Below are 1,153,433 nucleotides of genomic sequence, written 5' to 3'. Positions count from 1 at the left end.
TGCTTGGCAAATGTCTTGGGGTAAAACAGACTGAAAGGTACCTTCCTTGCAGGGCTCAAACCATTTTCATAATGTACTCCATAGAATACAATAAATGTTATGGATTACTTCCTTGTTTTCTTTTTATTTTTTTTTCCCTTTGTGATCGCATAAATGAGTTATCCTCCAGCATTTAACCAGGCTGCTTCAGGAGCTAGCTATTGAACAATAAGATAACATCTGATAATAAAGAGAATAGGAAAAATCTTACTATTTTTCACAACTGCCTACTCTAGAGTTCTCAAATTTATTCATGTAGAAGTATCTACTACATCATTTTGTTAATAATGACTGAACGCTTTGTAATGTTTGTTATAAGCTAAATTCACAACTTGAGTTGTTCTGACTGGACACAACTGTTTTGTTTTCTTTCATGATGCCTTAAGGTCCTCTAATAATCAGTCACTTCTCTGACGCTAATGAAAAGCCTTGCCGCAAATTCTCCAACTTAATTATTTTTCTATGACCACTCCTATACCCCCCAGCCCCAAATTGCACTAACATGAACACTGACAGCAAACAAGCACAAACAGGGCATGGAAAAGGTCAAAGAAAATTTGTTTTCAACTTTAAAGGAGTTTCCCTGTAAAACTTTCTGGCATCTGCTGAGTCCTTATAGCCCCTAGATTTTTCTGTACTCCTGCCAACTGGCCATTTCACATGGAACAGTGAGAAAGAAAAATCTAGAAGAAAACTGGCAACAAGAAGGATGCCTCTTCTAGCCATTCACACTACAGTCACAGAATGATGTAGGAGAAACACAGGTAGACTTTTCCCTCCATTCCTAGTGCCAACAGGAAAAATCAGGGAAATGCCTTGCACGGCTAACCAAATACATCTTGTTTGGTAGGGATACAGATAAGCCACTGTGTGTCACATGTACTCTGCACAAGTCAGTCCTTTATAGCAATCTATATGGCTGACCTTTCCTTAAAATTGTGCAACATTATCATTATTAATGGAAATACCCACACTTGAGCCCCTTCTGGGTGATTACATAATCCTGGAGCAGGTAGGGCTGAAGATTAATGTTAAGCACCTCTGTCAGTTCTTCTCTCTGTACCCATCTCAATCCACAGTGCCATGGAAGAAGGCATTGACGGAAGTAGCAGTGTGGCCTTTATTTGCTCCTCTGGTGCTCCTTTCATCACTTCTCCTGAAAATCATTGAATAAATTCCCTTCCTCCCTTGTTAGCACAGAGAGCAGTTGGTCTGAAATCAGCTTAGTCATGATCACCAGTGCAATTACAAAGTGCTTGTTTAATTGAAGGAAAGCCTTTGTTTTCCACACCCAATGTGATATTATATTACCCTGCACTGTAACTACAAAGATTTATTGAACTTGTCAACACTGGCAATTTTTCTAACAAATTCTAGGGCAAAGGCACATTAGCAAACAAGCAAGTAAAAAAGCCAGCAAAAATGCAAAAATGAGAAAAGTGACTTTGGAAACGATCATCTTTCTTTTATTTACGAGGAACAAATAATAACATCATGAGAATCAGGCATAAATGGAAATCAGCCTCCAGCTTTCATAAATGAATAATCATGTACAGAAAGCAATGTTTTTTGTTAAAAATAAAGATGTAATATACAATTAACTAAAGAGCAAGAACTATTTCTTCTAGAGCCAATGTAATGTGATTTTTACAATGGGTATATTCTGATCTCATCTGTTTCCCTATGGGCAGAGAATCCAGTCTTGAGTTTTCCTGTTACAGATCAAAGTAACGGTTACAGATGTTAGTAAAACAAAGCCTTCTCCAGTGTCAGGCAAAACAGGATAAATGGTAAACAAGCAAGAAATTGAGCACATGAATATTTGACTACTTGGGAGAGTTTTTCTGCCTTTCCAGGAAAGGTTAACATCTACTAAATTCTGGATTTTAATAAACACAACAGTATTATGATAGACTACTAGATACTATCTATGTGTCAACTCTCCTGAGAATCCAATTTTGATTTTCCCTGCCTTAAAAGGACAGTTGTTCATATATTTATTTGCACTGCCGTAATGCAGAGATGCAGGATGTGATCAGAGGTCTATTGTGTAAGGTGTTATACACAGCTTCAGAGAGTCTTCAGTCTAAACAGGGAAATTCTAGAGGTCCCACAGGGAAACAAATGTTTGCAAAGTTTCCAAAAAAGAACCAAAATGTCTTTGGAAAAAACTTGCTTGGGTGGCAATTCATACTCAACTGAAATAAATGTTCTTGTTTCAGCAATGTATTTCTCTGAATTTGTGTCATTAGGAGTGTCCTCTGTTTTCCTTCCTCAATAATCATACCAAAAGTGCTTCAGATAAAGAAATTTAAGTGAGGTTCAAAATTGCATCTGCAGCAAACTTTTCCTTAACCTTTCTTTCTGTCAAATTCACAGAATTCACTGTTTAATTAATCTTTGCAATTCATGATTAAAGATCAGGCATCAGAAATTCCTTGGTTATTCCTCATCTTAAAACACTGCCAGTTCTAACTTCTACCACCTGAATATTTTCGAAATTAAGGCCCAAAATATCTTCAGAAGGACATTTTGAATAGGTCTTCAAAAGAAATGATGCCCAGATGTGGGTCATGTAATAAAAATGAGCAAAAGAAGAAAAATAGGGATGTCATTAAACGTTATACTGTTATTTGTCTTTGCAGTCAACATGGTATAATGAAATATTACCCTATAAACATACATGTGCATGTGAGAAAGAAATGTGGGTATGTTAAGTAGAAAAGTAATAAATGCTATTATTGAGGACATAATTCTCCACCTGTCTTTTAAGATGCATAAGGACCAAGAAGAGAACACAAAAACCCGAGTAACAACAAGAGGATGCTTATGTTCATTTTCCAGTCTATTGTTTTTGAATCTCTTCTCTCTTTACTTAACAGAGGCATGATCCCTTTGATCTCTGCATGCACTTCTGGATTCTCTAGGAGTCAGAAGAAAAGAGAGGTCAATAGACACATAGTGTGCTTACACTTGGGCTGTGTTGTTGGTGGAGTTTCATCACTTAAACACAATTTCTGCTAAAGCTACTGTAGATCTGCACTAAAGTTCAGCCCTACACAGTGGCAAGAAGTAGAGATGTGATAAGAAGTACTACTTTGGGTGTATGCAATGGAGGGAAAAGGTGGGAAGGAGGAAGAGAAAGAAAAGGAAGTTTTTAATAATTATTTAGACTAAGCAAGATCCCCTAGCCTTACACTGTGAACATGAAAATACACATTTCTTTTTCTATAGAAATACTGGTAGATGAGTGGACAATCTGACTCATGTTGAGCTGTTGGAGGTTAAAGGAAAGAACTCACTGCCAGTACTCAATAGAAGATTCAAAGTAAATGTCAGCCATTTTGCCTCCTAGTAGCTGTTAGTTGCTGTTCTTATACTTTAACAGTTGAACATAGTAAAGTTACTCCACAAAAGACTGATTTCAAATTTCATTGTTAATTTTCCATCAAGTGAAAAATGGCACTTACACACTGTAATACCATAAAGAATTTCTTTTTTCATAACCCATCTTCTGAGTTGCTAACAATGCGAGTCCCTAATAGAGCTGGACAAGCTAATTTTATGAAATGCAGAACATGCCCAATTTAGTAAAGGAATTTCTACTTTGGTTCTTTAAAATCTTCTGTTCATAGTCCTATCAATCACTTTAGTGATTTTTACTAGAATAAACTTCTTTTGATCTTGGTGAGAAAAACCTTGCATAACAAAAGTTAGTTCCACTGTATAGGAGCCTGATATGATGTGTGGCAGACAGCTTTTTCTACACCTTTTACTCACTAAATGACCTCAGAATAGTTGGAGCACAAGGAGAGAAGACAGTCCAAAGATATTCAAAGGCAACTGCAAGTCAAGGACCAGAGAGTAGGGAGGATGCCAAATGAAACATAAACAACTTCACAACTGAGGACTGCTGATAGCCCTCCATTTACAAGAAAAGAGGAGACTGCAGAGTTATTGGATAAAACTTGCTTAAACACTGTCATGTACATGCTTGTCATAAAATTTCACTAACAAAAAATTCCTATACTATTAGACTTTTAGCTAACACAGATGTAGAATTCCTTTAAATCAGTTGGTAAGCAAGTACTTACAGTGTATGATTCTTTGTTTTCACCTTTGCCAACAATAGTTGAAGAGGTGCCAAAAATGACCGCCATAGCATACAGAGATTCTTGTTTCATTTGGAGGCCTAAAACCAAAGTGATTTGAGCAATATAGTTATTGGTGGTGCTAAATAGTTCATTTCCAAGAGTTTTAAATTTGCTTTGAGACTTTTGAAGAGTTTTAAAAGAAAAGACAAGAAAAAAAATAAATATATATATATATATATATTTTCCTATTTAAAAAAAAAGAGAAAAATGGCAGAAAAAGCCAGGGGATGTGAGGCAAAGATAGCAGAGGAGAACAAAGTTTTCCTGGTAGCCTTTTCAATAGGCCCGAACTGAAGCCTTCATGCTACTGAATTCCAGAGATGCTGCAATGGTATCTTGGATCCATCCTGGACATAACTCCTCAGTCACGCAGCTGCTCATGTAGTGCTGGGCTAGGAGGCCCCCAAGGAAAGTCCTGACCTGTTCAGACATCTCAGTGCAGTTCAGACGCAGCACAAAAGTGAAATATCAAATAACATTTGCAAGTCCTATGTGGAGCCACATCTCCATAGATTCTAACTTGAGGCAAAATGCTTCAGTAAGAAGGCTTCTCTAAACTTATACTGAAGTTATTCTTAAACTAGATAGGTTTCTTGTGTTTTGTTTTATTCATTGGTTGCTCATTGCTGTTAACTTGAACAATGAACAATAAACTGAGTCTTAAAGATAACACTTAAGGAATATACATATTCCTTAAGCCATTTACCTGGTGTAGGGAACCTGCTTTGGCAGGGGGGTTGTACTCGATGATCTCTTGAGGTTCCTTCCAACCCCTATGATTCTGATTTCTCTCCAAGTGGGACTAGAGGTCAACAAGTTTGCTGTGGAGCAACAAATTCCTGAAATTTAAATAAATGCTGAAAAATCAACTGGCATTTTGACAAAGCATTGAAGAGATGAAAACATGGAATTTTCTAGCTGAAGTCTATTATTTCTCTACTGTTCACCTGACCATTATATTTTTCCATATAGCATTAACTGGAACTACAGGATAATGTACATAGCAGACAGAAAGATTCCTATGCTTTGGATCAGATATCTCAATCTAAGGTATTTTTTTTCTGTAGTGGAGTCTTAAGACTTTGAGGAACAAGCAGCCTTTCTTCATTTTTTCCTTTTCTTTCTTTTCTCTTTTCTATCTCTTTTCTTTCTCTTTTCTTTTCTCTTCCTTTCTCTTCTCCTCTTTTCTTTTCTTTTCTGGCAAACACAGGAGTAAACTTCAACATTAGATTTGCTAAATTAAACTTGTCATGGTCTAGAACCACAATGAAGAGAGAGATTTATTTAATATGCTTTCCACTAGGGTTAAGGACTGAGGTCATGGTTTGTGTTTATTTCTTATGTAATAAGCAGCATCAAATGAAAGATGCAAAAGGATTCCATCTTTAAGACAGAGTTAAAAGGAGCTATTTAATATCCTAAAAGTTAGCGTGTACTCTACTGCAAAGTCCACAGTGTTCTGCAATGTCAATTGCTGCCTATGCAATTAGAGAAATTAAATGGATTGTGTTTCAAAAATAACCTGTGAAGCTATTCCGAAATGATTTCTGCAGCCCCTCAGCTGTCTATTATAACTGCATGGCAAACAAGGCTGGTATGAAACTCCCCCCTGTTTGCACACAGGGTTATAACATGCATCTTGATCATTCCAGCACAAGCCTGAGGTTCTCAAGAATATAAGCCACCAAGAGAAGTTCTGCACTTCCTCCAGCTTCACACAAAGACCACATAATAATACAGTTTTACATTCTCTTGAGTACCCACAAATCAGGCTGACTGCAAAACTGTCCTAAGTTTATGCAGAAGATGTATGAATATTGCAGACAAGTCAAGACTACGCACAGCTTCAAGTCTGCATGGAAATAAACTGCTCAGCTACAGATGATGGTAAAAGTTTCCCACCTGCAACTTTCTTGCATATTTTTTTCTTGTTTTGGTATTTTGTGGACTATAATGTGGTAATAACTTATCACCATCAGTGAGATAAAACACTAAAGACAGCTCTTCCTTGGCAAGAATGAAAGAACTGCAGGGATAATTAATTAATGTTATAATATGTGAATAAAGATATTGCTTTACAGATGGAATTTTTAACAAGATTTTTTTTAATGCAAAATCTCCATCTCTGGTTCAGGAAGTCTCACAAACACAGATCTCATGAGACTAGAAGAGCACCACTACGTTCTTGCCCCACCTATACCATCTGTCCTTGTGCAACCACACTTAACACCTATGGGGAGATGATTCAAGGCAAGAAGAACCTTTAGTCTGGCTTGGTACATTTGATGCTGTGCAAGTAAGCACAGCATCAGATGGACATCTTACACTATTTCTTTTCACCAAATACAAGTTTTTGTTAGATTGCTCTTACATTGGTGTACAAAATGAAAATTGAATCAGGGCTAGAGGAAGCATTTAGGAACAGTGTATGTATCTGCACAGCTGAGATTTTGCTTCTAGTAACTGGAGAATTCAGTTTCAGAAAAACAAAGACAGCATGGCTATTAGGACAAAAAGTACCCTGAGAACCTATTATGAGGTCAAACTCAAAAGAATCTGTGTTGGTGGGATGAAAAACTAGACACTGTGGTAGACTTGCGGGTTTTTTAATTCTTTTAATTATCTCCTCCTCATAAAAGTTTCAGGCACTTTAAAATAACAATTGACCAAGAAATAAACATCCTATTCACTCTATGCTTTCAACTTCAGAGCAAACTGGTGTCTGACAGAAGTCAGGTTTTAAAGAATTCCCCAGTGCCTCCAGTGGGTCAGCCTCTCTACATCATCAGCTATCATCGTTAGTCCCCCTTGGAGCCCTTATTTTATTTTATTTTTTAGACTCTGTATTTTTATTTGTATTTTTTTTTCTCAAAGAGATTCTCAATCTCTGCCATGTTTGCCTAATATCTAATAAAAAATAACAATTAAAAAAGCTGGAGAATCAGGTAAATATTATCCCAGCCTTAGGAGAAAGGATGGTATCTTTCTAACTTTAGATAAAAAGTTGCTTTGATAAAGACTTTATTTTAAATAGAGAGGTGATTAACTGACTAAAGACTAAATACTAAAGAGCTGAAAGCTTGGGAAAAAACAAACAAACAAACAAACAAAAAACCTCCAGATGTGTGTCTGCCAGCCAGTTGGCACAGGCTTTCAAGGATGTTTTTCCCATAGCCATGAAATTCATAAAACCTCTCTTCTATGTTTATCACAAGTACCTAAAGAAGAAAAAGTTCAAGATGGTATCTTTCCCTATTACAGTTTTTTCCTTTTGAAAACTTGTAGGAACTGATTACCTTTGAAAATTCTACATGTTCACCAATTTTAGCTAAAGCAAAACTGAGTTCAGGCATTCCTGAGAAGGTTGTTCAGATGGACAGGAACACACAAGTACACAAACACAGAGACAGTTAGAGCTCATTCCTTTAGGAAACCTGAGCCCATGCTCAAAGATGGGTTGAGAATCCTCTGTCAAATCCAGCTGAGTTCATGAAATGGTTGGGCTGTCGGAGAAGAGGTGCCACGAGGTTTGTGTAACCCAGCTTCGTAGTGGCATTTGACCTACTGCTTAGCTGAGCTCCAGCTCTGCCACCAGCAGCAGCACCAACCAGGAAATCAGCAGGTGGGAGGAGACAGGGAACAAAAGAAAAGAGAAAAAAAAAAAAAAGAAAGAAAGAAAGAAAGAAAGAAAAAAACTTTGCTAGCTAATCTGGTTGATTGATGTGATTAATTGCCACCCACACAGGTAGGTGTTGCTACTGTTTATTTAGCACTCTGCCAGCAACAAGTGGTTAAGATTCTTTTTGTTTGCTCCATAGACATTGTCTACCTGGAAGTCAAAACCAGTTGTGCCTTATGCATCACCACCAACTGAATAAAACATCGGGAGCATAGAGTAAACAATCCTCATCAGCTGGATGGCAGAGAAACTGCATGCAATTAACCTCCTACCCATGTGCTCTGACTAAGGGGAGACATATCACACCTTAAGAAAGCTCATTTTCTTCTAAAGTGGCTCCTTCATCAGAAAGATGCTAGTTTAGCACCAAGTAAAAGACTCAGATATATTAACCCCTGGTACCCTGTGGGCTTGAAGATTTAAAAACATCTCCTTTGTGTTACATTTGGCAAAGTGAGGGAGGGAAAGCAAAAGGAAAAAAAAAAGTCTCAACAGGACTGTTCTACTGGGGAGGAAACTTAAAATCAAGAACAAGTACATTGTGCAAAAAGTGCTTAGAGCAGGAACTGCTTTTATGTGGGGCTTTGGTTCTGTACTTACACATCCTGCCTGGACTACATTTAGTAGGAAATGCTACACTTACAAAGAATAGTTAAAAAAAACGTAAAATATCCTAACTTAGAATACATATATGCATATTTTCATTCCGCAAATATATCTTTCTAAAAATCTTTTCCAATATTAGTCACTGATGAAAAGTATATTTTGAATACAGCTATGCAAGTCTGCAAGAGTTCACTCCTACCAACTGTTGTATATAAAGATAAGTTACTGCTCCCCTGTCAATCAGAACAGTTAGCATTTCAAGTGTTGTTAATCTTTCTAGAGATCAGGTTTACTTGTACCAGTTTCCACATATTAAACATAACAACAGTATGCAACAAACACGTCAAACATTTTCTAAGATTTCATCTTCAGTCTAGCTGGCAACATTTTTTCATCACATTAGGACTTCACAGTAAGTCTATGAACATATATCTCCCCGCACAGCTCCAGGCCTGTTCTCAAGAAACAACATGCATGTAGATACTTGGCAAAAGAAAAATCTAGACTATGGGAAAACAAACTTTTGGTCAATGATCTATGACTTAGAAGAGAGAAAACATACCAAAAAAAAAAAAAAAGAGGTAAGCTGATCAGCAGCTCTGTTATAAAAGAAAAGCCATCGAGGGAGCTTGCAGCACTTTGTGTCATGCTGCTTCAGTGCTTTATCTCAGCCAGGGAACATACTGAGTGTGGTTTTCCCAGCTGAAAATAGGTGTCCATTGTTTTCACTTTTGGTCAGAAGCCAGTTAGTTGTCAAACAGGCTCATCACAAAAATGTTAGTGTGCAAGGCAAAACAAGAATACTTTACTTACATGTTCACTGTGTCAGAAATAAAGTGCAAGTATTACCAGCTGGAATGGAGTGGGAGGGTATATCTTTGTTCACAGGCAATCAAGATGCAAACCTTCCTATTAAACTTGGGTTGAACTGATGAGGAAAGTGGATGAGGACTCCCAGACAGTTGGCCTGTAACACCCAGAATAAATGTTACACAGAATGTTTTAAATTCTATGAGACAACTACAAAACTATACCCCCTCTTGATCAGATGTGTAGCAGATGGAACCCAATATCTCCAGTTAGCCTCTGAAATTTTTCTTTGTTCTCAGTGTTTGCAGATGATGTGAAGAAATTTGAATTGTCATAATTTCAAGCCAAAGTTGCACTGTACCAGAGGGAATAAATCTATGCTAGCACTAACCAGTAACAACAAATCTGAGATGGATCACATGCCTGCTTCCGCCTATTAGTGTTGCAGCATTTCTTAGTATGTAATTAGCACTGTTTACCTGTCTTAGCCAACATCTCTCAGCCTAATAAGTGGCATTAAAACTAATCATCCAGACATAGCAAATGCCACATTTCCAGTTCAGGGATAGACAAATCCCAACCTCTGCCTGCTTCAGACTGTTTTTTTGGACCTTGCCTCATCCTAGCCAAAATGACCATCAGCAGAACAGTTTTTCACAGCACCACAAAGTCTAATGAGCAGCTGCTTGGGCAGGGCTTTCCAGGCTATCCTTGGAGTCCAGCCAAGCAAGCTCAGGTGTGGTCATGTCCAGCTTGCCAAGACCTATCATGCCTGGAGCTTCCAAGACTGGCCATTGCACGTATTAAGGATGATGAAAAGCTGATGCATGACTGGATCTTTCTCAATATTGCCTAAATTCTCACCTCACTTGTGTTGGTTGGCCACATCAAAGCTAACCATTAGTATCAGAGACAATGGCTACTTAAGACACAGGAGCTCTGGGATACCTGTATAACCAAAAGGTTAATAAAGGCCAGCAAACACTGTGGTCTACCAGCTAAAGAATAGAGTTTAGGAAGAAACTGGACATCTAATTTGGCCACGATGAAAAGATAATTCCATGGCTACATCAAACATAGAGCTGAGAACTCTGCTCCAGTGCCATATGTATTACCACAAATAAACATGTCTTGTATGTATTAACATCAACTTTTGTTCATAGCCAGACTTCCATTTTCTAGGACCATCATGTCTGCACAATGCTATACCTGCCCCACTAAACCTTTTGCAGGCCAATACTCTTCCAGTGTTCACAGGTCTGGTGTGCCTGCTTACCAGGCAGCATGCCCTGGGTGAGACAGATCTTCTCATTCAAACACCAAACTGCCCCCTCCCCAAGGCATTCCATCCACCAAGTCAGGAAAAACTCCCTGACAATGCTAATGGGAGAAAGAAAAAGCATGTTAAGGACATTCACTCTACTGTACCTACTATACGTGAAATTAATATGAGGGACAGTCTGCCTCAGCCAAGTTTGACTGGAGATACCCAAACCAAATAATGTTTTCCTCATATACATCTCTTTTATGTTTATTACAAGCATATGTGACACATGAGTTTACATTCTCTTTGCAGCAGTAGGTACCATGCCTAATGTCCTGTTCCCGTCATGTGCATAGCTGAATGCGTATAATACAGAAGGCACGCCATGCAAGTTTATTTTCAACTACTTAAGATGATGTCTCCCTGAGGCACAGTTTCTGTTTAGCTTGTTTAGATGCCACAAATCTAAACCATTGGAAAAAAAGAAAAGAGAAAGGAAAAAAAAGATATAGTTGAAAACCATTAGCAAAGCACTGTGAAAGTCTGCCACTGGGAGGAACCAGAAGCATTGCAGTCTGAAAAATTAAAAGTCCTGTACCCACTTTGCCACTTCCTATCATGATGAAAGCAGATTTCATTCAAGTGACAGCAGTAAACTTCCTGCAACTGCTCCAATGTCTCTGTGCAAAGCAAAGCCAATAAATACACACATATATAAAGGTGAACAGAATTGACATGCTGATATAGCATTAAGAAGGACACTGGGAGTCTGCCTCCCCTTCCACAAAAGCTCTTGTGTCAAGGCTTCCTTCCTGCAGTAGGCTCACCTTCACTAATATCCTCCTATCTTTGCTTTTCTCCTGACAGCAGGTCAGAGGAAGGGACAGTCTCCTCTAGTGCAGTAGGTTACTCACTCTCATGTACCAAAATAGTAACTTGTTCAACTGACACAAAAGAAAGAAAACATCCTTGCATCCTGTCCTGCTGCCAGCTTTCAAAAGGTAATTAAACATCCCCCTTTTCAAAGAGCAGAGTTCTCCAAGACCACAGTGTTTGAGCTCTGATGTTGTCAAACAACAGGGGGTTGCTTAAGCTTTGACTGACCTTTCCAAAGACCTACAAGCAATTTAATGTGAGCCCTCTTTAGTGAAGACAGAAATGTGCCATTATCTGCTTCCTGTTGTCTAGATTGCTTGGGGTAATGGCAAACTTTAATTCTTGTGGTCTTGAGGACAAAAATGAACCACTTCAGGCAGACTGAGAAAAACCATGCACAGAAGTTTTGTTATACTAAATCTAGTGACATCTTGATCATGTGAATTTGAGATCCTCTCCCCTCAACCCATTCTGCTGTCTTGTTCCTAACATTCAACGAGCAGTAATGCCTATATGCTATAAAGACCTAATCCCACCCTCAAATTAGGAGGTTAGGGTCTCTGAGTGTCTCAAGACCAAGTGTCCATCTGAGAGCTGCTGACAGGTGAGAATGGCTCTAGAAGACCTGCCTGGCAGCCCAGTTCTGATCCAGCCCAGCATATCATGTTCCAGATGCACCTGCTTCTTCCCTATCCTCTATGTAGATGCTGCAGAGATGGACTTAAAATGGGAGTTCACTGAAGTAAAGGAATACTGGTTGAGAAGTCCTTATAGCAGGACAATTTCCTTGTTCCCATGCAATCCATTGGAAACATTAAAAAAAAATCAGTTCAAAAATTCACTCTGTGACTTGTGTTTTTGTTCCTTTAAACTAAGCAGAGATGTGTCCAAAACCAAATACTCAGTTAAATTCCACAGGCTCCAATGTAGCAAACAACCCACTCACTCCATGGGAGATTTGCTTAATTAAGAACCATTAAGTCCCAGCTTTGTTTCATGATTTTACTGTTTGTTGAAAAGTCCCTGGAAGGCATCCTTCCAGAGAAGCAAACCTCTGCAGACAACATGAAACGAATGAGTTACACTTTTTCTATCCAGACTCACTTGAGCAAGAAGGCTCTTTTTCCCAAAAAGTGGAAATAAGGTTCTTCTTCTGCCATCCAACATTCAACCACTTCATCTCAAATAAAAATGGAGAAGTAAAGCAGACAGATTTCTGAGCTGGAGAGAGTCCTGTAGCAGGCTGGCTAAGGGGACAGATGGCTCCAAGCAAGGCTGTGGATTCTGCATTTTGTCTTCGACTCAGTGAGCTCATTCTCTGCACTGCCTTCCTTTCCTTCAAGTTTTCCTCTGTTTAGGCCTATGTAGAATGCAAGAATTACTGGCAGGAAATTTGACTCTCAGATTCCTTCCCCTCTGCTCCAGATATCTGAGAGGTAATGATGTTCTGGGGAAACCAGAAAATTAAAAACAATCCATCCCTTCTGCCACAAATTCATCACACAAGCCTCCTCTTTCCTCCCTCTGTGAGGTGAGTGGGAAGATATGTGGATACCAAAGCTGCAAGGGGAGAAAACAGTCATGCCAAACAATGCAACTTGGCCAAGCCTTTTCAAGACATCAATGGCATGGCAAGGATTAGTGTGTATTTTTGAGACCAGGTAATAACAAGAATTACAGCAGCAGGCTGCTTGCTGTTGCTTATGCCTAAAAAGCAGCTGTGGGCAAGGGAGAGGGGAGCACAGAAGGATACGAATTACCATCATGCTTTCTGAAACAGCTGTTACTTTCCCCCAACTTTCTCACCATGCAAAAGAAGGAGAGGCAGCCAGCCCAGGTTTCCTTCAGGGCACTTTCCCAGCTTGGTGGCAGGAGCAGACAGGTGTTAGCTGTTTTACCTTGGGCCAGCAAATTTAATTCTGCCAGCACCACCAAAAAGATGTCTGAACTGGCCATGCTCAAACACAGGTCAGGGTCATACCTTGGGAGCTTCAAAAATACCATAGCAAAATACCATTGGCCACAACAAATTAAAGCAATGCGTCAAACTGTTGCTGGCATTTCTGGAAAGTACCTTGAGTATCCTCACAGAAAACACATAAGTTCTGCAGTCATACAGAGGAGGGAATTTTGGATCAGGAGCTTTTTTAAAAACAAACAAACAAAAAAACAACCAATACCACTTGCTGAGAATATGGGAAGGAAAAATAATGAGACAATCTAAAAATTGTTAAACTAAATAAATTCTTCTGATAATCAGGTCAAAAAACATGGTAAAGCAGAGGGCTGTTTCTTAAGTTATTTGAGAGCATGCAAGTGCAGCACCAACTCTGAAACTCATCTCCAACTGCATCAATGATGTATTCATGTATCAGCAAAAAGGACTGTCATTAGAACTCATATTACTCCGAGGTAACCCTGCCAAGAACATTTGAGTAGTTCATGAACAGAGAACACAGGATCAATCCCACTGCCTGAAAATCCTTCTTTGCTCCTTACCATTTCTGTTATTTGCCTGGCTTCTTTCTTCCTGCTGTGCTAGATCCCAAGTCCCTTTGGAAGGAAAACATGAAGAAGGCCACAAAGATGAGACTTTGAGTACAGCTAAAGCAGCAAAAATTTTGGAGTATATTTTATCTGTGATTATAATGAGCATCAAAATGGAAGCCACCACAAAACTTTTCTTCCACTTGAGTATCTTTCTATGAAGACAGGAAAAAAAAATCTACATCCAATATTCAATTAATTTCAGGATTCTTATATTTCTTAAACATTTATGAAAAAAATTATCTTGTCCTTCCATGAAGAAGGAGGCAGTACAAAACACACAAAAACTGTGAGGTACACAAATACACATGAAATCAACTGAGTTGAGCTCATCTATATAACACTGATTTGTCACAGGGTAAAAGTATAATTCACATAACGAGGATCAACTACTTCCTCCTTATGTGAGGCTCAGAGAATCATTTTACCTAATCAGCTTAATGCTGTTCAGACAGTAGCTACAAACAGCTGATTCATCTACCAACCAGTATTTATCAATTTCATTCTTTGGCTTAGTTTATAATCTTCCTTCAAATCTCTGAAACCTCTGTCCATCAGCTCATCTTGATTTGCTATTGTGGAACTTGCTTTTAATATATCATTGTGCAAAGTAATTCATTCAGCAAAGCCAGAAACTGGCTGCCAGACTGATTTCTTTGGGGGTAGGGGTGTGGAAAATGAGAACTAACTATGGAAGGAATTATCTACGGGAAATGTCAGATTCATAACCCTTCTCAGTTGGTGCACAATACTGTATATTGTGTTTCCAACTGGTTTTGATTGAAAATATCTGTTAACGTTCATGCGACAGGCTCTATAACCATAGCTCTGCTCGTGTATCTGTCTAAAGTACAAGATGAATTAATTTAATATACTCCTGAAAACTAGACCTACTTTTCTCTACCCTGACCTATTTTTAATAGCTGTAACAGGAGTTCAAAGAAAAGCTGCTCTGCCTGGAGCTGCACCTTCCCCAACATGATTGCATCACTAACAGCCACAAGAACCCAACAGACAATGTAGCAAACTTTCATATGAACTGTGAAAAGTATTCTCATGTTTGAATTCATAAGCAACAACATTAACTGGTCAGACTCCATAGATAGTTGAAGTGATAACCAACCTTTCCATATTGAGAACTTCCTTTCCCTTTTGAGAACGAGAAAAGTTCCCCAGCACAGCTACTGAAGGCAACAAGCCTTACAGGTGTGAAAGTGGTTGCTTTAGGAAAAAAAAAAAAAGAAACAAATTAATTTGGATGCTAAGCTCACTTGCTTGTTCAAGTACACCTCAGCTTTACAACCAAAATCTCTTTCCTTTTCCATCTGCCATCGTGAATGCCCCACTTTTGGAGATCAAAACCTGGAGCTAGTCAGGTACAGAACCGACAATGAAAGCACTCTTTCTTGTTTGGATGTGAAAAGAGAGAACATGGTAAGTGACTGTGAGCAGAAGATGAGTACAGTGAGCAAAAGCATGTCCAAGTTTCAAAGGAAAATGATTTAGGAGACAGCTCAGACCAACACTTCAGTCCATGCAAGTCACATGAGCACCAGCAAAACCACTTGTCTGCATCAGATCACCCTTCACAAAGAATGGCTGTACAACCCAGTACGTAGATGACTAGGCAGATATGCCTCTGAAATAACCATGTAAAATTATTATTACAATTAATTGCTTCCGAGTTCCTATGTCTTGTATATTTGAATGTAAACAGAGAACTTGCTCACTTTTAAAACTTGGAGTTCTCTCCCCACCAATACATACACTCAAGGTTCAACTATTAAAACTTCAAGATCCAGAATGACAGATTCAAAGCAACTTTCAAGTGTCATGAGATCAAACCACAGGGAAAATTCCCTATAGGGACAATCATGTGAGAGTTCAATAAAGTCCACCTGATGAGACAATTCAGGCAAGCATCCAGGCAGTGAGTGGAGCATCTCTAACTGTAACGTATGCAATAAATATTATTGATTGTGAAAAGCACGTTGCTGCAACAAGATTATAGGCAGTAATACCATGTTTGGGTCAAGAAGAGTAAATTTTAACTTGTTAAATAAGCTTTATTTGTAAAACTTTGCCTGAGGCATTTGCTTCCTTCCAAAGGCTCAGCAGTTTTTAATATATTCTTTTCCTTGCAAAAGTATTTTTGTTCTTAAATTTTGCTGAAGAATTGAGCTACGTCAAAGTAATATAAATCAACAGCACCTCTCCCACCTTTTCCAAGATTGTTTTTGGTGTTATTTTGATGCCTCAGGAGTCTCTTCAGCATTATAATAACTCATTACATATGAACAACTTGTAGCTGTCATCAAGTGATGTTTCATATCTTCAGGCTGCCTGTACCAAGAGAGCTTGAGGCCTACTGTCTGTCCTTCTCTGATGTGGGGTAGAGGTGCTTTCCTGTAAACTACTTAAAACTTTCCTTTCTAATAAACTGAATTGACAGCTCTTTGCAGTTGTCTACACACAGTGCCATCATAAAGGTTTATGAGTGACTCAGTGATTTGAGGGGAGTGCTGGCTGGATCAAAGTCCATTACATATACAAGTCCGGCCACTTCAAAAAACCCCTTGTGAAACAGATTCTGCAGCAGTGCTGCAGTATCAAAAGACAAGCAGAAGTGTGTCTGGAGCTCCTCTTGGCACAAGGAAAGGGAAAGGGTGCTCAGCAATAGTGAGGAGACTCCAGCACCTGTCACTGGTACTTGTCCACACTCTGGAGGAAGGTGGTCATTATCTGGATAACCAGAATGAGAATAGGTTGGAATTCCATTACCAGCATTTTTAATAAGGAGCTGGGAGACAAACTTGCTGCTGACTGTTATTTGGACTGGCTTTGCAAACACTCACTCTGCTATTTGGTACGACTACAGCTCTGGTTTCAGATTTTCTGAACAATAACTAGGAACTTACTGGATAGTAGGAGGCACTCTAAGGAAAGAGGCTTGGATCCAGCCAAGCAACAAAGAAGCCTCATGGATTTCAAGCAGAAATGCAGATAACACAGTTCAATATATATATATATATATTCTTCTGACTGTGGATCTGGTTTTCTTTTGATTCTGATTAGCTTTATTTCTGCCCATAATCTAACAGATTTCATTCACAGATGTGTAGCCCTTGTGACTTGTCAGCAGTTAGCGGGCTGGTTTGGCCTAGTTCCGTGATGACTGGGGAGGGGGACCCATGGACCCATGCACCAAGAAAGAGGAAGGAGGAAAGGGAAAAGCGAAAAAGGAAGGTGGGCCTAGAAACAAAACAGCAGCAATGATCTGAGGAGGAAAGCTAATTTACTGAATAAAATTTTGAAAAGCAAAATGACTAGAAAAATCTTCTAAATTATTACTTTTTGACTTCCAGTATCTCATAAATCATTATATTTCATGCCATTATTGAATCAAAAGTCTTGATTTAACTAACCCGTGTTTTCTGAAAGTGTTTCTGATCTGAGGATTGAGGGGTATGGTCCAGTTTGTTCGAAGGTTAGTCTACCACTTCAAACTGAAACGTTCCCTTCTCTGTATCTTAAGAATACACCTGGATACAGCTTTCAGACACTTGTGTTCATTAGGTTATTGATTCTTACAGAGAGAGGCAACTTCATAAGCAATCTGTTGTTTTATAGTAGGCTGTATTTTATTGCAACCTGTATAACACTACTGTATTTCAAACTAATTCTTATGATTCTTATCTCATTTACACAGAAAATGACAATAACTTGAAATCAGTTTAGAAAGGATTGAGAAAGCATGCTACTTGGAGACTGATTTAAAATAAAATGAGAATTGTTTACGTTGGAAAGACACTTAAGATCACCAAGTCTATCCATCATCTAACACTATCAGATCCACCATTAAACCATGTCCCTAAGCACCACATTTACATATCTCTTAAATGCCTCCATGAACGGCAACTTTACCACTTTCTCAAGCAGCCCATTCCAGTGCATAACCATGCTTTCCAGAAATAAATTATTTCTGATATCCAGGAAGATATCCTCTCCCCATGCAGATTGAGGCTGCTGCCTCACATCCTATTACCTTTTACCTGATAAAAGAACCCAACACCACCTTGCTGCAATCTTCTTTCTGGGAGTTGTAGAGAACGGTGAAGTCCCCCCTCAGCCTTTTTCTCCACACTAAACCCAAGTTCTCTCAACAGCTCCTCATATGCCTTGTCTTCCGGGACAATTTTTTCAACCTATTCTTCCTCTTCACCACTATGGGTGTTCTGTTGAGGAACAAACATTCAGATTTTGAAAGGAACTGTTGTGGAGAAGTTTCACATACCAGACATTAGTTAACAAGTACCAGCTTTGCCAACACTCACAAACAGTTTGAAAAATCATAAAGGTTTGGACATATTCTTGCACGACCAATGTGAAAGAGGTGCTCTTTTGTCTTTGTGCCAGAGGGAGAAGGCAGCTCTTTCAGCATATAGTCTGCAATGAAATAAAGTGGGGGAAGGTGTCTCTAATGGCTGTTGGCAGGATCTGCTTCAAGGTTTTCACATCAGAATGGAAGAGTGAGAAACACCAGCTACATTGTTCTAGTAGAACCAGAGCTGAAGGGATGTTCCACCTCATCTCCTTGAGGCCACAAGAGACCCCACTATGCCCAAATAAAGAGAATTATTTTGGTATGTGGGTCTACTGAGTACCGTGCTGCCTTTTGGAGGGACAGAAAAGGGTTTGCCAGATTCTGCCAATAATAAGTGGAGTTAGGGAGGGAGTGTGAAATCCATTTGTGTAATTTTTATTTTCCTTTGGGTTATCTTTTTTGAGTTCTCTAGTGGCCTCTGGCTCATAACAGGGGTTAAATTGCTGGGACGCATTCAGGAGTTCCAAATGCTTCTGCCTATAAGGAAAACAAGGACTGCCCTTACCTAAGAGGAAAGGGGACACACACAAATACCAGATGAAAATCTCCTAGCTTTTTTTTTCAGACCTGTGGAATTGGGAAACAATTACTACAGCTCCCTGGTCTCAGCACAACTGGTGGTACCACCTTACTGCTCCTCCCTTCTTATTTGTATCACTACTATCCCCATTTTTCACTTAGCAGCAATCAAATAAAATACATTTGTAAGGGAGTTGTGTGCTGATGGGAAAGGGTACATGCAGCTGCTCACATGATCTTCCCCTTCACGTCTCTCAATAACTTCTAATCATTCTTATTTGGTTGATACATCTCATACATCTCAATAACAGCAGAAGAGAGCTACACTGCTTACAGGTGAAGTGTTCCAGCTTTACTGGGTTTGATGACATCATCCAGGTTTGTTGCAAACCTTGATACTCAGAAAAACACTTATACAGATGTCTACAAGCTAATTTCACATCAGAATAGCAAGAAGTCATTCTGTGATTCACTATGCTTGCTTTTCTATCTTTCTCTATCTGACCCTGCTGTCCAAGTTACTTCATATAACTACAGATGTTACACAGACTTCAGCAATCCACTCTCCACTCCCTTCAAGATGTCTAAACAACCTTCTGATGCACTAAGTAGAGTGCACATACCATAGTGGGGTTTGTTCACGTGCACAGCTCTCCAGCAAAATGCTTTGTCTCTCACATGCAACTAATACAGTAAAAAATACATCCATTTATTTTGCCATGGCACTAACAGACAAATGCCTGAGTCTCTCTGTTGAGACAAAGACGTGCACTGACTCTCACTGGTGCAATCATGAGAGTTCACCAGTGTGCTGTCATGTGCTGCCAGTGACAATGGGAAACGAAACATCTTGCAAAGGCCCAATACACAGAGTTGTAAGCAACTGAACAAACATAGGAAGAAGCATATTCCAGAAGCCATCATTCCTTTGCTATAAAAACAACACCCAAATCGTCCCTGTTTCATATGCTTATAGGAACTTCTGCTAGTTACTTTCGCCTTCCAAAGTCTCTATCCACCCTGACAAAAGTGAGCAAGCAACCCAAGAGCAAACAATACATTGTGACCTCTTTTACTCCAACCACTTAATACATTACAGACTTTGCATTCTTGTAAGAGTGTCTGGAAACTTACTGGTTTTGCTTTGTGTCCTGGTATGGATTGTCTATGACTTAGCAGAAAAAAACATTCGATACACATGTCCACACATAAACATACATCTGTAGACATTTTTAGCCAATTTATAGGTAGCTATATATATATAAGCACGTACACGCTCAGGCAGATCTCACATGGGGAATTTGCCCAACTGCAGGGAGAAAAAAAATATAACGAAGAGCTGACCCATCTGACCCCTGGCATACCTGCCTTTTGTAGGAGGGGGCTGTTTATTTAAGGAGATGCTTTACAGATGATTGTATCTTTGAGACACAAACACGTACACACACTGCTGGTTTTAAGCAAGCTAAACTTGCAGAACTGAAGAAGGGAATTCTTGGGAAAAAGAACTTGTTCTGACAAAGCTAACGCTATTATGTTTTATCAGCTTCACAGGTATGTTTCCAAAGGACACTCGGATAGTGCTTGTGAGAAAAAAAAATGTTTATGCAACTTTTGTGTAAACTTCCTTTAAAAGCCCTGGAGTTTACAGATGTTGGAGGACACAGGAAAGCACCTGTCTACCAGTGCTCCTCACCTGATTAGAGGCTTTGTCACCCCTTGGTCACCACAGAATAGATGCTTTTTCACTGCCAGACATCAGATACACCCATTTGACCCAACCTGATGAACTACACAATCATCTGAATGTTAACAAAAGGAGGCTTCATCACTCCAAGGAAAAGCTGTCATGTGATTTCAGATTCCTATCTCATTTGTCCTTCGGTAGATAATCTATCACCTTTCAGAAAACACTTAAAAAAGGAAGACCACCATCCTCCCAACCTGCCCATGTTAGACAAACAGATTTGGTGGTCTTTTCATCACAGAGCAGCAGTTCAGGAAAAGATTCACCATGAAATGTCAGAAAACAGAAATAAACTATTTTCTGGAGCTTTTTATTTTCACTAAGCCTTCAAATCATTCTTAAAAATAACACTGGAGTGAGTTTAGATTTGGGTTTTGTAATTTCCTTAACTTCAGTCCTTTGACACATTCAGTGTGCTGGGTTAGATCTCAGACCACTTTGTAGAAGCCTGTCAATAACATCTTTCCCTTCAGCATGCAAGAAAACCAAGGCATAGAGGCACACTGAGGACATGAGGTGGTTCAACAACCTGTACTGTGAACGCTTAACATACTGAGAACAAGAGAGTTTGCATTTTATACCATTCTAACTTTTAGAAACAATAATCATCATAAGGAGAATCTGCTACGCTTCTGAAGAAATGTCCTTCAACTGGTGTTTCACTCAGAGATCAAACATTTTTTATTAATACGAACATTGAACATTTGTGAAAAAAAAATAGATGTTATAAGAGTTTATGGAAAACATAAAAAAGAAAAAGGAGGAAGAGAACACAAGCACTCTTGTCTTGCTCTAGGGCTTGTTGTTTATCCAGCCTGAATTTAACCATCCCTTGTAACAATCAGCCCAGCCCAGCTTATCTCTCCAAAGACAATACTTCTTGGCGTTAGTGCCAGCCAACCTGATTGCAATCACCAACCTGAATTCAGACCCAGTTTATAGAAATGGCAAATTGAATTTTACCAGCAGCAGAATGAGCTAACACAAACACTATCATGAAGCCCTGCCCTTTGTCAACACTGCACTCCTGTCTCCAGTCCCGTGTAATGGATTTGTTATACGTGTTCCCACATAACTTCTAACTATGCTAAAGAAATTATCACTGCATTTCATCATATCAGCATTAAAGTGACAGAGAAAAAGGACTGCAGCTTAACAGCTAGAACAGAAAAGGGACATGTTAACACTCTAGGTATTAAAGAGAATTTGTACAGAAATCAAGACTGGAAAATTTTGGATAGGGGTAAAAATTATAGGGAATTCTGGCCCACTAACAATAGGGATCTGAATGAAACCAGGCAACCACAAAGGTAGTGGTTGAAGTGAATAATTAAAGACACATTCCATCTGCAATTAACATCGTTACTTTTCAGATTATTGACGGAATACTTCACACAAAATATGTGTGAAATCTTGTTTCCTTTATATATTTGCACCAGCCCATTTTCCCAGGAAAAATAGATTAAATGCTCTACAGTGAATGGGAGAAAGTGGGCCACCTCTGTTAATTCAATTCTGCTGAAAGAATAAACTGACTCACAGATAGAATTGCAATGAATAAAAAGAAAGGAAACATTGGTTACATGACGATATTTGTCACCCTAGACAAAGTTTGTTGAAGTTCTTTGTCAAACCTTAAAAAAAGGGTGGAACTCTTCCCTTGAAAAGCTTTCCCTTATTTAAAAAGCTAAAGTAACTGCAATTAAAATAGATACATGAAAAAGCATATTATTACAGAAATTAAACAATCCTTGTTTTCTTCACATTTTTTGCTGGCTAATGAGACTGGAAAGTTCTAGGAAATGTAATAAATTAGAGGAATTGTCTTTTTTTACCCTAAAATTCTTTTGCTCATGTAAGAAAATAATGTGGAGAAAACTTAAAACCTGTGTCTGAAAGGAGGACAAAGTATTAAATGTTAATATCCTTCAAAAGAAAAAAAGGCACTTTTTTTAATTCTACATTGATTTTTTCCTGTCCAAAGTAAGTTTTGACACTGATGTTTGTCATTTCCATATTCCTTAAAAATAATAGTAATAATAATGAAGACAAATTTCCCTTCTGCCTAACCACGTTTCTGACACTTTGCTTCAAGGGCCATAGTTGCTCATGAGAACTCCTTGCTCACCCCAACAGAGCAGGAGAGTTCTTACATCTTGTGGTGCTGTACGTGAGGACGAAGAGAGAACAGAGCTGTTCACTGCAGCAATGTGGGAACCCTGCACAGATCCCTGCTGCCACAGATCGACTGCTGCTTGTTGAACTTGTGACCATACAGCCAATCTTACTACTTCTGAGAGGGAGCAAATGCTCGCCTTATTCTGCAGTTGGATCTCCACCAGGCTACAAGCTCAGCTTGCTACAGCAAGGAATAGCACTAAGATTCCACAAAGGGGGGAAAATAAAGTAAAACAGACCTACACCCTGCTGGAGAGCTGAGAGGAAATAAAATGGCGCCTTCTAAACTGGCGTGCCTCCAAAGGGCAATATCTGAGCTTTACTCTTTCAGTTATTCCCATTAAAAAAATAAAATTATCACAAATGTTTATTCAAGAGTGAATAAAACGCTTGAATCAGATAGGCTTTATCTGATAGCAAGGTAATGACTGACTACCAAATCACATGGCAGCAAAACATTTTTCATAGATGTGGTAATGTGCCCTTACCTGAAAACCTCTGATTAAACAACAGAGGAGAGGTGGGGGGGACCACAGATAAGGACAGAGAAATCATGTAACACAGTAATAGTAGCAAGACAGAGCAATACTCTCAAGGGGTAAAAAGCATTTGGACATCCATCTAAAAATATATTTTTGCCTCTATTCTGTTCTGTAGTCCTACTGCCTTTCAATTAACTGTCCCTTGATTTAGTTTATCTGGACAGATGAGCATGACCAGGCATTTCTTCATTTCATTTTATTTCTGTGGCTTCTATTGCATGCAATGACAGCTTCCACAAGGTTTCTATTATTTACACTAAAATTCACAAGTAACAAACCTGTCTGTTATCTTATATAACAAATGTTGTATAATTAATCTAGAAGTTTCAGTTGGACTCCCAGGGGAAAAAAAAAAAAAAAGGAAGAAAGAAAGAAAAAGGAAAAAAAAAAAAAAGAGGAAGGAAAACCCTCTGAGTTCTCAGGGAACATTCCTAAAAAATTGTTATACAATTACACAGCAGTAAAGTTTACAAGAAGCAATTTACTTTCCCTAAATTCAATATACGCTAAGTTGCTGGCAATTTCCAATCCTATTGTACTGCAGCTGCTTTAATGCTCTGTAGAACTAGCAATTTCATTGCTGACCATTAATCTTCAAACATTTTTAGAAACTCATAAGAGTGAGCCTAGAAAGCCACAGAATCAGAGGAAACAGGGATGAAATAGACTCCGAGAGGTTATCTAAGCAGGATCAGCAGTGCCCAAACCACCCTAGCAGATGTTTGTCCAGTATATTCTTTAAAAGTCATGGTGGTGAATCAAGGAACACAAAGGAAATTTGTAACAGAGACCAAAGAATTCAAGATTCATTCTGAGAAATATTCCAAAACATACTTTCCTCACGTGTTAACCTCAGTATAAACATGTTTACAGGCTGCAGTATGCTTGAGCTATAAGCCACCAAACAGTGTGAATCTCGCCAGGTGAGTATTTTGCCTCTTATTTTGGAGTTTGGGCAGCTCTTTCCAATTCAGCAGCTTCTTTGCTAGATACTGCCAGTCACAGCAATGGAACCATGCCACAACACACAAGTATTGCAGTAGAACCTGACAGCTCATTGGCAGAAGATGGCGCTTTCAGATGCTGAAGACATTTCTGGAAGAAATGAAGTTTTTATATGGACTTGGAGACATCCTTGGCAATTTTAACTGGGAAACAGGGTCAAGAACAGCACTGCACCCTCCAAGGCAGGTCCTCAAAATGGATGTTCCATGTTCTGATGTATCTTTCCTGAGACCTTCCACTTCAGGGCATCTGTTAAGATGGCCTTTGTAATTGCTTGCGGAGTACACTCTCCTGATGACCACACATGGGTCCAAGTGTATAAATTTATATATATGTATGTGTATATATATATATATGTGTATGCATATATATATATTATTCACAGATCCTTTCCACCAAATCAATAACAAACTGGAACATTCTTGCCATCCTCTTCATCATCAGCCTCACAAACCACCTCAGGTTCACCAAGGTGAAGCCATAAAGAAGGATTCTATTTTACTGTTCAGATAACTACTGTGAAGAGAGGCTGGATATTATTACAGTTACACATTGCACACATATCTGTTCCACTGCAAAATGCAATTTGTGTTACATAAATGCATTAGCAGTATTGCAGTTATATAACATAACAGCCAACAAAGTGAAGGATGACCCTAGCAAGGAAAATATGAATCAGCTTGCCCTATCAAGTAGCTTTACAACAAATTATAGCAGCCTACAGATTCCTTTTAGTCAACCAGAAATTGCTCATCAGAACACAAATAACTGACATTTGAGTCAGAAACTTCACTGAAATGAACATTTTAATATTATCAATTAAAGAGGATGAAGATATTTCTGTAACATTAATAAGAAAAAGAACATCTGTGATTTGAGGAAAAAATTCAGAAATTAACTTCTCCCCCTCCTTCTCAGAGAGGCTTCTTTTTTGGAAGTACACTGTGTTCTCTCCCCCAACTGGTTCTACACACTGCTCCAAATGCTAAGCATCTATAGAACAGCTCCAGCTTTGAACTATGCTAATGACCAGACATCAAGCAATTTTCTCTGGGTCTGAAAACAATTCCATTTGAATAGAGTTATCTAAAAGAGACACTTGGTGTATATATATATATATATATATATATGTATATACATACCTGGTACAGTTCACTGCAGGACTAGTAGATGGACACAAATCACTTTGTCAAAGCCAGTGTAGCTTTTGAAGTACTTTACTATAGAACCCAAATATTCACAGTAGACTTAGGTATGCCTGTTCTTTGATGCAGATAGGATTAACCTCCTGCTTTGTATGCTCATTTGAGTAAGTACACAGAAAGAAGAAAACGCTCATATGAGTGACCCAAGAAAAATCTGGGCACCATTTGGATAAATCAAAGATTACAGCTTACGCGACTCACTCGCCTGTTACATTTAGCAATGCTAACACAGACAGCATGATGTCTGTTAAAGATATGCTAACTGTATTCTCATGAGCACAGAAAATAACCCTTGATGGTTAAAACAATTAATAGCTTGTAGTAGACACCAAACGCCCACGGAAAAGGTCTCTTGTAATGCTTCCTGCTAATAGGGCTTCAGTATCGCAAGGACTGTTCCTTGGGCAGTTTCTCAGGCAGTAGTGCTTCCTTACTCCATGCAGACTGTTGCAGCACTTTCAGCATAAACTCAGAGGGGGAAAAAATGCTTTCCACAAGGCTCGGTTCTATTCCAAAGAAAAGGAAAACACCCACTTGGCCTTCTTGAATTTTGAAATAGGACCTTGGAAGTTGGAGCCAGAGTGACCTGGAGTTTGTCAGGGCTGAACAGAAGCATGCAAGTTCCAGTGGGCTTACACGTTTACTCTTCCTTTTGCACCCAGGAATAGTTTCTGGCCTGCTCACTTAACCCATTGCCTCACAATTCAGCAACAGATTCCAGGCACTAAAACTTCGATTGCATTTAGAAACAGAGGTTTAATTTGTTTTGTCTGGGCCTGAATTTTAAACACTTGCCTTCTACATCACTCAACAACAAATCTCTCTGCTCTGCAGTCAGCTGTATCTCCCAGCCCCTAACATTCTTGGTACTGAGAGTTCAGAATGGTGGTGATTGCCTGTAAGAAAACTTTCAAACATAGCAGATAAGCAGAATATTCAGGTGGTTGATCTGCAAGGAAATGAAAAGCAGTTCCTTCAAATTAAGTTATCAGAAGAAACTGCTTACTCGCAGCATTAAACATGCTGACAATATATGGACTGAAGGTAGAGCCATTTGTTTATTTTTGTGCAACTATAATATAGGAGTGACCTGCCAAACCAGAGGATGGAATTAGCAATTAGTGTCACTTGGCTTCTCTGTTCAGTATGCATGCACAAAGAGGCACGACAACAGATCCAGACGGATAACACAAGGAAACAGTTGGTACGTGGTGGGATTGGTACATTGTGCAATTTAAACAAACAGTGTCTAATATCAAGAAGGATGAGTCATGAGTGTGCATATGATCTCCAAGGTTTGTTAGTGAGCAGATCCCCATACTTCTTCCACAAGAACACAGTTAATGTCTTTAAAGGAAAAATTATTCCATCCTTTGTGTCCTGTTGAATATGGCAAAGGGTATTAGCCTTATGTGGGCATGTTATCAGGCACACTATGATGAAATTTGACTTTCTGCAGTGATTTCAGAAACAGAAAGGATCTTGTGTTATGGCATCATGCCAGAAGGTATAAGCACTCACTACTGCATGGCAGCAGTATTGCTTGTTCAAGGTGTGAAATCACTGTGTAGGCAGAAACAAGGGCTAGATAGGAAACTAATTCAAATGACAACAAATAACTGTTCCTTCCTATCAACTTAACCCCTACAAAGTACAGGGAAGGCTGTTAATACTTACAGTAAGGCTGAATGAAGAGTCTGAATTCCCTAATTTCAAACTGGGTTGATCAATCCTGAAAAAATCAGCAAGGCTCCCAAGCTCGCTGTTTGCTTTTACTTTCCTAATATCAAACATTTATTTCCAGGGTACACTTAGAAAAAAATTTCCAGAGCACCTGGCCCATCTCTCTCATTGCTTGAATAATCTCCTTGTATTCATAGTTCAGCATTCCCCAAAAGACAAAGGATAATACACTCATGTCCATAGATTCCTCTGAAAGTAACACCTCATTTATTTCCACAAAAACTACAATGAATAGAAAGAGCATAGTAAAACTCTTCCATAGTGCAAACTTTCAGCTACCAAGCACTAATTTGCAACAAAGTCACCACCATCAGCCAGGAATTTCTGCCCGCAGTGAACAAGAGCCTGCATGCTGTGCTCATGAAAATCTGCACCATTGGAAGTGACCTGCTGTTGCCGTTACCACTGCTAAAATGCACCACCCACCATCACACTGTGCTCACATCCACTGGTTAGCCTCCAGAAATGTTTAGCAAATGTCAATAAATGCCAATGAATGCCATTTTTTTTCCACATGGAGGAACTCAATGATACACCTTTGCTTCATACACATTTCCATGCCAGATGACATTTTGTAAGTCTGCCCCTCTGCTGTCATCTGTTGCAGAGTAACAAAATGTAAGGGAATATTAGCTCAGCCTCTACTGCCATACCATCAACATCCATCAATAACACTGTGGGTTGACATAGTAAAATAGGCAGCATTACTTTTGGAGCAGTCCTTCTACACATACATACACATGTACTTACATGGGTAGAACGACTCTGTGTTTGTATTCTGGTACCATGCAAGAGATTAAGAGAAAATCACATCATTAAGAATGGAGGATAGATGTCTAAATCCTCACAATCACTGCCAGAAATGTGCTTGCTTAACCATCTGTCGTGTGCTTGAGAGATACATTGCACCAATGATCAAAAGTACTGTCACAAAACTGTCTGGAGGAACAACTTCAGCCTAAGAAGACTAACTGCTTCCTTGTGCAACATTTCACCATTCATAGAAAGACAAATATTGTCATTGGCTGCCCTACTCACAAACTATCTTCTGATTCTAGGCATCAGAGATTTTAAAGGCATTGTAAAAACTTAAAATCATTGTGAAAACTGACATTTTTTCCAGATTTATCCAGGACAGCCTGTAATCTGCCTGAAAGATCTAAAGGAAGCCAGCAATAGGTTTCTGTATGACATGAGTTCTATGCGTTTCACAGCTTTCCAAGCTCTGCTATGTAAAATAGTTGGCTTACAAAGTCTGATAGTATTTTACTTAGTCAGCTAGTATACACAAAAGAATTAAATGGAGTTTGTGGTTTATGGATGCCTAATCACACACGGACCACTTCGGAGATGCACTGCACCAAACACAACTCTCTTCTTTGTTAGGTGTCTATACATCAAATGAAAAGACAAATACTTGCTTTTCCAGACTGAATTGACTAAGTGTCATGGTTTTATGATTTTTTGTTATTGGTATTCCATATCATGATATTGTGTAGTGTGCTGATGGTTGGAGAACTAATGCTCCAGTTCTGTGGATCATCAATAGTTCTGGGTATGGCTGTCTCAGAAGAGAGGAACAACCACATACCCCAGAGGACTTTGCATTATTTTGCATTTTTCCATTTTCCATTTGGATGGAGGGACAGAACTGTTGGCAGGTTGTAAGATCCCTCTCTTTCCCCTTTTGGATCATCCCAGTAGCGTGTGAGCTCCCTAGCCATCTTGCCCTCAGTGTTAGACTAGGGCCTTCAGTTTTTGGACACTCTTTCTCATATTATTTAATTTATTAACTTCAATTATACTGCATTATATTGTGTTATTTTGCATTCCAATACCTTATTTAGTAAATTAGCTTTCCTCCCCAGATTGTTGCCACCGTTTTGTATTTAGGCCCATTTCCCTACCCTTTCCACTTTTTTCCTTTCCCAGGACGTGGGTCTGTGGGTCCTCTCACCCCATATGTCACAGACACAGGCTGAACCAGCCCATAAACTGTTGACCCCAAGTACCCCTGTTCTTGTAAAACAAATCTTCATTGTTATGTTTTATTCTGGTAAAAAAAAAATGTAGAGGAATATTAATAAATTCTCTCTTGATCATAAGTAAGCAGAATGCAACAAATCACCAAATTCCAGCCTGAGGAGCTATAATACAATTACCATCTCTGCTTCAGCCAGATCTTTATCTCACCAACAAGGTAATCAAATTAGGATTTGATTTTTCTTTAGCCATTAGCTTTTATACTGATTAGTCTTACCTATTCTATCTGTTGTGAATTCATTTTGTATTTGAACTTGGTTCAACATCCGTATGTCTATCTATACATCAAGTATGTTCTAGGGCCACATCTACAAACAGAGGTAAGGCTAATCTGAGTTAGATGGGTAACTCTGAGGTGCTGTCCAGTTCAAAGGGATCTGCCAAGGTCATTGAGTCCAGACCTGGCCATTCTCCCTTTTTGATCTATGATGAATGATTATGATCTACAATGACTGAATAAAAGAGAGAGTAATTTAGGCTAGTTTTTGCCTCTTACACTGGTCTGCCCACAAGCAAGCTGTGGCTTACTCACATGTATTGCCTGCCGTGTCCTGACAGGGCATTTGAATTTGCTGTAACTAGCTGGTATTTGTAATTCAAGCTACATAGACAGGTCACCTCTAATATTATGCTTCTCTTCCCTGATGAATTAACTCCTAGAAGCTGGCTACTGATGGGAATACTCATGGTTCCGCATTCGTCATATGTACTAAACACTCATGGCTTTCTTGAACTTTCCTTCCAGTAAACACTCACTTGAGAGCTGGAACACAAAGAAAGAATTTGCTAAAAATTTCTAATGAGCCTTTGAAAGTCATTTGTTTCATGTTTATGACTAGCACACTGAGTTCCTGACCTGGTCAGACCTTAAGGTGGTACCACAGAGTAAATGTTAATTTGCAACAAATAACACATAAGAAAACTGGCCTTATTTGACTCACTCAAATGCCCCAAGAAAGGGCTGGTACTGGGGCTCTTCTCCAGGGTAGCAAGCCAAGAAATTCAGAGCTGTGTCACTTCTATCTCAATAATTCCTTCTGCATCTTCAGTCCAGATGACACCTAAGTGAGGGCCTTCCATATAAATCAGTGTGAAATTTTAGTGTACAAGCATTTACTGATCACAAGGTCTCACATCCCTTAACCTTATTTCTCACTGTCTAGTTCCTCGCTTCTCAGGGATTACCTGAAACAGATCACCTTCAGTAATACAATGGTCAGACTCCCTTTCTAGTGCTACCTCCAGCACCAGATTCTGTCCTCACACTTTAGAAACACAAGAACACTGCTCCCAGCTCTTTTTGTCCAGCTCAAGCTTCACAGTTGGACTAGGACTTAGATGAATGGTCGATATGTTCTCAGTCACTCTACATAGCAGCAAAAGTAGTCTAAAAAAATTTCTAATCCACTCAAGAGAACAAAACCATTAATCTTCTAAATTACACATGCAAAAAGAGCAATTATCTTCTCAACAAATGCTATGCAGTTTTATAATTGAAAAGAAAAAAGTCACACAAAAAGTGGAAAACTTTCAGTGGTGGTGGAGGGGGAACAGCAATGTTTAGTTGGGAATGGACGCCACCAGTTACTTATAGGACAATATTTTCAACATAAAATCAGACATCATACTATTGCAAGCATAAGAGTCCCCACTTTTATCCAGCACTGCTATGGAGAGATAGCGCTTTCAGCCTGCTTCTCCTTAGAGTCCCAGGAGGAAGAGAGCTATTTTTGCCAAGTCTCTTGTTGCTATTTTTTATCCTGAGTGTTGGCTTTCATCATTATGGAATGGGAATTCTGCCACTGATTTCAAAGACTCCATGGTCATAATTGGAACTTTAACTTATTAATGTACATGTGTTTAATTTGTTTTGTTTAAAGATAAAAGGAAAATGGATTTCAAATCTCTCAACTGATTTCACTGCACATGTTCACAACTCTGTAGTTAGAAGAAAAAAAATATGCATGCAGCTTTTTTCTCCCCCCACGGGGAAACAGCGCTATGAGAACCACACCTATCTATGTAATGAAAGTAGCTATTAAATATTTACATCTTCTCCATTGTAATGGAAATTTCACACTGTTCTTAGTGTGAAATTGATTTCTCAAGTCCTTACAATCTAATGTTTTAAGGGTAATTTTATGTAAATCTGTTTGAAGAGTAGGCTAGAGGCTTAACCACCAAAAAAAAAAAAAAGAAAAAAATAATGCTTTAAGGCCATTGCACTGCAGGTATAAATCAGTACAGTTCCATTGCTGGAGTTTAGTTAATTTACACTTGCATAACTTGTTTCAAAAGCCTACTCATTTTGAGTCGACGTGTGACAATTTGTAATTGCTTTTATAGAAGAATGGAATATGTTCATCTTCACATTTACATGGATTGAAAGATGAAGATCAGATCATATGTGCAAAGCAGCGTTCACCTCTGAACTCAGGTCATGCAGGGAAGATTTGCTTCAACAGCAGTCATCTTCAGACAGAAACATTTACCACAACTTCTTAATGCAGCTATGACTCGTGGTGCTGCACAGCAGTAAGCACACTCTCCACACTGGCTGCTGGCCAGAGAGAAGGCAGAGATCTGGAGAAATCCACCCCCAGCTTCTCCAATGAGAAAAAAAAATGGCGATTTATTTCCTGTAGTTAGTAGGGATTTGCAGTGGAGGAACGGGGTGGAGGCGGTTAAAACTTTTGCACTTCTTGCTTTTCCTAATCCTAATGTGCTAAAAAAAAGTGAGAATATTTTTTCTAATAAACTATGTCAGTCTGAGTGAATTTCACAATCTGAAGTCCTGCTTCTGAGCATTAAGACCAAGATCTAAGGGATGTTTTGGTCACAGCAATGCTTCCTCTTATTATTTTTATCTTTTTGCTTGTTTTGTTTTGTTTTGTTTTTAATGGAATGGCCAGCTCTTGATTTAATTATTTTTTAAATAAATCTGGCCTTCATTTCTACATTCAGCTCAAATCAAATATAAATTCATGATGGTTCCATTATTAGTACCTTTAAGCATTTTCTTCAGCTCATCTACTAGAAAGATATGGATGTGAGAAGATTCACTCAGCCCTGAATATTATTCTGAATGCAGGCATCCTTCAGATAGACTCTGACAAAGTTCACAGCACCTACCTAAACGCAAAGGGCTTCTGCACTTGTGCAGGCAGACCTTCTGAGTTTCTTGTCTCCTTCCACTTGTAGAGTGGATTACACAGAGAAAGCATGTCACCAAATGCAATGCCAATGGAACAGATGGGATTGAAAGTTCTGTAGAACTTAATAATGCTCATCACATCATTAACTGTGCGAGCGTTGGTATTTAATTGATTATGTATTTATTATTTTCAAAGGGCTCCTTATTGCCAGAGTGAGTCAGAATACAAACAGACCGCAAATAGGATCCAATATAGTTACACCAGAAAAAGATGAAGTAGATGTAAGGAAAAAATCTGCCTGTTTTCTGTACATTTGGTTCTCAGCAGTTCAGGAGTTATTGCAGACTGTGATGACGACCATCAAACCTGCCTTTTCACACTGCTTTAAGCAAGTATCATGGCAGAGCAGGTTAAGCATCTCACTGACAACTGAAAGTCAAATAGTACATTACCCATTCACATTGAAACTACCTTAAACCAATGCTTCTGTAAATGGTAACTCAGATGCTCAAGAATCAAAGGCATCCTGAGCTGAACTTGGTCACATCACTTCACTTGGTGACTTCAGTGAAAACTGCACAGCTTATATAGCAGGGGGCTGGTTAGGTTCAGTTAGAATTATAGAATCCATACAGTTGGAAGGGACCTCTGAAGGCCATCTGGTCCAACTCCCCTGCAATGAAGAGTGACATCCACAGCTAGATCAGGTTGCTCAGAGGCCCATTCAAACTGGCCTTGAAAGTCTCAAGGCACAGGGCATCCATCGTATCTCTGGGCAACTGGTCAGCATTTGATGCTTTCCCCTGAGCCTCTGTTAACCTTCTAAGAAAATTTTGCCATATGCACATAATAGGAATAAGATCTCAAAGGATGAACCAGCAGTTACTGAAAAATTAATTTAAAGGCTAAAGGTTCCAAACATTTATAAAAAGATCCGTTCTTCTGTTAGCACAGACCTTGCCAGCATGCCTCTACCTGGTGCTACACAAGGCCTTGTTTGTATGGAAGCCAAGCATTTCAGAGGGACAGAAGTGCTCCCGTTGGCACTCTCCTGGCTGTAATGACCAAAGCTGGCAAGTGAAGCTACCTTTGAAGTATGTACTTCTCTGGCTTTAAAAACTTGCAGGAAAAGACTCATTTTTCCTTCATTTCAGAGGATGTCTTGGAGCAACTCACATTTCTGTTGAACAGCCTCTTGCTTCTCGGAAAGAGGCAGGTTACCATCATTTTCTAGGCCATTCAGCCTACCCATCTACACTGTGTGTTTAAAAAGCACAAAGCAATGTGAAGTGCTCCTGTGCCCAGGTTTCCACAGCAAAATTTACCCAAACCTCTGATCCTTTCTGGATGCCAGTCCAAGACTTTGAGTCAGCTGAGGGCAATCTCATGCACACACAGGACTCCCTCCTAGACTCATGTTCTGTCAAGAAGAAGAGCAACCAGTGCTATCCTATTGCTCACGCAGAAGACCCTTCTCCAAGGCTAACTTCACACCAGATGCAGCCGAGAGGCAAAGAAAATGGAGGGTGTTACATGCTCTGGAGGCACTGCATGACAAACTGAGTGAATCTCATGATTCTTGCTTAGATTTGGCAGAATAAACAGTGAAGGAGAGTTATTAATACAATATAGCCTGAAACCATTATAACCTTCCTGCAAAAATCCTCTGCTCTGCAGAATCCTTTTCCCTTAAAGGAGAGAATGATTTCTGTGCTGCTGTAATCAGGAGGAAAAAGAACAGAAATCTCTGGGAGGTTATTCTCACTTCATAGCAGATACAAGAGTACATTTATATTGCAGTGATAGCAAAAGATACTGCACTGATCATGCATCTTTCATTATAACATCACAGAACACTTCTCTAAACTTACTTGGACTGAAAGCAAAACTGGTTTTAACATAATGTGACGGACAAGCAACAAAATCAGAAAACATCAGGAAGTTTGCCTAACCACCTTCATTTATCCATCCTCTTCCTGGATCTTCCTCCTGCGTTATTTTCTGTGTCCAAATTCCTAATATCTAAAAATGTAAAGAGATCTTACTGTACTTATGGAGCCTGGCCCATAGATTTAAAAAAAAAAAAAAAAATGATCCTGAGTTTTTCTTAGTGCTTATTTCGTAAGGGCCATAAGCCTAATTGCATGAGTATTTGCCATCAGTTAGCTAACAAAATTACCACCAGAATAAAAATTATCAGTATGAAGATCAGTCTAAAAATGGTGGACCTTGACAGGAATACTCCTAGACCCACCCAGCTTTGCTATCAGACCTGTATTTAACTAGACAACACAACAGTGACACCTCAAAATGCAAGGCCATATATTGCTCACTCCTTGAGTTTTGATTGCTGGGCCAGAGGCCAAGTTTAAGCTCAGTGATGCAGTTCACTTTTCAATATTTCTCAGGTAGCTGCACATGTTGAAAGTCACCCCTCTTCCTGCTAAACACCAGTGCATTCTTAGACAAGTTGTCATCCAGAAAACCAGTTGAAACAAATAAACAGTCTGACTGAGAAGCAGAAAATGGTAAACTGACTACGGGTCAAATAGCAATAGATGTTTCCGGCTCTCTGCATACCAAAAGTTGTGGAGTTCTCTTCTTTACTTGGTTTTGACAGTTGCCCTAGAGTAGAAACGGAGCTCTGTCCTTCACATGTTTTGTGCTTTCATGCTCCACATCCCTTTGTTTCCATACCTGTAAATTGGGGTGGAGAAAACCTTATCCTTTTTCATAATTAATTGTTAACACGTGCAACAAGTGACTATGATTAATTTCTAATCTGTCCCAGGGAAGCTTTAACCTCGAATAAGTCTCTCTAAGATAAACTAGAAAGGAGACCTAAGATTCCCTCAAATATTTGTCTTAATGATGTCACAAGAACCCTGGTACTGGATCAGGCACTGCACTTCATATGCACTCAATTCCTCATGTGTTGGCAGGGGAGGGAGTCAAAGGCTTCCTTCCCTGGTCTGTCCCTGCCACTTCCTTCCCATGATGACAGCATACACTGAGATGGTATCTCATCTTCAACTGGATCCAGCACAGGACATGGGCAACAAAAGAGAAATCCTGCTCTGGGAATCATCTTTCCATGCTTGGTATTGTATATAGCTACCTATGTGGCTCCTCAGGGAATACATACAGATGTTTTATATACTTGGAACAAGGCTAAAGTTTCTCAATCAACCAGTATATGTTGCCATCTCATTAGCACCTATAAACTACAGGTCAGGTTTTTAACAGTATTTTGGAGGGCTGCACCAACTTGGTGTATTTGTCTCACTCATCTTATGTTAACACTTTCAGTTAATGCCTGTGTCCTACATTCTTCATCTTTACTTTCTGTTTTCCAGAACATCTCCAAGTCACATCCTGCCCTTTCTACAAGGACTCACTGCATGGTGCTGCTTCCAGGTTGCAGATCCAGGCTGCTACACTAGGTTCACATTTCCTCACATGGTTTGCCATTCCAAGAAATGTTGGCCTCTTCCCCTCATCTTCTTGGGCAACTACACATCACCATTTGCTGAATCAACTTGCTGCAGAGAAAATCACTGTTGTTACAGAGACTACAACCTTAGAAGAGGAGGGTGAACTGCTGAGACTGAAATTACCCACAGCATCTGCTACTATTTGCTTTTTTTCTCCATGACACCTAGAACTTGAGAAGAATCTGTTGATTTCTACTGCCCATTGGCAGACAGCTTTGCAAAAACTTACGATGTGGCACTGTGCTTCCTCAGTCAAGAGTGTGGGAACTCGCAGAACACTGATGGAAGAAGAGCTGTAAAACCTTCAGCTGCTATCTTGTATCTGATAGGACAAGATATCAGAGTGCTGCATCTCACAGTCAGTGGCAGTTATTTGTGAAAGAACATAAGAACAAGGCAAACATAAAGCAACGTATATCTGCTATCCTGGCTTTTGAAATTTGCAGCTTAGAGACTTAGGTTAAGTAGTCCCTAACTTCATTCTCACAGTCCGAGATATCTCAGCCTTTTAAAACTGAACGCCAGAACTACATAAACACTAAAATGCTGCATAAGCAAACAAAAAAAATCTCTTCACACTAGAATGGCTTTGGTATAACATATGTTTGCTGCAGAAGAATGCATGAAATCATATCTAGCTGCTCCGTGTTTTAATTAAGATGAAAGTAGGGGGTAAGAGTGTGTGAAGAAGAGGTGAGGATGCTTCTGTTTACATGTGAGTAAATCTAAAATAAGCCAAGTATACTTAGACTTTTATGGGAATGACATAGAAAACAGCTAAACAACGAAAAATCTTCCCAAATTAGATAAAACTCCTTAAGTCAAACTAATTAAACATCAGACAAACAGCAGCTCAAAAAAGGGGTAATGGTACACTCTTGCTAGTTTTAGTTTTCCAAGATTAAAACCTGGTTACTGAGCTCTCAAAAAATCAGTGCCAGCACTTCTCTGTGTGTTGAACTTAACTTTCCTATACCCTTGTTTCTTTACACAGATCCCCATGCTGAAATTTTAGTTCTTCACAGTCTGATCCTGGCTATAGCATACAACATTTTCTTTTGTCCCAAGCCAAATCTTCTCCTCTTTTGGCTATTACTTCACCATTTGTGCGATCTAGTCTACCTCTGCTCCTACCTCAATCTGTGCTCCATGCAAGTCAAAGCGGTTGCTGAGGTCACCTCCCCAGCTCTGTCCATGCCATCTTTCTGCTCAGCCAGCACTCTCGATCCAATGGACACAACCTTCTTCCTTTGACTTGTCATATGAAAAATCATGATAATTTAACTTAAATCTGTTGATACAATGAGAATCTTTTAGTGAACTTCTAAGCGTGGTTTGTCTCTTGCATCCCCCATAAAGGTCATTCTTCCAGGTACTGATATGCATGATGGTTCTAGATAATTCACTGAAGAAAATCCTTAAATTGAATACTTCCTTATCCTTCAGATATCACTTCATGATAAATGGGTAGAACAGATAGTAAACTGGAATCTTAGCCAATACTATTCTGACATTTTATTAAGTGTCTGCATTTACATGGCATTCACATCTCTAGTTTAGGGAAATAGATTCTCACATAATCATTAATGGATTCATTCCAAACACATCAAAGACTTTCTGTATCAGCACAGCAACTGAGGTGCTCTGGGACAACTAGGACTATGCAAGAGCTGTATATAAATTCTTGAGAGCAACATGAGCTAAGGGGACAGTCTTCTAGAGATGATTAGAGACACATAAAATCACTGTTTTGAGAAACCCTTTTCATCAGACACAGTTTAAACATTCCTGTTAACCATTCTGACCAAACACAGCTTAGCAGAACCTGTTACATTGACACCAGTTTTATACAAAGCATCCTGATATACCATCTCCATGATTATTAGAATGGAAAAAAAAAATTATAGTTGTCAGTAGCAACTTATCCTCTTTTTGTACCCCAATTATTTTTTCTTCTTCATGTCAACTGCTTTACAGAGTTGCTGTTTCACTGTCTCCCTGGAACGGCTCAAGAAACAGAACATTTGAACATTCTGGAGGATCAGAGCAAAAGGCCACAAGCAATACAGTAACTGAGTTTTGCCCTGTGGTGTTGCCCTAGAAGTTAACGCTGCGCAGCTGCTATAAACATTCCTATAAGTAACAAGGACTTGAAAGGAAGACATTGTCTGTAATTTGCAGGGTCATCCATGCAAAGCTTTCCTAAATTCTGCATAATGAGGAATTCCTAATATGTGTTTTTCAAGAAAGACACCATTTAGAGAATCTCAGGTCTAAACATCTCCCAGGCTTTGGGAGCAAATCCAAATATTCATGATCCAGAAAGAAATGAGATCACTGGAAAATTATCATTGTGTTTATTTTAAATTAGTTTGAACAGAACGGATTTATGTGATGGATAAACGTGCTATTAGGCTAGCACAGGAGAAGAAATGTAAAGCTGCCCTGGGAGAGGGGACATAGGATTGACATTACCTTCCAGTTGTACCTGCTGGCATGCATATACTAATACTGAAGGGAAGAGGTTTCAGAACTGGAGCTAGGCACAGAGATCTAGGAGTGCTGAAAGGGAAATAAGCCTCAATGTAGACTTCACTATTTCTGATTTTGTCAACAAGAATCCTGCCTCAGGATGCAGGCAAGTTTGATCTTGCTAGTTACATGGACAACATCTCAGCGCCCATATAAAGGTCATCTGCACGCTGTTGAAATTGACTTGTTTGGCAAACATAAAAACTAATCATACCCTCACATATTTCATCTGAATGACTTTAAAAGCAAAGGAGCTGACTTATATTTTTCTCCTTTTTCACATAATGCAAATAACTCTTTCCTGCTTTTGGGAAGGATAAAATAGGGCCAGAATTAGTTACTTATTTTTAGCACCTTCACATCTCTCACCCAGCCCAAGAAGTCATACTAGAGCTATGACTGGTCCTTTCAGAATCAGGAAACGCGCTAACACTTGGCAGAGGGAAGATTCCATGAGATTCCAAGTCTTTTTCCAAGGCTCTACATATACTTCAGATAAGAATCTGAAAAGACAAGAGAGCTCCAGACATTTTGAGCTTTACCATTCACTCATTTCTGACTTGACTAGTTCAGGTGCTCTCTTCAAAAAGAGGAAGAGAATGCACCCGTGTGGACAATTCAATTCCATGGTGTGCCATGTTTCAGCTTGAAAACGTTTTTGTTATGCTGCAAAACATCTGGTTGTTTTGCAGCATAACAGTTGGCATTTCCGTGCTTCACAAGCATAATTAAAACAAACCTATAAAAGCTACAGGTAAGACAACTCAAACACTTGGGTTTAGTAACTTAGTGTTATTTTTCCTCTAAGTTGACATCTATTTGTTTCATCATTCCATAGTTCCCAAATTCTTTTCTACCTTCTCTTAACGAATGAGACTCTTTTGCCCTTACTCTAAAATTTTCTGCATTCCACAGAGTCGTGGCAGAATACCGCTGGAAGCTTTTGAGACAGCATTAATTTGTACCTCTGTTCAAAACAGCTTGAGACACACTACTTTGGTCACACTCCTGGACTGCTCATATATCTGAGAATTATTGGCTCCACACTGAAGATACTAACATGTGTGAATGCTCAGTTCTCCCATTGGCCTCCCACCTCATAATCCAAATAACTCAATAATTAGCATTCTGCTTGCAGCATCAGGGGGTAGAAATACTTGCAGGCTATTACAGTTAAACAAAACAGCAGATGCAAAGACAGAGATTTTCCACAAGAGAGCTTTCCTAGTAACAAACCAGCTTGAAAGGCAGCAAGCCATTTGGAGGTCACATGAGTTTCATTATCCACCCTTTCTGCTTCACATTTCATGCTTGTACCACCTGAGAAAGATGCTCATTAATCCTAGGATACTAAGTCTGGCAGTTCGAGCTGATGAACGAATTGTCATAAAGTCTCCTGTCAGTTGCTATTTCTAGTGATTGTGCTATGAGCATGACATGCGTTGCATTGTTCAGGCTGGTTTTGTTCTTTTATTTTCCTTGGGCTGGCTGCCTCTTGGAACCTCTACTCTGCCTACTTCCTGAGGATTAAAGCATGTCTTCTGGGCAAGGAGACACAGGGACCACCTGCAGATTCTGTTTATACATCCAGCCTTACAGCATGATTGATCTCACAATAGGACTGCATAATGTAAACACTTCATTATTCCACTAAAGGATATGTGCAGTACCACCTATGGTCGCCTCAACCAAAAGTCAGTTTTAGATGGTTAAAATCTGCTAAGCCACACCAAAAGAAGCTAAACAAAGGAAAATCCATTCTAGCGCCATTAAAAGTTTCTAAGTTAAACTAATGAAATGCTATTAAGTTGGAAACTTAACCCTACCCCTTTATTCCAGGATTTTGCCACCAAGCTCCAGCAATACTTGGGCCCACTGCTTCTGATGCATCATTCCAGTGTGCTCGGTGACCACAAAAGCCAGATTATCAACTGGGCTTTATTCCCACTCTGGGACTAAAACACAGCATTGTCAGCATTGAGAAAGTCTTGACAAGGGGGTCTGGTGAGAGATGATGAACCAGTTTTAGCCATGCCTAGGACCCACCAGGAGTGAAAGGTTGAAGGACACAGCACCTCTTAACTAAACCACCTCCCAGCTGGGCACAAGAGAATTTATGGACAACACTTCTGTTCCACTCAAATGACAGAAAATAAGATGCGCTTAATTATTTCCTGCAATAATTCATGTTCAAGTTTTCATTTACCACATGAGAAACTGAGAAAAAGAGGCTAATGCCCACACCAGGGAGGGCAATCATGATCTGCACCTCCACTAGCACTGAGCAGCTCACACTACCACCTACTCTGAGCCTCATTACCACCCCTCCCCACCTCCACTCAGGAACAAACGTCTCCTCTGGAGCGCAAGGACACATCAAGGACAAAGTCATGGTCATAACACCACACATCCTGAGACTCTACTTCACTCTTACGAGTATTTCAACATTGTTCTTGTGGTTTATTTCTCTCTGGGATTTGTTTGTTAGTTGTTTTGTTTACTTAACAGCATTAATTAAAAACTAAGGGCACACCCAGCTAAACCAAGGAGCGGTAATCTGAGGAACTGCCCAAGTTCCTCAAGAGGGAGGAGAAGTTTACCCTGAATTTATCTAGGTAACTATAAATAATAGGAGAACAAAGAAGAAAGAAAGGGAAAAAAAAATAGTACAGTCTGCACGCATCTCAGACCACTTCTGAAAGCATAAGCCAAAATGATAGAATTTAATTCAGGTTTAACAACGCAGCTCATTTTGATTAGTAAACAAGGCACGAGCATGCAGAGATTGCCATTGTATCTATTCAATTGGGCATTCAGTTTCAGCACAAAAAGCAACCAAAATGTCTTGATTCAATAAAAGACATAAGCGAGGCATGTGAGCACTTACTAAGATCAATGAAACTTAAAAGAAAAACATACATACTTACATGCTTTACAGAATCAGAGCTTAATTGTTCAGCAAATTGCAACAGTTTCATGTTTATACTAAGCAAATTGTCAACTGAAATACCACTAAAATGAATTTACTTTTCTGCTTTGGATCATACTGCAGTCCTTCAACAGGATGGTGTGGGAATCTTTGCAGGGGGAGAGTCTGTCTGAAAAATGGATGCCATCACTCTCCTTACTCATATCTAGTCCCATTTTTAGGATGGATACCTACGTTAAAATACATACGTAGATCACAGGAAATACAGGAATAGTTTGAAGTCTGAGAACTCTCAGAACCCCTGAAGTCATTCTAAGTTCATTTTAGTCCTAAAGTAGGTTCTGTTGCTTATGGTCTACACTCCCAAGAAGAATAAAAAGACATTTTCTTAACTGGAAAAAATAAATAAGGACATGTTAGAAATCTACACAGAAATATTACAGAGTATATACAGTATATGCAGTGTATCTTCTGTACAGTGGAAGAAAAACTGTTAACAGTTGAGAGAGGACACATACAGCCATATCTTTAGCATTAGTTCAGGAAGGATTTCTACCTGAAATAGGCCTCAATACATAAAGCACCTTTAAAAACACTTTGGGATAAAATCTTCTCTGTACTTCTCTCAGTAGATCTCATTGTTGGAGGCCTCTTTATATACATACCCACAGCATACACAGTTTGTCCTACTTCTATCATCAGCTTACTAGAGGAACAGCTCCTTACTGTGTCAGTTCTTTCACTGTTTTATTCAGAGGAAAATTTTCATTTTGAGAAAGGAAATTAAACCTGGCTCTTAACTCCTGTATGCATGATGCTAATTCTCCCTCTTTTAAATCAGTGGGAGATAAAAACTATCTGAACTAAGAGTAAAACTGATCAACTGTTTTGTTGTTTGTGGTTGGACTTTTTGTTTACAAATCTCATAAAAACTTTAAAACACTGACTTTTTCACAGCAGACTTCCTTACTAGGTCAGACCTGCTCCTGTTATTGCATGCAGCTATTAATGCACCCAGTTGCTGCTTTATTGCTGCAGGAATAAGGTGTTCTCTTCAGAGCCCTGCTGGCACTGTTCACACCCAGAGCCAGAACATTAGCTCTCCTTAAAAAGTTTGCTAGCACAAAGTGCAGGAGGACATGCTTTACAGCTAAGAAGGCATGCTTGGTGCCTGCAGAAAACATGAGGACAGTTTTCAGGCAGACAAAGCTCTGCCTCCTGCCCTAGCTGGTGTACCTTGTCAGGTCCTTCCACTCTATGGGCTTTGCCTGCATCACTGCAAGCTGGGTGGTAAATACCTCAGCACCACGCAGAAGTCTGGCAAGACTGTGCTTTCTTTATACTTTTCCTAAACACGGTCCACAATCTTTTGTACAATAGAAATCACTCTTAGGGAATAGGTCTCTAAAGCTTAATAGGGATTTATTTATTTTTAAGAGTTGTGTAGCTATAATTTAGTTCATTCTGAATAATGTGTCCAGACTTGTTCTTCATGGTCTTTTCTTATGCCCAGCTTTTATTCTAAACTGCTTTTCCTTTAAAATGTTTCCCACCATTTCTGGGCTTGTCTCACAATCCTAAAGCAGATAAACTCTGATTTATGCTCTCTTCTATATTTGCAGCAGCAGAGAGGAAAAAAAATAGTTATCTATTAGACAAAAAAAAATCTTTGCTTATCACTTTTCCTTCTTTCTCCCCAGCATGTAGCATTGGCAGCCCTGGTCAGCAGAGCTGTTTCTCTCAGCCCCCTGTATCACACATGGCAGGAGGAGCTGAGCTGCCAGGTTGCAGCCTCCGCCAGAACAGTATCTCCTTTACAATGTACATCAAGAAAAGCAACTGGAAATCAGACCCAGTAGGACATCAGCATCATTAGAGATGAAGCTAAGCTACAGGTTTAGAATCTAAATCTCAGTTTATTTCCAAATCGAACAACCATGGACTCATTTCATTGTTTTATAGAAACAAAATCCACAAGGGTTTTGATCCGCATCAAAAAACTCAGGCATGTTCAGAACCTGGCTTTGGTCTGGGCCCTGTGCCTGCCTGTAACAGCTGGTTGTAAAGTGATTACTCAGCATCGCTTGTCCGATTCATTCATTTTGCAGCCTCTGTACTACTTGTGTGTTGGCATGTATACTTGGCATCCCTTACCTTATCTTGTCCACAACCGAGTAAAGCAAAACACTTTTTTTTGCTTTCAAACAAAGGAGACAAAATGCTGGATGGCAGGAGCACAGAGGGGAATCACCTCAGACATTTCAGTTCCTCATTTCTGGCAGCCGAGGAGCATCAAAATGTAGAGGTTTCATGCAAAAACAGTGCTCTTAAGCTACTTGCAGTGAGCTGCTACTGGTATGTACCACGCAGAGTTTTTCTTTGTTGGCGCTACCACTTTATAGTGTTCAAAAATAACCCAAACAGGTTAGGTAGTAACCAAGATATTATCTGAGTAAATTTTACCTTAGGGGATTCCTTCAGAGTCAAAAATGTTTTAGTCTGTCTGCACGAATGTGGCCCCGAGGAAGATTTTACAAGAAAACAAGTTGAGCAGCACCAAAAAAGCAGGCAAATACAAAAAGGGAGGGAAGTAACAGAGAGAAGGAAAAAAAAGTGACACATTTTACTAGTTATGGTTTTTAATACCTTGGTATTGATATTTATCTTTGAAAAAAATAAAAATAGAAGTACATCTGGGCTTTTGCAAAATGACAGCTTGCTTGTTTTGGTTTGGTAAGAGGCAGAGGCAGGCCCAAACAAAAATCCCAGATCCAAACACCATTTGTGGTGGGAAGAGTCAAACTCCCAGAGTACAAGCACTCCTTTAATTCCAGTACTTTACAATCCAAATCTTCCTGTGTCTCTGGATTACACTGCTGGGCATTTTCTGACCATAAAGCCAATTTAATTTTCTAGGGCATGGATGATTTTTCAGTTCTTTTGAGTTGATGTAGAGGATTTTATACTGCTTTCTTCTTCCACTGCCAATTTAATAAGGAAAATAACTTAAGCCAGAGGTGCATATGTCCCTTGGTAACCTTGATCTGCATATAGAGCCTCTTGTGTTCACAGCAGTCTACTTTAAGGTAGAAGAGAGCTCACTTTCTTCCTGTGTCTGACCCACCTCCTTTTCACAGCTGTAGATCCCTGCTTTTTCCCCTATAATAAGCAAGACCAAAGCTTTAAGACTTATATAAACACAAACTTATGGGCTGTCATACTTCAGTGCTTGAAATCCAGATTATAATAAAACTGAATTATCCACCTCTACCTCTTTATAGAAGTAAAATGAAGCAAGGAGCCTGTCTGGGAACCCAGATGCAATATTACACCAGTATGCGTGGCTTACACAATACATAGCCTATACAATACAAGAATTAACTTGGCACATGGTAGCTGCTAGTCTCCTAACAGCACCTTTAATATATATTACATATATGTAAAATGTTTTCATATATTTGATTGTGCTATGTTTAAACATGCCTATATGTGCCACACAAAAAATAGTTTGCCAAGTATCTCATTGTACCTCATAGGTTTCAGAAGACAGCAACTCAAAGGGGGGGAAAGAAAAACTGTTTCAATGTAAATCCTCCCACCTTTTGCTAAACAACCATGGCAGATGAAAGAAGTCACGGGATTCAGATTACCCGCAACACAGCTCTGGCTGCACTAATTTCATTGTACACTGACATTAGGCGCAATTTTGTAGCCAGCTCATGTTCACTCGACCCATTTAGCTTAGTATTGTGCACAGCATACCCAAGCTCCTGCAAGAAGCATCTGGACTAAATAAGCCAACGACACTAGAGAAACACCAAGAGACATTTGACATGTGATATTGCCAGAATTAGTTGTGACTAGCAATTCAAGGACAAAAAGTACTGAAAAATATTTGTTCTTACACTCATGGAGCAACTGAAAGGCCAATCAGTTAGAAATCTCATCCTTTACTGCACTTGTCCAAAGTACCACCTTCAGTTGGGCTACACCAAACCTTTAGGCTTCCTCCCTGACCCTATTTTGATCAGCAGCAATCACAGCCTATGAGCAGGACTATCATCTATGCAACTGAGATATTAGCACAATATAGAGCATCAATCCAAAAAGTTATGGGGAAATGCTCCAAATATCCCCATTGTATAGGTGAGGAAATAAAGTCTGCAAGTACTCAATGCTTTGTGATGAGGCCAGATGACATAAAGATAAAAAGAAAAGAGGTCACTTCACTACCTTAAGGTGAGGTTTTCTGGTGCTCATAAGATCAGTGGATCACTCCACTATTGGAGAGGAATTGCCCTTCAAGGGAGTCCCAAAAGTTATATGTGCTATTCCAATGCCCCAAAGTGCAGTCATTTCCTGGATGTACTTTTTAAGTCTGTTCCTAAAGGCCTCCAAATATCTCCCATGAGCAAACCTGTACCAGTGCATAAGTAGAGTTTGTTCTTTATGGCAACTACACTTACAAACTTTAGATCTACTTTGGTATCTAGAATTCATCCTAAAGATAGCTGTCCTCATGAGGGCTGGCTTTGTGTCCCTTCCAAACATGACAAATAATAAATTTATGAGAGGTGAGCAAGACCAAAAGGAGCAAAACAACCCAGCTCTGTGAACTACATGAATGAATTTCTTCATTGTCTAAAAATGTTCTTGCCCTTTTAAACTTAATCCATCAGTCATTCTTGTCTCTGAGGAATAATTAGTCTGAGAATTTCTGTGTATCAAGGAATGCATGCTCTTGCTGTTTTTATTTTTTCATGGTACCTGTAGGATGATAAATTCTTAGCTGTTTGCCTCAGTTTCGTAGTAGTAAGAACAGAGACAAGGTTGCAGAGAGCAATGAATATGGCATTAGTGTGTTCATTATCCTGTCCTTTTACCTCTAGATTTTTCTGTTTTCAGAGGAAAACATCCTGAAACAACCCCCTGTTGCCTAGATATGACACGGTGACTGCTTAGGTACTGAAGCTACTTTAGAATTTTGTTTGGGAACACAATACAAAAGTAAGCTTGAATTTCAAGTTGGTGTCTACTCCAATTCTGTCATGCTAACTGCAGGAGTAAGAGTGCTAACATACATCAGCGCTTCCTCATGTGTAGCAAGTTCCTTGGTGTGAATTAGAGACATGCACACAGAGACACAGGCTGGTCTGAGGATTACAACAACTTTTTGAAAGGCTTTTCAAAGCAGAACACTCCTTCTGAGTGGGAAGCTGCAACTCCACCCTACTAAGAGAGAAAACTTGCAGACATGGCCTCCTTTATGGGACTCATCCTTAGAGCTGAAAGATCCAGAAAGAATATCTTTGTCCCTACTTTTTTCTCTGTACTTCATCTGTAACTGCAGTAATACTTAAAACTAAATCTGAAAATGCTTTGGGTCCTTCAAACAACTCTTGAGAAACGCTCAGTTACAGCAGGATCAGCTTGGTTCCTCTCACATAGACTGCCTGTCAAAACCACCTGCTTCCAGATCCAATGAGGGTGGATCTGGTAGCATATTTCCCCTCTGGCACATAATCTGTACAGGCTCCAGTGGCAGGGAATGAGGGTAGCAACACTCAGGCCTCACAGCCAGGGCTCCATGAAGGCAGAACTTCCTGAACTGATTTGAAATACCATACTGTTGTCATCAAGGTGAGCTGTCAGGCAGCAGAGTCTTCAGGCAAACAAGACCTATTGTATTTGCAAAGCCTCATGTGCAAACTGTTTCATTCATCTGGGATGAAGTTAAATAGGTGATGGCTTATGTTTGAAATATGTCCAAGGTGGTTTACCTGAATGGTATTCATGTCAATGGAGTTTTATCACTTTAAATTGTTTTTGTTTTATTTGCCTACTCATAAACCATTACAAGGAGTGTTTATGGTTTATTTAAAGCCTGGTAGTACTGGGACAAGTTGTATAGCACAGCTATTTCTTGCATTTCTTCCATCAGCTCAACCTACTACGCAGAATCAAGGTCTGCCTAGCTTTGACCAATAGCAACAGAAAAAATCTTTACTCCAGTGTCTGACTTAGACAGCTCCTAGGCCTGTAAATGCTTTATCATGCATCTGTTTGCTTTCAAAAAAAGACACAGTCTGACAAAGCTAGCATAAATAATTCTACTAGCTCCCTCTTCAGATCTGATATTCTGAACCAGAGTGTTTCCTGCAGATGACATTATTCAGAAAAGATTAGTGGCAACAGAGAAAATTTTTCTCTGTTGCCACTAAACCTAGCTCAAGAGATGTGTTTAAATGCAACGTATCTATTGGAAAATGTCTGGTTTCATGGTCTTGAATTGGCAGTTTCTGCACATGTAGAGCTCTGCACCATATTGAAAAGTTTTGTTCATCAGGTGTTCACCAGGTTACTCAGCCTCTTAGGAACACAAAGATTTTGACACATTCCCACTTCCCCATGCCAACACATCTTTTCAGTCTTTTCTGCCTCCTTCCTGTTTTTCAACTTCATATTGGATTGTAAATTTTAGGAGAAGGCAAAGTCTATAAAATCTTCAGCAGTAAAGTGCCCTTTGCCCAGCTGAAAAAGTGGTAGGCTCCCATTTACTGCTCCTTTTTATTTTTTTAATTTATTTATTTTTAAATTCAAGTGCCGCCTTAATCCTTTCAGTAACAATATCAGCCTGTGAAGGCCTCAGAAGGCCTACTTTCCTGCTCATCTAAAATCCTCTGCTGGATTCTCCAGGATATATTTTATCTATTCTTAAGACATCAGACCCCTTCTGTAAGCATGACTGAGCACTTCTTGTTCCTACATGCTCCAATTTGCATTTGCTTGCATTAGAGTGCATGGTATTAGGAAGGGGGTTCCAGAAGAAATCCTGGTTACTCTAACTTGTTAACATGAAGCCACAGCTTCATTTCCTACACTACACGCTCTCAGACTGCACAATGGCTGTGTCATCTTTGTGAAAACATTTGGTTTATTTCTCCATTAGACTGAATAACTAGGCCAGCGCAGAACTCTGTTACACTAGACCACCAGCTCCAATGTCTCCACAAAATCAAGCTACACCACACTGTCATTCTGACTCAGGGAGGAATGAACACTGGGCATAGTGCCTGTGTGCAGGGGAACTTGTTTACTAGGAGCAGAAACTCTTTCACACATCACGCATATTTCACAAATACATCACCATGGAACAGAACAGTCTCATGCAATCACTCCCAACAAGCATCACTCTTGTCTCACTGGCATGTTTGCATGAGCATCATTTTAGTTCTGAAGTGTCATTATAAACACAGAAGGAAGTTTTGAAACACTTCTCGTCACTGAACTTCTGTGCCAAAGAGCAGACACTCTCCATGGCTTTGAAACACAAGCACTGCCTGCTGTAAAAGGGTGGGCCATGCCTGTCTGTAGCCATACAGCCACTACAGTCAGGCCACAACTGCCACCTCACCTCTGGTTCCTGGGCTCTGCCACTATGTCCTGCTGCACTGCAGAGGAAAACACTCACAGAAACATGACAATGAAGAAAAATTCAAAATGAAATTATTCAATCCTGAACCAAAATTCTCAAATTTTGAAAAACGATTTAAATACTGATAAATTTCCCCTCTTGGAAAACTCTTTGAGAACTGCCCCATTGTGCCGAGAACCAGAAGGAATGGATAGTTTCTCACAAAAGTAAAGGCCGTACACTCCAGTTATGGTTATTGCTTCTCTGTGCCAATTGCTGTACACAATACACCTCAGACAGTCTCCCCTATCCTTACAGTGAATCAATTCACATCATCCTTGGACACAAAAGCAAGTCAAAAGGTATTAGCTAAGAGAGAAGAGTTTTCAGCATCTCAGAATATTTTTTTTTAATAAGCCAATTCCATTATGAAAAAATCCAGCCTTAAGGTTTTTTGTCAATGATGGGAGTTAGTAGGGAAAACAAGGAGCTCAGTTTTAGCCAGGTTAAACAATAACTTGCTACTATTTGTGGCTGGCTCCCAGAAGAAATTAACTCGTGGTTAGTTAAATAATAGTTAAAACAATAATCAGATCAAATAACTGAAATGTCTGTGCGGGAAGTCTTTCAAAATACTCAGGTCCTGTGAAAAAGTTAGATCAAGAAAATGTCTTTTAAACGTCTGATCCCTGAAGTAACTCAAGCTCATAGAAATTGGACGCCTTAAAAAAAGTTTTTAAACCTTAATCCCAACATTCTCTCCTAAGAATAACAGAGTTCTCTACTTTCAGTGTTTTCTCTTTGTGCAGATGTTTTTGTTCCCTTGCCACAGCAGAGAAATAACTTTTTTTCTGCTACCACAGCTCTTTTAATCTTTCATTCCTAAAAAGGGAAATAAATGAAAGATCTAAGCTGTGTGGTTTCACATCCCCCCCAGTTGAGTTGCCCAGTGAAAGAAGCAAGTAACTTACAAGAGGAGTGCTGACTGAAGGACAACCAGAACAATCTTTTAGATAACCCACAAGGTGTAGACAACCACAGAAACTCATCTCTGAGACCCACCACAGGTTCAGCTCAACACCTGCTCTACAGCAGGACTTTTCTCACCATGGAAAATGTAATCTCACAATGAAAAGGGTAGATATAGCACTGAGGGCCATGGTTAGTGGGCATGGTGGTGATGGATTGATGGTTTGACTAGATGATTGTAGTGGTCTTTTCCAACCTTAATGATTCTATGATTCACTAACCACCTTAGCATATTCACATATCTGCAGGCCCTGAGAAGAGCAAGTTCAATCTCAAGTGACTTTAATGCATATGGACCATGAGACTGGTTGGAGAAAGCCACTGCTGCCTTTGTCTCCTGCATGTCATGAGAAGCATGGTCACTGGCTTAGTGCCTGCAGAGTCAGGTCTATGGTGAAATAGATCCAACCAGAATTACCAGCGTCACTATGAGAAAACTGTGGTGTCTGGTTCAGACTGTGCCTGAAAAGGGACACACTGCTTCACAGAGTTCAAGGAGAGTGCACAAAGGCAAGGTGCCCACAGGCAATATTTGTCCGCTAATCTCTGCACTCCTGATCCATGGAAGTAATTGCTTGGTGGATGTTTTGTGAGTACTGGAGTTTGAGAAGGCTGCTCCAGGTGCTGAGAGTTGTTTATATAATCCACAGTGCAAATGGATGATGTCAGCAAAGTAACATGTATTCGAAGAGAACAGTGACATAAGGAAAGTCTGTTTTCCTCAAAACTGAGAATGAGTCTTCTCAAGTGTAAATACATGCACACACTTGTGGCAGATACCTTTCTAAAGGTGAATTGCTGCCCCTAACCTGTGCTTGAATCTATCAGTTTACATTATATTCAGGTAGTGGTGAACACTGCCTTTTGGGTGGGTGCAGAGCACTTTGGATGAAGGGCAGGTAAAAACTTGCTTCATCTTGTATCCAAGATATGAGTATTTACCTGTTGGAGCCCTGCATATTAAGGCCCACGCATTTACCCTGCTATACAACATGGAATTTTAATGAATTCACGGACTCTGAAGGCCTCCACCCAACTCTTCTCAAACAACTGAAATCCCTTGCGTTCCTCTCAACTACATCTACTCTACAACCAATGGCAGCAGATCAGACTGGGAAAAAAACATACTAAACAGATGATATGGCAGACTTTTCCAGGTGCCATCTAAACCGAAGCTGATAAAGTTGTTTCTTAAAACACAAGAGGATCAAAAAACAGCAGTTCTCCCCTCCCGTGAAGCACAGTAATAGCCTATATTGCATTGAGGTATTCAGCATCACAAGCCAGGCCTGACTACTTTAATCTTCCTATTTGAGAAACCACTTTTGCTCAAACACAGAGTGTTTGTGGTGAACATAATCAATTGCTTATCTAATCTACTGAAGTGAAGTAGAGCTTTGCAGAATCTTGCATGGATTAACCATGCTGCATATCACCTCCATCTAAGGGAGAAAAGGTGTACATGAAGGCTAACTCCCAGCACATAGCAAAATCCATTTCTCATGGTAATCTTCAGGTATAAAACACTGTCTTATCCTGAGGGGGAGGGGCTATGCTGCTCAAAGAGAAAGATGGAGGCAGATAGTTTCAGTATCTCAAAATGTGATGAAATACCAAAAAGATAAACCCTAGATACCAAAATCTTACACATAATCTTGACAGCTACTCCTGGAAAGGAAAACCAAGCATCTGTTTTCTGGAGAGAAGAGAGAAAAGCAGAGGAGAGTAATAGCACGGCAGCTACGACAAAGAAGTACAGAGGATCCAAACTGAAAGCTGTTCAATCCTTATCTACCTCTAGTTGGAGCCCAAGGTACTTTCCTCAACAGGCAACAGTGGTTATTTTAATTATTCCAAGATCACCCAAGGGAAATGTTTCCACAAGTTCCACAGCAGATAACAGTATTTAGATTAGGATGAGATTTGACATTTCAAAGCAGATTTCTTAGAAATACCCCATGCAGTGACTGTCAAAATGAGACTTTGGATTAAGAAGCATTGGACAGCTCTTTGTATAAGCTATGGTAGAAAAAATCTCAAGTTGAATTGATACCTCTGTCAATTTACAATATAAATTATTTTAGAAGGTGCTTTGCCTTTACTTCCATTATCACCGATCTTTTTTCCCTAGTGTATCTCACTTTATGATGTGATCAACTTTCCAGGTTTTCAGTTTATCTGACATTATCACCCAACACTGTTGCAGCCAGTTCCATTAATACACTTGCACTTTGTGTGATACTCATTACTAAGTTAGCACAGAAGGGTAATCTTGAGAACAGTCCTTTAGAGCTTTCAATAATGGCTTCTCTCCAGACTGAAAGATCTCTTTTCACAATAAAAATCTAGCCTTCAGCTTACCCATCACCTGCTATTTTTCTGACTTTCTTGTTTCTTATGCTACACCTTACAAGTAGCTAAATGAGAAGGACTGCAGACTTGAAATGCTGCATGACTAGAAATACTATGCTTTTATCAGACGTAGTGATTAGGGTTACCTAGATCATGCTGGATTTACCCTTTTTACACATTTTTTCACTCTTTTGTTTGCTTTTGCTTTTATCTATATGGTTAGAGGACCTTTTACTATTTAATTTCCTTTGTAAACTTCTGAAAATTCTCATTTTTTTCATACATTTCCTGACCTCTTACATGTGTCTTTCTATGCTGACCTGTTCTTTTTTCTACCTCATACTCAGTCGAGTTTGCTAAATTTCCCTTTGCAACATATATCTACTCCAGGTATCTTTTGCAACTTCGTCTCAAAGAAAGGACAGCTTCCTTTTACAATCCAATTCTCTTAAGCAATTCAGGCTCTAGTTATTTTCCTAAAGATATCAAATGCCATCCATCTGAAACTGAGAAGCTCAGCTATAGATCTGCACTTGTTTATCGTTCATTTTAATTGAAATTAAAATCCCCCAAGCCTAGGTTATTTTCTACTTTATTTTGCAATTTAACTGTGTCAGATCTAAAACAGTATTACCTCTCTATTTCAGTGACTGAAAGGAGCTCCAGTGGCTCCTGCATTCAGAAATACCAGGATTTATCTGTGTGTTCACCTGTATAATCCATAAAGTCAAAGCCTCCCATAATGACAGACCTCTAACAACAATAGAGAGATCAGTATCTACCAAATCCAATTCTCGAGGTCATTGGCAGAAACACCACACTGCCTCAGCAATCATACTTCCCCAACATGTGTTTGGCTCTATTAGGCTGGTTATTTAACTCATATTATCTCTCCTTATTTATCTCATTAAAGGCTTATGTACAGTAACATCACACTGTTTACCTTCTATCTTTCACTAGCGAGGCTTGCTTCAGTACCCAAGCTTGTTGCCATCCCTTATCCTCTCCTTCCCATCCTCCCATTCAGTAACTGTTTCCAGATCTACAGATACATACTTAGCCCCATGTCTTATATCTTCTTTATCATTCTTAGACATTCATTCTAAAGTAGTCTCATCGTTTCCTGGTGAAAAAGAAGTGCAATGTTTTACCCTTCTGGGACCATCATTCAGTAAATATGCTATGCCTGGCTAGTTTCTGCAAAGGACTGCTCAGTCATAATGTGCTTCCTACAACCTTCTTATTTATATCCACTGTTATCTGCCTGTTTCTGCTGTGTCTCTGGTCATCCTCTTCATTCCTTGTTAAAGTTTTCAGTGTAAAATAAAGAAATTAGTAAAAGACTCCTTCTCTTCCCTCAGGTAGCATATATTTAATTCTGTATCTGTAGGCATACTTTCTGTCCCTGGATTCTGACTATTTAAACTCAGTTCCTGCCTTGTAACAAGCTTATCTCCTTCATACAGCATGATGCTAGCTTAGACTTTAGCTACGGTCAAGTGAAGAAGTCAGCCTCATACCTTCAGGTACAGAGCCCACTCTGAATATGGAGTCCATGGATTGATTCTGCCACTGAAAACAACTTAATTTGGCCAGACTATTTGCGTTTCATGTACTTTACAAAAGTGTTGTTACTAGACTGGTCTCTGCTCCCCACCTCACTGTCTTCCTTAGTACTTCAAGGTATTAGCATTATGAAATATAAATATCCAAGAAAGTGGAGTTCCTTTGCACTTGACCTGACAGACAGAGTCCAGGTTGCTCAGGAAATCTTTACAGCAGGATGATATTCCTTACATAACACCCTTAAGCTATAATCTTCCTTATTCCTACTTTAAATCAAACATGAAAGTACTCAAAGTCTATCAACTTTCTCCCTTTAACACAAATAAAAATAACTGTGGTTGGCAAACAGGTTGTCTATTCTCATTCTCTCCTGCTTGCTGGAATTTCACCTTGCGGGAGCTCATGCAAACCGTTTTTTATTGGCTTTGGTTAACATAAGTTCAAATAAACTCAACACTCAAAGCCAAACTTTCAAAAGGTGTCATGTATTTTGCCTCCTTTGAACTCAAGGATTTTGCAGGCTTACCCTGTAGATCTGCCAAGGTTAGCAAAGTTCAGAGAACCTAGCCCAAATTGCAAGGCTGCAATAAAATCCGAAATGGAGATTCATTTAGTTTGAACATTTATTACAATTGTTTTACACAGCTATCTGCTTGGTTCTTCTGACACACGAAAGAAAAGGGACAGGAGTGAATTTTCCTGTATTATCACATCAAGGACATCAAGGATTGTATGTTACACCACTGTTATTGTCCTATCTGTCGTTCTTTCTGTTTTATAAGGAACTGGTGCTGATTTGCCATGAGCCACAACTCAAATTCTGAATTCCAGATCTTTGAATTCTCCATGTGACTCAGTTTCATACTTGCTCTAACAAGATTGTTTCCAACATGGGGCCAACCTCTCTCTCCATTTCCAAAAGCATATTAAAACATGGTATCTTGCTCCTGTGTCTTGCTTCACTACCTACTGACATTATTCAAGAGATCAGTCACCTCATAAAATCACTCCATGATCAAATTTTTTCCTATACCTAGTCAACTGATTACATTGTTCCTGGACCTACTGTAGACAGGAAGTCAATGAATGGTGTGTGTGTATACCTATAAAGACCAAAAAAAGAGGCAGAAAAATAGTTCCATTTGTAGATCACATTCAAACTCTGTCTCTCAATACAACATTCATAACCAGAAGCCTTGCTAAGGATGCATAAATAGTATAGGCATTTCTTCCATGTTCTCTCTTTCTTGCATCCAATACTGGTCATCTTTACCCACAGTAGATACACACAACTACATAGTGAACGGAGCTATGGAATCATCTGGACTTGGCATGTGATGTACTTTCATTAATAAACTATCATAAATCAATTTTATTTTTCAGTTTGCACTTTTATCAGTTGCTACAAATATACCACTCCAGTAAATACATTGATTTAAAAATTAAAAAAAAAATAAAAAGGCTGCAGAGGCCATAATATGAGTGTCTATATGCTTTTTTGATACACACACATAGGTATTTCAGACATACTATTACTGGCAGGTAGTCAGAATCATATGGAGTACGTGTTTGCCCTGTGTCTATTTCCACCAAGAACAGACACTACAGCTTAATTCAATGGGGGAACAAAGGAACAAACTTCAGCTCCTCAACCTGCACACTGTATCCTCAGTAAAACTGAAGCTAGAAAACCTAGAGAATCAGCATGCTGCTGCTAGGGTCCCAATTTCCAGGTGGCATCTGTGATACACAGCAGGTTCACTTTGTCTTCTGTATCATTTAACAAGAGCAGACAAATGCATAGTAGACAAGAAACCATCAAGGTCCTGGAGAATGAAATCTCAGACCACTGCCAATGACATACTTACAAACCTTCTAAAAGTTGAGGTGGGTGAGGAGCAAAAACAGAGAAGGAATCAACTCTCCCCTTGCAAGATAGCTTCAGAACTTGAGCCACTTGCCTTTACAAGAGTTGCAGCCCTTAGGCTCTTAAATACAAATCTACATGGATTAATAATGTAGAAATCCTCTGTCAAAGGTGCACTAACTCTGCCAGTCCAGTGACCTCCAAACCACTTCTGTAAGATATTCTTTCTCTCTCTCCACAAATCAGTTCAATCCACTCCTGGGCGTCTGCTCTCTCTCTCTCTCTCTCTAATGTGATTAAATAAGCTCCCTGTCTCTCCAGCCTTGTGCAACCACCTCTCGCTTAGTCACCTAAGCGCTGTACAACACCCCAGAGGAGTGGAGTCAGCTGAAACAGGAGCGTTCCCAGCTCTGACATGTAAAGTACTTGCACTCAGTGCTAAATAAACTTGGAAAAATGTTCACAATGCAGCTGTGTGCACAAGATGCTGCAACCGCAGGGCAAGAATAATTATACACAAACAAGATACTTGGGATTTATGTTCCCCTCAAATAAAAATGTGCTCTACTCATGCCAATCTCAGCACTTCGTGGTATGTCTGCAATCTGAAGCTGAGGAACAGATCTTCTGTTAGGGTTAACAGATCAGATATTATCGCTGCTTTATTTTCCAATAAACTTTACAGGCTTTCTAAGCATTGTTGATACGCACCAATACCCTCTTCCCATAGGAGGCTGAAGACTCTTGGGAGGTCTTTTTAAGTGCTCTCTTATGTTAATGGAATTTATTTCTACAATTTTTCTATCAATGTATGTTGGGGATTCCTCTTCAGAAGTTACAGGGTTAAATCTGAAGCTCACAGGAATGCCAGACCAAAAGTAAAACGAAAAAGACTCAGGAAACAGGAACAAGCATCCCTTGGCCATTCCAAGCAAAGGTTTATCTAACTTGCTGTTTAAATTCTCTTGTGAAGGAGAGCACCAACTACTTGTGCAAGAAGACTGTTGCAATGCTGAAGTACTTCTCCTAACAGCTAACATCAATTTACTTTGCTGCTAACAAAGTCAATTTCTCCATATCTTTCCTCAATTAATACAGCTAAAGGTTACTAATTGTCCTCTCCATAAATGACTTTTTAAATATGGTCATCCTTATAATCTTTTTCTGTGAAGAATGTAAAGCAAGTCCCCTGACCCTTTGCATTTTTTGAAACATCTTAATGTTATTGTTTTTCCTCCTCTGGATCTATAACTGTTTTCAAGCACAACAACAGGCAATGCCAAAATCAAAGAAACATGGGCAGAAATCTTAACTGCAATGGGCCTGAGATTTCTCAGAAGACATTCTCCTGAGGCAGACTCAGTAATCACATGTGCAGTGGACATATGTAGGCTCCCATATTATAACTTCATTTCATTTAATTAAAAAAAAAAAAAAAAGGTAAAATGAAAGGACTAAAAAGAAAAATTGAGAGACTTTCTTAAAATTGCTTTCACATCTACTTAGCTCTGTGTTTTTTAAACCTGAAATGGCATGGCTTGCACAGAGTTGAAAGGAGACATTATAAGCTATGTTGAAGTTGCAACAAACAAGGAAAACTCAACAAACAACTTTCAGGAGTACTTTAGTCAGTAATTGTTCGCAGAGTGGAATGCAAGTTACACCATGCTAGACCCGCTTCACATTTTGCCCCAAGGAGCTGGCAAGCTGGGTGGGAGACCAATGGGCATTCCCACCAGCCTGTCAAGCTGGACAAGCTGCAAGAGCAAGCAGTCAGTCTGATAACTTTGTCTTCCCTTTCTCAACCACAACAGGGAGGAATAAGTTGATTCAGGTTTCAACCTTTATACTTAGGTCAAGTTAAGTTAAAACCGTATGAGAAAGAGGTTCAAAAGTTCACCATTTTCTTAGCCAAATAATGAAAATGGAATTTACATTCCTCTGCTTAAGGACTTGGACAGAGTGAAAGCCATTCTATGCAAGAGGTACATTAGCAGCAGCTGGCTCTTTGCAGGAGTCTGCTGGAACCAAGGGAGAGGAATAACCCATCGCACTACAACACCGGGTATCACAGAGCTCCTGCTGCCTTGTTGTCTCCCAAGGTGGCTGCTGTTTCTATGAGGTGCACAACCTGCTCCTCAGCATACTCTTTACTACATGAAATACATATACGTCTGCACTAACCCAGCATGGGAAAGGATGCTGGTTACAAAACCTGTGGCATGGAGGAAAATGTTATTTTTCCTGCTGGAAACATTTTTGGAGGTTGGCAGATTGTGCCATTTCTACTGTGAAAAGGTGCACGTCTACTTAGCCTCTGAGATCATCTTGGTATCCCTGCCAGTGCCAACTAGTAGCAAAGCAGAGCCCAACTTGTTACTGAAGATGAATCCATTACAGCTGGAAGGTATCTGCCAATCTAAACCTTAGTGAAAACTGCCAGAAATAGAGTGACTTAAGAAACCAATATTCAAGAAAACACTCAGAAAACAAGGCTTAAATGGATATATGCAGAAGATATCTCCCAGCAGATCATTTTGAAATTGATTAGAAATTAAATCCTAGGCACTTAAATCGGGGTGGGGAAAATATTTTGAGAGTGCAGTTTGATCTAAACATTGCTCTTACTTGTGGTTTGGCAAAAGGCTCTGAGGTGCAGTTAAATCAAAAAGGCATAGAAAACCTGCAATTGCCATGTCTCTACTTACAAAAATAAAAAATAAAACAAAAAAAAAACCAAAAAAACCCACATGCATCATTCAGTACACAGTTGCCACATACTTTCCTACCCTTATTTAATAGCTAGCTGTCAATCTATGTTGAAGAGCAGTTACCTGACATTACCATAATAATGCTTCAAAGCTTCATATTAAATATGAATATCTACCTAGGTAAGCCCATAGGGAAAAAAGAAAAAAAAAAAGAAGCATCTGCTCCAGAGATGCAAAAATGAACTTCCCTGAGATGACAGAGTGCAACCATACAGGAACGATGATCACAGATACTCTTGACTTCACTTTACTGTAATTAAGAGAGGGAGATCAGCAAATCTTGGTCTGCATAAGAAATGTTTCCCATCTGTATTTCGATTAGCTGTGGTAGAGAGGAACCTAAGTCTGAACTGAGACCTCTTGCCATTACCATAACCCAAACATTTCTGCCAGCTTCCAGGAGAAGCATTATGCTTCTCAAGACAGCTCATGTTCAACCACTTCGATGCTTAGTCATTCTCAGAATGCACTCCTTTCATGTGTCCCTGCTGTAAGCAAACACCGCAATGGAAAATGTGCCTTTATCACATGTTTTGGGAAACTGTGCTATGTATACAAGCACAAAGAATTCAGAAATCTTTCAAGTTGTGTCATTTTTATACTGAATATGGGGAACTGGAGTCAGCAATAAAACTACCATTTTGCAAGCAAGATTAGAAAGAGATGGTGGAAGTAAGACACAATGAAACTTTCAGACATACAGTCGTCTCCTGAAAGTGTGAGAAATGGTGAGAAATAAAAGCATTTAAATCCTATGAAAAAAATACACCAGATGCTTAGTTGGAAGGAAAATATAAATAAGTGGCATCCTGACAATACATAGCATCTTCTGTGACCTCTGCAAGAGAATGGAGAAACCCAGGCCCACAGGGCAGTTAAAAAGTAGAAGGAAGCTGGTGTTTCACAGGAGAATGACCAATAAAAAACACAGAGTAAGTGCCAATCACGTCCTCTCTCCAAAAACCTTGAAACCTTGGGAACAATCGTCACAGTAGCTATTGACACCAGCCTTCATGATCTGAAAACCCCTCATGCCAAACTTCCCACTGACTAAGCCATCCACATCTCAGTCAGCTTTTCACTGACCAGAAACCAAATGTTGCAGGAATGTAGTTGTACCAGTCTTTAGTATTATGAGAGAAGATTACACAGATCTCTGACACATGAAACTGTACAAAGGGAAGCCATCAGGAAATGAGACAAAAAAAAATTCCAACAGAAAGAAGAAAAATAAAAGCGTCTACGAGGAGAAAAAAAAGTAGAGAAAATTATTCCTGAACTCCCTCCCTTACATGAGGTGGAGACAAAAATCCTGAGCTAATTAACATGAAAATATGTTTCTGGAACCATCTTCCAGAAGCCCACGATGGAAAGGCTTGTCACTCTGGTGAATATCCCTCCAACTTTTCTTTCTCTGAACATAATGAACCAGGGATGCACAGGAGTGAGATCCATCAACAACTTCCCCCTCTCTATGTCATGGCTGGTAAGATTACCTACATGAGAGCAGCAGCGCTTACTCATTACTCCAAGGCATCGCTGCAAGCACCTATTGAAGGCAGGGAAGCTCCTTATTCAAGCATTGGACTGTTGTGGGTAGGGCAGAGTGTATATCTGCATGCAATGTTGTTTACTCTGACACAATTTGATTGCTTCATATAAGCATATTGACTGAAACAAGATGAGATAATGGGAAATCTGACTGCTAGAAATGAGTTCTATTTTAATTTGAATGCATGTATTTATTTAAGCTTCCACAAAGTTTTCTACTGGTTCTGAAGAAGAAAGGAGCTATGTCAATGAAGAAAGAAGCCTTTAATGCTCAGAGGAGTATTTGCAAGCTTGCACAGTAAAGGGAAAAAAGCAAACAACAGGTTTGGATCTCAGGAACTTCTTTCATAGCAGTTTGTTTTATATTTGCATTTCCATTTTATTCTGAAAGATGTTTTTTGTGATACGGAATAATGGGGAAGAGAAAGAAAAGAACGAAAACAAAGTAAATCTTACTTGCTCACCCTGAGTTTCCTATGGACATACTGAAAAGTTTCTATATCAACTTAATTAGAAAAGTATATAGATGCTGCTGTGAAGCTATCCATAACCTCATGTACAAGTTACAGGTGTTCACATGCACAGATGAACATGTACACAAACACACTCATGTCACATATCTGTGCATCCAGAGGCAGTGACAACCACTCCTTCTAGGGAAGTTTATTCTGCTGTCAGTAAGAACATTCACTTTAGATATGGTGCTTGAAGAACAATTCAAAACTAAAAAAAAAGGCTTCAGCTGGATCTAGAATCTAGGCTCAATTCTCTTCAGAACCCAAACAAAAAATTTACTGACTTTGGGCTTTCCACTGGTTCTGTCATAGATGAAAACATGTCAGGAGTAACTCTTCCAAACTTCAGGCGAACAACTTTAACACATCTATGATGAATGAAGTTCTTCAGTTAAAAAAAAAAAAATCAGTATTCTCGGTATTGCAAAAGTGTTTTTCATTAAATGTTTGCACAAAGTATAGCAACCATGGCAAAATAATTTGTGGTTTATGCATGCATACAGATGCACTAGACAGTACACTCCACTTAAATAGTGCACTTGGTTGCAATCATTGTTAGTAACCGTATGTAAAGAAGTGTGGGCAGACACCTCATTAATGCATACACAGATTGCCAGGATATTATATTGTCTCCCTGCTGCAAAAATATAAAATACAGTAGCAAGATTGAGTGGGATGATGAAGTCATCTGGCAGCTCTCCACTGGATGATGCATCTAGGAGCAAATGACATAGCATATTCACACCACCCACTGGATGCACCATCGGACTGGAATTCAGGTGCAGACAGCTGTAATGCTCAGATATTCCAGTGATCCCCATTGCCCAAGTGTGGACAAGTCACAAGACAAACCCAAACTGCTGCCTCTTTGGAGGAGGTAACACTATTGCTCTTTCTCAATTTGAATTCTAAGTGAAAAAAAAGCACTGGTAGAGTTACCAAACTTTGGTGTTACCCAACATTTCCCACTGTAAGTATTTCATTTCTTTACAGCAATAAATCGACTAAATGTCAGCTATTAGGGCTGAAATTTTCATGACAGGATCTGCTTCCCACTATCTTCTTTTCCTTTTGAAAATGAGATATCAATTAATCAACTAACGGTCTTGGGAAACAGTTATTCCCACTTCATTAAAAAGTCCTCTACACTCTTCTGAAACACATATTTTCCTCTGCTTCTTAGGTCCCAATCTACATATGTGGAAATGATAAATTTACTAATAATTGAAGCATTCACATGTTACCAAGAAACTAAGCAGACAGATGCAAGAGTTCTCACTTTCAGAGTTAGGTAATCTAAACACTGATTAACAGCTATTACTGCCCAAGGCTAACAACAAAATACAAGGAGTATAGAAAGAATCCTAAATATCACTTATGGATGCAGAGGTGGAGAGTCAATCTTCAACAGCAGAACACAAAAACAAAACTAAACAAAATAACAAACACAACCAGTTGCAATTGTGAAGAAAGAAAAGGTTAATAGGACAAACCTGCAATGTCCAGTCACAAAGCTTCTTCTTTAAGAGGAATGTGAGCAGGAATTTCTCAGTAAGAGGTTTTCTTTGTAGTTGGTCTTTTTAAATGCCTTTATCAGTTTGAGAAGAACATATCAAAGCTCAATATCTCTCTAGCAAGAAGATTAACTTAGGTACCTATAGTTTGTGGGCAAAATAAAACTTTTTTTATTTGTCTTCAATGCATCATAAACACTAATGAATAAGCCAGACTAAAAATGAGAACAAGTTATATTTATTTAGAAGTTACTACATTTTTCCTCTTACAGTATGATTTTCTTTTCCCCAGTTTCCCCCCCAGTTTCTTGGGGGGAATATTCGTTTTGTACCTTTTCTGCAATCACTTTTCAAACTAATTCTTTCCTGGATGATCCCCTCCCCATCATACACAATACACAAATGCACCTATTTTGCCAGTCCTTTCACAAGGAGATGCTGAGCCCTGCAGTTTTGGAGTGGAATGTTGACGCCCACATGGGTGGGTGCAGAATTAGCCAAAACAAGTCCCTGCATTCCTTCGGATGTCAGCCCCTTTCTGCTGGCTCTTTCCTAATGTCTTAGTAATAAGTGAAGTTTCTTTACCTAATCAGCCTTTCCCATTCCTTAATAGTGGGGAGGAAAAAAAAAAAAGAAACAAAAAACTTCCTTAGACAGGTGCCCAGGCATATTTATAGCAAAGTATTACACTAGTTAGACAATTACAGTTTTTCAGTTGCCCAATTTAAATTCCTATAGGTACCTAATAAACCACCAAATGGAGAAGAATTACTAGTAAATAGCAATTACCTTGAAAGAACAGCACATTAAATATTAAAGTGGCACTTCATTAGTTATGCTGGCAAGGAGGTCAGTTTGAATCAAATGGCTATTTTAAATTAGTGGTCCTATTGCAGACATGGGGTGTAATTTTTATTACCAAATACCCAACCAAGCTAGTGACCTTAAAAACATTACTCAGTAAATGGTTCAGAATTAATTAGAATACTGTGCGTAGGGAAAACAAAGAATAATGTTGAACATCTCTGAATTCTTTCCAGGAAGGTGTTTTAAATAATGACAGTAGTTTACTCCGTTTAAAGGTCTATATCCTCAAGTCAAAACATAGGCATTTATGAAACCAGCAGTAAGAGTGAAGAAATATGTCCATAATTTTTTCTCTAACTGCAGAGATATATTTTCTTAAGAAAATTATGAACCTCCAAAGCATCTACTGGACAATGGCTAGAAACTCTCTCCCTAGAGAAGCTTATAGTGACATTTATTTTTGCTATACAAGTTGAAATGAGGAGAAAGCGTAAGAAAAAAAGCTATAGAGAAATGTGGTTTGACATTTATTGTTTTTTATGTTTAGTATCCAGTGGTGCTGAAACTTGTTGCAAAAAAAAAACAAAAACAAAAACAAGCAAACAAAACAAAACAAAAAACAGCTAAAGTGCATTTTCTTATTTACAGTCTCATTTCAGTAACATCAGAGCAAATATTTTTCATACATGTAGTTCAAGGAACTGCTATCTGAAATATCACTGCAAGATTCCAACTACAAAGAGAAGTTCCTGTATTTTAATCACTCCTAACAATTGTCTCAAAGTTGTTTTGGTTTTATTTTTGTTTTAGCAGAAATAACAAATCATCTAGCACAGTGCAAAAGGATTAGAACTCCTAGTACGGATTGGACTGTTTCTTTCAGAATCCTATACAGATACGTTCACTTTACACGCTCCTATTTATCTCTTCCATTCTACTTTAATCTCAATTCCTATGTGACATTTCTATCAGGTATTCCTTTTTAAACAGTCCCATCCAACATATACCATGATGGCAGCAACTTCAATCTCTGGTTTCCATGATTCTTAAATTCTGTACAGCTTAAGTACAGATTTAATTTTATTTAATGCCATAACTGTGGAGAATTTGCCAACTACTTACTAGACACAAAAGAAATAACATGATACCATGAGTCATAATAGAGAACCCAAGAAAATCACTATGCCTACAGTGAAGTTCAACATAACAGTTAATTCCCTCTGAGGTAGAATAACCTCACACAGAACTTGAAGAAAGATTCAACATGAAAGTTGAATTTGGACAGAAAAAAAGTATAAGTTTCAGCTTCTCTATCCAAAGATGAAACCCATTTCAAGGTAGTACACCTGGCGTAGGTACAGAGAAGACCCACAGACTCTTGAATAACTTTGAGGTTCAAAACCTTTAGACATACGATGAAGAATTTGGGTACCAAAAATGGAACCTGGAAAGAATGCATTTGCTTGAGATGCAGGATCCCAGAATCTGGCCTTTTTTCCCTGAGCTTTACATCAAGCAATCATTTATGTGAACAGACCAAGAAATGGGGACCAAAATCCAGCATTCCTCCTCCTTGGCTGAGTTTCCTAACCACAAGGCTATGAATAAACTTCATTATATGCCTTCTATGGCTCTCTTGAATTATTGCCTGACTAGTGAAATAGTTTTTGCAGTAGCAGTGGAGGATGTTCCCACACTTCCTTTGTTGATGGAAACGGTGGTAAGAACACGTCAAATAAAGTTGGACATTGGATCTGGACCTGTCAGATTTTGGATGAGATACAGCCACCAAGGTGTTATATAAAATGTGAGAATATAGCTCCTGTGATCAATTATTCAAAGAGAAACAAATCACGCTCAGCACTCACCAAAGCCATGGATGTCTATCAGCAGGAGAGACTTCTGGACCTACATAGCTCTTCATAATATCATGTGAATGCAGTGTCATGTCTGATTGGAGAAGTATTGAGTCTGATGCCCTAGCCCTAGCAATAAGACTTCAGGTGTATTTCTCTGCTCAGTATTATGTTCAGCTTTGGCAGTTGAATCTGTTGTCTGTTTTGGATCCCATTTTGAACTTCCAAACTATCCTTAATTTTTACACCTGGGCTCTAAAGCACCACATATGAATGGTCTGGATTGCAGTCAAGGTGGCCAAAGGCAGACAGTGGCAGAACTCAGGTCTTCCCTGGAATCCCAACCTATGTGTCTGAGCCTGCACTCTGCTGAGATCTTTGACAGATACTTGAATGGGTATGGGATCAAACTCACTCCGGTCTCCATGGAGCTCTGAATTTGCACACAAATTGACAAAGAGCTAAATGAGGATTTATGACTGAGTATGTATTATATTTTTTGTACTCTTGTCCACTGAAAACTATCCAGTAGCATGAAAGACTAGTGAAAACAGATACTACTATTAAAACAGCAGCTATGGAATGCATCTGAGCATCTCAGCCTTGTCATGGTCCCAGTCCAGGAATTGTATCCATCACCCAACACCAACTTGGTTGCTTCAAAGAAAAAGAAAGTTGGCTCTTGTACTGGATAGTCAGATGTGTCCTGATACCTTGTTCATGTGCATTTATCACTCAGCTTTCTCTTGTCCTGGAAACATAATAGTACAAAGCCAACCAATGCTCATTTGAGAAGGAATTCAACATGCTCACCCAGAGACCGAGATCCACAAGCAAGGTCCTCATATTAAACAGCCTGCAGTAAACAAGTAATACTGCTCAGTTGTATGAGTACTCAGATCACTTTGCAGAGGGGTGGGGGAGGAGGAATGCAAAAAAAAAAAAATACTTATTTGGATCAACTGTGGACTTAGCAATCTAATTTAATAATCACGCAGAAAAATCAGCTGCAAATTAGAACCATAGGAAACAAGGCCTTTGCAATCGAATAAGTTCATTTGTTCATTTCAGCTGAGTAGTTATTGAAATGCATGTCTCATACAAATATTTGCCTAATATATTGATGTACAAATATAATTTCAGCTAAAGCACTAATTAGACTAATAGCAATATTTGTTTTGATAATAGTCTCCCTTGCTGAAGTGATAATTGATAATTAAAAGTTTATAATGAAGTTTCATTAAGCTATACAATATATTTTCCATCAAATGCAATGTTACTATCTTCCAGATATTGTAACAAGACACAATAGGACTCCCAATAGTCCAGATCCAGAAATCCTTGTTCTGACACTGTTCTGTACTTTAAGCGGGGATTTCTCCCTGTCTACTGAAGTAATATATTTTCATGTAAACTACAATGAACTCATGAATAAAGGATTAAATTTACTGAGGGATAGATATACCTATGGTAATCTCAACTTTGCTCTGCCCGGAAGGGTTTCTGTGTACAAAGCAGCTGATGTCCTATTCCACGTGTCTAGGGGAACAATCCCCTCTTCCACCAGCCCACAACATGATGGATGATAACTACCATCTCTTTTGCATCTAGCTAAGAGTATAATACAAACTGTGAATCAAAACAGGGACAAATAAAAATACATAATTATTATACAAGAGCTACCACAGAGGAAGAGAGAGTGGAAGCAATGGACAGAGGCCTGAGACAACCTAAGGAGCCCAGAACCCACAAATATATATATATATATATATGTATATATATATATATATAATGCATGTTATATATTTGCACATGTGGATATATTTGTACACATGTGTGTACACAACTCCTTTTCCAGAACATCTGTAACTGGGTAGGAGCAGACTTTGATTGAAGGCAAATAGAGGAACAGAAAAGAACTGGAAATGACACTTCTAGAAGCAAGAATGGTACCAACAACCACACCTAGAGAGACAATGTTCTGTGGCTATTCCTCATCCCATTGTCCTCTCTGTTCTCACTTCCTGGAGCACTCTCAAAAACCCAACCAATTTGTCACAGCTGCATGATTTGGGAAGCTACGTCAATTCATTGCCTATGAACTTCCTGTATCTTTGTCACTGTTTCTTCATATTGCCAACACACAGATATTGCAGTGTTGAGAACAGAAAAAAGCCTTTCATAAGCAAGACCATCCTCATTCAACAGCGATGGGTTTTGTGCTAGTGCTGTATTGCTGAAACAACCAAGTACTGATCCCAGGCAGTCTGCACTTCCATAATAAACTTTACGCTATTACTCTGGCTGTCTCCAGTGCCTGAGACCCAGGAGGAAAACAGTAGCATAAGAAGAGAAAGAAAAAGGAGTGCCAGCAGAGATCTGTACCAAAGATACTGAGAGAACATAGTTGTCTGTGCTACGTATTTGTGCTCTGAGAGCATGGGATTAGAAAGCACCTTGTAAAAGTATGATCCTCATAAACATAAAAGGATCAAAATGAGGTAAGACAGATGAATAATTATGGAGTCAATAGGTCTATCTTACATTACTGAAATACAAGGAGTTGCTCTACATGGCAAAAAAATCAAGCAGGTGCTTAAATACTTCCTCTCACACTTCGCAGTTAATGGCTCGTAAGAGGAATAGAACCCATTTCTTCACTGAGAGACTCCCAAAAGGGACTAAGAATTACATGTTATAATGAAGGCACAAAAATGCATTTAACATTTTCTAATAAAAACAAAAATTGCCACACTTATAAAACAAGACAAATATGTATTTTCTTCAGGTATTATATTTAGAACCCAATGAGAAATTTGCCACCACTCAAGAAGATTTTTACTTCATCAATGGCACTACCACCCACAAAGTCTGTCCATGTGTTGGTGTGAGAGAGTGTCATGCCTCCCTGCAACATTCACGTCAGAATTAAATACCTTGCATTGCAGACACATTAGGAGTGCTTTATCATGCTCAGCTGATGTATACAGTAGCTCATTATGATTGGGTAACTCAGCCATTAAGCTCTACACTAAGCCCACGCTGTATACTAAAAAGGGAGTCATATACAGGCTATGGAGGTGTTGAGTAAAAGAAGTGATACTGCGCTCTGCATAATTAAATTTGCTTTCTATCTTTCTAGTATTTTTAGCGAAGCTGCAAGCTGAACGTGCTGAGTAATTACATGCCTGCTGTAATTTCATCAAGCTTCTTCCAATTCAAGAGTCCTAGTGTGCTCAGAACATTCATGTCCCTTTTCCAAAGACACAATTGAATACGTTTTAGTCTAAGCACAGAGAGAAAATATAGATTATTGTCATAACTGAGGCTTCTAGTTATTCTGGACCAGTATTTGGCATTGCAACGGACTCAGCAGCCTCTATCACTTAGGTTAGCAGTTAGCAGTTACCTTTCCACTCTGAGTTGGTATGGGAGAAGCAAAGTATTTGACAAGAACACAGGAAAAACAAAAGCCTAACCATGTAAAGAGAAAGGATTGGAAAGGTCAAAGTAGACAGGAAAGGGAGAAATAGCAAATGAATGAAACGAAAGGAAACTGGTACCGTTTGGGAAGAAAAAAAGTAAGTTGGAAAGCAGGAAAGAAAATGGCCTGATTGCAATCAAGACAGCTGATACAGGGAATAGCTCTGACCAAAAACAAGAGAAGTGGAGAGCTCACAGCCAGCTGGTTAGAAACCAGAATGAGAAATCAAGCAATGGAAGAGAGAGGGAAGAGATCTGGGATACCAGTCCAGCACAAAGGGAGAAAAGAATGCGAGTTCCAGGGATGCAAAGCAGGATATAAGATTGCCTAGGCTTAGTCTCCTGGAAGTAGCATTCTAATGTCATGTAGCACTTCTGATTCTTGATTTTACTTCAAGAAAGAAGCAATTTTTTTGCCATAACTTCGCAAAGTCAAGGATTGTGGTTTTAAAAAATATAGTACAATATTAAAGTGTCCCTCTTATACAAAGAGCATCCTGATAAAGTCTATATTTAGGTGTGACTACACATTACTCTTTTTAAGCTACTTGTGTGCATGCATGTCTTTTCTCTTTCATGGCTGTGGTACAAGTCTTCCCAGCATGTGTCTTTAATTCATAAATATTAGGTAGAGTTATTTCTTCCCCCACTGATTATGAGTGCAATTAAGTGTATTTATTCAAATGAAGTTCTTAATATTTACTACCATTGTCATTCAGAGCTCTAGGTTGCAGCTCAGACATCTATGCACATCTGCTACTAAAATTTATCCAACGTTCTTTTAACACAATGCCATCCTGTTTAAAGATTAGCCATACATTGCAAGAAGCAAATCTAATCTAACCTTGTCATACTGAACGATACGTTTAAGGACTGAAGCATAGACCTTGGAACACTTCAAAGATGTGCAAAAAGAAGAGCGGCTGCTCACCTCAGGATAGAAAGCAAGGCTATTTGTGTGATGTTTCTCTCTCAAAGAACTGTAGCATATTAAGAAGGTCGTACTTGTTCTACAATCATGAAAAAACATTTTTTTCCTGCGCCAAGCACCTCTGACTGAATGTCACTCCAAACTCCTCCCCAGCAGCCTCTTTATAGATTTTGCTCAGGTATCTAATTCCAAAAGGACAAAAGCAGGATTTGCCTTGAGGAGAAACCAGGAAGAGAAAAATTCCCAACACAAAATTATTTAGGATGTAGACATGCATTTAAAATGCTCAGGGAGAGAAAAGAATGGAAAAGAAATTCCCCCAGGGATGATTGCCCAAGGCATGGACTGCTATAAATCAGTGACAGCTTTCTAACTATGGATGAATAGTCTGTTAAAAAAAAAAAAATAGCAGTTCTCCACTTCTTGGGAGGTTGAAGAGCTTACATCCTTGTTTATGTTGGGGATCAGCCCTGATTTCAGCAACTGATAATCACCAATTGGTTTGCTCCCGTGTGACCTCTACTATAAACAGGTAAAATCCCTGGGGAGCTTCCAAGCTCCTTCTTTGAATATACCCCAAAGGAGAGAAAGGGACAAGTATCTCCATTTCTGCAGAAACAGCTCCAGCATCCCATGCAGTAAGAACAAATACAGGAGAGACAGCACTGCTTCAGTAACTCAGTCCAACCCAGGAATAATAACAAACAGCAAAAGGAGTCTTGGTAATATAGATAAGGTGGAAACTGCTTACATCCATTTAACCTAATAGGTGAAGCAAATGGCAGTCACTGTAATGACTCTTAGGGAATGCTTATTGTCATCAAAAACTACTGGCAGACGCAGAACTTCAGGAATTTTCTCCACAATCCTTTCAGACAACTCCAAATCAGTTTTCTTTGTACATCTGCAAATGCTCTGTTTACAAGGAGAATGGGACCTTAAATTATGTAAAAATAGTTCATCTTAGACCAGTATACTCTCTTGGATGATGTTCAACAGTAGATGGTGAAGGCAAACTCATGGTGATACAGTTGAAGGTCTTTCATTGCTGCTCTAATCCAGGTAATGTGACCGAGCAAGCACAGCTCTGTCTCATCGGGTGAAATGCCTGAAGCACAACAGACAAATGTGTTTCACCCTCAAATTCCAGGAAAGCATTGTGCAAATACTTTGCGTGGGAAGGCTTTCGTTACAGGATCCATGTGACTGAGTGCAGTAAGAACATCCCAAGTCTCTCCCTGGTGTAACTGCATCATACCCAGCGGGGTATGTAATGGCCTTCAAACCTGCAGATTTTTCACAAAGAGATCACCAATGCAGTGGGTCAGAGATGGGGAGAGGATTGTTTTTGAAACTGAAATGATGTTCTTTGTTACTAAATCTGTGCTCGGGATACCTCAGGCTTGAATCAACTATTGGGCCTATTCACCTACAATCACTATAACCTCACTGATGTTAGAAAATGATCCCCAAAGCAAGGTGAGCAAAGTAAGCCAGGTAAAATCTGTTACAAATGTGACTGACCACTTAGCTTTTATTTGTTTCATGTAAAGCAATGTGAAGAAGTTGTTCTAAAACCCAAACAGTACATCTGCCAATGACTTTTGGAAAATGAAATTTCAAAGCAGCATATAGGTTTCACACCCTCATCCTTTCCATCAAATTAATGGACTATCCACTTCTAGATGATGTTGCTTCAAATTAGCTGTACTACTGACAGACCACCTTTCCTTAACAGGGAGGGAAATGACCATGTAACATCTCTATATTTCATAATACTCTTGTGGACAAATAATCACAGATGATCAGTTGGGTATGTGTGCTGCATCTATTTGTTCCATGTCAATGAACAAAAATCAGTATATTCCAACTACCAACAATCAACATTGCTCACAAACCACCATATAAATCTTCTCATTTGACTTTTCCAATTGAAAACAGCAGTGAAAAAAAACTGTTAAACACTACTAATAGTTCCAAGATGTCCTTGGCTTCAGCCCATCCTGGAGCTCTTGCCACAGGACAGTCAGAACTCATTTATCAGGCTCTAGTTGAATTTCGATGGGACGCTGGCACCAGATGAACAGCAGGGAAATGATAAAAACCGTGAAGCAAAATAGAAATATCTCTTCCCAAAAGCCTTTCAAATACAATCCAGTGACAAAGAAGTGAGTAAAAAGTTAACAATAACTCATTCATACATTCCCCTAAAGAAAAAAGAGCATAGATTTTTTTTTTTCTTTTCTTTTTTTTGAGGGGATGGGGGTGGGAGGGGGGATGGGGAAGAGGACAGCGGGGTTGCACTGTTCTAAGCATGTCATGCGACCACATACACATACTAATTGGAACAGTTCTGTCTAATTTGAAACTTGACTGAATTTCCTTACTCAACAGCTTCAAAATCAAAGGAAAAATGATAAAAGTATTTCTCTGACTCCTGCAACATTTGGTGTAATGAGAAACAAGAATTTTATTCCAGAGAACTGCAGGTTTTATGGTTCTTCTGCACTTATCTGGCAGCTATAAGTGAAGTCTGAGCTCACTTATCTCCAACTGGAGAGCTACTTACCAATGCTGCAACACCTGATGCAGGATTTTATCATATAAGTCAGTAAGAGATGAAGTTTCACTGTACTCAAGAGAACACCTGAGCCTTAACAGCACCTCAGAGCTCCAAGCCTATAACTAAACTGAAGCATGAATTATAGTTCTCTCCCTTTGTTATGTTATCCCAACCACATTCAGTAAACAAAGAGCAGTACATCTTGAAATCTTTAGCCCTGTGCCAAACACAGTCCCAAAGGCCTATTAGGCTTGGGTTAATAAATTGGTCAAGTTCAAGATGATGTGTAACTATAATTTCACATTGAGCTAACATCTGCACATCTACCAGCCATGTTGATGGTAAGCACAAACTTCTTAACAGAGATACAAATGATTAATTCTTTATTCCCACTAAATTAACAAAGATCCCTGACGTGGTTGAATAGTACATGTATTAGACTGGTATAATAGATTTGCTGCAGGGGTAAGATGAAGGACTCTAATTATCCTAATTTTGTCAAGATTGTTTGAATATCTTGGCTTTATAGAGTAAAGAAGCCTGAGGGAGTTCAGTCCCAAATCCCACATCTAAATCCTTTGGACTCATTTTTAAATATCTAGTTCATGAACCTTGGAGTAAATGTCCTACATGTCTTTTGAGACACCTGAATGTCTCAAAAAAGTCTGAGTGTCTTAGAGCTTAGTACCTAGCTGCTTTGTGGATTCTCAGCATACCTAAGCAAAAATTCTGTCCAAATAAGGAAAATATCTATAGCATAGTCAGCAATGATTCAGTAAGTTGACATTCGCCCTATTGTTCTTGCAGCCCCACAGAACTGGGTGAAGAGTTAAGGAACTAATAGGCATAAGGTCAGTAAGCTGTTTTACAAGCAACACAACTGATCAAGCTGAGTTTCCTGCATATATATGTCTTACATCCTTCAGTGAAATTCACTTTCCTTTGTAATCATAATCACTGCACAAGCAGTAAGTGCATGCTGCATCTGATACGAAGCTACAAGTGTTGACTAGTTAGATGACTATTAAATAAGGGACTGATCATTAATTCATGCTCCTCACCTCCATAGGAGGGAATAGGGCATTCTAATAGGAGCACAGCACTAACAGGGTCCCTCTTCTCCATTCAGCTATTGACATTCATTAAAAATGTAAGAATTTAATATCTTTGGTTTTTATGCCAGGACTCTATCCATTATCTAATTTAACTGTGACAATCAAAGTTATACAGAAAGGAATAAAGACTTGCCTTTTGTTGTAAAGCTTTGATTCCTAAGAACTAGGCATTAAGTAAGTTAAAGAAGAAATGCAGTGGAATGGTTAGACAGATGTCTTTACAAAACAGAATCCAACAGCCATTCAAAGAAGTCCATTTTCCTGTTCTTAAAGCTAATTTGGTTAGTTGCCCTAGAGTTGTTAGTTACTACCAATGAAAATGATCAAATACCTCTCACTTTTAAGTCTCCAAGTTAATTCAGTGCCATTTGAACCACACTCACAGAGCACAAGAAAAAAAAAAAAAGAAAGAAGAAAGGAAATAAGAAGGTTTATCACTGCAAACTCCTTGCCAAGCGTTACAGTACCTCACAAAGAAAAAAATGCATTTTTTCTGACTGAGCATCACACACAGTAGAGTCTACATGAAAGAAATAGAATACCTAGCCTGCAAGGATTTAGTTGGTAAGGTATTTTTCCCCAAAAATTCGAAAGGATCCTATAGAAGCTATCCTTCTGATCAGAAACTCCATCGATTAAGTTTCTTTAAAAGAAAGCTGTAAATAACTTGCTACCATGTCCGCTGTTGAAAGAATCAAATCAAAAGATGACAAACTAGAATTCTAGCAATCCATCAGCCAGCAGTAGAAAGATGCTTTGAGATTTTAAGTTACCCAAATGTTCTTCTTGTTGGTTTTGGGTTTTTTTGACACAGTAACTAGAACAATGTGATCCAGATCTCTGGTGTTCCTAAGTACTCCTGTACTATGTATAGCATAGGTATCATCAGAAAAGGGTACAGAATGGCTGCACACTAAAACAACAAAGCATACAACCATCGCCACCAGAATAAGAGGCTCTCCTTCGACTTGCTAAATTAAGGACATTTATAAGAATAATAAGTACCTGTGCCAATAAACGTTTCCTGCACCTGTCCCTGAAGCCCATACTCTTAGGTTAGTCCATAACCTGAGCTCTAGAGGCTGAAATAAATCTAGTATGTTTCCAAGCATGTAGTTCACTGCAGCTTAGAGATTTTAGCCATCAGTATTACCCCCTAATATACAGTAAAGCAGTATGGACTAAACGTTCTCTGTAAGCACAAAGGAATTTAATTAAATGTGCCAGCAACCAAATGCAGGTACCACTTCAAGAAAAAGCAGTACAAGGATAGTTTTTACTCTCTACTGCAGAATATGGATAAGAAAAGGGAAAGACTTTTATTTTAATTGTGGTTAATAACTCTGTGGCTTACTAAGGACTGGATTGACTCCCAGTACAGAGTTAAGTCACATAAATAACTGATAAAGTCACTGCTACTACAGCGATCGAGTATGAACAGAGTTTAATGTTGTGATTCTCTTTCTTTTCTGTATCTCCCAAGTTGCATTACACAAATACAATATACAGGTACACAGGAATCATTTTTTCAACACAGTTCTACATGCTTTGTCACCTTGTGGCCCTGTGAAAAAGACAGAAAAGAAAACACTACCTAATGCGTTTAATCCCCAGTATAGGCACCAAGCAGAAAAATCTCATTGACACCTCGTAATAAACAACTCAAGGATAAGATTCATCCAGAATCATGGCTAAAAAACTCAAAATATTGCCTTTTGTGGGCTCATTGACACCAGAATCTGTCAGGGTGCTCATTACAGCTATTGTAAATGTATACGCTATTGATGGATTTGGAAGAGGGAAGAATCATTCAGTGGAAGGAACTTGCAGGAATAATTTAAGCTGCTTGTCTAAGAGTGGAAAACAATCCCCAAAGAAGCTCGGGATGGCTACATTTCATCCCCACCACCATGAGTACGGCAATTACAACATGTATTCTTCCCTTTACATACTGCAGTGTTTGAATCAGCAGTCTCCACATATTCAGTGACCAGGGAGGAGGAGAGAACACTGGACAGTGCATTGACAAAGTTAACAATAGCAGGAGAAGCATGGAGAACTGAATCAGTAGGACTTCATCTGTCTATGGACTACACTATAGCACCTCAAATTTAGCTAGAGGCAGGATACCAGCCTTGAAATCTTAATCATCTGCATTGACTTGGCAGATCTTGCATTGCTAGAGAAAACAAAAAGCAGGGCAGAGCTCCTTGAGGCATAATGGGAACTCTCAGTAACATCAAATCCACTCTCATCCAAAGGAAATTTTCTGCACAATACGAAGCCTTCACCTTCTCCAGCAGTAGCTGGCCACTCAGCTGTGGACCTTAGGAGACAAGAACATTGCATATTGTGTAACTGTTGAAATTTCATTATACCATTACAGCTGATGACAGAATTAATAATTTATTACAGGGCTAGGAAACCAATACAAGCTTTCTGTTATGAGCAAAGCAAAAATCAGACTGGAACTTTTCCCAGAGTATGGGATGAACAAGAGGAGACTGAAGCATAGTTGTCACCACCTTCAAATAGAGATGATTTAATTAAAATTAAAAAAAAATAATCATATCTGATTTGACTGTTTTTCCTTCCTTACCTTAAAGTCAGCATATTGGAAAGAGCATAGTTTATCTTACTGAAGAAGCACATAAATCCAGGTGAATCCAGGGGAGGGGCTGGAGAGGTTTGGTAATGAACTCTTCTTGCACAAGTTGGAGCCTAGTTTCTCCTTACATTCTCACTGTTTTTCATTGCATTAGGATTGAATGGAACCTTCAGCTAGGTGTAAATATCATTTGTTTCAACCATGAGGTTCCTCCACACTGCCACAGCAGTGCAAAGTGGATTTACTGTTGGTTTGTACCAGTAAAACAGCAGCAGAAAGGCTGGATCAGTCCTAGCAATGTTACAATTGCGCCAATATTGAGGCATCTCATGCCTGCAGAATTTATTCCCCTCTCAAATAGAGAAAGATACCCCAGGAGAAGCACTTTCATCTCCACACAGATCTGTCCACCCTGTGTATACCATGCAACCCACAGAGGGCAACCTCAAAGCCATCTTCAGAACTATCTTCATGACCATACAAGCAGCAAAACAGTACGCAGAGGTGCTGACACAGCCAAAACACGTAGGTCTGAACATGCCTGGACACATAAAGGAGGTTAGCGGACTGTTGAGCATGTCAGACAGGCTGTCCACAAACCAGTCCTGTGGACAGGAGATGAGTTGGAGTAGATACGTGCTGCAACAGTTAAGTTAGTACACAGGCAAACAGAGGCAAAACTGTACAAATCCATTAGGGCTAGACAGCACACACAATACAAATTTTAACTGCAAATAAGTCTGCAAATGGCCTTGAATCATACCTTATGGGAAATACAGTGAGCCTCTGCAGAGAACCTGTTTATTAACCTTATTTTTAGAGTCTCTGAAATCACTAAGTCCCTCTTTGAACCCTCAGAGTCATGCCACACTGCGCAAGATGACTCACACTGGCCCTAAGGAGCACAAAAGAGATGAACACCATTACAGTAGATCTCTCACATTTTCTCCTTAACATCCTTCTGGATCTGGCATAGGTCAGTTCTGTAACAGACAAGTTAATGGGCCTGTGTAAAGCACACTGACTCTTCATGTTTAAAATAAAACAAAACAAAACTTTATTTATTTACACTGTATACAGTTGCTATGTGAACTGACAGTTAAGACAAAAGCACTCAACAAGTTAATGATTTTTCCCCTTTTCTGTGAAACATCTAAAAGAAAATCTCATCTGAATCTCAATTTCACAGCCTTGCTTTATTTAAACAACTCAGATTCTTTTGTCTCTCATTTGTACTGTACTTTGTGCGTCATTCTGGGTTGTTTCATTACCTATTGCACAATTACAAGTGTTCAAACATATAGAAGGCAAGAATGGCTTAGCTTGTTTCGGTTGCTTTACAATCAATACCTCTGCCTCAGGCGCCAAAGAGTGTATGAGAAAATGAGTTTTCTGTTTTTATAAACTCTGTCTATCTTCAAGCTCACTTTGATCCATTCTTCTACACAAATGAATAGGGTGGGGCCACTACTGAACAAGTAGAGACAACAACAATGTTCTGTTAGACTGAATCTCAACAGAGGTGACCACACCAAAGGCCACCTTCTTAATGATCATGCTTTTATTTCCCGATTCACTTGGAATCTTTATTCTCCCTTCCTACACTGAACAAATGCAAGCTTTGTGATATCTGTTCCTTTTCATTTCATGGCACCAATGTTATTTTGCTTTGATCTGCTTCAGTATGTAATGTTGTAAGAGTACTATCTGCTAAAATAGGAAAAACTATGCTGTTTACCACTGCAGCAAGTGAAGGTTACTTTGGGGGAGAAAAGGGATGCTTTTTAGATAACATGGTAACTCAGGCCACATCCTTACCCACAAAAAACAGGAGAGAAGCAGCATATTGCAATGCTGAAAAGCTCTGGTAAAGAAGTTTCACCAAACAAGACTGTGGTACACATTCATGAGGATTTACAAGCCTAAGGAAGAATTGCAGAAATTCTAAAAGTGGTACAACATTTTTTTTTTTTGTTGGTTTAATTCCATTTTAACCCATGAATAGTTGTTACATTTCCAATGTGCCAACCATTTTGGAAAACCAACCTTTTTAATCAACTCTGGAGATTTGAAAAAAATCTCTCCTAAAATCAAAGATTATTTTGATCATAGTTTAACTGAGATAAGAGATTACTAGCATACATGCAAAGAGTAAAACATCAAGGAAAACCATAAGAAGGTGGTTCAGAATTCCTTTGCACCACAAGAGATTTCAAATACTGATCTCAACCTTCAAACTAGCTCTCAGTCTCAACACAGAGAGCATCCATAGCATCATCCTCCAGCAAAAGAAAGCATAAATTCTAAAGGACAGCAATATCACTAGCCCAGCTACAGCTAGCTGAAAGAAATGCATCTTTCTGTTCAACCTGTGCAAGTACAGCTGAATGCATTTCTGTCCATATTCTCTCACAGAGACACCTCCCACTGAACTTTAAGTTTGATCTTTCTCCCACTGATATCATGAAAAATCTCCCTCTGATGTCAGTATGGCCAGAAGGGGTTGGCATGTGTAGAAATCTAATGAATTGTGGGTGGTTGCTCTATCTTCTGTGTTTTGTGAGGTGTTTAGTAGGTATTTTTTGCTCTCTTGCCAGTTTCCAATTTCACTGGGGGTACGTTGTACTTTTTAAATGGAAAATAACTTTTGTGTTTGGTTGTATTTCATGAAACGCCCAAAGGCTTTCATATACAAGCATCCCATAAAATGCATTTGCGTTTATTATTATTAATAATGCCACTGGATTAAGAGCAGTCTAGACTCTACACATGGCCCCGGCTAACTTGAGCCACCCAGATAAGACAGTTTTTGCCTATATGTCTAAAATACCAGGAGGTGGTAGTCTCTCCACTGTTAAAATTGAGCTTTCTGGCTGAATATTCCTAGCTATGCATCTTAAACAACTGTCTGTATATTATCAGTGTGCAGGTCATTTAAAGACTTATTTCTATTCCAAGGTCTTGATTAAGTGAGTGAAAAGCTGTTATTCAAGTGATGTAAAACAGATTCATTAGCTTGTTGCTATCCAGCATGCGTTCACATTAACTACTTCTATCCTCACACACAATATAATAATACTAAAGACAACTCAGCCTTTAAAAGCATCTCATGGATTAAAATGAGCTAATCAAACTGGCAGGCTCATTGTTGATGAAGTTATGGATAATATACTTTAAATGCATTTGTTGACCATAGTTATCAAATACTCTCACAAGCACGCACACATGCTCCTGACAGCTGTTCACAAATTAGGAAATGTAAGAGTAATCAGAGCTTGGAAAAGAAGAGTTTGGGCCTTTAGTACAGGTACATGCAAAGTACCATGAGTCAAATTTTTAAAAAATATTTTTAAAAAGAAGAAAAAGAAGAACATGAATTCTGAGTGCGGACTTCAGCTCATTAATATGATTCGTAGGATCACATTACTCTTTTTTCCCTTTCAAGAGTATTTGAAAAACTGCCAAATATTTGTGAAAAGATTTCATGAATTTTAGCACAAATGACAGTTTCTCAGAAAATTCCTGCCAGAAGTGTCACATTTGCTATTAATTATGATTCTAGAGAAAAGCAAGCAAACAGATTCAAGCACCATGACTACAGTAAAAATGGTGTAATACAACAGATAATGCAAAGAGCAATAGTTTGGGCAGGACCTTCATTAACGGCTTGTAGTCTGACAACTAGTATGGTTAGCTGATAGCTGGAGGCATGGAACAGTGTGGCTTAGGAGTATTTTGGTGAGGGAAGATGACTTTGTTCTTTACTATCTCATCTGAAATTGCATTTGATCTGGAATTTTAGCCAGAGAACACTTTCAACAGGGAATCACAGTCCCTCCCTCCAACTGAACTCTTGTAAGAATAACTGCGCCAATACCACAGGATAGGTACTCCTTGCTGGCTACAGGACGAGAGTGAATCTACAAGCAGCAGCATTCTTCTTAGAAGCTTCAGACAACTGCACTTCCAGAGTACGATTCATCTGACCTATTTAAAAGTCTGCTTTAGCATGAAATAAATCTCATTGTAGATATGCTTCTCTCTTTCCAGTAATTAAAAAGGAAGAGTAGATTAATTTATTTAGGTGGGGAAGTCTATGCTAAAAATTGATATTTCATTGGCTGGATCCCAGAGAGAGCTTCTGAGCTACAACTTTCTTGTGCCATTTGGGTAGTTGTATACTACCAAAATATATTTCTGAACAGTCTTCTCCCTATTTTTGTTGTTGTTCCTTAAGAACAGCTTCCTCATGAGGTAAGAAGAGGGACAACACTGAGTTCTGTTCTCAGGTGGCAAAGACAGGGCCCAAGGGAACAGCATAGGGCTGCATCATGGAAGGGGCAGGTTGAAGGTTAGGGGAAAGTTCTTCACCAGAGGGCAGTGGGCACAGCCCCAAGTGCTGGAGTTCAAGAAGTGTTTAGTCAGTGCCCTCAGACATAGGGTTTGGATTTTGGGTGGTTCTGTGTGGAGTCAGGAGCTGGACTCTATGCTTCTGATGGAACTCTTCCAACTTGGAATATTCTGTGACTATTATAACTTGTTAACATTCTTTATTTTGTTGTAGCTCAAGCTAAATTTAAACTTTCGTAGGAAAAAATATCCTTATTTTTGCTGAGCCCTCTTTTTAAGTGATGGATCAGCTGGGTATGCTTTAAAGACCCCATATGAGCTTTACCTTATAAAATCAGTCCAAAGTTCTAATTACTGCAAACAAGGAAATATTTCTTTCAGGCAATGCTAGTATTTGGAACATGAACTAAATCTCTCTGTTTTCAAAGGATCCCAGAGTACCGGAAAGCATAATACCTGATGATGCTTTATAATACATGGACACATGTGCCAAAGGTGTGGATTTAGACTTTGTTATTTGGTTTTACTATAATACTTAAACATAATGGCTAGGCAACTCCCTTCCAAAGCGCCATTGTCTTTGGCTGCTTGATTTCAGATACTGGTTTGAAAGAAGTAACTTCTTAACACAGCCAAGTGACTGCAGCAGCATGCTGAATTCGCAGTCTCAGATCAGTAAAAGTTTGAATGGACTCCAAGATGAAAATCATTATACCTACTGAATTGGTAGATTCATCCTGCTAAAGTTGTTCATCTAGTACCTCATTCAGCATCCACATTTTCTTCTGTCAACACTCGCTGCTATGAGAAATATTGTCTAAAAATTTATCAAGAGCAAAGGTTAGCTTTACCCTGGCTCACGTGGCCCAAATACAAGTTCACTCGCAGCATAATTGTTCTGTTTACACAGTACTAGATATAACTATAATTCTAAGAATTAGACACAGGACAAGAATGTAGATCCAAAGAACCAAGACCAAAACACCTAAATTTGAGCAGACTTCAAGACTGTGGGCCTGTAAACCCTGCTTCAGCTGCCACTTAATGCCTGTATTCTACAGGTGCCTCTGCCTGTGAACTTAAAGTTGTCAGGACACGTAAAGCTCTGCCTTTCCATGGTTGCGCCTCGCCTCAGTAAGTCTGAGCATCTCCTGCTTGAGCCAAGTAAAATCCAGGAAAATGTGTTCTGCTCTCATCTCCCCACAGCCTTGATTCATCAGGAGTTCTAGATACAGCAGCTGAATGAATGATAATTCATGGCTCAGCTATCAGAGTACTCTGATATCTGCAAAAGATCTCAGGATCTACCTGCCACAAAGCCACAGCCAGCGCAAGAGAATTCAAATGCACATTCTTCACCTGTCACACAATCCCCCCAGCCTCTCAACTATATACTGTATATATACTATATGCTCCTCTCACTGGAGCGTTTCTCTTGTCAGAAGTGAATTCAAGCTGATCAGGGTTGAAGAGAGAGGAGGAAGGAGTACTGCTCTGTAGCCTGAAAGGTGGAACCCACATTTTTCTCTCAGATCTTGTAGGCTCCTACTCTGTTCACTGCAAATGCATTTTAAACAAAGCAGTCCTTGGAGACTGAAGCTGAATACAGGTCCCTGGGCTCTTAGGGAGCACTGCCTTGTTCTTGATTTCTAGCCTAGTTCAACTTCAGCTCTCTAATCCCACAACAGAACTGCACTGCAGAGAGCAGATAGGCACATATTTAGGGAACTCTCTGGGAGGTGAATTTGAGTTCCCTCTGGCAAAGGCAATAACTAAGCTAGATTTCCCACAGCCTGAGGGAGCACTTTAATCATCAGGCTCCTGTTCAAAAGGCCACCTCCACCTATTCTTCTGTCTCTCTCTTCTAAAACATGACAAGTTCTATTTTGGAAAAATGGGCGTAACAGGTGGCTACGTGCTGGTGAAGATCCCACAGTGTCCTCAGCATTTCCTAATAGAAAGCTAATTACCCGATCCTGATGTACCTAGCTCTTCCCACATACCTGTACGGGGCCAAGGCACTTAGCAGAGGTGCCTGCTTACCTTAGGGCAGCCACATTAAAGCTCCACAATATAAGACCCAGTGTTGCAGCATCAAAGCCCCACTTCAGATCAAGCCTGAGGGCACTACCTGAGGGAATTTACAATGTCAAGACTTAAAACTGTATATGATGTTCATTACAACTACTGACTCTAGTCTAACAAAAGCAGTAATGTCTCAATAGTTATTGTTAAGCAACTTAATTGATCCAGACATTTATGCAGGGACATTTGCCTGCTGGGGCTCTAGGCAGAGACTAAGCTACCCATCTTTTCATTCCTTCATTAGATGACTTAATTTCTTAACTCAGCCTGTGGAATGTCTGCAGGCTTTGGGGCTTCAAGCAGCTATTCTGGTTGCACATCACCAAAACTGAATCTGCATGTATATTGGTATATTGTGCTAGTCACCACAGACGACACCCTTTATTTTTGGATGCAAACTCTTTACCTTAATTATGTATACAAGTCATTGGTCTCTGAGGTCCACCTTACTTCACCCGCCAAGAGTCAGTGATGTAATAGGGTTTAGTGAACTCAAAAGTCTTTAAGAGGTACCCTGAGGTGGTACAGTCTTGGTCTCTCTCTTTGCAACCAGTCCCCTACCCAACCTGCCCCTGCCAGAGCCTATAAACAAAACCAGTGAATTCACAAGTCCAAGAGTTGGGAGTCTGGGAAAAGGAAATATTTCCAACTGGGATTATTGGTGTAATGATTTAACTTGCATTTTCCTTGTGAGAAATAGATGACAAACATGTAGGTCAGACAGAAAAGCCTGTTGACTTTCTTGAATAAGCCCGAATAAATACTTTTATTTATCACTCCAAACTTCCAAACTTGCTTCATAATGCTAATCAACTCACCTGTAACCTACACCACAGACAATGAGAAGAGTAGGCACACAGCATAAAGATCTGACAGAGCTTTAAGACATCTTACTCTATACTGTTCTTGCAAACAGTTACACACTGTTATACTTAAAAGTAGCCAATCAATGGTTCCTCAAGCTATAAACTGAGCAAGCTCTGGAAGACCCTACAGCAAGAAAGAAGGAAGAAGTGGCACCTCTGTACACCCTGAATATTCATAGAGCGCATGAACCAGTTTGATTTCATTTATTTTCCTCCTCTGGATATCACGAGACTCTACACACATACAGGGAGAACATATACTTGTAAAAATAATCTAACAATGTTTGACACTAATAAGCCTATAAAACTGTCTAAGATTAGCTTAAGTTTCTGTTGGGCAAATTCATTTCTAACAACTAAAGTGACAGGAACACCTTTAGACTCATTCTTCAGTGGTATATAGCCCAGCTCTGACCACAGTGTGGCTGCCCCCTTCCCCACGCCATCGTGGCAGAGGCTTTGCCCTGCCAAGCAGTCCAGCCCAGTCCTGGGACACAGGGAGGGTGCAGTACAGTGCTAACTCTGTTTCTCGTGCCTGTCAAACACAATTAGTTGCACTGAATCCCACGTGTATTATACATTACATACACTTCTGCCATTTACTGCATAAAAAGCAGTGATTGCCAGCACTAATAGTTGAACCCGCCTAATGGTGCCTCAAAAGAAAACAAAACCCCAAAAAAAGAAAATCGTGGATGAAGAAAGAGCGTGCAATGGAAAACAGACAGAGATCGCTACTTTTTTTTTTTTTAAACCAAGGCAAATAATATGACACCGTGCTTAATTTGCAAAGAAATCATGTCAGGTTTCAAAGATCACAATTTGAAAAGCTGTTATATGTAGAAACATTATGCCAAATTTGATGCACATCAAGGAATGTTCTGTAATAAAGACAAAATAGCATAACTGAAAAAAAAGTCTGTCATCTCAACCAAAATCTTTTTAAAAACCTTAACGGACTCTATTATAAAAGAGAGTTATGTAGTATCAAAAATCTGAGTATATATATCAAAAGCATTTACTGATGGTGAGTTTATCAAGAAATGTATAGAACACAAAGCAGATACAAAGCATTAAAAAAAAATCTAAAATCAGTTTTGTCTCACTATACTGTACCCAGACAAACTGAAGAAAGAGGAACACCTATCAAAAGAAATTTGGAGAGCACAGCTGCTAATTTCAACTTTTTTGCTTTTGCAAGAGATGAAAGTATTGATGCTACTGATACACTTCAACTTGCCATTTTCATTAGAGGTACTGATAACAAATATGTCACTGAAGAAATTGCTTCTTTGGTGCCATTACAAGACTCAACTAAATCTCTTGGATTGTATGAAGTGGTAAAAATTATATTAAAGCAATTTTCTTTTGCCTTTATTAACATATCTGGTATAGCAACTGATGTTGTCCTGGCAAATGTTGGTAAAAAATATATATTATTAATTTTATGACAATTAAAAGATGATGAATTCTCACTGCATCATAAAGCAAGAAAATTAATTTTGAAAGCTTTCAAAATTGATAACTTCATGCAAACTGTCATCAAAGCTAAGAATTTCATAAAATCCAATGGAATTTGATAACAGATTTTGAGAATAAAAAAAAGTTTGTATATTTGCAAGTTTATTTACAGTCAACTTAAATATATATATTATATATAATATATATAATATTTGTTTATACTGATATACTAATCAATAAAATACAAATAGAAGTCATTCCCTCCCTCCTTGTCTGTTGATGCAGTAGCAAAAGAACAGATGCCTGAAATTGAAGAACCACTTGGAGAAGTAGCAGGGTGCACTGCAGAAAGAAAACAGACAGTATTTATAAATACAGTTCGTGAAAGGAAAAAAAAAAAACCAACAGCTCTCCTCTGAACAAATCAATGAACAAATATAGATTACAAAAGAATTTTTCCTCAAAGAAATTAAATCCAAGTTAATACAACTAAAAGTAAATCATTCATTCTACTTCCATGGGTAGAAAATAATGTTTTCCTCCCCCCCCCCAAAAAAAAAATGGCAACCCACACCACCAAAAATACCACAGGTCTAGGCTATTGCATTTGCATAGCATTTTGAAATAAAAGTCTAAAATAAACAAATAATTTCCTTCCAGTAGCTATACTGAATCAAATATACCCCCTCTTGTAAATCACTTAATGTCAACCACATTTATAGTTGGGATGAATTAGATCCAGAATGTTTCATTTCTCATGTTCCTACTAAACAAGCCATATGTAATGATATATGTTTGCTTTCATGCAAAGCATGGCAATTGGGAAAAAAAAAACACCTCTTCTAACCCTGTTGAAAGATACCTGTGGTGTTGCATCTTAAAGTAAATAAATAAATAGATAAAACAATGACACATTACATGTATTATTAGAGAAAGTGAGATCTTCACCGCAGATGGACAAAGTGGTTACTCCCCCATCTCTTTTACAGTTTCCTATGAGGTTTCTCCTTTCACTCTTATGTTTAGATGTGCTCCCAGCTCATAAAGTTTCTTCTTATCTATGACTATTCTAGTGAATACTTATTCAGTATAAATGCCCTGGTTATAGGTTCACAGGTACATTAGGTTGGAAAGGACCTACAAGATCATCTAGTCCAACCATCCTCCTATCACCATCCCTACCCACTAAACTACAAATGTCTACCATGACATGACACAGTTATCTACATTGATATAACTGAAGAACACAACAATCCATATTGAATATTGTACATCTCAAATTCCCTGAGCCTACTTAAAAGTACACGTCAAAGAACTGCTCTCCATTTCCCATTAACATACATTACACTCAATTAAACTGTATTTAAATTGGAATTGCTGACCCCCTTTTACCTTCTTCAATTTTAGCCTCAACTGAGAGCACAAACGTACTGTTCCAGCTCTAGCATTTTTGCAGTGCTCTAGAAGTCAACAGCCTGCATGGGGTTGAAAGACTGTACCAAAGGGACAAATGAGTACTGACACACATGACTACACACCAGTGACAGTCAGAATCAAGAAAGGGGAAAGAGATGAGGAATTTGAGACCATTTATGAAAGATAGTGTTCATGACTTTTGTTTTATCCTTTTAAACCCTGGGCTCATTCAGTGAATTGAAACTCAGGAGCTCTGGCACCTGCAGTATTTATGAGAAGTAATTGAAAAGAATCACTGAATCACAGGAGTTGGAAGGGACCTCACAGGATCATCCAGTCTGACCCTTTACTAAAGCAGCTACCTACAGCAGGTTGCATAGGAAAGCATCCGTGTGGGTTTTGAACACCTCCACAGAAGGAGACTGTAAACCTCTCTGGGCAGCCTGTTCCCAGAGCTGTTCCCAGTGCTCTGTTACCCTCAAAGGAAGTTCTTCCTCATATTCATTTGGAACTTCCTACTTTTCAGTTTTTGCCCACCTCCCCTTGTTCTGTCACTGGGCACCCACCCCATCCACTTGACACCTACTGATTAAATATTTATAAGCACTGATAAGATCCCCTTCAGTCTTCTCCAGGATGAACAGTCCCTGGTCTCTCAGCCTTCCCTAAGAAGGGAGATGCTTCAGGTACCTCATCATCTTTGTGATCCTTCACTACACTCTCCCCAGTACCTCCCTGCCTTTCTTGAACTGAAGAGCCCTGAATGGGACACAGTACTCCAGATACGGCCTCACTGGGGCAGAATAGCGGGGAAGAATCACCTCCCTTGATCTGTTGACCACACTCTTACTAATGCACCCCAGAATACCATTGGCCTTATGCTTCACAAGGGCACACTCCTGGCTCATGGCCAGCCTTTTGTACACCAGGACACCCAGGGCATTGCTTCTCTGCAGAACCTTCCAGCAGGTCAGCCCCTAACATGTACCGACTCATGCAGTTATTCTTCTCTGACTGTAGGACTCCACAGCTTGTCATTGTTGAACCAGCAGAAAAGTGAAACAAAAGTAAATCAAACAAAACATCTTCATGTGAGCATTTGAAAGCAACGTGGGGATTGGCCATTGATTCCTGCGGAACAGGAGCAGGGACAGCTCAATTTAATATATTTAGAAATCACAAGTTATCTGTCAGTCCTTCCAAGTGCAGAAATAATTTCTGGTCTCAGAACTTCAGAAGTATATTGAAAACCTCAATATTGACTGTTGAGTGCCTGAGAAACAACACTGGCCTGACTCACCCATGCCACCAACACCACAGGAACACGAAAAATATAATAGTTAGTGCTGCTGAAGAATGTGAGATATCCAGCAATATATGCAGTATATGGCTGACTACCGAAGATAGTGCTCTATAAAATAATGTACATTATTTGCAATCTTTTCAGAGAAGGCAAGACAGATGATTGCTTAAAAATAAGTTTGTCATCACTTGAGACAGTGGCCAAAGAAACTTCTGTCTAAAGGTTAATCACAGCACAACTTATGCAGACACTGTGAAGCTGTATTCAGAAGGTAAAAGAAATACTGCAAAAGTAGTGATTTGGAACATATGAATCTTCCACAGTTCTAAGTTTTGCATGCTTCTGAGTACTGTTTGCATCTGCAAAACTTGTTTGACTACAATGGACCTTATTTGTGTAACTTAATTCATTGTTTTTTTTTCCCCCAGAGGTGGCTCAATTAAAGGATAAAGAAGAAAATCAACATTTTTCAACATGAATGGGAAACCTCAAAGTAAATAAAATTGGATGATCTACTTCTACAACCTCGAGAAACCAGTCATTCATAATACATGGTAGTCTTTGAAGATCTGGTTGACAAACTCCTTCCCTCCCCCCACTTGTCTTCTACATTTTTTTCTTCCCCCGATAAATATCTGCTCCATTTTTCATGCTATTTATGCTTACTTGTTTTTCTGCTTGCCACTTTTCTGCAAGCAGTTCCCTCTTTCTCCATGAAACAACTCTGGCAAACTGCCCCGAAACCAACAGTGTTCAGTTGCTGTCGTATCACCACTCCAGAAGAGCAGTGCTACTGCTCAAGTTTCATGGAAGGAGAAGGATTTAGCCTGCTGCAGTAAAAAAATCTACAAACTCAGAAATGAAACAAAACAAACGAACAAAAAAAAAGAAATAGCTGTCCTTCCTTTTTCATGGAGATAGCTACAAGTATCTGTGATGAAGCCTTTGCAGCCATTCTGAACGCTCTTATGCAAAGGGACTCCAACTGCCACCAGCCCAGAGGACCAGAATGCATTGTTGGTCTTGTTAAGTCTTCAAAACAGGACTTTAGGGTTTTCTCACTCTTCCACACTTTTTCTAGGATGATCTCTCCAGCATTTGCAATTGCTGCTTCATTATTACCCTCCAAAACCGTTCCCCGGTTCTTTCTTCACTTTGCAAAAATCTATCAAATTTCTGACAAGTGAAGCCACTGCCTTTTGCTTCTGTTGTAACATCTTTGCCTCTTTCTGCAGCTCATAGAAGAAGCCAACAGATCAAACTGCAGTATAACTGCAATTCGTAGAAGGATAGATGTCTTTTAATAGCTTTCATTACCCTTCCAAGGATCTTACACTGATGAGATTACACCAGTGAATCCACTGCAACAACATATACATCTAATATTTCGCATGATGTAACAACATCAGCATATGAAATACTTGACATCAGTAGAGCTATTCCAAATCTTCCCTCTCCTAACAAATATAACTGAAACAGTAGTGTAGCCATAACTGGATCACTTGCAGGTCGAAATGTGATTTTAGTAACATTCTACTAACTCTAAACTCATGAAGATATTTCAGGATTTTATTTTCTATTGTACAGTTTCATGTGGAAAATGGCACATAACCCCCCTACCATAAATGATAAAATGCATTAAAGCAGAAGGTGCAAAAATCAATGAGACTGAGAACACCAGGATTAAGGTTGTTTGTGCAAACTAGCAGAAGCCTTCTTAGCATGTATTTATTCTTCAGTAACATGATGACAGGTGATTTTCCCCAGGACCTCTGTCTCATTCAGCACCCAAAAATTGCCATCCTTCTAAAATGAAACAAACTGGCATTCGTTACTGGGGGTGCATAAGCCTCTCTATCATTATTGTCAATAAAGCCTTCAGGTTCTTTTATGGAAGGGAAAAAAAAAATACTGATGTATCTATAATTATAAAACATACTTGAGAAAGGAATAGTTGTACTATCCCCATTGTAGGTACCATAGCAGTGACATTGTGCGTGTCAAAAGTAACTGCTGCATCTTCTAGCTCCTACTGACAGATACACTACATCAGGGCAGCATTCAGTTCCACTGAACTCTCAGCATCTCATCTTATGGTTGATGGACACCCAAGAAAAGAAAACAGCACGCAACTGTGATTAAAGATGACTTCTGACTTTATGTATGCAAGGGTACTGCCATAGTATTGCACTGCCTTGCTCAAGCATGTCCTGACTTCTCAGCCCTTGACTTTACAACTGTTTTAATGCAGCTTTTTTGTTGTTGTTAAATTGTTCTACATATACAGGCTGTGCCTCTGTATATGCAAATATGAATTTATAAACTTAGACCACAGAGAGCCAGCTTGTTTATACAATCTGCAGTTAAAAAAAAAAACTTTTACAGGGAGATACAGCTAACTGACAGCTGATTTCTGTCCTCAGTATGGGCCAGTCAAGGCATATCTTTTGCTGGTACATTATAAAGCTTTGAAGAGAGAAGCACAGAATATGCCAGGTTTTATGCCAAGTTCAAGAGCTTTGGAGTCTAGTTTTGAAGAACTTTTCTTTTTCACTATCTTCTGCCTCTCCAACCTTAGAAAGTGTCTAAGGAGAGTGACACAGGAGGTGTCTTTGCTTCCATTGCAGTACTGTCTTCCAACTCTGCAGACAGAGCTATCACCTGTGTCTCACTTTCCACAGCACCTCAGGTCAGTGCCAAGTGTGGAACATTCTGTCCTTTTCTCCTGGTGCATCACTTGACTCTCATAATTTCAGCCTCCTTGTTCCCATGCATAAGGCAACAAAGAGAAATTGCAATAAAAGTTTTACACAACTTGCTTATGAAATCCAGGAAAGAATTCCCGGCGGAAATGAAATCCCTGAGAAACATAGTTGCCAAATTCAAACAGCTTACAGGATGGGGAAAGCACAATCTGAGGGGTGTGTGCATGTGTGTTTTTTAAGGGGACTGTAGGTTGGAGGACTTGGAAGCTAATTTTCACCAGGTCAGGAAAAACATGCATCTCAGATCAAGGAAGAGTTAAGATTCAAGCCTTGTCTCAGAAGCACAGTACCTCAGTGAAAATATATCTCATGGCAGAAGTAGTGCATTTTCCTCCTTTCTTTACACCCAGAAACAATTGAACCATTTCCTCAAATGTTCCTCTGAGAAAAAAAAAACAACACAAATCTAATTTAGCTGAGTATCTGGGATGGAAAACTCTAACCCAAGTGGCTTAAAGTTTGGTAATGTTATCAGCAACTGCAACAAGAGTCTTACAACAAAAAACATTAGCCTTAATTGTTTGTGTCATTACCAGATCTGCCAGTGATAATGTGGCACCTCTGTCTCCTCTTCTCTTCTAAATGACACCTGACATACAGTCCTGTGGGAATTTTTCTATGTGTTACTGTGTTTAAATATATCTGTCACCATTTCATTATGAGATTAAAATTATATTCTCATTCATACTCTCATCAGAAATAATGGCCTGAGAATATCCATTGTTATTACTGCAAATTGTAAGCCATGCAATAAAAAGGAGGCCTGATTATCAAATTGAAAAGGAGCCTGTTTTTTCCACAGGTGAGTACCATCTTTAAATCTTTTCACTGTTTACCTACTTGTGTGCAAAGTAGCAGCTTCAAATAGACAAGCAGGATTAACTAGCCAGCACCCCGTGAAACCATTCATGTAATGGCTGTGAGGCAAAGGAAAGCTGTTACTCCAGCTCTACTAACAGTACAGAGGCATGGGAAAATAAAATTCCCTGGCAAAACTGTGGCAGAGCAGGGCGCTGAACAAGATGCTCTGAGATCCACATGAGTTCCTCATGCATCAGCCACCCTTTTTGCCATCCCTCTACATGTAGATCTCATATCCTAAAGAAAGACGTCCTATTTTGTCCTCAGTGCAATAGCTGAAGCGTATGCTGTACTTTTATGAAAAGGCTAAGATAGAAATAGTAAGAAAACAACACCTGAAATTCTCAGGCATTTTCCCTAAGCCTGTCTCTTGGGAGAAATATGGTTGTTTCCACTGACTCTTGGCCACAATTAGTAAATTGGTTAATCGCATCCCATCTTTTATTAGAGAGGATAATGTTATGACATTGCTGGAGTTCAAGGCTGAGTTCATCTCAGTTCTGTCAGAGGAGTGGAAACAAACGCATTACCTTTCCTGGAATGCTTCTTCTGCCTTTTGGATAGCTGTCTTTCATCATGATCAGAGATGTTCAGATGTCAAACAAGTTGAAAAGCCAGCAATGTTGCTAGAGAAACTGAGGTTAAAAACCAGTCTTCTTACTTAATCTTTTACAAGATGATCCAATCCACTGATTTCTCAAATAATATCAAAGCACTTTTAAAATCACTGTCATAATCTCTAAAGAAGTTTGACATGTTTCAATATCTGTAATTTCCCAATTGTTTATATGAAGGGCACGTCCTGCAGCAAGTATTTTGTCTCTGTGATTTCATCACACTTACAGCTTCCTGCATTTGCGCATGCAGCTTTTAGCATATATCCTTAGCATACACTCAGAGCCTTTCCACCTACAGCTAAAAAAAAAAAACAAAAAACCCTAAAAGGTAGAAGTATGGTATTCAGCAGCTGGAACGCCAACTCAAATACTACAAGGAACTATATAGCTACAGCACTAATATTCTTGTTGGGACCCATACTGGGGCAGGCTGGCATGGCATTAACTTCCTTCATAGCAGCCTGTATGGTGCTGTGCTTTACATTTGTGGCTAAAACTGTGTTGATAACACAACATTGTTTTGGCTGTTGCCGAGCAGTACTTGCACGAAGTCAAGGTTTTCTCTCTTCCCACCCACACTTCTCTCAGCAAAGCCAGCCTGGCAGCACACAAGGGAATGATGCAGCAGGACAGCAGGCCTAAAATGACTGAAGGAATCTCACATAGCTTTGTGCTCAACATTAGAAGTCCAAGTAAAAGGAGAATAGGGATATTCAAGGTAGTAGCATTTGTTGTTTAGAGCAACTGTTACACATGCTGAGTTCCAGCTTCCCAAGAGGCTGGACATCTGGCTCCCAATGGGAAGTGATTGAATTCCTCTTTTTGCTTTACTTTGTGGACCCAGTTTTAGTTCCCTTATTGACTGAGATAATGACAAATGAATGAATCTTTTCAGCTTATTTCTATTTTCTCCCCGTTGCCCAGAGGGAGCATTTGTCCATGAGGAGCAAAAAGCAGGGTGGGTGAGGGTGGCTGCCTGGGTTCAGCCCATCAAAGGGTCATGTGCAGTAGTTGTGATGCACCTGCCATTTTCTGCTACACTAGGCAAATCCAGCACAGCAAAGTAGAGATCTGAAGATCACACCCTGTCATTTTTCACAGGCAGAAGTACACGTTAAAGAACAATTTAAATGACAAAATAAATAAAGACTGCTCACACTTCTCTAGAATCATTCAGAGATGAAGGAGCAGCCTTTTGCTGTACAAAACAGCCACATTAGACTCATCTGCTCTCTCTTTACCATACATTTTCCTTCATCAAAGAGACTACCAGGCCACGCTCCTTCTCTCATAACACCCAGCATTCTCACCTCCTGCCAAGACATAGTGGTTCATTACAGGAGATTAACAGAAACATTGACTTGCAGGTAGAATAGGGCACATGAGGTACCTGCCCTCGCGTTCTCCAAGCATTTACAATACAGTGCTGAAATAACATCTCTTATCTCCAATATTCAATCAACTTACTATTACTGTCTAAAACCCCAAATTCTCACAGCTTGCTGATATTTTATTTTTAGGTGAACATGAACACTTTCAGAGAATGCCAACTCTCCACCTAGCCTATTTTAATCAAAACCTAACTTCTGCCACCTTCTTCCCCCACTTCTTCCCCCACCTCCTGAATTAAAAACAAACAAAACCACTAATTTTCCAAAGAGTCATTTTAGCTAAATGACAATTTCCAAGAAGGTTGCTTAGTTTCAGGTTCTGCTTTTCCCTTACTTGCTGATGTTAAACATTAGATTGATGGCTTCTATGAACATTCCTGGTGCCATTTCTGAGTAGAATCTTATGCACGACATATGGCCTCTATCTTGCTACCCTCTCCTCTATCAGTTCCAATTGCATTCTTATCTCTTTTCTCACAGGGAAAAGGAAAATCCTATGAGTTACTCCACACATGGAGATACTCTAGATCAAATTCAAGATGTAACATTCTGGGATTAACCCACAACACTGCTTCTGAGCTGTGCAGTTATCACCCTAATGGTGATACTCTTCTTTTGTCAGCACATGCAGGCTGTGAGGTATACCAGGGAGTTTAATCTGTGTGAACTGATGTCTTGTTACACAACTAATGGAGTACATGCATCTTGAAATTTGCAAAGGATGTTCATGAGTCTTTGGCAGTTCTGCTATTTTCTCTACTGTTACTCTTGTCCCATAAAATAATAGTGTATACTTTTTAGTGTTATTTTTCTGTCTTTCATTTTGGTGCTCTGAAGCAGAAACATTTTCTCCTATATGATTCAAATACATTTATCCACCTTTTCTAACAGACTGCCAGTCACAAATACTTTACTACACTGTCTTTATCAGCCAAAGGTATGTCTTAATATACAACTTATTTTCTTACATTTTGCGATCAGAGTATAAGTTAACATAATAAAGAATAACAGTATAACAATATATATATACTATATACGGTTACCTTATTATTATTCTCCTCTTTGAAAGAGCTTTTTATATATTTAAAGATTCTGTCTTCCTGAAATCTTCCATTATTTGGAAAAGAAAGAAGAAGAAAAAAATCAAACCACAAGCCACACAATCATTCTCTCTTTACCATATGATTTTCCAGAGTTTTGATTATTCCCTTGTTCACTTTGGATTCTCTCCAATGAGCTCACATCCTATTAGGAAGGCAAAGCCCAAAATCAGATCCAGTGCTCCAGCTGATGCCTTATCAGCACTGAGTGAAGCAGGATTACTTCATGCATCATGTCAACCATATTCCTGCTTGTTTGACCCAGGTTGGCATTTTTTTTTTAATTATTATTATTAAATACAGCATTCCTGGCTCACGTTCACACTTCTGATTTACTATAACCTACATGGCTCCTTTCTGAAGAGCTGTTTCCCAGCCACTTACTCAAGTGAACTGATGACTTTGTGATGTTCTTCACTAATAGACCCTGCTAAAGTAACTCAATAAAGGGCAAAAAAAACTCAGTCAAAGCCTTGATGCAGGGGTACTGGAGAGGTCAAATGCATTAGTTTTGCACAGCACTGTACCACAATTGCTCTAGGAGATTTTTTGCTTGGCAGATGGACAGAGAGAGAACAATTGCAAAAGGCAAATCATCCTTTTCAGTGCATTCTTTTCTAACAACAGCACACTGACGTGGTTGCTGCATAGCCACTCAGCCACTAGAACTATCATGAGTCCACGGGGACCATTTCTCAGACTATCACTGATAGCTTTGTTCCCTCTGCTTTGAAGGAGCTACTATTTTGCTGACTAACGTACAAATCGCATCTCCTTTGTACAATCCAGTTACTTATGCTCTACATGAACATACAGCCCAACAAAATTAGTATAAATGGTTTTAAAATGATAGTCCGGCAGATAAAAGCCTCTGAGATCTAAAGAGGTGGTGCTTTTTACGTAGGCTGACCAATTCCAGCTAACCATCCTGATCGGAAGTGATATTCTTCTCCATTATAATGACCAACACAGATACTGTATGTTCATACTACCACTAATGGGATCTTATCCTTTATGAACCTTTGGGGTTTGTGACCTGGAGATGTAAGATAAAATCTGGTTTCTACGGCCACTCCTGGATTTTAATGTACAAGACTGGTGCATTGAAGTGCCAGAAGCCTAAGGAGAAAGCTCTCACGTCTGCAGTTACAATGGCAGTAATGTTTTCTTCATAGACCCAATCCTCATTTATGACCAAAGCTCCTAGATTCACTGAAGTTAACACAAGGTCACTCCACTTGACTCAACAGGTTTCAGGATGAGCCTGTACTTACTAATGCACCTCTGGGGCTCCTGTTCTGCCTGTGGCTTTGCTTCCTCTATAAGGTTTGCAAATCTATTATGGGACACTTCAAGCATTTTGGCCTCAAGTGGAGTCTTCATAGCATTTTTCAGCTGGAAGAGAGGTGAGAAGCCTCTAGGAATTAACAGGTTGATCTTTGCAAAGTGAGGCCTTTAGGTATCACTGAAGAAGCTCTGGAGGCAGCAGATGCCTTCAGGAGATTTTCAAAATAGCCATGGTCCAGAGATCTGAGTTGCAGAAAAACAAGGCCTAGTTAACAACTATGAATATGGGGGGGAGGGGATTAAAAATCTTTTTCATAATAGTAGAGCCTGCATTGCTCTCTTCAAGAGAACTGTGCTATTAAACCAAAAGAATGCTCCCTGTTTATCAAGCAGCAAAAAATAACCAGTGACTTCAAATACTTCTTTAATCTTACCATCCCTACAGAATGCTTTTCTTTTTACATATTTCAGCTGGTTTATTGCATAAATATTATGTTAGCAGTCATTCGTCAGTGTGTAGGTGGGATCGCCAGTAGGCAGAGACAGTGATAAATGAGTCTCCAGGTGTTGCTGCTCTTTTTAGAAAATCCTTTAACAAGCAGTTATGAAGATTGAGGTAATTTTGCAAACTTACAAGAGTTACAGTGAGTTGCTTCACAGACACTTTTTTTTTTAAGAGATGCTGTCAAAATTGGTGATCCCAAGGAGCGCTGTAGGTGTATACTTGCTCTGTTTACAAAATGCCCATAATTATTTATATATGTTTACTTTCAAGGATGAATTGGTCAGGTCTGGGGACTATTGGAATAATGTTTTCATTAATTTCTTCTCTGCTGCAAGAAAGCAAATCTTGCAGTTCTAAACTCTCCTGTCATTTTTCACACTTGATGATAGCAAGCAGATGATGACCTGTTTCATTAAGGTAATTATTCTAAACAGCAAGGAGCCAGGAGAGAGGCTGCTCAACTCAAGAGATAAGAGTCTAAAGCCTTTCACCTTCAGACTGGAGGACCAACCAACAACCAGACTGAACAGCTTCATTCAACCATCCAGCCTATGGGAAAGCATCCTCACCACCATCAACATCTGCTGAACCTAGTCACACCTGGCTCTCTTGTTAAGAGCCTCCACAGTAAAGGAGAGGACTTTAGCCCGATAGCCATGCAAGAAGGAGCATTGGAACTGACAGATCAAACTGGATGCAAACTATTCCATGAAGCACACTATGGGAAAATTAAGAGAAACAGTAATTCAAAGCATGCTCTCTGTGTCACTGTCCTTATCAACACCATCCTTTAGCACCGGGAAAGGTGCTGAGAATGGGTGATTCCAGGCAATCACCACCCAAAATACCATTCTAAACACTCCCATGCCAGCACTTGCGATAGGGTAGCAAAGAGGAGAGATGTTTCTAGGTCAGAATCTACAGTGAAGCCTCCAATTAGCTCTTAGAATGGAAATAAACACCACACTGAGGTAGCAGAGCTGTGGAAAACCGTTTGGCATTTCATAACCAAGTCCCCCACCTTCACACTTAAGTAATATTTTATCGTCTAGCATCATGTCCTGGCACAGAATTCCACAGGTTGAGACTTTTGTAATTCTTGTGCTCTACAATGTTTGCCCCCACTCCCCCAAAAGAAAAAGGCACCTCTGTCCAAAGGCAGAACACAAACAAGCTCCATTGTGAGTCATAAAAACATAACACATGAGTAAGTGCATGCAATAATCTTGGTATAATTTGGCCCTTAGTCATTGTCTAGTCCTATTATGTAAATCTGAAACGTGCATTTTTGAAAATAAAGGGCTTAAGTAAAATAATTACTGTTGTAATCCAGGAACCACACCCAATAAACAGTTTAGCAATCAACTGGCTCCATATATTTGAAAGCTATAAACAGATTAGTACAAAATTAAAATAGTAAGGGCCAAAATCTCAGTTGCTGGTGTAAATTAGTACAGCTTGACTAAATCAAATTAGCAGTTTGATTTACTTCAATTAAGCTACACTAATTTACAGTGGACTGTCATCTTTTTCTATTTATGTGTATATGCATCTCAGAGTGTGTGTGTGTATATATGTTATTTTTTCCTGTATTCTAGAGAGATAACGATCTTTAGGACAACAATAATCTCTTCTTTTTTCTCTCTGCATATGTATACTTAGGAAAACTAGGTTTGACCTCAGGCACTGTGAGGAAAGCAATTGAAGAACTATGAAAAAAGAAATAACAAATGATTCCAATAATCTCAGTAAAGTCCTACTCATTTTTGTAATAATGAAATTTACTTGACTACAAAAGACAGTCTGAGACTTCCCTAAGCAAGCTTCATTTCAGGCAAACCTAGAAATTATTGTCCGTTTACAGTTTTTGCACAATCTGGAATAATAGCTGTTAAAAAATAAATAAATGCTAACTTAACTATTTTCCAGGACAGGAGCACAAACTGACTTTTTACACATCTACAATTGTATACATTCTATAACTTATGACCTGACTCTGGTCTCACAATAAAAATGATCCTTCTTCCAACAGTATTCATGTCAAAAAGGAACTGTCCACTAGAAAGATCAGATGATTCCTCTTCAAATGGAAAATAAACCATCTACTTGACTTTCATTCTAGAACTTCCTACTCTCTCTGTGAAACAGGTGAATCCTTATTATGACCCACAAGCTGCAGGTTGGTTATCATGGGCACAGAGTTAAACGACGGGCTTAGACCAAGGCATAGGAGAACACAATTCAGATTTAAAAAATAAGATCTTATATTCTTGTGTCATGTATTGAAGTGATGCTTTTCCTTTAGATCACACAGTCTGTCATACTGCCACGTTTTAAAGTCGTGCCCCTTACAATTGCTTTCTGGTGGTCTGTTTGAATTCATCTTTTATCCTGGAAGCAGGAACACAAGAATGAAAGGAGAACAAAAGGTGATAGACTGAAATACATTTTGTCTGTGTGATAGGACCGGAAGCATTTTTCTAAATGCTCTTTAAATCAGAAAAAAAAAAAAAAAGCAACAGTATTACTCACAGGAAAGCACATAAGGAAGAAAAAAAACAAATCCTACATGACTAAAAAAGCAAAAATGAAAGAATGAGGAAATTTAACACTGATCTAATTTATTTCCAAGCCATTCACAAAAAATACTGTCATGGATATGTTATTTTTTTGGAAGGCATAGTTTACCAGGGCTACAGTTCTTGAGAAGATTTAAGTGGTCAGAAATAAACAACTCCTCATGTTTAACTGTAACTGAAAACAGAATTAATGCAACAGCTGCATTCATTACTGCATTAGTATCTATCATACACTGCCCAGCATAACTCTTGCCAACATGGGCCTCTAACATACTAGCAAGAAGCATGAGCTTGATTCATCAACCTTCATCCCTCTGGCTCATTTCACCCCCTTCTCTGCTGTAAAAACATGGGTTTGACTGCAATGTCCAGTAACACCTTGTAGCCCACAAGGAAGCATTTCTTTGCTTTTTTTTTGTCACTCTTTACACCCATAAGCCCCAGGAACAGCCTACCTTACAATGTCTGTCATCTCACGACTGCTGTTGAATAACAAAGAACAAATGTGAAAAACTATTTATGAGCATAAGCACAGGGCCTTGACCCAGGGAGAAGACTGTTCTGTATGTTCTCGTTACCGCAATACTGTGCCAAAAAGTACAGCACATGCTTCTGGCTGCCTTGGCTGGAAAGGCAGGAAAAAGCAGCATGTATTTAGCAGCATGTGGCAGGACAGTGACGGAAACATTTTTTGTGCTGCTTTCCCACAACTACATTCATCTTCCAAAGCTTAGGGAGTGCTGTACTTATAGGTTCAAGCAAACGTTAACCTAAGAAGAAAAAAAACTAAATCCTGATCGTATGTTTTGATAAAAGCCCATTTTCCATATGCGCTTCCACTTGGTTCATGCTATCTGTCACAAATCCCAACAATTTTAAGGACAGGAACATTTGCAAAGACAGATAGTTCTTATGCAAAGCATAGTAAATGTAAGTAAATGTAGTAAAACACTACATGTGCATGAACTGATGAAGGATTATTTCCCTCTCCTAAGGAACACAGATGAATCCTAAGACTGCACTAACACAACAAATTGAGACAAGATATGTCACATTTAGTTGAAACTACAAAGCTGCCTGCCACTTCATGGAGAAGAATTTCTAGGAACCTCCAGGATCACACTTGATGCTGAGGTTTTTTGTTTGTTTGTTCTTAAATCCTCTGCAGCACTTCAGTTTTCAATAAGCAAAGTGATAAATACTCTGCTGAATCTTGGAGTCTTAAGGAAAGCTCAGTAGTGGCTTGTCTCATTCAAATTTTAACTCCCTCATAGCACTGAAGTATAGGGCTAACTTTTAGCAAGTGGTATGGATACCTGAACAAAGAAATACACACTGGAACTGTCAAAACACCCAAGTATTCCTTTGAAAATCAACAAGTGGCGCTTAGCTAGGAACTTTTAAAACCTCATGGTCAGTTTATCAACATTTCCAAGCCCCCAAACAGCTTCACTAGAAAACAGCATTCAAAGCAGCTCCAGGAAACCTGGCGTCTCACCTTGGGGACCTATTCACTGTGTGACTGATCAAACCTCATCATTTCTGAGTGCTTCTGTTTAACCCCTACTGCAGCACTAAGGGCAGCGACCCCCAGGACAGATGTACTTCTCATCAGCTGATCTTAAAGTACACTGTGCTACATAGGTAGCATTAGGAAGCTGGCCTTTGCAAGCTAATGCAATTAGACAGCAAGGGGATCCTTTGAGGCTGCTGGAATTATTTCCACTGGGTTCTGTGAACCCTGAGTCAGGTTGATAGACTTGTTAGACCATGAGATGACAGTTGCCTTTGACATACCTACATATAAAGATACACAGAGATGTAGCTTGACCATCTGCATCTCAATTTCCTCATCTCTGAAAAATGGATAGCAACAGCTATTTACTTATCTCTATAGAAGGCCTGATAATATTTAAAGCAATTGGTGAGGACTAATTAGCTAACATTTGAACAGGGATTTGAAAATTTAAAGTACTACATTACCACTAAGCTATTACTAAATTGAGCCAACTGTCACTAATAGAAGATAGTCTGATCCTTGCTGCTTGTTGACACAAGGCCAATTATCAATAACGAGTTCCATAAAATCTAGGATCATAACGTCTAGAATATGTCATACATTGTGATATTAATGAAAATCAAGGGGAATAAAGTAATATAACATCATCACTCAATATTAAATTTATTGGCTTTCCGGATTTTAATCAGCAATGCCTACAACAATTTCCCTTTCTGTATGTATTGAATAACCAAACAAACCACCTACACTTCCTTCATTGTCAATAAGGTCTGGATTAGCCTTGTGCCATTAGACTACCTTCTGATACTGTTAACTTTTGTGTTGTGAGCATCATTCAAGGGCTCATCAAGCTCCTGATAGGTTTTCTATCCTTCCTACTCCACCTGGGTGGTTACTAAAAATGAGATTCTGTAGTAACCTCTTAATTATAAACCTAATCCATTAATGACCAGTCTAATTAATGGCCATTTGGCTTTTCTCAAATTGCACTATAATTCACAGTTATTCTACAGTCAATTAACAAATCCAAATCTTTCCCCACCTACTTTTTCCCACCTCATGATATACTGGCTTATATACTGGCAGAAACTTTTGCCAAGGGCAGACGTCCTCAACTTCTGGTCTCTTACTATGAGAGTATCTTACTTACTCTTGTTCTCATGCTCTCCTTAGGGGTACAATTGGATAATATATCTATACTGACGATGTTGCCTACCTTTATGTCAGTGTAAAATTTCACCAGCCAGTTCCAACCTCCATACTGAACACATTAATGAAAATGCTAAGTAAGATCAGTCCTCAGTTAGTCTGTGAGGATTTCCACTTATAACCTCCTACTAAGCCAGCAAAATTCTGTGCCATCTCCCTGGTCCCAGCTCACCTTCCTACCTGCATTGTCAGTTTAAGAAGGAAAGAAAGGTGCAATCTAATTTTGTTATCCTAGTGATTCACTCATGACAGAGAAGTTTCGAAGATGAAAACTGAACATTTTAAATACATCTACTTCATGCATATATTCTTTGTCATATCCAATACCAAAAGGAAACCTACAAGAAAGCTGGAGAGAGTGTCTTTATCAGGCAGTATAGTGATAGGACAAGCAGTAGCAGCTTCATACTAGAAGAGGGGAGATTTAGGTTATATGGTAAGACATTCTTTACTGTAAGAGTAGTGAGGCACTAGCATAGGCTGCCTAGAGAAGCTGTGGATGCCCCATCCCTGGAAGCACTCAAGGCCAGGTTGGACAGAGTTTTGAGCAAGTGAGAGGTGTCCCTGCCTGCAGTAGGAAGGGGGAAGCAGATTATCTTAACTTCCTACCAACCCAAGCCACTCTTTAATTACATGAAAATATAGATAGATAGATAGATTTTCAGACTCTAAGCTCAAACAAGTATAGGATTCTATGCTCAGCTGCAGAAGTGTAGAGGTAAGTCTTCATGTCTTCAAATTATTACCTACAATGTTTTCAAAAATTATGGGGAATTACTTCTTTTCAACTGTCAAAACAATTACTGGTACTTGTTAGCTCTATTGTGACAGAACTGGTTTAACATATTTCCAAAAAAAAAAAAAATGCACAGCTTATTCTTCTTGATCATCACAGGGATGTCATCAGCCTACCACAAATACTGTAATAAATAACTCTGCACCACAAAGAAATATGATCCTCTAAGTGTTAAATCAACATGTGAGCTAAAGAAGTTTGTATCAAGTCAAGTGATGTCAAAATATAACTGATCTCCAAGTGGGGGATCAAACTAACAAACAAGAAAACAGAACCTTACCTTCAAAATGCCAATAAACATAGTACTATAGGCCAAGTTTTCCTGCAGCATACACTTCTTATAAGGCAGCTGCTGGAGTCACAGAGCTGATCTGATATATGGCTTAGTCTACAGCTTTCAGCAAGAATGCTTGCTGGTTACACAGGTGATCAGGGACCCTACATCTCTTCTCATCAAGCCAGTAACACCTGGGAACTTCCTCCTCCCATTTCCATCTTATTTCCAAGGTCACATGCAACCTCATTCTCTCCCTCTGGGCAGCTGGATTATCTGATGGGTACTGGTCATTCAGATATGCACTCTACATAACACCCACAGTACACAGGCTCACAACTCCTTTGTCTCAGGGGAGCTTAAGTAAAATTGTTCTGTTAGGGGAAATTCTCTCCCTGCCAGTAAAGATCTCCTCCGTCAAGAAAAAGAATGTCCCTCACCTACACATTTTGACTGAAGGAAAAAATAAGCATCTATTTTTCTAAGCCTTATCCCTTTCTTTCCAGGAAAACATTAAATCATCCAGTCTCCAAGAGAAAAAAAGGGAAAGCAACAGCTAGAGGAGAAAATATGGAAAGAAGTGGTAGTACTGACCTCCTAGCTTGAGGGCAGTGCAGAAAGGAAGGCAACAGAGTGGAAGGAAGGGACAGAAGAAAACAGTATACATTTGTGCATGCACACAGGCAGATACAGATTTACCAGGGACTAGTGCAGAGGTGTTAGCCTCTCTATGGGTACCAGTCTGTGTAATGTGGTACAGCCATGACAGCACAGCTCAGCTGCCCCACCCCATTCAGGAAAGGACATTGCTTGTTGTGAACAAATCCATTGGCATCTACAAGTACTTTTGAGAAAGGGCTGGTTTTTATAGGAGAACATTATATTACAAATGCTATTTTCAGTTAACATGAAACAATTTATAAGTTGACATAAGGAACATGATCTGATCTTGCATTTGTTCCATGTCTGCAAGTCCCAGAGACCAGTGTGTACAGAGACTTCAAAGCTGGAAACCAAGTTCCTCTCTGAAAAGTAATTAGAAAAAACTTGTATTCTTTGCGCTTACAATGGCAGCTCTCCTTACACCAGATACTGCTCTTTCAGCAGATCTTTGTGGGTGGAGATTCTATATCAGCATGTCTGCCAATTCCTGCCAGAGTTTCATCCAAGCCACAACATACAGAGTCAACATTAATTAGCATTAATTATTATTTATAAGAAGCAATGTTATCTCCATTACTATCATTCACACTTTTTTCATATGTGTGTCTTACATAGGGCTCATGCATAGTGCATCACTGCCACATTAGACAGAGTAAGAACCCCATAGAGTCCGCAGAATAACTCACAATGTAGCCATCCTTAAACCAGGTCGAATATATCACTGTAAAATGTCAGAGAATTCACTTTTCTACGCTTCCATACACTTGCCTTCTACTTCTCATATATAGTCAGGTCAGTATTACTCTTCTTTTTCCACAGACACGAAGGGGAAAAAAATAGCCTGTAGGTCTTGAAATTGTTTCTTTTCCATCAAAAAACAGAGGAGAAACAAAGCAAGGATCCCCTCACAAACCATTTGAAACCACCAAAATCTAGCACTTCCAGTACAGAGCACTCAAGTGAGCCTTCCATGGTTTACCTAAAATTACTAATTTAATATGACTGGGAAAAATTATGCTGAATGTATTTGTGTAAACTTTATTCCTTTATCATTCTTGCTGGCATAAGCAGAACCCCTCAGCCACCTTTTTCTTTTGGTTCAAATCTGCTGTCCCAAGCCAGAACCTTATTCTATAAAACAGTTCTGTGTCAGCCAGTGGGACTGATTTTGCTTAGCAACTGTAAAACTAAGAACAATTGCAATGATTACAAAACAGCTAATTAGTCCTGATCTCTATTAATAGTACTGAAGTTATTAGCATTGTTGATAATAGCTGTTCATAAATAATAATTTGCATAAATCAAATTGAGCTGGAAGAATTGGGGAACATTAGCAAATCCTGTAATGAACAAGGTGCATATTCTCTTTTTAATGAAACGTGCCTCACTTCTAGTTTAAATGACATTTTTCACCACTTCACTTCTTGCTTGTTTTGTTGCTTGATGCAATACACAATAGCACAGCGAATCCAATTTAGAAAGGCACTTTTGCACAGGCTAAGGTTAATGAAACCACTTGAATATGTTAAGGTATATTCCCTTGGTCAATCCAGGCTTGTTGTAGAAACTAATAATAATCAGCTGGAATTGCTGAGTCAAAATTATGAATGAGATGGAAACACTGAGCACTTTTTACATGCTCCCATCACTTATATCCTACTTGCAACTGTTGCAATCCCAAATTATGCATAACTCTGAAATACTACATACTTTGACCAATAGGTATTGCAACATTTTGCTGTGGAGTCACAACACATTGTGTCACGCAGCATACACCTTTCAATAAGAAGTACAGACCGCGCAGGGCAGGAAAACACTGAGCTGCCATTCACTGTTAAAAGCCAGTTTCCATCTGAAAACATCTACGAACAGATTGATTTCTATCAATACACATTTTATTTCCTTTGCTAAGATCAAGCATGGTTCACTTCAACCATCACATACTTAAGGAAGAACAATTAGAAAACTCGATATTGTTGGTATATTTATCACCTTCCCTATTACTAATAATTCCCGTGGATAATAGGAAGCCTAAGAATGCTGTTGATAACTAGCGAGTAATAAATGCACTCAATGACATTCTGCATCAATTTGCTGAAATAATGCTTTTATTTTTTTAATTTTGTTTTTACTCAAGTTCCCAGCTCTGAAGCACCACACTCCTGGTTAGCATTCTTCACATGGCAAGACAAAAGATACGCTTCCAGCATAATGAAAGCATTCTGTATGAAAAACAATTTGATCCTTACTGTATCTATAATCAGTAATTACCATGCCATTATATTTATACCATCAGTCAGTCTCCTCACTGGCATAAACACACACACCTCTTTTGGCAACAGAGTTGCAATCACACATGCTGGCAGTTGTCTGCATCCAAAACAGACAGTTAAATACAAAAAATGTGCAACTGATTGTCCAGGGAATCACACAACACTTCACTGAAGTTAATAATGCCATAGCATCTGATAACACATCCTATTAGTCACAACATAATTAAGTTATATATGGAAAGTAACAGAAAAAGATAACCAATCAATGCAATGCAAGCAATAAAAGAGTCAGCACAGCAAGCTTAAGCTAGTTCTGTTAAGCAACGTATCAATAACAGTGCAAATAACAGTTTGGGAAAGCTCACAGTGTTAGTAAAGATAGCCTTGTAATTGGTTAAGCAAAGGCAAGCATCAGGGTATATGCATACACGTTAGCTCACCTTTTCCAGGAGCAAGCACTGATGTTCTAGCTTTTCATGGAAAGATATTACAAAACAGTCCTTCTGCATCAGAAAGGATAATGAGTGAGTGGTAGCCAGGCTAGGGAAGAGAACAAGAAGCCTTGAGGTAGAACAAAGCATGCAGCTTTTAAGTAGGGAATAAATTTTGAGAAGCAATCCTTTACACAATGAGTTGGTTTAGCTCAGTATGTCCAGGTGTATCTTAACTTTGGGATGAAGCTTGATTAACAAGGAAAGTGTCTTTTGATAATAAACAGCTCCTAATAAGCAGGGCAGCCTGAATATTTAAAAACTGGGAGATATGTGTTTTAGGCACTTCCTAAAGAGAACACAGGTGGGTTGGAGCTCACCTCACTCAAATACACATAGAGCTCTCCAGCACATCCCAGGTGATTGCTTCATGTGTTGCAAACACCTGCTTTGGGTTGAGATGATGACAAGTCCTTGATTGTGTAGGCATTTACAATTTCAGGCAGCAGTTCTGAGATCTCATTGTCTGAAAAGCAGAATTCACATACATAGGTTGTTCTGAAAGTTATGCCTCCTATTTATTTCCATGGAAACTACAACAGATATAAAGAGCACAGTAACGGTATTTGACAAAGCAAGTTTTCTGCTACAGAACACCACTTATCAGTGTAGCCAGCACCATTAGCTATGTGTTTTCATCAGCAATGAACAAGAGCCTGAATGCCTCATCTATAACAATCTGCATGCCTATTTGGAAAGTAGCATGTCTTTCATGTCACTGTTGCCACTGCTGAAACACATCACCTGTTGCCTCACTGTGCTCTCATCCTCTGTTTGGTCTCCATAAATTTTGAGCAAGCATCAATGAATGGCAATGGGTGCCATTTTTTCTTGCATGGAGGATTTGCGTGATGCACTGTTACTTCAAATGCACTTCTACATCAGAAACCATCCTGTCAGACTGCTCCTCTGCTGCCATCTGTCACACAGCAATAAAATGTAATGGCATATTGTTGGGAAGGTTCAACCTCTACTGCCATACCACCAAGATCCATCTCTGATGACAGAGGCCAACATAATGAAATAGGAGGCATTACTTTTGGAGCCGCCCTCCTATTTAGAAATTGTTAAAGATACAAATTTTCATTTCAGATTCACTGTTATATATTCTACTCAAAGATCTTATTTTATTGTTGCCTATGAATTTATCTATCATCTCTATTCAAAGTGAAGCCATTCTCCTCAATGTTTTAACTTCCCAGAAGTTTTGTACCCTAGCCAATAGTTTTCTATAGTGATAGACTGAAATACAGAATCTGGGTTGGCAGTGACCTCGAAGATCATCTAGCTCCAACCGCCCTGCCATGGGGAGGGTTGCCAACCACTAGATAAGACTGCCCAGGAACCATCAAGCCTGGCCTTCAGCACCTCCAGGGATGGGGCACCCACAGCTTCTCTGGGCAGTCTGTTCCAGTGCTTCACCACCCCTTGAGTGCAGAATCTCTTCCTAACCTCTAACCTAAAGCTCCACTCTTCCAGTTTAAATCCAAGTCTTTAGAAGGTATTTTTAAAATGAAATTCCTTTGGCCATCACAGATCTTACCTTGACTCACAACAAACCGAGAAAGACAGATTCCCTGCAATGGTCTTAGGAAAAACCCTTTGGCATCACTAGAATGAAAACACAACCGGAACATCCACAAAAGTACACTGCTGAAGCTAAAAAGAGTGCCATTCTTTCCTGTAAATAGGAGGTAAAAACAATATCACCTTATCAAAGCTTCAAGATGTGAAATGAATACAAATATTCGTGTAAGTTACAGCTTGCACTTGCAAATGAAAAGGAGCCAGGGCACAGGCTCAAAAGCTGGCATGCAATCATTCACGCTGTTTAACTAGTAACAAGCTCTCTGACATGGCCTATCCCCTGTTGACTAGTGCTTCCTCACACAACTCACAGGTATGGCTCAGGAGATAGTATGGAAAAAGGACTGTTTCCTCTGGGCAGAACAGATGAGGCCATTTATTTGGAAGGAGGTAAATTTAGCCACGTGGACACAAGCCCTCAGGGGTAAAGCCTGGGTACTGGTCTATTTTACTCGCTAGTACTAGGGTAGCCATAAGGACCAGACAGGACGCTGTGGGCATCTCTAGAGATCAAGATTGTATCTGCAAGACTCACCATACTAAGACCATGATGTTTCAAATATTAATGGATACATTCATGCACTAGAGTAATTTTCCCAAATTAATTAGGATTACTCCTCTGCATAAAGGTATGCCAGCGTAGGTGTTTGCAGAAGAGGTTTTGGAATGTCAGTCATCATATACCCATCAGTTAAAGTACACTCATGAATGCTTTTGCTTGGAAGATTGTATTAACCTTAATATAAAATACGTGTTTTCTGGGTCTGATGACTCAGGAAGAGCTTGCAAGTCTGTACCTCAACCCATTAATCTTATATAAATAAACTTTCCCCTTGTGAAAGGGAGTCCCAAAGCATTAATAATAGGAATCTTTCTCAACCATAATCAGATTCTGTAAGAATCATTTAGAAACATTTAGATTAATTATTTGTTGCGAATTATTCACTTAGCTCTGTCACTTCAATCACGCAGCAAGGCTCTATTTCTTTCGGCAACATGAGGCAGTATAATAGAATACAGAGTTTCCACACTTAACTCTCATAACCAACACCATTTAATTAAAATCTCAACTCTGAATAGTCATCAACCCGGCCAAAGTTTTGAAGGTTTGAATTCAGGCCCACTGGAGTGAAAGCTCCACCTATTAAGTTTGCCTCTGTACCTGACTCCACCTAGCCTGCTTCACCAAGGAGCCAATTTTTAACAGCAATGCGTGCAAAGGCCAGAGTTGGGGTAGAGGGTACAGAGCGTGCTACTTCACATCCTGCCTCAAAATAAACTCTGCTCAAGTCACCAAGATTTACTTACAGAAAACTGATGGGTATTAAAGTAGCATGCTAGGAGGGTGGTTTTCCTACACTTTGATAGCACTTCAAGGTTTTAATGGATGTGGGGCTTTGCTGAGACTCTTGGCGTTGACTCCATCTCAGCTGGAGAAAATTAAAATGGACTGTCTTCTGAACAGCTTGAATAAATCACGCTACAAATGTGAACTTTCTTAAGAGAAGAGGAAACGTCTCCGTAGTCTGATATGCCAGTAACAAGTTCTGGAGATTTATGCTTCCCTGAAATCAGAAATTTTTGAATTTTTGAAATATTATTCCATCTTCCTGAAAACCCCTTTTTTTACTTCATTCATGTCCAGCTTCTGGTTCAGAGACTCTTGTTCTTCACAGCTTGTAGAGACCTGCACTAGGAAAAAAAAGTATATATGTATATATTTGCAGAGAAACTGCAATTGGAAAGATAAACCAAACTGATGCATAGCAGTCCCTTTTAGGAATTACATGTTGACATTCAACCATCACTTTTGCATTTTCTAACTTTTTATTCAATTAAAAAAATCTCCTCAATCACCCCTAGCAATGAAAGACAAGAAAAGCATACCCTGACCAAGAAAATGCAGATGAAAGACTACTGCTTCCAAACACACCATGGGAAATGAAAACCCGGAGAACTCCCTGCCCTGAGGAAAGCTCTAGAGGTGAACAGTCCAAAAAAAACTCCACCAGGAGAAACAGAGAAATCAGAGATCTTTGGGCATCCTGAGAATTTGCTACAGGCTGAGTGCAATTGCTCTGCAATGTGCTCTTGGTTGGAGCCATCTGCTCCAACTCTCCTGACACCTTCACCTCTTCATTTCAGTTTTAGGACAGTCCCTGTTCCTCTCCTCCCTGCTCTGTTTGCACCCCTTCCCTATGTGTTTCCCTTTCATTTTTCTCACAGTAAAAACTGACGTGTTCTCAAACATCCTTTTCCTTATGAAAAATGTTCCCCTCCAAAAAAACAGATCCTTTGTTTTTAAAGCAAAATTATCTATGTAAACAGAAACGCAAACAAGCAGCTGTGACACAACAGCAATTAAAAGCCCAAAGAAGTCAAGATGTTGTTTATACTAGACTCCCCATGTGCATGTACACATATACGTAATATTCCCTACTCTCAATCCTAACTGACTTACAGCCCTTGCTTCAAAAGCAGCTTCAGAGGCATTTAGTAAGACCTGGTCTTAACCAAACAAATCAGGATTAGTGACAGATTTACAGGAAGAAGACACTGGGTGTGACAGGCCTGAAAATCACTAACAAACATAAACTGACTCTAGTCCATGGACTGTGTTTTACTTACCAGTCTTGGGCTAAACACTCTTTTCTTCCAAACGTATGATGTCAGGCACATGGCAGTTCTTGAGTTTCTGTATAAGCCAGCATTGCCAGAGGCTCTGTGCAGGTGTGGTTAACAGTTATTTAATGATTCTTCACAATTGCATGTATCTGTCTGAACATAAATACAGCCTGATCGTAATCTTTCTTTTCACACCATGAATTTGCCCTAGTATTTCCACCCTTGCAGGTTCTCAAATGCCTGATCATTGTTATTACAGAATTTGGATTCACTGGATCGTTTCGAACCATCTGTGAGCAGTGTGCTGTCCTGGTGTCTTGCTGAGGTGAGGAGACTGGCAGCAATGCACTTGATGCTCTGCACTTAAATTCTATAAGTTTGGCTCCCTAGTGACTCTCCTTTCCACAGGTATACACACCAGCGATGTGTATTGTGAAGTATCTAAAAGTAAAATTACAAGAAACAGCCCTGGCAGCTCCTGGTAAAAGATCCCAGACTTCCTCCTCTTCCCAGCAGCTCCACGAGCCTTTATTCAGCGTAAATCCTAGTAATTTTCAATTAGTTAAAATAATTTTGAGTGATAGTTTGACTGTTTCTTTTCCAAAAGGTAATAGTTTTCCTAATTAGTCACTTGCTTTGATAACGCGCTGACTTTTACTCTAATCTAAATTAACAAGACTTTATCTACCTGCATCATTTAAACACACCCTACTTGCAAATCGGGTATGACTAAAAACCAAGACAAGTGTTTGGTTTCATTTTACATTTGCTTCAAAGTGCCCCACTCGGAGGTTAATTATTAATCTACTCGACTATATGTAAAGGTTCAGGGAAACAACAGGGTTAGTAGGTAGAGCAGTAGTTTGGGAATTTGGAAACCTGTGTCCTATTTCCAGCTTAGATCTCATAAGTTTGGCCAAGACAACCATATCTTTCAACCTTTACTTCCAAAACAGAAATAGAAACACCCTCTGCACAAAGCACCTTGACATCTTTAGGGAAGAAACTACGTGTGTGAGGCAATGGTATGTTTGTTCGCACCTTTAAGAGGCTGAAACTCAGTTAATCCCTTAAGAACCAACTAAGAACTTGAGATCAGATACTCAACCCATGCAACTCAGCAAAACTAATGATTTTGTCAGAGCTGTAGAGATCTGCAGTCGCTGAAGAACCAGCTCCTCAAGCTTTTACTGCATTTGTCTGTCATCTGCAAAATGGAGAAACACACGTAATCTCTGGTGCATGGTCTGAAGTTTATAAATCCACTCCCTCTGCCATCCTGTGGTATTAAAATAGATGCACTCTCAATGTAACCGTGTAGCCTATCTCAAGGACCAACAAGCAGCAGCATGGACCAGATTTTCAGAGAGACCACTGCTGTCTGAGAGCTGTCCAGGTGGTGAGGATTAGATTCTGACCGTTCTGATCTTGAAGTAGGGAAGTGGAAAAATGCACATGGAGAACAGAACACGCACAAGAGAGACAGGGAAGGAACTTTTTTTTTTTACAAGGGCAGGTAGCTACAAGATGAGGGGAATTGCTTTTAAACTGGAAGAGCATAGATTTATACTAGATATTAGGAAGAAATTCTTTACTGTGAGTGTGGTGAGACATTGGAACAGGTTGCCTAGAGAGGTTGTGGATGCCCCGTCCCTGGAAAGCCAGGCAGGATGAAGCTTTAAGCAACCTGCTCTAGAGGGAGTTGTCCCTGCCTATAGCAGGTGGGCTGGAACTAGATGATCTTAAAGGTTCCTACCAACCCATTCTACGATTGTATGATTCTATAATCTAGGGGCATCGCTGACAAATCCCACCTACCTCAAGAAGGCCACCGTAGTCTGCTCCAGAATAACTCAGTTCACTTTGTCCTGAAGAACAAAACAAAACAAAACAAAACATACAGTAACAACACAACAACAAAATTCAAAGTTTTTTACACCATTATTTATTCATGTAATTGGTTGATGCTTATATAAGGAAAGGGAATCCATCCCAAAAAAAGCTTTCTGAAAATAAACAAACAAGAAAAAAATTATAAAAAAAATCCACAACCCAGAAATAAGAATGTGGAATACTTACTGTTATTCTGGTGGAATATTATTGGCAGGATGACTCATTTGTTAATCCACAGTGCTATAAATAGTACTGTAACTCAGTTGAATGGAAACATATCCTTCACTATCTCTAGTCACTTGTTTACCCATGTAAAATACATATGTTTTTGAGCTGGCTTAGGTGTATTCCAGAAAGGGCTAGCAAAGTTCAATGACTCCATCACACATTCACCCCTTCAGCTTTCGATTAATTTTCTTGCACTTCTACCATGTTGCTCACTCTGCTCAATGCGTGGACTTAGAGGCAATAAAAGGCTACTGTAACAACTCAGCCAGTGTTTCCTCATATCATGGGCCAGTGATAGCAAGTCTTTGGCACCAATACCAAGTTTGGCGCCAACAGGTATTTGGTCTGGCACCAGCAATAAGAAGCTATGATGGTTTCTTTTTTAGTTTGTTTGGCATCAGCAACAAGAAACATTCACCATTCCTGGCAGAGAGCCACAGAATTTCACCAAACGGCTTCTGAATCATAACTTCGTAACAAACATAACACAATATAACTTGTAATTGTGGAGTCTGCCTCTTAGCAAGCAATTCTGTCCTGACAATTACATCCAGACTTATCAATACCTTTGCTTCCTTCCAATATTAGTTTCTTTCTAGCTGCAATAATCTTTTCTAAGAGATTTTCAGATCTGTAAGTCACCATTTGGATTTTCTCCCTTTTGCTGCATATAGATGAAACCAGGTAATCATCTACAGGGAAAGCCTATGGGGACAGCTACTAAATTAACTCATCATGAAATATGTTGTAAATACTATGTTGACTTAACCTCCCTCCTCACTCTGTACTCTTTATGTCCTGTACCTTCTCAGACGGCAGGTCTACAAAATAGCCCACAGAGGTTCACCTTATGCCAGTGTGAAGCCCCATTAAAGACTCTAAGGCTTAATGTAGCTAGGAAGAAGAAAGAATTACCTGTAAGTTATTTGAGACTCATGACAGCATGATTCCAGTTCCGGCAGCAGTTGCTAAATGGCACAGCACTTCTGATTAGGCCTCGCAAGGGATACCTCAGTGGGTGAAGCACAAGATGAAGACTCCATAGAGCTCAGTTCTACAGACAGCATTGCAACTGACTTGCCAAACAGATTTCAGCAGGACATCTCCCTTTCACTCCTCTTGGCTGTAAACTGGGTGAGCTCTGAGATCTCTGTGTGGGAAGGACAGTGTGAGAACAAGGAATTACTTCTGTAGTACAAAGCATTAGTAACAACAGCAATAATATCATCCTCTTCACAGGGGAAAAATCTGTCCCTGCCCATTCTGTCACAATCCAGTACAAAGGAGAAATTTGCTGAGATGTAGACTAATTTATGGGACATGAAGTAGGCACAGGGAGGAAGTGATTCTAAGCCTTTGGGCCTGGAAATATTTCCTCTCAAGCAGCAACTCCCAAGAAATGAAACATCTTGTTATTAAAAAAAAAAAACAACTTCTTGTAACGTCTTGTAAATAAATAAAAAAAAGAAGATAAATGGAAGTCCCCATAGTAAATTCAGCTCTTGGTATCTGCCAAAGACACATGGGAATCCCTTCCCCAAGGGAATGCTTGTTCTTGTGAAAAACTGCAAATCTGTAGAGTTCACAATGAGAGGATTCACACAGACATGCATTCTATCTCAGTGATCAAACTCTTCCTCTCAAGGTCTAAATGAATTTCCACTGACCTCCTTTCTTATGGCTTAGTCTCCAGCTGGATTTTCTTCAACTATAAAAATGTATATAGTGCAATTAGCCAACCTCCACAGACTCTGTAGTTCATTTATGCATGCTAGGCAAGTCTCCCGCTGTGAGCAGCCCATCCAAAGAGAACTCTTTGAACTGGTCTATTGTTGTTCATGTAGCGTATTGCATTGTCCAATTTCATCATTCCTGGCAAGGCACCGCACTCCTGCAGCTTGCTACAGGAGGAGGAAAAGAGATGATGAAGCACTTTGTCCAGCTGCTATGCCGGACATCTCAGATGTACAAATAAGCTTGCCTACCACCAGCTATAAGACTCACCCTGTCAACACAGAGAGACATTTGTTGACCAATTGTGCTTATAAGATCTTATCTGAAAGTATTCGCTAATCTAGTTAGCCATCTGGAGGGACAAGGGACAAAAAAGAGAGTAAGAAAGGTGAAAGATTACAAAAAATAAAAAACAAAAGCAAGTCCATAGAGGCAACACACCTTTACATAATACTTGCTAGAGTGTACAGCCAAATCTTGGCTTAAAGTACCAAGTAACACAACTGGATCGACCAAAAAACATAGCCACAATCTCATAGTGGTGTAGCATTTTGCTACATTTAGTAGGGAATATTTCTAGAACTTAAAGGTTGAGCAAACTGCCTTACCTTCAAACACACATTGGCATACTCTGAAATAAAGGAGTCAAATACTACAGAAAATGGGAAGCAAAGTTGTGTGTGTGATTTGCGACCCACCATTCATGTTTCTCTTCTTTGTTTTTGATTAGGTACTGTTTTGGGTAGGAAAAGAGGGGGTCATACATCAAAAAAGAAGTCCTGCTCTGCTGTGCTCAAGAGGAAGAGACATTCCATTTTAGAACAAAGAATCTGGATTTTTTTCACATTGCTTCTCTAAAAGGTTTCTGGAGGTTTCTCTTGGGGTGATGGGGGTGGAATGTTTGGCTTTGCTATAATACAGCACATCAAAGCGCTTTTGATGTGAAGTTTACTTAACAGAATCAGTTTTTCCGATGATTGTGTTAATCTTTATAAACCTGAAGGCGATACTGTGCCTTTTAAAAAACTATAGCAGGAAAAGACTTGAGGTTACATACACTCTCAGTGGTGAGAGACAGGAGCAGTTGTACTACTTTGCCTCTTCTTAAAACTACACCCGTTCCCTCATGGGCAGCAACGGCAGCAGTCTCAACTCCACTCCCACTTGGGTTGAGAAGATTATGTTTAAAACATGCTCAGGTCTCACGTAACCACCTTCATGTGTTTTCTCAGGTAAGAGCCACAGTAGATTTCCGGGTCACTTTGCACTAGGATTGGCTGAGAGAAAGCATGGAGGCCTTGAGCCCACACAAGAATCAGCACTGATCTTAGGAAGGTATCCCACTCCACTAATAGCCACTAATTGCATTATTTTGAGCACAAGCTCCTGTCCTCTCTTAAATCCTGCAAAACCAGCTTTGCCATCCCCTCCTTGTCTTGAAGTATGGCTGTGAAAAGCTTCTGTTATGTCTGACGTGTTTACCTACAGCATTTGAATTACTTTCTAAGTTCTTTGAATAAAGATAAGAGACAGTGTGTACATTTTCCACACAAATAGTGGAACGGTAATAAAATAAACATCAAAGGTAAGCTAGAAAATCATCGCTACTTTGCTGCCATTTATAACAAAAGCAGGAAGAGGAAAAACCTACCCTCGCCACTGGCATCATCTTAGAAAACACGAGTTTTGGAAGGAACGACGGCTTTTTCCCATACGTTTAAGCACAAACATTGGCACCTACAGCTAATGCAGCACTTCACTGAAAGATCTCGGTTTACATTGCACAGGGAGAATAACAAGAAGCCAAGAGAGGTCTCCCTCCTCTTATTTTTGTTTCTCAATCGCCTGTTTTTCTCAACTGGTAGCTTTAGTGGGAACAGGAAGGCATCAAACCCATTATTAAAGCTAGAAAGAATACAACCAAAAGGACAGGAGGACCTCTTATTGTTCACTATTTAAGACCCACACGAGGTTGAAAAAAATGACAAAGCTTTGAAACATTGTGCAGGTGCGTGTGGGAATGTCTCTTCAGTTCAAAAGAGATGGGGAGTGAAAGTAGCGCTATTTGTTTCTTCTGAGGGTCTTTCAAATCTGCCTTTTTTTAAGTTCCTCCCTAGCACACCTTGGCAGCTGGAGCACAGCATAGTCCTAGCCAGAGTAACACTGCGTTTTTGGAGCATTTGTCCTAAAATAAGGGCTGATTCAGAAAAACTGCTTTTGGAAAACGTGGAGCAATTCAACTCTTAAGTCCTGGACACAACATCCAGAGTGCCCAAATGAGAAATAGAACAGAAGCACCGCAATGGATTTCTGCTGATGTTTTGTTTTGGTACTGTTTTGCAGACGCCAGCTCTACTGCTGTATGGAGTCGAACAGGGTTTTGCAATTGACTTTGAATGGAGAGCAGGGTAGGACTGAAGTTTTCAGACGAATTACTGCCATCTCACTCTCATCGTTGAAGTGTTCTGTCCAGCGCTGCTGGATGGGACTGAACATCTGACTTCAGAACGGGGCATAAGACCACGACAAGTGCAAAGCTGAAAACAAAACAGAACAATCGTGACTATTTTGTCTGAAAAGAAAAACATCTAGGTAAAGTTACAGAGTGCTTTGTCCCAGCTTTTGTGGAAAATTTATAGTCACGGTGTTATGAAAACGTTATAACAAAGTCACTTTAAAAAAAAAAAAGAAAAACACAATAAAAGGTTTTATTGGAGAGCGACAGCTCTAACGTTGCAGACATGCCATCGGAAGACATCAAGCGACGGAGCTGCGCGCACCGCAGCACGCTCAAAGCTCTCCCGTCACACAGCGCTGCCTACCTGCTCCCACCTCGCCCTGCACCCTGGTTATGACAGCAGGGGAGAGGGGCCAAGGCTGTCAGCCCACGTAAACCGTGAGGGATCCCCAGCTGCGGAGCGGCGCGGTGTTCCGACAAACAGGTTGTTGCGCTGCCACACTGCAGCGCGCCGCTGTGCGCAGCAGGTTCTGCTCTGCCACCTATGAGCCGCTCCGCATGCTGCACCTGGAGCAGGGCCGGAGCTCCACTCTGCGTGCCCGGCATGGAGGAGGCACCTGGCAGGAGAAAATACCCACGCGTTTCGTAAAAAAGAAAAAAAAAATAAGAAAGAAAAAAATCTTTCCAACCAGACCTCGCTGTCATCTGGGCTAATTGCGGCTCTGATACGGCTATTAGGGTATACCCACCTTTGCTACCTTGCTTCCCCACCCACCACCCTTTCAGATCTCCGTCCTGGCTCCGCCTCTCGCCGGCGTTATAATGGGCTGGTCTGAAAGTGGTGGAGAGACGCAGAACCACAGGGGAAGAGGGAGATAATGACAATAACCCCAATAACCCCCGTCACCCGGTTGCTGTCCGCGCCGCTGCGAGGAGCCGGGCACTGACGAGAAGAACCCGGGCGGCGAGAGGAGGGAAGAGGAGACCTCGGCTTCTCCCGGAGCATCGCCGGACGGGAGCAGCGGAGCTCCCCGAGGAGCACCGAGCACCACCGGGGGCGGCGGAGAGGAGAGGCTCCGGCCCGACCCCATGGAGCCGGCGGCGTGACGAGGCGGGGGAGACCCTCGCTGCGGGAGGAGGACGCGGAGGTGGCAGCCGCACCAGCCGCCGCCGGGGAGCTGTCCGAGCGGGCGCGGGGGCAGAGCCGCCCCTCCCGCACCCCTCGGGGCCGCGCCGAGGGGCGGGGGTCACCGGGCCGAGCCGCGGGGCGCGTGGGGGCCGCGCCGCCGCCATGAAGCTGGAGGTGTTCTCGCAGCACTACGAGGACAAGCTGAGCGCCGGCAGCGATCAGGAAGGCAGCGGCTCGCTCTCCCCGGCGCCGGCCGACAGCGAGCTGGGATCGGACGGGGACTGCGCGGCCAACAGCCCGGGCGGCAGCGCCGGCAGCTCCGGGCGGCCCCCGCCGCCAACCCCGGCCCCGCAGCCGCCGCCGCCGCCGCCGCCGCCGCCGCCGGCTCCGGCCGAGGGCGGCAAGGGGAAGCCGTACACGCGGCGGCCCAAACCGCCCTACTCGTACATCGCGCTGATCGCTATGGCCATCCGCGACTCGGCCGGGGGCCGCCTGACTCTGGCCGAGATCAATGACTACCTGATGAGCCGCTTCCCCTTCTTCCGCGGCGCCTACACGGGCTGGCGCAACTCGGTCCGCCACAACCTCTCCCTCAACGACTGCTTCGTCAAGGTGCTGCGCGATCCGGCGCGGCCCTGGGGCAAGGACAACTACTGGATGCTCAACCCCAGCAGCGAGTACACCTTCGCCGACGGCGTCTTCCGCCGTCGCCGCAAGCGCCTGAATCGCGCCGCCCCGCCGCCGCCGCCCGCCCGCCCCGCAGCCGCCCCGCAGCCGCCGCAGGAGGCGGCCGCAGCGAGCGCCGCGTCCCCCGCCGCCACCGAGGAGGAGGAGGAGGAGGAGACGGCAGCGGGCGGCGGCGGAGGGGCGGGCGGCGGCGCCAAGTTTTCCAGCTCCTTCGCCATCGAGAGCCTCCTCCGGCGGCCGGCCGGCCCCCGCGTCGCCCCGCAGCCCCCGCCGCCCGCACGCCTCGTGTGGCCGCCGCCCGCCGCCCCGCACCTGCTGCCCGGTCATCACTACCCGCTCCTCCCTTACGCTCAGCCCTCGCCGCCGGCGGCCGCTCTCTACGGCGGGGGCTTGGTGCAGCTGTGCGCCTACGGGCTGGGCGAGCCGCCGCTGCTGCTGAGCGGCCCTCACGGGCATCCCCAGGGGCAGCCGCCGGCGGAGCGCTCGCGGGCGCCGCTCTTCGCAGGGGCCGCGCTCCCCGGGGCCTCCCCGCCCTACGTCCCGCTCCGGGCGCCGAGGTCGGCGGCGGGGGGCTCGGCCCCGTTCCGCCCGTACGCCGTGGAGACCCCCCTGGCGTAACGCAGGAGAGGGCAGGGAGCTCTGGATTCCGCACTTCAACTCCCGTAGCCTTCCGGCGGACGCCTCGATGACTGTGCCTTAAAGAAGTGACAGCGGGCATCACTTCGAACCAAGCCAAAAAAAAAAAAGCCAAAACTGCCCTTCGGGACATAGCCATGAGCCTCAAGTGCTTCTTACTGTGCGCGGGGACCGCTCCGCTTCTGCCTTCCCCTCTCCGCCACTCGCGGCTGCGCTGCCCACCGGGAGCGGGCGGGGGGTGGGGGGCGGCGGGGGCTGCTGTGGAGCCGTAGGTCCGTGCCGAAACGCCGCGCATCACTGTGCCAAAAAACCTTTTATTTTCCCCTCCTGCCCGGCACCCGACATATCATGGGAAAGGAGGACATTAAGTTATTTATAAAAGCAGTGTTTTTCACACGAGGAGAGTGCCGCTTTTTTAATTAATTATGGCTGGGGGGCGAAGGGGAAGTGGAAGGAGAGGGGTGTAGAAGAGCGCTGTCACCTGCGCTGTACACCCAAGGCCAAGCCCTCTGCTACTTGGAAACAGTGATTTCTTTCGTATTTTATTTTTGTGTTTGTATATACTAGATGTGCGTGTGCCCGGCGCCTCCGCTGCCTTTTTATTATTATTATTATTTTGGTGAAGGACAACGGACGTAACCCGGTTGTCATCTCCGAGAGCAAGGCAAAGGAGCGGGCTCCGGCTGCCGGGGAGGCGAAATCTCAGCGCCGGGACTCAGCGTGAGCGTGGGTGCTGACAGAACACGTTCAGCCCTCGGCTGCTCCCGAAGCGCGATGTTTTCGGGTTGCTCCGCATCGCCACGAGAAATCGGGGCAGCCTCAGAAAGACTGAGCTAGGATAAAACAGGGGGCGGGTTTAACTGCCCGGGGAACCAGGTTAGAAGTTAGTGCGTCCCCCAACTCAGAGCGCTTCTTTTTTTTCTTAATTATCATTTTCTTTTTTTATTTTTATTTTTTTTAAGCTCTGAAATGGTCATTCCGGGTAGGTCTGCTTGTTCTCGTAATAGTAATAATAAAAAGGATGAAAAACGACGAGCTTTCTTTCCCCTGACTCTTCTGTAACCGTCACCCAAAGGAACGCTGAAGCAGAATTTGGAGTGCGGGCTGATTCCTAATCGCTCTCGTTAGGGACCTGTCTTTCTGGCCCACCCGCTCTGGCCCTGAGCCGGGGGTCAGCCCTCGCCCCTCTCCTTCCCCACCCGCAAACACTGCGTGGAGAGTGGAGGTGCGCCTGGAGCGCAGCTCTTCAGCAGAGCACACGGCGGGTGGAACCGCCGAGCTGTTTCCATCCAGCTCCAGCAGATTTCACGGCGCGTTTAGCTCAGACCGTAACATCCATCAGAACATTGCGAGAGATTAGTGACTAATGGATTAAGTAATCCAACCCTTGAAGGAATTGGTTTTTATGTACGCGCGCACACACACACGCTTGGTATTTCGACATCATTGTGCCTTAGAGGCTCTGTGCAAATATCCAACAGCCCTCCTACAGGCGATCCCTTCCCCTTTCTTTTTAGGAGCACTCAGAGGGAAATTACAGATTGACAGAACCGACGGAGACCAGCAGTGATCACCACTCAGGGTATTGACGGAACAGCACCCAATAAGTGCATGTTTTATTGAATGTGTGCAAGCACGCATATACATGGATACAGCAAATGTATATTTAGCAGGATGACATTTGGGTTTTTGCCTTTAAGAAAAGCTCCTTTTTATTAAAAAAAAACAACTAATCCAGCCTTAATAGGAAAAGAAGCCCACAGGTTGTCAACCCACAAATCCAGGGGTTAAGATCCACAGAGAATCCACGGAGGGCATCACCTCCCACCCTAAGGAGGAGACGGGGCTGGGACAGTTTGCTTTCAAGCACATGGATTTATGGGAAATAGAAGGTAGCAGGGTCCCAGCCCAGCTGTCCCATGCACAACCACCCCTGCCTGCAGTATTCCAGGTGCCCACAGCCAGAGCAAACTCAACATGGGGCACTGCCATCGGTGCAGGCTGGCAGCTGTGATGGACGGGCACCAAAAGACAGCACCTGTCCAAACACTTCCAGCAGCAGGTAACCAGAGAACCCACACTTTACATTTTTGTGCGGAACAAGCAAATTAACCATTTTGCACACCTTCCCCAAACAACCAGGTTTGTATGGCTGGGCACTTTGTCTTCCTTAACATCTAATAAATCAGGATGACAGAACAGAGAAAAAGCATTTCTCCTTTTGATGTTTGACACATCAGCAGTAAGCCAATACTTTTGTGCCCTCTTCTTTCAGCCCCATGAGGGGCTGCATTGCCCACCCAATGTATCCAAGTGCTCTTGGGGTGGGTACAGGTTGGGATACAGAGGGGAAATTCACACATTGTACAGGCAGACCTGGTTTCAGGACCACAGAAAGCCCCAGTGGAAGAGGGAGCATCACATTTTCATCTGCATTTTCATCTCTGTGCAAAAACTGCTACACTGGGAGCACTCTTCATGGTTTGGTTATGGAACACCTGATTTGAGCAGAACTGCACCTGATTTCTACAGCAGAACAACTTTCAGGGTTTAACTGCATTATTTTAAAAGAGATGCTGCTTTCCAAATAAATATATATTTGTTCCTAACCATTTGAACTTTCAAGTTTCCCTAACACAGTCCTACCATGCTCTAGAAGGGAAAAAAAAAGTCACACTCAACAACCAAATTATTCCCAACAAACATTTTTGATGGCTTCTCCCCCCATTGGCACTCTATAGTAGGTAGCTGTGAAAAACAGTTACTTGGATCACATTGGTCCTAACCACTTTCCTAAATCTCTTTATATTTTAACCTACTGAGCACCATAAACTCCTCCTTTGTGGATTAAATCCAAATGTAAAAGAAACATTTAAAAAGAACTTTACACATTTCAAGATTTAATAGATGTCAAACACAAGTTCATTAAAAAAAAATAAATAGCTTGCTTAGAACTCACACAGCAGGAGGATACGAGAATACTCCCTTACATTCCCCCTTATAGTGGATGCTATGAGGTTTACTCCTTTACCTCACTGGAGAGATGTCAGTAGGGCAGCCCTTTAACTGTGTTCCTTTCCTATCAGATTAATTCATCCTATTCACCAACCACATCTGATGAAGCCTGAAACCTGCATTCAGCTTTTACACTCAGTGACCCATAAGATGGGATGAATAGCCCTTCAGTATCACTAACCCTCTCAGGAAGTAGCCCACTGAAGTTAGGCACTTCATTCACAAGCCATCTCTGCACAGCAGTGCTAGCTACAGGGCTCAGTTCAACCCAGATCTCCATATAAAGCCCCCATGTGAAAGCACAGCCCCTTGGTACCAGCCTAATTTCACAATGAGAGGACTAAAAGAGGGTGAGTGCAACTTTCTTCCAGGATCTTCTCCAGTTTTTCTGTTAATCTTTTTCAGAAGAGTGGTTCTTAGCGGCAGGATGTAACCAAACACCAAACCCTTAATAAGGAAAGCTTTGTCCCAGTAAAAAGACACACAGACTTGAGTTCACACATCCCTCATCATTCACCGTGGTTCAAGAAGTCATAGAGTCAAGGAATCACCGATGTTGGAAAAGACCTCTAAGATATCAGAGTCCAACTGTCTACCCACCACCAATACCACCACCCCACTAAACCAAATCCAAGGTGAAATTTCCTGCACATAAACAGGGGGATGACCACAGTTCCATACAGAAGGATAGAGTGTCCCAACCAAAGGCCAGATTTTGCACAATTCTTCATTGAGCTGGGGGAAACTTTTCTCATAACAACAAACAAGAGAGTTCATTTATTGTGCCAGACTGTTTGCCTTTTAAGTCTGAAGTAGACATAAAACCAAAGGCAAAATCCACCTCCCAGCCAAATTGAATAAGCTAAAGCTGTGATTTGGGCAAGAGTGATTGTACCCTGTTGCAACTTTGCTGTGTACTGCAATAGCTCTTTAATAATGGTTCCATCTTTAATTTATGTTCTGGAAAGGAAAGCTTTTCTCCTTGAATAAGCCACTCTGACTTCATCAATGCTCTCAGAAGTCTTGAGACCAGCTTCAGAAGAGACATTGATGAAGCCCACATCACTTGACATAAGATCAGACAGATGTCAAGAGAGAGTCTAGGCTTCTGTGGATGTTCAAACCAATATTAATGCATCATTATTTAAGTTACTTAGATTACCAGTTTCAAAAAGCTAGTAATTTATGGAGTCTCCAGCCTTACATAGAAGCTAAACATTGTTATGGCCTTCAGGAAGTTTAACATCTGGATAGACCAGGCCTTCGTCCTCTTTTCCAGAGCCAGAGGGGTTGCACATAAGGAAGGACTGTGAGTACACACTGTCATAGTATTTGCACTCTTGCACCACTGTATTGTTTTCTTTGTTATGACACGTTTCAAAATTTCTGAGCTCTTTGTAGCAGGATGGCATACTAATAACCTCCTTTGCTATGGGGAAAAACAATGCTTCTGTGGGTTCTTTCCTTAATAGCAGAGCCTATTCAGACAGTACAAATCTCTTCTTCAGGCTGACGTATGAGTAGAGTATGTGGCACTATTAGACAGAAATGGTTCAAGGACTGTCAGATAGAAAAACATGCAAGGGAAAAAGACGGGTTTGACCCCTCATTTCCCAAATTCCACTGTACTTATTTTCTATCATAGCTATTCATTGAGTACATGTTTATAAGCAGTATATAAGGGTTCACTGATGTTTTATAAGCATAATTTAGCTGTTTTAGTGTCCAGTAGGTTTATTTTAGCTGTATTTGAACTATGGCTGTTATTGGAATATTACTCCATTACCATATTACCTTAAAATAACATGTGACAACCAACTGGTAGCCCTTCCTAAAAAATCTATTTCTTGTTATCCTCACTATTACTAAAGCCTTTTTAGTCTGCAGTGGAGAAGCAATGCTAATGAACATCACACCAGAGAAATACTGTGCTTATCTACTAGTATTCTGGGACTCCACAAGGCATCCCAGGCTGCCTCCTTGGATAGAAAACTCTGAAGCAAGACTTCTGGGAAATTAATTTTCCCTTGGCAGTATTTTCCTTGACTTAGAGATCACAAAGTCTGAGAAGAAACCCAAGAGTCTGATTTCCTAACTTTGTATTTTTATCAGTAGCTGTTAAAACTGTTCAGATAAACCTCATCATACCACACGGAAGTTGTTACAGTCTTACTTCAAGGTTTTGCGAAGATAATTTCCTGTAAGGCCTCGGAGGTTACCCATCAAAACAGACATATGACACTAAACTATTTCAACTCCTTCCACAGCTTTTGTTGTTGAAAACTGCACCATTTCGATAAAGAAATGCCTTTTCTCCACATATTCAATAGGAATCTATGATAATATAGAGATAAGAAACATCTAGAACTACTTCATTCATTTTCATTCTGTTTGTTTCAGATAGATCATGAGAAGGGCAGCATCTTGCAGACTTGTTTAAGGTATCCAAGCTATGAGGAAATAAATAACAGAAAACATTCTAGGTGAGAAATGTTAATTTATGTCACTTCATAATTATGGATTTTTAATGGTACTTAAGATTTCTAAGCCAAATACTAAACCTAATGCAAATACCTTTCATTATCAAGCAACCAGTGTTGCTCAGGGTACTTCATACAGCCATCTTCAACATCATAACATGTTCGTTACTCATCCTCATCACACAAAACAGAACTAATTCTCCTCTTTGGCATATACAAGCCTCAATTAGTTGCATGTTATCATCACATTCCCCATTAATCACTTAGCAAAACTGTACAGATGCATGGCAACTTTCTCACTTCTTCCTCATAAGTCAGTCCAGGAAGCCCCCCAGTCATTTCTGCTTTTCTCTGAACTCTTCTGTTGTATCATCTCTTTCTGACTAATCATACACCATAACAAAGGCATAGCTTTGTGTCATAATACCTGGAGTCATGTCAGATTCTTCCCACGCCCCCTAGCTCCAGAAGAAGCAGGTTAAGGAAGGACAAATGTTATCTTACGAAGCAGCCAGAGCACACAGACTCCAGCTACCCAATCATATCAGCAGCAACAACACAAATGCTGTTCAGTGCAACATTTCAGTGAAGTCTTGTTCAAGCAGAGGAGCAACGTTCCCCTTCTCACCTCCCTCAACTCCCTTATCCTTCTCCAACCCCATTCTTGAGGAAGGTTTGAATTTCCCCATTCCCCAGGAACTAGGTGCTGCTCCCCATTTCTTTTGGGAAAGAAACGCAAAAGAGATAGGGCTTTCCTATTCACTATGAATAAAGACCCCCCCCATTTCATCCTGTTCCCAGTGACAGCAAGGGAGAATTTCCTCCACAATATCATTTGTCACCACAGATGATAGGCTCAAATCTAACCAGCTGATTTGACAACCTCAGCACATACCATAATCTTGTTATGATTTCTTCCTCTCCAGCACAAACAACCAGAACAAGGAGCAGGAAGGCTACCCAAATTATATTTAATTAGTGCTTGCATCAGTAACATCTGTATTAGACACTTTCCTTGTTCCTCGTGCAGCTGAAATCTGAAGACCAGAAGGACCTATAACTAGCTTAAGAAGTGAAAGGCAGCTATTTGCATAGTTTGATTTAAATGTGGGGGAATTATGCTGGGTTTTCTTACTGGGTGGAGATGACACCTCAAACTGGGAAACATTCTGAGGCATTCAGAAATCAATCAGCTGGTGTTCAGTTTTGACAGCCTAGATCAGTGCCAGGAGCCTGTTAGTTGGAACAGCCAGTTGGCCTAGCAGAGAAAGAGAGAGAGCACATGGGATGAATAGTTCTAGAGGTTGTTTGCACTAATTAACAGCAGTCACAGCTTGTCTCATTCCAAGGTAGCACATACGCCTTTCTGTTTTCACCTCCACAGTGTGGTATCAGCTACTGGTAACTACTTTAGTTTCAGGTGTAGTGTTATGTTAAAAAATAATGCTGTAGTTTACAGCAGGAGACAGCTCAGCGCCACACTGCTCACTTCTACCAGCAAGATAGGAGGGAACTGAAAATAAAAGTACAAAAAGTTCTGGGTTGAAATAAAAGCAGTTAAATAAGATAAAAAGGGGGAAAATACTGATATACAAAGCATTCACCAACCACAGTAGCCCCCACAATTCATCCTAGTTTTACTGCTCAGCATGATCTTATATGGTGTGGGACATCCTTTTGGACAGTTTAGGTTAGTTGTCCTGGCTGTGTCCCCTCTAAGCCCAGTGAACCTGCAGCCTCTACACTGGCAGGCCTTGTGAGAGCTCAGATGTCCTTGACTCTGCACAAGCACTGCATAGCAACAATTAAAAACATCTATTATCAATATTATTCTTATCCTAAATCCAAAATGCAGCATCATACTGCTACTGGGAAGAAAATTAACTATTCACAACCAAAGTCAGGACAAACAACTTAATTCTAATTATTATTTTAGGAATATATTTTAGCCCCTTTTAGCTCTGTGCATATACACAACTAAAATGTGCTGCTTAGATTACAGGATCACCCTAGTTTTCTTCCTACGTGGTTTCTGCATCATCCAGTAACAAGTTGTGGGAAGGAAACAGGCTTGCATAACTAAAAATATTGTTCTAATGGTCCTGACTCAATGGAAGTCAGAAGAGAAGGGATCTCTAATATTAAGAATAATATATCAATATTCAGGTCCTAGGATTCTAGAAGTGCAGGTACATAGGAAAACTATGCAAGTCAAAAACTGTTCAGCCTGCTTAATATCAGGAAACATAGAAACTATTTTAAAGTAACACATTAGTTTTTAATTCTTCTCATAGCCATCTTTATTAGGAATACATGCATTCATTACTTTAACAGGATATATTCTAATACAAGGGACACAAAGCAAAAAGCAAATTCTTTATGGTATCTGCCTGTCATAGTATAAGTTTAGAAATAAGATTTTGTAGTTTCTGAACAGTCACATGGTTCTGGAGTTGAGCCTGGATCAGATAACAATCTGAGCCACGGGGCGCTTCCCCTTCCTCACCAGAAAAAGAAGCCTGACTTAGTGTGCTGGTGCCTGAAGGTCTCCCAGGCAAAGCAAAGGTCTGAAAAGTTGTACCCTCCTCTTCCTATTCACTCTTATTTAGTTACTTTCAGAACAAGACTGGAAGCTGCTCAAGATATTTTGATTGGGTGCTCTTTTAAGTGCCATCCATTCATCTCCTCCTCAGTTGCAAGTCCAGTAAGCAGCATCCTACAATTGGAGACTGTCTCCAAAGCCCAGACCAATCAGACAGTGCTATATAAAGTAGGCCACAGAAGCACCGCCAGCGTTCACAACACCAGAAGGACTTTGTATCCATAAACATGTTACTAGAGTCCACTGCACAAAATACCATATACTGCCCTCAGACCATGACTGCCACATGCACACTGTTTCTACTGATAACAATTGTATCCCAGCCCATATACGCAACCCATAAAATCTGGCGAGCAGTCAAGAACAGAAACCAATCACTGTACTTCACCATTTGTAAGTGGTATAGGACGCTCAAATCTTACAGATAACACATGCTAACAAAACAGCTGCTAGGAATGAATGCAGTGAGGAATTCCTTTACATTTATTTGAAATATTTTTTTATTCATTAGCAAGAGCAGATTGAGAAAAAACTGAAAATATTTCTGTACCCTAACCGAGAAGTGCTTTCTGTTTATCTTCAGACTTACAGTTTCATTCCACAACACAAAAAGTGAACGATATCAACAAAACAGGACTCTAATTTCTCAAGGTATACCCCATCTACATGACAGATAGTTCAAGCTGATATCAGCAGTAGTTCTCATATACACTAAATATCTCAGTCATTCAGGTCCGGTTGGGAGTGGCTCAGTACCCAGCAGAGCCAGGAACTAAATGTAAGCAGCTATACATTAATCTTAATTGCTGTTCTATAAATAGACTGGGAAAGAAGCTAATGGGAAACCCCAGTCAAACTGAGCAAGCAGAGTCATAATGAGGGGTATTTCTTTTTGCCCCCTGCATTATTAAGTGAACAAATGAGTGTTCAAATTAGAAGGCTCATACACTTGCATGAAACTTTGTTTTGAGTAAGAGGTTCACGCTGGCATAAAGCCAAAAATGAGCCATTTTTGCCTGTTTATCTGCTGCTATATGTTTTCATTTTCTGCTGCCCCTTTTCTTTAAACTCTCCTAACTAAGAGCAAAATTAAGATGAATACGTTGATTACTTAAATCACAACTGTTTTTCTGGGTCTTAAGAGTCTTACAAAGAACCTTAAGAGCACCACCTCAAGAAGCTGTGGGAGACCCATAGGAACTCAGTTGTGCTGAGATCACCACCGACCAGGTCGCATTCAGGTTTTCCAAGGCTTTCCAGCACATAACAAAGAATAGGTTAAAGAAACAATTGTCCCTGCTTTCGTGTATCAACTAACTCCACAGGTCTCTACCCCACACAGGCTGTTTCCATCACCTTGAGGATGTCATGAATGCTATGCCTTCCTTACCATTAAGGTATGGGGCTTTCTGATTCCACTAGGAGGTGAAAGCAAAGAGCAATGCTTGGAAGATCTGCCAGCCCAGGTCTCCCAGCAAAAAATATCCTTGTTTGTCATTCAATAAAAAATGGCTAATCCTTCAAAGTATGTATTCCCAATCCTTAATGGTGAATCACAGAAGGCAGCAATTCAATAGCCAGGATCAGCAACTCCTCAGTCCACAGCAAAAAAAGAGGAAAGCTGCCCTCTCATGTATGAGGTACAGGACCCTAGGGACAGACCTGAGGTCCAGAGTGATGATTCATACTCCTCTTACTACAACTTCTCGCAGGCTGCCAAATGGAAGAGCAGCTTTGCCCAAGCCCTTCCAATAACTGCTGCCTCTCAGTGTGATCAAGCCACAATCCACAGGCACAACCAGAAGGACCTTAAGAAAGGAAGAAATAAGCTGTAGTCCCATGAAGGCCTTGCAGCAGCTTTTACAACACATCAGTCTCAAGTCAAGAGGTTTATAAAGGTTTCCAACTTAAACACTCTTATCACCATGGGCAGCTCTCAGCACACCACCCTGAGGGTTCCTTTCTGCCCCATCAGTACACTGATACCTTATCATCATTTTCCATCATGTAAACTCAACTACTGCTCAAGTTACAAATGTAGTAACTATATAGTGATAATCATTCATATCAGTCTGAAAACAGACCTAACCTCTGAGATGTTCACATGTACAGACTTGCAGAGGAGTTTGGTAGTTATATTTGCATAAGGCTCTCCTCCAGCTGTAAAGTTTGAATGTACATAAAAGTTTGATAACTTTAAAATAGAATTTACATATCATCATTGGAAAAGAATCATAGTGAGGACAAAGCCAAGGATGATTTTCTATTAGAAGAAAAATTCCTGTTTGAAAGCATTCATGCCTCAAAGTTTAATTTGTATTATTTTTATGTAGAGAGACATGATAGATGGTCATATACTTGCCTCAGTTTTTCATTAGTTTTATTCCCCCACAATAGCTGCCTTATTTACTGCTTTCCTTCAAAATAAGGGAAAATATGAAAAATAATTTTGATGTAGCTTCAATGGAGTACTTCATATTCAGATATTCAATATACATGACCTATTTACAAATGCAAGTCTGTTATTTAGCAACTTGTCATTTATACTGACATGATATAGACAACTGAATTTTGTACTTCAACTACAGAAAAGCTACACATTTCTATTCACTTAAATAACAAGGTTGGTTTTTGTTGTTGTTTTACCAACTCCATACTATGTATACACTCCACAAAAGTATAGGTTAAACCTGGCCTCAGCTGTACTATGAATACATGGCCAATAGATACAAAAAAAAGCTTAAACCTCCAAGTACTGTTTTTCATCGATGCAAGTTGTGCTATGAAGAAGAAAGATTTTGCCTGAAAAGAAGGACTTGGAGCTGATTTCTTGCTCTGTAATTAGAGAAAGAGCCACAGGTTTCAAAGAAAAGGGAATTCAGCCTTCTGACATGAGGAAACAGAGCAAATCTTTCTGGACAGCAGTTCACACCTGCACTGAGGATGGCAGAGCTGACTTCACTGTTCATCACCTAAAGTCCCATCCCATACATTTTATTGAAATGAAGTAGCAGTGCGCTCTGGTGAGTAAGAAGGCCAATGGGATCTTGGGGTGTATTAAAAAAAAAAAAGAACGTGGCCAGTAAGTCGAGGGAGGTGATCCTCCCCCTCTACTCTGCCCTGGTGAAGCCTCACCTGGAGGTATTGCGTCCAGTTCTGGGCTCCCCAATACAAAAAAGACAGGGATCTCCTCATAAGAGTCCAGCAGAGGGCTACAAAGATGCTAAAGGGTCTGGAACACTTCTCTTATGAGAAAAGGATGAGAGACCTGGGTCTGTTCAGCCTTGAAGAAAAGACAACTCAGAGGGGTTCTGATACATATCTGTAAATACAAAAAGCATGGGAGGCAAAGGTACAAGGCTGGACTCTTCTCAGAGGTACGTGGAGGTAGGACAAGGGGAAATGGCCACAAACTGAAGCATAAAATGTTCAACACAAACATACATAGGAACTTCTTCACAAGAACATCAGGAGACATTCAAGACCCACCTGGACACCTACCTGTGCAACCTTGTCTAGGTAGCTGCTTTTGCAGGGGGTTGGGCTTGATCTCTAGAAATCCCTTCCAACCCCTACAGTTCTGAGATTCTGTGAAAGAGACAACTTTGTCTCCTGTCCTGTACCTGTAGAGTATGCTGAAAGATCCTGCAGGAAGCTTTGGATATTCCTAACATATAATAGGACCCTCTGTTTAACAGCCATCAAGAACCTTTCCCTCACAAACTTGTCCCATTATTTAAGTCCTTATCAACTCTCTCAGCTAAATTCCGCAACTGGCCTTGTGTCAAATGAAGAAGTACCCCTTGCTACTCTGCTGAATGTGCCACACAGTAACAGAGCTCAGGATCGACAGATGTCAGCTGGTAAAAATGCAACTACTCCTCTAAACACCTTTCTCTTAAAAGAGTCATCTTTACCACATTCTCTCCTTAGGCATTTCTTGAAGAGAAATTGAATAATATTATAGAGCAACTTATGGTCATCTAGACCATATTTACCCTAACACCTTGAGATGTAGTGTTGGTTAGGAGTGCACAGGGATGGGAGACCTGGAACCACAGAGAGCATTCAAAAGCTGAGCATGCCATGGATCTATATATGATCCAAACAAACACTGAATTGATAATCGTGAACAAATCTTTACTCAATGCTATTGTTTTTCTTCAACTGCTACTAGCTATGCTCTTTTCATTTTCATTAGGAGAAAACCAAATAATGAAATAAAAACCCCTGTCCTGTGAGAATCACAGTTTCAGAGCCACATCTGCTGCTATTTTTTTTTTTTTTAGGAGTTTGAGTTCCCAGGCATCAAAAAGTTAGAAATACCACAGATCTGACAGATCAGCTTAAACCCACATAAGTCATCAGTATTATATGCGTGGTTCTGCTCCTTTGGCTGTATGTGAGTTCATAGACCTGAAGGAGAGAGTTGTAGAAAACAGTTGTCTGAGTGATCTTCACGATCTTTCTCAACCTCAGTGATTCAGACCTGAGGTCATTCAGAAGACTATAAAAGCTAGAGGAAACATGATGAGGCTGACAGAGTCATGCTTGAAACTCCTGCAGGTAATCCCTGCACTCCACCATCCATAGTACACTACAAGACTGAAGAATTACAAACAAGTTCTATCTTGTCCATCATTTATATACAAGTGGCAGAATTTTGGGGGACATTTCTGCAAGTCTAGCTTTCTGTGGTCAGAAAACTTCATCTGATTTAATAGGCCTGGGCTACAATTACAGTTTTGATTACCAAAAAAATGTTTAACTGTCATCTACATTTAAAACAAATTTATTTTTTTAGGCATGTCCATCATTACCCAATCAGCTGTGAAGAGCAGGACTGTCTTCCTGATTACCCAGAGAGGCATTGAAGGAAGGCTTTGGAAGAGATTCCTGTTTCATATTTGTAAATCAGCCAAAGACTATTAAAGCAAGGAAAATCACCTTCAGGAGAACATAACATCCATCACACTTTTTCCCCTTTTCCTGAACAGCTTCTTTTGTTTAATGTTAGCTCAGTAACAAAAAAGTCATTATGACTTGCCCAAGCTACAAGATAGCTTAAATATTAACAAGCATGTAAAGTCAGTGGAGGTAAGAGCCTGGAGCTGTATAATAATAAAGCAAAGCTCAGTGAGATTCCATAATTATTTGTTACACAACCCAAGAAACTAGCTAGAGCATTTCTAAGATTATGCACCTCTCATATATGATGTCTAACCATGCCAGAAATTACATAAGGTTTTTTTTTATAACAATCATTAGTCATTAAAAAGGCAGAACAAAGGGCCATTATGACCAAAGGTGGCAATCCAAGAATGGGTTTACTTAGGATCTGATTCAAAGCCCATCATAGTGACTTTCATACATTTCAATGTGCTTTGGATCCAACATTCGCTATCTTCTACATTGGACAGTTTCATTTCAAGGCTCTGTGGGGCTAGAAAGTGAACTGTGGAAGACTATGGAGGAAATAAAAGTAGACATGTCCCTGTCAGAGCTGAGAGTCCAGACCTGGCACTTGTTTTGATGGCAGTAGCATTGGCTTTACATCCTTCCAAAGAGGAAGCTGGCAATCTATTCCCAAATGTGGGTTCAGATGCTTTCTAGGTATTTAAGTTCTGGGCTTTTGGGATACATTTTGGGAACACTGCCCTGTGCACCCTGTGCAACCAGCCCTTGCACAGGTTGCTGCCAGTACCTGGAACTGTTCAGGTGAAGGTGAATGTATGCATACTTGCACACTTTTTACATCACAAAAAATGCAAAACACATGACCAGCTGTACAGTTTTAACAGGAAGATAACATCTGAAGAACAGAAATACAACTTCTAGAGGGAAGCCTAACACTAGCCACCAATAAAGCCTTTGGATAAGTGCATATAGCCTAGTGAGACAAATCATCTTTAAGCTTGCAGGTGGTTTTATATTTCTTCCTTCAGATAAATTGCAGGCTGTGGAAAAGACCTGTACTATATACAGAAAAACAGGGTTGCCAAATATACAGTTTTATACAATGATCTGGAAAATATGAGATCAAAAGGAAAAAATAGAACAGACTTTGAATTGACTTGGCCAGGAAAAATCTGTAGGATTTAGTTCATAAATTTCACAACTGAAGACCTACTATGTAACGTTCATCGTGATGCGCCCGACATCAATATCTTTTAAGGAAGAAAAAAAAGAAAATTCACAGAATACAAGCCTTCAGAATCTTAACTATCACAGTAAAGTAGGCAGGGTCCAGCCAGCTGTTATTCCTTTTCCTAATCATCTAAGGGCCATTTAATGAATTGTTAGGACCCAGGTAGATTGCTTTGTCCCAGAAAATCTTTTACAGTTCCCTTTGCTTCGTTACTGGATCCCTGAATTTTCTACCTTACCTGCAAGACCCAGGTCTGACAGTCACTCCACTGCAGTACTCAGGACTGATGAAGCATCCTTGATGCTTCCAACTTTGTTAGTTCTTTAACCCACAGTCCCCTATGATAACGGTTTAAGAGTCACAACAACATATGTGCTGCTATTATAAGTGGTAAATTCTCCCATTGCTCTTCCTCTCCTATTCGCTTGGATGTTGACCGAGATATGTAACTAGTCCTTTTAGTTTGAATGTAATTATTCGTTGAACTGCTTGTTTAATTAGCATACCATCAAGAAGAAAAAAAACAAGCAAAGCATTTGTAGAGGTGTGTAGATAATCAAGGCAACACTGCAGCCTGCAGGTGCCTTTTAAGATAACACCAGAACACACATCACCAGAACACACCTGGATAGTCCCATTTTCCACTTCCAAAGAGTACAATAGCAATGACAGAAAAATCTTCTGAAGTCACTATAGAGGGATGACAGTGTGAAACAGACAGAAATAAATGGTTTAGACTCATTTTATAAGCACTGTGAAAACTGACTTACCTCTTTCCCCTTTTAAGTAAAAAAAAAAATAGTCTTCACAGATACATTCATGTAATCCTTTGTGCCTTCTTTGCTCAAGAAAAGCTAATAGCCTCAAGAAGAAAAAGAATGCAATTGTGAGCAGAAGTGGGCTACAAGGTACCACTTCACAGTGGTAAAATGATCTCTCCACTCTGCTGAGCGCTACTCTAATCATTGTCTTCTTCCACTGCTTCAATGTGGACTACGCCTTGGATGCAAGGTGCTCTACCAGTACCATTTCCAAGTTACTTGGATCAACCACTTCGCATAAATTATATCAACTTCAGATCTTCATCAGTTCCTCCAGTCAACAAGAGTCAGCAAACATAGTCATCTTTTACAGCTTTCTCCACATTCCTACACAGTTAATTCCAGCATACTCCAAGAATCTGATTAATTTTGTCCTATTGAATTTTAATAAAATTTCTTTAAGACCTGCTTTTTAAATCATTTATAAGGAGATTCTCTTCTACCTCCTCCACTCATTCATGTGACCTCCAGGACCCTTTTGTGTCTTTTCTTCTACTACCCAAAAGCATTAAATGAACTTGCTGCTCATCTCTTTCACTATGCAGCAAGTATGCATGTTCTTGGCAACCAGAGCGATCCTCCCCTTTTCAGAATAACCTCTCCCTTCCAAGAGAGGTTATTCTGATGCAGCAATCATTCAATCTATCTGCCAGGTCTCTGCAGTACCTCTTATAACTTTGGCTGTAGTCTAACACTTTAGTTTTTTTATCACCATTCCTTTGGCACTAACGTAGAGATATTCCAAGTGCTCAGCTCACCACAATATTATTCTCAGTCTTCTTTCTCTGATAGCTTTTTCACAGTTCCCTGTTCTTCTCTCCTCTTTACTCACTTACCTGTGGATTCTCATCACTTGTCCCTTCAAACCTAGTTCTATTTTCTTCTGTTCTGCATTCCTTCCCTACTTTGATAATTTGACATTCATTTCTTATTTTGCTAAGCCCTGGTTCACTGCTAACAAACGCAGAACTCCATGAGGCCTCTTCATTCAGCTATGCATTCCCCTCTAGCACATACCTAGCATTCTGCTTTGGCTTAAGTAGCTTCTACTATCCAAAATTGCAGGGGAAGCAGTCTGAGGAGGTATTTCTATGTGCTTCAGAAGGCCATCTCTCATCACCAGCAGCCTTTTAGACAGTGCAGTCATGACACTTCTTTTCTGGGACAGTTTCCTCAGAGGTTGCTCAGTTTTCCACAGCAACATCCAGCCAGTCATCCACCCGTCACTTTAGCGTTCTAAATACCTTACACTGCAGCAACTCTTCTTCCAATCAGAGAGAGACTCTGACCCCAGCAATCCTCACTCTTACAGCTGTCTTAATCAGCAATGCATTGGAAAGGGTTGCAATGCTCAGGACCCTTGCACCCACTTCTTCTAGCTAACTCTCCAAGCAGTTTCTTCAGTACAGCACCTAAGCAATGACAGTTTAGGTAGTTTCTCATATCTACACAAGTTTGGAAGCAGTGGTAGATCCTTTGTTCTTCACATAAACAGGAACCTCAGATGTTCAATAATACACTTCCAATAATCAAGTGGGAAGTCTTTGATGTTCTTTACCCTTGAAGCAATCCCAAGTTTTGAAAAACATTGATTTTTCATCTTATCAGAAAGCGTCTTACTTTTCTGCCCCAGAGTTTCCCAAGGTGCCTACAGAGTCCTTACATTCAATGTCCTGGTCACATACTGCAAGGAAATTTGTAAGATGAAATTTCTAATGTATTTACGGTACAAATGGACAATGAAGCATACTAGGATTATTATGTTTTCAAGCTACGCTGCATTTTGAAGACAAAACAGCAGCCAAAGTTAAGACGGTGTTTAAATTTGCATTTAGGAAGAGCACAAAGCCATAGAAAAGTCACTGTTCACAACTATAGCTTTTTAATGGCTACTTCTACTTGAGAAGTCAAAAACTCCTTCGGGGGAGTAGATTCACTCTTGTTCCTAGCACTCAGTCCAAAGCTATTGACATCAAAGAATCATAAAAAGGCCTGGGTTGAAGAGGACCACAAAGATCATCAAATTTCAACCCCCCTGCCCATCACTAGTGCAAAGTTTCCATTTTGGAATATGAATTGGGCCAATCTTCCAATGGCACACTTTTATTGAGATAGCATGGAAGGAAAAAAAAGCCTGTGCAAGCCTTGATTTATTTATTTATTTTTAAGTACTGTACCAGTTTTTTTTTTTTTTCCTTCAAGTACTGGAAGGCCTTCTCTCGTCCAAGGCAAACAAGCCCAATTCTCTCAACCTCTCTTCCCAGGAGAGGCATTCCAGCCATCAAGAGGATAAAGATATTGCTTGATTTCAAGTCTAGTGGTACCTTAAACAAACAAATAGTGCCAGCTGGTTAGAGACAGGCTCCATGCAAAAGGACTCACAATGCAAATAGTTGAGAAAGACAATAAATGACACCAATCTTATTATCCTTATTTTATAGTTAGGAAATGAGCCCTGAAGATATTAAGAGTTTTACTCAAAGCCATTCAGGAAATCAGTGTCAGAGAAAACAAGTGCAAACCTTGAGTGTCACTGCAGTTCCTTCCTCTTGATACCTTTTTGACTATCCGGGCTGCTTTCAATTAAGTCTTTTACGGAGAACATCTCTTTCTAACTCTGCATTTTTATTGCATGTCCCACATGGTGGACTCAGGGAACCTGTTGAATTACGAGTGTCTCCAGCCAGCTTCTCTAGTGTGCTTTATGAACCCTAATGAGCCCCCACAGAGAGCTGGAATACTAGCATCAAGGGGGGAAGGGAAGGGAGAAGCAGAAATAGCCACATTGTGTGCAGCTTTTAGCAAGCGGTCCAGGTTCACGGAGCAGTGTGTAAACAATCCCATTTACCACATTTAAGGACAGGCACAATTTTAGGAAATTCAAGCAACCTGTTAGCCTACTGACCTCTAGATAACCTATTTTACAACAATGAAACTTACAGTGTGCTGGGGAGGAGGAGGGGCAACACTGGGAAGATGCTTTGCTGCCATAGGAAATGGGCCAAGCAAAACTCTCATCATTTTTGATGTTCACTTGATGAGACAGAGGAAAGAGAAGAGTATCAGCTTGCTAGAGAAAACATCCCTTGACGTATTTGCAGTGAATTCTGCTGCCCCAAAGGAGCCCAGGCATAGCACTGAGACTCAGGGCTGCCTACACTTGTCTCAATCCTCTCATCCTAGAGGTTTCTTCCACAGACTCAAGTGAAATGGAGTTCGGGAAGAAAGTGGCTCCACATGATTCACAGCTTTTCATCCCAAAGGCACAAAGGGAGAGCACAAATGCATCCCTTTTGCCTTAGATACACGCTCTCAGCATGGAATATGGAAATTCAGACAAGAGGAGACCCAGAAATATAGAAGCATATGCAGAACTGAAAGCAAAGGAAGAATAGCATTGAAAACAGAAGCAGGGTTGGTGGGCCTTTTTTGCATGGCTATTTGACAACATGATACATTTAGTAAGCAGCTGTCTATGTAAATAACCTTAACAGGAAAAGAGCAGCATGAGCAGAGCTGCTCACCCTGCCTAGATTTCTTATTCCTGTGAGCAGTAAGGTGTTGGGCACACTGTCTCTAAAGCTATTCTGAGCAGGAAAAGATGTGAAGAGAGCTCACAGCAGCACGTACTGACATTTGTCTTTCTCACTCAGGCATGCAATCCACTTATGACAAATATTTAAAACCTGTGGTTAGAAGCCAGCTTACATTGAAATGCTTGTTGAATATCAACATTCCCTTAGCTCACCTACAGTCTAGAACTCAACAATGAAGTGTCAGTGTAGGGGACAGGATAATGCCAATTCATTTTCTCCTCTTCAAATCACATCTACTTATCAGGAACAGCACTAGTGAGAAAAAGGAAATCACATAAAACTCTGTTTTACATCTGGCTCAATACATTTGTACTCTCAAACTCTGAGTTTGCTCCACAAAACACTGTGGGAAAGCAGAGGAGAAAGACAGTTATAACTGCAGCTACTTTTTATTGTTTTATATGAGAATCTAAAACAATACCGTTAGGTAGGCTGGCAGCAACATCAAGCAAAGAGAAACATGAATAGGGACTGTTTCATTACAACCCTATCGTTGCCTGAATCTGCTCCATCTTTTGACCCTTTCTCCTCCCAGTCCTCAATGGTAGCACCCCAGAGCTTCATTATATCCAGCATTTGGATGAAGAAAATCATCACACACACATCATGCATGAACAGTAACAGTCACCAGCACAGTGCTGTGAAAGCAAGAAATCTTGTTCTCTGTCACCTTGCTACATTGGTCCTGCAAGCCTCACCATAAAAAACACCTTGTAACAATAGTTAATATCCAATATGTCTGCAGCAAAACACATTTTCCATGTAATCTGACTGTATCAAATTCACGTACTCTGCAGAAAGAATAACTTGGAACAGGAAGAAAGGAGGAACAGTGAGTGCTAGGAAAACTCAAAGGAACTTTTTATTGTAACATTTATAATAGAAAGTTGGGGGTTTTACTTTTGCCTCAAGGTGTAACTTGCTAATAAATGTTCTGGAAAACCTGCTGTGTATAAGAGCCCTGGCCTATGATGTCAGCATTCATTATGCACACAGGGGCCATTTACAGCCTTGTAAAGTTGTAGACAAGGAAATTGTTGCTGAAATATTGTTTCAAAAGTTTAAAGGTAATCAATCTACTGATGTATACACCTCTGCAATTGAGCAGATCGTTTAAATGGTTCTGTGTAAAACAAAAAAATCATATGTCTTGGATAGTGAACATCCTTCATATTCCTTCTATACATGTTGAGTATTGAATTATATATATGTACACGTACAAGTCAAGCCTCTAGCTTTATTTGAGTGTTATCTAGGCAAACCCATAAACAAAACACATGCATAAAGTGTTCAGAAGTAAGACAAACAGGAAATGATTATCACTGCTGTCATCATTCCCCATTTATCCAGTAGTAAAAAGAAAAAGAAGTGAAAAACTGAAAATAGAAACAAACAGGTCTGTTTTCAACTTTCAAAAGCTAAGCATGTTTTATCAAAAATACTGGCACGTATATTGGAATGCAAATTATTCTACTACAATTTTTCTCATCCAAACAACTGTAGACACATGACACTTCATGGGGCTTTGAGCAACCTGGTCTAGAGGGAGGTGTCCCTACCTGTGGCAGGGGGGTTGGAACTAGATGATCTTAAATGTCCCTTCCAACCTAAATCATTCTATGACTCATTCAGGTTCAACCAAAGTTTGAGACAAAAAGTGCTGCTGACTTCATTGGGTTAGGAGACGTCTACAAGATCTTGAGACAACTGTTGCTCTGGTTCACACAATTCTTTTCAAAATAGAGGAAAAAATCCGTTCAATATAGTGTGCTCTACTTCCCTCAATTGCTGCATGCTGTTTTATTTTTCAACTACAAGCATTTTATTTCCAGCTATAGTGATTTTCCCATCACTCTGAAAAGGCTCTGTGGCCAGGTGTTGTTTGTCATTATTTCCAGCTACTGTGGGACAAATGTAATTATACAAAAAATACAGAAAAATGCGCTCAGCATCAGGGATCACTAGCCAGCCCAAGCACTTTGCTACCAAATCACTTTCTCAAATATTCCTTCTCACAGCAGTCCAAATGATTTTCCATCCCCAACTGAGCTAACCTCCCAAGCATTCCACATCTATTTATTTTCTCTAATGCACTTGTCAGCTACTTCAAACTCCACCCCAGCTCCCAACAGCAAGGCCAATCAAACACCCTCTCATTGTGGTTTCATGGGGAACCAGCTCACGGCCACAGAAATGGACTGCACCCAATGGCACAAGACCAAAAATAACTGCACTACTTCCACTTTTTTCAATGCATCTGCATTGTTCCAATAGCACTGAGATATTACTACCGATTAATGTTGCTATATAAATAACATGCAAAATGGGGAAAAGCTTTAAGTCTTTTTCCTGCTTTTACTCTTTTGTTTTACTATTATGTTCACAATAAAAGTTCCATCAGCTTCAATAAGCTCTGTATATCAGACTTACACTAGCATAATCTCAATAACTTAGCAGAATTTCTCTTTGATTGTGGCATTGGAAGTGAGTGGAAAATCAAGACCATCTGGATAAGAAATAATTCTATTATCCTGTCCAACAAGATTGCTCTGGATATAGAACTGAGCTTAAAGGTTAGCATAGAATCTCCTCATTTCTTACGCCTTTCCTTACCTTCAACAGCCACTCCCAGCTCAGCCTTTCAGACTCTACTTTCTTCTCCCCAGATCTAAACAGCACAGCAGAAAACTCATCAGCAATTCAGGGTACCCAGCGATTTACCAGGGCAGATAATGAAGGTCAAGTTGGTAACAATCCTTCAAAACTAGGAATTCCCCTGTGCCCATCGCGACGTGCATTAGAAGTCCCCCAAAACAGTAGGATATACAGGAAAGGTGAGCTCCACCAGGTTTCTCTCACCTCCCTCTGTAATGAATAATACTAAATAGCATTGCTAGACAATATATTTTATAGATGGTGTAATTAGAAAGATTATATAATTAGAAAGATTATCAGAATGGAAAAGAGACAGTTGATATAAAGAGAAACACTCACCTGTCTCCAAGGATCAAGGCTCACAGGGAAAAACACCACAAAGGAGGGCTCTCCAACAAGAGATCACTCCCCAGTGGTGGTCAGCCCTCCTTAGGTCTAGGAGAGGTGGAGCCAGACTCCATCTGCTTCCAGTCACACAGGTAGATTGTCTTCACATGTGCTCCTACATTTGACTCAGTGCTCACTTCAGGTGATGAGTCAGCGGTTCAGACCATGATTCAAAAGTTCACATACACTTTCCAACTCTCTAAACTGCAGTCCTCACCTGTTTCTTTATGTAAGTATCAAATACTATAGAGTGATGGAAAGTACAGCAGGAACAGCAGAGGAGGACAGACCAAGGCTGCAGCAAATGAGAAAAACTCCAACACAGCAGCCATAGATGCAGAAACAATGGAAGAAAACCCACTCACCTTCAGAAGACCTCAGGTAGAGAGGGCAAAATATTTTCATTGCTACTGCCAACCCTTAAATGAGGACTGGGAAGGGATGGATCCTGGCTCCACCCCTTCCAGTCACTCAGGTGTATTGCATGTACCTGAGGCCCCCGGGTTGGCCCTGATTCCCACCAGGTGCTCAATCACTGCTTCAAGCCGTGACTTAGTGTTTCTGCTACAGAGTACCACTTACCCTGCTACATAGAATCACAGAAATATTTGAGTTGGAAGAAACCCTTACAGGCCACCTAGTCCATGTTCTCTGCACTGAACAGGTACACCTACAGTGAGAACAGGTTGATCAAATCCCTTTTCAGCCTGACCTTGGATGTCTCTAGGGACAGGGCATCCATCACCTCTGTAGGCAACCTGTTGTGGTGCTTTACTACCTGTATTGTATAAACTTTGTTATATCCAATCTGTACTTCTTCATTTGGAACTATTTACCCATCTCCTGTCACAACAAATCTTGCTGAAGAGTTTGTTCCCTTCATTCTTACAGTTCAGCATATCTTTATAGCTTTCATCCTTTCCACCCATAACAGACATCACCAGTGCATCCATTCAATGTAACATCAACATAAATGTTGTTAAATCAGACCTAGCTTCAGTCTATCTCACATTTTCAACATAGGTTGGCAGAGGTTTCATCTCTGTTCTTGTCACTCTGACATCAGTGGTAAAAATGGGAATGCTGAAAACTCAATTCAGCCTCACTGACTGAAAGACTGTGCTGGACCTTGAGCAAGCTTCAGGTAAGAGGAACAGCAGGGCAAGAAAAACCCTTCTTACAGCATTTATTCCATTCACACATAGCCAAGCAATCTGGTCTGTTCTTTTTTGTGGATTCATGTAAAGATAGATGAGTAAAGGTTTTATGTGTGTAAACATATGTCTGTACCTACTTTTTTTTTCCTAGAATTTCCCATTTTGCATCTAAGACACTGGAGATGATACTGCAGTTCCTAACGTTTGGCTAAGAACATACCTCTTCACTGGGCTAGGTCCAATTTCTGAGAAGAAATAACTTTGGGATAAAAGTGGAGACAAGTTGAAAAGAAAGACAGTGATTGGGACAGGGTCCAGAGATACAAATAATCTGGATACGCAGATGTCCTGCGGAGATGGATGGGCTGAAGCACTACAATGGCTTCAACTTTCAAAGACAGTGACATCTCCATCCTCAGCATCAGATTCATATTTTTTTTATATGTAGCACAGAGGCTGATCACACTGCCTCCTCTGAGCCAAACCACTTCTTGGATCCATGCTGCAGATTTTAGAAGCTGGAATAAGTTATCCATTGGAGAATGAATTAGTTACTGGCAAGACAAATTTGGCAGCAGCTTAATCTTCCAATCAGTTGCTCCACTCAACCAATATTCTTCTGCCCTGGAGAAAAGGGTGCATCATCCTGGGTCCAGTGCTTCCCAGGGTAAGTTTTCAGTCAGACTCAATTTGGAGGGGAAAGATGGAATATTTTCTGTTAAAACAAAAGTTCATTTTCTTTTTTCTTTCTTTTTTTTTTCCTTATTCTATCTTTTTTTTTTCTTCTTTTTTTTTCATGAGAACAGGAAGAGGGAAAAAAGCCTAACTCAAATAACAGCAGAATGTAAGTACATGAAAGACACAGTGTTGATCTTCATTCTCTGCAGTCCCCATTGGCAACCCTTAAGCAGTAAATAAGGAAGACACTTGCAGAAAGGAATCCACATCTGCCCCAACTCCATACACCAGGAGCTCACCTTCTCACCCACACATCACCACTCCCTGCTTCAGGACTTGTGCTGTGCCCTCACAGGGCCACATTTTTTCTTTCTGGATCCTTTCTTTCCTGGGCAGATCAAAATCCCAGCTAATGGGCACGGCCACCGTGGTTCTTTCTTACCTAGAACCCTTCTACCAGTATTGCTGCAAAGTGAGGGTGAGACCCCAGAGAGTATTCAAGGTAGCCCACCTGCTAAGCAGAATCATAGGTTGGAAAAGTCCTTTGCTCATCGCTGCCCCCATTCACCCGACCTGGCCCTGAGGCTGCTCCCTGTGTCCGGGGCACCCCTAATATTCTCGAGGGGCGGGACTGGGGAACTCCTGCGTCTCCTATGGGAAGTGTACACGTGCTGGCTGTCCAGCAGCTCCTGAACTGCCGGAGGAAGGTGCGCATCGGGACGAAGCCTCCTGACTGTCGCTCGGGAGCTCGCTGGGGGGGTCCGAAGGTGCCGGTGCCGTGCGCTCCCGCAGGTGGGGCCGGGCAGGGGCCCCCATTTCCAGGGCCCCAGCGCCACCCAGCGGAAGCCGCCGGGCCGAGGCACAGGGGGGTCCTGGAGGCGGGGAGGGGGACCGTCCTGCCCTGGGGCACCGCGGCTGCGAGGGGCACCTCCGTGCTCGGGAAGCAGCGGGCGGCGGGGAGCATCGCTTTGACACCTCGCTCCTTTTATGTATAGTTTTATATATCTGCATATGTGTGTAAGCATATGTGTGTATATATGCATGTGTACGTACGTATGTATGAGTATATACGTATACACATATGCATACATAGGCATATGCATATACGTATGCAAATACACATTCATATTCATATTCATATATATGGGTTTTTGTTGCTGCTGTCTATTGTCGCCATTGTTTCCTACTGTTGTAGAAGAAGAAGCTGACCTGCAGAGCACCAGTGCCTGCGGGAAACTGAACAGTAATCGTAGCAGGGGAGTTACATAATAATAATAGTAGAGAAAAGAAAAAAAAAAAAAAAACCAAGAAGAAGAAAAAAAAAAAAAGAAAAGAGGGGAGGTAAATCATTTGGAGGGGTTTAGGGCCCGGACTCCGTGTTTCTCGAAGGTCAACGGTGCGATTCTGACGTTGGTTATGGAGCTGCTCTGCTCTCAAGTACTCTCCCCCCTCCCGGTGTGGTGTGCGGGGATCGTACTTGGAAGGGAGGAAGCGGATACCGAAAGCGACGGCTAATAGACTGTCCAAACCCTTAGAAGACATTGCCTTCGGGGCTCCGAGGCGGCTCATCCCTAAACACACCCGGATGGAGGAGGCACGGAGAGAAGGGGCGATGGGAGCGTCTGCGGGGCGGACCCGGAGGCACCGCGTCCCCATCCCTCTTTGATCCGAGGGGGCTGCGGAGGTGTGCCACGGTGTGTATGGGGAAGGGGCGGCGGGCAGCCCCATTGCCGAGGTGCGAGCTCGGCTTATTACTTTTTTCCAACCTCTGTTCGTAAATCGCGCGGTGGGGCGGCGCTCAGTAACTCGGCCCTACCTTTGAGCGGCTAGTTCTGTTTTACGGGCTTCACTTAAAAATTAATGAAAACCTCGCGAGGAAGGGCGGGGATGGGGTGGGAGAGGAACGAGCAGTGAAACCTGCTCCTGATTATCGCCCTCCTGGCGGCGGGAAGAACCCCGCTCCGCTCCCGCGGACCCGCCCCGACGGAGCTCCCTCCGACGCGGGATGTCCCGCAGCCCCGTGCCTTGGGGTGACCCTCTCCTCCGGGTCCGGAGGGGTCGTGCAGCGTTCCCACAACCCCCGTAGCGGCCACAGAGCCCCGTATCTGCGCGCACCCCGTAACTTTCCGCTCGTTTCACCCCGCGCCCATCCCGTTTTATTTAAGGTCACAGAGGATGCTCGCAGACAAAAGAGCTTTTTTTTTCCTCTCTCTCTTTTTTTTTTCCTTTTTTTTTTTTTTTCCTACGTCAAAGATGTTTTATATTTTTGGAAGGGCCGCGTTTCCTTTTAAAGATGTGACCTGACCGCTGCGGGGGGCTTATTTTGATGCTCCGGGAAGTGCAGAACCGGGAGGAGACAACATCTTTAACACTGGCATCTGGCGTAGGAAAAGCAAAGTAGCCCCCGCACAAACACTCGGTGGAAGCACTCGGGAGGGTGGGGGTACACAAAATCCCAAACCGGCGCTATTATTGCCCGGGCAGCGCTGTCAATGGAGCTCCGGCTCTCCGCTGCCCGCAGCTCTCCTCTGTCACCCCCGAGGTCGGCTGCCTGGCGGCCGTCGGGTGTTCCTCAGCCGCGGCTCCGCATGATGAAGGGATGCGGTGATGGGGGCGTTGAAGGCAGAACCGGGACGTGGGAAGCATGACATCGTGCTGCCGGGGCGCCGGGCGGCACGTTTTAGGTCACCAGCTGAAAAACACTGCCCTGGGGGCGATGGGTGCTGCCCTTGAGGCTGGCTGCTAGCCCTAACGATGTAAACTCCCCTTCCTCAGGCGCTGAACAAAGCTGCCCCGGACAGGAGAGCTGTGCTGCGGGGAAGAAAGAGAACGGTGCCATCCCACTAATCCAACAACTTCTGCTTTCACGACCAGGGCTGAGCTTCCCCAACCCCAAGCCAAGCACTGCTGAAACATGTCCCACGGTACCCCCACGGGCAGACAGCCCAACCTGTGTGGCCACCCCCCGGGTTGCAGCCTTCGGGGACTCGGACGTGGAAAGGATCACTCCCAGTGAGCCAGGAGGTCCCGGAGTAGCAGGGGGGCCCTCGGGCAGCCGCTGCACAGCACCCCGACACGGACAGCGGGAAGGAAATCCGCCGGTGCTTAAGTTTACGCACTTGTTCAGCGCTGGGAGGGGTTGGGAGGGGTTGGGGGGGGTGGGGTGGGGGGATATTTGTTGGAATTTCAGGCTTGGATTTAATTGAAAAAACGCCTCCGAGCATGAAGTTAAAAAAGGGGAAGGGGAGGAGAACAAAAGGAGAAACAAAATGTATCTATTTTTTAAATGAAAAATAAAAACGAGGGCTCACAGATAGCCCTAAACATTTATCTTCCTTATTTCTCTCCCACTTTCTCAACGGGCTTGGTCTCCGTTCGTTCATTCAGCCCCGAAGCAGAGAGGACCGCCGTATGAACGCAAAACTGAAACCGCAATAATGAAGAGATTTCCTAGAATGAAAACGATGATTGCAGAACAACGTCTGAGTAACCAAATCTGCCAAAAAGTTTAATTTCCGTACGCTCCGGCAAAACAAAGCCGTCGTTCTCCAAAGCCGGGATCAGCCCAGAGATGGATACACCAAGCAAAATAAACACCTCCAGCACCGAACAGCGAACGCTCGTCTGTTTAATCACGGGGGCTTCAAAGCACCTCCGAAGCCTCGTGTCCCCGATGCTTTTGCACCGTGGAGAAAACGGGGTCACGTCCCTGCGCAGTGACATCTGCCCGGGAAGTCATCGCCTTGTTCCGACCCGACGAGGCGGCCCAAACGGCGGCACCTGGGGCCCTAAAAGGGGCGACGTCTCCCCCCGCACGTGGAACGCGCTCATACCCCGGGGGTGGCACTCGCGGGGACAGTGGCGACCGAAGGACCTGAGCAGGGAGGGTGGGACGCACCAAACCACGGGTTTTCTCATAGTACTGCGGATCGCTCCTTGCAGCGAGTTCAGGGGCCGCGCGTCGGCCTTCCCCCCCCCTTCTGCCCACCCCTCCTCCCGGAAAAATAAAACATATCTGTTCTGTTTGATTTTTCGTTCGTTCGTTTTTAATTTGCTATGGAAAAATGTTCTATCGGTGCGTCGGGAAAGGTGCTCACGGTCTACCGACCGATCCGTCTTTTTTCTTATTATTTTCTATGAACGGTGTGTACGAAACCTTGCCGGACCCGCTGTGTTCCCTTATCCGACACTCAGGTACCACCGAGCCATTTTCGGACACATTCCCATGTACGGAGCAGCGGTGATCTGGAGGAAGCTGTCGACGCCTGTTCAGTTAATTTAGGTTTTCTTTGTCTAATTACTGCGGAGCTTAGGGAAAAGGAGCCGGGCTCAGGGCAGTAAACTGACACTTGGGCTCTGTGTGTGGTATCCAGGCAGAGTTTGATGGAAAAAGCCTGCTTCCACTCAGCTGCAGGTCACTGTCTGGGACCGGCCCCCCCGCCCCTACCCACCAGCGAGCTCTCAGCACGGGACTGCGCTCAGACGGACGGACACACGGACACCCGCACACACAGCAGCGTGTCCTTCCCACCCCCGCAGCATCCCCGTCCGCTCTGCCCCTCCCGTCTCCGGCTTGTTGTTCCTCCGTTAGCCATGAGCAGCCCTATGTCCCCCCATCCCCGGCACCTATCCTCCCTGCCCGCTCGGCGACCCGTTCCCTCCGGCAAACGCCGTTTGCCATCACGAGTGACCCCACTGCTGCACCTCCGCGGAGACGATCCCCGACCCACGTTTTCCCCTATTTAATCCTAGCCGCGGGGGGGGGCTTTCCCTTCGCACCGCGGTTCTGAAGTCCGAGGGCGGCGGTCACGGGTCGGGGCAGCGGCAGTGGCAGTCTCAGCTCGTACCCCGGTGGGGAGAGGATATAGGGCAGCTCTGGGGGGTGTTATCTCGCTCCCTCTCGTCACCCCTCCATCCCCGCTGTTCTCTCGGGCGTCTGCAGGGAGTTCTGCGGGGAAAGTAGGAAAAGAAAAAAGAAACAGAGATTGAAGAAAGAGATAGGCGTCCGCGCTGCCTTTGACTGCCGAGGGTCTTGAGGCAGAAAAAGGCGCTATATGAAAGACCGAGAGTGCGGAAGAGGCTGGGGGAGGGGGGGCTCCGCGCTTCCTCCCCTCGCCGGACCCGGCAGCCGCCGGTCCCCAGGTGGGGGGCAACGGAGGAAGCGGAGCGACGCTGAACGGAGGGCGGGGGCCGGGCTGGGACCGGGTGGGGGCCGTCCCATCGCAGCGCCCGGCTCCGGCGGAAAGCGGAGGGGACGGCGGGGAGGGAGAGATGCTCCGGGCTCTGCCGCCGCCGCCCCGCCGCGCCGAGGAGTTGCCCGCAGGACAGCGGCCCCCCCGCTCTCCCCCCTCCCCGGTACCCACCCCGCGCCGCCCCCCCCCTTCCCTCCCCGCCTCACCCCAGCCGGCCCCAGTCCCCTCCCTCCGCCAGATGACCACCGAGAGCGGCCGGCAGCGGCTGGAGCCCCCCGTCCCTCTCCGCTCCCGCAGCCCGGCGCCCGGAGCTCTCCAGATGAGCCGGCCGCCCTCCTCCGCCCTGGAGACCTCCACCTCCTCTTCCTCCACCTCCACCTCCTCCTCCTCCTCGGCGGCGGCGGCGACCTCCAAGAGCAAGAAGGCCAGCTCGGGGCTGCGGCGGCCCGAGAAGCCCCCCTACTCCTACATCGCGCTCATCGTCATGGCCATCCAGAGCTCGCCCTCCAAGCGTCTGACCCTCAGCGAGATCTACCAGTTCCTGCAGGCCCGCTTCCCCTTCTTCCGCGGCTCCTACCAGGGCTGGAAGAACTCGGTGCGCCACAACCTCTCGCTCAACGAGTGCTTCATCAAGCTGCCCAAGGGGCTGGGCCGCCCGGGCAAGGGCCACTACTGGACCATCGACCCGGCGTCCGAGTTCATGTTCGAGGAGGGCTCCTTCCGACGGCGGCCCCGCGGCTTCAGGAGGAAGTGCCAGGCGCTGAAGCCTATGTACCGCATGATGAACGGGCTGGGCTTCGGCGCCTCCATCCTGCCGCAGGGCTTCGATTTCCAGGCGCCCGCCGCCTCGCTCGCCTGCCACTCCAACGGCTACAACCTCGACGTGATGCCCAACGCCGTGGCCGGCGGCTACGAGGGGCTGGGAGGCGGCCACCACGTCCCGCACATGTCGCCCAACCCCGGCTCGACCTACATGGCCAGCTGCCCGGTGACTGCCAACGGGGACTACGGCCCCGACAGCAGCAGCAGCCCCGTGCCCTCCTCGCCGGCCATGGCGAGCGCCATCGAGTGCCATTCGCCCTACGCCAGCCCTTCGGCCCACTGGACAGCCTCGGGGGCCTCGCCCTACATCAAGCAGCAGGGCCTGCCCGCCGCCAACGCCGCCCCCTCGGCCATCCACCCCAGCGTGCCCTCCTACTCCCTGGAGCAGGGCTACCTGCACCAGAGCCCCCGCGACGACCTCTCAGGTAGGGAGGGGGACGGGGGCGATCCTCACCGCGGCCTCGGGGCTCCTCCGGCCTCGGTGGGACAGGGAGAAAAGAGAGGGGAGAAAGGGGCCGGGGCTGCGTTGTCTGGGGCTGGGGGGGTCAGACGGTGCGGCTGAGGGCGTCGCTCCATCTTGCCCTGCCGGGGCTGCTCCGTGGAAACTGGGCTCTATTATCCCAGCTCCATCCCGGGCCCTTTATCATCCCGGCCCTCACTTCCCCACTGAGTACACCGCACAGTGATAGAAAAACGCGTGAAGTATAATCCTCAAAGCGCTGCAGGGAAAAACACAAACCAAATCCCACAAACCCGTTAACGTGGTGAAACGCAAAGGGATGAAAGCAGATCCAATGTATTTCTGCGATCGGAGGGAAAAGGGGGTTCTGGGTTCCGTCCCCCCCCAACCCAACCCCCCTAACCCCGGCCGCGTTTTGAAGACAATGTCTCCTCAGAAAAAAATCCCAGCTCAGAAATGGGTAAAAGATGTTGGGCTCTTACGGGGAAATTTTCCAAATAGCCCTTTTAAACGCGGGTCCCGGAGGTTAAGCAAACAAAGACAGTCTGGGCTGGACCACACCGAAGAGGATTTTAGCCTGACTTAACCCCTAGGAGAGCGGGGTCTTGTTCAATTTTATGGGAATTTCAACAAGTAACAAATACAGGCGACCCTCGGCCCCTCTCCCCTCCCGCCCCCGCTGCCAATCACCTCCCGGCCCCTCCGAGCACCCGACCCCGCTGCGGGAGCCCCGCGGGCGGCAGCGAACCGCAGCTCCGCCGCTGCGACTTTGGCTCCGATAATAAGAAACGCAGAGAAAGAAACTAAAATGAACGAAATACCCCATCGCTCCGGCGAGGTTGATGCGGAGAGGCGGCCGCGGGACGGGTCGTTAACGGGGCTATGCCACTCCGAAGGGCCGCTCCGTGCCCGTGGGGCTGCGCAGCTGAGATGGGAGAGAGATTTGGGGCGGTTCGCTCGAGGGAAAGGTCGGCGGGGCCCCGGGGCACCTCCGTCCCTCTGCCGCCACACCTCGTTGGTGCCGCTGTTGTTGTTTGAATTGGTTTTATTTGTTTGTTTGGCTCCGTTTTCCTCGTTTGTTTCACTTCTCGGGGCACACGCGTGGAGCGGGGCTGCGCGACGAGAGCAGCTCCTGGAAACACAAAGCAGAGGGGAAGGTTACTGTTTGCCGAGCTCCCTCCCAGCGGTTTCCGAGGCCAGGGCTGTTGCAGCCCGACCCGCTGCTGCTCAGGGACGGATGTACACGCACAGAGCGACGGTCGCCTTTTTAGTGCCGCCGACTCAATGCCACCGCTTTGCAGAACGGCTTTCCTCCGGCTGCTTCCCACAACCTCCGCTGCGGAGCCGAGATCTGGGCCCCGGCCTTTGAGAGAAACCGTCCCCTTCCTTAATTAGACTTAAAAATTAAAAAATAATCCAACTTTTTCTTTTTTTTCTCCCTCCCCACCCCCCCCTTCCATGCCCCACGTGGATGCACTCATTCGCGCGCGATGCACGAACTCTCTGCGAAGCAGAATTTTTATCAGAGTGAAAAGAGATGGGGAAGAGCAATCCGAGCAACCATCCTTCTCTCCCTGTCCCCGCTGAGAGTGACTGTCGCCTTTCCCTTCCTTTTAATTAAACACAAAGGAAATTCGGTGACGGTCTCTGCCGAGCTCACAACGGCCCCCGGCTTCATGACAGCGATCGGGAGGGCTTAAAGCCATATAGTTGCCTCAGACCTGAGAATAAGAGGGGAAAAAATTGGAACCAGGAGGCTCGGTTCTGCTGAAGGATTCTGAGCCGGGGCCGGGGGGGCGGCGCGGATTTTTTTCGCACGCCATTAAATCCCGCTAAATGATTGAATCAGGATTGTAATAAAGTGGCCCGGTTTATGGCGAGCATACCAGCAGGGTTATTAGAAAGCCGAGGAAATCCAGCGAAATAATCACTTTTATAAAGTGAGCTCTGCGGGGTGAAGGAGGGGACAGTGCTGAAGGAGCTCCGTGCCGGGGTCTGCAGCAGGAACAGCGACAGGGGACGCGACGCTGGGAAACTGTAGATATCCTTGGATGTTTCCCTCTTAAAAAGAAAAAATTATATATATATATATATATATATATATATTTGTGTGCGTGTGTGTGTGTGCTCCCTCCCTTCTCTCTCATTTTATTTATTTTATTTTATTTTATTTTACTTTGTGTGCGTATGTGACCCTTCGGTCAAGTTTGACATGACCCCTCCAGCCGAGTTTGACACCCACACTCAAGGCAATGCCCCTCCGGCTCCGTCCCGCATAGCGGTTGCCCCTCACCGCCGTGTCCCCCCCGGACTCCGGGGCCGGGCCCGGCGCTGCGGCGTCCCGCGGGGCCCTAGGGGGTGCCTCGGGTTGTGGGAAACGAGAACGGGGCCCGAAAGGTTGCTCGTTTCTCGGTGCCGCGGATGTGCTTGGCTCGGCGGTGGTGATAGAGAGTGAGGCATTCCTTGTCGGGAAAGCACAGGCGGACACAGGCTTCACGCACACGGAAACAAATGCTCCTTCAGCACAGCGACGGACCGAGGTCGCAGTTCAACCTGCGGCCCTTCATGTCAAAAGGAATATGTCCCGGAAGATGGGAACTGCACCCCGCGCTCCGGACAGGGCTCGGCCCCACGCGTGTCCACCCCGACCCTCGGGCAGCGGAGCGGCGGGTGGGGTCGGTGCCGCTCCGCGGGGCTTCTTCGGGAGATGTTCTCTTTCTGAGACCCTCTCGTTGTTTCCTTCTCTTGCAGTGGGACTGCCCCGCTACCAGCATCACCCCTCCCCGGTGTGCGACAGGAAAGATTTCGTCCTCAATTTCAACGGCATTTCCTCCTTCCACCCCTCGGCCAGCGGATCCTACTACCACCACCACCACCACCAGGACATCAAGCCCTGCGTCATGTGAGCGCCCCGCAGAGACACTCGGGGGGCAGAGCCGGCCCCACGCGGATCGATGTAATGTGCACTCTGATAGCATTGGTAGTACACGAGTCACTTAGCGAAGCACCCACGGGAGCGGTGTTCTCGGGCCCTCGCTCATCGCGGGGCGCTCACGGCTCCCCTAGAACGAACCCCGCGTGGGGCGTGGGAACCCCGTGCCGGGGCCGATGGCGAACGCCTCTGGGATCCCCCGCTGCGGTCCCACAGAGCTCCGTGTCCCGGAATGGGAGCAATGCATCCCCGCGTCCAGCACCTGCCAGGACAGCCCTCTGCTGCGGGAGAGGATCGTTCCTCTTTGTCTTCCTCTTCCCGATCCCACCGAGGACATTCGTGACGGACTCCAGCACCGACCGATCGATATTATTAAAGCAGTATCGTTTAGCCCTTTCCTGTAGAGACTTTAAGAAAAGTTCTTTTTTTTTTTTTCCAGTATTGCAGAAAGACAACGTTTTGTTCTGTTTTATTTTTACAAAAGTTGTTTTCTACCACAGTATTTTTTAAAGAAATATTTTAAATAAATCCCGTGTATACTCACACACTATTGCTTTAAAAGGAGAATATATTTGCACTTATGTATACGTTTTACAGTTTGCCAAGATATTTTGATGTACAAATTTTTTTTTTTTCAATAAAATGTATATAAACGATTGCGGGCACTCATTTCCCCTCGGCCTTCTGCGAGAAACCTCTTCTTCCCTAAAATCATTCTTCGTTGATAGAGCTCCAATACCGAATCCCGTAGGAGGAAAGCGAGGGGTGACTGGGAGACAGCGGGGGCAGAGGGCAGAAAAGCAGAGGGGTCCGCCCCGAGGGCCACATCCTGCACGGCGTGCTCTGCTTGAGGCTGCTCCCGCGTGTCCTCGCGTCCACGTTGGAGCCTCTCTGCGTCCCGTAGAGGTGCTGAGAGTACGTCGGGGGCCGGGGGGGGGGGGGGGGTAGGGTGGCGAGAGAGGTCCTTAGTAAAAAAGTGGCTGAGAGGTTGGGATAATTGAAGATGGAGTGGCCACGGAATTGGGGAAGAGGAAATAAAAAAAGAAAGACAGAAAGAAGAAAGAGAGAATAAAGCCTCCAAAAAGCGCTCCCGAAGCACTCCAAAGCCAAACAACCGCCGTCCCCGACCATTGCAGGCGAGTTGGACTAGAGGACCTTTAAAGGTCCTTTCCGACTCGACCCGCCCCATGGCTGCACGGTTCCGTATCGCCGCGCCCTGCCAGGCCCGGAGCCGGGCACCGGGAGCTGCTCGCCCTCTCCATCCCCGCGGCCGTGCGGTGCCCCCGGCGCGGCCCCTCCCGGACCTTACTTAGCCCACCGCCGTCCCCGGCCCCACCGGGACAAAGGCGGACTCGCTCCTCGCGGCACCCCGGTACGGAAACCCCATGGGCTCCGAGGAGCGAGAGTTTGAGCTAGACGGTCCTTGTGTACGGATAAACTCGTACGGTACAGACGCACACACGTGTAACATTTTGTATATGCAACGATACGAATGTAATGATATGTATGTAATGATGTACGCGCGCACACATCTATAATTCTTCATCTTTTAAAATACATATTTACGCTCAACCATGCTCTTTTCTTCCTCGAGCTTCTCGGGGCCTGTGATAAATTATAAAGTCAGCTTCAGAGTTTGCTCCGACCACAGTGCTGTGTTTACATTCTTTCCGAGGCAAGCCTGCATGGTCGTAATTTATATCCTAAACACTCGAACGTAACTTGTTTATACAGGAATGACAGGACCTCAACGGGGAAAAAACTGCCTCTGCGAGCGGCGGCAGAGCGCGGGGTGTCACTGCCCTCCAGCGGCACTGCGGCGGCATCGGCTCCCGCACACACACACTGGTGAGCCACCGTCGTTCTTATCACTATCATTATTATTTTGTTGTTATTATTATTATTATTCTCTGCTCCAAATGCAGTTACACCCCAGGGAACGCGGCTGCTGCTCGCACTGCCTGTTCTCCTGTGGAAGGAGAAGGTTCTGCTCGGGCATCCTTCTGCTCCCTGCTCTCTGCACTAGGATGGGGCACTCCACGCTCACCAGGCTGAATGAGGTCCCTTTTCCACAGCTCCCAAACAAAGGGCGTCTCGAAACACAGCTCTTTCAGCCACCACTGTGTCTCTGGGTGCAGTCCATAAAACGAACCCAACATTTTCGGAATTTAAGGGGTGGGGGGGTCAGCAAATGACAGGGAAGTAAAAAAAAAAAAAGGCCAGATTAAGTTAATTTGATCTGATTTTGTTTTGATATTTGACTTTATTACAGCACTCACTAGCCTAGAAACCTGGGTTTTGTTTAGTCTAAAGAGCTCCCATGGTTGCAGAGCCATGGGGGCCAAGGCCAAGAGCTGTGCCAGGGACAGAACGAGGTATTTGTGTTTGAGCCATACCCTTATGAATCCTTTCTGTTTTTTGCATTTTATTATGTTTGTTAACAATCATTGAGCATGCAGAAATACTTCATATCTTGGAAAAAGGAAGCTTCAGTTGGAGATCCAGTGCTCTGAGCCCCCTCATCATGGTATCAGAGATGCAGTACTGAGAGATCCCTGGAGGTACTGAAATCTCTGATGTGATCACAAGTCCAGCAACCCAGTTGCGTAATTTAGTCTGACCACTGCGAGCGAGCCCAGAAGGGTACATCTGTATCTGAGTGTGTATCTGCACATCACGGTGTGAGGAAACCAATAGGTACAATGCTACAGTGAGCAACAGCTGGTGTAATGCACGCAAGGCCCATCTCTCCACAGCTTTCTTAGTCATCCTTCCTTCCCGAGACCACGGTCAATCCTCATCCTCTTCATCATTTGTCATCTTTTCGTTCTCTGTCTGCTGACATGTCCCCAACTGCTTATGCCTCAGCGCAATCTTTTATTTCTTCAGTTCCACAGCACCAACCTCACTGACAGTCTGATAGCATCGTCACCACAGACATACAGCCTATAGTTCAGAGCTGCATTGTTTTTTTTCCAGTGAGCTCAGTGGGTTTAATGCTTGAGCAATGCGGCTCCTCAAACCTTGCCTTGCTCCCGACCTCAGATCATCCCCGCTTGCAGAAAGCTAAATCACAACCAGTTACTCATCGTGACTGAGGGAGCAGCTTGCATTTGGTGAGGCACTGCAGCAGATGGACGGAGCGCAGACTAACCCAAACATTTCCATTATTAGAGCACACCAGCCAGGGTTCCTCAGGATGGGAGTGAAACCACGCCAGAGCGCCTCTAACAGTTTGCATGTGATCTCCTATCATCTTATAGATGTATTTTCTCCATTCTCTGGTTTCAGCGCAGTCTTGCTGCCCCAGCGGAGGGATTTTGCTGGTGAGGGTGTTTATGTTACGCAGAGCAAACCACTCAGCCACTCCAAAGCTGGGAGAGTTTGCACAATCAATTTAACATTGACAAAATTAGCCAAACGCAAAGATATCGTATGGGGGATGTTGAGTTTCTTGCTGACATTTGACCAAAGTGTTTTTTAAAGCAGTCAGTTTATTAATCCCATTAAATCCCTTTGCCTATTATTCTATTAAGACCATCACGAGATTAATATCTCACTGAGCTTTGTCCCAGCTGGCAGAGTACTGCAAGCCAATGTAATATTTTCAATTCAGGGTGAGAGCTTTAGCCGACTTTGGAGGCACAGAAAAAAACTTTTTTTTTTTTTTTTAACTCAGTAAGTGTGATTTTACAGAACTAGAAAGACTTGCTGCTAACATGTGCACGAAGGAACGTTTAAATAAGGCTGTCCGACAAAGCACTGGGTACGTTGGTTGGTCCATGAGAAAGCCAAGCACTGCTTTCAATTATAATTTTAATATACCTGAACATGTGAGCAGCCTCATTAAATTCAATGGGATCGAGCAGCTGCTTAGGGTTAGAACTGCTATGCTGAACAAGGGTGATGGGGCCATAATCAAACAGCGCTGGTCCCTCCTGTACGTTGAGGCTGAGCACTGTACAAGAACTATACCTGGTTCATATATAGAACGAAAATTAATTCAAAACACACTCTGGCTCTGAATAGAGATGTACTTTACAAAACCTGCTGGCATTAATTTTCCTGAAATACTGCCTTAGCTAATAAGAACACCCGGGCTTTATTTATATATTGAGCCATTTGATAGATACAAATGAAGAAAGAGGTAAATAGAAGCCAACATATTTTTGAATAAAAGCCCAGAGGTTCTCTCAGGGTTCAATGATCTTTGTGTCTAGATTATAAAGAATTCAGAGCAGCTCCGGCTGACTTGCCAACTACTGAATAGAGCTCCAAAACATCTGTAATATTAAACAACCCCAAGCCTCCTTTTTATGCTTGTTTTCATCCAGTGGTGATTTATAGAAAGCCATTGGCTTCTCCATTGGTCATTTCCAAAGAGAAGCATGCCGGGAGGCGGAGGAGGTTCTGAAAGTTGTTGGGACACCACTACCAAGCTGCAGCTGGAATTAGAGGTATTTTGACAGTGGATTTAGATTTATTTAGGAGATTAGGGAGAAATGTTAACTGCATTACATGGGTTATTTTAACTGTTGCAAAATGAATGTGCAGTGCTGTGCAAGGAACCATTGGGCTCCACCGTAATTTGGTGTTTTCAGGGTAAATCAAAAACACTGAGCTGCTTTGAAGGAGTGGACATAGGACAGATTCCTTGGAGTAGATCTCTGCTGATAATGGCTCCTTGCAGCAGAGCTGCAGTGCATTAATTCTTACTGTCCAAATGTAGGTAGCATTAGTTTAAATTAGAAGTTTTATAACTGATTTAGCTGAGCTACCAAAATCCTTTATGTATACAGCCTTATCTCATTTTCAGCAATCTTCTTGGGATCGGTTTATACCTGTCCTGATTAACATACACCAAACATATTTTACTTTATAAGAATTCTCTGTTTTTTATTTTTGCTATCAGTTCAAACTAGTTTAATATAATTCTCTGAGACTGAGTCTCAGGCACATCAGTTCTCTGATATGATGAAAGGTGTGATTTAGTTTAAGCTGCATAGCTGGTGTTCATAGGCACTCCATCACTGTAATCCCTTGTTTATACATGTACAGCTGCAAACTATGCCAATGCAACCAAATTTAAAGTGGAATCAACTCCCCAAGGCTTAGTGAAATTGAATGGTGTATTATCTGTGACAGGGCAATCTTTGCATGAAAGGGCTGCAGCTTGTCCCTGTGAGGAAGATGAATATTAGAAACTGCATCTAAAGCACAATCCTATTGGGAACTCCTGGATCATTTTATGTGTGGAATCAGGGCTTTGAAGTTAGCCTGAACCTCCACTTCACTTTTTTATTTTTTTTATTCTTTATTATTTTTCTTCTTTAACTGGAGATTTTCTCCTCAGAGATTTGTTTGCTATTGGTGGCTTGCAGATCCTTTGCTGGTGGCTCAGGATCAGCTCGTGGATTACAGGACAGCGCTTCTCATCCTTTGTGGTGGAGTGAATAGGAACCAGTGGGAGGAGAAAGATGCTCTGAAAAAGGAAGTCAGCAGTATGATTCACCTTATTAAATAAGAGATATTATGTTTTTTGACAAAAGAACCACTGAAGAACAGGAATGTTTCCAGCCTCTGCCATGTCTCCTCAGGGTCATGCTGCTGGTAAGGCTGGATGGATACCTGGCTGTTAGCAGTGTCATTCACTAGTGAGGAAAGGGAGAAACAGAAAAGCACTGGACAAAGTACTCCTTGGTCCCCAGAGACTTAACAGCAGAGCTGTAGCAGAAGGGTATGAATAATATGTGGCCAGAATAAAAACTGATGTGATACACACAAGAACGTATAAATTGTGCAGACATCCCAGGAATTTCCACTGTATATCTATGAAATGCAGTGCTATGTCCTTCAAAATAGCCATCATGTTCCACATTTCACATCAGGAACCAAACCCTGCTTCACACCTGAAAAGTCCCCCTTTCTGCAGCACACCCCTTTTCCCTTCTGAGGTGGAACATAGCTGTACTACAATGACTCTCAGATACCTATGCTGATCTGGGAACTGTGGCACTGGAACACATTACTGCATTGGTTTTCCTTAGAGTGAGGAGGTGAGAAGTGGACTGGTAAAAGGCAATAGCTTGAGATAAGTGACCTCCATTAAACAAACAGAGGCCTGCCCAGGACAGCAAAGGAGTGAGGGGTCAGGGAAATCTGTCTGTTTCCCACTGGAAGTGTCTGAAGTAGACTGATGAAGTAGAACCAGGGCCTGGAACTCAGCTGGCTCAGAGGCTTTGTCAGAAGAATAGTGGGAGCTGTCCGGGGGAACTTTTCTGAGAAACATGCATGTCTGAAGGAGCCCAGCCTTACTTGAGCTCCTGGCTGTAGTCAGCATGGACATATGTACAGAACTGGTAGTTTTTCAAGTTATCTTTGCTTTCTAAAAACATTATTTCTTCTGTGGAAATCAAGCAACTGCCTGGATTTCAAAAGGTTTTTGTCCCTAGATATCTCCCATCACAGGCGCCCCAATAGGCAACAAATACCCAGCCCCATTATCAAACCTTGCTGGTGAAGCTCAGTCTTCCACCCAGAATAAGTAAGGCCACAGCCCTCGACTCATGCTTGGCAAGAGCCCAAGCAGGACAAAGGTGCAACTAAGATGTCATCATGGTTGAGGTAATAGCAGTGAATAGCCTCATCTAGACGACAGAACACAAGCACACCGTGGCCTCACACCTCTGACATTTTCAGCCTTCTTTTGCTGACTCCCTCCCATCTTTCCAGGCCTGGTAATTGCCCCAGAAGATTTCTTTCTCTAACAGGTGAATTTTCTTCTAACTCCAGGATGTAAGCTACTGCTTCAGACAATGGCCTTTGTTGCCAAAACCATGAGGACAAGAAGAGGCCACAAATGATTCATATATCACTATTTCTGTTCTAATAGAATGAAAGCAGATACACAGATTTCCGCAAGCACTTGACGTTTCCTCTACATATTCTCTCTAATCTTCCCCTTACTGTTACAAATTACTCACACCTCAGCCCTACTACATGAGTAGGGTTTAAGGACATTCCTCAGTAAAAGTAATTCACGTGTGCTCATTTCCCAAATCCAAACAGAAGTAGGAACCCTGAAAATTCCTCTTTTACTGTAGCATGTTGGTTCTTTCCTCTATAGCTAACACTGCACAAAGACTTTTCAACTCAGTTGCTGGAGAAAAAGGACAAAAAAATATGAAGGCAGACTGTGCTAACGTGGCAGTTCAGGCCCAGAGGAGTCACTAGGAAGAGCAAAAGAAGTGCAAATGAGGTAATCAGCCCAGCAGAAATGAGCCAGAAGTGTATTTGTAGATTACCTTATTGGTTTCTTTCTTGGATTCATCTTTTGGCAACAGAGGGAAATGTAATCAAAAGGCCATGTTCTCATTGAGTAGACAACTAAAAGTGGCTGACTTTCATCTGTCCCAGGAGAGCCCCATCTTTTTCTACAGCTGCCTCTGTCCCTTACCCGGTGGCTGGCTGTCTTCCTAGCATGGCTCTATGAGCCATACAGAAGGGCATTAGACCACCAAGCAGTTTCCACCTGCCTATGGTCAGTTTTGGATGTGAGTGCCCCCAGGGTCCTCCAGGCAGGAATCACACTTCAAGGGGGGAAAAACATAAAACAGATGCTCATATGAAACAGACCATCCCATCCTGGGGCATCTCAGGACATATTTATTAGTCAGAGGCACGCACCACAGCAAATCATGGCTTTCGTTCTGTATGGAAAAGCTTTTGATGGTTGGCTACTAATGTCTAGCCATAAGGAAAACCTATAGCCCAGACAAAATTTAAGTACACCAGAAAGATCTGTGTGCTGGCAAACACACCGGTCAGCTTGCTCATTTCCTGTATGCTGTTAGAAACAGCCAGAATCCTTTCTCACCATTTAATTCTTTGAAGAAAAATTGAAATAAAAAGAGAAGAAACATTCAGCTAATGAAATTCCCAAGCTCAGCACTTCAGGAGGGACCTGTGTGCAGGAAGAGCAGAACCCCCAGAAGTGAGAAAGCCCCACTTACAGCACATGTTCTGTATAACCCACTCTGTGGAAACTGTGTGGAATTCCTCTCTTGCCAGCATGGCTGGCATTGACAAAGTCAATTTCTTCCTCCAGAAAGAGGATCCAACACAGCTCTTTCACACCCTTACAGGCTCAGGAAGAGAACTAGAAAAACACCACCTGCACCATAAAACTACATGCTTTCATGTTCTCTCAGGAGAATTTGTGTTACTAAGAAGAGGTAGCAAGCTTCTCATCAGTCTTTACTCAAAACCCATGTAGTTCAGGATTCTGTGCTGGAGGGGAGGAAGAGTAGAAAATTGCTAGATTTAAGGAGTGCAAAAAGGGGTTTAATCCTCACTGTTTGTTCATCATGGAGTGTCATCAGAGAGCGTGATCAACATCCTAAATGTCAGCCACTGTTTTAAGATCAGTTGCTGCACCCCATTTTTCAAGGCATCTGTCTCCCAGGATACCCACTTGGCAGGCCAAGCTCTGCTTGGATTTCTTTCCCAAGCCTACAGATGCACACAGGTAAGATATTCTTTCAACCTGTATAGCCCATTTCACCAGTGCTGGATGCTTCAGAAGATGTAAGAAATTTTGCTGCCGGCAAGTATTAGGCAACCTGAATTCACAACAATCACTCTGACTGAGATCAGCTTTAAACTTAGCTCTTGGTCTCTGTGGTATCCTGTGCCAAGGGGCACCACAGACTGCTTAGATGGTGTATAACAGACTGGTACCTTTCTGTTCATTTTGTCTGTTTCTTCTGACTGTAATGCCAAGATAAAGAAGAACAGAAGCTCCCTTTTCACCTCAACTGTGTTTTATTCATTTTTGAGTGAGTTTACCACACTTGTTTCTGCCTCCTTCCTGAGGTGGCCAGCCACCATCTCCAGGCTTCCAGGCCCTGGGTAACCTGTAATAATTCCTTTCATCCTGCTCCTCACAAGAGGTGAAATCTGTTTAAGCAGACTGCAGTTTTCTGCAATGTAGACATATAAATTCATTGTCAAAAATCCTCCTGCAGAAAAAGACAGCTGAAATGGGCATCAGAGGAAGAGTGATCCATCCTCTTGGAAATCTCTGCTTTAGGAAATCACAGATCTTAACCTCAGCACGCACAATTCTTTCCACCAGCTACATTCAGGTGATGGGCTTATGTTAAATGACTGCTCTATTGTTAGATAGAATACACACAGCAGCTCATAGATGCACAGGGAGAAGAAATTTCCATTAAGCTGCCTTCATTAAGACTCAAGGTGTCTTCCGTAAAAAGTTTCAAATACTTCCAGTCACATCAATATTTTCCCTTCCCCTTCAATACATCCTATTTTGTACATGCCACTAATTTTATGGCCCAGTCCTGTTCACTTGCCTCCCCCACTAAAGTACCAGGGTTTGACTGACATAACTAACTTTACTGGTATTTAGAAATTTCAATTCCTTACTGCTATTCCCCTTTCCAGACTGCCAGTATCTCTGTTAAACAATACCAGAGCTTGGCACTTCTCCATCAACTTTTTATTCAGGGCAGAAATTTCCCACTTATTTTTGCTTGTTGCCTTCAATCTCTTCTGTCAGCTTTTGATTCATGTCACCCTACCTTGTGAGAAACTTATTTATTATTTATTTCTTCAAATTTAAACAGGATCTTGTCAGATGCTTTTATTGAAAGGATAGTTGAGGGTGGAATTTAAACAATTATTTTGCTTTTTCAACAGAGAAATGAGGTTGGAAATGTTCAGATGCAATTGGAAGTTTGGTGATCAGAGCAGATGTAATACATTTCAAGCCTATGAATTAACATCCTCTTGTCTTAGATGCACTGTTGCAAACAGGAAAAAGTTTTACCAGTTTTCTACAATAAGGGTGGTGAAGACAGACACCATGCCCACTAATCCATGTTCAGTGCCACATCAACATTTTTCTTGAACACCTCCAGAGATGTGACTCCATGTGAAACAGGAATGACTGTGAGATGTTTCCAGAAATGGGGAATAGTGCCCAGAGGAGTAGGAAGCAGTCCTCCATGTGCTGGCTCCTTTGGCAACCAGGCTGGTCTGTCATCAGCCCTATCCAGATCTGAGTTGACAGACTCAGCTCTTCCCAGCTGAAAGGCAGTGAGCCTTTCTGTCTCTCCCAACCCAAGAGCAGAAGTGCCAAGATGACGTAGAACTTGTACAGAACTTGAGAGGAAGGAATGAAGTTTAAGTCATATTCTTGTGTCGGGTCTTCTTTTGTTATTTTAACCTAGTTATCAGAGCACCGCATTCCTGTTGATTCTTAAGTACTGTTTTGTTTTGAAAAGGCCAACTGTTGTCACTGGATGCATTGTCTGGTTGGACAAGTCCCAGGAGGGGGACTTCCAGCAGAGATCCAAAACAGGGCAGCCAGACCAAATGAGCCACGGGTAGACACTTATGCCTTTCAGACTGCATCCTAGACTGAGAGGATGTAGAGCACTGGGGTTACTCACTGCCTGGGCAGATGCAACCACAGGTTCTAGAGGCAGGCAGAGGGTAGCGGGCACATGGACCATGGTGTGCTCAGAAATCGGTATGAATTCAGATGCAGCAAAAGTGAATAATAATAAAAAATAAAGACAAAAGAGGAGTGGTTGGGATGATGGCCCTGGTGAGGAAAGAGGGTGGGAAATTTGAAGAAAAGAGTTAGCCAAAGGCTTGGGCGAGGACAGAGAGAATATGAGGAAGCTGAAGATGGTGAATGAAAATACGGTGCTGAGAAGGTCTTTACTGAGTGAAAGAAAGAAATTAACTCAGGTGACCCGAGGGATGTAAACTCCTTTTCTTTTGGTACACATCTAGAAGGAGGAGCAAGCCCAGAGGAAAGCCACAAAGATAATTGGAGGGCTGGAGCACTGCTCCTATGAAGAAAGGCTGGAGGAGCTGGGCTTGTTAAGCTTGGAGAAGAGAAGGCTCCAAGGAGGCCTAATCGCAGCCTTACAATACTTGAAAGGGACTTATGAAAAGGATGGATATCAACATTCTATATGGTCTAATAGTGATAGGACAAGGGGGAATGGCTTTAAACTAAAAGATGGGAAAATTAGGTTAGATGTTAAGAAGAAATTCCTTACGCAAGTCAGTAAGGCAGAGGCACAGACTGCCCAGAGAAGCTGTGAATGCCCCATCCCTGAAGATGCTCATGGCCAGGTTGGATGGAGCCCCAGGCAGCCTGAGCTGCTGGGTGGCAGCCCTGCCCATAGCAGAGGGTTGGAACTAGATGATCTTTTAAGCCCTTCACAATGCAAGTCATTTTACAATTCTAAGAAATGCCTGAAATTGAAGGAAAAAGAGATTTCTGAATGGATATGAAAATGATTCTTCATTTGTTCTGGATAAGCTGCTTACTGTGTATTTTTTCCATCTGGCCTTTTATCTTTCCTCTCTCTGAAGTATTTCAAGGTAGGTTAAACAGTTGCTGCAAGCATATCAGATCCCTACTGAAGTTTCTCTGTACAGACCTCAACATACAGTATCTTCTCTCAAAATCAATTTTAGCTGTCAGGTGAAAATGAATTTTGCTCACACATTGGCAACATTTGCAGATTCCTGCAAAGATGATCTTTAGTTGTTCTAGCTGCCTTGATATTTCAATTTCCCTTCTACCTGTGGTCTGCTTGCAGAGATAAAATCACCAGGAAAGAATGTAGATTTCCTTCAGAAAAGCCTTGTTTTAGTCTTATCAGTGAAGTAAGTACATCCTGCGCACAGAGACAAAAAAAAAAAAAAAATCAAAGTTCTCTGGGAGCTCGCTGCTGGGCTGGTCTGCCAGAGTATTACAAAATGGCTTAAGTAAATAAATAACATTGCATTATCCAAAAACTCCTTTCTTGGAAAGCTTTGTATCAGAACTTTTTATGAAGTAAAGGTAGCAGCAACATCTTCCCAGTCCTTTAAAATGTAGTCTATTACATTGCCATAAAAAATGTGTGGAAAAGATACTCCAAGATCATTCCAAATAAGGTAAATCTGAAGTATAATTTATTACAGTCATAAATCCCCATGTAAATGTCAGCGACCAGTAGATCCTGGACTTCAGTAATGGCAGCTCTCCTAGTAGAAAATAGGCTGTGTTTAATTTGAGGCTGTAAAAATTCTCATCTGTGGCCTCTGGACAGCCAGAATGCAGAGCTGGCCTCCTGCACGTAGAAACTCTCAGATCTGTGAGATCCCTATCAGGATTTAGCACCACGGTAACAGCCGTCAACAGTGCAAGCAATGGCACTTTCATCCAGTAAACCAAAGACAAGTTTGCTATAGGAACTGCAAGCCATACCAAGATAAACCAGCTCTGGGCTCAGAAGACAGTTGCCCTAAGTGCGAAGGATGCTTGTCACCCATCACTCACAGGGTCTTTGACTTGCAGAAGACATGGAGGTAGCCAGCTGATGTGTTTGGAGGAGACTATTGGCTTGAAGCGAGATTTAAAGCAAGGAGCCATTTTCTTTCCTGAAGCCAACTCCTTGTGAGCTTTCCACTTTGCCAGGCCAACATTTTCCATCCATGCTCCCTTCAGCCCAGGTTTCCTGAGTCCTTGCACCCACAGCTACTTAAATACTCTTCCTGAAAGTTCCACTCTTCTATTCCGTGGTGTGCCCGAAGCAGCCTTCATCTGCCACAGGGCAATTCAGACACAGGGTGGGAGGTGATTTATGACATAAAGCAATGCCAGAGCTGGTCCTCAGAGATTGTACCGCGTTCAGTTTTAACACAAGCTGCCAAAAAGCCTACCTTGACTGACAGCACACAAACATCTATGAAGGAAGGCCATGACATTACACCATTAAGATCTGCTCAAGGTTTTGCTAAGCCAAATACCTCCAGACATTTCACAGTCAGGGATGCTGTTTATGTTTAAAAATAAAAACAGTTTGCTTGCAGGATGACCACGTTCTCAAGGTGAAAAAAGCGTTTACCCAGTTACTGCTGAATGTGGCTGGAATGAGGATCAAGGATGCTATTCTTATATCCTCTTCCACCTTAGGCTTTTTCTCTTTCTCTCTTCACCTCACTCTTAGCCACATCTGAAAACTCTCCTGCATGCCTACCTTCTCTTCCCTCTCTCTGCAAAGCACTGTAAAGACACGTTATGCAGGGAACATCCTTCAGAAGGTTCTCCTCAGGTTGGATGGGGCTTGGATGATGTTTGGCACTCAATGAAAAAGGTCTTGTCTGAACCAGCCCATTACTCATGTCAGCAGCTTGCTCATCATGTCATCTGGGCACTCAGGGCAGAAGAGTAGAGCCCAGATCTCTCCTTTTGGAAAAGAAAGTTACACAAAAGTGCAACTTCAGGGGAGAATTTTTTCCTAAACTCTATAGAGGCGATCAATTACTCAGAAACAGGTTTAGTCACTCTCTTTTGGTATTGGCCTTCCTTATACATTTTAAAAGATGTACACTTATGCATGATATTGCAGAAAAGAAGGATGCTTTGTTTTAAGGTCCATTCTTATTTCTTGTCTTTTTTTTTAAGGCCTTTTCTCCTCAGAAAATGAAGGCAGACTGAGTGATATTATTAAACTTTTTCTCCATTCTTTTCCATTTCCCCTCTCTGCTCTTGTCCAGTGTGGCTCTGCCTGTTCCAGCCTTTCTTTCAATTTTTAAAAACACAGATGTAAGCAGATAATGAGGCCACAGGAGGAGAATCCTTCAGGATGTCTTGTTTGGTTTGGAAATATTTAAATGTCTGCTGCATTTCCTTTGAGCACAACACAGGAGTCTGCAGAAGTGCACTGCTCCTTCTACAACCCACAGTCCTACCAGGGGTAGGAGAGTGTGCGTGCATGTAAGCATATGTGTGCATGGGATGTTTTCTAATCTTTTCAGCATGGCTCCTTTTTGTGGGATAATTTGAAACATTTCTCTAGGACACATTTCCAGGAAGAATTCAACTATCGTAATTCAGGTGAAACTTGTTCTTTATAAACAGTCCGCAAGCTCCGTGTGATAGAAGCAAAATCATAGCTCTCTAAGTAACAAATGGCTTGAAGAGTGATTTTTCTAGTTTGGATAGATTTAAATGTTTGTGGCCATTATGGATGATGGCCAGTTGTTTGGGATTAAGGGATCACAATCAAGAAGAAAGTTCTATTGTTATGTTGTATACAAAGCAGTGAATGGCTGTTAGATGAATTACATGATGAATCTAAGAATCAAAGTCAATCAATGTTATTTCGAGGGTGGTACAAAGCAGCTGCCCAAGGGATCATAGCAAGGAGAAATTCTTCTCATTTAGTTCTATGAATTTGAAGCAGCATGCCACAACTTGTCACAGTTTTTCCATTGATTGGCTGCTATGGACAGAGTTTGGGTTGAGATGAGTGACAGGTCACTTGCTGACTTAGATATTCACATTTGAACCCTTCAGTGCAAATTCAGAATCACAGAATCATAGGGGTTGGAAGGGACCTTTAGAGATCATTGAATCCAAGATCCCTGCCAAAGCAGCTCCCTAGCCCAGGTTGCACAGGTAGGCGTCCTGGTGGGTCTTGAACATCTCCAGAGAAGGAGACTCTGCCACCTCTCTGGGCATCCTGTGCTCCATCACCCTCACTGTGAAGAGGCTCCCACACTCATGCAAAACTTCTTATGCATCAGTTTGTTACCATTTCCCCTTGTCCTATCACCACAATATACCAATCAATACAAGAAACAACAGATCATACTTTGTAATAAATAAAAGCCTGACCCAAGAGATATAATAAACATGAAAATACCATAAGCATGACAAATGAACATAAAATTTTGAATCAATTTGTTTCTGAAAGTCCAGACAAGATTATCTTGAAGAAGTGTAAATTAAAATGCTATTGTACACTGGCACTGCTACCAATACACCTAGCCTACATACACACTTAAGTCTCATCTTTTAACTACAAATTTTTCATGTGTGATTGAGAATAACTGTCTTTAATTGCTTATAGCTTTGTATGCCATTTTGATCACTGGATACTGATGTAGCCATGGGTTTTGTACCCGTCATAACATTTGCTCAGCTTCTCTTTCTAGCTTACATAACAAAAGCTTTTCAAAACATAGGATGAAAACCTCTCAGGTGTTTTAATTTATAAGAGACAATAAATGTGATGGAATACTTTTAATATAGCTTACTATACTTGTAGAAACTGCAGTGTAAATAACGTTTTTCTCTATTTCAGTTAATTGTGCCAAAAGTTGAGTGATGCAATTACCCTGCTGTTAAAAATAGAAATAATAACACAAGTTTAGAGCAGGATAGCATGAAATGCATGCTACAACCACAAATGCATTCCAGAATGTTGTTTCTGGTAAATTTGTGTCCTGGGCTTGTCCTGTGGACAAGACACTTTTCAAAGTGCGGGATGTAGACAACCATTGAGGATGTTAACACAGGTACACATGCAACCATACACACACACACACTCACACGTACAAGCATTTATTAAATGGATGTCTCAGTGTCAGCCCTGCTCTGTATGTTGATACGATCCACATCTATGAGTCACAATCAAAACAAAACAACTTATGAATACTTGGTCTGGAAACAGTGAGAAATTCTTCTGCAGTTCACTGGTCTTCTCATGTTTAACTTATACCAGTTCTACTGCTGGTTTCTCAGTGAATAGCTGATATGGAGGCTTATGGCACAGGAAGAGAGATCCATAGTTATTTTGCATCTCCAATAGATGAATACCTTTCAGGGAGCAGGGCTAGATGAAGTAGGGTGCGTTCTGAACAGAGTGACAACTCACACAGCACATACTGCTCCCAGAAAGGAAAAAGAAAGAAAACCTTTGAAGTGACAAAGATTCTTACATTCAAATTACTGCTTTCCAAGCCTGTAATTTCTCAGCTAGGTCAAAACAGAAAGTGAGTGATTACTGTTACAACTGGCATACACTCTGCACTTTGGCTGCATTTAAGATACACAACATTTTCCAGAGAATCATGTTGGATAATTTATCTTGTGTATTTTAAGCTTTTTTCACATGTCCTGAAAGACATAAGCAATAAAATACCTTAAGGAGTGCAGTGGGAAGAGGGGAGGCAGCATGGGCCCAGTGTCAGGGCACCTGGGTGCTTTTCCTGACTATGCTACCCATCTATCATGTAACTCCAGGTGGACTGCTTACACCACTACTTCTCAGCTTGGCTGCATAAAGTTCAAAATCTCCTTGGCAAGAGTAATTTCCAATGCCAATTGTATTGTTTGTCTTCACACAGGGGAAAAAAAAAATCAGCAGCAGCTAGATACCTACATCCACATTGGCAGGCAGAAGTAAGTCCTGTGATTTACAGAACAAAGCTGCCACAGGAGCACTGCATGGCATTGTATCTGTTTGGGTATTTGTGCTGCCTAACATACACAGCTGTGGAGAGGAGAGAGGTTGTCTAAGGGAATTTTAGAGCAAGAGCTACAGCAGTGCCTCACGTGCCCAGGTTGGCTGTCTGCTGAAAATGTTGCTACTGCTCCTCCCTGTCCAGGTTTATTTTTTGCAGAAATCAGATCACAAGAAGGAAGGACTGAGGATAAAAGTTGTTCTTTAGCCCTCAGTCCTAGTGTTGGATCTGAGTGATCTCACACACACACACAGGAAATTGGATGTAATTGTTGAGTTCTCTGGATGGAGACAGAAAAACTAAAGTAAAATTATGTGTTTCTCTGACATTACTTGGAGGCATTCTCCCTGTGAGCTTTTCTCCACTTATCCATAAATAGGTTAAAAAAAAACAAACTAAACCAAACCAAACAAAAAAACCCCAAAACGATTGCCATTATGTCAAATTCAGATCAACTCAGAAAAAATCAAGTTTCCTTACTCATGGAAAGTCACAAAGGACCTCTTAATATAGGCAGTCAAGGAACCAAATAAGAGGGATATTTTGCTGGGCCTATTACTTGCAAACAAGGAAGAACTGCCTGGTGATGTGAAGATTGGGGTAGTCTTGGCTACAGTGACTACAAGACAGTAGAGCTCAGGGTCCTGAGAGAAGAGTACAAGATAAAATGCTGTATCATAACCTCAGAATTCAGGAAAGCATACTTTGACATGCTGAGGGATCTATTTGTAAGCAGACCATTGGATAAGGCTCTGGAGAAAGGTGAGATCCAGAAGAGATGTTTGATTTTCAGGAGTGACCTCCTCAAAGTTCAAGATTTGTACATCCCAACAAACTGCTAATCAAGCAAAGGCAACAGGAAGCCTGCATGAATGAACAAGGAGATCCTGTCTAAATGAAAATACAAAAAGGAAGTGTAAAAGAGGTGGCACCTGTGGCAGGTGACCCAGGAAGTATACAGTGACAGTGTTCTGGTATGCAGGGATAGGGTTAGGAAAGCCAAAAGACAGCCTGGATTTGAATCTAGTGAAGAACATGAAGGGCAACAGCAAGGATTTCTACAAGTACACAAACAGTAAAATGAAGACTAGAGAAAACACAGACCCACTGAGGAACACAAGACCAAAGGCATGGAAGATACAAAGCTACAAAATACCACATATGTCTCGTTCATTGTCAGAATGTCCGGCCTTCAGTTTTCCTGGGTTTCTGAAACCAATGGGAAAGTCTGAAGCAAAGACCTACTTTTGACGGAGGAGGATATAGGTAGGGAATACTTAAGCAAATCAGATCTACACAAAGCCATCAGCCTGGATGGCAGATGCATACATATGCTGAAGGAGTTGACTGATATCATTGCGAGTTCATTCTTGGTAAACTTTGAAAAATCAAGGGGTAATACCATGAGGACTACAGGGGAGGAAAAAAAAAAAAAAAAAAGGATATTACTGCAAAAAGGACGATGTAGGGAATTAATTGTCAGCCTCATGCCAACCCCTGGAAATAGGATCAAGAAAATTATTTGGAAAACCATTTCTAAGCACATTAAGGACAAGAAGGTGATCGAGAGTAGTCAGAATGGATTTAAGAAGGGGAAAACATTTTTGGCCAAACTGGTAGCCTTCTACAACAAAGTAACCATCTCAGTGGATGAGGAGGGAATACTGAATTTCATTTATCTCATATTTATTAAGGCTTTCATCAGTGTCTCCCATTATATCCTCACTGACAAACTGATGAAGTACAAGCTAGATAAGTGGACAGTGAGATAGAGTAAAAACTGACTGAATCACTAGGCTCAAAGGGTTGTAATCAGCAACACAGAGTCCAGCTGGAGGCCAGTCACTAATGGCATGCTCCAGAGGTCAGTACTGGGACTGATACTGTTAAACATCTTCATTAATAACCTTGATGATGGAACAGAGTGCACCCTCAGCGCATTTCCAGATGATGTAAAACTGGGAATAGCAGCTGACATGTCTCATGGATGTTTTGCCATTCAGAGTGACTTCAGCAGGCTGGAGAGATGAGCCAACTAGACCCTCATGATTCACTCATGAAAGGTAAATACAAAGTCCTGTGTACAAAGATGAATAATCCCATGCACCAGTAAAGACTGTGTGCTGACCAGCTGGGAAAGCAGCTTTATAGAAAGGGACCCTGAGTGGACACCAAAGTGCCCACGAACTAACAATTAACCCTTACATTTTGTTGGCCACATTGGCCAACAACATCCTGGGCTGTATTATGAAGACCATCAGGTTACCATCAGGTCTCAGTACTGGCAAAACACATGGGAAATACTGGTTATGGATCTAGGTTCCTCAGCATGTCCATGTCTCTCTTGTACTAAGGATGTTGAAGTGACTGAAGCATCCCTTACAGGATAAGAGGCTGAGACAGCTGGGATTGTTCAGCTTAGAAGAAAGAAGGCTCAGGGGAAATCTTATCAACATGTATAAATACCTGAAGGGAGGGAATAAGGATGATGGAGCCAGACCATTCCCAGTGACAGGGCAAGAGGAAGTAGTGAGCACAGACTAGAACAGAGTAAATTGCCTTTAAGCATGAAAAGTTAAAAAAGACCAACACTTCTGGCCTTTTTTTTTTTTTTTTTTTTTTTTTTGCTTCTGTGGATGGGGTTAGACACTAGCAAAGGTTCATCTTTGGAGATATTACAAAGATAACACTGCCATGATCCATCTGCCATACCTAACTGCACTCAATTTTGGATCTGATGGTCACCAGAGCTACTCCCCAGCTTCATCTGTTCAGTGATTCTGTGACCCCAACCTCATTTCACCTGGACACATGAATTACACAGAATATAGAATTTCATTCACACCAAACTCAGAGATACTAAAGAAGAAGCATCACTTTTAGACAGGTACCTGTATTGGGGTGTATAATTTCAGATAACGGCAAATCCATTATACCTTCATGTCCCAGATTCAATAGCAAAGGACACAGAACCACCCCCTCTTCCCCCAAACCCAACCCCCCCCCCCTCAAAAAAAAAAAAAAAAAAAAAAAAAAAGAGAGAGAAAGAAACTGCTAACCTCTAGAAGGCCTACAGAATCATCAAATAGCCAACAGCCTCAGCAAGATACACCAGCCACCACTGCCAACCCTTAAACGAGGTTGAGAAGAGTTCGATCCTTATTCTGGCTCCACCCCCTTCTGGTAACTCAGGTACATTGCATGCACCTGAGCTCCCCAATCACTGGTTCAAGCTGTGACTTAGCATTTCTGTTACAAACCCACAGTGGACCAGATGAGTAAGAAGGAGCTATTTTTTAGATGTTTTTCAAGGTGAAGTCATATGCTCACTAATAAAATGACAACCCTGAGGTTGGTAGAGGTTGTTTGTTTGAGACCCACCCCGAGAGTGGCTGGCTGAAAACCAGCTTCTCCTGCAGAGCCTCCCTTCTTCCCCTTTAGTGCCCTGGGAAATTATTATGCTCAGCTACTGCAGACAGCTACATGATGACTGGGCCACAGGCTTTGATGATGTACTTAAAGACTAGAATATAAAGATATGATATAGATTGTATATATAGACTGTGTTATCCACAAGCCACATTTTCCTGCCTTTGAATATTGTATATAATCTTCTGTTCATCAGAAAGGGGTAGACCTCTGCTATCTGGAAGTACAATATTTCAACTTTTGGGGGGGGAAAGCAAAGCACACCCTAACTCTCTGCTGAAAATACTAAATTAACTGCCTACATTTTCACAGTTAACAATGCAATCTAAAACCAGGATTTCATATTTCTGGCACTTAGCTATCCTGGTTTGGCTGGTCTCTAATTCCAACCACAAAGCTAGTTTTAGCTAAGAATAATCATCATCACTTTTCTTTAAATAAGCCCACACTAACCAAAGTGGTGAGGCAATAAAGTATGTCATTTCTTTTGCAGCCCAATATCTCCATCTTATGGTCAAAGTACGTATAAGTGCTGAGCTTTTCAGTACTTACTATGGCTTTTAAAGGAGACTTCTGTGTAGCAGGTAAATCACAGTTTAGTATGTTACCTGAAGCAAGCAGGATATTGTGTTGGGTTTTTGTTGTGTTGTTTTCTTTTTTTTCCCAAAACTTTAGTATTTTGAATAGGATGTACTGAATCTTTTTGTGATGGTAGACGCGATATATATTGCTACATTCAGCCTAGAGTCTTCATCACTGGCACTGGACATCATCAGGAGTCAGAAGCAATATGAGCATTAGCTGCCCATCTATGTGCTTCTCCCCAAAGGAAAAATAAGGCATGCAATATTGCTTGTATATTTCTGTGAATGCTTTTACTACCTTTATGAGGTTGGAAGCCAGGTGATAGGGGGCCAGGCAAAGACAGGAGAAGATTCACTGCTCAGCTCTGTGTAGTGAACCGTTTGTTCGTGTGCTGTACAGCTGTCCCAAGCTGGCTGCTTGTGGCCTGAGAAACCTGGGAGGACCCAAATGAGCAGACAGCAGTGGAGGGCTGGAGGGAAGGAGCTTGGCAGGAAACAGCTGCTGGTAGAGAAAAGCGATAGACAACAGCACTGATTGCTCTCTCTGAAATACGCTCCAGATGGCGAGATGGCATGCTGTGGTTCCCTGAGAGCAACTTTGTTTGTATGGGGCTAGAATATCCACTCCTGCCTCCATTATAAAAAAAGGTACGGACATGTTGAGCCCCCCAGATCGAGTGGGAATAATGAATTCAGACTGACATACCAGCCATCCTCTGTTCTGTGGGATATGCACTATGCATCAAACATACCGCTAGCAATAATGCAGTTGATTTTGGACCTCTTCTGTCATATGATATCTCTCTTCTAGCTCTGAATGGTGGCGCCATTTGATTTAATGAAAAAAAAAAAGAAAAAAAAAGTTTTATTAACCTATCTATGCCAGTCTCTTGGCACAGAGTAGGCCACAGAATATGCAAGTAAATTAGTCCTTCTGGAATGTCAAATAACACCAGTTTCTGCCTGAAGGGTTTCCACTAATCAGAAAACCAAGTGAGTAGCAAACTCTAATCCACTTTGGATTGCTGCCTCTTCACATAATTCTGAGCAGCAAAACCTGCTAGCCACACAACATCTCTTCCCAAGAACAAACATTTGCTCACATACTAGTGAAATTAACTGAAAAGACTATATTTGACAATACCACCCTGCAAAACTCGCAACAACAGCGCATTTTAGTGTGGGAAAAGTAGTAATTTTACCAAATGTGTTAAGCATTTAATCATTTTTATTGCAGCCTAATGATAAAATAAATATCCAGTAGTCCATCCAGTCTGTCCACCTACTACAGCTCTTCTGTATGGTCAAGTGAGTGTCACCAAGTATATTGCTAGTTTTGCTTCTAATAGTTTAGGATAGATGTGATGCTACATTTTGAAAGAAGGCATTCTAATATTTTTCTCTGATTGTCTGGCTAAGTTTAATCCACGAACCATCACAGAAGGAGAACTGAGGAAAATTGGAATCACAGAATCATTAAGGTTGGAAAAAACTTCTAAGATCATCTAGTTCAACCATCCACCTACCACTAGAATCACTTGCTAGCTATGTTCCTTATTATCACACTGACATGGTTCTAGAATACCTCCAGGGTTCTCCACCACCTTCCTGGGCAGCCCATCCCAGCACCTGACCACTGTTTTGGAGAATAAGTTTTTCCTAATATCCAGTCATCTGAACATACCCTGATGCAACTTAATGCCACTGCCTCTCATCCTATCACTGTTACCTGGGAGGTCAACCCCCACCTCACCAAAAGAAAGCACAGAGATGCCTGCTCTCAGTGACTGTGTGGGCTTGGAAACAGGAAAGGCTCAGTAGATGATACATATAACACACATTTAAACAATAAGACAACGTTTATTTAAAATAGCAGTGATCTACTGCAAATCTTAGCAGTATTTATCACACTAAAAAGAAATATGCCCATCTGCACACTAGCAGCAGACTCCAGAAAACTCAGATCCCACTACACACAACAGAAACTGAGAGAGCACAGCCAAAAGATGAGTGGCATTTACTTGTTACTAGTAATGTAATCATTTAACTCTAAAATATTATATGACTCTGTGATTCAAAAATGAGACATCACCATCCAGGCTATACAAACAGTGCCGTGTTGAAGTGATGGAATGAGAAGCCATTATTTCATGCTTCGCTCTGTCTTGTATTTTTCAAGTAAAATTTAATCCCAGAAGACTTAATTAGTCCAATGCTTATCAAGAAACCTGCTTTGGATTCATCAGTTGGAGCAAATTCACTGTAGATACCAAGCTTGACTGTTTCCCACTGCTCTGAAAGTAGGAGCAGGACCGTGCAGCCTGAGCAGCACAGCAGCCCAGATGAGTCCTTCTCACTCAACTCACTCTTCAACACATGCCTGTGGTCAATGAACGATTTAAATGCTTTGTGAGTTATTCTTCATCGTGGGACCTGGAGTGTTGCATACTGCCTAAAACCTCACTTGGCAATAGTCAGGGATAGAGATGAACTGTTGCAACCCTCAGCCATAAAAAGAAAATTGAACAGGAAACTCAAATAACTCAAAATTATAGAAATGAAGAAAAATGTATCAAAAAAAAAAAAAAGAAAAAAAGAGTGAGAGAATAACTACTGCAATTACTTGCGTTCCTGTTATAACATTAGTAAGTCGTAATGTGGTGGTGAGTTCCTAACTCAGCTCCCCTCCTTGAATAGTCCACACGTGCACAGCAATCACAAGATAAATCACAGCCACTACAGCCACATAATTAAGTAAAATGTTTCTGCTTATTTTCCAGTATATCAGTTACTGAAATAGGCAGTGGCTAACTGCAGGCCATTTGTCAATGAAGTAAAATATGAAGCATTAATTCCCTTTTGCCAAGGCAGTGCTTCAAAATAAGACAGCAATCACCTTTGTTAGAATGCTGCAAAAAAACATGCAGCTTCCTAATTGGTGGTGAAGATCACCATCACTTTCCAAAATGAAATCTTTCTAAATTCACTGCCAGAATTCTCAGCTGGATCCCATAGCACACAGTTCACTGCATTCTCCCCGCAAGGTCAGGAGATATATTGCATACTGCACTGAAAGGCAAAGCCTGGAATATGAGTTTTAAGCTTGCATCAGGACAGTGCCTCCATTAAATCAAAATATTTACACTTCTGAGACCAGGGAAGTTGTCATGGAATTTCTGACCTGAATTGAAGAGTCAGTCTATCATGATTTCCTCCAGTACCTTACAATTCTTTGCTCTTTGTCTGCCTACAGCAGCCCCTCAAAAAAAAAAACCAAAAAAAAACAAACAAAAAAACCCCATAAATTCTGCTATAGTTTAAGGGGGATTAATCATAGTGCTTTCCCAGGAATAGTGGAATATAAAATACCACTGCAGAGACAACAGAAGTGTCATATCTACTAGCAGTGTCATAGTTCAGTCCTTCCTCAGCTTGTAAACAAATAAATTACAGCGTATTTAATGCACCATGCCTACCTGCTCACATTGTCAGAATGGTATTGGCATGGTAGATCCTCCACAGTAAAAATGAGTGAGTAGTCAACTGCTTATCCTTGAGATGCTCCAGTGATGTTATCTCAGAATTCAAGATAACAATAACAAAAAACACAAGAGATATTTTCACACAGAATAAACATCCCCACACCTGTTCTACTGTTGGTGGCCACAGGATGCAGACAGGCACTGCTTTGCTCAGAGGAATCAACATGTATCTGAGAGCTGCTTGTGATTTCAAACACTTCTGATCTCACATACCATTGAAATTTCTGGGCATTTCTCTAACGATACAGAGAAGTGGTGGATGCTCCATCCCAGGACACACTCAAGGTCACTCTGGAGGGGCGTCTGAGCAACCTGATCTAGCTGTAGGCATCCCTGTTCATTGCAGGGGAGTTAGACTAGTAGAACTTTAATCGATTCTATGAAAAGAGGAAGAATATAAAATGCAAGGAAATCTAAGGAGCACACTTCAGTTCAAGTTCAGCACCATTGCCCTAAATGTGAGAAGCATCAAAGGATCCTCAGCACTATCACTGACAATGTTGAGGGTCAGAGAGATTTACCTCCCTGAGGAAAGGCTTGCTGAGCACTAGTGCTTATCTGGAGCTGAATCTTATCATCTTTTCCCATGACAATTGCTTCTGTAGCCTGCCATCATTGTACTGATCCTGGGGTAGAGATGCCTGCAAGTTGCCCCAAGCAACACTGAGGTCAGCCTCTCCACAACATGCCTGGGCAGACTCAGATCTTCAGCAAGCCACAGGAACCAGTAAGAAGCAGATTATTGGAAGGCATCTTAGGAGTTGCAGGAAGAAGAGCCTGAAGAATTAGGATCTGTACATCCATCTTGTCTTTGACCATAGTTAAGTGTCAGGGAAATAGCTCACTTTTTCCAACCAAACCACTTTTATGATCCCTCTTGCATCCCCTTGGCTGACTTGACCAGCTGTGAGCTGCAGGCAAGGCACGGTCCTTTCTTTTCACTCACATTCACCCTCCCCATGTTCACTGTCCCAACTCAAAGCCTGGAGACTGGGAGAAAAGACATAGTGCTTGACATTGAGAGACTTACAGCCGTGAGGAAGCACAAATGGCTCAGGAGATATATAGAAGATATTTCAAGAATATCATTAAACATAGGTTTGGAAGTTCTTTAATGAAACCTAAAGTAACTGGCGTTCAATTTCCATGCATTTAGTGTATGATTTACATTAAACATTAATCATAATCCTTGAATATTTAGGCACAAAGAATCCATGTGTTTTCTGACACACGTGTTGATGTTGGATTTATAGTTAAGATATTCTAAAGATTAAGTGCTCCCCTTAGTGTTAGCAATTTAGAAGGCACACAGCTATTTCCTCTCGTCTAAATATGTAGTGATGCAACAGCCAAAATAAATACTCCTGAACACAGTCATGTTGAAGCTCCCATGATATCAATGGGACATGGTTTATATGTAAGTAAAATACTTCTTATGAGAGTTTGGCTGCATCAGAGAGAAATAAAAAATATAAGACTAGATCCAATATACACTCATAATCCGTTCCATAGGAAAAGGGATAATTGCAACTTAATTTGAGGAATTTTGCAAAGAGATTTCTCTGGATTAAATTTATTAAATACATGCAACATAATTGTACCTGTAAAAATGAAGCATTTAAAAAAAAACATTATTATTATTGAGTTATTAGAGCTAATAGTATTTATAAAGCACTGAAACTTTGCCTGCTACACTTAGAGAAACACAATACAGACCAAAAATTGAAAGCCCAAAGACCCTGTCCCCAGCTCGTTCCATCTGGGAATTCCTCCACAGCAGAGAAATACTTGCTTGACACAGGATCTCCATGGTAGGAAGACATTGCAGTCATTAAACTTGTCTGCCACAGAGCTCAGCTAGCATATGCAGAAGAGAAGTAGAGAATGAGATGATGGGAAGGGGTGATGGCCCATGAGGTACAGTGAGCTCAGTGACCCAGTCACAATCCACTTTACCCCTGCAAACCCAGGAAATCAGGGAAATAGGTATAGCATCATGCCATTCTTCCTGCTTTGCTTAACCCTTAATGGCTTAAAGAGTGTCTATGACACAGGTGAAAATCACCACCAGAGCAGCTTGGTGTTGAGGCAGAAGAGGGATCAGTGACCAAACTGAACACGAAAGCAATGGTTGTACTGGTTTTATACTGGCTTCGTGCCATCAAATAAGGTGAAACAGCTCCTCGTCAGGCCCAAAGAGGTAATTTTAAAATGGTTACATTTCATGGAATAGGTGGGCCTTCAAGAAGTGATTTGGAGAAGGAAATGGAGGGCACTGACACACGTTAATCAGAAGGAAGCATGGAAAGAGGCCCCCAGATGGGAGTGGGGAAAGCAGACAAAAGGAACAGTCACGGCAGATCACCAAAGGGAGGAAAGAACGAAGCAGAAATAAGAAGTGGTATTTTAGGTAAGGTTATGAAATGCGAAGGGCTTGTAGAGTTCAAACACTTCTTGGGGCAAAAGAAGAGATGAATACAACGCAGAGCCAGGAAGGCAGGAAATAAATTGTGTGAGGTGGTGGGTTTGACTGAAGGATTTGGAGCAGACTGAGGGACTGGAAGAAAAATTGGCCCAGCTCAAAGACTGGGATACGATAACTGGAGCAAGAAATGACCGGAGAAAGGCTTCAGGTGTTGGCAGAGGAGTTGGTAAGGAGACTATACCTGTTGAAGCACCAGGAAGTGAATTCAGATCAGGAAACGGAAAAAGTTCCACTGAATAACATCTCCTAGCCATTTGTTTCTTTTAAAGTGAAGGCATAATGGGGAAGCAGTAATGCTATACTAAAAAGAGAGATGAGGAAATCGTTCAGGACTGGAAAAGTTTTTTTATGATCAGGGGGTGAGACACGGGAACAGGTTGCCCAGAGAGGTGGTGGATGCCCCATCCCTGGAGACATCCAAAGTCACGCTGGATGGGGATCTGAGCAACCTGATCTCACTGTAGGCTAGATGGCCTTTAAAGGTCCATTCTAACTCAAATGATTCTGTGATTCTATGAAGAGCTCAAATCAAGGAAGGAAAAGGGCTAAGGGAAGGAAAGATACACGTACATGTGAAATGGCTGGTTGTGTGATTGTGCACATACATCACCTTCCCACTCCTCTCTCTGTTCACAGCACAGGCACCCTGCCCCACTTCAGAGCTGAGCTATGGCAGAGGCTGTGTCCTGAATGCTCATCAGTGTTACCCAAGCACGCTGATAAACACTGGAAAAAAAATTACAACAGAAAGAGCAAAACAAAATGGATTGCAGTGCGACCACACAGTTGTCTGGAAACTCTAGGCCTCATCTTCAGCTCATACAAGCTGGTGTCATTGCACAGATGTGTCTGGAGGTGCTTTGATTTACAGCAGTGCAGAGGAGTTGCCCTTGCATTCCCATCACTCACAGGAAAGAGAAATCGTATTTTGTTCTGTGAGAAGAATTTGAGCCCAGACCTTCACTGAGAAGCAAACTGAGCACTTTATTAATAAAAGAAACCTCCTACTAGCATTTCTATAGTATAAAATTCCATGTATTTTCTTTTTAAGTCTTTCTAATATAACTTACGGACACACAACTCTTTTAAAATCCTATTGTATGTCCCTTCATCCCCACTTTGCATTTTCCCTTCCAGCTAGGATGAGGTTCTAACAGTTAGAGTGCTTCTTTTTCTGTTTTCTAGTTTCAGGCATACGTTTTCCAAAGTAACCTTTTTGGAGTCCTGCTTCAGCAAGGCTTAATGGCATGTTTACATTTTCATCTAAAGTGTTTCTTTATCTTAAGTGAGCAAGATAAATAGCTGCATTGTACAATGGCTTTCATTTCATAGTTATTGAGTATCACTTCATATCAGTGGAAATGCAGACATGGTCTTTCTTCAAGAGTTTGAAACTAAATAGCTGATGCACATCTGTTTAAATTTAATTTGAACCTAAGAGTTCCAAATTGAAAATGAAACGGAAAAAAAGAAACAACTTTTTTTGTGTTTGTTAAAGCAAGTAGAACAGCTAAGTCACTTTTATATTTTCTTTTTCTTGCTCCCTTACAACAATATTATAAACCCTTATTATAAACTTTCATGAAAATCTTTCTAAAATCATTTGCTTTCATTCTGGTTTTGCAGATTCTTTTATCTTTCACACCATGTCTTCCTAGAGCTCTGTTACACCATGTACTCTTCCCCCACTGTGTAAAATATTAATCCCTCATCCAGTGAACATCTGCAAAATGTAATCCTCACTGAAGATCTTCCTTGCAAGCCCTTACAGAGTAACCAGGAGCAGCACAGCTGCCCTGGGGAGCCCTGAAGAAGCAGGAGGAAGAGGTGCATGGGTGAAACCTGAATTCTTCACTCTAGCCAACTTTGCTGAGAAACAGGCAGGCATTTTCTTCCCTTGGAGCAGCCATGGGTCAGAAGCCTGACTGCTGTTCCCACAGTAAACGTTTCCCCTGCTCCCTGGCTAAGACAAAATAAATGAGCAACCTGAAATATGACTAGGAATACTAATCAGCAACAACTTCCCCCTCTTTCCACACTCCCCCTCACATCCCACCTCGCCCCCCCCACCCTAGTGCAGCAATTGACTTAGGATTTGGGACAATCCTGGCCTTTATCTAGCCTGGCACCTTCTGGATGAGTTTTAGAGGCACTGGTATCCCAGTGTAACCCAGTCAGGTTGAGGCTCCCTGGCTTCGTGTGAATATGAACAACCAGGTCTCAGAAAGCTTCAATATCCTCCTAAACAAATGCACAGCCTACAGGACAGGCTGAACAAAGCTTTCATGACCCCTTGCTAACAAAACCCACCTCTGACTCAGTTTTTGGCATGAGAGAAAGAAAGGAGGGATCCTTCTGAGACATGCTCAGTGGGAGGCCTTCGGCAAGGAAACATCAGAAGGACCCACCAGATGGACGCTTGGACAACATCTAAAGCTTTCTCACATTTATTTTCCTTCCTCCCCACCCCCCTTTCCCGCTCCCAGGCACTTGGTTTACCTCTTCCCTACTCGCCTACAAAGTGGCTGTTCAAAGTGCCGGGGCTGTGATGGAAACCCACATGTGCACATGGGAGTGCAGGGGCTGACACTCTGCACGTGCTGGCTGCTGCAGGAAAAGCCCTTTGGGCCTGAGGCCTGGCTGCAAAGCACGCAGCATGGGAGTCTTGCTCCTCCAGCTCGTGTCCATGCTCTCCATTAAGGGCAGCCCCCTGGACCAGGTTTGCCTGCATACATGAGCTGAGTGGGAGGGGACCCTGCACCGTGTGCTGACATCAGCAAGCTGCCAGCAAGATACCCCATGGGCAGGGTGTGAAATGAGCCTCTTTATCCAGACCTCCCAGGACCTATTTTTAATGCAATGAAGGTGGCAGCAGGGAAGGAGAAAGGAGTAGAAGGAAAGCTCTGTATTGAATTCAGTAGAATTTGGAGCGGATTTAATGAGGAAAATTATTCCAACCACTTAATTATTATGGTTTCCTCTTTGATTGAATGGTGGTATTTGCTTAAACTTTCAAAAGAACAGATACAATTGCAATATACATTAGATAGTGAGTCTTTCTAATGATTTTCCATTTAATTTACCACATACATCTTTATTCTCTCTTTTTAGAGATAATGATTTCACTCTTTCTCAGATTGAGCGCATTAGTTCGCTAACATGACAAAAGGTATTAGTTTGTCATTTTAAGCTGATCTATTTTTCTTCAGGTCCTTGTAGAAAAAAAAAAAATCTCATGCTTTAAAAGACAGCAAGAGTCCTGTCTTGTCTTGTTATTCCATTGGGAATGAATTATTCTTTTATGTATGCTTTGATGTTGAAATAAAAGGACCTTTAAATACTATTTCACCATACTGGTTATAAAAATGCTGTAATTTCCTTGTTATTTGTCTTATTAGAAGTAAGTCAGCGACAAAAGCACAAATATCATATACACAGAAACTTCCTAAATAGCCCTTTTATCCACAGTGCTCTGTTTCATTGAAGGATTCCAAACCCATTGTCTATGAATGAAACTCTGTCATTATTGTCTACATGTTGTTATTCTCACTTCAGGTCTGAGTACAGATATACACTCATTTCTGCAGTAATAGCCACTGCAGTATATCACATCTTCATTTAGGCATGGGTTTAACAGGAGAGGCTGAGTATGGTGTGGAGGGCATGTTTCCTCTTATGTGCTGCACAAGTGGCTGTACAAGGCTTCTGTATTTCACCTTGCCAACACTACTTCTTAGGTAGCCTAATTTGGAGAAATTCCTATCCGTGACTCTGGTGGCAGTTACGCGGCAAAGATTGATGTATACACACATTTACAAGTTTTGCTTTAAATCCCACCAGAATGAAACCTGCACACAGCATAAATTCATCTCTCCGTATGGTCTTGAGTCACAAAAGCAGTTCACACCAAGAAAATTGCAGCCTACGGAAAACTCAAAGCACTGAGTCTTACAATTCACTTGCACTCATACAGATACACTGACTCTGAATGCTCTTTCCATTTGCTCCATTAGAAGCCAAGGAAGGATTCAGCCTTTGCTTTTCATCCTGGTTACACTGTTGTACAGAGATGTGTTCAGACCTGACTTCAAAAAAAAAAAAAAAAAAATCAGTGCAATTGAAAGCAACTTGTCCAACTTCCTTTGTGACACGGCTCCCAGAATGTGTTAGCACTTCACCTCTTGAAAGACAGCATGCCTCATCACTGAGCCATAACATACCTGATGTTATACGGAGAAAGGTAACCAGACTGCTAATTCCTAAATGGATCCTAACCAAAAAATAAAAATAAAAAAATCAGTGCCAGTAAGAACAATCAGCACTAAAGGAAGAGGAAGATACATCTTTTATTATCTTTTGTTCACAAACACAAAATGCTCTTCAGCTATAGCCTGCTGCTCCTTGAGCATTCATTGAACATCACAGTACATTTGTACTGTTGATGGTTTAAGTCAGCAAATGTTGGACAGGAGTTACGGTGAAACCTCTTATAAATGATTGTTGAAAGGGTGTATTGATCATGGACATAAAACAGCCATTGAAAAGCAAAGGCTGACTTATAATAGGGAGACAGGCCAGCACATGTTATTTGAGAAAAGATGCAAGAGAAAACTGTGAGAAATTTTGTTACCTTGTTTTATCATAGAATCATATGGTTAAGCCTGTTTCAGAATTATCTTAGAATTAACTGACATCATCAGATAAGATTATCTCACAACCAACCCAACACATGGGCAGAAAGGTATGGCTGTGAGAATTCACAGGGGAGTAATAGAGGAGTCAGACAGACAGATGAGAAATATCTCTGAAAGCTCTGTTTTGTCTCATTCTAGGAATAATAATAATAATAGAACCAGACAACCAAACACCATCACCACTGACAACAATCCTACAGTTGATTAGGCAGCACAGGCTACAGGGGGCTGTCAGAAACACGCAGCATGGGCTATGCTGGAGAGCTGTACTTGACATTTGTGATCAGTGGACACGAGATCAGTGTATCAAGGAGGAAAGGAATTTTATTCCTGGTATTTCGAAATACTTCTGAATGAAAGACCAAATAATAAAAGCTTAGCTATATAACAAATAACTGTATTTTACAGGTCTTTAAAAAACACTTCATAATGTTTAACAGGTAATTTAAGCCTGGTTGGGGTGTTGTGAGTACAAGCCAAAAAAGCCCTTCCATCGCCAATTTTGAACACATGAACCTGAAACACAAAAGAACTCCAACAAGTTTTAAATTGGGAACAATGTCGCATTGTCAGGGACTGGATTTAATAGGCGTCTTTGGTGTTCAGCATCACAGTATCTACATGTCTTGGCTTCCTGAGAGGTTGGGCTGCAGCTGTGGTATAAAGAGACTGGAAAGTTTGTGGTAGAACAGAAAAATTCTAGGTTTCCACGTGCCTTAGTTTGCTGAATAGTACTGCCTCTTGCTCACCCAATTCGTCTTTCCCCTGTGGGAGGGAACTTCACACGTGAGAGCAGAAACAGATTACCTGGTCTCTGCTCTCTCAAAGGGATTTTGTGTTGAGTTTGCCTCAATCTGGCCTTCTGCTCTCTTTGTTTCTCACCTACAAAGGAGATCACAGTGCTCTAGTAGGTAGCTACCATCACACCACCCAAAAGGTACAGGTTTGTACTTGGTTATGTTTGGTATCTGCTAAGTTGCAATGTAGGATGGAGCTGTAGCTAGGGCAGTTTGTTATGATCCTTTCTCTTTTGCTGATTTTCAACTCAGTAGACTGACTCTTTTACACACTGGAAATGCCTTAGATGTACCTCATGCATAGTATTAATACAGAAATTAATATTCCTGTGGAGTGCTTGGGGGCATCTCTTGGTAGTGCTTCTGGCAACGTCAACTTCTTCAAGGACCTATACAGGTTCCCAGATCTGGAAGAGCAGAACAGTGTGAACTGAAGCAGTTTCCAGTAACATAAGGATCAGGCCCAGGAAAGCAAACCATTTCCTCTGGAAAGGAAAGCCCCCCACCTCTTTTGCTATAAATATATCAGATTTCTGTGCTTTGTTTTGAGACCAGTTTCCTAAGGAAACAAGGTCTATGCAGTCATGCTGTGTCTGTCTGTTTCTGTTCCCCACTGGTAACTGTCGTTAGTCCTCTCAACCAGATTTGTCAGAGAGGGTTGCAGTCTGCAACACATCCAGATTTTTTGCACCTCTGTGATCAGGAAGACAAATCCTTTGTTGTTCTTTGTGTCTCCCCTAATATACAACCTTTACCATGTACCTTTTCCATCTGACACAGAATCCAGAGAAGGAAGAGGTCTTATGAAATAGATTGGTAGGAAACCGGGTGATGTTAGTTCCTCTGTTCTGGGAACTTCTTGTTTAGTTTAACCTCTGCAGGAAGTGTCCAGCATGACAGGTTTCAAGCAGTCAGTGCCCCAAAATATATATACTTTTTCATCCTGGACATTTAAGTTTTCCAAAGTTACAGATGTTTTCAGACATCTGAGAGAATACTACATTGGTCTTTGAAGGCTGAAGAGATTCTGATGCTTTTCTGTTACCCCTCCTCCTGTCTTCCTGATGTCTTTATCTTCTTGAAGCAAGAAGGTTCCAGGGTGCACAGGGAGAACTCTCTTTCTGAGGTCCTACTCATCAGCATCACCAAGGCTCAACTCTCTGGGCCTTGTAGATCATGCAGACTTCTCTCCTCTGAAGAGTCGGTGGACAACAGGAGTCCAGTCATGGTAGTAAATTGTATTCACCTGCTCAAGTGTATTCATCTGATAACACAAACTAGAGGAAAATCAAACCTTAAGGATCCCATAAGAGATCATGCTGCACAACAGTGAAAAATGCACATAGCATGAGGCAGAAAGTCTACTTTCCAGAGAGTCTTATTTGTGTTATAACCTGTTAATCACACCTGTGGCATTCTCCTGAGATGTATAAGCATAAAATCATCACTTTATTTTTAATGATGCTGCTTTATCTACTGCTTCTTCATATAATAAGAATAAAATTGGTGCTTAAAGAGTGAAACATATATCAAGAAAAAATACCATAATTCAGAACTTCATTTAAGTTCCACAAAGGAACTTATTTCCTTTTCTTCACTGAGCAAGCTTATCATATAGACATATCTATCTTAAGGCAGACATGATTATTCACTGCAAAAAATGACAGCTATTTTTATGTAAAGCATAATCTAATGAAGTAAGAGTAAGTATTGAGAGATTTCTGGCTATGTGTATTTGGATCCTGAGCATGGTGTTCATAAGCAGCTGCTTTGCTGGGTCCTGCCACGCTGATGGCTTGTGGCATTGATTTATTGACATGTCCAAACTAGAAATTAAGGCAGCCTCAGAGGAGAATATCAACTGACCTGTAAACTGGAACATGTGTTCTGTTGTTCGTTGTTGTTGTTGTTGTGCTTTCTCTCTCTTTTTTTTTTTAAAACAAAACTTCTGCCACTGACTTTAACATTTTTCATTTACCAACAAAAACATTCTTGTTTCATATCTCAGATGTTTCAGGCCATAACAATAATTAAGGACAATGGACTCATGCTGACTTCTGCCAGTGGAGGATCTGTTATTTCCTGTACAGCACTAGGAAGAAGAGCTACCTTCTTTTTCACAAACTTTTCCCAAAATCAAGATTAACCTCAAGTAACAAACAATGAAGTCAGTGAATACTGAATTCTAGCCAGGACATTATTATCACGCTGGTGAAAGAGCACTCTCACAAAGCTGTTTACCACATCTTCTACAGGAGACACCCCTCAGTCCCTGCCTTAAATCACCCCCACGCCAGTTTTCTCCCAGTCAGTCAAATTTTGTCTGAGTAATTCCTCCACCCACTCAGGCGGACACGTGGGAGCAGCAGCCGAGGGCAGGCATCCACTGGGAACTTGGCCAAAGCAAAGGCTGACAGGGCACACTGGGCCCAGATCAATCAATACCATGTTTTTGTAACCAAATTGCAAGGCAAGGATGCAGCCTTTCTCTGTGCTGGCAGAGTTCCTTGCATGACAGTGCCCGATACTGAAGGGAAAGAAAATGATGTTGCTAATTCTGTCATCTGAGCTACTCATGAAGTACCTGCAAGGCATTTTTGAAGTAGAAACAGTGTTTCTAGAAGCAGAAATCTTAAGCCTGGAGAAGGTTCAGGGGAGCACCTCACATTTAGGAGCACAGTTTGCTGGGAAATCCTGATGCCACTGAGACTCAACCAAACTTCACCTGCAGTCAATGAGAGGTAACAGGTATTTTCTCTGTGTCACTGTCCAAAGAGCCCAGCACCTGCTGGCAAAGCATCACCATCTCTTCCTGCACGAACAGCCCTGCATGGAGGCAGCTGATGTCCTTGTTTATCCCAGGAATCATTGCACCCACATCTGCAACACAGCTCTCAGCTTATGCAGGGTGCTAACCACAATCAGCACTGTGGCAACAGGCATGAGGTTGCCTAGGGTCCAGCCAAGAAGGTAATTTGTTTGGTGGCAAAACACAGCATCACTACAGTCATAATTCCAGAAAAGTGTTTTGCAGTGTCTGCACACCAGTTTTCATGCTTGCCATTTGGCCTAACCAACTGACACCTTTCCTGTATATATAAATGCACAGGAAAGCATAGGATAAAACCACCTTTAAGTTTCACTTCCTAATGGAAAGGCAAACCAATTCCTAACAGCCGTATTTTCCTTACAACTTCTTTACTAGACCATTTGCATACACTACTACACTGCCTGACTATTCTCAATTACCTTACTCTGATTTTCAAACTCTGTAACACATGACAACATTAGCAAGAATTATTTTCCAAAAGATTGAGTTCCAGTGTTGGTTTACCTCTTCAGTGCTGGCAGATGGGCTACTTGTTCCTTCCCATTCTTCTTACATCTGAAGGAAAGGTGCTCTTGCTGGTTCCACACCTGTTGCAATGCAATGCAACGGGAATGGCTCAGAGCAATTGCTTTGAATTGCTGTGCACTCACCTGATGGTGAATACCTCTTCAGCCTTGAGTTCCTCTTCTCACTGCAGATTTACTGTACATAAGTAATAGGAAAAGTGCAATATATTTCAGTCAATGTGCAAATCTATGTTCTGTGAATTAGAGGGTTTCTTCTTTTTTCTTTGGTTTTACAAATGTCTACAGGTGTGCTCATACGGGGTATTCTTTGTTTTTACTGGTTTGAATTTTCTGCACAGCATCCAGCATTGAAGACTAATACTTTTTGTTTATTCAGTAAGTTCTGGATGCATCTGCATTGAACCTAGATTGAAAGGAAAATAGTGGCCTTGATCTTTCCCTCAACCACCAAGACCAGAAGATGGAGGAAATCCATCACCTGTCCCTAGATCTCCATCTCCAACATCAGACAGAAGAAAACAATTGCCTTCCTTGGAGGCCTCACAAAGAGTAAAGCTGTTACTAAATAAAATTCCCATGCCAGCAACTTTGGGAATAACTCTGTTGTTATTGTTACAGCAAATTCCCCACTGACTCCGAAGGACTTTCATGTGAACGGAAAAGGGTATGGAAAAGAAGCTGAAATCACTACAGGACACAAGTCTAGCATCACTTCTGCTGCTGTAGATCCAGGGCCTGGTGGTTCAACCAATACATTCTCCACCCTGAAAACACTTGTCTTTCATTGTTGCTTGCTTTTGATTTTCACAGGCCACCATGGAACAGATCCTATAAGAATGGGCATGGGGTGACATAGCCCTCATGACTAAGGAGATGTGGGAATTCAGGTATGAAAAATGATGCTTGTGGTGAGCATCATGTGTCAGTAGTTATTCAGTCATCACACATCACTAACAGGAAAAGAACAAGTCGCTGTTACAACCACTCAGAGCTTATTACTTTAATAGTAGCCACGTTTTAACTGAAACAATTACTGTACTCAGACAAAAGCAGCAGTTCCGTATTTGGTCTCCAAAAATAAGGCTTCTAAATATGTGGATGAAGTCCATGCCTATACATTCCAGCTCACAAAATCAGTCATCAGGGCCACTCGCAAAAAAAACCCAAAACAAAACAAACAAACAAACAAAAAAAACATAACTGGTCCTGCTTCAACCCACCTAGGTCTTGCTTCAACCCAATCTACTTTTAAGAGTGCTGCCTGCCTGTGTTGATGGCATGTGGATGGATTCAGGCTGACATGTGGAGAGGGCATAGAGGAAGAAAGTGCAGCAAAAATAGACTGCAGAGACTTCTTGTAAGCTGATGCAAGAGAGAGCCTTAGCATTACAGTGATGGCCATGTTGTTGAGGTAGAAAGCTGAAATGAGGTAAAGGTTTATACTCTAATTAAAGTTCTTACAAATTATGGGTCACCAGTAAAGGAATTTTACTTGTTTAGTGCATCAGTAGGAATCGAGAGACTGCAGATCTACTCAGGACTTGCTACATAATCCAGAAACATATAATCTCTTCAACACTCAGATTGCACACTTGCAAAGAATGAAAAAAGAGAGCAGTAGGAGAAACAGTGCACTAATGCCTGTAAAGTTCCTTCAGATATTGACTTTATGGTAAATTAAAATAGAAATTTTAATCATCTCTTAGTTATCCTGAGTGAGATAGATGGAAGCAAGGCCTCTGGGTAACTGTAAGGTATCACTTTCATTGCATACTAACAAATTATTAATGTTCTTTCCTTTTAATTTCCCAAAACCATCGTAATTAATTCTTAAACATTTCTGAGTGTATGAAATCTTCTGTTCAAAGGAAGGTGTCCTCTCCCCCACAGGCTTAGAAACTCTGGTCTGTGATTAGAGGGGCAGGCCTTTAACAGTTTATAAGCCATTTTCTACACTTTTAAAGAGATTTCTCCATCACCTCTATTTAGAAATGTCTCCCTGTTCCAACAGCAGCAAGTCCTTCACTTCACCTCTCGGCACAAGCTCAACAGGCATACATGTGTGTGCTTAGCCCTGAGCCTTTGCGGCCGAGCAGAGATTGCCAATTGTACTGCGCCATACTTAATTAAGTAGCAGTTTTACGAGGTGGACTGCAGCACACAGGGGACAGGCACGAGACCACCAGATTTATGGTGTTCCAGTGCCAAGCTGACAGGGTGGCAGTATTCACACAACAAAAAATGCATTGCAAGAAAGTTAATGTAGTGAGAGAACTCTCCACTAAAAAAATAAAAAAAAAAAAAAGGAAAAAAGGAAAAAAGGAAAAAAGGAGAAAAAATAAAAAGACAAGGTAGGAAATTCACAGTTAGATATTAAAATCCCAGTGCCCAGCATAGCAAAATTAAGGTGGTGTCCCGACACTGCCTGGCTGCTGGGGTCTGTAATCCTCGGCTGTGGGTTAAAGAGCCCAAATTTTATGGCTGTGGAAGCGTTGGGCTCACCATTGGCGTGAGGATGGCAGGTTCCCATAGGGGCCAAGAAAGGTTCTGATGCATTTGGTAGCCAGATGGACATCCGTTCAACAGGAATGGGAATAGGGGAATGGCTTTAAATATGCTTTTAAAAGAATACTTGCCTCTCTTTCCACTGTCTTGCTCTAATGAATGGCCTCTTGTTTGTCTCAACGAGAATGATCGTTTTCCAGAAAAGCCCAGAATGATTATGGAAAGTAGGAATTAAATGACAGCAGTAGATGTGTACGGATAATTGAGTTGTTGTGCAGAGTCAAACCTTAATAGGTCTAGATCGCTGATAAACTCAGTCATCACTTCCCAGTGCCATTTTAGCAACAGGGAGTGTTCTTGTACTTTGGCCCAATGTATGACTAACTCAGGCAACTACAAGCTGGTGGAGTCAGCTCCATCTATCTTCAACTGATTCTTAGTCCCACGGAGAACAAGAGAGGAGGAACGGATATCTCCAAAGTACTTCTCCACAGAGTTTTATTTGAGAGCAACTGATCAGGAATCCACTTTGAGAGCAGATTACTCTAACCAGAACAAGGAACCTCCTCCCAGAATCCAAACTTCCACATATACTGTTAATACATAACATGCTTCAGCCTAAATTTTTTACTTTATTCCATAACATAGATGAACTCCAAATCCTGGTGCATACTAAGGGTTGGATTTCTCGGTCCAGACATATGTGTATATACATTTATCATGGCTGCTAGGGCCATCTTCTGACAGAAAACAGAGCAGCCTATTGCTCAGACCACACCAGCACAGGGCCAACAGGCACCTGGCCCTTTGCTTCCTGGGACATCTTCTGCTATATGCTTTTTTCCATAGCAAGTTCCTCTTCTGCACAGCAACAAAACCTCAAAGCCAACACCTCTACAGGAAAAAGAATCTTTTCACTTATTTGACATGGACTAAAGTTAGTCTTGCTACCTAGGGGGCCTGAAATCACCAAAAAGAACCTTAGCTCCAGCACCAACTTCCAACAATGCTATGTTTTCAGACTGCAGATAGCTTTGATTACCAAACCCAAGAACTGCATAAGACTACTGTAATTTGACAAACACTTCTACACTGATACTTAACATGATTTTTAGTTGTAACGAGGCTTCATTCTGTCCCAGAACGATCTGGAAAATGTCAGAATTTCCCACCAGTCTTTCCTTTCAGCAGACCAAATCCATGATTCTGGTTGTACGTATTTCCATTCTGGCACCTCAAACAATTCCAGTTCCTTCAGCTGCTCTTCAGATGTTCCAGATCCTTCATCAGCTTCACTGCCTTTCTTTGGACATGCTCCAATGTCTTGCTTGTGCTGAGGGGCACAAAACTAAACACAGTACTCAAGGGAGTACTTGGTGATCCTCTCTCGGTCTGGGAACTTTACAGGGCAGGATGAGGACCTCATGCCCATCATAGATGTCCACAGAACACCCATTTCCCTCACCAGTCATGCACTCACAGCTGTACCAACATTTCATCCCCATGAGGTACCATGCAAAGAGCTCAGTCAGCACATCACAGAGGACTAAGAAGCTCCAGCATGTCACAGTGCAAAAGAGACTTGTCCTACCAACAGTGTCTGTTAAATCTCTTGGCACTGAACTGTCTAAATCTACTCAAAGCCAGTGCAAGTACTTTCAACAAGTCTTTCCATCCAGATGCAGCTCCAATGCTCATCAAAATAGGCAGCTGAAATTTTCAGGCTGCCTTGGGTGCCAGAAGAGCTCCAAAGCTTGAGGCAGTCACAGTGCTGTTACCCACATTACCAGTGCCTCTGGCTAGGAAAGAGGGTTGGGTGATGCCAGAAGGTACTATGAAGGACCATGGGATGCTGGGGTTCAACACATCATCCAGCTGCCTACACTCACACCACTCACTGCAAGTAGAGCTTGAAGCTATCCTTCAGCTCACAGAAAGGCTTCCAAGAGGAGACAAAGGCCACCCAGTGACAACTCAGTACAGTAGTGATAACAGTTGAGTGTTACGAATAAACAGTCCAGCTGCGGAGTCTGTCTGATGTACCACCAGGACAACTTTTCCTCCAGGAGACAAACTGGCAGAAGAAGATTTTAGTGAGCTTTACAGCTGAAATCTACCATTGGATTGTTTAAAAAATTCTTCCCCAACTACCAAGAGTGACATTAATCAAAAAGTTTGTTTTCTGAAAAAACAGTTCCTTAACTTTGGTTTGCACCTTAAAAATGAAGGCTAAAAACTGTTGAAAGAAATGAAAGGCTCAAGACTTACCCTCAGTCTGCTTTTTTGGAATACCTTTTGAGTCTGTCAATTAGTGCAGATTTTGCACCTCTCAGCATTTCCACTTCTTTTTATACTTAGAGTGCCAGTTCCATCTACAGAGAAATGTAATTTATTCATGAATTCTGTATGCAAATCTGGAATCATAGGTAGACCACATAATCTAGCATTACAATTATTTTTTAGAGTTAAATTTTCTTCTTGGCCATCATTTCACATAATGGGGATGAGAATTTACAGATAAACTGTCTGAAGTGTTTACCTAACTTCTATCAATGAGTCTAATTATGTTTAAATTAGTTTCATCTACAAATGAAAGAGGCTTAACACAATGACACAAACAAATCCTAACACATAGACAAGATTCTTTAGGCATAATTCTGTGCCGCAAATAGTCAGGAAAATTTCTGCATTCTTTGAAAAGAATGCCGAATTTCTTTTCTTTAACCTTCACTTCTCACCCCCAAAATAGGCAGTGTAATACCACTTCTTCTCATACCTGTGCCTACCTTCTCTTTGTAGATGTCTGAGCAACAGTGTTCATGCACTCTCTTCTGCCAGCACTTGGATGGGGCACACTATCTTCCACTAGGATAACAAGCCCTTCCACAAGTAACAAGGACTTTCAAAAAGGAAATAAATAAAAACATCTAAATAGATTGTAAAGTTTCCAGTATTATTATTATTTAGGTATGTTCTTGGATTTACCTAAACACATCCTCTTTTTTCATCCAGGAATTTTGTCCATGCTAATTTGATACAATTACAGGATCATAAGATATCCTGAGTTGGAAGGGACTTAACTCCTGACTCCACACACGACCACCCAAAATCCAAATCCTATGTCTGAAAGCAGTGTCCAAACACTCTTTGAACTCTGGCACTTGGGACTATGACCACAGTCCAGGGCAGCCTATTTCATGCCCACTCCTTATACACCTTGCCCTCCAGACCCTTCCTCATCTTTACAGCCCTCCTTTGGACGTTCTCTACCTGTATGTAAGCCAGCCTTTCTGACTGCTGGGTGTTCCTCCTGCCAACATGCGACTTAGCTCAGTGAAAAACATCTTGAACCTTCTTTTTAGAGAGGGGCAGAGAGAACTGAGAGCTCATGTTATAGCCTGGAAAACACAGCTCACCTGTGGCCTGTCATACAGTGTGAGTACTCAAAATAAAAGCTGTCCCTCCCCAAAACAGCAGAATCACTGCACACAAACATGGGGAAAGTGCACATCTGCATACAGCAGGCTGCAAAAATGCCTGAGAAGAAAAAAACAGCAGCACCATGAATACAAACAAAACCTGAAGATTTGTATTTGGGGATTTCCTCCCAAACTCAAAAATCATTTCTGCAGCTGGGGAGCAGAGCACTAGAGGGCACCAGAAGGATAGGGCCAGACCTGCAGCTGTAGCAGGCTGCCTAGCTGGGGATTAAACACTTTCCTTTCTTCCCTCATCGTTTTTTGCTTTTATTTTTTCCTTTTCTTTTCTTTTTTCTAAAGGAGGTTTAACTTATTTCTATAAGCATCACACTCCTCTGCCCTGCACGGTCACCCAGGTCCTTCTGCTAAAGAGAAAAGTTGAGTGCTAAGCCCATAAATGGAGAGATTTCGCAGATCCCTGCCTTTCTGCAGGTAATCCAGATTCAGACCATGAAGGACGCTTTTCTGCTAAGGAAGGAGGCTTCAGCCTCTGCAGCAGGTGGTGCCCATCTCCCTGGTGCCACCTTCTCATGGCTGCTCCTGCTCTCCCCCAGCATCACCTGTGCTGCCTGCTCCCCTCTTTTCTCTGTTTAAATTCATGCAGCATAGAGCTGTACTGACAGAGGGAAGGCTGAGCTGCCCCCTCCTTACAGGAAAGCTGCGCTGGCAGCCAGCACCTGCCCCCACTCCCCAGCACCTCGAGCATCCACCTTTGGGGACCGGCAGCGGGTTTATGCACTCGCTGCTGGGCCTTTGCTGAGCAGAGACTGCCAATTGTGCTGCACTGTACTTAATTATGTAGTAGTTTTATGAGGTGGACTGCAGCACACAGGGGACCAACGTGAAACTACCAGATTTATTGCACTTCAACTTTGAGCTGACAGTATAACAGGCTCTAAGAGGTAAGTACTCAGTGCTTTTATTCACTGATCTTTTGCCCTCTCCCTGCGTTTTCATACAAGGCTTCGGAGTCTGTCTGGGACTACGGGGAGAATCTGGAACAGTGAATAGGAGCATTAAAAGGAGAGAAAGAAAGGCAAACAGACAGAAAGAGAGACCCAAGGAGAGGCAGCTTCTCAGTATAAACCCACAATTAGGTTCACCAGACCCCATGGCCCTTTCTTTTGTCATGAAACAGACATCATAAACCAGAGCCTTGACACCAGAAGTAATAACACTTGTGATGCCAATGGCGGAATCGTAGCTCTGATTGCTAGCTGTGCATCAGTGTTACAATAACAGCAACATTCCTATTTCAGCAAACTAGCAGTAGTAACTTCTTGCGGGTTTCTGGTTGGAAACAACTAGCCATCATCTCCATCTCACTGAAAAGTGACCAAAGGTGTCAATCCAACTGGAGCTCTCACCCTCATCCTTTGATGACATGGACAGCTCTTAGACACGTGTGCTCAGGGTTTTAGGGGGAAAAAATACTGCTTGGTTTTGGAAGGTGGTTGGCTATGTGCACCAGGAGGATGGAAAAACCATCACATGCTTTTTTTATATATTTTTATCTACACTTGTGCGGTATTTAAAATACTGCTTTGAATCTATACAGATTTTCAGTTATTGGACCTCTTGGATTTTTAAACCTCACTGACTCTCAGCCAGACTGCCTCCGTCTGCATTGAAAGGAGCCATTCTTCTTCTTCCTTTTTTTTTTTTCCCCCTTCAGTGAAACTGGAGCCTTTCCCTTCCCGTAACTTTCAGCTGGCTGAGCCATTCCTAGATCTCTGCATTTTTCACTTTGCAGGCTGACCCCCAGGACTTCAGGAGACTCATAAGAGAAGTTATTTGACACATTGGCTGCTGTGAAATGCTATGCAGATGAAGGCTAAATGTTACAGATGGCAAAATGGCAAAATAAAATAAAATATAATTTTCATCCACAAGGAAGAAGTTGGGTGCAAATGTTCAGTTAAGAATATTATAGGTTACATAGCAGTGGAAAATCAGCAAATACATAGCAAGGTTGTATAGTGTAAAACGGCAAAGCACACGTACCATTTTCTCATTATGCTTTCTTTTTTCCAGAAGGCTGCTAGAAACAATGTTTAACTGTTTCAAATTGTCTTTCAAATACAATTACTAAGAAATAATCACATTATTAGGAAATTATTTGATCAGCATGAAACTGTAACTTTAAACTAGTTCAACCTGACAGATATAAATTGGGATATATGCTTTATAGGGCACAGCACATTTCACTTGGAAAAGTAAATATATATCATTATTGAAACAGAGTTAAAATGAATAGACTGCTGTAGAGAGCTTTAAAAAGTCCCAGGACATGCTATCAAATACAAGATTGCATAATTTGTCAAATTTTTCATGAGTCTTAATGTTTGAGAAAGTCCAGTAAAATTGTCAGGATTCCCTGCGATTTTCAGTACTGATTCATTGCAATAATACCGTCAAAAATGAGCTCTTGGTTTCTAAGTTACCATGCATAAAGGATTCACAAAATTAATTTTTCACCCTAACACAGTGAATGTGCTTGACAACTGCAGAGCCCAAATGCAGGAACTTTTATTTTCCTCTACAATTTTCAAAGAGCTCTTAAATGATATCGCATCTAGAGGAAGGATAAATCTCCACACTGTGCTGATGCAGTAAAGGACTGATATCCTACTGGGGTGCTCCAACTCACAACTTCAAACCACTTATCCAGTAAAACACCAGTATGCCACACTCTGAACTTTGCTTCTAGAATTACCTGGGGAGCGATCCTCCCTGAACTGACCACATGGGGAAAAAATAAGGACCTTTTAAGACTGAAGAGAATGGGTGCCAAATTACTACTGTAATACTTAACACTGTGATGGGTTTGTGCCTGGATCTAACTCTCACTGTTTGTATTATAGTTAGCACAAAGGAAACCTCACTCCTATGGGACACCTGTCTGGTACAGATATACAGATGCTAAGCAGTAAATACGAACTAAATGCCTTGACAGGTGATTATTCTATTTCACAGCACAGTTTTATGAAAAATAAATAAATAAAAGCATATTTAATATTCTGCTATTCTGTTTGAAACCGTGTTTTTCCTTTTTTTGTTCCCTACAGATGTGCTAATTTTTATTTTTTCAAGGAATGCAATCACATACTTTATAAGGTTAATAAGAATTTGGTAAACAAGATAACCTTAAGTCTTTAGAGGATTGGGATTCTTATTTTAGATAATTTTGTAAAGGGAGAGGAGAGGAGACTGGAATAGAAGTATTTTAACCAAAGATCACTGATGGGGACTTATTTAACTGACAGTATGTAAAGAGATGAGAAAGAAGATCTAAATGGCAGGAAATTCTTAAAACTTCCATTCAGTGCCCTGATGCATGAAAAAGGTTGTGCTGCACCTTGTGTTGGAGCTTTCTGTCATTAAGGCACATTAACATCGCCCCAGCAAGGCGAGCTCATGTTGTGTCAGCTCTGCATACCAGCCTGCATACGTAGGATTTCACGTCGTCACGACAGGAAGATTTTACTTGTCCATCAATGGCTAGGAAATGATAAGCGGACAAAGGAAAATGCCAAAGCAAGATTTGGCAACTTCTTTACGAAATTGGTTTCTCATACTAGGAAGATGAATGGGACTCCAAAGAGCATGTGCCCTCTCTCATCATGGCCAAGTATCTTTCCCTGACAGCAGGCATCCCACACAGAATGAGTGAGCAGTTTTCATCCATACCCACCCACCTGCCCAGATCCCCTCCAGCAGCAGCTCCCAGCTCCCGTCTGGCAGCCACCCCATCATACTCTGTTACTCTGTGCCTCCCTGACTCATGTTGCTTTGCATCTTCCAATTGTCCTGCCACACTCAATGGGACAATTGGGAGCTCTCTGAGTCTGCACCTCAGTGAGATCTTTCAGCACCATGTATAAAATGTAATGGGATGAATCATGCATGTACTGAATGCTTAAGGTATTTGTCTGTGTCTCCCTACTAATTTTTTAACCTGATTTCCAATTTCAACCAAGTCTGACAGAGGGGAAAATGATGATGGGGCACTAAGTCCCCACAGGCTCTGCAAAAACAGGCAAATAGAGGAAATTGGTGAGGCAATGGGGCAAGCAGGTCTGAAGCTCATAGACCTGCTTGATTCAATGATAACTCATGTCTGTGCATGACTGGTGGGCAATACGCACCCTCCTACAGGCTCATAGACAAAGCAGAGCCTGACAGCTCCTTTCCACCATTAGCACCAGTGGAGCAAGACACAGAGAAATTCAGCCTCAATGCACATTTTCCTGATCTACACACAGTGAGCTGTGCTTTCAAGGAGGGCTGGAAGTGCATTAGAGCTGGAGCAAAAGCACAGCAAAAGCAGGGCCAGGCTGACATTTTTAATTCACAGAGTCACCCTATGTTGTTCATTGGTGGAAAACATGAGAGCATCAACTTCTGAAAAAGAGAAAGGGAGTCAAGTGTACCTTCTGTGGGCATTTGGAGGAGACCTGAGACAAAACTGTCATTTCCTCCTGCTTCCCATGCGTGGCCTGATTTGCAGTGCTGCAAGATTTACCCATCAAGAGCCCAAGTTTTGATTGCTCCTCCATAAACCCTGCTCTCTCTGCTCTATGATGAGGCCCCAGAGTTTTCCTGTAACATCAAGAAAACCAGGTTAAACGGGCTCAGAAATGCAAACTGCTCCTCGAAAGTAGTTAAATCCAGATCTGTCCTCACAAATTCAGGAGACATCTCCAGCAGTAAGAAGATGAATCAGGCACTCAACAGACCAAATTCTCCAAACCGAGGATACACAGTGCCATGCAAGCACTGCATGAGCATAGATGCTCTTGGTGACACCCTCTAGTTCTGCATGCACACTCATACATCCTAACTGAAACTGAACACACATGTGAACTGCCACTCTAATGTTCAGATCATGTCACGTTAGGCCTTTGCTGAGATATTCCTCTTTTCACAAGGTGTTGTAACATTCACCACTTTCTAGAATCTTGTTTCTTCTGACATCCGTCCATGCTCCTTTGAGGAGATGTCTCCTGTTTCTCTCCCAAGGAAACGTAAATCTTCACAAAACAACCACTAGCAACACACACAGAAGCCAACTCAGCCCTATATTATTGGACAATCTTCAGACAGTCTTTCTGTAATGAAGCCTATGTCATGTAAGTATTCACTTTCTTACATATCTGTGGAGAAGCAATCATGCCTGAGTCATAAGACCATACTGTGCATTCTTTCTGTAAACATCCAGGTTCACATCTGTCTAGCTTATTGCATATGCAAACCAAGACATTTTTGCACAAAACTACTGTGAGAAAGAGCTATCTATCTTCAAAATTGTACACATCTTTTTCTTCTTAAAAACTCACCAAAGAGTTTTCCTACCTCTGAGCCATTGTCTCTGAATATGCACAAAAACAGGTACACATTATATGACTGTAGGAATCACCACTACAGTGCACCTATGCCATAGGAAGAGCCAGTCTCTGTGTGTCCACCTTAAAATCCAAATTCTCCACCTCCTTCCTAAAGAGGAGTCCACAATCACAGTCCTGGTTTCAAGAATAAGTCAAATATCAGAGGTACAGAGACTCAAGCAGGTCTGACATTTCACTAAGCAGGAGACAGCAGTGACCTACACACTCCAACTGATACATTTCACAAGAAACTGCAAGTCGCTTCAGCAAAATATGACTCCTTTGATACCTTCCTGTTTAATTTAATGCAGACTTTTAATATCCAAAGAGACCCACTGCTTTGAAATGAGGAAACTCGGTCAAAGACTTCGGCAGTCAGCCCACAGCTGGCAAGCACAGCTCAGGGGCCTAAAATACAACTGCTCACTAGACTTGTGTTTGGAGACAATGGAGCTTTCAAAATTAAGGCTTGTATATGCAGGCAAATTTATCAGCCTAATTATACTGGCATAATTAGGACGATAAATTTCCCTGTGTAGACAAGTCCTGAGTCTCTCAAGCTCATAACTAGGCAGGTCTTTCAGAGAGAGAGGGAAAAAGGGGAAAAAAGCTTCTGGAATATCCAAGTAATAAATTCTCTCTCTTACTTTTATTTTTTCCCCTAAGATTATTTTTTTCCTCCAAGTGAAAGGTATATTTAATTTCCAAACTGAGATCTGGAAGAACCACTGATACATGTGTTTTTAGACAAATTAGAACAACAAATATCCCCTGAATGGGCACTGGTCAGTCTCTCAATCTGGAAAAACTCAAACAGATTGGCAGAACCCCAGTAGGCAGACCATTCTCCATTCTACTTTGAAGAACATGGTGAAGCAGGTTGCTCACTTTTTAGTACTCTTAGCATCTTATGCGAGACTCTCAGACTCTCCTGTCTGTACAAAAGCATCAGAAGAAGCCTGCAACGTTCAGAATAGTGGTTCAGACATGCCAGGAACAATGCTATCGTTAACATTCTTCCTTTCCATGCCTCCCTCACCAATCTTTCCACACAAGAGTATCACATAACTCCCCTGTGAATTTGCCAATCCCACGACATAGACTAAGTCTATTTTGGAAACAGTGCAAGATATCTAGCCAGTGCTATCTGGTCTGTGTGTGCATAGGAAGGCTCATCCCAGGCACCTCGTGCTCTTCACTCTATCTCACCATCCTGGAGCTACCTAAAGACAGTAAAGGTCACATTATGAGGAAGAATCATGACAGGACAACCACACTGAACCTAGATCTAAGCCCCTGCCTGATGGATAGCACCACTTGTTCACCCTCTTTGCATCCTGCTGTGTGTGATCCCAGACCTGTTACTGCTAATTAAGTGACTCAGGCTTCACAAGAATTGTCCCTATTAGCTATTGCTGAGGTTCATTAGCAAGTGCTGACTTCTGAATCTCAAACCCCCCCCTCAAAGCCTCCAGTGAGCTCAGAAAAGTCAGCATTCAGCTTCAGCCATTTCCTCATCCAGTCCTTTTTGTTCCTCCTTACCTTCAACTTTAATCTTCCTCTATACTTCTCCATGTCACAGGACACAGCCCTCTGCCTGAACGGTGGCAAAGACTCTCCTGATAACCAGGATTTCCTCCCAGCTTTTCCCTCCCTTTTTTCACACTGATATCAGCATAGCATCGAGTAAGTAGAAGGAACATTAGGGTATCCATTGTATTAAGCACTGCATACTTAACGGAAGAGAGACAAGTCTTCTTGATCGCACAGCCTAAACAAATAAGGCCAAAAGAAATGTTATTCCCATTTTACAGATGGAAAACCAGGACCAAAGATATTAAATGTCTGACCCTAGGAAATGTGCAGCCAAGGCAGGAACTGACCCCCTGTTTCCTGAGAGCCAGCGATCAGTGTCTAATCACACATGATCAGTCTTCCTCTCTACCTCCCTGTAGGCACTAGGAATTTGTTCTCAACATCTCCACATGTTTCTCTTGCACTGCATTGCACACAGCCATGCACACCTAGATGGAACTCCTTAATAAATAATTCTATATAGGTTCATGCAGTTCTCCTCTGCTTGTCAACCCGTGCCTCCCTTACAGCACAGGAATTAGTCTTTCCTTCCTGTATTCCCAGTGTAATTATCAAACAAACTTTCCTTCTGGTACAGTCTTCCAACACCATGGACACTTTAAATCTCACACATAAATCTCTTTCATTTTAGAAGGTCTCTCTTCTTGAGAATGACATTTAATTGTGGTCTTTTTTTAATCAAACTCAGTCCTCTGTTTCCCATCCCCATCTGCTGGAAGCAAGTTTCCACCTAGAGAGGAAGTCAGTCTTTGATTTCATAGATGATTAAAAGAAGATTTAACATCCTCAGGAGCACAACTATTTCGATTAGAATATTTTCACTCCAATTCCTTTTCCAGCTGTCTCACTTTTGATCCAAACCCCAAGATACAAAAATTCGTCCAAATTCACCCACAGAAATTCCAGTACAAAGGCAGGCAACTTGCCCTCTCATGACCTTAGGAAGGCCTCTCCCACTTTTCTCCAAGACCCTGGCTCCATGTAGCAGAGAGGAATAAGGAAGGATGCTTGAACATATGCATGTGTGGGCTTGCTTACTTTAGATCCCCAAGGGAAATCTTCATTTTGTTACTATGGCCCCACAGCATTCTGAGACAATGGGTAAGACCAATGTGTCTTAAAAGGCAAGTATCCTGACAGATAGAGGCTTTCACAGGAGCAACTCCCACCATCACTTCTTCAGGCTGGCATGAGTGCTCATTTGGGCACAACTCTTCTCACTGTAGCCAACTGAAGGAAGACACCAGACTCTTGCCAATCGGATTTGTCTGGCTTCAAAGGAAGATCTGGGCTGTAAGTCTTTTGCAGTTTTGCTTTCAAAGACTTTCTGCTATTTGACCTTTCAAATATCACCTCTCTAAAGATACGTGTATATGCAAAATGAGACGGCAGCATGAGGACTGCAGCCTTTAGTCTACCTCTAGTCCTCTCAAAGGATGTCAAAAGCTCTGAGGGTTCTCCTTAGAAGGCAATAGATGAGATTTTGGGGCAAAAAGATAAGTTATGAAGTCCAAATGAGTGGGAACCAACCAGGAAATTATTATTCTTTTTTATGAAGATCATTAGTGTCTCATCCTTCCTACCAAAAGCCAAACAGCTTTATTTCTGCTGATGTGTGGTACAGAGAAAATAGTGTGAAGCCAACTTTATTTCTGAGGACTTCACTTTAAACCCATTGTACAAGGATAAAAGACTCTCTTTCAAGATCCAGGTTACCTAGCTCCAGTTTGCAGGTGGCACACCCATCCAGAAGCAAGATGATTATATGCAGCCTGTCAGTGTTTCAACACTGTGCTCAGTAGAGTCCACTCTCAGTCTTAGCTAGCCTGTTTGGATTTGAGCTGGCATGCCTGGAGACTCAGACACTTACAAGCCTTTCCTTTTCACAATATCTTCAGCAACCCTGTCAGTGCCTGTGGCTGTTGTGCTAGGATGGAGAAAATAAATTTCCCCATCCTACACAAATGCTTGGATGTTAAGGCCAGGGGAACAAGCTAAAATATTTTTGTTTGACATTTAGAACAACATAGACTGTAAGATTATTCTAAGTAGTTCATACATCAAGTTGAAGAGTTGTGGTTGAACAACAACCACAATGAATATACAATCATGGAAAATCTACCACAATTCTTAGTAAGTTGTTCCAATGGTTAATTATTCTCACTGTTAAAAATGCACACCTGGGTATCAGTTTGAAGCTACTCAGCTTCAACTCCTGGCCAACGCATTCTGTTACATCTATGTCTACTGAACTACATAATCCCTCATTCTCCATTATTGTTCCTCCTTAGGTAGCTTTAGCCTGTGACAAGTGACTTCTTTGAAGGCTAAATAAGTAGAGCTCCCCAGATATTTATTGCTATCTTGGGGATTTTTTTGTTTCTTTTCACCAGTTGCCTTTGTAGCCTTCCTCCAAATCTCTAATGCTTTGATATCCCTCATGAAACCAACTATGGAATTTGCCAAGCTGTAAGTGATTCTCTCAGCATTCACAGAGCTAAACTGCTTCCTTGGGTTTGGTTCTGAAAATCTCCAAATGCTTTCATGAAGTCTTCCCAGAGTGCACTGTGTTCTTACCAACCCTACAAGTTACAAAAGCATTTCCAAATTACAAAGTCCAAAGTCATGCTGAGTGACACTAAGATGAAGCAACAAGACCTTGACTCCCCATATAAAAATTTAGAAGGAAGTAGTTTCACTGCAAGATCAGTGAGCAGAATTATCTTCCAGTTGCTCCCATTTCTTTATGTAGGTGAAAGCGTTCACAGCTCATTTGAGCCAGTGGTTGCCAACTGACTGGAGCTTTGCTATTTTTTCAGAGTTTTGGTCCAATTCTTTCTACCTGCCACTCAAAAAGCTGGAGGAGATGGAACATATCACAGACAAGCTTTTTTTTCTTCAATCAGAAAGTATGCAATTCCGCTTACACACAGCTTGCTTGCATCTCAAATACTGGCCAGCCAAGCAGGCTGGATAGCCATTCTGCCAGTCCCTAGCAATAGGGGCTAAATTAGTGGCTGCAATAGCCTTGTAATTGCACCTTACTGAAGAACCAACACCTTTCAAAGCACATGCATCTCAAACCTATGCTTTTCAGTGGAACCAAACAACTCTGTCTTAACTCATTTTGGAACAGAGCCTCAATGATTTTAAATTAGCGATATACACTATCCTTCTGCTTTGCATATCATCATCTCAATGAAAAGCCTAAAAGAGTTTGTTCCTTTATTCCTACCAAATCTTCCTGCTTTATGATAGCACTCTCACCAAACTCAATCACTTACTGGAAGGCCTTTCATAGCCTAAAACAGCACAACTAAAACCCTTGCCTATGGTTGTCTTTTAACTGGAAGAGCTACTCTGATCTGCCTGCATGGGGCATTTTTGTTTAAGGAAAAGAGGTAGAAGAGCTCCACCACCCCCAAAGCCAGTCTTTCCCCATACAGGGAGCCACTGCTCTCAGAGTATTAATAAAGCATGTGTTGAAAGGGAGGCTCAGCCTGAGGCATGCTCAGTAGAACACTTGTCGCTTGACCCACCTCCTCATCCCAACGATTAATTAGGCCCAACCCCTCCCTGTTAAATTGCCTCTCAGGCATGTTGCTCAGCCTTCTCCCTCTTGCCTCAGGAAGATTCACTCACTAGCTTTTTATTTCAACATTCATGTTTTCCAGTTGGTAAGGTCCTCCACTGGTTTTCCCTCAGCTGCCCCAAGGTCTGCATTCCAGTAATGGGACTTCAGGGAGGAAGGGTATCAGGAGGGAGAATGAACACAACTGGGGCTTGAGGGGGATCTTCCCATCCCCATTCTCTAGGTCTTTCCCGTGTGAAAGGCACCAACCGGGCTAAAAAAGAACCTCACTTTTCATCTTCAGATGAACTTTTCATCTTCTACTCTCACTGCTGAGTACTGGTTTAAAAGGTTCAGAGGTCCTGGTGCATCAGCAGACCTTGGATTCAGCAGTTCCCTAGCATAGGGATGCAGTTTACATCTAGGGACAGGTCTGTGGTGTTTGTCTCCAGAAACAGACCTCTGTGCCCTGAGACTTGCCTGGGGAAGGGCTGAGGACTAAACCTTTCCCCTTCCTACCATCTAGCTGTCATGGCTCAGTACTTAGCATGCAACCTGCTACTGCACATCTTGTCTTACATGTCTTGTTCATTTTGTATATTGTCTATGGAGCTCAGCTGCCTCATTCAGTGTTCACTTTCAGCAACTGCTTGGTTAATTGTTAGCTTGTGCTCCTGTCCCATTTTCCTCTTCATTTATGCCATCTGGATAGACTGGGAGCTCTTTGGGGTCAGTGACTGCCTTTTGCTATACGTGTACAGAATATGCCTTAATTAAGGTCTCTAGACGGTGTTATAATACAAAAAATAAATATTAATTAGTAGGATCAGCAGTTCCACATACCAGACATATTGCAAGACACTCCCCCGCTCTACTTACATGTGCTGATATGTGAACGTGCCTGCAATGGTTAATACCACTGTATATTTGGCTTGTCTGCACACTGTATTTTTTTCCTGTATTATCCTTTCCTTTTCATAATCAGATGTCACTTAATATCCTGACTAAGAACATTCTGTAATACAGTAGCACCAGTTTGGACAGAATTGTGAAATTATCTTTGAGATGTAACACAGATGGAAAGATCAGATGACAAGTCTCTTTTTCATTTCTCTAACTTTCTGCCGTGGTTACCTGTGTTCTAAAATCCTAAGCCATCAACAGGCTCATACTTCGTGTTGGCAATGAATTAAGTCATACTCATAGCTATCTGATTTTTGTATGTGGATTACACATTCCAAAGAAAATTCATAATGGAAAACATAATTGCGGTAACAAGCACCCTACAGGGATGCAAAATTCCTCAAGAGAATTGTTGCGGGGTAATAGAGCTCTTCTTTACATGGTTCTACAGAGCCATTCCTATTCGTATCAACTGAGCACTAGAGGAAAAGTAATAAAATTACCAGTGAAAGCCCAGGTTCCTGCCTATTCAGTATTCCACACTAACTTCCAAAGACAGAGCTCTGATTGTATGGCTGAGCTAAACAGGATGGCTGTTCTTAACACCGTCCCAGCTTATGGTAACCATTAACTACAACCTGACTTCCCATTACAACATACCTCTGTGAACACTTATTAGCAGCTAATTGAATCATCTAAAAATGGTCATAATTCAAACCTATGTTTGTATTTTTGTAACGTTTCTTATGGCTTTTACTATAGTACAGGAGGAGATGCAAGTCAAAGCTGTTTTTAAAAGCTCGTGGTAGGATGGGAGTTTAAGTAGAAATCTAATGGAGTGACAAAGAGGAATAAAGCCGTATTGTATTTTTGATGTTACCCATGAGACATGATAGGAGAAACTAATAACAAGCTAATAAGGCTGCCTATCTCTAAACGTTTTCCAGCTGTGAGCCACTGAAGAGCCAAAAGACCTCTCTAAGTCAACACCAACAAATGCATATACTCACGTCGTAATTTTCTGCAATTACTATTCATAATTTCAAAGCACAATTTCAAGGCTATACAGATTTTTTCCTTCTACTTTGAATTAAAAAAAGAAAAATACAAGAATTTCCTCTCAAAGGCATCAGAGATTGTTTTTCAGCCCACACTGTCCTGAAGGTTTCGGTTTTATGGAATTCAATTTTATTGAAACTATGCATGCTTTTACTATATTATGAAAGGTAAAGTTTGTGCTGTTTGTGCAATATTATGGATGCACTTGTGCATACTTGTTGCCAGGCCTTTTTAATTTAACTTACAGTCTGGTATCATAAATAGTTCGTATTAAATCTATGGAAAAGTTGTTAGCTGTTATTTTGGATACTTCAAGTTAGCATAAATTAGCTTAAACAATAAATTAGCTTAAGCAATAAATTAGTTTAAACAAGCTACTTGAATTGAAAGAATATACTTCCCTGATTGCAAGAGAACTGTCAAGAGCAGATAACAACGATAACACACATCAGGCGGAGTGCCTCCCCAGAAAAAGGTCCTCTGCTGTGTCACAGTGATGTGTTTTGTCCAGGCCACTGCAAAGCAAAGGAAAGCTCAATTGCTTAAAGCTTATTCAAAGTGTCCCTGAGGCTTGTTTCAATTAAAAATTACAAATTGGAGGAAAAGAAAATAAAATTTAGGAAAACTTCTGCAGCTTCCTTCTTTTGGCCACTGGGTCTCTGTCTAAAGAAGGTATCTATTTCCACAAGAATGTGTGAATTTAGGCAGTTTGTTAAGTAACAGTGATCATGACAATTCACAAGGTACTTGAAGGGAATAAATCATCTAAAGGATTTATTTGCCTCTGATTGAACAGGACTGACTAAGAGAAAAAAACAACCCTTTTTTAAGTGCATACTGCTTTCTAGAACACAATGTAGGAGCACTGAGTAGTTTAATAGGTTGTCTAATTTGAACTCTAGTAAAAAGACAGCCCAGCATTCTTAAATTCGTGGGAAATAAAAGTATTGTTACTCCAGCTGTGTCACTGCTCACAATTTGGAAGCACCGAGTGTACTGCAGTATTGAGCTAGATTAAATATGGCAAATTTATAGCAATGGGATACTTTCAATAGCAAGTGGTTATACATTTCCCACCTACCATTATTTGGTTATTTTAAATTTATATATTAATATGTATTTCAGTATATTTCTACAGTATCCAGACCAGAAAAGGGCTTTTCAGATTTGTAGGCTTGGGCATGGGATGCAATGTCTGGTCACCAAGCTGTTAGAGGCAATGGGTCATCTGGCTCACAAATCATCTCCATCACACCGCCCAGGATTTTCAAATGTATTAGGGAAGTCAGATGCTTGTAACCTGCATCAGCATTCAACGTGGAATACTGTCTGGTTTAAGCAATCACCAATTCTCAGGTGATAACCTATCACTCTCTGCAACTACTTGAAGGCGGATTGTGGTGAGGTGGGGGCTGGCCCCTTCTCCCGTGTAATTAGCAATAGGATGAGAGGGAATAGCCTCAAGCTGCATTAGGAGAGATTCAGGTTGGATGTTAAGAAAAACCGAACATATAATAAAAAGTGAACATATAATAAGAAAGATGCGCTTTACATGAACCTATGAACCTACATAGGAGATCTGAATTCTTCCTCATAGATGTACATGTACATCCCTGCTGGCTTTCTTGGGAGCCACACACATATACTGAACAAACAGACAACCACCACATCCCTTCTCCCAGGCATAAAGTTTGTCCCAGCTTTCTCCCGCAAGCTTAGTATCATGGCAGAAACTAGCAATGGAACCCTTAACTTGGCAATCCAAACAACAATCTTTTTTAATGTCCAACACCCAGATCTTTGATTCAATCTTCACTTCAAATGCTATGAAATTTGCATTTGCTAAAACCTTCAGAAATTTCTGGAACAAGTTGCATAGGGAAGGTAGTGGCTGAGCATGTATGGCAATTGCCCTCTGAGTGTCCAATGGGCAAACATATGTGTGTGTACCTCCCATGTTTTGGGAAGTCCCCGCTATCCTTGTTACCAAAGCTCCAAGAGGATCTTCCTGTGCCCAAGCTGTGGGGACCTTGAAATCTGGTTGGAAAGCAGCAGCCTTCATGCAGTTGTCTGTCCTGTGCAGTCAGGGAAGCATCTACCCTCCAAAGACAGAGTAAAGAGCTTGCTACCAGGGGTGCAGCAGCAGCCTGGAGGGATATGTCAAGGAGTGAGCGACCTGTTTGCCCTATAAAGACTCTTGGCATTGAGAGGAATATCCTCATCTCATTAGCTGTAATGAGCTATTCATATTTTTCATTTCAGCACGGATCGTAAAAATTCAGTGACTGGAAAATTCAAGCCAGCTAATAGATACTGTGCCGGTCACACTTCTCTCAGTCCTCATCCCATGGAAGAAAGGAAAGTAAAACTTTTTTTTTTTTTTTAATCCTGACCTACTAAGCTTGTTGGTCATGACTCCCATTTGGGAAACGCTGTGCTTTCTCCTCTTCCTCCTCCCTAACACACACACACACCATGAAAACATCACCGTAAGGACCGCTGACAAAACAATGCCTGAAGGAATGTGTTGAATACAAGCATCCAAATAGCAGGCTACAAAATAACTCAATATCTTAATTTAAATTCCAAACACAGGTTAATATCAAAAACTGTTCCAAAAGCTGTACATTTTTCCTATCTGCCTGTTCAGCCTTAAATAATTTGACTGAAAATGACCAAAAATTAAATACAAAGACAGCACTTGAAAGCAACCATTACTTCTTGGTTCTTTCCTTTCCAGGTTTTCATTCATAAGTCTTCTGTTTAACTTTATACTTGTAATTTTTTTCTCCCTCTTTCAGATGCTATCTTTAGTTATTTCTTTACCTCTCCTTTTCCATATTTGCTTGGCTTCCCTCTCGGTTTTTTGCAGAGCCTGAGTCAGGGTTCCCTATGGAGCTCATTCACAGTCAAAAGTTTCTCAGTCAGGGAAACCTTCCACATCATCACATTTGTCAGTGCAGTTTCCATAGCTTTCATTATACCCTTGGGCTAAGGACCATGTGAGCCCTGGGCCTCGGGAAAGGAAGTTCACTCTTCCTGCTGTCTGTGGCAGCTGTCCTTAAGCATCCCAGCTGGATTTCTTGAACCCAGAATGGGAAAATTCCAGTTTAGGTTCAGTCCATAAGCAAATTTGTTTCATTCCTAGTTGTGCCATGCTCTTTGAAATTTCCATCATTTGCTCCTAGGTTCGTAATTGAGGTTCTGGTTAGTATTTTTAGACAGATGCTCTTTAATAGGAGGCAGCAGCTATTGGGGATGTACTCCATGCTCAAACCTGGCGCACTGAGATACATCAATAGTCTAATGTAAGTAGGAGTCCCACCTGCTGATGTGTTTCACAGTTCTCCTTCTACGTCTGTGTGTAGCTGCCATTCATACCTTGAAAAAATGCAACATGTTTGAAATTACTAATACTCGTTCCATAATATCTACTGTCTAGTCACGTTTGGCTCTTGCTTCTTTCCATCACTGCTGATGGTACAGCAGAAGCATTTACCTAGCATCTTACTTGGCTGTACTTCGTCCTGCTCTATTTATCTGCTTTCTTATCTAATGCAAATCAAGTTATCAGCCCCTCCAGAAACACTGAGCTTGCTAAGTGAGAAAATATCCACCAGCCCATTAAAAGCTATGCCCACACAGCATTACATGTGCTAGAAATGTCCTCGTGCCAGTCCCAGCAGAGACTTGCATGCAGGTGTACATTAAGCACTGCTTTGGTCCTTTTCACCACAAAGCACTAAATCTCAGGATCCCTTAATGCTCCCACCCAGGCTCACAGCAGGCATGTCTGGAGAGACATGCATTTAAGCATCTCGCAGTGCTGCTGAGGCACTTAGTTAAGCATTCCCCTTTTGGGCCTCACTTTTGCTACTATACACATTAGTGCTCAAGGCTATGCAGCTGCACTCCAGTTAATGCAGGATCGAGTTCCCCTGCCCTCTTTCTCCTGGCTTAGCACTTTTCCCTCTTTTTTTTCCTCTTTTTTTTTCTTTCCCTGTATTCATGCATGCAACACTTCAGAGTGGAGCACCCCATTAAGCTCAAAGAGCATGAGCACTTCATAGCACTGCACGCAGTCTTTTTACCAACCATTCCCTCCAAAGAAGCTGCTCCAAAAGCTGACTGAAGCCACCAAAGTATTCCCATTGGCCTTGGGCCACGCCCAGAGCAAAGGACACAATTAGATGTGAACAGAGGCACAAATGAAAGGCAATTTGCCTCTCACAAGAAGAAAGCTGTATCTGATCGCCAAGCTGGCTATCCTTTTTGAGACACATCTCTTTGCAGTGGACACCCTTCCAAGCAGCCTGTGTTCTGTGTGACTTCCACTTGAGCAGCTTGCCAAAGCACTCTGGGGTGGCTTTGGACTGTGAGGTGAAGAAAGAGTGTGGGCACTGCCTCACTGTTTTAATCCACCAGATTTGTCTGTTTAATATGTATTTTATTGTCTCATTTATTCTTTTTTAGGTCTTACTGTTATGAAAGAATATTTTTAAATGGCAGTGGAAAATATGCCAGCTGATGATAGTTGGGATGGTCAAAAAGAAACCCAAATAAAAGCCCATATCCAATTTGGTGGAGTGGCAAATGTCTATTGTTCTTCTAATTCTCTTTTTACTCCTGCATGTACCAATGAGCCCAGAAGGAGATGTCTCAGTCTGACTGCCTCCCGCTCCACCTCAGTCAATAGGACAACACAAGAATCTTCACAACCCAACACTTCCTACTGCCTGCTACACAGTGACTTACAAACACATACTACGGTAGCACCACCCAACATGAAATAAAGTCCACACTCAGTGCAAATCGTCCCTCACTCTCCATTTTTCATACAGTTTTGTCTCAAAAACAACCTCATTTTAACGACTTATCCATCTAATTTAGATCTCGGTTCTTTCTACTCACATTAACAATGGTTTCAATGAATACAAATATCTTATCTCAGCCAAAAGAAAATCCACCAGATCCTTTTATCACAGTTGTAAGATGATATGTTTGGATGAAGCACCTAGCAGAGTCCTGCCAGAGCTCTGGTTTGTTTCGAATTTTCAGCAGTTATCTGTAAGCAGAAGCTCAAACAACTACTGCATGTGAAGTTTGCCCCTATAGCCCCATAAGAAAAATGAAGTTCAGCTATTTAATTGTCACAAATCCTGCTCACAGCTTTGTGTTGCTTTTTTGTGTTCTAAGGACTGAATGTAAATTACAGTTTATTGCAAATCAGATTTATTTACTTGTGAAATGACGTAACACACACAAAGAAGTAGAGAAAGCTAGAAAAAAGTGGGTGTTGTGGAAGACAAGACAGCTCAGGAATGTTAGTCCATGGCAGTTCATGAGGATTTCTGCCTGGTCTGTATGGGTGCTGGATGCAGGGTCAAGCCTCCCTGCAGGAAAAGCTTTCTTCAGTTCCATGAGTTATTGTAAGAGCCCAGAGACCTGCACCCATTGTGAGCCACTGCCCAGCTGCAGTGAACCTAGCACATCACCGAGGTGTGTGCACAGAAAATGGACCCTGTCCCATAGAGTCATAGAATCAAAAAGGTTGGAAAACTCCTCTAAGGTCATCTAGTCCAACTGTCCATCTACCAAAGTATTGCTCACTAAATCGTGTTTCTTAGAGTACCATAACTACACATTTTTTGAACACCTCCTGGGACAGTGACTGCACTACCTCACTGGGCAACCCATTCCAGCACCTGACCACTCTTTTGGAGAGGAGTTTTTTTCTAATATCCAACATGAACCTCCCCTGGCACAACTTGAGTCCATTCCCTCTTGTCCTATTGCTAGTTACCCAGGATCAGAGGCCAACCCCCACCTCACTACAACCATTCAGGCAGTTGTAGAGGGCAACAAGAAGTCCCCTGAGCCTCCCCTTCTCCAGACTAAACATTCCCACCCGACTTGAAGGCCAAACAGACATCAAATGAATGTCTGAACCATAAATAGCTTACAAAGCCTCCTTCTTACTCTGTCTGTAGCCTACTACTTGTCTCTTGCTTCTAATTACCAGCTCATAGCTTCTTTCTCATATTCAGCCTGGCATCCTGGTCCTCCAGTTCATGTAATTTTTGGTTGAGTGAGATATCACAATGACAATACCACAGTAGCTTCTATACTAAGTTCCCTCCCCTTACCTCTTCTTACTGGCTCACAGAGGCTCCCTATCCAAGCACAACTCCTGTGCTCACCTTGGTCTTGCTCCTTCTGGTCCCTTTGTCAGCAAGATCAGAGAAATGGCAATCCCTCCTTTCCTTGAAATTTTTCTGAACCAAGCATTACCTGGAAACAAATACAACTCGGAATACTACAGCTTTCTTTACCTTCAGGCCTACAAAATTCTCTGTTCCACAACAAAACAGCAACACAACCCTGCCTAGATGACATAGGTATTAAAAAATATGTCAAGACCTAAAAGCACAGCCATGGGAGTCTAAGCACAAAACAAGTGCCCTAGCATATTTTGGACAGAAGACTTGAGCTTAGTTTCATTAAGTAAGACAGCTTAACAGCCTGTCTCAAGGTGCTTCAGCAGGCATAGCACAGTCAAGCTTCTGACCTGGTATCATGAGCAAAGCATCCCAGCTCTGCCCTTGGCTATAGGAAAACCTCTGGGAATGAGGTAGAACAATGGAACACTCACTCCCGCTGTGATTTTCCCTTCTCATTGTTCCATGAGACAGGCAGGATTTGTTCTTATTTACAAGAATCTTAGGTTGGCAAGGGCCAACTGAGCACAGTGGAACAACTCTACACTTACCCCATTAGGGAGTTCCCAAAACTCAGAATTGGGTAGAATTTTACCCCCATGTCCCATCTCTCTTTGCTTCAAGGTAGCGTATCATGAAAGCCCAGGAGTTCAACTGACATATCTGCACAGGACATTGAACAGCTAGCATACTCCATGCTGAATTTCAGTACTGCACACGCACTCTCTGTGCCACATTACTGTCAGGCTATATCTTTGCCAGTAAACTTGGCCATTGTTGCCTTACAATCAAATATCCAGGCCAGCTGGTTGAGCACAGCCTGTCAGTCTCCTAAATGGGGTATCAGGAAGCAAACTGCCTACTGGGTATGGTCGCTGGCATGCTCCAGTTGCCAAACCAGGCCCCAGAATCGTTCAGAGCAAGTGTCAGTTGCAAAGGACCATGCTCTCAAAAACGAATGTGCTAGCAGTTTACTAGCAACCAGGCATACTTGGATTTACTACACAGTATAGCCTCAGTCTCAGCATCTGTCTTTTTCCCATGTAACTGATGCTATAACAGAGTCTCAGAACAGGGCAGCCAGAAAGCTAAAAACAGTTCAGATTGCATCCTTTATGTTGGAAAGTGCAAATGCATGTTCTCAGCATTTGTTCCCCCCTTAATTTAATGTTCCCCCCTTAATTCCCTAGAGTGAGCTGAGCAAGATCAGTATATTTGCCTTTATCCAATCTGCTTGTGATAGGTAGGAAAATATTTGAATACATTCTTCAGCACTGTTTCTTTGGTCTTAAGGTTACTTAAGAAGTTTCCTCAGATTCTTCAAGAGTGTTTACCCATGAATAATTCTTGGTATGAATACACTGTTTTTAATAACATACTTTGGTGAACAACATTCAGAATTTGCTTCCTAACCCATAGACAAGTTTAGAAGGAAACCACTGCTGAATGTAGTTTTCAATAAACATTTTAAGGGTGCAAATCTTCCTTCTGAGGCCTGCAGAGTTAGACATAGAACAAAAAGCATGACAGATAAGAATAACTGCTCTGATCCTTCTCATTTCATTGTAAATCAGAGGTGATTCAACATTGATTGTCCACCAGCAAAGAACTTGCTCCACAAGAAACTCATAACTGTGTCAGACTGGCTTTACAGTCATTCTGATTAAATATCAGCTGCCACTGTGCCATCCACAGAGTGCAACCTCTAGTCTTCTTATCTACATCTCAACCTTAGCACGTTGCACCAGAGAAGTCAAATGGTTTAAACTGCAGAGCTTGACTGAACCAATCCATTCTGACTGCAATGCTTAAGCATACCTTCCAGAAACCTGAAAGGGACCTTCAGAAGGCAAGTAGTGAACTGCAGTTGAAAACAGCAACAGATGCAGCTCTTTGCACAAAATACTGGTTATAAAACACAGAGCAATAGGTTTAGAACAGATGCTAAGCTAAGGAATACAATGAACGTCCCTTATTGTCAAAAGCAAACATTAAAAGACAAAGCTGACTTCAACAGATGCATTCCCTCTTGCTCTATATTCAGAGGGAGTAACGACAGCAACAAAAAAAAAAGCACCTGATTTCCACAATCAAAGTGGAAAAGACAAGATTTAAGTCTTCAGCTGGGATCGAGCTCTGGAGATCTCTAGGGCATGCCCACACTCAAGGCAGAACCACCTCCTTTAAACCTGTGGGAGGGCAAAAAAAGAGGGAGAGGAAGAGGACTCCTGGCTACTGAAATCCAACCTCATGAATGCAAATGCATGTCTGACAGTGCTGGAAGACAACTTGGTATGTGAAACAGAATCATACTCATCCATTTTTCAGACTAACATGATCTCAGTGAAATCATAGCCTAGACTGGGTTTGTCTGCTTGCTGCTGGCCCATGATGTGGGCCAAGAACTACACTGTTAACTTGGGCATAGAATGAGATTTTCAAAGTCCTTAAGGAGCTCATGTCATAGATAAAAATAGCACTTATACCCACAGCCTTGCTTAAGAGTTTTGTTTGACTTCACCAAAAGTTCTGAGTCCTCAGCGTCGCAGATTTGTGCCCCAACTTTTGGGAACTTAACTGAAGAAAAAAGTCACCTAAAGCCTTAAGACACCACCAGAAATAGGCAACTTTTTACAAACACAGTCTTGCCACCTCAACATATGAGCAATTCATTAATGTGACTGTATTTTTATCTCAGATAATCTCACAAGAGAGGGAGGTACTAGCAAGTGATGAGCACTGGAGTACAGACATACAACTTATCAAAGCTGAGGTCACAGCTCCCTGGGGGCTGGACCTTCCAAAATCTTTGTCATCAGACTCCTGGCTCCAGCCTCAAAATCATACAATCCTTAGAGTTGGAAGGGACCCCTGAAGGCCATCTAGTACAACTTCTGTGCAATGAACAGGGACGTGCACAGGAGATCAGGTTGCCCAGGGCCTGATCCTGCCTCACCTTGAAAGTCTCCAGGGGCAAGGTACCCCACATTCTGCATTGGTAGGGGAAGGCAGATGGGCAAGCGAGAATCAGAGTACTTTTCCTTGGTCAGCTGAGTGCCACCAAAAGAAAGACTGCCTCAAGGAGCCAAGTGTGCACTCTCAGGCTGTTAAATTGCAGCCCACTTAGGGTTTCATGGATCAAACTAGGAGAAACAAGTGGCAAGCAGTTGGGTCAGCTGACACAAATCACATTTCCACTAAGTGCAAAACAAGGAGACTTGACCCAGCTGCAGGATGATTCACAAGTGGCTATGAAGTTAAAATCTTATGCTATTTTAGAAATAAAGCTAAAAAATCTTTCCTCCTTTTCTTTTAATTCTGCTGTTTTGTTGTTGTTTTTTTCCCTCATAACAAATAGGACATACACTTTCAGCTGTCAAACAGTGAGTTCAAAAATGCCCATAGAACAAAAGCCAAAGAGGAGTCATGAACTTATAGAGTCATGAACTTGAATCCCAGGGGATGACTGGAAAGGGCAGGATGGGATAGATAGCAGGATATACAAGACCTGCCTGGACACCTACCTGTGCAACCTGGTCTAGGGAGACTGCTTTGGCAAGGGGTTGGACTAAACGATATCTAGAGGTCCCTTTCAACCCTACAATTCTGTGAAATTGCCTTCCATCCTCTGAAGCCACTGACCTCTACTTTTGGAAGCCATTCTTCCCCAAGCCTCCTATCAGCTATCTAGAACCTACTGACAGGATCATAGAAAGTTCCTGAGCTTCTCTGGAGCTCAGAGGTAGTATAGAACAAATGAGCAAATCCAAGGGCAGCCTTCCCCTTCCAGCTGAATGTGCAGGGGTCAGAGAAAGAGAGAATGAGCAGCAGCCTCATTTTTACCGACAAGGAGCAGAGCTGGAAAGAGGTGGCCTCTAATGTGACAAAGTCTCCAAGAGACATGAAACAGCTTTTAGCAACAGCCTGAAATCATCTTGCAACAGCAGGGTTCTCACTTTGCCTGGGTGGCTGACAAAACTGCACGGCATCAGCTCTGTGCCTTGCTGGGTGCATTGAGCTCTGCAGATTATCCTCATGCTGTCTGCCTGCACTGTGCTGCAGCACTGGGACAGTGGAAGGCCAACCTCTTGGCTGTCCCAAATTGGCACGGCCCCACCAGCTCCCTTGATTCACAGCAGATGAAACTCTGGCCCCTGCTATGCTTAAAATCTGAGGCAGGCTTTCATTGGATGCAAAAGAATACCCTGGGACACTCTGAAACCTGCGCTGCGTGCTAGCAAGGATCTAAGCGATTCCCAAGACCTTCAGTCAGACATGTCCAAACACACAGCGTACCCCACGCTCCCCCAGACGTGCAGATACCAAATACGCTCCCTGGGATGCACCAGGGTGAAGAAGAGCTTTCTAAGTCACTTCATTTTTACTGGAAACTCTGCGCCAATCCTCCCACGCATGACATGCCGTGTGCTCCTCGTAACCAGCATTGTCTGAACTTGTGGTATTTTCATAAAGGCGCCTGCCAAGCCAATGGCACTCTAAGACACAACACCTTTGTCCAGAGGAGGATCCCAGCCCCAGTGAAGCCTGGAGAGTATGACCTCTTCTACCAACAGGAGCATAGGTATGTGAAATGAGTTCCTATTAAAAACCACCACGCTGCCTGCTTCCTGCAGCAGAAGAGGCACAGAGCACAGATGAGGGTGACAGCAGGCAACAAAAAATCCTTTCACTGTACTCACAGGAAAATGAGGAGGTACAAATGAAGGCCTCTTTTTTAATTTGTAAGGGCAGGTTGGCAGAAGCAGGTTGTTGGGCTTGCACTGCGTGGAAAAGGAGGATTTTCCCTTTTTCTGGAATCCTGATTCATCTTCATTACTCAGTCACTCAAGCTTCCTTGGAAACAGAGTGCCACTGAGTTATTAAGGCAGTCATAGATGAATTCAGCAGAAAAATATACATATAGTAATGAAAGAAAGTAAAACTGCTCTCCTTGTGCAGCCCTACAGAGACACAGCCAGACAAAAGCATGAAAAAATTGACTGTCTGGCCAAGAATGAAATTGCTGGCAAGTCTGGTTTCAACCCTGCTATTAGTTCTCTCACAGCTGCTCCAGCTACCCAAGCAGTGCTGAGATAAGTGCCTTCTCTGAAGTCCCTTTTTTTTTTCCCTAATTGGGGGTAGTACATTTATTTGCATATTAGCCTGCTTCTGATTAATACCTCATCTGAAAGAGCTTAGGAGCTAAGTCAGACACCTTTAAATAAATATATATATATATATATATATATAAAAGATTTTTAAAAAAATCACAAAAAGATAGAGAGAAAAAAAGCTCTCAGAAGCATTCCTGTGCCAAGGGATGAATGTTGTCCTTCCTCTGCAGGCAGCACACTCCCCAGATGCACCGCACATGGGGCAATGCTGCTGTGCCAAGGGGACAGGACAAGGCAGCTGTGTAAGGAGGGGTAGGGGGAGCTGAGGGAAGCCACGTACATCAGTGAATAGCCCACTCAGGGCAAGGGTGGGCAGAAAAGAGCAGCTGGAGGGGAAGGGGGTGCATGGGGTCAGGCTGGCATCCTCCGCTGAGCAGAGATGGATGGGGTCGGGGCAGGTCACGCTACGGTCTGTACTTCTGGGATCCATGTGGGACCTGGTGCAGTGCCGATGCGTGACGTTGCGCTCGACTTCAGGCTTGCGGCGAGGTTTCCTCTCGCTTCAGAGGTGTAAAGCACTTCTGTTGCAAACCCAGAAAAAGAAGGCACTGTCTAAGGGTGGATCAGAAAAGGTTCTGGAAGATTTGCCAAGAAAGTGCCTGCGCTCTTCTCGTTCCAATACATGGCAGGCTTAGAAAAATTGAAAAATATCGAAAGGCGCCCAGGGATTGTACTTCAGGAAACAAAAGAAGCACTTAAGGGTTAGCTTTTCCACATTGCCACATCGGTAGATATACCAAACAGACAGCTTGATCCGGATGAGTCACGCAGCAGAAGAGGAACAATGACCTGTGTGTTCCTCCAGTACAAATTATTCATTTTTCTCTGTCAATAAAGCCTTTTTTATATACATAATTTCTCCCAGGCAGCCAATGGGGAAGGTGTGGCTATCAGCAGATCGCCCCCTCCCCTGGGGAGTCACATCTATTTGGCAGTGCATTCAAACTCCGTGACGCCCTCAGGCAGGCCACAGCACCTTAAAATAACCTCAACACACCTCATGCCATGCCTGCATGCTGAATCAGCCCAGAGGTGTCAATCACATCCTGCCCTGCTTTCAGGTAGGATCACCTCAGTTGCTCTGATCCTCACTTTTGAACTTACAACTTCCCTTTGCAGAAATCAGAAAGGGGTGTGTGGCTTGTGTGTGTGCACACACGTGTGTAATTCCTCAGTCTCCACAATAACAATTCCACCCTTTGAGCCTCCCTGTTGGGAAACAGCCCCTGCAGAACAGCAAGTTCCTCTTTCACAACAGCCAGTTGCTGAAAGGAGGCAGTGCAGCTTGGCAGCTAGAGCAGGAGACAGCAAACCTGGGCCATCCTCTCAGAAATTTATAGGACTTTTGCTACCAGTAGGCATGCCAATGTGATTTAACTCCACTGAATTAGTCTTAACTTTTGCAGAAGCATCTGTTCATCACAAAGGTGCTCTGAGAGCTCACCTTGAGAGGCTAGGCCAGGTTTTCAGGAGGTCTGTACTGCTGCTGTGTTGGACTCAGAATCCTAGAATAGCTTAGGTTTGAGGGGACCTAAGACACCACCCAGCTCCAACCTCATGCTGTGGGTAGGGCTGTCCCCCAGCAGCTCAGGCCACCCAGAGCCCCATCCAACCTGACCTTGAGCGCCTCCAGGGATGAGGCACCACAGCTTCTCTGGGCAGCTGTGCCAATGCCTCACACTCTCTGGGTAAACAATTTCTTCTTAACATCTCACCTAAATCTTCCCTCTTTTAGTTTATGGTTCAAAACAGGTACTATTGGTTACAGTACCTGCTGCAGTCCCTCACGCCTCGTTTCCTGCACCTGTAAACTGAGGGTAGCAGGAGTGACCTTCTCAAAACACGTTGAGTGTCCAAGGATTGAGTTAAATTTTTTAAATAAAAATAAGAATTAGAAAACCGAAAAGAGAAAGGAAAGGGAAAGAAAAAAAAAAAGGAGAGGAGAAGATAAAAAATAAAAAATAAGAAAAGGAAGAAAAGGCTTGATGTTTGACGGCTCGTGGGACGCCAGCCCGCTTCCGCGCTGCCCGTGGCTGCCGCATGGTGGCGCTGCTGCTCCACGCCGCCGTCCCACGGTCCGTGTCGCCTACGGCGAAGCCCACGGCGGGTGTAGGACACAGAGCGCGCCTTCAGGGTTGACGGATGGGTTGTCAAGCGTGCCGCAACGTAGGCCTTCTGTGATTTATTAGTAATTTATAACACGCTTTTGGGGAGAACCTAGGGAAACGAATGCGTTTCCTTGGCTTTCGCTCTGATGACAAATGTCTTCTTATTCCGTTTGCTCCTGGCTTTCACTCTCACCCATAAACTCGCTGAGCATTTGGTAACCCTATACCTCGCTGTTCTTCTCGAAGTGAAATATCTCCTAAAGCAGCTTCCCAGAGGCTAGGCTCGGGGCTGAGGCCCTTCCCTACGTTCATCTAGGCAAGGCTATCTGTTCTGCAGCATACCCAAATCTGACCTAGTAACACCAGGCAGGCAGCTCCCTCCTCGCTGCCTCCTGCTCCCCTATTTCTCCCCCTTCACCCCATATAGTTGTGTTTTGTTCACCCTGAGCTCCTGGGACCAATTCTGTCCTCAGACCAAGCACTGTGCAGGGTGGTCCTGGAGGGAGGAAGAAGAAAAATGGCAGCACAGGAGGGACGAGGGCAGGCTGAGCCTAGCAAGCATCGTCTAGACTTTCAGTCTCATGATTCAGTGTGTCTGATGCAAAACTATTTAAGTAAGAGTTATGTAAATAACATGGCAGACAGATAGATTATTTAATATAATCAAAGTGAGATAAGGCCCGGGCCCCAATCCTTCCTGAAGTATGGCTGTGCCATCCTCACAACGCAAACAGCCCTGAGGCCAGGAGACCCAGCCAAGGGAGGATCACCACTGTGCAAGGAGATAGCCTCTTGGCTTGCAATCAGCATATTCCACTCCTGAAGCCAAGCAGGGGGGCACCCACGAGAAATCTCAGCACCCAACAGTTCCCTGCTGCCAGAATAGCACCTCAGTGCCACTGCTATTCAGGATCCATCCTTCAAGCTGTGCTGGAGGACCTGCCTTCCCCAAAGCCAGTCAGGAACTGCAACAAGGGAGTGAAGTACCTGGACAATAAGATGAGTGAACTTTTTCCTTGGCTCCTTGCCTTCTAGAAAGGCTAGCCTCAAGAACAGAGCTGAAAATGGCCCTTCAGCAAAGGTAGCACTCCCCTCTCATTATCATGTTACCATCTTTGGCATATTTGTCTGGATTTTACTGTTTTTTTTAAACTTCCCAGGGAACATCTGCACCACAGCAACTGCAACTAGGGTAGGTCCATCTGAGCTAGCTCCAAGCCAGCATTCTCAGAGACTGGTAGCAATGCATAGGGCTGCACAACTCATTCTGTGCACCAGGGGACAGTGCCCACAGGGCTGTGGGCAAGCACAGGGCTAAGCTTGAGTTTGGTGACGTGAGCGAGAGCTGCTGCAGTGCAAATGCTCCCTTACATAATGAGATTTCCAGCAGCTCGCCCAGGACACCAGGTTTCCCACTAACTCAGTTTTCTTGCTTTTCACAGCGAGGTAACTGCAATTTCTTGACATTTCCCCTTTCTTGTCCTTTAAGCACAGAGGCCTGACTTGATCATCCTTACACTAAAATCAACACGCAGGCAAGCCTAGGTAAAGTTTAAGTAAGGCTGTGCTGTTGGCACTTTCTGCAGCACCACACCCTCTGCCTTTTCTCCTCATCCAGGTCACTCACCCCTCCCCTGATTGCACCTTTTCATTTTTTCTCCCATAAGTTGCACAATACATGCTCACCATAACCTTCTCACCCACTCCAGAGGGGACCATCCAGCCCTGCCCACAGACACGGCCTGACCCCTGTACAATCTTTGAGACTGCATGACCACATTGGTTCAGGACAGCTTATTTGCAAGCCAGGAAAGCTGAACAGGACTACCCCTCCTGTGGACAGATTTACTCAGGTATAAGTATGCTTTGCACAGCTGCAGTGTTCTCCTACCTGGAAATGCAGGGTAGTTAGAGCAGTGCAGCTGCAACCAATGCTGATGGTTTTTACAAACACACACCAAAGGCAAGCGAGTCTTTAGTACATGCACAAACCAAACCAAGGCAAAGACATATGGTATCTCCTCCTCACTGTCACAACTGTGGGCAACAATTCTGTGCATCCCTCCTCATCTCACAGACAGCAGTAACTACCTACAGACAACGTGAATAAGGAACAGATTTACTCAGACTTCCTCCACTCCTACCTTCTACCCAAATTAATGTTGGAGTAGATAAGGCTGCGGAGCATTTCCCTTCCCTTTTTCAAACCTTTCCTTCGTTTAATCGGTCTGACTCATCAGGAGCACAAAGATGACAAAACGTCTATTCTCTTCCCTCCCCCCCCCACCTCAAACATTTTGGCATGATTTTGCTGTCAAATTAGGGTACTCGATCCATGCCAGTTGATGGAAAAAAAAAAAAAAAGTCTCCTAGAACACTCATTGTATATGATTAGGATTTGGGGAGGGCGCGGAACATAACATAATAGGCAGAAAGTGAAAACAGCCAAAGGAAACGCCTACACTCTTCCTTTACAAAAGCTGCTTGTTGTGTCTGTCTGAACAATTGTTCAGAAACCTGGAGGGGAACGAGAAGGAAAAGATAACCAACTTTATTAAGAGCAAAAGATTGATTGAGCAATTGATTGCACTTAATTGGGACTGGGTGAGGAAGGGAGAGGATGTCAGGTTATTTTCCCGGCCCCGCAATGCCCTGCCACAAAGCCATGCCGGCAGCAGTCCCAGCACCGAGCTTCTCCCGGGTACTGCTCCTGGAAGCAGCTGGCTCTGGGAGTTGACCCCTTGCACAGCCCTGCCAGCAGCAACCTCTGAGGCCTCAGGAAGGAGTAGGAACTCAAGAGTCACGAGGTTAACCTCCAAGGTTGATTTGCGCATGTGTTTCTTTCCAGAGAATTTTTACTTCGTTTCTCAGGAAAACTGGGAATGGAGCCTGATGGGATGCTTCCCCCTGGAACAACAAGGTCTAGAAGACTTATCGTGTCTACTTCACCTTTGTTTCCTCTTTTTTACCCCCTCTTCTTTTTAATTTATAAGAATCTTACTGTTCTAAACTTCAGGACAAGAGCCTTTAAAAGAAAAGTGCCATCCATTTCTTAACAACCTACTATGTGATTGAACCTCACAAATCAAAGGGAGAGAAACACCACTGTTATGGGGTGTACTTCCATGAAGTAAAGGTTTTATTTTCCAGAGTCACATATATAATGAAGCTGTAGCACAAGAGAGAACTAGCTCAGAGTTTCACAATCCTTTTTTCCCCCCATAACAATCCTCAAGGGGAAAAATGATAACGTGCATGAACAGCTAATATAAAAGCAAAATGCAAGCTAACCACTTGGAAGTAACCAATTCCTCTTAATGTACTGTCATTACTGTATGTAGTACCTTATTTTTCCTCTTAAGCAGCAGGAAGAACAGTTACTCATACTGCACAGATAAGAGTGTGATTTCCAGGGAAAACAAAAGTTCCAGCAGTTGGATTTGCTTTGTTTAAAATCAAATTGCAAGATACATGGGCCTCAAAGTTATCTAAACAGTACGGTCAGCACATAGAGGAGGCTGGAAGGGACTTCTCGCAAACATCTCATCCAACACAGACATCATTTATTTGCCTGGAACAGTCTAGGTTAATAAATACAGAGGCTTGTTGCCTGTGAAGGCAAGGTGCTGAGCTGGATGGCCAGGATGCAGGGCTGTGCTCTGGCTTCCCAGGTGCGGGCAGCAGTACCCCACAAGCTGTGTTCTCTCACGACATATTTCACATCAATCAATCCCATTCCCAACTCTGAACATTTTCAGATAAGCAAGCTTGGTAAGAAAGCAAAGTGAGGGAAAATGTAGAAGCAGCACTGCTACCCTTTCCAGCATGATCCAAGAGCCACATAAGCATGACGAGGAAACAAATAACACTTTTTTTACACTAGGGTTGTCCGTGCCAAGTTCCTTAGGACAGGGAGACCAACTCAGAGGAGGAATCAGCATGGGCTCACCTCCCTTCCCCTGGCACACATCTCCTGTAAACCTCTCACTGTCATCTTATTTTCTACCAGGAATCACTGCTTTTCCAGCCTCTGCCCACTGAACCACTCACCCTTCATCAGCTCCACTCCAAACAAGCCAAGTTACATGGTCAGTCACATAGACCAGCTGCATCATATAGAACACTGACCATATAGTCAGTCCAATGGGATTGAAACAGGATGGGAAGCCCAGTGTGAGCAACTCCACCTGCACACCCAGAAGTCAGTGACCTCTGGCAGGAGGATAGTAACTGGTGGTGGGAAAAAGCATCCCTGTGACCCAAGAGGTGCCTGCCACTGAGCCTGCATCATCACGCACCCTGTGTGCAAGGCTGCTGGGCCAGGAGTGCACGCAGTTCTTCCCTTTTTGCAAACAGTCCCATCACTCTGCAGCTACAATTACCTGTAGCTAGTGCTCGTTAACTGCTTTGAAGATTAAAAGTGCAGATACAAGTGTTTAAATATTGTAATTATTCTTACTACATAACATCGCTGCACTGAAAGCAGGGAGGGGTTGTTTTTCCATGTTTGTATGTGGGAATACCATGACAGCTGCTCCTTTCTGTAAGTGAAATGCTGCCAAGGACCTTGATAAGGAGTTGTGCTTGGAGGAAAAGGACCAAGCTGGGGAGTTTTCTTGGAATGCTATATACCACAGTGAAATTAAATGGAGCTCTTACCAGGGTTCCTCTGTCAAAGCTTATTGCTCTACGTGCAGATCACCTGAGCTGCCCCTGACTCTGGGAGGAGCAGTGCTGACTCTAAGCACCCCATCAGTCCCAAGCAGTTTGAACCTCACTGCAGGCAGGCCCCAAACCCCAAGGAGAAGGGTCACTATCACCTATTTCCTTCACTACGAGGCAGTTCCTGCCATGGAAACTAAGAGAAAGCATCAAATCACAGAGTCATTAAGTTTGCAAAAGACATTTGAGACCATCCAGGCCAACTGTCAGCCCATCACCACCACATTCACTAAAGGCCCACCTTGCCTCTCCTTTTGTACTCTTGGACACATAGAGCTGAAGCCACAAATCAGCAGGCTATTTCCACCCAAATATAAAGTACTCAGGTGAAGTAAGCACCTGAAGACTGCACTTATCCCCTCAGAGAAGATAAGCAGAGACAATTGCTGCAGCTGATAGTGCACAGAGGAGGTGTGGGCAGGTAGCAGGCCAAGAGGACAGTTATTCAGGTACTGCAGCTCCTCCAGGCTCACAGGGGGTTCACAGGTGTCTGGCACGTATCTGGGAACCCATAGAGCAAGTTCTTGCCTAATCCAAAACCTACTGACAGCGACAGCACAAAATTTGGGATCAGGAGGGTTGTAAGAAGAGCTATGCTCTTACATCTTCACTTTTTTGTTGGAGAAAACCACATCTAAAAAAAAATCCAGTAAAAATATATTTTTGTTCTAGAATATAAGCTCATTCAGTGGTATGCAAGAAGGTGCAAAGGTGGCACAGGATGAAGGACTACCAAGAGAGAAGCTTGGGTGTGTCACAGGCAAAGGTAGGAGGAAGTGTAGGAGGTGATGCAGACAAGCTCACTAAATTGCAAAGCAAAATGTAGATTTTGTCCCCAAGCAAAACACCTCTGCACTGCTGTCAGGTCAAGCTAATAAAGACAGCTCTTCAGAGCCTCTGCCGTCTGGCTGCATTTCCTCTCTCACCAAGAGGAAAAATAATTAATGAGAAGCTTCTGTCTGGCAATCAGCAGCTGTTTGCATCATCATATATGGAGATGGCAGCCTTCCTGATCACGGAAGGCACCTTCTCTTGAGCAGTGCAGCTTCTCCTTGTTCAGCCCCACGCATGCCATGTGCAGCACTGCAAGGAGGGGCTGCAGGTGGGCACATTCTATAAAACACAACTCACTGAGCTCACTCAAATCTCAGATCACTGGCCACGGCCAGGAAGACCATGCTCCAGTATTTGCAGAGTCCTCACAGTATGGGATTTACAATAGAATAGGAGCATTGCTGGTGAGATGCATATTCACAGTGGATTTAGTAACTAATAGAACAACTTCCTTTGTTTACTATGCAAAGAACACAAGAAAATTAAGCTGATCTGGGGCTAGTCCAAGTCCCTGCTAAAAACACTTTTGACAAAAGCTGACCTCTTTGCTCCTGAATACATATTAGCAATTTGTTTGCGCATTGTTCAGCTGGTTTTGTAGATAGGCAAAGACAAATGAGTAGAGAACTTCGTCATTTTCCCCCACACCAATTGTCAAATAAATTATTCACAAATACACGCTTCCATCATTCATCTAGTACTAGACTAAACACTTTCTACTAAACTTAGTTTTCAGCATCATGTTTCAGTTTATGGTTACATTTTTCCCTGGGCAAAGCAAGTCAGTCATTAGACAGCTCTCATAGGCTTCCGCTAAACATGCTTGATTAAGTCTTTTAAGAAGGAGGAGGTGGAGGAAATTGTGTTTTAAAGTGAATAGGAACATTTCCATTCACTTCAATGGAAATCATACTGGAAGAGATAACATTATTTTGAAGACTTAATGAGCATACTTAGCTCTGAAAAAATCCCCACAATCCAACAACCACGCCACCAAACACCACACTTTATGACAGTCAGCCTTCAAACTGAACAGAACGAGAAACCAATCTCACCAGCAGAGTTGCCCAGAGAAGCAGCCCTCCCTACCACCTCCTGAGGATGCTACCTGGCACATAAGGTACACCTGATCCACCAGCATCACTGAGGCTCCAGCCTTGTTCACTCTCCAGTGACTTAACTTCTTCTACATGCTCATGCACTGTGGTGATGCTGAGCTGGCACAGGTGCTCACCTTTAATTTCCCCAAGCCAGAGCCACAGCTGATGCAATTCAGCTTAATGGCTTGAGGACCTGGCCTCGTTTGAAAGGAAAAGCAGAATTTGAAAAGAGAAATGAACAAGAAGAGATTCGAAGATGGATTTCTGCACTGATCTACTTCACGCCATGCAGCCATACAAGGTCAGGATGAGACACCTGGAAGGGGACCTCTGAAATGAAGTAACTGCATGAAGCTGCTACACTTGGAATTTATATAGGTAGGCAAATTGAAAAGCAGGCACACCTCAAGAGTACACCTTTGCTGCAGGTCAGCAAGAAAACTCCGTGTCATCTTTTTCTTCAAAGAGGTTTAGATGGCTGCTGCCATCCCCTAAATTTAGAAGAAAAAGGGACATGGTGTGCTATTCACTGTATGCAAATCTGTGACGAACATCACCAAAGGCAACACCTGTGCTCATCCCCGCAGAGAGCAATCGTTTTTAATCATGTGCTTACCACAAGCCCTTCTCTTCCAAAAGAATTGGTATGTTCCCAGCCCAATCCATTTCAGAGGGATCCTCGAAGAGTACCCCCCCAAGATAATTGAGCTTATTCATTGTTAGCACATCGGTCCAAGATCCTGGGCTCAACCAGGAGCTAGACAGTGTACAAACACAGAAGAGGAGGCAGTCCCTACGTTGCCAAGATTACAGTCTGAAAAGTCACAGGGGAAAAAAATAACAGACAAACAGGCTCAGCAAACGTTGAAAGCTAGAGGTGTGGTGGAGGGCTTGCATTCTTTGCCATATTCAGCACAGAGATGTGAGACGAGGCAGGGCTCTGGAGCAAAGGAGATGCATGAGACATAAACTTCTCCTCAGGGGCCATCAGCTGCAGCCTCCTTTCAGAGCTCTCCTACCAGATTAGCAGTTTGGGGGATGCCCATAGTGGATGTTAAGAAGGGAAGCACCACTGAGCTGAAGCGTAAGGCCCTTCTTTCACCTGGCAGGCTCAGCTTGGGTCTTTCAAAAGGACCGATGTCTGCCTAAGTCTTACTGTCTGTGTTTTTTTCCTCTCTTTAGTCCTACCGTCAGAGCATGACACCTGGAGTCCCTCCATATAAAAACTACAAAAGTCTGATCTCTAAAATACAGAGATATCCAACGCAGAGCTGATAAGGGCCTTCCTTTCCGATCCATCCCAAAGTCCAAGCCATTATCTATCGGATCAGCCCCTGCAGGCCCTCAGACACCACTCTGCCTCCTTCTCAGCTCCCAGTGGGATTTTAACAGAGCACAGGTGCCAAGGTGTTCTGACACAGGTGGCTGTCAGCATGCCCAGCAGCAGTGCTCCGGGTGCTGGGAGCACAGGCAGCGGGTGGAGGTGGGATGGTCACGCAGCCCCAGGCGTGGGCAGCATTTTGGGGTTTGGGGTTAGCGGTCCAAGCTCTGCATCAGTGGAGGTGACACAGTGCTCATGAAGCTGGCCCATATAAGAGCCCTTTCACATTTCCTCCACGCAGTTCTCTCCACTTAATTTAAGTGCACCTAATCAGGAAATCTGCCTCATTGGCATATCTCACTTAGAAATCAGGGATGCTTACTAACAATGACTGCATCTTGATCGGGATGGTAATATCACTTAATTGGGATGCCTTCAGGTATCTTACTGGTTTGGGGTTTTTTTATGTCTCAAGCTCAAGCTAGTCTTGTCTGTCTGCTCCTCATAAAACAGCTTTCAGTTCCTCCTTGATAATGATACAGGCAAACGATGATGTAAGCTGCCTGAACATTTCTTGCTCCTGGCTGTCAGTTGCTGTGGGAGGGGCACATTACCTGCTGCTGTGGGTGTTCTTGCCACAGGGGCAGCTGCGGGAGCTTCGGCCGCCGTCTCACGTGGAGCTTCCTGTTGTCCCCAAAGTCCTCTTGCTGCTCCCGTGGCCTCCTGCTGTCCCCACTGCAACCAGGAGCAAAGAGCACGTGTTAAGGGAGAGCTGGATGTGCCTCTGTGCCCAGCCAGCCGCACGGGTACCCCACAGTCAGACACATGTAATTACTGCTAAGTGTAAGCCTCAGCTGAAAATCTCTGCCTCTCCTTGAGGGATTATCAAGTTAAACAGATGATAACTTAAATAATTATTTTTTTTAATAATCCCTCAAGTGTCTCTTCCTTCCTAAAAAAATGGCACTTGTGGTTAGCAAGTGAAGTGCTCCTGGTGCAACCACTCAGCACGGGACAGAGGCTTGTGGCCTCTGCTGCTCTGCAAGACAGGGGACCTGCCCCCACCTGGCCTGGATGGGACAGATGGGGCACTGCCTGGTTTGGAGACAGAGCCCTACAGAACAGCTGGGGTCAGCACCAGTGACATCCCATTTAAAAGTCCCGCTTGTTTGTGCATGCCTCGTGCTTTGTGGAGAGCAGCACCTACACCCTGAAGGCTCTGCTCTTTAAACCCTTCTTTCCCCTCTGCTCACTGCACCGCTGCTTTCTGCATGCCAACAGCTGTAGCACGTTACGTCTGCTGGAACACGAATAACTGTGCAGAGAGCACTTGTGGCCTCATAAAAGCACGTCTGCAGATAGCAGAGCCTTACGACCTACATTTCCTTTGCTCCTGGAGCCCTGACAGAAGATAGAGCTCCTCGGTGCGTCTGTGCTTACTGTACGTCAGTGCCTCATACCAGCACGCTCATCCAGCTCCGCGTGTGCGCGTGATCGCTCCTCTCTGCAGCCGCACGGAGCTGCAAAAGCCTGTGCTCCGGGTTTACGGGCAGCTTTACGGAGCTGTTCTTCGGAGCAGCCGTAACGAGACAGCGAGGGGCAGCTTAAAAAGAAAAAAAACACAGGAGCGCTTTTCCTGGAAACCGGCACTGTTTCATTCGCGGGTTTTACGGGCAAGCCTGGCAACCCATAAAGACATTCCTTGGCACGGACGGAGAAATAGCGGCCCCGGCGGAGCTAGCACCGCGCTGCCGCGCACCGCGCCGACCCGGGGCTGCGCGGGGCTCCGGGGAGCCCGGCAGGTGCGCGGAGCAGCGCGGAGCGGCCGGGAGGGGGCGCCCGCGGCCCGCGCACCGCCCGGTACCGCGCAGGTGGCCGGCGGCCGCGGTGCGGGAGCTGCGCGGGCGCGGAGAAGCCGCTGCCCCCCACCTGCCCGCCGCGGGGCAGCGCGGCCCTCCCGCAAACTCGTTCCCGCACTCAGCCCTCGGAAATAAGCGAGAGAAGGGAAGGATGCGCGCAGGGGCCGGTCGCTATCGGGCGCGTGATGAGGGATTGTCGCTGCTCGGAGGGGAATTGTCCCTTCGTTCCAGCGTCAAGAAATCCTTTTTACAGATCGGGCTCCCTCCTCCCGTCTGCACGGCAGTAGGTGGGGATGGAGCGGGAGCTCCCGCTCGCTCCCCGCTCCGCTGCCCCGCGTGGCTCCATTTGTGCTGTTCGAGAGAAGCTGGTGGGCTCGGCCCCCCCCTCCAGCCTCGCCGCCCCTCCCAGAGAAAGGAAGGAAACAAGGGAGGAAAAGGAACACAAAAGGGACAAGGGGCCTTGGAAAGAAAAAAAAAAAAGAAAAGAAAAAAGAAAAAATCAAATCAAATCCACGTCTGGCTGTCTCCTTGTCGTTTTAGGAGACAGCTTTTAACCTCCCCCCGCCCGCCTCGGCCACCAAACGTCGATTTTTCCTATGAGACGCCGGAGCTGGGGGACCCTCCAAATTAAAGGGGTTTACGCGGTTGCGGGTCGGTTTGTTCTGTGTGTTTTGTGTGTGACACCGCTCTGTCCGAACTGCAGAAACAGCGCGAGGAGATCCTCGCATAGCAGTTCTGGTTGCGACCCTGGTGCCGGGACCTCCCTGTGTCACACGGACACAGTTCGGCGGCTGTGGGAATCCCCGCGGGACGGGGAACCTCGAGGGCTCCGACCGATCTACGGCCCCGGCTCTGCCCTGGAAATTAAATGCAAAATTCGCTTTTTGACACCAAAGTTGAAACGAAGGCATCGCGCTCGTGAAACACACGAAGCCGATGACCGCTGCCGCATCTACGGCGAAGGGTTATTTATTTCTCATTCAAAAACGAAGGCTAAAGGATGCCGGAGGGATGGAGAGCTCATTTTCGTATTAAGTTAGGATGTTTATGTCTTAAGACAAAACCCACCCGGGACTGGAAGAGTGCTTCGGCTCAGCTATGAAGTTATCAGCCCACAGTAATAGAAACAAAATAAAGATACGAACACAAACACAAGCGCAAATAAATGAAATACAAAACACGGGCGCACAGCCCCTGTGCTCGGGCCGCGCAGCACTGCGAGGGCAGAGGTACCGCGCTGTCACACCGGTGGTTGTGAGGGGGGGGGGGGTCCGGCACAGAGCGGAGCACAGATTTTGGGGGATTCGCCTCTCTCCCTGCTCCCCCTCCCCGAAAAGACGCGAGCCCCTCTCTCTGCCCTCTGTTTGCGGAAAGCCGCATCCTGAGTGCCGGGCTGGGTGGCTGGGCTCGGAGCTGCAGGAGCTGCCGCTGTGATGTCGGAGCCAAAAGAAAGAGAGAGAAACGCTCCTCTGACTCCGTCTAAACACAAACAGCCCGGGGCCGGCGGGCGGGTCACCCCCGGGTCTCCCAGAGCGAGCCGGGGGGGCCCACCTGGCCTTGCCCAGGTCAGACGGCGGCCCCTCCGCCCAGCGCCCCGCTGCCATCCTTCTTACTGACATCTCCGTAAATACGGCCGCGAGCGGCCACACACGCGCCGAGCCCCGCGGCGCGGCTCCCCCGGCCCGACGCTGCCTGGCGGGGTCCCCGAACCCGGCCCCGACCCCTCCGGCTCCAGTCCCGCTCCGCGGGGCCGCTCCGTGTGGGGCACTTCTCGGTGCCGGCTGTCGGAGGCCGCGCCGGGTGCGCTGCTGGAGCCCTTCGGGGAGGCAAAAGCCCAGAGCGAGACCTCTTTCTGGGTGGTATCCCGAGAAAGCGGTGGGAAAAGAGCCCTTCCTGCCGCCCTCGCACCAAATATCACCGTACGAACATGCCACTCTCGCTCCTCACAATGGTGACTTTTGTGCCCCGCGCGCAGAAACCAGGGTCTGTCCGCTGCGAGGTATGTAGCTTAGCACGCAGCGGCAATTGCGTCAGTTCACAATAATAGAATCAGAGGGGCTATTGCAAAACGGATTGAATGCAAACCACGCCGGATTAGTGCCCCCCCTTCCCTTCTTCCCTGTGCTGAAACCTCCGGGCGTTGGCACAGCCCCGCGCAGTGCCTGAGGAGCAAAGGATCCTCCGCGCAGTGAGCGCGCAGCAAACGGGAACGGCTTTATCCGCGGTAGCGCCGTGGGAACACCGCACGGCCCGGGAGCGTGGGGAAGGGCTGACACGTCCCTTTCTTCCCCCATTTACTTTCCGCCTTTATTTATTTTTTTTCTTTTTCTTTTTTTTTTTTTTTCCCTCAGCAAAGCAAGAGAGAGTTTTTGAAAATACCAAGTGTTGGGAGGGACACGCGGCTTTTGAAAATACCAAGTGTTGGGAGGGATACACAGCGCAGTGAACGCACATGTATTCGCCCTGCAGTGGTGAAGGAAAAGGGGAAAGGCGCAGCGGGGCTGCAGCAGGTGAACGAATGCAGTCGGTGAAACGCAACGGCTGAGCGGGTCCGGGTATTCCCCATTACAGCGCCGACATTCATTACCAAGACGAGACCCGCGACGTTTGAATATGAAAAGGAGCAGATATCAGCCCGTATAAATTACTTCTTCGGTTTCCTTGCACCTCACTGAAAACACGCATGTGCCTATTGAATAACCAACGGCTCTGCGCTGTGTGGGGAACGAACCGGGAGAAGGATGCGACCCCACAGCGAAAGGGGCTCGGAACCGGGGGAGCCCCGAGGTCCTCGGCCCGACGGGCGCTGCCACACGCTCGGGACGGCGATGCCTCGCACCGACGCGTACTCAACGCCTTTCCCCTCACAAATGTCTCTCCTCAAAACAGATTTCTGCTCCTTCCCCCTGCCGATCGGTTCCGAACGCCGGCAGGGTTCTGGCTGGCAGCGGCCGAGGGCAGCGGGATGAGGTTCGGTTCCCCGCCGTGCTGCTGGGACGTGCCCCGCCGGACGCGGCTCCCCCGAGTTTAAAGGGGGAAAATGAAGTCCTCTTCGCCCCGATGGAGCAGCGAGCGGGGAGGAGGGTGGGGGGATGCTGAAAAAGAACGAACCGAGCCCTCACCCCTAGCTGCCTCTGCGCTCCCGTTGAAGAGTTATTCCCAACATCCCGTTACAGCCCACATACGCTCTCAGACATTTAAACAAAGGCAGCAGCAATACGAATCAATTCTAGCCACGAGGTCCGGCCAAACGATTTCAGGAGCATCCCCTTTCCCGCGCCTATTTCTTTTCGTTCCCGTGACACACACCTGACGCGCCCCGCAGCCCCACGGCACGGAGCGGACGCAGCACCGCACTGGGGCACAAACTCCGCACTCCCAGGTCCGCGCAGGGCCCGGGGGGGGGGGGGCAGAGAAGCGCGGCGCGTCCGTGCACCACGCGTCTGTCCCCTCCGTGCCCACGGGCGTGGGGCTAGAGGCTCTGGGGCACGGGAGTGGGGGGAGAAGAGGGAAGGGAGTAAGCCCAGCGGGAGGACGTGAGCAGAGAAAATAACAAATTGAGGGAAGGCGGGGGGCGAGCAGAGAAAATAATAACCATAAATTGAGGGGGGGGGGGAACACGCGTGGCGGAGATCTCCGCGTGTGTGTGCGTGCATCGGTGAAACGTATGGACCTGTCCGTGACCGTACGGCGCACGGGTGGGAGCCCACGCGGCCTTGGCGCTTCCAGCACTCCGCGCAAAATGAGCGCAAAATGCGCGCAGGCGACGGGGCCCCGCGCAAGACCCCGGGCTCGGCGTGTGTGGCCGTAGCCGAGAGCCGCGGCTGCCGGCGCTGCGCGGGAGCTCTTTTCCCGTCTCTCTTTCTCCCTCTCTCTCCTTTTTTTTTTTTCCCTCCCTCTCGTTTTTTTTTTCAGCCCGGTCGCGTTTTTTTTCCCTCCTCATTCAGAGCCGCGGGTGTCTCCCGGCCCCCATTGGCCGTTTGTGCTCGGCGGGGCGGGGCCGGGCCGCTGCAAAAGGAGGAAAAGAAAAAAAAAAAGAGAGAGAGAGAGCGAGAGAGAGAGGGGAGAGAGAGGGGAAAAAAGAAAAAAAAAAAAAAAAAAGGAGAAAACCGTAAGTGCGTAAAAAAGTTCTCGCGGCGGTGACGGATGCTCAAAAGTTCAGGAGTTTTTCCGATGCGTCCCAACGCAGCCCGGGACCGAGAAAGAGACTGAAAAAAGAGAGAGGAGAGAAAGCGCGGAGCTCCGCCGGCGGAGCGGACGGTGGATTTTTTCCTGCTGCTGCTCGCTTCAAAAAGCCCCACAGAACGCATCCCCGAGCCGGGTCCCTGCTGCAGACAGCTCGCTGCGGAACGCGGAGCCGAGAGCTGCGTCGCAAAGGTTTTCTTTCCTTAATCCCCCTCCTGCGTTGGGAGCTGCCTTCTCCGCTGCGATTGCTTTTTGTATTTTTTTTCCCTTTTTTTTTTTGCGTGTTTTTTTGTGTGTTTTTTGTTTTGTTTTTTTCCTCCCCCGTTCTCTTTTTCGCAGCCTTTTTTGCCCCCTCTCCGCTTTTTTACACCCCCCCCTCCCCCCCCCCCACCCCCCGTCCCGAGCGGAGCCGACCGAGAGCGGAGCCCGGCGCCTCCGTCCCTCGCTCCGCCGGGGGGGCGGGGGGTGCCGCACGGCCGCCGGGCGCTGCTCGGCCCCGAGGAGCGGCGGAGGGTGGAGGGGGAAGGGCCGCGCTGCTCGCCGCGGCGGGAGGGAGGGAGGGGGACGGCTGCCGGGCGGCCATGCAGGCGCGCTACTCCGTGTCCAGCCCCAACTCTCTGGGCGTGGTGCCGTACCTCGGCGGGGAGCAGAGCTACTACCGAGCGGCGGCGGCGGCGGCCGGCGGGGGCTACGCGGCCATGCCGGCCCCCATGAGCGTGTACTCGCACCCGGCCCACGAGCAGTACCCCGCCGGCATGGCCCGCGCCTACGGGCCCTACACGCCGCCGCCGCAGCCCAAGGATATGGTGAAGCCGCCCTACAGCTACATCGCGCTCATCACCATGGCCATCCAGAACGCGCCCGATAAGAAGATCACCCTCAACGGGATCTACCAGTTCATCATGGAGCGCTTCCCCTTCTACCGGGACAACAAGCAGGGCTGGCAGAACTCCATCCGCCACAACCTGTCCCTCAACGAGTGCTTCGTCAAGGTGCCCCGCGACGACAAGAAGCCCGGCAAGGGCAGCTACTGGACGCTGGACCCCGACTCCTACAACATGTTCGAGAACGGCAGCTTCCTGCGCCGCCGCCGCCGCTTCAAGAAGAAGGACGCCGTCAAGGACAAGGAGGAGAAGGACCGCCTGCACCTCAAGGACCATGCCCCGCCGCCGCCGCGCCCGCCGCCCAGCGCGGCCACCGGCGCCGAGCCCGACGGCGGGGGCCCTCCCGCGGCCGGGGCCGCTCCGCCGCCGGTGCGCATCCAGGACATCAAGACGGAGAACGGCACGGCCTCCCCGCCGCAGCCCGTGTCCCCGCCGGGCGCCGCGCCGCCGCTGGGCGCCGTGCCCAAGATCGAGAGCCCCGACAGCAGCAGCAGCCTCTCGAGCGGCGGCAGCCCCCGCGGCAGCGCGCTCCCCGCCGCCCGCTCCCTCGCCATGGAGGGCCCCGAGCCGCCTCCCCCTCCTCCTCCTCCACCTCCTCCTCCTCCCCCCCCTCCGCACCACCACGGGCCGGGCTTCAGCGTGGACAACATCATGACCTCGCTGCGGGGCTCCCCGCAGGCGGCCGAGCTGGGCGCCGCTCTGCTGCCCCCCGCCGCCGCCGCCGCCCCGCGCAGCGCGCTGCCGCCCGCCCTCTCTCTCGGCGCCTACTCGCCGGGACACAGCTCCGCGGTGTACGGCTCTCCCTGCGGCCAGCCCGCCGCCGCCGGCTCCTACCACTGCAACATGCAAGCCATGAGCCTGTACGCGGCGGCGGGGGGCAACGAGCGGCCCGCCGGACACCTGCCCGCCGCCAGCCCCGCCGAGGAACCGCTGCCCGACTACGCCATGCCCGGAGGGGGCGGCGGCGGGGCGGCCAACGGCGGGGCGGGCGGCGGCGGCGGCGGCGGCGGCGGCGGCGGGGCGGGGGGCGGCCACCAGGAGGGGCACCATCCGCACCCGCACCAGGGCCGCTTGGCCTCGTGGTATCTCAACCAGGCGGCTGCGGCGGCGGCGGCGGCGGCGGCGGCGGCCGGGGAGCTGGGCTACGCGGGGCCGCAGCAGAGCTTCGCCGCCGGCCCGCGGGACGTCTTCGAGGCGCCGCGGATGGGGCTCAGCGCCTCTCCCGGAGGCGGAGGAGGCGGTGGCAACGCGGGGAGCGGCGGCGGCGGCGGAGGAGCAGGGGGAGGTGGCAGCTGTCAGATGGCGTTCCCCGGCAGCCAGCCGCTGTACCGCGCCTCCGGGGCCTTCGTCTACGACTGCGGCAAGTTCTGAGCGCGGCCCGCCGCCCGCCGCCCGCGTGCGGGGCGGTGAGAGGACGGTGGTGCCCGCTCCCACGTAAGTGTCGCTTTTGTTTTTTGGGTTGATATCGCTTCCCAGCAGTGCTCTCCCCCTCCCACCCCCCCCGCCGCCCTGCCAAACCCCCTCCCGGCGCCCCGTCCCGCGAGGTATCGCGCTTCTGCACCCCCGCCCGCCCACCCACCTGGCCACCCTCCCTCCCGGACAAGGACTTGTTTGAAAGTGTAAATTGCCACATAGTAATTTATTTTTAATTTGTAGTTGGATGGTGCGGACCAAACGCCACAAAAGTGTTTCCCCTTCCCCGAGAAGTGACGTTAACACGGACTGAAACGCTGAAATATTTTTTTTTCACTCTATATATATATATAAAAAAAGGGAAACTGTATTAATCTTATTCTATCAATATTTTTTTTTTCTTTTTTTTTTTTCGTTGAAAATATCCCGAAGGTATCGCGTTGTTTGTTTATTAATAAATTACCGTTCAGTTGGAATGACCCTGCCCACGTCTGCATACTTTCACGCTTTGCTTTTGGAGAGGGCGAGAGAGGGAAAGAGAAGGGTTCCGTGGCTCCCGCGGGGTGATGGCACTGCACGTCCCCGGACCGATGGGTCCGAAAATCCCATTTCTGTCCCTTTCGCGCTATGTTCCCCTCGCTCAGCTCGCCCTATCCGCTGCGAACAAACCCGTCCCGGGTCAGCTCGGGACTGGCGAGTAAACAAACGCGTTTTCTCCGCAATTAATGGCCGAGAGCGGCGGTGCGGCCCCGGCTCTGTCCTTTCGCTGCTGTCGGTGCACGCACATGGGGCGGCCCGTACGCGTTGCCCGTGTGGTTTGTAAGCGGGATTCGCGTGTGGATCTCTATTTAAAGAAAGGGTCGCGTATTTATTTATAGAAACGCACCGCGTGTGTTTCTAAACCCCGCGGTGGATCTTAGATGGCAGATAGTCTCTAACGTATATTCTCCTAAATGTGCCGTGGGCGCAGAAAGCGCTCCCGTAGCGCAGCGCTTGAATCTCCGAAGGGAACGAAGCGCTGGGTCGCACCGCCGTGGCTCTGCCTCTCTCCCGTCCCCGGGGACGTTCCCACTCCGCACTGCTCCGGTCCGGATCCGTTTAGGAAAAGTTGGAGGGGAGAATTTTTCTTATATATTTTTTAACTTTTTTTTTTTTTTCATCTGTCCCCTCCCTCCTTTTTTTTTCTTTAAACCTGAACAAAATAAAATATTTCCACGGCCGCGGTAGACGAGCGCGTCACAGACTGACATTCTGTCCGAGCAGGAATGTCACCTTCTGCTCAATTCGCAATTAAGGACTTACGGGCATTGGGGATCGCCTCCCCCTTTGCAAACAGCCACCAAAGTGCCATAAATTCATTAAGTTGAAAGGCTGTGCCCTGTCAGTCAGACCTGGGGAGAAGACGATTCGATTGCAGATATTTAAGGCCTAAAGTTTGCTCGCAAGATAATGCCGTTTCCTATCAGCGCCTCTTATCTGGAGGCGACACTCAGCAGTAATTGCTGCCGCATTGCTGAGTTTGCACTGTAAATAAATACAGAGGTATTCACCTCAATGCCTCGCTTTTGGGCATCTCTCCCTCTCCGGAGCAGCGATAATCACCGCGTACCTTCAGCACACCTACTCTGGGGGATACTGCATAAAGCTGCCTAAAAATCTGTTTATTTAAATAGCTCACGGTCTTTTATTTTGTTTTGTGTAATTATTATTATTTTTTTCCCCTTGATAGTACCTGTGAAGAAATTACCGGCCCGTTTTCTATCTCTGTGTTCGTTGATTCGGGTCCGAAGACCCCCCACCCCTACCCCACCTCCCCCGCGCACCGCCGCGCCGTTGTGTTAACGCTGGAGCGAAGGAGAAATGGAGCGGAGCGCTCCGGGCCCGTTCCGATCGCGGACCCCTGCTCCCATGGCTGAACGCTGAGCCCTGCTCCTGTTTTCGCCCTTTTCTCCTCCCAAAATGGAGCTCCGGCGGTGAGCGGAGTCTGTCCCCGCGGTGCCTGAGTGGGACCGGTGTTTCTCTCGATACTGAACGCCAAAATCGAAGTTAAGGTGCGGGGAGGGCAGAGCGGCGACTGCGTCTAATGGTTGCGCGGTATTTTCGGTGCTCGGAGACGCCGATCTCCCCGTATCCCCGGTTTTCTCAGCAGTGGGGGGAAACAAACAGCGAGGAGAGTGGGGCTCATTTCGTGCCGCCACTTTGTCGAGGGAGGACGGGGCCGTGAGGAGTTCCAACGAGTGCCGCCAGTACCTTCCGCTGCCCCTGCGCGGGGGGGCAGGGACACGTCCCGCCGGGTTCCCGATTCTTTCTGGCGACCCCTCCCTGCTCCCGGAGGTCCTGTGGGGAGGCACAGCAGAAGGCACGCGCGGGATTCGTTGTTTTATATTCATTTTTGTTAATTCTTACGATTTTTTTCTCCCCCCTCCGCACAGAACCGTATGGCGGAGAATGGAAATGGCGCTGCGCGGGGTCTGCGTAGGTCTCCCCGCACAGCCCGGCCTGCCCCATCACCACGGAGCCGCCGTCCGACCCTGCGCGCAGCGCGCATCCCTCCGCGAAGCCCCTGCGGCGCCGGGCAGAGGGATGGGGCTGCTCGGCCCTGTTCTGCCGCGGGGCACTGCGCGGGTGCCGGGGCAACGCGCAGCTTCACGCTGTCAGCCCGAGCCGAGTCTCAAAGCTATTGCCTTGCGCGTCGTCCAGGGGGAAGAAAAAATCTGGTCTTAAAACTGTTGTTGTTCATTTGAGGGACCGGCCCTGGTGGTTTCTTATTCGTGTTTACTTACCTGTCACCAAAATTGAGGGGAGTGTGAGTCTGAAATCCCCCTCGGCTAAAGAGGAATATTCGTCCCTCTGCCCAGGTTTCCTCCATAGAATTTCTTCTTAAAGTGAGTGACAGTTTGCATTATGTTCCGCAAAGGTCACAACCAAAAGCAGCGGGGTGGTTCACTGCAGAAAACATGTGGGTTTAAAGCTCTTCCCCACCTCCACGGCCCCGGTCAGAGGGAGAACACGGTGCGACTGTTCGTGTCGCGGCTGGAGGCCTTGCGGGGCAGTGTTACCAAACGTGTTTCTTAACAAAAGCGGGGCTCTTTCTGAAATCTCAGAAAGACCCCCGAGGTGAGCACGGCCGTGTTTTCGAAGTTGGACGCAGCTCCGTGGCGCGATGGGTGACCCCCGGGCTGCCCTGTCCCCACAAAAAGGAGGCGAGCTTGGTTGGAGTTGCGCTGCCGGGGGCTTTTGTTGCGCGCAGGGGGCAGCGGTGGCAGCGGGCCGGGGCCCACGTGAAGAGGTACGCGAGGTAACGATGCACGGAGTTTCCCGTGTCGTCCTCACGGCGTGAGCGGGAGCGCGTCGGTGGTAGAATTGCGACCTGAGCGCCTCGTGGGGACGGATGCTGTGACCAGAAATCACCGATTTCGGGAATAACCGCTAATTGAACACTAGCTTTCAGTTAATCTCAGTGAGAAGTCATCTAAATCACGGAGCGGTCGCTCCGTTCCCCTTCGGTTGCCCGACGGCTCGGTTATTGTAGTACGCGCGGTTTTTTGGGAGGGCAGGGGCAGCGGCGCCGTCGGAGCGCCTGAGGCCGAGCAGTCGCTGCGCGGGCGCGCAGGTGGCTTACGGAGGAGCGCAGCTGGGCCGCGCGCAGAGCAGGTTGCGCCAATTTCAATCCACCGGACCTCGACTCGAGCCCAGGAGCCGCGAGGATCCCGCCTGCCCTTCCTTTCTGTTTTTTTTTTTTCCTCCCCTCCTTTTATTTCCCCCTTTCCCTTTCCTGCCCGACGGCGCGTCCTCCCCGAAGGTGGTGCGGTGCCGCGGTGCGCGGAGCCCTCTCTGCTTCATGACGGCGGCGCTCATAAAGCCATTCGCTTCTTTCCAAAGCCGTAAACAAACGTCGTGTTAGGTCAAGATTGATGGTGTCCATGCAATAAAACCGGGCCAGGTCAGGAAGGAATAAAATTCAATCAGAGCGCGCGGAATCATTTTTCAGGGGACAGAAAGACAGAAAAGGGAGACGGGGGTCAGGGGAGGCGATGCCGCCGTTCCCAGCGCACCGCCGCCGGGGGGAGGGCGGGGGTTAACGAGCGATTGTTTTTTATCAAGCGCCGAACAATGGCCGCAGCGCGGGGGGGGAGGGTTGGGGGCGGCTCTGTGTCGGGGCGGCCGCAGCTCCGCACCGGGCAAAGGCCCCGCACTGTCCCGGCGTGCGGGCGGCATGCGGGACAGAGACACGCTCCTCTCGGCCCCCAAAGCCTCCCGCGGTTCGCTCGGCTCGCAGCCTCTCTCTATACGCGCGTGCGGCAAAAATAAGAGACATTAGAAAGCGCGGGGACGGGGAGGAAAAGGCGGGCTCGGCTGGCGGCCCGCGGGCTGCGTGCGAATGGAGCGGTCGGCGCTTTTCTGCCCTCTCCGTCGGCGCAGCTCGGAGCGCTCTGGGTGGGCAGAGCGGAGCGGTGCGTGGGGCCGCTCGGGAGCGTCTCTACCTGCGCCGGGGGTCGGGGCTGAGCGCAGCGGAGTGACACCGCCAGCAACGAGCGCCCAACTGGAGCCCCCCCCCCCTCCTCCTTTTGCCGTCGCCGCTCGGGAGAATGCAGGAAAACCGACACGTTTAGAGCCATTAGCTCCGAAAATAGCCGAATTTCCTCCGTTAGGGAAAGAAAGAGGAAAAAGCAAATGATGACACTCGGGATAGTTATGTGCGATATAATATTATATATTTATCAATCGATGAATACCGAAGTCACATCCGCGGAGCAGCAGGGCTCGGGGTAGAGAAGCTCCGTAGCGTTGCCCCCTCTGTTCCTGTAATTTATTTTCCGAGCATTCGAACTTCGAGTTTATTATTATCTTTACTGTTAATAAATATTTGAAATAAGGAAAAAAAAAGAAAAGGAGAGCGTTTCCCACTGAACGATAATGTAACATCGCTGGCAGTGCCGCCCGGAGCAACGCGGGGCGGGGGAGGCTGGAGCGGGCTCATTAACAAAGCAAAGGTCGCAATTAGCGCCCGCCGCCGCGCACCGACCTCTCCCCCGCCCGCCGCAACCCCCCCTCGCCCCCAGCACCGGATCGTTGCGAGGAATCTGTTGATGTTTTTCTTCCACCCGTCAAAACGTTGGAGCTCTGCCGGGCGCAGCGCTCCGGGCCGCGTTTGTTGTGTCTGCGGGCGGCGGAGCACCGGCGCTCCGTGGGGGGGGGGGGGGGGCACGGGGGGAGAGCCGGTCCCCGCCCCACAGACCGCGACCCCCGGCCCCGAGGGGAGGGAGGGGAAGGGTGTGACCCTCGCGATGGAGCTGGCGACCCCAGGGAAAAACCCGGCGCGTTGTCTCGCTGCGGACCCGGGGGGTGGGAAAGGGCTTCGGAAGAGGGGAAAGTAGTGCTAACTTCCTAGAAAAAAAAAATGAAAAAAAGAAAAAAAGTGAAAAAAAAAAGAAAAGGGGAAAAAAAAGAAAGGAAATAGAAAAAAAATGAGAAAAAATAAAAAGAAGGAAAAAAGAAAGGAAAAAGAAGAAGAAAGTTTTTTGTTTGGTTGGTTTTGTTTTGCATCGCTGCTGCACTCCTTCGGCCCGGATCGCTGCCGCCCGCGGGAGCGGCTCCGGGTGCTCAGCTCTGTGCCGCCGGAGCGGCCCTCGGAGCTGCGCGGGGCCGCGGGGCACCCGACGGCGCGGTTGGAGCCACGGCGTGCGGGATGGGGACGGAGCGGTGGGGCCGTGCAGCGCCAGACGCGGGCACTGAACGGGTGCTGGGAACGTGAGTCTGCGAGCGGTGCATTAATTCCATACAGAGCTGTCGTCTGCTTACGTCACCGTGCGTTTGGATTTTATTTTTTCATTATTTGATTATTTTATTTTATCTTGTTATTATTTTATTTGACTGTTTCGCTTTGTTCCGTTTTTAAAACGTGATCCCGTGGTCGTTGCAGAGTGGGGCAGGCCGAGGGATCGTGAATTGCGCTCACGGACCCTTTGGTTCAGGACCCGTTTTGCATTTCACGAAGGCTGAAAATGGGGAACAACGCAGCCCGGCTCTAATGCAGCGCGGTTGGGGCGAGCAGAGAGCGACAGCGAGGGTGAAAGAGCGCCGGCGGCACACAGGAGGACTGCAAGCCGATATGCCGCTGATACTGAGATCGTCCCAGGGCATAACTGTATGCAAAAATAGGTTCCAGTAATACGTCGTCAAGAAAGCGCTTTAGGGTTATCTTTTTCCTTTTTTCTTTTAAATTATTATTATTATTAATTACTATTGTTGCATGTGCCGCAGAGATCTGCCAGCAACAGTCCTTTGCATGGGGGCTGTGGCTCGGGGTGAGAGGAGCAGGGCAGCTCTCACCCCTCCCTCTCTCTCCCTCCACCTCCCCCAGCTCCTGCAGCCCCACAGCCCTGGGCTCACCTGCACAAAGTGGCCCCAATGGGCTGTGCTGCAGCAGTCCCTTTTCCCTGTACCCCACAGCACCCTATTCATTTTCCACTGCATCTCTGGCAGCCGCCGGAGCACACAAAGAGCCCTCTCTCTCTCTTCAGCCCACGTCATGCCCCCCCTGCTTTCTGCAAGACGGTGCCCCATCCTGCACCAAGCACAATTCCCCCCCTGAGAGCTCCCTCTGGTCGGCTGCAGGACGGCCCCGCTCATGTTTGGGACACCAGACTGAAGCGATGGCTGCCATCAGTGGTGGAAGATCCCAAACCAACGGGAAATGGATGGGCTCGGCGACCTCTGGATAACCCGGGCACCTTGGCATGAAGAGTGCAAAAATATTTACTCACCTTGAAGTTACTTTTTTTTCTTTTTTTTTTTTTTTAAAGCTTTTTTTTATTTATTTTGTTTGGATTTTTATTTTATTTCTTAAGCTATCTTTTGAGATGGTTCAAGCTCCAGTCAGAGGTTTAATTATAGTATGCGGGAACAAGGTGGATGGGGAATGAGATGATTCTGGGGGAAAGAATGGGAAAAAAAGCACTCAGACCCCTGGGCTGGAAAGGTGCTTTGGGAAGGAGGGGTTAGGAAGGAGAAAAAGGCTCTCTGTGACCTCTCACACCCTGCAATGAAGATCTGAAGCGTGCGTGCAAACCCCCTCTGCCTGATCTGAAAGCGATTCCAGCAATTAGGAATTAATTTGGCATGGTCAAAAGGCGATTTCACTGCATGTTAGATCGAGTTATCTGAATTTTTACAGAGTTCAAGTGCTGGAAATGGGTCGCTGGGGTGGAGGGAAGCTGCAGGAAGGGAAAACAAGGAGTGCTCAGAAGAGGAAGGCAGGGGGAAGCGGTGGAGCAGGGGCTGGAGGGCACACACAGCGCCAGGGGTGTGCTGCTTCTGTTGCTGGGGGGTGCTGACATTCAGATGGGAGAAAGTACTAAAAATGCGCTGGAGGTCGCATTAGGTAATAGAAAGATAAGTTTTAATTAAAAAGAAAGTCGGTGGGCTCGCCGGCCAATGGCTCCTTTAGGTACAGTAGTAGGGCAGGCACCAGAGGTGGCCTGGGCGGAGGAGCAGGGCTGCCCCCGATGTGTGGGGCCTGAGGCACTGGGGGGAGAGAAGGAGGGACAAAACCGGCCTTGTACACACAGGCTGCTAGCATAGGGCCACCAGGGCTGGGGCTGGCCCCCAGCATGGCGCTCGTGTAGCTGTGCCTTGGCCGGGTCCCGCTGGGCTCAGGCGTTGGGGTTGCTCCTCATGAGCTCCACGTCGGCGTCCACCATCTCCCTCACGAGCTCCTGTGAAGAAGGAGAGAGGCAGGTGAGGGCCCTGGAGCCAGGGATGAACCCTGCAGCATGATGAGCCTCCAGCCCACCACGGGATGGGCAAGGGATGTGGCTCCTGCCTGTGCACTCCCTGGCTCGTGCCCTCCCTTGCTTCCCTCCATGAGCACACTCTCCTTCCCAGGGTGGGTGAACAGTCACACATGTTGCCGCAGTGGCTACTGTCATCCAAGCAACAGCAGTGGTCACTGCCCATGCCAAGCCCCCCACCCCAAGTGGCTCCTGGAGGTCACGAGCCCTGGCAGGCACAAAGCTCCCTACTCACATCAAATGTGACTCTGGGCTTCCAGTTCAGCTTTTGCCTGGCTTTGGTACAGTCCCCTTGAAGGAAATCCTGCGGAGAAAAGAAAATCACTGTGAGAACGGCTCCCTCTCCCCATTGCACAGAGCCAGTGCTGGGATCTCTGCTACTGCAGCCCAAAGCCCTCCAGCCACAACCTGTTCAAGTAAGGAAAACTGGGGGAACCCTCAGAAGCAGCACCCAGCAGTCGGTGGGCACTGGGAGTGGTGCACACATCCCTGCAAGCTGAGCACGGCTCTCAGACCCGGCTGCCTTCTGAGGGCAAAATATTTAAGATGTAATTGTGGAAGCTCATATGCCTATAAATCACCAGGAGGCAGCATCCTTTCACCAGGCTATTTCAGAGCAAAAGAGTTATTCTTTGTTTTTGTGTGTGCCTTACTGCCTTATAATGGTTAACGCTTTATAATAAGTTGTCATACATCTTAGTCATGCTATTGAATGAGCTGCTTCAAATTCTTTTTTGCCCAGCTTGTTTAAATAATGTAAATCACAGAGCAAACATGACAACTGTTCTCTTCCAAATAAAAATGTGATCACAGACAGATGATGCCGAAAGACTGTTGTGAATATGGGTACCCACACGCAGCAGCAGTAAACAGCCAGCTTTTGAATTGCCTGCATCTTTTTTTTCTGAAGGATTCCCAGCATCCCCGTGGAAAGAAAGGTCCAAACACTTCATAAATGAAAACAAATGATCTTGAAACCGTTACAGAAAACAAGACTTTGTTCATATTCACCTCCCTGTTTAAGTGCTCTTAAAAGTGCTACCACACCAAAACAGTCCCACAAGCAGTCATCAAAACTAACAACATTAAACAAGGAGAAACCTCCCTTGACCACATCTCTAAATGAATGATTAAGGAACTGACTGCATCTTCCTGTAATACCCAGTTGGCTTTTGCAACTTGCAGCTGTATGCAATGGTTTATAATAAAGTGCCATTTCTCCATACAAGCTTAGTTTCTCTGTAGTAAAGACCCAAACTATATCTGCCCGTGCTTAGGGAACGACAAAACAAACTTTGTTACAGAACAACAAAGCTGAGGCCGAATGCTGCCATTGCCCTTGACTGGAGGTGCCACCACTTGATGGTGGCAGCATGGCAGGGCTCTGCCTGGCTGGGCTTCTTCTCTACACTGTGCCCAGTGGCAGGGCTGATGGGAACACGGGGGCTGATGGGCATGTTGTTGGGGCTGATGGACACACTGGGGCCGATGGACACATTGAGGCTGATGGATGCATTGGGGTTGATGGGCACACCGGGGCTGAACAGGCACACTGGGTTTTTTCCCCTGCCGCTGCTATCTTTTGTGAGCGTGTGGTTCAGGTCGTGATAACTTCCAAAATCACCTCATCCTGTGCAGTAAAATGTAGGAAATTCTTCTCCGTAATTGTGTTGCAGAAAGCTAGACAGCTCGCTTCCAACAGCAGAGGAAATCCACCAAAGGAAATATTGCAGAAGGGGATGTGGAACAAACACGTCTGCTGAGGCTGTTCCAGGCAGCATTTGTAATATTTCAGTCTTTATGCTGAAAACATTCCAGTGTGCCTTCAGAAAAGAGTAAATGGATGTATAGGAGCAAAATGATATGAAAATAAGAATGCTGCGATTTCCTTAAATTAGACTAAATGATTTCCTACTGCAGCCCTGTACTGGGCTGTTAGAAACTGCCGCAGACATCTGGGGCCAAGTCATGTAAAACCATGTCAGCTTGAGGGATCCCCGAGAGGGTCGTGTGAATATGGATTGCAAAATCTGGTTTGAAATGAGAAAGGCTCCCACTAACTTTGATAAAATTTGGATCGGGCCCTAACGCACTCACAGAGGTATGCCTTTTATCCAGGGTTCGGCTTAGTTCACATTAATACGTGTGTATGTATGTGCCTGCAAACAAGGAAATCCTTCTTATAATAATAATTTCATTATGAAAACAACTGCCTTTTATTCAGTTCTAATTTGAGCCACGAGCTAGAAGTTGTGTTTCAGTACCACCTCGTTTTAAGTCATAAAAGCCATATCATAAAACTTGTTTTCATTTTTGGAAATGCTGTTTAAGCAATAATTTCACATCCACGATCTTTGTAGTGAAAATATCCTTTGAATCTGATCCTATCAAGGATACTGCTTTCCCAGTTAAGAAATAGACCGGGAACAAGCAAGTGAATTGCTGTTGCTTGCTGTATGTGGCTGCATTCTGCTTTTGAGCAGCTTGGGAGCAGTCTTTTAGCTTTCTTGGACAAATGCTTTTTGTTAAAACAGTTCAGCTTTAAAAAAAATAAACCAAACACCTTAATTCCAGTCTTTAACTCAAAAACATAAACACTCAGCTGTTGAATTGGCCAAAGTAAGGTGTGTGTGTGTAGGGGGGGAATGTGAAATCAGTAATAATGTGCTTTGCAGCACTGGATTATACATAAGAGATAAGACATGCAACCAGTGTTTTAAATCCATTTACGAATTAAAAAGAATTGATTTTTTTTCCTTAAAAAGCTCACATGCTTTAACAATGATGTAGTAAACGCATTCTGGCATAATCTGTGAGCAAAAGGAAAAAAAAAAAAGAGAAAAGAGAAGATTTAATATATATGATAATACAAATTCCCCAGCTGATTTAGGTTAGAAGATTTTTAAGTGGCTCTCTTGAAGAAGTTTATGTACTTTTGAGAAGCACTACTTCCTAGTAAGATTTAGTTGAAAACAGTGTTGTGGACAAAATAACTCCTATGTACTTTTAAAAAGGCTCTCTTACAGAAGTTCTTATGTACAGAGATAAAATGCTATGTGATACCGTAGCATTAACGCTGTACTACATCTAAATTCAAGGTCTGGTTGTGTTCTTATTAGGTGAGGTTTCAACACCGAATGGAAATGAAGACTGGAACAAAGCTATTCCTGATTAAAGGATTGTATCGCAGTCGTGTTTCCTGTATTTTTCTACAAGTAGCTCATAATATGAAAACAATAAGGTAATTACAATAAAGTAAGAATATTACAAAAAGCTCCTCTTGGAACACAGAGACTGCTTGTTTATATTATTTCAGTCTGTTACTGAAACCAGAGTTGCATCTGTCAGGCTTCCAAAAAGAAAAAATCCCCCAAACCTCTGGCATGCGGATCCATAAAGCATACAGGTCCTTCAGCGTTTAGACTGCGCTTTCTGGAGGTGCCATCGGATGAGACAGCAAAGAAAGAAGAGGTGACCTGCCACTGGAGAAAGCAGGGATGCTTTCAGGTGCCACTGCTGAATGCAAGCTGCTGGTACGCCAGTGTTGTGTGGAAATGGTGGAAGAACGGCACTCTGTGCCCCAGCAGGAGAACTTTATTCATAGCACTGCACTTAATGTACTGACAGGAAAACAAAGCCCTCTGACTTCACAAGGGATTTAGATAGTGAGCTGAGAATTTGCAAACCCAAAAACACCTCTTAAGGCTTTCTGTTGTTCTTATGGTACTCGGGTCACAAACATAAAAAACTAAGTCTTCACTCTTAGTTAACCATTTTGGAAGGAACATTCCCTTATTTTCCATGCAAATATCATTAGCATAAATGAATACTCATGACAAGTTTTGCCTGGAAGCTGTCTAGGAGTTGGAAACAGCATCCAGGTAAATATTTCAAGTGAAGGAAGGTGGAAAAGACAGCAGTTCTGAATACAACAGTAAACTCTCCTCCACCTTTCTATGCACCCCTGCCGTATATATCTGTCTCCCAGAGAAAATAATGAGCTCTCCCAGTGTGATTTTTTTTCTCTTTTACCTCTTCTGTAAGTTAGGCTGCTTAACTGTACAGAACATACCCCATTATTATTATTAAATTGGATTTTATGACGACTCAGTTTCACTGTCTGAATGCACACACACACTGCTGCAGACAGATAAGCAGGGAGAAATTTGTTATGCAATGCATTAAGGCATTATAAAATTAGGTTTTAAAGCCATGAGACAAAAATGTAGAATATTTTGATGTAAAGATCACATTTCCCAAGCTCTTGTTCTGGGTGTCATCGCTGCTTCTATTTTGACTCAAGCAGTGATTGATCTGGTTTCAGCGTGCAATGCATCACTGTCTCGTTCAATTAGCCTTAGCTGAAAATGTAAAGCCTCAAGACAATGTGAGAAAAAGGAGATAGTGCGGCCTGAAAGAAATCCAAGGTTTCCTTAATTGCTACAGCTCAGCTGATTGCCTTTAAAATGTTCCTTTGCCTAAGCCAGCGCCAAGAGCCAGCTTTTGCTCGCTGCTACAGCAGAATAAAATGCAGACTGAGTCCTCAGTAAAACACCTGCGATGGAACCGTGCCCAGCTCCATTCGCTGCGGCAGAGACAAGGCTTTACCTCTAAAAATAAACAGACTTGATCTAAGCACACAACAGTTTTACTGCATCTGAAAAGTGGCCAGGGTTAGGTTCACAATCAGCAAGGCTGCTTGGAAGATGATTTGTTACAGCAGAGCTCCCACAAGTATGGAGTGCAGACCCAGCTCAGCACAGGCTCTGGCTTACGTGTTTAGTCTTGCACTGTTCCTCAAGGAGTTTTGTCGAGAAGGATTTCAAGAGTATAGAGGCAGACGTCTCCGGCAAACCCTGGTTGTCTTTTACTTTCCTTGTCTCCTACTTAAGACCCTTCCCTTAACTTGACCCATTAGAAGAAAAATTAATAAACAGCTATTGAAGCTGACAACATTAGTTTACAGCTTTGCATTTTTATCTCAGTAATGCAAACTTCATTTTATGAAACCATGCCTCCTTTCATGCTCTTTTTGTAGGGGTTTATTTTTTTTTTTTTTCACAGCAAGTTTTATTGAGCATGTTGGGTTGCAGCTCCTTGCTCAGGGAACAGCCTTGCTACAGTGCTTGCAGAGAACAAGAGGATGCATGCCCAGCTCACCACGCAGTTCTGCCACTGCCACTCTGCTTGCCACCAGGCCCTGGGATGCTATGTCCCAAAGCAGATGCAAAGACAGAACAGTAGCTGTGACTTCAGTCGAGCTGTTCCCAGCGCACTATTAGGAAAAGCAGCCAGATTTCACTGGACAGGAGCTGCAGAGCCTGTAAACGTGCATCTCGCTGGCGCAAAAACCAGTGCCCAGCTCAGAACTGCTCTCACCAATGCCCCGAAGGAGTCCCAGACACAAGCACTGCCCCTGCTGGGCTGTGGGCCCCGCTCTCCAAGCACAGAGAGTGCTGGCTTTGTGTCTGCAAAGGGCACTGTTTGGTATAATATATATAGTAACTGGAAAAAAAACACTGTAATTATAAAGCGAGAGGCTCCTATCACCACAGTAAATATGAGGAGAGTGGAGATAAAACATCCACTCCATTGCTCGTGGGAGCAATGCCCAAGGTTAGTGACAACACAGTAAACATCTTCAGGAATTTCAGAAGAGCCGTAATGTGTTGCTCCGTTTTCACTTTTTCTTTCCTCTGTTCTTAGAAAAGCAAAGTTGTGGAGCAGCCAGGGTACCGAGGGAATAGAGGAATGCCAGTGAATTTGGTTCCTGATCTAAATTTGTTTTAATGCAGCATGAACAGGCTGCTTTCCACTCTTGGGTCAGCAGTCTTTAGCAGAAAGACAGCATTGTTTGCGAAGAACCACAGGAAAAGGCAAAAGGCAAAAAGCAACCGATAGGTTGAAACACACACATAACAAAATATCCCTTAAAACGAGAGGCACGGTCTTTTTTTTTTTTCTTTCCCCCCCTGCATGTTTTCATGCACAAACCCCCTCCCTACTCAGAAAGCTCCAATTTTAATAAACCCACGCCGAGGGGAAGGGAAAGGGAGGGAGAGGAGAACCAGAGGGCCGTGCTGACACTGTGAGGCGCTGGGCACCTGTGCTTCCGAGGGCCCTTGCAGGCTGTGAGCATTGGGCACCTCCAGGGCATGGAACCCAGCACAAGGGGCCACCACAACCCTGGTTTTATCTTATCTGTTGGACAATCTTTAGCTTCCAAAGGGTTAAGGCAAATGAGCTCGGCAGAGCAATAAACATTAGGGCAATAGTAACAGCAGTGGAGATCCTCCTCCTCCTCCCTATGCCCCCTTCCTTCCCTCCCTCCTGCGCCTTTTCCACTTCGCTGCTGCCTATTAGCACGAACCACAGCGAGGCCAGGCCTCTCCTGCAATGACAGGGGTGATAAGAGACAAGAAGAAAACAGCAACCCGTCTAGCCTGCTCAGGAAGTCAGAGTTCGGCAGCACTGTCCATCAGTGAGGGCCAAGTGGCGGCAGGCAGTGACGCCTCACTTGGCTCCATCAGTGCGGCTCTGCCCGACCTGCCGGCACCGTTAACACAGCACGTAGAGTTCGGCATGGCCCAGGGCTGTGGCAGCCTTGTGGTGAGGCCTGGTGGATGCAGCAGGCTGGCATGGCAGGCAGCCTGGGGAGAGCTGCAGGCCTCGCGTCTCAGCACGCAGCTGCATGGCCAAACCCCAGAGCAGGGCTGAGTGCTCCTCAGATCCATTGAATTGCCAAGCAAAGCATGAGAAGGCATCTCAGCCAGTGCATTTCCTTGAGTCAGATAAAATTCCTCCCAAATTACAGGCTGATATCTCTCACAAGGCAGCAAAGGATCTAACTTGCCTTGAATCAGGAGTGGAGAACCCCACAGCAGGCCTGGCTACGGCTGCTTTCTAGGACCAGCCATGGGGTAGGCTGGAGGGTGCTTCCAGAAGCAGGGAAAACCCCACTGCTGACAATAGGAAAACTCCCTCCCAGCTTACATTCCTCCTGATCTGCCCCAAGGCAATACCAGATTCCTGGGAAGACCTGGAAGGTGTTCCCAGCTGGGATGGAAACACTGCTGTAACCTCAGCTCACAGCTCTGGAAAAGGGCCTTTCAGATAATAAGATGTCTTCTAGTTTACAGAAATGTATTGGTACATAGGCAGGGTACCTTTGGGGGTGTGGGAGAAGGATAAACCACTCATTTTGCCATTTTTTATACAGATGATAATCACAGAATCATGGAATCACAAAAGTGGGAAAAAGACCGTTAAGATCATCTAGTCCAGCGGTCAACCCAACTCCACCATGCCCACTAACAATGTCCCTCAGTGCCACATCTACACATTTCTTGAACTCCTCCAGGGGTGGTGACTCCACTGCCTCCCTGGGCAGCCTGTGCCACTGCCCCACCACCCTTTTGGAGAAGAAATATTCCTAATATACGATGGTAGTTCAGATCTTAGCACTGGGCACATTAACACACTAATTCTGATATGGCATACCCAGTCACATAAAAACACTAATCACAGCTAAAAACCTTCAGCATTTTGCTAAAATAGTAACCACATGCTACGTTACTGTGAACCAAAACAATCTGTTCCTCTCTTCCATTAAAATGGAGTCCCTCTTTGTAAATGCCAGTGAAGAACAGTAGCTGTTGTTGCTGCCACCTTGTAGCGAGGCTGCTGGTAGGAAATGAGCTGTGAGCTGACCCTTGTGTGCTAACCTGTGGATAAAGAAATCCCTGAATAACCCATATTTTACATGATGGGGTTTAGAAACATTCACACACTTTCTCTTTCCAGACGAGGTGCTGGGGAGGTTGTATGCCAACACGTTTCTTCAGGCTGCCTGGCCAGAAGGCAGAGAGAATGGCAGTGTGTGACCTTCACATCTCAAAAACAAGACCTGTGAAGGTAGAGATCAGCTGTAGCATCGGGAAGAAACAAGTTTCTCCTCTTTTCCCTGCCGCTTCTGGGCCCGGGAAGGCTTTTGCTCACTGTTACCCTGTGGTTTGGTGCATCTTGCTTCCCCTCAGCCTGTTCACAACTCCAACAACACTTTTGGGAGAAAGAATAAGGCAATCATGCCTTCATCACACGTTTTTTTTTTTTTTTTTTTTGCTATGCACAATTCTTATTTAAGCCAAAGCACAGTATTCTTTAGAATCACTGAATACAACTCTCACAATTTTGTTCATCAACTCCAATTGTTTTTCTCATCACTCCTTACTTTTTGAACTATTGGAAACCTTGGGAAATCACTCTGTAAAGCTGTTCGATTTCAGCAGGGTTTATTGTGCAGTAATAGCTGCATTTCTGACTGGAAGTGGAATATGGCCCCCGGGGCTAGCTGTCTTCACTGACTGACATGTCGAGATGAACAGGAAGACAGATAACCCCACAAATCCATACTGCAAGGCCACTTAGTTTCTTCTCTGCTTCCCATGAAAAGACACTTCATTTATAACAAATTATCTTGGCTATGTTTGTAGGTTTAATTTTCAATGCCAGCTGAATACCAAAAGATAAGCAACAAACTAGTAAATGTTAGGGCAACGAGCATGTATTCTACCTATAGATACTTAACTATGTAACTTCAGAGCATTAAGCAGCAATTCAGTGAACAGCAGGATATCACTACCAAATATAAATTAATGTTAATATAAAAGTTACATTAAGAAAGTTGAAAGGGTGTGGTGTTATTGCTTCCCCTAATAAAAATATCAATTTCCTCTAAAGGTCATTTTTCGTCTAAAAAGCATGTCACTGGAAAACTCTATCCCACCTATGATCTGCAATTGCTTTATTTGACCTGTGTTCAGTGCTCATTTCACTACTCTGTGAATCAAGGTTGACAGGAGAGATGACGCTCCCTTCCTGGCATGTTTATAGTGATGTATGACCCTCTGCCAATCTGAAACCTATGGTAAAGACTATGGGTGAAAAGGACAGAGAGGGGATGGATACCTCTCTCTTCCTGTCTTCTTCCCCAGGACAGATTATTAAGTACAAAAGAGTTCGCATGGAGCACAGTTAGTCATTTCTCAATGATGGAAAACCTGTTGTTGTAAATACTCTCTCCCTTGGAGTAAAAGGGGTGAAGAAGGGAGCTGTCACTCCTCTGGACAAAGCAGCAGCACACTGCCCTTAACTGCTGGCTCTTTTTCTAGAAACAGCCTCCCTCTGCATGGTCATAAACCCGACCTAATTTATGGGGCACATCACCTCCCCCCCACCACTCACCACATTCCAATTTCTCACTAAAACCCCCACCAGATTCTAAAACCCTTTTGAAGATACAATATATGGGAAGAATTTAAGCTGTGAAAGGTTTAAAGGGAGCTTATGAGCTGAGGCTTTGTTACCCATGGAAAAAGATGGGATACTATGGGGCTCCTGTCTGCAAAAGTGATGATATCCTTGCCCAAGCTCTTCCAATTACAAAGCAAACAATGAACTGCAAAAGGGTTAATATAAAACAAGGTGTGATCATTTCTGAATCTGAGTATGTCCCAAATGTATTCTTCAGTGCACTTGATGGAGAAGGAAGTCCAAGCAGTGGCCTTTCACATGACATCATAAAAGCCTAATTTATCACCAGCCACCAAACATCTAGAAAATCATAACATCCTTTCAGGAAAAACATGTGCAAAATAATCAGATTTACTTTGATGAAAGCTTTAGTGTTTGAGTCCAAGTAGGATACTACAAAGAATAACCCTTTGCAGGTACTGGAGCACAACAAAGCAGGTCACATTTAATGCTTCAAACTCATGCTTTATCCATTAAAAGGCCTATGCATTTCCTGTCTGTAAACAAATGTATTTCTATGCTGCATTTGTATTCATCCTAGACTCCCAAGATAAAACACTGGCCACTGGTAAGTCCAAGAAAAGTAGACAGCAGAATATTTCCTTTACAGATGAGAAACATGCTATTGCTGCAAACACAAGCATTGTGCTCCCCATTGCCCAGTCTCACGGTCTCTTACAAAAATGTATTAGGGATGTGGGCTGAATATTGCCATGGTATCTTACAGGTTTTGAAAGGATGCTCTACAAGTCACTGCAGCTTCTGGAAGTTCAGAAGCACAAATCCAGTAGAAAGGCAGACATTCTTCCCTTCCTCTTGCCTTTTATGAAGCCTCAAGAAGTGTCACTCAGAATGAACTGTGAAGCATGCCCGCTTCATTTTCCCTCCAAAGCATCTGAAGGTTTTGGCTACCTGCGTTAGACATTGTGCATACTACCATTTCCAATCAGGACACAATACAGTTGGGATGCACAGCTTTGTCACCAAGACTAGTGGATGGTTGCTATTACATTGCTATGTGAAGAGATGATGCCCCATGAAGCAAGGCTCCAAGACATTCACCTGGAGCTTGAATCCTTAACACAACAAAGACCTCCCAAGACGTTAGGCATCATCCCAACCATCAATCCCAAAACACGTTGCCAAAGACATTTCCTTGTCTATACGAGGTGTTCACACTTCTGGCTCTCCTGTATAGTGGCCAGTGTAATATGACTGTCATGTTGGAAACATATGGCTCAACTCTAACAAGTGATGTATCTCCATAGAATTAATTGGCCTCACATTTGCAAATTACATCAAACAAGTCCACTTCTTACGTTGATTAGATAGACAACACAGAAAAACAGCATTTAATGAATAGCTACAGATATGAGCTACGTGGTCTTCAGGATGTTTTTTGTCTGTGATGGAAGTATGTTGCTAAGTACCTGAAGACATACAGACTCCATTAGCTGTTCAGTTCACTGATCCTGCTGCTTAATAATTAGAGCCTTAGGCTCTTGCTGGTCAATGGCCACAGTTTCTTCTTGTCTGACTGGAAAAATAACTGGATTTTCCACAACATTGTTGGTAGTTTGCTGTTGCGTGTTCTCTCATCTTGGTTAATAAAAATAACTTCCTATTAGATTTCCTGCACAGGAAAGCTTGGAAAAAAAAATCACAACTTTTCCTATTCTATCTTTTGCTGTCTCTCAGAACAAACATTTAATCTGCCATAAATCTTCCAAGAAATCAATAAAGCTTTTTTTTTCTCTTTCTTTTAAAGATAAGCCAAGTTTGCTCTCTTCTGTCCTTCCCTTTCCTTGTCAATTTAATTTCTCTCACCCTCTTTGTTGTTACAATCTTTCCCATTCTTGGCTCATTTATTTTTCTATAAAATGCCATTTTTCTCCTTTCACTTTAAGGCATCTTTCTTTCCTAATCTGGGGTCTCTCCCAGTTTTTCTTGCATTTAAGCTCCTTCTGTTTCTCTTTTGAGCATCATTCTTCTCTTCCTCACAAACACTCTCTTAAACCTGGCCTTCCTTCATCATCTCTCATCTGCCCTCAAAATACATCACCTCCCAATGAGATCTTGCTCTCCTCCTTTCTGCTATAGTGATCTTCTCCCTTGAATGTTTTTCATTATTTTTCCAGGTGTTCCCTATGTATCAACATAGTCTTGTCCCTTTTTCTTCTTCAGTGGTTCTTCAGCACATACCAGCACCAGCTTTCTTTTCGCTCAGGTTTTCAATACTGTGCAGAATATTGCAGGGTTTGGGAGATAATTGAAAGTACCACTGATGCAGCAGAGGTTTGCTGACAGGGCTGAAACTTTGTTGAAATAAGTTTAAAAGGCACAAAGATCTCCTAAAGCTTACAGTGCCAGTTTCTGTAGGGGTAAAACCAGACCCATTTATTGCTATTGATGTTCACAGTAGTTGCCTATAAACTTCCACAGATTTGGCACCGCATTCATCGTATATACTTTAAGAGCATGCATAATATACTCTGTTTCTTTCCAAAGCATCACAAAATGCAAATAACACTTCTTTAAATCTGTCCTCTCAATGACCTTCTAAGCTTAAACACCTTCAATTAAACAAGAAAGGAATTTTTGATCAGTTACCAAAAAATTCTTCATTATTTTACCCTGCAGCAATCAAATATGAATAAGCACTGTAGAAAGGGATAAAGTTAGCATTTTCTAGTGGTCCTGCCCTACCTGCTAAACCTCCTTTAGTTCCACAAGAACAAGCAAACTACTCAGACACACTCAGTAATAGGCACGAGCTCAGAATAGTCCAGTGCTTTCACCAGTATTACGTATAAAATGTGAAATGCCTCATCCATCACTTTCTTACAAGGAAAGTGTCTCATGAGACCATTCACACAGTATGTCTTCTGCCAAGTTTCAATACGAAAGAAAGGGCTGTTCCTCAGACAAGAAATTCTGTTTTTCACTCACACTTTGGCAGCACAGGGACATCAGTTAGGGGTCCTTTATACATTGTACAAGTACAAAAATGGCAGTCTTTTCTCTGAAAATCTATCAAAGTCAAGTACCGCCTCATTGATTATCCTGTTAGAATCCATCTGCAGTCACAGCTCTTTCCCAGTGCAGGTCAAAGATAAACTCTGTGGTTTAGTTTACTTTGTTTGATGTAATTCAACCTAACAGGCAATATATGTGAACATATAAAGCCACAAATGACAGAATTGTCATGTACCTATTGAGAATCTAACAACCAGCAGAAGAAAGCTAGATAAATATCTTGGCAACTATTTCACTTGTAACCTCAGCAAGACTTCAAGCAGACATAATACCATTAAGACAAAGTAAAGCTGTTCCACAGCAGCACTACGACTGGAGGACCTGAAGAGAAGAAAAATACAGATTTTATAGAATCAAGCAACGGTAATGACATTACAATGGCAAGAACACACTGCCACTTCCATTTTACAAAGCTGGGAGGCACAAAGGTTTGGGGACTTGACCAACACCTTGTACTATGAGGGCGGAGAAGCTGTATCCCGCCACTTCCCTCTGATAAGTGTGCAATTTATTACAGACAAAACAGTTGAAGTATTCAAGTGACAGTATATCTGGCCAAAAATGATTTGCCCCAGGTAAGTCCTTGCTGTTGCTTTGAGGTGACCATACAGACCCTCAGCAGCAAATAGCAATGAGAATGAGTGGACATACAGCACCTGGAGGTAGGTGACTTATGCAACCTCACATTCCTTGCTTGTCTAAAGTTTCATTTCTACTTATGTCTCTAGATTTTCTTCTGTAGCTTCCCTCACTCAAACCAAATGCTTATCCTAGTAATGCTAAAAAACGATTATTGCTTGCTCCACCTTTCCCCTCCAGGCCCCATTACTGACCTGAGAGTAACAGGACTCATGAGTTTACTAGTTTACTTGTCTCCTGTGCTCTGAAGATTTAAAATATTCTTCTTTTCAAAGATTTTCTCTTCAAATACTACATTAGAGCAAAAACTTAACATGTCAAAAAGCTAAGATTTCCGTGCAATCATGGGACCCCAGAACTTTCCAGTTTATGAAAACAAACAAACAAGAAGGGTAATAGGTAATACAAGTTTCATGACAGGCTGGCTTCAGAAAACAAATGTAAATTTATTCCACTTCACTATCTTTCAGGGATTTGCTATATCACTTCTATGGAAGTACCCTGCAGCACACTGATGCCATAGCCAACAGCAGCATGTTTCCCTTTTCCTTTTCACTCTAAAAGAAATTGGACAATCAAAGCTCTTTAGGAGTGCACCACTGAATGCAATTAAAAAAAAAAAAGTATAAAAGCCTTCAAACATATCACAACAGCTATCTTTACAAACCATTAACAAGATATCCACAAATTAGTAATTTTATCTCCATGTGCTATTTGAACAACCCGAGACGACTTCATGTTCTGATGACCTCCAGCTGTGTTACCTCCAGTGTCTCACTGCAGCGCCACACAATTGAAGTGTGAAATAACCCGAAGCTTTAGTAACCAGAAAATTGCAAAACAGCATGATATTCCAGCTTCTAAACGAGATTCACAACACTAGCACACAGTGTATGACAGGAAAACTACTAATTCCATGATCTTGAGGTTTGATTTGAAAATGCCAATGCTGACACACTGTCCACTGATAAAAAAAAAAAGAATTATATTGGTATAGATGGGCTGCCAGAAAGCTTCTAGTAAAAAGACCAAAAGGAGCTAATTAACATTTAATAGCACATACTGCAGTGAAGTCCTGTGAACTTACAGACTGTTCCTTACAGACAGTGAACAGGGAGCTCTGACTTCTTAAAGCGTCTTTTGGCATCACTTATATTTAAATAATAACAGTCAGGATCATTTTCATCAACATGAAAAAGAAGTTCAGATCTAATCAAGAGATGACACTGCCTACTTCTGTGCTTGCCTGAGCACGTAGGCAGCGGCTGGCACTTCCATGGCTTGATCATTACTATTGCTCTTCAAATTATGCCTGTCACACAGGTTAGGAAAACATGAGTAATTAAACATAAACAACATCATAAAATAACAGTAAGAAAAAAATTAATAATCCAAAACAGTGTTTGAGGCACTTCCCTAAGCACCTTGGATTTCTGCCCCTTCTGCTCAGACAGTTTTCCTCTCTGTACTTTTTAATTATTTCCTTCATGAGTCCTTCAAGGCAAATAAGTTTATTGAGGAGGAAAAAAAAAAGTATTAGAGCTGATGAGAAAAGTGATATGCAAAGAAGAGAAACACCAATTAAATATTCTCTGAACTACTGCAGTCTGCTTTAATAGCTTTATGGCAAAGATTCACTCTTCCCTATGGACGCTGCTAGTTCAAGATTCATGTACTGGAAATGCAAAATATCAGAAGCTGCTTGTTGCTTAGTTGAACCATGTGCTACAACTGGTCATTGGATAAAGTATATTTCTTCTGGCACATTAGTTCCCTTTATCACGTTCAATATTTGATGCAGAAATTCTGCAGTCCTGTAGCCCCGCACATGCACATGTATACCTCCCCTGGCTTGACCAGCGAACAACAAATCTCACATTTATCTCAGTTATCTTATAAAAACTGCATAAACCCACACAGCAGTGAAGACCAAGGTTTTGGGCCGTACTATTAAAAATCCTAAAAAGCTTGCTGCAGCCATTTTTGTGCACATGGTTACTAGAACTGAGCATGCAATTCTGGGAATTGTATATAATAACAATCAACTATGCAGGTAGCAGGGCATTTTCCAACAGCAGTTACTGTTTTGTGGGATCTGTGAGAAATATGTGATGCTTCATGTCGGCAGGCATGCAAATATTAGGTAAGAAGGGCATCATTTTCAACTGCTTTACATCCTGAATAGTTATTCATATATCTATCAAAAAGATGCAACTAACTCAATTTACCCTTGGTCTGTTTTGCATGCATATGAATTAGACTAAGTACAATGAATACAATGGAGTGAAGACTTATGCCTGTCTACATAAGAAAAGAAGTAAGTGCAACAACATACATAATGTTTAATACATTCAAATCCACATATTAAAAACACACTTAGAGATGGTTCTTCTTGTTGGGTATATTTTTTCTCAGATGAGTGCCTTAAGTTCTACATTTTCCTATATACTTCATCATCTCCCTGAAATAAAGCTCTTTTTTTCCCACAAATCTAAGAGCTTCACTTTCTATATTTGAGATGGAAAGTGTTTAGCTTTCTGTCAGAAACACTGACAACCATGCCAGCGATTCAATACACCTGCTCAAGCTATCTAGAATACTCTGATTTGGGATTTCCATTTCTGGTTTCCATTTCTGACTTTCTCACGCAGTAGGCTCCCAGTCCTGGCCAGGTAGGCACGGAGTGGGCTAAACACATCCAAGCTTCCCAGTGCTCATCATCATTGCTGGTAGCATCCCAACAGGCTAAACTCACAAATTTGACAATAAAAAGACGTAAACCAACTGCAACGGGTGCTTTTACTGCTCTTTACAATGTCTCCTTTATTCAGTCCTCTCATTAGCTTGACCTGAAGACCACTAAATTCAACAGCAGATTCTTTCCTTGATGCTTTGGATTAAACTTTTCTTTCTCATCAGAAACAGAAAACACTGGATGCATAAGCAGCATCATTCCTCCCTGGATTGGAAGTTCTCAGCACCTCCAGTTGATCAAAGTTATCTTTGATTTTAATTCTACTACACTTTTTCCCCTTTTCACCATTGTCTTCCTCCCCAGTTCTGTAAAAGCTTCGCCTTTGTCTTCCTATTCCCCAGCCCAGTGTAATCTTTGCTTTCTGTACTCCTACAGCTTTTCTACCTAACCCACACATTAATATATATATTTCAATCATTGATCCCACCTGTGGAGTAGGCATACTGTTAAGTTTGCTCCCTCCACTAATCAGCTTTCCAGCACAGTTTGCCAGGACTGAGGCAAATTATACTCAGGTTCATTAATTCAGATATAATAAACTCCAATTACTGTTTATCAATTTGCCACATGTGAAGAAGAAAGTATATGAAAGGAGGAGACCCTCTGGCTAGTTTATGGACCCAAAGTCATTCTGGGAAGGCCACAAATCTCTAAGATATCTCTGAGCATTGGGTTTTGCACTTAGATTTCTAATTTAGCTGAAAGATGTGTAAAAACACATGCCGTCAGACAGCTCTTTGGCTATACATCTAAGGAAGCTCCAAGTGCAAGTTATTACTTCCAAAGTCAATTGTAACTTATGCTCACTAAATTGGCTCCAGATCCATCCTCTTCAGACAGTAGTATAGGCATAATTTATTATTTTGGTGAAAAGCACCCAATTCTAGCTAAACCACACCCCCAGCTGGGAGTCTCACCAGCAGAAGTGCCAAAGGCAGAGGGATTCAGAGACACAAGAACTTTGGGAGGCTGGTGGAGATGGGGTGAACAAAGGACAATATGTAATGGTGTCTGTCAGCACTCTGAAATGTACAACCTCTCGCAAACACAGGGGGTCCGGAGCACAAATTTGAGAGGAAAATTTTTTCCTATGGTTCAGTCATCACGTTAGACGAAGAGGTTGCCTTGCTTTTAGTATCCAGGCAATTTATACAGAAGAAATCTTATGGAGTGTGGTGAAACCACTGGAGCTTTCTGGGGACCTGATGCTTTGATCTATGCCCTCAAATGTCTATCTTGTGTTCTCTCATAAAGAAAGTGGCGTATGTAAATAAGGCAGTATGGGCTTGAAAGCTGTAATTTTAGACATCTATCCAGATGCCAAGGGCCCAACCAAGGCAGAGATATAAAATCTACATGAGCTAGGAGCTATTCTGCCACTAATTACACTGGAAACCTGCGTTATATGACATACATGAATTCAGCCCCTTCTGGTGGCAGCAGTGATTTGAAGTACATTGCTCCACCAGAGAGGTAACTTCTCAATGATAGATTGCTTTGCCAGTTGCCTACAGAAATACTGACCTACATACCTTGCAAAGATGCCTCTTTCCTCAGGTGAACTCCTGCATCACCTGCTATCCGACAGCAGCCGTCTCATATGAGATCTCTAATAGCACCAGCTGCTGAAGGAAAGGGAGCAACAGAAAAGCACTTGTTGCCAAACTGCACATTTGAATGGAAGGAGGAGAAACAGATGGGGAAATCATTCTTCAGATAGTGTTTACTAGCACAATCAGCACCTGAGGCAGCACTTATTCAGGTGCTGAAATTACAGAGGTAAGCTTTATGATGAGAAATCTATTCCTCGTATGACAGCTACATTTCTCATCATGGATCATAAAAAGCAGCTGATCCATCAGATAACTACTTGATTGTAACGTTCATCACAATAAAACCGTCAACTTTCCATTTTGTTTTACGGCCCTGGTTTCATCTGGAATGCTTTCAAGAAGGATACTGATGTTTGCTTTGGGTATGAACCTACCCAGGGCACTTTTGGATTGCTGCTTAGGCAATAGTAGACAATAGTAAGAATGAGAAACGATAGCAGAGTTACCTCCAATTTTTCTACCAGGAAGATTACCGTAACACCACCAATAGGACTTTATTGAATATTTTTCTTGGAATTAACCATAAGGAAGATACTTCATTGTCTGACACCTCCCTCTTCCTTTTAAGCCAAACAGATTCTTCCTTCTAGTCCTTTATTTCCTCCTTTGTTACGGATCTTCATGACTACTAATTTAATAATAGTAAGAAAGCAAACAAACAAGTGTTTGTAATAATGCATAAACTTCCATCTTTCTATAATGACAACATCAATTTCTTATCTTTATATAGTATCTCCTGTCAGCTCATTTCTAATTCTTGTCCTCTTAGAGGCAAACAAAAAGTTGAAATTATTTTTCCAAAGTTGCAGAACAAACCTCAAGCAAAAAACTGATTTATCTAAGGCTATATAACAGAAATATGAGCTTTGTTGTAACTCAACACCCCAAAAAGACAAGTTATCCAAAGCAATTTTTAAAAAGATCTGCTCTTGAAGATTGTTGTGATCTCAGTGGAGCTCTACAATTCAAAAAACTTACGCTTATTGATGTGTAGTCTGCGTCTTTACTTGGCAAGGTTACAACCCCATTAAACAAAACAAACCAGAACAAAATAACCCTTTGCTCTTGCATAACTGCCAGGAGAGCTTGCAAAGTCTCTGGACTATTGAGGTTGCTCCTAAATTGTGGGGTTGATCCCTCACATGCTGAAACCAACAACGCTGAACCATAGCTCAACTTTCAAAACAGTTCTGCGTGGAGAAAGGACAATTCTCTAACTAGACAAGACATTGAATTAGTTTGTTCTTGACCTTAACCAAATGGAACAAAAGGATTATATACTTCACATCGCCCTGGAAAAGCTCAGTTGTGCTTGGTACTTTAAAGGCTTTTGTTCATTCCAAGCACCACCAGAGTTTGGCCTTTTTTTTAACTCCATGATAAAATTCAGATGTCTTATAAATATCCCTTTTCCCTGCACCAGCAGCAGGATTTCTGCTAAAACCTGACAATGAAGTTTACCTTTGGAGAAAGATCAAGCATGGAAAACTTTAGTGTAAATAACTGCTTCAGAAAATTATGAGTGAACCAGCCTGGGGTAGGGGAGTTATAATGGAATGTATTTTGAATTTAGCAGATCTTATAAAGCTCCCACCTTCTTAATGTACCATAAGAACAGATCCTGAAGTCTTATTTTATATACAGACCTTCTCTATTGCAGTTATGGTGGTCTGACAAGCCCTTCAACCCAAATCTCACCCTTCTTCCAAATGGCAGCAGAGAAGGACTGTGTAACCTGCATCTATAATCTTCCCTCTGCACGGGCTGATGGGGTCCAAGCTGTCCCTCAGTGAAGCTGTGTGTCCTTGGCTAAGCACCAAACTCCTACTGCATTTTGCTTTGTTACACACAAGTATTTTTCTTTTTTAATGGTTCCAGTAGATATGGCCAGAATCTAGGGACTCTAGTTGGCAGGTTTCTTGCCTGCAAAGTCAATTGTGTCTATGTGACTGCTAAATCACTGAGCTATTCATGTCGAGTAGCAAGAAATGGAAAGGAAGAGAATGAGCCTGTGTTTTTATTCATGTCTTTCCCTAATACATACATTGAGGAACAGCCAGAAGAAGATGAACTGATGCTGTGTTTTGGATACACTGTGACAAAATCAGCAGGAATAGGGTCTGCACTTACAAAATAAACAGGATGACTCCTTGTGTAGGTGTTCTCACTGAAGATTCTTATGTGTCACTAGTGTGTTGAAAGGAGCTTTAACACCTGTGTAGCTGTGTGCAAACACTACCTCCATCTAGACCTAGATCATGCTACGTGTTTGTTATAAAGCACTTGTCAGATGGAGACAGACATACTAGGGGGATGAAGTAGGGCCAGAATTGAATGAAACAGAGATAGCAAGAGATAACCTCAGGAAAACAGGCCTGTGTGCACAATATTGAGAAATACATTAAAAACATGTATCAGATGCTTTTATAAGCACCAGTTTTCAGAAAAGAGAAAAAAAATAGCTACCTTTCTTCCCTTCAATATTTGTTAATTTTTGTATTCGAGTAGTATTGTACAACATAAAAGTATTGTCTTCACATGCAGGAAGGCAGAGGTTCCAGTGTCATATAAGGAGAAGTTCCTTCTGGCAAAGTCCTCCTATGCTTTAAAATAGTTTAACTAGGATTTGATGGCTGTTCCACAGCACTTCTAGGGAGCAATCCTCCACTTATCTGCTTATGTCTTTAATTGTTGGTATGATAAAAGTGTGAATACTCTCTAATAATCTAAATCTCAAAATTTCTCTTCCATGATAGTTAATTTCAATAACAAAGCACACATTTTAGAATACGGAGATCCTGTGCTAGGGTTTAATCCTACACTTTCTCCTTGAAGGCGCTCTACCCACCCCTGCAGCAGTATCTCTCTGCCAAGTCAGACCAATGTTCTCATTTTTTAATTGGAGCTAACTGGATCCATCTGCCACATGACTCAGGAGTTACTCTGAACCTCAGAGAAAAATCCGTTTTTATGCCAGGCCTCAGAGATTTCAACCCTGTTGTAAGAGAATACTGGATTCTTTTAAAATTTGTATAATGGAAATTTGAATTTTAATGCAGATGTTGCACAGCAATGAAGAGCTGTATGAGATGCTTGATGACACATCTCTGCAAAGGCTTTTGAAATCAAAGGTAATGAAATACTGACCTCTCTGCTTCACAGCTGACTTGCTATTACTCATTATGCTGGAAGGTCAGTATGCATTTTTACAATGTACTATATTTTGGCCCTGAAAGTATGTGTTGGCTAATGCAAAGATTGTTGCTGTTCTTACATATTATGATTGATAGTGTTTACAAACATTTGAAATACTTGGGCTGAGGACATGTTTAAAGTGGGCACCAATGTGAGGAGGTTCTACTTTCCACTGCTGCCAGCCAGAAAGAAGGCAATGGTTAATAAGGACTTGTGAGTCAGTGAATGTGTGGGGAGAAAAATGCTCAAACAAATTGGAGCATATGATTATTTTTTTATTGGTGACTGAAGAATCACAGCATCATTTTGATATAGCTTGGCCACTGGCATATTTTTAACTTCATAATATCATATTACTTCAACTATATACAATGAACTCCTAATTTAACAATGTTAGAAAAGAATAATATAGCATTTGTTTCCATGGAATAAGAGTTTTTGAGATCTTAGCAATTAGTTGAATGAAGCAACAGAAGCAAAAAAAAAAACCAAAACAAAAACCAGCGAAAGTCCTAAATAACTAATGGGAACCAAATCCAAGCAGCTTTCTCTATGCCAAGAATTGTAGGAACCTGATCTTAATTTTCGGCAGTTCTGCCTTCAACAGAGCTCCTATTGGTTTGTATTGGTCTAAAAATTAGTATCTGCTTCCCTAGTTCTTAAAATGCAGATTGAACCAGCAATTAATCCAAACTAGTCATACAATAGCATCTACAACAGAATCAACTATAAGAAATGTGAGAAGCTTTTGGTACATCCTGCTCAACGCCTCGGGCTGGAGAAATCACAGGTGAAGAATTTTCAAGTCACTATCAAGTTCTAAACTGTTCCGCTCAGCAAAAGAAATCTGCTTTGCACATTTTCCAGAAGGCTGAGGTGCGATGACAAAGCATGACAGGCCTCTCCAAATATTTAAGCAATAGAGAACAATGGTATGAGACAATGCTGCAAGATAGTGTTGCATGAAGGGAGTGTTGCTGGCCTTGAAGTCAAAGGCCTCTCAAAGTGTGGTAACACCCTAGGGTGTCTCTGCCATTGTGTCATTCAAACATGAACCGCAAAAAAAGACACACAAAATCTTTAAGGAAACTTATTTTCAGGTAAGAATTATTAACAAATAGAAGCTGGTGAAGAAAAGGTTCTGACCTCAGCAGCTGCAATTCTTAGTTAAGTTCCATGCGTTTTCCAAAAGGTGGCATCTCTCAAAAGAAAAGCAATGTGTCAAGTCATTGCTTACCTTACTGTCACTTCATCTTTCTAGCGAGCACACCCAGCTTTGAGGTCATGTGCAGACAACTCCCTGAAGCACAGTTGACTTTGGTCACTTTTCCCCATGTCCCTTGCATGGTCTGTGGGTATCTGTGGCTCTGATCCACCACAAGCTTTACACTGGAACTAGTATAAACCCTAAGGTGAATCTAGCCAAGTATTTTAAATGTCTTAATTCCACCGAGCAAATATTTTCAGATATCTTCCTACCTCCAAAGTTTTCCATGTTCGATTCCAAACGAACCTTTTCTGGAACAGTGTTTATATTTGGCTACCTGCCGAACCAAACCAATGGGTCTCTATGCAGCTATGTTGGGAAGGAATTTGGCCTATTCTCTTTAAAACATATTGTTCTTGGAAAGATGTGACATGTGATGCCAACTGGCTGTATTTTATCTTGAGTTGTTTTAGATAAATCGAGCCTGTTTTCTACTAGGATGAAGGATATCCATGTGACCACTGCTTCCAAGTGAAGTGGAAAAGAAATGCTTCCCATTTGATTGCAGACATCTTATTGTGTTGAAATCCAAACACTACAAAGGATACTGTAATCAGAAACAGCAGATGCACAACTTTAAATTATGTCAGATTTGAAATAGATGTGCAGTGGATCACTTTGATTAAGAGTCGTATTTCATCTGTTAGCAACTGAGGATTGCATTCTCCATTCTGGTGAAAAGAGATCCTGACCGCACCTTACATTTGCTGAAATAATTACCAAGAATACCTACTGTGTTAATGGAATACTATTGCACACGGGCTGGAAGGTAAACTGTGACTTTGTCGTGGGTGTCCACTGCTAAACTCTTGGAAAGGCACACAGCATGAAGCCCCCGTCACTCTGAATAGCACTGTTATCTGATAAGCAATACGTGACACCATCACTCATGGACAGGGAATAAACGTTTCATCAAACACCATAAATACACCTAATAAAAGTAAATGCTAAGATGTCTGTTTAAGTGTGAATGTTAAATTAGGCATTTAAGAATGTGAGGATCCAGCTTCATTTCACTGACATGACTTGTTTGTAAGAGGTGCAGGTTTATATCCAAAGTCAAACGCATACAAGACCAGTAAGTTTTGCTTTGTCACACTCACACAACCGTGTGCTGCAGACCTGGAAGTGAACTGAGCTTATCAATATCTAATGGGCAGGAGTCAAGTGGATGGGGCCACGCTCCTTCAGTGGCGCTCGGTAACAGAACAGGGGGCAATGGACACAAACTGAAATACAAGAAGTTCCATGCGAACATGAGGACAAGCTTTTTTACTTTGAAGGCTATAAAGCAATGGAGCAGGCTGCCCAGAGAGGTTGTGGAGTCTCCTTCTTTGGAGATGCTCAAAACCTGCCTCAAAAATAGCTCTTCAGTGCAACCTACTGTAGGAAACCTGGTTTAGGCAGGCGTGTTGGACTGGATGACCTCCAGAGGTTCCTTTTAACCCCCATGATTCTTGTTCTGCAACTGCTTGCTGGAATTTAATGGAAGAGTACAAAGATTGTAGGACTTTCAAATATTTCAGGCATACTGTAGTCTGATCTTGCACATTACACAGTTTCATGAGCTCTAGCAGTTGGAACACTGCACCAAATTCCTTCTCTAAAACTGACTCAAAAGTTCATGTGAAGATACTTCATGATACTGATATAGACTTCTAAAAATCCTTAGAGTAGTTTAAAACGATGTAATTTCTTGCCAGGTTAAAAGGAAAAATCACAGACCAACATGTCTTCCATTTAGTTCACTACATGTACGTTAACATGAGTGAAAGAAGAAATACACCCTCCATCAGAGTCACATGAGGATACAATCATACATAGAGATATAATCAAAGTAGTAAAACGATACAAGCATGTTTTAGCATATTTCTGTTTCATATTTCAGCTTGACTGAACATCAACTGTATATACAATGAAAATAAATTGCCTGGCTTCTGTCTTCATTAGCTAATGAAATATGTTATGTTGATACAAAGCCATTGGAGCGTGTGAAATGCATATACGTCTTAGAATATCAACAAGCCAAAAAGCTACAGTATCACTACAGCAAAAGATTGTAGGCAATACTTACATGGTACTAAGAAAATATATAGTTGACCTGATGTTGTAATAGATCAGTACTGTTCTATTACAGTAGTATAGAAAGGAAGTACTGCAATAATATTATTTGCAATTGTGCATACAGATGATAGAAACTTATTTCTTATAATCATTTATATGATTCTTCGACTGTCATTTGTAAAAAAAATAAGAAATAAAGGCTTGCAAATTATAACTGTGGACTTTTTCCTACTAACATTTAGAAGACATATATGGAGGCATTTCTATTTACAGGGAAGGTGCTTGAAGAAAACAGATGGGAATTGTTTAATCATCCTTGGCACGAGAAAAAACGATCACTATGAATTCTAACATTTATTTGCAAACATGTGGGCAGTCTTGTATGACTGTTCTGTGTATGACGTTAGCATGCTTTTAAATTGTAAAAGATATGAATGACTTAGCATACAAAACAACCTCAAGATGTCATTAGGAAGTTATGGCAGTCATTCCCCTTTAATTTTCCACATAAAACACCAAGAGCCAAAATGGCTCTGAAGCAGACAGCTATGAAAACAGAGTGGCAGTGGGAAAGCCCTCCTTTTGAACTCCTGTGAGATAAAACATAATTATACTGGCTGCACTGTTGTTTTGTTTTACCTGCTTGCTTAGCATACAAATAGTGCAGCTGGAACGAGGCTCACTGTCACATTCATAGGCAGACAGGTACATCAGCTGCAGAAAGCACACAGCTCCTGGCCTGTCTGCTTGGATTAAGATGGCTCATTGCATGTTGGGACCTGCGCAGTCTTTAGGACACACCTTTGTGGTAATGCCAAGGGTGGCAATATGCATCATTTCATGTAAATTTAATACAGCCCTTGGGTTTCTGGCAAGCTGTCAGGGCAGCCCACAGCTCTCTTACGAAGATAATACTGCTCTGATATTCTTCAGAAATAAATCAAAATTCAGCAGCCACTTCAGTGTCATCTGCAGCGCGTGGGATCCCCTAACCTGGAATTCGTAAGTATGATTAAGATTTATATATTTATTGCAGCCACATGTACATACACATGAAAGAGTTGGAGCTGTGTCAATGTTTTCCGCTGAGTGAAAACTGAAAAAATGAAAAGATAAATGGAAACACTTGGAACTGAATTTTAACTATATTGTGCAACAAGTTAGTGGGACCACCTCCGCCACTGACAAAAAAGTCCAGTCCTGAAAATCTGTCTGTAGTATTCTAGCAGTCCTTGTGTGACATAGGTGGCTAATAGTTTCTGTTTGCTTTTTCTTCAAGTAAAGCCATAATGCCCTTTAATGTCACTGTAGGTCGTCATGGAAATTAGCATTCTATAAAACGAGGATGGCAAATAACTCCATTTCCAAATGCAGCACCCAGATGTATTAGCAGATTTGGCAGCATTTACCAACTCCTTTGCACATGAATAGCCCTATTCACATCGTTTAAACAAATAACACTAGGATACATTAGATTAATTTGCCAATAGCAAATTGCATTCTATTTTAAAATATGAATAAACCTGTACCAAATCCACATGCTTTTTGACGTTTCCCATTTAATTTACATGCATGGAAACTCTCCAGCAGCCTACAGAGAATGCAGGCTGCAGTACACTCAAGGAGGTGAAAATGAGAGGAGTGTCTGGGAGCTGGGTTACCTTTCCAAGAGCCTGGACGCCACAGAGGCATGCAGCAGGGACCTTGCTCAAAGAGAAAAAGCATCCATCAACCTCTGGTGCACCTCGTGCCACTTTGAAAAGGACTGTGTGTTAGAGCAGCCTCAGTCAATGTGCCCAGCTTGTACTGAGGGGAGCACAAAGTTGTATTAGTCTATACTTGTAGATTTTGTTTCGTATGAAACCACAACTAAGTATACTTTTTTGTTTGATCCAATGGCAGGCAGATTCTACATTAAATAAAATGAAACCTAGATGAGTTATTTCCCATATCGCTTCCTTTGTCTATCACGTACTGAAACTAGTCAACCAAACTCCATTTTGTTCTCATTTACTGCATTCCTCAAATTGCCATACAAAAATCTGTGTTTGTATGGCACTTCAGCTCTCGGTAATGGATACTGAAGGTTCTACTTCAATGCTAATTTGTTAAAAATGTCCTTATTCCTCTAGCTAACATCTTCATTTATCTTCCCTTTGATGATCTCTCATTATCTTCCCTTGGCTTTTTTGTTTCATTCACTGCACAGTTCTTTTAGACTTGCTATATACCTCTCTAAATCACCTTTCTACTCTCTTTTCATTATATGCCTTTGTTTTGCTATCTATTCTATTCATCCTACTGGGACTTGCAGACCTGTAGCCATTCTTCCCTATCCCATTTACCTAAAGGGTTTCTTCATTCCCCCTTGTCCGTTGGGATTTCTCCTCTCACCATGGCTTTTTTTCCCCATCACCTTATATAGGAAGATCATGTGCTAGCAACTTCCTCTCTCATGTGCAAAGCCTTCAAGATGGGGCCAAAAGCTAGTGAAGGCATGAAGGAGCATGAAGACCTCCTTCTAGCCTTGTTCTGTCACCAAGGAAGAGACATGTGGAGTACAGACATACAAACGGTGTCAATTGGGTCTCCTTACCTAGACCTGACAGATTGGGTTAGACCATCCTTCCAATGGATAATTGAAGGGGACTGTCCATCAAGGAACCAGTTACAAGACTATCTGTCACAGTGAGGAATAAGGGAATTGAGCATGTACTGACTCCCTCTAGTGATGAGTGCTTCCACACCTTTCAGGACTGGCAAGATCTGGGGAGGGATGGTGGCTTTGCTTGATTAAGCCAACTAATTTGAAGGTGGGGCCAAAGCATCCTTATCTTAAAATAAAAAATATGTCTGTTTAAAAGGTTATCACTTAATTCCAGGGAAATTACATTCTGCCTATTTAGAGACATCTTCTTGAACTGAAATAAAGAACAAATAGCAGAAAAGTGATGTCATTTCTGACACTGTCAGTGTGGAAGCCCCCTATAGGAAGTATTGTAAACCATTTCCCAATCTGCTTTTATACAGGACTAGGAATGAAAAAGAAATCTTAAGTGTTTAATGCTTAAACCAAATGTTTAATTTTGAACATCCCCATAGAGTCACACTGCAGTATGGAGGTTGCAGTTAAAAGCCCAGATTCCTTCATCTTCCTGACACTGAAACTACAGTGTAACAAAAACATTTTGAAACTAATGTAGAAATAGTTCTAACTGGAGCATTAACATAATTTACTTCAGTCATGTTCATCGGGATCATTTATGTCTTACACATGCAGTGTGTAAATATTCACCCTCCCCATACATATACAGTTGGATTTTATGTATTATATATAAAAACACTCCCTTACAAAGTATGATTCATTGGCTTAACACTTGGTATTTTAGCTTTTCTAATATGTTAAAAATCAGTTTATACATTTAGGAGTAAGATGTGTATAATCATTACTGCTTTAAGTAGATATCATCCCCTCTGCATGAGATGACACATTACATGTGCTAAGCTAAGCACTGAAAACTACAGAGACAATTCAAAGCTGTGAAAAAACTGTAAGCCAAGCTTTGGCTGGCTGCTTTCTGTGCCACTAAAAACTGTTTTACTACATGATTTATAATGATGCATAATAAAACATACTTATCAAGACAAAAAAGCTTGAAATGCTACCCTTTATCAATAACAAGAGCTGATCTTGCAATGGTGTGTGGCTCATACCAGAAGCAGGACTGATTAGAGAGCAGAGCTGAGAGTCAGAGCTCACCAGGCTGTACCAGTGTTCATCTGCACCAATGTTAATCTGCACTTTACCAATCTAACCTGTATGCTGAAGTTTCTCACTTAATGAAAATCTGAAAAACACAGAGATTTTCATTTTATATGAATGACAGGCACAGTTAACACGTGCCAAGATGATCAAAGGGCTGGAGCACCTCTCCTGTAAAGACAGGCTGAGAGAGCTGGGCTTGTTCAGCCTGGAGAAGAGATGGGTCCAGAAAGACCTCACTGCAGCCTTCTAGAACCTAAGGGGAACTTACAAACAGCAGAGGGACTGGCTTATTACATAGTCTGATAGTGATAGGACAAGGGTGAACAGTTTTAAGCTAAAAGAGGGAATACTTAGATTAGATGTCATGGGGAAATTTTTCAGAGGGCAGAGCCCTTGGCACAGGATGCCCATGGAAGCTGTGGTGCCCCATTCCTGGATGAATTCAAGGCCAGGTTGGATGGGACCCTGGGCATGCTGAGCTGGTGGGTGGGTGGCAGCCCTGCCCATAGCAGTGGATTTGAATTGGGTGGGCTTTAAGGACTTTTCCAATCTAAGCCACTTTGTGATTCTAAGAAAGGCAGCACCTACTGAACACACATTGAATATCACCTGAACTGATGTAAACACGTTATATAGAGCATATTTACACAAACATGGAAACAGTCTACATGCATGTGCTACTTTACAGAGAAAACATTAGAGTGCACACCCCTAAGCACAGTAAAGCTTGTGCCAAATATGACTGCAAGGACTTGTAGGTTGACGTGAGACATATAAAGTGCCCTGGGTATATTCAACATCTGGGTTCCAGTGTGGGTTTTATGGATCTTCTTAATGATGACACTCACAAAGAGCCTACCCACATGTGCTCTCAGAGACAAACAAGAGTATATTCCTTCTTTGGGTGACACACAACCAAGAAGCTACATTCTTTCTATGCAAGCAAAGAAACTTTTCATGGGAGTTTTCCTGAAAACACTTAGGTCAGATAATCACCAGACTACTAGGATTTGAGTTCTGTTCTGCTTCAACATAAGCAACGTACTCAAAAAAAGAGACTGTGTTGATCTTCTGTACAACTGGTCCATCCAATGACAGAGAATGCCATGTTTTGGCTTGGGTCAATTCCATTTATCCTCGTGGTGTTTGTAAGCTGAAGGGAGCATGCTTGACCATTGGAAATAACACAGCTCATTTAGCATCATCAGAAGACTGAATTCATTCTGCAGGTATTAAACATTCCAAGATTTTACTCAGTCTTACAACACTCAGTGACTTTCACAGGAAAAAAAACCAACAAAAACAAAGCATGTCAATAACATACAAGGTAAAGCACTGCCAAACCTGAGACTCCCAGTCTGAAACAGGACATTACAGATGTCTGTTGACAATAACCCATTTCAGGGTTTTTTGTTTTTTTTTGTTTTTCCTGTATGAACTACTGGAAATATTTTTGGCTCACATTTCCCAAACTCTCCAGTCTGCTGCAGACAGGAAAATTGTAGCCACTGTGGATCAAAATCTAGAAGTTATATTGGAAAAGAAATAAAAAATATATCATAGTAAATTCTGCAGAGCACAAACAACAGAAAGGCAATACCTTATTGCTGACAGCCTGATTTGTCTGACAAAGACATATTCTGTATGCTCAAGCCCTTCTTCAGGTCTGAACTGAGATCAGCAGACCAGACTTGCCTATAATTAAACTCCCCCAGGATGCCAAAGGTACCTACTTTCTCCTAACAAGGATATATTTTGTGGCCTGCTTGGCAGTAATTTTGAATATTTAAGTTGCCACACACCAATCTGGATGATACGAAAATGGAAATGCACGATTCAACACTATGCTTTCTTGAATTGGAAGAGCAGCCCAATTCATTATTTTATCACATTTTCTCAACAACATGCCAGGTCAGTGTCACTAGCTGAAAGCCATATCTGACCAGCAATCAACTTCACACATGCACACTAGGAAGCCATGCAATGTTGTCCTGAACCTGTCGTCCTCCCAAAGCTCTTACAGAGTGAACTTCTTCACTGGAGGAAGACTTCTCTACACAAGTTCTGTTGGAGAGAGGCTCTTCATCAAGTGGATTGATAACGGGTGATCAAAGTCTGGCAGTTGTACCTTATCTATCTGGCATCATAATTCAGGAACTAAGCTGCCCTTCACTTTGCTCCTCCCCACCATTAAATTACATTCAATCACTGCACAGAGAATGTAGCCCATGCACTAGCAGCCAGATGTTATCATTACAGGCCTTTTCTTATAAACTGATGCTGAAACCCGAGTGGTTGATGAGACTGGCTAAGCAGTTGTACCTTTGACCTGATTGCATTAAACTTGCCCTATCAATTTAAGCTTAGTATAAACACCATTTCCCTGAGTCCCTCATGACTTCAGTAGTGAGAAGAAGCTGACTAAGCCTAAACATTTTTTAACAGCAATCTTGTCTTACAACACCAAGGGGATTTGCCATGTATCTGGGGCTTTATAAAACCATATGAACATGCTGAAAGAATTAAGGTCCTTTAAAAATGCAAAATTGATGGTGACAGTCCTTTTAGAAAACCAGTTTGTAGAATGTCAGCACAAGAGGAGTTGGAAACAGAATGAAAATAGTTTTTAAAAATGCAACTGATTTGTGTTTATTTCACACAATTGCTTCCAAATACTGAGATTTAGAGTTAAAAGACAAAATAAAGGAAAAATCTCCCAAACTTAATTCACCACCAACTAAAAAGAACCCCAGAGCTCCATGACTCCAAAGCCCTCTCAGATGTATCACTCATATGAGATTTCCCATAAAGCACAGAGCATCTTTACTCAGTGAATTCAGACTTCTTTTTTTTTTTTTTTTTTAAATAAAGCTTGGTCTCTTTCACATAATGCATAATTCAGTTAATCCTATCAAAAGTTTCTGTGTAGCAGCACATGAGCTATAGCATATGGCATAGCATATGGCCAACAAACTGTGGCTAGCCTGAAGAAAGAGGGATATGCTTATAACTACAAGCATAAGAATGAAAGTAGCATCCTGCTTTAGAAGAGACCAGTTTGATACTGCAAATATTGGTAAAACAACTGGAGATAGAGCAGCAAAATCTGTGTCTTCACATTGCCAGCTTGCAAGTTCTCTAGCCTAGAAGCAGAAAAACGCACTAGAAGTTAAGTAAATGAATATTCCTGCTAATTCTAGCAGAAGTGCCAAAGCAGCCAATGCTCTGTGACACTGAACCTCTGGCCCAGAATTAGAAAACAAGAAAAAGTAAAGAAATATTCAAGAAAGGCCCTCATTTTAGAATAGAAGCTTTGCACTGCCTGTTAGTAATGACCAGCCACTGGAGCTGTTGCTGGAAGTGCAAATAGGAAGTTTTACAGAGGGATCTGGACAGGCTTAAGAGGTGGGCCCATGTCAACCTCATGAAGTTCAACAAGGATAAATACAAGGTCCTGCATCAGGACTGGGGCAATCCCAAGCACAGATACAGGTTGGGCACAGAATGGCTTGAGAGCAGCCATGAGGAAAAGGCTTTGTGAGTGTCAGTTGACGAAAAGATTCAACACAAGCCAGCAATGTGCACTTACAGCCCAGAAAAGCCAACTGTATCATGGGTTGCAGCAAGAGAAGTGTGACTGAAAGTCGAGAGAGGTGATTCTGCACCACTACTCTGCCCTTGTGAAGATCCTACGTGGAGTACTGCGTCCAGTTCTGGAGCCCCCAACACAAGAAGGACATAGAGCTGTTGGAGCAGGTCCAGAGGAGAGCCATGAAGATGACCAGAAGGCTGGAGCATCTCCCCTGCAAGGACAGACTGAGAGAGCTGGGGCTCTAGAGAAGGCTCCAGGGAGACCTTATAGTGGCCTTCCAGTACCTGACAGGGACTACAGGAAAGTTGGGGAGGGACATTTTATAAGGGCACATAGCAACAGGAGAAGGGGAAATGGTTTTAAACTGGAAGAGGGTAGATTTAGACTTGGTATTAGGAAGGGATTCTTTACTGTGAGAGTAGTAAGACACTGGAACGTGGTGCCCAGTGAGGTTGCATCTGCCTCCTTTCTGGAGGCAATAAAGGCCAGGCTGGATGGGGCTTTGAGAAAACTGCTCTAGAGTGAGGTGTCCCTGCCTATAGTAGGGGGGTTGAAAATAGATTTTAAAGGCCCCTTCCAACCAAATCGTTCTATGATTCTATGAAAATGTACTGATTCCAGGCTCATGGATATTCATGTAGAACATGACTCAGAGCACTGAAGCTTAAAACAAATTAAAAATTAAAAATAAAGTAACTGACTTATTTTACTCTTTTGAAATCGAACAAAGCAAGAATATGCATGTAAAAACAAAAACAAAACAAAACAAGCACAAAATGAAGCAAAAAACCCACAAAATAAAAGCCAAAAAAGCAGCACAACCAGCAAGGACAGCTACTTAAATAATTACAAGACCTAATTTACCTGAGTTACTACCTTGTTTATTCTTAGCAGCAACAGTATCTGTCTCTTGTTAAACAAATGCTAGCATTCCAGTGTGGGAAGAAAATGCAAGTAAGAACAAAAGAAATGTGGTGTATAGTTTTACACAATGCAGAAGTAATCTAGAACTTGCTACTGGGTTCTATTGTCATTCAAATTAAATTGGCATCCTTTCTTTCAAGTAAGTAAAGCAAATGTTTAAATGCTGAAAACTAACGAAAATGTTAAAAGAAGACTTACACAAATAGCTTGCCTCTCAGAAAGCATCTCTGTTTGCCTCATTCCTTTTGGGATCGCATGAGACACAACAGACCCAGTGACCCTGACTATAAATATCCATCCAGAGAGAAGCAGAAAAAAAAAATCAGCTCTTTCATCCAAACTTTCTAAAGCTGATTTACCTAACCATGCCCTACCGCTATAAAAGATACTTCTGTTTCATAGCTTGCACCATAACGTGAAAGCACTCAAGCTAGCTTTCCCATCACATTTGCTATAAAGAGTGAACTAGATGTGACATGGTAAGGCATAACATAGGCTAATTTACCCTACCAGGAGCTACAGTAACAGCTGAGCTGGAGATGACGAGGTACAGCAGAGCAATGATGATGTGTATAAAGTGAGAAGATGACAGATCAAAAAGGGAAAGTCCTAGGGGCTGCCATGGGGTTACTGATGGGAACTGTCAAAAGAATTATTACAGGCACTTCCTATAACGTCAGAAATACTGCAAACAGGTTGAAGAAATTTGGTAACAGCTTACATTTGAAGAATAGTAGAGAGGTGTCTCAGGTCAATAGAAAGGAAGAACTGTCTGAGTATGAAGGCATTATAGCAGGGAATTGAGAATAAAGGGGAAACAGCATGAGATAATTTGAGATAATTGAGACTAGAAACAAAAGTCTTGCTATGTTTTGAAATAACTGGTGTAAATAGAAACCTGGAGGTTCTAGTTCAACACAGGTGACTGTGAATCATAAGTGTGATGCAACAATAATGGGAAACATGCATAGTATGCATAGCGTGATGTGTTTTCAGTCATAGTAGGCAGGTATTGCTGTCAGTAGTGTATGAGGCCTCTGATATGTCTGCTCCTTCAAATACTGTGTCTACTCTTGGTAACACTGTTAAAACAAAAAAACCTGGAATTTGAGCAGATACAGAGAAAACTTACAGAGATTCCCAAGGGGGTGTGTTCTCATAAGAACACAAGGAAGAATTTTGTTTGTTCAATAAAACCCACTGAAACTTAAGAGGCAATATGACTGTATGCTCTACAATCACTTGGGAGAAGAAGTTATAGCATCACCAAAGGAAAGAACCATTTAAGTGAAGGCCAATGGTATAAGAGCAGATGGAAATAAGCTTGCCAAAAATGCCAGTATACTGGGATGCTAGAAGAAATCTCCTGACTATAAGATCAGGCAGGTTGTGGATGACTACATAGTTGGATTACCTGGGGATAAGCATCTTTGTGACTTTCACTGTGCAATTCATGAAAAGGGTTTTGTGGTGTGATACTTGCATCAGTTTAGGTCCTTTTCAGCTTTGACTTGCTGTTAACAACCTGAGCATCAGCACCTGGTAATGCTCTTATTCCTCTTAATGATTTAATATCTTTAATTTATATCATACTTTTCATCCCAAAGGATCCCAGAGCACATAAAAATTGCAATTGATGTGCACTCCATGAAGAGAGCGCTTCATTCACTGCAGAAATGGAGCTGCAGCACAGGTGAGAGGCAGCAGCTGTTTAAAATGTGGTTATACTCAAACTATAAAGAAGTGTTTACATTTTCTAATGGAGAAGACCAAAGTGGTCTTTGGGGGAAGAAAATATTTTTGCTGAAAAAATCTAAGCATTCTGCATTTCCTATTTTCTTCTCTGGGCAAGAGTTCTAATGTTGACCTCACGGAAGGATCGAGGTGAGGCAGTCTTAGCAGAATTATGGCAAAAAGTTTTCCTCATTCATGGTTCTACCACCTATGAAAATAATCTTTATGTGTGCAATGTTGCAAACTCATCACTACACTCTTATTTCAGGAACTTTCCTGACTTCTTCAGAGAATGTTATCTCGGGAAATTCATTAGGGCACGATCAAATGAATCCCTATACATTGAAGAGGATATTGATGTGAGTTTGGTTTGTGGGACAATGGTGGGCTGCTTTCCCTGTGACACAGTAGTTTACTCATTAAAAAAACAGAATTGGAAAAGACCCTTGGAGCCACATAAAAAGGCTTGGCTAGCTGTCAAACCTAAGCCTTCAAAAACTGCAAGCCTGGATTATGAGCAGATCAAGGCTGTGCTCCCTCTCCATTGACTTTGGGATTGTTTTGAATTGTCTGTACTGATAAAAATGGAGATTTTTTTTTTCTCTCAATGATGCCATGACATATAATCAGATTCTGGGTAAAATACAGGCACTAGTCAAAGAATTGGCATAGGTGGCTATCTTTCACCAACAGTAAGTGAAAAGAAGGGCACGCGTTCATAAGAACAGTAGCACAAGAGTTAAAACTTAGTACCACTAGATTCTGTTTGGCTTTGGAAAACAGTCAGGACAGCACACTGGTCATCCCATTGTCAGATATAAGTAAAAAAGGCTTATTAAAGTCAAGTCAGTTATCCAAAAAAAGAAAACTCAGTGCAACTATGATTCTTTACAGCTATAAAACAGAAGTAGCCCCTAGAAAGTGAAGAGAGAGAACTACTGTTACGGGTAATACCTGAAACATCAGGCAAATTACTAGCTATCATAGGCTCCAAGTCGATTGTTTGGGAAGCTGCAAAATGAGCAGCAAAATCAACAGAAAAAAAAAGAAAAACTGTTCTCGAGGAGTTTACAGTAAAAGTTCAGCATACTTGAACATTTCGGAACAATCTGAAATTGTGATAAGAAGGATCCAGTGCCATGCAAAACTTGGAAATAGCTTTCTAAAAAATAAACCAAATAAGGAAGTTTCCCTTTTAATTGGAAGGAATGAAAGTTTGTGTACACAGCAGCAGAAACAGTCATAGATGATCATTTTATCTGCATCTCTTCCACTGCTTTTTTTTTTTTTTTCTCTACTTTATTCTACATTCCATATGAAGAAGTCATCTGCAGGCCACACCACTGCCTGAGGTGTTACTTAAACAATTTTTTAAAATGTATCTCCACAACGGGCTGTGCACACCCAACCCGTGTAGTCTGGATATCCACCAGTTGTCATCTGAGACCCGTGCTTCCCAATGAATGCATGCTTCTGAGATGACTGCAGGCCATAGGCTCACACTATGTATCCGACATGGGCTCCCTTGTCAGCAAAAGCAGTTGATGTGATGCTCATAAGGACAGTACAAACTAGTGTGCCACTCAGCAGATTACTGATAACTCTGACAGCAAAGCACTCATTTCCGGCTGGTGGTGGGCGCATCTTATTTTTGGAAGGCACAAAGGTGACACAGATGACATATTCAGGAGTAAATAAGAAAAAAAAAAAGGCAGCTTGCTGGAGGATGCGTGTGTACCCATGCCTCCTTTACCCGTTCCTTCCAGGGCACTGGGAGAAAAGTTGCCTCCTGCAACCTCATTTGTTGGTGCCCTGCATCTGTAACATCCCTCCTGCCCCCTGGCCCATTTTCATACAGGCTGAGATGGAGCAGAACAACAGGGCCCACTCGTGGCTCTGTCTCAGGGCCCCTGGCATCCCCCCGAGGCGGTATTTCTCCACAAGGCCTTTGCAGCTGCCAGATAAAAACTGAGGCATGTTTAGAAAGCTCCAACTCTCCCACATTTTACAGCCAGGACTCGAAATAATGCAAGATTTTGGCAGCTTTGCCAGGTGCATGTGCTCTGCCATTCTGATGAAAGTTCACCCAAGCCTGGCCAACTCATGTGCCTTTGTTAAAAAGAAATGCATCAGTCTGCACATGCCCAGCAGAGACCAGTAGGGCCTGACAGCTTCAATTTCTGGACAGTCCAACCTCTTACAGGCTCTGAGTATTGGCAAGACAACCAACCAGGCCAAATTAACCTGCTGCTATGTCTGCACTGCCTAGCTTATAGATAATAATGGTCTTTTAACTTGAGTGTGGTTTCTATTCTGCTTTTCTTTTTTCAATATGCAATACCATGTGCATAGACAGATTGTCAGGCAGTTAGTTCCTATTTTATCAAATGGGAGATCCCCACATGCTCTGATAACACTGAAAATAATCCATATTTAAGAATGATCCAGCACACAGTTCAGCTTGCAGGTATGCAGTACGGCAAGGGGAAGATAGGAAGTAAATCATTTTGCCTGAAGGTTCAATCATAATTATCAGAGAAAAATAAAAGGGAAAACAGACAAATAACCTTTAGAAACATTAATTTTACAGCACAAAAAAGAAAAGTTGTTCTAAACCATCAATTACAGAAGCGTGCAAATGCTACTTAGAAAACAACATTTTAAAATTCAAAAAATGAAATAACCTGGATCTAATTTTAAACAAGTTTTGCATGGCGTAACACCATTGATGTCAGCAGAATAATTTCCAAGTTATAAATTTGTTAACATAATGTTAAGTCAAGGTTGCAGTACAGTAGATGAGAATCGCTTTGAAAGTACAGTAGGAGATGGAAGGCTATACACTAATGTTGAATAATCTGCTAGGAGATGATTTGCTTTCTGCCTACACACCCAAGCTACATATTAATTAATGCTACCACAGAGACTGACATTTCCTAAGGCATAAAGCGAAATAATAACATTCTGACATTAAGAATAATTAATATTTTCTCTTATGAATATTGTTCAAATAAAAGGATGTTGTATTTTAATATACATGTTTACCAAGACTGTACAAAAAAAAAAAAAAAAAACAAACACACAAAAAAAAAACAACCAAAAAAACCCCTCCTATTTTACTCGCTGCTCTTTTGCCAAACTCATATAATAATTAGTAAATACCTTCAAGCTTATGACCAAAGATAGGGGGTTACATCTTTAAAAAGCAATAGCAACCTTCTCAGAAGCGTAATCTGACTTTAGTTCAAAGTAAACAGCTCGGACACCTATCCCAAACAAGGCACACTGGCACTTTCAGCCAACATGAGCTGATGAAATTGTCTTCAACAGACACGTTCTGTTTTCTCAGATATATGCATACACACATGCAGCCCCAGTAGTTAAATACACAGCAGCAACCTTGGCCAGGGTTGGGTCAGGAAGCATTTCTGTACCACAAGCATCAGTTGAGCAGGTGCTTTACAGGCTGCTTCACTCGTTCAGGGAACCACTGAACATATATCTCAAACAAAATCTTTGCAGCAGTACTGAACACTGAGAAAGCTCCTGCAAGTCAAGCTGGACCATGATCTGCTGCTCAGCTCCAGAGCCATGAGCCGAAGGCTGAGCATGGGACAAATACTAGGTCACAGAAACCAAATTAAGAATGGAAAGTGGAACAGAAGCTCAAAGCTTGGTTGTTACCTATGTAAATGAGAGCTGCATTTATTACTTAGGAACAAGGAAGGAGGTGGAAGGACTGCATCTGCATCAGTGCAGCAACAAGCAGAACTGGGTACAGTGAATTGACCTTGCAGGGTAAAACATGCACGGAAGCATGGAGCAGAGGGAATTCTAGTAAGCGAGTGCTCACAGAAATAATGAAGGAATTAAAAATATACAGCAGGCCTTTGTTTATGCAAAGTGAGAGGGAAAAGCAAAAGAATAAATATCTGACACTGATGCCATGGAAGTTAACAGTAACCTCCAGAAGAGTTGCATGTCAAGCTAAACTGAAGAAGAGTTACGCTCATATGACAAAATTATGCAATAGTATTCATATGATGATTGTGACACTTAAAATAAAAGAGCTGTTGTCACAACAGTACATTTAACTGTAGCACTTTGAGAAAATCAGAAGACTTCTAAATGAAGGACATCTTGTGAAGGACAAAAACTAGCACACGTAACATGCTAGTAGTGTTACAGAGGTCAGGATGCTGGAATATGATGGAAGACACAGGAGAAGACATTGCCTGCAAAAAAACCTTCAGAACTTAAAAACCTAAGAAACAGAACTAACTAATAAAGGAAGGACTATGAGAGAAAGTAATGCTCTCAAAGAAGATCTGAAAAGGACATAGTTTTTTTGGATAGTGACACATTAGATTTTAAGGAATGAAAAGTAAAAGGAGCCTCAAGTAGCAATGGATAAAAGTGATGAATAATATCATGTAATACAAAGGCACAGAGAAGCACAATGCTACAAATTGGAGAGAAGGCAGAAAGCAATGGCAACATTTCATTTACACCCACTGCTACCACAAACGGTAATTGAAATAAACAAACAAACAAAACCCCTGTTCAATTATTCAGGCCAGATAATTTAGAGTTGTTTGTTTGTGGCAGATCTTCTGTTGATAGAGCTGAAATCATGCCAGTTAAAGGTTAAAGCCTGCCTGCTAGACATAGCTTGGGGTATGGGGCATCATGTTACACGTCTCAGAGGAAACTCAGGCCTCCCAACACCTCTCAGAAATCCCATGGCTAGTTAATTCATACTGCTGTGCTCCTCTGCTGAATTCATGCTGTAGTCCAGGCTTCAAAAATGCCACGATCTCACGTCTTTCTGAAGCCTCACAATCTCATGCCTCCTGCAGTACAGAGACTGCAGTTTATCCTAGCATTGAGATGGTCAAAATACATTTATTTTTTGCATTCCCTCTTCTACATATAGCAGTATACTCCATAGGCTGCACACTGGACAGAACAGAGCCAGGATTATATTCAATACTGACTTCGATTGCAGGCCCATGCTCTGCCTTATCAGCCAAATCACACTTCTACATTGTAACTTCCCATTTCTAGTTACAGACTTTTGATGCATATCTTCTTTTTGCACTGTGAGATATGGTTAGATGAATAAATCTCTGTTTTCTTTCAAGTTGCTAAAAATAGCAAAGAATATTTGACACTGCCTAGCAGGGTTACCCCATTCTGGTGAGTAGTTCATCTGAGAAACCTCCTTGAAGACAAAGATACAACTCCCGTATTTCCTTCATGGATTTGTTAGTGGGTGTGATTCAGCATCTCTCCACTCTGTCCTTGTGTCAGTAAAATTAAGTCAATGGTGGTAATGTCAAGAAAAAACTGAAAAGATTAATGCAAAGCTGAGTCAGATCTCACATGATCTACAAAATGTAAAAGGACCATTTCATAGCAGGATGATGAGGGTTTGGAACTTGCTTATCAGAAAATATGTGCTTCAAAGTGATTCTTGATCATTTTGGAATTGCCATTAGAAAATCAGCATAGGTTCTATTGTTAGTCAGATCATAATTGGGCAGGAAACATGCCAATGCAAACTTGCTGAAAAATATTTCATATTTGCTCTTGAACAATGAATTAGTCTTCCAGAGTGGGGAAAAAAAATAATACGAGACTGACAATGGACTACATTGTTCTTTGATGTTGCAGCATGGACAAATCACAGGTGTATTACGTAAATAACTGTCAAACTGACAATTAATATCAATTACTCTTTAATCTGACATATTACATTGGGTGCAGCGAATGCAAAATCAGTTCAGAATAGATTGTAGATATGTACCCTTCAATTAGACACGGAGGAGGAGGAAATTCTATTCTCTGGGAGAGCAGAGCATTTAACTCCTGAACTGCTAAACATTCTCTGCGGATGAAACTCAGCCCTTTGAAAGGAACCTGTCCAAACCTCTTCTGAGTCCTATTGATTTCAAAAGCGTAAGTGGCATTTAAGTACCAGAAGGACTTGTTCGTCTTCTTTCTGCACACATGCACACTCAAGTGCACACAGCATTTATCAGCATCTTTTCCTGACACAAAAAGGCCAGAGTAGAGGAAACAAGAGAGGGAGATGTCTCTGGATCAGACCTGCTGAAACAATCCCTTTGCAGTCAGCAAGTGAGAGAACGCTCACAAAGCTACACAGGGGAAAAGAGTAGGCACTTTCATGGCATCTCTCAGCACGGGCACCTAACTGGACTGGAAGAAGAACATACAACTCTTTGTCTATGCAGGGTAAACCTACAGACACCAGCTCCCCTAGGCTAAGCATGTATATAGTATGTGTACCTCTGCCATCTTTTTTTCCGGCTTTATGATGCTGAACAGATCCCTAAAACACTGCGCTCAAAATTGCAATACGACAGTGTCTCCTTGAAGTGAGAAACTGCAAAAACATCACCAGAATTAATCCAGTAGACTACACAGGGATTGATTGGACACAGAGGTAAAACACAGCAGATACAGACTTAGCAAGATTTACTGCTGCCATGACAATATCTCAAAACCTCAAATGCAAGCATGGCTATGGCTATAGCATTCTGTGGCATACAAATAATACATGAATGAAGCAAAAAGCACATCACTTGCTCTTCTGAAGCAAACATGTGATATGTGCATAGTATTTCTTAATTCTTAATTCTGTCTTTATTAACTATTTTTATGCCTTGTGAAGCTTTTCCTACTCACTGACTTTTCAGAGAAATGGCTGAAAGAAAATGCCTACATAACTTCTCATTAGTCATGAAATATGCAGTTAGAATTCTCTCCCTTGCCAGCCACCAACACAATTTTCATTTAATAAATGTTAAATGTGATATATATTATTGAAAATCTCCCCATTTGTTTGAGAACATAAACATCTACTCCTCTACCCAGTGACTTTATTCTCAGAATTGATGCTTCACGTTGCCTTCTGAACTCAAGAGTTGGAATGACTTTGTATCTCTCAGTGCAGAAAAAAAGGGGAAAACATCAGAAAATAGTGTCTTTTAGTTCACTTAAAAAAAAAAAAAGAAGGCAAAAAGGAGTGTGACTCCCTGCAAATAACTGGTAGTATTTATTAGACAGAAACTTGATTAAAAAGAAAAAAAAAAAAAGAAGTAAAAAGAGAACTTCACTCCTGAACAAGAAAACCTCTGTTATTCAGGAATATGGGACTGACTTTCAGATTTGAATTTCCACAACTAAGGCCAAGTTTTAATTCCCTTGCTTGTGCAATGAAGTACTGTTAACTTTGGTGACCTCCTTATGTGAAGGAAGTAAAGAAGAATTTAATAATTCCCATGGATGTCTCTGGAGAAGTTCAACTTATGCCATGGATAACTCAGACAATCATTGTTCTGAAGGAGATTATGTTAACAATATTATCTCAAGACTCGTTGTTCCACTGTATTAGGTACACAAAGGCTTTCTTTTAACATTATAGTAAGCCATCTACCACTGTCAAGTGCCAATGAATCTTTGATGAAACATTCAGGAACAAGAAAATCCCTCTCACTTCTTCTAGTTGGCATTCTATCTTCGCCGTTGGCTTTCATTATGGTAGTACACCTACCATGATATTAATCTTTCTGCCTTTTAGTTGTAAAGCACTGGAATATCCATGCAACTGCCAAGGGAATATGCTTACAACCACGCAGCATAAGTTGCGTTGGGGTAATTCTTGGTACCACCTTTTGGAGACATCCACACTGCAGCGTTTGAAAAGCAATGGGATCAGCTTTTCATTTCATTCTGTGCTTTCACAAAGCATCTCAAGTTGCTGCCCTGACATGTCTGAGTGAAGCAGGAGGCCTCCTGCCAGTAAGCTACCCCGAGGTATGCAGCACTCGCCGCTCCCAGCTCCGGGGCCGCAGTTCCTGGCTGCTGCCAGTGCTGTGAACACCTCCCAGAGCGTAAGGATCAGTGAGTGCACAAGGAAGGAAAAACCAGCCATCGTTTGCTTCTGCAATAAATTCATACATACAAAAATAAGGAAGAAGTGGGGAAAAGAAAGAGAGACTTTAATATAGACAGACACATATTTAAAGTTCCATTTAAATAAAAGTCCCACTCAAATCAGCATTGAGCAAACAAATGGATATTTGCATTATTAAGAACAGTTCTGTTTAATCACATGGTCCCAGTCCTGGTCATACCAAAGCTAATGGCTGAGAGTAGCAGTAACGATGTCAGCAATATTTCTGAAGGCAAAAGACTATAATTAGCCAATATAATGGTTGCGCTATAACCAATCAAACTTACACAGAAAAAGAAAGCTAAGCCACACATATACTGTAATACTTAGATGTTACATGAAGTTACATGATACTGAACTTCAGTCTCACAGAAACAAAACTCAGAGTTTTGCTACATTCCTAGAGCGATACGTGGCATCATATACATCTATTTTTATTATGTAGTTCCAATGCCAAAAAGTAACCTGAGGAGGACTCATACCACTTGTTCAAATGACATATGAACACAAGTCTAGGTAATATCCACCCTTCTACTTCGTGAATAATAGAAATTCTTGGATTCCCAAAAGTTTTGAGCTTTGCTTGCAAGCTCAAAGTCCAAAGCAAATTACATTCCCAGGAAACACCCACAACAAAGGCCAGGCAGTATGGCCTGATGCTATTCCATCACCATTTCAGATATATGGCAGTAAGTCATGACAGTGTCTGAGTATGCCATACATTATTCACAGAGGGTATCACAGAAAGAAGAGGGGACAGGCCTGTCACAGGAATAAAAGAGGGGATTTGGTATGTTTGGGGAGGAGAGGAAAATGATTCTTCAGGGCAAAAAAAGATCAGGGATCACCTATCATCAATCCATCAGAAACACAGCCAGCTCCTCCTACCAACAAGGTGATACTATATGGGCACAGTCTGTTGTTACAGTGTTACTGGTACATAATGCAGGAGCCTGAGCAACGCAGTGTACCTGACTGGCTTCATACTTCTAAAGTAGTTCACCAACAATATCAACAGCTCAACACAGTTGTTTCTGTATGCCCGTTTCCATTAGATGTAGTATACATGTCAAGCAGGTTATTTTACCGCTCTTTCTTGGCTTTTTTAAGTCCTTGATCTACAATCCACTCAATAAATACATTGGTGGCTTTCCCAGTAAACTGAGGGAAAAATGCATGAACTGCCCTTCCATGTTTTCATTAAGAGATGCTCCTATTTAACTCAGGATTCACTTAGAGCCATTGGCGCTGCTTCTGCAGAGGCCGGCTGCACCTAAACCATGAGGCAAGGTTGGTCATCATATCAGAAACAAACTCATCTTTTAGCTGTCACGAACTAACCAAGTTACTATATAATTTCTGACTGCGTGAGCCTATCAAGACAAGATCCAAAATGATGGATTTACAATAGTTGGTGGATTGTCATCCACCAAGCTCAGCAGTGGCTCCCAGTTCTGTACATGATCTAGCCAATATCAATTCCTAGCTGAGACACTTTCACTTAAACCACTCTTACATTCAAATAAATAAATAAATAAATGAAAGAAAACCTGCTTAAAGTCGTTATAATTAAGTTCCTCCTCAACATATTTAAAGCATACTACTAGGTAATCTTGAACTACTTAACTGGCACCCCCAGTTCAAACTATCACCTACTGGGTGGTTTAGCATGCATATCCCATATCCCTCCAAAGCTTTTAACCTTTTACTAGTTATTATTTTAGAGGAATGTGATACATAAATTTAAACATGTCAGACACAGTGTTCAACACTTCTAATGATCTATTACCCTCATATTATTGAAGTCCCTGAGGAAGTTTGGCAGACGTCATTCAATCATCAAGCTATCATTACTACGTTCTAGCTTTAATCTAAAGTGCCTAAGAGCTTTGTGCTTCTTAATTCATATTCTATCACTGTAAGGGGAAAAGGAATAAAAGGTGGGGAGGAATGAGTAAAAATACATAGTTCACCTTAGCTGGCCTACAGTTTGTCATGTTTGGAGAATAGATTTTGGTTTTACAAAATAGATTACTTGCTCTCATGATACCTATAAATGTTTTCCCCCTGAAGTTCCAGAGATATCTGAGTAATTTACTTAATATACATCTGGATTATATTACAGGAAGAGTAACAGACTACAGGAACACAAAACTTCAGAAAACAAGAGTTGTTGATTCAGCTCTTCCAAGTATAGGAAAAGAAGCACAAAGATAACAGCTTGTACACAAACATATTATCCTTCATGACTCTGCCACAAAGTACCACTGTGTTATTAGCACCTCAGTTTCTGATTATCTCTCCCAGGCAATTCAGAAACATAATTAAGTAGCAGTATGGTTTTATGATTACTGCACTGCTTGGGTAGTTTGCTGCATCTATTGAACACCAGATTGAGGCTATTTACTACACTCTTCCTCATTATAGTATCCTTCCTATTCTAAGTCTTACATCATGCCTTCTCTCTGTACTAAGCAAATTAATAACCACTATTTTTCTCTAAAGTTTGTTTTCTAAATTTCCAACCATTTTTGATCTTTCCTGATTCAATCAGTGCACGACCTCTTGCAGTGTGGTACATAAAACCAGACACCATCTTCTTGTTGGATGCTGTGCCAGCACCAAGCGGAAGGATCACTTCACAAGTTTCAAACACACCATTCCCGTTTATCACATCCAGTAGGACACCTGTTTTTCCAGAGCAGTTCAACAAGACTGGCAAGTTTTTAGATGGCAATCCCATATAAGATGTTCCTAAACTCTTTTCTGCAAAATTGCTTTTTAGTTCATTTTTAATCCGATTCTGATCAATTACGCGTCTCTTCCTTAAGCAAAGTACTCTGCATGTGTTCTCATTCAATCATACCTTATTCATGTCAGACCATTTCTGCACTGGTGGAGATCACATTGAACTCTGAACCTTTCCTTCCCAATTTGGTATCAGCTGGCTTTATTGTCTTGAGTGTTAGGCTAATCCTATCTAACGCTCTTCAGATTCAACAAATATTGCCTGTCCTATCACCTTGACAATACTGAAAAGACTGCTGTAAAACCCCATCTGAAACTTGTCTTAGGTTGAAACTCCGAACAAAGGCAGAGTATTGCTTAAATATTTCTTTGTATAGATTTTTTTTAAGATAATACAACCTCTTCAGCAAATCCTCCTCAAACCTACACCCTCGCCTAATCACAAATGAGTCAGGATGCCAGTTAGTCAACCAAAAAACAGATTCTGGCAAAAAGAGACAGGATTTATTTTTTCTGGATGGAGAACATTCCTATGCAGGGTAGAAAGCTATGTCAACAGAACAGTACAAAAGCCCAGCTCTTGCCCACAACTACCCTTTAAATACAGACAATTGACAGAGGGGTGTGATTCTCAGGAACAGCCCAGTGGTTTTGGCTCCTGTCCGAGCCCAACGAGGTACAGTGTTCATGCACCTTCTTCCAGAACAGCATACACACATGCAGTGCTTCACAGATCCTCCCTTGCCACCATCACTTCCTTATAAACAATTGTTTCAGTTCTATCTCCTAACAAGTATAGTGAGCAGATTTGAGGCACGCAGACTAATAACCTAAAAATAACGTGCATAGAGTTTAAGATCTCTTCCCATGCTCACTGGAGATAATGGTAGTGCTCCCGCTGACCTGAGAGGGAAGTTCACAAGGCCTTGTAAAGTTAGCTTTGATTTTAAAATTTAATTCTAAATGGAAAGTGTAAGGCTGGTGGTGTGTTAAAAGACCAGCTCTAACTCTACCTGCAGCAATTAGAAGGGGCATGTTATAAGGGAAGGGGAGTAAAATTCAAGTGCAAGCTGCTTTCCAGCAGCAAACTATAATAGTCATGAGGGTCCTTGGGGGTCTAATGGTTTCCAGTACTTTCTATAGTGATTTAATTAATTGGAAAGTAAAGGAAATGAAGAACAGTCATTTGATTTGCTGGGGAAAAAAAACTAACAAAGAATTTAAGAATGGATTGGGTGTTCTTTTCTCTTCAAGTTGATGAGCCTGAGTAAGGCAGAGTCTGAAGTTTGCTTTTGACATTCAGCTCTTTCTTTTTCTTTTTTTTTTCCAAGATAAAATATTGCATTTGGATTTTGAAACCAATTAGAATGTATTACAGCATTAGCTTACTGGGAGCTGAAACCTACCTAGGACCATAGAGAATTTATTCACACAGAGTGTAATTTTACCGTAATTTACGTTTGACTGCAATACTTCCTATATGTCCCTTCATATGACATGCTACTTTTGTCTGCCTTCATACCACAAGTTCCTTAGGATGAAGACATTCTTTACTTTTGCCTTATGCGGTGCCAAATACGTTGCCAGTACTTAAAATAAATAGCAGCAATACAAGCTCATTATCATGCAATTTAAGCCCTGGCAATCTATGCTTGATCCAGGAAAGCCAGTTTTTTTCTGACACTATCTGTGCTATCTGGGGAGAGACTGTGCTAATACCTTCCATGTGTGTTAAAACAGCCTTTGCTAAGAAGGTTTTCATGCTGGCTCTGACTCTGATTTCACATACCCCTCTCCACACTGATGTAACCGTTGTCTTCACTAGAGTTGCACTTCATACAGGGCCTTCTCCAAGAGACTCTCCATGAGGAAGAGGAGAAAATTTGAACTGCTGTTTCTTGAGCCAATGCCTACAAACCTTGTATGACTCTATTTTTTATCTATTTTAATAACAGGCATTGCAGTTTTGAGATTACTTTCCAAACACTGGCTCCCTGTTTCGCTTGGGGCCAGAAGGGATTTGCCTTTTATTCTATTAGCATTCTACCTTCCATCCAATACATAGTCAATTCAGACAAAATTTGCCTTTGCGGCATTTAATTTAAACAACCGGAAATGGGTCTGTGCTGTGTGGATTGTGTTGGAGCACAATCTTGTTTGCAAGGAAACAGGATTCACAGTGCCTCGGCTGCCCTGCAGCCACAGACTCCTCGTACAGCAAATCACAGAAAGGACCCAATTGTCAAGCTACACACATCCATGTGCCACAAGACTCCTGGTATCCTAAGTGAAAAGCAGAGGCAATGAAAAGAGATTCAAATACAACAATCTGGCAAGCCAGAAGAAATCAGTTTCGTGCATCTTTTGCTATATATATTGCTATATGCTATATTGCTATATGTGCATTCTTTGCACATATGTCTACAGACATAATATGTACAGACATATGCCTACAGTCATGTAAACAAATATGGATGACAAATAGAAGCAGATTTCCAAGTCTGCATTCTGAAATGGTCCATACTAACTCATGGAGTGGCAATGTATTATTTACTAGTGATATAAAATGATACATGCTCACAAGGAAAGCTTCTCCTGGAGTCGCTTGCATGCATTACATCACTTGTGGCCACATGTGAATGTTATTTGTGTATGTACTCTGAAACAAAATAAGGGGGGTAGACAAAGAGATATTCCTCCCACACCCTGCATGCCAGAATCTCGTTTCCTATCCTCAGCTGGTGCTCAAGAGTCTGACTCCAGCAATAACAGTCTCCCACTGAGATTAAAGCACTGGCAAACACAGCTTATCTTGGTTAATGTATACTTAAGTTTTGTGTGTATTATACGTACATATATTTACATATATAGGCACACACACACATATGTATATATTTATAGTATCTCTCTCTGCTGATACACGTATTGTGTTTATGCACTTTTATAAATATGATATGTAAGAAATCTTCTGCAGAGAGGAAATAATCCCCGGGTGGGAATACACTAGTAAATTTGAGTCCAAGTCGATATGAAACTGGGCTTCAGCAGCTGCCCCCCGCCTCCTTTGCAGCTAGAGGGACACAAACACTGCCCAAAATCTCTGGCTCCCTCCCACAGAGGATGCTGGGCTCAGCTCCTCTTGTACTGCTGTGGCTCCCACCTGGCTGATCCTGGCCACACTTGCTAGTACTGTTTGTTCCTCCACCTCGTGTGAACTGTACTGTACTGTGAGCCCAAAAAGCTCATAGACCCACGGCAGCCAAAGCAACAGACCACAGTTCTGCAAGGTGATCAATCAGCTGTGCCTGAAGTATGCAGGAAAGACCCTGAAAACGTTGCAGGTTGACTCTTTTGTTCAGCATTTCTTGAGGCATTGAAGTATTTACCATATTTCCCCATGGGAACAATCATACTGGTGAATGTGGTTCACAAGAGAATCTATTTTAAGTTTAAATTTGTCTGAGCAGAAACATTTAGAAAGGAAAAAGAAAAAAAAGAAAGGAATCCAAATGTTGTGGATCACAAACAAACACTTTTATGGGCTGAGACCAGTAGAAGGATGAGTGGGATGCTATCAGCTCTTACCTATACCATCAAAAAGCAATAATAAACCTACTGAAAAAAAAAAGCATATAAAATGCCCTAAAATGCTAGGAAATGAAAACTCATTAGCAGGGTGATCGTACACAAATAAATGCACAGATGCAATCATGTATGTATAGCTGCCAGCCACGAAGGGTTTATACTTCAGATTTGTGTGACATCTGTTGATTACCAGAGCAAATTAGTTTCACCTGAAAACTAAATGGATCCATACAGGGCATGCATGCTGGTGCTTAGAAGGCACAAACAAACCAGAAGCCTTCCTACAAGGGAAATGCTAGAACTGCCAATTCTTACTATTGCATCATTTTGGCACAGAAAATGGGAAGGACGGGATGTACATAAACAAAAGCTGTTATTTTAAATCTACCAAAGAACTCATGTGTAAATATATAACAGTGAGTCAGAAAAGTGAGAAGTAGGAGGAGTCTGATCACGTCCTCTTTTAGGTGGATACAAATGACATGGAAGTAGGGAAGGTAAGCATGTAAGTGCCTGAAATTCCAAAACCGAGTTGCAGACACATAAAGAAGTGAGCCAAAGAAACCATGCAAGCAAACCTGCTGGAAAGAGAAACATCATAGAGCAAGAGTACTTCTTTGCTAGGATCAGCAGACATAGAAAAGTTTTTAAGGACACAAGAATGGAAATACTGTGGAGAGGTACTGGTAAAAGAATAAAGGGGTTACAGTGAACAACTGTTGCTTAAAATCAACAACACAAGTCACTAAAACAGTTGAGGTTCCTCTGACTTTGCAATATGCAATGTGAATAGGCTTGTCTGGGGGTAAATTGCATGTGAAGCACTTTTATGGAGCAAAACCAACAATTTTTTTTTGTGGGTCACATACCTACATATGCATAATAATTTCAGCAGGAGGCAGACACAGAATTGGAGAGCATATAAAACGAACAGTACAAAATGCACTGGTATGAAACAACAAAAGCAAAGGAGGGGAACCCCAAGTCCAAGCCCAAATCTCTCAATCTCTTGAAACAGTTTCTCCTCAGCGTCCTGTCACTGTGCTTCCAGTTTCTTTAGATGTAGCCTTAAGTCCAGCTGCTGAGTGAGGCATTGCTCCACTCAAACACCCCTTCCATCCTCGTATACTTACTTCAGTGGATGTGTGCTTGCTTAAGCTCAGACCTAAGGCAGCTGCTGCATATGGGAATGAAACCTGTGTTTTCACACTGATCCTTACTGCCCATGAAAATCTCTGATTCCAAAACCTCCTGTCCCTTCCCATTTTTTCACAGAATTTTTATGCCTATGAACTTGTTTCAGTTGTGCTCTGAAATTTACACTTGGCCTGATATAGATTACTTCCTCATGACATCTGGGGACAGACTTTCTCAGGGAGTGACTTCAGGCAACTCCTTGACTAAGATGGATATTGCTTGAGTATCAGCAGATGCCTCCCCTCTACCCAATGTCTGTTTTCTTCTGCCTTGTTGTATGCCAGCCTTTCCCCATTATTTGACATAGGTGAACAGCTGTGACAAAGCCTTACTGCACATCCTTTTCCAGCTCTGCTATGTTACCACCTCAAGCCACCCATAGGGCAAGGGAGAGGTCCCTTTAGCTGTAAGATGCAGTTCTGATCCACCTCACCCCTTACAATCCCTGCAATTCTTCCATCCTCCTACATGCTCACAACCTACTTGGATCTGAGCAACACAGTTTTTGCAAAGTACTGCTGCATTAGCCTATGAAGTGTTCTCTTTCCACAGCTTTTCATGAAGTTTCTTTAATGTTCCAATTCTTCAAATGATAAAATGAAGCTGCAGAGGAGAAAGGACACGTGGTGCTTAAAATCCTGGCAAAGATGAGGGAAAGATGAATAGCATAGCCATGTGCAAGCTCAATGGCAAACAGGATACTCAGAGGCAGGCAGGTCTGGCTGTGCTTTCCAAAGGCTGCAGGTGCATTAAGCACAACACTCACAGTCAATCTTAGTGGGAAGCAAATTAATCAGCATGCCACAATTAAACTAAAGGACAGCTTTAACTTTGGTTGTTGAGGGTCTTCTGCCCTCTGCACAGCACTACACTCCAACACTGAAAATGTGGAAGGATACCTCTCAGACACTGCCATTTTAAACTGATGACTTGACTAACCTATTTCTGTCTGAAAACTGGAAATCTGACAGTATTAGCACATTTATGAAATTAACTGAATAAAAGTAGCGAGGGCCAGCAAGGATGGAAATGGCCTACCCTTTTAATAAATCTTAGTGACTAAAGCAGAATGTGTGAAAGGTGTTTAATGCTGCTCCTTTGGTGTGTGCAGCTAAACCATATGAGAGGCAGCTTTCAGTTTTACAGTGGGCTTTGTGCCACCAGAGATACGATGGAAGGGAGTGGGAGTGAGAAATGAAGCTTAGCTAACTAATGAGCTGGGGCTATCCGCTGTTTTTGGCTGAAGAGCTGTTGCTTGGTTAAATATAGCAGTTATTCTCCTGGCAGTGCAGAAATGAACACCTCATGAAATGAATTAGTGACATTCCTATGGTTTGATTTCTCATGATCTGTAAAATTTTAAAACTGATCCTAATTCCCAGATCTTAGTTTTTGTGCCAGATTCACCAGACAGGAAAATATTAATCTGCTGGGATTTCTCAAGGAATTTTCTGAATCTAGGAATGCTGCGAATACGTTGCTCTAGAATCAAAAATAGCATTACTGCTCTCTTCCTTGCCCTTGAAAACACTTCTAACCTCTGCAAGTCTATAGTGCCTGTACCACTTAATCTACAATGACTCTTGAAGGAGTTAAAGCTATACCAGCCTCTTCCTTTAAACCAAACATACACAAATCCTATTGCCCTCTGTTCTTCTCTCAAGACTGATGACATCATTCCCTTTCTATGAGATCTTCTTGGATGTCAGTTCACTGGATTAGAAAACTCTCATCTCTTCAGAAAACAAGCACTGCAACCTCACTGAGACTGAGTCCTGCTAGGGATTTCGTATCAATCCTTCTTCCCTGGGTATGACTGGCTCCAGGGAGGAATCAGAACACGTACTGGGAGAGTGTGGCTCAGCATGCATGTCTGCAGGCCAAGAGTGGATGGAAAGTACTTCCAGGACACAAAGGACAAGGTGAATGCAATATAACATTCTGAATATTAGAGAGTCAGACTGATTACATGCTCAGAACCTGCTCCAGAAAGAGTGAAAAGCAAACAGCTAAATCTTTGGAGCTATGAAAATCTTTATCATCCTATAATTACTTGAGATCCCAAATTCATACAATAAGGAGTTTTTTTGTTTTGTTTTTGTTTTTAATGTATATATAAATAAATATGGAAGATGTGGATGCCTAAACTCTTGCAAGGAGAACACATCCAATAAAACCAAGTGATACTAACATCAGTGCAACTGGAAGGATGTGCTTCTCAACAAGGTTCACGAATATTGCTCAGCTTGGGTATGATCCAGGAAAAGAAGCTCTGAATGGTCTTTGTCAATAAAACTGTGTCCCAAATCGTGATGTCTGCCTATAAAACTGCAATGGAAAACAACAAAAATCAAGAAAGGTACAACAATTAATACCAGGTAAGGTTTCAGCTCTCAGATATCTTTAACTTGACTGCACCTTACATATTTCTGCCCAGAATGATATTTAAATGCTGCTCTCTTTACAATATTGAGAATTAACACTGAATGGTAGTCAGGCTGACTTGGGTCAAACATGCTCTTCTGAAAACACAAAATAATACAAAAAAGCTGTTAAAGACAAATCCTGATAACAAGATTTTGCCTCCTGAAGACAGACATGATGTTATAAATGTAAAATTTCCAAGTTTTGTGGGGTGTGGGGGATTCCTTAAAACTGACGCATCTCTTCCCTTGGGCATTGTCAAATCTCAAACTGAAATGCGAAGCCAACACTACTCTTCCAACACCAGACAGACTCAAATGAGAGAAGATTCTGCTGGAAGCATCAGTGTGAAGCTGTGCCAAAAAGTGTGTTTTCTCAGCAAGAAATGACACTCTCTATTTGCTTTGTCCCAGACAAATAAACAAATTATTGACTTTGTTATTTTGCATTTTGGACATGGCACCAATCGGAGTGTTGATAATGAAACTCCATTACATTTTGTAGCTTTTAGCTTGGGGTCAAGCTCAGGAGGCCCATGAAATGCATAATAAATACTCAAAAGCTGTAGGGGGAATTCAGCACAACAAATACCTGGAGCAAAGTTATAATCTATTTCCCCTGCACAGAGTCAACAAGACTAAAGACTGCCCACATGATTGTGTCTCTTTCCTCAGGGCGAGTCAGAGCTGCAAGTCAAAGCCACTTGTTGGACAGAAAACATAAGGACAGAGAAAAAATAGCCTCAATTTGCAGTCTGGATGAGTCGTGTCTGGTGGCAGATGTGGTTGACTGGTGGTGTATGACATTTCTTACCGTCTGACTTTGCTTGTGTCAAGGCTAAGATCCCAGGGTCTGGACCTCTTTCTGTGCAAGGCAAATTATGTTTAACCACACAGCCATACTGCCCCATCTGTGACCTCTTCTCTTACATCCGGAAGGACCCACCCTCTCTGTAAAGACAGTTAATTGCAGAGCCATGATAATTTAGCCTGAAGACTGCTAGTAAGTAGAGGCTATCAATTGTGTTGAAGTATGACTGCTGCTTTTTGTGTTCCAGATTACTATCCACCAAGGATTTCCTAATGCTGTTGGACTCCAGCCCATATATGCAAAGACAATTTGAAGTGTTAAATGAGATGCTTGAATTGAATTGCAGCTCTTGCTATGGCCAATGCAGATTATTTCCACTGAGGAAACCACCTCCTTTCTTAATTGCAGGGAGGTGTTTCACATGCTCATTTTACAGCCAATGTTTGTATCGCGCACAGAGATAGCTGTGAACTTACAAACGTAAAGTAAGAATCAAATGCCTCCAAGGTTGCAGAGAGCACAGTAACTTCATAAAAATGTGTTTAAGAAGCCAAGCATAATGTATGTCATGTTACACCAGTCCTAGATCAAGAGTTTAGGACTGAACACATAGAGAACTTTGAAGTCACTAAAAAGCTCCCTAAGTCGAAGATCTGGCTGAAGCAGTAATTGTTGTTTTATTTTCCCAAAGAACATTTTATTTTTGAGAAATAATATCCCTTTCACCTCAAAACACAAATAACTGGGACACTGAAAAACTTCAGTCGTTTAACTCTGAAAACGTACAGTGACTCCCTTCTGCTTGTTTGCACAGATGTCATATTTCTCCAGCCCAAGGTCAGAATTGTTACGGAATACATGGATGAACTTGTACTTGTACTTTTCCATGTCACATAAGTAGGATTTGTTATTCTCGACTCATCGTACCCCTAAATAAACCACCAGCATTTTATCCAGTGGAAAATGAATAGGGCAATCAACAGTAAACACCACTTAGCCGCCACCTTGGCCACTGCTGAAGATAGTCATGCTTGGGCAAGGTTACTTGCAGTAAATATGCTGTCTTCCTTTATCATGTCAACAGTGCCAGCCAGTCAGTACTAACTAATTCAGAGAACCGAGGTCACTTCTGGCATGTGTATACCGTGAGCCTCTGAGTGGGGTGAGATCGATGAAATAAAATCCTTGCTTTCTCAAGGGTGAGGATTTACAGCTGAAGCAAGCCTTTCCTCAGCGTCTCTGTCTTTCCACTGATCCTGGCTGAGAGGGAATATTTGCACCATAACCCTGCTGAACTTCAGACCTTCCCATAGTGTTCCAGCTTTGCCAGCAAGCATTTAAATCTTATGGACCATGACACCAGCTGTCCCTTTCTTCCTCTGCAAGTAAACTCAGAGGTAAGGCCTAGCTGACAAATGCTCACTGAAACAGCCCTCAAGATCTCAGGGATCTGTGTGCAATGACAGTGACAGAAGTTTACAGACTGATAGGACAAAACAGTGTGGGGGACAATTCCTGGAATTGCCTTAATATAAAAAAAAAAAAAAAAAAAAGGAGACTGTAATTCCTACTCCCTCCTGCCTCTCAGTCACCCCACTGACAATCCTTATTGTAGGGCTTAAAGCTTTATGATGGAAGCATTCACTTTCCAACAATACCACCCCTGTTGTGACAATACACCATGACAGTGGAACATGGGTTCCAATGAAGACCACATCTGTCATTTCAGTGTGTACCTGACTGGAATCATCTCCATATTTCAGCATTTCTGTTGCTGTATGCTGCACTGTACTCTATCACAGGCACCAGCACTGTAATACATTAAAATGAATTCCATCTCAAGAACCAATGACCTCATTTGTTTTATATTTGAAGTGTTAAGAGATTTGTTTCACAGCCCACAGCTTACAATTGTATCAGTTCAACAAAATTTTCTAAGAAGAGGTACACCATTGGGAAGACTACCTCTTCCCATTTTCCATTAAATGTTCCCAAGGTTCTCATTTCACTAACCTTTGAGTACACATCCTTGGCAAATGACTACAAGCAGGAAGGGGAAATAGCAGTATGTACTTAACTAAAAAAGATGCCAAAACGCAAATATCTTTGTAGCCAGGTTGTAACTCATAGCATCATCAAATATTCCCTAGATCTGCCTTGCTACAACACAGATCCCAATTACTTTGTTATTTTTGGGAAGAACACCAAGGAAACCAAAGTAATAAAAAATAATAGTATTAACAACTATGATATGCTCACCACTTATAATTATCTAATATAATTTATCGTTTCTGTTGCTGAAGTTGTCACTGCTTAGCATCTTTTTTAGCATTTCTCTCACTAGCAAATACCCATAAACAGAGGTATTTATTGAAATAGTGTTCCCTATTAAAATTCCTGCATAAAAATTCTATGGTTTTCTACACCAACAATCCCTAGCACTTTATTTTACAGAATTGCTAGGATAACACTCTGGGCAACTACTCAGTAGTATCAGAGTCCAGGAGTGTTAACCCACAGGACAGGATCAGCAAAGTGTAAGTATACCCTATTTCACTATTAAATTAGAAGAATGGAAAACTTCCAAAGATCTGCACTGTTTCAGATACCCTTCCACAAATACAGACTGAGACTTTAAAGATGGGTAAAGTAAATACATCAGAAATAGAGAGCTAATGAGAAATATTCATACTGTTGGTGATTCTAGCAGGAGAAAAATATTCCTTCAGTAGAGAATAAATAATGTTGACTTTCAATCTATGTAGTAAGAAGCAGGTTTTTATAGGTGCTTTCCGTTTTCACTCTACTGAAACCATGTGCAATTACTTATCAAACAAATCTGAGAAAGTACTGATTTGTCTGTGAAGTTCTGTCATTTTCTGTTTTGCAACCTTGTCCCTCACCATGCGTAAGAAACTATACACAGATTTTTTAGCTCATTAGAGAGCGTAAGAAGTGGTTTCTGAAAGACTCCAGCTCAGTTCTCATGAATCCCTTTTTCCCCCTTTTACAACTCCTCAGCAACCCAAATGGCTGCAAAGTGTTCTGCACAGCAGAAGTTAGTGTTCCAGTTAGTGTTTGCTTCATGACAGAGCTGTACATGGATTACAACTTCCAGCGGTCACCAAGCACAGTTTAAATGGGCTTTAAACAAAGAAGAAAGAGAGAAAGCACATCTATGTGCATGCCACATGCATCTTATCAAGAATGAATACCAAAACAAGTTCTATTTCAGTGTTAGCAATATCCGGGGATCAAAAATATTGGAATCCTTCATTTCTGCCTGGTAAGCACAAGGTAGGATTCTTAGGCTTTTTTTAAGGACATGTCCTAGAATCTTTCTTCTAGAAAGATTGAGAAGAAGCTTGTGTTCAGCTAGTTGGGCAACAAAAGCTGATAGAGCAGTTGAAGACCAGTGGAGCTTGGAGTAGGGGCAGCCAGAAATAGGGAAAGTATGAAAGAGGTCAGGGAAGGACCAAACAATTCTGGATTTGGGGAACTTCAGTCCTGGGAGAAGGGTAGCTTATTTCTTTAAAGTAAACAAGCAAACAAACCCCAAGTAAATAAAACTTGTGTAAAGATGTAATTAATAAACACATTTCAGAAGGTAGAAGTGAGTGATAACAGGCAATTGTGGTGAAAGAAGGAAAATATTGGAATAACAACTAATGGTCACATAGTAAGATGGTGGTTAGATGATCACAGCACAGTGAGTCGAAGTGGAAGGCTACAGTAAGACAATGTATGTCGAGAGAGATGTATAGTCACTCTGTGCCGAAGAACACGTTGACAAGAAAGAGGTTCATCCCTGAAAAAAATACTGTATGCTCTCCACAAGCCATGCACCAGTAGCAGAATTAAGATGATACCAGGCCCTCTGCTCAAGTAATTTATTAATAAAAACCTTTCACTGTAAGGTACACTGCAATGCAGAGGTAGTGTAACAAGTTTACCGCATAAATGAAAATGTGTTCTCAAAGCCTCCACAGAAAACTTTCTGTTTCCTTAGCATCAGAAATCATGGATAACTGAACACAGGGATAACAGCACAGAATCAAAGAGTAGCTTGGGCTGGAAGGGACCTCAAAGCCCACCCGGTTTCAACCTCCTGCTGTGGGCAGTGCTGCCCCCCACCAGCTCAGCTGCTCAGGACCCCATGCAACCTGCTCTTGAATACCTCCAGGGATGGGGCACCCACAGCTTTTCTGGGCAGCTGTACTGGTCCCTCACTGTCCTCTGTAAATAATTTCCTCTCCGTATCTTATGTAAATCTCCCCTCTTTGAGTTTAAAACTCTTCCCCTTGTCCTATCACTATCTGCCCATGTAAAAAGTCAGTCTTGCTCCTGATTATAAGCTCCTTTTAAGTACTGGAAGGCCACAATGTGGTCTCCCTAGAGTCTTTTCTTCTGCCTACAGGAATGTTTGTGAAGATCCCTTGCAACTGCCAAAAATACATAACAGTTGGACATTTATAATGACAGTTACCAGTATAACGCTCATATGATACAGCCAACAAACCACTATGTCATAACATTTTTTCCCTAATTCACATTATATTTGTAAAACTTGGCTAACGAACCAACAGAGGAGATCATGACCTTATGTCAGATATACTCATTTTCTTTGTATCTTCTTTAAACTGCAGGCACACACACAAGACCTTAATAAAAATGTGACAGTACAAATACGTGAGTTTACAACAGCAGACCAGTAATTTGAAATGCTAATCCAAAGAAGGAAGGACTTAAACTTTCAGAGCAGGCTTCCACTGGTTCACCGAAGAGTGGAAAGTACTAATGAAAATGGGGTGAAACATTTGAAGATGGTATCCAAGGAGTTTCCAGTAAGACAATTTGCTTCTGGAGTCTAGAGACTCTGAAATGCTGTCCTGTTATCCAGCCACTGAACCAGGTTTGCTCACTTCAGCCTTTGAATGCAGATGGAAGTCTGTATTTACGGGTCAGAAACTTAAGAGGTGTAACAAACAGGTTCCCAAAGACATTCCTCTAAACTAAAGCAAGTTATATCCATGATCATTACAAGTCTCTCAAGACCCTCGCTATCGAGGATCTTCCTGCTCCACTTCTGCTGAAACCCTGGACCGAAAGATCTTTTCCTGCACAAGAACTTCTTAATCCAAGGGCAGGCTGCACATTGCTGAGCTAGCCAATGACACGAAGCCTTACAGCTACTGTGACAAACACAGCATTTCAAATGAGCTACTTAAACCTGCCTGTTTTCTTAACACAGCTCATTAGCTCAAGCTGCATGCATGCACTTTCAGGATATGAAGCGGGGTACAAAAAATATAGAGATACAGGGCACTAAGGATACAACACCACAAACCAACAGTGCCCAACATAATGCACAATAAGTCACAAGATAGTAGTAGTATAATGATTTTGTGGTCATCAAAGAAAAGAGATTTCAGAAGGGATTTGAGGGTGCATAGAAAGGAATCTATTTTCTCTGAATTGGCAATCAGTGGGATGTTTTGGAGAAGGGGTGAAAAAAAAGCAGCAAACCAGCAGAATGCTTGTAAGCTCCCCCTCCCCAAGGCATCACCTTATTAGGCAAAAGTACAATGAATTCAGGGGATGAGAACAGACAATATCTGGGACATGAGCACACGATTTTGTCAGCATGCCTGGAATTTAGCTTAGCCATCTCTTTATCTATGCTTACAGCCATGTGAACACACAAGGTCACTTACTTCCATGATATTCAATGCAATCATTTTAGTTCAGGTCTATGTGAGTTCTATCAGGCTCGAGGCCCTATATATAAAGCAGCTGAAACATATTCAATTTGACAGAAATGCAACACAGGAAGAGTCTATCAAAAAAAAAGGGTATTAGTTCTTTTCACAGTGTGAGGTTTAACTGTACAAGTGTTTCTGGAAATGTTTAATAGAACAAATGTATATAAAAAAAAGAAAGACAAAAACACAGGCACAGCTGATGTGTGTTTTGTTTTTTTTCCTTTTCCTTTTAATAATCATTTTTATATTGCCTAAATCCCTAAAGTCAGTGTCTGGACTCTGTCTGGAGGCTTCCCAAAAATCACTGCTTGTCAACAGTCCTTCCACAGAAATGAGTCTGTTTACCTCCACCAGTGCACTGTCAAGTTGTCTCATCCCATTTGTGTTACAGTCCAAATCGGTATTCTTACAGAAAAGTCTAAGCCTCTTATTCAGCTCCTCCTCTAATATATCTGTAGCCCATGTTAAAATAATTTACGTCAAATGAATGCCCATGTTCAGTGTGAACTCCAATGAGATTACTGTAAACATTTAGGTGGCACTGACTTGGAGGAGGTCAAAATTTGGCCAGTTGATAACAGTGAAGGAAAGAGAAACATAAAAAAGATTCACTAGATATTCACACGTTTTGAATCCTGAACAAAAATGAACATTTTCCCACATTGGAACTTGCTAAAATGTTCCTTCCTCTGTGTCAACAATGCCTTTAAGGCTTTTGGAAGAGAGACACAGGTATGAAACATTTGTTGAAGTGTGCCAATGTCTGGAATTGTCCTTGCCTGATTACATTTGGCCTCTGAGAAAGTTTTCACCAAATGTATATGAGTATATAAATGAGTATAATCGGTATCTTGTGAATTTTCACACATAGACAACTGCAAACAGCCACATGCTGAGTTCTTGGCATTAAAAGAACAGCACTGGATGACCTGATGGACAACTTCCTGAAGCTTTACAGATTAAATGCAGTCAGCAACAAGGGGAAAACTGACAAACTAAGGATGCATTTGCTTCTAATGTATTTAGCTTGTTCTGTCTCTAGCAGTCACTGGCAATCAGATCACTGGGCATACCTGCTCAGCAAACCCTTCAGCTCTCTGCCATAGACTGAACACTCTTTGACAGTTCCTGTGAAAAGCAACAGTGAATCCCACTGCTTTGCCCCATCTCTACATTGTTCCTCTCAGCCAATACCCTTGTAACTTATACGTGAACATATGTATGGCCCCTGTAACAGAAATATGAACAGCAGATGTGCTGTTCCAATCCTGCTGCGAAACTTTCCAATCACTTGTCTACGTGTCAGTGTACAAAATAGCCACTTGATGAATTCTGGCACCTAACTGCTGATCCTTGCAAAAACCTCAGCAAGCACATCAGCTGCCACCTCTCACACACCTGGGCAGGTGGTGGGCTCCTCCCAGAATTTTCTCCCCTGGCTCCTGTCCCCAACACCTGCTTCTCCTGCAAGCAATTCCTGAGCTGCAGCACCTGCTGGATGTAGATGCTTGCATCCAGGGTATTCTCAGTCACAGCAAGCTATGGTACCAAGGGTATCAAAGATTATTGTTCCAAGCATTAGTCTGGAGTAGGAAATCCTTCACAGAGCCATACTTTAGAACTTAATTAAATCTTAAAAAAAAAACCCCACAACTCCATCCAGCAGTTAAGCCGAAGTAAAACTAATTGTTCGCTAATACTAGAAAGCAAAAATAAGACTATTTCTTGTGAGTATTCTGGCACAAACTGCCTATCATCCATCACCAACTCCCTTTGGCTGTTCTTCAAGTGCACATAAGTCTTCACTGTCGTGAATCTCTACTGTAGTGAACAATGTGCTTTCCTGCATTCTCACTCCTGCATCCACCTTTCCCTTGCCCTCTCTATGCCACACAGCTCTGGAACTATATGATACAGGTAGGTGGCCTACCTTTAGGGCTAGTCAGGTCCAAATCATGCCATCTTTTTGCTTACAGTGCCTGAGCCGCCTGTCTCTTTCAGATTCATTTCATCAGTCAAGATTCTTTTTTTACTTTTTTATTTTTTTATTTGAAGCTCAGGAGCCTTGCAGAAAGCCTCTGACAAGCACATGAAATGCAGAGATACCTCACAGAGCACCTTAGAAAGGAGACAGAGAAAGAAAGGTCATGAAAAAACCTAAGTACTACCTGTGATGGCCATCTGCAAGCCCTTTAAGCCAGCCATGTGGAAGATAGAAGACTGTTAACCACACAGCACCAGCACTACAGAAGAACTGTTTAGAGTGAGGAGTGAAAGTCACAACATGTGATCAGCAGTGATGCTGTGCTGTAAGGACAGGCCCCAAGAGGCTTTGTTTCACAGAACAAACTTGGTCATATCACCATCACCTGAGCTTTTCCTAAAACCTCACCTTCCTTCTGTTTCCTATTTCACCTTCATAACCAACCCTTTAATCTTCCCCAATGCAGGGAAAGAGAAACTAGGATCAAGAAGGAAATCCTGCCAAAGATTAGAGGTTTAGGAATTTACAACTGTTATCTAAGGGAAAACTATAGTGGGAGCCAATTGCTTTAGTCAGAAGCCTTTGTTATTGTAAAGAAGCTTTAATATACATGCTTTTGCTTTCTAAATCAGAAGGTGGAAGCGTGGTATTTTATGGGTCACTCAGAAGGAAAAATAAAAACAAAAGCAATTCAACTCCTAGTCACCCAATCTGGAAATTTGTAAAACTGAAGTCTGAAAAGCACTAACTTGGTAACAGATGTAGTGAATTATAAACATGAACTTGTCACAGATTACTGTAGTAAAAAAAAAAAAAGACAGGAATCCTATGTTAAAACACATTTTTTGTTTCCATTATCGTTAATCCATCTTTCCCCTTACAGCTATTTGATATGAAGCATGACTGTGGAGTAGTACCAGTTCAGTGGCATGGGTGAAGGGAAAAGACTTTTCAAAAATTACAGAACAAGGTTCCAAAAAGAAAATGTCATTAAAAAAGACATTTCTGTTCAGCAGTCCAGCAATCTGTTTCAAATTTCAATGTCTATCCATCGCACTGAGGTTTCTGTGTCATTGCACACGGAAAGAGCTGACAAGGATGGTGCTGTCATACTCTGTTCCTAACCACAACCTAACAGTAGATAAAGTCTGAAGTCACAAGTCAGCTGCGAGCCCTACCAAGACTATTAAAATGCACTGGCAATGCTGGAAGGAAGAAATTTAAATGAAGCCTGGTTAGATGTTTCAAAGGGATGAATGACTGATCCTGTTTTATGTCATGCCAGGCAATACCAGTAGTTTAAACACTAGCTCTGTCAAGTGAGAAATAGTTGTATTATTGTCTGTGAATTATTAAAATTGACTTCACCTACTCACCTTCAGACTTTTCTGTCTGAAAGGAAAAAAAAAAACAAGAAAAAAACTCACGCAGGGGAGGCATACACTCTTAATCTACTACTAATGTCTTCTTGAATCCTGTTAATATTTTTCATATTGTCTGCTTTGGTGAGCTCAGACTCTATATGAGAGGAATGAGCAAAAATTCCAGCTAATCCTAGGCACAAAGCTTTTTAGTGTTTAAGTCTCTCCCGCCTCACAGATAAATACTGTCTCCTGTTTCACCCTTCCAGCTGGGGTATCAGACAATCTGGGGAGCATCCAAGATGGGCATGAAGATCCATTTCCTGGTTCATGATAACTACTTGTAGATACTTATGGCATAAAGTTCATTTTCTAGCATTTTATTCAACAACAAACTTTAAAAAGTTGCTTAGACCTACCAGACTCAGTTTCCCCTGCAACTCAGTCACACAAGCTCTTCTTAAACACTAGGGAAGTATTAAGGATCATAGAATGGTTTGGGTTGGAAGGGACCTTGAAGATTTAGTTCCAGTCCCCCTGCTATAGATAGGGACACCTCCCACTAGACCACGTTGCTCAAAGCCCCATCCAGCCTGGCCTTGAATGCCTAGAGGGAGGGAGCAGGGATATTTAAAAGGTAAGGAATATTTAAAAGTAACACAGAATGCAAAATTCTTCAAGTTTTGGTAAGGGCAACAGCATTACTACAGGTTTTTAGATAGGTGATAGAAGGTGGTTCAGCACTAATCAGCATTATCATCACAGGGCAGCAATAGTAACAGAGGTCCCACCTTGTCATGCCTCCTTCATGAGGTTGTTTGTTTACAAATGATGACTCCAAAAGTGACAGATGGGAAGAGTGAAGGTTTGTTTATTTTGTAAACAATCAATTCCAAACTTCCACTTCCTGTCAACCATTTGCCCCTCTGAGAGAAACTGTTCTTTTTTTTTTTTTTTTTTTTTTGCTTTTCTTCTGAGTGGAATACTTTCTGCATATTTTCCTTGCATCTCTGGTGTAAAGTCAAAACTCTCCACAGTTCTACAGTTACTAGACGAACAAATTTCAAATAACTGAAGAGACAAAAGAAGTAAGTAGAAGAAAAGTACTATCGTCTCTGTGACAGTGAAATGCCTGGAAAACAGAGTGAAAGCTCTTGCAGATCAACCCCTAAACCCTCTTGCTTCCTCATAACTGGCTGTTTATTTATACTTTTTCCTTTTCTTTTTCATTATGTCCATATGGCCCCTTCCAATTTGCCTTTTCCCACTGCCCTGGGGCATCCCTCAGAGTGACAACTGTACATTCACCATCCCCGGAGGTGTTTAAAGAAAGGGCAGATGCAGTAGTTAGGGACATGGTTTAGTAGGTAATTTTGGTGGTGGGTGAACGTTTGGACTAGATGGTCTGAGAGATCTTATCCAACCTTAATGATTCCATGATTCTACGATAACAACTTCAGCAACAAGAAAGCAACAGTGACACACATTCTATAGGAGGTGGGACTGGATATTGGGAATTGGTAGATTGAAGTATCATCCTTCAAACAGGAATAATAACATATGCCACAGCATATCCAGGCTGGGGACAGCTAGGCTGACTGGAAGACAATATTGAAAGAGCTGATGTCAAGGCATCTGCTGACTCGAACTTCACAGAAGCAATTTTACAGCACTAAAACCATCTTGTGGTTTCTTGAATGGAAAACACGAGAAGTCTGTGGCAGTTCTCTTCCTCTGTGCACCCACTCACCCATAAAATAAAACACAGTGTAAGGCAGGCAAGGTCTTGAAAATTCTGGAGAAATTGGAGGGAAAGTAGTCTAACTCAGATTTGCTGGAGGAAATCTCACTCTGTCTCATATCCGCTGTATTCAAAAGCCATTTTTATTGTCATATAAATCATGTCATTTATGGTGCTGTGCTGCTGCTCTAAAACCATTGCAAATGTGTTGGCAGAGCATACTTAGAAGGTTATAACATGGTGGGAACCACAGTCACAATGTCAGCAGTATTATTAACATATTCCTTGACTTCTACTTTAAAAATCCCATTGTAAAATAACATAAGCCGCTTCTAAAAGGGAGAAAGATCTTCAGACATGCTTCCACTTCTGCATGTGAACAAGCAATCAGGTCTGTAAGTGACCTCAACCACCTCTGACATCAAGGTCTTTGGAAAGCCCTGGTGAGAATAGCTTCCTGCCGAGTGCTCCACCAGGGCTCAAGTCTCACCCATGACACAGGGCACTCCAAAACATAGTCTGAACATCTAGTCTCACATAAGAAGCAGTTTGGTGCTGCCTCAGCCTTCTGCTGTGGCTTTTGCCCATTCCAGGCTTTCTTCCACCCCTGTGACTCTCCTTTAGGGGTTTTGCGTTTCCCACCACAGCTGCTGGAGCACAGGGAGTGTTTGTGTGAGACAGGCATGGGACAGGCGACGATAAGAAAACAAGGCAAGACAACAGGCACAGATTAAAAGAGGGAGGAGGAGGCCAAATGGCAGGCCAAGAGAAGGGGGAGTCAAAGGAATAAGAGGTGAGATAAAGAGACTTTCTGTGCATGAATAAGCACGAATAAGTGAAGGGGTGGTAGTAAGACCCCCTACTGTCAGAAAGGCAAAGAAGAATTACAGACAGGAAACATCACTGCAGGAGCAGTTGACTGAAACTAAATGAACTTGGTCTCATTCTTTCTTGCCGGCAAAGCCATCCTAAGAGATTTTGGCTAGAGAAAATATTTCAGTATCTCCTCTCTTGAGTACTGTGCTCACGGACCATGGGGCAAACAAGAATAATCAGCTGGCACCTCCCTAGTTCCCACAAGCATTTGGGCTGACCATCTTAGTTCCCATCACAGATGAATTGCTTTTGCTTCACATTAAGATGCAGCAACGCACGTAAGCATGCCTATAGCTCCAAGTATGGAAACTGTCCCTATTATGTATTCATGCCCTTGAAGTGAAGCACTTGCTTGGATGCTTGGCTGAATCAGGACCTAATTAAGGAGCTAAACAGCCTTCTGTCCTCATCCACCTCTCTCTCAGTCTTAATCCGCCAGTCAACTAAGTTTAATTTAAAAATCTGTTTTCAGGAGTTGAGCCTGGATCTGTCACATCCAAGATTGCCACTAATTGCTACGTGTCAGCATCATTTAGAAAAATGAGCAATGAATTAAAACCACCAACCCTTCAGCTTGGATGACAGCTTTATCTTTACGCAAGATTTTCAATGGGATTGCAATCTCTTCACCTACCCACAGTGGAAAATTGCTTTGCCCAAAGTCAGTCACAGATTTCATTTTCATTTCTTCAGTCCAACATTTATGAAGAAAAACTACAGATCTTGTAAATGCACATATGGCGCAACAGTCAGAGTGCAAAGCCACTCCAGCTCAGACCCCAGGAGGTAAAGACACCCTCTTCCCCTCTTGTGGGATAGTTGTGGTATTAGGAGATCAGAGAGCAGACTCAGAGACGGGCCGATGTTCTCAGGAAGATCAGTGAAGATGTGAAGGTCACAGATGACACATGGCTGGCTTCAAAACCTCAGGAATGACAGCAGGGAAAGAGGTGGTGAAGGAAGAGGGGGAACAGAGCCAGCTGTAGAAGTTGCCAGAGAAATATTTAGTTGGAGGCACAGCAGAGGAGGAGCAGGATGACGCAAAGAGAAGCAACTGAGTAAAGTGCTGCAGATGAGGACTGCGAGGAGAAGTGTCCAGAGGGATTCCTTTACTGGATGTGGCTGTCTAGTACTGATGTAATGAGCTGGTTATGAAGTGAAAAGTCAGAAATGTGTGTGGGAGTGTTGGAAGGGTATATCAGAGGTAGCTGCTCCCAAAAGAGAGGAGGTACAGCAGGGCTCCTGCTAGGTTTTTGAAAAGAATTAACCAGGTCAGCAAGCAAGGCTAGACATGAACCCAATAGGGTTCTCAGATGACCTATTGAGAGGACAATCTGAGAACAAAAGTGATTCTCCTTTCAAGGCGCTACTAACAAAAGCAAAGTCAGGACAAGCCAGAGAAGCAGTGTGATCCCTGTGGAAGAATGCCTATGGTCACCAGAGATGGCAGCTTCTGTGCCAAGTGCAGTGCTACCAGCACTCCCCTGATGCCCTTACATAGCACAGATCATCTTCCCTGTCATACTTGTGGGTCACAAGCAGAAATGCAGCAATACTAATTTTTACCTCTTTCTCATGCTTGTTGAGAAGCATCTGAAGTATGTTAAGTGCTTAGTGCCTTGGAGAGGCCACACAGAGTGAAGTTCTTATTAATCATTATTTTACTTGGCTGAATTTGACATGTGTATTTTCAGAGATACTTCTGACAGGCCTGGTACGTAAGGCCTGTAGCTAAAGCAAAAAAAAGAAGAAAAATCCACCACCACAGGTTTTACTATCGGGAGAGACAAAGAAAGGGAAGAGTATTGCAAAGGAACACAGATATAATGTGGAGTCTTAAGTAAGGAATAAGTATTTTGGCTGACACAGCAGCAAAGCCAGCTTGGAGGAGAATTAAGGACATCACAGAATCATCAGAGGCAATCATTTACTGAGGCAGTATTTTTCAGACACTGACATACATTTTCATAACAAGAAAAAGACCTAACCAAATGCAGGAGAAGACTGTCAGAGCTATGGCAACAAGCAACTTCTTCACCTGGCTGCTACTGAGGAAAATAGACAGGAAAACCATCCAAAGATTATTCTTCCTTGTATGCTTCCACTTAATTTTCGTGAGTATTAATACATGCCACATATTGACACCAATGAACATAAAGATCCTTGAGGAAGGGAAGCACATATTTCCTCACAGAGACATCTGAACAGTTTACAGGCACGGCTGCTCTGAAGTCAAGAGTAGGAAATGAAGCTGTATGGAAACTGAAGTGGAAGTGTGAGGCAGTCAGGGCTTTGTGATCATGGTTTCATTAGATCTTAAATGCTCTTTACGACAGAAACACTCAGATGGAGCTCAGAAATATTTCTGACTTTAAGAAAGTTGACTTAGGGAAAACGTGATATGCCCCAAGGAATATTTTACTGGAATACTGTGAAACATGGGAAACATGGAACTGAATTTTTAAAGAACATCTAAAGAGATTGAAATTTAAAGCTTTTCTGCTTAATTCCGATGAGAAAAAAAGGGCAACTGGGGCCAAATGTAGTTAAGCAAAGATGTAAAGTTTAGTGTAAGCAACACAAAGAGAACCTGCTATATTTCTTTTTATGGGAATTTCTGTAGATATTTAGATATGACAAACCATCCTTGGAAAAGTAAGCAACGAGGTATGGAGGGATATGGAACTTCTTAGAAGTTAGAGCAATTCAAAAGAAATAATCTCAAAAGGACAAAGCATCCTTGGATGCACTGCTGCTATGAATTTTTCTGCTAAACATTGCATGGAGTTTCATTTATATCAGTGCTAAAAAGGACTGGGAGAAAAATGCTTAATTGCTTATGGCACATAACAAAAGGAAGAAGTTAGCATACCCGTTTTTCTTTGAAGAATAATAATAAGAGGCCATATGAGCGCTCAAACATTAGCATCACATTGTGACAGAGCTTCTAGGACTTGCGTAAAGGAAGGAAATTTGCATTGATGTATGTACATCCTCAGAATTACAGCCATGTCAGTCCATAACAAACATGATGCATGAATATAACCTTCAGCCCTCACCCTAAGAAAGCTGTAGGACACCTACAGAAAAAGGTGCGAGGGGAGGGGAAATATTCCCCATAACACCTGCAGAGAATTAGATACAGATTAAAAACCCCATACCTTCATATAACCGAAGGTTTCTTAGAACAATTTCTTTCCCTTAAAAAAAAAAAGAGAATTTATTAAATTCCTAACTGAGACATGTACATCGTAAATTCTGTGTTAGGATGCATCATTGAGACCTGGGGTTGATCTTCATTGTAGAAAGGCAACAAAATGAAGCAAACACCAGTAAAAAATGTTTAGCTTAATATCTGCCACGCAAAAATACTAGAAGCAATTTTGCTCAAATACGTCAACATACTTAAATTAATTGGAAGTGATGACTGTGGAATGGTTGGAGAGAAATACCTGCTTGACCATCTCACTTGAATTCTTCAAACATCATTGTCCTGTTGTTCATGTTGAGATTATTTCTGTTTTTTTCCTCAGTATATGTAGATAAGATGGAAGAACTGCAAGTTAACATTAGCTGTCTTGCTGAAAGATAAGAAAAATTAAAGACAGGCTCAAATTCTCTAAAAATCACCTAACTTCAAGGACTGAGAGATGGAATGCTTCCTACATCCTGTGCTGTACGGTTGCCTATTTCCAACTGAACTGGATGGCTCACAGGTTGTCATAAATTAATTAAAAAATAAATAAATAGTTTTGTATTTATATAAAGCAAGTGGATTATTCGAATCTGAGTACAGAATTCAGTTGCCTACCTGCTATTTGAATATTCTGATTGTAACAAAAACAGAAAAGTCTGGTGAGATCAGTTCTGAAGGATCTACATTTTACAGGTGAGTAAACTGTAGTGGCAACTTCTCATCTATACATACCAAGAGAAAACATCTTTTACACTATATCAGCTTAGTATATAAAGCAAACCTGTGATGAAGCTCCTGTGAAAACTGCTGATTTTAAGAAAGGAAAAGTAATCATCTTTCTCCAAGCCATGCAGCAGTTAACAGTCCCAAATACAGTTGGAAAAAAAGCAAAAAAGACTACTGTTAGGAATATGATACAAGCTTTAAGAAATGACAATAGGTTTGTAGTCAGAAAGAAAGAAGAAGGGGAGAGATGGGCATTAGAAGGAAGCATTAGCAGGAAGAATTCCAAGGCTGGAAAATAACAGGGGGCTGCAAAGCAGTCAAAAGCAGAGTGAAGGGGTTTAGAGTCAAGCCTTTCAAAGGGTCTACTTAGTTTGACCAGAAGACAGTCTCACATTTCAAGGTTTCTTCTTCAGTACAGCTAAGCTGTTCAATGGGAGGCCTTGACCCCAGGGATCGCTAACTAAGAAAACAAATATGTTTTCAAATGAATGTATTGGCACTGTCAGAACTGACTGTATACAAGATTAAATTATATTTATTTTCACTTTTCAGAGAACCGCATTAAATTTTAGAGAGACAGACAGAAATGTTTCCAAATAAGACATGAGAATCTAAGCATCAGATTTTCTGCATCAGTTAGGATTCAACAGCAGAATTCCTGTTAACTGATCTGGCTAAGCCTCCTGTGAAAATGTCAACCTGAGGCTTTCTTGACTTCAGCAGTCTTGCTGAGGATAGTGGGAGGGGACATGTACTGTCAGTCCATTTCCATTCTCTAGTGGCATTTACTTACTTTCTGGAAATGGATTATATTGGAATCTGGCATTTTGGTATTGCACTGCTGTGAATCCCTGACTGAACTGGAGAGGTTTGCTTTCTTTTGATGAAGAGCAGAAATAATTCCATAATATCTATTAAAAAAGGAGAAGAAAGTGATTCTGGATGCCCATCCTGAGATGGTCTACATTTTCCTGTGTAAAAACTTGGTTCCAGAAAATGGATGGCAGAACCATGGCAAGAACCATGGCACTCAAACCAACAGCTGAAAGTCCTGGAACAGCCCCACTCCACTCTTTCATGTGGATGAAACAGGCTTAAAAACTACTCAGTTCTGACTCTTAACACCTTTGAGAAACTTGCATACATAAGGGTTTGGGTTGGACCTTATTTGCATCAAGTAAAGAAAACAAAAGTTATAATCAGATCAAGTATCTTCACTGCTTCTTGTGGGAGAAATATTGCCAAAGAAATCTCTGTTCAGAAGCTATATCATAGACAACATTGTTCAAGAAATGGGGTTAGAATAAAATCATAAAGAACTGCTCAGAAACCAGCTTGTTGTTGCTAGTCAAGAATAACCTAGAAGACATAATGAGGAATTCATAGTTGGTGCCCCTTCTCCTTCATGTCACACATCAGTAGTCCTGCCTAAACTACCTGGACACACTTGCCTTGCAGTTTCTGACTATTTAGATACCACAGATTAAATTTATGTAAGAACTGAAACAAAATGTGGTAAATCAGAACAAGTTTAGCTGGTTTGGAACTAAACCAGACAAAGATACAACCCTTGCCCTTTCAGAGGCTGAAAAATAACAATTCTGAATCCTCCAACAAGCTCAGGACAACATGTAATAGGTTCTGCCCTGTCTCTGTTCACACAGGAATTTGCTAACTGCTCATCTGCATATTCCTTAAGACAAAGATACTTCAAAATCATTTTTGTACTTCTGGCTCTTCCTGTGCTCAAGCAGCTCCATAGCCTTCTTGGCTTTCATGGGAACAAGGCAGGAACATGTTAAATGCAGTGCAAAGTGGGGACAGTGGAAGAGAGCCCAAGGGAAAAGCAAGTTGCCTACAACAGAGCACATAAACATTACATGCAGTGCTATTTGAAGGGCATGTTGCACTCCATATCTGGATATGTCCCTGTATTCATGTATGGATCCATCAGCAATTGCATGAGCATTCCTGCAGAATCTCTGTTACGTACTGTCCCAAAATGGACAAGCACGAGCTCATGAGCTGAAATGTAAAATCCAGAAATTGTGTTCCCAAAACAGACCAATAAAGACAAATAGAAGACTGGGCAATACTATTTCAGCAGAAGTGAGGGCAGGAATACGGTGGAATTATGGTAAGGGCTTCAGAACAGCCACCAGTGAATACTGAAGCATCAGTACTTGTCACTACATGACAAAGCAGGAAAGCGGGTCTCACAAAGCACAGACTCGTTGGGTCAAGAGTCCTTTTCCTGTTTGGCAAGTCCTTTTGTCTTTGTGTCCTTATCATCCCAATACCTTACCAAAGCACAGAACGATGGACAGCTCTGAATGACTTACCAGGGCTTAATTTTGGTACCTGGACTGAGCCCTTTTCTGCACAGCACTGAAGTTTCTACTCCCCTCTGAATTCCCTCTTCAGAACTTATGCCCACTTCAACACGTGCTGCTCCCCACTCCCTCCTTGCAACCTGCCTCAAGACAAATGTGTTCGACTCACGAAGCTGAAGCCAGAACTTTCAAACATGCTGACTGACAGGTGATGCCTGCATCAGCATTGGCAGAGCCAGTGTCACCCTCCCCAGGAAAGCAGAACATCCTCTCCTGGGCACACCCACGTAACACAATCAGGGTCACTGCGTCCAGAAACCGGGCTTCATCCTGTACTATCTCTGTAGGCTGCCACCGTCGTGCTCAAGTTGGCAGTACACTTTTTTCCTCTCCTAGGAGGCTCCCACCCATCAGACTTCAGCAAGGCACTCATGGAAATGAATATGTGTTCTATGAACGAGGGATTACTAAGCAGGATATTACAAGGTACCCAAGAAAGCAAAACACACAAGGATGAGTGTGATCACTTCTGTGATGAATTCACTGCTAAGCTGAGCAGCGGATAAACACTTGGAACTGAGACATAGTCATGAAGACACGGAAGGAAGAACTTCAAAAATCAGACCAATTAGTGCCCACCTTCTTCTGCTTTCCCATCTTGTAGCCGGAGGAGAGCTGACCACAAACAAATTCAGGACCAAAAGGAACAAGAAGTAGTTTTGTACTTTGTTTTGTCTCCCACGGGGTGGCATCACCCTGCTAAGCCTTCCCTCTGCCACTCAGAGCGGGTGACCGAGGCAAAGCAGTATCCCCACTGCAGCCAGACTCACTGCCTCTTGCAGGGCTGCTTGGTCCCGGGTGTGAGGGGGCCAGCAAGCAGGCTAATTTAGAGCTCTAAAGAAAAAAGCTCTAGAGCTCTAGAGCAGTAGGAGTGCAATTAAGCCGTTTTCACAGACTGCTGGCCAAATGCAGCAATTTATTGGCTGAGTGATTGGATTATTCATTTGCAAAGCTACGAGAGGGCATTTTCTTACCACTTCAGTTGGTCTGTAGTACTTGTGATTGACTGTCACATGAATCTTGCCAGTCTCTTTGCATCGCCCTACTTCATTTTCATTCTTCCCTTCCCACCTGTAAAGAAGATAAACATTTAATCAACCCATAATTACTTTAGTGCTCTGATCTTACCAACATTTGGCCTGCTTTCATTTACTTGAGGCTGGTGTCAATTCTCCCTGCAGGACAGTATAAACTCATTAGCTAAAGGAACAAAGGCAGCGTTTAAACTTGAATGGAGCAACAATGGCTTTTGAAGTCTCTTTGTTTTGGTTTTTGAATCAGTGGAAAGTCTAAAATACAGGACTTCCAAATTAAACACATAATGCGAAGGGAAACTAAAACTTCTCGATTTCAGAACATTTCAAGTATCTTCAAATAAATATGACAGTGAACATTTTCATTTGTGAATTGGTTCAAAGTTGTTTAAAATGGTTCTTAAAATATTTTTAATTCTTGTATTTTGGCCAACAGTTTCAGGAACACCTTAATCTGTTAATTTTATGGAAGAGAAGCTCTGTTTGAACAGCATTAAGCTGCATAATCTAATTTTTGTTTAACCAGGAAAAGCAAAACAAAAACAGTTCTTGAATATTCAGTCTTAGCTCAACATGGCACTTCATATACATATACTGTAAACCGTACTCACTACCTGTGAGATTACAGTCAGCTCCTTTGTCTAAATTACTTTCACATGTGTTGGACAGTCTGAAACTTGCTGTAATTTATGGGATCTGGTTGCACACTGGGCTATATGGTTAGCAACTGTCTAGGCTAAAATTTTGGGCAGCCAATGAGGCACAGTTTGATGGGTGAGTGGCTCTTCCTTTGGAAGGGGCAGACTGCAGCCTGGAAGCCTGAGGACAATGCTTCCTCCCAGAACAAATGTTTTAGATGAAACATTTAGGAGCATCCATTGATATCTTGAAACCAATTCACTGAATGTACAAAATGCAAAATTATGATTGAAACCCTATCCTCTCCTTGCTTTTTGTCTCTGAGTACACCACGGGAATCTGAACCAGCCTGGAACAAAAAACAGAGTGATGAAATTCTCTGTATCTTGTATTCAAGTAAAATGTATATAATTTAAATCAGTGCTGTGATTTAAATTATACAGCTTCTGTCACCAGCAATGAAAGACAACCACCCCTCGCCTTCTTACTAACTGTGCCACCAGTTCTTGGGATTTTGCCACAGATTTGATTTTTCTTTGCTCCCCTGCCCTCTCCTTCAGGCTCCCAGAAAAACTTAATTCTTTGACAATTTCAGCCTTCATTTTTGAGTTTCTAGCCCCAAGGGCCATTGAGGAGTTTAGAAACGTGACCTCTGCGTAGCCATGAAGGTTAAAACACCAACAGGCAGAAGGAAATACCCAAATATGCATTATTACTAGTTTTTAAATCCCACTTTTTTTTTTTTTTAAAGTAAAACTCATGAGTTTTAGATGTTGAGCAATGCCTGTAGTATGCTTGTGAACACTTGATATTGAAATAGTTTCCAATAGATAATAGTTAAGGTGAAGCTGGCTGTAGACAGTCTTGCCATGACACTAAAGATGATTTATAATTTAATTTTTCTTCCTTTCTCTTTCACCATTGCCCTGTTTGAAGCCTGCACTCTAAAGTTTCCATTCAGAAGCCAAAACTAACATTAGTCCCTCCCTTTAAAGGGCAGAGGGTAAAAATGTGCAGGACTCAAATGAGCTTAATAGAAAACTAACCGTCACCAGTAAAACAACAGGAAGCGCTTAGATCAGGAGACATCAGTTGCTGTTGGAGGTCACTGAGCAGAGAACTCCATTTAACACCCAACAGTCTCCAGAAGGCTCGACCGAGCCAGTAAAGACTCATTTACTGTCACTATCAAAGTTATATAACAATAGAAATAACTTCAGAAGAAAACTCCACCCATTTTGTTCAGCCCAGTAATGTGAAAAGTTCACAGGGAAAAAAGTGCTTCTCATTGTGAACAAAGTAGAACTTGATAGCAGCAGTTTTAATTACTCCTGGCACCTCTGTGCTCACAGCTGGGACACCATGCTGCTGATAAAAGGGTGGCCAACCTGACACTAGGAGCAAGACATCCAGTTAGCTAAGCAATTCCCCATCTCCTCTTCTTCTAAGGAAAGGGAAGAAATTATTTTCCATTTCTTATAACTGTTCTGTAAGACATCAAGCTTCAAGCTATAAAAACATCTATGGGTATAGAGGATTTTCTGAGGATGAGGAGCTGAGATGGGAGGTGGGGTGTAAGGAGGGCAGGGAGTGACCCACAGGAGTCTGGATAATCAAAGGGTGAGGGAATAACACCACCAAGGACCAAGTGGTCCAAGCAGCTGCGACTGAGTAGCAAACAAAACAAAGTGTGGATACTTTTAAGGTGGCCAAGAAATCAACTATAAATGAAACCTTTCAAGAAAGCACACAGTCAACTCATGTATACATTTCATCCCCTCGCCTAACCTTTATGAAAAGGTAAAGAACTGATAGGATCTTACAAAAAATTGCAAATAATTAGCAGCTGAAGACCCTATATAGTTTATGGGAAAAGAAATCTTATTGCTTACCCCTTAAAATAAAAAAATACATTGGTTGAAAATATTTTCATGTTAGAAAATGCTCAATGTGTTACTTAAAAGTAAAATTTTAGGAAAATTTTGCTTTTTCTTCAAAACTAATACAGATAGCATTGTGTGGACTTCAGAGATACGTGAATCCAATTTTTTTTTGTCAATACACATGATTAACCAGAGCAGTTCATCTGTTTTGATGCTTTATTATAAACAGCAAAACTGGCATCACACAACAGACAACTGATGTCTTGTCTCTTGCCAGTAATTTCTTGTAGGGAGATTTTAAATGTGATTCTTATGTTATCAAAGGAACATCTTCTCAAGATCAGACACAAGAAAACACTTAAGGATTCAGGGATTGCTTAGCTGCTCCCTTGTGCTTGGATCAAAAGAACAAGTATAGTACCACACAAGGATGTACTGAGACATTTGCTGAAGTGCTCAGATGAGTCAGACCTTCAAATTCTTTGCTAAAGGAGCACAACTAAAACAATACAATTGTTAGCATTAAAACTTCCAGCACTGCCAAGCTCAAGTTTCAAAAACCTAAATCATGACTACTCACATTCTGCAATTTTACTAAAAGAATATATGTTACGTGGCCTTTTTTTTTCTGCTTTCATTTTTTTTCAGTCTGTTGGAAATCTTTTCAAGCTGAAAAATGTGAAAGTTTGTGATATTGCTTCCTTCTAAGAAGGTTTTTGTTCACATGAAAATGTTTTCTCAAAGAATATTAACACTTCTGTGAAAATCAAAACATTCTGGAAAGAAAAGTTGTAGTTTCAAATAAGTTACATTATTGTCAACTTGCAAGAAAAATGTATTAATAAAATTGAAAGATGAAGCTTTGACACCTTCAGAAGGAAAATATTTTGTATTTTCTTCCAGAATAGCTCTAAGAATTCTTTTTACATTATTCTTTCTTTAATAGAAAACTAGAAGAGAAACAAAAAATTCCTGCTGACTTGAAATAAGGTATTTTTCCAAACTGCATTTCTGAGAATTATTTTCATCCCTTTTTGGGAAAAAAGACATTAATTTCTTATGGAACTACACTTAATTCTCACCCTGCCTTCCTACAAGAGAAACTTTCCCACCTCCGGACGTACAAAATCAGATAATTAAATTGTTACCATCTTCAAATCTAAACTCTGGAACAGTTACTAGGATCTACCAAAAGACAAGAAGTTGTATCAATAAGAAAGTAAATTAGTCATCTCAGCTGGAAGAGTTAATCCTCTGACTGCATTGGGTTAAATGCTTCAGAAAAGCGTATTTCCTGCTGTGAAAACAGCACGAAAAGTGTTACTGTCCGATGTGAGGAGCTTGTTTGAGGGGCTCACTCAGGCCAACATTCTTCATTGGCCTGGCTGGGCTCCTTTCCCCTATTGCTGTTCCAAATGTCCCTAATTCACTTCTTGAGATTCTGCTCCCTTCTTCCTCTTCTGAACACTGTAAAATACAACGCACAGCACTGATCAGAAAGCAGTGTTTGGTGGGCAAAGGGCATACTGGAGGACAGGAGCCATTTTGATGATGGCTTCTGACGGCTCCTCTTCCGTCATGACCAGCACATTGTTGATTTTCCATTCCTACTGCAGTCTTTCAAATCTCATGCATTTCAGCCAACATACATCCCATTTTATGTCTGGGAAAAAAAAGAAAGAAAATCCACTTCTCCCTCAGTTCATCATTTGCAGCCACTGCTAGTAGTTCACCTCATTAGACCCTACAGCTAATCTTCAAACTTCTCTTTTTTGGAGCGATCTCTTTTAAAGAAGACCAACTGGCATGTTAGTTAAGATAAAATTTGTGTTTAGAGTGCAAAATATTCATTTTCCGTGAATTAATTTTGATCCTGGAAGCAATGAATATTTCTGCAACAAATGTGCATGTATTTTTATATTAATAAAAAGCACAATAAATCTTTCCAGTGCTCCAACATTTTTTTCCCCCAACACTGCAGACAGCAGTCTTCGTAGCATTCTGCAAAGAACTATGAATGCTGTAGTGGTTTCGGGCTATCTTTGCAATCCTGTTCTAATTTAATAAGATTAATGACAGAAAATTAGTCAAGACAAGTGTTTGCCTGTTTCATTTACCCTGCTGTAGTTCAAATTATAGGCGGGAAATGTTTCCCCCAAGTACTACTTAATTAGTAATAAGTAGCAGGGAAAGTAGAAGTAAAAAAAAAGGTGTAATCCTTACAGGGGGGAAATATTTGTAGCTCTGAGGCTTTCCTGTTAGTACAAAGAACTGGATTTGAATGATACAGAGTATTATATAAATATAATTTCAGATTTCTCCCTTGAAAAATGATGTTAGAAGAAAAAAACACATACAGTATAGATAAACCTCAGCGTACACGTCACAGTCAATTTCAGAGGGCAATCAGTCAGTCTTATTGCAGCTGTACATTTCATTACTCACAAAAAAATATGGTAAAGTTTCTCATCTCTCATTTTGGCAAGAAGATACAGTCCTGACATGAGATAATGACTGACTATGACAGAATATTATGTTATCTTTTTCGAAAGACTTTTGAGGCTGACCTGGATGTTCAGTTGTAGAAGCTAACGTGAACTGTTTGGAAGACAAAAAACCTTTTTTTTCAGTTAGTTGATGCAGCAATTAGGAATGGTTTTCTTCCTGTTCTCTATTGCAATATTAAGATATTGCTAAGATGCAACACTTCCTGCCAAAGTAGGGAAGGTTAAGAGCCCCTTCATACATGTCCAGTGATTTCAGGTTACGAGCTCTGCCAATTGCTGCTTATCCCTCCATTGTTTTTGTCCATTTGCTCCATCATTCTGTTGATTCTGAAAAGAGCATTTTCATTTTGAAAGGTATAGCTATATAGAGAAGCTCTGCCATCACTTACAACAGTGAAAAGGCTGATGGAAATTTCTCAGTTAAGTTTTGGGGACTGCAAAAAAAAAAAAACAAAAAAAAAAAAACCTCAAAAACCCTGAAACAGCACAACCAAACTTTCAGGAAGAGAGATAAGAGGAAAGGAGTCATCCCTACATGAGCTCATTTAGAACTCTAGTGCACTGTTCTTAGATGCCTCATCATAAATTGTAAGGAAACAAATCACTGGGACTCACAAATGGGGTCCCACAACACTAAGTGAGAGGATTTTGCTGACGACAGCTACTCCCTGAAGAAGATACATTCAAACTGGAGGAGGTAGGATTAGAAAGTCCTTGGGGGTTTCAAAGATGTGAGAGGTTACCAACCCCCCAGCCAAGAGGACAGTGAAGGTAAGGAATGCACACATGCTTCCTGTAAAAGCATGGACTGGGCTGATACCTATAAAGATGATGGGGGAGTTCTTACCAAAACTTCCCAAATCCTCAAAAATGCTTTAACACCTAGTGCAATTTGAAAGACAAATGATGGCTACAGGATGAGTAGTAGCTCAGCTGTGACACCATCCCACCCCAGGAGCACAGAGAATGAACAGCCAGTATATTTGGCTAGGCTAAAATGATCAGATTTACATTAGTCTCAAAATAATCAGCAACCAAATTGTTACTGGCACCTAAAATGTCCCCTCAGTCCCCACATGTACAGCTATTTACACACCACCCATGAACGACCTATGAAGTTGATAATATATTCACGGTGAGAAACATCTCAAAAGAGCCATGGTGATCAGCAGCCAAAGTCCCATTTTAAAAGTGGGTAGACACTCAGGCTCCTAAAAATCGACATCACTAAATGTCATGTGGCAGCTTTGAAAATTACTTGTATTAATTTACAAAAATATATGTGAATAAGCCATTGTATACACAGAATACCTGCCCTACCTCATCAGCTGGAGTAATACTGTAAAGTTTCCCCAAGAGTGAAACTTAGGACTGATTGATTCAGTCCAAACGCTGATTCTACTGATCACCACTAAGAACGATATGCAGCCCACCACATGAAACTGTATGCAAGTAAAAAATTAACAAAAACAGAAATAACAATTTTAAAAGAGCGTGTCAGGACCAACGAAATCTAAAATAAGCCTTTATGGGTCCTCTGTAACAGAAGCTGTTCATAAATACTTTCACTTGCATTTGAGTAACTGGTTTGGTTTTTGTTTTGTTTTGTTTTCTCGTGGGTTTAATTTGCTTTCTGAAGGATACATGCTGATTTGTCGTTCTTGGTACATGCTGAGATTTCACTGTCCAAAAACAGAGCAGGGAACTTAATTTTAAACTAATAGTTAAATAAAAAGAAACTGTGGTAATGAGAATATCTGCAAAAAAGACACCCGTGTAGGTACTGACGTAAAAAAGTTTCTTAATAACAATTAAGTAGTTCAACAAATATTCTTCATTTTGCAAACAATATTGGTCAGGCAAAAAGTTCTTGATATCACAAGAATTCTTGCTTATACAGAGTAAGTTCAAACATATTATATTAATTTCAATGCTTGTTAGGGAGAATTAGTTTATTAACATAAGAGGCAAAACTACAGAAAAAGGGGAAAAAAAGGAAGGGGAAAGCATACCAGAACTCCTGCCACCCCTTTTGTCCTGTCAAACCTCACTACTGTTAAAGGCATATGGTACAATGTGTGATCACAAAGGAACATCCCACAGTGAGGAGCTGGTAAAAATATGGAGAGAAACTTATTCCCAAGATTGAGCTTTTGGCCTAGAAATTCTATTTATACAGTCCTTCCCTCTAGCAAAGGTTTTTTTTTTTTTTTTTTTTTTTTGGGTGTGTGTGTGTGTGTATTTTTTTTTTTTTGTATTTTTTTTCTGGAAGTTAATGCCAAAAATTGAAAGCAGACTAAAAAGTCATTGAGGAGAAAATGTTATTACCTCCCCAGCCACACACTGGCTGTTCAAATAATATTGTATATATCTGTGCACTTCTGCATATTTATTGAATTTGTCAAGTTTTTGTTCCCAAGTAAAACTTATTGGCCCTGTCAAAAGTTCACCAGCTGCACAAGTGACTTTGATGGCCTGAGGAACAGCCCTGGCGCTAGCGTCATGGAAGATCCTGTGGCTTTCCTCTCCCTTTTCCAGCTGAGATTGGTATGTTGATGCATGGGGCCCAGAGAAGATACAGAAGGAGGGAAATTGAAAAAATAATAAACAATAAAAATATAAATTACGGAAAGCGCTCACCAAGCCATCCTGGTTTTATTATATGGCCTTGAGAAGGAATTTTGTCTTTTCAATCAAACTATGTGGAATATGCATTGTAAACATTCTGCACCCACTGCTCAACATTTTTATGGCTTGGTAGGAGAAGAGCTAACAGGAATGCAGAATGAGTTGCTACATAACCCTTGCGGTATGGCTGATAGCTGTCGCGTGGAAGGACTGGCATCGGCAGGTGACACCTGCAGAGGGTAAGAGCAGAACTGTGGGGATATCTGGGGTGTGGGGACACAAAATGAAGAACTGTGCAGAAAAGCCCGTTTGTAGTGAGGTAATGAAAAGCACTCTTGCACTAACCGCCTCGAGCACGCACTTGTCCCCAGGGAGGGAAATGTACGAACAGAACACGAAGATTCAAAAATAAAAAGGTAGATGTACCCTCCTACAACTTTTCCTCATGATCAGCACTGAACGTACCCACTGTGGCGGCCATTTATGCCCTGAAACTCTCCTGTTAGAGAAGCAGAAAGTGAGAGGAAAAAAAGAAATGTATAGAAACAATGGTCTGTAATCCATCAGATGCAAAAAAACTCGAGAAGTTCAGCCTGTGGCTACTATCTCATGTTCATACTCACACAATGGTTTTCCCAATGTGCTTAAATGACTTCTCCACAAATTCACGGACGCTATGGACCTCCCCAGTGGCTATGACAAAGTCCTCTGGCTCATCCGTTTGCAGCATCAGCCACATGGCCTACGGGAAAACAAACACAGACAGATCCAGTGCAAACGTAAGGGCCTCTTTGGTACGTGACATTATACTGCTGCATTTTTGATTTGAAGATAACAGATACACGCGCACCCCTAGCTTGGGAAATTAGCACTTTCCTAATTTGGTGGCTATTAACCAGTTCAATGCAACTTTGGAAAGAGTTCAATTATTTCTTATTATGGAAAACAATGCTATAGTTGATTTTCAATTTGTTTCACAGCAGGGATTTCTTCAGGGGAGACTTTAATATGTTTACTTTTGAACTCTGAGGCTTGCTTTAGCTCTTAAGAGCATGAATTCATTTACTCAAAACACTGCATGTATTGAGACAGATATGGGGGAAGAGAACAAAATTTTATAATGTTTCCATCCAAAGTGCTGTTGTCTGTTTGTCATAGAATGATGCCAAACACTGAATCATGACAGGAGTCCTTTTGACTCTTCCTTCTGCCTTGTTTGTTTTGGTTAAACAGGGAATTTAATTACAAATAAGTAATTAGAAAAGTAACTAAGAATTAGTTAACAGTGTATTTTACCAAATTATTCTTTTTTTCCTGTTGAGTATGTGTTGAATATAACATATTACAGCACTGCAACAGAAAATTTTTCTTTTGACAGCAGAACACACTAAATACAGATAGAACAGTGAGACAACCATTAACATTTCACTTTTAAAGAACCCTTTAGGCAGTGACAAAGATCACAATGGGTTTTGAAGCACAACTTCATGGGTTTACCAACATTTTGGTATTTTTCAGGGGGATATTTACACATTAATTTCCCAGAACTGTCTTTCAGAGTCCTTTCCCACAAACACACCTAAACAGATGAACACCACTGTTTAGATGGCCAGCTAAATCAACAAGAAAGCAGGCAGGCAGATGCAAAACATGGTACATAAGGACACATGTGGCTTGTCTGAGGTGTGACAACAGGTACATTTCAGTTTTCTGACGCTGCTCTAGTCATTAGACTACTGCCTAGGAGCTGTAGGTGGACAGAATAATTATTACTTGAGATCAATCAAAATGATGTAAACACTTCATTTCCCTTAGAAAGGAAAAGGGAATACCTGTATGGCATGATCCTCATTTAATAAATAACCAGAAGAGGAAAACAAAATAATTCAACTTTCTCTCCACATGGTAAAAAGGACTGTCATCTTCTCACAGTGTAATCCACAACGCTATTTGCATTGACCTTTTCACATCAGCTTTAAAGAAAACAACTTTAGTAGGTCCCTTGATGGTAGTGGATACTCTGCAAATCAGATTAATAAAAGCTTTGGGACAGCTCAGTTTCTCTTGGTAAATACCACCTGAAACACTCAATTCTGCCCCCCCACACCCCTCAATAAATCAAGTGTCCAGCATAGCAAGGCAACGCATTCCGCTTAAATGGTTCTATTTGCAAGTCATTTTTCTTCCCAGTTATTATTTTATGCATCTTCCAAAGTTTTGACAAGATTTTATTAACATGTTCCTTTTGAACCTTTTTGCTTTTTGAATGTGCAGGGCAGGCCGGGTTTTGAGCAACTGCTGTGTAAGTCCTTGACATTAATTGTGCTTTAGGGATATGACCTGCTGGGCAGGACAATGGCAGCAACTTTATTTTTCCTTTCCAGGGTTGAACATCCTAGCCAATGACGCAGAAATACCCGACTGGCTGATGAAACTCCTCTTTTGGGGAGGAGACGTCTTAACTCGTATCTCTCCTATTAGCTTTCTTGGAATACTGGGGTTTCCCTGCTGATTTGAGAGGTTGTGCTAAATCGCCAACGCCTGTTTCTTCATGACTGGACAAACTTGCAAGATTCACAGTGGTAACAACATCATAGGAAGGCAAAAGGAATATTTTAAATACGTAATTGGTAGTTCTGGCTCTGCTAGCCTAGTTCCTGGTTTCACGGACCAGTTTATATTAAGTAGCCCGGAAAACAACGAAGCTTCCTCGTATGCAAAGGCACTGTTTGGGTGAATAAGGATTTCCAGGATTAGACAGCCAATTAGAGTCAACATTTATAGTGGTTCTCCTCCTGACTTTAGTGGATGTTCGCTGTACGTAATGAATTCAAGATCTGCTCTTTTTTTTTTGGCTGGGAATGTACACAGCACAATTGACACAGATGTAACAACCAAACCTCACTTACTGCTAAGAAAAATTCCCCAAACCTCAAATGCCATACAGGACCTAATATGTCATACTGGCACAAGGATCTCCTACCTACAATGCACTTCCATAAAACAGTATTAACATGTTTAAGGAGAGGCAGGATTAGACTTTTGATACTATCTGTCTATTTTTCTGCTTTTAAATGTCTTGGTAATGTAATTCGTTGGATGCAGTTTCAGTACAGACACTTCTGCTGAGACATTCTACAATCCAGCGAGTTCTTCAAATATTTAATTCTAATTTTGTCTAGTAATACTAAATAGTCCCTTTTTACTCTAACAGATGCACTGCGTTGAAGGAAACAGCTACGAAACAGAAACCAAAAAACAGCCTTTGACAATGGGTCCTGCCAGGTTTCATGCATTTGGACATACTGTCTCTTGTCTACGTTTCAAAGAGCAAGCAATCACCACCCTAGAAATAAAACTTGAACTGCAGGGCCAACTTAGCAACGATCAAATACAGATACAGTTGCTAAAAGCAATTTTTGCTTCTTTTCCTACCAGGAAAGAATGTTTAGATTAATGATTAATTGAGAATCTATCACTGCTGGTTCTTTTTATTTTTTCTGGCACTCATAAGTCTTGGCACTTCCAATTGCCTCAGTCAAAATCAGGTACGAAAGAAATGAACGTGCTTAAAATCACAGAGTGAGCAATAGTTCTGTTTGCTTTGAGGAAGGCGACCAAATGTTGTTGCTTCGAATTGTTCTGCACAGTTCATAAAAAATGCTGCAGTAAATTAGAAGATTGAAATACTTCTGACCAAACTCTGCATTCAAATCTTATTTTGCACAGGTAGAGCCTGTGGAACCAATAAGAAATCTGTGTGCAAGCAGTAGTCATACACTTTCCCTACAGTAAGTGCCAGGAATGTGCTTCCCCCCCCCATCAGACTAATAAAGGCCCTTGACCTATCAATTCCTAGGCATTTCCTCAAAGAGTTCACATTGTACCAGACTCCAGGCTGAGTATGAGAGGAAAGGGGGAGATACAGCTCCAGGTTTATTTGTCATTACTGAATGGCTTACTGGTTTTAACAGAGGGGAAAAGCTTTGTTTAAATTTCCACTGAAAGTAATTAATGGTTATTGACTGGTAAATGAAGAACAGGTGACACTCTGAATTAGAAGATAAATGATCTCATGTTCTAGCGTGATAATGGGTTAGTAATTGCTACAAAACCTCAGCCTAGCGCGTCCCATCATAATGCTAGATCATGTCCAGAACACAAAGGCCTCTGTGTGAGAGGTATTCAGCCGTTCACCTCCTTATACAGCTGTGGAGTGATTTGGTCCATTTATTCTCTGATGGACTGCGCGACTGAGGCAAAAGTTCACCCATTCTCACCTTCCTGTTCACATGCTGAACCACATGACCCATGACATGGCTGAACTGGGATAAAAACACTGCCCAGCTTTGGCTCTTGGCTATCTTTTAACCATCACAAGGTCGGATATTTTAGGAGTTTCTGCAGCACAGGAATGGAAAATCATGGATTTTCCTGTATTTCTCCGTAAAGGCTTTTTTGGATGGGCTTATGGCAAGTCAAGAAATGTTGCCATCCCGGCCCTAATTTTTAGCTCGATTCAGTTAACAAAATGCAGGAAAATGTTGAAAAACAGGGAGAAAATTAGGATGCAAACAATTCAGGCTTTGGATCTCTTAAAATGACACTGTTCCTTTAATGGCAAATGTACCAAAACATATTTTTCATATTTGAACTCTTTTTGGCTCTGGTCTAGTGACTCACAAAATCTAAAAGCAATGCAATGTCATTTACATTTAAAGACATAAAGCCAACTGCAGAGAGATACGTAGCAAGTCTCGCAAGCGGACACACTTTTATGATTATGTGGACAAAGCGTATCTATTCTGCATGCCTGAACTACCACTTCTGCCAAAACCTTTCCTCTTTCAACTTTTTTTCTTTCCTTTTCTGTATATAAGCCCCTGCTAGCGTTAAACACCACTTTCACGTAATGTATTCAAAATATGAACCAGTTTTTTTCCTGCTTAAATTTCTTAGCTTACACAGCATTATGCACCTGGGCTAGCAAAGGGAGAAATCCAGTCTGGACTAAACAACCCTCATATAGATACAGGCTGCACATGCCACTGCCACTATGGCTGAGATGTGTCTGCTTGTCTTGAGCATCTGGAGTATGTTGAAGCTGTGTTTCAACATTAACTTGCAGCCCAGCACTACAGTGAGAAAACATTTATTAACTGGGCTGTCATCCATGGATAACAAAGACTTGTTAGTTGAGGTTAAGTTTAACTCTATTTATTTGATACTTATTCTTTCACCGTCTGCACTAGTACTGTGCATTGTTAATAAGGGATCAGGAGTCAGATATCTGTCTATTTAAGAGAATAAAGAAATATAAATCCAACACTGAGGCTTTAAAGCACAACTGACGATTTCTGCTCTAGAAATAAAAGTTGATTTTGCAAGAGAATGAGTAAAGCTGAGAATATCTCAGCTGATGGCAGACCTGAAACAGATATGACTGAATACGATACACATTCAGAGACACACAGTGTGATCAGTGGAAAGTATTCCTGTTGATGCAATTACTATTGCCTTGCTCTGCTACCCAGCATTTTTTCCAAGTCCTATAATGTCAAAAAAATACTTCACACATACTTCTAAGTATTATGCAGAAAACTTCTGACTTCCTTGTATTTCTCACACACGTACAAAAATTCAAACCAAATCAGTAACGTTTACTTTAGGAGAGAGAACAGATAGTTGTCGCCTGATGCAGGGTGCACTGTCCATGTGCCGCAGAGACAAAAGAGCAATGACTGGTGAATGTCTAGCTCTACTTACTTATCACTTGCGTAGGGCATGGGTTACCTCAAGGCTGTCAACAATTAAGGAGCAATTTCTGACTAAGTCAGAAAACATTACCACCCAGAGAGACCCAAGAGTATATTATCACCATTTATAGAAAATCTGCCTTTACAGTATTCCATACTCCATTGTCTGGAAGTGGGCAGAGGAATTCGGTGGGTTGGATATGGTACTCTCCAGTGATTCCAAATGTAGCTATCCTGCTGAGGTCACCACTGAGATGGAGAATTGAACAGTCTGGGCCAAAGCATGATGGATGTGGCAGCGAGGAGAACCTTCTCCCCATATGTTGAACACAAAGGCCTGGCGCAACTGCTGTTCCTGCACGCACCACGAGGGACTACTCCCTCTGTGCCACAAGGGACAAGGCTATTTTATCACTTCTCTTTCTGCATTGTCCCAACTCAACTGCACTGGCAAGGAAAGAAGCTGCTCAGCGTGTTCTGCGCAGTGTGAGATGGGGAGATGTCATACCCACACACTTCCTGCCTGACTGGATGTGAAACAGTCCCAGATGGCATTGCCCAGCTCCTCCTGACACAGCCCAGCTGACTGGCTGTGGTTTCTCAAGCAGCTACAAAAATGACCACAATTGATGACTTTGTGTTGGAAAAGTGAGACTGGGGACATCAACTCAGAGCTCTGAACCCTCGCTGACTTCCACTTTATCTATTTATTTACTTTTGCAAGGGTGGGGAAGGAAGAAGGAGTGCTGTGCTAGCTGACTCACCCAAAACTGACTGAATTCTGCAACTGTTAAAAGGATAGGTGTGTACTGGGTGTACCTGGTAGGCATGAGTGTGTTATGTAAGGAGATTATACAAAGAGATGGTGATACGTGCACATAATACTCAACATGCTGAAAAAAGTATCCTTACACATATTTGGCACACAACAGGAGCATAGCACACATGGCTGAAGAGCAGTAATGAAGCTCAAGTGCAGCAAAAAAAGCTCTTCTGGTGAGAGCAAAGTGAAAAGCTTCTGCATGAAAGCCAACAAAACTGTTGGGCATGATTCCATGCTCCCTACCACAATGGGAGTTCAGTCTCAGTAATGACTGTTGCTTTAGTACTTGTTTCTGACAATATTATAAGGCAAGCAAGGCATGGAGACTCCTGCCAAAGAAAACCACAGGGATGTGCTGCCAGGCATGCTGATACTCCCAAGAAACCAATGACAGCAGGGATATGGGACTATGCACAATCAATGTATTCCTATGCTCCTTTCCCTGAAATACAAACCTTTGCATTTAGTTAGAAAAATAATGGTGCATGCCCAATAAGCAAGAATCTTACTACACCATTAACAGTTTGCAACTGAAAGATAAAGTGAAGTTCACCACTGGGGTCGATGCCCATCATTGCAACAAGGGTGATGTTTAGGGACGAAGGAGGCACGACTCTTCCTTTCCCTGATGAGCGACCATCCTGCAGTCTTCGATCACCAATAACAAAAGCATCAAGTGCAAAACCTGCTGTTCAGAGAGCCTTCATTCGTGAAAAATCCCCTCTTGTACACCACGTAAGTCTCTATCAGGTCTCATCAATTTAAATACACTTTGAAATGCTGCTTCTTCAAGAGTGCAATGCTGAACGTAAGGACTTAAACAGCTGTGTGCAAAGCTTTCCCTCAGCACTGTCCTTTCTGCTCACTAAGACATTGAGTGCTTACGACACGGCAGCTGCTTCCATTCAGAAAAGAGACACAGCTACATCAACGACTAAAAGGTACAAAATGAGAACAGATTCACGATGAAAGCATTTTCCTCTGAGAAGAGAAACGCCTCATTTGATAAAAAAAAAAAACAGCGAGAAATTCATATTAGAAATCTCAAGAGAGTAAACAAACAAAAAAACCCTAATGCTTTTACTGATATACACATTAGAAGGCTATAGTTACAGAGATAATATATCACAATGCATTTTATAAACTTTCTCACAGATGTTAGAAGTTGCAGGTGATAAACTGGCCCACAAATGGTCTGAAGCCTGGAAGGCTGATTGAGCCAAATCATACGGTTTGGCTGTCAATGTGAACTTGTTCGGAGCTGAACTGCGTTCAGTTCCACAATTTGTTTCTTTCAAGTTAAAAGGGTATGGCTGATATATCTAAAGATAACAATCCAACAATTATAAAGTTACTAAGATAATAAAACACCTGTTAATCTTTGTGGAGCATCTTGAATGAAAACAATATCAATGACTTCTGAAACAAAAGCCCTCACGTCTGTAGGAAATACTAGGAAATACTGCCTAACTTTTCTCTTGTAAGCAGATACCCCAATTGTTTTACAGAAATCAGTGAGGAATTATGAAACCTTCACAGGCAGTTTTATTAATAAAAACCACAAGAATTATAATTCAGATAAACTTTAAAGGTCAGCCTGCTCTGCTAGCACAGCACGATGTCTCCCATACGCACCTCAGGTGAGCAGTTAAATACAAAGATCTCATCGTGTTACCAAAAACTACGCTGTCCTTTTTTTTCTCTTTGTTTTGTTTCGTTTGTGTCACTCAGTGTCAAAATATTGCCCTTTAAGTACGTGGAAGTATTTGTATACAGTTTTACAGCCGATCTTTAGTTGCTAGCTGGAGGCAAAAAGAAACAGCAAAGCTGTTTGTTGGGAAACCTCACCAACAACGAAAATTAATATCGCTTTTTTTTCCTGCCAGAAAATTTTGAACGGATTTTTTTAGGTTCACAATGGTTTGTTTATTCTTCAAATGGTTAAATTGAAAGTGACATGCGTGACACAAAGTAATTTAAATGAAAAGATACAGAAAGGATGCATACATGCTCTGTTTCTTTCATTTTAATTTTGGAGGATATTGTCACAATTGCTAACAAAGGGTTGCTTTAAATTCTGTCGAATCAAAAAAGGAAAGAAACTCAAAGCTAAACAGAGAAAAATGAGATAAAGTTGAAAGTACATGAGTTAGAAGCACTCAAGCTTGTATTACCTAGACAAAATGACTGAACAAGTACACGTTTCCCAGGCTCCACCTAGCAGACAATTCTGAAAGATATTTGACCCACTTCCCCCTCCCTTTTTTCCTTCCAGAATTAATTTTCCCTGCTATTTTTATATGAATGAAAGACAAAATGCCTCTTCACAAAGCAGCACTCCCATTTGACAGGATTACTCACCACTAAAGTAAAGGGTTGTACCCGGGTTGCGGTGAGGGTAGAGCAGCCTTGGGGATCCATGCCAGGATCCTGGTTGGGGCCATGATCTAACCGCAAGAAAACAGACTAGGCTTTCAAGTCAAGCAACGGCGTGTTTACTAGAGCAAAATGATCAGCCCCAAAATAGTGATCGCAGCGTAGATATCGATCACAATGTGTTTACAGTGCAATATTTGACTATAAAAAGATCTCAGGTCATGCTTCTGACAACTGTTTGCCTTCTATTGCCTTCCTGGAGTGCTCAGACACCTACAGCTAAGCACAAGCTGTCATGCTTTCTTTGAAAGGAGGTCAGAGGAGCTGCACAGCCTATGGTTCAAAGTGCTACTGATCACAGAACACTCAAAGACACTGTTGATTTGTAGTTCATTATTGGCAATGAGTTTCTCTCTCCCAACTTCCATTTCCCTTGCTCTCGTTGGCGAGGAGTGCTCCTTCAGCTTGCTGGCATCTGTACTGGAGGTGCGGAGGCCTGCAGGGATCTGCCTGGTGCCTATCAGGAGAGGGCCTTGGAGGGGTTAAACCACTCATGTTGCTGTAGGAAAGCACTGAAAGCCTCAGGGAGCTGCCAGAGCACAGGCAGAAAGGATTAGGTATTATAAATCGGCGCTTCATTATGTTTATACATATTTGAGGGTACAATTGGGAAGGAAGAAGAGCAAGCCTTTATGGTAGTATAGGTAACAAAACAAGAGTGCTGCAACAAAATGTATGCAGGTTTTTTGCTTGCTTGTTTTGTGAAAGAAATACAGGGAGATAGGCAAATCCAAATTCTCTCTCATAGTCTGCGTTTCCTCCAAATTTCCATAACTCTAATGTCCTGCTTTTAAATACTAAGGCACTTTCTCCTCAGACTGCTACACCAGTATCCCAACGACAATACACTTCCGAATAATATTCTAAAACAGTTAGCCTGAAATGTTAATTTACTCATGCTGAGGAAAACGTTTACTATTCATTGGGTGCTTATAAAATCAGAGTTGCCCTTGTCACAATAATCTATGTAAATAGTGTGTTACCTTTAGCATATCAATGATGCTTTTTACTTTCTAGTTTTACTCCAGTTTTCAGTCCACTGGAGTTGGAAGTAGAAGTTTTTCACATTTAAGCCATCGTTAAATATGAGGCAATGGTAAAAATACACAGTCATGTTTTTTAACTATGAAAAGCAGAAAATAAACCTCAGAAAGCATTAAGATGCTGAAGGAGTCTCACTCTTGATTCTGTGGAATTTTTCTTCTCCTTTACCAGACCAGGTAACAACGCTTTGGAATTTGATGCTGAATTCTCCTCGTTGAGCACAGAGACAAGAGTCTCTTGATGCCTCAGGGATATAGTAACACAATACGGAAGGATTTCTTTTCTTTTTCTTTTTACCTCATGTCACAAGTTCAATTTTAGGCCAAGCGTACCCAAACCCACCACCATGTGATCCCACAGCTTATGCAAAGAGTCTGGTGGTTTTTACCCAAGCCCTTGGACGCAAGAATGCATCTCTCAGATCTGTGACCACGATCGCAGTGGTACTGCTCTGGGCTACAGGTTGGACCCCAGCTGACAGCCCGTGCCATCTCAGACTGGGGCATGGGAATTTCTGCTAGAAAAAGTCAGTGGTAAAATGATCCCAGAAAGCAAGGAATGCATTTTAGACGTCTGGCTGTGCAGCACAGATGTCAAAAGACAACGGGAAGTTTTTGTTCAAGCGTGCTTGAGATACATTTGCTGGGCATTTCACACTGTCCTTCCCTCGGCTTGTTCTGGTCACTCTAATTCCACCATTATCAATAATTGCTGCTTCTGCAATGGCTGTTAATCACACTGAATCCTAAGTCAGGGAATGGGGAAGGGTCTGCACAAAAACTGGAGATACGGCTGCTCTCCGTGGGCTAGTGTCAAAATGGAACAGAAAATTTTATTCAGTTTGTTCCCAGCAATAAATACAGTTCTGGCATCCTGGATAAATCCTTCACATAACAGCATGTGTTCTTTCATGCACCCTGGGAGCGATTCTATTTAAAGCCATGGAATTGTGGGTGTGAGACTGTAAGCACATCCACTTACCCAAAACAAAATTAAAACCTGTCTTATACGAGAGTCAGGAGAGCTGTTACTAAAAATGCAAACCATATGAAGTTTTAAGTATACTTATGTTTTTTATCTGTCTCTGTGTAGCATATACAATTGACTTTCACTGCCTGAGATGAAGTGCTGACAAGTGTTTTACCATATTATTACAGAATACCCCAGTAGCATTATCACACTTCAGCTTTTGCTTGCAATAAATCTGCTCTAGAGGCACGTCAGAAGTCATCACTCCTGTCGCATCCAGACAGAACAAGGACCCTCCCTCCTCCGTGGGTATGAAGGAGGCTCTTTGCTGGGTATGCTGCTGCTAGGGTTGCAATAGCCTCCATGGGCCAGACACCAGAAACAACATTCCCACAAGTGACTTGGCGAGGCCAGAAGTCTGTTCTTGGGCAAGTAACAGTGGCACAGGCATGAGTCATTACAGAACAAAACAGATTTATCGCCACAACGACATTATCATCTGTTATGTGCCTGTTTCCATGTGCAACTCTCCACTTTCCCCCCCCCCTCCCACCCTCTTTTCAGCGATCTATAATTCTACTGCTGAAAGATATTTCAGGCTGGGGCAGAAAACTAACACCATTTTCTGCTCTGAACATAATTATATTTTAATAGCTGTACTATCAGCTGTATTCTAACTTCACAGGTCGAGCTTTAGGAACAGCCTGTTTCTTAGCTTCGTATTGGTCAAAGTGAATGATGAGCAAGACCACCTCTAGTGCTAACCCCAGCAGGGACAATGCCTGTCTTTGTAGCTCTGATTAAAGCGTTTAACCTCATGTCCTAAATTTTGCTGTCTGCGAAGCTGGTGATATTTATGTGACCAGAGTGCTGTGAGAAAGTTAAGGGTAACACAGGCATTTTATGACAAAATGCATTATTTGTTAATTAAATACCCTTATCCATGCTTTTATAATAAATAAAACTATTTCTCCCTCTAGAAGTGGGAATCAAAATACTATTGCCACTAGACTAATTAAGGAGTGAAATAAAGCAGTGAGGAAACCTATGGATGAGAACACACAGAAATGACTGTTAAATTACGCATTCAGCAATTAAATAGACATTTCTTCAGATAATGCACAATTCACTTGTGATGTAAGAGAAGTGAGATAACTACTCAGGCGACCAAAATACTAACAAGCAAGTTACGGAGGTTACATTCTGTCTTTTTCTGTCTTGCCTAATCTTCAGCAAATTTACCTTTTCTCCCCCTTGTGCAATAATAGGGGGAAGTCCGAAAATAAGCTCATTGGCTCTTTTCCCATAGTAAGGAGCTTCATCCTGCCAACTCTGTCTGATCTAGACTTCACAGGAGAGTCATTTCATGGACTCCTACAGCCTGGCAGTAGATGCACGAGAGAGGAAAGTGAGGGCCACAGTACGGTAATATAAGCAGCTCTCTGAAACTGCAGTGTTTTCTGGATCAGGCCCAAGAGGTGGTCGTAAACCCAGGCAAGAAACAAACTATTGCATCAAATGGTGAAATAATTACTAAACTTATTAAACCTCATCACTTAGCACGCTTCTCCTTTGCAGCACAAAGAAAAAGACCAAAGAACTCAAAGGGAATGGGAAAGAAGGAAATAAAACCAGCTAGCTGCATGTCCCACGGGCACATCTAAAGCTCAGGACCGCCACAGTCGGACCTCCCTCAAACCCTGCTCTTTCTAGCTGCCACCTCTCCTCAGTCCCCACGCTGACCCCCTGAATCAAGCCAGATGGGACTAGTGGAGACATGTCAAGGAAGTGCTGAAAAGGTGACTTGGGTCTCTGGCAGCTAGTCTGGAGCTAGTTTCTATGCAAAATCTCTGGGGGCTGCTGCTTTGCAATTTCTCAGGAATGTTTAATTCTCCTCATCCCTTTACTGAGTCTCTCTGGAGAGGTCACAGAGGCCTGTGACATCCCTGGAGGGCACTGCCTAACTAAATTAGCATGAGATAACTTTGGACTCTCTTCCAAACAAGAAAATACAAGGGAGAGAATTTCATTAAAAGCAGAAGACTAGGTGATCCAAGTTAATCCCAGCCCAGAGCTGCTGCAGAAATGTTCTCTGTTTATATTTTGACTTTACTCTCTGTTACAGAGTTCACTGACTATAATGGAAGTTGTGTTAAGTGCACAACTTGACCTCAGTTGACCAAATCTTAGTTTCATAATAAAGACAAAAAGTGGGTTTGGTGGCTCTAAAAGGTCCGATTAGTAGCTGTTTTGCCAGTGGACGTGTAACTACGTAGGGCATTAAGTAAATGCTAAGAGGTAAGCTCTGATGCATTTCAGTCTTTATGCCTACTTTTTAATCAGGAAATATGAATTTCTAATATGCAATAAAATTACAGTTCATATATATACACATATAGGTTCAGCATTCATTAGCAAAGCAAATATTGCTGAGTTCCAAACGTGCCCTTTTTTAGACTTCTGTACATAAGAGTTTTGTTCAGGTTCTCTCAGTTGAGAGAGGACAAAAACTACCTCAGGACATGGAAAGAGAAAAAAAGATTTAGAGAGCAAAGGAATGCTGAGATCTGCATATGCTTCTGACATAGCACATTTCCAGTGTGAGCCAAGGGCAGGGTAAGACACAAAGGTAGCTCAACACACCCCACACTATCCCACTTCATCTTCCACCAGAGATACTGTGGCTCGTGACACAACAGGCACCTCTGAAACACAGATTTGATGCTCTGTATGCAAACAGGATGTGGAGAGAATGAGAAATGTTTTGCTCAGGCTGAGGTTATAGTAGCTGACTCTAAGGAAACCGAAGATGAAATAAAAACGTATGGAGAAAACTTATTGCCTGAGCCAGATCTTTTGGAATAGGCAGGCCTTTCCAAAGGAGAAATTCATGCTTCAAAGTATGACTACCAGTACATTTAATGATAAGCGGCGATCATCTAACAATGCATTGGCAACGAAAAACGTTCTTATAAATCTGAACTTAGAATGTGAAATCTTTATTAAACGCTGTTGATAAGCCAATCCAGCATAAAAGTACATTTTGGATATTTTGGGACAAATACTTCTCCCCATGAGAAGGTAAGAAGAAAAGGAAAAGGCACAAAAGTTCACACAGTTCACAGTAAGGACAAGCCAATGAGCTCTCCCTTCAGGAAGGAAATATTAGCACAGCCTCTCAGCTACACTCCGAGGACAACAACCCATTGGGAACCATGATTTCAAGTTAACAGATCTTAGGGCATCAGTGGGATCTCCTAGCTTTCTTGCTTCTGTCTGAAATCAACACAGTCTTTCCATTGAGCTTCTCAAGAGGTGCCTGTTCAGCAGGTGCCTTTGTTGTCTTCCTTAGAAAGGACAGACTAAAGGAGGGAGTTATTTCTGCATGGGAGGGAGACCAGAGAAAATGCATGAAAATCAGCTCTTCCTTCCACAGTGGATACTCTTTGTCCCTCTCTTTAGGAGGCTTTAGCCTATTTTGTCACCCAAATCACACCCTGAAATCAGGCATGTGGGCCCAAATCCTGCCCCCTGGAGCCACTCAAACCCTTGCTATAGGCTTCTGTGAAGATGGAATTTCATCTCTATTGCAGGAGCCTGTCACAGCCAAAGGCAAAAAAAAGGGTGTTTTCCATACAGGCTCTGCTATTCTACTTTTATGCCCCTTGGGAAACTGGTGCAATTAGATCCCTATTATTATATTCTGGAAGGGCATATTTGGCACTGCATGTGAGTTTATGTACTTTAAAAAGTTTATGTACTTAAAAAAAAATAGAAAAAAGAAGGAAATCTTAAATATAAGTTACTGTCTTTCAAGCACCAGACTTTATATATAAACATTTCAGAGCTGCTACAGTGAATAATTAGGGAAAAGCATGTACGAGAACTGCACGATAAGCTGGCAAAGGATGACTGCTACATAAGATTCTTGCCTCTCTTTAGTACCAAAACTGGAGATAACTATTTTTTTTTGGACACAAATACAAATCATCATGCAAACTTCAAATATGTGAATGAGAACCATAAGGAGACCTACATTTTCCTTCAAAAGCTTTTCCTCTCCAGGTTTTAACTGGATACACCGATGCTTACTGTCCTAAATTGTAAACAATAGTATTTTGAAGTATCTACCAAATAATGAGCTTTGTCTCTTGGGAAAGCAGCAGGTCAGTGGCGAAGAAATTCCTTGAATTTTCAAATGCAGTATGCATGGAAGGACACATACACACTACTCATGCATCTTCATTTATCATACTTAAATCCTCACACGTCAGTTTCTAATATGCTTTCAGATATTTCTGAGTATAGCAAACCACATAAACCTGAATTACTTTCATCATACTCAAGCTTTTATATGCCTTATCAGAACAGACCTACATGTGAGAAAGGATTTTGTCCCAGGATAAGAAAGGAAGATGCCTTTTTTCCAGCCCCCCCACAATTCAGTGCCTGGAGGAGCAACAGGAAAGAAAGCATGGTGACCCCTCTGAACTTGTGGAAGCAGCTGCCAGCTCAGCAGGAGAACTGCTGATGGACTGTAGTACCTACCTCTGGAAGAAGCCCTTAAGCCTGTTCACTCTGTCTCTCTCTCCTTTTTTTCCACCCTCTACCCCCAAACTACACAAACAGAGGAAGAAGAGTTTCAGAAACTTCAGGAGTCAGTTTGCTGATAGAAAGGATAGAAAAGTCACCAACTGACTTAGTTGCCCATACAAAATTAAAACAATATAACTGCTGTATTAAGCAAGAAAGACATAACTTTAAGATACGATTTATGTATTACTTCAGCCTTCTGAAACACTTTGTCTCTTGGCACATTAACGCTCTTGCTTTTTGAATTTAATCTTATTAAAAAAATATTTAATTTTCTTTAAAAAAAAAAATAAACTTGGCAGATGTGAAACAAATATATCTGTCATATGTGGAGAAAAATACCAGACAAATGGAAATTGCTGACTTTTCCAGTGCAAATGGTAATGGTATCTGTGAAAGTCTCCCAGCCAGTTACCACAATGGAGTTCAGCAACAACTTATTCCTCCTGCTTTTGAGAAAACGAAGTCATTAAAGGAACAGGAAGCAAATCAACCAGACAAGGTAAGAAAGATTTTTATTTTTTTTAAGATTAAAGGTGTGGGAATATCAGGGAAACCAGAGCACAGATGACATTCTTATCCTGAACACTTTACATATACACATTTAAATATAGGGGTCTCATGCAGAAATCTGTTAGGGAAATATAGATGTGCTCATTTTACCAACACTACATGGAGATGCCACGTGGCTCTGAATCACACCAGCTGGTCAGTTGGGATTTTTTGGCTTGTTTGCTGTAAAGCTGGTATAAAAAGTCTCTGCTAGAGAGCTTTAGTGAAAGCATTTTACCTTGTATTTGTGATGGGTTAAGAGTGTGCGAAGTTGGTTATCTTGGCTCAGCTGTGCACAGCAATTCTCTGAGCCATGATAACTTGCATGTGTAACTTTACCACTAAGTGTGCCTGCTCTTTTGCTGCTTTTTTTTTCCCCTCAGCCTAAACATTCAGGTGAGTCAAACATGGACCCTGGTTTTGCAAATATTTTGAAACACACGGCATCCCACCAAATAGGATTACTGGATAACTGAAATGCTCTGGCCAGAAGCAAGGCCATAAGCTTCAGCAAACTCAGAACCTTAATGAAGTTCAGGCTCTACAGTTAAATAAGAGAGCTATGTGGGGCACAGTGCAGAAGGCAGAAGGAAAGGGGTGGGGAGGAGAGCAGGAGAAGGCTTTCTGGCATCTGACCCAGCTTTAAAACTGTTTCATTTTCTTAAAGGAAAGCAAAACCCTCCTCATGACCCTGGAAAATCCCTCGAAGAGCAACAGAAAAAAACAACAAAACAAAACAAAACAAAAAAACCCTCAAAAACATGGTTTAGAATGCAATTACAGATGCTAAAATGACATATCACTTATGAATGGAAACACGTAGAAGCAAATAAGCTAATTCTTAAGGACAATGGCAAACGTGCACCAGGCCTAAACTTGCTCTTTCATTGGCACTGTTACATTGGCAATTCAATTACTCCAGATTTGCACTACTGTAACTGAAAACAGAGTTAAGCCCATTATCTGCATGGGTGACAAAAAAACACTGATATCCTAGCTGTGCAAAAAGTCTCGATCAAAACCACAGAATGAATGATTTATTCAGTAAATTAAAATCTGGGCTAACCACAACATTCCTAATAGTAGTAGGGATAGTGGTAGTAGTAGCAATAACAAAAACAAAAATAGTACTAATGTGGCCATAAAATATAGGCGTGCAGTGCTCATCTTCAAAAGGAAGACCGTGTCAGTTACATGATTCAGAAGCTTATAGTTATTCTGTTAAATGACATATACAGAAAACAGGGCTCAAGAGCTGAACACGTTATGGAAAACTCCTGTTGTTAATCAGTAAATTTTACAGAAGTAATGTGTCCTGTTTAGCTGCATCCCAGTGGCACTAGTATGGAAATCAAAACAGTAGCCACTAAAAACCGACCCACTCACAAGTCACACTTAAGACCATATGTTGCAATGAATACCTGTCCTTTACTATCTAATAGAAGTAACCTGTTAGTTTACTGCTATGGTCAGATTTAAGACTCACCATGCCATCAGCTTTGAGCTTTCTGGTTTTGAAAGCAAGAGGATAAATAACTTCAAACCATGCACTTTCCTCTAGAAAACATTTCATCTCATGTTACTTATTTGGTGCATTTCACCCAAATTTCAGTCTTGTTTACTGCTAAGAGGTTTATGCAATTCACCTGCACATGTTTGTATGTTCATGTACTCCTGATCACTTCAATCAAAATTTGGCAAAGGGATAACTGCACCACACCAGCTGCTCTGTCCTACCAAGACTAACGCAAGGGACACTGGCAGGGAAACAGTTTGGCCCCGACAGTCCACTGTATAATGCAGCTCCACGACCCAGAGAGACCAGTCTGACAAGGGCTGAGGGCAGGGCACAGCCAGCCAGGAAGGCCACAGCCAAGAGCAAATTGCTTCCTGCCAGAAGCAAGGGTTAAACCAGGAAACGTGCTGCTGCTGTAGCACTGCCGTCCATGCCCAGTCATGCTGACAACATTCGTTTGCTTGCCCTAATTCAAAGTGGGATTGTGTATCAATGGTGTAGCCCTGGACACAACATGGAGTGGGCACTCAGCCTGTTGCTCTTCTAAGCAGATTGCCTTAGAGAAATTAGTTTGATCAAGGATATGAGAAAAGATAAGCTTGCACGCATGGCTCTGCCTGTGGCTGCTCGGCCGGACAACAGGAGCCTACAATATTCTTCAATCACAAGGAGAGAATAAGTATCTGCCAAAGTCCCAAATAAGCTGTCATCAAGGCATTTATCTTGGATCAGCCCTGATCTCACCAGCAGGCATCGCTGCTCAAGTGGAACATAAATTCTTCGTACGTATGCATGCCAAGACATTTCATCTCTTAACAGAAGTAAAAAACATCCACAGTTGCAGGTTGCTAAAGGAATCCACTTTCCTGGTGCAATCCCAACATACCCCTTTTGTAATACGTCTTCAGTGATGACTCTGATTTGGGAATGGTACTGAGGAAGAGGAAGGATGCAGGGCAGCACAAACGCGTGCTAATCTGGACAGATTCCTGCGGGCCATCAGGCAGGCAGTCAGACACAAAGGAACATGTGTTGCCATGAGGACTGTATATAACATCACAAAGCTGGTACATCTTTCATATCATTTTGTGACATTCACCAAAATCCCTTTGAAAATTTCTGCGAGTAGACACTATACTTAACCATACACCAACACCGTGAATGCAAAGTATTTACAGTTGTTTGGAACAGTAAGTTATACTGGTCCAATGAAAAGCATCCTGCCATCGTCCTTACAGAGCAATTTCACAACTAGGAATACAAGCATTTTTCTTTAGATGTTGTCCGTGTGCATTCAGTTTGCAGCTCCATGTCATTAGAAGTATACAGATGCTCTGCCTCTTGGTAAATACTATGTAAATTTGTTCTTATGATTATAGTACTTGCTAAAATGAGCATAATAATTAGGAGGCAATCCTTGCTTTATGAATTTTCCATAGTAGGTTTGATGCTCTAAGATAAAACTCCAGTTCATCAAAATAGCTGTGCATGTGCTTAATTTTAAACATACTTTTACTCTGCCACAATTAAGCAAAATATTTAAGTACGTGCTTGTTGCTTGGAGGAGTTTATATCTGTTCACTTTAATTAGATTTACATCCAGACTGAAGTTCTTTCCTGAAGTGAGGCCTCTGAAGTACAGTGCTTTGGAACAGGAAGCGCTGAATTAAAATGAAGAGAGCCTATTCCAGTTATCATCTCAATATGAAATACTACCTTGTATTTTTTGCATACATTAGCTATTTAAGACCTACAATTTCACCAATAAGATAGAAAATGTTTTTACTTCTATTTCTTATTATTCAACACCACTGTAAAAAAACCATCTCACACTTATCTGAAGCCCAATAAGTAGTTATTCAAACTATAGAAAGCCAACTCTTCTCCTTGTGAATTAGTCCTGGGATGGCAGACAAAGACTGTTGCAGATAATAATCATATGGTTGTTATGCAATTACTTGTAACATTCTGGGATGGTGCTTTTATGGTTCTATGCATAAACTTTAAATGGTTCAGTGCTAATATTCCTGAATACATACTGCATTAGGTCTTCCTAACAATTTTCTTTTAAAAAAGAATGACCAGTGAAGCAATCTCCATAAAAGAAGTAGATACTAATCGTAATTTCAAATCAGACAGACAGGAAATTACCACACCCTACGTTAGTGAATGCATCCAGGTCCCATGGTAATCTTTATGGTAAGTTTAGATTGTCTATGGGAAATGAAATCATGTGCCAAAGGCCAAGTAAACCCAAAATTAAAATTCAGAGTAATGTCTCCCAGTTGCATTCATAATCCTGCTTATTACCTCTTACATCATTATAAAGCATTCTCCAGGATAAAACAACCCACTGCTGTGCTATGCATACCACTGATACACCATAGACTGTCCAAGTTCTGCTCCAAAGGCCAAATATCATCTACACAGTTTTGAAAATTTTGCTCAGGGTCATCATTCATGTCTATGGGGTGGTCAAACTTTTGGATATGGGGGTCTTGGAACTATCTGCTGCTAATTCCCAAGCTTGTTTTAACATAAGCCTTCTAATTCACTTTCCTATGTTCTATTATATACCATGATGACAGCAAACTGCAATCTAGACTGTTGTTATGAAAACAAAGAGTGACTCTTTAATTCCCAGGAAGTTATCACCACAACTACTCACTGTGTTATTTTTGGACAGTGTCTTCATAAACACATGCATATTTTTAAAATGGCTCGGTGCTAATTTCTCTTTTACATGGGTTTGTAAAACCTACCATCTCCCCAAAGTTCATATCGAGAAGCCTCAATTCCCTTCACTGTTATTTGCAAGAAAAGGAATTAGGGACTTTGATGACCTGGTAAAATCACTCACTCAAGAAATTAAACCAAACAATAAAACAAAGTAGCCTAAATACTGTTTAGCAGAAATGTGGCACCTGCAACCTATTACTGAAAGAAGAACTCACTACCATAAAACACAGTGATCGAGTTTTCAGATAGTGCAAAAGATGTGAGTGGGGAATGAAAATAAGAGTAAGTTTATTTTCTTCTGGCTTCTAAATTCATTTAGATTTTGTAGTTGGCAGCATGTCAGGACCAACAGGCTTCCGGCAGGAGGTCATTATTTTAAAACATTAACTCCCATGTTAATGTTTGATTTTGCTAATGTTTAAATTGGGATATATTTCTGAGCAGGAGAATGGAAGGAAAGAAAAGATCACACACAACGCTTTTTGTCCTGTAAAAGTAGCCAGAGGTGGGTTAAAAAAGTCCCCCAGATGCAATTTCTTCCTTCCTTTTTAAGAGACACTGTTTAAAATTAATTGCTGACATAACACTCAACTCCACTTTTCAAACACACTTGAAAGACACATTACATTTGCAGAAGTGAGGACACAGTACAATTCATAGAAGTAACTGCTAAACTGAGGTAGCTGGAAAGATATGAGAACCCAAAGAATGAGTTTAGCATCAGAACTGAAAGAGTATGTCATGAGTGGTGCGGTGCACCGTGTGAGACCTAAACCTCAGCTCCTCACTCTGGGAAATCATCAGAGATTTCACCATACTTGTGATGAGAAAAGAGGAATCAGCATCTGGTCAAGTAGTACCTGGGTTAAGTAATTGGCTAGTTGGCATTAGGAGGGTGGGACCGCAAAACAAAGATGAATCACAAATTTGTGAAAGTACAAACGTTGATTCTTGCCCCTTGGATTATCCTCAAGATTAGCTTCACAGCTGATGATCTCACACAAATTCAGTAACTCACTCTTCAAAATAGAAGACTGAATATGTAAGGAACCTGCCTTGATTGGAGTCACAAATAGGCACCAAGGGACTCCAATTTATCTGAGCTAACTCTGAGTTGGATATCTCAGGCATTCGAGTACACAGGATCCAGTGTGTGTAGGTCCCTAATCCATCATCCACTCCCACAGCCACACTTAGCCCTGTCCACTCTACAGTTCTGACTGCACTGCATGTATTTCACTCTCTATTGATAGTCTTGTGTAATACTACTGTCATGCCTTAAACTTCAGCTCACACTTCATCTAGTTTCCACATTTTTTCATAACAGGAAATGTGATTCATACATATCTTTAATTACACATATCAATGTAAAAACATTATGCTGTTGCAATAGCAAAGTCTGGGTATCAAAACTTTTCCAAAATTTCAGAGTGGCTCTAAAGAAGGAAGGAGAATTTCATGCCATGATTCTCCAGTGACACTCAATAGGCTCTTCAAGATGACCACGTCTCCAGTACTGACATCCAGCTACCGCACTGATGGTGAACTTTTGTTCTCAGAAGGGAGGATTTTGGTCAGAATTTCCTACTTTTCTTTACATAACAAGGTACCCTACAGAGAGATGCTAAATTTATATATAAAGGAGGCTTCATCCAGGTTTCAGAGGGCTGCTGTTGCTGAAGCAGACTTATGGGCAACCTAAGTGTTAAAAATGGCACGTTACAAAAAAATGACTTCTGAGATGATGTGCATTATTCCCACTAGTGTAGTCAACTTGAAACAAATCACAGACAAACTTATGTTATTTATATGACAGGAAGAAGAAGAGTATATACAGCAGTTTTCTGGTTTACGACCTGAAAGCAAAAAACCTATTTTCATTCCAGTTGTGCACTCACTAAATAAAGTGACTGACTGTTTGTTGTATGAAATTGTGGGAAACTACAGAAATAGAATAACAAAACAGAAATTAAATAAATAAGAGCAGTGTCATTTCTGAGGACCTGAGTGTCAGAGGTGTATCAATAGCAGGCTGCCTCCACCATAAAACAATTGATTTGAATAAATGCATTTTGTTGACCAGTCACTAGAAATTATTACTTCATTATCTTGGGTTTGAATTATGGAAGTAGATGTGTAACTTAAAACAAGAAGTATCTGTCAAGCAGGAAAGCTCAAGATACCTTTTAATAATATACCAGAGAGCTGCTTTACTGTGTTTCTTCTTTTGAACTCCAAGATAGTATCAGCTGGGGAACATTCTACTGTTCTATGTACATTTTCCTCATCACCACAGTATCTGAAAAGCTTCCAGTAGTTCATTAAGCAACATGACTAACCTCCCTCATTTGTGGTTTCTTCATTCTCTCTCATCCTCTCCCCAAGGGGAAAGCTGTGTGTGCACGCAGTAATGTTTTCATTTATTGTTGTTTCTTCTGTGTGTGTGTGCTTTTTCTTCTCTTTTTTTAATTTGTGCATGCTACTCTGCGTTTATAGCAAAGATATGCATGGTTTTTATCTCAGTTTATAGCTTTGCTACTCAAATCTCACTGAGTGAGTATAATCTGCACTCCTTGCCTAGCTGCTGTGTTTCATTACAAACCATCTTGCTACTGTTCTGTACGCGTAAAGACCCACAGCAAGTTGATAAACACAAAAAATATCAGCTAAGTCATGGTGAGAGAGTGGAAGGACTTGAGTTTTGTAAGACCAAATTCTACAAGTGATGCTGTCATGCTGTTGTCTTGGACAGTAAGCCTACGTGAGCCTTTTCCTCTCCATTACGCTAGCATATACAGAACATAACTTCACTAGCTTGCCATATGCTTCTGCTAAATAAGAAAAGACTACATCTTGGTAGCACGTGTCACTTAAAAATAAATAAATCTCAGATTGAAAGATGTTAAAATAGGTAAAGTATTTCAGTTAGAAATACTGCCTCAAGTATTGTGGAAAGCTATGTCAGTTTTTATGCATTCGTCAATTCAGTATCCAAACACTGGGAATAATCTCAGCCAACATTTCTAATGCTAACACCTCTTTCAATATATGTTCATATTCATGTCTGGCTGTAATAAGGAATATTAAAACAGCCTCTATTTCTGCAATGCTTCCACTGATACATCCCAAAATACCACAAGAAGAGTCTATTATTATTTAATAGACAAGGAAAGCAAGAGAAAGGAAAATGTGAAGACTCATTCCAAATTAGTCAATAGCTCAGGGCTGAGGCTGCAGTGGAACTCCAAAGCTTACAGACCCCAACATATTGGACTGTTCCCAAGGCAGTACTGCCACATGAACTTGAACTAACCCTTCAAAATACATGTCACAAAGAAAGGAAAATTACACTAATGTGTGCTTGTGTATACACAAAATTAACGTGATTTCTTTTTCTCCTAAACACACACAACATCACAGCTCTAGGCCAGCATTATCTGCTGTTTGAATCCTGCCATTCAGAATAGCAGCAGCTGGCTCGGGACTCAGTGCTCAAGACAGGAGAAGACAGCAACTGAGTGACTAAACCAAAAAACATGTGCTGATGACACTGCTGAAAGACTGCAATATTCCAATTCCTGAAAAACAAGAAAGACAAAACAAAAACTACTATGCTTTAACATGGAAAAGACTGGGAACAGGGCTAGGCTTTGAAATATTTTAAAATTAACTTTAAAATACTCCCTGAATCTGGCAAATATGATTTCTGGCACAAACTCAGCAACTCCAGGACTGGCCGAATTTCCCCTCACCTTACAGCTTTTAGTGCGAGCAGATAGTGAGGAGAAGGGCCACCTTTTTTGCCTCATGGCAGCTTTCTTGCTTGGGACTCAGCAAACTGCAGCACTGATGACGACAAGCACCACAACAGACTCAAGTTTGCTGTTTCCAAGAAGCCAGAAGTGTCACACTTCAGACAGAAGAACATGCAGAAGCAACATATTTCTATTCAAGTTACTTAGCTGCCCTGAGATTTTTGGCTCTGACTCATAATTCGTCATGCTTTTCACCTCAAAACAGTTTTACATCTGAATTACTCTCCTGATCAAGTCTTTTTTTATGGTTTTAGGCATTAGCTCAATTAGCTGATAACCTAAGCATGTGTTAAATTTAAGATAACTGCTTCTAAGGACAAATACAGACTCTGATAGAGAGCAGGTACGATAGAGACTCCAACCATTTTCTTGGGTCTTTTTTTAAGCAACACAGACATCACCATGTTTCTCACAACACTGGTAACATCTCAGCCACTTGCACATTCCACTGGACTGCAGCCACTGCAGAGGTTGGCTCAGCCCTCTCCTTACACCTGGATCAGACTTTTGCACCTCCTAGAAAACAAAGCATTACCTCCACTGGAGGCACTGGGAAAGGATGTCACAGAAATGAAGAGTCCAAGTGACTGAAGAGAAAACCTATGATCCTATGAGGCAACACAGTAACAGATGCAATAGCAATTGTTTTCCTAAATCACCAAATATTAATTTATTTATTTTTAAGAAATAGCAAGTTTTGCCCAGACATTTGCTAGCTTCAGCGTGAGGGCCTGTGTGCAGAATATCCACTCTGGGACTACACTCTCTTCTCTCAATAACATTATTTCAACTATTGAGTCGTGCCACCACTGGGAAAATACGCACATTTCAACAAAGAAAAATAAATTGCATTTGTGTTCTCACTTCAGCTCCCAGTTTCTTGCTGGAGTGGTGCCAGACCAGCGTTCTAAGGTGCTGACTATCTCCTCCTAGCAAACCAGAACAGATGGGACAGGGAGCGAAGCAGGGACTCAGCAGCTAAGTGTAAACACACTTAAATCCTGTATTGGAACAAGGCTCTTTTTGCCCCTTACCTTTTCCACTTTGCACACTTTGAATTTTAGAACATATACATCCAAATAGATGGATCAAGCATTGCACCACATGTAGCTGCAGTTTGGACACAGACAGGAAAAATGGGGTTCACTCCTCTCCTTTGCCATGTCTGATCTCAGGAAGATCACCCCACTACTCTCAGATGTAGCTGCAGGGGTATACCAAAGGTTCTGAGGTGCTGACACCAATATGTCAAGGACCTACAAATAAAGTGAGCTCTGCACTCCATGTCTGGTTGCAAGCTCACATCAAGGCATCCTCCCACTCTGCCAGCATTACCAAGATGAACACCGCAATCACATACGTAAAAATAACTCCAGTGTACATCCACACAAACTGATCCAGAAGCCAGTTAACTGAAACGTGGCATTTGGTGGCTGTGAGCAGCAGAGGGAGGGTGTGAAACACGAGTCTAATCGGAATTGAGAAGCTGGGGTGAAGAAGGTTACAATCCACATTTGCAGAACACTTTCTGAATACCAAAAGCTTTCCCCTTTATAAAACAAAAACTTCGTTCACTTCAGTTCACTCACCATGAATAATGAACTGGGGAATTAGAAGCTTTAAACCTGTTAAAGAAGTAATATTAACTTAGGTATAAATATAGCTGAAATAATCCAGACAGTTTTATGACCTTACACCCCCAAATGAAGGTGAAATGCAGAATTCTTTCCCCAGGAATAGTGGTAAACACTGCTAACAGATGGAAGAGCTGAATGGAAATTTCAATAAAGTGGGCCACAAAGAAGCATTTGTAAGCACAGGGGTGCTTGCTTAAAAAAAGAAAAAAGAAAAAAAAAAAAGAAAAAAAGAAAAAAAGGCTAAAAAATGGAACTTTGTTTTATTTTGATAGAGTGCCAAAACAGTACTGCATTCCTTAAAGAGTAGAATAAAGGATCGAGTTAGACTGGCCTTCTCAACACCTCAGCAAAAGCCCCCATGGGTCTCATTTTGCTAGGATGACTATTTATATGACAGGTAAGGGAATAATTTTGTTGGATTCAGTTACACTAGGCCTCTGTGACCTCTGGGTCAAAAGAGCAAATGCAAAAGTGACAATGTGGATAATTGCCTGTTTAGGATAATGGAATACTGATTGAGGGTCAATTATTATAACACCTGAAAGATAAATGAGCTGATGTGAAAGGTTCAGCAGAGATAGCAAACAAGGAGAACTGTCTGCATGCACCATGCCGTGGCTAATAATGCAGAGTACAGACTGCGGCATTTGATAGCAGGGGAGCGTATTTCCTGAGCTGAACTACTAACGCCAGGCAGTTTCCAAGCCCTAAAATATTTTAGTTTGTAAAACGTGCCATAAAATAGAAATTCAGCTCAACTGCCCAAAGCTGCAGGATTAAAGTAATATTATTTAACATGCTACCCAATTAATTTCCATTATAGCCCTTGTCTGTGCCTCATGTCCCAGACTCATTCTTTCTCCTGTCTCTAGAGTGAACTTTCTTTCATTGCTATACAAATAAAGAAAACCAGCCTTGACATTTGTGTTTCTGAATTCAAGTAACGGAGAAACACCATTGAGGCTACTGCTGCAGTGGGGCAGTATGGTTCATAGAATTTTTAAAGAGCTGAATTTTGCCCGTAAAATCTTTTGAACCTTTTGTACATGAATCCAGCTCAGTTACCTGGCTCTGTATTTCTTTCGAGTAGCATGATTCTTGACAGGTTTATTTATGACCTTAGTTTCTCCCTATTTCTTGTATCCAGCAAAAGAATGAGACCAATACTCAAGTGTCAAAAGTGTGCCACAGCTAAAAGTGATATTCAGAAGACCCTTCTTCACTCAAGTGAGATAACAAGGATTCAGGGAATCTTCTGCAACAGATGTGCAGCAAAACACAATTCTCCTTCATGCTCTTCCTGAGCGGCATGTGAAGACTCGTTCCTCCTCTCCTCATCAGAGTGTGAACATGGATCTTCTAAAGAGAAGGAATAAAACAGCTCTGGATCTCCATGTCACCATCAGTAGAATATATTACAACAGGCTTCTACAGAAATGAAAATATGAAAATAAATCACCTTTGAGGGGACCAAAACACTTCATTAGTGTACTGCTAAGGGCCATCATCCAGTTTGTCTACAATAATGCAGAACATCACCATCTTTGCCAGGTACTCCTTCATTGGAGTAGCTACAAGAATGTAAATCTCCCTAATTGGTAATCTTGTGTTTTAGCACAAAATCTTCCACTGTAAAAATCTCCAGCTCTAATGATTATAAATGCAGTAGTACACTGTTCTTGTTGTTGTTGTTTTCCCCTCCTCTGCCATATAACAGTGTTCAAGTTTATTTGTATTCAGTAAGAAAGCCAAGAAAAGGTGAACAACTACATGATGAGAGGAGGTTATAGTTGCTTCTCATTTCCAGCTACTTTGAAGGGAACATTGCTACCTCTTCTGCAATATTGTCAACTACATGAAGAGCACCTTTGACGCTGAGAAAGAGTTCCAAATCCACAAGGAAACTCCCTCAACTGCAAGACGAAGGCTGATGAAGATAATAAGAACCTAGGTGTCCCACTAGAAGAACTCTCTTGGTAGGAACAAGGAAGAAGAGTAAATCACCTGACTTCGGGTAATAAAACAAAAAATCCCAACCCTGGGCCACTGCTTGAACACTGTCTCAGTGACTAATTTCTGACTAGAACCCTATCGCTTTGGTTTTCTTTCCATCAGACAAGATGAATCACTGCACACGGGCTGACAGAGAGAAAGAGAAGGCATCCTTTTCCTGCAGCTGCCAAAACCTTCATGGTTTTCCTGTATGACAAAAGACCATCCGGCAGCGATGAGAGATTTCTGAAACTCACTGAGGTTTTCAATGCTTAAAAGATTATTGGGATCTCTTCCAGTGCAGAGATAAATTAGCTCTTATTCCAAATATGATGTATTTTCTTTTCCACTGTATTTAGCTTCTGCAGGGAGCACACCTCTCAAATGTTCCACATTTCAGGAATGGCCCTCATTTTAGTCTCGGTTATTTATCTTCCTTATGAATTTGCTACCTCTGTGCTTTTGTTACTGAAAACTTCACAGCAAGAATAAGAAATGCCTCCAAACTTTTACAACTTCAGCTTGCAGAAAAAGTCTCACACTTAAAGGAGTAAATCCCATAATGTTTTCAGTTCCCATGCAAATGCATGTTTTCTTTTTCTGTCCCATATATAGTGCAGTGAGACACATGCACAGAAGTTCTTACCAGGGAGACCTAGTGTAAGTTTTGTGGAGGCTGAAAAGCTGAAGGCAGGGCCCCCCTTCTCCCCTCCCACCTTCACACTGCTACTTGGCAAAGCATTCCCAAACAAAGCTCAATCCTAAAACCAACTGCAATGAACTATGCTGGGTAATTTAAATTTGCATGAGCTGTGCTAACTGTTAAACACGGGCCTGAATTTTCATAAATTACAGGAACTGATTACTACTGTAAAACAGTGCAGAGCCCTTTGGAAAGCACCGTGCAGTTTCATTCTATACAAGCTGCACAAGAGGATTCTTGTTCTGAGGCTGCTAGTACAGCATAATTGAGCCTTCAAGAGCAGCTCTGGGCATGGTGAGCGAGTAACAGCCAGCAGGTAAGATACAGAAAGCAACAGTTTGGACTGCACAGATCTCTTAAAAGAAATGCCACTGCTAAATGAATAGAAAGACAAGTGTGAAGGCAACCAGTTCAGCAGCACGCATACAAAAGATGCAAACCAAACATTCCTTCAATAGCAAGGCAAGTACCTCAGCTGCAAAAGAGCCAAGCAGTGATTTTGAGTGATTTTGCACAGGGTGAGGGAGCTGGTGAGTCTCTGCCTCGTGCAGCTGCCTTTAGAACAGCCACCCTACCTCACAGCCTGATCTGAAAATGCTACTACTGACCTGGAGAAATGAGATGTGTGAGAAGCTCGTAAAACTGGTTCTTCTCAGGGACATATCTAACACCTGGTAGGGCTCTTTGTTTTCTTTACTGTTGGATTCTGCCTCCTTACATCTTAGTTCCCATTTGTACAACACAGGAGGGATGTTCCTTAAGCTGTGGTCAAGCTCTGATCCAGGAGCCTCTTGCTTCCTTCTAAGCAGATAAGATCCTTTCCAGAAAAGGAAATCTCATGGAGATGGTTCCAAATCACTGTAAACCTTATCAGTCTATCAGAAAAAAAAACCAAAAACACCCTCAAGAGGTCTCTAGGGGGATTCAGTAGAGATTGCGTTGAGACTGTTTTCTCACCCAAAGTCATATGATTTACTCTTCTCCCTTGTCCTTAACAAGGAAAAAAAAGCCCTGCAGAATATGGGAAAGAAAATCTGAAGTGATACTGAACTAGAAACCTGGGAGCTCAGGATGGATGGTTGGGTAAAAGAGCAAATGAACCCTTGAGCTGGACGTTTTAAAAGCTGGAGAAATCTGCCATTTAATTGAGAATGAAAGAGGAACGTGATCTGCTGCATGCAAAATCCAACTCAAGCAAGTAACTTAGGAAGAGTTTGACAGCAAACACACCTGCTGGAACAGGTGATATAACTAGGACAGACCAAGTGCTGAAAGCTAGCAGGAAAAAAAGAGGAGATATTCTGAATAATAGAAATAAACATCAAATGCTATCCCATCTGCAAACTCACGTAGCTTGAAAGATGGGAATAAATCGAAATCAAGCAGATCTTTGTCACCAAAGAAGTTGATAAGTCTAATCTGTAAGATGGTAAAATCCTACAAAACACTCCTGAGAATTTAATTAGGCATCAGCTTAAAGCAGCCTCATATTTGAGTGTTTGCTGAATACACTGCAAATTGCTTAATGCAATTCTGGAGGAGATTCTGTAGAAGGATGGAAAGGTAAAAGGGGCTTTTGCCTTAGACTGGGAGAACTCCTTCCCAGCAATTGAGTGCTGCTCGGCTTCATTGTAAACATCCAAGCATAGTTGGTATAAGAACTTCACAGTGACTGAGATGGTAAATACCTGAAGTCAAAAATGAACTTAATGGACAGAACCTAGAACAAGGTTTTTAGAGCTGCTCAGATGATTTTTTTTCCTTGTACATAACACCACTGAAAAACACAACAGACATCCCAACAGCTCTCTGATGCTTCATCATACAAAAACCAGACATACACAAGAGATATCCAAAACAGCGCCCCAACTTAACTTTGACATGGCAGCTTTGCAGTTGTCTTTCGTGCTGGCCCCAGGCTCATGTGATATGATAGATTTCCATTCTCATTCTGTTCCCTAAAACTATATACCCTGCACACCCATATCAAGCTTCTCCCCATGACCTGTATACGACTGAGGAACCCAGAAGCCAGGATGATTAGACGTGGCTGAAGAAGAGTGCTTGCCTTGCTGGTTGAAATCAGGAGAATTAACCTAAATGTGACATGCTGAAGAAGGGAACATCTGAAGGCAAGTTTTCTGTAAAGTTATTTTGTCACATCTTTGGGGACTGGGGAGTATAGTGACTGTGAGAAGGGGAATGAAGAAGTATGAAACATCACATTTCAGAGAAAGAAAGAAAATAAACTAATGGCAATAGCTAAACTCTCTGATTAAAGGGAGGCTTGCGAGAAGAAACATTAATTAGCAGTTTGAGTGAGCACTTGAGACTTTCAAGTTCTAATATACAGATTATAATGAAGTCATCTTTCCTGCTATTCCTCATGAGGTTAATTTTCACAGAGCTTAAAAAAAATGGTGACCTGCTCCTGCCTTGGATATGCCATGCAAATGATGAGAAAATATGGGACAGGGGAAAGAGCAAATTAGCATTGAGTGAGACAGTAAAAGCCATGGAAGAATTCTCTGAAGCATGGGCTTAGATTTTCATTGAGAAAAGGTAAAGGCTGCTGCACTCTTTCTTTTTCAAAACAGTACCTATGAATGGCTTCTGGAATAAGTAGAAGATTGTGACACAAGGGGAGTGAGTAGTGCAGTGTCACTACTGAAAAATCTGAACTAGACAGGAGATTCAAAAATCAGAAGGCATGAGTTACTTAGGCAAGCTAAGAGGGAGAGACCCACTGCGGGTGCTGCCATGCTAACTTCCTGCACCGCTTAATCTGCTATACCAGAAAAGGGATGTCTGGTTTTCCCCTGAAGAGAAAAAACACGTATTTTAACAATAGTCATTTATTTCAACAGGTCTGTATCAATCCCTTTCCTTATTTACAGAGAAGTAAACTGCTTGCTGTTTAGATAACATTCTCTCAGAGGCAGGCCCAGCTTATCGGAGCTGCCTGCTGGGAGCAGAGCACAGGGTACAAACAATGCATGTTCACCAGCTCTGCAACCCTGAAATTTGATAACGTGAGATACAGCAGAGATTTCCTTCTGAGCCTTTCTTTGGCTTTCCTCAGCATCATCTGCAGAGGCCTGGACCATTTGTACTAAAAGTGCAAGAGAACAAGAGGGAGAGTATGAGACTGTCAATGAGCTCCTCCACAGAAAACTTTGACCATGGCTTGGGCGTCCTATCTAGGAACACCCCCAGGCTTTTACTGTAGTGTAATATACTCCTCCAATGAGCTTTTATCTATTCACTTAATAGCATACACAGAGATAAAGTCAGCAGAAGCTAGGAGCAAGAAATCAGTAACTTCCGCCACTCTGCTTTCTCACTATTTGCCATTCACTCATCTATAACTTATTCTTTCCTGCTGGCTTAACTTTATCATCACAAGAATATTCAAGGCACACTTAACACAAGTGAATCAGCTTCTCTCATTGCTGTGCATTTGTATACACACACAAAAATGCTGATTTTGTAATCAGCCTGCCTTAGAGGACCTGCCCTCCCTGCCAGTGCCTTGACCTGCTGTGAGCCACAGGAAACACATTGCAGACAAACTCCATGCAAGCAAATGGCACTGTATGGACTTGTCTGATGGGCCTGACTTTTTTGTTTTCTTTTTCATATCATGATTCAGAACAGGTCGACAGTATTGATTACCATTTCCCCTTACAGCTGGCTCAGCCTTGGGGCATCCTTCCAGAGAAGTCCCCAGGTTTCACTAGAATCCTACATCTCTACAGCTCACCTCTTTTCTAGTTGTTTCAGGGAAAAAAAAGAAAAGAGTTGACATTCTGGAAGAGATTTCTAGTATCATATCCATTAAAACTAAAACACACTGACTTTTATGCCAGAAAGGTCCAGCTCTCAAGCCCACGGAGGTCCTGCAGCAAGAGACACTGCGGCAGTTGAGCAAGTGCAGCCGCTCTGCAGGCTTTTCCTCCCCGCTTTGACAGTCAGTCTCTGCAGCTCCTGTACAAAGCTAATAAACTTTATAAAACACCAAAATTACCATTACCAGGGGATACATCAATGATCCAGGGATTTCTCTGCTGGCTGTGTAGTGGCTTGGCGTACTGTGACCCACCGCCCCAAAAATTCTAATCCCTTTACTGAATGAGAGACAATTAAAAATAATATAATATTTCAAAGGTCTAAGTGCTCCCATATGGAGATCAGTTCTTTAAGTGCTGTAATTTGCCAACTATAAATATTACTGGAATTGTTTTAATGAAATATCCTGTGCTATTATGTAAGTACAGTATTGTTTCCATTCACACTTCTACTCTACACAGTTATTCCAGATGTTCTACCCACCATCTTGAGATACTGCTTTGCAAAGAAAAAACCCACAAAAAGATATACACGCATTTAAATATAAATCTATATTAACAAATATATATATGCATAAAAATCAACTTAGTATGATAAGAACTGACATTGAACACTAGCATTTAATCATTTAATAGAGCTTCTCCAGGCATGTCTTCTTTTAGCAAACTTGCAATCATGTAACTCAGACTTTTAAATTTTCATGATCCTGAAGTATAATAAAAACAATAATAAAAGTCTACCATTAGATCAAAATCTGTCAAGGGCAACCAAGAGAAAACACAGAGATGCCAAAGAAGAAGAGAGGTCAAGAGCTTCCAAAAAAAAAAATTCAGGTACTGTACCTTCAAGTATATTGCAGTGGGAGGTGACTAGTTACTGCTGTTTTATTTAATAAGACTTCACATAAATTCCAGCTGCTAACCACGTGATAAGTCCATCTCAGAACACAAGAGCTTCTATTCCCTTGCTATGGGGTGATCCTAATTTCTACCCAACTTGCTGGGAGCTAAAGCCACACTGAAGTCTGAATAGGTCCCATGCACCATTTTCCTGGGCTCATTTTTGACTGTCCATTCACACAACTTGCATGTTGCAATCTTCATATTTAAGGAAGAAACAGCTTATTTTATGTCACCCTATATAGGGTGTGATAATATTCCTGGGGCTTCACTACAGGAAGTTTCTCAGTGCTATAATGTAGTGAGATGGCACTTTTTAAAAAACAAGAATCAGGGGAAAAAAGAAAGGAAAAAAAAAATAAAGGCACTCAGGAAGAAAAAGGAGATGAAAAGATAAGCATTTCTGACTTTTTTCTTCTCTCTTTCTTCCATTCTCTTTTTTTCACCCCTGTGTTCCACTTCTGACTTTTTATTTAAATTTTTTTTCATTTGTCTTAAGGGTCCAATCCTGAGAGCCCCCACACTTTCATCTTTCTCCCTCAATTTTACACAAGGAAAATACCACTCTTCCAGACAATCTCTGCTACTGCTCCATAACTCTTACTGCTGCTGGTGGTTCTGCAATATCAGCAAATATTTCCCCACACAAGGAGGAGGAAAAAGAAGGAAAAATTCATATGACCAAGTGCTGTTCAGCCTTGACAAACTATGAATGGGAATGGGAAGTGCTTCAGCTGATGGCTCACAAGCAAAAAATTGCTACTCAACTTGCCTCCTCTGCCCAATAAATAAGTAAATACAGAAAAAGACATTTCTTCTGATATTTTTCATGGTTTCCAGACTTCTCTTGTTTCCCCAGCGCTATGTTTCCTCTCTCACTGCATATTTTGTACTCTTGGATAAAACCAGATACCAACATCACAAAATAGGAGCAATTACTATCAGAGCAGCCCTCGTATTAAATGTTTGGTTGTGATAATACTGCTTCTGAATGGGAATATTTACTGAGTACGTATTTAAGAAGAAACAAAAGGTGTAAAATAAAAGTTTCACTTTCTTTATACAGTTATATGTGCAACACTGTTTATTAAAGCAGTAGGCAGTGGTTTTACACTTCATCATTTTATATCTCTTAGCAATATTCGTCTAAAAGAAGAACTTAATCATACAGACTATGAGCCTTCCTCTACTTACATCAAGTATCTGTAACATAAGCTGAAGCTACTTTTAATATCATTCTCTGGGCTAGATCTACTCTTTAAAAAAGCAAAAGCTTTAAAATCCTTACAAAACGAGGGTTTAAAAAAAAAACAAAACGTGCACAAACAGCAGGCATTCTAAAATGTTAAGATATTGCACGGGTAATTAGTAAAGAAGGAATGAGACAGCCCAGGCTGGAGGTGAGCACATATCTATCTGACCAGGTCCCATTCAGTCACAGAGATAGAGTCACAGAGACTTGTCCGGAGCCTGTGAGGTGAAGCATGCTGAACACACAGCAGGGAACTAACCAGGCAAAAACAAAAACAACAAAAAATAACACTCAAGCTATTTGCAAATATACAAAAAAAAAAAATAACCCAGGTGCTGTTTCAAATTAATTTTTCTCTGCTGAAACCTCAGTTAAGTTACAGTTTCTTTCTGCAGTGTCAGCACCAAGGCAGCTCTGCTTAAACACGGGAGCAGCTTCAACTTGATGCTCCCAGCACCTCCAAGCTGGGGGGGCTTGAGCATTTTGGCTGGGACGGAGCACGATCCTCCTTGAATTTTTCCCAGGGTCTGCATGTTGAGCAACTGCAGCCTGTGCAAAGGAAACGTGGAGGGAGGGGGTGGGAAAACTGAAGGAGGCTCACTGAAAGGGTGACCATGGTAGCTTGGGATGATTACACAAACTGCTACGCATCTTTTGATGTTTCTTTTTTTTCTAATAATAAGATGGTCATCTGCATGCTTTGGTTTCTGAGAATTGCAGCTTCATTTCTCTCTCATAAAAATGGTCTGTTTCCTCTTAGCAAACAAATTAGAGGAAGAGACCTATAATAATTTACAGTATATTAGACAGTTATTACTGTGCAATGATATAATATGGTGATTATTCTAAGTGAGAACTTTGGTAAAATTCACATACTGGCAACGGAAGTGCAATTTTTCGCCTGGTACAGACTTCTGAAGCCAAATCATCTGGGGCAAAAATCTAAATTCCAAATCCCAATTCCCCTGACTCATTCTTATAGTTTCACCATGATTATTCAAGCACTGCCGGTGTGTTTGTCTCATCATAAATAATAAGGATGAGAAATTACAAGGTTGACTTGTGTGAAGATGATAGGCACAATTTGTTGTTTTAAGCCAAAGTTTCATAGTGAGACTCCAGGTCTTGCTATCACAACTTCTGCACATATCAAGCATTTCTTAGTAGAACTTAAAACAGGAAAACGAAGAACTTGTTAGTTCCTGCTTACAACCAAAACACGAGAGGCAGAGCCCTGTAAAATGGGACCTATTCCACTGAGCTGATAAAATTCAAGAGTTCAACAATGTCACAGCCTGGCATCTGCATTAAACTTTATTCTTTATTAGACTATGAGTGTGCTATGTTTTAATGGATGTTAATGTAAATAGATGTGCATATAATGACTTCAGTGCAGTCACATAGGCTTAATAAAGCATTTTTATTGTCATCGTTTATTGCCACATTGTTTTCGCACTTAGAGTGGTGCAAGTCTAAATTCACTCCACAGAACTCACTGCTTCACCTGAGTGTAAATCTGTAGTTACTTTAGATGTTTATCGGCCTGAAAGGAGGCTCTGGCTCACAGAAACTAAATATTACCTTCATTTGAGCACTGCTGAGTGTAAGCAGACTGTAACCAGATACTGGAGAATCACTCCAGCGCAGAAGGAGAGCAGCAATCATTTTAAGTAGGGGAGAACACAATTCCCCTACATAGCTTTTATTTATTTATTTATTAATAAAGTGACCTAATTTCATCTTAAATAGCTATGGAGGAAAGCTATTCTTCAGAAGCTTATCGACCATTTAGTCTCAGCTCAAAACTCCTCTGCACCTTTTGTCCTCCCCTTTGCTTACTTTTCCTTTATGAATACAATCTGCCACAGCTTAATACCATTAATACTCCAGCACACTGAAGCACTGAGAATTTTTTTTGCACACAAAAACACATAATAAAGGACAGGGCAATGGCACAAAGCACAGCTGAAACATAACTATACTTGAGGAGCATGGCCAGGTTTCAGAGGGTATGTCAATATCAGAGAGCACATCATGGCAATGTAAGAGAAACAGTGGGACCTCTCATTTGCATGGGGAAGCCCAGGGAGAGGGGTGTAAGGAATGGAAGAACATACACATCTGCAGCTGCAGCAACAAAACTGCCCTGACATTTCACAAAAGGTCCTCAGATGGCAAACACGTAGAAATCACTATTTATAGATTAAAAAAAAAAAAACAACTCTAGGAATGTCGTTCACTGGACACAAAGCCAGCATGCTGTCCAAGAGAACTCAGTACCAGAAGAACATGTGCTCTAGCAGATGACACCTAGCCGAAAGCACAACTTCACTAAAACAGTGCATGCTTCTTGGGGGACATAACCCACCAGATCTGAGCATGAGAGGTCTGAGAGGAACGAAGCACGGACTGGTGAAATCCTTTATAGTATAGAGGGACATAAATATTGGAACAAATTATCCTGGTGTAAGTGAGGGCATGGCTTCATGGCATGCCAGTGAGATCTGGATAACAGCACAAGTGCAGAAAATGCTGCACTGAATTTATCACAGCTGAAAAAGAAATGGTACATGGAGGCACTTATTATGAAATACCTCAGGTATCTTCTGGATATGCATTGTATACCTGGGACTGATGTTTTCCCCAAACAGCCCTTCCTTGTGCTAGCAAGCTCAGACATGAGAACATGCTTTTGCGCTGCCCAGTTACAGATGCTTTGTTGCTGTCTTTCCATCCAAGCTCACTCAACTTAATAGGTCTCCCTTCCAGTTCTTCACTGTGACTCAAAATTCATGAGAGAAGTTTTCTAAGGTAAAAGGGCAAGCAGGTGCTTGGTTTCCAAGGACAACCAACACCTTGCTCCTACATGTGCTGCTCAACATCTCCCCAAACTGGATCTGTAAGTGCCTGTGAGCAGGAGGCTGAAGAGCAGGCAATCCAGCTGGTATCTTCTCCAGCTAGCATGCCCACAGAGACAGGAAGAACTTTTGTAGTGAATTCCCAAATATTCTCTGGATTTTGGCTTCATCATAAACACGAGCTTCAGGCTAAGTTCACTAAAAGGATCACAAAGATTTGTGTGACTTCAGGTAAAAGCCACAAAAAAACCCTCATAATCTACCCAAAAGACAACCACCACAGTTGGCTGCTTTTCTTCCAGAAAAGAAGCAACTGCTGACAGTCTGGCACCAGCCCACCCAGTCAAATACAAAATTCAGGACAGGCACAGTAACTGAAGGAATATTCCCTACAAACTTCTGCATGCAAAAGCTGCCTATTGTTACATGCCTAGGAACACCAATTTGGAAGGCAGGGATAATAATGAGATACAAAAGAAAGACAGGAAGCTGGGGTGAGAATCTCCTGATGTGCTAATTAATTCTTGATTCATTCTTTCGCTGTAGGCGTACAAGAAACTATTAAGGAATTGCACAAACATCTATGCAAGCTGTGGGCTCAAATTCTGTTTTTTGTGAATGTGGCAGAAAACTTTTATGCTGACCGTGGTAAAAAAAATTATTTGAAGTGATGTGAACAGGAGCAGTTATCTGTGAGGCACAAACATGCCTCACCCATGACTGAAAAAAACCTACAGATGTTCAACTATTTTTTAAGTTCAGAATCTAGAATATAGTAACATACAGCAATGGGAAACTAAGAAAAAAAGTAGAAGAATAGAAACTAAAAAAAGAAAAAAAAAATGTCAGTAATCCCTTAATCCCTTCAGATTAGTGAGCATAGATTAATCTTTTAGGGAATTTAGCACTGAAGGGAGACCGAACCAAAATTTCTACTTTCAGAGGTAACACAGGAATATTGAACAAACGGAGAATGTTACAAATGCTTTAGCATGTTCAGTTCAGCAATAATTGAAGCTACACCCAGATCTTTTCTTTGTTGGAAGACTGGTGCTGCACATCTTGTCTATCACAAGTCTTATCACCCCATGGCAGTCAGCCGTCTGTCAGCACTGCAAAAAGTCACACCTCCCATCTATCAGTAGGTGATGAGTCTGAGAGTTTCTCCAATCTCCACTCAACCAGCATTGCTTTGAACCGGCCTGCTGCTTTGTTTCCATCCCGCACACAAGGTTCCTCGCCCCTGGTGCCACACTGACAATTTGGGCCTAGCATTTACTTGGACGCGGCACTAGTTGCAACACACCCAGTGTCTCCACCTGCAAACGCTCTCCTTAGCAGAGTACCAAAATGCCACTATCCCACAGCACAATTAACAGATCCAGGGTGAAAATGTTTGAATTGATTTCCCTGTCTCACACCTACGCAACCATTTAGTGGCTGTACTTACTGAAGTTTTGCCTTTCCATGGAAACAGTCCGTGGCTGAAACCGGAGCTGCCTCAGAGGCACTTCACTTCCTCAAAGACCTCACAAAAAGCCAGCTTAGCTATGCCCACACAGAGCTACGGGCACTCCCTAAGTCTTTGCGAATCCTGGCGTTGGTATGGCTTTCTATGGTGGTTCTCAGGAAGGCTGGCACCAGAATGGAGCACTTGCTTGCCAGAGATCCAAGCCAGGGCCTGAAGAAATAGATCTTGTTCTATGGTTTGTGCCCTGGCAGAACCCTGGCTGCTACATCCCACAGAACATAAGCAAAGCTCTCACTCCACAGAACTATTTTGCCCACAGTAATAAAATACAACATTTTTCACCCCCCCCCCCCCCCCCCCCCCAGACTTTGCAATTACAACTCCCCAGAAGTCTACTTTAGGGCATCATGCACCCCTGCAAAGTCAGTTATGAGTTGAAGCACTAGAAATGCTTTCTGAAGAACCTGTTTTGAAAATACCTCCCTTGGATGATTACAGTTCAAAAAAGGTAAAAAAAAAAAAAAGTTCAAAAAAAAAAAAAGAAGACTACTCAGGCAGTTTCATAACATGGGATATCCTTCAGCACAGTCACATGTTTCCAAGTCCTTTTTTTTATTTTTAATTTTAGCAGCAAAAGAAGAGGGTGCAGTGTCCTTTATTTCTAAGATAAAAAAGGGATGGCCACATAGGGAGACGTGTAACAACAATTCTCCCGAACTATATAATTCCACACGTGAATGCATACTGAATCATATCAAGCTAAAACTAAGCTAAAAGATGCCTTTTTCATCTCACATCTATGTCATATTTACATACATATATACATAAAATCAGATATTCTTATACACACAAAACGAAATAAAACCCACTGAACTCGAGCTGTCTACCTTCAAATATTCTTTGTCCACAGTGTTCAACAGCAAGAATTCAACCAATTACTCTAGATTTCTCCCATGTCCAGGCAAGTTTCCAAAGCTCCTAAGCTTAACAAATGAGTTTTAGTTCAGACCAGGTTGCACACCCTTTTGCCGTTCATCTCCTTCCTTACTGCTTCGCAATTGGACAAACTACAAAAGCAGTGGAAATTAAAGATTCCTTCATACAATGGTGCTGCAGCAGTGTCATGAAAAACATCGATACAATCACAAAAGAAAAAAGAAATGGTAGTACTCAAGAAAACAGAAATTTGCAAACTGAAAGATACACCTTTATTTAACTGACCAATCTCTCATTTAAAATAATTTCCTCGACTCAATCTTTCGAACACCTCACCTGACCACACAAGAATGCAAAACATTCTACCAAGTTTTACCTCCTTGTCATTTGATTTTTCTGGGTTCTATTCAGCTTTTGTGTGTGGATTTTAAGAAGTGTAGTGCACGTGTAAGCTGATGAAAGACAGGAAGAGGGAACAACCTTATTTTTAAAAGGTGTGAACAACCTACATTGCTTTAACTTGGAATAGCACTAATTTTCAGAGGGAAGCAAAATCCACAGAGAAACATAACACAGCTAAGGAATTTATTCCTTCTCATGATTCATCTAATTTCTCTATTCTACTCCTCCAGCTTTCTTATTGCGCTTCCATATGCCTGCTTCATTTTTTGAAGGTCCAGCTGTTCAAAGAAAAAGCTTTTTGTTTACAGACCACAAGCCTTTTATTTATTTTTATTTTTCTTAATGACACGGAAAAAAAGTAACAGGAAAAAAAAGTACATTTTTCTGTATCCATTTTCTGCTAAGATATTTCTTAATCTTTGCAATGGCTCTTTTCTAATCCAAAACCCTTGAGGCATTTTAGAAGGCAAGTGAGTGATTAGAGGCATTCCTGCTGTAATTTATACGCTTCGTAAACCCTAATTGTTGTGAGTCAAAGATTTCATTTTTTCCTAAAGAGGCAAGTTCAGTAGGCTTGACGGTGCACAGCAAGATGTATCCCATTGGTCAGACTTTAATAGACGCCGGCGCACCTTGGTGTATGTTTTGCTCAGTACTTAAAAATACAGAGGTTTCTGTTTGCCAGGGGATAACTTCAGTTGTTGAAATAAAGAACAACTTTTCAATGACTACTTGAAAAGTGCTTTTTTTATCAAAAAAGTAAATGACTGGCTCTAACCTTCAGTCATTACTTGAGGTATTTTAGATATTTCTGAAACCTGAAAGATTTTAAAGCAAGGATGCAAAGTAGAAACACTAGGTCAAATAATTTGCTAATGAATGGTAGAAATGAAACTAAACTGTCTCCCTACCTAGAACGCATGTCACAGATTCACTGACAGTATGATGGCACAGCACAGCATGGGGTGTTTGGTGGTACTTGTTTGGACTGACCACAGAGCTCATATGTGGCCACTAAAGAGTAATACGTCCATTTGAAACTCTGAGCTACCAGAAATCTTCAGGTAGTTTGTCATCACATACTACACACACCCAAATACAAATGACTTAAGGAGAAAATACTGCAAGAATGATAAAGTGGTACAAGTCAGCAACACTAGGTGGTAGCTGTATGGCAAGAGGAAAGTAGCCAGAATGGAAGAAAAGTAACATAATTTATGGAAGCAAGCATGCACTGTGGACAGAGAGGTGTAATAGACATATCTTTAATTAATGCATGGGAAATGCACCCATTTAAAATTTTTGCTTTAAACACAACATACCTTTCTAACTACTAAGCAGCTGAGATCTTGTTTCATCAGCCCAATGTAATTTCATGCTTAATTTACAGAAAGAGGACATCCCAGGACTGTCTGCGGGAGGAGAAAATAGGGGCAGCCTAACCCTAACAGGGACCTGCTACACCGCTGTTTGGCAAGCACAGGGGCCTGTGTAGTTTCTACCCTTCAGAGCATCAGAGCAAGATTCCAGCAAAAACACACGTTAAGGAGATGAAGAGAAGGGAGGGCTGGGTGTTCAGCTGAATGAACTTACTGTTACCTTTTTTTTCTAACATAAGTCTTCTTTCTCCTGATACTGTCTGAATTTGAAACATCTAATTTAATCCATTGAAGGGCCCCGTCTTCCTTTTATTTCCTGTCTGTAGTGGAGCAGTCGCCTGTTTCAATTATGACTTTCTCCAGCTCCTACATTTTTTGTGCTCCAGCTGGCTCAAAGTGCACTTCCTTGGAAGGTAAAATGCACTAACTGTGCTGATCGGAGACTGATAGGTGGAAAGCCACAATATTTAATAGCTGAACTGATAAGAGGAGGAGTTAACTGAAAAAAAAAAAAAAGAAAAAAGAAAAAAAAGAAAAAAGAACAATGAAAAATCCCCAGAAAACCCTTGGCCCTAAAACCCACCCAATACAACTTAAAGCCTAAACAAAAGAATACTATATAGCTGCATAGTCAATTAAGGCCCATTAAAAAATACGTATACATGGAGGACTGCAGACTGCTTACATAAATTCATACTTTTATGGTAAATTTCATCCATTTCCATACATGTGTGTTAAATGCTCCTTTCCTGCTTTGCCGTCAGTTAGTGCTGACTGGGGACTAACCAGGCGCAATTATTTCGAGGAGGAGGATTGTGGGATTGATATGGCACTGCTGCAAACCCTGCTCAGCTAAAAATAAGATTGTTTTGTAGTCAGGACGGCAAAAGGGAAAAAAAAAAAGCTCTGGGCTGCAAACACCAGTGAATATATTTTTCTCTGCCTTATGAAAACCACAAATCTTTTTTTTTTTTCTCCTCCTTTCCTTCTTACTCACAGGGCAGCTTAATTACAGTTTAATCTCTTTTGGGAAGCACCCCTGGAGACCTTATTGTCCAAGCACTGTATTATCGAGACTACAGCTACAATTTAGTGGAGTAGGTGGGGGCTCCCTTTAGGAAGGCCAAGAGGTACCAAATAAGGGAAAAAAGGAAAAAAGAGGAAACAAGGAAAGGAATAAAGAAAAAATAGTTTGGTTACTTTATTACTAACTAACAGTGCAGAGCTTTGCTAGACTCTAGAGGTTCTAGTTCAATAATTAGAGAAACACTGCAAAGGCAATGGCCAACACTCTCTAACACTCCTATGTCAGTAAAAATGAGAACCTGGAGGTAACAGTTGTTTGGTACTACAGTTACTGCCACACTTTAGGTACATGGTGGGAGTGGCAGGGGAAGAAGTTAACGAAGAAGAAAAGCAGCTTGCTAGGTGAGAAATGCAAAGTGTAGGTATTTCGTTTTACAGGGAACGATTGAAAAAAGAAATGCAGGAATTAGTCAATTAAAGAGAAAAAGAAATCCAGAGGCCTTTGCCAGCTTTGTTTTCAAATGAATTTGAAAATATTTCCCAGAGATGTGAGAATGGATATAAGAAAAAAAATTGTTTCAATCTAACAATGCAGTGGACACAACAGCCAGTTTCTCCTGCTGTTTATATGGGTGTAAGCAGTAAGAGAAACTTAACCGTGAAGAGAACTGATTCAAGTATGAAATTACTCATGGTATTGGAGAAAACACAGCTACCTCATCTTCCAGGTAGGGCTTAAGCATATGTTCACACAGGCAACCAAATCATATCTGAGACATACAATGTACAAACATGGCACAGTGAAATCTAGGTGATGCTCCACTAATATCAAGCAATGACACCCAATTAACCCAATTATTTTTAGTTAAAACACCCAGCTCAGCCCTCCTGTCTGTGCTCTCATGACTGCTTTCTGCATGCTGCAGGAACTTGTTGCCAAGCGCACAGATACGATACGGTATGTAGACAGTGACCTAAAGGGAATATTTGTTTCTGTGGAGCATTGTAGGTTATAGTTACAGCTATCAAGCTGTTTCAGTCTCTGATTTATTCATCCAGAAGGACAGATACAATATTTTCCTAAATCTGGTTCCTATTAACTCGTCCCCCTGCTGCCACGGCCATCCCCTTTTAAGATTCCTAAAATGGATGAAACCTCTTCTTTTCTCAACCACAAACCAAGGTAGACTGTATGTAAGTCCCTCATCCTTGAGGCAACGATCAAGGAACAGGATATCCTGGTTAATACTAATGCGGGAAGAAGGCTTGCTCATTCTCACAGACTTTTCGACCCTCTGGTGCCTTCATAACCAGCTTAAGGCACACTTTCACACACCCCGGGAAGAAAAGGAGAGTGGAAGAAGCAGAAATCACTTCAAAAGCAAAAGCTGCCATGAGATCAGGGGCATGGCACCGTCAACTCATAGTCCCTAACAGCAGTGACAGAAGCAATGATGACCAGACGTATTTCAAAACCTGGTTCCATAATGTGGAGAACCTCACAAACTGTAACTATGGGTAACAGAAACAACATGCAAACAAGCCACCAATAATCAGTAAGTGATATTCCAGCCCCTTTTCTACTCCTGAAACAAACTGCTAGTCTCTTGACGATGGAAAGGCAATCAATACAAAAGAACAGTCAGTAGTGCACAGCAGCACAAAAAGATTTAGCAGTGATGCTCCAGAAGTAATGCCTCCCATTTTATTATGTCAGCCCAAGAGGACAGAGGTAGATGGTGTTGGTATGGAGGTAAAGGCCAAACCCTCCCACCAACATCCCATTACATGTTGCTCCTGTGCAACAGATGGCAGCAGAAGGGCAGCCTGACAGAATGGTGTCTCACATGGCAGTAAGTACGAAGCAAAGATGTGTCACTGAATTCCTAAATATGGAAAAAATGGCACCCATTGACTCGCATCTGTGCTTGCTGAACACCTATAGAGACCAAAGAGTGGATGTGAGCACAGTGAGGTGCTGGGTGATGTGTTTCAGCAGTGGCAACGGTGGGTCACTACCAGTGGCAAAGATTTTTACAAGCATGGCACGCAGGCAAAAATGCATAGCTAATGGTGGTAACTACACTGAAAACTACTGATTTGTATCTGAGGTTGTGTTCTATCAAATATTGTTATTGTGCTCTTTGTATCTGTTTTAGTTTCCATGGAAATAAAAAGGAAACATTACTTTTGGAGCAACCTATGCTATTCTGATATCTACTATCTTGTTGTCCCCTGTCTTCTGCTAAATTACAGTGAATTAAGGCAGATGTTGAGGAGATAAGGTTTTTAATAACTGCTTTTATTTCCCAGAGCAAATTTTTAAGGAAGTACCACATCACCTTGTTCTTTTAGTTGGTTAAGGCATTATGCAAATAGCAAGATCTAATCAATGGCAAACACCTTAGCCACATGAATAACTGAACATCCTTTGGTCTTACCTCTTTAACATGAGTGATACAGGTGAGTCTTGGTTACATTTGTTTTATATAGGCGTAATCTCACTAATTGAAGGGGAAATCATTCTGATGTATATCCATACGCATCAGGAGAGCGGCAAGAACCGCAATCATTTAGGCATTATAAAATAACAAATAGGAAAGCATTTCCTGCTAGATACAAATCATAGTTAGAAAAAGTAAGCCAAACTTATCTACCTACATACAGAACTATGAACGTATGCAATGTGATTATATTATATCCCTACTGTGTTACACAGCTTCCTTTGAATGATCAAAATAATTTGGAGAATTTCGTTGGGGAGAGAAAAGAATTATGCTTCCACAATTAGTTCAGGAAAAGGTCTGAATTCAGTCTCACCTATCATAAGGGGATTTTGCAGTTCTTGCATGGCTCCCCCTACACACCGGGGCTATTTTCTGAGGTTATTTTTACGTCAGTGTAAGCCACTAAGATTTTGGCCATTTTCTCCACTGCCTGGACTTACTAAATACCATGCCTCATAAAGCAGGGATTTAAATCTTCTCAGAATAAATGCATTTTATTTCTTGTGCTGCCCCCTCCTTCCCCACCCAAGGTTTCTGCTATAAATGGCTGCTTACAGCCAAATCAAGAGCATGAAAGCAATTGAATAAATAAAACTATGAAGTAAGTGTAAAATATTAGTGTCCAGACACACAAGATGTATGCAGGTACTATGAAATGTCCACAGCTGTACAGGCCTGGAACTCATGCGGTGCCACAGGTTTAACAGAGCCCGCTACCAATAAGAGTTTTATTTGCTTAATAAATTACATTCAAAAGCACAATAGTTTGGGCTTTCAGCTGTAAAATTGCCAAATATTGTCAATGGCTGCTCTCTGGTTAAAAATAGTAAAATAATGCACAGCTCATTAGATTTTTGATTCCCTGTGCAATTCTTCCTAACCATTACTCAGAAACATAAAAAGTGACTCTACATGACATTTTATAGACGTTATAAATTGCTATGAGGAGATGACATGGGATAAATTTGTAGGCAGGGTGAAAGGGACCCAGCCAAGTCAAATGTGTAAATTAAACGTTCGGGCAAAATGTGGGACTACATGAAACAATACTGAAATCATAAAGATAGACGGATAAGGATTAACTACAGCAAAAAGAGGTTTACACTGATGGAAAAAACACTAATAGAACTCTCCACCAAAGACAGATAAGTTAACTGTGCCTAGTAGTACATAAAAATCTCAAAATTGATTCAATTTCAAGTAACTTTAATGTCCAAAGTAAGATTAATTAAATGTCGAGAAGCACTACAGAGCAGCCATTCTCATTTAGATGAGCCAAAGTTGTAGGATTTTCTATTTACTTTTCAAGATGAGTCTTGGCAGCTCTACAATAATTTTACTGGACCATAGGGAAGATAAATGTTTCACTGAACAACGTTCCCAGAAAATTAAACAAGTTCCTTTTTTCCCTTCAAATAAACAACTTGCTTTTTTCTTAAAGATACACATAACGACACTTTTGTACCAAGCATTTAAATGCTTAATGAACCTATGAAAAGAATATGTTGAAACTGCCCAGTACTGACTTGTAGGACTCACCACAACCTTTCCTGTTAGCTTTAGGAAATCAGGCAGAGAAGCTTTTCCTTCACTGCATATTTCACTCTCTTTGAATGACATTAATATCCAGAGGATACTGCACACCAATTCTGCTGCGCTGCTGAATGTAACCTTGAAATTCTGAGTGCTCTACACAGACTAGAGTCCTCCCAGCTCCCAAGACATTATCTTCAGCTTGTGATCATTCTCACACGCTTTATAGAGGTTAAAATCAGTTGAGGTATAGCCATAAAGTTCAACAGGACTGGGATTTCACATCAGTGGTTGAGGCACTCAGTCACTGGCACTATCAAGCACTGAGGCTGGTGTATTTTGTTCTCACTATTTATTGAACTGACTTCATGGAGTACAAGGCTTCCCAAAGCAGCAACTTTGTCATGTCCCATTCTTCTCAGAGATGTTAAAAAAATAAGTTTTGTCTGTTCTGTCTGACTGGACAGTTTTAAAGCTGTCTCCACTTGTGTCAAGGCTTGCAAGCCTTGACACAATGCAACCAACACACACCTGAGCACCATGGTGTTTGCTCATGTTCTGCTTCTGTGACGGCATCTAATAAACATGCAACAAAAAAATGTATAGACTCTTTTCAACAAAGATAATGGTAGAAGGTTGAAAGATATTTTGGCAATTACATTCACAACAAAAGCCTTCCCTGACTAAAATCATCTCAGCTGTAGTGGTACAAGAACAAAGCAAGATAAACTTTTTTAGGGAGAAGCTGTAAGATTTCTTAGATCAAGCAACATAGTTTGAATAAAAAAAGAAAAAAAAGAAAAACTTCTCACATGTGAGCTTTCATTCAGGTCTTGAACTACTTCCGTTAGGGCAGTAAATGGTATTTCATTCTTCCTTCACAAACCCGGGCAAGATGCTTTACAGCATGAAGATTTCCCTTTGAAAAATTAACATGGATAATCACAGGTAAACACTGCAGCAGCATAGTCCAGTGGTAGAACATTGGACCGAGACACTGTTCTATGCATAGCTCTGCCATGATCTGACCTTTGCTACTTTTCAAACCATTCCCTTTCATCCTTTATCTGGCCTGTCTGTAACAGATTGAAAGTCCTTTGAGACAAAGCCTACTCTCTTCCTACGTTTTTGCACAGAAAACACACAAAGGAATCCCAATCTGCTTTTAGCACTGAGCAAACACACAACTAAAAACGCAGTTTCTTCCTCTGGGACCTTGCAATCTCAGGCAAGAGACAACAGAGAGATACATCAAACAGATGGAAAGCACGAATTAACGCAGAGCTCAGCTTGGAGCTGCCGGAATGGAAGGAAGACATCATGAAACGTAGCAAAATACAGCTTTCTACCTAACTCTGAAGGCCCCCATTAAAGCCTTCAAAACTTTTCAGTGGTCAGTTTTCTATCCCCTTATGTGAGAACAAACCAACTTTACGGTGGAATAAACGGCACCTCTTCACAGGAGGGTTCTACTGCTTACAAATTTGTATAGTAGAACTCTGAACTATGAAAATGAGATATGAACAGTCTTTCCTTTCATTTGAGCTGTTTCATTCCAGTGTTGGCTGTTGTTTTCATCTAGTGCCTCTTACAACGAATCTTCTGAGACTATCCTTTGTGTATACTGTACCTACAGACCAGAGGTCCTGGTCCGGGAGATGGCCCAAAAGTAGCACCTCAACATAAAACAATAAAAAGAATTTATAATAAACAATTAAGGTCAGCCAAATACCTGTCCGTGTTCTCACCCACACGCACGTGGTAGGGGAACTAAATCAGCTTGGGCTCATCTTAGAGAAGATACACAAGCATTTTAATTCCCTGCAAGCTACAACAGTTAGAAAAGAAGGTTAGAAAGCCTGACAAAGGAGCTCATGAGGAATGTACGATAGATTTATTCTATGATAAAAAACTCTGGTCAAAGATCTGATGTGAGCTGGGACATTTCCTACATTTGCACACGTCACAAATCCTGACTGAGTCAAGTGCAGCAGCATGAGTCAAGGGCATTTCTGAGGAATGAATTTTACCACCTCCCACTCAACTAAAATATTTTTTCACATCTGAATTAATTGGGTCTTGTCACTCACCTTAAATTCAGGACACTGAAGAGCATTGTACAACTGACATCTCATTCATGAAAAGTGTAATCTGCTGGGCCAGTAAACAGCTATAAATACAGTTTTTACCCTGCTTCTTTTCCATATTACTGGCTTCTGGCCACCTGGATTTGAATAAATCCATCACCGGAAGATTCCACATGTTTGCTATTTGAGCAAACATCTGTTGGTTAAGCTGCTGTTCCCTTGGGAGCATGGCCTGGCTGCTCCACCAGTCAGTTTGGTGGCTTGGTTTCCCCTGTATGCAAATGTACGTTGCTTTTATTAGCTTGCTCCTTTTCTCTCCAGCTATGGCAGAACTCACATTGTGCTCTGACGCAAGCCCAAACGCTTGGTGCCCTTTTATTTCTTTACATAGCTGAGTTCTATTATTCTGTTGGAGGATAGCTAGCTTGCTGATTGCCCTAAGGACTTCAATGAGAATTATTTCTTCATCAAGTATTTTCTGAAGGATTTTTTTTTAATGTTGGAGAATGATTTAGGCCAGAAAAAGTTTTCTTCCATCAACATGGTCACTTTATTTTTAATTACATTGACCTGGGTACATACTATCCTCAGTGCACTACCATTGCTGCTCCCACTAAGACCCTTCTCATACCTTGTTCCTCCAATTTTTCCTTTTGTTTTACTCAAGGCATTTCCACCCTATTATCTACCTTCTTCCTCCTCTGCTATCTTCATAGCCTAGCTATTAATGATTATCCATTACCTTAAATAATTGGTAATAAATAATAAACTCATAAAAAAAAACAAAAAACAACTGTATAGCAAACCCCAAATGGAAAAACACACATACACATATATATGTATATACATAATAGGTTGAAAAGACATAGGTCTTTTTCAAGCTTATAGCTTCAGGCAGTTTGCAGACTCAGGAAGACAGTGTGGAATTGGTTATAGGCTGGGCATGCATGAGTCATAACATATCACTGGTCTAGACATCACTGCTTTAAACTTTCCTCTGAGGATTCAGCTGTCTACTAATGAAGTTAGTCTCTGTGTACAGTGCAATAACAGGCAGAGATACACAGAAAATACCAGTTCTCTGGTAAAAGATACAGGGTCTGGTGGGAAAGAACCACTATTTTTTTTTTTTTCACCCAACTGCTTGTCCTCTCTTTTATTGCACAGTGTGTCTACGCTGTCAACCTACAATTTGTTCCTCCACTCCTTTTCTTTCAAATATGCATTCCTGTTTGAGAAAGCTCTCACGTAAAGGACTGAATCCAAATTTCTCAGGACGAAACATCTACAACATTGATCTAGATAACAGACTCTCCGATTCCCCAACATGTTTAAGTTCAGAAATACGGTGGAATATTTGCAATTAGAACACAATATCAGTAACTCCAAAACAGTTAAGTGATTAGAAAAGCTTGAATATACAATTTTACTTCTAATTAGACTGCGCTGGTTATCACCATTTTGAGGGAGAAAACAACCAGGTCCCAGAGCTGCTTCAATTTGATTTTTAAATATCAGTTGAAGGTCCTTTTCTGGTGACACCTGCAAGGGTACAGACCTCACAACAGCAGTCCCCACAGATCAGCTTGCATGAGCAAAGTAGCAGTATTAAGGCCAGAAATATTCTATGCAGAATTTGTTCCATCTATCAGTACATCAAAACAAACCCTTATCTGAAACTGAAGAGGTCAAAAAGCAGGTTTATCACTGCTGAAAAGCTATTTTTGTTTGTTAATTTTTTCGTAGTAGAGAAAAAAAAAAATCAGATGGAAAACAAATTCCACTTCCCTATTTTTCCTTTTCAAGAATTCAGCTTCTGGATTCACCAGGAGGGAGAAGCTAACCAGTGAAAAAAATTTCACCAAGTAGTGACTGAGGGGTTCACATTTCCTATAGCTACCAAGACATCTGGTAGCAGCCTGGAAAATGAGGGCTTGTGCATCTGCGTGAAGCCTGAAGCCAGCCCCTCCAGGACACGTGTCCCATTGAAAATGATGCTCAATCCTTCATATTCACAGTCCAATCCACTGTTCTGCAGGCAGGGAGCTGTATCCAGCTTTGGCTAATATCTGCCTGTCGCTCTTTTCACATGAGGGGCCGAAAGATTTGGCTTTTTGGAGGCACCCCCCATTTCCTCTCCTCCATGTTAATTCACTTTTTGGCAAAAGATCTACGGCAGAGCAGAAAACAGTGCATTAACCAGACAATTAGCTGGAGTCAAAAACTGACTGAGCAGGCAGAAATGAAATGAGAAGTCCTCCCCACCAGCAATGCATCTTGCAAGCTGACTTGTCCATTAAGCACTGCGGCCACCTGGGCTAAACTGCAATGAGCGCTTGCTGCCAGCTGGCCTTGTCATCACTTTCCCTCTGTGGGCCACGGGCTGTGCAGTCAGAGGAACAGACGGATGATAAATTGCAAAAAGAATTAGAGGACCCGTTGTCCCAGCAATTGGATTTTTTCAGACCAAAGAAATAGACATTTTTCTCTTTGAAGGAAGCAAGGCAGCACATCTGCTTGAACCTCTGAGCAAGAATAACTGGAGAAATCTCACACCTTCATCGTGCACATGTGGTATGAGGAGAAGGGGGTGCACCTATCAGTCAAACACAGCTGTCTCCTAAGAGGGCAGGGAAGCTCCCATGGCAGGCTCAATGAGCCTTTTTCTAAACTGGCACAAGGTCTCACACTCTTAAATAAGACTGGTGTGAGCTATACAACTCCATTCCTGCTTAGCAACATCTTCCTCTTTCACCCTCTTCAGACACAGCAAAGCATTTCTGTTCACCCTTCTCTAAGCTCTCACATAGGTCCTTCGAGCTCAGCAGACTGTTTCTGGTCTTAAATGCTTTACTGAACACCAGCTGGAACAGCACCAGCTCAAGACTGTTACCACCTCCTTCTGTAGGGGTCAGGTCTCAGCACACCTTGTGTGCTAGCACTGTATCAGATGACTCCTGGTCACCCCTACCAATGTGAAAAGGCACAAAGAAGTCAGAAGATGTACATCAAATGTTATACATGCTTAACTTCTCACTGCTGACACTACACTTCGCCCTGCTGTCAGACTGCTCTTTTTTTTGCCCAGACTTCTTTCTCAGAAAACACTCTGGCAGAAAAGCCTGCACGATGGAAAGAGATGCAGAAGCAGCAGAGCCAAACTCTTCCAATCCAAATTCCTAAAAGGTGTGTTATGGAATGAAATCTTAGAATAACAAATGAGCGGGGCTGCTTTGGAGATCCTTCCCCACAGCTTGAAACGGAGATGCGGGAATGTCTATGCTTGTACTCAAGCTGTTCGCATGTACATTTAGTAGAACACTAGTATTCATCACTCGGTAGAAGCTGGGTTGATATTAAAGCAAATACTTCACGAGAAGATTTATGCCCAAATCTGCTTCTACTTAAATTGTTTCTAAAATACAAGTTCATTCACCCCATGCCTAAAGGAAGGACCAAAACGAAATGGCTGGGGGGTGGACCAGCTGAGAGAGGCATGTGCCTGATGGGGTGTGCTGCATCAGCACTCTCATGTGTGACTTTGCACTGGTGAGAGCATTGGCCTGACACCAGCATCGTGGATTCAGGTTGGTTCCTGCTGCTCTGATGGTGTCAGAAGGCGAGGCCTGGGGCCAGAGAGCCAGGGAGAAAGATGCCACCATTGGCCTCACCTGCCGATACAGCCTAGCAGAGAGCCCAGGCCAGAAGGATTCACACTCTTTGGTAAATGACAGACTTGCTTGTGCTTCCAGTTGAAACTGATGGGAATGATTTCATACTCAACAAACCCCGTTCACTCCGAACGAGCAGAAATCACCTCATAACTCCCTTGAAGTGGTGAGATTTACAAAAGAAACATAAAATACCTATGCAGTGCCAGGTTCTTATTAGTTTAAGCAGGACTTATGCCTGACAAATAGTGCCAGCCAGTTCCCGGGCTTGCTTGCAGGAGAGGGCACACTGTGGAACAAGGAGCTCAGCTCCTACCTTCAAGTGCATAACCACACAGTGCCAAACATAGCACCCTGCCTCCCTGTGCACACCACTACATAACCACTGGCTGACCCATCTGAAGTGCAGGCCTTTCTACTATCTTGAGTAAATATTCCCCCCAAAAACATCCACCACCAGCAAAGATTTTCCAGGTTACAAGTTAACCACCTGCTGAGTGACCAAAATTTTGGCCCCAAACTTCAAACACATTCCATTACTTTCATATGGGAGTAATTTTATGCTTCGGAATAATGTCACATGAGTCATGATATCCTTTGAATTCACTGTCTGAAGGATCAGAGCCCAGAACTATCCCCAATTCATGTTTTCTTCTCAAAGAGAAAAAGAATGCACCATTTGCTTTTTTCATGAGGCAAGATGGCCAAAATACTGCCTCATTTTAATTTTTTTTTAAATATTTGGCATAAAGGCTCATAACTAGAAAAGTTCACCTTGAATATGGACTTTTATTTCCCCCTTTTTTATATGGATAAAAAAATCTCCAGAAATAACAAACTTGATTGCTTTTCTTCAGCAACATTAATCTCAACTCAGTTTCATTTATCAAAGCAAAATTTGTCAAGTGAAGTCAGACTATCATTTAAATTATAAGTTATCTTGGCATTCTAATGTGAAAATTTTTATACTGTCATGATACGAAACACTGGAAAGTCAGCACAATGCTTGGTTTTTACAACTTTTACTTATTTCCTGCAATGTATTTGACAAACCAGAATAGATCTTACTCCATCTAAGCTCACAGCAGACGTAGATGATAGCTCCACCTATGGAGTTACTCTGCCAGTAGGTATTTTCTCTAAACGTGTAAACATTCAGCGTTATTTCCAGACACTTTTAATACAAGTTGCACTGCAAATTTCAGAGCAGTAGTGAGAAACTGCAATTAGGGAAAAAATAAATAAATAGCATTGTTCACGTGAGAAAACCATTTCAGCATGACCTGCCCTGGCTGTGATTCAAGTAAGCCTTCAAACATGCACTTACACACAAGCACAGATGTTGCTGTAAACAGGAAAGGGGTAAGCTACCCCACAATAAATAAGTAAACTCAGCATTGCCCCAAGTTAGAAGCACACAGACTGCCTCCACTTACAACTGCCCTGATCTGCACCACCTGAACACAGAAGCTGGCTACCTGGCCCTCTGAGCCAGCCAGGTGTCCATAAATGCAATGACCAAGCTAGCCAACAGACCATCATAAGAAAACTTCAAGGTTTAGTGACACAGCCGCAAGGTTGGCTTGTGCTATAGAAACCACAAACTGTTTGCAGTCAAAACAACTACACAGCGGCAGCTCATATGAAGAGTTATTCTCCTGGCTCAATTATGCTGTTACCTGGATCAAAGATATGACTTATAAGTTCATTATCCTCTAAGGGTCTACACATTCTTTTTAATATCTCCTTGACAAATAGTAATGACAATATTAATAGTTACAATTAAGTTACTTACAGGTTTGAAGCCAGTCTCTCTATCAATCATCCGGAATACACCTTTCTGCTTAGTTCATATAGCTCTGGATTTCTTCAAATAGGAGAGACCTGAACTACTCCACTTCCTTGCAATATATAACACCTTGAATCAAAATAGCTTAAAGATTTCCTTAAGTATCTATTTTCTCCTCTTTCACCACAAAGGAAGTAACACAACCTCATAAAAGGAAGACACCCCTCCTTATGACTTGTTATCCAATCATCTGAGACAAGCTGCAGGTGAACTTGCCAAGGTTGAAAAATTTGCTAAAATTGCTAATTCAAATGTCCTTCTGTGAGGCAACCATTTTTTATCATTTCATTTCCAATCTTAACAGTAATTAAATATTTAAAGAGAGAAATACTTCTGAATTTAAGATAAAGTAGCTGTAATTGCATACAAGCTGAAGTCCTTCTAAGAGGCAATACGATAGAAGTTAGGGTTTACTCCAGCGCTTGTAATTGAAACAACTTCCACAAAGAACAAGATAATTACAAATGGAAATTCACTGCAGGCATTTTACTTGTAGTGGGGCAAGCTGCATAACTTTTTGCTGCTGATTTTGAGATAAAGTCCCTGCGAGACAGCATTTACCAACGGCAGCAGCAGGCACACCTCATCAGCATTCATTCTTAGCTCTGCTGCCAGCTACATGTCTGAAGGAGATGGTGTGCCTGGCCAGTGGATGCTTCCAGCCTTTTACAGCAGACCTGAGGTTCAAGAACAGAGCCAATGGATGACTGGACACTTGTACTACACAGACACAGTAGGGTTCGTTGTCACTGAAGGTAACAAACATTTGCATTAGGCCATGGAAAAGGTACAAGTAAAGAGGTATAGGGTAAGGCCTGCGGTAAAGCTGGAAGAAAGTCAGCGTAGTAAAAAATAGGCAGTTCTCAGGGCGCCTGACTCTAAGTCAGAATCTGCCTATGTTCACCAATGTACCCTTAATAGGCTGAATAAAAATGTTGCTATCACGCATTCCAAACGTAAGACAACACTAGCATGCCAATTCCCTGATGCAAGCCTGACTGACCTTTTCAGAAACGCTGTGAGGACAGGGGATGACTAAACGCCTATCTAGCATTCTTTCCCGTAAAGCTAACAGCAGGCATAAGCATACCTTCAGAACGGAAATTAACTTCTGAACAAGTTCAGTGACAGACTGCAGCTACTCTACTGCGGAGATAAACAAAGACATACTGGCAAATAACAATTTGTCTGTCTAGATGTAGTACTTCAATGCTGCCACTTCTCAGGGTTTTTTTTTTTAATGCATTAAATGACTGCTCTACGCAGACTTCCTGAACGTGATCTTCTCTGAAGTTTGTGTACATTTTTGGTACTTAATCAACGCATTGCCGGATCAATGTTTCATTTTAAATACTGCTTACATTCAATGCCCCTTTTTCCTCTCTTGTAAGACAGGCTATTCCCCAGACACAGACAAGGACACAACTTCAGAGATGAATAGCTATCTCTCATCTGTTAATTCAGCCTGCAGCAAAACACACTATCAACTGATCATCAGTTTGCTCCAAACTGTCTTGCTTTTCACAAAATGCAGGCTTTGAAAAGCTTAGAATTAGCCCTAAGAAAACATTCACATTACAACATATCTTTTCATAGCTATAGCACCCTCCCGACTGCCTCCATTCCAGATACTGTATCCTGTGCAGCCTTACTGGTTACAAACACCACCATGAATACTTAAGTGAGGTATTTATCAGGTACTTTCAGCAAATCATCTACGCAGAATATCAACATGCAATTTAAATTCCTTCATAAGTACTTGGAAACTGGGTCCATATTGAATGAACATATAAATTTCATATACCCATTTTCTTTAAATATTCTGTTGAAATTGACAAAAATAAAAGTGGAAGAGAAGATCCTCCTTTTTGTTCCCCGGAGTCCAAACTTAATGCTGTCATCTCATATCATCCATTAATACCTGCAGCAGATATTAATGACTTTAAACGTAGAGAGACCTCTTCATGCACGTATGCTAGCAGGCAACTATTCTACACAATATGCAACTATTCTACACAATGTCAGGAAGAAAAAATACCTGTGATTTAAGAATTTCAATTCTAATTTCTCTGCTCGAGCTGGGGCAGAGATTTGGACAGACGTAGTACAAGTAATAATGCAAGACTCTTGATCCTTAACTTTGCAACAAGCGATGGAAGAAGTATGTTCAGAGGAAACAACACAAGAACCTTTCTTTTCCTTCCACTTAGGTCTCAGCAGATGAAGACTGACTTTTCTGACTGTCCAAAAAACTTCCTTATTACTATTATTTGTAGAGATGTTACTAATACTTTTGATGGCAGACCAGCAACTGCTTCTATGGCCTTGCCTCCTCTTACTGTTTGTCAGCATCTACTTGTGTTTTTCCTTAATGCTTGCAAACTATCTGGAGTGTGTTTGTAATTTTGCACTGTGTTTAAGAGTTCAAGTAACGGAATTCTTGTCCAGAAATGGGTTCCCACTAATACAATAATAAAACAGCCTATTGACTAGAATAGCGATCTGAAGAACATTACCTCCATTTCCAACCCATCTCTCAACTCATCTCTCAAGTCTCTCAGAAACTTTAAAGATTATTCAGGGTTTGCAGGAAAAATCCATACTAAACACATTGAAAGTTAAGAAGTTCACAATTTACAGATGAATAAAAAATCTGAATGGGAGGATCCTTTACAAGTTCAGCTCTGTTGTTCAGAAACACACATCCCAGGGGACCACCAACATTACACTGTCCCTGACAGAGGTAAAATTCACCTCCAGTGAGAACACAAGATAAGAGATGATGTTGAAGTTGGTAACAGCAGATGGTAGTAGTGGGCACTTCAATGACTGGGCTAGGAAAATGGATGGGATAGCAGGGGGAAAGAGGGGAACTCGGAGAAGCTACATCAGGGAAAGAGCTACATGTTTTTGAATTCAAACAACAAAAAAACAGACTTCATAAACTATAAGAGACTTTGTGAGAAAGTATAAGAGGTAACTGTTCACATTCCAAACATTTTGATATATAAACTGTGCAACCATTGCCCATGAATAGCCCAGCTGTTAACAATTTTTTTTTCTGAGATAATAATCAAACTTCATGCCAAGAAACTTTTCTCCAAGTGAATGATATTTTGAAAGTCTGGTCAAAACATAGCTGTGACATAATAAATTTTTAAAGAGCGCAAGCGATGCTGAAAAGATCAGAGTCTGGGTTTGAAAGAAGACCCAGTTTATAACCCAATTAGGAAGAAAGCACTCACAGGCTTTCACTGTAGTGGAATTCTCAGAGAGGCTCCCAAAAAAGCCAGTCCTGCACACACATCTGTTTCCAGTGCGATGCTGGTATGCAAACTATTGTCTATTGGAAGTGTGTTGTGGTAACGTTTGCCAGGGTTAAAGACTGGGTCAATTTGATCAAGAAGCTAAAATTAGCTTCTGTGTGTTTTCCTGAAAAGAAAAAAAAAATACTGTAAAGCTCTTTGTTTTCCTTCAAGTCTTGTTCTCAGATTTCTTTTCAGCTGTGTGAACTACCATAAAACAGACCGTTCCAAACTCTAATTCTTCCTCGCTCATTCTTTTTAATTGATACAATAACTATAATGCCAGCCAATAGGTTCTATAGGACTGAACAGTTTGATTCTGTATTTCATTCATCACAAGATTTTAAAACTTGCTAAGGCACTCAGACACCTGCAGTAAGATGGATGTACGGGAAAGCTTTGCTTATTGAAGCTGGAGTGGAGTATTTCTAGCTACTAACAGAATTCAGTAAAAAACTTCTACATTTCTGGCAGTGACAAAACTGCACATGTTTCTGGAAATGTTTTATTGCGTTGTCTTTTAATCATGTGCACCTTTAACTATTCATCATTTGGATCTGCTGTATAACAGTCATATACACAGGAACATTTTTACTCTTTTATTTTCTTAAGAAACACAACTGCTAATTTATTCCTCAAGCATTTAATTAAAGGACATGTCTTTATATGCAAATATTTACTAAATTACATGCTACGTGCACTGAGCCTGCTTTTGAAAGCTTTTAATTAAAATGTGTAATTTACTGAAAAGTGGTTAAAAAGAAAGATTAAAAAAAAATCACACTAAAACTTTACCTGTCACATATCACAGAATATCATGGGGTTCAATCTTTAAAATCATCAAAGAAGCAGGCTTGGAAAGAGGATGCAATTTTTCTAGTGTGTAAAAGCATGAAAAACACATTTTCTAAGGGAGGCTGGCTCCTAAAATGGAGGCACTTGAAATATTTTATTTTAAAGCATTATAAGGAGAAAGATGTAAGGATGTGCATACCAAAAGCCCTTACAAAATGTCAGCAAAGGCCCCAATCCTGCAAACAACGGCATGTGAACACTTTAATGGCTATGAATAATCCCAAAAACTCCAGTAGAAACTACTTCATACAAATGTTTGCAACTCCAATGCATCAGTTCACAGAGAATAACAGTAAAAAGTTACCGTAAATATGTATTAATTGCTTGGAATTTCTGTAAATTAGGAGACAAACATTTGATTCACTAGGATGTGGTATCTTAAAGCAACTGCTCTTTAAGCTAGCTTTAATTTCATTGAAACTGATAGTCACAAAGCACCAAGACTTACAGCATCAGAGAAATTACAGAATTATTCCATTGGCTCCAGAAAACCAAGAAATTACTGGAAATGTCTTTCATTTCAACCACAATGTCAAAGCAGCCTGGGACCAACACTATTTCTTTGTTGTGGATTTTCTTCTATCGCCAGAAATCTCCCTTCTTTTCCTAAAGAGTAGCTAATCTTTTAAACACTTAAAGCTCGGTAGGTTCTCATAAGGCAGTTTGGGATGATGTGTTTCTTTCTGAATAAGCAGTAATTTTAGAAGCCATTTGCTAGCTTAGCAGTAAGTAAAAAAAATGCTAGCTTCTTAGCTTCATTTAGTGAATATTTTCTTCTGTCAAGTCGTAGATGCTAGACTAAAGTTAAATTAGCTGAGTGTAACAGAGGTCTTCTGGTTTTTGAAGACTGCAGGTATACTAGCAGGCCTTTATTTTTGCAGTAACTGCACACATTGGCTTACATCTGCTGTTCCAAATACAGATGCTAAAAAGCCTCAATAAACTTTCCTGCAGTCATTCAAAATCTGCAAAAAGTTTGTTTTTTCAAGACAGAGAGAGCTTAATAAATAAGACTTTAATAGCTATGTTTTCTTGCATTTCAAACTGTGTGCACTATATTTTCTTAATTATCAATCTTTCGATTTATTTACTGAATATCTAAATCCAGTGTAGGGATGTGATACACTATCTGTATTACCTTCATCATCCTTGAAGAAAGAATTAAAAAAAAAGGTGCACAAACACTCGAGTTTCAGTTTTAGTTCTACAAACTGGATGAGAAAAGGTTCACTGGTATCAGAGATATGGACTCTGCATCTGATATTGTGTCTGCTGTTACTCTTTCCACCTCCCAGCAGTAAACAGTTTAAACTAATTTGCAGCACTAGCCTTTTTGTGGTATTTTAGGGCATATCTCTTATTTCTGAAGTACATGATGTGCTCTCTGGATCTGATCATGTCAAGTCACAATATTTCTAGTAAAATCCAACACCACTTGTTTGCTTAAGGGCTGGGAGCATCTGGGTCTACATGAAATGCTTTCATGCTGAGTGTTCCTGTGGGTTTTCTGGGCCACAGACTGCATGTAACTCAGGGGAGCTTCTCCTTGGGAAATGGAAATATAGGTTTTTGGGTTTTTTTTTTTGCTTTTCTAGAAATGTTCATACGTCTGTAGTTTTGTTTGAGGTAAGCCTACAAAAATTAAGAGGGATTCTGATCTACAGTGAATTCTGATCTACAGTTTATTCAACTTCATGTAAATATTCACCTGGAAATACAAGCACACCTTTGAGTTTCACAATCAAGATGCCTGAAAAAAAATACTGAAAAATTGTCACATTGGTCTTTTTTTTTTTTTTTTGCCTAAAACCAGCTCTAAAGGTGAGTCCACATTTACTGACATGAAAAGAGGGTATAGTTTTGATGGAAAACAAAAAGCCAGAGGCACTCTCTCTCACATATTTGGGAATGACTTTGTGTTCATAACTGATGTATGCACTTTTCTTCTTATCTCTCTACCTTCTAATGGGGAAAGGAAATCAAGGGGGACTTGTCTGTTTCTTCCATTGATTTAACCACTTCAGATCATCTTCAGAACTTCAGAGTTTCCTGCAGGGATTAAAACTGCAGTCTTGAAAGGGAACAGAGACAGCCATGAGCACCCAAAGAAAATTTCAGTTGTTCAATGAGCAAATCGTGTCCCTCCATTGCTGCACAGCCAAAAACAAACAAACAAACAAAAAAAAACCCCACAGATATCACCAGCCTAAATTCAAGAAGGCAGCTCTCAGGGGTTTCCTGGGAAGAACACTACATGAAAACAAGGAATTTTCAAGATTAAACATGATCTTCGTGGAGATTTTCAGGACCAGCTTTCCTTCTACCTCCCACAAGTCTGGTAGCTGGATATTCAAGGCTTACTGTTTGTAACTATTTATTTTTTTACTTTTATTTGTTATATGCAGGTAGGAAGAAACGTTAGAAAAACATATCAAAGCCTTTGCTGTGGATTTCAGCTATACCAGGGTGCTTCAAAAATGCTTACCTCTACCTACAGACCTTGTCTAAGTGTTTTAGGTAACAAGCCATTCCCCAATACTTTGTTCTACACATCATTATACATTTGGCTCTTGCAACTACTACTGAGTATGCAGCCATTATTTACTTTGGATTAGATACCTTCTTATTGTGCAATTCTTATTATGTGCATTGCCCTGTTATTAAGGTAATTTGAAACAGCCACGTGCAAAGTAACAGGGGAAATCTCTCTTGGTAATATACCTCATCCTATGGGCACGATCGTGTCCACATTATTTGAGCTGACTATTATGTTATTACAGAAATGTTCTTGTCCAAGTGAAAGTCAGTATTTTTTCTTAAAATAAGCAGGTTATTAAAAGACAATGTTTTAACTGTAGTACTGGCTCCCATATAAATACTACATTAGATTTTCGTGTTTAGCCAAATTGAAATGCAGTAGAACACCAAAGGCAAAGCTAGCGTAAAACCTACTGAACAGTTTCTGTAATAGCATCATTTGATGAGCTCCTGAGAAAAAATAATCTGGAAAAATAATACGGGACTCTGAGTGAAAGAAGAAAAAGAACAGAAAGGCGACAGAAGCATTATCGTTTTCTAAGGAAGAAGAGTTAGCATTTTCTATCTTCCCAGCCACAGTTCAGACCGCACATTCATGCAGCAAGGTGTTACGGCCACACAAGAAAGGAAGTCTTCAGCTACTGAAGATCATTAGCAGCAATGAGGGAGGCCAATGTCAGTTGCTTTGGAAGGGTTTCTCTGGATACTCGTACAAAGGATGGAAAATTATCAGCGCCGCTGGGCCTCTGCCCAGGTCATCCTACAGCTGAACACACGAAACGTTATGCCATGAGAATGAATGTCCTGGAAGGAGCCGAGAGGTGGTTTGAGCTCCTGCATACATTAATCACCCTGAATGGGATCTCATGCTGGGATTCACAGCCAACGCAGCCAGCAAGGTTGACTCCTTGGAGAAGGGGAGGCGTCAGAATAATATTAGAAGCATCAAATGTCCTCCCTCTCCCTGGTATGGAAAGCTCATCTAGGAGGTGTCAGGATAAAACATGAGAGCTGCAGTTGTACTTAGAGACAAGAAGGAATGATTCACTGTTTCATGGCACAAGTGGAGGAGGAGGCTGCAATAAAAACTTTTACAAGGTGAGATCTAAATCCTGAACACAGCACAGGATTACAAAGCCTTTTTTGTCTTTTCGCAGGTTTTTATTTTTTTTTTCCCTGAGAGAGCTGAGTGTATTGTAATTAAACTGTAAATTTCTTGAAACGAAAGCACAAATGATTATATTCCTGACACACCTGCTTTATGAAAGTCACCCACATGCTCACAAGCATTTTTGTTGACCCGTTCTCTTAAGAAGGAATCTGAAAACTGGAAAAGTACGCTGCAAACTGCTACCCATGAATGGCCTTTTAATTATTACAGAATATAACAATAAAGATGAAATAAAATGAACAGGGTAGCATCTGCTGCATGTCTCTTGAGGAAAAAAGCCAACCACCACACCCTGTGTAAATACACTCTACTGAGAAAAAGGAACTATTTAGATTTTCGAAATACGTATGTATAATTGGGTTGATACATTGGCTCTCTGCAAATAATTATTAACTAGTGTTATATGACTGATCAATTTTTTGAATTTACTAATAAGACTTCTGATAGCATTACTCAAAATGTTGCGGGTCAAAGCAGAAATATAACTACTAACCAAGACTTGGTGAGCCAATAGCAACGCATTAATATTTCACATACACATTCTACATCAGAAGAAATAACCACAAAATAACAAATTACACCATTAAAACACTAACTTCAGGATCACTGCTTACTTCTGCTGTCCAAGGGATTCCAAATTTCAAACAAGCCTATATCTTGCCCAAATACAACAGAAATTTAATGCGAAGCCAGAACCCAAGACCCACTCATTATCTCAAAGTTAAAGCATGCTGAGATTCAACTCTGCACACTCCAGTAGAACATGCTATTGACAAGAAAATACTGTATTTAAGGCAATGTCAGACTGGGAAGAGGTAGGATCAAATCAAACCTTTCTGTACTACACTGAACTGCAGAAGAGCAGGTGTTCTATGGTGCTCTTCAAAAATGCTACTATCAAACACAGAGCAGCTTGTGTTCAGCACTTGTATGCATGCTACATTCTCTAAGATGTGTACTGTATCTACCTTCCACTTTACTGCCACGCAACTGAGAGAAATAGAATATTTTAAGTGAATCCCTCCTATGTTCATTTTCCCCAGCCAGATAATCTTTCAAGATCTCGTCTGCAAGAATTGTGTCAAGGTTTTCAAGTAATCTCATAGAAATTTAGAAATACAATTCTATATGTAAGGGCTGAAACAAAATCAGACTCTGAAAAATTCACAGGTGTTGAACACCGTACTCACTGTGGAAGCTGGGAAAGATCACTTCTCATCTCCTCTTTTTTTCTAAATGATTTTCCCCAGCTTTCACTATTGGCCACTGACAGTGACAAGGTGTTTAGCAAGATGAAATTTTGTCTTGAGCCAGCATGGCAGTGCCCATGAATAGTTAATACACTGTTGAAAGTTCAGTATTTTCTTATAAGTTACTCTCAACATTTCCTTGTACTTCTTTGCGATGGCACATTTCTCTAATCCTTGCTCCATCTGTAGACCAGCTGGAGCTTTAACCTGATATATCCCATGTCTGATATTTCTTTAGCATATATATGAACCAACTTGCACACAAAACTTTAGCAGACTATTTTAGTCCACCTCTCTCTATATTCCCTCTGGGTAGGAAAGCATTGGCACCTCATGTCAATCGCTCTGCTGGTCTTTTTTCAAGCACAGAGCTGACGCAGGTTTCCATAAGAATGCCCTGGAAGCCAAATGCCTGCCTTTGCACCAATTATTGCTCCTACCTTCCATCTGAAAACAAATTCTCTGACTCTTTGTGTTTCTTTTCTGTTTCAACTTAGTGTTTTAAGTAAGAACATTCCAATCTTCTCAAGCTCTCTATTGCTATGATGCCTGAATTATGAAAAGATAGCTGGGCAAATCACAGAAACCTGATTGTTGAGAACAGATCTAGATGCCCAGCTCATCTCCTCTGGAAGCAGAGTGCTGTTTTGGGCAATTTAAGACATGTGCTGTACCAAAGTCCAAAACCTGTTCCTAAAAATGGTAAATACCCATAGTCAGCTGTCAGACTCTCCATTCCACTTCTGAACAAGAATTAAGAATCCTAAAATAAAAAAAAGAGCTGTACACACAGAAGATAAATTGGAATCTTAACCAAATGGAGAAAATCCATTTGGAGAGGCTGAAGTGTTATGGACAGACATCCTAACAGAAGAAAACAAGCAATTCTAAAGTTACATAATTATTTTTAAAATATTAACAAGACAGTGTGCACTGAAGCACTGAAAGTTTTCAGAATCCCTCTTCAGGTGTTATTGCTCCTTCCTAACTTTATGGGGTTTGTCCCTGAAGACTTCTAAAGACTGGAGAACTGTCCTCGAATATGTGTCTGAGGTTGAAATGACAAAGAGTTTCAGAAGAGGGTCTTGGCCTCAAGAAATTTGCAGCTGGAGTTTGGCAGCCATCAGACCATAACATATGCTACATCTGTTGAGGAAAGTTTTCAAATGAATACATGTAAAAATGGTAGCGTGGAAAAAGAGCAAAGTTAACGCAATACTGATCATCTGGCCCCTGCATGATGACAGCATTATGTATTTTAAGTTTACGAGCCATACAAATGCTATTACATATTTTAAAACATGTTAAAAAATAAAAGTTATTACACTGTGATGGTGACAGTTTATTTTTTGCAGGTGCACAGGGGCTGTCTGGATTAAGAAGTGCCAACACTAGCCGATACAGACAGCTGTCAGTCATGCTGCCTATGTTTGAGCAGTATTCCAGAGATCATGCCACAACCAGAAGTGAAAAAGCACAGCTGTGGACTGAAGAGAAGATGCACAAAAATATATAACTCCAGTTGGTTGATGTGTCTTCAAAAAAGTGTTTTTTTGCCATCCTCTAGGGAAGTTAATTACAGGAAAGACAACTGCTCAGCCCGGTATTGTCTGGGTTCCTGTAGAAACTGTCAGTTTGTGCTGTAGTATTTCTAGGTAAGTGGCACAAAGAGGCAGTGCTGTCACAGCCAAGAAAGATCTGACTGTCCCACCGCTGATAACTTTTATGAAGTACAAAGACTGCAAATTCTCCCTGTAAAGTCCTCTCTCACAACAATTTGTCCTGTGAGCAACAGAATTAATGATGCCTGTACTTTCACACATTTTTTTCTTTCCTATGTCCTTCCCCATCTCATCTTCTTCTCTTTTTATGTTCCCTATAGCACCTCCCCAGGCCGGAGACAGCCTATGCTAGAGTGCATATATATGTTCTTGTTCAACCAGGCAGCTACTCTTAAACAGAATGGACAACAGCAAAATTGTACTTACCATTCCCTCAGCAGGACATTCATTTCAGCCCCTCTCCCTTCCCCAGCCACTGATTTTCAGAGTTAAAGAAAATTAATTACCTGTGAGACTCCTAGTTGAGATTGTGTAGCAGGTTCAAAAGCCCCCAGGGATGAGGAAGGCACAGAAAAACAGTGTGATTGCCTACACCTTGTTTCCTTAGGAAACTGGCCTAAACACACATTCAGAAGAGAAACACCAACTGTAGACTTCCTCTGCACTGGTCCCTTAGTCAGCTAACATTAAATATTTGCATGGAAACAGAGGGGATTATAAAGAAATTTATTGCCAGGTAAGGTTTTCCCCTTAAAACATCACTACTGTTCTCAGCCTCTTTGACTGACAACGGTACCACTGTGATATGCAAAAGAGTCCCACTGAGAGCATAGCTGCAATAAGGGAATACCCTCTTTAAACAGCCAAAGGGTTTTTGGAAAGATCTGGGTGAGAAGTCACTATCTTGCTATTATTGGGTAACGACAGCTTGAACCTGGATTTCTGACCTCCAAGGTAAGAAGCTTCTGGCCATGTCGTTATTCTGAGACAAGTATCCCCTCTTCAGCTCAGAAATTCTGTTTAGGAGCTGGATGCACCTTTCTCAACAATTTTACTGCTATTGTTACACCTCTGCAAAAATTTCCTTTCAACAAAAGTAACTTTTTTAATGTGATCAAATGTGTGATCAGAAAAATCCCAAACCAATCTAGATATTGGAAACCATAACACAAACTGATGCCTTTTCACTCAAGGGGATAAGAGGTAACACTTCTCCAGCACTCTCATGCTCTTTTTAGGGCAGTGATGGAAGAAGAAGTCCCAGATGTAATTCGATTCTTCCAGGGCTGAGTGCTGTTCTGGTAGCATACTGCTCTGCCGGCCCCAAATGTAAATTGCTATTAAAATAAATTGGAGAATTTTCAAATAAACATTGGAAGTTTGAGATTAGCCACATCAGTTTACCAGGTGAACAAAAGTGTGGGCTTTTTGCTCTAAGAGGAATGCACCTATCAGATTATTTAGTTTAAATGCACACACAAACCAGAAGCAGAGATGCCATCGAACTTCCTCTACAAACCAACAAAAATAGTGCTGTGCTTTCGCTGATGTGAAATGCCCCCAAATGGGAGGCAGGATGACGTGAGGTGGGAAGAAAGAACAAGGAGTCACTAAAGTCCTTGTATAAGCTCGTGTTTTTTCACTGAACTTGGTCATTTTTATCTTTTTCTCCCCAAAATTTCTGTTAACTCCACTTGTAAACCACTCATTTCAACTGCTGCCGTGCTTTAAGTCAGAATGGAAGACACCTGAATTGCATAAATCTCCAATACAAAGCAGCATTTTCTGTGCAAAGTAAAAGCTGTCATGGAAAAGGTAATGAAGAAGAATAGCTTGTGCAGAGGGCTCTAATGCTATCCAGCTGCTGCTATATGGCATTTGCTGATAAGACTTTGTTTTAACTTTACAATAGAGAAAGTTTGGGAAAGGTTAAAAATCAAAATACAGGAAGTAAAACTCTTTATACTTCATCTGTTACATTTCCTCTTAAGTAGCATTTATTTTCTTACATAAGGTAGTTTTCCAAAAAGAATGTGTGTGTGTGCCTTTTGTTAAGAAGAGAAGCAGCATTTTAAGTTGTGCTTTTTAGGTATTTGTTTTCAGGCAGCATTCCTAGTTTTGTTTAGAGACATAAAGGAAGGGATGGTGGAAGAATGAAATTACATAAGAACACCGTCAGAATTAGAAAAAGTGCAGCACAATTAAAGATTGTGATTTTGGGATGCTGTAATCAGAACAGTATCTGAGAGAACAATCCTACAGCCTCCATTACATTAAAAAGAAAAAAAAAGAATTAATTTTAAATTTCAAATGCCAAGAACATGCTAATAAAGTGATATTGTGCTTATTACTTCTCACTGTTAATGCAGCAGTCACTGGGACTGTGCCATTTAAAATCAATTTACCAAGAGCTTCACTGACAATTTTATTCAAAACTTGATTTTTCCACAAAAAAAAAAAAAAAAGGAAAGAAAAAGAAATTGTAAAAGTATGTCAGAGAAAGAGGCATAAATGTTAAAAGAAGGATAAGAAGGATAAACTTGGCTGAGAATTGTAGTTTCACAACTGAAATACTGTACGTTAAGGTGAAAATGTGGTAACATGGTACCCTGACACAAAAACTAGGATGACCTCAACTAGAATCAGGCTGGAAACAAAAGTGAAACTGACTACCTAATTTTTATTTCCAAGGAGGGAAAAACAGCAAAAGTGTAAAAATCACCCCCAGAGAAAACTTCTAGCATTAGTGTTTCAGCAACTTTGAGTTATATTTAAAATGAACCGTCTTTGGAAGTGGCTTACCCTATGTTGCAGTGATAAATGCATCCATCTGCTCTCCCCGGTTTTTTAATTTATAGTTACTATAAGACAGGCCAGAAGAGGCAGATATCCATCTCACACGTCAAAAAAATGTACAGGCTGCTAGCTCTCACCGCTGAGCCGTGAGAGCGGCCCTTGCTGTGCACATGCAGAACTCCTTCAAGTTCGGCATAAAAGCCAAGGGAGAGCTGACCCCCAGGAACAGAGTAAACTGCAGTCCTGAAATGTCAGCATGCAAACTCCTTCGCATGTTGCAGCCGTTCACCGGTAAGCCAAACTAACCTGTCGATACCATCCTCTACAGCAGTTTTATTAACCTTGATGACAGTCAGATGTATTTCCAAATACTGAAGTCAACATCAATAATCTCCGAATCAAGCACCACTAATGTCTCCCGAGGGAGAAGTGGGAAAACGCTCTTGTAAAGACTCTTAATGGCAAACCTCTGCTAGTAATTATTTTGAGAGACAATGAACATTTGGCAGAAAATGAGGTGGCTTTGTTGAGGCAGCTTAACGATGTAGGAGCCAAAGAGTTAAAGAGAAGTCGCTAAGTTGTGCGGGCCGCCGAAACCTTCCTGTTGGGAGTTCCTCTCTGAAGGAGTGGGAAAGGAACAGTATTAATAGCTATTGCTGTGCTGCACTTTCCCACAGGTCTGGACAGGATCTCTGCAGCAGCTTTGGCCTTTCTGAAAGGAAGACCTGACACTACCGCAGACGTTGGAAACTCTGGGCCTCACAAGGAGGAAACAGGAGGGCCAGAAAGACAAGCCAGGGGTTGTGCCATGCGTTTTGACTGCCCACAGCCTCACAGGAGAAAAGGAGACTGGGGAGCAATAAAATCAGCAAGAAAGAGGAGGAGAAAAAGGCAGCAAGGGCGCAACAGCAGAGCTGATGCCAATGACAGGTAGCAGTCACTTGGAGGCCTCTTGAACAAACCCACTTGTCCCTTGAGGACCTGAAGGAACGTTCTACCCTAGCAGGAAGCTTGCCGATACAGGAAAGGATTATAAAAGCCAAGACCCCTCAAAACAAACAGAAAAGCCTCTAAACAAATAAATAGCATTTCTCAAGTTTGTTACGAATCACCTCATTTTACACACTTGAGTCAAGGCTGTTTTGACTCAGAGTTCCACCTCTGGGACTCAGGAGCGAGCAACAGCCTGAAAATACGAACTGTGTACTCTTTATTACACTAAGTAGGAGGATCCTGCCAAAAACCATAGAAAAACCTGGAAGCACACTGGGATTTAGTTAAACTTATTCATACTGACAGTAAGTCCTTTTGTCTTCGCCTCAGCTTGCGTTACTGCTCACATACAGTACTATCAGTCCAGTTAAGTTAGCCCAAGCGAGAAGGAACATGATCAGCAAAGAGACCAACTGCACCCTGCTGCTTTATAACAGGGGTCGGGCTTTTGGGTCACTCCCCCATCTCTGCCACCACTGTCCAACTGGCACATAAAGAACAGCCTGCACCTTTTTGCAAGAGGTTGAAGAGTTTTTCAACAATAGACATACGTACCTGCAGTTGCATTTTTACTCACGACTACTTATCACAATTATACAAATTTGGCACAGTTTATGTTCTTCCTTTCAAACCCCAGATTAATAAATGCTCTTTGGTGAACAATTAAAAAATTATGTTTGTCATAAGTGTGAAAAGTCATTGTCTTTCCACCCAAATAGATTATTTAATGTAAGCTGAACATGATTGCAACAAACCTTTGGTGACGAGAAACACCAAATGGATTTCAGTGAATGGAACAGAAGGCAGGGTCAGCTAAGCTACTCTTTCAAACATTTTAAGATAAAGGGGTTTTACCTACAGAAATTACTTCCTCTAAAGACAGGACGTGGACTGTTTTGGAGGGCTACCGTACCACTTGATTAAACATTTCAAATCTCTTTGCTCTGTTCTAGTATTAAATGAAGCCCACACCTCTGCACCCCAACCTTTCAAACTTATCTTTGCTCCTGCCAGACACTGTGCTAAGTACCTACTTCTGCAGGCAAATACAAAACAGCTAATGAGCAGCGAGTCCTGCTGAGAAAAAAAGAAAAAATAGCATCCAAATTCAACACCTAAAATATGAAACAAGAATCTTTCTAATTAATAAATCTTGCATTAGATATTCCACTCCAGTAACAAGAGCAGAGTGCACCAGTTACCAGTATGTGAAATGATGCAAATTGCTAATTGTGGTTTTTAAACGCATCTTGAAAATTTTGGCTAAAATATGTTCTATTAGTTATTAGCAAATTAATAAGGATAACTTATTAAGAGAGAATTACTCAGTTGTAAAAATCTGTCTGGGAACTGGGACAGGGAAAAAGAGGAGTTGGTCACAGCCATTAGAAGCACACTCACCTATCTGTGTTCCATTCCTTTCTAGATATAACACAACAGGGAAAAAAGACATGACGAAGTCACTTTTATATAAGAACTTTAAATTCTCCCTACATTCAGTTTAAAGGGAGAGATGAGGACAACGTATTGTGGTTACATTCACTTTGGAGATTCAAGCAGGAACAGCCTAAGGATATTTATTTTAAACAGTAAAATGCTGAGTGAAGTAAAATGAAGTCACTGTAATGATTAGTGGGCTCTTTTTCTCTTTAGCACACACAGAAGATTTAACTTTGCTTGGTATTGTGATGTCTACGAGTAAGCAATCATTCTACCTATTACTATTATGTTAACAACTGTAAACCACCTACAATTACTAGCATGATCCCTAACCTCTGAGAGGTGGTAATCCAGTATTGGTTGTTAGCTGTCAAATTTATTTCCCTTTGGTGAAATATACCCTGGATTTAATTACCAGTCATTCTTGATACTTTATGGAGTTGAGCTCAAGTACTGTGGCTCTGACATTTAACCCATGACCCTTAAATATTTACCAGCTTTACTGGTTGTGTACAATTATCCCTTCAAGTATATCTCAGATCCATCATCCTGCCCATGACTTACTACTCCAGTCATTCTAAATCAGATACATCTTCTCCCTCCCAATGAAAGGGGATTGTTTAATTTGCACTCTAAAAATAAAAATATACTGTTGAGCTAAATTGGTCGACATCTGCTAACTGCTCTTTTATTGCATTACAGACAACTTGTATAGCAGGACAATGAACTCAGTTGTGCGCAACGTTTAATAACAAGAGCATCAAGCAGGATTTCTGTTACCGATTATGGGCTCAGTATTCTTCTCTGGTAACAAGAGTAGAGTGCAGGGTGAAGAACAACAATCTCTGACATGCTTAAATGATGACACTGAGCCCACACAAGCTTTTCCACGAGGTCAGGTTCCCAAGGGTGAGAAGATGACAGTACCAGGGAGTAGCCATACTTCAAACAACACAAATAACTTCACAGAGTTAATGCTTCTCTGAGTTGCAGTAACTCCTCCAGATGCCTCTCTGAAGTATAGGGAGAAGAGGCAGCTGATGGCTTCCTATGCAGGGGGAAGGAGTAGGAGCTTCCTATGCAGAGGGAAGGAGTAAGATTTGTCCTCCTAGAGGTGAAGTCTGCCTGCGAGGACTCCAGGTTTGGGAGCAGCATTTCAAGCAGACACCTAAGGCCTTTCTGTGGCCCCTGCAACTTCCAGGTTCTGTGTGAGACTGCAAGGAGAAAATTTGGTAGAGTAAAATCCCACACAATGGCCTGGTTTGTTGTGCCTTCCCCTAAGGATTTTTGAGTTAGTACGACATAACCTTTTCTTCAGCCAAGATAGAAAGCCAGTTACTAGGTAATCTAAAAACTTCATTTGCTGAACCAAGCAGTCAGGTTTAAGAGACAAAGGCTTACTCCTCCACTTCCAGTGCTCCTACTGCTCAAACTAAATTTAAAGAACGTTGGTAAACAGTACCAAGAAATACTGCTCAGCTATAAACAGGCATTTTTGAAGTATAACACATGGCCATTTACAGTGTTTGCATATGTACAAGCACACTTATCTTCACAAACAGGATCCGAGTCTAAGATTTACCATTACCCTTTATTTTACTCAGCATGAGTTATTGCCTGGAGGGGAATGCTCACATGGCACAGCATTAACCATATATACAGGACTTTTGCAGATGATTTACAAGCAGTGTTCAGCAGACAGGTGAGCTTCAAATATTTCTTTACCACAGCTAGTCATCAATTTGGCTCTAAAGAGGGCACGACTGAACCCTGTTGCTTCCTCCAGAAAACAGGCCACTCTACAAAATGCATATTCAGGAGTCTGCAAGTTGGATAATTATTTCCATGTAGTTATCTCACTTCCAAGAGGTTTAATTTAAAAAGAATGTTGTAAAGTAATTTGCACTCTGTACAAAAAACCCCAAACATGCTAGTTTAGATAAAGGCAGTATCTCAATCAAAAATATTTTAATCTAATTTTTCATTTATATCATAATGTGCTTGCTACTAATAGGAAAATAAAATGCCTCACGGCCTTCAAACACACACATGCATGCACATACCCAGGCACAAAGGAAAACAAAAATGATTATTTAACATTACAGGAATGTACCACAGAATTCAAACTCAGAGATTCTCTATTGAGAGTGATTATTCATTCCTCCCTTAAGCCATGTCTGAAATGCACAGCAAAGTCTAAAAAACTGTAGAACAAAATGATTTTTCTTTCTTAACATATGCCTTCAAAGGATTTTCCTTGTATTTGATACCATATTTGTACCATGCAAAATGAAGTACTGGGACTCTGACAAAATGTACACCCTGTACGTACCCTTTCAGAGGTACTTTAAGGTATTGTTCTGAGACTTGATCCCACATTCTATAGTTTGGGAAGTAGGGAAGGACACTGAGGCTTAATGCAAGTAGTTAAGAAACATAAGTATTTACAGGATCAAATCCTTCAGTTGGAACCAGACTTCCTGCAAATGCTAACATAAGCAAGAAGTTCAAAGCAAGAAGTCATAGCATGGAGCCTCAGACTATGAAAATACTAGAAAAAAATACTCAAGCAAATCCTCAAGGAAGAACTGTAATGCATCTCAATGGCAGATGAGCTAGACAGACCAGAAGAAATAAAACAGCAAATTTGGCATGTCACTAGAGTACTGAAGCAAAGCTCTGGCTCAAGTGAATAGGTCCTCATTCTCCTGCTGCTACAAGGTAAATTGTCTGGAGCTCATCTAATCTGAACTGATCTAGTCATATTTGCTACTCATTCTTTCCTATATCTTCCTTGTTGGCGGTTTCTTTTGGTTGCCTTGAAACCACCTATGCTACAATAATCTTCTGACCTGTATTTTACGCTTCTCAGGAAAATTTACAGTGTGACTGTGTTTTTCTGGAGGCCTGATTTGCTTCAGACCCATAGGTCTGAATATCTATATCCTATAGGAATATCTATATCCTATAGGAATATAGGTTCTGATGATGTATTCTCTTTTTTCCTGCAATTTCTGAACTGCGGAATAAATAAATTTATTTATGGAACTGTTGATACTCAAAATCATGATTCAATCCTTCTTTTCCCGTTGTGGGAATAATCTTATTAATGACTGCAGAAGAATGAATTATTGGCAGTCCTCTTGCAGAAAGATAGCTCCCAAAATACAAGACCTTCATTTACCGAGATTATAGTGGCTCCCAACTTGCTCCACTACAGATGTTTGAGAGATAGCTTAGTCAACTGTCTCCATCCCAGTGTTGTTCTGCAAGACACTTAAGCAGCAGTTTGAGAAACAAAACCTAAACCCATGCAGGGTATTTGCAATGTATAAGCAATGAGCCACTGCCAAAAGCACACAATAAATCAAGTTTGTTATTAACTGCTATCAACTTGGATTTGCCTTGATTTCACCTTACCCTTGCTTCACACACAGGTAAAATTCACTCTGCAAAGCGTTATGCATTTGTACAACTCTCTTACTGTATTGTAAGAGAGTTCATAAATAGGTGTAATTTAAATAAATCTCCAGGGTATGGAAAAAGCATTTTGATGAGTTAAAAAAACAAGGATCATTCAAACACATGTATCAGTTTGTCCACAAATTCTTATAAATACTGTTCATAAAGCACTGTAACTATAGCTTTGCATTCAAATTTCAATTATAAAATGTAAATCATATCTTGTTTTGTTCTTTTCCGGTGGAAGAAATTCTTGACTGAGAGCAAAGGTAAACATGAAAGCAAGACCTGAGTCTAGATAGTACACAGAGCAATAGCTCTGCAACTGAAAAGTGGCCATGTTAGTCTCAGTGATATATTAATTAACCTTGCTGACATTTGAATGAATTGCTTCACAGTGATCAAAGGCAAGAAAAAAGGCATGGGGTCTCCAAAAGAGATACACATTGGCTAGCATTTCATGTTAGCATTAAGGAGACTGGCAATTGAGAGGCTCTTACCTCTCTGTACTCAAAATGAAGCCAACTCTGAAACAGTCACAGATCTAGACAGCATCTTGAGTGACAGGAGATGCCAAGAGAAACACACAGATCTACTCAAACTTCATTGAGAACAAGAATATTAAAGGCAAACTAAGGTCTACAAACCGGGTAGAAATGTGCAGGTGAAAACCTTACAGGAAACAGAGACACGGAAAAGGTAACATTAAGTGAGAACCCTGTCAATGTGGGTAGACAGCGTGGAGAAATCAGGAGTGAAGAAATGTCCTGCTCATCTTCAGCCAACCTAAAACAGTTTGTTCCCACAAGATGCAGTGCAGCCTCCGTTGCCACAGGCTCCTGCAGAGAGAGACAGCTCTCAAAATTAGCTCAGACCTATGCTGATTAGCATAGATAGAGAAACAACGAAGAGGAGAGGGTGTACTCAGTTGCTCTGGTGTGCAATTAGCCTTGTGACTGTCTGATCACTGATATTGCATACTGGACAGCAAAACTGAAATGTGGGTTCTCGTTGTTTAGCCTCTGAATTTACTCCATGTATCAAAGCTAGGAAAAGTCAGGAGACAATGCTGACAACCACTTCTAATGGTTTGTTTTACGAACCCACTCTGACATCTGGAACACATAATCACATATGTGAAGAGATCTTCAGGTGGAGCACAGGTGTAGGGCTCAAGGCTGCACACTAAATGCAATGCATTCTACCACTCAGCATTTCACCATAAAGGTATCGCTGTCATCTTGACGTTTCCGTCCTATTCTACACTCCAGACTGCAAATGACTCCAAAGTTTTAGAAATCAGAAGGCAGCCCTACCCATTCCTCCCTCCAAAACAAAACACCAGTCAATAAACAGAAACATAACACAGAGAAACAGGTTTTGGTTTTAGTGCTACTGTCATACACTGACTTTTCTATAATTCCTTTTTGCAATTGGTGTCTCCAAGACACCACAAGGAAGCGCTCTCCCCCACCCCCTCCATCCTTTCCCAATTCTTGAAACTTCTAACATTTTCTTCTCTGCTAAACAGACCAGGAATTATTTTCTGGTCTTGCTGAATTCAGTTTAGGACGATTAAAATGCTCACTTGCCACAGAACCTGACTGAAATGACAGATTATTACAAGGTCACTAAACAGCTCGTCATGAACTTCCTGGTATTTTATAAACTAGACTCTTAACATATTGTGACACATGAACGATTGCAAAACTCCTCTCAACAAAGAACTTTTCAAGGTCTTTTGTCTTAAGCACTAGGACTGGTTGGAGGGAGACAGTGTTCTCCAAAAAATAAGAGGTTTACTTTTCATGATGAGGAAGCTGAGTCTCAAAGAGCTTTTGTCCCGGCTACAAAGCCTCTGAACATAAGTGGAACAGGCTAGAATCTCCTGTAAGTGATCCCCGGATGAAGACATAATGCATATTAAAATGTATTTCTTTTTAACTCTTCTACTCTCTCCATGCTCTGTATTCTGGCTAAATTCTTCCAAACCAAATCAGGCAAGTGACAGCAAATGCACTTCTATGGCTTTTTGATTGTATCAGAAATGAAGAACATCTTGTCAAAAATCAGTGTGTACAACGGCTGGGTATTCCCGTGCTAGGGGTGTTATCTGCTTTAAGTGAGAAGAACCTATCTAAAGCTGAACTATCTTCCTTGAGTGTTTTATTGCCAGCTAGGCTGATAATTGCTCAAAATGCTATAAAAAAAAAAAAAAAAAAGAAGTTTGCTATCCCTTATTTGTCAAATCTGAATGGAAAGTCACAAGTCACCACACCACAGATAGTTGGTTCTTGGCATGGTGAAACATCCATTGTATTGCCCCTCTTTCACTATAAAAATAATAAAAAGAATAAATGTCATAATTATGCGTATGTGTCAAGTGATACTTTCATTTTGGTCCGTTTTCAATTAATTTACAGTTCTGTTTTGTTTATCAAGATTTGGAGCAGAGCCAAGCCCTGAGTACATCTGATGAGCCTCACAATAAGCCCAAATGCACCTGTTAATTTTGCCTCTGGGTAAACAATCGAAAACTCCTCAGCTATTTCCTCAACTTGGGTGGAAACAAAGAAACATGAGATTAAAAAAAGAAAAAGTCTAGATTAGGGAATTGGAGATGCATTAATTTAAGAAGGGAACAGGGTCAAACTAGGGGCTAGGAGGCTAATAAGCGCAGAGCACACGGCAAGAAAGCTCACAGCAGGGTAAGAGTTCACTTAATTTATTCAAGCGATCTATTCCAGACGCGGTAAATGATACATTATTGGATCCAGACCTGCAACTGCTTACTAAGACCAACCTCACTTAAGTGTCATTACCCTCCCCTTTAGAAATATTGCTATTACCCAAACCTGTTCACAGTGAGGGCTTTACTCAGCTGGCAATCCACTAACTTTTGTTCTTTATGATGCTCCCCCTAATTCCCCTGTTCTGCTGTGGGAATTAGGCATAACAACCACCATGCTAACCGCAGAACACCCAAGTTGATCCAACTCTATGAGATTTTTAGTGCTTTATTACACCGAAAACCAATCCCATGGATAGCAGACTATAAACAACAGCAAATGCTATATCAAGCAAGCAATAAGTGGTTAAGGACTTAAGAGATTTACTAGGGGGTTTCGATCATTCACAGTCTTATTCATACAAATTAGTGAAGTTAGAAGAAGAAAGCAGAAAAACAGATATCATGGAAAATTTGAAAGGAATTTCAAATTTAAGACTTCTTTGAACAAAAGAAATAAAAGGCAGATGGTTTTACTGTAACAGATCAGGTTTTTTTCCCCCACTGAATTATGATTAATGCATTTATTAAGCAAGAACATAAAGGAGCACTTTCATGATGGCAAACGTTTTCAGTAGCTGGCTGGTGATGTCATTAAGAATATGATCTCATCTAGCAGTTGGGTTACTCGAGACTTCAGAATACATTAGAACTATATGGCACAGTAAGCACGGGGTCTGAGAAACACAAAAGGCAAAAACCTTTGCTTAGTGGGACTTTATTTAGCCTCTGGAAGCCTTGTGGAGTTACATATAAAGACTACTTCTACCTACCTGTCTTTCCACACCAATAGGACTCCAGCAATAAAATTCTTATGCAGATAGAAAAGGAAGGGCTAATTCATCCAGGAGACAAAAAGAAGTTACACTTAGCTTGACACCAAACACACAAGAGCTGAAATAGAGGCTAACTACAGGTTTTGTTTGACAATGATTTAATTGGCTGAAACTTTTCAGCAATAAGTGGTTAAGGACTTAGAGATTTAATAGGGGGGTTTCAATCATTCACAGTCTTATTCATACAAATTAGTGAAGTTAGAAGAAGAAAGCAGAAAAAAAAAGCTGAAACTATTCAGCCATCTGCCTCCCATGTTTGTTAATTTTCCACTCCTAATAGCTTTTGCAAGCTCCTCTGCATTTCTCACTAGGAGCAATCAGTTCTTTATCTCTGGAAATTAGCACCTCTGGAAAGAAAACACTATTGACAGGGCTGCTCAGCAGAAGCCTTTTCCAGGACAGTATCATGGATCATTCTGGTTCCTGCCAGAACTGATTGCAACACTTAATGGCAAGGCAGCATCAGCCCCTATGCTCCTTCACCTGTAGCAGAAGACAAAAGGCACTATTTTTTTTCTGTTCTCTTCACAATGATTAAAAGAATATACAAAAAAAAAAAAAAATCCCGTCTTTTCAGTCATTTTTCTGTTTTTTTTTTCCTCCATACTTAATATGCTTTATATGTAAGCTTCAAGTGTTTCTATAACAAGTTAACAAAAAGGAAAGTTTAGGTCGTGATCTGAGCTTTCAAGATGGTCCTGATCTAGGACTTTAAGTCAGATAATCTAAAGAAGACAAATAATAAAGTAGGATTCTTCAGTGTCTCAGTGTGTAAAAATCAGAAACAATGAGCTGTAGAACTCTGCTTTGAACACCCCTAGGTGACAGCATTAAAAAAGAGTGCTGGTGGCAATCTGCATTCCAAGCAGTTCTATTCAAAATGATTATATTCAAAGTATTGCCACTACAAGCCTTTAAAAAACAAGTCCTCTGCAAAAGTCACACAAATATTTGAAACTGCAATTTCTAGATTCCTTTTGCTTGTAACTTTGGATCTTTTAGCATGATTTTTGGTCTTTTCTGGGAACCCTCAAGTCCTGGAAGGCAAAAAAAAGCCGACCTCTTGAGGCAATCATGTAGCTCCAGGAGCTGGGACTTTAAGAAAACACTGGATATTGCAAAGACTCGCACTAAAATCAGGAGAGGCTGGAAGCACTGTGTGAGGCTTTCCTTTCTCTTTACATGAAGTACTGAGGAAAAAGAACACATAAAAAAAAGTGATTCGATCCACCAGTCAGATTTATACATGTAAGACGGCTCAAAATATTCAAAATATATTAGATCTAGTAAACGTTCTTCATCAATCTGATGTATTTGAAGAGTATTAAAAAAAATAAGAGTATCATATACCTAGAGTCCAAAGTAAAGATATTCATTTAAAAATCCCCTGAGCTCATACAACTCACAAAAGGTGAATTTTTAATTTTAAATTACTTTTCTCTTCTGATATCAGTGCCAACTCTCTCCAGCCCCTTAACACGATTAGCAGCAGACAATGCCACCACTGTTTCCAGAGCAAGGACGTAAGCTAGGAACAAGTAATATAACAAAGCTGTTCGTGGCTCTAGAGTTAAAGGTTATGTCAGCATTTTCATGATAGAAACCCTGTTTCAGAGGTCAGTAACTGCTGGAAAAGCTCACTCAATTTAGAAACTTGGCACAGAGGGCTGCAGCCGTAAGAGACATTCTTTCAGTGAAACTTAGCTATACACAAGACTGTATATATATATTATAGGTAGCTATGAAACTATAATGAAGGGTTCAGGATGGTCTCAGCTTAAAGTGGAATTTTGTTCCCTCTCTGATGTTCAGACACACTGTGTGATTCAAAATTTGTTAGGGACTGGGACAGTTCATGGCAATGTGAACTTTGATCAAAGGTTTCCTATCACACAACGTTGGCTTTTGCTTCTTGTGATTTGTTCATCTAAAATGCATTATTTACAGAAATTAAAAAAAAAATCTCTAACAGGACTATGAAAATAAGTTAACACTGCATGACACCCTGTCCTGGTTTTGACTGGCACAGTTGATTTTCTTCATAGTAGCTAGTATGATACTGTGCTTTGGATTTAAAATGAGAATAACGTTAATAACACACTGATGCTTCAGTTGTTGCTGAGCAGTGCTGCACAGAGCCAAGGGTGTTACAGATTCTTTTGCTGTCCTGCCAGTGAGGAGGGACACACAAGTTGCTGAAGAGGGGATGGAACCATGACCCACAGTGGCTGGAGGAATGCCCTATACCATGTCATGAGGTAAGAAGAGCAGTGAAGCAGGTTACCAGGGGTTTTGCAATCTCTGTCCCTAGAGTGGAAGCCTCCCAGTTGGACAAAGCAATGAGGAGGTGGGGCTGAAGTCAGTGTTGACACTGCCATGAACTTGAGGCTGGACTGAGAACTCCTGAGGTCCCTTTCAACCTGACTCTACTTTTTGAAATACACCAGTGGGACTTGGAATTTATCACCCTGACATACCAAACAAAATTGTGGCCTTCGGGTCATCAACAAAACTTCTTCATTCTTTCTTTATCCTCCTGCATGGGGTTTCTGATTATGGTGTCTAATGTGCGGTGAAGTGGAAGATGAACTAGTGCACAAGTCCTACAGCCATCATGGCATATCTGTCCATTTACTAGTATGCTCTTGACTTGGAAATCCTACACTCAGTACTAAGAAGGTTATTCATACTTTCCAACTTAAAACACCTCAGTTTCCTCTCTCCAATTTTCCCCCACAGTCAAGTGGATGAATCATATCAAGATCACCAATTGAATGTTTTAAATCACTTTGTATATTAGAGTGTCTTTCCATCAAGCAGGAAGGAAGAAGAGGGCGATCAGCTGATGCACCTTCTCAGTTAGACTGGATGTTGTGACTAATATGCAAGTCTTTAACCTTTGTGTTCCACAAGTTACTGCTTATACACATAAGAGTTCCACACTTGAAACTCTTCTATCTCATCTATCTGACCAGGGAGAAATGTATGAGGCTCCTCAACCCTAAATGTCCAGCAGACAGCATTGACATTAAGCTTCATGAAACATGAGACAACATTCACTGAGGCAACTGGCACATTAGTAAACAGGCTAATTAGGCTGGTATGAGTAGCTGATGTAGCTGTTCTTGATAGTGAGACTGAACCCCCTGATGCAACCCCAAAATTATTTAATTGCACTCTTGTGGCACAACCTGGCCAGGGCAGGCTACTACCCTTGCCAAAAATAGCTCACAATATAGTAACACGTACATAAAACAAAAGGTCTCAGAGAGATGAAATGGATACAGACAATGTTTTCTTCAAATGGCTGTGCTGGAAGAAGGGTGTAGGAAAAAAAAGCTTAACTGTCATGAAAAGAAAGAGTTGCAGTACAACTGCTGTCTAACCATTCTGAAGATTCCTGGTAGTATCACAGCACAGTTTTAGGCAGGGACTTGAAGGACAGTGATGAAATAATTTAGAGCGTATTTACAGCAGATTCCCCCCAAGCTTGAAGAGTAGCATGGGAAAAGGAGATACTTGTCTGAAAATGTAAGGAAGTGGGTGCTGAATGCAGGTGTCAGAAGCTGGCTGCAGGCAGGAGTCAACCAGCCAATAGTGAATGAGAGATGACAGACAGGGTGAATAGATGACATGAACAGCATGTGAAATGAAAACATGTAACACTGGTTTGATGCAACAGAGGAAAAGGAGCCAGTGAAGACACATGACATGTTGGAAGCAGCAAGTGAGGGAAATGGTCTTCCCAGAAATGTTCTGAGTGGATGTAAGAAATTTTGCACATCACATTCAGCAAGCCCACAAAAAAGGATGCTGCCTCACATAAGACATGAAATGTTGACAGCCTGAATGAGATAAGTAGATGGCTGGAAATTACATAATAAGTGCAGAGACTCAGTAAAATGTAGAGTTAATCCAGTGCACCTTACTGCGTTAATCTCTCAGGTTGGACAGCTTCTTAGGAATTCAAAGACTGGATTTCTATTCTCTTGCTAGTGGGGAGAGCACTGTAGCCTGCTGAGTATGCATACCTTCACAATACCATTGCTTCAAACACCTCTTTGACAGATCCAAGTACCTAGGTATGGTAAAGGTTTGAAATCCAAATTTATTTTCTTGTCAGGTTTTCAGCTGCATGGATGAATTCATCAGTTTTTCATCAATGAATTGCCAATTCTGTTTGCCATCATTTGTGCTTGAGAGCATGTGCGCATTATTCTTATAACTCATCTGATCAATGAAAACATCATAGTCATTGTCTCTGTATCCATCCCACTGCCTCTGTACTGAGAAGAAAGTACAATAGATCTGCAGAGATACACCTAAGTACGGCAAATCCTGGATATGTGGCAGAGGGTGCAATAGGACAAACTGTTCTAATGACTGCTGATCCAAATGCTCAATGCTTATAATTCCTCCCTATACTTTTCTACCCAAGCCAGAAGTTTCCTTCTAATTTACTGATTTAGTTGCCTGTTTATTAAACAGGATTCTGTTGCATTTTGAGGAAGAAAATCTAAAGAAAGAAAAAAAAGAAAAAAGGCCGTTCCAATTACTAAAACATAAGTTCAAATTGCTTGGGTATTCCAAAATATTATATCAATTCTTAAAAAATAAGATCTGTTTATAACAAATGGAATTAGGTGGACAATCATTCTTATCATCTACAACCAACACTGCAACATTTTTAGATGAATTGCTATTAGTTGCATTTTTAACATTACAAGATCTTTCCCTGAATATAAGCCCTAAGCCATGCAGAGTCATCCAAATGTAACACAGTCATCTGTGATACAGAGTCAACATGATGATGAGCACATACAATATATGCAATTTCTTTCCAACCATCCATATAGAGTAGAAGTTATAGGTGAACTTTAGGAAATGACTTCCTAATCCTCAGCGATAATAGCCAAAAACAAACCCAAGGATTGTTACTATGATAGGTTACGTACAATCCATTCAAACCAGCATTGAACTGCATGCAACGATGTGTCTGTACATAATATCATATATTATGTACAGACACATATGCATACCTGAACTGTATGCAACAATGTGTCTGTACGTAATATTATATATACATACATGCACACCCTAAAGGTGTGGAGGGGCTTGTGTCTTCAGTAAGCTACATGAAAGAGTGGGATACCAGAAGAATCAGGGCTGTAGTACCTAAGATCCAGCACTGGGATTGCCACCCTCACTGAGGCTACAGATTTGAATATTCCTGTTGAGTACAACATGCAGCAACAGACAGAATGCAGCTATCAAGCAACGCCAGCCCTCATGCAATAATAAAACACAGAAGTACTTGAGACATCACCTCTCATTTCTTGCAAAGTAAGCTCATATTTAAGTTCAGATGGACCAGGTTAACAATCACTATTTTTAATGTTAAAATGCCCTAGGGAAGTTATAAACTCACCAAATATGCTGTTAAACTTACTTTATATTGTGTGCAGCTGTATGGCTTCATACCAGTGACCAAACTTCCTAAATTGGCTGGTGAAGTAAAAGATAGTCTCCCTCTCCCCCTCACACCCTCCTTCTGTAACAATGACTTACTTGTCAGGGGAATTTAATTCATTTCTGTACTATGTCAGGCTACTACTCATTTTTGATTTTCCTTACCTCTCTAACCCTATGGTTTTGACTCTGTCAAGATCAGGATAAAGAAATAGATGAGGGTGCAGAAGAACAAAACTCTTACGACACTTTCTGCCACACAGCAGTCACTGCTATGAAAAATAGTGTTCAGATTCCATCTTATTTTCACCTACCCTGTATGTATTTGCTCAGTATGGGTTTTGCGTTCACATTAGAAGCCTTACTCTAGGCCTACCCAGCATAATCAATTCCACCAAACTAATTATCAAGACAAAATCCACATTTTTTTCTTTCTTTCTTTTCGCCCCTTAAAGATCAACCCCAAAAGCCTGCAGCATTCATTTCTTGCAGTAATGTATTTCCCCACAAACATTTCAGTAGGCTCTATTGGATGTTGTAGTGAAGGAGGTCTGGCTTGTGGAGTTAGATTTTGTGAACTTAACAAGGAAGCCGTAATGAAACGGAGCTTTGGCATGCTGTGGCTCATTGACAGTGATTAATTGACTGACATAATTCCACACGATCCACTCTGACATCTACACACAGACCTCACCTAGGAAATCACAAGTGGATATTGATCACAAAGCTTAGCATCACAAACTCATCCAGGGCTCTGAAATGGTTTCTCTTCAAGCCTCCACTAGGATAAATGTCTATCAGATAATAATTACTTAAAAATGTGTTTTAAGCTGGATAATAAAAAATAAATCTGTGTAGTTGGAGCAATCGGGAAAAACTGTATCAGGATGAAAAGTCTAAGAAAATCAGTTTCCTTAAGAAAACTAAAGACTAAATGCAAGCTGGCAAGATAGCTGCTATCAACAGCACGCAGGGAAAATGTTCTCCTGCTATTTTGTTGTATTCTGATATCAGAATATAACTGTCTACTTATTTTTGCACAAAATCCATATAACACATTTCTAAAGCTTGAAGACACATCTGAAGCCGAGCAACTTCCATTCAGGTTCAAAAGAGATGCTTTTTAGACCACTGGTCAACTGTTACTCTCCAGTTAAAGTATCAAAGAAACACTTCATTTTGCCACTTCGTAGTATAGACATTTTTTACTGTAAAGAGATAGCTGTCTTATTCAAGAAGAAACCTGATTAAAAGCAGATGTTACTTTAAAAAAAGCCAACAAGTTAAACTATACTATTCATGCTTTAACTTGACTGGATTAGAAGTCTATAAACATCTCCCATAAGATATACAAATTTGTTCTAACAGTAATTCCTGCTATTTCTTGTACATGATCTCTTGTCTGCCCTGCTCCTTCAGGTACCCCATCTGCCCCACAGCGTGAGGCAGGCAGAGAAATGAAGGAGCTGGGCAACGTCAAGTCACAACACAGCATCCTGTCACTAAGTAAAGAGTGTCGCTCCATGACACAGGAGGAAATGAAGGAACGATAAAATAAAAGAAAGCAAAATAGTGCAACTCTTCCAAGTTTGTTTTGTTTTCCAAATGAAAACAAACAGTAGGAAATGCTACCACTGTGTCCAGTGCCAAGTGCTGTTCATCAGGCCTGCAGCTGAGGAGAACTTCCAGTTAGCAAACAGTCCCAGTGCAGAAGGCATACATCTCACACCTCTGCTGACTTGATTACACTGTACAGGTAAAAAAGTAGAACAATCTGTATTAACACTAACATTGAACAGTCTGCTTAGCACAGGGCTGTTGGTAATGCATAATGCCAACTGCAGTGTGTTGAGGCATTACACAGTAAGATTTCCATGACTGTTCTGTGAAATATTTATTTAGTACTCATTTATTTTTAAGGTTAGCAAAGCTTATGGAGTGAAAAATGTACCAAAGACCTCAGATAGACTGAAAATGACTTCTGGCAAAACTGATCATGGTCCTTTGTTCTGGGTATCAACTCAATCAGCACTGCTGGAAACGGAAGCCGTCATTCCCACTTATGCACTGTTCAGTACTGTAGTCCTAACAAAATATATTCCTATGGCCTAGAAACCATTCCAGCTTACAGTCTTTGCTTAATAGAAGTCCACAGATAAAGGAGATAAAAAAATGAGGAAACTTTTTTCTTCAGAATATCTTTAATTCAAACAGCAATATTCCTTAGAAATGTATCAGCTTCAGTGAAAAGATTCAGGCTGAATTTCTGGTGGGTGTGAGAAAGAGTTCAGCATCAAAATGAACACAAGGCCCAAATCTCCTCTCCCCTCCCTTCAAATGAGATTGTTGCTCTCTGACTAGCCTGGAGCTGGTAGAGTTCTAATGGGATAACTGCACATTTGGAAAGCTAAAAACATGGAAACCAGACCATTAAATTAGATATAAAATGTCTCTGAGAAGAAAAGATGTGGCTGCCACAAACTCTAGTCATTATTTCCATGAATCAAAACAAAAAATCCCATACACCACACGAAAATGATGCAAATCCTCAGTGTTTCAAACTAGAAGCCAATAATGAAACCAAAAAGGAAACCAGGCTCTTACTCAGGCATGCCTCACCCACAGATGAGATACGTCCATCACAGAAAGTCCAAATCCATGTGCAGGCATTCCAGTCAGTGGACTGGGAGCTTAAGGAGTGTGGTTCAGGCAAAAGACAATGCTGAGGACTCAGTTCTCTGCAAGGAGAATATTATGTGCACTGCTTCTAATCAAGTTTCCAAAGACAAAAATTATCTGCATAAACTGATGAAACATACCTTCGTCAGGTAAGATGTCTCCATGTCTTCTGCAGCTGTTGGAACTTTAAGGTGATGTGAAATCAAACTGGAATCAAATGATAGCAGGCAATGGACCCTCACCAGTGAAATTTTTCATAGGGCTCCCATGCAGGCACACAAATCCATGAGAACTCTGTAACGTGCCAAGCATTAGCTAAACAGCAACAAAAATATAATTTACAGACTTATTCTGCATATCGTAAATAGCACTTGCATGTTGCAACTATAAAATTAGGGGATTTTGCTGGCTATGCCCCAGTTTCTTCAGGCAGAGTAGGAAAAGTAGTGCACAGGAGAAAGTGACAAGCTCCTTTAGAAATTGGCATTTTTTCCATTTTCCAATGCGTAACAACTAAGCAGTTCCACTTTGTCAGTATTAAATGCAGCGAACAGCAATGGATTACCTAGGCTAGTCTTAGTACCCTCCTCAGCCTCCCTCGTGTTACATAACCCCTGCACATCACTACTAAGAATGACAAAGGAAGATGTTACCAAGGACCACGGTGGCGATGAATACCACTATCTCCACAATAAAAGTAACCCACAAATCCAACCTTTATACATTGGACAAACACAGTGGAGGAGTGTGAATGCCTAAACTAAGTCTGTAGTACAAGCAGACAACTTTGCTGATGGTGCATTCCCTACATTCAGCCAGGGAAGCGGCCATATACACTCAGGTGCACAAGCACAGTGAAGAACATAATATTTTTCCAAACTATTTTCCTCTGCCTGCCTGTTCTGTGAGGCAGGGCTCCTCCAAAGAGGATAAAAACATAATTATATCTGGGAATGTTAGACTAATTTCACCCAAATTCTGAATGTACAGATGCAAACAGGAGCTGCATTAGAACTTCACAGAATAACCAAGAAAGAAAAAGACAATGATGATATTCCAACAAACATTCATTTTCTCTAAGTCAAACCAGTGACAACATTGTTCTATTTGATAACTGAAAGTACTTCCATTCATTGAACAAGCTCTGTCTTATCCAACAGTATTGCTATGACCGTAATGTTAAAAAAGAAAATCATAGTGCAGCGACTCTTTCACTGTACAGCAAAAAGTAATAGGAAGAGTGAAAGCAAACAATCTCATGTAGACTTCAGACACACATAATGCACTTTAAAGCTTCGTTTATTTTATCAGTGAATCAGTTTGACCAACACTGAATCTAATTCAGAATGTAGATAAAAAGGAATACCAGCCAAAACGTCCTAGCATCATTCTTTAAGAACACTTCCATAGAAAAAGCATTGCGTGCAAAGTTAGGAACTACCCGTTCCAGAAAAAAAGTAAGATTATTTTTCTGCAGCTACTTAGTAATGGAAGTTTTTATATTAAATCACTTACACCAGTTTCTCTTGGGGCCCAGCAAAACGAACTTCAATTTAGGATCAGCAGAAGCCCGACCACTACTCCTGCTTGCATACCACCACCCCCAGGCGAAGACGTGTGAATCTGTTCAGGGTTCATGTCTACTGAGCTTCAACCAGAAAAATCATCCGGGATACACACAGAGGCTTCAGCATTATGTCACGTGAGCTGATAGGCAGATCTACAATTTGAATGCTTCTGAGTGGAGAAGCCTTTGCTAAAGAGACTACCACAAACACTGAAACACATAAAGCTGACAACAAGAAAGGCCTTCCCCAAAATATAGCAATTCATCAATATTATAGAGAAGATATTCAGACAGTTCTGCAAAATAATGTACTGTGTGTAGGTGGAGAACACTACAACACACGCCTTGATGAATCAAATATAAATATCCGTTCCTTGAAAAAGATAAATCACAATACAGCATTAACTTGACAGTGTGAATAAAGAAAATCCAAGGAATTACTGTTTCACAGAGTAGAAAGAAAAATGAGGAAACTCTGATTTTAGACAGTAAACTTCACAACTCCTAATTCTTATCTCTAGGTCCTGATAACCTTTGTTACCTTTATAGCTTTCACCTGTGTGTACCTAGGACCTGGAAAAGGAATTAGAGTGGCCCATCAGTCATTTTTTGGTCTCTGAATGTTAAATCATACTTGTGTTTATTCTACCCTTCACATGAAAACTCTCCGTTAGAAACATACAGCCCAGCATTCTAACAGGGAAAAATGAAAAAAGTGACAGGTAAAATTAAATGTTTCAGATGTTTTCTTTGGAAAGTTACATCTCAACTATTTTGTGGGGGAGGATAAATGAGGCGAGATCATTTTAACGTACTACCTTGATAATACACGCAGAGTGCCTCAGGAAACGTAAAAACTGTTGGCCCCATAAGTGAAAAATTAAGAGGAAGACAACTATTTATTTCGTTAGTCATCCACATTTCTACTTAGCATCAGTGGATAACCTGAAGGCTCCAGCTGGCTGAAGATTCCTTGTGATCTCACAAATCAAGGATACCTAACCCAGCTTTTGAGATAGCATTTACTTTATTTCCCTCAAGTCACAGCTGTATAAGTTTTCTGGAATTTCAGAACACATTAAGATACATCAATTGCTGTTACTTTGATTTGCAGAACTGCACAGTAACTTCATGAGCCAGACAATGTAATTTCCACTCCGCTTCCAGCATTCTGCCACTTCTACCGCATATCCTCAAGAGAAACTCAGGAAAGCAATCCTTTCTCCTCTAGTTCCAATGATTTCTCATTTCCATCTCCCATTTTTGGCATACTTGTCAGTGCTAAACACAGTGTTCTTAATGCATGCATCCATGATTAAAATCTGATGGCTTCATTTCCAGGAAGAGCTGTGGCTGCAGCCTCTACTCACGTGAATGACACGAACACCAACATCTGTTCGGGGCTTTAATTTGACACTTTCTTTATGAAGTCACTGGTCAAAACACTGCTCACCTTTTCTAAATGCCAAAGAAACAAGCTATGAGAACTGTTTTTGCAATCAGACATTTCAAATGATCACTGCAGGCATTTTGTTTGTAAGAAGACATACTTAGGTCTGAGAACACCGACCAAATGTTGCCATGTCTCTGATTTCTTTGGTCATGGGAATATGCAACTCAACAATGAAACCATTGGAGTTAGGTCACATTCGGAGCAGTCCAACATTCTGATGAGTTCTCAAAAGGAGAAAAAAAAAGATACCTTTCAGAGCTTTTAATGCTTAAAAATTCCATTTGGAATACTCAAAACTTTTAAGAAAAATGTGCTCCAGTTGGAACTCCAAAAGCCAAATGAAATCACGTCATCATGCAGAACAAACTTTGTCCTTCTTTTTTTATAGGTATGCTTATTCCAAAGCACTATTTGAAAATAATGTAGGAATAAGCAAATGTTGATACACAGAGTATTTTTCATAGTTATAAAATCATAGAATCATAGGGGTTGAAAGGGACCTCAAGAGATCATCGAGTCCAACTCCCCTGCCAAAGCAGGTTCCTTACACCAGGTCAAAGCAACAGTACGGATCACTGTACACTTAGCTGTGGCAATGACCGTTTGGATTTCTTTTTTATCTGCTGTATTCTTTACTGCACAACCTCATGAAATTTCAACCACAGCCAAAGGACATTGGGTGCATCCATACAGAGTGAAACTCTGCACCAGGTGTCCTGTACAAAAGGAGTCACAGTGGCTCCAGAGCAAAAGAGGAAAACAAATTCAATGTTGGATTATGAAATTTAAACACAGTACTCTGGAATGCACTCAGAGTAAATCATACAGATTTGCAGGAGCTGGTCAGCAAATCTCCATTTCTACCTGAGGTATTTCCACGCACTGTCCCACTGGAGTTATGAGCCGGTTCTTGAGCGTAACATTACTGTCACAATGAGAATTATGGGACGGGACCTCCTTCCCCTCCTCTCACAGCAAATAAGATATTTAGCTCATATTTCAAATACACTTGTATGAACTGTGCATTGTGGAGGAGCTGGAAGGACGTGAAAATATTTGAAACAATTTTTCAGAGATTTCCAACAATTTTTCTTTTAAAACCCATGATGAGCTCCAACACTCTTCATGGCTTTTACACCAGTTGGTGATGTTAACAAAACGTCGAGTGGCTGTTTATCTGAGTAATGCCTCCATCTGGGATTGGGCATTTGTTTTAAAGCTATAACCAAACTGCGCCAGCAGTGATTTGCTGCTGTTACCAAGCTGCAGACCTGCACAGCTCCAGGGCCTTTCATTCCACTTTTGAGCTTTTCTGCCCCACTCCCTCTGTGCCGTCCCTGCATGTTTTCACGCTTCTTTCTCTATTTTCTGCCACTTTCACACTGATATGTAATTGGGAAAACTGACAGCAAAAGAATGACAGTGTTGTGAATCGTACCTAAAAACACCTGGTAAAGGTTTATTTTATGGCATAAAATAAAAATGCTGAAAAATACCTGTCACGATAGTTTTTTTAAACCATAAAAGCAGAAGCTTGAAATACAGCTATGCAAAAAAAAAAAAAAAAGAAAAAGGCCATGTAATTTTTCAAGAAGCTGCACAACAGTGATAAAAGCAATCTTGCACAAGTTACAAGGAGATGAAAACAAAGTCTAAATGGCATTTAAAAATATCCAAGCCTTCATTTGATTATCTTTAATCTAATTATAAGAAGGAGCTGCTTAGTTCCCTGCAAAACAAGGAGACCTTAGATGGTTCAAGTAGTAAAAACAGAGGTTAGAGAAGCAAAAATAGTGCTAAATTAAAGCACTTGGAGGCCAAGGGCTTTGAACCTGGGTTTAAGCAGCCATTCCAGCCTTGTGAGGCAGGGGCTAAAGAAGTTTGAGCTGGTGCTAACAGAGCTCCCATTGTTTCTCTCGGCAGTGAGAAAAATGCTGCTTTATATCTCCTCACACCACAGGCCCCGCGCTGAGAAGGAGAAGGAGGCCGAGGGTGTGCTCCCCATTGAAAAGCCATTTTTCCGCTATAAACTACCCAGCGCTCCATTCCCAGCTTGCCGGCTGCGCTAACGGGATGTTATGATGGCACATAATTTATAACTGGAATGTTCTGATTTATGTGGGATTCAGGGCGTTTGCGTGGCCTCCCTCCCAGCCCTCCCTGCCTTCACTCGGACTGGGCACCGCGAGGTGAAACTGCTCCAATGGCGGATGCGCCGCCAGTGCAGGCGAGCCCTGTGCGGTTGAAAGGGCAGTTATTCCACACCTGTTGCATATGTTTATTCAGTAATTAAAGATTAATGCTTATTCCAGACCAGATAAATATATACTGTACACTAGCGTGCATTCCTCAAGGAACAAAGATTTTACTGTAGTTCAAGAGCACTGAGATGCACAATTTGACACAGTCGTGTCCCATTCAGGCTGTGCCACAACTTCCATTGCACACGTTTGCAGTAGGCCAGCAAAAGGAATTCCTGAAGGCAACTGAGAACCAAATGTGGCCCATCATTATGTCTGCTTGCAGGCAGCCATGGTGCATTGCTACTCTGCAACAAGCTCAATAGTAGGAATACATGATGCTTGCATGATTTAGACTTGCTGAACATGTAATAAAAAGCAGGATGCTGGACTGCTTTTATGTACACACACACATATGTATAGTTCAGTATGGATAGCTGCACACAAAAATATTCTTAGTATGTTTATCCACAAAGAAATTTATAGGTACACATACATACAGCAGGGGTGGGCAGCACGCTGTGATGACCACACAATGGACAGTGGAATCGCTGTGGGATGGGCGGTGATGTTCCTGAGTAAAGGTGAGGATCAGCAACATGGCAAGTGATGGTTTGTGACATCACCACGCGATGGATTGTGACTGCTTGGCCCACGCCACTTTAACGTGGGCGCAGCAGCCCGGCCCATCAGTTTGTGCCTGGCCTCCAACCGAGCGAGAGTGCGAGGACTGGAGTGTGGACAGGGTGAACTTTGGTGCTGGAACGTGCTCTGGGAGCTGCCAGCACAGCCCTCAGTGGCCGTCTCAGAGCCACTTGTGCTTTACCAGACCCTGCTGGGAGCAGGCAGCCGGGACATCGCAGAGAGGCACGTGCAGCAGCACAGGTAGGCAGCGTGGCAATGCCTCACGCCGGCAGCTGGGGGGTGCTTCTTGAGGGACCCTCCCCAGGCCAGCCTATGCCCATGGGGTCGGTTGTCCTCTTCCAGCATGATACCTGCTGCCTCAGCATCTCCAATGGGTAGTACATCATCATCTCCCACTGCCCCACATGCCTGGAGAGCTGGGACAGCGTGGCGTACACCATGCTGTGCTGCCAACAGTTTTGTTTCTACTGCATCCAGATAGGGGCTAGCAGCAGGCCCTCAGTGTCCGTTCTGCAAACAGGGCGTGCAGTTTACGGATAAGGCACTGATGGCAGGCATCAGTGCTGCCTGCCCCTAGGACAGCGAGTGACCTTGGCCTCTTTTGCAGTTCGTGACACCTTCTGCCTGCTGCTGCACCAGTGAGGGGAGCAGCTTCTCGACCTCAGCTCTCCCCAGCCCACCGCACAGCCCGGGGCCATGGATGCGCCGTCCAACTGGACCTGCCCCGTCTGTTGGCAGCACCGAGTGGACGTCGCCTGTGTGACCCCCTGCCTCCACCAGCTGTGCTACGGCTGTGCCATATGGTGGGCAAGCAAAAAGCCCAGTTGTGCAGTATGTGGGAACAAAGTATCCACCATACGATACTCAGTGAGGTCAGAGGAGGACTACCTAGAGATTGCCATTCCACAGCCTGACACAAAATCTGAGGACGACCCGCAGAATGAGCAGGAGTCTGAAGAGACGGTGCTCATCCCTCCTGAGTACAACTTTCCAGCCGAGGTCTGGGCTGCCTATTTTGATGACCATCCGGAAGACCTTGGCCCCCTGCTCCAGTGGCTGGAGAAAGAGATCCAGGAGGTGTCCAGTATTGACTGGTGGGAGGTGAACGTGGCACAGTGCACCACCATGTGCTTGCTTTGCCAGCATGGGCTGGACCAGGAGGCCTTGGTGCGGGAGCTGCAGCATCGCACCAAGGGTGACGTGCAGTCCTTTGTGAGGAGGCTCATCCGCACCACCGCGGCCATGTACGGCCCTCAGATCCGCCGCCAGCTGGAGCGCGGGGACGGCTGCGAGTACAGAGCTGCAGCCAGCCCCAGCCCCAGCACTTCCCATTGTCAGGAGCCTCCTACCTCCAGCCTGGGCCCCTCCACCAGACCCATAGGGCCCAGCAGTGAAGAGCCACCTGGCAGTTCTACTGGGACACCGGAGCACCCCGGCACCGCCACCACGCTCTTGGCAGAGGAGCCATTGGAACAGCCAGGGAGGGCAGCGGCAGCGGGCCCCTCAGCCCAGGGTGGGGACCCCGGGCACCCCCGGAAGAGGAAGGCCCGCGGCAGCCCCCAGGGCTCTTACCCGCCCCGCAAGAGGCGGCCCCGGAAGCGGCGGTGGCGCTAGGCCGGCACCCCACTGCCGTCACAGCATGGCTCCGGCGGGCTGGGAGGCCGACATCTACCTCTTGGCCTGCGGCATGAAGGGAAAATAAACATAAATTAAAAAATAAAGATGTCTCTGTGTCACTGACGTGGCTGTCGGCGTTGCTGTCCCTACCTGTGCTCCTCCGTTAACACAATGTTAGTTCCACGACCATAAATTGGCACTCGTGACAGAGCTAACAAAACATGCGTAGGCCCCAACAAGCAGAAGATGGACCTGGTGTTCCTCTAATCATAATCCAGGCACCAGAACTTGCCTAGATTCCTCTCCTACTGCCAAGCTGCGGGTCACAATTATTTTGTTTCATTTTAGCCACTGAGCTTTGACACCACCATCCTCAGACTTCAGGTTCATTACTCTGAAGGGAAAAACTCTCTTGCTGCGACTACTTTCAGATTGGACAGCACACATCTGAGCTAGCAACTCAGTAGTACATTTTGAAACCCTACTCAAGGCAGCAAAGGCAAAAGGTAAGAGAAATCCTCCCAAGTGAACTAATGCCAACAAATGCAATGCTTATCTTTCCAGACTCAAGCACACTGAATGGTTCAGTTGCCATTTTTCTCTGAACAGTTTTCTATAAGTTCACATTTTGTTGAAGACATACAGATGAAATATACACGTAAGTGTCTTAAGTTAGGATATATTAATAGCAACCAAATTTCTGAGCTTTGTATAAACTCGAAAAATCCAGCTGCAGAAGATGTTGTTTAGAACTAAAACATTATTTATTATCAATTAACTGAATGCCATAAACATGTCTCTACCAAACAAACTACCCAATACTAGAGATTCCTAAGAGCTATGGCTGAAAGAATCACAAGGTTTTATTTTTTCTGCAGTTAAGCAGGTTCAATGTACCTTACTTGTCCAGCCACATTCTCCCCATCAAAATTTATCACCAATTCTCATCTCCATCAGCAAGTTTTCAGAATCACAGAATTGTCGTGGTTGGAAAGGAACGCTGGAGACCATCTAGTCCAAACTCCTGCTAACGCAGGCTCCCTAGAACTAGTTGTACAGGAGAGTGTGAGAACTTAAAAAGCAAACCGGGTGTAGAGACTGCCACCACTTTGTACTGCATCCACACCAGAACAGTCAAAAAGCATCTCTCTAAGTTTCAGAAAGGGCGAACAGTTTGCAGAAGATGTATTATTTTGCAGACACTAAACACGTGCCAGTTCTATTTATTCAAATACATCACGATTAAAAAATAAAATCACGGAATGATGGAGGGTGACGGAGGCCAAGCTGCTTTTAGATCAGTCTCACCTGCAGCCCTTTTTAGTGCATCACTTTCATTCTTCCCATTCAGCAGAAAATGTTTGTTTTCCTCATTTCAGCCACATGCTAAGTGTCAAGAACTACCAGAGCTGGTATTACCTGTCTGCCTGGGATCACACATCCAGCACAAGAAGGATGCAAAGAGCTCAGTGCGGCTCCACAGCAACCAGTATTCATCCTTTCCCAAGCCGTTTTCCACAACTTCCTTCTTTTAGTAAACCTTGCTCCTTCTCTGGAACACCGTAAGAGAATGAATTGCACTGCAATTATATTTCAGCAGGAGGGTAGATTTACTGTTTTTCTGGAAAAAATCTTCATTTACACACTGAATGAGGTATCTGAATCTGGTTTGTAAGATCTGTCCAATGAAAAGCTCCAAACAACATGAGACACCGGGGAACGTTCAGCGAACACAGAAAAAATGGGAAACATTATTCAATGCAATGAAAAGCTGTGGCAAGCACACCTTTAATAAACCTTCTGGTACCTCAGGCTGGAAGTCAGAAGAGCCATCTCAGCCACGGAGTGGGGAGTGGCAATGTCAGCTGATCAGCAAGAGATGACAAGTTACACACGGATCGCGTTAGGCTTTTATTTCATCAAGTTCCACAAACTAAGCAGGATCAGGACAGCTATCCCTGACGTGCGGCAGGTAACCACGGTAGGCCTGGGAATGAAAGTGTACGCGCTATGCAGCAAGCAAACCCTGCGTGGTTACTGAGCTAAACCAGCTGTGACCACCCTGTGTTCTTGTGCTGTAGGAGGCCATTTTTAGCCAAGGGACACACGTACATACTATGCACTGGTGGCCGGTTAATTCCCCTGGACCTTGACTAGCATAGTTGCCCTGGTGATTGGTGTGAAACACTGATGCTGAGAACACGAGATGTGGGGGGGAATGGAGCGGGCAGGAGGGCTAGGGAAAACCCAGAAAGGCATGCTGGGCCTGAAGCACTGCTGGCACACATGCAGCAGGGGTGGCCAGCATGTTGTGATGACCACACAATGGACAGTGGAATCGCTGTGGGATGGGCGGTGATGTTCCTGAGTAAAGGTGAGGATCAGCAACATGGCAAGTGATGGTTGGTGACATCACCACGCGATGGATTGTGACTGCTTGGCCCACGCCACTTTAACGTGGGCGCAGCAGCCCAGCCCATCAGTTTGTGCCTGGCCTCCAACCGAGCGAGAGTGCGAGGACTGGAGTGTGGACAGGGCGAACTTTGGTGCTGGAACGTGCTCTGGGAGCTGCCAGCACAGCCCCCAGTGGCCGTCTCAGAGCCACTTGTGCTTTACCAGACCCTGCTGGGAGCAGGCAGCCGGGACATCGCAGAGAGGCACGTGCAGCAGCACAGGTAGGCAGCATGGCAATGCCTCACGCCGGCAGCTGGGGGGTGCTTCTTGAGGGACCCTCCCCAGGCCAGCCTATGCCCATGGGGTCGGTTGTCCTCTTCCAGCATGATACCTGCTGCCTCAGCATCTCCAATGGGTAGTACATCATCATCTCCCACTGCCCCACACGCCTGGAGAGCTGGGACAGCGTGGCGTACACCACGCTGTGCTGCCAACAGTTTTGTTTCTACTGCATCCAGATAGGGGCTAGCAGCAGGCCCTCAGTGTCCGTTCTGCAAACAGGGCGTGCAGTTTACGGATGAGGCACTGATGGCAGGCATCAGTGCTGCCTGCCCCTAGGACAGCGAGTGACCTTGGCCTCTTTTGCAGTTCGTGACACCTTCTGCCTGCTGCTGCACCAGTGAGGGGAGCAGCTTCCTGACCTCAGCTCTCCCCAGCCCACCACACAGCCCGGGGCCATGGATGCGCCGTCCAACTGGACCTGCCCCGTCTGTTGGCAGCACCGAGTGGACGTCGCCTGTGTGACCCCCTGCCTCCACCAGCTGTGCTACGGCTGTGCCATATGGTGGGCAAGCAAAAAGCCCAGTTGTGCAGTATGTGGGAACAAAGTATCCACCATACGATACTCAGTGAGGTCAGAGGAGGACTACCTAGAGATTGCCATTCCACAGCCTGACACAAAATCTGAGGACGACCCGCAGAATGAGCAGGAGTCTGAAGAGACGGTGCTCATCCCTCCTGAGTACAACTTTCCAGCCGAGGTCTGGGCTGCCTATTTTGATGACCATCCGGAAGACCTTGGCCCCCTGCTCCAGTGGCTGGAGAAAGAGATCCAGGAGGTGTCCAGTATTGACTGGTGGGAGGTGAACGTGGCACAGTGCACCACCATGTGCTTGCTGTGCCAGCATGGGCTGGACCAGGAGGCCTTGGTGCGGGAGCTGCAGCATCGCACCAAGGGTGACGTGCAGTCCTTTGTGAGGAGGCTCATCCGCACCACCGCGGCCATGTACGGCCCTCAGATCCGCCGCCAGCTGGAGCGTGGGGACGGCTGCGAGTACAGAGCTGCAGCCAGCCCCAGCCCCAGCACTTCCCATTGTCAGGAGCCTCCTACCTCCAGCCTGGGCCCCTCCACCAGACCCATAGGGCCCAGCAGTGAAGAGCCACCTGGCAGTTCTACTGGGACACCGGAGCACCCCGGCACCGCCACCACGCTCTTGGCAGAGGAGTCATTGGAACAGCCAGGGAGGGCAGCGGCAGCGGGCCCCTCAGCCCAGGGTGGGGACCCCGGGCACCCCCGGAAGAGGAAGGCCCGCGGCAGCCACCAGGGCTCTTACCCGCCCCGCAAGAGGCGGCCCCGGAAGCGGCGGTGGCGCTAGGCCGGCACCCCACTGCCGTCACAGCACGGCTCCGGCGGGCTGGGAGGCCGACATCTACCTCAGACTACTTTCAGATGGGACAGCACACATCTGAGCTAGCAACTCAGTAGCACATTTTGAAACCCTACTCAAGGCAGCAAAGGCAAAAGGTAAGAGAAATCCTCCCAAGTGAACTAATGCCAACAAATGCGATGCTTATCTTTCCAGACTCAAGCACACTGAATGGTTCAGTTGCCATTTTTCTCTGAACAGTTTTCTATAAGTTCACATTCAGCTTTCACCAGATATTTTCTTGACATTTTCACACTACAGAGCTCTGTGAATTGATGGATGTCCTTTTTTCAGGACAAGAAGCGTACCGCTACTCCTTTCCAACAAATAAATGACACTCACTCACTGTTGGGGCACCTCCTTAGACAGTTTTTCCTTTCCTGAGTGTCTCTCTCATCAGATTGGAAGGAACACTTTTGTTAACAACTGGAACAGTCAGCAGTTTGCAGTTTAGAGTCCAAAAAGCAACATCATCTTGTCTCCCAGGTGCAGAATCCAACACTTGCTCTGCTTAAACTTCCCTACCCCACTGTGGTAAAAATGAAAAAATGAATATATCATAATGCTGTTTCTTTTTTCTAATTCTTTCTTTCCTTCTCAGTTTTGTGCTCTCAAGACTTGCTTGATTACCCTGAATGCGATTCTGTTTTTCCAAATGGCAACTGGGATTTTCATGAAAATGCTCAACTGCGGTGCAGTGGTTTTAAGAAAAACAAAAAAAGCACACACGTCTTAACTAATGAGAAAAATAAATTGAGCTGGAAATGCTAGGGTTAACCACGTTTCTCGTTTAGAACCAGATATTAACCACAGTTCTCACAAAAATCCATGAAAGAAAGATGGAAAGATTTTTGTCCAAATTATAGAATTTGGACATGGTGCTTTGCAGATACAAATCAGATAGCACAGGCAAATCCAACCTGAGGCCCATGGGCCGTATGTGACTCAACACAGCTCACAATGCAGCCTATCTCTGCCAAGCTGTGTGTGCTACTGACGTGGCTCAGCTGAAACCAGGACAAGGGGAAGGGGCAGAGCAGGGCTAACTCAACACAAAGAATTGTACGCTTTTTGATACATTGGATAAACACAGTTGTGTGAACAGTGAAAAATATGGAACTGTGTTTTTCCGTTTCGATAAAGGAATTTGAGGATAGGCTTTGAGATTGCAAAAAAATAATCAACTAGTTTTTGGTACACTTGCAACTTTATTTTCAGTCGACATGGATACATTACTGTGAATTTTCAAATGGAATGTATAGAGCTGCAAGCAGATAATTAACTCAAAAAATTTGATCCTGTCTCTCTTCAGATTTTTACAACTCCTCTTTTATCAGAGAAAATCATCCGCTTCACAATCACGCCTTACTCATGCCACTGCTTTTTTATAGAATTATAGAATCACAGAATGGTTTGGGTTGGAAGGGATCTTTAGGATCATCTAGTTCCTACCAACCTGCTATATACAGGGACACCTCCCTATAGACCAGGTTGCTCAAAGCCTTATCCAGCCTGGCCTTGAATGCCTCCAGGGAAGGGGAATCCACAAAAGAAATCAGAAATGTGCGTACTGCCAAAAAGATGAATTACTATTTTAAATGATGAAGCACAGGGAGGGTAAAATTTCCCCATCAATCTCTGATGAGCACCTTGAGAGCTCACAAAGAGTGGCAACTACTGTCACTGAACCTAACTGATATATTAGTTTCACAAAACCAGGGTCAAATATAGCTCCCATTTTATGTTTTTGTTGCTGTATTTTTTTATGTTTTAAGAATAATTTTTAAGGAAAAAAAATGAAATAAGTTCTGTTACTTATGCACATTAACTACATTATGTTTTATACATTATATGTTTTTATGTTCAGCTCAAGACAATTTTTCTTCAATCAGTTTGGACCCAGCAAGTGAAAAGGTTTGATACCCATGAGCTGGACCATTAACCACAGCTATGTTTGTTTACTTTCTAAAATAATGGTATTATGGAAAATTCCTTCGTAAATATAAGCAAGTCTGGAGTGTTTGGAGGTGGGCTTTTTGGCATACTATATGATGACAAAATAAAAGCAAAGCCTTAAATAAACCCAGACCACATGGGAAGAAATTTCCATCTCACTGACTTGAGGAGCTCCGGCATTCCACTCCTGTGTCATGAGTCTGTCTGTTAAAGATGTGGAGAAATCTAATTTCATTATTCTATTTGAATTAAAATTTAAAATGCAGCCTCAGATCCTTTGTCTGAGTGAAGCAGATTAGAATTGACTTTAATGAGAAGACTCATACCTTGTATTAGAACTTTGTGAGGCCCAGGGAAAAAACATGAGTAAGGTTGTCAGTGGAAAACAAGTGCCCATTTGTCACCACCAGGGTGCCCATGCCCACCAGGGTGGCTTGGAGCCTTGACTCAAAATAACATTAAGTACTCAAAGCACTTAGAAATTAGACAAAATCCTGGCATAGCGGAAAAGATCCCACAGAAGATTCTCAGGTTAATTCTCCAAGCCCTGGTGCATCAGTACAAACAAAACACCTTTTGCAATTTTCCATGAGAAAAATCTAAAAGGCACAAAGAAAGAGTCAGTCGGCAGCTCAGTGGGCTCAGGGGCTCCCTGGGAATGCTGAAGACAGAGGTGCAAGTGCCCATAGCACTGACCGTCACTAGAGGCTCCAGCTTACCCCAGAGACCTTATTAATTAGAAATGAGAAAGGTAAACATTAGCTGCTTCTACATATTGACTCTAATTCCTCACCTTTGCCAAAACTGATAAGCACAGTCCATCAGCAACTTGCCCTCTTGATGAAACAGCACATCTGAGTCACTTCTCCTCACCGAACCAGTCAGAAAACACCTACATGGTGGGAGAGGTGAGAGGATGAAGAACTGTAGATAAGCCCCTGGTCTGGAAGTCTTTTGCTGGTTTAATCTGCTTGCTGCCTGGCTTTGAGGAGGTGAACTTTTAGAAAGAGCTGTGGGACCGCTGAACTGCCCAGCAGAGATAGATAGAGGGGGGCTTCTCTCACATGAAGCAATTGTAAGTTGGCTCTGTTGAATCAACAAGACCAGCAGGCGTACCCGTGGGCTCAGCTGGGCACCGTGTGCAGCGCTGCATCCTGGAAGTGGGCTGCAGGGGGTGTGTGGGAGTGTCGTGGTGTTAGGGACCACCGCACCCACTTCAGTTCTCTCTCTGTGCCCGTAGTGCTGCCTGTGACCGTGCAGCATCTTAATCACCCAGGAGAGTCTATGCGACCTGAAGGGGAAGGGCTCTGATCCCTCTCCGCTCCCTGTGTGGACTTTCTGATGCACTGAATTTGTCTATGAAAGGCAGTGCCTTAATGTCATGGTTAAAGTAATGTCATGGTTAAAGCCTCCTTGCTGCCCCATTCTCTACCACTGACAGCAGTACAGAACCTGCTTTGGCAGGGGGGTTGGACTCAGTGATCTCTAGAGGTCCCTTCCAACCCCTACGATTCTGTGATTCTGTGAAAACAAAGCGACTGCCAAACTGGGAACAAGTTTAACAGCACCAGCACCTCGAAGTTCAAATAAGAGGAATATAATAGCCAGGATGACTGCAGGAACAGGCTTGTAAGGGACTAGTAAGTTTTACCAAACACCACTCATCGCTCTTCTTTTAGCACAATGGTGGGAAAAAATGATTTTATAGCCCAGTGATCCAGTCTACACCACAATTCAAGTGTGCATGACAAGTCCTGTCCCTTGGGAAGAAATCACCCTTAAGCTGTGAGAGAAACCACATTTGCTTCTTTGGCAAAACTTTGGGGACTCTCCTCCCACATAGAAATCAGACAAGACTCCTATTGAGCTGAAGATGTCAAGAGGGTGTTAATATATACGCCGTTGCTTTACCACATTCTTTCTAAAGGCATCTCTAACATTACTTGTGCACAACTGCTTGCAACAGTACCACGTTTGTGCTCACCAACTGAGTAGCCCAGCTCCCAGCAGGCAAGTTTATGGACATGCACCACCTGAATCATGCTATGAGGACCAAGGCTGCTGATGAGAAAAAATACCTAGACAAACTGCTGAGAAAGCCATCAGATTTCTTTTAAAAAAATCCACAATCAACATATTTCAGAAATGACTCATAATGTGTAGAGAGGATACTCACTGCAAACTTCATCCGAGGATGCATGGTATTTTCTGCAACCTTTTCCCTTTACTACTCTTTTACATAAATTAAATATAGTCTACTATAAACCTGTACTTACTTCTAATGGACTACTAGAAAGAAAAATGATAATCATATGGAAAATCTGAAGAACAGATTAATGGAATTGCCATTATATCTCAGGAGATGCTTGTTTTATAAACTTGCTGCCCTGTCATGCCCCGTTATTTTCACAAAGTTCTGACAATCACAGGGTCATATTAGTTAGCTGCTTGTGACAACGTTCAAAAAGGGCGCTATATATCACCAAAACAGCTCACAAACTGGCTAGTCACATTATTTATTATGAGCCACACATGTGACAAATTATTTAACTCAGTGACTCCTAATAAGTCAAAGAGCAAGCAATTAGCTAACACAGTATGAAGGCTGTTTGTGGCAATTTATGGATGCTCTCAAGCTGTCACAGCACTTCAAAGTACCATTAGGGGGGAACCTCTTAATGACTCACTTGAGATGACAAGCATTACACAGCACACATGGCAGCGATGAATTTGGCAGCCTGTTCTGTTACATGAAGCTTCCTCCCCTTCACCCAACAGCTGTTTACATGTTTGTAGTTTGCATTTCTCTCCTGCAAGTTGCTGGGAATGGAGGGAGCGAGGCACTGCATGGCTTTGCCACAGGGGAAGCACATTTCGAGGCTGCTCTGTGGATAAATCTTTGTGCCTACAAGAAGCTGAGACAGCCGCAGCACTGCTAGCTGGTACTGCAGCTGAAATCTGCTGTTTGCATACACAACTGCTGTACCCAGCCTCTGGGACAGACTGGAACAGATCTTGTCCCTGTGGAAGCTGGAGCTCTTTTCCAGTTGGTGTCTAGATTACTCTTTGTAACGGTTATTTCAATTACTCTTTATAGAAACAGAAACAAAAAAATTATCACTCGGACTTCAGTCAGGATCTCAGGCAGTTCAGGGCCAGACCCAAGCTCTGGGGCTCTGACCAGCTTCTAGAGCTCAATCCCTGGCTTTCTGTAATGAATTATTTAACTTTGGAGTTATTTGACATTTTCTTCTTTGCATCCAATTGAAAAGTAACCATATCCCTCTCTCCTCATGAGTCCTCTCCTATGTTTCTAGTGGCATTCAGATAAATGAATTCAGGCTGGACCAAATCTAAGCCCTTGTGTCAGAGACCAGCACTGAAGCAAAGATCACATGGGGTACATCTGTCTGTCCCCATTCCAGGGAATGGAGTGATAGTACATGACCAGTGTAGGTATTAAAAAGTAAAAAAGCTGGTGATGATTAGTGGATGCTCTGTGCTGGAGAACAGGGGGTTAGGAGAGGTGGAAGACAGAACTTGGGAACAGGACGATTAAACGATCGCTCTGCAGGACTGCTAGGCAATAAAAAAGGCCAAATGGCCAAGGGGAGTGATGCTGCTTGCTGAAGGCCCAGCTATTCCCCTCCTGGCTGTACTTACAGCCCTGAGAACTCTGCACCGCTAGGCCTGCTGAAAGACAGAATTAATCAGTGGGAATGAGTGGGTGACACTGAGAAAACACAATGTGCTGTTCCAGCCGGCCGTGGCTGCACTATTTCAGGAGGGGAGGAGAGGGCAAAAAAGCAGATGTCAGCCACTCATTCAAAGGCAGTCACTCAGAGCCACCCAGGCCAAGGCTCCCCCACAGCACAGGACACGTAGCAGAGCAATGGGAGCTCTCTTTGCCACACACGTTCTTATTTAAAAGGCAGCGAGTCACTGTGCCTCAGCAGCCACAGCTGTATTACAGCAAGTCTGTTATTCCAGATAGCTAGAGGGAAAAGTACCTGCGTGGAGTAGTGTGAACCTCAGCCTCTAATTGCACACTGACGTCATCCGTGAGATTTAATTTGTGCTTCTGACACCACATCAGACTTCTGATGGAGCACAGTGCTAAAGCGTTTGGCTCCTCTTCAGTAATACACCTAGACTGTGTTGCTGGTCTTTTTTCTTCTTTTAAAACCAGGGACAAACCCAAGTTTAAAAATGCAAATAAATGTTTACTCTATCAGAAAAGGTTCCTACTTCCAAACCTGATTCTACACATTGTGATTGTTTTAAAATGTGACAAGTACAAGCTGGAAATTATTTTAAGTTGGAATGATAGCAAAGCCTTTCTAAATAGCTACAGCACAACCATGTGTCTTCCATAAGTGTTTTATAGGTACTTCTCAGTGACTTGGGAAATAAAAGGCAGTACGTTTGAGTCTTCATAAAATAATACAACAATCTTTTAATAATATGTTTCTTTGCCAGTTTTTACTGCGTTCCTTAACTACCTGAGATTTCATCAATCTTCTGGCACCACTTCATCTCTGTCAAGGTTTGCTTTTCTTCCCATGCATTTATGCCATGCTGCTGTTCTTCTCAGAAGTTACAAAGCAGAACTCTCTGAACACTGCGCTGAAGATCGTTTTACTGCATTAATGTAATAAATCATCATCTAAATTATGGACACCTACGAATGACTTATACTGCTGTTCTAACTTATAAAAACTGCTATACTCTAAAGGGAAAGCATTTCTAGACAAACCAGAGTGGGGTGGGGTAAAGCTGCAGCTCACATTAGACTGAATGGACAAGTAGAAAAGAGTCAAAGAGATTTTCTTGAAGTGGCACTTCTAAAACTAAACGGCTTCCAGCTCAATGGTTTGACAAGAAGCCACCAGTGTCAGAATATAGATTTCATGTTCTGCAGCACAAACGCAGAGTCATGATTTTTGTTGCTAGTCTCAGGATCTCTGCTGCCTTCCTTAGAGCTCTCCCTCCCAGAATCATCAGAATGCGAAGGCCTCTCAGCTTTCTTTTTAAAAGAACTACAACCAAAGCAAAACAAAATTAAAATCTCAAGGGAAAGTTTGAAAGCAAAACTAGAGTATTCACTGGAAGCTCAGAAAAGCAAAAAGGCAAAGAGATCGATACGTAAAACTTTTAGGTTAAATAAATTGTGAGCTTTTTTAATCTCATTCTCAAGATTCACTTCATTTCTTATCTATTTACATTAGCACTGGGCAGAAATCCGCTGTGAATGTAACAAGTCATAATACGTTGGGTAACCTCATATTCCTCAAAGGTACTTTTCATCAGGATAATAATTTCCAGTGAGACTCATAACATTTAGTCATATTTTTAAACATCTTCTCTTGAATCATCATGCCTGCTTTTTCCCAACATCCGATCTCCTAGTAATCAAGGAAAACAAAACAGCCTTCTTTAGCAATCCTCTTCTAATCTGGGGTTAAAATGACTAATGGTACAATGGAGCCTATTCAGTCAAATATTGGAATACTACTAACCTAGAGCAGAAACTCTTCAGGCTCTCCTGTTTTCTGACAAAGAGTCTTAACTTAGGCAAATGCATAAAAACTGCATTTCTGAGGTGAGTGAAACTAAGCACTGAACTTTATTTTGAGCTGCTTGTACTTTGAAAGCAGAACTTAGCAGTGTGCTAAAAAAAATAGGGCTTTGGAGGAAGGGTAGTTGACTATGTCTTGGATGGAAGGAATGGTAACTTAGATAATTACAGTGTTCAGAATGTATATACTTTGCCCCCTCCATTTTGCAGGTGTTTGACTGCAGCCACAGCTATTTATTAGCAACTGTCGGTGCCAGTAACCCATTATTATTCTCTGAAATAAGATGTGGCGCGCAGATTAAAACCTGACACAAAACAAAACTGTGGTTGAAGCCTTTTAGTCAAGGTGCAGGGGAAGGTTTTCAATTGTGACAGTCTAGACCATGGGATCTACATTTAGCAACAGAAAGTGATTGAAAATACACAAAATTGTTCCTTGAATTTGCTGGAGTCCTAGACTTCTGAAATGAGCTTTGGTTATTCCAAACCACCAGTCAGGACATTATAAGGTCACAACGCTCAGTGAATATATGAGAACAGAATAAGGCCTCTCCCCTGCTCATAGGGTGTCCCTTGCCAATAGTTTGAGGAGAATCACTAGCTGCATTTTGCATGGCTCAAGCTGCCTGCATCTCTTGCACTATGAGCAAAGCAAAGAACAAGCTCTTCACAAATGAAACTCATCCGTCACTTTCCTCCATCTTATTAAAACTTAGTCACCATCATTTGCCTACAACTAGATTTTCATCACTTGTATCTTACTGTTTCCCTCTAATTTTGTTTTTTAAATTGATTTCCTCCTTCCCTCACTTCACTGCTGCTTTTACATAATTTCCCTTTGAATGTTTCAAAAAAAAAAAAAAAAAAAAAAAGGCCAATCCTGACTGTTAACACCTCACTCACTCATATTTTCTCCTTCCCAACTCCACTATTCTCATCAAATTGAATCTTCCTCTTTCAGTAGCTCTCTGGATGCTTTTTCACCTAACACATTCCTGCAGTGCAACGTCTTTATCTAATGTCCTACTGATCTCCCTTCCTGCCACTGTGTTTCTTAGCCTACCTGTCTCAAATTACTGGATGGGTATGTTTGGTGGATATCTGTTGTAATAAGATATTATTTTGCACACTTTGAAGATCAAGGTAAAGAGGCACAAAAGTTGCTTGGAAAGCACTGTTAAATGATGCACAGGACAGTATAGCCAAATAACACCACTGTGTGATAGAAAGCAATTCAGCAAAATCAAAGGAGGGTGGTGAGGGTGGTGAGACACTGGAACAGGTAGCCCAGAGAGGCTGTGGATGCCCCTTCCCTGAAGGTGTTCAAGGCCAGGCTGGACAGGACTTTGAGCAAACTGGTCTAGAGGGAAGTGTCCCTGCCTATAGCAGGTGGGCTGGAACTAGATGATCTTAAAGGTCCCTTCCAACCCAAACCATTCTATGATTCTATGAAAGGGCAAAATGTTAGCGACTCTGCTCTGCACAGACAGCATTTAGACCAAACAAGGTCTTCGGTTAGCTACCTGGCTCATGTTTGAATGGATCAGCTGCCTTCTAGCAAGGTGTGTCATAGGGCAGCACACACTTCTCTCTCCCATCAGATATGGCTGCTCTACTGTCTTCTTCCAAATATTTCAAGACAATCAGTCAAAGAAAATATTAGCTCCCTGTCCAGACACTGTGCAGAAACCAGTCAGGTTACAAAACTACAGTGAGCAGTGAGACATACAGAGTTTATTTCCTGTTTATAGGTGGCCCAAATAGGGCAGGGTCTGCATCTCTCTTGCAAGCAGAACTCTTGCTGAGGGCAGCTGTCAGCCATCACAAGGAAACCATGCTTACCAGAAGCCTTTGCTGCACACAGTAACGCACTGCAGAGAAGCTTGCAGAGAAAACTGCAAAGTCATTCAAGAAACACGTACTGCTCAATTCACTGCTCCAGCATGCAGCCTATATTTTGGGAATTACTGAAGTGAAGCATCCTAGCTAGAGCAGTGAATGTCTGAAGTCATAACACACTGACATCTGTGACAGAAACTTGAAAACCTAATACAAACCTATATGCAACACTTCTACAGTGTTAGGTTTTTTTTCTTGTTTTTGCTTTTTTTTTTTTTCCCCCTCCTTCTTTAACAGCTCTGGGTATTACACAGACAATCTTCATAAGAAATCCTGCCAGGTCAAACTGAAATCTGAGGATTCAGATTACACCATATGATCAAGAGCATCTGCTTCATCTGCTTTCATCTCAGGCACAGCGGGACAAGGCAAGAGTCATCATTCAAGATTTGAAAAATGAATCAGCAGCTACAGTGGCACAGCAAGCACTCTAGTGGGAACAGAATCAGATACTTCAGTTTTGCATCTTTGCATGCTTTTTTAATGAAAGAATCTGCAGTTTACATGTGCATGTGTGTACACTAAAGTGCACAAAGTATACTCCAGCTATATACATGGAAGAAGGTGTAAGATTAAAAAAAATCACTTCAGCATCAATTTATACTGATCGCAATTTTAACTGTAAAAATCTTACAGAAATGCAGGACTGTTTGCAATCTAGTTTAAAAAGAAATCTTAGGGACATTGAGAGCACACTGCAGACCTACTTAATCTCTGAATTACATAACAACTGGGCTAAATCCTGAGTTATTCAATTTTCTTTTGAACAGTTTTTCACACTCTTACTTAAGTTTTAAGGTAAAGGAGGCCCAATGGCAGGTGGAAAGCATATACATAGCAAACACTCCTGCATGCAGCCTACCAAGAAAAAACAATTTCAACTACTGATCAGTACTACTGGAAAACAGAAGTGTGAGAGATTTCCATTTGTCATAGAATCACAGAATTCATTTTGCTGTAAGACAACATTTCTTCTTCTCTTTTAACACATGCATGCTGCTCCCATTGCATTGGCCTTTGAAGGTTACTGATAACTTTTTTGGTACTTTAATATTATGGCTATTAAGGCACTCCATGCACAGTGATCCAACAAATGGCTCCAACAGGAGCAATTGGTATCTCTTAGGTGATGAGAGTTGTGACACCTCTGCAAGATCTTTGCAGCAGCAGTGAGAAGTCTGAGACATCATTCATGTGGAGATTCAATTCTTGAGAAAGTGAGAAAAAAATAATTATTTCAAGACCTTTCTAAAACAATTCCGATTGATTTTCCAGCCCTGAAGACTTGTAAACATTTAGCCAGACCTCTGGGTTGATGAGAAATAGTGACAAGAATGGTAGTTTTCCACCTGATGTTTGCAAGTGCAGCAATGAGGGACACATTCTTAAATCTGTTATGCTGTCTTTCCAATTTTGCTTGTGCATATGAAACCTGGTTCCTTATGCTTTCTAAAGAAAAAGAGTTACATTATTTACTCTATTACAACAATGCTATTCTAGACTTTCTATGTTTAAGTTTTTATGTACAGTAAATGTGTAAACATAGAACAGACAATATTCCATACAATGTCTGAGCAGCACTAGCTGTATTTAAAAACACACAATTAAAAGAAATCCACAAAGGCTTGGGTTGGACTCCTTATGCTTCAGGGCATAAATGAAACTCTAAAGGAGAGTAAGAGGAAGCCATTTCCTCCATGACGCATTTATTCCACAACTGCCCACTCAAAGTTTTTTGTCCTTTCTGGGTAGGCACAATGAGCTGGCGGCCGTTGGATACAGAACAAGACTGAACTATGGCGGGACTGGGGCAACACATCCTATATTTAAACATGCAGGAATTTGTCCCTTCAAACGTCTGGGTCAGACCTGCTGCAGTCAGCAAGGCAAAGGAACTTTTAATTTTACTCTATTCTTAAAGAGCGTCAGCACTCACATGCAGGTCAGAAGGATTTGTACAACAATTTACAGCAGTTTGTGGAGCAGATTAACTGGATTCTTTAATGCTGAAAGGATTATATAAAGATTAAAACATTCAAAGTAGAGAAAAGCATGTAATACATAAGGGTAATTTACACTAAACCCATTATTAAGTAGATGAACACATTTAATTAAGAAAAAAGGGAAAACCTGAGTCATGAAGAGAGAGATGATACCCCTTTAAATGAGGACAGCCTTCAAATAAAGCTGTGGTAGAAGCTATTTCTTCACCAAAGTGGCATTTTTGCCAACAAGACTCTTGGCAGCCTCCAAGGGTCGGTACTAGCACAATTTACCAAATATGGTTGGGAATTTGAAAACATTGAAGATATTAACATTTGTTCCTGAGTCTAACATAACACAGTCCAGCCTTGCCACCAGAGCCTATAACTATTAAGTGATAACTTAAGCACTGGAATGCAAATAATCCATTGGTTCACATTAGGTTTCTATTTGTTCATGTTCCCAGTCCCTTCAAATCCTGACAGTACCTCACTGGACTTCTGAGGGGTACAATCTACTGCAAATGTACTAAAAAAAAATTTAATTACAAGAAGAGAAGTCAGCAACGTTTTACTTGCAAAGAAAGAAAAGGAAAAAAAGAGACAATGTATTAAACTACACTGTCCAGAGTTACTTGACCTCACACTGATTGCTGTTAAATTGCTTGAATTGAAGTTAGTCATTTACCTACTGGCAGCTACTCAAGATTTATCTTTACAGGCTGCAAGGTTTTATCATTCATCCATAAACTCCCCACCAAATGTTAACTTTCAAAATACTGATTTAACTGTGAAGTGTGACAAAGCTTTGCCAATGTCAATGAAAAATGAACGTAACTGAATGATAAAGACATTAAATACTTAAATAATTTGGCAACTCTTCTCTGAGAAGTTAAAAGGATGCTCCGAATACCTCATGGGTAAAGTAGAAACACTATAATTTCTAAAGAACAGTGTGAGATATGAAGTCATCTGACCTAAAAATTTCATAACGGGCATCTGTGTTGGAAAAATAATAAGGATCAATAATTCATTAGAATACACCAGACAAAAGATAAATTATGGTGGAGATAAGCATTATGCTACAGAGATAAGTGCAATTACTTCTCGTTTTAGAGACAAAAAAGAAGAGTTACCCTGGGAAAAATGAAGTCCTCCCGCACTTTTAACTACACTGTTATCTAGCACATATATCAGCTTAATGTGTCCACATATCCCAGTAAAGAACTACAATTCTTAATTTAAACCTGTATTCAAAGAAACAAAAGAAATAGGAAGATAAGAAGTAATAAAAATCTATAACAAAACCCCAAACCTGGATTTCAACAAACTCTGTAGTTGTCATCAGGGTATTTTTAGAAAAACATGAAAAAAGAGAAAGTAAAGACAATGAAAGAATGTAAAAAATGACCTTACAGAAAGTTTGTTGTGCTTTCTTAAACACTGTTTATTTACGTAGAGACAGCAACTGAAGGAGGACTGCAGCACTTTGCTCGACTAGATCCTGAAGCTATGCCACAGACACCATCAAATTATTCCCTTAATGCTCTTCACAACTTTGTTCCTTTCTTATTGAGGCTGAACAGAGAGGTAGGCAAGGGTAAAACACAAGTAAAACAAAGACTCTCAACTCTGAAAGATGAACGCACCAGTCCAAGCTCTCCCTCCCATAATCTGGCAAAGACAAGCGTAAACTGGAGAGGGAAACGCAACCCAACTCATGGCAGGCAGCTCAGCCTTGGTGCCTCAAGTGCCCAAAGTTAGAAACATTTTCACATTTTGATGTATTTTACACTCCAGCTCACTCACTCCAGCTTTTTCACAACTTCCATGGACATCCAGAGACTTAAAAATAATAATAACAACAATAACAACAAAAAAGCAGTTGTGTCTGGATGTCTGTAAAGACAACAGAACTATTCAATGGCTCAATTATTTTGTTCCTGTAAGCCAGGAAGAGATGCGTTTTCCTGCTGTCTCTACAAGTATATGATTCATTTCTGACCATAAATAAAAATAATCTCAGTGAATGAAATGTTCAATGAAAAAGAAAAAAGTGAAAAACACCCTGAAGTTACAGCACCTTTCTGCAAGGACCATTTCATCTGATTTCAGTGGAGTTTCCAAGCAAGCTGGGAATGGCTGTGAAGACCTGAATTCAACTGTATCAGATAATTCTGATGGCACTATGAAGATAAAGAAATAACTTTCTATATATAATTACTTTTGTAATTTGAAGTCTAGATATCTCAAGAGGCATTAAAAAAAAAGGTTTATTAAAAAAAAAAGTACACACTGGCACTTAACATATTGAAAATAAAACCAGAAAAATTGTAAAATTAGAATTTCAGAAATAAAAATAACCTAAGCATCCTCAGATTAGGTCAGTCATTTCTTGGATCTAATAGAAAAAATACTTCAATTCTGTTCTCATCTTCCAGCTTTACTCAATTTACCCAAGAAATACTTTTTCAAGAACAATTACTACCTTTCCCTTTTTCCTCCTCTTCCCACTTAAAATTCCTAGTATGTACTTTAATTTGCTGTCAACACATTCAATCAAAAAGCAGGAAATGACATTCTCATGGAATAGAAAGCTGTGTGACTTGAATGAGAGAGCAGAACTGAATGCCTCAATAGTATGTAAAACTTAGTTGTGACAGTCTGAACCAAGATTTCATTTTAATAAATGATTATTTGCATAACATCCCACTTTTTCTTTGGCATAAAAACAAGTGTATAAATTGGTTTCCCACCAAATATGCCAACTAGCTTTTTTATAGTTATCTTCTTAATCTATGTTAGCAATTATATTTCAGATACTTTGCTTAATGCTAAAGAAATTAAATCAAGTAATCATCTATATTCTGTATACAGACTTGTAAATTGCTTTTCTCATTTCTTTTTTTTGGCTCCATTCACTACTCAAAACATTTCTAGAATAATGTAACCACACATCATAGATAAGAAAAAAGGGTATGTGTGCTTATAGCAGTGCTTTAATGCCAATGATTTTGAAATTCTCTAGGGAAGACAGGAAAGGGTATTTGCCCACAGAATTCAACGACTTCCATGTTTCTACTTCTCCTCATTTCCTGTCACATCACCGCTTAAACAAAATGTTAGCTTTCAGGAAAAAAGGCAAATGGGAAAACAAACATGAACCTCAGTTTGAACAGAAGACCTAAACTCTCTTTCACTCTGGTGTGCTGAGGTATAGAAACAAATTCTGCAGTATTTTCAAGACAGTGATCTTACAAAAATGACCAAAAAAAAAAAAAAACCAGGAAAAAGGAAAAAGAAAGAAAAAGAAAAGAAATCTAAGCAATATTCTGTATGGATTTTCTGAAATACATTCACCCATTACCTTTTGCCATGAGCAGTGTAAGGGCCCTGTAACAGAAACTACAAGGCATTCAACAGCAAAAACATTATTAATGATTTATTAACAAAACTGAGACAGTGCTCAAAGACAACCATGTTTGTAGCAAAGTATAGAAAGACAAGAACTCATAATTCTTAAATAAAATATATAGGTATAACTTTGTTCTAAAGACTTTTTTTTTTCCAGAAAAAGATTAAAGAAACCTTTTTTTACACTTAGATTTTAAACTGACATGAGTTCCTAATTTAACGAGATTTTATTCTATCCTCGCCTTGTCTCTTTCAGAATAATGGTTTGCAGTGTCCAACTACTTATCTTGAATTAAAAAGCAAAAGAAAACCCATAAAACTCAGCTACGGCTTGTTTCTCCTTTTTTGTTGCTGAGCAAAATATCAGTAGTATTTAATGAAGCATTACACAAAGCATCTTATACTGAGACAAGTTTGCTGGAGATCCCATTTCAGAAGCGCCAGGAGTGAAGCAGCATCATCGTTTCCTTTGGCCATGTGAACACGAGAAAAAAAGCCAAAAACTGAGCTGGCAAGATCTATGACAAGCAGCTGAAAGAGGGACCATGGGACAACAATGTCGTCATCAGTGTCTAACTCCTTTTTTTTTTCTCCCTTTTAAAAAAAAGCAACCAACAAACCAGCTCTCACATTCTTTCCCTGTGACGAATAGCTGTTTCCAGAGGTCCCCTCCCACTCCTCCCTCACTGTCTACACAGCAGCCTTATTCCACACGTCTGCCATATTCTACTTTTTCATAGAGTATTTTCTTACCCTCTTCCCCTTGCATTCCCTCCCATTTCCCATGTCTATTTAAATGCTTCGTAATCTCCACACTGCTCAGTCTGGATATATAAAAGCCCAAATCCCTTCCAGACAGGACTTGCTGGCTTCTCCTCAAGGAGTACCTGCAAGGAGTGGGGCTCTCATCTTGATCTGGGTCCCAAGAGAAAGAATGGGCAGCACATAAAGTAAACAAGCAATCTATTTTGCGATCTAAAGCATTTGCACAATCAGTAATTGCTTCCCACACACAAGCATACTTTAGGAACAGCGCAGTAGTAGGTAGCTTGCACTGAAAATCTGTTGAGTGATGAGAAGATCTCTAAAACATCTGGGGACATAATTGAATGATGAGCACTTTTGAAAACCTGTCCACACTGCTTTTCCCTCCCTGAAAAAGTGCAGACTATCTGCAAATAATTTTTAAGACGTCGATTCCCACAGAGTTAGTTGCATGGGTCAACTTCACAAAGACGACACTGAAGTTACCAACTAGTATGAGTCAGCTGTTCCCGAGTGTCAGTTGCCCCAGCACGTTTGCAGCAATGTATTAGATGTCCGTATCATTGAGATTACATGGAAAAAAACTCAGTGATCATCCTACTAAACATTTTTGCAAAATTACATTTCTTCACTAAAGGGGGAAGTTACCAGAAGCTTTTACACTGTAATAAAAATGAGCACGCACACAACACAACCCTAGGTGCCATAACCAGTGTAAATCTTGTTTGTCTATACAGTATTTCTGTGCATAATTCTAAAGAAATAAAACTACACAAATATTTAAGATTGCCTTGCTTTAGCATATCATGCATTCCTAGGCTAATTTCTTTAAACTCAAACACAGGGGACAAGGAATTTTATTTTTAACTCTGCTTTATTTTAGAAATAGTGATTTAAACTGTCATTGTCCTTTACCAAGAAGTTCTATACTTGCAACAAACAAGCATGTGCTTAACATTAGGCAAAGACATAAATTCACTTCACTGGAAATGCTCATCTACTTAATACTACCAGATGGTCGCATTTATTTATTTATATTGCCAATTATAGATGCTGACATGTAATTGTCATGACTCTGACTTCAGTTCGCACAGTCAGGACCTCTTGAAATGATGATACCCAAGAGTTATAGGGAACAGAAGCTTTAGAAGGCAAAGAAGGACAAAAATGTGCATGTGGTGAAGGTAATGATGCATACAGACATACACTGGAAGCTATTAGTTAAATTGTCAGTAGCAAGCATTGAGAAATCCTTTTCCCTTCCTTTGAAAATCAAGTAATACTTCCTAACTAAAAATATCCAGTGGACCAGATTTTCCTTTCAGAGCTGCTTTCTAATCCTACCAATATTTGAGAAGAGTTGGGGAAACAATTCCACACATAAAAAAGCGTAAATGCATCCGTGGATGCTCATATTAAAAGATGTGCTTTTCTTCCTCTTCCTCCTGATGGCATTTTTCTGACTTCCGTTAGACTCGACGGACAGATGCCTCTCCTTAATTCTACTAACTGATAAATTAATTAATTGAAATTAACAATAAATCTTAGAAGTCCAGATAATGTTTTAATGGATTCCACTAGACGCATGAGGAAAGAACCCCTTTATCTTAAACACCGATACTGTGTACAGTTTTATAAGTGCAAATAAGTCTTGCATTTTGCTCACCAATTATTGTGATCTATATACAGGCCCAAAAAGTACTTATACAATCACAGAGTACACATTTTCTTCACAGCTGCAGGACCAGATTTTCTGCATATTCCCTATTTTGGAATCCTACGATTGCTGAAGGGCTTTCATTAACATGTCTGTCTCTACAAAGTGCAAGACATGCTATAGTTTTCTGTAAAAGTGCAACAATAAATCCAGGCTTGATCAACCCTTTGTTGAGCTGCACACACGTGGACACTCTAAAATACAAGTCAGATCCAATGGCAGGACCTCTGTTCATAACTTCAAGTTCAATGGTGTTTAAGACATGGACATGCTACTATTTTTTCCCCTCAGCCATGTAAATATGAACATTTGATGCCATGGACTTCTTTGATTAGACATGCATTCTCACCGCACAGCTGCAAACCTTTTTTTCCTTCCTGCTATTGCTCCCAGATAAAGCCAAGCTATTTTGCCTCCATACTAAACTCAATCCTGGTCTTCACTGCCAGTTCACCTCCAGCTGCCTGTACAGAGTTTCACACTAAGCCCCTTGTTTATATCAGTACTGCAATTAAGCCCAGGCCAAGAAGAGAAGTCCCTCAGAGGGTAGCAGAAGTGCAAGGCTATGAATTGATTTTCAACTTCTGCTCTCCCTCCCCTATACATCCTTTTGCCCTAGGAAAAAAATCTCCGAGCAGACCTCCTTATGCCCCAGTTTTCTTTGTGTGTGTTTTTTGCTATATTTTCTTTCAGTGGCCATTTTGGAACATTTTTCACAACTTGAATCCCCTTTCCAAATTGGCCAGTGAAAAGTTTCAGCCATGCTGAAATCATTTCCAGGGCTAAATTGGGAAACCTGAGGCAGCTGGGCAATCTTACAGCTGGCTGAACTGTGGCTTGCAATAAAAGGCAGTGTGAATAAGGTATATTGAAGCTAAATTGGATTTGTGTGAAGGGCCATTTATTCTGAAGGGGGGGGGTAGGGGAGGAATTAATGAACAGAAATTAAATTAGCTCAACCACGCTTTTAAAAATATACTGAAAAATACCTGACCTGCTCTGAACCTTTTAACAAAGCAGAAACTTTGGGCTAGCAGGACCAGCTCAGTTCAATTTCATTTCCCTGCTAAGGGTACAGGTTTCAGAGGATGTCCACGACAACTCAGCCTGACAAGAAACCAGGCTGACAGTGGATGGGGCAGCCCTTATTTCTGTAACCTGAAGGTGATGCAGCACAGAGTCACTGCTATGGGAAATCCAGTGTAAACCAATATGCTGCCCAAATACAGAGGTCATTGTGACTGATGAAAATATTTAATTAACTAATCAGCAGATACCTAGTGAAAAAATAAATGCGCCCTTTCATCATAGTTGCCAAATTTTTTCTCACTGAAATAAAAAGAATTCACAGTCTAGCCTGTTTTGGAAAGAATACTGATTAACCTTATAAATACTAATAATGTAATTATCTAGAATAATATTTTACTCACACTCTCTAATCTAATCTAGGAACTGTTCCAACAAAAGAAATGCTATATGACCATACGAAAGACCACTGTGTGGCTGAACACAGAAGCAGAAGACAAATTTACCTCCAGAGGATTTGTTTTCTTTTTTCTGTTTTTTTAGTAGGTTTTTGTTCTCTTTCTTTTTGTTTGTTTGTTTGTTTGTTTGTTTTTTCCCCCACTGCAGCACAATGAAATAGTCTAATGATGTTCCTGAAAAGCTGGAGCCACTTCACAGGTACAGGTAAATCCACCACAAAAGCCACTTTGTTGTATGTTTCCCTCTGAATCATGACCAATATTACATCTTTTATATCTATTACAAGGGCCAGTACTTTTTCTCAAGCCCTAGAAGTTTGTACACGTACCTCCATGATAACAATAGTGGCAATTAACTATAATATTACCTACTGATGAAACAACTTAGAGCTTACCTACAGCTCCACTGAGCTAGGCTTTATACTTGTCTCTGTGAAACACCGCATTCATTTTACAGGTGTAAGAACCAGGAAAGAAGACTCAAAGAAAGGTTGCTCATACATTTCTGACACCTTATATGCAGCACTGCCTTTGGAGCCCATGACATCTCCAAAGCAGAATCTCTACTGAAAAACATGCTCAGGAACCAGAAATTCAGAGTCACGCTTGTTGAGGCAAACTTCCAGAGACAGTGGTATTTTGTCCCATTTTTTTCCCCAAGTGGGAGAGCTTTTTAGGGTGGAGTGGTGGTTTGCCTGTTGCTCCTCTCTTCCTGCCAAGAGGTGCCACCTTCCCCCGACACCTCTTTCCAGTATGAGTCACAGTATTATGAACATGATGATGGGAGAAATCAGATTTTCCATCACTCCACTGTAATCTTGACCTTGGTATTATTCATCATTCTCCCAGCCCTGATTCTAGCCACAGGAGAGTCAGTTCCATCAAAGCCAGTCACAACAGAAGTATCGTAGTGTATCTGGAAATAAAGATAAACCTTATGCGTCTGTGTAGTGAAATCCTTCCTGCTATACCAGTTGAAGATTTGCTGGAGACAGAGTTGGAGGCACCTTGAGCCCAAAGAGCAGCCAGCTCTCTGCATGCACTTGTACAAGATCTTAAAACGTTTAAAGGAATTGAAGGAATTAATTTAAAGGAATTAAAGGAATTCTTCTAGATTTTACTGCAGGCTGAAAAATGGAATCGAACTTAATCCAAAAAATTGACCCATACTGCACACACAAAACATGCCTAAAGTGAACAGGAGTGAAACTCGAAATGTCTCTCAGCGGAGATTTATCTCTGAGCATGAAATTATTGCTTGGGTTTAAATGGTGAACAGGAAGAAAAAAAAGAAGACGGTCTCCAAGGCACTTCAGGGTAACGCTTTTGATCTACTGATTAGCTTCTATGGTCACTGTTGCCTAGCTGCTGCAGGCAATAAATGCATCTAAAACTTACCCTCTTTCATGCCTCAAATTCAGTCCTGATATTTTCATTCAAAGTTTGTAGAACAATGGGGAATTCCTGACAGGCATCAGCACATTTGAAGACCACTTGATATAATCTCCTGTATATGTGGTACATCTTCTGATATGTCTAGGATGAGGCTGAGGTAACAACCAGTTTGTAATGCTTCCAGAAGGCCACAGACTGATTCTGAGATGAGAAAGGTGTGAATCAGAGCAAAGCTCGTGGCCAGCTCAATTCTGTGTGATGCTTCAGAATTTATGGCTGGGAGTCCTAAGCAAATCCCTAACCACTTCAAATACACCTCAATGCAGAAGGCCCAAAGAGACCCACTGAACATTTTTTTTAGTTAGGCTTCCCACATCCCCATTATGTGTTGCGAGGGCTGCAGGACTGAAATCAGTTGAGCTCTTTTGCAGGACTGTATAAATTAGCACTGGGAGAGTCCACTAACCACAGCTGAAGTTCCTCAATGTTTTCATGTTGTGAATTCCAATTTTTCTTCCCCTGAGTAAATTGCAGCTAAAAGAAATGGAGTTCATAATATCCTGAGCCAAAAGCTGGGCCCTCAGCAATGCGTACCACCAGCACATGTGCCACGGCCCAAAGAGGAGCGCACAAATGTTCAACCTTGGCCTGCCCCTCTGGTTTTTGGAAAGGGCTGCACTACTTTCTAAGACAGAATTTTCTGGCCAGTCTGCCTCTCTTTCATCCAGTGAGGAACCCCTATCCGGCTGCTCATAGGCAGAGCCAACTGCTGGACCTTCTGTGCCAGCAGTGAACTGGTATTTAATTCAAGCTAATTGTTATTGGTTTATAAAAAAATTACAACACGACAAGCATGTAGGGGCACATCCCTAGACTCAGACAATAACTGAAAAAAATAAGACCCGGGTTGCTTTTTCTTTTTCTTTTTTTTACCCTGTTTTAAATGTTAGGTTAAAACCAGAGAAAACATTCTCCTGTAATGGAAATATCAAGAGACCCCTAATTACAATGACACAAGCAGGCAGCACAGTGTAAAATTTCTGAAATGCGTTTAAAAAGCCCAGTTACTAAGTCTAAACAAAGCTAACAGATCGACTTGTATATTTTTCTAGTCCCTATGTGTTTCTTTATTTCACCCATGACAATTTTCATTACTTATTCTCAGTGCTGAAGGAGGCTGTTTTTAAAATAAAATGCATTACAAACAAATGAAATGCACTGACATGTTCCTCTTTTTCCATCTGAGGTACCCTTCTTAAACTGTTGCATAATTTCTATTTGTAAAAACATTATTACAAGGAAGGGACTCTTCACCACCCACTCATCTCTCAGAAGCCAAGAAAACTCAAAGACATTGTTTTTCTAATTTTACACTGATACTCTTTGGCCCTAAAAAATGTTCCACGTCTAGTGGGCACTTTAAAGCGATTTATAAAGAATTAGCTCTAGCAAAGCCAAAAGCTAACTTCAAACTTATAGTAAACGTTTTAAAAGACGACATATATAACAAAAAATTCTCAACTTTTTTTTCTTCCAACTCTCCCATTTATAGTGCTCTGTTTTTTCATTAGGACAGAAACATTCAGGGACCGTGAAGTAATCTCATTTCTACAGATATTAATATGTATCATCCATTCTATCTAATTTCAGTGTTAGAAATATGAACATTCAACCAAGAGACCTTACCCAGCTTGATCAGAAGCAGGAATGCAGGTTTTTCTTATTCCTTTTTTTTTTCCCCCTACTTCTCCCCTCTAGCTAATGATGAATTATTATCTTAAAAATATATATTCTAACTTCAAAGAAAAGTTAGGTTGTTATAAAGCACAGGCATTCAGAATTAAGTTTGAAAAGATTTGACCTTTTGCACACAAAACCTAACACCTACATGAATGAAGTACTGTAGTAAGTGATGATATATGATGGATCATTTAAAATGTGTGTATGGAACCATGCACATTTTTCAAGGCAGGGGCAGATGGTGGTTACAGCAGATCCAACATTTTCCAATTACTTTGTTTTTTCAAAATGTATCCAGCCCATAAAAACATGAGCAGAATCCTTGTACCTTCGTGGAAGTAATACTTTTCAAAAATTTTATATTTAAGTGCAAAAAATATCTTCAGACAACCCCTTTCTTCAATCATCTCTCTTCTGCAGTTTAATCCACTTCAGTGGAAGGGAAAATTACGAGGTGCTAGGCTCAGACCTTTATCTTAATTCCTTAACTAGAAATTTACCCCTTCTTCTTCAGTTGGAGATAGGAACTAACAACAAACATCTGATCCACCCTGAGCTGCTTCAGAGTCAGAGCTAGGCAGATGCAAGTGTTTACCCCAACTCCAGGGTAAAGGTAAGTAACCCGAAACTGAAGATAACAGGAAATCTTCTACCTGGATGAAGTGATTAAACGAATATGCATAAAATAAACACAAAACAATTAACGTTCTTATCTAATGAAATGAATATTTCTTCCAGTCTGTATTCAATTAGATAAAACTCTAAGGACAAGATTTCAGCAAATTGTACACTGGGCAGACAATGGAGCACAAACATTTTCAAAACAAAAATGAATGAGAAGTATGCTGGAATTGGACCTCAGTGTGAAGGGAAACAAAAGTTCACAAACACAGCTTCCTTCCAAGTTAGGCCGTAAACCAGGAACACATGGAGAGAAGAAAAGGCTATTTGTATTGTTCCAGGAAACTGGACCAAGGATTATTCCATAATTGCATTAAGCAAATACAGTATAACATCTTACATAGTGAAAAGTTCAGAGGCACCGGAGGCCAGGTGACAGACTGTTTTCAACATGCTGAAGCCCTTTAAGCCATTAATTACTACAGTTACAAGCATTTGACACCAGTATTGTGTCTGACAGCATGCAAATTGGGAAATAGTATTCTTAGAGATTTTCACTCCAAGTACAATATTTTATTAATTGGTTTCCAATTTAAGGCCTCATTCTGCCCATATGTTGAAGATGCTTGGGAACTGATGATGAGTTGTACACAGGAAAATTCTGAAACAAAGATAAGAATTGTCTTCAAAAACTGTTACTAAACCAATGGGGCTGAGACTCATGTTGTTTCCAGGTAAATGTGACTTATTAAACTGAACAATTTCCACACTGTCGGCATTACTTACACCTTCCAAAAATCACATTATTATTATCCCTACTGACAAGAAAACTCAGGTAATGCCTTCCAGTAGATTTTCAAGTCAACAGAAACTGCTAGGTGAGATGTTACTAAGACCCTGAAGAGAGACTGAGAAGAATTTATTTCTGCTTCCAGCACTACAAAATACTTCTTCAGTGAATGAAGCTAATAATGCATCTCCCAAGAAATTTGAACTGTGTGTACCTGGGATGGGATCTGCTATTACACCTTTGCATAAAACTAACTCCCTCCAAGCTGAAGGTAGGAAATACTGTTCTACTACAGATAACCTGATTTAAGTGATGCAGCTCTCCAGAGTAGATGCTGCTCGATCCAAAATTCTGTTTGTTTTCAGAGACCCACCACTAAGATAAACCTGCTTATACAGTACATGCTGCTTCCTTGTCTGTTCTCAGCCCATCTCAGAGAGACACTGTTAAGACTAACAAACTTTCTACCTCCTAAAAAGCATAGGAAAAACGTCCACATATAACTTAATGTTTCTGTGTCCATGGAATTACACCTTACCCTAGAGAGATACCCTGGATAAGTTAGGATAATACCAGTGTTTTGAATGGGATCTGCTGATTTGTATCAGCTGAATAACCAATTCTCTGAGGAAGGGAGAAAAAAATTTCTTCCAGTATTATGCAGAAAAAATCGCCCAGCAGCCCTGACAGCCAGGATACACTCCCTGTGCTATTCCCTGTGCAGAGGGTTGAGATTCAGCTTTATTTCCCCTACTAGAAAGTTGTCTTCTTATCTTCTGTAGCACTCATCTCTCTTTGGTTTTAGCAAGTATAAAGTAAAGACTATCACTGGCTGGATCCCAGAGGGCTCCCAGCAGGAAGGATGGTGACTGGGAGGGGGCCTCTTTTACAGGGAGAACCGAGAGTGAAGAAGGGAACAAGAGGGGGGTCTTGGAAGAACTGACAAGGATGGTAGGGACCACCCAGGAGATAAAGAAAACATGAGTTGAAGGGAAAGCTGGGGAAGCTTCTGAGCCTTTACAGTAGCTAATTGTTAAATTTTAACCACTTAGCCTTTTATATCTTTTTTTTTTTCTTTCCCTTACGCACAGGGCAGAAGCATAGTTCACATTCAGAAGTAACAGCTTGCAAAGACATTTAAAACTAAAGCAGGTTTTTAAATTTAGCACAGCCTTCTCAAAGTTTTCTAATCCTGGCTCAAAGGCTGAACTTTGTTAAAATTTGTTACAAACAAAAATGCTAAGAAGTTCCCAGACTTTGATGGGCTTTGCTAAATTTAAAGCCATGGTGAAATTTTTATAGGAAATTATAGACTGAAAACGGTATAGTCGTAAAGGAGGACCACAGCGGTGCTTCTTGTATGTGTTTCTCTGCCATAAAAGCTCTGCAGTACTTGTGTCACAACATCTAGGCCCTGCTCAAACAGTACGTGTTTATCCTCCAGTGCTCTCTGTTCCAGACTTTCCCCAACACAGTTACACATTCCCAAACACAACTGTACAGAAGCTTCTATAACAAGGGGCGAGCTGGCTAGGCTGCCTGCCTGAAAGCCACCTATTGTTCCCAGAGGCAAGTTATGCTGCAGCCACACAAGGAACGTGAGCTCCATGTCCCTGGGGGAACACTTTCAAGGGGCTTACTCTTCCCTATTAAATATTCAATATTTCAATATTGAAATTCGATGTTAACTAGGTAAATTCCCCACTTAAATTAAAAATAAACTTGACTCCTAGTTTTCTAACTCCAATTACATTTTATTATTATTTAGCTGAGACAAATGCATGCTGATGGTGGTTTCTTCCCTTCTCAGTATGAGTAGTCCCCCAAAAGTTTTCATCCATCTTGCACCAATGGCATGCTGCTATGGCTTCTCTACTCACTGTTCCACATTCCGTCTTTTAACAACTGTTAATTAGTGACAAGGGTAGGATCAAGAACAGTGATATGCATGAAGAGTCTGCCATCTAAAACAGACAGGATGAACACATGGAAAACATGATGAAACATTCATTTAGGAGAGTGGGAGAGACCACAGTTAAAAGAAAGAAAATGCTATTGGAAGAAGTAAGGTCTGAGGATGATGGTGTTGAGGAAGTCTGATGAAGGGAATCATAGAATATCCTGACTTGGAAGGGACCCATAAGGATTGATGAAGTCCAACTCCTGGTTCCACAAAGAACTCCCCAAAATTCTAACCCTATTTCTGAGACCACTGTCCAAACGCTGCTTGAACTCCAGCACTTGGGGCCATGCCCACTGCCCTCTAGCAAAGAACTTTTTCCTAACCCCCAACCTGACCCTCCCATGGCAAAACAGAGAGTAGAGGTCAGTGCTGCACCTCTCCTCCCTCTCAGGAGGTGCAGCCACCACGAGGCCTCAGCTCCTCTGCTCCGGGCTGAACAAACCCAGGGACCTCAGCTGCTTCACATACACCTTGCTCCTCCGGACCATTCCTCATCTTCATAGTCCTCCTTTGGATGCTCTCTAATAGTTTTACATTCTTCTCATATTGTAGTGCCCCAAACATGCACCAGCTGCTCAAGGTGAGGCCGTACAACACAGAGCAGAGCAGGAAATGGAGAATGTTTCACTGAAAAGAGAGAACACAGAGACACTGCCAGAAGTCTGGAATGCCAAAGGGAGCTTTGAAGGTGGCCTGAAGTACTCCTCTGGAGACCAAGCATGAGGCAACCAAACGTAAACAGTCGTTTGGAGATCTATGAAGTAGTGTATACTGATAAACAAGCATTGCAAGTTTCTCTGAAACACCCTGTCACCTAGAAAGATTTTCACATCTCAAAAAGGGTGTCACTGAGTTACTCATGACTAACATGAATAGTTAGTCCCACCAAAAAGCTATAAACAGATAAATATGAATATATATCAGTATATACATAGGCATTTAACTTCAATCTAGACATATACAATTATCTTGAAAATTTATTCTTGCAAAAACACGTAGCTCTATGCCTGCAAAAGAGAGCGAGTGTACCCATACACCATGTCTCAACTAAGCTGTAGTACTCTTTCAGCACTTGGAACTTTTCTAAAGGGATTCAGTCTGTGCACAATGTTCATTAAACATGGAGCCATTCTGTGATGCTGTTATGCTCTAGAGATTGGATTAGATATCTTCAGAGTTTCCTTTTAACCTCAACCTCATTCTGTGATTCTGTGAAGTTAGATTTCTACAAAGGCCATTACATAGGCACCAAGTAATTTCTGTATGTTTCATAAACTTGCATCCAAGGATACTGAATTTAGACATATGCACACTTCCATATCTGCCCCTGTCAGAGTCTCAGGAATCTTCAACTAAACCATTTTAATCAAGATAACTTTCAGGATTTTAATATAAAACAGGCACTGAGCAAACTCAGACACTAGGCATGCCACTTAATACATTTTTAAGTCCTTTTTTAAACCATAAAAAGTGCAAAAGTTCACTTGCTGTGTTAGTTTTCTCCCACTCCCAATTAATGCTGAACATTTTAGCAATAATGTTCTCTGCTGCTGTTAGAAATATACACACGTCTGCTTTGTATTTTTTTCAGAGGTGCTCTAGCATAAAGCTTGTCTTGTTTTCTGCCAATGTAGATGCTATAAAATCATGCTTGATTCAGTTTATTTCTTCCCTCCCCTTTCCTCAGCCTTATCCTCCTCCATGTTCTTGGGTGGGCAGATTCATGGGGAGACTTGGTTTTTAGTATAGCCACCAGCAGGCAGTTTGCTACTCTTCTGTAGCACATCTGGGCTTTATATCAGGCCTTTAATTAATCCTCAGTGAAAGCCAAGCTATGACATTTTGACTGGGCAGGCTCCAGTTTTGGACAGGTCTTGATTTATTGCGACTGAGTCTCAACCTACTTTGATTTATTTCAGCTTTGGGGAGGAGGGCAAGCACTGAACAGAAAAAGCACTGTTGGATGCAGAAACATGTGATGCATGTAAAGGACCTCCAGACTTCTTTGGCCCAAATGACAAACAGCTTAGACAATTTGCAATAAAAATAAAATTAAAAAGCCCAAGTGATGAAAAGATTTTGGTGGAAGAAATCACTTAAAGCAACAACAACCATCGCTACCCAAAAATGCAACAACACATAATAGAAGGCTTAGTGAACTAGGAGCAAACTATTTGGCAGAAAGTGCCAACAAAGGAAGCCCGTACCTTATCTCTATGTAAACAATAAATCCCCCATCACTCATTAGTGTTAATCATGTCTCTCATCTGCATTCAGCTAAATACAGAGAGGCAGGACCAATGCTTTCCTGACGAGTTGCTTTCAATGAAAAGGATGTTCTGCTATTCCCTGCCAATCCTCCTTGGGAGGATGTCCTTTGCAGGGCTCCTTTTCTAACCGTACCCACTCACTGTAAGCAATGTGCCAAATCTTCCATATGCTGAGAACAAAGGTAGCCAGAGCCAAACTGTTGATCTAAATAAAGCAACAAACATTATAATTACACAAGCCACTGAATAACAAATCCAGACCAAGTTTAAAGGCTTAATGTTTCTATGGGCAGGCGTACTTTCTTACTCAGGCCCTCTTCACTTTCTTGATTTGTTTTATTTCAAATTTGGTTAGAGAGATGACTTGGTGTGCTTATTCTGAATGCTACTGTAGCTAATTCTAGTTAATAATGCTGTATAACACGTAAAGAAACTCAATACCTTGGAAACTCAAATGTAAACAAGCAATTTTATTGTTTTAAAGTTTTCTGTTGTTGTTAAAAAATTCAAATACGCTGATTTCCCTCTCTCATGCTCACTTTCTACCAGCTGAAATTGTTGTTGTGTTTTTTCCTTTCTGACTATGGGAAGAAGAGGATTTATAGCAGTACCAAAAATAAAGGAAAGAGTGAGTTTTCAGCAACGAAAAAGCAAAGAGAAATATTTAATCTAAACAAACTGACACTTTATTTGTTGACACCTGTAAGGCTGCAGTGGCCAGTGAACCCCTAGCAAAAAGGATGTTTCTGTTAAAGACTTGGCACCCACTTCTATTAAAATTTCAGTAACCCTCAGATGCTACCTCCACACTTCCCATGAAAAGCCAGGGAGGACAAATCATTGCACACTTGTCATTCCCCACAACACAAGACTGAAGGACCAGCAACCCACATATGCATATGCAGGCTTGCTTCAAGTCATCCGTGTTACAGAGCAGAAGAGGACACAGATCAGGAATATATATAATACACAAATAATCTTTAAAAACATCAAAACTGGCGTGTTCATTTTTCATTTTCAGTGCTATATCTGGTATAAATGTCTACCAAAATGATGGTTGATGGCCATGGGACTGATGGTTACTTGGGGCTTCTGCCAAGAGATAACCTCAGTGTTCCCAGTTTGATCCATGCTACATTGACTAGTTCTATTGTCTTTAAAAAAGATGCAGTTATTTTAACAGTGGTAGCTGGTAGGCATGTGTTCGATGGTGGGATACACAGGGAACTTGTGTTCATTGTCTCATACCCTTACTGAGTGTGCACAGAGATTGTCTGAACTGGCTCTCTATGACCAGTACAAAATAAGTCATTTTGCAGAATTAAGTATTCATATGCATGTAAATGGGCTTCTGCAGAACCAGAAACTGAATGCAAATTACTGTTAAAGGCAGTTCTCAAGTAAAAGCTTTCTACTGAGCACATCCTTCCTTTGCATCTCTGAGTTCCACAAGAAAACAAACTGTCAAATCCAAGTGTAAACATTTAATATTTTTTTGTGTGTGTGCATGTTCTAATTTTGTGCCTCAACTAAATTTGTCTGGAGAATTTCAGTTGCCTTCCATAGGTACAAAATAGCCCAATAGCAAGCTACAGTTTGCTCTGCCACATAGGAGTGCAAGAGCATGTGATAAGACCACAGTGCTCCCTAATCAACTTGGATCTTAAACCTCATCCTGTACTGTCCCCAGACACAAGGATGCAGCTTCAACCATGTTTCTCCTGAGTGTAAATTTGCTTTGCTCTGCCAGACAATGCTCCTTCTGGCTGCTGCAAAGTTGGTTCTGGGTGGGATTCCAGATGCAAGCTTTCATCCTGTGCCTGAACACTGCTATTTTATTCTTGTTTACAGGCAGTTTTATTCTTCAGTTTTTATCTCCTTTTGTGAAATATATAAGTTTGTGTTATTTTTCCCTCCAAGAAAGTGTAATAGTAGTGTAAGCTCCAGCAGGACTTTCTAATATTAACACAGCCAAAATCTGTACTGACAAGTTAGTGGACTATTTCAGTGAAATAGACTTTATATGAATCAGCATCCCTGTGAAAGCCCATATCTTGGCAAAAAGGATCACTTTAAGATACTGCTAATAAAACTATCAACTTATGCAGGAGTCAACTGTTTTACAAGCAACTGCAGAGCATAAACAACTATTCAAGCCCTTCTTAAAATAGTGTTTTCAGAATTTGGACTTTTTCCCCTAACTTGAAATATTTATGACACATTGTATTTAAATGATCCGACTGCTACAAATCAGTGTAACTAAATGCCTATCGTCAGTATGCAATTTCATTACACAATTTGTTTAGGAATATCATATGAATAAATTAAACCGAGTAAGGCTTTTTTTTTCCCACCGTACAGAGTGTTTTAAAGGCAAATGACACATGTGCATGATTCTGTTACTCTTTAACACTTTCATTTTTTTATAATCATTCCAAAAATGAATGCGTTAACAATGATGATAAATTTAATTTAATTTTGGGCGGGCTTTTTACTGAAACTTGTTCTTCAGCCAGCTACACTTTTACACATGTGCCTGTTGGTTTTATGCTGCCCTTCTCTAGATGTGACCTTATGGAAATCAGCAACAAAAAAGCCTTCTTTGAGGAAAGTATAATTTGCTTAATTACAAGGAGTGGGCAGTTGTGCACCAATTTCATCATTCTGTCATACTTGAGGCTGAAAACTGGCACAGAGTGGGCCAGGTGAAAATGCTTTATTGCGCTTCCTGTTTACACTGGTAACACATTAAATGGAATTTTAATGTTGCTTGAGGTCACTTTTAGAGCCAAATTGTGGCTGTCCATATCACAGGTGTACTGAGCAAATTTGTGTGGGCACAGAGCCTCTTTTCTCTTCTGCCAACATCCTCCTCCCCATAAATAAATGTACGATGCAATGGATGAAGTCAATCCCACTGAAGTCAATATTCATATTGTTAGCACAAGGTTTCACTCCAGACCAGTTCCTGCAGTTGGCTTGCAGCATGCTTGGTCCTCAGGCTTGCCAGGAGGACTAGGAGCCCTTCAATCCTCAAGGAGCTTATCCCTGGTGACTATGGCTCCCTCATGGCAAACTTGAAGCATATGCTCTCACCCAATTATTGCTGCCTGGAACAAAGAGGCTGCTTTTGAAAATGTTTTCTTAGCACGTACATTTGTAACATTCCACCAGAATTCTGTACATTACATGAAGTCTGTCATAAAGCGTGCTTGGACCATAGGAACTTGCACAAGCCTTCAAGAAACAATGGTTTTTAATTGATACTCGCCTGCTCCTGAATTGTTTCAGAACGAAAGAAATCTGGAGATCAGGCAACAGATAGTGCACATAGTGTGGGAAAGCATCTCAGAAGGCAAGCTCTTTCATGTTCCAAGCTCTCATCCCAGGAACAACGAACGGCTGAGAGCATTGAACCAACAAGAAGTTGGTTCAATGCTCTCAGTCCTTCCAAGGACACAGCAGCCTCCTCCAACACTCAGAGCAGGGTTTCCTAATTGGAGGTCACAGTTCTTTGAGGCTTCAAATGATTGAATCTGCCCTGCCCTCCTTGTACTATTCAACAATAGAAAGTAGGCTAAGCAAAACAAAACCATCCAAAAATCCCACCAACCCTTGTAATTTCTCCTCGCAGACAGGTAACGTTTTGTATCAGTAGAAAAGGATTGAGCTCTCCCCTAATTTTGCTTCCTCAAATCCAGTACCAAAAATCCTTTCATCCTTCTGCACAACAGAAAATGCTGAAAACAGAAATCTAGCCCACCAACTTTGGTCTTGTTGAGTAAAACATCCAGATTTTGCTAAAAGCAATGAAACTGCCGCTGAGCCCTCTGGCTGCAGGAGCTGTCCTGTTGGTGAAGACAGCTGCTGGGCTCTGCAGCACCACTGAATATCTGTGTGCAGGAAGGAGGCAGAGCTGAGAGCATTTGAGGGATGCCCCAGCTGCTTTGCACAGCTCTCTCATAAGCTGCAGGCCCAGGATAATTTCAGGGAAACACCTTCCACTTTATTTTTCTCTTCCAGGGCTGCAGGCAAATCTGTCCCAGTCACACTGCTTAACTGACTGGGGACAAGGAAGACGAAAATGGTAAGGCTGCTCTTCTACTTTTGCACATGCATCATTCTTCATACTCCTGAGGAAACAAACAATTTCTGTTGTAGAAATCACATGGGTTTTGAGAGGAAGAGAGAGGAGTCACACACTCGACAGCACTAAGCTTTCCTCGCATGCCTAACCTGGTAACCAAGTCAGCTCCCCCAGGGGAAGACTAATGTCAGCCATAGAAGGCTGACAGGAAAATTCAGCTGCTCTATCTTTGGACCATTAAAGCTGATTGTTAGGTCAAGGCTTCATCCAAAAACACCTACAGCTAAAATTCAAGTATTTCTGCTAAAACTAAAAGTGGCACATTAAGAGCACCCTGTGGGTTTGGGGAATGTTTCCCACTCAAACAACTAAAAAAAAAAATCCGATTTTTTTCCATATCCAGATACAGAAAGAATAGTTACTCTGCCGATAACTGATCTTCTTCTTAATAATATATAGAATATTAACCGTTAGAGTGTAACAAAAGTGAGCCCCGACATTTTAATTTATTATCTGAAATACTTTTTTCAGCAGAATGACCTGAAATTTTTGGAGGGCTGCAATCTCTGGTTCTGGGAATTCAGTGCCCACAATTTTTTACTGGCTGCATTTCAAATGAAAGCAATTACAGTGGAGTGAGGATGTTACCACACAGACATAACAATACCATTAACTATGTTGGACTTCCAGTGTGAATTCAACCATTACAGGGTTTTTAAAATGTCTTCATTAAATTTTAATGATCTGTTTTAAGGGATTTTTTTCCCCTCTATTAAAATTAAAACCAACTATGCTACATAGTTTTCTCAACACTGTGCATTACTCTAAGATTCAAATAAATCTGCAAATTGCAGATTAGTTTATAAACTATTTGGATTATAAAGGTGGGGCTGGTAGCAGTACCTGTTCTTAAAGTTGCCAAGCATTTCCCAATAAAAGATGCTGCTTTTAGTTCTTTAAAATGTTGCCAACTACCACCTGATTGAATTAAAAAAACCTTAAGTTCAAAGGTAGACACACCTCGTTACTTTTTTTTAATTTTTGACTTTTTTCCCCGCTCATAATAGGAAAAAGGAAGAAAGAATGGAGAGAACTGAAGTGATTCAGCTTCGTTTGTGTAAACTCTCCCACAAACCTCAATAATTTATTTTTCCATGGATTCCGGATTTCCTTGTTTTACAATGAGAACTGGAAATTTTGTATTAGGGGGAGCAGGGATGATTATGTGAACACTTCCATGAAATTTGTCATAAACATGCTGAATTCATAAAATTAGTGTAGACAAGAAAGCTTCTGTAAAAAATAATAAAAAACCCCAAAGTACTCATGACTTACACTCAAGAAAGACTTGTGAGACTCTTGCTGTTGAACATAGTGCATACTGATTTCCCGGGGAGCTCGCCCCATCCAGCAACAGGACAGTACTTTCCCTCGAGGTGCAGCTTCGGGCTGAGAAGTCTGCATGGTGTCCCCTGCCCCATGGCCTGGGTAATGCCACCTCCACTGTGGGATTCATCTCTTTCCCACAGCCTCAGCTGCTGTTGCCCCAAGTGAAAATCACTACAGACTGTCTGGAAGGTGGAACATCCCGTTTTTTAAAAAGGTTGCTAGCCATGGTGGAAAATTAAAACCACAGTAACACAGCATGAATTTAAAATTACTTCCGAAAAGTACCTTAATTAGGTAATCTATGGGAAGAAAGTGCCTCAAAAGAAGAATTTGTCAGGAGGACTACTTTAGTTGCGTTATTTAAAGAGATGCTGCACTCAAGCTAACAATGGCACAATAGGTCAGCCTCAAAAGTATGACAACAATACATAATTTATCAATCTGGAAACCTTATACTTGAAAGAAGCCTTAGTCTAAGCTTTCAGTCATTCCAATTGAATTGTAAGACCACCACTCCAACAAGACCACTTAGAAAACCACAGGGGTGGCCCTGATAATAATACATATATCACTGTTGAGGCACGGGAAACTAAACCAGATGGTTTTTGCTGAAGAGAGCACATTTTAGGCTTTACAAAGACTAAAAACACTAATAGGTCAAACAGAAAAGTGGTGAAAAAGAAAGCTAAAGGAAAATTCATGGAAATAAGAATGAAATCTTTTTACAGTTATATTGCCCTCATATAAAAATGGCTTCAAGAAAGTAAAAAGGGGAAAATGATTCTAAAGCTTTGAAACAGATTGGGATAGTTTTCAGAAAGGAAAAGGTCTAGCAGTAACACTAACAGTAGGCACTGCTGCTGGAAATCAATACCATATGACACGCGTTAGACAGAACACCTACGTACTGTAATTAAAATCCTCTCCTCATTTTTATGCTTTAAATACAGAGATCATTCACACACACTGTAGTAAACTACACTCTTGCTTAAATTCTAACTAGCAATCATATCAAACCTGAAGAGAAAATGGTACTGCTCAGCAAGAGCCTTGGAAAAAATGTTTCAAGTCTACCACCCAAGTTCATAACGAAGCTCAGAGAGCTAACAGTGGTCTAATAAAACCCAAGATGGAACAGTCATTGTTTCTGATACCCAAACCTCTAGAAAAGATGGCGATTCAGCAAGTACTTGTTAAGAATTTTATGAATGATCTCACCATTACTTCACCTAGATGGAGGTGATAAGATAATCAGTGCAGTGGATTGTCACATCAATCAGAGCAGACTGGATATAATTTTAAGATTGATTTCAATTAAAAACGCTATTAATTATCCCAGTTCAAACAAGTTGATGGAAATAAAATGTGCTAATTTTGAAATACATAAAATACCTCTGATTACCTGGATGGATCAAAAATCTTTATTTACCCCTCACATTCACAAATAAAGAAATAAGTCCAGCAATCTGTGAGCCAATCTCACAGATAGGGTAGTTATGAACACTGACATAATTTCCTTTCATAACTAACAATCCTAAACAAAGCAAGTCTCTTGTAAGTGTTCTGCTCGGCACATTAAATAGGACTTCCAGTTTCAACAAACTAAGGTGAAATGTATTGCAAAAAACGACGCATCCTTAACATGCCAAGAAAACAAAATGGAACTAAAACTACCTTGACCAACAGTCTACTTTGCTGAATCACTTTCCCTTGCCAGATAGAATTACTGAAAATTTTACTTTACCCTCGTGCATAAACTTTAATCTCTGAACGTACACACAAACACACAAGGGATTCTCCACAACAGAAATGGTAATAGCTGTGCCAAAGGTCAGTTCCTACCTATTAGAAGTGAACGAAATAATTGTGAGAAAGCAACCAGGTAATGCCAGCTGGAGATTTGAACACAGAAGACATCAGAGTGCACGTGACTAGATTTTACAGTCTAAATGTAGACACGCACAAAATGGCTTAAGTAGTAAAACTGGCAGTGCATTCCCTTGCACATTTTAAGCACAAATACAAGTAAAAAATAAAAACAAGTTGAAAACATTAGTTAATGTTAACTAACCCATATTAGTTGAAATTAATTACATCATGTAAATTACTATAAAGGTTAGTTAATATAAATTAATGGAAGCTGATTGCCATATAATTAGAATATCAAATGCTCCCTGTCTTCAAAATGACTTTAAGACTATGCTTAATTCAGAGCATTTGAATAGACCTGTAAATAATTGAACTGCAGTCACTTATGAGTCCTCCATAATTATTACTGAAAACACTGCCCAATTTCTATTGAAAAGAAGTATTTTTTATCTGCATTAATGCCTGAAAGCTATTAAAGTTGTTACCTTTGACTTTTTTTCTTCTAAACTACTTCTGTAAAATATATACTGATAGGCTGTTTTATAAATTTCACCAGTGCTACATCAATGATGTTCTGAAACAATTAATGAGCATATATTATATCAATATATAAATAGTTTGTTTGGAGAAGACACAATTAAAACTACAACAGAGAAGCAGTTATCTTCATCATGTTTGTGCTCACTGGACAAGAAAATCGTAGGTGATGCAATGGCAGAAAGCAACCTTAGCAAGTGATAAGGAAGAGGCTGAAGGGGAAGAAAAAAGCCTTATTCTAATGAAAATGAATGTCCTCTTTTCCCAGAACAACTTTCCAATGAGACTATATCCTATTTATTGTCTATCCCCCTTACAACCTTATAATGTGTCTATAGCTTCCCCAGCAACAACGCTTCAGGGCTTCGGTTGCATCCATACCTTAAGGACTATTTAGTATGTATGAAATAAAACAAAAAACAACCAGCAACGGATTAATGCACATTTTTTAAATGACCCAAGTTAAACACTTGTAAGGATCCATACCTATCTGAAAGAAGACTCCTGAGAGAATGTCTGAGGAAAAGCGTATGCTTTGTGTGTTAGAAAAGGTACAAAAATGAGCCAGACTTAAGTCTTGTTTTGTACTAGCATTTGAAAATACCTAGCAGATGGTTTACGAGAACTTTCTGCAACAAATAAAAGGTAGAGATTACTCTCACAAAACAAAATAGTACTCAGAAGAGTCATATATCATAAGTGCTGATACATTGTTTTTCCTCTTCCAAATCAGTGGCATTGATCATCTACGATACCATCTCTTGAGAGCTGTGCTGGATCACAGTTAAGTAAAAGTGGAGAAAAGGGAAGTAAGAGGCAGTAGTAATTTCATCAGAAATGTTAACATCTACTAACAGAATGTTAGGACAAAACAAATAATCACACCAAAATGTTCACAGTCCACTTAGTTCTATTTCCCTCTTTACCAACGCTGAATGAAAATCTTCCGAGTGAGTTATATTTCCCTGTTTTCATTCAGCAGCACTATACCTGACTCTCAGTTATTGAATATAGCAGTCCCAGCTCATAAATTTAATCAAACACATACTTCAGCTCTTCTCTCCTAATATAAACCGATGTTTATGACTCAGTCCAGCTTGTGTTTTGTAACCACCAGACTTTCTCCACTCCAATACATACAGGATACAATCTCTCCACAGCGTCAATGAGAGTTAGGTCATCAACTTTCATGGGATGAGGAATTGACCCATAATGTTTATAAGACAACAGAAAGGAATGTATTTATGGTTTTATTATTATCCCTACTAAGGAAATAATGAGAAAGGAAGGATTGTACATGGTCTAGTCTATATGCACATGTGTTACTTGTATTAATATCAATGGGATTTAAAAGTACATATGGAGAGGATAAGATATATCCCTATGTGTTCAGCCATATGCTTAAGGAAGCTCCCCAAATGCTTGTAAATACGATTATGCTTGCTAACGTACTATGTATTTATTTGAACAATGTTAAATCTCTAAGCCCTACTTTCCAGCCCATTAAAGCCTCAAATAATTGTTTATTTCCAGTTTAAAGTTACTCTCCTTTAGCCATTAGAAGGCTGTCTGTAATCACATTTCCATGATATTTGGGGAATTAGAGAATTGATAATAACTCTCCCATTATCCAAAGGGGTATCTCTGGGAAGAGAAATACTCAAGATGAACCATATTTTAGTGAGGAATTCTTCCAGAAGATTTTGGGACAGGCCCAAAACATGTTAACCGAAAGGTCTGGAATGCTACTTACACAACAAACATGTGTTCGCGCTGTAGACCTCAGACAACTACATTCCTTCTGGAGGCCAAAGTCACGTTCCTGGATACACTTGCTCCCATTTGCTTTTTGTTTTTGAAGTTTTGGAAACAGGACAAGGGTCTGACCCATTATGCACGAGAGTTATTCCAAATTTCCCATATAATGAAGACATCAGAATTCATCCCACAGTTTATGATTTGGTGCAAGCTGCTTTTAAATGAGATAGCTGAAGTATTTATGGAATATCCTATGCGTTTAGTAAGTCATATCAATACAGTTGCAACTAATCATTTTATTTGGCTCATGTTGCTTCCTCTCAGCTACGCCTTGGTGAATGACTTTGTGAACACTTTGTTACAGTTTTATCAAGTGAAATATGATTGGGATGGTTCAGTGGATTACTTCTTCAACTAATGTAGAAGTCACAAACATAAAGCAATTTGCATGGAGGCAGTCAGGACATTGGTCTTTCTCTTGGTACATATGGCATGATATGCACTATTTTACATTTAAATGTAGCACAGAATCAAAAGGCAACTTTATAGCCAGCTGCCAAAAATCACTTTTTTGCTTACATAGCACAACTCCTTTGATGTTTACCTTTTTTATATTATCCAGAACAAAAGTGTATATTGTGGTATCGTCGTTTCATTTCCTTGTTTTGACCACAAACAAGATTTGGGAACTCAACTTTTACATCTTTAAAATCTCAAATTACAATAAAACCCCAGATCAGGTGTTGTTTTTTTTTTTTTCCCTACTGAAATACTTCATACTTTGTAAAACAGAAGAACAAAACAGTCATCATTTTTTTAAACTACATCAATGAATGGTTAAGCCAGATCCGGTTTCCCAGCAAGGAATTATTAAAAGACAGAAATAGACCAATGACCACAGGAAATCTTTAAGCACCAAAATGGGGACAAAAGCCTCCTGGGGAAAAGACAATATTTCCTACATGGTCATTCATGTCTCCTTGTAATACAATACAGGGGTATTGTTTGTTTGTCTGCTTAAGTAGATGCACAGAATAAAATTAGAAACAACTCCTGACTATGAAAACACTTCAGATGCTAGATGCAGGCACATACATGTCAGTACTGACATTAGAAGTGTGTTGTGATGCTTCTTTTTTAGCTATAAACAGATAGACATTTGATCATTAATATCAACATCATTCTTTCTGCATTACAATAAAGGCCATCAACCCCCTCCAACATGATCTGTGACTTCAGGTCATCTTGCATATTACTGTAGTGTTAATACTGGTCACACAAATAGTGAAAACAGTAGAAGAAATACTATAAAATAAAACAAGTTTCATGTTGGTCCCTTCCCCCAAGGAATTCAGTAAAGGAATGTAAACCCAAAGATTTATTTTTCTGTTCAAGTCATGCCTGGAGTAGACTTTTGTTACTAAACTCCCTATACTGAAATCAAGAGCAACACAAAGTTAATAAGTCTGTATAGGCAAAAAAAATCCCGTAGCCCTTTGTAGATCATGAAGTGAAGTTACAGCAATAAGAGTTATCCTCACCACAAAGATGATTCAGAACAGGGCATTTGGCCCACAGCTTACCTCAACATAGTCCCTGGCATGGCCCCAGTCTCTCTTAGCATCCAGATTGCCCAGGCTGAAAGAATCCATCTGTCCGAGGTGAATCTTTGCCACTGATCGGCTAATTTTTCGAGTAACGAAATTAGCTCCTGGAATAGAAATAAAAAGTAGCATCAGCACAGCCACAGTGCAGATAATTGGCTATGAAAAACACCTAGCAGCTTGGCTCATTTCATTCTCCTTCAGTCTTCATTCATTCCTCTCATACCACCTAGTCCCATGCCATCATTTATTGTTTGAGCAGGCTAAGGAGCTTCCAGTGTAAGTGTCACATTAGCTTCACTTTCACAGCAAACATCTTTCTTTGTGGAACTTCTAAGCATTCCTAATTTGCTGCCTCAGTGTTCAGTCCAGGCATGAAGCCAAAGAAAATCATCTGGAATGTCAGTACTTAAACTCAAAATGCAAAGAGTTACGTAAAGAAGACAGCATCTTAGGCCACCCTTGGGTTTTTTGTTGCCATTTAATCTCTTCCATTTTATTTTTTAAAGGAATGAATGCATACATCCAAATATATTAGATTATTATTATTATTTTAAAGCATATTAAAAAAAACGGTGATGGTTAAACATACTCTACATTTCTAATTATTTGGGATTCTCCCTCATTTTCAATGACATTATATAACTGTGATTTCACTTTTTTCAACTGAAGGCTGTACATTATTTTTTACCAGACTTCAGTACTTTGTTCACTGCATTTCGTTGGAAAAAATGTGTGCCCATTTATCCTCACAATTGAGTTGTTTTAAAAACCTTGCTTTTAATTAAATTCGTCTCCCCAATTTTTAGATTATGACTGCTGTTTTTCTAGAATGTGGTCATCAGTTTCCTCAAAAGCAGAGGAATTTGAATTTAGATGATTGGGCTAAACAAGCCCAATGGCATTTGAACACTAATGGGCCACAAAAATTAAAATTACATGCCTTTATAATAGCTAAAAACATATGATTGAGTGGTGACAGATGATACCACATCCAAATGGAAAGCAGGAAAGTTAGTGAAAATGACTGCACTTGTAAAAATCTCTTAGCAAATTTTAAAAGCCCTAGGTAGTGCAGCGTCTACATTTAAGAAATGTATGGTAGTTTTTTCATTATAGAACACTTGAAATATGCACCTGAATGTTTTCTATTTTTTTTATCAAACAAATGTTAGGCTGCTGCAAAATTACAAAATAATGAGAATCGTGTGTTTCAGACCACTATTTTTTGCATAAAAGTCTAGAGTATTACAGTTCCTTTTCGTATCATTTCACTCTTTCAAACAAAAGAAGAGCACATCTATAAACATAATATTAAGTGAAGCAGGTAAATAATCCAGAGCTTATCACAGGATTACGACAGAATTTTAATTTTCTTTCACTTGTCAAGATTCAATTCAATCATTATCAGATATTTAGAATATATCACAATTTTGTGCCTGTTTCTGAAGAATTAAAAGCACATACTTTCCACATCCCTTGAAAAAAGTACTTATATAAATAAGAATTTTACAGGACACAGTGACTCATAAAAGTTCACTAATAAAAAAATACTGTCTTTATTAAATCATCATTTCTCAAAATACAGTCAAACTGGCAAGATAGAAGCCTAAGCCATTCTTCTCAGCAGGAGAAATAGAATTATCCCAAAGATAAACCAATGCAAACCACAGGACCAGCACTACAATTCTGCTTTTGCAATTTCTGAAAGCAAAGTGTGCTTCTCCTGTTCCTGTTTGGACAGGCTTGCAACAGGAGTGGAATTCTGGGTGAGAGAATCTTTCTGGTTAGTCTGACTGGCATTTCTTTTTTTTATTATTATTATAGTTTTTTACTTTTTTAAGTTATCAGATTATTTGTTGTTATCAGAGTAATTAGTAATAATCTGTATGAAGACTAATTTAAAATAGATTCATCCTATTGCATAAACTTATTCAGGATAGCTCTGAAATTTCTTCATCTTCTGCACAGACATAATTTCAGTTATTATTTTTATTGTGTGATTAACAAATGGAAGATAATTTTTTTTGATGGGTAAAGTACACAGTCCTATGTTCCAGACTGCAACTGATTAACAAGCAAATCCAGCAGCTTTCAACGCTACAGTCCCATTTGCAGTAAAAGCAGTGAGAGTTATAATCATCATCTGCATTAAAGCAATTTTAATGTCAACCTCCACAAGCAATGAACATCAGTTTCCATGTTTTATACTTTCTAAGTACAAAAAAAGAAGCATAATAGATAAGAGTGTGTGTGAGGACGATACAATCAACTTAAATAAAGAGCACCAGAGTGAAGAATGAAAACCTTTATTTACTGCAAAGACTCTTGCAAAGGCTCTTGGAAATGCTTCAGCACTAAAGTTGTGAAAGAAAATTATGCTACTGTTTGTTTCAAAAAATGCAATTAGAATTTTTCTTACGTAATCAAGGACCGATAGGGAAAAGCCAAGAGCATTTAAATGATACCATTCGTATATAAAGTTTAAATACTGATTCACTTCAAAAACATTACAGTTCATGGTAGATCCCATGCCATTAAATGCACATCATAACTAGAAATTTAGCTGATGTCCACTGGAGTCATACAAAGCAGCTAAGGCTGTGTCAGTATTTCCATCATAAAGCCCTCTCCTAAGTGTTTGCCATCAGGCTATAAAGTCTTGCTTTGGATGAAGTAAGGTCTCTATCCTTGGGACCGATTCTACTGAAAGATCTACATGGATTTCTACAGTTATCTTTATATAACCGAAGATAAACCTTTGCATTAACATCTTTCTTCCTCAGGAGATATTGAAAATTTAATTTTAATATTGAAACTATACAAATGTTTTCCTCCATAGAATGGAAAGTTAGTACCAGTAAGAGTACCAAGAGAACTACTGCTATGTTGAACACTTCATTCTTTAGGTTGACTTTCATCAGGTCTAGACAATACACTAGCTACAAAGCCATTAGCTATCACAGCTGTGTAAGGCCTACATTTGTAATGGTACCACCATCACCATATTGCACAAAAACTAGCTCGACTGGTAGAGAAAAAACAGATCAGAGTCCCACATTTGTCTCCTGGCTTTGCACTGCTTCTTCAGTTCAGAGAGGCTTTGGAAAATACACCTCTCTGCTCACACCTAGTGGAATGAACATGGAGTGACGAATCTCTATTAAACGCATGATGCATTTTGACTTACTCACTTATTCATAGTATGTGAGGGTTTGGAGCTTACTATCCTACACTGTCCTAGAGACCAAGAGTCATTCATACTCCTTCAGAAGGGCTAAGCACACTGCACTGATTGCCTTGCATAGCTATCCTAGTTATCCAGGCATTCAACACTTCCAAACCACTAGGGGCCAAATTATGTGGCTTCATGTTACTACCAGCAGCGCTGGAATTACTGCAGTGCCACACCAGAGGTCTGGACAGACATGGCAAGGGTTTCTTTGGCATGTCCTCACATTCCAGCAGTTCCTTGGTTGAGGACTGCCTTTCAAGAGTTTACATTAAAAAAAAAAGCCCTTAAACCTGAGTTTTCATGATATTAACAGCTCTTTCAGCCCTGAGCATTAGTTCAGATTTGTTTTGAAAACCCAAGCCCTCCCTCTGAAATCATCAGCATTCCAACAGGAACCATAAGGTCTGATTTATAACTCTGTTTACCTTAATCACCATTCTAAACAAGGAATCCTCATTAAGCATACCTGATATGTAAAACACACACCCTGACAGTAAACAATTTTAGGAACAATATTGCAGTAAGAAAAAATAGCAGAAGTACAAACCAATAGCTTGGGCTCTGCAGTGCAGGCCTGTTGCCTGCTTGGCCCCCTGGCTCAGGGCAGCTCAACCCTCTGAGAAGGATGCTGCATATATATGGCAAAGACATGTTTTAGCAAACTGGAAGAACGTGCAGAACCAATGCTTTAGGTTGTACACTGTCAATATACCTACAGTTTCAAAGTTGGATGCCCTGAGTTCATAAGTTCATAAGTTCATAAGGTTGGAAAGGACCTATAAGATCATCTAGTCCAACCATCCTCCTATCACTATCTCTACCCAACTACTAAATTAAGTCCTTTAGCACCTCATCTAAATGCTTCTTGAACAGCGCTAGGGATGGTGCCTCAACCACCTCCCTAGGCAGGCCATTCCAGTGCCTGACCACTCTTTCAGAAAAGAAATGCTTCCTGAGGTCTAATCTAAATCTTCCCTGGCGCAACTTGTGGCCATTCCCTCTCGTCCTGTCATTATTTATCAGGGAGAAGAGGCCTATCCCCTCCTCACCACAACCCCCCTTCAGGAAGTGGTAGAGTGCAATAAGGTCTCCTCTGAGCCTCCTCTTCTCCAGACTAAACAATCCCAGCTCCCTCAGCCGCTCCTCATAAGACTTGTGCTCCAGGCCCCTCACCAGTTTTGTTGCCCTTCTCTGAACACGCTCCAGGGCCTCAATGTCCTTCTTGTAGTGAGGGGCCCAAAACTGAACACAGTACTCGAGGTGCGGCCGTACCAGAGCTGAGTACAGGGGGATGATCACCTCCCTGCTCCTGCTGGCTACACTATTTCTAATACAGGCCAGGATGCTGTTGGCCTTCTTGGCCACCTGGGCACACTGCCGGCTCATGTTGAGCCGAGCATCAACCAACACCCCCAGGTCCTTTTCCTCTCTACATTCTTCAAGCCATTCTGCCCCAAGCCTATAGCATTGCATGGGGTTATTGTGGCCAAAGTGCAGGACCCGGCACTTGGTCTTATTGAACCTCATCCCATTTTGCTCAGCCCAGCTGTTCAGCCTATCCAAATCCCTCTGAAGGGCCTCCCTACCCTCAGGCAGTTTGACACATCCTCCCAGCTTTGTGTCATCTGCAAACTTACTGAGGGTACACTCAATTCCCTCGTCTAGGTCATCAATAAAGATATTAAACAAGATGGGCCCCAATACTGACCCTTGGGGGACACCACTCGTTACAGGACGCCAGCTGGACTTAACTCCATTAACCACTACCCTCTGGGCACGGCCCTCCAGCCAGTTCTCCACCCAGAGAAGAGTGAACCTGTCCACACCACGGGCTGCCAGTTTCCTTAGGAGAATACTGTGGGAGACCGTGTCAAAGGCCTTGCTGAAGTCCAGGTAGACTACATCAACAGCCTTTCCCTCATCTACCTGTCTGGTCACCCAGTCATAGAAGGAGATGAGGTTGGACAAGCACGACCTGCCCCTGGTGAACCCGTGCTGGCTGGGTCTGATCCCTTTATTGCCATGCACGTGTCGTGTGATCTCCCTCAATAACATCTGTTCCATAACTTTCCCTGATACCGAGGTCAGGCTGACAGGCCTGTAGTTCCCCGGGTCTTCCTTACGGCCTTTCTTGAAGATGGGAGTCACATCGGCAAGCCTCCAATCTTGTGGGACCTCTCCAGATAACCAGGAATGCTGATAGATGGCAGAAAGTGGCTCGGCAATCACCTCTGCTAGCTCCCTCAGCACCCTTGGGTGGATCCCATCTGGCCCCATGGACTTGTGGGAGTTCAGATGGAGGAGAAGATCTCTGACCGTCTCTGCTTGAATCACAGGGGGTGCATTATGCACCCCGTCCCAGACTTCCAGGTCAGGGCAAGTACCATTTGGAAAACTGTCCTGTCTATTAAAGACAGATGTGAAGAAGGCATTGAGAACCTCAGCCTTTTCCTTATCATCTGTGGTTATATTGCCTGCCTCGTTGAGTAAAGGAGGGAAATTTTCCTTAGTTTTTCTCCTGCTGTTAATATATTTGTAAAAGGGTTTCCTGTTCTCCTTTACAGCAGTAGCCAGCCTAATTTCAAGCTGGGCTTTAGCATTTCTAATTTCTAATGAGAGAACAAAACAGCACACTTTGTTCTTTTCATCAGCACTGGGGTTTCACCCTTCCTATATTATCAGCAAACTGCTGTTTTTCTCAAGACTCAGGGGTTTATAAGAAGCAACCGAAGGGACGAAGCAGTGTGAAGAGCTCCTGTTACAGTAACTGTTCATGTTTATTTGTTTTTCCAACAACCATCATTTTCCAATCTCTCAAAGCTACAAATTAAATTCAACACATGGTGAATGGTCCTAGAAAGATTGCTGTCCCTGTATAAAACTAGTTATATGTCACATAAGAAATGTCTATCTTAATTCATATCATAGATAACAGATAATCTAATATCATTCAACAGCAATGTTTATCAGCTAAGATGCAGTACTATTCTACTGAGTTTCCATAACAGCATTTTCTTTGTTTTGCATAAATATGACAAAAAGTTTTCTGTCTCTAAAGATGCTGGCACAAGAAAAAAGGGATCCTGCCCCAGTTCTGGCATAGATTCTAGTGGAAGTCCAACACGTTCAAACACATTGTGTACCCGGTGCTTCTATTAACCCAGGGGAGCATATATCTTTTAGCATACATGTTGTAAACAATACATTTAATGAGATCATTAAAATATTTTGATTGCCTGAAAATCCACACTGCTCATAATTTCCATTCTATTGGAAGTTTTTCCATTTTTTCTGTGGCAAGCTAAAATAAAATGACAAAGTAGCACCCAGTTTTTCTAAGGAAAGAAATCCAGAGTCTCTGTTAGCTCATACTGATGAAAATCAGTTCAAAAACCCACAGTCAGTGGAGTTATGTTAATGTAAGCCAGACAAAAAAATCAAGTTACAGATCTTTGAATTAAACTTCCAGTTTGAGAGATTTAAATGGAATTTTCAACTGTATCTTAATTGAAACAACTGATAAAGTGGATGCTTAGTACATGTTAAAAACAAACAAAAGCATTTGAATTGTGAATCGACTCTCATTTTACAATAACAAGTTGTTCTTCTCGTAATAAAAAAAAAGCACAAATCAGAAACGCTCCTGTTTAGAAACAAAGGAAACATCAATTCTAATGGTGATTTTTTTTCCTTTTCAGATCTTTATACTATCCTACTTATTTCACACTTGAATATGGCTACATTTGGATGAGCTTGCCAAAAAGTCCACAATCAGATTTCTGCAAAATGAAATATATGTGAAACAAAGGCAAAATGATTCACAAGCAACTCATCATAAAGTCATGCACTGCATGGGAACCATCTTCCTGACCTGAGTAATAAATCATTTTATTTCCTGAAACATGAGATACAGTGCTTTAATCCTTAACATTTTAATCCTGTATAGCATAGCTGGAAATATACTTCATCATAACTTCTCTATCTCCTTCTCTGTCCCTTAAAATTGTAGTAATATCTTATGATTCTTGTTTTCTTCTATTTATAATACACATATAAAGATTAGAGTATTTAATACATTTTCAATTTACATAATCCTAACTATTTTCCAATGGACATGTGGGATCTCTAAATAGGTAACAAAAAGTTACTCATAATAGGCCTGCTTCTACAAGTTACTTTTTATCTATCCCCCTGGAAATAATCATGTAACAATAAAGTTCACAGATCGCAAATTGAAAGCAACTGTACATTAACATGAAAGAAAACTGTTCTTCCTTACCAAGGAATTCCAATTCAGTATTACATTAAAATGTTTGATTTCAATTAAATGTATTCAATCAGTTAAAAAAATGATCACAAAGACATATACTTTAATAAAATACTGATAGACATTTTTAACTTTCCAATGCCAGAAGGAAAGTATGCTAATGTAGGAAAAAAAGTCTGTCTGGCCCTATTTCCCATTTGCACTTCAATTCCAATTAGAATTCCCTTTGTAATGGCAAATGCACTTTTATTTGTTTTTAAAGTGCTTATGGGAGATTGAAGCAGATAGGTAAATGTGCACGGGTAGGATGGATCAACAGCAGGGCAACAAAATAAAGGCATGGCATACACCCTGCTCTTCCAACCCAAGAGCATATTGAAGACATTTGGATTAATGAGGGCAACAGCAGTTCATGTGAACTTGGCATGGAGGCAACAGAAATGAACAGTTTTCATAACTGGAAGGGAAAGTGAGAGTGGGAGGCACTTACTTTGTGAGGAATGACAAAGTACAGAAACTGGGAGGGAACGCAGAAAGAAGACCTTCCTTTTTCCCAGGAGGCAGAAAGATAGCATGAAGCCTACCTGGAGGGACAACTAGCAGCACTGAAACAGGGAAGCGTGGAAGGGAGGCAAGAGATGCACCAATGGCCATGAAAACTGGGATCAGACACAGCGTTTGCCGCTAGGTCTCACCACAGCAATCTACATTCCACAGTGATTTAGTGCAGCCAACCAGCCATACTGGGATTTGTCAGCAGAGTTTTAGCATCTCTCCATGACTGTTTTGCATACAAACAGATACACATTTCCACATCTGCACAGAACAATGATGGGATGATTTCAGTGAATACACAGCAGCAGTTCTCTAATATAACTGAAAACAACAACAACCCAAAAACCCACAAACATTTAATTAGCAGTCAGTCTGTTAGAGTGATAGACTGACACTATTAGATTTCACATTAAAAATGACCTTATTCAGGATGAAATACACACAGTGAATCTATCTCATGGTCTGGTTAAAAGGATATGGTGACAAACCTGCAATAATAGCTGGACACAGAACTGTTATTTTAGCATATTTCCTCTATATAATATTTCTTAAATTAAAATATTTTCCCTTCAGGAACTGTACACTGAACAGGAAAAGGTGAGGCATCAAAGATTCTTATAAAGGAAAAACCAAACATTAATACTGAAAACAATATGTAAAAGTGTATTCCTGTTCCCAAGTTTATGCTCTTAATGGCACTTACATAAACAGAGCAGTGTTTCGCTTACAGAAAACTTAACCTTTTGCTCCAAACTATTCCTTTTGATTTCTTAAACACAGTTCCTATACCTATCTTTTAAAATAAAAGTGAAAGTATTTAGCCATTCTAATTTGTTCAACACGCAATTAAGATGTATTTTTTAAATTCTGCATCAAGTATTTTTGAATTAAAGCACTCATTTAAGGTGTCACGGAGTTAAGACAAGCTCTTGCATGCATGAGCTATGGGGTAACACGAATGTGCTTGCCCATCAGCACAGTCTCTTTATATTGCTTACGTGTGTGTAAACAACTGGAGTTAAGCATGTGCTTGACTGAACCGGGGCTGCAACAGCAAGAAACAGTTGCAACCAAAATTAAAATCTAGCACTTGTACAAAGGAGAAATGTCTAAGGCAATGAGCACCAAAACTGATGTTAATTCAGCTTTTTAAATAACTAGCAAAGTTCGGGCATCTGTGCCCCCAGCAACTAGTAGCATGTCAAGGATAGTGCTGTTTGATGGCTCAAGCTGAGACATTCAGCCTTTACTCTAGCACTCCCTTGAGAACAAGCAGGCAAGGCTTTTAATCTTACCTGGTGACACATGACTGACTAATACAGTTTCTCAGACCTTCTGACCTTTGACGGACTAAGTCTGGTTGGTCCCTCAGTCTCTCCAGGTGGCTAGGACATTAGTTTGTGGTAGGTCACTGTATAATCGAGACTTCATGTGTCTTCTGTGTCTTTCTGTACATCCTCATTAGTGCCAATTTTTAATGTGCAAATATTTGAGTGTAAAATGTGTAATTTCACATAATTTCAACTGTCATGCACTTCTACTAAAGACAAAAGAGACTATAAGAGCTAGCCTTAAAACCAATCACAGCAGCATATAACTTTGCTGAGTCAGTACTTATGTATTTTCTCAGAGAGAGCAAAATAGGCAAGCTACGGCCAAATAACTCACATGAAACTCTGCCTCCTCCTCAAACTAATAAGTAGTTCTGGACAGATTTGACACAAAAAATCAAGGTGTTCCTAAATCCATGTACGTCCTTTTTAAGTGCCATTGCTCGACCTTTTTATTTTTTTTCTTAGAGCTTTCTTCTATATAGCTTCCTGACAGTGGTAGTCCACAAGGCACCCTGAGGGAAGCCCTTAGTACATTATTTAGTAAATGCATCTCAACTATCATAAACTACCTATTGATCCAGGAGCCCTGGAATGGCCAAGGCGGGGTCCTGAAATGCCTGGACTGTATCGCTAGAGAGTTGGAAAGAGCTAGGGGCAAAGAGCTCACCAAGAAGCAACGAGGGACTAGGGAGAGCTGGAGAGGAGTTGAAAGAGAAATCTCAGCTTCTGCAAATACAGGAAGCATGGTTTTTTTATTACTTGAACAGGGTACGTAAAATGTGAGGCACTACCCTTCCTTCCATCTTCTATGTTATGAGGAATTGGATTCTCAGCTGGGGTGCAGTGAGAAGTGCGTTTCTCACATTGCTGACAATCCCAAGAATTCAATGCATAAAACAACTGACTGTCCATAATTACCATTATGAGGACGAGTTGTTGCTCCAGCTACAGATAACCCTTCAATCTCAAAAGTGACCAATAAAGTTAAACAGATGGCTCTGGCAAAAGAGTCCAAAAAACTCTTCAAGCTGTGATCTGCAACGTGCAGTCAAGCTGATGTGCTACTAGCAATACCAGAAGGCCTCTTGGTGCTTTCAGCTCGCTCTAGCCGTGATCCAGCTTGCCCCAGTCACCTCAGCTCTGTTTCTACACAGCGACAAGTAGGGTGCTGAGAACAGAGCAGGACAACACTAGAAGTCATGATCTCGGATAAAACCAAAACAACAATCTTCAGATGTAGTATTTTAAAAACAAACCTCCTTGAAATGCACTTCAAAGTAGCTATGCAGTAAGAACACCCAAAACCTTAAGGAAAACCTGCAAACCTAACGGGGTGAGAGTGAAAAGGAAGTGCAGAGACAAGTTGACGAGATACCAGGAAGAGTGAATGCCAACAAAGACAGCACGGCCCTTCTGTTCCCGAAAAACTTGGATATGTTTGGCCAAGAGAGCCAATAAAAACATTATTTCACCTAGCTGTAGTTGCTGCCAGTTGCCTTAATGTGCCATAAAATGTTACGTCCTTATTTCGGAGCAGGCCACAATCGCTCTCAGGGGATCATATGGAGTTAAGGGTGCTACGGCTTCCACACCCAATGCTGCACTGAAAACGCAGCCAGGCAGGGCGGCAGCTCTCCCACAGGAGGTTGCATAAAAGCTGCTGGTTGCAAGCAAACCCCTCTGGGACAAATGACGGGAATGAATATAATTTTCATTTTGAAGTAAAAAGGCAGTGTGGTGAATAAACAGACACTGCATTTTACTGAAATAATCCCTTGAACACAGGAAACTAGTAAAATCATAGCAGTTGTATAAAATATACATGCATTTCAATGAACGCTCTCTTTTTCTGACATTGTCACTGAAACTGAATCCCATTCTTGCATTCTTTCCAAGTGGGAATAATGTTTGTTTAGTGTAATTAATACTTAAATTAAATAAAGATAAATATGCAGCTATATATACAGACAGCCCAGTTTTCTACTAAGATGAATTGCTGCAGTCTCACTGAAGTCAGATTTCTTAGGTTTACAAAGAATCCAAACTTACACATTCTACCATTAGTATCTCTAATTCCTACAATACTTTTGCATGAAACTGAAGCAGAGCAGAAATGAGCTGTACAAAACATTTGGAAAGCAATTCAACGTCAAAAAAGAACATCTAAACAAAACATTCATTTTGCACAGCGCAACTTTTCACGTTCACTGCTGTTCTAATATCAGTATTTTAAGAACACTTCTTCCTTTGTAGATTCTCAAAATTCATTGTTATCCTGTTTTTGTGATATTTCCCATTTAAGTTAGTTTAGACTTCCTCTAGGAACAGAAGAGGCAGTCAGATCACCTGCTGTTCTGAGATGCTTACAATACTTGAGCACAATGGGGTGAAACCAGGACAGAAAGTTAGCCCAATTCTGAATTTCCTGGCTTTGTATTTTTAGTGGGACCTTTCACATAATTTTAGTATCCAGACAGGTAGCTGTGCATGCTCTCTGAAACTCACACATGTACGTACACACGCTCTGTGCTTGTTCAGGCAGAAAGCTATAAATCCTAGCACTGAAGTTTGGGCTCCATGTGCCAGTCCTGTTTCTGAATGCACAATGACACAGTTTCATTACATACCTCTAAATTAATGAGATGTTGTATTTCTTCCTCCAGTAAGGTTACCCCCTATATAGAGGATGGATTTGCTCTGGGAGCAGAAACTTGTGAGGAATGAGGCAGAAGTCGTAACAGAATCTGAAGCTCAGCAAAAGTAAATTACTACAGAAAAAGAAATTATAAATTCATAGTTCAGTCTGATCACTGCTGCTATAGAAAAAATGATTTATATTTGAGCTTCTTTGGCAAATTCAGAAAAGGTACTCAGCAGTTTACTAGGTTCTTATTTAATTACTGAATTAAAAAATAATAAATAATTTAGTAAGTATCTTGATATTTGTGAACGAATCAGAGAGAGGTGTCCTGAAAAAATCAAAATAAGAGTGAAATCATTTTTGGTGCATAGGCTGGAGAGTGTGTCCCGTGAATGGAACACAGAGTATATTTGTTGTCAGAGAAATCCTTTCTTGTACACTGCCTCCTAAATATTGAGCAGGCAAACATTCAGGCAAGCACGATTCATTTTGTGCAAGGAAGAAGGGACTCAGAGGTGGGTGGAGGGGAGGTTGCAAATAAGAACTCTATCAGATTACAAAGGCACAAGTATGAATTAGGTCTGTGGAGGAACCCTTCATTCACTCATTACACAATTTTTGAGCTAATCAAGTTTGCAGTGTTCTTTCTTTCCTCTCCATAGTTTTCAGGATGTGTTCATGTTGACCTCATCGCTTATGTCTTCGGATGGTGAGGAAACCTAACTTCTGAGGCCAAAGCACAACCTTCTTAAATTTCCAGCTGTGGTCTAGAACCCAGTTTCAAAACTGTACAAAATGAAATTTCAGATGGCTCCCAAGCGTACACTGAGGAGCTGGTCTCCCTAAGGGCAGTTCAGAGGGCCCCAAGGAACAGGGATGGAAATCACTGAAATTTAACCCTGAACCCGACATGAACTCAGGGATTGGGACTGCATATTTTCCACTGTCCTGCCATCTGCTGCTTCACTGCACACGGTAATCTTTGGCAACCCCACTGAGAGCTGCCTGGGCTATGGCTCTGTTCAGACAGGGTGTAGAAAGAAAAGACACTGAGAATGTCATGGCTGGCTGACCAGACTACTGAGATCAGAGAGATTATGCCTCATTTGCTCACCGAGCCCTGCCAAAAGCAACACCATTTAACTGCAGGTACTCAAAACCCAACAGGCATGTTTAAAGGAATTCTAGGCTTAAAAAGGGGACCATTCATAATGTGCATTTGTTGGGATAATGTAGCTACCACCTTTTGGCAATTATTCGCAAGAATTCTTTAAGAATGCAGTGTTGAGTACTTCAGGTAAAAGTGATATCTGATGGAAAGTACCATACCTGATTTACAGGACAGACAGACCTGGAAGATGACTCAGGCAGGAATAGACAAAGACAACTTAGCAGCCCAGCAAACAGAGAAACAGAGAGAAAATATAACTGTTATTTTAGTCTGTTTATCTCCAGGCTGTGAAATGCTGCACAGTGTGAGAGTTCGGTACTTAAACGCATAACCCTCACATGTCATTTCACGACACGGGACCTCCCCTGAGCCACAGCAAAATCCACATTTGCTCCCCAGAGTACCTCCATGGGCTCTGAATTAAGCAGGCACAGAATCAGCTCTCAGAAACTCTGACTTCCCCTGACCACATTCTTCTAAACACAGGCCTTAGCCCTCTCAGTGATTAAGTACCTACTGCTTATCCATAGAATTTTCTGACTACTTTAAAATGATGATGCAAAAGCATCTCAGAACTGCTAAGGAATGTTTCTAAAAGGTTTTTAGGACTGCAGGAAAGCTACTGTAGGAATTACAATTACTGCAGGAGGTGGAATCGAATAATGCTGACACCAACCATGTGTTATTAAGGTATCTTCCTCCATCCCCTCTGCTCTTGCCAGCAGCACTAGAAATGGAGATGTAATTGTATATGTGTCTATAACAACATCCTGCCCTATTCAAGCACTGCCCTCCTTTCTCAAATACTGATCTTGGAAACGAGGGTGCATTCTCTCCTATCTGCTTAGGAAAACAGTCAAAAGCACTTCGGTAAGACAAGCTTCTCTTGGGGCTGCAGAGCTATGGTTGGCAGATGTCATGGCTGACGAATGTTCTTCTGATTGCAAAGGGACACTACCAAATTGTCCTCTGACTTGGAATTGACAGCCACTGCCACCCTTTTCTTCTTCCCTGCTGCTCTACTGCCTCCACTCTGTCTGCCTCACAGGGAGATCGGAAAAGAAACAGAAAAAGCCACATGAGAGAGGAGGAACAGACATCACTTTCCCAGCTCCAGCTGTGTCGGAGCCAACAGACTCTGTTGTTTTGATGATTCCTGGACTCGTAAGTCTCATTTCATCCCTGCTTGACAGAAGTGCAAAGCCGAGGTGAGAAGGGCTTGCAGACGTACAGAGGGAACATCTGAAATCCTTAAGCTGTTCCCTCCTAAAAAGGGCCCTTCTCTCCTAGCACCAGAATCAAAACATCTCCACCTCAACCTCCTGTTAGTAGGCTCTGCAACTCTCCAACCCTCATGGGTTGCAAGGGAGTTTTGCTAATGCTAAGCTTTGTATGTAAAAGGCAAGGCAGAAGCCATTTGTTTAAACTGGTAAAGCAAAGAGCTCAAACTTGCTTTTTGCAGTATTTTTCTTTCAATATGAACATATACCTTGAAAAGAAAACACTCGAAGTAAAAAGCTCCCCATTAATATTCTCAGCTCAAACTGCTTCTTTGCTGCTCCTGTTCTCTTTCTTGACTCATAGTCTCAGTGACAATCAAGCAGCCAGGCAGAGCTACTTCATAAAACGTACTAAATGAAGCAACTTTTAATAATGACACAGGCTGGCAAGTAGCCATGTTAAAGAAGGAAAGACCTAGCAAGAATGTCCTGCAGCACAGAAGTCTCTGTTGTTCTCATTACTGTAAAGGAGGAAAATCTCTTTAATACTTTTGATTCAAATGATCGTTTGACAGAAATGACGGTCAAGACAAATGGCTGTACAACAAGGCAAATGGATTTCCTACCGCTACAATATCTTACTTGGCTCCCATGACACAATTTCTCTGTTATTCTCCTTTGCCATGGTAAAGTAAACTTGCAGGCTACCCAGAAAACAGATTAGTATAATCAGCCCTTTATAAATTATATCCCTTCACTCAAGGAAAGCAAATAACATTGCCTCCTCTACAATAACTGTTTCTAATACTTCATTTATTCTTCAAATTGTTTATAAAACACTTCAGCATAGGTCAAGACGAGAGGGCAACAATAACTGTAGATTAAGGAGACTCTCTAAGTATTTTGCACCTGTGAGTAAACACTTGGGCAATTGTTATGATACAAGATGGATATACTAAAATAAAAATCAGTTCTATTTATGACTTTCTTGAATGTGTGTTATTTCATCTGAGAGAGATTTCTCAGCTAATTTACATTCAAATTTAGCAGCTGTATTGCTGCTTTGAGTTGTATGCTTCAAGCAAATAACAATAGATTTAACCACAGTCTCCAACCTAAAGGCCTGGAACATCTCTACAGAGAAAGGCTGGGTGACCTGGGTCTGTTTAGCCTTGAGAAAAGAAGACTGAGAAGGGATCTTATTACTGTTTACAAATATCTTAAATGCGGGAGACCAAGGGACATGGCCAACATCTTCTCGGTGGTCTGTGGGGACAGGACAAGGGGAAATGGCCTTAAACTCAAGCATAGGAAGTTCCACACCAACATATGAAAGAACTTCCTCATGGTGAGGGTGACGGAGCACTGGCACAGGCTGCCCAAGGAGGATGTGAATGCTCCTTCTCTGGAGATACTGAAGACCATTCTGGACGCCTACCTGCTCAACCTGCTGTAGGGAGCCTGCTTTGGCAGGGGGGTTGGATTTGATGATCTCTAGAGGTCCCTTCCAACCCCCGCGAATCTGTGAACAGTGAGCAGATCCAGTGAAGACCTCATGAAGTTTTCTCTCAAAGAAGCAAATGCTTTTCTCCTCAGCAACAGACTATTTCTGTTCTCTTAAAATTGTGTGCAAGAACAGCTTCAGACAGTCTGATGTAAATCCATGCAGTCTGGTAACCTCTCTCAAAAACTGGCAACATAGAATTAATTCTTAGGAAAGAAATATACATATAAAATCCCCATGCTCTGTAGAGAAACTCCTTACTGGCATTCTCTTCCTGCTTTCAGAGATTTGAGTCCGCATGGCTTTTGATGAATTTTCACAAATTTCTACCACGTCTTCTTGGATCTACGGAAACTTTTGACATCTGCAAAATCCTGTCACAACAAAATGTGCACAGCACATACACACCATAAAGCCAAATCCTTTATTTTCCTTGAACCTGTAATTTGGCAAGATGAGAACCAGGGACCATCACACAAAATGATGAGAGAGAGCAGTCATTTCCCATCCACCTTCTCCCACCCACTTCAAATCGCTCATACTTATAAGACTCTCCTGCTTGTTATTCCTATGTCAATACACAGTAGTGGCATTAACCCCGGCACTGTTTGGGAAGAGTGCATATAAGCTCTCTACAACATGATCCGAGCTGCTGAATGTCGCAACTGAGCAGATTCCTAATGAAGCTGAACTGCTGATTATCAAATAACACCAATCAATGTCATCCACATCTTGTAAGTACATATGGATTAAATTATATTAAAACTTTAACCCTCGACTCATTTGATTGTAACACATCAGGAAAAAAACTGCTTTTTAGCCAAGTTTCTGCATAGCCCAGAACAAGCTGCTAAAGAAACTGCTCACGTCCCCTAAAATCTCACCCACCAATGAAAAGAAAGAACACAACCCAAGTTACTGAAAAAGAGAAAACAATCAAATTGTGAGCTATTATACAGAAACAATAAACTTAAACACGACAAAAATATTTGCTGAGGGATTTAGAAGTAGCCAGCACTATAGGCATATCAGCTTACTAAGAACGAAGTTAAATTCTTAAGTTATTCTCAAGAGTTTCAATGGAATTCAGTAAACAGTATTTTATTCATCACAAAGTATTCTTTTTTACCCAGCTTATATGATGACAAGGTCATAAAAATGCAGGTTCAAGTTTCAGATTTTTATGCTGTCCCTCTTACCTCTTTTTTTTTCTTTAAATACCCACATTTCCCTGATCTTCTCATAGGCATGCTGTCACGTGGACTTAGATACAAACACGAGCTCTCTCCAAACTACTTCAACCTCATACCGAATCAGTATAGATTATTTTTACATTTTAATCCTAGTAAGATCTTTCTCCTTGAATCAATACGTTCCCTGATTCTACTCGTTAGTCAAACACTGCAGCACTGTACTATTGCATTGCATGTCAGCCAGGAGGTATGCTACAGCCCAATAAAGCAGCTTACCCAGGCACAGTGAAGCGCACAAGGTAGCTAAGTAGTGCCAAAGTATAAAAAGGCTGTTTGTTTCTTGTTTCCCTCAAACAGAACCAAAATATAAAATCAATTTATCTTCTCTAAAATGGGAAGTGAATCTGATCAGACACGTGAAGCCTTCGCAGAATCTAATTCAGAGCCAAACAAAACGGAAAATACCAAAAGTAATGCTTCTTATTTTACGATGTAAGCCCACAGTGTGGTGGATGGTGGTGGCATGGCAGTACAGGCTGTACCTTCCCACCAGTATTCAATTCCATGTTGTTGCTGCGTGACAGATGGCAGCAGAGGGACAGTCTGACAGAGTGCTGTCTGACGTGGAAGTGTGCATGAAGCAAAGATGCCTCACTGAATTACTCCGTGCAGAAAAAATGGCACCCACTGACATTCACCAACCCTTGCTGAATGTTGATGAAGACCAAACAGTGGATGTGAACACAATAAGGCAGTAGGCGGTGCTTTTCAGCACTGGTGACAGCCATGTGAAAGACAGCCACACAGATTTTTACAAGCACAGCATACAAGCTCTTGTTCATCACTGGTGAAAATGCAGAGCTAATGGTGGTGACTGTGCTGACGGAATATTGTTTTGTAGCTAAGAATTTGCTCCTCCAAATAGCGTTACTGTGCTTGTATCTCTTGTATTTTCCATGAAAATGAATAGGAGTCATTGCTTTCAAAATGCTCTATGTACTTCTGATTGATTAGAATTGGATCGAGAATTGGATTAGAATTGAATTAGATTGGATCAGAATAACTGTTTACAGAAAAAGTGTAAGAGGAAATTCCCTTCTCATATAATGAAATACATTCAGCTTAGCAGTCTTTCCCACAAACATTATTTTAGAGTAAAAGGAAAATTAGGCTAAGGGAACATTTCCAGGTAAGCACTGCAAACATCATTATACAATTGACTTGTTCTGCTTTTAGAAGCATGGAATTATCATGTCCTCTCAAAAATATTTCTTAACATTATGTTTCTGTCTTCTAAGAATTCCATAAAGTGTCCAACCTTTCAATATACATTCCCCAGTGCTTTGAAAAAATCTGAATGCTCTCAATGTCATTAAAAAGCAGGTTTGAAAATTTGGCCAGTGTGACTGAGCTCTTATTCACTTACTGGTAATAGCCTTCTATTAATAACAATAGAATCAGTCTTAAGAGTCAGAGCCCATAAGCATCAAGATACCTCTGTAAGTGTTAAGGATTGTGGCTACAGAATTCTCTGTAGTAAAAGGCAAAAACATTCAAAAAGAACTTACGGTATCATGTGGCTGCATAAGCACTTCTTTCCGGATGGGTTACAGAATATTAAGAGGTATTTGCCTTAATCCACTTAAAGTAGGGGATAACAAGAAGAAAAAAAAAGAAAGGGAAAAGATGAAGGTGAAGGTGTCGTGCAAAGTAGGGGATGTGGCAGTTCAACAGATAAATGCTGTAGTCAAAGGAGCCTGGTTCAAACACTGACAAAAAAACAAAACTGGATTCTTGAGGGAAGTACATTTGGAAACAAAATGTTTTGTTAAATATAAATCTGATCTAAAAATTGATGCTAAATCTCGTGTTTCAAAACTATTTCCATAATAATAATAGTATAGATAAGAAAAAAAGTTAATTCCAAAGTCAGGAGATTGCAATGGAGATGCCATTCACTGTGATCTCAGGTAGTTCTACAGTAAACATATACAATAGCTGTGAAATAAAATGTTAGTTACTTAAAAAATCTACTTGCTAAGTATATGAAATAAGTAAAGAAAGGCTCTGCAAATTCCTAGAAGTAATGCTGAATAGTATCCCTCCAAGCCTTATACTTTTTAAGAGTTCTTATTCAGGTTCATAATTTTATAATTAAATTAAATTTGCATAGCCTATTTGAGTAATGTTTCAGATTTTCTTATAAAATATTTTTTTCATAAATTTGTTAGATGGGGAAATTTTTCGCTCAATTTTTCTGATAGCACAGGATGCCAAAAAATGTTGAGACAAAAACACACAACATACTCTGTCAAGATAGAAAAGTAAATCATAAAAAAGCTGCAGTTAATGACCAATTTAGATATCCCAAATTATTCTATCTCCACTTCAAGCACAAATATTAAATGAACAGCTATCCAAGCTAATGCTAGTGTCCTAGTGTTTGCTCTTCATATTCTAGAGGAAAAACGTGCTTTAAAATGTGTTAAAACTAAGATATTTTTCTTTCCTTCAATACACAGACTTCTGTACTAAAAAGCCACTTAAGTTTGAGTGACCCTTAATTCTTGACAATACATACAATTTCATTCTTTTTGTTATTTTATTTGTTCTGATTTTTCTGCACATTTTACTGAACATACTAATTATTTCATCAGATTTCCATGTACAGGCAACCATTTGCACACATCATCCACATACTCACACACATACATAATTTTGGAAAGAATGAATGAACACTCCCTGACGACTCTGTGGGTTCCTCCACGAGTGCTGATGTTGGTTATCACTGTCTACCAATGTGACGGATAACCAGATGATGTCACCCCACCAAACCCCCAGGGAACCTGTAGAACCAAAGGGACAGTAGATGCCTCACTTACTTGCAAGTAGACCAAAGTTGTGCAATAACTGCTGCACACTAATGAACTCATACCCAGAATTGCATAATCCCATGATTTCAAAACAAAGAGCTTATTATTTATTTAAGTACAGTTGAAGATCATGGTACCATTATGAGGCACAAGTAAAAATTTAATAATGACCTGTTATTTCTTGGTTACTATTCCGACACTATTTTGTCAATAGGTCTTGGATTCACCAGTACAACAAAAACTGCTGCCAGTTTCTTAGTAACGCTAGCACAAGCAATCACACACCTAAGCAGCAAAGGTAGCACTTGCCTATGGCTGTTATTAGATGAAATGAAGCTTTCAAGTTCACAGCCTAAGGTAATGTTATACCAATATTGCTTTAAAAGTTTTGGTTAAATATTACATGGCTTGTGGGGAAAAATATATATATATCTTGTCACTGAATTTGTTAACACTAAAAGAATTGTAATAATATGCTGTACATTTTTGCCTGCTTTGGCAGGGGGGGTTGGACTCAATGATCTCAGGAGATCCTTTCTAACCCCTACAGTTCTGTGATTTTTATGCAAAACTCAAAAAGATTTAAAGAAAAGTCTATATTATTTGATCTACATGCTCACTGTACTTGTTAAAGGAATCATCCACAGTAGCATCCTCACTTGAAGATGAACTGAAAAAGCTTTAAAGAAATGGACTTGAGACTATGAGAACATTAAAACTGTTGGAAAACAGAAGCTTGGAGCGTGCTGTAAATAGAAAGCATGAGCAACAGCCGTGCCCTGGTTTCAGCCTAAACTGTGTTAACAGCACACTGATGTTTGGTTGCTGCTGACTGATGGGAGGACAGCCTGGATTAAACCACAGGCTGTAATGCTAGACCATGCCAAGCTGAAGGGAGAGTAGCTTTCACATATAGGAACACCAGCACTTCTGTGAGGATGCAAGGGAGATCCATGGAGCCACCTTCTACCTCAGATATATGACAAATATTTGATTTTCACCAAGACTAAGTGACTTTAGTTTCTGGCTTCTTTTGAAATTCATAACAGATGTATTCAGGATTGAAGCCTTAGTAGAGCAGGTTTAGAAAAAAAACAAAAAACAAAAAAAACAGCTGAAGAGATTAAACTTTTGATTAAGTAATAAAACCTCACCTTCCTTGGGCTGAGATGATTCACACTCTTAACTAAAAAAAACCAAAACTGCAGTGTAACTGAAAAGTTTTATAGCCCAGGACACATACAAGTACATCTTCCTGATACTCAGAAAAGAAGTACACTACTTAGATTTAGATCACACAGAGGACAGAGGTTTTATCCACCATACTTTAGTAAAGTAACTACTCCAACAGAACACGACAGCAAATACCACTCCCAGCACTAGTTCAGACTCTTCCCCAATCAAACCTCAGAAGGCTCCTGTAATCTCCCGCCTTCCCAACTACACACCTCATCAAAATCAATTTAAAAACTTGAGAAAAGGAAATAACATTCCTGCTGTAAAACATGTCAAGAATTAGCAATTTACTGGCCTGATTGTCAACGACACTGTATGCAATAGTTTACAATAATTTATACAACTAAAGACAGCAGAGGAAAGGAGCATTTGCAAACTAGATATGGTCACTAGATTGGTTTTGCTCAAGATTTAATGTCATTTCAGAGGTCAGAGTTGGTATTTCATTAAATGAAAGAAAATCTTCAAACACTCAGTTTAAGAAACTAATGCTTTCATCAGCTAATATAATGTGAGAAATATTAAGAATTACACTGCAAGAATTCTTAGATTTAGAAGTTTTCATATTTTGTAAACTGGACAGGTGCTCTGCCTTTTATTTTTTTTTTCTTTTTCCTTTTTTTCAGATTACACAAAAAAGTTAAATCAATCATGGGAAACAGCAAAAAGTGTAATCTACTTTCTTCCCAACACGGAATAAGCCACAAGGGAGCACATGATTTAATGACAAGATGCATCTGATAAGATAATAATTTGCTCAAGGAGAGATTTGGGTTGCAAATGCAGCTGTTCCAAGAAGCTAAACCCACAGGCAAGAAATTACTTGGGTTTTGTTAGTGCTATATTCAGAACTATTTAGATAAACTGGTGATAGACCCCAGAAAAGTACATCAGATAAGGAATTATAGAACCAAGGGTACTCCAGTACTGGAAAGGAAAAAATTAAATAAATTAAGAAATCAGAAAGATTTCCATAAACTATTGTTTCTAAAACTGAATAAAAAAGATTTCAATAATCAGACTGCTCAACACAATCTTCTTTTAACAGTGACTCACTTGTGAAAAACATATGAATATAACATAATCCAGTTTATATAAATGAGTGTTTAGTTCCTATATGGGACAAGTTCCATGGCACTGACCTGGACATCCAAAGACATGCGCATGCAGAAACGTTCACAGCTTTCAGCTCCTATATCAGAAGTCTGACACTGCTTTCTAAACCTAAGCTCACAGAGGGAAGCCCATTCATCTTTGGCATGATTACATTGCCTTCACATAATGAATTTTTACCAGAATTCGAGATTAAGATGATTTATTAGCAACACAAAAATTAGACAGACTCATAAAAATCTCTGCGTATTGTGATGTATGCTGATCTGTACTTCTAGATAGATGTTCAATATGTTCAATATCAGAAGAATTAACTGAATTCACTTACTTTGTAAGGTCACCACTTTTTCAAATGAAAACACATACACCTAGCTAAAATTGCAGAGTTACTACCTAACAGTTTTCTTTTATTACGGCCAATATTACTGCAAATCCATCTGTATATGTAGACTTTAATGGCCATATTTATCCCCACTGAAGTCTGACTGCATGTGTTGATAAGGGAACACCTGCATGGATCACTTAGCAGGACCAGCCTCACAGCAGGGAGAAAAAGCCAGTAAGAATGCATGTCTTCAGGACACTGCATGCTTTCTCTGTTGAAACATGCAAACTAAAAAGCATGAAATGATCTTGGCTGCTACGCAGCACACAACTGTCTGAATAACTGCTTCTACATTGGCTATGGTACCTTGCCATCAAGTTTTCAATACGCTAGGCAGTCGTTCCCTGATAATACTACCCAGCACGCATTCTTCTCCTCTAGCAAGAGAGCAAAAAGACACAAGTGGCACTCTGCTGACCTCTGCTATTCAGATGTGTTTGTGGGTTGGGAAGTTTTAGAGTAAATTAAAGATAAATAACTCTGCATTGAAAATCATATACGCTTACATCTTTCACTGGCCTAAACTTACAGGAGAACCAGTGGAAGTCCTTTGTATTTTCAGTGGCGCTAGGTTGCCTAAGCCTCTCTTGCACAGAACATTTGTAAGGACACCAGCAATTCCTCAAGGAAAAAAATGATAAACGGAAATCTGACAGATGTTGGCCACATCTCTTTATAAAAGATGCAGAAAAGCAGCTGTTACTTCAGGGATTGTAGGGATTTCTTGTGAAAGTCGGTAGCAGATGTCACCACCTGCCACTGCCCTCTCTGTTAAACAGAGGCAAAAAGGAGACTGAAAGCTTGTTAAAAATAAAAAATAAAAAATAAAAATAGGTAAGAACAAAAAAAATTTAAGACACTCAAGCACATTGACAGCAAGTGGTGGAACCCCTTACCTACTCCCTCCTGGCAAAACTGCAATCCAGTTGCACAATGAAAGCAAAGAACACTCCCCATTCTCTTCAAATCATTATTTCTTTTCATTTTAATCTTGCTACATGTACTTTGACAACCTTCAGCCTGCAATCTAACACCTAGCCATTTCCTTCCTGGCTGAAAGAGATCATAGAAATGAGCAGTTGTATCCTTTCCCTCTGGCTATACAGCAAGGGTCTGATGACAACTGCTTTACCAGAGCTGGTATCAGACAAACAAAAAATTTCCTACACAATGAACTACACAATTATGTCATGCATGGAGGCGAAGTATTTAGTACTTACAGAAAAAAGTTACAGCAAAAAGAAAACAAAACTTCTGTTGCATTGTGTCAGGAAACATGCTGTACATGTTTGTACACCTTGGCAGATAACGATCAGATGAGGCAAGCAATGAAGTGGTTAACCAAACCAGAGAGTTATCTCAGACATCCAAAGGCACATCTTGTAAACCTGAGAAAACTATACACAGAACTGAGGAGCAAAAAAGGTAAGGGCTTGTCTGGGAAGAAACAAATGACACTGTCAACAAGTAACTAGCTTTCTTACTCATAAAAAATGGTATCAGTGAGATCCAGAGCCCAACAAAAGAACAGGAATCTTTCCAATGGTATAAAGAAGACTTGGATCATGCCCCAGCTTTCCAGAAAACTAGACTTGCTAATTGCCTCACTCTTTCACTGTCAAAACTGACATCTCACTGAACTGAAATACCTTTTCAATATTGCTACAGGGCAGGCATTTCCACACTGGTAATACTGGGAGCCATATTCAACCACCAATAGAAACTTGCTGGTCACAAGCTTCCCCATTTGGTATTCCACAATGTTATTAAAGAAAAAAAAAAAAAGAAAAAAGGACAAAAAACCCCAACCTCACAATACTATGTGTCCAGCTTTCTATAAAAGGTCACCCACTGGAGCCTGGAAGGTCACACCTTCAGAATTAGCCCTCTGAAATGTGATTAAAAAAAACCCACTCTGTTATGGCAGCTGCACAAGATTACTGTGGACAGATCATTCAGATTTATCCTCATGTATATCTCTCTGCTTTACCTGTGAAGACTTTTTAGGTTTTGTCTTATATGTGTGCTTTTGAGAACATATGCCATCTTGTGACTTACTAACACTGTAAAGAGCATTTTGCTTTTCAGATAATGTCACGTTTAGACAACAAACAAGCCTCAGAAATGGAAAAGCTCATTCTCCTTTGGCATTGCCACAATCAGGAATCACTTGAGCTATATCTGGAGAAAGAGTGAAAAAAGTAACAGAGAAATCGGCTTTAGTAAGGTGCACTGCTCTGGTCTTTCCCCCAGTATAGGGGAATTATGCTTACCTTACATGACCATACCATCACGTAAAATACCATGCTCAGACAGTATAAATCATCACAGCCCTGTTCACTTCAGCACAACCATACTGACTTGTGTGAGCTGAAGAACATGTACTGGTCAAAAAAGTGACTACTTGTTATCATACCTACTGCCTCTCATTTCCTACAGAAAAAAATAAAAAGGAAAATACTACACAGCCACTTGATCTATTTTATATGAGATTTTAGATAATGTTCTCTGTTGTTACATATGCATGCATCTCTTCAGCAGGGACTCATTTATGCATTCTGATAATGCTATACCGCTATTCCTCAAATTAAGATGAAAGGCTCAGATAGTGGGTTCAAGCAACCTGGAACTTATTGCTGCTTTTTTTTTTTTTTTTCTGAAAAGTCACTGTGGCTGTCACAATGTGAAACATCAGCCCACACAGCGAGCTTGAGTGTTCAAAATTGCAGTACAGCATCACATCTTAAGAACTACTCCTGTTACTGTATTTTTCTTATACAGTAAAAGAGCAAGATAAAAGTAAAAAATCAAACAAGCTTCTCAAAGCCAGCACTTTTCTCAAGTATTTCTAATTTCAAGAAATAAGAAACCTCTTATATTGGACTTAAGTACTTGCTATCCTTATGAACTCTGCAGACTTCTTGATTACTATGCAGTATACACATTAACTACTAGAGCTCATTTCCAAAATAAAATTGGGAAGTCTAAAGAAAAGAGTCAACATTCTGAAATAATGTATTGTTTCTTTTCAATTTTTCCTCATACTATCCCAAGGAGAAAATGGCTTCAACAAAAATATTTCCCTTATAACCCTGAAAGATAGAGAAATTATTTTCTAACTGTTCGATCTGAGGTTTTCCTTCAAATTTCCCATTGTCAGATTTACACGTTGTAGTTAAACTTGTATTCTTAATGATTTACATGTAATTTGAAAGGAAATACACCAATGAAGAATTATGTGGGTGCACGTGATCTGAGGAAAAGAAGATACTATTTGTGTATTTCCCTTGCAGTACCCAATGGCTCAAAGATGATGTGAGAAGAGTTTTGTTTACGTGTTTAGATTCATATGCAACTGATACAACCCTGTAAGAGAAACGTTTAATTCTCTCTCTAAAACTGTGATAGTGACAATAAAAATCCTTCTTGTAGGGAAAAAAGAGAAATATTTAATTATCTTGCTAGATAGAAGTATTTATGCAAAGGTAATGCTTGAGATTTCTTGAACTAAAAAGCAAAAAAGGGAATGTATTTCCAGAAAAAAAAATTATAGCCTTTCATACTTTCCCTCTGTCCCTCCCAATCGCTTTCATTTATCCCAGCTCATTAAGTTTACAGATCAAACTAATATAATGAACTGATGAAGCAGAAGTTGCCCTCAAGTAAGTTTTGTGTGCTCAGTGTCCATATCAATTATGGTGCATATTTGCCAAAGAAACAAAAAACACTGCATTCTGTTAATCCTTGCCATTGCCTTGCAGTGTAACATGCCTTACAGCTGCCTGCCTACAAGAAACACTAGCAATTGTTTCTTCACGTGATTTCCCTAAAAATTCACTGATTGTAGAAAGCTTATATAAATTTTCACAGGTACAATTAAACTTCAGGTGTGGGAAAAAAATACATACTGCCTGCCTGAACAGTGCAACTCTACAGCTAAAGAAGCACTGCTACTACACCCCTCTGCTCTTCAGTGATTCCCAGGACATTAGAGGTTGGGTGGAACAAGTACAGTCAGCAGCAGCATCAATGGGAGCTGTATTTGAACGATTCAGTGAAACACTAGATTGGTGGACATAACGGTATGAAATATGAGAACAAAATATACATCCCTCCAAAAGTAATGCCTCCCATTCATTTCCATGGAACCCACAACAGATACAAAGAGCACAATAGCACTATTTGATATAGCAAATTCTCAGCTGCAGAACACTATTTTTCAACATAGCCACCACCACTAGCTATTTGTTTTCACCATATTACCATCTCTGTATAGGAATCAGCTATCTCAGTTACATCCCCTTTGTCTCACAGAGCATCTTTATAGTCTTCAAAACCATTAGGAAAGTGATGAAAGCCTATTAAAAGAAACAACCTCAAAACTCTTTCACTTCTATTTTCTTCTCTGTAAAATTTTCAGAAATTCTGACATAAGAAAACTAAGCAAATGACAGTGGGCTGTGGTTGCTGTCACTTTCATTGCTTGTGCTCCTGCTAAGGATAATGCAGCCAACCGAAACTACTTCTAAGACGAGATTGCTGTTCGTGGCAGAAGGGGCTTAAATTTGAATCTAGCACATACACACAATGAGAAGAACAGCCTGAGACTCCAAAGCACAGACTTGGTTCTCCACAGGAACATTAAATGTGTTGAAATGAGACTCATTGGAAGCTCCATTTTAGCAGTATGAAAGCTGGAACAAATGTCAGAGGAATCAAAACGTCAACAAGCAGTGAAGTTTTTATACTTCAGAATGGCAGAAGGCTGCAGAAAACAGCAGAAATCATAGATGTAACTTCCAATTCATGCAACAGTTGTTTAGTATTGCTAGAAATCATAGAATCACAGAATCGCTCAGGTTGGAAAACTTTCAAGATCAAGTCCAACATCAACCTAACCACACTACCCTAAGTAACAACTCACTGCTAATTCATGTCCCTAAGCACCACATCCAAACGGATTTTAAACACATTCAGGGATGGTGACTCAACCACCTCTCTGTGGAGCCTATTCCAGTGCTTAACAACCCTTCCTTTAAATAAGTTTTTCCTAATATCTAACCTAAATTTCACCTGGCGCAACTTGAAGTCCTTTCCCCTTGTCCTGTCACTTGTCACCAGTGAGAAGAGACCAACCCCGCTCTCACTATGATCACCTTTCAGGTATTTGAAGAGAGCAATAAAGTTTCCCCTCAGCCTCTTCCCCAGACTAAACAGCCTCAGCTCCTTCAGTATCACGCCAGGCTAGTATTTGTCATTGTATTTTCCTTTATGCATCATGTTGGTCAGGTGGTTCTAATTTCAATATTACAACACAATGCAATTTGCACATCATATTATATAGTGCACCAAGACTATACTGCAGTGAAATGTTTAAAGGAAAGCAAAGAATTAGGGCTTCTAAATAAAACAAGTTAGTGAACTCTTTTTATTTTGAACTTGTAGTGTCATCTGCTCAGGCATCAAGTGCTACACCAACTTCTGCCACCAAGGCCTTGATGCATCATGTCCTGGAAACACTGCCTACTCAGTGTACTGTAAGGCTTTACAGCCATGACTCTTAAAGAAATCTTTATTTAAATCATACTGACATTGACTTTTTTCCCCTCTATTTTTTTTTAACCAGTTGTAATTATGGTCTATTTTATATTTGTAAGTATGAGTAAAATGATTATGTTTTGTACTAAGCTATAATTTACGTAACTGCATTCCTGTAAAATTTGGATTTATTTTTCATTTAGACACAGACCACAATAAAAGGCTTCTGCACTGAGAATCCAGTTTTGTGTGTTAATTTGAAGTTTAATTTTAGAGTGTTTTCTATGTCACAGTATTTTAAGGGCAGAGGAAAGCTGTCACTGTATGAGAGACTTTTAATCAACTGTGGACTTTTGCTCAAACTACCACTATTAATTGTTCCTAAAGTACTGCAAGAGGAAAAAGGATGATTAAGTGGAACTTAAACTGCGTTGCTATTAAGGATTAAACAGAAAAGCATTTTAAAGCCATAAGTTGAAAGCCATCGTGTCAGAAGGCATGGGTCATAATCCACAAGCTTCCAAAATATACCAGGCTGTACTCATTAGTCTTACGAAATTTAGAGGATCTATTATTTCTGCCTCTTAAATGGACATTTATATGCAAATAAAAATACTGAGTACAAGTCACACTTGAAATTGCATCTGTTATGCAGTTGCCCGCATGAATGATTTGAAAACCTGACTTTTAATATATTGTTTTAATATTATAGCCTGAACTTACTATCAGGAAGGAAAGAAAATGCAGAGATGGTATGATATTTTTGCAGTCTCTTGAGAGTACTGATACACAAAATGAGATACACCAGACTCCCTTCAGAGTTGAAGGGTTAAAAAATGGAATGTGATGCCTGAAAGTGAAAACTGCCATACTGCAGACTGCCATGATGGGTACATTAAACGTGGTGTGCAGACTACATCAAGTCAAACACCCTCACCGTAGCATTCTGGCAATATAAATGAAACTTCTGTATCGTTTTTCCTATCAGATATGCACAAATTTAGGAACAGCTTTATATGGATTTTCTAACCTCTCCTGGGACTTTCATGATTGAAGAGAATGCCATTCACAGCAAAAAGATTATAGGCTTCTCTGAAGTTCACCACAATCCAGTAGGCATACAGTTTTGCTGCACCTACAAAAATAATTAAAGATGTTACACACAACTGCTCCACTTGTGCACCGTTCAGACACATACACACATCTCTCCTGCATACAGGATGATGGCCACACTTCAACAATTCAATTATAGTTCAGTTTATTCCCTAGATGTGTCGCATTTCACGTGGAAAAAATATCCAGGCCAATAAACAGCAGCTGAATGGGAAAATACTCCTTCTCTGCACAGCCCCAGGATCGACCAGGAAGGGTTAGGGCACTTTCTCACTTGTTTTCTTATGCACACTCAATCATAGCACTTTCTTTTACAATACAATTAACACAGCCAGAGCGTGTGAAATATGCCACTGTGGCGACCTCTGCTAATAAAAAAAATGACTTTAGAGAAATAAAAGCAAAAACCTGGTGCCTTAACACTCAAATTGATTTGAAACTTTATCACCAAAGTCTTCCATGCACATTGCTTAAATAAGTGTTTCAAATTTAATGCGAGGTCATAAAGGAAGAAACAAGCTCTTGGGAGTTTTCATTTAGGCAACAAGTATGAAACCTTATCACTCCAGTGCTATCTTACAATCCTTTGTGAAGGAAGAGCCAACCTTCCCCCCCTCCTCTCCGAAAGAGCTCTCTAATTCTGATCTGAATGAACACGGCCTTGTGAAGTGAGATGGTAATTTCCAACCCCCGGGCAATGGCAGCAAATACTTTTAATATAGTAATTCATAAAGGTATGCCTCTCAACATGTCTAGTCACTTTAGCTCTATCGTCATTCTAATCTCACACCCAAATGACTTCAGCTCTGAGACATGAGAAGGGAGAACAGACATACAGACACTACTGACACACACGCATCAGCAAGTCTTACCATAAGGCGATCTTGGGTAAAAAGGGGTGGTCTCCTTCTGCGGGATTTCTTGCACTTTTCCAAAAAGTTCACTGGTGGAGGCTTGGTAGAACTTCACAGAATTGATAAGGCCACAGGTCTTAATAGCATCTAGGAGCCGTAAAGTGCCAACTCCATCAACATCAGCAGTATACTCTGCTAGGTCAAAAGAAATCTTGGGAGAGAAGGAAATAAAAGAACACCAGTTTTACTAGGAGAGCCAGAACATGTAGTGATCGTGTGCGTACGTATAACCAAGCAAAGTAATACATCACTTGTCACAAATCATCGAGACACTTCGGTACAGAGTTGATGCTCAGTTTACAAAAGTACTCTCAAAGGATTCCTAAGAATAAACAAGTAGTTCCACAAATAGCAGAATCAAAAGACTGGTGTTCCCTGATCTCTCTCTCTGGATTACTTTCCCATGTGAAGTAAAGGGTAAACCTACCCTATAGTTAGAGCATTATTAGGCAGCCTCTCATCTCCACAGCTGCCAATTTTCACAATATTCACTTGGGCTTAGTATCTTTGACACACTCGACTTGGTCAAAAATGGCCCAAATATATTTTAAAAACTACATAAGGTAACATGACACAAGAATAAACATTTATTTTAAAAATAAGCAACCTTAAATAACATTCAAAGTTTTGCTATTTAAACACTCTGAAGTGAAAAGATGATTGGAAATATCTGTTCTCGAATGACATTCCCAACCACACCAAAAGGGAATGGACCATTACAGTGATCACCATCACTATAAGCAAAGGAAAAATTCTTCTGCTTAGGTGCTCCTCTTGCTGACGACTGCCATTCAGGAACAAGCTCTACAGTGACAGCAATGTTACAGCCTCTTTATATGACCCTGTCCAGAGCATAGTAAGACACTACCAAAAACGCACAGTAACAAAACTACTTGTCGCTCCTTCTTTAGCCTTCTGTGACAGGTTAGTTATGAGTGGAGCAGAATGTAAATGACCCTCACTGATGAGCTGAGCTCAATGGTACATGTTAATGAACAGGTGATAGTCAATAATCATAGAATACTTGGAGTTGGAAGGGACCTCTGAAGGCCATCTGCTCCAACTGCCTGCAATAAGCAGGGACACCACAGCTACATCAGTTTGCCGAGGGCCTTATCCAGCCTCACCTTGAAAATGCACATAATGAACACAAATTAGCATATTCAACTAACAACTTCACATATTGGCTAACAACTTCACATATTCACAGTGGCTTCCTACCCCTCTAAGGAAAAGCAAAAAAAACTGATTTCAGCAGTAATTTAACCATAGTAACATATTCTTCCTAACAGATAACCTGCTGAAACATCCCTCCAAAATGCAAACTTCGCTTACGTATTCCACCAGCATGAGTAAACAGTACACATACATGTCAGGTGGTCATAAATGAGAGATCCCAGACTATAAAACCTCTTCACTGAAGTGAAAAAAGAGCCTGCAGTAGCACTACGAAGCACTGCTCTTGCTGGCTGCTCAGAGACCAGTTTCACAAGACATGCCTTTCCCTATTGCCTGAAGAATGACCTCAATCTTCACCTAGAAAAATCACTCCCTCGAGTGTGAGGTAATTCTGCCTCCACGTTGGCCCGGTCTGAGCGTTCTCGAACAGAAACCGACAGCTTTGTGTGGGTTTGGTGTTTTTGTAATGTCGACTATTGTTCACCAGGGACGGGATTCAGACCACTAAATTCACTTCATTTTGGAGCATAGGTTAGACTTAAAATGGCATTCAAGAAAATGAAAAATGGTTTTACCCACTAAAAACTCCAGCTCCTAAAACACAGGACTGTTAAGACATTTTGTGCAGTGACACTTCACACTGGAACTGGATTTTAATTCAACGTTAAGACTGTAAAAAAGTTTTATAAAACTAGTAATAAAATGAAACAGGACAGAGTATGAAAAGTGCTAAGCTACCCATTACCACATTCTTTCTTCTTCTGAACATGTTACTTTCTGCAACACTGGTTGGAAGACTGAAGTTAAGAAGTAATAATAATGAAGGGACCACATTAGGAGGGACACGCAGAAGAGATGTGGCTTTGCTCATACAACATACAAAAGCCCAAGGTTTGTGTAACAGAAGCCAAATATAGCACCAGATTTTATAAATGCTACTCAGAAATAATCTTTGCTTGGTGCACTTAGCTTGGTGGGATTACCTGAGAGAATACAAACTTCATGGAAATGATGGTTTGTAAGGGCAGGTGCACAAAGGTTACAATCAGTCCACAGTTCCTGAAAAGTTAGATATTTGCCCAGTGGAAAATATAGTTTAAGTGATTCTAAAAGATTAGAGTTTTCATACAGTTTAATTTATGACAACTATCTTAAGAGTATGAATTAGGAAGCTAATCTCCCTGTACATCACTGAAGAGTGGAAAGACAGAGCAGAAAGTTTAAGGAGATGCTCTTGATTATGCTTTGGAAAAATATATATGCTAGATTTTAACTTAGCTAAGACAGATGCTCCACCCTAGCCTCAAAAATCCTAAACTGCTTTTGTCAACTGTATAAATGATGCAGTGGACTCAGTAACTTTTCTGAAGACAACAGCAGGAGTTGTAATGACCGGAGTAGTGAAAAGAAGTGCCTTTGCCTGGATGAAACTGAAAAACTGAAAGTTTTCTCATCAAAGAGTCTGAAAAGCATAAATCCAACACTCCTTTGTCGTCTTTGGACAGACTTTGTGACAAAGAAAAAGCAACATACCAAGAAAAATGAAATTGTCTACTTGGAAGGTTTGAGTGAACTAGGAACTCCCTTCCCACGGTGCTTTTGGAACTGCCATTGCCAACTTCTGGACACACAGTGAATCTATACACCAAAGACGTGACTCCTTATTCCACTCAATAAGCAGTGATTGTACTATCATTAAAAGCAGACAGAACAAAACGGAGATACTAAAATTCTTGGTCAAAAGTACTTCAGTTCCAAGTTTTCAGGCTCTGAATACCTTGCACCATTGGCTGAAAGAATATTAAAAAGGAATCGGGACTTTTATATGCTGTCTTCACTCCTGGACTAATCTCTAACTGTGGTTCAATTCAAATACATTCTTAGGCAAGCATTAAGTTCACACAGCAAGGCTTACTCATAGGATAATAAAATTTTCTTGAGAAAAGCATAGAGTCATTAGTTACAACATTCCTGGAAACACAGGATGCAATATGAATACACTTAATGCTACATTCTATCTCTTCAATAACACAGCTCCAAGAATGACAGTGAGTTTTGTGAATTAGTCCCTATATTTTGAATTTAAGCTTCTTTTCTCCACTTCTTTCTTTCTAATTGTCAGATTCAATCACTACATGAGATCTGAATTCAATACAGCAATGTTTTAAATATGATGTTTTCCAACTGATCATTCAAAACCAAGCTTAGCAAGGTCTTTAACAAGATTTAAAAGCTTATTGAAAACTATCTAAATGAAAACATATGGGACTTGCCCTACCCAAGAACACATTCCTATCATGTGTATGAGTACTATATACAAGCTGCAGATTTAATAACACTTGCTTCTGAGCAATGCGTCATCAACAGTGGTGATATTCTGAAAATAAATATAAATTTTAAATGATCTAAAGGGTGGACTGTAATCATACCACTCATTAGCCTTCTAGCAAAAAAAAAAAATGGTATGACCTAGCAGAATATTCTATAATGCTCTTTCTTAATATCAGTAACAATTCAAAATTTCATCTCCTTCTTACAGCATCCTCAGATAAAGAACACAGAATTTCTAGATGTCTGGCATTATAAAATGAAAGCTTATGTGAAGCCCCAGAAGGGAACAGGATAATAGAAGCATAAATTACATATTACTCCTTACTCTGTGAAAGCAAAGGTGGCTAATGTAAGTATAATATTAGATTAAGCATCTTTGTTCTCTTGAAAAAAATTGAAGTAGTTTTCGTCAGATTTATCAGAGCAGAAGATATGTTTCAGGTCTCTTTAAGCACTGACAAAGGTTTACACCTGAGAAACAAGCCACAGAGAAGAAAAATTGCTCAGAAATGTTTCAAGCCTCAGAAGTTTCTCAGCAGTGTTTCTGTATTTTCACAAATCAATTCTGTTTGCTTTGAATATTCAGTGTGCCTTCCATTGCCAACAAAAACCAGTGGGATCACTTATATCATCTCAGCAAACAAACTGCTCAACCCCTAGGAACAGGCATTTAAAGCATAACATTCCAACTGCTAAATCTAATACAGAGTATGGGCCAAGCATTCCTGCAAAGTCCTAACACCACACACACAAAAAAGTCCTAGGGATTTCAGGAAATCCAAAGAATTTGGGTGGAGGTGGGAGGTGTCAAGGGGGATGGGGAAGAACCTACGCACCTACAAAAACATCAGGTAACCTTCAAGGAGAACATGACAATCCCTCTCGCCGCCAATGGCTTAACTCATAATGAATGCTTAACACATTGCCTTCTCACCCAATAAAAGTAGCAGTCGAAAGGTACCAAAATCTCCCCAAAAAACTATATATGTTTCTTGTTATACAAAAAAATTATATGTCCCATAGCTGTGCTGTTTACTGTTATTTTCTTGATATATCAAAGCCCTATTCAACTTCTTAAAATAGAAATAAACTGAAAAAATGATTGAAAACTGATTACTATCAGATTTTGTTTTAGTAGAACTATCTTCTTTCTTATTTCCTTCCACGTTCTCTACTAATAAAGTGGATAAAATAAAGTAATCTGCATAAAATTGGAGTAACCTGATTGTAAGCAGAGAATCAGCGAGACAGTCTGAAGAAAAGAATTAACAATATATATTCATCCGTTCATATTCTCCAAGAAAACAGGGATTCTCATGCCTTTTATTTTAATTTTGGTTTGAGTTTTTTGTTTGTTTTGACTAATATTTGGATCTGACAATCTCTAATCATCAAATTACGGTGAGACAGAGGAGTTACCAACACAGCTGACAGAAGAGCAGCTCCTCTGCCAGTCCCTGCGCAGTGGTTCAGTTAGATCGCAGCTATATCCCTCTGGACTGCAGACTGCATCAGCAGAAAGACTTCAAGAAGGGACTGGAAGTTTGACATCAGTGTGGCAGTATTTCATCTTCACCCCTAAGTGAGAAGACCCAAACTCAAAGCAAAAAATTAAGTTATTCACTGTTTAGCCATCTTAAAGGATCCTTCACTGTCTTCATATTCTATAAGCTGTGAAACTACAACAGACCACTACTCAGGGGCAAGTTGAGTCTTCATCAAGTAACCCTGAAGTGTTTTGCTTACACATAAAAAAAGAATAGTTTGAATGTAATTCAGTTCATTGTACCAAACACATTCATGTTTTTGCACCCTCAAAAAAGGAGGGGTGAAGAAGAGTCCTGCCCACTGATGGCTTCCCCACCAACCATTTATCCAAGCATGTAGAGATTAACTCATCTTGGAAGCATGTGGGGAGAAAGGGATGGAAAGATGCAGAAGACTTACAGGTACTTCTATGTCAGAAAAAGAATTACTCAGCATACCAGCAGCAAAACCATGCATCAGCTTCCCTTAAAGCCCTGAGTCCAGCCCTGTAGAATCTGAAAGCTGCTATCATCTTCCAGCACCGCAGCACTAAGTTTCATGCAAAGCTAAGCTAGGCCACTGTTGCTCACACAAAATGCAGCAAGGGTACTGCTACAATGCCTGCAATCCCCAGCTATTGAGCCAAACTACCTGCAGTGCATCCTTCCATAGGGGGCAAAAATTTTCTCTGTGCAGCTGAAACACTCAAGGATTTTAGCAAGAAGTCCCTAATATGTTCCACAATGCGTGTTCATATTGCAACTTCCAAAGGCATGGCTTGGGAAAGTTTTCCTTAGAGCTCTCTTCCAGATTCATTTCAAGTTCTTGATGCAAACTCCCTGAAATAATCATTTAAGAGAAATTGTGTGGCATTATTGTAATGGTTTATTTTTTCCATCTTATAAGAAAAAATTCTATTTGCTTGTTGGTGGGGGGGAAAAAAGAAAAAGATTCAACCCAAAGCAGAGAAAAGGCATGAGAAATACCACCTGATTAGCTGAAGTTTTATTTATTGAACTAGCTGGGGTTGATAGCTGGATTCATTATTCAGTTCCTATACTAAGTGGATTTTCAGCACTCCCTGGCAAACTGCAGGTGCAGTTGTAAATCCAGCTCGTGAGGTCACCACATTCACCTTTGCATCTTTACCAGCAGATGCCTGACTGCTAAAGTCCAGTTGTTGATTACTTTTAAATTTCAATGCTACAGTTGAAATCTCCCTTTGAGATTCCCTATAACAAAACAAAGTCTCCATTCTGTACAATTGTTTCAGTCACTGTCTATTGACTGAAGGATGAGTTCTGGAACAGATTTCTGAAAAGATTTAACCTGTGAATTGCTTATTCTCCTTAAAAGAATTTAACAGTCTGCATCAAAGGGCAGTTGTACAGAGAGAGGTCAAAAGAAAATGGACATGAGTTGCAGCAAAAAAATATATATATAATTACATACCAGGAGAAAAAGATCACAGTATGAGCGGCTTAATATTAAATCAGGCTGTCCAAACAGGTTGTGGCATTTCCACCCTTGAAGATATGCAAAATTCAATCAAACATGGCCCTGAACCACCTGCTGCAAGTCTGCCTTGCTTTTTCCATAAAGTTGGTTTACATGACACTCAGAGATTACTTCTAAATGAAATATGCCAGTTTTACCAAAAGAGGGAGATGGCATTACATAGTGTGTTTCAGTATTCAGATAGACAGCACCATCCAATGAGCAGAAATTTGCTGTGTGGTGTGTGAGGACGAGGCCTGATCTTGTACAAAATTAGCTGTATGTACTACAGAGAGTAGAGAAATGTTCACAGCCACTTCCAGAGGCACACAGTCTAACTTGCTGTTCATCATATCTCCTTCACAGAAGAGCTTCAGATACTGGAATGCTCAGATCAGATAGTTTAAAAAAAAAAAGAAAAAGTGGAGGAGGAGAAGGAGGGGGGGATATCACAGAACATGAGATTTGGTATGGCCATAAACCTTTGTCACAAAAATGTAACCTCACCATTAGTTTTGCTTATCTTCTCATCCATTTGTTATTAATTTGATGGAACTGGGGAGTTGTCAGGGTTATATGATGCAAGGAATTTATCTCGCAGAACAATCTCCAACCCACTGTTCAAAGTCTTTAGTTTCAAGTTACAGAGATTAGAAAAGAAGCTTTTAAAAAAAGAAGCACTGATTCTTTCTTCCTTTTCATCGTGATTTTTTTCAGGGATCATTTCAACAATATACCTGTTTACCCAAGTTTTTAAGCAGGAGGAACATGTAGCAAAGTCAAGATGAGTTTGAATGCTTGAAATTTTGCAACTTCAATGGCTAGCGACACCATAATACCCTAAAAGCTTTCTCACATACTCAACTCCAGCTGTGCCAGAAGCCTTAAATGCTATTTAGTAGAAAGACAAAAAGGAGTAACTTGCAGAGTCACTAGAGAACATTCAAAGGGAGATGTAAAAAGATAGCCAATTCATTTTGCTTTATATGTACCATGGGAATAGTGAGCTGCGGATAAAATGTGCGCAGGGAATTGAGTCATTCTGGAAGAAACACTACAATTTTTTATTCCCTTTCATATGCAAAGAAATGAATAGAAAGCAAACAGGTTATATTAAAATTCAAACGTGACAGGCAGGTCACAGTATTACTATATATGTATTTTACTTCCCGTCTTTGCTTCCTTGATGTTTTCAAGAACATGCGGAATGCTGTTCTGCACAGAAGTGATAAAAACATCGTTGCATGAGAAGAAAAACTCCACAAAAAAGCCCCACAACTCCCCCCTCATCGCCAAGAAGCTAGAATTACTCCAACAGTTTGCAAATTATATTGCCTGACTCTCCTGTATCTCCTGTCAATGCATAAGGCAGAAATCTCTGAGCCTTATGGGCGCTGCCAGTTTTGCCTTTCAACCTGTGCAAAATCTTTCCAGTAGTTATTGTTTATCACTTCAGAAAACTGCTTCCTAGACTGTAATTTCTCATGCCAAGAGACACTGTGTTAGAAAGCTCAGAAGCCATTCAAACAGCTGTTTTTCAGGTACTCCCATAGCATCAAAACCTTTCCCTCCCTCAATGACAATAAATAAACTAAATACTTTTTTTTAAGTTTGTATTACTTTCATAATATTCTGTATATGACTTGAATATAGACTAGATTTTTTATCTTATAAGGTATTTAATCTGGAAATAAAATGTATTGAACAATACATAAAAAGCTCAGCATTTAAATCTCTGTAAAATCTCTCCTCACATTTTTCAGATTCAAGTAAGTACAAACTTAAAGCCTACTATAAAATGGAAAACGTTTTTAGAATATGATTTTTGATTTCTTCTTCTCAATTCCCTACATACTGCATACTGGCAATTGTCTGGGCAGTTGTATGAGTTATATTAGTCATGACTCGGGTTTTGGCTTTTTATTCTGTACCTCCATAGTAATTGCTGTAGCACAGCTATTGTGACAATAAAAAAAAGAAACTGCTTGCTGGTTAAGCCATATCAGGCAGTTTAGTGGAGCTGGGCACACTCTGAATGAAGTATCAACAGGGATTTAGCAGGCACATCTCAGAAACGCTCTTCCTGCAAACTTTAGCAAAAGCTTTACCTTTTACTCAGGGGAAATATCTGTACTTTTCATTTTTACAATTAAATGCAATTTCTTCTGACAACAATAATTAATTGCTGTCTTCTCCTTTACATCTACCTTCTTTTTGACAGACCTTCCCTTCTTCAAAGGAAACAAATGCAGCAGTTGAACGCGCACCATGTTATAGATAATAGATCTAGAAACCCTATCAGATGGATTGTCCATTAACAGAGTGCCTACTCCATCCTGGGCACATCTATTGAGGAAACACTCTCTGCCCTGAAGTACCAGACAGTGCTGGGAGCTTGGAGTACAATGCAGCAGAGACAAAAAGGCCCCAGCTCAACAGGCTAAGAGTATGCCTCCATTCATGCACTCAGATTATACTTAAAATACTCAAGTGATCTTCATAAAGAGAAGTACTGTAAAAACACATCCTCAAAACAAAAGATGAGTAATATCATTTCAGACTTACTCCTGCTTTACTCACTCACTCTCCATTAGACCAAATTCTCCTTTTTTTTTTTTTTTGGCTGACAATTAATTACAATTCTTCATTATATTACCCCTCTGTGGACCTAGATGCACAACCTAGTTTGCCTCAAAGAAAAGAAGGACAACTACTTCTCTTTAGCTAGAACATTAATGGCATACCTCAGACTTCTATACAAGTAATTTCTCAGGCTTTTATTCAATTTTAATGTGTGCGGAAAGAATTAAAATCTGATGGCTAATTAGATGAGGTAAATTTGGATGGATTTGTACATACTGACAAGAGACAAGCTCTCAGAGTCTCTATCTGCAGTTTCTGCTCCAGTACTCCAGCAGGAATGATGGAAAGTGCATCAGCATGCAACAGCACATCAAGAAATAAGACATCAGGTTTTCTATTTTTTCCCATTTTCTTTTTGGAACTGGACAAATCATTGCCTTTTCTTTCAATGCATAAAGTCATCTGCAAAATTTTGTTTCAAAATCTCATCCCAAACTTTACTCAAAGAAAGGACAGCACTTTACACCTTAGAATGAGTATTTTTTTCATAAAACCAACACTCCTTTAATTGTTCTTGAAAATAGATAAATCGTAAAACTATAAAAAAATAACTGTAATACCCTTGTTATGAAAATACCTGTTATGAAAAATGACCACTGACTCCTTTGCATTTATTTCAATTATAACCAATAAATGAAAAAATCACCCCACTTTGAAATGATTCAGCCAGTGAAATACATGAGCGCTAGCACTCTCACCTATAATGCAAGTACAGGCACCACATATGATTAATTTAAAACCAGAGTATTAATAGCACCCATGAATAGAGTAGTTGATGATGGTTTTGTTGGGAATGATGTAATAAACCTGTAGAAACAGTTTTTAGTAAACTCACAGTAGTAACATCTAATTTTAACTTTCTTTTTCAGGCAAGAATTGGATAGCAATAATTACATACCTCAGCATGGACTTTGATTAATTCTTCATCCTGTGTAGGAAGCTACAGGAGTGGAATGAACTACTGTCATCACTGTTGGTACTCAGAGTTTAAACTGAACTTAAGAAACCATGAGCCTTACTAACTTCAGTTTGATCGTTTCAGGTAGAAAACTGCTGTTTTCTATGTGAAAGTGAGCCCTCTGTACTCAAAGACGATCCCCTCATAAAACAGTCAACTTGATCAACTCATCTCCTTCAGGATGTGGGTGGCTAGCTAGGAACTTATGAGATGAATGCAAAAAACACATGCATCTTGACAGGTATGTGGGGCTACTGGGGAGAAGTCTAGGGGGCAGAGGGCTTAAAGGGATGAGGGCCACTGGTTAAGCTTTTAAAATTATTTTACCTTTTTCTGAACTATTAGGATGATTCTCTAAGGAGACAGATCACAATCTGATAGATTTTCGGTTGGTATCCCCTTTGTCTTTCCCGTATTCTCTCATTTGACTCTCTGCATCTCTGCTGCAACTATAATAAAATAATGCATAAGCATTGATTTTAAGAGGCAGCTTTGCACAGTGATCATAAATCAAAGAAGAACATTCAAGTTGATTTGTGTAGTGTAACCCATAACACCAACATCAGCCTCATTTTTCATCTGTCTCTTGGTTTCTGACACAGAGAAAATGAATAGGAATAATAGCTGCTTTTCATGAGAACATAGGAGCGAAACATTCAGGAAACAGCAATGTGGCAGTCAGCTAATTTCATAAATCAAAAAGCTTGGGAGTTTCCCCTCTTGCCCACATCAACAAACACTACACTACTTTCATCCACCTCACTATGATCTGAGACAGCACTGAGATTTTTGTTTCTTGTGGTGCTAGAAATGAAATAAGGCAGTACTCTTCTACATTAGAGAATGGTATTCAACGTGCCTGTAAACCCTTGCTTTAAAAAAGACTTGCCTGGCATAGAAAAAGCTCCACCAGCTTTCAAAGTGAATTTCAGAGCCTCAAGATGAGGCGTGTTGGAAAGGCGATATGGACAATAAGATCACCTTGCCAAAATGCAATGAACAAGTCATTGATTAGACACTGTCGGTGGGAACATCAAATTTCACAAATCAGGTAGTCTGTAAAACTGTGTATGGTTGCATTTTATTAAAAAAAAAAAAAAAAATACAGCTCAGGCAATTACCATGCCTCTATTGTATGCAAATATTTTATTTCAATTAGCACTTTTCAATCATGCTTTTCTTTTCTAAATGACTCACAGATCTCTCAGTCAAGAAGTGGCAGGATCATAAGCACATGCCAACAGTCTGCTTTTATCTTGCTAGGAGATAAATATGAAAGAAAATGCGTAAATCTATCGCAAGATTTTTTCAACCTGTCTTCCTTTTCAAACATGTTTCCTCTGAATGCCTGCAAGCCTCTATATTGCAGCCTTCTCAGTTTCCATGACCTTCCAAACAAGCAGTGCTTACAATAATTTAACTGAAGCTAAAGAAATTGTTTCTAGATCCTGCCAGTGAGGAACAAAAAAGTCCAGTTCAATCCACAAGTTTTGTTCTACCACATTAAGCTCAAGAACAAACAAAGGAATCATAATATAAACTTCCCAACAAGTGCACATACAAAAGAGGGAATCCTTAGTACTTCGACACAGTGCTGAAATAACCCTGCCGCTTAGGTCATTATGAGAGGTGATTGTTCATAAGGGAGATGCACTGAATAGCTGTGAAGTACAGCTGGATGAACAAACAATGCAAGTCAAGACTCAAGATTCCACTCAGCACTGAGAAGCTAAGAAGGCTGTGGTAATAGTTTTAGCTAATTTCCAGTGTGCTGACCCCAAAGTTGCCTTGGGGTTCTAAGCATCCTCACCTGGGATGCAAGAAGCTCTGTCAGAAGCTACGAGAACAAGTGGAGAAACACACTGGTGCTGCCTGTTAGCCAGAAAAGTAGAGGAAATTGCAAAAGTGGCATTTGGGAGTTGGGAAATGTTAATTTTCATCCCAGCATGACTAGTATATACTAAAGAAGCTGTGCTGAGAAGGTTGAGAAATGTAAATATGCAAAGTTGATGAAGATTTCTGTAATTGGTAAAAAATTAAAAAGTTTTGGCATAAGAACAAGACCTCAGCAAGTGTTTCACTTTCCAGTCCTATAGATTTTAACACCTCTCATGTTGTGAGAGTGTTCTCTCCACACACAAATTTAAGCTGATGTTAACCGCAGTTGCATCTGAAAATATGTAGTTTTAATACTGTTTAGGTTCTAGGCAGTAATCCCTTTCTCAGAAACCGAAGGATTTAAATGAAGTCATGGCAGCTAAGTGCACTATTCAGCCGTATATCATGTCCTCAGAAGTACAAAGAGTACTCAAGGGTGAAAGGTTTTTGGGGTAATGTATGATTTCTGCATTAAATACAGAATCGCCATTATATAATGTTAGTTCCTTGCCAATTTTTTTTTTTTTTTTGGAAGGAGAAGGATGGAGAAATAAGGAGGTTGAATGAAACTAGTCCAGTACTGTTTGTACCCTGGTGAGTATTAGGGAAATGATAAATGATCCCTAAGCACATAGACTGATTTATGCAATAAAAAATAGAGTGGGGTGGAGCTTCCTTGTGAAAATCTCATCCTTGGACAGCTACAAGGTATGAAATGCACCCAAGTGTCTCAAACCCCTTGGGGTTGCAATTATCTCATGATAACCACACCCTTGAGAACTGTCTCTTTTTCTCCTTTGTTGGGTGAGGGGAAAAGGAAAGGGAAAGAGGTGTATTTCTGATAATGAAAAACAGAAGATTGATAGTTTATATTAGCGAACCCATTTAAGCTTGAAGTGTTGAGTTTGCATTTTTTCCTAATTAGCAGAATGAGTAAAAAGAAGCCATGTCTCCCATCAGTAAGATAAAGGGAAAGTAAAGATAAAGAAAATCCTTTAAAGCAAATACAGGCCAATAAAGCAAACCACATATTAGCTTAAATCAAGCTCTCAGTACCGCTCTGTAAATACAGCCACAGGGTTAATAAATGCAAGAAAATCCCATTAAGTCTCATTCAGCAAAGGCAGAAGCTTTGAATAAACTGTACCATTCTTAAACCTGCAGTAGCATTTGAAAATCCTACCTGTGTACAACTAAAGTCTTGTTTGTGGGTGGCTATTTTTCCCCCAATGTGTAGTTATATAAGGTATCGTTAGAGAGCACTGAAGTTCTATGCTGAATACTCTGTGAAAGTCTTCTGAAAGGATTAATTGGATAATGCTAGGAAGAGTAACGTTAAAAAAAAAAAAGTGAGAAATAATCAGTTCTGAATTTTTGAGGTATCCTAGCCACCATTTACAGACAGTCCCCTGTTCCATGTAGACAAACATAGCTAATTTATATACTATTCAAAGTAATGATATCCACTTATACATCTTCACTGCATGGAAACGCAGATGCTTATTTATTTTTTTCATGCAATAACCTTGCCAAATTCATGGAGAAAACAGTTATTATGCTTGTGAAGTATACGCATCATTATGCATCAGCCTCATAATATATTTACATAGCTTTTTTTTTTAAATCCCATAAATGACAAAATAACACATTTTCTTCTTCAGGTGAAAGAACACAAGGCTACTTGATTCACTTCACTGAACAGATAGTAAAACTCTGCCAGAAGACAGTAATACTGTGAAACATCTTAAAATGTGAACTCATAAACATCGCATAAAGGTATGAGATCTAATTAGATACTGTGCCAAAATTATACAGTAATCTGATCCCAGGAGTCTTGTTTTTCGCCAACACTACCCCAAGACATTAGTTCTCATCGACATTTAACAACTGCTAATGCTGTTTTTGAAATTATATGTTCCTACAAAATTCTAAATGAAAACCGTATTCAGTTGACGTATTCGTATGATATTCAGCATTTGAAGACCTACTACGCTCATAAAATTTCATGTAAAGATATTTCAGCACACTGTGAACAAATATACAGTGTTAGAATATACCGAGTTGGAAGGGATCCATAAGGATCACCAAGTCCAGTTCCTGGCTCCACACAGCATCTCCCAAAATTCAAACTCTATGTCTGAAAGTGTCCTTCTTAAACTCCAGCATTTGGGGCCGTGTCCACTGCCGTCATCAGCCTATTATATGCCCACCACCCTATGGTGCAGAACCTGTCCTTAACCCTCAGCTGCTCCTCCTGTCGCTATCACACAGAACAGAGCTCAGTGCTGTCGCTCTGCTCCCTGTGAGGATTTGCAGCCACCATCAGGCCTCCCCTCAGCTCCTCTGCTGTGGACTGAGACAACTCAGGGACCGCAGCCACTCTTCACATACCTTGCCCTCCAGACTTTTCCCCATCTTCACAGCCCTTCTTTGGAGGCTCTCTAACAGTTTTATATCCATAACGTGGCACCCAAACCCACACCAGGTGCTGGAGGTGCAGTCACACAGTGCAGAGCACAGTGGGACACTGCATCTCAGAATTCTGCTGTAAATATTCTTCAGACCCACCAGAAGTGGCAAAACTGAAGAAATTTTAATATCACATGCAACAGTTGCTTTAAAGTGCATGTCTGAGACACTACCAACTTTAGTTTATATTAATCTTTTTAAACTTGAAATCAGCAAGTTCATCCTTGAAACCTCTCACAGCTGAAAATAATTGTATTGTGAATTCTCACCTAACATTAAATACATAAGAAAAATTGATGTCCAAGATAGTGAAAGAGGGGATAGCAAAAAGATTTTAGCTGTCATGGTATTTTGCTTACGTTTCCCTCTGCTATTCATCAGCCCTTGAATGAAGTCTTTCAGTGGAGTTGAACTATGACTTCAGCATGTTTCTCCTATTGTTACAAGAGGGAATGGCTGCCCTGTCAAGAAGGGACTTAGCTTTTAAAATGAAAAAGGTATTTCTAACACAATGAGTCTACAGTTCATCCATCATCTGTTCATAGCTCTGTCTAAAAAAGCAGAAAAAAAATGTCATGCACTCTGTGGTAAAGATGAACTAAAAATTTCACAGCTGGCAAGTCTGAGATTATGTTTTCTTGGTAGAGAGTAGGGCCACATACAGAGGAAGTGATTGACTGCTCACCAGTTTTTTGTTGTCAATGGTACTGGTTTTTTTTCCTCTCACTTTATTGCTTTGGTCTTGAACTTACAGTACTCTGTGAGTCCAGGAATTTGATTTTTATGACTTGATTTCTAAGGAATTGTGATTTTCATTCTAAAAGACTACTTTCCTTCAAAAGTATCAAAATATTCTTAAATTTAAAATTTACTGGGGTATTGGATTTACTAATGATGTTCCAGTACTTTATTTTTCTTTAAATCAGTTCTTTGTTCTTATGCGATAATCCTATTTGTCTAAAAATTTACTTCACCTCATTTTCTTAACAACCCAAACATTTTTTATTTTCAGAAAAAAAGACTGCAGATACTGCCTTTTGATAACGAGCTCTAGATCTGTTCAGCCTGTTGTACAAATTCTAAGCCTAAAGTTATTCTAAGCCTAAAGAATTCTAAAGTTTAAATTCATACATAATCCCCTACTGAACAATAGAATGCAGGCTCAAATTCCTCAAACATTTATTGCATTTTCTTGTGTGTCCACATCAGCACAGTTTTACTGAAAATCAAATAATTGATGTAAATATACATAACCTCAGCTTAACCAGATCTAACTTTAAACCTCAAAGTGCATACACAGATTCAGCAAAGTCAGGGAGGTCTATGTGGATGCAGGGTTTCATCGCTGCTGAGCTTTCCATTGGATTGGGGTACAGACTTTAGACATTTCACCTTCTTAAGAAGGAGAAACATGATCACCAAACACACGGTACCACTGCATATGCCATGGTAATATCCTCTATAAATAGAATAGCAATAAACAGACATCTAGGATGGTTCTGTACTTTTAAACTACAGCTGCAACCTACTCTTCCAGACCCATCACTCTCCCCCCCCACCCCCCCATTACAGAAATCAGTGAATCTGGATCCAAAGCCTGAAGCCATTAGGTCATACTTTGGCAGACCCTGATGTTCACATAGCTTGTCGGGCACAGAACCAGCACCATGCATTGACAGAACACCGCCAACAGCTTTTCAGAAACGCAGAGCTTCGCAGTAGTATGAATCCTACACGTTACATAAGTGTTAGTGAAAACACACAAAGCCGTACACACAGCAGGAGTATTTTCTAGAATGTGTGTAACCTCCCAATATCATTGCCTGCACTGAGAAATAATTGCATACTGATTAAGCAACTCCCTAACACCAGGCTAAGGAGAACTATCAGCTGCTCAGAATTGTAGCATAAACTCTAGAGAAAAAAATAGAATTATAACTATTATATTTCTATTATATAATATAATTATTATATAGAATTATAACTATATTATATAAAAAAAAATAGAATTATAACAAGAGTTTTATTAATAGGTGCAAAAGGGGCAAACTTCACAGGAATTCACCCATCCAAGCCTCACAAAACAGCCTTTACTATTGCTTCATTCAAATCCTGAGAAGAAAAAAAGCATAACAGTGTATTGTTTCACACCAGTTCATCTTGGCAGCCTATTGCATTCTGGCTGTAGAAGTGTCTGCTTTCAAATTCTAAGCCCTCAAGGCAATTATCCTGCTCTCAGACTAAACCTACGGAGCATATTTCAAAAGAACTTATATCTAAACAGAGGGAATTTAACAGTGATCAATGTTCAGCAGGCCTCGATGGCCATAAACTATTTACGGCCTTAACCTTTTAAGTCTGCCCAAGTGAAGTGCTCGAGAGCCCTGTGATGAATTAACTGAAGTGTTTGGTTGTGACTCAGGCAGGCGCTGGTTCAAATCATCTATCCAGCAACACTGCCCGCCTTGCTGTCCATACAACAGCAGCCCAGTGCTAAGGCAATTGCCTTCTCATCAGCTTGAGGTTCCATTGTTCAGGCAGGCATACCTTCTGCTTGCTTTTCTATGTCTACCACCCTTCGTGGAGTCATTTAGGAAAAGAAATTTATCAAAAGCTGGACATAATGCTTTTTGTTACCAGCCTGACTGCCTTACAGAAGACTCAACGTGCATCACAGTGCATTTAGCACACACTGCTACAGTAGCTGATTTAGATCTACTGCCCTCATCTTGCAAGACTGCCAAAACAAATTAAGAGAGGAAAAAAGATTCACACCTATTGCATTAGCATTGTCACCCACCACCCCACTGCTGAAATGCAGTAAGAGGAAACAATCCACTGCAGATGGCTGAATACAACTGTGGCATGGAAAGCTTGTCTCAGAAGAAATAAGCTTTTATCAATTTCCAGTTAGATTTCTTTGTAATTAATTCTACGATTATTAGAATAGGTTTTTAAAACTAGCGAGATCTCTATAAGCCTTCTACTTTTATAGTTTCAGAAGAATTTGATATTGTTCTCAATGATTTCTATCAATGTGGCATGGAAGTTAACTAACTAATCTTTCGTTCATTTCAGATGAAGCATGAGATGTGTTTGTCTCTACGTAGATCCACGTGAAATCTGTAGGCTAAGACATCACATATATACCAGTCAAGTCGATTCAGACTTTCAAAATAGTCTAAAGAAAAACAGAATAAATTTTGATTTTCCACATAAAATTTTTGGAGATAATTTTACTTCTAATTTCAAATGAGGGTATTCTCCCCCTCTCCCTCCATTTTTTTGTTTATAATTTAAATAATGTAATACGTAGTATGCTAATGAAAGCTACCGGAAGATAAGCAACAATAATAAATACTTAATATCATATTCAGTAAAGTGAAAAGAAACTACAGCTGGTCTTACAAGCGATAATCAAGAAGCACATGTTTTCTAGGAATAAAGTGTTACAATTACTGAAACAGGCTAATGACACCAAATGACTACTGCCAGGCTTCAATATTTAGTTTGAGACAAAGAGTGCATTTCACCATTACTCTAAGTCAGGTAAACGCTATTTTTTCAACAAAAAATAGATGGTTTTCAACAGGATGGGATATGAACTCGTGATACAAAGGGAGAAAAGACAAACACAGCCCTTCAAAACAGTGAAATAAGCCAAATAAAAATATGTAAAAGGAGGGTGAAAGAAAGAATCCATATACAGATTCCCCAAGAATGCACAAATCATGTGTAAACTCCACAGCTAGCCTCAGCAAAGTCTAATTTTTATTTTTATTTTCTCTGTAGCTATGATGCCTTGGACAAGATCTCCAAGTAAAAAAAGGAAATATTTCTAAAACCTAAATCTGCCCTGCTTTTTGCTCTTCCTAAAATGTATGGGGAATGTGTGGTAATTTCAAAGCTATGTCTTCATTAAAATTTGTTCTCATCCTATCAGATAAGGTACACAGTCCCATGCAATCTTGTCAAATGTAGCAGTTTAAAAAGTACTTTATTCCCATATGGGCATTTAGGCACATCTATTTAAGCCTGCAGGTGAGAAAACTGAAGCATCAGATATTTGAACTGATATCTCTACCTGTGGAAAATGTGATTATTAAAATAGAAGAACCACACTTTATGATCTAAGCAATTGTGATTAAAAAGAAGTAATAATTATACACATACAACCACTACTATTTTCAATTTTCTTTCTTCTTGTATAAAAAATCCTGCATAACAGAGGCCATATGACTTCACTCAGTGATTCTTACAGCAAGCTGTATAAATAGCTAGTAGTTATTTATATATCTTAGGCAGGCATCCAATCTTGATTTGAGGACTGCAAGTAATGGAGAATCTTTCACATCCTTTGGTAAGCCGCTCAAGTGGTAATTGTCCTCACTTCTAAAAATTTGCACCTCTTCTCTGGTTTGAATTTGTTTAACTTTAGTTTTCAGCACTGGATCTCTGCATAATTGCCTACTAGGTGAAGGACTCTGTAATACCAAACATCTTATTCCCTGTGTTAACAGGATCAAATAGCTCCTTCACGTTCACTTTAATGAGGTAATTCTAGTGGTCTCCTAGTGTCTTTGACTGGGAAGTCTGCCTTCTGGTCCTAAGATAAATAATTTTAATCTTTCCTCTAAGTCATTTTCAATAGTCAACTGTCAACATACTCTGAAAATTAGAAGAGCTGTAGTGTTCTAGCATAATTAATTTACATAGGCAGTACTGACTCCTTGTTTTCTATTTGGTAGACACCTATCCTTGCATCACCCTAACCAGAATGCATATAGTTCAGTTTCTTCCTTGGCACAACACTGGCGCTAAACTTCTCAGGATCCAAGTGCAGTTGCTAATCTGCTCAGTAGCCCTGATTCCTTGGGGTTCTCCATAGCTGTGTTCATACTGCAGTGCCCTAGTGCCCTTTCCTCAGAGCATACACTGCATCTTACCCCAGCACAGTCACCTTCATCAGCCCAAGCTGAGATGTTGTTAAAGGAGGTATTAAACTAGTTTGATGAAATTTATTTTACTGGAAAACACAGAACATGCATATCTATTTGTGAACCATAGAAGAACTCCAAGATTTTAGTTATTAAAGAGCAAAACACCATGTTTATGAACAATGAACCTACTTGGAAACCCGATAATGTGAGCATAAAAAGAAAGAAAACAGAGCATGTGAGAAGAAATAGGAAATGCCTCAATACTATGTTAGAATTATGCCTCTTTTCTAAGAAGTGGTAGTTTTGATCACATCAAGAAATCACCAGACAGGTAATTTGAGATTCACCTTAAAGCATTTTTTGTTAAGGCTCTCTGGTTGTGGGTCTGGGCAGTAGGAAGTTCTGGGTCAAGAAACTACTAGCGTGGTTTCCGTGAGAAACACCAGAGCTAACTGAAAGCACTATTTTCTTGTGTTTTTTTAAATTAAATGGAACACTGGGAAATTTCTTTGTCTTTTAAATTAATTTATCAACTTGATCCATTTAAAAGACAGCTCTTACATTGTAACTGCATATTAAAAACAAGGCTTCACACTGGTACCTAGAAAATCCCAGCAAATCGGTCTTGAATTCAGGACTATGCAATGTGGTAGCAGTGAGTGACACAGCTGCACATGAGAAGCCCCATTTCAGATGGACATGCCCCCTCTCATGAAGCAGACCCTGTGCAGAAGTTGAAGGCACATTACTGTAAGCACTGGAGCATTCCTTGCTGCCATGTCACACAAAAGCTGTGGGACACAACAAAACCCCCACAGTGTCTCTCAAAAAGGCAAACTGGACATAAATAAGATTCACAGACAGCTACATCAGGCTAACCTCTCTTTTTGACTCTGCTGGCATCGACCAGTCACCCACTCACAAGCAGATGTGCTTTCTAACCTCTGGAGCTCATTTGCCAGATTAACTGCAACAATGAGGACAGTTTACCTCTGCCAGCATCTTTATCAAATTAAAGACCTCACTAGGACTACTCCAAAATGAAAACAGGAAAAAAATCTACGTCAAGCAGTCAAGACATCCTCTACTGCACTGATCTCCTGCTTCACATCATGAAAAACCACTATCTGTCAGCAGGAAGAAAAAGCAGAGGAACAGGATTGAAACACCTGAAATTTGTGAAATCTGTCACAGAGCTGTGTAAGACCTAAACCTTTACTAAGTGTGCCCCAAATGCTTTTTAAGCAACTAAGAATTTTGCTACAGATCAGGTCACTGCTTCTGGATGTGATCTCATATGCAGAGAGGAAGACAGAGGAAATAGTTTTCCAATGAAGTGCTCTCATAATGCAAAAAGCTAACAGTATTTTGAAAGCAAATGAAAGGTTTCCTCAAGTATAAAACACTTTCATCTGTACTGATGAGTTCATTCCTTCATTTGTCTTAGTTTTGTTACAACCACACCTCTGCCAGCATCACGGCAAACACTTCTGATAAATGCCATTACAAAAGTTTAGTGAACAACATTCCTCCTCACACTCATATTTCCCTTAACAAAAAAAAAAAAGGCACTTGAAAGTATCAGAAGATGCACTCATTTTCTGAATTGGGTGGTAGAAACCCAAAACAATCCAGAGACAGCCATCTGTGTTTGCTGGAAAAGGGAAAGTAAGTCATAAGCAACACTCTTTTGGCTCATTTTGTGACCAGGCATTGTAGGAGTGAAGTCATAAAATATTTGTTTTCTGCTTGTTGGCTCTATCTCTCTGGCATGAAGAAATCTGGAGAACACAAACGAAGTAAACTTTGGAATGCCTGCAATGCGGCCAAAAAACATTTAAGTTAATGTTTTATATCTATGACTATACATAGAGGCCCTTGATTCTCATTTACTGAATGCAACAGCACAATACCTTTGGGTACGTAATAGAATAAGCCCCAGGGAGCTTGTAGAGATGCACAAAACCCATATTTGTATATATACACATGCAGTCTAGCTCTCAAATATTGACTTGTCATGTTCTGACAGCTGCACATGTGCAAGAATTAGTGTGAAACTGCTAACTGTTATTCTAAGGATTTTTAAATAGTGTTATCCATTATTTCTTCAAAATCTTTTCCCAAGTTAAACAGTAAATTTGTCGATAAAGGTACTATTTTCAAGCCATAATACACATTACAAAACCACCAAACCAATGAACAAACAACATCACCAAATGGAAAACTTTAATATGCTTATTCACAGGTCTTGCACATCTTTCTTCAAAAACAATTTTAATGAAGGGCAATTAACCTCTAACTTCTAGAGAGTTTTCCTCTGAAAGCAATCTCTTTTCACAAATGAACCAAAGGGGTAAAAAAAGATTAAAAGTTGACATACAAGTTTCCACAGGTTTTCTCAACATCTAACATCTGCTCTCAACATCCAACATCTGTTTTGGGCTTTAAATATAGATACATCTAAGAATACATAACGATTGTGTGTTCCAAAATAGCAGCAGGCAAGTTCCATTGGCTCAGGGAAGATTAGTGCATCTCTCAATGCTTTCAAGCACCTTTTTTTTGGCACTGCAAGACAGGAAAAGCACGCTGCATGATGAGTAGGTGCTTAATTGCTCCGGTGTTTTAACTCAACCTATATAAATACAACTTGTCGCATTGTTGTATGTAACATGAACAATAATTTATGAAGAGTTTCCAATGCTATATTAAGAAAGTACATTACGAATTAATAGGCAAGCTAGGCTAACTACTATCAAAAGAAAATAAGTCATTGGTTGCCTTCTAACAGGTGATAAAAGCCATAAACAACAGAACGATTCTTGCTAAAAACTGTGTCTGTTTTTCTAAAGCAATGCCCATTTGCTCAAAGCTGCCACCTCACCTCCCCCAGCAGCCAAGATCTGTGGTTCCACAGAAAATAATGCAGCACAGCACAAAGATCCAGGCAGACGTATGTTCAGTGACTGTCCCTTGAAATACCAAGTGAAGGTCAGCCTACTCTCAGTCAAAATCTCATATCCCAAAGCCAGTCAAACAAGGAACATAAAGTACCTGAGGTTTCTATTTTACAGCACAAGGTTATGGATGTATCTTTTTGTTCTCTCAACAGTTGCAGAGCCTCTTGGATTTCCAACTGTTTATGCAAGTATCACTTTTGTTTGCTTGATGTAAAGACAAGCTGTTTTGGTTGACATATACTAAGATCTTAGGTACACAACTCTGAAGACTGTAAAAGCTGGTTACACCTATTCCCACCACGTCGTGGTAAGCCAGCAGCAGTCCCAGTGCTCCCTCCTATGTCAGGCAAGCTATTAACACCAATTCTCACAAAATGACACCAACACTAACCTGGAAATTCAAGGAAAAAAAAGGAGGGAAAGGAGAGGGAAGAGTCTGGCAAGCTCCAGTAAAGACAGCCTGTCTGAACTGTGCGCTTTTCTGAGGTGTTACAGTGATGGCTGTGGCTCTGATCCCCTAACAGCACTGACATTGAGAAAGAAAAGAGCTGAGTGACGGATGCTACCATACTGCGCAAGCAGCAGGAGGCCCGATCTTAAGCGCAGGGAAGCCAGGAGGAACCATTTGCTCCTGAGCTGACCATGTGCTGGATCAGACCCAGGGACTGCATGAGCAAACAGCCTGTGCTATTGACACAAGGTACAGAAAGGAAACTGCAAGTGTATAAAGTAGCTTTGTGATGTGAATGCAAAAAGCCGGTGTCATGGGAATAATCACCTAAGAAGTTATTTCATGAAATGTAAAAGAGGGAGCTTTACCTTAAAGCTCTCCGAAGATTTCTGACAGTAAAGTAACTGCTGTATTCTGAGCAGTAATCTACTCTATAATTGCTATTGTATCTACAGCATATGCTGCGGGATGCTTATTTTCTGTGCTTGGCTGTATTCTGCAATATGTTCTGCAACTGCATAGGGAAAAACAACTGCTTAACACTTATTTGAGGGCATGTGTGTACTCTTAAGTTTGAAAAGCTGTGTTTTTTATGGTTTCTAGAGTGCAGGAAGGAAGTACCAAAAACCATTTCATATTATCTCTGAATTTCTATTAAAAAAAAAAAAAAGAAAAGAAACGTATTCATTGTATTCATTGCAGGGCTCTGCCTGGGCACGCAGTGGAGAGAATGACAACAGAGATCCAAAAGGAGAATGCATGTCTGTCTCAACACTATTCCTGCTTTCAAACTGCTGAAGGTGGGTGGGCAGAGCTTGGAGAATTTGGCATCTGTGTGAGCAGAGTCTGCAAAATGAGCAATCTGGCCAAAGTACAGTGACGAGAAATGTCATAATCACGATCAAAATTAATTCTGCCTGGGCCAGGCACACACACGTGTAGCACTTTCCTACGGGCTATACATTGTACGTGGCTTCTAAGGGCTCCAAATGCCAGAGGAAATAAGCGCTTATCTGTCAAAGAGTCAGGAAAACAGAACAACAAAGGTGGAAGGGATTTAAAAAAAATTCTTTTGCTGTCCTACCCCCAACTGAGAAGAGCTTGGTGCTTCCTCTTATTCCCAGCTGTTTCTAGTGCATTTGGCTTTAATCAGGTGCAGGGCAGGAACTCAACATCCTGTTGCCTTGCTCTGATTAGGAGGAGTCAAATTCTACAAATTGGCAGATTTCTTCTTTTAGTGTTCCTTATTTGATGAATCATTTGTTTTAAAGTATTTGGAAAGGGCCATTACAGAGGCAGCAGACCCAGCTTGTTGCTATTTCCAAGTCTATTTATAACCACTGCTCTAAAAGGTTTCAGCAGAATGCAGTTTCTTCTTTAGCGCACAGAAAGAGCCATTCCATTACAGCACAGGCAGAAAAGTAATCTCACAAAAGGGACGAGGTGTCTATAACCAGCAAGATGCTAATAAATACACAGAAATTTGCTTTAGAAGTAATGCTCTCGAGTTTAATGATTTTCTCTTTAATATCAAGCCTAGTAATCTCAGTTGAGACATTTGAGTGATTTAAGCTACTCCTACTATCAACTTTGCAAACCTCAGTTCAAACCCTAAAGCCTTGCCCTGTTTCACTTTACTCATTTCTTACGAAGATCATGCAATCCCAACGTAACTGCATAACCAACATAACATAACTGGCTCTCCAACCTGAGTGAGTCTGTGATTCTGATTCCCACACAGCAGTAAGAAACGTAATTCTTAACAGTGAACTTTCAACTTAGAGTTAGAAGATACCACAGGAGTCACTAAAAATACTGTATTTTTGTTTGAGGCAAGATAATTGCTTCTCTAATTAAAGTGCAGTCAAATTACACATAGAAAAGGTACACAGGAAATAAATAATATAACCATCTTCTAGCACTAAAAAACAAGAAATACAGAGGAATATGTTTTACTTCTTTTCACTTTTATTTTCCTCTCGTTTAACTTGAGAGAAGCAAGTCAAAGAAGGGATGACACTCCACCCTATTCGTGTACAGGATATCCTCTTCCTTCTTTCTGCCTTCCATTCCCTCACTTTAAAAATATAAATATGCAAGGTGCTGACCAGGCCAGAAGCGTATGGAATTTAGAAATAAACTTCCAAAGTTATTCTTATTAGTTATAGAGGAATCTCCTCAAGGAGGACTCACACTGATTGAGTGAAGTCTAGTAACTACATATATTCTAGTTTGGCTTGGATATTATTCAGTTTGGGTTTGGTAAAAAGGAAGAATTTGCTGGAATGGTCCACTTTATATGTTACCCAAATTCATTGGAACATGATCTACAATACTGTACTTTGGTTTTAGTTTATATCCACACCCAGTTATATTGTAAATCATATCTAGATCATCATCTGCCACAGTCTAGCTCTTACATTCACCAGCAGCAATTTTGTATAAGAAGTAAACAGGACTATATCCAGCCTTTCATAAAGCAACCCTAGCTTGTAAGAGGCCAGTTCCTGCTAAGTGGATTTGCCGGGTGGCACTCAGAGGCCACTTGGAAACCCACTGAAGAGCACTGAGATTCAGGATTCCTAGCTGCAGTGCTCTTCTGATGAAAGCAGCTGCACTACAGACACAGTTATGACAAGTGCAAAGACTGGAAAGCTCTCTAGCTCCCTCCCTGTTCTCACAGCTGGTCCTTCATGCTTAGAAGGGCTTCAGGCATGCCATATCGCAAAGAGAAAAGCAGCGTGCTGCAGCCTTTACTAAACAGAAGCTCAAACGACATGCAGGAACAAATAAAGCACAGAAAAGTCTTCTTCCAGTGTTTTATCTACACCATGCTGCTAATTCAGTTTAGGGAAAACAGATTTATGAAGCACTGAGGAACATAACAGGAATTACTATGTGGAAAAAAAAAAAGACAAAGATAACAATGTTTCCAACAACCCCCTATTTTAATGAATTGGTTATATTGGTTCATTCCTAACACTGTCAAGTGGTCAATCGAGAATGAAATCAAAAAGGCTACTTTACCAAACTCCACTGCAGAACACCTGTATGAAAACATTAAGAAGTCCGTTTCAAAAAAAAAAACAGAGAGTAATGGTTTCAAAATAAAATATCAAAGTTCTTTTCCCTCTATTTCAGTGAAAATCACAACAACTCTTTATTCAGTTCAAACATAGTGCTGGTCAGCAAGAGAACACCAGATTAATTTTACATATGTTGGATTTGAGCTTGCTTGTTTATGCTACAGCTGTGTTAAGTAGGTATTTCGTTTGGGCAATTTTTTTCATTCTCCACGAGTAATATTTCCTCCTCTCAAAACTTACAATGTATGGATAAACAACAGCCAGATTATATGCAAAAGCAGTCCCTGGAATTACTCTTGTCCTGTTGGGCTTATTAAAAACCAAGCTTAATTACATCCCTGCTTTCAAAACATGCCTCATGTGCTTCACAAGATAGATTTCTGGCACTCTGAAGATACTACTGCAGAATTAGAGAAAAATATTACTTAATTTCAAGAGAGCAGGTTAAGGGAGACTTCAGGGGTTTGGGTTTAGGCTTTGAAAATAAGAGGGAAGCAGTGATGGGCTTAGTGATTCCATGAAGGCAGAAACAATATAGAAAACTTGGAAAGCCTTTGCTAACATGCACTTTTAACACAGCAATACAAGCTGCAATTAAGATAAAGTATTAGTCTTACTATTTAAAGTTTTGAATTTTTACTTACTTTCCTGACATGAAAGACGTATTGGAAGAGGTTTGGGTAGTTTTTTTGCTTGGTTTATTTGGGGATTTTTTTTTGTTTGTTGGTTTTAAATAAACATGACTGTTATAAGCAGTAAATACTTCTTAAAATAATAAAGTAATAGAAAATCTCCCTTAGCCTTAACATAATTAAGTGCATCATTAAAATATTTACCAACATATATCAAAAGAAATAGAATCTGCAGTCAGTACAACCCACTTGGTAAATAGATACATAATTCCATAAGTATGACATTTCTTATAAATTTGTTTTGCCAAACTGTAGTCACTGTGAACCAAGACAGTCAGCTGGCTGCACTTTTCCTTCCCAGATCATTAAGCCAAGACGACTCTGAAAGCATCTAAAACCAAAAGTACTGATTTTTAAAGGTCTAGGCCTACGTTCAAATCCAGTGAACGGGTGCAACCCCATATGCACGTATTCCAGCAGGGCTTCTCTGTTTTCGTAAACTTGAAGCAGCAACAACTACTCTCCGCTGTCCTCATCTAAATAAGAAGCTGACTTGTAATCTGATTTGCTGAAATAAAACACACTAAGTGCCAAGTGACACTCTTCCTAGCCATAGAACAAATCTCTAAAAACTCAAGTGTATGCTGTAAGCACTAGGAACATTCGCTACACAAGCTCAAATAACATTTAAGGATATGTATTCAGAAAACACTTGTGAATGTTATCTTTAAATATGTCAGTACTCCCTGCAAAACCTTCATTTGCTAACAGCTATGTGCATATGGAAACATCACATTGTTCACAAATCAATCTTACTTTTATAAATACACACGATAAAGATCCAAGTAAATCCTCATTCTACGCCTTAGTTTGCTCCATAGTGGACAAACTGCCTAAAGTAAAGGACAGATTTAATAGTCTTTACTCATGCAAGCTAGCAAGTGGCCTGAGTTATCTCTTTATTTCTGTAACCAGAAAGCAAAATATGAAAGCATGTTAGATATTAAATTTAAAAAGGCAAAATTTGTGGTATACAGTTTCAAAAATCTTAGCAGCTTGTTTGATTCAAGTGTTAAAAGAATTTCAGTGAAACACGTGAAGATATGAGTTTCTCTTACAAGAATTCTAAAGAACTTTTAATCATTATTTATTTATTAAGGACCCCATACGACAGCGTTAAGAATTGAGAAAAGAATCCCTTCTTTTCTTCCTCTTCCCCTCTTCCACCAAAAGAAAGGGCGCCAGAAGTGTTAAGGTCATTAGCCACTTGGTTTTTGCCTCACACACATACACTCATTAGTCAAACAGGATCTAATAAGATAGCTGTCTCAACATCTTTCTTCAGGGTGAAGAAAGGACAGAAGGGCACATGAATTTCCTTTGCTGCTAGCATCTTAATTAACTCCAGAACAAACACTCGCTCAAACTTGTTAAAGAAACAGCCTTGTTTCTGCAGAGAATCTGCGTTACTTGCAAGCAAGCAAGGACCTCACCCCCAACCCAATCACACCAACCACCCAGACAACAAAGGTCCCCTCCAAAAGGAGTGTGCAGAGGGTAGTTGTTCTAAAAACTGCATTACTGACGCATGCCACATACAAGTTGGTCAGAAAACAACTCCAGTGAAGACTTTACTATACTGAGGGCATGTTAAATCACATTTCAAACCTCTAGTTTTCATGGAGACGTGTTTTTGTCTCATTTTTCATTTTTCTAAGAACAGAAACACATCGTAACGAATCTGGGACAAAAAGGATAATCACCTCACAGAGAAACCTCTGTGAGTCTGAGGCAACTTCATACGGGTTGGCTTGAGTAAAGGTGCCGATGTTTGCTAACACAGATGTGCTCCAAAGGATTAACTGAGGGTGAAAACCTTAAAAAACAAACAAACAAACAAACAAAATCAACAAATTAAAACAAAAAGCAATACAGCAAAGCAATAGAATCTACAAAATATCAGTAGCTGTCTGGTATACTTATGAAAAATGGCTAAATGAATATAACAAGTTTGCTAGCACAGAACTGGAGGGAACACAAGATTCTTCAGCTCAAAGATCCGAACATCAGTCTTCCTATAAAGCAGGTAATTATAACTTGAAGGAAAAGAGGACAAGAAAGGTATCTGACCATTTATTAAGAGTGTTTTCTAATGTGCAATCCTGTCTGATTCTTAAAATGGTAACTGGAGAAATGGAGGGAGGGAACAATGAAGAAAAGCTTCCAAAATCTGCGTGGTCAAATCAAATAGCCAGAAAACATCATTTGCTTTCAAGTTGCATGGTGTTATGATAAAAATGTGAGAGCAACTGGCCCAACCTCTTGTTATAACGTTCAAGGTATTTAAAAGTAAAATTCAGCCTTGCAACTTCTGTAATGGCTTCTAAGTTTTTCGCATTTTTTTTTCCCCTCACCTGTGATTAGTAAAATACTCTGTCAGCTATTAAACTGGATAAACCCTAACATTCCCTATCCAATTAATTTAATAATGCACTAAAACCCAGTATCTGCAATATTAATGCCTCTTCAACAGCAACTAAGGTGACACTGTTAGGAAAATCAAGCACAAGGAGTTCACAGAGAGGAATAATTTTCTGTTCTTAAATCCAATAAAAAGCAATAAATAAACAAAAAGTAAACCTGGGCAAAAATGGACCTGCACTGGAAGTTGTGTTTGAACTTTCAGGAGAAATGTATGCCTTGCTATACATCACTATTCATATACAGAGAAGGAATCTAGGTCTGTAATTCTGTACATATTTACATATACTCAGACAAATTTTGATCTTACAAATCAAAAGAAGATAAATACGCTGTCTTACTTGCATGAGGGATTTAGAAAACCATAAGGCTCAAATACAGTAACTATCCACAGAGAGCTGAATGAATGAGCTCCACTGAGTTACTCTGTGGAATTCAGTTCTCCCACAGACTACCAAGAGGCACAACATACACTACTGAGCTTTCATTTATGCTTCATAATTCGAAAATATGAAATGCTTCCAAATTTAATTAGCCTCCCCCCCCTTTTTTTTTCTTCATTTCCAAAGACATCTCTTATAACTACTCTGAACACAGAGTCGACTAAACAATGCAGCCTACCGGCACAGGACAAAAGGTCATTTGGAAGGGATGTGCCTTTAAGGACTTACAAAGGCTTCATCCTCACTCCTGTATTGAAAGAGGAAGCCTATCTCAGTAAAGGAAGGATGCCCACTTTAAATAAGGAAATGAGTTTGCAGGATGTACACATGCTGCTTTCTATTAATGATAAGCAAAATCTACAGAAAAGCAGTAGACTTCTTCAGTTTTGGCAGAAGTCGTCTTCTTGTAGATTACCTGTAAAAGATTTTGAAATAAACAGACTGCAAATAAATGTCCTCTTCAAAAGCTGATTTATGTATGAATAATGGGGATTAACAAATGCTGACTACTATACTCTACAACAAGAGATATAATTACTTACTAATGATCTTGCATATTGGCCAAAGATGACAGCAGTGGTTTTGGGCACCAAAATGACAGCTTATAGTTCTTGACATTTTCTTGTTCAAGCTTAATTTCCTGACTAAAGAACTTAAGGACTTCTAAGGATTCATAAATTTCTCTCTTTATGTTTAATAAACTGTCACTGAGTGATCACTATTTTCTATTAAAAAACTGTCACTTGTTTATAGATTAATAAAAAAACTGATACTGCTATGCAGCAGGGAATGAGTATCTGACCACAACTTTTAAATAAAAAGGCAAAAACTGCTTTGCTATAACCCCATTTCATTCCATTGTGATTACCTATATAATTTGACCTCCATAGCTTGAGATAATGTGCATCATACGTAGTCACAGTCAAATTCCTTTAAGACTGAATAGGGCACAGAAGTAGCAATGTACAGAAATTTACAAAAATGATATAATTAGTTTAAAATATACACACATAGATACAGACACTTGCATTCCTTACATACACAAATGCGTGTACACGTTCCAATTCACATACAGAGGTAAAAGTCAAAAGGCATTCGCTGGCTAAAATAACCATGATTAATGCATACAATTGAGTTTCCTGCTGACTTTAATTTCAGGATTTAGCGTTTTGTTACATTATCATTATTATTACTTCATAAAACACTCTGGGTTTCAAAGTGGGAATTTTTCAACCCCAATTGAGTCTTTAAGAAGGCCACAAATTCTGGCTGGTTATGAACAATAAACAGACATGGCATAATATTGGCTTAAAAATGACTGAAAGAAGCAGCCACACCAGCCGACCACAGCTTGGACCATCACATCCAGCTGGGCCCCATTCTTGGTGGTGCTCACTTTCCTTTCTGTGAGGCACTCAGTACAACCAAGCTCGAAGAAGTAAGCTCCTTCACAAATGCTACATACTGGTTCCAAAATGAACATCAGCAGACCTAGTTAAAACAGAAATTCATCTCTGCATGATTGGCCAAAACAAGGCTTACGCTCCACACACCACAAATATCAGCTTTTACTTTTGTTTTTGGTTACCTTTGTTATGCTTTTACAGCAGTATTTCCAACCAGTCTTCTAACTAGAAACAAGCTTAACAGGAAATTGTTGTGGCATGGAGGTAGGAACTACATACCAAAACAGCTATAATCCTTATCTAACCTCTTCCACTGTGCTGCAGAAACAAGCAAAAGAAGCTCAGAGCTCAGACACAAAAGCACTCAATAAAGCTAACTTCTTCACAGGTGCCGGAGCCTGACAGTTCTGAGCATGGCAGCACTTTTCTTGGATTCCATATATGCTATCTGAAAATCTTTTGGTTTTAAAGAAATTATTTGAATAAAACTTCAAAACATCAATCTCTAAAATGTAAAAGTCTCATTACACGAGAATTATTTGTTCAACTAGCCTTGGAGACATCAGTGTTCCCATTATGTGCTGATGTGTTTAATGTTTATTATTCCACTGTAAAAAAAAATTGCTGTTAGCCTAAAACTTGGCATAAAAACATTTCTTAAAAAAATTCATTGAAATTCAGTGTGTATTATATTACATAAGTGTGTTGGTTTTTTTTCTTTTTTTTTTTTTTTTTTTTTGCTTGTGCAATTCCAAAATAATTTTCCTTAGAACTGCCTCTAGGCAATTATGGGAGAAAAGGAAAGAGAGAAATTAAAAGTGATCAAGCAATTTCATTTCTATGTATAACTTTATGTATATATTTTTTTTAAGTCAAGCATTTGTAAGGATTTTCAGCAAGTTGACTTTACACACATGTATGGCAACCAAATGAATATGGATAGACCACAACAGGTCCCAGGAGTTGTTACTGTCTATTGGGTCAGTAATATGCAAACTGAGAAGGATTTACAAGCTGGATTATAATGGCTCCTTTGGACCCATTACTTTCTGATGGGTAAATAATACATGTTTTCTAAACTATTACCATGCCAAAATATGTGTTTGCCCTCCAGGCTGTAAGGATCCAAATAAACCAACAGGATTTATCAGATAAATAATACATTTACAGAAGTAAAATACATGTTTAACTAAACAAATAATGCACTTAAATGCTGTCTGAAAGATGTAAAGAGATGACCTTAAATACTGTAGATATTTGGCAGACTACTGAAAGTCAATAATCAAGGGAAAAAAACTTAAGAGTAGCTAAAACTTGAATATGAAATAGTAAGTTAGTAGAGGTAATGGTTTTATATCTTCTTTTTGAACAGATTTTCAATCAGCTGCCTGAAATATCTGTAAAAGCTCAAACCCCACATTCAGACAATCAAAGCAGCAACTATTAAAACTGTGCATAAGAAGAGCAACTACAGACACTACAACCTTTTGGGGGGTTCTGAAGGCTGTCACATTTCTCAAGTGCTCTGCACTTCATGGGACATCCTGTTATTAAGCCATTTTCCTGACCGTGTCCCAGGACGCTGCTCTCACATCACGTCTCTGTTATCTCTGGACTGTCTGATCTCCTCACACTTTCCTCTCAGCTTTGCTTGAAGCATGAGCGCAATACAAGGAGGAAAGCACCAATCAAAAGCATTAAGAATTAACCTGATGATGCTGGGAAATGATGACCAGTGATCCCAATGCTTGGGGAGGGGAGATAACATAGACATGGTGCAGACAGCACCAAGGAGGAAGGAACAACAACAAAAAAAAAAAAAAAAAAAGAAGGGGAAGAAGCTGATGGCAAAGACAAAAGGCAAAAGAGGAAAGGAAAGATAAAAGGACCACATACATGTAAAAAAAAAAAAAAAAAAGAAGGGGAAGAGATGTCTCACACTTCAGAACTCTGAGATTCTGCAAGGCAATCTCTGACTCTCCTAGAAGTTTCAGAAACTATGAAATGAGGCTGAGCAGCAAATACAATAGCGAGTTCAAGTATAACACCAAAACCAACTTAAAAGTACTCCAATATACCACTTGTACTTTGAACATGCATTTTCTAAGGATTGTTTTAAACATGAGAGGTAACTTTGCTTAATTTAAGCTGCAGGATCTGATGATACAAGTGAAGCAAGATGTAACACCTCTTGTTCTCATAAAAGGACAAACACATTCTAGTCATACCAATACTGGCAAATCCCATTGAAAATTAATCAAGTTACACATAGTGGCTTTAGGACAGACAGGATGAACTGATCAACAACTAAATTGAAGATGAACTGAAATAGCAGTAATGACCAAGAAATGGACTGTAGCAAGGAAAGATGGTATGTGTAAAGACTACGTATTAAGAGCACAGGTGATCCAGTTTCACAGCTTCCACATCAAGAAGAGCTCTAATTTTAATCATCAGTAACCAGTTAAAAGAGAGGCTGCGGCAGTTGGCATGGAAGTTTGTTATTTTTGTCCTGCAGCCCAGGTAAACCTTTACAGTTGGGTGAAGAGGGGACAGATACTGTAGTAAGCCAAATATTTAACAGGACCTACATTTAGTCACATCAGCGAAAGCATTCTTCTGTTTCCCTTAGACTGTTTGGAGAGCACTTTCTAAGGGGAAGGTGGCAAAACTTTTATCGTTATAATTTTCAAAAAGGACCCCTCTCTGAATGAGGGATTTCTTTCATGTCAGCAGGAATGACAAGATGAGCAAGACTATCCAAAGGGCATAGTGCCCCTTGTTTCTGACAGATAACAATAATTATTAAAACAATAGGTCTGTAAAAATCGTTATTTTTGATCCATACACCAGAGAGATTCTACATTCAATCTTGACTTCATTCAGCAACATGCAAATCACACCCCTGACACTCGACAGACTACAACAAGAGCATTTTGCCTATTTATTTTTGTATTAAAAAAAAAATTAGCAGTTTCTTTGCACAGGAAGGCCAATGTTTTTGCAGCAAAAATCACTACTTTTTATATTAAATTGTAACTGGTGATGTACACTGAGGAGTACACAAGGTTGCTGTTGCTTTTAATGCATTTTTCCTGCAGAAAGAAAGACTAGGTAGTTCTGTTTTGACAAGTTTCTATCGAAGAAATCAAACGGACATGTAATAGGTTGTTTCAGTTCAACCTCCACCCCCTGTAATTAGCCAGTAATATTAATTAACAGAACACAGTTAAAGGGTAAAATAAAGTTTCCTTTTCAAAGAAAAAATTATTAACCTTTTCTGGGTAGCACTGGTAACAAGGTGTTAATCAAACACTAGGTATATTGATGCAAAATCCAAAGAAGTCTGCCATCGCCTAGAGCTACCTCTATGCAGCATTCAGAATTGCAGGTAATCAACCCTCTTAAACACTTATTCTGTGAAACCATTCTTGACAGTATTTATAGCATTATACCTTTGAAAGCTCACAAATACTGCCACAAATGCAGGAATTTAGCCTCAGCTTGAAATTTAGAAGAACAGAACTACAAAAAATAGAGTAAAATAGAATTCACTCCCAGATTTAGTTCTTCCCAATTCTTAGTTCATACATCACAAATAACTACATGGGAACTTACAGCCTGCCCTTTTCAAGGTCCACATTTACTTTATTGATAATTAGGCATAAACTTACTGCATCTATACCCTAAAAACAGTGAATAACAGATCCTCTTAGAATCTACTAGTGAACAAAGTAGTTGAGATGATTTCTTGGATCTAAATATCATGCCTAAAACTCAGATTCACTAAATTGAAATGCTGTTTTTTGGTGGCTTTTTATTTTATTTTATTTTTTTATTATTATTTTTTAAGCGGACACAGTTCAAGTTGTACCAACCTGCTACCACATCATCTATTCCTCAGGGCTGGCTCATGATCATGTAAATACTCAAGATACCCCTGATCAACGGGACTTTTTGTCATCCTTTAAGGTACAGCTATTCAAAGCACATTTGCTTTCCTGGCACATTTCCCCTTCCTCTGAAATATCTGATGGCTCTATGCCAGTCTGAGGTCAAAGAAAGAAAATAAATAAATAATTTTTTCTGCCTGTTTTTTACTCAACTTTGAAATTCATTAACACTTCGTTCCTCAGAACTTGTATGCTTCATGTTTACCACCTCTTGTCTTCAAGGTATTATTCCCATTTACAAAATACTTTGAGAATCTGAAATAAAGACTGGTATAACAATCTACTGAAGGTAGCCTCCATTCTGCTAACATTTCATCCTGGACAACTATTTCTCTTGGTTGTAAAAGTAGAACCATACAGTTTATAGGAATTAAATCCAGCACCTCAACAAGAACTATAAACACATACTAAATTAGTAGGGTTATCAACAACACTCATAAAGCCCTTTAAATCGCTGATGAGGATAGCACAGAAGTTCTACAGCATAACTGTTTTCCAACACTTCTCAGACTTCTTCCTTTTAAAGGCTGTTTAATCTCATCTGCTACAGTAGTTATAGCAAGTCAGTAGCTGAACAGGGAACATTGGGAGGTTATTTTCCATAAACGCCATAAAAAATCACTGGGCAAAATAATCTGCTCTAAAGGAATACTTCAGGAAGACTCTAGGCAGCATTTTGTCAGCAAAAATAACATCTTTCAAATAGGAGGTATTATGATAGATGCCAGGGTTCCTTTCTGGGGTACAAGTCACATAGCACTGTGCCCTCAGTAAAGCTCTAGTGGAGTATTTCCACTGCATCCACGTAAATTCAACCTGTCTGGATTTAATTCAATGCGTATATCCTCAACCACTATTTCAAGCTATTATAAGCAAATTTAAACATTCTTCCACATTCCAGATGAAGCATTTATGAAGAGGCAGATTATATCATTCATATAAGTTGCTTGAATATTTTAGAAGGTTCTTTGAGAGTCTTCTGGAGCCAAAATGTTAAAAGAATGTTATTTATCATATGCACAGGTGGATTAAAGAAGCAGTACTATAAAGTTCTCCAATCTTCTACATTTCTTATTCATTTGCTGTGTTCAAGGAAAGGAATGAAAACAAGGTCTGGCTACAGAACTCATTTGCACAGGTTCGAAGACTGATATATAACTCATTAACAGGATTTATCACAGTTCTGATGAAGTGACCAAGGTAAATTTTTTCCAGACTTCACTTGATTCCAATGATAATGTTGAAATTCAAGAAAAGTTGAATGTTTAACACTCCCTCCTCCTTTACTATTCCTGTGAAAACCTTTCTGATGACAAATACTCCCCATGCAGAAAGGCAGTCGCACAAAGTCGTTACAGAATTGTTCAAGTAGGAACTGTGAACCCAAGGATAGTTTTGCCATCAAGATGCATGAAGAGAAAGAGCTCAGAAGACCACGAGACTATAAGATTCAAAATATTCATGATGGTATAGGAATAATCTTTTCTTGGGATGCCTGTGGTCTACAAGACAAAACATTACATTGTAGCCTGCCAAAAATCAGCATTTTATCAGTATACTTATATACAGTATATACTTATATACAGTATATACACCCAGATGAAAGACATAAAAGCCAGACAAGCTCCACAGAGACACTAGGGCCAAACCTGGCTGCATCACTGCCCAGGTGGGATTTGTCCTGGAGGGACTGCATTCAAATCCAGGCACTTTCCTGCCTCAGTTATTAATCTCCAGAAAGCTTGAAAACTTTAACAACACATCTACGAGCTAGAGGTCAATTCACAAGGTAAGAGACAGGATGGGGAGCGGAGGAGCAGTGGGTGCCAGAATCATTAGAGAAGATCCTTAAATGCTGTAGAGTCCTGCCGAGAGAATGAAGAAGGTATTTTCAGCAAGCTATATGAACTTGACTTGGAAATGTTTCCTCTGTATTAACTTCTTGCTAATAGTGGAGGTGATAAATAACAATCCAGTGCCCAATTCCACCCCACAAACCTTCTGGCACAGAACTGAAAAAAAACAAAACAAAACAAAAAACCAACTAACCCCTGATATTCCTGTTTTTCAATCTACTCTAGACCCTCTTAAATACTGGGTGGTCTGTGATTCTACTTTGCCACCCCACAGCTGCTGCAGTGGATGGGGTCTGCTCTGTTAATCTCCTGCCTTCCCCACACTGGACCTCTGTCTTATGGGTTTTCTGGGCCCAGGAATAGCCTTGTGTTTTCAGCCCACAATGTTGCCCGTGGCTTCCCGACTGCACCAATAAGCTGGTGGGAAGTTCACCAGTGTCGTTTAGAGCAGGCATGCTATTAACCTTTCATCTGCTGCTTGCCTGAAACCACATTAAATCCATTCCTTTTCAGAGGGTTAGGTGCAGACTCACAGAAGCTAGATATTTAACCTGCGTTTGTTTTTAAGAAAGAAAGAAAACACTGAAGAACTAGTGAATTATTTTCCCCTCAAAACGTGCTCTGAATGTGCCCTTCTTAAGCTATTTCAAATCAGTCTACCTCTGAATCGCTTTTTATACTTACAGGGAAAAAATAGAATGGAAATAAATATAATTACAGGCAGACATCACACCCTGTGTATATAATAAGGACATACTACTCTACGTACGTACTGATTTATTGGGTCTGCTATACTAGCACTTGAAATAGACAGGCTGACACTTCCCAGAAAGATCAAATAGCAAGGAATAAGGATTTACCAGAAAGCAAAATCCCATACCAATGTTCTGGAATCCACATTTTAACCTTTGTATAATTTAAATATACACACATACGCATATACTTAAATGCACCAAAGAAAATACCTTTTAAAAATAAAGTAAAAACTTGGAGTTGTGCTCTAAAGCTTATAGGGAACTAACCCCAAACATGAACAAGCCCCACAATACAATGCTGCTCTTGTCATGAGCTCTGAACCAGCTCCACAGCACATAGTGTACATATTGAAAAACAGCTGTTGGGTGACAGACTGCTCGCTGGGAAGTTAAAGTTGAGTGAAGTGGTTAACCCACATCCCTTCCCCACTGATAAAGTGCTTTGATAAGCAGGCCATACTGGTGAAAGCTAGCGAAAGAGTCAGGCCTGAGCCTTTCAGGAATGAATGTAAGACTTGTTTGGTAGAAGCAACCTCAGTCTCTTGCACGGCATTCTCCAGTTGTTGTTTTTTACCCACCCGTCCTCAGTTATGTTTAGCGCACGCTTGTTCTTTCTGTTTGCAGCAGAACTGATTCTTTGATATGTCAAAGTAATATCCTGTACATATGGGAAATCAAACCAGTAAACTTTGCTAAAAGATCTCCCTCACTGCAACATGTTATAGAAGTGTTTTCCACAACTCAAAACGGTCCTAGTGGTGCAGCATTATAAAAGGCCTGTATTGGAAAAAGTAAGCCCTGGTCTAACCACAAGTAAGAAACACATGGCCTATGCCTTTTTTTTTTTCTTTTTTAATATACATTAACAAAAATAATTCAAGGAAAAAGATTGCTTTGGATTAATTTCTGAGCTTCAGCTAAGCACTTTTGGAAAAAAAAACTTGTTAATTAAGTACAGATGTCACTTAAACATGTAAAAAAAGCCAATGCCTCTTTTCACAAATCTTCAATTTTAGAAATATGTCCTCAAGTTTTACTTCTTAAAAACGCTGCTAATAGAAAGACTTTTTTTTTTTTTCTCAGCATGCCAAAGTTTTAAAAGTTCATACTCATACAAAATTTTGTGAGTTCCTATTTTCTCAATGCCATCAGGTAAAAGTCCAATTCAGTTTAGTGGGACATAGGCTTATTTGCAACTCTGTCCGAAACAAAACAAACAAAATCAATTACTTGCATTTAAGTTCGCTGCACTGGAGGTATTCACAGACAGACTGTGAACATTCCTCTCTCACAATGAGCTGGTCTGGATGTCTCTATATTTCTGCCACTCTTTGAAAGTGGAAAAAAAATTAGCTAGAAATTGTTGCTTGACCCCAAGGGACCCATGCTATTGCCATAACTTAACATACAGTCACCGGCTTCGCATCTACTTGTGTGTTAGATGTGGAGTAAGACATATTTGTAGATAAAAACAGAATTTCCTCCAGATGCATGCTCCACAGATTTTAGCCTTATTTAACATCAGATTTCTACAGCTAATATTGACCGTTCTACCTTAATAATACAAATGTAAATTGAGTAACAAATACTTAAATTTTCCCAATGTTTTCATGGATATGCCAACAATGTTTCTGAGGAATTATTTTAAAAATATGTATTTTTTTAACTAAACTAATTTGTCTGTATATGGTGCACTAATTTTTCAGGAAAGCTAACTGGAAGTGTAAGTAGCAGTCCTCCCTATATTTTAATTACAAATGTATTTTTCTTATGCTCAGAACAATTACATGTTTTGTTTTATTCTGTTTTTACCAAGAAAAAGGAACGGTCAATCATTTCACTTTCTAAATTTCCTAACTACCTTCACAAAAAACACCATACAGCAAAAGTATTTTAGTACTGAACTCACGAACCAGTGGCAGAGATTTGTCCAGGCCCTTGAAAACAAATAGATTAGGCATGCACATCTATCTTCAAGGATTATACTTTATGAAAAGCGTGCCCCTGAGGACACATTTACTCTCAAAGAAGTGTAAGTTGGGGCTGTTGACCAATTTAAAAGTAGCACCCATGGAGAAGTAATTTGGATCAGCAGAGCACTTGCACGGCACTAGTTTTTCTTATCAGACAACTCTGTCATGAAGTCTTGCCTGATCTATTTGCTACCAAACTGATTCAGCTCCTTCCTCAGAGCTGAAAGTGCTGGATGAAAACAAATGAGTTAGCCAACATAATATTTAAATATTTATTCTCTCAGTATTTAACAGAGACCAATCAAGCAACCAAGCAAAATGTCAGCTCTCAGAGGTAACATTCTTTTGAATAAACAAGTTATGATAGTTTCTTACCTTCTTATTGTGTTACAGAAGAAAGTAATGCAGACTGTGAAGTAGGTTTTCCATTACACTACTGAAGTACACATCTTTCAGCTGCTTGTTCTGAAGTTACAAGACAAGTTTTCATTGATGACAACATTATGCTTGGGTGCAAAACCTCTTTCCACATCACCTTGCCAACAAGTCTCTCTACCACTTATCCCAGCCGCCTTCTCCAACAACCAAGGTGAAAGACAAGCTACTTGCCTGCATTATTCTGACAAAAAAGGTTTTGTTGCTGCAGGGTTTATAAAACATGCATTAAAATCTAAATATGATAGAAGTATTTCATTCCATTTTATCATAGCACTTTCATAACAGGAAGCTGCTGCAGCTTTACACATATTTAGAATACAGAAAGCATTCCTTTTAAGAACATTGTATAGAGACTGTGAAAAAGCTTTAAGAATCTACCCAGAAACACTATATTTTCCGCCAGAATTGCAGCAACTGTTGGGATGTCTGAACAGATTTGTAGAATTAAAACATGGAGAAAAAAAAAACACATGCTTTTAATGATAATAACACAAAAACTATCAGGTTACTTGTAAACGCAGCCTCAAAGATACAACTACCTCTAACAACAGTACAGTGAAATTTCCCAATTTTGCTTTGAAAAAATGACTTCATCTCCTCTTGATCTCATGCAAAAGGGTGCACACAATGCAAAAGGAACAATAGAAAGCTCTTTCGGTCCATAAAAGACACAAAATAAATGAAATACATAAGGTATATATGCTTATTATCTGGTGAACTGCATATATAACATTAAGGCAAGATCATATTATTAAACTATTCCTGACTTCACAATAGTATACTATTTCTTAGTTTGACCGATTTAAATCTCATTCTATACACTTAAACCTGCACAAATTCACTCTATTTAATTTATTTAGAATAAAAAAAAATAGGCCATCGACAGAATAAAGATCTCAACGTTTCAAGCATTTTTGATTCATTTCAGTACTCTGAGTAGACTCACTGTACAAACTTCTGCTATTTCTTCAGCCAATTAACATTTAATCTTTTTGTTACAACCTTAACCCACCATGTAGAAGTAAGGGTACGTGCATTCTGATCAAGTATAAAATCTCCACTATACCAGTATCTTCCAGTGGTATAATAGTACAGGCTAGAAAGGTGCTGTGATAGTCTGAAAGCAGGAACAACTGAGTGTGTCAATGAGAATCTTGTCTAGTTGAGCTCTGAATGTCTACGAGGATAGAAGAACAGTGTAATGGAGAAAAATCTCATATTGCACCCTTACAAGAGCTGGAGAAAGATACTGAAGGAGGAACACATACTGATAAAACATATAAGCAACACTAACTGCAGTGAAGCCAGGTCAGTTCCATGATATTCAGTATTGACTTTGCAGTCAGTGGATATTGGCACCTTTGGTCCCCTGACGTGTGCCTGCCAGAAACTTCACAGAAGCTTCAAAGATTAAAGATTAAAAAAAAATTACCCTTTCATTTCAAATAAGGCTACATCCTGTCATAATTAATTTCCACTATCCAAGTATCTAGAATGCATATTCTCAACGAGACTCACTTGTCTATGAAAAAACGTTTTTACAAATGTGGCCACAAAGAGAAGAACTTCCCACTGAAACTGAGTATTAGTAGTATTAGTAACTAAAACCAGCCAGAAACTGGTCTGAAATCACACCACCTCCTATCACACCACCAGCATGCTCTCAGGTTCATCGTCTCAAGACTGCCTTATACAATCTACTGAAAGGTTTTGTTTTCAGCTCTTCTTTGGCAGAACAGTGGCTTCATAAGTGGTTAATATTTTCCATATTTACGTTCTCCCTAAGACTATGTGCTTTGTTTTGTTTTGAACTTCACTCAGAGATACAATTCAGGATGTTTTCGCAAAACGAAATCTAGGAGAGCAATTCCTTTTTTAAAAAACTGCCTTTTTTTGTCATTTTTGTTTTTTAAAACCTAGATTACAGCCATTTCACAGAAGAGATTCTGTGGTTTCAGGTGGGAATAGAAATTATGGCTACGTGGGATCACGAGTCAGAAATGTGGATCTGCTGAACCTATAGAAGTATGTTCAGATGTTTCTGAGCTTTACATACTAGATCTTCCATAGCACTAGCACCTGCTTACTCCTAGCAAGGCTTAAGTATTTAACTGGCCATAAAAATATAGTTCCCAAAAAGCTAACCGAATTCAGTACAAGCTCAAGAATCAGAGCTAAGATGGAGGTTGACAGTATGTCCCAACCAACACAGATGTTGAAGCCCAAACATGACCAAATTAAAGTAGGAAGACCTGGTAACAGTGTCATTTATCAGAATCAGACTGGCTTCTAGATACCCCTCCTTCAGCTGGAAGATGACTGCCATCCCGTTCTTCCTGTTCTTATTTCAAATGACTTCAGCAACTGCCCTTGAAACATTCAAACTTTACATACAGAAACCTATTGCGTTCCAACATGATTATCAAGGATCAGAGCATAGCACATAACATCGCAGCATCTTAACATGCATACTCTTCCCTTAGTCCCAACTGCAGATAACCTGACTATACAGGGGTCTTCCTCAGAACAAAGCATGCCTGCACAGAATTCCTGCTGTCTCCATGTCAAAGTAGCCATTTCCTTCCCATAGTCCACTAAAATCTACATCCAACATTCATCCCTCAAAAAGCTGAATGCCACTCCCCTGCAGAATTCCAGCACCTCCACCATCTCCTGTGTTCCCACATTCCTCAGGTCCCAGGACAGAACAAGGACGGGAAACATGGAAATTATTACTGCCCTGGACTGGAAGTCAGAAACACTGTAGGAATGCAGATACTGTAAGAAACTGAGTTATGATTGTTAGGAAAGTAGTTGAGTCTGCTTTTGTCAACTTTTTGTTATGAGCCATCACAATGTAAAGGCTCTCTTTCCTCTATGTACAGGAGCTGATTTAAACTTCTCCAAGCAAGTGGAATTATAAAGAAAGCAGCACTATGGAAAAGAACAGAACATTTTCACAGAGCTTAAAAATAGTGAAAAAGATAAGAACTTTCCCACTTACAGCCTTCTAACACTTAATACTATTCAAGTAGTTTAAATGCCTGTAAAAGCTGGAATCCTATACTTTCAAAAAAGAAGTATGAGTAATTATCTCAGTTAAGATAACAGAGCTTCCTGTTGGAAAATAAATGTAAATGAGTCATAAACCTGAAGTTATCATTTTTAGACATGAAAAGAAAGTATTTGCTGCATAGAACAGCATTAGGCTGCCACTTTACCATGACCTCTAGTTCCTGTGCAGGTTATGACTAAGTTTTGGTCACTGCAGGGAGATGCTTTTCCTGCAAACACCACCATGGATTGCCAGTGCTGTGTTCAAGGCATGAAAGACTTTTCACCTCCTTTCTGAGGGAAATCCCACATATATATATATTTATTCATTTATTTTTGAGGGGGGGTGGGCTGGGAGGGGAAACTAGGGGGAGATGTTAGTGTGGAATAATTCAGGCTTATATACCAACCTTTCAATTCTGATACATGCCTCAGTTGCTGGCAAAGCATGCCAAAGACAGTATGAATTGCTTGGATTTTGTTACATTTGGAAAAATTCCAAGGATTAAAATGAAAGAAATTCAGAAGTAGCTTGAAAGTGTAACAAAACTGATATCCAAGACACGCCCCAGATTGCTGCCCTTATGCAATTGACATTGGCCAGCGTCCACAAAAGGAAAAAAGCATCTCCAAGCTCCATACTTTAGAAACTGGTTTGTTCAATTTGAAATTTAAGATCATGCAGCCCAACCATCAACCCATCCTCACCATGCCCACTAAACATGTCTCTCAGAGCTGCATTCACACAATCCTTGAACATCTCCAGGGACGGTGACACCACCACCTCCCTGTGCAGTCTGTGCCAGTGCATCACCACAATTTCTGAGAAGAAATTTTTGTTCACAAAATTCCACAACCTGAACCTCCTTTTTCACAAACAACCTGTTACAAAACTATACATCTACTGCAGGGCTAGTGAAGTGGTTATAAAATATGCTTTTAAAAGACAGGAAGAAGAACAAAAGCTGTTTTTATGCACCATTTGCTAAAAGCAATACCAGCTGGCAGCTATATTTACAATGCAACTTTTCAAGTCATGATTATTTTCAAATATGGAAGGGGTTTTTTTTTGTAATATTAAACTAACATATCTTTCTAATTAAACACGGAGTAGTAAATAGATTATGTTCCTTTGACAACTGCACATCTGCCTCCTTATTTTCTTTGCATGTTAGAGAACTATTACCAAAACTGAAATTTACAAGACATGGGGATATTAATGCATGGAATTTCGTACTGTATCTCACAGGTTTTTTTTAACAGCCAAAGGAGGGACTTGCAAGATATCTGCCATATTGTTTTAAGTACATCTCTGCAGCATGGAAAGAAAAAATAATAATAATAAAAGAATTTCCTGTAGTGATTCAAATCATCATAAAAAATCATCTATTGCATTTAGTTTCGCATAACTTCTGAAGAGTTTTGAAGATTATTTATTGTAAACAGCAGTATATGTATTTAATAACCATTAATTCAGACTAGTCTGTATATATGACTATTGTTTTCAAAACTACCTTATGTTATAGTAAAGAGATTAGACATTTTCACAGATGAAAATAACATGGCTTGATAGCATGCTGCACCAAAGCATCACCCACTAGCACTTTCTGCCTTCTAAAGATCATACTTATGAGAACCAAGATCTTTACTGGAAAGTAAAAATTTGCTTCATGTGAGCATCCCTGGAGAACAGATTTTTGTAAGCTTCCACAAGAACCATAAGCATGCTTAAAGACCCAGAGTTTTACATGTGCAAACCCCCAAGGCAAGTTTGAAGGACGAAATGGGCATTTTCAGCTTTTCTCTTTCTGCTCCTCCAATATGGAGGAGATCCAGAAAAGAGGAAAAGCATTTATGTATACACACAACTTAGGATATTTATGGTGATAGCCATACTTATGGTTTTACCCAGTTGATTACAAACATAGCAGTCATACAATAAAACATTTACATAGTCATATGCCAAAAACATATCTAAACAAACAAGGAGATAAAGGATAGGTCACCAGTTGATGGAGAATCTTCCTCTTGGCAGGAGGCCAGATAACATTTTTTTTTTACATCACAAACAAATCAACCCAACTTGTAGTATCAAGCAGAGTTTCAGTTTCCAAACTATAGAACAGAGTGATTTTGATATAAATAATATTTAAAAAAAATTTTTTGGAAGTTGTTTCAAGTCATGCAGCATTTAAAAATAATCTTTTGGAAGGGAAGATCCTAGCAAGCTGAAGCACCTCCACTCTGCTCTCAACACACTTTTGAACAAGGAATACAAAGAAAAGTGATGCTGTCAAATTAATTTTAAGGAGACTGGCTCATTTCACTTGCACCTATTCAGCTTCCCTGAAAATTGCAGCGTAGCTTTCAAACATTGACTTGGTAATTAACTAGATAATCCCTACCACAGGTTGGTCAAAGTGAAAAAAATAACAGATTTTTAGCATGAACGATTCATATGACATTAATGCATTGAAAAAGAAAGCTCCTCTGAAGAGAACGTTTTTGATGCATCAGTACTTTTACAGCTTCTTCAAAAAAATGCTGAAGTAAAAAGAATGCTACAGAATCTGCAGCACTGACAGTAAGTGTAATTTCACAGAAAAATTCATTTGAAATTTAGTCACTGGAATTATGCTGAAGTGCCTGAAAATAGAAACTGAACCCATGCACGAGAACAACACATGGACTTAGCAACACAAACTACACTGCTTTCTTAAGCCAGTCATTATGTTTGCCACCAGACCTAACTGGTGTCATACAGTCATCAGGAAGGCCACAGCTAGTGAGGAAGGACTCATTTTGATCATGAAGTGCCTTAATGCAATTATTAAATATTTCAATTTTGATTTAATCTTTTTAAACCTCCTTCATTATTACAAAATTGTTGCAGTTTGAGTTCTCTAAATGGGATAACACAGGATTTTAAAAGACTTCACCAATTTCCTAAGGAGGAAGAGAAAATCACTCGGGATGCTATGGCTTCAGTAGTACCACTAAGTTAAAGAAGTAGTAACTGATCTAGGTAATGCATTTAATTTCAGACAAAATCTATTTTGAGTTTTGGAAGATGAGTACATGCTTGGTTAGAATTTGTACAAGCACAACACAGGTTATTAATTAAATAGATAGGGCATTTATTTGCTAGGACAACCAGTAGGAAGTCTTCATTGTGATTTATATATGTATAATAATTCTATTGCAAACATGAAATCCCAAGTTTCACATTGTACAATCTAGAAAGAAAAGGTGAATAAAACATGCTATTTATTGTCATCCTCTATGTATTAGGAACTTGAAAATTCAACAATTACCTGACAACTAACAATTTCTTCCCCTTCCCAATCTGCTTCATTTTAAAGGGCAAGACTTTATGTACCATCAGCCTATGCAACTTTCCACCTATGGAGATGTATGGGCTAACAGCAAATCCACACTGCACACAGTACCAGAGAAAGTTATCCAATCCTAGCCAATAGCTGCAAAACTAAAAACTCACTCCAGTTTAAATTTTGGAAGAAGATGAGCAACATGGGCAGCAGGAAAATTCAGCTCATGCACTGTGCCAAAAAGGACACAGAGAGCAACAAAACACCACTCTGGCATGTTGTCAAAAAAACTCACTACACTTAATGTAATAACCTATCATCTAATACATAACGCTGTCTTTATGTGTGCCTCTTTCACAAGCAATTTTTGTAGGTATTAAATACAAGAAGTCTATTTCTTAGCTTCACCATGCACAACAATTACCTTATTGTCACCCAGTCCACTGTGCATTGTACATCTGATTTCATGTAACAATCTTGCTGCATGCTGTCATGTCTGGGTATAGTGACCACGGTATTTGCACTGTTCAAAATCCTGCCTTCAGAATGACAGATTCCACCCCCCTCCCTTCCTCCTTCCTCTCCCTCAAGGGAAGGACATTTTAATTCAGTCACCTCCACAGCAGAGTGATGACATCAGGACCTCACGTTACAGCCACTGCCTGAGCCACAGGACTTGGCCAGTTGTTGAAGGTGCTGAAAGGTATCGCTGGTTCACTTCGATCCAGGTGTTTCAGAACTGATCTAGCACATTTGCAAAGCCAGTCTTGGTGAAAAGCCAGTCACTTAAAATATTATATTAAAACATGTCTTTAGTCATCATTTCTAAAAAGTTTTCCTCAAATTCTACTGGGAATAATTTGAAAGGTATGGTTTTTTTTGCTCGGAAGCAACAGGCTAATAGGTGATTTTTTATTACTTCTGACTGGTTTGTCTTCTGTTCAGACTTAGTTTCTCCACTGTTTTTAAAAGCTCCACAGTTAAACAGTTTAATGGCAAGTTAAATCAGCCAAGGAAATTAAACAAACTAAAAAGGAAAAAATAAATCTTTTTCTTTTAATAGAGAAATACATAGAAACATACAGAAATAGCTAACGTTTTAGGATTTTAGTACGAAGCACAATTAATTTTAACAATATCAATGACATTTTTTTAATCTAAGAGTAACAGAAAATAGGATCTTCAGGCATAATACTGGAAAACAAAAGCTTTTTGTAAGTTCACGATCCTGATTCGCATTTGGCCAAAACACTGCTTTAAGGATAATAGTAGACTAGTATTACTAGACTAATACAGAAGGAAAATTCTGACTATATTTAATTTTAAAATCATGAGGACGTCACTGTTTTATATAAATATTCTTACAAAACAGCATGAAGGCAGCTTCAGCAATATCCTTCAAAAGATTCAATGCTTATTCCCAGTTAAAATCAATGCTTATTCCCACTTAAAATTCATGCTTATTCCCAGTTACGACTGATGCTATCCTTTCTTTCAATAAGATATATGTGGTTGGTCAATCCATATCAATTTTTCAAATTTTTATCTCCTTTTAGAAATTGATATATTTACTAGATTAGGGGTGAAGAGATGAATTAATTAACAGTTCTACATTAAATATAATACAGAGTAAAACATGTTGTAAAACCATATAGCGTGCTTGACCAATCTGGTGGCCTCCTACGATGGAGTGACAGCATTGTGGATAAAAAGGAGTGCAACTGATGCTATCTACCTGGACTTGTGCAGGGCCTTTGACATGGTCCTGCACCACACCTTCATCTCTCTAAATTGGAGATGTGGATCTTGAAGTTGGACTATTAGGTAAATAAAGAATTGGTTGGATAGTCACAGTCAGAGAGTTGCTGAAAACGGCTCTATGTCCAAATGAAAGCTGGTCATGAGTGGTGACCCTCAGGGCTCCAATTTGGGACCAGTGCTCTTCAACATCTTTATCAGTGACCTAGACAGGGGGATAGGGTGTACCCTCAGCAAGTTTGCGGAGGGCACCAAGCTGTATGTACAAATGACACAATAGAAATAAGGATGGCATTGAGAGAGAGTAGGCAAGCCCAAAAAGTGGACACGTGAGAACATAATGAGGTTTAAAAAAGCTAAGTGTAAGGTGCTGCCTATAGCAGAGGGTTGGAGCTGGGTGGACTTTTCAGGTCCCTTCCAACCTAAGCCATTTTATGATTCTAAGAAATGGTTTGCACTCTCCCTGACAAAGATCAGCAGAATGGATAGCAGCAAGGTAGGATACAGCTCTCCAGAGATGGTGATTCCGCCATCTAGTAGATTACTGCCTCAACCTTTTAAGTTTACCACTTTCAATTCCCTCTAGTTTCCTATCAGGTATTTTCCCCTTTTCACTGAAAAATTTCAGAGCGTGGGTATTCAGTGTACACCTTTTGATTCACTTTCAAGTTAGACATCTTAAACAATGTGGCTACTTCCCACTCTACAAGGAATTCTCAAGAAATCACTGCAATGCAACTCCAAGAAAAAAAAAAACAAAACTTTAGACAGGTTTTCTAAAAAGCAAACAAACAAACAAACCCACCATCTAAAAGTTTTAAATCTAATTTTGAACGCAATGCTCCTACTGAACTAACTGAGTGGGATTTTTATTTTTTTTCTTTTACTTATATTTGTATAAACAGGAACATTTCATTTCTAATACCCAAAGAGATTTCAGATTCAGTTTTTCAACAGGAGATATTATTCACAGAAGAAGAATATACTTGACCAATCAGGTGACCTCCTATGGAGTAATAACATTGGTGAACAAAGAGAAGGTGACCAGTGTCATATTCCTGGACTTGTGACAGACCTGTGACATAGTCCCCTAGCCCATCCTTACTCTACATTGGAGAGATATGGTTCATAGGTTCATACGGTTGGAAAGGACCTACAAGATCATCTAGTCCAACCATCCTCCTATCACTATCCCTACCCAACTACTAAATCAAATCCCTTAGCACCTCATCTAAACGCTTCTTGAACAGCGCTAGGGATGGTGCCTCAACCACCTCCCTAGGCAGGCCATTCCAGTGCCTGCCCACCATGGATTTGAGGGATAGACTATTTGGCAGATAAGGAATTGGTTGAAAAGTCATAGAAAGAGGGTTGTGTTGAATGGCGCTACGTCCAAATAGATGCTGATAACAAGCAGTGCCCCCCAGGGGTCTTGGGATTGGTACTCTTCATCAGTTATGGGCTCAAGTGCACCCTCCGTGACTTTGTCAATAACACCAAGCTGAGTGGTGCAGCTGACACATTAGAATTAAGTGAAGCCATCCAGAGGGACTTCAACAAACTTGAAAAGTGGGCCCATGTGAACCTAATGAGGTTCACCATAGCAAAGTGCTAGGTTTTACTCTTGGGTTGGAGTAATCTCAGATATGTATACTATACAGTCTGGGAGAAGAAATATTTGAGAGTAGCCCTGCAGAGAAGAAGCTGGGGGTCCTGGTGGATGAAAAACTGAATGTAAGCCAGCAGTGTGCTGCTGCAGTTTAGAAGGCCAATGGTACCCTGGTCTCCATCAGAAGAGGGGTGGCCAGCAGGAACAAAGGAGTGACTGTCCCACTGTACTCTACCTGCATAAGGCCCCATCTGGAGCACTGCATTCATCCAGGTATGGAGCCCCCAAAACAGGAAAGATATGGAGCTGTTGTAGAGGCCCTGGGCAACCTGATCTAGTACTAGATCTGGAGGTTAGTGGTCCTCCTGTGGCACGGGGTCAGAACTTAATGAACCCTTGGGTTCCTTCCAGCCCATGCCATTCTATTATATTATTCAGTGTTTACTGCTTACAGTTAGCACTATTAAAGTTCATGTCATGCTACTTAAATCAGAAAGATTATAATAGAGACTCCTTGAACTATTCTGTTGTCTGTAATTTACAACTCCAGTTATTTTGTTATGCTACACAGTAGTCTTACTCTACATTGCAGAGGTCTATGTGGCTGAATGCCTTTAGCTCTGAACCACGGCCACAAGATTTAGAAATGTAAAACTAACTAAAACCAGCAATTTCAACATCACTTTGGTATGGAAGCTTTATGTTCATAGCCAATTCATGAAATCATGAAAATAACTGCTGTTCTTGTCCTCACATTGATATTTGCAGGAAACAGAAATGCTTTTTTAGACATTCTTTAAAAAACCTCTCTGCTGAAAAAAGAATAAAATTAAAAGTGTTACAGGCATACTAAATAATATCTGAGATCTTACCTTGGAGAAATTTACCAATTCCAAATTAATAGAAGATTTGCCACTGGGCACAATGGAATACATTTATTTATTTTCTTATATGCCTTACGGTGGTATTTGCAATCTTCTTTTACTGATTCACAGAACAATTTTACACTCACTGACATTATTGAACAGCATTTCTAATACTTTTAATAATGTCATTTTATTTTTGTCAGCATATTAAAATAATATATTTCTTCTCAACATGTACCTCCACCAAAACTGTTATGTCCTTTCCAAGTTAACTTTCTTGCCTACAATATGTTGTTAAACTTAAGTATGTAGTTCTTATTGAAATAATTTGTAAAACAAATGTTAGAGGACTCTTCCTAATTGTTTTTAGGGAAAGCTTTCAGATCTGTTTTTCACATTTTACCTCTAGGTATAAGTCAATTGTTTCCTGCTTTCATCAGAATCATGAAGCTTTGTTTCCCAACATGAAGTCTAAATTTCTATTTCTTGTGATTAGCACGTGTCCAATTGCTTATCAGTAATGTATGCATTCTGTGGAATCCTTCAGGTATATTTGCTGAAACAGGGAAATAATTCATTTTTTCAGATTCATAATATCATCTTGTGTGAAAATAATACACTGGAGAAACATACAAGTGTGACAACTGAGTACTCTTTTGATTGTTAGAATATAAATCATGTAAGTATACACAATATACGTATTTTACCCTTGCCATAGATAACAAAGAGCTAAGACATCCAGCTGCTACATTCCACTGCTTTATTTGTAACAACTGTCTAAAATTTAGTTTAGGTGGTCACTTTTTCTGCCAGATTCTGTATTTTGCAGCAGATTTTAATCAACAGTTTCCTTTATTGAATTTATTTCATTGAAATCCAGAAAAGATTTCTCTACCAGTTGATACAACAGCAATATGCCAAGATCTTTACTCAGCCTGTGCTGAGCATGTAGATAAAAAAGCAAATGACTAAGGCATAAACCACAAAGTACAGAATTCTACAAGATCCAGTTCTTCACAGTTCCCTATATGCACCAGCTCAAGCAAAATAAACTCAGATGAAGGTATGTACAACACTCAACAAATGCATGATTAGCTTAAGCACTGGCTGATTTATGTAATGTATGTAAAACACACTATGTGTGTTTTGTTCATCTGTCTACGTCTTACTAAGGAAGACCTTACAAAATATATTCCTAAAGGTGAACGTGATCAAAAATATGAATCATTTGGTGTAGTTAATGCATATTTGCTGCCATCACCCTAAAAAGCATTTACAGTATTCTATTATGTGAATTTTAAGAACAGGATGTATAAGTAGCAGTGGGTCAGAATACATGGATAATCACCAAAGGAACAATGAAATAAATCTCCCATTTAAACATCATGGTAGACTTCAAGTGATTTTTCCCCCCCTCCAGACATTGTAACATTAAGAATGTTGAACCATAAAGGCCTTACTACTAATAGAAGTTACTTTGAAGGAGTCAATGCTGCATAGTTTTGAATAACTGTAGCGAGCTTGGGAATGTTAATCCTTGGGAATTTTATTCTTTTATAAGCTTTTATATTTATCTTAAAAGGAGAATATCAACACATACAACCAGCTTTTGTCCAGATATTATAGAAACTTAGCAACAGAGATTCCATAACTAAAAAACCTATCTAAATTTAGTTTGAAAACTAATGGAAACAGGATTTAATGGTTCACAGAATGACCATCCTAAAACTAAAGCATCCCAAAGACAATACAAGACATATACTACGCTGCAGGCATTGAAAACAAACTACATAAGAGATATGGGAGACAATAGTAAAAACAAATTAAACAGGGATCTGGTCACTCAAGTACATTGCTTGCACCTGAGCTCCCCTGGGCTGGCCCTGCCTTCCCACCAGGTACTCAATCACTGGTTCAAGCCATGACTTAGCATTTCTGCTACTAGGTTTGGGAAATTCCTAATACACTCACAGTCAATTCCTTATTAATTCAGGGACCCATCTAGCCTGGTATCTCTTTCTAATTCATTGCTAATTCAATGACATATTAGTTTAGTTCATGTTGCAGATACAGCAATTAATTACAAACCCTGGATTAGGTCCATGGTATCAACATTACATAGTATTTGGTCCTGATATTTACAGATTCAGGTGAGACTGCATTTCCCATTTCTGTGTAAATGTCTCCACTCCCAGTACAGCAAACCAAGAAGCTTCTGCTTTACCTTACCTACTCATGTCTTTTCCTTGGGTCACAGTTAACTGTGTTCCTAGTGACAAATTTCAAGCTTTACCTCCTTTCTGCTTATAAGTTGAGAAACTGAAAAAAACAAAATTTCAGAAGAATTCTTCTACTGCACAGGGGTTTAATATCCACCCAACTCTTCAGGCTGCCCATTGTCACTCCTCCTGCTCCAGCATTTGAGAACTTTATTTTTAAAATCTCTTCTTTATGGTTATAACATTATAACGTAGCCTAAAATAACGTGAATATAAGGCAACTTGAGTTAACACTTCTGAATATCACTGAACTAAAGCTTCACAGCTTGTTCATTTTAACAGAAAACTAGATTCTCATTTTCATCCCTAGTCCTTTACAGGTTTCAAAGTACCCTTAATTATCCAGATAGTTCTTTCACCTTACACCACTGTGTTACCTGAGGTTAAACTGAATGAAGCCAGAGTTTAATGGCTTAATTAAGATGCTAAAGCATCTTAATGCACACACATTTTCATTTATGTAAAGCTTAGATGCACAAGAAGTTCCTAGAGTACTATAGTCAGACTTGCTATTGTATTGCAATAAGCCAATGTCCAGGCAACCCTAAAAGGTACCTCAGACAGAGGACACAGTAGGAAGTCCCTGGCCATACTGAGGTCCTATGGTCTCAGTGCTCAGAAAAAATGACTAACCCAGTCCATTAGACTTGGCATTCCTGACATGCAGCAGGCCTTGCCTTGATGCATCTCTCCAATCATTATATGCAACAGAACTTGTTATAACACAAGTACAGATGCATTAAAATAACACCAGTATCTCCTCAATCTTCTGGTGATCAACAACTCTTGTCTACTTTTACTGTTAAAAGTGTGATATTATAGCTGGTTTCCTACAGAGATACTCTTGCACAAAGGAGGCAAATGTGCATTAAGCCAGTACCAAACCCCACACCCTCAAAAAGAGAAAACATCTCCAAATATTCTATAATTGGAAGGAAGAGTTGCATAGCTTAATCTTCCCACTGTCAGAAAGAAGTTTCAGAAGTACCATTTTAGTAAATGTTGCTAAAAACAGAATATTTTATTTATGAGTATATTCCCACTTAAGTGTGAAAGAAGAAAAAAGCACAAACATCTAAATATAACAAGTAATTTACAATGGAAAAATATACAGAAGAAAACTTTTTACTCCTGTTGTACAATTTGTTTCAGAAACATATTAACAATGCAGGAAAAACTTTGTGCCATTTATAAGGCTAACTCTTGCAGGCATGTTCCAAGTCCAATAAAGAAAGTTATTGCTACAATGGCAGTCAGAAACATGCAAGTCAAAACACAATCTAGGAGGAACAAAGCACCCATACAACCCAAATTTCAGCAGCACTAAATAATATCCCACCTGTCATTATGTCAAACAGCTTGGCATGTTTCCATTACAAGACAAAAGTCACTTTTGTTTGTGTGTCAAAAGTGCTGTGAGCAAAAGGGAAAAAAGAGAAAAGCCTATGGAGAGTAGAGACAGTTCTCAGAGGTTAAAAAAACAATAAATTACAGCCATTGCCACCTTTGTGGTTATGTTAAAGAAAACGGTGTTTTTGTTAGCCAGATGTTACAAATATAGTTAGAAAAAGATGTGTAATGAACAAATTTAGACATCATTGATGCAGAGAAGATAACACATGGAGGAACAGATCCCATAACTAAAAAATAATCTGCCAACTAATGAATTACCTGAAATTTACAAATAGACTCTAAAGATAAATGTCTGCATGTTAAAACCATTTTCCATTTCTCTAGGAATTTTTTGCATTGATTCATACTTTTCCTGTAACAGGGAAGAGAGAAGGAAGAGATAGAGGGCAGACAACATGATTTCATGTTGCCTATATATGTGTATTTAAAGTCATATTTAAAGCCATCTATTTCATTTACTTAAAAAAAAATTTATGTTGAATGTGGACAAACTGATTTAAAATACTGCTTTCATTGCAATACAAAGTGAGGTGCCTAACTAAGGAATCAAGCAATCTGTCACACTCATTTTAAAATTCTTACTCTAGGACAGTCTATATCAATGATAATTACTTCATTCCAGAGTGCATAGGCTGGTTTGGAGGACAAGAAAAACTAGATTTGGAAAATGTAAATGGAAAAATAACAGTACTTTACCATTCTCTTGATGGATGTCAAACAACTTTATAGCTCTTAAATATAAGCCACGTTGTGAGACAAGCAATATTTAGCAATGTTGGTAAGAAAATAAAAGCAAATTTCTTTCCAAGGATATTGCATTAGTTTACAGCAAGGAAAAAACCTTATTACCGGGTAATAGAATACTTTAAAAAAGCATTTAAAACTGCCTAAAATTTATTCTGCTGAGGTTATCACCAGAGATCTTAGCGTACAACTTGTAAGCATCCCTACATCGCTCTTCTTTACCTCAAGAATCAAATGCCAGGTCAGTTTGAGGGGATGTTCAGCTTTAGCTGAGCCTGAAGCTGCCTCTCCAAGGAGCCAGCAAAAGGACCACTAGTTTCCTGCCCAAGAAGCCCTCTGCAAGACCAAGCACAACTTGCACAACTGCAGAGGTCCTGCAAAAACGTGCACTGCAAAACAGGTTTTCTGAGTAGCGCAGTTACATACAAGGAACTTCACTTGTTTTTGAAGCAGCTCTCTTAAAATATCCTTCCATCTGGTTTAACAACCCTGTACATTTATCACGGAAATATAATCTACAATTCCTGCAAGATTTCAAGGCATTACACACCTCTGTAACATGCTAACTGACTTGACCAAATGCATAAACTTCTCACATCTCCCACGTGACTACTTAGATCCACTTCCCTCACTAGAACACTACTCTTAGAATTTTAGACAATTCTTCCTACTGCTTCTTCCAGTCACTTCTGGGTCGTTTTCAATGTAGGGATCAAGGTTAAGAGTATAAGGTTCAGAGAATGATGCAACCTTTCTATCTGTAGAAATAAAAAAAAATAATCAAGAAAATACATAGTTAAATGAGCACTGAAATACTGACAATATTCAACTGAAATCTGCAAACTGAAAGGTAGAACAGTGCTTAGCATCATCTCAAGTTGCAGCTAAAAAGACAGAACCCTAAATCCTGGGAGACAGCCTAGCTCAGAAAAGTGTCAATTTGAGAAGAAAAAGTCCTCGTATCTTGCAAAGTATCTAAGCACAAGACTAGGCACATTCTTAAAGCTGCTACACCTGGACACTGGAGAGTAAAATACAATGTGAAATATACTGTGTAATATTATACAAGAAAATACATGCACAATAATACTGCTAAGTAACCGACCAAATCCTTTAACCTTTTTAGCTGGATGTTTTCCCTAGAATATTTTCAGAACACTGGAGACCAAAAGAAAGCTTCTGGTAACAACTCAGAAACAAACACCTGATCTAACAACTTCATCTCCTGTGAAAGGGAACCATGTGGAAGTCAACAGGATAGCTACATTCACTGGGAGGCACAGAACAGCCGAAGATGTCTTTACCTATCAAAAAAAAATAAGCTAAGAAGAGTTATTTACTTGAATGAATGCAGAAGCTGGATTCAAAAACAAAACCAGGTTGCTATTATCACAAGTGCTTCATAGGAGCTAGATCTGTGCCTGCTTCTCTTAATCATTAAAATCAGTAGGCAACAAACTGATATTGCTAAACTAAATGAAAGACATTAGGAATGAATGAGATCATCAATTATCTTGTAAGGGAAGCATTTACTCCATTCAAAAATAAAATCACAAAGACATGGAAGATCTCAGACTGATATCAAGAGCAACTCCTATTCAGGGCAGGGTAGTCTTTGTGGAATTATACTCATCTAATGGGGATCTTAACCAGAAAGAAGTTTCTGTTCTCCTGGAATTTAGATTTCAAATCTGAAAGAACTCCTATGGAAAGACAATTAAATTACGCTTTTTTATTACTATTTTGAACTTGTACATGAATAGCTGCAAACTTTCTCACATAAGCACATTCTCTTTAATTAGAAGAGCCATCAATCCAACAAGAATCAATAACGCTTGGTCATCATATGAGCTTATACATAAAAACAACATACAGAGATCCTGGTTAAGTCAGGAAACAACAGTCAGTAACAAAGAAGTTTAAAATATCTTTTATGCTAATTTTATGAAGTACATTGGTCTTAATGCTGATATTAATATATATATTCAGTACATGTAAAAAAAAAAAGTGAGAAAATTCCTTACCCTACAAAGGTCACTGCAAATAAGCACGTGTGCATTGGGAGGGGGGGGGGGGGGGGGGGGGATGGAAATCAGAGGTAAAAGGGAGAGGCTCAAAATGTAAGGTTTAAGGAATGACACTGGAACATATCCAAGATCAATCTCTATTCAATTTCTTAATTTTTGGGACAAGCAGCAGGTCCTTCACACTGTGTGGAGCAAGACCAGTAAATGCCAAGAACAACAGGCATAACTCTTTCAAGACCATTCCATTAAGATTTTGTAAAAGAAAACATATTCAAATATCTGAAAAAAAAAAGTTGCTGAAGAGAGCAAAATTTTCACTTCACTCTTCTCTCATCAAGTTAAAACTACTTCCCCAACTTCACAGAGACCTTTCAGAAAAAAAGAAGGAAATGTGTCAAGTGAACAGGTATCTACCTCAGCTAGGTGAAAATTTGAGACACTTTTTTTTAACATAAATTTCACATGAGCCTTCCCAAGATTTTTCCAGTTACCTTCACGCACTTCTTGTTTCAGAGGCTCACTGACCCCTACACTGACAGCTAAGTTTTGATTTTACACCGCAACGCTTGTATTAGTCTGTCAGTGCACAGAGAACATTAATACAACTCCCACCTGCAGCCGCTGATGTTAATTTATATACATGCCACCTGCGTGCTGCGTTCACAAGAACACCTCTGGATTCTCAGGGAGGCCTCTCTCCAAACATCTCCAGTTACATTTGGACTCCACGGTATCCCAGTGGGGTGGAACCACGGCTGGTTTTACACATGGGCAAAGGCAGCAGTTGCATATTGAGAGCTGCATATTGCTGGGGAGCAGCAAAAAAATCCCACGTAAGGGTACCCATGCCCGTAAGCTACATAAATCAGCGAGGTGAAGAGCCAAGTTGGCTGCTACACCCTTGAGGTCTTTTCCAACCTGAGCAATTCTATGCAGGGAGCGCTCTGAATGAGGCAGCAGCCTTTCGGAACTCCAGCAGGAGATGCAGGCATCTCCCACTCTCATTTGCTGTGACAATATTTATTTCTGGCTGCAGCACATAGAAATTTTGCACTGTCTCTGGAAGAACCATATACTGGTAAGTCCTCAAAGAAACAAGAGAACAGAAGCCCAAAACACTCATGAATGTGTAAGCCATAACAGATACAGGATGAGACTGCTTACTCGATCTCAGAATTTCTAGGAAGAGCTATACGTCATCAGTTCTGCTCATTAAAATACCAGTTCATGGCAAATAGATGCTCAAAACTCATCACACAAATGTTCTTAATGAATGCATTTGAAGTTTTATTCATTTACAGTTGTAACTTTTTCCCCATCTTATACCTGTGATTTGCAAAGTTGCTCAGTTACTGTCAGTTTCATGGTACTCAAGTGCATGGACCTGTCCACGCTAAAACTACTGTTAAAGACTGTAGTACAGAGATGAGAAAATAGAAACAGCAAGCAAGTTTTAGCCACACATTTTAAATGGTGTAATTTTCTATTCAATCCTACTGATTTTTTCCTTGAAAGTAAATTAAGAAAAAGGAAAACAAAAATTACTTATAGACCTACACTAGCACTGAGGACAACAAGAAACATACTTCCCTTAAAGAATCATCATATCTTGCCTATGACTGTCTAAACAAATACCTTACTTTCTTCCCCATCTCTTAGTCTAGATATGTTAACATTCCTTTTGGCAGTTTTCTGAGGCCATACTCATATAGAATCATTGAATTCTATCTTACCATGTGCTTCCATAATCAAATTTATAACCAGAAAACACAAAACAACTTCAGCAAGCTAATGGGAGTCAGTTGAAAAGTATATGCTAGAAGAGACTACCAAATGATTTTACTCATTTTAGTTGTGATGCAAGATGCTTTATAAAGTTTAATTAGGACCAGAGCTGTGGCCACAGTTACTTTTTTCTTCACACAATGAAAGCTTTCAAATTTATTTATTTACTTTGCAGAGAAGAGTAAAGAAAAATATATTACAACAAATTAAAATTTCATTCTGAGCATTTTTGTCAAAAAAGCATTCAGCATCTGTCCATGAACACACAGTCCTCTTTAAAGATGCCAAGATGTATGGAAAAAAAAAAGGCATTTTAGTGGTGGAGAACTGAATTAGACTATACACAGAACATCTGTCAAGACTTTAGCACTCTTTATAAAACATTAATTCCGCTTAACATTACAGTGAGTGGAACATCATCTCTGTTTGACAAAGCTTAGTGTTTTATCTATGGTAACCTAAAGAAAAGCATTACTAAAACATGTCAAAACCTGAAGACAATCAGTCTTCCCATTCAAATTTTAGTTCAAGGTCAGGAATTATTTTGAGTAAAGAAGTAGAAAGCATAAAAGAATGAGGAGACAAGTTATTACCTTCTAAACATCCTAAACTCCCATGATAAAAAGATTCCTTCATTGAAAGAAAAATATAATCACTATTCCTTAAAACTGCAGAGAAGATTTTTTAAGAATATGATACACTAAGAACTTAAAAACAAAAAGACAAAATACAGCTATGGCTAAAACCACACAATTTTGAGTGGCTAGATTGGCAATACCATAAAAACAACTGCAAGGTTCATATAACATATAGGCTAAATTCTAGCAGCCCCTGCAGGAGTACTTACAAAGCAGAACAGGTACATCCCCCTCTCTCACATGAGTACTGGATCACCAGAATACTGCTGGATCTATTTTATTATAAAAACATCAACAAGAAAACATGTTTCAAAGATACAAGTTTAGCACAGCTGGTGGTTCCACCTGAGCAAGGCAGCAACAAAGAGGGTAACTGCCCACGTATGCTATGATAGAGAATGCATGTGTACATACCTATGAAAAACCCCCCTAAAATGAAGAAATATTTTAAATAGTATTGGCACTAAGATAATTTTCTCTAAGAGAAAAATCTTTTTGCCTAAGTAAGCAGAACACCTTTTGCAAATGTGCTTCTGAATCCTCACTATAATGCTGTCCAAACACTCCCAAGAGAAGTGTTTTTTCCAGCCTGCATCTGTTCTGCAGATGTGGCACTGCCGCCTTTCACCCATCCTTGAGGGAACAGCCTATGGATATCACAGTGTGAAATCAATCTTGTCCCACACGTTTTACTACCAGCTAAATATGCACTCCAACATACTCCTTCTATCTCAGTGAGGCATAAACACCAGTGACTGACTAGGACCATATAAAAAAAAAAAACAACATTGTTTTTCTCTTCATCATGGCCTTTCCCCTTTCCCACACCTCCATCCCCTGCAAACAAAAGGAATGGAAAAGAAAACCATTTCTAACATAAGTTACTGTTTAAAGAAAAAAAAAAAAAAGGGCTGGGGAATGCAAAACCAACTTGTACTGTGAACAGATAATATCAAGTTGAATGCTGCATTTAACTATTTAGATGAGCACTAACTGCACTTGTATGAATGGCTGAGAATGACAGTTGCTTCCAAGCAGCATCAAGAAACACGCTTTGTCATATGGGAAATAAACTCTTCTGCACATGTTAGGATGTAAGCCTCTTTACAATATCTTTACAATATCTTTGAATATATGCAACTTTTACCCCACACATTAAATAGAGGGAAGTTTAAATGCAGTATTCCCTCTGGTGTGTTAATAGTAAAATCATACTTGTTTAAGCACAACAGTTTTGGCTGATGCCTCGGTATCATTTTGTCCTGTTAAAAAGCTTATATGTTCTTGTTCTTCTGCCATGATCCCAAATATCTGCCAGACACTCTCCCAGTTCTCTTGGCCACACTTTTTCATGAACAGACTCGTCAGTACATTAAGGTGATGTTTTGTTTTTAAATCACAACTATAATTTTTTTTTTAAATTTCCCACATCTCCCCTTTAAATATACACTGGTTCCTCTTCACTCCCTCACCCTAAATACATATAACTCGGCAGCAGAGGAAGGGAGTCTTAGGGAGCTTTTTTTAGTTGGCTAAACAGTTTTTTGTTTTGGTTTGGTTGTTTACATTTCCCACACATCTGTTACAGTTGCACTCAGTGCCAAGTACTTAGATAAATTGTGGTGCACATCATTAGTAGTACTACAGCCTTACTTCTTACTTCTAAAGGAAAAAATACACACCCTGACAATTTGTGCAATATCTGAAGACATAGAAATGATTCTTCCAGCAAAACAAAGAGGTATGTGCTTACCTACTCCTAGACAAGAGTTTGCAATGGACAAAACTGCTACCTGAACAGTATTGCAATGCTTCATTTTGATTTTCGCAGACAGGAGAACACCTTTTGCCAATACAGGAAAGCTCAGGGGAGGAACTGCAGTCTTAATATACCATTAATTAATTGCTACTCTCATTTGCATCTTAAGGGATTCTAACAAGTCATTATATCTGATTAAAGAAGAAGGAAAATGCAAGTTTTTCATGAAGCTTTCATGTTTGCTGATGAAATGTTTGGATATAAATAAGTTCTGATGCTTTACAAGTTTAGGATAACTGTAGGATATCTGCGCTGTAGTTAAAATAAAAAGTGTGAGCATGGGGTGCATAAAGATTTTAACAATTACAACATCTTCAAGAAATGAAGCTGTGACAAAGCAGCTGCTGCTGCTTATTAGCTATTCGTCTGTATTAATTCCTTAGAAGTCTTCTTTCCACACCCTGTTTAGTAAGTCACTGGACGCTCCACAAATTTGAAGCAGAAGACCTACAGAACCATATCTCATTTGAGTGTTTTAATTAAAAACTCAGCAGAAATACAGTCCTCCACAAAGAAAGCAAAGGGTGAACAGTGGCCCACCAGTACATTAACTATGAGAACCAACACCATGAAAAAAGATAAATGCCAGTATCTATTTCACTGGTAGGACAACATCAAGTTTCTCCGTCACTTCAATTCTAAAAACTGATTTGGCTTTATAGCAGACATCCAGGAGTAGCTTTTCCAAGCCATGTTATTTCCTGCACATCAGACTAATGGTTGGATATTGTCAGTTACTTTCCTTCAGATTCAGCTGAACATGTGACTCATTACAACCAGCCAAATATGTGAAAAGTCATACTGCTATCTGTTGGTCAATGCAAAAAAGAAAAAAAAAAAATCACACGTAGCAAGATTCATCCCTAACAAGCCCCCTTTCCTTCTGCTAGCTATGCAACAAATTTAAGTGTGCTAACATTCTGCTAGAGAACAGCAAATCACCAGGAAACCTGTGCCAACATCCATCAAGTGACAGCTGTCAGTCCATAACAATCGCTTAGAGGTGATCAGATTTTATCCAAAAGATTCAAACCATTATTCTGATAATGGCCTCTAGTTATCTACAGGTAATAAAATGGAAAAATGCTTGCACATACTTTTACTAAATCCAATTCAGGAGGTGTTGCTAAAAGAACGCTCTGCCTACTACACTCATAGAACACACTTCAGTGTCACCGTCAGAGAAAAATCTATAATCACTAACTTCCTTATTCGTGGCAACATAACCTCTCTAGAAGCCCAGGAAAGAATAAAATTGTCATTGGAACACACCATGAAGAGGCAAGCCTGTGAACAAAGAATAGCTACTGCAAAGGTAAATTGAGAAAACCAGGAGCTGTGACTTTTCAAAGTAGTTTTTAGCTCTCTCACCAAAATGAACACAAAACAAATCAAAAAACAGATTATGTCTGAAGTGGCACTAAAGCTCTGCAGTCTTGTAATGCTGCTCTCTATCATACAATTTGTCTTTAGATTTAAAAACAGTACGAGTTTTCTTCCTTAAAGCTCCAGGTAATACACCACTAAAGGACTAGCTGCTCTACTGCTTGTTTGAGCAATAACCATCTCATTACTAAATAAATCAGCACACTAAGTATAACAAGATAACCCCAACACCAGAAGTATATCCAGGGGTATTTCTAGATTGAGTCTTTAAGCAACAACCTGCTCTTCCCTGAAAGTTAATAAAAATGGGTGAATTCTTCTGTGGAAGCTTATGTTTCACCAGCTCTTCCACAGGTTAGGAAAATGAAAAACTGAGTTGGTTGCTCTTCTTGTATGGTTTGTACATCTACTCTTGTGTTGCTTTGTTGAATCCAGCTGTGAAAATACGAAGCTACCCATTCCAAAGCTCATACTCTTCTGCATACTCTCATCATAAAGAAACAATAATGTTAGCTCCAACAGCAGGCAGCATGTTTTCAGAAAAACGTTAGGGCAAACTCCTAGATGGACTGGGAAAGAAGCTTCCTAACACCATTCTACTTTAGTGATTTCAGAGCTCCAAATGGAAGGACAAGAAGTTTTGGTGGCAATGACGCACTGTGAAATTAAGATAATATTTTTAAAGAACCATTTGTTCTTCATGTACAGAAGTGAGGAAGTGCTGACACACCTTCTACCTCTGCTATACCTCTCTCACATCCAGCAGTTACCTGCTGAAAAATCAAGGGAGTATTACACCTCCCTCTGCAGATCAGAACCTTAGACTCCTGTCACTTCCCTACGGTCAGTGACAAAGAGTCTTCTAGCTTAGCACTTTAACCATTAGAAGGTGCCCCACTGAATTCCCTTTAGCTCTTAAATGTTTTTTAAACAGCCTTGATTATTTCACAACCACTATCTGCAAAACACTAATGCAACTACAAGAAATACTTAAGATTATCAAGTATTTTCAGGATATTGAAAGCAGGAAACAGCAACACATTATGAAATGCAATCAATATATTCTGCCATCATAAATATTTAGAAATTCCAGAACTAAAGAAGCCTTTCAGGCACAGTATCAGCATTCATCCCTTCAGAGTGCAACAAGCAGACTGCTTCTCCATGGGGAGTTTTATTTCATTTTCATACTGCATTCCACATCTATGCCACCAACCAAATTGGTTCCTTTTTATCATACAGAAGAGAAAGTTAAGTAGTTGCTATCAACTTTAAGAGCATTTTGATGAAATTACCCAATATACCTACTGTTATTTAGCTATAGAAAACTAACAGGGTCACAAAAGGTCCAGAATAATGCATTAATACACACATATAATACTTAAAAATATTTTAATGTATAAAAGAGTTTCATTTCCACAATAAGGTAGCTTTCTATTTATGAGTTTGTACATATAAAATGCTTTGCTCCTTTAAAAAGAGGCAGCATAATTCAGACAGTACTTTATTTCTTCTTTCAAGAAAAATATTGTAACACAAACTATATTACAATAATGTGTAATTTTTGTGAACACTGGCACAGTCTTCCTCTTCTGAAAAGCCTCAGTCTTTCTAACTGGATATCACAATGAGCAAAGTGGAAAAACATCTTTTCCAACTTATAAAACAAAACTGTCAAAGTAATAATTTTATTTTAAAACGTCTCTATAATCATTTATTCAGAATACTTCAGATTTTAAGTAATAATTTGTCTATGAAAAAAACTGACTTAAATTTTGATAAACGAAGTTACAGAAGCTTCCCACATTCTAACAGTTCAGTAGGGCAAAAAGATTAGAAGTGAAACAGTACCTCCTGATATCTGCAATATCAACATTATACCAAAGAAATGACCAATTAAGCTTTAACTGTAGTTTTGATATGAATCAAAAATTAAAAACAAGAACCAGCTGCTCTTCTTTTAAAGAGCATACTAGCTAGCACATTACTCAAAGATGCAATGGAAGTAACAGCCCCCAGTGCAAAGCTCCTGTCTACTCAGAATTACAGATGTTTCTAGCTGAAACCATTACACTTACATGTCTGTGTTCCCGATCCTGAGAGGTGTCACTACCATCTTGACTACCTGAATTAGGAATTACTATTTGTACACTGAACATTGCTAACATTCACTGTTTAACAGAACTACTGATGTCTTGTTTTCTATTTGAGATGCATATTTCAGTTCTCCTATTGGCAAAGTAGGAGTAGAAGAAGGGAGAAAACATTCTCTCCTCCTATCAAAAAATCAGGCAATGGCTATGAGCAGAAACATGTTAAGGGAAGTGCTGATTCACCTACGGGATACATCAAATGCTATATGCACCTGCAACAAAAAACGGAAAAGTACTATCACTTTGGTCAAAGTCAACATAAAAGAATAATTAATATATATATATTTTTAATATAAGTCATCCCGCTTAACTTGGAGCATACAACAATGTTGTGGCTGGAACATGCTAATAATAGCATCTGACAAAGTAAACCCAGCTATCATATTGCAAAATTTGAGTTGTTCCCACAGAACATAACACTTAAAAAAGCATTTATTTCTCCAGAATATATAAACATAACCTAGTCACAAGGATATGCAAATATAAAATGATCTGTACAACACTTCCTACTACTAAATAACTGGAACACACTCTGGTGGGGAGGCATATGCAATCCTTCTTTGAATCTCCATGTCACAGAATCATAGAAAGGCCTGGGTTGAAAAGGACCTCAAAGATCAGCTAGTTTCAAGCCCCCTGCTGTGGGCAGGGTTGCCAACCACTAGACCAGGCATTGCACATGAATTATTGAATATATAATATGAATTACAGTATTATTGCACATGAAGGCACTCCTGATGTGGTAGCAAAGGGGTTAAGAAACACTTCGCATCCACAGTCAGAGGGCAGAAAGGCAGTTTGGCATCCTCTCTCATGTTGCTCAGTGAAGACCTTAAGTCACAGGTGAAGCACAATGGCCGTAAGAAGGTAGTGAAGCAGCTTGAGGACAAGTAAGCTGTTTGCATCCAGAGCTTCTTTAGCTTTACATGTGCCACAGAAAGAAAACAAAATACTAACCAAAAAAACCTTTTTTTTTTTTTTTTTTGAGTACAGAGCCAAAAGAGCAGGATAGTATTACAGTACACAGGCACTGTTACAAATCAAAGATGGACTGAAGCAACAGTAAGTCAGCCACCAGTTCCAAAGCACAAATTTCTGTATGCCTGGGACCTCCTTCTTCAGGGCAACACCCACAAAACACACAGAAAAACAATTTCATAACCTTACGTAATGCTTACAGTGTATCTTTACGTATTATCCACTGTGGCACCTATTCTGAAGTACTTAATGTACACCTCCTTCACAGCCTTCCCTTCTTGCTCAAATCTACAAACAAACAACTTATTTGACTTTTTTGAGCAGGAGATCACACTAGCAAACAGTTTTCTTTATTTATATTTGACAGAAATGCACAATATTATTTAAAAACCAAATTTCATTCAGAAATTAAGTTCTGAGAGTTGTCTGGAGAACATTTTTCTTCCAAGAACAATACCATAGCTTAGGATCTGACTCCTATTAAACACTGTACTTGACAGTCATAACCTTATGAACTGCTGTTACAGGTACAGAGCTGTTGTGCAGTTCATACTGTGGAAGGTAAGGTTCATTACTCCAGCATCAGGGATGAAACACCCAGATATGCCATTAGTAAACTAGATTTTCTCAGTGTAGACTCAGTACAAAAAGGGGGACCTATCTCAGGATGAATGCACTCACAGCATAACTGTGTTTATTGCTGAGAGTCATGCCAACTTCAGCCTTCACACACTATGTGGTTGTGGAGTTACAATGAACTGTGGTCATAAATCAGTGTAACAGAGTCCGTGCCTGTAAAAAAACACTAAACTGCAAGAAGTTGTGATCCTGTTTTCCTGCTCTTTTTTTCTTCCCCTCTTTTCTTGCATGTAGGTTAGTATTTCTACCTGTATTATCTCATTAGCACCCACAAGCAACTCAAGACAGATGTCAAACAATGAAGAAACCTAAGCTGTAGAGGACTCCACTCTGGAGAAGTTTAAACAGAGATTTGGGTTCAAAGAGACCAACATGAACATGAAGCATTTTTCTCAAGGAATCTCCATTTATCTTAAAAATAACCTTGTTGGTGACAATTACTTAGCAATCAATCATACCAATGAAGAGCAGGATGCTAATAGACAGTTGTGCAAGAAAACACCATTCAAAAAGTACTGTTCCTGCACTGAGCCTTACACCCTTCTTGCAAAGGCATTAAATTTATTTTTAGTTATACAAAGTGAGAGTCATACACTTTCTTCTAGCCCTAAATGACATAACAGAACATTTTCCCAGGAAAAAAGGCAACACAGTCTGAGGGAAGGGAGTATGCGGGAAAATCACTTCCTCTATCAAAGTGGAAACATGTGCCCGTGGTAGGCAAGGTGATTTTGTTTGCAAGATTCATTGTGGTACTATCATACTGTTGAAAGTGAAGACAAATAGGTGGCTTCCCCCCACTCTTTGTATGAATTCTACATTCCCCTTCTCACCTAAGTAGGGCAGACATGCACAAAGTACACCCAGAAGCAATCATAGGTTGCTACAGATCACTGAGCTTTTGGTATCTGTCCACTTCGTATTTTTGTGTCTTATTATTGTTGCAGATAGTTGTATCCACTGGACCCCCTGGGAGAAGATTTGGCCTATTTTTCAAGAGCTTGAAGATTAGGAGGTGGGAACAGATGGTTCTAGTCAAAGTCTTTTCAATCAGTTCCAAAGTGTAACATTTTCACATACTCCCCATGCTTACCACCCATCTAACAAAAAAAAAACAAAAAAAAAAAACCTTAAATCAAAAAGTGACAGAAGAGGAGGAAAAAGATGAAAGACTAATTCATTCAGTCTGGCTTTTGTATTTTTAACTGGTTAAGTTTTAACAGTAATGCAACACCCAATCTACTACACTCATACTATTATCACTACAGTTAGCTCATGACAAGACAAATACTTGAAATCTTCAGCATTATTAGTGCATTAAAAATATCTTTGATGGCATTCCAAGTAATTCATCTGTGCCACAATACAACCAAATGCTACAGCAATGCAGTTGAACATGCATGAAGTGTAGTATTTAAATAAAATAACTTAATAAACAGTTAACAGAGCACTTTCCTGCTCTCAGTGATTTCATGCATCTTTTGTATCACAGCTTCCCACACAGCGCTATAAAAAAAAATAGGGAAACAGAAGATAAACTTTATCTAATTAATAATCATAAAAAAAACAGTGCATATAGTACACTCTCCAGATTTCCTTGCCCCCTCTCACTTTAAACACCATTTTGAACATAATTACAGTACATTACTATGTTGAGAAATACAGTAACTAGAATCTTGCAGGATAACTTTCATTTTAGAAACATCTTGTAAATCAAACATTGACAAAGCAATTATTTCCCAATTGCCATCTCATTTTCAACCACACTTTCTTAAGCAAGGGTTTTTAAAACTAGTTCTAGATGTTACATGAGAGAATGCACAGACAAGTTAACACACGTACCAATATTTCAGTAAAGGAAATTAAGTGTGGACAGGCCACTACAGACTCTCAGGATAAAATCTATGCCACCTAGATTTGCACTTACTGGTTATATTGACATACACATTTGCATGTATGCAAGTAATAAATGTTTCATTTTTATAAAGCACCATCCTGCATTTATTGCAAGCTTTCAACTCAAAACTAAATTCTCAATTTAACAGGTCTATTCTCTAATTGTATGGAAATCCAATCAGGTTGTACAGAACGCTTCATACAGGCTGAAAGCTAAGGAAAGCAAAAGAAAATTAGTACTGATTTATGTAGTTCATGAACGCAACATGCTGTACCAACAGTAGCCCAATTAAGAGACAAAAAATCACATTAGAAAGCTAAGTCTGAAGTGAGGTATCAAGCAATATATTAGAGGAAGTAGACAAAAGGTATTTCTACTTATCCACCGCTTACTTATCATGTTCTATCATCATGATACCACAGACCAGAAGAGATGCTATAAGCTAAACCAGAGCCCATTTTGAGCTTAAAAGACATGAAGAAATAGCTTCTGTGCTAACAGACTTGCAGCATGGTCTATGCAACAGAGAGAAGTTAACACACAAATAAGCCTAAGCAAATTTCTAGTGAGAGCCATGTTTTCACACATGCATGTACACCTTGAAAATGTTTTTTTCAAACTCAGGTACAGTGACTGTAAGCCACTTCAAAAAGTTAGAAAATTATTTGTAAAGTTCTTATTCATAACAACATTTAATTACAATATGGAAAATGTTCCTCTTCAAATATTAAATGCTCATCCTTCCACGCCCCACAAAAGTGCTTGTCTACTTTTAAAAAATTCCAACCATAAATTAAAACTTAAGATATGTTTAAATTAAGGTTCAATTGCCTGCATGCCTTAAAGTGTAATTATGTTTTAAATAAATTGTCCAGGTGACCTTTGAAATCTTCAAATTATTTACACTCCATGGCATGAGAAAGCCACATGTTTTACTTAGTTAACGCATTAACATCTAACAGTAAATATGCATATGTAACATACCATTAAGAAAGATACCCCTCCTATAAAAATGTTAACATGCACTTACAGAAGCAAAGTCAACTTTAATCTATACTTGTTGACAGAAGAGATTAATATATTACAGACAACTCAGTTTTATTCAAGGGTCTCAATACATTAAACTTGCTTCTCCTTTCCATTCCCCCTCCCTCCCCTTTTGTTTTAAAGCAAAGCATTCTTGGATTAAAAAGTATTTCAACTTCAATACAGAAACCACAGAATCAATGGCAAAATTACCCTTCGAATGAGGACAAGTTTTCATGTTAGATAGTGTTACATGTACTTTCAGCCATTAAATTGCAAAACTATTACTGTTCTTAGATTACTAAATCCACATTGACACTATCATAAATTATTTACATTGATAAGCTGCATGCCATTATTGTGAAATTTTGCCTTCAACATGACTTGATACTAATCATCAGATTTCCAATTATTTATTTTAAGTTGAAGCACTGAAGAGAAAGTTCAAGTCACTTGCTTTGATTTTTTAGTATAAATAAAGAATACCTTAAACTAATATTTATAGGGGAATTCTAGTTCAGTACCCTAGTCAGAAATCTAAGGCAAAATATTACAATTTCTTACACAATTTAAACAGGATTAAAAGTATGCTACTCTCAAAAAAAAAAAAAAAAAAAACTACCCAAAATTTTGGCCTTCATCTGATTCATATGGCATTCTTAAATCTTACTCAGCTCCCAGTGCTTAAAGTCTGACTTTCTAATGCATATAACTCATCACAGAAATCTACATTATAAAAATATATTAACATTCTATAATGTAATTACCCCCAGTAGGGATTTCCACCATTCAGTAACAATACTCTTAAAAGTCTACAATTTATGAGAAAAAAAATGCATAACACCTAGAAATACTGGCATTTTAACAAAGACAAAGGATTAGGGAAATAACAGAAGTAACAAAAACCCACAAATCTGAAATACTCCCAAGCACTGTATACCAAATTCCATCCATTGACTTCAGTGGCCTTTAGATCAGACCTCATAACAAGTCAATCAGTCCCATTTTCTTTCATCAGAGTTATTGCAAGCAGCTTCAGAAAAGTCTAGCACACCACAGTAACCTGAAAGGTTTTTTTTTTTTAACAGAATTTCTTGAATAGTACATTTGAAAAGAATTCTCATTTATCAGCTATTTACATACCATATTGTTTCAATTAAGTTGTACCTTTTGAAATCAGCAGGAAGAATTACACACCACTTTATTTCAGATGAAACTGACGAGAACTGATACTATAATTAATGTTTATACATGGAAGAGATTATGGCATAGAAAGATCAGTATTATAAATAATTAGCAGCTTATATTATTCTCTACTCAGTGCAATTTTCAGCCTTCCCACCTCCCCTCCTCCATTGGATTTGGCATTTTAGATAACCTGTTTTGAGTAAACTCATTCTTTTACTAGTTCCACGCACTCAGGTGTACTGAATGTATGCAGTGTTTTCAGGAGTAATTAAATTTTACTGCCAAGCTAACTAAATACATAGGTTGCATATATATGCCTCGTAATTAAAATATATTGTTTCTAGAGGATGTTCTTTGCCACAATGCAGTTTTAGAGACAAGTCAAAGGAATAAAGTATTACAGCAACACAGAATTAGAAAAGCTCTGCAGAATCATTTATTACATGCATACTATACATATAGTAAAAGCTTACAAAAAATCAAGAATATTAAGCATATTAAAATCTTTAAAGCAGGGCTTCAAACTCTTAGCCTCCTTTAATTTGTTTTTATATTCTTGTTTGATGCTGTGTTCTTTGTTCTGATGCTATGCCAGTGAAATTGCATCATCACAAAGCAAAATTATGCAAGAATGTCTGGCTAAAATTAAAGTGTTATTTCTTAGCATCACAGTTATAGGAAAAGTGCAGTTTAGGCGTTCACAATGTAATTATTCAAACCAATATGTTCAATAAATGCATAATGAAAAAAATAAGGTAATGCAAAGCAAGCGTGGATAGCTGCATAGGAAGAAAAGCCAGACTGCCCCACCTCTTGCTCTAACTGCACTCTTTGGAGTCTGAGTCTATTGGCAAAGATGCTCAACACAGCTGCATTTCAAAAAGAAAAGAGTCAAAGAAAAGCCTAATATAAGTTGAAGAGTTCCATACAAAGTGGACAGAGCTGAATTAACATGTGCATTTCTGAACAATTTACTATTACATAAGAAATACCTAAGCCCTCAGTGAAACTGTTTGGACAAACAGTGAATATTTTCTCCAGACACAAATGTAGAAAACACAGCTCTTCATTTAAGAGGAGTACAGATCCATTACATGAGTAACTTTTCTTCTGCCTGATATAGTGTAAATACAGCAGCATCAATAAAATTTAACTTCATCAATTTAACTTCATAATTATATTTAAATCAACTGCTGATTTGGATGGAATATATAAAAACACTGAATAAACAGTGTTCACAAAGTAAATTATTTGTTTAGCTAGAAATAAGCAGATAAAGAGCAGTATTCTGTACTTAATCCTTCAAGGTCTTTGCTATGAACAGAAAAGTTCACACAATGGTAACTGATCCTGAACATCTCAGGATTTCAATTTATATTGTGCACGACATTTTTTCAACAACGTTGAACAATATCTATTCTTTAGCATCTGTAATTTATTGAAACTCGTGAAGCAAAAGAAAATCTACTTATATTTCTGGAACTCAAATTGTTTCACCTTCAATGTCCAAAAGAAAAAAGTCATGTCCACAGACTGTTGTAACAGTGAAGTTAATCTCTCCTAATATAAATGTTGTTCTGTCATTACTGACCACACTGAATTTCTTAATCATAGGTTCTATGATCCTAAGTGTGTACATTTCAGTGCAACATTTAAAAACACTGTGTGCTTTAACTTCTCTATGTAGCTTTATGTTCTAAAAAAGCAAAAACTGCAGAAAATACTTCATTTCTCATTTTACATGCCCACAAAACATCCCAAGCAGCATTAAGACGCACAGTGCATTTCTTCCACAGATGAAGGAAGTCGAGCGGATGAATACACGTTTTTAAAACTGCATAAACCACAAAGTCAAGCTCACAAAGAACAAACGTAGAGTTACTCAGCAAGACTAGAAACATGCACGCACACATACACCCCAGCAGTACTAATGATCCTACAGGGGAAAAAAAAAAACCTGCTTTGTTATGCAAATAAGCCCTTCCTAAAATCGAGAAAATTAAATGATGTCATTCAAGCCAATATCCTTACCTCAATGGAAATGAGGCAAGAGACACCCTTCTCCCCTTTCATATGCACACATTTAAACGATGTTTTGCTGAAGTAGAACTCTGCAGCACTTAGATCCAAGAAGAATTGCAGAAAGAACATTGGAGCTGCTTGTTTTAAAAAGTTAATGTTTGCTCTGCCAACCTAACTTATCTGAATAATCAATGCAACACGTGCATTGTTGTGTATTCAGGCATTTCATAGAATTTTATTTATAATGTTTCAAACAGTAACTTAATAAATTGTTTCCAAATATATAAAAACATGTTTTTTCTTCCAGGAATGTATTAATGTGCAGCCACAGAAGCACACACACAATTTTGAGTCACAACATACCAAATCAATTTGCACTGAATAAATGCATTAATGTTATAACTCATCTAAAAAAAAACACATGCATTTTATCAATTCAGCAGGAACACTTTACCACCATTCAAATAACAGATATTGCACACAATCAAAATACTCTTAAAATAGCCCAAACACTTTCACTTTGAAGAAAAAAATAAAAACCAAAAGATGTAGACCTAATCATACAGCTGCAGGAACAGCAATTTAATGACAATGAAAAAACTCCAGAAATCAGAGCTATTCTATGTGCACTCTCCACAGTTTTGTGAGCAATAGTGAAAATCACCCACACTCCTGTAAACCCATATTACCCTCTGATCTCAGTAGGCATGCAACAGTTAGCTTCAGTTGAAATGTTTCAAAGAAAACCAAATACTTTTCTTCGAACTGGTAAGAAATAAATTATGCTGTAGTCTGGCTTCCTTAGTACCCTGCTCAAAGGGGTGAGTGCATCTCTAAAACACTGTTTGAGAAAAAGAAACACACGAGAAATAAATTACCAATAGAAACCTGCCAGATAGCAAGCTGCTGTAAGAGCTTTCAGGAAATTTGGTTACATCTGCTTACAGAAAGTAAAATCCTAATGAGGTGAATCAGAAAAACAAATGGTGAAATTAGTGCTTATCCAGGATGGTAGAAAATAAGTTTTATGACTAAAATAGGACTAGGTATATTTAACTTTTCCAACAGATACATAATTTCTGAACTTCTATAATCATGGTATAATATTCATCTCTAAGGTTTTGCTTTCTATTCTGTTACAGTATGTTAAAATTTCAGGTGTTGAACAACCACTGACACCAGAACCAAAGCCTACAGTACAGACAAAATGCTACCTTTACCTTGGGAAAGCCCTACTACAAAATGTTAGATGCAGATGAGTATACAAAAGCTTCTTCAATGCCTAGATAGTATATTTTGTAGCCACTAAATGCAAGTTCATCACTGTACTACCATTATTAATCAAACACTTCTAGAGACAGATCTTCACTTTGGCTCATTTTAACTGCAAATCTAATTTTGGGGATCAGAGCATTACAGACTGCAGCTCTTTCTACAAAAAAAAAAAAGTTGACATTTGAGCAAATCTTACCAAAGAATGCTTGCCTGACTGAGGACTGACATTTCCTTTCTCTAACTTGCTTAACTGAAAAATAGGCATTCTGGCCAATTCCTACAGTACCCCAAGGCAGCTGTATATTACTTGCAGTTGCAACTTGTGAATACTTTCTTTTTCTTTCTGCCTCTTTATTTTGACATGCATATTATGTTAGCTGATTTCAATCATGTTGCATGAGTGGATGACATACCTTAAAAGATTAAATTTTGCCACCTGGGACTACTCCAGAAATTCAGTGCTTTCTAGCATCTCATACCCTTCTTCATCCTCTGTACACTTGCATTATAAATAGTAGCTTTCTTTCCTATTTAATGACTAACTACAAGCTGTTCAAGGCTGCAGCTGATACAAGTCAGCTTGAAGTGTCGCTCCTCTTTCATTGCTGTTACTCAAGAGCTGCTCCGTTGTATATGACACTCTGCTGCCATCTATTTGACGGAAAGAATACAACAGCATGAGTGCCACAAGTGTCCACCTTCCCTTTCCACCAGCTTTCTCTTCCCCTGCATCAGCAGTTAGAAGGAAAATTATCAAGGACCTCTCGGTCACTTCTCCCTACTCATCCTTAGATTGCAAAGCCATTTCTGTAATCACTTTTGCACTTAAAAATTGCTACGACTGAGGTAGAGATGAGCTTATTAAATAAAATTTTCTTCAGTAAGAACTCTTCTTCGCAGGAAATCCAGTTCAATAACCTTCTTGCATTTATAACTTCAAATAAGATTCCAATTCTGAGGTTTGTTGTAAAACGTGGTTTGTTTGTTTGTTTCTTTAATTACGTAACAAAAGAGCTGGGGTTGGACTCGATCTCTTGAGGTCCCTTCCAACCTCTATGATTCTATGATTATCATTCTACTTGAGAGAATAATTTCAGCAACTAACAGGCCACAGCACTAAATGAACACAGGTTCTGCTGCAACCTTTCACTACACCAGATTTAAAATTCAGAACAACGACAGGAAGTAAAATTATGGAGCCTTAAAGCTGAAACCACACACAAAGCTGAAATGAAAGAGGTGGTACTTTATCCATCATCAAGGTCACCAAGGTAAACACTACTTCATTCATCACTGCATTCAGCCTACTTTGCATGCAACTGCACAGCACAGGAACAACAGCTTAAATAGCTCTCCTTACCCAAAAGATATTATGCAAGAGACCCCCCCCCAAAGAAACAAAACAAAAAAATAACCTTTAGTTATTTAATTAGCAAACCATATTAAAAAGTTCTGTTTCAGAGCTCAGTCTGGTCCTCTCAGCATTTGATTAAATACTGAAGTAATTTCCCCCCCCCAACCCCACATGGTTTCTTTCCTGATAAACATATGTCTTTCTGGTAGTAACGTACTTACCTTGGAAATGTTCCTTAAGAAAAGCAAAGGGAAAGACAAATAATGGAAAAATCTAGCAAGTTACTATGGACAAAAAGCCAAAAAGCATATAAACTCTTGTGTTCCCTCTCATAGAAGAAAAAAATAATTCCCTACCTCAGAGGATGGGCAAGGAGAAATTTGCTGTTGAGAGAGTTGGACAGTTAAGGAGAAAATGGGAGAGGTAGAATAGAACAACATAGAGGCAATGCTCACATAACTGCTGCTGCATGCAACCATTTGTGGAGTAAACACATCCCCATAAACATAATGGCATAATTTTCTCACTGGTATTGCCATAAACAGCACTTGGTCTGGGGAGCAATTTGTTAATGCTTGAATTTGCTAATAACTAATACATCCTAGTAACACGGCTATTTCATTGTTCTTTGTATGTATTCACAGCCATAATACAGCTATTTAGCTATTAAAGTTAACCTATTTAACAAAATTAATAGCTGCACTAAGTTAGAAAACATTTTGGTTTAGAGTGTAGTCTGACAATAACAGGCCACAATTATGAAGAGTGGTAAAGTGCCATAAATATTTAGTGGGTCAAATGAACAAACATACAAACTGGCAATTGCTAGCTATTACTGGAATTGCCTTTCTTCCTAATTCAGCTAAACAGGTAACATTACAAAACACAGAATAATTCAACTGTATAACTGCCTAAAATCTGATTAAAATAAGTTAGATAGTTTGGGGTTTGTAAGCTACATACAGAACAGCACCACATGTAAACATTACGAAGAAGCACTCTGGAGGCTTATTCTGCCCTCTGGTGCACTACAACTTCATCCCACAAGGACAAAACATTTTGGACAAAACACAAGAAAGCACCCAAGTAACTTCAGCATCCTGAAGTTTGTAGCCATAGGGTGTGCTGAGCTACATTAAGACTGTTCAGCACTTTACAGGATCATATTCTGGGCATGACAAGAGGTAGACAGGTACCCAAGCACATCACAGCACATGGTACTAGAGGCCTGTACAAAGATCCTCTGCTAAGCAGAGGTATTCTGGAGCAGAAGGCCCTATAACAGTAGTCTGATTATAGCACAAATCAGCTTTGGAATCTCACTTTTTGGCCAATAGGATGAACTACTATACATGCTAAATTAGAAGAAACTGTATATCATCTCGAGATCGTAAAATATCCTATAAAGCATAACTTTATAAATCTTCAACTCCATAAAATTATACTTCAGGCTTATATTTGCCTATGAATGAGCACAAAAGTATGCCACTACTATTCTTTTCAACTAGCCAGACTAAATCCTGTTACACTGAAATTTCCTTTTTTATAAAATGCAAAAAGGAAATCCTTAGTTTTCCAAGCAGCCATGAGCTTTTGTGACATTCACAGCACGACCAATACAACTGTGTAACAATGTAACCTGAGCAATAAGGACCACGAGGTACAGTACATGAAACATTTATTACACAAGCTGTAATACACAATTTATATTTTGTTACTAATGTAATATTGGGGAAAAAATCATTGAATTATCTACTTCATACAGGTGAAACAGCATCAAATAAAAAAAATTGACAGGAATAAGCATTGCAGGACTGGAACCAATCTGCTTAAATTTACAGATCACATATAAGCACATAAGTACCACTGTTAGCATTACTGATTGCTATTTACATGCGACAAAATCTACCCTACAAACTAGGAGGGATCATTTCTGTTTAACGTGTACTACAATACTAAAGCACATCCCCAGCTACCAAATAAGTAATATCAACAATTACTAGAAGTTAGTTCACTACAGTTGCTGAGATGGCTAGAAGTTAAACCAAAACAAGTTTAAGGACTCCCAAAATCAGGGTTGTGGCAGAGTTGTTCTCTGTGGAGAGCACATCCCCCAGCCCGGCTCCAGACCTCCAAAGTATCAAGCAGAACTCATTCAAGAGGCTTTAGTTCCCAGTTTTGACTAATATCTGGATTAAGGTATTTAAGTTCATGCCTTGACCTTCCTCAAAGCTAAGTACTCGCTTGACACATACAGTGGAAGTAGCTTCCTTCATGAGACCGCCTCAGGGCAATCATCCTATCCTAACTCTCCTCAAATTATTTTCAACCATACTAGCTACACAAATAGAAAGTGGATGATGAAAGCAGACTCCCCCCACATATCACTGATAAAACCTACAGGAGAGACTCAACAATACTTCAAAATACTTGACACACCTGTGTCCCAAACAGGAGGATACTAGACTCCAGGCTGTGTCCCAAACATGGTAATGCTTTATGAGGAAAACTATCTCCCAGTAGTTGTCCTAAAGCACCAATACAGCTGCAGGAAAATGCAACCCACAGAAATGCTGAGAAATGTGAAGCCCTGTCTCCCATAAGGTTTTTTACTCCTTAGGCCAGGAACAGCCCAGGGATGCAAGCGGGCTTTATATGTAGTGGCAAATAAAGAATTTTTCCAGTTAACCAGAAGAAATCTCACATTCACAGGATCTGATCCTCATGGGGGCCTTCCACTGTCTCCCATTTCACCACAGAAATATCTGTTGTAGGAACAACAAAACAGGGTACAAGCAACATAGGTTTTTGGAGTGCATGGATGATGTGACAGCTGATCAAATGGACAAGAACAAAAAAATCTGATTTCTAGAGACATGGAAAAAGAAGTCAGAGCAGCCTTCACTGCAGTGCCCATGAGACTGTAATGTTCAGGATACTGAGAGGCAGGAGCATGACAAAAAACAGGATGAAAATCATAGACTTCAAGAGAAAGAACGGACTTGGACTGTTCAGGGATCTGCTTGGTAGGGTATGACTGGAATCAGATCTTGAGAGAATAGAGGTCCACAAGAGCTGACTGATATTCAATCTCCTCTGTTCTCAAAGATAATTCATCCTAAAAAGCATGAGATCACAAAAAGATGGCAAAAAGCCCAACATGATAAATAGCGAGATCATAACTAAAGCATAAAAAAAGCAAACATACCAGCGTTGAAAGCAAGGACTATTCACCTCTGTCTTTACTGGTAAAGATGATGTTAAGGAATCACAGGCCCTGAGATACATGGGAAGGTCTAGAGAACAAGGCTTACCTGTGGTAGAGGAAGATATGGAGATTACAAACTGGGTACACACACAAGTTCTTGGGACCTGACAACTTGGAAACAATTTTCAAACATATGAAAGACAAGTGATCAAAAGTCAGAATTATGAAGATGAAATCATGCCAAATCTCATAGCTATGAGGTGATTAGGTCTATGGATGATGGAAAATTGGGCTAGATAAGTGAACAAGTAAGGTGGACTGACAACTGTCTGAAGAGCCAGGCTCAGTGCTGCTGCCAAAGGCATCAAGTCCAGTTAAAGGCCAGTCACTAGCTGAATACACCAGATGTTAATACTCAGGCAAATACTGATTAACATCTTTACTACTGGCCTTGATAATGGAACAGACCATATCCTCAGTAGGTCTACACAAGACACAAAACTGGGAGAAGTAGTTCATAGGTACATTAGGTTGGAAAGGACCTACAAGATCATCTTGTCCAACCATCGTCCTATCACCATCCCTACCCACTAAACTACTAAATTCTATGAAGGGCTTTACCATCTAGCATTATCAGTTAATAAAGCCCTTCATAGGATCTCTATTCTGTGGTGAAAGAGATATAAAGAGGCCTTTAGTATCCTAACAGCCTCTTCATAGGACCAAAAATATATAAGGGAAAAAAAAAGGACCTAGAGACAAAGCTGACAAACAATTAAGTGTAAAAAGACCTCCACACAAGTGAGGGATTAGAAGTCCCAGGATTCTCAAATCTCACCTCTAAGGAGCAAATTCTACCATTGTTAGTTGAAATTCTGCAGACACCAATACATGCAAGGAATAAATAGAAAGTAAACTAATGAAAAAAGTTGCACGCATTTTGTCAGGTAAACACAGCATACACTGGCTTTCTAAACATAGTTACGTGCAGGTAAGATCTTACCTTTCAATATCACATAGAAATCAACTCATCTTTGTATATCATAAAACACTTGCTACGAAATTTCTGACAACAAATGCCAACAGTAAAAAGGCAAAATCTAGTATGTTAATCTCTCAGACTCCTCACAATTTAAAGGAATGAACTGAATAGTTGTGGCTATCTGCACTACAGCTCAATTTGACTATACTGTTTAATACACGTCTACTATGATAACAATAGTCAAAGTTGGAGCTGATTTTCCAAGTTCTGTAGTTCGCTGCTCAGTATGGCAAGTATCAAGCACTGAAAGTAAAACTTTTTTCTAACATTCCAATGTCTTTTTTGCTTCATGTTTGTCTTATTTACATTTATTCACCAATGTAATATAACTAACAAAAAGTAATCTTGCAGTACCATTGTATGGGAACTGCTGAATCACAGCCTGAACCACTGATTGGCCACCTGAGGTGAGCACCGAGTCAGCCATGAGGCCACAGGTGGAGGTGATATACCTGTGCGAGTGGAAGGGGTGGAGCCTGGCTCCACCTCTCCCAAATCCCATTTAAGGGCTGACCACCAACAGGGAAGGATCTCTTCTTGGAGATCCCTCCCACGTGGAGTCCCCTGCGAGCCTTGCCATCCTGAAGGTGAGCCATCCTCTCTTTTGTATTATTTGTATACTATCTATATAGATCTACTCAAAATATACCATCACCTATACTATTTCTTTGTGAAGTACCATCCTTAGGAGTTATTTACCCCACAACCGTGGACAAGGATTTCTTCCTTCTATTGACTCCCAGGAAAAAAACAGTTACAAGTTCACATCTATGGGTGCATCTACTGAAACTCTACGCAAAAAGGGACACTTAGACAAAACAGCATTTCAATAACTGACTGAGAGAAGTACAAGTAGAGTTTTGCTTAGAAATTAGATTTAGTCATCTGCAGACTACCCATACACAACATTATTTAGAATCAATGTACTGACAATTACTCACATTAAACTTATATGAAAACAAGCCATGATCAGCACAGTGTATCCCCAGAGCACTGAGAGAGAGCCAGAGCAGAAAGACATATGAAGAGCAGATAGAGAACGTAAGGATGAAGTAGCTATGAAGTGAATGTGCCACTGTTTTCTAAACACCTAGTACACAAGTTACTGTATGGGTAGCTAATCCCTATTTCTCCTCAAAACAGACAGGAACGCACACTGGATAATTTGTTCCTACTGATGATATCATTCTGTTAAGTTTATGGTTTTTAATGACTAAGTTTCAGCCTTCTCTCACTTTCTCCCATGTAGAAGATTAGAACAGCCTCCCAGTGACCTATTTCATGAGTCATAATTTTCACTATTTATGATTCAGAAAAAAAGTCTTCTCTGACAGTATTTCCCAGACTACTATGGGTTCATTCCAAGAACCAATTTCATCTTCATTGGTTTCCTGTAGGAAACCAGACCAACTTCCTATTATTTTGTTTTCCTTCATTTCAGCATGGCTCACATAAAACTAACTGGAAGCAAGAGCGATTTAAAAAAACTTTATTCTACATAAACACATGCCAACATAAACACCACCAAAAAATACTGAAGACGTCACTTGTTCAAAGTGACCAGAATGTGAAGCAAGCTAAGGTTAGAAGAATTTTTTTCTTCCTTCTCCAAACACGATGCACACAAGCAGAAGCAGTGCATTTACAGCAGCAAAGTATAACGGCAAGAAGTGTTCAGATCTCTCGGAAAGACCTTTGTTCCTAACAAGCAGCCAAGTTCTAACCCCTCTCTTCTAACACTGGGAATTGTTCAAATGGTAAATACTGCCATACTGTCTAGAAATGTGTAGGTGTGGCACTTAGGGACATGGCTTAGTGGGCTTGGTGGTGATGGATTGACAGCTCGACTTGACAATCTTAGAATCTTAGTCTTTTCCAACTGAACTGATTCCATGATTTTTAAGTCCTATCAATACCCTAGTGAAATCCACCAGTCACTTTAATCAGGCCAGAGATACATTGGTTATTTTCCCAGTTGCAACAACAGAAGTATACTTGGAGATATTAAGAAACACAATAAGCACCTCTGAAAGAAGCCCCCAACCAGACTTCAACTAGGTGCCGTAGGACTACTTAGCATTGCTTAAGCACTGATCTGCTCATTCAGGCTAGCTGGTGAAGAAGCCATTCCTATGTCTCCTCACTGCGCTCTATGGCACTTCAGGTCTCCAAAAGCTAAGAGTCATCACCAGTTCTGCATAGGCTCACTATGTTAACTTTATTCAATACTTAAGGAACAACCTTCCCCAGAGCCCATGAAAGTATTATCTAAGAATCTACTGCAGCTTCACCATCACCATCATCCCTTTACTACCTCTCAGTGCCATGGATTTGAGCAGCTGGCAAATGCAGTAAGTACATGGAGATAGCATGATTCTAGACCCGTCTCTAGGGGACAGAAACCAAATCCATTTAGATTGGTAACCATAGAAATGGTTTAAGAGGTGAAGCACTGAAACACCTAAACTTGGTCTGCGAATACCTGAACTATTTGTTGGTTTAACTCTACAAAGCAGCAGCAGCTAAACTGTCTTCTGGACCAGAGCTGTCCTTGGAATCATAGCTACAGCACTACAAGGAACAAGCCTGATCTAAAAACCCTAACCAGACTCACGCGTAGCACAGAACAAACAAGCTAACTCAATCATGCTAGCAATTGAAAAGATTATTCCTATTTCATTTTTATATTCTCCTGTCTGCCTTATCAGTAGCTGGAGTCTTTCACCGTGATTTCCTCATGGGATTGTGGAGTGATACAAGCAACATATTGCTTTTTGTAGGACGGCCAATCTACAAAACCAAAGCCAAACTGGTTTTCATTAAGCTTAAATGCTTCCTCAGTTCTAACCTCAAGTGAAGCTAGGGAATATTACTGCTGAGAAATACTTTCACATTGCACACATTAAGGAAAGTGCGTAAGGCTAACAATTTGCTACTTAGCCCATCAGTTTGTCTTTGTAATCATGGCAGGGAGTCTGAATGAGGTTTTGGCAAGTAAACAAACTTCACCTGTCAGTGAACTGAGCTGAACACAAAACAATATACCTTAACATATATATAATGCAAATTAAAGTTATCTGTTCTATTGCACATGCTCCAATATGACACCGCAATTTTTTGCCAAGGTAAAGTCTTTTCAGTTTCAGTTTCTGTAACTCGAATTTCCAACCAAAAAGAAAGCAGCAAAACTGTAAGTTGTAGCAATGCTGTTTCCTCTATTTACTGGTCAGTCAAAAATACCACCTGCATGAAAATTCATACGTGTGAAGCCTTTCTGTAAGTGACAAATATGTGAATTTTAATGCAAATGTGGTTCTAATCATTGTCTGATCTAACAATAGCATATAATTTCCCCACAGGGTTTATCTGCAGTATGCTGCACAGAGAAAATTTTGCAAATAGCAGAAGAAAATTTGTAAACCTAGGGATCTTGCTGATAATCAGAATTTAACCTCACCAATTCCAATATCTGGTTATGTTGTCAGTATCTAAGCTCACGCAATAATTCAGCACCACAGCAAGCACAATTATCTAGAATTTACCCAAAGACAGCACTTATTAAAATGGTTACATATGTGGCAAGTTAAAAGAACCAAATCAATACGTCTACAGCACTGCACACTCATTATTCTTGCTCACCTTGACATGGCTCTGAGCTCCCAGGTTGTATATCTCATTGGGTTTTACTTCATTAATGATCTTCACCAGGCAGGTGCTGTCCGTGAGGTCACCATAGTGCAGCTTCATGTCTTCAAAGTTTAAAGAACAAATAGTTAATATATTTTAATCCCAATACAGCATTCTTTGTCCAGACTCTATCCCAGGCATTAAGTTCAAATAAACAGTAATTGCATAAAAAGGAGAACACTAGCTAAGACAGACATTGCATGCTTTAAACTCTTTAGATACATTATCTCCCTGCAAAAAAAAAAAAACAAACCAAAAAACCTATTTTAGTTACTTTTGAATAATGAGATTTACCTAGCAACATTTACACCGATTTTTCAATAGTTTACACTTCATTAACCCAAGATACATAAATTTGACCAATGTCGCATTGAATTTCAGCCATACACCAAATAAAAGAGCATTATTTTAGTTTGAGCTTCCAATCTTCCTATTGCAGGTCTTTTTAAAAACTTAAGCACCCATATAAAATAATTTCATTACACAGCTAGCGAAGAAAAGGTTAAAAATACCTAGGCCTCCTATAAGATGAGTTTTTAGGCAACATTACAGTACAGCTCTGTGCATTTATTACCACTAAAGTCACTAAAAAGTCAATTTCAGAGAAAACTAACTAATAATAAAATATGTTTCATGATATTACACAAATCTCAAACACAGAAATATCAGTCACACATGTTATTCACCCTTTCCTGATTAATTGTTTCTAATTTGCATGTAAAAAGGTAGGCAAGAACAAGAGTCCAGTTTCCATCAAAATAACACAGCAGATTGCAATGGTTTATTGACTTCTCAGATTTCACTCTAACCTGTTAAGTCCTTATCAAAAAGGTAAATTCACTCTAATAAAACACATTTTATCTTATTGTTAAGTACACCACACTGCTAATAACATTTTTTAATAGATGTTATAACTACTGATGAAATAGCTGTTTACATTTAGATGCCATATTTACATTGATTTTTACTTATTGTTTTTGTCCTTTATATGCTACTGTTTACACTGTTCTACCTTCAAAATAAAACCTTATATTGACACAATATAGCTGTCTTCTCGTTTGACAATGATCACTCCTCTTTGGGGAGGTGATATTATCCACAGATTTTGTCTTTCTTTCAATCTCAAAACTAAAATGTAAAGTTTATTACAAGAAACTACAATTTTCAGAATACTGCTAAATGAAGTTGTTTCTATAAGCTGGCATTTTTTCCTTTAAAAAGAGAAGGTAGCAAGCAACACATGACACAGTTCCTTACACAGTTCTCAAGTGTGCAGCTTTGCTCATTTCTGCTGTTTAACAAGTGCTTAAGGCTCTTAAAGTTGATAAAATACTGTGATCTACTGGCCTCAGTCATATTTCTGAAACCTGATTTTATGTCCATATTGCTTGAAAATGGAAGTTCTAAAGGGAGAACTCACACTCAATTGAAGCTGTGGCTAACAGATAAGGGAAGTGTAATGTGCCCTTTTAAAAGAGATAACCTTGACTAGACTTGATAGATGGCAAGCAGGTTAAGACCATTAACGTGCAAGCGTCAATTATCCACAATGTGATCTGCCTTCAGTCACAAATTCTGCATAGGCTGTGACAGAACAATACCATATTTCCACTTGCAAGGAATGCATCTGAATGAAACTTGATACATGAAACAATAGACCACCACATGTACAAGATCCCTAACAGTTGCAGGACAAGAATATTTGGATATTGTTGCTAAACTATAACCCTCAAACTGTCAGTGTCCAACCCACCTTAAAAACTGCTCCATACTTTCTTGCAACACTAACAGAGGAAACTAGCAAGCACCACTTAACCATTTTCTAAGATGGTTGTTGCTACTTTTCTAGAGAAGCCTGTGGGTTGGCAGAGCAGGGAAAAACTGAAATGCACTGCCCTTTCTGCACCAGAACACATTTCAACCAGGCCACAGGGCTAGTCTCCTTCTTCTTACTTAATCTGGGAGTTAACTGAATCTCCTTAACAGCTAGGCCAGCCTTTAGGAAAGAACACTTTGGAGACAATGCTGTTACAGGAGGGGGCCCCTTATAGTAGTTCTCCAGAAGACCTATATCTGAAAGAACTACTACTTCTTCCCCAGGCTAAGAACAACAGAGGAAGTAGTACCATAGCCAAGCTCCCCTCTCCTGTGCCAAAGACATCCAGCTCTGCTATCATTTGCAAGACCAAGACTGGTCTCTGAGCTTCATTACTTAAGGAAAATGAGGACTGTCAGTCAGGTCAAGTTGAGCAACAGAGGCACTCTCCCATAATTAATGAACACTTAAGAGCTCTCACTACAGCACCCATCTTGGTCTCCCACCACCTTTAAAGGTCTTTCAGCAGTAACATGCTAAGTGGAAAGACCTACGGGAAATGGGGTTTATTTGGTGCAAATATTTATGAACAGATTAAATGTCAACACCTTTGGGTAAGCATTAGTTGATATTAAAGTTTTCCAACCTAAAAGCCTCTTCAGCAAGTAGTACTGAAGGACTTGAGGGAACAATTTTTCCTGTTTTTCTTACTTTTGGGGGATTAATAGATTCACTGCCTACGAAGACCACCGACACCCTGCAATGTATTCTTCCCCTGCAGTTCATGGGAAGAACACAGGGGAAGAAGAAATTTAGCCTGTTCACACCAATCACTATTGCTTCTTTGCTTCCTCTAGTACTGCCTGGAAACTCATTGTTTCAAACCAGTTGCCATGGAGCAGCCTTTCCTGAGACTCCACATCCAATTCTTCCCCCTTCAATTCATATGGCTACATTCCTCAGTAGAAGGAAAATGAGATAAGTGGGTGAAATATTTAAGGTCTGCTTTCTTTTTCCCTTTTCCAATCCTCAAATGCTTGCACACGTAACTGTGATATGTTATTTTCTCAACTTGCTTTTCATACTCATATCTTGTCCTCAAAATATATGCACTCCTTTTTGATCTTTTTTGCCTGCTTTTATATTGTAAGTCAAATTTAAAACACAGGACACAGTTCTTATGTTGTTCTTGTTGGAAACGTAGGGTTGAGTATTCTTCAAGAAGGCAATTTTAAATAGCAACGTACAGTAAGTAGAAACTAGTCACAGAAAATACATTGACGTTGTATAAAAATATGTATTTTAAAAGACAAGCAAATTAAGTGAAATCTAAAAGCTGCATTACACGTTACAGGTCAGTAAAGTTAGGCTCTGCTTCATTACGGTGGGAAACACTTCAGAAGACAAAATTTGCTGACAACATGGAAATATTTAGAGGTAACACCTTAAACAAAAGCTTTCTTCAAAGCTGTTTCAGACTGCACAACTTTAAAAACACACAATGTAAAGAACTACATGGTCATTCAAACATTCAGTCCTCTAAAATCTGCTGAACTGGAACCAGCCAACACAACTACTTCCCATTAAATGAAGAGTTAGTGTCTCTTTTTCAGACTACGTTTTACTTATAGCATCATATAGGCTGTCCCCATACCTTCATCTCAATCAGGCACTAAGAAGCCGATGAGGAAAAAGAAATGAACGCAGAATGTCATCACTGACAGTGCAGATCACACTATGTTTGGAGGGCCAGCCAATTTGTAATTCTTATGAATTAAGAACAATGTCAGTGTTTATGAATAATAGAAACTGCCTTCCTGTGCCCTTCACTTTCCCCCCATTGTTAAAAAGATTATCTATGCTTTTTCACACTTTGATCACAGAAAAATCATTGATTTTCTGTGAGACAGCAGCTAACAGAAAAGGAAAGCTTAGCTATTAAGTTTTGAAATAGAACTTTTTTTAAAGTAACTAATCCTAAGTCAAGTACAGACAAATTGTATTATCTAATAGTTATTCTTATGTCAGGAACTGAGATTCCCCCTCTGCTCTCAAGAATCTTTCTCCACCAAATAAGGAGACTTAAAAAGCATGAAATATAAAAATAAGGTCTTACTTCCTTCAATGTGAGCCTGTGAGTTCTTATAGAGATGTTCAATCCGGCCCGTGTTAAAAGAACTAGATCGGCGAACAATTCCATGCACCTGCAGATTAAGCATTGAAAAATACATAAGGAAATAGTAAACCAGATAGAAAGGATTAAAATTAAAATACTTTAAAGCATTACAAAAGCACTGATGTTGAAGACAAAGGAGAACCACTCTCTGTCTTCTCAGATACATGCACCTATTCCCATCGGTATCTCCATTCCATTTTAAAATTATTTAAATTATTTAATTGAATTATTCAAATTCTAACAAAATACTCTGTGATGTGCTCTGATGTTGTCAATTGAGTAGCCTTGAGTGTTTTTCACCTTCTCCCTTGCTGACAACCCTGCCAGCCCAGGCATCACACACAATGCAGAAAACACTAAATTGACCAAGATCATCACATGCCCTAGTGAGTGAAACCTGCCAACATTAGTGGAGCTGGGGAGAAGCAATAAGTGGATGTCAAGATGATCACTGCTACTAAGTTACAGAGAAGCTTTTCTGATGCCAAAGGTGATGGGCATGGAAAAAGTAGCAGCAGGAGTCAGCATCAGGGGAAGGAAAGAGGTGGGCAGAAGAAAGAACAGCAGTAGCAAGGCCTGAAGATGCTTTACGAAACAGCTGTTATTCACTTTCTGGTGTCCTGAAAGAACAGACTGAACAGTAAGTCCTATTTTTTGCACCTTGTGAGTCAATTTTCTCAGATGGGTTACAAGACACACAGGCAAGTCTAAGAGTGAAACACAGGTTGGGAATTTCCTTTAACCAGCCACGATAAATAAGTTGGTGAAAAAGCAGCAGCTCTGACTAATGTTAAAAGAAAGGCCTGTTTGTGTCTAATACATTAGAGAAATTGTTCTAACACAGATTCTGTTTCCTCCTGATGTAAGATAGCCCCGTGCCTGCTGCCAAAATTCATCTTAGCCTAGGTTACCAGCTGCAGAAACTAAGCACAAGTGAAATCAAGCTCCAGCATCAGACTGCCCTCCCTTTCTCACTGTACTTTATTTGTGAAAGTGATCACTTACAATTTGATGCATCCAACACTTCATTAAGCTGGGCCACCATTTCACTCTCATTCACACTAACTTAAGTTGTGAGAAAACACCAGAAGATGGTAGGTTTTTGTTTTGCTACAGACAGCATAAGCTATAGTCATTTACACAGTAAACTTTTCTATTTTCACACAGCACACATTTTTATTCCATCTTATTCTGAAGTTGTATTAAGTTCCAGACATGAGACCAACTTTATGAACAACATTTTGGCGGTAAGGTCTGTAACTGCTGCTGAAGAGCTTCATCAATACAACTTGCACAAACCTTCCTTGCATAAACTATCATCCAGCTACCCAGCAGGCTTACAATATACCTAATTCTAGCACCTGAATGTTGAGCTTCCAATAAGTGAGCAAACTGCCTGCATTCTGAAGATCAATGGGGAAATTAGATACATCCACAAAAAAGAAAAATTGTTCCCTAAACAATGAACATATAAATACAAGTTTAAAGGAATGTAGTTAAAATCCCTTTCAAAGTAATTTAGATAATGTGTGGATAATGTCTAGGAGCATACAAGTCTGTAGAAAAATACTTAAAAAAAATGGCAGCTCCATAATATCTTTTTTGCAAACGATGTTGGTAATATTATGGCTACTTAAATGAACAGCTGCCCTGATGAGGAAGATAAGACTTTAGAATAATTTTATTCTTCAAAACTGCAAAGGAACCTAACAAGCACCACAACTGTCCTAGCAAAATTAGACATTTTGGCCTGAAGTCCCAGTGAGAGACATCTGATCTCTGAATTATATGACTTAAGTCATCTTGAAATTGAAGTCCACACAAAAAATTGACCAATAAGTCAAGCCCTGTCATCTCAAAGGTGAGAGATCATGCTTGCAAGAGTTCTGTGTCATCTAAATGGCTGTGATACCAACATTTGGCCAATGAGACACGCTATGTACCATCACCATGACTTCAAAATATTTCCAGAAACAGAGAGCCTCATGTACCCAGTAATGAGAAAAAAAAGTCAGAATCCCAGGTTTTTCAGGCGGTTTTGTTTTCTTTATAAAGTCTTTTACTCCTTTTTCTGCTACACACAAAAGAAAGAAAGCGTGCCAAATGCTTAAACCACAGATAACAATATTACTATAAAAAATGATGAAAGATGCTTTTGTGTGCATGGGACAGGTGAAAAACTTTGTGACAAGCTGTAACATGTGCAAACTGGTTAATCTAGTTAAGAGTGAATGATCTGTGTTTTTCTCAATATGGTTTAATCTTCAGGTAGATTGCGATTAAAATAATATTAAAACAAATGACCTTGTTACTACTTTCACTCTAGTGCTCAATTATTCAGGAACAGAGGTCCCTAGCTAAGAACACAGTAGAGAACTCCAAATAAATGTGCATTTGAGGAACAGAAAGAACCCTGCACAATCTTTCTGAAATAGAAAGGGCCCATGCATTGCCACATGGGATCCGTAATATTTCATTTTAGTTGCAGCTAGCAGTTCCCAATTTCACTGTGGATTAGGAAAACACATGCTTTTACCTGTGAGAAAGCAGAAGCAACCACAATAACTCTTTCCCCCAAATGGAATGGAGAAATCATAAAATTCATTAGTTTACAACACTGGAAAACCATACCAGTAAGCAGGTCAATCAACAGCACAGTAGAAAGAACGCAGTGAGAAAAAAATACTGACCACGTGCAAAAGCATGCAGCATGCAAACCTGCTGAGAAGAGACTTTATCAAGCTATAAAATAATGTTCTAGTAGAAGTAATAAGCTAGTATTATAGAATGAGAATTAGCTTCTACTGAGCCAGGAAATGCATTGTGGAGAGTTATCTGATCATTCATTTCCTTTTTCTTCCACTGTCACACCTGAAAGCACCTCTCAAGACTAATATGGTGAACCATATGGTGAACCATCAGATAAATTCCAAAATTATGTGATTGTTATACTGGTGGTCCACATAAAAAAAATGGTACTTTTGACAAAGTTATGCAGCAGAAAGGGGTCTGTCTTCACTTATGTTAAAAAGAGAAATAAAACTATATAGTAAGTAAAAACAATCCAAGGGAAGCAGGTGAAAAGTAACACAACAGAAAGAATGAGGGGCTTATTTTTGTTTGTTTAAAAACCTAGGAAGGAAAATATAAGGTTTCATTGAAGTACAACAGCTGAAGAGGGCCATTACCTACAAGAGGGAAGAAAAAAAACCAATAAAAGATTCTCATTCTTTTCTGTGGTACATTGCATCATAAATTATTCCCTTATTCCTTACAGTTTTGGCTTGCACAGGTTGCTGCTTATCTGAGCTGGCGGGAAGCATGCTAAGCAGATACACCCCAAGGAGAAGAGGGAATCCACCAGTGGACATTTGATGATAAATAGTACAATGAGCTGGCATGATTACAGGCCATGTTGCACATTCCTCTCTGGAGCTTTGATTTGTTATCTAAGGTCGAGTGGAAAACACACAGAGAAGGACAGAAGCAAAGGAAGCTAGAGCTGCAGCATCCAAGTGATTCCATCAGCCTGCAGTCAGTCACTGAGTCACTCACCTCATAGCCTTTTTCCAGCAGGAACTCAGCCAAGTACGATCCATCCTGGGAAGAGTAAGATATAGGAAAATGTTAGAAACACAGTGAATGGGCCTGGGAGATTTGGACTGGTTATGGTCCCAAAAAAGGAAGAAAAAAATTTTGCAATGAGTTGGCTGGGTAGCAAGCATATGCTTCGACTTCTTCAGATTTATGCACTGACCTAAAATACTATGGATGCTTTTTAGTTAATTTTAGACTAAGACACAGTATATTTTAAGATAACTTGCTTACAAATGCTGGTTCAGAACTTCTGTCTCTATAATGGAACTTGGGAAGAAATTCAAAAGTGTCTGGGGACATCTTTCCAAAATATCTCAACCGCAGTTATTGAATTTGAACTATTTTGGAGATAGGGAAGGAAAAACATTCTAAAAAAACTGGTGCAAGCTTAGCACACTAACAGAACCGATAGGCTTCTGTTAGCACCATGTCTCACTTGCATCTCTGTTGCACTCATTCCTTCCACAATCAATCTAAAGGCAGTAGTAATTCCGTTTGTTAGTTGAATTTTTTCAAAAACATCCCTAGCACATTCTATGTTTATACTACAGAATACAAGCCATAGTTGCAGTTTGTATATCATCAAGGGTTGAGAAAGTTCCCCTCTTCTTCCTTGTAAATCCTTATCAAGCTCAAATTATTAAACTACCAAATACTTCAAAACATAAGCTTCCCTGTGTGCTTCCCTGAAATAAAATGATTTTCCTAACATCACCATTGCCAGGATTACCAAATACAGTAAGTCATTATCCTTATAAACTTTCAATAACACTGCAAGTCCAACAAAGCTCACCCAACTGGAATGAGTGCTAACCAACACAGTGAATAATAATGCAAGAACATTCCAGAGTCAATTGACTTACTTCACAAATACCACAAGAACATGGAACAACACCTTGGCTCAAATGTTTAAGCTATATTACGTGCATTTGCTTTGACATGATCCTGGCCAGAGACACCGAAGTATGAAACTTAACATCTCTTCAGCCCCCGTTTTAAGCCACGTTTCCAGAGAACCTCCTCTCACACCTTAGATTAAACCAACCTCTCTCATCTCAAGGCAGCCTAATGGGAATAACAGTGAAATAAGAAATTTGAGGTGCACCAGGAGGCCCTAAAGCAGCATAATGGCCAGTGAAGAGTGCTCACCAGACTGTAACAGTCAGACAACAGAACGTGACAAGCCATGTTTGCCATGGAATCAAGGAAATAGTATGTGCTTCTGTATATCACACATAGCAAAATCCCACGGAAGGGAAAAAGTACTAGTATGTAATGGAAACACTGGAGAAATATGGGAGCAGAAACAGAAGTTTTTAACAGTTGTCTCTCTCAATAGTAATTCCCTTAGGATTTAGCAGAGGTAGATCAGAAAACTCCAAAAAACCTCTTGGTTACATATGCAAGTAAATAAAACAAAATACATAAAACAGAGATGAAAGTAGGAGACCTTGAGCAGAAAGGAGATGAAAAAAAGACAGGCTGCAACTACTTAAAAAGTTGACGTGAAACAGACTTGACTAGGATTGAACCCTGTCAATAAGGTCCTGTTCTTCTCACCCAGGTTGTTGCTCAAACTTTCCAAACACACTGGAACATTTTGAACTAGCAGTGGCATTTGCTTCCTCTCTGCTTCCTTTCCAGGTCTATCAAGTGACAGGGCAGGGTTTCACAATGAGTGGGAAACAGGCAGCAAGTGTGAAAGCTACTGGTTTCTGGCTCTAACACAGCACAGCTGATTTACTGCCAGCTAATAGCACACAATGCAGATTCAAGTTGTCCTGCACTATGATACTGTATCACATCTTCCATGTTTACCTTCCTTTTATTTTCGTTATAGCAGCTGTCAGTGAGAATGGCAATCAGAACTGCAATTGAAGTGTTCAAGAGTTTGCAGCCTGAAAGGATAGCACAGTTTTAATCTTTTCCTAGTAGTATCAACAAACAAAGAATATTACACAATCTCTATGAAGTGGTTTAAAACTATACTATGAATATAAAATCTATTATTGAAGCTACTGACTTCCACTTACTGCAAACAGAGCTTCCAGTGTTCAGGAACTACTATACCAGGAAAGGAATATTTATGGAACTAGGTATTTAGCAAGAAAGCCCAATTTTTGTTAGTTGTGCTTTTTCCTCCAAGTCACATGCTGCCAACCACATCCATTCCATTATGCTTCTAAGTACGAATGGGGACTGCATTAAGTGCATGACTTGGTTTAATCCACAAAGTTTGTGGGTTGGCATGTGCATAGGCAGAGTCTTCCCATTTGTAAGTGATGCTTGCAGTCATTTTGATAATATTTTGAGTGCTTTACCTTAAAGCTACTGGCTCTAACCACGTTTTCCATAATACTGAGAAAAAAAAAATCAATATCCAGAAAAATTGACCTTCTTATCTGCACATAGTGAATGATGTCACTTGAGTTTCAATCTGGGGTTCCTTATTGCATCAGGAGCTTAACAGCACAGCCATCACTGGGTGCACTATTATCTGAGCTATGCAAAACAGCACACCCACATCAACCAGACTCAGTACCAGCCTTGGTGGTTGTAATCAAATGCAATCAGCAAGGCAGTAGCAAAGCCACAGCCCAATCTGATCACTGAGATAGCTCTAGGCAATCTACTCCCCAAATTCAACCACAAAAGCAAGCAGAGAAGTCATAATCCAAGCAAATTAGAGTGCCTGGTTACTTTGCTACCTCCACTGTGCAATTTGCTGTTTTACTTTAGTAAAGTAAATAGTGATTTCAGAGCACACATTTGCTAATGCAAAGTACCCAATTATTACTGCTGATTTTAGATCAACAAAGCCTCATAAGACTGAAGTACATCCCTTTCTGGCTAAATCACCCATTTCAAAGAAAGAAAACAGGCTATCAACTGCTGCTAAGCAGGATCATAATGAGAACTGACTCCACACAGATATTCTAAACCATCTTGAACAGTCAACATATTTTAACTGCCTCAGTTGAAATCATTCCTCCTCAATACACTGACATATCATACTTGAAGAATCACTTCACCATCTTCAGCCAAAGTAGTTTGAAAGCATATGCAAAGAATGATACTTAGTTGTCTTCCAATACACAGCAGCAAGCTTCCAACTGCAGCTTACATCTGTAAAATTCCCAGACAAAAGAAAATAGTCATTTAAACTAGAGAGAGAATCGTAGGATGCAATATTTCATTCTTAATACAGTAGTTAATGTCAAGAATTTCAATAAAACTTGATGCGCTGTCAAAGAAAACCTTTTCCAACAGAGTAAAGAAACTAAGACATAAAAGAGTTAGAGACTTACCACAAACATCTAGAACAGAAAGTCTCATGTTTAACTTGATCTATTAGCAAAGAACAGGGTCACTAATACAGAAAAATATATATAGAAAACTGGAAAACAGTGGAAATAAATAGCCTGTTTGACAATCCAAGTCTCATTTATTTTATGCTGTTCTGGGAAATCCCATTTACACCAACAGGCAAGTATCAAATTTATATTAGCATATTTAAAGTAAGATTATAGAAGCAATCCCAAATGCAAGGCATCATCCTTCTCTTCCTTCAAAATGACCAGTTCCGATGTCCTCCCACATTGCTATGGGACACCAGAACTAAATTACATATTCTGCCTGAACATTAGTAATCTAGGGAAGAGGGATCCTCCCTTACTACAGCTCTTTTCTGCTAAAGAAAGAGGAAAAGAAGAAAGTACCACCTGGATGAACCAACAAGAGAAGACAGACTAGAAGTAAACTGAATAGACTTCTTATTGCTATTCCTCAAATTCTTGGGGGAAATAATTGAATTTCTTTTTTTCATGAGAAAAGAAAGAATCAAAAACACAATAGAAAATATGTAAGTGTATTATAACTACAACACAAAGAAGAGCCGCTCAGAAGAGCATAGAAGAAAAGTATAAACAGTTCACGAACACCTCCAGAGTAGTGTGGTCAAAGTGACATCTCCCACAGACCTTCATTTTTAAGACAAAGCCGTGCAAAACATTGAAATCTCGCTGCAAGACCCCTAAAGAAACCATCCACCAACAGTCCAGCTCTACTTTCCTGAGATACAGCCCCATCTCCCAAACCTGGCTCCAACTCACAAGAGGCACAACCATGCAAAATACATCACCTCACTGGGTAACACAGAGAGGGACCACTGTGCCTTGCTCTTGTGCCTTCCCATCTGCAAATACACTGACAATAAAGCCTCAGAACACTAAAACAACTGCCGTCGGATGCAGTATTTGAGGGAGGTTTGGGGTTTCTGAGCAAAATATTTTCAAGGTGGATATGCAGGATGATTATCTGCCCTTTTGCTATATTCTTAATAGTTCTGCTCCATATTTTTATGCAGCTCCTACACAACAGATATAGGTTTTAGACATCATTTTTCTTTTAAAAAGTACCGTAATTTTACACAAACAAGAGACCAAAGTTGGTTATATTTATAAAATTCAAAACTGAGAAAAACTAATCCAATAGCCTCAGGAATAATAGCATAAAAGATGAGTTTACAGTATTTCAAAATATAGTTGGATTAAATTATCATCGTCATTCATAACAGTCTTACTCTGAACTACAAGCTGTAGCTCTGTTCTGAAGTCAAATTTGGATAGGTTCAATTAGTTTATTTGAGGGAAGCAGAGAGAGAAGAGGCGCATGTTCATTAATAAGGCATGTCTTTAATTTCTTCAAATAAAGGGATCTACAACCAATCCACCATCACAGTTTCCCTTTATCCTGGTTTAAAGAGATAACACGTACTTCTGCTAAAGTATGGAGAACTGGTTCCGTTAGTATCCCTTCACAATAAATAGTTGCTTTATCAAACTTGAAAACCTTTGCATAGCTATGGGCTATTTCAGTGACTTAAGTTGGAGTGTGGTGGCAATTTCTTTGGAGCAGGAAGCATACACCACTCTAAAGCAACACCTGAACGATTATAATGACAATCATAACTATTCTATTTTTTTTATAGTATGACATTAGTCTTCTTCCAAAAAAAGAAATCTGAGAGCATAGTACTGTGTGCTGCTATTTCTGCTGAAAAATGCATACTTCTAATCACTTTCAATGATTTATGGAGGAAACAGGTATTTTGTGTAGCTACTATAAACAGAACACTGCTGCACTTTGTCTCAAGTCTTCAAGGCAGTATTTGAGGCAAAGCATTAAAGTGCACATAAAAAAAAAAAGCTCCATACTGAAAAAAAGAATTATGAACTCTGAAGTTCTTAACTGATTTATTAAAGCTGCCAGCCTACAAATGCAGTAGTTATTTCCCTACTCAGATTCGTATTCTGGCCAAAGTAAGAATAGGAAAACAAGTGTCCTTTTGTTCTCACAGTCTAAAGGAGAAGTAAAAAGGTAAAATGTTAAAAATGTTTTAAAACAATCCTTATAATGGAACTTCATTTTGTGGTGCACGAAATGCAGTATAAAAATAAACCTAAGTATGAGAAAGTTATCATTAGTAACAACAGAAGTGTTATAATTACATTACTCTGTCCTTCTCCACTTAAGTCATTTAAAAGAGAAGTAGCTTGGAAAAGTGAATCACCATGTTATTTCCACCTCTGAGCTCCTGCCTTCACACAACTATTCCACTGCTAAACTATTAAGTTATATTAAGAACTGCAATTGCAGTCACATATAACAGCAGAAAGTTGTTCTTTCTTCCTTCCTCCCTCCATAGTTGTCTTTACACAAAACAATGCAACTCACATCAATATTTATAAGCTATTCTATCGTGAATATGAGCACAGACATTGCCTAAAAGAATTACTGCTCAGTTCTAAAGCCAGTATGAACAGAGCAAGTTTGTGTAATTAGAATTGCTCTTAACAGTCAGGAGAGGCAGCTGGTTATGAGTTTTGGCTTAAATTAAGCTAACAATAGAAAGGCATGAAAGTGCAATGCTGCTTCTTTAAATGTTGATATTTTCAATAAAATTAGATTATACTGTATCAAATAGCTTGCAGCTGGCATACAAAAAACAGTGTAAAATGAATTACACCAAACCAATTAGACAACTTTTTTTTTATTAGGGGTCACAGGTTTTTGCAATGTCTTATTTCTAAATATCGTCACCACAAATTTCCCAGTGAAGATAGCTCTGTGCTTGACAACTTTATTCATTTAGAAAAAAATCAAGCCCCTAAACTCTCAGCCACTCAGGTACTCAAAAAATTTTAACTACTAGCTTTCAAGTAGTCCAAAGAATCTTTTTTTTCCTTAATAAAGAAAAAAAGTATCAATAAAAAGGCTTTTACAGAAGTTTTTCCTGAAAGCATTTAAGAAGCCATACTACACCTTTCTTCAGATACAAATGTGTAGTATATTAAAAAATAAAAAAGTTTTGAGCTCTAAATTCGAGAGAAATACAGTCACATTTTTCTCTTTCGCAAGCAAAGCCTCAGGGAGCAGAAAAGTATAGCGAATAACTCTAAAAACATAGAAATGCAAATCATACGGACAACAATCCACAGGAAAATAAAAATCTCTACTTTGCGTTCAGAATGGGGAAACCTGCAACAGCTTTAACAGCCACAAGATGATTATTTTGTCCATTCTCATTTCCTCACACTTTCAAATAACTATGGGTATCAGATGGTCTTCTACCATTCCAAAACAGTAGCAGCATTTCCAAGTTGCAGGAGACGTGAGCTTTCTGGCCATGCCCATCCTCTAGCACTCAGACTAATTCATCAGCCCATTGCATGACTAACAGCTGCAGCTGACTCAGGGAAGCCTCCCAAACTGCAACAAATGCAATCTGTAAACCAAGACATAACACTACTCAAGTGGAAAGCCAAACAAGCAGACCTGTCCTCTTTGTGCAGAGCAAATAAAACAGTAAACCGAGAACTAGGATGGGCATGTTCTCAGAAGAACAACTTAGACCTCCCATTTCAGACAAAAAGGCAAGATTTGTTGCTGAAACAAAAAAGTGAGCCGTAAAGCCTTGAAAGTTTTGGAAGAAATACAGTGCCTGTTATGTTCGAAGTAGATGAGTAATTCTGTCAAGTGACGCAAGGAGGAAAAGATGAAATCTTCAATCATGTTCCTAATATGGCATCTTTAACAACCTTGGAATGAATATCAACATAAAAGCAGCTAACATTGCTATTATTACAACTGGAGAGGCCACCTGAACCTATGAGAATAGCTCATCACAATACCAAACAATCCTAACTAATTTCTAGACAGGACTGCTTAGTCTCCTCCATAGCCTAATACAGTGCTTTCACCATATAATCATTCTCCTGTGCTGATAATCCAGTACGCCAACACCACCTGAGCTTACATTACTTTTAGCCAAAGACTTTTTTTTTCTTTTTATTCCCTACATATTTTTTTTTTCAGAAAAACAAAATAAATTTCACACTTGTATCTTGTTTGAGACCAAAACTTAATGAGGTGTAGATGAACATACATTGGGGATTTCACATTCACCGTGCTGTACTTAACAGCTTTAAATACAAACGTAGCAATTAAACCTCAAAGATGATTTACTTAATAAAAGGAAAGCATGTTCCAATTGCAATTGAGAAGCAACACACGTTAAGCTAACTTCAGCTTCCTTCACTGTTTGCACAAATTTGGAAAAGCAGTCTGGAATGCTCAACTGGTATTTCTGAGCCTTAACAGTTTTCAGTCTTGCAATACTTGCTTGGATTGAGTGAAAGCACTCACCCTGCTTAGGGCACCAAATGAGAAAAGCAGTATAGTCACAGATGGTATCAGCACAGCAATAACGTACTCTGAAAGTCACAGGAGCATCCACTCTATTTCCTGGACATTTGAAGTTCTAGGACAAAACACCTTATGTTACAAGTGATCAGCCATTCTACAGCATTGCCTCTTCATATCACTATGCAAGCCCCATTATTAATGGGCTGGCCTCCACTCGAGTACAGCTACATTTTCAAGAACTTGTTTATGCAATCCCATCTCATCATTTCAAGAGTCTCAAATTTTCAAATCTTGAGTGATAAAGGACTTTAAAAGGTGATTCCCAACACTACACACATCTTTATGAATATTTGGAGCACCCTACAGACAGACTTTTCTTTCTAGAAACCCGGGCTGCTCTGATGTATTGTTCTAACACGAAGGGATACAGGAAGAATTTTAAATCCTTACACCTACTAAGTCAACAGCTCAAAAAGAGTAAACTTCGATACATTCACAACAGGGATAGCATTTTAAATAACTCTACAGGATTATTACTGTCAGTTTCTCTTACAAAGTTTCTCTTACACTTTTTTCTTACAAAGCTGCTCCTTCATCTCCCCTCTACACACATTCTAAAATTCACCCAAAACAGAGACGTGCTAAATACACATGTTGCCCTGAAAGTAATGCCTCCTATTTATTTCCATGGAAACTACAACAGATTCAAAGAGCACACTAACACTACTTGAGTAAATTCTCTGCTATGAAACACTATTTTTCAGTGTAGTCACCACCTCTACCTATACATTTTTCCCCAGCAATGAACAAGAGCCTATATGCTGCTTCATTGATAATTGTACAGCTCTTGTAGAAACTTCTTCCACATCACCACTGCTGAAATGCACCACCCACCACCTCACTGTGTCATATCCACTGATCTTTATAAGCATTCATCAAGCATCATTGAACACCATTTTTCTTCCACATGGAAGAATCCAATGACGCACCTTCGCATCATACGCACTTCCATGTCAGACACCATTCCCTCATACTGCCCCCGTGCTGTCATCTTTCACACAAAAAATATAACAACATTGGTGCAAAGGTTCAACTGCTGTACCAGCAACATCTCCCTCTGACATCATGGGCCAATATCATAAAATAGGAGGCACTACTTTTGAAACAACCCTTGTATTTTGAGCCTTACATTCATAGAGCTATGCTTTAGTTGAATGACAAAAACACACAAAGAAATGATAGGAATCTTAAACTGACTTGCTACTCCTGGGCCTTCCAAAAGACTGTCCTCACGAAACCCTGTGGAATTACTAGACAAGTCAGAGGAACAGAGTCTACAAATACTAGAAGAGAATGTTTTTAAACACTTATTTCAAAGACAACACCGAACAGAAATCCATGTTCCGCCATCTCTTTTACTACACACAAAAGCAGCTTCATTTTGTCATATTTTTGAGCAAAAGGCTAGATGTTATTCATCAAGGTTTTTTTTTGATGTTTTATTTTTTCATATAGACTAGGATTTTTCTCCCCCCACAATGTATGACCTATCATAAAAAACACACCTACAGTAAATCTTGCTTTATTGTGTTAGTTACCACTGAATGGAACTACTAATTCAGACAGTGCAACCTTCCTCTGTAATCAACGACAGCTCAAAGTGAATATGCCTAACTACACAGTAATAAGAGTGACTGTGAAAGCATTTACTAAAAATTGATTGAAATTGGACATTAGATCTTATACTTCTATTCCACAAGGCTACGTGTATTAACTTCAATCAAGTGCTCAGACACCGCATGAACCAAGCTTCCTAGCGGCAACAAGCCAAGCAGGATAAGAATTATCTAGGTGATAGACTGCAAAGGGATGCAGTGTTTTTTCAGAGAAGGTTGGTGAAGGTCATCCTTGTACTTACAGATACTGTACAATGCTTGTGTACCCAGCTTCACAGTTTCCCCTTGTCAACTTAGAAAGGGAAAAAAAAACAGTTCCATTAACTGCCAAGGTTCTTGTCTAAGGGGAACTAGAAAAGGAAAGGGAGCAATCATGTTTGTTTATCCTATCTGTCAGGAACAGGATTTGGAATAGGCAACTACAACAGTATAGCCAACAAAGCACCTATTCCTTCAATTCATAAAATATGGAGTCACCTACAGTGAAAGTTAGCAAATCACCCCTTGTATCAGGCATCAAACAGTTATTGAAAATTCTTCTAGCTAGCTAGTCCACAGTTACTTCACAAACAGCTTACTTATCACAGCTTGGGCAAAGCTGTAATCAAAGTCAAGTCATCATATAGTCTAAGGATTTCCAAGTCTGTTTTATTCCAATGATTCACGCAATTTTGCATAGATGTCTAAAAACAGAAGAACTATTTGAAACTTTTACAAAGAAGCCTTTAAGAAGCATCAAAACAAATTACTTTAAAGAGCTTGTCACAAATGTTTCTTCAACTTCCTTCATTTACTGCTCCACTAAAACCTGAAACTAGTTAAATTTAACTGACTTTACAAGCCATGGAGAGACTGAGTACGTAGGACACATTTTAGTCATTTTTGTCTGCATTCACAGTAATTTCCTCTAATCTCGAGGTTTCTTAGCAGTTCATTTGAATCACTTTGTGCCCTAGAAACTACAGGAAATACTACGGAATCCTCCCTGTCTAACTTTGCAAGCTGCTCTGTTACATTTACTCCTAGCTGAGTTAACAGTATACCAAAGCAAACACCACTGTTTCACAATGTTACCAGTTTATAATTTAGAAAAATTCTTTAGTTTAATAGCCAAGTTATGTGAGGATATACTTTAATTGAACAAAAACTTGCAACAAATCGAATATGAAAAGAATGGTATCTGGTTTTGTTACAAGCTTTTTTTTTTTTTTTTTTTAATTAAGAAACTTAATTTTCACATTTGGAAGAAGAGAACTCTACTAGTTTTGTTAAATATCAAATATGAAGACAATAGCAAATTGCAGGAGGACCTCCCTTAGCAAAATGTGAGAAACTGAGAATAGCTCAACTCAATCCTCCTAGAAAGTGCTGATGACATGACTTCACATCAGCAGGCATCTTGGAAGAAGTTTCATGACTTATCACAACTCTGAAAGAAGCCTATAACAAACTGCTTTGAAATAATGGTAAAATCAGTCTTCAAAACCTAAAGCATCACAGCTAACTCCCTTTTCCACCCCCTTTCAGGGGCCAGTCAAAAAACTGCAACAACACTGACAAAAATAAGAATCTCTTCACATAGGGTATATTTAGTATTCTAACAATTATTGCCACATTTTCATTTTGTTCTGCTCTTCTCCATTGAAAAGTACTTTGTGAGTGGTTTTAGATATTTGCACTTAATGCATTTCATAGCATACTAAGATGCCAAGCTGTACTTTTCTCATTATTCTCACGTGTACATACAGTATATTAAAGAGACCTGTATCTAGACAGTGAAAAGCATTTCACGTTATTTAGTAAGTATAGTTTAATAGTGTATTTATACAAAAACCAGTAGCTAGCCATAGCAATAGCTTCTCATATGGTATCAGGAATCACCTGCACACAAACATTTCACACACTGTGTCAAACATTTCTGACTTATTGTACATTTAGTTTTCATTCATGGATACGGAATGAAGTAGAAGCACTCATCTCTGGAGCAGCCCATATCCTCAACAGTTCAATTGTTTCGTACTTCATTAATGCAGAACCCCAGACATTTCATACTACTATATTGACTCACTCTTTCAAAGTGAGTGATCTGTAAGCACTCCTAGTACGTTTAACCATCCGGACAATAGCTGGAGAAGCAGTTGCTACATCAAAATTCAGTGGTCATAATGACCTTTTGTAGAACGTGACCAGGAATGAAGCAGCAGCAAAGGACTAGGAATCACAGGTGTCTCCAGGAGAAAAATGAGCATCTCATGCATTCCATTTCACTATGCTCTCTACTTCCAAGTATTCATGCCCTCCCAAATATGTCTTAAGATGCTAGCAGCAAGGTTAATAACTTCTTTGCAGTACTTCATTTTGCTAATATTTAGTCTAGAGAGAAATATCCTACAATGTAACTGGCTAGAGGAGCAGTGGAAGGTACTAAAAGGAATCCTCCTTTCCCCTTTCTGATGTATAGTATAACTGAGTAGAACTGATTTCTCTTGCTGATGTCTTGCAGTTGAAGTTAAAATTACACAGTCTTTTCAACAGTGTTTGTGTCATTCTGCAGAAACAAACTAAAGCTCTGAAGATTTTGTCATAACAAGGGGTAAAAATCTAATTACATTGACCTTTTTCATAGAAAACATGCCAAGAGCAATCCTATGTACCCTGACTCTTGCCTCTGGCACCACTTGATTTCCTCCAAGCAACTTGATTTTGATTAACATTTTATTTGCCCCCTCCAAGTATAATACAAATGATTATACATGAGTTTGCTATAGTATTTGCAAGTATTTCATAACCGGTATATGCAAGCAGTCCAGAAAGTATAGGAGGAATGAAAAGTTATTAACACTTACACACAAGTGCACATCTCAGAAGAAACAGGCAACAATACACTGCTAAGGAAGGGGCAGAATTTTATTTATTTAACTGAAATTCGGAGGAAAAAGCTTCACAGGAAAATGAAAAGCCTATGAAGGTAGAACACCACTCACCAGTCTCAATGGGACATAAGACTGTTAAGCTAACTGACCCTTGACAGTGTTTTATGCAAGGACTTTTAATTAATTCACAGTTTTGATTATTTTACTGACAATAGTAATACTTCATAGATAGAGCATGAAAAGACAGACAGACCTATGCATGACCTAGTAAGAGAGCAGTACTAAATCAACTGAAAGGCTCTGAAAGAAACCTTCAGCTTCCCTGTCAGCAATCATTGAGTACGTTGTAGAACAGTTGGCAAGATGTTCAATTGCATCTCATCGCTTCTTTCTCTGGCTTTCTCTTTATAAAAATTATTTCCTCCTGATATCACCAGATGCACAATAACTAGGCGGAAAAAAAATTAAACTTGCTCTCTAATGCAATCCTCCCAGCATCTTTTTCCCATCTGGAGTTCAAGCCTAAGCAGGAATATTGCAACATTTCCGTAGGCTTTTCATCATCATTTCTTAAGAGAAGTTTCATTTAACTCAAAAAATTCAATTTATTCTTTTCTTGTGAAAAAAATTGTCAATACACATGAATTGGGAATATTTTATATAAATAAGTTGGTGAATTTTGATAATTTTACAACTACATATGCCACTAAACAGTACATTTATGTCCAGCAAAAGATCTTTAATGAGTTTCAGAAGTTAAGTCCCATAGATGCTAAATTGGAATGCCTTATTCTTAGATTTTTTTTTCTAATTTCCCCAAGCTTAAGAGAATCTTTTCCACAAAAAGTTGTGTAATATAGTGAAATATGGGGAAAAAAAAGTTTTAGTATAAAACTACTCCATTTTTTCCTGTATATTTCCTACAATATGTACTTTATGAATTCTACTTAACAAAAAAAATAAATAAAAACCACCCTAAATTGCCATCAAATTTCTAGAAACCCAGAGCCATGGAACTTCTTTATGCAGATCTCAGAAAAAGACGACTAAATAGACCAGTCACTTCCACCATTCTGGAAAGCAGTCCCAGGTCCTTTAACTCAGTTATGCCTCCCAAAGCTGCTACGTGATGAAGGACATAAAATAACTCTAGAAGCCGTTGAGATTATCAAATTCTAGAACTGCATCCGTGTTTTTTTACTGATCTGTGAGCTGTAGATGCACAAATTTAACTCTGCAATTAGAAATTCGAGTAAAATAACTAAAGCACCTTTGTAATATTTACTGCAGCTAGAGTATCTTCATACTCTAGTTGCTTGAAGCAAGAGGTTTGTGCACATTCAAAGAGTAAAACATTCATTTCAATGACATAAATGCACGCATTTTAACCTTTCACAAATGATAACAGTTAAAGCGTTAGTTACAGTATTCCAAAATGGTAGAAATAAGAGAACTGCCCAAACCCTTTCACGTTCATGAAAAGCAAACACTGAGAAAAAAATAGCAGATAGGAAAAAACATTTTTCAGATGAAACACCGATTTTTCAAAGCTCTACAGCAACATAAGCTAATATCAGTACATTACTTCATACTTCTCTAGAAACATTTCAGTCAGGGATAATAAAGCTGTGTCCATTGATTTCTTGCTGAAAGTGAATGAATTCCTTCAGACTACAGAGGAAGTCTTAAGAAGGCAAACCAAAAACCAAGATCAAAACTCTGCCACAGCAAGTTCACATTCCAAGCAGAGAAAATTATTTCAGATAAAGTCATCTAATCTTTCCTTCATATTTCAAAGGTAAAGGCAACACTAGCACCATTCCATCGATCAGTACCATCTTAGGCTCAATCGTTTATACTGATGTAGGGGTCTACTTCCAAAATAATCTAGAATTAAAGTCCCAACATAACTTGCATCCTGCAGCTGAATGGTAGAGTACAGCCTTAGATGTTGTATCTCAAAGATCCAGAGATGGAATTGCACAGCTTAACAGAACTGCAACAAAGCTGCAAATATCTTCCCACAAGGCTTTCATCAACACATCTGAAGTGGTAAGTCAATTGTAAAACATGAACTGACTTGACAAGAGACTACCTCGCATACCATGAAAACTAATATGGAATTTAGAACCAGCGTCAGTTCACAGACTCCTAGAACACTTCCCAGGTAACGCACCACATTAAACAGAGGTGTTCTTCATTTAAAAGATGCACATAAAGGCCACATCACTGTACCATTCTGATACAAGAAGAAACAGCTTCAAGATCCCATCTTAAGTCATCCCATATACTGTTCCACACTTCTACCATTATGCTCAGGATTAAGGTAATCAGTCAGCTATATCTTCTTCCAGCTCACATGAGAAACACGAGGGTTTAAAAATTTATTACTTTTATTTTACTCCACATGTAGTAGAACAGGGGCTGGAAAAGGCATCATTCCACTGTGAGAAACAGCAGCTCTTCACTGATGTGTCCCCTGACCAGAAACTATTTGGCTACAACTTGATCTGACACCTTCAGTTTCAGTACAATAGAACACTTTCAATCACCATTTGGGATCACAGAAAACCAGTGTGCAAGTCAAAGTTTAACTATAAATTAATACTCGCTTTAATAAAAAAAAATAATTTCAAAACAGTGACATCAGCCAAGCTACTCTTTTGTAGACATCTTAAACCTCCAACATTTGTTGTGTATTTTGTATTTGCTGAAAAGATCAGCTATTTTTCCCTCCTTCCCCACAGCTTGAAATATCACTTTTGCACAGGAAAACAAAGACTGTCACTTCTGGAAGGTGATTACACTGTTATACCTTTTGAACACATTTGGTTCTGCTGACATGTATATAAATATCAAGAAATCAAAATGCATATAACAGAACATGTCAAAGCTTTGATGTTGCTCTGCTCCAATTACATTATGACACAGGAAAAGTGGAGGAGCTAAGAAACTCTAACCTGGTGCACAAGATTTTCACTAGAGTTTGGCTATCAATCAAGAAGATCAGAATACTGGACCAGATCCAAAGTGAGCTGAACTTCCACATTTTGTAGCTGACTGTAATTAAATGTTGGGTGGATGTCCTGTGTTAGAAAACAGACAAGGAGCCCACAGCCCCTTCTGGACATTCCCTCCGTGGTTAAGGAAGCCTCTTATTTCCTCAATTCCAATAGAAGACTGAGCAACATTTAAATGTACCTGAATCCAGACTGACAGCAGAGACAGGTCTCTGATTATTTTTTTTTTAATTAAGAAAGCCCTGTGCAATACTGCTGCTTTTTCAATTAGCATATCACCTCTGGGACAATCCATCTTTAAGAAGAATTAAGTGTTAATGGAGTACTTGTCATACCAAATGCTGCCTTTAACCTAAGCAGAGCAAAATAATTTTCAATTCTAGTAAACAAACAGTTCCATGTAGGTATCATTTTACATTAAAAATAAAGCTTATGGATTTAGTAATCAGATTTGCACCAGTACTTTTTTCAGCCTCTGGAAGACAATAAGCAACAGCAGGACTTAATCATTCTCTTCCTAGAGGAAAAAGCTGGGGGGACCAAACATTGCTCAGGTTACTGTCACTGGTACTCAACAGAAGTAGGTGTTTGCAAATGCTCCTCTAAGTCTTAGATTCAAGATCTTTAAGATTTCAAGACAACAAATTCCAAAGGAAAGAAGCCTATTTTAAAGACAAAGGTTCAGTCACTTAAGCAAATACTGTGTTCCTATTCATTCCAAGCCGTTATGTTATTTTGCATCTTCTGGATAGATTATGGCACCAGTCTCTAACTTTCAAGCTGAGGACTAAATCATAGGCAAACTTTAATGTTTTTACTTTCTATTTTCCAATGTGTGGTTCAATGCAAGTTCACACAGTGCAGAACAGCACATTAGTCCAAAATAAAAAATAAATGTTTTCCTCCAACTGCAGAGAAACCAGAAGTATTTGAAAATTGCTAGTTTTCTCTAGAAAAGGGTCACAACAGTTCCTATCAGGTTACTATGGTCAACCTGCTTATCCAAAATGAGATAAATCTTTAGTAAATGGTAAAGACTGCCCTGTAGGAAATGAAGAGGGATTCCCATTTCTTCCCTCATTCCAGCTTTTTCCTATAGCTTCCTTTCTAGCTTCATTACTTTGATTATTGGCTTTTTTCAATGGAAGTTTTTCTTCCTTTTGTTTTTCAGCAAACAGAGGTTGGAAAAATACTCCTTCCTATATACATACTTGCAATAATACGTACTTAATCTTCATATGCTTATATTAGCCCTGTGCAACCAGAATTGTTTCAGAGATTCACTTAAAAAAAAAAAAAACAACAAAACGCTAAGAGTAAACTAAAATCCAAATTGAGTCAATGTCAGTTTGAGAATGAAGAAGTTTCCTATCACCATTTTTGGTTTTCAGTTTAAGACAATTACAAAAAAAAAAAGGCACAGAACACCCACAGTCAAAAAGGTAAGAAATGACTTCACTGGTTATGACAGATTTCAGGCATTTATTAACAAGGCAGAAAGGTACAATTAAGCAATTGCCTGTGCATGAGACAATTTTCTATTTTCTCTTAGAAATTGATAAGGAAAATGTAATTTTCATATAATCCAGAACATAAGTATAAGGCTGTGATTACCAAAAAAACGCTGAAGTGATCTAAAAATAGCTTTGCCAGAAGACTTCAAGAATTTCCTACTTAATTCCAGGAGCCAGGGTACAAACTAGGCATTTATAAACATCACAGCCATTCTTGTCCTGAAACTTAAGCTTTCTGATTCAGAAGAGCAGCTGAATAGTGCATAACATATGTCCTTAAAAACTGTGCGCATTTCAACCCCGACAAAAACTAATAGTGCAATTAAATTAACATGTTTAAAGTGTGAGAATAAAAGTATGTTTTCACTTTCCACGAAAGCACATTGAATAAGGTGTAAATATTTATTGAAGGAGATGAATAGCACAAAAATTTCAGACTATTTATTTACTGGAGTAATATTTTCTGTCTACCTCAATTGCAACTTAGAAAGGGGTTGCACCTAACTGCAGTTCGAAAACATGCAGTCTGCAACATGGGAAACGTTTACATATTACCCAGAAAGATGCTGAGGGGGAACCACACCATTAAAACCACCACCACAGCACTACTACCTTTTACTTGGAAATATTAGTGGCCTGCAGCATAATGCTCTGGTGTACTCAAATTAGGGATCTTGAAAACCTATTTGTTCCACCAGAAACAGAAAAACTGGTACACTTTAAAACAAATAGAAGTCTCTCTACTGGTATCAAAGGTCCAAAACTGTCCCAAATGAAAAAATCCCCAGGTAATGATTAAGGACTATAAGTCAAAACGATACTTTCATGCCATAAACGTTTTCATCCAATCTCATGATGAATTTCAAGTAGTTTGACTAGCAGCACACTGTTCAAGGTTTGTACAGAGGCCATAGTGGCTACTAGCCAAGTGGGAAGAAAAAAAATGGGAGAGAGAGAGAAGGAGAAGAAAGATTCTTTAGTTTAAATTACATATAATAATGCAATATTAGAACTTACTGTTACATGTCCTAATATGAACAAATGGTGATTTGAGGCTTCATTGGATGTTTAACTATTAAGTACTGCCAAGCAACTTTCAGCTAAAGATACTTCATATTGGAGGGATGGGGAAAGGAAACCCTTTCTGTCATAATCAGATTCAAATATGAAACCATTTACCTTTCAAATGTTTCAGCTGAAACTTTTCAGCAACTTTGTAAAGTTATGTTAACTTTGCAAAGTCATGTTAAGAGACCACACCCCTTCCATTGGAGTCTATATTTTGTTCTTGCCTGGGCAAGAAAGAAAAGACCCTCTCATCTGTGGAACAAAACTGATCACACATGGGCAAGTCCAGGACATGTCTGACCTTGCCTCCATTTTGCGTAAGCATCAAAAGTAGCTCCAGCCTTCAACCACATCACCAGTCCCTCCATTACAAACTTGATTTGGGTAGAATTAGCCACGTCAGAGGTAGAAGAGCTGTGGTATAGTCTAGACACATCATTTCCCCTTTCCTTTAATATGGTGCTGCTTCCAAAGATCCTTTAGTATGCTGGGCAGAGGAGATTCAAGTGCACAGGACTGTGAAAGGAAAAAATTGCTAGCTCAAAACGGAAATTTTTTTCTCAAAAAAAAAAAACCCAAAAAAAACCCAACCACCTTCTAAGCAAAGAAGCTGTGGTACAGTTTGGTGATCCAGATCTTTCCTTCCTCACAGGTTTTATTTATGCTTGGAAAAGTAGAACTAAGTACCCTGAATCCACCTCCTACAACTACAGACCTGCTACTTTAGGTCACTATTAACTAGCTCTTTACAAAGGGCAGACGAGCATATATGTTTAAACAAGTTTCCACCTCAGTGGCTCCAGCTCTAGAAAACTATTCCCAGCTTCAAGTTCCGACAAGGCCCACCAGTGTTTTTTGGACATTCAAGTATCATGGGTGCCAAAGTAATTTTTAGTCTGCAATTGGCTGAGGCACCATAATCATTCTTTAAACTCTGATATTGTGCTGGACATGAACAAAATTTTAATGACCAGAGGGTAGACTCTTGTAACACTCTGCCAGGACCTGCTGTTAAGAATAATTCTTAATTTCCAAGATGCATGTACTTCAACTATCTGCCAGCAAGCCACTACAGGGCTACGTAAGATCTATCTTTTACCATGCAGCCCTCCCTGCATTTTTCAACTTCGCAGAGTTCAAAACCATTATTTCCAGGTGCAAAATTAAAAGTAGTGGGTGAACTCAAGTTTTGACTACTTCAAGAAGACTTCTATTTAAAAACAACTCTCACTGCTGCTGGAGGAACTCCAGATACGCACTGCATGTGCATTTAGTACCAGAAGTGAAAACAGATTAGTAAGCACTTGTTTCTGAATCTACCTATAACATGTCACACCAGTGTAATTTTGGTGATACACATTCACCACTGCTGTTAGCGCAACAGCAGAGCACTTCCAAGATCCCTCACTGCTGTTCCTCTTCTCAAGTTTAAATCACAAAGTTCTTAGCCTTTAGTATGGTAGTCAATAAGATGTAATCACTTGATTAAACTGACTGTTTTCCATTGCTACACAGGAAGAAATTATTAGTTTCATTTCCCATCAGCTATAAAGACTAAATAGTCAGCTACAAATCAAAACAGCTCCAGATTTTGCAGGTAGTTGTATTATGCCAGTATCTTTCAGCCAGATTTGTTCTGGCCTGTATTCCTAGTCCCAAGACGACCAGCAGTTTGTGAGAGTCAGGTCATCATGTACTTACTTGTGCTCTGACAGGAGGCGATCATATCTTAAACAGTAGATATAAGGAAACTGAGGACTTCCAGTGTAAAGCTGTGTTTTCACATGATATATAAAATCTACACCTTAGTATGAAAACATCCAGCTTTTCCAGAATGGTTCTTCATAAAGGACCATATTCCATACTTAACAGGGAACCTCACCTCCCACCATCCACCTCCATGCTAGCAGTATTAGCCTCCTTCATGCATCCTAGCTCCAGAACCATATTTTGTTTTAAGATTCTTTCTGGCACCCAAGCTAGAATGAAAAAAAAAATCAAACTGCCTGCAGTTTGACTCAGTAAGATCTTGCTCTGATCTGCAGGTGCAGGCAATAAGATCTTGCTCTGAGAACTTCCCATTCGTATTTCAAAACTGCATGACACTTAAGTATAACTTCTTGGTTGCAGGCACTTGGGAAAAATTAGATACCAAATATGTTTCCTTCTGTAGCTGTATGGTCATTTTCATTTGAAATTCTTCATAAAGAGCTCACATTTCAACATCATAAAAATACCAGTACTACATTTTTCTTCCCTTTACAAACAGTAAGCCTACTCCTACTCACCAATTCCAAGAAATCTAACTAAAATACAAGCCTGGTGTAACAGCACATTCAAAGAGTACATAACAGGAACACCTTGCTGTCTCCACACTAGTATGACACAATGATTAGTGATACGTGATACCTTGAACTGAGAATTCCTTGAAGCTTGATAGTGGGTTGCAGCACTACACAGAACAAGGGTTTTTTACATTAGTGCTGAACTTTAGGGAAATACCTAAACATGGTGTGAAACAAACAAAAAACGTTGGAAATGCTTAAGGCACTATATTATTGAGCCACCTTGTGGCATATTTCTTGCATTACAACACTACACACATTCGACAACGCTGTGATTTGCTGGGTCTGCTCAATTCAGGCAAAAAAAAAGCATATAGAAAGCACAAAAGCAGCATGCTCACAAAGCAATACTCCCTTCATAAATGTAACACAGATTTTTCAAGTTAAACTATGTAAAACCATCCAACTGCTAGCATCAATTGAATTCTTTAAACACCAGGTAATTTCAGCCAATAGCTCCCCACAAAGTAATTCACCAAGCAAGTTCTTAAAATACAAGTTCAGGCTATACATAAAAGAACCCTTAAAATTGTGGTCTGTATCATCTGGGAAAATACTTGATGGGATGAGTAAATTCCTCTCCAAAATAATTAAGCTCAAAAAGAGGTATTCTAACATTTTATGAAGATTAAATTATTTTCACATGTAATGATTATCACACAGTCATAGAGATCAGTTTCAGACACTGTATGATATAAGGTTTGCTGTGAAATTGTTGGCTTAACAGAAAGCAAAGCAAATGATGAAATAAAACATAGCATTGCTACTACATAAAAAGCACTAAGCACAAGTGGTATATTATGAAACATACACATGAACTCTCTAGAGTCTGCACACATGGGGCATCTCACAAATAAAGGCATTCAGATCCTTGCATACCACTGGATGCTATACATTTACCATAATTTTCTTCTGTTGGTATATAACATGAAGAATAAGAAGATACCATCATGTCAACTGCAAACTACCCTGGACACTACAAAATGATTTCCAAACATCAAAACACAGGAAAACCCACCAGACATACAAGATAAGATCCTATAAGGACAACACACAGCCACTGGACAAATGATATGGACCACTCTCATACAGTACCTGCAAGCCACTTGCTTTACCCTTATGTTTAAGAGTGAATCTAAATAACTACATCACAAATGCTTCCAAGCCAGCAAAGAATGTTAAGAATGTTAAGTAAACATTGTATAACATAACGATATCAAGATTCCCATAAAATATTAATACTGAAAAGAGACAGACATACAAAGTATTAGTGCAAAATATTAGTTAGGTAATTAGGATATCAGTCACTATTTTCAAACCAACCCTATCTTTCATATAATTGTTGAAGTAGTGGTATGGATTGCATGGAATTATGTCCATCAAAAGGAGTAAGGAACATTCAGTAACAACGCAGAATAGACAACTCTGACATGCTGGTAGACTGCCCCCAAGCTGAAACTCTTAGGAAGACATCATACCAGGATTCAGTCCAAATATACTCTTTCATTTATATAACCATTACCAAAAAAATGAGACTAAGTTTAACTGGCTTCTTGCAAAACAAATCAACACTTCTCACAAGCAAAACACAGGCAAGCACTGTGAAGGCTGCTTTCAGGCAACACAAGAAATTTGGCTTGAAATCTGTAATTCAAGTCATACTGTCACTTTGGAAGGAAAGGGTTTATACACATAGGGTCTCTACACACAGTAATCAGGCAGCACAAAAACTCCCATTAACTTTACAGGCAGATGAGATGCAAATCAACTGTTTCAAAACAGCCTCTAATCTAGTTTTAGAGAATATTCAGCTCTCTTCAGTAAAAGGAAATGCATCTCTCCTGTCTAGACATCCAATTTAAAAAGAGCACAACACTTTTTCAATTTCAATTACAGATTAACATGTGCCAGAAACTTATCTAACATTTTTGAAACTCAAAAGTAGTTTTATTCATGAAACCAAGCCTGCAAATACAAACTACTATTTTTCCCCTCAATTCCTTCTACATGGTAAATGTAATGACTTGTTTCACATAAAAATGCCACATAATCCCATATTGTAGTCATGCTTCTTGTGGTTATAAAAATATTTACCCATTGTTAAAGATTTTGTACATATTGCTAAAACTACTTGGATTCCATAATTGAGGTTTTCCTAGAAAACTGTTTGATGGAAAGTTAGGATTTTACGAAGAGCACCTCAACCTTAAGCTCTGTGCAGAACTACCTGCATAAAAAACCGGTCCTTCAAAACAACACTGTCAGTACTACGGATTTCTGCAAGGCTCACATGCTAGCACCAAAATGCATTTGCACGTTGGTTGCAAAACATGAAGTACTGAAGTCTTCAGAAGAAAACACAAATTGCAAAGGAACTAACTGTAGACTAGCAATAGTCCTGTTTGTGTTCTCTTTACTATGACTTCACTATAGATATGAAGAAGAGCACACAACACGTGGTTGACAACTAAAAGGTATCAGACATTAAGGAACATTTTAGATTTTTTTTTAAACTGCTTTTTTTTTCCAGAAAGGAACAGATGAGGAAATCTACAGTCTTAATCCATCTTGAACTAGGCATTCCCATGGCAATGAAGATCTTTTTGGTAATGACACTCACTAAGAAACTGAACAGTCTAATCAAGACCGTGATCAAATCACTAACTCAGATGAGAGGGGAAAGCTCAGAATACACTTTATTTTTTAAGTACAGAAGTAACGGTGCAATATATCAGCACCATTTCTTCACACTCATGCATCAGGAAAGTAATATTAATAAAAGAGCCCAAGTAACATGCTGATTTCCTCAGTCAACTGGAGGATAACCTGCTGTGGTAGATCATGGCATGAGCATAGGCCAAGCTTAAAAAAATCCAGCATTAGATTAAATATTTTAAAATAAAAAGTAACTGTGTAATATTAATGTAGCTGCTGAATTTATACAATGTTCAAAAAAACCCCACAAACATTCCCAATTTCTACTTTTCAAGTGTAATTTGAGTGAGGCCAGCTAAGGCTGGCAACACATACTTACTTCCAACAGAAGTGTTTTAACACTGCAAAGTAATTTTATTCTATAGTAAAGAATACAGAAATCTAGAAACAAGTTTTCCCTTTGGCAGACCAAAGACACTTTGGCAAAGGAGCATTGGTAGAGTCCCAAGTCAGTGCATTTGAGACAGTTCACTAAGTACATTTATTACAATTGTTCATAAAAACATTTTGCCAAAAAATCTGATAAGGACAGCTCAAATTAAAGACAAGCTGTTTTATACAAGTGGTAGGATACTTTTCAGTCAAGTGAAATCTGCCCCCAAGGGACCTGTCAAACCTGTAATTATTTTTAAAGTGTCTTAGCTGTTTCTAAAATTACATACGGCGTTTAAACTAGCCATTTTATTAAGACCATGCTTGGGTTCTACATTACGTAGTGCCTGATACACTGCTAGAGCACTGAAACAGTATGTTTACCAGATAAATATCTTCAAGACATAACAGCTAACTTGCTAACAGCTCACAGACCATTAAAAATGACAGTTTAGAAGTGCCTTTGTAGTAAGAACGAAAGATAACACTTCAAGACTAATACTCTGATCCAGACCTTATTGGTAGAGTTGCATAATATCTAGGGGATTCCTGGCTGCTATAAACACAGGGGACAAAAAAAAAAAAATCAGCTTAAAGCAAGGGAAAAAGCCTTACAGTCATCACTTCCCTTAATACAGAATGCACAGGAGAATAATTCTTTCCTTATTTTCTAGACCTTTTACTCTTATTCACATATCAAATATTACTTGAAAACTGTTGTTTTTTTTTTCCCCAGAGTACCTCAGAAATTAATCATGTTCACATCTAAGAAAACAAAAGGTTCAGCAAATTTGGTTATAAATGATGTTCAGCCTCTTCCCATATTTAAAAGAAGCTGTAAAAGGTAACAATACTGAGCAATCATATTTATTGGCAGAGATAACTGCATACAATAGGGGCTTGTCTTAACCCAAGTTGTCAACAGCTTCCAGCCTTGATAAAGTCATTTGGTTTAATAACTTACTGTATTCTGTCAGAAAAATTGAGATGTTTTCAATATAGTAAAAGTGATCTCCTGCTTCTGTGAAAAAGTACCACTTGTCACAGACCCTCTATAATACTGGGATTTTTACTTGATATAGAAGTAGCTCTACTTATAGAAGTAGCTCTACTCAAGCTAGTTAGGAGTCTTCCAGGAATCAGTTTTTACAAGGAAAGTTCTGACTAATGTTTCATGGGAACATGCCAGAGAGAACTCTCACCAGGAAAAATATTGTGAGGGTTTTAATCAGTATTTGAGGTTTAGCTTTGGGGTCCCCCCTGTGTTAAGTACTTGGATTAGGATGTCTTTGAGACCCCCATACTGTGTGATCAGGATAACCGCATCTACCAAATCATAACAGTCTTCAGTTCTGAAAATTTAGTAGGAGATGACCCAAGTCACAGATTATCTGCTGTTCTCAACAAGTTTCACAGCTTCTATAACATAGTTGGAATTGTGGAAGTGAACAAATACAAGTTTACCACCTGTAACTGCTCAGGTAAGTACCTAGTCAGTGGGTGATAAAATTATTTCCTTCTCTTACAGTATACCACACCAATAGTCTTAGTTCATACAATTAATCCTAGTATACCCCTAAATGAAAACAGCTTTGAAGAAAATTTGCCCCTAAAAAAAAAATAAACTAAGTTTCAACACTGTACTATCCACTGTAGTTGTAACAATACATGAGTATATGGCTTTTATAGACAACCACTAACACAACAGTTACTTGACTAATCAGGACAACCAGTACAAGAAAATAACTTGAATCATTATGTGAAAACTTCAAAAAAATTTTTTCATACAAAAACATTGAAAGAAAGTATGTAATAGAAGCCTCACTTCATCCTGCAAGCTTGCTCACAGAACAGAGCTTACAGGGTTTGTGTTGCAAAGAAGTTTTTATACTGCAGAAACAGTCAAAGCAGTAACATATTAGATGAAATCTTGAACTCCAGGGTCCAATAAAATCAAGATTTGAGTACGAGTCACTTTTTAAATATTTATTTAAAACAATTCATTAAGATCCTGCCCAATCTCTGCCTACAAGAGAATTTGCCTTTTATAATACTAGATTAAATAATTTTTTTCACCTACCAGTTGTCTGTTATCTGCCCCACTGTATTTACAGAAAACAACAATACTGGAAATTGATCAGACAACAATAACTAGCATGGCAGAACATTCATTCCCAAGCAAAATAGGAACAATAACAGTTAATGGCAAGAAAATGAATACAGACCATTCATTAGATGCTTGATCACCCTCTAGGAGTCTATGCTATATACTTGACTTGTTTTAAGATAAGGTTTGAACCTCAAAGTTAAAAAATTCCTCCATGAACACCTGCTTATATTTTCTCATTCTGTGGACATATTTTGCCTGAAACCATATTAGCACATATTTAAGTAGGTTCTACTATCAATTTACAACAGAAAAATCAGTCTGCACAGAACCTCATTCTCTGAAAACACTGTCAAAAATAGACCCATTGAGATACACTTTGCAAGTACTTACAATCCACTCAAATGACATACATTCTGCTATTTCATTACTATTTTATATTTCACCTTGCTAAAACTATGCAAGCAACTTACGGAAGCAATTTAAAAAAAAAGTATTCAAATCCTCCCTTAAAATTTAAGATTAAAGACTGAAAGATAGTTTGAGGAAGGATTGAGACCAATCCCAGATAAAACATTGGAGTAGGTTTTCTATTATGCAAAGCAAGAAAATTCACTGCAGGAAACAGGGTGATTATTTTCCTCCTATCATGAGATGTCTCTATAGGATGGGTGCTTACACAACAATATTTTTCTCCACTTAATATTCTTTTGTCCTGTCTTACTGATCTTAGTAAGGGAAAAACAAGTCATTCAGGAGCAGGAAGGTCTAAGTTTGCTTAAAGGGTATAGTGTTCCTTGCCAAAAACAGAAATTTCACAGAAATAATGAGTTAAGAAGAAAATGTGTACATTTCTAAGCCTTGAACTTAGAGACAGTCAAACTTGATATCTTAATGAGCTGGGTGGCTGTTTTTTTTGGAATGCTTTTTGGCACTGATAGCATTCCTAGAACATGGCACAAATCTTCCCATAAAACGTTGCCCTGGTTTGACCAAAAAATGCAAGGTTGAAGAAAACTACTACAATTTTCAGTTTATTTTGTTAACCAATATGAAACTCAAGAGCTTCTCCCCTAATACAGCTAAGTTCTTCACATTTTAGTAGCCCTGCTACTATTTCTTTAGATTTCATACCTCCATTAAACTGACCTTTGAGCTTTGGCTGTTGTATAACCCCAGATATACAACGTAACTTCAGTAGCTTAGGCAAGGACTTGGATAATTTATTTCCTTAAATCAAAGTATAGCTTTTTTTTTTAATCTATTCTCACTGCAAGTACTTAATTATGAGGAATTTACTGAAAAAAAACCATATAGATTAAGTGTTACACAACCCTCCAGACCTACAGCCTTCCTCCCGCACAAAACCAAACAGGTGGCACTAATTATTTCCAAGTACATAGCAAAAGGAAACAAGGTGCATTGATAACAAGACTTACATTAGGAGTATCAGACACTTGCTATTAAAAATTTACCTTGAGTTACAGATAAGCTTATGCTAGGCATACACACTGTGACATTTTCTACTTTGTTTTGTTTGCCTTCCAGCAAAGATGCAGCTTGAATAACCAATTTCCCTGAATTTGCACTGGCTGCAAGACATCCTACTCCCATCACTACAGTGCAAAAAGTGGACAGCTAGAAAGAAAATGCAGTTATGTTAGGGTAGATTAACTGCCCTGTAGAGTGGAGGGTAAAACCAACCATTTGCTGCCTTAGTTCTCCTCAAAAGTGGGTACTTTTCCTAATAAAGCATTTCTCTGAAAATTAACAAGTGTGCTACACTTCACTTATTACCCACAGTAGACTTTTTTGTTAATTTTCATGTAATTTACATATACACGTCTATTTGTTTCTATCCAACAAATACCCTTAAATTAGTTTCATGACAGCAGATTAAAGTTTACAAAAATTAAAGGAGTGATAGCTACATATCTGGAAGATAGCAGTAGGTCTGTGGAACTCACAGAAGCTGCAGGCTAAATATCTGGGACAGCTTGACTGCACTCCTTCTCAACAGCAGCATCTTCAGCCAGCACACACAGTACATTCTTCATCTGCATTTGACTTAAATTCAATAGCAAGCTCTTTAAGAGTTGAGTGTGACTCTGAATAGAAAACCTGGAAGAAAAATAAGCTTTCCAATCTATAAAACAAAAGAGACCAGCAGTCACTTTTCCCGACAGAAAGATTTCACTTTGAACAAAGGACCTGGAAAGAGCCACCACTACTACAGACAATTAAGCCCTCTGCCCAGACTTAAAAATACCAGTGATCACCTGATAGGCAGTACCTTTCCTTTCTGTTTTCAGCTGGAGCTGAGCTCCTGACCACCTTCACTCTCTCCCCCAGGAGAATGAAAATTGTTGGAAGTAAAAGGATTTCCAATTATTGTTTCTTACATTTAATAGAGTCCATGTTGGCACAGGTCACAGGAAAATATAATCATGGAGTAAAGAAGCAGAGAACTACTAATTCATAACACTGTGTATAAATGCATACAGGCTTTGAATAGGCCTTGATAATTGACTCATTTTCTAAAGTACAGGAATAAAATAAATCCTAGATGCTTGATAAAAGTCAGCAGCCTTTACTGCATGATTGAAACCAAGGTTCCATCACAATTTAAGAAAGCTTCTAATTTCCTAAAGCACCTACCATTCCAATAAGGAGAAAATAAGGTACAGGCAGAACAAGATCTTAACACATTAGGATTCGTTAGAAAGCACATTGATAAACAAAGCCACTTTTGTCCAATACTAGGAACCCCAGCTCACTACAACTATAAATTGCTTTCACATGGAGAAGATTTGAAGGAAACAAAAACATTTAGATCACTCATGAACAATATCAGTTCTAAGGAATTTTAGTACAGTACTCAAAGAAAAAGTTAAACAGTGCACAGTGAGGTACATAATACTCAATACAGGAAATATTATATTAACCTAGAATTAATGTTAGCTTCTGAGAAAGTTTTCAAACAAAGGAAGACTTCAACACTTTCTGAAAAGTTACAGATTGTCTTTAGAAAAGGCATACTTCTGCCCATTCATGAATTTATGTTTTAGTGATTACTGTGTAATAAGCATAACACTGTTGCAAACATACTTTGCATTTCTGTTGGTTATTTTTCTACATTGCAGATAATTTTGTTCAACTTCACCACTTCAAAAACCCCACAACAAGCCACTCATTTGACACATGCATCTTCAGAGTCAAAAAGGTCCCATCTAATTACGTAATTGCAAAAAGATTTACATATACTTCTCCAGTTCCACATTTCCTAGGTCTGCTAGCATTGGTCATTTTCTTAATCACCCGCCATAGTTAATAGTCTGAAAAGAAATTGCAGAGAAAACAACCCTTGAACTAGACAATTAAAATCTACCATCTACGAATGTCAAAACAGCACTGCACCAGTCTCCCACATTGGCCCTACTGTAGTACATACAGTGGAATTTGGCATTTTCTCTAGAGCAAGTCAATAACAGGAACTCAATCATAAATGCCCTGGTTTCCGGCTAGTACAGTGCTCACAGCTGCACTGCCTAATGAGGCCAGGACACACAGCTTTAAATAACAGCTGGCTAAGAAGCCCAGAGAAGGTCAGAAGTTTGTTTGTTTTTAGTTAGAATTATTTGTTAGAGAGTAAACATTCTCTTGACATTGACTTGTTGAAGATGCAGCTCTTCCACTAATTCTCCTTATAGAACGAGCAATACATATTAAATTACTATGAACATATTTAACTCGTGCTGAAGATGTCTAGCCTTCAAAGTTAGAAACTGAAAACAGTTTTCCATTGAGCTAAAGACTTTTCTACTTTAAAAGAAAAAGAAACCTGTGAAAAGGCAGCAAGAAGATTCTTCTTACAGCCTTTTACCTCACAGCTGCATTTTGACATGTTTCATCAGACTACTTTAAAAAACAATCAGCTGATGAAGTCCTATAACATTCGTAGAAACACTCGTGTTTTAGTTTAGTGGGGAGTTCTCAATCTCAACCTGAGAATCCTGACTTAGAGTAAAGGCCTCTTCTGTGGTTAAACAGCCTTATTCACATTCAACATAGTACAGTCACTTGATTCAACATTATAGTCAACAAGCAGTTTCGGAACACGATCAAAACTGATGAGACATCTGTATGCACAGCTCATTTCATTTACGGTACGCATGCCTCAGCAGTTCAGAGCTCTCGGGCATTTGTGTGGCTAAAATCTGCACTGTTGAACACTGAAACATTTGCATCAGTTTGATTAGACTACGCATGCACTGAAACATTCATATAGTTACAACTATCACAGAGTCCAAGCCCCAGCCTTCATCTGTGCACAGGAATGGTGAAACAGCCAGTAGCCATCACATATGCCAAATCTAACCTAGTAAATTTCCAGGCTTCTGCAGCACACTTGTCACAGTGTGCTGGAGCACAGTGTTGTATTCATATTCCAACACCACTATGTGTGTTGGAATATGAATACAACAGCCCTATGGGAAAGGAACACCAGAATATGATTTTCAAGAATGGAAGATCTTTCAAATAGTTCCCCAAAACAGGCCTGTTTCTCTGACCAGGACTTTTCAGGTATCCACAAGAAAAGTATGCCAGGAGCTACGATTTTTCACAGAAAATGAAAGAGAGAGGAAAGGGCATGCACCAAAATGCATTTAATGCCATCCTCATTGCTGAAAGGAAGAGAAGAATAAAGGATGAGGTAAACTCAACTGGACTCAGAATCCACTTCATTGAGAAAGAAGTTCTCTCTCTCTGTTTCTTTCCTTTCCAGTTCTTCTGACTATCTGCATCTTGAAGTATTCAACTTCTGGAGACAAAACAAATGCCAATTGCACTTCTCCATTCACTACATTGCTTATGCTTCTAACTAAAAAGCTCCTGCTCAGCTCATCATCCACCCATCAGTACCAAGTCCAGCAGTCCCACTACCCCTCCACAAACCAAGTGCTCTTATTGCTTCACACCCTGATCTGTCTCTTTCACATTTTCCTCTCTCACAAATGAATAGGGTGGGCAATAATTAGAGAACTGAATCTGGCTCAAATGCCCCATGAGATGCAGCAGCCTGCTGAATATGACATGTAGATACTGTGTTTAGAACAGCTAGGTTGTTTTGTTTTTAATAATTACATATAACTGACTTTGAAGAATAGCATTCCTAAGTACCTGTTGACTAAGTATTTCATTTTACAAGTCACTTCCAGATTAAAGTATGTGAAAGCCAATGAATTTGCTATGCTCCATGCTGACAATAAGCAAGAATAATTGATTTTGTATTCTCCAGGTTGAAAAATATTGAGAAGACACACAGCAACAGTAGCATACATTTAATAAACTTGGGAGAAATACAACATTTCCAGGACATTTTTGTTCAAAACTGGAAAGGTCACTACTAAGAATCCCAACACACATAAGATGACTCACTGTATTACAGCACAAAGACCATATTTGGCATAACACACAGCAGAAGGTTATCATTGTAACACGTGGTATTTACAGAGCCTGTGTACTTCAACTGTGACAAACAATGTCTTCTTTTTAAATTGAGAAATAGCAATAATTGTTTTTAGTATTAAAAACAAAATGCCACAAGCTGCTATTCAAAATTGGAAGATTGCTGCTCCACTTTAAACTATGGTCAAAACAGAGCATTAAATAATGTCAGGCAGTTGTGGCATATCAAGAACAAGGCGCTGCCAGTTTCCTCATCAACATCCACAGCTATACTGACATCTCATGCTCTGATACTGTAGATAAAAAGCAGCAAAATAAGTATTTAAACTGAATGAAAGGACCATCTCCAGTGCTGTTTAGCAACGAACAACAAATTTGCCAGGCCTACCATACAAAGCACTTTAAAAGGATGAATTAAGAATAGATTACTTCCAGGTAAGTGTTGTAGATGGAAGGCTTCAATTTGAAGACAAGTTGCTATAAAAAAAAAAAAAGCATTGGAATAGTAAAATGGTTATAGCTCTGCTTAACTGTATTTTTCCACTTTGTTCCCTCCCTCCCCACAGGAGTATTCAACATCTGAAACAACAGCTACTGAAAATCTGGGTGTGAAGGGCTGGAAACATCCTCTCCTATGAGCCCTCATGTCTGTCAGAGAACTCCTATACTAGTAGGTAACACAACTTGGATGCAGGCAATGATGCATTCCTCATTTTCCAAAAGTATAAGGTGAGATCTATGATAGCTCCCCAGACGGGTGAAATTCTGAACAATCTATAGCGACAGCTAAAGGCACCTTGCTTTTAGTGTACTAAGAATATTCAAAAAAACCCATGAAGAAACTAAACTGAAGTTTAAAAACCCCAGTTTCAACACTTTCAGGCTACACTTTCAACACAAAAGAACTGCCCTTTGCTCTCCTTCTGTGTCCCATACAAGAAAGCATGTGATTACAAGGCAATTCAGTGAAAACCTTTTCTTCCCCTTGATTTAGAGATCAGTTTGTGATCTGATTTCTCTCTACCAGACTCAAACCATGCATGCAGCCGAATCCAGATGTCTGGGCAAGGGCCACCTTTTGTTCCCACAAAGACTTAAAACAATTTCACAAACACCACAGAAAAAGACTATGCCTGCTTTTATCCCTCCACAAGCAGACACCTGTCCTAAGGCAAAACAAACAAGAGGCTGCCAGTAGGCAGAGTAGCAGCTAGGTTGCTAGGACTAAGGAAAAATCTTTTAGCCTGCAGAACCATAGGGGAAAGGTGGAAAGGTTTCCCTCACAGCTCCTTCCCTACCCAGGCCCCCTCTCTTGTTGCTTATTAAAATCTCAGTCTGCGGATGTTCCCAATTCACCTCCATTTCACACTTTCAAAACTTTATCCAGCCTCCCAGGGCCGCTTCCTTCATAGGCCCATTCTTCGTCTCTACTTCCAAACCCTTCACCCACCCCTGACATCATTCGCTTTCCTAAACTCTTGTTCCAGTTTCACTGCTCAGCCCAAGTCAGCTGTACTTCCCCTCATCACAGTTATCCCATCCTCTCTCCCTAATTGCCCCTGCTCCATTTGGTCCAGTGCCAAGCTTCCTGCCCAGCCTCTAGCTGAGATGAATGCTCAGCAAGGCTTCACCTCAGCAGACAACCCCTGCCACAGTTTTACATCAAAGCTTCCAGCCTCCACTTCTCTTCTGCTATATAATTATAATGCTTTCCCACTTCTAACAGTCCTTAGACTACAGCATTGTTCTGCCTCCTGACCTAAACTGCCTAGAACATCAAAATCAAAAATGCAGTACTCTCAGATTTTATTCCATCATTCCAGTCTCATCCTAGTTTGCTGAGGAAGATAAATTCTGTCAAGTGTTAGATACAACAAACTGGAAAATAACTTCACAGAACCACAGGGATAGCAAGTCTGACAGAGAGAGAATTGTAAGGGCTGGAACAAAGCCAACATGGAGAAAAGGCTTCTCAGAATTCAGACGTGTTATCATTAAATCTGTTTGACTCCAAGGACAGACATCTTCAATAAATTTTACTGATACAGCCCAATAAGAGTCAAAAGCCCTTGTCCCAAAAGATGACATTGGGAGCGTGTTCCAAACCACTGAGTTTACTTCAAAGCCATTGACCCAAGAAAAGACAGAGATCATCCTGCAATCCACTGAGCCTATCTCAAAGCATTAAGACCATGCTATCTTGTAAAATTTCCTCCCTCTTCCTCACAGAAATAAAGGAAAGCAGCTGCTTACCTTCAGAAGGCCTCAGCTACACAGGGATCTCCAGCAAAATACCCTTGCCTTCACTGCCAGCCCTTAAATGAGGTCTGGGAAGGGTTGGATTCTGGCTCCACTCCTTCCAGTCACTCAGGTACACTGCTTGCACCTGAGCTCCCCTGGGTTGGCCCTGCCTTCTTGCCAGGTGCTCAGTCACTGGTTCAAGCCCTGATTTAGCATTTACACAACAAGGATCAACAGTAGAAGCCTGGCAAGAGAAAAAAGGCAAAACCATTTTCAACAGGACATTACTGCAACACTAGGAAATAATGCTATCAATCAAACTTGCCTATTGCAGCAGTAGCAGATATTAATGCTCTGCATAACCAATGCTGTCTGTTCAAAGAACCTGCATTAAGTCATATGCGTCTTTCTTGCCTGAAGGATTGAATGAGCCATCAGCAATTCAAGCATAACAGATGGTAAAAAAGACATCACACACACAGTAGTTTTAAAAATATTACTGTTAGCAAATATCACATACTTTCCAGAAGTTCCCTCCAGATTTCCCATATTAAACAACTACTTTATTTTGCTTTCCATATCTGTAATTGTCATGCCAGTTACCCATAAATCCATACCCATAAACCTAAGCTTCTCTCACACTGACACTTGAACAGAAAACCAGTTCAACTCAAAAAAAAAAAGTCTGGAAGTATATATGCTACGGTTGCAAAACTTGCATACTTCGAAGTGAAAATGGACATTTAAAAACAAGGATTTCATCCTCCTCCCATTAAAGCTGATCTTCTTAATTTCATTCTTTTTCACCCTAAGTTCTCTTTGTCAAGGACAGCATAGCTAAAATCTTCACAAAATTTATTTTCCACAGGAACCAAAGTATACTTATTGTAAAGAAAACAATACAACCACAGAGACAACGGCATTGTTCATCAATATTCAAAATTCTTAAATAAATAAATAAATATACACACACATATAGGCTGCTACTAAGCCAAAGTAATAGATTTATTCTGCAACAACTTATTTTGTACAAGTGATTCTGACAGAAACTTTCCTGGTTATCAAAATCTTGTAGGCCCTTTCCAACCTAATGTACCTATGAAAAACCAGCAGCACAGGAGGTGGGCAGCTCGTTGTCACATAAAGCTCAAAATAGAGGACAACAAATGCAAAAGGAGATCTAAGGATAAGGCGGAGAAATTTAGTATACTGGAAATAAAATTTCTTTCTTCTTACACATATATCCTTTCACCTACACTGAAAAATTTCAGTGCCATCCTGCAAGCACAGTTACGCATTCAGAAAGTATGTTGGTAAACACATTTATCAGAGTACTGCCTTCAGCCAGAGTAAGGAGATGCTTTTATACAAGTCCTCTCCCAAATCAAGGAAGGGATAAAGCAAAGAAAATCACTCTGAACAAGGAATTTCTTTCAAAGCATAACAGATACTGAAACACATCGATATTTGTGTACAATTTTTTTATATTGTCTTCTCTTATAGACTAGGAGAGCCTAGTTTCCTCAGTTTTACTGGATTTTTAAGTATTTGAAATAAAATACTAAGTAAGGAAGTTATCAGCTACTTGATTTTCTCTGTTTGAGAAAGAAGACATCTATGCCACTCATTCCTTTATGGGAAGTGTGGATCTCCCAAGCCAAGGCAGCCGGTTAGCCTTGCTCCAGTGATTGCAGTCTGTTTCCTCCCTCTAGGTGGAGAGCTTTACTGTGTCACTTAGAGCACAGCCCTGTACACTGCAACTGGGATCAAGGGCAGAGCACATTAGTATGAGTAGCCTGTCAGAATATTATTTCTCTCCACTTATCCACATTGGCTCATAAAAAAAAAAAAAAAAATCAGACACAGGAGTGGAGGTACATCAACGTGGAATGAAATTCTACAAAAGCAGAACAGCCTTCAATGAGCTTTCTACATCATGAACCTCCTGATCAGACAGAGAACAGGAAAGTGGTAAGCCTGTTTTGTTCAGAAGCACTGCTTTCAGACTTTGAACTTGGACTTCCATTACTTCCCTGAACTGTTTTGCTCACCTCCTACCTCAACAACTATTTAACTTCTTGCTCATATCACCACACATATAATTTCTTTACCTACCACATGACAAAATTCCCATGAAACTTCAATACATTTGACTACAATTTTAAAGAGCGCATTGCTGACTTATTCCTCTTAGAATTCTGCTCCCCAAGAGACCTGGACTCCAACAAGTTCCTCTTGCAGATGTCCAGAAAAGCAGCACTTCATGTAGCACCCTCTGCCTATATAAAGTCACATTACTTAACAAAAGCAAAAATATTACTCACTTCAACTTCCAACTAATTTTATTTTTATTTTTTTATCTTGTCATGAAGTAATTACGGGAAATAGTTGAAAGGAGGAAGCCTAAAGAAAAGTCAGGGCTAAAGTACTGAGAATGATAACCAATAGTAATAAGAACAATCAAGGAATCAAGAATCAAGTCAGGATTTGCTTAAATTTCTTGAAGGTATCAAAGATTATTTGTTATCTTTCTCCTTTAGCCATTACTTCAGGAAAAGCAAATTCATTCATGCCTTTCACCCCACGTTATCTAGGCAAGGAAATTTATTTAACTGAAAAGCAAACTTTCTTAGAGAAAAAAAACAACACTGTTTGTGAACTGCATACGTGAACTAAAAGGTAGCAAAACCGGAAAATTCACCTTTACAATTCTTCCTCCTTCCCTAGTACTGTTCCCACCTCCTCTCGAACATTTTCCATTGAATTAATCAGCCTTTTCCATGTAATTAATGAACCAAGCGTAGATAAATGTATTATTAACAAAGGTGGCAGTATGCTGGAGTTTAATTCTGAAAGTCTGGTCTGTATGCTAATTAAGCAACTTCTTACAATAATCTCTTAAAATCTAACAACTTTCAGCTAAATGTGGTTCAAGTACTTAATTACCTAAACTATTCAAAGGTGCAACTCCATACCCATGCATACTACAGTATCCAAATTCAAAATCCACAGCAAAGTATTTATAAATAAACCTCGCACCTATTTTTCAGATGTCAATAAGCTCAGGTAAAGACTGGAGAAAAAAAAGGATGTATATCAGTACCACACTGCTTCTTGATAGACACGTTTAAACACCAGCCCAAAAGACTGGAGCTGAACAAAGATTTGTTTGCTTTGTAGATGCCAGCTGTCACAAAGTTGCTCACTTCAGTTTCTCTAGATGTCAAGATAGCTATGTTCCTGTTACTGCATTAATCAGCTTTACCTGAAAGAGGCAATGCACCAACTACCAGCTACAGTAAATTCAGGCTCAATGATAACTGTCAAAGAAAACAGTTTCTGAGCTCAATTTATGGACTGCATTTCACCAAGCTGTCTGAGGAGTGACTATAGCCACCTAAATTACTCCAGATTCAAGCCACGTACACAGTCAGTTCTTTGTTCTCCCAACACCGCTACATAAACCAGAAACAAGTGGGAGCAATAGAAAATCTTGCAACAGGAACTCTGGTTTTGCATTCAGCCATACATTTTGTTAAAAGCATATGGCACTGTCAGTATGTTCACCCAGCAACAGTTGAGAAAAGTCTTTACTACTGTTCGTATACTCAGGCTTCCTTGTGTTTGAAACAGAAACACACAGGCTTTTCCTCATAGATCTGCTGTTCCATCAGGACTGGTGACAACAGAGCTACCTACAAGATCTCCTGCCAGCTCAGTACCAATGGCAGAACAGAAAAACTGGAAAGAAATAAAGTTTTTTTCCAAGGACTTGACATTGGAAGCCTTAGATCAAGTGAGACTGCCCACTATCACAAACAAGCCAACTTCCTTTCTGCTTCTCCCGGCCAGAAAGCTGTATTTCAAGAATTAAAAGGAACAAATTCTTTTTACATATGGATTTTTATGACTAAAAACCTCAAAGGGAAAAAAGTCTAAAGGTCCCTCTACAAAAATTAATCCTGGAATTAACGTGATTCATTTGAAAACTTACCAAGTGTTGTCTTATAAGAGTTATTACACATGAACACCTGTAAGAAGCCAACTATTTATAGTACCAATGAAACTGTCATACAAAAACAAAGAAGTGCTACTTGTGGTACTATGATTCAGGTTGTGTCAGCAGTTTGATTTTCACGACTTTAACACCCAGCTGTAAAAACTGCCTTCAGCAGAACCAAGCATATTACACCCGTACCCGTGGGGAGCAACGTTTCTGTTTTCACTGGGTGAAAAGCAAGAGTCAACTGCATTTCAATACATAATTTCTGAATAATAAGATCCAAAATTTCCAAGTCGCTTTTGGATGCAGTCACTGCTAAACAGGACTACACCTTAAAAAGACAGTTTGATAAATACTGCAAGACAGAAACTTGGTGGAGAATGAGAAATTGAGAAATAAGTAGTTTTCTATTTGGCAGGCACTCTTCAAGAATTAGAGGCATACCAAAGAAACAGCTCCAGTACATAGTTCACAGCTATAGATCTTTATAATTCGGCCATTCGACATGCTTAAACAGACAAGAAATAACAGATATAGTTTTGAATATACATCAGTTGAGATTCTTCAAGCAAGGAAAATATAAACACTACACACTGAATGGTTAGTCCTGTGCAAAGTTAAAAGCACTACTCCAAATGACACCAGCATATCTGTTTCACACAGGCATGGAGAAACTGAGCACTGACTCACCAAATGTCAGGGATATACAGCTGAAGAGATCCTGCAATAAAAAGTATTTTTTAAATAAAAGGCAGAGAATCTTGCAGTGGAATACAATTGTACTCCAAAAGAGCTTTTTCCTAGGGTATTCTGATGCACTGAGCATACTGTATGGATTCAGGATTTTATTCTACTTCATAGCTAAGTTTAATTATAAGAAACATTAAACACTAGCATCTCTGTGTGAGGAAAGTTGGTAACGTCTTAGATAAATTCAATAATATACAGCAATTTAATTAAATGCTAAACTTTAACCCAGTGATTTCCTACCTCCATCTCACTGTACTTAAATCCATAGGAGATCTCCGTTTTTTCACATAATGCCAAAGACAGTACAGTCCTACTGTAACAGTAGGAACAATAGTAGAGTAGCTTTTCCTCCTGCCTTTTTGTACGTTTTTTTTCCCCACATTCAAATGAAGGTTCCTCTCAAAGATGTGAAACTAGAAAGAATTAAGGCAATACACCTGACATACTCTATAAATTTACAAACCTTTCTCTCATCCACCCTTCCCTCAGGATTCCATATATAAAAGAAATAAAGCTCTGAACTATTAGGTTAATCTCAAAGGTTTGGTTGGATAATTAACTAATGCTACTCCTATAAGCTCAAATTCTTTTAGTAAGATCAATGTAAAAAATCCACCAAAAACATTGTCAGTGAAACACAAGAACTAGTCAGGATCAAACAAGTGATTTTTTTTGCTCATCATATTGAATGACTCCAAAGATTTTAGGTCTTTATTAAGAAGATGGGCTTGCACCTCCTTCAAAAGAAGCCATACAAATATCGGCATCTACCATAATACTGTAATTACTGGAACATCTTATGAAAGGAATATGGACAATCTTATATTAAAAGTCAGTTTCAGCAAGCCAATAAAGTTGTCTAGACCTTCCAGAAAGTTTTTAAAGGAAAATAATGACATTTTTGGCTACAACCATGGTTTAAGATTAAGATGAGAGCATACACATGAGAGAGAGTAACTTAAGACCTATCATTAAGGCCAGGAAAGGTGGAAATTAAACCTTAACAGTTCCTCAAACAGAAAGACCAGAGAGTCTTCCATCAACGACCAGAGAGTCAGGGATGGAGAGAAGTCAGCACTGGCAGTGTAGCTGCAGTGATGTGCTAAGAGTGTTGAAAAAGCAGTCAGTCACGAGGGAACACTATTTCTCTCTATGCCAACTCTAAAGCAGTAGTCTCACAAGAACAGTATCTGTAAAAACACCCTGTGTTCTGCATTCCATGTTTTCTTTTGTGTATACACACACACTGCATAACCAGCCCTTTTTGCTAAAATAAAAAGAAAACATGTAATTAAACTCACCCTTGCTCATTCTATTTAGTGTTTCAAATAAAATAAATGCTGCTTAGGCAAATGAAAGTACAAATTAGCACCACCAGGCAGTCACCCTAAGCACCTTTCAGAGTCAGTCAAGCAGACATCCATACAGCCAACACAACTTACAGCACAACTCTTATTCTATGGTAGGCACATGAATCTGATCAAACCAGCCTGCACTCTGAACTTAATGGGCTAGATGATTCTCATTCACCAGAGCAGCTGCCTAGACAACTAGCTTGGATGTAGACATAGTTAAACAAGGATGTTCCTACTGAAAGCAACGGAATTCATCAACCACTAACACAAGCTAGTACAAAGGAAATGAAACAGCTTCAATTAAAGTTAAACATCACATTTCTTAATTCACACAAAGCGTTTCCAACAGAAACAGCCTACTGATCAAGTGTCAAAAGCAAGCGGCATGTCCAACTCCGCAAGCGCCAATTACAACCTTAAATGATGAGGAAATTGTCTATTTGAAATTCAAGTTAACTCCTCTATTTTACTATTTAGACATTTTCATATTAAAGAAAAGTACTTATGAACCAGCAATAGTTTCCTGTTTCTTAAAATGTTTGTTCATTAAAATAAAAAATACAGCATTACTGCTCAGGGGATTTCAGTACAGTAGCAGTTCTGAATGTTTTTTTTATTTGTGTTACGCTTCTTTTTAATTACAGCAACAAACAGATGCAAGATACTGGGAGATGATAAGAACAGTTCGTATGCACATATAACAAAACTGACTTGCACTGCAAGTGTAATTAGCAGCCAGCATTTCCCCATCTGACTACATTAGCTCCTAATTTAAGGCAAGTATGATTTCTCACACTTTAAAGAGAAATAGAATAGCATAATGACATGAAATGCTACCTATGCTTTATAAATTAAAAAAGTCACAACATAACGTTTCTACAATGGTGGGTTTTTTTAATGCCATGACTGAACAGTGATCCAGCATAACTGCAAAAGTATGAAAGTACAAGGAAATTATTAAGAAATGCAGCAAACATTTTAGAGATGGTCTGTACTGAGATTTCTATTTCATTCTTCAGTAATGAGAAACCTGCAAATTAGTAAATAAAATCTTATTTTAATCTTAAAATTCAAAATATAGAAAAAGTACAGTATTCAGTGTACCTTCTACTAAGAAAGGAAGGACACAATATTTAGTATTCAAGCCTGAAGACTTCTGTATCCTCTTTATTCTGTACATGCTACCAGATTTCAATGGCATTTTAATTTCAGGAACAGGATGCTAAGTTTTGGCACAAATACGTTGACAGACAACTACTGTATAATCATGGGAAAAAAATTACACCAACTCGAAAACCACAATTATTTAGCTGCATAAAATCCAGAAAGCTTTGCCAGTGTTTTCAACATTTGCAAAACAAACCTTCACCACATTAATGTTTATGCTTTTGGAGATAGAGAAGGCAAGGACATTGGAGACACTAGCTGTTCTTTCTAAAGAAGAAACAGAAATCAAAAGGATTGTATCACTGCCAGCATCACTGATGAAATCAGACAGTGCTATAGCACCTAAAGAAGCCCCACGTGTAAGAGATGTTTAGAAAAAAAGCAAGAGAGACAGTAACAGCATATTACAATATGTACGTCTGCAGCTTGACAAGTAACAGTCTAGAGGGATGTACCCCAAGTTCCAAACCACCACCAACCAAAGCATGCAGAAAGGAGCAATGATAACAGCTGGAATAGACTGCAGTGTATCATAATGTAGCATGACAGTCAGCAACAAGGCATATATAGGAGCAGTAAAATATTTGTTGCCTGATTTCAGTCCTTCTAGGTAATATATTGTTCCACTCATCTTGGAAAAGGTTTATTTACACTCATGAAATGGTAAATGGTCAAGTTACCTCTGCTATGCATTCATACATTAAGTTGGAAAAAGAATCTCCTACTGTTTTCACATTGCTAACTTTTTATTTGGTGCTGTTTTCTGAGTACTTCTGTTGCTTTGGTTTTGCTGTTTTAAGGGTTCTAGCACAGCACGTTGGCATACTACCTCAACATGCTTAAAAATATACTCAGGTCTGCTGTGCCTTTTCTTATATATATATATCTCTCAACCGCATGCTTTTGACACCACCCTGGAAGGTGGAACTTTACAGATTGAGCGTATCACATACATCACATGCAAAAGAACACCTCCTCAGAACTTGAAATACAAGACAAAAGCCAAGAGACACATCTTTAATAGCTATGCAGGTGTCAGATATGCAGAGATACAGTAACTCCTCATTACAATAAAAGTACTTGACTAGATCTTCAATACAGCAATTTTCCCCCATTACACATGTGATTTCACTACAGGCTGTATGAATTCTCCTTCAAGAGAAATTTCCAAGCAACAAATAAATGTGTCAAATGACAGCTAAAACCAGAAAACTCATAGAAAGAGTCTGTATCTTACTACACTTTATAACCTGATTTTTTCCCAGAGCAAGTACATTTTCTTCCAGTTATTTCAAATGTGTTCAAACATAGTAATTGTAGTGCAAGCTGCTTTAAGAAACTCTTTCCAAACCCAAAGATCTACAACATCCCACACCCAAGGCAAGTACCTTTTTGTAGCTGACTTATCTGTCAGCTTTTACTAAGCATCAATATAAAAAGGCATTGTGATGAATCAATTTTCAACAGACTGATTTGACCACATGATACAAGCTGTACTTTTATTCAACGCAATTAGTTTGGCTCCTGGTAGGGTGTCAAAAGCTATTCAGTGGAACCTGTCACTGAACCAGCTCCAGCTAGATCGTAATGTCAATGGATGCATCCTGAGAAAATTTGCTAACTGTCAGATGACATGCGAGTTTCAAAGCAAAACTCATTTCCTACAGGACAAAAAATGCTTGAAGAAGAAACATATGCCTGACTGACATGTACTGAGTATTTGTGAATAAACAAAAAGTGCTGCACATTTACACTCCACATGAGGAAATTTAATTGCTTAATGATACATGTAAAAGGAATAAGTAACAAGACAAAACAGCTTACCATCAAGTCACCAGGCTTTAAAAACCGCATTATTGATTTAGATTGAGAAAAACCGTGCTCACCCTAGTAACAAAGAACTGCAGAAGCTTTCCAATAACAGTCAAAAAGCAAAAATGAGAGGATTGTACCCTTTCACCTCACTATTCCCTTTGCTAAGTCAAGTATATTGGATGGAACTGCATCCCCCGAGTTTGTACACATGTAGAACCCAAAGGAATTCCTTAACTTAAATCCTGAAAAAAAAGAAAAACAACCACCACACACCAGTGAATTCATAAGAAAGTAGGTGAGAAAAATTAAGAAAAATCTTTCATTTTACTCATTTAGCTAATAAAGCAACCAAAGTAGCAAGAAGAGATTTAGACAAGACAGCATAAATCCTTGAGAGAGAAAATTAGATACCTGCAATAACGCTGACTTGCTCTCGTGTCATTGTTCATCTACTGATACAAGGGAACTATACTTCCCCAAATGAACTGCTACATTACAGGAAGAGTAGCAGAGCTGACAAGTTTTTAAGAACAGATACTCAATCAGGACTCAAGTCCACACTCAAAAGCCTCAAGAAGCTGGGATGAAGTTGTTAGAAATTGTCTAGAGAGAAAGTACTTCTTATCTCACCACTGTAATACCATATCAAAGAACAAATAAAAGCATATGCAAGTGAAAGGTAACACCATCTAGCATTCCTCAGAGAAATAAGATGTGGGCAACAAGAAGCAATGCTAGGAAGAATACCATTATCACAATTACACTGAAAAAAATAAACTAGCATGGCTTCCTTGAATTATAGGAATTAGAATGGTAACTTTATACGTGTTCTACACATAAATCATCACAGCAGGCTTGAGTACTCCATTGTCCTTGTCCTCCTGCAAAGCTATTTTCTAAGAAATTGACTCCCTTACGCAGAGAGAAATAAGACCAAAGTTTTGTGGAAGAACTTAAAATCACAGGAAGGTAGAAGAGTGCTCTCTTCAGTTTGGATTGGCTGTAGGTACATAGAGAAAAGAACGTCTCAATGCAACAGTGTTGTGCTATTCAGAAATATGGTATATGTTTACATTTAATCGATTTTTTTCCATAGCCACCAGTCTTCATTTAAGAAATAAAATCAACAACAAAACTAACAAAGTTATCCACAACATCAGAAACTTTCACAAGAAACACTGCTGGCAGAAGTCAGCTTCCCAAACACAGATTGGGTACTCAGGCTCTATATTTTATATACCAGAGCACTGTTCCTATGTACTAAACTCAATTTTTCCTTTTATGTATTTTATCTACTTTCACACCACGTACACATTACTGTATACAGTGACGCTTAATCCACTTGCTGTTCACAACATTTCTCAGTCCACATCCTGTGCATATCCTGTACAAATACAAGGAATCAGATTGTGCTGATCATTGAGTCAACACCTGGGAGCTGTGCTGCTTTACCAGAACTTCCCTCTCCAGTAACAAGCCCCAGAAGAAACTACACTGGCAGCCATAAACACTGAGTAAAGATGCACAAGGATGGAAAAAAAGTTAACACATACAGGAGGATAGATAAGAGCAAATCCTATACCAGCCATACCTTGAGTCATGTGTTCTAGCACACCTGTACTCAAACATCCTATTAACTGCACTATTCATCACTGCAGATAATGGTATACAGTTGGACTCCTCAGAGCAGGCACAGACCAGGGTGGACTACAGCAGGTTGCTCAAGGCCATTTCCAGTTTGGTTTAGAGTACCTCTGTGAATAACACTCCACAACCTCCCTCAACCTTCTACTTCAAGACTGGACCTCCCTCTCCCATTTAAAAGTACACACACAGGCCTCTTCAGTTTCCAATTAAGTTTCTAATATTTCAGTTTGACCCCAAGCTTGTGTTCCTCCATCTCTTTAGCATCAAAGTAAAATAAGGACGTTCAACACATCTGAGATCCTCACTCAAAACAATGCTTGGCTACTCAGAGACAGCCACTGAAATAGAGAGCACCTAGTTTCCACCAAGACCATGTTTGCCTTAGTGAAAAGGCAGCACTGCTTACATGAAGCTTTACCTGTAGCCTATGCAGTTGCATTGAAATCTAGTCTATTTTTGAGCAAAAAAGCAATCTTTCAGATTCCATCCTTCGCCTGACAAAGGACTGTCTTCTCTCTGAAGAGCATCACATAACATCTCTACATTTCCCTTCCAGGTATATACACACTTTCAAAAGGCAGAGTCTTACTTGATCAAAATACTTAATGAAGTTGTTTAACACCTTCCTTTAAAACTCTTCTCCAAGAAACAGTGTTGCTTGACCCACTGCAAATGAAACAGTTTCACAGTCGCTCTTCTAATGAATAAATGAAGCAATGATTCATGTTTGTATCACTGGTAGTTTGCCCCATAGAGTCTATTGGTTCATTCTTAACAGTCAGATTTGAAATCTTACCTCAAGTCACAACAGTAAAGCATACCTTCTCAGTGATCCTCTTCCCTCTCAGTACAGTTAGTCTTCCTCAAATTATGAACTACTAACACCTGTAGGGTATGCAGTACATATGTATTCGGGTTTGGTGTGCATGCTGATTAACTTTCAGGACTAGAAGGACAAAGGTAGAACATATCCCCTCTCTACGTTAAGACAATATTCTTGCACTAATGCATACATGCTCATCTTTCAGTTATATTTACACTTATGATAGCAATCTCATGAAGTTTCAGCTGAAATTCAAGTTTAGGCAAATGTCAGCAGCTGTACAAAAGAGCCCTCACAAGAGGGACAAAGCTAATTTGTCTATAATTAACAAAAGCCTATGGTCATGTATTAACACATGAGTTCTCCTGTATTGCTTCATTTAAAACTTAGCTTTGAAAGTTAAACAATTTTCCCGTTGGTCTACAGACCATCTTACCATCTCTCCAAGTAAAGCAGCACAGCGCCAGAAGAGAGAGATACTACTCAAGGCTCATAATACAGTGACTGAGGGTAAAAATGAAACAGCAATATGTAATGCAGTACTCGAACTCAGCCAGACTATGTCTTAGCGTTTTCCCAACAAATTAAACATCCACTCATACAAGCATCAGTGTACAGAAAGACCATCAGACTGTGCAGTGCAATCAAACCTTTCAGAGTCAAATGCATCTTTAGAAGATACTTAGTCACAGAAAACAAAGCTGTCAAAAAGCACAGCTTCAGTAGCACTTCAGCTTCCCCTAATAAGAAAAAGCAGGAGGTAAGGGTCTGTATATTTAGTTGTAAATATGTTTGTTAGACTGGTATCTGATTGAAGAAAAAAAAACATTTTTAAGAGCAATCCTTCCAATTACTAAAGTCTGAGAAATCAAAAAAAGATTTTAGTCACATTATAGTTTGTTAAGAATAATTCTAATACGCATAGCAGGTGTTTAAAATATATTTTTTTCCTTAAATGAAGAAAAAAGTACTCAGAAGTACTTTACCAGCAGACCAATATTTGTGTGACACTTCAGAAGTTTTATCCACCCAAACACTGTAGTTGCCTCAAACTAGAAGCCACTTAATCAAAGCAGCAAAGTATGGTTTACCCCATTACCACAGTGTAAGAAAGGAGATAAGGAAATCTCAGCACTGCTACAGCAGTGTATAACACCACTGGTTACAGTGCTGTTATCACTAGTACAAGTGACAGAATGGCAATGATTTCACCTTAGCCCCATTAGGAGATGCAGAATTTGCAGAAATTCATTTACATATCACATAGTAACTAAAATTTAGCCCTTGCCAACAGAATGTCTTCTGTATTCTGACCATATGGAATTCATTAGCATTTATGGCTTCATCCATATCGTATCTACCTTCTGCTGCCTGGCCAAAGGTCACCACCAGTTTATCACTTAACACATTCACCCTCACAGACACCTGTCCTCCTGACAGCTTGCATCTAGAAGACAAGCAAGCCACAGGAAGTGCCTTTGCTAACTGGTGTAGTTAAGCAGGAACTACGTGGGCTTCTACTCACTATACAGAAGAAAACATGCAGGTAGCATAACCACTTCTGGCATCCTCCAGTCTTACAAGTCCCATTAGAGGTCTATAAACTATAAGATACAGCTGTGTCATATCTCCATGGCATACCTTAGTTACAAGAAGCAGCGCTGGACAACTCCAGACAGAATTGTTAGAATTGTCAGTCCTACCACAGCTCAAATCTTTCTCCACCAAAACAGGATAAAATCCCCTCTTTTGTCAGCGGGAAAGGTCAACAGTTGAGACATTCACATCTACACAGAAGTTCTGAGAAGCACAAGGTGTCTGATACTAATACTATGATCAGTTATGCCTGAAGTACCATCATCTCAACTCAGGAAATGCTACTATAGTTCAAGCAGCACCTTGCTCAGCCTTATAGTCTTATAAACCCAAAAGCACCACTCTACAGTTGCTTAAAGCAGCCCTGCTAGCTTAATTGTTTCCCAACTTGCTTTTCTTCCAGGCTCTATGGGGCATTACCTCTGCTAATGTTCTCACAGTACACTGGTCATACTCAAAGTGGGTTCCTTACACAACTCGACTGTACCAATTCACTGTAGCAGAAGGGCCAGAGCTTGAAAATTAGTTTACTGTCCAGTGCTGTTCTGTGGTTTCCTCACCCAAAAGGATCTAAGCCTTTATTTCCTCTCTTGCGAGAGTACCAATTCCAAGAATGTGAAATAAACCAACTCAATTTAGCCAAATAATTGAAGTTAACTATCCATAAAAGATGATGCCTGAGCTCATTTCCACTTTGTGAAATACACGAACGCATTTGTATATTTTATGCATGCTAATTAAGCTTAAATGCAGATGACAAAGGGATTCTCACAGAAGGCGGATGTGCAAGCATGCCCGTTCTCACATAAGGAAGGAACAGAATCCACGTGTTCCACTTCTGGGTGAGGCTTCTTCAAATAAAGCTCATTATATAAAAAAAAAACAAAAGAATAAGATGGGAGGGCAAAGAACAAATATTTCAGCAACTTCCTCTAAAATTTTATTTAAGAATAGAAGACAGATAAGGATTCATAGTGGTAAAGCCCAGTAATAAAACACTATAGGACTTGGAGGCTACCCTCAACATAAAAGTTTCATCCTAAGCCAAGAGTTCGTCTTGTTTAAGCACTAAGGCAGCCATCTTCATTGGCTAAATTTTAAGTATCCTAGGCCTTTGCAAGCTCTGATTTCATGTCTGAACACCAAGTAATATGCCTGACAAAGGTTAAATTAAGATGGAAGAACTTCATTGAAAATAGAATCATAGAATCATTAAGGTTCCAAGAGACGCCTAATATCATCTAGTCCAACTACTAACCCATTCCCTCCATGCTCACTGACCACATCCCTCAGTGCCACAGCTACACATTTCTTAACACCTCCATGGACAGTGACTCTACCACCTCCATGGGCAGCTTGTGCCTCACCACTCTTTCTGAGAATAAAATCTTCCTAATAACCAAAATGAACCTCCCCTAAAAGGGAGCAGGGAAAGGTATCACACAGAGCACTACACTGTAAAAATCAGAACACTGTAGGTAGGTTCATAGGTTCAATAGGTTGGAAAGGACCTACAAGATCATCTAGTCCAACCATCGAGAGGTAGAGGCCTCTAACTTACTATCTTTGATGAAAAGCAGCATACTTCTGTCAACAGATTAGAAGACACTTCATACCAAGTAGTCCTGCAAAAAGCACTGGTTTCTTGTGCTTTTCCTAAAAAAAAAAAAATGAACACAAAATAAAAAAATGCTAACATAAACAGATCTTTTATTCCTCTTCTCAGATACTGTTACATCTTGTCAGTCAGCTGCTCGGGTAGGTTATCCACTAGAAGAGATGACACTGAGAAGTGTTTTAAGAACACCTGAGAACTGACTAAGAGCTGAAATAAACTCAGCAAGTGAAAACTGAATGCACAGTCCACGTCCTATCTGGTAACAGATGAGAAATGCTATGACACTGTGTTGCCACAGGTTATTCCCTCACAAAAATCAAGTGGCTCTTCATCGTAAAGGAGCACCATGCTTGTTTCGACCTGCACTTTTCCCCTGCGCTCATTGCCTTCTGAACAGTCCATAGTACCACTTCACAAATGGGTTGGCAAACATTCCAGGAAGAGCCACAGCTGAAGAAAAAGTTCTTCCATGAACAAAGCTGCCAGTAGGTGCCAGCCATAAAGGAAAAAAAAAAAAAAAAAAGTTCCACTAAATCTTAGTCAATTATTAATGCATACCATCCAACATAACCTACTTAACAGGTTTTACCCATCACAAACGATACACCCTATGAGTAGAAGGCACTCAGCATGTTCAGAGATAACTCATGTGCAAGCAGAGTGGTTTTTCCAGGCAGCATCTACACTGCAAAGTAAGGCATTGCTCAAATGCTATCAAACAAGTCCACAACTTCATTTAGCACAACTTGCCATCAAAGACAACAAGGTAGACCTCTATGTGGACAAGCTGACCATCTGACCATCCAAGCTGCCTGTTGGCAGTGTAGTGGAGAAAGCTACAAGCTCTGTACATCAAAACACCTGCAGGTCTCCCTGAGTTAAAACTCACCACTGGCACATCATTTCTCCCCAGAGAAGCTGCTGCAAGGGAAACATTTATCCTTCCACATGGCCTTTTCCTGGCAACTTCTGCTGAAAGCATGAGGACTGAAAGCATCATTATCACTATTGTTAACACAATCAAAACATAGAAACTGCAACGAACCCTCTGTGAGAGTAACAGAACACAGGCTGCCCAGAGAGGTTATGGATATCTAGATATTCAAGACCTGTCTGGTCACTATCCTGTACAGCCCTGTAAGGAGACTGCTTTAGTAGGGCATTGTACTGGATGATCTCCAGAGGTCCTTTCCAACTCCTACAGTCCTATGTAACCCACATGGATGCAAAACACATGGCTATAGATGGCTACGTCACCCATTCAGGCCTGGGCTGAAAGCACACACATACCGTAAGAGTGACTGCCTCGTGTGCCAATGGGGCAAGTGACAACCCTGCTGAGGGGAAGCCCTGCCACAGGGCAGCAGTGGTGCTCCAAATCTTCAGACCATCAGGTGGAAGAGCTCCAACACCGCCCTGTACCTTCTCATCCACAGACGCATCCCCTCCTCTCCTGAAGGTCACTTCGCACCTCGCTTCAACAGAGACCAAGCTGACGTCTTCACAAGTCCAGGTGAAGATCACCACGAAGGCAGGCGGAAGAGCGTCGCAGGCTGCTCGAGGTACCCGCGGAAAGCATCACTACCCGCAGAGCGCGGGCAGGAGCAGCCGCCAGACGAGCCCCGCACGCACGTCACCCGGCGGCGCCCACTCCCGGGAGGCGCCCGACAGCGCCCGGACAGCGCCCGCTGCAACAGGAAGTGCGGGCGCCACGCACCGCAGCATCTCCGGGAAAGAGGGGGGGAGTGTAGGGGGAGCACCTCAAGGCCGCTTCCCCCTCCCACCCCCAATCCCGCAAGCACCGCCGGAAGCCCATAGGGCTCGGCCCCCCGCAGCTCGCTCCCTACCTGCCCGGTGATGCCGGTGATGAGAGCCACCTTCTTGTCGCCCATCTCCCCGCCGCTGTCCTCGTCTCCCGCGGCCGCCGCTCCGGCACACGCTCCCGCCGCTGGCTGCGCCACCCTGCCGGCGGGGAAGGCGGTGGCCCAGGTGTAGAGGTAGCTCGGGGCGGAGGCGCGATCGCCGCCGCCCGAGGGCAGGGCCAGGGCGCTGGGGGCGGGCACCGAGGGGAGGACGGCTGCCGCCCCGAGCGCGGCTCGCACATGGGTTGCCGGCTCCTAGCGGCTATCTCTGCCGCGGGGACATCGCCCCGCCCGCCGCTCCGGGCGCAGCCGTCCCGCCCCGAGGCGGCCGCAGGTGCAGCCCCAGCGCCGTCGCCGCCCGCCCTGCCCCCGCTCGTGCGCGCGCTAACGGGGGGATCCGCGGGCGCGCGCTCCGTTTTTTTCCCACCCCTCCCCTCGCCTCGCCCCGCCCGGCTCCGCTCTGCAGCCAATCGGGAGCCTGGGCGCTTCCTTGAACGGATAGGAGACGCCAGCGCGCCGGGGCCGAAGGCGAGAGCGGCGATTGGTTGGGAGCGAGTGAGGGGGCGTGGCTTGCGCTGCAGTCGGAGCATCCGACTTCCTGACCGCGTGTCGCGAGGGGGCGGTGCCACGTGAGAACGAAGAGAGCGCCGCGGCCCCGTTCGCCGGCGAAACAGCGACCCCTGCGGCGCGGAGGAGCTGGAGGGCACGTGCGGTTTTGACCGTAGCATTGCGTTTCCTGAAGGGGGGTTGTGGTGAGGAGGGGGTAGGCCTCTTCTCCCTGATAAGTAATGACAGGATGAGAGGGAATGGCCACAAGTTGCGCCAGGGAAGATTTAGATTAGACCTCAGGAAGCATTTCTTTTCTGAAAGAGTGGTCAGGCACTGGAATGGCCTGCCTAGGGAGGTGGTTGAGGCACCATCCCTAGCGCTGTTCAAGAAGCGTTTAGATGAGGTGCTAAAGGACTTAATTTAGTAGTTGGGTAGAGATAGTGATAGGAGGATGGTTGGACTAGATGATCTTATAGGTCCTTTCCAACCTTATGAACTTATGAACTTATGAACTTATGTTTCCCGTCCGCTTCACTTCTACGCAGCGCGGCTTGACTGAGCGGGTCCTCCAAATGAAATACTGTAAAAGTGCCCTCTGTTACTGATGCATTAAGTTTCTATATCTAAAATCTAATAAACCAGATAAGAAAGAGGCCTGACTGTGTTTGCTGATCAGTAAGTTTGATGGTGATACGAAGTGAGACCTAGATAGGCTGGAGAGCTGCACAGGAAGGATCCAGGTTATCCAGGATGAGGTTTAACAACCTCAAGTGTAGAGTCTTGCACCTAGAGAGGAATAACCGTGTGCACCGGTACAGGTTGGGGGATGAGGTGCTAGAGAGGAGCTCTAATGAGAGAGATCTGGGTGTCCTGGTGGATGACAGGCTGGCCATGAGCCAGCCATGTGCTCTGGTGGCCAAGAAGGCCAAGGGGATCCTGGGGTGCATTAAGAAGAGCGTGACCAGCAGGTTGAGGGAGGTGATCCTCCCCCTCTACTCTGCCCTGGTGAGGCCTCACCTGGAGTACTGTGTCCAGTTCTGGGCTCCCGGGTACAGAAAAGACAGGGATCTCATGGAAAGAGTCCAGTGGAGGGCTACAAAGATGATAAAAGACATGGAATACCTCCCGTTATGAGGAAAGGCTGAGAGACCTGGGTCTGTTCAGCCTTGAAAAAGAAGACTCAGAAGGAGTCTGATCCACATCTGTAAATATCTAAGGAGAGGGAGGCAAAGGGACGAGGACGGACACTTCTCAGCAGTGCATGGTGATAGGACAATGGGAAATGGCCACAAACTGATGCAGAGGAAGTTCTGCACACATGTGTGTGGGAACTTCTTCACAGTGCAGTGACGGAGCAGTGGCACAGCTGCACAGAGAGGTGGTGGAGTCTCCTTCTCTGGAGACATTCAAGACCCATCTGGACACCTACCTGTGCAACCTGGGCTAGGGAGCTGCTTTGGCAGGGGAGGTTGGATTCAATGATTGCTAGAGGTCCCTTCCAACCCCTACAATTCTGTAATTCTGTGTTTCTATACAGATCCCCAAAGTCTGTCAAGTTTCCTTATTATGTGACTGCGTTGCAGGACCTCCACACATCCAAACAGCGAAAAAAATCAGCGATAAAGCATACCATGTTATTGCAGCTCTGCCATTCTTGGCATTGAGAATGACATTTTTAGCAACTCCACAGTAATGCCATTACTATAGCAGGAGGGCTTTCCATTGGAAACTTTTCACTTCAGCCTTCTGATGCATTATCTGCTGCTCTTACATGCATGTGTCTGATAAGGAGAGTTGGCTGCCGACATCTTTGTGTAAAAGCAGAAAGCACAGCGGGAGCTTGCTGCCTCAAGTGATGTTCAGACAGGATCAGACTTAAGTATGTTCTTTTCGTTTTGTTATTCTTCTGTCTACCAATATAGCTGATAGAATCCCAGTGACAGACATGAAAACCAGCTTCTTGTAGCACATTTCTGCCAGGTTAATTACCAAGATTTCCCTGGAACATTTATCCAAATAAACCAAGAACAGTTCACTTGCCAGAATATGTCTTTGTAATACCTCATATGAAGTAACACAGCATCGATCTATTGGCTTGGGAAACAGTGCCTGGCAAGATACAGATCCTGAGGATCTGAGGGTGTTGGTTGATGCTTAGCTGAATACAAGCCAGCAATGTGCCAAGAAGGCCCATGGCATCCTGGCTTGTATCAGAAATAGTATTGCTAGCAGAAGCAGGGAGGTGATTGTCCAGTTTACTCAGCCCTGGTGAGGACAAACCTCAAATACTGTGTTCAGTTTTGGGCTCCTCATTACAGGAAAGACATTGAGGCTGTGGAGCATGTCCAAAGAAGGTGAACCTGATGAAAGGTCTATCACACAAGTGTTATTGGGACTGGCTGAGGTAACTGGGATTATTTAGCCTGGAAAAGAGGGGACTCAGGGGAGACTTTATTGCTCTCTACAACTGCATGAAAGGAAGTTGTTCCACAGTGGCAGTCTTCTCCTTCTTCTCTTCTCCCATTTAACTACAAATAGTATAAATTATGCTTTCTTAGCTTTAAAATGACATTGGATACATAAAAAGACACAAAATTCCAAGAGCTATAGAACTCCTTATGCTAGGAGTAAGGCACAAAACATGTTTTTATTTAACAATTTAGGATTTGACATTTGAGATAATTAGGAGCAAGTTTTCTTTCGTCTTTAAATAGGTAATTCCCTCTCCTCCTAGATCATTGATTTGTAAAGCAGTGCATGAGCTACATTCAAAAACGTCCTTTTTATGGCATGAAAAGTTCAACATTTTTAGCTTTTGTTGGCAGTCTGTTAAATGTACTCCAAAGCAAAGCTGGTCTTCTTTCTGTATGATGCTCAGCAAATCAATGAGATGTGCTGACAATGCAGGGCCTGAAGCTGGGCTAGATCAGGAGCTTCCATCGCTCAGATGTCATGTGCATTTATGAGGCTTTTTTTGGTCACTCTCCAAACAGAACTTTGTCTACCCCTGTTTGTCGAAGAACCCACAAGAACTGTTTTTCAAATGTGGCTTTTTTTCTTGACTTTCTCTCCAGAGCACTCCAGCAAAGGAGGGAGCCTGCTTACACCTTTCATAACTCAGATAATTAATCAATTACATTGGTTGAAAGATTACCTTGACCCATGGCTGTATTCTTAGGTGACAAGTACCCTGGCCTCTTTCCTTGCTCAGAGCAATTGCCCTCCTTTCTACCCAGTATCTGTACTCCTCGCAGAGTGAGGAGATTCAGAATGAAAGTTGCCAATCTGTGTTACTTTTGTAAGGATTGTATCTCAGTCAGGCTGTGCCGAGATCACTTTTGCAGGGTTTATTCTGGTATTTTTAGTCAATACTAATACTAGAAAAAGGCAGATGAAGCCAGACAGGATGTAGCCTAGTTCAGGTTCCAGCTGACTGAAGCAAAAAAATTCTTGAACCTGTTTAAATTTCTGTTCCATTTATAAGTCTGGCACTGGTAGTTACAGATACTGTTAGCCAGCTACCATAATCCTTCTAAATCTGCCCCTGGCATGCACTGGAGCACATTCCAGGTTAAATGCACAAAGACTGTTCTGTCACCAAAGTCTTCCAAGGTACATTTACAGACCAGACTGAAGGCTCGATTGTGGCACAGGTACTAGATTTTACCTAAGTTGCTCTGGTGTTGACAGCAGTTTATGACAGATTGCAACGTTTTTCAGGACAGGCTGACAACTGGACTACCCCAGGGATCTGGGGGTTAATATGTACTCTGGGCGCTAGCCTGCACTCCTGCCTTTCTTGCTTCCTCCAGCACCTGTACTATTACGTGTGCTACCTAACTTAAAGCTATGTCTGCTGACATTATAATCACTTTTTCATGCGTCTGTGTAGACCTGATTCTGGCTGCTAAAATTGGCAAAGCCCTCACTGAAGAGGAGACAGCAGATAGACATACACACACACCCTCAGCCCCCTTGAATCCCTGTAAGAGGAGAAGCTTCACCCAGTAAAAGTTTTATGATGAGCGAGTAAACTGACAAGACCTGAAGCAACAAAAATGAATAGCATATGCCATAGCCTGTATTGTGGTAATGTGAACAATGCCACCCCAGGAACTGGTGAGAAAGAGGTAGAGAACAGAAATAGTGAAATTCGCTTTTTGGTGATAGATAAAAATACATATATCATATGGAAAAAGGGATGAAGAGTACTGCTGATTGATGCCAAACTAGCCAAACTAGGAAATAATGGAAATGAGCAAAAAGGAAACAGGGAGGGAAAATTAAAGAGAAAATAAATCTCACTGAGAATAAGGAAGAAAGGAATAATAGGAGGAAAAGGCTGAAGTATATAAGATTGTAAAAAACTACCATATTAAGCACTAAGGGAAGGGGAAAAGGAAGGAGAACATACACAAACTGAAATTTTGTTATGGTTGAATACCAAATGAATTGCAATCCTGAGGACCTCAGTGTTTGTATGGGGATTTGGCTACATTGCTGACTGGCATTTGAAAGGGTAGTTACTTGAGGTTTAAGAATCTCATATGAACCCATTGTTAATACTTCCAGAGATGATGAAGTAATCTTGCTTTACCTCCAGAAGTAGAAATTACTGATTTAAAGCAATCTTTTTTCTCACTGTGGAAAAACAGCTTCCATAGTACTATTTTATTCATAGGGTCATTCATAACTTTCTCTTCTTTACTTAGGTATATTTTGCTGTGGTGAAAGTTGACATGTTATCAGCATATCCTGCTCTGTACAGAAATTAGAAATTGCCAGTGGACCAAGTGTAGTTCTCATCCTCTGTATCACTTTGTAATGGGAAAAACTGGTGACGCATCTTTCTGAGGCTCTTCTGAATGACCCACTTCAGGCAGTTTAAGTAACTTCTATATATGTGAACTCTGTCAAAGTTCTGGAGATCTCTGGTAATTACGAGGGAGACAAACCATGGTCTCAAATAAATGGTCTTCATAAACTGTCTTAGGCAAGGCCAAAAGTACACTCAACTTCTGCCTTTTCAAGGATGTCCCGAAAACATGTTTTCTCAAATCTAAATCACTACAGATATAACAGTAGAAATTTTGAATATATTAAAAAGCTGACATATAATGGCCATCTATTTTGATATCCCATTGAATAAGCTTCCAGATATCTAAAATTGGGTCCGTTTCTTCAGAAAATTATGTCAACAGAATACCTGAGTGGATGAAAACATTTGCTGAATACACATATTTCAAAAAGAGTATTTTACTGCAATTGACATAATTTCTTTTTCTTACAGCAGAGTCAGAGGCCTCAGGTGAAATCAGAGCCTCTGAAACTCAAGCAAGAGCTCTGGCTCTTTGTGCACCTTCAACTTCAGTTGCTTGCCTTCTGCTACCAAATACTTTGGATCCTGCCCATGACAGTGAAGTCCATAATGACACTGAGATGTTGTTCATATCCTATTGGGGCTGGCTCAGGGAGCCAGCAGTGGACAGGGACAGACAGCAGACAGACATCCAAGAGCTCTTTTCTTCTTGAGGAGTTGTTAGCTCATACTGGCAGGCAACTGAGGGAGCTGTAGTAGGCCTAGAAGAAAGTGATACATTAAGGATTTATTTCTCTTTTTCTACTTTGCTATTTTAATTTAATAGTGGAAAACAATAGTGTGCTTCACAAATCTGGGGAGATCTGGAAAGGAGTGTGAAAGGTGAGATCGTAGAGAGTCCAGGGGAGATCCAGCAGCTGTAGACGTTAGAGAGTAGCAAGTCACAGGGGAAAGGGGGGGCAGATCTCTTTTGAAGTAAAAAGAAGAGTGGGGAGTTAAGGGAAGTGAGTTTCCATGTTTATTTTTGAACTGTTGGCTTGAATATTTGAGGGTACATGTAGTGACCCGTGTTCTCAATGCTCTGACATAGCAATGGCGGGTGGAACAGAAACATGAGAACTTGGGATACCTTTTTTAGCCGTGAGCCTTGGAGTCAGTTCTTGGAGATAAGGCCTTATGGGGAGTAAATTTGAACAAACCAGAGTTTATACATGCTGTTGATCCCTGTTAAGGCTATTTCAAACAACTATTCTACTCAGTAGTAAGAATGAGGACATCATAGGCTGTTTCTCTGGAAAGCCATTGAAACACAGTTAAAGGGATTCTCTTCTTTCTCCTGTCTTACACAAATATAGACCAATATACACACAAATCCCTGCATAAATCTTGTCCAAAAGACTTCTAATCAGGAAAGAAAACAACAATGTTGTATTTCTCACACTATAAAGAAGACCACCTTGGGAAAAGAATAATGCAGCCATAGAGTGGTGTGGTGTCTGTTAAGAAAATTCACATAAAGCAAGCATTAGTTATTCAAAGAATTAACTGTAACAAGGAAGTAAGTGAGTGTGCCTCGTCACTGAACTCAGTGCCATAACAGAAGCAGAGTAAGAAGAACATTGTAAAAAACCTTGCAGGGAAATTAAAAAATCACTCCACTGTCCCCTAGTCTGGATTATTCTCTTAGAATATTGTTCAAAATGTCAGTGGTTGCTTTTACAAGTTGTCTCTGCAGTCACAGAACAAATCAGTAGCAGAGCATAACAGAAACTCAAGATCTGGATCAGAGGGGACTCTTAACATTGCTGAAACTAAGTTTTTTGTAACAACACGTATTTGGCTAGATATACGCTATTCACACTCTTTATATATTCCTTTACATTTATTTGTGGTGAAGTGGTAAGGTAAGAATTAATGCTGTTATTTTTAACATGCATATTTCAAGCAAGTAAAAGCACTCTCACAGGCTTGTGTGCCTGGGATAAAGAATTCTGTGACTAGTTGTGACCAAAACCAGAAGAACGATACATAAAATTACTTATTACCCCTATTACAATGCATTAACTGTTTGCTAGGTGCTGACAGAGTCAGACCCCTGCAGCCTTTCTTTTGGTTTGCCACAGAGGAGTGCTGGATTCAAACCAACAAACAGAGGCACAGAGTGGGGCTGGTCAAAGAGAATCTTGGGTGTCAGTGATGGGGAAATGACAGAATTCACATTTCCTTCATTTGGAAAGAGGCAACACTGCAATAAAAGCAACAGGATTTCAGGAGGGCAGATTTAAGTTATCCAGAGAGTCATTAGGTAAGATTTCCTGGAAGACTGATCCAAGGTAAAAGGGGAAATTGAAAGAAATCACATAACTTTAAAGAAATGGTATAAAAGATGTAAGTGCGAAGTTTCCAGATGCAAAAGATAGGCAGGGATTAAAGTAACCAATCAGATTGGTTTGATCCTGTATGTTAGAGGAAATTATGCAGGAAGTAGGAAGTGTAGTGTGGTACTGAAGACAGATTTTCAACAGCACATGAATACAACATCAGAAAGGCCAAGGCAGAAAATGACATGCTATTCCTAGAAACCTTAGCTACTGAAATCATTATAACAACGCATCAATAATAGGAATAGCAGGGTTAGTGAACTTGCAAACAGAAGGGAGAGCCTACTAGCAGATGACATTGGAAGATAATGTAAATAATGTTGTGGGCTTTTCTTAATCATTATTCTCTAAAAAATGGCTCCTACAATTAGAATCAATAGTGAAGGAAATAATCTGTCCCTCAGACAGAGATAGGTTAGAGGGCACTTTGATTGGCTTTGCATTTCCAAATTTGTTGAGTCCAAAGAACTAACTTTCATCCTGGAATACTTCAGTAACTGCGTGATCTACTCTTGTAGCCACTGTTGATGGTCTTACAAAGTATATGATTTTTGGGTGAGGTACTCAAAAGCAGATAAAAGCAAATATGGCATACCTTGAAAAAGAGGTCAAAGGATTATTCACTGCCAGTTTAACTCAGTTGTTTGGAGTTACAGAGGAATAGTCAAAAGTGACTTCTGTTGACAATTGTTAAGGATTACAAAGGAAAGACAAAAGCATACTTAGATTTCTGAATAAATCTACAGATTTGTCAAGATCTAATTTAATTTCTTTATTTCACTTTTGAGCAGACCTGTGGACTGAAGGAAAACCAGCAATTGCTGTATGTTACATTCTCACACTAGATGTAAACACTTGTTTGCTTTTGAGTACCACACCTATAATCCATATGTTCTCAATGCTGTTGACAATGACTCTTTGAAATAGCAAACCAAAGAAAGCAAACAAAATCTAATAACTAATCTAATATCAAATGTAAAGAACAAATCTAATATCAAATGTGTGAAAAAATCAACTGAAAAATCATACTGAGACAGCAAATAACATTAATTCACTGTCAGAATGGAAGGACAAGTATTGTCAAGTGTCCAGAGTCCATAGTACATCTGATCTATGCAAGATGGTGTTTTCTAAACTATTTAAAAAATGGAACTGAGATCTCCATGAAGCTGAGGGATAGGCAGATAAGTCAGTTTAGAAATCAAGAAGGCTTCCAGAGTTAATCTTGGTAAAATAAATAAATGGTCTGGAAAGAAGGGAATAAAATGAAATGAACAGAAACAAATGTGAAATACTGCAGTTGCAAGAAACACTGCAGTTGCAGGGACAAAACGTTCAAAAAAAAAAAAAAAGAGGATAGGGATCATTTTTATCAAAAGGAGTTTAAAGCTTTTAATGTAAGTATCAATAGCACATTGTTGTTGAAATGGGTAAGTACAATATAGATACATGTATAAAATCTGTGAACACATTGGGTATTCCTGATTCTTTCTTTGGTGTTACAATCTGAATAAGGGCCCTGTGCTGGTGCTAGTTATCAAGAGGGTGGCAGAGAGCCATAAAAATTGTCACAAATCCACAAAACTTGTTATGGAAGGAAAGGCAGGAAAAAGTGGGATCTTTTCACGTAAGAAAGGATGATATCATCCAGGAATGAAGGACCAAGACAGTATGCTGCAGCAGGAATGACCTGCTATAGCTGAGCTTACCCTAGATGGCTGACATCATACTAGATGCTTCAGGATTGCTTCCAGATTTACAATATTTTGAAATGAGCAGGATCTTGACCACAATATTTCAAGTACCTGGCAAACTCTCATAAATAGCACTAGATATTCCTACTGCAGCCAGAGGCTTATTCTGCTCTTAGAGGAGTCCTTTTAATTTTGGGAAAAGGGGTTATGCATAGGTAGCAGAGCTGTGATCAGAAAACAGGGAGCACAGTCCCAATGACTGCTCTTGCCTCACCCACTTTGTCACTTCCGTATTGCTTGAGACTCCATTGCTTTTGTTTGATCAATAAGCTTGACAGCTAGACAAACATGACAATCTCAGTTTCGGGAAGAAGCTAGGGTGAGGCAGAGAGCAGAGGGTGACAGCCAACCTGGCAAGGCGGTGGCCTCACTGACAAGGCCTGTGACACTATGGTACCTAATAATGAAAAGCAGAGTAGGTCTTGTGATGGCAACCAGGATTGGCCAAGTCCAGATCACCAGAGAAGTCTGTACTGAGGAGGCAGAACTGACATCAAGCTGAGATGTCAAGTTCTCAATTCAGAGCCAGTGTCAATGAGACACACAGTCAGGCACAGGCACACCTGCAGTGCAGCTCAGGGAGGGTGGCAGAAGTGAATCCCTTAGCTTAAACAGAGCAGAGGACCAGGCCCCTGCTTCACACAGCTTTTTCTCACCCATCTGTTCCCTCAGCAGAGATCCAAGTTTCTGCAATGGTGCCAAATCCAAGCTAGCTCATCCCCTGCTGAGGACAGTGCAGTGTCCTTACAATCCAGATAAAAGCAGATGTTATTCATTTGCCACAGGACCAAAAGAGCAAACTCCAAAGCAGTTGCCCAAAATAACAGACCCATAATGTATTTTAAAGGGCAGCCATGTGCTGGTGTAGGAAAAGTCACTGATAAACCACAGTCTTAAGAAAAAAAAAACCTAAGTATATACTTCCACCTTCAGCTACTGGTTTTAACCAGCTTATAATCTTAAGGCTACGGCCATATGAAATGAGGTTGTGCTTGTTTTTTGTTTTGTAAAGCAGATGAGGAACAAGGTTTCCAATACTCTTATTTCTGGCACATTTTCTTTGTTGTATGGCTACTCCCATAAACTCTGTGAAAGCAACTGGAATTGTACCACCTTTCATTGTAGCCCATTGCCCTCATTAGGCTTCCCACCAGAAATGAACCACCAGAGAATCTGATCTAAAATGTTCAATATTTTAATTACAGTCTCTACATGACTACTGAAACAAACATTTTTTTGTAGTTTGCTGCTAGGAAAGATGTTTGGCAATCATGTTAAAGTGTTTGACCATAGCCTTGGTGACACAATTGTCCCATGTGTATGAGGAAGTGACAGCATCAGCTAAGACTGTCATACCACTGACACTACCAGCAAGTCTGACAGTTTTGGAGATTATAATTACTTGATCATCTTTGTCAAATTCTTTCACTGACTCATGGGTTATAGACTATGAGGTAGTGTCTCTGCTTTCTGGATCAACTTGCCCATTGGGGTGGCTAAGCCAGATGGTTAGCAGAGGAATCTGCCTAATTCTGATTGTTAATCTCTTTGAATCCAACCCTGTTCATAGTCCACCCTGTTTTCCTTTCCCGTAAGAATGTCTCTGAAGAGCTGTCTTTTCTGAGCAAGCAAGCAATCAACAGTGGTCAGCTCGTACAAAAAGTCCCTATGACTTGGGTAGAAGGGTATGCTTTTACAATCACACCCTGCCTTTCAAATTAGGACATTAAATGCACTGAGTGAACAATGTAATTAGACTCGCAGAAAGTTCCTGTCACCACTCTTGAGTGAGTACTATGTAGGCCATTGGGAGAACAGGAATCGAGGGACAAAAAGAACAAAAAGTAAACACATACAGGAGAAAATGGATTAACCAAGGTAGGCTTTCTGTCTCACACATTCAGAGGTCTCACCCAAAATGGTACACATTTTTTTTTCCACTGTAATGGCAACTGAATTTAAACACATACTTGTATCAGGCCATGTACTGACTCTGTGTAGAATCCAGCAGGGACTCCCGGGTCAAAGTTTCCAGAGTGGCCTCAAGCTACTTGGGATAAAGTTTGCCTTTTTCCATTCCCAGCATCACCTCTGCTTTGAATACCTGGGGATGTTTCTGGTTGCCTGCTGGCAAAAAGGCACTGGAAAGAAATTTGTTAAATTAGCACTTCTTGCTGCCAGAATACTTTTTGACTGCAAGGTGGAAATGTGAGAAACCTCCCACTCTGCACACGGGGCTAGCGTATTCAGCTGCTATGCTTCACTGGAAAAAATCTGCTGTAATTTTAAACAGAAACCACAGAGGTCTGACAAAGCCCATAGGATACTCCTGGAACTTTTAACCAAATTGTTATTGTATTTCTAAGCTGTTGGACTTTCACTGTTAGCCTGCATTATTCTTCAAATAAAGTCCCAATCTCGATATCCAATGAAACTTCCCACTGAGTCAGATGGGATGGCCAGAAGTGTACAGTGAATAGAACAGGTTCTCTACTAAAGAGGATATGTAGATATAGTTGCGTGTCTCCATTTTTCCACGCAGGATTTTGCACTTGCATTATAACCAATTTTTTCTTCTGGCAAATTTCTGGCAGGTGCAAACTTCACCCAGGAAAAGCATAACCTCATTTGAAAACCAGAAATTACATTTCTGGTTATAAATAACTAGGTTATCTGTATTGCCTTTTTCATGATAGGAGAGGATGGTTGGTATCTTCCTTTAGATTCATTCTCTAGGTGTATCAATCTTCAACACAACTGACATGATCAGGCTTGCCCCAGGCTGTAGAACCTGCCCAGGCTTAAGAAAGAATTGTAGCCCTGGACTCAGGACCAGACCCCCTGCAGCAAACACAGTGATCCATCTTTAACCCATTCTGAGCTCTCATGGAGCTCTGAAGCAGACTGACTCTCAAGTTCATTGGAGAAATAATCAACAAAATTGTGGTAACCAAAACACTGCTTGGCATGCTGAATAAAAAGAAATAAATAATGTAGATACATAATTTCACCAACAAAAGCTTCATTGTAGTAATTTAAACAGTGTGCCTGTGAACCCTGATGTTGGAAGCAAACTACTTCAGTCAGTGGAAAGACTTTCATTAAGCTAAATGGCTTTGTATCAAGGTTTTACTGGATGGAGCTCTAAAAAATTTCCTCCAGAAGTTCTGGAGACTATTTTAGTCTACTCAAGTCACAAGGAAGGAAACTAGAAAACAATGTGTCCAGACCAGCAGAAGATGCATAAATACAAGCAAATATAAACACAAATAAATACAAGCAGTATGAGTTAAAAATACGTTGGTATAAAGCTGAATTATGATCAGTATGCTTAACTGCAGCTTTTAGACTGCTCTCCTGTGGCAGTTTAGCTGCACTGATTCATAGCACTCTGCATAGCTTGTAGTGTTTACTAAGACCTAGGTGTGGCATCAGTAAAACAACAAATTATACTTAGATTTCTAAAAAGATTTAATGTATAAGGTACAAAATACAAGCCATCTCACTTCTGTTAAAAATTGAGTATTTTTTTTTAAGCTTTCTTAAGAGCAGTCAATTAGTTTACCAAAAAAGATGTTGGTTGTATTTTGAATTTAGATATCAGCAGTTATAATCTATTTTTAGTTAACTAATTGACCCTGTGCTCAGATTAATATAATAAAAACATTCATATTAACATAAACAATATGCCTGAGTAATTCATTCTTTTACTCTGCTGGTTTTGAATCTCATTTTAACACTAGCCACATCTTTTTTTTCCAGCTAGAATAGCAGTGATTTATATCGCTGTGTTAATTATGTGAGCCTTTAAACTGTGGTTTGGAAAACATTACATATGTGAGGTATTTTTGCAAATTAGGGGATTAACAACAAGACTTTTTTTTTTTCAAGTTTTTTATTTCTTAAGTGGAAACCTTGAAAGGGGTGTGTGTGTAAGAGGGAAAGCTGAAGTAGGCCTGTGTTTGTGTGCATTGCCTCCTCTTCATCTACCCCTACTCTTCCTAAGATACTGACCACACTGTGAGTCCTGTCAGCTGTGTAATGGTTACAGCTATTTATTTTCAGGATTATATCCCCCAGCTAATACCTATCTCTCAGATACTAAAGCAGAACGGATGTATCAACATATGCATTCAGTCACATAAACAAAACTTTTTTTTGTTTTGTTTTGTTTTGTTTTGTTTTGTTTGTTTTCTGCGTCTTTATCATTCAAACAAAGACTGCTTGCTTTTCTGGAAGCCAAAGCACAAAGAGTGTTTTAGTCAAATAAAAATGATTGAGCTCAACAGGGCAGCTAAGTAAAATTTAACAGCCTGTGACTTACAAGTTACACTATAGGATCTAGTTCCTTTTGGTCTAAAATTCTACAAGCCTAAATTGAATGTAAGCCCTGCATATTTTTCTTTAATTAGAATGTTGGTGAGGCTGGAGGGGACTATCTAACTTCAGCCGTGCATAGGTGTGGATGGACGAATAGCTGTATTTTCTTTGGGTCAAAGTCTGCCCTTCTGCATTGTATTTGGCTTCACTTTTAAAGTGGCTGAATATCCAGTCCAAATACAAGTTGGCCCAGAATTAATTTCCACTTCCTATCCTTCCTTGTGCTGAAACAAATAAAAACTGGGATTCAGCTTGCAGGACTCCTGGCTTCACAGGCAGGATCTGCAAGGCCACTCATTAACCAAAGAACACAGTATTTAAGGACCATGCAAGATGCATCCAAAAATTCTTTGAGATATTAATTTGACTCAATACCTCCAGTCAAGAAAGCTAATAATTATTTTCAAGTAACTGTTGCCAGACAGTTCTGCAGTTCTTTAATTGCTTTTATGCTGACTCAGGAGTGAGACCTGAGAGGCATTTCAGTGATCCCCACGGAGAGGAACATGAGAATAGATCAAAGGAAATACTGGAATACAGACTGTATTAGTTTCAAGTGTGTCTTCCAAGTCCAACTGACACAGCAGAAATACTGGCAATAATGATATGTGCTCATTAAGTAGTCATAGGAACTCAGCTTCCTACCTTGATCTGGTCAGCTCTTGAAATCTCATTTCCAGTTCTTTCGCCCAAAGACTGAAGAGCACTTACTAAATGTGGCAGTCATTAAGTGTGTCTATTTTGCCCAAAAGGCAAAACTTGCTCAGTGAAAAGTCTGCTCATAAGTTAATGAGATACCTTATTCATGAAGCATTTCATTAATGACTGATCCACCTATTTAGTAATAAACAAGTGAAGAAAATGTTTGAAGACTTATCAGCTCAAGCTGATACATGTCCTCTACTGAATACTCTGTTCTGAAAACTTCTTTGTTATTACTGCTATTGTATCATATTGAGTGGGTTTTAAACTACACCTAATGCTTCCTTCAGTGTGGATTCCTTTGTAAAATCAGTGCACAACCTACCTGGAATTATCAGAAATCCCTTCAGGAGTAAGTCCTGTGATTCAAACAGAATATCTCCCATTTACTCTACCTTTTTGTCCAAGTGGAAACAAGGAATAATTGGAAAACTCATCAGAGTGATAAGGCAGCTGCAAATTTTAGCATGGAGAAAATGCTAAAACTTTCAGTGCTCTGTGTAAAATTTAAAGGGAATAGAAGAAAAGAGCTGGAAGCTACATAGCCAAGCTAAAATTTTGTAAGCTTAGAAATTTCTACCACTGGGGAATGTGTTTACGCCCTGGCTGCAATATGCCAATCAGTTAATTATCTGCATGTAAAGTTGAATTCAAACCTGTCTGTTTTCTCCTTTACCACGACCACTGAGTAGCAGTAAGTAGGTGATATCCTTTCATTTCCCTCCAGACCATATTCCCTCCCTCCTTGCACTGATACCTCCTTCCATGCAAGCAACCAGCACTCCCCTGTGCCTGCACTCTTCCTTCCATGTCATGAATGAGGCACCTACCTTGTCCTGCAGCCTGCTGAGTTGGGACATCAATATCTTCAGTTCTCCTGGTAAGTAACCACAAATCCCTGCTCTCTACGGGAAAATCCAACTTGTGGTACTGCTTGGGTTGGGCATTTACTGTTCATTAAATCTATCTTTCAACCTCAGGGCTGATCAGTCATTCCAGCCATGATTGTCTTGCCTGTTAGTAGACAGAGGATTTGTGGTTGTTTCTGTGCTGTGCTCTTCACTGTTGCTCTACCACTGGTGAAAGATAATTTTGTCCTAAGTTCTAACCTTAACAGCTCCTTGCTGTTTAAATGCTTCCCGCACTAATCTACGTAGGTGGAGGGAAGAGATTATTGCCTTCTTCACTGCAAAAGCCTGTTCCATCTTCAGACTTTAATTATGTTTTCCCTGTTTTAGAAAGAGTAACATCAATTCTTTCAAACATTTCTTACAGATTTTCTAGACCTGACTATCTTCACTGAAGATAATTTACGAAACTACAACTCATGCATACCACATTGTAGTAACACTTCCAAAATCAAATTCTCATCAGTCTTTCCTAATGCCAAGCAGAGCAAAGGATCATGCTGTGTATATTACAAATTGTACCTGTATATCTGGAACACAGCAGCATGTCATCCTGCCTTAACAATACCGTGACATATTGTTTCTCACACAGTATATTGTCAGCACGTTCTCTTCAGCCCTTTCTACAGAAATGTCCCTAGTAAGTTGTTTTTTGGACTGCATTTTTTTTTTTCTGATGAGTTCTGACTGAATGCTAGCACTCACCTAGCTAAATATCATCCTTATTTTTTCCAGACCATTACCGCAATTCGTTGAAGTTGCTTTGAATTTTTAACCTCCCCAGTAATGAACATCCTCTGCCCCACACTTTGCTTTCACTTGAACACATACTTTTTAGTGTTGCAAATTTGTTAGGATTGTGTAACATAATGGAAAGCACAACAATAATAGCAGAGTAGCAAGGTCCTAGGCTGCAGCAAGTGAGGATATGCTCAAATGCAACAGCTCCAGGCACAGAAATAAATAAAAGCAAGACTCATCTCTTATTTCAAGAAAGTGCCAAGAATGCCATCTTTAAATCTAACTGATAATACATTAAATATATAAATGAATAATGCTTCAACTTCAGGAGCTGTTTGTTCAAACTGGTGTGGAGTCTCAGAGGATCCCTGAGGTTTGTGGGTACTGATCTACGAGAGATGGTGCATGTGTAATTTACAATAGGTAAATAATGTGCAACTAATTATTTCATTTTTAAGAGAGCTCAGAGGATAAGCTGGAGACCTGACTTTCAAGATTACAACTTGAAGTGAGAGTGAAAAAGAAGTGAATATAAAAGACCTAAACTCTGTTAAAAATCAAAACTCCATGTAGTTAGTCACGAATAGACTGGGAACCATAGCTTTCGGAATAAATATGTAGCAGCTTCTATGTGTGTTATGAAATACCTCTTGATATATGTGAAGGAACATACTTTATTCTTAATTTAAAAAGCACACGTTCAGCATAATCCTTTCCGTTCACCCTTGTGGACAGTACTGAGATAAACTATTCTGTTTAAAACAGAATTTCATTCCAAAACAGTGTATCAAACTCAAATGCTCAGTAAGTAGATCTCTTTTCCCCCCCTCAAAATATGGCTTGCCTTTTAAGAACCACTTTGTGGGAATATCAGCCCTTAATATTTTCCACTTTTTATCCACATCCAGTTTGAAAAACATTAAAGTGAGCGGTGTAGCAAACTGAAATATTAATATTGCAGATGCAAACATTAAATGTGGATTTTCTTTTTAAGGAGTCAAAGAAGCAAGCTGCACTGGAAAAATGGGATGAAAAAAAAAAAACAAGAACAAAAAAAGGTAGTTAGGTGGGAAGTACTGAGATGCTGTGGGAATCAGCATAACACAATACCCTAACCTAGACAGAGAGATTTTGTATGAGCATCTTCTGAACAGTGTAAGTGAATCAGTAGCACATTTTCTAGACTAAAATAGATCCTAGGGAGGCCATAGTTGTCTCAGAATCCAAAAACGACTTTTGGAAATGGAAATAACTGAGAGACTTTTAAAAAGTCTTATTTAAAACATTAATAGACTTAAACCCAAACAAATGCTTAAGGAAAGAGAGACAAAAAAAAGTACCAAACCTATTTTCTTCTTGGAAAAGCATTCTATCCTATATGCTAAGATATTTTTACACTGTTTTATCTGGAAGGCTTACTTTGGAGCATATAATGTCAGGTGATTCATAGCAAAGATCTAAATCCTTTTATAAAGGATACAGGTTGATTTTGTTCCACTAATTCTCTTCCTACCAGCCCACAGCTTGCTAGAATTGCAGCAGGAGCTGGACATAGAACACACAGCCTCTTTGGGAATCCCAGCACTGTTGAATGACTGTGGAAATGCTGCTTCTTTGAAGGGGCTGAGAGGTTAGGTTTTAAAAAGCAGCTGGATTGTCTATACTAGTTGAAGGCTTCCAGAAAAAGAAGATAGGCTTTTGAGGACTCCTGTTGTTTATTGCACAAAACTATTACCATAAGTCACTGCTGATAGAACTTCTCACTTCAGGTCTCTGTTTTTCCAAATTTCAAATTCCTTTATTTTTGTATCTTAAGAGCAAATTGAAATGTTATGCACTAGATCTTGTTATTTCAAGACTGATGCTAGAGCAACATTAAAGTTGAAACTGAAATTGCACTGTAGCCAGAACTGCTCTCACGGCAGGAAAAATTATTTTCTTATACTTTGGTGTGACACTTGTATCCCTCCCTATACAAAGATGCTGAATTGCTGTGAGATGTTGTTCACAGGTGTTAAAAAAGTTCATTTCTTCTTCCAAGGGCACACAGCCTTTTGTTGTTTAGCTTCAAGGGATGCCACAACACATGATAACTTGTGTAGATCTCTCTGCATGGGGATGGGTGTTGTGGAAATTCAGCTAGCATGAAAGAGAGGAGGTGGGTTGGCAGAATTGTGGGAGAGTCTTGCTTTCTCTCAGCAGTGTAAATTACCATTTTATATTTTGTTTCAGTTCTTATTGTTTGTTGCACGAGTACTATGAGTATTCTCCTCTATACTGTTGAGTAACCTCTAACAACAAACAAACAAACAAAAAACTAAGCTAAAACCACAGCCATTGAAATGTCTGGTTATGTGGAGTTCTCTAAGATGATATTTAAAGTGATTTTTTATTTGTTTGTTTGTTTGTTTCAATTAATATTTTCAGGTTTTGTTTGCTGCTGTAATAATTTGCTCTCACTTCCTATATCTGAAAGGAAATAGAGCTAAGACACACTCAGTGACACCATGTTTTGCATCATAGGGTACTAACTAAATTCCAACTTGCGGAATCACAGCAGAATGGATTCAATTGCTACACAATCTCACCACAGCTCATAGGTACCTAACCATGGACACCACAAACATAAAGGTATTCCAACCTAATGGCGCAGTGGAAAACCTTGTTGCTAGGTTTTTTCTTGGCCAAAAAAAAAGAATGAGCTAAGGACAGTGGCACTGCAGATTACTCATCCTCACTTTCTCATTGTAGCACAGAATTAACTCTCCTTTCATTATTTCTTTCCTGCCTTCCTTTTGTTACTCCATTTCAATTGCAGGTGAGTTTCCAAAAATACATCCAAGTCTTAAAACCAGTCCTAAGATATTTACATCCAATGCTCCCATTTCTCTTTGCCCACAAATTTCTCTCTGTAAATACAGGTGTTTTAATGTTTTTTGTTTTTGTTTTTGTCTACAACCATTCTGATTTCTTGATAAATAAAAGTACCTTTGTCAGAATGAATGGTAGTTTCCCAGTCACCCATGAGAGGAGTGCATACTGAAGTTGGATTTGCAAAACCCTGACAAATATGAATTCCCCTTATCTCCCAAACAAGTCGTGGTGCCAAAAGCAATACTTCTGAAAGAGAGCTCACTCTGGTATGTGATATAAAGGACAATATCTTAAAAAGTAGCAAAACACAGATAGGATTAATTTGCTCATTTCTTGGGAATTGCTCTTTCACAGAAAAAATAATCTTGGTGGTTTTCAATGCTCTGATACAAAGTCAATACTCCCACCTGCTGGTCTCTTTTAAGAAAGTTTTCTGGTTTTTTTTTCTTTAATTTTTTTTTTCCTGTCATGTTCTCCTTTTTCTGTCATGTTCATTTATTTTTAATTTTCCCTTTTCCCTTCCCCCTCCTTTTTTTCCCTTCCTTCATCCCTTCCTCCCTTCCCTCCCTTCCCTCCCTTCCCTTCTTTTCCTCCCTCTTTCTTTCTTTCTTTCTTTCTCTTTCTTTCTTTCTTTCTCTTTCTTTCTTTCTTTCTTTCTTTCTTTCTTTCTTTCTTTCTTTCTTTCTTTCTTTCTTTCTTTCTTTCTTTCTTTCTTTCTTTCTTTCTTTCTTTCTTTCTTTCTTTCTTTCTTTCTTTCTTTCTTTCTTTCTTTTTCTTTCTCTTTTCAGATTAAAATTCCTATTTTCCATCAAAAGTTCCTCAGATTTGCACAAGTAGAAAGAACTGCATTGGCAAAAATACAGTTTTTGAAAATGCACATCCTCAGAATATGTTTGTTCTTTTCTGACATCAGTGAAATAGCTTACAGGTCTTAGGCATTCTGTTAGGCATCATTGCATTCTGATAAAACAAGTAACAACAAAGAGGTAGAAATATATTCAAAATAACATAAATCATCCTTTGGCTCATTTTATTTCAAAATCATTCTCCTAGTTTGAAATTTTCACTTGCCGTTCCTTGTGAGTAAAGAAAACAATATAATTTGGGAAATATATTTATTTTTTATTTAGTGACAGTCAGGATCTCCCATTCTTCCTCATGCATGGTTCCACTGGCTCACATTCATAAGGAACACTGGAAAATTTGAGTAATACTCCCTGCGTGAAAAAGGCTGGCAGAACACAGACCCCATCCGATCTTATTTATTTGACCCCCTGGTTGACCCCGGTGACTTTGTTTTCCCTTGCAAATAGACACCTCTCATGTAAATTTGGGCTATAAAGCACGCAAGGCCCCACAGGAATTAATTGCTTCCATTACCTCAGAGTCAAATGCTATGAATACATGCATGTTCATGATGCTGCTAGTTGTCCAAGCTGCAGACAATGAGTAATTCTTATTAAGAAGCTCAGCTCAGCACAAATCCATTTTGCCAACTAATATATGCAGGATATCTCCCACACTCCTCCTTGTGTACTGCTCTTAATGTTTTGCATATAGTAATTTTTCTGTGTTTGGCTTTTCTTCACATTTGGTCTGAAAGCCAGTAAAAATACTGAGATATTCTTTACATAAGGGAAACACAGCATTTTACTTCAGAACACTAACAGTTTTCACTCTTTTATTTGTCTATTTTTGTAATACTTATAAAATTATAGATTATTTTTAGAAATGCATGATGAGAAACAGAAACAAGATTTTAGTAATGCCTTCTAATCATTTATTTATAATTTAGCAGTAACTACTATAAATGGCTGCCTATTATTATTCGTGTTACATTAGTGCCTACGGGTTCCAACCAGGAAGCACAAGGGGATGAAATGACTTGCCCAGATTCGCACTGCAGCCAGAGCCAAACCAGAGGCAGAACCCGCAGCCCCTTCTCAGTCCTGTGGCCTTAACCCTTAGGCTGTGCAGCTCCCCTCCCAGCCAAGAAGCAAGTTTTCATACATTTGCTATAGGCTGATCTAGTGAAAACCAGCCATGTTTCGGTTGATGAACATACTCAGAGCTGAGTGCTGATGTCTAATAAACTGTTCCATTTTGAGTTCTTAACAGCTGGTAGAAGGTGGCTTAATCACCTAAGAGCCAGTTTTCCAATGCAATTTAAACATCTACATGCACAAAAGACCATTGACTGGGATTTACAGAAGCACCTCCTTGCTTCGCTCCTCTGGGATAGTCATTCTTCAGGTTTGCGAGCTTGGTACTTTTCACAGTCTGTCCCTAATGCAGGGAATGGAGTTTTTATAGGAAAGAGAGGTAAAAATGGGCCTCCATATCACAAGTATGGTTCACATCCTGTGCCAGGGAATGATGGGGCTGCTGTGCTTCTGCACATCTCCCCATCTCCTTCATCTCACAGCTACCTTCAGGGCTTGCTTGGACTCTGCTAGAATTTCAAAGATCTCTATTTTGACAAAGTTACTTCATCTGCATTTTGCTGTTTGTAGGCTATTCCAATATCCTTTGAAATGCCATGTTACATATTTTCTACCATTCTATTTCCTGTTGAACAGTCCTGTTACATACTGACTTGTTGGATGGACCAGGCAGACTTCTCTGCTCCTGTCTCTAACAAAATCCCTAGTTTGTCTTACATAGGCATGAATAAATACTATGTGTGGAATGTAATGCCCTTGTTTCACACTGGCAGCCATAGGAGAGGAAAACAAGCACATCTGGCAAGAAGTGCTCAGCAGTTTGTAGGCTCTAGTGCTTTTTCCTCTAACTGCTAACTGCATTTGGTGACAGTGCTTGTGTGACACTCAGATGGATTTACCCTCTAGTTCTCACTTCTACACAGGAGGAAATATCAGCCCATCATGTTGTGAAATTATAGCTTCTTCCCATTGAAATGTTAGATGCAAGAATGATGTGAATTGTTCTTTAACATACCTGCTTCTTTTAATAACCATTTGGGTTCCAATCAAATTGTCCAATTTTAACTCCAAAAAAACCCACCAAACTAGGTGAGCTTTAAAATACCAGTGAAATGAAAGTGATCAACCTTATCAACAAGCGAAGTGTTCCTTACCTCTGTTGGTGTCTACAACTTTGTTAGTATGTATGGAGTGAGCATTACTCTGTATCCCACCTGGGGCAGTGGTTTCGGTCTGATGAGCACATCCAAGAGTGAGGAAGGTTGTAGAAATAACATACAGTTTGTAAAGTGCTCCAGCATGAAAAGTATCTTAAAGGCAAAATATTTTACTTTATTGGATAGTCCTCCTGCTGTATTAATAAAATACTGGTAAGAAGTGTTTATATGTGTAAGACTTATCATGGTAAGACTGATTTCAAACGTACATTTATTGTGCAAGCAAATGAAGAGAAATTGGTCATGCTGTCAATCCAAATTAATTTCCTAGAACTTTATTTGAACCTGACAGCCCCCCTAGAAACACTCAATTCTTAGCCAGATATTTCCTTCATGCCAATTTGAGTCTCAACATCCTCACATAGTTTTTTGGCATTGTGAAAAACTCCAAGATTTCTGGACCATGTCCTGTGGTAATTCAATTGAAAGGGAACCCGTGGCATTTTTCAAAAGAAAGATCCTTACGCGGCAACGGTCCTTCCAAGGAAACATGATAAAATCCTTAGCATGAACTACTGCTGTACTACTGGCCTTCCTACTCTTCTTCTGTACAACAAGCTTTTAGTTAAGGACTTTGAAAAGGAAATATATTTTGAGATGTGTATATTGCACCACAAGCCTTTCTTTGTGAAACCACAAGGTTTTTTTGCATTTAACTGCCAAAACCCAGAAAAAAAGTTCTGTGGTTCAAGGAAATCCAGTCTTTGCAGTACAAGTATGCACAGTTATGGGTCACAAACAACTTTAACTTACTCTTTCATCGATTTTTTAAAATAATTGATGCACTACCATACTTGCGGTTCTAGATGAAATACAGCCATTTTTAAAGGCAAACTTTTCATATCCTTGGTCTCAGTGCATCTAAATTACTGTATTCTTACTTACAGGTTTTAGGCATACCTATAGGGATAGCAAGTCTGTTGTCATTGAAATGCTGAAACAATCTAGTGGAAAAGAAACTCAAATGTTTGCAAATAATCATTTTTAAAAGTCTGTTCAGTTCTAAAAAGAGTGGTTCTGATTGTGCTTATTCTTTTGGAGGTATTACATAAAGCAGACTAGAGACAGTGAAATGTTGAAATTGACACATATGAAATTGGTTAGTCTTAAATCTGACAAGGAAGTCCATCAGATTTCAGTAAACAAACATGATAGGCATTATTTCTAGACAGGATATGTTGAGTTTTACACATGCAGGCAACTGCAGAGGCTCATTCGTCAAATCAGCCAAGGTGTAAAAGGCTTTAATGACCTCCTAAATCTCTTTCTCCAGTTGTCATGGTGGAATGTCTTCCAAGGTCAGTCTCCCAAACAAGCAGGCTCACTCATATTGTAAACAACCATATATCAGACTGAATGATAATCACCAGAAGACTCTGAAGCAGAGCTATATTTATCACAACACTTTCTTGTTGAGGTAATACAGGTCAGATGTGCTTGCTCATGAACATATTAGACTTGAGTTTTCCCGAGTCTCTGCATCTTTCACAGTGGTCATGTTTTCCCATTGTATTTGCTGTCTGGACAGGATGTTCTACCAGAGGAAGTGTTCCTTGTGGAAAGACATCAATCAGTTACCCAACCTTTCCTCATCACTGCTAACTACCTGGCAGGCACATGGTTGATTTATGTATTTAGATATGAGCTTATATTGCTTTTATTGTTTTGTCTCATAAAGCAGTGAGGCTTAGAAGTTGCTGACTAAAGGAGAAAATAATGCAAATTTCCCTTTGCACAATGAATCATCACATATTTATTTTATATATAATTTTGAATGTAAGAAACATTTAAAAGGGCAGGGCTGGTCAGCAAGGTTAATTAATTGCTTTTTTGGCAGACGGCTTTGTTTGAGAAGGCTGGGATGCTGTAATCACCTGAGACTTCCATGGTTTTGATGAGGAAACAGGTCATAAAAAAAACCAACAAAAAACCTCAGGATTTTTAATAAAGCAACTGATAAATAAGAGGAGAAATGAGGCAGAATCTTCTTAGAAATCTAGTGCAATTACCAGTAATCAGAAATATGATATATTAAAACACATACATGTTTTGGGTTAGCTTCCTCAGAATAATCTATTTTAATGCATATGAGAGCAAATGTTAGAATATCACAGGCAGCTTTTTAAAGACCTCTTGGTCCCTGGGCAGAGTTCTGGCAAGCAAGGGGAAGCTCTGCTTGATCACACAGCATGTGTTATGAACTGCATTTGATTTTATGGCTTTCCAAAAAGCTGTCCAAGAAGGAGGGTTTTTTTCTCCTCCTTTAGCAAAGGGGTCTCAGCCATCTTAGTGTATGTTTTTCCTCACCCAGTTGACCCAGGCCAGGAAGATTATTTGCCAAGAGGGTAAGCAGCTCCCAGAGGCAGTGACTAGAGTGCACAGCTAGCTGGTCCAATTTGGAATAGTTGGGCTTTTGCTCACCTCTTTCATCTAGGATCCTTTTATTTATTTTTATTTTTTTTCCTGTTTAAAATTCCCTTCTATGCTGCTTTGTTTTTTATTATTATTGCAGCAACTGAATTTGCCCCTCTCCTATGGTACTGGCAACGTACAAAAGCTTCTTCTAGGAAGGCAACTTCACTGACACTTCTCAAGCATTTGAGAAAATAAGCAAGTGAGAACATGATATGCAGGCAATGCTATCTAAAATGTCACACCTACTGCAACTGCTCCAAGATGCCAGATCCTTTCTGAGATAACCAAGACCCATAAAACCCAAGCATGAGCCATATGCTCCCTGCAAAATTCACTCATGCTGACCATGAAAAAAATGAGATTTTACTTGTTATGAACAACTTGGTACCAGCTTAAACTGAAACTACTGAAATGCTAGGTGACTCTGACAGCAGCAATTGCTGTATGAAATCTCTCTTACCACACCTCAGGAACACCAATGGATTCTTATTCTCCGAGCACCCAGAAGACAGAGAGAATCCCATTTTATAGGCAAGACATTGGGGTGCAGCATACAACCACATACATATGCACCCCCTTGTCCCAGTGTTTGCCCAGAAGAGTGCTCATGAAACTGCACGTGGACCAGATCTTCCTCTTGCGTGTAACACAAGAGCGTGTAAGTGTGGTAACACAATCTCAAGGACCATTCATGATATGTGTGGAAAAAAACAAGGCCCACACTACCACAAATAAAAATGGTTTTGCTTTCAGGAGGAGTGTCAAATGGAAATATTTTTGAGGATAATTGTTTGATACAGCTTCTGTCACTCGGTTTTTGTTTGGTTATTTTAAAGCAGAGTATACTTGAGAGTTCATGAGAATAACTTGATGTAGGTGGAAATTAGGAAAATACATAATTGTTTGTCACTTGGCTTTACATCCCATGCTTCAGTTGAAATTTTACCAACTTGTAGGCTTATTAGAGAACCCCAAATGAAACAAAACTACTAAGAGTTTTATGGTAAACTGTGAAGGCAGTGAAGAGCATGCAACTTTGAACAGCCTCTGGAGGCATGGCAGTTCCCACAATGCAGTATGTCTACTGGATATTTATAATACCTCAGTGCTGATCTTCTGAGGCAACTTCTGATAAAGTAGTGGTGTTTACATGGTTCTGGCTTAAACATTGGAACCAAAGGGAACTTCTTCCCACACAACTACACTGAAAAAAAAAAAAAAAAGAAAAAGAAAAAGAAGTACCAGAAAGGGTGGAACACAGCTGTTGTTCTTTGCCACAAAATGTCAGCTTCATCACCACACACCGTCAAATCACTTCATTACAGTTCTGTGGTGTGGGAGTGTTGTTTGTCATTTTGTCATTGTTTCATTGCAAAGCATTTTCCCTCAAGCCCTATTTTCACCATATGTGGTTTCTGCAAATTCTGGACTATTCAACATAGGATTTAGTATTCATATCAAGATTGAAATGAAACTAAGTAATACTATTTGTTTTGCACTGTTGCATCCCAAACACTTTCAGATGTCTCATGTAATAATAGGAACTGCTTAAAGGCAATACAGGTTACTTCACAAAGATTTATAAATAATTTTAAAGCACTGGAAACATTATTTCAATGTTTTCAGTTTTCTCTCTTTTTTTTTTTTTTTTTGTTAAAGTATGCTTGGCTTTGGTCTTTGAGAATAGTGACTTTCGGGTAGCTAGCCAGACAACATAATAAGCATCAGTTTTAGGAGGTCAAGTTACTTGGAGGACACACAAATTCACTGCTCATCGACCTCTATGGTACACTTAAAGAGCACAATCTAAATAAAAAACCTGTGTAAATCTGGTTTCCTTAGACTCCTAACAGATTTAAGTATATCATATTTATATGATATGATCTGTTTAAGTACAAAGACCATACTTCACAATACAATAGAATCTCATCGTCAGATTGGGAGGAATCCTCTTGCTGTTAAAATCAATTTAAAGAACTCCCACTGGTGTTGGTGGAACAAATTTATATCACCATGCACTCTTTAGAGTCACCTGAAACAGCTCACTCATGCTATTGGGAATGACACCATTTATGGGAATAGTCCAAAGACTCCTACGCAAAATGTCATGGCTTAGGAATGAAAGTCCAATAAATTGAGCTCAACTAGTGAGCTGGGTCCAGGACTTCGGACACCCAATAAAGCCAGTCCTGGATTTAAAAAATATGAAAAATAATTTTAATAAATGGATCCTGCTTGAGCTAGGTGTGCAAACTGCATAAATCTGTGGGCTGTGTCCTCTGGATACCTGCATTTATTGCCTCTTACAGTACAGGCACAGGAAGTCAAATACAGAACACTAGCCTTCTGCTTCAGGATCTATCAGTCTAGTCTTATGTAGTAGCATTGCATCTTGATATCAGATTCTACACATTTTCTAAAATATGCAGGAAGACAACAATTTCCTAATGGCTTAAAAAGACAGACGGATCCGTCACCCACTTCCTGACAAGCTAAGTTTTGCTCAGGAACTATTCATTGAATTGACAATTCTCTACAACTATAATTTCTCGCAGCAAAAAAAAAAAAAAAATATATATATATATATATATATATAGCACACACTCTTCTCTGTTCACATTTCTCAAAAAAAAAACAAACCATGGGCACATAAATCCTGCTCCTTAAAGGCTGGATAACAGCTACTGGACTCTGGGCTCCTTTGAGAGTCCAGAATAATGCCATGCAATACATGCATGCTCATATATGCATACACACGTATAAAACATGAAAACTCCTCAACTTCCATTGAATGTTTCCACTTCCTTTTTTGCCTTTCTGTCTGGTTGCATTTTCTACACTTGCTTTTTTACCTACTCTATAGTAGAAAGGGTAGACAAACTACATAGTGCAACGGCAAGTGATGCCAAGAGTAGTGAAAAGTAAAGTTACATTTCAGAATATAGGACAGATGTCTCACATCTTAGGTAGCTTCCCAAAAATAGATCAGTGGGCTATGAACCATTACAAGATAATGGAAAAAAAAATTACACAGCAACTTGTAATGCCAGCAAAACTGAAAGCATGTCATCAGTGTATACTTAGTAGTTATTTATAAAATCCGGGAATTTCCACTTTCCTTGTTTCATAACATATTTGTCTTTCTGAATACCTCAGGACTGAGTGTTGAGTACCACAACTTGCTGAAGAGTATTTACTGAAAGAAAGCTCAATCCCAGCCTGCCTCTGCCCACAGGTGATTGCAAACTTGGCACATGACATGGCACCATGAGAAGCGTACCTGAGAGCTCTGAAACAGGCTGCGATCCCCTCATCCACAGATGCATAGGTCCTTTTCAACTTCCCTTCCAGTTCCGGCCTGCTGGTAGATGAAGCAAAAATTACTCTGATGAACGGTCAATTGAAATTTCCCCCAGTCGTCGGTCAGTATATTTAAAGAATTACTGCAGTAATTATATTTTATGAGTATGAGTCATTTTTCTGTTTTTAAAAAAGTACTTCACTTTACCCATCTCTTTTAGTACATTTCCATTTGGTGTGGTTTGGCTGCATGGAGAAATGTGGCAGCTGGTTACTTGAAAATATTTAACAAAGCGCCAGATTCCTCAGCTCTGGCATACCTGTGGACCACATATATGGACATAATTGCAAACATCTGTCCACCCACCCATGTAACAGCTACGAAGAGTCATTTGAGAAAAAGAAGGCTCAAATAGTCAGCTTTGAGGGTGAGGAACTGCAGAACTGCCTGTTTGCATGATTATTTATTCATAATATATTACCAGCTAATGCCCTTCAGAGACAAAGTTCCCTGTAATTTTCACAGGAGAGCCATGGCAATGCAATATATTGTGGTACCGCAGTATATACTCCGTAAACCAAATGGCAACAGGTCACAACAAAAGCATAAACATTTAAAGAGCCTTATCAACAGCTAAGGACTTTCTATGGCACATGTGAAATGAAGAAGAGAGAAAGAAGAAAAGCCTTGGGTTTGCATAAAAAAACCATATCTCAAAGATATGTCCAGAATCATAGCATCCATAACCCTGAGCACAAAAACATGGATATTAGGAAGGATTTATTTTCAGAAAGACTGGTAAGGCATTGGAGCAGACAGCCCAAGGAGGTGGTGGAGTCACCATCCTTGGAGATGTTAAAGGGACACGTGAATGTGCCACATGAGAAATGTGGTTAGTGGGCATGATGGAGATGAGTTGATGGTTGCACTTATCGGAAAAGACCTCTACAATCATCCTTAATGATTTTATGGTTCTATGTACCATGGAGCTACCTGCATGAAGAAAAAATGCAGCTAAAACTTTCTCAAATGATTCAACTACTTTGACAGTCAAAACTGAGACTCCAGACTCCAAACTGCCCAGTCCCTGTGCAGAGGATGATGTACCATTGACGAGCCCTGGACTGATTTGAACTTTATTCAAATTCATCCTGACCCAGGTATCTTGAAATCAGTGGATGCCATCAAATTCAGCTACAGCAACAATCAGCCCAGTGTATTTTCTACCCTCTGAAACTGTTTATGTTTATTAGTCTTATCAAAATTCCCTTTAGAAAACAAGCTTTTCTCATTAGCTTGAATCATTAGAAGGACTGGAGTTAAGTCCTTTGATCTTCAGGATTCTCAGAATCTATATCCACAGTAACATTTGATATGTTATACTCTCAGCACTTGTACTCACCAGCTGTCAAACTGAAATGACCACTTTTCCCCTAACCCACCTTCTCCCCTCCACCAGCTATTCACACAGGAATGCTGGGCTCTGAGGGGCCTCCAGAACTGGTAGAATCACTCCTATCACTCCTTGAGCTATGTGAACGGAATATTTGAAAGCAAGAAGTATGCTCAGACACAAGCAAGGAAGAGACAGCATTGCCTCCTTCAGGCTCTCAGCTCCTGGTTTTGTAAGCAAGATGTGGAATGGGCAACTTAGTACAGCCTCAAGGCTGCTCTAAACCTCATCTGGATTGTGTTAGTGTACAAGGGGAGCTCGAGGTACTTCCTGTCATTTGAGCAAAAGTACTCCTTGCTAAGTTAATTTTATACATCTTCCATATAAATTTTGTACAAATCACGAAGATGTTGCTCATGTTTATTTCTTTTGGTGGAAGACTTTTTCCTTGACAGACGAGAGCTCACACTGGTGCTTCTGAGACAATTTAAGACCCCACAAAGTCCAGCTGCCCCTGGACTTCTGCCCTCTCCAAGGAGGCAGTGGAGAGGAACACTCTAGTCACATCACAGCAGGGGTATCATCACTTTCACATCACTATGAAAGTGCCCTTTAACGGTGACACTTCATCCAAATGCAAATATTTTGAAGTTAAAACTGAGTGCTCAGTTTACTACATATGCAACTAATCCACGATGAATTAGTGAGCTAAATACTTTTTTTCCTGCTCATTTATTTTCTTGTTGTTAGATTTCACGTTCTCCCAAAAGAAAAGGGACATCTGTCTGAAGAAATTTAGCCTAGTAGAAAAGAGCTTGAGCACATGGCTTTCCCTGCTATGTCTCAAGGCTCTGTGAAAAGCCATACAGGTGAAAAAAGATCAGTATGTACAGCATTACAAGAAGCAGAACGTACATTCAGAGCTTGAACAACAGTTAAATTGAAGATGAGGTACAGTGTTTGCTCAGATATAGTTTCTGATTGGTGAAGATCTGAACACTTTGAATGGACTTCATTTGATGTCAGATGTACCTCACAGCGATTTACGATAGATATTATACTGTGTTACTATTACTCACTGTACAGCTCCACAGATGCATAATATATAAAATCTGCAGCATGTTAAAAAGCAAGTTGAAAATCAGCTCTGAGCATTTATTTTGTGGCACAACTTACAGCTTTCTTCTCAAAGCCAAAATGCTGTCTCCCATCATAAATGCTACACATAAATACTGTAAATGGGAACAAGGTGTCAGCTGGAGGCTTGCAGGCTCTACTTAAATCTTGATTTTTTTTCCTATTCCTTGACATATAGCACTGCAGTTTTGCTATCTTTAGTCTGACTGAAATGTTATTTTCCAAATCTCCAGATGCAGTGAGACCTAGATCTATATCAGACAAGGCATAAGATCTGAGGAAGGGCACAAAAGCCAAACACAGTTTGCTTCCAATCTGATAGCCTGTTTCTTTGAATAACTGAGCTTCCAGAGCTGTCGTTTCACTTTGTACAGAATGGCAAGACAAACTTCACTATCTCACTCATGGAGATGGATTGCAAGAACTCCAGTACAAAAATACTTGTTAGAGGTATCATTATCTATCTAGAAGTACAAGGATCACACCTTGAGTACAGCCTGAAGATATTCTTTTAATCCCTTAGCATTATTGCAGTTACCTCAGGTGCTTACAATTAATGGAGCAATGAAATCACCGTTTAACAATATGATGTCAACCATGGTTTAACTGTTAGTAGCCACTTCATTAATAGGTAGGGAGCAAAGAATTAACTGTAAACTTAGACATCCAGCTGTTGTCTGAAGGCTGAGGGTTTGTGCCAGTTCACCTAACGTGTTGCCCTCAGGAAAGTAACCAATGAAGTCACAGCATAAGAAAATATCCAAGTACAAAGAAGTGTGTATACAGTTAGTAGCTCTCAGTGGTATCACTGCAGAAACAGTATCAGGAAGGCAGCTCACCACACAGAGCAGCAAAATCCAAACAGCTACTGAAAAGTCACCAAAGGATAGTCCTTTGAGTAGTGTCAGCACAAGACATGGATGTTGCAATACTAAAATGGAATGGAAAGTACCACAATCAGAACAGAGTGACAAAGTCCTTGGCTACAGCAAATGAAAACAAGCCCTAGAGAAGCATACACAGAAATGAAGGAAGGGACCAACTTACCCCCATATAAAGCCTCAGGTAGACACAAATCCCCAACAAGAAGTACCCACATCTCCCCCCCCACTGCCAACCCTTAGATAAGGTCTGGGAAGGGGTGGATCCTGGCTCCACCCCTTCCAGTTACTCAAGTACATTGCATGCACCTGAGCTCCCCTGGGTTGAAGCTGCTTTCTCACCAGGTGCTCGATTGTTTCAGGCTGTGACTTAGCATTTCCACTTCAGATGCTATTTCCAGAATTACAGGGGACAGAGCTAGCCTATCTTTCACCTAACGAGATTGCTAGACAAATAAACATCATCACATGGAAAAAACACTATTAGCTAGTTCCCTCTGACTACAGGTGGGCAGCTTGTGAACCGGAAAAAGATCAGAAGTTGTCTCATGCTGAACCTTTGTTAAGATGAAGCCAACCAGTTCAAGTTCCCTTCAAGAGATAGGTAGCCAAGATGGACAGGACTAAGATCATCGCAGTCAGAGAGAGAGGCATCTGCCACGGGAGGGTGTGGTTGTTCTTCCTGGTGAGCTGTCTCTTTGTATGATGAAGATTTGGGCTGAATTTTGACGGTATGGTGAAAGAGGTCCCATAGATACTTGAGAGAAAGACCATTACAGAGTGGGGATTAACTGGCAGTGGGGACCACTACAGAGTGGAGATTACACTAGAGTGTAACTTGTTCCTTGGCTGTCTTAGAGGAGCTCTCTGAAAGAATTTCCGATAAATTATGTTATGTCAGCCTGGGTTTATTGTTTGTACTTTGGGTCTAATACACTTATTTGAGTAGAAGCTGAATGCTTTTCTCCATAATTTTTGCTCCATTTGTTCCACACTTGAACTTATTCATCTGTTAGTGCTGTTATTTGTCACTTACTGGGATATTTAGTCACTCAGGAAGTATAAAAAGGACCAAGGTAACTAATCTTACTAAATTGTGAAAACAAACTGATTCTTAGCTGTTGTAGTGCAGAAGAGTCGTTTTGCTGGCTTCAATGTTGTTAAAATTTTTAGATAGGCATCAGGACTGAGAAGCCTCCAGGTGACTGAGTCCAGTCCTTCACTACGATATCACACATTCTCTTCTGCCATCTCTCCAGCTTATTAAAGCATTATAAAGCATTTGGACTTTGTGGCCTCTAGAGAGCAGAGCCACACCATGCCACCACTAGCTGGAGCCCTGGGAGAAACAAAGCTGCATTTTGCTTTGCAATTCAGTTCAGCTTTTCCATCTTTCTTTTGATGTGACTGCAAGCTTTCATTTCTCATACTTACTCACTCAGAGACCTCGTGCCACGTTTTTTGTGTTTACAATCCTTTTGAAGTAAGTTCTCTATGTCCTTGACCGTTTTACAACCATGTGCCATCTTAAATACTTCTTTGTTGCACACATGTATATTGCACTTCAGATGAAGCCTTGAAGTTGTCATATATGTGTCACAGAAGTATTTCACTTACTGCATCCTAAGATCGTGATCATGTCCAGCCTGGAGATCACGGTCATTCTACAATTAACTGGTATAGTCGGGTATACCATCTTCTCCTCCATTGTTTCCAGATGTGTTTCTCAAACAGAAATTCTTGTTGCTCATTCTGAAGGGCTGGATTTTGCACTTGTGCTATTCGCTTTCATTCCATTTCCATTACTTCTGTCCTCAGGGTCATCCAATTCTCTCTGCATGGTATTCTAGTCCTCCTCTGAATTGTCAGGGCCTTCCAACTTTGTGTCATCGACACATTTCCTAAGCCCACTCCTATTTTTTGAGCCAAAACTAGCCCTTGATGAACTCCATTAATAGCCTGTCTCCAGCTCAATACTTCCTCTCTCGACACAGTCTGCTGTCATCTCTGCTTTAACCAGTTTTCTACCCAGCTTACAGTTTTTCTACTAATCCTCCTTTTCCTTAGCTAAGCAGACACTTTCTCACATGGCACCAAACCAACTGTTTTACTGATATCCAGAACATTGTATTTCCTTTGTCTAGAGAAAACAGTCGTGTTAAACAAAGATATTATACTATTCTGGCATGATCAGACTATGACCAAACCAGTCTGAAAATGACATTTTCCATTTTTCTGCTTATCTTTATTCTTTCCTGCAACATTTGTTCTACAGACTTGCAGGTTGTGGCAAAGTAAATGACCTCATGGTATTCAGAATGCCTTCTCACTTTTTATCCCACTTTGAGAGATAGATATGACATTTTCTGTTCTTCAATCATCTCCTCTGTCTTAAGTGTCCAGGAGAGAGGGTTTATAATCAACTGGTGATTTCATGTGCTGATTTCTCAGTATTTCTGAGGTGGAGATTAACCTACTCCCTCAGTACAAGCTTGATGTAGCATATGTGAATTCTGCTTCTTTCACCGTAAGAGTAATTCTCTCTGGCCATGTCATCTTTCTTTTGGTTGTCAATGTCTTTGTGAATAAAAAAAAGAAAGGCACTTTCTTTATCAGACATAGGAAAAATCATAATCTCCACCCTGGACTACTGCATGGCAGTTCCTTTTTTTCTTTTGTGCTCAATTCCTATTTAGATGGCTAATTTTATTTGTTTTGTATTAGTTTTATTTCCTTTTTAAGATCTAACACAGCTTGATTTTTGGCAATTCTTACTTTATTTCTGCCCTTTGACCTCCATATTGCTGCTTTCTTGTCTAATTAGTCTTTAGTCTGATTCCTCTTAGGCTCTTTGTTATTATCCATGTGATTTTTAAGGTGGATTTTAATTCAGTTCCTTCCTACAAGGTCCCCTCCTACTTGTACCGTTACTTCGGAAACAAGTTACTGATATTTTTTGGACGTCTGGCTCAAAGGAATTTCAGTTTTAAGTAGCTGGTTGCTTTTCAGCCAATAGCAAGAAGTGAATACTTTTCTGAGGTACATCTTCAAAATTTTCCTGAATCTACCATTATGACCCCCCAACTTATTTTATTCCTGACTTTTCCTGATCAATGTGAAACTTGAAGTACCCCTTCTTGAAATGAGTCTTCCCTGCGCCTGCATATAATGCTGTAAGTAGCAAAAAATTATCAGAATAATCATATAAAAAGTGAGGGCTTTTTTGTTCTGTATCTATAAATATATTCACATATTTATACGTATATATTGAGATAATGCATGTTAATGAAGACTGAAAGTGATCTATCAACTTTAGTTATTTCAATGACCTTAATAGTACAACGTGTGGTAACAAATCTTAGCAAATCATTCTACCAATGAAAAACTGAAAGAGTCTCTATCTATCACAGCTCTCTCTCATGACTATGATAGAGAACAAGACCATACTTTAAAAATACCTCTGATAGGGTTACCCAATGTCACACACAATTCTCTCTTAATTTAGCTTCTACTCTGCCAGAAAACAATTTAAATTTTTATTTATTCTCCTTGATTTGCTTCCGCTCAGAAATTGGACTGAGCTGCCACTCATTATTGGATAGCACTGATCACAAAAGTGCCTCAGAACTTAACAAAGTCTGTTGTTATGACAGTAACAAGCATGGTTAATTTTAGTTATTGATGTTTATGTCTTGATCTAATTCAAATTAGAGCTGTGGAGAAGATCTGAATGTTCTCCTTCTGAAGAGAACTTGCACAGGCTGGGATACAGCATGCCTAGGCCCTGGGAAATGTGTGACATTTTAATTAGGCATTTTAGGTAGAAATGTCTGAGCCTTGTCATACAGGGCTAAAGCCTGCCTGCCCCACACACAGTAGGAGTGAAGGATGGGGAGAAAACCTTTAGCACATAGGCTTCCAGGACAGGGCAGAGCTGCATTTCTGGTGCTCATAAGATTGCATGGGCTACACCCTTTGAGAGAGGAAGGAAGAATATCGTGTTTCTTCCTTCCAGGAGCACAGTCACAGATGAGCTGCTCGAGTCTTTTCCGAAGACTGTACTCAGGGGACTCCTAGGACATCTCCTGCCTCTCTGAAGCATCAAACCCCAAATCGTTCTGCATGCCACTGCATGGAACAGGAGGTTTGGGACAGCACTGTGCACACAATGAGATATCTACCCTCAGTTAACTTTAATCATTGCTTTGGGAAGACCGTAAGTCACTAGGTTATGTGTTCCAGATTCCTACTAATAGCTGCTTTATAGCACCCCATGTCATTCTTCATAACCACACTTTGTCACAAAATTGCCCCTTAGTTAGGTAAAACATTATCTGAAAGGATGCAAAACAGGCTTTACTAAATAAGGATACTCACTACAGTGATTGCTTTTCCAGTCAACCTTTAAAAGCACAAATAGAAGTTCAGCTCTTGAACCTACAAAAATTTGATGCTTCCCTAAATCTACTGGGTTTCTACCTCCTGAATGTGAGCTTCTTTTTTTTCCTTCTTTACACATGAAAGGAGAAACAGCCCAGAAAATACAGTAAATTTTTTGCCCTATTATTACACAGGAATTCTTGCTTTCTTTTTTTTTAATTGTACTGGCAATATACAAATAAATATCTTGGAACTCTGATGCCAGCAAGTATATAATCTTCAGAGAGACTGCTGCCCTGGATCATTCTATATAAGAGTGCTATTGAGTGTGTATTTAGGGTTTTCTCTTTTGTCTCTCTCTCAACTGACTACACAGGGAACCAGAATAGACAGATGCCAAAGTTAGGATACTAAAAATATTTACAGATGTGTCCACCACCCACTGAAATTAGTGAGAGAAAACTGAGTGCCTCCCTGGTTGGAGAGAAATTAAGTATGCTTGTAATTTAAGCATGTTAATTTGCATCTACGTTACGAAAAGTTTGTTGATTCTGCTCCCAGGCAACCTCCTACAAAAACGCAAGCTAACTGCTATGACTGAGTCCTGGGATAATGGTTTGGACTCAGGAAGTCAATTTTCTGGTAAAGGAAAACATCAGAGTCTGCACAGTTCGAAACTCCCTGCATGCAGTCAGCCAACCTGTGCGTCACAAATGTTTTCTGTCTGTGGAAAGCCAACACTGAGCTACCACACAGTGTGGATGGCAGCGAACAGCTCAGCAACAGGTGGCTTTTAGAGCTGATGCACCTGAAGCAGAACTGCGTCTTTTTGTGTGGCAAGGAATCAGTTTATGCAATGATTAATTCTCAAATGATGTCTGTAAGCAGGGCAAAGAAACCTGTTATGTGTCTATCTGTATTTCTGATTTTACTCCTTCAAGCTTTCGACCACTCTCAAAGGCTGTTGGCTTCCAAAACACTGCCAGTGTAATTCCTTTAAATTTTAGGAAATGTTAGAAGACAGCAACACCTGCCAAATACTTTTAATTTGTCAGGGGTCATCCTAAATCTGTGCTGTGAACAGAAGCACTGTTGTTTTTGTCCAGAGACTCACATCGGCAGAACCGGGACGTGCAGATATACCATACATACTCAACCCTCAGCCTTCTCCCAAGTGCTTCCAATGCTCAGAAAATTTTAACATCCATTTTTTCTCACCTAAGGGGTGGAATAAATTTTGCCTCTCATCTGGCTTTAATTTCAGGCAGTGTTAGGACAAGCAGAAACTCCAGTAGTACAGTGAGGAATTGGCTAGAAATATCCCTGCTATGGCCAGGACACTACCTTCCCAGAGATGGGTTTGCCACAGCACAGTCGTCGTGCACAGCTTATGCAAAGCACTCTTTGAAATATGGAAACATCCAGCATTTTTGAGTGGCAGCCAAGATAAGACTTCAGTCCTGCCACTTTGCTGGGACCCACCCTGTGCAACCGACACAAGGCTGTAGCTCAAGTCGTGGAATGAGGCCACGGAGGCCAAGTGCTGCTCTGAGATGCACCCACATGACTCTACTGGGATAACACATCTGAACAGGTGTGAGCCTTAGAAGGATAAAAACCCAGCATCAAAACAGCGTTTTAAACCCACTGCATCATTTTATCCCAGGTTTTCATTTTGTGGCCTCATTTTTTGAGATGCATAGCCACTTCTGATCAGGTTCAGTCAGAGCATGGTGCCCAGTGCGTGGGGACTTGAGAAAGGACCTCATAATCTATGCCTTAAGGCTGGCTGGAAAATTCCCCAGGGAGAGCTTTGCAAATGCTCAGTATTCAGCTTAGGTGCCAGAGCTTTAAAAAGTGCTCATTATAAATCTTGTGGAAAATCTGACAGCGCTGAGAAATGTCTGAAATGGAGCGGATCTTTTCTAGAAGCTGGATTTTAGGTATAGCTGCTCTATTTTTAAGTCTCTATTTTAGGGTACTGGATTTTTATTAGTCAGTTGGTAGCCAATTAACAGTTAAAAAGCCCGAACCAACAGATACCCCTCCACCCTTCCGGCTAAATGATCATCTGAGAGAGAAACAGCACCAAGCTATTTTCCTTCATATGACATGTCAAGTGGACAGCATCTTGCAAGCCAAAGACATAAACACTAACTCACCCACATAATTTTATTAGACTAAAATAAAACCATATGATGTTTCTGTATCAATGCCTGAAAAATCAGTTCACTAGATTCCGGCAACATAATGTGTCCCTAATACTTTTGTTCAAACACATATAAAGCCCAATCAAAAATGGGGAAAGTCATTTTCATGGAATAGCTGGAAAGCAGTTCCCCCAGAACAGGAGTTACCTCAGCTGTTTGCCATTACTGCCACTGATGATAACTCAGAATAAGTTCACAATGCAGGGTATACGACAAACTACATTTTATAGGTGCTATTCAATAGCCAGTGAAGTAAACGAAAAGACCCAGATTAAGTTCAGTGGATTTTGGAGCTGTCGCTGTGCTTCACACCTCCTGTTACAGTTGCACATTCATATACTACCAACACCATGTATCACACACTCAGTTAGAAATGGTGCTACCTAACTGTAGGAATAACCATACAGTCAAGCTAACATCTACCCAGAAGACAATTGCTTCCATCTGTTTGAAAGAATGACACTGCTTAGTTATAGTTACATATTTTCATAGGAAGAATAGCAGCAGAAATATATGAACTCTGGCTTTGGTGCAATTTCACTAGACTACTGTTATTCAGCAGAGTTTGATTTTTCCAGGCAACGAAGCAAAATATAAATTACCTACAAAATCTGCTGTCTGAAATAGATTAAATAGATATTGTCTGAAATAAATTTGAAAATAGAATGTAGTGATTTATGCAGTATCTTGTCATCAAGGGATCTCAAAATATTTCATAAATGAGAATGGCCCTGAAGTATCCTCTGCTGTTATCTCCATTCCATGGAGCATGCAGAGTTTTCCCTGCTGAGCAACTTGCCACTTCTGACAAGCAGAGCCAGGAGCGGTGGCCTCAGTCATATTGCCTTAGTGACATTTTCTTCCATGGTATTGCTTATTGCTCTCAGCAGGATCTGTTAATGCTTGGAGCCATGTAGAGTGAGGTGAGCAGGTAACATTTCTTACTACAGACTTTATCTAATACAGTTAGAAACAGCTTCTTGAGAATGGAAAGCCTGGAACAGGAGCCTTCACTGGCCAAGCTTAGGAAAAGCCTTGTTACTCAAGTTATCATAGAATGATAATAGAATGATAGCTATCAGGTTATCATAGAGTGATAGACATAGAACAGCTTGGGTTGGAAGGGACCTTAAAGATCACTGAGTTCCAATGCCCCTTCCATGGGCAGGTTTGCCAGCCAATAGGTCAGGTTATCCAGGGCCCCATCCAACCTGGCCTTGAACATCTCCAGGGTAGGTGAGGATGGCAGCAATTCACACCACTGTCACACAAAAGACAACGAAGGCAGGGTAGGATTTCATGCTTTAATTCTTTACATCACAGGAAGGGATTGGAATAAGACAGGTCCACAGCACACAGGCATGTAGGTATGGAAGCTGAGGTCTCTGATCTGATGATCAGATAGTTGTAGGGTCTGTTGTCTATCCTGCAGCATCCTATGAGTCTCCTCAGCTCTGCCTTTGGCAAAGCACCTGATCCTCATCCTTTATTCATCAACACATCTACACACACATGCACACACACTCAGGCATCTCGTTGCTTGCCTGCCTTTGTCACTAACTTTCCCAAAAGTGTGAATCTAGCATGGAGATGCCACTCCTTAGTGAGTCCATGAACTGCAGCAAATTGTTTCTTTCCACTACTTCCCTATGACTTTCAGTCCTCTCAATCTATTGGCTGTACCTCATCTCAGCTGCTGCCTGCTGCCTTCCTGTGAGTGGCTAACCAGTGTTGTCCCTTGAAGGTGAAGAAGCAGAGAGGATCATAGAATCATAGCATATGCCAAGCTGGAAGGGACCCATAAGGGTCATCAAGTCCAACTCCTAACTTTCCCTAATACCCATCTTGGATGAAAGATGTCTGTTGCCCTTTCATAATCACACCTGTAAATACATCAAGCAACAAAGCCATGTGTTTGTTTTTGTGGGGTTTTTTTTGTTTGTTTGTTTGTTTTTTTAACAAAGGCCTATTTCCAGCTCTCTCTATTTAGTACATGGAATGCTTGCATTTTTTTTTTTATTTAGAAGATGATTGGGATTGCTATACATTGTACATGCTGTACATCCCTGTAATTTGCAATTAGGGAAAAGGCTAGTGTGATCTCACACACAACTTTGCAACAGCTCTGAGAATATCTCTGTGCCTCTGTTTTGACTACTCATTCTCATACACCACTGCCCTTCACATGAAATGAGTGATGTGCTGTTTAAGTACGTATGAGAAAACCATCAGAGTTACAGGTTCAAAAAATATCTGGGACAAAAGAAAAAAAAAAGGAGAAGTTGAAGATTCAGGAGAATTTACAGGCTATAAAATCAAACAAATCTGGGTATTTTCTGAGCTAAGGAGATACAAGACAGATGATACTGAAAAGAAGCAACTATCTAGGATTTTCATTCATAGTAAAATTTTCAGAAATACAATCACAGCCAAAATAAACCAACTCATTTTTTTCATTGCAATTATTTTAAATAAAACACGTCATTTTTCTCAGCCTGATGTTTGGCACTAAGATAGAATTGTACTTGAAATGAAACAATAAAACGCAATTAGCCATTTTATGTGCAATGGTAGTTTCAAATCCATTCTGAGCTAATAAAAAAAATTGTAGCATTTTTGAATGAACAATCAATCACAGATTAAGATGCCTACCAGAAACAAACACCAGTTTTAAATTTGGTATTGTAGCTTATCTGCCTGTTCTTTGTTTTCTTCCTTACACCTTTATTCCATCAAAAGAGATGATTTATGCCATCATAGTCAAGACTTCATTACCTGCTGTTTAACCAAGTGGAAATAAACCCTGCCTTGAGCAATCTGGAATATGTGAAAAATCAGAAGTTTTATTTTTGATCTTTTTCCTTTGGATATTGAACAGAAACGCCTTTTCTTCTCCCTCACAAGCAACTACCTTGATTTTATTTCTTTTTTTTTCATTTCTTTCAGCAACAAGGAATGGAAGATTAAAGAAACGGGATATGGTTTATAAAACCTTTTTCCACAGGCGTGCCCTATACGACAGACTGTGTCCCTGGAACACCTTGGCTCAAATGTAGTAGCTGTGGGTGTGGTGATTATTTCCTGGCACAAGGAGGGATTTCAGGAAAGCACTGACTCTGCCTTCTCCACCCAGGCAGGTTCCTGACCTCTACTTACAAGCGACAAGAGCTCTCGTGTGCATAAATCCTAAAGGATCCTTAAGGCAGAACCACTCACAGTGTTTTCATTGTGGGTCTGTTCCCTTGAAAATATAAATGTGTGTGCAGCGTGCCTGGGGGTACCCAGTCCTGAATTATAGAGTGCCTTGTGAGCAGTTGCGGCATTTGGTTTGAAGATACTCCCCATGCCTCCCTCTCCACTTCCCACTTCTTATTTTGAATTCAGCTTTTCAAAAGCTTGTTACCGAAAATACTCTGATAGATTCGTGGTGGTGCTGACTAGCAATAGCTTTGCAAAAGGGAGTGAAAGATCACTTCATAGACTTCAGCTTCTTCCTGGAATTGCTGACTTTTTCCTTTCGCTTTTTTCTTTCTTGGCAGATAGATTTTAAAAAGAAAAAAGTGTGTATGAATTTACTGCTACGTGGGGCTGTTAGATGGGTAGCCGCAGAGATCAAAGTGTTCTCTCCACTAAATAAGTATGGCATGAAAAGTGCCAGTTCTCTCTTTTCTAAGTCTGGTCTGAGGGAGTACATTTGTTGGGTAAGACCTTGCACAACCAAGTCTGAAGCTTGAGCTAGAGAAACATTCTTCATGTTGAACAGGAAGAACGGACACAGGAGCTCTGTGAACAGATCAGGCTTATAGGTGATAATGGCCCAGTCTTACCTCCACTCTTTTCCACACATCAACTGCCTTCTCCTGGGAGCTACCCAATGCAACTGTGACAGTAGGAAAAAGATCGCCACTGAACCAGTGATTCGAATTTTGTAGTGTGGCAGCAGTAGGACCAGGAAGCCTCCAGCTTCACAGGTAGACTTCTTGCTTTCTCTTTCCAAAAAAGAAAAACACAATAGTAAATGTGGTCAATGCCAAACACCAAAACACTGTGTCTGGTCAATAAATGACCCTTCTCTTTCCTCTGAAGAGAAAGAACAAAGTATTATGACTAAACTTGGTAAGGAGAATGTGGTGGGGAAGATGAGCCAGGGAGCAAGAGAAGCATGAACTGGAAAACAACAGACCACATTTTAGGCATATATTAAAGCAAATCTGCATAGGAGGTACAACTTCTGTTGTCTACACATAATGTACGAGTCATGGATTGACTTGAGACAGTGGAGCCACTGCCACTGCAGTCTTAGGAGGAGCTTTTGAGATACCTTTGCCAAGAAGAGGATGGCCAGGGTCAACACAGGGGATTCATCCAGTGATAAAGCAGTCATTTAGCAAACTTAGTCTTTGGAAGCCTAAGAGTTTAATTGTGCTTAAATGGAGCCCGACCTTTGTATAACCAAGTTCTGGAAAATGAAAAGATCAGGGCAGAATTATCTGTATGTGAGAAAAGGAGGTTGGGGGAAATGATTCCTGGTTGTTCATCTGCTTTTCAGGAAATATCAGTGAAACCCACAAGAAAAACTTATGTTTGATTCTCCTTTGGTACAGATCTGCACCTCAGTCTCTGCTGTACAACACACTAAGTTACATCTCTGTTCACAACAACCAAAGTTTCCCATTATGCAGAGAGAAACTGTACACAGAAATCCTATTGATTTAAAGAGCATTACAGAGGAGCTTGAAGCTGACTGCTCAAAAGCAAGGAAACCGCTGCTCAGACTAAACTCACACCCTTCCTTACATGGATGGATCGTGATAGGACCTTTAATTGCTTCAATGAAAATGGCATTTTCCTTCTTCAGGCACAAGTCATTCAGACACAGTTGTTTGTGGGCAGTCAGCAAACTTATTTGTCAAACAGCTATTTTATATATTTTTTTCCTCTCTGTACAATGTATCCTTAGGTCTTGGTTATTTCCATGTGATTGAGGTGCAAAATGATGAATGGGTTTTTTTTTGGCAGTCTTACCTGCAAGTGGTTTGATCCAATGGGAGCTACGGGGATAAAGCTTCACCAATTACTTCTGGCTCTGAACACTTAGGTGAGATATCTCCAGAATATGTTTTTACACTCCCTCAATCCAGTCCTGCAGGTAAAAAGTAGAAAAAAAAATCCATGTTTACAGAAGGGAACAGAAACACAGGAAATAGGTCAACTGTGACCAAATTGTGTTTGTAGGTGTTACCTTGTACAAAGAACAGAACAAGGAAAAAATACAAATACTTCATTAATGAGATGATCTCTTCATTAATGTACATATGCAGTATTTGATGAAGACTGCTTAAAACTCAGTGTGTCAACCTGTCAAAATGAACAGCACAGACCAGGAAGACATGTTTTCTGGAATGATGTATGACAGAGACAGCAGCTTGCAAAAAATTTTGTTTTCTGCATCATCAGGAAAAACTGAGCTATGAACTTCTTCACTAAAAGCAATTGGGAATATAAATTAAGCATTCTCACTACCCATTTTTTTTCCTTGTTCTTGAAGAATATTTTAGAAAATATGTGCATTTTCCTTGAGGATTTTAGCTTGGCTGAAAAATTCAATTTTTTCCCCACCTCATGGACATTTTCTGCTATGGAGCACAAACAGACTGCATCCAACAGAACACCTAAATGCATGCTTAACTTCAGTGGAACCGCTCACATGTTTACAATTACTGGTACTTACATTACAGGGGTGGAGTAGTCAAAGGAGCTGATGGAGAATGGCTGCAAACCCTACTGGCAGAAAGCCAGTATGGGCATCTGACTCTAATATTTTTTAAGAACTCTCTTAAAAACAAACAAACAAACATTGCATTGAGGCTCGAGAGAGAACTTTCAATACCATGCCAGTATGCTATAATGCAGTGGTCAAATATGATGCCGTTAAGTGAATGAAGCAGCCATGAAACATCTCTTTGCTGTGCCATACAAGAACAGAAGAAAGACCAAAACCTTTGTGCGAGCACGCTCAGCATTCTCTTGGTGGTGACTGTTCAGTGTGCGGATGTCCTTGTGATGGTCACAGTTATCCAGTACACACTAGACTGCATATCCAGCTGTTAAACACCACTTTGACTCTTTCTGCAACAGATACAAGGAACCCGCATTTAGAAAGCTGGAGATTATTAACACTTAACTTAGAATACCAACCAAAACACAGGAAAATTCAATTACCAATCTTGTGCCTCAGTTTCTTCATTTGAGAAAATGGAAATGATGATTCCAAATGCCTCCAACTGTTTTCAGAAAGATGTTGGAAGGCACCATTCTCTTTTCCAGACTGTTCCCTGCCAAATACTAGATTTTTATCTGAGAAGCTTTGGCTATTAGACCTATTCAAAAGATCTGGGGGAAATGGTGGGAAAAATGAATTTTTTGTTACATTATGTTTTTGCTCAATTCATACCCAAATTTTCCAAAAATACTTTTGGAAAGAGAACAGCGCTGGACTAAGTTCAGCCAAGGAGGCTAAAGTTTATGAAAATAATAAATAACTAGAACTGGGACTTTTGAGTGGAAACATTTAGATAAACTAAATATTAGTGCTTCAACACACAGGTGCTTCACTGAATTTTTGAGTCAGAAGTATAGAAGACAGGAAATGAGTGGGAGAAAAAAATCCCCATTTTTTTTCTCCTCGTATATTTTCTTAAATGGAAACAGGAAGAAAATAAAAGAAGATGTCATGTACAGTACGTGATAGTGATAGAGCTGGCTTAGACCAGTGACACATCCTTGTGCTTTCAATGACTCATCTATAGAGGTCAATGCGAATTAAAATTGAAAGTGGAAAAGTTTTGTACAATTTATACCAAATGTTGCAAAAAACTATTAAGACTCCAAAGTCAACAGATCAGTTAAGTTCAAATAAGCATGAGTCTGTGTCCCATTGAAGGCAATGGCATTTAACATCATACTTCAGTACATTAGTACATATTAGTGTCATAAAAAGTTACCTTCCACAGTTGTGTAATAAGGGTAATTAAAAAAAAAAAAGAGAAAAAGAATGAAAATATTTTAGTTTGCTGTAGGCTGCCAACTGATAATGTTGACAATAGTGGCATCAGTAAAATTTGAAGACAAGGAAGTTAAGCAACTCATAATACTAACACAGAGCTTTCAATATGGCCATCAAAAGCATCTGATGTGGTTCAGAAAAGTTGTCTGATCTTTCTCTTATCAAATTTCTATTGACAAATACATTCATAAATGTTTAAGCAGATAGAAAAGGAGTTCCATTTATCTTATTTTCATTACTTTTATTTTATTACATTTGTGCCTTAATAATCCTTCAAAGGATTTGCTTTCTCTCCAGCAGTGCTGTTTGGTGTCAACATGGCATTCCACACAAGCTCAGCAGCTGCCTAGACAAAGCATGGTATGATACCTCAGTCACTGATAAACACCAGCTTACCCCCAGTGACACAAGCGAAAAATGCAATGATATTACAGCAGTTATCTATCTTCCAATTCAGACCATGCAGTTAGGGCCACGCAGCAGTGTTATTAACTTAACTTGCTCTTTAAAGGATTTGGAAACAATTTTCACCTGTCTATACTGAAACCATGCATTTCTCATGAGTCACCCCTTTGGTTTCCATAGTGGTAATCTCCATAGAAATTAACACTTTTCTGTGAATCATTCCCATCACCTTTGGCAACAAATGGAACTCCAGGCTTCTCTCAGTGGTCTTCGAGCTGGACCCCTAGAGTATCCTCTGCTCCTTTTGCACAGACTTCAGAAAAACAAACAAGAATCTGACTCACAAAATATGAGATCAAAATCTGCTCTTACCATTAGCATTGTCAACAGTCTAAAACAAGAATAACTGTCCTTCCAGAAATGTCTGAAGGCCTTTGAACCCCGGGCCAAAATGGCAGGGCTGAAAGTCTGGCAGGATATACGCACCCATGCATAACTGAGGAGTAGAGGTAAAAGCTCTGGCAGCCACAAGGAGTTCTCCTGAGCTCCAAGAGCCATGACTTGCTGATGAGTTAACAGCTGGCACATGGGTCCAATTAATACACTTCAACCTTGGAATGATTTTTCTAGCTCTACAATGAGAGCTTTTTTTCCCACTTTTTTTTTTTCTTTTTTGTCTTTTTGTCTGTAACAGATTTCTGGTAATGCTTTTCAACATTTAGAATACGTTATTTTCTGAAATAGAGATAACTGTTCCTATTAGTTACTAAATTGGCGATGACTTAACTGAGAACACAGTTCATAGCTTGAGAGGTGAATGTAGAGCATTGAGGTTACTTGTCCTTCTTGAACAAGAAGGAGAAGAAATCAAGAGAAGGCAAATATTGCAGGAGGAAAAGTGGCATAGTATTGAAAGGAGAATATGCTCTCTTGAGAGAGAAAGAGAAAATTGAGTAAAATTAAGAAATTTTGATTTAGTAAACTAAGTTAGTGAGGCCAGGAGAAGGGAAAATTTGAATCTCAGGCCAGTACTGGCATATGTTCATCTAGTGCTTATACTGCAGAACATCACACATGAAAGTTGTGATTTTTTGAAGCTTCTTAAGTGATGTGCGTGCACATTCCTGGGACTTGTATTTGGAGCTGAATGTCTGAATTTCCCCCAGTAGAGCTGAAAATCCTGCTCAAAGTACTCCTCTACCCTGACAGGCCAAGCAGCTCACATTGTAGTGTAATGCTACATATGTTTAGTCAGTAAAAGAGAGGAGCATCAGAAATAGTAGATCTGTGTTGTGTTTTTTTGTTTGTTTGTTTTTGTCCCTTCTGAATGTCATAGAAATATAAATTCCTCTTTCACTTCCAGTACTATACTTGCCAGTCCAACCTTACTTGTGCTTAGGCAATCAGAAGTTAAATGCTGATATACACTCAGAACTTATATTTTCATACATATTCTCATATGTTCTCATCCTATTTGCTATCTCTTTCTGATTGAATAGACCAAAATGCATGCATAGCCCTGAACTAACCATTTGTGGTTGTGCACACACTGCCAAGGAAGAAGTTACCAGCTCTTGTGGACGAATAACAGCATGCTTTTTTCGCTAACATCTTCGAGATTTTACAAGGTCCAATCCTGTTCCATGTCATTTTTCTTCCAAGAGATATAGCTCAGCAGGGGGCTATTGCTTTCCCATCAGCTTTTATACATCTACAAATCATAAATTAGTTCAGACCACATTAACATGCAGTTCTGCTCGATCCATTACAAAAGGTGGAATTCCTTCCAAGCCTAGCAATAGTGCTTTATTTCAGATTACTCTAAATCATGACTGGGCCTTTCTGCTTTTTGACTAATGGGATGTGATACAGAAGATGACCTTTGATTGGGCACGCTTAAATCTTTGGTTTGACTTCTTGGCTCTGTTTGCAGTGAGAGCCAACATTGCTGCTAGCTTCTGTTGAAAATGCTCTCCTCTGGTGATTTCATGGGTTGTTTGCACTGCAGAGCAAAAAGATGAGACCATGCAAAAGAGTAGGGCCTCAAGTGGTATAAGTGGAACAAGTAGCTCTCAGAGAACAGGAAATAAAGCTGATACACAAGAAAGACTCAAACTCAACAATGTGAACACTCAATTTTCAGCTGTGCCTGATTTCGCTCTTCCAGAAGTCCCCAGAATTCTGTTGACATCATTTGGTGTTAAAGGTGCTCAAGATCTCTAGAAACTGCAGTATCTCAATTTTCTTCTACAGGACTTTAGTCTGATTGCTATAGTACAGGGCAAGTCCAAAACTACACCATAAAATCACACTGTCTGTAGTTAGAGACAGGGGTCTTAGCTGTTCCTTAGAGTTCCATACCATTTAAACTCTGGCTTCCCCACTGCCATAAGTCTCAGTGTCCAAAGCTCTAGCATAAACAAAGTATGGAAAACAGCTGTTTAACTGCCTCTGGCAGGCCACTGTGCTAGACAGCTGCCAACAGTTTTCCAAAACTGGTATTGGGTATGTTAGGTCTTTTTAGAGACATTTACTTCCCAGTGGCTATACTTTCACATAGAGAGAGATAAGGTACCCATTTTCCTGGGAGGGAAATCCCCTTCTATTTGCTTCCTCAGTGCTTTTTAAGGTACAGTGTACCAAAGAGCTCTCCAGTAGCACAATATGACCTGCCAAGGATCCCGTGCTGTGAAACCAAACGCAATAAAAGGATCTACAGTGAAAGTTCACAGTGAAAAACAAACAAATGGTAATAAAACACGCACACACTCAATATAAAAGAAAAAAAAAAAAAAGGAGGTGGTTCTGTGCAAAACAAGTCTGCAATTTTCATACTGGCAACTAGTTTGTACTTTTTCAGCTGGCATTATACTCGTGGCTGTGAAGGATCAGGTATCATTTGTCAGACATACATGAGTAAGTAGACCCAGTGCCCTGAAGAAACTCTGGCTCAAGTCATTGCCTTGTGTCCTTCCTACCTAATCTCTGAATCCATTTCACTTAACTTTTAGCTTTTGTTCCCCCTGCTAAAATCAGTGCTATTTCTCCTGTCTAGAAGTAGCCACATTTCAGTGACAGGTGATGAGAACTCTGCAATTACAGAGCCAAATTCCATTGCAACACAAGAACACGTACTCGTGGTAGAAATGGACTTGTGCACTATGGCATAAATGGGATTGCATTATGGCTCTATGAGACAGGCAAAGGATAAAATCATCTTTATCTTCTATTACCATTAATTAATGCTATGGAAAACTGCTCATCAATGGAATACTGAACCATCAGCATTCGGTTTGAAGACTGAAGTACCTGCAGGGTCAGCAGCCCTGGCTTGGAGCTATGCTTCTACGAAGTGTGGCCTCAAAATCCTGTGTGTATATGTGTGCAGTGACCCAAACAAAAAAAGGAATTTTTGACATGTAAACAACTATTTGTCTTCTGCAGTCTTCAACATAGACCCATTATCTTATCGTTCATTAGCAGACTACTGAGTTCACATAATTAGTAATAGTTTCTGGAAGCTGTTTGGCAAGCAGATATGGAAATTACTAACTCACAGCTGGGTAAGAAAAAATGGCAAACATACACGTTGTGCTTGCTCTCTTCCCTCGCCCCTTCCCTCCCCCCTTGCACTCTCTTCCTTGGACACCGTAGATTTATGGCCTCACAGTATTCACAGATGATGTTTTCATAGTCACTAATGAGGTCCCAGCAGTTTTTTAACAATAACAGGACATTACTACTCCTAAGATATATTATGTGATTTCCCCATTTTTCTCCATTTCGGCTGAATGCTCAGAAGTGTGCTAGCTGAAAAATCTCCTGTTTTATTATTATTATGATTGATCGTCCAGTCATGTGATATAAGTGACTGCTGAACTGTAACTTTCAAATTGTTAATTTGTACACAACCTTAAAATATAATCTTTTAACACATTGCTCGTGGATCTGTACATGCAAATGACAAAACAATTTTTGGTTGTTTTTGTTTCTAGAGACAAAAGGGCAAGACAGCAGAGATCATTTTTCAGTACTCTTGTGCATTCATTTTTCCTCTCTGTGAGAATCTGGCTTCAGCCCATCAGAGCTGGCAGTGTACTCTGAAAATATTTACTGGTAATAATTGAAAATAATTGTTTAGAAACCTATGACCTTCAATGTTTATTCCCCGGTTCAGGAAAGCATTTAAGCATTTGCTTGATTTTACACCTGTTTTTAAACCACACTAACTTTGAGATAAGGTAGATTTTGAAAGCTTTCTTTTTCTTGAACTCAAGTTCTTACACATAAATTCTTTGAAAATAGACAAGTAAGTTTTATTTAGGATAGTCAGGAGCATTCTGTTTTCTTAAGTCAGATCTAGAAGTTGCTATTATTTACAGTCATAATGTTTACAAGCTCCTAAAGAAGAAGTCATGTTAAATACAGGAGAATTTAATACACTAGTGTGTTCATTTAACAAAGTAGGGTTTAGGGGATCAATCTCTTGCTCACCTAGATCTCTGAAGTACCAATATTTTGTCTTCTACTTTGCCTGTGACCTAAAATCTTTGCTTTAAAGAGTGATATTGAAGTCTTTTTTGCTAAGTTAGATACTCGCAATGAGGACCACTCACTGAAAGTGTCCAAAGTCACAGCCATTCCAACATCCACACACTTCTAGCCCTGAATGAACGAGTATTCACACTGACTTCATGCAGATGGGACTACACAGACCCCTAACATTAACCATGTGCGTAGCCTTTTACAGGTTTAGGACCGAAGAAGCTCTTTGGTGGGAATGAGTAAAGCTATGATCAGGAAAAACCCTGGAGTTGCTATTTTCAGATTAGATCACACACCTTACTTAAGAAATTCCAAGTCCCCTAGGTCTGCATGCAGACTTGCTACGCTCTTCAGAGAGTATGTAAAACGGAGAACAAAATCCACACCCAGTGAAATCAACAGTTTTGTCCAACAGGGTCCATCTGAGCAGAATCCCTCTTTGAGGAACATTTATTGAATTATGGGTTTGTTTATGAAAGCAGTGTTTGTTTGTTTTAATTATTCTCCTTAGACTACATTTATTTCCCCTTCTCTCTTTCCTGTGTAGATGAGTTGACAAGGAGGGCAGAGGCACAATGGGTGAAAGAGGCTGCAGGAAAGAGGAGGAACTCCAATAATTTGGGGCCAACAAACAAAGATGTTATTTGGTTTAATTTCCATTCCTTCTGATAACAAGTGAACTCTGCCAGGAGTTTTAGTGAATTGAAAATATTCTGTGCTGTAATTTTTGTTCCCAACAGTTAAAGAGACAACAAGCTGTAGTTTTTGTTTAGCAAACACTGATCCTGAGTTCATAGTGAAGTACTCACTGTCAGGAACTTTATGCTGTTCAAGTTAGATTTGGTGACAGTTTGTTAGATTTTAATGCTGCAATCTTTAAGCATGGACACCAGTCCTGTGCTCCTTTTTAACTTCAGTTGCCAGACCTAGCAAACACATGGTTCCAATTTTGCCCCACCTCAAATTCTTATGATGTAAATTTTCATGGAAAAGTGTCTCTTTGAAAACCAAAAAGCTCTATCAAGCAACTTAACATTTCATCAGCAGATATATTTGCAGCTATTATCAGCAACTTGTTCTTGGCAACACCCTGACAGTGGATTTCTGCCCCTTGTTAGCCATTTAAGCTGTAATATTTTCCTTAAAAATTACTTGCAAGACTCTTATCCCCAAGTCACTAGTATCTCCCTCTTTCTTTGAAATGCTTAGGCCATTTCCAGTCACTGAAAAAGAACAAGTCTGTTAGTGCAGATGACTGAAAACTTGGAAAGGGAGAGGAAAGTCACAAAACCACAGAAGAAAATGAAAATGTTCATTTTTTTTCTTGGAATGATAACGTCTCCATCTAATTCTTCTGTTTTCCCTAGTTACTATATTCTTACAGCTCTTGGTTATCTTTCCTGCCTGACAGTGCTCATACAAACACCAGACAGATCATTCCTATTTTGCAGTCACTTTTGCTTGAGACTTGAACAGAAAAAAAAGAAAGAAAAAAAAAGAAAGAAAAAAAAAGGGAAACTGGACATTAGTCATGATCAAAATTAAGAAAATATCAAGTTGTCCCATGAGTGACAGAATTAGTGAGCCTGGCCTCCCACAAGACTGTCCTCATTCCTCTGCCTATTACATTGAAAGCTAGCCCATATTCCCTGTAGTGCCAGATCAGAAATTGTCAGCATTTACTGTGGCCAGTTCGTGGTAATGTGAATGATCAGTTGGCTGCAACCGAACGTCATGGTTTTATGACTTTTGTTATTGGCATTCCACATCATAACATCATGTAGTGCATTGGGAGTTAAAGAGTTAATGCTCCAGCTCCATGGATAGTTATGGGTATACCTGTCTCAGAAGAGAAGAACTATGTACCCCAGAGGACTTTGTGTTGCTTTGTATTTTTATGTTTTCTGCTCAGAGGGAAAAATAAAAACTGTTTGCATGTCATGAGACACTCAATTCCCTCTTGGATCGACCCAGCAGTGGGTGCTCGCTGCCATTTCACCTTCAGCGTTTAGCATGAGGCCTTCGGTTTTTGCTGAACTTTAAAGTCTGTGATTTCCTACACCTCTTCTACATTTCTTAGGAAATGTTTAATGGATATGGATTTGAAAGTGATTTATATTGGGAAGAATCAGCAAATACTATGATTAGAAAATCATTGTCTCTGTACAAATCCATCCAAAAAATAGGGATACAGTTCAGGTGTCCTGTCAGGTGGTCCTGTCCCTTGCAGGGAGCTGGGGGCTGCCTTTGCTCCTGGGTGAGGCATAGACTTCTAGTTCCTGTTGTCTCTAACCCAAGAAGATGCTGACTTAACTGCTTACCACAAAACTGCTTACCACACAGGGGCCAGGGTTCCTCCAGTTATGAGCTATCCTGAGAAGTGGTGATACACTGATGTTTCAAACATGGAGTGGCAGTGTGAAAGTCATCCCTCAGAGCATGTGATTTGAAGCAAAAAAATCCAAGTGCCAGGACAAGCAAGGCAAGAAAAAAAAATGGATCCAGTTCCCCAACCCTTTTATATATATGCATCATAAGAAACTCCATCTTCTCTTTCCCTCCCCAAAAGCTCCAACTTCCTTTGTGTAAGCTCAGGGAAGGGCACTGAAGGATTACTCTGGAAGGCAGAATGACCTGTGGTAGGCTGAGCACTTGCAGAGTGTCTTGTAAGAGAAGAACGGGTTCCTGAAGCGCTTTGTTGGAAAGCAGACTCTCCAACATCCACATGCAGAGCTCTCACCAGCAAAGAGGAAACAGCAGCCCTGTTTATTGAACAGCTTACTGCTGCTGAGGCATGCTGGAAGGTAAGTGCTTTGCTGTTGTAATGTGCAATAGATTAAGACAGTTTTCTAAATAGTTAGTAAAAAATATTAGCCAGTCAGATGTGAGGTGGCTACAGTGCTGGAAGCCCATCCTTGCTTCTATTTTCTTTCTCATCCTCCAGCTCCTACCAGCATTGCCCAGGGGCAGAGGACCGATAGGTGCCTCTGGTTTACTGGGACCATATGTACATACCTATGCAATATGTTCACCTGTGTTTGTTGATTTCTTCATGTAGTCAGAGGCCCTGTCTGCTCCAAAATCCTGCCACAAATACAGCTGCTTGCCTCCATGCAAATTCTCACCCAGAGATGCGTCAGTGGTGAAAGCACTGTCTCACCAGACAGAAATAATATTTCTGCTGAAGTCGGGGACCTTTATCCTAGAAAGCAAAGAGGCAATAATTTTTCATGTAAGCTCCTAAAAATGAGTTGGTTCTGGCAGCAGGCTTGGCTGGTCCAGGTGGATCCCATCATTCCTGGGGTCCTTTCTAAGCAGATCTCAGCAGTGGGCTTTGGGGCAGGTTTGATAGAGAAATGGTTTCATATTGAACCCATGGCTCTATCTGACCACTGGGAAAGTGAAACCAGTAAGTAAAGGCTGGGTTCCCAGAATGTGCTTTAGACTTAAATGCCCTGATTCAGATTGGCATGAAGGCATCAGCTCTTCTCATTGACTTGGGTTGCCAGTATAGACCCTTCACACATCAGATCACTTATTTAGAGCCTTAAATTTAGAGCCTGAACTCTCAGCAAGACAGGAAATATCAGCCATGGGTTTGTCACTGTTACATGCACAGCAAAAATGTACAGTCCTGCCTCCAGCTGCTTTTCAGGCAATTTCTCCTTTGTTTGTCTTTCCAGAGAATCTTAATCCATTCAGGGAATTTACAGTCCTTGAATGATAACATGAGATGTCTGGCAATACATTTTTGTTGCCAGCTGCTATCTCTACTAAGTACCCTGATGTTCTAAAAAGCATCCTAAAAGAAACTATATTTTTCAATTCAAATGTACATTTTTATCTTCAGAACACAACCTCATTCTGCTGGAAGCTAGAGAAGCCGTTTTAATTTTATATCTAGAGGAAAAGAAAAGCCCAGTCACAGACATAAAGATTCACTGAACCAAGCATTTGCTATTACAGAGTCAATCTGTCTACACAGCTCTTGCTCTTGTTTTAACTGGAACAGAGGAAAAAAGATTAATAAGATTAAAACTGAAGAAAAATTTTCTCAGTTCATTTCCATCCTCCCTTTAGTTCACGGTAGTGGTGGAGAACAAGTCAGTGAACTTGTTCTTACCAACACAGGAGTACTCAGTACGATAAAGTACTACCCAAGGTAAAATCTTTCATTTCAACCACACAATTATTTTCTAGTTATGTCCAGTTTAAAAGAAAAGGCGAGAATGACTTGGCTCAGTCTGAAGTACTGAATGTGTATTGACAATTTGCAGCTCCAAGGACCTCCTCCCCTTCCATGCACAAATTCATGAATATAGGGATAATATGATAAATATATCTGTGGGTCATTTGAAATTCCAGATAATTTACTGCTAGTAGATTTCTGGTTGGAGACTTTCTTTCCCCAGCTGACTCGGTATGTGCTGTTACCTAAAATCAAAATCAGCTCTGTACAAAGCTGCTGAAAGCTTTATGTGCTCTGAGAACACACCACACCTAAACGCAGTCGGACATTGTTTCCTTGCTGTAAGAGAGATTGCAGAGAGTTACAAATAATAATTCAGTTGACCAATGTGTTTTTAATGGATTAGTAAAGTTAACAAATGGTATCTTATTTCTGGCTCGTTCTGATGTAATGCAATTCTTTCAAAAGCATACTAGATGTTCCAGTTTAATGACCCTTCCTCTTTTCAGGGAACAAATATACACGTCCTTGTTGCTCAGTTCTTCACAGCAACCTTCTAAAACATATCTGGAGACAGGACAGCATTTGCCCTAACTGAGTTAGAAACAGTTGAGTTCAACTGTTGCACTGAGGAATTCTGACTGCCGAGGGACAGCTTTCAGCAAACTAAATTTAGTGGGAAGGACATCAGGGCACCTTCCCCAAGCAAAGCACAGGCCTGCTTAGAACTACTGCTTCTCTCCGGGTGGTCTCAGCTTTTCACTGACATCTGATGAGCTTCTGGCATGAGCTGCTGGTCTCTGTGTGTGAGTTACACCCAGCCATCATGATCCTAACAGGGCAGGGGTTGGGAATACCGTTTTTCCTTTTTTTTTTTTTTTGTCTTTTAATTGTGACTTCCATTTGAGAACTACTTCAGGCTCCTGCTTCTGGTTGGAAGGGTGGGGTGAATGATTTCCACTTCCTCCTCCCTTCCCTTCCCTGCTCTGAGCACTGTTGCATACATCACTTGTCGGGGAGAGGCAAAGAGGGGAAGGGTGGTTCTAATGCCAAAAGCTTGGAAAGGACTGTGAGGATATTTTGCATCATTCCTGTTTCAGGATACATACAGGAACAAAGTGCAAGGCAAGGAAAAAAAAGAATGAAAAAATCCTGAGCTCTGGTCCCAGTAGAGTACAGAGTGTGGATGATACATCACAGCGACTGCTCTCCAAAAATGGCTGATTCCCCCATATCAGGAAAAGAAAACAAAACAAACAAGTGTCATCCCTCACCTCCCTGACCCCAAACATACAGGAGTTGAAGATAAATTCAAAAGATGAAACAATCCATCTAAAAACCTTGTAAGACCTATGCAGTCAGACTGTCATGTTAAAGCTTCTCTCTTTAAATTCTCTCATTGCACTGACCCACTGAGATGCTGTGGCCACACAAAGGCCAAGTGAACAGCAGAGACACCCAATTACCTGTAAAACACCTCAGCAACAGCAGTGCCTGCCTGTCCCATCCTCTGTCCCATGAAGAGTTGGGCCTACCCCCAGCTAGAAGCTGTTCCACAAAGCCTAGGACCTACCAAGACCCTGCCAAACCCTTCCCAGCTCCACTGCCCAGCTGTCCTGATCAACCCCAGGTGGGTAGGCAGCTTTAGTTTTGGTGGTATTTCACTGGCACTACTCAAACCAGTCAGAATCCCTACCATCATAACCACCATACTATAAAGGACCACAGCTGTATTATGAACACTGTGGTTTGCACTTTACAGTATGAAGCATTTTGAGAGCTAAGGATGGTAAAAGCACACTCATGAGGAGAAGGAAGCCATAGGAGAGGGCTGGAGCATTTCTCCTATGAGGACAGGGTGTGCAAGCTGGGCTTGTTCAGTCTGGAGAAGGCCCAGGTAGATCTCATTGTGTTCTTCCAATACCTAAACAGAGTTCAACAGGAGGGAGACTGACTTTCTGCATGGTCTCATAGTGACAGGACAAGGGAAGCTAGCTTTAAACTAAAAGAGGGGAGATTTAGGTGAGATGTTAGGAGGAAATTCTTCATGCAGACGGTGGTAAGACAGTGGCACAGGCTGCCCAGAGAAGCTGTAGGTGCCCCATCTCTGGAGGCTGGATGGGGCCCTGGGCAGCCTGAGCTGGTGGTGACAGCCCTGCCCTCATCAGGGCTTGGAACTGAGTGTGCTTTAAGGCCTTTTCCAACCCAAGCCATTCTATGAATCTGTTACTATTTTTCTTTTCCTGCTAGAACGAATGAAACTCAGAGACTAGCTACTTACATATATATCTATACTAGTTGTATGAAGGCTGTACGACAGTGAGAAAACTGAATGAACCTCACCACCCCATTTCGTGGGTAGCTGAGATCGTGCCTTCTCTCCACAATCAAATGAAAACAATTTTGTCTTTTAACCCCAATTCACAGTTCCTCGTTATTTTTCAGACCAGCCTCTTGCAGTCTGATGCAATCACAGCAAGGCTTACTGCCTGCGGCAGTTAACACAGCCAGAAGTGTGCTGTTTTCAACTTCCCAGCTCCAAAACTCCACGCTTCCCAACAAGCACTACCAGGAACCCCACCAAGCCCTACATACCTGGGGACCCAGGTGGTGTGGTCACATCTGACACAAGAAACAAGGAAGATGGCTGGAGGCTGGCTGCCTTGCTCCACATTACTCACAGAGCCCTGGAGGCTGGCATGGCACAGCAGAAATGTGGTTTGCTGCCTGTGTCTCACTGCTGGATGCTGGCAGCAGGTCATGCCAAGGGGAAATCTGCTCTCTTGGAGACGCCAGCACAGCCTGCTCTCTTTTAGAGCGTGATGGAAAAGGCCTTCTTTGTTCAGCGTTTTTACTAAGTGTAAAAGTGTAAAACCCTTGATGGCTTGCCATCTGGATGGAAATTGCTCCCCTGTCAGGGGCAGACAGGTAAAAAGCAGAGCATGTGGGTGCAGCCCATTCTGCTTTGCTCCAAGTTTTGGCATGGGAAGTGTTTGGTCGCTGGGGTTATTGCTGCTGTATTCATGTGAAATAATAGTGAATACTATTGTAAGAACAACAATAACCTGACAAGCCACCAAGCAGTGCTCTGAGACTGAAGTGAATCCCAACCCTGCAAGAGAGGAGATTTGGAAAGGCACCGCATGCTAGGTAAAAGAAGAGGTTGGAAATGTTCATCTCCAGCAGGAACAAAAAGGAGAATGTGTTTGTGGAGACTGGGTGGGGAGTGGGACAGTGAGGTGGTGCGGGAGAGCTTGTGGGGAGGAAAGCAGGCGGAACAGGAGGGTGTAAGAAAGAGCAAAGGGCTTTTGTGAGATTTTTGGCAGATGCTTGAGCAGGTGGAATGCGGAGCGTGTTTACACAGTTCGTATTTCAATATACTAAGAAAACACACCAGAGTCAGGCTCTAAGCTGTTATTAAGCTCCCCCCCCCTCCTGCCCAACCACTTCTTTAAAATCTGCCTTCAGATCTCAAATGGAACTGCTTTCTGCTGGACTGATGGCGATGGGGCAGTGACTGTGCCACCAGCTGAGAAAACAAATTTGAGAAAGAGAGTGTGTGCTCAGGTTAACAAGCCTTGGGCAAGTGGGCTCCCCCTCCCTGTTCCCTGTTCTCACCTCCAGTTCCCCAGAGCCCCTGGAAATAGTGCACGCTGGTAGGAGAAGCTGTTAGGCATCGAATGGCGGCCGGGCTTCAGAGCAGTGAGCGGGAAGGAGAGGGGAGATTTACAACGTTCCAGTTTTGACTTTTTGCATAATGAAAACCAGAGGTCTAATAAAATACAGCAGCAGTGACACTGTAGTGGGAGGGGGGGAAAGGAAAACAAACTTTTAGGATAAAATAAACACTGTGCACTCAAGTAAGGAGTCTATCTCTATTTCCATCTATGGATACAGACATAAACACATTCTCCTCTGCTAATTCAAACTAAGGAGATTAAATCCAGGTAAACTGAACACAAGATAGCTAGGAACATTTCCCATTAGCAAATCAGTCCTCAGCTATCCATTCCAGAAAGGAATCTGGTCCAGAGGACTATGAGTGTCTCAGAGGCATTGCTACTCATCAGTATTCAGACAGGAACCAAAGATATATAATTTTAAAAGTTCTGGCTTTGTTCAGAACACTGGAGAAAAGGGGAACATTGCATCTACAATTGTAATATCATTTAGGGATAATTTTTTTCTTCATGGGACAGAGGAATTAAGAGACTACATCTGTCAGTGGGCTGCTTTACATCCTGTAGGGTGAAAATCACATCATGCAATAGCTTCAATCATGGATAGACATAGTGCTTCTTATCTTTAAAACAACGTAGAAACATGATAATCAGGATACACTGACCAGTTACAGGAATGGATGGAACTGAAAGCTTGCATCCTCCGGAGCTCCTGTGTAACACATTCTCTTCGAGATACAGAATTGTAATCCCTTCGTGGTGGAAAGAAAGGGACCACGGGATGCATTTTCTGCTCCTTCCAGTTGTTCAGAAAAGTTCAGCTTCTGAGCTTAATTTGCACATTGGTTTCATCCCCTGTTGGAGATCCTGGGAAAATCATTTGACTTCTTTGACTTCTCCAGTTACTCATCCATATAACAGATATTTTTATTTTAGCTGGGAAGCTCGAGTTTCTATTTGCAATTTTTACAGGAAAAGTTGTAAAGAGGGAAAACAATTGTCTAAATAGCAGTAGCAGCAAATCGTATTTACAATTCAGAGGAGGCTTCTTTGAAACATTGTTATTTCTATGCTATTTACTTAGGCTTGAGAATGACACCTCCTTTGATCACGTAACTGCCATATTGTTAGTGACAGATTCACTAATAAAGTCACAGTGTCCCAATGGCAATGAAATAGAACATTTACAATCCAGTAACCACATCCTGTATCCTGTTCAAGACCACAGGCAGACGGGCAGACTGGCTAGCCAAGCACCTGCTCTTAGATCACGTTTAGCTAATGCAAACAGCTGAAAAGCACTGGTGCTGACTTTGGGTGTCACAATGTAATCTCCTAAATTAGGCAGCAAGTATTGTTATCCATTCATTATGGCTTAATAAGTTCTAGCCAGCACTCTGAAGAAGATGTACTGCGCTCTGCCTAATTCAAAACATGCTTTGGAAGGTGCTCCTTGACACCCCAGTAAGGCAAAACTTGATGGTCTGAGTCTGCAAAGTCTATTGAGGGAGCTACGAAGCAAGCCTTGGGCAGCCCACTCTGAGAACAGCTTCTATTCATTTTCCCATTCTACAACATCAAATCCAACAGCACCCTCCACTGTCTGCTGGAGGGAACGAGAAGTCTGCCCGGTAATTTCCTCCGACAGGATGATAAAAGCCAGCCAGCGGAGCTCATTCTAATTACAACAGATTATCCAGCTGTTTGAAGAACACAAATTAATATAGATGATTGTAAGTAAGTGATTGGAATGCAGCCATTTTTTTGAGAAAATAAAAAGGAATGACACTTCAAAAAAATGCATCTGACTTGGGAGTAAAATTAAAGATGAAATCATAATTAGTCTACTGTGTACGTTCTACTATGATATCATTCCAAAGAATGTAAAATTCTTTACGGTTAGTATTTTTCCCTTATGCTGTTATTTGAAGATACTTTTTCAGACTCAAGAAAATACAAGTCAGATGTTCTTTCTCACAGTAAACCTTAGCCATTTTAAGTTAGAATGGCTTATAGCCAGAGCACTGTACACATATATGAGTCATGGCCTCTTTCAGTTGAAAATGCAGGACACTAACCATGACCATCAGCTACTATTTCTAGCTTAGAGGGCCTTTCTGGAACAACAGTGGCAGGAACATTCAAAGAAAATTTCTGTAAATATAGATTGGTTTATTCTTTTATTTTTTTTTCCTTTCTTTCTTTACTGTCCTTTTTTTCATATTTTTTTCTTTGCTTTTGTTTCATTTATGTTTCTGCTCCTTAAGACATCCACAATTATTTGCCATTAGCATTCACAGGTGTAAGCCAATGGAACATAATTGTCACCTGATAAGCAAGGAGCTAGGAGACAAAAGCTTGCTGTCTTTTTCAAAGGGAAGAAAAGAGCAGGAAGATGACAAGCAACCAACATGGCTGGAAAAAGAGGAAAATGATGGAGACAGAGGATGCAGTGAGGGCAAAAAGAGGTTTCTCCTCCAGCTCTGTGGATGGGTTATTTTATAATCTCCTGTGAGAGCTAGTTGCTCTCCTTTTGGCAGTGATTTGTGCTACATAACATACCCCCCAAAGTCATACATGCTCCAACCACACAGTACCTCCTGTCTGTGTGTCCAAGAAGGGGCATAACACACACATTGAGGGTCTGCCAAAACGAACTCGGAAGTTTCCTGATTTTCAGCACAGAGCATCAGTTCCCATCAAGTCAGACACATCTCATTGAGGAAGCTTCCTAGTATCTGCAGGAAAACACATGGAAATGTCTCTGTGTTTCCACTGTTGAACAACTGGTGTGTAGCTGTGGTGCAAGAACCAAGGAGCTAAAGGCACAGTGGTGCCCATGCCATTTTCCTTTGTGAAATCATGCTTGGTCTTCACTGCATCTAACAGTGTACTGGAGCAAGATACTGAGACACTCACACTGCCATAGAGGCTGATAGCTCTTTAAGTGTAGCAGTATATGGCTCTGCGTTGTTGCATTGATTCAGACCCATCAGATGAGAAAGGAACTCTAAGCTCATGCCTCTGTAGTGATACAGCTAGGTTCTTACTAATACCAAGTAGAAATACAGCATCTCTGCACCAAACTACACTGTTTGTTCCATGTTTCCACATTTGGGACTGTTGGTGAAATGTTTACTGTTTACTCTGTTTGTAATTAGAACTGGAATTATGCAAGGGAGTCCAACTCCCCTGAAAAGTGGAGTTAGGAATACAGTTCCCCTAAATTCTTTCCAAAACTGTCAGCAAAAAATTGTTTCCCATTGAATATTCCAGAAGTTTTTAACAAAAACATACAAAGTGAACCCAAAACTTACTTCCTGCCACACAAAACTAAAAATACAGACCCACAAAAACCCCAGACTCAGCCTGAATGTTCAAAATGCCATTGTACAAGCCTTTGGCAAGACTTTATCCAGAATAATGTGTACAGCCCAGGTCACTCACATTCAAGAATGAATTTATTCAGCCTGAGACAGCTGTGGAAGACTTCAGGCTCAGGGAAAGAGAAGCCGTTCTTTCTGGATGACACCAAAAGAGCCTGTCTTGTTTAGTCTAGCTAAAAGAAGGTTGAATGCATTCACTTTTATAAATACATCAAGGCAGAAGACACTAGGAGAGCTAAAGAGTTATTTAAGCTAAAGGCGGGTGTTGTTAGAAGAACAAATAGTCCAAAACTGGCCCTGAACACATTCCCACTGGAAACTTTGACAGGTTTTCTAGAAGAAAGGGCAGCAAATTTCTGGTAAAACTTTAGTAGTAGTTGAAATGTGAAGCATAACCAGTTTATGAGAGGGATTATGTGATATAATTGCCTGTATTAACAGGGGACTGAGTCAGAGATGACTGCTCAGGAGGTCCTTCCTAGCCTGAGTCCCTCAGCTGGATGGTGATTTGGATGCCTGCCTTGTTGAGTTCCCACACTCAGCTCTGCTGAAGAGGCATGGTTTCAAGAAAGTGTAGAGCCCTTCTGAGTATTTTGCCTGTGTCATCCTTAAAAATAAAAAATGCAGAGAAAAAAGAAAATTATATCAATGGCATGACTTACAACCACCTTATCTTTCACGAACGATTAAAGAAAAAACACCTTTTCTTTAGAGTTTTTCTTTGATTACGGGCATAAGATCATTCATATGTAGAGATTGGCTTGAAAGGGAATTACCTTATACAATGTTATGTAGATGATATACTGTTGACAGAAACATGCTCATGCCCTGTGGCATGGAGAGGCCATGAAACACTCCATTACCTTGAGGAATCTGAGTCATTCAACTAGATGAAGTGAGAGCACATATTACATAACTAAATTGGTAGATCACAACAGTTTATATCAAACCCATGCTTCCTTTGGTCTACAATATCCAAAACCCAAGAGAAGAGAGCAAGTTGCACATATGTTAACAGACTTGTGAGTGCATGTGTGTCATTGTGACACAAATTACATAAGTGATCTTGGCAGCAGAAATTCACTTCGTGTTCCACTAGCATCTGCAGCCCTATGCTACTAATATTTTCTCATCTTTAAAGCAGCTATGAAACACTTTCATAAAACTGTGTACACACAAAACTAATCCCAAACCACCTCATTATTCTGACTATTCTAAGGTTCATTATGCAGCTTCTATCAATAATTTGAATTACTAAACGATGGGATCCATTTGGGGGGCAATGTTGAAGAAAGGCACAGCTGTGAGCTTCAGTTTTGAAACAGTGGCTATATGATGAAATAATTCGTAGCAAGGCAAGAAAGCAGAGAGAAGAACGCATTCACTAGACATTAGGTATTTAGACATTATGGTGATGAAGACTGCATATATACAAAAACATATACAATGTCTGAGCAGATATGTCAATATGAGAAAAAAAGTCACTCATAACCTATGTAAAGTCTGGCATGAAAATCACAAAACAGGAGATACGTAACAAAAGTCTAGAAGCCAAGCCTACCATTGCACAAAATTCTTATTTATTCACTTAGAGTATAAAACCAAGGCCATTTGCAGTTGTTGAAGAAGTGTCAGTTGGCTGTGATTCTCATCTTTATACCAGCAAATGCAAACTGTTGGACATACAGCAGCGTTATAATCAAGGCAGGACTTAATAACAGAGAAAGCTCTACAGGCAAATCATATGAAAGGGAAAAGTACACATGGAGTTAAAGTACACAAGGGAACTCCACTTCTTTCAGACAGGTTTTTAGACATGTATAGAAACATAACATTTCTATACATCGAATTTCAACATGTGAGATTATGAGAGAACATGGCAAAAGGTCACCAGCTGATAGAACAATACGTTCTTGATAAAGCCAATATTTTGACATGCTTTCTGAACAAGATGTCCATTTTCAGATTTTCTTCCCAAAACAACATTCATGAAACAAAATAAGGGATCTGTGGATGAATCAGTGAATATCTTCCTGTTAGCAAGAACATTATTTGTCTGGACAATATTAGTCAGCTACAGGAGAGATCTCTAGATTCAAGAAGGAAGATACCCAGTACAAGCAACCATCTTTCAACTGCTTGTAGCATTAATTCAGACAGGAAAGTAACTGATTGCCTTTTAAGTACAGGCAAGCGTGGCAGTTAAAAGGCATGGAAGACTTCCAGTAGGTTATGAAGTCTTGCAGTTAACTGTTAAGTTATAGACATATTTCTAATCAGTACAGCACAGCTGATGTATTCACTAAGAAACGTATGCCAAAATAGCATTAATTTTCAGTTATCAATTAGCAACAGTAATTTTGACAACGCAAAGCACAAGAGCATTTCCCCCAGACCTTATGAATATTTGGAGCCTTTATTTTCTATAAAAAAATCAAGATTAAGATCAACAAGTATAATTAAATAAAAATATATGTATCATCCCAAACGCTTTTGGGGCACCACCAAGTTACTGCCCTTAAGACTTAAAGTACAACAACCTTATGGTCACTGAGGCTTGTCCTTTTGAGACACCCTTGTCTTCTCTATCATTTTTACCTCATCCTTAAAAAATAGAAGTTAACTCAAGCAGAAGAGTGTTTTTTTCTTTCACACATATAGAAAAACAGAGACAAAACCAAAATAAATTATATGCACAATAAAAAAAACTAACATACAAAAACAATGTGTGCACCATATGTAAATGAGCCATTGCTTCAACTAAGTAGTTGTTTCAAAGGCCTTCTTCATTGGTCTATATTTTAAGTACCAGTCCTTCCCCAGTGAAGATTGCTGAATCAAGTGAGTTGCTAAAATGCAGCTCATCCGGTCCTATGGCATATCAGTGCATTACATTTTGAAGACAGAATACAGAATAAAATGTCTAATCTTTCCAAAGAATGGACATGCTTCCACACTCATGGAAGTACTGTGGAAATGATTTCAGCTGAACTTTTTGCAAAGCAAATGTTTCTGAAGTGTTATGTTTGTATGAACTCTGTCTTTTGCAGCCTCCCACTTATCAGGTCTCTCCTCACCTGCCAAAATATGCAAACATTCAGCAGGACAATAAATTCTCATTTTTCAATCTTGAGAAATATTCTGCAAGTCCATTGCTCACTTGGAAAAATGAAATGAAAGAGAAGTTTGCACTCAGAAACAGAAACCATGACAGTGTAAAACCTAAACTATATCTGACATTCTATGAACAGAGAGCTTGGATTTGCTCAGGCTCACATAGGCTTGTTTAAGACAGTTAAATGCTACTTCCATGTAAAAAAATTAGTAGAGACTCAACAAGTCTAAAACTGACTCCACAGTGGGAGCTCAAGTCAGTTCAGAGCACAAAAACAAGTACTCAGCAACACAGACTATGCTCCAGCTGCAATTTCTCTTGGCTATTTTGCCAGACTGTGGATTTGCCCCTTTTTCAGGCAGTCAGCATGTCTCAAAGTTAGCATGAGTGAGGCAGCAAGATGTGTCGCCTGTTACATCAGGCAGCAGCTCCACTTTCTTCACATTTTATTTAATGCTTTCCTTGGTTATGGCTTCAGTAAGATTTATGAAAAATAGGTTTTACAGTGTATATAAAAAAGGCCTTCTGATTTCAGCTCTGCTCCAAGTGAACATATATAGACTCAAAGCATGCAAAGTATCCTGGAGTCTGAGAACCAAGGCTATCCTGTCTTCCTTGTGGTGACTTCCATTCTTTCAGCACAGTAAAAGATACTGACTAAACAATGATCTTCCTCAGATTACAGACGCTGAGGATTATGTTCATGTTCTTTCCAATCTCTTATGTAAAATACAGGACCACACACTCAGCTTTGCCTTTTTCACTGGGTCACATTTTCCCCCATGGTCTTTTTATAACCCTTTTAGCTGACCATACAAAGACAAAGTGATGTGTCAGAGTTCTCAGAATTGAAACTGCAATGGAGCAGAGTTAAAGCTGCCATGGTGTTGAAGAGGGGCACGGCCATACAGCTGAAGGTTGCTCAGAGCCAGCATGGGTGCAGGTTTTTGCAGTGACTGCTCCAGAGCTGCTCTTGCTTTCCAGTTTTGGTCCAGAGTCTGCTTGGCTAGGGAGTTGAGCAACAAAGGAAAAAAATGGTGGTTATGAAACTGTGCAGTTATTACAGCCTTAGAACTCAGCTTGTTATAGACCTGACAAAAAAAAAAGCAATCTTCGCCTAAATTACTTCACTTGTTTGACAGCTGATTCCCATTAAGAGTTTGTATGGATCATGCCAGTAATCTTGATAAACCTCTGATAAGGTGTCCAGATGTCCTGGTTTTGCCAGTTTCTAATTAGCAGTCCTGGGGTCCTGTCAGTTTAAGTTGGTGTTAGCTGCCCAGGGCCATAAAGTGAAAATTTCTCTGCATCTGATGTCAGTTCTTCAAAGAAGGACCCCCTCCTTGCCATTGGATATTGAGTCCTGGTTGGAGAGACTGCAAATTTGATCAGTCTTAAAAAAAAATTACATGCAAGCCTGGAAACAATATTCTCACGTGCTTGTCTTCCTCCACACCTCGCCTGTACTAAGACAGGCATGCACCAAAGCTCCCACAGAGAGACAGAGGTTCTTGTACCACATGGTATGTTTGAACAGACAAATATAAGGGGAGCTGGAAACAAGTATGAATGAATGAGGAGATAAACATGGGCCTCTTCTTAAGCCTAGTGGTCACAGGGAGTTCAAGTGACCCAGCTCTGAACTGAGGTTCAAGGATGGCATTTTCCAGAAAGTCTAGAAGAAGCTCAGATCCCGAAAGCTCTCAGAAAAGCTCTCCCAAAAGCTTCAAAGAGGCTTGGGGGTCTACATCTAGGCTCAACAATATGTCTTTTTTTAGGTAGAATAATGAGAAAAGGAGATACACAGCTGGAGAACACTCCTGCCTGAGCAAAAAAACCCTTTCAAGTTATTTCCATTGATAGAAGCTGCTAGCTGATTTTCTGTCCCTGCCTAAGCAGAGTTTCAGCAGCAATGCACATTGTAGAGGCAGTTTTACCTGCACACTGCTATGAATATACACTCTGGGGACAAAAACCTCTCTGCCTTTTTCTTTCTGACAGGCAGCCACTGGGAGGAGGTAAAGGTTGAGCATTTAAAATAGAAAACCTAATGGGTGGGGAAGAACAACTAAAAGGAGTGCAGATGGAGTTAGCGTGATTAGTCCTTCAACAACACAAGCTACAGCATTTTGCTCCCTGTCCAAAAATGTCATTTTATTAAGGCAGTCAGGAGGGATCAGCACTAGCCACTGCCCTGCCCACAGGCATGTCAAGATGCCTCCCTAAAAAGTTCAGCCATTTAAATTTAAAAGTCTAAGCACACTAGACCCCGTTTAAAGGCTCAAACAAAGAGCGCAAGCCATTTTCTATCTTCCCATCAAGTGCTGGGAAAAGGAATAACATATGAAGCAAATTCAACCAGAGAGCTTTTGTTCTAAGTGCCTCGAGATCCTCTAAAACCATCAGCTGTTTCTTCCATAGCTACAGGGAAGAAAATTTCAAGAACAAGCCAACAATGAATTACTGAGTGGAAGGCAAATGTTTCCACAGTGGTTAAAACTTAGAGCTCAGCTTAAGACATCGGGGGTTTCTCATGGTTTCTTTAGTAAGAGAGGTAGAAACATAGCAGATACAACAATTTCCATGATACACAAACGCTACAGTCTTAGTGTCATCATTTGTTCATCCTCTCAACGCTTTTTTGTTTTACCTTTTTTCTCCTCCCACATATTGCAAACTATGGGGTCATAAAAGCCTTCAGAAAGGAATGAAAAAAAATCAGCTACAACATTCAAAAAAAATATCATCCCAGGCATTACCTTGCTATACATATTCAGGAGGAGAGCACATACTGACAGTCCCCTGCACTTCCATGCTGTGTGACCTCAGCAATCTGACAACGTGACTCTGCAGTTGCACCTTTCCACTGTCTTTCCATGGCCTTCACGGTCACAGAAGAAAAGGAGATGTTAAGAGAGCCTGGTATCCTCTACTGAGATTACCCACAGCCTACGAACAAAAGACTTCTTGGCCAAGGTTACTGAACTGTCATGTCAAGAAGTGAAGGTGAGCATTGGCGTCTTGCAGGCACAGGCCACTGTCAAAAGCAGAAACAGTGGTAGATACAGACAGGCACAACTCAGGGCTTTGGTATGCTTCCCCAGCAGACAGGAATTGTCCCTGTTTAGTTTCAGTGAGAATCCATCCAGTTGATCCATGGAGGAGAGCTTTCAGTATGAGCTGTAGCTTGCCAGGAAAGTTAGCCGGTCACGTAAATCTCAGAAGGAAAATGAGGAGCCCCATTTGTCAGAGTTATAAACTGATAAAGTTGGAACCTTGCCTCTCAAATAATCTTAACGGTAAATAAAATACAGCTTTTCAATGAGCAGGCAAGCTAAGCAAAAAATACAATTGAAGTTAATTTGCTGGACATCAGTCCCATCACTGGCTCTATGAAAAGTGTTGGATGCAGGAAGCAGAACCCATTCTTCATAGAGATGCAGTTTTTCACTCCGTGCCCAGTAGACTACATGGTCTGGGTACCATGAAGGATCTTCAGGAAGCAGTTTCCACTCACGCTTCTTCTGCCCCATATCATGCTTGCTGCAAGATTTGCATTCTTTCTTCTCCTGTAAGTACAGTGAGATATGGTAGTTTAGACCACAAAAGACTATTGTTGGTTGTGTAAGAAGAAGAAGGATTTATAGGCTGTACTTTTTTTTCTTTCAACAGATAAACGCTAACACCAAAATTATGGCACAAGCTCTTAAAAGTCTGACAATTAAAAACAAAGGTTATTCCCTATGGAAAAAGAGTACTGAGGTCTGTAATATGTCCTTCAAATTGAAACCGACGGCATAACTCCCAAATAATGAGGATACAAATTAGCTATATGTGATCATCCGCTTCTGCTTATCCAGAGCATGTTCTTTTCTTGCGGTTTTTGCATACCTTGCATTCACAGTGTGAATGAGCCACACACAGCTAGTGTTTACCATTCAGTATTTCACTGGGGGAAGATGGCAATTAACATTCTGGCTTAAATTCAAGAAAATCTCCCTCCTTTCTATGACCCAGTGCCTGACTTGCCTCTTAGAACAACAGCCAAGACAACATACCTTAGAGCAAAACCAAAAGAAGCTTCCATAAGAGCACATCACTTATATCCAGAAAATATAACACCCACTGAAGCAGAGCTTCAAAAACTCATTAATGCAGTGCTGGAAAAAAATTAAACCATAAAAATACAAAATTTGCCCCATGAACTAAATCCTTTTGAAGTACAAATTAGCCTACACATGAAATAAGCCCTTGAGAAAATGTCTTGTCACTTCCTCAGTGACATGTGAAGTAGAATTTTTCTGGCCATTCCCGAAAGCATAATTTGTAATTTTAACAAAATGCTAAGGACCAGCCTAGTCCCTGGAGAGTCTTACTTTAATATGCTTTTTGACTTTGGGTAAATAAAAGTTGAGTTGCTCCACGGTCCATTAGTATTTTTACATCAGCCCCTTGATGGAAACAGGGAGCGGGGAGTTACTAAGAAAAGCTAAACAAAAACCAAGCAGCATGAATAAGCCTTTTGCAGAACTCAGAAACATCTGAATTTGGATTGGGTTACACTCAGGAGGGAAGATTCTTCTTGATTTTCATCTGGGCTGATTCCTTCCCAGCACACCCAGCCCACAGTGCTGCACACCCCAATGCATTGGCACAGATTTCCACCACTGGCAACTGAAGCCCGAATCCTGGCCAAGGTCAAAGGGAAGAATGACAGTGGTGGTCTAGACCCACCCTCCAAAAAAGCTTCATCCACGTCATCTGCACACGCACAAGCAGGCACACACAGCCTGAATACGCCACAGTGTCTGGCGCAGTTGGAGATCAGGGTTTTTAGTGATGACAGGAAAACCACGTGGATGAGGTTCTTGCCCAAGCAGCCAGAGCTGAACAGCAAAGCACAGGGGGAAAACTGCTTCCACCAAGCAGAGGGCAGTAAAAGCCCTCCCATCCACCCACACTTCTGGCTGGTCCAACTCTCATTCCCAAAAAGTCTCTCCTGGGAAAACACACTTAACACACTCATACATACACACATACAAGTGCTTCACAAATCCTGCCTGCTAACAGCAAAAGAAACTTGGCTGGTCTGCAAAGCCAACAGGAACAACTCCTGCAGAAGTAGTTGTCCCACCACTGAGGGACTCCATCCTCAGGTCATACTTGTCCCTTTCTTTTCCACCCCTCTCCCTGCTCCTCCATATTTTTGGATTTTTTTTTTCACTGACCATTTTCTTTAAATATCCAGAGCTCTTTCTTTGGTCTGACTCCTCTCATGAATACAGCCAGCTCTGTCTCTTTATGAACTACTGGACCTTGGCATTGCTCCAGCATCACAAGGTTAAGAAAGACATTTTCTATTCAGCAGAGCTGACTCCATCACATAAGTCTCTGTGGAGTAGGTCAGAAGGCAAAGCCTGCAGAGTGTAATAATATTTGTACTGCTGTCTAATCCTAGAGGGAAATTCATAGGAAAGATGTAGAGGGAAGCAGAACCAGCTAAGAGAATGCCAAGTGCCTCCAAACCGCAGGGCTCTTCTATAAAAGGGGAACAAAGAAAGACAGCTCCAACAATATCCACACTGTTTCTTAATCTAATTATATTTTTACTCTAAGTTTTGTCATCATAAGAAATGCCCCCCACCAGCTTTCCTTGTCTTTTTCCTTTTCCCTCTCCTGGTTAAACAGCTGCTAGTAAAACACTCAAAAAATATATAGCAGATGCACAAAGATATCCTGAGAAAAGTTTGTTAGAGACATCAAATCTGGTTCTTTTTTTTTTTGTCCCCCTCCTATCCCCCCATAGTTCTTCTCCCTATTATAAATAGCTGAGGTGTGGGGGACAAAGTGGCGAGGCCAGACTCTTCTCAGCAGCATGTGGAGACAGGATAAGGGGGAATGGACAGAAACAGCAGCACAGGAGGTTCTGCACAAATGTGCACAAGAACTTCTTTACAGTGAGGGTGACGGAGCAGTGGCACAGCTGCACTGGGGGGTTGTGGAGTCTCCTTCTCTGGAGATATTCAAGACCCGCCTGGACGCCTACCTGTGCAACCTGGTGCAGGGGACCTGCTTTGGCAGGGGGTTGGACTTGATCTCTTGAGATCCCTTCCAACCCCTGTGATTCTATTTCTTCCCTGTGGTGCAAATGTACCTCTTTAAGAAATGCCCCAGTCTGCTCTTGGACTGGGGCACAGTGGTCATTCTTCAGGCTTGAAATACTGTAGGGTGAATACCCAAAAAGAATAGTACCCACACAAGATAATGAAGGTGAATGGTATATTTTTGTATGGCTTATCCAGATGGTATAAAGACAGACAGTACATTAGGAAAGGCTCACCTGTCACTGACAGTCAAGGCTCAACCAGAACTCCACAGGGGAGGAATCTCCAAGAGATGGGGTCTGGGAGACGTGGAGCCAGACTGCATCCCTTCTGGTCACACAGGTACATTGCCTTCACCTGTGCTACTGCAGCTGACTCAGTGCTCGCCTCAGCTGATCAATCAGTGGTTCATAATTCAACAGTTCCCATACAAATATGGTGTCCAGAAATAATTTACACCTTTCTGAGAGACAAATGCACTGTAATGGAGAGCTTTTCCTCGCTCCATGGATGAAGCTTCACTCTTTCCAACACTCAGAGTGAAGACACTAAACAATGTACGTCACATGTTAGTGATATCTCACTTGACAAACCATGTCTACTAACATTTTTATGTAGAGGAATGAATCTCAATCATCAACAACACCTCTGCTATTGTCTGTGGTTTTCCATCCCTCCATAAGAAACTTAAAAAGAAAAGCTATCTTAATTCCTTCAGGAAGGACAGAAGTATTGCCTCTAACACAGATCCTGAATTAATATAGTCAATTTAATTAGGTGTCTTTAAAGGAGTAGAAACCTGTATGAAAGAGATAGTATGAAACAACCCATCTTGTGAGAAACTTCTATAAAAATGTTTGCAACAAGGCATTAGAAGTTCATACAACCTCAGCAAGATAATCAATAAACGTGCATGGTCATGACTGCTATCCTTATATTAACCTTCCTCAGAAGAAGCAGTGAAGTATTGAGAATAAATCAGTTTTGAATTAATGCTACCAATTTCTTGAAATAGTCACATGGATAATCCACTTTTCATCGACACTTCCTAATTCTTTTCTTTTTCCTCTGCAGATTTTTTTTTCTCCTCTGTTGTTCTGAATAAGGCTTCTCTGTCTAGTAAAGTTGCCTTTCTTCATTCAAGCCCTGTGCATATCTTCAATTTTTGACTGGCTTTGGTGAATTGAAATACCCCAGGCTCAGCTTAGCAGCCCAGAAGTCTGCAGTTTGAGATGCCATCAAGCATCCATTTGGCTTGCTGCTGCTGGAGGGATTAGACACACCTTGGAGATGTGTTGCTGCATAAATTCTCTAATCTACTCAGTGAGGTCAAAAGAGTTTGGGAGAGAGCACAGATCCTGAGCTACTGAAAATAGCTCCCCAACAAAGTGCAATACTGTTTACAAAAGGAGAGCCTTGGCACAGTTGGACATCTGTCAGGATTTGCAGATAAAATGATCTAAATACTTGCGTGCTTAATCTCTGCCTCTATAATGACAGGAGAAAACAAGTACTACAGTTGGGTTACCTTCTGATTGTTTGTTCAACTTACATAGCATTGTGGGATGACAAGGGATCAGTTCACAAGGTGAACACTGAAAATTTGGTGCAGAATGGCAGAAATCACGAAGGTAATCACTTTGAGAACCAGCTTAATCTCCTCCAGAGAAGAAAAAATTATTTCTGAAATAAGGATATGTCAGAAATAACTTTCCCCTCTCAGAAAAGGTATCAAAAATATGAACAGTGTGAGGGGTAAGAATATGCAAAAGGAAGTGGAGGAAAGAAATGCCACAGTCTCCTAATCAAAGAAATGAGGGTGCAAGAAAAGACTTTTCATCTGTCCACTGAGGTTGAAATGCTGTGTAAGGCTGATCCTGGACTCTAATGCTTCTGAAGGTATGGGATATAACAGGCTAGATGTTCCATTAGGATGCAGCACAAGAAAAGAACTTGTTTGTTCTGAGGCTAATACACAAAACTAAACTGTAGCTGAAGAGAGATTGAAGTTTTCTTGAGGATAGAGCTGAAAAGTCAGCACATCCTAAAAGAATTAAAACACTTGTAACTAATCCGTTTGCTAACTTTTTAACAATGAATCAATGAAACCTACACATACTTCCCACTCCTGAAAGTTCTGTGTAAGCTTGGATTCCAAGAAGAATATATAAGGAAAAATAACACAGTAGAAATCATTCTCCATGAGAGATGAGGATCAGGATGCTGCATCTTAATGACTTATGCAATTACCTACAAATGTTGGTGCGTTTTTTCTGCCATAGTTTCTCCTTTTCTTGGTAGTAGCAGATTGTGTGATAAAAGATGTAATGCCCCATCTTGACAGATGGAGCTGGAAAGCTTCCTACAACTTGAAAAGAAATCAGAATAGTAAGTGTAAAACTCATGGTGGACAGAAGAAAATCTGCCTCCAAGGTAGGTATCATGCCTGTCCCACTGCAGGGTTCATTCCTCAGCAGCATTCATGCTCTACAGGATTTCCCTTCCCTTTTGCTCAGAGTCAGTTTGAGCAGAAACCTTTAGGTATATATCCTGGGAGAAAACCAACCACTGAGACCTACTTCTGTCTTGAGCAGATCTTCACAAACAAGCAGAAACATCTGCTGCTTGTTGCAAGCCACAGGAGAAGGTTGCTTCCTGCTGCCTCTCTGTTGTGGACTAGGAAAGCCTACTGCACACGCTGTCTTTGAAGCAGCTTTCCAAACTGCTCACAGGGCTTCAGCAGAGCCAAAATAGCAGGCAGAATTATATCAGAAAATGTAGACGGGCAAAGGATGAGAGAAGCTGTTACAGTACTGGATCTCAGGTAAGAATCACAGCACTGCCCACCCATTCTGCTTTGGACTGAGCCAAACTTTAAGGGCTGCATTAAGGGTACATAGAGTATATCCCAGCTTCAGTTTTGGCCTGATTCCAGGCAAGATGAATGAGACCACAATTATTGGCACATTTTTGCAGTACTTACAGGATTCAGATACATCTTTATATCACAAGTCACCAAAGTCTTCTTAACTGATCTGATTTTCATGATGTTCTAATTTAATGTTAGAAATCCTGACGGCTATATACGGTGTCAGTTTTCAAAGATGCTCAGTTTCTCACAGAAGAATTTCCCATAAATCTGGAATAAGCACAAAAGGAACAGCAGGCAAGAGGAAAAAGTCATCTTCAAGTGAGAAATTACAAAATGCGGTAATCAAACACAGCATGGGATGATTTTAACAAGGCTTTCAAACACGTTAGAGTGGCTAGGCTACACTTTGGAAAGCTTTAGCTACTTCTATGGACCTGGTAGAATACTGTGTATAGGCTAATGCATTTCTTCTAAGGTTAATTTTGTTCTCCACGGGTCTGTGGAAGCTCTTCCCTTTCTGAGTGCTGCATCTTGTGAGGGGCTGTGGTATTTATCTGCTCTGCAGTGGGATGCCAAGCAGCTGTTCTTTGCTGAGTCACTTCAGAGGACTGCACAGGAGCACACTGCTCTGCTGATTTCTGTGATCTCATTAGCTCCTTCCCTTCACAAACATCTAGTTCACCCACAGAAATATATACACAGCCTAGTCATTATCTTATTTCTGTTGCCTGGATTTTAATCACTGCTCTGTTCCTAGCTGTTCCATGATGGGTTCAGGCATAAAACAAATCTGCTCCTGATTCTTCCTGTCAACAAATGAACTGAAGGCCATAAACTATCCTCTTCCTAATCTACTGTTTCAGCATATTAGCTAACATAAACCTGTTCCAGTGACCCATGTAATAGCCATACTGACATTTTATGGTTGGTTTCTCAGTCCCAGATGTAAATGATTAAAAACAAGGGATTGCTTTATACAAATCTATTAATAGCTTGGGGATTTTTTTTGCTTCATTTTTAGGGTAGTGTTTTTTTGAGTCTGAAGTGTGGAGCATAAAGCAGTGGCTGGCGTCAGAAGCCACTGCAATATACATTTCACTTTCCTCCAGTCAGCCACAGCAAGAAAATTGATGGCCTGTTCTCTGGGGCTCATGTGTTCCTCCTTGGCTGCTGTCTCCCACGCTGCTGGTATTATGACTCTGTTTTCACTGCAAAAGAATGCAGGACATTCAAGCTATTCCAAGCAGCATCCTTGATGTCTGGATTTCATGGGAATGTTTCACACCACAGTTATTGCTAACTGTTAACTTTCATACCTCGGACTGTTGTTTTTGGCAGCTTCCTCTGTTTTGCTAGCAGGACAGATGTAAGCCAAAGCAGCCTTTGCTGCAAACACAAGATGTGTCACCATCTATCATGCTGTTGCCAACAGGGAGACCCAGCTGATAGCACCCTGCTATGTGGAAATAACAGGGGAAATAAAGGACAAAAAAAATAGAAACAAAAGGACTTTAAAAAACAAAACCAAACCATCTTTGCTGTGATCTCCAGGAAAGTCTCTCAGCTCATTTCATGGAATAACTTGTAACTTCAGCATCTTACTGCTGTTAACAGTCATACAGGCATTGGAGTGTGCACGTGAGGAGCAAGGAGTCTGTGGTTGTACCTATGAAATTCTGTCCCTCTTCATGACACTACCTTATACCAAACTCATAAAAGCAGTTATTCTCCAAGGAATAACTAGAAAAATTTGTAAGAGGCAGAGGGTATTCAAAACAACCTCCACCACTTGTACAACTCTTCTGCTGCTCATGCTATGTGCTGCTAGGAGGTCACAAGCACAGGATGAGTTCACCATTCATTACAGTCTTTCAACTGGCAGCTTGTCAAGTTATCCTCAGCACTGGCTTGACATTGCAGGAATCAAGAAGGGGCATGAGAAGAGAAGGATTACGTTTGAAGCTGTTCCTATGGTTGATTTGATTGATATCAGAGAGATAAGACCAAGATACAGAGCTTGGACTCAGATCCAGAGTTTGTTGAGTCTGTCAGCTCATGGGTCTTCATGGGGGGGCAGGCCTGGTTCAACTGCTTCATTCAGGGGCTAGAAAAAGGTCAGACACAGATTTGGTTTGCAATTTTCCTCATGATGAGCATGAAAAATTAGATGTTTGGACTGAGTTTACATACTGCACAGAGAATATACTGTTTATGTCACAATGGAAAAAGAGGAAAACCATTATTAGGAAGCAGGGTTATTGTTCTATTCAGAACCCTAGAAATCCCACAGTCTTTTCTAGTGAGTAAAAAAGCAAAGCAGAGAGTCATCTAGCACATTATTTAACAGGCTTTTTATGCTGTTTTTCTTTTCATGCAGAGTGTTTCTATGCAAAGAACTGGTTGCAAAGCATCACAAAAAAGTTTGCTGAGCACAACAAGCTCCCTTGAAACGTCTCAAAGTCTATAGCAGCACTGGGAGAGAGGGCCTGCCTCTACCCCTGTCAGGTCTGCTACAACCACAAGCCAGGTGCTTGTCTTCATCCTCCCATCAAGACTGCAGAGCAGTCATCCTAATTAGCACAGCCACTGGAGAGAGGTGCACACCTCCAGAAAACAATCAAGATGTTCAGATCTTCTGGGGATGCTCAGCACATAGTACTGTTTAGTTCAGAGACTATTTGGATTCTCTGCTTTCCTTAGGAACTCAATAAGCATACTCTAAATGAAATGCCATTATTCTTAAGTATTCAGTTAGACATCTTTGTCAGAGAACTATTAGTATAAAACCAAAGGATATCAAGCTGTAAGGACGCTACAGATTCGAGAAGAAAAAAAGGATTGGGTTCAGTCCAATTCAGGTCTTTCCTACTAGTAAAATAATCGTCTTACTGACGGAAGAAAAGCACAAAAAGCATTAGTGGTTTGTCTGAGGCCACACAGGAAGCTTGAGAGAAGAGTTGGAAACTGAGACCATATCTTCAGCATCCAAATCCTTAACCACAAGGCCATCCTCCTTTTCATAGCTATCTGTCTTGGGGAAGAGAAATAGTGTAATTCTGAATCTCGTGGGCCAATAAATTGTATTACAGTGACAAGTAGAATCCATCCTCTGTGCTGGTGTATTCTTTGCTCTGTGCAATTACCTTACCAGCAATCACTGGACTGCATTTGTTGGAAGACCGGTACATAATTTGGTGGAGATAATATAACTTGATGTTTCTTTAGACCTAGAAGTGAACTTGGTGGCCTCTAATTCCATTGTTCAGCAAGTAACAGCTCATATTGCATAATTCCTTCACATTTTATCATCTGCAAAGTATTTTAAATTGACTTCTCAATGGAAAAGGAAAAGCTGCTGTAGAAGAGGATGAATGATGCAGCTGGCTCAGAAAAGCCTGAACATACTGCCAATATGTCTATCTGACAGTAATTCCTCCTGCTCCTTATCACTCTTCTTACTTTTGAGGACTGTGATGGAAGGAAGAAAGAAATTAGACTTTAAAAAAAAGTTACTAAAACTTAAGGATCAAAGGTGAGGTAAGACAAGGCAAGTAGGGACAAGTAATGCCTTATTTTAAGCTCATAAAATAAAAATGTCTGGCCTAATAAAAGATACTAGTTTGCCTTGTAGTCTGGCTGGTGTGGTATGCTGCCCTCCACTAGCTGCTGTTGCAATCATGCACACTGCTTCTTCAGAACACCAGCCCTTGCAGCACTGAGAGATGGAAATAAACAGCTTACTATTTCCTTCAGCTCTTAACAGCAAGAGCTGAGCATTCCCAAGTCAGATGTCTGAAACACTGAAGTGAATCAATGTGCTGTGAATAAGAGATAGTGATCAAGGAAATCATGTGTCTTATTCCAGACTTCTAAGAGGTAGAGATTTGGGAAACGTTCTTCATGAGAAAGAGTAGGAATGACAATTTAAAAACTACCTAAAGTTAAGATCTTTCTTTTAGGGATTAGATATAAGAAAAAGATGGGAGAGAAAGACTGGAATAATTCATTATTATGACCCAGAGACACAGTGGGTTTTTTACTGTAGTGACCGATCCTTCCCAGAGGACAATTGGCTGTGTTGTCTGCATTCTTCTGAAGGGCATTTGTGGGGACAACAGTGGTGCTCCCTCACTCAGACATGACCCTTGAGCCGTTTTCACCAGTACAGAATGAATCAAGTGATAATTCTCATGCTGACTGTACTACCAGAGCTGCTCACAAACAGCAGAAAGTCTGAGCCCATTTATTTTCACAGGAGCTAATCTCTCCAAGACATTGCCGACTAAGCCTGGTTATGGTTGTTCTGCCAAGCTACTCCTTGCAATTCAACAGATCATAGTACAGATAATAAAGGCAGGATGTTAACCTCAGGAGCAACTGAGGATACCTAAAGTAGTTAATGGCATTGATGCCCTGACTCAGTCTTTCCCTGGGGCTTCCATGGAGATCTTACAGAATCATGGTGAGAGAGACTATGTCAGGCTTTATGCACAGGAATCACCTTATACTCATTTCAGCATGAAATACATTACTTCCATGCCTTCTGAGACATATGGGAGTGTACTCTACTTTTGTTCCCCTCACCTCTCCAATCTTTGCTTTTTTCAGGCTCAGGCTTCAAAGCTGCCCAAGAAAGACGTGGCCAGATGCAGAGATTATTTGCTAAACATCCTGAAAAAATGCAGGTCTGTGAAAGTTGTACCTGGCAGCTACTTTTACACTCCCTTGCCAATGGAAAACAAACCTAAGTGCCAGAGGCTGTTCAGTAAAAGTTCACTAATAAACTCAGAACTGTTAAAACCATGTGTTATAGGTACTCTTGTTAGCCAGTGTGTGTTATGCTTGGCTTTGAAAGCACCTCAGCTTTCACTTTATGCAAATGAACCAGTCAGATGCATCTGACAAAATCTTGGATAGCCTGGCAGAATGTCTTTCTGGATCCTGTCACATTCTGGAGAGAGGGAGCATGTGTATGTGGTGAACTCGACTCATCAGAAGTTGGTTCCTATGCTGACATGAGCTCCAAGGAAATGGATTGCTCTTCCATGTGGGCTCATAGAAAGGAAACACACTGACAACTGCTCTGGTCTCAGATTAAGAACATTGCATGCAAAAGGGAAGCCACCTCAGTGCCAGCCTAGTGGAAGTTTAATGTCTACATTCCCCATCAGCTGTGGGATATTGAAAAAAAGCCTTAAAAATCTGAAGCAATCTATAAAGGGACAGCGCCTTAAATAGTTGTAAAATTCACATAAAAAAATTAATCCACATGTTTGTGACTGGATTAATTACTTGTTAGCGTTCAAGTAGTGCAAGTCAACAGTTTCTTGCTTGTAAGTTGTTCACAAGGGAACTACATCCTCCACACACCATTTCTGCTGTATAATTCATCACTTAGGTCCCATAATATTGTTTCTGATTCCTGGCTGAGTAACGAAACACTTCTAGTCATGTGTGTGGACATATTTAAACAGGACTGTAAGGAATGAACAAGTGAGAAAATAGTGAACAGACAAGAAACACTTTTCAAACACACAAACACTAATTTAAAACAGTCATGGCCCAAAACGTTTAACACAAAGTCTTTGTGCAATCACTCATGTCTTTATTATCTGTTAAATTCACATTTGGTGAAGCTAGCCATAACACAAAGAAATTGGTTACAAATGCCTCTCTGTAAACTCAGTGTACCCCAAATTTAAACCTCTTCTATTTCATCACAGGATGGTCACTATGGATACCTTTAAGCAGAAGGAGAGAAGAAAATCATTACCTTTCTCCTATTTAATTCTCCCTTCCACTAGCGTAAGAAAGTTTTTGCTACACTGATTGAAAGATATATTTGAGAGGTACTGCTTAAGTCTTGTTTTACCATAAAAACTCCTTGACATAAAGCTGGCTATAACTCTTCTAAACTATCCATTTTGAATGACTGTCATTAGGAAAGAATTTAGTGGCTTTGCAATTCATAAGGCAATAGTTTCTAGAGAACTTTCGGGCAGCAAATAATAACTTTAAACAGTCTCAGGAGAGAGTTGTACACCTGAATGACGTACAACATTCAAATCACTGGAGAGTCTGTGTTTTACCATCAAGTTTAAAGCATCTGTTACTTATCTTCTTGTTCCTGTATGCACTAGCTACTCCAACAACAATAGGAGCAATTCTCCCAGTATTGTCCTACCATTGCACTCTCCATTACAATTTGTATTAACCCTACCCAAGTCACTCCCTGAGATGTGGTAGTAGAAATACAGTAAATACTAATGTAGAAACCTTCACAACATTTTGAATGAAAAACAGTTTGCTTTAAAGCATTGCATCTTCAATAGCTAATGGTTGACACGGTAAGCAGAGGGAAAAAGAAAGGCTTGGGGGGGAGTAGACAGGCTTAAGGGGCCAAGTGCTGTAGCATTCAACTCCAGCAAGTTCAAACATGTTGAGAGCAAGGGTAGAGTTTGTCACATGAATGAAAACACAGCATTACTTTCACCATTTTGCAGCTCTGCCACAAGGAAGCAACAAGAAGCTTTCTTTGCTTGGCATTGCTTAAGTCGTGTTTAGTACAGAAAATGCATAGTAAGATAGCAAAGTAAGATAGTAAATATTTAGTGTTCCCAGGGTGGCTAGAGTATGGGACAGAGGGCAGGATGAAGAAAAAGAGAAATAAAGTTTACATTCAGAAATCTATTTACTAAAAGCCACTTAATCTTAGTTGCTTTTGAAAGATGAATAAAACTAAGGAAGAAAATAACTGGCTTTGGTAATGTTCGCGTGTCATTTTACTAGTTTTCAAATACTTTAACTAACATAACTGGATTCCAAGAGCACCCTAGCACAGGCCACAAAACCAGGGCAGGCTACACACATTTTCTAGGTAGATATAGTTAAATAGTTCCTACTATAATAAGCACTAGAACTTTGATGAAAACAGTGTCTACCCCGTAGTCCTACCAAATTATTTTAAAAGAAAACTTGGATGCAAAAAATACTTGTATCCAAAACAAGAAGATAAGCTCCAAAACAACCTGTAGCACTTTACACATGGCTGTAACAGCAGAGGGACCAGCACAATAAAACATCACAAAAATAAAAAGAAGAATACTCACCCATCTCTGAAGATCTAGGCTCACAGAAAAGACTCCACAAAGAAAGAACCTCCAACAAAAAAATTTCCCAAGCTGGTAGTCAGCCCTTAAATGAGGTCTAAGAGGTGAATTACCTTCAACTGTGCTCCCAGGGCTGACTGGGTCTTTTCTCCAGGTGTTCCATCAGTGGTTTGGGCCGTGACTCAGCAGTTCCCATACAAGTTAGCTATTGCATTTTTTATTAAGTTGAGTCGTAAAAGTGGAACAAAAGGAAAAACAGTGAAGCCAGTACTGGGGGTGATAAGGAAACATTCTACTAATATTAATACTTGTGTTTGAACTGCCTACAAAGAAGGATTTTAAACAGAAGGGAGATAGATGTGTGAGGGGATTAAGAGAAACATGACAGGATCAGTTGAGGATAGAAAAATACTTCTGATATTTTGTGCTTCTCATTCTTGGCCACAGACTTCCCACATGATTAAAGATGGCTCTTGTGCTCCAAGAGGTAATATGTTCTTGTACTAGTGATAACCTATTTATGGCTGAACAAATTGCTTTGTATCCTTTTAGCCCTAGATTGAAGTTTTCTGTCTTGTTTTGAAATGCAGACTGTGGTTTAGAAATTTGATTGGAAAAAAAATAATAAATAAAGTAAAGAAGCTGTGCTTAATCTACGTAAATGTACTTCAGTGCAGTAGGCCACATTTACAGTGGTATGTCAGAAGACACCTTTGCAGACTGATGTTGTGTGCCTGCAGCTCTCTGTCAGTAGATACACATTTCCTCTCCAGAGGAGATTCCATTCTAAAGCCCCAATCTTGGAAAATTATTTCCACCGTTTTCCTACATGAGAAGACCAACACTACCAACTCGTAACAGAGGGGTTTCACTCTCTGGGACGTTTCCCCATAGTTGTACTCATACTGTCCTCCTCCCAGGGTTCTTGTATAATGTCTGCAGCAATTTTTCAGCCAGGTAGTTGTCCTCAAATAGAGCTGCTGAATGGCACATTAAGGAGTTTGCAACAGAGTATGGACTGCATGTATAATCAAACACTACAAGAAGAATGGCTAGGGATGAAGCCAGAAGGAAGTAATACTGCAAGTGAAAGGGATGGTCCCACTTCAAAACCCCACTTCCTCCTCCTTCCTTTCCAAGGGGTGAGAAACAACCTTAAGTATTGAGACAGCATGTTAATCTTTACATGAAACATTTATTATTTTTTATTATTATTTTAAAATTCAATTATCTACACTATAGCCAACTCTTGTTAATTTTCATTTGTAACAAAACTCATATATGACAAAGTAAATTAAAAAAAAAAAAGGAAAGCTATGAAGATGTAGAGAATTACTGCTGAGTCTTATTGACATCATAAATCATGAAAGACCCTAGAAGCACTTGTAACTGTGTCACTCTAAATTTCCCTTTGGGTATTCTGTGTATTATTACACACACTCTCTCTATAAATGCAGATTTAAAAACCCCATGAGTTTCAAATGGCACTTTATTACAGAGTGTTTAAATCATTTCTGAGAGCAAGATCAATTTAAGCATGCAGAATTTTTATTAGTAGCACAAAAGACTAGTCCAGCTGTTCCTAGGGAGCAAATGTGTGTGAACCAGGCTTTGGAGCAATTTCTGCTGTGTTAAATGTTGGCCAAGAGGGACTTGCACGGAACAGAGCAAACTGAGTCTGCAGCACAGCTGAGGAAACACTGCCCCACTTTCTGCATTTCTTATTAGAATGACCTAGTCCCTGAATCACCCAAACAAGCCTGACAGAGACCCTGATCTCACAGCAGCAGGCATTGCAGAAAATACAGCATTAGAGGCTCCTCTGGCTCTCAGAACATTAGAGAAGAAGGCAGAGAGAAAAGGGAAGATGTCAAGACTAAAATACCTATCCTCTAGGAAGAGCATCTGTACTTTGGGAACAAATGGCTTTGGCCCTTGTAACCGTATTGTAGACTGACACATTATTTATTTTACTCAAATATGTGAACAGTGGATTAAGTTGATTTTCTCAGTCAAACTCATGATCATACTCTTAACTGCTGGTAATGCACCTCCTGTTTTGGAAATCACTGTTACAAAGCAGGTGGCTGAGTCACCACAGAGCATCCACTGGAGTACCAGAGTTTACACCAGTTATAACTCTTTCTGTCTCCAGGTCCATTTTTATTTCTTACGAAGGGCTCTTCTTCCAATTAAATATATGGGCATTTCATTTCTAAGCATATGAAGTACATTTACCAGAATAGTTGATCTCTTTCATTGAATGTTCTGAAAAAAAAAAATCAGACAGAAAAATGAACTAGGTCTGCCCTAGTTGGCCCCTGATGGAAACTGCAGAATGAAATGTTTTAATTGCCAAAAAAGTCCCTTTGCCAAATTCATGTCTTTATGGAGATTGTCAGAAATTTTCAGTTCCCATCCAAAAAGCTGCCAGAGTGAAATCCAATCACTAATGACAGCAGGATTAAAAGTGCACAGACTGGCTGTCTGAATAGAAGTTTATAATAGAACAAAAATGTTGTGGATTCTACATGACTAAATCATAGCAAACTTTTTAATAGAACATAGATTTTAACATCAAATGCCCATCATTTTATCCCCTGGCATTCCTTTAATGCATGGAAAATGTTGGACTGGAGCATTGAAAAATAAAAGCTTTACTCATGGTACATTTCTCTCTCTCTAGTGAGAGCTGAACAGTTAATGAAATGGGTTAGAATTGGGTACTACTGGAAATGCAAGAATGTTTGAGTCCCGCCCAGTCCAGAACACTGATATTGACTTGTGTGTTTACCAAGGCCTTCTTATACATAAAATGTCTTTCTCTGCAACTATGGAGAAGGGCCGTGACCTTGCCCCATCATGCTTCAGTCTAACCACAAGACTGATCTGTAACACAGACTCAAAGTTACTAGCTAGGAATTGCATGATACTAGCTTACAGTGTTTAAAGGGGCAATGCACTGTATGGAGGACTCTGTAAACATGATTTAAAGAAGCAGGTGGTATAGAGGGAAAGTAGGAATTTAGTCTTCTATGTCTTTAAACACAAGCACTTCCAACCAACAGAACAACTGAGATTTTTGAGCATATGAAAGAAGTTAACATCTTGACAAAGTATTACGTCCTCTTCTCTTTTTGATTATTACAATAGCTCAAGTAAGCTAGATAAAAGAGGTACACATGTCTGTGCAGCATTTACACCCACTGAACTGTACATGCATGTACGAAGAGCCATCTTAGCTCCACAGCCCTTCAGTGCGAACAGTTGTGAAGAAGATCCCAAAACCAAGCCTTGGAAAATATGTGAAACCTCAAAGCTGATCAGTTAGGAAGAGCACTGTTTCACAGTGTGAGTCAGAACCATAAAAAGCCGAGGAAGAACAAATTCCAACATGATCCATTGTAGTAGAACTGCTGTAAGGTAACTCAGACAACCAGGTATGTTTTGATATCTTATAAATTCATAGCTTAGTATGAGAACAGAAATCACAAATATTCATTCACATACTGGTCCATAAAGTCACTACATATTTACCCCCACGAGCACTGAATCCAAATATTTGACTCTAGACAAGATTAATTTTACCTATCATTAAAATTCTTACTGCAATATGCAACTTTAGCACAAGACTTTTCCACAGAGAGAAAGACATGCTGTGATGTTAGTACATCAAACAATATTGGAAATGGAAACATCTGTTCCTGATCTGTTTTAATGAAATCATGTGATGCTTATCTTGTCTCAGCCAAATCAGAGTTAACAGTTATGGACTTTATTAAATTTATTAATTTAATATAAATGTTCATATCTCATCTCTAGGACATCTCATTTTATACTACAAGACAACAAAATATTATTTTGCATTTATACAAGAATAATGAATAATGTCTAAAAGCTCTTTACAGAGCTACACTCCTGCTTTGCATTCAAGGTTGTTAATGTGTTTTCTTGTTTGGAATACTACTAGATTAAACAAAAACATTATTTGGACAAGCACACAGTGGTGGTTTTGCCATGGAAATACTGAAGTCTAATGTAACTCATACTTTTGGACTACATTATGTGTACATTTATTTAAGCTTTTTTTTTTTTCCTCCATGTGGAGCATTAACAGAAGATTGGCAAGATTTCTTCCCTGTGAGAATGTGGATAGCAAAACAATGACGATCAAAAATGAGATCTGTTCAATCCAAAAGAACAAGACAGCCATTAGCCCCACAAATATTAACAAAGACCTATCTGCATATCTTCAAAAACAAGGAAGGTAAAAAACCAACTACTAGCTTCTTTTCCTCAGAAGCAGATTTTGAAGAGATAACACTGATTAGCGAGGGAAATAATCATATAGGTTGATGAAAGCTTTACATAAACATAAGATATCCTTTGGGCACCGTTAAGAAGAGTTTCAGCTGTTATGGGAAGAAAAAGAGAACAGAAAAAAAAAAAGACAAAGTTCTGTCTCCCTTCAAGTCAATTGGAATGGACTCATGGCATAAAAAGCAGCGATGTGCTAAACCTTGGAGACACAAACATTTTGGACACCGAAGAAGACAAAGATTCAAAGCGCCAGAGAAGACAAGAAAAAACACATGCACTGAAGGCTGAGAGAATCTATTCTTTTAAAGAAAACCTGGAGATTGAGGGTAACATTAAAGACTCTCTTAAGAGAGATAAGCATCAAACAACAATAAAACCCTTCACAATATTTCTGCTTTTGGGGAAATTTTTGTTCAACAGCTGAGCTGGTTTCAGGCTGGTGGGAAGTTTCATCTTCTTCCTGTGTTTATTAATATGATTACCGTCTCTTCCTTCTCAGAAGTTCCTTTTTTGTTTTAAATGAGGAAAACATTATCAGAGACATCAGAATCTGTAGCACCTCAAGAACTAGGGTAGTTTTTAGTAAATAACTGATACTAAACAGTAACATTTTAAGGCAAATTAAAATAAGGAAAACACTTGAACTTATAAAACCTCTAGTAACTTCAATTTAGATCTGCTACACAAAGCATTTTTTAAAAATCTAATTCTCTAAAATAAGACTATATTCTTCCAGGCAGGGATTTTAGTTTTCTCCTCACTACTCCGTATACCTTAATTGTTTTAATATCAGTAATACAACTTTCACCTCAGTGTGACCCTTCAGCAGGGACAGTTTTGCTCAGTGGTGCTACAGTGTCAATCTGCTGTACAGTTTGGATGATGGCTGCTGATACTTCTTTTACTTTACATTACATTTTTCAAAACAATTTGGCCAATCTTACGCCTTATTATTCAGACTTGTTCAGTCTAATAGTGCAAGATGAATAACAGGTTTCAAGAGATTTGTTCTTTTTCTAGTCCTGTCAAACTAATCAGTTGATTATTGTTGGGAATTTTCCTTAGTATTGGGAAAAGGAATTAAAAAATAGAAGTGACAGAGTAATCTAGATACTCTGTTGTTAGAAATGTGCAATTAATAATAATTCTTCATATAAATTTCTCCTAGCTACCCTGTTAAAGTGAAAAATTTTCTATGCTTCTTTTCAGTGCAATACTATGAAAATAAATGTGACAGATGCAGGCCCCCATGAGAAAACAACACTGCTCATCTGCATGTCTTTTAGATTGTTGATATCACAGCTCTTTTTCCATGGAAAACACTTCCCTTCTCCTACCTGCTAGTGTCTGTCTCTCAAGGGTGTGTACTAGAAATGAAGACAAAATTGTATAAATTGTTTTAAAAATACAAATGAAAGCTTGTCAACACAAAATGTTAAGCATTTGCCAAGAGCAAATTTGGATAAAACCAAATATGTAGGGCAGTGCATAAGATGTTGTTTTGATACATCAAACGATCTAATGATTTTCTTACATATAAGTGGCTGGCTATCTTAGTCATTGTTAGATCATTATCTTAGCTGTTATTCTTCTCATTCAAAAGAGGTATTCAGAGTAGTTTGAGTAAAAAATCTTGTTTTATACATTTTGCCTGCTCTAAATTACTTGTGCATCCAGAAGAAAATACTTTTCCTGGAAGTGTCTCATTGAAAATATTTATCTTTCCATCTCCCCCTTACCCCATCTTCTCTTCTAAGAAGGATTCAGGTCATACTTCAGGCAACATAAGCTTCAACACTGACACTGGTGGAGCCAGGATTTCACCCCTAAAGTGGCAGGAAGGGGAAACTAGAGAAGCATTAACCTCATAATTCTCAGACTAAAAGACAGACAGGAAAATAGACCAATGGAGTATTGGCTTGATATGTACCAAGATAACAAATTAAGCAAAGGAAGAGATGATTACATGCATAGCACTGTACATTACTAACCAAAGGATGGACAACTCTAGAAAAATATTTTTAGGCATGGAAAAAGATTAAGAAATTATACTAAAGAACATTACATTCAATTCATTCTGCATTATTCATCAAGGAGTAGACTTAATATGTTCATATTTCAGCCTGGGCTGTTCCTTGGCATCTTAGTTTTTCTTAATATAAGGCTCTTCTTTACAATTGCAAATGATACAGCAGATAGAAACAGTACATAGTAATCTTACTGAACCTTATTTCTTTAATTTTTAATATTTATTCAACTCTCCAGCTGATTCTCAATCTATACTGTGCTTTTGTGTTTTGCTTCTTCATACATTTGAAGATGAAAGTAAAAGGAAAGGTATCATCATTTTTCCTCTCTGTGAAGCCCTCTGGAGTCTACAGGAGACACCTTTGCTAGCTACAGGTGTATATATTTCCTTATCTAGGGAAAATCCTGAAGTAAGTTCTCAGAGTGTTCCTAAAATAATTCAGAAACAAGCATAATGAGCAGCCTAATTTTGACATGTCACTTGCAGAAAAAAGCACTACAGACCCAATCCTGAAAAATCTTAACTGACAGAAAAATAATACCCCTTATTCAATCTAGCAAAGAAATGTCTTGCAGTGCTTCAGCATTTTCCAAGGCTTCAAAAAATCTTGCTGATTTTCACATTCTGCTGTACTTAATGGCAATTAAAATGACTAACCAGTCTCTTGTCCTTCAATGACTGATTCTTTGCAGATACCAAACATTCCTTATCTGTTTGCAACATTTTCAGAAGACTCATCGAGGTAAAGGCAATTAATCGTTTATATCATTGATAGGAAGACTGATAACTCCAGAGGATAAACAAATTCACTTAAGAAAAAATATAAAAGGAACAATGGGAAGTTTAGAAGGAAACTCATCAGTCCCTATTTTTTTTCATGACCGTGAAAAAAAATACTAGGAATATGCAACCATATCTTCCACATCCTTTTTTCAAGACCAAACAATCTTAATTTCTAAGGACATAAATCCAGCTCCGCCCAGAACTCCAGTCAAGCACAAGTCATGCAGTTCATCACAGGCAAGAACTTTCCTCAAGCACTGCCAGGGTATGACTTGTTCTTCCAGCAGGCTCCACCACAGATGCATAGTTTTGCACAGGTCTCTTTCCAATGGCAAATATCTCAGTAACTCATCAGTGTAACTGTACACACTTTCAGTCTTACTATGCCAGTTACAGCTGAGGAAAAGATTATTTCTCCATTTATTCTTTATTGTAAGAATGTGATATATTCTTTTTAAATTCAAGGCACTTCAGGTGAACTAAAGTAGAATTGATGCACAGAGTGTGTTAACATGCTTAATCAAGTGTTTCAACATGAAATACATAACCAGCAGAGTCATAAGATCTCTTCAGAAGAACAGCAGGTGTCCGCCTTAGGGTGAGCCAGTTCTTTCGCTATGCTCTACTGACTGTACTGACGAGCTTTCCATTAATTATGACAGGAGCTTAGACACTAACTCACATTTACACATCTACACACAGAAACCTTCATCTGTCTCTTAACCTGGAGCTAAATCCCACACCCTGTTTCCATAGTGCAGCAGTTGGTCATAACTTCAGTTGTACCCTGCAGAAACTGAATCACTCTCTGGCATCCTCACATACATCAGGTCCACAGTACATCCCTCCTATACCTTTCCAGGAAATGGCTGGCACAGAGCCTGGGGGTGCATCAAACTCAAGTTCTTGTTGAGCAAGTGTCATATCCAAGCCTTGAGGGCTTTTGGAGTACAGTGGCTGCCACTTCCAGTTGCAGCAGCATTGCACAAAGGTAAGGATGGTTACATGCAGGCAATCTGGTCGCAAGCTAAATCTAGTGCCTCCTGCAAAGACTTGGGCAATCTCTAAGTCACCAAGCAGTAATTCAGTAGGCCCTCAAAATGATCGAATGCTCAGTAAACATGTTGCCACCTTCTTCACAATGATCTCAACACCTGACCATCACAAGAAGCCAGTTTTCTCCATAACACTCATGCTAGATTTTTCCAGAGAGTCACCTATCATCACTGTACGCATGCAGAAGATATTTCAGGACACTTTTTGAGATAATAATCCCTTTGGGCACTTACACTGCCATTTGAAAGAAAGGACTATTCAACTGGGAAACTGGTCATAAGTGCTAGGAGACCAGAACTTAGTCTGCATGATAAATAGCCTCACGTTGCTGGGGGAAAGAAAAGGTGAGTATGCTGAGTTTTAATGGACCTAAGCAGCAGTGTGTAACAGCTTAAGAAATTGATCATTCTTCATACCCCAAACCTTATAATGAGCAAAGGCCTGCTGTCATGGTCATGATGTAGCCTGCATGGAGCAATGAATCTGGAATCACCTGGTTCATATTTCATTGCTTTTGGTGCAATATACAGTCATCCAGCTTGCGCCGTCACACCACTCATCATACCCTCACATAGGGTCCTTGTTGAACTTTCTTGGATTCAGCTGTTTCATTGCAGTAATATAACCTTATGAGATATCTAAAAAAATGTTTTCATATATGAACCATATTTCTTAATTTCTGCTTTCAGTCTCCAAACAAAGAATAGTTTTTCTGTAATGTAATAGGAGCTATTTACTGGTATTGAAACCACAGGCTTACTGTAAGTTCTACAGCATCCAAAATGCGATGTAATTCTTTTTTTTAAGCCCATAACAATTTACTGCCATAAACACATCAGCAGTGTCTCACTATTTTTTGTTTTGTTTTGTATTTATTAAAAAGAGGTTGTTTAAAATGCATTACACATTGCTATTTAAATTGCTGTTTAATAGATCAACAACAAGCTTGTGACTGTATGTAACTTATGCCTGCCTGGCATTTAATTCTCCTTTTCTTTCTCATTGCTCTCCCCACTTTCTCTTTTCCAGTTCACATTCCCCCAGACACACACATGCATACACATTCTCATTAGCTCATATAACGATAATCACCTAAGATCAAAATTTCAGCTCTGTATCTTGACTGCAGCAAGAGACAGATCCTTCTTTTTTTGCTAACATCTTGTTTTTCCTTGTGTTGTAAAGTTTGAAAAGAAAAACATACACAGAAGAAGGAAAAAACCCAACCCTTTTCCCACATCCACAAGAAAAGTTAGACCTCAAGACTGAACTCTTTCAATTCCTAAGCATATGGGAGGCATGCTTGTTGTCTGGGCATGTTATTCTCTCATTAGGACTAAATAAGACTAACTATTTACAGTACTTGCCTGAAGCCTAATCCAAAGCTCTTTAATATCCAGGGATTCACTCCCACTGCCACTCTTATCAGGCTTTGACTCAAAGCTGAGCTATGCTTCTCAAACCAGTGTTGCACAAATCTTGCCAACTCTGAACCCAAACCTGTGCAGATTAGTCCACACTCCTCTGCCCCTGTAGATGTCATGGGGCAGCCTGACTCTGCCTAATGTTACGAAATCCTGATCTGGGCTTGTAATTTTTTGTCACCAAACTGTCCATTTGTTGTAGGTTTTATTTTGCTCCCTGTGCCACTTATTCCAGAGGGACAGAGGATAAGGAAATCTCTTTATACCATTCAAGTTACATACTGCACCCACATTAAAAATCTCTGCAATAAGCAAGAAGTGGCATCCAAAGATGGTTGTTGGTCTAAGAAGACTTCTGACCTGGCACAAATGTCTGTCCTTTGAATATGATTCAGGAGACTGGCTGATGCTAATCAACTTAACACAGATGTCAGCACTGGTCATAAAAGTGATTAGCAATTAAAGCAAAAAATCTGGGCATAGCACCAAAACAACATGAAATGAGGGACTGACTTTGAATGACAGCCTGTATCTTTTACTTTGCTTTTAATTTACCTGTCATTTCTGCTGAACTAGTGATTTTGCTCATGTTGTGCAACAACATCTGAGGAGTGGTATGGATCATTATTTTACGTTATAAGAAAGACATCCTTTCTATGTTCATCAGTCCAGTCTCAAGAAGATCCCAAGGAAACTGGGATTTCCAGAAGAGAGGAGAGTCTCTCAAAGCAGAGTTACTGGCAGAGAATGTTTTCAATTGGTTGGTAACAAATTTCAGAATTTCTCTACTTCAGCCATTTATTTCAGCTTCTTTTCTCCTTTCTTATCTCACTCCTTCTTTTTCTCCCACAAATTTCTCATCCTTTCAGTTGCAGCAAATACTAAGCCAATGACTGCACAAGAAGGGAAAAGAAGATGTCTGTGGAAGGTTGATATGAGGGAGAACAGATGCTGGCAAGAAAGGAAAAATGTGATAGGAATTTCTAAATGAAATTCTAAATAATTACATTTATTGTCTATAAAATATTCTTTTAAATGTTTTAACAAATCTGCATAACATATCAAGTGAGCTAAGTTTAACTTAATTGTAACCAGTCATGTTTTAGCAGTTTATGTGGTTAGAGTACGTACACATAAATTTGCCTTCACCACACTCAGATTTTCAATAAATGTCTTTGTTTGGTCCCTAAACTTGCTATATTGTGAATACACGTGCCCATGGCAGGGACTGTCACAGTTTGTTTTTGTCAGATATGCTTCTGATTATCCTTCAGTCCAAAGCAGTAGAATGTGAAGTCCCTTTATGATCTTTGTTTTTTCCAACACCTAACATCCTGGAGGGCATTCTACATTTTCTTGAATGCTACTGCCTTTTTTCAGAAGTCAACCTAAATTAAGTAGAGGCTGGGATACCAATGACCTCTACTCTTATTCATCCACAATTAGTTAATTCCTCAATCACTCTCAGGGATCTTTCACCAAGTTATTTGTCTTTATGGCACTGTATTGTACACTCAGAATGAACTGTTGTCTGCTTGACTACACCGATCCCATTTGGAAGAACAGACCTATCAGACCTTTTACCATTAAAATTATTCAACCTTGAGACAGACAATTTGGCTAGTAGGAAGAGGCCATACAACATTTGAACCTCATAACATGTGAGCAGAGTTCATTTTTGAGATGGTTCAGATTCTGTTCCATCCAATTCTTCCCTCCAAGTATAAAACCAGATCTCAGAATTTGGCACCACAGTGTATATACAATATGGGTCAAAGATTTTGTTACATCTAAAGCTGTGGTTACATCATAATAGTTATAGTGGGTGTGGCGGGGAAAATAAAATAAAGCAAAACAAAAAGAAATCAAAATAGAAGTCTGTTCTTTATAATGTTCGTGGTCTTCTTATTTCATTCCTCTTCTCAACTTAAGCAAAGAAAAATTTCACTGTAATCCCCTTTTTTCTCATTTTTCAAGCTTACAGGAATATGTTTTTTTAAAGGACAGCACTTTTAATTTTTTCCTTATGATGAGTCAGCCTGACAGCTTTAGTTATTGTTTGGTGTTGGTGGCAAAGCCTAGCCACCTCCATAGAGCAGTTGGGGGCAGAGATACTTATTTCAAAGCCTCGGCTCTTTCCTGTCCTGAATTAATCAACATCAGAAGTTTTACCTTAGCCCACACATAGCGTGTCACATAACTCATACTAGCATTGCATATGTGTTGCTGTAGGAGCTACACAACAGCTTTTTTAAACTCTCTTCCTCAATCCTGAGGCACCTCTTTGACATGTTACCAGGGGCAGGATCACTGCAGCAGCAGCCACAGAGGAAAAGCTAAAAGAAGAGGGAAAAATACACAGATGCACACAAATGCATACAGCATACAGAGAGTGCAGTGCATTGGACAGGACAGGATGGGTAGGGCCACTTCCAACTCATCCCTATCTAAAAGGAAAGAACACGGGAGAAAACTGAAAGAGCAAACAGAAGGAGAAATGTAAACAAGTCTTTCCTTCATGAAATGGACCTTCTTCCTTGAGGATTCTGTCTTCCAGTAGTGCAAGATTTAAGACCCTTCGTCTGTAAAAAAAATTTCTACAAGGCAAGAAAGTCAGAGTGCAGAGAAGTAGTCAAAGGGAAAAAGTGTAAATTATAGTCGAGACAAGGCACAGAAATGTCATGGAGATGCACACAGCTCTATCATTACAGTTAATAATGGTCAAATGTGTATATTTGGTTCAACATGAGTCATTTTCAGTGGCTTGGTAATGCAAAGCTGCCGCAATTACTTGACTGTTAATTTCTAGCAGGAATTTTTACCATTCCCAAAACTCTGACAAGTTCTTTAGGGCATGAAATACGTATTTTAAATTCTGGATGTGCTGTTATGTTACCATCTATAAAGTACATACCAAATGGCACAGCAGATAATATTCACAATAGAGCTTACAAAAAAACTAAGTCCAATGTCCAGAAAGTGTAGGATTCAGATTCTCTGTGAAACAGAGAGGAGAGCTCCCATTTCCTTATGGATGAAAACACAGTAATGGAAAAGTCAGCATTTTGTATTTATTGTACTGATGTTGTAGTGAATTTGCCATGTTTCCTGGTTAGCTGAGGAATAATTTTTAGTCCACCTACATCATACAATCCTTCCCTCCTGGGAACAACTCTAGACTTTGAATGAATTCATATGTATATTATATTTACCCTGCAGGACATATGAGCGGTAAAATTAATTACATTAACCCTTCATTTCCAAAGCCAATTGTAGCCAGTGGAGTCTTTGAGCTCACACCAACAACCTCTGCTGTTCTTTCCCTCAGGGTTTCCCAGCCCAAGTGAAGATTATATGCTTTCCTCCATAGGGCCTTCTGGGATCTTTGTTTTCACCAGAGACTCACAACTTCCTTGCATAGCAAAAGAAAAAGATGAAATCTTCTGCCCAGTGTCATGACATGTGAAAATAGCCCCACGCTTGAAGACTCTCAAACTTTGAATCTGTAGCCAGTGTAAAGCTCAAGCACAAGTTTTAAAAGCTCAGCAGACAATGCGAGAGATCAGTACTGTCTTACGTGCATGAACAAGACGCATCTCCAAAAGCAGTCTACACACAAATCTCTCATACCACCCTTGCTAATTAAGGCACCTCACAGAATCACAGAATTGTAGGATCTGGAAGGGACCTCTAGAGATCATCCAGTCCAACCCCCCCGCCAATGCAGCTCCCTAGCCCAGGTTGCACAGGTAGGCGTCCAGGTGGGTCTTGAACATCTCCAGAGAAGGAGACTCCACCACCTCTCTGAAAGAGAAATGTTTATGTCATGCTCCCATGTGCCATCACTGAGTGGCAAGGATAAACACAGAGATATTAAGGACAAAAGCCAAAGTCAGGGTGGAGAGGAAATTTCATCACATAAGAACGTAACAGCCTTGTTTGGAAGGATCAAGTGATGATGCCTACCAGTAGGGGAACTCCTGAGGAGTAGAAGCATATCACAGCACCTCCCAGCGTCCAAGAAGGAAGGAGTGGGGCTGAAGGCTGGCCGTGCTCCATACCCACGCCCTACCACCAGGGGCAGGTCTTTCCCTGGACTCAGGGGTAATAGGGAAGGGGAATTAACTCCTTTTGGAAGGGACAGGCTCTTCCCATATGCTGGATTGGGAGCAACGGATTTTAATATACCCTTTTGGACTTTACTTCTGCCAAAAGTTAAGTTTTTCAGCATCTAACTTTCAGACACTTAGGTAGTTTCTGGATCTATCTTTACAAGTTTTGCCAAAGATTGCATAGGAAGGCTGCAATGGTCCAAGGTCTTGAACTTCTGGTCTCCTGAAGTCTGTATTGAAGCATTAATCACTGTGTTGTGGTTCTTCCTCTCCAACAGGTTCTTTTTAACAGTTACAATCACCAAAAGACAGAGGGTTACATCCCATTATAAAACACAGAACCAGTCGTATATCCCAAATTTAATACAAAGCCAACACTGCCATTAGCCTGCCAGCAAGCTTGTGACAAAGAATTATTCACAAAATGGCAATCAGCCCAAACTGCTGAATGCCTTTGAAAACAGAAGCTGTAATTACGTAAAGCTTTGGTTTGGGATAATTGGCTAAATTCTGGTCTTTTCTTGGAGAGAGGCACTTTCCAGCAGCCAGTGTCTTTGACCTAAGCAACAACTATAGAACCCAGCGGAGCACGGAAAATTTGCAGCCCCTCCCCTCTTCTTCCCGCACCTAGCTTTCTGCTTCAGCCTTAGTCCTGCACCGCTGGGCCGGACTGCGGGTTGCATCTGTACGGTTCCATATACACATTGCCATCCTGTGGCCGGATTCTGCCAGCACAAGTGGTTGTGAGAAGGCTGCAGGAGGTCCAGTGAACCAAGTGCTGCTTTTTCGTGACACAGGCAAAAATAGGGCTTGAGCCCAGGACGGGGCATCAAGGAGCAACAACTGGCCAGGGAAGTGTAAGCACAAAGTAAAAGCCTCGACATGACAGATGAGCCAAAACCCTCTGGAAATTTGACCCCCCTACCAGGAGGCAGTCGGAAGGAGAGCGTGATGTGATGAGGGTGAGTGATAGTAGAAAGAAAGCAGAGGCTGAGGGCTGCTGGCACGTTTCAGAAAGTTGCCCTGGTGTTACATCCATTGCCGCAGAGAGAGATGTGCAAATCTAGCAAGGCTGTGTTTTGGCTACCTATCTCTTTTGGCCTCACAGAGAGGCCAATATTCCCTCTGCAACTGCTTAGGAAGGCAAAAGGAAAATGTTGATTAGCACTTAGCAGAGGAAGTGGCTTATTTTGCCTGATTATAATCATGGGAACTTTGTTCCCTCTGTTCCAGTAACCACATTGGTAGCATTAACTGAAAAGCTAAGTAACTGGTAAAGAAACCACCAAATCAAATGTAATCTCATACTGCTTGCATAATTTTCCTTGAATGGACATACGAGGAACCTTTGCTTTCTTCCTAAGTAAGTCTCCTCACTTCCCCCCCAAAAGACATTTGTCATCTTACTGGGTCATAATCTGCCTCTTTTCCCCATGGGAGACTGTTAGGAAAGACAGCGCACAGGTTTGCACAAGAGTGCTTGAGAACTCAGTGATGTCCAGTCAGTCTCATGCCATCATGTAAGCTGAACTAGAAAATTATGTCTTAAGAGTCTTTTCTAGGCAAAGGTGTTAGTGTGTGTGTGTTTAAAACAAAAATTTACAGTGTCTTAGACATTAATTTCCATTCAGGATCATATGAACCATAGGCAATAATGAAATGTTATTTTCATAATTGATGTGATCGTATTATTTAATGCTAGAAAGCCAAAGTGAGATTTTAATTAGTTCTGTTTAATTAAGAGCTTAAGTCAGTGTACTTCTCAATTAACAGGTACTTATCTGATAATGGACTGGAAATCCTTCAACATGGGCAGTTAAAGCTTTTCCAGGCTGTGCTTACATGCCAGGGCAGAGCAGCCAAAGGAGCTCATATTTTGTATTTCATGATGTTGGTGCACTTTGGCTGTGCTGCCTTCCTCTTCTATTGTGTTCCACATCCCCAAGCTGACACATGCTCTCTGTAGTGCCCTGACTCTGGATCTCTTCTGGAACACACAGGACATCTAGTAAGGACATTTCCACATATTCTGAGGGTTTTTTTTATTTTGTTTTTCAGAATAATAATTGGAAATTAGGTTCAGATATTTGCTGGAAATCAGCCCCCCTTCTCCCCCGATCTGAAACCAAAAGCAAAAGCCAGGAGAATTACCAAATTTCCCTGGATTTCCCCTTCACAGTAGACGATTGTTGCTATCCTGCAAGAACGCAAACAAGATTTCTTTTCCCGTTGTTCAAAACAGCCAAAACAAAAAGAAAAAGGCAGCAATTTGGCAGCTGTAGCAAGCAAGGAAATCTTAGTGTAATTTTCAAGCCCTGTCTTACATAGTGGAGACTACTGAATCTTATTAGAAGACCATGTGGGAAGATGCAAATAGAAAATAATAATTAAAAGGTATCAGAAGATTGGTCTATTTTGTGCTGAAACAGACACCCTAGGCTTAAGAGCACCAAATACAATTAACCTGAAAAATATCCACGTAATCCTCCCATCTTCTCTTTCTCTGGATTTAAGGCATCATTTGTTTACATGGTCATATTTTAATCATTTCCAAGAAGCTAAGGTTACACAACCCCAGCGTTCAAGTGATCCCCTACCTTGCTGTTTATAATAAGTGGAGCCTGACATTCATAACGTTCCCGGGTTGCTCCAAAGACACGGGAGGAGAGAGAGCAGGGGAGGGAGGCAGGAGGAGGAGGGAGGTGAGGAGAGAAAGGTCAGCTCCCTTTTTAAGCGGTTCTGAGCTTGCTGGAAGCTTTCAGCGTGTGGGTGGTAGGTGTATCGGCTGACACAGGGAAGTGTAAGCGTGAAGCTGGCCACCCAAGACCTCGGGGTCAATGCTGACACTCCAGATCTCCACGCTGGGGAAGGCACCTGCTCCCTTGCCAAAACAAACCATCTCCCGCTATGGGCATACTTGAAAAGACCTGCTTTTGTCAGCCCGGGGGAAGAGGGAAGGGGAAGGGAGGAGGAATTAGAGGGATGTGGGGGCTTTTGGTTTTACTTAAACAGTCTCAAATAACCAGTTTACAATGCAGCGATGTTCTTCAGAATTTATTAAAGGGGGGGAAAAAAAAGAAGCCAAGGAGACTTGACTCCAGATCTGGTGAGCATTAATATGCATCGTGCTAGAATTTCATGAGGCAAGCGAGTTTTGTAGCCCTTGCTCTGGTGGTCCTCTGCTGACAGGATCTCAAGCCGCTATTTGTTATCTTTAGGCTTGATAAGTACATCTGGTTTTGATTCAGGTGGCCGCGAGCTTGTCTCAGAGTTGAAAAGGGTACTTTGCTCAAATTGAATTTTCTCACAAATTTCAAACCGGGATGAGAACCAGAAGAAGCTGGGCCCTGTCACACAAAACTCCCGTTTTGCTTGCTCGGCCCTTGGGCTCGTAAAAACCTGGCACAAATCAGTTTCACCTGTTTGGCTAAGTGAGTACATGCTAAAAGTAATAAAGCTATTAGTGCAATCAGATATTTCTCCGCATGTGTTCTAATGTAAAAAAAAAAAAATTGAAAAAAAAGAAAAAGAAAGAGAGAGGGGAGGTGAACTCTTCTCAACCCTGCCTGTCACATATCTTCTTGTGTCCCTGTAAATCAGTTGCAGAGAGGCTGCAAATGGTTCCCCATGTCTTTATGCTGGGCATCATGGGCTGGCAAGGAGACCTGGCTGCAACGAGCTGCCTGAATGCTTCGCCCTCCTCAGAGAGCCAGTTTGAGTTTCTGCCTGAGATGAAGAGGAGAAGAATGATCTGGACACTTTCCTGTGTGACCTGCTGTAGTGAACCCGCTGTAGCAAGGGGTTGAACTTGATGAGCTCCAGAGGTTCCTTCCAACCTCTGAAATTCCATGATTCTGTGATCCTGTGACTTTTCTTTTGTCAATCACCATCTCATTTTTATAGGCTGCCTTTGTACCAACACTAGACTTACATCACTTTTAGGAAGGAAAAAATTCTGGCCCTCTACAGAGAGTTGCTGTGGATTCCTGAGTCCTCCTGACTCCATCTACAGCCAGGCAGAACAGGGTGACTAGCTCCTGAGATGCTATGAAGCTTGAAACAACACAGACTTTTGACACCATTTCCTGAAATAGTGTATCATTATGTCCTCACAGCCCCATGTGTCATGGCTTATGAGACAGACTCTTGGGGAAGCTCAGAGATGAATGGATTTAAGAGGTTTCTGCCCTGAAATGAAGGCCAGTGACATCTCCCATTAAATCCACTCTGGCAATACATATTGCTACTCATAAATCTGAGACACTGCGGCAGTGGCTTCTGCTCATGCAACATGCTCTGTCAAACACTCTGGAAATCTGCTGGAGATTCCATTGCAGTGTACTCTGTAGATTTTCATCCCGTCATTCATCCATGATCTTCTTGAGGATGAAACACTGGACATTTTTGTTTGACACAACATGTGTTTTCCACATCCCATTTTCCCATTTCATTATGCTTCACTTTGTTGCGCATTTTTCCTTACAGTGGCTTCTTATGTCTCATTTTATAAGAAGATCCATCTGCCATGGAGATTAAGAAATTACATTTGCGATACATATTTTTCATGCCATCTGAATGTAGATAGGCTCACCTTAACAGAACGAATAAAACAAATCTCTCCAAATACAATAATAATCCTCACAAAGGTATTGCAAAATTATGTCAAAGTAACTCTGTAACCTAGATCTGACTGAAGGAATAAAAAGAATGATACTGTTGGCATTTTTCGTAAGTATTTCTACATATTTTCCAAAACTAAATTGCTATAAAAATATGAACCATCTGTATAGCTTGCAGAGAAGGTATCACTCTGGTGGAAAAAAGTTACCAAGTTTACATTCGGATGTTGTAGGTGTTAACATATTTAAAAAATAAAAATAAACAGTTGTACCTCTTCCCTCTCCTAAACCTACAAAGAAAACATTGCTTTCTTTTATGAAAGGTAGAGAAAGCATGAAGAGTCACATGCCACTCATTTGCACCAATATTTACTGATCAAGATGTAACACACGTAATTCATGTGCTCTCTGGGGTTTGCAAGGAAGGTCCCCTGTTTCCATGCTCTGTCTGCATACCCAAGGTCAGAGAGGAATTTGATTTTTTTAGAGACTTCTAGTGACTTATCAAAGTCATGTCTGTTTAAAGTGCCATTTAATGAAGATATCACACCTTGCTCTTGCAGGTGTTCCATGGAGTGAGTGTTTCTGCATAGCACATAAAATGGCCCAGTGACCAATGGCATAACTGAGCTCTGAGAATAAGAGATTTGAAGGACACTGAGAGAACCATCTGTTGTAAACCGAAGAGCTAGAGCTGGAGCTTTTCTGCCCATCAAAAATCATCTTGCTTCCTCAGAGTAAGGCACTGTTCACCATAGTGACAAGAGACATAACAGCAACCTTTGTGACTGGGTGATATAAAATTTATCATTTCTGCACTTGCTGCCCTCGATACCTCTGCCCCATTGTTCCTCAAGCTGCTCCTACTTTCCCAAACTCTAAACAAACATAGCTTCTTATCTTCCATCCACTTCTGACATTTTGCCTTGTCTTTGCACCCGAACTGCAGAAATTCTCCTCATTCTTGCTTTGTTTCTCTAGGCTCCAAATCACAGCAAAGAATGGGAACAATCAAAAAAGAAAACACGCTTAATTTCTACTAGTGAGACGCTTACCTCCATCCACAATGGCCTTGTTTAGGAGGCTGTCAGTGACCTGTATAAGGCCTTCTCAACGCCATACATACCGTGTGACCCTTTCTAAGTGGACACAGTTAACACTCGGGCAGCAAAGCAAAAGTACCTAAAGTTCACTTTCAAATTAATATCTGCAGTGTTTCATGGCTTCTCCATGTGATTTTTAGGGAAGAGAAGGGTCAAAGAGGAGGCTCTTGGTGTTTTGTCTTCTAAGTCACAGGCACAAAAACTCCTCAGCTGAAGAGCATAAGAGAGAGCATCAGAGCATTGTTCGCTATGGGCAGGTAAAAAAGACGAGGAAAGAGCAAAGCCCTGAAAATGAGGCAATGGCCCTACTGGCTAGAGCAGCAGAGCTGTATGGAGTGGCTCTCTTAGTCTCTGCGTAGCATTTGACAAAACTCCATGGTTGGTTGTCTGGCCTCACTCTGAACCCACCCTAATACTCACACACAGTTCAAAACAATTTCTCCTAACTCCTTTCTGTTCTCTGTGCAGAAACATAAAAAGACAGAATTTACTTAAAACCCCAAATCTCAGTACTTTTTTGTTTTTTCAGTAGCCCACTTTACAATGATGTATGCTTTCCCTCTTCTAACTTTCTCATCTTTCTTTCCACCAAACATTTTCCAACAGCCACAGTCTAACAATAAAAGCAAAATATTTAAAGTGCCAAGAAAGAAAAATTGGATTTAAACTGGTTGTAATAGATCACAGCCACAGAAAATGCACAGAAGCAGCAAGAATGCCAAAACTTCAGAAGAAGCATATTTAACAACTGTAGGAGTTAAGCAAAACAGGTTGGAATGAATTTTTTCCAAGAGATATTGCTTCTAGGTTTTCCCTCTGCAAAATCTTGTGCTGTTTGACTTTTGCTCTTTATATATTACAGGATTCTTATCTGAAATTTGGTTCATTCGTAACTATGAATGCAATATTTTTAGTTTAATGAAATTGAAAACAGGTAAAGAGAAAAATCTGCTTGAATTTCATATGTCACAAAGATGTTAGAAATGGCAGAATACAGGATAAGAGTATAAAAAGGGCAAACATAGTTACATATACTACTGAGAGGTACATGTAATGAGTAGGAGTGTTGGCTACTGATAGTTTTAATTCCAGGAAGTTCTTAGAAATTTTATTTCAATTTTTTTTCCCCAAAAATACACAGCAGGATTTTTTTCCCGTCATCTCTGAAATAGATCTTTAAAGTTAAATGCAAGCATCTTGAAATAAGATTTGAGTTCTAGTGAGTTATAAGAATTCAAAGTAAATTATGAATTATTTTCAGGAAGAAATCATCCATTTGTAAAATGCTACATATCCAGAAATTCAGAATGAAATTAATCTTTGTTTCCCACACATCTTTTTCTGTAGCAAAAGGGCAATGGCTGATTTAATATTTCTGAGTTAGAAAACGATTCCAAAATATCGTAACAGAAAATACTCAATATTGAGTACTTAATTGCTACAGATTTTATGTTCTGAATGAGAAGAAAAGGTAGAAATAATTGGATTTCAAAAAATAAGTTTTTTTCTTTAAGAATGGGTATTTTTGGTGCAGTCATGTGGTCAGGAATTTCAGGATCTATCTTACAGACTATTTCATTAGCCGCGTCCCTCTTCTCAGCCCCCAAATAACCCATACGCAGATTGTGATTCAGTGTCAACTTTGTTTGCTGATTATGTTGAAAATATCATCCTATCAGTTCTGGAGACCTTTGTTATATCACCTTTGCCCCCAGAGCAGTTGACCTTCATGTTTGATTTTCTCCACTGACTTAAGTATGTTCTGCCAGAGACACAACTGAATATCAACTTTATTCTCCCAGTTATGTGGGTATATATGCAGAAACAATTGTTTTGTTGTAGAGCTCTGTGAAACAATTCTGCTGACAAGCCAAGAGTTGGTTGAGTATATGAACAAATTAAACTGCACTATGTTATGGTGAGGTACTGAGCTATTTCCGTTCTACAAGAAAGGAGAGAGACTCATTACAGCTAAGATGTGCATATGGGAATGGAACCAAAGAATCCCAAACACATCTACAGTCTTTGATGAAGACATGGAAAAATGGGAAGCAGGTTTGTTAAATTTGTTCAGTTCATAACTCTTACCTACACTACAATTGTATTTCTTGGTGCTTTGGCTTATTTTCTTAAAAAAAAAATTACCTATAGACCTCTAATCAATGTACGTTATTCGAAGCACTAAAAAGCCCTTAAGCTTAGTGGCAGCTGTGGCCCAAGCGTGCTTACAGACACAGTATTTGTGGAGTTAAGGTTGTGAATACGGATCTTAAGAAAGTTTGAAATATTTTAACTCCAAACCAGTTTCTACTAGACACCCACAGACTAGGTTTTTCTCAAGAGGTGTGAAAGGACCTGATTATCATTTTGAGGCAGTCAGAAGAGAAGTAGTGGAACAGTATAACTTCTGCATTATAAACTCGTCTGGGTACTTTTTGGCATATTGTTAAATTAAAATTATATTAAAATGAAACACTTCACTATTTAGCTTTCTGTCTGCCTGGCAGGTTTTGCTACATAAATCTGGTTGGAGAAAATTGGCCCTTTTGACTTGGACATTGGATATGGCATTTCTGCACCATCAAGAAAATGGCTGCACATTTTTTTAATTGTTTCCCTCACATATAATTTTTAAACAGTCTTAAAAAATGTTTTCCTTGTTTCACTCCCCACAGAATTAAGAATGCACATGAATAGTTGCCAGTTGGCCTATGCAATAGTCATTCCAGCAGACGGCAATGAGAAAGTATGAAGTGTTTTTTGGAAGAACTACCTTTCTTTGCAGAAAATACTAGACTGTGCGTAGCTTGAAAGAGATGCCTTCTATTCCCTGCAGACCACTTCCTTCAGCTCAAGAAGAAAGAATAATTTCCTAACTGGTGAGGACTCGGAATAAATGTAAGGAGTCTCCTATGTATCGTGATCTTTGCAAGTAAACAGATATTTTCTAGTCTGTTGAAATTAGTGCCATATACTCCCAAAAGATTTTGACTGCATATAAAGATGGACATATATAGTCACTGTCAGCATGAATAGTGTTTAATTATCTTTCCATTGCCCCCAAACTCTGCCTTTCAAACATGTGCATACACAAACCCACTGACACACACAGTTTCTCAGCTATGGTTCATAAGGACTATTCTGAGGGGGAGTAAGGAAGGGGACACTCTCTCTGCAAAGCCACAGTTTCCTGGAAAATGATATTATACCAAAACACAAAATGACATTTAAATGCATGGAAAGTAAGAACAAAGACCAAACTATTTTGTACTTTCATCCTGTCAAACAAAAGCAGTGTGAAAAGGTGAAAGTGGTGCTTTTATTCTATTTTATTTCTTTTTATTAAAAATAAAAGCCAATCAATTTTCAATAGAAAAAGAAAATAAAAGGGGAATCAAAAGGTGAGGTTATTCAAATGGGAAAAAATAAAAGATAAGCACAAGGGAGATCAGACAGGATGCATATACAGTGTGACTGAAATGTTGGACCAGGCTGCAGGAGTGCCCTGCCCTGCTCTTGCGACCTCTGCCTGGGTGCATGGGGGCTGCCCGGGGCCCCCGGCACTGAACAATTGCTCACTTGTTGCAGGGACCGGCCGCCCAGCTGGAACAACACTCCCTGCTCCCAGACTGGCCTGGGGAGCTCCTCCGCAGGGCAACTCCAGGCAAATGTACAGGAAGTGTGAATAATTGAGGGTTTTAGCATTTAAAAAAAAAAAAGCACAAAAAATACCACCTTCTCAACTAATTTTCCACTTTGGTGCTTGCTTGATGTTTCCATCTCTTGGGCAGCCCTGAAAGAAACCCACACCTTCAGACCAAAGCCTGAGCTCGATTCCAGCAGAAGAAGGAGGACCTCTGATGGGGAGATGGACTAGATGACCCCTAAGGGTCCCTTCCAAATCTAATTCTATGATTCTATGAGAACTGATTTTCAGCAGTCCTCACCATAGAGGAATTTCTCCCTGCTCTGCCCAGCTAGTGAATATGATTTACTTGGGTGCACCGCTGCAGTGCCCACCAGGTATATGTCTCTCCCCTAGTGATGATCACAGTCCTGAGACATCACCCTGAGCAAATCCCTGGTGCTCCCAGCCACCAAGCAGACACCAACTGTTTATACCTTCTTCCATGGATCTCCACACGGCAGTTGCAAGACCACCTACAGAAATGCCAGTGTAATCTCAGAAAGACACTCTTTGTAATGATCTTTTCTCCTTTCTGTTTTCAAGGGTTTGGTTTCTTTCAGTGTGCTCTGGACTGTGTCATTTGGCAAGAGCTGGCTCTATCTAGATCTAATTGTTTTCTCAATTAAGCCTAGAGAGAGAGAGATTTTCCCTCTTGGATTACCAAGCTCATTTTAAGAAGGTAATTTAGTGGCTTAATTTAGTGACATTAAAATTAAATTTTAACTTCATTTTTTCTCCCTGTGCTGAGGTGTTTAATGAATAAGTTGCCTCTTGGGAGGGGTAAATTTCTCTCTTGCTTTTTCTTAATGGAGAAGACACTGAGGAGGAAGGAAGTAAGAGGTGAGCAGAAAAAAATTAATCCTTTCACATTTGGACCCTAATTCAGAGAATTAAGACTAGGTTAAAAAAAACCCCACAGGTTAATCCTAACACCCCGTCATGTAATTGTAAGTAGGATTTTAAACAGAACAAGTTGTGAGGAATAAAACAAACAGTGAAAATACCTTTTAGCAGTTTTGTAAATGCAGCACCACATGACCCCATTTATATTGGGTAGACAAGGACATGGGCAGCTTGTTCCACTCCTTCCTGATGGCACCTACAGTGGATCAGACCTGTTGGCCTCTTAATGCAGAACATTGGTTAGCTGAATCTGACTACTAGGTAGGTTATCTCCCGTTTCTCCTACACTAGAACCATCTTTCCATCATCCTCAAAGTCCCTACCAGTGTAGACATCCTGTGGGTAACTGGGTGTCCTTGTATCAGCTCTGCTCCTCCAGACAGGTCTGGTCTGTAGTTGTTGCAAGTTAGTAATCTACTGGGATCTGCACAGCTGGAAGCAGATGCTCCTAAGCACCCATATCTTGTTCTGATCTCCACTGTGATGGATGCTTTTTAATATTACTGAAAAACAGGGTTGGTGTGTAGGGGCCATGCATCTGAAGGAGTGGGAACAGAGATCTGTGCACTCCAACCACCTATTCCTCATGGAAGAAACGGATTCTGAAGGGATTTTTACTGTTACAAGTAGCTTTTCAGGATCCTCTTCAGGTCCCCCATATTTTTGCTTTGCTCAGATCTGTTTCTTCAGCTGAGGTCAATGCAAACTTTGTCTCACAAGGATGTAAGGAGCACTGAATAGGGGCTTTTGTTCCTAGATTCCGTTTTACTCTTCAAACATACAGTGACACGTGACAGCACAACTTTGTAAAAAGACAGCGAAAAATTAATGTAGTAAAGAATCTGCTAGAGAATGTCAGTGACATTAAGCATTACATTAAGAGTTGAAGCTCAGTGATAAGTTTCTATTAGCACTGCAATCAAAGGAATGGGAAACACCCAAATGGCAGCTACATTGCAAAGCATACACACAAACATTGCTCTCCGGATATGTCATCTTGAAGATGTATGCTTGTGGGGCTATGATGAGTTTTTTTGTAATTCATTTCACAACATGTAGTTAATGAACTTACTTTACACATACTTTAAAAAAAATAAAACTACTAATCTTCTCTGCCCTACAGAATTACTAGCAATTTTATCTTCCTCACAAAATTTGCCTTTTAAACATATGCCTCATCACTCACCCACTTATTTCTCTCCCCTTCATACACAAAGTTTTGCTTTCACACCTCATCCCAATCCCTCAATCACGCCTCGTGCATCGATGCAAAGGAGAAATAACAGAAACAGCAGTAGAAGCTTTTTCCCAGTGTCAAGAGGAAAAAGCATTTTGAAAATTCCCATTAAGGAAGAACATTCACTGTCACTGATTTGATCTTTTAGATATCCTGGCGTAAATGTTTGCCTTCACTGTGCAGGCTGAGCCCCACTTGTGTCATGCAGATAACACGAGCAGAAAACATCCCCTGCAGTAACTCCTCAAAGCAGCCCCAGAGATGACTCCGCTGTGTCGGTGTGGTGGGAGAGTCGGCAGTAGCTGATTCAAAGGTGCAGTCAGGCCTCTGAAACTCTTTTCAAATATTTTTACAAGAAATTGAGAGATTCAGCCTTGAGAATTCACTGTGCCTTGCAGAAGGCTCATAAATAAACAGCTTTCGGGATAACGTTTCACACTTCAGCTAGCTCAAGAACAGACAGTATGTTACTCCAAAGATTTCTAGGGAAAAGAGCTCCTCACAGAGCCTCGTAAAACACAGCAGTGCTTTCTGTCAGCTTCATTGCCACACGGCCGCCTTCTCTCCAGCGTGCATTAATCACCTGTATTCTCCTGTCTCCCAGTCAGCTCTGATTTTATTGCTGAGTTTTCAGTGGCACTGGCTCCACAAACCTCACAGTTGTTCCACAAAACCCTCACCACTTCTTTTCTGTGGTGCTGTTTTTATTTTTTTTTCTTCATTCGGGCTTTTGTTGTTTTTCTGAGTTACGTTTTTTAAAATGTTTCCTGTTTCTTTCCATTTTGAATTCACAACTCCATCAGTACAGCAGGATATACCCATTAGTCATACACCACACACACTTCTGTTCCCACAGGAACAAGAATATACTGGCCAAAAAAGTCCATCCTCATTAGCTAATAGCTTGAGCAGTACATACAGGGAGCACTACAGAAAGTGCCTGCTTCAGAAAAACTGCCAATATGCTGCTTTAGTTTTAATTTTTATCTAAAATGTATGGTCTATATTGTTACAACAGAAAAAGGATTTGTGTCTCAATGCCAGTATATAATTTAAGAAACTTCTGTGCTGCATGTCATGATCCTTTCTGGGACACTATGGATCTCTGCTCCACAGGGCTCTGAGCGACAGCTTCGGAGTTGCTGCTGTCGACTTTATCAGATGCTCAGTCAGGCTTAGGTTATAAGCACTGTGCTTTTCTTTGCCACATGCTGTTTCTTCTAGTGGGGTTTCCCAACAGCTTCTCAGCTCCTAATTCAGGTAACTGCAAAAAGCACACAAGTGCACTGTAAAGACCAACGTGCTACCCTTCACCAAAGGAGAGAATTAACAAAGCAAATGTTAGGTATGTCAATGAAAATGTTCAGAGCAAACCAATGTCACAACATTTGATACCTTTTCTTCTGCTAATTCCAGTTTTAGCTTCCCAAATTTAAAATCTATTCACAATGTATTGCCCTATTCCTGTGTTACAGCATAGGGTGACGACTGTGTACTGCAAACTGCTGCTCACTTCTTTACATTTAAGGCAAAAATTCTTGACTCCTACTTATGTTAGTGCAGGCACTGCAGTCTTTGTTAGTGTGCAATCCTAATACCATCCATTTTATTTCCCATGTCGTTGGTAAAAAAAAACAACGAAAAAAACAATAACAGTATTTTTTTCACTATTATTTTCACCTTGTCCTGCAATTAATATTTTTTCTCCCAAATAAGATAAAAAATTTCATCGTGAACCAAGTATTTTATGAAGGGAAGTTCATTTCCTGCAATGTTTTTGCCAATTAACATTCAACTATTATAAACTCTAAACAGCTTTATTTTCAGGACAAAAACCGAGCTGTTCTACTTCGAGAATGTTTAATCTGTTAGGCCCCTTTTTTTTCCCAGTCAGAATTGTTTACCAAAAGGAGAAAGCAGACCAAGCACCAACAATCTGCAGGGTGGCCAAGAGTACTTCTGAAATGTCATCTGCAGGACTTTTCCACTATCCTCAAATTATTTTGAATTAAGAGAACAATAGTTGATAGAAAAAAAAAACCAAAACACCAAAAGCATAGAATTTATCAATAAGAACTGCAAAACTAGCAGAGTTTCATACAGACAGAGCTTCACAGCAATGACCCTATGACAGTAAAGTTTAAAAGAGAAAAAGGATTCTTTTGTGATTTGTTGACGTGCCCAATATGTATCTGTATACTGTTTTACGGTGGGGAGATGGCAGCTTACAAACATGAGCCTGCAGGAAAGTGAGAAAAAATCCAACCTGAAGCTAAAGCATTCTCTTTTCTATAGAGTGTCTGGGATGGTGAGAAAGGGAGAGCAGAGTAGGGTGGCTGGATCCTGCTGTCTTGTCACCTACCATGGTGTGAAGGACTGCTGGTGGCTTCTCTGCCTGGCTGACCTCCCCCTGACTTGGGGCAGGGAGAAACAGAAAGATTTTGTGCTCAGGCGGAGCAGCACCTTCCCGTGACCTGGGTGAAACCCTCCAGCCCTTTCCCACAACGCCGCACTGAAGCCTCGCTGCAGCTCTCAGTTTATTTTTTCAGGTGAGTAAAGGCTGTATCAAGTGCTGGTTTCTCAGTTGCTTTTAATTAGGCTTCTGGAAGCCGCTCTTTCATCTCGGGCAAAGCCTGCGTCACTTCGCTCTAGCTATTTTCGGTCCTAAAGCCGCGGGTTCACTTTCATGAGGCTAATTGAAGGCACACGGGAAAGCAGAAAATGGCTAATCCCAATGATTTGAGATATTTTACGGTTCGGGTGAAACCACACATTTTTTAGCTGCAGAGAGCCACTTTCTAAATTTTAACCACACAACCACTTCCCTTATGAGGGGCCCATGGGAGAAGGAGGCTGCAGTGACATGAGACTGTGACAGGACCCCATGCTCTGTGCTGGAAAAGTTGAGCAGGTGATGGAGGCTTGATGGACTATAATGAGGTATCTTTTTTCCTAAGCTCCAGCCCACCCGGTCAGCTCCAACTCATCTCCCAAGTAAGCAAGTGAAGAAGATGAGGGAGGTCCACCAGAACACCAACTACAGCACAGTGCAAGGATGCTTCAAGTCTATGACTGTCATTAATGTTGGCAGGACTCCTGTAGTGGGAATTACCTTTGTGGGTTGAAAAATGAATGGATAAAAGGCATTTCAGCAGTTCTCACAATTACAGTCGCCGTCCTAGTTTTCAGCTACAATAACTTTGCCAAGTTTGGCCAGCTATCCCATTCAAATCCACTATATGATCACATTTTCATGTCATGTAATTATTCTGCATGTTAGCATGGAACTTTCTATGTTCAAGTTTTAGGCCATTACTCCTTGTCCCATTGCTGTGCACCACTGAGAAGAGCCTGGCCACATCCATTTGTCTCCCACCTCCTTTTTGATACTTATAAACATTTATCAGATCCCTTCTCAGTCTTCTTTTCCCCAGGCTGCACAGACTCAGGTTACTCAGCCTTTCCACATATAGGAGAAACTCCATGCCCTTTATCACTTTTGTGGCACTCTCTCCACCCCCAAATACCATGTCAGTGTTATGTTGACATAGAAGGCCCACAAACGGTTTCAGAAACAGTCATTTTCTGCCTTGGCAGTTGCACAGGCCTGTGATAGATTTTGTTCTCCCAGGGCTTAGATTGATATTTCTCTGGATAACCAGTGTGCTGTGCAACTCATGTTATGTGAACAGCACTGAGGAAGTGTGAAGAACCAGAGAGGTTAGGGCATTCTGGGTTGTGGCTCCAAGATCATGCACCCTTCTTCACTGCCTGAGGAAGATTAGGGGGAATTCGGGGAAGAACCACTGCTCACTGCTCTTTGATTATGAAACTCTAGAGGAATTTCAATGCCATTAATTCCTCATTGCAACAAGGGTGTAGCCTCTTGCGTAATGGTGTTATGTGCTTCTACATGGGGAAAACTCAGCTTTCTACTCAGTCACTGATAGCGGGAATACCCAGAGTGATAGTAGCGCTCAAGGCTAACATGGCCAGCATAATCCCAAAGCTTTGGGGTCCAAAGTATGCAAACAGGTGGTAGTGTAGGGCAGACAGAGAAAGGAGGCAGAGAAGTCAGGAGAAAATACAGCTCTGAATTTTTGGTCTTTTGTTCTTTTGAAAAACAAAATAGCTGAAAAAGTTTTTTTCTTTTTGCTTGTTCGGTCTTGTTTGTTTTTTAATGGTGGGATGAGGGTTTTTGTAAATTCAGAACCCTAACTTTCAACAAAACACAACGAATTTTGAATTGTTGAAGCAGCTTGTATTAATGGTCTCCTGGAGTAGTAAGTTTAGGGTAGCCAAACCTCTTTGAAAATTGATGGGACACTGAGACTTTCACTCTGAAACATTTTTCACTTCACAAGCAATCTATGGCTTCTAAAGCATTTTAAGAGGATTAAGTAATTTGAAACAGAAAATAAATAATTCCGACCTTTTCACATTTTGAGAAAATCTGAAAAATTCTGCTTTGGTTTAAACCAAATGTTTTTTTTCTTTGATACTTCTGCTCAGCAACTGAACTGAAAACCCACTATTCATCCAGGCTTTACATAGGTAATTGCAGCTTGAAAATGGGAAAAGTTACATAAATTATGCTCAACAGTCCTTCTCCTTAATTATTTGTTGGTTATTTTCTTGTAGCTTCAAAGCACAAGTGGCTCTTGAGGCAGGATTTGAACGATGTGAAGGTATTGGGCTAGCTTGCAGTAGTTATGGGTTCATATTTTGCATATGGAGCCATTATTCCAACTAATAGATCACCACCAAGAGAAGCCATTTAAAATATCTTTATGGCCTATATCCTGACGGGGAAGGAGTTGTAAAAAGGTCATAAACTGTGCCAAGAAGCATAAAAAGAAGTTGGTGTTCTGCATTACAAGAAATGTAAGATAAGGTACTTGCATGTTCCAGGCATGGTAGGTGGGTGGGCAGTGGGCCTAACAATATCCAGATGGGCCCAGAGCACAGGCTGGAGGTAGGCTCTGCAGAGCTAGTCATTTTTGTCTGCTGTTTCTTATGCACTTCATTACCTCCTCATCCCTAGTTTTCAGCCTTCACCTTTTGCAACCCTTGGCCCTTGAATGTCTGTCTGCCTGGTGGCCCTGAAACCTCCTCCCCTCAGTGCCTGGGTTTCTCCTTTGCTTTTCTCTATCAGCCAGGAGATGGACCACGCTGGGCTGCACCCTTGCCCTCCAGCCGTGCTTTTACTCTCTCCTCTGCCCCTGCCAGAGCAGGTGCCTGCTGTCTTTCAGATTTCTTGAGGGAGTGCATAGGGGTAGAGGCAGGCAAATGGGTGGGCTGGTTCTGCAGGAATTTTCAGTCACTGGTCTTGTCCCCTGTTAGCCATGAGGTTGGAAATTCACTAACTGTCTGAATCCAGCGCCTACATCCTCTCCCAGTTTCCCCAGAGAGCTTTTAAACCAAATACTGTGGTGGCTGAGTGGGGTTTGTCAGTTTCTGCACCACCACAGAGCTCCAGGCAGGACAGCAGAAACAACAAAGGGACAAATCTTTATTTATGCTCTGCCTTTTTTACTTTATGACAATTTAGATGGATTGTTTGCTGGGTAAATTGGGTGCCAGGCTCTTTTCAGATATCATAACTGTCTAAAAGAGTCTGAATGTAAATAAGAAACGGGCTGTAATGATTATTAATTCAGTCTTTACTTTGGCAAAATTTCCTGCTGCCTTTCCATATGCGAGAACGGAGCAAATGCTATAAGACAGTTTTCATAACCTTTGTGCGCCCCTGTGTGCTCTTACTCAGATGCTTAGTCACACCAGGATGTACTCTCTGGGGAACTACTCAGCTGTCCTGTTGTTGGTGAGCACAGTCTGAGTAAAACCTAAGAAGTTCAAAAAGGAACAAGTCTGTGCCTGGGACACTCAGGGCTTCCCTGTCATGTTTGGTTTTCTGTAGATAGTAGATCTCTGCTTACAACTGTGCTTGCATAACTCCTGCTGCTGAGATCCACTGAAGCCAGAGTGGCAGCATCAGTCTTATGCCATGATTTGCTGGAGAATTACATGCCAACCCTCTGCTGCAGAGGCTTGCAAACCTGCTGGTGCTAAATAATCACTTCCTTCATCCTCTTCACTTGCACTGTTCCTTGCCAAACTCCAGCAGAGACAACTTAGCCAGCAACAACTCTGCAGGAGAGCACAGGTCTTGATGTCAGCATTTGTTTCTGACAGACCTTCAGTCAATGTGCCTCTCTTTTTTACATCAGAATGGAAAAATATACTATTTCCAGTTCTGCTCCCTGCTATGCTTTCTTATAAGTTCTATGTCTCACCTATGCAGTATGTAGCTATCATACTTACAAAAAACATAATGACTCTGATGAAGACAAGCTTGAAGAAAGCTAATCCAGGGATTTAGGTTCATTAGGGCATGAGGTCCCCTGGAGCCTCTCCTTCCAAGTGCAGTAGAAATGACTGGATAACTCCCCTATTTCCCTGAAGGTGGGCACTGTAGCCAGTAACATCCTTGTTCCAAATGCATAGCATGCATCAAGGGAGCAGGTGTGGGACAGAAGATGAGGATGGGCTCGTTTTGAATGCTACTGGAATTGCAGCTGGCACTGCGTTCTGCATGGTAAAGCTCCTAGTGAATTCTGGGGACCCTGATTCTGAAAAACTTGCCCGAGGAAAACACATTGATCTCAATTTCAAAAGGCTGCACCTGAAAGTACCGAAAGCCCTTGCACAGCTACCACCTAATTCTAGAGGTGTGTGATGTCCCTTGTTGCTTGTGTTGTTGCCACCTAAAGTTCAGGTCTTCAGTCTCAGCATTGTCTTGCATTTATGGTGCTACATTGTAGAGCGCTCAAAACCTGGGCTTTGCCATGATTCACAGAAACTCATTCCATGCCTGCTTCAGTTGCAAAGTCAGTCTTGGACATGCCGACTGGCTTGGTGCCTACTGGGCACAGCCAAAGAAGATGATTCCCTCTCACTGTCTCCCTCTCAGTGGCTGGTAGGTTACAGCACTCACTGAGGATCTGCTAGGCCCAGCTTCAGATCTTTCCTTCCTCTGCAGTAATTTGAACCTGCAAAAACAGCCAGTGTGCCAGAGAGAAAGTGAGTAGCAGTGTCTCAGGCCACACAAAAAGCCTTCCCATGGGATGAATGACGCAGATTTCCTTCTTTCTGCAAAAATGCCCTGACCTCTAGGCCTCACCTTCTCCAGTACAGTGAAGAGTTATTGACAACAAAGTGAAACAACTCAGTGGTGGGAAAGGCCTGATCTGGAATGTTGCATATAGCCTGGTCACGGCTCATACACACCTACACTGGAAGTAGAAAATGTGCATTCAAATAATCTGAAACAGAGGCAAGAATTAATCTATAGTAGAAAAAACTCAGTAATTTTCAGTGATATCTGCTGTGTTTTTAGGGCATGGTTGGAAGAATCAGAAAGCGGGCCATGGCACATTCCTACTTCTTTTCTTCTCTTCACATTTTCCTCTTTTGTGGTTGTGGACATTTGGGGGGGGGGGCATAAATGAAGAATATTTATGCATGTATATTGTGCTCAAGTGATACAGAAGTACTAAAGAGGACTATCTCATGTTCATTTTCAGACAGTAGCCTTCAGGACTGATTTACTAAGTGACATGATGCAGTTGTATCAGTGACCACACTTGCACTTTCCAGATGGAAACATTCTCCTTTGTAGCAAGATGCAGGAGGGAGCAAAGGAGCCAGGTCTTTGTCCTTTCCTTCATTCACATCCAATTTGTAAAGAGATAAGACTGAGAGACATCTTTATTATATCCTACATCTTGTCCCAATGTGGGAAAACAGAGGTCATTAGCAACAGCAGGTAAAATAGCCCTCATACATAAATCCTGGTCTCCTTGTTCTGCTCCTGGTGTCTAAAGAAGGATGATGTCTGGGAGAATTAGTGAAGAATTCCACTCCCTGGCCTATAACCAGTAAACGCACTGTGTATTTTGGTATGGGAACTTAGCCATGGTAGGATATCTGCTGTTGGAGGAAAATGGACAGAACAATATAAAAGAGTTTTGCATGATACTTGAAGAGAATTCATGTGTCCAATATATGTATAAAACAGCAGCCCAGTATACACTATTGCTGAGGCAACACAGAGATCCTGTGAAGTTAGATTCCGCATGAGCAGTAACACTATGTTAAATTGCTTGGACATGGAAAGAGATAATCCAGTCTCACCAATGATTTGTAACTACTTTTTACTCCTGCTGTTACTTCTAAGGCATCATGAAACTTGAGAAGAATGTCCTATGGCTGTTTCCAGTTCCTACATAGAATCACAGAATGGTTTGAGTTGGAAGGATCTTAAAGGTCACCTAGTTCTAACTCCCTGCCATAGACAGAGGTGCTTTCCACTAGGCCACGTTGCTCAAAACCCCATTCAATCTCGAATTGAACTCTTTCACAACTTTTCTAGGCAACTTTTTCCAGTTTTTCAACACCCTCATTGTAAATAATTCCTTAGAATCTAATCTAAATCTACCTTCTTTCAGTTTAAAACCATTATTTCTTGTCCTATCACTACACTCCCTTATAGAGTCACTCTTCAGCTTTTCTGTGGGCCCCCTCTTGGTACTGGAAGGCTGATATAAGGTCTACCTGGAGCACTGTCTTCTCCAGGCTGAACAACTCCAACTCTCTTAGGCTGTCCTCACAGGAGAAGTACTTCAGCCCTCTGATCATCCTTGCATTTGTGCTTGAGATTGCACTGTCACGTGCAGGACCTTGCACTTGGCCTTGCTGAACTTTATGAGGTTTGCATGAGTCCATCTCTCAAGGCTGTCAAAGTCCTCTGAGTGGCATTCCTTCCCTTCGGTGTGCCAACCATACCATTCTGCTTGGTGTTGTTTGCAACTGAACAGCAAACATCACCAACAGAGTTTCAATGTTCATGCAAAAGACCAAACTGCACTTTCAATTACATCTGAAATCGGAGGATGTGGCAGAAAACAAACTGCAGAACACTATTTATTATTATAATGACTTGAAAGCCATCAAGAGGTTAGCGTGAGTTTCTAAAAATCCAACAGCGAAGCTAGAGTAAAGTTGTTTTTTTTTTAAGTCAATAAATTTGATTCCTCATTTATTTCAGTTTTCAGAGTACAGAGACATTACTTACTTTTCAGTATACAAGTCCAAATTTTTAGAAAAGTGCCTTTTACTGTCACCTTAGTCCATTAAGAAAGAGTTTTCAGGTAGAGAGAGTGCCATAAAATACAACATTCTGTTCTGCTAAATACTTTGGCAATTATCTCAGGTCTGAAAGCAGCACTGGCTCAGAGCTTTGGTTATAGACTGTTCTCTATTGCTTCTGTGCATAGAAATAGGATTTGCTCTCTTCCCTTGATGAATAGTTTTTTGTAGTTTTGTCCCCTCGCATTTTAAACTTTTTTTTTTCTTTTTTTGACAGAGTTAGCAGAAATGACTGAGGAAGGAACATTTCTTAAAAGCTTCTTATGTGACAAACTGGGAAAATAAGCATTCACACGCTGCCAAGACTGGAAGGTAAGGAGAGAAAGGGCATGTTTTGGGCAGGCTCTTTGGGCAGGATGGGAATATTTTGTGGTAAACTGTCATACTAATCTGAGGTATTTCAGCCCAGACAACTACAGCTGCTGTCAAAGAGAAAACCTCCTCATTTCTGCTGATCTTGCAGCTTTGGATAACGTTTGTACTTGCTGCTGCCAGTAAAACAAAGGGTTCTTCCAGAGGGCACTGCTGATCTAGAGGGCAAAGCTATATATAATATTTTTTGGTATACCATGATATGTTGGTCCTAAGGGAACTCAAGCATCCAGGAAAGACTGAAGTTAGAAACGTGGGTGGAAGCTTTGCAGCCCACAGATATTCCTTAATCCAAACGACATCCTGAGGAAGTGAGTCTGGAAAGGGACTTTCTCATGCTGTACCCTTTCCCAGCTATTAAGAGCATTATGTGCTTCACAGCACCATTTGTGCAACAGAAATGCAATCACTTATCAGAGATGAAGGCTATTTAATCTACTAAGGAATTCAGCCTTTGGATTAATGCATGGTATGCTGCTGATACTCCCTCTCCAAACATAATGTATTGCAGCCATAAATGGTGAAATTAGGCATGACAAATTGAGACTTGCAGTCTAACTGCCTCCCACATGGGTTGGAGTTTTGTGTAGCCACCCACACTGAAAAGAGTGTCCTCAGGCCCTCAGCCATTTTAGGCACATCTGGAGCAGCCACAGCTTTACTCAGTGTGTCTATTACAATGGGTACTGGTCAAATCTGGGCACTTACATTTGGATATGTAAATGTAGAAGGAAGATACTTTTGAAGTGATTTGAACATTTGTTTTGTGCACCTCTTTTCTGAAATTCTGACCCAAGTGTATGTATGTTACTTGCAATTGGGCAGCTCAACATACTGGGTAATTGGCTAGCTGGAGTGGACTACATATCATTCAACTCTTAGATTTCTTTGAGATCCTCTTACTTTAGACCACCCTGCTCTGGCCAACTCACATCTCTGTCTTTGTTTCAGGTACTCTAACAGTGAGGTCGCTTATGGTTTCCCTACATTATTGTCTCATCTCTTTTCCCAACAAGGAGACAAACACATAGTTGAAAGAGATAAAAAGAGGGAAAAAGCCAAAAAAGCAGCTGCAGCAAAGTAATGAAACGCATATACTGTTTTTTAAAAACACTTTGTTGGAAATGCTTTCTGTTTTGAGTCTGTAGAGGACAGTGCTGCTGGAGAGGTCACAACTTTATGATCTGGCATCAATTCTGCCATGGGATACCTCCTAGTGAAGAGGTAACAGTGCCATGCATGCATACCCCATCTCCCCACCCCAAAACACAGCTGGCATTCCCTGACACTACTGAGATATTAAGCTACAGTGTCCTGTACCTGGAAGTTCTAGAATGATATCACATATATATTTATCTGCATTTATTGCACTGTTATGGCACTAAACTAGTTCTGTTTTTCAGATGAAGAGATCCATAGTCAATAAGCCTGGTGAACCACAAACAGGTCAGAAGAATCACAGAATCACAGAATTGTAGGGGTTGGAAGGGACCTCTAGAGATCATCTAGTCCAAAGCAGCTCCCTAGACCAGGTTGAACAGGTAGGCATCCAGGCAGGTCTTGAACATCTCTGGGCAGCCTTGCCAGTGCTCCATCACCCTTACTGTGAATAAGAGGTTGGTGGAACCAAATATAGAAAATTATTTAGAAAGTAACAGAAAAGCTAGGTATTTTTCAGTCTCATATAGTGTCTAACTATCATAATGCCCTATTGATAGCTTCATCAAAAAGGCTAAATTCTTCATCAATATGGAAAATTCACGGATCTTCCCCCATTTAGAAGATCTCCAAAGCTGAAAAGAAGCCCCATGGAGGGGGGTGGGCAGATGCTTATACTTCTACATATACTTCATTAAGAATTTTTCAGTACTTGAATCTTTCACAACAGGAATGTATCTTCAAAGAAAGGAGCGCCAACTAGCAATATATGACTTAATGGCCTCTCTCTCTACATATATATATAAACAACCTCAGAAACTCTTACAGGAATGGTACAGATCATCTTTGCCGTTCACCTGACTGCTACAGATATAAAATTGTTCTAAGATTTTATCATTTATATTTTCAAAGGCTATCTCATGCATTAACCCTTTACATTCTGTAGTGTCATTAATATCCCCGCTGTTGTAGCCCCTTCTCCATCTTCGTGTTAGGCTATGGTAACATCTGCTGGTGGAAAAGTCTCTACTACAGTAAATAAAGCTTGAATACCCATGCAACTTGTAGAATTAATGCAGCAAGTCACTTAAACTATCCTAGACAGGGACACACACAGAAAACAGCTTATAGGTATCCCAGTATGAAATACAGATTTCTGAAAATTGAGAGGTCAATCTGAATTAAGACACAGAGGGGCAGGCACATATTTGCAAGCCAAACATCCATGTGTACACTGAAAGGACCATGAAGACCAGACCATATGCTGAGCATGCACAGGAACAAATCTGTCCAGAGAAAGTCATTAACTGACCATAACTGGTCATTATTCAGTCCTCTTTGCTCAACCTGGGGCAGCTAAGATGGCCTCACTGACTTGGTCTTGGTCTTTGCTCAGGCTTTTCTGGTAGCAAGATGGATGTGATGTCAAAGGCCTCATTCACACTTCAGCACCTACGATGCTCAACATGATGAGGATTATTTCCTTTCTCTCCTTCCCAATCAGATGCTCCATACCCGTGGTGCATTCTGTAGTACACAGTGAACTGTTTCCCAATCTCTGCAAGTTTTGAAAGAGATGGAAAAAGAAAGAAAATAGTATTCTCTGCTGCAGAAATGACAAAGGAAACAGCTTTCCATATGTGCCCAAGGACTCAGCTTGTGAAAACCAATTTCATGCTAGCTCCCAAACTAATGTGTGGGTGGCTTTTTAAAGGACAAGTGAGGCGGAAGGAACTTGACAAACCCATCTGAGATTTCTTTCTTTCAAGAATTTGTCAGGACGTATTGGAAAATACATATTTATATTAAAAGAGCAAAAGCAGGAAGAGGCTGTTTGGCTTATCTTGTTCGCTTCCTGAAATCCAAACAAACTTTCAGAAAAATTCATATAACACCCTATTCATTCACCTTGTTTCCCTGTGCTGAGAGCCTAGACAGATCTGGGGATATGAATTCTCCACTGAACAAAATGTTCAAGATGCAGCCCCCAGCAGGCAAAGTGATGGGCAATGTCTTTTGGGTTAGAAAAAGGGCGACCCTTCTGAATTTCTTGAAATACAGACAAACCACCAACTATGACTGCTACACTGTGACACTGACTAAGCTGAAGTCTCAAACTTCCAAAGTCAGGCCACAGAAGAAGGCAAACTTTCAAACACAAGAATTCCAGGCTCTGTAACAGTGTGAAGACCATGGAGCACATCACCAGGCTTGTCTGGACTATCCTACCAAACCCAGTGTATGGTCCAAATTAGGTGCCATCTGACTTCCATCTGTTTGAGCCAGTGAAAGATGAACTGCATGGGCAACATTTTCCTACCAATGATACCATCATAGCAGCTGTAAAAGAGTGGGTCACCTTCCTGGTGCAGATTTTTACAAGCATGCAAGCTCTTGTTCATCACTGTTGAAAATGCATAGCTAATAGTAACAACTACGTTGAAAAACAGTGTTTTGTAGCTGAAAATTTGCTCTATCAAATAGTGTTATTGTGGTCTTTATATCTATCGTGGTTTCCATGGAAATAAAGAGGTGCCATTACTTTCAGAGCAACCTATGTACAAGCAGTCGAAGTTGTCTCTTCAAATCATGGAGATTTTATTGACGTTTCACCATGTTAAGGAAGAAAAGTTGTGGGCCTTCATCATAGACTGGACTTCTTAATGTCTTCAGCCTTTCTTGTGAGAATTACAGAAAAGGCATATTGAATCCTAGCTGTTTAAAGTCTTTATCTACTCAACCTGTTTGTTTAAAATAAACAAAAGTATATAGAAGACTTTAAGAATACTTCTACTACTTATCTAAACTTTAAAATGTGGGGAGACACCTCTGAGATAAAATTAAGAGTTTAAGGAAAAAAATGTCTCCAGAAATGTGACATGAAGGAAGCTTTGACTGGTTTCCATTTAATAAAAATCAATACTCTAAACACCATGGTGTGAAAGACCACAGCCCTAAAATAGTCCACTTCCGTCTTATACCTTACTTAGCAGTGACTAAATGGCTTTGGGGAAAGCTAACTAACTCATGTGGTCTCCTGGTATACAGGCTGAGCTTTGGGTAATGTGGGTATATATTTTTCACACACTTCAGCACATCTCACTTTTAGAACTGGAAAAGGAAAGATAAAATTGGGGTGGAGGGGAGAACAGAAGTTTTGCTGGGCATATGTCTCTCATATACTTGAAACTGAGACATCACAAGGAACTTGACAAGGAGTCTCTTTCTCCCACGAAACTAGGACCAATTTCTAGTTTGGCCATTCAGAGTAACAAATTTGATTAATCATCTGAAATGTTGGATTCAACTGTTAATAAATTAAGCCTAAACAGGAGCCAAATTTCACATCTCGCAGCTAAAATCTGTAGTTGATTGAAAAAAACAACCCTGTAGCTTGAAAGAAAAAGGAATTTTGAACTTGTTGTATGCTGTTCCTTGGACCAGCTCTCAGCTGCCTCTGCTTGAGAGGCTTGTGAATCCCTGGGCAGGGCCCTCCCTTGACCTGCCCCATACCAGGAGCACAGACATCCCTGTCCTCCCTCAGCCCCTTTTCTGGCTCACACTATGGGATCAACAAAACCATGCCTCACTACAGAAAGAGGAAGACTAAGCCAAGGCACTCAGCCAGTTTGTAGGGATTAAGGGGCATAAATAGTTATGGAAAAGCCCAGAACTGAAATGACTCCTAAGAAGAGGTAAAGAAAGCCAACTCCAGCCCGTTTTGTAAATGGCAGCATGAGCATAATGTCTCAAATGTGTGGTCCTCATGTTTAAATAAGAGAACGTCTGAGTGAAAAATATGGGAGGCGTTTTTCATGTATTACATCTTGTAGTATATGCTCGTGACAGGAACAGAGATAGGATTATAAAACAGAATACTACAACATAAAGAATGTGCTCTTCAAAAAACTGTAACCCCAAGTATTGTACCATTGGTCTTTCACAATACTTGGCCAGCAAACTTTTCAGGTGCATTGCCTTCTGAAAGCCTTTCATCCATTTATGTGTGTTGGGTCAGTTAAATCTCACAAAGTACCAAAGAGATGGTATTCAGTGACAATTAAGGGTTATGAAAAAGAGGGCCTGAGGGATACAGAGGAGGAACAAAAAGTTTTTGAGAGGTGTCAGAGGCAATCTACCCTACTCTTTAAACTGCTGCTTTTCACTCTGAACCAATCTGGTTGCACATTTACGACCAAGAATGAAAGGTCAGGCTGGCAGAGCTTTAATTTTGGAGTAAAGGGAAACACTGGTGGTATGGTTTGATGTATACTTTGGTTTCTTTGTTGAGCTTTTTTTCGTTCCTCCTAGTCTGAGCTACAGTGATCCATCCATCTCTAAATGTTGACACTTTAACTCGATACAAATCCCCCTGCCTAGCTTTCTGTCTTTTCCATTTTCAGTTCAGATTTCCCTTGTGGTCTTGCAATTCACTCTCAGGTCATTAATATCCTTTGCTGGCAAATCCTTTTCAATATATGGAGTAAGAGTGCTTGCCACCAACTGATCTTCCTTCACCTCTTACTTCCAATAAGGAATGCAACCTCAGCTGCCTTTAGACATTTTCAGCATCTATATTTCTACTCCTATCATTTGTAGTTGCATAACGACGACTTTACCAGAGTTATCAGGGCTCTTTATTTTTGTTCTGTCTCTGCTGATATTTGCTTGTAACCTCACTTTTCTAGAGGAGTGGCAGACAGGAGGCACGGCAGACTCGGGCAGCTGAGCATGGGCTTTTCTTACTATCCAGGATGTGGCATAAGCCAAGAAAGCTCCCCCTTGTTCTGAAGAAATAAGGATGGGGAAAAAAAAGAAGCAGCAAGCAAGTCTCAAAACCAATTTTGGCAGAATGAATGGGTCTTTGTTCTCTAGGGCAGGCTTTGCATTTATATTTGCTGTGCTAGCCACGGTCATGATTTAATTGCACATCTTAATGACTCTTGGTGTTTCCCTTAAACACTCAGAAGCTGGAACCAGGGGAGTCCATAAGGCCCTCTACATTCATTCACAGCAAAAGGTAAAGCCTTATTTTTGCAGCAAAGAGGAAGAAAACTCTCCCCGAAAGACTCCAAAACCCAAAAGAAAATAAAAGGAAATTGGCTTTTTTTTATTTTTTATTTTTAAGAAGTCTCAAAATCCTTAAGCCACTCTAAGGATTTTGGAAGGCACTGGAGCTTTGATACTCAAAATTGTCAATACTGCCTTTATGCAGAATGTGTCAGTACGCAGGGATTTGATCAAGAAATTTAGAGCAGAGTCTGTCCACTTTTGTTTTGTCAGCCTTTTCAGTCTGTTCCTTCTTCCTTTGGTTCAAGTGGCGGCATGAGGAGAAGATGCTGCCCACTTCATCTTGGCTGTCTTTTAAGATTGCCCAGCCCTCAACTCCTTTGCTAGTGAGGCACACTGTGATAACTTACTGCTTACATGAAAGCTGGTGTGAGCATACAGAACACATGAGGATTTTGTTACTATTTAAATGTGAACACATGAGCTTGGCTGGGGTTTACAAGAGAATCAAGCAAGTATTTGACTTCGAACGGAGTTAAGACCCTTCCCCACAAACCAGTGCCACCAAAGGCCCCATTCTGTCCAGCCAAATCACCAGTAACATCGCCTTAACTTCAGAGGTGGTCATCATGGCAGGAAGCAGAATGTGAGTGGAACTGTCCCCTCTATCTTTTGCTACTTGATTTTGTGTATTTGTAACAAACTACTTTCTGCATCTTTCTCTTTCCGTTTATGTCCCCCAGATTTTTTAATGTCTGATTGAGCTGCTGGTGCCCACATTCAGATCCTCAGTGAAATGGTCACCCTTCTGAAGTGATCTAGCCCCATTCCCTGTCTACACCTGGGACTTGCGCAGGCAGCAGAAGATGCAGCTGGGATAAGAACCAGAGACCCTACACAGAATATTCTCACTGGTCCAACAGGCTGCAGCTGAGCTGGCTGTGGACATAAGGAGCTTCATCTCTCTCCTGGCTGTTCATCATCTTCTGTCTGCCAGACCTGCTGCCAGAGCTGCACGAGTGTTTATTAGCTGAACTCTGTCAGCATGATCTGGATTAGCAATGATCTACTGCCTGAGCTCTGCTTTTACATGGGGAAGTCAGGGGAGCACTTAGACGAGCAGTAACGCAGCACATCTGAGTGGCATGTATGTTGTGGCAGTATGGTTGGGTGATGGTCAGAAGCTAGGGTTTAGACAGTACTCCAGAGCAGATCACAGAGTTATAGAATCATAGAATCATGGAATCACAAAATCAGGGAATCTCAGAATGATTTGGATTGGAAGGAAACTTGCAGCCCACCCAGTTCCAACCCAGGCCATGGGCAGGACAGCCACCCACCAGCTTAGGCTGCCCAGGGCTCCATCCAACCTGGTCTTGAATGCCTCCAGGGATGGGGCATCTACAGCTTCTCTGGGCAGCTGTGCTGGTGCCTTATCACCCTCTGAGAAACATATAACCTAATCTAAATCTCCCTCTTTTAGTTTAAAACTGCTTCCCCTTGTCCTATAATTGTCAGACTGTGTAAAAAGTTGACCCCCTCCTGTTCATATGTTCCCTTTAGGTACTGGAAGTGAAGTGAAAGCTGAGTACTGGAAACTTGCAGGTCTCTGTTGAATGTGAGTGACCTGATGATCAGTGAGGCGAAGGGCAATCAAGAGCATGGAAATAGGCAACCTGGGAATGAACAGGAAGGATCCCTTGCTTATGTTATGCCTGACACTGAGGAGCTAATGGAACCCTGGGTTGCATTATAGTACCTACAGTATCTCACTGTAAAAAAAAAAATATATGTATACAAAAGAGATCCATGAAAATGATTCAAATATTGTACGCTGAAAAATGTAAAGAGTTACTCTGATTATTTTATAGAAAAGGTAAAGAATGGGCTTGATTAGTCAGCCTAGAAGTACTTAAGTGAGGAGAAGAAACTTGCTAGCAGGAATTCGTTCAACCTGGCAAACATAGAGCAAGAGCCAAAGGCTTGCTGAACAAAAGCAGATGACATAAGATTTTAAATGTACTAAAAGAAAGATCAAAATAAATTAATTGTATGAAGACTTACATTTTATATACTGAACATCAGATATAGCCATCACAGAGGACTTCTCTGACTATATAATTTCTTGTTTTATTTCAGTAATGGTTTGTTTAGCTTTTACACAAACCAAGGAAGAGATAACATATGGATCTTCACAGCTCTGTTCTCACCCTTTCCTTTAGGACAACTACAACATTCCCGTGTATGGATCACAGAAAGAACAGGTGTTTTAGAAGGTCAGGTACCAACCCTAGCAGCTGCCTAATGTCCTCACATCCCATTCAAGACTGTATATGAGTAGTTTTCATCCCACTTGATGTATTTAACATCTCATAGAACCTCTCTCTTGATGTACAAACCAGATGCTGTGAAGTTTTCTATTTATAACAGGAGCTTGCAAGGTTCTTCATGTTTTTCTACTTATGTCAGCAGAATTACATGCAAATCTAAAATCAGTTCTGTTTTCTGTTTAGGTTCTGCAAAGGATCTTAAGGTAGTGCTATTGCTAAAGCACGAATAGTACGAAATGGTAGTATGTAAGAAGCAGTCCTTGTCCCTCCATTCATTCCCCACATTTGCCTCGGCCAGTATCCATGCTGCACAAACACTGGCCCTTTTCTGGTATCATACCTCAGGTTCTTCCTTGGGCCCTTCTGTGTGATCTGAGAAGAAAGGGCCTGGGGTGAGAAGAGGCTAAAATCTGTATTTAGTGTACAGCCTGAAAATAAGGTGGTTAGAGCAACGATAAGGGCCACCCATCTCCATGTGGATGATACTGGCAAGGTGTTCCCTAGCTGGGGGTAGGGGTGCCACAACACTGTCTACCCCAGCCCGTGCTGGAAAGTCTGCCTTGACTTTCTAGAGCACCCTCCCAACAAATGCATCGAAAAAACTGTTTTATTAAATAAGAAACAGCAATTCTGACCTCTTGTGGCCGTGCGAGCCCTTTGCAGTATGGTGTCTCACCCGGAGTCCTTGCGCGTCAAGGTACCCCGGCTTCCAGGGTATAAGGGCCGAAAGCTCGAGCTGGCTGCCTCATTGGTTGATGTGCTGTGCAGTGAGCTGCCTGGAGGACAGCAATCATGGAGTGCTGAGTACAGCCAAGTGCTGCTGAAGTTCAGTGTACAATTGCAATGCAACAGCAACAGCGACAGAAAAGGATTTGGGCAACAGATTACCACAAGTTAAAATTCTGCCTTGATCTGATGTTAAATACATTGCAGAAAAGTGTCTGGGTCATTAATATGTGGTATTGCCACCCAAGTAACAAAGTGCAACTTTATGTGATATACCACAATTTTAATTTGTGTCTGGACACAGCAGGGTTGTTCAAACTAGATGATCTTTAAGGTCCTTTACAACCCAGGCCACTCTGATTCTATGATTCTATGAGTTTGATATGTTCTCTGCCTACCAATGTCCATAGGACTAAGTCTAACAACTCAGGCCTTATGAATTGCTTCTAGACAGTACTGTTATGGGAAGAAAAAATAAAAATAAAACCGACAGCATTCCATCATTAGAAATCTCCAACCAAACCTGAGGGGTGGGCACTGGCAGGCATTAAGACCAGAGTAGATGAAAGCTCCTTCCAGTGAATTTTTCTTAAGTTTGCACAAATGAATCATAAGAAAAAAATTGAAGTTAAAAGCAAAACTAAGAAACCTAGCAGATGTCAGTTAAATGCCAGTTAAGCACACCTTTCAGCAGTCTGGTAGTTTGGCTTACTCATATGCTACTGGTGAAGCAAGCTTTGTTGATGAGTGATTGCAAATCTGTTGGGAAATGGCCTAACAGAACAGAGGGGACCAAGTGGCAGGCAACAGGGTGCTGCAGCATCAGTACTCCATTGCCACACTGAGACCACCACATTTTAATGAAACAAGACCCTGCCATGTATTTCTAAGCCATCTCCATCTCCTGAGCCCATACAGTCCACACTGGGATTGATAAATTCAAAGAATTTGCTCTGCTTCTAGCATTGCACAAGTTACCTGGCTTACGCTAGTGCTGGCTGGCTTGCACTTATTTCCTTTTAAAGGTTATTTCTGAATGTGTTTTTTCACGATCACAGCTTTGCCCATACTCAGCCCTAGCTCAGCACTCAGAGGCACTACAGAGGGTGACAGCAGCACTGCTGCATTCAGAGGGGGCTGAAGCCTGTGGCTCACAAGGCACGACTCCTCCATGTGCTCCATTTAGGGCCTGATTCAAACAGAGCAGAAGGCACTAGTGGGGCTCTGCAAGGCTCCATTTTAGTGTCAGCTCTCTTCAGTGTTTTTATAAATGATCTGGACTCAGGACTTGAATGCATATTAAATTTGCAGATTACACTAAATTGGGAGGAGCTGTTGAATCCCTCCCTGGAAGATGGGGAGGCCTTGTAGAGAGTTCTTGACAAATTGGAAGGCTGAGCAACCAGCAGCCACATGAAACTCAAAAAGAGTAAGTGTTGGATTCTGCACCTGGAATGAGGCAACCCTGGATATACATATAGATTGAGGGACAAGAGGCTGAGAGTAGCTCCATAGAGAGGAATCTAGTGGTTCTGGCTGACAGCAAGTTGTATCTGAGCCTTGGCAGCCAGGAGGGCCAACTGTACCCTGGGGTGCACCAGGCCCAGAACTGCCACCAGGCAAGGGGAGGGGTTGTCCTGCTGTACTCTGTGCTGTGCGGCTGCACGTCCAGCACTGCTGGGTGCCGCAATATGGGCATAAAACTGTTAGAGAGCATCCAAAGACAGGTTATAAAGATGGGTAAGGGTCTGGAGGGCAAGGTATGTGAGGAGCAGCTGAGGGCCCTGTGTCTGTTCAGCCCAGAGCAGAGCTGAGGGGAGGCCTGATGGCGGCTGCAGCTCTCACAGGGAGCAGAGGGGCAGCACTGAGCTCTGCTCTCTGTGACAGAGATAAGGCCCGAGGGAACGGCATGGAGCTGTGTCAGGGGAGGGGCAGCTGGGGGTTGGGGACAGGTTACTGCTGTAAGCTGCTGAAGTTCAAGTGTCTGGACAGTGCTCTCAGCTGTAGGGTTTGGTTTTTGGTGGTGCTGTGTGGAGCCATGAGCTGCCATGGCATGATGATCCTTGTGGGTCCCTTCCAATTTGTGATATTCTATGATTCACACTGCACTTCCAGTACACTTCGCCAGTAGCCCTGAGGTGGCACCGCCTGGGACTGTGAGCACTGGCAGCACCAGTGGCTGAGTATCTCTTACCAAAGTCACAGAGACCTGAGGGGCATCTGGCTTGGCTCACAGATGGATGGATACCTGCTGTGTGTGAGATGTGAGTCACCCTGAGTGAAGTCTTTTCTATTTTTTTTTTTTTTTTTGATGAGGAGGCTTCAAGAGAGGAATCTGGAAATCTGCAGTCCCTTTCCAAAACCTTTCATTAAAACAGCCCGTAAAAGTAGTCTCTGGAAACTTTAGGAGGCTTTTTAGAAAAAAAAATAAAAAAAAATTAAAATTAAAATTCAGTTTTATTGAACAAATGGGCATGACTGAAAATGTTCAGAAAACTAAAATTAATTTGAAAATAATTAAAAATAAGGGAATCTGAGTGTATGTATCCAAGTCCTGAGTAATATTAAAGTAGCATTAAAAAGCTGCAAAGGAAATTTACTGTGAGCAGGTGTTTGAAATAATTGGGGGAGAAAAAGGTTGACTATTAATTAATGAAGAATTATGAATGTCCCTTGTTGGATTTTTTTGCTGCAGTCAGTATATTTTAACCACATACACTTAGTGAACACATTTTAAAAGTGTGGAGTTGCTTTACAGACACATACTGGGAGCTGAGTGTTATTTTATCCACTTTTATTTTATTTTTGCCAGTGGTACGTATTTAGCAGGAGCAGTTGAGATGACTGAAGTACTAGGATAAAGTCTTCCTCGTCAGCCATAGAACACAAATGCTAATATTTTCAAGAAAAAAAAAAGCCTAGCAACTCCCTGATGAGGCTCAAAGGCATTAAAATCTGAACCATAGTGACTGGCTTCAGAAAAACACACAGAGAGCAAATATGGGTACAGCACCTCAATAATAGAGCAATAATAGAGCAATATTGCAACAGTCACTGATAACGTTAAGGACCACTAAGACTTTATTGGGAGAAAGGGAGAGCAAAGCCTTTGTGCGAAAACCACACAGTTAACTAACTTGGAAGGGTAAGCTCTCACCTCCTTGTATAGCACACATGCGAAAAAAAGACGCTACCCAGCACAGTTCTGCTGAAATGATGAGTGGTCTCTGGGCTGCATAGAGCTGGTGCAAAGAGGCAGCAGCTGTGTGTTCTATACTTGACTCTCAGAAAACTGTTTTCCTGGGCTCTTTTCTTCCCCCAGCCCCAGTATCTACCAGCTAACATGTTGGTGGGGAATGTACTGCTCCACCAACTCTTTGGTTGATTTAACTTACAGCTTAGCTATGAAGGTGTCTTTTAGATCTTATACCTGGAAAGCCCAGACTTGACGAATACAGGTTGAAATTATTTGAGACCTTCAGTGAAAGAAAGCAAATCTGGTCCTCAAGCAAGGTAACAGTGTTGAAGTTAGAGTTGTGCATAAAACATGTGGGAAATGTGCTGCTTGTAGAATATAGCTCCCGCTCTTCATTTTTTCATTAGCCAGGCCAATGTAAGTTTGATTTAACTCTGCAGGAAATATTTCTTCTGATTTCGGGCTGTGTTATTAGTGAACTTGTAGATAGGGTGTGTTCTTCACACAGCAATGCCAAATAACAAGCCAACAGTCAAAAGCATGACAGTTTGGGTAGAAAGAAGATCCTTTAGCTAATAAGCACCAGAAATTTCAGCAGTCTCATCTTTTCATCCTAGAAAACTCATCTAAGGACTTGCAGCAAGATTTGCAGAGACAGCAGAGGCTTTGCTGCAAGGCATGAGTACAAGATGTGAGCCTGAGAAGATCTTCAGTTTAGGTACCTACATTTTTTTCAATAGAATTGATTCTTCCTTTGTGTATCTATGCATCTTCATGGCTAGTGCATGGGGAAAAGGTTTCCATTACCTCTTAATATAAATGACAAGTACATTAAATACAACAAACAAAAACTCTAGAGTAAACAAAATCAGCATTTATTCTTATCATCTGTTTACAAGATTGCTTTATGATTTCCCAAAAGAACACGTACCAGAGAAACATGAGTTAATCTACAAAGCCAGATATGCAAGATGGTATGAAAATTCACATGCGTTGTGATTTAGTTCTCATAGCCCGTCTTCCAAGAGAAGTTGCTGTGGGGTACACAAACATTAGTTTTGCCACACCAGAATGTCACTGCTAACTCTACTGACATGGCTAAGAACATATTTACAAAGCATTACCTCTACCAGTCTTCTACTAATACTTTAAACAGGTAGTTAGTTGTTCAGCTAGTAAGCCTTCACGGAAGGTGAAAGAATCTAATGTCCCTAAATGGATTCATGCAGTGTTTAGTTTTATTCATGCAAGACATGAGGACAGATATATACTGGTGATGATAAAAGTAGTATGTGAAGATGCAGCATCCTCCTGGAAAGCAGGAAGGAGTTCGGAGCATCGGTACTCATTCATCACCTCTGTGGCTTTGGCACTAAGCAAAACTGCAATTCTTATGTCATATTAAGAGTTCACCTGCTAGAAAGTGCCCTGCTCATTGGTGGGGCCAGGTGAAGGGATGGCACGTTTTCAGATCCCCATTGGTGGAGAAGAGCATAACACCTCCTGGTGAGGGCTGTTTTACTGAAAGAAGCTGCCTGTAATTCATAATGTCAGCATAAAACCAAAGATGCTAAAATATTTTGACTTCTACTACAGCAATTTAACCACAGCAGAAAAGTATTTTCACTGAACTTCTTCAACTGTTAAGAAATTAAGTTTCTCTTTTTTTTTTTAACTGGTCAAGACTAGGGTAAAGCGGGTGTTTTTTGTTGTGGGTTTTTTTTTTTTTTTTTTTTTTTTTTTTTTTTTTTTTTTTTTTTTGTGAGGATGGAAGATGAAACCGAGCTCTGGGGCTACTTGCATCACAAAATGTGGAACAGATATTTCCCTTCTTTAATTCTGTAAAGCTGCACTGTTATTCTTTGTGTGAATAATGTTATGGAAGAGCTTAGCTTAGGCTTTAACTTCGTTTAGATTCTGACACTGGAGGGAACTTGAAGTTACAAGTAGCTTCTGTTGTTATCTCCAGACCAGATTATCACAGGTTGCCAAGTGCGTACTCTATGAGGGTACTCAGGAGTGACTGGCTTCACGTTATCACAACTATGGATATGATAGTAGGGAAATATTTCTGCAGTATAGGTTTTTACCAGTTTCATAGCCTACAGGTTGTTCAATATGCAAAAAGAGCTGGAAAGCCACTAGTGTCCACTTTGAATGAAATTAACTTGTTAGTAACTCTGACACTAATGTTAGACTACTCTAGTGTATCCTGGGTAAAACTCAGATTTTATCTAGCTGAGTGTCTCTGCTGTATGTACATAAGTAGAAATAACAGCATGCAAATTCTTAAAAACGTCAGGCAAATGAATTTTTGCTTTTCTAAATTCTCTCCAAGACCCTGAGAAAATGTGTCAGCTTCCATTGAATTCCCCCAGGTCATCACTATAGAGCACTCACTGAATATTATCGTTAAAGTTACCTACGTGAATGGAAAGCTCTTTTTCTTTCTGCATTCTACCAGGGAGTCTGTATGCAAACTTGGAGGTCAAGTCATCACCTGGTATAAATCCCTGTGCTCCAATGATATCATCTTTAATACATACACGCCTGGAAAAATACAGCAGTGTGCACAAATACTGCACCTTGATGCATTATCCCTACTACCACCACCAATGGTGTTGCTATATCATTCTGTTCCATGGTGACTCTTGAAGTAACTGCAGCCATCTCTGACTGTGGATATGAGGCTAAATGGAGTAACCACAGCTACTAAAGTGCCCTTCACACCTAAACCCGCTCTCAAGCACAGTAATTCACAGTTTCCAAAGAAAGTCTCTTAAACCAACATGCAACAAAAATGATCAGTAAGCAAACTCACGTAGATGCAGTTGAGTTAATAGAACCCAACTGACTTGTTACTTAGTAGAAAATAAATAATGCTGTGTCAAAACAATAACTTAATATAATAGTGTTTAGTTATTTTAAAATGCATTTCTGGAAAACAACAACAAACACACACAGAACAGCATGCTGCTCAAAGTGCAATGAGACAAAATTAGAAAGGCACTAAAATGAAGATGTCAAGTATTATTTGACTAAAATTGCAACAGCCACCAAAGATACAAACAAGCATATCTGCAGGCATTTCTCTCAGGCACACTGCTATAGTGACAATTACACAGTGCAGTTTTTTGTATCCTTAATAGCAACAGTGGTTTTAGTAATACACATCTCCCTTTTGACTCAGTGCTGCAGATCTAGAGACTTTGAGGCAGTAGCAAGAAGTACACTCAGAACTTTTCCCCTCAGCTGGACACCTGCAGGCCTGTGCTTGTGCCAGGAACCAAATAACGCCTTCAGTCACTGCAGGCACTCACTCAGGCAAACCTCCCCCAACTGTCCCATTCATCCTTTGCTACAGGAGCCATTCCAAGGATGAAATGTTGGGCAGCTTACAGATAAGACTCAAGAATATGACCATCCTTATCCATGTTTGTAAGGTTGAAAGATAAATCCCTTGAATATTTTAGCACCCTGCCCAGTTGTACAAGCAAGGAAATAGAGAATTACCCCCTCCCTATCTCTTGCCTTCTGAAAGGGTCTTCCCTCCCAAACCAGTTGAAAAATGTCGAGTTCTTCCATCCTTGCTAGTAATTCACATATATTTCTGACAGAGAGCTCTACAGCTGAACTTGGTGGATGTGCGTAACAAAGGCCATGTTCCTCAATAATCTTCCAGAGTATCAGTGGCCAGCCCAGCACACTGCACCCTGACATGGGCTGATCCTGCTGGCACAAAACTCTGAATCATGACTCACCTGGACAGATCCACAAGCGACAAATACTCTTAATTCAACTGAGCAACAAAGCAGATAAGACTATAGTCACACTGTTATTTTAGTACAGTTAATAAGATTCAAAATGACATGCAATTTATTCATACTCATGTAAATGTCCACCACAGGAAAAACAAAACCCCAAACATACAACACTGGCAGTATAGTGTGCAATGAGATCTTGTCATTCAAGTTAGCCTGCCATATTTGAGTCTGATCATTAACTTCTTTACTGTACAAAAAGCTAACAGTATTTTGAAGGTAGTCAGATAGGAGTGGGAACTCCACCCTTAGCAGAAGGGTAGCTTTTCTGTTTATTTTGCATGGGGAAACATGAATAGTGACTAAAGACAAGCAGCCTAGTTTCTACCTAAAGGTCATATTCTGATTTTCTTGCTTGAAGCTGCTCAAGAGCAGCTTTCCCAGAGAAACTTCCATTTCTGCTAGTCGAAGTTTACTTCAGTTAAGACTACAGATAAGGACTCCAAGGTGGCAGTGCTCTACATGGCATCATAGTTACATGGCAAATCACTGTGTGATTGTAGTAATGGTTCTCATCTATTCACAACTATTACAACACATCAATATTCCTCAGATTTCACAGCTGTAAGAAGCCTTATTGGTTTACAGAAACAGTCTTAACAGATCTACCACAATGACTTGAAAACATTGGATCAAACTGGCTGTAGATAATGTCATGGCAACGATGTCCCAGTAATGGGCCCCTTTTATTTCATATATGAGTGCTATTCAGAAAGGACAAAGGTATGAAAATAATTCATTGGGTGGTATTGAATAATGCTGTTCAGTTTTGTCTTCACGTTGATCCCCTTTAATAAAAGACATAAATATAAACATGTATGAAATGTATAGATAAATACATAGAGATAACTATGTTAATCTGTAGTTTGAACAGAACTGGATTAATGAAAGAAAAACTAAAGGCACTGCAATATGTCATCATCATGGAATAAAATACTTGCTATGTGTGTAGTTCTGAAACCAAGTGGTCAGAAAGCCATATACAGCAGGGAAAAGTCTCATTATTCTAACCTCACAGCCTAGGCAAGTAAGACTCAGATAATAAAGAACCATATTCAAACAGTATTAGAATACAGCTGTACTGACTCCCAGGTTTTTCCTTACTTAGAAAGGCTTGGGAGTAAGATAAAATGAAAGAAAATAAATCTCTAGAAAAACAGAGGTTATAACAAGTGGAAGACTGACTCTCCTCTTTGCCAATAGTCTTAATCAGTTCTTAGCAATAAGGAAAGTAGCTGGTGTAAAACCACTCTCTGTTAAAACAACTCTGAGTTATACTTGCATAGCGGAGAAGAGTATCTGCTTGGGCACGACTGAATAGTGCTTTTTTTTCTTTCTCATGGAATTAATCCAAGTGTATTTAAATGAACAGTAATTCACTAGGCTAAAAAATCATAAAATATATTATGGCTGTAGCAAATTCACCTACCTGCAAGGAAAGCCTCAATTCTCACTTTTATTGGTATTAAATTATCATGGCCTTAACTTCAGTTGAGCTAATCCTTAGCTCATTTTATTGTGACATGAAAAAAAAAACTTCAAATCTTCTACATTATGCAGCTTTAAATTGGCTGATTTTTTTTCTTCTTTGTTTAGTTTTATGTTGGGATTTTTTTGTGTGTGCCTGTGTGTGTTGGTTTTTTTTTTTTTATGATTTGATTTCAGTGTCAAATCAGTGTTGGCTACACAGGTAACAAAGTGCCAAGTTGCCTCTGGCTGAGGAGGAGCAATCAACTTAACCTGGTCATTTGAACCTTAAGGAGCGTTTGATAATTAAATGAGAGTGGAGGACAAAATAGAGAAAACACTGTTGTGAAACCAAGTAAATTTGGCACTTCTGGACATGGAGAACGTGGTGCTCCTGAAGAAATAACTTCTCAAACTGGAAAAATACTTTCCTTCTTTTGAAAGCTGAATAGAGAAGCAGCAGCTCAGAGATTCTGGGACTTATCCTGCAGCGAAAGCGCTGTTGGTCCATTTAGTTAAAGACTCAGTCATGGCAGGGAGGTAAAGCACCAAGACTGCTGATATTTTCACATCTCTTAGCAGCAGTAACCACACAGCAGCTTTTCTGCAAAACAAATAGAAGAAGAATCCAGTTATTTCAGCAGTATACATTTTTTATTTATTTAAGCATTCTAAGACAAGCACACAGCGGTTTCTTTGTGCGTAAGGAAAAGAAGGCAGTGCTGAAGATTCATGCTTACAAAAGTTTCTCGCAGACATCTTATTTGTGAGATGTTTTATGAAACACTAAAAAGACAAGGCCTCTTTGTTAGGTGGAGAAGAGGTCCCAGAGGTCTCCCTTGAAATGCATCTACTCTGCTCTTTTGTCCCTCTTGCCGTACAGATCTCAGTATGGAAAGGGAGAGTGCAGACCTCTCCATTTATTTGTGTTACCACTGCAAGCATTTATGATGCCGAGATTAAATCAGCTGGCGCTTGAGTTTATTATTTTGGGGTAAATATGGTAACAACACTATTTGCCTGATAAAAATAGCTAAAGGCATTCTTTAAAAACAAAACAGGCCTATGACTTTAGATCCACTCATTAAGGAAACTCAAGTAAACTCCAAATAGAAATAAATACACTGAGGAAATAACACTGCAAAAGCCAAAATGAGGTTTTCCCGCATGTTATGTCATGGGTGAGTTACTGTGCTACAAAGCTATAAAAAGTTTATTTGAAAACAATTTTGACTGCTGTTGAACAGTCAGTTTATCTCAAAGTTGATCTTGGTTGCATTAGAAATGTGTGTAATACAGCACTTCCTGGATTACAGAGTTTTCAGTATTTGGTTGCTGTGCAGACAGTAACTTGAAATGGCAAATACAGATGAAGCCACTACTCCTGTGGCAGGACAAGAAAATCTGTTTTAAGTACTGCATGGAAGCACACAAATGATTGGACCAAATGTAACCTCTTCCAGCACCAGTGAAGTGAGGGTGAATGTTGAGAACTATGAAGAAGATTCATTCCCAATTGATTCCCACTGCAGAAGGTGATGCTGAGAGACAATAACGGTACCTTAATCCTCACTGACCTCCAGTGTACCATGGAAAGACAACTTCACACAGCCAAGATAGCCCATTTAAAGTTCAGTTTGTGTGGGACTACACCACACTGTATAATGTACCTGTTTAAACCCCATGGTCAGTCAAAACAGAACAAAAAATTCAGCCTCTCACAATAATCAGTCTTCTTCATATGTTTCTACACAAAATCCACTGCAAATAAAATCCATCACATCTCTTGCCCTATCTTGCAGATGGTGGATGATGGCAGCACTAGAAACTCACACGCAGTGAAAAATGCACAATTTTTATTGGTACCCTGGTTGCTACTCATGATGCATGACTAAGAGGAAGTGGTTTTACAGTGTGTGTGTTCTCAGCCTTGTCCACATCTTGACCCTCCACTGAGTTTTGCCCAGAGATGTCCCCAGAATCTCTGAGCAGTTCCCATGGTCCATCAACAGAGTCACTAACATCTGTGGTAGTTTGCAAAAGGGGCTGTGGGAATTGCTATGCTGGTTTGTGGAGATACCACACCTCCTGAGGTAGCTGGATTTCAAAGTGGCTGAGCAAGTATGCTTTGGTCAAAGAGTAGAGACAGAACATGAGGGCAGACATGAATCTCCCTGGCCACCATGGAGGAGGCAGCCAAGCCAGACTGAGAACCACTAATGAAGTGTTTGTTAATGGAAAGGCAAAGACAGAGAAACATAAAAAAAAAGTCCGAGAGATGCTCTTTCAACATTGTTCTGGATGCTACAGGCTGAAGGGGCAGAGAAATGCCCTGTCAGAATTAGGTCCTCAAAAGTGTGGAGCAACTTCTTTTAGGGGACACCTCACTTTCCTTTCAGTACAGTTACTGGAACTGCCCTGAGGGTCTGGCCCATGCCTTTGCTAAAAAGTAATTACTTTTCATATTCCTACCCTTTAAAAACTGTACTCTAACCACAGCATGAAAATCTGAAAGCTTTCAACACTGAAAAGTTATTGGGTGAAATCCTGCCCCATGAGAGTCAGGGGGAGCATAACCATTCCCGCTAAAATGGCCAGGGTTTGCAGCACATATGGCTTCATATATACAAGGGTTTTTGTATGCTGCTGTGAGTTGGTACAAGCAATGGAGCCAGCTTACATTTTGAATGCTTTCCAAATAACAGTGAGGATAGTGGTGAATACATTTTGGAATGTGCAGTTAGAACTGTGCATGGTTTTCAGCCTCCCACTGATCACTTGCACAGTACAATGGTACTGATGTATGAAAAAACAATACTTAGGACCCCAAACAAACCTTCTGTTTTGCAGCTCTTTCAGAGATTATGGATCTGAAGGTGCCTGGGACTCACAGTCACCCTTAACCTTCTTCTAGGGAAAAACATAAAAAAGAAAGATAGCTGCCATTATTGGAGTACTAATTGAAGACCAGTTACATCTCAACTCTATTTAAAGTAATAGTAAAATACTGCAACATCAGCATGTTTAGTGAAGCCATTTTGGAAAGTGCAAATAATAAGAACAGAAAGTTTACAGGGGATGAGCTACAAATGATGGGTGATTCTAAGGTTCCTATTAGGGGCAGGATCTTCTGAAAGGAAAATTGGTGATAGCAAACAGCATGCCAGGTGAGCAGCCTATGCCTTTGCAGCATTTGGAAAATACAGCCTTTTTCCCAGGTTACAACAATCAGAGCTTCTCTAGAGACAGACTAAAGGGACTGAATGCTATTTTATGAAACTGGTGATAAAGTGTCTTATTTTAACTGCCTGTGCTCACAATATACAAATCTAATAATCTCAAGGGCATTGCTGTTCTGGGAAATTCCCAAGATAATTAGGTTTCAGCTAAAGTTATAATAATTTCTTTATTATTGTTTCCCAGTTTACACTACTTCTGATTAGCCTTACTTTGTATAACAGAAATATCTCTCAAAGACAGAGCTGTTAGGACACTACTCAGTCCGTCCTGCCCCAGAGCCTCACCATCTCATCAGATCTACTGTTTTACTATAATCATTTACTATCAATCCTTGATCTTATTTTATTAAGATTATTTTAATAATTGATAAGGCAGTCTACTAACTCTAAATAGCATATACATCCCTAGGCTTTACAGCAGCCATTTTATTTAACCTAGATTTGCTTTATCTGCAAAGGAGGTGGTGAATATTGCACTTTAAATGCTGTAAAAAATCAGGAATGCTATTAAAATGATCCCTCCCCTGAACCACTGAACTACAGTGTGAATTCAGATGGATTCATCCAATGGGACGCCCATCAACAGTCTGAATTTCCCACACCTATCAATTACTTAACAGAGAAATAATCAAAATTATTTAAAACAAGTTGATCACCTCAGCTAAATGAGATTTTGGAGGCAAACAAACAACTGTTTTTTTTTCTGTTAGCCACCAAGCTGACCACCCTCAAAAGGCAAGAAGATGCTTAAGTGCAAAGATATATACTGGCTGAGGTTCTAGGCTCTTCCAGGAAGAGTATTCCCTGGGAAGAGAGGGGGTGAAATCTAACAGCACTCATGGGGAACTTGTGGACAGTTCAAAAGGCTTTTCAAAGCAGTAAGCAGAATCATCCCCAGCTGAAACACTCTTTCTTTTAACTTATTAAGCGCTTATTATTTAACAACTAAGAAACAGATGCACTCCTCAACACACACCAGTAACATGACCACATATTTCTTCCCAGATGTGCAAGGTCTAATGAACAAGCGTGAACATGGATATTACAGCAGCTAAGTAAAAGCAAAGGGACACACGTGGCTTACAGTGGCAAGAAATACAGAAGCAGTGTGGACTCAAAAACAGATGAGTGAAATGTCAAAGCAAATAGTGATATCCCAACAGAGCCAGGCAACAGTAAATCTACAGTGCACAAGGATATTTAAATTTAGGAACCTGGAGCCTGCAGTGGAGCTTGTGGTCTGATAACCATGGGTGTTTTAAGGCAGCAGTTGCACTTATTCTCCAGCTAAAAGAAAAGCAGAGTTCTATTAAGCATTTTTCTTATAATCTTATAATTCAACAATTATTTTCTACAGGTCCTGTGTTCTGCTGCCATGCAGTGCTGATATTTCAGGACAACAAATTTATGCCAGATGGCAGCTAGTCCAGAAGACCACTCACATCAAAGCAAAAACTCACTCAGGTAACTTCAGAGAATGTTATGAACTCAGTGAACAACAACAAAATGGCATTATAATATTTTACATGGACATTAAAACCTTTGATATGTAATGATAATTCTGCAGTGGAGCAGTACGAGTGAGACAACTATGACACAATGGCACTGAACACACATTTCAAAGATACAGGGATCACGTACCATTTTTCCTTGATGAGAAGCTTTGAGATGAAATCTTTGGCCTGTTCAGAAACACCTTGAAACTCCTCGTCTTCAAAATCCCAGCTGCAGGCCAGGATATTGTTGAGGGTCTCGTTGTCATCATCACCCAAAAAAGGAGACAATCCACTGAGGCTGAAGTAAAAAGAAATGATGTTAAGACCTTTTGTCTCTTCCTCTTCCTGTACATCATCTCTCATTTGACGTCTATGATGGTTCTGTTACTACTGTCCCACCTTAAAACATTTTACTATCTGAGAAAGTTTCCAGGCCATTCCCATTTTCTCTTCTACTTACATTTTTAAATAATCACCCATTTTCCCTAATTAAATAAACATTACCATCTTTCATTGAGGGTCATATTTTCCAGATCTCTGACCACTTTTTCAGACATATACTGGGATTTTATCAAGAGGTCCACATTATTCTGGAAGTGTAACACTTAATTGATAAAGATAGATGTGTAGTGAAACAAAGAAGAAGAGTTAATGGTGATTGAAAAAAAAGGGTCAAATTCCTGAATATGGAATTTGGAAAGAGGCCTGTCTTTTGTATTTTGTGTACAGATTTTGTCAGTCTTCCAAATAACAACAAATTTGGATGACTGACACAGAATAACCTAGAAACTGCTTACAAAGCAGAATGAATCCTACTTACAGCATGTAAGCAATGACTCCCACACTCCACATGTCTGTAGGAAAGGAGACAAATTCATAATTCACAACTTCAGGAGCAAGAAATTCTGGAGTCCCAAAGTTTACTCGAAGTTTTTCTCTGGGTTTATATCTAGGCAAAGGAAACATTAACAAAGGACATTTCAGCTCTGTAGTTGTATCATAAGTTGTCCTGTACCTAGTGAGATTTCAGAAGCATGTGGGACATTCAGGAAGAAATCAAAGACATCGAGAAGTACAAATTAAAAATGAAAATTACCCACATATAGGGATGAAAAACGTTTGTAAGCTTATATCATACTTCAAGTTAAAACGCAACAGCTAAACAAAGTAATACATTCAGATTTCAAAGACTAGTCAGAGCAGCTGTTATCATCCTTTGGATTCTTTGCCATATTATAGGTTATGGCATCTGGTTAAACAAGAAAGGTATATAGCATGGATTATATTGTAAAAGGCCCTGATGGTCTCTCACACTCTTCTGAAGAATCCCATAACACTGGGACAAGAGAAAAGGGGTTCCACAAATTTCACTGATTTTAGCTGTACCAGTATACTTATTAGAATCAGACCACATTCAACCTTCAACCTGAAAAAAGGTTTCAGAACAAAACTTTGTTTATCCAACTGCTAACATTCCTTTTTAAAAGACATCTTTGGTTAAAAGAACCAACTTGTTACTAGAACAGCAGGAGACCATTATGGGTCAAAAACGTAACTGCAATGAAGCAATCCTTCTTTGATTGTTTCCTAATTCATTTAAAATTAATAAGAACACAGGCACATACCTTCTTGCCAATCCAAAATCAATGATCTTTATTTGATTTGCAGATCGGTTCACACACAAGATATTCTCAGGCTACCAAGAGAAACCAGTGAGAAACAAGCGTGACAGACTGGGCTTTTAGAAAACTATCAGGTGAAAACCACTAAAAACAAGGTAAACATGCCATAAGCCCCTTATGCTTTCCTTCCTGATCAGATTTCTCTATATGGGTACAACCCCTTTTATCACAAAGCAGACAAGGTTTGCTGTTCTATGCCTTTATAACTGCTTCTCCTTCTTGCTTTTCAGTTTGACATAAGGCAGCAATTCAGATAAAGAACTCATAGGGGGAGAGAATGCAGACTTCCACAGTGAGGTTTCAGGATGATGGCATGGTGGTTTAACTGACCTTAGTAAGCTGAGGCTGGAATTTTTTAAGAAAAAAAAACAAACAAATTTACTGGGCTTTGAAATTTATCTAAATTTCTGAGTTCACAGATGCTCTGGCTGTAACTGTCTGATTGAACACTGATATATTATGCTAGTTTCAGCAGCTTTATGTTTTCATCAGATATTTTACCAAAAGATGGGATTAACAGGTTAAATCCCTCTGGATTTTCACAGGGCCTATTGTTGTCCATTCTCCTGAAAGGAATCCATTACTAGCTTCCTAAATTACTCCCAATTCAAACAGAAGGGAGTGATCTAGAATTTGGCTAATTGTCTCTGAAATGTAAATATCTAAAATAAATTCAATGCCAGCAGTTTCAGAGTTTTAAATACTTTGTCTTGTTGCTCATTGAGTCCTCTTTGAAATAAAACAGCCCTCAACACTTAAAACATTAGTTAACCTTTGACACCATTACTAATTCATTTTAACCGTAGGATTTTTAAACATCATAGTTTCTGTGGTCCTAGATGATTATGGTCAGGATGAATTTCTTTCAATTTCAAGCATTCTTCCTCAAACTTATCTCTTACTGACAATGACCTATAAGCAAGCAAAACATAATGGAGAAGCTTTAGCTGGCTAGCACATGAAAAGAGAGGTCCCAGAGAAGAATTCATTGGATTGTATATGGGCCTCTTTGTCATCAGTATGACGTATAAAAACTGTGCCAACTCCAAGAATATAATTAATATGTCTTAAAGAATGATATGTGTGGAGTTCTTCTAGATTGATTTCAAGCTATGTAGATGTTTATAAAGGAAGAGAGAAATGAGCCTGGTCATTGACAAAGCAACTGAAGCAGATCCCAACAAGCATCTGTTCATTTGCTTAAAATCTGCAATAATATAAATGGTAACATCTCAGTTATTACAGGCCAAAAATAGCAGCTGTAATTAAAATCAAGACCCTTTGCACTTTTTAGTTCTTTTTGCTTTATTATAAAGCTCAGGGATCATTATGGGGGGACTTTATAGACAGTTGTAAAACTAAAGACATCATCCCCTTTTATTTCTGCACTAAATAAAGGTAAGAAACATAGAATCATAGAAAGGCTCAGGTTGCAGGGGACCTTAAAGATTATCTAGTTCCAACTCCCCTACTATGGGCAGGGTTGCCACCCACTAGATCAAGCTGTGCAGGGCCCTATCCAACCTGGCTTTGAATGACGCCAGGGATGGGGAGACACCTCTCTGGGCAGTCTGTTCCAGAACCATACCACCCTCTAAGTAAAAAATTTCTTCCTAAAATCTAACTTAAATCTCCCCTCTTTTAGTTTAAGGCCATTCCCCCTTGCACAATATCAAAATCAAATGTCCTGACTATTGAAAAAAACCTTTACACATTGTTTTCTGAGAGTGACAGCAATTAGCGGTCAACCAGAGATAGATTTGGTTTCAGATAGAAGTAAGGGGACTTTCTGTGAATAAACATAAATAGTTCAGATAACTGAGCAAATACCTGATAGAGAATCTGTTGTTTTTTTCTGTAATTGCAGCTGTACTGGTAGTTATTGTCTAACCTAACAGATGCTGTATTATTTGCATCTACCACCTTTTTTATTACTTTCATTTAGCAAATACTTTCTAATGGTTTTTCCCTCAAGCTTGCTATCTACTGATGTTTTTCATGATCACAACAGTGTAGCATAGACCTCAGAAATATATGCTGGGTTTGCAGTGACCCCAAATTACTCTTGAATTTAGTTCCACTCACTCAGGCTTTGGCTTCAGCATCGTGTAAATGGGATTAATTCCTTCCCAAGGATGATGCATAAGTCAGAGATCTTGTGCAGATAGCAAGATATAAATAAGAAAGATATAAATAAGAAAATAGCAAGATATCATTGCCAAATATTTTTCTGGCTTTGTGTAAAATCATTCTGAGGAAAACTCAAGAGCTATGTAGCTTGATGCCATATGACCACAATTCTCATCTAAATTAATTATTGATCTCAATGTGGCTGAAGTAAACGTCAGTTCAAGGAAAGTAAAATAAGGTTATTTGTTGTTTCTGCCATCAGAATCATACTAAGCTGAATGGCCTACCCTTAAAGAAGATAATTTCCACAGATGTCATTGCACAAAACAGACATGTCCGTTCTCTACCTTGAGATCCAAATGAAGAATATACATTTGGTGCATGTACTGAATTCCCTCGCAGATCTGTTTTATGAATGAGATAGTATCCATCTCTGTCAAATTGCAGTTCTCATCAATAATTCGGTCAAATAATTCTCCTCCTTCCACACTGATGAGAGAAAGACAATGAAATGGTGATCAAGTTCAAGTCCAAATCCAAACTCATGCAATTACAGTAATATTGAATTTAAACTATTGACTATTTTAAGGATTCACAGTCAGGTTCAGGAGAGAGGTCTACAACATGAGCTTGTACTCCGATCTGAACTTCCCATGTACTCATTTCTGATGCGTACTAGCCATAAATCTTCAAGGTTTGAGAACCCAGGCTCCCATTCATTGAGAGATGCTGTCTTGGAACATAATTTTGCACCAGTGGAATTAATGGAAGTCACATGAAAAACCAGACAACATACTATACAGTCTGCATTAAATCCTCAGTCTTCTCCCTCTACTCTTAAGAGGAACATGGTATACAAAATTTCAATTTGAAGCAACATAAAATCAGCGAAGTTCATCAATCAATCAAGTTCATATGGCTACCTAAGAATATACAAAAAAATCAAGCTCTTCTGCCATGCATTTCAATGTTTTAGTTGGATCCTTTTTGGCTTCCTAAAAAACAAACAAACAAACAAAAAAACTATTTGTCTTTAAGACAGCTATTTTGCACCTAATTATCCTGCTAAACCAGCATCAAATACAGGTTAATCCATTCAGGCATCCAGTTAAAGATCATCCACAACATCTACAGTAGGCATCTATTCATTGTGAGATGTCTTCACATTTGCCTCACAGAAGTGGAGGTTTTCTGAGATGTCTGTCTTTTAGTTGACACAAAATACCATTTGAAATTAAAGAGAAGCTGTGTAACAGCTCTATCTTCAAATGGAGTAGTGGCTTTACATCACCTGGAGTGTGGAGTATCACTTGAAAAAAATGTATAAATGGATCCATGGCACTTTTTCTTAATTTTTTTTTCAGTTATTATTCCTGGGAACATTCTTCATATGCCCTTTCCACCTATTTCTTATTTCAGGACAAAAGAAGAAGGAAACAAATAGTTCTAGCAAAAGTGGTAAAGACAGAAATAGGAAGAGAAAAGAACACACTTACTATTCCATGACTAGGACAATGTCATTTTTTGACTCAAAGGCGTCATACAGCTGGATAAGGTTCACATGATTCAACTGGTTCATGACACTGATCTCATTCTTTACTTCATTCTGTAAAGAATCATGAATATTGTTTCAGAGAGCTTCTTTTTAGTTTTCTAAGAAAGCTACATGAACAAGGACAAAATCAGTTTGGATTGGATATCCACATTATCTTCATGTTTTCACTTGTGTCAAGCAAACACACAGTTTGCCTGTGATTGTTCCTGCAGTGGTAGATGTCAAGGATGAACGCACTAGAGTGAACTCGTAGCCTGAGTAGGGGACTGCTTCAGTAATACATTAAGAGAAAAAGGAAAGGGAAAGAAAGAGCAAAAGAACACATGGGCAAGTTGTAATCTAAGAAAAGTCCAGGACAGTCCTCAAAACCTCCCTTTGCCACCAGGGTGGAAAGACTGGTACCTCCAGTCAGTCCAGCTATTTTAAATGTTCAGTTTAGGGTGAGCTGATTCATTCTCCAGTGGTGCCAGTCTCTCTACTGACTATAATGGGATTCTTGATGATCAGCAGCCACAGACAGCTATGCCTTAGAGAACCACAGATAGCTGAAGCAAATCCCACCCTTGAATACCATTAATGACACAGCTGTCAAAGAAAGGATGCTAGGCATGTCCTTGCATGCCAGATGGCCATGAGTTTTGCAAAAGAGGTTAGACTATTTCTTCTCATTTGTATTTGTGTTGAAGTCAGTAGCCCAGCTCACACCTGTTATCAGCATACCTCACAGTGACATGAATTCATTACAGTAAGTATAAAGTATGGTAGATGGGGAAGTACACTGTGTCATAGGCCTGACAAATACTTTCACCATTAGAGAAAACACTAATAGAATTAAAACAAACAAACAAACAAAGGAAAGCAAAAGGAACGCCAAAGAAACACAAAGATCTGAAAAGAAAACTGGAAAAGTTACTTTAAAAAAAGTAAAAAAAGAGAGATATAAAACTCAGAAAGAAGACTTCAATGAGAAGAGGAACAGAACTATACCCAATGGTAATGCAGCAGGTTTTATGATTACGATGGCTTGTGAGCCACTCGATAATGGACTGTTGAGTAGGTGAAGAACAGTATGGAGTCTATTATGGAAGAAAGGCTCTACCAACCTTCTCTTTATCTCCTCTGGCTTTTATAATTTTGGCTGCTAGCTTGAGACCTGTTGCTTTCTCTTCACATTTGTGTACCTGACCAAATCGTCCTCTAATGGAAAAAAAGGGAAAATATATTAATCAAAACCATACAGTTGCATTGGCCTTAAGTGCCAACTAAGTTATACAGAATGGAAACTGTCCCTCCGGATTGAGTTCCATTTCAATTGCTCTATTGCTACTATTTTATTGTGTAAATCAGACTTGCTACTACTCATTTCGCCACACCAAAATCACACTGCTGTAGCTGATATTATTCCATTTTTATGATTCATTAACACTCACTTCATTACTTCTGACAGGTTTGAATATGTGATGAGGTATCGCAGGCAAGCTAACAGCAGTATATACTGTAACAATAATAACTCACTTACATGCACAATCTGCCTCTTCCACCTCATCATTCTACCCCAAAGGAAGACTGTGATTTCATGATGAAATAAAGCCTACTTGAGACCATATCACTATCAGAAATGACAATATCACTCTATCCTAAATAACATCAGCATGAAAGATCAAGCAATTACATGGACTGTCAGATTAGCTTTCTGATCTTCCTGAAAACATACAGGTGTTTTCAGGGATGGGCTGTGCTGAGGGAAAGAAGGCTACAACATGTTTCTACATCGTACTGGCTTTAATGTGAGGTACTATTGCATCCTAGGAGCATCGTGACCAAGCCTGAGAGAAGCTGGCTGATGTAGAACAAAACCAATTACAAGCCAAGTCTGATGGTGCCAAACCTTCAGCCAAAATTCACTCACACAGTAAAATCAGCCTCCTGTTTTCATTCTTCTCTAAATACTGTTAAAGCCTATACTTTCAGGACTGACTCTAGTGAGGCATGATGCTTCCATTCACCTCCTGGGGTTCCTGGCTGAAACTCTTGCCTTGCTTTACACATTGATTAGGTTCACTTGACTTACCCTCCCAAAATTTCATTCCTGTTGACATTATAATAACTGCTGATCCCCACCCTTTTGGCTGAAACAATCCGATGATCAAATGGTGCTGGTGGAGTAGAAGTATCATCTACAAAAGAAGAAACAAACAGATAACATGAGTGGTCACATGCAGTGCTTCTCTGTCTCATATATTTCAGTCCTTCTTTCCCCCAGATAAATTAATTTAAGAACTGAATAATCCTACTGTAAGTTAAATAGATAAGTTTCTCTGTTATTTAGAAAGGGTTTTACTCCAGAGCTCTGGCTCAGAAAGTATGATGTCATAGGGGAACTATAGTACTAAGACAAGTACTTCTCTATTTAGTTAGCACTTTTTGCACTGTTAGTATCAGGAGCAGCAAGAGGCAAGGTGAAGACTGCTAGACCAAGCCAGTGCAGCTTCATGCCCACAAAAGCCCTGAGCAACTTGTTTAGAACATCTGGAAGCATTCTTTTTCTATCTGCTTTTTAATTTCTTAGGACTGTTAATACATGAGTCTGTACTGTAATTCTCTCTTGGTATAGGAAGAGATACAGAGCTCTTCTGTAAGACCAGCTTAAAGATGTCATCTCCTTTCTAATGCTGTTCATAGTGAAGGATCCCTTCTCTGCTGGCCATCTGATTGATACAGCTTGTCAGGCTCCCCAGCACTGTGATTTTTTTCAAAGATTACATTTACTGCTTGTGCACACAAATGGGAGTTTCATCCTGTCATGTAACGCTTGGCCTTTCCACATGATACTTCGAAGAGTTTCTGTGCTTAGGAAAAGAAGGCAGATAAAGGGAAAAGGGGGGCACAGTAAGGAGACAGCTTCCCTGGAGCAGGTACAGAGTTTGGGCACAAATACAGATCTCCAGTATTACTGTCCAGACCTTCACACGCTGGACCATTCTGCCATCCTGATGTCAAAATCCCTGCTGGATACCAGTCCTGCATGCCTAACTTCTCTTTGGATTTTTTTTTTTTTTTTTTTTTTGCAGGTCATTGCAATTTCAAATTCATATTCATGTTGTTTTTCACTTGATTGATATTGCCAAGAGTCGCCTTTGGCTAACCAAGGTGACAAATACTTCAGCTGGTTGGGAGGGCTAGAGCCACAGTGTTTTAACATGAGCTCTCTGGTCTGGAATGCCAGGTCTTTTTTGTGGGGGACTTGTTGAGCAATTTGAAAGACATTCATTCCTCCAGTGAAAATGATTAAAACCACAAACAAAACAAAACAAAACAACATGACAGCATGTAGCTGGCAGGAACACTTTGGTCATTAATGTAACAGTGGATTGCCCTTATTCAAAGTGAATGTCCATTTTTCCAGGATACCAGCTGTGTACCTAGATTTTTTTGACAGCATTAATAACTTACATGGTCAGGAAGTTAGTTCATGGTCAAGGAATTGTGAAAAGCTGGGGCTCCTGGAAGTTTGCCACCTACTTGGGATTCTGCAAAGCTTGAATTGCATGTCCTTAAGTATGAGCCTTTGTATGTTACCAAAACAAGCCTCTACCCTAAAGGCAGAATTTGATCCTAATGACACAAACTTCAAGGGCCCCAGCATGTAAGTGGTAGAAGAATATGGGATTTTGAATGCTCAACTCTCAAACATTACCAAACTTTGAGCAAGCAAGTGCTCATTTAAAGAAGTCTGATAATGTGTCTAAATTTTAGCCTTCAAGATTTTTGCATTGACAGATCCTCCATTTTACTTCTCCTGCGTACCGAAGGGGATTTCTCACTAGTCAAGAATGTTGTACTGTTACAGATGAAAGGCACCCCAGTAGAAAGACACTAACTTTAATGCTATCCTTAACAATCTGCCAGAGCTCAGGACAGCTTATGAGTTTTGATTTTTAGTTTATTATTTCCTATTTCTGTCAGAGAATCTAACAGCCTCACGTAGCTATTTAATTCATTGTTTCTTTTTCCCACTGCACCATGTATTCCCAAAGCAAAGCAATTCATTGTTTCCTATGTGTGCACATGAACATATATTATCTTCAAACCCATTGGGCCATCACCTCAGGTATAGGGAAATTCTCAAACACTGAAATTCTCAAGCAGAAGAGGTGTTAGAAGTCTCTGCTTCGCTCTGCTTCAGAGTTCAGGGTCTGAACACCATTTATCTGACTCTTCAGCAGCATCAGTCAGGCCTCCACACAGCAGTTTGTGCTTCTTTATTTTATAGACTACAGTTGTTCTCACTTCAGATTGCTATAGCACTAATATGAGGAACCTGATTTGTCAGGCTACGTCCAGAACACTGTAGATTCTGTGTTAATATATGTTCTTAGCACTTCCACAAGTCAACCAGTTTTGCCACACATTATGTAATTTCTCCCACCACTCTGTCTAAAAGTTCTAGCTCTCTGTTGTCAAAAGGGGAGGGAAAGAGGATAGTAATAGTGGAGAAGTTGTGGCAAAAGCAAATCAGTTGTGATTAATTTCTGTAGGAACAGAAGCTTCTATGAAAAGATAAGCCAACTCCTCAAGTAATGAATGTTGATAGGGTTGGATGGAAGCAAACAGAACCATGATATTTCTCATCACTTCATGCTGTGGTCCGTGAACAATTGCTTCCCATTAGAGATACCATGCACTTCTTTTCCTTCTACTGATTATGATCCTGATGTCATTCTTCTCTACAGATGTCTTTGTCTGACCATCACTCTCAATACCAGTGAAATACAATGGTTTGGTTTTGCCTTTAGAAATACTTCCTGCACAAGTCCTGGGTTTTATTTTAGTTTTACATGTTCCATCAGAACTTTCTGCATGTAGCCTGCTGTCATCTTTGATTAGGCCTTCAGCATTCGCTCAAAGCTTACTGATATCACTATACTGAAATTGGCAGGTCTGCTCAATGTCTGAACTATAATTTCCTGTACCTTTTCCACAGCCTTTACACCTGCAAAGACAAAACATGGCATTAGAGCAAGGTATACTTAAAGCAGAGAAAATTTAGAAGTATATATGAAAAACACCTACACACATACTGTATTCAAACATTAGACTATTTTGTTTAATGGTGTAAAATAATAAGGTTAAATAAACTGTTTAATACTCAGAGGAATAAAATGACCTCTAAGTAATCATGACAGCAAAATGATTCTTCATTACTGAAATGCCCACTTGAGTTCTACTGATTTTAACATTTGGCTATCAATCTCACCTTTAAAGCAATGGGAGAGGACTGGGATTTCACTCTGTTCTTATAGGTTCCTGAGAGTTTAAACTGGTTTATCCCTGAAAGGCTAAATATAAATGCAGCACAGAAAGAATTACAGTAAACAAGTTTATCAGTTTAATTTTCTGGGCAAAGTTTTATAATTTCATATTATCAAGTAAGTTACTAAGTTTTGTAGTAACTTAATTCCCACATGGTACATGGCCTAACCTAACCTTAATTTGTTCATTTGTTGTATGATGCTGCAATGACTAAACATTACAGAGTGGGAGAATGCTCTTCAAAGATTAAGAATTCCATGTCACAATTCTCACATTTCTATCTTTTCTCCCAGGCAAACAACCAAAGTACACTGCTAGTACTGTGTATGGTAGACTGACTGTCTATTTTTAGGCTTATAGTTTAGATCAAACAGATAAACTCATTTTATATTTTTGTTTCTGTCTGGATTTTCACTAGTATTTATCCTAAGCAGCTACTTTGATTTAAAACCTGAACTATATGCTTTTCTAAAGCAAGGGTCTCTTAAGAATGTACAGTCTGAATTTCAGGCCTTACATTCCCTCTGGTGGCTCTTGTTCATGGCTTTGTCCTGCCTCATCTTCATTTTGGAGAGGTGCTGATGGTTCCTCATCCTCTTTTTCATTCTTACTAGCAACTCCCTCCCCTTCATTCATCCTCTCTTCTTCTTCTTCATCTCCAGACACCTGATGTTCCTCCGTCTCCTCATCTGCTGGAGACTCCCTCTCTATCTCCTGCCCAGTTATCCTTTCACAAGCATCATCAGTAACATCGTCTTCTTGCTGACTTTCCACAGTGAAGGATTTCTGAACAGAGCTTCTCCTGCAACAGCTTTCAAAAGCTATTTCTTCTTTCTCCTCTGTTCCTTCAGAATGAAATTCGGGAGAATCCATTTGTAGCAGAACAGGACTTTCCATCTCAGCATTTTCCTGGTTGAGCTTATCGACTTCTTCTTCATGACAACAGGACTGGATGTTCTGGATGGACCCCTCTGTAAGTAAATAGATCAACAAGTTGTTTTGAGAGTCAGTAACCATACTGAAATAGAAGTTGCATGCTCAAATTCACCTCCATTGTATTTTGGACAAGGCATTTGCTTTCCTCTCCTACTTTCAAATCCAGTGTAAATATCTCCTAAGAGATATAGAAAGTTATAAGCTTAAGCAGAGTTCTTTTTCTTCACTACTGGGATATCAAAAGCCAGAGATTCTTCCTTTTCAGAAATAGCAGAGGAAAAAGCTTTTCTCTTTCAAATTTACTGTCAGGTTAATAAGATCCTAATGAAAAATATTTCTTTGAGCAGTTTGCCAAAACAAAGCTGATAAAGGGTCTTGAGTTTAAGTCTTACAAAAAGTGACAGAAGAAACTGGGATTGTTTAGTCTGGTGGAGGCTCAGGGGAGGCCTTATCACTCAGTACAACTACCTGAAGAGAGGTTGTAGTGAGTTGGGGTGGTTGGTCCCTTCTCTCAGGTGTGATAGGACCAGTGGTAACAGCCTCAAGTTGCACCAGAGGAGGTTAGATATTAGGAAAAATTTATTCTCTGAAAGAGTGGTAATGCATTGGCACAGGGAGGTGGTGGAATCGCTGTCCTTTGAGGTGTTCAAGAAATATGTAAATGTGGCACTGAGGGATATGGTTTACTGGGCATGGTGGTGATGGGTCAATGGTTGGACATGATCTTAGAGGTGTTTTTCAACCTTAACAATTCTATGATTTCATTATTCTTTATACACAGACACGACAAGTTGCTTGTATGTGATGGCAACATGATATTTCTTGTACAATTCTCACATATGCTGACGAGCACGTGCATAACACGCTGCTCACATGAACATGGGTTACTTCTGTAAGGGTTATTACTGAAGCAGTAAGGGCTTTGCAGCTTTACTCTTAGGAACTTGGAACTGATCAGAAGAAAAAAAACACTCTAACCTGCTGAATCTGGTGGTTCCTCCTCTTCTATAGAATTTGTTCCCGTCTCACTCAAATGCGACGTTTCTTTGATGACCTGTGGAAAAGCCAATAGATATATTGGTCAGCAGATAGAGTGTTCATGTTGCATTGTTCCTCATGAAACTGCAGCCTGGTTAACCATGATCCGGCTCATGTTTTTCCTATGAATGATGGTCCTTGTTGTAGTCATTAGCAAGCTATCAGTCTGGTATCAGTGTAGAGCTGATAAATTATCTCAGTTGTAACCAACATCACTATGGGCACAAATATAGCTCAGAAAATATCAAGATTGAGCCTTAGAGACTTGAAATCCTTTTAGAAATGAGCTGTTGCCCTGTACTAGCTTTTGCTGTTAAAACTAGATTAGTTAAAGGAAAACCAGAAATATTTAATATTCTACCAAAAATGTTGGTAACAGTCTTACTGAAAAAAAAATCAGAAAGATTTTTTGCTGTTAAGCAACATCTGGTAACAGCATTTTTCATGATCCAACAATTTATTACAGGCTGACTGAAACAGTTAGCAGGAACTAGAGAATATAAACCATCCTGACAGCTTTCTAGGGTGCTCTTATCTGTATTTTACAATGTTACAGTGACATCTAGAGGTGCTCCATGCCTTGCCAGCTCCTAGAACACAGCTATTACTGCTATATTTATGGCTATTTACAAATATCCTTATGCTGTTTGCTCACTGCTTTTTTCCATCAATCAGTTTTAGACCTGTGATAGGAGAGTCACCGGTGTTTCTTTTCCACCTGCCTTCTTCTCACAGTGCTATGAAACTGACACTGTTAGTAGTAATGGATCCAAAAGGTGTGAAAAATGCAGATACCTCCAAATATTTTCCAGAGAGACTACTTTTTCTCTTTGAGCATTGTAATACATTTTAACAAAATGTACAGGGCCAGACACTAAATGTTGAGTGTCTTAACCATGCAAGTTGTTGGTGCTGTTGCTTTAATATCATCAAGCTACATGGAAAATAAGCATGAAAGAAAATCAGTGAGAAAAAAAAAAACAGTTAAGAAAAATGAGATGAAATTTCATGAAGGGATTTCAGCAGGACTTCTTCAGAAAATTTGATCTGCGAGAGACAAAGAAACTGTGCTGTGATCATGGGAATTGAGATTGAAAATTATTTGGGATGCAGGAACTCATCAACTCAGCCCCAGGAAAGTTGCAAGCTGCAAGTAGGTCAAAATAGAACTAGCCAAGTACCCTTGAAATATAAATTCAAGCCTTGTTCACATGGAACTTAAATATAAATGTCTCAGTTCCAGGTGGATCACAAAGAATCAACCAGTGCTTATTCTGTTTTTCATGGCGGAAAGTGCTGAAAGAAGCATGGAAAACCCTTGGACTTTTTCATTCTGCAATGTGACTGCAATTAGTAATGCATTCAGATTCCTGTAAGCATGTCAACCTCACCACACCACTGAGGACATCAGCTCTGATCAAATACAGTCAGCTGAGCAAATAACCAGAGAAACGGCCTCTGAGCTCTTTGATGCAAGGGGCCAGATTTCACTTCTGTGTTTAGAATTAATTGCAGGCACACAGTGCTTCCTACCAAATACTGCTGTAGTTTGCAGGTGTGAAATACAGAAGTCAGCTTTTGAAAGTCCACACCTAGTGGAACATTGGATGATGCTGAAAATCTGAAGCTGCCAGAGTGTTACATAAATTACTACACTGTTTATTCAAGCATCACTTCTGATCTCTTACATTTCAACTGCAGATGAGGAGCTCATACGAATCCAAATGAGAGGGGAAAAAAAAAAGAATACAAATAAAACATTTACTGGCAATTTTCAGAATAAATAAATGTAACTATGTGCAGTAAGTATAAAGCCAGTACCACAGCAGAATAAGAAAAACAAATACAAGGACTAGATACTTGTCTAGTACAATCTGTAGACATATCAGTGGTATGTGCATGTGCATTCCAGTTCTCTCCACATGAAGGGATTTGCTTTTAGTACCAACATGCAACTTAAGTTTGTCAAAACAACCCAGCAGTAACAGCACAAGCTTACTCTCATGATTTCTTCCCCTCAAAGGGTGAGATTGTTCCAGGTCTATGGGAGCTGGCTGAAATCAATGGGCTCCTTCCTCCTGGCCAGATGCCTGCTGCAGGAGACATGGCAGCCAGCCCTGAGTTCTTCCAGGGCACGTGTCCCCAAGATGTCCACCTGGGTGGGGACACCCATCCCCAAGATATCTGTGTGCAGGGAGCCAGGCAGGTTCCCTCAATTATCTACAGCCTGTGAGTGCCCAATGCCATCATGCTTTTCTGAAAACTTCATCTGGAAAGCAGGGAGTATTTTTTAGTGGCATCCATCCTGGCTGCCTTCTCTTCATAACATGTTTCTTCCTTCAGTCTGATAGCTGTGCTCTCTCTCAAGATCCTTTAATTTAATCTCCGTGAAGTTTAATTTATTCATGTGTTATTCATCCTGAAATTTGTTGACATGTGATTCTTTTCTGTCTATTATTTCTAAAAGTATATGAATCAATATTTCTTAGTGCAAATTAGACTTCCATCCAATTGTTTTGCCTTTATTTAATGATCTGAATATATTCAACTAGGATTATGGCACTACAGACATATTCCCTATCCACAAAAGCCTACAATTTTCAATGAAGTTTTCATTTTAATACCAGAAAATGTTAAGAACTAAAGGTTACATGGTGCTCCACAAAATATACCAAAGAAAAAAGGTGTCTTCACCTACAAAAGTTGTTACTCTGTATTCAAAAATACATTTTGTAAACTCAAACAGTTACTTTCATAAAGAACTTTGCTAGGGCCTAAATAACAGGGGGGGAATAAAAACCCACATGGTGATAACAGAATAATGCAAGAAACTCTGAAGGCTAAAACTTCAGTATAGAAATTGGAAAAAAAAATACTTTTGAAAATTCTTTAAATTTACTTCAGAAAGTACATCATAAAACTTGAAGAAATTAAGCAATAAGAGATCATAAGTATAAATATATTTTATCTGAGATTTCAAGTGCAGTGAGAGATTAATGCTTTTTATAGACATCTGACCCTTTTTTAATGAGCTGCACTTAGTTAAATTCCTTCTTTATACTGCAGCAGTCCTAACCTTGGAATGTTTTCCTAGCTAACTTTCAATTTTTTTTATACACCTAATAAAACTCTTTGATTTTTTTTCCTACTGCAAAACTTTTTGTGATGAATGGCCTCACGAAGTAGCCCCAGGCTTTTAGATATAGGTCCTTTATCACTCTGGTACATTTCATGTGATGTCAAGATGTTATTCTCGACTTCATTCAGCCAAGATCAAGACATGCAACATTGCACATATCTAGAACACTTTTCTGACTTAGTTTCTGTTTCTCAGGTTCTTAAGATACCTTGTAGAGCATTGTTACTACAAGATATCCTGGTTTAGTATCAGAACTGATCACAATCCATTCATCATTATGATTTTAGTTACTCAAACTTTGTGAAAATTTCATTTCATTAACAGCCAGGATTCAGCCATATTTTTTTCCACCTGGCCACCTTGAGATGAATGCTCTCAGCACCTCCAACAGGTACATGGGATAATGCATTGTGTACAGTGGAGATCCTGGGGCACCAGAACGCACTGTGATGCCTCTTGCACTATCCCTAAAACCCAGTGCTCAACCTCTCCTTCACTTGTATTTTTCTCTTCAGTATTCATTCATTTTTTGTCCTCCTTCCAAGAACCCATCAACGCTGAATGAATGCATTTCTGATACTTATAAATGGTAGAAAATGCACACATGGGAACTCCAATTTAATGGCAGGTGGCATGTCTTTTCATGTGATTTTATTTTTTGCCAACCCACAGGTACCTTCTGGCAAAAAAAAATATCTTCCACAATTATTATAGTGCCCTTTGAAGTAGATAAATTACTCTTCTGTATAATCTGAATTCAAGTCACAAAGCTCTTTCAATGGCATGTGAAAACACATTATCCATGAGAATTATAATTCCCTCTCTAGGAAATATAAGATAATCTTATGATATCGGCAGTAATCTCTGCATAAAGATACACAATAAATCCAGAAACTTCCCTTGAGATAACATCATCCTAGGTGAGACTGCCTCACACGCTTCTTGATTTCTTCTCATGTGTGATGACTGATGGGCTCACATGCTTCACAGGTTACTCACATGCTTCTATGTATGTGAACCACATCCCAAAAGCTTTCTAGGTACAATTCTCCACATTTTTCACATTAGTATTAAATGTCCCATCTTCTGTAGTGAGCTCCACTGACTCCACTGTGAGAACGGAGAGGAAAAGTCGAGTTCAGAACTCAACAGAACTCATGAATCCCCCACCTGTCAATTACTGGAGTGGTTTTCTGCTACAGCATCAGTTAAGATGATTCATTCGTATTTCACACCTTTACTAACTTATCTGTATGTAATGATATCTATTGCAAATATGTTCAGACTTCTTGAGCAGCCCTTCATAAGCCACTTTTGGGAAATCACACTGCTGGGAGATTTCCAAAGAGTTACAAACTTCAAAAACCATTCCCTGCAGCTTCAATGACTCACTTTTAATTGGACTCCAGAAATACAGGTTACCTAAGAACAAACTTCATTTAACAAGAAGGGGCTCTGGGTGTGTGTTGGGGGGAAGATCTCTTCATTTCCCCTTTACAGAAATATTTTTCTGTGTCACTTCACCACAAAGGCAGCACATACCAAAGGGAATGTGCTTGGACTCATCCCAGGCTCTGCTAGGGCTACTGCCTAGCCAGGTGTTGCTGCTCTTTGTCACTGGTGCATGTGTATGCAAAGTCCAGGATGCTGCCAGTGTAACATCAAATTAATTACATTCCTGAGTAGCTACCTTGTCATCAAAAGCCATCGTGGTGAAGATTCTGCATTTAATGGCACTTCCTCCTACAGAAGGAGGCATTCAAGCATGGCAGATGTATCTGACTCCTGCTAGGGGACACCTGAAAATTGATTGAATAGGTAGAACTTTTGATGTCAAAAGGTGGACTTCAGATAACTGGAGTGGGCAAAGACTTCTTGCCTGAACAAATCCCTTCTACCACTGTCTCTCCTCTTCAAAGTGCCTTCTTTTACAGGACTGCTCCCTGATGACATTCTTCTTCTTGCTCTCCCTCACTCACTGGTTACCTCTGTACCTCATGAGGTCTCTTTAGGTTTGCAAAGGAATCGTAGTGGATTCCTGAAATGGTGGCTGTAACACGCAGACATTAATGTCATGCCAATAAGCCATCTGAGGCTATGTGCAGGTATTTAGAAATCAGCAGTGACTGCTTTGATTCCACACATTCCTCAGAGGGAAAGAGTGAGCAAAACCCCAAATGCAGTGCCTAGGGCTGGATCCTACCCAAGGAATATTGACAGCAGAGAGCAAGTCCAGATGCTAAAAGAAAGCAAAAATACACAACATTCTGAATTGGAAATGCATGAAAAACCTCCTTTGGGCATTAGTAAGGGAGAAAGGAGGGCAAAACAAGATGAAGATGTGTAGTCTGGAGAAAACTTAATGGCTTTTTGACAGAAAAAGTGAGGAAGATAATTACAACTGTAATGATATAAGGCTCATTCAAAAACTGGAATATCTTTACTGAGAACGTATTTGGGTAAATGCATCGGTCCTGAGGGGCAAAGAAGCAGTCCAATATACAAAGGCAGCTAAAGCCACTGACATTGTGTTGGCCAAGCAGCAAACATATCTGCTGAGATCCTACAGAAAGAATCTGCCCTCAAAGCCATGGAGAATTGCAGAAACTCTTGCAGACAGAATAAAGAAAGAAAATGAAACAACTCCTGCCTGTTTGGCAGGAATATGAAAAATTCACAGAACACATCCAATCTGGAGAGAAGGAAAATAATACTTGAGGGACCAGTTAGTATTTGCAGGCAAAATGAAGGAATCAGAATAATGGTTACAGGCTGAGGCTGAGTGGATCTTAAAACACAGACTGCAAACAGAAGTTTCATTGCCATCTTCAACTAAAGCAACGGGTGACTTGCAACTGTGAAACCTGTGTAGGAGGGGGTGGGGGATTCAAACAGAAAGCACAACTCCCACTGCTGGGAAGTATTTAGTGTGAGAAACAGCCTCAAACTGCTAAATAGTTATTAGTGCTGTGACAAAGCCTGCAGAAATGGCAAGTGACCAAAGTTACAGCAACCTGCAAGCAAATGCAGAAAGTTCAACATCACTTTACGATGGCAACAAAAGGGACTTCATGACCCTCCAGGTGAATATTTGCAGGTTAATAGTATAGAATCCCTAAACTGTTTAATTTGGAGGAATTTGGAAATGAGTGAAGTATTATTTGAACCTCTTTCCTGATAGGTGGAAGGAATAAGACTGAAAGAGGAGTCACAGTGTCATTTTGCAACAGGATTATCACAGATTACTTAGAAAGGTGAATTTGAGGAAAACCTCCAGATTTTAAGGACTCTGCTGTAGAATTGCTGATTTCCCTGAGTGGTAGTGGTGAGAAAAAAAAAATTAGGAAAACAAGTACTGCATGCTTCTCCTCTCAGCCACTGGTGATGGGGTCATGCCTTATGTGGTGGAAAATGGCTGGGAGTCATTTGGCAGCATTGACAAAGCGTGAAGTGTCTGCAGTCTACACGATATTATAACTGCAACCCAAAACAGAAATAAACTAAGCTCCTGTACAAGGCAGCAGTGGTATTTCAGGATGGCAGTAACAGGCAGGAAAACAGAAATTTTTCTTCAGAGGAGAATGATCCCTATATTTTGCAGAGCACAAGAAGTCCCAGTGGGGCCTGAGATCTGGAAACTCTTCCAGCTGCTGCTGAAGCCAGAAGAGAAATTGCTTATCATCAGCTGCTTATCACCACTTTTTTACTTGTCTTCCATTGTCCTTCTTCCCACCTAACAGAGGCAGCTATCCTCTTCGTTCCACCTCCTCAAAAGCTCTCTACTTTATCCAGTTCCATAAAATGAGCTAGTTAGGAACAGGTCAAAAACAATTCCATAATTAATAAAGCAAAGAGCACCTCTATAAAGAGGGAAGTATAGGAGGTCAGGTGACTAAGCAATGTGTGAACACAGCACACTGCTTTTTCTGGATGTGTCATGGCCACCTTTAGCACAGCCTGCTAGTATTGGGACTGCTGGATTATCTTGTAGAACTAGGCTGAGGACAGACAGCTATTTGTCAGAGAGCTCAGCCACCTCAGCTCAGCAGTGTATGGCATGGTCACTGGGAAAGGTGGGTAAGGCACATCATCCCAAACATCAGATCACATCCAGCAGTGTACAAAAACAGGTACTGTCTTTCCAATAAGGCGAATGGATCACCTTGTCCACTGCCACAAGGGAATAGAACAGGGCTGTGCATGTCTAAATTGATGGCAGGATTGCTCAGTAATGCCATATGGAGGCCAACCAGGATAACAAAGATGTTGGTCTTACCTACTGGTGGCTAGCACTTCCACATTGCTCAAAGTTGTTTTCAGGTGGGGACTAGGGACAGCAATAAAGAATTTGCTAACAGAAGCAAGGGTTAATGTTCACATAACTGGGTAGGCCTGTTCATTGCTATGCCACCAGGTACCACTGGTACATCTCAGGTGCAAAATTCTGCAAGGGTGAGAAGGTATCTAATCCCATTTCTCAATTTCTTTGCCTTTCTTTTTCATTTTGTCACAATAATTTAAATTCTCATTTGTAAATCTGTTTTGAATATGTGGCAGGCAACCAGCTTCACAGAATCTTATGGACCGTGCTTTACACTAACTTGCTCAGAGATGCTTTATATATCAAGCAAAGGAGAGTCTTGAATGCTGATAAATGCTGGTCGCTACTAAACCAGCAGGCACACTAGACAATCTCTGCTGAAGGACATTTTACCCTTCAATTATTCTCAATGAGGGATTTAATTCAAGTCTGTTTTTACTTAAAACTGAGTTGACTGTTTACTAAAGCCATCTGTTGTTCACAAGAAAGGCAGATAATATTATGATGGTCCTATGCTAATAAATCAAACACACAGAAAGGAAGATAATGACAGCCTAACATATGTATGCTATCTAATAGAACAAACAAAATATTAGCAAAGTAATACTATCACCAGCATGACTCCAGACGTGTTTCTGCTGCCTTTAAGAAGCCCTGGTGCTAGCTGAGTTACCACTAAGGACACTCTACCTCCCCAAATGTGTGAACAACTGTGGATTAGTGAGGAGATTACAAATGGAGATGCTGTTGGAATAAAGACAGAGATCCCAATCACCCCTCCTCCCTTTGGGTCTTTTTATCAAATCCAATCCCACCACGCTCTGCTTCACACCTGGAAACTCTCGCATCCCAGCTCCCTCATCAGGAGCATCACTTCCTCCCCATGGCACCAGCCATGACCTACCTCATCTGCTGCACAAAACCAGCACCAGTGAAGCCACCATGGTTCCCTCCTCTCCCTCAACCCACAGCTGTACCACAGACAGCCTCTGTCACGGACACAGGCTACAGCAATCCTACCATTACATAGAGGACCTGTAGGCCTCCCTGTGGATGGGACATTCACAACAGATGTTTTCACGAGGTTTTAGAAAGCAAAAGAAGCCATAAGCTCAAAATAAATATCTTTTCTCATCAAGGTAAAGGTACAAAAGATGAAAAATTCTCTTTTGTTCAAATTCACCTATCATAATCAATCCAACTTGATGTTCAAAGAAAGCCTGTAAAAATCGCTTTTACTGTTTGTGCTGCCTAGCAGGGCAGCTACTTTTCCTTTTAGTTACTGATATTCTGGAAACAAGGCTGCCCAGGTTAGACTCTTAACACAGTGTTGGATCATCCAGTTCAATTGATGGCTCTTTACAGGATGCTATTCTGCTGCTATTCAGCAGTGGCTGCTGCTAAATTTCCTGTAGCATCTCAAACACGTCTTATCTAACTGAGAATAGAAATTGCCTAAAGTAAACAAGCTAAAAAGCACTTGGTATGCTGTGGACAGCAATCCGAGTAGTACTGGGCACCTCTGTTTTCAAGGAAGGTCATTTCTGATAGTAACTACACATGGTGCTTCTTCTGCTCAAAAATTTGAGATAAACTCCTTAAATTAATCTTTAATTATCAAACAGTGAAGCCTGACTGTGACTTTTTGGGGAAGAAATGGAAGCAAAGCAAGAAAAGAATAACAAAGGCAACATTTTTAGCTCATTCTGGTTTCAATAATTTGTTAGAAAGAATTTCTTAATTTTCTAGTGCTTCCGGGTTTCTTTGAGAAATGAAGAATAGTTAAACTACCTTAGAAGAGTCTGTGATAATCAAAGGAGCCTTTCAAGAAATTTTTGTGTTTTCTGAATCTGGTGTGTAAAGAACATAACAGAACTCCAGTTATGGTGACACGAGCATTTTTTCCTCCAAGGAAGTTTACAAAAGCTGCAGCTCCAGTTACAGTAACTTTACCTCGGATCCCAATTTAGAAGCCTTCCCTCCCCACTGATGTCAGCAGAAATTCCAGATCAGAACATCAGAACAGTTAAGTTCTTCTTTGAAATAAAGGACATAATACACATGCACGTTCCCAATCCAAAATCTATTGTAGTCCCGGGAAGGTTTTTCAGCAGTTTCACTGAGCCCTAGCCCACACAACATATGACACAACTGCTGCAACTTGATTTAACTCAATAATTATAAATCCAGTGAAATATATGTTCAAGACCCAAACCTACTGAACACTGCGACAATCTTTGTCACTGATGTCAGTGACCCCTAGTTATGTCTTATAACAGTAAAGAGATGATTAGAAAAAAGCACAGGTAGTAGTCACTAAGTAGATTTTTGTATCCCTCACCATAACTTGCATGATTTGTTCTAATGCATTTCAATTTTTAAAGGGTATGAGTTGTTCTCTCATAAATGTTAATGAAATGGAAAAACTAAGCATATAAGACAGCACATCTATGGTTTGCAATGATTCTTGACGAGACGAGAAAGAAACCTCAGCTCACCTTTTCACTCCTCTTCTTGAGTAGAGCATCAGCTGTTGTCTCCGAGAAAATCTGCATCCCAAAACGACGTCCAGTTGCTTTTGTATAATCACCTGCCTTGCAAAGCTTACGTTTTAGAATGTGATGTTTCCCACTTGAATGATGAATTATTAACGCTTTAACTTTCTCAGCCAGTGGCCCTACAAGCTTCTGTATTGCAGAAACACTTTGTTCCAGTCCATCTAGTCTTTTAACTTGTTGTTCTGCATTCCGGTTTATATCAAAAAGAGATTTTTTCATTTTGAGGCAAAGCCTCTTCATTTCATTATTTCTCAGATTTTTGTTTCTTTCCATCTTCAATCCAGGCTCAGATGTCTCTGCTTTTACAATTTCAATATCTTTTTCAATGCAATAGATTTCTTGGGAAACGCTGTTCAGTTTCTTGAGCACATGGTCTTGCAGCATCAACAGCTTATCTATTTTCTGTTCAAGGAAGGCAAACTTCATATCCATGACGTTAAAACTTTCAGTGCTGACATCACTGCTTACAACACGACGAATCTGTGGGGGCTCCATTATGTTATCAGGCCCCTGGTTTTGCAAAGCATTTGGATCAAATATTTTTGCCAAGTTGTTGACCATAGACGTAGAAGAGCTCTGCCTGCTGGATGTGGTCATTTTGCAAGTTTAGGCTGGGGGAGGAAATGCTCTGATACTCAGCTGCTTGAGGACAATATCAGTTGCAAAGGCTTCCCATCCAGACTGCACTGGTATACAGCCTACTTTGGCGACTCCAACTCAACTAATTAAGAAACTACTCTCCCACATTTGACTAAAACAGAGGAAAGAGACACCCAAAATTATTTAGGGAGAAAAGCGCCTCTAATCCATTATATATATATATATATCTGTTTCCAAATGAAGCAAATAGAGAGATGAGCATCCTAAATGCACTCGGTTCAGTGACATCAGCCCTAGCAGGCACAGAACTATTTGCACTCCAAAGGAATTTGTCAGCAAAAAGGCTACATGATACATGAGAAGTAGAGAAACTTTGGCAGTAGTGCTGCTGCTTTGCAGAAGCCTAATATGTAATGTGATTCTTGCTCTGAAGAGAATAAGGGCCCTTACAGAGCCCTTAAGTGTGGCTGCTTGAAATTGCTACATCTTAAGGTGAGATTTTCATATGAAAGCCTCTATTGCTTGAGAAGTCTTATGCCAGCAGGAAGTTGATGGAGTTGTAAAAAACAAATACACTAAGGAAAGTAAAAGGAGATGCTGCATGCAGATTTTTGAAGAAAAAAAAACATCAGAGCCCTTTTCTCTGCTTTATATTTCAGACACAGCGTATTTAGCTCTCTACACACAAGCAATTCCCTTCATATTCAAAATGTCAATTTACTTCCATATTTACTGAGTCTGTACTAACTTGCTACAAATTAAGAGGCTCTTACATTTTACTATGATCTGGTCATACAAAATTCCAAACATTGATAGACTCTGTTTTTACTTTGTCTGGCAGTGTACATCACAAAACCGGTGGTTAGTATTCATAACTCAGACAGTCTGTTTAATTTTTGCTTTTGCAATAAGCTTTCATTATTTTCGGAAGGACAAGATTAGACAAAGAAGAATTGGCATGACCCAGAATAGGATTTTCCTGGGCATAAATCTGAATTGCTGGACATTTCTCATGTAAGTTACAAAAATAAAAGCAGATTTTAAAAGAAATATTAAAATCAGTGCTTTTCATCTCAAGTCAATCATATTCCACGTGAGCTAAAAGCACATCAGTATGGATCACTTTGAGGGGAAAGGGCTACTTTTGAGATACAAGGAAAAGGTCACTTTAGACACATTGGCAGTCATAGGTTGACCACACCTAGATCAGTCTGCACTTGTGCATTACCTCTCACAGAATGCAACAGATAAAGTCAGCTGGTTGGAAAACAGACGTACTGTTGCCCTGTTCAAAGGATCAAGAGCTCCTTTTGTGATTCCAGTGAATCAGTTTATCCATCCTTTAAATGGAGAGCGTGAGAGATAACTTGCTGAAGTATGCAGTGAGTTCTGAATCTCTAATGTATCAAATATTCTGCAAAAATTGTTTCTGTTCACAAACTGAAGGGTATGAAAGATCTCCTTATTTCTAAGTGCCTTCAACAGTCAATCACAGCTGACGTTTTAAGGAGTATTTTCTCACAGTCATTTATGAATCAGTATGCAGCCAGTGTTGATAAGCTAATTCAGGAGCTTGTTCTCAGATTACCACAGGTTAATAAAGGAAAGAAGTTCCTAGGTACATTTGCCACCTCCTGGGAGCAGTGTGTTATGGTGACTGAAAGGTGAACTGTGCCCATGCGTGACGCTAAAGCGTGGATCGAAATCTCTTCTTTACATAACAGACATTACCAAGAGGTGACCACCACATGTCATTGTGCGTAGCACATTCGTTGAGTGCACTGAGAAGGTTAAATGAGTATAAAATAGGGAACAGGGTGGGAGAAAAAAAAGAAATTTAAATGACAGGGAGTTTAGGGATCCCTATTTCATGGAAAGCATAATATACAGAACAGTGGTTAAAAAATAAGTAAATAAATAAGAAGAAGCTTGAAGCAATCAATCAAAAATGATCATGGAGGATCCTGCAGAGAGCAGTTATGTTTAAATCCCTTTGCCTTTTTCCATTCATCTCTGCTAGAAAGATAAACTAAACCCTCGTGACACTTTCACATCTACAGAAGCCCATTAGGACCAGAATTCCAGGAGAGATGTTTGCATGCCTGTAAAACAGCCAGGTTTGCAGAGCCATTTATCCGGTGTGAAGTGCCAGTGCAGAAGCTCACTGAGAGCTTCCCCCGACCCCCACTGCCTTGCACAAGCATGAGGTTAAAGGTTTGTTGTGCTTTGCCACCCAGCTAGGGCTCCTGCTCAGGGGGTTTCATCGGGAAAGCCTGTCAGCCATAGAGATCCTCTCCAAAAGGAACAGCAAGGAAATGATAAAAAAGGACACGTGGATAGTAATGGCAAAATCATGTGTTATATTACTGTGCACAGCCACATATGTTAAACATTTAAATCTCTTCTAACAGTTGCCCAGGGAAACGTTATGTGAAATACCTCAAACCAATACTATAAATACTAATAAAAATTTTAAGCTTTGTGAGGCAAAATCCTATTATCAGGTATCTTCCGTAAAGTCCTATTGATTTAATACTATGCCATGACATGACCAAATGCCAGGTACTTTTCAAGTGTAGAAAGCCAGCTATTAAAATGCTTCGCTATAAACCTATCCATATGTGTTAGCTCTATCTGAAAGTGATGTGAGCTGGGGGAGAGTAGTGCTGTAGAGGTTCGAGGAAAAAATGGAAGAAATTTAATATCAGTTTGCTTCCTGGGTCCAAGAAGGTCTTCCCAGTAAGTTCTTCAGAACTGGAAATATGATTGCTGTCTCTTTCTCTGCAAACTGGGACTATACTTTCACATTCAGATATCTTTCAGGAGTTCAGTGTGAGTCAGTTATTTCAGGTACTTCTATAACAATGAATATTATTGAAGGTATTTGCACATTTCTTTTCGTTTGCAATGTGCACCATTACCACAACTACTTGATAAAATTCAATAACAGTATACATGAATAATCAGAGATATTTTAATAGCCAAATACCTGAATGTTTTTCCCCATAATTAAAATAGTCTCATAGCAACTATACATATCACTAGCACATGAAATAAGCTTGTACAACAGATTTTTTGTTCTTCTCTTACAAGTTTCAGTGATGATTGAGTTTTCTTCCCGTTCTCCTTACATTCAACTATCCATGGTCTGTTTTGTTAATGAGCTCAACACTGTATAACATAGTGCTAATCAACTGTGATAAAATCATTGTATTTAGTAATCCACCAGAGTTTTGTTTCCTCCACTCAATTGCTGCTCAGCTAATGTTGAATTAAATGATTTAAATGTCTCCTGCATAAAAAACAAGCAAACAAACAAACAAACAAAAACCCCACTGTATTTGTTTATTTCAGGTTGTATGGGAAAAAGCCTTGAAGTGGCATGTCTATAGTATAGAAGCAACTAAAATTTGAAAGAAAAAGAAAAAAAAGTAGCAGTGGTAAGTGACAGTTCCTGTGATTTTCACATTTTTAACATCTCTACATACAATATGAGTCTGCAAGACATGAGATAAAACTTTATATGTAGCATCAGCATAACATTTGTGAACAATAAACATAGGTCTCTTGTCTCTCACTTCAGCCATTTGATTAATAAGGGGGTTAAAGGTGAAGTCCTAGGCAGGCTAGAGAAATAAACTCCCTTCTGCTTTCTCTCTTGAACTCACACTGTAGTCATGTTATCTTCCCTGTACACATGAATATGAAAAATCTGGTTAGCATTAGGAAATTATCACGGACAAGCTAGCTTGCTACCCTAGCTCTGTTAGCTTTGTGCTTCTGAACCACAAACTTCAGGCTCAGAGATGTCCAGACCAAGCTCTTAGCAAATTCTCATCTTTTTAATTGGACATCAGTCTCACAGATATAAGAGAAAAACAACTTCAGAAAAAACCTTGACAGTCCAAAATACTCAAACAATCTAATCAGCAAAAAGAGCTAACACTTTTTAATACATATTTCACATGTGAAAATTTATTGGTGCAAATAATGCCTGAGAACTGCTTTCTGATTAAAAAGAGTTGTGTGCTTGATTTTCACCAGCTCTTGGTCCTCTGAACATACACTAACTTCCCTGCCTTACCTTTTCTTCTTCTATCAGACTCATGTTATAAGAAGTTTTCCTCTCCAATACCTTTTTTAACCTGAATCAATTCAGTTTAACTCAGATCAGCTCAGTTCTTCGTATTTCCTAACTTAGAGGCCCAGACAGAGCACCTCATAAATTTATAGCTGCTGGCATCAGCCATTATAAACAAGAGCACAAAGGGAAATGTTTGAGTTCAGTTCCAGCTTTTCGAGCTCTAAACTGTGTGCCAGGATATGTTATACTGAACTTTATCTGGAGAACACAGTACCATACTTATCAACCTTAAGCTGTTGTAGACAACATACCTCCAGAGATCCCATATCTGGATTGATATTTTACTATTGCAGAGGCTTGCAGTGTCTCTCCTCTGCTCTTCCTTCATAAATAAAATGTAGATCCCTGCTATTCAGGAGTTTGTAACACCTGGGTGACGCATGATACACATTCCAACCATTGCTCACTCCTATGTGTAAGCAAAATCTGTTCTTCTGACATTCCCATACTTATATCTGGGCAAGAATTGGGTATGTTAAAGAAAAAGAAGTGTGAGCAATTAGCTGTGTCTCACAAATGCTAATTTAGACCAGGCCACCATGGCCTCTGCTTTCAGAAAAGGTAAAATGAGAAAACGACTTCCACGAATCAAACAGATTTTAATAGTGTACATTTTCACACAATCCAGGTAAGAATGAATAGAACATAACAAATCTTAAGCTATATTCATACTGAGTCATTCTGCACAGTTATCATTAAAACAGTGAGAAGATGGGGAGGAAGGGCAGCTTTCTTCGTGCAGCTTAAAGACAGCCTGTAGCAAATAAAGTTCTTCATATATGAGCTTGGCTCATATATTAAGCCACTTAAAAACTTCCAGTGCTGAAACTTTCATTATTTCTCTAAGCGATGCATTGCAGCGTTGACAATTTTCAGGGTTAGAAAGTTTTCCTAATCTAAATTTCCCTTGGCACCACTGAAATCTATTTATTCTTGTCTTATCCATGCATAAGGAGAGACATTTATTCCTTTCTCCTTTCTAGATGCCTCCTACATACTTGAATCTTATTATTGCATCTCTCTCTTGGACTTCTCTCTAGTATACATATATATGTATATATATATTACAGAAAAACTTAGTACAATTTTCTAGAAGCGGTCAGCATTTTTCTTGAGAAAAAAAAAAGAGGAATAAATCCTGGTTTTCATTTTTGTTTTTGTTTTCCTGAAAAAGCTGACTTGCTTTACAAAAATGGGGTGAAAATACTCAGAAGTTGGTTGGAACCAGATCCTCTGTGAAAATGGTAAGCACCTTATGTTGCATTTTCTAGCAAAAATAAAAATAAAATAAAATAAAATAAAATAAAATAAAATAGAATAAGATTTGGCTCTCCTTTACACATTGATTTTCTCTTCTACTAAAGAAAAAAAATTGCACAAATCCCTAAAATAAAATCTCAGAACAGATGAAAGAATAACAGCAATTCAGAAACAAATAGCAGGAGTCAACTTTTCGGAATGTCGAACAGTAAAATGATTATCTACCTGTTTTGTTTCATAATGACTTCAGATCTTTATAAGAAATTAAGACCTCAGTGAGATTTTCATCTACAATTTCCTTATTCTTCTGCCACCTTTTCATACGTTGTTCATTTATTTTTATTCCTTTCAGTGTCTATTTTGTACCTTACAGTACACTGCTCTGTATACCTGGAACTTCCATGTCCCTCTTCCTTTAAAATGAACCCTTTCCAGCAATCCTGACCACCTTCCTGTCTACATCTTTTATCTCATGGTTGATCTGTATTCATCCACAAACCAGGAGAGAGCAGAGAATATACATTAGCCTACTCTTATTAAGTTCTAATACAAATACACCATTGTATTAGATATTCTGCAAATAAGCAAAAGAAAACCTTTGCCAATCTGATCAGTGGAGATGAAGATTCTGCTCTCAGATTGTCCAGAATATTTAAGTAGGAATCTCCACAGCCTCAAATAAGAAACAGCTTTGGACTATTGAGGAACAGGAGAGCTTGTCTAAAACACCTAGTGATTGCATGTTCTAGTCACAGAGCAGAGAAAGTACTGTATATGGGAGTGCACAAGTGAGAATTAAAGGATGTCTGCTCTTTCTCTAGTACACAACAGCTCTCTGAGAAACAATATAAGCTTACAGCTGCTGAAACAGACTAGAGAGCAAGCATGAAACCTATGAAACCAATTCAGAAAGCCATGCTGCTTACTGAAAGTTCACAGATGTCAGCAATGATAAGCTGAAGAGGAAAACCATACTCTTCTCCTTCCCCTCCTTCCTCTCCCCGCCCCCCCTGCCCCAAAGTCACATCAGCACAGATTGGAGAATTAATCCAAAAAGATGCATTTCTACAATCAGCAGTCATGTTGGACTCTTTCACTGTGGGGGCTGAAATAATTGTATAGCTAGGATTAAGCGACATACTGTGTCATGAGTGATATACGTTTATGGCTCCCCAGGGGTCTGCCCAAAGCATTAGTCTGGAACTCTGCTCAAGGTCAGAACAGGAAACAGCTTTATACAGGGCAGGAGAGTGCAGCAAGGAAGTCTGGCACTGAACTTCATGAGGTAGGACTAGGGAATTTACTGCTCCATAGGGCTCCCTGCATGCAGCTATTCTGCAACCTGTTAATTAATTACGAATTTTGATTTCCTTTACTATAATAATTCTGGTAACTAAGTATCCTGGAGATACTGTAGCAATAAGTCCCAAAAGCAAGTACCTGAAACAAACCGCAGTGAGGCTGGATACAAATCAGTGATCAATCTGCATACGCCATGTGCTGGCCTTTCAGAAATGCTATCACCACGAAATTAGGAACCTCTCTGGAAGAGTTTGTATGGATACTTTTTGCAGAAGAAGAAGTAAAAAAAAAAAAAGTTAACTGATCTACGCTGGACTTTAAAGATCCAGTCCAATTCAAGCGATTCTATGATTCTGTGCCTTTCACTGTTCAAAATGTCTAGCTCTTTGAAGATGAAAATGATGATGGAAGACACTACCCATACTCTGGGGGTGATATTCCCCACACTTCAGAACTCTGAAGGTATCTTTCCTATGGCAAAGAATTTGCTTACAAGCATTCATCCACTGTAAGTTGTGAGGTGCAATATCTGTGCGTGTCATGCACAGTTCAGTCACACGTGGCATCGCACAGCTAATGGGTTTCTCTGGCTAAGAACTGGGCATACAGAAGCCACTATAATCATCATTGGTATGCTTAACAGCTGAAGTTGGAAGCACTTCACCATCAAAAAGCATGATAGCCTTTCACCAAGGGCCAGCCACCACTATCATCTCTCACTGTCAAGACACCACCTCAAAATTCTCACCTCTGCTTAGTTGTCTCCATTTTACTACACTAAAAACAAAACAAACCTCAAAACCCAGAGTTTTTTAAGGCTGAAAAATACTGTGTGATAAATTACCCATTAATAGCATAAAACTCTATTTCCAGGAAGCCTGTTTAAAGGAAAATTCCTGACTTTCTGAGGCTAAAGCTGAGGTGTCATAACTCTGAAACGGGGCAATGAAAGGAGCACTGTCTCCAGGTGCAGCAGGAGCTGTACCTCATTTCATCTGCTGGGTAGACTGGTTAAAGTCTTTGGTAGCATTCCAAAACTTTCTGGCAGCTAGCATCCTGTATTAAAATTTATAAACCACGAATGGCCTTTTCTAACAAAAAAGTTAATTCAGGATGGATAGGCTGAAAAGACTTGAAAGAGACAGTCATCAGAAGTGGTTATATGGAAAATTGGATGTAAGTAACACCTTTCGGTCCATCAGAACATACTAAAAATATAGCAAATGTAATTTCAGTGAGAAAGGGAAGCTAGATTGATTAAAAGATCTTTAAAAGAGCTGTGGAGAAGAGCCCCAAAGCTGCCTGGGCTGTTGGGAGGTAGAAGTGTTACAAATGATGCATTATCTCCTCCAGAAGAAGCATACTGACAGCTCAGATCAAGCTGTAAAACCTACCAATTGTCCAGTCCATGGTATCAGAGCCTGTGATAAGAGGAACAGAGATCACTGTCTGTGGTGGCTACCCACCCAACAGGCAGCATTAACAGAAGGAGCAGTTGAGATCCTCAAGTGCCTCGGGCTGCCACTCTGTGGTCAGATAGTTTTGTAAAACAAATCCTCAGCAAGCTAAGGCAGTCTCTCCTTCAGATTCATCATAACTTAACCTACTGTTTTCCTTACTGTGAAAACAAGCAAAGATATCAATTCCCAGGCTAGCGAGGGCCTCAAAGTGACAACTAGGGCAACGTGCTAGCTCATTTTCACCTGCAGTGAACCCAGCAGTTCCCCACTGCCTCTGCTGTGAGACTGGTTATGGAAGTGAGAGAAGGGTTTGGATTTGTTGTTGTTGTTGTTGTTGTTGTTTTGCTTGTTTGTTTTGTAAAATACTAGAAAACTCTCTTCAAAACATTAATTGCCTATTCTTGCATCATATACTCACCAAGAAATTATTTTATCCTTTTGCACTGCTGAGGTACTGCACCAAAACCAGGAATCCTCTCATTCTGCAGGTGAGCCAGGGCAGTGCTTGTTTACCTAGGCAGGCTCTGCTGAAGCAAACACTTTTTTACCACTATGACTGCAACCAGAGTTGGAATGAAACCGATTTTATCTAAGCAAATCAACATGAAAAGCAGCGTGCTGAAAACACCTTGATCGATTTCTTCTTCTAAAAGTCTAGTAAGAAAAGCATGCAATGAAATAAATGGCACATTCATATGTAGCATAAATGTCAGAATCCAAGATTGTGGAGAAAAAGAAGGAAAAAGCATCCTGAGACACATACACCAGAGACCTGTTTGTTTCTTTTTTATAGAAAGGGTAATTTGAGTTGATTTTCTTCAGTTTTGCTATATTTGTCGAAATTTTAATAGGTTGTAAATTGTACCTGGCAAATTTCCATAGCATACTTTTATGCTTTAGAGGAAAAGAATTCAAAGAAAAAGTGTTACATAAAATTTAATTTCTGAGCTCTATTAAAAAGCCTTAAAATCCAGGAAGTTAAAAATTACAGTTTTTCTCCATTTTGATCTGTTTATTTAATTCTCAAACAAATAGCCCATACTGCTCAACTTCATATGACAGACTGAATGAATGTGAGGTAAAGGTTCCTGAAATCTGCCTTCTTGTCCTGCCCAGTGCATATCTGTTAACACTGTTTTGCAATGGTGGACATTCTCAGAGACTTTCAGCTACATGTCTTCTTTCTTCTCCATGTGCAGTGTTCATCCCAACAGAATGAAACACAGCCAGCTCTTAACCTCTGAAAGCCATCACAATCATCACCTATTTTTGCAGCCCTGAACCCCCGTAGATTCCAAGTAAATGATCATTCCATATGCCCAGCCACCTGGCTGTAAAGATTAGCCACAGTCAATGCCCAGCCGAAGATGTTCAAGGAAATGAATGAGGAAGATCCTGCGTGGTACTTCAGTTTTCAATTACCTGATGAGATCTGAAAGATGAGATGGTAGCTGGCAGAATGATAGTATGCCTCATAAACTGAGAATCACCAATATCTTCCATGACAAAACTTATTTTTTCCTTAATAGAATAAAATTCTCTAACTTTAAAAGTTCATCTTAAAAATTCCAAAAATTGAATACAACTTTTGGACTTACTATTGTAAAAATTTCAAATTCAAAGCTTTCCAAGTGAAAAAGAAACTTAATAAAGACATTATGTGTCTGCTAAACATAATGCTATTACCACTTACACAAAAACTGTGGAGAGGAGTCCTGCTGACAGTTATGTGTCCTTGGTAACTGAATAAAAAAACACTTAGACATCAATGACTTCAAAGGCTCTCACAAAAGAGATTTCACTCAGTCTGTTCATTCATACATTCTCTGCTGAATATTATCTTTACATGGAACTTGCTACCCTGGAGGGCATTGAATCAGAACAGGATTTTCCTTGCCTTCTTATCTCTTTCCTTGCCTTCAATATCTCTTGCCTTCAAGGGCCAGCAATGGCATTGGCAGATGCTCCCCTGCACAATCACATTCTTTCTTGCATGCTTACTCTCCTCCTTGTGAGAAGTGAGGTTCCCGGCAGCCTAGAACTAGTGAAGAACCTGCTTAAATGGAATGAAGTGGGTAAGCAAGGAAGGATGCACTCAGTGGGAAGGAAAAAAGATTGTAACAATAAAGATGCTGCAACAGTCTCCACTTTATTATATAGGAAGGCACTAAAAAAGAATTCTAAGTGCAGTGACAGTCTGTAAGAACTAGGGGGCAAATTCTGATATTGCACTTTTGCCATTTTTCAGCTTCTCAGTGTTTTTCTTGGGAAGAGATGTTCCTTAAGGCAGATCAGGAGTCAAATGACATCTTGATTATTTAGTAAAGAAGATGAGCTAAGGTTTTATGTTATAAAAATGCTGAAAGGAAACCACTGTCTGAGGTCAGTTTGGGCATCTAATGAGCACAGTGACCCAAAAGACACACAGCTGGATTACAGCACCTATACTTGGAAAGCTATTTCCCTGCTTCAGTGTGCAGGAGATGTAAAACCATGTAAGATTTAAGGAGCTTGGCCTCTGGGAGAAGTACAGCTGGCTGAGAAAAAGCATGCTCCCTTTGGCTAACCATAGCTTTTCCCAGACAGAAGTTTCTTTTCATTGAATTTTTATCAACATTAACTGCTGGATAAGTCTGTGGTTTGAATAAACAATAAAGTACAACAGTGTTACAGAAGCTGGCTAAATAAAACAGTCTAGTATTACCAATTCATTAATATTCCACTGCTGAAAAAGTCTGTTTCAGACTGTAAATGCTGAGGAATTATTTTTTTTTCATTTTAGAGAAAAGTATTTTATTAGTGCTACGCTGCTTGCCGAGAAGCCTCACCTCACTACCACATATTGCCACTTAGAAAACTGCAGTCCTACCTCTTAAAAATCTGATTCCAGGTGACTACCAGTTTTTTACTTTTCCAGAAAACATGAAGCAGCCGTCAGCATCAATTAACCTGAGTCCAGAATGAAAACCACTCAAATACCTGAAGCAAGATATGTTTTCCCAGCAAGTGCGGGAGAACCAAACCAATTCATACAGCCTGCCTCTATTGTGTCACCCCTCTGCCAAAATGCACACGTTGGGCTTCCTGGTGTCACCTGTTCCAAATTAAAATTCAGTTACACTGCACACCTGCTGGCTACCGACCTGGAAGCTCTAAACCTTTGCTAAGTCCATGCTGTGGGGTCTGGAGTTAGTTTTACGAGGAGGACTTTAAGCTAAGGACATCCGAACTGAAGTATGATCCATTTAGGAAGGAACTTCAACCCGAGTGGCCAGAACAGGTGCAAGGCAACCTTTGCTACAGGTGTCCATGTTTCTGTGTTTCACCCTCCTGTGCCACTATGTGCATCCAGAAACATTTCTGACTGCTCTTTGAAAAGTCTCAGGGGAGAAGTTTTGCCTGCTGTTCATTCTTACCCGTGAACTTCTGAAGCTCTTCTTGAGTGTACAGGTGAAAACATCTGTGCTGTGATGTTAGGGGAGGGAGAACTCTTTAGAAGTTGAAATGGGTCCATCCCCTAAGCAGCTCATGCAGGAGTCCAGCTGCATGGACTGGAGAGCAGACCTAGTTTCTTAGTGAAGCAGGTGGCTGGAGCAAGCACTGCCTCCTGGAGAGCCACAGTGCTCACCCAGAAACTCGTCCAGCAAAAAGGAAGATGAGGGAAAAATTCATACTCACCTTTCCCACTTGCCTCATGTAGTTGGCTCAAACACTAGCAGGTTTTCTTACCTTATCTGAGAACTCAAAAGGTGTCAATGATGTTTGGTCATGCCTCTTCATGCACACTTCTGCACGAAGGGGACCAAAAGCTCTCTAAGTTTGCATTGTTGAAATGCAAAGGAAAACAAGATAAAAATGACTCCCACTGCATTGTACAGCTGATCGTGGAAAACTACCTGTGTAGCAGTACAACATTTTATAAACACTCACAGGAAACTGACTTGAGAAACCAGCCAGGTTAAGAAGCATCATATTTATGCAATGTAAGAAAACTGACTTTGAGGAACCTGATCTTTTTGCATTTTATGATGCTTTCAGACTGCACTGTTATCTTTTTCCACAGTAAATAAATAATTAAAAAAAAAAGCATAACGCTGCCCAGAATAAGTTTGCAGTATTTATGTTAATGAAAGATTAGTTCTGGATTCCTGAGTGTCTAGTGACTCCACTTCTGGGACAGAGAAACACGAGAAGAACAGTTTTGTTATGAAACAAACTCTCCTCTTACCTCAGAGGCCCTTTCCTCTCTTCTCCTGACCTATCCTCATCTGCTTACTTCTTCTATTTACAGAACTCCATCAACATTACTTGCTCTAATTTGATCACAGGTTTTTGGGCTCCATAGAGACACCATCTGGCCAATTTCCATGGCCTCTGTCCTGTGGAAGGGCAGAGCAGAGGATCAAAATTGGTCCTACCTCACTATGCAGCAGGTGGAGGCTTTTATTATAAGCTTTTTTTATTTTTCCATTAAACTCTGTAGTATCTTTGAGATCACAGACAACAAGTTATTTTTTTTTTCTCCTTTCACTCCTCCAGCAATTAATACCATTACACTGCTTAATGCTGGACATAAGCGTACAAATGAAGTTACAGAACCTGCAGAGCTCGTAAATCTTAACTTCAGCCACCTATAAGATGCTTTGCCTAAAGTTAGCACCCCATATAGACCAGAGAAAGGGAGAGGTCACTATGGGAGAGTTACTACAGAGGACAGATAGGAGGAAAAGTCCCTGGTGGTTGTGCTCTCCATTCTGACTTGAAGGAGCTTCAAGTCAGAAGGAACTTCACCTGGATATCTGATTTTCCAAGGGTGATGGACGGAGAAGTCTAATCTCACCTTTTGTTCCCAGTTCTAAAATTCTTGTAATGTTTAGAATACAGACTGTCATCACTGCAGAAATGTGAATTATGCCTTTCTGCATCACTTAAATTCTGTCAAGGTCAATCCAGACAATCACTGCTTCTTCTGCACCTGTGGGATAGTCTTGAGAGACAACAACAGTCTAGTCTCCGCTCAAAACATCAAGTAGAGGGGCTTTTATTTTGGGAGAAGATGTGGTAGACAGTGTTCTTGTCATGACTCCTTGTAATATATTGGTCACGTATGTTGCTTGGAGGAATGGCATCTGCATGAGTGATCCTAAAGGTATGAAATATATATATGAGGATTGATTAGAAACCACAAATTATTTCCTCACACTGCATACATAATACAGGTGAACACTCTGAAAGGAATTATTCTGTGCAAAACATCCACTGGATATTGCTGTTGGAAAGGCAATATTCATGAGTTGGAACAAATCCATAGCCCTTGGAAAGGCAAGCCAATTTTTACACAACAATCTCACTTTGCAATTACATGCTGCTCTTTGGTTTCTTGTTAGCCCACTTAGCTCGCTTCATAGTCTCATAAAAAGGTTCGCTCCTCTTTCTTACACTTGCTCCCTTTTTTTAATCCTTTTAATTTTATTTTAAATGTGCCATTTCTAACTAGTGCTTTTGCCTGAATCTCAGTATTCACTGAAAAGTTCTGTACATGCCTGCAAGTAGTACTGTGGCTGTAAAAAATCACTGTCGCTGTGAGATGATGAATGGAAAAAGATTGACTGCTATTTCTCCCAGTGCAGAGTGGAGATGCTCAACACAGTTATAGCACAACAGCTTTAAAATGAGAAACAACAGATGCTCACACTAATTACTTGTTGTTCCGGGGGTGATGGTGGTAAATGGACAGAAAAGAAAAAAAAAAACCAATGGACAAAATAACAAGAGATATTTAATTCATGTCAACAGTAAAGATGTAACTTCCAGCAGTGGGCTGCTGTCTGAATGCCTGAAGCTAGAAGAGTTTCATCAGGGAAGACTCTCACTTCATGTTCTCTAATTTAAGATGCTCCTACTAGATCTGGAGCTGGAATGCTGGCCCAGAGCTAAATTCAAACAAAAGCTCCCCTGTAATTGCTTGTAATCCTTCCTTTCTTCCACTGGAATATAGTTGACATATTCCTTGCTTCTAGGTCTGCGCTACCTAACAGCACAAAAAATTTCAAGCTCTTCAGTCCTGCTTGTGCTTGGAACAGTTCTGAAATCTTTACATGACCTCATTCACCTTTCTGCGTGTGGGATTCAACTGCACCTTTTTATCTAATTTTTTCATCTGATGTTGTGTAAAATGAATTGAGATTATCAGGAGCACAAATCTCTTCTCCCTCTGTGACTCATATGATCCAATGTGAGAATTAGAAATAGTTGTCACTGGAGCTAATCAAAAGGTTGTGAAACAAAACACTAGAATGTGTTGGAAAATGATGGCTCATGAAAACAGAAGTCTTCGGTGGACACATGAGAACATGCTATGTCCAATTTAACTGGTGAAGAAGGCAATCAAAGCAGTGCTTGTTACCCTACTGGAATGGCGCGTACTCACGTTTTATTTCAGTGCAGTTCTGTTTATTGCATTCCTCTCTTTAAAAAGCACAAGATGATTGTAATAAAACTGAAAACCTGATGAACCAGATTATCAATTTCTTTTCAAATTAATTTCAACCAGTTTGCTTAGTCAAAGGATTTGTTAGCTTCTGGAAAGCTACTGGCTGAACCTGAGTTATAACTATGAAGTGGAATCAACTAAATCCAACATTAAAATGTGATCCTGTGTGAAACTGAGGGAAGTTATTTCAGGTTTTGTTTTAAACACCGATCCATGTTAAGTACAACATACAGAGTTAAAGTAGAACACGAAGCACTGACAACAGATATACCTATCGGGATTTGCATAAATGTTGTGGGTTTGTTTTTTGTATGTTTCTTCTTTTCTTTATTTGTTAACTTTTATCCCTGCACTTCCTCTTGTCATCTTTTTTCTTTAAACGATATGGTTTCTTAACGTCATGTCTCAGCCACAGTATCCACAGAGTAAAGCCATATCCTTCAATTCTTTGGTTTTGCTGTACTAGCTGTTTCAAATTTACTTTCAGTGGTAAACATGCCACAATGGGGAGCATCACCATATATCAAGTAGCTGTGATCAGGCAGATCGGGTACCAGTAATTTTCCTAACGGAGATCCAGTGTCAGAGATCAAGCATGAAGTGTCAGATATCTTATCTAGCTTGCCACAGCCCAGAATCAAGTGTCGTTGCTCAGGAGTGTAACTGTGAGGAATTAAGTGTCACATGTCACAGAATGGGGAGCAGATAACGCCCCAAACCTCACTGGGGGACTGTGTATGTAGCAAAAGCAAAGGTGGTTAAATGGTTGCTCCCCTAGGCGAGCAGAAAGTCTCTCTGAAAATACTGATTTTGTTTTGTATTCATACAGGCAGGAAGTACCTGTCAGTTCACCACTCCTAAACACACTGTATTGTCATGGTGTTCATGTTAGTGTTCAGATGCATTTTGAGCAAAACTGTGGATCCTTGCAACCTGGGGATCTGACACTACAGAGCACCTGTCCAGCAGCATAATCTCCACTTCACACTAACTCCATACACAGCACTTCTGAGACTTTGGAAGTATGAAGAGACCATAAAAGAAGAATCACTGACTTAACTTATACACAAACACGGTATGTGTGGATAGTAAGTAGGAAGTTGCTGGTGGGCTCCAATTTCACACTGTTTCAGTGCACGATTACACATTCATCTGTCTGAACATACTAAATCTGCAACAGGAGACCAACTGCACGCAGTAATTGCTATCAACCTTTGAGACCTTATTCCATTGTTGGGGACAGTGATTTATATGTCCCAAGTAGGAACACAGAGGTGCAGTTTAATATCAGTAAACAATGCAGTTAGCTTTTTGAATTTTCTCAGGTTTTCAGGCTCATCACAATTTGCACAGAGTTAAAAGTGACTACAAAGTAGAAGGTTTCAATCTGCCTCTTTCATGCTGCAGTCCTCAGACTAACAGGTCGGTCTGCTCAAGTTCAGGAGAGACTCTTGTTTTTAAAACACGTAACAGAAAAATGTGAGCCCACAAAATATGAAGGAGTGACTTGTAGACTGAAAGAAAAATAAGCAAGAGCAAATCCAGATCTTTCATGTCCCCCTCTTTCTATCCTACCTCACCAATCTGGAAGCAGACACAATAATCATTTGAAACATGAGACCCCACAAATGCCTTTAAACTGTAAACTGTTTCAGAGGATTGTACTCTGGCCTTCCTACATGATAATCTAGAGATCAAGCCAAGTATCAGAGGTGCCTTCCTTATAAAGATACCAATTGGCTGGAGGAACAAATCTTGTGATTCTATAATTTACCTTGAGCAGGGAAATAAGACTGTTAGATACAAACAGCTTTATTTTTTTAACGTAGATCTTAGGATTGGTAGATCTTAGGATATATCTTGATGTTTATAATCATATATTCTAATTAGCTTACATTCATTCACTAAGCTTGTCTTGTGATTGTCAAGGATCCCTCAGAAAACAGCTAACTGTCATTGCTGAACCAAAAATGGAAGCAATGCTGTCCTCAGGAAGCACTCCTGAAAAGTACTGACACAAGTATTTTCAACAGAGAACATTCAAGACTATTGTTTGAGGCTATGTCACATTTTATAGAGCTTGGAATTAAATCCTTGGCATATGAGACATCTGTAAATCCTATCTATTATTAGCAGGGATAAAAGAACATGCCTGGAGCCATCTAAGGAACTGCAACAATTGGAAAGAGGTGTCCTTGTTATAGTTAACATTCATTTCACTAGACATCATGATTAGTGAACTTAGGAGACTTCAGGGCTTAGTTCTTTCATTTCCCAGCTAGTTTTGGTATTTGAGGTTTAAAAGTCAGGACAGAGGAGTCAGCTACAGCCACTGCGTCATCACATTTCATGTCACAGGTCTGAACCATTGTCACGCCAGCACCTGCTGTGCTGCTGACAAGTAGAGTATGATAACTTTCCAAAGTGCCCTGATACCATCACCATCTCTGCAGAGGTCCACAGCCACTCCCAGGAGTGTGAAACCTGATGTCTGTGCTCCAGTGCCTGGAGATCAGTGCCAAACCCTCCCAGAGTGAGCAACGTCTGTCCCTGCAGCTATGGTTATGCCTATTGTTTGAAAATCAAATGAACAGGATGCTCTTAGGTGCGTTTGCTCCACTGCACATTAGGAAAAATCATTCAATTTCCAGGACTTTGCTAGGTTCACAAGCAGCAAACTACAGACTGATTCCCAGACAATGATAAGCGGGATAATTCTTGGCTTGCTTATTCTGTCGATTACACTGGCTTCTCACCAGTGTGGCGCCCTATTGGTGATGACTTGAATATTCTCCTGTACAAGCATAGCTGCCCCTTTGAAACTCAGAGTAAGCCAGGCAGAAATTCGATGAAGAAAGGCAACATCTCCTTTTCTTTTAGAGGGAAAACTGCCATGCAATATGGCCATGGCAGAGATGTGGAAAGCCCCTTTAAAGGAAATGCAGCAGAACCCAACTGATCTCTTTAGGAAGGAGTTATGACAGAGTCAGTGCAAGCAGTTTACAGAAGAATAACTCTATGCATTATTTCAGTGGGCTTCTCTGCTGTGCTATTTAATTACTTTGATTGTTTGCCAAACTTTAGCCCGTCTCAAGCAAAACAAGGTGCTTCATTCTGATACTCTCAAATACCAATTTCCTAGGAAAAGACAACTCCCATTATTAGCTCGTTGGCAACTCAGAATATGTCCAGTCAAGTCACGCACACATGAATTTACATCCAGAACAGCTGGTTGAGGTCTGATGATTCCTGATCCTTTGCGTGCCTACCACAGAGCATATTTACATGGTATATGAAGTGTAAAAGAATGAAAATCATCCAGGAAAGGCAAGTGATTCCAGTATCATACTAGTAAAATTTTTTTTTTCCTTCTCTCCTATAAAACCACAAATAACCCGACATCTTGAAAACTCTGTACAGTCAAGCTCCATTTTCAGCCCTGAAGATAGTTCCATATTTCCTATAGGGAAAGGTCAGGAATGCTAACACATGTAAGTAAGAAACGTCATACTTTTGATGGTAGTCAGACTAATCTGTGCTACCACAGTGCAGAAGTCACAGTAGGCAAAGAAAAGTATTATTTTAAAAATTGCTGTAAGTGACATTAAAGCATAATGGTATACATTGCCTTTTGAAACACAGAAATATCTTCTTCCACCCCCAATGACATCTTCCAGCACCAACAATTCCACCAATTCCCAAAACCCAATCTGTCATATTTTTGTGGGTTCTGAGCTAGCCAGATGGCTAAAATGCTACAGAGTCAACCCTTAACAAAAAAAAAAAAAAAAAAAAGAAAGAAAAAAAAAAACCAGAAGAAGGGAGTTTAAGGGAAATGGAAAAAGTCCTCTCAATGAGTAACATATGGGAGACTTGGTAACTACAGGGGAAATCTAGACAGACAAATGAGGAAGGAGCTGAAAGAAATAGTGAGCTACAGAAAATAAGAATTAAATTTAAGATTTATGAGGGGAGAAAAACCAGAACTGATCTCATTCTATAATACTAGGAAACACATAATCAGCAAAGCCTCATGTAGTTCAAATACAACATGAGTCCACTGTCAACTAGTATCAATTCAAGAAGGAAAAGAATCCTGAAAGCAAAAGGAGCTGAAATAAGAAAATCTAAGGTAAAATATTAACATCAGAAACAGAGCACAAAACACAATAAATAAATACAAATATAAAACATTCTATGAGGCTGAAACTTGCATCACCTAAAACCTCCAAAGAATGATTTCCACACAGAACTGAGATTTAGCTTCGTCATTTTTTCCAGAAGGTTTTTCACCACTGGAGGTCACTGTAAACTTTAGTTGGTCTTTATCAGACCCTCAAGTAAATGAACTGTGCACAAGGTACGTAGGATCCACGTGTTGAGCTGAGATAGAAGCGAAATATCGCATGCAGAGTATTTGAAAAATACCTATAGCTAACTGTTGAGGACTACATCTCACTGATGGAGAAAAACATACCCTTGTTCCAGCTACAAGAAAAGCACTTGGCAGTCTGTTAGGAGATTCAACAACGCCTGCATAAACACAGTGAACAGGTTTACATCTGTCAGTTTGCCTCTTTTACCACTATTGCAGATACTTTCCCTGAACACTAGGAAGCTCATACTAGGGAAGGTGATGAGGGTGCAGCATGAGACCTCATCGATACTAAAAATAAAAGTTATTTAAGAAAATGAATGTAGGATGAACTTCAGTAGGATCTCTAAATACATATATACATGTATAAATGTATGTATTATATATACACATATATAATATAATAAAAATATAATCATGTTAAATATGAAGGTTTGTATTGTGTTCATGAAGTTTTCTTCTCTTTTCATTGCATTCAGATGGTGATTACTGGAAACAACCTTTCAAACAGTTCCTAGCCCAGCCACTAAAACAGACAGTAGAGTATAGATACTATATACACTATGGATTTTAAACTGATACTTGGGTAGTAGAGACAAATGTCCAAGTTCCTGTCTCCAATATTGTAAGGAATCCCACAGATACAAATAGCCATACATAAACCTGATGTTCACAAAACAGAGATCATGTGTAACATTCAGGGAAAATAAAAATGAGAATATTGGAAATGAAAAAAGGGAAATGAGCTCAACTGTCTGGTGAGGAAAACACAGGTTTCTGTATTTTCTGCTCATGGAAACACACCAGACCAATTCTTGGCTTCAGTAAACAGAAATAGCTCTAAAGGAGTTTGGCCTGGTTTGATCTAAATGGAGAACTTGTGCAAAAGAGACCCAATCCGGGTCCCTGACAATTTAAGAAGAAATTGTGAAGAATCAGCTTTTCTTCTTTCTTCCTATTTATCTTTCACCTTTCTCTTTACTCTCTTGCATTTTAACTTATTTCAGCGAATCATCTACAAAAGATTGTTGTTACAACCCATGATACGACAAAATCACAACAAAAACTAAACCCTGCAGAAAACTAAACCCTAAAAAAAATCTTTAATGTGATTAAAGCTTTATATGGTTAAGCAAAGGATATCGACAATGACAAGTTCACTGCACGATAACTTGATTGCTTCATTGTGTTGTTCTCCTTATATTTTTCTGTACAGATGTCCTTGAAAGAATAACTGTATTTTCACTAGATGTATGTGAGATTGAGGATCTTACTCACAACATCAGTGCAAATAAATACATATGTTATTAATAATATGTAAAAACCCTGATTTAACAAAGCATTTCGGCACATGCTTAACTTTAAGCATGTGATCATTATGATTATTTCATCGCTGTCAATAATGTTTAGTCCAGGGCCACCCACATGCTGAAGCATCTCTGGTCATATCCTCTAACATATGGTTTTAGCCCACGGGAAGGTAAAATAACTCAGCTTTCCACTGGAACAAACAGTACTTTCTTGTTTGCAATTATAATTGACTAACAGATAGCAGTACTTTAAACGCCTGTTGTAGTTTAGAATCCTACCTTTTAGCCTCAGCTCATTCTCAGATAACTATTGACTCTTTGGGACTACAGTGGAGTACCACAAAGACTGAAGGAAGTGTGCCTTTACAGGCTGACAAGGAAAAAATCAGAACACATATTGAACCAGGAATCAACAGATACTCCAAATCTATGTTATTTTTTTTTTCCTGTAAAAAGTTTTGTTGGCATAAACTTCAGTGTTTCATTTGAAACAGAAATATGAAGTTTCATTTCAAATTCATGCTGGTAAAACTTCTATAAATACTACAGATATGCACGTTTTTTCTTCTTAACCTTCCATGTATCGCTTAATAACTATAAATTATCGCGATTTCTAAGCTGAACTGCATAATTAACTTCCTAAAGTCAAATGTAAATGATACATATATTTTTTAGCTTTAAAGAGTCTATTTTTTTCTTTGGTGTCTGCTGAAGACTTTAGGAAACCATTCATAGTGCCAGACTCTGCTTACGTTAAGCATATGATACCAGATGCAGAAGATCCTGGGAACTTGGGGAGACTTGGCAGATCTGGAAATGCAACTCAAATCATTACTGCCAACTCATATTCTTCCAATTAAGCATTCCTCTGATTTTGGAACCTAAAGGTAGGTAAGAAGCCAGTTTTCTCTACCACAGTCACACGATATTGAAATGGAGATGACTGAAGAATTTTTTGGGGAAAAAGAAAAAGATCTCCCACATAGTTGGCAAATGCTAGATAAAAACACAAAGGATTTCATACAGCATCTGTGAGAAATATGTTCCCAGATATAAGAAACAGGTGTGATGAGGAAGACATTTCTTTCATTACGAGAGGGTCACGCAGCAGTAGCAGCGTGCCTCAAGCCTTGGCCTGGAAGTCAGAAAGGCTGGCTGATAGCCCTGACTGTGTCAACTCTCTGCTGGGTGACCTTGGGTGTTTCTTTCCATCCCTCTGTGCCCCTGCTTCTCTGTTCAGCTCCAGACTGGCCTGCCTATTTACATTGCAAGGCCTCTGATGTGACAACCGTCACTCATTTACATTGTGCATAAGTAATCTCTAAGGCATTAAAACTTTGTGTTGCCTGAGAAAATTAAGAAACAAATGTGCACTGTAAGCTGGTGTCCTGAGTTATCTTACCATGCATGAAATAATCACTAATGAAGCAGGAGGACCAAGTAGGCCAGGAATAGTGCAAACAAGCATCACACAAACTGCCTTTACAAATCCTACACAAGCCCTCACAAATATTTTGAATCTCTCTGCTGGCAATTCCTGTTAGGCAGAAAATATTTCATCTGGATTCTTTAAGAAGATCATTAAATAAAATCTATTTGACTTGTCAGGAATTCTAACTGTGAATTCCTAACCAAAGTCACTCACTGTTGTTCTGCCTGACAGAAGCAAATGACTTTTAAATTTGAGTGACTTACAGATGAATGTATTACTTAAATTTGTTAAAGAACTTTATTATAAAGAATTGTAACACATACTTCGTTGTGTTCTATCTTGTGTACAAGGTGTTTTCCTTACAGCAAGGAGAGGGCTGCAAGTATTGTGCTTAACGAACATAGTAACACATACAGGAGAGGTGGTGGTTATATGTATGCACTTCACTTTCAGCATGGGGAAGCAGGACAACAAAGAGAAAATACTGTTTATTTCTATTCTTACAAAAGTATACTAATTCCCTGTTAACATGGAACTGCAAAAATAGTATAGTGTAGACATAAACAAGAAACCTTGGTTATCCCTAGGATGGTCTAAAATAGGTAAGACCAAGACGCTTTAGGCATTTTTTCCACATTCAGAACTGCCAAACATGAAACATCATGAATTTCAGAAAAAAAGAGCAGAAAACATTTGGTTTGGCAAAAGCAACACTTCACTTGGTGAACATGTGTTTTAATATGTAATGATGATATTAAGAGCTGTAGTATCATCAAAGGTCAACAGAAAATTATCCTGCACCTTGTTGTCTTGCTGCCAATAGTTAAGATAAAAGGCTGTACTTTTCTCCTACCATCATCAACTATAGTCACTATTTAAGATATGAGGTCAAATAAACAGGCTCATAACTAGATAGAGTCATAGCCAAAATTTAACCTGCCTGCCTGTGCATCTGCTCAATCACAGTTTAATCCAGGCATGAAGTTAGAGAGATCTTGTGTACCAGTATGTCTTAGTTAGCCTTGAAGACAGAGAACTAGAGGAATATACTCTCTCTTCTCTCTTTAGTATCATCAACAAATTCGTTTATGTGTATTATAGCAATATCCCGTGTGCTTTCTTTAGCTGTGAGGACATATTATAGAACACTATTTTCATTTCTCACAGGAATTTCATTCATAAATGCCAATCAAGCACTTAAACACATTTGACTAAAAACCCCTTCTTTATATGCTGTTCACTGTGTACCTAACAGTTTCATTTTCTATACAAGCAACTAAGAGATCTGTTTAATTCAGGAGTGGGAAATAAATATTTTCAGCACACATGTAAGAACCAAACACGAGGATCTATATTGGATTGTCCATGTAAGGGGAAAAATGAAGATCCCCAGGTCATCAAAATGTTCATTACACATGAGGTTTCTGTTTGAGATGACAGAAATGTGAGCTCTCCTGTGCAAAGGCCCTTGTTTGGAGTGATCACACTGAGCTCAGCGCTGGAAAGTCATTTTTATTGCACTGTGACTTCTAAACGTGTCCACTAGACATTGCACAAGAGCGCCAGAAGATAAAGGTCACAGGGACGGTTTGGATTTATCTCCCTCCATCTCAGTGTGTATTACAAATTGGCAGGGTAGGTAACCCGTAATGAGACACCTTTGAATGATCAGGGCTGAAAGAAGTCTAGGTTAAGCCATGCATTCAAGGGCAAAGAGAAGTTTTAAGGGAAAGGAGAGGTCTTTTTCTAACTAGCCAATCACTTTTTACACTAAAATAAACATCTATGCTTTTGATGTATCAAAACCGATCTGTTTGTCACATGTTTTAACAGCCACAGATTCCAAAAGTTATGATATGCCTCTCCCCACAGTACTCACAATCTAAATAAAAACCAAGGAGAATGATCTTGGGGAGGAAGGAGTGCATTGCATGTAAAAGAACATAGAAAAATACTGAAAACATCTAGGAAGCTGCTGCAGATTTCTGAGATTTTAGATTCTGGATCAAATAGCATGGAGGAACTTTGTAAAGTAATAAGCATCCATGAAATGGCTGGGATTTAGCAGGCTGAGGGTTCTGAGGCATGCCTCCCTGCAGAGCTCAGCTTATAGCTATGTAAAGAGGATACTAGACAGAGAGTCAGCAATTTCATTTCCATGTTACAGATGTCTCTGACACTGACTGAGGGCATGACCTGACGAGCAACTCTGTGTCTGTTTTTCATTTTACTAATCCCTTATCCAGCTGTTCGGACAACAAATTCTTCAGAGTAGGTCCTATCTGTACAGTGCCTCACATAATCTCAGTTAGGGTCTCTGTTTGCTCATAATAATACATACAGTAAGTACAAAAGGCTCTTTACAACCCACTAAGCAGCTACAAAAAGCGTAACAACAGCTCTTTAAAAGTTCATTTTATTCTTGTGCACATCATGTCTTCCAGTGCTGCTTTATAATCTCTGTGGAAACTGTGTGATTAGTAATTGAATAATGGGTCTGTCAGAGACAAGACACAGAACTGGACACAAGGTGGATGTCTGCTTTCAGTCATAGCTGTTTTCCATCTGGCAAAATGAGTGTCAGAACTGTGACAGCATCGAGCCCAGATATATAACTTGTTAAGAGATCCATCTTCCAGACTTCTTTAAGCTACGTGTAACCTGGCACTTGAAAAAGAAAGAAGTCCCAAGAGTACAGGTACCAATGGCCATAAGTCCAGTAAGATCCACAGCCTTCAAGAGATCAATAATGGTGATAGGATAGGATAAATGACTTCAGTGCAAACCTCATTTCTTTGCTGGTTGAAGGCTTAACAAAGGCATAGTTAACTGCCACTGGAAATATGCTTCTGATGGAATATAACACATAGAAAGAAAATGCATTGGCTAAAAATTATCTGTTATAGCTCTAATTTCGATTCTTTAATTAACTTTGCTCTGGGGAAGAAGCATCATGACCAAATGGTAGTACTTTTCCATCACGGTCCCTTAGGAAGCCAAACTCACATTTTCTCCAGAATCGCAGAAAAGCGATCAAAATCCTCCTAGATGTGCTTAGCTATCCCTTTCTCTCCCCAGTTTGGGACTTCATAAAGTACCATTCTTAAATACAACCTCTACTAGAGGTCACCAGACTCTGACCACATCAGTGTGTCCAAATCTTCATAGATTTGAGAGCCACAAGGCACATACCAACATGCAGAGGAACAAGAGAGCTTTAGGGGTGGTTTACTTGCAGATGGCAACAATCTTTCTCTTGAAAGGGAAGGGGATGGATGAGTCTAGAATGAACATGTCATAGGGTCTTGAGATGACACAGCAGTCTTGGTCTCAGCATGCTGTTGTCTCATTTCTTCCCAAAGCCAAGGATTATCCAGGAGTCCCTGCATGAGTTCAGCCCTACTGACAATCCCATTCAAGAAGCTTGCCCTGCTTTTGGAATACTTCTGAGTCCATGTCACCTCGCTATGCACAAGGGCTTAGGAGAGATCTTGGGAACTTTGCACTTTATATGGACCTATAACTCAAAAGAACAAACATAAGGTAAGATGTGAAGCAGTCAAAAAAAAAAAAGTTGTTTGACAGATGCTACCACTCTGAATTTCAAAAGTGGACTCATGATGTGTGCAACAAAATTGGAGAGCTCAGACAGTCACTAAATTATGCAGGTTTAGGAAAAGAATGCCTTAGCATGAATAAAGACTAGAAAGCAATCTTTAACAGTCTTAAAATACGGTATTTTAAAATCTGTTTCATTCACAATGCAATGGATATAGTCCTCCTGCTAAGAAATACTAATTAATGCACTTGGTCTTAAAAACTGGAAAACACAAGGGCTGCTCTGAAAATAGTACCTCCTATTTTATTATTTTGGCCCACAACATCAGAGTGGCTGATAAGGTCACCCCTGAGCCTCCTCTTCTCCAGACTAAAGAATCCCAGTTCCCTCAGCCGCTCCTCATAAAATCTGTGCTCCAGATGCCTCATGGATTCGTTGCCCTTCTCTTGACATGCTCTGGGGCCTCAGTGTCTTTCTTGGAGCGAAGGACCCAAAACTGAACACAGTGCTCAAAGTGCGGCCTCATCAGTGCTGAGTACAGAGAGATTATCACTTCCTTGCTTCTGCTTACTACGCTATTTCTGGTACAAACCAGGATATCATTGGCCTTCTTGGCCACCTGGGCACATGCTGGCTCATGCTCAGACAAGCATCAATCAACACTCCCAACTCCATTTTTTTCTACACAATATTCCAGCTACTCTGGCCCAAGCCTGCAGCATTGCCTGGGGTTGTTGTGGCCAAATGCATTTTGTTGTGGCCCAGATCTTGGTCTTGTTGAACTTCATTCCCACTGGCCACAGACCAGTGACCGAGCCTGTCCAGATCCCTCTGAAAGGCCTTACTACTCCTAGGCAGATCAACACTTCCTCACAACTTGACGTCATTTGCAAACTTACTGAGGGTTCGTTCAAGTCATCAGTAAAGACACTGAACAGCACAGGCCCCAGTACTAGCCCCTGAGGAACACTGCTTGTGACCAGTTGCTAGCTGGATTTAACTCCACTAACCTCCTCTCCCTGGGCCCAACCCTCCAGCCAGTTCCTTACTCAGCTGCCAGCTTCTCCAGGAAAATACTGCAGGAGACAGTGTCAAAGGCTTTGCTAAGAGGTCCTACCACGCCTACTGTATAGTTCAGATCTAGTGCCTACTAAAACCCATCTGTCTGGGTCAGTGATTGATGCACTGCAGGGGCAGTATTTTCCTAGCAATAATGCTGGTATGGCTGCTGTAAAACACTGGATCATCTTGGTTGGTGCAGATACTTACAAATGCGGTGTGCAGGCTCTTACTCATTGCTGGCAAAAATGTGGAGATAATGGTAGTGACTGTGTTTTGTAGCTGAGAATTTGTTCTATCAAATAGTGCTATCATGTTGTTTGTATCTGTTGTAGGAAATAGATAGGAGATTTCACTTTCAGAGCAACCTATGTAATAGTAACAAGGCAGTAGAAGTGCACTGAACATATAACTGTGGAATGAAGTAAGCTTCTTTTTTCTTACATACCATAGTTCAAACAAGAAAAAACAAAAAATTGTAGTGAGTTAGGCATAAATGGAAAGTAAATCTTTTTTCAAGCTCACTTGCAAGTGAAATGATAGCTCAAGACTGAACCAGAGATAAAATGTATGTCACCAACCACAGACTTTGTTTTTTTCTTTGCCAGTTAATCTACAAAAGCCACTTCCTATAAAGAACAAGTTGCTACTATGGTTTTGACACATACACTAAATGTTTCTCTTTCCTTTGCCACTCCAGTTCGAATATCTTGCATAAAATTCATAACTGTATGCTATGAATGCCTTAGTAACTGAATGTGACTGAATTTTAAATTTGGCAGAGCCACGTATCACAGACAGCATTCTCCTTGACAGGTGCTGAAAAGCTAGCTCTCCATCTTCTGTCAGTGGGCTGAAAGATCACAGAATAACAGAAACCTCAGAGTTGGAAGGGGGTAAATGTTTCAAAAACAAATAATCATTGAGTAACCAACAATTTAACAAATTAATTAACAAGTTTTTATTTTCTGAGTGTCCCCTTAGTCTTTCTTTTATTTCTATTTCTCTATGGATCTATATGCCATAGAATCCATATAAATGGAAACATCATCAGAAACCTTAAAGTCTTTAGCTGCTTTTTTTTCTCTTTTACTTAGGCAAACATCAGTCCAAATTTCTGGAGTAGAGAACATTCACGTAATGAGTTTCTTAAGTTATCATAGAAGCGTTCTAAGATTTAGATTAGACCTGAGGAAACATTTTTTCTCTGAAAGAGTGGTCAGGCACTGGAATGGCCTGCCTAGGGAGGTGGTTGAGGCACCATCCCTAGTGCTGTTCAAGAAGCGTTTAGATGAGGTACTAAGGGATTTGATTTAGTACTTGGGTAGGGATAGTGATAGGAGGATGGTTGGACTAGATGATCTTGTAGGTCCTTTCCAACCTTACGAACCTATGAACCTACAAAGAAAAACACAATTTCTTGGCTTTCATAGAATTGAATGGAATCAGAATGGCTTGGGTTGGAAGGGACCTTACCAACCCCTCGCTAAAGAAGGCTTTCTTCTCTTTCTTCAAGGATGCTGTGCTGAGTGATGATATGCACAGTAATATTTGAATTATTATCCTTATCACTCCACTTTGAGCTCTTCAACAAAGTATGTGGAAAATTCCATTATAATCCCACAGGGTCATGGCTCCCTGGCTAACATTGCCAGACAAATATGCAGTGTAAGGCTGCAGGTGTTTAAGAATGCAAACCCTTTACATGAAATCAGTTTGGAGATTCTAAGAAAAAATTGATTTGCAGTAAATTACAATCCTAAGTATTCTTTCAATCTACATTCCTGAATCTACTTTAGAGAAACTGCCTTCCTTTTTGCCTTTCTGAGCTCAGACATTTACTTCATTCAAGCGATGTTTCTTATCAAGAATTCTTCTAAAATCTTGAGTTAGAACACGATTTCACTGCATTACTTCATGGAAAATCACAACAAACATGACCGCAACACCTAGTCATGTAATAACAAATCACTCCAGAGGCTTAGCTGCTGTTTCTAAAGGAAGATGATGCTACAAAGAAGAAAATAATGAGCAGCAGCCTTCCTGGGAATCTTTGAGATCTATGAGACCAAGAAGGTTTGGAAACCTCGCTCCTACCATGACCAGAGGGTAAACTGAAGGCAATCCCTTGTTCAACACCCAGCAGAGGTCACTAGAGGATGCATTATGTTTTAATGGGCAGACAAAGCACTTTGACATCAAAGAGAGAGATGCACCTTCCTGAAAAACACATCAACAGCTGTCTACATCTACTGCAAGATATGCTCTCAACAAAGAGAGGAATATGTTCCAAAGAAAAAAAAGTTTGTTTGTTGTTTTTTTTTTTCCCCACTCCAGGAAAGAATACACAGGTTTAACTGGTTACACTTAAACACAAGCAGCATTCACTCAGTTAACAGTATCAGTACTGATCAGTGGAATATATCTTAATTATTAAAAGTAAATCTACTACCTGTGTATTTCCAGGTGCAGGAATCTTTCTCTTTCTTCTACAGCTTAACACAGCCCACAATGCGTGCCAGAAATATGTAGCCAAAAGGCAGAAACTACTTGCAATCCAAGCAGCATTTCTTAGCAGGGGTAGATCCATACTTTTACTTTTAATCAACCGATTAACTTGGGTCTCCTGGTTTACCAAATGCAATTTGGCAGGTGCCCTCAGGACCCTCCCCAGCTCCATAAGTACCACCTAGCTAGACAAGGCTTGGAGGCGCAGCAGGATCCCATCTCATACTTCAGCGCATTCCCTGAACCTATAAGGAAAAGAAGTGATGGCCTACTGACAAGCATGAAACAGGTGCAAAGATCTACACGAGATATATATTGCATGGACTTGAAAGGTTTACTCTGACATCTCAGAACTTCTCAAATGAAAGGAAACAGTGCAATCCTTTTGCAGTTAGCAGTGCAGCTCACCGGCCATCTATTGAGTGCTTTTCCTTTTTTAATAGGCAAGAAGTGCCTATTTCAAAAAATACCCACACAACAAAATTCATGACATTCACTTAGAATGTACCAAACTGCACATGCACAGGAAGGTCAATTTGAAATGCTTTTATTGTTTCCTCTTGTTATTGCATTCACGGACTATGCACTTTGCTCTCATATGCAGAGCACTACTACATACAGATTAGCTCCGAGCCATCTCCCCATCTGACATCCAGTGTCTGCTCACCTACCGAGTATCAAGCCCTAGATCTAATGGATGGAGGTGCTGGGTCATTTCAGCCAAATGGAAGTGAGACTTTCAATATCAACAACAGAAGTTCTTTCTCCTAACATTTTAAAAAAGATGTAAGACTTCTGCTGCTAAATTTTGCCCAGCAATTAAATTTTATGCAACTTCTGCAAAATTTTTTTTGTCTTAAGCAGCCAAGATTTGGCAAATTTTTAAAAAAACTGAAAATGGTGCCTTAAAATTAGACAGTAAGCAATGCAGGGGTGGCTGTGCAGTGCAATGGACAGATCAAAAATTCAAGGACAGATTTGGACTTTCATGCTTTTTTTTCATCTGGTTCTCCCACGCGCAGAAAACTGTTCTTATAAAATAAAATAATTTTGCACTGGTTAATATATCAACTGAAACAAAACTTCATGCGTATTCCTAAGGACAGAATGTAGCCAAGATATATACACACGTTCTGTCAACCATACAAATGAGGGGCAAGAGGACATGCTAAATAAAACACCCGAAGAAGGGGTAAAGAGCACTTTTGTTGTGTGTCGTTTTGAGTCACCTCCAACAAAACATGGTCTTGGTGAACTGATGTGGCAAAGAGTGACATCTAGAGGACTGTAACACTGCAGCTTCTCAACAGTCCAAGTCATACTTAATGCTGTAAAGTAATTATTCACAACTGATGGTCAAAAGCTGGTGTATTTGCTTTCCCTACTTGTATTTAATGGCTTCAGAGAATCTTTATAGAATATCTTTTTGTTTTAGTTTGGTTTTATGAAAATATACCAAAAGATAAAAATTGTGTTTGCTTATGTTAGAAAAAAAAGTATTTCTGGAAAAATAGGTGTTTCGAGGAGGGCAGTCATTGTCCTCTGCAATTATAGTCAATTAGTCATATACTGCATTTATTTCTTCCAACAAGAATACACTTTGACCACTCTGCTGGATGGCTCCTTGAGTTATAACCCCAGTCCCATTGAAGTGAATGGATGTTTTGTTACTTCTTTCAAAGTGAGCAGGATTACATCCACAGAAACTATGTACACGTGCCCACAAGCATAAGCGCATGAATACAAACATCTGAGCACTGTTTACTGTGCTTCCTGCCAGCACAACCTTCTTTCTTTCCTTTCCTGATCAGTATAATAAAACTGTTTGTCAGGCAAGCAGACCAAGTTAAGATCCTTCTAAGTAAGGTCTTGGTTTTCCTTCCATCAACATTCATAGCACAGCTATGGTCCAACTTTGTATCCCACAGAGAAATTCCTGAAAATGTTGTGTGAAAGTTAAGCTTTGCAATTAAATTCCAAACTCGTAAAAGCTTGGGAGAAATATAACTAATGTTTACATATCTGGAAACCTCACTCCAGTGATCTGGTAATTCACTAGAGTTCAGTTGGTCTGCTTTTCACCTTTGAAGTCTTGTCCCAGGAGACTGAGGATCTAAAATGGGAATACAGAGGTACTTCTCCAGCTTACTACTAGCAATCAGCTGTTCATCTTCTAAACCTATTCACTTTTCCCTTCCAGCACTTCCAAACTCTTCCTGCCTTATCTTACAGTGCTCCTAACAAAGAGCCAGTTCCAGCATCTGATTGAAGAAGCAAACATCAGGACAATGGGTTAGAGTTTTTGCAGCAAAAAAGTGAGGAAAAATCCCATAATCTCAGCTACTACCCACAATATTTCATCAAACTAAGATACATAAATGTACACAATGCAGCACTCATAGCTATGGATGAAGGTTCACATTTATCACCTTCTGCTAGACTGTAAATAGATAAAGGAAGAGCTATGTAGCAGCAAGAACAACTTCTACTTTCTCATCTATGGAATTTGCTATTTTCACTGGAAGAAACCTAACTTCAAAGAGACAAAAATAACAACCTCCAAACTTCAACCCTCCAGATTTTTATTTAATCCTTATTTTCACTGTAACTCTAAATAAAAGTTTCTAAAAGAAACACATCCTATTTATAATGTCACATGCTTCGTTTTCCTATGCAGATCATTTTCTTTATCTAAAAAGTAAGAACTATAGTAGCTCATTGAAGACATGAAGAATTTTGCACAAAAGAGACCCAGCAGATTAAGAAATATCATAAAAAATAGGGGCTTTTTAGTTGTGAACACAAACTGAAACATTACTGAATTTAGACTCATGCTCCCCGTTATCATCTGAACATGAAGACTTTCCAAATATTTGAAAAATATCAGCACAAACAATCAGCACACAAGAAGTTTTAGCACAAATTTTTCTCAAGAAGTTATAGCACAAACTAATCTCTCACAGCTGAAATATACTTCCACAAATAGAAATGAAAAAAAATCAACAGCACTGGGAAATAAACGTAATAAACTCTTTGACTAACTGGAAGAAGAAAAGGAAAGTATTTGGGAAAGACAAAATTAATTATGCAGTTAGTTACCTTTGCATCTTCTGTTCCAGGATCTGATCCACTGAATTTTTCCTCATGAAAACCTCTAGTTCTCTCCACTTTTTTCATGGTCTGAAAAAAGGATGTTTTCTCCAGTCTGTTACTATTGTATCGTGTATTGATTTCCTCCAGCCTGTTAATCTTCAGTAGCTTCATACTGTGACCAGTTAATTTACTTTCTGTATTCCTCTCCACCTTAGATTCATAAACCAGTGAACACTCATAACTTCTGATTTCTCCTCTTTCTTGTCTGTGCAAAAGAAAGGCAAATTGGAAGCATCAATATTATTCATATGAATTGAAGCATAAAAAACTGCTATTGTTGGAAATTGTTATATGTCAGATATCTGTCTTTATATATTTTGAACCAATACAGAAGTATGGTTAGCAGCACTAGCTATTAACATATGGTTCTCCACTCTTTGTCCACACTGAACTAAACAATTCAAGAGGGCTATAGGATGGATGCAATTTAACTTATTCAGAGAGACAATTTAGCTCAACTAAATCATCATACATTACTGTTGCCCGTAGACCTTGCATATGGGTCACCAGCCATTTTTAACCACTTCAGTGGCTCCCTGTTGCTGAGATGCATTCTCTTTCTTACCACTACAGCTCCACAAAGTGACAAGTGAGGATCCTATGATTAAGTCCTTTACATTTTTAGATACTAAACAAATAAATTTTTCTTCTCACTGCCCTACACCATGGACTTACATGACATAGGAACATCAAGGGTTGTCTAATGGTAAGGTTGGCTGGAAAGTTACTGGAGATCAAGCTGATCTCTGGTTGATAATTCTGATTAATTTTCTATAGAAAGGCTTTTATTCCATTGCATGGTTGTGGGTTTCTTGCTTTAGGTAATTACTTGTTTACACATGGAAAACCATAGAATATCAAGTTGGAAGGGAACCTCAAGGATCATCAAATCCAACTCCCTTCTGCACAACTACTTTTACAAGACTACAAGAAACTACTCCAAAACTGCACTCAGCAACTCAGAATAGGCCCAGGAAACACAGGACAATAGCATTCTCATGCACTGTACTGGAAACCCTCCTAAAGAAGCACTGTGGTAACGCTTTAGCTCTAGAAAGGTGGATCTGGTCAACCTCATTACACAGCTCATGTTATTTTATTTTAGCTTGCATAAGTACCATAAACTACATGGCATAATTAAGAACGTATGTAGTCATTAGCAGCACAGGGAAGCAGACACCCAATTAAATTAGTTATTTTTACCCAAATACCTTCCAACAGAAAATACTGTATTTCAATCCCACATTTGTACAGGTGCAACCGATTAGATGTATACCTACACAAACTCACTTTGCACTGCCCTTATTTATCCCTCCAACCTCTTTCCGGATATGTGAGATGACTGATGTTATCACAAGTGACACAGGAGGTAGCATGCTTGTGGTGACGCTCATAGACCAGTAAAGGACTTACAGTGCAAGCTTGAAGCTTGCAAATGAATCTTCTAGAAAGATTTCTGCTACTCAGTTATTGCAAGATGGTGGTAATATATGACCAAGATGCTCACAGATCTTCCAGCAGATGAGTGCTCAGAGTGGGAGAGACATCCCTGAGCATGCTGTTAGTAAGTGATATGCCTGGACATCAGCTTGGAATGGTAAGACATTCATTGTCTGAACGAGTTTTGCACCCAGTATGTAAAAATGCTGGGCCTGCTACCTTTAGACATCATTGCTAACTCTTAAGGCTCTACCATCCCTTTCCATCTCCTTTAAGTGAAATGACCCTTTAAGAGCTATTTCTTCCACAGGTTATCTGAGCAAGGCTCGTGAGTTTCACTGCAAGTACTAACAGTTGCAGGTGGCATACCACAAGGGCTCGATCTAACCTTTGAGCCATCATCCTCATTCAAGCTATTCAGTACCAATGGGTGATGGAACATACCCCAAAGCTGTCAGAAAAAAACAAGTGAGGTTTTCAGATTTCCTCTCCCCACTACCATATCTCCAGCTACTCAAAGTCCATGTGTTTTGAAGCTACTTGGCTGTGAAGACCACTTTTGGCCTGACATGACTGCAAACAGGGAAAGTTGATTCAGACTCTCCATAGTTCCTCAAAGCGCACATCATCTTGCGGGTTGTGACAACTAAATGTGGCCATCCATCTAATGAGAATGACATGTCCTGCTGAAAGGGCATGTTGTTCCTTCAACCTGACTGATGGGTCAGTTATCTGGAAAAATACTAGTGGGATTACAACCTGAAGGCATTACTGCGCTCCATTACCAATGAGAGACTAGGACCAAATCCAAATGTTACTGCCTTCTCCCCCATTACTATCTTAATATTTTCCTGAAATGATAAGCTGAAGCTTTTGAGGTGCACGGAGTGCAATTTGTTTGTGGTTTTCCCCTGCACAGTCCCAAGGATGCAATCCCATCCTCATTGTATACCACAGAGCAATGTGAGACTGTGGTCCTCATTGAAAGGAAAGTGAAAAAATGTGTTTGGTTATGTGCTGAGCTCTGTTTATTTCAAAGGAGCATAAACTTTCCATCATTTACATTCCCTAACTGTGACCTTGGAGATGCTTTCTTCTGGGTCTTCTCACCATGCCAACCTCCCAGTTTAAGCAAAACAGCTTGCATCATATGTCATATCCACAATTACATGATCAGAAATCATGAACATGACATGGAGACACGGAAACTTGCCCAGCTGTATGTAGAAGGGGTGTATAGTGTCCTACAGAATATAATGCGTACAGTAAAAGTGATAAAGGGAAGATAAAAGGGGAAGTTCTTGACAGAGAGAGTGGTGAGGTGCTGGAACAGGCTGCCCAGAGAGGCTGTGGATATCTCATCCCTGGAGGTGTTCAAGACCGAGTTGGATGGGGCCCTGGGCAGCCTGGTCTAGTACCACATCTGGAGGTTGGCGGCTCTGCCTGTGGCAGGGGGTTGGAACTTGATGATCCTTGGGGTCTCTTCCAACCTAAGTCATGCTGTGATTCTATGATACCATTTTAAAACAGCTCAGAAATAGAAATGAGCACGCAAGTAGGTTATCAGTCAAAAAGAAGAACCCACTGATAACCTTCTTATTTCTCAGATCGTTTTTGAATTGGAATCTTGTCTGTTAGAACTAGGTTTACATGATGGGTTGTACAGCACTTCACTCAAAACACTGTTCTTCGCCCTCCATGTTGAGTTGCAGTGAAAATTCTATTTCCTACAAGTTGGTCACTTGCAAACCAGACATTTTCAGTGTTTAAGCCAAGAGACAGTTACTTTTACATAGTAGCCAGACTTGTTTATGCATCAATGCCAGCATGGCACATCTTGACATTAGACTGACCTGAAATTTACAAGCTGGGAATGGTTACGTAATAGAATATCATTAAATCTAAAAATATAATTTAGGAAAGAAAATAAGACGTAAGGCGGAAAGAATCACCACAGGGTCAAATTCAGGTGTTAAATCAGGATGCTGACGGCACAGCTTACTATGCCTTTATTTAAAATACAAAACAGAGATGTAGCACTTGAGGGACGTGGTCAGCGGGCACGGTGGGGATGGGCTGACGGTTGGAGTAGGTGATCTTTAGAGGTCATTCCAACCTTACAGATGGTTAAGGTCTACGAACAGCCCTCTGCCACCCGCAGGGCCTCCGCTACCCCGAGGCTCACGGCAGCGGGCACGTCCTCCCGCCGCTAGGGGCTGACTACAGCTCCCGAAGAGCCGCGGGCGCGGAGGGCGGGAGGATTCGCTTCCGGCTCCGCAGCGGCCGCAGCGGCCCCAGCGGCGCCGCGTGAACCGATGGAGGGCGCCGAGTGCGCGGTGCGGTGCCCCGTGTGCCTGCGGGAGCTGCCGGCCGCGCTCATCAACTCGCACCTGGACCTTTGCTTGCAGGCCGCGGAAGGCCAAACGCAGCGGGGCAGCTCCCCGCCCCCCAAGAAGCCGCGTCTTGCCGCCGGCTCGCCGAGCGGCGAAGCGGAGGAGCGGCCCGAGGAGGCCCGCCCTGCGGCAGCTCCCGTTTTCTCCCTCTTCCGCAAGGGCCAGAGCCCGGGAGCTCCCGGCGGGAGGAGCGGGGTCGGGAGGGGAGATGCCGCCGGGCAGCCGGAGGAGGGCGGCGGACCCGTGCTGCGCGGGGCGAGCGTGGCGGAGCGGCTGGAGGGGCAGCCCCTGGCCGACAGGCTGCGGCCCGACACGCTGCGGGACTACGTGGGGCAGGAGCGAGTGCTGGGCGCACACACCCTGCTGCGGTCCCTGCTGGAGGCCCACGAGATCCCCTCGCTCGTCCTCTGGGGACCGCCGGGCTGCGGCAAGGTGAGTGCCTGCTCCTGCCCTGCCCTCAGGACCTCGAGCTCTTCCCAGCTTCTTCCCAGCTGATGGACTTCAAGGGAGGGACTTATTTCTGTGTTCACCTTTTTCCCCTGTTGGCTTGGCTTCTTTTGTAGTGACTCTCCACTTGTTGGCACTTAAATTACAAAAATGCAGCTTACTTCTAGAATAAAATGTGACCCACACCTGTCATCCCTATTCTCTGCAGCTTGGACTTTCATTACACAGGCCAGATTTGATTCACTGCAGACAGTAGACTTCTTCTAGTAAACCCCTGGTCCATTAAATAAATACAGAAGCTGATAAGCTTGAAAGCAGCAACAGATTACAATCATAACATCATTCAATTTGGAAGGGCCGCTTAAAGGCCGCCTAGTCCATCTCCCCTGGGAGTAGGGACACCTACAGCAGATCGGGTTGCTCAGAGGCCCATCCAGCCTGACCTTGAGTGTCTCCAGGGTTGGGGCATCCACCACAAATCTGGGCAATCTGCACCAGTGCTTCACCACACATGTAGTAACAAACTTCTTCATTGTATCCAAGTGTCTGGGAGATGAAGGAGACTTACATAGCGTAGCTTGCAAACGCATGTTTGCTTTAGCCCAATAGTTCTGCCTCCTGACAGAAAAAGATTTAGGTGTGGAAGGCAGCCTGCACTGAGACTAGGTGTGCTCTGTTAGGCACGCACCCACCTACAAAGACACGAATCACCATCAGTTGGTCTTCCGGTTCTGACTGCTGCGTGCTTGTGCCCTACTTCTTTTAATAAAAGATACCAAGGACTAATACTGGTGAAATCCCAAAAGACACTGTAGTGCAGCTAGGCAATGAAGGGCTCCGCAACTGGAGTGAGTGAAGGGCCAAGTAAGCACCTTGAGTGTGTTCACTTAAAGATCTCAACTCATTTTCCCTGTATTTAACATTGGGATGGAGGGGGAAGGACGGAGGAAGCTAAGCAAGCAAAATGCAAGCTCTGTCAGTCTAATGTGTGCTCAGCTTCAAGTTTTACATATATGTATGTAGGTGTCTTGGCTATGCATAGAAGCAAATGTAGGATATGTGAAATAATAGCTAATGAATTAATGCTAGCATTGGAGTTAAGGGTAAATTGCTGCCCTGTCAGTCTCAATATACTTCTTTTGTAGATAAAAAGTGACTTCATGTGCATGGTGTTTGTACAGTAATACCAGTTAATCTCAATTAATAAGGAGCAGGTCTAAGAATGAATGATGAATGGATTAATACTGTTAGCAGTTATGTACTAGGTAGACAACACACACCTGAGAAGAACCTGCTGGTGAATGTACACAGTTGCTACTTCCTTTAAAATAGCAAGGTAATATCAGAAAAAACAAGGGTAGATGAAGTTAAGGAGCTTTTGATGTTGGTCCAGAGGTGAGCCACAATCAGAGGGCTGGAGCACCTCTCCTATGAAGAAAGGTGGAGGGAGTTGGGCTTGTTCAGCTTAGAGAAGAGAGTATTCTGGGAAGATCTCATTGCATCCTTCCAGTACTTGTGGAGAGCTTATAAACAGGAGGGGGATAACTTTTAAAATGGTCTAATAGTACTAGGACAAGGGGGAATGGCTTTAAACTAGAAAAGGGAAAATTTAGGTTAGATATGAGGAAGAAATAATTTATTCAGAGAGCAGTGAGGCACTGGCACAGCTGCACAGAGAAGCTGTGGGTGTTCCATCCCTGGAGGTGCTCAAGGGCAGGTTGGATGGGGCCCTGGGCAGCCTGAGCTGATGGTGGTAGCCCTACCCATGGCATGGGGTTGGAACTGGTTGCACTTCAGTGTCCCATCCAGACTCAGCCATACTTTGAAGAAGGGCTTCTTTTATAATCTTGTTGAAGAGAAGGTGGAAGATGACCAGAGACCATTTAATTTCTATTAAATTATATTATTTAATTACCATTCTACAATATTAAATAGAATATTCCAGGCCTACTTTCATCATGTTGTTTTACCTTTGGTTTATTGTTGTCTGTGTAAACTGTGTGTGCGCTCTCTTTATTGAAAAGTCCTTTTTCCTTAAGAAAAAAACGTGTTGCAAACATAGTGGTCACAAAGTGAAGGTCACATTCAGTATCTGGAAACTGCAACTGAACTCGGTGGACTTTTGAGTTGTATTCTGCTGGGACTAACAATTTTTTGGAAGGCTTTGGGAAAGCTTGTTTTCGTGGTGGTTACAGCTCTCTGTTGTGCTACAGGTCTACTTTTGGAGCCTCCTGTGTTGCTGAGATTGTTTTTGAATAATGGGTGATCTGTTTAACGTCATGTTGCTTTCACTCTCCTTTCTCATGACATACCTCCCTTATTCACACACCTTGAGTGCAAAATACACCATTGTATTTAGTAAGCTTGCTACTCACTGAGCTTGAGTTCTGCTACTGATCAGATTTGCCTAATGACTTGAATATGGACTGCCCTTTTTGAGTTGCTGTAGAGTTGATGTTGTCCCTCAGCAAATAGTTCTGAGGCATCTCTCTTTTAGCTAGCTTAGAAAGGTCAGGATCATCAATTCCTGGCAGAAGCAGAAAATACAGGGAAATGCAAAAGGATGAGCTGTCCCCTCGCCGGTGCTTAGTTGTATTTCTAAGATGCTGTTGTAGTATAATTTCATTTTGGACCACCTTCCTCCCGTGTCATATGAAAGTTCTATACTTCTCTTTGGTATTTTTTGTTTAATTCCTGTCCATGGAGATTGAAAATGCAAGGTAAAATAATCCCCTTGAAGAAGGAAAAATGAGTACGTGGTTGCCTGCCTACCTCTTTTCATGTACCATTTCAAATTAATATATATAAAATGACTAAGAAAATGTTTCATGAAGAAGTAACCTGAAATGCATGAAGGACTGAGGGCAGTCTATTTTCTGTATACATGAAGAATCACATAAATTAATGTTTGAAATTGAAATAGTCCTGTGAAGGAGAAAAATAAGTACTAGCACTGTATAAGGATCTTGTGGGACTGGTATCTAACCCTTTTTCTACTAAGCTCAGTCCTTTCCAGTAGGAAAAATATTAAAAAAAAATTGCATACTGTCTAGCTTCAAATGCAGTGAGCTCATGTGCTATGCTCTGTCCATCAAAGAAATTTAGCCTTACAGTAAAGGGATGGTGCTAAAATAGGAGTATAATTATTACATCGGTCTAAATCCGAACATGCTGTGTAAGGTGCTCATTTGGACTTCCTAAACTTCTTCATTCCCTGCTACCCATAGAATTGGCTTATTGCTGCCCATCTCTGCCTTCCTTCATTTCTATAGCTAAATAACACGTTAACCAGTGCTTCTTTTAAAAAGAGTAAAGCAGGACTAAGTGAAAAATGAGTGGACGTTGAATTAATACTTGGGGACGAGTTTCAAAGGCATGTATGCATTACTTGTCATTCTGTACTTCTACTCTGGCAGCCCTCCCCGTGGCAGGAGAGTTGGAACTGGATGATCTTCAAGGTCCTTTCCAACCTATGCCATTCTATGACACACTGCTCTCTTCTGAGCTAGAAGAGAAACTTTGCCATTAAACTGGCGCAAATGCAATATTTTACACTGAAGATCAAGAGTGCTTTCTGAGGATTTTCATTATGAAATACATCGAAGTTGGGTACGTAGATAAAAATGTGTTGTGTTTTGATCTTACTTGCTGTAGGAGCAGTTGACTATTCAAGGAAACACATTGACAACCAGGATACTTCTGTTGTGAGGTGACTGTCTTTTGAGTTTTCATCTGTAATAAGTCTTATTTTAGGGGAGTATGATCTCTGTGCTTCTAATTTATTCTTTTAATGAAGTCAGAGTGCTGTAGTGAATTTGCTGTGTCTCTTTTGTTTCTGTTTTTCCTTTTGTCACTATTAGTGCTGAACACATGAAGTTGTGCTGTGCTTTAAGAAGCTGATGGGACACAGAGCAGCAGAAGAAAAGCTGCCTAAAAGAGATGCCATGGTTATTAACTTCTGAACAGTTAGCTTGTTCATCCTGACTATGCAAATTTTTAAAAGCCTGCACGAATCCTGGTGTAATCTGAGTATGCTGCACTGTGATTTATGACACCTTAATGCAGGGATTTAGATTTTTGCTTGTCTGCCATGGGGCACCAATTTTAGTAGAGTTAGCGAGGGGACACGAGTAACTTGAGCACAGAATAATTTTGCTGCCACAGATAGAGTTTAAGCTTTATAAACCTGAACGTTCTGTTTTAAATATGGTAAACATTCCCTCTTGTGTATGCCATTTAACATGGAAAAAAGTAGGCAGCATGTCTGGAACTTGCTCCCTAGAAATGATAGGACAGAGCATTCACGCATGATCTTCTGGGGCCTGCACATGCAAGCTGGGTACCATGTTAAAATGTGCCATGTTGATACAAGTAAAGAACATGAAAAACCACTGACAAGTTGTCCTTGAAGTTTCTGTCAAATGTCCACTGAGTTTATATTTTGTTTCCAGGAGACCCTTGGATTTCTTTTTATTCAAGATGTTTGTCATGATGCATTGGATGCAGCACAGATGGAAAATGAGATTTTTATCTGGAAATGTGCATTATCTTTTACAGAAGCAGAGTCCAGAACAGCTCTGAAAAATGAGCTTGTATTTGCAGTTGCCTGTGAAAAGTCTTCAAATGCCTAATTTTGCTTATGCCAATTTAAATCAGGAATAATGTAGCATAGTACTCAGGGCAGAGAAACCTGGAGTTAGCTCAGCAAATTTGTAAAGCAGTTGGAATATAATGAAGCAAATCTGGATGCAGCAAATGGAGACACGGCTCCATTTCAGGAAATGCTGTGCAGTGACCTTGCCTCTGTTTATGCTTGGTCTGACTTGGATTCTGGAAGTGCACTGAGCCACATGCTGTTGCTGTTGTTTAGTGACACTTTACTCCTCCAGTAGTCTCACAGTAGGCTATTTGGGGTGTGAGGAACCAAACAAGATGAGTAAGAATAGCATCTGCCCTTATATAAGTGCCAGCTGCTGCCACTTCTGATTACATTTATCTCAATAGGCAGTGTGTCAGAGCCACGTTCATCTGCTGTCCTGACAATTTCCTTTAGGCATAGCCTGCTGCATTGCCTCTGTCTCTTGTGACAGTGTGGGTTCAGCTCGGTGGTGCTGGATAGGACAGTTTTAAGCTGTATCTCAGGGAGCTGCTTCCCCATCCGGCACCTGCAGATGCTGACACTGTTGGTGTCCATCTCAGGCCTGTGAAGCTGCACATGGCCTATTGTGACTGGTCATCAAGCACAGTATGGCCTTCCCTCCCACTGCCCTCAGAGGTAGGGCTGAAGTTGATGGTAACACCATGTAAGCAAAGATTTGGAAGTCTTATCCAGAATAAAGAGAGAGGCAAAAATACAGGGAAAGTCATGATCAGAGAGCAGCAGGATGCCAGATCAGAACTCTGAAAACTTAACAGGAGACCCCCACAAGTATGTAGATGTAGCTAGCCTGTTGTGCTGTTTTGTACTGAGCTCTCCATCTTCTGTCATCAGAAATGCTTACACAATTTCCACTGTGGAACGAACCAGCAAAATCCTTTTGAGGGGAAGCCTAGACACCAGCTAGATTATCCATGCTCAGGATTAACTTGTGCTGCTGCACTCTGTAAACTACTACCACATCTTTGGTCACTTGAAGTTACCTTAGCAGACTGTATGCCCTTCTTAGTAGAAGCATGCATGTTGGGGTGGTCTGTCCAGCTGCAAGGGGAGAGTTCAGTGTCTTTCCGTAGAGTATAGTATGAATGTGAGTACGTCATGAAGAGGTTGAGAGACATGAAAGGGCTGTGAGACTGTGACACCTGAGAGACTGTGTGTTTTCAATGACTGACATCTGCAACAGCTGTTTTGCTGAATTCATGCAACTTAAGGATGAATAAGGAAAGACTTCACGAATGGGAAGCCATAGGCAGGTCCTTACGGTCTACCTGATCTTCCAGTAACATGAAGTAAGATCAGTGTTAGGCTTCACAGACACCTTGACAGGATTTTTCTTTGCTGTGGTCTGACTGTAAATGCTGCTCTTCCAGGTTTTTCAGCTTCTCTTTCTGAAGAGAGATGGGCAGTATGACCCATAATACCTAGAAAAGGCTTCTGATGCAGTGGGTGTTGTTTAATGACCTGGTAAAAAGGTACTAAAATGTAAACAACTACTTGTGTATAAGTGGTGAGTCTCTGAATGTCAGCATCAATAGGACAGGCATTGTTTGTACTTGTTTTTTCCTGTTTTCTTCTGGCCTTGAATGTGACATCGCATTGACTAGTGGTAGCACACAGAATAGGAAAATAGGTTGCTTTCAAAGAGAGCTGCTCCACCAGGGATGCTTGCTCAGAAAGTTCTTGTCTCCTACTCCAAACATCCTGCTAACACCAACACAGAATCTGAGTCGGTTGTGTGCTCTGACAGCAAGAGGTGTTCTTGGCTCCAGGGACACTTCCATTTCATTCACCAAGTCATAGAATATCCCAGGTTGAAAGGAACTCATAAGAATCATCGAATCCATAACTGGTACCAAAGCTTGGAAGCACTGTTGCGTGGGTTTGTTTCATTGGTGGGTGGCTTGTTTGTTTTGGTTAGGTTTTGGGATATATATTTTTTTCTCATTTGGGTTGACTTGAAAAAAAATCCAGGACAGTGGAGAAGAGTTTCAGTAGCTGTGTTTGTTCTGTGTGTAGGAGATCTGGAAATACGTGACCTTGAGCTCAAGTTGAACGTTGTTATTGAGTCATGGTTCACAAGTTTCTTGGTGTAGCATGATACTGACTTGCTCGAGGAAGAAGTAGGAAAGAAAATGGAATCATGGGAAATAATAGGCTTACACAAGAATGGGGAAGGTTTGACCTCTATTTGATGGGCAGTTTGATGGGCTAAATGATTGATTGTAAAGAATAGAGGGAAGAGGCCAAGAATACGTCTGTCTCCATCAAGCAATGCTTTTGAAATACAGTGTATGTTATTATTAATGCAACTTTCGCTGACCCAGCAGCTGGCAGAGTGGGAGAGGTTATATGCTGGCTGAGGACTGCATAGCAGATGTCAAGTAGATTTTTGTTTTAATGGTAACTTTCAAACAGATTTCATTGGCCTTTTCCTACAGTTTTCTTTATATTTTTTTTCCCTAAAGTAAGGGTAGAAATACAGATTCCTATGTATCCTCTAGTCAAAAAATTTTACCTGAAGATTGTAGTCTGATTTGACTGACTGAAAAACACAAGGGTTCAGTTTCTCTTTGGCTTTTAAGTATCGCTTGTACTAAGATACCTTGTAAAATTTTTGACTTTTGACCCTTGCTGCATGGTGTGCTGTTCGGTACAATGGAAAAAGCCATTCACACTGTGTGTAGGGAAAAAGTGATCTCTGCAGTCTTGAATGACTCCATTTAGACATGTGTTGACCATAACAAATCTCTTCATCTATGTCACCTGATATTGATGAAGTGTGAGTTACCAGTTTAATTGGAGCTATAAGAAGAATAGCAACTTGAATTTTATTTTTTCTTCTCTCCACTGCTACTGTTAGAGAAAGAAGAGGTGCACTTTTAATATCTGAATGTGATATAATATTGGGGGTTTCTGTGCTTTCACTGTTTTTGAGGCATGAATACCTTATGAATCAAATGCCTTTTTGTAAGGAAACACCATATTTAGTTTACAGTCACCAGCTTCAGTTTATAGTTTTATTTTCTTGGCCTAGCTTAAAGTACCACTTCTTGGGTTGTTTTTTTCTTTCTGTTTTTTGCTCTCCCAAGCCTCCCTGATATCTCTAGGCTTTGAACAACACTCTAGAAAATGCTTACATTAGTCTTGTCTTCTGCAGCATTCCCAGGAAGAAAAGGACTGTGGTGCTCTGAGCTACTGGGATGAGGGGGGATGTGACTCGAGTCTTGAATCAAGACATGAAATGATACCTCTTCTGAAGACAGGAACCCCTTACTAAACCAAAAGCAAGGATAAATAGTAACATGTGTTTCCCCTTTCTCATCTTAGGCTGGTGCCATTTTGGAGATGTAGAGATCGTTTAAAGAGACAGAGCAGCACTTCTAGGGCAGTGAAAGAGTTCCTGTCCACTGCCCACTGGCAGTGATCTGATAGATGGTGGCTTCTGCAATCTCTCTGCAAGAGGATCAGGTTTGAAGCACCTGCTGCTTTAACCTCAGTACTTAGAATGTCTTCTGAAGCAGTTTTATCAGCACCTGTCCCGCTTCTCAGCTGCTGAGGCTCTCCTGTCTCCAGTGTCCTCGCCTTCTTCAACAGAAGTGAGGCTGATGGAGAAAACTCCTGTTTTTCTCTTCCAGTAGTTTCAAACAGAGGTAATACAGCTCAAGACATGCAGATACACCTGAGAGGTGTGATGGAAGGTCTGAGGACTATGCCTGTGTTCAGGTATAGTAAATCTGCTTGCAAGGTAGTGCTGGAGGCTGCCTCTGTGCTGAAGTGGATGCAGTGAAGTTTGCTATAAATAAATGACAATGTGACAATGTTGTCTACAAGGAAAGAAAACAACAGAGCTAAAACCAGCCAACAGTTTGTTCAGGCAGCTACCCTTTACTTCCCTGGGCTTGATTACTCTTGACTGTTTAGATTGAGTTACATTTTGAGTTACATTTTGAAGTGTGCATATGGTTTTTCAGTGTTCTTGTGCTTTTGTAAGAAACTGCTATTTGACAAATTTAGTTTTGATGTGTGGTAGAAATAGAAAAAGCTTTAACTACGTTTACGTAGCATTTTCTTTCTTAAATGCGACTCTGCTGTAAGCTCTTTTGCAGGTATCTCAGAATAGACCAGCTATTTATTCTTTAAAATACTCTGCAGAATAATTGCGCAGTGAATTGCCGTCAACCCATCTCCTGTGACAACTGTGTATGTGGAAAAGAGTTTGTCTTCAATGGTGAAAGAGACAGCTGTCATTGCTGGCATTTTCAGTGTTGAGATTGAATAGGTCTGGTACTTAAAAGTGCAAGCCTTAGAAATGCAATGTGGAATTGGCAGCTACTCCTAGCGGAAAGTTTTTGAGTCTTCTGTGGCCTACAGTTGCATGAATTAAAATACCCTATTCTCTCAACTGTCAGTGTCCAAAACGTATGTCTTTATATACTTTGTATACTTTATATATGTTCTTTATATACTGTCTTCAAATTAGTATTTTGCATCCAAAATGATTTTTGTTACAACATTAACTCCTACTGCTTTTTCAGACTACCCTCGCACATATCATCGCCAACAGCAGCAAAAAGAAAGGCATGAGGTTTGTGACACTGTCAGCCACGAGTGCCAAGACAAATGATGTTCGAGATGTCATCAGCCAAGCCCAGAATGAAAAAAGACTCTTCAAGAGAAAAACCATTCTCTTTATCGATGAGATCCATCGGTTCAATAAATCTCAGCAGGTATTGTAGTGCATTGCTTTTTTGGAAAAAGCCTTTGTAAGAACGTCTGTGAAATTCCCCACTTTGCCTTTGGGTGATAGTTTACTTTGGGCTTTTGGTTTTAATATTAATGTTCGTGGTGAATGACTTATGGAAGGTAATATTCATGCCTCTGACTACCTATCAGACATCAATGTGTAGATACTGCAGTTCAAAGATTTAAATAAATCTGAGCTGTACCTGTAGTTGACTCATTTACTTTATACTTTTCTTCTTAGAATTTTATTTCTCCAAAGTCATTTTTAGTGATGTTTGCTGTACCTGCCTTCATTTCAGCCTCCACCGTGGGGATAACGCTCTGTGTTACTTTAAAGGTCTGGAATGTGGATGTGCATGGGGTGATTGTTCTGATGTTGTGCTCTCCTCTCTGTGGTAACAGAGAAAATGAGGGCATAGCGTGGTATTTTGGGATAGTATGTTGCTGCAGCCATCGCTTGGGTATTTCTTTCCTATTTCTTTTTGTAGGTATTATTTTTTATGGTCATGCCGTGGAAGCTTAAATTCTGTCCTGACGGTTAAGAACACATCCACAGTTACGGAACAAGGATGTGGTTGTGGAGCTGTGTTGTGATTTTCCTGTAGTTTTCTGAGATATTCTATTGAATTAGGTGGAGAATTGTAGCCCTAAACATTGGTTCTGAGAGTTAGAAGTATCCTCATTATGTGTTATGTTTGATAAGGCATTTTCATGTTACCTCTTTTGCCAAACAACAAAACAAAGTCACAAAAGTAAACTAAAAATTTGCAGACATTTATAGCTTCCTTTTTAGCTGGTAGAGTCATTGTCAGTGCAAGCATGGATTATCGAGGTGAACAGCCTTTCGCCATGTGGGTGAAATTAAATCATTTAATTAGCTGAACAGGTGAGCTGCCTTGTCAGTGAGGTTATTTGTCACATCAGCAGGGAACCCGAAAACTCACAGCACAAGAGATAAGTATTTGAAAATGCCAAGTAGCCTACTCACATGGGATGTTTCAGGTTGTCATTGATTGAAATCAGTTGTTTCTGCTTCCCTCCCATACTCAGGACACTTTCCTTCCTCACGTTGAGTGCGGGACAGTGACTCTGATAGGAGCAACGACAGAAAACCCGTCCTTCCAGGTCAACGCCGCTCTTCTGAGCCGGTGCCGGGTGATCGTTCTGGAGAAGCTCTCAGTTGAGGCGATGGAGGCAATTCTGCTGCGGGCTGTCAAGTCCTTAGGAGTTCAGGTTTTGGGCCAAGGCAACCAGCACAGCAGCTCTGCGACTAGCAGCGGCAAGGAGAGCTCAGAGTGAGTACTTTATGGACTGCAGGGTGTTAACACACACGGCCTGAGGAATTGACTGCCTGCCAGGGAGAGGATGGAGCACTTAGGGGGAAGTGAAATCCTAGCCACTTGTGATAGTAAAGAAAAGAAGTGGCAGCATGTGGCAGGCACAGCGGGGTGGCAGGAGAGAGAGAATTCAGAGCACTGGCTCCCTCCATCCAAAACATAATCTTACCATCTGGATTAGGGAGAGAGTTTTATACTTGGATCCGTAGCTCCTGGCTTGCCCCCCAGGATATTTAAATCCATTCCCCTGTGGGGATTTGCTGTGGAAGCCTGTAACGGAGTCTTTTGCATGTCCTAATGTGCATTACTTCTTGTTATGGGCTGTGAAAGCATCACATTTCCACTCAGTGGTGGATGGGGCATCCCCTATTAAATTAACTTGGAAGCGCCTGACAAAAGTTTGGTGTTTTCTCAGAATTGTTTTGGATGAGATCAGAGGGTATGCTGCTCTTCCGTAGCTGCAGCATAAATACTATGATGTGTTCTGTGGTATACTGGGGAGGGTGTTTGCTGGGAGATGTTAATAGATATATCTATCTATTATATAATATAGATCTATCTATTAACATCTATTTATGTATTTATATATTTATATATATATATGAAATATTTTTTTTCTGCCCCTTTTTGTCCAAACCAGATAGTCATGTTAAACTTTAGGGAGAATTTGGAATAAGTAAGATCAAGATTCATCCTTAAGGGATGTATATTTGACTTGAAATGGTTAGCTAGCAAACAAGAATAATGCTCAATCCTGCGCTGCTTTCATGACAGTTATCATTGCAGTTTCTTGTTTTCTTGGTGCTTGTGTGTATTGCTAGTCATTTAAAGTGTATTGATGTGATGGTAATTGTGTGGGCACTCTATGAAGTAAATGAAAGACAATATATTTTGTCCTTTTAGTATTACCACAGAACGTAAGCAGTAAGGAGAGCTAGCTGGGATGTTGGGGTCAGGAAAGGGAATGAAAAGCGTTGTCCCTGCTTCTACCTCCTTTTTTTCTTTTTTCTTGTTACCCTTTTCATTTTTTTCAAGGTATCATGGCTTGTTTTTACTCTTTTGTAACCTCTGTATTTTGTGGTGATAGGAATCTTGAACGAGAGGGCGATAGAACGTGTCATCTTTAACGTAAAGTCACAGCTGTGCTTGTGGCTGCACCCTGACTGAGGTTCAGAGACTTTCCTTTCTGTATGGGATTAAAGTATAAGGCATAGTTTCAGCTGCAGTTGTTTGGGTTTGGGTTTCGCTAGATTCCCCATATCTGTAACCTCCTGTTAGCTGTAGATGATTTAAACAGCATGGTGTGGTGTTTAATCAAACTCAAAGAAGTCTGGCAGGCAGACTGTTGGACTAGCAGTTTCAAAAATCTATCCATGAAGAGAAATTACCCCATGCCACTGACCATGTGGGAGCCAGATGCTTTTAAAATGAGAACACCAGTCAGAATTTAAGAGCTTTTGTTGCAGTGACATTTAACCTTTTTTATTTGTCTTTTCTACTACTCTCTGTTTTTGATCAGTAGTTGATACGTATTCTTGCTCTTGAATTTTACTTTTATTTATTTATTTATTTTTAAAGCCATTCTGTCACTTTCTCTGATGCAGTTTTGATCTCCTTGTTAACTCCTTGATTCACACCCCATAGTATTCTTGCTCTTTCATTTCATCTCCACATAATACATTCCAGGAGCAGCTGTATCTTCTTTCACCTTTTTACTTCACCACATCTAGGAAGCGGGGCTAGCATCAGACACAGGTAGATAACAGTGTTCCATCTATCCTGGGGAATAAATGAAAGGGATGTTATGAATTACAGCCAGGTTGGTTGTTGACTTAGCTCATCTTTCTCCACAGTTGGGAAAGGTGCTTTAATGCTACATGTCCCAATATGTGAAGCATGCCCACTTCAGAAGGGAGGCAGAGGTCTAGCCAGAAGGCAGAAGAGAGGTGTGAGCATTTAATTATGATTTCAATCTCCTTAAGGAAGCAATTTCTGTCTCCAACCATGTGCAGTGTGAAATTCTGCATCTACTGCTAGGAATCAGTTTATGGGATGGTCTTGGGTTCATGTCATTACTGTGACCTTGGTCAGATTTTTGAAAGGAAGATGATTCTCTGTGGTTTCTTCTTTCACCTTGGTGGTGAATCTTAGTTTTTACAGGTACCTTGTGTGCTCAGTGAGAATGCAGCCATTGATGAATTGGTTTTATTGTCTCTGCCCTGCATGCATACGTAACAGTTATTTAAAATAAAAAAAAGAAAAGCACTCTACCAGAATCGATTTCCTTGTTTTCTTGGTGCCTTTTTCTTGTCTTGCTCCCACAGTTGCTGCAAGTTGTGGGGATGTCAAGGTAAACTGAAAGGGGGACAGGGTCCTGAGCTTCTGAGGACAGGATGAGCTTACAAATGTCAAATGACAGGGAGGGACTGTTAAAACTGGAGGTCTTTATTTCTCAGTAAAAATGACTGTGATTCAGTTATTCTGAGTAGGAGGCGTGGTTTGTCTTAAATTCTTAGTGTGATGGGGGCAGGGATCGTGGAATAGGGATGCATTATGTCATTTCAAACTATTTACTCTCATCAGTGCACCGTGTAAGTAGCTTGCTCGTACGTGTTCCTTGACTTCCAGGGAATTTGATGTATGCAATACTTCACTGTCTTGCTCCGTTTTATCATTCAAACACAAGAGGGTGTTTGAAAACCGCACCTTGAAGAAGGTACAGTTATTCTGGAGTGCCTGCTTAAACCTGGTTGCCTCTCAGTAGACTTGCTAAAGAAGTGCCTTGCCTTGCCTTGTGCACAGCTAGAGGAGAGCACAAGGGGTGTTAATGCCTTGAGATGATCTTGTTGCAGATTGCCTGTGTATATAGAGGAGAAAGCTCTAAGTACTCTCGCCTACCTTTGTGATGGTGACGCGCGGACTGGATTGAATGGCCTTCAGTTAGCGGTTCAGGCCAGACTGGCAGCAGGGAAGATCACTCCGCTGAGCGTTACCAAAGGTTGTTCTGTGGATGGAGTTCTGATAACGGAAGAACACGTGAAGGAAGGTCTGCAGCGATCGCACATCCTCTATGACAGAGCAGGTGAGTGCCTCACGCGGTTTCTGCAGTGCGGCTTTTGCCTCTGTAATTCCCACTGCTTGTCCCTCTTTTGCATCAGTTGCTCTGCTGAAGCAGTGGCTGCAGTGCAGTCTGGCCTAAACACTGCTTGTCCTTCAGCCCTGAGCAGCCTCAGTCAGAAGTTCCTTCTTGCTTGTTCTCTGTTTTGGAAGCGTAGGTGAGTTGAGAGACTTAGTTGCGGCCCTGCCAGCAGTTTTTTAGTGAAACGTGTGGGTTTTTGAAGGCTGTTGGGATACTGAGGTCTGAGAGAATGGCAAGACAAAGAAGGAGAAGTGTTTTGGTGAGGAGACTTGTTCTTGGGGTGGTTGGCTGACTTCCACTGCATTCCCCAGAAAGTCTTGGTAGTGGTCACGTTCACAACCATGTTATATGAAAACGCGAGCGACTCGCTTTCTTTTGAGAATGGCTTTTTCAGGCAGTGAATTTTGGAGCTTGCTTAGGACAGGTCACTTAAATCTAGCGCATTCAGGGCTTCCTGATTTGTTATTCATTCTCGCTAATCTTTAATCTTGTAACTTGGTATTGCAGTAGTTGGCCACAAAACCTTTTTATGTGAGAGGGTCGAAAGGCAGAGACCAAGTATTAGAAATGACACAAATCCCCGTGAGTTCCTCAGCTGTACTTAAATGACTGGTTGTTGTAATGCATATGCCTGCTCTCAGCCTTGTTACAAAGAGAAAAGGATGGCTCGTTGTCAGGAAATGCCAGTTGCGTGGGTATTAGTATGTTGGCAGCTGACAAGAGGCAGAGAGGTAGCAGGGAGGGAGAGGAAGCATGTTGTATGTAGGGAAGACATCATGATGAGGGGAGGAAGAGGAAAAATTGATCAATTTACTGGTATGGTTCTCATGCGCTGTTGCCAGGTGTGCACAGTCACGTATTCTCACTGAGTAGTGCAGGAAGGAAATGCAACCACTGCTCTGATTTGTATTCACGTGTGTAAAGCCACGATCCCTGGGTAGTAGACAATCTCTGTATTTTAGCTGGTGGGACAAAGGGTCCACCCTAGTCTGTGGGGTGCGGTCCACACACCGGCGGGGCAGGCTGAGGGTCAGCAGCCCTTGCAGTGTAAGAGAGAAACTGTTCAGTCATGTTCTAGCTTTTCTAAGTAGTTCATTTTTATTTTCATTTTTTGGAGGGAACGATGCAGCACCTAAATTAATGTTTGCAACAGATGGACTTAAAACCTAATTTTTAAGTCATGTTGTCTCCTCTTCCTTGTATGCATTGTTGCTCATTGCTCATGCTGATTTAATAGCAGGCACCAACGATAAATGTCAGAATAATTGCAGGATTTAGGCCCTTGTCTGTGCCAGCAGTGTCAGTTATGATAAACAATGGAAGAGGAGGAAAGAAGGAGTGGGGGGAAGCCGTCCCCTTTCTCAGCTGCGTTTTCTAGAGAGCCTTGCACATTGTTACCTCTGATGCTGCAAGTCTGGGTGTCTGGCTGCAGTGCCACTAACTCCAGTGTTACGGTGGACCCCAAAGGTACAGTTTGCATTAGCACGAGCAATGACTCCATGGCACGGGGCTCTTTGTGTGCAGTCCTATCGTGAACAGCTGCCTGTGGGCCTGAGTATGCCAGGAGTGTGAGTTGCCCACGGAGCGGTACTGCAGGGTGAGCAGCAGTGCTGGAAGGCAGGCTCAGTTTCTGACCCAGAGGGTGGCAGGAAGTCTGGTTGCCTTTGAAAGGAGCAGTTGGTCGCAGTGGTACGGGGACTCCAGTCTTCGTAATCTATGCGTGCGACCTATGATTTCATAGGGCCAGCGGAGGACAGTGACATCGTTGGGATACCACCCTGGGGCTGTAAATCCTTTTAGCTGCAGGACTAAGAGAAATGTCACTGTATGTCTGTGCACGCAGCCGGATGCCTCTGCGATGCGGTTACCTGTGGCCCAAGGAATGGTGGGCATTTTAAGAAGGGGAAAATTGCATCGCATGGAAAGTTTAAAAAGCGTCACTGCAGAACAGGGTCATAAGCTCAATGAGAAGATGTGCATAAGAATCCAAACCATCTGCATGGCAAACTATTGTGGAAAGGAAGGCTGTCAGTGCCTCTAGTGCTGTCCTTTTTTTCCACTGTAGCCATAAAACTTAATCTGTGAAATAGCCTTATTTCTCCTCAAATTCCATGCTTCATCATACGCTCAAGTTTCATGTTCTAAAAACAAAAGTCTCCTTTGTAAAGAACTCAGCACAGTCTGGCATTTCGGATGTCAGTTCTCTTTATTTCAGTCTGTGTGTGTCTTTGGTTTGAGCTGCTCAGTTTTCAGGGCTCTTCCTAAAAGGATGAACCTGAGGTTTCCTAGGGGATTGGTCAGGGCCATGTGCTGTGATCTTCTTTCCTCCGAATTTCGTCGTGTGCCATCGTGACATATCTACATTGCAAGGGTTCCTGGGCTGCTTTGGCCCAGTTCTGTGACTGACTGGGGCAGAGGGACACAGCAACCTGAGAGAGATTGGCGTGAGGGGGCCTAAAACCAAAACAGTGGCAACAAGTGAAGGGAGGATGTCCCTTCCAAGCCCTACAGTTCAGTGATTCTGTGAGACTGGTTTACTAAACAGCATAGTGGAATGCAAAATAACACAATATAATACTAAATGATTGGAATTGAAGCTAATGAAGTAAAATGAGAGTGTCCAAAACTTCGTGCTGAAGGCGGGGCCGCTAGGGAGCGCGCTGCAGAGACGAGTGGTAAGAGGAAGGGACGTTTTGTCACTTGTGAGCAGTTCTGTCTTCCCCACTACGTGGAAACAAACAGCCATTTCTTCTGGGAGAGGCAGTTGTTCTTTCCTGAGAACCAGGTACCCGGAGCTGCTGACTATGCGTGGAACTGGAGCATTAACTGTTCAGCTCCCAGCACACTGCATGACGCTATGACGTGGAATGCCAATAACAAGAGATCATAAATCCATGGCACCAAAGCAAGATTGTTTTTTTTGTTTTGCTTTCTTCTAATTACAGTACATAAAACTCATGTCAGATTTTACTGTGTGCTTCACTTTCAGGTTTTATTTGATGTGTAATTTCTTTGTCTGAGCTCTCTCCTGTGTACGTCATTGCTTTACTTTGACTCTTCTGCTGCCTTCTCAGTGCTCTGCGTATAGATCCCAAAGCGATGTTTCACGGCTCGTATGTTCCTGTACCTTACCTTGTGTGAATTGGGAGATACAGATCTAAGGTCTTCTTCCCTTCTCCTGAAGGAAAGGTTGTTGGGTATCAAGAGCAAATTATTTGTCCTGTAACCTTTAAGCAGTGGAACATTCTGCTCTTCTCTCTTGTCTGCTGTTGCTCTGTTGGTGTCAGAGCACGAAGGTGCTGAAAACACTGGGAACAACGTGATCCATGTTTGAAGAGAACTCGGAGAAGCAGGTTATGTTTACCTGCTGTGATCTAAGAAAATATGTTCCATTCTCTTTAAATGTATTTTGCTCTTTTTCCTTCAAATAGCTCTCTGTATCTCTGCTCCCCCATTCTGAACAGGAGAAGAACATTACAATTGCATCTCTGCCCTGCATAAGTCTATGAGAGGCTCAGATGAAAACGCATCCCTCTACTGGCTTGCTCGAATGCTTGAAGGTGGTGAAGATCCACTCTACGTGGCAAGGAGGCTGGTGAGGTTTGCAAGTGAAGACATAGGTATGTATTTTCTGTATTTCTTGATGGGTATATTATGTTGCACTAAGACCCGCCGGTCTCCTGACTTCCACAGATTAGGACCTGGGGGGAGAAAAAAGTAAGTTCCAAAACACATGCTGCATGCACGACAGGTACCAAGTACTGAGTTGGATCATGTCCAATAGAAGCTGTGTGCATGCATACAGAAGCCTACGACACTCAATGCCATTGTGGTGATTGCTGCAGGAAGAGCAACGATGTTTGAGGTTAGGTTTTGATGGTGTGTAAATACAATTTTTTTTCAACTCTAGTAATGACTGTAGGTCACCTTGTGTCACATGGAATGCGTGTGGCAGGGATGCCTGGTTTTTGTGTTTGTTTCATTGTTGTAATGTCTGTGAAAGCTAAAGGCCTTCTTTGACATGCAAACCTCATGACAGGGGGGTCCGTAGTTTAAGGCATTTTGTTTATCCTCAGCAACAGAAGCAGCAGATTTTTTAGTACGTAAACGATGAGTGGAGATTTAATAGATCTGGGGAAGCTAAGTCTGTATAAGATTAGGTCCCCATTTTATTTTTTTTCCACAAAAAGGGAATCCTATGCTACCTGCTACTGCTCAGGCCACCACCGTGTGGAGGCAGATTCAGCCCTTCAGAAGGCAGAAGGTTACGCGTGGAAAGTGTACATCCCCTGTGCTGCCAAGTATTGTAGCAGGTGTTCCACCACCCCAGACAGCAGCTCTGAAGTGTGTATGGATAGCCTTCTGAGGCAGAGGAGCAGAAACATTGTGCCTGTAGTAGACCGACTTGGACTTGCTTTCATGCAATCCCTTCTTACAGGGCTGGCAGACCCTTCGGCTTTAACACAAGCAGTTGCTGCCTACCAAGGTTGCCACTTCATTGGAATGCCAGAATGCGAGGTAATGGCTTCATTGGTTCGCTGAGCTAAGAGTAATGTCAATTGTAAGAGCTAATTATCAGAAAGAAATGGAGATTGCTAGGACGAGGCAAATTTATTGGTGCATTCCAGGCCAGGCTTTGAGTAAGAAAACACTGTTACTCTAGAAATAGAAACTGGCCTTGAAATCTCCCTGCTGATGTGTTGCTGAAGTGGTATTTCGAGTAATTTTGTTTTGCTCTGGCTCTTGTTTTCTTTTGGTTACGAGTTGTCATATATCCAGCTGTTGTAAAGTAGCTCTTCTTTCTAGTAGCCAAAGTCAGGAAGGACTGCACTGTTGTGTAATAGTGTTCATACTGTAGTAGGAGAAGGAGGTTAGTGTACAAACAAAGGGATGTCTGGAAAACAGATGTTAAAGCTTGGAAGAAATCATTTAACGTTTTCCCCTTTTTTGTATCCAGGTCATTCTGGCACAATGTGTAGTGTATTTTGCAAGAGCACCAAAGTCTATAGAGGTGTACAGGGCATACAGCAACGTCAAAGAATGTCTGAGGATGCACACAGGACCTCTACCACCTGTGCCACTGCACCTGAGAAATGCCCCAACGAGGCTCATGAAGGACTTGGGCTATGGAAAAGGCTATAAGTATAACCCCATGTACAAGGAACCTGTAGAGCAGGAGTACCTGCCAGTCGAGCTGAAAGGAACAGACTTCTTTAAGGAACGAAGAACATGACCGCCCTGCTCTGAATCCTTTTTGTGTTCATGATGCATACGTGCTCGTGCCGGGAGGAAGATTTCCCTGCTAATTTCAGCCCGGTATTTCTGGAGCTGGGAGTACGAAATCACTCAGCCCTTGAGGTATTTTTGTGTTTTTCTGCTGTCATTCCAAAGGAGTTTTGTAAACAATTGCAGTTAGGCAGTACAGAAATACAAAAGTAAGCTTTGCAACACAGTTCTGCCACTCTCTGGATTGAGGGAAATGGAGTAAAAGAAGTGTCTTCCACTTTTTGTTCTTGCAGTGAGATAAGGAACACGATCGTGCTGCTTTTCAAAATCAGAATCCATTTCCAACTCTTAGAACGTTTATTTTCCAGGAAAATAAGAGATTCTTCTCCTTCCCCCTGCTACAATAAGGCAAACAAAACACAATTATAATGTAATCCTTCCTTCTATGAAGTTTCAGGGATATTTTCTCCAACAACATTTATTCAGCTAATAAACTTGTTGAAAACAATGTATTTCTGTTTGTTTGAATACTCTTATGGCAGCCATGGGGTTTTGATAGTCTGAAGTTCCTTTGACTTTGCACTTTGTACAAAGGGCTAATGCTTCTGTTCCATGGACTGCCAATCTTTCCAGGTATTCCTTTCCCTCTTTGTTCACTCACCCCTTTTCAGGCCAGTGAGCCAGTGGGCCTGCTGTCCCCCTCTCACAGACACATATAGAGATAACTCCATGACAGTGGTGTAGCCTACTTGCACTTTGGGGGAGATTACCAGAGGTTGGGGGTTGGTCGCACTCCCAGTAATAGGTGCATGGCCTACACTGGTTTTCATCTTTAGGGAGACCTTAGTGGCAAATCAGGACACTCCCCTTTGGTACCCAATATAGTTATGCAGCCTCAAATATAGGGCCCAAGGCTACGGTACAGGCGGCCAGGATATGCCCCCGTGCAACTGAAGTGTTGACCCAAGATAGGAACACAGCCCATATCTTGCCATGGAAGGTGAACCTACCCCTTCTTGTATCTCTGAAACATCTATACTACTACTCATGAGTCAATTTGAGTCCACACCTGGAGGAATAACATGATACTGAGATGCTCAAGTGTAACTGTAAGGTCAGTGTGACACCCAGTGGTGGACTACATCAGACTAATGGAACGCTAGCCAAATCTTCTCTGGTCCAAGCAACTATGTGCCTCCAGGAGAACTGCTGAGTACTGATCCACAAAGAACTAAGGACTTCAACAAGGAACCAATGATCAAGCATTTCAATTTTGTTGTTCTACATCATGACAGGTAACTGTACTATTGTTGCAGTGTACTGGGTCACCCTAATGGAAAAAGCTTACCTTTAACCTGCTCAGTCATTGGTTCATGCCATGAAAAAGTGGAGAGTAGTGGAAATGATGAATCAGGGCTTGAAGCAGTGATTGAGCACCTGGTAGAAAGGCAGGGTCAGCCCAGGGGAACTCAGGTGCAAGCAATACACCTGAATGACCATAAAGGTTGGAGCCAGGAGTCACTCCTTCACAGACTTAATTTAAGGATTGGCAGTGGAGGCAAAGACGTCTTGCTGAAGATCACTGCCTATCAGAGGGTGTTATAGGCCTTCTGAAGGTGAGCAGCTTTTTTTCCCATTATTTCTGTATCTGTTGCTGTTGATTCTGAGTGGATCCTTACTTGCTGTGGCCTGGGATCTTGCTGTACTGCTGTCTTGTGCTTTCCATCATGTTACATTCATATAATAATCCCTTCTCCAGAGACGAGGTTGTTTTTTGTTGTTTCCACCTACTCAGGCCAAGGACTTTATGTATCTGTTCACAAGTGTTGGGTCAGCAGCTTTCTTTGGAGCCAGCCTTCCAGCCACAGAGACAGTTACTTTTGTACTGTGAAATACAGAAATGATGTGCACAAATTTCTGTTCAGAACACAAGCTTAAGAGAAGCTCTTTATCTGGTGCTTAATGACAAAACTGGTATGCAGTTTGCAACTGTGTAGATGATTGTGCCCTGCTTAGGCCTGAGATTGTACAGGTAAACACAAGAAACAGCATCTAGAATATGCACAACACAGGCAGTAACGTTCAGAAATAAATGGAATATTAACAGTATGTAATTACAGTGGCTTTCAGGCATAAGGTTGTTGCACAATATAAAGTGTTGTGTATAAGCAGGTAGTGTGGTCAGAGCTCAGTAAGTGTCTTATGCATAAAGAAACATTGAGTATTTGTTGCAGATAATAGGCAGACATCTTCTGGGAAGCTGGAAAGTTTCTTTGAGGATCACATAGGGTCTAGCCAGAAGCTATCCCTTATTGAAAATGCCTGAACTTGAAGAAACGTTTGCATTGTTTAAAATATATTCAAAACATTCACGTAGTTTTCAATAACTCAAAATGGCACCAAATCCCATATTTGAAAAAGTTCTCTTTAAACACACCACCTAGAGGCACTTATTTTTCTTCTTCCTCGTTTAGAAGTTGTAAGTTTTCTGGTTAATGTCTGGAAGGGGTTACTTTTGTTTAATAGCTTAATCCTTTGTCTATTAATAGATGTCTCCAAACAAATGTTATCTGACTTTCTGTTCCGTGACAGAACTGGGTAAACTCAGCTGTTCTGGAGCATGCCTTTTGGTGCTTAGAAGTACTAATATATCTTTATTTTGATATTAATTAGTATTTGAGGAGTGAGATGTTAAGGAGGAAATAGCTTTTCAGTTACATCCTAGTACATACACACCAGGAGTGACTAGATCAATCAACGCTGAAGTTATTGCGTGTTCAGGGGGTTGTCAGCTGCCTTATACAGAGAGATCTGTACAAAGAGAGAAGGTGATCTGGCATCCTAGAAGTTCAAGTTTCTTCCAAGAGTATTTTTATTGCTAGTCCAATTTCAAAGATTTCTTCTGACTACAGTTAACACTTTCTTACTTCCTAGGGAGTACAGAACTTTGAATTTCTAAGAAAGAAGTTACTAATCCATTTTCTCTCTGATTGTTTTAATGTGACAGGCAGAATCATAGTGACAGTTACTGAGAACTCAAGACAGGAACGATAACTTTCTACGTCAAATTTACATTTACTCATAAGCAAAGCATTTGCTAACTGCAGCAGAAACTGCTCTGCAAGTGATGGGTTATTTTTCATGGTGAAGTATATCTGCCGAAGAAAAGCATGCTTTGCGTTGGGTTGTGGCGAATAAAGAAGAGGAAAGGATGGTCAGCATTGAAATCCTCTTCTATAACCATGCAAAGCATTGCAATGCCAGCAGTAGCAGCTGCAGCTTCTGTTCCTTCCTCATTAACTTCTACAAAAGCCTTGTGGACAATTTTAGAGAGGAAAAGATCACGTGCACCTGACATTCCCGACAAGTCAGCCTTGGCACTGTCAAATATGTCCAACAAACCCATAGCTGCTAAATCTGATTTAAGGTCATAGCTGTCTTCTAGCTGAAATTTTGGCAAATGCACGTGGACGTCGGTGGAATATAGATGTTCTGGACACGTCCACTCCTGGAGCTTCTCTAAGGTGAGCTGCTTTTCCAGCTAGAATTAAAAACACAGAAAGCATTACATGTGATCAGTGTAGAAGTGCACTACTTTCAGTAACATTTAGAGGGTTGTATAGAGTGCCATACAACTACAAAGTGAGTATACAAGAATGACTATCGCCTCGTTTTTGGCAGCTCCATATAGATATGAATGCTATTAAAATCTAGTCAGTACAGTTTTCAGTTGACAGAGTAAACCAGACATTTGCTTCTAGTTAGAGAACACAGAAACTCACTGACAGCCAAAACCAATCTTCCTGTTATTCTAACTAAAGGGGGTTATGTAATTAAAAACCAGTTACAGAAATCATCATCAGAGAGACTGAAGATGCTGATAGATTCCTGTTTAAACACTTTTTTTTTTTTACTAAATAATGTAAGTCTAAGAAAGATTTCCAAAGGTAATAGGAGTTCTACCATGAGAACTAAAAAAAAAAAAAAGAATTTTATTCTTGTAATATTCTTAGTTCTTTGTTTTGTTCAGCAAGCTAAAGGACACAGAGAAAGTAGAACACAACATCCCTCCCTGATACACAATGTGCTCGTATTCTTGTGGCGTTAGCAGAGCATTATCTAAAAATTATGCTTGATGGGTATGGGGTTCTAAGCATGTAGGTTCATTAAGGCTTTATTTTTGAGTGGCTGAATGGATCTGTTAAATAACTGTGTTAGGGTCACCTTCTGCAGTCCAGTGGAGTCATCATCAATATCGTCAGGCAATAGGATGATCATGCTAAATTCTCTTTCATCGTAAGGCAGCTCCAAAACACGGGTTTTCAGGTCAGAGATGTACCCAAAACGAAATTTCTTTTTCTGATACATCATTTTCACTGTCTTTCTCTCATTCTAAGTAGTTAAAAGGTACAGAAGAAGTTAAAATATCAATTTGAATAACTGATGAGGAATATAAGAATTGCATTCTTGCAGAAACCTCTACTGCTCTATACCGGGTGATCATAGAACTGCCTCCATCAGATTCCTGGCTGGCTGTTTAATAACAGTTTTTTCTAAAGATAGAGTGATTTTTAGTATTTCATTACCCCTACTCTTTTATAGCACAGTCAGTGCAGGGGCTGAAACAGGATCTGAGTTGCTGTACCTTTGTATTTCTCTAATAGCAAAAAACACCAGTGTTAGGAAACCAAAGATCAGCCCTGTTCATTGTAAATTAGAAGACTGAATGCATATTTCATAGGGCTGTTCCAGAAAATATCGAACAAGAAAACGGGGCTCAAACAAAATGTGCAATCATTTTAATATAGTTCACACCAGCCCAAGGACAGAAACTCTCCCAGGCAAGCTCAGGGTCCTAGACTGCATATGAGAATTGCCTCTGATACTGTTCCAGTAAGTGACAGAACATATTGCAAAAAATACTGAAGTTGGTAAAGAAATTCTTGTGTAAACTGAAAGCTTTAACTTGCTTGCATTCTTCTATAATTTTACTTGCAAGTAAAGCACCAGTTTAAGACTTTTTTTTTACTTTTTTTTTTTATTTTTTGTCAGAGAGATATATACTACCAAAATGTGTCTGTTGTACCTTATTCAACCGAAATGGCATGTCAGCAGTGTTGGCTTCTTCGAATTTCTCTGCCCAGTTCCCTTTGAAATAAATAGCATTTACCAGTACCAGCTTGGTCATGCTATTAACTGCACCTTTAGGCAGCAGATCAGGGATTTTACCTTCAGAGGGGGCAAAAAAAAAAGAAGTCACAACAAAACCTTGTAATGTGGTGGCTGCATGAATTATCCACAAAGATACTGATGCCACAGAATTATAAAATTCTATTCTGTTCCTTCCATAAAAATGGTCTTTTCTCAGTACCTGTTGCTTTAGTTCACCTTACTTGTTAATAGTACATGCTATGGTAATTTTTGATATACAGTAACTTGATGAAAATATAACGTGTAGTTATAGCTGTCACATATGACTTGTCATCTCCAGAAGTTTGATTCTAGCTACCCAGATAAAAAAAGGACCCAGGGCAGCCCGAGGTGTAGTGCTGGGTCACTTCAGGGGCCATATCCCCCTGCCACACCTGCAGTCAGATATGCAAAAACTAGAGAATACACAGGTTTTAGGATTATGGGATTAAGAAATATATAAAACGTGGACCAGGCTGTCATTTTAGGCAGTCAAATTTAGATAGACAACATCTTCATGAGTATAAACTTCTGTGCACCCAGACTCTGTGGGTTGGTGTGAACACAAACAATGGATTTATGTAGTTGTTGAAATGTCTTGCTTACGTGTTTTCTGGTTCTGCCAATCAATTGTTTGACTATCCCAGGAAAAAATGAATTTTCTCAATAGGTGGCAGGAAATAAAGGGTCTTCCTGCTCATAAAGTATGCAAAATTGCCAGTTACTTCAACAATGAAAAGTAGCTTACCTTCAGTTTTCTCCTCTACCCACTGATTAATTTCCTTCTGGGCTTCACTATAAGCCTGAAGAAAATCAACTGCAGCCAAGTCAGCTCCATATAACTTCTGAGTATTAGTCAGGAAGTCCTAGATTTGGAAACATTAAGAACAGCTGTCATTGCGTGTTGGCAAGAAAACATCTCTTTACATTGCAGATAACACAAATTAAACAGATCATCTGCTCTGAGGTGGGGCTCTAGCAGTGCATTGTCAATTTGTTTGTTTAATTGCTGTTTCTCTTTGAAACACGAGTGAGTAAGCCTCAAAGTACATGCTGAAGAGGAATAAAAATGACAATACCTTAATATGCACAGAGGTACAATTCTATAGTAAAGAAGCATGCTGTTTAGACAGGCTGGGAATTTCTTCCCAGATAAATGTTTTCAAAAATATTTTTAGTAATGTAGTACTAGACCGATGAAAATCCTAAAAAAACAACAGGCAGAGGAATGGGATGTTATGTACACTCTGAGCTAAGAGCCTACACATGGCTTACTTTTACTTTTTGAGCCGTGGAGCAGTAGAACTGAACAAGCAAAGAAAGAAATTTGCTGTGTGACATCCTTTAGGTGCATCCTTTAGCACGTGCAGATGCCTATAGGTGCAAAAATGCACGTATGCAATACTTCCTGCTCGGTAACTTTTAGAAAGATGTCTAGATGTGTTTTTGTTTCAAATACTCAAATGGCAGTGTTGCTATAAAGACAGCAACACTTGGGCTGCACTGCTTACTAATGCAGGAAAATACAGTTTTGATATCCAGCCTTGTTATTGTGCGATTTTTGCTATGGGGCACGTTCCGGAGACAGGAGAGCAACAGATGATCAAGTTTCAAAGCCCCACCACACAACTATGTTCTGTGTACCCCTACCGGCAGAAAGCTGTAGGACTTCTCTCCAAAAAGCCGACTGGCAATCCGTAGGAGACAGGAAGAATCCCTTCTGTTTATATCTGCGGTCAGAGCCCGGAATCTTGAGTGAATGTTTTCTACTTCGTCAAAATGAAAAGTCTGAAACGAAAGAGACGAGCAAACTGCTGCCAATGCCGTGCTTAAAGAATGTGCAGCGTTATCTGTACAGTGCCTCTAGTAGTTAGGTTAAGGAAAAGAAGCAGAAGGCAGCTGGAAGCTGTAAACCTCAAAGACCGAGTGAAACTGTCCCTTAGTGCTGCATCAGCCATGCCATTTCTATTAAGCTACTGCTTTCTGTTTGGCCACAGCTGAAGCTTTTGATTGTGATCTGGAATCCTATCATAGTGCTATCTGCATGTTTCTCCTTCATGGACCACTGAGTTTGTCTGAGCACTTGAGGAAGATGAGGTATTAAGAAAACTGAGAGCTACGATCTTTGGTGGTTTTATGAAAATGTCAGTGCTTTCACAGACAACTATCACCTTAAAATTAAAGCTGGTACAGTGTGAAAGTGTGTATACAAATACCCACAGGGAAGTGATTAGCCAAGGTGCAGGGCAGCAGGATCCACAAAGGGATTTGAATTTTGAATGTATGGAGCTGGATTTGATCATCTTCATGGTTCCCATCCACCTTGGAATATTCTGTGATTCTGACTTAGGGTAAATTATGACCCCAGAAACAGAATTCTACATGCTTACAAATGCCTTTCATACTCATCAGTCACTATCTCCTTGATTAGCTGATTAATTAATTAGCTGATTAAGCATTATGCTATGGGAACATGTATTACTGAAGGTTACTGTGCTGAAGCACTTCTATCTCCAGCTCCCCTACTCTTCTCTTGCATTATTTCTGCTCTCAGTAGACTCTTCCTGGGTGGGGCTGACAGTTGAATTATAAGGAATAGATGTTCAAAGTCTGTTTGTACAAGTAGTGATTCAGTTTTATTGTCTCTTCACTAAGAACAGCAGTGGTTAATGGCCTAGACCAGCTCTTCCTTAAGTTCAGAATACAAAGGTAAACTTATTCATAGGGCAAATAATTTAACAGGGATCACAGTGACAACTCCCACTTAGTTCCATTTGCACTAGCAGGTGTTTCTCTTGCGAAGAGGAAAGAGGCAGGGTCCCTTTCGCATAGGAGATCTTAGAGGAAATTGGCACACTGCTACCTGCACTAGAATTAGCAGTTTGCAACTGCTGTTGTGAGACCATCAGTTCTAAAAGACTGACTTTAAATACAGAGGCTACTTGCCCCAGCTTTCAACCAGGCTAGGGTGTGTGAAAGTACTGATGAGCTGGGTCCACAACAAAGCCCAGAGTGAAAGAGACACGCCATTTTCTCTTAACCTTTGCTGCCTAACCTAAGGATACCATGAGAATGGGCATATGAGCTCTGCTCGTCAGAAATACTGTGTGGTCGTCTTCTGCAATGCTGGTACTTGGGTAATGTCATCATTGTTGCAGTTATCAGGCTTAAAATATGGAGCTGCATTCTCTATTTTTTATATTTTTTGCTACTAAGATATACTAAGCATTGTTACATGTACCATTACTAAGTATGTATTGCAAAACAATAGTTCTTTGTGGAAAAGGCTCATAGAGTGGGTTGGGCTGGAGTGCAACTTAAAGCCTACCTGGTTCCATTCCCCCTGCTGTGGGCAGGGCTGCCACCAGGAGTTCCTGCTGCCCAGGGCCCCATCCAACCTGCCCTTGAGCCCCTTCAAGGATGGGGCACTGCAGCTTTTCTGGGCAGCTGTGCCACTGCCTCACCACCCTCTCAGTGAAAAATTTTCCCCAGCAAATATCTCACTTAAATCTTCCTGCTTTTGGTTTAAAACCATTCCCCCTTGTTCTGTAACAAACTCCTAGTAAGGACTTGGTGCTGCGGACTCTGATCAACCTAAGTTGAGACTGATAAATCAGCAAAATTAGTTTCCAAATTCATCAGTTAACTCAAACAAAGTGAAAGGAAAAAGGGGGCATTAGTAAACACAAGAGAAGGGCTGTGGAGCACAGCAGGCAGGTAGCAGCAGTGGGGTCAGTGAGTGACAGAAACCTCCCCCCCCCAAGATTACACAAATAACACCCTCCTCTCATTGTCCCATTTCTAAAATTTAATATCTTTTAATTTCAGTAAATTGTGAAAATGTTGCTGACCTTCAGCACCTGTGCCTCTGTATTACCTCTGGACCCGAGAAGGACCATGGCCAGAGCAGCAGAAATACTGAAAGGTGAGAAGAAAACATTTCCTGATGGGTTAGTCTCATTAATGCTTCTGAAGAGATCAAGTGCAAACCTGCCATTGGCATTGCTTAGGTGGTCCATGGCTGCTGCAGCTGAAAAATAAAGGTTTCAGTGAGGGCTCCAGAAAGCACTCCTCAGAGATCTAGTGCAAGTTTCAAGGGCTGGAAGTGGCTGCAAAAAGCAGAGGTGCAACAAGAACACACTTACCTCCTGTGATGCTTTACAGCTGGCTGGGCGGGCAGCTGCAGGGGAGGACTGAACCCTGCAGCAAGGTGGAGCCAGGGCTGCTGGGAGGCCTATGGGAGTGGGGCGAAAAGTGCGGTGCTGGGGCGGGCAGATGGTTACGCAAAGGCTGGCGGCAGGCAATGCTGTAAAACCTTCCTGCTTGTACAGCTGGGGTCCCTCCTTTTTGTTTGCAGTGGGATTTGTAGGTTGGGCTGTTTCTAGCTGCTGTCTCCAGAAGGTCTCGCTTTATGGCGAACATGAATGTGATTTTATTTTCTTCTCTTTCAGGAAAGGGGAAGGAACAAGAGGCATACTTTTGCTTTCACTTATAGCGTGGCATCACAAACGCGCTCCACCAGCAGCCTCTAGAGGTAGGAAGGGACAGAAAAAAAATTATCTACTTTTCACCCTGCTACCATCCCGTTCCCACACAAAGCACCGGGAGCAGAGGCTGCCTGCTCCCCTTCCACATACCTGTTGCGGCTGATAGAGCAGCACTGATTGAGCATCGGTCTGAGAGGCAGCATGCTGGCAGACTTCCCCCCCCCCCCCCCCCCACCCCCAATGGTGACTGTATTCACTGCACCTAAGGCATGGCACACTCCCTGAATGGGGCACAGGGCCACGGAGCTGCACCCACAGCAGCAGCATCCCATACGGAAACATGCACTAGGCTTGTTCAGTCTGGGGAAGGCTCCAGGGATGCCTCGCTGCAGCCTTCCACTGCATAAAAGGAGCTTATTTATAAGGGGGGGAAGAGTGACTATTTCCATGGTCTGATAGTGACAGAATAAGGGGAAATGGCTTTAAACTAAGAGAGGGGAGATTTCAACTAGATGTCAGGGGGATGTTTTTCACTCAGAGGGCAGTGAGGCACTGGCACAGCTGCCTGGAGGAGCTGTGGTGCCCCATGTCTGGAGGTGTTCGAGGCCAGGTTGGATGGGGCCCTGGACAGCCCTGCCCACAGCAGGGGGTGGGAACTGAATAATCGTTCAGATGCATTCCTGAGCCTTCTGTGATTCTTATGACTCTGAGCCTTTGCCTCAAAGACTCCTTACTATGAATCCTCCTGGGGTTAAAACCTAAACTCCATCATAACCCAGGTAAGCACCTTGGTTTTACAGCATTTAGAAAAGACACTGTGCAACAATATATTTTGAGTGAGCTACATGAAAGCTGATTGCCCTCCACCAAGTGCTTGCTTTCTTCACACTAGATGTGGAAAAAAATTATTTATGGTCAAAAAGGAAACGGAACTCCCTCAGCATTCACAAAGGATTTGTTTATTCTTTCAAGAACAGCAAAACAAATAAATCACTGTGTTAAGAAACCTTTGGCATTCGGTTTAATGAAGATGCTTAATAAACCCTGAATAGGGAAAAATATATAAAGATTGGAAGAAAAAAAAGCTGTCACTTAAATACTGGATAGGAATTTGTTTTTTTTTTTAAACATCCTTTCTTGTTTTACAGAAGAATAAAGAACTAAGTGATAGCTAATATTCCCAGGTGGCACATGTGGTGTTAAGACAAGAATCCTTACCCCCATGAAAACCTGTAAGGTCATTTGTTACAGACATATTTTTATTCCCATTCTGGCACAAGTGCTATCCAGTTATAGTAAAATGTGTTTGGTTCAGATGCTTAGTAACTCTTATGAACAGGTTGCTAAAGACTCCTTTCATCTCCCTCAGTTATTGAAATGTTCCAGAAGAAAGAAGAATTTCAAGGTAACTGGGGAAAAATGGGGAGCAGAGCATAAGATATCTTCCAATATAGTCAGAAGCAAAATCACCTTTTTCTCTCAGATGTCACCATCTGACTTGTTACCAGCTGGCCACAAAAAGTGCAATAGAAAATAGAAGATAGGTGGAAGCTTGCTGAGAAGTGGGATGTTTGTTTCTTGTGCCAGCAAGAAAACAACTCTCTACTTGAGTACACAAGGTAAGGGAGCTGTTTTAATTGGCAGCTGCTGTGTATGTCTGAGCAGCTTTGTTACTCTACTCAAGCCCAAAATGATAACCAGGTAAGGGGATTCAGGCACAGCAGAAAGAAGCAATTAGTGCAAAAGAGCAGTTCTATCCTAAAAGAAATCAAATTACTGTGTCAATGGCAGCTCTTCTGTCTCCTTAGGGAGAGCAAAATCTGCCACAGAACAAAATGCTGTTAGTTTTATTGTGCCGGATGAAGAAGAGGAAGGGATGATCGGCGATGAAGTTGGCAACGATCATAGCGCAGCGTAGCAGCATCACTCCTGCTGTGGCAGCTGCTGCTTCAGTACCTTCTTCATTGACTTCCACAAAGGACTTGTGAACCACTTCAGAGAGCACTAGCTCATTACCAGAGGAGATTCCTGAGAAGTCCGCCATCCGTAAGTCAAATGCATCAGGCATTCCCATCTTGCTCAGGATGGGTTTCAGATCGTAGTTTTCTTCTAGTTTAAATCTGGGTAAAGACACCCTCACTTCTGTGCTGTCCATCAAGTCAGGATTAATCCAATCCATCAGCTTCTCATATGTAAGTTCTCTTTCCAGCTTAAGAAAAACAGAAACATAACCCAACGTTAGGTAATTACAATAAGAAGAGTCACGGTTTTACACTAAATCACTACTTCTGCTTGTGTATGTGTTTATATAACACATAATATGCATCTTTTCCAGGAGCTTACAAGGTCTCCAGCCAAAAGAACAAGTGTTCTTACTAGAGACTACAGCTTCAGCTGAGGTCAATTCTTGTTTGGTTTTTTTGTGTGTGGTAGATACTATAAAGTAAACAGCAGATTGTAAAAACCTTATTTTAGAGACACAAGGAACATTTTATCCAGTGTCGAGCATTGGTGATATAATAGCTCTGAAACTGAACTGCAGAAACATGTGCAGTACCAAACTCTCTTCCAAGGTAGGATGCAAGCTGTCTTTGCTTTGAGATCAACAACTTACCTTTTCCAAGCCAGTAGATCCATCCTGGATTGCATCGGGGAGCAGAATGATCATACTGAGTTCATTACCAACATAAGGGATCTCGAGGATTGTGGTCTCCAAGTCTCCAATGTAGGTCATGTTATATTTACCTTTTCTAAACATCATCTGCACAGGTTTTGTCTCATTCTAAAAATAAAGAGACACAAAGAGTTACTATTGGGCTAGCACAGCAGTTGTAATATATGAAGCAGGCATGCAGTTGCTTAGGGCTTTTCACTATTTGACTGCACAGAGAACTAAGTACATTGCATAGTCACTTTTTTGTCAAGCAAGAGATAAGAAATAAGGATCCCTGAGATTTAATTGTTAATTGCTGATGTGGAAATAACTGTGAAATTTGCTTTAGGGAGAAGAAGCAAGAATACAAATTTGCTCACTTTAGAAATAGTGACGTGCTCTAAACAGAGTTGGTAATAAGCAGAGCTGGTGTTCCAGCTCTGTAACAATAATAATCCCAACTTCAGTATTTTCATTTCACTCTATGTGGCTCTAAGTACTCTGACATAAAGCAATACAAATATTTCACTATGCCACTAAATATGCTAAGAAAGCACCAGCGTTATTTTGCTTTGTTAGAAGGCAGAGGGAGAGATGAATCTTTCATCTTCTTGCTGGCTGTTTCTCTCCCATCTCTCTCCATTTTCACATGGAGCATCAGTTACTTTTTTATACGTTATTTTCCTCCTTTTCAGTGGAGCCTAATTGCTTCTTCCCCTTACCTTCACTAAATAACACAAGAAGTATTTGTTTTTAAAGGAAGGACCATTGAAACAGTGAATGTGACTCAATTCTATGAATGACAGCACTGAGAACAGAATATGCCAGAAATTATTTTGCAACAGCAATTAGTGACACATGAAAATGATGGATAAGCAAAGAAAAGGCCAAAGGGTGTGCCAGAATCACCCAGTGAAGACATATCAATGTACAAAAGTCACAGACAATAGATCTCATAGAATGCTCATAAGACTATTGGTACATTACAGTAACCACTCCTGGACAGACTGTAAAATAACCAGCTTAAAACTTCAGGTTTGCACCTGGGATTTTTAATTGCTCATCTGAGCCTACTCGTTGACTTCTGTAGCTCATCAATTACTAGTCGTTAATAAAATGAAAATAGAAAGTTAAGCTTAGTTTTGTAAGGAAAAAGGTTTGTGGTTGCTTGCACATCTAAAAGCATACTACTCGAGTCAAGGCAGCGTTCTCCAATCTCACATTTTACAACTTTTTTCTAATAGCTATTTTCATCCCAAAAATTGCAGTCTAGAAAAATGTGTGTCTACATTGGAAAATCTCATCTCAGAGCTAGGCTAAGCCTCATACCCAGAGGAGCAGCACTGGATTTGCCTCCTGAGGGGAAAAGGAAAAAGAGACCTGAAAAAGGCAAGAAAGTAAGCCTGGGCTGTGTGTGACATCTCTGGGGGAAGTGGATAGCAAACTTTCCTTCCTAAAAGGAACCAAAAAAGCTGAAGGTGACGGCTCTGTTCAGACACTTCTGCATTTATACATCTTCTCTGCCTAGAACCTGTGAACATCTTTTACCCATGCAAATTTTACACTGAAGCAGTCATGTTTTTTGAGAAAGTGGTCATGACTCTCAAACAGCCTAACAGCTTCACACAAACATTTCCTACAGTTCAGAGTTCATTTATCACACTACCTTTCCCAAACACAAATGAGCAGGGTAAAGGAGAAAAAAAAAAAAAAGGAGAAAGTATAAAGTAAATAGTTGTGATATTAAAGTTCTTAGTAATTATGTGAAGCTTCACAGAAACTAAACAAGGAAGTGTTCACGCCAAGGGGATGGCTATAGCAAGTTCTGGGCAGATTACCTCAGGTAACTCTGCTTAAACAATTTTTTTTTTTTACATTACATTGAACTTTATATTGTCAACGTATTAACGTATCATACCTACCTTGTTAATTTTAAATGGCATTTCTTTTGTGGTCTCTTTGTCAAACTTCTCTTGCCAGTTGCCCTTGAAATAGATGGCGTTCACCAACACAAGTTTTGTCATTGAGTTAATGATTCCCTCCGACAACAATTTCTGAATTTTACCTTTAGGATATAGCAAAAGAAAACACAAATTTAACAGCAGTACGTCATCAACTGTTGTAATACAAAGTATTTAAAATGTATTAATTACAGATTAGATAAGGGAATTATGTCCCAATCAGAGACAGTGGTTGAGGTTTTTGTTTGTTTGTTTTAAAAATAACAGTATTACACTTTGGCATAGCTGTTTATGCAAGCCCTGGCTGACATTACATACATCAGACAGTTCTGCAAAACACTTACCTTCAGTCTTCTCTTCCACCCAGCCATTTATTTGCTTTCTGGAATCTTCTGAAGCATTTTTGAAGTCAGTCTGTTCTAGCCCAGCATGGTAGAATTTCTGACTCAAGTCTATAAATGACTGCCATGAACATTTAAAAAAGCTTTTCAGCAATGTATTTTACTGACATTCAGCCACAGATGTTTTTTAAGCACACTGAGAAAAACCTATCCCCTTCTCTTCCCTCAGCTTCATATAAAGCCATTTAAGTTTTGACTGACATGTTCTTATCAGTTGTTTTATCGCCTATTTGAGCTAGGATTTATCTTCCTCTTTATCATATTATGGCAAATGGCTTCTTTAATATGCTAGAACACCCTATAGCACTCAACTGAGAAATGACTGCCTGGGTTTTTTCTTTTTGTTTGTTTGTTCTTTTTGCTTGAGTGAGAGAACATGCAATGTTATAAGCTTGGCCCTACAAAAACTTCACTGCCAAACCTCCCAGGCTAACAGAAAATTTTTAGATTGGGGGAAAAAAAAAAGTTTTATTATAGTGAGAAGAAATATTGATAGATACATTCTCTCCAACTTAATATAGTGACATCTTTATTCACAAATGCCACATTCAGGGTATAATCAACAAGATAGCAACACATAAACAACACAACAGCATTTGTTTTCCACCAGGACTTCTTACTCTGTAACTCTCAGAAAAAAAATACATTAGAACTGTACTTCTGTATCTAGGGAAGCATGAATCTAAAGAAACATGAATAACAGTACCTATACTCCTCATACATGTATGTATATGCTTATAAGGAAAGTATTAAGAGTCACGTACTCCTCTCAGCATGTTCTCCAGAGGGCTTAATTAACAGAGAAGTAACTACAAAATGCTGCCCATCCTGGACAGCAGTAACAGGTTTTTTTCATCATAGTTATAAGTTACCAAAGGAAAGGAGATTTGTCAATCATTTGACCCTAGAACCCACCAAAAATGGATCATGAAACCCAGAAGATTAGGAGTCTGATGAATTTTATGGTTTTGTACCAGTTGTGCATTCATTTAATCTTAAAGTAGCTTCTCCACCCAGTTCACATCCCAGCCTTTTGCACAGACTGTCAGGTTGGTTGGTCTCAGCCTTGAAAAATTTGGAAAATTAAACCTGAACCTTTATCTAACCTTCAGCAAGGGGAATAGCTAGCGAGTACATTATACTTCACAGCACACCAGATTTAATGTTTACTTACTGAGAGAAACTCAAATGTCTTTTCTCCATAAAGTCGGTTAGCAGTTCTGAGGATGTACTTGGTGTCAGGGTTGTTAATTTCAGAGAGAAGCGACTGATACCCATTGTGAGCATCCTCAGCTTTGTTCAAAGAAAGCACCTGCAGAGAGACAAATACCTTCTGTGGAGCCTATGCCATCTCTGACACACTTGCTTCAGCACAATTGTTCTGTTATTAAATCTGAATGCAGACACATTCTGCCTTTTTCTTAATGCTGCACAAGGTACTTCTTAGAGAACTCAGGATTTATAATCTCCACCTTAGAAAACCTAGCCTTAATTCTGTTAAAAGCCTGAAACAAAGGAGCCTGAAGTTAAAAGCAGAACAAACCTTCACATAATTAAGCATCTTATTCAATACCTTAGATGCAAACCTGATCCTTCAACTGATAACAGAAAACAGGCTGCTGTAGCTGATGTTAACACAGGCAAAGATTTAAAATCCCATTAAAACCACTTTTCATCTTCATTCTTCCTCATCACTATAACCATTGCTAAAAATGAAAAAGTATAGATGATCTACTCTGAATCATAATGCCAGAAACAGAGGCAGGCAGCACTTCAGTGAATGTGAAGTAACCTGCACAGCAGTTAATGATAGATTTGGCCCTACTGTCACACAGCAGACACACCACTTCACTCCCTAACTGCTCCCTTGGTAATTCATTTGCCAGTTTACATTAAGAATTTTACTTTTCATTGGTCATTCAGCTTTGCCTTGTTCTGAATCTTTGCTGAGTTACTCACTGGAAGTTCAGAACTATGTCCTTAGCCCTGTATCACTTCTTTCTTCAGGATGTACCAGGATTAAGATTACAGGTTATGGAAACATAGGCTAGTACACTAAACAAGCAACTGATCATTTTTGTTTGTTTGTTTCTTAAAATCTGTTTAACATTATGTGCTTATATGTTGTATTTTTTCCCCCCTTGATTATCTGGCTTCATTTTTGAAGTATGCACAGTCTGAGATTAAGCCCAAAGATAATATAATAAATTATTTTATGTAACTGGAGATTAATCTCTAACTGTACAAATATGTAATTTAAAAAAATAAATCCCAGGTACCTCTTAATGACATATAAAAGGAAGAACTCCATACCATGAACAAACACTCTGAAAAACATGAATCTCTTAATTTCACACTGCAGGAAGTCCTCCTGTACATAAACTCGGTAGGAACAGGTTCTGCTCATGTACATACCTAAGGAAGATTTCTGTCCTCTGAGGCCAGAATGACTATCACAATTTAGCAATTAGAGGTTACAGACTGTAATACAGATCTCAGGTCTGTAGCCCATATATCATCAAGTAGATGATATATGCATCAAGTCCAATACATTAAGTTCATGGAGACATACCTTTGCAATTTGGGCTTCTGTGTTACCTTTCGAACCCAGCAAAATCATAGACAAAGCAGAAGAAATACTAAAAGGAGAAAAGAATAGATTCTTTGTGCTGTTCTTCTCACACAGCTCTCTTAAGAGGTCAACAGCAAAAGTGGTATTTGCTGTACTGAGGCTATCCATGGTTCAAAGCCTAGGAGAAAAAAAAAACCACAAAACAAGATTGGCTTAAATTTATTTGATCACAAACTGATAAATGACTTCTGTCTTTTATATTTTCCAATATAAATCACACAGCAAATATCTTGATTTGAGTAGAAAATTATGAAAAACTAGTTTGTCAGAATAAACATCTTAAATTCCATACAATGCACTTGAGGAAGCTACTGTTTCTATGATATAATCATATAGATGTAGCAAGAGCAATTGCCATTGGATCAGAAACATATAATTATTAAGGTTGGTAAAGATCACGTAGTCCAACTGTCAATCCATCCCCACCTCACTCACTAACCCACATCCCTCAGTGCCACATCTACATGTTTCTTGAACACCTCCAGAGACATGACTCGTCACCTTCCCTGGGCAGCCTGTTCCAGTGTCTCACCACTCTTTCCAAGAATAAGCTTTTGATAATATCCAAACTGAACCTCTTTTGGTACAACTTTGAGGCTGTCCTCTCCCATCCTATTGCTGTTACCTGTGAGAAGAGGCCAATCCCCACATTATTACAAACTCCTTTCAGGTCAGTGTACAGAGTGATAAGGTCTCCCCTGAGCCTCCCAGTTCCCTCAGCCATTTCTCATAAGCTTTGTGCTCCAGACCCTTCAGCTTCGCTGGATGTGCTTCAAGGCCTCCAATGTCTTTCTTGTAGTGAGAAAAGCCATTACTCTTGTTCATGGAGTAAACATTACATCTTTTGAAATGAACATACACGACAATTATTTTGTTTAGGACTTGACAGAACAAGTCTCCTTTGACTCCACAGAGACAGTTATTTGCTTTATAGGAAAACCAAAGCAGAAAGGCACCAGAATGGCAGAATTAGAGACTTACCTTCTCAAAGCGTGTGTATCTAAAGTATTTCCTTCAAGCTTACTTGTTCGCTCGTGCCCTAGACCTACCAGTCAGTCTGCCAGAAGCCAACTTAATGATTCAATCTACAAGATTGAAATGAAATTTATCTAGTCAACATATCAGATTACTGCAGTTTCCTGCTGCGGTATGAAGTCAAAGTCCACTGCAGTTTGCCTTTTATTGTCTACAACATGGAAACAGACAGACACAATAAAGTGTTTACGGGGAACTTCGTGGCACATACGTATCTCAGGGCTTGTCAGACTTCACTCTACGTCAGCCGAGCAGGCAGCTAACTAACCTGAAGTTATACCACACATCTACAGGGAGGAGCCATGAGTGCCAGAATGCAAGTTACAAATAAGAGCCACCAGACATCGCAGGATGTCAACCAGTAGTAAAGGCGGTTTGTATGGTTCGTAATTTTTTCTCCCCTAAGGCAATGCCTGCTGTTGGTACGTTGCTACAAAAATACAAAGCCAACACCTACTCCCATACTAATGATTCATCATCTCAAGCATGAGGGAGCAGCAAAGCTTCCCCAAGCGTGTTTCCTCTAAAACAAACTCTTACTAGGAGCCACAGGCAACAGCTGCAGCTGTACTCATGTTTCCCTCTACCCGTGAACGTAAAAAAAAATAATAATAAAAATAAAAACGACAAAAAGAAAACTCGGACTGGAGCAGCGAAGCTCGCACCTCTCCGTCGATTTCCGCCTGCTGGCCACAAAACTCGCACAGACAAGGGCTGGCTGACAGCGCTGGATGACGGCTCCCCTCCCTCCGCCAACGCCCGGCAGCCGCGCCTGCCAAAACCGCTCGGAGCTAGGCCGCGTGAGAAACGCTGCCGTCGCCCCTCAAGAATTGACGCAGGCTTCCCATACAAAACAACGGCGCAGACGCCCCGCACTCACCCCGCCGAGCACCAGCGGCCGCCGCCCCGCCCTTCTCCCGGAAGCTTTTACCCAGCCACGGGCCGCCCATCGCGGGCTGCGCATAGCGGCCCCGAGCGGCCGCGTTGGCTCCGGGCCCTCCGTCCCCTTCGGCCTCCCCGTCCTGGGAGAGCTAACAGAAAACACCGTCAAGCTGCGAGGGGTTGCTTATTATTAGTGCTGCTGTATTTGAAGCAGGTGCTGTTTTGGATAAAGATGAGCTGTAGGTCGAGCGGTGTGGGTTGGGTTCTTCCGTCACGCCTGTAGCTCTGCGTGAGGAAATAGGGTGGTGCCTCACGTTCCCTGTGAGGGGAAGGGATGGAGTGGCTGATAGTGCTTAGGGGATGGAGCTTGAGTCTGATCAGAATAATGACCAGGGTTGCTTTATCAGTGTGTGTGCTTGCAGGCACTGCTGTGGCTGTCTGGGGTAGCAGAAGCTTAGCCTCAGGCTGTGGGATGTGTAGTCTGGAAGAGAAGGGATTCAGGTCCCAATCACCCCAACTGCAGCAGGGGTATCAAGTTTTGCACCTGAATTGGCAGGCCAGCATCTCCTTCTTTGTGGAGCAAAAAGTAACTGACTAAGGTGAGCAGAATCTGCCAAAGAAGAGGATGGTTTTGGATTTGTTGTGTCTGATGAAAAAGAGAAAAGGGTGGTCAGCTTTAAAAGTTACTGTAGGTGTTCTTGACCTCATCACCAGGACACCTGTGGCAGCTGCTGCCTCAGTACCTTCTTCATTGACCTCCACAAAAGCTTTGTGACTAACTTTTGATATGAAGAGGTCCTTCTTCGCTGACATCCTAGTGAAATCAGCCTGAGCAGGGTCAAAAGCACTTCGTATCCCCATGTTGCTCAAAGCAGATTTAAGATCATAATTTGCTTCCATCTTCAACTTGGGCAGGTACAGTTCCACTTTGACTTTCATCATGCTGTCTGAGTTGGACCATTCAGCTAATTTTTCGTAGGTCAGCTCTCTTTCTACCTGCAATGAGTAAGAAAGTAGTCATAATGCAATAGGTGAAAAGAAGGTGTGCACACACTAGATGTAAAAGTCCAACTACCAGCTGTGGGTACAGCTGAAATGTGCTCCATGTTCTTAGGATATGATCCTGGAGAGTGCTGAGCAACCTATGCTCCTCTATCTGTTTCCTTAAATGCAATGAGGTGTAGAGTGAACCTTCAGAATAATTCATTATTATGGAGGAGGATATCAGATGTATTGCTTTTATGCAGTGTTTGACATAACCATATTAATAGGTGCTCAGTATGTGTACATTTAAGGTATTTCTCTTAGTAGCAGTAAGTAAGTGGAATACATGGGACCTCAGTTGCAAATAAAAATATGTTTGTCCTAATCTACTTTGATTCAGAGACTGATTCTGGCATGGTCATTAAGTGGCTGCTGATACCTTCTGTGTCAAGATAGTCAGCACTAAGTTTGAGAAGCTTCATTACAAAATATCCAGGCTGCAAGTGACATAAAGTTGATTAAAAGAGCTCTCAGAAGATTAATTCTAGGGCATGGTGGTTTCAGTTTGGTTCTTGCTTTTGTTAATCTGCTTTTCTGGTGGCAGAAAAGGGAGCACCAAATTGGCTAAGAAAGTAGTGTGGACATACTTTTTCAGTGTATCCTGAGGTAGATTATTGTGCTTGCATCATTAACAGATGCCCTGAAAACTAGGCTGAGCAGTCATTGTGTGACAGCCTATGAACCAAAGTATGTATGCATCAACCCTCTTTCTGCTGTGATTTTTAAGTTCATTCTTCCTCACTATTTTGTCATGTATATCTATTAATGCCTCATAGTGCTTGTGATGCAATATGTCAGTTTTACCAGCTCCAGACCAGTGGTGTTATCACTGATGTCATCTGGTAGGAGTACGAATGCGCTGAGTTCATTTTCCACATACGGCAGCTCAATAATTTTGAATTTCATAGTTCGTTCATGGTGGATCAAAAATGTATCTTTCAGAAACATCATCTGTACTGGCTTAGTCTCGGTCTGTGAAATGATTCAGATGTTAAAAACAAACAAAGAAAAGACAAGTAGTTCTTATTCCCTAAGGTAAACGTTAAAGATTGCTTGCTTTGTTGAACTGAAAGCGAGAATATTGTACACAAGGGTAAGACTTGACATCATCTGAATATTTTTCCAGTGCCCTGATTCAGTCACAGGGATCTTAAAAAAAAAAAAAAAAAAAAAAAAAGCATGAACACTTACCTGCTAACTTCATTGCATGCAATGTGTTTCTCATTCTTTTGAAAGAGTTAGCTCTTGCAGACAAATAATTACCTTGTATGTTTCAAGTTTTCAAAAAAACCTTTACATTTCTTGAGCAAATGTGTTGATGAGGGAAAAAATATATATGTTGACTTTAGTTCTCTGATGTCATCAACTCTTCTGCATACTTCCAGTCAGTACTGATAGTTTGAATTTACCTGTGAGCTATATCTGCTGTGACCTATGCTAGCTTTTCCCCTTCCCCAAACCATAGGGGTTTGGATTACCACGTAAAATTGGATTACATAGTAATCTTCTGAACTCTTATGCTGTATTGTGTTCAGACTTTCACTGATATGTCCACTCTCTCTTTTCCGTTGTTACACAAGAGCAAAAGCTTACCTGCTTGCAGGCTCTGCCATCAGTCACCCTGTCAATTAAACCTTCTGTGCACCATCTACTATGACAGGTCCTAAAACTGCACGTGTACTATAGTAGGTTTCATGTAATGCAACCACAGTATCGACACAACTGGTTCACATCACCAGGCATACAAAAGGTGTTTGCACTCATAATCTTTGTCAAACAAGGTAAGTGTTTTGGTTGAAAATTCCTTTTGCTCACCTTTGACACAAACCAAAACTATGCATGCTGTCAGCTCTGTAAATTGATCGTGCACAATCAGTGAAATACTGTAAGCTCAGTCGTGCCCTCTGTGCGTACTGAACACATCATCCATACTCACCTAGCTAAAATGACAAACCCTCTTGAAAATTCCACATGAGGTTTTGTGCAATGGCCAGGGTGTTAGGAAAGAATGTTCAGTGTAATTACTTGAGCTCAGCTTACAGAGCCTCTGTCTCAAGAGCGGCAGAAGGGACCTAGGTGTCTAAATGCTGCTCTCAGGAGTAACTCAATTATTTCAGAAAATGGTATCTCAGTTACAGAAATTTCATCTTGCCCTGAAGCTGCTTAACTATGGTGTTTTCAATTGTTCTGGTACCAGCAAGCTGCTAACTTAACTGAAAATCCTATTCTCATGCATCTGTGTGAATGAGACTGCCAGTTTATTTTCACTGTTGCTGTGCTTGAAGTTCATACCCTAAGCTACTACTATGAGTAGTGTTGCAGTGGCATATGAAATGCAGGTGAAATATGTAGGGGATTCTTGCTCTGTGGTAATAGACGTATTGAAGGAATGTACCTTGCTTAATCTGAAGGGCATCTCAGATGTATCTTTTTCCAGAAATCTCTTCTCCCAGTTTCCTTTGAAGTAAATAGCACTTACTAAGACCAGTACAGTGTGAGAATCAATAGATCCTGCGGGTAGCAGATTCTGGATCTTGCCTTAAAAATCAAACAAATAGGGCTGTTAATTCAGTATGACAGCATGACTCACCAATTTCAGTTGTGCTTTCTCTGTGCCTAGCTATCTTGCAAAAGCGTTAGCACTTTGGAGATTTTGTTTCCTATGCATTTTTCATGGTGTACATATGTAAATGGCTTTTGAAGCATCACTGTTTTGTAAAACATTCTTGTTTCAGTAGTAAAAGATGTTAAAAAGTGTGTTATGAGTGGAAATTCTGTGAAGGTAGTTGCAACCAGTTGAAGCTTGTAGAAGTAAAACTTTCAGTAATTAGAGTGGAGCCATGAAGTATCTACTTTTGCTTCCTTATGAACAAATAATTCAGAAGAGGCTGTGATGTGAAGAATCAAGGGGAAGGCTCTGCAAGGGGCAGCAGTTGTTTTTGGTGGTAGGCTTTCTTCAAGACATTTAACTGCGATTTATTCATCACTTCCCCTCAGTATCCATCCTTTATGTATCCTAGCTGCAAGCAGAAATGCAAATGATTTTGAAGTGAGAGGAGAAGAAAAAGCCATCAGAGCAGTACTTACTCTCAGTTTCATTTTCAACCCAGGAATTGATCTGTGCTCTGGCATGTTCTGCATCTGTCTTAAAGTTTACAGCTTGTGGCTTTGCTTGGTAATACCTTGCAACGAGTTCTAAGAATTTCTGAAGGATAGAATTGGAAAATGCATGCCTATATAGTTAAATTTATTTAACTATAAATAGTTAAATAGTAGAAAAAATCATTTCAACAGGTTATGCAATCTACTAATACATACGTTAAGAAAATATAATTAATTTAATACAAGATAACCCTTAAAATAAATTCTTAGATGCTCTATGTTAAATAATAAGGACTGATCAAAATGAAGTATTTTTGTTTTACGGAGAATGATGCTTCACATTTTGGTATTTTAAATCCAAAATGCAGATTTGTAATTTTGAGATCCCATGTAATAAATATTCTACCCTTTTTTTTTTTGTTTAATTTTTGATTCCTCAGAATAATTTCTTCATATCATTGAAATTCATTTTTCTGCTCTAAGATAGGGAGTTCAGTACAAGAGAGGAGAAGGGACATCAAGTTGAAACAATGTTCTTAGATTTGTTTCAGAGTCAAGGAACCTGACGAGAGTTTATGAGGTCAACAGAGGGTCATATATAAAGGGAGTGTTAGGGTAGAATAAACTAGAACTGACTTCTACATTGCTGTCTTCTATGAAGCAGTTCATGGAGATTCCCAGCAGCAAATTCCCTGATTAGTCCACATAATTATGTAGAATGTGAGCTGCAAGCATTCAGTAGGACTTACTTAATTTAATGACTGACTAATTACTCAGGAGACTGAAACTGACTCCGAGATGAAAAATGGTAACTTCATTAAATGCCACCTTCCAGGAAACCAGAAGATGATTAATACAATGTCATTTCCTAAAAAGATTTCAATGATACAGAGAATTACAAACTCATGAGTCTGTACAGGGCAAATGAATAAGTAAGCCTACTGGGCATATGGATAAGCATGATGTATTGGAACAGCATTTTGCAATAGGAAGTCCTGCATCACAGATCTGTTGGAGGTTTTTGAAGGTGTCACGAAGCCTGCAAGTCATCATCTGCAGAATTCATAGTTCTAAAGGCTGCAGTAGACTTAAAAGGCAGGACATTTGTAAAATTGTGATTGCCTCTTTTGGTAATACCTCTTCATGTCAAATTATTCTCAAGCAAAAATGTTCAACTCACAGGCAGTAATGGGTAGGTCTTGTCCCCAAACAGTTGGTTAGCACTTTTCATCAAGTAAGTGTTTCTGGGTTTGTTGATGGCTGACAGGAGTTCTTTGAAGCCAGAGTGGATGTTTTCAGTTTCCTCATACTCAGGACCCTTGGAAAGAGGCACCAATTAGTACGGGAATATTTTTTTGTCTGAAGCATTGCACCTTCTGTGATTGTTTAAAAAAGCCCCAGGTCATTTTAGTTTAAAAAGAGTGTGCAGGGATGGAGCTCTTTTTTGAGCGTCGGGCACTTTTGCAGCACTGTGTGTAACTGGACAAATTGTTTTATGTCTGTGGGTTTATGATTTCGTTCTGCAGAACTGCTTACACCTTTGAGAACATCAGCTGTCCTCAGATGGTGCACCCAGGATGTTGGGTCATCTCATTTCAGTTGTAGTCAAGCCTAATTTTGATTATCACAAGAGCCATTAAGGTAGCATTGCAGCTTTTGAGGAGCTACTCTGTTCGGACAGATACTAATGTCAGGGAGTGGAGCTGATTTGGATTTTCTGTTTGGTGTGAATTTTACTGTTGCCATTTGGATTTTGGAAGGAACCTTTCTGGAATGTCTGTGGTGATGGCTTTAGGGACCAGGAGCTTGCTTGTCAGCTGCTGCTTTAGTCATGTAGGGATAAACTGCTTGTCCCTGCTCCCCATGAGCTGCTTCAATTACCTGCCCCATGGCATATATCATGCACTCACCATCACAGATGTGAGAAGAATTCTTTGCTGGTGATACATGGGGACTTGTCATAAGATTGGTGAAGAGGCATTCCTTGCTCTGGTCTTTTTTCATGCATGCTGAGATACAGACTTTCAGAAGGGATTGGAAGCCGAATGAAGGATTTGATAGGTGAAGGACAGCATAGCAGATAGGTTTTGCAAGGCAGTGGGGACATAGCGAAGAGGCAGTAGAGGGAAATATCTGGAGGTTTACACCATACAGACTTTGCTACAACTTAGAAAGGCGGTGAATAGCTAAAATGAACGTGGGCGTAATGATTTATCTTGAACATTAGTCCCTGGCCACCTACAGGGAGAATGATGTAACTGCTCCTTTTCATTTCCAGTTTTTCTAACTTGGTTTCTTTGAGATCTTTTAGTTTCTGTGCTAAGGAGATGCATCTTGTTTAAGTTTACAGACCTTTGAGGCTCAAGGAGTTCATTTGAAAAAATGTTCTATGCAGTTCTTTCTGCTGTCAAGTCTTTGGGAAGCTGATGAGCAAGGATGAATCAGCAGGTGTTAACGTAGAGGGAGACATTGTTTGCCTGATGTGTCCATGACAAAGGTGGAACAGAGTTTAAAAGGGTAAGACTGGAGTCAGATGTGAAGGCAGTGGCTGCTTTCCAGTCCAGGAAAAAAAACAAAAAACCCTGATGCTAATAAGAGTATTACTTGTTCCCATTGCCATAGAGCAGCTAAAAGCAAGGGATGCAGTGTGCAGGTCAATCACAATGTTTCTGATGTTTCTGTTCTGCTTTGAAGTTCTGAGTTTTGGAGTTCTATAGTAATATTATCTGTTTGTTCACATTTTTTACATATAGCTTTTACTGAAATAGGGCAGTAGGCATAGACAAATAAGTTTTAGAAGGTAAAAGCAGTTGTTGTGCTGAACTATCCCATTCTCTGGGATTTGTTTCTGTGAGTCTTGTTGAAATAAATACCATGTCTCTTTTCTTTGGCCTCCTCAGAGAAGGCGCTGTCGTCTCTAAAGGTCTTTCTTCTCTTGCAGCCTGGTTAAAATGAAGAACCTGTGGCAATGATAAATTTTCATAAGGATGGTTTGTTTTGTGAAGATAAAAGTACTCTAGTGTTATGTAACCATGTCAGCTTTCCCCTTAGGGTCATTCAGCAATCGTACCCAATGTTAGCCTATCAAAGTTACTGAGAACAAGACCTTACTCTAGATTTAGTTTCTATAACTGTATCATAATGATAGCAATTTTAGTCGTATTTACTGCTTAATAACAGATCAGTATGATTACTCAGACATGAATTTATTTGGATAAATGGTCAATTTATGCTTAGCAAACTGGAATTTATTTTCAGATCATTATCAGTCAGAAACAACATAGTGTGGTTCAGAGTCTTACTACTGGGGCACCAGTGTAAAACTCTAGAGTACATTACATAGAGTAATGTGTTTATGTAAATGCATATAATCTAGGAGTATACCGCAGAAAGTTTTGCAAGAGCAGGCATAAATGGTATCATATTTTCATTTCTAGTATACTCCCATTGTTTGCAGAATCTCAAAATGCCACAGGCAGGGCCACCAACCTCCAGATGTGGTACTAGACCAGGCTGCCCAGGGCCCCATCCCACCCAGTCTTGAACATCTCCAGGGATGGGGCATCTACAGCCTCTCTGGGCAGCCTGTTCCAGCACCTCACCACAATCTCTGTGAAGAACTTCTCCCTGACATCCAATCTAAACCTTCCCTCCTTCATGAGTGTGTTACCTTATTTATGGACTATCTGTGTCACAGGCAAAGATGTTTCTGCTGCTGCTGTGCAGCCAACTTGGGTTCAGAGAGCTTACTAACTGGATGTGGAGAATGAGAAGATAGTCTCTAATGCCAGTAACTTCACTCTGCCAGACCAGTTGCATTGCTCTGGCAACTGTAAGTGTAAGCTAAATGTAGAGGTAAAAGCAGAGAAGGGAGCTCTTTGGAAATAAATTGGAAGAACAGTGTTCTGCAGGGCTTCATGCAGTGTTATTTTTTTGCACTCAACATGATGACAAATTAGTGGTTCTCTCATGTAGCTCCTTTTTGTTCCATGTTGGCAGGTGAATAATGCAAGTCACGTGGGAGCCAGCTTTAAGGTGTGATAACATTGCTAATTTCAGAGCTTACCTTAGCCACCTGAGTTGCTGTGTCACCTTTTGCACCCAGATGGACCATAGCGAGAGCAGTCGCAATACTCCAAGAAGCAAAGAAAATGTTTTGTCCTTTGGAAGTTTCATCTAGCTTTTTGTAAAGGTCCAAGGTGAAGCTGTTGGTTGATGCTGAGAGAGACTCCATTGGTACAGCCTGAGGCAAATGATTAGCAGAGAGAGGTGATGACTGCTTCTTCACAATATTAAAAAAAATGGGAAGTTACTGGTGGGAAATTGCCTGCACCCTTGTGAACACTGTAGGAATGGCCCTGCAGAGGCCAAAATGCCAAGTACAGTCAGATAGGAAGTCTATTTTTAAGATATGCACTATTTCTCCCTTTCTCATCTCTCTTAAATGTATTCTTGTTTCATCTCTTTCACTTATTCATCATCAGATAAACGCTATTTTAGTTAGAAGTGCTTTCACAAACCAATATTGTTTTTACAAAGTATTTGCTTAAGTTTCATAGAATTATTCTTCCATTCTGAGAGAGCGAAATAGAAATATTTCCCAGTATGCTGCTCTGAGCTTTTATTCTTATTTCCTTAAACTTCATTATTTTCTGCTGAAAGAAGTATTGTGAGTTCATAACATTTGTCACATGCTTTAGAAGGCTGATGGAGACCTGTAGATTGTTATTTGATCTTTGTGAACATAGACCTACATTTGTCAACTGTAGCTGGATTTATTAATGACTATTTTTCAAGTAAACTCTTGTGTCTTACATGCAATTCCAAACAGTTCCCATTTTAAACAACAGCTCTGCTCTGGTTTCGTGCTGGTTTATCAGAACCTGCATATTTTGCATTCTCTTTCTGCTTCTGTCTTTATGGGACAAAATCAAAGATAATAACAAAAGCATAGAAACCCCAGGGTTAAAGTAATTTTTCATACCTTGTTTCAGAACAGTCTCATGGTTCTTACTAGCATATTTTAGATGGATTTAGCACTGTTGGCAAATATTAGGATAAATTCAGAAATTTCCCTTGTCAGTGCAGGATTGCATCAGGTGAAAGACTAAACATTAGATCTGCGAAAACCACTGGAAGTTTCAGTCCAGCTTCAGTCACAGTTTGCATGCTTAAATCAAAACTCTCAGTCCAAAAATCAGTTGCCTTTGAGTCTTAGAGATAGCTGGAGCTTTTGGGATTCTCTGATTTGGATTTCAAAGATTCCCAGTGCTTTAAAACAGCTTTGAATCGTTCTCAGGTGTGCTTCAGAGGTGAATGCCCTTCAGCCTAGCTCGTACCTTAAGCATTTTACTTTAAGCCTGGTATTTAACTGCTGTGCCTGGAGGAGCTAATCAGCTAGATACTCCCAGAGAATATCTGGGGAACTGGGCTGAGCTGAATGCTTTTGCTTAAAGAATTTCAAACTGGTATCTCCACTATTGCCAGAGCTATGTCAGAACTGAATCTGCACACAGCAATCAAGCATTTCTAAGGCTTGAGAGAGAGCCTGTGTTTGTATGAACATCGCCTGTCTAATAATTGCTTTGATAAACCAGGAAAGGAAAAATCTGAATGCTGATCCAATAGTTATTCAATATGAATAAAGTAGAGGCTTGAACAGGGCTGAGTGTCTGAAACACTGCATTATGGAGTCGTGCAGTCACGTGTGTTCAACCCCAGGATCAGTAGGAGTGTTTTCTCTTCTGCAGTCAATATTCAGTCCTCTGACCCTAAATCAACTGGTAGCTTGGGTGAATGCCTACAGGTGAGGAAACTTGCACTCGCAGGCTGTGCAGGTTTTTCCCAGTCTGGATGTGCATCCTGAACACTGAGCCTTTTGTGCAATGTTTCCTAAAGGTTGCAGTTTGTATGAAGACTTGAATGCTACCTTTCCCTGCATGATCATCATTTAGCCACTCAGTTCCAGAGAAATTATATAAATTTTTAAGATTGTCAAGATAAAGCTGGTTATTTAGGTATGAATATTTACACTACCTGAAATCCTGTGAGAGAGGGAAGAATTAAGATGTTTCTTCAGCCAGGATCTGTGGTGGACTGTGAGGCAATTAATTCTTCTGGAAATGTAGAAATGCTTGCACCTCCCTTTTCCCAGCATCCTCTTCTTGTATTAATATGCCTGTTCCCTTGTTTATTCCCATTTATTCTCTCCATCTCTGGATTTCAGTATTACAGAGAGAGAGATCAATTCAACACCACTGTTGGTGTGTGTCCTGAAATGTGAAGCCCAGTATGCCTTTTTCCCAGTGGTGCCCTCCACAACCTTTGTCTGCAAGTATGTAGGAACTGCAGAAAAGAACAGAGCCACAGTGCACTGACAAGGGACATGTTTAAATGATTTTAGTGTTTCCTTTTCTTTTTACTCTATAAACTGGAGAATTAATAGAAACTAATCTCAAAGATGTGGCTGAAAGGAAGTACTGAAGTAGTCTGTTAATGTCATTTATCCTGCTGTCAAATTTCAGATTGGAAAGATTTGAATACTTGTGGTTGTCAGGTCACATAAAGCCCTCATTCTGTGATATTTTACACTTAATCCTTTTATGTCTCTGCAGTCAGATCCTCGAGGAAACTCAGATGCTACTCCCACAGTCACTTAAAGTAAGTGATTAAACTTATTTGTACTTATTTGAACTAGTGGATGGTGCTTTAACAGAATATATCTCCTCCTGGCAAAGGAGGTGAAAATGCTTCAGATAACCTACAGGCCGTGCGCTGCACCAACCTTATTATCCTCCAGGAATGGAGGGAGTTTCAGCCACTCCCAAAAAGCTGCAGAGCTACTTGGAAGCTTGCTTGTAATTATTTAATTTACTGAAACTGTTTGTTGTTTGCTACTAGGGAGTGAAAGTAGCAGATTATATGAAATCAGAGATCAGTAAAGGTGTGTAGTGCAAGACAGTTATTGGTACACAGGCATTTTATTTTAACCAATGTAATTAGTAACTGCAGTTTTTATCTACGTGACTTGGATTAAATGCATTGATCCATTTTCTTCGCAATTATTATATAGATTGTCTTTTATGTGTGATTTCTTAGGTGTGTCTTAGGAGTACTCTCTGCCCACAGCTGTGACACATGCAAAGTAAACTAGTTACCGGCATGCAGTCAACCTATGTGGAAAAACATTAATACGAAGAAAAACATTAATACAAAACCATATGTAGAACTAGAACTCAATTTTTATGTTCCTATTCACTTTGAATCTGGCTGATACATACACAATACAAGGTTTCAGGAGTGACATGTATGCCTGTCCTTTTTCACTTGTTCTCCCACATTTTTCATACCTGGAATATCCATCTGATTTTCTTCAGAAATCTATTGGATGCTATTATGTTTAGTTCTGTGGTTAAGAAACGTGCTTGCTACATGTCTGAAACTGCAGTTACCTGTTTGTATGTTTACGAGAAGTAAAAAAGCAGTTAATAGTGATACTTACTGTACTACAAACTACAAAGATTGGCCAAAAATACAGGAAAATTACAAAAGGGTGTCCAAACTATGTGGACACTCTGTGGCATCTGCTGCAAGATCCTGTTTAGTAAGAGGGAGTAGTGTTTCAAAGGGGAGAAAACATGGGAAAGAAGAGATGCTCTTGGTTTTGCTGTGCCACGCGGAGGAGAGGAAATAGTGGCTTGCTGCAAACAGAATGGTAGAAACAACGTGTTGCAGCATCAAGACCCCTGCCTGACCTGCTGGCCATAAATAGGTTGGTTTCTGACAAATGGTCATAAAAAGTTTTCTGATAAAACAAGTCACTTTTCTCAGGCATTCTGATGAAGTCATTGTTCGTCCCCAGCTTTCTCAGTGTGGATGTGAGATTGTATCTTTCTGTCTATTCTGTTGTAGTACTCCTATACCTGTGATCAATTTACTCTGTAGTTTGGTCCATCTGGGATTTTGCACTTATGCATGGTTAAAAAAACAGCATGATTTAGAATCGGTGCTAGGCTATGTCCAATTACAGTTTTTTAACTCTGTGGGAAGTCCCATTCACTCTTGTTGCAGTAGACCTATAAGTGACTGGAGTATAAATAATATTTATGAAGGGATTTTCCTGTTCCAGTTACTGAGGGTAAAATAAAAACCTTAGAAGAACAAACATTTGCATTTTAGTTTAAAATAGGCTTTTTTGTTGCTTTTTTTTTTCTGCAACCAAGTCTTGAGTACTAAAAATACAGCAGCACCGTAACATTCCTTGTCTTTATTATGCCGTCCTCTCTTTGCCATTATCTGCTTCTCGTGAAGTCAGTCTACCACAGAGGTGGGTGCTATTAAACTCACGAGGAACAAGGAGACTGAGAGTAGTCAGGATTGATACATGAAGAGCAAGTCATGCTTAGCCAGCCTGACTGCCTTCTACCACGAGGCAGCTGGCCTCTTTGATGGGCGGACAATACCGTATGTTGTTTACTTTGACGTTAGAAACTACATTTAACGCTCTTTCCTGTAATATTCTTATGGCCAGGCTGACAAATTATGGGTTAGATAAGTGGACACCACCAGGCCCAGAGGGTTGTGATCAGTGGCACAAAATCCAGCTGGAGGTACGTAGCTAGTGGAGTACATTAGAGTACATTAGTGGAGTACATTGGAGTACTAGGCAGACAGATGAACCCTGAGCTGGGGGTTACAGGTGAGGGAGGGCACTGAGTTTAGAAGCAGCATGGTGTACAGAGTAGAAGGTGCAGGTATTGTTGGGTGGAGGTATATTTTCAAATAGACTACCTTTTGTTGAGGTGTAGAGTGAGCTGTAATATAGGTGGAATTTTGCTGAGAGTGTATGTTTATACAGTACCACCCTCCAGCATTCAAATCTTGTTGCTTGAAATAATATTCTGTGACACGTGGTAGCCAGGTGTCATAATGGCTACAAGATTTTATGCAATTTCTCATAGGCATAGGAAAGCACAGCTGCGAGGAAACTGATGTTGCTGATGTAGCGTTGAATGTTTGAAAGCTGCTTTTCTGGGCGGTTCGCTCTGGTCAGACTTTTATTTTTTGTGAATGATGATGCAGAAGAAAATGAGCTTTTTCAGTAGGTCCAAGAGAGGCTGATAGTGCAATAAGCAGTGGTCAAAATGGGAAACTGAATGCTTACAGTGAAAGTAAGTTCAAATCACAGAATTTTAAAGTTTGGAAGGGACCTCTTGGAGATCATACAGTCCACCCCCCTGCTAAAGCAGTTCCCTACAGCAGGCTGCAAAGGAAAGCATTCAGGCAGGTCTAGAGGAGGAGACTCCACAACCTCTCTGGACAGCCTGTTCCAGTGCTCTGTCACCCTCAAAGTAAAGAAATACTTAACTCACGTCTGTATAGCATTTCCTGCATTGCAGTTTTTGGCCATTGCCCCTTGTTCTGTTGTTGCACACCACTGAAAAGAGTCTGGACCCATTTTCTTGACTCCCACACTTTAGATATTTATGAACAGTTATGAGATCCACTCCTCAGTTTTATCCACTATGAATAGTCTCTGGTCTCTCAACCTTTCCTTGTATGGGAGATGCTCTAGGCCCCTAATCAACTTTTGCAGCTTTCCACTGAACTCTCTTCAGCAGTTCCCTTTCTTTCTTGAACTAAGGGGGCCAGACCTGGACATAATACTCCAGATGTGGCCTCACAAGGGCAGAGTAGAGGGGGAGGATCCCCATTCTCATCTTGCTGACCACACTCTTTTTAATTCACCCCAAGATGCCATTGGCTGCCTGGGCCACAAGGGCACACTGCTGGCTCATGGCCAATCTGCTGTCTACCAAGACAGGTTTTTCTCCTCAGACCTTCCTTTCAGCAGGCTAGCTCCTAATCTGTACTGATGCTTGCAGTTATTCCTCCCCAGGTGCATGATCTTACACTTTTTCTTGTTGAAACTTATCAGTTTCCTCTCCACCCAACTCTCCAGCCTGTCCAGGTCTCACTGAATGGCAGCACAGCTTTCTGGTATGTTAGCCACTCTTCCTAGCTTCATACTGTCAGCAAACTTGCTGAGGATGCACTGTATCCCTTTATCTAGATTATTGACAAAGATGTTGAACAAGACTGGGCAAATGCTTTAACTCTGTTATCATAGGCTTTGAGTTAATTTGATGTGATTAGTAAATTACTAGGGTAACATGTTGAATAACAGCGTTTTCAGTGTTGTATGAAATCTAGTGGAAGTAAGGCCCTGGTTTATTAGAGTGTCTCAGCACTTTGTCAATTAGCAATAATGGGACGGTTGTTTTGAAACAGCAGGAGTGGAAATGTGTGTCAGCCATCCATTGTACAGGATGCTTTAAAAGAGCTGGATGAGTCAGAATCTTGCATAGCACGAGCGCAATTCCAAATTCATTTATTGTTTAAATGTGTATCATGGCAAAATTACGAAGTGAAGCATCCATAAAAAATTTATTGATGTTTCTGTCAATACTGGGACTATCTTAGCTGAAAGGCACTCACAGGTTACAGATCATATACTTATCAACCATACAGGTAGCAAGGGAACAGTGCAGGTGTTAGCCAGGAAACAGATATAGTTATGTTAAATTGGAAATGGGAAGCAAATTTGAATTTTTTAGATCATGTTTCAAAAAGAGGTAGCAATAAGGCATGTTGCCTGTGGTTTTCTTTGCAATTTTTGCTGGCTAGGATACTCAATCTCCAGAGTTTAGAGAAATAAGGACAAAATGCAAGGTGAACAAAGTTAGCAACTATTTATCAAGGATTTGCTTTCTATGAAAGGCAGTTTCATTAGCATAGTGGAAAGGAGCAGTAGAGAAATGGTCTTTGAGGCACAGGGTGTTGTCTGGGTGCTGCCTTACTTAAGAGAAAAAGACATAGGCTTCCAGTACTTATGGCCATATGGTTGAAAACTGAGCTTTTAACGCTATGGTTCACTTTCATTTTTCCTTCAAAAAGTGAACTTCGGATCCCTCTGTGAGCAAGGAATAACTCATTCTACTGGGCAGCAGAATCTGCCAAAAAACAGAATGGTTTTCGATTTGTTGTGTCTGATGAAGAAGTGGAAAGGGTGATCAGCCTTAAATTTCAGAACATGGCTGATAAGCCCACTTGTAACTCTTACAATTACAGCAGTAGCAGCAGCTGCCTCAGTGCCTTTCTCATCAACTGCAACAAAAGACTGGTGACATACTTTGGAAATAGCCAAATCCCTCTCACCAGCCATTCCGCTGAAATCAGCATTGCTGTTGAAGGCACTTGCCATTCCCATGCTCCTCAATGTATTTGTCAGGTCATATTTGTCCTCCAGTGAGAACTTTGGCAGATGCAGATCCACGAGAGTTACTGACATCTTCTTTGAATCAGCCCATTCTGACAGCTTCTCGTAGGTGAGTTCTCTTTCCAGCTGTTGTTTAAGAAATAAGAGGAATTTGATAATTGCAAGGTTAAACCTATTAATTATTATTTTTTTAATCAAACAGTTTAAACATTTTTTAAAATGGCATATTTAACTGAAAATATGAAATATAAATTGCCTTTATTGATGGCCGGAGAACAGTCTGGAAAGCAAATGTGAGACATAATGCTGCAAGTTTTTCAGCACTACTTCTGCCAAATTAATTGCAGAAGAAAGAAAGGGCACCCTACAACCTGAGGTAGTACTGCCCTCTTGCCTGGGCACTGTGCCACCAGTGTTCAGCTCAAATCAAACAGAGGAAAGTAATGAGTAGTATTTTTGACATGGTAGAGACCAAGTGTTTAACAGACTTGCAAATGTAATAACCACAGTGGCAGATTTTAGTATTGTAGTAACTGCATTGTTACCAAAATCTTAGCTTTAAAGATAGTTAAGTAAATGCTTTTGGAGGTGAAAAGAATAGGAACAAGGTGGTGATTAACCCTCTAGGCCATGGAGGAGAGGTCTGTGTAGCAGACGCATCGTCTCCAGAAGAGGCTGACTCCTTCTGCAGTACCATCACCCCCAAGTGTGCAGAGAGGCGAGATTTAACCTGTGCCAGGCATTTGTTATTAGGCATGGGGCTATTGAAGAAGTAAGCATCTGATCTGCATTTATCATTACTGGTCCTCATTTCTTACCAAAATATGACTACACAATGGGGAGAAAAATACATTTAATACTTATCTAATCCTCCCGGGAAGTTAACTCAGCTAGTGGGGAGATCAAAGTACATGTCCAGGAGGAGATATGGTCATCAGCCTGTCCTTTTTGTTGTAATGACTGGATGGTGATACAGAATCGATGTAGTATAACTTTTTACCTGCTCCAGACCCGTAGTGCTGTCTTTGATATCATCTGGAAGTAGGATGAACATACTGAGTTCATGTTTCACATATGGCAGCTCAATCATTTTGAAGTTCATTTTTTCCATGATAAGAACTGGAAATGTGTGTCTCATATACATCATCTTCACGAGCTTGGACTTGTTCTGTAAGGTATTTATTTATCTGTTAGAAATTGTTCCTTGAAAAAAGGAATTCCTTGTGAAGAGGAAACTTTCATAAGCAGCTTTTGTAACAGAAATTTGACGTTCTTTTCCCAAGGCCTTCCTTGACTGGACAATATTGCTGATCTTGGCTCTTGTCCTGGAGTATTTTATCGGGGACAGAGCTAACTGATTTTTTCTTTTCCCCAGAACGTGCACATTAACCAACAAAGGAGGGAGGAAGGGAGTCAGAAGTGTCTGCAAGAATTAGGGGGAATGGAGCAGGCATGGTATACAGCCACCTGACACTGCAGCAGTGAAACAGCTATGGTTTAAGAGGATAAATGTTGTTCAGCCTTTTTGTGGTCTCTTCCCTCTGGCAATGTTACTTCTAGTCTCACTCAGCCATACACCCAGCCAGTGGGCCAGGCTGCTGCATCTGTATTTGACCAGCTGTATTTGCAGCAGGGCTGTGCAGTACAAAGACTTGGGTACTGCATTCACCCATGGCATGGCATATAGCTCCTGTCTAGGGAACATGGATTCTCAATATCTGATTTTTACAGTCTAGCCCTTTTAACTAAGTTTTGCAAAAAGGCTTTAAGTGATTCTGGCATTTCTGGAAACTGTGTTCCGTTTGGATCTAGTTATCCTTTGCCTGAGCAGCATCTTAATGTTCCATAAATATTGGTGAGCTGACCACTGACCCATTTTGCTGTAAACAGCTTTTTGGACAGTCTGTTTAACACAGAGATGCCTAAAGGACTGATGAAATAGAAAGAAGGCATCAGTAGGTGCAGTCTCCAGTCTCCTTGCTGTAAAGACACCAGATGAGCTTACCTTGCTTAGTCGGAAGGGTTGCATATCCGTGTTTCCTGCCTGAAATTTCTCCTCCCATTCTGCCTTGAAGTAAATGGCATTGACCAAGATCAACTTGGTACTGTTCTTCACATCGTCTGAACTCAGGAAATCCTTGATTTTGCCTTTTGAAATCAGAAGAGTCAGGTTTTACTCCAGTGTAACGCAGTGAGGAAATGTTTTCATTATGAAGCAGACAGCCATCTACTGTCTCAGAAGGCATGACTTGGATGCCACAGTCACAGGTGTGGGAACAGGGTCCCAAAGGGGGCAGCAGGGAGAGGAAAGATGTTGGGGTCGAGCTGAACTTACTCTCAGTTTGTTTTTCCACCCAGTTGTTGATTTCCTTTCTGGATTGTTCTGGTGCTGTCTTAAGGTTAACCTTGTGTGGCTCTGCCTTATAGTATTTCTTACTGAGCTGTATATATGTCTGGAAAATGACATACAAAAAGAAAGAAAGAACAAATTATTCTGTATTGTACCCTATTTTAATAGTCCAAAAAGGAATTTGTTAGCTCCTGGGCTTGTTGTTAACTTATTGCACATAGATGACTGCAGGATGTAGCTTTTTGCTCTCTGCTGAGCAGTGAGTTAACAGTTAGGGAAGTAACCAAAGGACAGACTTTTCCCTACACTTATTCTCTTGTTCCCACTTTTATTTGGAGAAGAATGTGCACATCCCCTGGATGTGCTTATTTTAGTATCTCAGTTTCAATTGTATGTATTGAAGTTCCTAATGTTATAGCTGTATTGCATATAAAGGAGTCCTGCGTTACAGCCAAGTGCATTGTTACATACTGGGTATGACTGGTGCTTTCCAGTGAAGTTTATTACTGGAAGCCAAGGCTTGTCATTAGCAGCATTTCAGGGCTGCTTCAAATCTGTTCTATTAATGACAAGTGAAAACAATGCAAAACTTTTTTTTTTTCATCTTTTCTTAACCCACTTTGAAATAAAACTATTCAACTTACAGGCAGCAATGGGTATTTTTTTTCCACAAAGATACGGTTGGCACTTTTCAGTGAGTAGGTGTTTCTGGGTTTGTTGAGGGCTGTCAGGAGCTCTTTGAAGCCAGAGTGGATGTTTTCAGCTTGCTCGTGCTCAGGGTCCTTGGAAAGAGAAACTATACATTCACCAGTTTCATTTTTTGCATGAAGTTTTTGAAATACACTAAGGGATGCATGTGAGGGTAGGATTTCAGTTCCTCTTTTACTTTTTATCTTGTCAAATTTGCCTGTGCTGCAGATTGTGAGACTTGATTAACTGATTTACCATATTGCAAACCTTCCAGGCTATCCCAGTGACTTGTGCTTCCATACTTTTGAGTCTGAATGAGTGAAGGGAACTGAACTTGAATGCGTTGCAAAGAATATTGGGTGTTGTATTTTAAACATATAGAGAGCTGCAAACAAGAAATACCGAACTCTTAAACCTGTTTCTGGACACTTTGATTCTAGAGATTCTTTATCTTGGGATTTCAGGTCTAATAGATACCATTCTTCTTCTTTTTGGTCTCCCCCGAGAAGGTCTGGCTGCAGAAGAGCTTTCAGCCCCCACAGCTTTAGTGAAATGAAGAACCTGCAAACAGAGTTTCCAAAGGTAAGAATCTGGCATGAAGTAATTTGCATGACCTAAAACCTAATAGAGATAAAATGGTTGTCATGTTTGGCTCCTTACAATAACTCACTATGCTATCTTCTGTTCTAATCAAAGGGACACTGGAGCTGTAGTATATGTAAAACCTGCACAGTAACAAGGAACAGTATTGCTCTTCTCTCAGAGCGTCATCAAAGTGCTTCCTGCACACCCCAAGACTGAGCTCCCTTCCACAGGCATTGCACTCAGCAAAAGCAATGCATTTGTGCAAAACAAAATGTGGTGTTGAGCACCATATCTTCACAGAGTGACTTACCTCTGCCATCTCTTTTGCTGTATTGCCTTTTGCAGCCAGGTATGTCAGGGCCAGAGCGGATGATATACTCAAAGGGGAAAAGAAAATGTTTTTGTCCCTATTGGTCTCATTCAGCTTGTTGAAAAGATCAATTGTAAAGTTGCCAACTGATGCCGAGATCTGTTCCATTGCTACAGCCTGGAAAGAGGCAACAGACAGAATTGTGGTGTTTGAGTGTCCAAAATGATGTATATAGTGCACGAGTGAGAAATGTTATATTTGCAATGCAGTGCATAGGTACCTTTTGAAACTAGTAGCCTAGTTGTATGTTTTATCTTCTACATATACCACGTGCCACCTGCTGGGAGCAGCAATTTCTTTTAGGTTTTTTTTATCCATCTCAAATTTCCCTGTAATTATAGATACATCCTCTTTTGTAGAGCTGCCCTTTATTTGTGTTTCTTTCTGCTTTTCATTTTCAAAAGTGTGCAGATGTGTAAGCTGCGTATTTTGTTTGTTTTCATTTTTAACTCATTTTCCAAGTAATGTTCCCAGGGAAGCTTAAACAGTTTTTTTACATGGGACATCTGCTCTTTTCACTACCTCATTTTGGATCTAGATAGAATTTGGAGCTGATACTGAGAATATATTTAGGTGTAACTCTTAGGCTGTATAAGATATGAACGTTCCAAACTTTAACTGATGTTGTTTTCCAATAGGGAGACCAGAAAATGTTCTTGTTATTTTTGTTATTATTACATACAGAAAGATTTATATTTTTGGAATGGTAGTGCCGAAATTGCAGGTCAATCTTTGAAGTCCACAGATATTTATCAAGTTTTTTGTTACCAAAGCCTTTATCTCTTCTGGCAGCCGTTAGGCAGTCTATACCAAATCTGTACCGCAGAGCGACTTCCTCTCCTTGGAGAACCTGACCATGAGCATCAGGATAGTAATCAGTCCATTTTCCTCTACTTCTCTGAGTCCCTGGCCTGATCATGCACAAGGCAGAATGAACATGGTCTTTGCTTTACCTGAAGTATGAGACTCCTTTATCAAACTGAAGATTTTAATTAGTAAGGCAGCTACTGTCCTGACAAGATTTTCCTTCCTGTGATCAATTCTGCACCTAACTGTTTTCCTTAGCTCACGCATTCATTTTCTATAAGGCATGACATCTAGAAAAGCATAAAACAAGAATAATGGTTGCAGTATAACTCTGGTATGTTTTAATATACTTCACTGCCATACAAGCTGCAGATAACCATTTAAAAACATCAGAAAAGTTATTTATTTTAAATGTTTACCTGTGATCTCATGAGAGAGAAGGCTTGGGTCTTGTCCTCAGTCAGGTTCTGTGTCTGCGTGTTAAGCAGTGAATAAATGTAGGCATATAGTACAGTTTGCACTTCCCTTTCTCTCCTATATCAATTCTGTTCCCGCCTACTCAAAGCTTCTCTCTTCCGAATCCTGAAAAGATCTCATACAGTTTTGTCCTATTTGTTGACCTTGTTACATTTTATTTCCTTGTTGATCTTGATATGTTTTAGTTCTAGGCATTTTGAAGGAACAATGTGGATCATAATCTCATCTGCATTTGTTACAACACAGTTGTCTACTGAGAAGACAGCAAAACAGTTCACTCATTTTAATGATCTGGTGTTCTAAAGACTACTGGTCTGTTGTTTAAAATAAATAAACCTAGTAAAATGATTACAGAACCAGAATGCGTGGTTTTGGTGTCTGAATGTAAGCAGGTATTGTAGGCCTGGTCCAATTTTCCAAAGCTTGGAAAGTCGTTACTCTCGTTTTTGAATAGAGACCTGGACAGGCTGGAGAATTGGGTCTATGTGATCATAATGAGGTTCAAGAAAGTAGGTGTTGCACTTGGTTGTGTCTTTACTAGGATAAGAACTCACTGAGAACAGCCCTACAGAGAGAGAAGGACTTAGGGATACTGGTAGATGAAAAACTTAACATGAGCCAGCAGTGTGCTCTTGCAGCCTGGAAGGCCAACAGTATCCTGGGCTGCATCAGAAGAGGGGTGGCCAGAAGGGTAGGGGAGGTGATTTTCCCCTTCTACTCTGTCCACATGAGGCCCCATCTGGAGTACTGTGTTCAGGCCTGAGATCACCAGCACAGGAACAATGTGGACCTTTTGGAATGAGTCCAGAGCAGGACTATGAAGATGATTAGAAAACTGGAAGACTTCTGCAAAGACAGGCTGAGGGAGCTGGGCCTGTTCAGTCTGAAGAATTGAAAGCTCAGGGGAGACTGAATAGCAGCCTTCCAGTACTTAAAGGGAGCTTACAAATAAAGAGGGAAATCAGCTTTTTGCATAAGTACATAGTGATAGGATAAGGGGAAATCCTTTTAAACTAAAAGAAAGTAGACTTAGATTAGATGTCAGGGAAAGTTTTGACTGAGAAGTTGGTGAGGTGCTGGAACAGGTTACCAGAGAAGCTGTTGTGCCCCATCCCTGGAGACATTCAAGGCTAGGTTGCATGGGGCCTGGGCAGCCTGATATGGTGCCTGATTTAGTGGTTGTCAGGATGACTTGGAGCTAGATGTTCTTTGAGGTTCCTTCTAACCCAAGCTATTCTATGAATAAGACAAGACATCAGCATAAAATGTCAAGAGATTGTTGTTTGAATTAGACTGAGTGTCAAGCTTCAGAGTGAAGATAATCAGCACAGGCAGAGGCAAAGCCATGGAAGATGTAAGGCTGAACACGTTGCTTCTTGTGTTGGTGAAATAATCTTATTGCATCCGTGGCTGGGAAACGTTTTAGAGACTAAACACCGCAAAATACTGAGTTAGCAGACAGTACTTGCATGCAGTGGAGGGGAACAAGAATTGAAACAGCTCTACTGACAGAGCATGAGCAAGGATGGAGTGAAAAAAATACAACAGGGATAAATATGGCACAGCAGTTGTCATTCTACTGTCCCAGAAGACAGCAGAGTTGCTCTTGGGTGGTAAGAGAAGGGGAAGCTAGTGGCAACATCTGTAAGAGTCTAGGGGAAAGGGAAGGAAAGAGAAGGAAGGGAAGGAAACTGTATGGTGTGCCAAGCATTTTGCTGTAAGCCTGATTACAGGAACAGAGTGGGTCAAGTCTTCTGAAAACCTATAGAAATCAGTGTTATGCAAGGCAATGAAGAAACGCCAGAAATTAAACAAGTGATGACTTTAGTATGATGAGAAGGGTTACCAAAAAATCAGAGTAGAAGAAAAGTCCACTGCATGATTGATTGGTGGGGAAGGCCAAGCTAGAGAGATTCCAAGACCCAGAGAAATATGCTGAGAGCAAGCAAGCAATCTGCCCCTGCTAGTGAAGCTGCCTAAGTGCCAAAGAGTATGAGAAATGGAGGTGGTAAGGCAGAATGGATGTTGACAGCAGAGAAATAAGACACAAGCTGGTTGATAGGGACTTCCATAGTCCAGCTTGTGCTTGGAGCAGACCCATCAGTTTATACGGTCAGCCACAACCCTTTGAAGGATGGGAAATCCTCAGATTTTCTGGGCAATCTGCCCCAGTGCTTGCTATTTAGCATGGGAAAATGTTGTTCCTCAATGCAAGACTCATCCTCTAATTTTGTTGCCATTGGCCCTTGGTAGTGATCCAGCATTGTCAAGACGACATTCACTCTCTCATCTTTGCAACTATGCTTAAAATGGAAAAGGTGAATGTCATTTCCATTGGCTTTATAGGCTTTAGAGTTTGGATTCATATTGTTGGGGTTTTGTTTCTTCTTGACCTCCCAGAAATGGCTTTTGTGTCTTTATTCATGAGGAACATCAGATAATGCCTGAGAGACTTTTCATTAGGACCTGAAGCTGTTCTGTTAGGTGGAGCAGGACATGTCAGAAATGCCTCTGAGTACATGGAGGTCCTGTGACATGTTTCACAGCTGAGCCAGGAGGCAGTGCTTGTGAGTCTGTGTGAGAATACAGGAAAGCGTTTGCTTCACACTTTCCCTGTTTCTTTGCATTTGGGAGGCAGAGCCAAAAGGGAGCCTGGACACAGCTAGTCACATGGAATGATACAGAAAGGACTCACTATCAGTCAGCACTCTTCTCTGCCAGGAAAAAGATATCCTAACTTCCCAGGATGGGATGTTTCTAGAGAGATAATGTCAGTGTGTGCAAGTACTATTTAGAGACCCAATCCTTTCCTCCCTGTTCTGAGTTCAGAGAAATACGAGCATTGCCTGTGTTCTTAAATGCGTGTGGCTGATTGAGAATCCCTCCTCTTTAGGAGTAAGAGCTGTGAAAGCAGTGAATATGTGGAGGAGAATTTGCATGTCATCTTTCAGACAGCACTTCAGAGGTTAAGACTGCAGACTTGATTCTCCCATTTGATCTTGCCTTCAAGCAGCAAAATAAGTGGCAAAGTAAAAGGAGAACAAAGTAGTGCAGTGCTGGGCTGCAATAGTATTGAATGAATTAAAGGTTGTCTTAACATTCCAAGGTATGTGTTTTATTTTACTCTGGTTCTGTGTTGCTTGGCATTCACCAGTTTATGATTAGAAAGTACATGTGTTAGCTCCTTTGTGTGCAAGAGCAAACCACCAGTATCAGCAACAAAGAGGATTTTGCAGGTTTTGTTTCATTACCATTCATGCCAGGCTGTGAAGCTGATTTAAAATTGACAAAGCTGTGATTGAGGTGGCTTGGGACAACTGGCTTTCAAGGGATGTAGCAGCTTTCTCCAGCTTTCTCCTGTTTCGTTTCTTCTTATGTGCAAAAGGGAGTGTGTTGGGAAGTACTGTTTTAGATCAACCTAGTTCGTTTTGCATTGTAGCAGTTCTGGTTTGGGAAGTACTGAGAAAACACATCTATATTGCTCTGTGTGCAGTTTGGTGTTTGTAGTGCAATATACAATGCTAGGATTCTTAGTAAAGGAAAATGAATCAATGGTTTGAATTCATGTTGTTTTTAATATGAGCTCTCTTCTAACAGAGATTGTCAATAGTACAGGAAAATAGTAAAGTGCACAGTCTATTGAGATGTTCTTCATGGTGAATTTATTATTGTTATTGAAAGGGATTGTTTATTAATAGTTGATATTCTAGGGGGAGCAAAACCTTCCCAAGAAAAGGATGCACTTTGTCTTATTGTGTCTGATGAAGAAGAGAAAAGGGTGATCTGCTACAAAAATAATTGTAGCACCAAGGCTTCGTGATGCTAGAGATGCTGAACTTGCAGCTGCTGCCTCTGTGCCTTCTTCATTGACTTCCACATAACACTTGTGAAAAACTTGTGACAAAAACAGGTCAGCATTCTCTGACATTCCCCTGAAGTCAGCTTGACCTTTAGTGAAAGCATCTTCTATCCCCATCTTGCTCAAAGTAGACTTCATATCATATTTCTTTTCTACTGTGAACCTGGGCAGATAGACTTCCATTTTCATTTTCTCCATTAATTCTGGACTGGTCCATGCAGACAATTTTTCAAAAGTCAATTCATCTATTAGCTGCAGTTAATAAAAAAGAGAACCAGAATATTATATAGTGTTAAAAAAAACTGTTCCCTAAGGATTATTTCTTCTATATTCTTATTTAAGCTATTTTTAAGCTGTTAAAAAACAGTAGTGAAATGCCAACTGAAATATTTTCTACTAGAAAGGAGTATTTTGCACTGACATATTGTAGAGCAATATTTGACCTGTTCTCAGTAATCATTTGGGAATGTTGTGGGGTTAAATATTTGTAAAACAACATCATTGTCAAGTAACATAATCTGTCTTGTTGGTCGCATTTCTGTTTTCTGTCTTAGAGTTTAGTGAACTTTTTTTTCTACAAAACACCCACCAATGTAAATGAGAATTTCACAATATTTTACTCTCTGAAGTCAGGATCAGTGTCTTTACAGAAGGTGGCAGTGTACATGTACATAAGCTCTGAACATCTTAGAAAGTAATGGAGGCTGTCCAGTTTGTGCTTTTCTTTTTAATGTAATAATATCAGTCCGAATTAGCACAGGCAGTGAGGAACAGAACTGTCTTTCTGAACCCATAGTTCTTCAGCTGGAATTAGAGCCACTCTTGTTGGGTTTGGGCTACTTATTTCCAGCACTGATCAACATTAAGAAGCACAGAAGAGCCACCTGCCAGGAGCTAAGAAGCAAAACAAAACATTCAATTTCATAACATTTGGACATGCTTGGGTTCTGTTTTTCCTTGAGCCTAATTGGTACCTTCTTTCCTAGAAACACAACTGTAACCTAATGTTTTACCTTGTTTATGCATAAAAACATTCTTGTTTCTCACAGAATTTGTGCTTACAGTTACCCTTTACCTTTTGTAGGCCAGTGATATCCCTTGGTAGCAGGATGAACATACTGAGGTCGTTATTGACATATGGAAGCTCAAGAACATCAGTCTGGACTGATTCTACGTAGGTCCAATTAAATTTATCACTCAGGTACATCATTGGCACTTGTTTAGTTGTATGCTGCAACAAATCAAATGAAAAGCTTGCCATTTATACTCAGAACAGTAAAAGATTACATTGAAGCAGCATGATGGAGGTACATCTTGGTGGCTGTAAGAGGAGCTGTAGGATCTGCAGAGAGCCCCTCTCTTCTGGGAAGGCACAGAAGACTGTTTTAGCCAGCTAGGATTACACATTTTTTGGAAGCTCTGTTCCACTCTGGTTCATTGTATGGTTAAAAATGAAAATGTATAGAACTAGTTCATAAAGTTTTATTCACATCTTTGTTTTTCCTGCTTTAAGAGGAGAGTGGAAGTTTGTTTCAAGCTGGCTTCTGATAATTTTATTTGTGCCTCAGGTGCTAGCTTGTGTGTAGTCATTGTACTGAAGATGTGATAAGAAAATAACATATGCTTTAAATACACTAATCTTAATGCTGTGTGGATTAAAGGAATGAGAGGATTTTATCTCCTCCATCTTTTTCACTGTTTTTTCAACCTGTAATCTAGTATATAAGGCAGTATATCACCATACCATATTTATTCTGAAAGGCCTGTGTCTTGTATCTTCAGCTTCAAACTTTGTTGCCCAATTTCCTTTGAAGTAGAGTGCATTTACCAAAACTAGCCTGGTAAGTGAATCTATGGATCCAGGAGGCAGCAGATTTTTTATTTTACCTAGAGAAAACAAAATAACATTTACATATTTGTACAGCCTTACTGTTTCAGAGTAAATGCTGGCATAGTTTGGCACATAAGAGAAAGAAATTTTAAGTACCGATTTGGCATGCTTTTAGCTTGAGATTATTCACAAATACATGACAACCTTGATTTATAGAGTAAACCACATTCCTCTCCCTTTCAAATGAAGGAAGATAATTTTAGTAAGGGCTTGCCAGGAGATGATTACTTGAGCAAAACTATTCTGATTTCCCTTTCTGAGTTAAATTGTTTACTTGCCTTGGGCCATTTGTGCGCAGAGAATTTGTTCAAGGCTAAAATTGCTTCCTTCAGGACTGGGAGAGGAGATGCTAGAGCTTACCTTCAGTCTGGTGTTCAACCCTGGAATTGATCTCTCTTCTGATTTCATTTGCTGCTCCCACAAAGTCAACTGATTGTGGTTCTGCACTGTAGTGTTTCTTGGTTAACTGTAAGTATTCCTGCAGTGCAAGGGAGACATCTGTCTTACATTTGTTGCCTGCCAGTGTGGATGCCAATAAATAAATACAGCCAAGCAGAGAGAATGCATAAAAATTATGTAGGCTACAAGTACAGCATTTTTGTCAAAAGAACAGGTTTTTCTTTAGTGGAAATACATAATTTACATCTGATACCAATTCACATCTGTGAATCATACATATTAAATATACATCCTGTAATAGTAACATTGTAATATCTACATTCTCAAGAAGAACCTCACAGGAAGTATGTATGTTAAAGATAATAACAATATTTGTAGATGTAATGAAAATATTTGAAAGTATGCAATTTATGTTTGTTGTCATGGATAGATCATAAAGCTTGACACACAGTGTAACATGAATAAGTGGCCTACCTACCTTACTGAAAGGCAGTGACTTTTCTCCATATAACTGGTTGACACTATTAAGCAGGTAATTTTTAGTGGGTTGGTTGATTTCCAAGTTGAGTGCTTTAAATCCAGCATGGATATTACCTGATTTGCCAATTTCTGTCTTGGAAACAAGGAAATAAGTGTTAAACATTTTTTATTCTGTAAAACAGTTCAGAATGTCTTAATTCTTTCCACATGCAGCTCTATGTAAACTATTGCTATTCAGGTGATGTTGTCTGTACTGCAATGCAAGATGTGTACTAGCTCAGACAGATACTAAAAGAATTTTGTGAAATTACTGAAAGCTTCAGATGTGCTATAGACTCTGTAGGAGCCCTGGAGTGCAAGTAGTAAGAGCTTGAACTGTGTAGAATGTTTAAGGGATTCTAAATGGAGGTTGCAAAATGAAGTACATCCAGAGAGACAGAACGTAATTGCTAAACTCTACATGAAGTCTTGGCTGTGTGACTCCTGATAAGATTTATGAAATTTTAGTTACATGGAAAGTTTGCCCGTAACTTTTTTAACCTTCCTCTAAATATTAATATTTTGTAAATGCTTCTTGTTGCAGTAACAGGATTAAATGAATGTGGACTCAAGCTTTCAAACGATCTTGAGGAAATGAAGCTGTGAGTCACTGAACTAAAAAACTGGACCTGTGTTGTATTCATCTTGTTATTATAAAAGAAATCAGAGGCATGAACTGCCATCTAAATTTCTAAGCTATTAGAACTGTCTCTTTTCTCTGCCTAGAGCGCTCCATAATTCTTATAGTTCAGACAAGCATTACTCATGAGAAACAATCCATCTCCTGTTCACGCAACGTAAATGGGTTGTTGACGTAGTGCTTAAAATTAGTCTTCCCACTGTGGCTGTGGGATGTAGACCTAAGTTCTCATTTATCAGAACTTGCTGCCACGAGTGCTTTGTGGATAGACTTCAGGGAAATGATTTACTCCCAGAAAGAAAATAGAATGATGGGAAAAAGTAGGGAGAGGAACTTTTCCCCACAGTGGCTGAGTTGTCAGTGAGGAAAAACTGCTTGACTCACTCAGTTTGATTTCCAAATTTTCTGCTCTCCCAAATTATGTCTATTTTGACAAAATAGATAGGTTCTCAAAGAAATATCTCAGGAATATGATAATTCCCATTTCTTTAAAATTTATTGCAAGGTCTACCTTAGGAAATTCCAACATTTATTCCACTAAATTTACAAATCAAATGGAAACTAATTTCTGAAATGCATCAAGCATGGATAGTTTGTAAAAGTTACTTCTCTGGTTGTTTTGTTTTGTTGTTGTGTTGATGCTGCAATGAAATGTGTGGGAGAGTAGATTTGTTGTTTTGATTTGTTCTGAGATAGGGACTACGCCTGTTCAAAGAACATGCTGCTAAATAACTAGCTATTGAACAGTAGTAGTTAAAAAGAAAAGAAAGAAAGACAGAAAGAAAGAGGGAAAGAAAGAAAGAAAAGAGGGGAAGAAAAAGAAAGAAATATCTCCTCAAAGCTAAAGGAAAAGAATCAAGAGATCCATTGGTAGAGAATAGCTCCATCATTATGTTTTAAATTTTGCAAATGTGAAGTTACGTTTTACAATTCTACCTAAAAGTGGGAAGTATGCCTTAGGTATTGCATTAGGTGAAGGTATCACAGGATGCTGTACCAATTAGTTGTATACACTACATTTGAGGAAGGCAAGCAGAGAGAGAAAATAAAAGCAAGGAAAGGTGTTACCAATATATAGCTTGATCATTAAACTTGGTGATATACCTTCTGGAAACAGGCACGGCGATTCGATAGGTGCTCATATGTTCTGGAATAGACTTGCATTCTTATGGTTGTGGTGACATTTCTGGCTCCTTCAGCTTCATTAAAGTGGAGTACCTATAGTGGAAATTGCAGTAATAAATGCAATGATAGAAAATTTGTTGTCTCAGTAAAAACTTTCAGTGATATCATGGGACTGGTGATGAAGAGAGACAAAGAAATTTTACTTTTGAGCCCATGTGTACAAGATGTCTTGAGCACACTAAGAAGAGGGTTGTAAGCAGAACTCTCATGTGCCTGATGCTTTTAGAGGAATTTGACTGCTTCAAGTTGGCCCTTGTGCTCCCAGGATAATACCTGGGTAGTGCCAGTTAAATCCAGGTGGAGCCTACTGAAGTGTAAGTGCAAGTGGAGAGCCACTACATGTCAGAAAGCAGGAAAACACTGGCAGCAGATTCATACCTAAATGCCTTCCTCTGGGCATGCACACCTTACCCAGGCTACAAAGGGGTACATCTAACCTTGGAAGGCTCAGAAGCCTTTTGTTTTGCTTTGTTTTCCCTTCTTCCAGACAGAAGCTCTCTACTTTCTTTGTGACCCTGCTGGTCCTTGTCCTTTAGCTCAGTATTTGGATTGCTAACTTAGCAGGTTGAGCAGCTTCCTCTGCTTTAGCAGATGCCAATTCACTAGCTTCTACTACAGTACAGGCTAGGTAATCATGTTTGCATCAGGACTGTTCTCACTTCTGCCTGTTAAAGCTATGAACTTTGCACAGACAAAGTTTAGGAACTTCAGTAGGTGATTTTTCCTATAAAGTACGTACTCAAAAAAGTCTTTGCATTATCACCCTGACTGTGTTTCTTTTCTGACCTTGAGGATGTAAATTTATGTTAGCGAAGTGCAAAATTTACTGGAGATATAGTGTAGGGTCTTTTTGCATTGGGCCATTTCCAAAGAGATTAGAGAAAATGGGAATTTTCTGGTGCAAGACAGATGAGGAATCCAAGTCTCCCTCTCACTGGTGAGTGCTCAAGTTACTGAACTTTGAGAGAAAGAGCTCTTATTTCTTCCAGTGAGATTTAAAAGGAGACAGTGTCACTAATGGCACTGCTCCCATTTGGTGGGGGCCTCCCTCAGTTTGCAGAAGCTACTGTACACTGTGTCTTTTGACCTGGATATGGTTTTCCTTTGATGCATCATGGTAAATTTATTTCATAGAGAATGTTACTCCAAGAGGTCAACTCTTCCCAGACTCACCTTTGCCATCTGATCTGCAGTGTTGCCTTTGGCTCCCAAATACACAGTAGCTAGGGCAGAGGAAATACTGAAAGGGGAGAACAAAATGTTCTCGTTGTCATCTTCCTGACACTCATGTTTGAAAAAGTCGAGAGCAAAGCTTGTGTTTGCTTTATTTAAAGCTTCCATTGTTCTGAACCTGCACAGAAAGGGACAAAAGATGCTATTAGCTAAGAATTAATGGTGTTTGCTATACGTCTGCGGGCTTCCTTTCAGTTTTTGAAGTTTATTTTATGATTTGTAGGCTTTCTAGAAGTATTTTTAACATTTTCTGACTTTGGAAGATTGTCAGTGCAGCACAGTGATCCTTTGAATGACTGAGACTCACTGGCAGTGTATGTCCAAAGGCAAAATCTAGACTGTGCCAAGTATTTACTTCAGCTCTCCTCTGATCTTAGGAAACTGAATAGAAAGCATTCTGACCTGTCAGTACTGGTACACTATTAATTTCTGCCAATTATGTGTGTTGTTTGTAGTGTATGAGTGAACTTGGTTCAGCAGAAGTTCACTTAGAAAGACAGATGTCCATGCAAGGGACAGTCAAGAGGAACAGATGAAAATTCATTGAAACAGGGCAGTTACAGTGTTGTTCTAAAAAGAGAAAGCATGTAGTTTATATGGTGAATTCTATGCAAGCAATGTAATGATATGGTAAAGAATTAATGAATGGAAAGAAGAGAGATATCTCTATGAGGAACAAGGAGGATTAACTACTAAAAAGTTATATATGTGTACCATGTCCCATTTCATGCATGATAGTAACCAAGCTCAAATGATATAGAAAAAGCAGCCTCTGGTTCAATTTTGTATTTGTTCATTGGGACATTTATTGTTCTGTCCTTTACAGCATCTTGGAGTGGCATCTGATAATGCTACTCACTGGTGCATGGGCTAGAAGAATGCTAATTGTCTCTTATGACTACTGGTGCAAGAGCCTTTTGGCGCTCGCAACTGTAGTTACTCTGGAAACAGTGATAGTAAAACTATTCCTTTAGGATACAAGAGAATACTGAAGCATTGGATAAGCAGCTTTCTTCACTACTGTGTGCTGAGCATCCTGAATTCCATTTTTAACTTCCAAAAATTTCCTGAAACTCTGTCTTATGGTACTAGCCCCTATCATAGCTTCCCAGTTCCTCTGCAAGGCAAGATTTTTTTAGTCAGTAGAACACAAGTGCTGCTCTTTGTATTACAGCTGTAGCTGAGAGCCCTAGGTATGTAATAGGAGCTATTCTGCTAGATACAAGATGGCCATAGAATAAAGATGTACTGACAGTGTCTTGATGCACATAAGAACTGAAGAGCACTGGAACAAATGATCTAACTTAAGTGAACACAGTGGTTCTTACTCTCCTATGATATACATGCTCACTGGTGAGAATAAATTGCTCTTCCTGTTTATTTCTAAGACTTGCCCCTTCTAGACCTTGTCTGTGCCATCTTAGTAAAATACTTCCTCAAGCATTTGTTGTTTCCTATTCAGATCCCTTCTGCCTTTTTCTCTACATATTTGTCAACAAATCAACATCAAGAGTATATGAAATAATCTCTAGAAATAATTACAGTACCTTGTTTTGTGCAGGGAGGAAGACTGCTGCTCTGGGTCTCTCCAAGGTTTCTGCAGTTCATATGATGGGTAGACTGAATTTATAGTCTGCCTGACCTGTTCTTCAAAGGTTCTTATGACTCATTACTCTGCAATTTATTTTGCCCCGAAGGCCACATCCCTATGGAAGAACTGAATCATCTCAAAGTAGGATGTGAAGTGACAGTGAGAATGATACCATACAAGAACCTTACAAAACTGACTGCAAAAATATTTCTATGAACATTTTTGTGGCAACAGGCTAGTAACAACTTGAAGCAACATTTCTTTTGCAATTTGGAGGATTAAAGAAATGCAGTAGCTGACCTACTTATAATTACTCTAATAGAAACAATTTCCAAAGAACAGACAGAGAAAGGACAGTGACATCATATTTGTGAGTTTTTCTATTGTCCGTTTCCTACCAATAAAATATTAGTCATTTCTGGTGGGTTTCTATTTTAGTAAAATGAATTTTGTTAGTGTTGGCCATTTCTAAAACTGTATAACCAGGGAAATGTTTTCACTGCGAGATAATGAAGGTTGAGAAACAGGCATCAGACCCTTACTTATCACTGCAACAACAGTAGAACACGATGTGGGTTTTAGATAAGACTTTTTTTTTCCCCTGGTTCCTCAGTTTCCCTGTTGTAATTTGAAAGCAGCTATTTGCCCTGCGCATAACTTCACACATGCATTCTTTACTTTCCCCAGAAATCTGAATATTCTACTGAATATTCTTCTTGCATTGGCTACTGAAGCATTGCCATCACTAATTCTCCTCACAGTCACACTGTCCTTACCTCCATTATCTTGTCCATCTCACCTCTGACTGAAGAATCCCGTGTAACTCTTCCTTTGCCTTTTCATTATTTATCTCCCTGCTCTGTTGAAAATATCACTTTGAACACCTGGATAAGATCTGCTTGTCTTTGAGGGATTCCTGCTCAATCCCTATCTCAGTGCAAAATACTTTCTGAAACCTTTCTTCTGCCCTGAATGTACATGTGGGCTTATGCTGTAGGGAAGTGGCCAGCACAGAATCTCGTGTGCTGAGGATGGAGCAATGGGAGTATCTGCCAAATGTTTTATAGGGCAGAAGAGGTTGCTCATTCAAAGTACACCTTGCCAGTGGTGAACCTTCTGCATCAATGTAACTTGGGAACTCTAAGCTTTGCTGAAGTTGGTTTCCTATGTGTGAGCAGCCACATAGCTTTAATAGGATGGTTCTTTCCTGCCCCCCCTGGCTGTTTTGAAATTGTAGCTACATAAAGACAACATGTTTCAGTGTGAGTTATAATTAGATGCATCTGTTAAGTTTTCCAGAGAGCATAGTAGTGTAGGAGAGGTGTTCACCGCAGAATTAATTGCTTCCATTGTGCCTGGGAAAGTTGTAATCTGTTTACATTGGCCTTAAATGATTTCCAAAGCTTTAAATGATTTGAGTCATCTTTGCAAATTTGACTGTGATGTAGAACAAATGATAGATACACTAAATAAACTTCATCCCTTGGAGCAATTACTTGGATTTTCTGTTTTTAAAGCAGGGATGAATTTAATTTGCTAACTAGTCACAGTGCTTGCTCTGTTACAAGAAGTGACTGAGGTGTTCCATATATGCAGAAATGTGGGATTGGAATGTATGAGAGGATTATGTTTGTACAGGGTCTTAAAGTTGCCTTTTAAAAATGCCTTTTGAATGGCATGGCTGGTTATTAGTGGGAAAAAAATGCACACAAAGTGACTGAAATTATACTCATTTCAAATGAAGATATACAGTAGATCAGTGTAATGACTTGATAATGTTTTCCAGCATCCTGTGAAGTTAAAAACAGTAGAAAACACAGAGCTCAGTGGGTGGTGCTGCAGCTGACTCAAGCAGTGGTTCCCTCACTCCCACTCTATTTTAAGTCAACACTCCAGCATGCTCAAAGACTTACGTTTGTATTGGTAGTATCCTTCCTGTGGGACGTAAGCCTGTGGGATCATTCCTTGTGGTCATTCATGTTTCCATTTTGGCAGGACAAATATTGGTAGCGCGTCATGCACCCTGGACAGATCTTAGCTAAGTAAGCATATTTTGTTTTCCTCCAGTTTCAGTGCAACTTAGCACAAGTCAGTGCAACTTTCTTACACAGTATGTTGCTCTGTTCATTGATACCTGGGATCAGGAGTAGGTTAAATACTTGATGTCTACATAAATCATTTATAAAGTGATCTAAAAGTACTTGACAAATTTGAGAGGAAGATTAGGTAGCTTCTGCTTTCACACAGTGTTTTAGTACACAATTTACCATGGCTAGTTTTCATGTAGGTGTGCTGTTTAAACTACTGACCCTTTGTACTTTTGAAAATCTAATTTAATTCAAACCTAAGGTGTTTTGTATTTGAAAAGAAAAAAAAATAATGCTTGAAGAAAAGCTATTCCATTTATCTGACATCTTTTAATATCTTTTTTTACCAGTAAAATGCTGTTTATTTATTTGGGAGTGAATGGTTTCTGGTTCAGCCAACTGAGCATTCTACTTGTGTTTTGGCTTAGCCAGAGCAGGTCAGTAAGTTTTGAACATGAAAGGATTTTAAATGTCCCAAACCTTAACTCCAGAACTCCAGGAGATAAGAGGGGGTGGGGGAGACAAGGGTTTTGAAACCTGAAGATATTGGAATCCCATGAGAGGTCTGCTTAATGTTTAGTTTCATCACTATTCTGTAACAGGGGCCAAAACATTGCAGGGAACAGGAGCATGGAGACTGAAGTGATGGTAATGGTGATGAGTGATGGGGTGCTTGGAGCAGGTGCGTGGACTGTGATGTGCAGAGGAGCCCTTTTGTCACAGAGCAGAGCAAGAGCTTGTCCTGACATTGTAAATTAAAGTGTAACAGAGTATGTCTCAGCTGGCATAATTGTAACAGATTTGATTTAAGTCCTAAGAGATTTTTATGTGGGATAAGTTTGTATCATCCTGAAATCTCAAATAATCTCTTTTGAGCTTCAAAAGTTACTTCATTGACTATCTTACTTCCCTTTAAAGCATTGAGTGAGAACACACGCATCTTTATTTTGAAACAGTGTAGATAGCTATCTAATGTGTACATCTTACATGTACTTTTGCAAGCCTTCCCATGAAAACCAATCTTTGCTGACATACTCCAATAGCATTTAGACTTTATGAGTTGTTAAGAGGTGTGGTGGTGTTCCTGTCTAAATATCACTGAGGCATTTTGCTCCACACCTGCAGAAAGAGAAGGTGTGGTGAGATCTGGCACATGAATTGAGCACTGGCGTAATTTGTCATACTGTAGTATTAGCTCTATGTGCTTTGGCTTAGATGCTGTAATTAGTAAAGGCAGTGTTTTTCCTGAGATATTCAGTTCTGATGACCAGTGCAGCACTTCTGGGGAAGGAATGATCTTGATATCTGAAAAGAGATTAGTTTATCTGGAAATAAATATGCACGCTGTTCTCACATCTACCAGTGTGCAAATTTCCTTTAAATGAATCAGATGGTGAGCATTTTTAAGTAACTAAGGTATTAGTTAAAATAAAAAAAATATGAAGAATAGCCTGAATTTAAGATGCTGCACAATACTCCATTTGAACAGTGTATGTATGGATTACATTTACTTTATCCTAAACTTGTCATTTTTCTGAAGAAATCTCACCAAAGGTGTACATCAGCTACACAAATGCTGAATCAAAAAACCAATTCCTGCTCCTGAACAGGAGTTTCCTAACGTAGTTAGGAAAGGACATGTACAAATGATTGCATGTTGTTATCCACGTGACAGCAACATGGAGACAAAGCATAAATTATGCTATTGGGATTAAAAATACATAGTGTGTAGCTACATATTGTCTGGCCTTTGCTATTAAATAGTATTAAATGTTGTTAGAATTTGTTATTCACATGGTGACTAGGGACTGCTGGGATTTACAGAGATAATCTGTAGACCTTGGTTCAAAAACATTAAAAATGAGGACAGGCAGTGAGAGCTTTATGGGAGACAAAATGAAGAACTGGCTCATTCTCACCTGCAGCTAACTCTCATTTGGTAAGAGAAAGTCAAGCCAGTCAAATGGCTTCCAATTCTGCTCCACTAATAACATTAGGATTTGTGTTAAAAATCAAATTAATCAGAAGGCTGTGGGTTCTCCAGCTTACAGATAGATAGGCAGCACTTGACTAGGGAAGGTCCTGAGCTGTCTGATATGGCTCTGAAGTTAGCCCTGTTGGATCAGGTGATTGTTGACTGCTCTTTCCAACCAGGGGTACTGGAAATAGGTCTAATGGCCTGAACTTCAGAATATCAATTCTTGCAAATTGCTGGCTTTGTTCAAGTGGGCAGTTTTACTTACGTTCTTATCTATTTGAAGAATTAGGACTGGAACAAGCAGTAGGACCCAAGGGCCATGTTCCTTCATCTCTATGGAAGTTCATTATGTGAATTACCTGCTGGTGTGAGATGGCAGGCTGGCAAATAGATGTGGTTTTGTCTCTGTGCAAATCACTAATCCATATGCTTCTTTGAACTTGAGATGTACTACAGGCCTACAGAAGGTGTGGTGGTAGAGCAGTGAAAGACTCTTACGGCAAGTCCTAAAGCTGTGAGGCTGAACCTTCTCCTGTAATTGTGGTGAAAGAGATGCTGAAGATAAAAGAGTATGAGATAGCAGAGAGCCAAAGGTGCTGGGGTGCAGTGCAGACTGTTTCACTTCCATGGGAATGAAGACTATTTGCTTTGCTGGGTGATGGAGGTCAGATATCTGTCACTGGCCCTTGAGACTACACCCAGGCCTGTTCTTCTCGTGGCGATTATTAGAGAAGCTCTGTGGCACCTCAGATATGGAAGGCTATTGACTTTCTTGACTGCTAGATGAATATCTCTGCATTTGAGATCAGAGGACTCCAGAGTCCATTCCTTGGTGGATATGTGGTCTGCTGTGTCCCAAAACAGCACCGAAGTTTTCAGACTCTGAAAACATGGAGCTGAGAATTCATGCTCTTGTCTTTTCTCATTTGCATATGAGAGGTGGACACAATGCACAGCTGGTTAAGGAAGTGGCTCCCGGAGACAAGAATATTTGCCTGTAGCTGTAAAGGCAGAATGCAACAGGTGTCAGGACTGAATCTGTCTACACACACAGATAGACTTTTTTTTTTTTTACATCTTTTGTGTAGGGAAAAGTATATTCTAATTGATAAGAACTCCAATGGCCTAGAAATAGTACAGTTTGGGAATAAATTGGGTGAAAAACAAATGTCCTGAAGATTTTGAGTATTCCATTTCAATGACCAGACCAACATAAAGTCCAGGACAATATTCAACATCATTATCTCTCTTGTAATAAGTTTCCCTGATTTTTTATCTCATGACCAGCAATTGACTAAGTTACAGGAAAATGAAGGAAAGTATTTGAACTATTTATACGCCAGTAAAAGTGGTGTCATGTTATCTTCCTTCTTTTGCAAGATCCTGTTTGCTAACAGTAAGTTAAGGCCTTAGGTACTGCCAAAGTACGTGTTATCTTGTGGAGGGGGAAAGTTAAAACAAGCAGAACAAGCAAAATGCTGTGTGGTGGAATTGGAAAACACACCTCCACAGACCACCCAGCATTGGTGCCAAGCAATTTGCACTGCTGTGAGGAAGGAGCACTGCTCCTTGCAGTAAGTGTATTGTCCCAAGACTTCCTCTGCCACTCTTCCTGCAGTCTCTGTGATAATTCCTTGCAGGTCTGTTTTCTTTCTTTTCCTTTCCCATGGAGTTCACCCTTCAGGAGTGCACTGCTCCATGTAGGTCCCCAAGGGGCAGCAGTTCCTCCTGCCCTCCTGCCCTACTTGTGCTGCTGTTCGTGGGCTGCATCTTTTAGTCAAGTAACGCAGAAAGCTTCACATTATAAATACGTGTTCTTTTGCTCTTCCTGATCTGGTAATACAAATCAGGCTCTATAGCTAGTGAGTGTGCTGCAATCCAGCTGTTGTCCCAGCCTGTGGCCTGAGGTATCAGTGCAAGTGTCTAGAGCATGGGTTTGGCATCCTTATCTCAAACTTCTTGGCTTCTGAACCTTTTCTTCTGCAGTTGCAGCAGCAACCAAAGGAAAATTAGGTCTTGCTTTGAAAGTCAGCACCTTCCAGCCATGACTGGAAAATTCTCACTCTGTCCTTGTGGGGGTACAAACAACAGGTGGGAGAAACAGGAGCTTTCTTGAACAAAGCCAGCTCCTGTAGACGAGCCTCCAGGAACAGTACAGAGGCACAGAGGGGAAGTGGCTTTGAGGCACTGATTTACACCATGCCCCATTCCTCCCTTGCCCGTGTCGCTGGTGCTGCCCAGTAACCAGATGCCACCAAAGCCTGTTCATTCCAGCATGCCAGCTCTGGTGGGTCACAGATGGAACAGCTGACTGCTGTCACTACTAGCCTTAAGTTTAAAGTTTTGTTCTTTCAGGAAGAGCTGGTCTTGAGGAAATCTGAGCTGAGACAGATCTTTGGGTGTCTCAGTGGCAGCCAGTGTCATTCCCATCACCCCAGCCAGGGCCAGGGCCTCAGCAAATTGAACACATTGCTCCAGATGAGGTCTCCCAAGTGGTGCTTAGAAATGAGAAGCTCTTCCTTCCCTCACTTCCTTCCCTTCCCTCACTTCCTTCCCTCCTTTCTTCCTCCCTCTTTTACCTGATGTAGACCACTATATGGTTGGATTTAGTTTCCATGGGGGCACCCCACAGAGTCTTGTTCAACTTCTCACCCATTAGTACTTTTTCTGCAGTTGCACCTAGCCTTTGCTTATTCCTCTGCATGTCATTCTCCCCCTGCTATACAACCCTGCTGTACTTCAATTACTACAAGTGAAATGTGTTTGCTTAAATATGTTTTTATTATGATTAAAGGAACAAAAGAGCACATTCACAAGACCCATTACATATAGATACAAGGAAAACAATTTGAATAGTAACATATCATATTTGATCATGATGATTCAGCCAAAGTTTAAGGAGAAAAATGTGAATTATAAGATTTTTATAACGCATCTTTAGAAAGTGAGGAAGAGCCTTGTAGTATCAGGAACACAGAGAAAAAGCAATTGTGATGTCAACGTAGGAATGGTTGGTGTCAGTTGATAGTTTAATCTGAGAGATTTTGAGTGACTAATTCTGGAGGAGCTTGCTCATACAGATACCTGGCTTAATTGGAAGGCTGCATTTTTTCCCTATAAAACTTCTGCTGATATATCAGGTGGTATTTTTCAGTGTGATGACTCAGTGCTGTTACTAAAGTGTTTGTTTGCACCATGAGCATCTCTGTCCAGGTTCATACATTTTTTGTGAGTTCAATTTTCATTCCCTTAACCCCCCTTCATCCATGAGTTAACAGCATTACTCACTGTATAAAGAAAAGGTGAAGTGCACCAGTTCTGATAGTATAATTTCTTTTTTTTTTTTTTTAATTTCTAGATAAAGCCCTAACTTTTAGAAAGTCTGGATGCAGCAGAAAATATGCTTTTCATTTTATCCCTGATACTACAGTGCTCTGGGTCTTGCTGAAAGTGACAGAAGCTCTTTCAACTTTCTTCTTTTTAAGGGGAAATACATCTGCCAAAGAAGAGAATGGTGTTGGTTATGTTATGCTTAATACAGAAGAGGAATGGATGGTCAACTCTAAATTCTTCAGAGACACTTGTAGCATCCACTCCAGCCTCTGCTGAGCCTACCACCTCTCTGCCAGCTTCGTAGATTTCTGCATATGCTGCATGGACAGCTTGAGATATCTTCAGGCTTACAGCTGAGGAAATGCCAGACAGATTGGCTGAAGAGCTAAACAGGTCAGTCATTCCCATTGCCATTAAGATGGATGTGAGGTTGTATTTTTCCTCCATCTTCATGCGGGGTAAGAACACTTTGATCTTCCTCTCTTCCATAATATTAGAACTGGTCCATTCAGTCAGTTTTTCAACGCTGATTGTAGTCTCAAGCTGCAAGGAAATGAGAATGAGATCCATGGGATGGAAACATGACTCCTTCATGGCAATGCAGTACAAGTTGTTATCGTAGTTTTTTTTTTTTTTTTTGTGTGCGTCTTTTAAACTGATTGCTCTTGTCATGGCTTTTTCCTAGGTATGTAAAGATCAATTTTGCTAGGTGAGAAAAGCATACCATGACTCCTTCTTTTCTGCTCTGTCTTATTTTCTTTTTCTTTTATAGTCTTACTGCCATTTGTTTTAAATAATAATAATGAGATGGCTACTCTGCTGATATCTCTTAAAACTCTGTTTATTTTCTTTGTTAGTGAAATATATTCTAAAGATCTCTCTGTGCTTTTGAGTTTTAGGTTCTCTCTACATTTAAGACCTCTCAGAAGTCAGTTGTTAATGACAGCCAATTACTGATGCCTAAACTATCAGCTGTTACTAGACTGAAAACTGATCTTTTAAGAGAATCTGAGTTTTTGAATATCAGAAGCTTAGCTGCAAAGTATGATTTAACTTTATTTATACTGTACCAGATCATGATCACTCAGTTCAAAGCTGTATCTGACAATTAAAAAAAAGTGTGAATTAAAATAGTGACTGGTTGCACTGGGACCACTAGAGGGGTGGGAATCTCTTAAGTCTGTCAAGAGATTGGCATCCAGAATAATTGGTTTATTTTGATATTCCTGATGTTGCTTTGTACCTACTAATGTTTCTTTCCCTACTAATTTGCTGTTTGTCTCTCATACAAATCTGGCCATGGCAGTTTGTAGAAACACCTTTTCAGCATATTCTCTCTCACCACCTTTATCCAAACTTTTTTTTCCTCAAACACACAGATTTTCTTTGATCAAGGTTCTTCCTTAACAGAATTTCCAATCAAAATGTACTATGCTTGTTTTCCTACCTACTTTTTTTTTTTTCTAGAGCTGTACATAATCTTCCATATGCCTGTCTGCAGTCGTGTAAATTTAGCTGTGATTAAATGCTTCATTTTATAATTTAGATTATTTGAGTTAGCATACAAACATTTCAATGAATTTGCCTTTATTACGTTATATTTCCTGTTCAGAACAACTACAGTCCTCCTAATTACAACATCCTATCCTTGTGTTCTGTTCATATCTACTATTGTATATTATGTATGTTACTTTCTGAAATTGCTTTAACCACGTCCCAATTTTATTTAGTTTAATTTATGAAGGCATGAAGGAAACACAATGAGCACCACCAAATGAAACAATGGTTAGAACAGAACAATAGTTAGAACCAGTAAATTTTCCAGGAAGCTCCTTGGTGTACAGGAATGGAGAAACAAGAGCTCAAGCCACTGGAGTAACAGCTGTTTAGCTGAGAATCCTCTTATCTACTGTGTCCACCCTCGAAAGCAGTTCCTTAAGCAAGCACAGGCTATTGCAGGACGCACTGGGACAACTCTACACTTCTATGCAATGATCACATACTGAATCATAATGAAATTTGTGCTGCTTAAACATTTTAGGATATCTGTATTGAAAAGAGCTTTGCAGCAGCTAAATTTCACTGTGGTTTTGATTTTCTGAAGCCAACTTCTAGGGCCATACCTGCTCAAGGCCAGAGACTTCATCAGGCAACATCACCCACATGCTCATTGTTCCACTGGCAAATGGAAGCTCCAGGATCTTCATTTTCTCAGAAGCCAGTGATGCCACTTTAAATGTGCCAATCTGGTACATCATCTGCACAGATTTGGTTTCTTGCTGGAGAACCAAAAAAAAAAAAAGAAAGAATATAATTTTAACAAAGATTATTTTAGACTGCAAAAATGTCTGGCTACAGTTAAGATGTCTAGTTGCTCTTGTCCAGGAAGACTTTCCTAGGTAAAGTGAGAATCTCAAGTTATTTCTCAGGAGCTTTGCAATGTCAGAAATAGTATGAAGGGAGAGACAAAAGGAAAATTCCCTGGTATTAACACAGTGTCTGGAAGAGAAGCAGACAAACTAACAGATACACTAGTGTAGTGGTTATGTAACAACATGTATACTCTCTTCATAAATTCTAGATTACATCTTTATGGTATGCTCATATACCTCAGTCACTCTGAAAGGTATCGCTTGCGTGTCTTCATCCTTAAATCCTTTCTTCCACAATCCTTTGAAGTAAATGGCATTAACCAGGACCATTGCAGTTTGGGAATCCACAGAGCTTGGCTGAAGAACATTTCTGATAATTCCTTTAAAAATGAATAGGAAAATAAAGTTGTATATTACATTGGAAATCACAAGGTTGATAAGAGTGTAGAATTTGTGGGGAAGAGAATGTAGGGGCAAGGACACTGGTTTGTTTTTGCAACTGTAATCTCATTCTTCCAAGGTTGATTTTCTTGCTGCTAGTGTCATTAACTCGTTTCTCTCTCTATAAAGACTCAGAACAAGAGATAAAAGACAAAGAGATTTATGTGTTACAGAAACACTAGACCTGTGTTTTTTGTGATAAGGGGAAGAACCACTGGAATCTCTCTTATCCCAGAATGGTCTCCAACTCAAACAGCACCAAGAAGCATAAATACTACTTGCTTCTAACCAAAGCTGGAATTTGCTATCTATGTAAAAAGTATAACAAAAGAGGAAAACTGAATTTACTCTCTTCTTCAAAAACTTTGCTCCTATCTATTCTGCAGTCCTCATGCATGTAGTATGCTTCTCACATTGTCCTATCCCACACATAGCTTAATCATGGCCTAGTTTTTCCCTTCAAAGCATGGCTCCACACTAGAGGTTGTGTGGTTGTGAATGTTTTCATCTAAGTTAGAATTCACAATTTTTTCCTGTGTTTCAAGCACGCGGGAAAGAAATGCAGTGAGTAGATGAGGAAGGAACTAGAAAATTGGAGGAACCACACAGAGAGTCATTAGGGCAAAAATAAAAATTTTGGTACCTCTTTCTATGCATTTTATCCCTATCATTCCTTAATTCTGTTTCTTCATTGCCCTGTATCTGTTAAGATTTTTCAAGTGCTTAATGACTGTATGCCCAGCTTAACAGGTATACAGTAACTCTGGGAAGCTTGAAGGCAAAGCATGCTGGCTGAGCTACATCCAGATTCTTATTATTAGGATGAACCAGTTATCACTATGTACAAAGCAGGTTCTAATGCTGTCCTTATCCAGACTGAAAGTATTACATTCCTGCAAATCCCCTATGAATAGAGTCACCCTAGCATCTGGACAAAAAAAAAAATAAAATAAATAGTATTCTTCTATCTTCATCAAATATGATGAAGGTAAATTATGTGGCTTGCCCTTACCACTTGTCTGACTTTCTACCCAGGAATTGATGATCTCTCTGGCTTGATCTGCAGCTGTTTGAAAGTTGATAGATTCCAAGCCTCCTCTATACAGTTCCTTCACACATTGCAAGTATTCCTGTAAAACAAGAGTATTGAGTTTTCAGATATCAAAGCATTTGCAAATATGAAATGCAAGACTGAAATTAACATATGTAAATAATATAGTAATGTAAAATGATATTTTACACTATATCACTTCATCCTATTCTTTATAGTATATTTAGTAGTGTAATATGCTATTAACTGTATTGCTGTATTCTCAGATTTGACATTCTTTTAGTAAGCTATGTATTTTCTGAAGACTATAGAGGTTCAGGGCTGTGATAGAGAAAAGTTATTTGTCCTCTCTTCATATGAAAAAAAAAAAAAACATTAAAAAAAAAAAAGACATATGTAAAAAAAAGCCCAGAACTTTTGTTAGTGGAACTTAAACTTCTGACACTGTTTTCGGATTACAGAATGGTAGAGCTTTGACATGGAAATACACTCAAATCAGATTTTAGAGCAACTTACCGGCAGGATTGGGTATGTCTCATCAGCATAAAGTCTGCTGGCAAGGCTGAATGAGTAGATGTCATTTGGTTTGGTGACTTGGTTGAGTATGTCTCTAAGTGAAGAGTGAACATTTGCAGATGTGCCACACTGAATACAAAGAAAAAGATAGATGATGTTATTCTAGTTTTATTACTTAGTAGGTTTTACATAGTATGTGAACAGAGTAAAGTAGTTCAGATACTTCTGTTTACAAAACTATTGTTTGTCCTGTCTGTCTAACTGCTAGTAGCTACACTGATGTAGTAATTTTCTAATACATACAATTTTGTGCTGTTTTTCTTCTGTAGTTGCCTCAGACTTTTCTCTAGGGAACTTCTGACTAACTGTCGCAATAATCTTGCTCTAGCAGGTCAGGCAGGCTTCTGTTCTTTTCCAAATAGACCCATTTATTCAGAATCACCTAGCTGTCTTGCTTAAGCATACAAATATCCACAAGTTTCCTCATTCACCTATTAATTTTGTCCTGAGTTTATCTTCTGTTCCTTCTGAATCCCGTTGCCTCCTTTCTTTCTCTGTTCTTATGAACAAAGTCTCCTAAGTGCTGGATGCAGAGAACTAGCTGCTCATCAGAGAGGGCTGGGAACTGCTAAGAGTTCATCTGCTTGATTTTGCTTCCAGAGGAAAGGGACGTAGAGAAAGAAGTAAAATTATTTCTGTACCTGAGCTTCAATACTGTCCCCGAATCCTGGAAGTTTATCGAAGCGAACAACCTGTAATTGAAAATAATAGTAGCTGAAATAGCAGGTATGAAAAAAAAGGTTATGCAGTCCAGTTTCAAGATTTCTGGCTTGTGTGTTCGTTTAACACACTGGGAGTTGGAGGTGGTCACACTTATAATGACTCTGGTTCCAGATTTTCATTCTCTGAGCTATGCAGTTTCCAAGAGACCTTGTGTAATTAAGTTCTGTGGCTCCATTGAGTAGGACACAAGTTTTAAACTGTAGGCTCACCTTATTTATCTGGGTCCTGGTGCTGTCTTTTGCACCTAGGTAGACCATAGCCAGAGCTGAAATGATGGTGAAGGGGGAGTAGAAGATGTTCTCATTGGCATGGTGGACTTTGAGCTCCTTGAATACATCAAAACAAAATTCCATGCTTACTGCACCAATGGAGCCCATGGTGAACTCTGAGGTGTCTGGAGCAAACAACAGAACAATGAAAATGTAAGGATGGAATGCCATGCAGAGTATTCTACAGGTGGCTACAAATTTGAATTACGAGCAGTTTTCAGGCAATTAAATGTAAGCAAGTAGTTTTAAAGTAATTCTGTGATTACGTCTGTTATATGTGATTCATATAACCTGTGAAAGTCAGAAGTATTTCAGCCCCCTAGACGGATACTCAGTGCTGGGGCCTCAGGATTGGCTTTTGTGTATGAATCCCACAAAAGTTTTTACGGACTGTGTGTAGGAGTTTACACACAGATATACTTATTTCCTTTTCTGTCTACAAGTTCAAATGTACTGATTATTGTAAGAATATAAGTTTGTGCACCACTACGCATCTTTATCTTGTGTAGTGATTGACAGCTGCATTTTGCAGAAATTAAATTCCTAGAGAAATTTCATACTAAAATAACCCCCCCAAAATTCACTGAATGCAATAGTTTTGCTCTCTGTGCACTCCGTAGGACTAGAGGTTAATCAAGCAAACAGCAAAGAGTATCAGATTTAAAAAATAGTGAATGACAAGATAAGATGTTCTGACATTAAAAATATCTTTTACACACAAAGAATAAGCCTCCTGAAGACAAAGACACAGTTTTTACACATAATAAAATAATGCAGAATGCACGCACATATGAGAAATTTTTATAAAGGATATCATGCAGATACTCCACCCTTAAAGATACAAAGCATAACACAATAATTGTTCATTTTTATAAGTTCAGGTACAAGCAAGAATTAATATAGAGATAAGGTAATTTTCGTCTATAGAGCTGCTTACCTTTTGAGCTTCAGCACTAAAGGCAATACAGCTTTCCAGCTGTATGTAGCGAGACTGGCTAAGCCCTGGGAATATATAGCCTGAATTGGGACCCACCCACGTGTTCCCTTCAGAAGTTTGACCTTTGACGCCATAGAAATCATTTAATAGGACTGGGTCAGATTTTACTTTCAAAAAGTCCATTTTGAATTGAAGGGAGAGCAAATATTAGTTTTTAATTCCGGGTAACAAAGTGTTTTCTGTCAGTTCTGCTAATCCATCAGGGCTGTTGGATGGGAGAGAAGACTAGTAAATACTGGTCATGTTCTGTTGAGCTTTAGTTAGAATCAGATACTGTGATGTTACAGAAAAGAGAAAAACATGAAAACCTTAGAGATGGAAAACATAATTAGCAATTATTAGTTAGTCTGTTTATTACTATGGTTGTGGTAACAGACCAGAATTCTATTTCACTCGATCCTTCTTGAACGTACAACAAGCATCTGAGCCCTGCTAGATAGGAAATAAGTGAGAACAGGACTTGACCTATTATTTTCTTGACAAAATAGGGGAAATAAAGAAGCATGTGTATGAAGAAACCAATTGAGATGAGAGTGAAAAGCAGACACGCTTTCTTTGTATTGATGGAATATTTAAATATATATTTTGATGGGTGTGAACACCTTATAACAAACTTCTATTCTGCGAGAGCTGCAAAACATAGCTCCAAACAAAGCAAAATAATACTTAGTTCCAGGTGAACTTGCAGTGTTCCTCAAAGATGTTCCATGAATAACTGAATGGCCTGGCAGATGACAGAGGAATTGTGAAATTCAGCTAGAGGAGTGTTCATGGTCCGAGGGACAATCATAATGTACAATAGCAAATATATTTCAGTTATAGAAGCTATTGTTCCGCATTGAAATAACAGAATGGACAAACAGTAAAGAAACCATTCTGACCTCTGTAAAGCACTGTTTGATTTAAAAATGGGGGAAAAATGTACAACATCAGTTTTCAGGACATACTTAGACATTACTACAATCTCTGTTAAGGAGTTACTTTCCTATTCCACTAGCTGAAGTTTAGTCGTTACTGTTTTCTTTGTGTCTCTCTCCTTCCTTTTGTGAAAATAAATATACAGTAGAAATATATATTCCTCTTGCCAAGCCTGAGGACTTAAGCAAGACAAGATGATAGCGGAAATAATATTTTTTTCTGTTGGATGTCTACTCCACAGGTATCAGCTGATTTTTTTTTCTTTGTTTTGTTTTGATTTTAATCATGTCTGTTGATAAAGGTGATAAAGGGTCTACATATATAATTGGCATTTGCAGGTTGATATAGATCAGGTAGTCCTGTCACACTGAAATATCCTGGCGAAATAACAAGGAAAAGAGAGACCATTTTGGCTCTCACCGAGGCAAGGAACTTCTTATCAGACAGGGAGGTTCTGGAGAAGACATTCAGCATAAAAAAGGCACTTCCAAATACTTGAAGGTAGTAGGTCTGAGTTGTCAGGCAGGATCCAGAATGACTTCTGTCTTAATGCTCCAAAAAAGGGGGAGGGTCCACTATAACCGAAATTGTCAGTCATTTTGTCTGAGCAGACAGCGGATCTGGTCAGTAAGGACAAGGTGTTTCCAAAGCAAGCATGCCATATACAATTAAGCATATATAATTAATAAATAACAAACATAGTTTAGTGTATTTCCTCCTTTGGATGTTATGAATAAATGCTTTTATTAACAGTTCACCATAACCTGAATTAAGGGTAGTGAATGACAACAGGCTGTTTCTCACCCAGCAGTTGGGTGTACCTGTGAACCAGAGCACTGAGCACAATTAGCCACATTCCCTCTTTGGTATCCAGTAGCAGAGGGGGGTTCCCCGTTTCATTTCTGTAGCTCAAGAGGTTGTAGTGGGTTTACACTGCATGTTATGGTATTGGAGGTCTGCAGGTGTGGCCTCTGTGAACTGAGCCCAGCAGCTGTTGCATGTCCCCATTAAGGGAGCTGTCAGTGGCCAGAGTTGAGCCAGTGACTGATGCTGGATGCACCTCAGGGAGAGCAGATTTAAGAAGAATTGCTGTACAATGGCATCTGGGAGAGGTGAGTGGGAAAATGTGAGAGAAACAGCCCTGCTGACACCAAGTTCAGTTCAGGAGGAGGGCAGGAGGTGGCCAGGTGCACAGCAGAAGTTCCCTGCAGCCCAGGAGAAACCCATGATGGAGCAGACTGACCCTCTGCAGTCCGTGGCCCATTCACATGAACCTCAGTTCTGTGCCATTATTTTAACTCCTTGTCCCTTTTCTTTTTAGAGCTACTTTGAGTTCATTGACATTTTTGTATGTTTCTCCAATACTGTTCTTGCACTGCTACATAAGAGACTTGGGCAGTACATTTGACTCAGTCAAATCTATCTTCAGGATGTCCCTGAAACCCTTCTTAGCCAATCTGGATTCCCCTTCTCTTAATCTGTTTTATCATATATGAACCACATAAGTGTCCAGACCTGAGTCATAGGTCCAGCTGCTCAATAATGTCTTGTACTTTAGGATATACAAAAATATCAAGGAAATTGATGTAGTTATGTCAGTTATCACTGTCATGCTATCATGCTGCAAATATAAGAATGATTCAGAGGTTTTTTTTATAGCTGCTCAATTTTACTTCTACATAGTGTCCTGATTCCAGACCTACACAGCAGTTTTGTATGCATTTGACTTGCAGAGCTTTGTTTTGTTAGTCATATAAAATCCATGTTTTCTCTCCAGTAAGTGGTCAGTGATTTAAAGCAATGAAGATAAGGTGTGGAGGATGAGAATTTCTGCTTCTCTGTCAGACAAGAAAGGTATACTACACTCTTTCCCAATGGAAGGCCAGCTGCAAGCAACTAAGATTGCCCATGAACAAAGGAGCTCTTGATCAGAACAGGCTGTCTGCGTAGCGTTATCAGCATACCTGCGTAGTTGGTTTGGCTTGGGGTCTAGAGGGAGTATGCAACAACCTTTTTGCAGTTGGAAGGCTACCTGGGATAGGTGACAATGGATTGCCCTGCCCAGCACAGCTGTGCAAAGCAGTACAAACAGTTATGTCACACATCATTTGACAATGCTTGTCCCAAGAAAAAGGTCAACTAAGGCTCTGCAGCCCTTTTCTCTGCCAGGCACTTCACTGTGGGCCTGTCCCAAAAACAACAGACTCTTGAAGACTCAGAGACCTGAAAGTAATAAAAGCACATTTTATCCTGAAGGGTATGAAGTTCACGTGAGCTCAGAGATCAAAGCCTCTTATCCAATCACTAAAACCTACTCAGAACTTGAGATTTTGTTCTCCTCTTTGCTTCTACAATTTTGACATTAGAAAGGAACATGTTAATTGTTCACTGTTTGTCTTTGTTGCACATTGTGAGCATGGAAGTTGCTTTGCCATGAGGGAAAGAAGCAACCATTCATAGAGAGAGAAATTGTTTTGCTCAGGTCACAGGTGGATGGCTATTAGGCTCCCATGGCACACCTTGGTGCTGTAGCCATCAGTGATGGTTTCTCTCTCAGCTTTTTTGAGGGATTGTGTTGTGTCCCATTTGAAGAAAATCAGATGTCTGGTCAAGCTTCTTTCAGTGTGAGTTCATTGTTCAGCTGGCATCTTTCTGCAGCAGTGCTGTGCCGTTTTGAAGAGACTAACATTGTTGCCTGCTGTGCTGCCTTAGTCTTTGACAAACTATATCAAGACTGTGAGAAACTACTTGTATTTGCTCTTAATGATCATTGAGATATCCCATATCAGACCTTACATTCATTTTAATTTGTTTTAGCCTTCATTATATGGTCAATGATTTCTTAATGCTTCCTGTAGATATTTGATCTGATGTTGGTGTGGCCTTCATGGCATAATGTTCAATGATTACATCCTACTGGCTAGCAAAAACTTGAGTGGAAGAATTTTTCCCAAAATTTGACAGTCTTCCTCATTGTTACTGAATGAGTTGTAGCTTCATGTACATGCAAAGCCTTTCAGGGCAGTTGAGGAAGGTTTCTGGTTTGAAAAGAGGACACATTTTCAGAAACGGGAAGGAGAAGAACCGAAGATATTACAATTCTCTGTAGGCACTGGAAAGATAGATCACTAGTGCATCTGCTCATTATGATGCTTGTAAGAAAGGCACTCAGACTCCCTGCCTGTTGCTTAATGTACCATTTTTTGTAGCTAACATAAAGAGAGAGTAGTATCAGTAATCTTATGTTCCCTCAGGAAACCCCAGTTTGTTCAGTATCAGACAGACCTCCAATCAAGTTCACTGACACTTTGTTCTTTAGAGCTCTTAGAAATTTCTTAGGAAAAAAAAAAAAAGATTTTGTTTCTACTGTCAAGTAAAAGGATGTTTGCATGAAAGCATTATGCTTCACTTTAGAGTACAGATGAGGACATAGGTGGTACAGTCACCCATGCAAAGTGGGAGCTGCCTGCCAGCCCCTGTCTTCTGACTGGGTTGCAGAGATTACCCTTCTCTTCAGGCACGTGTGCCATGCAGAACAGGACTGGAACCAAACTCTGTGCTTGGCACAGCACAGGCCCACCGTCGAATGTCGGCAATTATGTGGATCACTAACTGATGTACAACTAATTGTGTTCCAGTTAGGATTGCTACAGAAAGATCTGATCCAAGACCTCCTTGGGTGTCTCAATGCATATGAAGGAATATAAGATGATAGGAAAAGCCAGCATGGATTTATCAAGGGAAGATCTCTGCTGACCAGTGATTTCATCTTCTGTGATGAAATAGCTTATTCTAGAAACAAAGGCAAAGCAGAGGATATCGTATACTTTGACTTTATTAAGGCCTTCAATATAATCTCCCAAATTATTCTTATAACAAGGGAGAGACATAGACTGTTGGCTGAACTCAGGGTTGAAAATTAGCTAGACTGACAGCAGTCCTCCTGCACTGACTTCAGGGTCTGTAAGATTGTTTATCTCTACATCTGCTCACTCCTCTCTCCCAGCTGCTGCTGCAGTTTTCCCCTTTCTTCAGTCTGCTCTCACAGAGGTGCAACCAGTGTCACTCATGGCTCAGCTCCAGACAGTGGATGGTTCCTTTTGGAGCTGTCTTGAACTGGCTCTGATAGAACATACAGAAGTTTCTTTTCATAATGACCACCCTTGCAGTTTGCCAACTACCAAAAGCTTGCCAACCAATTGGGTCCATAGTGACAGGGCAGGCTGAGGCAGAGGTCCAGCTGGGAATCAAATCTGCATGCTGAGATCAGCAGGACCAGTATCTGGGCAGGGCAGGACTGCGGGGATCTAGAGGCTAGTCTTCCTATAGCCTCACTGCAGTGGAGTTGATGGTTCCAGGAGGCTGAATTGTGGTCCCGGGTATGGGATACCTCATGGGATCTCAGTGCCCTCAGTGCTCAGAAGCAGCCTTACATCCTTCGGAGCAAACCACATCCTTCCTTGCAGTGGTTGTGGATGTTAGCAGGCTGCTTTACAGAACACAGAGCCAAGGCAGGGAGAGAGAAAAGGAAGAGAAAATGGCACAAGTGGTCAAGAGGTGAATAAGGGGTGGGGAAGGGTGGCAACACTGTTGTGAGGGGGCCTGCTAGGGATTAAGAGGAGAACCTGGCAGGGTGGAAAGGGGCTTAATCAGGAGCCTGGGCTGAGTAAAGTGTGAGCACTGTGCAGAGATCAGAACCCAGAGCAAGGCCAGTCCCTCAGGAAATTTGGTAGCAACAAGGTTCTGGATGACGAGAAACTAAGTTCCTCAGGGATTGGCTTAGCTGCAAACAAGAGTCCAAATCATAAGTCAATATCATACCATGGGACATATCCAAAGTCAAGCCAAGAGGTCATTTCTTAGGTCAGGATTAGGATCAGGTCCAGCAACCAACCAGCAGGTCCTTAGCAGCAAGGCACAGCCAGGTCATACTAGGAGTCCTTGGCCAGGAATGGGCACAGCTGTGTTTGAACTGTAGACTAGTACACACCATACTAGCACTTCTAACATAGCACTGCAAAGAAGTGAAAATTCAGGGCAGAACTTAAAAAGAGAACTTGGGTCCAAAGGGGTGGGTTAAAGTTCCAGTAAAGATGACACTCAAAAACTGTAAGCTGTTAATTAAAATGCAGTTTCCTGAAGCTAACACAAGAATGGAAAATGAGAAAGCATAGTGTATTTCACATCCCTTTAGAAGCCGGGGATCCTAAGTTGAGTAGTATTGGACAGAACTTTAGACATGGCAGATTACACAGATCCCATCCATGCAGAGGTTCACTGGCATTATAATCTACAGGTTTTGTTAGGATGTTCTTAGAAGTAAGGTATCAACTTAGAAGCTGATTATTTCTACTGTGGAGCAAGAATGTATTTATATGGATCCATGCTGTTTTACTTCAAGATAAAAGAATGTGACAGAGGTATCATCATACGTGGGCTTAACCTTCTGGTTTGATCCTTGGGCTGCCTGTTTACTACATATTTGTTTGGGAATCACTGAACTATGGCTATGGTATTGGGAAATTTAGCACTTAATCCCTTATTGGGCACTTCTAGCCTTACTGTCACTCATGGCCCTGGGTCTCCTTCCCTTGCTGAGCAGACTGACATTTGCTATTCCTGAACAATCATCTCTGCTGTTTGTTTTCCAATCTGCAGAATCTTAGGTCATGAGACGAAGGAAACACAAAGGAAACTGCTGCTCTATGTCCACACAATATTTCATGGAATCATAAAGGTTGGAAAAAAATACCAAGGTCTAGTCCAGCAATTTTAGGTTCGCACCTTAGCCCAAATAAGTGGGGTTTTATTCTTTCCAAAGCTTGTTTTACACAGGTTTCTGCCTGTTTCTCTTTCATGTAATCAAAATGTAGCTTTCTTTTTTTATTATTATTCAATATGCTGTGCTTTCCGAAATAACTTTTGAGATCCTAGAGTCGCTCTGGACTAGCTTCTCTTGAGTGCTCTTCTTCTGGTGACTATGACTAGAGCACACAATGTGCAGTCTTGTAATTTCAGCCATAGGTTTGGTTTGCTTAGAAGAAGATAGTCAAATGTGCAGAGAAGTGTAGATGGTCTCCAAATGATTCTGTGATGGTCCCTTCTCCAAATGATAGGAAAAGGAAAGGTACACTTAGTCCAGAGAGCACTTCCCAAGAGGCATTCAAAAGAGTGTGATTGCATCTGGCTGTTTTCATTCCACAGACCACTAGTAGCACTGCATCTCTAACAACACAGCACTGAGAGGATATGAGGTGTAGTGAACAGACAGAAAGCAATGTCTTGACATAGCAACTTCAGTCGTGGTACAAGGGAACAAAAAGGACTACTGGACTTGGGACTACCAGGACTTGGGATTCATTTCACTAAACACTTGCTGGGCATCAGAGCCCAGAGGCACTCTCGTAATGCCCTCCTCTTTCTGAAAGCTGATAAACATAACTTTTTATCCTTAGTGACATACAATGGCCTTTTTAAAACGAGTCAAATGCTTCTGTTTCACAGTTAAGACATTAGGTGGACTCTGTGCCATGATTACCCTCTTGTGTGTAGTTTTTGGAAATCACTTCTCATTTCTGCCTTGATTTTCTTCATTTTTTTTGCTTTAAAAAGTTTGAACAATTGAATAGCTGTTTTTTTTAGTTCACATTATATATGAAATACCTCTAATAATGTACTACGGGGTACTTTTATTGTTGTACCTAGAAAGTGCAGAGTGACATACTTGCATATTTCAGTTCTGTAACAGTATTATAATTGTTGAGTAACATTACACTCTGCTGCTCAGGACAATGTTTTACCAGTCCTGCCTTTTTTCCTTTGCTGGTTGGTTGCTTGGTTGGTTGGTTTTAGTTGTAGCAAAACTGTAATGACTGCTTTCAACTATAAGAGAGAAACAACATAATGTACACAGTAAACCTTGGAATTTTGTATCACTTGGAATACTTTTTTATGCTTGAATCGTTGTGCAAACCATAGCAAATCCTTTGTTACCCTTGTGGGAAGACCAGTAATTGCATTTCTCCCATTTGTAATAGGTTTGAAATGTGTTTCACTGATGCTAAATTCATCATTTCAAGTTATAGTTGATGCTGACATGACACATGTTGGAGGCAGCTCTGAAGTACTGAAGTATCAGTACTTTTTTGGTATTGATACTGTAATTTGCAATTCTGTATGTGTACCCCACTGTCATTAACACTGGTAACCATTATAATTGGATAAAATATAGCCTAAAGAGCCTTTACTCTAAAGGCTGTGAAATAGCATATGATTTCTTTAGAGGAATATCACATGAGGCAGTAGAAAGATTTTCTCATGAGATTCTTGTCATCGTGAGAAAGCTGTAGCAGTCTCCCTTTTAATACTCTGCTTTTCAAGTTCTGTCTTGTAGACATCACCTTTATGTATTTAGCAAGAACCCTTAGACGATTTCAAAAGTTCTCGGGAAATAATACAGCAAAGTCGAAGAATTTTGTTACTTGATATAGTGTACTGGGAGAAGCTCATTGTAAGAACAGGAGCTATAGTATTTACCTTGATTAAGTCCAGTTTTTAAAAAAATATATCTTAGAATATTTAGTGACTTCATATATGGGTACATTCTGGTTTTGAAAATAGGATCCACATACCTGCTTAATTCTGTCAATAATCCTCACCCACTGTATCATATTTTTCAGGTTGTGTTGTGCAGTAACTCAGAACAGATAACAACATGTTTTGTTTGCGAAGCTTTTATTGGAATAAATAGAAAGACCATTAATTAACATTCACAAAATCAGTGATATGTCACTGGAATGAAAATGGGAAATACTATCATCAAGCAGGAAAATGTTTTGTTTGGAGATGATTTAAGAAGAAATGGTAGACTTTCTGTACGCTCCCTCAGAAAAAAGTTACGTAGCTTTAAAGTATTTGCAGCACAAAGAAGTCCAAATGGATCACTGGAAGACAAGTTAAAAGTTTCATCTGCAAGTTGTCCAGGCATCAGTTCAAGGAAGATTGCCCTGCCAGGTTAATGGAAAGGACCAAGATTTTCCTGAAAGATGTGTTTATTTCAGAGAACTCTTATAGTGAAACCAGATTCTCAATGGCAATGGCAAGATTTATCACAAAAAAAAAAACAAAAAAACACTGGCCCTGTTTCCAAAGTTATTTAAGATCACTGGGAAATCTTCCTAAAGTACCTCTCACAATTTCCTGGATATGAGTCTTGAATGTAAGCTGAGCATAAATACCTGCACATAAAGATCTGAAATTTCACATGCTTCTTTCAAGAATATCTCCCTAGATACTGAAGGCTTTCCACTTGGACACTGAATTGAGATCATGCTCACAATACTACAGTAAAGAGGTTTCATTTCTGAGGGGAAGGTAAGCATTATTTCCATCTCTCTCTTTTTTTAGGGGGAGCAATATCTACCGAAGAATAGAATCACATTGGTTGGGTTGTATCTGATCAAGAAGAGGAATGAATGGTCAGCCCTAAACTCTTCAAACTCAACAGAATGCTTGATGTTTCCAATAGCTCCTGTTGAACCTGCTGCCTCAGTGCCCTCTTCATTTACTTCCATGAATGCCCCATGGACAGCATCAGATATCATCAGGTTATCTACTGAAGAAATGCCAGTCAGATTGGCTGAACGACTGAACAGGTCAGTCATTCCCAAGGCCATTAATATAGATGTGAGGTTATATTTTTCCTCAATCTTCATGCGGGGCAGGTACACTCTCATACTCTTCTTTTCCATTGCATTGGTACTAGTCCACTCTCTGAGTTTTTCAAAGTTAATTGTCTTTTCAATCTGCAAAGAGAGGAAGAGAATGAAATGCATAAGACAAGAGTACAGTGGCTATAACAACTGTATTGATACCACTTGTTACTATTCTTTTCATTTATTTGTGTGCACAACAGAAGTGACAATTAAGCTTAAATGTATTTATCCTCTATGCTTCCTCCGGACTATAGCCTACATATCATCTGTCTTGATGAAGTTCTCCAAAACTTAGTCATCTCAATTTTTTTCTGACAGATGAAATGTTTTTGTGAAACATCAGTTTGTCATGATGTCAAATCAAATCTATGCTCATTTGGAGCAGACATGCTGTTTGTTTTCTTTGCTTGTTGCATTTTTCCTATTTTCTTCTATATTCAGCAAGAGAAGATCTTTGAAAATATCCATCACATTTACAAAGAAAACAATTTTAAATTTAACTATTCAGAGGGGCAACTCTTTTGTGAAAAACATGGCCGTCAATAGAATAATTGGTCCCTATGACTTTAAATAAATATTATTAATTATTAATAGCATTTGAACTGTGCTTTACTGGGAATTGAAATCTCTCCAAAGGAAAAAAAAAATTCTGCTAGTATACTTGTCTGTAGTACCTGATGGAGATAACTGGAGATAACTGCATATATCAATATCCCCTTGTGTATTACAGCAGCCCTAGGCTCTTTTGCCTTTGCTTCATTTCCTGCACTGCATGTTTAGTAACTTTGAGGCCAGGGATCTCCTTAGAGGCCAGCCTGAGTATCTGGAAGCACCTGGGCCACTGTTGTGCTCCCCTGCCTGGCCAGCACAGCACATCCAGGGTGGGGGTGAGAGGAGTGCCAAAGCTCTGATGGCAGCCAGCTCCCACTGAACCCAGAACGAGGTGCCTTCCCCTGCCAGGACCGTACCCGCTCTAGGCCAGAAACCTCATCAGGCAGCAGCACCAACATGCTGAGCTCTCCGCTGGCGTATGGGAGCTCCAGGATCTTCATTTTCTCTGCAGGCAGCGTGGCCATGTTAAAGGTATCATTCAGACACATCATTTGCACAGGTTTGCTTTCTTGCTGCAAAACGGAAGCATGAGACAGTGTGAGCAGGGGGCATTTTTTTTTTTTTTTTCCATTAGCTGTGCCCATGTCCCTACCTTTGTCATGCTGAAGGGCATTTCCCTAGTGTCTTCCATATTAAATGCTGTCTTCCATATCCCTTTGAAGTAAACGGTGTTAATAAAGACCATCATTGTACCGAAATCAATGGAGCTTGATAGAAGCAAATCTTTGATCTGTCCTGTAAGAAGAAAGCAAGGCAGCGAGCTAAGGCACAGGCTGTCTGGTTTGTCTGTGTGATTTAATACAGAACATCTCATCGTGCTTGCCCAGGTATTTCTAAGAAGAGGTTTAGTGTGGAATGTTCTCAAGAGATGCACACGAATATCTGAAAAGCGCGTGGAAAATAGAGTTGCTTGTGTAGAAGAGAAGGAAGTGACCCCGTTCCCGGGCCGCGGCGAGAGCGGCGGCTCCTAATGGCTAGGCCAAGAGCATTAAGCCCGCTAGGCGGGGGGATGTAATGGTGGGGAATGTGAAGAAGACAAGGCAAAATGAGGAAAAGCATAAGAAAGAGACTGCAGACACATGCAAGCGAAGCACTGCATCATTATTAATGGCATCATGATTCGGTAGCTGCGCGCATGGGTACAGTAAGCCCGGGGGGGATTCGAACCCGCGTCGCAGCGTTGCGAGCGCCGGCTCCTAGCCACTAGGCCCGGAGCACTAACTCGGTCAGGGGTGCTCCAATAAGGGGTTTCATGATGGGCAACAGCAACAACACAACTGGTCTCTATGAATGCATACAATGAAGAGCATGGTGATTTTTGTGTGAGCTTGCTTACATAGCAATAGTCAAATGCTGTTCCTTGATCTGCCTTTTCTAGACATTTTGAGGAGAGGAAGACAAGGCTATAGATTACAGTAGGTACAAGAAACTATCAGCTACTTTTTTACTTCTTACCGTTTGTCTCTTTTTCCACCCAGGAGTTTATGAGCTGTCTTGCTTCTTCTGCAGCTGTTTTGAAGTTAACTTCTTCCACTCCTCCTGTGTAGAACTTCCTTGCACAATTTATGTATTCCTGTAAGCAGAAGAATTGTTTTTGGCCAACTGTTAAGAACTTTAAAATAGATGAATGTGAAATGCAAAATTAATGAAGTGGAGAGTGATGGTTAAAAGAAATAGCAACTTCTGTCCCTACACTTGAACAACTCAAACAGCTTTCGTGCTGTAACTGAATCTTAAAGCTGGACAAGGCTACATCATATATTTAGATTTGTCGCTCTTGTCTTCAGATGGGATTCTAAGGTAAAATTTTGAAATACTTTCTTCATTCTACTGTAACACCTTCAGTTCTGCGAACAGTGTCAAGGACAGACAGTACTCATTTCCTCATCTCAGTGCCCGCTTTTTCTTCTGAATTCTGTATTCTAACATTCATATTTTTTTATTTCAAAACCAGAACTTTCTTTAAGTGAGATATTTTATGTGTAGCTTTAAAAAAGATGAGCAAAATATTTTTGTCGATTTCAGTCCTACCGCTCTCAAGTTATTTTCCACCCTTAAAAATTGTCTGTTTCATTAAAAGATATTTATTAGTGAACGAACAGCAATTTTGATTGCTCTCTATGGCTATTGCTGCATGGACATGTATTACACAGTTCCAGAATTGCAGGAGCTGGAAGGGGGATCTCTGGAGATCATCTAGTCAGTCCCCCTGCAGGAGTTCCCTACAATAGGTCGCACAGGAAAGTGTTCAGATGAGTCTTGAATATCTCCAGAGCCCTTATGCTATTGCCTGGCCTCCTCCTAAAAGCCACAGAAAGGTTTGGACTCATTCAGTGGCCCAAACCCATTCCCACTGGGGCTCAGAGTACTGCCAAGTCCAAGGTGGGCCCAGCAGTCAATCTTGCTGAGATCACACTTTAACTCACCGGAAGAACTGTGAATGTTTTGTCAACATAGAGTTTGTCAGCGATGTTGAGTGAGTATGTAGCATTTGGCCTGGTGATTTCTGAGAGAAACTCCTTGAACAAATTGTGGATGTATTCAGAAGAGCCACACTGAGGTGATCATAGGAAAACAAGATGATGTGTCACATTAGCTTCTTATTACATAGAAAATCATACCCCAAAGTAAATACCCCATTACTAACAGGCCATGGTGGAATTCCCCCGTGGACCTGGGGCTTTTGCCTTTTGCCTTTCTGCCTTTGAAACAGCAGCTGCTGTGGTGATGGTGCATTAAGCAGACAAATAAAGCCGTCTCCAAGTAAGTTTCCCTGGCTTTAAACAAGCATGAGTTACACCCTCTTTCCCTCCCTCCACAAATCTGCTTGGTTTGAGAGCATTACCACCACTTTTGACACAATCTGAAACTGCTTGGAGAAAGAGAGAAGTTCTATCTTTACCTGAGAGTCAGTGGTGCTTCCAGCTCCTGTAATGCTATCCAAATGAAGAGCCTGCAAGAGAAAATGCCAGTGAGAAAAACCACAAGCATGACCAAAAATGTTATGCATTTAAAACTTACGTGTGATGTTTGGGGTAGAGCTGTTGGCTCAAAAACAAAAACAGAAACAACAAAAACAAAACAAACAAACTAACAAAACACAACAAATGCTAGATTAGATGAACTAAAGGCTGCAAGTGAGCTTGCTGCTGGTTCATACTTCATGTCACCCTCTGAGAATTCGGAATTAGCACTATTTGCTTAGATTATATATTTTCAGTGAGTATCTTTAAGTTAACTTAGTTGTGTAGTATGCACTGCTAAGAATGTTCTCTTCCTTTCTTCCAGGGTTTTAGATTTCCTTGACTCAGGATCCATCTGATGAATTAAAGCATGAGTAGAGTCCAGTGTCCACTTTACACCAATGTAAGTACCTTACCTTCTTCATCTGAGATTCAGTGTTACCTCTTGCTCCAAGGTAGACCATGGCCAGGGCTGTAAGGATGCTCAGAGGGGAATACAAGATGTTCTCATTGACATGATGGACTTTCATTTCATTGAAAACATCAAAGCAAAATTTTGTATTTGTTACACTGATGGAGTCCATTCTGAAATCGATGTTTTCTAAAGCAAACAGAAAGAGCCTGACTTACTACATTAAAATGTATTCGTTATAATGCACAAAGTCAGTGCACTCAAACCTTTGTACACTGTGCACAGCTTATTTTCAGTAAGTAGAATTCTGTAGTGTGGATTTAAAAGGCAGGTGTGTTCTCGGATTCATGAGCAATCAAAATGCTATACAGCTACCAGTTACGTGTAGGGAGGTGACCGTTTTATTGGAAACTTGAGTTATCCTCTGAACACGTGTTCAGTGTTGTTGAAAATATTGCAAAGATTTGCCTTGAAAGAAGCTCGCTGACAATTGTTTCTCACCTTGTATAGATTTGTACACATAGATTTGTTCTCAGTCTTCATTTATCTAAGGCTCCAGACCAGGTTCTTCAATACAGTTTTTAACATCACTTTTAAGACCAGCTAACAGATCAGCCCTCTGTGATACAAAGTACAGTTACTGACAGTACGAAGTGGGTAGGTCTGGAACAACACCATAAATTTTTTTCTGAATTTCATGTAAATGGAAACTGGATTCTTAACTTGATCAGAGGTCTCAAACCTCACCATTACCTTCTTCTTAAAAATAAATCAGGAAAATGGAGGCACAGTGATGGAAAGAGATGACTGCTTACCAAACTCATCTGCTTCATGACAACTGTCTGTTAACTAGTACATGTTCCATTCTTGGCTGCCTTAATTATACCTCACTTTTTAAAAATTGCTCTTTAATTTAATTGTCACCTTTTTCATAAAATCCAGCTTTTAAGAAAATACTGATTGTTTAGTTTCATTTGCAGATACTTCACATCTTCAGTGCTTATACTGCTTTTTTTTTCTGACATTCTTGTGAAATTTTCCCTGTAGTTTCAGCATGTAGCATTTTATCTGACAGTGAAGGAAAAAAACTCTTTAGTAAAGACAACAACATAGAATAGGCAACGCAGCGCTCTAAAGCCAAGCGCAGCAGAAAGGTGCTGAAACTTTATACCTTCCCATTTTGTCACAGAGAGAATCTTCCTAGGGTGGAATTTCCCAAGTGCGGGGGAAATCCAGGATATTCTGCAAAATGTTTCATTGCATGGAATTAGCACATTTGTTTGTTCCACCTCTCTCTTAGTTGAATCACATGTGTAGACAATGAAAGGCAGAGTTGTGTACTATTTACTTGTTCCACAGAGTATTATATTTTAAGCTTTAAGCTCCATGTATGATTTTGTCAAAAAAGCATATTGTTGAAGCAAATGTTTTGTGTGTGTGTGTGTGTGTGTGTGTTTGTTGTTTATTTGCTTGTTTGCTTGTTTAGAATACATAAAAATTAATTTGCAGCATGCTGTTGTCACCTGACCATGCTGCATTCATTAACTTCATTCGAAAAGTATGTTAGGTAAACCATGCACCTGAGCTTAAGTTACATCCTCTTGAATTTAAACAAATTCATTGCTGTATTTAATTTCTAAATCAGGAACAAAGGGGAACAAGGAAAAAGGAAGAAAGGATGTCTTAGCACAGTGCCAGCTTCTCAGTGTTAAGGAATTAGTAAATAAAGCATTACTTCATACAGATAGATAGAGTAAAGCAGAACACAGATGTGAAGGTGAGAAGAGATTTTTAAAGAAGTCATCCTTTAATCATTTGTTTCTTGACTGATCTTGATGATCACAAACCACAAAGATGAAGGTCCATCAATATTTTCTTAAGCTTTACAATGGTTATAGAAAAAATTGGGTAAGAACATGAATCATAAACAAAAGAAATGCTTACCTTATCAGCTTCACCTGTGATGATAAAAGTACAGCTTCTCAGCTGTACATGGTACAGCCTTGCAGAACTCCTTGAAATATATCCTGTGTAATGTCATGACACGCCCCATGCTGCCTGTTCTGTGTTTACCAAACTAACTGATGGATGGAACAATATCAGAACCACTCTTTATTTACAAAAAACAAAAACAAAAAAAAAAAAAGGGAGGGGGGAAAGTAAGGAGGGGGAGAAAGACAGAAAGAAAGACAGAAAGAAAGACAGAAAGAAAGAAAGACAGAAAGAAAGACAGACAGACAGACAGACAGACAGAAAGACAGAAAGACAGAAAGACAGAAAGACAGAAAGACAGAAAGACAGACAGACAGAAAGACAGACAGACAGAAAGACAGACAGACAGACAGACAGACAGAAAGACAGACAGAAAGAAAGACAGACAGAAAGACAGACAGAAAGACAGACAGAAAGACAGACAGAAAGAAAGACAGAAAGAAAGAAAGACAGACAGAAAGACAGACAGAAAGACAGACAGAAAGAAAGACAGAAAGAAAGAAGAAAGAAGAAAGAAGAAAGAAGAAAGAAGAAAGAAGAAAGAAGAAAGAAGAAAGAAGAAGAAAGAAGAAAGAAGAAAGAAGTAAGAAGAAAGGAGGAAAGAAGAAAGAAGAAAGAAGAAAGGAGGAAAGAAGAAAGGAGGAAAGAAGAAAGGAGGAAAGAAGAAAGAAGGAAAGAAGAAAGGAGGAAAGGAGGAAAGGAGGAAAGAAGAAAGGAGGAAAGAAGAAAGGAGGAAAGAAGAAAGGAGGAAAGAAGAAAGGAGGAAAGAAGAAAGGAGGAAAGAAGAAAGGAGGAAAGAAGAAAGGAGGAAAGAAGAAAGGAGGAAAGAAGAAAGGAGGAAAGAAAGAAAGAAGAAAGGAGGAAAGAAAGAAAGAAGAAAGGAGGAAAGAAAGGAAGAAGAAAGAAAGAAGAAAGGAAGGAGGAAAGGAAGAAGAAAGAAAGAAAGAAAGGAAGGAGGAAAGGAAGAAGAAAGGAAGAAAGAAAGGAAGGAGGAAAGGAAGAAGAAAGGAAGAAAGAAAGGAAGGAGGAAAGGAAGAAGAAAGGAAGAAAGAAAGGAAGGAGGAAAGGAAGAAGAAAGGAAAAGGAGGGAGGGAGGGAGGAAGAAGAAAGGAGGAAAGGAAGAAGAAAGGAAGAAAGAAAGAAAAAGGAGGGAGGGAGGGAGGAAGAAGAAAGGAGGAAAGGAAGAAGAAAGGAAGAAAGAGAAGGAAGGAAAGAGGGAAGGAGGGAGGGGAGGAAGGCAGGGAGGAAGGCGGGGAGGGGAGCAAAGGAAGATGGGAAGGGAAGGGAAGGGAAGGGAAGGGAAATCTCTAAATGAACGTTCTGGAATGAAGGATTCTTCTAATAACAAGTGGCACCTTGGAGAAAATGATGGTGCATACTGAAAAAATTGAAACAAAAATAATAAGAGCTGAAATTTGTATACTAAGTATGTTTTGAGTACAGAAGCAAATAGTGTGGCATAGACAGTGAAAACAAAACAAAAAAAACCCCCATGTGATATTAAGTTATGCACAATGTCTCTAAGGAATTCTAAGTTAATTTTCTTTTTCCCCTCTATAATGAGTACTGACAGGCAAGATCCCTCTCACAGCTACCCTTCAGTGAACGTAAAACATGAAGTACATGCGGGACTGCTTGCTGTGCTATGCCTACCCTGTACTTTGTGCAACTTTTCATAGAATCACAGAATCAAAGAATCATTTCAGTTGGAAGGGACTCTTAAAGACCACGTAGTCCAACTGCCCTATAATGAATAGGGATGCCAACCATGAAAATTTGTATGTAATTGTCTAGTTCTTCTGCCTGGTGCCACTTAAAACCTGAATTGCAAAAGATAAAGCATTTTGCAGAGCAGTCTATCATTGCAGGAGCAATCTAACTCAGGGAACTTGTGTGACGACATGGTCTGTGCAGATTGTCGATAGAACAAAACTATCAATTAGCACATTGTATGAATTTAAGTTAATTTTGAAACCAATATTCAGAGCATCTATATTAAATACAGAAACGAAGGAAGATTTGTGGCAAAACTGAAGACAGCATTGTGGCAAAAGCTGATCAGAGAAGAGACTTCTGTTGCTTTTTAAATTCAGATATTGGGATATTCAGACTCCAGTCAGAAGCTACTAGAAAAGTATTCAAACTCACTGCTAGAACTGTGAAGGCTGATTTGAGTTGTTCTTTTCCAGCAGGTCACAGCACCAGATATGAGGTTCAAAATGTGTCTTTTGTACACTTAGAAAACGCTCTTACAGATCATCCACAAGTAACTCCATGGCACATCAGGTGAAGCATTCATGGTCTGCAGGACAGTCATAATATACAATAGCAAACATAAAGTAATCGTATAAATCCTTTGAAGTAAAAGAATGGACAACAAACAAACTACTTCGACCTCTGAGTATGCTGTGATTTTAAAACAGAACTCCCAAGTCAATACACAAATATGCCTCTTGTCTAGAACAAATTATGCTTTCTGGAGAAAAGAGATGGACTCCTCAACCCTTTAGTTGTCTGTGCAAGTGGAAAGCCTCTGAAAAGTCCATACCCTTCTGCCTAATAGAATCCTCATTAGTCTTGTTCAGCTGAAGATGCTAGAACAATGATAATAATGAAGACCTCAGTCCGGTCTGATATGCTTAAGTACAAATATTTTACACGGTACCATCTTTAGTCCATGCCAGTCTAGTACAGACATTGCTATGCAGCTGCAATACTTTTGAGTAAAGATAATTAGGCCCTAACTCATATTGACAGCCCATCACATCGAATGTATTTTAAAGGGAGTGAGCTATTCTCTTGCTTGAACAGTACTTAAATTAGACACCACTGCTGTGAACTCCATTTTGCTTAAGATGTTATCTCTGTGCTGGTGGAAAGACATGTCAAGTGAGTGAATGTGCCTGTTCATGGTGAATATCTTTAATCACACAATTTAGAGCACTCCCCACACTGCAAGCTGTTTCTGTGGCTGCTGCCCCTTCTCCATTTCCTGCTAAGGCTGGCAGTCAGTTTGTTTTCTGTTCAAACAGGCTTTAACAGTCACTGCAGTGGTCCACTGTTGAACACTTTACAGCTCAAAAGTCAAAGGATTACCCGACAGATTGTACTGTGTCACTTCTACCTTTTGAGTGTGCCTTAAATCTTTTTACTATCCAATTGTCAAGCAGCATGCTACAGCTTGCTATAGAAGAACCACCTGGGCGTTTGTGTGCCATCTGCCTGGATCATGTGTTTGGGTCATCATACACAACCTACAACTCAGGATCTACAGAGATACAAAGATACTACAATTGTTCCATAACAGCTAGTTTGGAGCACTAATGCTGTTAGTAATTATATGGCTTTCAAAATATCTCTGAGTTAAATATGCTCATTGCTGACAGGAATTTTTTCACTTTGTGATAGAGAAGGGGCAGCAGATTCCTCCAGAAGAATTTTAACACACATCCCAGCCTACTGTTGCTGTTGGATTTTTTCTTTTTGTCAAATGAATTGTTAATCTAAAGCAAGTTGCAGAATTTAAAAATCAGTCCACCATATGTGAAAAATTGAACTTTGAACATGGTCAGTCATCAGTGCAGAATCAGTGGAATATAAGAGTTCTTGTGTAGTCTCCTCATTAACTTTAGGTCTGCTGTGAAGTCTAGCAAGATTAAGCAAACCTTCCTGTAGCTGAAGCTGTTTCTGGGATAGCTGATGGATTACCCTGTCTAGCACAGCTGTGTAATGCTGCACAAACACAAAAGGATGTGGTTTTGTGACGTCCTTTTTTTGACAATGCTTGTCCCAAGAAAGAGGTCAGCTAAGACTCTGCTGCTATTTGCTCTACCAGCTGTTTCATTGTGGGCCTGTCCCTAAACTAACAGACTCTTCGACATTTGATCCTTTCCAAAGGAATATGAAGTCCAGGTCAGCTCACAGAACAAATTCAATCATAAAAACCTATGCACAACTGGAGATTTTGTTCTCATTTATGTTTCCACTGTTTTGCCAGTAGCAAGGAGATTGTTGATTGTTTTGTGTTTGCCTTGCCCAGTGATTGCCAGTGATTTCTTAGTTGCTGTTGCAGAACTTGACACAATAGCTACCAGTGGTGATTTGTCACTCAGTTGTTCTGAGGGACTGTGTTGTTTCCTTAGTGCAGAGAAGATCAGTGTCTGGTCAAGGTTTTCCAGACAAGCTCACAGAGTATCAGACACCTTTCTGCAGCAGTGCTGTGCCGTTCTGAAGAGGCTGACGTTGCTGCCTGCACTGCTGCCTTTGCCTTTCACAGGCTGTGACAGAGATGTGATCCTCAATGCTGACAGAGAGGATTTTTCCCGCGAAGGCACATTCAGAAAGACCCTGTGAAGGCCTTGGCCACAAGTATCTCACACATAGAAATGTAGTATATATCATCATAGAATCACAGGAAGGGAACCATATGGATCATCATGCCAAACTCCTGGCTCCGCACAGCAACACCCAAAATCCAAATTATGCCTGAGGGCATTTTCCAAGTGCTCCTTGAACTGAGGCAGCTTGGGGCCATACCTGCTGCCCTGGGGAGCCTGTTCCAGGGCCTGATCACCCCCTTCCTACCCCCAGCTGCCCCTCCCATGACACAGCTCCATGCCTTGGTCCCTGTCACTGTCACACAGAGCAGAGCTCAGCACTGCCCCTCTGCTCCCTGTGAGAGCTGCAGTCACCATGAGGCCTCCCCTCAGCTCCTCTGCTCTGGGCTGGACAAACCCAGGGCCCTCAGTTGCTCATCACACACCTTGCCTTTCAGACCCTTCACCATCTTCATGGCCCTCCTCTGGATGCTCTCTTATAGTTTTATGTCCTTCTTACACTGTGGCACCCAACTCTGCACCCAGTGCTGGATGTGCAACCACACAGCACAGAGCACAGTGGGACAACCTCCTCCCCTCACCCACTGGCAGTGCTGGGTCTGATGCATCCCACAGTGTGGTTGGCCCTTGGGGCTGCCAGGGCACGCTGATAGCTCACATAAAACTTACTCAACTTGCTGTTAGCCAGAACCCCCAGATTCCTTTTGGCAGGACTGCTCTCAGCCTCTCTTCCTATACTGGACTATACTGGAGCCGAGACTGCCCCATCCCAGTCGCAGAATATGGCAACTGCTCTTGTTAAAATTCATGCTGTTGGTGACTGCCCAGTTCTCTGATTTGTCAGGATCTCCCTGTAAGGCCTCTTTACCCACAAGAGAGTCAGTGGCTCTTTCTAATTTGTGTCAACTATGAACTTACTTAGTATGCCTTCAAGTCCTGCATCCAAGTCACTGATGAGAACATCGAAGAGAACTGGCCTTAAAATTGGGCCCTGCAGAACAGCACTAGTGACTGCCTGCCAACCTGAAGTAACCCAGTAACTATATCCTTTGAGCCCAACCTATCAGCCAATTGATCATATTATGTTTTTGCCTTGCCCTGTGCTGAACATTTTATCCCTCATGTCTTACCCATTAAACCTTCTGTCATTTGCTGCACAGTAGTCTGTCAAACAAACAGGTTCTTAATACTTCAGAAAATAAAAATGCCAGTAGCCTTTGGTAGGGTATGGAAAAAATGCCTGGAGCCACAGGAACGTCTTAAAAGTGTATTTATTTTGTTCATCATCCCACCCACCACGCCTGGCAGCCCCTTCATGGAGAACACTTTTATCCTGCCCTTTGAATGTTTTGCCCCCCTGCTTGGTCAGTTGTGGCCAGGGCCCAGCCATCATTATTTTGTTGCAATTTTTGTTCACTGTTGCCAAATTTCCACTCTTCCCTGTCTCTGGTTTTCCACTATGGGAAAAGGGAAGCTTTATACTTGCTTGTAAAAAGGAAACCTTCTCTTTTTTCCCGTTTATCCACTTTGCTGTTTTTCAGATCATGGAGACATATCTTTGTACTTCAAGCACTTTCCAGTCTACTAACAATAGAAAGTTAGCTTGCAAATGCAATCTTTCTCAAGTCTTAATATTGTTTAGGTGAACTGGCTTTTAAATTTAGAAGACTGGATCAACAGATTCTGGATATAAGAGGTGCAAAACGTGAATAATCTACTGATGGTAAACCTTGAGATGCTGATCTTATTTCTCTTATCTTCAAGCTGTTCTTATCACTACTTCCATTCCTAAGGAACAAAAAATAAAGTATACTCAGTAAAATATTTGGTTTTACCACTGAGAAACAGTTGTGTCTGTATCATCATCTTTAATACTTGTTAGAATGGCACAGAAGAATGCAAGGGAATAAATTTGTATTTTATTGTGCTAATTCTTGTCATCTGAAATACAGAGAAGAATCAAACTTTGGTCGTAGGTCTTTGATGAAATCCTTCTTGAAAACAGGTAGTCCTAAAAATTTCATAAATGCCTCGAAAATTTTGTAATTGTGTGCTTTATTCATTCTAAGTATACATTTTTGTACTAAATCACCTTTTACTCACAGCTGTTAAAATGTAAAGATATTTTTAAGAGTGTGTGGCTCAGAAAGCTAATATAATTAATAGAAAAGCATTAGTGGTTTTCTTTTATTATGATGAACAAAACAAAACAAAATCAATTGTGTGCATCTAAATCAATAACGGGCAATTAGAATAAAAACAGGATACAATATTGAGCAAGTGGATCCATATTTGCAGTTGACAATCTACACATAGGAAGAGAAGAGAGAAAATACTGGAATTATGATTTGTTTCTTAGAAGAAGTATTTTACAACACTTTCAGGATTTCTCATTTTAAAAAGTGTATCAGAATGTTCTCAAATTTGAAGTGTCTTCCAGAGTTTTAAACAAAAATTTAGACAGTTCTTTTGTGCAGTGGGTCTCACTGAGGTCTGGATCATAAGGATCATCTAGATCTCAATGGTTCAGGCTTTGAATCTACACTTTGAGAAAAGGCATAACTGCATCTATGCAAAACTGAATCTATTTCCTTTCTCTGGAGTGTAAGGGAGACTTTTCAGGACTTTGAAGAGCCCTCTGCAAGAAATTCAGAATTTGGTGAGGAACTTAGAGTGAGAGGACAACTCCAGTGATATTGAACATGTATACCATTTCCCAATAACCAACCAAATAAAAAAAAATTAATCACAAATCAATACCTTGCACACCAGAAACTTTTCCATAAACATTCCCTCTAGACTGGAAATCTTAAAGCCCATGTTTCAGGAATGGTAATGTGGTTTTGTCAGCTGTATGTTACCAGGGAAAGGGATGAGCAAAGGTCATTGCTTTCTATGTAATGGGCTCCCAAGGACTTAGGGTCATGCCTATAATTTATTCCTTGAGGGAAAATCACTTGTCACCTTCATGGCTGATAGCTGTCTTCATTCTTGCCATCTTATTAGCTCATTCCTTATTCATATCAAGCCATTCTGAAACCAGTACGAGAAGGGAAGGAAGCTTGGTGCTGACTCCTCTCCTGTGGGTATGTCTTTTCTATGGAAGAAATTATGCTACAACACTACAGTAAAGGGACTTTGTTTCTGAGAAAACAGAACATGGGAAGGCATGTGTTATTGCCAGCTCTTTCTGTCTTTAGGGGGACCAGTATCGGCCAAAGTAGACAATGGTGTTGGTTGGGTTGTGATTGATCAAGAAGAGGAATGGGTGGTCAGCCCTAAACTCTTCGAACTCAGGGGAATGCTTAATGTCTTCTATCATCCCTGTGGAGCCTGCCATCTCAGTGCCCTCTTCACTGAGTTCCACGAAGGCCCCATGCATAGCCTGGGATATCTTCAGGCTCTCTGCTGAAGAGATGCCAGTCAGATTGGCTGAACGGCTGAACAAGTCAGTCATTCCCATAGCCATTAAGACAGATGTGAGGTTGTATTTTTCCTCAATCTTCATACGGGGCAGATATACTTTCACTCTCCTCTTGTCCATCGTATTGGGATTGGTCCACTCTGTGAGTTTTTCAAAGCTAATTGTCTTCTCAATCTACAAAGAAAATCACAGAATAAATTGCCTGTGATGAGAATGCAACTCCTTTCCACCATTCATTGTAATCAAGACTGTAATTTAAAAAAAAATAATCAGAAAGTTTCCCAAAGTGCATCCTATCAACATCTTATTTTATCATTTGTTTCTCTAGTATTTCCTCTGACAGCGCCCCTTTATGCAGTTCCACCTGACACATCCCCTTCTGAACAAATAAATTCATGTCTCATATGGAACAGTACAGCAATTTCACTACATGACATATTGGTCATTTTGTAAAAATGATTGCAAAAAATGCCATGACAAGATACAGTCGATAGTACCTAACAAACACAAACATTTCTGCAAATACTTTGATATTCTGAGAGCAGCCTATTTAAAATACTCAATGAGAACCCTGTTAAAAATACCATTAGGGTTTACTGAACCTCATCAATTCAGCAACATTTGCTGAAGGTTTTATACATGAGGTCAGGTGTGTGTATGTATGTCACAGTGAAAAGAATTGCCCAACATGCCCTTGTGTATTACAGCAGCCCTAGGCTCTTTTGCCTTTGCTTTGTTTCCCGCACTGCTTGTTTAGTAACTTTGAGGCCAGGGATCTCCTTAGAGGCCAGCCTGAGTATCTGGAAGCACCTGGGCCACTGCTGTGCTCCCCTGCCTGGCCAGCACAGCACATCCAGGGCGGGAGTGAGAGGAGTGCCAAAGCTCTGATGGCAGCCAGCTCCCACTGAACCCAGAACAAGGTGCCTTCCCCTGCCAGGACCATACCCGCTCTAGGCCAGAAACCTCATCAGGCAGCAGCACCAACATGCTGAGCTCTCCGCTGGCATATGGGAGCTCCAGGATCTTCATTTTCTCTGCAGGCAGCGTGGCCATGTTAAAGGTATCATTCAGACACATCATTTGCACAGGTTTGCTTTCTTGCTGCAAAATGGAAGCATGAGACAGTGTGAGCAGGGAACAGTTTTTCTTGAAGCAGACAAATGTGCAAGCTCTTCAGATGAACTGGGCGGGATCATCAAGCTGTGTCTCCATTTTCTTTTCTTTCCTGCAGGTATGCTTTGGATGCCTGGTGAGACACAGCTTTTGGGAACCCACCTTGGTCTGGTCCCCATGCCCTGCCAGCAAGGGCCCTGGAAGAACTAAAGTGACATGACTGTAGAATGGTGCATGTTACACCCCTGATGGCTTTCTGTCCTGCCCAGAAGCAAAGCCCATGTTCCCTACCTTTGTCACGCTAAAGGGCATTTCTCGAGTATCTTCTGAATTAAATGCTGTCTTCCACATCCCTTTGAAGTAAATGGCATTAGCAAGGACCATCGTTGTATTAAGATCAATGGAGCTTGATAGAAACAAATCTTTGATCTGTCCTGTAAGAAAAAAGCAAGGCAGCGAGCTAAGACACAGGCTGTCTGGTTTGCAGGAATGCAGCAAACGGATTGGAGGGTACTGCTATGTGGGGTTTTGGTTTCCTATCCAGAGCATTGTGTTTTAGAGGTCAGGCCGCGTGCTTGACTTGATCTCCTCTTCTTTGAATGATGGCTTGCGGAAGTGAAGTTTGTGAGGGTGATTTAATACAGAACATCTCATCGTGCTTGCCCAGGTATTTCTAAGAAGAGGTTTAGTGTGGAATACGCTCAGAGATGCGCACGAATATCTGAAACGCGCATGGAAAAAGAGAGTTGCTTGCGTAGAAGAGAAGGAAGTGAGCAGGAAGCGACCCCGTTCCCAGGCCACGGCGGCTCCTAACGGCTAGGCCAAGAGCATTAAGCCCGCTAGGGAGGGGGGGGATGTAATGGTGGGGAACGTGAAGAAGACAAGGCAAAACGAGGAAAACCATGAGAAAGAGGCTGCAGGCACATGCAAGTGAGGCACTGCATCATTATTAATGGTATCATGGTTTTGTGGTACAGTACAATAGCTGCGTGCATGGGTAAGGTAAGCCCGGGGGTATTCAAACCTGGGTCATGGCGTTGCGAGCGCCAGCTCTTAACCACTAGGCCAGGAGCACTAACCCGGTTGGGGCTGTTCCACTAAGGGGTGTCATGATGGGCAACAGCAACAACAATAAAAATCGCAAAACCAAAAAAGCAAAACAGAGATACAGATCTTCTGTCTCTCACTGTGCTTCCTTTTCACAGTTGAATCTTGTTTTTCTCCCACCCTACTCTTGATAAATTCCTTTTCTTAAACCAACCTAGTGGCCACATTATTTTCTTCCATGGAAGCCCATTCCTTATCCTTGCAGCACATGCTGCTGAAGTGATGCCAGTGTTCTAAGGAAGCTGGGACTAATCTTGTATGAATTATGCTCTCCTTAAACAGAAAGCTCACACTGCACATGCCCTGGCACCTCTGCCTTTGCCATATATATCTAAATGCACTGTCACTTCACAAAAAAAAAAAAAGTGCAATAGAGTCACCCATTTCCATGGGAAGTATCCATTAATGGAGATGGAAGGAACAGTCTTTCCAGAAGTTGTTCAAGTACGGTAGTAACAAGGAAGTATATTATAAACCCTTCTCTGAATTTACCTTCTGTCTGCTTTTCCACCCAGGAGTTAATGAGCTGTCTGGCTTGGTCCGATGCCGTTTTGAAGTTCACTGTTTCCAGACCTGCTCGGTACAGTTTCTTCACGCATTTTAGGTAAATCTGTAAAGACAGCAGTTGTAGCCACCAAATCACTTTTTAAGAAGACTGTGAAGGTGAAATAAAAAAACAGTTGAAATGTTCCATGATTCTTGTAGTTATGCTATGGTTCGACTGTTTTCATTGCTTATTTTCTGGACAAAATTGTTGAAAGTAGGCCAGAAAAATTATTCTGATGCATGATATTTTAAGATCTTGGAGATTCTTATTACTTTACCAGTTATGGTTAAGTAAAAATGGTTATGTTGTAGAAATGCAGAAATATTTTCCTGAAAAAAGACTAATCCAAAACCAGCTTTGGATCCATAGGAGAGTGTTTTGTTACAATAAAGTTATTTTAAATCATTTTTCTTTATTTTTAAACTTTGATTTAGAATATTTGTATGTTTTATTTTTAGAGTATCAAATTAAAGATTTAGACACTTTCAAAAATTGTTTTTGAGGTGAGGTTTTCAAGTGAATATGCTGAAATTGAATTATTTTTTGCAGGAAACAGAAACAAAAACACAGTATTGTTTATTTCTCCATTTGTTTTTTCATAGGGCCATCTTTTTTCACTGGAAATGCTTTCTGTGAAGACTACTGTCAGGGCTGTTGCCAGGATAAAAGATGTGGAAGTCCACATCACTGAGGTGAGTTGGATTAACAGATACTCAGGGCAGCACTCCTGGATTATGGGTTTATATGGGATTTAAAAAAGAAATCCCCTCATATAACTCACCGGTAGGACTGGACTTGACTTTTCAGCATAGAGTCTGTTGGCAATGTGGAGTGAATAATTGGCTTTTGATGCAGTAATATCAGAGAGGAGTTCTTTAAACAGTATGTGGATATTCACAGATTTGCCACACTTGGTTGTTGAAGAGAAGGAAAAACAGTATAAATGTTAGCGTATTTTACTAGAAAGGCACCTATTTATAAGGTACAAATCATATAGGAAAACACAGTGTTCAGACATCTGCAAACAAAATACATTAGAGTCTAAAAGCTCCATAGGAGGGATGTTCTATATACTCAGTTGTTTATGTTCAACTCGTAGTACTTCATGACGCTCAGTCTTAGTGATAACAAACAGAAAACATGAGTGATTTGTCTGATTGCATTTTGTGAATTTTTCTACATAAACCACTAAATGCTCTAGCAAAAAGGAATGGAATGGAATGGAATGGAATGGAATGGAATGGAATGGAATGGAATGGAATGGAGAAGGAGAAGGAAAAGGGGAAGAAAAAAAGGAAAAGGAAAAATCTTCTTGTCCTTTGCAAACCCCACTCTGTGCTTGGAGAACACAAGAGGATGAGCACAAGCCTGGGAGCATGGCTTATGTTATCTTTTCAAATGCACCAAGTGACCATGGAGAAAACACACAGGCAGTTTATGTGCTGTCCTCCAGCATGCCCTGCAAGTGTGCAAGCTCTTATCAATCTAGGAAGGTATCCTGGTGCTCAAAATGTCCTTCCACATCCCATCACTTTTTCTCATGCAACATGTGAAACCTGACTTGGTGTTTTTTGAACAAATTTGACTTTTCCAATTGCATGTCCTGGGTTGAGAGCATTAGCTAAGGTTTGGGAAGGGGCTGGACCTATTTGAAGCACAATCAGAACCGTTTTTAAGTTCTGTTCTCAAGAAAAAAAAACACGTGTGTGAGAGAAAAATAAATGTACCTTAGGTTTCTGTACCTTTGTCTGAATACTTCCTCCAAGTCCTGCAATGTTGTCAAAGTGAAGAGCCTGCAAATGGAAGTAGCAGAAGAAGAAATGAAGTACGGGAAGACCACTGAAAGTCGCTGGTGTTTGTGTTCATACTCTGGGCTTGGAATAACCAATGGCTGAACTGAGAAGTTTCATGTGAGCTTAAAATCTGTGGGTTTTTTTACTGCATGTGCTACTCTGATTTTTTTTTAAATAGGATGTTCCACTTAGTTCATTTATTTTTTCATCTTGAAACCAGCTACACCCATATCATACTTAGAACTGTGATTCCTGATTTCTGAATGTTTCATCTTTTAAACATTACACTTTGTTCATTTTATCTGTAATATAAAGTGAAGCAAGAGATTTCCTCCTTAGTAGAAACCATTCTTATCCATCATAGTGAAAAGCAACCATAAATGAAAGGTTAGCTCCAGATTCAAACCTCATGGCTCAATGTCCTTATTCTGGCCAAGTTTAAATCCAATGGCTAATGTACAATTGCTGACCCCTGAAGTGGAGAATGTATATTCACAAATAATTAGTTCTAGCGCCAGGATCAAAATGAGCTTGTAATCATTTGTATAACTTACCTTCTCCATCTGGTACTCAGTGTTGCCTCTTGCTCCCATATAGACCATGGCCAAGGCTGCAATGATGCTCAGGGGGGAATACAAGATGTTCTCATTTGTGTGCTGGACTTTGAGCTCATTGAAAACATCGAAACAAAATTCTGCATTTGCTGCACTGATGGAGCCCATTCTGAAATCAGTGTTGTCTAAAACAAACAGAAATATAACTGTGTGGTGTTGATATGTGGCACTTGAAATGAAAAGTACTTTCCATAGCCCGGAAGGTGCTTGGTCATTGCTGTTTCTGTGATGCTGAAACAATAACGTAAAGCCTAAAAAATTTTGCAGTCATTAGGAACATTGTAAAGATGGACCCATTGTTTCCCAAATGCATGTTTACTTTCCTTCAGAAAGATACTGGCTCATTATAAAAGCACTATGTTGTACACGCCCTTTAGGAAACAGTTTCATCTATGCTTCGAAATACATATAGCGTGGACTGGATGAGTTTCCCTATAGGCATCACAAGAACTCTGAATGATGTTTGAGACAATATAAACACATTTCTTCTGGACCATACTCTGGATACTTCAGTCAAATTTAGTCAACTCACAATAGTCTTGTTTGTTTCAAGCTGCTTATTTGTGAACTGACTATAAATTCGGAAATTGCCTTCCTGTGATTTATAAGAAAAATGGGAGTGAATTTCTTTGTAAATCTAGCCAGCTGCTTAGATGCCAAACTATATCTTTAGTGGGCTTCTTCCCTATATTTCCATTTTTGACATTTAATCCCTGCTGATTCCCTTTTTAGTTGAGAAAAAAAAAAACATACATATATCATAAATACAGTGTTTGGCATAATGGCTTAATGTGCTGCAAAGCTGCATTAGATCAGCCAGGCAAAGGTCCTGTACATGCAATTTAATGTGACAACTTAGGGGTATTTATTGAAATCTACAGTTATTCTCTTTCTAGAATCTGAGACCAAGAAAGCTGAATTCTGCCCTCCCCTTTCTAAAACAGTTTGAATAGTGGCATATCCATAGTTTGGAATAGATGTGATCTACTGCACAACCTAAGAGGCATCTGATGCTAACAACTGTGGAACCACAGGCTCTGTGAATCATCCCACTGTACCTCACCTGTGTTCTCCAGGGTGTGAGGCTAAGAAAACAGGTGTGGGGTTTTTTCCAAAAATATTTTTATATATCTGTCTTATATATAAATCACACTGAAAGTAATGCTTCCTATTTATTTTCATGGAAACTGCAATAGATTAAAAAAACATATATAATATTATAATAATAATTACAATATTATTTACTAGAGCAAATTCTCAGCTACAAAACATTATTTTTCCACATAGACACCACTATTAGCTATGCCTTTTTGTCAACAATGCACAAAAATCTGCATTCCCTTAGGTCAAAATCTGCACCAGTGGAATTGACCCACTGCCACTGTTGCCATTGCTGAAACGCATCACCAACTACCTCACTGTGCTCACATCCACTGTTTGGTCTCCAGAAACGTCCAGCAAGCAACAGTGGCATTTTATCCACATGGAGGAATTCAGTGACACACCTTTGCTTCATCCGCACTTCCATGAGAGATGCCGTATTCAGACTGCCCCTCTGCTGCCATCTGTCACATGGCAACATATAACAGGATACTGGTGGGAAGGTTCAGCCTCTACCTCCATACCACCAACATATGCCTCTGATGCCTTAGGCCAACATAATAAAATAGGAGACAGCCCTTTTTTCCCTTTAAGTTCTTACACGTAATATTTCTGTCTTTGCTTTTTTTTTTTTTTTCCATATTCAAGAATATAACTTAGTAGTTATATTTTATTTGGAGAAGTACTTACAGAAATACATCAAAGAGGCATGTAATAATCCAGCTTGCCAGTTGAACCTAAACAGATTCTCTGAGTCTTTGGTGATATATACAGTACCCTTTCGGACACTCCCCCTGTTAGCCTTCTAAGAGTCATCCTTTGAGTTACTACCCTTTGTCATGGCCTATTGATTCATTGTCCTTGAAACCACTGAGTGGGCCAACATTAGACTGCTGCTCTATTTGGAGAGCTAAATTTTATTTTGTGAAGTAAAACCTAATAGAAGAATGCTAATTATTCCGGATTTCTTGTATCTCATAAAGCTTCACTAAGTTCAAGTCTAGCATGTCTCGTGCTCTATTTCTGAATTTAAACATTAATTTGATTGAGCCATATTGATAACTACAGCCAAACAAATAATGAATACACACACATAAAAAAGATAAAATAAAATTTTAAAAAAGATGATAACATAATACACTTTAAATAAACTTAGCTATAAAATCAGATCCAGTGATTCTCACAGTCAGATGAATCCAAGGATCCCAAACTATTAAGAGAAAATAAGACGTGATTGGAGAACAAGAATACAGCTCCTGCCACGGTTCACTATTTAATGAGCACCCACTGCTAAAGCTGAGTCAAGAGTAGTCGTATTACCAAGGAATGCAAGAAAGTGCATCAACCCTGGAAACTATTTTTTTTTAAAGTTTGTATTCTCTTTCCTAGCTGTTTAGTTTCTTCTCATCTCTGAGGCACTGTAATTACAGAAATTACTGTTGCACCGCTCCCAAAATGGATGAAGGGAAAAATATGATATATGATCTCTCAATACACTGTCTGTGCAGAGAAACATGGGGATGCTCCTCATAGATGGCAAGCACTTGATGCTGGGAAAATAATGCAGTTCCAAGCTGAGCCAGCTGCAGGATGTTCATTCTATTCAGCGGTCTTTGAAACTGATTATTTTCCTTATAAGAATATAAACAAAGCTTTATGGTTTTTTTAAAGAGTAAAATTGCACTGAAAAATGTTTTGGTCTGCCAAGAGAGTCCGAGGATTGGAGAAACTTATAGTAGTACTTGGTAAAAGCACAGCTCCATCTGTTTCTGTACCTAGGCAAGACAGAAGTTTTGTCAGTTGAAGTCAGACTATATCAGATGTAAGCCATAGGCTCTACAGCATACATGTGTGAGGAGAGCACATTTTGCTGAAACTTCATTCTTATGACAAAATTCAGAGCAGAGGTGTTGAGATGAATTAGAGAACTCAGTGTGGATAGGGAAGAGAAAGAGATCTGGGGAACAGTCTGGAAGTATTTGCTGCTTTGCGAAGGTGGACTCCAGAGTATTCAGATATTCCAAAATGAATGCTGAACAGCCAGTGGAGTTCAAGGGATGATTGGTGGTCAGCTTTTGATTTTCATTCTTCATAGGTCATGGCAACAAGGCCCATTGTAAATGCCCAGGGTATTCTCATAGATCTTCTATACCTCCCATTTTACTGTGACAGGTAAATAAACTACCAAATCTGTCTGAAGGAACATTCATGGTCTGTTAGACAATCATAATGCACAATATCAAATATAACTCAATTGTAAAAAGCTCTTACTCTTTATTGAATAATGCCCTTGATGAGCACTAAAGAAAAATAACAACAGCTTCTGTGAAGGCCATGGGAGTGAATAATAGAAATCCCAAATTTTTGCACATTAAGACACACAGTACACAGTGGTAGTGGTACCCAGTGGTGAAGGAAAAAGGGAGCTACTTTAACCTAACCAGGATGTTTTGTGTTGCTGAAATTCAGTCATGTATGTATGTGCAGACCACAATAAATGGGATGGCTTTCGGTTTCCGCACTCAGAATGAGTGTTTTTTATTTTGGATGTTACAGTAGTCTTGTAGGGGGTAGGGAAATCTACAGATAGTAAGCATGTTTCCTCCTATCTTGTTGAATGTTCCTTATTCAATAGCTTTTACTTTGTCTTGTCAAACTTTTCCTGCTTGAGGGTACAGGTTTTGTTGCAGTGTGTAGTGTCTTCTCTTATGCTCCCACGTGTCCATCAGAGTTCCAGCGACAGGTCACACAAGTACTCAAACATACCTTCAAGGTTTCCATGAAGAACATTCATGGATACCCACAATCCTTTGTGTGCTTGGTTTCAATGTCTTTGTCCTCTGTAGGTATCCATGGAGCATACACCTGTAGGAAAAGCCAGTCCTGCACATATGGACAGTGTTTTCATCTCTTGGACTAATGTCCAAAATTTTCCCAATAAACATTTTGTTTCGCTGTCTCCTCTGGAAGAGGGCATGAAGGTGTTTTTGATATGTTCTCTCATTCAATACATTTGCCTTCTCTGTACACTCCACCTCTGCAATAACACAATCACCACAACAGTTTTGCACAGGTGAGATAGTTGGGACAATGCACCTTCTCCAGAGAGAGGTCTGCCACTACACAGGCTTGGATTTGTCTTGCATTTTTTCTACATTGAATGTTAGTGCAAAGCTTGGTGCAGAAGCAGCCTGAGTACATTGACCAGAATGGGCTACCCATGCGCAGTCCTCAGCAGATAAAGTGTGGTTTTGTAATTTTAGATAGAATGTTAGTCCAGGGGAAATCAGAGGCCCCTCTTGAAATTCAAGAGTCATGAATGCAGGCAAGACAAATTGCTTAAACTCTGTTCCAGTGTTTGTCCCATAAAGAGGTCAGCAAGGACTATACTGCCCTTTTCCTCCGTCAGGCTCCATTGTGGAGCTGTTCCTAAACCAATTCATGGGGTTTGCCATTCTTCCCTAATGTTGGCATAATCAAGGACAGAGTAAGCAGCAGAAAATACAGCTCATTCCCTCATTTATCTGTTCAGATTTTCACATTTCATTTCCTGTGGCTGCTCAGCAGCTATGTTTGCTTATGTCTTGGACCTGTTCATGCCATAGCTTGTCCATCTGCATCACATTTAGCAGAGGCTATTCTGGCATCTCTCATAGTCCTTTAGTGAACCAAGATGCGGCTAGAACAGCCTCATTTACAGAAATTCAGATGCTTTTTGCTCTCATGTTATTTGTTGTACTGGAGATAATCGGCTCTCTGTTTTGCATACACAAAATGTCATGTCTTAGGCAATACATGTCTTAGGCAGTTGGCAGTGGTTGACTTGGAACCACTTTGAAGTCAACCAGAACCTTGTGTTAAACCACTCAGATAGTCAGTATGTCTGTCCTGGAATAGAATTAATGTCTAAGCTGCCCTTCAGAGCTCATAGTAGCTCGTATGTCAATGTGTATTGTGTTTGCACAGCAACCTGAGGTAAGAGGAGGCCAAGCACATCTACCAGTCCGTTATGCTCCTTGATAGCCAGTCATCTCCAGCAACAATTCAATTTGATGTAATAAAGCCAGCAGTAAAAAAGTTTCACTGTTTAATTTAAAAACTGTTTAAATGCTCTGTTGATAATTGAGAATGCAACTAGAAAAAAAAAGATTATGTGAAAAGAAAATAGAATTTTTCTTTGTTTGCATTTTGTTCCCATTTTTGAGATTACCTAGATATCCCTGAAGCAAGTTAAAGAAATCAAAGATCATAAGTGATTGCTTCTGCTGTAGCAAGCTGTGACAACTGTTGTTTCAGCCACTCTTTCTCCTTCACTCGCACTCTGAATTCCTTTTTCTGTTGTCAGAATTATGTTCTTCGAGATGATATTTCACAGTACCTGTCCTTATCATACATACTATGTATTTTGCTCTCCTTGAAGTTTTATCTTAAAAATTTTTGGGTCTAGTTATGCAAGCTAATATATGCTAACAGTGTTTATTTCACTGTTGTTTTTTGTTTGTTGGTTTGTTTGTTTTGTTTTAATACGTATTTGAGTCAAACCAGATATATACAGTGGTATTCACTGAAAAACATACATGGCTATTTTTTACATACTCTGTCCATCAGAAGAGTCCACAACCCATGTTTGGTGTTCTCTTCTTTTAGCAGCTAATTGGTATGCAAACTTTGCCTCTGCCAGTAACTCTTCTAATTTAGGCTGTATTTCACCTGAAATTGCAGCCTTGCAAGACATAGTCATTGGCTATTGTGAGTCTTCTTTATTTAGCAATCAAAATTAAATGCCTAGTACTGTAATTTACAGTATTTTCCTGCATATCTCAGCACTTGGGAAAGCTCTTCAAGTCTGCAGTTATGAAATAGCAGTAGCAATGTACCCAGCAGTTACTTTTTTCCGAACAGAGAGTAAAAGTGTGGTGATATTTTTTTTCTTAAAAAAATATAAATAATTAAATGGTACAATTAAAATTGTACTTCTCACGAGTCTGTGAATGCTGGATAATGTTGCTACCAAATTGAATCTCTTAGCTATGCCTTTAAACCTCTTACTTCCGCATCTGGAAGGTGGTTTATGAGACTAGGTCATCAGTAATTTTACTTTACCAAATCTTTTTATTTAGGTCCCAGTTAGTTTCTCAGCAACAGCATAAGGGAAAGGGGGAAGGAACAGAAAAACATAGAAGGGGGGAGACTGGGGAAAAATCATCAACCTACTCAATGGCATTGGACTGCCTGAGCCATGTCCTAAAACAACACTCTTAATTTCCTTATAAAATCCAATACAAAAGACAACAGGAGGTGGTGCTCAGAGCCTACATGCCCTAATGCCTAGTTGTCCAGTGTCTGTACTTAGAACAATGAATATTTTAAACTGGGAAGTTTAGTATCACTTAGACACTTGTAACATGATGTAGAGTTATCTGATACCTGAGCAATTCAGTATCTTAGAGATTCTGGCTATTCTCTCATCCCCCATCAGAGCAGGAGGGACATCCCAGCTATTCTGGTTTTACCCTCTGAAATATTTTTCTCCTCTCAGGGAGAAGGCACTCTGTAGATGTGGCTGCATCTCATGAGCGTACACTGCTGAATCATCTCGTGGATGTGCCAAATATCTGCAGGAAGCATAACAGGAAGAGGGAAACAGAAAAAGTCACAAAATAAGCATCTGACTCAGAGCATGCATCTCTCTCTCACCAAATAATTGGTGTGCTTCTGATGATGTTTTCTCCAGGAAGTCTTGATGCCCCTGAAACAGATGATGGAGCTGCACTGGTAACTACGGCACATTCTTCCTCTAACCCCTAGCTCTTCATCACAGTGTTCAGAGGAACTGTGCAGGGAGCCTGAGGCTTTGATGTTTTGCTCTGGGTTTGAAATGTGTACAGAGCCAAGGAGGCTCTTGAGCTCCACGGTCATTTTCACTCTGTACCTCTGGATGGATGGCTTGCACAAAACAAATTGCCAGGCTGGAGGCATGGGATATACACCCTGGATGTGTCTTCCAGGACCACTCTGATTCATCATCATTCATGAACAAGGAAATGAGCACCTCCCACTACAAAAGCACATCTTCTTGTCTTCTATCTCTGGAAGCTGTTATATTTCAGGAGCAGCACCAGCTGTTCTCATAACATTCCTTCTGCTGAGTGTCTTGAGGCTGGTTGTGATCTGAGTGCTGTGTAAATTTTGGACAAACAGATGCTGTGCTCAGTACTGCTCTGGGCAAGGGCACAATAGTATATTTTCCACAGAAGACCAGCAGCTGACTTCAGTGAGCACAATGGAGCTAAGCTGTGATGTAGATGTCACACACATAATGTATTCAGACAACAGGAGTCTGGGGACATGGTACTAAAAAAAGACTAGGAAATCAAGGCAATCAGTCAATTCATGCTATCAGAAAGCTATAGAGCAGAACAGTTTTCTGTCATTATTGTTAGGATACTCACCCACGTGTGAATACTTGTTTTCTCTTAAACATCAAAACAAGAATAGTCCTAGGAACAGAGGCTGGAAACCAGAACTCATCTACTAGGTGTCCTGGTTGTCGAACTGCAGAGCTATCATCAGGCTTTGAATTTCCCATTTTTTTTTCCATTAATTTGCTATCATCCCAATTAGGGCAGAGCTTCGGAAGCAAGGTGCATATTTGTGTATATTTTTTTCCCACTGAACTTATGCTAAAACCTAGAGTCTGACTGTGCTGGAAGATGCAGGCTCGTATTCCAACAGGAACATGGGATTCACTGAGTATAGGCCCTTCACCCCCTGACCCACGTGATTTCTCCACTACAGAGGTCACGTACCACTTTCACTTAAAAACATGAAGCCCACTCTAAGGGAGCAATGTTTGAATAGCTTGTGCTTGGCATGCTTTGAATACATTCACTAGATATTCTGCAGAGACCTTCAGTCTTCTTTTTTCTTGTATTGCAGCGTGGGAAAAGCAACTCACTGCTCACATCAATGCAGCTTAGAGCAAGCAAAGCAAAGTGCCATAGAGATATTTACAAAAGGAGAAAATAAAATACCTACAAACTGTGGAAACTTAAACATGCATGATAAATGAGAAATTTTCTTTCAGATGGCTTTTTGGAGGTATATGCTTCAAGCCAGGTTACATCCCACTTAGAATTGCCACATCCTTATTTCGAGTGTTGCATATCCTTCCTGAATTTATCTGTAGTTCTGCGTATTAAACGTGTTCTTCACTACTGTGTGGCAACTGCTGAGTCACAGCCTGAACCACTGATTGAGCACCTGGAGAAAAGACCCGGTCAGCCCTGGGAGCACAGGTGAAGGCAATTGAGCCAGTCTCAACCCCTCTTAGATTCCCCCTCCATTTAAGGGCTGACTGCCATCAAGGAAGATCCTCTTGTAAGAGGTCCCTACTTTGTGGAGCTTTTCCTTGTGAGCCTCTATCCTTGGAGATGGGTGAGCCTTCCATTTTCTTCTTTCTCTGTAACGCCTTATTGTGCTGGTCCTGTTGCCATTATACTTCTACAGTTGCTTCACTACATATACGTGGAAAAATACAGCTAGAAAATCTGATTTCTGATTTTTTTTTTTAAAGAAAGCCTATGAATAAGTGATGTAATGCCTGTTAAAAGTGATTATAGTATATACTATGTGGAAAATGAGTGTACTTTATCAAGAAAAGAGAATCAAAGATTTAGTAAGAGACAGAATTATAATAAATATGGGAGATTTAAGTCTAAGTTATCTCAGTGCTTGACTGGCTATACTGCTGGAGTGGAATAATGTGTTGTATAGTGCAGAAGGCACAATGGCAGACTCTGTTGTTAATGTTTACTTCCAAAAATATATATATATATATATATAAACTGTGCATTACAAAGCAAAGTTTTTGGTTTTCAGCTGTGCAAGCAGACTGTTTCACGTGGATCAGTCATTTGCACACAGAAAGCAATAATTACTTACAGAAAACTAAATGCAAAGAAATTGTGATTATATTCTGAGTGCATGGCTGTGCCTATTGAAAATGCTTTCTGTTTGCTCCATTCTGTAATGTAGAATTCTGAATTTTTGGTACAACTTCAGCGACTTCGCTCAGAGTATTCAGTCCAGTGTGATGATGATCAACACCATGTGACAGCAGCTATAACTGCTGCTGAAACCTATAAGGGGGCTGTGGCCTGGCAATTCAGAGAAGAAACGGGAAGCAGTCTGCAGCCTTTGTGTGCTGTGCCAGGTTTCGGTAGGAGGAGATGGGACTTACGGCATAACTTTCTAACACTATTGCTTGCCTCACGCTGAGAGGGAACAGCACTGTTAACTCCAGGTTGGGCATGTTAAAACTGATACTTCCAAAGTTGGAAATGCTCTGAAGTATTCTACCTCACTTGTTATTTTCAAGGTTAAGTAGTAATTATGTAATGACTTGCTGCCAATTTTTTTCCCTAAAGCATTTGTGAATTCAGTGTCACTGGGGAAGATTAATGTGTATTCAAGCAAAGTGTGGTAGCCTAACTTAAATACAGGAAGGTTTCTTAAATAACATTTTGCTAACTGCAAGATGCTTTGTCTTAAGGCAGATAAACATGCAGGTGGCATTGAGGATCTCATTTGACTTTAGAAGCCATGGGTGTAAGTTATAATCAGCCTGAGGAGGGATTTATTTGGGAGTGGTGGCTGTCTTAATCTGATATGAAGAATTAAAGGAATGTGTCCACAGAGTGGATATCAGATTGCTATAGGATCAGGCCATGTCCCAGTACCTCAGTCATAAATTGGGTACTGAGCAGGGGCATTCCTTCTGATTCACTGAAACCACAGTTTTGGCCACCTCAGATCCTACCATATTGCTTTTGTTTCTGTGGTATTAAAAAAACGTGTTTTGGCTGGTGAAGAGGTGTGAAGGGAGTTGAGGCTGAGGGGTGATAGAACTGTCTAGTGGACAAGGAATTGGCTGCAGGATCAACCCCAGGGAGTGGTGGTCAATGGCTCAGTGTCTGGATGGAGATCAGTGACTACTGGTGTTCCTTAGGGATAAGTATTGGGACCATTACTCTTTAATGTCTTCATCAATAACATCGACAGCAGGATTGAATGCACCCTCAGCAAGTTTGCAAAAGACACCAAGTTGTATGGTGTAGTGGGCACACCTGAACAATGAAATGCCATTCAGAGGGCCCCAGACAGGCTTGAGCAGTGGGCCCAGGAGAGCTTCATGAGGTTCAACAAATCCAAATGTAAGGTATTCCACTTGGGTTGTGGAAACCTCCAGTACAAATACAAGCTGGGGGATGAAAAGATAGAGCACAGCCCTGCCAAAAAGAATTTAGGGGTACTGGAAGATGGCATCTGGATGTGAGTCAGTAGTTTGCTCTTGCAGCCCAGAAAGCCAACCACATCCTGGGCTACGTCAGAAGAAGCATGGTCAGCAGGGCAAGGGAGGTGATCTTGCCCCTTGCTCTATGCTGGTGAGGTCTCACCTGGAGTACTGCATCCAGATGTAGAGTCTGCAGTATAGGGCAGATGTGGATCTTTTGGAGTGAGTCTAGAGGAGGGCCACAAAAATGATCCAAGGGATGGAATACTTGGACCAGCTGAGAGCTGGGGCTGTATAGTCTGGACAAGAGAAGGCTCCAAGGTGACTTGGCCTTTTAGTATTTTAAAAGAGTCCTAAGAAAGGAGAAGTCAGATTCTTTAGTAAGGTCTTTTGTGATAGGACAACAGGTAATGGCTTCAAACTAAAATAAGGGAGATTTGGTGTGGATATAAAGAAAAATTATTTTACAGTGAGGATGGTGAGGCACTGGAACATGCTGCCCAGAGATGCGGTAAAGACTCTTCTCTGAAGACACTGAGGAGGCTCTGAATAATGTGATCTAGCTGTAGGTGTCCCTGTTTATTGGAGGGGAGTTAGACTAGATGACCTTAAAAAGTCCCTTGCATGAAGTCAGTACCCATGCCCAATAACCTGCTGGGTTACAGGTGTATGATTGCTGTGTGATCAACTGCTGATCATCCAATGGGTGGAGCATATGCCATTGCCCCTGAGCAACTGGAGGTGCATGAGAGCAGAATAAAGAGGGTAAAGCATGTAGACTTCAGTGGTAGAACAGGGACAATCCTCCACTGACCTGCAGCTGTGCGGATCAATGAGATGTCTCTGACTAACCTGCAGACTGATGGGACACCACTAGATACATGGTGATAACTACCCCTGCTCTATAGGCAGTTTGTTAGAATTCCTCCTTCTACTATTGCTAACTTTGTCATCTTTCCCACATTCCTTAACTGCTCAGAATTTGTAATAAACTAGTTGGATGCCATTTGACCTTGTTTGTGTCTTAATCTCACTCTGGGTATATCATGAACCATTTCCTCCAACAATTGGAACAAGACGTTGTGTTATTCAACATTCCATAACAGGAATCTCTGTTCCTGTTGTTGCAGAAGTGGCATTGATGTTTGAGGTTGTGCTCAGAACTTGCCCAGGGCGTGTAAATAACAAGTGATGACATCTGTAGGTAACAAAAATATATCTTATTAGGTAATCTGTGCTGTCAGCCTCCAGAATGGAAACATGGACACAGTCTGGAAAAGTACTGTTTATGCTGTACCATGCCTTCAGATTAGATGGTAAGTTGTTTGGATGTTATTGTCCTACTCCTGCCTGTTCTGGCTCAAACATCATGCCTAGACTTTGTCATCCAAAGAGCCTCAGGTAACTTTTGGTACATAAACTGTGGTAATCATGAATTACTTTATGGAGCTTTATATTCAACTATGTGACTAATGCCTAAATGTGTACTTGCCTTTTTATAGCTCACAAAGCACGTGTTGCAAATGTTAGTTAAACCTCACACAGAACTCTGTGAGGAAGATGTTACTCATGTTAAACCAGCACATTAACAGTTATGTCTAGCAGTCAGCTGCTAATTCTATTTTTCTCTGGTTGTTTCAGTGTTTAACTGTGACTTCTATGCCTTACATTGCTCTTTTCAAAACTTTTCTTCATTCCTCTCAGGGCTGGAGAGACCTGTGTATCTCTATGAATATATCTCAGGTCGTTAAACTTCACCAGAAAGGAGAACTCTAGGAAGAAAACCGATCACTTCAGTATGTAAGTAATTAACCCTCTTTAGAAATGTTTTCACATCCCATTACTGGAGATGCTGCACATGCAAAATTCTATTTGGTGTCATTCAGAACGCTGGGCACTTAGAGAAGGTTGTTCAGAGAGGTTGTGAAGTCTCCATGCTTGGAGATTCTCAAAAGCCCTCTGGGTGGTGGGCAATGTGCTATAGGTATCCCTGCCTGAATGGTAAAGTTGGACAAAATGTCTGCCAGAAGACCCTTGCAACATCAACCATGCTGTGATTTTTTTAATAGTGGGTTTCTTTACAAAAAAGAATGCCAAAAAATCCTGTAAAAAGAGTGTCAAAATCTTGCCTACCCACATACTTATTTGCTGTTGTAATCAACTCTCTTACTGGATGTTGTCCTTTCCCTGAGTGTTCCTACTGTTGCTACCATAAAAAATATAGTACTCTTAACTCATGTGAGGAAAAAATCAAGGACTTGTGAAAGGAGTACATGTCATATTCCATCTGTCTTCCAATTGATGAGATGGGACTTCAGATTTAGACTTTTATCTAAACAATAAATGAAACCAAAGCTGCTTCTAGCATAAACTTTTTATATAGCACAAGGATAGATCCAGCATATGTCATGGGGAAAAATGTGGTACAGTTGTCAGTAAATGTGTATTTGCTGTAAATAAGTATTTCCTGCTTGGTTGTGACTGCTGCTGTAGGAAAGGGAATTATCAAAGTGAGATCTCCATGATGTGAAGGATTTGCCACAGATGTATGAGTAGAAAGCTTTTCCAAAGCCTCTCTCTGCTAATTGAGACAGACCTGGCTGTACTGGCAGGTATTGAAAATTGTTACAAATGGTTCTCCTCAAGTAGCAGCATACAAATTCCACCTTTGCTAGGCAAATAGGTGTACTGCAGTACATGTAGGTGTGCCACATTACATTACAGATGGAGAGCTATAAGCTATGCAGGAGCATACTCAGGCCTTAAGGAAACAAAATGTTCTTGATATCCAGTGAAGTTAAGGGGAAATGTACTCCTATTTTGTATTCAGGTTAGTATTTGCCATTCAAGGAGCGTAACAGTAGAGCATCCAATTGATGTTTCTAAGCTAATCAGATAGCAGTGATTACTTCGTACTACCTCCTTTCTTAGGGTTAAGAAGGTGTAGGGGAAAAAACAGAATTTCTGATTCTCATCCAGGTTTTTCTCACCATGCTAGAAGATGTCCCTGATTTTTAAGGTGAGCAGAATTTACCAAAGAAAAGAATGGTATTGGTGGCATTGTGCCTAATAAAGAATAAGAAAGGGTGGTCAGCCATAAACACCTCTATGAGGGGAAGAGACCTCCTCACAATGGTAGCTCCTGTAGCAGCTGCTGCTGTGGTGCCCTCCTCATTGACTTCCACATAAGCCTTATGGACAATGTTTGACAACACCAGGGATTTCTCAGATGACAATGCAGAAAGATCAGCTTTTGATTCATTGAAGATGTCAGTCATTCCCATTGCTTTTAATGCCTCATTGAGGTTAAAGGTGCCTTCGAGCTTGAATTGGGGCAGGTACACCTCCACTGTTGTCTCAAACATATGTTCTGAAGAGAACCACAGCATTAGGTTTTCGTAGGTCATTGTGCTTTCAGTCTAGAAGATGGGGAAAGGAAAGTTTAGATTATTGCCCAGCTTTAATTCAGACAATTGGCTTTCAGGCCAGCTTAGCTGCAGTCCTCAAACTTACCTGTTCCAGTCCACTGGTAGATCCATCTGCTGTGCCTCCTGGCAGCAGGATGATCATGCTCAGCAGCTTCTGAGCATAAGGGAGTTCAAGCACCTGAGTTCCCAGCTCCTCAATATAGCCTAATTTAAATTTGCCTTTCTGATACATCATCTGCACAGGCTTGCTCTTGTTCTATTTAAAAGAAAGTGGAATGATCACATAAGTGGTGCAGTCCTTAATGTTTAAACTTCAGGTGCAATATCAATAGTCTGTGTTTGCAGTGATAATTGCTATAAAGCTAAACATTTTTCTTTATTTTGTTGCACATACAAATGACACAAAAGATTAGTTTTGCCATTTGTGTATGAAGGGGATAATTCACTGCGGGGGAGAAAGAAACAAAGCAATTTCCCCACAACTGATCAGATGGCAAAGTGGCTTAATACTGTTACTCTGCAGCCAAACAAGCTGATGGTGGTGGGATTTCCAAGTCCTAGTTTGGAATGGGATAAAGAAGAACTAGCACTGCAGGAATCAGGTTGTCATTTATTAGATAGATGTTTTAGGCAGGAAGTAGTAGATGGCTTAAGACCAAAATCATAACTCTCTATCTCAGGTGTGTTCTTCTACGTCTTCTAATCCTCACTTTCCTTTGTGATGAGTTTGTTCAAAACCTGTGTAAAGGCTTAAGATTCTAGCTAGCTTCTTACCTACCTTCTAAATCAGTGAAAAAAGTCTAGTAGATAACAATTAATTAGTGCATGAAGGAAAGCATGTGCAGATTCTCCCTACCTCATAGTTTCTGTGACTTTAGCAGTGCTCCAAATGCTCCCAGCTATAGGTAATTTTCAATTTTCATACTCAAAGCTATATTTCAAGTCAAAAACTTTAGTGACCAAAATTAAGCTTTCTTGTGTCCTAACAAATTGCAGTGCAGCACTATAGCCAGTGACATATGTCTTTCTGACCTTTTGTCTTTATAGATGAGGAACACTTTAGAGAGTTTTTCCCAGACAAAGCTCTTCAAGCTCTTCAACTTCAGATCAGAGCTAGATCTGCATTCTTTGTGAGTTCATTTTTTTGGTGGTTCACTTAGTTGTTTTCATAGAAATGAGAGCATGTCATATGAAAAGACAAAACCTAATTAAAATGGTTTTGATCATCTATTTTGAAGACATTGTCTAGTTGTACAGAGCTTGGATTAATGTGGTTGTTGAATAACTTTTTGCAGCTATGCTGACTATACCTTAGTTAAGCAATGAAAGCTTCAGTGATGTAAGGATGGTGGAGAAAAGGACTAAAAATTAAAACATATTTAAAAAAAACATTTTAACCATTACAAATATGATAAGTAAACCAAAATAGTCTATGAGGATTTTTTTCCTCTTTCAATTCCACCTGTGTGTTTGTGGCTTGTTAATATTTTGCCTCATTTGTTTGAGGCCAAATGATCAGTTGCATTGCTCATGCTAAAATGTATTGGATGCATAGAAGCCAGGGAGACCCCTTAGAGCTTGTGTGACATGAGATCTTTGCATTTAGCTTCTATCCATGACAACTGCCCAGAGTGACTATTAGGTTTGAAAGTGCTCATCAGGGCTAACACCTGAATGCTGAGTTGCTGCAACTTCTGAGACTTTCACAGTTTTTTAGTAAGGATTGTTTTCTTTGAAAAGCCTTCCTGCTATCTTGACCCAACAGGAAAAACAGGTTAAGTTCCCAGCACTCCCATGCCTTCCTCACAGCACAGCTGAAAGCCCCCAACTTTGTACTTCTAGCACTGTAGTAAACATAACACAGGATAAATCATTATTTATAGAAAGCATATGTACCTGATTCAGTTTAAAGTCTCTCTGTACTGTGTTTTTTCCCTCAAACTTGTGTTCCCAGGATGCTTTGAAGTAGACTGCATTCACCAGCACCAGAACAGCATGTGAATCGATCACTCCTGGAGCAAAAAGTTCTTTGATTTTACCTGGAGGGAATTTTGGAGAACACAGGTGTTTTAGCTGTTATTAAGACTCTGGATTGAGACTCAATTACTTGTCTGTGAACTTAGCTTTAGAGTACCTTAGAAATCCAACTCTTCGTTTCTTTAAGGGACAAGGACAATACAAGCAGGAAATGGTAAATTTCTCAGCACTGTTACCTAGTACTGGCCTGCTTGGGAGAGGAAGGTACATAGGTTCATCAAATTAGCCAACCCCAAGTGTCAGTGGTAAAATGAATGTGCCAGGTGATGCCCACCCACAGGAAAAGGGGCAGCACTATTAATCCTGGTGTTTCCATTTTACATGAGTGTCTTTCCCTTCACACTTTTTTTTTCTACACAGAGGTTGAGGTAGGATTTCCCAAGCCCACAGGCTTTGTACAAGCATACAGAACAATGATGTTCTGGGGTTTTGTAGCTCTTTTCCCACATCAGTCACAGGCTGCTTTGTCAGTCCAAAGACAGGTTTAGTCAGGTTATGAGCACTAAGAAATTAGAAGCTTTCAAATCTATTCACCTGTCCCTCAGTAAGTTCTGCCTTGAGTTCAGCTGGAAGATTTATAAGATTTTCATCCTGCTGATGTTGCAGCTTTGATAAAATTAAAGTGGCATATTTCATATTCAGCTTAATCAGGAAAAAAAATGCCAATGGCCTCTATGTGCCTGTAACGTGCAAAAAGCTGGTTCCTTGTGACTTGTAATAGTGAATTTCACAGATGGGCAAATCACTCATCTTTGTTAGCATTGCTCTATGTGCAGCCAGCTCCTCAGTTATCTTCTCTCTCAGCTATGCTGTTCCCAGTCTCACTGTAAAGATCATAACTTCCATCCCCTGCTTTTTTGTACCTGCAGTAGGAATCTATTTAACCCTCAGAAGTACTACTGGAGCTACCTTTCTAGGCGTGTTAGTAGGAGAATGGCATAATGTAACAACACATCTTTAATTCAGAAATAGTTTAGCTAATAAATTAAAGAATGAACAGGAACAACAAAGTATCTTTGAAAAGCAGAAGAAACCTAGAAACATGAACAAGACTTTTCATATGCTGAATTCTTTTTGAAGGCACACTGGAAGGGAGAAAAGAGAGTAAGCTACGGTTTTGCTTTCTTTTACCTTGTGTCTCACTTTCAACCCAATCATTAATTTTTAGCCTGCTTGCTTCAAGAGCCCTTTGGAAGTCCATTGTTTCAAGGGCTGCTCCGTATAGATCCTTACTGCACATTAAATATTTCTGTAAAGCAGAATAAAGAATGTGAGTTAGCCAAACTTGTTCAGAGCTTATTCTCTTTAAAATGGAGTCAACAGTTCAGAAACTGTGAGAGTCTTCTTGGCGGAATAACACAAAGTATACAAGATGAGTTGCGTGATTCTCGAGTATCCAAATTGTTCAACAAAACAAACAAAAACGTTGCAAAGCTGTGAATAGGAATATATTCCAGAAGCAGCTTGCAGACAGCTTGAATAAGCCATTTTTGGCTATAGGTGCACTTCTGGCTGAATGTAGATATATGCAAAAAGTGAAAGATCTGCTTTACTTTTATTCTGCAGGGTGTTGTCTTGATTTTTGTTTTTAAACAGAAGCACTGAAAGCTGATACTCTTGTCTCTTCCCCAACAACCCTAAGAGATATGGTCCAAGTAGCACCACAGCTGCTCAAAAATACACATGAAGGGATAACAGTGGGGGCATATGGCTGCAGGAAAGCTGGGGATCAGTGCCATAGAGGCTATGAGGTATGGTTGACTTACCTGATTCAGTTCAAATCCTTGTTGGATAAAGAGATTGTTAGCCAGGCTTAAAACGTAGTCTTTGCCAAGGTTTTGTAATTGTGAAAGCAGTGCATGGAATGCTTCGTGGTTAAGATCCCCATCTGTGTTACACTAGGAATATTTCAAACACACCGATTACAAAGATTCCTCGGTATAGTTTTGGTTAACTTGCATCCTCATTAAATTGCAATGTACGCCTAACTCCCATTGTAATTATGCTTAAATTCAACTAATCTAAGCTTTGTAGCCTGATCTCCCTTCTGCTGGGGGCTTTGGATTTGACTTCATGGAAGACTTGGCTGATAACGACGTAATTCGGGCATTTCCTAGTCGACCAGGTGGACTTTGTTCATGGGATACTGACTCCCTCCAGTGGCAGACTGTGGTGCTTTACAACTACTAGGCTGCGGTGGGCTGAAGGACAGGGTCTTGTACTACACAAAAAAAGACTTACCGGAGAGAGGGAAGACTCTCTTTCCTGGTTTAGTTCAGACTTGTTTTCTGGGTCTGCACCTTCAAGCTCAGATTCAAGACTTGTTGTTCCTGCAGCATTACTGGCATGGAGGACCTGCAGTTGAAGAGGTCAAATTATAGCAATTTTAACTGGGAAGAAGGCATTTTCCTTGTTGGAAAGACTTCCTGCACTGTCCTGGATAAATGGTGGAGATTTATGAAATATGTTTCATAGAATCATTGAAAGATTTGGGTTGGAAGGGACCTGAAAGCCCACCCAGTCCCAACCCCTGCCATGGGCAACTGCTACCAGCAGCTCAGGCTGCCCAAGGCCCCATCCAACCTGGCCTGGAGCACCTCCAGGGATAGAGCACCCATAACTTCTCTGGGCAGATATGCCAGTGCCTCGCTGCCCTCTGAGTGAAGAATATATGCCTAACATCTCACCTACATTTCTTCTTTTTTAGTTGTAAGCCATTCTCCCTTGTTCTATCACTATCAGACTGTGTAAAAAGTCAGTCCCCTTCCTGCCTGTAAGTGCCCTTTCAGTATTTTCCCTTCAGATTTTCTCAGCTGCTGTCAGATTGGAAAGATGGAATTGAATTTGTGTAGTATCCATGTTCAAATTCACATTTCTATGTTAGCAAACCCAGAAAAACTTGCATTTAGTCCCCCACAATACTACTTTCCAGTCCCTCAGTATTTTTTTGTATTTGATTTGTATTTTTATTATTATAGTTGCCTTAAATTTCAAAGTGAAAAGTTGCCTCAGGCAGAGAGACAAAAGTATTTTGCTTTGCAAGCATCAAAACTGGCTTTATGCAATCATTCCTAATCTTTGTATCAGCTCAGGAGATGAATCAAAGCTACAGTGCCCTTGATGGAAATTGGACCTCGTTTCCAGTGTGCAAATATCTCACTGAAAAATTTTGAAATGCTTCTCCATAGTGGTATTGTCACAGCATACAAAGACTTAAGCTCTCTTTATAAGAGCACTGGATCTGCAGTGGTTCCCTAAAGTAAGCAAGAGTCCCTTGGAACCTTATAAGGTGGACATGTCTCCCTTGGCAGCAGCTGACCCATGGCAGTATCAGGGTATGGTGGATGAAGATCCACCAGGACAAAGCCAGAGCCTGCTACTACCTTATGCTATATTTATCTTAGGAGTATTGGTCACTTCCTACTCCTGGAAAAAAGAAAAAGATCACAGAACATAAAGCTTGCACTGCAGGTAGTAAAAGGCACAGTGATCAAAGGAGCAGACTTCTGTGTGTCCTCCGTGCACTCTGTGGGTGAGACATTTTGATTCTTGAGTGCCACAAGTGATAAGTGAGCAGGGATCACAGCACACCAAGCACTGCTCTTAAGGCAGCACCTGAGCTTGTGTTTAGCTTTTCTACTAAGCACAGGTGTTGTGCTGCAAAGCCCAGCATTGCCACTAAGGGAACAGCAAGCTATGTGAAAGTGTCTCAGAATGTTTCTGCAGTACTTACGTTTTCTATCTGAGCAGCAGTGTTGTTTCTTGCCCCTAGAAGGATCAAGCCAAGGGAAGCAGAGATGCTCATTGGAGAGAAGACAATGTTTTGGCCTTCTGCTGTTCTGTTGATCTTATTGTAGAGATCAAGGCAAAACTCAGTTATCAGTCTAGAAATGGAGCCCATTGTGAAGCCCACAGCTGTCTGGGAACAGAAAGGGAAAGGAGAAATGTGGATTGGCTGATTGCTTAGTTAGATTGCACTGTGAAATATCTGTCTGCCCTGAAATCATCCCACAGCTAGTTGCTAAACAGTTGAAATGTGCTAAATTCTGAGTTTGAAATAGCCAACTTCGCATGCATTTATCAGTTCACACTCACATGGATACAGCAGGATCTGGAAATGGGCCCCATACTCATACCATATAAGAATTCTTTAGGAAGAATTGTTAATCCATCTAATCATAGAATCATAGGGGTTGGAAGGGACCTCAAGAGATCATCAAGTCCAACCCCCCTGCCAAAGCAGGTTCTCTATACCAGGTTATCCCATGGATATATCTGATTTCTTCCTAAAGAGAGAGTTTCCCATGGTCTATCTTACTCGTTCTTATTTGTAAGAGAAGGGTTGTGGTATTTAAATCAGTCAGCTATGGATTTCCTTCTATGAACTAGTTTAATATATGTCATCATATCAACTCTTGCCTCTTGTAACAGCATGATTATTGACACACAGGGGTGACAGAAACTGCGCAGGCATCTAACCACATCTGGTAACCTGAGCTGTGCTGTGAGGGATTCAAACAACAGATCTATGGAAATAAAATTGCCTGTGATTATTTGCACGTATGAAGAAGGGACATAAACAGCTACAGATACTACTAGCTATGGAAACATGGATAGTTTGCAGCACACTTGGTGTCTCCTCATTGATTTGATAGAAACCACTGATTCGGAAAGGATAAATGACAGCAGTTTCCAAACAAGGCAATAGCCCAGCAGCTCCAGAAAGTCTGTAAGCTTTCTGTTCAATGGTAGGGCGAGATCTGTGTTGTTCTTTTCTCTTACACTGGTAACAGAGCGATTTATCATTAAATCCACTCTGGATTTATCAATCCTCTAGAGAAAGAACTGTAAGGCTGCTGTGTGGATAGCAGTGGCAGCACACAAGCTTTACTTAAAATACTATAGCATAAAAAACTCACATCAGTTTCAGTGTCAAACTAAAGATGTTCTGGAGGGCACACTGGAAAAATGTTAGAACAGCAAACCATATGCTCTTGGTTGTTTGCAGACACAAGCATAGCTCAAAATAAAAAGTTCATGTATGTATCATTCTAAGACACTTGTTTCACCCTGAAATCCCGTAGTACTTCACATGAAAACCTAACATATATGGGTAAAACAGAGGAAAACACTCAAAAGATATTCTGAATGTGAGTTACATCTTATTAACCTGAAAAAGTTGTTCTAGAACACTAGCTCTGCTGCTTCTGCCCCTACATGAAATGCTGTTTTCATTTTCCTTTTAACAACAGCACAGTCATCCTACCACAAGAGAAAGACACTGCAGTAATCATTTCTCTTTTCCTCCACCCTCATTAGCTATTAACCACAACCTTCTGAAAACAAAACTCAGCACTTCTTTCGTCTTAAAGTTTGTGTTGCTCCACTTCCACAGCTGGTGAAAGATCTAAAATGGATCTGGGAGGTTGTTTACTGTGAATGTAGGTCAGGATGCATGTTGTAGGTGTGTCCAGACCTCAGAAGGCGTCGAGGAGACAACAGGAGCTAATGAACTTCCTCAACAGAAGGGAGGCACCTCCACCCCAAACCACAGGGAAAGAACCAACCACCAGGCACAGAGGGAGAGCCTGAGAGCTGGGAACAGGTTTCAAAGGCAAGTGTCTGGCACATGCCTTTAGAAAAAGCAGCAGACTGTCTTCAGGATGATGTCCAGGTACAACCACAATAACAACTCTATGGATTCGTGTGAGCTATTTAGAGGGCTGTCCCAGAAACACAAGGCAACAGTGGAGGGAGAGGTGGTGTGGGTTGGAGAAAGAACTTTCTTAATAGAGAACCAAAGGATTTAGTGAACTTCTTAATAGATATTTGGGAGGGAGTACATGTGGGTATGAGTCCACATTATTAAGCCATGTTGGTGATCTGTGTGATCGCTCGTCAGTGAGAGTTTTGGAGCCACTGCAAGGACAGAGGAGCTTGGAGAACACCTAGATGTTGGACAACAAACGGAAATGGTACTTTTAAAAGATCTTGGAGTGGGAAGGAAAGAAAATGTAAGATCAAAGGAAGTGTTCCGTGAAGATCACAACAGTTGATCTGCACCAGACAAAGTGTTAGCACAGGACATTAGCAATTGTGCAGAGGCAGCAAGCAGGCTGTGGCTTTATGGCTGATGAAGAGAGATGCTTTGCATGATGGCACAGTAGCTGTTAACATAGTCTGAGAGATGGAATTGCTGGTGTTGTTATATGTGAGCTGGGAGCTACCCAGGAAAAGAACCTCCTTCTGTAGAAACCACTGTATACCAAAAGCCTCGTAAAGATAACAAATTGCTTCCATGACTCTGTGAAGTGAAAAATGCTCCTTTTCTATAGCTATTCACGCTCTGTTCTCTCCCAAGAGTTTCTTTTAGGCTCAAGATAAAATTAAGGCAAAATTTCTCAAAGAATGAAAAGTTGTGCTCAAAGCTATCATAATTAATAGCTTTGGTATGTTAGATTATGCAGTCAACTGGAGGAGGTAGTAAATAAGATGTGGATGCTTGAAGAGTGGTAGCATGGTTTGTAAGGTAATTCTATATGTAGAAAAGGAATACAAGAAGGAACCTGTTTTCCCCAGTGCTGCATGATAATTCCAATTGCATACTTACGCTACTTCCCACTGAAGTGCTTTTATGTACATTTCTTTCACATAAGCAAAGGAAGAACACCCTACACCTGGTGTAGGGAACCTGCTTTGGCAGGGAGGTTGGACTCGATGATCTCTTGAGGTCCCTTCCAACCCCTATGATTCTATGAAATAAGAAATAATTGGCAGAAATGATATGTGTCTGTCCCAGAAAAGGAGAGCGGAACAGATAATGCAGTGTCCTCACGTGAAAAATTTACAGTTGATATTAGTTACTTTCTTATTTTTCATGACCATCCATACAAAAACTTGTTGGCTTTTTGGGGTTAAAGGGACACAACACAAAAGAAAAATGAAATTTCCTTTAACACAAAAATTCTAATCTTCCCCATGCAACATAGAACATTTCCAAAGTAAGGTGCTTTAAATTAAAACCCAAGACATTTCAGCACAAAATATCTTTCCAAGAGAAATGTTGCTGAGTCCATCTTCCAAACAACTTAGCCCCTTATGCTGCTGTTTTTAATGAGGAAAGGGCTTTTCCTAACTGGTTCTATTATTTTACATCAATACCTCCGGGATGTATATTTTCCACTTCTTTCTAGGCTGATTATTCCTGCTCAAACAGACATGGATGTACAATGGCCGTACAGTGGCAAGCTGTTTGTTATGCCAGTGTGTAGTTGCATAACATTCTCAGCAAGCTTTTACCACTGCCAAAGCCAGGAGCAAATATGTTGATAGTGAAGCATCCCCATTACCAAAACAAAACCTGAAGAATACCCCACCCTCCCTATTATATACCATTGTTTAAGAACATTAACAATCCTGACAGCAGGGACCCGGGGTACAGAGGAAACACCCAAGCACGCAACCAAAGAATTGCATGTCCTCTCTTGTCTATTGAACATTTCAAGGCTTTTTCTTGTGCCATGGAAACCTGAGGGAAGAAGGAAAATTAGCCTGTTTCTATTAATTTATGGGTGAGTTTACCCAGATCATCTGCACCATCACTTTCCGTAAAGCCATTTTTTTTTTAATTGGGTTGAGCTGTTCTAAAACAGCCCTTCAGCCCTTCTGGAGACATAGACAGAAAAGCATCTGCTTGTGGTATAAAACACTCAGTCTGTGGCAGTTATAGCTCTCTGAACAAGCAGAGAGGACCTGGGGAAATTTCATAATCAAAAGTCTGAGGAATTTAGGCAGGCATCTTTAAATACATAGCTTTGAACGTGTGTTCCTAAATTCCCAGCCTCACCCAAAAAAAGACCACCTTCCTCACCCAAATTTTAGCGGTGTCTTTTTGTCTCTTTTCTTTTAGCCTGTGAAAGTACCTCCCTCTTTGCCCCACCTGTAAACATGATGTCTACTTCACCAACCTTTAGATTGATTTGGATCTGCCAAAAAAAAAAAAAAAAAGAACCCAAAAAACCTACAAGTTATTTTTGAAGAAAAAAAATTGTTTACCTTCTTTCCCAAAGAGGTTAAATGAAGACAGCTGAGTTTCCTGTGTATACTCTATTATAATTTCTTCCACTCTCTTGTGGGAAAGTTCAGTCTTTAGCCAATTGTTGATAAAGGCAGCACGTTGTAATTTCATGCAAATGTCATCTGGCAGTTTCCTGCAGAAGACCAGGAAACCTATATCTAGCAGTGTGCTAACAGCATTTCTCTCAAAGCTGCCCAACTGGTTTGGCAGGAGGCATTCTGGCAACATCTCCTGACTGCAAAGCCAAGTCAGTCTTAGCTGGAAAACAGCATTAACACTGGAGGTCCGAGGTGTAGTGCCATGTGTAGTCCCCTCTGAATTTGGTAGTATCGAGACTTGGACACTGAAGTGTGCACAATTCATGGTAGGGTTTAGAAATTCGTTGTTTGGAGCTGGGCTGGCTTGCAGAAAGAGAGCAAATGAATAGGAAATGCATGAGCTTTATGTTGCCTACAGATATTCCTCTCTTTCAGGTACAGAGCCAGCTTTATGTGTGTGGAAGGATTTAATTAGAGGCAGGAAGGAGTATTTCCTTGATCTGTAATAGGAATCCCCACCCAGGGGGTATTTTAAATCACTGGAGCTAAGAATAGGAGTCCAGGAGAAGCTTCACATGGGTTATGTCCCCAGCACGCAGTGAGATACAAAGAAATTGATGCGAAGCACAAAGCTGCACACGGCATTAGATCTCCCCAGTAAATTTTTCCTCCTTTTCACTTTTATTTTTCTCTTCCACTTGCATTTACTTTGTTGTTTACTTTTCCTTTCTGCATATTTTTGTGGTCTCCTAAGTCATCCATTTCTGTCTTTATCTTTTTTCTTCTTTCTGTATATTGCCTTTCCCATTCTATTTCATCTATTTCATCATTCCATTCTATTTCCATATTTTCTGCAGCTGCTTTTATGAGTCCTAGCCATTTTTCAGCGCCATTTTTGAGTCCCTTTCACTTCTTTGCTTCTTCCACTTTCTGTGCTTTCTCTCTCCATCTTATATTGACATCATTTCTCCACTCATTTCTTTGTTTTACTCAGTGTATCCCCTTAGAACTTCTTTGCAGTGCTTCACTGCTTTGCCTCAGAACATTGCACCATGTGTGCAAATTTTGACTTTTCTAGACCCTTAGGACAGAAACACAGAACTGTAGAGGTTGGAAGGGACCTCTGGAGATCATGAAGCCAACTCACTGATAAAGCAGGTTCCCTAGAGTAGGTTGCACAGGAAAGCATCCAAGTGGGTTTTGAGTATTTCCAGAGAAGGAGACTCCACAACCTCTCTGGGCAGCCTGTGCCAGTGTTCTGTCACCCTCAAAGTAGAGAAGTACTTTCTCGTGTCAGTACAAAACTTCCTATGTTGCAGTTTTTGCCCATTTCCTGTTGCAGGACACCAAAAAGAGCCTGGCCCCATCCCCTTGACTTCTACCCTTTAGGTATTTGTTATCATTGATAAGATCCCCCTTCAGCCTTCTCTTCTCCAGGCCAAACAGTCCAAGGTATCTCAGCTTTTTCTCATAAAGGAGATGCTTCTGGACCCCAGTCATCTTCGTTGTCCTCTGTTGGACTCTCTCTCCAGTAGCCCCCTGACTTTTTAAAACTGAGGAGCCCAGAAATGTACACAGTACTCCAGATGTAGCTTCACTAGGGCAGAGTAGAGCAGGAAGATCACCTCTCTCAACCTGCTGTCCACACTCTTCTAAATGGACCCCAGGAAACTATTGGCCTCCTGGGCCACAAAGGCACACTGCTGGCTCATGGCCGACCTGTCGCCCACCAGGACACACAGGTTCTTCTCTGCAGAGCTCCTCACAAGCAGCTCAGCCCTCAACCTTTTTCTGGTACCTGCAGTCATTCCCCCCCAGGTGTAGGACTCTACACTTGCTCTTGTAACATAGCCAAGATTCAGAACTGCTCTGCTTTTCCAGACAGGCCAATTGCTTGTATGCTGCATTTTTCAAGTTTAGAAAACAGCTGCTCATCCCCAAAAAACAATTCCCACTACTGCACAACATTTAGACATACCACCTTTCTTCTACAAAAATTCTGGGAGCAGGAAGTGGGCCATGACTGTGCATCTAAGCAAGTGATGAGATGACGAGACGCAAAACACTGCAGTTTGCAACAGCATGCAAAAGCCAGCCATGGCTTGCTTTTTTCCATCGGACCTGTTACCCATCACTGGATAGTAATGCTGTGTTGAAAGGTGAGGTGGAGTAGCTTGGTGATCTGAGCAAGTCCTTACCTTTGCTCACTTTCTCCGTCACAGCCAACGCCTTTCAGCACAAATACATTTCTATACACAAGCTCCCACACAGGTTTTCCCATGTCCTCCCATGCAATTTCTTGCCCATGGCCCAGAGGCCAGATTGGGTGGAACTGTACAATACCTTGTAATGGCATTTCTCACTTTAGCAGGAGCTGTTCTGATATTTCCCTCTCCCATGCTGCAAGCTGAATAGGTTTTATATTCAGACTTCTAAATATCCATGGGACTGGAAGGGTCTAGGAAACAGGAGTAGTACAATCTAGTCCAATTGCTGAATAGAACAAGGATTATGGCATAACCCTCCTTTTTTGTCTGTATGATGTCCATAATGCGCTAAATGTTCTGATCAGCATTTAAATGGAGTTTGAGCTGGACTGAATGGCTCCTGCACTGCAATATTTTCAGGATCTGGAAAATCCAAGAGAATGATATCTCAGATTTTCTCCTTCGAGAAGTCTTATCCAGACAGAAAAGGAGAGATGAGGCAGTCAAAGAGATTTTCATCAGTCTAGCAGACCAGCACAGCAGTACCAATGAAGTGTGATATGGCTTGCTGGATACCTGCAACTACTAGACCACCAGTCAATATTGAAACACAGAGAAACTGCACAGACTGTAGGCAGCTAGTCCACCTTGCCTACATACAGACTGCACAGCTGCTAATAGCTGTCGAACCCAAGCACAGTGCCCAGACCTATGGGAGAACCAGTGGACACTGCAGTGATGACAGCTCTGGATAACTACAACCCCATGCTCCAAAACAGATCAGACAATGATGGGACGTATAAAATATTTTCCAGACACTCAGTTATCACTGAAGCTATTGAGCTAGCAAAGATATTTGCAGGCTGTTTCCTCTCAGACAGAATGGAATGAAAAGGAGTTCTTATACATTGCATTCTTATATCCATGTATCAGAACACCTGATGAAGAGCAGCAAAGGCCCCCAGATGCCTGAAGGGACTCATCTCTTGCTGGTTTTGGTGTTATTCCCCTCAGTACCTTCAAAGATGTGAATCGATGTATCCACTAACTGCCTGATATTAAGAAAAGTCAGAGACCATTAGAGACTCACAAAGGGAAGCCAACCGGTGAAACCACTTAATCTTTGTCACTAAAGGCCACTTGTGGTTTGGGAAGGTCAAGAATCAAAACAGAACTCTCTCCAAATCTGTAATAGCCACTGTGCTGTTCTCTGGTATGAGAAGAAAGGAATACATATTAAAGGTTGCATGTATTTAGAAATCTCTTTCTAGGTTCTTTCAGATCTGAAGAAGCAAAGGGAATACTCAGTTAAAATGGGCCTTTTTTTGAAGATACATAATTGAACTCACTGTATATATACTGACCAATCAGTAATATACTCCTTAACTGAGCTATTATCACATGGTCCAAAAGGGCAATTCAGTCACAGATTTAGTTTCTTTATATATTTATTTTAACTGTGTCCTGAGTGAATTTATCAGTTTCTGTTCCTGTCACCTCTCGGAGGCTGAGTGAAGGACAAAAGGCTGACACTAGATTGTACTTCAGACATCAGGTTTTGTAGTGTTTTATTCTGAACAGTAATTAGGTAAATCAGCACTGAACATATGCAGCAGGCAGAAATGAAAACTAATTACCATAATTTCATATGGAATTTCAAGACTGGTAATTACAGTGTTAATCTCACTCAAGTCAAAGTCTTTATTTCTTTCTTGCATCCCAGAGGTTAGGTAAGTGTGTGGAGCCTCCTTAATGCTGAGTCCAGAAGCAACAGAAAGTCTATATCAGAAAAGTATGGCACTTTCAGTATTAATCCAAGTGATTTCTATCCCAGAACTGCATAACCTTCTTTTCCTCAGGATATTTACAACACAGTTCCTCTCAGCTGCAGCGAACTGATCATTTCTGCCATGTCTGAAGGAGAATGAGTGAAAAAACCCCACACAGTAGAGTGCAACCTCCTCAACCTACAAACTGATGTAGTTCACACTGAAGAGTCTTCTGGACATTTTATTATTGCCTCTTGCATCCACATGTGCAGCTGTTGTTTCACAGATGCAAACTGCGAGTTGTTTAGCTGCACTATTTCAGTGTGCATTAGCAGGGTCCAGCAAGGCACTTTGTATCATCAGACTACAGCCAGAGGGGGGTTATCATACCATATGTCCACATTTTCTTCCTTTAGGTACTAGGAACCCACTGAGTATGAGTCTCGGGAGAAAGCGTTCTGGATAGGGAACAGCAACGCAGCTCTTCCCCCCAGACCCTTTCCCAGCTCCCAGTCTTTCAAAACCAGGCTCTCAGTTCACTTTGTTTTGGAAAAAGATGTCACAGAGGAGCAAAATATTCTTGTGGCTGAGGATGGAAGACTTCGTAGTAAAATATCATGTGCTCTGCACAATGGGAATCCTTCAGCTTAAGGGGATTAAGTAGAAGGAGATAAACTAGTTCTGCTGCATATGTGGAGTACATTGTATTACCTACCCTGCTGATATATGAACCTCTTAGAATTCCTTTCAAAGGTGATAGTCAGGACACAAAGCTTTACAGGAACATGCATCACCATAAATGTAATTGTGTGGTGGTTTTTTTTTCCATAATTAACATTCCCTGCTTAAGGGGAACAGAATCTGCCTGAAAGAATCACGTTGCGAGTTTTGTTGTGCCTAAAGAAAAAGATAAATGGATGGTCAGCTTTAAATTCATCTTTGTGCTGCAGAATCCGATATCCTGGCACCTCTAGAGACTCTCCACCCTGTTCATTTACTTCCAAGGAGACTTTATGAATGATCTTCGACAAAACCACACCCTTGGTTTCACACATCTCAGAGAAATCTGATGCGCTCTCATTAAAGATATTTGTCATGCCGAGGCTTTCCAGAAGTGGCTTCAGGTCATAATCGCCTTCCACGCTAAACTTTGGAAGAAATACATTCACTTTGGTGTTGGCCATCATGCTGGGATTGGTCCACTGTAACAAAGTCTCAGGGGTGAGTGCCTTTTCCAGCTGAAGACAAAAAGAACAAAGGAAGTTAATGTGCAGCCCAAAGAAAGTGAGAACAAAAAAAACCATTTCTGAACTCACAATTCCTATCAAGCCTCAAAAAACAAAGCCCAAAAGGCAACTTCTGCTTGTAGCATTCAGAGTTAACTTACACTCTGTTTTATTGATGTAAAGATTATTTAATCTATAGAATAGACTTCCAGAAAAGCTCCATTAAATGTTCATACTCTGATTACTGGTCCTTCACAAGCATTTGCTGTGTAATAAGCTCAACAACCTAACTGAGGAGCCCAAGACAGTTCCTACACACAGCTAACTGACACAGCTGTCCATGGAAAGCATCATCTCAATACTGTTTTTTTCTCTCACCTTTTCCAGGCCAGTCGTCTCATCTTCAATATCTTTGGGCAGCAGAATGAGCATGCTTATGTGTTTGTTAAGGCATGGAAGTTCAAGGATTGAAACATTTAACTCTTTAACGTAACCTAGGCAAAAAGTAGCTTCCAGATTCATCATTTGCACGGGCTTAGTTTCAGTCTGCAAGACACAGGAGACAATCTAGCACTCTTTAATTCACAGAGAAGATAAGAGAGAACATTTTGCAAGCTTGCATGATTACCATCATGGAATTTGCTGGCTTTCCTAAGTAACAATATCAGCTGTGAGACTAGTGAAAGCTGTTGGTACTTTAAGTGGGGCAGTTTTCCTGTAACAAGGTGTATTTAATACAGCATAGTGGGATGTGCTTTAAAGGAAAAAAATACCTATTACTGGTGACCCTTTGTGCTTGTTTCACCAACAGCTTCAAACTAGCAATGTAACGCGAAAACTGGCATAGGTACTTTTGCAACAGCATATAGGTTTCAATAGAGAGCCTAAGAATACCGTGGTAGTAACAAACTTTCTCTCGTTCCCATTTTTTTCAGAACATACCTTGTTGACCTTAAAAGGACATTCTTTGATTTCTGCCTCTGGGAACTTCTTCATCCAGTTTGTGACAAAATAAGCTGCATTAACTAGGAGGATCTGAGTCTGGTCACTTACACTATCCTCATTCAAAATATTCTCCATTTTGCCTGTGAACATGGTTAAGATTGTTATTAGTACAATCAATTATCAACATAAGTGTTGTTTTCACAAAACATGGAAACACTTTACCAAATTAAAATATTTGCATCCTGCAGTTCACAGAAATTTTAATTACAAAGGGAAATTCCCAAGTAGAAGCATTTAGTTCCCTAGCTGCAGTTTCATATTCGAAATGGAATTTAGGATTAAGACAGATCCTCCAAGTGACATTTTTACTTGGTTTTACATAAAATAGAATCAAAAATATGTCTAGTGCTTTTGTTTATTACTTTAAAGAAAGTACTGAAACTTCAGTGAAATTCAACAGATAGAAGTGAAAAAATATTTCTCATTTGGAGAGTAAGACTTCAAGAGAAGTTCCAGTTTAGTTTCTACTCAGTTTTGGAGTGATACATGAGAATAAAATGACTCGAATAAGAAATACCGCTAACTCTAACTACAGTTCATAACCAAATAGTGCCATGGATTTCAAAAAGAGAATGGAATTCTTTCCCTCGCTTTATTTTGAGTCTGTTCAAACACTGTCACAAGATACTGAATTCAGACTGTTGTGGATGCTAGTCTCCATTCATGCATAAAACACATAGGCAGTGCAAAGTACTTCCCCGTGGGCACCTCTGTCACCTTGGGATGGACCAGGTGTGACTCAGGCACCCATATTTTCATATCTGTACCACATGAGGGCAATAGGCAGCAACCGACCCTGGAGCTACCTGTGAACAGTGTGTACATAAGCTGTGCCTTGGGCACTGAGTACCAGACCTCCACCCCCCATAGACTGGGCAGGTTCTGCCTGGGAGCCCTGATGGTCACTGAGTGGCATCTCTTGGGACTTCGTGGCTCAGAGGAAAATTGCTGCAGCACGATTTCCACAGGAGCATCTCCAAGTAAGAAATAAATGTCCACCTGCAGTCAAAATCAGCTGTGCTTCTGAGATGAGATACTCATTAACAGCCTGAAATTCAGAGTCCAGCACATACTCTCCATTAGAGAACAAGGCTGGGATTTGATGTATTGATGTCGGATGTTTGTGAAGCTCCACAGCCAGGAGCTGTTATTCTCCCAAACTGTTCCAATGAAAACAAATGAGATGCTTTGCCAAAGGCTAATGCAAGGTCTGCCTCCAGAAATGCCGCAGCAGTAAAGTAAATGATTTAAAAACACGCTAGCATGGCTAATCCTCAGGAATCCAAATAATAGGTGTAGTCCCATTGCTTTCACTTATATTTATTTCTAAAAGCAATAGTTAGGAGATGTCATGAGGACAAAGATATCGTTCTTCAAAGAGGTAAGAAGCATCCCTGAGGCTAGGCCCTACTCACCGTCAGTTAGCTCCGAGAGAGATTTGTTGATCTTCTGTCGCGTTTCCTCAGTTTTCTCTTTGAACTCCACTAGTTCCAGCTCCGATGGAAAAGGCCTCTTCGTGGAGTTAACGAAGTCCTGAAAGACACAAGGTACCAAAGCTAACCTCCTTTAAATGCTGTTCACTAGATGACTCTACACAGCCTGCAACACCAGTATGCCAAGCTTCTTCACAGGGTAGCTGGAGAGTATGTTATAAAAGACAGCTAATAAGTAACAGCAGGTGACAGCCGGGATGCACAGCCACGTTCAGCAGATTGCTCCCAGTACTGCCTTCAGTCCAGTTACACTGGCTGCTAAAGGAACTTTGGCATTGCAGGAATGAACATGTTGCCCGAGTTTGAAAGGCTAAGGCGGCCTTCTGTCCATACCTGGGCAAAAGAAAGGGATGAGATAAAGGCCACAGGCTGCTCACAGTGTGCCTGTCCTTGACAGACGAGATGCTCACTGCTGTGCATGGGGCCAAAGAGCGGGCAGCATGATTATAACACCATCTAAGCAGGTTGTAAGTCTTCTGAAACATCACTTCTAGGCTGAAGTTGCCCTTGCTTTGGGCCCTATTCAAAGGCAACTCTGATAAAACAAATACAGTATTTTTCTCAGTTATTTGTAAGGTCCTTAAGTTTCATGGACAAACAACAATATCCTCACCTCTGTTGTTTGAATAACCAGGCTTGTGCTTCCTCAGTTAGACTAAGAAAACTATGCAGTAATTACTTGGGTGTGTGAACTAGACACACACTTGCACCGCCATCTTTATTTAAAATCCTTTTTAGCCTTACTTATATTGCAAAGCCCTTGATGTGGCACAGAAGTCACAGTGCATTCAAAACCTACTGCGCCTACTGACCTAAAACACATTAATGAAAGAACTCCAACTGTGGCAGTGGCTGCATTGCTTGGGGTCAAGCAGAACAATCACCCTCCTACAAACTTTTATTAAGCTGTTCATCATCTGAACCTAGTCAAGTAAAAGGTAATCGGGAGAGAATGTATTTTGAATAACATTGAAGTCTGGTTGGTCAAGCAGTTCAAGCACTTTTCTGCAGTACTTACTGTGGTAGGGCTGAGAGACTTGTCTACAAAGAGCCGCTTGACCATTTTCAGTGCAAAGAAGGAGGTGAGTTTGGAAACATCTGCAGTTACCGTTTGAAACCCAAAAGAAACATCTTTGACGTCTTGTAAATGGAGCACCTGATAATGAACATAATAAAATACTGAGCGACTTTCTTTTTATTATCTAAAAAATCATAGAATAATAGGATCATTGAGGTTGGGAAAGACCTCTAGGATAGTTTAGTCCAACTGTTATGTCATCACCATCATGCCCACTAAGCCACATCCCTCGGTGCTATATGTACACATTTATTGAACACCTCCCTGGGCAGCCTGTTCCAGTGCCTCACCTCTCTTTCAGAAAAGAAATTTTCCTAATATCCAACCTGAACCATCCCTGGCACAACTTGAGGCCATGACCTCTCAACCTATTAATGCTACCTGGGAGAAGCAACCAGCCCTGATCTCAACACAATCTCTTCTCAGGCAAGTGTAGAGAGTGATGAGGTCTCCCCTGGGCCTTTTCTTCTCCAGAGTGAACAATCCCAGTTCCCTCAGCTGCTCTCCATAATACCTGCACTCCAGACCCTTCACAGCTTCATTGCCCTTCTCTGGACAAGCTCCAGGCCCAACAGCTTGGCAATAAATAATGCTTGTCTGTGACCAGAGCTTTGACTTTTTTGTATTTAAGCTAACAACACAATCTGTCACTCTTACTTATTACTCAAAAATCATTCATTTACTTGACATCCTCACATAAATCTAAAGACTTGATCCTAACAAAACCTCAACCAAATGTGTTTCTTTCCTGTGAGCAGTCCAAAGAATTCCATAGAGCTCTTCATACTAGTAAAGTGATTTAGTGAACTACATATATATCTGCAGTGTGGAGTCATAATATTTTCATCAAACTCACATTCTTGTCCACAGAACTGGAGTTTAGAGGCCAGATAAATAGATGATCCAGTTAGTTTCCTTTCTCGAAGTGGGCTACTTCTTTAAAAACTGCTTACCAGATAGCAAGGTTTTCTGACTGCTGACACAACATCTCATGGTATTTCAGCAGAAATCAGTCAGATAACTAGGTGTGCTTTGGTAGATAGAATGAGAGCTAGAGGTAGGGCTTCAGACTCTCCTCCCAACTCTTGGGAATCACATGCCCAGTTTCAGAATGTTCTAAGATGACATAAAACTCTCTGCTTTTAGGCACCTGCCTGTTGCAAGGTCTATGTGCATATTCCATTAAAAACAGCCTGTCCAACCCTCCTCATCTTCCCCAGCCAGCATTAGTGACCTCCTTTTCCCTTTCAGCCTCACACCTGTTCAAGGAGAAAGAACATGTCACATCTTTACAGCCACAATAAATTACCTCTTGAGAAATGCGAAACATAAGTTCACTTGTGCAACAGAACTCTATTTGTGGATGTTCACTTACCATGGGATGGTTCGATGCAAATTGAAGGAACAAATGAAAATGAAATTAGGCACAGGTGAATGTTTTAAACTCTTCCATTGGAAAGACAGAGCTTGAATTTTGAAATAGCGAGGAAGCTTTGGGGTGTCATTAAAATTAGAAATAAAATCTAAAATTCATTTTTAAAATTTTTTTAGAAAACAATCCTATTTGGGAAAAACCCAGTGGGCCTTTGTAGGTATATTGTTTTGTTGCTGTGCGAATAGCATGAGGCACATTGCAATCTGTAGGGTGAGCAGAGGCACTAGAGGCTGTGCTCCAACAATGTGCTGTCAGGGAAACCGCGGGGAACAGGGAGGAACTCCTAAAGGAAGAAAAATGAGAGCTAGGTGATAACCAGCATATAAATGCATGCTGAATTTGATTCCCATTCACCCCTAGGTAACTGCAGAGACTGTGGACACTGGGATAAAAAGAGGCTATGTAAATCCTGGCTCTCAGAGAGGCAGTCGTGCAGCCTCTCCATGCCACGGGACGACCTTGATAAACCCACTGCACCACCACCGTGATGCTTCTTCATGATGCTGTAAGGCCCTTGAGCATCTAGAGCTATTTGCAAGGCAAACCACTATTCAAGCTGTGCTGCCTCCTACTGCATTATCTTCCTCTTAGCTGTATGGCAGGAGAAAGGGGAAATGGCACAGACAGAAATGCTAAGATTACTTGGTAATGGCAAAATTATTTCCAGTCCTGTTAAGTTTAGGCAGTCCTGAATAACCACAAAACAATTATCTAGAAAATGCAGTGACTTAAGCAGTGGCCTTCAGCCACAGTCAGCACTCTGCTGAGAGGAGTCAAGGCCTTAATGCAACTGCTGAGGTCTCTGCCATGTCCCCATCCACCCTGTAAATGTTTGAGAATGCTTTTTTCCATATGCTAGTGATTTTCAACCTCCTTGGTTGTGTGGAGCCATGGAGTGTGGAACCACTCCGTTATTTTGGATAGACAGTTTTCTGCCCTGGCTTACAAGGAAACCACCATTCTTGTAACAGTATTGACAAGAATAAATAGGAAAGCCACCTCTGATGCAGCTACAGAGTGGGATACCAACAGCTCACCTTTTTCATTTGGTCTGCAGTGTCACCCTTTGTAGCTTTATATGCCAGAGCCAAAGACGTGGAGGTACACAGCGGGGCAAAGATAATATTGGCTGTTCTGTCCTTCTCACATAGCTTTTTGAACATATCAACAGCAAAGGCAGTGTTTGCTAGCTGCAGAGCATCCATCGTCATCCTGAAACAGAAAAGGGTAAAGAGATATGACCCACAGAATGAGCTCCTGCTGCAGTGGGGCTGGCAGGTCACTGACTTACTTGCTGAAGGAAGCTGGACACCAGTACGGGAACTGGGCAGCTTGAGCCTATAGAGGGAGGAGAAAAAGGCCTGACCAGTCCTGCCCAGTTTAAGATCCCACCAGCAGCTCCTGAGGAGAGTTTCATCCATGCCCAACCAAGGTATTGTGAGCGGCTCAGTAGAAGCCCTTACCTCCAAGTGACAGCTGGCAATGCTGAGTGCTAATTGGAGCCAGTATTACCAGACATTCTAGGGGAAATTTGGGTTGGTCAGGATGACCCACACGTAACAAGTCACAATGGATCACATAAGGATTTAATAAGTTTTTAATTGATACTCTTCAAATGTACTGACTTATAAGGTATTTGCCTATGCTCTGGGATCAAATAGTGCTTTGATAGGCCTTTAAAAGCCTCACAATCTTTCCTGTCTCTTGCATCATGTCTAATTGTTCATTAAAGCTTTAGCTGTGGCACATGCCCTCTCTCTAAGGCATGATTCCCTGTTCTCCCTACCCTTGCTAGAAGTCTCCAGAAAGCTGTCTGGTCCTGCATGTTGATATCATCCTAGAAACAATAAGTACTTGGCCTCCTACATAAATACTTCTATGTGCCCACTCATCACTTACAATGATGACTGCAAATATTTTCCTAGCAGTTCAGAGTAACTGCAGTTGCCACAGGGCTGTTAGCTCATCTATGCAGACAGGAATGGAAAAGGTGGTGCCAAGCTACAGATGTTCTGGACCATGTTCTGGGAATGCCACGGAATATTCCAATCTTCCAGACTGCGTTCATAGATCTAAAACTGTACTTCGGTGTAACTCCATTTGTGTAGATTAAAGGCAACTAAGGTAAGCCATAGCATTTCAGTCAATATTATATTGGGCTTAAGACCAGCAAGAATACAGAAGATGATGGCTCCTTTGGCACAGTGAGCTTGACACTCTTCTGCCCCCCAAAATCCCATGTCCCTAAAGGGAAAGACAACCTGATAAATTCGTGTTCAACAGCTCTGACTATTGAAAGAGACAGAAAGGAAAAGATGAATACTCCAAAGGACTTCAAAAGGGCAAAGATTTTAAACAGAACCCCAAAAGTTTCTTCAGTATTAGCTCTCCCCAGGAAAAAAAATTTGAATTTATATGGCATGGAAAGGTGATTTCAAAAGTTCTGTTCTTATGCAGACATCTATTTACAATAACATTTCAGGCTTTGACACAGAAGGTGCTAACAGGAAAGTCAGTTATTTCTCTGAAGCATTACCTTGGTGAGAGGTTTCCAAGAAGCACCTTAAGGACAAGCATTTCTCTCAAATGACTGACTACTTAGTACTGCAGAGTTTCTACCTAGTTCATACCTTTTGCATCCTAGATTGCATCAGATGCGTAAAGATCTCACCAGGTGAGAGCAGTTAGGTACCAGAAGACAGAAATGGGAAGAGGGGACATATGGGGCAGGGAACTGCCTCCAGAGCAAGGAGACCTGCTTCTGACCACTCACTCTCATCCCTGTTTGGAATGGCATATTGAATGACAAAAATCTGCGTATGAGAGCATGTGTTGTACTGCCCAAACTTTGCTGAATACCAAACATCATTGTGTAGAGATGTTGTGGGAGTTCTGGTAGTTGACAATAGAGATTTCCCAAAGAAGCTGTGGTATTTATACGTTTTTATGGGAGTAATAGAACAGGGGAGTATTTTGTCTGCAACACAGCAGAGAAAACTTTGATTTCCAGGTAAGACCTGTTTGATTATAAAAGGCCTTTTTAAAAATAAACCTCTTTATTTTTGTTTTTGTTAACTTACATATGTATATATTCTATATTATATAACACCTGGCTTAATTTTAGCTAAAAGGTACTGTATAAAAGGTTACTAAAATGCGCTGCACAATCTAATAAAGTGAAAAAGGATACTGGCATAAAACCAAGGCTTTTTAGATCCAAATTTGAAAAACACACTTACCCAGCAGTGACCTCTCACATAGTGCTCCTGACAACAAAGAATTTCCTAATTGCCTCCCGATGTAAAGAAAGCAATTCATCTTGGGGAGGAAAAAAAATATTAAACATATAGCATTGGAGAAAGTTATCCCCAAGTAAAAATGAAAAGGAGGATGTTTGCAGCATGTAGAGAACTCCTGTAAGAAACTTTTCAAGCAGAATGGGTCTATACATCTCCCAGTACACTGGCAGTGTCACAAGATGCTTGGGAATGAAAGATTACCCTGAGAGATCTCATTTTACAGTGTCAGCAGGAATCGAGCTGGTGTCAGACTGTGGTTTGGGAAATGTTCTCAGGGAATTTATGGGTGTAAAAGTGAGAACTAAGTGCCAGTCAGCACTGCAAGCATCTATGTCATTCCTGTGGTCACAACTTCTCACATACAAAAGCAACTAATTAACAGAAAAGTCAAGCTTGCTAGAAACTACAGACTCTGCTTACGTCAAGGGAGGAGAGAGCTTTGGGCAAAACAGTGGCAAAAGACAGTAAAAACAAGTATGAAGATCTGGGACTGCTGCTGAGGGAGTCACTTGAAACAACAGATCAAAGAAGCATATGTGAAATCATCCTTTAGAATGCCTTTCTGCACTTGCTCAACACACACACTTCTGTGTACCTTTTACAAACTGCCCTGAACAGGATGCCTACCTTATTTTTCCCTATTAACTCATCCTCTTTAAGTGCCCTTTGAAGTCCAGGAGCACACAATCCATACCATTCTCTGTCTCAAGTAAAAACTGAAGGAATGGCAAGTACCAACTTCCTAGGCATTTCTCACTGAGGAGATAGTGGAAAATTACCCAAGGAACCAAGAATGTGTCATTCAGCATCTGCCACTCTCATGAAGACAAACAATACACATAATCTCACAATGCCAGAATGATGTGTGTAGTTTACCTGAAAAATATTTCATTTGCTAGTGGAGTAAAATAGCCTTCTTTAGTAATGGCTGGCTTGGTATTATTTTGACTTCCAGATCTTCCTTACAGACTAAGAAATGATGTGCAGTCATAATAAATTTAACACATTTCATGTTCCGTTCTGACTTCATCCCAGAAAAATAATTCTGCCTTTCTAACATCAGCATTTTCAGTTATATTGACAAATGACCTTCAGTAATATTAAAATGTGCATGTGCTACCTGTGTTTTACACTCTTGGGTGGAAAGAGATTCAGAGTAAGGAAATTAATTGTGAAATTTTGCAAAATTAAACACTCTTCTTCCTAACACCAGAAAAAATCTGCACCAGGACGTAGAAATTCTTCTTGTTTGGTACCTTTCAAGCTGGATCATTTTCTGCAAGGTTTCTATGTTGCTTTTCAGTGAGGAAACCTGGAGGTACTTTGTGGTGAACCTTTTACAGACCTGTTCGCTCAGTAACCGATGACACTTCTCAATGCCTTTGTTATGCTGAGAGAATCTATTCCTGGTCACCGCAAGGCTCTCATCATTTCTTTCTTTCAGTGCTACTACTGAAACAATGCACATGATTTTGTTGTGGGAAAAAAAAAACTCAGTTTCACCTTGCTGTTTCAATAAGGTCTGGATAGCAAAGAATAATCTCTATTTCACCATCTTTTTTCAGTGCAAGAATGCTTTTAATGCTCCATTTATTAATGATGCATGACACAGAGGAGCTCATGACATTCATATGCTTGAAAGGAAATGACTGTATTAAGTATTACAAAATTTTCAACTCATTAAAGCCCTGAGCACCCCAAGCTGTGTCAGTGACTCCATTACATTAAGTTCCATCTGAGTGAGAAAGGCTGAGGCCCCCATCAATGTTAGAGACCATTAGGTGTCCACAAGCGGTCCCAGAAACCAGACACAGCTCCTGCGTCAGTAATCACAGGAAACTCTCACACAGGGAGAAGCCAACAAAATTGGAAACGAAATTTTAAGAAGGGCTGCTTGGATTCTGGCTGAGTCCCTGCTTTCCCAGGAGAGCAGCAAGTCAGCATTTTGAGAGGCCTGCGGCACGGTGGCACCTTCTAAGCACTGTCAGCCTTGTGATCCAGCCAGCTTTGCTTAAAGCTGTGGCGGGGCCACAGGGTTCAAGAAACACATTCAGATACAGGAGGAAAGTGAAGCACTAGAATCAGTTCAGGAAAAAATAATTAAAAGGTGCCTATCAGACACTACTTTTGCTTTGTCACTCCTGAATGCAACCAATAGAAATTAAGAGGGAAAGGCTTTGTTTACTGTTTGCTTAGTAAGAAAAAAACTAAATGTAGCTTATCTTCTAAAAATTAATCAGGAGAACAGCAACATCTGTGTGGAAACCTGACAAGTCACATCAGCTGAATGGTAAGATTCATCAGACAAATCAGAGCATGTACTTATTTTATTCTTGCCTTAGTTAAGGAGCCCTGCAGGAGAGCACACCCGAGGCAGACAGGGTGGTGGCCATCCTGGCAAGCTGGGCTGGTACTGACGTTGTGCACTAGGGCTACAGCCCAGGAGCTTCGGGTGAGCACCCTGCAGTCATTTCAGTTTAGATAAATGATATTAAATAACCCACATACTTATTCTCAAGTGGGGTATTCCCCATTGAAACTAATTTATTTAACATGAACTTACTGGAGCTCTTGCTTGGAAAACATGAAATATAAAGAAAGAAAACTCTTGTGAGCCTCCTACTTCTACGCAGCTCTCCACCAAGCAAGCTACTCAGCACAGTAACAAGGACATGATTTCCTCTGAACAGACATTTCTCTGAGGAACACACATCATCAGATTGATGCTTTAGTTTAGTGAGATCAGAGTGTCCATAGGGCTGTGGAAAAAGCACCATCAGCAACACAATTTGAGAAAGTCATGCCAGGAATTAAAGAGAGAAATGAGTCTCCAGAATACACTTTATTGTGCCTCAATAGTCAGTGCATTTGTCCAACTGGATAAGCACACTGAAGATAAAGTAGGTAATTAGTAGACTTAAGTTCTTGTCCTTTAAACTATCAAGGATTAGTCAAAGCAAACAGAGCAACAAACCCATGCAGAAAATGAGAAGAATATTCCTTTGTAAACTTCCAAAACAGTCTACACCTACTAAGAGACGTGGAGCATTTTCATGGCATCATACACAGCCTGCATTCTGATTGAGGGAAAGCCATTTGGAACAGTCAACAGGTAGTCTAAATATTCTAATAATTCCTCGTGTCTCTACAGTCTCATCAGGCAGACCCCACTCACCATTTGAAATGAATCTTTTCAGGGATAAAGAATGTAGATGGACGAATGCAGCAATGCTGGGGCGAAACCAAAATGCTGTAGTTTGAGAAGGCTTTTTTCCACCTTTAATTTCATATGCTGTCTCTTCGTATGAACTTCCTCATCGTGCTTACTCTATGCGATTACGTTTCACGTCGGAGATTTTATAACTGTTAGTTAGGCATCAAAGTACCAGAGGAAGAAAAAATGCTGTACTTACTTTGCAAGGGTATAATCCTGGTAAATGAATCAATGAAATGGGTCCAACACGAAGAACTAGAGACCTGTGGCAAAACCTTGCTGAGCAGAAGAGTCTGTTAGCTTGCCTGCTCATTGATACCACTCCCACTTTCCCAGCCCTAATTACGCACACACTCTCGCTTTTTTTCTTCTTCTTTTTTTTTTTTTCCCTTAATCATTCTTCAAGCAGCTCCTAAACTGGAGGAGCAGTATGAGTCACACCAAAGTTGTCTTTGCCTGCCCAGCTACTGAACACAACAACATGCTCCAGCAGGAAACAGCAGCCACGGCATGTTGCCTGCAGCAAGTGCCCTACAAAAGGCACCAGACAAGAGGGAGCAAAGACTCTGAAATAGAGGGTACAGGAGTGAAGGAGCAATTGAAGGACCTTCTGAGCAAAACCAGTGCTCCAGGTTACATTGGAATTGCTGCAATTTAAAAAAAATTGTGAAAAAGACACACAGGGAAGGCAACTAAAACGTGTGATGGCAACCCAGCACTTTGCGTCTGTGTATGCATTAAGATAGTGTCTGTGTTGTCTTTGTGAGGGTTGTGTGGTGTACTTGGTTGGCTCAAATGCCCAAGGACAGAGAGGAGCTCATGCTCAAGGAGAATGTCTGCCCATCTTGTTGCTCTCGAGAAGGAGATTGAACTTGGGAGGGAGGAGAAAGCCACTGCTCCTTTCCAGCATCTCCAGAATGCGAACCGCTGAGTTCAGGCCACAGTGGCCACGTGATTACTGATGAATCCAAGGGAGAGAGGGATAGGGAAAGGCAGTCATGTAGCTTGACAGGCCTATTTGATTTGAAAAATGCAAGCAGTCATTAGCAATAAAAAGGTTGCGAGGTTGCCTACCCTGCTCTGTACTGCTTCTCCCATCATGGAGTCTGGCAGCACACCACACTAACAAGAACTTCCTGGAGTCCAAGTCAAACTTCACAAGGAAACACCCACAAACACAGCTCCTCACCCACCCTAGGTGGCCCTGAATGCCCTTAGACTACTGATATGCTACAAAAAATTATAAACACAAGATTGTTGAACTTGCTTTCAAGTTGCTATGCTGGCAAATAAAATGGCTATAAAACCAATGTGTCTTCTTTGGCATTATGCCTCCTTGGTGGCAGTGGCAACTGAGGAGTTGTTATCTCCTTCTGGCATGCCACATTCCTGTTTTGTTTTGAGTGTAAATCACACCACAGCTTTCTGATCAGATCCCAGCAACATGTCCTTCCAAAAGACTCTTATTACACAAAGGAAATCTTATTTTCCTTTCTGCTGTGATGCAGTAGGGTTCACCTTCATTTATTTACCAGACAGCAAACATAAAATTTGTATGCTTTACCATAAGTGAATTCATAACAAACATTAAGGTGTGGATATGTTTAAGCAATTCAAAGAACATAGAGGACAGCTGGCTAAAATGTGTAATCTGCGCAATTATTGTCACATATCTAATTATGCCTTACACCATGAGAGAAATTTTGATAAAAATCTGCAATAATGTCGTCTGCCAGACTCTTCTCAGACGTCTGCAGGTAATCTAAACATTGTGGCCTCTGCAGGAGCAAACTTTCCTTCTGGCCTGGATCTACCAAAGATGGCTTTCTGTGGAGTGGTTCAGGAGCTTCTGGATACACACTGGTGGGGAGTGGCCAACAGCTCAACTGCCTTGACAGAGATAGCACAGCTCACCACCTTCACCTCCTATCACCATCACCTGCTTCATCACCATGGTAGGCTGGAAATACAAATACAAGTGGGTACACCGGTTTCTTCTGAAGGCTGAGCAGTGAAAGGGGAAGGCTACCCTGCGAGGCTGAAGGTGCGTAAACATTATTACACTCCACTCAGTATCTTCTAATTACTTCACTTCTAATTACTACACTCCACTCAGTAACTTCTCTTTGTTAGCTGAGGTCTGGCTTTTTGTAGCCTTTCACAGGCCCTTCTGCCTGACCTAGCTGGTGCTGAGAAATGACTGATCCCAGAGAATGGACATTCGGGGTTGATTTACAGTTGGCAATAATGTTAAAATAACATTAGGATGTCATATATAAGTACAAATAATATATCCTAAAGTTATTTTATTTATGTGTTATATGTATCTTCACGTTAGTGTTTATGGGAGAGCCTATCACTTAGCTGGATCTCACTTATGGCCCAACCAGGAAGAAGCAGAGAAGCAAACGATGCTGACTTGAAAAGAAGAAGATGCTGACGTACCCAAGGTACTTTAGGTATCTGAGGTTCGCAGGGGACAAGCACTGGAACTTGGCTTCCCAGTTCATCTTTCTCAATATGACTGAATGACAGCTAACTGCATCAGCTCATGCATGTCCTGCATTTACCCATCATTGAATTAGTCTTGTTCGGTTTGACCTCAAAGGATTTTCAACACATGTCTATAGCTAGCTGTATTTTAATCAAGTTAAAAAGATAACAGATCAATAGCAGGATTTTTCTTCACCAGAAAAACAAAAAACAAAAAAAACCATGAAGCTGTTATAAAGCTCCCTGTGAGTTGGACATCTCCTGTCGTGATTCTGACTCAGAATAGAAGATAGAGACAAAATAACATAGGAATAAGAGATGTGCAAAGTGAAACGTCATTATTGCAGTCTGAAGTTTCATAACACAGGCAAGCCGCAGTCTACTGACAAAGCAACAGAGGAGCTTTCATCTTCCTTTTACAGGTCACCAACATTTTCAGGTCTTCAAGGGGAAACACAGGTGAAGGTCTTGTTGGGCACCGGCATGCAGCAGCCACCCTGGTGCCTCCACCTGGCCACACAGTGTGCAGGAGGGACACAGCCACCGGGTGACACTCCCATTATTCCATCTGCTCTCAGCCCCAGGTCTCGGCTCACCCTGCCACTCCCGCAGGGCGTTGTTCCTACATGCTGCTGAGTAGAAAAGACAAACAGCTTCCTTCCTCCCACCCTTCAGACAGTTGCTCATTTGGGGCAAGGAAGCCTGAGATCTCGGAGAGAGCCCATAACAGGTTATTTGTATGCCTTTATTTCAATACAACAACCTGCTTCCTCGGCGCAGTTAGAAAAAATGAAGGGTAAAAACACTGTCTGTAAGTAGGAGCTAGACTATTATTTAGCAACAGAAATAAGTCACAGGCAAAAATATTTTTCAGTATTTTTCTAGTAGATCAGACTGACAGTTGTAAACCACACGATAATTCGCAACTACAGTAGCACTTAGAATAATCAAGTGTTATTCTATGATTATACTGAAAGAGGCACAAACTAAACAGTGGCAAGCTGACCTCCATTTTTTTTTCCTCTTTCTTCCCAAGGTATTTGCACTGAGATGCATGAGGGGTGATGTCACACAACACACAGCTTCAACACATACAGTAACAATTCAGCCTTCTGCAGACCTGTCTGCTGACGCAGAAGTGTTGCCCGCCAGTGAGTATTTCTATTAACAGTCAAGAAGTTAATTTTATTCGCTTATTTTACTGAGCCTGTTCTTGTTGGGGTATGCATCTCACCAGGAAAAATAAATAAATAAATAGAACAAACTCTGAAATAGGCAACCAAACAGCTGCCAGCCGTCAGTGAGAACAGTAAATCAGACGCAGAGACACAATGCTTTGGATTAACTGCTTCTCACTGAAGCATCTGTAATCCAGTTCTTCCAGGGAGACAATACTGTGCACCCACACATGTGCACTGTGGTTCAGAGTGCCTTCCCACAAGGACGGGGATAACATTGTTCTTCCTTCATCACTGGTGCCCACAGTGACTGCACCTGGTTCCTTTTTTGCCAGGCCGTGAGCAGGATTCAAAACAACCTGCAATGCCAACTGTCTTAGACAAAAACAAAAATGCAAATGCACTTAGGTTTGTCACCTTTCCTCCATTTCTTTATTTTATTCAGAGATACTTTCAACCTTTGCTTGCCCTGATGTGCTTCTCTCTAGTACTGTTTAGGTGAGCAGAGGTGCCTTACTAAAAGCATATTACCACTGCACTACATTTACTGAGGATTCTTCCTCTATGTAGCCACACTATACTGTGCTTGATTATAGATCAGGGGAGAATGCTGACTAGTGAACTACTTAGCACCACAATAATCCATCAGTTAGCTCCTAGCTGAGCGTAGGAGTGACTTTCAAATTATCAGGGACTCACCTATCAAAAGAAAACCTACATGGGGGTAGGATTGCTCACGTAAGCAATGTGGAAACTTTGAAGACAGAGTAGATCACATTGGCAGAAGTACTTTTCCCACGAGTAGCAGAGACCAAGCAGACCTTTCCCTCTGGCACTGAACTGGTTTCAGGTCAGAGCATTAGCAGCTGACATGTCCAGGGATTACATGGCCTTTGCTACCCACAGCAGCAGACCTGGGCTCTGATGCACAGCTTCCCTTCCAGCTCTGGGTTTGTATTATGCCCCTGAGTGCCTCCTTACTATGTACAGAGGAAGGAGGTGTGAGAATTGAGGATTTAGTTCCCCTCTTGCTTTTATCCAGTGTCATCAGTACATGAGTCACTTTCTCCTGTAATCCAGATAGTTACAAAGTGTCTGGGTGATTAATGTGGGTGAAGGCACACACCTTCCTGGAGCTCTTCAGCACAGTTTCACAGAATTAATATATGCATTTTAAAGGACAGCAAAAGCTTAGAGTCAGTATTTTCTGAAAATTGGCCTTCCCCCGTGGTCTGAATTTTCTCCAGCTGTGTGTTTTCAGGGGAGTACAGAGCTTTGCTTGTCCCTGAATGCAGCTAAAAAGAGGAATGAACATGTTAATTCTTGCTTCTTCAGTCAGTATTTGGCAGATCTGCTGAAGGCAACAAAATCAGTGTACATTCTTATGCATTACTTGAAGTAAAACACCCTACACTGACACTGCCTTATCAGTCATTTATAAAAGTTATACCTGCAAACCCATCTTGACATCCAGATGTAAATCTTAACAAATAATGGCCCTGAACTCAGTTCAGGGGCCATTATAGCCCTCAGCTAATGAAAGCTGATTAGCACCCATGAAACCAAGTGAGCTGTTCCCACATTCAGCAGCTGATTCCGCTCTTATCACCACTAACCCAGGACCCCTAGTTTTGTGTAACAAAACACACTGAGCATATTAGCCCATAAAAGTATGACAAATTGCAAGTCTATGTTCAGCAAAAGAATGTGCTAGGAATTGATAATAGGAAGCTTCTTTTTCTCTTTCCCATTACATTTACCCAGAAAATATGTAACCTACTGAGAAATAGCTTTCCTCATTCTTCTGAGATCTAATGGTCCCATTAAGGTTGATGAGGAAACTTCACAGGATATTACATGCATAATCCAGTGAGTTAATAAACTCCACAATAACATGAATATTTATATAACAGGAATAAGTGACCTGGAAAGCTGCAATTAGGTCTATAGGAACTTGTGACAGTGCAAATACCTTTCCATCTTTCTTTCTTGGGTCAAGATCCATAGCCCAGTGCAAAAGTGGCTGCCACATTCAGTGGGTAGTAGATAAAGCACAGCAACAGACTTGCTGGTGAGACAGATACTGGAAGATGTGGACAAAATATTATACACATAGAAGAATTATAGACAGCTTATGGTAGAATAATAGCCTGGCTCAAAGAGCTTCCTGTCTAAGATGAAAATTACTCTGGGAAGAGTGGCTTGGATGAAGAGAAAGATAAATGACTTCCATACGAGGACTAATTAAAAGGCTTTGGGATTAATAATGAAGGATCTGAGAGGAAAATGCTAATCTAGAAATCTGGTGCAGATCAAATCACAGCAGCTACATAGTCAGCTACTCCTGATACGTCTGCTGGACTTTGGCTGTTGTGGGATTTATTTTTGTTCTTGCATGAGAGGTCCAACAGCAAGTTTCTTACCGCTGTGGTGCTCGCCCCCTGGTACAAAGCCATTGTACCTTCTGCATTATGGAAAGAGGGAACATATCGTTTGGAGGACATCTTGGATGGCCCAATTTCCTCATACCTTCCCATGAATTAAAGAACTGTAAGAGTTCAGCATTAAAGGTCTTCTGCAGTTCTAAGGCAGAAGGTATATTTAAACTTTTATTGCTTAAAATACCATTTAGAAGAAAAAAGGAAAAAAATAAAAAGCAAAACCAAAAAACAAGACAAACCACAGTTCAGGAAAAAAAAAAATTAGCCGAAGGAGGTGTGATGTCACCTAGTCCCAGTTCTCTTCCCTTCATGTCTCTAATTCAGACAGCACAGCATGCAGTTACGTTGTGAACACTGCTCTCTACAGTCATACAGTTTAAAAAAGCCCTTTGAATCTACCCTGAAAATAGAAAAAGTCAGCTGGAAGCATCAAGAGGTAAGCAAGTCAGTGTTAAAACCTACTCATGTACTGTGATTCTTTGTTTTGCAGTTCAGTTATTCTGTTGTGTAATGGAAGGGTAAAAGTTATTCCTCTGTCATTTGTCTACAGGCATCTGGTCTACTTGGTCTATTTTAAAAGATGTCAACTTGAAGCAATCCAAACAGTACAGTCCAAACTTGAAGATTTGTTAACTTGATGAAATATTGGCTGGGAAACTTCTCTTTTTCTTTTTGCAGCAATACCTCCTTAGTTCTTAGGGCTGTTAAGCCTGCTAGGCATTGCAACTGTAAAGAAATTTCAAAGAGAAATGCTGCTGCATCGCAGCAACATATAGTACAAAATCTCTCCCTGCATTCATATATGGGTAGAGGAGTTGGCGGCGCCAGATGACAAAACTGGATGATATGAGTCAACAATAAAGCTGTGAAGCCACATTTATTCAATCATGCATGAAGTCATCATTGAAGAGATTGTATACCATTCAATCATAATGCGCAAGCAAGACCTAATATATGAAATCTTATGCAGAGAAGACATAGGTGAAATATTTGTCCTTGGCCCACGATACAGACTGCCAGTATGAGCGTCCCTTTCTGATGAGTTCATAAAGAAGAAAGGCTCAGAAGCTGCCAGACTGTGCTGTTCAGGGCAACAATTACCCTTCAGAACAATATATGCAAAGCTAAGAAAAACATTATTTCAGATTTCATTGTTGTTCCTGACAATTTCTGTTGGAATTCATGTAACAGTAGAAAAAAAATCCTCAAATCCACCATGCTGATGCGTATTAAAAAATACATAGAAGTAGTGGAGTATGTTTTTCACAGTTTAAGAAAGGCTGTGTTCCTGATGTGCTGGATTCACCTCACTGTGAATTACAAGTGTATAAAAGTGGAGTTATCTCACTTCTAGAATAAAGTTACTTGGTCTGGAAGATAGCGCTTTTCCTACATGGGCACACCTGAACCAAAATCATAGTAAATTTCCAAGCATTTCCATATTTTCAGTTTCTGAGGTTAAAAATGGAACAGTTCACACAGGAGTGGGATGAAAATTAACAGAAATAAGAAATCCAATGGAGTTTAGCTCAAAATGTACAAACTTGGATTTTCCTTTCCAGTGACGCACTACCAGACCCATTTCTGTATTATGCCAAAAAATACACTGCTGCCATCTGCCACAGGGCTCTTGGGACCCAGCCCTCCTCCACCATGCTGGTGTGCAATTAAAAGCCATTACAGAAGGAAGCCACCCATCCAGGACTGCTGTACCAGCAGCACTCCCCAAGGCACTGTGGTCCAGCCAGACACGTTCCCAAGTACAGCCTATGGCCAGGGTCTTTTACAAAAGCAGTGTTTGTGCTTTTCATTATACCACATTTCCCAGTGCGGAGGAGGCTTGCAGGCACTGTGGCCAGACTGACTTTGTGCACTCAGCACTCTCAAGCTGCATGCCTGTTGTCAGTTTCAAAGTCTCCTGAAACACAATGAAAAGACAAGTAGTTAGAGAAGAGATATTGTTTTATTTAAGTGGAGGTGCAAGGCAGATTATAGCACTGTCCTCATCCACAATCCAACCATTCTCAGTACTCACCTATCTAATACATAAGGCACATGTATCTAGTATATATTCATGAGATTACTGCATTTAGAAGGTAACTCAAAAGCTGAACAGGATCAAGGTAAAGTAATGGGATTTGGACAACGTGCATTTTAACTCCTAGCTTCTTTACTGACATCCTTTGTTAACCTAGGTCAAACTGATCTTTCTGAATCATTTCACTGGGTAGAAAACTAGAAAAAAAACAGAGGTTTCTCTTTCCTGCCTTTATCCTTATCTTTCCTTACACTTATCTTTCCTGCCATATGTACCTACACTGTTAGGCACTTTGCCACAAGGATTCCCTTTCACTACAAGGCTCTCACATCATCCTGCACCTAAGTCCCACACTAATATTAGTCACTTGTAATCACTTTCAGCTACCACAGTGGAGCAGTATCGCTGGCAGGAGGCCTGGAAGCGCTGTAGACATGACTTATTTCATTGATTCATCTATTCTTGGCATAAGGCATTCAACCAACCTGTGGTTTGGCTCCTCTCTTACCATGCAAAAAAATTAAGAGCAGGAAGCATCCTCCACAATTTACCCAGCCTTAAGGAACATGGAGAATGCGTGCCTGTGCCACCTAGTGTCATAGTGATGTGATTTAACAGAGACCAAGACTATTTGCAGGTGGGCCTTGCTGAGGCCAGTAGGTAATTGCCACACTTCTAGCACTGGGTGCAGATTTGAGTGCCACAGTATAATGACATAAAACTATTAGAGACCATCCAAAGGAGGTCCACAAAGGTGAGGAAGGGTCTGGAGGGCAAGGTATATGAGAAGCAGCTCTGCTCTCTGTGACAGCGACAGGGCCCAAGGGAACAGCATGGGGCTGCATCACAGGAGGGGCAGCTTGGGGTTAGGGAGAGTTTCTGCACCAGAGGGTGGTGGGCATGGAACAGGCTGCCCAGGGCAGTGGTCGCAGCTCCGAGTGCCAGAGTTCCAGGAGAATTTGGACAGCACTCTCAGACATAGGGTTTGAATTTCGGGTGGTGCTGTGTGGAGCCAGGAGCTGGACTTGGTGATCCTTGTGTGCCACTTCCAACTTGGGATATTCTATGAATCTACAATGTCTTGATTTAACATCACTGATGTAATTTATTGTCATTACACTCAGTTGAATGCAATAATTGTGGTATGGATTTTGAGAATATCGTAACACAGCATCTCAGCAATGGGAAGCATTCCACAATGTGACCATACAGGTCTTTCAGACTGAAGCTATACTCTTGGTGTGATACTTCATTAGCTTCTCAGTAGTCCGTTGTGATGTTATTACTCAGCATTTAGCCAGTATTTCCTTAGGCAAAACTAGCTGCAAAGTCACATGATAGGAATAGTGTATGAATAAGGCTTAATTAAGAGGTACAAGATTTAGCCTGTTATCTGTAAATATGCATGTGCCTTTTCTGATTTTTTTTATTTTTATTTTTTAATCTCATTCACAATCTCATTTTTATGTGGAGAAACCCATTTTTATGTGGAGTTCCAGAAGCCTGCTAGGTGTGACTGGAAAGGCATTTACTATGTGCATGCCTGTGACTTGTGCACTGTTTTAGATCTAGGTCTAAAAGCTAAATGTAGCATTACCAATTCGAAAACCATAGGCACAGGTGGCACAGCTAGAAATGCTACCTACAGGAATTCATCTGAGAATACTCTGTTACACTAATTAGAATGAGAGGGTAAATATAAAGAATGGAAATATTACCCCAAGGAATTAGAATGTCAAAAAGAAAAAGAGGTTAACAGTAGGCAAAAAGACTACATGGTGACATAAGCCATAGAGAAGAGATAAAAAGAACGCTTTAACCTCACACTTTGAAAATGACATTAGAAAGAAATGGATATACGTGATTTAAGCTGCAGTTTTCTTCAGTGCTTGACACAGTACTCTATACCTGAGTCCTGTTTACAACACAAGGAGGAGATACCTTTAGAAAAAAAATCAGCTCTCCCATCACTTACTCAATTTTAGCTGCTTTTTGTGACAGAACAATTGGTAGATGTTTAATAAACCCCACTTTCTGATTTACTAGGTGGTCACACAGCCCATGGCAGGGGGTTGGAACAAGATGATTTTTAAGATTCCTTCCAACCCATATCATTCTGATTCCCCAACACTGCTCTTAGATCCAACATTTCCTTTGCTATCTCATTTCCCAGAGCCTGATTACATCCAGTAATCTTTGCTACACTGTGCCCTTTATTTGCAAAAGAAGAACAGCTGTCACTGAACACGCAGAAACATCTGAGCATCCTGCACCACGTGCACATATGAAGATGTTAAGCAAAACAAACTGCCAACCAGAGGACTTCAGGAAGAAATTATGTCCACCTTCCTAATGTAGGGCTGACTACGCCTGTGCCTTTTACCCTTTACCCAGCACAAACTGTACCGGGCTTAGTTGGAAGCAGGTGGAAAAATGAGGATTATGAATCTAAGGAAGTTTCCCTAACAGTATTACAGTAACATGGGGAAGGATATGGCACCAGTTCGTTTACTATGTGCTGTGCTTTCTGAGTCATTTCATTGTCCTTACTCTGCAGACACTACCTGTTAGCTAAGTTTTATTACTGAACCACAGGTGACTAATGCCTGACCGCTTATGACTGTCAGCAATTATTAAGAGCTGGTTCGGTGAATAAAACCATTCAATTATGCAGAAGACTGTGCTGCTGAAAGCAAGAAAACCGTATTTACAAGAAGAGCAGAGACAGATGGAAAAAAAATGCCTTTACGCCCCAAATTCGAGGCATGAGGATGAAAACATTTATCCAAAACCCTATAAGGGACCGATTTTTACAGAAACGATCACAGAACCGCAGGAAATGCAAGGGGCCTCTGGAGAGCATCCAGCCCGACCCCCCGCTAAAGCAGCTTCCCCACGGCAGGTAAAGCTCGGAGCAGAACCCACCTCAGCCCAACCCAATGCAGGACCAACGCGGGACCTGACATCAGCCCATCAGGTTCCACTTCCGGCGCCCCGCGCATGCGCACAGCTTCTCGGTTAGGGCGGGACGGGGCGCGGCGTGTGACGTCAGGAGACGCGCGCGGGGCGCTGCCCGGAAGCGGAAGCGGTCCGGTCGGCGCTGAGGTGCGGAAGCGGCTGGCGGAGGCTGGTGTTTCGGTTTGGTGGGCGGCTGCGGCGGGAAGGGCGACTCCGGTCAGCCGTAGTCAGTTTCGTCTCGCGTCCTGCCTTCTCCAGGAGCCCCCCATGGCGGGCAACCTGCAGGTAGGGTGGGTCCTGTTGAACCCCAGCGGGCGGGGTGAGGCGCTGGGATGGGCCTTGTGGGAAGAAGCAACACATCAGCGGTGGTGGGGCGTCGAGAAGGCCTAGGAGGGGGCTCGGGAGCGCCGGAGGACCCCGGTTAATCCCCTGCCCGGTTGGGACCACGAGGCCCAGTGGTCTCTGGTGTGGGACTGTGGCCTGCTGTGAGCTGGAGGCATAGCTTGGACTGGGTTTCTGCTGAGAGTACTGCTCTCGGAAATGCTTGTCTGTTGTCTGTTCCTCTATGTATTTATGTTTATTTTAGCCTTTGGTTGTGGGAGTGTAACTGCTTGTGCTGTCGGTTCAGGAATAATCTGTGCAAAAAGTAGCTTTCTCTTCAACCTGTTTGAACCGTGTCCATGCCTCTAAGCTTAGGGCTATGTAGTGCTCATACTGACAAAGCTCAGGGAGATCTCATTGTGGCCTTCAAGTCCTTGATGGGAGCTTATAAACAGGAGGGGGACTGACTTTTTACACGGTCTGATAAAAAGGAATGGTTTTAAACCAAAAGGGGAAAAGAGGAATGGTTTTAAACCAAAAGAGGGAAGATTTAAGTTAGATGTTAGGAGGAAACTCCTTACTAAGAGGATGGTGAGGCTTTGGCTGCCCAGAGAAGTTGTGGGTGCCCCATCCCTGGAGGTGCTCAAGGCCAAGTTGGACAGGGCCCTGGGAAACCTGAGCTGATGGAGAGCAGCCCTGCCCATGGAGGGGGAGATGGAACTGGGTGGGCTTTACGTTCCCATGGTGTTCATCAAACTATCGATCCATAGCCCCATAGATTTAGCTTGTGCCTCATTTATGGCTACAGCTGTGCCTTATTTTATGCAACTTTCATATAAATTATTTCCTGTTTGGTTCTGGTGTTTTTCATTGCAGTAACAGGCTGAGTGCCTTCCTGATGTAACAAAGAATCAAAGCTGAGAGTCTAATACCCAAGTTTAGGGTATTAGATAGTTTTCTGGGCTTTTATTTAAAAAAAAACAAAAAAAACCCAAAGAAACTAACAAAAAACCCCAATCACTTGTAGACCTTTGCTTTTATATTTCAGAGGAGCAAGGCTCTAAGATGCCCTGTTAGGAGAGTTGCCTTTGAACAGAGGTAGTCTCTGCCATTTAGAATACAGAACCATCGCATCAAAGAATATCCTGGGTTAGAAGTGATACACAAAAACCATCAAGTCCAACTTTTTGTTTGGATATAGCATTGCTTGTATCGTGGCCCTGATTTTGTTCCACTGCATCCAAGAATCATTGGACTATTCCTGTGGTAATTAAATGACTAAAGAAACAGAAAATAAATCATTCTTTGGAATTTAATTTTGTTGTGCTGAATGTGAATGGTTTGTAGAGAGCAGCACAAGGTCAATAGTGAGGGAGGAAAGACTTAAGTTCTGTTTCAAAGAAACAGATGTTTGCTCTGTTTTCAACACTTGTCACAAAGGATCCATAGTCTTACTTGTCAGTAAGTTACTCTTGATTTCAGGTGGATCCAATGAGATGATCCTTACTTTCAGTAAGGAAAGACAAAACAATAGAGGGAGAAATTTTGCCCCTCTTCTGATGGCTGCAGTTTATCAGCTTGGTTTTGACTGAGATGCATCAGAGTATCTGTTTACCGATGGGTGTATGTGCACAGCTGTGTCTAGTGAGAGCCCTGTGATGAGGTTGAACTGCCTGATGTTAGCGCAGTGATCGTGGGCATGCTGTCTATGCTTTGGAAAATGAACTGGTCAAAAAACGCATATGGGGCTGTAAAAGCTCTAGGGAGTGTTGGTGAACTCTGGCTTTTTTAAGCATAGGTGTGTTAGTCATTTGAGTTGTCATTTTTAATTGTCCTGAAGCAGTATGGATGCTCCAAGCAACAAAATGTAATAATAAGCATGCAAGAACAAAGGAATAACAGTAATACCAATAAACCCACAGGCCAGTGTGGTGTCTTAGATTTCAACCAGATGGATTTTTACTTGTCTTCTGAGCTAATTTCAAATTCATCTCTAAATTGTTCTGAATAGGACTTCTGTGATAATTTAGGTATGCCTTCTGTCCATTGGGCTTCCCCAGTATGCACACTGGAGCAATGGTTAGAATTTCTCACTTGTATATAAAGTACTTAAACTTACCAAATAATCAGTCATTGAAACTAACTCCTGGCATTGGGTTGGATGAGAGAGGGTGCTGGTTTCATTGCTTTGTAATCATGTACTTCCAGTACTGACTCTGATGCCTATAAGATTTGATGATGCTATTGTAGACTTGCAATCATCTTCAACTGTTTTGGGTAACAGTTAAAGAAGAGCTGGCCATCAAAAAGTGGTCAGAGCAGAACCTTAAAATCTCTTCAGTCATGCAAAATGCTCTCACACCGCACTAATTTTAATAATTTACCTGTGTTACAGAAAGCAATAGACCTTGCTAGTAAGGCAGCACAAGAAGATAAAGCAGGAAACTATGAAGAAGCCTTCCGCTTGTACCAGCACGCTGTGCAGTATTTTCTCCACGTTGTTAAATGTAAGTGTAGTGCGTTGGGCACTTCAGTCAAGTTTATATTGCCTGGAGTAGTCTCCTCTGTTGACATTAGTGTTTAACTCCTGACTGTCATTGTCAGTTGACACTTATCTCTGCAGTTTGGTTGAGGTGGTATATTATGCAACTTTTGTCCCCACTATATTGTACACTTGCTCCCTTCTTGTAAGAAATCAGCTTTTTGTGTGTGTGTTTGGGCTTTTTAAGGCAGGGAGGCACAGTTTTGCTGTCTGCCCTCTGCGTTTTGATTGCAGCATCTCAGGCTGTCAACTACATGTGAAGAAATGTGATGGGAAGTGCAGGGATCACTGTACCTCCGTTGTGCAGAAGGCCATATCATACACAGAAACTCTTAGTAGTATCCACAGGTTGTTTTTTGCTCATTAACTCCTACTGCTTACTTTCCAAGGCTTTTCTTCTGGCATTTTTTATGCAGAGAATGCATTTCCTTAATGTAGATAACAGGCATAACTTGAGTGGATTAGGGCTGCTGGCCTAATTGCACTCACAGACCTTCTATGACTTGGAAAACAAGACAAAAACCACTGTTTCCTTTGCAGTTAGTTTGGGAGTGATAAACACAAATTATGTTGTCCATTTATACCTTTTGGATTTTGTCAAGAGTGTGACTTCTTATGCTTTCAGCAATACTGATGTAATTTTGGAAACTTAGTGCCTGAACTTCATATTACCAAGTTTGATTGCTGGTTTGAAACACTGCAGTAGCGACTTACAGAACTGTGGCTGTTGAACCACTCCTTATTTTTTCAGATGTTTTGTGACTTTTTTTTTTTTTTAATGCATACAACTTTTAAAATTAGCAGGCCATGGAAAAATAAAGTTTTCCTAAATTTGTAAAAACAAGAAATCAGCTTCTCAATGAGCTAGTTTAGAAAAGTAGTTAAGGCACCATATAGCAACTTATTACTCCTGTTTAGTCAAGCTTTTAAGGCAAAGTGATGCTCAGATCTATGTTTGATCTGTAAGTGTTTGCTTATCACTGATCTATAGGTGCTAATTTCTTTCCTGTCACTTCTTTCCATGGCACAGGGGAAAAATAAGTAGATGAAACATTTGGATGTATGGTGAGCCCTGAGAGAGGTATATTGCCAAAACATAAAGATGTTTTCTGAATGATGCACTGAGGTGTTTTGGTGTTAACAAAGCATTGTTTCTCCTCATCTTCTTAGATGAAGCACAGGGTGATAAAGCAAAACAGAGCATTAGAATGAAGTGTACAGAATACTTGGACAGAGCAGAAAAACTGAAAGAATATCTGAAAAAGAAAGAAAAAACTGCACCAAAGCCGGTTAAAGAGTCTGGGCCTACTGACGGAAAAGGGTATGTTTTGGGAGAAGGTAAAGCAAAATACTTCCTGAACTGCTTATTCGAAGATTCAGCTTTTCAGAGAAGATTTGAAATAGTGTTTTGAAGTGTTTCACTTCAAGTAATTACTAATGCTAAAGTACAGCAGGCTTAAAAAATGATGTGAATTGATATTGCAGGCTTTTTTATGCTTATTTACTACATCTTTGAGTGCTTTTGTAAGAAGTTCAATGAAAAATGAAAGCTGTTTCACACTAATGCTTGCTTTTTGGATTCAGTGACAGTGAGCCAAGTGACATGATTCTTCTGCATGTGAACACTTAATAACTAGAAAATAAATTCAGACTAATGATCACTGTGGTCTAAGTTTTCTGTCTTACGTTTGGTAAGAGGTAACAAGGCTCTCTGATAGGCTCATGTTCTTTAAGATGGTCTGAGTCACTCTGTTACCTTGCTCCTGCCTATCCTCTGCTTTCCTTTTATTTGATCTGTTTTTCATTTTGCACGTCACAGAACTGAATCAGCCCACCTGAACAAGTAGAACCTCTTTTGTATTTGCTAGGGGAGAAGAGTCACAGAATTGTGGGGGTTGGAAGGGACCTCTAGAGATCATCTAGTCCAACCCCCAAGAGTCTCACAACGGTGCCTGGGGTGTCTGTGTGAGATTGCCCTTTTTAGTAGTCTTGAACACTAGAGCTGCTCAGTTGTCTTTTGAAATTTTACCTGATTTTCAGTGTCTGCCATTGTCTGCTCATTTCATGAGTTTTATTTTTTGAGTTGTACTGCGTTCTGCTGGTTTATAGTAGAAGGAAGCATGAGGCTGCATGTCTTCATTCCATTTGTTCATTACCTTGTCTACTTTTTTCTACTTTTAACTTCCAGTTTCCTATACTCTGACAAGGCTAGAGTGTAATGTTTCAAAGTACTAAATGGTATTGGTGAAGTCCCATTGCAGTTGTGGACAGGGAGTAAGTGCCAGCATCTACAGTGAAACCGTTTTGCTGCTTCCATGATGCTTTTGTTTCCTAGAAGCTGACTCGACGTGTGTGGAAGTGTGTTAAGAGGAAGGGCTCAGGTCTGTAAGGAAGTTGAAATTGGTTTTGTTTTGGGGGGGAGAGAGGGTGGAGTTAAAGTGTAGTGTGGAAAAACAAGACTACAATGATGTAAACTTGTAGAGAGCTGAAAGAATCTAAAATCCTAAGGTTTTCCATTCCTCAGGGTGATGTTTTTGTACTTCTCAATTTCTGATTTGTAACCTAGGAGAACAATGTCTCAGTGTATTTCAGGGATTTATTTCTTGTTTCCGAATCAGGAATGACAGTGATGGGGAAGGAGAGTCAGAGGATCCTGAGAAAAAGAAACTACAGAATCAACTTCAAGGTAACTTCGAAGCTTCCATTTATTTAAATAGAGGCAACTGTTCAAGTGAATTTCTAGGTTGTATTTTTTTTACCAGTTATCTTACTGTCTTCAAGTGGTTTAACTAGTATATGACCTCCACATACAAAAGAAAAGTCTTTATGGCAGCATAGGTTTGTGTGCTGTGAAATTCAGTGGCGAATATGTTGAAATTTAAGTTGAAATTCCTGTTAAAATTGTATCATTTATCAAGAAAGCATTTTCCAAAGGGAACAGTTGCAAGATCCTTGATAGCTATTTCATTAGACCACACCAGATTTACTCCCAGGTGCATCGATGTATTTATTGCCTAGAGGCCAGAGTAACAGATGTATTACAAGTACATGATAGAAGCAGGGCTGTTTTCACAGAAAAGCTTGAACTCAAGTTGATAAGTTGGGAAGATGGATTCTTGTTTGTTCATAGCAGCAGGCAGGATTTCCTCATGTTGCAGTGATGACGGGTGTTACTCAGTTGAGTAACATAATGGCTTGTGTTTTTGAAATAACATGCTATACACATTCAGTGATGCAATATATAGCAGCTAGCAGCACTTTTTTACATAGTAAAGAAGTGTCTTAGCTTGATATTTATTACTCCTGAATGGTTAAGAATTGGTAAGAGCTTCACTGCCAGGTGATGTGTGTGGATCTGAAGAAACTTGGTTGTTCCTATTCTGTTTTTTCACTATAACAAAGATGAAATGTGTTTGTTTGATCTCTCTGTCATTTCAGGAGCCATTGTACACATCGTAAACTGTGCTGTACTTTCTCTGCATCTTTACACATTTACTCAATTCTACACATAGTCCTATGGGACATCTTTTGAAGTCAGTGAGCATTGGGCTGTTAGGCTGTGCCTCGCTGTTAACATTTTGGTTCTTCTCAAGTTAATCTTAATCTCAAGTTAATCAAGTTAAGACTTTCGGTTCTTCAACAAAAAGTGTCTTGCACCCAGTTCTTCTTGAAGAGTTTCCTATGAACTATAAGGTTCTTGCTTATTAGTTCTCTCGCTTTGAGCATCTGAGATGTGAGATCTTTGGTGTCTTTAAACTTAAGATAGGAGTCTCCTGTTCAGTGTAAGCTCTGGGCTGCCTTCACGTTACTCTTACTCATTTTACTTCCCACAGCAGCCACAGATACTCCCTGTATTCAATTTCCTACCTTGTTCCTCTTAGCTGACATTGTCTTACAGAACTTTCACATGTGTATGGCTATTTATCAACATTCTGATTCTAACAGAATCCTTTAAATCTGATAAGAAAGGAATGCAGGGAAAGTAAAAATCTCTAGACATGGACAAAAGGTGAGCAAATGTCATTTGCTTTATTTGTTAGCCACAAGTAGCAGTGCACTTTCTGTCACAAAAAAAGGAAATCATTCAATTCACAGAACTCTAAAGTCATAAGAAAATAACTGGTAAAAAAACTGTGGAGTTAAGGAAAATCCTTGAAGGGAAGAATGGCAACTGAAACATTCAGAGTACTTGAGTCTGGAAAGATAAGCATTACATTAGTTGGCATTAGATTTGGGAGGATTTCTCTTACCTTTTGCCTTTGCTGCCTTGAGTAGGGTTTCAAAATGTGCTACTGAGTTGCTGGCTCAGATCTGAGCTGTCCCATCTGAAAGTAGTCTGGTTTTTACCTTCAGAGTAAGCAACCTGAAGGACAGGGTGGTGTCAAAGCTCATTGGCTAAAATCAAATAAAATAATTGTGGCCCGGAGCTTGGCAAAAGGAGAGGAATCTAGGCAAGTTCTGGTGCCTGGATTATGATTAGAGGAACACCAGGTCCGTCTTCTGCTCGTTGGGGACCACGCGTGTTTTGTTAGCGCTGTCACAAGTGCCAATTTATGGTCGTGGATCTAACATTGTGTTTCTGTACCTTCTGTACAGGACTGGAATTGGGAGGAAGCAGCAGCATCCTTATTTTATAATTTATGTTTATTTTCCCTTCAGGCAGCAGGCCGAGAGGTAGATGTCGGCCTCCCAGCCCGCCGGAGCCGTGCTGTGACGGCAGTGGGGTGCCGGCCTAGCACCGCCACCGGGGCCACCTCTTCCGGGGCCCCTCTGGCTGCTCCTGCGGCTCCTCGGCTGAGGGTGCGGTGGCGATGCCGGGGTGCCCGGGTCCCCTGGTAGAGCTGCCGGGCAGCTCCTCGCTGCTGGGCCCTGCGCGGCCGACGGAGGGGCCCGGGCTGGAGGTAGGAGGCTCCCGATGATGGGAAGTGCTGGGGCTGGGGCTGGCTGCAGCTCTGTCTTCACAGCCGTCCCCGCGCTCCAGCTGGCGGCAGATCTGAGGGCCGTAGATGGCCACGGTGGTGCGGATGAGCCTCCTCACAAAGGGCTGCACATCACCATTGGTGATCTGCTGCAGCTCCCGCACCAAGGCCTCCTGGTTGAGCCCGTGCTCACAAAGGAAGTTCAAAGTGAGGCACCGTGCCATCTACAGATCACACCAGTTATTGGTGGGCATCTCCTGGATCTCTTCTCTCAGCCACTGGAGCAGGGGGCTGAGGTCTTCTGGATGGCCACCGAAAAAGGCAGCCCAGACCTCAGCTGGAAAGTTGTGCTCGGGTGGGATGAGCACCATCTCTTCAGGCTCCTGCTCGTCCTGCAGGTCATCCTCGGAGTGTCCTGCGGGCTGCGGGACAGCACACTCAAGGTAGTCGTCCTCCGACCTCACCGAGTATCGTATGGTTGCTACTTTGTGCCCGCATATGGCACAACTCAGCTTCTTCTTTGCCCACCATACGGCACAGCCGTAGCACAGCTGGTGGAGGCAGGGGGTCACACAGGCGACGTCCACCCGGCGCTGCCAACAGACGGGGCAGGTCCAGTTGGACGGCACGTCCATGGCCCCGGGCTGTGCGGTGGGCTGGGGAGAGCTGAGGTCGAGAAGCTGCTCCCCTCACTGGTGCAGCAGCAGGCAGAAGGTGTCACGAACTGTGAAAGAGAGAGAGGCCAACGTCACTCTGTCCCAGGGGCACGCAGCACTGATGGGAGGTGCCCCAGTCCCTCAGCCAGAAACCCTCCTGATCCCTGTTCCCCACTAGCCATCACAGGGACCTTATCCTGCACCACTCACCTCCGCTGCTGCAGGTGCACCCTGCATGGCTCCAGCTGCCTGAGCCAGGCAGGGCTTGGGGGAAATGCTGCTGATACTGTGGGATGGGCACCAGGAAGTGGTGCCAGCAGCCCCACAGCACAACCCAAGTAACTCGCTCAGTGTTCCACGTCTCACTGCTATGTTCGACTGGAGTCCAGGCACGAGTGTGTGCTCGCCTCTGCTGGCACCCAAGTCTATGCAGGAGGGCTATTGAGGTCACAGTCATCTTCATCACTGACTTCACAGCCCCTTGGTCGGTAACCTCACAGTCCATCTCTGCATGTATTGGGGCACCAACCTGGGCCTCCATCAGCCTTCATTGTGCTGTGATTTTCCTTTGCAGTGGTGATATACTTGGAGAAATAGCAATTGCATGTATTTATTGTCTCCACAGTAATCCATCTGTTGTGAACTTTACACTTTCTGAAACATAGGAGGACGCTTTTTTGCCTACTCTGTTCTGAACGCAGTACAGATCAATGGTGGTCTCTATGCCATGCTTGCTTTTTATACCAAGTACTTACAGCAGGGTTTCTGCTCACACTTTACTATGCAACCTACTGTAAGGAACGTGCTTCATCATGGGGCTGGTCTAGATGATCTCCAGAGTTCCTTTCCAACCTCTCTTTTTCTGTTAACTTGTTTCTGGTGAGAATTGGTGATAAAATTTGTCTGACTGAATGTGCCTGAAGAAGGAGTGTACACAAAGCCTGCTTAGCTGACGAGAAAAAAAAAACAAACAAAAGCTTGATGATGCTCTCAGCCCTAGCTCTTAGAGGTCTGTCATACTGGATGTTCATCTGATTGATAACTGACAAGTTACTTTTCTGTTAGAGGATCTTGGCTAGTGTAATTATGCTGTTTCACTGCTTGCTGAAAAATGGAATTCCAATTTTTTTCTCAGTTCCACAAACATCTTCAGTGAAGAAACGGTGTCTTGTTATCTTTTTGGAAGTGTATTGTTCTGTAACTGCCTGGAGATATTTGCTGATCAGTTACAGAGTAGCTTTGCACATTGCAGAACTTTGAACAACTCTCTGCTTATTGATGGTTTATTGTAGTAAAAAAGGAATGTGTGAAATAATATCTATTTGACTAGCACTGTTTGATGCTTGAATCTGTGCAGAAAGTTTTTATTTATTTAAACATGAACATAGATATATTTTTTTCAAATCTATGGTAAGCAAACAGTGGTAAAACATGCATCACTGATTTATACAGTCTTTTCTTGTAGGTGCTATTGTTATGGAGCGACCAAATGTAAAATGGAGTGATGTTGCTGGCCTTGAAGGTGCCAAGGAAGCACTTAAAGAAGCAGTGATCTTGCCCATTAAATTTCCACACTTGTTCACGGGTCAGTATTACAGCATTTATTTCATATTTCTTTTGAAGTGTGTAGCATGAGTCTGAGAAGAGCATTGTGCCGATGCATCAGAGGCTCAGGCTGAGCTGTTAGCGATCTGTCTGACAGATGTTTCTTAGATACATACAGAAAACCTAGTAAATTAAGGAGGCTTCATCAGGAAGATAGGTCTCTTCTTGGTACAGTATTTTGATGATTGCTTTTTTGATGATTTCTGTCTTGCAGGAAAGAGAACACCCTGGAGAGGGATTCTTCTGTTTGGACCACCGGGAACAGGAAAGTCTTATCTAGCAAAAGCTGTTGCAACAGAAGCAAACAACTCTACTTTCTTTTCAGTATCTTCCTCTGACCTGGTCTCAAAGTGGTTAGGAGAGAGTGAAAAGTAAGTTGGAGTTGCCAGAATTCCAGGAAAACATTATCAAGAAGAAATTAATTTTTCAGAGCTCAGTAAGACACTCTAAAGAAACTATAAGTTCGAAGGAAGGTTCACGTATCTTGTTAAAGCAAACTTTAGATGTTTCTGTGCTTTAGTGCAGTGTCATGTCAAGGTACCGTAATGCACTGTATTTTGTGCTACAGCAGCTGAACTGCTATTCAGTACTCAAGACTGTTTTAAAACTAGTTCAGACAAAGATTTCAGAAGCACGATGGTGATCAGTGCCCTTCTGAACCCAGCTGTGTACTCTGTTGTACTCTGAAGTGGTCTGAAGTGTTGGGATACTTTAATCTTGTCACGTTCCAGTTCAGCTGTTGCAATAGCCCTGTGGATAACACATGATAGCTCTTTCTCTGTGTGAAGTTTTTTTTTCTACATACTGTTTTCAATCAAAATCTTGAAGACATAAAAGATGGGCGTATATGGGTTGGAAGTGATGACCATCCGTGAAATATTTACTCTTCCCACTAACTTTGTTATGATGCAGTATGTTAACAAGAGCAGGAAGCTTAAAGTGACATCTCTGTTGCAGTCTAGAAGCACAGCAATTTATCCATGAGGATTTCATGAGTTGGAAAAAAGCTCTTGCACAGAAGGGACTTGGGTATCACGTTCAGAATACTTGTCATGAACCATGCTTTTATAGTGCTAAGTGTGTGCCAGCTGAGCAACACTATTTAAAGTTGATAGGGCAAGGAAGTTTTGTTTTTGTTTTTTTTATCCCAAGAAGCTAGAAACCTTGAGCTGCTTCTCTGTTGCAAAAGGAATACAGAACTGAGTCCAACTTTCCTTTTTTTTTCTTATTTTTTTCTGTTTGAATTCAGCATAAAGACTGTCACAGAATCACAGGGGTTTGAAAGGACCTCTGGAGCACATCTAGTCTAAGCCCCTGCTAAAGCAGTTCCTTACAGCAGGCTGTGCAGGAAAGTCCCTGAATGGGTTTTGAATTTCTCCAGAGAAGGAGATTCCACAACTTCTCTGGGCAACCTGTTCCAGTCACCCTCTGTCACCCTCCCAGGAAGGAAGCTCTTTCTGATGTTCAGATGGAACTTTGTGTTGTGTTTTGTGCCTGTTGTCCCTTGTCCTGTCACTGGGCACCACTGAACAAGCTTTCCATTTTTCATCAGGCTGAGGCTATGGCCTGAGGTTATTATCATTGATATGAAGAATTTCCTATTTAAAAGCCTTTTAGATTTAGCTGAGTATTGGCAATACATTTTACTATGGGGTGATTATTTTTTTTAGGCAAACTGACTTTGCTTGTATTTTGAGATATATATCTCAAAGATATATATTCTTACACACGTATATATATATATATATATATATATATATATATATATATATATAGGTAATATATATCTCTAAAGGTAATTGGATTATGTTGCAAATGTTAATTAGGAGAAGGCCATATTCTTTTGATTCTTTCTGAAGTAATGATTTTGTACAGTCCAAACTGTCTTGCAGAAATGTAAATCTAAACAGAAATCTTCCTTGAAAAGTCATGCCTGAAGTAGTCTTAAGATGCTTCAGCTCCCCTTATTCTGTGCTATCTCACTCAGCATCTCAGCATAATGCAGAGTTATTGGAGCTGAAGAAATGTATCTTTGAGTAACTTTGTTAATCTCTGCAGTGGGACTCATTTATTTATTTATTTTGTTAGTTTTAGCTTTTTCATAACAAAGTCACTATATCATAATCCAGAATTGTGTGTTTTTGCTGGTGTGCACATTAAGGTAACTGCAGCTGTTTCCTTTTTTAAGATTAGTGAAAAACCTGTTCCAGCTTGCCAGAGAAAACAAACCCTCTATTATCTTCATCGATGAGATAGATTCACTGTGTGGGTCCAGAAGTGAAAATGAAAGCGAGGCTGCTAGACGGATTAAAACAGAGTTTTTAGTCCAGATGCAAGGTAAGTGTAATGGTTTTCAGAATCAAAGCAGTTCAGCTACGCATAAAATGCATGGCTTACGTGTGAAAAGATCTGCAGCTTTACCCCATCAGATTTTGTAAATGTTCTAAATCATCATCAGGCAGTTTGCTTATTTTCTAAATGGTGAAATTATTTCTTCCTTGGTCTAGGTGTTGGTGTTGATAATGAAGGAATATTGGTCTTAGGAGCAACAAACATACCCTGGGTTTTGGATTCTGCTATTAGGAGAAGGTATGTTGGCCTGTGATTGATTGGTTTATTTATGTTTATGGTAAGAAAATCCCAAATGTTATGAGGGTTCATCCTGAGGCTCCTAGAGTGAGTGATCTACTTGATTCTTGCAGACATGGCTCATGAGATGGACTGAGTCAGATGTCCCCTTGCCACTTAAGAGGAGGATTGTTTGCTCTTAGGTTTGTCCTGTAGTTTGTGTGATCACTTAGTCAGCTAATTCCACTTGACTAAGCAAAAAACTTCTGTTTCTTTGCCAACCAGTTTCCTGCTGAGTATGGGGGGCAAGGTACGAAGTAAGCAAGTCAAAAGGGTAAGAGGGGGCAGTGCCATCATTCTCAACTACAGCACTGTTGAATAGCTTGAGGAATTTCATAGAATTTTATGCATCATAGAGCCATCATTTTTACTGTACTGGTCATACAGTGTGTGACCTTTCAGTGTCCATTTCAACTGCCTTTCTGTAACTCAGAATACATTCGTATCTGTGTCTGATCAGCTGGGTCTTTCAGCTGCAGAGCAGCAAATGCAGTCATGTGACAAGTGTGATTATGCTGTGATGAAGATACAACCTGTATAATGGTAATTTCTGTAGGCTAAAGAAACATTGCTTTTTGGTGACAGCATCATTTTATCTGTGTACTTAATTCAACCTGACCATGCTTTGACTGGGGAGCTTAAACCATGTGGCCTCCAGAGGTCGCTTCCATCCTTTATGGGCATAGAAATAATAATTGAATGTGGTACTTGAAATTTCAAGTTGTTCTTTGTAGCATGAATGAGTATCTCTCATTCTTGTCTGTAAAACTTAAAGGAGCTTGTAGAGCATGACAGTAACAGAATTTTTCATGGTTTTGGACTGCTTTGTTATGCATGGGAAGTTAATAGTGTTCTACAGAAAGTGGAGTTGGTCTTACTTCCATGGTGGAGGTCATCCTGTCTTTGAGAGCAGATGCTTCAAACGAAGCACTGCAATTATCAACCATTCTTGCCAATAACAATATTGAAAGTAAGACTTCGAATTTGTTTCCAACGACAAAGTTTCCTCATTACAAACTGTAGAAAGTGGTTGTGTGATCATGTTAACCAGGCAGCTCTTCCTCAGAGTGTGAAAACTGTTCAGATAAATGCTAAAAGACTCCTTTTCCTTCAGTTATGTTTTTTTAAATGCAAACTTCACTGGAGTGGACCTGGAGAAACTGCCATCTGAAGAGATTTTTGTCATAAGAAGGAGGTAGTTATATTATAGATGTTAGCCTATGGTAGCTACAGCATTATTTATGAGAACAGGCTGCAGAATATTTGGTTTTTTTTAAACGTTTGTGATACAACGTTAGAAAGAAGCAGTTTCACTTAGTAACAAGCTATGTACTGATTTGCATAAACTTCTTTCCATTGTGCACCTGGGTGAGCCAGTGTCTGTGAGGCGTTTTGCTTTTATCTTTTTGAAACCAGGTTTGAGAAGCGTATTTATATTCCTTTACCTGAAGATCATGCCAGGGCTGCAATGTTCAAACTCCACCTCGGGTCAACTCCTAATCTCCTAACAGAAGCAGATTATCGGGAACTTGGCAAAAAAACTGATGGCTATTCTGGTGCAGATATAAGCATCATTGTACGCGACGCGCTGATGCAGCCTGTCAGAAAAGTGCAATCAGCCACTCACTTCAAAAAGGTAAGCAAAAGTCAAACATTCTTCATATTACTTCAACTCTGAGAATTATATTGATCCGAAAGCTTCTTGTAAGTTTGGTTTGGGGTAATACCATGTGCTTTTGGATGTGTGTATGCTGTCCTTACCTACCACAGGAGTACTCCAAAGTCCTGTCATGAGTCTGATGCACCTAGTTTCTAGGTATTCAGGCTGTGTAATCTGAGCTCTAATGAATCGTCGCTTCTGTAACGAGTGTTAAAAACATTCAGTTTGAATTTCAACTTAAACTGGAGTGTTAACAGTTGTGCTCTTTTTCTATATCAAATCATGTATTATTTTTTTTGGTGTGTGCATAAGTAAATGTGTTCCTTATCTATGTGGGAGCAGATGAATTACAACTGTACACTCTGCTTGCTCAGGGTGTCCTTCAAACTGTAGAATTAAGATTCCATAAAAGCATTGAATCCCTTAATGTTCCTTGTGACAGTAGTAAAGATGCAAGACAGCTGAGCAAGGTCTACATGTCATTGCTGGGGCAGCAGGGAACATCTTATGGACGCTGCTGTAAAGTGAAAACTACTTTACACTCAGTTGCTGTCTAAAAAGAGTGTTGAAACTATAGATAGAGAAGACTTTTTTTGCTTATCTTGCAGTCATACCTTTATTTTATAAATAACATGATAGTACTTTTCTTGTCTAGTTTTTTCTTGACATTGTTTTGGTTTTTAGAGACCCAAACTAAAATAATCCGTGTACATTTTTACTGCAAACTTTGTTATTGCAGAAATTCATGTGTATTTCTGGCGAAGGTGGGTTAAGATTATCTGCAGACCTTTGATTCTGTGAAGGGAAGCCTGCAGAGCTTCCATTTTGTTGCTCTTTGCGTCATACATGCAACTCAGATTGGTAGCAGTTCTTGCTCACTAGTTACGATGATGACAGCTTTTTATTTTTTATCAGTAAATGGTCCAGGGCCATAAACTGAACGGTCAGAGTTACTGTGAGCTGAAGAGGCGCTCTTTTATCCACATGGTTACAAGGAACACATTTAGCTTAAGACTCCAAGGGAAAGGAGTGCTTAAATACAGTGTGGTCCAGAATATAAGATAACTAAGTTTCCGGTGTTTGCAGTGAGGAAACCTGATCAACTTGTTAAAATAAGCTTGCAGTCCATAGTTTTGGTGGTGGGGAGGAATATTTGATAGGTTTTTTGAGGAACTTTTCCCAGTTTGAAATCAAAGAATATTTGAAACAGTATTTTGAAGCTGTGACACTGATGTAAACTGTATTTGTTTAAGAAATAAGCAGCTGTTTTGATAGATCAGGGCTTTTCTGGATGATTCCTTCCCTTAAGCAGCGATGCCTGAAGTACTTATCCATTGTTGTCTTTAAACAATGATGACGTTTGTGGCCAGTGGGTTGTTTCATTTTAGTCTTTCATTGACATTTGCAAACATCTGAGGCATGTCTCAGACTACCACAGAACAATCCAATAATCTCAGTTACCACAGTTTGCAGAGGCCAAAGGCAATTCTTATCTCTTTTGCCAGAAAAGGAAAAAAAACAAAAAACAAAAAAACCTACAGTGCTTTGAGTGCTCTGATGCAAGTCTATTCCACTTGTTTTGTTTGTACTTTAATTGGATGCAGATTCTTATTTTTATAAGAAAAATCTTTGCTTTATGAACCATTTCCGTAATAGCAATTTGTCCCAGTTAAATAGAATCATAGGTTGCTTTGGGATGGAAGGGACTGTAAAACCCACCCAGCTCCAACCCCATGCCACCAGCAGCTCATGCTGCCCTGGGCCCCATCCAACCTGGCCTTGAGCACCTCCAGGGATGGGGCATCACTGCTTCTCTGGGCAGCTGTGCCAGCACCTTGCTGCCCTCTCAGCAAGAAGTTTCCACTCAACATTTCACCTAAATCTCCCATCTTTTGGCTTAAAACTATTCCTCCTTGTCCTGTCACTGTCTGCTCCTCTGTTTAAAGTCACTCTGCCTCCTGTTTATAGCACTTTGCTCAGTTTTTGTAACTCACTGTACACCACTGCTTGCTCCTGCTGATGGTAGTACTGGTTTTTCAGAGTAAGTTTCTAATGTTATAATCTGTGCTTCTCTTTGCTGTGCTTTAAAGGCAGATTGGAACAGCACATCCAGTTCTCTGCTGTTAAAAGCAAACAGTTGTTTTGTGATTTTTGCATATGTTCTGTCTTTGTGGGGATGTGTGATACTTCAGTTACTGATGAAGGATGGTGGAACTACCAGTCCTAGGTACATACTGTGAGAAGACAAGAGGCAGCTGGCGCAGCTTTTGAGGTTCTGTCCATGCATCTGGAAAAAAGGATGGTTTCTGTTCTCCCGCTAGATGGCCCCATCTTCTATCAAGTGCTGCTTGAGACGGTGTCAGAAAAGGTGCCCAGAACTTGGTAGTGCAATAAGTAAAAGTTTAAAGGGGCATCTGTGGCTGCCTAACTTGAGGGACACTCAGTAATGCCTGCTGAGGATTTTTTTAGAGATTTTAATTAGTGGTGAATGGGCTCCCAGAGTGACCAAGGACTTAGAAGAGTGCAGTCTTCTTCAAACAGTAGTCCTGACATGTTAGCTTTCTACAGGCATTCCTACCTTGAAGGCTCAGCTATGCTGACACGATATATACGAGTTCACATATATGTGACATATATAGTTATCTACAGCTTTGTGTTTTTGAAGTGAATGATACTGGCACCTTTACTCAATTCTGCTTTCACTGGATAAGACTTCCCAGTGGGTGGGGCATCTACAGAAAATGAAGGGAATGGTTTTGATCTAAAGATGTTCACCTTCAGTTTTTATTTATTTTGTTTGTTTGTTTATTAGGTGAAAGGACCATCATTGTCTAATCCAGAAACCATGGTAGATTTGTTCACCCCTTGCTCTCCAGGTGATCCTAAAGCTGAAGAGATGACATGGATGGACGTTCCAGGGGATAAATTACTGGAGCCTAAAGTTTCCATGGTAGGTATTTTTTTGTGTGTTGTTTTCTTGCTTTGCAGAACCCTGAAAAGGCTTAAGACTTTTTAGAGCCAGCATGTAAGGCAATTGGATGAGCCCTTTGTTTTTAGACGTGCTTGGATGTACCAAATGATATTTTAATCGCAATACACAGCATGACATTACAGCATGCTTGTCAGCAAGCCAGCTCTCCATCCCTGATAAGTATGTATTAATATTCTTGTCTAGTGGCCTGCAGTAGAGACAGCACTTCACTCTTTCTCTGTTCTTTAATTTTTCTTTCATTTGTTTAAAACCTTCAGAGTCTCTGCCCCATCCTTATGTTACTTTTCCATTGATCTATGGCATTTTTATCGACATCGAGAAGTGGGAGATTATATTCAGTGTAGATTGGGAATAATGCACTGTAGGTAAATTTTTCCCATAAAACAAATGCAAACATAACCAATACAGTGTAAAAAGCTGGTGGATGTAATGGTAGTTTTCTTTGCACTTCATCACAGATGATGCAGCTAGCATCAGAAAAATAAGACAGTGATCTCCTGGAAAGAGTCCAGTTGGAGGGCTTCAAAGATGGTAAAGGATGTGGAACACCTCCCTTATGAGGAAAGGCTGAGAGACGTGGGTCTGTTTAACCTTGAGAAGACTCAGAGGGGATTTGATCCACATCTGAAAATATTCAAGGAGTGAGAGGCCAAGGGATGAGACCAGACTCTTCTCAGCAATGTGTGGTGATAGGATGAGGGGAAATGACCACAAACTGAAGCATGGGAAGTTCTGCACAAATGTGTGTGGGAACTTCTTCCCAGTGCAGTGACGGAGCAGTGGCACAGCTGCACAGAGAGGTGGTGGAGTCTCCTTCTCTGGAGACGTTCCAGACCCGCCTGGACGCCTACCTGTGCAACCTGGGCTAGGGAGCTGCTTTGGCAGGGGGTTGGGCTCAGTGATCTCTAGAGGTCCCTTCCAACCCCTACAGTTCTGTGATCCTCACTAACTTTCAGCTGCATTTTTTTTTGTGTATGTTAAAATATTTCCCTCTGTGCAGGGAATAAAGCATCACATTTGAGACCAGTTGAAATTTAAGTTTATTGTTAAAAAAAAAAAGAAATACAGATTGCTGAGCACTTGTTCTGTATTTTATCCCCAAGCAGCAAAAGATTCTGAATTTAAGTGCATATTTTGAAGGAAGGACTTGATATCAAATTTGTACTGGTGTCAGGTCCTGTGCAGAAACATTTCTGTAATGAATGTAAGAGAGGATTGCAAACCTCTGAAACAGAATGCACTGCTTTGTAAATGTAACTGACATAATGTTTTGAGGAAGGAAATAACTGTTCACATTCACACACAGAGAAAGCACAGAAAGATGTGAGCAAGTGCAGGCCTGCCTTCAAACTTCAGCCTGTGTAGATTATGTGGATTTTACATCAGTCTTTCCTGGAATTAAATGCAATTCCTTCAGTACTCTTAATGGAACGTAGGTTCTGTTATGCTGCAGTTGCACAGGGGCTTGTTTTGGAGTCTAGAGTCAGTCCTTGTCATTAAAAAGATCAGACTTGAATTCTTTCTAAGCAGGATATCTGTAGTATGATGAGAAAGTTTAGAAAATCATGACATTGACTTTTACCTTAACCTGTGATTTTAGGGTAACGTGAGATGTTGAGCATCTCCTAATTTAATTTGCCTTTGGCTAGGATGTTTCTTTATTATTTTTTTTTAAGAAGCTTTCTTAACTGCTGATTTTGAGTTCATACATGTGTGATTTCTCCTGAACTTCCCCATTTTCTAATAACCAAATATAAATATAAGAAGTAAGCGAAACTGAAGAACCTGAAGTTACCAGTCATGGGCAGTAAAACTTTGCTGGAGGTCAGTGAAGATCAGTAGTCTTCTGTGTTGGTGGACACTGAAGAATATGTGGGGACATGTGATTGCTTTCCACTTTAGACTGCTGTCCTCAAAGGTGAATTGAAATGAATATCTGAAAGATGGGAAGCTCAGGTAGTTGCAGTAAGCAGTGGTGAATGACACGTGTACCTAAACCTGAGATTGTGGTTTACTAATTGTCTATCTTCAGGAGGTTGAAAAGTGGCCCGTGTGCATAAATGTTCAGGCTTACATGAAGTTTTGTTTATGTTAGAGTTCCTCCAGTCAACTTGTTTTACAAGGCTTCTTAAAGCTTACTTTTCTTCACAACAACATTGTTAGCATTAGTACATTTTCTGACTGCATGTTTTCATGTTTTTCTCGCAGGCTGATATGCTCCGGTCATTAGCTAGCACAAAGCCAACAGTTAATGAACAGGACCTGGAGAAGTTAAAGAAATTTACAGAAGACTTTGGTCAGGAAGGCTAAGCCAAAGATGTCTGTGGATCACCAGAACTTTTTGCTTTCTTAAGTATTCTTGTGTCTTTATCGATGACACTCCAAATAATTGCCAATAAACTCTCTCCTTTCTTACTTTGCAGAAGGAATAGAAGATCTGTTTGCAAAGACCCTTATGCTTTTATATTGCATTGTTTTCTTCAGATGTCTATTAAATGTCTCCTATTGAAAATAGTATTGAAAATACGATTTTAGGGTGAGGCAGCAAAGTGATGTGGCAACTCATGTTAAATATTTGTAATTTTTAAATGATCAGTTCAATTTTAGCTGTTCTATTAGAGTGCCGGGGCACAAGGGAGTTTTGAACTCATGGTAGGCTCAAAAAGTGACCCTTTATTGAGGGTGCAAGGGAACCTGCTAGTCAGGTGTTTTCAGTAGTGGTCAGCCTACCTGTTAATTATCCCTTTCATTTAGAAAAATGCAACAAGGTTTGCTAATGGAGCATACAGCGAGTGAGTGTTTGCTGTTCAAGTGAGAAAGAAGACACTGTGAGGAGAAGACTGTGTGAGCCAGTACTTGGTTTGAATACTGATGAGCCTGGCATTTGGCTTTTTTCTGCTGTGCTGGGTTAAACATTTTGCCTTAAACAGCAAGCTTTTGTTTTTAACTCTTTACTAGCTGATACACGCGCCACTATGCAATTGAGCAAAGATTGGTTCAATGCAAGTCCGTGAAAGGTTTTCTGACGGCTGGTTCTTGAATCTGGTTTGATCAGAGGTTTGGCTGAAGTCAGAAATAAGTGCTGAGTAGTACCTGGAAGATTCCACGTGCCGAGGCTGGCAAGGTTTGGGTAGCCTTTGAAGAGTGTAAGGGACATATGTGGGGAAACAGCATACTCTCAGAGGTGAGGGGCACGTAACACAGTACAGCCACAGCCTTTGCAGTGATCGATTCAGTTAACTCAGAACCCCACTGATCATTGTTGCCTGCAAGTTTCATCAACTTTGCATTCAACCTTTGGGAAGAGGCTGGCACTTTAGTACAGAAGTAGCACTTCTGTTGATTAATATTCCTTTTTAAGAACTACGAATTGAAATGTGCCTGAACTTACAACACCACAGTGTCAGCACTGAGTTTGTGCCTTGTAAGTCTGCACTGGCTGTAGGTACGAGACATCATTAGGATACCTAGATCGCCCCGTTCTGTAATCTTTGTACAACTCTGTTGTGCATACGCTTTAAGTTGCATTAAAAGAAACTTGCACATTTCATGTGTATATGTCACATGTACGTATGCACATAGATGATTGTCTTTTTATGGGTTTTGGTTTCTTTCATGTACATATTTTGTGTCCTTTATAAATCATAGGAGGGGTGACGTTTGCTGTACTTAAATGAAGTAAAATGTTCAACATCAGTTATGTTCTGTGAGTATTTCTTCAGTGTTACTTTCCAGAATTCATCGTTGTTGTTTAGATTTTTGTTTCTGTGTTTGACAGCTAAATGAAATAGAGACAAATTCTTTCACCTGCAAGGTGCTGAGCTTTTGTTCACTAACACAATGAAATGTTCTTTCCAAAATCGTTCAGTTCCACAGTTTTTATCTCGGTCTCGCGCTGGACAATGTGAATGTGGCTCAGTGGGCTGCAGATCTGTTTGTGGACCACTGTGGGCAAGGGGGGAAATTCCAGTTTAGATGCAAGTTATTGCTGTTTGTAAACTAAATCTTAGCTGCAGCAGGATTGTTTGTTCTTAGTTGCCTCTGGTGAACACTTCAGAAGCGGACCGCACTCTATCAGGGCTCTCACCTGGAGGTTTGAAGCTACGGTCTGAATTACTTGTTAACTGACCTTCTTAAATGGTCTGAATTACTTGTTAACTGACCTTCTTAAATGACAGTCCTCAATGGCAATCTTAAAATTCTCAGGAAATGTGTCTGTTGTTGTCGTAGGTCGGTCTGTCCTATGGGTTTCCCTAAACCTAACTGTGTAATCCCTTATCTTTAGTGTAGAAAAGTATACTGTATGCTTTAAACTTGCATCATGCTGCTTGCTCAGTTGTGGGACAACACTTGTAATGGAAACATTAATGTTTGGTGTTTCAAGTTGTTTTTAGAAATATTCCAAATAAACACTGCTGGTTAGAGCTGCAGCTCCAAGGACAGCTTTTTGTTTTGCTGTTTTTGTACAACAAGAATAAGTTGATATATTATCACAGATTCCTAGCTGAGTTATCCCAGAAGATATAGCTAAATGGCTGTGGGGAGGTAGGGGGAAAGTATCACTTACTTCAGTTTTCAGGATTAATCTAAACTATGGGGGCTGCTCCGGAGGTAATGCCTCCTATTTTAGTTTATCAGTCCATGGTGTCAGAGGTGGATGCTGGTGGTAGTGGTTGAACCTTCCCACCAATATTCCATCACACGTTCTTGCCGTGCAACAGATGGCAGCAGAGGGGCACTGACAGAATGGCGCTGGACTTGGGAGGTGCAAAATGAAGCAGAGGTATGTCACTGAATTCCTCCACGCAGAAAAAAGTTACACCTGTTGACATTCATTGATGCTTGCTGAATGTTTGCGGACACCAAAGAGTGAGTGTGAGCACGGTGAGGTGGTGGGTGGAGCATTTCAGCAGCAGTGATGGGGACACCTCCACTGGTGCGGATGTTTTTTGAGCACAGCATGCAGGCTCTTGCTTATCGCTGGTGAGAAAACAGAGCTAACCGTGCTGACTCAAAAAGTAGTGTTTTGCAGCTGAGAATATGCTCTATGAAACAGTTATTGTGCTCTTCATATCATTGTAGTTTTTGTGGAAATGAGCAGAAGGCATTACTTTCTGAGCAACCTATGTGCTCCAAACAATGCTGCTCAGGTTATAGTTGATTAAAGGTTATGTTTGCTTTATATAACCAGAACCTCTAAGCACTGGATAAATGACTTGTATACCTTTCATGATGTCTGCTGTGACTCATCTTTGACTACTTGACTTGCATTTTTTTCCTAACTTCTGGTGCTATTGCTAAATCTGTGATATGAAAAAATGTTATTTTCTGCGGGTAAAATAAGTTTTTAAATCAGTTGCAGTTATGCTTGCTTTGTTCTTCACAGATGTTTCTTCCCATTGACTAACACTGGATTTTCTGCCACTCATTACACATATATTCATAGGGTTAGAAAAACTAATTCAATTCTCTGGTTGCATCTTTTCCCACGTTGCCTGATGAACCTCAGGCTTTTGTTCCTCCTCTGATTTAAGTATTGGTTTTTCTACCTTAGAATTGTGTAAGGTTTGTTTGGTTTTGATTTTATTATTATTATTTAACTGCTGGTCTTCAGAGCAGATTTGTTTTCACGTTATATCTGAAGATTATCATGACGGGAAGACTTGTAATGTCTCTGAATTGTTGAAATATGCAGGAATGCCTTGATTTTGCTGTGTACTCCTTTCTCCAGAATGATAATTATGATTTCAAGGTTGGCTTCCATACATGTTTGTCTTAACCAGATTCATCCTAGAAATCACGGCTGACTTAGAGCCATTCACACAACTTACACAAACTATTGCAGGCACTCGATGGACAGTTTGCTTCCAACTGTGCTGCTTTTTCCAACAGATACTTTATTATTATCAAAACATTGCTCATTTTATTCTTGAGATTTGTGTACTGACAGCCCAGGTATTAGATAAGCTTGTCCTGTTATTTTCCTTTGGTCCCTGTGACCTAATTACAGTTCTGCCTGCCTCCCTCTACCCACACGCCCTTCTGATAGTCAATTTTTGACTAGGTCACTGTTTTGTACACTTTCTGTTTACTAGAAACTTGGAGTTGGAGGGGACCTCTGGAGGCCATCTGGTCCAACTCCCCTGCAATGCACAGGGACACCACAGCTACATCAGGTTGCCTTGAGGTCTGATCCTGCCTCACCTTGGAAGTCTTTGGGGACAAGGCACCCACGACATAAGGAACCTGATCCAGTGCCTCACCATCCTCACTAAAAAAATGTATCCTTATGTCTAACCTAAATCTTCACTCGTTCAGCTTGAAGCCATTTCTCCTCTTATCACCACAGACCCTGCTGAAGAGCCTGCCCCATTTCCTGTAGCTCCCCTTCAGAGCTACAGCTTCAGCAGGGCTGCTATTTGGTCACCTCACAACCTTCTCTTCTCCAGGCTGAACAGCCCCAGCTCTCTCAGCCTGTCCTCGTAGGGGAGGTGTTCCGTTCCAAGGATCATGTTTGTGGCCCTCCTCTCCAGCAGGTCTGTGTCTCAGTTGCCCTGAGGATTCCACATCTGGACGCAGTACTCCAGGTGAGGCCTCACCAGTGCAGAACAGAGGGGCAGGATAACTTCCATCACCCTGCTGGCTGTGCCACTTTCACTGCAGCCCAGGATATATAGTTGGCTTTCTGGGCTGTGAGGGCACACTGGTGGCTCATGTCCAGCTTGCCATCCACCAGTACCCCCAGGTCTTTTTTGGCAGCACTGCTCAATCCTTTCGTCCCCCAGATATGTACTGATAGTGGGGGTTGCCTCAAGCCAGGTTGAGGCATTTGGATTTATTGAACTTTGTGAGGTTCACCTGTGCCCACTGCTCAAGTTTGTCCCTTGAACATCCCTTCTTTGCATTCATTACTCTGCTGAAGAGGCTACGGCTCCATGATCGAATGCTCACAAATGCTTCTCCCCTTCATCAGAGCAACCCCACAACGGCACAACATTTGAGGAAGCCAGCATCCATCTGTCGGTGCCATCTGTGCATGGTACCTGCCACGTGCAGAATCTGCTATGTCCTTTTGCAGGAATACTTGGCATTTTACAGTTAGTTTCTTTGGATGTCTCAGGCGTTAGTCATGAAAATAAACATCAATATCCTACCTGCATCACAGCAGGAGCTTAGCTCTCTCATAGGAGCCCAAACAGGTGTTGGCCACGTTTTGAGACTTCTCCAGGAAATAAGTAATGGGCACCTGAGCATAGGCCTGATGTTGATAATGAAGCTAGGGTTAGGTATTCTTTCCTGCTTGGTGACCTATCACCAGGCACCGTGCCATGGATTGGCAAGACTTGCTTTTGCTTGCCCTCCCTCCTCCTCTGCTGCCTCAGCTAATTTAAATCTCAGCTATTCGAGGCAGGGACTTTGCTTTCAAACATGCTCAGTGTCACATGTGGCCTGTAAACTATAAACAGTAATTTCCTCTGACTCACGCTACTGTAGGCAGATGAGTATCTGCAGGTAATTGGTCACAAAAACCGGTGCTGGAGCAGTCTCCTTTTGCTACTGTTCTGGGAATGCGGTTGGGAGAACAGTAGCAATCACAAGTCAACCAAGCAAGGGGCCAAGAAAGTTGCTATAAATATCACCATCTCACAAAGGAAATAAAAATGGCAAATGAGAACTGTTACTTACAGCAGCGATTTGAGCTCTGGAAGAGACAAGTGAGTTGTTTGCCGACTTGAAAGCTAGGAAAAAAATGACAATGCCAACTACAAATGATCACTTCCCTCCACCGCCTGAAGGCTGGAGCCCGGGCTGCAGCCAGGAACTTCCTACCCATCAAGGATTTTTTAAATATTTTTTCATTATGATGGTATAGTAAGATGTTAGCAAATCTGAACAGCTACTTGGCTGTTTTTCAAGCATGCCATTCATAACGCCAGTTGCAGAGGCTCAGCTTGAGCTCCCTTGGAGTTCCGATGTGTAATGAATTAATCACAGCCTTGATTTGCTCTGTACACAACCAGACAGCAACGTTGTTTTTGTTGCTTTTTTTTTTCCCCTCTTTACACGTGTGCTTGCTTTGGTATGGTTTTGTTCGTTCACATCCAGCCTTGCACTGCCTCTATGATTAAGAAATGTTTTTTGTTTGTTTTCTTACCCGCCTGAAGGCCTCCTGCCCTTGGTGCACGTGGCCACTGCCAGTAGGGAAACAAGCAGGTGGCCTGCCAGCCAGCCTCGTGTAGCTGCAGCACTGCGGGAGCTGCCACAGGAACCACAGGGCTGGCATCACAACCTAGCCAGAGTTCAGGGAGGAGCTGCTGCACAGCTCCATTCACCCAGCATTGTTAGCGCAGAGAGGTGCCCGCTCGTTCCAGGCTTCGACAGGCTCAGTCCAGCAGGCAGCTAACTACTCGCAGCTTTCACTGTCCTTTGGGGCGCAGAGGTTTTGTTCTTCCTGGGCAATCTGAGGGTCTGCGTGGGCGAATGTGTCCATGGAGAAGAGCACGGGGTGGGAGGTGCTGGTCTGTACTGCAGCTCTCCTGTAGCTAACGCAGAGGGGAAATGACTGCTGGAATGACTGCCGTGGTGCTCATGTTCTGCACGACAAATTTTAATTAATTTATTTATTTTTGCCTTAGGTGTCAGCTGTGAAAAGAAAAGAAAACATTTCTGCAGGCTTTACTGTTTTTCTTGGATTATTCTCTTGAGTCTCAGTTTAAAGCATTCTCACTTCATCGCAGTAAATAGTAAAAAGGGGTGATGCTTCTTAAAGGAGGATAAAAGTTTTGATCGGGCCTTACCTTTGATTAATTGGCAATCTGTGCCTCCCTCTTTCCTGCTGCTGCTGGCTAATTTCTACCTCCTTTTTGCCCAACCGGTTCTCTCATGTCCATTTCTTTCTATTTTTTGTCTGATTTGTTCTGTCCTTCACACTATTTTTTCCTCAAAGGGAAGATAAGAAGCTGATTCCTTTTAAAATCCTGTTTCAAAGCACGTTCCTATTTCTTCAACTTTTCTCCCAGAGCAAGCTTACAAGCAGCAGAACAAAAGCTGTCAGCTTCTCTGATTTTTCCCTTTTTCCATTCAAAGCTACAGGGCAAATTTGTACATGCTGGCTGACAAAAGGAGGGCAATGGTTGGTGCCATTAGGGGATGGAAACAGACTTGAAGAAGCGCAAGCAACTCTGGCATATTTGCTAATAACTCACTGAGGGGAAAGTTCGCAGGCACAGGTTTCCTTGCATTCAGCAGGCTATTTTGTACTCCTTCCTTGGTCTAGAGGAGAAGTAAGCTACGAAGAAGAGGTCTTCTAAATTTCCATTGCATAACAGCTGTGGCTTTGCAGTAAATGCTGAAGATAATGGATCAGGGACTGATAACAAGGGCACATACTGTATAGTTGCATCCAAGAAATAAAAACCAGTCTCTTGCCAGTGCTGGGTATGACAAGTGCGTTACCTGGAACTGGAAACAGATTTAACTCCTGTAGAAAGATTGAGCAAACAAAATTCTCAGAATTGCTTTGAAAGAGAACATGGGGTGAACTTGAAGGAAGTAATTTCAGCTCCTCTAGTATTTTTACAAGTGCGGGTAAAAAGGCAATGGGAGAGCACACATCTCTTTGGCTGGCCAAACAGGCCTAGAAATGGACAATGCTTTCAGCCAGAAGTTCATAAGTTCATAAGGTTGGAAAGGACCTATAAGATCATCTAGTCCAACCATCCTCCTATCACTATCTCTACCCAACTACTAAATTAAGTCCTTTAGCACCTCATCTAAACGCACAAAGGAAATCTCCAGAGCACTGCAGTAAAAGCACCTCATCTAAAAGCACAAAGGAAATCTCCAGAGCACTGCAGTAGCTTCACAACCACTGAAACTACCTGAGAATATCGCATACCAAAAGCAAGCTGAAAGAAACCAGAGGCTTGCCAAAGACTGCAAATCATTAGCTTGATCTTTTGTGATAAGAATCAGTCACACGCACACAATAGGAATGGCTTGACTGGATGGCTTGTGGTGGCTTAACAGGTACCTTAATCCCAAGGCAGATCAAACTTATGAACTTTAGAACCTGTCGATGTTCAAAGATTACCTTGAGGTATATGTTTCCTAAAGCAAAAAAAAAAACAAAACCCTGCCTGCTCTGGAGAAACAAGAACTGCAACCAAATTGCTGGGCAGGGATCATTAAGAGAGAAAGTAATTGGCTGTAAGCTGCTGGAAGTGTAATTGCCTCTGAATAAAGGCAAAATACAACAATGCTGAAGCAGTGTGGTAATTCCTGACTGACCCTCCTCTGCTCCCTCAGAATGGCAGATCTTTGCTTATGCACTCAGCAGTTCTGCTCCTCCATAGAGTTCCTGGGAAAGAGGGCAGCTGTCGTGAGGATGGGGAGCTGGGAGGTGTAGGATAGGGCCTGTGCTATCCAATTTTCTGGTGGAGGAGGAAAGGCTGTACTGCAATTCTGAGAAGTGGAAGATTGCAGGAGGAAGGTATAGAAAACCAGAGACGGTTCAGAAAAGTATTGATGTTGCATCTTAAAATACTGTTATTTTCATCCCAATTTCAGGGTGAAGACTCTCAAAGTACAAGGAGTAAGCTTAATGGAATAAGGACTAGAGTGTGTCTACTATTAGAAGAAAAAGCTTTTTTTAGGAATCAAAGCATCCTCGTAACAAGAATTCAATGCACAGTTAAGTAGAGGGCAGAAAAACATACCTATTGCAATGGAGGAGAAGAATTTGGTGGAACTACATTTTCAAACTCACAAGTGCAATGTTTCAGTCTGCATAAAGCATTTCCCCTTAAGTGGTCAATTCCCATGGCTCTGGAGGAGATCTTCTGGGACGGAGTGCAATGGCGCAACATGGCTGTATGGGCAGCCAGCAAAAGGTCAGACAAATGCATGCTTTGCCACACTGTAGCTTCACTTCATCAAAGAGGGGGACTTCTTAGTGGTAGAATCAAAGGTTATCTTGTAACATGAGCTTGCATGGTAAACATCAGCTAAAATACAACTTTTCAGGAGACAAAAATTTTGAATGGGTGCACTTGCATCATAAGACAAAGTGGACATCCCTGCTCATTTCTAACAGATATATACAAGTGCTAGCACTGATCCTTCCAGTGCAAATGAAATGGGACCCCATTCCCTCATCTTGCCTGCTTCCAGTCATACTCACTTGAGGGTGTTTTCCATGGCACTTGATGAGAAGGAGGCCTCAGCCCTCTTTTCCAGCCTACAGCACCCCCAGGACTATTATAAATCTATAGTAGTGTCTTACAACCGTGTGTGGAGAGCAAACTGTTCCAGTGTGATGGTCAGTGTGAACAGGTGTACTAAAAAAAATAACCATTGGTACTAAATGAAAGTCTATTTAAATTAGACAGCAAAAACTTCCTTTTACTACTAGTAAATGTATTTTATTTCAATATGTTGCCCAGTGTATGAAATATGTGTACAGTTATTTCTTCAGCACAGAATCAGTTGTGACATATAATAGGCCACCAGTTATGAATGGTTCATTCTGCACATGGGTTTGCTATTTCTTTTTTTCCAAACAACTACAGCAATTACATTAAACAGTTAAATCAGCTTGACCTGCATGAAGACAGAAATCTCATTTCAGCAGTGCTTTCAGTGATCTTCTTGTTTCCTGTGTGCTCATTGCAAAAACACTGCAGGAGCCTTGGGACTCTTGGCTGGTGGCTGGACTATGTATGTGCATACCACCTGCTTTTGCACAGCAGAATAGTCCTGCTCTGCCCCAGCAAGCAGCCTTGGTCTGACCTGAGCCTGAGTTGCTACAACCTCCCCCTGCCTGTGTGCTGGCAGCCTCCAGACCCTGGGCCATCAGCCCAGCCCAAGTTCATTGCGATAAGGGCATGCGGCATAGCTGGAAGCTGCAGAAATTGCTGGAACCCATTCCTGCTGCAGGCAAGCACTTTCTGGATGATACACCGAGCTTGGGAGTACAGGAAATCTCCTTCTAGGAATACCCAGAAGATCACCGTGATAGCAGCACTCCAGCAGAAAGGGTACATATGGTATTTTGACCTGCATAGTGCCCTGGGAGCTGTTTCACCCTGCTATACATGGGGTAGCTGATGATCTCTCCAGCATGATGAACCAGAAAAGAAGCCACTGTTCAGCTACAGGGGGTTTGCTTGATTGTTTGGGGAAGAACAGCAAGGCAGGCAGCTGGGTGTGATAAGTACTTCAGTCACACTGCTTTAGTCACTACCATGTGCAGATCATTATTTCTTTCCCAATTCTCCTCTACTGCCAGCGTGTTATGCAAATCCCTTCCTGAGTTCAGTTCGTATGTCCCTATTAGCTTTTCTCATCTGGCACACAGGGGATCAAGACGGCTTGTCGACCAGGAACCACTCATCTAGGCTACTATTATTCTAAAACCTGAAGCTTTGCAGGAATCCAAGAACTGCCAACACTGCTTTAATGTCTCATAATCATTAATGCAACAGACCTCTTAAGAAATGAGCTTAGGACACCTACAATGCTACACAAAAGGGTGAAGGTTGGAGAAGAAAATAAGCTGATTCAGAAGAATAGATGGAAAAAGTTGTTCTCCTCAGCCACTGAAGATATTCCTTCTGTTGCTTTCTCTAAAAGCAGAAGGACTGACTGGATGGAAATCACATGAAGAAGTCTCCTGCTTTTTTTAGTCACTGCATAGCCTACACATCCTGGTCTTTTTCGCTCCTCTCTCCCTAAGGTGAGTATGACACAACCAGAAAATCCAGCAGATGAGTACTCAGGCACAATACTGTCAAGGCTGTCCAGGCTGCAACCTTGATACCTGCTCTGCTAAAGCTTTATGCCATCCCTTAATGGGATCTTAAAACAGCCTGTATCTCTTCTGTGTGTACCTTGTATGTTTTGGGAACAATTATCTTTCAAGAAGATCAAAAGGACAACTCGTAATATCAGTCACTTGTGTTGTAATATTACCAATTCATAAACTCGTTTCCATGTTTAAATGACTACTTTCGTACTTCAGTTGCTGCACTTTGTTCATATTGAGTTATCTCAACCCACAATATTGTTATTGCAAACGTCTGTTGAAAGATTTAAATGAACAGAACTCAGGAATCAGAAAACCACAGCTGGTGCTATAGTTTGGGCGCTTTAATCTACTTGTACTTGATTTCCTTCTCTAAACACATCACCGTTGTGTTGAAGTTTCTTCTGAGGGTTAATTAGCAAAGCAATTAGCATGTTTTAACCTTTCTCTTTTCTTACCCATCCCCCAAGGTGCATACATACCTTGGTCAGTTTGTGCTCCAAATTACACTTTTTGATGTTATTTATGAAGGCCAGATTAATTAAATACTGCTCTATGTAGAACCAAAGTTTGGACAGGATAGCTTCGACATTTCTGTTAGGGTTCAATTTCCAGTTCTACAGTCATTGAGAAAACAGTTTCATAGCCAACAATTCCCGTGTGTCAGGAACGCACTTCCTTAGTGAATGAGGTCACATGAGACAAACATAAACCAGGCAGCAGATAGCTCAGGAGGGCAAACTTCAATGCTTGCTGGCACATGTTTGAAGAATCAAAAACCTACTGCTGTGGCGATACATTGGTGAATTATAATCATTTCGCAAGGTCTTCACTTTTGAATATATTTCTCAGACATAAATTCATGACACTTCACAGTACCGAGAACAAAACCAGAGCCGATGCTACCTGGGTTGTCAACCACAAGGCTGTGAAGTGCCCACTGAGCCAAAAGGAAAAGAGAGGATGGGTTTCTCCATGAAATTTACCAAAGGGATCCCTCATTCATCTACGAGGGCTTTTTAAATGTTTAAGTAGTATGTGATCATGGCTGTGACCAATCAGGAGCACATGACGTGTTCGAGGTTTTTAAAGGCCCTCTACCACTACGCTTAGCCTTGGTTTTACTAGAAATTAACAGCAGAGGATTGTTTCCATCCATGCCCTCACCTCACGTTGATTCTGAGAGCGATACCGCATTGTGAAAGACGGATTTATCTCCACCTGCTTTATCTCCACACTGCTGACATTTGGGCTTTTCAAGTCTCGCCATATTCCGCAGCAGATGCCTATAAATAGGTTCTATTACAATATCAAAGGTGTTTCATTAATCTTTGACTAAAGGTAATGCATACGCTTGGCCTGGATGTACTGGATGAAGTAGCTATCTCTGATGGCCAGTTTTCTAGTCTGCATCCTGCACTGATTTCTGCTGACAGCACAGTCAGCAAGGGCTGGTGGTTGGGCTTGGTGGTCTCCTCCAACTCAACATGCATCACCTCGCCACGCTCCCTTTCTACCCCTCCAATTCCTCGCACCTCCGCACCACGCTCAAAGCGATCCCTAACCCTAATTCTTTGTTCCAGATCGTCTGCTCTCACCCTGCCAGCTGCCTAATCCCTGCCCGCAGCCCTGCTCCCGTTCCCGCCTACTCCCCGCTCCGATCTCCAGCATTATCCTCACGCCCTTCCGCACACCCTTCTCTCGCAGTACTTTTTCCTGATCCTAATCTCTCCGATGCTGTGCACTCTGCAAGTCAGAGGCTGCACAGCGTTTGGCAACGTCAACCCTTCCAGGGAGTTCCCTTCCAGCCTTAAAACAGCGAAGGAAGTATTGAGTGTAGGCGGGCCTATTAAGTCGAAGGCGCGGGATCGCTTCACTCGAGCTCCAGGACGCTTTTATTTTATTTCACCCTTTATTATCACGGTTTCAATTCCCGCTCTTGCACCTCCTCGCCCCCTCCTGTCGGCGGGAAGCGGCAGCCCCGCCTCCCACGTGACTAGAGCGGGCGGGGCCTACTCGCCGCCTGGCCTCTCCCGCTCTAGCCGCGGCCCGTAGGGGGCGCCCTCCCGCGCCCCGTCTCCTCCGGAGGAGCTCTCTCCTTTCTCCGCCGCCCTTTGCCTCCAACGGTGACCCCGCCAACGGCCTGCGGCTCCAATCTCCGGGCTCCGTCTCTCCCCTCGGCCAATCCGCGAGCTCCTTCCCCTCACTCACTGGCCAATGCCCGCGCGCGAAGCCGCGCCCGCCCTGCCCACTAGCCAATCAGAACGCGGAGTGGCGGCCGCCCTCTCCACCTCTTCCCTGGCCCCCGTGGCGCCGCGGCGCAGGCGGGCACCGGCTGTACTCCCGGTGATCCGCGCCGCGCTCTGCAGCTCCTGCAACCTCGGGCCCGCGTCCCTCTCCCACCCACCCCGCCTCCCCTTCCTCGGCTGCGAGCCCGGCCCGAGCCATGCTGCTCCTGGCGGCCGCCTTCATCGTGGCCGTCGTCCTTCTCCTCTACATGGTGTCGCCGCTCATCAGCCCCAAGCCGCTCAAGCTGCCCGGCGCGCACGTCGTGGTGAGTGGAGCGGGAATTCCCGCTTCCCCCCGCCTGACCGACCCCGGGGTGGGGGGGGCTGGGCGGGGACAGGCCGCGGCCGCCGTGTCCCGGGGAAGGCCCCGCCGCATGTCAGGCCGAGCGGCTGTCCCCGTCCACGAGCGACCGTTCGGTTGGCTGCGATCAGCGTGGTGGAAGAGGGGCTTTGGGGGAGGGCTTCGCGGTCTGTGGAGGAGCACGTGGGTGCGTGAGCTGCGGTCCTTCGGTCGGCTGTCGGAGCTTGGCGTTAATCTGCTCTTGAGCTCCGTGTGCTTCCTCTTCTGTTTGTGTCCGTCCACCTGTTTTAGGGCTGCTCTTTGCAGACAGAGCTGGTCCCGGCTTGGAGCTGTCCAAGTTGCGACAGTATTCCCGAACTACTTGGTGCAATAGGTTTTACTGGGTACTGTAACTTGCTTTACAGCATCGTATCCTGACAGATGATAGAGTGTGAGTGGAGGCTCTTCCCACAGCAGTAACACTCGCTGAGCAAGCCTTCCATAGCACGTAGAAGCAAAGCTGGAGCAGGGTGAGAGGCTTCTGCAACACTTACACGGAGACAGAACAGCAAGCAGTGAAGTGCCCAGTGTATTTTGTTCCCAAATACTGCTCGCTTGGTTGTTTTCAAACTGATTATCCCAAGTGTTGTCTTTATGCTGTTAAGCTGTTTCAAAAGCTGCTCTGCTGGTTCTTCTCTTTTTTTTTTTTCCAAAGAGCCTTTTCAGTCAGCTCACGCTGAAAATGATAACAAATAATCTTGTCAATAGAAGAAAAAAGCTGTAGGTATTTGTTGGCATCAGGATATGAGTCAGTGGGTGATCGGCTTCACTGGCATTGCCGCTGGCAGAAGCGGTTGTTTGATTGTGGCTTCAGTTATGCTCTTAAGGCGTTCATGCAAACAAATGAAACGTGGAGCAGTTGTTTTGGGGTTTGTTAGTTTTTGGATGTGTAGGTGCTGCTGATAACCATGATGCTGTTCAACTTGCGTGTTTGGATTTCAAATGTTTGAGTGAGTTGTGTTAGGAAAAATAGTGGGTGATGGTTCTGTAAATCAGAAACTGTGCTCATGGAGGCTCTACCCTCTCCAAGAATCACTTGTGTGATGGAAACACTGCATGACAGGAGGTATGCTTTAGAGAGGGACAGTGACCACAGGAGCCTCTTCCTACTTAGAGAGGAATGGAACTCCACATAACACCAAATTACTGATCTAATCTTGTGGGGGTGTCTTACTATTCTGTATCTGCTGTGTATTTTGGGAATCCCAGTGGGCACCAATAAATAAGAAGGTCTTCACAGCCATCAGGTTGACTCAAGCATCAGGTTTCGCTCACTTAGTAAAAATGCTTTCGTGTATGTATTTCCTTTTGTAGGCTGATGCTTGCAGTAATGTAAGGATGGTTGCTGCTTGTGACTGTCTTCCAGGGCCTTCCACTTAGATATAGTCAAACCTCAGAATACCCAAACCACCAGTGTAAGGGCTATCTTAGGTCTAGGAATGGTTTCACCACTTCCTTGCAGAGCCCATCAGATAACAGCAGCAGGCTTTGGGTGTCCTTGCAGTTGACCCATCTTGGTGTCTCAGCTTTGTCACTCTTGCACTGGGAGCAGGGTGACCTGTGGCTTGGGTGCTTCTGAATTGCTTATCAAAAAGTCATTTGGAGTCCAATCATGCACACCAGTCAGAGCAGGTTACAGGGATGTTCTGTTTCAGTGGAACTAAATACCTTCTGTGAAGAAGGTCTAAAAGTGTGAAGCCAGCTTGCATCCTGTGCTGCTAAGTGAAAGCTAATGAGCTCTCTTGGAAATAGTCTATCAGTCAGGTCTTCATTTTGATTGCTTCGGATGATAGTTGTGAAGATTGGGAATTGCACTTCATTGGTCAATGAATTGTTCTGTTTCCTTACTGTTACATTGCCACTCATGGTGCATGTTTATTAACAACTTCCAACGTATTAGTAACAGCTTTCCACCTAAAGGCTGAAGTTCCCAGCTAACTGATTCTGCCTTCTGTCACTGACCTATCTGACATGAGCCCTATCCAGTTTTCTTCAGTTTGTGACACTTAGCAATTGGTACAGGTAGCAATCAGCTGTGCCTCAGTGCTGTGCCAACCATGGGAATCAAAGCAATCTTCCACACGTGTTAGTTAGCCCCTGTGCTGACGTACCAGCTGCTGCTGAAAATCTGTAGAAGCAGCTCATGAATGCCCTGGAACTGAAGTTTGCCTGAATACATCACACTGAATCTTTTAATCCTTCTAGAGATGTACTGCAATGTTGAGAGATGCTTTGGAAATAAAACTAAAAATTCTTAACTTCTTTCCATCGTGAAGAATTAAATGATGCCGGGGTTCTGCTGGAGTCCTGAAACATTAACACTCATTCTTACAGACTTAATTTGCTTAGGAAGCAGTCTTCCTTTATTCAGAGTGCTACATCTTTAAACGTCTCCAGAACAGAGCGTGCATCTTGAAGTCATCCTTGAGGGTTAGCGTAGTGAAGCTTATTTTGCAGAGAGTCATTTAGAAACTGATTTGAAGCAGCTTTCTGTAATAGAGGGAATCTGTTAAGCTCTGTTTAAACTGAAATTAGTTATTGTAAGTTCTTGAGCCGTTGGTGACAGCAGACAGACTAGACAAAAACTATGGACTATGTTGAAAATATGTTTGCTGAGGTTATATGATCAGCCATGGAATCCTAAGCTGTTTTCTTTGAAGCTTTGTGAGGAAACACTTATAAGATAGAAGAGTTTGGTGACTCATGGAAGTGTACTTCTGACTCTTCTGACTTTACTGCCTCCAGGAATATGAAACAATTTTGAGGATAGTGAGTCTGAAAAGAAAATTGAGGCACGTGTGGATGAGGCTGGCAGCCTTTGCTCTTCCACTAGTTGGCTCAGCACGTTCCATTTCTCATAGTTGAAGTGGAGGTTATACATCGCTTTCTCTGAAGTCTCGATAAAGAACGTAAGCAACAACTTCCAGGGGAAAATGAATCTCTTTTTTTAAATATTAAAGTCTGTATTTCAGAACTCGCTTCATCAACAAAGCATTCCAATATTTTTCTCAGTAATTTGCTCTTAGGTGAAAAATCAACAAATCTGATCATACAAGGAAAATACAGCTGTGTTATTTAAGGACTGTAGGCATGTACAGACTGAGACTGGGTTTAAATGAACAAATCACCTGAAAGTCAGGAACGCGCTTCAGTTTTTGTTGAAAGGAGATGTTGTGTCACCATCTATGTTCTGTTTTAAACAGGGTTTGCAAATAGGTTTCTGGAGGGTACTGAGAGGGGTGTTAAGGTGACTTTAACCTGTATAGTACCTCCACATATAATGTGGGGCTGTAGCCATCACCTTGTATTTGTCTACAGACAAACTGTTTATTTCCTACTTGCATGGAAGACTGCTGGGAATTATGGTTTAGGGGAAGAAGAAAAGGCTTATGGAGGCACAGAACTGGGATCCCCACAAAAAGACATTGAGAAATGGCACAGGCAGTTCAGTGTCCAGACACGGACTGTGAGACGTGTTCTACAGAGGGCCTGCTGTCAAATTAAGGACGTTAATTTAATAAGAAAGAAGGTAATTTCTTTAGTCCTCTTTGTTTACGTGATGTTTTTGGCAGACAATCTATGATTGCTCATTTTATGAATTTTTATTGTAGCTAGGCATGGAGGGACAGTATATAATTGCATTCTTAATGTTAATAGTGATTTCTAACTTAGAACTGTTACTGTATTTTAGAAATAACTTTGTCAAAGGCAAGTGAGAGGTCACATGTGGGAGTGGGTTTAAGTGAGCCTGACGTAACAAATATGGAAAAAATACCACCAAGGTAAAGCTGGTTTTTGGGACAGTGATCATTGCTTGACAGGGTAGTGAGATTTCATTTTTCCATTCACTCTCTTAAATAAATTAACTTTTGTGCATCATACTTCACTGGGTAATATTTGAATCTCAGTACACTCTTAGAATTTTGATTTGACTTTCTATGGTATATGAGTAGGGATTAGAATGATGGACTAACTGACTTCCAAATAACTTCTAGGTAACTGGAGGCTCCAGTGGAATTGGAAAATGTATTGCTATTGAATGTTATAAGCAAGGTGCTTTCATAACGCTGATTGCAAGAGATGAGGTAAGTGCATTCGTGTTTTTGCTGGCTACACTATGTTCATGAAATTGGTAGTTGAGGAATAATTTGGGAAGTGATAATTACTCATACTTTTTTTTTCACTGTATGCTTTAAGGTGATACTAATAATTTAAATGTAGTATATTTTCAGAGTAGAGATGTCTGCCTTTTTAAGGAGTGTAGCCCAGCATGCAACTTGTGATAAGCTTGCCTTAAAACTCTGCCGTTGCTATCACGTGGAGTTGATATTTTGATCATATGTTCATAAATCTCTAAGATGAAAATAGTAAAGTGATATTGTTAGCTGATGATAATGTTCTTGTTTTTAGAGAATGTTTCTAAGGCTTCTCAAATGCTGAAGACTAATATGTTCTCATAACTGTGGTGCTTTAGCTGTTCTTACTGTCCGTTTCAGAACAAGCTGTTACAGACAAAGAAGGAAATAGAAAAATACTCAGTTAATGACAAGCAGGTAAGATCACTGCTACCTGTAACTGTTGTTTCAAATTAGTTACTACAACATAATTTCAGTAGTCTGGCTTTTAAAACTGTTAGACAAAGGTAGGTGAGGCCTTCCTTGAATTTAAAAAATACTATTATGCCTCTGTGTGATGTTCCAAACTCTTCTGCATTTGATGTTGCCTGGTTATATGCTAACTTCCTTCAGAGGAAAAGATTGGTATCTTCAACTGTAGGAGTAATAGAATATTTTTGGTGGCTGCAATTTGCTGTCACTCCATAAGTGTTTGTATCATTCAAGATCGAGGAGAACAGCCTGCTTTTTTCAAGTCTCTCTTTGAGAGATCATAAATACAGCTATTGTAATGGGGAAGAAATGTAGATACTTATCTCCAGATTTTGTTCCCTATGTTGTGCTGCATACTACTATTTTCTGGCAGAGCACTGAGATTTCTAAACACCAAAGGTGCTTTGGTAAACAAATAGTGTACTCACGCTTAATGTGCTGTGTCAGTGTGTAATGCTTGCTGGGGCATTGGCTTTCTGTGTTTAAAAAACACAACTTCAAGATGAAATACAATTTTTTTTCTTAATACTCATAATCCAAAGGAGAAGGGAAACAGTGTTGAGACGATTGCATCTTTGATTTCATCTTTCTTGTGTTCCAGAACTTGGTTATTTTCATTACTACAAGTGCAAGCAATTTGCTTGTGATAGGGGATTTGGTGTCTACTGGGTGTAGCAAATCACTTTTTTAGCCTGGTGAATTAATAAGTTGGATATTCTCTTGAAAAGAAGCAATGGAGAAAGATGAATACTTGGAAGCAATGTTAGTACTAGCTGATATAAATGAAGGTATCAAGAGAACTTAGTAAGATTCTGTCTTTGCTCATTTCTGTCAAATGGCTCAAGAGGATCTTTTTTTCTTTTTCCGTTCATGTTGCCTTACTCAGATCAAACTTATTTCAAAGTATTAAGTCATATGAGGTGAAGAGGAACAACATTTTGTTCCCTTTTGCAACAAATAAATCCTGGTAACTGTTTTTCTTTAGCTGCTCTATTCTTTTCCCAGGGTTGACAATGAATTTGATCCTTTGTCAAACACTGTCACAATGCTCTTGCTAAGAATCTGTCTGAGCTTGACAGATGTGAACTTCCATTTTTCTGTTTTAAGAATAGTACTAGGTACATGCCTGCAAGAGTTTCAGTTAAAATTTCAGAAAGTTCAAGACTGAACAAGCTTCAGTGTGGGCTAAACAGGATTGTTTTAGCAGCAGCAGCTTTAGACTTGTCTATGCTTCATCTGGCTGTAGTGGGAGTGCCCTCCCGTGTGCCTGTTGCTGAGCTGTAGTCATTGTCACACGTAAGTCTGCCTGCTCTGAATTCAGAGAACACAATTAGAAAAAGCAGGGTGTCTGGAACAGCAGATAAGGAGCTGACAAAATGAGGGCAGTTGAACTGACAGAGGCTGTATGAGAAGATCTCTGAAAGTATAGAGAAAGATGTTATCTGGTGTGGATTGCCAGACCACAGAGACTGTTATATTTGTAAGATGCCAAGCTAGGGGGCAAAAATCCAGAGGAAATACCACTTTTTACATGATGATATGCTCTATACATTCTGCTCATATATGTATATGTAAAACTACATTTCACTGAGAGCCAGGATTCATGCATTTTAGTGTTTGATTTGGCATGTGTTCTCTGAAAGATATTTATTTGTGATTTATTTAGAATGCTGACAGCACAGCCTTTACAAATAAAGGTGTGCAGTGGAATGAAGTACTTGCCCTTAATTTTTGTGAAATTTCTTTAAATCCCTTTTGTAGTATGGAACATTCCTAGTTACCTCACTGGGAGTGGAATTGAGCTTTTACTGAGAAATGAATGCTTTGGCAGTGATCAGACAATGCACTATTAGAACAAAAGACAAGGAACTGGAATGAGGATATTAGACTTCCTGGCAGCATAATCTGTTTATTAGGACCACATCCACAGTGCATGCTCTGGAGTGAAGGTAATCAGCTTAATGCAGCAGAAAGGAAATACAATAATAGAAGCAAAAAGATGAATTGTATAATGTGGGTAATAATAAATGCTGGTAGCCAGTGGCCGCTTCGGTAGTTCCTGAGTGTGTTGCTCACAGTATGATTAACTGATCTGTGGCCCGATGTCCAATTTTTGTATGGAACTGTGATTTTTAACCTTGCTGATCTAGTAAAGGCATCAAGATAGTAAATCAGTGTTATCGTAGTTCAGCTGTTATTTTGTTCTCAAACTTAAGTCAAAGATAAATATTTCCAAAATCTAAAAATGCCCTAAGGGGAGATGCTTGCTGACCAGCCAATAAATTGCACCACAAGTTTACTCTGATGTCCAACTATGCACGGTGCTGGAAGGCAGGAATAGCCAACCTGCTGCACAGGAATGGCAAGCAGATTCTGTTTATGTAGCTGGGAAGTGTTGCAGTCTGACCAGAGGCAAAACTGACGAATGACTAGCTGCCAAAGCAGTTAGTTACACTTTGGTAAGCTTTTCTTCATTTTTGTTGGCGTGCTTCATGGCAAGTGACCCTGCTGACACTTGTTAGAAACTGGTGATGACTTTATTTCACCTCAAACCAGTTTTAAATGAATTAAACAAAGTAAAGTAAGGCATAGAGGTTAGGATAACAATATAGGAGTTTCTACTTTTACTGTGGTATGTGATTGCTTCTCCTTTCAGGATAATGAGTTGCCCCAGAACTGTACTGGTTGTTTAGCAGAGAGGATGGTCAATCTGTAAATCCCTGGCCGGGCTGGAGTTGGCAGTGATCTTACAGTTGGTGATACCCCAAAGTCAATGCTTCCTTTGACTGGTAGTTGACTGGAAGGTGCTTCAAAACTTAGATTCCAAGATAATGTTGCTAAAAGTAATCAGCAATTTTAAAGAAAATCTATACCTAACTCCCAGCTGCCACAAAAATTAAGGCATTGCTGTCTCGTTGTTGTTGTTATTCATATACTTATTCTCCTCTGGGCCAATGTCTGTTTTCGTTTTCCTGTATCATTCAAATGAAAATCCATAATCTCTTGTTCCCAGACAAGGAATAATCATTAAATCACTATTTAGGCATATGTAGCACTGTGCCACTGATAAGTTATTCATAATCTTTTTTTGTTTCTTCTAATTTTGTCCCTGATATAACCTAATTAAGCAGTGTGCAGTTTCTTCTGGAGCCAACCATTCTTGGACTTAGGTTATAAAATGTTCTTTCATTTTCCTTTTTTAGGTTGTACTGTGTATTTCTGTTGATGTATCTAAAGACTATGAACAGGTGGAGAATGTTCTAAAACAGGTGAGAAGCAACTGTTTCATCTGTGTGTATATTCAGGTCATCTCTGTGTGATGTGTTTCAAGTGGCAATATATTTTATGATACTGTACTATACAAATGCTATTTCCTGCTGAAGAGCTTCTTAACTTCTGTCCTCTTGCAGGCTCAGGAGAAGCTGGGACCAGTTGACCTGCTTGTAAACTGTGCAGGAACATCAGTTACAGGAAAATTTGAAGATATTGAAGTGAATTCTTTTGAAGTGAGTGATAGTGCTTTATTTCACTGCAAGTAATTTGTCCTTCCCCTATTCTAAGAAATAGATTGTTTTACTTTGTCTTTGCAGACTGTCTGAGTAGCGATATATTTCTTTAGTGGTGGTATTCATGTGCACTTTTAGATATGCAAGGATTGCAACTTATTCTTTTTTACCTGATCATTGCTTCAGGACAGTTCAGAACAGTGAATTCTCCACCTGGGATAGGGAAGGACCTCAAGGTGGCAAGAAAGCTTGATGTGTGGCATTATAGTTTAACACGCTGTGGAAAATGCTGAATTTCACGTGGTCTCTTTTTTCCTGGTGAAGATGTGTGGGTTTTTTTTTCACATATTTTGAATCTGTTTAAGAAGAATCCATCTCCTCAGCGTTCAACTGTGAGGTGCACACATTGTTTTTAACTTGGTGCAACTTGATGGAAAGTAAAGAAGCAACAAGAAAACCTATACTGAAACATAAATAATATTAAAAAAAACCCTACCCCTCTGTTTTGGTTACTTTGATTCTCACCTCATCATTGAGCCATCTGAAAGTGCTAAATAGCTGTAATGTTACAGGAGGTGGAACCGTAAGTGTAAATAATCTGTTTTATTGCTTGTATGGGCTACCGGTTGTGTTTTAAGTCTTCAGGAGAGTGAAACGGAAGAATTCATCTTATCTGCCAAAGATGAGAACTTGTGCATAAATATATAGAATATTTCCTGTTTCCTTTTTTTAGGAAGCCCTTTAAACTTTCATTTCAATGTTTTCATACGTTGTGTATGAATGAACAGTGTCAAGGAAGCATTCCAAGTCAGATTTTTTTTGTAATTTGCCCTTTCTCCTTTGTGAATGCCATAATAGTCGCATTATCAGTATCCTGAATGCCACTGACACTCGTATATGCAGTACATTTATTTTGTCTTAAGGTGAGATTCTTACCTATAGAATGGTTAATGAAACTAATACAGTAGAAAACAGTTGTTTATTTTGCTAGCTGATAGAAATGCAGATCTAGTGAACTTCGATGTTAAAGCCTCAGTAGGGATTTTGGAGTAATAATATTAGACATTTTGACTCTAATACCAATTTACTATCATTTTTTTACAGAGGTTAATGGCAGTTAATTATCTAGGTAGTGTTTACCCAAGTCGTGCAGTAATCTCTACTATGAAAGAGCGACGGATGGGAAGGATCGTGTTTGTATCATCTCAGGCTGGGCAGTTAGGTCTTTTTGGTTATACAGCCTATTCTCCAACAAAGTTTGCTCTTCGAGGATTGGCCGAAGCCCTACAAATGGAGGTGTGTTAAATGACTTAAGTATTCTTGCTTGTAAACAAAAGCATATTTTCACTAGCAGCAAGTGAATTTTATTTCGGCACTCTTACTCTGCATGTTGTGTTGGTACTTCTCTGGGAGCAGTACAGCCATATTGCTCTGTGTGTGGCTGTGGAAACTAAGTTACTTCAGTTGCATAAGGGAGAAGAAACTTGGCTTGTTTCTAGAGCTGAAGATGACCACATACAAACATACATGTTCTATTTATCTTAGTGAAAGGGACTTGAATTTTAAGCAGAATGGTATTGAGGATCCCACAGATATGTGAGGGATTGGCACTTAGGCCAGTGATTCTCATGCTGGTTACAAGGCCATGATAAATAAATGGTATGTGAATTATATGAGATAGTAAAACTTGCAAGCTTGAATGTAATAACAAAGTTTTTTGTTCAAAGTGGTTCACTCCTCTATACATTGGCATATGTGAGTTTTATACGTTGCAATGTTCTAAGCTTATGTTCAAGACAAAAAAAAAACACATAGTTTTCATCATTTGATGGAATGAGGCTTGTAAGGATGTCACTGTTGTAAGACTGGTAAAATTGATTTGAAAGTGATTTTCCTTAATGTCCATTTGGTTCTAGACCCCTTCATGGTCAATGTTGTTATCCTGTTCCACTCGGCATAGTGGATTGTGTTGGTCAGGATAAGAGTTCTGGCCTCTGACAGTGGGACTGCAGAGTCTCTGTTCAGACTGGTTGCATTTTTGCTGGGTTTTTAGAGGTTTTTACTAAACAAAGCAACGCAATCATCTCTTTAAAATCTGTTGGCTTCCTTATTTGACAAAACTCCAAGTCTTGCAAATGCTGAGTACGCAGATGATTTAACACTACAAGCAATTTCAAGATATAAAGCAAGTGTGAATTTAAGAAAAATTAACAAAGTTAAGAGATCCATGTAAAGGCTGTCAGTAATAACGCTTCTTTTGTGAACTGCAGGTCAAACCTTACAATATCTACATAACAGTGGCTTATCCTCCAGATACTGATACTCCAGGCTTTGCAGAAGAAAGTAAAACAAAGGTAAATTGTTTTTCAGCAGTACTGTAATGCTTTTAAAGGTTTACTTCATAATAAACAATGCATTTCAGATATCATTCACTTCTGTAGTACTATTGAAAGCAGTGCATATTAAAATGTTTAAAATACTTAAACACTTGGATTTTATACACTTAGTGTAGTTTATTGTTCTGGGTTTCGATGGAAGAACTGCTTAACTTTAATAGCTGAAACACTAATAAGCTTTTCTGTATGCAATGTAAATATTGTGAAATAGCAAACTAAAACCACTGTAATTTGTTCTGATACAAAAGCTCGATGAGCCAAAAATAATATCCCTATTTTACACCTTTTGATATGATGCTGTTAGGATAGTCCTGACAGGTGAAAGGAAAGCTCCAGTTCTTCACTGAGATTTGCAAACAAGCTATAAAAAAAGGGTGATGGCAGAACTACATTTAGGGCCCCCTGTTTACACTGGTGTATCAGCTAACCAGAGAAAATACTTCTTTTAACTCTGTACACTGCTGTCTGTAGATTAGCCATGTTCAAGATGCTCCATCTAATGGCATGCACAATAGGAAACTGAGGTCAAATTTTCTTTTGTCTTTCACTCTTTCTATAGGAATCAGTGTGGATTGTGTAACACGATTCTTTGGTATAGATATTCTGTATTAAACAAACTCCAACACATCCACACAAAGAATTAGACATCTGCAGACACTCGTGTAGCTTGCATGTTCTTTGTTTTTGCTTCATAATAGCCTATTGCAGGGAAATATATTCACCAGCAAAATGTTCTGTTAACCTCAGATTTCCTTTTAAGGGAGATGTATAACATACAGCTCTGCTATCAAAAAGGCATTGTCTTTTTAAACACCTTTATGCATTGTTTTAGCACACGTGAAGTCTTTGTGTTATGTGTGGCTACCCTCATAGCGTACCTTAAATAACTTTAATATTCTGTTATTTAACAGCTCAGAGTTTCATTCGTTATGGTTGCATTTATTTAGTGCCACTTAGTTTAGAACATCTGTTTCTGTGGTTTGCATCTCATTAAGGCTGAGCTGTTTTATGCTGTAATCATTGCTCATAGTTAGTTCAAGGAAAAAAAAAGTCAGCTACAAGGATGCTTCTTTCTTGTTTAATCATTAAGCTCTTTTTCTGAGATAACTGCTTGACAAATTGTAACGGTGCTTTGACTGGCTAATCAGATGAAGTATTTGATGGTTGAGCACTGCCTGCCTCGTTCTCAACTTGGCATTTAACTTTAGTGAGACGTTCCTGAATAGCTGCTGATTTTTTTCCAAAACTTAGAGCATTGTAGTTTACTTTTGACATCTTTGTATCTCTGATGCGTTTTGTTGATACTGGCAAGTGAATTAAATCATATGTGGGTTATAAAATGGAGATCTGGTGACATAAACCATACCGCTGTAGGATAGCATGTAGAAGGTGTTTTTATGTGACTTCCTCTGACAAAAACACTGAATTTTATAGTTTTTTTTTCTCTTAATACACACATTTAAAAAATAAGTAAATCAGTGAGCCTGGTCAGCACATCACAATTCACAGTTTCACAGATACTTCAGATTGACATTGAGAAGCCTGTAATTAAGCTCTTCCCCAGAAGTGTGGGATTTTTTTCGCCTTTCAAAGGATTAATCTTAGACTGCTTTATGCATGTTAAGTATTTGACTAGGTTTGAATGCTTCCATTCAACTTCATTAAATCTAATTCAATTCTTCTCCATAACAAATTTATTTGTAACTACTCTTCTTTTCCTAATTTAGTGCAATTTGTTCTTTATCAGCAGAACCATTTATCTTAATACATTTATTGTTTAAACTGCTTGCTGTGCATCTAGCTCCAGCGTTGTAGAAGCACATGAATGACAAACAAGCTTCTAAATACTTTTCAAACCTTTTTAATGCTTGCTCTTACAGCAGATCAGACTTTTTTTTTTTTTTTTTTTTTGTAAAAGAAATTGTGACTGATAAAATTGCCATAGCTGCTTTCTTCTAGTAAGGTAAAATGACAGAAATGCTCTGAAACACAATGAAGTGAAATACAGTGATGGATTTTGGTAGATACCAGTTTGAGAAACAAACAAAAAAAGTAAAATCCTACAAAACAAATTTATAAGATACTTTAGGACTATCTTTTTAAATTCATTTCTGGCAAAAAAAAATAATAAATAGGCATTGAGGAGACACAAGCATTTTTCTGGCTTCTGAAAATCAAATACTTGGAAAGAGCACTATCTCGTATTTTCTTGATAATGAATTCCATGGGGAAAAAATACCATCTAAAAGTTGTCAGTTCTCTTTGTAAAACTGTGCTGCTTGTGAAGGTGCTTTTTCTTTTTTAAGTGGATGTTTTAGGTGACAGAGTGATTCTGCTTGTTAGCAGCAACGTCATCCACCTTGAAAGACCCAGAACCAAAGTTTGTCCTTGGTGTTTTCTCTCCTGTGTTCTTAGTCAAACTTATAATGACGTTTTTCTATTAAAGCCCTTGGAGACAAAGCTAATTTCTGAAACCTCATCTGTTTGCCAAGCGGAACAAGTCGCCAGAGTTATAGTCAAAGATGCCATAGTAAGTAAATTATTTATTCAAGTTTGACCTTCATAGGAGAGTCTAAGATGGCATGTAATGCTTGTTTAAGAGAATAACTGAGCTAAAAATATGATCCATTTACAAGAAATGGTCTCTGGTTAGCTGGATCAGGAAGTTTTTCTCTATTCCTTTTTTGCCTCTGTCCCTTAGAATAAAACACTGCCTCAGTATGATACAATGTCTCAAAAGCAGGTTATGAGTTTATTTTAAAGCACTAAACTATATTGACTTTCTGCGTATCAAATGTCGTTTGTCTAACCTCAAAAGCTTACTCGGCTGTTTAATTTTTCTTGAATGTGAGCTTGGATCAAAATGGTCTTCCAATAAATGGAAGACATCTAGCCTTTTCGGCTATAAATGTTTTAACTATCTGATTTATGAGTGATTAAAATACAATATGATGCAATAGTTATAAAAGAGTGTTGCATTTTTTTGAGGAAGGATGAAGATTTGTGCTAAAGATTGCTTCTCAATAAAATAAGAAGCAGCAAGCACCAAGGATGTTCTGAGGTGGAAATAAAAATGAAACTTAATATCCTTAAGGTACAGCAATTAAATTTTAAAATCCGTAATTATGATACAGTTCTAAGTACAATAAATATGGTTTGCAGTTGTTTGAGAAGCTTTTACAGTAGCTTCTCAAGCACAGCAGAGAGGTGCGAAATAACGTCTGGTTTCAGGGAGGTGAGTTTTAAAATCTAGTATGCATTCTGCATTGGTAGTTAAGGAGAACCACTCCCATTTATAATCATAAATATCTGATCTTTCTACACCATGTCTTCCTGTGTTTCAGGTGGTGTTTTAGTTCAGATGTAGTCTTTATGCAGTCCAGCCATCAGCTGAGAGTCTAATATTGAAACTAAAAAGTAGTTCTTTGACTGTAGAAACCGAGTTCTCTCAGGTGTGCGTTGGGTAATACTTCACTCAAATATCATCTCCTCTGCTACTCTGTGTAGATAACTGTGATTGTGGAACACCACCACTTCCTTTCACTTCTGTGATCCATGAATGTTGTCCTTCCAGAATTTCAGAAAGTCTGTTTTCAAACATAACTTGCTAGGGGGAAAAAAAGGGGAGAAACCTGTGATTTAGACAGTTGCATTTGTTTTCTGATGAGTAGTCAAAAAAAAAAAAAAAGACAACAACGACAACATACAAAGCACCTCTTCTTCTGGGGAGCCTCCCTCTCTTCTGTTAGCTGAATTGCTTAGTAAGCAGTGTATTTTGCAATTTTGAGGAGAGCAAATAGAAGTCATTGATATAAGTGAAGGAGGACCTGTTGCTTAGCTTTTGAAGGACACCTCCTCCATCAACTCTCATGCAATAGTAACCTATTTTTAACAAAAGGTTTAGCAGTATTTTACTCAAGTGCAGTAGTGATTGGTGATCTCACAGAAGCAGGGTGCAATTCTCCCTCTGAAACATATTTACAGGGAGAACATTGTGCATTTTCTCTATCAGTAAGCATACTTCAGGAAGAAATTTAGAGCCTTTCTAGCTTACAAAGAAATTTGTAGTAATTTATCACATCTCAATTTTTAGGGAATGCCTTTCAGAATGTTGCTGTATAGTACAAAATATTTCTTAATATATAGGTTCTTAATTGTGGGGTTTTTTTTTACGCTAAGGTATTCATTCATAGTGACATGAAATTAGCTGTGATTATCTTAAATAGCTGTAAAATTAAGTCATGTCACAATCTGCCACAACTGGGTAAGTTACATTTTCCTTAATTGCTGTTTTCCTTCAATTCAGCAAGGGAACTTTAACAGCTTTGTTGGATCGGATGGTTACATGCTATCAATATTGACAAGTGGAATGTCACCAGTCACTTCTATTACTGAAGGTCTTCAGCAGGTAAGGTTTGTAAAAGCCCCATAGTCACAATTCGTTATAGTTTAAAATATGTAGAATGTTATGCAGATGTTGATTGGGTTTTTTTCACCAAGTAGCTCTCAGTACCATGAAGACTTGGATATAAGAATGTTCTTGAGCTGAAGCAGCAATTTGGCAAGAAAGCTGAGATAATTACACGCTGCTTGGTCCTGAACTGGAACCTAGTTATGAATGTTTTCATGTATTGATTATATTGCCTGTCTGGAACGTTTTTCTTTTATTTCATGAGTCAATAACGTGCTACAATCTGGGATCATAAGCGAATTGAAAGACGTTTCTCTGTTTCCAGGTTGTTTGCATGGGCATTTTTCGCATCATTGGCCTCTTTTACCTAGGAAGCTTTGACAGCATCGTTCGACGCTGCATGATGCAAAGAGAAAAATCTGAAAATACAAATAAGACTGAGTAATCTTGAACTGAATTGAAAGAAGAATGTCGAACAGTCCTGGACAGCTTGCTGCTCAAGTGGGACTCAGCTTCTGTGTTGAAGGATTTAGACTGAAGGTACTTGGTTGTATGATAGATGAGTCCCCTCAAAAGCAATGAAAGAAAACAAAAGTCTAACTCCAGAAAATGCCAAGCTATGCAAAAGAGTGATTGAGGATTAGCTTTTATTTTTTCCTTTGGTGATTTGAGCTGGAGGGAATTTGGGAGCTTGTAAGTCATCTGTAAGGTAGAATTTGAGAATGGACCACGTGCGGTAATTCTGGACAAATGCTTAAGTTTTCTCACTTTGGTGCTTCTGTGGAAAAAAGAAAAAGTATGCTATGACAGACCAGGCTGAAGCAGATTAAAGTCCTCTGAACGTGTCAGAACCTCTTGCAAATGTTTTGGGACTGTTTTTAATTTAGAATGTTAACTTTTCCTTTGATGGCCAATCTACAGATCTTTCAGTCAAAGACAACTTTCCTTATTCTGTTCAGCACACAATTGTGGAAACCTTAAGATGACAGATTTATTTTTTTTTGTATAATCTAAGCTTTCTCAGTCTGGGAGTAATTAAAAAGTATGACTTAATATACGCATACTTTCTAAAGGGAGATGAAGAACCCATTCCTACAGAGAAATGCTAGGAGGTGTAACTGGCCCCTGTAGTATGTTGTGAACAAAAAAAGGAAAATCAAACCATTTTCAATTGTGATTACGTCTTTCAACATTGTAAATCATTGAAAAAGTATTTGTCAAAAAGAAAAGTTGTACACTTTTGTCCTCTGCCAGTTTTTGCTTTGGAAAGGGAAGTAGTTTGATGCTGTGGTTTATGCACGTTATTTTTCAGAGCTGCAGACGATGAGCCACACCAGTAGCTGATGATAGAATCAGGCACCAGGCTCTTACAGTAGCAGGAATGTAGCTTTTGGGATGAGGGATGGGGGGGAGAGTCAGAAAAGTATTCCAGGCTTAATGTTATTGTTACGCAGAAAGACTTCTAACGTGACAAGAAATTAGATAAAATTCTCTCCTCTGCCCCTCTCCTGATTTGCTTGATTTACATTGTATATGAATCAAGGCTGCTCCATAACTGCTTCACAATACACAGAACACAATGGTTTTGTTTTGTTTTCTAAGAAATTCCAAGTTTTAACACTGGAAAAGCTTGATGCATAACAACGATGTTTTAAGGGTGCACTATATACACTGTTTATTTAATGGACCACTATAGCAAGTGCCTTGTGAGCTTTTTGTCCCAAAAGCTGTGTATTTTGTATTTATTAGCGCCACTGTGTTTTAAATGTCAAATCTGCCATCTTCAGTCGGTACTCTGAATCTAAAACTACTGTTAAAACTTGGCGTTTTCACTTCCTTGGAAGTAGTATTTAACAGCAAAGCAAGCAGGAACGAGTGTGTTTAAGATGTTCTGTATACCTATTTAAGAAGAGGTATTCAGTTAAGCTGAGAAATAATAGGTGGTTAAGGGGGAAAAGTCTTTGAAATGTAGCTTGTTAATTCTCCCTCTGAATTCAGTTGATCACTTCAAAAGTTTTTGTTCACAGGCTAAACTTGCTTTTAATTTTAATTTTACAAACGTGTTTGGAGGAGTCACGCTGATATTCTCAAAGTGGTTAGAATTTCACTGGATTGCAAACGTCGAGGCATTGCAGAATTCTTCTTAAAACCTACAGTTTTGGTCCTGCCTCTCGACTTTGTTCAGATATGTGAAGTTGTGCATGCCTGTACTGTGTGATCTACTCTCAAAATTAATTTTATTCCTACATTTTTTTTATTCAGCTGGGCTTTAGTGCAGAGAAATTTAGTCTGTGCTGCTAAATGTGAATGACACATAACGGAGCATTTATCATACGCTGTCAGTACTGCCATGTTTCTTAAAGCAACGTAACAATGCTATTTGGACCCAGTTATCTACATCAGTTGTGCAAAAATCAAATATTCCTTTGACCTTCTGCAAAAAGATACTGGAGTGGGTGACTCTGTTATGCAGTCATTTGAAAGATATGCTTCTGTGAATGGCTTTACAGCAACACAAACCTGAAGGTCAGGTCTTGAATCCGGTAAGACTTTGGATACTTGAATTTTTTTGGATCCCCAGCATGGGATATTAAAAGGCTTGCATTTAAGAAACAAACCAGAAGATCAGAGCACACATACTATGATAACTGGGCCTCTTAAGAATATTTCAGGTTGGACATCTTAGCTCGCCAGCCGCTGCTCTGAAAACTGTGACTGAAGACTGCTCCAAATAATGGCTGATTGGAATCCAGCGTGTGTTTGTGAAGGAGGAATACTGGAAAGTGAAAGTTACAGCCCTGATGTAAAGGTGCTTCAGTTCACACCTGATTTTTGCATAGTGCAAGAAGTTGTATTGGCTGTAAAACTGTAGGTTGCATCCCCTCAGCAATTCTAGAAATGTGAACCAGGCAAACTTTTAAAAGAAACAAGTCAAGAGTAATCTCTCTGAATGTTCCAGCTTCTGTTGCTGCACATTAGTACAGTTCGTTTTAACTGATAAACTTTTCAACTGTTTTACTGTCAGAACAGAGCATACTGTCAAATGCAACAGCCTTTAATGTCAACTTTTTTTTATCCCCATTCTAGATCTGCCATCGTATTCATTTTAAGGTCCAATACTAAGTGAAGGAGATGCCTTGTATTCTTGTGGAATAATGTTTGAGTTAAAAAAAATATATATATATATTTTGCTACTTTAAATGTTACAGAACCTCTGCATCGAAGCATTTTAGCAGTGTGTTAGATCCGTGAGGAACTTCAAATAGATGCAAATACTTTTTTGTTAAACTGTCAGTAATTTAATCACTTGTGCCATATCAGGCAGTGTCTTGTCTCTTGTTTTCCTGGTCAGTCTTTAAGATTCTCTTTGGACTTTGATAGTCTTCTCTATTCCGTGTAGTTTCTAATGACTGTCTGTCTGCTTTAAACACAGGTTTATTATAACTGCACATATAGTTTACTTTACCAAGGTGTTCCACGTGCAATTTAAATAGATTTAATAATTTACTAAGACAAAAGATATAGGTAAACTTTATTTGCTGTGAAAAACTTTAGGCACTTTTCAATGGTAAAAATTCATAGTACCATTTGTAAAAAGAAACATTGTGCTTATTGCTTCATCTCTTTTGTGCCAGAACTGTAAACTAGTTTTCATATTTTATATTTCTCAAAATAAATGGAAAGATCAACAAAACCTATAGCTCTGTAGTTCTTTGAAGGGATGAAGAGCAGCAGCTAAATTCATTTGCAAGGCTTGGTGGTTTTCTTTTTTTAATCTGGGATTAATTCAGTGGGATCCTCTTAATTCTGCAGGAGCACAGGGCGGGGGGCAATACATCCCCCCCTGTTTTGGCAGCCTTGGCAGAGGTGTGTGGCAAATGGGGAAAGCTGGGAAGATCTCCATTCAGTAGTGTCATTGAACGTGGATGGGGCATTAAATTGATACTGGAACATGGCATTATATTGATAAAATCTGCTTTTCTTGTAGGAGTCGCTGCCAGAAACCAACTAGTGCTTGTGCCCTCTGGAAGCGCTTGTGAATTCTGATGAGCCAGGTGGTGCTTGTTCTTTCTAGTGGAAACAATAGAAATACCTAATAGTTTGGGTGGCTGTCTTTCTGTGACACTGATGAATGTGAACCTGTATATAAAATTGTTGTACTCTCTTTCAGCTTGAGTGAAAGGCTAACTCTTAGGATAACTCCAGTCATGGAGAAATATCTCGAAGATAGCTACTGTCAAATCCAGAGCAACAGAAATTCAGTCTTTCAGAAAGCCATTCTCACTGATTTATCCTCCTGAATCAGTAACAGGTAAAGGGAGGCATGCTATGCAAAACGTGTTGTAAAGCTGAGGGGGTTGGTGTTCTCAGGCCATGAGGCCTGGTGTTCATTAGGCAGATAATTAGAAGTTTTGTAATGCAAGGTGGCCGTGTTGCAATGGGAGCTGCCGATTTATTTATTTATTTTTCCTTTTCAATAGAAGTAGCAGGCAGAGTAGATCAGTCTTCATTCCGTAGGCATTTTTGAAACATAAAAATACAGAGATTTTTGTATATTAAATGAAACAACAAACAGAAAGCACCCTTTCAGATTTCAGCTAAGAAGCTGAACTACCCGGTAGGGTTGTTTGGTTGTGCAGGGATTGTACTGAGCACACTCAAGTAGGTGGGTGTCCTCCACAGCTGACAGCAAAACCTTCAGTCACTTGCTTTCTTCTGTCACTTGGGGGAGACTCTCATGAGATCAGAACCTTTTAAATGAGGTGTCTCCTTGGCCACACCTCCTACCCTCTTTGTTTCCTTGCTTTCCAAGCTCCGTGTACTAAATTGGTGATAAAGAAGACTTTACTCACTTGGTGGTGCTGGGCTGGGAGGAGAGGAAATGATGCTGTTAGTTTCTGGAACAGAAACTTGCACTGAAATAGAGTGTTGGGTTTTTTTAATCCAAATGTTGCATGTCAAACTTAAAAGGGAAAAAGAGAAGCATTTGGTAAAGCTGTTTTGGGAAGCCTGTTTTTGGTGGAATCTTGAATGAAGATTGCAGCATGAAACCTGCTCGGTGGTACAGTGCCACCAAGGCAGTCTGAAAATTTAGTTTTCAAAGCCAAAAACAAGATTGTTTTCAGCTCAGGGGGAAATCCCCAAGTTAATTTTAAACATTTCTGAGTTCTGTCTAAGAGCACATTCTGTAGTAGTGCTGCTAGAGAAACATAAACAAACTCAAGGAGGTAAAACAATATGAAACAATACAAAACGAATACAATCATGCTCCCAAGCACTGAGAAGCAATTTCTTTGGTCAAAGTAAAGAGTTAAATCTGTAAAGGTAACAGCTGTAAATGGTGTTTACAACAGGTCTTGAAAGAATTTGAAATGCCCTAGGCAGCTTGCAGTTTACTTGGTAGGGAAATATGCTTTTTAAAGCTGATTCAAAGGAAGTAATGAAAAGAAGGTGAGTTGGTCTTTTTTCTTCCAAGGTATTTAATCAAATCTTTTTTTCTTGTTTGAACTTTGAGAAAATTGTAGAAGTAATTAAAAAGTTCATGAGACAAAAGTTCCCATTTGTCCAGCATGTTCTTATTTCCTATTCCTCTGTGCTGAAACGGAGGAATGCTTCTGCTGTTCTGATGGAGCAATTTGCTCTTTGATTCCTTTTTATTTTTTCCATAGCAGAAAGAGAACTGGCAAGAATGTGTTAGCAGTTTGCAGAAGGTGGTGGGACGGCTCTGATACTGTTAAGACCCTGCTGCTGTGTGTGAAGGAAGAGGTGTCCATGGTGCCTGGTAGCTCGAGCTGGGTGCAGCCATTCTGCCTTCCCTCCAGCCTTCAGTCTTGAACAGAAGTAAGGGTGGTTGAGGGATGAGTGCAGTCAGAGGAGCTGAAAGGCAGGAGCTGTTTGGATCTACCAGATGCTGTCTAAACATCTGTGCTGCTGCCTTTCCTGGAAAGCACAACTAAAGGCCCCATGAAGTAAACCCTAATTGTAGGTTAAGCAGGCTTCAAACTTCTTACAGTAGCGTTCTGTGCTCTGCAAGCACTTCAGGCAAGAAGGATCCACTCCACACCTGTAGCATTTGCAACACCGGGAGGATGAAAGGCAATCTTCTGTTTCAGGAATGTGCAGTGAAGAAGTGCTCATTTGTTCCAGTTAACCTGCCCCTGTCCTGGTTCAGAATGAGAAAAACACATCTACTCTTCATCAATGCTTCTATTATATAGAGAATTTTACATGCAGAAAGTCTTTTTTAGAAAGCATTTTATACTGTAAATCCTATCTGCTGCCTGGCTGACAGCTATAGGCAGCACTTGGAGCCAAACAGCTGAGGCAGCAGTGGCAATAAATGGTGTGACACAGCTGAGAGAAGGCTAACGCACGCATGCAAGGCACTAAAAGAGCATTCTTTTCAAGGCATTTTTTCAGTTTGGTGAAGGTGTCATGGTCTCATGGACAGAAACAAATGGCTGAGGTCACGCGGTCAATAGCTACTGTGAGTTAGGATGGGTTTGCATGGTAGAACAGGCAGCTCTTGCAGGCACAAGGGCATGCAGAGCAAACAGGCTGGCACAAGAAGGAGAAACAGTGCCTTGAACAGAGCAACCCAGGTGAGGCTGTGGGTGGGAAAGGTAGACCAGTTGCATTTACAGTGCCCTTGGCTGTGTGAGGAGCAGCCCGGTGCTTTTCATAGGTGCAGATTGCCTGAGGATGCATTCCAAGTGGGCTCTTTCAGGAGAAAAACATATTGAAGCTGTGCTAGGACATCATAAAGTGAAAGAACTCTTTGGCTGTCCACTAAATTCTACTTTTGGGTTACTCAGATTTATTTCCCCCTTCCCCTCCCCTCCAAGTTATCTATTTGTGAATAGGAAATCTCTGCAGATTTGCAGTGAGGAATGAGGCATTGTCCTTGTTCACATTGAGTCCTGTCATAGAGCGATGTATCACCACACTTGCGTCATGCCTGCTCGGGCAGTCCTTTCAGCAATTGCTTGCTTTCATACAACTCGGTTGTCCACAAGCAAAAGGAGTAAGAGGTGGCAGGTCACCGGGAACTGGGATTGCTGTTAAGGTCCTGTTGATGTTATACAAGCATGCTGGGAGAAGGATGTTCTCTTGCAGATGGTCAGGTAATGAACCATTAGGAAATCACAGGACTGTCTGAGTTGGAAGGAACCCTTAAAGGCCACCTAGTCCAACTCTCCTGCAGTGAACAGGGACACCTGCAGCAGATCAGGTTGCTCAGAGCCCTGTCCAGCCTGACCTTGAGAGTCTCCAGGGATGGGGCATCCACCACCTCTCTGAGCAACCTGTCCCAGTGCCTCACCACCCTTCGCAACAAAGCCTGCTAAAGAGTCTGTCCCCTCTTTCTTACAGCAGCCCCTTTAAATACTCTTCTGGGAGGCTCTCAAGGACCAGCACAGCTTTGCAGGACCCTGCCCAAGTGTGGGTAAGAAAGGTGTCCCACCACACTGACCTCCCTGGGCTGAGGCATGGCATGGGTGCTGCTGCCTCTGGGATACCAAAGCACACAGCAGTGATTCCCTGACAGACTTCACGTGCTTATTCCGTGTCCCTTGTCAAATCCTGGGCCTCTCGTGCTGGCTTGTTCTGCGTGTGCCGCTTTTGGTTTGGCTGACCCCATGAGGTAAATGCCAGTACCGTAATGCAAACTTGTGAAACTGTCATCGGTTTTAAGGCAGGTCAGATGCAAACCATTTGCCACGTTAAGAACAGAAAGGCTGTTGCACTGTACATCATCTTGTTTTGCTCTTTTTAACTGAGTCCACTTTGTCATTCTTCACGGCACAGTCTGTTTCCAGTGACTCATCCTTAATGCCCTCGCTTCAAGTAAGCAGTTCCCAGGGTTTTTCTCTTGAGGCTTTTGGTGCAGTCTCAGCTGTGTTTGGTACTAGCGTGTGACGGCTATTTTCTCATTGGACTTTTCAGAAGGCCGGGATCTGGCACTGCCGAAGAGAAGAGCTGAGCCAGTGAGGACAGAGCATCCTTAATCTATCTACTCCAAAGGGATTATCTTGCCTTGTGAAGTTTGCTGTACCTGTGCCCGCCACCACTCGGCCTTTACCCGTCCTCGGGCGGATCGCAGCCTTCAGGAAGGACCGGTGTGGGAGGGCCCGGGGAGAGGGGCGGCCGCTGGGGGGCAACAGCAGCGCGCGGGCTGTTCAATTATTTTCAAGCAAACCCCCGGGGGGGAGGGGGGGAGCGGCCCGGACCCACCGCTTTCCCCCGCTGCAAGAAGAGGCAGCTCGGGGCGCTGCTGGCGGCCGCCCCCCTCCGCTCCGCGCCGCGATGGAGGGCGGGCCCAGGCCTTGTCTTTTTTTCTTTTTAAGCGTCCTTCTCCCCCCCCCCACCCCTCCCCTTCCATTTCCCCCTTTTCTTGAATGAAGCGTGAGGCGGAGCTCTAGGAAACTGCCGCGCCCGGCTGCGCCGCGCGGGGCCGGAGCCTCTCCCCCTCGGGCTCCGCTCCTCCCCGCCTCTCCCCGCCCCCGCTCCGCTCCGCTTCCCCCCCCCAACCCCCCCCGCCGCCGCCACCGCCGCCGCCGCCGCCGGGAGCTCCCTCCCGCGCCCGCCGCCGCCGCTCGGAGCCGCCGCCCGGAGCCGCTGCCGGCAGCAGCAGCGCGGAGCGCCCGGAGGAGCCGCCCGGAGGCGGCGGTGCGCGGGGCTGCGCGGGCGGCGGGCGGGCAGCGGCCGCGGTCCCCACCGGCGCAGCGGTGGCAGCGCAGCCGGCCCTGTTCGGCGGTACAAAGCTGCTTGGGAAATGGCACCGCTGCCCGGAGCCGCGGTCGGAAGCGTTCTGCCTTTTAATTTTTATTATTTTTTCAGCGGGCTCTTTTCGGTGAAAAAGAATTAATTTCTGAAACGTATCCCTCTCTATTTTTATTTTGTGATTATTTTTTACGATTGTTATTTTTTTTTTCAATGCGTGTGCGTGTGCGTGCGTGCGTGTGGAAGCGCTGGGCTCCCGCGATCGGGGTCTGAATGAAACTACGTAAATGCAGCTGTCGGTGCGTCGCGCTGGAGGGACGAGCGGAGCGCTTCGGCCGCAGCCTGCCTTCAGATGCTCCCCGTCTGCTCTCCAGGATCTGCCGTCGCCGCGGGGCCGCTCGCCCGGCTGGGCTCCGGGCCGGGGATCGCTGAGCTCTGACAGATCGCCGGAGATGCCCGGGGAAAAACACTGGCAAGCGTGCTGACCGCCTCTGGGTCCCGTCCCCATCCCCGCGGTGACCCGAAGCATCAAAGCGTCGCGTTCCTGAAGACTTGGGATGTTTGGGTTTTCGTGTCGCTGGGTTTTATTTTTTGGTTCTTTTTTTTTTTTTTTTTTGCAGAGGAAACTTGAAGAGGAACATATTTATAGCCCCGAGTAAGTACTTTTCAGAGGAAATTTAGTTTGTGTAACTTAACAGAGCGGTGCCGAGGTTCCCGTGTCGGCATTGTGACAGAGCGTGCCCGTCCACTCCTTTGTGTCCGCGGAATCTCAGCACCGGGGCAACGTGCACCTGGTTCCCGGCAAGCGTAACACCCTCTAACATGTATTCTGACACCCAGGAGGAAGCGTTGCTCAAGTAGATTTATAATAAGTAATAAACGTGCGTCTGGGAGTAAAGCATTCGCCGTGTTTTAAAACGTATTTATGCCGCACATCTCCATCTGAGGAGGCAACTCTGAGGAGGCAACACTGCGAAGACGCGCGTCCCTCTGAGAGCCCCCCGCCTCGCCATGAATGAAACCATGCTCCACACCTTAACTGGATTATAACTGTTGCCGTTCTTAATTTTATTACCGTTGGCTGCTTTACTTCTGGGGGTTCGTCCCGCGCCTCTCCTTCCTCTCCCCCTCCCACTCGCTGCTTCCCCTCGGAAACCATGGCTCACCCCGGGAGAAGAGGCTACGACAACCGCGAGATAGTGCTGAAGTACATCCACTATAAACTCTCGCAGCGGGGCTATGACTGGGCCGCCGGAGAGGACAGGCCGCCTGTGCCCCCAGCCCCAGCTCCTGCTGCTGCTCCTGATGTGGTGGCTGCTGCTGGAGCCTCCTCCCACCACCGCCCCGAGCCCCTTGGCTCGGCTGCTGCTAGCGAGGTGCCCCCGGCTGAGGGGCTGCACCCCGCTCCTCCTGGTGTCCACCTTGCCCTGCGCCAGGCTGGGGATGAATTCTCACGCCGCTACCAGAGGGACTTTGCCCAGATGTCGGGCCAGCTGCACCTGACGCCCTTCACGGCCCACAGCCGCTTCGTGGCCGTGGTGGAGGAACTCTTCCGTGATGGGGTCAACTGGGGCCGGATCGTCGCCTTCTTCGAGTTTGGTGGTGTGATGTGCGTCGAGAGCGTCAACCGGGAGATGTCGCCGCTGGTGGACAACATTGCCACCTGGATGACCGAGTACCTGAACCGGCACCTGCACAACTGGATCCAGGACAACGGAGGATGGGTATGTGCCTGCGCCTTGCTCTCCTCTGACAGTGGTTGGTGGGCTATGGGGTCACGTCAGTGCAGGGGACACAAGGTTTGGCCCATCAGAGCTCCCTCCTCTCCCATCCTGATGGTGAGCCCGGCTGTGGCTGGGTCCTAATGCGGCGGTGTGGCAGCCAGGTCTGTGGGCATCCCCGTGTGCTCCTCGAGGTGACGTGCTAGAGTGGGGACCGGTGCTAGACCATGGGTGCTGCTTTGTGGTAGAGGTCGTGCCGCCCAGTGTTAAAACCTGTCTTTGTCTCAGCACCAAAGGTGCTGGGAGATGTTTCTGTGGGATTGTTCTGGAAAAAACTGGTGTTTGTTGTGGAGTTTCCAGGGTAGAAATCACCTCTGGCTGGGACTGGTTTTAGCATCCTCCAGAACGGGAGGGTTTCCACTTAGGGAGAATGTACAGCTTTTATGCTCGTGGTCAGTCAAGTGCCTTTCCCTTTTCTCTCTCTCTTTCCAAAATAAATAACCCCATTGGAAGTGGGAGGGTTTTTCTTTCCTATTTCCTGTATTAATTGATATACCGTAACAAAATGCGGTCCCAGTGCTCTCCCACAAACCAAACCTGCTGTACATATGAAGGCTGCGATATCAGTGCCTTTGGGGGAGATGAGCAACGTTTGTACTGGAGGACAACGGCTCCAGTGAGTGCTGGAGTGAGTGCTGGTCCCCTGGCACTGGACATGCGGGCTCCAGGAGCATTCTCCTGTGGAGAATGCATTGTGTGGTATGTGTGAAGGAATACAGCTCATGTGGCCCCAGTGAGCATGGTTGTAAAGCTGCTGTTTGCAAAGTGTTAACTTTTCAGTGCTTGGTTCCTTGCTAGGTTGGTGTTAGACTCAACGTGGTCTCCATGTTTTCTGTCCCTGTTAACTAACTTCAAATACGCTGCCTTTCCTCTGCTGAGCCCACCTGAGCCAAGGCACAAGAGCGCAGGGACGTCAGCGTGCCGAGGGTTTGCTGCTATTGTTTTTTTTTCACAAGGCAGGCACTGGGAGGAAAACAAAAATAAATCTGTAAAGAGCTCAAGCTGCTGGAGAGCTTCGCCGGTTAAGATGCAACGCGAGCAGTGAAAGGGTTAGGGATTTCCAGCTTGCATGTCTGGGCTGGGATGCCTTACTCGTGCATAAGTCCCAATCCAGGCTGGAAGCCCGTGTGCAGAGCTGGGGCCCTCAGCTCGCTGCAGAGCCAGTGAAGTCATCCTGCTGACTGCAGCGAGCTCTGGATCCGATCTGTGGTCAGGCTGAGATGCTGTCCTGCGGGTGCAGTGTGTGAGTGGGGAAACGTCAACGATGAGCAGAAATGCGACCATGAAAGGACAGGTGTTAGCAGGAATCGTTGGCCAAGGCAGGCAAACGCTGGAGCTCATTCTCTGTGCTTAGAAGTAACTTAGACTGGAAACACTAAATGCCTTTAAAAGGCAACGATGCTTCCTATCCAATTTGTTGTTTATTGAAGTTTCTCATAAACAAAAGCTCCTTATTCGGGGTAATGCATGTGATGCCGTTTATTGCTGTGTGTTACTTGCAGTGTATATGTGGAAGATGTACAGATTAATGCCCTGCAGTGGCTTTTGCCTGAAGGGTTGGTACCTCCAAGTCAAGCAATTCGCTAAGCACATGCGGAACCTTCTGGTTCATTACAAAGAGTTAAAGACTGAAACGAAGTTCCAGGCACAGCCTTTCGGATCCTGTCTGCAGCCAGAAGAAATAAAGGATGGCACAGCAGCGGATCCTTTCTTTTTCAAGTTTTCAGGATACGTCAGTGGGAAAATATGCTTTAGTACAGTTTGCAAAGCTCTAGGTCCTCTGCTTGGCACTTGCACCATGCTCTGCATGCAAACCTCAAGGCAGTTTATCAATGGCTTCTCTGGAGCTCACCTTGTAGGTGACCGCTTTTTGTAGGACCTCAGTGTAATTGTCCATGAGATCCCCTTTTTGACCATGATCCTGGAGCAAGCACTGGTGCCTGCTGTGGTCACGGGGTGCTCTCTTGGCATGTTGAGGAGCAGTGTGTGGTCATGAGGCTGTGGCAGCGGGGCATGGCTTTGGGAGAGCGTGTCACAGTTAGTCACAAGCACGTTATGCAGCAAGCAAGTTGGACAGCTTTTAGGGTGCTGTGTGGGCCTGGGGTTTACACCAACTCTGAAGCTGGGCTGAAGTGTCCTTGTTATTAATCTGTCTGCTCTGAATCCTGCTTTTTAGAAGGACATGTTTCCTTTCTATTTCAAGGAACTAGACGGGATTGGAACTAGGGTGATCTTTAAGGTTTGTTCCAACATAAGGTTTTCTATGATTCTCTGAAAATAGAGAACAAAAAAAAGGACATCAGAATACAGGTTGGAAGGGGATGTAACTGATGGAGTGCTTACTTCACCAGTCATGAGATATCTACTGCTGGTGGTGCCTGGGGATTGACGGTGCCCTGACAGCACGCAGTGTCGTGGGTTTGTTCAAACCGTGGAACAAGCAACAGATGGAGAGTGCCTGTTTGAAGGCTGTATTGTGAGCTTGTGGTTCTGGTGGCAAATAAGTGCAGCTTTTAAAGATTTTCACATAGGTCAGAATGCCACAACGTTGTACTTTGGACTAATAACATATTCCCTGTGTTACACGAGAAATAAGAGGACCAGCTCATCTCTGCAATCTTGTGGTCCCCAGTATAACGTATGCTTTCTGACTGACACCTTAATGGCTTCATTTTCTTCTGTAGTGCCTGACATCTTAATTGAAGAACCGCAGGCTTTGCAGTGGACTAGCATGTGTTGTGGCTTTCAAGTTGATGAAGGGAATACCAAATGTGGCGCAGCTGGTGTAGTGGGGAGTGACTGTGTTTGACTTGAGTTACAGGTTCCCACCTTGGGCATGCAACTTTGTTACGCTAGGGGTCTGGGAGTTTAATGCGCAGCTTCCTCCAGAGCGTGGTGAAGCACTGGCACAGCTGCCCAAAGAAGCTGCGGTGCTCCATCCCTGGAGGTGCTCAAGGCCAGGTTGGATGGGGCCCTGGGCAGCATGAGCTGCTGGTGGCAGCCCTGCCCACAGCAGAGGGCTGGAGCTCAACGATCTTTAAGGTCCCTTCCAACTCAACCTGTTCTACGATTCCTCCATGAGCTTTCCAAGAAAAAGCAAGACTTAGCGAAGAATAGGGGAACTACAAAAGGAGAAACAGGCACCATTGTGTGCATTTCAGAGGATAAATCTTTGCTGCTAATTTAAGTAGGCCCAGGTGAGAGAAGCAGTGTTGTATTGAAAATTAAAAACAAAAAAAACCTAAAAAAAAAACCATTTAAAATGTTGTCGTTTGAACCAGGGATGTGATAGTTGTATGTTTCCATCCATTTCTGTTCTGTGATTGCAGCTCTTTATTCTGTTCCACAGTTCAGGGCAGATACAGAGGAGGATTTGGACCCCTGGTGGACCATAGTTGGCCAGTAATGGCATGCTTCCTCTAGGTGCCTCATGTTCCTATGAGTCTTTACCAGAGCCAGCTGGGAATGGCCCCAGCCTTGTGCGGGAGACGGGGACCACCTGGCACAGCACAGGTTCCAAACCCAACAGGCATCCTCTTTGCCCAGCCATCATCACATGTATGCTGGCATCGTTCACAGATGTGGCCGTGGATAAGCTACTTCTTTGCCTAGCGGCTCCATTGTTAGAGCCCTCTCTCAAGGTTTTCCTGTTAGACCTCCTACAGCCTATGGGATTTTACACCTGCCTTTCCAGCATCTCCAGGAGGCTTCACCTCCCAGATGGCTGTTGGTTTTGCCAGTACGTCTTCCCATTTGGCATCAGGTCTCCTTGTTCTGCAGGGGTGAGATTTCACTTGGTGGAGGAGGAAGAGGCCAGATGTCCAACAGCTGTGCTCTGGTGTGCTTTCTGAGGCAACCGTCTGAAACCCATGCATGAGTACCAATGCCACGTTGGTCTTCAGCACCTTGGCTTTGCTTTTCCTGTGTGTCTTGCACATAGTGGGGCCCTACGGCCACACAGGTGCCATGGGTTGTGGCAGGAGAGGCCTTGACTCGGCTGAATCCCCTCTGGGGCTAACCCCAAGTTGCTGTTTGACTGTTGAAAGGAAGCGATCTGAAATCCACTGAGTGAAGTAAATGAATTGGCAGTTTCAAGTGTTGCACCTTCTAGGTCCTTTTGCCAGTTTTTGTGGCTTTGTGGGTTTATAATTGAATTCTCAAAATATTATCAAAATATTTTTCTTTTTCATGTTGCTGGAGAGAAATCCATTCTGCGGAGAAGCTGCGTGGCAGTAGGGAGGAAAGAACCAGGAGAGAAAGCGAAAATGACTGGTGTTCCCCAGTCCCTTTTAGCTGTCACAGCTTTCTGTGTAACCCGGGACAATGTTAGGTTGCATATATTTTCAGCAGTCTCATCTTTTTTCTTTTTTTTATTCTTTACATAAATATATTGACTGTGACCTTTACAATTTCAGAGTCACTGGTATCGGTTGTGGAGGTGATGTCATTTGCCTTGTTCTTGCAGAGAACCCTGAAGTTCAAACAGCAATCCTATTAAGAAATTGTGCTTTATGTTCAATATTGAGAAAGAAGTCAGCTCTCTGCCCGCACTGGGGCAGGCCCCTCTTGAGATGCTCCCTTGGCTCTGCCGAAAAATAAATTCTTTCATTTTGCTCTTGCAATTAGGAGTGGGCAGAGGCCCAAGGCAGGCGCAGCAGTGTGTGAATGTGTGTGTGGAGCAGGAGTTTTTTTCTCAGGAGCCAGGTAGCAGGGCCTGGACTCTTTAATGCAATGCAAGGACTGTGAGCCGTGTTAGCAGCAAAATGAAGCCCTGTGGGTTATCATTGCACTGCTCTAGGATCTGTTGGACCTGGTATGGTAGAGAGCAGTGGATGGAGAGATGGAAGCAATGCTTGGCTGTCATTTAGAAACATTCACTGTGGCTTGGGTCCTGTGTGATGGTTGGTCTCTGGCATGCAGACGGGCCAGCTTTACTGCATCCCTGTTCTCCTTTGGCTTTACTGGCACCCGCTCAGGCTGCCCTGCAGGCCTCAGTGCCTTCTGGCTGTGCTGCTGGTGGCCTTCCCCTGCTGGTGGTGGCATACACTGCAGCTTCTGGCCTAGGGCAAGGGTGGCTACAATGTGAGTTGGCAATAGGGACTCATAACTAATACATGGCACGATAGGTAGGGCTAAATAACAGATCTCCAATGGCAACACGAGCTTGTTGTAGAACTGCAGTGTGTTTAAGGTGGAACCTTAAACCTCTGGAAGTCATGTCTACCTCCTGCTCAAGCAGGGCTACTCAGAGCAGGCTGCCATGTCCAGCTGGCTGTTGAAGATCTCTAATTGTTTTGGCTATTGTGTTTTCATCCCTTTTAGTTATGAAGGTGAAGCATGTGAGTGTTCTGATGAAAACGCAGCTGCCTGATCACGAGCTACTAGAATGAGCTCCCTGCTCCCCATGCACAGTTTCATTCAGGTGGTTTCTGGTTGTTTGCCTGTTCTGTTGTTCTTGCTCTACCTGCAGCTGGTGGTTCCTAGCTTCCCTCAGCCCTTCCATTCCTTTCCCATACCAATTGCTAGTGCCACATGATGCAAAGCTGTGGCTGTGCTTGCTGCCATCTCCACCAGTGCTGGATCCCCATGAGAAGGCCACTGGATCACGCAGTGGTGGGAAGCAGAGCTTGGGCCTGGCCCTGGGTGGAGCTGCCCTGCTGGCATAGCGGTGCTGTCAGGAGCATCCTGCAACAGCCTCCAGGAGAGCTGCTAATGAGCTCCTGCTTATTCCTGGTCCCACCGAACTGCATGGGGCCAGACCCTGCCTGTGGCTGTGCTCCTTCTCGCCCTTCACTGGGTGGAGCACAGCTCTGATCATTTGGGTTTTGTCTTAATGTATGTACAAGTGCCTCATGGCAGCTTGTACCTGGTGACCTGGCAATGGTGATAACACGTGTTCCTCAGCTGCAGCAAAATACTGATTATTTCTGAGGGCAGAGCTGGCCTGCTTTATTTTCCATTTCATATATAATAATAGGATGGTTGAAGGTGTGCGGTGCCATAAATCTTCTCTTCCGCAGATAGATAGCATCCAGGCCTTCTTGGCAAACACAAATGCTGATGACAGATTTGAGGGATTTTTATTTTACTCTGGCTTTCAGTTTCATTAACAGTCTGATGGCTTTTCTATTTTTTTCTTCTTTTCTCTCTTTTTTTTTTTTTTGGCTCTTGAAAGACTGTGTAACCAGATAACTTTTCCAAATGCATCTAAAAGTCTGGAATTTATTTTCTGTTATTTCATACTAATGCTGGTTTGCTTTTCCAGCGATTGCCTATTGGTAGGCTTAGCTAAATTCCCCTCACTGGAAAGTTCTTTGCAGGTTTCAGGATCTTACAGCTAATGAGTAAGAAAGCAAACCTGATTTTAGAAAGTGTTGCCATTGACTTCAATAGGAACAGGAAGAGGCACTTAATTGGACAATTGTAGTTGTGTTTACTTTGTATATGCGGCAAGAAAAATAAGATCAAATGGAAAAGCCACAAGTTTTTAAGTAACATTAAAAAAAATAGTCTTTTCTGCGATGCATGGTTAACTTTTGGTAGCTGTTTCCATGGGAGAGCTTTGGAGGGGAAGTACTAAGCTGGGTTAAAGGAAGGTTTAAGTATTCTTAAGGGTGAGAGGAATGTCTGAACTCCAGTTTAAATAATACTCCTTTGAAGGGCAGTCGTACACCTTGATGAAATGGGATAAATTTAACTTTAGCTGGTGAAATTGGATCACTAAATGCTGAGGGTAGGCCTTTCTCCAGGGCATGTTATTTCATAGTTATCTATTAGTTATGCGTGCCACACCACTGGATTTACTCCCGCACTGACCTGTTAAGGATCTGCTATTTAGAGGAAACAGTCAACATCTTTCAGTGCGTACATAATTTTATTGCTATTTTATTTAACGAGTAACCAAACGGATAATTCCATTTTGCTATCTGCAAAGCCAACTCGGAGGGCTTTGGGGTACTTCAGTGAATCATTTAAGTATGTGTGCCAGCTACAGTCAAGAAGAAAAAGTCCCAGTTTTCCCCGTGTGGTGATGCAGAGGCTGTCACCTGGTTGTTAGAGAATGCTGCTGAGAGTCAAAACTCACGTTGCTAGCACCGAGTGAACTGTTTGACCTGGGACAGATCGTTAAGGGCTCTTTTTTTTCAGTCAGCCCAGCTATGAAATGAGTGATCTTGCTAGAATGCATTGTTGCAGGTTTGGGAAATATGGCGTTAAACACCATAGTATGAGTTGGGCTGATGCTTTTTAGTTGTGGGGAGAGAAAGTCATACAAGATAAGATATTGAACAGAATACCTGCCATGGTAACTTTGGGCTTCAAATAATATTTTAATCAATATAATTGGGATAACAGCATTCAAATCGGATAGCATTGAATGTTGTCATTGCTGGAGCTCACTAGCCTAGGAAAGACCAAGTGAGTTCAGTGGTGAGAGTTCCTGGTGATGAAGTTTGACCAAAGAGGCAAGGAAGAAGAAAGAAGGAAAAATGAAATGGAACTTAGACTTATTTTTTTTCCAATCTGCTGTTTGGATGTGTGTTTGGAGTGTTTGTGAAGCAACAGATTAAAAAGATCTGTTTCAGCTGTTGGTCTGTAGTTTCTATTCGGAAAAAGGACAAACAACATGAGGAATGGCAATTTACAACTTTGGTTCTTTTTTCCTCTGTGTATCAGCACAGTTCATCAGGCATTTTATGGAGGAAATTTTCTTTCCTTTTCCATTCTCAAAAAATGTTCCTGTAACAGCAGCTATAGCACTTCAGAGAAAGCAGCAATAAGCTACGCTGCATACAGAGATGCAAAGTGCCTTTGTGCACACCTGTCCTTTTGCTTCCTTTTGCAAGCCTCAGTAAGTGTTGAGATATAAGCAGAAAAAAAAACAGAACTTGTTTTTTGTTTTAAACAATCAAAACTTTGGGTTTGACCATGGTCTTAAGCTATCCTTCTGAATTGAAGCTTATGAGGCAAAATTCCTATTGCGTGTTCTGGGGTGACCTCCTTGAGTCCTTGGGGAGTCAGGACAGGTCCTGGGACTAGAGGCTGATAAAACGCCTCTTTCTGCGGCACCAGGAGTCCTATGTTGTGTCTTCAGGAAGGAGTAGCTTTTGTTGATGTCTTTTAAGACAAACTTACTTAAGAACTTAAGAAAACTCAACATATAGTCAGAGTGTGCAATATAAGATGTAGGAGAAGACCCTATTTCTTGTCTTCTTTTCTAGGTAAAAAAGGAGAATTAAAAATTATTCAAGGGAGAATTCTTATGCAGTAGTAAATGTGTTGGCATTTCACTTAGCAAAATAAGATGATCAGTGTTCAGTCATCAGTAAAATTTCTTGACTGTTAACATTTGTGTGGCTCGAGTAATATACAGCATTGAAAAAACTGAAGAAGACTCCCTCATTAATAAGGAAAGTCAGTCCTCAGCTGTGCTCCAAGTGTCTGCAAATTTCAGTTCAGTTAGAGACATCCAAAGACCCCTCACTGAAGTCATCTAGCAAATCACACTAAATTACGATGTCTAAATACCTAATCCCACTCTGCTGATTGATGCGAAAGGTTCCAGATATAATCCAGAAGGAGACCTAGCATGCGTCCCATTTCTCTCTCCCTGTAGTTCAGGCCCTTCTTTTCAGAGTAAATCCTCATCAGCCTTTGGGAGAGGCTCAAGGTCCCTCTGGAATAAGCTTCCTATGGTCACGATCCATGCCAGATCAGTTGGACAGGAGCTCTTCTATTCAGCTGCGTGGCACAGGTTCTCAAATTCTAGTTTGGCCTGTTCCCTTCTTCCTTGCCCAGACCCACTCACACACAGCAATAAATAGCAGCATCACTCTGAAGCCTGCAGAGGGAAATGCGTTCCTCATTTCCAGCTGGAATGCAGCAGCAGGCCACACCGGGAGGGGAGGAAATGACACCCCCCATCAAATTGTCAGGTGGCAATCAGGCTGCAAATAAATGACTAAACCTGGAGTGCACTCATGCTTCTGCAGTAGCTCATGGCTATCTGCAAAAGGTCCTGCAGTAAAAGGATCACCTGCTTGGCTCTGGAGTGAGTGCATGGCATCTTGGCCCCATTGCGGCTGACAGATCTATTTTTCCAGTGTGGTAAAGTTCCCTTCCAGGACACAGTGGTGTCCAGTGTCATACAGGACATGGGCAGACCCTCCATTCCGCGTGCTACAAGTGGTGGGAAAACCCACTGAGTCATTTCTTTGTACCTTTCTTTTTAACTTCTAAGGGTGGTTGTTTCACTAGGATGTTGTATATTTATTTTGCCATCGATGGGGAAATCTTTTTGCTTTTTTTTTTTTACTTTTTTTCTTTTTCCAACCTAGAGAGAAGGATGTTTGGGTGTATGGTAACACATCCTGCAGGCTGGGGCTGTTGTGACAGTTCAGTGGGCTGAGTGAAGACACAGCGTTGGCATGCCGTTACACTGTGTAAATGGGCTTAGGGTCTGTTTTAGAAAGCTCTTTCTTTTTCCCTTCTCTGCTGCCTTCTCTGCCCCCTGCAGACACAAATACATCATTCTCACAAATGAAACTCTTTAATTTTAATAACTGGCCTAGAGCTAAAACTGACAGTGAGAGAGGAGCTGTTTGGTTTGCCATCACTGACAGCTGAAATAAACTACCTGTTCCCTTGGAAGCAACGGACAACCAGCATTTGTTTTTAAGGACATTTTGATCCCTAAAGAAAGACCTCTCACAAAAATGGCCGAAACCAGGGCAATTTGATGCTATTGGCTGCTGTCAGAAGCAAAGCCCTGAGGGAGCTGGAGGAACATAGTGTGTAGAGGTCCCATTTCTCTATCCCTGTAGTTCAGGCCCTTCTTTTCAGAGAAAATCCTCATCAGCCTTCAGGAGAGGCTCAAGATCTCTCCGGAATAAATGTCCTACGGTCAAGATCCATGCCAGGTCAGTTGGACAGGAGCTCTTCTGTGCAGCTGAGTGGCCCAGGTTCTCAGTGTATAATGCTGTGGCAGCAGGGAGTGAGTGACGCATTAGATATGAAATAACTTTTCAGTGACTAGCTTTACCTCTGGCTCCGTAAGCAAGTCATCCTTCTTATTTTGCCAGTTCTCAGAAACACATGGCAGCGCTCCCATTTCCTCTTCTCCTCCCTCAAGGCCTGCCACCCATTTTATTTTTATTTTTCGCTCCCGGGGCCATTAGACAACATGCAAATTATTGTTAATAGGGCCAGAACAATGCTGTGTTCCCAACGGGATAGATAAGGGTCAAAGCCATCGTGTGCCAGCCCTCAGCATGTTACTAATTCTGACCATTTCTGCCCAGAGGTCAGGCTGGAGGTGGCTGCCGGCCTCCCGCTGCTTTCCTGCTCCTGCAGCTTTCCTGCTCCTGAAGTTTCTTTGCAGCTGGGCCTAGCAGCCAAGCCCACAGGTGGTCTGGGCGAGGCACGAGAGGATGCTGTGCTCTGCACCTCCCTCTTGTGCCCCAGATCCTCCTCCTGGAGATCCTAGGAGCACCTACAGTGGGCATTGCCATCAGCCCCTGGCCTTGGATTAGTTCCCAGCTCTGCCTTTGCTTTTAAGCCACGGGCTCATGTCAGGGAGGCAGTTAGGGAGGGGTTCTGCAAGGTTCATTTTGTAGGTGGCTCTAACTGTACTTCAAAGTGAATAGACTAGAAGGGAGGATGGAGAAGGGAGAGTGCTGGGAGTCCCCGTGGAGGCTGGACTACAGGTCTCTCGGCTTTCTGGAGGAGCTGGCATCCCACTGGTGTTTTGCTTTTGGAAATGCCAGGTGCCTGAAGTCATAGCTTAAGCCCTGGTTTGGGTGGATGAATTAAGTGAAAAAGGACGCTGTGTGTTTTATAAGGTACTTAAAGTAGTAGTTTGGGTCTTTTATTCCGTTATTTTCCCCCTCTTTTTGACCTTGCCAGGAATTCTGCTAGATCCCCAATGTTGCAAACACAGATGTGCTTACCTTTAAAACATAGCAGGAGCCTTGCTGAAGTCATTGACTTCCAGGGGAGCAGGATCAGAGGACAGAAGCAGAAAGTGAAAGTCTTGAAAAACAAAAATGCAGCAGAGAAGCCTCCTCTTTTTTCCAAATTGAGTATAATGCAAAAAGTAAACAGTTGGCACAAATGACTAATGCAGGTTTGTCAGGGGGTGAGCAAAAACATGCTGAATCCAACAGCATGTTTTGCTATGAGTTTTATGGGGTTTACATCAGACCTGTTGCAAGACAGGCAAATTTTTTTTTCCTACAGAAAAATGTCATTTAAAAAAATGTGGAAAATTCTCCTGTTCTACCTCCTACATGTTTCTATTGTCAAACAGTCACTGATCTTATTTTAGACTTGACCTTAATGTTCTTTCCACAGCACACAGGCTGAATGACATGTTATTCAAGTTCTCAGACAATATTATGATATATCTACTGTTATATTTAGCTGTAACTTTCATTCTCCTTATAAACAAACCCACCTAAAACAACCACCACCTATCCAGGGAAAGTGTTTCCATTCCCTTCGGTTTAATTTGGACAAATTTGGCATGAAAACATTCAATAGTTCCATAATAACCTTTGCAACAGGATGCCTGCTGTGCTGACATGCAGGTCCAGAGTAACTTGTACCATGTGCCAGGAAATTGCATTCTTAAGAAAAATCTAGACATAAATTTTGAACAATCAACACTTAAATTTGGAGAAGTCTGACATAAGTTGTAATCTGCCTCATGGGTTTTTGCTTTAATAGCTTTTTACTTTCTGAGCTGTGCCTCTCAGCCCTTTGTATAGGTAGGCTGTGCCTCTCTGGGCTGAGCCAGGAAGAGATGAGAAGAGATAAAGTAGAATCATAGAAAAATTAATGTTGGAAAAGAACTCTGAGATCATGTAGTCCAACAGTCAGCCCATCCCCACCATGCCCACTAACCATGTCCCCTCATGCTACATGTACACAGTTCTTGAAGAGCTCCAGGAACAGTGACACCACCACCTCCATGGGCAGCCTGTTTCAATGCCTCACCACTCTTTTGGAGAAGAAATTTTTCCTCATATCCAACCTGAACCTCCCCTGGTGCAGATCCCTGCAGAACCAGCTGTCCCACATCAGCCGGGGGCACCCTTCACCCTGGGGTAAATGCATTTGATGACATATGGGGAAATCAAACAGCAGATTAGCTTCAGGATGAGAAAGTTTTCCCTGCCTTGAGGTGTCTGCTCTCATCTCACTGTAAGTGGAATGAGAAAACAGTCAATGCAGCAAGTCCTTATCAAGGCTCAGTGGCTTGTGAAACTCTGCTAAGACCCTCTTGAAAAACCCAACTACTAAATTAAGTCCTCTTTGCTAAAGGACTTAATTTAGTAGTTGGGTAGAGATAGTGATAGGAGGATGGTTGGACTAGATGATCTTATAGGTCCTTTCCAACCTTATGAACTTATGAACTTATGAAATGTGCTGAATATTGCATCAGCAAAACAGGGGTGGTTGTCCAAGGCTTCAGTTGCATCTGTGAGTTTTGCCTCTAGGAGACTGTAGGGAAAAGTGGCAAAACACACACAGCTTGTTGGGAAAGAAAAACCCCTGTATTTTTCCTGATGAGTCCAGTAAAGCAAGTGGACAGTGTCATTGGCAAAATGCTAAATGGGATCCTGGGAGGAGGCTGGAACTGGGAGGGGATGTTCCATCAATGTGAACAGACTGGGAAACCGTGTGAACCGAACCCCATCAGGAGAAGCTCACTAAAACTTCAGCCAGGAAAAATTACACAGCTCTATAAATAGCTGAATTGAATACATTTGTGTGTGTGTATGGATGCACACATGCATCTATGAGGTCATGCGCATAAAAGAAATACAGTAGTACTTCGTGTGTTGTTTTCTTTCTAAGTAGTGGAAAATGTTTTAATGACTTTTTTTTTTTTCCTAGAGACAGTACATTATGTTCTGTCCTTAGGGCCAAAAGCACAAAGTGCCTATTTTCATGAGGAATCCTACAGAAGGAGGAAGGGAAAGTATTATGCAGTGCAAAGAGGGTATAGTAGCCATTCCACAGTGATTACACATCCAAGCAAAGGCTGCACTAGAAAACTCAAAAATATATTAGAAGCGGAAAGTACGATGTGTGAAGTGTTTCCTATTCCCTCCCCACATTTACAACGACTGAGAATACATAGAGGTTGTCACAGAGTTTATATTTAACCCCTTATATTTGATAATAAGGCAGTACTTCTGTGGTAGGCAGCCAACATGCTATGCACGCATGCTGAGCAGATTGAGGACTTCCTGTGCTTATTAATTTTGCTCCCTTGCAACTTTCAGTTGATTTTCAGTATGTTAAAATCGTCTGGTCAGACACAAAACAGAAGTGGCTGAAAGTGCGAAGCCATAGGCAGTCAGGAATTAACATAGCTAACGTGAATCCCAGCCTGAATAGCTCCTGAATTCAAGTATAGAACAGATTTTAGTTTTGCCCTAGTAGACTGTGATCCAAGGTTTGACTCTCCCACATTTTAATACCTTTCATTCATCCTGTGATGGCCAAGTGATGAATGAAATCAGTCTTCTGAAACAAAAAGGCTCTTTTCTGTACAGAATTCCAATGAATTAACGGATTGGTAGAGTTGTTCGATTTAATTCAAGAGCAAGATGCAGTCTGGGGTGTAATGCCCTCATACCACAAGGGAGTTAATTTTGAATTTGAGTCTCCTTTGCTGCCTTGTTTTAGCATTTATGGTACCCTTTGTGGCTTGGTAAGTGATGTAATGGACATTAAATCAGGATGACCAGCAGAAACATCTGTCAGTGCATGTGAACATTTGATGTACGACCCAAGGGCCCAGTGCGGCACTCAGTGTCTTGGCAAAGAGGTTCTGGACGTCAGCGTCACCAGGGGTCGCAGAGCCACATGCTGGAGGGGCTACGTGCTGTCTCCCCTATGCTGTTAGCGCATAACAGAGTGTGTGACCTGGCTGCTTCCTCCCTGATGTATCACTTGGGAACATGTCCCTCCAGTCATTCGTGCTGGGCAGAACTCAGCCCAGCGCTAAGATTTGGTGCACAGCATCAGCAGCAGTGCTGTGGTTCCTCTCTAGGAAGCCTCAGCTGGTCTTTGTGTGATGCGTGGGCCTGTGCTTGTCCTCTGAAGAGCAGGGGAGGTTTGCAGAGGTAGCTGGTGTCATTCTGGGTAGCTGCGTAGACTGAGATTCATAGTCCAGTTGAAAACGTCAAAATGTCAGCTTTGGTTTTCTGTGCTCAGAGGAGGCATTCCTTAGGCTCAGGCTATTCTGGTTCTGTTTTCATTCAAAATCATGTTGTTGTCATGTTCTTGCTTGAATTTGTAATTTTCTGTTCCTATTCACGAACCTAATTAGGTCCATGTCCCTATGTATTTTTTTTTTAATGAGATTCATGTGGGAAGTTAGTAGTATCTAGCGAAGTAAAATGTGCAAATTAGTGAATATGTACCTCCTCCACAGAAATGGGCAGCAAATATCTGAAAAAGCATGCTGCAGGGGAAGTGTGAAGCAACATGAGCGATGCCTGGCTCACGGGCAGCATGCTAGGGTCACTTGTTCTTTTTGGCAAGGTCTTTGGTGTGAGGGCAGCAGGCATGCGAAGCACCCAAGGAACAGGCAGGAGGGCACAAATCTACATCCTTCCTTCTTGCTTCTTCTCCCATGGGCATTTCAGTACAGCAGAGCGGTGTAGGGGCTCACAACCCCCCGGCCCCATCCTTCCCAAGAAAGATTTTGCTTCACCACACTAAGCTAGAGGGGAGCTGTTTCCATTTGCAGTGCATTCTAGCTGTTAGAAACATGATCATTTTCAGAAAAATAGGCATATTTGAGTATTTTACTTCTTTTTAATCACTTCAAGGTGCTGCACGCTTATAATTTACTTCAAAAGGAGTCTTTTGTCAGTTGTGAATAAGTACACGAAGTAGCGAAGTGTAGACATCTTATTTCCACGGCTGTTCAAAAGAGAGCTGGCAGCATCCTTTTCTTTTTTATTGTTATTATTTTTTTTAAATGATGAATATAATCTAGACTTTGGAAGTAAGTTAAGTATTCCCAAGTTACTCGGATTTTTTGAGCTGAAATGCAAGCCTTTCAAGAATGCAGTGTGAGCTCCATTCATTTGAAATAGATTTAGGAAAAAAAGAAAAATAAATACAAGCTGAAATATTTTCTCTCTTTAAAAAAGATACTACCAAATTTAAAAAAAAAGAAAAAAGAAAAATCATAATTGGCTGGATTCATTCACAGTAAAAATGCCAAAACGTGATTATTCTAAATGAGAAGCCTGAGGAAAGAAGCCACCCCTTGTCACCCAGGCAGATGTATGCACACGCACCATACGTGCACCATTTGGTTTCTGCAGAGCATGCTGTCAAGTGAATGCTGCCGTGGTCCTTGTTTAATCGGTTTGCTCTTCTATTTGCGCGCTGTTTTATATAAAAGGAAGGCTGCTTGTAAAGTCAAGCTTTTTAATAATTCATCCGAAAATGATTAGAGTTCAAGGGGAAAGTTTTTCCTTTAAATGACTGAGCCAAGTAGGGAAAGAAAGCAGGGAGAGCAGAGGATGAAATTAATTTCTGCCTACGGTATGTATTGTATATTTAAATGCCTCATTCAGACTTAAAAATTAGGCTTAAATGGAACGTCGGTAGTTATAATCTGTATTTGGGTCCTCCTACTGTTGGCAAATTCATTCTGAATCTCCACAGATGCTGCCCTGTGCAAGAAGATAAGAAAGACAATTTTTGTCCTTGCACGTGCTGCATCTTCCCAGAGCAGGGTGAAAAATTCCATTTGGGACTCATGACCTTTTTCTTGCCAGCTGTGATTTAATCCTCTGTGCCCTGCCAAGTTCCCTGGCAGCACCCTGCCATTATGTGCAGCTCTGTGTGGGATGCGCTGCTCAGTGCCAGCAGGGCTGGCACCAGGTGCAGCAGGATGTCTGCTCTGCTGCCTGGTGAGTGGTGATGCCATGCTGCTACCAGCTTAAACAAGTGAAGCAACACTTACTGTTTTGGTGGTGTTGATGTTGAGGGGCTGATGGGTGGGCGTGACGTGGCACCAGCAGCTCCCGGTGAAGCTCAGCTTCAGCTCTGTGTGGTTGCGCCTGTGCTCTGGGACAGTGCCTGCCATGGGCTTCTTACTTCATATTTTCCCTCCTTTCTCTTGTGCAACAAAGCAGCTACCAAAGGCTTGGATTCAGCAGTGTTTTTGACTCGGAGCTTCCCTTTGAAGCCCCTGTCAACACTTGCCCAACATTCAGCTAAAACAGTGAAATCAATAGGGCTTGAGGACTCTGAAGCAGGGATGGGAGCATGGGCATTGTGTTGCCTCTGGTCTCCACAACTGTCCACACTGCCTCAAAAAAAGCCTCTTTCTATTAATGAGAGCATGTCCTTCAGCTCCTTTGCTTTCCAGAAGCAGTCTAACAAGCTGCAAGCTGCATTGCTAGTAATTGCTGGGTTCTGGTTTTGCAAGTGCTACTCAGTGCTCGTGTGGTGGGAAGCAAACACCTTACTGCTCCAGAGAGGCTTAGCTGGGACTGTCTGCACTTCCCCTGTGCTAAGCGTGTCTATTTGTGTGTGCATAGCATGCAAACCGTCCTTTGGGATGCTGCTTTGCCTTCTGCTTCATCTAAGCCACACTTGGCTGCGCAGTGTTGTCAGAGGCGCTCCAGAGTGAGGATGCCACTTGGGCATGACAGAAGCAGAAGGTGATAGAGGCATGAAGAAGAACAAAGGTCAAACAGCACCCTGTGGCCAGCAGATTTTAGGGTATTTATAGGCCAACACTTGCAAGTATAGTCAGCAATGCCTTGGTTATGAGAATATGTTGTTTAATTTTTTGAGCAGCAACAGCCTTAAGGCATGCCCCTGGTACCATATTGTCTGGATCAAATCTAAGCTGTGGGTGTATTGGCATGGGAAGGAGCTCGGTAAGCACCAGAAGCATAATTGGAACATATCCACTCTGAGGGAAAGGTCGTCGTTAGTGACAGAAGGATCGTAGACCTGATGGGGCTCCTGGTTTCCTCAAGGAGTGTGCAAGGGACAGCTGGCTGTGTCCTGCAAGCAAATAAATAGTTTGATGCTAGGTATGGTACCAGTAGATGGTGCTGAAGAATGGGTTGCACAGTTCCTGGGATTTGTGAGGACTCATTAGGACTTATTCTTTGGGGGCTCCTTGCACACCGGTTCTTGTTCAGAGGTCGTATTGCCAGCTGGGCACAACCCAGACCCAAAGGCCTGAGCCCAACACATTACTGAGTATACTGCATCTTCAGTTTCTCCCGTTGAATGGAGGTGCTTTGCGCTTCAAAATTGTTACTATTGCTAGTATAGCATTCCCTGATCGTAAGCATACTCTGAACTGCTTACTCACTGGCAGTAAACAGTATTATTGTAATGGCTTATCGTAACACCCAACAGCTGCTCACTTTCAGGGAAAGGCCAGTGTTTATTGACCTCCCTCAATTGCCTCTGCACTCTTCTGTCATGTACTGCTTTTGTCTTGGAAGGTCTGCTGCTCTTGCGGGCATGAGCCCAGCCTCACGGGACTCTCACTTGACCCTGGGACACTTTGAAGCAGATCTGAAGCCATCCTTTTTCACCTTGTCTTGTGTCCTACTTGCTTTAGGACAGAAGTCCTGGGGTTTGTAGTGGAGTAAGCTACCAGTGTAGTGTTTTCTGTTTGAGGTAGTGAACCACGAGTATGAGGAAAAAAAAAAAAGAATTTAAAATTGTTTCATGAAAAAATGGCTTCTCATTTTGTAAGTTCAACTACAAGTGATTTTCCACCTTCAGCTTTATGTACTTTTAATTTTCAGTCTAAATCAGGCCACAGGAAAGGGATGGTCTATCTTTAAAGAAACAATAAGGCTGATTGCGTTCCTCAGATTCATGGAAAACAGCTGTGGTTGTATCAGTAGCTCTCAGGCTTTCTTCCTTGCTAGCATACAAGATTTGGGTGCAAGCTGGATAATTCTACTGTGTGGGAGTCAAAGGAGAGGGCTTGTAAAACTGGTTGGTGAAATTACTAGCAGAGCTCCAGAGGTGTGTTGGTGGTTTTAGACGTGTGCAAACCAGGGGAAGCAGACAGGAAGAAAGGTATCCCACATCCTCCCAATACAACTAATGGACCTCACTGGATTTTTGTGGACAGAGTCCTCCTTGCACAGACAAATGAATACGTTTTTTTTTTACATTTGTTTTCACTGCTATGGATTTGTAAAGAAAGATTTCTTTAGGTCATAATTACAATTCCTTTCATTGAAATGAAGCCTTACCCATACTCATGCAACTTACGGGAGGCAATTCTTGTGCATTTACTACACATTCACAGGTCTTTGCCAGATGTTTTGAAGTAAAGTGCGTTATCTCCATTGAAATGGGAGAAGGCACAAGAGAGACAAAAGTAGGAAAAGAAAATAGCATCCCGTGGGAATTGTACTTCGGTATGTCTTCTTGCTCTTTCTTGTGCAATATGCTTTTAGAATTAAATTTAGAAAACATGACACCAATTTTCATGGGCTTGTTTGCCTGTCGTTTTTTTTTTTTTTTTTACATGTAGACTGAACTTATTAGCTAAAAGAAATAGCCTATATTTTATGTGAGAATACCACTTTATGTGTTAAAATACATGATCATGATGGATTATGTGTACACAGAGTGATAATCCATAAAATTTGCCTGAGATGTGCTTGTATCCAAGCTGGAATGTGATGCCATAGGGAGAGCTCCACATAAGTCTTGGGAAACCCACAGTGGCTCTGCCAGCAGACACTCTGCTTTTTTATTTTTAAGGCTTTGTAGTGGTGTTCTTCTGATTTGCCCGCAGCTTTTCATGCAGTTGATCCAAGGCAGTTAGCTGGTTTAACATCGGCTGTTTGAATTTGGTACCCAACAACCTGCATGTAGGTGGTTAACGTGTTGCAGGAGCCCATAGTTTCACATTTAGTGACACGTGTTTCACAGGATTTGTCTACTTGTGGGGTGCTTTTCAGAAAATGGTGTGGAGGAACAGCTATTCCTGAAGGAGTCTGTGAACTAGTAGTCTTCTTTTTGGAAAGAGGCCGTGTTGTTCTTATATATAGAGTACTACGGAATTGGTTTTGGCTAAAGAGAAGAAAGCACTCCTACAGTAGAGCAAGAAGGTCAGCTCATGGAGGGATTCAGAAATAGCTGCTCCTCAGCCATCCCTTGTGAATGCAAGCTCTATTCTTTCACTTTGCTCTGCGGTTGTGTTGCAAGGCTCAGTTTTGGGCTGAGTGGTATTTCGTTTGGATTGACAGTCAGCTGATGCTTTGATTATTTTTGCTGAAGACCTGTCTTCACAGTTTATGTTACCTAGTGGTTGCCTGAATGAGGACTTCAGAAACGTTTAGTTTGGCTGGCAAACTGAACGAGCTTTATTTAAAAAACCAAACAGGTACAGAAGGCTATTTGATGGTTGAAACTGTCAACAAATTATGTTGAATATATATTTTTGGCACAATCTTCGTTAGTTCCCCACTGCTTCAAAGAGCAATTTCAGAAATGAAGGTTGATTTGAGGATATTAAATGCACCAGGTTACAGGTGCTCGTATGTGAGGCACTGCAGTTTGCTGGGGTAGGTAGCTATTTACAGGTGATTCATGATGCCTAATTGTCATGATGCCTTCCTCCTGGCCAGGCTTTGATACCTGTGCAGAAGCCGAGGAGGCAGTAGTTTCATGGGACTGCGCAGGCTAAGCAGAGAACAGCAGCTGAGCCTACCTGGTGCTGCAATGGAGTAGATCCTGCAGGATGCATTTGTGCCCCAAAGACTGAGAGTACCTGTAGATCTTTTTGCAGAAAATGTGGATATTTCAGTACAGTTACTTTACATTACTCTTTGTCTCCCTGGGTTTGCAAGTTGGAGGCTTAAGCAACATTCTTGTTTATTGTTCCCTCTCTCACTTTCACATGACTTTTTATTGAAGGCCTGAGCACTTAGGCAGAGTGTTAGATTCAACATTCTTTTTAAATTAAATGTACTGCGGTGACCTAATCATACGTTAGCTGATTGACCACAGGAATGGGAACCACGATATTCTGTAATCTAGTTTAATGTTAATTCATTCTTTGACCTTGGGCAAGCGGTTTAATTTCTGCAGAAAGAGGATAACAATTCCTTTGAAATGTTGACAGTAAAGTGAAAAAATAAGCAATTTTTAATCTCTTCTGGTCAGGCATTCTCACTTTAGTAGGAACTCCAGAGCTTCTATTCGAATGTGTTAGGAGTCAAGGGATATAGTATGGGTTTCTGGCCCATCGAGGACTTCATGCACCTTCAAATACTGACCCTTGTACCCCAGCTTGTTGTTGCAAGCGTGGGCTTTTTGTGGGGGTGGAGGGATTCATCTCTGATCTCCAGGGCCATCTCGTTTGCCATCTTAGCTCTTATGGCATGTAGGTGATACATGGATGGAAATCTTACTTCCTTTTTGCACAGGGATGGGACGCTTCTTTCAATGCTTTTAGTTTTGAAATAGTATGTCGTTTTACTGAATAGTGATAATATTAATGAACTCAGCCCCATAGGGTTAAGTGTAGCAGTGGCTCCATTTGCTGCTAGTGGGTTTGCCTCTTGTGCTTTGCCTGAAATTATCCATGAAGTCCAAAGCAGTCAACTTGCTGCTTAACATCACAGCGACAAAACACCTTGTGACAGGAGAGCAACCTTTCACATTTTTCATTTTTCAGTTGTGTTTTTTAAACTTCGAAGTTCTGTTTATTTGGACTCCTGATATTTTCCAAACCACGTTTTTATTTGGTGGGAATAGCATTAACATGTATTAAGGGCAGAAAAGCCCGAGGAAATAGTGAAGTTATTCCCAGAATGTAAATAATTTCCTAAATTTTGAACTGTACAAGTCTGATGTGTTTTAAATGGCCTTCCAGAGTGCAAAATGAAACTTACTGCGCATTTAAGCAACAGTTTACTGAGGTGCTAGTTATTCCACTTGGCTATATTTAGGAGTCTGGGAAACAACAAAGAGAAAAAAAATAGCTAAACATTCTTGCAAAAAATTAAAGGAACAGTTTAAACTGGAAAATTGATGTCTACAGCAAAAAAATCACAGCTGCTAAATGTTACCAAATCATAATAGCTGTGACTGTTACATCCCAATCTTTCTGTAAGACATCTTCACCTACGTGAAGGCCCCCTGATTTAAACAGGTCTCTACAGCAGCATGGGGGCTGGTATTAGAGGATCCTGGTAAAACTGAATAGCTATTGTAAATCAAGGCCTGTTGTTGCATTCCTAAGGGTTAAGAAGTCACTTGGAGGGATGTATAGACAGGAGTGAAACATAGGACGTGTGAAGAAACTGTGGTACGGAGGCTTCAGGCTGGTAAAGTCTCAGCTGTAGACTGAGTCCAGTTTTGGAAAAAATCAGAGAGGGAGTCCAGAGGCTTCCGCCGTGGTCTTGGGGAACATATTCCACGGGGAAAATCAGAGCAAATTCCACTCACTTGGTCTGTGAAAGTGCAGAAAACTGAAGGAAGATAGGGTAAGTCTTGTGGCAGCCCCAGAGCCAGAAGGGTCCAAGAGCAGGATTGTCAAAGATGACAATTTTAGACAATTCCCCCTAGTGTAGTGGAGCTTGCACAGATATTGAGTAATGAAACAGTACAAATCATGTAGGTAAATGAACACAGCTTGTTTGCAGCAAACGAAGTAGGTAAAGTTGCTGGAGCCAGTATTTTGCACTCCCCCTTCTGATGTGATGTAACTTTTACCAACCTTTAAAATACTGATCATGAATGAGTCACTGTTTCCCAAGGGTTTTGGACAGCTGTTCCAGTTTACTGGTCTGGAATCTCACTTCAACCATCCAATCTCCCTGAACTGGAAGGGTGGGCTTGTGCTTGGCTCTTGGGCTTCTGCTCAGAGTGTGACCCCTCACTGCAAGCAGTGGTGAGGGGCACCCCTAATGAGATCCCTTGCTGCTCACTGGACCAATGTGGTTTTAAGTCTTGATAGCGCGAGGCTATTTTGTTAGCAGCTTTACTTTCCAAGTCTTTTCCCCTTCCAGCACCCCTAGGTACAGCTCTACTGGATCAGTTACCATCTGCTCCAGTGTTTGCATTTAGCCTGCAGGGCCCGTGATCTCAGAAATATTTCCTGTAAATGGAATCTCTCATGCCAGGGCTGTCAAACAATAGATATATAATTGGATAAAACCTAAACTGAAAACAACAAACAAGAAGAAGAAAACTACGTTGTGCCATACGCAGCACGTGAGGCCGTCCAAAATGGGATATACTCCTTGTTTATGTCTGAAGCTGCTCTAGTATGTCTCTTTTTATTCCCCGTTTCCATTCAACAAAATCGAATTAATGTAATAACTCAATTCCACTGAGCATTTTTTCCCTTCTTAATATCCAACCGGAGCAGCTTGTGATGTGTTAGCAGAACAGCATTATCTCCACAAGAAACGCAGGTACTGCGTTTTCAGTCCCAATCTTGCTCTTGGATACTAGATGGAGTCCTCCCGAAGGTGTCAAATCTTTCTCCTTCTCTGTGTTCCAATGGCCAGGGGCTAGGCTGGCCCCAGGGGAAATCAGCAGGTGAGTCATAAGCAACCCATGCCTTCGGTGAACCAGAGCCAACGCCAGTGTGCAGATGATTATTGTCATGTGCCACACAGTGGAAAAGCAAATGCAGGCTTGTGTTGGATGCTGCTCCCTGGGGCCTGCCTTCAAGAAGATGCAAGTGGTGGAAAACGTCCAATATGATGAATCTACACCTGAGCGTTAAAGGCAGTTCTGAGTAAACAAATCAGAACTTGATGGCTGTGATTTTCCCCTTGCTCATACTAGGAATTTTGTTCATCGTCACTGCAAGAACAAACTGTGTGAATCGTGACCGTGCCAGTTGTAATTAGCTTACAAATATATTTTCTGTTTTGTTGGAGGGACTGCAAATGCTGTACGCTAGTCATAGCTTCCAAAAGCTGCTCAGAAGTACACTGCAGAACATCAAAAAAGGAATTGAATTCAGCTTCAGTCAAGACCAGTAATTGGTTTTTATACTTAAAAAAAAAAAATCCCTAACCAAAAGCCGTTCATCTGTCTCTGGTAGATAAAAAAAGAAGCCCTGAGTTTGAATCTGAGTGCCCTCAAAGTAGTAACGGTAATCCTAATAAAGGGACTGATTTGTAAATTATTCCCAGCAGACTATGCCACCATGTTGTACTAACTTAGGCTTATTTATGATAAATGTAGTCTGAAGCACTGGATATATATACCTTGAATCCTTTTTAATTCCAACAGAAAAGGATTACATTTTATCGATGTAGCTTATCTCTTAGCATTCTGCCTCTTTTCTTACATCATTTTTTTTGAATGTTCAAAACATGCCCTTTTTCTTCTTGTCTTTCTACAATAGCAAGTGATGTCTAAATGAGTAATAAAATCCTGGTGCCGTTTTTGTCCATGGGGTATTTTACTGATTTCGACAGTGGCAACATTTCATTAGTAGTAGTTAAATGTAGACCCATAAATTCACCCTTCCTAAAAAAATATGACCTGGTGTTGGCTATTAGTTTCCATTTGCCTTTTACTTGAGCTGTAGGCTTGGTTGTTTGGAAAAAAGATTGGGTTTGATGTGCCTTCATTAAACAAATAAAGCGAGCCAGAAGCAATCAAAACTACATGTCAGTTCATGAAGAGTGAGCCTTGGTTTCTTTGTCTGGAAGATTAACGCTTCCTCGGGAGGACTGTAATAGGATTGATCCTCCCAGTGGCACTTCAAAGACACATGCTCCTGAAGATTTTTCCTGCGTCATATACAGTACCTCTGGAAGTTCAGCTTTTGCACTTGGAGGGAGACGATCTCCAGAGTCCTCTTTCTGTGCAGGGATCTACCTCCATTTGCTGGTAGAAGGCTGAGTGTAAAGCTCCTGCACCTGAAATCTGGTTCTTAGCCTTCATTTAAATGCCTCTGTACACAGATACATTTTTTATACAGAAATGTCTGTAAACTGTGATATCTATGGTCACAAAATTGCTGATGGTACCCTCCCGTGAATTTAGAGGTGTCTGGGACCTGATCCCTGCCACCAGAATTGTGTGTGCTTTTGTACCTCCAGTTGGTCTTGGATTGAAAACCAAAACAATATGATGCTGGCATGGAGACCTGGGCACTGTGTCCCATGTAACTCCCAAACTAATTCCAACATATCTTCTCGTCTTCCTGGTTCCCCTTGTCCTTCATTCTCACTGAGATGGGCAGTTGTAGAGTGAAGGATGGGAGACTGTCCTCCACCAGGGATGACAGCCTGTTTTCAGATGGCTAGGCTGCTTTCCATGGCAATGGAAACCTTGAAACCCTTTAGACTAAAGCCTGAGAAAGCCAGTTCCTGGTAAGTGCTCGCTGCTTATCTGCAGGAGGCAACCCTGTGCATTTAGAGAGAAGAGAGGAGTGGTATTATGTGGGAGAAGCTGAATCTCTGCACGTTCTGCTGTTTTGGCCCTATGGGTAGTAGGACCCTACCTGCCTGGGTCGGGCAGCTTTGAGGAGTAGAACTGTGGTGACCTAGCAAGTTCTGCCAGGTGCAGGGCTCTGAGATGGTCCCTCTTATTCTCTCTGTATACCCCACTGAGACCTGCTGTGCCTGTGTTCTGCCTCAGTGCTGCAGACTTCAGTCAGTTGGCTGAATCATAGGGTGAAACCCACTCTGCATGTCCCTGACAGACATCAAGGAAAGCGCCAGAAAGTCCCTGAGCACTTTGTTCATTTAGTTCTCGTTCTTCCGATGACAAGTTTTGCTCTCACACTGGTTGAAATGAATGGGATTAGACAGGACATACCAGTTATGATTTAATTTTTCACTTCAAATTTTTTGTCAACCTCTGTAATTCTATTGCCAGGATTTCTCATAAAGCATCTTGGTATGTTAGTTAATACATTTAAATCTACTTAAAAAGACTCTCTCTTGGGAGAAAATGGAGCCCTGCTTAACATTCCTTATTAGCTTGCTTAGGGGGGAAAAAACGGTTGTCCTTGCCATATTGGCTTACAAAGGGAGTTGCATTCTTACTCCATGTACTTTAGTAATTTGTAATCTTCCGCTCTAACTAGCTTATTTCCATGTTCTAGCGAGTCAGTCGTTTTAGTGTCTGCTTTGACTAATAATGTGGTGTGGCAGCGTAATTTCGATGACCACAAAATGAGCAAGCAAAAGTTGCAGACTAATTCTGGTACTTGGATGTACCCAAACAGATATTTCCCGCCTGCACCGCACCGCTTGCCAAGCCCCCAGCTAGCCAGCCAGCAACACCGAGCCTCTGGGCCCCTCTGGTCCCTTCTACATGGCGAGCAATTGCCAGTAAACATTAAACAAGTGATGGAAAGCACCCTTCGCTTTCCATCGCTTCGCTTTCGGGGAAGCGGGACTTGGCACTGGGAGCATGTTGAGGACTTTTTGCTTGGGCAGGATGGGATGAAGCTCTCTATTCTTTAACAAAAGCCCGAAGGGAAGAAGAGCTGGGTTGTTGGAGCACCCCAAGGTCAGTACCCTAGGAGGTGGCCAATGACATCGCCCAGGTGTGGCCCTGTGTGCAGCCATTGCCCTTGTGATGACAGGGAAGTGGACGGCATGTTGTTGACTTTTTCCATATCAGGGTTGTGCTCATGCCTCATTGCAATCCCATAAATTAATACTCTGCTCGCTATAAATTAACCACCATATTAAGTGCAAAGTCCAGAAATAAAAGGACATAAATACTTGCATTTGAAAGCTGTATTGTCGTCTGTAGATGTTTAAGTGGGGATTTTATCCTTTAGATTAGGAATACCACTTATCTCATCCTTCTGGTTATTTTCACTGTCCTTCTAACTTGGAGATAAATATTCCTTAATGGTTTTTTTATGTGTTTTATTTCTTTTTCCATGATGATCAGATCAGTTCTGACTAAAAATGAAGCCAATTATCAAGAACAATAAATAAAATAGAAGTGCACATTGCTCCTCCCGCACTGGAAGAAAGATCAGTAAGTTGAGACAAAACAAATCTAGTTGCCAAGTCTAAGTACCAAAGGCAGCAAGGAGAACTCAGGCCCCATCCTAATTAAAGAGATCTAAACACAATGAAAACACATTGTACTGATGTCATACGTTAAAATATTTATAATTGCACAAAAGGAATTGCAGCCTATTGAAACCATTTACAGAGCTCACCATTGCTGTGAGCTGAAGAGAGGAGTGACTGAAAGGGCTGGTTTCACTCAGACCTAAGCCCTGGGAAAGTTCTGCTGTTCCAGTTCCACCTATGAAGTCTGATGCCACCTTTCCACTTTGCTTTGTTACCTGCTGAATACAGGAGAGTGCTGTGCCATTACACCTGAGGACAAGAGATGGTTCTGCCCAGAATGGGCACTGCATTGCGTTCAGCAGCACTAGAGTCATTTCTATTGTCAAGATGCTGCCTGCAAGGTGAGGTCCCTTTGTGTCAGTCCTGCCAAAGGGAGGAGGGGACATCCAAAAAGGCAGGGAGTGGCCTCAGATAGGCTTGACAGGCTGAAGGTTTGGTTAGGCAGCAAGAAGTACTCTTGCCTGCCTGCTGTGGTAAACTAGTGGGAAAAACAGGTGTGTAGGATATTGCAGTCCAGGAAAAGCAGGGAGGAAATAGGATGATCCACAGCCATATGTATGGAGGTGTTGGAAATGCTGACAAGTCTGCCTCAACCACCTTGCTGAAGCTATGTGTAACAGGGAAGGTAGACAATAGTCAAGAGTGTCTCATAGTGCTCAATTGGCTGCTTAAACCTGACATTACCTGCATACATTTTGTAAACAGGAGCCCCAGTATGTGTTGCCACAGAAGCCTGCTGCTGATGTGTTCACTTATATTTTTTTAGTATGTAAATAGGTTTTTGGCTGGACATCATGTACTCACTGGAGTAGGAAATTTCTCAAGTGTGGCTTAATTTAATATCTTCCTTGTTTGTGCTTGTATTTCTTGGTATTGATTTCCACAGAATCATAGATTCGTTTGAGTTGGAAGGAACCCTTAAAGGCAATCTATTCCAACTCCCCTGCAATGATTGAGAACTCCTACAGCAAGATCATGTTGCTCAGAGACTCCTCCAGCCTGATCTTGAATGTCTCCAGGGATGGGGCTTCCACCACCCTTTTAGGCAACCTGTTCCAGTGCCTCACCATCCTCATTGGGAAAAGAACTTCTTCCTTATATCCAGTCTAAATGTCCTCTCTTTTAGTTTGGAACCGTTTTCCCTTGTCCTGTCACAACGGACCCTGCTGAAGATTCTGTCCCCTTCTTTCTTTCAGAACCCTTCATTTAGATACTGAAAGGCTACTCTCAGGTCTTCCAGGAGTCTTCTCCAGACTCAACAGCCCCAGCTCTCTCAGCCTGTCCTCACAGGGAAGATGTTCCATCCCTTGGATCATTTTTGTGACCCTCCTCTGGCTGCACTCCAGCAGGTCCACATCTCCCTCCCCTGTACTGAGGGCTCCACATCTGGAGTTTCATGTTGTTCTTCCTCTAATACTGGTGACATAAAAGCAACTTTCTAAGTTTCTCTAATACTAAGGAACTCTAGCAATGTGTGAAAATATTGATACTCCTTATTGGCATTTATAGAAGAGCATTTCTTGTGTACTGTTTTTAGAAGGAATTTTATTGCCGGAAAGGTGATTGGAATATTTAATTCAATACCTAATAATAATGAATGTCTAACAAAATATCTAATGTGACATTTCAGGGAAATTCAGTTGGCTAGTGCTAGTCCATAATATGCCTTTCTATAATAATGTGAAATGACAAATCAATCTGTAAATCAAACAGCAGAACAAAGGGGGTTTACCTCTCTGAAATTATCAGTGAGCCAAGAAATGCTATCCTGTTTATGCCCAGCTTTGCTAGAACTGGGAAAAAAAATGTTGTCAGAAAAAGATTGATAGCTCTTCAGGGATACAGGAAAGAATAATGAGTGTTAGTTGAGGTGTGTTAAAAAGGCATTTATGAGAAAAGATGTGTGCTGTTTTTCAAACAGTTGTGGATCTCAGTGGAGGGATGCAGACAGCACAGTGCTCATCTCACTTTATCCATCTTGGAGGTTAAGCCAGTTCCTGTCCAAAACCTCTGAAAACATGAGCATGAAGCTGGCCCCAAGATTTCAGAGAACATGGAGGCAGTGGCTGGAGTCATGGTGCCATGCTCATGTGGAAGGAGAAATTCTTCACTCAAAGGGTGGTGAGGCACTGGCACAAGCTGTCTGAAGAAGCTGTGGGTGCCCCATCCCTGGAGCTGCTCAAGAACAGGTTGGATGGAGCCCTGGGCAGTATGAGCTGGTGGGTGGCAGCCCTGCCCTTGGCAGAGATGTTGGAGCTAAGTGATCTTTAAGATTGCTCCCAATATGTTCCATGGTTCTAGGATTCTAAATGATTCTCCAGCAGCATGGAGGCAGTCCAGCTCATGGGTAGCCTAAGCCACTGAAGTAGGCATGACCTATAGCGTGAGGCATGATGTTAAGGGCTTGACAGGGACACTGGAAAAACAGTGGAGGTTTTCCTCTGGAAGGTTAAGAGCTTTTAAGGTTTGCAGTTATGCCCCGCCAAATGTTTGCAAATGTGAAGCTGGATCTCTCTTCTTACACTAGGCAAAAGCGATACCCAAGAACCTTGAGAGGCAGGAGGGAGATGGATGACTGCTTTAAACTTGTGGAGATGCTCTCTCCACAACTCAGATCAGAGGTTCCCAGCCTATGATACCCACATGGCAATGTTACCCAAGCCTGTGCATATGGCCCTCTCAGGCTCTGAAGCAGACACAAAAAATGGGTGCCAGTTTTTGTCTTTGTCTCTTGATATGCGTGGCAGCAATGCTATTACAACTGGACCCCTGCAATGGCTCATGTTATTCAGCTGTTTTCAACCCTCCTTTTCTAGTTTTGTTCCTCACAGGGTCGTGCTGGCACTTGCTTTCCAAGAGGACAGCACTCAAGCGATGAGCATCCCTGCGCTGAGCACTCAGCTCCTGCTGAAGCCATTCTGCTTCTAGCATTTCCCACTCCACTCTGTGTTTACTCCTACAACAACTCAATTAAAGGGATGGAAATTAGATGTCAAAATGCCCCAGGCTTCAGTGGCTTGCCCAACTTCACTCAAAAGGCTTTGGCAAAGAGCTGCCTCCTGAAATTGCTTGCCCTCCGGCAATGGCCTGTCTCATCTCTTCACCCTGAGGGACAGCCAGGGTGAGCAGAAAGTCGCAGGCATTCAAATGACAGTTTTGAAAAATCGCTTGTTTATTTAACTTTCTAACAATTTAATCAACATCCTATTATTCTTGGTAAGTTTAAATACGGCCCTACTTTTTTTCTTTTCCTTAATTCAGCTTCAGATATGCACTCCTGGGGTCAGTCCTTTTACACAAAGCTTCAGCCTTGGCAAGATAAACGGAGCCTAACAGAGGAGAGACATATTTGTATAATTTGTTTAATACAATATGGACGTATTCCTACAATTCAGTGTTTAACAATTGAAGTTTACTATGGACATAATTTGACTAGGGAGAAAAGTCGCTCACTTCTCTTCAAATGCTGTGCATGAGGCCTGCCTCACTGACAGATTACAGAGCGGGTTTTAATGTGGACATGGAAAGAATGCCAAATTCAGCTTTCCTGGCGATAATTGCTGTAGAAAGAAGCTGGATTAGAGCAGCTGGAATAAAAAGTTGAGTGCTAAAACAAAAATGCTAATTACCAGTTTCTCTAATCATGCAAAATTAATGTTTTATGACATTTTAATATGATGCTTTTAGCCTTTCCCACTTTGTCAGTGCCAGCATCCTCTGAGCAGCTCAGGGACGCTGTAATTATGTGCTCCAGGCGGTCGGCAGCTTTGTGTCTTACCTGGCTGCTTTGAGCTGAGCCACAGTCGTGATATTCCGACCACTGTTGTGCAAACTGCTGCTCTCTGGGAGGCAGAAAGGAGAACGACCAAGAGAGAACCCTCAGCACTTACTGTGAGCCTTTGGACAGGCCCGGGGAGAGCTCGGAGTGTCTGTTGTGCAGCAGCCTGGTAAGGTGGCTAAATGCAGGCTCTCAGGGAAGCATACTCACAATGCGTGGGCTATGCGCAGCTCCCACACACAGGTTTTGGACTGTGGAAAATTTTGGAGCATTATGATCCCAGGTTTGAGCCCATCTCTGTCCCTTCTGTTGAGATGGAAACCCTTCAGGTATTTCTTAAATCTCCTTTCTTAAATCTAACTCTCCAGCCATCATTTTAATTTCATTTTTGAGGATTGGTGGTAGATTTGTATTTAAGGGGACAGCAGTATACTCTTTACTTTTTTCAGGGCTTAAAATTTCCCTATAGTTCAACATTAATTCTCCGCTGTTGCCTAATTTAGATGGTCCGATTGGCTTATTTGCAGACTGACTGGGGTGCACTGCTATTGAAATCAACTCTGTATTTTAATTTCCCTTTTAATCTGTTTCTTCTTCAGAAAGAATTGTTATTTCTTGGTAATGTTCTGTAAGAGGAGAATACTGCCGTTCTTATTCCAACATGTCACTTTACAAGTGTACTGCACGATTTGGACTTCATGTGTTTCCAAGAACTTGCTTATTTCCTCTATTTATTTGGGTTCATGGTTATTAAATAGTGTGGGAAAGTAAGGGGAAAATGTTCTTGCTTCAGATGGATGGTGCAGCCTGTGCACAGCCCTGTTTTCCACCCTACCCCCATCAGAGGGGCTGGGACGTGAAACAGCTGGTGCGTCTCTCCAGAGACTAATGTGCTGTCTCTCTCTCCATTTTGTGCTCGTAAGCCTCAGGCATTACTCTGTAAGTGCACTCCAGGAATTAAATTAATTTACAAGCTGGGGAGTAGGCTGTTTCTCCTTGCTCACAGGGCTCGGATAGGACTGCTACTGTATAGCCAGGGCAATGGGATGGCCACGCACATTGTCCTGGATAGCACCTGCAAGTGGGGCAACATGCAGCCAGCACCACCGCAACCACATGGCGTGGTGGGTCCTGATGGTCCTTGCTGGGATTATTTGGAGATGGTTTGGATAAGCGATGCCTCCTTTTCTCTTAGCCTTTATCCCAGCCATGGAGGTGTTTCTCAGTTTGCCAGTTTTCTTCTTCTAAGTCATGTCCATCCATAGTTAGAATTGTCTTAAACCACCTCCTGTGTAAGTGACTGCTGTTGGGACCTGGATCATGCTTTTCTGAATAAGAAACACGGCTGGTGCTGGTCTCTAGATCCATTCAATCTGCAGCCTCAAGGACATGCTAGCTGGCCTTAACCAGCTAATCTGAGCACTCAGGAATAGACTATGTTTTTCATGTTTTTCTGGTTGTGTCAGAAACAGCCATGCCCAGTGCCTTTGCTGCAGTAGCTTGCTGGTTCATCCTTTTGCCACCTTTCACCCTCTGCTCAGCTCCCTGTCCTGAGGGACACACTTTGCGTGCTGCTTTGCAGCCCTGGCATCCTCCTTGGTGATTCCTCCAGTGCCCACTCTCATTAGAGCTGACATAAACCAGATTTTCCCTTGTGCCTTCAGCCAGAGACGTACATGGGAACCTTGTGGAGGGACTGTATGGGCAATGTTTAAAGTAGGGATGGGTTTCACATCATACCGTAGAAGATGGTAAAACTTGACCAAAATATATTAAGATGTGATTTTGCCACCATCATCTCCTTATGTTTTTATGTGCTGAGAACCTGTTATCTCATGGACATCAGGCAGCAGACCCAGCACCACTCGGAGCTGTCCTTGCAGTGCTTTCCATCGGGCAGGCTGCTCAGCAATTGTGCAATAAGTGGAGCCCCACACTTGCAGGCTGTATTGTGGTGTTTCTGCATTTGTTGCTAGGGAACTGCACTGCGCCTTGTGTTACGCCTTTTGGGGTAAAACGGGCTCGTTGTGTAAGTAACAGCCATGCACCTATGGGGGCCAGAAGGGAGAGTTTCCCATGGCATGGGCCTGCCATCCATGTGGGTCTGTGGAAAGCCAGCAGTGACGGCAGCAACCCAGCTAAGAAGGCAGGAGTCAGGGGCGATGTTTAAACAGCTTCAAAGCATAATTCATGCTGAGTGTCACGGTGCAGGAATGCCGGAGGCTGTTTGATCTTCCTCCTCGCCTACCTAAAGGTGAAGGGCTTTTTTTGGAGTTTCTTAAATCCCTTGAGAAAAGGTAACTATAACAATGAGCGAGCAGATGTGTGGGAGTGAGTGCAGCTGTAACTGGATCCAGACGCTCTGCTGTATGTAGGGACATGAAGGGAATGTTCCAATAAAATTCACGTAATAAAAACCCAAGCCCTTTTTTTCCTGGTTAAACTTGGACTCACATGTGCAGCATTCCTGCAGACTTTGATGTGGGTTGATGTTAGCACCATGCAGAAATCGACTGGCAGAATGATTTTTAACAGGCTGAGGGTACTGGAAGGTAAATCCATGGAGACCTGCAAATCTAAATAGAAAAACACTTGCCCAATTAAGACTTTGAGCAAACAGATATTTCAGTGATGCAATCACCCTCACCATATGAGCTTTCTGCTCCGGTAAAGACAATCTCAGACTTTCAGAAGCCCATGTCTGTGTGATGTTGCCACTGCCTTCACCTTCCTGTGTGCTCCTTGGTTCCTGATCCATCAGGTGAGCAGCTCTCTCTCGGGGGAGTGGGAAGAGTGGAGTCATAGAATCATAAAATCATTAAGGTGGAGAAAGATCACTAAAGTCATTTAGTCCAACTGCCAGCACATCACCACCATGCCCACTAACCGTGTCCCTGTGTGCCGCATTTACCCTTTTCTAGAAGACCTTCAGGGGCAGTGACTCAACCACCTCCCTGGGCAGCCTGTGCCACCGCCTCACAAAGAGCAGCAACATAGGCCACCACTTCTCCTTGTTTTCCTGTCATTCATCAGATCTGTGCTGGATTAGGTTTTTACCAGACAAATTGCACAGTGGTGTGTTTTGTTCCTGCCCCATGCCGGCTTCCGAGCGCAGGCTGTACTAGACATTTCAGTGCAGCCAAAAGTGCCTTCCATCTGCCTTGCAGCAACTGAAATCCTCTTTGTGTACAAAAACAACTTAACTGAATGCACACGAACTATGCTGGGATGCAGCAGGAGCACCACAGGACATCTGCAGTGTTTCCCTGTGTTGTGTCCCACTCCGCTCCCCCCATGCCATGGGATATGACAGCCCCCGAACCCCAAAGCCTCACTGGCTGTTTCTAATCAGCCCCCTCAGTTGTTAATTGTAGAGTGCAAGCAGGGTGTGTGCTCATTAGGGCATTTCTCGGTACTCATGTAAGGCTCTTCTGTGAGTCCAGCTCTGACATAAGACTGTTTAATTAGTCCCAATTCCATCAAGCATCGGTCTGCATAACAATTTGCCGTGGAAGCATTTGGTGATTTGTACATGAAAAAGTGTCTGGAACAGCTGCCTTGTCTTTCTGTAGGTTTTCCAAGGGAGGTGTGTATGTCCACTCTGTACAGGTGTTGATTAATTATTATGGGGAGGATACAAGGAGCTGAGATAAAGCTAGTTGGTATTGATTGAGGCTTGACTGTTCCAGAGGCTTTGGCTGCTCTCAGATTCAGCACTCAAGGATGCTCTGAAAGTTTTGCCCACTCTTTTCCAGGTCTTTGTTTGATATGTTTTGATTGTGAGCTTTTAGGGAACTTGGACTCATTTATTTTAGTACATGCACAGCCTGAATACACTACACAATACACACTGACAATTTGCTTGGTGTGTTTGCTGGCCATGCAGACTTCGTTAGGCAACAATGCCAGATCTTATCTGGCTGGGACTGGCACATGGCCACAGATGGACTGCATTTCTTCTGCTAGCAGCACATGGCAGCTCCAATTCAGCAGCTTCTGAGGTGCAAACACATTATTTGTGCATGCCAGTAGGGACTGAAACTGGGAATCATAGGGCAACAGAATGGATTAGGATGGAAGGGACCTTACAGCCCACGCAGCCCCAACCCCATGCCATGGGCAGGGCTGCCACTCACCAACTCAGGCTGCCCAGGGCTCCATCCAACCTGGCCTTGAGCACCTCTAAGGATGAGGCACCCACAGCTTATATGGGCAGCTGTGCCAGCACCTCACCACATTCTGAGTGAAGAATTTCCCCTTAACATCTCACCTAAATTTCCCCTCTATTCATTTAAAGGATAAGAAATTGGAATAGTTCAAATCTTATGACAATATACACAGCTGACAAGGAGTTATGTTGGTTTTACACATTCTTTGGACAAATTGAAGTGAGGATGGATGTCATACCAGCCTGAAACAGAGGAATCAGTAGACCAAGTCTGTTTATGCTTCGTTTCTTTTACCTCACCAATCTTAGTGTGGCTACAGCTTTGCAGAGGTGGCAAATGTTAAGAAGGACCTGCTTTTCAAGCCTAGGATTGAGTTTCAAAACCCTTCCCACCACCCGCAGCTTCCTCTAAGGTCTGAGTTGTCTATGTTCATGTTATTTACTGAAGGGAAGGTGTGTGGAAACTGCTGAGTCATAGCCTGAACCACTGAATGTGCACCTGAAGGAAAGACCCAGACAGCACTGGGAACACAGGTGAAGGCAACTCACCTGTGTGACCAGAAGGGGTGGAGACAGGCTCAACCCCTCTTAGACCTCATTTAAGGGCTGACACCGAGGAAGGATCTCTTGTTGGAGATCTCTCCTTTGATAGTCTTTTCTTTCAAGCCTAGATCCTTGGAGATGGGTGAGCATTCATTTTTCCTTCCTTTCTTTTGTGACATCTCCTTGTTTGTGCTGGTCCCTTTGCCTTTTCAGAAGGGAGATGTAGTAAACCTGTCTCCCATTTGCATGCCAGGGCAGGGGGATCACCTCTGTTGAGTGTTATCAGCTTGTTGCTGGCAGCGAAGCTGTAGTTCCTGTTCTTAGGGGTGTGGGTAGGTAGAGGATGCCGGAGGTCTTTGAAAGGAACTCCAGGAAGCAGCTACCCACCTTGATAGGTACAGGAGGGTGAGTCACCTGCTAGGGCACCCCATGAGCACCCTATGCCACCAGTGTGACCCATGGGGTCCTACCTCCATAGTCTGATCCACACAAGGAAAAAAAAAAAAGAGGGTGGACAAAGGTCATCTCTAGATGTTCCTGTACTTTCTATGTGTTGTACCAAAATGAAACAAGAGGGGAAGATAATGCTGTTAAAATCTACTCTGTGTAGACAGTACTTGGTAATCATGATGTAGTTTATTGTGGTTTTATAGTTGTTGTGAATAGTGAAGGGTGACAGGAAAGCATCACAACTGCATCAGGATTTCCTTGCTAACTGACCTTTCTCTACCTGAGACAGAAAGAAAATAAATGCTAGTGGGCAGAGGAGGAGGGGAGGAGGAGGAGAAAAACAGAAAGTAAATGGATGATTAGGCATGAGCTAAAGAAATTGTGAAAGAGATGAGAGCAGTACAATGGTCTGTACCAACAAAAGTTTAGCAGTGTTTCCACAACTCTGTGCTTTAGCAATCTGAAGCCAGACAGTTAAGTTTTTTGGTTTAGTGTTTGTAGCCACAAAAATGTGTATTATTTCCTCCTTACCCACAGTGTACTCAGAGTCATCCATCCAATACAGAAGTTAATCCCAAATAATCTCATCACCCAGAATAGAGAAAGTGCCTCCAATTTTACAACCCTTTATTTGCTTTTTACTTCCATACATATCTGAATAGAACTTTCATTACAGTATTTGGGGATCTTTGATCCTCTTCTTGCTGTTTTCTTAGATAAATAACTTCTTCAGCAGAAAATTGTTCTGTATCCCTACACATTTTTCTGAGAGCATACACTTTAGAAGCCTGGCGCTGGCATGGAAATGCTCAGATGGAATTAGTTCATCATAAGGTAAAATAATTCCTATTTTATATGATCTCTTCCCTTGATTTCAGTTCTTAAGTAGAAGAATATTCAAGAGCCTCTGTATTGTTGTCAGCTGTTTATGTAGAGAAGGTAATGTAAGGTTAGAGTTCAGCTAGAAAACGTGCTACTCTACTCAAGCTTACCCCTAACCACTGCTCTGCACTTACATATGCAGAGGTGATTATTCCATTAATATTTATCAGTAATGCAATAATTTGCTCCTGTTATAATTTAATTTGTCCTCAACAAGAGCAGTTCCCAAGACTGATCTTTTTTCCACCACTGGTAGGCTCAAGAGTAGTAGTGTTGCATCAGGTCACGTTCAGAAGGTTTTCTTTGCATCTGAAACATCTAAGAGCTGACTGACTGCTCAAGGCAGGGAAACTACGCTTTGGCACTAGACATGATGTCCTTCTGTGATCTCTGCACATCCACTCAATACATTTCTGCTCAGAGGTTTAAAGTTTTACAGAAATGTGTTGAAGGAAAAAGAAAGCCTCTGTTCTTTCTGCTTATGAAATCAATAAATGAATGTTGCAGTAGTGGGAATGTGCTAAATGCTTGCAACTTCATGTGAGGAGGGTTGTCATTTACCAGCTGTGAACCCTAAGACCCCGAAGTTTTCTATGACAATCGCACATAGTGCAGAATGCCCATGCTTTCAGTTTTAGTGACTGTGTCTTCTCATCATATAGGGCTTTAACGTACTTAAAGAAAAATCCCCAAGCTGTGCACAAACTCCCTAAAACCCATTGGTAGCAGTTTGGCATTAAGCAGGGAGAATTTTTTATTTTACCCTGGGGATTACCCATAAGAGTGAAATCAGTTGTGAAATAGACTCACCAGTTTGAATTTGATGCAGTCTGTCTGTTGACTTGCTGTTTTAAGTGCCTTTGGTTTCTCCAAGACACTTGTTACTGTAGGATCAGAGACACATTGTGTCTGTAATTCTGCTCAGATGGGCCTCTTGGGTTTCAGAGCGTTTTTGGGCTGCCATTTACATTGGCAGTATTGCCATGTCTTAAAGGTCTGAGTCTTGCTGTGACCGATTTTCTTAAGGTCTCCGCTTCTGGATCTGATTGCAGAGATATTCTCTGTGCAATCTTAAGGGGTCTGTGCAGCCTTAAAGGGTCAAAAACAGAGGCTACATTAAACCCCCCCAGAACTACATTTTTTTCCAAACCCAACTTGTTATTTTTAAGCTGGTGGCTTAGAATGGGCTTAGTTCTCCACATGGGAATTCACTAGGGAGTTTTCCAGAGGGGAAACTCTGTCATCTGTGTCATCTAACACGATTAATTCCTACAGCTAGGTCTGTACTGAGGTCTGCTGTCTTCTTTGGTACTGGACACCAAGAGTAAGTGAATGACAGTCGTATATTTGTGTGGACAGCAGAGGCTTGTGTCCAGCTGTAGCATCAAGGTGTAGTCAATGCAGAAACTTCTCTGTATTGTTTCAGGCAAAACTAGCTCTCAAGGCAACACGCATTTAAGGATGAGCCCATCTAGCACATGACTATGGAAGAAAATACAGATGTAAATTCAGCCTCCCATCAAAAATGGATGGAGAAACCTATGTAAAAAAAAAAAATGCTACAACTAAGCAAGCTTGCTGTGAAGTCTGGCAGTGTGTTTGTTTTCCTTTCCTCATCATCTTGACTGAGAGATTTCATTTCAGTTATGTGGTGTGCCCGGCAAACTAGTATTTTTCTGCAGTATATTATGTTGAAATGTAGTGGCTTTTTGTTTGTTTTCTTTCAGGGGAGATTTTTGAGATTATGATAATTAAGAGCTCAGTATTTTGCCATAACTCTCAAAGAGTAAGAGATAAAAGACATTGTTATTAGCCTAGGTAGAACCATTATAGCATTTATTAACTGTTTAGTAACTAGAGATGATTGTGTTTCTCTGCACAGGTTGGATTTGAGGTATCTAAAATTTAGGCATCCAGCAGATGATTCATCTTGCCCTGAAATAGGTTGGGTGAAGCTAGATGATTCATCCAGGGGAGATATCTGTGTGATTAGCTTAGTCTATACTTGTAGTTTTAAGACAACTCAGGCTAGGCAAAATGAATCTTACCCTACATCTTTTTTGGAGTGGCCTAATAGAGCAGGGAGCTGGCAGTGACAGCTCAGCCAGCAATCACGCTTTGCAGCTGATGCAGTGGTGTTTATTCCCACCTGCACATGGATCCAGTGCTGTTTACATACCCAGCAGATGATGAGTGAGTGACAGAATTTGTGAGCATTAAAAAATATATCCTTGGGCAAAATAGATGATATATGAAACCAAGAATTACCACAATTGAGAAAACTACCCATCTATCGAAAGGTAATAAAAATTATGATGGCATTTTTTTCTCTTTCTCCATTGTGAGAGAAAAGGTCTGTAAGACTTTCTTATTTCTCATTCTGCTGCTATATTTAAGAATAATTAAAGCCATTCTGACGAAGGGTGATATAATGCATATATTCAGAAGTAGGCTTTCAGTTTAATTTTTCCAGCTGGTGGGCCTGTTAGCCCATTTATTTGACTAATCTTCACACGTTGACTGAAATAGGTAATTGCTCTGTTCCCCCTGAGACTTTGCTTCCAATTTTTTCAGGCATGAAAGATATTAGGCTGTATATATTTTAAATTCAAATACTTGGTAGGATAGATTTATGTCTTTAAATACTATGCAGATCTTGCTATAATTCATTTCATATAGAACTGGAAAATGGATTAACACAAGAGTGCTAGACAAGAAAATCCAGAGTCTTATCTGATGAGACAGGAATCCTTTAATCCTCACTTCTGGAAGTGACAGCGATATCTCCCTTTATTTCATGATGATTTTGCATTTTTATCTTAATGGGAATTTGGAGTTGATTTGTTTGTTTCTTCTTAATATGTTAAAGAAGCACTAGAATTTAATATGGGATTGTGGTGTAGATATTGAAGGGATCCTACCTAGTACAGCACTGTTGAACGTGGTGGAGCTACATCGGCAGTCACACATCCAGAAGTTGACCTTACAGAGTCATTTGTACAAACTTTGAGTCCATTACCTCAAAACGAGGAGGCATGGAATATGCTTAACAGTCAAAGGCTGAGGACTTGCTGTATTCAGAGCTGGATCTGTGCCAGCAAAACATTGCTGGAGGAAAGAAGCAGTGAGAGTTTTAAGGTCCAATAGTTCATAAATCACCCGGGATAGAAACACATGCTGTATCCCACGGGAATGTCAAGATTATACTGTTGCAGCAGTATCCAAACAATATTCTAGCTCTATAACATCAGAGGGTACTAAACTTATATAAATAAAGGTCTTTATCTGTGTACATATAGATAATATTTGTCATCTTAATTCACATGTTAACATGCTTTTGCTGTCCTTTTTTTTGTCAGAAACAATTAGATATAACAGCCTATTCTTCATGCAGTCCAAAATTGTAGTGTTCAGATGGTACAAAGCAGTGATTGCCTAGTTCGGTGAACTCCTTACTAGTGGGCCGCTAAAATCATTTTGGAACTTTACAGCAGATAGGAGGTGGGAAGACGATAGGATGCAAAGTGTTCTTTCACATCAAATGCGACTAAGGGCACTGCTATTTGAGATAAAACTCCCGCTTCCAGCATCAGTTAGGTTTCCTGGAATAAAGTTCAATTCAAGCAGTGCTGTGGCAGGAATTTCCTCATCTGTATGCGGACCTTTTTCTAGCTTTGTTTGTTTTTTACCAGCTGTTTGTAGATTTCTGCCATTGTATTTTTTTGCACCCAAATGAAATGGGATGAAGTTTTCAGGTAGGAAGAAATCTGTGTTCCGCTACTGCAGTGTGTGTATGTGTATGGATATATATATGTGTATTTCTCCTAAAGCAAGTTTAATGTTATCTCAGTTTTTTACAGACTGTGAAACCCAGGAATTCTTTCTCAGTTTATTCTGGTGGGGCATGGTTTTCTGAGTAATAAAATAGGGTTGTACTTACGTTAAGTCCTTTGTTCAGAATATTTATCTTGAGCTTAGGAATTGATTGAACCAAACCCAAGTTTTTGTGGGTACCTTTCAATATGTGGGTGTTGCTCAAAAACCTATTTCTTATTATTGCTGCTTAAGTATTTTGCTTTATTATTACAAAAAATGCAAACCAGAAGGATGCTATGTCATTTTCTTTCAAATGCTTTCTAAAATTTATTTTAAAATTGCTTTTGCATTTTGTGAGGCATTTGGTTACAGTTTTCTTACTTATTTGCAGCTGCAGAAACCCCATTTTGTCGTCTTGTTGTTTGAGAGAACATTCCAATATGTCAGCATCTGTGAAAAGCATGAAACACTTGGCTGTGGCCTGGAACCCATTGATTTCATAGATATCTTGTCCTCTGAATATTTTTCCCATAAACATTAAGTTGCATCACATGTTCTGGTTTTTATTCTTCTTTCTCCATCCCCCTCACCTCCTACCCAAATAGTTGCAGTTACAGGAAGAAAAGCAAAAATAATTAAATCCCCTTCTCCCACATACACTGTGGTGTATTTTCTTAAAAGAGCCCTATTATCAATGATAATGAGTGGATAGAATTCATCTGCAAAATCATAAATGACATCTTTTCCAATGCACTTAATACTATAGTTAGTCTTAATCCTGTACCCCTCCGAGGTAAGACTTTAGAACTTAATACCAAGAGAAATCATAATCTACGGTTTAATATGGCTATTATCTGGTTTTAGCTGTCTGTGAAGAAGATTAAATTCCAGATGGTAGGAGTTATAATCCAAGCCTGTTACGATCACCAAAATGAACCAAAAAACCAAATGGAAAATAATCTCACTGGAATTATTTGCTCAGGAGCTTATCTTCTGTGGCCGTCACCAGAAATGCAAAATATTGGAAGTGTATTTGAACCATGATGCCCCCAGAAGTCTCCCCAACAAACTAAAGACAACTGCTGCCCGATGATATACAGCAACAGTGTGGTCACAGAATAATAGAATGTGGGTTCCTTCCCCAGGATGAGGATCCTTGTCCAGCTGCTGGCTCCTAACAGGGCAACACAAAATTCAGACCACGTGACTGAGAGTGCTGTCCAAATGCTTCCTGTATACTAGTGCCTGGGGCCATGCCTGCTGCCCTGTGGTGTGGTACCTTTCACTAACCCCGAACATTACATTCCCTGTTGCAGCTCCATGCCATTCCTTCTCTGTTCCCCTTGTGAGGAGCTGCAGCTGCCGTGAGGCCTCCTGTCAGCCTCCTCTGTTCTGGGCTGAATGATCCCAGGGTCCTCAGCTGCTCGTCTCACCCCTTGCCCTCAAGATCCTTCACCATCTTTGTAGTCCTTCTTTGGACAGTCTCTCATAGTTTTATGTCCTTATGCCTAACCCTGCCCTCGGTGCTGGAGGTGCAGCCACATAGCACAGGGCACAATGGGACGGCCCAGTGGTGGTGCTGGGCCTGGTGCACCCCAGATTATGGTTGACCTTTTGGGCTGCCAAGGCATGCTGCTTGGCTCACATACAACCTGCTGTCAGCCAGAACACCCCTCCTCCCCCTGGATCGGATCCTTTTCTGTTGGACTGCTTTGCTGCCTCTCATCTTCCAGTCTGTACATGTATCCATGCTTGCTCCATTCCAGGTGCAGAATCCAGCACTTGCATGTGTTAAACTTTATGTATAGATTGCTGATTGCCTGACCCTCTAATTTGTCTTTTACCCTTCAGAGGGTCCTTTCCTAACTCATCTCTTAAGGCTAGCTTTTCAGTCACCATGTCACTGTCTGCAAGCCTCGTGCTATCTCCTTGGAGAGGATGAAGGGAAGAGAGTGGGGAGACAGCGTACAAGAGTTTCTCTGCTGGGAGATTTGCTTGGATGAACTCTGAACCCAGTTTGCCTGACTGCCACGCTGGCAGGCTCAGTGAGATGCAAGGCTCCTTCACCTGCGTCACCTTAAGGCTCAACAGAAGCCGTCAGGATTCTATCCAACTCCGTAGGCATTCCTAGCCTCTGTCTCAAAGATGTCGCTAATAGAGATTCATTAGGTGTGCTTTTGACTTTTGCTAAGATTTAGGGCTTAAGGAAAGCTATCATCTAGTCAGTAGTTCATATACGACTTCCTGAGAAAATTAGGCTCTGGCATCTTTCTGAAATTGCATAAGTCAGTTGTGGAAAAAGAAGCTATGTATATTTTAGTGGGTACAATCTACAGAATTCATACTGATTTTATTTATTCCTTAGTAGTAGCATGTGAAATAGGTGTTGCAATAAGCTGCTTTGGAGCCATTCAGGTAGAGACTTCCTGTGCTACAGATCAGTAGAGCTGTTAAAAACAATGCAGCATGAAAACTCACATATGTGTCAAATGTGTGATAACTCCTCCTGTTGACAGTGGTTTCCCTGCATAGAAGAAAAGCATCACAAACATGCATGTAGATAAGCAGTCCTATTTCCATTTTTATAGCGGAGGAAGTCAAGTCGCACAGTGGCTCAGGGACTTATCTCTGGTCATGCTTCATGGGAACTGGACGGAGTGTAAGAACAGGTTCACTGTTCCCAGCTTATCTCCTGCATGTCCCAATCATTCCAAAGCTTTGACTCCCAGTCAGCTGCAGGGATTCACCAGTAAACAAGGTTACTTCATGTAGTCACATGCAGGATCCCCAAAGGATTTATTTTTCAAAGAGTATGATTTATAACAGTCCCTTTTCAAGGACTAACAGTGCTTAGGTGAGGTTAAACCAGTGATTATTCTGAAGTCCTGTTTTCAGTGCAGTCTCTCTGGATGGTTGCTGATTTTGTTCCATTTAAAGCATTTTGTGGCATGAACTCACTTTGTTTCTGCCCACATCACTGCATTCCTGGGATGTTTTTCACAGGCCTTAGCAAGATCATCTGACAGCAACTAGTGAGGTCAATGAACTTTATACACAATTAAACACTTGAAGCTAGGAGAATTAATTGTTATTCCTTTCCCTGCAAAGTTAGGAAAGGATACACGGTATGTTATACTCTGTAACAGAGTCAATGTTATGTGTGGTAATCAAGCTAGTTTCACATGATTTAATGCTGAACAGAGTAAGAAAATGATTGCATCCTTTACATGGGCCTCACAGAGCAGTCACCACCCACACTGTTTATTCAGACTCGGAGCTTTGCCATTCACTGTGTAAGCCAGAGGAGGAAAAAAAATCCCTTCGTGAACACTCTTGAAGCCATGTATTCTCAGTGCAAAGTGAAGTCAGAGGGATACAAATACAGTGCTTTTGGTTCCCTCAGTTCCAGGAGATCTAGTTTTGTCAAACAACCAGCAGCATGGCTAAGGAGTATTCAGAACCAGGAGTACTGGATGGGATAAAACCAAGCCGCTAAGATTTCTAGCAGTGTCTGTGTAGCTCTTCCTCCAGAAGCCCCCTCTATTGATACCTGAATGGAGAGGTGAAATCACCTCCTCTGCTCTGTGGAAAACCAGTACCATTCTCAGAAAACAATTATGGTGTGGTGGCTTTTGTTAAACTTGCCTCCTTCAAGAGTGAAATAAAACTCTTCTGCTATGTTATACCTTAACTTTTGTTAGTGCGAGCATTTGAGTACCAGTACCTTGCTCCCTCATGTCTACTCATCTGTTACAGAGAAAGCTCTTACTGGAAATGATTGTGAACTGGGGTGTAGGATATGTATTAAATTGTGTATTCATCTAGTGGTAGTGGTTTTACTCCTTCTACAGTTAACTTGGTCTCAACAGGTGTCAACAGTTTATGGGCTGGTTCAGCCTGGTTCTGTGATGACTGGGGAGGGGATTGGGGAGCTATTGTTACAATTCCATTGGTATTTTCCATTTCACACTTCATCGCATCTTCTGCATAAGACCTTTTGTCTTAAAAAGGGACCCCTCACTTTCCCAGGTGCTTGTGTTTTCATATTTCTGCAGATCTAAGCCACTCTCACATTTGTATCTGGAAGTTTCTCTAATTTGATGCAGCAATTAAACTTTTTGTCCTAGATGTTGACTCATTAGAGTGGCAGGGTGATTGGTTACTCCATTGTCTGAGACTGTTGTTGACAGTCAGGTCTGCTCCCATGGCCTGCTCTGTGTAACCTGCAGTGTTGGAGCCTCAAGTGAGAGGTGGTTTTGGTGCTTTCTTTTTTTCTTCTGTTTTATTTTGAATAAATGAGATGCGCACGTTCCCTTGTGCAGTAGGAATAAAAGCAGATATTTCCTTTTTTAATGCTAATTGCCCAGTATATAGCAGTGTAACATTAAAGCAGTACCTTCGTGTTAAGTAATGCCTTGGAGTGTTTCAAGATCCATTGAGTTTGCGTAAACCCTTGACTGGAATAGTTTTATTCCAAAATTGAGTATCTTTCACCTGTTTTTCCATTTAAAAACTAATAATGAGATGTACAATAGGTAAATCCGTGTGCTTTTGTTCTTCTCGCCAGACTCTTGCTTTGTAAATTAGAACTGAGCCACTGTAAACCCAGAGATTTGGAGCGTCCTCCTAACTGCCTTCTAAAAATACTTAGTGCATTTTTCCAGTCACCAGGTTTCTAAAAGTATGGATTTGTTTCATGCTCAGTGCAGTTAGACATTCTTTGAGAAGCATAAACTGGGCTCTTACTGTCTTTAGTGGGAGCTGCATTTGCAAATTAGGGAATAAAACTTGCCCAAAATGTCTCATAGTAGGAGGTTATAGGGCACATGAGTTTACAGAGCACAATGACTGTTGCACTCATTGTCTTCTGTGTTATTGAAAGCACTTACATAAGTCAGTGCCTGGAGGGAAAAGTTAGTTAATTAGCCCAAACAGAAATCCCTTTAAGTGTAGCAAGGGTTATTCAAGCAGCATTTGTATTTCCAGCATAATGCTGCGTTCCCACTTTCCTTCGATATGTGACAGAAATGTTCCTCTCCTCCCGCCAGTTAATACTTTATTAATGCAGAAGTCATCAGTACCAGAGTTACATTTTTTGTTTCCACACTGGGACACTTAAGTGCTTTTAATTCACATTTGCCTCTCTCCTCGGCAGTCTGGAAATCGCAATATGAAGCATTTTGGCCTGTTCAGCCTTGGTCAAGCATCCACTTCTACCTTCAGCCCAGACCCAGTTTGACTTCACTCGACAGCAGTCGCTCCATTAAATCAGTTGAGTTAAGAGGAGGAAAATCATTGTTTGCTTTGTGAACTATGTGAACTTGATGCAATCTACCTGGATATCCTGAATTACTTTGTACCGATATGGTGCAGGCAGTAGTCACTTTGTAGAGATAGTGCCCAAAATTGCAGATACATTCAGGGAAAATACCAGCAGTGCTTCTGAGGATTTGGAACAACCTGTGGCTGCTTTACCTTGCAAAGAGTATCTTGGCTTTTACTGGTGAGGTACTTAGACAGCTTTCAATTCTTTTGGACTTATGGCAAAATCCCGATATTCAGCTAATAGCGAAGGCCAGAAACTATCCAGCTGTCAGTTTCTTCCTCTACTCGGGGGTCCTTAGACTTTCCTTTGTCAGCTGTAGGACCTTTCCTTGCAGCTTTGGGTTGATGGTGGTGCTTGCTCAATGAAACACACTGTCTCTTGCATGCCAAGATGCCCTGCCAATAAAAGTGTCATTGAAAGGTACTGTTTGCCTTCAGCTACCTTCCCTTGTGAAAGCAGATTTAAACCCAGGCTGACTAAAAGGATTTTAAGGCGTCTATAAGGCTCTGCATTGCTCTTAAAATGCTACCATATGCTAGCAGGTCTTCAGCAATCCCTGAAGGCTGTGCTTAGGCAAGGCCTGCGTGCCCTTTTCCTCCTTCCCCAGTTCTCAAAGGGAAAGGGACAGAAATACTTGAGTCTGGAGGAGCATGGGATATGTTCCACAAGCCTCTTTCTTGAGAACTGTCTTTGTCTACAGAGCTTGGATATGGTTCACACCATGCAGGTGCAGTGCTATTAAATCACATTTCTTCTTGCCTAACTGAAATAAACAGCCCACAAAGACAACATTGCAGACAGTTTGTTAAATTAGGTCCAGGAAAACATCTCCACAGGTTGTTTTATTGTCCTGTTTGACGATCCTTGCCCTTCACCCAGGACAGAAGCTGCTTTGTCAAATGCTTTTTGTACCCGCCCAGCTCGCAGGGACCTGACTTTGAATGCCAGCACGCTGTACACACTGTTCATGCTTCTCCACTGGAAAAAAAACAAGTAAGCCCAGGCCTGGCCAGCCTAGCAGCAGCATAGCACGTGGCCCAGGCAAACTAGGGTTTGAGGAGATTGCCAGACCCAGTGATCTCTGCTCAGGGCCAAATGTGGGGGCACTTTATATGTATTCCTGAACTGTGTTCTGGGATGCTTTCTTGTTTTGGTGAATGATTTATTCCCCCCATATGTGTTTGGGATCACAACACTTGCTTCCTCTGGCTGACTCCCGGTGTCTCTGTGGTTGCACTGAGCTGTCGCCCTGCCAGGCAGGGACTCTTACTTTGCTACAACTCTGGCACAGCAGGGCCTCTGGGCACAACTGTAACCCAAAAGATCAGTAATAATACGTGGTGGAGACATTCCAGATGCCTTAAATTAAACAGGCATGTGGAAAAAGGTCTTACATGCCATGTGGATGTAAGGTGGATGCTTAATAGGGTGGGTTAGAGAGGTTGTGTTGGGTGTCAGAGTACTAGATGTAAATTCATGCTTTTGGATGGCAGAAGCTAGGAAAGAAAGGTGGAGGTGGGATTTAAGACCCTTAATTCTATATGAATGTAGCTTTGTGGTTTAATGTGCACAGCAGTAGCTCTGTGGTTTATCATTTACTGAGAACTATGCTTTTCTAAGAAAATGCTCTCTTCCTGGTGTGTATCTCAGCCAAGGCCTCTGCTGTCATTTCGTTAACTGTAAGGATTACTATTTAAAATAACTGTTTGGTACTAATAAGGCCAAACAATTGCCCAATTCACGAAGCAGGTAAGTCTAACAGAAATTGTGTTGACTAAAGCAAGGCATCAGTGTTGCATTTGAGCTTTTGCCAAGAAAAACCTGAAAGTTCCTAAAACTGGCTGCAAGGCTAAGGGATCTTTCCTTTGCTTTTGAGTCAGTAAATAAGGTTCTTAGACATTTTCCACTTGGGAACACGAGTGTAGACTTGCATTTGTGTTTTTGTATGCCCTTTTTTTTAAGTGGAAAAAAACTGATTTTGTAGATTGCTCAGCTACCAACATGCGAGTCTGTTGTTGCATTTTTCTAATCAGGAATGCATTGTGAAATTGCTGCTCTTTGCAATGAAAAGTCATTAGATTTTTAATTTCTATTGCCTTTTGTATTTTTTTTTAATAAATCACACCCTGTGATAAACTGAAACCACAGAAATGAAACTTCAAAACAAAACCTTTCCTTTGACCCACATGTGGAATGTACAATTTTCCAGAAGGACAGTCATGTTGAATTTCCAAACAAGACACCTTTTTATTGAAGCAGTTGATTACTGGGAGGCAGGCTAGATTAAGAAAATAAAGGGTGTACACTCTGTGTAGCTGTATGAGTTTGAGTTGCCAGAATATTTTGGTTTGTTTGTAAGCATGGATATTTTGTTTCAGAATTAATGTTGGGGCCAAGCAGTTGACAACCCAAGCTATTATGACTGCATTCACAATGCAGAAATATGTGAGTGCAAGTTCTAAATAATATAGCTTGATAGTTTTGGTGCTAACAAATGTATCTTCTGTTGCATCTGTTCAGTAAAGACCAAAGCATTGCCTTGGTGCTATGTTTTATGTAATGTAACTCCTGTAAAATGGCTCCACATGTTAGGTTATCAGTAAAGAGTACTTCATTTTCTTTTTCCTCTTTCCCAAAAAAGAAAAAACAATCTGACGCATAAGGGAAGTGGTTGCCTGCTTTCAAGTAGTGGTGCTGAGCTGCTGTAGAACTGAAGTAATATGGTACTAAACTGTCTTTGTTTTTTTTTCCTGCTGGGACCAAGTAGCTTTGGTACAAGAGAAGCCACAGTCCACTGGATGGGTGCTGCTTCTCTCCACCTCTCCCTGCTGGTCCCCTGCTGCTGGAGGAAGTGTTTGCATTTGTTCTCTACTCCATAGCAGTGCCCACTGGCCAGAAGAAACCCGCAAATCCAATTTTCCATCAGTGGAATACAGTGTCTTTCTCTGGGCTTGAACAGGCAACCTCAGTTCTGGCATCTTCTATCTTCGGTGCACTGGCCTTTGCAAATTTAATGTTCTTCTGTTTGGAGAAAGTATTTTTGGATGTCCTGTTGCTGTAACTGACAGATACTTTTTTCCCCTTAAGGAAAAGAGAAAACATGCACTTTGTTTTGCAATTCCACATGAGACACACAAAGGGCGCGTTGTTCTAGTCCTCCCAGCACACCCATCGGCTCCTTGTGTTGGCACAAAGGACCTGGCTCTCCTTGTGGCTTGTGCATTTGCATGGCCGCAGATGCCTCTGGTTCCCCACTGAGCCTAGTGTCTGTGGTAGAAGGTTCCTGGCAGCTCTGTGTGTCCCACTTGGGTGTCAGGGGCTGAGCACCTTCACAATAGCTACCCATGGCTTCCCTAATGATTTGATGCCAGCCAGCCATCTCACCTTCCGCCGCCTGCTTTCCCATGTGTCTGACAGCAGGGCTGACAGAAGGAAGCCCACATATGCATCATTTCAGTTCAGAGGGGGCCTCTTCTATCTGATGGGCAGCAAAGATGTTAACCCTGATTCCCTTGCTCAGTCCTTGCTCTGTGGGTTTGTGTCTTTGCTGGGGAGATGTAGCTTTAAGCTGCCACTACCTCCTTCATGTATCCTTCAAAGTTTGGGCATGAAGAAGGCCTGTCCCCAAGGAACATGCGGCAGGGCTCGCTAGCATTTTGTGTTGCATGTAAACCAGGTGTTGTGAGAGAAAAGCAAAGGATACGCTTCCTCTGACAAGACGTGCTGTGTTTTTGTATACAGTGCACTCATTCTGAGGAACGTGTGCTTTTTAGTTTTCCGTGGAAACAGCCCATCTTACCCTGAAGCACTTCCTCCCACTTGTGCTCACATGTGCCCAGGATTAGCATAGGCAACCAGTGGAGAGGACTTGCAGGTTTCCCCTGAGACCTCTCTGCAGCTCTCTTCAGTCCTATATCCCTGCTCTTTCCCCTGCTGGAGAGGCTGACATGGCTCCACTCTCACATGGGTTGAGGGGCAGCCAGGTGGCCTGCAGTTCTCCCTGCTCCAGGGATCTTCCGTTCCCAGCTCTGGGATGGTGGAGGCTTCCGTGCATCACCTCTCTGATCTGCCTCAGCCCCATAACACAAGCACGTGATGCAAGAGGTAACCATAGATGGCTCTGATTCATTCAGCTTCCTGCCTCTCTCTAAGAAAAGGCTGTAAATAGCCAAAACCAGGGGATTCCAGTGAAAGAAGGGGCGGGTACCCTCCAGCAGAGCCACAGCGCCCGGCCTCGCAGAAGGCCGGTAGTGGTGAGAGTTGGGCTTCTGAGAAGCGGGGGCGGGTGCCGTGTCCCTGTCATATCCGAGAGGCTTCCTGCATCAGGCAGAGGGGAACATGAGGGGAGAATCTTCCGCTGCCACCACCACTGCTTTGCCTCTGTCCCCTGCCATCCTTCATGCTGCTCGGCATCGGCATGCTCCCTGTTCTCATCGAGAAGGCGAGTTAGGAGCCCATTGGCCAGCTGAGCACCTGCCTGCTTCCAACTGGCCACCTCTTGCTGCTTCCATGCCCTGGAGGTGGCAGTCCCAGCAGAGGCGGCATGAAATGGACCATGGAATGGGCTGTGGCAGGGGCAGGGACATGCAGACGGTGTGTTGATGAGGGTGTCGTGTGATGCATCTGGAGGTAGAGTGTGGAACTGCTCGCATGGGACAGGCCTGTTGGAGGCCAGCACCGTGCCGTTGACCTCGAGGTGGCTGCGTGTTCGAGTGGAGCTCAGAGAACTCACTGGCCTCAAAATTAACTTTACTAATGGTGAAGTTACAGGCAGCAGGTGGGAAACATAATGCTTTTTACAAGGAACAGTAACCTAATACAAAGTTCATTCAAGGCTCAGAAAAAAAAAAAAAAAAAAAAAAAAAACAGGTGCTGTTGAGGGTTAGCAAGCTCTGCCTTCTAAGTAAGCAGTGATGGGACAAAATAATTCACATGCAAAACAGTTTAATATTTAGGCATATATTTGGTAGTAGATGATTAGTTAATCTTCTGTGTGTCTCTCTGGAAGAAGCTAGATCCACTGTTATTGGCTTTATTAGAAAAGTGACCTGCCTTCCCCCACTAGGTTCTCCACACCTCCCTACTAATGTATCCTTGACTCTTTCAGGCTGCTTAAAATGGATTCTGCTCTTTTACTGTTAAGACATTCAAGCTCCACCTGTAGAAAAACCAACCAGTCCTCGGTCAAAGTGCAGTAGTTCCAGTTTTGAGCCAAGTGAAGCAATAGGAAGTGTGGAGGCCTAACAAATCCAGAACATTCATTTTATAAAAGCAACACCAAAAACCTCATCTCAAAGATGCATTAAAACTGTTAATTTTTCAGAAGTTTTCCATACCCCTTAATTCTTTTACCTTCTCTCACTAAACGGCTTTAGGAATCAGAGCTTGTGTTTGTTTTGCATGAAGCTTTAGATGCACAAGTTGATTTCTGTTTTCAAAAGTAAAGTATAAAGGAATTATTTTTTCTCTAAATGTTCGTGCTGGCTTTATAAGAAAGGAAGGAAGGCGTATTGTGCATGCCTCTGAAGGATCTGGTCCAGTGGTAATTCGGCATTTCTGTTGTCTAAGGTCCCATGCAGGGCATGCAGAGATCTGGAGTTTGCTGCTTACCCTGGTGAATGCTCATGTTAGAGGAGGGCAGGATTTGTAGGGAGAGGTAGCACCTTTCTAAAGTTACTGTGGTAGTGCTGCATGTGCTGGATCTCCTAATTCTTCTGGCATGAGAGCATTTGCTGCTGGATCACAGGGGTTGCTTCTCTGTTTTGCTGAATTAGCTGTGAGCTGAGGAAACTGCAGCAGGAGGAGCTTGCTACCTCATGGTCTTGGGATAACCCATGATGCTGAGTTATAAGCAAAGAGAAATAGCAGTCTGCTGTCCCTTCAGGCTGAGAAATGTTCTCAGGTCTTCCCATAAGCCTATGGCATGGGGTGAGCCCAGAGCCTCTTGGTTAGATCAGAGGGGTAAGGAAGATGAGTGTGCAAGCCTCTGGGATTGTTTCCTCGGAGAAAAGTAATTGCTTCCAAATGCAGGAGTCTCAGTATCCAAGGGAGAAAGGCATCACTCTGCAATCCCAACTTCACACAATTGTTGCCTTGGAGTAAGGGCATGGTTTGTCTTCCACATCTCATCTGGGCTAGCTCAGCCAGCTGATTTCCACCAAGTCCTTTCTTACATGTCTTGGATTCTTACTGCTTTGAGGAGAAAAGCGCTGGTTCTATCCCAGTGGAGAAGTGCACATGGGGCTTTGGGCTGTCATTGCAGAACCTTTCAGCCTTCAGATGCTAAAATGTATTACTCTCACCCTCCCCAAACCAAACTCTTAGGCAGCCCAGTGGCTATACCATTTCTCCTACAGCATTTGCTAGGCTCTTCCTCCTCACAGGAATGCCACAACCAAACTTTCTTGCCCTTGACTTTTTTCTGTCTGGATGTAGAGGGGCACAGTTCCTCTGATAGTGGTGAAAGTCCTCATCTGCTTTCCAGGAGCTCCTCTGCCTCACCTACTCGTAAGAGCATGTGGCCTCCCTTCCCTGCAGACTCTGTGGGGTGGCAGAGCTTCTTAGCTTATGTGCACTTTTGTAAATAGTGGACTTTGGTTTTGTAACGCACAAATAAGTGTTATCTGCTTATAATGTGGTACTTGTGGATGTATCTAAATACCTTTCAGCCTTCATTCCTTAGGACTTTGCTAAGGCTGATGCAGTTCCTTTGCCACTGAATTTACCACAGTGCGGTTTTGGGTGACTTCTGCTATGAGAAGAAAAGGAGGTCTTGCATGGCCACCTGTGCATTGCCCAGGAGAGAGCAGAGGGCAGTTACTCGTGTTTCAGGTCTGTGGGGAAGAGTAAACTTCTCCATAGGTTGGCATAGGCTGGGGATGTAGCAGCTGTTAACTCATCTACAATAACCTGCCTGCATGTCACGCATATGTCAGGCAGCTGTATGAGCTCCAGGGTAGCTGTGGGTTCAGGAACACAAGCTGATCAGGACAGAGATGTTCACCACTCCTGTCCTGGAGCAAGGCTCCATTATCAGCATGGTGCTGTCCTGCCCTGGGCAATCTCATGTGTGGCTCCCAAACGTGGGGCATCCCTGGGTAAGCTTTTTTTTTTGGGCACTGCAATATGAGGAGGTCAGCAAACTGCTAGAGAGTGTCCAATGGAGGATTACAGAGATGGTGAAGAGTCTGAAGTGCAGGGTGTTTGACAAAGTGGCTGAGGACCTTGGTTTGCTCAGCCCAGAGCAGAGGAGGCTGTGGGGAGGCTTCACAGTGGCTGCAGCTCCTCACAGGGAGTAGTGGAAGCAGCATGGGGCTGTGTCAGGGGAGGATCACGTTGGAGGATAGGGAAAGGTTCTGCATCAGAGGGTGGTGGGTATGGAACAGGCTGCCCAGGGCAGTGGTCATGGCTTTGAGTGCTGGAGTTCAGGAAGCATTTGGACAGTGCTCTCAATCATGTGATCTGAATTTTGGGTGGTCCTGTATGGGGCTGGGAGCTGGACAATGGTCCATGTGGGTCCAGCTCAGGATGTTCTGTGATTCTAAATGTATTTGTTGGGCTGGGACTATGGTAGCAGGTATTAGACTTTTTGCAGTAGGCTTTGTGTTGACTTTTAAATCCTTCTTCTATATGAATTTCTTTTCCCCTCACCATTTTTTTGCATTTGTGTGTTTTAGCACTGCCTCTGTCTCTCTCTTTAAAGTAGAAATGTCCTTCAATCTACACCGATAGTTTTAGGATTTTGTTGTTGTTGTTTTTTAACTTCCCTGTGGAATTGTGGATATCTTTTTATAGAAACATATTTTGGTAATTCTTTCTATTCCTAATACATGTTTCCAGTCACTATAATGCTTCAAGCTTTGAGATACTGACCCATTTAAGTTTCTGTCATACATTTCCTTGGTTGGTGCTTCATTCTGTTTGATCCTAATAAGGTCATCTTTGTGCACTGCCACCTGCTAATTCGTAAGGCTGTAAACTCTTATTTTTTTGCCCATCTGAATGAGATCAGTACTTATCTCAAGCATGCTGAGTGCATGACTATCTAAGGTATTTTTGAATGACCGCATAAGAGATCCAGTAAATATCTCCAAGGCTGAAGTCACCAGTGATGGTAATTCCTCTTTCTATGTGTTACAAACAGATGGTTAAGGAGATGTTCCATTCACTGGTAAATTTGTTCTATAACAGATGCCTGCCAGCTGCCATTCCCTGCCCTGCTGCGTGATTTTATAGAGCTAACAAGATTAAGAAACTGTTGAAATTGATTTTTTGCTTCTAAATACAGCAGATCTGATTCTGAAAGTGCTCAGAGGGCTCCATCTCAGGTGGTGCAAGCTGGCACATCTCCAGCAGAAGTCGGTGGAGTTGAACCACTTCGCCACGGCCTTGCCTTGAAGAGCAGCTCTCATGCAAGAGAACGTCATCGCAAAGAAATCAGCAGAAGTTTCCAGAACAGAACAGCATTGCAAAAGTGGGAAGAGAGTGAGTTCGGGACTGTTTAAAAACTACCCTTACGTATTACCAGCCATTTAAAACCGCTGGTGCTTCTTGAAACACACCATACACTGAAAACTCCATTACATCAGCTAGCTTACTGCTTAGCCCCAGTGCCTTGGCAGAAGTTTGTCTTGAAGCCTTCAAACTTGCTCGTGTTTGAATCAATGTTTCCCACCTGTAGCCACCGAGTGAATGCTGCAAAACCTCCCAGGCAGAAATCCTTCTGATAAAAATCTAGAGTGAACTCAGCATGGAACTGTGGAAGAACGCAGACGTATATTTTGAGAATTCCTGGTTAGGCTTTGAACAATCAGATGAGTATTAAGAGAGAAAAAAATGCAGTAGTTTAAAAATAACAAATCTACTGCATGGCAGCCATAAAAGGAAATTTGAAGGAAAGAAACGGAAAATCATGCCAGACTAACGCATTAGGAACAGCAGTAGATACAGCATGTACAAATGACAACATCTATATCTCCTTTGTCTCCCAAATGCATGTAGGAAGCTTACAGAAGCATCCAGAGTCTGCTGTTGAAACTGTCAACACAGTGTTCGCCACATCTTTTTGTCACTGTAAGCTTTGGCTGAATGCTACTTCTGTTGCTAATGTCTGTGACCAAGTTTTAAATTCAGGTCAAAGCTTTGGCAGTGCTTATTTGAGCAAGCCAACTTACAGCGTCACAGGCTCTTCAAATGCATCTGCAATCTGACAGATTTGAATAGTGAAAAAGGTGACATTCAGTGTGACCCTTCCTTCCCCACTGCTTTTACAGCTGCTTTCTTCTAAGCAGATGTTTGAACCTCTACCATCTTCCTAGTCATGTGCTTAGTTCTCTGCATCCATCCCACCAGGGTCACCAGGATCCCATCAGCACCATTTCTTCCCTCTCTTCTGCTTTGTGAGGGAATGTGGTGGTAGAACTGGGTGTCGGCAGCATCCCCCAGCTAGCTGTGTGCAGTCAGTTTCTCAAACACCCTCTTGCCTGGAGGGCCCCGCTCTGAGGTCTGTGGTGGATTGAGCTAATCACCAAAGAGTTCAAGCCTGCCACAAATGTCCCATGCCATTACCACCCTCAGCTCCAGCCTGTCTTAAATCACTGCGTGCCTGCTGTTTGTATCAAAAGTCCTTTGTGAGGAGCACAGTTGCTCCTCTGTAGCTGGTCTACACCCATCAGGTCATCAGCTGCTTACTAATTTTCTTTCTATCTTTGTCAGGTTTTTTTGAAAGAAGGAAAGAAAGAGAGAGAGAGATTAAGTCATAATATCAATAAGGGCCCTCATACCTCTAAATCGTATAGAGGAGCCTTGTTATGCTAGATGTGGTTTTCAGTGTCAGCTCCTCACCTAGGACTTTGAGAGAATATTAGATTCTGCAGGATAGGTATCTCTACAAGTTACAGCAGCCAATTCAGACACACACACACACACCAAACAAACAAACAACAAAAAGAGAAAAAAAAAGAAAAAAAAAGATCAAAATGCTTTCTTTTCTGAAGTCCACAGGATGATCTTTGGATTACACAGCCTTGCCTGAAGGTGACTTTGAAAACCACCTCCCTCACTCCAGCGGCCAGGTCCCTGTGCATGGCACACAACTGCAACAGTCCCTGGGGAGCTTTGTCCCAGCCAAGACATGAAGAGTCCCATCTAATGGGGTCACCAGCTGCTAATGAAGTTGCACCTTCATCAATTACAGCTAGAGACCTTGAGGGAAGCTCCCCCTCCCCTCCTGCTTTGGGAGGCGTGCTTTACAGTGGCACAGCAGCTCGGAGGACCTATGAGTGCTGCTAGAGGCAATGTGTTGTGAGGGCTTTTTTCTCCCTCCCTCCCTCCACAGTGAGGTTCTTCCTTCATTTCCAAATTGAATTGAGCAGAATTTTAATTTTGGTGCCTTTGTCAATTTGTCTGCTGGAGCCAAATGAGAGGGGAGTTATTCCGCTTTCTTCCTCCTGTGGAGGATCAAACAACAAATCTGTATAAGGAATTCCTTATGGAGCAACCTAAAAGGAAGATTATGAATTTTCAAAGCAGCGGCCTTGTAAACCAAGCATCTCTGCTGAATTTATGGAGCAGGAGCTCATTAGGAATGATGATCTAAAACCTGACTGAAATCTCTGCAGCTTCTCTGACTTACACCAGATGAAGATCTGATCCATCCACCTAGTTTTAAGTCCAGACACACACTTTTGTGGAGCAGACATAATTTCCTCTGCATGCTTTGCTTTGTGACAAGCAACATTTATTGGGCTTTGTATGGCTCAGCATGAGCTTATAACAATTTTCTCTATGGCATTTATTTTTCTCTAAGTGATGTATATTGTGGTGATGTTGCTGGTACTTTATTCAGAGCTCTAGTTCACTCCTTGCTGAAGCACAAGTGTGACATCTTGGAAGAAATAACTTCTACTTGCTCAGTACTAATCTATCATGTTGACTTTATTTCTGTCAAAGCATACGGAGAGCAAACAATTTCCTACGGCTCTGTGCTTTTCAGCTAAGCACCTTTTCCAAGAGACTGGTGAAATGCTTGTGTCATGGAAAAAAAAGCAGAATCCAGCTACACACAAATTAAAGCAAGAGGTGCAGCGAATCAGGCGTAATTGAGCACTTAACAGGTTCAGACTAGCCTGAGCTTACGTGAACTGAACCGCTGAACCCATCCAAGCTGAACAAATGCAGAGTGTTTGGGATATGCAGGTAAAACACACTTTAGCATGGTGTTCTCTGTCTGCAAGCAGTAACATGCCAACTTGGCTAGCCCCACCAACAGCTGAGGAACTGGCTTGAACTCTCAGTTTTTCTGAACAGGATTTGCCCCTTTGCCTCTGAAGATGCAACTAAGGATGCTGCTGGGCTCTTCTTTTTTTCTAAAGCGTTTGTCTTGGGACATGAGGGTCTAGGGACGCTCTTAGGGTTTCAGGAGAGGCAGGAAGACAGCAGATGAGTTGGTCCTTTCCACAGGACATTTACTCTTGCATGCCTCTGGTATCTGTTAAGCGAGATGCTATTTTTTTCCTATCTGAAGATCCAGTGTATCAAAATCAGCATGGGGATTGCCCCAGAAGTCTCCACATCTCTGAAAACAGTTCTTTAAAGCTAGGCATTAGGCTTTGCTAACCAGATGGTGTTGCTCCCACCCCATTGCAGCTGTTGATCACTCTACAGGACTTTTGTGCTGGAAAATGTTTTTCTCTTTTTTACTTAGGGGAAAAAACCTGCATGCAGTGTTACATTCTGACAGCTGGCATGTCCCTGTCCTAGGTGATCACAAGACTGTATCATTATTATATCTAGAGTTAATTTAGGATTCTTTGAAGCAAATGTTAGATGGAAAAAAGCACTGGATTATCATTAAAACTCGTGGTTACTACAGTATTCTTGGTTCTGGCAGGCAAAGCAGGGGCATTGTAGTTCTTCATTTCCTGGATCGTAGGGATCTATCTGTTGACTTACACTTAGCTAAAATGTAAGCAGCATGTACAATTGCACTTGTCCACTGGCTGCTTCTTTCTGATACCAGTCCAGATGTTAGGGTTGCAAAGCACTGGGGATAATGCCTGCAACCTTCAGGCATTATCAGCACATGCATTGGGCTGGTCTTTGCAGAGAGCTGGCCAAGGTCAGCGATGACTACCTTCGAGATATCTTCCCACAGGGAGTGTGATTCCTCAGATACCTCATCTCTTCAGGAAGCCATTTTGTTTTGCTGGTGGTGTCTGTGTTGGTCACCACCACAAAGTGAGTTGGACTGGGTGAGAGATATGTGATCATCCTCTTCCAGTGCCTAATTTAAGGTGTATATTTTTTTAAAATGTGAAAGCTTCAACAGGAGAGAGATCCACTTATACAGGAATATTCTTTTACAGAGTAGCCTTGTAGGTCTGTGAGCAATGGGGGAATGAACGTTGGTTCTCATCAGAATGTGTGCGGTAGTACGAGCATAATAAAGGCTTGATCCTAACAGCACTTTGTGTTGATGCATGGGTCTTTTAGTAGGCCTGCGCACTTGCTCCAGCTGTTGAATGGTTCAGTGTTACCTATTGGAGGCAACTGGAAAGCCTTCCTATGAGATGGGTGGGACGTGTGCCTCAGGCCACAGCACTACTCAAAATCTAGTGGACTCTGTGGGTGAAAACCTAAGTCAAAATCACAGCTGAACATTTGGCCTTGGCTATCAATAAAGTTTTTACAAATTGTTTTTAAGAAAACTGAGTAGACAGAGGCACCTGTCATTGTGCCTCGCACATCAGGCCTTGGATGCAGGTTGACTGGCATTTTGCTGGTGGATAAAAACACAGTGTGTGATGCTAGGAGGAATGTTTGAACAAGCACAGATGCTAAGGGATGACGATAGTTTCCCTATAAGCAATGTGATAAGATTTTCTGTAAAATTTGATTAGCAACAGCCTTTTTATAATGTGTAATTGGTGAATTTCCAATGCTAAACGCATCGTCTTACAAAGTGAAAAGTGGGTAATAGAGTGTTACACCCGAAATGGGTGAGTTCAAAGGCTGAATTTCATGTTTATCTATGAGAAAAAAATCCCCTCAAAACTAAATGTGTCTCAAAATACTCTTCTGTAGATTTTTGTTCTGCACTGCATTCTGAATTTGACGCAGCAGAAAAATTTTCTGCTTAAGATAGAGGGGATTTTATGCAGACTGACTCGTACTTTTTGTCCTCTGTGTGTACTTATTTACGTATACACAGCTGAGAGAAGAAAAGGATGAAACATGTCTGGTTTAGGTTTGTAATAAACTCAAGCACCAGTGTAGCCGGAGGAGACTCTGGCCATGTATTCTGCAGATGCAGGTAGAGTCTCATTTCCAGTTTGTTCTGTAAACAGACCCTTTTCTTCCATTATTTAAAACTGCTCAGCTGCTTCCCTGGGAGAAAACAGCAATTGAATACAGCCTTCGTCATGTAAGTGGCTCTTCTCTCAAAAGCTGCTTCGCATTCAATGCCGTTCTAGGTTTTTTTCTCCTTGGCCCCATCAAGAAGTTCCAGTTAATGAGCACTGGAATCATTGTGTGGGTAAAAAAAAAGAAAAAAGTATGGTGTATAGTGTACTGTTATAAAATTACACATAAATATTTACATACCCTTTAATGTCACATTATGTTCAGTTAAGCTGTTGGGTGTTTTTTGTTGTTGTTGCTCTTGTTTTGTTTTGTTTCTGTTTTTGTTTTGCTGCTTTGCTCTAATTTTCATTTGGCCATTTCAAGTATGACTAACACCTTTTGAATTATTTTTAAACTTCCAGCATCTCCTTGGTAAGAACAGTTTCTGTAATGGGGCAGGTGGCTGAGCTGGGCTCAGCCGATTCATTTGCTGGGGAGGCTTAGGACTTTCCGGCTGTATCTCTGTGTTTGAGTTTCCGAATAATGCCACCGCGTTATCCGCACTGTACGCCAGCTCCATGGTTACAGTGGTGTCGATTAACAGCCGTGCAGAAGAGAAGGACTCAGCCCGAAGCAGCTAACGTGGGGATTTCTATTTTCCACTCTTGTAATCTTTACACCGCTGAGAGCTGACAAAGACGCAGGTTGCCACGTATCCTTGTCACACCTTATCTAAATATATCGACCGGTTCCTCCGAACCCTTATCTGTTTGCTCAGCGGGAACTCTTTCATTCACACTGACGCTGCAGGGGAGCTGAATGGGCACTGCAGTACAAGGCAGACCCAGGGGCTGCGTAAAGCAGGGCTTTATAAGCCCAGTAAAAGAACATTTCCAAAAGTAAAGATCCCAAACAAAAGAATTATACTTGTGTAGTATTAATTTTCATGCGGCACACATCTAGATCTGCTAGTCTTTACGTTGGGGCATGTTTATTGGAGTGGACCTGTGCTGTGTTAGGGTCCCTGCGGGCAGGTGCACCCAGCCTTGCATGATCAGGTGCCCACAGGAGGCACTGGCAGTGCACTGGGGCAAGGCAGGAGAAGAGTCTCTTACCTCACCAGAGGCCTTTGTGCAGTCCCAAATGCCATCCTTGCACCCAACACGAGTAGCTGTGCCTTGGCCTCAGCTGAGCTTTGCTTCTAACTTCAGCAGCGCTGCCCTAGGCAGGGAAGTGGCAGGGCATCAGAACCAGGACAGCCTCTGCTGTGTGCACAGCTTGACAATATCTACTTGTAGAAGCAACCTTGGACTAAATGCTGATCAGTGAACACAGCCCTTACGGCGTGTGGGAGCAGCCTTGCTTGGGCCAATTTTAGCAAACTTGGCATCATGAAGAGGTTAACAAATTCTTTTGTACAGAAGAGCTGGATTCAATAAAGCGTTTCTGGGGCAAGCTACCATCGCCTGCCATACTGCTGTACGTCAAGCAGACCCTTTTTTTTTTTTTTCTTTTCATTTCTTTCTTCTTCTCCTTTTAATTTTAAATTGAGTGCAGCTGACTGCCTGTAATGCTGTTAACAATGGCACATCTCTCCCTGTGACAATGAAATATTTAAAATAGATAAAGGCAACATGAGGCTAATAAAAGTTTGCCCCCATCCTCATTCCTGTAGGGCAAATTTCCCCATTGTTAGCATTTGAAGTAGCATCTGAAGTAGAATCTGAATGTAATTGACTTTTACACGCTATTACTCATCAGGGTAACTCCAGCCTTGTGTCACTGGAGGCATGTGCTGGGCCTCACATGTGCTTTGTGTAGCCCGGCAGTAGTGGAGCGATGCAGAGCTGCAGTTACTGGATGGAAACAGGGAGACTCATCCAGCTGGGCAGGACAGCCTTGGAGTAGCCCCAACTGAACAAAGCCAAGAAAAGGGGAAGGCTCCACGTCTGGCATTCAGCATCTTGCCATAGTAGGACTCCTGTGCACTCCTGTTGGCAAGCAGAGAGAAGGAGTGAGCCACCAGGTTTCCTTTCCACGTTTCCCTTCTGTATTACTTGAACAGCTTGTGTTAGGGGTCTACATGAAGTTCTTTGAGCACTGGTCTTTCTGATCATACTGAGGCACTTGACTTGTGTATAGAGAACATTCATGTAATCCTTGCAAACATTATAATTTCCAGGGTGCTGGAAAAGCCTTATGTTTTACAGAAGTGGATGCACTTGTGAAGGCGATTTCTCTCCTGAGCAGTTTCTTCATGGTACATGTGCTTTTCCACAGTACAGACTAGTGTCTTCTTCAAACCATCAATTTCAGACGAAGTGTATGGGGTGTTAACTGACTTGCACAGGGCTTGTTGCAGAATGCAAGTCTCTCTTAAGCTTCAGTGACCTTTGCATTAGCCTCTGTGTTGTTCCACATACGTGCATCTGCCTTTTTCTTTTCATTCAGAACTGCTTCATAGCCGGTGTCAGTGCAGTGACATAGATGAGCACCTCTCCCCCTGCTATCTCCCTGGGGCTGGGTGGCTTGTGGACGTGTGCCCTAACAGTCTTGTCCAGCTGTGTGTGCCACCCAATGTTCCCTGCCCCTTCTACCCAAAACTGCCATCAATAATGGGACTGCAGCCAGAACTGTTTTTATTTACACCTCTAGAAGGCCAGGCCTGTTTTTATTTACAAATCTAGAACTAGGATTGCTTGCCACCAGTGTTTACCAACTATGCACTCCAGCCCAAGCACAAATGACTCATCTTCATGTTGCTCATAGAAAATTAAAAAAGGCTTAAATACCCACAAAATTTGCTTACTCTTCAGGTGTAGCCCCCGGAAGGGTGAGGACAGCTTCCGCCATATTCTGGTTGGAAACATTGCTCACATGATGGCTGGAAAGTCAGGCAGTCCCTAGTCGTGGCGATATGCAAAAATGAGGAGAATGGTATGAGGTCAGATCTCGAGTACATTTTAAGAACAATGCTGAAATGCACAGTGTTTCTTGAGTTCAGCGAAGCCTTTTCTTGAAGCCTGATGATGCCATGTGGTGCTTGTAAAATAAAGCAGGTGGTCTTTATCCACTCAAATGGCAAGTGGGGTTATTGCCTTGTCGCGTGCTGGCGGCTCTCTACAGGCTGCCGTAGATGGCCATTTTGCTCCGAGCAATGTGTGTGGAAGTATCACAGAGGTGAATCCCAAAATACCCATCTCGCCATTTATGTACTATGACTCACATGCTTTAAATGATAAAAATTTATCAAAAGAACACGGAGTGATTTATGGTTGTGGGATAGGACAAGATGTTGTTTAAGAGCAACAAACAGTAACAACATTTAGACTCAGTATTGCCAAGGGAGCCCGAGGCGGTGCTTGCTTGCTAAATTGGGTAAAATGCAGGGATTTCACCAAATGCAAATGACAATGAACAATATGTATGACTCAATATATCCGCTATGCTTTCAATGTGCAGTCGGAGGGTGTTAGAGCTGACCTTTTAAAGTGATGCTTTTCAAACCACATTGTTATGATTATCAAAGTGTTCATTTTAGACTACAGTATTTGGAGCTACTCCTGTTAATACTCTCGTGTAGCATCTGAAGGCTGTTTCCCCTCCATTTATAACAAAGCTCTTCCAGCCAGCCCCAGGAGTGCCATACTTCTTTTCCTACCTTGAACTGGCGAATGAAACTTGCCATCAGTTCTCAGGAGCTTGACGCACACCTCTGGAATACTTCAAGTCACATATGGCCTTAACAAAAATAAATATGATAGTGATTTTCTGAGTCCTTCCTGTGTGCCAGAAATAGTCTCCAAGAACAATGCAAGGCAAGAGATACTTTGCTCTTTAGCCTCCGTTTCCTTCTATCTAAAAGCCACCAGTGGCATTGATGGTCGTTTGGAGTACATCCCAACACTGCAGCAGGGACTGACTCCAGTTTTGTAGCACTCTGAGAAAAAATTATGCATCTAATTTGTAAATCCAAGCATATAAAAGGCTCAAAACTAACTAAATAAAAAACTTGAATGACACAGTGCTGTTGGGCTGTTGTGGTACTTCCTACCCAGCTGAACACTGTGGTGCCTCCATTGTGGTCAGCCCCATCCAGCAGGTCTGACAGGCAATGGTTTTGCTGGGATGCACTTCCTCCAACAGCAAAGCCAGAAACTTAACAGGAAAAAAAGATCAAAAGGAAGGTGTGCAGAGCAATCTGGCTGCACAGCAGTTCTCCTTACAAATAAATAGCTTGAGCCAGGCTACGGCGTAGGGCCAGCACCACCACCCCGTCTCCAAGGTGGGCCCTGCTGGTGTCACCCCCAGACAGCCATGGGTCTGACAGAGGTTGGGCTGCCCTCAGTTCAGGTGCAGATTTGGTGAAGCAGAAGCAGTGGCGGTCAAATACTGCGTCGGGGAAGAGTTAATGGTGAAAAAATGGCGCAATGCCTTATTGCACTGAAGATGCCTTATTTTGATCGTGGAGGTCAGGCACAGACTTGGGAATTCCCCAAGCTGGTTTATTTGTAGATTTGTTCTGATAGTTTCTTTCCTTCTTTCTTTCTTTTTCTTTTTTTCTTTTTTTTTAACAAGTTGGCCTTTTTTAATAATAATCTCATCTTGAAACTTGAGAGGAAGGGAATGTATGGGTGTGCGGCTAATATCAGTGAGTTCTGGAAACTCCCTTTTCACGATCTCTCTCATCTAGCAGCTGTACTTTTTGATGCTTTCATTGCATTAAAAAGTTATTTGACGATGCTGCCAATAAAATAACTGAATCCATTCCAGTAAAATGTGTTTTAGCTCAGAGTAAGTTTGAGAAAAACAGTACTAAATAATATTGATATTTGTGACTTTCTGCTACAGAGAATAGGGCTTTGATGTAATAAATATAAAGAAAAAAACATTGGAGGTGTTAGGATCGTAGAAGGCAAAGCTATTTTCTTTTTCTTTGCTGATCACGTTGCTGACTTAGATTTAAAGAGCATATATGTGGCACTTAGTGAGTGATAGATACAAACAACTTACTGTAAACATTGGTTTAAAATTACTTTTAAAAATCTCTCTTTCCACAAAGCAATATATTTACTGATTTAAATCATACCCATCTGGACATGTTTATCAAAATCAATCCTTCTCCTATAAGCCATTTGCTGCCATTGCCACCCACTGGTCAGGGACAAATAACGGTCTTGTTACTGACCCAGATCAACAAATATCCTGATTACACAGATGTATCTTGCTATCCTTTTGCTTCCTATTGCAGCATCTTGCCATTAATACAAAATCTGACAGAAATAATATACTGATTTTATCTTAGCAGCAAGAGTCATCGTCCAGGAGAGGGGCAAGGAGAAGGGATCATGTCTGACAGACCATGAAGTCTGAGCTGGTACTTTCATTCTACCACCGTCTCTTTAAATGCACTACATAAAACAAAAAGGTTCGCTTCCCTTCATGTTTCTATAATACAGGGCACAGTTTTGACAATATATAATTAATGAAACTGAATTACAGACTGCAGGGAGCCATTTTTCTCACATAGGGGTCAGCATAGATGGGAATACATTGGATTTAATATTAAATTGCTACAGAATCATAATAACTAACCTTATTAATCCCTCTTCATTTTCTTAAGAGTATCACAAAAAGAAATATTGCGGCGATTGCAGCTTAACTTTGGAATCCATCTCTGTTTTAATCACAACCCTTTATGCACGGTGATTTTGTGTGCTATTTTGTACTAACGGTATTAACAATTAATTTTATTAATCACATCTGTTGTTTTTGCTGGTTTATCACTTTCCTTCTCAAACAAAAAAACTGATATAAAGCTAGTATAGAAAGCTTCTTAAGAGAGTTGCTCCTCGCTTAGATACCTGTGAACAAAAGGTAAAGGCAGGACCTCACATTTCTCTTTCCTGTGTCTTTTGGTGCCACCAGGTGCATACCCTCAATGCTGAGATGTCAGCCTTCTCTACAAATGGTTACTCAGAGCCAAATAAAGGCAATAACGTTTTGTTCTCTGCATCATTAGTAAGGGGGAAGGAGGAGGAGGACATAGAAGAACAAATGCATCTTTTGTTTTTAAGTTCCTTGGAACAATTCTGCCAGGCAGCTCTTTTTCCCTCTGTTTCATTTTTCTTTGTTATTTTTGTATCTAGTTAAAATTCTGCAATGCTGTCATGAAATTGTTGTCCGTTTAAGGTCACAAACAGCTTCTGTCCTAATGAAATATGAATTGCATTAGTTAATTGAATTGTGCACTTATTGTGTGTTGTGAATGGACTGAGCTCCCTTTTAATATATACTGGGCGTTCTATCAGTCTAGAGAATGTGTGAACATATAAAATGCTGCTGTCGTTCTTTGCATCACAATGGGAAATTTAATTGACAATACTTTTAAGAAGTGTCTGTGAAGGACAAGGACTGTAAGGTCTCTGACGGGCAGTTCTAGCTGGGATTAGATTGGTTCTTCAGTGGCCTGGGGTCAGGTCACAGTCCCAGGCGGAAGCTTGAATAAGTCGGTATTATGCGTGATGGCTCTGTGATATTTGCAAAGATAGGAAGAATCGTGGAAGATTAACAAAACATCCGCAGCTCCTCGCAGCTGCAGGCTGTTTGGTCGAGTGAACCTCATAATGCAAACCCTCCATGAGCTTTCCAAGACAGACCTCTCCCAGAACTGGCCTGCTCTCCTTGCTGATGCTACTCACACCCCTGCTGACACAACAAGCATTGCTCTGGGGTCTTTTTCACAGTCGAGATTTTTCTTTGAACTCTGGAAACATTTGCTTTGTTTGTTGAAGACCAAAGATTGGGGAGCTCTTTCTGTTGACACCAAATCTGTGGAGAAAAGAAATGCATAAGGAAAGTGCAGGCTCTAGCACTCAGCCCTCAGCCCTTACAGTGTCTAAGATGGATATACTGCATCTATAAGCACTCTGCTGTGAGCTCTACTGTAACCAACCAGAACAGTTCAGGGCATGGTCATTACCTGTGAAAGCTGTAACAAAATGATTTCTTTACATGGATCTTGATTTTTCACTTACTTGTTGAATCTCTTCAGCAATAAACATACATGGACACAATTTTTCAAACATAAGCATATATATAAATATATACACCTGTACATATATCTCCAATATTTGGTCTAAATATTTATTTACATGGAAAAGTGTGTATGGATTCTGCATAACACTTACATTATATAATGGATCAGAATGTAGTAGCTTCCAGTTACTCTTTAACTTGACAGGTGTTAAGTGATATCTATTGTTCTGTCAAATAATGCCTCCCTCAACTTGAAACGGTATTTCATTTAACAGCAAGCTGAAGGAAAAGATAAGCAGTGCTCAGGTTGAAGAGTAGTTGAGAGATTTCATTATTATTTTACATGCAAAAAATGATGAGAGATGCAAATGCAAATGGAAGCCTTTATTTTACTAGAGCAAACTAATGTAGGAGTATAAAACCACTGAAGACATTTGCTGTGATATATAACTTGCAAAAGAAACTATGATGACCCATTTTTCCAAACTAACAGAGAAATGCATATATATCATTGATCTGAGCAGGCATGGACAGCATCTTTGCATGGGACTTCCCAGCTCTGTGCACGTGCAGAGAAACCAGTAATTTCCCACTGTGGGAGCTGATCTACAGCTGCAGTAACACTCACCTTCCAGGAACACTCCTCCACATGCCTCAGTCAAGCATTTTATGACCACCATCCCCAGATGATGAACCGAGATACAGAGATTACATGGGGCATTCACACTCGGGTATGTAGGTGAGGACTTTCCCCATACAGTCAACAGAGTGAGAGGTTTCTCCAAAAGGCAGCTGGAGATACCCACGTTAGGCTCCTTCTTCTCTCAAAGAGCCTCATCTTCTGGAAGAGATTCTCACTCTCTGTCATTATACTTACTGAACCTGAGGAGACCTGCCTATGGGTGTAGTTGTTGCACTGCAGAAGTGCTTGAAGCATATGAACCTCTGCAGTTCCTCTAACACAGCCAGAACTGCCAAATCTTCTGAATAAGGAATTTCCCACCTAGAATCATAGGTTGAAAAAGATCTCTTAAGATTATCAAGTCCAACTATTGACCTATCCCCACCATGCCCACTAATCCATGTCCCCAAGTGCCATTATCACTCAGTTCTCTTATGCTTCGAATTTTCTGTATCTACCACAGTACCGACAGCGCTTGCTGTTGAATATCACTGCCTGCATGAAAGGCTTCAAGAGGTGAGCAAGAAGGAGTGGGCGTCTGCAAGGGTTGGGTGAGATGCACCCTGAATGAGTGACAGTAGTGGGCAAGTGACTGAGAGTGAAAGTGGTGGGCTGGGGCATGAGAGGTGATCAGCAGTGGTTGGTTAGTGGTCTGAAAGGAAAGGAGTGAAAGTGCTTGCACAGGGAGGAAGGGAGCTGGGGAGGCACTGCTGACTGTGAGAAAGACACCAGCATGCTACCCTTGGCACACTGCAGACACAGTTCTGTGCACCATTTTCTTTTCTCTGAAAACACTTCATGTCATTAAAAACACACACATACATCTATCTAAAAATACATAATAGAGTGATGTGGAACTGAAAAGGAGAGGAAATGAAGGACATTCAAGGCTGAAAAAAAACCCAAAAATAAATGGAATCATCTTTGGGAGAGTAGAGAGCGAGCAAAAGACTGATGCAGCCTTGTATACTTCAGCATGGTTTTGTTATTTTCTGTAGTACCATCACATGCAGGCAGACAGCCTAAGGCCCCAATCCTATGAGTGACCTCTGTCAGGGCATCAGCACCTGGCAGATATCCACACTCCAGCCTCCCCTCTAGCCTTGGGTCCACAGAGTCTGGCTGCCCCTCCAAAGTTTGGTAGAGCTTCATCTACCCCAGTGTCCTTAACTGATGCCATTAGCCAGGCTGCCCAGGGGACACTGGTGGCACTGGGGCTTTCTGTCCGCGTGTTATCTCAGCAGCCAGTGGTCACCATTGACCCCACACTGTGCAAGGAGGCCTCTCTAGATGGCCTCCAGCTAGAGATGACCATCAGTCATCTATAGCTGGCCAAAAAGACTGAAGGCAGCCATATGTGAACAGTAGTGATTTACACCCTGGCACAGGATTAAGATCCATTAGCAGGTTGTTGAGCTTCATTTTCAAATAAATCAAGAACATAGCTATTTTTTTTCTTAATACAAAATAAATTTTCTCCCTCTTTTTTTTTTCTACTTTCATTACATGTTTAATTATTATTTCTTTCATTTTTATTAGGCCAAGTCATTGTTGTTTACTGTTTTGTTTTCACTATGGATTTTTAAAAAGTGTTCTTTTTAAGATTGAAGAACTTAAGTAATCTCCCTTGAACTTTCTTAACCTGTTATGATGACTTGCATTTAACTACCAGCATTTATTTATTTATTTATTTAAATACTAAACGATAATATTCATTTTTAGGATAAAAAGAGACACCATATTTTTTTCTTAGGTTAAAGGTACAATATTGTTTATTTTTAAAATCTCTATATGAATGTTAACTTAGGGATCCATGGGTTCTGTCTAAGTCAGAGCCATTTTTAGTCAAATGGATACTAAAAAATTTGGAAAAATCTAAATCTAATTAAAACATTGAGGAACACAGACTTCCCCTGCCTAACCAATACATAAGAATTAATATATGCCGCCTTCTTCAGAATCATGATCCAGCCAATGCAGGCTGTACCCACAATGTGCTCACAAGAGGCAGATGTAGAATAATCTCTTTCCCGGCCCCTCCTCTGCCCTGCATAGTCCTCATGAAGAACTTACACTAATCCCAGGAATTCAGAGACTGATGAAATCCTTCAAGCAGAAGGCTCTCAATTTTTATGATTTTGGATTAACTATCACAAGGTTTTGTTCACTGCAGAAGTAGTTTATTATTCTTTGAAGCTTGCTAAACTCACTGTCTCTACATCCCATAACAGTGAATCTGATGGTCTAGTTGTGGATCCTGTGAAAAAATACTTTGCCTTACCAGCCTTGAACTTTTATCATTCCTTTATTTAACTGAAATACCTCTTTTTCTTGCATGAGGACTGGGAATGTGGAGGCTCCATGTCTGTGTTCACTCTCCCTGTCACTCACTATTCTTTGGACTCCTCGTTCAGTTCTTTGGTTACTTTCTTACAGGACTAGTTCTAGTTCCTTCTCTCTTCCCCTTGGAAAGTTTTTTTCTGTTCTCACCATCTCATTTCTCATTCCGGTCCCCGTTAAATAAATAGTGCAGAAAATGTAAACATGGTTTTCAGAAAAGATTTTTAACACCTCAATTTTAATGTCATGATTATCAATGCAATTCTTCTTAATGTGGAATATTAGAATATTAGAATTAGAATCGTGAGTTCAGCTTCCCTTGTCTCCATTCAAACTGCAGCTTCAAAATATATCACTTGGTCCAAAACTTTTAAAGGCTGTCACCTAGCTATTCTCAGACAATCAAAAGAGGAAAACAGTCTGTTCATTTAAGTGCCTACTCATGTGTTTAGGAATCTAACTTGAGAGCATAGTTTTTGAAGATTGAGGGAAATGAAATACATTATAGTGATGAGAAAGATCTCTCTTGGGAAGTGCTGCTATCGACCATTATTTGCACAAGCAAAAGCTCACATTTTAGTTATTTCTAATTATTTTAATTAAAGGGGGGGCAGACAAAAAGACAGCAATTCTTATTTTGATTAGGGGACTACTTAAAATATGTTACCTTCTGTTAAGGATCTTAGATCCCATAACGCTTCTGCTTCTTCACTTCCAAATATTCTGAAATGCCAGAAATGTCTGTGAGAAATTGAGGAAGCTCAGAGGATGAAATGTCATGTGGGCGGGAAGGGTGGCCCTTAGATACAGGCTGGCCAAGGCTTTGTTTTAAGAAGCCAGAGCCAAGGGTTAGATCACCCTCCTGAAGATGCTATCACAGAACATGGTTTCCCATCAGTCAGAATGAGACCAGCAAGACAAACAACCCCAGTTGTCCCAGTGAATGCAGTCAAAAGAACAGGAACTTGGCAAGCTTTTTAATTTCAGTAAAAACTGTGGACATCATGAGGCACTGGATGAGCTTTTCTCATGAGTAAGTGAGTGTCTGGGAACTAATTTAGTTTGACTACATAGATGGACAAACTCTGGCTCCACGATGGCACTTTGACTAAGTTGTTCCTAGTTTCATACGCAAGTCCATCAGGGCAGCAGGATCTCTGCACCTGAGTGTGGCCAAAATGATTGCGCAGGATAACATTTTACTTTGAGAGATAATGAGGAAACCTGGGGAAGAGGGAGACTTGAAAATGAAGAGAATCAGAACAGAAGTAGACATGGCGAATAAGCCAGAAGTTATGAGGATCTGGGGAACATATTAGTCAGATATGTCTATTAAAGACATCTGTGTATATGGCAGCACTTTGTGAATTCAGGGAATGTGATGCCAATTATGTTCATCAGAGAATTGTAATTTTGTTCAAAGCATAGAAGGGAATTCAGTAAAACTGGGAAGGTATCGGATGTAAGAGTTGAGTGAGTGTGAGTATTTAAACAAATTTAACAATCTTAAAAGCAAAAGAACAATTGGAGTACTTGCTGTGGAGGATGATTTCAATTATAATGGGCAGTAGGGAAATATAGTGCTGCAACATTGTATTGACCTACAAAGTGTTTGGGAAGGAAAGACTGGTCCATAGAAGTAGAGGAGATACTGCTGTACAGAAGGATAGCATAGCATAAGCACTATTTAGATGAACTTTAAGTGGCAAGCACTACGCAACTGAATCTCCGAAGACAAAGACATTCGAAAGAAGAGATTCAAAAGTGTTTTAACAAGTTTAGGAAAGTAAGGACGTTAGCAGCTCTTTGTTGCTAATCTTCAGCTTAAGAAAAGGAAACAGAGTGAGTAATGTTAAACTCCAGCTGACAATAAAACTGTAGTAACAGGAACTTTGGTTGCTCACCTATGCTTGATCAAATAGATCAGGAGGAACACATATTAGAACAGATTTCTTGACACCTTGTGCAACATCATCTTGGAAAAGTGACATCCAAAAGGAAAGTCTTAACTCTGATGTTAATCACAAACTGATAATAGTGACTCACTAAGTCTTAATGTCTAGATGGACCACAAGGCTAATTCAGTAGAGCAGCTCTTACATTCATTGATCAAAACTTTCATCTCTTCAAGGTGGTATTACTTCAGTTTTTTTAAAAAACTGTTACTTAAGGACATACTTTACTGTCGAAGAAATCAAACAAAGAGCAACTTCATCTGTCTTCTCCTGAGTCTACTCTTAAAAATTGACCAGAGAAGGACTTTAGAAGCTGTTCCCTCTCCCAGGAGACTGAAAACCTTTGGAGAGCTCATATGGCTCAGTGGCTACCAGCTTCATGATAAAGCTTACCACTTGTGTTTCACCTTCTGTATGTTGGGTATTCACTGAGTGGACTGAACCACAGCTATACAGTGCCCTGGTGTTCCTGCTTTCCAACAGGATATTTTGCTGACTTCACAGGTTTCGAACACTTCTGCCCAACTCTGTTTCCCTTTCTAGGAACACTATTGCAGTTTAGCTCTCTCTGAGACACAAAATGTGTGTTGCAGCCTCACAGAGCATTCAGTAGGGCTGTTCTTCATGTTAAGTTGACATCTGTGTCAGAACACAACTTTGAAGAGTCCCACTAGAATGATGCTGCCTCACAGCACATGTGACTTTGCAATTACGTTCACCTGAGTTGCACTTAGCACTGTGGCATCCAGCTGCAGTTAAAACCTGCTGGGATCACAGCTTAAGCATGATTAGCTGGCACAGTGACAGCCTTGTTGTTTGTATTAAGTTCGACTCTATAGAGCAATTATAGAGCATGAAAAGGTGTAACTTCTGTATGTGTATGCTTTGCAGAAACCATGCAAGGCAATACCACGTGCATTAAAATTAATATTAAAAACATTTAATGAAGGAAGGAAGGTCGCATAGGCATAGAAAGAAGGAACCATAGAATCATATAATTGTGTTGGATGGCTCTTCCTTCTTATAGTTCCCTCTTTGGATACTGCAAGGCTGCAATGAGGTGTACCCAGAGCCATGCTGAACATGCTGAACAGCCCCAGCCCTCAGCCCATCCTCAAAGGGAACAAGGAGTCACACAAGTAATAGCTGAAGAAACACATGGAAAATGAGTACCTGCACAAAGAATGAAAAAAAAAAAAACGAAAAACCCACCCTAAGTTATGAAAAAGGTGCAATTTAAGAGGTACAATTTAGTAGTGGTTATCAATGACAAAGATGATAAAAGCAGCATACCAGATGAAACAGGCATGACAAGAGCCCATTTAATATCCCATGGTTATTACAGACATACAGGATGTCCACTTGGAAGGGATAAAGTTAAGCAAAAAGTGTGCAATGGATTGGTACTGTTTGTTTTTTTTTTAAGCAAATGCCACCTGTAACCTATGCTTAAAATGCCTTTTTTCTGCATTTCAAGCATATTAACAGTTTAATATATGATAATATTATTGGTGGCACTGGGAACACTAGGCTTTGGTGAATGAATAGATTTGTTTCATCTTTAACTAATTTGAACCTTTAATCCGCTTGCTTGTGCAAAATCTTCTTCCTTCAGGTCAAAGTATTAAATGGTCTCAAGAAGTAAATAAGGAAAAAAAAATACCAAAAACCCCGTGGGGAACATTTAAATTAAAGTTATCTAATAGTCAAATCAACTTAATACTGTGATCATAGGCTCATCTCAGCTTCTTTCGCTGACTCCCACCACCTCTGTGAATAAAGCTGTGGGAATCAATAGACAAAACAAAGAAGGGATTTTAGATTACTTTTAGTTTCTTGTTGCTCTAGGTGATTGCTTTTTATTTTAACTGCTGTCATTATACACATACAGGAACTTTTAAAGCACAGATTTGTAAGAACAAGCACACAGCCCAAAACATTGGCCTGCAAGATTTTCCCCATTTTCAGCCCTTGTTTGCACTGTATGGTATGTAAAGTTGGTTCAGCATCTGACTTCTTTTAGGGATATAAACTGTGCTGGTGCAAATCCTTATGTAGGCAAAATCTTGCTGATATAACCGTCTTCTACCAGCATAACATATTTCAGTTAATGACTCAGAATACTCTTTGATATCAGTATAAGTTGTTCATCCTGGGTGGGAGGACTCCTTTACAGTTAAAGTGTAGATAAGTTCTGAACTTTTCTCTTCCTCTACAGGGGCTTAAATCAGTCAAACCTATATCTAGTATTTCTCATCCAGAAATAGCACAGCTTCTTTTCATCACTTTTTTGACTGTTGGTCCTCTTCTGCATTCCTGCTTTGATTGTATGCTCACCAGAAACAGGTGTATTTGAAACCCTATTGAAGGCAGCAGTTCTGTTTCAAGCAACAGTAACCACAGGATCAAATGCCTCCAATCTTAAAAGAAAGAAAACTGATTCAAAGGCTTGAAGCTAACAAATGGCTTGCAGTTGTCCAAGCCACTAGTATTTAATATTGAGGAAGCAATGCTTTTCTGGCCTCCAGTGATGCATCTCCTAGACAGGCAGGCACACAACAAAATGAAGTCTTAATGCCATGAGCTCCTTGAGACTGCTGCAATAACATTCTGGCAGTCTGGGCTCCCTTGGCTCTTATACTTGCAGCAATTTGAATGTCTCTTTTGGTTTAGCGTGATGCTTGGCAAGTTTCCCAATCTTACATTATCTGGGAAAGGAAGACAAGAGAAGCTGGTATGTTGGGGGAGCCTTTGAAGATGCTTCTTTGCAGTTTGTTCATAGTGAAACAGTTGGCTGCAGGTAGGAGAAGTGTTTGGCCGGCAGCTTAGTTTGAAAAGGGTTCAACTGAGTTGCATCCAGGCACCAAGATGCTCAGATACCACAGCAATGTGTGTGGTACAAGAACCTAGATAGAAGAAGATTAGATAGCAAATCAGACAGAATTTTGCATGTGATTTCCTGGGTTTGTCTAAACTTATAGCAGCAACAGTTAATTATAGGAGATTCTGAAGGCAGCTCCCGGGGGGTTATGTCACTTTATACACTGGACTCCAGCCATAGATTCCCAGCTGAGGGTTGCCACTGTGGTGGGAAGCTCCTCCTGTTACAGAGCTGGTGGAAACAGTCCTGGTGCCTTCCCACTCTGGGGCAGGAGCAGCAGACATCTGTGTTGGAAGGCTTGCAGGATAAGAAGCAGGATGACCATAATGGCTGAACTGTGATGCAGAGAAGGGCAAGATGGACACAGGTCATCACTCAAAGAGAGACAGTCACAGGAGGCATTGCACACAGAAGTTATTTGTATTTGATCCTCTAGATAACTGCCATACCTACTTCCACATCCAGTCCTTCTCCCTCCACCACACACGAATCCCTCAGCTCCTGCAACCACTTCCTCTGGCACTTCGGTGAGGGCAGATGAATGCTTTAATGAAATTCTTGAGGCTACTGGGAAGTGCCTGGGCAAGAGAGCCTGGCCTTCCAGCAGCAGCTGCTTGGGCAGGAGTCACTGAACAAATTGCTGCACAGAGACGGCAGCGCTGTAGGTCTTTGTGCACAAATGAAGCCAACAATTCTTTCTGGTAGATGAGCTGTGCCTAAGCAGTAGTTGCACAAGTTTCACAGCAGGAATAGTTAGCCTGCCTGCAGTACTGTTCTTACACACCTATAGCACTTGCATCCATACACCTGCCCCTGGACCAGCTTGTTTGGCATGAGGTCAGCTCCCTCTTTCTCTCCTTAGAACTGCATTCTGCCATGCAGACCCACCTGCGTGTAGAATTTTTCAGAAAAGCAAATGGCTAGGTTTTGGGCCTTATAACCATTTTCATCTGCAGCTTCCAATCTGTGAAATTGTATTTATTTTTACAAAGTGGGAAAGCTTTCAAGCACTGATTTCATACGTAATGCATTATTCTGTTTTGTTTTTGTTTTTTTTGTTTGTTTGTTTGTTTTTGGCTGATATTTGTGATTTTGTTTCTTAGTCCTTCCTTTTGAGTATCTGAACTTTAGCATGACATTTCTGCTCCCTTGGAAACACCAACGCACCAAGTAATTAACTAGTCTTTCCTGCCTAAGTGAAGGGCCTTCTGCTTCCTAGCAGTGTTAGTTCAAGGTCACAGCAGCAGATTTAAATACTTCATGAATTTGCATCTGACTTGCTGTCCACAGAATTTGTTCATTAAGAGATCCAATTTCCATTGGCATTCTCCCTTTCAAAGTTCGTCAACAGGAAATATAAATGCTCAGCTCTTTGTGAATGATCTGCAAGGACACGCAGGCATTAAAAAAAAAAAAAAAAAAAAAAAGCAGTTAACCAAATCCTTTAGTTTCTGTTTTGAATGACTGGCCATAGGAATGCAGGCTGAGCTGTATTTCAGCTGTTCCCAAGGATGCGTGTGTGTAACTTGTTGATAGAGGTGCTTCAGGCTCCCGTGACAGCAGTGTGACCACCCTCATGTCCATCATCCTGCAGCAGCACAGCCTCTGCCTCCTGCATCTGCTACATGGGAGAGCTGAGATTTCTGCCCTGCAGCACCCGCAGGAGATGCAATTGATAGCTACAGAGCTCAGGAACATCACCTTACTTCATTGGGAACTACACATCACCACCGGAAGAAGAACCCACTACAGCCTTAATTTTTGGCATTAAGTTTTTAAAACCTCACTGTTGCCCAAGATATAGATCTCTTTGACAGTAAAAATGACTTTGAGTGCACAGCAAGTGCACAGACCCATCTGATTTAAAATAAATTACAGTCTCATTTTACAAATAGTTCCTTAGGTCTATCTAACGAAATCTGGCCAGCTTAACTATCTCGTGGGGAAAAAATCACATTGGTAGTCTGCAGAGATAACTTTTTTTGGCATGGCTCCTCTTCCCACGAGGTAGACTTATGTAGACTTAACACTAGGTAGAAGAGTCTTTCTGTCAGTGCAGGTCATGTTGTCTGAGAGGTATTTCAACCATGCTGGAGCCTCCTTTGATGGCATAAGCCTTGTCTCCATCAAGGGGTTTGTCCAGAGCAGTGACACTGGCACAGCCTCTGTAGTACAAAATGACCCTTTTTCTCCTGCTACTTGTGTCTGACATTTTTCAAAGCTTTCCACTAAGAGGAAACACACGGACATAGCGCCCTTTCATGTATCAGCTATATGTCATTCCATTTACAGACAAATTAAAGCATGCACAAGGGTCAGAGGTCTGTCTCTGTCCAGTGTCCTTATGGTACTTGCTTCTGGGAGGGAGGAAGGACTAGAAAGGAGGAAAGAGCAGGTGGGCCCTGGCAAAGGGAATTATTAGCACTTCTCCTGTGGGATGCCTGCTGCTGTTTTTGGTGTTGGCTTCGGGGGCAGAGGGGCAGAGATTATTTGCATTCCACTAAGCCTTCTTATTTTGTTTTTGTATGGTTATTGTATGGGGACTGCTGAGTCACAGCCTGAACCACTGAATGAGCACCTGAAGGAAAGACCTGATCAGCACAGGTGAAGGCAATTCATCTGTGCAACCAGAAGGGGTGGAGTCAGGCTCAACCCCTCTTAGATTTCATTTAAGGGCTGACTGCCACTGAGGAAGGATCTCTTGTTGGAGATCCCTCCTTTGGAGTTCTTTACTTTCAAGCCTAGATCCTTGGAGACAGGTGAGCATTCTTTTTTCCTTTCTTTTACAACATTTCCTTGTTAGTGCTGGTCCCTTTACTGATAAAGTTAGTGTGTTACAACTGTGTATACAAATTAACTTAAGAGCTGGTTTGAATAGCACAACAAAGCCCTACAATCTGTTTGTGAACTGTATACTCACACCCTGATTTTCCTCATTCTTTTCATATAGTTGCTATTAGCTCTTACTTGATAGTATTTGCCAAAGGGCTTTCTGGATGAACAGAAGACTTGAAGTTTTCCCAGCCCGCCCTATGAGTGCCTGTCAGGTAAGGCAGCTCATAAAGCTGTCTTGGGGTGACAGGAGGATTCAGCTCTCTGTGACAACAGGGTGCTTTCACCCTGTGCTAGTGAGGCAGTTTACTCATTCTGAGTTTCCACTTTCTTCACAGCCTCTCCTAACTCCTTTCTCTGCTTGGTCACCCATCACTGGTCTCCCAAGTCTTGTGGTTTTGTGGTGAACAGACAGGAGGAGTGGAGTGGAGGCACTTGGACCAAAAGGCAGTCTCTTGTGAGCTGATATGGGCCAGGACCTTCCCATTGTGTTAATTTACCATTACCCCTTGGCTATAAGGTGATCAAAACATAGGGCAAGCCACTGAGAAACCTTTAAAGCAGCCTGACAAGATGATCCAGTAATGCAATACGTCCTGATGCTGGAGATCTTTCCCCCACTTGTGTGCCAGGTGATAGCAGAGGACTTACAGCTTGCTTCTGCGGTGCATGCTGGGGTGCTGCACACAGGGGCAGGTGTAGGAAATGGCATAAGAAATTCATTACCAAAAAACTCAGCCTTGTCCCTTCCTCAAATAAGGCTTTCACAGGTGAGTAAAGATGGTGTGGGCTGCTAATGAACTGCTGCTTGCCAAAGAAAATACATACATAAATTCATATTTTCCATGTGGCCCCTGGTAGAAGCTACTTGCCCACTTAAGCCTACAGCATTTTTTATATGGCTCAAGCTTTTCTTTTATGCTTATTTGTTAAACTGCTGATGTATCATAAGATAACCTTTGCAGTTTCTTTCCCCTCGTAAATCAACTGATTGTCACAAGATCTAAAACCAAAACAGTGAAGGTCTGCTTTGAGCCATGTGAGGAATGCGTGGCATTTCTGAAGATGGTGCTAGTGGCTTTGCCTGAACTTTTACCAGAGGTTCTGCAGCAGTGCAGCACTGGTTGGTGTGGGGCCAGAGTGCTACAGCCGCAGCAACGCTTCTGTGTGCTGTGCTCAAGGCAGAGCCATGGCAGGCAAGCTGAGGGGTTCGGGGATCATAACTCTGTGTTTAGACAGCAAACAGGGGATCAAGTATTTCCCTAGGAGATGTTAAAACAAGCAGCGGGGAAAATGCGTGACTGGTCCCTCGTGGTTCAGTTGATGGTACAACCTGCTCAGACTAGTTTCATTTCACCCTATGCATTCACACACACTGCCTGTCCTGGCAGAGACTTCTCTAAGTGAGCCCTCCCTTGGCAAACCCTTGCTCCTTCTGTCTTTCTTTTCCCTGTTTACTTCAGCTAATACCTGTGCCTTGAGCCCTTTCACGGCACTGCAGGTTACATTTATTAACGAAGTCCTCTATTGCCAAAGTGGTGGGCTGGTGACAAAAGCTGTGCCAAAGCACTTGTAGCATTTCTACAAGGATATACTTTCAGTTCCCATTTCTCAGACTGTTACATGATTTTTCTCTTTTGCTGCACCCTTAGAGATGCTGGCAGCTGGAGCGTGTGGGAAATGTAATGGTGTGCGCATGTACAGAAATACTTGCCAGAACCAGATTTCCAAATTTGTGCTTTTAAATCAGGTAGACTGTTTCCAGTGTAAGATCACTCACATTGGAAGTAAGTTGCTGAGAGTTTAGATAAGACTTTGAGAGAATTAGGCCTGTTGTCTTTCAGACACGTTTTATTTTTACTTTTAAGTCATTCTAAGACTGTCAATGTTCCCATCATGCTATATTTCTTTGCAAAGCATACATAGAGTCACAGAATGGCTTGGGTTTGAGCAGACCCCAGGGGCCGTCAAGTTTGTGATATTAGAGTTTGAGTTGCCTTAGCAACCTTGTGATGCTTTTTCTGTCCTCCAGTGATCTACAAATTTCTGTGGCATCTGCTAAGTTTACCTCCGAATGTGAATGTAAACTTAGAAATGGTTTGGTAAGTTTGACTGGAAGAAGAAGGAAATGGCCTAAAACTGAATGGCTTGTGGTGCAACTGAGATGTGTGATAATATGTGCAGTTTTTTGTGTATTAACTATATACAGCTTCTACCATTCAGCCCAGGTAGTATAACTCCAGACGTTAAAACTAAGGCTGCTAAATATCAATGTAGAAAAAAAACAGAAAGTTGGTTGAATGGGCTTTCCAGCATGTGGAAGAGAAGAACTTGTCAAGGATCGAACAAAGCAGCTTTGACTTTGTTTGAATATGGAGGATTTTCTCTGGATTGCCTCCTTGCCTTCTTTCTTTCTTGTTGCTAATCTTGCTCTCCCGTAAGTGGCACCCATTAAATACCACCAATGAACTGCCCCAGTAACATTGCATAGCTGATGCCAAAAATACTTCACTTTAGTGTGGGCCTTTCCAGGAATAAGAAAATCAGGCAACCTCCCCTAGGTCTGGGCTTTTGCATATTGCAGAGCCACGTCTAACTGAATTAAGCAGAGACGCCAAGACAAAATTGCTGAAACATTTCTCATGCTGACTTGGTTTAACAAGAATGCAGCCTCGTCTGAACAGTGCGAGGCTTTCCATGAAGTCTGAATGATCTGTACCTTGCTAAACCCACGTTTAAATGGAAATGGCTTGACCATTCCCCGTAGTGTAGGTATAGCCTTCATCTCTGTCAACTCTGGAGGAAATCTGTCTGCCAACGGGTTCACTTTCCAGCAGCATGAACTGGAACAGTCACCCCCATTGCTGTAATCAGTCCAATTTATTTATGTATTTCTAAGCATATGCATCAGTTCCTATGAAGAAATTTAACCGCGATTAGTCCTTAGCCCATAAATGTCTCCATCTGAGTGCTATGTTTAGTCAGCCTTATGCAAATAGTATTTCCATTGATTTGAATTTACATATACTTCGATGAGAGCCTGGCATCATAAGAGCTGCGAAACATGCCCTGAGACATAGGGCCACCAGTCTAAGTATTTAAACAAATAAATGGCAGGAACATGGAATGAAGAAGATGTGTGAGACTGCTGTGATGAAAACCAGTTTTGTCCAAGGTCACAAACATCTGGCATCACTGGAGAAACAGAATGGTATGCAGAGGTAAACTAATTGAAGCTGCAGCTCTAAGGCTATGTAGGATATGGTGAAAACAGAGTCCAGAATAGATGTGTTTTTACTACAGGCAAAGGTGAGGGGTTAAAAAACCCATCCTGGATGGGGATTTGGTTAGGCATAGCCATGCTGGAGACTCTCCCTGAGCAGGTTCTCTGCCAGTGGTCAGTGAGGTGGTACGGTGACACCTTCCTTTCCTACACGTTATAATTTGATGGAGTAGACCTGGCTGGAGTGCCAGCATATCAGCATTCCCGAGTGTACAGAGACACTGGCCGCTCTAAAGATGCCAGCCTTATGAAACAGCACATCTTAGCACAGCACTATCGGGCTCAGCTGTCCTGATTTGCATCTCCTCAGTACTCTGGTTTCCATAAAGGACTTGTGATTTCTTCAGGAGAACAGCTATAGATTCATTTACTTTTTTATGTTCCAAGAACTTTTCTCATTAGCTTCAAAGATGACATTTTAATGAGGTTTCACTGCTTAAAAAAAAAAAACAACATGAGACGACTTAAGCAGCTCTCTCCCCAAATCACCTCTGAAATGAGTTACCGCATGGGAACGAGGGCTTTAATGAGAATCTATGTTGTTCATATTGAGGCAGGGGTGAGTGAAAAGTCATTCAGCTGCTAAATCTTGGCGTTGGAGTGGATGTCATTCCCTCTCCCACTGTGACAGATGGCAGCAAGGTTTCATTCAGACCTGAGCAGGTTTCTTCAAAAGTCGGGAGCTGGTGTGTGTTTGTTTTGGAGTCAAAGAGAGGGTGGCAGGGAATAGCTCTGAGCCAATTCCGGCTCAGTAAAATGGAAGGCTCACCAGCTCTTCATTCAGTACAATGTGGCTCAAGAGGATATCCTGTCAAACCAATGATAACGAGGGAAATAAAGTCACTTCCTCAACAGCTGTTTGATTCAGGTAGAAAAAGGAAGTCTTTACTTCCTTGTGTTTGCTTTCCCCACCACCCCCTCAGCCATAAATGCATGCCATGCTGAGGTTGGCTTTTCCCTTGGTCTTCTCAGGGGGAGTGCTTATGCCAGTAAAGCGGTGCTGGGCTTAGCGTATGGGAAGCATTGCGTCCTCCACAGCCTTGAGGATAGACCTTGCCTCTCAGGCAGGGATGGAGGCTGAGCTACAAAAGGACTGAGACTAAATAAAACCCAAGTGCAAGTAACAAATGTTGTGTAGTTGAAGATGACGTTTATTTCTTGGATCAGCACTGCCAAGTTTGGGCCAGCAGATGAGAGGGGTATTGCTATCAGGAGCCTCTGGTTTGAGCCAGCCCTGGCTCAGCACACCATCATCACCATCATGCCTCTTTATCCTCCATGGGTTACAAATTCCACCAGGGCCTGAGTGAGACTTGCCCTCCCTGTGGGCAGTGGGGCTCTTGGGCTGCCATATAAGCCTATGCAGGTGAGGTGTGCACTTTGGTGCTTGGGGACCACAAGGAACTTAGGCAGAGTGTTTTTCCCTTTGCTGCTTCCATCCTTCTTGCTGTGCTGAAATGGTCCGCGTGCATGTAGGCCATAAATGAATGACAGGCTGATTTGACTCGTAAAAGCTTCTAAAGAAGTTACTTTCAAGCAACTTACAGGTCTCGATGAAGAGCTCTTTTCCATATAATTTTTAACTGCCCTGATATAATTTTACATCCAGGTTGTAACATTCCATTAAATTTCAAATAGGCAGGTCTTAAAATAAAGGCCTGCTACTCTTCTGCTTCTCAACTGTGTGAGATTTCCAGGCCTGTCCAAGCCAGAACTTGCCTCGGTCCATTTGCCAAGGAGACCCTTGCATTCATTATAATGAGTGCTTTTCAGACAACATCAAGTGTTTAAAGCAATTTTGTTGATCTGAGTGCAGATTCTCTTATTTTAAACAGACTGGTTTAGGTGACAAGAATCCAGTGACAAATACATGGGTTTATAGAAAGCAAACCTTAAGAAACAGACGGGATTCTGCTTAGGGTTCTCCTAGTGCTAAAATAGTTTTCAGTAACGGGTCCCTCCCCCTCTCCTTGTTTTAGTGCATAAAATGGACATGTGTTTATTTAAAACAGGTTTGAAACTTAAACAAATAGTGACAGGCTGTTCAAACAAGCTTCGGAAATAGGCCTAATCAGGATGTTTGAGAAGGGGAGGGAGAATGATCATAAAGAGCTACTTGTAATATGTAGTGCGAACACCATTAGGTTGGGTTTGTGTTATTGTTGTATAATCTCAGAAAAAGAAAGCACTGCACGCTGCACGTTTTTTGTTATCATTCCTCTTTTGAACCATACCTTATACTGTATGCTTGCTGTGCCTTAGAGTTCTACTGTAACCTTCTATCCATCCTCATAGTGAATACAAGTTCTACTGAATTGTTAAGGATGGCCTTCCAGGCAAACTGGGCTGAGTGTTGCTAAACATGGGTGGAAAGAAGGGACAAAGTATGCTCATTTTGCAGTCGATACTGGGTGAGCATCGGCTGTTATAACTATACAGAAGTGAGACTCAGCCTGCAGAAAGAAACCATGGAAATGTAACATTAAAATATTTTTGCATGACTTGCATTTCTATGGTATTTTTTTTCATTTCCTCTGTTTTCCACCCATAATAATATCACCAAGTTTTGAACTCTACCCTTCTTGTATTTATGTAAGGCATGATCTTGAACTCTCTATCCAGACAAAGCTCCCATGGAAGTCAGTGAGTCTGCAGTGGCGGCAACAGGATTTAGCCCAGTCTGTAACATTTCAAGATATTGTATTACTTCATAGCCTTAAGGAGAAATAAAGGAAGCTGTCCAAAGAACTGCACAGCAAACTGTGTACTTCACTCTGCAGCGGGACAGCAGAATATTGAGGCCAGAGTTTGGCAATGTCTATTTCAAACACAACACAGCTATGCAAAAGTTGTTGAATTTTCTCAGGGAAGAACAGTTTGCATTAAGACATTGCTCCCAAAGGTTAAAGGCCTTCACTTGAGAATGTAGTCTTGGATACTCAAGTTTGAAAGTGATTACCTGGAGGAAAAAGCATTGAGAAATAACAGGAGGAAGATGGTTCAGGTCAATCTGTTGGGCAAACCCCTTAGCTATTCTTTTACTGACACACTCACTCTTTGCCAATGACACACCAATATTACTTACTATAAAAACACATTTTAAGATTACAAACATATTTATTTGCATCTCGCTTGGTCCAGTGAACAGGAGTCAAAATGGTACGATATAAAAAACCCTTACACGCCCTCTCGTGGTATAGCCATGAATGCACTTATTTTGACAATATCTAGAAAAGGCTAATGATGAAGACTAATCTAATGTATGTAATTTATGGGACATGCATTTGGCTGAAAGGTTTTGAATGGCAGAGACTGGTCACTCTTCGTTCTTGCTGTAATCCATGACATATATGCATTTTCAGAAGGCAGGTTACTGTCTATCATAGTATCATTACAAAATGTCTAAAGGCAACAGAACATAAATAGAGAATGTTTACTTTTACATTAAAAAAGTTGGAAGCGTAGTGTAATAGAAAATGATGTAAACCCCACAATGGGTAGCTGTCTGATGGGTTTATCTGTGTGGTTTGATGCAGACCTTAATTGGTTGCACAAGGAAAGAGTTGTTCTAAATTCTGCTATTCTTTCTCTCATTTTTTTTCTCTAAGTCACTTAGCTTCATTATTTATTTCTTTAGTGCAACACAGTGTGGTTTACCTCTCTGAATGTTCTCAGGTTTCATGTTTGTAAGGAATTGTGAGCAGATTGAAAGGAACACATTAAGCACAGAGTGTTACTGATCTGATCACTAGCCTTGTCAAAATCCCATTGTATTTATGCAGCAGAAAAACAGGTCGGTGCTACATCAGAGGGTTGACTATCAGGAACGCAGGAGTGAGGTGTCACCCCTTTCAGTGGCAGTCATGAAAGGCCAGCAGGAGAGTAATGCAGAAGTGTACCCTAACAGCTTCAATCACACAGAAGATACATCTCAGTGGCTACTACATGGAGTCTTCTGAACCTGTCCCTAAGGAACTCAATAAGTACTGATCTGCAAAATAGATGCCCAGTGTCCAAGGGAAGCAAAAAGTTTGGAGAATGAAATTCCAATCTATTCTGTTCTATCCTTTGTGTGCTTTTGTGTATACACATTCAGGAGCCAAAAGGGAGTTGCTTGTGTTTAAAAATGCTGTTACTATATTTCCTGTTGGGCAGGGCATGCCTAATACAGATGTAAGACTGCAAGTAATTACAGCAGTATTTGTTAAGAAATAGGCGGGAGAACTTTGTCCTAAGCACTGCACAAAAACATAGCTCCCAAATCACTATTTTAATATGTTGATGCACTTTGGGCTGTTTTTTTTTTTTTTCCTCTACTGTAGTGATTGCTGGAGGACCACTGCATCTGAAGAAGCTCTCCTTTCTTTCTCAGAGAGCTACTGTGATTCTGATGTTCCTTTATTTCCCTTTCTAGGATGCCTTTGTGGAGTTGTACGGCAACAGTATGAGGCCTTTGTTTGATTTCTCCTGGATCTCTCTGAAGACCATCCTGAGTCTGGTTCTGGTGGGAGCTTGCATCACTCTTGGCGCCTATCTTGGACATAAGTAGAGTCACCCAGTTTATCGTGGATTACAAAAGTCTTTCAAAACAGCAAAATAATATTTTTTTTTCTGTAGCACAGTGGTATTTTATGAGCAAAACAACTTCCTGGCTAAAGATTAAATCAGCTATTACTGCCAAAGGAAATATCATTTATTTTTACATTGCAGGAAAATTATTTATTAAAATATATTTACATTTTAACCTGCTATTTTCAGAAACTCTGCAAGTTGTACCTGTCATAACATCGTGTTGTTATTCTTAACTTTAAGGAGCCCTGAAGCATTTTAGGTTCTTTTTTTAATTAATGCAGTTGTCCAGATAATTTTATCTGCGAGGAGCAAGCATACTGACAAAGACCTACCTGCTTACACTTGGGAAGGCAGTTACCTGAGCTGCTAAAGGCTGTGTAATTGTGTTGATTTCCTTGCAATTTTTGGATGGCTGGGAGGACTCTGAATGAAAAGGTCAGCACGAGCAAAGTTCTAATCCCGTCCTGCCAGCAAGAGCGGTCAGAAGAAGTGGTTCAACATGGTACATTTGTGCAGTCAAAATGGCAACTTCTCAAAGGACACTTGGCTATCCCTACAGCTTGAAATACAATTGCCTCTGCCTTGTAGACATGCATTTTCAGGTTACCAGTCACGCCATCACATCATAGTCACAGTAGTATCATCCGATACCCTACTATGTGTCAACTCAAATACTTTTTTTTTTATAGATGTGTGAAGTTAAACCTTTGGGGCTTGCAGGAAGTTACTGTTCCAATGATTTTCTCAGCAGTAAAAAAGTTTTCATGGCTACTGACACAGAAACATCAGGAGACCGTAAGTGCCTGCTTCTACAGAGCAGAGCTGGAGTCTGAAGACCTGACCTGCGTCCCGCTTTAGGGCTCATATCTGCAGCTAATCCTGTTTACTGACGGAGTTGCTCCAGGGGTTTGAAACCAATTAAACGTGGTCTCTAAATCCCTGAAAGTTGAAAAAGATTTTAATTTTATTTGGCAAGAAACAGACCTCAGCTGAGTTACAAATTAGCTCTGACTATCCTTGTTTCTCAAACCAGACACCAAAATCGAGTTCATTTTCATAACAGGAAAAGAAAGTGAGCTTTATCCTCCTGCCCCTTGCCCTCAAAATTGCTTTGTGCTAGTTATTTCTGAAGACTGTCTACTGAAGAAAAGATGAAGAGGAAACTCCTCTATCTGGACAGAGACTCTCTGACACCTCGATCACACAGGTGCCTACTGTCATTTCAAGCAAAAAACAGGGTGGAGGAAAAAGGGGAGGGTGAAGCCATCTGCCTCTATTAAAAGTACAGTTAGTGCAGAATACTTGGTATACAGTTTTATAAGCAGACCTGTGTTCTAAGTCCAGGTGTGTTGATGTATGTCAAAGCGTGGCTTTCCATGTGCTCGGAGGGGGCCGGAATTGCTGATGAAGCAGGAGAATCCAAGTATGTTGCGTGGACTGCTCTGCATAATGGACATCACCATCTTCAATCAAACGCTCCTATTTTTTTCTACAAAACTTTTGGAACCTGGGATTTGTGGGTAAATGGACATTCAGAGATAGAGATGAAAGGTTTTAAAGCTCTGAATGAAATGTATCGTACAATACAGAAGTGCTATGAGAAGGGTGAAAATAAATATACAGTGAATAAACTGATTCAACCTCAAGATTTCAGATGGATAACGTTGTGGCATTATATGCAAAATATCTCCATTAACTTGGGAATGTAATATGTTCAATGTTAAGGCTGTAGTTGATGTTGTGTCTTCAAAGCTGCTTTTTTTTGTTTGTTTGTTTGTTTTAAGAGTTGTACATCTCAGCATTTTTACTGCTATTTAGTTGTGGCACCTACACTTTGTATGAGCAAAGATGGAATGAACCTACCTTTCAAATTTGAAAGTACTTTTATAATGGCATAGAAACATACAGAGGAAATGTTTCTAAGAAAGCTCACAGAAGTGTGACTGAAACTAGGATTGATTTAAAAGAAAAAGAAAAAAACACCATAGAACCAGAAACACCTGCAGTGTTTTTAGAGAGCTTCTGTCAGAAGTGGGCATATGTGTGCAGGATTCATATGAAAAATATTTGACATGGGAGCAACCAAGTATTGTGGATTGAGTGTGGGCTTTGCTTTCTTCAGCTGCAAAGCTGAATGTGTCTGAAGCTGATTTCAAAACTGGAATTGGCTGCTATAGAGCTAACGTTTCATTTCACAATCTAATCTTCATTTCAGTTTGTGCCCATACACCCATTAAAGTTCATGAACTATTAGACCTCAAATTGTTTCAAAATTATTTTATTAAAGGTTTACATTGTCAAAAAAAAAAAAAAAAGTAAAAGAGTTAACTATTCAATTCCAGTGCTGCTATACTACCAGGATAATTTGAATGGGTTTTATTTTTAATAACTTCCAATGGCAAAAGTTTTTTTTTAAAGCTGCTTTAGAAATAATATGAAGACGACATGTGATACACATTTAAATGAATATTGAGGATTTTGTGTTCTGTTGTGTCTACTCACTGGACTACCCAGTGTATTAGTTAGTTAATACCAGGCAAAAAGAAGAGTCACGATGACTGTTGATGATTTTATTTTATTAAAGAGTTAACAGAGTTTTCCCATCCTGACTGCAGAATAGTACAGTATTGTGGCTGCATTAGGTATAACAGTAGTTGATAATACATTTATTATTAAAAACATAGTAGAAACGTTGAATGTATATAAAAGCTTGAACTTCTTTAATAAAATCCTCTCCTCTCACTCTTACATTTCTTTTGCAATAATTCCTGTCTTTTCTATTCCTCATTACATCTTACCATAGAGTTTTTTTTTGTTTTTTCCACAAATTGCCTTATAGACTTGCATGCTCCAAGACTACACTTCAGTGAAAATTCATCCTCTGCCACTATGTGAACACACACACACACACACACACACACCTGGCTGGTCCCAGTGTATCCAAGTTGTCAAAGCAAAGAGTGAAGAAAAGAGGGGACACCTCTGAAGGTGTTAGGTGCGGAAGACCAGAGGACAACAAAGGAAGAGGTCAAGAATTAGGGAGAAGCAAAGAGATCACTGAACTATCTCCCTGCTTAAAGATGGCTGTTACACGGGATTGGTTCATCTTTCACTCTTTCCCTTGAAAAAGGATGATGCAAGGGCAGAGTAATGCATTACAGACACACTGTAATTATTTTACAGTATAAAACTTCATTAATGCTGAAGGCAGTCTTTTGCATAACAGAAAATCCTTAGCAATTTGAGAGTAATACTTGATTTGGCTGTATTTAATTTATTTGTCATTAATTCTTTTCCACTTCATTTATTAAGAAAGTAATGAAGGAAAATGTTTTGTTCCTGGAAAAGAAATAGTATCTGTTCAGTCACTTAAGATCTGTTACAGATCAGTATCTTGGGAATAAATGGAAAAACAAGGAAAATAATCTGCTAGTTCAGTGTTCTGGAATCAGAGCTGACACAGAGGACGTTTCTTAACAAGCACTGGATCTAACAAAGGAAGAACAGGGCTTTGGAGGTAACAAAGAATAATATACAGATAAGGAGGGGGGGGTGGCAGATACGGAGAATGACACTGGTGTGTTAGAAAATCTCAAGTTTCAGACAATGCAGGAGTCCACCCAAGATGGTCTGAAAATAACTTCTAACTAAAACCAGCTACAAATTCATGCGCCGTGATGTGACTACAATTACTAAAAATGTTCAGTTACAGAATTACTTCTTTAAAATTACTGTAAAAGTATCCACTCATTACAAAAGCTCTTTGGTTTGCCCTTGTGATTAGAATTACACAGCCTGAGTAGAATTGCACTAAGAAAGAACGATGATGGAAAAATGTTTCTTTGAAACCAGATGTGCAAAGGAAACGTTGATGTGGTACAGTTCAAAGAATACAGATCCAGGACACCCAAGCCCTGCATGCACACCGTCTCCCTAGCTGAGTCAGTGCGAGTCAGGCACACATAAAGACTGCATGCTTTGACCCTAAAGCATGACACTATGCTTAGCCATGCACCTACATCCAACTTCACAAACCTACAACTCCTATTGATAATAAGAAAGTGTAGTGAAGTAGCATGTTTAAAGCCTGTCTTTTTTCCTCTCTCTGTCTTTAAACAAGCTAGCAAAATGATTCATTTGTATTACAAGTTAATGGCTCAGTAGTATATGAAAATTTAAACATCTTTTGATTTATGAGTGTAAAAATTCTTTCTCACTGCAAAAGCCCAGCTTTGTTTTTCATTCCTTTCTCTCTTTCAAACAGGGCTAAGCAAAAGGAAGACAAAGGAGCCGATTTAATACGTATTTCTTTTATGTCACACACCTATACTAAGTTAATGCAGCTTCATCACGTAATGAAATCTTTCTTGGCAAGTTATACAGCATTAAGAATTCCACAGGAAAAAAAAATATGTATATTTTTATAATTTAATTAGCATATTTTTTCTTTTTCTTCTGAATATTTGAATTTTAATTATCACCAGCATAAATGTACATAAGCAGATATTGTTTATCCAGTACCTTTGGATGATGTATGTACGGTAATGTAGTTTGTCAGTTTATCATCATTTAATATGATTATGTCGTTCTTTGTCTTTAAAATGTTATAAGAACATGCTGCCATTAAACTTTCCATGTCTGTCTAGTTAATATTGTGAAAAAATAATAAAGCACACTGTGAGTCACTTGTTTTGCATTTGCCTTGTTTAGGGCTGGTTGATAAAACACGGCTCCAATATTTATGAGGGCAATCTCATCAATGAAACATCGCATTTCCTTCCCGGTTGTTCTGTTGACATTCTGATCAACATTAATATCTTCAAGCTACAGTGACACTGTCGTTGTACAGCTTACCCACACATGTGCTCCGAATCTAAAACACCTGATGATTCTGTAAAGCCCTGGAACTGGGAATGCCACTGAGTTGGAGCTTTCCTAAAAACGAACAAGATCCTTGCTAAACTTCGTGGCAGCGGAGATGTCACCACAACACTCAGAGCTGTAGGGCTGCAAGTCTGCACTACCACTGAGATTATCTGAAGGCTGACATCGTCTAAGCTTTTCCTTCATTGGCTAGAACCACTGATTTAGTGAGTCCATCAGCTCACATCCTTTCAGGCAGGTTCATGGAGGACTGTGAGCTCCAAATGACAGTGGGACAAAATCACTTCTAAATGGGATTTACTATAGGCAGTACTTGGAAGAGCACCAACAAGCATCTTCTGTGAATACTGCGCAAATTAAGCACCAAAGGCATGCATCTGAAGTATCTGTGCTGCTGGCAGTTGACAAAGGACAGCATTTCACTTCATTCATAAGTCCTGTTATTACGTTTCTTCTTTCTCTTGATCCCTAAGAAGAGCAGCCAATATCACATCTATGGACAGAACCCCATGAACCTGCATTCTAAGAAATTACCCAACTACTTGAGGGAGTTTTGCAGCCTAGCATGTGCAGTGCGCTGTCATGCACGCACAGCTAGCGAGTACCTCAAGTTTGATGCCTTTCAAGAACTACTGAGACACACACGCACATCTACCCCTATGTCTGCATCCTCCAGGAGAGAGAAGGTGGAAGAAGGCAGCCTGAAGCTTTCTGAATGAAGCCGCAGCAGAAGAATGCAACTGATAGTTTCTGTACTCCTAGCTTCAGGACTGAACTACCCAATAGAAAGTGAGGTTGCAAGTCAGGAGGCAAGCAAATTTGCAGTTCTGCAAGTACTGCTATTTTTCCCTGATTGTGATATGAGGCTGAAGGAAGTTTGAAAGGACTTGGAGGAAAGTATCCTCAGCACTGTCCTATTCCAAGTTAAAACCTAAGGAAGATGTGCTGAAGTCTCTTTAAGGAGGTAAACTAAGTTAACAAGCCCAGGCGGATTACTTTAGTGAGTCTCCCTTTTCTGCCTGTTTAAATGCTTCCAGTTATTGTGAAAAGCTGGAAGGCTAGCACCTATGATTAAATGCCTGCTTTATTACTGGGACAAAGCACAGTGTGCAGAGAAGAAGAGAAAAGGTCAGAATAAAGACAAAATGAACATCAGACCTGACAGCTAAGGAGGGGTTTGGCAATCTGGAAATTACACTGGTAGGAGTACTTTTAAAACAATCTTTTCTGGCCTCCCTTTTCAAAATACACACCAATGGTTTCAAGCACTGTAAATCCTCAGAGAAGTTCTACTGCTGGCAGTGTGCTGCCATCCCTCTGAGACAGCAGGCTCTCAGCCTGCTAGTACCGGCAGTTCCTGCTGTCGTTTCTTGAGCTTATTCAATATTTAATGAGAATGGAAGTTATTCCAGTGTGAATGGCTGTTGAATAACTGCTCGCCATTTAAATTTTGCATTACATCTGACCCTAACAGGAGTTAGCCCTCTGCTCATAAGTAACATCTTGGTATCGAGAACTCCCTCTGAGGAGGCTTTATTCAGGGCAAAGGATCAAGTAGTCAAGATCTGTGCACAATAACAAACTGACTTGCAGAGACAGACAAACCAGAAAAGATCATGTGAAGCATGTCACCATGGCTCTTAGTTTACTGTGGCTTGCTAAAATCGAGTGTGAGCACTAAGAACATTCAGAATGGCTCTAAAAAACCTTAAGGGGATGAAAACACAAGTCAGTAGAAACCTATAAAATCTATATTTTTGGGGGGGACTGCTCAGGGTACAAGCATACTCATTTTTATCCTGCAGAGTCGGGAGTTGGGATTGATGATCCCTACAGTCCTTTCCAACTATATTCAGTGATTCATTATGCTGAGAGGCATTCTTGGCTAAGTTCAACCAGAAGATGCCTCTTCCCCTCCAATGAGAAACCTGCTCTGGAGCTGACCCATGCAACTCATTAAAAAAATGCATTGAGTTGCCACTTGGATATGCTAGAGAAATGTATTATGTGCCCTCTTCTATGTGTCCTCCAGAACTCCCACTGCCCACACGACCACAGCAGTGGGAACACAATGTCTTGATTACTGTGAGAAACTCTGAAATCAGCACTAAAGCAAGTCATGGTCATGCAGATAAAAATGTACATCTGGAGCCCAGAACTGGTGCAAAGCCTTATAAAGCCACAGGTGACAGAAAAGAAAGCCAGGCAATCTACTTATTGGTTTGTATATTTACAGGGTTCATCCTGATTATGAAAAGACGTGTGGTCTCATTTCTGTCAAAGCAGCCAACAGTTTATGCTAAGGTATTTAGTCTGGCTGGAGGAGGATGGATTCCACCTGTTCCAGCATCATCTAGTTAGAATGACATAAACAGGCTGTATCCCATTTATCGTAAAACTCCAGAGCAGAAATATAACATTTCCTTCAAAAAATGATTTGATAAACTTGAACAAAACCCTATGCTATATAGTATTGTTGGAGAAATAATCATCCAGCATTAAAAGTCTACACATACACACACACAAAAAAAAAAAAGGAGAAGTAACTCACTTATCAGAAAGCCTCTTGGTCTCTTCCAGGGTTCAACCCTCCCAGACAATTACATGACAGCACATACCTCCAGTCATCTGGAGCTTAGCAACATTCAAAATGAGTGGTATTTTCTGTACTTTCTTGCCTTAAATCTTACATATCAGAAACACTAATAGGATCTCAGAACTATTGGGTAGAGAAAAGGGAGAAAACAAATGACAATGCGACTCCCAGCCAGTTTGGAAAGGAAACAGTGTGAGATTGGAAAGTGAATCAGAGGACCACCTGAGATGCCCTAATACACGATAATGCAGTTTGGAAATAAACTTTACAGTGTACTTCCACTCACTTCCCTCGAGACAGCATCACTCCAGAAGGCCATGCTGCATCACAACACAGGTGATGTGATCCCATAGCACTGCTGAAGGCAAATCAGAATGACTTTCAAGTCTCTTCCCGACCTGCTCCACCACCACTCAACAACAAAGAACCAAAGAGCAGGAACCAGCAACACAAAACACATCAAATAACCTAAAGCAATAGTTTTGGCAAGCAAGCTTTTGTAGCATAAAGATGCCAGCACCCTGTAAAATGCCTGGCAGGCAGAGGAGAAGCCAGGATACTGCATCATAATTAGTGTACTTGGACGCTTTTCACCAGGGACTATGGGCACAGACGCTTTCTGTAATTCTTTCAGCAGAGCCCCGTTAACAGCCTGTGCTGTCTGCTTCAGTGCACAGACGGTGTGGCCTGAAAGGGACTGCTGACTGCTCTGTTCTGTCCTCTCACAACTCTGCTTGAAGCCAAAACTGGCAGAAAACCAAGGTGTTCTCTCATGAGACTGTAAATTAATGTTGCTGAAGGAAACAGGCTTGTAGTTCATGTGGTTCTGAGCTTGCCTTCCATCTGGCGTCTAACTCTGAATTCCCTCTGCACCTAGGAATAAAGCAGGTGAGGTGTCTGGTCCACTCAGCACCCCCTACACATTACTGATTTCCTTTCATCCAGGTCCTTAAAAAAATCCCTGTTCTTGCTACGGTTTTGAAATGTAATAGGGATTTTTTGCACTTAAAAAAGCAGCTGTTGCTTTTCTCCAGGCTTTGCAAACATTCTTCTCATTAGGTAATTCATTTACTGCTAGCAGAACACATGGCCTCCTCCAACACACGGCTCTACAAGAAGCTGGTATATTTGACAATTAAAAAATGTGAACACGAGAAAGAAACAGATGTATTTTAGACAAAGGGGCTGACTTTTAGCTCCTCCTAGTCCCTCCTCCCCACAGACGAGGTATCTAACAAACTCTTCATGCCAGCTGCTGACCACCTACATCAGCACTCCTTTACATCCTCTCAGTATTTGCATTAGGGGAAAAAAAAATAAATCAATCTTTAACTGAAGCAGCATGGCTTCCAGTTACACCGTAGCCACAGTTTCCAGGTCTGGAACTAGATTTCACCCCATTACTTTTTGCAGCTTCTTCGTTCTCTGTCAAGATGGAGGTGGAAAGTAAGGCAAACCCAGAGATGCTCAAGAAGCATAAATAGGGAAAAAAAGGATACAGCAGCCTCCAGCAGGAGATGAGACAATCTCAGGGGTTCAGGTAGATCCAGGCACCTCTTCAGAACACATACTTCTAACTCAAGAACTATTCCCACCACTATCTACTGCAAAACCCCCATCAGCATTAGCTGGGGAAAGACCTACTGCACACACAGGAAATGGAACCACTGATAGCTGCAGAACAGATATAACTGTTACACAAGGTATTCAGCTACTTAAGAAAGACAAAGGTCTTTCTTTAAATATGTTTGCTTTTCTTAAGCTCAAGATGACCATGGGGGAGAGATCTGTAGCTGGGAAAAGTCAGGAAACAGTTGGAAAGAGTCAGGGATCAATCCCAAGTCCCGCTCCTCCCTTACTCTGGCAAAAACGCAGCCATCCCTTTACAGTATGCGTAAGCCCCTTTGGAAACCACACCATGATACAGTCACAAAGGTATTAGAAAAATGGAATACAACACACAGCTGCTACATGCACTGCAAGTGAGCACAGCTCGTGCAAACACAGACGTGTCCTGGTCTAAGCATTATCAGTTTCTTTGCTTAGTTTGCATGCTTGACTAGCAACATTTTTACCTGATGCTTTCCCAACTCTTTCCCAATTCTGGAGCTCACTTCTTCATGTGTCTTCAGAAAGCGACTATAAAGGGCATGATCCATTTACCTTTAATGTTTAAATTCTCTGCTACAGGAAAAATTGAGAAGAAAAGAATTAAAAACATCCCCCGCTCAACTCATTTTTTCCACTTATTAGCTACTTGGGAAGAACAGACAGTCAAAAATATGTCACTTCTGGCAAGCAGAAGTATACACACCCACACAAATAAATACCTGTCCTTCATTTTCAGCTGTATGTCCACTGCCGAATCATCCTTTCCTTTGCTTACAATTGCACAGATGTCTGTAGTGCAGCTTGCTCATAAAGACGCATTCATTGCAATGAGATACATGACAGACTTCACACTTAACAGTTGTCAACATAACTTCATTAATATGTCTTAAGCATCCATTTGCCCATCCCCACCCACTTCAAAAACAAAATTAAAACCCACTTCTCTTCTGTCATCACATCCTCCAACAACCATCACCACTCACTCAAGTGCTGGGAAAATAACTCACCACTTTTTCCTTAATCTCTATCAACCGAGCCTACTTCCAACAAAAGCAGTGTACAAACAAGCTCAAAATCACAAATGAAAGAAGACATTTTCATTTCCCGAAGACCACATCTGTTGATCCTGCTGACCTTTCCAATTAAGTGCTATGATTCACCAATGACTGGTAGCACAAACATACATTCGCGTCCTAAATTCTGTCAAAACATTACAAAATTAGACAGCACAGAGCAGCTACTGCTGTCATTTTCATGATGTGCCCATGATGACCGTAGCTGGCAAAACAAATGTTCTGCTGTTATAATAGTCCCTTTAATGCATAAAGTATTTCCTAGAAAAACAAGCCTGAGTATTTCAAAGACAACAGGGTGCTAGAGGTCAATTATAAAAATGTTCTCTACTTGTTAGAAGAGGCCTAAATGCCCTTGCTTATGAATCGGAGGGATGCTTACCCTAAGCACACTTGAGGTAGCCACCCCATATAAAACTATAAAAGGGACAGGACACTAAATAAGGATGCCTGTATCTTACATTTGTCTAAATATGGTCTGAGCATGTAACAGTCTACAGACAGAACTAACTATATGTAAAAAAGAGATGTTAGCAGATTTTGTTTTTCTAGTATAGACACTTACAGTCAAAACAGTTTGTGACTCATGCTGATGTTAAGTTTTATATTGAAACAATGGATTGAATCACCTGTTTGCATCACCAGTGAGAAGAGTGATGATGAATCTGAACACATCCACTTTGCCATAAAGGTCTATTGACAGCAGTGAAAACGAACTCGGTTACAACACTGTTCATTTCTCATACTCTGAATAGAAACAAAATGTTTAGCTCTACTACCTTTTTATGATTAGATGATCCAAGGGACAACTGTAGCACAGACTGAGTTCAAGTAGGACTCAGGTCATGCAGGTGAGGGGTCTCCTCCTTCTTTCCTCCCTATGTCTTCTGGGCTTTGATTTTGCAAGATGTTTGCAATTTTAGAACCTGGAAAGAGCGAAGGGTGTTGTGAAGCTCATACAGGTCAAGCCTTTGCTGACCTTCAGAGCTGAGAGAGCACTACAACCTGAAGAGAATACAGACACAAAGAGGTGGGGCGCCAGCAGATGGAATTCCCCTCACTGTTGAATTTGGCTTAGGAGGGAGTAATAAGCCTAAAAATCTTCCCACTAGCGTCTTGTTGTGCTTCTTTTCCTTCTCTCTTACAGAACATCATTGGGGAAGGATATTACGCAGCTGGAAGCTCCCCAGAAAACCTTGGAATAGCACCCTGGTGTAAGAAAAAACATAAATCTGTGAAAGTTCTAGAACATCTAAAATTGCTATATCAGTATTGCAAAGTAAAGTAAGCCTGTACTGAAGGCCATAAAGTAAGAAAAAAAATTCAAGTTCTGGAAAACAGAGTTTCTCTACAACTAAGCAGAAATTCTAAATTCAAAGTTGCTCATGAGAACTTGTGAAAAATGCAGTCATCCTGACAAAAAAAAAAAAAGATTTGCAAAATATAGGTATATATATAGATGCAAAAGCTTAATGTAACAGTCAGTGCTACTGAAGATTTAACAAAAGATGTAGCAATTATTTGATTGCCCCTTAACGCCTTAAAGCTTTAAAATAAAAGGAAAAAAACCCCACTTCTATATGCCTCAGAAAAACAAAACAAAAAAACTGCTTTAAAATAAATTTTCCTTCCAGCAAGCTGTAAACTCTCAGGTTTCAAAACAGACAGATGAATCTAACATAATTTGTCTGGTTTCTAATTGTTAAGATAATTCATAATTAAAAGCTTGATGGGGCAGAATTAGGTGCTAGGGAAAGATATTTGGGCATTCATCAACCGTCTGAATGGACTGAGATCAGATAAAAAAGAGAGAACAGATCTGCTATTAAACTTCTGCCTAGGCTTCACTGGGGCTGTTGTTATAAACTCCAAGTACAGCTGCACTTAATGAGTTTGTGTAAAAGCAGACATCATACAAATGGGAGAAAGCAGGAACTTCATCCAATTAGATAAGAGAATTGGCCAGCAGCCTCCAACAAACTGAAAAGCTCTTCCAACTTTAGGGATGAGAGCTAATTATAACTCTATTTTTGTGAGTGTGCGATGCTACTAAATTATTGAGAAATATTGTCCTGTCAAAGAACTATGTCATATGCACAGACTTGATTATTATAGATAGAGCATTTGCCAGAGACAGTGATAAGCCTTGATAACAACAGAAGGCATTCTGCTGTCAAACCTTGGGGTGCAAATGGTTCCCCTGCTAGAGATTCTTCCCAAATCACTTCTTTAGTTTATTCATTTGGGCAGTGGGGTAGAGTGGCAATAATTTCTGTTTTTCTTCTTGATAGTGAGGTTGCAAAGAAGGCATACGAACACGGACAGCTTCAATAAGGGTGCTGGAGAAAGCCAGTTCAAGACATCCACTGTTGAAACAAGCATACAGACTGGGGGACTTTTTCTCACTCTTTTTTGTTACCATACACAATATGATGGAGACTCAGAAGCAGCCAGATGTGAGTAGATAGAACAGTTCTCACTGCTGCTTCATACCGACCAGCTTCTCACCTGGAAAGAGGACTTGAGGAAAAGATGTTCCTTCTTCCACTGTCTCAACATCTCCTGAATACACCACAGCACGTCACTCCGTGATACAACACACCACAGCTACATAGGGTGCACAACTCCTTGCAGCCATAACCTAAACAGCCTTCTTGGCTCCACAACTGAGTAGGCTCCACAGACAGACACTGCCTGGCAACACTGTCCACTGAGTCTGGTGATTTTCAAGAAACAAATGATATTTTATGTTAGGAGAAAGAAGGGTGATAGTGCATGTGCTCATTTGGTGAAAGGGCAGCAGAGAGGGGAAGTGAAATTACAGAGTGTATAAACTGAGCGCTGGAAAACAGGCTTTAATACCAGAGCTTTATTTTACCTAGTTAACCCTGTTATTTCACTTCACTTGTGATCCCTTTGTAATAAGGGCTTATGAGCACCACCAACTAATGCCACTTTGATAGCATAACTCCCAGGCCCTGTGCTTGCTGGCAAGCTCTGTAGCAGGGCATCATGGGCATAAAGAATAGGCTAGTTTTCTTCTCAGGACAAGAGGAAGCCACTGAGACTCCTTGAAAGAAGCCAGAAAAACAAAAGACACAAAAACCAGAGCAGACGGAGTGCACCAGAAGGCTGAGACCGCTAATAGGACAGCTGTAAACAGGGATGAAAGACTTAAATACAGGATTAAAAAGGGGAGTGAGAAGAGTCCAAAAGAGCTGTGTTTGTATCTAATCAAGCCATACATCCTAAACAATACATTTTAATTCAATTATCCTAAAAGCAAATAAACCAATTAACTCAGACTTATATCACCAGTAAGAAAATAGAGCAACAGGCATCTCAATAGACTTACAGCAATCTTCTGAACTTTGAATGAAGGCTACCAGTGAACTTGACACGGGCAAGAGAAAGGTTTAAAGCTTCTAAACAAAGATTCATCATGTGAATTTAGAAAGACTAAATAACAGCTGAAGTGCCTTATTTAATGAAAGGCAAATCACCAAGAAATCAGCTTTCAGGGATCAGCTGAACTGCTGCATTGTACTTGCATGGAAAATTACCCAGCAGCTTTTTCTGAACCAAGATACACAAATCAGTTTTGCTCAGTGAATGCATGAGCCAAACTCTTCTATTGTGATGGTTTCAATAGAATCTCAAATAACTTTGACAGCCTGGAGGGGGAAGGGTGTCTCTGACCCAGTTTCTACATCACAGTGTAGTTTGGGTGATGGTGGTACAAGTGTTTACAGCAGAACCTCTCTTCTTCAGTTTCCCTCTCCTGCTTGCCCACCATTGCTTTGTTTAAATAATCCACAGCTGTTATCATGCGCACAAGAATAAGATTAATTGAGCTTAATGATTGCTGGCGACTTCTTATATGCATTCAGCTGGTGATGTCTTCAGCATAGAGGCCCTTTTCACAGCGTAAGAGGAAAATCTGTCTTTTTCTTTGTCTTTCTCATTTTATATCCATTCTGAAAGCAGAATCCTCGTTTCCTCTGGACATCTTTGCTCAAAACCTCTTAACATGCTGTAAGAAATTCTGAAGGTCAGACCCTCTTCACTCAATGGAAACTACATGATTTTTTTTAGGCTCTTGGCCAAGGAGTTTCTTGCTACTTCTCACGCCACTGATCCAGGAGAAAATGCAACCTCTCCTTTGTGTAGAATGACAAAAGGCTGCAGAGGCAGAAAATGCAACTACCAAACAATGCGATAAACGGTTGGAAGAAAGGCTGCGCATACACAGGTGGCATGGAAACCTGGATTCCCCTTGTACAGGCATGTAAGAGCAGTGTTCCCTGCAGGCACCAGGGCAAGGAGTGAGACAGATGAACTGGGATGAAAAGACTGAAAATCTGAGTGAGACTGGCAAAATCCAAATGATATACATGCAGCTAAAATGACAGACTTTTTACACAGCAATGGTTGAAATAAATTCACGACTCCGAACACCCACAATAATTATTTTCTCTTTAAAAAGCTCTCACTGCTAACCACATTTCAGTGCTGTTTTTAACAGATCTTGAGTTATTATGAACCTTCACTTGTCTGCTTTGATATGTCACAAGCCATCACTAACCTGACAGCTCACTGGCAGACTTTCAAGCATTTTCAAAAATAAGAAACCAGCCTCGCTTTGAGTGCTTCCCCCACTTCCAGCCTCTGAAACAAAATCTAATTCACGGTATTTAAAACTGCAGAATCAAAAATAAAGCTGAGAGAAACTGAAAAGTAACATTGATAAAAGGAATGGAACAAAGAGGGAAAGAACAGCAGGAACGGTGTTATGTTAGCCCGCAGACTGCTTGGAGGTGCATGCCACAGCAAGGGACAGCTCAGAGTCCTGACATACCCAAATAACCCTGCTATGCACAGGCTGGGATCTCTCCAGGTGACTCACAGCATGGGTGTACTAATTTGGGGGCTACTGCATAATCCAAACCCATGGAGTGGGAGGAGGTGAGCCAGCAAAGACTGCTGAGGATATCCCTGTCCAATCCTGTCAGACAGCAAAGCAGCCAGACACGTAAGAAGTTGTTGTCATCAGCCACATGAACTCTTCCCAACTCTCTCTAATTTTACTTGGCTAAACAGTGTTGTCCAAAGTTTTGGTACATGGTTTTTAGGGTTGAGGAAACTAGCCACTCTTGCACTAGTCAGGTGTATTCCAAAGTGAATAAGAATAGACTAAGACTAGAGAGGGGAAAGCATGAAGAAAAAAAATGCAGCGTACTTTTTTTTTTCTCCCATAAAAATATATTTGTATTCTCATTCCAGCTGAGAAATCAGGTCCCTGTTTTCCTTTTCTCGTCAGCAGCTTTTCTTCATTTTCTTTCCATAGAGGAAAAAGAGTGAGGTTGGAACATTTCAACCATAAACCTAACTTGCTTTGTTTCAATCCAACAAGTTTTACTTCATCTTCTCTAAATACATTTTTTTTTTTGCAAACACTGTACAGCATTTGAAAGCTCAGATTTGTTAAGAAAAAACAAACAGAAGTTTGACCATATTTCTAGCAATTAATTCTTCATGAGAGCTGTGTCGCTTTCCTGGGACAAGTTAGTATGCTAATTTCAAGGCTGTTTTTTCACTTGGAGGACAGAGACACAAATAAGCTGCCATACCTCCTAGTGGACTTAAGGCTATTCACATACCTCTGGGCTCCTCGACTCCAGCTATAAAATGAGTATGATAGCAACTCATAGCTTACAGAAACGCCATGGGCACAAAACCACTCATCACTGTGACACCTTTGTACACCATAGAGGAAGGAATTATAAAGTATAAAATAACCCACATGAGCTAGGCTTTAGAAAGAGGCTGGAGAGGATGATGATTACTTGATTTAGACTGACTGAACTATGATGTGCACCTGAGCAAAGAAGTGTTATTTCCAGAACAATCAAAGCCTTAAGGCGCTCCTACTTTTGCAAACAGCACCACAAAGTCTCTAATGCATTACAGATAGGCAGGACTTCTGTTTTATATCTCAGCCAGAAGACAAGAATCATTCTGCTTCTCAAAGGACTAAAAACATGTAATGGGTCAAACAGACCGAAAGGGAACACAGCCAGTACTATGGAGTCAAGACCTATGGAATAAACACCATAATTCCCAAAGCACTTCAGTTTTATCTCCGGTGGAAAAACCAGGCTCAGCCCTGCTTTGCTAATGGAATACGAAGAGTTTACTGCCTGTGATGTTGTTTAAACACTGTTTGTAGCTCCCCTCGTTCAATTTACAATGTTTTCTGAACAGGGTCTCGGCCCTGACAAAAGATGATTTAACTTACTTGTTTGTCTTTGAAACCCCTAGTCTGGATTCATGGTATTTTATTCTTCTGAATATTCCCTCCCAAGAGCTGACCTGCATGCAGCAAGGCAGCAGAATGGAGCGCACATGTGCTCACAGCACCCAGTCCCAGGTACAGCCCTTCGGTACAGGAGAGAGTCGAGTGCCTTCTCTGAAGCAAATTATCACCTGGTATCAGAGCTGATGGGAAAGAGGAAAACAGACAAAAACTGAAAAAGCGAAACAGACGATTAAGGAGTAAAGAATGGCAGATGAAACTAAAAATAGTCCCCTTGGCAGTTATAAAGGAAATTCGTTTGACAGGAGGCTGCTTCTTTTGTCAAGAGTGGTTTGTTATGCAACAGATGATACCAACACCGGCTTCTCTTATCTTCATTGTCAGTTTAACTGACAAAAAGGAGCACAGTTTAACATCACTGGAGCCACAGCAAGACTTACCATTTGTTTGTTTTCAAGCACGTGCATGTTCTAAGAGACAGCCCAAGGATAAATACTGTCGAGAAATTGCGGTTCAAGCTCAGCTAAGCAATTCCATGAAAATCTTATGAGTACAAGCTTATTATTAAAGGCAGCAATTAAACCCCTGCCTGCTGCTGCTCTGGTTCCCCAGTGTCCCACTCCAACATTCCCACGAAGGGAACTGCGGTGACTTTCCCGCACAATGGTAAACTTAATACTCACAGGTTCTTCCACACACAGACAGCCAGGGACATCCTTTCCTGTCTTCTGTTTGTTGCTTCTCACAAGAACTTGCAGGGCTGGAGCCTTCTGGACATGGGAAAAAGCAAAATATAAATGATCAAAGTTGTTTCATTTGCTGGTAAGGTATGCTTTTCCCACTTTTTTTTCCCCAGCGCTGAGCATTTGGTAGCATTTGCATTTCTAAATCTGAACATAAGAGGTAGAAACAAACAGGATTTAAAGACACCACCCTTAACATCTCTTTTCCCGAAGGGAAGTGATGGAGAAACCATGGAGAGAAGAGGGAAAGATGAGGCTATCAGCAGCTTCCCTGGCAGTTCTCCACAGCAGTGCAGGTGAGCCTGCATGCTCCTCATTAAAGCACCTTCTGGCAGGCATGCAAGCTTTTAGAATGCCTGCTGATTGTGGCTGCCAATATCTGCTGGTAAGGAGGTAAGCAAATTGCAGTCTGTCCAAGTTAAACAAGTAAAGGTTAGGGCTTTAAAGAGCACAAGAGACCCACATAAGCACATGCATGCTAGGAGGGAGCGAGCACTTGGATACAATGTAGATGCAAGTAAAAACAACTCTCGCTGGTCTTTTGCTTGGACTTTTCTGAACTGATTTCATGAACTCATTTTCAGACAGAGTACAGCCCACTGTTATTTGAAAACAGGGCACTCTCAGCCTATTCCTTTCTCTGAGAAAACGTTCTGTAGAACAAGACTGCAGCCCAGAAGTCTGCCTCCTAGGTGAGCAACTGAAGGCATCCTCTGTCCCAAACACCCAAGTGTTTTGGTGGGAAAGTAAGCAGTGGAATGTAAGATAAATTGGTGATGAGATCACCCAGACAGTAGAAAGCCCCCAGTGAAAAGCAAGGGCAGTTTTTAGCTTCTTCCTTCAAACTGAAAACACGAAGCGTACACGCAGGAAATACAACAGACTTCTTTTTAAAAAGAACTTTCTAGAAACAACTCGTTCCTTTTACCACTCAGCGAAGGAAGAACTCAGTGGCACGTGCTGCCCCACAGCAGGCACACCTGTCATTAACTGTTCAGGCCACAGGATGCCACTGTTGCATTTCTTTTTCAGGAGGTCAAAACGAACTGCGACAACTGGAGTGAACTGGAAACCTAGATGTAAAGCCTCTCGCCCCCTTTTTAATGTCGATGTTTTCCAGTGTTACAGCCCCAGGCAGTGCAGATGTAAATAGCTCAGTCCCACAGCATTATGTGTTTTGATCAGGAACAAAACGTTTGGATACCTTTTAAGGCTACATTACTGAACCCAGCATCTCTGCGCCTTCATAAATTTTCTATGGACAAGAACTCTTTCCAGTGGCTGCCAGGAGTGTTGACTCCGATCCTGATAGTTCTGACCACAAAACAAATATCCACTGCTGTTGGATATTATCTGTGTTCAGATGAGAAAAGAAAAACACTAGATGGGAGAGTAGATAAAATGAGAGAGAAGGCAGACTGCTCATAATTCTTACCTCTTGTAAAAAGAGGAAAGAGCTCCTACCACGTTAATAAAACTTCATGAATATTTTACTGATATAAACTCTTTCATATAAAAGTCTGGAATGTAGTGTATTCATGCCAGGAGACAGTGAAGTGGCTTGAGCTCCCAGATGGCTCCTCTTACTGCAACTTTGTCTGATTTACAAGCTGGCACCCAGAAACACACCCAGGTAAAGACAGAGGCTCTTCACTAAGACATACCAGTGTGACTTATAGAGCAAGGCACGGACCTAAGCAGGTTTGAAGTGTCTTTGAAAACCAAATTTCAGTATTGAAATATTTCTATGTTTACATTGTAAACTATTAAAGAAAATGGAGTACGGGATCGCAACTTACATGGGATTGCTGATGTCCTGTTTTGCCCTTGTGAGGCTCCATCTGGAATACTGCATGCAGGTCTAAGCCCCTTGCACGAGAAAGATGTGGAGCTGTTGGAGTGGGTCCAGAGGAGGACACTAGAATGCTCAGAGGCCTGGAGCACCTCTCCTGTGAAGACAGGCTGAGCAAGCTGAGATTGTTCAGCTTGGAGAAGGTTCCAGAGAGACCTCACTGTGGCCTTCCAATATCTAAAGGGAATAAGAAAGAAAATGACTTTGTACAAAGAGTGACAGTGATAGAACAAGGGGGAGCAGTTCTACACTATAAGAGCGGAAATTTAACTCAAATGTGAGGAGGTAATGTTTCAGAGAGGTGCATAAGGCCAGGTTGCATGGGACCCTGGGCAACCTGAGCTGGCGAGTGGCAGCCCTGTCCACAGCAAGGGACTGGGGCTGGTTATAATGAAAATGCTAAGTCAGGGCTTAAAGCAGTGATTGAGCACCTGGTGGGAAGGCAGAGCTAGCACAGGGGAGCTCAGGTGCATGCAATGTACCTGAATGATGTACCCAGACCTCATTGAAGGGTTGGAAGTGGAATCAAGGGTACCTTACTGGAAGTCACTGCCTACCTGGGGCCTTCCAAACGTAAACAGCTCTATTCTTTAATTTCTATGTCTACAGCTGCTGCATTTGGGCTTGTCCTCATTTGCTGCAGATGAAGATTTTGCTACCCCACTATTACCACTGTATTTTCCATCGCGTTATAGTATTGTAGTGGTCTTTATGGTCCCTTCCAACCTAAGCTATTCTTTGATTCTATGATTGTTTCTTCTAAGCTCAGCAGAACATAGATACAATTTTTGATAAAGGACTCTTCAGAAAGAAGAAAAAAAAATAATATAACTGTATCTTGGATTTCAAAAGCCATTTCAGTTTTGCTCATCCTTTACAAATAGGAATGATGACTTGCAACTCCACTTAAGAATGGGAAAAAAAAATGAATAATGAAGGTTTCAGATACAGCTTGGGTGGCCAGTAACAGCGGGATTTGAGGAAAGTCAGCATGACAATGACAGCTGTGGTGATGCAGAGCATTAGAGATGCTGATGTTATAGCTCCATACTTCAAGCTGATATAAATAAGAAGGGGCCTATGGATAACGGCCTTCTGGGATTCAAGGCTCCAGTGGAAACACCCTCACAGCCTGCGGTGTGCTTTGGCTATGTCCCAGAAACAGTCTATTCCCCAGCCAGACACTAGATTCAGTGTGGCAAAATTCCACTTTTCTGAAGACCTCACTGCAAGATCTTTAAATCAAAATAGGTAACTGCTCAACAGACTCAAGGAAGGAGTTCATGAAAAGGAACAACCAGCAACCAAACAAGTCATAGGCTACCTTACATAGAAACAAAAGAAGCCTGAAGATGGTTTGCAATGCTTTAAAAAGAAGCATTTATAATAGCATACAGCAAAGATTTATTTTGCTGAAGCAGTACTTGGCATTGTGCTGTTTCTTTTTCCCTCTATGACAGGAGAAATTGACCAACACATAACGAGTCACTTTGTTTCAAAATTCAATTTACCTCCATCCAAAAGACTAGAGATTTCAAAATCATTTTAAGGCTCATAAAAAAAAATAAAAGAAAGCCTTCAACCCAGATTCTTTGCTTCTTGTTTGTAACAACAAACAACAGATTTAGTGTAAAAGGAACATTGAAAGGGTAGGAAAAAAAACTTTCCAAAGCTAATTTTAGTCCTGCTGATCTCAGGAGCTTAGTGTTCCCATCAAACTGAACAGACACCAGTGGGGTGCTCTGCTGTTTAGATGGAGAAATCTGCCCCTGGAGACCTAGTTGTGGCACCCTGTACCTAACATCTAGTTTGGTTTTTAAGGTTGTTATTGGGTGGTTTTCTTGGGTTCTATTGATGTAGATGTTACAAACTACAGTAAATCACTAGGAAAAAATTGAAATG

The 1,153,433-nt window shown here is 40.9% G+C and overlaps 18 protein-coding genes across 23 annotated transcripts; 7 read left to right on the top strand and 11 right to left on the bottom strand.

The window, feature by feature from the left end:
• The first annotated feature begins 116,384 nt into the window (after positions 1-116,384).
• Positions 116,385-119,213, top strand: FOXQ1 (forkhead box Q1). Its single transcript, XM_065752550.1, is given in 3 exon segments — positions 116,385-117,180; positions 117,183-117,250; positions 117,252-119,213. Coding segments are annotated over 3 exon segments (1,140 nt in total). The 5' UTR covers positions 116,385-117,020; the 3' UTR covers positions 118,164-119,213.
• Positions 119,214-146,934: 27,721 nt separating this feature from the next.
• On the top strand, positions 146,935-151,196 carry FOXF2 (forkhead box F2). The gene is made up of 2 exons (XM_065752807.1): positions 146,935-148,159; positions 150,946-151,196. Exons 1-2 carry the CDS (start codon positions 146,992-146,994, stop codon positions 151,098-151,100), a joined length of 1,323 nt encoding a protein of 440 aa, XP_065608879.1. The 5' UTR covers positions 146,935-146,991; the 3' UTR covers positions 151,101-151,196.
• Positions 151,197-232,905: 81,709 nt separating this feature from the next.
• Positions 232,906-235,155, top strand: FOXC1 (forkhead box C1). The gene is made up of 2 exons (XM_065753600.1): positions 232,906-234,697; positions 234,920-235,155. The coding sequence occupies exon 1, from the start codon at positions 232,961-232,963 to the stop codon at positions 234,632-234,634; it is 1,674 nt and encodes a 557-aa protein (XP_065609672.1). The 5' UTR covers positions 232,906-232,960; the 3' UTR covers positions 234,635-234,697; positions 234,920-235,155.
• Positions 235,156-241,530: 6,375 nt separating this feature from the next.
• Positions 241,531-628,738, bottom strand: GMDS (GDP-mannose 4,6-dehydratase). Its single transcript, XM_065753140.1, has 11 exons — positions 628,361-628,738; positions 578,591-578,635; positions 574,976-575,063; positions 570,996-571,105; positions 487,970-488,162; positions 487,015-487,119; positions 457,699-457,826; positions 322,465-322,583; positions 314,125-314,221; positions 242,705-242,773; positions 241,531-242,394 (listed from the first exon to the last, which is right to left on the bottom strand). The coding sequence occupies exons 1-11, from the start codon at positions 628,403-628,405 to the stop codon at positions 242,332-242,334; spliced, it is 1,062 nt and encodes a 353-aa protein (XP_065609212.1). The 5' UTR covers positions 628,406-628,738; the 3' UTR covers positions 241,531-242,331.
• Positions 628,679-1,011,302, top strand: LOC136059152 (vacuolar protein sorting-associated protein 4B). 2 transcript variants are annotated; one of them, XM_065753127.1, is made up of 12 exons: positions 628,679-628,682; positions 990,545-990,568; positions 993,000-993,111; positions 994,317-994,467; positions 995,765-995,832; positions 1,000,187-1,000,306; positions 1,000,541-1,000,697; positions 1,002,515-1,002,663; positions 1,002,834-1,002,915; positions 1,004,371-1,004,590; positions 1,007,427-1,007,564; positions 1,009,815-1,011,302. In XM_065753127.1, exons 2-12 carry the CDS (start codon positions 990,551-990,553, stop codon positions 1,009,914-1,009,916), a joined length of 1,317 nt encoding a protein of 438 aa, XP_065609199.1. In that variant the 5' UTR covers positions 628,679-628,682; positions 990,545-990,550; the 3' UTR covers positions 1,009,917-1,011,302. The 2 variants fall into 2 exon arrangements, with proteins under 2 accessions (XP_065609199.1, XP_065609200.1); XM_065753128.1 differs by lacking the exon at positions 628,679-628,682 and having other exon boundaries at positions 990,412-990,568.
• Positions 761,581-836,205, bottom strand: MYLK4 (myosin light chain kinase family member 4). Of its 2 annotated transcripts, XM_065753126.1 has the most exons (15): positions 836,126-836,205; positions 821,404-821,662; positions 778,725-778,800; positions 777,328-777,781; positions 776,471-776,490; positions 773,569-773,674; positions 772,601-772,694; positions 771,439-771,548; positions 770,290-770,431; positions 767,756-767,826; positions 766,951-767,079; positions 766,276-766,428; positions 765,849-765,921; positions 764,232-764,305; positions 761,581-761,999 (listed from the first exon to the last, which is right to left on the bottom strand). In XM_065753126.1, exons 1-14 carry the CDS (start codon positions 836,179-836,181, stop codon positions 764,258-764,260), a joined length of 1,791 nt encoding a protein of 596 aa, XP_065609198.1. In that variant the 5' UTR covers positions 836,182-836,205; the 3' UTR covers positions 761,581-761,999; positions 764,232-764,257. The 2 variants fall into 2 exon arrangements, with proteins under 2 accessions (XP_065609198.1, XP_065609197.1); XM_065753125.1 differs by lacking the exons at positions 821,404-821,662; positions 836,126-836,205 and adding an exon at positions 788,743-789,469.
• WRNIP1 (WRN helicase interacting protein 1) lies at positions 825,198-845,341 on the top strand. Its single transcript, XM_065753138.1, has 7 exons — positions 825,198-825,722; positions 834,930-835,121; positions 836,188-836,432; positions 839,327-839,556; positions 843,078-843,233; positions 844,052-844,131; positions 844,571-845,341. Exons 1-7 carry the CDS (start codon positions 825,213-825,215, stop codon positions 844,844-844,846), a joined length of 1,689 nt encoding a protein of 562 aa, XP_065609210.1. The 5' UTR covers positions 825,198-825,212; the 3' UTR covers positions 844,847-845,341.
• LOC136059156 (leukocyte elastase inhibitor-like) lies at positions 847,284-854,228 on the bottom strand. 2 transcript variants are annotated; one of them, XM_065753134.1, is made up of 8 exons: positions 854,169-854,228; positions 853,881-854,050; positions 851,680-851,817; positions 850,778-850,895; positions 849,926-850,068; positions 849,064-849,231; positions 848,185-848,380; positions 847,284-847,765 (listed from the first exon to the last, which is right to left on the bottom strand). In XM_065753134.1, exons 2-8 carry the CDS (start codon positions 854,046-854,048, stop codon positions 847,752-847,754), a joined length of 945 nt encoding a protein of 314 aa, XP_065609206.1. In that variant the 5' UTR covers positions 854,049-854,050; positions 854,169-854,228; the 3' UTR covers positions 847,284-847,751. The 2 variants fall into 2 exon arrangements, with proteins under 2 accessions (XP_065609206.1, XP_065609205.1); XM_065753133.1 differs by lacking the exon at positions 847,284-847,765 and having other exon boundaries at positions 847,803-848,380.
• On the bottom strand, positions 856,095-864,153 carry LOC136059155 (serpin B6-like). Its single transcript, XM_065753131.1, has 8 exons — positions 864,079-864,153; positions 863,145-863,248; positions 862,104-862,281; positions 860,706-860,843; positions 859,475-859,592; positions 859,092-859,234; positions 857,131-857,298; positions 856,095-856,725 (listed from the first exon to the last, which is right to left on the bottom strand). The coding sequence occupies exons 3-8, from the start codon at positions 862,269-862,271 to the stop codon at positions 856,321-856,323; spliced, it is 1,140 nt and encodes a 379-aa protein (XP_065609203.1). The 5' UTR covers positions 862,272-862,281; positions 863,145-863,248; positions 864,079-864,153; the 3' UTR covers positions 856,095-856,320.
• Positions 864,660-874,339, bottom strand: LOC136059157 (heterochromatin-associated protein MENT-like). Of its 2 annotated transcripts, XM_065753136.1 has the most exons (8): positions 874,263-874,300; positions 872,293-872,469; positions 871,100-871,186; positions 869,407-869,544; positions 868,212-868,329; positions 867,520-867,662; positions 865,929-866,096; positions 864,660-865,076 (listed from the first exon to the last, which is right to left on the bottom strand). In XM_065753136.1, exons 2-8 carry the CDS (start codon positions 872,458-872,460, stop codon positions 864,675-864,677), a joined length of 1,224 nt encoding a protein of 407 aa, XP_065609208.1. In that variant the 5' UTR covers positions 872,461-872,469; positions 874,263-874,300; the 3' UTR covers positions 864,660-864,674. The 2 variants fall into 2 exon arrangements, with proteins under 2 accessions (XP_065609208.1, XP_065609207.1); XM_065753135.1 differs by lacking the exon at positions 871,100-871,186 and having other exon boundaries at positions 874,263-874,339.
• Positions 878,923-884,918, bottom strand: LOC136059164 (heterochromatin-associated protein MENT). Its single transcript, XM_065753145.1, has 8 exons — positions 884,726-884,918; positions 883,440-883,616; positions 883,022-883,105; positions 882,499-882,636; positions 881,840-881,957; positions 881,510-881,652; positions 880,505-880,672; positions 878,923-879,630 (listed from the first exon to the last, which is right to left on the bottom strand). The coding sequence occupies exons 1-8, from the start codon at positions 884,735-884,737 to the stop codon at positions 879,217-879,219; spliced, it is 1,254 nt and encodes a 417-aa protein (XP_065609217.1). The 5' UTR covers positions 884,738-884,918; the 3' UTR covers positions 878,923-879,216.
• LOC136059154 (serpin B10-like) lies at positions 888,339-896,357 on the bottom strand. Its single transcript, XM_065753130.1, has 8 exons — positions 896,057-896,357; positions 894,450-894,627; positions 893,196-893,309; positions 891,411-891,545; positions 890,894-891,011; positions 890,387-890,529; positions 889,718-889,873; positions 888,339-888,894 (listed from the first exon to the last, which is right to left on the bottom strand). The coding sequence occupies exons 2-8, from the start codon at positions 894,615-894,617 to the stop codon at positions 888,490-888,492; spliced, it is 1,239 nt and encodes a 412-aa protein (XP_065609202.1). The 5' UTR covers positions 894,618-894,627; positions 896,057-896,357; the 3' UTR covers positions 888,339-888,489.
• On the bottom strand, positions 903,646-923,718 carry LOC136058884 (uncharacterized). The gene is made up of 14 exons (XM_065752667.1): positions 923,551-923,718; positions 923,074-923,124; positions 922,598-922,726; positions 921,627-921,744; positions 920,764-920,906; positions 920,528-920,683; positions 919,268-919,649; positions 908,871-909,055; positions 908,580-908,630; positions 907,879-908,007; positions 907,324-907,441; positions 906,108-906,250; positions 905,622-905,777; positions 903,646-904,041 (listed from the first exon to the last, which is right to left on the bottom strand). The coding sequence occupies exons 1-14, from the start codon at positions 923,716-923,718 to the stop codon at positions 903,646-903,648; spliced, it is 2,325 nt and encodes a 774-aa protein (XP_065608739.1).
• Positions 933,072-938,581, bottom strand: LOC136059160 (ovalbumin-related protein X). Its single transcript, XM_065753139.1, has 7 exons — positions 938,414-938,581; positions 937,809-937,859; positions 936,848-936,976; positions 936,012-936,129; positions 934,704-934,846; positions 934,245-934,400; positions 933,072-933,473 (listed from the first exon to the last, which is right to left on the bottom strand). The coding sequence occupies exons 1-7, from the start codon at positions 938,579-938,581 to the stop codon at positions 933,072-933,074; spliced, it is 1,167 nt and encodes a 388-aa protein (XP_065609211.1).
• Positions 951,479-962,626, bottom strand: SERPINB12 (serpin family B member 12). Its single transcript, XM_065753129.1, has 8 exons — positions 962,390-962,626; positions 958,068-958,253; positions 956,576-956,689; positions 956,101-956,232; positions 955,466-955,583; positions 954,194-954,336; positions 952,383-952,553; positions 951,479-952,288 (listed from the first exon to the last, which is right to left on the bottom strand). The coding sequence occupies exons 2-8, from the start codon at positions 958,233-958,235 to the stop codon at positions 951,884-951,886; spliced, it is 1,251 nt and encodes a 416-aa protein (XP_065609201.1). The 5' UTR covers positions 958,236-958,253; positions 962,390-962,626; the 3' UTR covers positions 951,479-951,883.
• Positions 966,101-979,551, bottom strand: SERPINB5 (serpin family B member 5). The gene is made up of 7 exons (XM_065753137.1): positions 979,375-979,551; positions 973,700-973,874; positions 971,168-971,305; positions 970,072-970,189; positions 968,594-968,736; positions 968,030-968,197; positions 966,101-967,663 (listed from the first exon to the last, which is right to left on the bottom strand). The coding sequence occupies exons 2-7, from the start codon at positions 973,871-973,873 to the stop codon at positions 967,271-967,273; spliced, it is 1,134 nt and encodes a 377-aa protein (XP_065609209.1). The 5' UTR covers position 973,874; positions 979,375-979,551; the 3' UTR covers positions 966,101-967,270.
• An 11,529-nt stretch (positions 1,011,303-1,022,831) lies between the features above and the next one.
• Positions 1,022,832-1,040,245, top strand: KDSR (3-ketodihydrosphingosine reductase). The gene is made up of 10 exons (XM_065753142.1): positions 1,022,832-1,022,965; positions 1,027,035-1,027,124; positions 1,027,536-1,027,592; positions 1,030,850-1,030,915; positions 1,031,057-1,031,152; positions 1,032,257-1,032,448; positions 1,033,423-1,033,506; positions 1,035,995-1,036,078; positions 1,037,855-1,037,956; positions 1,038,285-1,040,245. Exons 1-10 carry the CDS (start codon positions 1,022,858-1,022,860, stop codon positions 1,038,402-1,038,404), a joined length of 999 nt encoding a protein of 332 aa, XP_065609214.1. The 5' UTR covers positions 1,022,832-1,022,857; the 3' UTR covers positions 1,038,405-1,040,245.
• A 7,396-nt stretch (positions 1,040,246-1,047,641) lies between these two features.
• BCL2 (BCL2 apoptosis regulator) lies at positions 1,047,642-1,133,135 on the top strand. Of its 2 annotated transcripts, none has more exons than XM_065753143.1 (2): positions 1,047,642-1,048,404; positions 1,132,299-1,133,135. In XM_065753143.1, exons 1-2 carry the CDS (start codon positions 1,047,838-1,047,840, stop codon positions 1,132,431-1,132,433), a joined length of 702 nt encoding a protein of 233 aa, XP_065609215.1. In that variant the 5' UTR covers positions 1,047,642-1,047,837; the 3' UTR covers positions 1,132,434-1,133,135. The 2 variants fall into 2 exon arrangements, with proteins under 2 accessions (XP_065609215.1, XP_065609216.1); XM_065753144.1 differs by lacking the exon at positions 1,132,299-1,133,135 and adding an exon at positions 1,055,608-1,056,001.
• Positions 1,133,136-1,153,433: the final 20,298 nt, after the last annotated feature.

The sequence above is a fragment of the Cyrtonyx montezumae genome, unplaced genomic scaffold, assembly GCF_038088225.1.
Source record: "Cyrtonyx montezumae isolate F1298 unplaced genomic scaffold, pur_monq_1.0 scaffold_8, whole genome shotgun sequence".
NCBI lineage: Eukaryota > Metazoa > Chordata > Aves > Galliformes > Odontophoridae > Cyrtonyx > Cyrtonyx montezumae.
Note: the sequence above shows the minus strand (reverse complement) of the source record. Positions and strands in the feature narration are given on the sequence as shown.

Excerpts from the sequence above, each read along its gene's own strand:
- WRNIP1 (XM_065753138.1), top strand. The coding sequence starts at position 825,213 with ATGGAGGGCGCCGAGTGCGCGGTGCGGTGCCCCGTGTGCCTGCGGGAG. Across the intron at positions 836,433-839,326 it reads AGCGGCAAGGAGAGCTCAGA|ATTGCCTGTGTATATAGAGG; the intron begins GTGAGTACTTTA and ends ATCTTGTTGCAG. Across the intron at positions 843,234-844,051 it reads GTTTGCAAGTGAAGACATAG|GGCTGGCAGACCCTTCGGCT; the intron begins GTATGTATTTTC and ends CCCTTCTTACAG.
- MYLK4 (XM_065753125.1), bottom strand. The coding sequence starts at position 789,399 with ATGACCACATCCAGCAGGCAGAGCTCTTCTACGTCTATGGTCAACAAC. Across the intron at positions 770,432-771,438 it reads ATTGTCCTAGTCATGGAATA|TGTGGAAGGAGGAGAATTAT; the intron begins GTAAGTGTGTTC and ends TTCTCTCATCAG. Across the intron at positions 764,306-765,848 it reads AGCTCCACTGCAGGCTCCAG|AAGAAGGTTAAGGGTGACTG; the intron begins GTTCCTAAATTT and ends GTTTTTCCCTAG.
- SERPINB5 (XM_065753137.1), bottom strand. The coding sequence starts at position 973,873 with ATGACGATGGATGCTCTGCAGCTAGCAAACACTGCCTTTGCTGTTGAT. Across the intron at positions 971,306-973,699 it reads CTGCAGACCAAATGAAAAAG|GTGCTCCATTTACAAGACGT; the intron begins GTGAGCTGTTGG and ends GTTCATTATCAG. Across the intron at positions 970,190-971,167 it reads AGTCTCTCAGCCCTACCACA|GACTTCGTTAACTCCACGAA; the intron begins GTAAGTACTGCA and ends TGTGTCTTTCAG.
- LOC136059157 (XM_065753136.1), bottom strand. The coding sequence starts at position 872,460 with ATGGAGTCTCTCTCAGCATCAACCAACAGCTTCACCTTGGACCTTTAC. Across the intron at positions 869,545-871,099 it reads GGCCAAAGAAAAGAGACATG|GGTCCTGAGTATGAGGAAAC; the intron begins GTATTTATTTCA and ends CCTCTTTCCAAG. Across the intron at positions 865,077-865,928 it reads ACACCACTGGTCTGGAGCTG|GTAGAAAGAGAGCTGACCTA; the intron begins GTAAAACTGACA and ends TACTCATTGCAG.
- LOC136059155 (XM_065753131.1), bottom strand. The coding sequence starts at position 862,271 with ATGGATAGCCTCAGTACAGCAAATACCACTTTTGCTGTTGACCTCTTA. Across the intron at positions 860,844-862,103 it reads CAGAAGCCCAAATTGCAAAG|GTGCTTTCTTTGAACAAAGC; the intron begins GTATGTCTCCAT and ends GTCTCTCTGCAG. Across the intron at positions 859,593-860,705 it reads AGACATTTGAGTTTCTCTCA|TCATTTATAGACTTGAGTCA; the intron begins GTAAGTAAACAT and ends TGTTCATGGCAG.
- LOC136059152 (XM_065753127.1), top strand. Across the intron at positions 1,002,916-1,004,370 it reads GATTCTGCTATTAGGAGAAG|GTTTGAGAAGCGTATTTATA; the intron begins GTATGTTGGCCT and ends TTTTGAAACCAG. Across the intron at positions 1,007,565-1,009,814 it reads TGGAGCCTAAAGTTTCCATG|GCTGATATGCTCCGGTCATT; the intron begins GTAGGTATTTTT and ends TTTTTCTCGCAG.
- KDSR (XM_065753142.1), top strand. The coding sequence starts at position 1,022,858 with ATGCTGCTCCTGGCGGCCGCCTTCATCGTGGCCGTCGTCCTTCTCCTC. Across the intron at positions 1,027,125-1,027,535 it reads CGCTGATTGCAAGAGATGAG|AACAAGCTGTTACAGACAAA; the intron begins GTAAGTGCATTC and ends TGTCCGTTTCAG. Across the intron at positions 1,033,507-1,035,994 it reads CAGAAGAAAGTAAAACAAAG|CCCTTGGAGACAAAGCTAAT; the intron begins GTAAATTGTTTT and ends TTTCTATTAAAG.
- LOC136059156 (XM_065753133.1), bottom strand. The coding sequence starts at position 854,048 with ATGGACCACCTAAGCAATGCCAATGGCAGGTTTGCACTTGATCTCTTC. Across the intron at positions 850,896-851,679 it reads AGTCCTACAGCTTTCTGCCG|GACTTCCTGACTAATACTCA; the intron begins GTAGGGGTACAC and ends TTCCAAATCTAG. Across the intron at positions 850,069-850,777 it reads GGTAGAGGAGAAAACTGAAG|GTAAAATCCCTGATCTGCTG; the intron begins GTAAGCTACTTT and ends CCCCCTCTGAAG.
- FOXF2 (XM_065752807.1), top strand. The coding sequence starts at position 146,992 with ATGCTCCGGGCTCTGCCGCCGCCGCCCCGCCGCGCCGAGGAGTTGCCC. Across the intron at positions 148,160-150,945 it reads CCCCCGCGACGACCTCTCAG|TGGGACTGCCCCGCTACCAG; the intron begins GTAGGGAGGGGG and ends CTTCTCTTGCAG.
- FOXC1 (XM_065753600.1), top strand. The coding sequence starts at position 232,961 with ATGCAGGCGCGCTACTCCGTGTCCAGCCCCAACTCTCTGGGCGTGGTG.
- LOC136059164 (XM_065753145.1), bottom strand. Across the intron at positions 883,106-883,439 it reads CAGCAAAAGAGATGGCAGAG|GTTCTTCATTTCACTAAAGC; the intron begins GTAAGTCACTCT and ends CTCTGTTTGCAG. Across the intron at positions 879,631-880,504 it reads GCACTACGGGTCTGGAGCAG|CTGGAAAGAGAACTCACCTA; the intron begins GTAAAAAGTTAT and ends CTTAAACAACAG.
- BCL2 (XM_065753143.1), top strand. The coding sequence starts at position 1,047,838 with ATGGCTCACCCCGGGAGAAGAGGCTACGACAACCGCGAGATAGTGCTG. Across the intron at positions 1,048,405-1,132,298 it reads TCCAGGACAACGGAGGATGG|GATGCCTTTGTGGAGTTGTA; the intron begins GTATGTGCCTGC and ends TTCCCTTTCTAG.
- LOC136059154 (XM_065753130.1), bottom strand. The coding sequence starts at position 894,617 with ATGGAAGCTTTAAATAAAGCAAACACAAGCTTTGCTCTCGACTTTTTC. Across the intron at positions 889,874-890,386 it reads GGCCTTTCAGAATAAATATG|CATACAACTAAACAAGTGCC; the intron begins GTATGGTGATAT and ends GATTTGTTGCAG. Across the intron at positions 888,895-889,717 it reads ATATCACTGGCCTACAAAAG|CTAATAGATGAATTGACTTT; the intron begins GTAAAGGGTAAC and ends TATTAACTGCAG.
- LOC136059160 (XM_065753139.1), bottom strand. The coding sequence starts at position 938,581 with ATGGGCTCCATCAGTGCAGCAAATGCAGAATTTTGTTTCGATGTTTTC. Across the intron at positions 937,860-938,413 it reads CTGAGTACCAGATGGAGAAG|GCTCTTCACTTTGACAACAT; the intron begins GTAAGTTATACA and ends TTCCATTTGCAG. Across the intron at positions 936,130-936,847 it reads AGTCAAGTCCAGTCCTACCG|ATTTACCTAAAATGCGTGAA; the intron begins GTGAGTTATATG and ends CTGTCTTTACAG.
- SERPINB12 (XM_065753129.1), bottom strand. The coding sequence starts at position 958,235 with ATGGGCTCCATTTCTAGACTGATAACTGAGTTTTGCCTTGATCTCTAC. Across the intron at positions 956,690-958,067 it reads CTGCTGCTCAGATAGAAAAC|GTCCTCCATGCCAGTAATGC; the intron begins GTAAGTACTGCA and ends CTTCAACTGCAG. Across the intron at positions 952,554-954,193 it reads GAGACTTTAAACTGAATCAG|AACAAGAGCAAGCCTGTGCA; the intron begins GTACATATGCTT and ends TCTTTTAAATAG.
- LOC136058884 (XM_065752667.1), bottom strand. The coding sequence starts at position 923,718 with ATGGACTCCATCAGTGTAACAAATACAAAATTTTGCTTTGATGTTTTC. Across the intron at positions 923,125-923,550 it reads CTGAATCTCAGATGAAGAAG|GCTCTTCATTTGGATAGCAT; the intron begins GTAAGGTACTTA and ends TTTCTCTTGCAG. Across the intron at positions 906,251-907,323 it reads GGTAGAAAGTCAGACAAGTG|GAATTATCAGAAATGTTCTT; the intron begins GTAAGGGCAAGC and ends TCATTTTTAAAG.
- GMDS (XM_065753140.1), bottom strand. The coding sequence starts at position 628,405 with ATGGGCGACAAGAAGGTGGCTCTCATCACCGGCATCACCGGGCAG. Across the intron at positions 488,163-570,995 it reads GAGCTCAGAGCCATGTCAAG|ATTTCTTTTGACCTAGCAGA; the intron begins GTGAGCAAGAAT and ends TTCTCTCCCAAG. Across the intron at positions 242,395-242,704 it reads AGCCCAGAGTCACATTTGAT|GAGCTCGTGAGGGAGATGGT; the intron begins GTGAGTAGGGAG and ends CCTTCTTCACAG.